The following is a 1,153,433-nucleotide window of genomic DNA, read 5'->3' on the forward strand; positions in this document are numbered from 1 at the left end:
TTGCAGTCAAAGATCCACGTATAACTTTTGACTTCCCCAAAACTTAATTACTAACAGCTACTGTTGACTGGAAGACTTTCCAATAACGTAGTCCATTAACACATATTTTGTATGTTACATGTATTATATATTATATTCTTACAATAAACTAAAGAAAATTTTTATTTCAAATTGTTGCAAATTTTCTAAAAATATTCCAGTATATCTGTTGAAAAACATCTGCATATGTGAACCCACTCAGTTCAAACCTGTGTTGTCAAGGTTCAACTGTACATTCTAATGCCCATAAATCAATGTCATCATTTTTGCGTTAAACAGTTATGTGTCTTCTAAAGCAATTAAGAAGGAAAATAAAGTATTCCTTGTATTTAAAGATATCTGCCATTTCTGATACTCTTTATTCTTTTCTAATGGTCTGGTATTATTTCCCCTCAACCTGAAGTGCTTCCTTTACCATTTCTTGTAATGCACATATACTAGTGATGGAATTAACTTTCTTTTACCTGAAAATATCTTTATTGCCCCTTCTATTTTGAAGAATATTTTTTGCTGATATAAAGTGAGTTAACAGTTTTCTTCATTTCAACTTAAAAAAAATTTTCCCACTATTTTCTGGCCTCCTTGCTTTCTGATGAAGTCAGGTGTTAATTGAACCCTTGTAGCTCTTCCCTCCCCAACCCCCTATTGTCTTAATCTTGCTGCTTTCAAGATTGGCTCTCTACCTTTGGCTTTCAATAGTTTCACTGTGATATTCCTTGGCACAAGCTTCTTTTTGTTTATTCTCCATGGCATTCACTAAGTGTCATAAATCTTCAAATGTCTGTTTTTCACCAAATTTTGGAAATTCTGAGCCACTGTTTCTTCAAATTATTTTCTTCTCCCATCTGTCTGAAAGTTCACTTACTTGCTCCTCTGTCATTCCTATTTGGCTCTTAAGGCTATTCTGAATTTTTAATTTCAGAAAGTATCTTTTTCAATTCTAAGATTTCCGCTTAGTTCTGTCTTACTGTTTCTCTTTCTCTGCCGAAATTTTTACTTATTGAGAGCATGTTTTGTTTACTTCATTGAGGATGGTTATTTTAGCTACTTTAAAAATGTTGTATATTAATTCCAAAACCTAGTTCATCTTGGGGACAGACCCAAGTGATTTTTTTTCTTTTCAGGATGTGCTCCATATTCTTGGTTCTTTATATGCCTCTTCATTTTCTACTCTACCCCAGATATTTTGAATGTCAAATTGTGGAGATTTTAGATTCTGTTAGTCTTCCCTGATGAGTATTGTCTCCTTTGTTTTAGCAGGTGATTTTTGGAGAAGAGGGACACTGGCTTGAACATCAAACTTCAAATTCAGTTCAGATTGGATTTAAATGTTCTATCTGCAAAAATTACCCATGAGTGGTCAGTTCACAATCTCTGGTCTAGAGTTAGATGTTCTTTAACTGAGATGCTTTTAGTCTGTTTCATACATGCGTAATTCAAAGATCAGTTACAAATTTGGGTGGATAGAGTTTGGGGATCTGCTCGCTGGTTCTTTCCCTTTCAGGATTCCTCCATTCTCTTCAGCATTCACAGTTTCTTGCATTCAATATTCTTGTTTCACAGGCCAGAGATAGGTTGTTCTTTTTTTCCCTTGCTTGAATCCCAGCCAGGTGTGGACTACAAGTAGCCTCAGGCTAAAAACCTCAGAGATAGGAATTTACTTGTCTGCTCTCCTCTGAGTGAACTTGCACTGCCAACCTAATAGACACTTTTCAGTACATTCAGGTATTTGCTTGTCATTTTATGCCCAGGTTTTATAGGTATTTTATGCAGTGGCTGGAGGTGAAGAGTTGTCAGGTAGGGTCATAATCTATCATATCTGAAAATAGAACTCTATGTAATTTTAGTTTTTTAACTGAAAAATTTCAAAGACAAAAACAGAAAATAGTACAATAGAACCTCATATAACCATGACCAGGCTCTATCGTTATCAAGATTTGCCTCAATGATGTCATCTGTCTTCTTTGCTCTTTCTCATGTTTTGAAAGTATTTAAGGCAAATCCCAGGCACCACATTATTTTGTCTCTACATACTTCTGTATGCATCTCCAAAAATCACAGATACACTCTTACATGACCACAATGCCATTATCATGCCCAAAAAACACAATATTTTTTATTATCTAGTATCACTCCATAAACAAATGTTCCTATTTGAAAACGAACTGGGATCCAAACATGATCCACAGTTGTATTTGATTGATATGCGTGTTTGTTCTCTTTGAATCTAGAGCAGTATATTCTCTCCACCTTTGTTTTCCCTGCCATTGACTTAGGGAAACCACATCAGTTCTTTATATGGAATATCCCACATTCTAGATTTCTGTCTCCTTCCTTGAGGTGTCAATTTACTTGTTTGTCTATGTTTTATATTTCTGTAAATGAAAGTTAACTCTAGAGATTCAATTAGATTCCAGGTCAACATCTTGTCAAGAGCACTTCACAGTTGGTACTGTGTGCCTGATATCACAAGTGTCTGGATAGCCTAACAATTTTTATATTTCACTCCAAACCAGAAGGTACAAATTGATAATTCATGGCCAAATCTTGCACACTGACACATTTGAATCCAATTGTTATTAGTTGGCTATTTCTTTTGTTTGCTTGCTGTTTTTCCTAAAGTAATTCAAGGAAAACGAAAAAAGGTGTAGCTGTATCTCAATCAAAAGTAGGAAAATGGAAGACCATGATTGCTTCCTGCTTCAGGATATTTATTCTTGCACCAGATAGCTCCGCTCATTTTTCTTACCTCCCAGGCCCCTGTAAACATATGAATTTGTGACTGCTGCTATATATATTCTCCAACCCATCATAGTAGGTACACCAAAACTTTGATCACAAGTTTTGAACCCATCCTCTGTAGTCAGCTCACATTTACCCAAACCACATACAATGAATTTTGGTTTACTGAAAGCTCTGTGTCACTGCATAGCTGAGCTCCAATTTGAAGCTTACATGGTCTGTGCTTTTTAAGAAATGAGAAAGTTAAGGAAATTAAATATCTATAAGTAACCCTCCTGCCACCCTGAAAAACAAAATTGTACACGAACAAAAATGTTCTTCATAATCGCCAAAGTTTTGAAAGTTTAGGAATTTTGCTCCTTTAACTCTTTTAGAGATTTTACCAAACATTTCATCACAAAGTTAAGAGTTTAAGGTGGTTCATAAAGCTAAAGCTCTGATGTCTCCCATATGTAATATCTTAACTTGGACATTTTAAAGAGAAACCATAAACACAAGGCCATAAAGACATCGCATGAAATGAGTTCTTACAAACTCCGATTTGCTAAAGAGACACTTATTTTAACCTCACCAGGGATATAAACAACATGAAACTTTAGTACCCAGGACATGCAAACCAGAATGTTGAAAAATGTTAAGTTGCCGATTAAACATCATGTTTCTAGTTCTTTCAGGAACAACATATATATCTAGTGTCTAAATTGAGACAAAGGAAATCCAAGAGGGGAATCACCAAAAGCGTGTGTTACAAGCCTTCTCCTTGAGATTGTTTTTGAGAGCCTTTAAAAACTGGGTGTGTAAGTACAGCTGCTTTTAGCACTTCCTCGACAGTTCACCTTAGATTTTGCTAAACTTGGCACCATTATAGCGGTCATATTTTCACATGGATGCACTCTTCCTGAACAGAATGTGTTTTACAGAAACAAGTTTTTCTTTCAAGCCAGGCATTTGTGTCTGCTTTTCATAACAAACGGTAAGACAAAGCTCACCATTCCGGACTCTCTCTCACAATATTTCCAATTTAGCTATAAAAACAAGATTTTTATTACATGGTTTGGAGGAATGTCCTTTGAAAATTAACTCTTTAAGAAAACACAACATCTTCCCTTAATAATCATTTTATCTTCAATGATTTGAAATTCGTTTGCATTTTTTTGGATATCCTAAAGTCTATCCTCTCATCACCTGAGTGGGGAAAGGAGATGTAAGTTGCTGCCTTTTTTCTCTCTCACACATAATTTAGCATTTTACTGTAGTTCTTAGTTGCATTATTTTATGTTTCAGATAGTAAGTCTGATTTCCATAATCAGATTAGGACCAGTATTTGTCTTATTTCTAGATTTTTGACAGAGTCTAGAAGAGTTGAAAGAGTTTTGTCAGAAAACAGACTGTTTTTCAATATTTTATCTGTTTTCGCACTCTATCCTTTCATAATGAATAGTGTCTGTCCTAAAAAGGGACAATTTATTATGGTAGCTTAAGACCTTAGTAGAGAAAGGGAAAAAAATCTTTCCAGGCTCTATCTAAAATATATATTCAACCACACCATAAACCTAACTTCAGTGTTTCCCATGAGAGGATGCCCTACAGCTAGGATTCTCAGTCTTCCATGGAAGTCAAAGCAGACAGTGAAAACTTGGACACTGAAAGAATGAGTATTCAGTTTTTTATTCTGAAGCAGGTTATTAGAAGGAGACCTATTTTTAAATGGCCACATTCTTATCAGGAGGAGAAAGAAATATGATTTTTTATTTGTGAAAGAAAATGGATGAATTTAAATTGATATTTTAGCTGAATATAATTATGTCATCATAATCATCATCATTATCCTTGTGAGTATAACTGACTGATTTGGAATAGGATGTTAGTATATTTCATATGTCATCTTAATTCTTTACTGTCACAGTTTCCTTTTAAAACTTGCTTTCTTTAGCCTCTGAACTATTCAAAGATGCTATTATCATCCTTTTCAGTTCATAGGCCTACATTATTCATTGTTCAAATACAATATAAAAGTAGAATAGCTATTTTGTGCTGAGATACATTTTGCCATTTTTGCTGGGATAAGAACATCAACCTTCTTATAGACAGAAAACTGACATTCAGAGATATTAGTTGATTCCATAGTACATAGGAGTGCTACTTGTACCAAATGAGATATTAGAAAATGTTAGTGCATTTATTGCTTTGAGTGACTTCAGAGCTCATCAATTAGGCTATTTTGAATAGTGGCTGAACTAGATAGAAATCAGATGTTGAAATCAAGAGAAAGATAAATGAGTTCTTACTCAACGGTTGGCAAAAACACCATAAAAAACAATTTCACAAGGCTTACACTTCATCAGCTGGGCCTTCTTAGCATTCTCAAATATATGAATGCCTGGGTGTGGAGTTTTCACTGTCTAGTTTGAATACAGATCTGAACTTTGGTGTAAATGTGTAAAAACCTTGAATTTGCTAGGCCATTCAAGCCTCAGGATGAAAATCATATCATAAGAAGAGCAACAAAGCTAAATTTGTCTGCCACTTCCCCTGTAACTATTGCAGGACCTCAGTGTTTAGTTCAAGGAGTCCAGGAGCCCCTCTTCCTCTCCTCCTCTTTCCCACTCCCAAACACAGACACATGACTATGGGTTCCTCACTGGTAATGGCCATGCTTTGCTGAACTTTGAATTTTTAGCACTTAGAATAATGTTTGGCACACACTAATGACCAACCACTATTTATTAAATGAATGTATATTAATGAATGAATGAATGGTCAGGAACTAGTCACCATTTTCTTCTTTTCTTCCAGCTTGCTAGTGTGAAGTATCCTGTTGCTCCTAATGCCCACTGTATTAGTAATTATGCCCATAACATAATACTACAGACTGTGTGGCTTAAACAACAGGAATTTATTTTCTCATAGTTCTGGGGGCTGGAAGTCTGAGATCAAGGATGGTGTTGGCAGGGTTGGCTACTTTGGAGGTCTGTGAAGGAAGGATTTGTTCCAGCCTTCTCTCCCTGGATTGTAGATGGACATCCTCTCCCTGTGTTGTCTTCCCCTTATATAGGTTTGTGTCCAAATTTCCTCTTCTTATAAGGACATCATATTGAAACTGAGTCATGTTGAGTTAGGGCCTACCCTAATGACCTCTTTTTAACTTAATTACTTCTTTAAAGACTCTGTCTCCAAATGTAGTCATATTCTGAGGTGAATTTTGGAGGACACATAATTCACTGATAACACTAACTAAGGATGCTGCTACGTAATAGCCATGTTATTAAGCAATCATTTTCTGACCATATATATTGTGTCAGAAACTGTGCTGTTGTATATGTACACTTGTGACACTTGAGGTAACCCCAATGCCTGCTATAGGCACCCATACCCACCAAAGCTCACCAAAAACACCACCATTTTGTCCATCTTGTGGTTTAGTAGTTAACCTCACTGGAGAAAGTAACTTTTAGTTGCATTGGTGTGATATCCTAAGTGGGGTACAGAGAAGTGCTGTTTAGTACTCTTAAGGATTCACAGAAGCAGCTTTTTTCCTTCTTGTTTTTTTTGCACTCTCCATATATGAAACCTCAGCCAAGCCAGGGGACCATGCTCAATGACAACCTCAGTGCTATACTCAGAATTATCCCTCCCATCCATTCCCTTGTACTGCTTTGTGTGCTTTGATTTCCTCTTACTTTGGTTTGAATTTTTTTCCCACAACTTACATGTAATAGACCCATGGCCAACCCACCTCCGTCATACCTCCAGACATGCCTGATTTCCAGGAAATATGTAGCCTAAGCTCTCAGTGGAGACCCCAGCTAAATCATGCTGACAACTAATTCTTCAGTACAATTTTCTAAGAAATTTTACTTATTCAATTGTTTCTCCATTTTAAATATATTATAAGAGCTGTTGAAAGGGTAACTTTTTTATTAAGAGGATTGATAAAGTTTTGGACAGAGCTGGAAATCAAGGGAACTTGGTTGTTTTGGGGGAAAAAGAGACTGTAGTATAAAAAGAAATAACATAGTGAGTTCACGGACTCCATCACTTTTGAGCTAGATTATACAAATGCCTATATCATAGTTTATACAAATAGTGGGAAAATAAGAGTTGATGCATGAGTGAAAAAATCCTTCCCTTCTCTCTTTTAGAGGTGTTGGGAACAGCTACAACTGTAGATGCTCCTAGGCTAAGCAAGTACTGGAGGGGGAATATAGTCTAACCTCTCCATGGACTGATGACAGCATCCTGAGTTCAGGGCCATGGAAATGTTGATTTACTCAATCCCTCACCATGTGAATAGAGATAGAATTGTCCAGAGATTTTATCCATCTAGCTAAATACTTCTTTCTCAAGATGATTTTGGAAATGCACTTGAGAGTTTTAAAAAATGAATCCCAATATACCCTGCAGGCTTTCTTTATTTGAAAAGCTTGAAGTCAATACAGAAAAAAAGGGAGTTCAAATTTGTTTCCTCTTCTACAAGTGTTCTTCCACATGATTCAGTTAACTGCCTTTGAATTTATCAATTTTAAATTTAAGTGATAACATGTTTTATTTGTCCTTTAGTACTCAGATTACATTGCAGTACCTTAATAGTATCAAAACTCTTCAAGCCAGTTTACCAAAATCGTGGTGACAGCTGTGATTTGACACAGAGACTGTTTCCTCCAACCTTCTATCATTTCACCCTCTATGTAGTTTACCACAGCCTCTTATAATTGCTGTTCTTTGAGTGTCAGGAAGAATTTCACATCTCTTTGCAGAATTAGACTTACTGAGTTGGTGTTTCATATGCCAGACTTCTAAATTTTTTCTTATCCTTGGGGATTGCCTATTCACACTAGTGGGAGCCAAGTAACTGTATCAACTAAACAGAAGCCCTTCCTTCACCTGAGAACCAGGTAACAAGGGTATTGTTACCAGTGCTTATAATGTAGCATCTCCAGTAGAATTTAAAGGATCACTTTTAATTACAGGTGCAGAACTAAACTTGATAGAGTATAAATAGCTGAACTATTTATAAAATTACAAATCCCTTTGCAAACGTTTTGGAAAACTGACCTTTACATGTTAGTATCGTTACCAACATGCATTTCTTAAATGTATGCAATTAAAATTTTTGGAACAATGTGAAAAACATGAAATCACTGTGGAGAGCAAAAAAGCCTTCAGTGCATATTCCTTAGCAGAAGGCAAAACAGCATTTTTTCACCTAGAATGTTAATTTGCAGATCCAGTATCTCTCTCCAAACAAATACAATTTAGTATAACTTGCACCAGTATGTAACATGCCAGTTAGGGGCCCCAAATAAAGACAAGTAGGGTCTAAGGACTCACATGATTTCTTTATGGTTCTGGGCTTGACACTGTTGGTACTCTTTATAGACTAGAAATGCTTCATTAGATCTTAAATCTTCCTAGCAATATTATATGATATGTATAGTTAATCTTCATGTTTCCCAGACAACAAACAGAAAGGGGGAGGGGTATTATTAAAAAGAAAACATTATTAAATTTTATGTTTTAGAGTGCTTCCTTTGTGTGTGTGTGTGTGTGTATGTGTGTGTGTGTGTGTGTGTGTGTGTGTGTGTGTGTGTGTAGTCAGCAGCTACCTTTATTTGGACCAGACACACAACTTAAATGAAAAATCCCACAAACATATGGAGGCTTCACAACATGCTCCTAAATAAGCAAAGGATCAATGACTAAATAAAAACAGAGATCAAACAATATATGGACACAAATGACAACAATAGTTCAACAACACAAAATCTGTGGGATGCAGCAAAGGCTGTGCCAAGAGGAAAGCATATTGCAATAGAGGCCTACCTCAGGAAAGATGAACAATCCCATATAGAGCAGACTAAATACACAATTAATGAAACTAGAAAAAGAAGAACAAATGAGGCCCAAAGTCAGTAGAAGGAGGGACATAATAAAGATTAGAACAGAAATAAGCAAAATCAAGAAGAATAAAACAATAGAAAGAATCAATTAAAGCAAGAGCTGGTTCTTCAAGAAAATAAACAAAATAGATAAACCCCTATCCAGACTTATCAAGAAAAAAAGAGAGTCTGCACACATAAACAGAATCAGAAATGAGAAAGGAAAAATCACTATGGACACCACAGAAGTACAAAGAATTATTAGAGAATACTGTGAAAAATTATATGCTAAAAGAAATGGACAATTTTCTAGAAAAATACAACCTGCCAAGGCTGACCCAGAAAGAAACAGAAAATCTGAACAGACCAATTACCAGCAAAGAAATTGAATTGGTAATCAAAAATCTACCTAAGAACAAAATTACTGGACCAGATGGCTTCACCACTAAATTTTATCAAACATTTAGTGAAGAATTAATACCCCTCCTCCTTAAAGTTTTCCAAAGAGTAGAAGAGGGAATACTTCCAAACTCATTCTATGAGGCCAGCATCACTCTAATACCAAAACCAGGCAAAGACACCACAAAAAAAGAAAATTACAGACCAATATCTCTGATGAACATAGATGCAAAAATACTCAACAAAATATTAGTAAACCGAATTTGAAAATACATCAAAAAGATCATATATCATGATCAAGTAGGATTTATTCCAGGGATGCAAGGATGGTACAACATTCAAATATTCATCAACATCATCTACCACTTCAACAAAAAGGACAAAAACCACATGATCATCTCCATAGACGCTGAAAAAGCATTTGAGAAAATTCAACATCCATTCATGATAACAACTCTCAACAAAATGGGTATAGAGGGCAAGTACCTCAACATAATAAAGGCCATATATGACAAATCTACAGCCAACATTATACTTAACGGTGAGAAGCTGAAAGCTTTTCCTTTAAGATAGGGAACAAGACAAGAATGCCCACTCTCCCCACTTCTATTCAACATAGTTCTGGAGTTCCTAGCCATGGCAATCAGACAACACAGAGAAATAAAATGCATCCACATTGGCAAGGAAGAAGTTAAACTGTCCCTGTTTGCAGATGATGTAATACTGTACATAAAAATCCTAAAGAATCCACGCCAAAACTATTAGATCTAATATCTGAATTCAGCAAAGCTGCAGGATACAAAATTAATACACAGAAATCTGTTACATTCCTATACACTAACGATGAACTAGCAGAAAGAGAAATCAGGAAAACAATTCCATTCATAGTTGCATCAAAAAGAATAAAATACCTAGGAATAAACCTAACCAAGGAAGTGAAAGACTATACTCTGAAAACTACAAGACACTCATGAGAGAAATTAAAGAAGACACTAATAAACAGAAACACATCCCATGCTCATGGATAGGAAGAACTAATATTGTCAAAATGGCCATCCTGCCTAAAGCAATCTGCAGACTCAATGCAATTCTTATCAAAATACCACCAGCATTCTTCAATGAACTAGAGCAAATTGTTCTAAAATTCATATGGAACCACAAAAGACCCTGAATATCCAAAGCAGGCCTGAGAAGGAAGAATAAAGCTGGGGGGATTATTCTCCCCAACTTAAGCTCTACTACAAAGCCACTGTAATCAAGACAATTTGGTACTGGCACAAGAACAGACCTACAGACCAATGGAACAGACTAGAGAGCCCTGACATAAACCCAACCATATATGGTCAGTTAATATATGATAAAGGAGCCATGAATATACAATGGGGAAATGACAGCCTCTTCAGCAGCTGGTGTTGGCAAAACTGGACAGGTACATGCAAGAGAATGAAACTGGGTTATTGTCTAACCCCATACACAAAAGTAAACTCAAAATGGATCAAAGACCTGAATTTAAGTTATGAAACCATAAAACTCTTAGAAGACAACATAGGCAAAAATCTCCTGAATATAAGCATGAGCAACGTCTTCCTGAACGCATCTCCTTGAGCAAGGGAAACAAAAGCAAAAATGAACACATGGGACTACATCAAACTAAAAAGTTTCTGTACAGCAAAGGACACCATGAACAGAACAAAAAGGCATCTGACAATATTGGAGAATATATTTGTAAATGACATATTTGACAAGGGGTTAACATCCAAAATATATAAAGAACTCACATGTCTCAACACCCAAAAAGCAAATAACCTGATTAAAAATTGAGCAGAGGATATGAAGAGACAATTATCCAAAGAAGAAATTCAGATGGTCAACAGACACATGAAAAGATGCTCCACATCACTAATCATCAGGGAAATGCAAATTAAAACCACAATGAGATATCACCTCACACCAGTAAGGATGGCCACCATCCAAAAAACAAACAACAACAAATGCTGGCAAGGATGTGGAGAAAGGGGAACCCTCCTACACTGCTGGTGGGAATGTAAGCTAGTTCAACCATTGTGGAAAGCAGTATGGAGTTTCCTCAAAAAACTATAAATAGAAATACTATTTGACCCAGGAATTCCACTCCTAGGAATTTACCGTATGAATACAGGATCCCAGATTCAAAAAGACATATGCACCCCTATGTTCATCGCAGCAGTATTTACAATAGCCAAGATATGGAAGCCACCTAAGTGTCCATCAGTAGATGAATGGATAAAGAAGATGTGGTACATATACACAATGGAATACTCTTCAGCCATAAGAAAGAAACAAATCCTACCATCTGCAGCAACATGGATGGAGCTGGAAGGCATTATGCTCAGTGAAATAAGCCAGGCGGAGAAAGACAAGTGCCACATGATTTCCCTCATTTGTGGAGTATAACAATGAAGCAAAACTGAAGGAACAAAATAACAGCCGACTCACACACTCCAAGAAGGGACTAATGTTTACCAAAGGGGAGAGGTGTGGGAGGGCAGGTGGGGAAGGAGAGAGATCGGAATTGAGGGGTATTATGTTTAGTACACATGGTGTGGGAGATTACGGAGAGAACAGTGTATCACAGCAAAGGGAAATAGTAGATCTCTGGCAACTTGCTGCACTGATGGACAGTGACTGCCTTGGGGTATGGGTGGGGACTTGCTAATATGGGTAAATGTAGTAACCACATTGTTTTTTCATGTGAAACCTTCAAAATAGTGTATATCAATAATACCTTAACAAAAAATTTTTTTTTAATGCCCTGAAACATCGCACTATTCACTTTGTGATTAGTGATCTGTTGTAGAGAATATATATTGTGGGTCAGATGACACATGAACATGCCAAGCAGGCTACGTTTCCTGGAAGTTTATTCTGTTCTGTCTTGCTCTTAGTAATCCTGCAACAGCACATGGGCACACGATGTGGTATTTGGCACTTCCCTATAACCTGGCCCACACCCGTCTGTCCATCCTCAGGTGACTGGTCTGTGTGCAGGTGTCCTTGGAAGGTGAGGGTCTGATGGGGCTCCTGACAGTGTCTTGCTGTTATGTGTTGCTGCTGGTGTGTTCCAAATGCTACTGAACACATGTGTTCTGAGCAGTTTTCCTTGTACTAAGTCCAGTAGGAAACTTCGCTGTGGCCAGTGGCTGTTTCTTTCATGTTTTCTTTCTTTTCTGTTCACATTTATAGTAAGAGCTCTGCAACATGAGAAGCAGAAGCATAAGAGGGAATGAGAAGGTAGGGGGCATAGACAGATATGAGGGTTAGTCACTCCTGGCAAGTCTTAGATTCTTGTCCTTTGAAGCCACTGGCTTTGGAGAAATCTGCAAATAGAAATGTGAAGAGAATTGGAATTACAGTTGTCATGGTGTGAACCAAGTATACGATTGCAGCCTCCTTTGAAGAAGGCATACATTGCAGTGGGAGAGAAAGGCAGCTGAAACACAAACTTGCCAAACAGGAAGGACATAAACCACGTGGGGGGTGCCTCTAAGCGGGTCTTTGAACTCCTTAGCGTACCACTTGAGCAGGTTTATCAGCTCATCCAGGGAGAGGTCATGAGGTAGCTCCACCTTCAGGTCCATGAGCAGGGCAATGGGGATGTGGAAGACGAAGTAGAGGTCCAGCAGCCAGGCCACGACAGGCACCCAGAGCTCCCATCTTCCGTTGGTTTAGCAGAGCTGGAGCCAAGACTGCTCTTACCAGGACACCTGACATGGGAAGAGTAGATTGATTCCTTTTTTAATGTAACATCTACTTCACAGTCTTAATTTTTTCCCCCTGAACTATAAGCCAAACCAAATATATGGTTAGGATAGAGCATGATTTGGACTTTTCACCACTCAGTGCTTTTCTGCACCATTATTGGGAACATCTACTGGCTATACAACAAATAACTAAAACTCAAGAACAGTAACATTATGAGACTATGCTCAAAGGGTCTGATGGAGAGAAAAATGACATGTAAAACCCTATGTAAATAAAACAGTCCTATATTATTCTATGTAGATACTCCTTTGAGACAAACAAGTTATGTTTAAAAGCTTGGTGCAGAGATCTATTTTTCTAAGCGTTGTCTGCTTGAATGGCTTTGATGCTCCCATAGGGAAACAATGGATGGCCCTTTCTTGTAAGTGTGCTATTGATTCTGCTGTATTGACAGTCTGCATTGAGGAACAGTTATAACTGATAAGACTTAAATTGAAAAAAGGGCTGCCAAATAGGGAATATGGTCAAAAATGCATGTTGACTTATGGTTAGTACAGTTCTTGTGATGATCATTTAGTAATGTATATAATTGTCAAATCACTGTTGTACACCTGGAAACAATACAATACTGTATATCAACTGTATTACATTAAAAAAAACCGAAAATGGCTGTCAACTAGTGAGGGTTTACTTTGGCCATGTGATGAGTACATGCGAGGCAATTCAAAGAATCATCAGTCCAGATCTTTACTGTGCATATAAAGCATATACACATACGTGTAAATTTGTTTTCCTTTCTTTTTATACAAATAATAACATACTATGTCAATGGTAGCATACTACAAAACTGTTTTCCATGTTGCTTTTATCACATAATTTAACTTGGACATTATTCCAGCAAAGCCAGATGAGCCACATTTTGAAATGGCTACACTGTATTGTAATTGTATGTATCATACATACAATTATGGATGTACCATAATTTATTTGGTCAGTTCCTTACTGATAGACATTTAGTTTGTTTCCAGTCTTTTTATGGCAGGCAATCTTCATTAACTATCCTTGAGTTAAATCCTAAGAGTACAATTGTTGAGTGAAATGACTATTTTAAATTCTAATAGATTTTGTCAAAATGCTTTCCAACCAAAAATTTATGAAATTGTCTGATTCCTTGTACTTTAATTCTTCTGTTTCTGTGTGGTTCTATCTGTTAAATTTTTGTTCCTGTATTCAACTGCCATCTATTTTTCTATAATTTCTCCTATTAGTTTAGTACTGACCTCTGGATTCATAGATAACATATTCAGTATCTCTCTCATAAAACAACCCTTTAAGAAATTAAAAAGCATTATCATGTCCTGGCCCAAGCCTTTTCTCTCCAGATTTCATACTCTGTATTAGACATTTGCCTGTGGGATGTCATGTTCATCCCTTGCTCTTCCTTTTTTTTTTTCTGAATCACAAGGTTGGCTACCTTGTGAGGTTGTTTTACACAGGCTCATATATTGACTGACTTCTGACTGTGTTCATCAGTGTAAGACAATGGCAGGAGTTTGGAAGAAGGAAACACCTAGTAGTCTAGGTATCCATCTCAAGAAATTAGGAAAAGAACAGCAAATTATACTCAATGAAAGCAGATGGAAAGTAATAAAGATAAAAGCAGAATTTAATTGACTAGAAAGAAGATGTATAATACAGTAAATCCAAAAGGTCAAAGTAACTTCTTTGCAAAGACTAATAAAATCAATAAACTTCTTTCAAAACTGCTCAGACAAAAAGAAAAAAAAGACACAAATCACCAATATCAAGGGTGAATAAAAGAATATGACTAAGGATCCTAAAGATATTAAAAAGATAAGAGGGAATTTTAACCTTGTGACAATAAATTTCAATTTTAGATAAAATAGAAAACTTCCCTGAAAAACACAACTTACCAAAACTGACACAAGAAGTAGGGTATTTAATAGTATTTCTATTAAAGAAATTGAATTTGCAATTAAAAACTTCCCCACAAAGACAACTCCAGCCCCAGATGACAATAAATTTTCAAAACATTTAAGGAAGAAATAGCATCGATGACACACAAACCCTTCTAGGGAATAAAAAATGAGAAAATGTTTCCCAATTCATTCTATGTGACCAGAGTAACACATGACAAAATCTAAAAAAAGGACATTGCAAGGACATTATTATAAAATTACAGGCCGATCAGATACACAAAGTGAAAAATTCTTTAAAAATATTATAAAGCTGATATAATATAGAAAATAATATGATAATACAATAAATCTAAAATGTCAAAGTAACTTCTTTGCAAAGACCAATAAAATCAATAAACTTTAAAACTAATAAATCAATAAGACCATATTCCCTATATCTATGATATACAAAATGGATAGTGATCATGACCAGGTTGGGGTTATTCCAAGAATAAAGGTGAAATGGTATCAAAAATACTCAAGTAGTATATCAAAATTCCAATAGCTCTAATTTGGGAGGAATATCTTTTCCTATGGTACATTTAACATTTTCAAAATACTTTAGTATGAGCTTGTTGAATATTGAATCCACACTAGTAATAAACATTAACTTTCTATAAAGAAAAATCATTCACTTCATTATAAAATAATTTAATTGATAAAAATCAATTAAGGAGAAATGATTAAAGATGGAGAAATTAGAAAAAAATCTATGATGACCTCAATAGAAGGGCTAGAGTTAAAATTCGACACCAATTAAAAAAAACCGCACAAACTTTTAGTGAACCAACAATAGAAGAACACTTCCTTAACCTGACATGCAGTAATACAACAAAACCTTCATGAGCGAGGTTCAAGTGAAGATCTACATCAGCAAGCCACAAGCACCTGGCCAAGTGTCCCTTCTACTTGGGAATTAACACTGCTATATATCCCCTCCCTTTAAGAAAAAAAAAAAACCTTCACAGTGAAGATCATGTTTAGTGGTGAAATATTGAAAGCTTTCATCCTAAGAGTGGCAATAAGACAATAATGCTCACTATTGTCACTTACGTTTGACATTGTAGTAGAGGTCTTAATCAGTGCAATAAATCAAGAGAAGTAAATAAAGGTAAAAGAGTTAGAAATGAAGAAAAGAAGGGTATTATTATTTGTGCATGATACTTATTTATGGAGAAAATCTGAAAGCATATACAGACATATATTAGAAATAGTGTGTGAATTTAATCAGTTCTTTGGATACAAGGTCAATATACAAAAATCAATATTAGAATATGAGAAAAATGATATCTTTTATAATAGCATTAAATACCTAAGAACAAATCTAACAAAAGATGTGCATAAACCCTACATAGAAAGCTGTAAAAATATACTGAGAAAAATTAAGGAAGACTAAAATTAATGGAAGATATGCTATGTTCATCAATTGTAAGATTCAAAATTATAGAGATGCCAATTCTTTACAAATTGGTATATTTTGACCCTCACCCATGAAAACTTCAGCAGATTTTATGTAGAAACCCATAAAGTGATTCTCTAAATTATATTAGAAATGCAAAAAGCTCAAGAATAGCCAAGAAAGTAATCTCAGAAGATTAATAAAATGTAACTACGAGATGTCAAGACCTATCTTTAATACGTATTGATTAGGGTAGTATGGTATTGGTGCATGTGTAGACAAATAGAGTAATGGAATCGAATAGAGAACCCAGAAACAGACCCACACATATGGTGACATGATTTATGACAGCATTGAAGTGCAATGGAAGATTTTTTACCTAAATGGCTCATTTTGATATCCATAAAAAAAAACCTTTTTTTCACACCATAAAAATAAATCGATTCTGAAAAGATTAAAAATGTAAATATGTGTGAATGGTTTGACAATAAACTTGTAGAATGTAACATGGGAAATACATTTGTGACTACTTGGAGTAGGCAAATATTTCTTAAGCAGAACACAAAAAGCATTAATTACAAAGGAAAAAGATTAATAAATCAGACCATCAAAATTAAGATGTCTGTTCTTGAAGAACTCTAAATACTGGGAATCTGCTTGCCTTACAGCTCAATCAGGTGACATTGAAGTTTACAGGTCTACAAGCTCTACCCACATACACGAAGAATGGAGAAGATGTGGTAGAAAGCCAAGGAGACAGTTCCTTTTGAGATTTCAGGAATGTAGAGGAATCACAAGGTGCTTGGGTGCTTGGGATTGAAACAATGTAACAATGTATTCCCCCGCCCCCCACCAGGACTCGGTGGTATGAAACAGCTTGTTGATCATGGTCATGGAGGCCCATTAGTTTATAATAGGATATAATAGGGTAACTTTTACAGAGATAGATTAAAATATAACTAGCATCCTGAATACACCTATAGCGACCTAATAGTTCCCACTGCAACAGTTCCTGGGTGCTGACTCGCCTCTAACCTCGTAGTGAATGTATAAAAGGTATGGCCCTGCTGCACTTGGACCTCAGCCTTTGGATAGGAATCCACTGAGCCAGTGCCGGCACTAATAAACGCTGCTTCTGGCCAAACGTCTCGGTGTCCCGACTCCTTGTTTGTAGTTCCCACGGTTCCTGCAACAAACAGACATTAATATTATTAGGGGGAAGCTGAAATGACTGCACAGGAATAGTCTGGTAAGAGATGAGCCTGTGCGCATCATTCTCTGCCATAAGGTAAGTCAGTTACCACACCTCTATTCACTTTCCACCTTCCCTTACCTTTCTGAGGATAGTAATTTTTGTAAAGTTTCCCATTTCTAAAAAATTCCCTTGCTATTACTTTAATGGGGTTTGGGGAGGGAAGAGTAGATGTGTATTCCTTCATGGTCAGCCAACAGTCTCCAGGGGATTTTCAGGTACACTAAACCTTGAGAGCACCAGGCTATATCCAACAAGGTAATATTAACCAACCAGAGAGATTATTGGGCTGATTCTCCTTTTATGTCATGTTTTAAATTTCCAGGATCTCAGCCTTGTGCACTAATTACTATTTTTATAATATCTTGTTCTTGTTTCATAGCTGCAACATCTCTCACCTGTCTGAGCATATTATGTATGTATTTTAAAGTTTTATTCTGTTCCCAGTCTTGGCTTTCTCTCTCTCTCTCTCGTGCTCTTTATCTCTGTCTCTCTCATTCTCTCTAAGTTTTCTCTGTTTATTTTTTCCTCTGTTTTTTTACAGCAAGGGCCTTCCTTAAATATCTGGTGATATTTGACTCCCCAGTCATCTGAAAAATGAGACACTACAATGTTGATCGGCAGCAATATATTTTCAGACATGCCAAGACTCAAAAAACACCTTCTTTGCAGCACTCAGAAAGTGACTGAAGGATATGGTCTACCAAAAAAAAAGGAGTCAATTAAGACAGAGGAAGATTGAAAGGACAGGGGATGTATCACAGATGATGGCAAAGAAAATTCCTAGAACAACAGACATGCAACTGAATTGAAGAAAAAATAACCAAAAGCAGAGCAGGAACCTAAAGGGCTCCAAAAGGGAAGACTCCAGGGAAAATAGGAATTGAGGAATTACCTGATGGTTTTGCTTATGTAGAAAACAGTATTGAAACAATGATGGAGTGTTAGGGTAGAGTTTGCAATCAGTACATAAAAATCTAAGTTTATAGGAGGCTAAACAAGAAATTGTTAGAAAAGGGAAATGTAATCATAGTATACTAATTGGCTCAACTGTGAATACGACATATCATTCAGTGTAAACACTGAATACTGGTTTTCCCCAAATTGTGATATAACTATACTGGGAATGTGGGGGAGGAGAAAGTATGCGTAGAAGTGTAAGAGGCCTAAATCCTTATCTACTATAAGAGGAAGCCAAAAGATAATATTTAAAAGTGATTAATCAAGAAATAGCAATCTAAGCATATTATTTAGAAATGTGAAAATAAATGCCAGTTGGAATAACCAAAATGTTTGAAAGTTGTTACCTTTGAGGAGGAAGACTGAGGGTTTGGGAATGGATTGGACAAGGGAACTATTATTTACTGGATGTCTTTTGGCATTATTTGACTTTTTTTTTTTTTTTTTTTTTTTTTTAATAATTATTTTTTATTGAAGGGTAGTTGACACACAGATTTACATTACATGAGTTTCAAGTGTACAACACAGTGGTAGAACATTTATATACATAATTCTAGGTTCCAGCTATCACCCTACCAGGCTGTTACAATATCTTGACTATATTCCTTATGCTATACATTACATCCCGGTTACTAATTTATTTTACCATTGGAAGTCTGTCCTTTTTTTTTTTTTTTTTTTTTTTTGTGAGGGCATCTCTCATATTTATTGATCAAATGGTTGTTAACGACAATAAAATTCTGTATAGGGGAGTCAATGCTCAATGCACAATCATTATTCCACCCCAAGCCTAATTTTTGTCAGTCTCCAATCTTCTGAGGCATAACAAACAAGTTTTTACATGTAGAACAAATTCTTACATAATGAATAAGTTACATAGTGAACAGTACAAGGGCAGTCATCACAGAAACTTTCGGTTTTGCTCATACATTATGAACTATAAACAGTCAGTTCAAATATGAATACTGATTTGGTTTTTATACTTGATTTATATGTGGATACCACATTTCTCTCTTTATTATTATTATTTTTAATAAAATGCTGAAGTGGTAGGTAGATACAAGATAAAGGTAGAAAACATAGTTTAGTGTTGTAAGAGAGCACATGTAGATGATCAGGTGTGTGCCTGTAGACTATGTGTTAATCCAAGCTAGACCAGGGCAATAAAACATCCACGTATGCAGAAGATTTCTCTCAGAACGGGGGGGTGAGGTTCTAAGCCTCACCTCTGTTGATCCCCAATTTCTCACCTGATGGCCCCCCTGCGACTGTGCCTGTCTTAGGTTGTTCCTCCCTTGAGGAATCTTACCCGTCTCTGGCTAACCAGTCATCTTCCGGGGCCATACAGGGAAATGTGAAGTTGGTAAGTGAGAGAGAAGCCTTATTGTTTGAAAAAGTTAGCTTTTTACTTCTTTGCATATTTATGCCCTGTGGCTTCTATGCCCAGCATTTGTCTTGAGGTATCTTTACCACTTGGAAGAATTATGATACTCGGTAAATTTGATATGAGGCACGAATTCTATTTAAGGGTTGTAATTAGGAAGGAAGAAGAAAAGCTATAGAAGTAGCAGGCGGAAGAAAACATGGGAAGATTGATTATTTCTTTGATATATCTTCTTGTAGAGTAACTTCAGCATGTATAGGTTTTAAGCTACTACTTAAATTGCACACACACATTAACATAATAGGAGTATAGTTACATAACCAAAGCATATCTGTAATTACCAGCCATCTGCAGTGAAACCAAGAAAACCAGTTAGGCACCTTAGGCATTTGTGAAAACTTATCTATGATATGGTGGATATTGTCCAAATGAACTTGAACAGTCTGAGAGAAATCAGACAAATTAAAACAACCCATTCCTGGGGACTGTTCACATGCCATATGTTCTTTTAACAATAAATAGTTTGTAGTTGTAAGACTTTGGAGCGCTACAATTTGCACTTCTCCAAATTCTTGGTTGAGTTCCAACAGTATAGATCCAGTCCAATTTTGTTGTTTTACTGTATGCACAGGCCAGCTTAGATATCTCCTTCCTCATTCCCATGGCAGGTCCAGGAACTGGTGGGATGAGTGCATCTACACCTGTAGCAGTGCGTGGATCTTTGTTGGGGTTTTTTGATGATCATCTTCTGGCATGAGTCTTCCAGAGGGTGCAGATGTTGGAAGTTCTTTTTCATATCATATCTTAGTTCATTTTCGGGGTAGCCTAATTAGGCTTTGATCCTCTGTATAAACACAAACAGACCCTTTGCCTACACTTTTATATGCCCTTTATACCCTTGTGTAGAACTCGTTGGAGGTTACCACACAGGAACTGCCCTTTTTTTTTTTTTTTTTGCTATCACTAATCTACACTTACATGACGAATATTATGTTTACTAGGCTCTCCCCTATACCAGGTCTCCCCTATAAACCCCTTTACAGTCACTGTCCATCAGCGTAGCAACCTGTTGTAGAATCACTACTTGCCTTCTCTGTGTTGTACAGCCCTCCCTTTTCTCCTACACCCCCATGCATGTTAATCTTAATACCCCCCTACTTCTCCCCCCCTTATCCCTCCCTACCCACCCATCCTCCCCAGTCCCTTTCCCTTTGGTACCTGTTAGTCCATTCTTGAGTTCTGTGATTCTGCTGCTGTTTTGTTCCTTCAGTTTTTCCTTTGTTCTTATATTCCACAGATAAGTGAAATCATTTGGTATTTCTCTTTCTCCGCTTGGCTTGTTTCACTGAGCATAATACCCTCCAGCTCCATCCATGTTGCTGCAAATGATTGGATTTGCCCTTTTCTTATAGCTGAGTAGTATTCCATTGTGTATATGTACCACATCTTCTTTATCCATTCATCTATTGATGGACATTTAGGTTGCTTCCAATTCTTGGCTATTGTAAATAGTGCTGCAATTAACATAGGGGTGCATCTGTCTTTCTCAAACTTGATTGCTGCATTCTTAGGGTAAATTCCTAGGAGTGCAATTCCTGGGTCAAATGGTAAGTCTGTTTTGAGCATTTTGATGTACCTCCATACTGCTTTCCACAATGGTTGAACTAACTTACATTCCCACCAGCAGTGTAGGAGGGTTCCCCTTTCTCCACAGCCTCGCCAACATTTGTTGTTGTTTGTCTTTTGGATGGCAGCCATCCTTACTGGTGTGAGGTGATACCTCATTGTAGTTTTAATTTGCATTTCTCTGATAATTAGCGATGTGGAGCATCTTTTCATGTGTCTGTTGGCCATCTGTATTTCTTTTTTGGAGAACTGTCTGTTCAGTTCCTCTGCCCATTTTTTAATTGGGTTATTTGTTTTTTGTTTGTTGAGGCGTGAGAGCTCCTTATATATTCTGGACGTCAAGCCTTTATCGGATGTGTCATTTTCAAATATATTCTCCCATACTGTAGGGATCCTTCTTGTTCTATTGATGGTGTCTTTTGCTGTACAGAAGCTTTTCAGCTTAATATAGTCCCACTTACTCATTTTTGCTGTTGTTTTCCTTGCCCGGGGAGATATGTTCAAGAAGAGGTCACTCATGTTTATGTCTAAGAGGTTTTCGCCTATGTTTTCTTCCAGGAGTTTAATGGTTTCATGGCTTACATTCAGGTCTTTGATCCATTTTGAGTTTACTTTTGTATATGGGGTTAGACAATGGTCCAGTTTCATTCTCCTACATGTAGCTGTCCAGTTTTGCCAGCACCACCTGTTGAAGAGACTGTCATTTGGCCATTGTATGTCCATGGCTCCTTTATCAAATATTAATTGACCATATATGTCTGGGTTAATGTCTGGATTCTCTAGTCTGTTCCATTGGTCTGTGGCTCTGCTCTTGTGCCAGTACCAAATTGTCTTGATTACTATGGCTTTATAGTAGAGCTTGAAGTTGGGGAGTGAGATCCCCCCTACTTTATTCTTCTTTCTCAGGATTGCTTTGGCTATTCGGGGTCTTTGGTGTTTCCATATGAATTTTTGAATTATTTGTTCCAGTTCATTGAAGAATGTTGCTGGTAGTTTCATAGGGATTGCATCAAATCTGTATATTGCTTTGGGCAGGATGGCCATTTTAACGATATTAATTCTTCCTAGCCACGAGCATGGGATGAGTTTCCATCTGTTAGTGTCCCCTTTAATTTCTCTTAAGAGTGACTTGTAGTTTTCAGAGTATAAGTCTTTCACTTCTTTGGTTAGGTTTATTCCTAGGTATTTTATTTTTTTTGATGCAATTGTGAATGGAGTTGTTTTCCTGATTTCTCTCTCTGTTGGTTCATTGTTAGTATATAGGAAAGCCACAGATTTCTGTGTGTTGATTTTGTATCCTGCAACTTTGCTGTATTCCGATATCAGTTCTAGTAGTTTTGGGGTGGAGTCTTTAGGGTTTTTTATGTACAGTATCATGTCATCTGCAAATAGTGACAGTTTAACTTCTTCTTTACCAATCTGGATTCCTTGTATTTCTTTATTTTGTCTGATTGCCGTGGCTAGGACCTCCAGTACTATGTTAAATAACAGTGGAGAGAGTGGGCATCCCTGTCTAGTTCCCGATCTCAGAGGAAATGCTTTCAGCTTCTCGCTGTTCAATATAATGTTGGCTGTGGGTTTTTCATAGATGGCCTTTATTATGTTGAGGTACTTGCCCTCTATTCCCATTTTGCTGAGAGTTTTTAACATGAATGGATGTTGAACTTTGTCAAATGCTTTTTCAGCATCTATGGAGATGATCATGTGGTTTTTGTCTTTCTTTTTGTTGATGTGGTGGATGATGTTGATGGACTTTCGAATGTTGTACCATCCTTGCATCCCTGGAATGAATCCCACTTGGTCATGGTGTATGATCCTTTTGATGTATTTTTGAATTCGGTTTGCTAATATTTTGTTGAGTATTTTTGCATCTACGTTCATCAGGGATATTGGTCTGTAGTTTTCTTTTTTGGTGGGGTCTTTGCCTGGTTTTGGTATTAGGGTGATGTTAGCTTCATAGAATGAGTTTGGGAGTATCCCCTCCTCCTCTATTTTTTGGAAAACTTTAAGGAGAATGGGTATTATGTCTTCCCTGTATGTCTGATAAAATTCCGAGGTAAATCCATCTGGCCCGGGGGTTTTGTTCTTTGGTAGTTTTTTGATTACCTCTTCGATTTCGTTGCTGGTAATTGGTCTGTTTAGATTTTCTGTTTCTTCCTGGGTCAATCTTGGAAGGTTATATTTTTCTAGGAAGTTGTCCATTTCTCCTAGGTTTCCCAGCTTGTTAGCATATAGGTTTTCATAGTATTCTCCAATAATTCTTTGCATTTCCGTGGGGTCCGTCGTGATTTTTCCTTTCTCGTTTCTGATACTGTTGATTTGTGTTGACTCTCTTTTCTTCTTAATAAGTCTGGCTAGAGGCTTATCTATTTTGTTTATTTTCTCGAAGAACCAGCTCTTGGTTTCATTGATTTTTGCTATTGTTTTATTCTTCTCAATTTTATTTATTTCTTCTCTGATCTTTATTATGTCCCTCCTTCTGCTGACCTTAGGCCTCATCTGTTCTTCTTTTTCCAATTTCGATAATTGTGACATTAGACCATTCATTTGGGATTGCTCTTCCTTTTTTAAATATGCTTGGATTGCTATATACTTTCCTCTTAAGACTGCTTTTGCTGTGTCCCACAGAAGTTGGGGCTTAGTGTTGTTGTTGTCATTTGTTTCCATATATTGCTGGATCTCCATTTTGATTTGGTCATTGATCCATTGATTATTTAGGAGCGTGTTGTTAAGCCTCCATGTGTTCGTGAGCCTCTTTGCTTTCTTTGTACAGTTTATTTCTAGTTTTATGCCTTTGTGGTCTGAAAAGTTGGTTGGTAGGATTTCAATCTTTTGGAATTTTCTGAGGCTCTTTTTGTGGCCTAGTATGTGGTCTATTCTGGAGAATGTTCCATGTGCACTTGAGAAGAATGTATATCCCGCTGCTTTTGGATGTAGAGTTCTATAGATGTCTATTAGGTCCATCTGCTCTACTGTGTTGTTCAGTGCTTCCGTGTCCTTACTTATTTTCTGCCCAGTGGATCTATCCTTTGGGGTGAGTGGTGTGTTGAAGTCTCCTAGAATGAATGCATTGCAGTCTATATCCCCCTTTAGTTCTGTTAGTATTTGTTTCACATATGCTGGTGCTCCTGTGTTGGGTGCATATATATTTAGAATGGTTATATCCTCTTGTTTGACTGAGCCCTTTATCATTATGTAGTGTCCTTCTTTATCTCTTGTTACTTTCTTTGTTTTGAAGTCTATTTTGTCTGATATTAGTACTGCAACCCCTGCTTTCTTCTCACTGTTGTTTGCTTGAAATATGTTTTTCCATCACTTGACTTTTAGTCTGTACATGTCTTTGGGTTTGAGGTGAGTTTCTTGTAAGCAGCATATAGATGGGTCTTGCTTTTTTATCCATTCTGTTACTCTGTGTCTTTTGATTGGTGCATTCAACCCATTAACATTTAGGGTGACTATTGAAAGATATGTACTTATTGCCATTGCAGGCTTTAAATTCGTGGTTACCAAAGGTTCAAGGTTAGCCTCTTTAGTATCTTACTGCCTAACTTAGCTCGCTTATTGAGCTGTTATATACACTGTCTGGAGATTCTTTTCTTCTCTCCCTTCTTGTTCCTCCTCCTCGATTCTTCATATGTTGGGTGTTTTGTGCTGTGCTCTTTCTAGGAGTGCTCCCATCTAGAGCAGTCCCTGTAAGATGTTCTGTAGAGGTGGTTTGTGGAAAGCAAATTCCCTCAGCTTTTGTTTGTCTGGGAATTGTTTAATCCCACCGTCATATTTGAATGATAGTCGTGCTGGATACAGTATCCTTGGTTCAAGGCCCTTCTGTTTCATTGTATTAAATATATCATGCCATTCTCTTCTGGCCTGTAGGGTTTCTGTTGAGAAATCTGACGTTAGCCTGATGGGTTTCCCTTTATAGGTGACCTTTTTCTCTCTAGCTGCCTTTAACACTCTTTCCTTGTCCTTGATCTTTGCCATTTTAATTATTATGTGTCTTGGTGTTGCCCTTCTTGGATCCTTTCTGTTGGGGGTTCTGTGTATTTCCGTGGTCTGTTTGATTACTTCCTCCCCCAGTGTGGGGAAGTTTTCAGCAATTATTTCTTCTAAGATACTTTCCATCTCTTTGCCTCTCTCTTCTTCTTCTGGGACCCCTATAATACGGATATTGCTCCTTTTAGATTGGTCACACAGTTCTCTTAATATTGTTTCATTCCTGGAGATCCTTTTGTCTCTCTCTATGTCAGCTTCCATGCGTTCCTGTTCTCTGATTTCAATTCCATCAATGGCCTCTTGCATTCTATCCATTCTGCTTATAAACCCTTCCAGAGTTTGCTTCATTTCTGCGATCTCCTTTCTGGCATCTGTGATCTCTTTCCGGACTTCATCCCATTTCTCTTGCGTATTTCTCTGCATCTCTGTCAGCATGTTTATGATTCTTATTTTGAATTCTTTGTCAGGAAGACTGGTTAGGTGTGTCTCCTTCTCTGGTGTTTTCTCTGTGATCTTTGTCTGCCTGTAGCTTTGCCTTTTCATGGTGATAGGAATAGTCTGCAGAACTGGGACGAGTGACGGCTGGAAGGACTTCCTTTCTTGTTGGTTTGTGGCCCTCCTCTCCTGGGAGAACAGCGGCCTCTAGTGGCTTGTGCTGCGCAGCTGCGCGCAGACAGGGTTTCTGCTTCCTGCCCGGCTGCTATGGAGTTAATCTCCGCTGTTGCTGTGGGCGTGGCCTGGCTCGGGCAGCTACTCCAAAATGGTGGAGTCGCGTTGGAGCAGGAGCTGCTGGGAGGCTATTTGTCTCCGTGAGGGGCCTCCCTGCTCCCTGCAGCCCAGGGGTTAGGGTGCCCAGAGATCCCGGATTCCCTACCTCTGTATTAAGTGGCCCGCCCTGCCCCTTTAAGACTTCCAAAAAGCACCCGCCAAAACAAAACAACGACCACAAAAAAAAACAAGAAAAAAATTTTTTTTAATTAAAAAAAAAAAAAAATTTTTTAATTAAAAAAAAAAAAAAAAAGGTAGTTGTTCGTTTTTCTTTATTCTCCGGTGCCAGCCTCAGGCCTCTGCTCACGGGTCTTTCTGCCCTGTTTCCCTAATATCGGGGTCCCTGTCCCTTTAAGACTTCCAAAAAGCGCTCGCCAAAACAAAGCAGCAAAAAAAAAAAAAATGGTCGCGCGCTTTTCTTATGTCCTCTGTCGCCCAGCCTCCAGTGCCTGCTCACTGTTCTTGCTGCCTTGTTTTCCCAGTATCGAGGGCCCTGCACTCTGGCCCGGATTGCTGGGGCTGGGTGTTCGGCAGCCCTGGGCTCCGTCTCCCTCCCGCTCTGCCTGCTCTTCTCCCGCCGGGAGCTGGGGGGAGGGGCGCTCGGCTCCCGCGGGGCCGGGGCTTGTATCTTACCCCCTTCGCGAGGCGCTGGGTTCTCTCAGGTGTGGATGTGGTCTGGATATTGTCCTGTGTCCTCTGGTCTTTATTCTAGGAAGGGTTGTCTTTGTTATATTTTCATAGATATATGTTGTTTTGGGAGGAGATTTCCGCTGCTCTACTCACGCCGCCATCTTCCGCCCCCTCCTATTTGACTTTTAATTATTGATTATTGAATTATTGTTGAAAAAATTAAACACATTCATTAGGGGAGCTAATTAAAATTCATATTCCTGGGCCCATTCCTGGAGATTTGGATTCATTTAGTACAGGGGGAATCTGCATTTTAAGCAAACACTCCAACTCAGATAAACACATTAGTGTAGCCCCTTCTTGTGTTTACTCCAAACATAACTTTTTTAAGAAGCACTTTTTGTGCGTTTAAATTTTTCTTCTAATTTTACAGTTCTCATTCCTTCCTTGGATTCAACCTTCCTGAACATGTATGAATAGGTATATATATATATGCCATTTAAAAATATTTGTCCTTGAGTGTGCTTATTTTTTCCATCTTTTGTGTGTCTCCTTCCATAATCTAAGCTCATCTGAAATCTCCGTGTAAGGTCACATCATCTTGTTTAGATTCACTCTTCTTTTCTTCTAACTGGGAATCATTTTCAGTTGTATAGTGAGATTTTCATTTTTGAGAGCTTCCCACCCTCTTAATATAGTTTCTCTATTAGAGTCCCAGTCAGTGGGTTCAGAAGATTTCTCTCTGAACTTAGTTGCCTTAACGTTACTTAGACAATCAGAGTTGTCTGATTATAAATGTGTTGTCTTTGTCTTAAATTTTAGAATTTCTAATTCTTGCCTTATGATGTTACGGGATACAATAATATAGTGTTTCACTGTTTTTCCAGAACACTACAATAGAATCTCCCACTCCAGAGTTTACATGTGGGAGGTTTCCTTCTGATGGATTATTGTAGCCTAACCCCTGATCTACATGCTAATTTTAAAAAAGAAATGCTGAATGAATTTGAAGCATGCATTTTAAATTGGAAGCAAAATATCTAACTCAGAACTGAAGAAACTAATATGAATATTTGGAGACATAAATCTTTTATTTAATGAATCCTTTAAACTTTTACTGTAACATTCTCAGTGATGGCTTCTGGACATCTGAGAAGAAATTTTTTGTGTCTGTCTAAAGCAGATTGTTGCTTGTAATGATTTTCTTGCTATATTTCTTAGGAAATCTTATGTTTTTTAAAATTTAGGATTCCCATAATACAGATGAAGCAATATCGATTTAAGAAGTCAATCTGATAGTACAACGTGGAGTATATAGCCAATGATTCTATAACATCTTCCTATGTTGACAGATAGTAACTGCAACAGTTGGGGTGCAGATTTAATAATCTGGGTAACTGGTGAACCACTGTGTTGTATACTCAAAACTAATATAAGATTCTATATCAACTATACTTCAATAATAAAAACTAACGTGAGAAAATGTATTTCTGATATTTGAGGTGACTGTGCTTAATTCAACTTATTCATTTTAATGCCCCATTTATTTTCACATTAAACATGAAAGAGTTTGGATTTTCTTAATGTTGAAGCAATTACCTCATTCCTATCACATTATTTATTTGCATAAAATGGTGGTGTATAATATCCAGGGTACACTAGGCACTCATTAGCTATTTCTCAACTTAGATTCCAGTTCTAGGGTAAAATCATGAATATGAGAGCAGAGAAAGAAGACCAGGAACAAAGACTATTTTATATTGCTTTGAATATTTCACATGGTGCAAATAGATTGCCTTTAAATAAGGAAAATAAAATTTTATAAATTTCAAATAATAACATCATTGACTTGGCATAGTATGTATCTGATTTGAAATAATTTAAAACGTATTCTAACCATAGACCAAATATTCTAATCAGCCGATTTTAATCCTTGCATTCCTAATATTATAACTCAGTAATATCACCACTTCTTCAGTTCATTCTGATATTAAATTATGGAAGAACTGAGCCTCAGAAATCTACTGTTACTTTTGCTTTCCTGTCTAGCCTAGATGGAGAAACTGCTATATCATGCACATTTTAATGTGACCTCTATAACTTTTTACAAGACATAGATTAATGAGACTTGGTTCCAGTGATTCTGGGAAAGTGAAAAGTTGTTGCTAACCTAGAGACACAGAAGTTACTCATTCATATTTAAGGGTTTTCCTTACTGGCAGAGATGAAAGAACTGGCCTAAGCCCCTCAGCAGTTCTTCAACTGGATGAAGGCATTAAATTGCCCTTTTGGAGTGGTCAGTATCCATGGTAGATATTTTTGTCCTGTTCCTCAGGAAAAAGTGAACTAACTAAAAATATTACATATAACCCTTTGTATTTTTAGAAGTCAGGACTGATGATTTTTAAGTAAGCATTATTTGGCACTAAGTCATAGTTCTCTATAAAATTTGGAAATCTACATGAAAGTTACCATTTGTAGTCAATTTTGCTGCATTTGATTCTTAAGAAGACAACTGAAATTCTGCAGTATCTGCTTCCTAGTTTAAACAAGAGGCTACTTTCCAGACTGAGGTTACCTATGTGCATGACCTTTAAAAATGATAGTAGGGCACTGATTTAAAAAACTACAACTTTCTCCTACACAGCTAGATTTTACAGATATGTTTAGCATAACTTATTTAATACCCTATTTATGAAAGAATTCTAAAATATTTTGACCAAATGCTAACACTTTTTTCTTTCAAGTCAATATTTATGTAGTCATGAATTCAAGGAAATCATTTGTGACAACATCTCAGGAACCTACACACACAGAAACTTCTCAAGATAAGAGCTCCAGATATAAGCACATTCTGTAAAAATAGTAAATTATTATTATTGAAAACAATTGGTAAGTCAATAAAAAAGAAATATTATTTCACCATTGAATTTCAGTAAGTTTAGGATGCAAAGGAATACATGATCTGTATAGCTTACATTTTCATCACCACGTAAAACATTAATGTGCTAGAAACCTGGAAGAAGTCCAATTTATTTAAAAACAAAAATAATTACCTTCATTTACAGTCCAACAATGTGGTGGTGGCTATAGTGTATTCTGAAGAGTTCTTTCAGAGTCTTTATATTTATTTTTTTTGTTGATTTCCATTTTCTGTTGCTTTTTAAAAATTTTAGTCAATTTAATTTTGAAAAATAAAAGGGCTAAATACCCCTACTTGTCACTAGATGGCGGTAATTCCAGTATGGATCTCAATAAAGCAGTAAAATGGAAATCTTGCTTGTACCAAGGTAAAGATACGTAGTAACGCCATGATGGAGATTTTAGTGGCAGTGGTAGGATCAGTGTGTGCCTTTGGGGAAGGGCGAATGGATGTGGATGTGTCTGTGTGTGTGTTTGTGTTGAAGACTTTATGCATGGCTCACAAGAATTGAAACTGTTTTAGATCTCTTTTTTCGCCCATGTATGAAAATTAAAAATAAATGACGAAAGTATAGAAAGATAAAAATTTCACATGATGAAACATAGAAAATTTTCATTTTCATATATTACCCTTTTATACAGATGTTTAATATTTGTATTCCAGAGTGATTTACAAGTCATTGTTAATGATGGTAGTGGCAGATGATTTTTATGTAATAGCAGGACACAGCTTCCACTTGACATTTTCTTTGCAGGCATTTTTGGGCTCAAAATGCATCCATTTGGCTTTACATTTTAAGTAGAGAGGTTAGATAAGTTATTTGAAAATGCATGGCTTATTGATTTGGAATGAAGTTTTGGAACTTTTGTGGTGAATAATATCAACAGGAATTTATACTTTGTTTGAAGAGTTCTCCCAGACAACAAGAGACAAGTGTGATTTGCCACAGTAAAGACCTCATATTGAGAGATTTTAGTGAGTAGCATTATGAACAGTAGTTCATGCTTAGAACACAACTCTTCAGAAGTCAGTATCCAAACAGGACACAAACATCAGTTTACCTTAAAGGGCATTTGGTTCTTTCATCAACCATCAGTTAGTGGTGAAACATTTCCTTTTGGGGCACTCAAGTTTCCTACTCTAGCCATAAAGTTACATTGAGACCTGTCATCCTGACAGGTGGAAACAGTTGCATGGAATGTGGAATGTGACATGTTCAAAGAAAAGAAAAGTGATCAGATTCCTTACGGAGAAAAATCAAAGGCCAATTAGCTCTCACAGAGCAAAGTGAAACCTCTTGAAGGTTCTAAAGAAGAGAAAGAATTTTGGACAGAGCAAAGCTTTGTAATTTTTTTAAAGCAACTGTTTTGCACAACTGCTGCTGTGTTTACACCTGTCAGACTTCACCGTGAACTTGGAGGAAAGGGTTGGAGATTCAAGTAAAGGAATGTCCCTTTTATCAGTTATCACTGTGAAGTTAGGAGTTAATGCTCTAGCTAAACTGGAGGGCTCACCCTTATTTTTCATCATTCCCTCACACTCCTATCCTTCAGCCGTACGTACTATTTATTATCTGTATACCTCTGTCTCAAACGCCTTGGCCTATCTTTCTACCCACTTTCACCTACCTGACATCAAGTGATATTTCATGATGGCTCCAGTATCACCTTACCTGATAAGCCTTCCCTGATTCCCCCATGGAAGGGTTGCCGGAGTTAGCAAATATATAGGAAACACGGTTAAATTTGAATTTCAGGTCAGTGATGAACAATTTTTTATATAATTATGTCCCAAAGGTTGCAAATACTGCATCCTATAGTTTTACTTGCTGAATTTGGCAACCTTACCCTACTTAAGAACTTTTTAGTTACTTCCAAAATGCAATGTTTCATTGACCTTACCAAATAATTCCATATGAGAATTCCTTCGTCATTCTTTGCTTTGTATATTAACAAAATCAATGAGTATGGCTTTCGTGAAAGGACTGATTACAAAATGTTACAAACTGGCCTTCAAACACAAAATTGTCCATTGTTCTTTTCTGGCCTGATTACACTATGTTTGTATCTTTACTCTGCGACTTCTAAGTGTGGCAGAGGCATAGCCTAGCATTGCTAAGTTTTCAATGTGACAGAGCAATGGAACAAAAGAGTCCATCAATTTATTTCCACAGAAAGAAAAGTTTTATGCTGGAGTATTGTTACTCTTAATTGATAGTAGATTAAAATGTAGTTATGGTAAGAGGTAGAAATGCCTTTATTAGATCTCCTTGAAGATACCACCATAAATGCCAACCACTGAAAACATCTCTAGTAACTCCTCCTTTTACTTAATAAGGGTTATCCCATTTTTAAAACATTAAAAACAGATGTCACTGCAGTACTTCACTGCTAATGTATGTAATAGAAATGACACACTAATTAATTTAATGCAATATAAATGCACTGATTATTTATCACAGCTGACAATAAAGTTATGAAAACATTCAATTACAATCAGTGGTAATTCATTATTTATTGATTTTACATTATGCACACATTAATACAATACACTTAACTACACAGAAGAGGGGATCATTTTTCTGTTGATATGCAGACATTTGAATTCATCAGTTTTATTTAAAAACAAAAAATTAAGTTTAAGTAATAAGAGTTGTTTCAAATTGAAATAAGAATGCACTTGGGATATTAATATCAAACCAACTTAAGTCTACCTTAAAAGAATACCTCAGAAAAATGAGCTTTTGAGCAAGACTGCATTAATTGTAATATGCTGCTCAATTATTTATCTCTGGGGTGACCAATGATTCTTCACTTTCCAGAACTGCACAGCTTTCAACACTTGAACACATACCCTGAAACAATGCCTAATAAAATGCCTTGTGCATAGCAGGAATACAACTTGTGCTCATCTTGAAGAAAATATAATAAATTTTTATCATGTAAATATATCCTATAGGTTTCCAGAGAAGGTAATGTCACCTCTGCCTGAGGCAGACAGGAAAGACTTTGAGACAGATTAAGTATTTTGGAAGATAGATGTTCATATGCTGAAAGACAGAATTTTAGGCAGAGGAATGGCATACACAAAGACTTGGAAGCATGGAAGAGAAATGCAGGCTTAGAGGACATCAACTACAACAGTTTGACTTGCAGAGGAGCAGTGAGAACAAAAGGTGATGGTTCACTGGGACCTGACTGGGAAGCAGTATGGAGTAAGGTGCCTAGAAAGGGGAGCTGATAGTGGAAACAAGTTCAATGACTTAGCATTGCTACATTAGATAATCATTCTTTCTACCTTCCCCCCTGTGCCCCAAGGAGTTCCTTGGCCTGGTATCTGACTCAACCTATCATCATATATATAAATGAATTTTTAAGAGCAAATCATTCTAGTTGGTGCAGGGCATTAGACATGGCGGGAGGCTTATTTTATTCCTTACAGTCTAAGGGAGTATTTCTCCTCCTCTTAGGTTTCCATTAAACTGAGTTTGATTTCAATAATATTAGTAATTAATAATATTAATAAAACTATAGTGAAACAGCCTCCAATACCATCACCTGAGTTCCATACCACAAGCCATAGTTGTCATTTTGGTTCTGAGAGGAAATAATTTTCATAGTCACTTTTAGAAACAGAAAATAGATGTTCCTAAATATGAGCAAAGAGGAAAAATCAGCATCTAGTTGGCAAAAGTGGGGAGAAGTTCAGCCTCCCTTTCCTATATTTTTCTCCACTTGATTTTGGGAGTGTAACTCTCAGTTGTAAAAGTATACTGTTAGTGTTTCCATTATTTGAACAACCTTCTTCTGAAGGTCTACTGCCTGTTAGTTTTTCCATATCTCTTATAACTTATAAAAATTACTGTCCCCGGAAACATACAACATGTAAGCATTCAGAGAAAATTCTAATGAAGAACATAATGCACACTCTTCAGGCTCTCCTTGGTTCTCCAGTCCACTGTCAATATTATCAGTTCTACTTCAGTGCCTGGGCAAGTTAAGACATAAAGCAATATTCCATGTGCTACATTTAACTTAGAAATTGAGTGAGAACTGCGTTCTTTTATGGACCAGGCATATGTGTGGTTTGTTTGCTTTTACAAATAGATTTACACACTGGATGGAGATTATTACAATGTTGGAACTGGGTTGAGGAGAAGCAGGATTATGGGTAAAAAGCTCTCTCTGACAGACCTGTCTTCTATCTCCTTTGCTTGCATCCTAAGAGTATGGGGGTTGTGTTAAGCATGTGTGTGACAAGAAATGGTGGAAATAGGAACTGGTGAAAACTACTGTGTGAGTGGAGCTTGGCAGACAAAATTTGTCTTTCTGTTATGACAATGGAATGAGCACTATTCTGGAATCCAGATAGCATGTGACCCATTAAAACTAAGTAGTTGGAGGACAAATGAACAAGACAAGGCCCAGTCAACAACCAGATGAAGGATGTAAGTAAGTCCCCTTTTAGATGTATTGTATTCCTGTAGAATATATTATTTAAGTTCCTAACCACACATTAAAATCAAGCAACATGTGTACTTTACCCTGAATGCCTGTGCAGTGCTACCATCAGCTCTTCTGATAGCACTGGAAATCACTGCTAAGCAGTTAAAGTAGGCAAGAAATGTAACAGGTGGATCCTTCTCCAATCATAAGGTCAAGGGTCCTTAAAATCTCTTTAGTAGAAGTCATGTTTGAGGACCTTACAAGTTTAGGCATCCAGATTTGGAAGGACTGACCATGTGAATGTACCTAAAAGCCCTTATTAATGGATTTCAAATGCACTAAACTGAGCTGATGACTCTGGCACATTATGTGACAGATTTACAAGGGCTCCTTGTCACATTATAAATGACAAATATGGAGGACTGGACAATTAGTGGTCATTTCTTATATTTGACTCATAAGAAACTGATCATGATTTCCTTCCTTCTCCACTCCCCTCTTATGGTTTCAAGGAGTTGCTTCACCTTAATGCTGCTTGTATGCACAGGAGTAGTTGGCCACAGTGCTCCTCTCTAGTCTACCATTCAAATTCTCAAGGCCTTTCAGGTGTTATGACTCAGTGTGATTTTCTTAAGCTGCAGATCCCAGAGAAGCACAGACCCCTGGAAATTCAAGATGAGAAAAGTCTTTATGGGATTTTTTTTAATGACCTCAAGCTGAGTTAGTATAGTCAGTTGTTCTTTCCACAAAACACGCTGTCAGATCCTCTTGCCTGTATCAGTTCCCTCCATCCTCTGATACCTGAATGCAGTTCTAAGGCTTGAGTTACTTTCCTTCTGCTTCTTGAATCTCCTCCAACCTGCATTGCAGAAATGTACACCTTGACTTTGTCTCATTTCTCTTTTCTGTTACCACTTGTCAGCATCCCCCTCTCTCCACTTTTTCTAATTACTCCCAGTTGAAGGAGTTACAGTTCATATACACTGAAACTGAAAGTTTGAAAAAGGTGTTCAAAGACAAATAATAGTAGTTAACAGGAATAGCACTTATTTGGTGACAGGCATTATTCCAAGCACTTTACATATGTTGTATACATTAACTCTTACAGTCTCACAAAAGCCTATGAAAGTAGCACTATTCTTATTGTTCTGATTTTACAGTTCAGGGAACCAAGGCACAGCAAGTTAAGCAATTTTCCCAGGATCACCCAGCTTGCTTAATTTTGGAGCCAAAGTTTGGACCCAGGCAGTCTGACTGTAGGTTCTGCTCCCTTTTGCACTCTGCTAGATGCTTTCTCAGAGAGGAATAACCAAGATTTAGCCTGAAGGGATCATATGGTTGTGGAGGGCTCACAGTACTGTAGAGTTCTGATTAGGTGGCAATCAATGACTAAAGCAGTGAACTGTAGACTAACAAGTCCAAGTACTCATATTGCAGTGGGAGGTCTTAAGCTTCATTTTCATTTTCATAACATATTTCTCTTCATTGGTTGAATATAAAGCAAGTTTAAGACATGTCCAAAGTTTCCCAGTAGTCTGGAATGTTCAGAAATATTTCTGTGCCATTTTCTGTCACCTCAGAATTTAGGGATTTCAAATGTATATTTTAAAAGTTGTTTTGTTAACATTTCAAAAAAGCTTTAACCTGCAATTTTTGGTTTGTGCCACCATATGGAGAATGGCTTGAAATCCAAGGCAGAAGCTCTGTCTAAGACTCAGATGGGCTATTTTTTCTAGTACTACAACCTACCCCTACTTCTTAAAATATTTTTTCTCTCTTATTTATTAAATATGCAACTTTATGTTTAAAGCATGGGGACTTAATTTTTTAAATTCAGTATACAGCATATTTATTTATTTATTTATTTACTTTTATTTTATTTTGTTATCATTAATCTACAATTACATGCAGAACATTATGTTTAGTAGGCTCCCCCCTTCACCAAGTCACCCCCACAATCTCCATTACAGTCACTGTCCATCAGCGTAATAAGATGCTGTAGAACCACTAGTTGTCTTCTTACAGCGTATTTTTTAAGAACTGAAAGTCTAAGAATAGTGCAGTGGTTAAGATTTGGGTTTGCAGAATCATATCTGAATTTTATTTCCAGCTCATCCATGTAATATTGGTGTGCCCTTTGACAAGTTAATCATTTCAAGCCTCTGTTTTGTCATCTGAGAAATGCGGATAATAATAAAATCTACTCTGCAGAACTATCATGAAGATTAAATAAGATGGGGCATAGAAAGTTTTTAGCACAATGCCTACACAAAGTAAGCATTTAATAAGTGTTAGTTATATAACTAGCAGTACAGTAACTTTATTACGACCATTTTACAATTTTATACAACTCACCCAACCCTCAGATGCTCTGTATAAATCATACTGGGAGTTTACTGTCAACTTTCAGACTGTTTCATGGCAAAATGCCTGGAGATGCTTATCTATATGAATTCAGCCAAAAATGGTTCAATTTTTTTTTTTTTTGGTCTGGACTGTTTCAGCAAAACCCAGGGAAGGCCTTAGCTATGTTTTCAGTAGCACAACTGTTAGAGTTCTTGCTTCTTTACACATCTTTTGCAGAAGAAAAATAACAACAAAAGGCAATAATTGCCTAGCATTCTGATGCTGCTGAGAATATGAACACCCTCATGTTTATATTTTCCTCATGTCAGAAAAATGTACCTATTTCTCCCTACCCAAGATGAAGACAGGTATAGACTCTCCTTTTGCTCAAGTCAGAGATGGTTATTTTGCATATAATAGTACATTTATATATTAGCTCTGTGTAGTTTTAATATCTCCCAGCAATGATTGTAAATAGTTATCTTAATGACAAACTTCCTCAGTTAAGGTACCCTTACATAAAACAAAACATGTAGAATACAAAAACTTAATAAGGTTTTGAACAACAATTTAAATATTTTATTACAATTTTGTAACATTTATTACAAATATATAACAAATTCCTTAGTGTTCACAGAAACAACATAAATGTGTCACACTTAAAAGAAGCTTTTGTGAGGAAATTAGTGCTTAGATAAGTAATAATGCTTAAGTAATCTGAGAAGTCAGACATCACTAAAAAGATCCAGAAACTACTAATGAGCAAAATCAGCATTCTTTTAACAAAAAATTCTTTAATGCACACCAGCCTCTCAGGTTCTGCTTCAGAATTGGTAATAATGAACATTTATATAGCTGAACAGCTTATAGATGACTATCACATATCCACTCATTTAATAAACATGTATGGGCACCTATGAGGAGCTAGGTACCATGGCTGACACTTCAAATAGCATATTGATTAAGACACGCACATGATCCCCAACCCAACTGAACCTCATTCTAGGAGCGGCCTTAGAAGACTGTTGAGATGCAAAAGAGTGTAATATGAGGCAGCATGTTTTAACAGCATTAAGAGATGCCCAAAGTGCTATGAGAGTTCAGAAGAGAGAAAGAGCCCATTTCTGGCTGGGAAAAGGAGAATTAGGGTGGTCTTTGTGGAGGTAAGTTGGAGTACCATTTTAAATGGTGGTTAAGATTTGGATGAGTGAAGATGAGGAGGTGAGCAGCAACATATTCTATGTGGAAAGAATAACATAGGCATTAGCATTGGAGTGGCAAGGTAAAAGAGGTTTAAGAGTAGTGGAAACTAAAACCCATTTACTAGTGCACAGGAACATGTCAGAGCATTAGAGGAAAGGAGGAAAGGTAAATCAGAGGAGTTAAATGTCACTCTAAAGAGTTTGGAATTTATCTGGTAGCCAGAAGAGTACTAATGAAGATTTTTAAATCATAGAGTGAAACTTAAGAAAAAACAAACTGGTATGGTAGTTAGATTGGAGGAAATATCTGAAAGAAGAGAGATTCAGAGGCAATTGTTGTAATGATAGAAGCAACAAATAATGGACAACATTAAGGGGGTAACATTGAAAATGGAAAGGAATGGAAGGGAAAGATTGGGAAGAGGAAATTCACAAAACATAGTGGTTAATGGGATGAGGAGTAACGGATACAGAGAAATCAAAGGTGTTACCTGAATTTCTGTGTTAGGTGACTAGCTGCATTGAAAAAGCATTAAGAAATAACAGAAATGAAAGACAAAGGACAGATTTGAAGACAGGAAGATTATCACTTTCGGGCATATTGAGTTTGAAGTGACATGGACCATTCAAGTGGAAATGCCCCATTCTCCAGGACAGTTTTAAGAAAGCTAAAAAATAAGATTTGGAGTAACCTGTAAAGTGGCAGTTACTGTAACTACAGAAAGTTGGTGAAATAGCCATGAGATAGGAAAGGGAATAGCAGGGTGAAGCAGATGAAAAGTCTGAGCTAGCTTCTTTAGCCAGACCTGGGAAAAATGGGCAGAATGACCTGAGACTGATAAACAAGTTGTAATAGAAAACGGCTTGAACTAGATCAAACCAGGATGGCGTCCAGTTTGACTGGGAATAGACCTCTAACTTCATTAAAATCTCATTTACATAGCCCATCAGCCATGACAATTTTCACTGACACAAGGACACTTTGGGAAGAGACCTAATAAGGAAAAGACCCTTCTTCTAACAATCTTCCCAGAGAAATCATGACTATTCCACCCCCTGCTTTACATACTCATTGTACTTCCAATAAAGGAGCTAACAAGCCACAAGGGAGTGGCAGCTCTGCCTATGGACTAGTTCAATTCACTTTACTGTATAATCTATACCTGCTACCTCTTAATAAATCTGCCACATACTGTACCTGGCTCACCTTTAATTTGTATCCTGTGCGTAGCCGAGAGCCTTACACTGCCTCTCTTGTAAGAGCCACAGGTAAAAGAGCATAGACATCAGGACTTATAACACTTCAGAGTCAAGAGAAAGGACATGAAAAGGAAAAGGAGTATAAAAAAGAGGAGAAACAGATAGTTGGAAAGCCATGAAAACCAAAGGAGAGGTAGGTGTTCAAGAATGATGCCGGCAATGTAAAAGCTGCCCAATGAGGATTTAGGAACCGACTTCGGGTTTGGAATTTAGGAGATCAATGATTATCTCTGGCAAAGCAGTTTTGGCCAAATGGCGAGCAGAAATCAAGGAACAAAACGTTAAGACAGAAAAGTTCAGGAAGGAAGGAGAGAAACAATGGTATAATTTTCAAAAAGTGTGTGAAAGGTTGGTATTTCCAGGGCAAGAGGATCTCTGACTTTTGCCCCAACAGAATCACCAGGGTTCATTAAAATGCAGATTGCTGTGCCTCCCTCCAAGAATTTCCCATATTCAGTAGGTCTTGGGTAGGGCCAAACAATTTGCATTTCTGTCACGAACTCAGGTAAATGCTACTGTGGGCAGACCAGGGACTACTGTCTTTCGAGACCCACTGGTTAAGGTTGAGAAAAGTTTTTGTCTTCAGGATTCTTAGCCTTGAATATTTTCTATAATAAATGGGGGAAAGAACAAGTAGAGAGAGACTGGAGATGCCAAGGAGTATGGTGGACTAAAATTGCTACATTAGTGACTTGGAGGAGGAAAGAGACATCAAGAGCCTCAATGTAGTGGAGGACACTATTTTCTGAATGAAGGAAGAAGATAAGAGAGAATATAGAAAAAGCTTTTTCAGAGGAGAGAAGGGAGGTTGAGGGAGCTCTTGCTGAGTATCTTTATGGTGAACTCAGAGAAGGGGAAGGCAGTAGCTGATGAGAGTGAGGGGGAGGGTAACTTGCAAAGAGTAGAAAAAGGTTGGAGTAGCTGTTGCAGGGAAAATTCAATAGGGAGCCAACAAAATGGATAAAAGGATACTAAGTAGCAGTTGGGAGTCCAGTTGAAGTTAGGATGGCTTGGATTTCAACAGTTAAAAGCATGAGATTGAAAAGGGAACAACAGATTTAGAGACTTAGATGGAATTTAGGCAACACATCTCCTTCTTCCCAAGAACAGGCCAGTTGGGGGTATGATATGTTAAAAAATGGCAAGTGCTTATACTTTATGAGGTGCTTTGAGAATTTCTTTTTTATATTTCAGTTAGCAAACGTTCATTTTTCCACTAAGCATCTGATTTGAACTGTTATTACTTAGGTTTTGGACTCATTTTTTTCTGGCTCCAGTGGTCCCCATTTTCCTCCTTTGGAACTCATCTTCATTTTAACATTGAACTGAATGAGAAAAAAAGTATTTATGTTATAGAAGGTCATTTTATAGCCAGTTTCCTAGAAAAACATATGTTCCATTGAGTGGGGATGTACCCGTAGGTTTTAGCCAGTTAAATTCTCGCTTATGTGAATGCTTTCATTTCACATTTATTGCCTTGCCCAATCAATTTCCTTTTACTGTTCTCCTGAAATGAACCTTGGAGGGCTCCTGAGAGGTTCTGATTACAGGCCATATGAGAGGTTGCAACCTCAGTTGGCTGAGGGTTTCAGATAATTCCATTTTTTACCTTGAGTTTTGCTTGAATGTCCATTGTGGAAACCAGCTCCTTCAAATGGTTCTGGACATTCGTAATCCTGCATAAGACTGTTGATGTATTTATTTATTTTTAATTAAAATAGTACCTGCATTTCACTGACAAAGTCAAAGTGGAATATTTGGCCTGAAGTCACAACTCAGTACCTCCCCCCACCATCCAAAGCATTAATTAGGAGAAAATGTCAGTTGCTAATTAAATTAAATCCCAGAAGATTATGGAATATCAATGTATGAGAAGCTACACTTAAGGCCCAAACTATTGCACTGGAATGGTGGTATCTAGAACTTCTCCTTCTGATGAGATGATATCTGTTTGTATAAATTTTGTTCTTACTTGCTGCAGTGCTTTGCTCTTATCTGGAAATAATTCACAAACCTTCAGCGTTTTCTTAGTTTTGGTACAGTGTTTGTCTCCATGGAGAGTCATCTCCCAAGGGTACTCTTTTTACTGCAGCCTTTATGATTTTATATTGCTTCATGAAATTCCAGTTTACAGGGTGTTGATGCTCAAGGCTTCCTCTGGCCTTGCAGAAACCCAGCTTTATTTAGAACTATGTTGGCTTATGGAAAGACAAGAAAGTCAGAAAGGGATAAAAACAAACTCTCCATGTGGAATTTGATTGTCTCAAACTCAAAGCATAGATAATAAGTGTAGAAATAGCATTAATAGAAAAAGTAATCAAATTACCAAGAGACCTCAAGGAGGCAACACCTGGCCTCTTAGATCTAAATGACTAACTCTTTAAATTACAAGTATCCCTTAAGAAAACTGCGAAGTTTATTTTCTGAAAGAGTGAAAATGGGAGGGAATTCCTATAATGAAGCCAAGGGTCTTTTGGGTATTGAAAGCATCCAAGGGACTCTAACCCTTCAGTGATCAACGGCCAATTTTAGTTTCTACTATTTCTACTAGAATTTGAAACTTAATTTCTGGTAATAGAAACATAACTAGATATCTAATAGATCACATTAAATATGTAAGGCATATCCAGTTTGAACTTTTTCTAAAGTTGTCAATGCATATTTGTTTCTCAATATTAGAAATAATGATTGCAGCCTGATTTTTCTACCTTCCTTTTTATACTGCAGAATTTCTTAAATTTGAGACATCAGAACACCTGTGTAATGTCTTTTTGGTGAAAACTCTAAGTCACTCTGTGAATAAAAAGGATTTGATAATGTAAGTGCAGCAATATGCAGGGAGCAGCTTGCCCTTAGGATTTTTAACGCAATTAGAGGAATTTTCAAAACAGCAACAACAAAAAAACCAACCAACCAAAACAAGAAACCCCGCCTTTCCTTTAAAGTCAAACTTATTCACCTGGAAATTTCAATCACACTGTTATCAGAGTTATTTCAACACAGAGCTTTAATAGCCACTTCTGTCAAAACACCTGTTGAACACAATTTGGGATTTATCTTTAAAAAACTGGTAAGTACAAACATTTCTGTCAGTGCTTTTCTGTTCTATTTCGAAGACCTCAACTTTTTGTTGCAACTTTTTCTGACGCTGCTATCTCTCCTCAATTGTTCTTTTTTTTGCTCCTTCTTATTTTCTTCCTACCACTATTTCATGCGTTTGAAAAGGTGGTTTGTGGCTGCATGCATTCCAGTCCGTTATGTTGGATTCGCTTATTTCAAAAGCAACTATCATCATAACTTCTTGCGTTTTAACTCCATACAATTAAGAACAGAAACAGTATGAAGTGACTTGAAGGGTAGTTCTTACTTCTTGATTGATGAAATGACAAAAGGAGAAAATATGTTGAAGGGAGAGGCAGAAAAATCTAATTTAGGACATTCACGTATTACTAAGGGAGTAGAGAACAGCCCACCCACTCCTCCTCTTTGGTAATACTTAGTTACAAAGAGAACTGAATAAAATTCAGTCAGTTTTCTAAAATTATTTACATCCTGGAAGGATATTGAAGTTGCCTTAGCTTTATCGTTAGTAACGTTTTGCTAGGAAACGAAGCATGAATTTCACTTTCTGAATAACAGCCTGTTCAAGAGCGGAGGACAGCAAAGGAAGTACCTTGATTTTAGAGAATCAAAAGATCGACTTAAAAACAACTTTGCTACCTTGATCTAACCACCTTACGCTTTGTGGAAAAGACCATGCCTTTTCGTGGAATGTACCTTGCGTAGATATTTTGCTTATTATGAGCTCTTGCAGTGCGTTTAGGGGCACTTGACAAGTGGGGGAAAAGGAATACTGAGCTACAGTTCAGAACGTGGAACTCTAATCCCCGAGCCTTAGAAGCCTATAGAGGAGGGAAGAAAATGCAACATTAAAGAGCGCAAACCGTCGCCTGCTTTGAGTCATTAAAAGAACTTTTCCTGTCACGCTAACCGGGATGGGGCAGGGCCATCGGGAAACTACAGAATAGGTAGGGACAGAGAAAGCTAAGTCTGTTCCAGACAGTGGCGGCAATGCTGTTAAGATAAGGTGACTCCAAACCAAATTACTCTGCCTGTTTTTCAAAGTGTTCACAGGCTCACGGCGCCTGCTGAGAGTGTTTGCGTGGGAGTGGTTTAGCACCCTGAAACTCCGATTTGAGTGCGATCTTGGACGCTGGTTCCCCCGTGCGCTGGGTGTGGGAGAACTTACACCAAACGCGCTACGGGGCTGGAGAAAGGCTGAACTGTTTACTTCTGAATTCACAGGAGTTTTTCTCCTAGAAGGTGGGCGAAGCCACCTCTGAGCTCCCGCGGAGTTGGGGAGCAATGCGCAAATGGAATCGGAGCTGCTGTCTCTGTTTCCTGGATTGAACCCGGGAGCAGGTTGGCGTGGGGCTGGGGGTAGGCACGTTCCGGAGTGTCGCTTTGTGTTCCCACCTCGACACTCATGGGGCGCGGAGGGCTCGGGGATTCATGGACTAGGCCACTTTGAGAGCCTTGCGCGAAAACTGGACGTTGTCTAGTCAGACTGGTAGGCAAGATGCGGGGGCGCCACATCGCTCCCTTCTCGGGCTCCATCCCTACTCACCGTCTAGCCCTTCTCGGCCTCAGGTAGTCGGGAGGCCGGCCAGCGAGTCTCCACCTCCTCGGTAGCGCCAGCCATTCGGCGCGCTCGGGAGTCGAGGGGGTGGGGCCCATTGGCTGGGGGGCGCTGCCAGTCTCGGGAGGGGGTGTGGTGGGGGGTGGGGTCTCGGGCGGCCGCGCGTCTCGGCTGTTCACTGTTTGCTGGGTGGTGGATGAGCGCGAGTGTGAGCCTGAGCCCAGCTACGGTAGACTTGCACAGAGTTCGGAGCGAGCGAGAGCGCGCCCAAGAGAAAGCCAGAGGGAGGGAGCGAGTGCGAGGGGGCCTTGGAAAGACGCGGCGAGAAAGCGAGGGCCTGAGGACCTACGATTTGAGGCTGAATGACCATGGCTGTCTCCGCACCTCCGGTGATCTCTGCAACTTCCAGCAGCGCCGGCGTCCCGGGGGGCTTGTTTCGGGCCGAACCTCTGTACTCGACTCCTGGAGCGCCTCCTCGTCTCACCCCCAGTATGATCAACAGTTTCATGGCCAACAACCGTAGCGGCAGCGCCGGGGGTGGCGGGGTCGGTAGTAGCAGCGGAAACAGCGGCAACACCAACACAAACGAGTGCAGGATGGTCGACATGCATGGGGTGAAAGTGGCTTCGTTCCTGATGGAAGGCCAGGAACTGATATGCCTTCCGCAAGTATTCGATCTCTTTCTCAAGCACCTGGTGGGAGGGTTGCACACGGTGTATACCAAGCTGAAGAGACTGGACATATCCCCTGTGGTGTGTACTGTCGAACAGGTCCGCATCCTCCGCGGGCTTGGGGCCATCCAGCCCGGGGTGAACCGCTGCAAACTCATCACCCGGAAAGACTTCGAAACTTTGTTCACCGACTGCACCAATGCCAGGTGAGATCTTCGTTCTTGGCTCGCTTTTCCCACTTTGCCTTCTTCTGCATGTCTCGTCACCCTCATCCAACTTTGTAGAGAGGGAGGCCAGCTAACTTGCCTCCGCTCTTCAGGCTGCAACTCGGTAGGGAACGAGGACTAGAGGGGCTCATTAATTGCCCGTCCCTTCTAGTCCGCGCTCAGTGGAAGGGCTTGGGTCTAAGCAAGTCCCGCACTAACTTCACTTTACAGTCCTCCACTGGAACTTCCCAGCCTTTCGCCTATATCTTGCATGGCTTTTTGGCTGCTTGTGGTTATTTGTTAATTTCTCTATGTGGTTTTCTTTCCTGCTCTTTTGTGGCCATACGGGTCGGATAGATTTTTCTCCTGAACACGGACACCAGGGGTTTTCTTGGGGAGAAGGCTGGCTGAGCTGTAAACAGGGTTCCTAAACTGGCAATCCAGAACACAGCATTTGAGGGATGCAGAGGGTCGGAATTCTAGACTCCATCCCAGAGGGTGATTCGTTCCCCACCCTGTGTGTTTGTTGAGAGTGCGTGGGGTATGTAATGGTCGTGGTGTTGATGGTGATGGTGATGGTGTGTATTTGTGTGTGTGTGTGTGTGTGTGTGTGTGTGAGAGAGAGAGAGAGAGAGAGAGAGCGCTCCTGTGAGGACGAGTGCTCATGCTTGCTGCGCAAAGCTCCCCAGTACGTGATACAAGAAAATCAATGGATCCTATTAAAAAAAAAACGACAACAGATGTCACTTTTCTGGGATCATCCCTTTTGGGTCATCTGCAGAGGGCAAAATGGGGCATGAAACACTGGGGCTAGGACGGGTTTGGAGATGGAGTAGAAGTTAGCAGGTTTTCTGGAGAGGATGCTTTCAAAGAGTTGGAAGGATCCCATTACCACAAAGAGAGGATTCCTTAATTGATGATGGCCAGCTTCTCTGGTTGTGAGTGTGCTCCTTCATATCACAGCTTAGAAGAATATTATAGAGCAAGAGTCTACTTGCATGTGTCCCTAAGCCAATTGTATTCAATATTTTTGAGTTTGAAAAGAAAGTAAGCTATATTCAAGATTGACTTTTTAAAGACCTGTGATTTAGTCTTCTTAGTGTTTATTCCACTTCCAGTCTAGTAATATTTGTTAGGAAGGTACACATTTGGCAGATTTGACTAGCATACACCCAAGAAATCACTATCACCAGATTAAAGGAGTGAAGGGTTTTATTTGAAAACAACGCTACTGTTGGATCATTTGCAGAAAACTTCTGCAGAGGTAGACCTTCTCACGGTGCAACTGTAAATCATAAGCTCTCTGGGCTTATGAACTAAAACTAACTCATTTGTCACATTTGTTGTAAAATCCAAATTACTATGTATAGTTGAAGTATACTGATAACTTGTAGACAAACTTGCTGACTGCTGCAATAAGATAATGCTGTAACACAAAGGAACCTTTTCTTCCTTTGAGTAGTGTTCTCCTGTGTTCTAGCAACTAAACAGAAACCTTTTCATATGAGAACTCCTGCCTGATTCATATCTGAGGCTGGCAAACCTGGTTTATTAGATCAGATTTTCTTAAGGAAGATAGATGGCCTTAAAACACAAAGGATAACTGCTCTCTCAATAAAATAAGCAGTTATAGGTTGTAAGAGTAGAAAGAAAATTTTATTTTGACCACAAAGCTCTTTACGAATACACAAACCCAGAGGGTTACCAGGGACTTTACATGCGGGCCATATAGCTCATTTGTTGCCATTCAAAAAGTCTCACATTTAAACTATTGCAGACATGAAAACCTAACTTCTCTCTTTCTCTCCCTTTCCCTCCCAACCTCTCCCTTCCCTCTTCTCTCTCTCTTCCAAACACCTATTCTTAAAGTGGAACAATTATTACACATAGGAAATTCTTCCTTCCTTAATAATTAATTTACACATCCTTGAGAAAAATCTATGACTTTCATTTAAAAATAGATTAGTATTTTAACGTGACTTTGATACTTTCCTCTGTAAATATAAACCTTTCTTTAATTATTTTTTATTATAGCTACTTACCGAAGGGAAACATGGTAAATTATTCTGTATCCAGGGGCAGGTGTTCTCATACTGGTTTTGGACCCTGTTATATGAGGTGTTTTTAGGTTATTATTTTAATTCAGTTAAGTTGTATCCTTATCACAACATTTACAATGCTAACTTTTTTTTGGCTTAAATTGCTTTTATGTATGTGCATGTATAAAGGTGAAAGGGAAATATTAAAATGTAAGAAGAAGTATATCTGAGTTATGATGCATGTGCTTCCCCTGCATTTTTTCTTTATGAGTAATTTATTTATTAAATGCATTTTCTATAATCATGTTACAAATGTTGCAATATATAATTGCAACAATTTATGAAATATATTCTATGAATGCAACCCATGAATGAAGATGAGGATAAATACTGAAACACACCTGTATTGCAATTTCTAGATAATAAACAAAACCCCACAATTTCTGAGAAAATCTCATTAATGGTAAAATAACATTACCAATTTGTATTGATGCAAAATGTCCTCATAATCATGTTATAAACTACAAGATATGATAATGCTTATAATGGGTGCTTTATAGCTGTCAGTAACATTATTTACAGAAATGTGTACCTTAAATTGTTCCCATTGTCTGAATGGTTTTATAAAATTGTGAAGTTAGTATTTAGGTCAACATTATTTTTATGACTTTTCTATTCAGTGAAAAGAAAGATGAGGGATGTAAATAAGAATGAGGCCCAAGAGAGACAAAATAAGGTAGATAAGACATGAAGCCAGTAAGAGAAAAGAGACGCAGAATATGAGCAGAATGATGCCAGGAAAGGGAGTGAAAGATGGATCAGAAGAGCTTGTAGAGATGCCCAAAGAAGAAGAAGGATGTACCAAATGGAGCCTTGGCTAAAGAGGATTGTCATTCAGGACTCATGACTTCTTAGGACTTCTAGCTAAAGGGGAGAAGAGTGCTAGGAGAAAGTATATGTCCCGTGAGTGGAAACTCTTATATAGTACTCTTATTTGAAAAAAAGAGATTAATCTTCATCTCCTGGTGAATACATTTCCATAATGTATTGTTGAATGGAAGGCCTACTTGTAATGGTGTCATTGGCAATTTTCTTTTCCTATGTAATAAACATTTCTTCCCCTCTCTGCCAGACAACTGGGGAAGAGTACAAGACCTGACTTAAGGTTTTTTAGTTAGGAATGCTTCCTACACTATTCCAGGACAAACAAAGTGGACCGTTCTCAAATTGGTAATTTTCAAGGACCTTAACATACTGCCACTAAGGGGCATTTTCATTTGGCTCAGGGCACATTTTTATTAATGTGTACTGAAGAACAATGTGTAATATACATACACGATTGTTTCTTTGACAGTACTCACAAGAACTCTTATCAGTCAGTGCCTGTATTAACTAGTTTGTTATATAATTATCAAAATATTCAAAGTTGTCTTCCCAGAAAATAAGTTGGAAAATAATATCTGCCTCAGCTACTGGAGGACAGTCAGAGTAAAACTCTTGACTATTCATTGTTCTATTAAATAAGTCAAGCTTTATATCGCTGCAATTCCAAAGGGCAACGTAGTATTTTTTCTTGATGCCCTTTAACTTCAGAAATTAATTATAGGGAGATTATTTTGAGGATTATTAAGAAAATGATGATAAAAAGACCCAAGCCAAACGGGAAGGTTATCTTGTTTTTAGATCTTTGCTTTTGCAGATAAAGCTGTGATTTTTTTCCCATTTCTTTTGCAAGAGAAGTTACAGTTTTTAATATCAGAGACAGTAGAAAGACTCAGAGAGCAAATGTCTAAAAATTCACTCTTATGCAATGGATTTTACTTACTAAATCCTTCAAAATTTAATGTAGCAGGAAAATATTAAATTGAAAATTGGTATTCAGCAAGTGGGAAAAATCAGCCAACACATTTTAGTATTATTTCTTTTTATCTACATACTTAAAAAAACTAACATTGAAAGATTTCATAATTTGCATTTAATTTAATTTGAGGAACTGATAGAATGTTATTTAGTCTTTTATATACATTTAAATGGGTGCTTGAAGAAACAAGAATATGATTAAGAAAACATTTTGGAGCATTTGAAGACATGATTCAACATATACTCAAATGAATAAAATTCAGTTTTTTAAATTAAAAATGTAAATGCTCCAAATGTAGTTTATTGTTACTTTGTGTGAACAGATCAGTATTGGGCTTCTGTGTTAGGATAACTTTATGTGAATTATAAAGCTTTTACAACAATTTAAAACTTTCAGATATGAGAAGTACGATTATTGTAAGCACTTAACAAGTTTGGTTTTGTATTCACACTTGATATGAATATAGTTCATAATCCACACAGAATAGCATCATTTATGTTGGAAGTTGATGTTTCCATTCACAGTAAAGTTAAGCAAAATCAAATTTTTGAAGTACTTGCATCAGTTCCTACACTAATATTTTGTATGGCTTACATTGTCTGAAACAATAAAAAGTTTTAGAAATTAACCTGGGCAGTAAATGCAGACATTTTATCTCATAGATAATGAGAAGATAGATTGTCTATTAAAAGCAGCCACATAGTCAACAATGCTCTTTTATTAGAAGAATGATGTCAAGATTCTAATTAAAGTAATCTAGTCATGTGCCGATGCAGAGAACTTCCGCATGTACATTCATTTTACGTGTACACTTCTACATAATCAGCAATTTCTGTATTTATCTATAAGTACTTTAGCTGTACTTTGTATTTGTCCCAAACACTTATTTGTTAGATGATGGATGTTACATTAAGGAAATGATGCATGATGTGATGGAGAATATCTTTCGGTATTTATGTATGATACTAACCTCAATGTATAGTACATGAATGTCAATAAATAGGAAGTGGTGGTCTTCAGACATTAATGTTTTATGTGGTTTCACACAAGAAATTCCTAATATCTGTAGGAAATATCAAGTCTGAATTATTTGATGCTTTCTTAAGTAACATTATTTTGTCTTAATGAAATCCCTAGATGTTTTAAAAGTGCTTCTAGCAGGCAAATATAATTGTGAGAGCTTCTAATCACAATATATTACATTTCAGTTAGCAATCTAGCTCTCCAGTGGCACTTTATCTGATACATTGAAATATACAAATGATTTAGGTACACTCTGTGCATTTTAAATATGTATTAAAATTGCCCTATTGACCAAAACTGAAAATATTATGTTTTTGGAGAAAAGACATCAAACCTTTCCCCTAAAGCAAAACAATTAGGCATTAATGATATTGTTTTTGCATATTCAAAAGGTCTTTGGTAGCATTTTTTCCCTCTTCTTCTCTTTCACCATCTCAACCTGCAAAACTTATCACTGTCACTTCAGATCACACAATTCTAAAAAGATAAAACAACATTTAAACACATTTGCTTTGGAAGGGAAATTGAGCATTTGCACGCAATAAGCCTGATTGTGAAACTGCATGCAAATTGTGTTTTGATTTATCTCTTTTACACTTTTTTCCATTTGAATTGATCTTGCATTAATTTCACCAAGCTGCTCTGTGAGGCTGCAGATGTTGCCCTGTGTTTAATAAATCAATGAGACAGATCTGAATGAATCACTTCAGATGGATTCTCTGCTCGGTTTGATGTCTAGATGTTATTCTTAGCTTGTTATCATGACAGATGCATTAATGTTCCCATACACTGCCAGCAATGTCAAGGAGATTGAAGCTTTTAAAGTGGTGGCATCTCTTTTTCCATTTTCTACTAGAGCAACAAAATTTATTTTACTTTATTTAAGAATCAAAAATATCAAACCAATTATAAATGTCTTCATGGGAAAGATTCTTAATTTTTATGCATGTTAAGTATTGCAGAATGGTGGAAATCAATATGTTGAAACCTAAATATAGTGTAGCTGCTTAATAGTGCCTCCACATTAATATTTAATCATGGACGGAAAAATGAGAATAAGTAATATATGATTGGGACACATTGAAAATATCATTATAAATAGAATAATGCTGTATCCAAATTGATTACAAAGGGTTTTAGTTTTTAAATCCTTACTAATAAGCTTCTTGTTGGCTTAATGCAGCTGCAGTATACTCTTATCAAAGGATTTAGAACTCCTGAAGGATTTAATATTTCTTTTTAGTCAGAAGGAGACAGCCTGTTCATTGTGTATTCATCATTTCCTCACTTTGTAGTGCTGAAAATCTTAGAAAAGTTTATTTCACTTTAGTATATTCCAGTTACTTATATTCTGGGTCATTATTTGCAAATCATAAATCATTCAGTAACGTAAATGCTACTTCTATAATTTCATTTCTTGGACTAGAGAAAAGCATATTCACACCAAAAGGAACTTTGTTATAACTCTAGTGAAATTTATCTACCTGCATTAAATATCCTAACTACCATACTTCATTTCATTTATCCATGGCTTCATTACCTTGGTTTTAAGACAGAAACAGTTCTGTTGATTGTTGTGAAGTATTTTGAATTCAGTGTTGTAGGTATTTGATTTTCAGTTAATCTCTGGTATTTGATTCAGTTTTTCTCTTGCTCAACTTTCTGAAGCATATATATTTAAAAAAATCAGCTTTTGGTGGTCATGCCTCTTTGCAGGCCTTCACAGTATTCTTTCATCATAATTTTGTTACCTTTATTAGAATAGGAAACAGGAAGCACTGTTAACTGATACTGTTGAAGTCTCAAATTCTTCAGGAAAATTTTAATCTCCAGTGTTAGGCTAATCGTGGAAGCTTGAATACATGCTATGATCTGTAGTACAGTGTAAAGGCAAGTTTATAATGACATCCAAGAAAGTTATAGACAGGAGTTAACTTTTTTTTCCCAATCTTGTTTACAACATGGGAATGTATCCATGGTGAGATCTTGCCACATTCTTTTTTAAAGCTGAGTTTGTGTATTAGAATTTGTGCAATTATTATGTTGAGAATGTAAATATAAGAAGTAATGCACATTGTTCTACGCAAAATTGAATACAATATAACTAAAGAGAAAATTGATATATTTATTAGTACTTATAACGATACCCTTAAAAGAGTACTGAATTTGTTAATAAAAAACAAAACCTTGGATTTGTAATAATGATTTCTGAGGAGTACTTTTTAACTTCAGTAATGTTCATTATACAACTTCATTAAGTCTGACATTGTGTGCATATCAGGCAACTAATTCACATTGGTCAAATGAATATGATCATGCACATACACACACATTTATTCTTTCTATAAGAGTTCTTTGCACAAATTACTGTTCCTTAAAAAAAGCTAAGAAATAGTTACATAAAGTTTGTGGTTATTAAAAAGACAGCAAATTTTAATTCCATTATAAAACCATTTGTAATTATGCCTTAAACTTTTCACATATATACATATAAAGCTATCAAAATCTGATACATTAAATTATGTTTGAACTGAAATACATCTTTAAAGAAACTATGGCTTCTTGACATTTCCTTTTAGTGAAATCCCAGAGGAGATATTCTAATGTTATGAATAGGCAAGGATTAATAAATATAATAAGCATACTATCATAAAATGATTGTCAGCTATTTAGATTTATACTACATGATACCAGTACTAAACCTGGTGGGAGTTGACTGTTGATATTCTTTCAAACAGTAAATGCATGTTTATCCAAAGTGAGCTGGTAAGAAGAGCGTTTTCTTCCCTTCTATCTATACTCTGTGAATAGAAACACAAATACTTAAGTAAAATGATTTACCTTTTTTCTGGAAATTCTCATAACCCAATCCATGCAGCATGAATTTGCATCAAGTATCCCCCCACCCATTAAAGAAGTAACTTCGTTCTGTCAGGTGTAATTAATTTTGAAGAGTAAAATATCCTTTCATCTAGGACCTCTGAGGTTGAAACTAGTCATATGTATGTACTATTTTGAACCATTACAATTATTTAGTTTATTAGAACAAATTGTGGTGAAAACTTTGTAATTACACTGCTGAAAAAAATATATAGTGTAGGAAAGTTTAAAAAATAATGAACCACAGTGTTTTTATTGCTTTATAACCTTTTTATTTTTAAACAAGTTGACTGCTTAATAGTGTATAATGTAGTGTGTATGTTAAAGTATAAAACATTCAATTGCAATTGTGTCCAATGATCTTATCAGGTTGCTGGCAACTGCTGGCTGGTAACAGTATTTAGGCTTCATTTAGTCTATCTGCTATTTATGTGATGGGTTAAAAAGAAAAAAGTAATATTGATCTGTCTCTGGATTAAAGTTTGAAATGGACAACAGCCTGGTTGCAACATAAGGCTTTTTTTTTTTTATTTCTCAGCTTGCCATTGATCTCCTTGTTTTATTGCATTCATTATTTATTAAAAGAATTTGCAAGCTAAACATAACGCTAAGCTAGTTTGCACACAGGGACTGCACTTAGGAAATTGAATGGAAATTGCATTAGAGATGAACATCTGTGCTATTTTTCCACTCATGTGTTTATGGGTTTTTATAAAAGGTGTATTGGATTAACAGTTAGAACCATTATAGCTTACAGCAATGTTAGATTCTGTGCTTTTAGTTATTTTGAAAGAAGTTTGTCTCTCGTTTGTCTAAAAAGTGAAGTAATTAAAGTAATAGCATCACAAAGCATATTTAGATAAATTTATTTTAATTATTATATTTGTTAATCCATTATCTACATTATGAATCAATTATGAGATAGTCTGCTGTACTGAAGTAAAAACGTTTTAAAAAACACATACTTCACATACTTAATTATATAAGACTATACTATCTCTTAATGGCTTTTGGTAGTGGTGTACATAGGTGCAATTTACACAGTACCAATTTTAAGAATGTTGAATTTAATCCCATGTTAAAGCACACCAAATTCACAGAAACAATATAAAAGCTTTAATGTGATCATTCATTAAATGTAATTGTATATGTATGTTAGGCCTTGATCCTTCTGAAAGGATAATAAACACACAGACATTGAAGACTTGCTTTATATAACATTATGGACAATAAGATGGGATGCTTTATGTATGGGTCCCCTCTTGAATTCAATCCAAGGAAGTTTAATTGCAAAAGCTCATGAGGACCTCAACTGAAATAGTTCTCCAGAGGACATAAGTTAGGCCCTAGTGAGTATCCCTCTTTGCCAGTACTATCTTTAATCTGTTGGACTTCAAGTAGATACAATAAAAACGTCACAATCATTTCATCTCTCATGATTAGATTTGTCATGATGGTGTGTGTGTGTGTGTGTGTGTGTGTGTGTGTGTGTGTGTATAGAGTATACTCTGTGGTGCCAGGCAATGTACTAGATGTTGTGAATAGCGTAAATTCGACAGTCTCCTTTTTCATGGAGCTTACATTCTAGAATCATGCTGTCTTTGGCCTGGGGTATATAAATCTCATATTCCTTCATTATATTTGTTAAGTTGTGAAGTCCCCAGGATTACACATTTTTGCCATTTCCATTGTTGAACAGTCCTTAAATTTCCTTTTTTCATGTCTGCCTCATGTGTTATATCAGTAAACACTAATTTTTTTCAGTCTTTAGAATTATAGTAGGTCCAACTAAAAATAGTCAAGAGATTTTGAGATATGACAAAATATTTTAGTCTTATGAATGTAGTCTAATTAGGTCTTAGGAATTTTAGTCTCATTATAAATAAAATACACATCAAGAGGAATTTGGAATAAAACATATTTACACTTAAGAATAGCTGTAGTTAATTGTATCTTTTCTTTGACATATATTTGTTGCAAGGGTTATGTGTCCTTAAAAATTCATAAAATTACTCATTCTGTGAGACATGTTTTTGTAGTAAAATGTGCAACTGTGGATAAAAAAACATGTTTATTTCCATGTAAAGTTTGACTTCATTTGTGTTAGAGTTTTAAATAGATCCTCAAGCTTAGAGTTTGCTTTGCATGTGGTCCTATACAATATTATGTGCCAAAAAGTAAAACAGTGATGAGAAACAGTTATTTGTTTTTATTTGTTCAGAATACATTGGCCCTTAGATGTATTATATTTAAATATAAATAACTTTAGAAAACAAGATTATTTGCAAATATGTGTAATTAAATGTTTGATTGTTACTGTTAAGCTTGCTACTTTGGAAGTTGCCTGTGAAATGCTAAACTTCTAAATTTTTTTGGTAAAAAAAATTTATGAGTACCCTCTAGGTTTTAATTTGAGAAAGACAAAAGGGGAGTTCATTTATAGAAAAAAATGTACTGCATAGTACATTTTATGCATAGTGTACAACTTTTAGATCTCATTTTATAAGCCAATTAGAATATTTGGTTCAAACACACATTATATATGTGTATATATGTGTGTACATATGCTTATTTTTTAAATCAATTCAGTCCATTTTCCACTTCATTTCAGCAAGTATTTAATAAGTATTGTTCTATTAGTCTGTGTAAGGCTACCTATCAAGGGGAAAGTAGTGATCTCAGGAACTATGAGAATTCTTATTTGTTGCATCTCCAGATTACCTAGGTAGAGTTTTATTGTTACATAGTTAAAACTCATCTAACCCACATTAATGCAAGGAGCAGTAAATGATGTACACACTCAAAATCATGGAAAATTAAAATAACATTAATTAGGCCTTGCAGTGCATTATTAAGTATTTATGGCATATTTACCTGTCTAAATATATTTTGCTTATTCTACTATTAAATCATACTTATATTTTATGAGTATTCACTGGTGAGAAGGAGAGATAGCCCTGAAATATGCTAAGGGTGAATTAAATCTGAAATTAAATGCTTCACATAGAAAATACCTGAGTAACCAAAGCCAAAGCAGACATAGAGCTGATTTGTCATAGCTAACAGCAGTGTACTGGGTCATGTTAATTAGTGATTAGCTAAATTAGTATATTTTGCTTGAATTTGTTATGTTATCTTTGGAAAGATTATGTGCTTAATGGATATAGTATTTATTACAGCTGTTAGCAGATCAGAACCTGGCAAACTGCATGAAGCCAGTTGCTGACTTTAACACAATTCTGTGCTTCAGTCCCCTCAGTAACGGTCTTCCATAAGTTAAACAAACGTTTGTTGACACTGGAGGAGTCATGGCTTTTGGGTTAAAACACATCAATGAGTATAGCACTAAATTAGATTTTTGTGAAGTGTTTCTACTCTATGGTGGGACTAATTAATCACTTTCCAACTTACAATTAAAAAATGGAACATTATAATCTTGATGCTGATCATGTCCTGCAAGTATGGTCATTTTGATGATGGGCATATGCTGAACATTTGTGACCTCTGAGGAGGGCAATAAACTGCTTCAGAGCTTAATTGATAGAAGTGTCTTTGGTACGGCCACTTTCTTAAGTTTGCGGTTGTTCTGGATTGGTCCTTGTCATACTAGAAGAGTGACAGGCTTTTGTTATTTTAGGGACATATTCTTTTTCATGAGGTCGTATGATGTTTACATAATCTCCATTCTGCCAGTCTAAAGCTTTTCTTACCCTTCTCAGTTTAGTCCTGTTGAATTGAATGACTGCTCTTCTATGTATTCTTTTTTTTTTCAAGAGGATTCTCAGTTTTTAAATGTAAATACAACTCAAGAAATTCCTCTCTTAAAATCTCTTTCTGTATTAGTGGCAAAAATGTAAAGGCATTTGTCCCATATGGATTTATATTTCATCAAAGAAGGGGCAATGGTGCTCAATAATTTAAGGTTCTCTGTCCAATTAGGAAGGCTCTTGATTTTAAAATAGGAGAGCTATAATTTGGGTCATGTTAGCATTGATGTAGTGCCATTGGGCATGGACAAAGGAGTGAAGCTAAATAAGGGTGGAGAAAACTTGATGAGAGAATATTTGTCATGGAAATATTGAATGGACTAGGAACTAGCTGGTGAGAGGTAAGCAGAATAGTGTGAACTGGTGAAGGCAGGCCTTTTCACAGAGCTCTTGAATGAATCACTCTTTTAATTGCACTTTATTTTAGTGGTTAGTTTTAGCAGATTGATGAATAGGAGCACAAAGTGTAAAAAATATTAGCTGTAAATAAAAATAAAAACTAAAGGCAAAATGTGGAAATGTTAGTCCATTTGAAGTGAGCCGGTAGCATTTGAAACCATAACAGAATATTTGAATATGTGTTGTCACTGAAATAATATTCCTTTACTATAGTAGTAAATGTTACTTTAGTTTCTAAAATACTTTCTACAGTGTCCATTTACGTTCTTTTGGTAAGTTTCCTTACTATTACTGGTCTGTGAGCCTGATTCTAGCTTGCCATAGCACATTTTTGAAACACATGTTGAGTATGAATTTTTTTAAAAGGGTTACATTTTGCCTTTGGATATGTGTGTGAAGTTTTTATTGTATTCAATAGTAACTAAGTTTGCATTTTAGGGAGTAATTTGAACCACTGTATTCAAGATTATTTAATGACCATTAAAATTTGAATTAAAGAACATCAAAGTGGCATTTTTGTCATTTTTGTATTTAATAAGTACAGTAAAGTTTAAATATTTCCTTCATGCCTTCTGCCTGAAAATATATCTGGAAGTTTAAAATGGCTAGCTAGGTGCAACAGTAAAAACTTTACATGTCTATACTGGGACATAGTTTATATAGTGCTTTCACATACATTAGCTCAATTAATCTGATCCTAAGAATAGTCTGGTTTTATAATTTTGTTGTGAAAGTTTTGTTTCTAAATTTTTATAAACAAATGGCTGATCACTTTACAATGCAGTACTTCTGGGGATCACTTAATCTCATTTACACTTTTTTCACTCAGTGCTAAATCAGCATCATCCATAGTTTTATTGAAACTGATAATGCTTCCAGGGAATAATTGTACCTTATGTTTGTGCAGAAGTTCACAGGCTGCAAAGCTTGTTCATACACTATCTGCATTTATCCTCACAGCAACTCAGTGAGGCAGGTCATGTGATCGTGAATTTAGGTGAGAAAATTGAAATATAAGTAAGTTAAATGAATGGCTTAAGGCCATAACTTCTAGTACAAGCAGAGCCTGCCCTTGAACCTAAGCCTTCTCTTGTATCTCTGCTACACTGTGCTCTCTATGCTGTCTCTGAAGTGGTAAGTCTTAAAAGAGGGACTTGAGCAAATACGTTTAGTAAGATGGAGAATTGTCCCAGATATTCAGAGAATTATTTGAAAATCTAGTGGTGGGAAACAGGGATAAACAAACCAGCAGGAGAGGTAAGTAGTACACAGGAGCTTCCCTAGAATGTCTTCAGGGTTACATGCCCTGATAGGAAATACTGCCTTTTAATGATCACATTTTCAGATATATAGTAACTAAACTCCCCTGGTGGAGATTTAATTCCATATACATGTACAGAAAAGTTTTTGGGAACTAACAACTTAACTTTTTGAATGGAAATGTGAAAGGAATAATAATTCATGAAAGTGTGTAGAGATGGCAGTAGTTCTTCAACGTATAATAGATTGAAAGAATTTATGAAATTGGGACCTAGTTACTAAAAAATACAAATTGTCTCTTGTGTCCAAAATACTATGCGAGGCTCTATGGACATTTTCAGAGGGCCTTAATTTATCATAGAGACAAGGAATTCACGCATAAAAAAGACCACTCGCTCATTCATTCATCAAATAGCTATTTGGGTGTCTGCTCTGTGTCAGGCACTCTTCTAGGTGCTTGGGATATATCTGTTAAAACTAAACAAAGATCCTGCCTCTTAAAAAGGGGCTTATATTCTATGATGCTATGGTGTGAGTGGAGGAAGACAATAAAGAATGTGCGTAAGAAAGAAGCCAATTATATTGTGTTAGAAGGTGTTAAGTGCTGTAGAAACAATAGAGCAAGTTGAGGAAGGTAAGGGTATGGGGGGGATTGGAGGTGGCTGCAGTTTTAAATAGAATGTGTAGTTAGTATAGGTGTCAGTGGGAATGTGAGCTTTGTTCACAGACTTGAAAGGAGGGGAGGTAGCCAAGCCAAATCTGGGGAAAGAGTGTCTAGGCTGAGAAAACGGTTTGACCAGAAGCTCTAAAGCAGGAGCATGCCTAGCAGGTTTGAGGAACAGTAAGGATGCTAGTGTGGCTGGTGTGGAGTGAACAAGGGGAAGAGTAGTAGGAAGGAGATCATAGTGTAGTGTTGGAGGAGAGTCATATAAACCTTTTAGGCCATTGTGAGGACTTTGATTTTTATGCTGAATGAACTGGGGAGTTGGTGCTGAGTTTTGAGCAAGGCTTTAACAGGATTTGACTCAGGTTTCTAAAGGATGACTGGCTGGTAGTATAGAATAGGCTTCAAAAAAAAGTGGGGCAAGGGTAGACACAGGGTGCTAGAGCAGGAAGCTGAGAGAGAGAGAGATGGTGGTAGATTAGACCACAGTTGTAGAATAGCGGTGTAAGAATTGGTCTGATTCTGGGTAGGTTTTGAAAGTAAAATCAATAGGACTTCCTGATGGAATAGACAGTGAGTATGAGAGAAAGAAAAGAGTCACGGACAACTCCAAGAGTCTGTTAAGAGCAACTGGGAGGATGAAGTTTCCATCACTTGACAAAGGGAAGTAGGTGGGGCAGGTTTGGGGAAAAAGGTCAGGAGTTGTTTTATACTTGTTAGTTTTTAGATATGGTTTAGCTTTTTCAGAAGAGATGTAGAATAGTCATTGGATATACAAGTCTGGTGCTTGGGGGAGAAGTTCATCCAGATAGGAGATAGAAAGGAGTGACTGTAAGTAGAAAAAGGATTAGGGAGAAGAGAAGGAATCAGCAAAACCCTGAGAAGGAATATCCGATGAAGTAAGAGGTAAATGAAGAGAGAATGGTGTCCTGAAAGCTAAGCCAAGAAAATGTATCAAAAAGGAGGGAGTGATGAAGCAGCTAAAATGCTGCCTTACTAAGCCAAAAAACGTGAGGCCTGGGAATTGGTCATTGGATGTGGCAATGGAAGGCACTAGTAATGTTGACGAGAGCAGTTTGCTGGAAGAATAGGATTGAGGAGTCTTGAGTGATATGTTTTCAGAGGCAATAGGAGCAGAGCAATTGGAGACAGAGTATATACAACTCTGTCTGTGGATTTTCTGCAAAGATAGCAAACAAAACTCTAGGTGGGAAGGAGTAGCTTGAGAGCAGGGTGGGATGGGGGTATGATCAAGAGGTTATTATATTGTATTAAGATGGAAGAAATAACAGCATGTACTGTTAGGAATAATCCAGTAGAAATTTTTTAGAATGGATGTTGTAGGAAAGGGAGAGGAGTATTGCTGAAGGGATATTCTTGGATAGGAGAGCTGGATAGGATCCAGTGAGCAAGCAGAGGCATTAGCTCTAGGTAGAAGCAAGGTTAGTGCATCGACATTAACAGATGGGAAGCCCGAGTATGTGGGTGGGGGTTTTGACTGATCTGGTGTTGAGACCCCCACAAAAATCCTGCTCCGATTGTTTCAGTTTTTTCAGTAAAGTGGGAAATAATATCATTAGTTGGGAGTGAGGATTGGAAAGGAGATAGAGGTTTGAGGATAAAGTCTAAAGTAGCCATCTAGGTGAGCAGGAGATTAAACTAGGTAAAGAAGTTAAGTAGGATTTCCAGGCAACATTTTAAAATGCCCATTGAGGTTTATGATCATAAATTCAAAATGGTCAGTGTGGTTGCATGTTTTAATTCCACCATGTGGAGTGCATTGGTACTGGCGCAAAGTAGGCCAAGAATTGGATTTTATGAGATTGTGATTTTGTTAAGTGATATGAGAATAACAAAGCCAGAAGGGGCAAGAGAGTTGAGAGTTTATGCAAAAGGTGATTATAATGAATGACAATGCATTTTAAGCTAGTCAGATAAAAGAGGATATCAAAGAGGTGAGAGGTGGTGGAAGGATGGTAGTATCAGTGAATTGGACATTCCATGAAGAGGTCAAAAGATTGTAGGAGCTGGAGTACTAGAAGGAGTGAACCAGAAAGAAGTAGTGGTGGTCAGAGAGTATGATGCATGAAATCAAGAATATTGCAGTTACTGATAATTACAAGGTTTAGGGTATGACCATGGGTGTGAGTGGCTGAAATGAAACAGGGCAAGGTCTTTGGAGGAGAGGCAATGAAGAAATTGAAAGGCCAGAGTGTTAGTCATATCATCTACATGTACATTGTTCAGAAAAGTTGCTAAGGATTAAGAAAGGAGTCTTAATGTATCATATTTCAAATTTGTAGTACATATAATAATGCTATCAGAGTTTTCTTTGTTAAAATAACCTATTTTAATTTGATTACTAAAATTTTAAAATTAAAGATACTGGAATTAAGAACTCAGGGAACTCAACTTGACCAAAGGAATTGTTTACAAAGTAATCCACATTCACTGTATTATGAAGGGTGGAATATTTACTCTAACTACTCTGTTTTGCCATAGGTATGCTATGCTTCAGTTAAGCTGTCTGGAAGAATATGTTGAAAAATAACATTTTCTAAATAATTAAAACAGTGTTTGCTTTATTTCATCTATTATTATTTTACAATAGATAATGTACTTCATTTTATTATGGACTGATTTTATACCAGCAACATGTGTCAGTCCCACAATGTGTGTTTCTTTATCTTATTAGTACATCATATATTCATGAACAGTAAATTAAGTTTCTACTTTCATTTCAGCACACTGGTATTTTATAAACAGAGTACTGCAGATCTGCTAGGCACAGTGCAGAACCAAGAAATAGTCATGGGTCTTTATGTATAGATGGTTCATAATACATTCAAAGTGGCAGAAACCCAGTCAATACATTTTTTAACACCTGCTGTTTTCTGATTCCTGCATTATTAACCTCACATGGCAGCTACTTTAAACAGCTCCTGCTCTAGTCATTACTTCTCTAGGTACTCTTTGGCTGCTCTTGGGATTTCAGTGACCTTGGAGGTTTGGTGATAAAGAAATAGTTATGCTTTAAATCAGGTTCTCATGTGAAATCATTGCAAAGCAAAGCTGAGAAGTTGGTGATCTCAATCTTGATTCCTTAATTCATTGCTAATTGCCTGGGAAATGAATTTTCTCTGGTGGGGCTTGTCCAGCCATTCACCTGGCATCTTAATAGAGTGGTTGGAAAGAAGAGTTTGGTCAGCATTAGCAAACTCCCATTAGAGTCTGTCACTGATTCTGAGTGAGTTTAATTTCTGTAGCTGGAAAATAGCAAGGGAAGCCAGATGTAGTAACATCTGCTATTAAGACTCTTGTTTAGGGAAAAAAGGGGAAGTTCCATTGTTAAAACTTGATTTTAATGCTGCTGGTTTATTAAACAAATCTTGTTTTCCATCTTTATATAGCACTGAAAAGAGGCATGTGCATACACTAGATGCTGGGTTATCGCAATCAGGATAGGCTGTCCAAAGTGTTGTAGAAAGACTATTTTAGGCACTATGACCACTATGACCCTAATATCTATTACACAAAAGCAGAGTAAAGGAGAAAGTGATTAATCATCCTGCCCAATATTTCAAATTTGATGAGATTAGAACTACAAATAAATGTTTTATTCGAGCATGAATCATTGGCAGGTTTGTTAAAACTGAATGGAAGTGCACTGATAGAATGTAAACTGCCTAAGAAAACTGGTACCAGAAAATGTTCAGGTTGAGATTCCTTTCCAGAAAGAATTGCTTCACCTCAAGGTCTTGTTGAATACAACCATCTTTAAAAATCTAGCCGGAGTCCTACCTCCTCTGAGGACTTCCCTCATCACCTGCAGGATCTCTCTTCTCCCTGAACTTTTATCTGCAGATAGCCCTCTTTCCCCTCCTCCTTCTCCTCCTGCCCCTCTTCCCCCTCCATCTTCCTTTCCTCCTCGTCCACCTTTTTATAAGTTGTTTTAAGCTGTATATGTTTTCTCTTTCCCCAAATGAGCTTGTTATAAATTCCTCAACTTCAGGAACAGTCTGATGTATCATTTTGTCACTCACTGTGCCTAATATAGTGTGTGGATGTAAGTATTCAAAATGATTCCAGTTTGTGGGTTGGACAGTGCACCATGACTTATTATATTATGTGTATTTACTTTTGGAAATGTTCATATTTTGAGGACATTTACTGCTCTACCTAAGGGTTCTATTGTTAAGATTCTGGTTGACAGCTCTTCTTGAACCATAGAGGCCGAGGGAATTGCTATCCTGACTCAGATAGCCACGTTTGTTTTGATTCCAGCAATTTCTAGATATATGACTATGCAAGTGTCATTTTTTTTCATCTAAAAATGGGAATATTAGTTACATAAGTCATGGTGTGAAGAAGCTTGAGATCATGCACATAAAGTGCTTAGCACATAAGAGCTCAATAAATGTTAGCTTTTATTATTACTAAAAGTCATATCACACTAATATGTGCAAACACGCATACACATACATTCAAATACAGGAAGAAGAGCAAATCTCAGAATAGAATGAGCCAGTTTTCAGAAATTTTTGCTAAATTCAGTACTAAATTAACTGGTTGACCATGAGTGACACTGTATACACTTCATTTGCTAGGAAATTCTTGTCTGTTGACTTTCTAGGCTGATATGGCAGCTGCTAGGCCATTTATTACTAGTTCTATTTTGGTGGGAAATTCAGCCTTGTGTGTCACTTAGAGTTTGTGACACATGTACCCTCCCAAGGCTTAATGAGTTGTCTGCAGATGGGCTGTTATTTATTACAGTCATGTAGAATAAAATTGATTGTCTTCTAAAATTAATTTTTCATTTGCCTCCGGCCTTGCTTTAATAGAGGACACACAGTTGCCTGTTTGCAGAAATACTGTTTAATCACATTAATATCTCAGTCCCCCAGGCTGGAGAAGATAACTGTACAAACGAACAGCAAAATCTGTATCTTTAACTTCTTTTTATGATTAAATTATGCAAATGACTTATCTCCTGCCCTTCCAAGCACTAATCATCTAATTAGGAATGACGTGTTAAAGGGATGGTTTTGAATCAGGAGCAGGGTGAATGCAGGAAGCAGAAATTGGGAGCTGACAATAAGACCACTGAAGGTACAGTATGTGTACTAGACGTATCTGTGTATTTGGTACAAAAAGAGATGGAAAGGCTCATATATCCTGTCCATAGACATGACGTGTGGCTTCTTTTGGCAGGAAATACAACCCCTTGTCTTCGGTAACATCTCTTTTGTGATTAACTTCACATTCTTAGTAAGGCAAGTGTTAGGTTTCCTGTACTCTTGAACACTCAAGGGATCTTGGGTTTTATTATCTCACCCAACAAAGGAGTTGGCTTGCCCTTTTAATCCGTGGAGGATAGTCTGCAGCAAAGGAATGAGACTTGCGCTTTGGTTGTGAGCATGCACTAGGGTTTTCAAACTACTCCTTTGGCAAAAGCAGTTCCTTTTCCCTGAAAAGTTAAACAAAGTCAGGACATACAAATCTAGAATGAATACAGTCCTCCTACTCAGGAATACATATTTAATTTCCCAACAGCATTCCAGTTATGTATTTGCAAGATTTTACTTTGGTTTTGTGCTCCTGCTTCCAGACATTGATTGTGAAGACGTTTTTGCACAAAAGTGCTATTGAGTTGTGGCCATAATTATTCTATACAATGTAGATATTTTTCTCTTGATGGATAATAAATACATATTATTGATTAACTATAATAATTAATATATTTTATTACATTGTAATAAAATCAATATTTCTATGATTCACCATTTTATTATTTGCATAAATATTTGACAAGAGATCTGCTTTCGTTGGCTGAGAGAGTCCCCACATTTCTACTGACCCAGTCACGACACCAAGTGCTGCTCTCTCTTCCTGGGCTCTTAAAGCACCTCTACAGAATCCTAGGGTTTTAAGAAACAGATTTTAAAACATAATATGAAGCAATTGAGCACTTTTTAAGTATTATCAAGAAAATTGGAAAACAATTTGAATTTGAAACTCCACTTTTTTCCTTTAGTCAAGGGCTAGAATAAGGGATGTTTAAAACAGATGATTAAGCACCAGATGGAAGATTAGGTACCCTCTATGCCAGGGGCTTATATGCTTTGAGAATTAAAAAAAAACTCTGAGAAGTTTATCATTTATGATTGCATTATAGCCAGAATTATGGCATCACTTTCTTAAAATTCCATGCCGCACAGCTGGGTTTATAATAAGCCTCAGGAGTACTCAGAGGAACAGGAAGTATGGAAGATTAATCTGTTACTGTTTCATTTCTCCTCCTCTCAATAATTGGGAATGGTGAGTGCTCGTTTGAAAAACCTAAGATCGCCATACTTATATGGCAACTTGGTATATGTTAAACCTTAGTAAATGATCTGGTGGCAAAGAATATACGCCTTTGATGAACTCTCCCTGCTTCCTCAGAGGCAACCTACTCAGTTTCCTAATATAGGGAAACACAGTCAATAGTTTTTCTCAGTGCTCCTCTCATTCATGTGACTTTTTCTTTTTTCTAATCCTTTATTCTGTGTAGTGGTAGGGACTCTTAATGAGATAGGACAGGGTCTAACCTCAGGCTGTAATTTCTAGATAATTAGTTTAAGAAGCTGAGGCAAGGGAGGAACAAGTCTTTTAGTTTGTTAAAGGGCCTGATTCCTTACCTAACACAGGCCTAACTGTCTGGAATACTTAGTTCTCTAGAATCTTGCCCTAGTTGATACCAGTTTGGTGATAGTGATTAATTTTTGTCTTTTTTATAAGGGCTTTTGAAGTTCACTCATTTTCATAGTTCTAGTGAACTATGCAGTGACAGTTATTCAATACAGAGCATTATATAACCTTCTTTCATACATATGCTATATATAGTAGTTCCTAAATACATTTTGAATAACTTTGTAAGTGCCCACAATATTCGTATAAAACTGTATTTATTAAATGGCATCCATTACCATGTATCTATACCCAAACATAGACATGGCTGCTATACTACCATTAAATGAAAATTTGTAGATTAGAGTTCCTAGCAAAAAAGAAGCCTGCCATCTTTTTATAGAGTTTGGAGTTGTAATAATAATTTCCATTTATTGAGCATTATCTATGAGCCAGACACTGTACTTAGGACTTTTCATTCATTACCCAATTTAATCCTCACAGCCACCTTATGAGTTTGCTATTGCTAGTCTCATTTTCAGTTGAGAAAACTGAAGCTAAGGGAAATTAGATTATAGAGCTGGTCAATGCAGGGTCAGGAATTTTCTGACACCAAAAACCATGCTCTTTTGACTATACAATCCTGTACTAACTAAAATAATACATGAATTAACCATCTGTAAATTAAAGCACCAGTTGGATCAGGCTTGAGGAAAGGATATTTGAGATAAGGACACAAGATTGAAATGATCTATTTTTGATTGCCTAGGATATAAAACACATCTTGATCATTGGTATATACTAGGGCATTTTAGAGGGGTGGTAGTATTGGCAAATGTTAGATTTTTTTGGATATATTCCAATTAAGCTCTGATTATAAATGGCATAGAAATTGTTATCTGTATAATGAATACCTGTTTATTTTGACAAGACACTTATTCATTGAACTTATCAGTAAAAATTCAATATAATAAAGAATATATTTCAGGGGGACATAGAGTCCTACCATTGTTCTGTTTCTCTTGTATACTGCCTTTAAATGATAAAATGCTGTTTTGAAGACAGGTAGTAACAATCCTCTAAAAAATAATTTAGGCTGTTGAATGTTAAGTAGGATGTTTATAGGGAGCTATAAACTGGAAAAAGTCTTACATCTCTTGCACAGAATTTAATTATGCAATTTGCTGTGACTTCAAGGAGAATGAAAGAACACATTTTGTACAATATTGCAAATGAAGCATATTGGGGAAAGGAGTTATGAGAATCCTTACATATTGGGGTCCAGACACCAGGAAGTGGTATAAAATATGGAAGTCAACTAACATTTTCCTAGTAATAGTGGTGATCTGAATTGTAGGGTATATATGGACTTTATTTTTCATACATGACACCTTTGTCAAGTTGGTACTATCTCATTTTGTGAGTGGGGAACCTAAGTCTCAGAAGGATTAAGTGTATTCATGAAAGCCAAACTGACAATGATGGAAAACAAATGACAGTATACTTACTTTAAGTCCTCTACTCACTGGACACTGTTTCCTATAATACCATTTGCATTTCCATATAACTCAACTTACTTGGGGTTCTTAGAACAGCTTATTAATAGTAGTTAATGATGCATTATGGTTATATAGGATGGCAACAAAATTTAATGGGAGACATTTCATGAGCAGAGTGAGATGTTTGGCTGGATATTGGGAAAACATGATCAGAGGTATCAACTACCTCCAGATTAAAATTGATGCTATCAGAGGAAAATTTCCCTTAAATATTTGGCATGGCATATATAGAGTATGTAGAAAAAGGTTTAGATATGATCCCTACTTTCAGATCTTACCATATAAGGGGGAAACTGCAAGCTATTTTAGTTGATATATAATTCTTATTCAATAGTAACTGATAAGGCAACTTGCTTTCTGACTTAGTTGATTTCTTGGAACATTTTTACAAAACATTTCCAATTTAACACTAGGAGGGTAGCAGAATATACCTAATAAGTCTGAGATTCCACTAAGAGAAAGAAGGAAACTGTAGAACATAGAATGCCAAAAGGGCATTATTTGTTGCCCATCTTTGATTTATTGTCATACATTTCTACAGTGACTTGCAGATAACTACTGGCCTATCTCCAGCAACTGTTAATAAGGAAATTCTATGCCAGTAGTGAAGGAGGTTTTTTATTTGTTAGATAGCCTGTTTAACCCCAAAGAAAGGAGCTTATAAAATTGTATATGGTCTGGTATGTTTTAGATATTTTTATCTGTACAATTGATAAAATGAAAGGGGTATTCAATGGTAATTCCAGACCAGCCAATTTCTTCTGAGAGTGTAACTGGCAAGAGTTGTTAATTCCATTCCCTTTTCTCTGATCCACTGTATAATTGCTGTAATTAAGAACTAAAAGAATAGGCGGAGCCAACATGGCGGCGTGAGTAGGACAGTGGGAATCTCCTCCCAAAAACATATATACTTTTGAAAACACAACAAACACAACTAGCCCTAAAAGAGAGACCAGAAGACGCAGGACAGTGGCCAGACTGCAGCTACACCAGCGAGAACCCAGCGACTGGTGAAAGGGGTAAGATACAAGCCCCGGCCCGGCGGGACCCGAGCGCCCCTCCCCCCAGCTCCCGGCGGGAGAACAATAGGCAGAGCGGGAGGGAGATGGAGCCCAGGACTGCCGAACACCCAGCCCCAGCCATCCGGGCCAGAGCGCAGACGCAGTACATGCCCAGGGGGCCCTGGATACTGGGGGAACAGGGAGTAAGACCTCTGAGCGGGTGCTGAAGCTGATGCCCCTGTGAGAAAGAAAAGCGGGGGCTTTTTGAAAGTCTTAAAGGGACAGGGACTTAACAGCTTGACGGAAACAACCCAGGTCACAGTACAGCAGCTGGAAATTACAGGGAAAACCGGGTGCACTAACCCCCTGGGCAACAGCTCTGAGACCCCTCACGGAGGCAAACAGTCAAGCAGCCCCCCCATCCATTACCCCACTGGGGGCTGCGAAAGCAGAGAAGCAGCCTGAGACAAATTCCGCCCACAGAAAGGGAAATTTCTCCCTTCCGGCCAGGCAAGACACAAAGACCCACTCTACACGCAATTACCCAACACAAGCCACTAGGGGTCGCAGTTGTCCCAGTAAAGAAAGGCCAGTAGCAAGTGAAAATTTTGGCCCTCCCAGCTGACAGTCAATAGCACTTGTCAACATGAAAAGGCAAAAAAATATGATCCAGACAAGACTAACCCAGACAGCTTCAGCATCTGCTACATCTTCCCCTGAGAAGGAATCTGGGGAGATAGATTTAGCCAGTCTACCTGAAAAAGAATTCAAAACAAAAGTCATAACCATGCTGATGGACTTGCAGAGAAATATGCAAGAACTAAGGAAGGAGAATTCAGAAATAAAACAAGCTCTGGAAGGACTTCAAAACAGAATGGACGAGATGCAAGAGACCATTAATGGACTAGAAAACAGAGAACAGGAACGCAGAGAAGCTGATGCAGAGAGAGACAAAAGGATCTCCAGGAATGAAAGAATTTTAAGAGAGCTGAGTGATCAATATAAAAGGAATAATATAAGAATCGTAGGCATTCCAGAAGAAGTAGAGAGAGAAAAGGGGATAGAAAATGTCTTTGAAGAAATAATTGCTGAAAATTTCCCCAAACTAGGGGAAGAAATGGCCTCTCAGACCACAGAGGTACACAGAACTCCCATGACAAGGGATCCAAGGAGGGCAAAACCAAGACACATAATAATTAAAATGGCAAAGATCAAAGACAAGGACAAAGTATTACAAGCAGCCAGAGAGAAAAAAAAGGTTACCTACAAAGGAAAACCCATCAGGCTATCATCAGACTTCTCAACAGAAACCCTAAAGGCCAGAAGAGAATGGCATGATATACTTAATGCAATGAAACAGAAGGGCCTCGAACCAAGACTACTGTATCCAGCACGAATATCATTTAAATATGAAGGAGGGATTAAACAATTCCCAGACAAGCAAAAGTTGAGGGAATTTGCCTCCCACAAACCACCTCTACAGGGCATCCTACAGGGAATGCTCTAGATGGGAGAACTCCTAAAAAGAGCACAGAACAAAACACCCAACATAGGAAGAAGGGAGGAGGAGGAATAAGAAGGGAGAGAAATAAAGAATCATCAGACTGTGTTTATAATAGCTCAACAAGCGAGTTAAGTTAGACAGTAAGACAGTAAAGAAGCTAACCCTAAACCTTTGGTAACCACAAACTTAAAGCCTGCAATGGCAATAAATTCATACCTTTCAATAATCACCCAAAATGTAAATGGACTGAATGCACCAATCAAAAGACACAGAGTAATAGAATGGATAAAAAAGCAAGATCCATCCATATGCTGCTTACAAGAGACTCACCTCAAACCCAAAGACGCGCACAGACTTAAAGTCAAGGGATGGAAAAAGATATTTCAAGCAAACAACAGAGAGAAGAAAGCAGGTGTTGCAATTCTGGTATCAGACAAAACAGACTTCAAAATAAAGAAAGTAACAAAAGACAAAGAAGGACATTACATAATGATAAAGGGCTCAGTCCATCAAGAGGATAAAACCATTATAAATATATATGCACCCAAAACAGGAGCAACAAAAAATCTGAAACAAATACTAACAGAACTAAAGGAGGAAATAGAATGCAATGCATTCATTCTAGGAGACTTCAACACACCACTCACTCCAAAGGACAGATCCACCAAACAGAAAATAAGTAAGGACACAGAGGCACTGAACAACACACTAGAACAGATGGACCTAATAGACATCTACAGAACTCTACATCCAAAAGCAACAGGATACACGTTCTTCTCAAGTGCACATGGAACATTCTCCAGAATAGACCACATACTAGGACACAAAAAGAGCCTCAGTAAATTCCAAAAGATTGAAATCCTACCAACCAACTTTTCAGACCACAAAGTCATTAAACTAGAAATAAACTGTTCAAAGAAAGCAAAAAGGCTCACAAACACATGGAGGCTAAACAACACGCTCCTAAATAATCAATGGATCAATGACCAAATCAAAATGGAGATCCAGCAATATATGGAAACAAATGACAACAACAACACTAAGCCCCAACTTCTGTGGGACACAGCAAAAGCAGTCTTAAGAGAAAAGTATATAGCACTCCAAGCATATTTAAAAAAGGAAGAGCAATCCCAAATGAACGGTCTAATGTCACAACTATCAAAATTGGAAAAAGAAGAACAAATGAGGCCTAAGGTCAGCAGAAGGAGGGACATAATAAAGATCAGAGAAGAAATAAATAAAATTGAGAAGAATAAAACAATAGCAAAAATCAATGAAACCAAGAGCTGGTTCTTCGAGAAAATAAACAAAATAGATAAGCCTCTAGCCAGACTTATTAAGAGGAAAAGAGAGTCAACACAAATCAACAGTATCAGAAATGAGAAAGGAAAAATCACAACAGATCCCGCAGAAATACAAAGAATTATTAGAGACTACTATGAAAACCTATATGCTAACAAGCTGGGAAACCTAGGAGAAATGGACAACTTCCTAGAAAAATACAACCTTCCAAGACTGACCCAAAAAGAAACAGAAAATCTAAACAGACCAATTACCAGCAACGAAATTGAAGTGGTAATCAAAAAACTACCAAAGAACAAAACCCCCGAGCCAGATGGATTTACCTCGGAATTTTATCAGACATACAGGGAAGACATAATACCCATTCTCCTTAAAGTTTTCCAAGAAATAGAAGAGGAGGGGATACTCCCAAACTCATTCTATGAAGCTAACATCACCCTAATACCAAAACCAGGCAAAGACACCACCAAAAAAGAAAACTACAGACCAATATCCCTGATGAACGTAGACGCAAAAATACTCAACAAAATATTAGCAAACCGAATTCAAAAATACATCAAAACCATCATACACCATGACCAAGTGGGATTCATCCCAGGGATGCAAGGATGGCACAACATTCGATAGTCCATCAATATCATCCACTACATCAACAAAAAGAAAGACAAAAACCACATGATCATCTCCATAGATGCTGAAAAAGCATTTGACAAAGTTCAACATCCATTCATGATAAAAACTCTCAGCAAAATGGGAATAGAGGGTAAGTACCTCAACATAATAAAGGCCATCTATGAAAAACCCATAGCCAACATTATATTGAATAGCGAGAAGCTGAAAGCATTTCCTCTGAGATCGGGAACTAGTCAGGGATGCCCACTCTCCCCACTGTTATTTAACATAGTACTAGAGGTCCTAGCCACGGCAATCAGACAAAACAAAAAAATACAAGGAATCCAGATTGGCAAAGAAGAAGTCAAACTGTCACTATTTGCAGATGACATGATACTGTACATAAAAAACCCTAACGACTCCACCCCAGAACTACTAGAACTGATATCGGAATACAGCAAAGTTGCAGGATACAAAATCAACACACAGAAATCTGTGGCTTTCCTATATACTAACAATGAACCACCAGAAAGAGAAATCAGGAAAACAACTCCATTCACAATTGCATCAAAAAAAATAAAATACCTAGGAATAAACCTAACCAAAGAAGTGAAAGACTTATATTCTGAAAACTACAAGTCACTCTTAAAAGAAATTAAAGGGGACACTAACAGATGGAAACGCATCCCATGCTCATGGCTAGGAAGAATTAATATCGTCAAAATGGCCATCCTGCCCAAAGCAATATACAGATTTGATGCAATCCCTATGAAACTACCAGCAACATTCTTCAATGAACTGGAACAAATAATTCAAAAATTCATATGGAACCACCAAAGACCCCGAATAGCCAAAGCAATCCTGAGAAAGAAGAATAAAGTAGGGGGGATCTCACTCCCCAACTTCAAGCTCTATTATAAAGCCATAGTAATCAAGACAATTTGGTACTGGCACAAGAACAGAGCCACAGACCAATGGAACAGACTAGACAATCTAGACATTAACTCAGACATATATGGTCAATTAATATTTGATAAAGGAGCCATGGACATACAATGGCGAAATGACAGTCTCTTCAACAGATGGTGCTGGCAAAACTGGACAGCTACATGTAGGAGAATGAAACTGGACCATCGTCTAACCCCATATACAAAAGTAAACTCACAATGGATCAAAGACCTGAATGTAAGTCACGAAACCATTAAACTCTTGGAAGAAAACATAGGCACAAACCTCTTAGACATAAACATGAGTGACCTCTTCTTGAACATATCTCCCCGGGCAAGGAAAACAACAGCAAAAATGAACAAGTGGGACTATATTAAGCTGAAAAGCTTCTGTACAGCAAAAGACACCATCAATAGAACAAAAAGGAACCCTACAGTATGGGAGAATATCTTTGAAAATGACACATCCGATAAAGGCTTGACGTCCAGAATATATAAAGAGCTCACACGCCTCAACAAACAAAAAACAAATTACCCAATTAAAAAATGGTCAAAGGAACTGAACAGACGGTTCTCCAAAAAAGAAATACAGATGGCCAACAGACACATGAAAAGATGCTCCACATCGCTAATTATCAGAGAAATGCAAATTAAAACTACAATGAGGTATCACCTCACACCAGTAAGGATGGCTGCCATCCAAAAGACAAACAACAACAAATGTTGGCGAGGCTATGGAGAAAGGGGAACCCTCCTACACTGCTGGTGGGAATGTAAACTTGTTCAACCATTGTGGAAAGCAGTATGGAGGTACATCAAAATGCTCAAAACAGACATACCATTTGACCCAGGAATTGCACTCCTAGGAATTTACCCTAAGAATGCAGCAATCAAGTATGAGAAAGACCAATGTACCCCTATGTTTATCGCAGCACTATTTATAATAGCCAAGAATTGGAAGCAACCTAAATGTCCATCGATAGATGAATGGATAAAGAAGATGTGGTACATATACACAATGGAATACTACTCAGCCATAAGAAAAGGGCAAATCCAACCATTTGCAGCAACATGGATGGAGCTGGAGGGTATTTTGCTCAGTGAAACAAGCCAAGCGGAGAAAGAGAAATACCAAATGATTTCACTCATCTGTGGAATATAAGAACAAAGGAAAAACTGAAGGAACAAAACAGCAGCAGAATCATAGAACTCAAGAATGGACTAACAGGGACCAAAGGGAAAGGGACTGGGGAGGATGGGTGGGTAGGGAGGGATAATGGGGGGCAGAAAAAGAGGGGTATTAAGATTAGCATCCATAGCGGGGTGGGAGAAAGGGGAGGGCTGTACAACACAGAGAAGACAAGTAGTGATTCTACAACAGGTTGCTACGCTGATGGACAGTGACTGTAAAGGAGTATATAGGGGGGACCTGGTATAGGGGAGAGCCTAGTAAACAAAGTATTCGTCATGTAAGTGTAGATTAATGATTAAAAAAAAAAGGCAGTTCCTATGTGGTGACCTCTAATGAGTTCTACACAATGATATAAAGGACATATAAAAGTGTAGGCAAAGGGTCTGTTTGTGTTTATACAGAGGATCAAAGCCTAATTTGGCTACCCCGAAAATGAACTAAGATACGATATGAAAAAGAACTTCCAACATCAGCACTCTCGGGAAGACTCATGACAGAAGATGATCAGAAAAAAAAAAAAAAAAAAAAAAAACTTCAACAAAGATCCACGCACTGTCACAGGTGTAGATGCACTCATCCCACCAGTTCCTGGACTTGCCATGGGAAAGATGAAGGAGATATCTAAGCTGGCCTGCGCATGCAGTAAAACAAAAATTGGACTGGATCTATACTGTTGGAACTCAACCAAGAATTAGGAGAAGTGCAAATTGTAGCACTCCAAAATCTTACAACCACAGACTATTTATCGTTAAAAGAACATATGGGATATGAACAGTCCCCAGGAATGGGGTGTTCTAGTTTATCTGAATTCTCTCAGACTGTTTAAGTTCAGTCGGACAATATCCACCATATCATAGATAAGTTTTCACAAATGCCTAAGGTGCCTAACTGGTTTTCTTGGTTTCACTGGAGATGGCTGGTAATTACAGGTATGCTTTGGTTAGGTAACTATATTCCTATTATGTTAATGTGTGTGCACAATTTAATTAGTCGTTTAAAACCTATCCATGCTGAAGTTACTCTACAAGAAGATATGTCAAAGAAATAATCAATCTTCCCAGGTTTTCTTCTGCCTGCTACTTCTATAGCTTTTCTTCTTCCTACCTAATCACAACCTTTAAATAGAACTCGTGCCACATGTCGAATTTACCGAGTATCATAATTCTTCCAAGTGGTAAAGACACCTCAAGACAAATGCTGGGCATAGAAGCCACAGGGCATAAATATGCAAAGAAGTAAAAAGCTAACCTTTTCAAACGATAAGGCTTCTTTCTCACTTACCAACTTAACATTTCCCTGTATGGCCCCGGAAGATGACTGGTTAGCCGGAGACGGGTAAGATTCCTCAAGGGAGGAACGACCTAAGACAGGCACAGTCGCAGGGGGCCATCTAGTGAGAAAATGGGGAGCAGCAGATGTGAGGCTTAGAACCTCCCCCCTCATGTTCTGAGAGAAATGTTCTGCATACATGGATGTTTATTGCCCTCGTCTAGCGCGGATTAACACATAGTCTACAGGCACACACCTGATCATCTACATTTGCTCTCTTACAACACTAAACTCTGTTTTCTACCTTTATCTCGTATCTACCTACCACTTCAGCATTTTATTAAAAAAAATAATAATAGAGAAATGTGGTATCCACATATAAATCAAGTTTAAAAATCAAATGAATATTCACATTTGAACTGACTGTTTATAGTTCATAATGCATGAACAAAACCGAAAGCTTCTGTGATGACTGCCCTTGCACTGTTCACCATGTAACTTATTCACTATGTAAGAATTTGTACTCCATGTAAGAATTTGTTCGTTATGCATCAGAAGATTGGAGACTGACGAAAATTAGGCTTGGGGTGGATTAATGATTGTGCATTGAGTATTGACCCCCCTATACAGAAATTTATTGTGGTTAACAACTATTTGATCAATAAATATGAGAGATGCCCTCACAATATATATATATATATATATATATATATATATATATATATATATATATATATAAACACACTTCCAATTGTAAAATAAATAAGTAACCGGGATGTAATGTATAGCATAAGGAATATAGTCAAAATATTGTAACAACTTGGTATGGTGATACCTGGTACCTAGAATTATCATGTATATAAATGTTGAGTCGCTGTGTTGTACACCTGAAACTAATGTAATGCAATGCTGTTGTCAACTACCCTTCAATTAAAAAAAATAAAAAAATAAAAAAAAAAAAAGAACTAAAAGAAGATAGAGGAGGTAGTCATTGAAATGTAGGGTGAATCAGTAGTTGAGAAGAGTCGTGTTGCTCTCTGCACCCAACCTTTGGTCTAGGAACAGGTAAGGAGCTGTTCTTTGATGTTGCCTATGTTTGCATATTGATCTGTGGTTACACCACCGATCACCACCTACACCACAGAGAAGGTATTTGACATCAGTTTCTATCGTTTAAATATGATGTGCCCTGTGCTTGGCTGACTAATGGCTCCCCAAAGACTTCCCCATTCTAATCCATGAAACCTGTGAATGTTACCTTACATGGCAAAAGGGATTTTACTGATGAGATTAAGGTTAAGGACATTAATGTCAGGAGATTATCCTGGAGTATCTGAGTGGACCAAAGAGATTATATTGGATTATTTGAGTAAACCCTGTATAATCACAAGGGTCCTTATAAAACCAAGGTAGGAGGGTCAGTCAGTAGGAGATGTGATGATGGAAGCAAGAGGTTGTTACTCCAACCTCTTGTGAGGAAGGAATGTGAGGCAAGAAATGCAGGTAGCTTCTAGAAACTACAAAAGGTAAGGAAATGGGTTCTCCATTGAAGGAATCAGGCCTGCTGATAACTTGAGTTTAGACTCCTGCCCTAGAGAACTGTAAAAGAATGCACATGTGCTGTTTTAAGCCACTAAGTTTGTGGTCATTTATTATAGCAGCAATAAGTGACTAATATGTGCCTTAAATTCTGTTGTCTTTCCTGCAACATCTATCATATCACTGAGTATATGGTAGACAATAAACACTTTTTGCTTGGCTATTTTACCAGAAAAGTCAAGTAAAGATTAGAAGTGATTCTGAGAATCTTTATATAATCAGTGGACAGTTGAAAACAGGATTTGGAAAATCTTCAACATTTCTATAAAATCCTGGCATTTCTCCTGAGTAGATTAAGGCTTAATATAACTAAATTCTATGCAAAATACTACAGGTCTCCATATTCATACACACATATTTAGAATGTATAGAAAGTTAGTAGCCATTAGAAATTTTGACTTTGTTCCTTTAGCTCTAACAGAAATGTCTAAGTGCAGTAGATCATCCACATTGCTATTTTTACAACTGGAATTAAAATCCAATTATATTAAGTAGGAAGAAAGATAACTTGGGGTATTTGGGGGACTTTGGTTGCATTCACCTTCATAAACCATGTCAATGCACAATGCCATTTATTTAATTGCTTATTAAGATTCCATCATATAGATAGTTACAAATAACAGACAAGAGCACAACACAGCTAGGCATGTTTAAAATAATAATACCCTGTATGGCTGTATAACAGCCTCAGAATGAATTATATAAAATACTTTGTTAGTTTAGTCTGAAGGCCCTTAAGAAGGGTGCATTTAGTCATTAAGTAAGTAACTGAGCCAAGAGAATATAGATTAGACTTTTCTTATGCTATGGTACCAAAATTCTCAGTAAAAATGTTATATAGGTTATGGCTGCATTAAGAATATACAAAATATTAAAATTAAAAATATTCACTTTTTCATATTCATATTTTGATGAGTTCTGGCACTGAAACACCATAAAAATGAAATTTATAATTTTCCCATTACCAGATGGTCACTCTTTCTACTTTTTCATCTTGCTAATAGTGTCACCTTAAAGCCCCTTAGACTTTCAATCTTATAATAATTATAAAAAAACCTTTACATTCAAAGCACATCCAAACTACCAAATCCTGCTGATTCTTTCTTCTCAGTATCTCTGAGATCATCTCCTTTCTGGACTCTTATGCAGATCTCTACATTTCATTCTTTCCATGGTACCATAAACCCCTATAGTAACTCCTCCTTTTTTCAACCTCTGCTTATTTGACTGGTTTCTTACTCATTGCTTTCCATTACGGAGGCTCTTATGCAGGCATTTTAATGTGGTTCAATTTTCCTGACTCAAAACCCATTCATTTCTGGAAAGCCCTTTCCAATCCTTTCCACAACACATCTTTTTATCTTTTAAAAATTACTTCAAAATTCATGTTTGAAACCAATTGCTCAATTGGTCTTACTCAACTTTGATTCCTCTTTATTTTTTATTGTGGCTTCTAACACTGACTCCCTGACTTGTGTTTTGTAAGTAAGGCAATGTTGGCCCATTCTTACTATGGCACTCTTGTTGCTAGGTGCTAGCCATGCCTCATCTCGCCTCTATCAATGTCTCATATGCATGTATTATCTGTTCAGTGTTCTTCAGTGCAGTTTCAGGTTTATACACAAGCAAGTTTCATGGAACAGTGGTCAAAAAGATTACTTCATAGCCTCACTATTATGAATAGTGTTGAAATAAATAATTGTGTTTGAAAAAAAATCCAAAAAAACTGTTGCTAAAGGAAAAAGCACTTTCTGCATCTGATTATTGCTTTCTAGGTTATCTCCTTGACATCACTAATAAGCCTTGTGTGTTTTGATTTTTCCACAAAACAGTGCCTTGCATATAGGAGGTACTCAATAAGTATTGAGTTTAATTGAAACATTATAATGAATATTTTATTAAAGTTTAAGTGATGCAGATAGCTGATTTTGGTTTTTACTTTTCTTTCTGCAACCAGCCTGACTTTATCAGTGAGAAATATTGCCCAAACCACATGATATAATGAAAAATTCTGCATTTTGTATGAAGTGTATGTGGCCATGTGTATGTTGTGTAGTATAGCACAGGGCCTGTCACATAATAACTACTCAGTTAATGGTACTCAACAAGAGTAATATTTGAAAAAGATCTAGTCTTCCTTTATGGGATGTAAAATAGAGATTTGTTTGATCATTGCTATAAGTTGTTGTCTTGGTTAACTCCACATAACCTTCTAAAATAAATTTAACAAGTAGGTTCACTAATATATTTAGCACTAGGACAGAGATAGTGGATTCCAAAGAAGTAAATGATGTGTTCTTGTTCCTACATTGAAGGAATCCTATTGGGCAAACAATATGTGCACACATGAACCAACCAAAGAATATAGTTAATTATTAAAGCATAATATAGACTCTAGATCCTATAGAAGTTTAGAAAGTAGGCAATCTCAATGTTTTCAGTTCTTTAAAAAAAAGTCTGCTTTTCTTTATATTGGGCTGGTATGGAGAATCATAGCCTCCTTATCCTTACACATTTTAAACTATACACTGTGAGAATTTGGCTTATCTTTTTTTATGCAGAATAGTGCCCTCTGGTGAATGTTCATTCCAGCATAAGAATTCTAGTCCACAGACTTTGTAAAAAATCAATTTTTCTATGAAAGGTTTATAGAAAATAAATTCTATTTCCTCATCAGTTTACAGAAAATAGTAACATGTTGAATAAGAGAAAGACAACATTGATTTATAATTAAAAACTTCAAGTGATCATAACCTGTATATGAAGATTTCTTTTACTCAGTACATGAAAAATTTGCTTGCCCTCTTTTTTCCACTAGTCTCCTATGTGAGAAGTAGATTAAAAATTTCCTCCATGTATTGCTAATGTTGCCAATTTGTACTTTTGCATTTCTTAAAGACAAAGAAGTTGTACTAATACTGATACTTCAATAAAATACGACAACGTCAAGGATGGTATTATTTTACAGGGGGAAAGCATTTGATCTATAGGCTCAAATATCACAGGTCTATAGTGGGTTGCATTATTTTTCCCCTTATTTAAGCCATGAATTTTCTTAACCCTTTCTTTACAACATGCTTGCTTAAGGAGGTAGCATATACTTTTTTCTGGACTTAACTGGAGGCTGTCTTGCATTTAAAGTGGTTCATAACAATATAGCAAGTTAGGGTAAATAGCTGTTTCAGACATATATTTTAGGAATTTTCAATATAGATTATTTATGAGCTTGTCCCAATTCTTGACTTTTCTCAAGACTTGGAGTAAGTCAAACTTCACCAAAGCTAAAAAGTGAATATGTTAAAAAATGATAATTGTCCTTATCAATTACTTTTTCTAAGTATTAAGAACTCCTTTAGACAGTTAATATGTTAAGAGGTATGTGAAGTTAGTCACAAGACAACTAAATGCAGGTTCCAGCTACCATTTGTGAATGATTCTATTGTTTTCTTTAGAGACCTGCATATGATATTTGTACTGTAAAGATACTCAGATTTTTGTTTCGTAAGTGGACATACAGCAAAGGGAATATACTGTGAATCCTGCTAATTATTCATAAGTCAACTTTGCTGTTCACATCATTGCGATGTGATCTTCTTGCCCTACTAGTAACCTCTATGTATATCACTTGAAACTGACAGATTGATGGAATTGTTTAAAATTCTGTGTGACAGAAAGAAACCAGACTACCCCAACTCAGCTAATTTGACTGAGGGAGACTAATTAGCATTAAGTTGTTTTATTGTATAAATATCAAAGCCTTGGAGAACTTGGTTAATGTGAATATCCATATAATGTTGGGGCATTTAGTGAGCTTGGGAATAGCCCCGCATATTCTTCATGAAAAACTTACAAACTCCCTAAAATATAAGTGTCACCTCAAGATATAATCAAGTAGAAAAATTAGACAAATATCATTTTATGCATTTAGTAAAGCTATTTATTTTAGTTGGTTTTTCCTCCTAAAATGCTTACTCTGTTATTGTGGTTTCTTTGACTACTCTTCAAGGGAGCAGTTATTAAATATATAACATGAAATGTTTTATAGAATGAAAATGAAAAATTACTGACTAGTAAGTAAGATACATAACTTCTTCAGTAGAAGTTAGTTTTACTAGATAGAAGTACATTTTATTTGGGTAGGCTGAGAGAGTAATTCTTCCATGATCTCTATTAAATTCAGTCTAAAATCCTAAAACTTCAGTAAGTGCTTGCTATGATTTTACTTTTTTTAGACTACAAGTGAACTTACTCTAAGTGTCAAGTGACTGAGGTTCTAATTTGTCCCTGTCCATTTTTTTTCAGTTTTATTGAGGAACAATTGTCAAATAAAATTGTATATACTTAAAAGTATAAAATATAATGATGTGACACATGTGCACATTGTGAAATGATTACCACAATCAAGTTATTAGCATTCTATCAACTCACATACCTTTTCTCAAATTTGACATAAAAGTGGTACCCTTCAGCATTTGTTTTTCTCTGTCTGGTTTGTTTCACTTATCATAATGCCCTTCAGGCTCATCCCCTTGTCACCAATAGCAGTATTTCCTTATTTTTTAAGACTGAATAATATTCCATTGTGTGTGTGTCTGGGTGTCAGTGTATAATCACACTTTCTTTATCTATTCATCTGTCTGTGTACCCTCAGATTGATTTCATATCTTGCCAATTGTGAATAATGCTGCAATGAAAATGAAATTGCACATATCTCTGTGAGATACTGATTTCATTTCTTTTAGATATATACTGAGAAGTTGGATTGATGGATTGTATGGTGATTCTAGTTTTAATTTTTTGAGGAACTTCTATACTTTTTTCCATAATGGCTGTACCAATTTACATTCCCATTAACAGTATACAAGGACCTGAATAAACATTTTTCCAAAGAAGACATACTAAAGGCCAACAGATACGTCAACAAAAAGGTCTTCGACATCACTAATCATCAGGGAAATGCAAATCAAATCCACAATGAGATATCACCTCACACCTGTTAGGATGGCTAGTATCAAAAGGGAAAGAAATACCAATGTTTGTGAGGATGTGGAGGAAAGGGAACAATTGTCCCTCTAACTTGCTAAGTGATGTAGGGGAAGTCACTTGTCCTTTCTCAGCCCTGTTTATTTTTTATTTATTTATTTATTTAAATTTTTTTTGTAGATAATTATTTTTTATTGAAGGGTACTTGACACACAGTATTACATTAGTTTCAGGTGTACAACACAGTGATTCACCATTTATATACATGATAATTCTAGGTACCAGCTATCACCATACCAAGTTGTTACAATATTTTGACTATATTCCTTATGCTATACATTACATCCCGGTTACTTATTTATTTTACAATTGGAAGTGTGTAGTTTTTTTTTTTTGAGGGCATCTCTCATATTTATTGATCAAATGGTTGTTAACAAAAATAAAATTCTGTATAAGGGAGTCAATGCTCAATGCACAATCATTAATCCACCCCAAGCCTAATTTTCGTCAGTCTCCATACTTCTGAAGCATAACGAACAAGTTCTTACATGGAGAACAAATTCTTACATAGTGAATAAGATACATGGTGAACAGTACAAGGGCAGTCATCACAGAAACTTTTGGTTTTGCTCATGCATTATGAACTATAAACAGTCAGTTCAAATATGAATACTCATTTGATTTTTATACTTGATTTATATGTGGATACCACATTTCTCTCTTTATCATTATTATTTTTAATAAAATGCTGAAGTGGTAGGTAGATACAAGATAAAGATAGAAAACATAGTTTAGTGTTGTAAGAGAGCAAATGTAGATGATCAAGTGTGTGTGCCTGTAGACTATGTGTTAATCCAAGCTAGACAAGGGCAATAAAACATCCACGTGTGCAGAATATTTCTCTCAGAACAGGGGGGGTGAGGTTCTAAGCCTCACCTCTGTTGATCCCCAGTTTCTCACCTGATGGCCCCCCTGCGACTGTGCCTGTCTTAGGTTATTCCTCCCTTGAGGAATCTTACCCGTCTCTGGCTAACCAGTCATCTTCCGGAGCCATACAGGGAAATGTAAAGTTGGTAAGTGAGAGAGAAGCAAAATTCTTTGAAAAGGTTAGCTTTTTACTTCTTTGCATATTTATGCCCTGTGGCTTCTATGCCCAGCATTTGTCTTGAGGTATCTTTACCACTTGGAAGAATTATGATACTCAGTAAATTTGATATGAGGCACGAATTCTATTTAAGGGTTGTAATTAGGAAGGAAGAAGAAAAGCTATAAAAGTAGCAGGCGGAAGAAAACGTGGGAAGATTGATTATTTCTTTGACGTATCTTCTGGTAGAGTAACTTCAGCATGTATAGGTTTTAAACTACTACTTAAATTGCGCACACACATTAACATAATAGGAGTATAGTTACATAACCAAAGCATACCTGTAATTACCAGCCATCTCCAGTGAAACCAAGAAAACCAGTTAGGCACCTTAGGCATTTGTGAAAACTTGTCTATGATATGGTGGATATTGTCCAACTGAACTTGAACAGTCTGAGAGAAATCAGACAAATTAAAACAACCCATTCTTGGGGACTGTTCACATCCCATATGTTCTTTTAACAGTAAATAGTCTGTAGTTGTAAGATTTTGCAGCGCTACAATTTGCACTTCTCCTAATTCTTGGTTGAGTTCCAACAGTATAGATCCAGTCAAATTTGTTGTTTTACTGTATGCACAGGCCAGCTTAGATATCTCCTTCTTCATTCCCATGGCAAGTCCAGGAACTGGTGGGATGAGTGCATCTACACCTGTAGCAGTGCGTGGATATTTGTTGGGGTTTTCCGATGATCATCTTCTGGCATGAGTTTTCCAGAGAGTGCTGATGTTGGAAGTTCTTTTTCATATCGTATCTTAGTTCATTTTCTGGGTAGCCAAATTAGGCTTTGATCCTCTGTAAAAACACAAACAGTCCCTTTGCCTACACTTTTATATGCCCTTTATACCCTTGTGTAGGACTCATTGGAGGTCACCACACAGGAACTGCCTTTTTTTTTTTGGTATCATTAATCTACACTTACATGATGAATATTATGTTTACTAGGCTCTCCCCTATACCATGTCCCCCCTATAAACCCCTTTACAGTAACTGTCCATCAGCATAGCAAAATGTTGTAGAATCACTACTTGTCTTCTCTGTGTTGTACAGCCCTCCCCTTTCTCCCATCCCCCCATGCATGCTAATCTTAATACCCCCCTTCTTCTCCCCCTCCTTATCCCTCCCTACCCACCCATCCTCCACAGTCCCTTTCCCTTTGGTACCTGTTAGTCCATTATTGAGTTCTGTGATTCTGCTGCTGTTTTTTTCGTTCAGTTTTTCCTTTGTTCTTATATTCCACAGATGAGTGAAATCATTTGGTATTTCTCTTTCTCCGCTTGGCTTGTTTCACTGAGCATAATACCCTCCAGCTCCATCCATGTTGCTGCAAATGGTAGGATTTGCCCTCTTCTTATGGCTGAGTAGTATTCCATTGTGTATATGTACCACCTCTTCTTTATCCATTCATCTATCGATGGACATTTAGGTTGCTTCCAATTCTTGGCTATTGTAAATAGTGCTGCAATAAACATAGGGGTGCATTGGTCTTTCTCAAACTTGATTGCTGCATTCTTAGGGTAAATTCCTAGGAGTGGAATTCCTGGGTCAAATGGTAAGTCTGTTTTGAGCATTTTGATGTACCTCCATACTGCTTTCCACAATGGTTGAACTAATTTACATTCCCACCAGCAGTGTAGGAGGTTCCCCTTTTTCCACAGCCTCGCCAACATTTGTTGTTGTTTGTCTTTTGGATGGCAGCCATCCTTACTGGTGCGAGGTGATACATCATTGTAGTTATAATTTGCATTTCTCTGATAATTAGCGATGTGGAGCATCTTTTCATGTGTCTGTTGGCCATCTGTATTTCTTTTTTGGAGAACTGTCTGTTCAGTTCCTCTGCCCATTTTTTAATTGGGTTATTTGTTTTTTGTTTGTTGAGGCGTGTGAGCTCTTTATATATTCTGGATGTCAAGCCTTTATCGGATCTGTCATTTTCAAATATATTCTCCCATACTGTAGGGTTCCTTTTTGTTCTATTGATGGTGTCTTTGGCTGTACAGAAGCTTTTCAGCTTAATATAGTCCCACTTGTTCATTTTTGCTGTTGTTTTCCTTGCCCGGGGAGATATGTTCAAGAAGAGGTCACCCATGTTTATGTCTAAGAGGTTTTTGCCTATGTTTTCTTCCAAGAGTTTAATGGTTTCATGACTTACATTCAGGTCTTGATCCATTTTGAGTTTACTTTTGTATATGGGTTAGACAATGGTCTAGTTTCATTCTCCTACATGTAGCTGTCCAATTTTGCCAGCACCATCTGTTGAAGAGACTGTCATTTCACCATTGTATGTCCATGGCTCCTTTATCAAATATTAATTGACAATATATATCTGGGTTAATGTCTGGATACTCTTGTCTGTTCCATTGGTGTGTGGCTCTGTTCTTGTGCCAGTACCAAATTGTCTTGGTTACTATGGCTTTATAATAGAGCTTGACGTTGGGGAGTGAGATCCCCCCTACTTTATTCTTCTTTGTCAGGATTGCTTTGGCTATTCGGGGTCTTTGGTGTTTCCATATGAATTTTTGAATTATTTGTTCCAGTTCATTGAAGAATGTTGTTGGTAGTTTCATTGGGATTGCATCAAATCTGTATATTGCTTTGGGCAGGATGGCCATTTTGACGATATTAATTCTTCCTAGCCACGAGCATGGGATGAGTTTCCATCTGTTAGTGTCCCCTTTAATTTCTCTTAAGAGTGACTTGTAGTTTTCAGAGTATAAGTCTTTCACTTCTTTGGTTAGGTTTATTCCTAGGTATTTTATTTTTTTGATGCAATTGTGAATGGAGTTGTTTTTCTGATTTCTCTTTCTGTAGGTTCATTGTTAGTGTATAGGAAAGCCACAGATTTCTGTGTGTTGATTTTGTATCCTGCAACTTTGCTGTATTCTCATACCAGTTCTAGTAGTTTTGGAGTGGAGTCTTTAGGGTTTTTTATGTACAATATCATGTCATCTGCAAATAGTGACAGTTTAACTTCTTTACCTGTCTGGATTCCTTGTATTTCTTTGTTTTGTCTGATTGCCATCGCTAGGACCTCCAGTACTAAGTTAAATAACAGTGGGGAGAGTGGGCATCCCTGACTAGTTCCCGATCTCAGAGGAAATGCTTTCAGCTTCTCGCTGTTCAATATAATGTTGGCTGTGGGTTTATCATAGATGGCCTTTATTATGTTGAGGTACTTGCCCTCTATTCCCATTTAGCTGAGAGTTTTTATCATGAATGGATGTTGAACTTTATCAAATACTTTTTCAGCATCTATGGAGATGATCATGTGGTTTTTGTCTTTCTTTTTGTTGATGTGGTGGATGATGTTGATGGACTTTCGAATGTTGTACCATCCTTGCATCCCTGGGATGAATCCCACTTGGTCGTGCTGTACGATCCTTTCGATGTATTTTTGAATTCGGTTTGCTAATATTTTGTTGAGTATTTTGGCATCTACGTTCATCAGGGATATTGGTCTGTAGTTTTCTTTTTTGGTGGGGTCTTTGCCTGGTTTTGGTATTAGGGTGATGTTAGCTTCATACAATGAGTTTGGGAGTATCCCCATCTCCTCTATTTTTTGGAAAACTTTAAGGAGAATGGGTATAATGTCTTCCCTGTATGCCTGATAAAATTCCGTGGTGAATCCATCTGGCCCGGGGGGTTTTGTTCTTTGATAGGTTTTTGATTACCGCTTCAATTTTGTTGGTGGTAATTGGTCTGTTTAGATTTTCTGTTTCTTTCTGGGTCACTCTTGTAAGGTTGTATTTTTCTAGGAAGTTGTCCATTTCTTCTAGGTTTCCCAGCTTGTTAGCATATAGGTTTTCATAGTATTCTCTAATAATTCTTTGTATTTCTGTGGGGTCCATCGTGATTTTTCGTTTCTCGTTTCTGATACTGTTGATTTGTGTTGACTCTCTTTTCCTCTTAATAAGTCTGGCTAGAGGCTTATTTATTTTTTTAATTTTCTCGAAGAAACAGCTCTTGGTTTCATTGATTTTTTCTATTGTTTTATTCTTCTCAATTTTATTTATTTCTTCTCTGATCTTTATTATGTCCCTCCTTCTGCTGACCTTAGGCCTCATTTGTTGTTCTTTTTCCAATTTTGATAATTGTGACATTAGAACATTCATTTGGGATTTTTCTTCCTTTTTTAAATATGCTTTGATTGCTATATACTTTCCTCTTAAGACTGCTTTTGCTGTGTCCCACAGAAGTTGAGGCTTAGTGTTGTTGTTGTCATTTGTTTCCATATATTGCTGGATCTCCATTTTGATTTGGTCATTGATCCATTGATTATTTAGGAGCGTGTTGTTAAGCCTCCATGTGTTTGTGAGACTTTTTGCTTTCTTTGTACAGTTTATTTCTAGTTTTATGCCTTTGTGGTCTGAAAAGTTGGTTGGTAGGATTTCAATCTTTTGGAATTTACTGAGGCTCTTTTTGTGGCCTAGTATGTGGTCTATTCTGGAGAATGTTCCATGTGCACTTGAGAAGAAAGTGTATCCTGTTGCTTTTGGATATAGAGTTCTGTAGATGTCTATTAGGTCCATCTGCTCTACTGTGGTTTTCAGTGCTTCCGTGTCCTTACTTATTTTCTGCCCAGTGGTTCTATCCTTTGGGGTGAGTGGTGTGTTGAAGTCTCCTAGAATGAATGCATTGCATTCTATTTCCCCCTTTAGTTCTGTTAGTATTTGTTTCACATATGCTGGTGCTCCTGTGTTGGGTGCATATATATTTAGAATGGTTATATCCTCTTGTTGGACTGAGCCCTTTATCATTATGTAGTGTCCTTCTTTATCTCTTGTTACTTTCTTTGTTTTGAACTCTATTTTGTCTGATATTAGTACTGCAACCCCTGCTTTCTTCTCGCTGTTGTTTGCCTGAAATATGTTTTTCCATCCCTTGACTTTTAGTCTGTACATGTCTTTGGGTTTGAGTTGAGTTTCTTGTAAGCAGCATATAGATGGGTCTTGCTTTTTTATCCATTCTATTACTCTGTGTCTTTTTATTGGTGCATTCAGCCCATTAACATTTAGGGTGACTATTGAAAGATATGTACTTATTGCCATTGCAGGCTTTAAATTCGTGGTTACCAAAGGTTCAAGGTTAGCCTCTTTAGTATCTTACTGCCTAACTTAGCTCGCTTATTGAGCTGTTATATTCACTGTCTGGAGATTCTTTTCTTCTCTCCCTTCTTATTCCTCCTCCTCCATTCTTCATATGTTGGGTGTTTTGTGCTGTCCTCTTTCTAGGAGTGCTCCCATCTAGAGCAGTCCCTGTAAGATGTCCTGTAGAGGTGGTTTGTGGGAAGCAAATTCCCTCAGCTTTTGTTTGTCTGGAAATTGTTTAATCCCACCATCATATTTGAATGATAGTCATGCTGGATACAGTATCCTTGGTTCAAGGCCCTTCTGTTTCATTGCATTAAATATATCATGCCATTCTCTTCTGGCCTGTAGGGTTTCTGTTGAGAAGTCTGATGTTAGCCTGATGGGTTTTCCATTATAGGTAACCTTTTTCTCTCTAGCTGCCTTTAAAACTCTTTCCTTGTCCTTGATCTTTGCCATTTTAATTATTATGTGTCTTGGTGTTTTCCTTCTTGGATCCTTTCTGTTGGGGGTTCTGTGTATTTCCGTGGTCTGTTTGATTATTTCCTCACCCAGTTTGGGGAAGTTTTCAGCAATTATTTCTTCCAAGATACTTTCCATCGCTTTTCCTCTCTCTTCTTCTTCTGGCACCCCTTTAATACGGATATTTTTCCTTTTGGATTGGTCACACAGTTCTCTTAATATTGTTTCATTCCTGTAGATCCTTTTATCTCTCTGTATGCCAGCTTCTATGCATTCCTGTTCTCTGGTTTCAATTCCATCAATGGCCTCTTCCATCCTATCCATTCTGCTTATAAACCCTTCTAGAGTTTGTTTCATTTCTGTATCTTCTTTCTGGCATCTGTGATCTCCCTCCGGACTTCATCCCATATCTCTTGCGTATTTCTCTGCATCTCTGTCAGCAGGTTTATGATTTTTATTTTGAATTCTTTGTCAGGAAGACTGGTTAGGTCTGTCTCCTTCTGTGGTGTTGTCTCTGTGATCTCTGTCTGCCTGTAGTTTTGCCTTTTCATAGTGATAGGAGTAGTTTGCAGAGCTGGAACAAGTGACGGCTGGAAGAACTTCCCTTCTTGTTGGTTTGTGGCCTTCCTCTCCTGGGAGAACAGCGACCTCTAGTGGCTTGTGCTGGGCAGCTGCACGCAGACAGGGCTCCTGCTTCCTGCCCGGATGCTATGGAGTTTATCTCCGCTGTTGCTGTGGGCGTGGCCTGGTTTGGGCGTCTGCTCCAAAGTGGTGGAGTCGCGTTGGAGGGGGAGCAGCGGGAGGCTATTTATTTCCATAAGGGGCCTCCCTGCTCCCTGCAGCCCAGGGGTTAGGGTGCCCAGAGATCCCCGGATTCCCTACCTCTGGATTAAGTGTCCCGCCCTGCCCCTTTAAGACTTCCAAAAAGCACCCGCCAAAACAAACAAACAAAAAAAAATTTTTTTAATTAAAAATAATGCATAAATAAATAAAAAATGGCCACTCGTTTTTCTTTATTCTCCGGTGCCAGCCTCAGGCATCTGCTCACCAGTCTTGCTGCCCTGTTTCCCTTGTACTAGGGTCCCTGTCCCTTTAAGACTCCCAAAAAGCGCTCGCCAAAACAAAACAGCAAAAAAAAAAAAAAAAAAATGGCCACTTGCTTTTTTTATGTCCTCCGGCGCCAGGCCTTCGGTACCCTCTCACTGTTCTTGCTGACCTTTATCCCTAGTATCCATGGCCCCGCGCACGCACTGTGTCTGCACCCTGGTCCGGATGGCTGGGGCTGGGTGTTCAGCAGTCCTGGGTCCTTCTCCCTCCCGCTCTTCCTGTTCTTCTCCCGCCGGGAGCTTGGGGGAGGGGCGCTCTGGTCCCGCCGGTCTGGGGCTTGTATCTTACCCCCTTCGCAAGGCACTGGGTTCTCGCAGGTGTGGATGTGGTCTGGATGTTGTCCTGTGTCCTCTGGTCTTTATTCTAGGAAGAGTTGTCTTTGTTATATTTTCATAGATATATGTGGTTTTGAGAGGAGATTTCTGCTTCTCTACTCATGCCACCATCTTGGCTCCACCTCTAGCCCTGTTTATTTTTAAGAGGGATAGTAACTGCCTTACTTCTCCAAGTGATTGGAAAAATTGAATTTAAAAATGTGAATGTAAGTTTTCAAATCACCAATATGTATTTTTAATATTTATTTTATCCCTCTCTTCACTAACGTATAAGCTACTTCAAGAGAGAAACTGCATGTTACTGTTTTGTCCTCATTTCCATTTAGTATGTACCAACTATGTGCTGGGTTCTGTTCTCGCTACTTAGAACAGAAAGATTAATAAAATATAGTTCCTATGCTGGAGGAGCATATAGTTTATTTTATGGAAAGAGAGAGAGGCAGATTAAGTGGGAGAGGTAGACAAGTATTCAAATAAATATAATTCTATAGAGTTTGTAATAGAGGCATATGAAAAACACCAAAGTGCCATGGCAACAGAAATGGGGAATCTAGTGATTCTGACTTGGGAGATTGAGATAGTTTACAAAAGATGGCTTTAGAACTGGTTTCCAAAGCATGGGCAGGATCCTTTTAAGGCAGAATTGGAAAGAGGGCATTTTAAGGAGAGAGAACAGGCTGGACAGAGTACAGATGTGTGGAAATACTTTCCAAGTTCTGGAGAGACTAACTTGATACTGAGGTGTCGCAATGCATGGGAAACTGGCTAGAGAGCCTAGAGCAGTTGTCTACGATTAAGTTTTTAAAAGCTTGGAAAAATATTTTAAGAAGAAAGATTGGAGTGAAGCAGAAATCTGTTAGAAATATGACTATTACTTCAGGCACATTAAATAGGCCTTTCTGGGCTAGCCTACAGACATATATGTTGAATGAGTTGTTTCACTTATCTTTCCATTTATGAAGGTGTTATATGGGAAATTATTTAGGAGGTGGTGCAGTGCTCCGAGAAAGAGATTTTGAGGACTTGGCAGTGGCAGTGGAAACACAGAAAGGATTTGTTTGAGAACCATCCCAGAAGTAATGTTGACAGGATTTAGTGAGTGAATGATAAAGTGCTTTTTTAGGTAGAAAATGAGTTTTTTCAGGCCTTGTGACTAAGGACTATGCATGGTGCCTTCTACATAGTAGGGGGATCATTAACTTATTGTCTAGTTGAATTGATTAAAGCTCTTCACTGGAAGGTATTGATATTATCATCATAAAGATAAGACTTTATTCTCTTGTTTCCACAGCTGCCATCCCAGTAACTTTTAAGAGTATTAGATTAACTATTAAATTAATTTTAAGGTCTCCAAGTGCAAGAAAACAATTCTGTTTTTAGGTAAAAGCATAAAGAATTTATAGATTGGCTTCCTTGTTATTGAGGACAGGGATGGATAGGTGGAGATAGTCAGAAACTTGCTATTTGTTGTCGTGTAAACAGAAGTGGATTGATGTTTATCTTTTCACTATACCTGGTAAAAGGATTTGGTAGATAAATTTATAATATTCTTAATTAAAATACTACATCTGCAAAAAATTTTAATTATCCTCTGTAATTCAAAAAACCTCTCTGAAGTTGACAGAAAATATGTGATTAGACTGATATTGTAGCTGAGGACACTGCTATTTGAAAAAGAAAAACAACTTCTCTAAGGATGATGACTGGTAAATCTGAATGTCAGAAATTCTCCTCATTTCTGATTTCAATTTCCCAGTGACACTCAGGAATACATCTTTTTGTGAAGCTCCTTAGGTTATTCTTTAGCAGATAGTACTTGAGATTGCACATTTGTAAAGCAAACTGGAGTTGGGAAGTGAGAGTGGAGTTGAGGAGAGAGGTTAGCTAAGGTGTCTAAGGGATTGTAGTGGGATTATGGAAGAGATGGGGTAGATTTCAGGGAATAAAGGTAAACAGTCCCATTTCTAAGCCCTTAATCTAATTCCTGGATGTTCAGAGTGGTTCTTGGGGGTAACTGTTGTTGCTGCTGCTGTTTTTGTTGCTGTTTGTTGTTGTTGTTATTATTATTATTATTACCTTATTTAAGCAGATGTCAAACAAATTCCAGTTACTGTTTGGAAGTATCTGCTTTGCTCTGCCTGGAGCCAGAAGATCATGGCTTCCTGCTTGAAAGGCAGAATACACTTCTTGCAGGAAATTTAAGCTCCAAGAAGGTAGGACCTTTGCTTTGTTCACTGTTCTGTCCTCAGAACCTAGAACTGTGTCTGCTACAGACCATATATTCCAAAAACCTTTGTTGAATCAATTTGCCTGTGGAAAGACATCTTCTGAATTTAAACCTTTGTTGTTAAACAATGGTACTCTTTCTGTATTTGAAGAGTCAAGCAATTAAGATATGTAACATAAAAGTAATAGTTGTTTGCTTCCATTGCTCTTTGTATGACTGCCACAAGCACTCCCCAGGACTGTGGGCAGGCAGTTTCCAAAGGCCTAATCTCACTAGCAGTTGAATCTGTTAGAAATATAACTATTCCTTCAGGCACATTAAATAAGCCTTTCTGGGTTAGCCTACAGACATCAAATGTTGAATGAGTTGTTTCACTTATCTTTCAATTTATGAAGGTGTTATATGGAAGTCCAGGGTATTATTGTTACACAAGCTGAAGAAAAAAGTGCAACAAAAAAATAAATTCAGAAATACTTTTCAGATTGGAGTTAAAGCAATATATGGTAAGAGTAGTTAGAGTGACTACCTTGCTGCCTAGCACAACTCCAACAATGTAATGGAAGGTAACAAGAATTAAAAGTAACTAAAAATTAAGAATAATTTATTATTTCCAAAGCACTGTCACATGCCTTATTTCACTGGACTCTTGAAATAAGACCTACTTTATAAGTCAGGAAACTGAAGCTAACAGAAAGTGACATATCCAAGAACACCCAGCTGGTAAGAAGCTGTTCCAATTCTATAATGAGTATTTCTCCAAGTGTGTCCCCATGGAAACAACTTTTGAGAGTTTTAAAGAACTCTTATCCTCCCAATATGAGAATAAGTTCTGTTTTTCAAAGGTGTAGGAAATACTGAGTTAAATAGTTTTCTTAATAATAGTACTTACAATCTTTAGTGTGTAAAATGCTAATGTGCATCATGTTTTCATATATCTAAATGGAAAATACACTAGTCAAGAGTTTTCTCTTTTTTTCTCATTATAGAACATTTCTTTTCACAGAGCCTTCCCTGAGATTCGTGTTTCTCAGAACTCACTTTGGGAAATGCTCTTTCAGGGCCTTGCTCTCAGAGAGCTGTTAAAGTGAAAAAGCATTGTGGTAGTTCAACCTGTAATTTCTCCTAGAGTTATTTGACTTTTAGTATAAGAATCCTGAAGATTGAAGTCTTCAAGGTCCAAAATGAAAAAAGATCCTTAATACAGAGATTGTTTTTAGCAAAACTAAGAAGGTGGGGGAGGTGTGTAGGGGCAGAAACTACATCATAAGTGCCTCTCAAATTGTATTATATAAACAACTGCCTATTGCATATACTTGAAAGGAAGCCCTATGCAGCTGACCTTGATAAAGAAACAAAGCTTCTACATAAGGATATAATGACACACATTATAGCACAAGTTTTCTTTTCCCCCTCATTAGTAAGGAAGGTAATCCATAAATGATTTATGTTTTTACTTGTAAAAACAGAACTATATATTCAACCTTTGGATACTTAAAAAAAATCATTTGAAAGGTACTGGAATGATAGCCCTGGGCAATACAGAATAAGTTTCTTTTTGTAGAATATTTTATTTCATTCAATCAAACAACTTAATTCAATAAATAGGTTTGTTGAGTGAATGAAAAAAAATGCATGAATGACTAAATGCCAGCTGTGTATAATGTTCCATCTCAACAAAGCATTGTGGAACTTTCAAAGGGAACTAAGATGAGGTTCTTCATCTTCAAAAGTTTGTAATGGAGTTACAAGCTCTTGCCTGCTGCCTACTCCACATCAATAGCTTTTATGCCTTACAAAGTGTTTTTACATTTATTCTCACTGAATCTTCATAAAACTCTCTGAGTTAGGTAGAACAGACTTTTCCCTCATTTTATAGGAGGGAAAATAGCTTGCCTGGGATTCTACTGCTAATAAATGACAGAAGGACTAGAGTAATCTTTCCTGTATTTATCAAAACCCAAACCCCAATCAGTCCCTTGCTAGGAAGCTGTCCCTGATGCACACCCACTTTGTCATTCTGTTCAGTCACCATTACATAGGAATTTGCACTGTTTGGTTTGCACATTCAGCTTGCTCTTAAATTATTTACACTGGGGCATTTCCAAAAGGAAGAAAGTAGGCTTACCTGTTTTTCGAATCTTTTCCTACTTTGTGTTTGTTGCACATGCTGAAGAACACACTTCACTGAGCATCTGGCATCAGAAGATGGTCGTGTCTGGGTCTCTTCAGTACTTTGCCTCCTTAGCAGTGCCTGTCTATGCTAATGTTGTTGGTCAAGTACATACTGCATTTGGAAAATGTAAAATGATTTGTCCACTTGTCTTCTGAAAGAGTAAAATACAAATATTTGCACTCATTTATGAGCTAGGCCTCATGATATAATAGAAAGACACCAAAAGCTAGATGACTCAGAGTATCTGAGTTCAAGTCATGATTCCAGAACTTACAAACATTTAGCCCTGACAAACTCATTTGGCCTTGCTAAAATCTCTTTCCTCATTTGTAAAATGGGGATAATAATAACCATCCTGTTTGTCTCATGGGATATAAACTGGCTTCTTTTCCTCACAGTTTACCATCAGAGAGTCCATCTTTAAGCCCACTACCACTGAGGTTTTCTGACCTACAGCCCTGCCCACACACTAAATGGACTTCAGTGGTCTGAAAGGTTAATGCTCTTTCATAATGTGGGATGTTTATTCCCATATTTGGGGATATGTGTGTGTGCAGAAATCTAGGTGCAATATTGGGGAAGCCCCTTATAAACTTTATTGTAATTAATTTTTAAACTGATAATGTCACTTGATAACATTATAATCCAGTGATTTTCAAACTTTGGAGAGCATCTTGGTTTTCAGGGGAGCTTGTTAAACATATATTTTTCAGTCCCAAAGATTCAGTAGTTTGGGGTGGGAAAAGCACTGTTGTAAGCCCTGTTTTAATCTTGAAGAAATTAAGGAACAAGGAAGTCAAGTAAAATGATGTCACCAGAAGTAAAGATTAGTTAGTCACAGATGCACATTCCCAGTTCTGGGTCCATTATTTTATATTCTGGGCCACAGTTCTGTCTTTATTGCCAAGAAGAAGAGAAGTAGATTGGGTGGCATTCTCATATGTCCTAGAACACAGATCCCTTGTATTCTGGGTCTACAGACTCTACAGTCTAATCAGTCTATGTGATTCTGTGCATCATATTGCTTTGGCACTAATGCCAGGATCTTTTAGTGGATGTATTCCACTCACAAGCTGTCCATTTTTTTTGTTCATAAATTTGATGTAGCTACAGATTTGAGTAGGTGTATGACAGAATATATTACCATTAAAAATAAAATTTTAGGATTTTCTTACCCATTATGATTCTGATAGAAGTCAGTAACGAATCTGGAAACCTTAGGCCAAGAGCAAACTTCTATATTTTAAAATAAAACCCTATTTTTGTGGATGTGTAAAAAGATTGAGAAAGAATATGACTTGGTTTTGTTAATGTAGCTAGGAAATGGATATTGGGGCTGAAGCTTTGTCTTAAAACATTTGTAATGAATCATGCCCATAATGATCTGCTTACACCCTAAAAAGGAAGGGAAATACCTATTTACATTATAAATAGCTTTGAGGTAAAAATTTGGACTAAACCATTTCCTGTGCCATATACTTACTTCAGCTTCCTTTTATTCGTTTTCACTTTAGTTTTTATTAATTTTCATTTTCAGGACTTAATAGAAGCCCTGTACCTTGGTATGTTTCATTTAAGTAAATGAAAGAAAAACAGGAAAACAAAACTCATCCTAGCACGTTAAGCATTCCAGCTTGCCATCCACAGTACTCTTCAAATGTAGTAATATTTTGTTATTCAAAATTAATATCATTTATAATTATAAAAGACTACAGTTTCTAATATAAGGTCCAACTATATTATCAGAGTTTCCTGATCACAAATAAACATAACTTTTTTGAAATTTAGAGCACCTCTGTGGTATTTTGGGTCTAGGGTTACTTTTCTTTGTCCATCTGCAGATCAGTATTTACAAAACTGCTGGGCAGACAGTGTGTTTGTAGAGGACTTTGAACTCCTACCAGGAAAAGCATTATAAAAATGTAGCTTTTCTTATCATCACACAGCCATTATAACTGGTACAGTTGGTTGGGTTAAGTTAAGCATTGAAGATCAGGGTTCATGGATTACATTGTCAATTTTGTCATAAACTTTCTATTTGATTGTGAACATCCAACTTCACACCTTTTGTTCTTGAATTTACCTTCTGTGAAATGTAGGTAATGATACTTAACTACATCATACAGGGTGTTGTGAAGCTTGACTTCCTTTTTCGAGATTCTCAAATATAAAGGACCATAATAATTATCAGCGCTCATGTATTCCGACTGGCATCTTTGTGGGCTGTCTCGGCACAGCATGCATAAAGAGAGAGGTAAAGTCTTGTCTCTAGTATATACTTAGACAAGTTTGCATATATCTTTTTTCTGTAGTTCCTCCTCCCGCTCATGGACTTGAAAGAGGCCTGTTGTATTCTTCTTACTTAAATTGGAAAATTATTCACTTCAGTCATTAAACAAATATTGATTGGAAACTACTATGTGCCAGCAGTTGGGTTTAGTGGGGGGGGGGGGGGTTAAAAAATGGCACTTCCCAGTCCCTGCTTTTAGAAGGCTTAGAAGTACAGATCACCAGTTTCTTCAGCTGAATCTTGCTGTTACTTCAAGTACAGTTCAAGAAAGTAGGATGCTGACAGCCCAACAAAGCATGCCAGTTGAGGCTGTTAATAATCATGTCTACTATTTCACAAGAGTGAAACTCGAGGTGCTGGCTCTTCCTTTCGATCATTCATCCATTGTCTAGCTGTGTGACCTTGGGCACATCAGCACAGCTGCTTTGCTTCTCAGTGTTTTCTGTATCTTTCAAACCTCTAATTCTGACTTTCTGTGGTTTCTGTCTTCCAGCTATAGGTAAGACAACAGTTTATAAAGACAAGGGAGTTTGTTTCTTTTGATTAGCCTCATTAGCCAATCAAGATTCAAAAAGAATATCTGGGATGAAAATCCCCCATCAACCCTTGAATAAACAATACCTTATATGGTGTGTGTAAAGGGAAATAGTGAGTTTGGTGATCCTGTCTAGCCCACCATAAATACACAGACTCTCAGGCCAAATTTGTTATCTTTTTGGATTATATTTCCTTAATTTAGAGGATCAACCAAAAGTCAGCTTTATTTGGGGTTAATGCTATGTGTAGTGTTAGGTGAAGGCAGAAATGAAATGTTTTATTTTTCAAACAGAGGTCTTTACGTGATTAGCTTTGTAATAGGCAGATTTATCTTGCTCAGAATATTCTTATTGTTTGTACTCTGTGGAGTCCTAAGAAAACTCATGCATAATTTCCATTTCAGTGCTGATAATACAGGCTTCCTAAAAGTTTCAACTTGGAATCTGCGTTTTCCTTTCCCTGCTTGTCATGAGTGGCAGGAGGTTCAGAGGGGAGGGGCAGACCTCCTACCACTTTTGTATCATGGTCCAGCAACTTGATGTTTGGGCAATTATTTCAAAATCCAATATATTCAAACTTTGGCCCTTGAGAACAGTAAAATAAGTACATAAGGACAATAGAGTGATAAATATAGAATTTTCATTAAGGAAAAGACTATACCTGTCATTTTAAATCAATGTTCAGAAGGTGATCTTAGCATTCACAACCTACTATGTTCTTTGTGCTTTGTGAGTGTGTTGATGAGAAAAGAATAGAGAAGTTGACAGTGCTTCTTTCAAATGTTATTGTGGCATAAAGACATAAGTTTAATATATGCCAAGAGTGAGCTCCTCTATCAGTGTGATATTAATTTAATGCAAGTCTCTTTAAGCCCTGCTTAATTGCTGCCAAGAAAGGTCGAGCAGCTCAGAGCAGAATAGTTTGTGCAGTCACCCAAAATGTGTCTGGCTAAGTAGAGTAACACAACTGTTAAAATTTCTAGTTTTATTTTTCTTCACAGTATTGGTTCATTTGTGATGATAAAAACAAAAAGAGCTCTCTAAAAATGCCCATTTTGTTTGAAAGCATGATTACTATCTGTATTTTCCTTGAATTGCTCATTATATCATGTTCACTAAAGCTATTTTGTGTTAGACTTCATGAACTTTTGCATTTCAGATGTGTATCATTTTTCTCAGTGCAGTTATATCCTTTTAAGAATAATTTAAAAACCTTTTAATCTTGTTATAGTTTAAGTTTTTAAACATCTCAAAACAGCAAAGAAATAAATTAGTAGTAGCTTTATTGTTGTTACTCTATGGACTTTGGTTCTGCAAACTTCTGTTCAAGATTCCTTTGATAGAGAATTAAATTAAAAGAAAATAAAAGACAAGAAACACTGACATCAGCTCAAAAGTTTTTTGCTGACTTTTAGTTAACAAAGCTCTAAATGGCTACTAGTGTTCCACCTGCAATCAAGTGTAATAAACCTTCACAGCAGAAGTCAAATTCTAGGGGAAAAAAAGTTGGAAGCTCACACTTACACCATAAAACCTTGTTTATTGCAACCATCAGTCTTCTAAGATATGCCCCACAATGGGATTTGGTAAAGCCATTACAAGGTGCCGTATGAGTTCCATTTGCCTACAGTAAATAGAATGTCAGAAGTGTCAGGGGGAAATAAATATCGGGCTGGTTAAAAGGGAGCAGAGATAGCTCAAAGCATCATTGAGAGGATTGATTTATCTGGCGTGCTGTAATGACTGCAGATGTGGATCTGTTATTCTAGATGAGCAATGAATTTGATGAGCTGATAACACAGGGCCAGAGAGGCCTGGTTTTAATTACTGATGAGGAATTTATTTGTGAAGCACTGTGATTTACTGAGGGTTTGTTCTATTATTGACAGGTGACCTTGGGGCTTTCTCTTCTGATGAATCCCCAAAAAGGAGCATTTAAAAGAAATAATCAGACAAAAAGTATTTTATCTGTACTTAGAACACGATGAAGTCATTTGAGATACATTATTGGGTGAAAGCTACATTCATGCTACACATAAAAAGTTGACTGTTCTGGTTATTTGCTGCTTAAAAATTACAGCTGATTTTTACTCAAATATCTTTTTATATTTTTCCTTTTAAGCCTTAGTTCTGTGACTAGGTGTGGGCATTTATTCGGGTGCTTCTTTCATTAGTATAAACTACTGAGGCAGATTTGGATGGAGGCCTGGGATGCCTAGCCTAGCTGCTTCATTAAATGACAGCTAATATGTGTAATAGGAAAATTGGGAGTCAGAGGGGAGTTAGTGGCTCTGACATAGTCCTGATTGTGACTAAAACTTTCTTGTTTTCATAAATGATACAGAAAAGAAAATTAAAGAAAGGAAGGTCAAAAGAACAGTGATCATTTGAATTCATTGTATTACTCCCCTCCTCAAAGTTATAGACTTCGCCTCAAGTTTAAGGACAAATCTTGGATGTTTGTAGTGCTGTTTGTATGCCTCTGACCTTGGCAAAGTAGGGCTGAGTATTGCAATTCTATTTATTTGTCAAAAGATTAAAATGTAGGCCTTTTAGGCCTTCATTTAAGGTATATATTCAAAGCAATGAGCTCCAAAGCATCACTTACCTATTTTCTTTTATTTCAACCAGCGGTTTATACAAGTGATTCTGTAGTGATTGTATGGCAAACACAGTAATTTCTGTTGTTAGAGTTGTTTGCAAAAAGTCACTGATCCTATCTAGGTTATAGATACAGCTAAGTGTTTACAAGCTATTTAAAAAGTCACTTAGCAGGAAAACATCTAGGACCTCAAAAGTTCTTAGAAGAGACTGGTTGTGGCATTGAATGGGATTTAGATGTATAGACCTGTCACTAGTTTGGCAGTAAGTCAAGGATCAAGTCAGTTTGGGAGGCAGTCAACTGATTTTCTTTTGCAAACTTTGTATCTTATTGTATTTCTTTCTTATTTTGCTTTTGCTTCTGAAGAGCTAACAGGCAATATCACTGCAGTTTCTTCATGGCATTGTAATGTTTTCTGTAAAAATTATTACACAATCCACAATATTGAAAATCTTTTTCAACAGACTTTTCACTCAGGAGGCGTCTACTTCAAAGTGTGTGACTTACTTCCATAGAGCAAAATTTATTTATATGCCTTTACATACACTCTTTAAACTATTCAGTGTAATATCCTGACAGCATTGTGTTAAGTCTCCCCGGCCAATTTCCAAAGAAAACAAAAAAATGGCATAAATTCTATTTACTGTGTTGAGACTGAGGAACCAAAATTAAAAACTAAAAAGTTGAACCAGAAAAGGAGTGAGCATATTTAAGCAGCTCCTGTTGGACAAAGGATAGGTGGAGAGGCAGTTGCCTATGAATTGTGTCTACAATGTGATAATTTACTAAGTGCATCATAATTTATGTATCCAACCTAGTTACTTAGATGTAAACATTTCCCAATAATACTGTGTCTGCTGATAACATTTTCTAATCACCCATTTTAGAATAACATTCTAATCATATATTTCATTTTTCTAAATATAGTCAGTGATGGCTTATCCTTTAGGATGAGTTATTTTTCATTATAACATCATAAAATCTACCTATTAGTGAAAAACTGGAAAACTCAAGTAAGCTTTTTCTAAATTTCTTTTTCCTTGACCTTTCAGCAGCCTTTGAAAAGATTGAAATTCTTTCTTCCTTGCCTTCTGTGACAATATAATTTTCTGGTTTTCTTTTGCCTCTTTGATCTCTCTTCATCATTTGCTGGTCCCACTGTACCCCCATACCTAATGACTAACAAAATTCTTGGCTTTCTGTTCTACCTCTACATTTACTTGAAGAGTTCATGATTTAAACTATCAGTGCTTCAAAAATGACCCTTAAACTCGAGAAGCAATAGCTTCTCTTCTTTGCTGTCTTAAAATTTGAGCTGCCTTCAGTCGTGTCCTACTTCGTAAATCCCAAACTGGACTTAGAATTTTCATCTCTATTATCAGCCCTCATAATTATGTATATTAATATTGTATATATAACAATTGTATATATTCTTCATAACTGTGCCTAGCATCTCTATGATTCCATTTAACAAGCTTAAGTTCTCATTCCACTTTCCTGATTTTTAACCCCCTTTCCCCGTCTTTTTCTTCCCTGTCCCTATTTTCCATTTCCAGCCAACCCTAACACACAATAACCATGATGTTGAAATAGCCTCCTGGCTTTTCCAGACCCTTCTTTCTGGTTTATCCTTTATATTGCTTCTTCTAGGATAACCATTTCTAAAAGTTGTATGGCATGTTGTTATTTTCCTTAAGAATTTTTAGTGAATGTTTTCGTGACTTCGTAACTGTCTTTAGTATTAAATTTGAATTCCTGAGCTAAGCATTCAGTTTTTTCCATTAATTGGTTACCTCCTACCTATACAACCTTATCTGGCCTACTAAGTTTTCATTGTAACAGCTTCAGTGATCCCTCATGGATGTGTGGCTCACAAATTGATATCTTAAGTTTGATGTAGTCTAGGATGGAACTGGTAAATCAAGTCACTTGGCTTTGCCTCTAGCCAAGTAAGTATGGGTAACTCAAAGCTCTTTATAGTGCATGCAGAAGACACTTAATGAATGCTGATGGAATTAAAATACTGTCTTAAAGTGTTTTTGCTATGTGTGACTATTTAAAAGTAGTCTTTATTTCCACAGAACATGTATATCACAAATATAATGAAATCGAGAGTTTTCTGCATAACTTCTAGACCCGCCTTTGTTTCTATTCAGTTTATTATATAATTATCTTCTTTATTTCTTTATGCAAGATACACACAGTATACTATACTTTTCCTCATCCTTATATACAAAGGTTTTTTTTCAACAAATAGAAAACATTAACTTTTAAAATATTCCTTATTTTCCTTAACCTCTAAGCAGATTTGGGCATTTGATGGCTTCTAGGCATTCTTATTTTGGCTTCTTTGAAATAATATTCTTGAATTTCTCCCTACCTGCTTGATCTCTTTTTAGAAACCCTTTAAAGAAAACTTGATGTGTGCATGGCATATATTTGGAAGCAGATCTTCATTCTAATTTTCCTTTGGTGGCACAATTCCTCTTATAGTGATATCACAAGATTTATTGAATTCAGAAATTTATATGGGATTTTACTTTTAGTCTGTGTAAGATTCAAAATTAATGACAAGTAGCAGGTTTCATAGTTTTTGTAGAAGTATTTGGGTTCACAGTGAAGGACCTCGTGGTTTAACTGAATGTTCTTGCATCTATTTAGCTGTTTAGAGTGGAGGGAAATACACAGTCATTTAGAATTTATAGCATGTAAAATATAAAGGGAGAGGAAACTCAGTGTATTGTGTTGAACACAAAATTTATTTTATTCATGTCATTAACATTCTAAAATACATTAAATTATGGGGAAAGCATTTGTCTTGTCAGTATATGGTAAAAGGGGTAGAGTGAGATAGTTTTCCTTTCTCTTTCTCCTCTCTCTTGTCTCATTCTTGGTTACAGCCCTTCTCAGTATGCCTGTAATTACAGTAACCATTTTCTTCTTATTGGAGATATTTATTTTCCTAACTTTTTTTCTCTCCACACTTTTTGGGACATAAGTTACCCTTTGGAAGGCACATAGTTGAAAAATTGGATGCACACCTCTAGAATACCTGGATCTATGGAAAAAAATTTTGGGCTTATGGAATGGAATTTTATCATTTAAGTATTCTTAATAAAGTATTACCCAGAATGGACTGTAGTTCATTGGGTACCCTCCATGGGAAGAGTTTGTTAAACAAAACAATAGTGGTAAGATTGAATATGTATTATTTAAAAACCTATGCAAGGTAAGTTAAGTTTAAAGTGTTTTAGTCATATCTAGTCATATAAGGCAATGGAGGTATTATCCTATGTTGCAGAATATGCATAAACTTTTATAAAATTGAGGTTCTTTTTGAATAGGTAATGCATACATGTGTTATGAGAAATGACATCTGAAACCAATGTAATATTGTCTATTAACTATATTCCAATAAAGTAATTTAAAAGAAGAAAGTTACAAAAGGATATGGCATGAAAAGGAAGCCTTCCCTTCATTGACCCCTCTCTTCCAGTCACCCAGTTCTCTTTGATTGGGTTTACATTTATTTAGGTTGTACCACTTCAGTTCAGAGCACCTGCCCCTTGCTAATTAACTGAGCAGCCTGAGAAGAGGTTGGCAAGGATGCAGGCACAAGTGTGAGGTTCTTGCCTCCTTGACAGCAGGTGATGGAAGTTCTGCCATTTGCAGTAACTAGACAAGAGTAAGGATAGATCATGACCCAGATTTCTACAAAAAAGAACTCAGGTTGACATATGTTAGATAGACTCAAAAGTTCTTATTTTGACAATTTTAATGACCCATATATGAATATTAAAGGAGTACTTCCTCTTGGCAACTTTGTTAGCAGTTCTCAGATATGACTGTATGGATTTGCATTCTATAAATAAAAAGTCTTCAGTATATCCAATGAGTATTTACTCCATTCCTGAATGAACAAATCTGTATCTACTTATCAAGCTCTAAATTAAACATATTAATAATTAGTCTAGCAATTTGGTGATTTTGTGTGCATTGTAACAACCACCTTTAAATATATATCACTGATCTCCCATTTGATGCAATATTTGATTGGCAGATATGGACAGGTTGTGACTACCAAATGTTGCCATGGAGATACCATAGTTTTAGGAAATATAAACATAAACCAAAAAATCCTAACTTTTGGAGATAAATGTTTTTCTAGGTACCTGTTTGGTAGTTTTATTTGTGATAAGAAGACTGGTTTGAGTGCTGAATTCAACGAATACTGCTCCAGGGACTTTTCAAGAGGGATTTGGAAAGATTAGTAGAATTGAAAAGAGAGGGAGATAGCACAACTGAGTAGCAATACTAGTTATAAACAATGAAAAGTAACAGGACTATAATAACTATACTTAATAACTCTTTATTAAGTATGGCACTGAAATACAAAATTTTACCTTTGAATAATATAATAATAAAAGAAGCATATAATGGAATAGAAAGAATTGGAAAGGTGAGAATGAAATTAGAACACCATATTGTCTATAATGCACATCCTATTTAAAAAGAAATAGGTTGATTTGCAAACCACTCTGCCACATTCTGCTCTTCTACTCTTAATTTAGTAACAAACCAATTATGCATCAGAACTTCTACTCATGATATTAAAAAACACACTTTTAGGAAATTGATGCATAAGCTGTAAATTCATTATTAATAATAAAACTACAGAAAATATGTTGCTTATCACATCTAATTATTTGCAAAGGTAACTTGAGACAGTGATAAGTATTTAGAGAATGAAAGATCAGCCTATTTGAATAGTTTAGTAGTACTTCAAGGAACATGTCAACACATATGCAAAATGCATAATATATTAGTTAAGTCAATAATCAAATCTGGCAGTGAAATAATGGCCTGGATTTGAGAGTGACAGATAATATCAAAACTACAAAAATAGAAATATTGAGATCCTTAGTACATATAAAACAGACAAAAAAGAAATACTAGCAAGTTTAGAAAAATAAATAAATAATTTAATTCCGATAACACAATAGAATAAATCAGGTAGAGGAAGAAGGAAAGATCGTGTAGAAAGCAAAAGAAATAAAATGGTTAGAAATTGTAAACAGAGTGCATGCAAATAACAAATACGATGTCATTAAAACTGTACATGAAAATAATACATTAAATTGGATAAAAATATAAGGAGAGGAGAGGAGTCTCTCAGTCTTCTCAAATATTAACAGCATGGGTTGGGTCTCTAGAAATTGTTGCTTCATATTATGACAGACTGGAGTAATGAGTCAGTTTTAGAAGATGAACTGTGATGCATAAAAATAAGGATCTGTGCATATATTCAGAATACCATTCTTGGAAGTATAGGATGGGCAACATCTAGCTTAACAGCAGCACATGAACACATGACTTAAGAGCCAACAGCGCAAGAAGGGAATCAAGGTAGGTACCAGTTAGTAATGAGTAGATTCCTTTGGAAATTGGATGCAAAACCCTATTGAGACTAGATGTTGAAGACAGTTCTGGAGCATAGGGTCAGTTGTTGGGTGAGAGGGTTTAGGTGTTCAGGTATAACAGAAAGACACTGGAACTGGTACTGTTAGGGAGTAGCTGGCAGCAAAATGGTAGTTAAAGCGTCTCCAAAGGCAGACTTAAATTCATGATTTTACCCAAGGGTGCTAAAAGGAAGTCTAATGAAGAAAATGTAGCACTAGTGAATGGGGCATAAGGCAGGCTGTGTAAGCAAAATAGCTGGATCAAGGAAAATGACCACCAACCAGGAAGGCACTGGAAGAGCGAAGAAAGTCTGAGAGTATGACATGAAAGAAGGGAAATTACATTGGTTCTTTAGAAAGGGAGTCCAATTCATAAGAGCCAAAGTTGAAAAATGACAAATAGGAGAACAAAATGTCTTAAAATGTACCATAAAAAAGTTGATACATGTGGGGGCTGGGGGAAAAGTTTCATGCCTAGGAAAGAAGGTACAAACTTGGTGCTATGGTGCAATGTGAATTTGCCTCAAAACCATACCACCAAATACCTACAGTCCCTGCTTACAAGGTGGGAGGTATTCCAAAACACTGCATGCTATTAAATGTTGTAATGTAACTCATGGATTAATTAGCAATTCATTGCTTTGTGAACAGTAAGAACTCAATAATACCCAACTGATATTCAATCACAGGCCTTTGGCACCACAGGCTGTTTCTCCTGTAGATAATAAGGGAGTGATGTTTAATCACATTGTTGAACTGAATATTTTTCATGTGTAATGTAGTGTTCTTATTACAGAACTTTGCTTCCTCTTACATCAAACCTCAAAAAGATAAGTTTTCTTTTTTACCTCTAGATTTTGGTTTCTGTTGTGCTTCTTAAATTTTAGGCTGATACCCTTTTTGTTAAGTCTCCCCCTTTAGCATCATGTTCCAGCAGTGAAGAATTCCCATCCCTGAGCTCAAACATACTCTTCATTTTGATGCCTGTAACTGACCTTACATAATTATGTATATTTATATAAATCAATGTATATTATTTTTCTATGTAGGTATAGTAAAGGGCATCCCTTTTTTTCTTTCCATCATTTATTTGGGGCTAGATAAAACAAAAATCTTTTTCTTACACCAGAAAATAGAATTGGGAGATGTCTTTATAATGATGAACTTACTATCAGCTCATAGATCATCCTGACAACTTCTGTTTTCAAGGGAAGGCCCAAACAGAATGGGACATCACAGTTTGTCTCCCTGCCAAAGGGAAAGATAGACCTAAGCTTTAAGGAGAAAGAGACTTTTGCTGTTCATTTGACTGTAGGGGTTGTAGTTGTTTGTCTTCCGTTGTGCACACATTCTAAAGCATTGAATGCTGGACTGGTGTTCCCATTTCCGGATGCTGACCATCTCTTGAGAAGTAGGGCCTTGGTATCTTGCTGCATAGCTTATACATCTTAATGACATGGAAAGGTGTTTCTTCATTTATCAAACAGGTTCTCTTTGAAATTCTAGTTTCATAGCTTTCTCCATCAGTCTCTTGTCCATGTTTGGAATCTCGTTTCTGTTTTGTTTTGGGGCTATTGTTCTGGTTTTTGCCCTTTCCCGTAAGAAGGAAAGCTGTCATTTAGAAATAATGTGAGTTTCTAAGTTTATTGTGTGTTCTTTTTTCACCTAGGAACTGAAAATAGGCTGAGGTATACACATTTATCTAGAGATGAGTGCAACTATGAGATGATATTTAAGAACATGTGAGTTTTTTGTGACATTGTGGTCATATGTTTTAAAAAACAAAAATCATGGAAATATCATGGGAATTTATTTGATTCTTGTGCCTGTTTGCTAGTGCGCTCACTGTCTTTCACCTGAGAAGCATATTTCACACTTATCTGGTGGTTAGCTGATGCATATGTATTCTGTATCTTATTTTTCACAAACCAGCACCTTCCGCACTGAATTATGCAATACCAGTAGATGACCTATATTACCTGGAAGTTTCAGAATAAGGCTAATAACCATCTCTATTTTTCTATTTGAAATGGTTCTTAATAACCAAAAAAGACAAGTTTCTTTATTAATTAGGATTTTTCTTCTTACCACTGAGGGCCAAAATTTGCAAATATAATTAATAACACATTTATAAGAAGAAACAATTTTCTCAAATATAGAGAGAACAACTGGATTTTCTTTTCAACTGGTTCTGCATTCTGTTAATCATATCCCTGAGAAGATAATTTGATATGAGACCATTTTATGCAGTTTAAGAGTAGGAAAATGCATGGTCTTTGAGAAAGCCTAGAGTTCCTGTTATTGGCATTGCAAATACTGCGCTTTACTCGACAAAGCTGCTTTGTTGTTTCTAATGCATCCGTCCGCCACCCCACCCCCTCATTTTTCCCCTCTATTCTTGGAGAGTCAGTTGGTGCATGTGCTGGTAGCCTTCAGTGAGATTCTAAATAATTGGTTAGAGTTGACAGTACTGACAGGGAATGGAAATGTTCTTTGTTAACAAAGTCAGAGATAACTTGCTCTTCACTTCCTCATAAGCTCTGGCCTTAATATTTCTCCAATACAATTATGAATTTTGCGTGTACTCTCTTAAAAAGTGAGGAACACTAAAAAATGAGGGCTAATTTGTATTTCCACGTATGCTGATCACCTGCATCCGGAACTATAGTGAACTTAGATATATTATTCTGGACGTACGTTCCAATAAATAATTTTATTGCGACTTTGTTTCAATTCAGTATCACAGAATATCCACACACACTCCCACCATTGCCACCTTAGGAGGCTAGTGTTCTTTTAAAAAAATTTATTGAACCAACTTATTTTCATGAGTCTGGTAATGCATGGCTTGGGATGTTTATATTTCAGATTCAGACTGGAGTTGAAGTTTTTGAAAAGGGTTCTGAATTTGTCTATCCTTTGCTTCACAGATTTTCTCCTTTGAAAAAACAAGTCTGAAGCTATAAAGTAGCCTATTTGTGCCAAAACTTCTGAAAAGGAGGGGGAGGGAGTGTTGGGACACATCTTGATAACAACAATCAGCCTTTGTAAGGTTTCATTCCAGGCTAATGGCTGGTGAAATTGTTCTGGATAGTTAAAATGAAATGAAATGAATTAAAGAACATGAAGGAGAGCAGGCAGAATGGTTTATTGCTTTTCTTTGAAGGCACAATAGCTATACTCTGTCTCTTTTTGTTACTCATATCTATGTGGCGGATATTTAAAGCCAGGGTTTTGAATACCACGATGGCTAAATGAGGGCTATAAATCCAGAGCTATGGAGCAAAATTCCACAGCTAGCAGGTACTAAAACAGGATGCCAAAGACTCAGGCCCTCAAATTGTTTTAACTGATGAATATTCATAGTTGAAGAAAGGAGCAAGCACAATCGGTCCCCTTCTGTGAAAAATGTCATCTTAGAAGGGAAAGAACTAATGCCTCATATACAAAGATACGCATTGAATGTGGACATGCAAAGGCACAACACTGTCAAAGGCAGAGTTGATATTTCTTTTGGAACTGTTCAGGTGTTTTCCTGGTAACTCAATAAAGATAAAGGCAGTTTTGAATGTATGAAATGGTCAAGTGATAGCTTATTTATAATTCAATTAAAAACTAATCCCTTAGGTTTGTTGGATCTTGTAGTGAACAAAAATTGGACTTTTAAATATCTGGAAGCTTGCAGTTATCCATGCAAAAGTTTCATGAACTAGCATAATGCAGCTTAAAAAGCTCTTGGTTTTATGGTATTGTTACACAGCTGAAAAAATAAAGTGTCGTATCAGGTTGGGGTCACATTTGTCTAAGAAAAACTAACAGGAGGATTTCTTTTGTCAACACAGGAGATGAGCTATATGATAAGGGAAAATTGTACTCTCTGATCTGGCCTCTCATGGAAGTGAGTTAGAGATGAAAGTTTCAGTCTGGAGTTGCATTGCTTTTATACATTTTCCATGTAAGGCGATTTTTGCAAGAGAAGAATGCTGGCAAAAATTAAAAGAGGTCCAAATTTCTTGACAAAATCACAAGTCCGTTTGGGATTTTCATTTTCCTTTCTTTAGTGTTCTAGCAAATGGGCTTAGAAGAAAAGTCAAGTGTTCCAAGTCAGGAAGTTGTGTGTATGCATATTATGTGTTTCTAATATGTCTTTATTTATCATAAGTCATGTGAAAAACTATTTTATGTCAAATAATGGATTACATATATATATATCTCACAGTGTCAATATAATTTGTCATTGGCAAATTACACTGATTTCTCACTAAAATATGCTCTTAATGTTAACTAAATGCAAATCTTGTTATGAATATATAAGAAAAATCTCATATTTTTGAGACTTTGGCCCTTGTAATTTGGTTATAGAGACAAATTTAGTCATTTAGCCTGGTAGAAAAAATATTCTACCCACTCTTTCAAATGTGCAGATTAGTATTCTTTCAATTATATGTCACTATTAAAATAGTTTAATAGGTAAAATTATTTGACATCTGAAATAATCATTTACATTTATTGAGCATGTACTATGTGCACAACACCAATATTTTAAGTCCAAGCTCAATCATATGAAACAAATCTCATGATGAATGCAGTGAGATATCTTTGATATGTTTTTGACATTATGATATCTATGTTTGCCTTTCTTTAATGTACCATAGATTGGTTGGGTACAGGAAAAGTGCCATGCTGATTTATAAGGACTTAGCTTCCTACCTCTACAGAGCTTTTCCCCTGCATCCTTTGGTGTGTTTACTCAACTTCTTTGCTTGGTTTTCTTTATATCACCAGCCATCATATATCCAATTACTTATCCCTGTTCATATTAAGCCTTCTTTCAGCCATACCCTATGTGGTAGGCTTCAAAGAATACCAAAAGGTCTTTATTCAGCCAAAAATATTTTCCCCCCTGTGAACTAGCTTGGTTCCCAAAATTCTCAATATTGGTCCCCATTTACCTCCTTCCCTAAGATTTTAGGATTAATGTCTCTTAAAATGCTGATGATTTCTTCAGGGTAGGACTGGATGGGGTATGCAACTCTGGGCATGTTGGCCTTGGATGACCTGTAGGGGGCAGGCCAACTGAGAAAGGTGAGGTTGATGATCTTGAAAGATGCTAAAGACTAATCTGCCTCAATTTTGAACTTTTTTGTTTGGAGTTACCAAGAATGCAATTTCTTTGAACCATCCGATTAGACCAGTTCCCAGGTTGAGATTTAAAAGCTCAAGTTCTGGCAAGAGTAAATTTCATTTGCTCTAGGGTGGGAGATAATAGTTAGGATAAACCTGGGGAAATAAAGGACAAAGAGTTGGGCCTTTGGGAGAATTTAAAGTAAGCTAGAGGTGGACTTTGTAGAGGAAATGCTTTATAGGAAAATAGATAATGAGCCGTTCTTCAGTGAAGGTGTTTGAGATTCAGAATACCAGCTAAGTATCTCTCTGCATTTGACTTAATTAGGAATTTATTTTTCAGGGAGATAAACTTAGGGAACATAAATTTTGAATGAGTAAGATTTAAAAAGATACTACAAATTTTATCATTTTAAGCCTGTGGACAGTGATGTGTGTATATAGAATGAGTGGTGACCTGGTCAAGAAGACAGTATAAGGTAATGTATTTTGAGAAATTTCAAGCTGGTTCACCATGTGGCTTTCTTCTATGATTCCAGCTACTGTGATTTTGCAGCATGAACTCTGCCTACCAATTAATTTGAAGTGATCAACATTTCCTGAACACATACAGCTTGCTACCAAAATTTTAGTTTGATTACCTCTCCTTTTTTAATAGACTTTGTTTGGTAGAACAGTTTTTTATTTACAGAAAATCTGAGAAGATAGAGCAGAGAGTTGTCTTGTACCCTGTTTACCCTATTGTTAAACTCTTATATTAGTATGGTTCACTTGTTACAATTAATGAACTGATATTTATAGTTAATATTGACTAAAGTCCATACTTTATTCAGAATTCCTTAGTTTTTAACCTAATGTCTTTTTTTCTGTTCCAAGAGCCTGCCCAGGATGCCCCATTACATTTAATTTTCATGTCTCTTTAGGTTCCTCTTGTCTATGACAGTTTCTCAGACTTGCCTTGTTTTTGATGATCTTCACAGTTTTTAGGAATACTGTTAAGGTGCTTTTTCGGAAAAGCTTGATGAGATTTGTTTCATATTTTTCTCATGATAAGCCTGGGTTATGAGTTATTGGGAGGAAGAGACAGAGGTAAAGTGCTTTTTTCATCATATTATATCAATGGTACATACTATCAACATGATTTATAACTGCTAACATTGACTTTTAAGGGTAAAATTTTAACTATTTGGTTTAACTTCATGTCTTACCTTGTTTTCCACCATTTCCTGTCACCAGCCTTCATTGAAGTCATATTGAACTACAAGTACTTCATGCTATTTCGCCTCTTTAGACATGCTGTTCCCTTTGTTTGCCTTCCTTTCTTCACCTAGGTCATGCATTCATTTTGTTCAGAAATATCATCTTCTGTTCAGTCAGATTTAGATAAGTCTATTGTCTGCTCATAAACATTGTGCGTATTCTTATGTAGCATTTATTCAGCTGTTTGATAGCTGTTTTTACTTGTTTGACTTTCCCATTGAATGTAAGTAAGCTCCAGGAAAAGAACCAAATCTTATCTGAGTTTGTACCCTCAGCCATCCAGCAGTATCTCATACTTTATGGACATATAGTAAGTGCTTATTGAATGAATAAAGGAATGAAGGAGTGAGTGAAATATTATGAAGTTGATAACACTGTTGTTAACACAAGCCCATACTTTATATGTCTCACATAATTGTTTTCCCCTGTAATTCATGATTAAAAGGAAGTCTATTGAAAAACGGGAAACAGTATATATCAGATACTTGGTGAAAATCTAGAAAAATAACTTTGATGGAGTATCCTTTGACAGCACATATTTTGTCCTCTCTTTTTTCTACATTTGGTGTGCAGAATTATGATCTTGTGGTCTTTTGAGCTCTTTAATCATTTAGATTAATTTTGTTCAAGTTTTGAAATGAAAGCAGTTTTCAGCCTGAGGTAGTCAGATTTTTCCAAATTAGAATAATCCATTCTCAGATCATTCTGGTTAAGTGAGGTTTTATTTTGTTTTTACTTGACAGATTTTAGCAAGGTCATATTCACAATAATAACTATTTCTCAATTCTAATGTTTTGGCTCATTCCCTCTTCTTAGATCATTGGCCTCATTTTTGTATAAGTATTTTTAGGTATCATTTGAAGGATTCCATTTCTTAAATATCATCAAGTTTCTCCTAATGATATGGGAAGCACTCAGTATTTCTGGCAATCCAGGTTGGGGAAAAAAAAGAGGCATTAGCCTGGATTTAATGTTTTGTTATGCTAACTACCTTTTATATATAGCTTTATTTCCTCCTTCAAAAATCTTCAAATATCTTCATGGCTCTCTGGTAGCACTAGACACATGCAGTACATTCTTCCAAGGAAGTAATTAAGTTCTTTATAGCAAAGAAGCAAATGCGAAACTAGCAGCTTTTTATGGTTATGAAACTTACTCTAAAACTTTGAAAATGATGTATATGTTGGTAAAAATATAATATAAAAATGTAATTTCCAGCAAATGTCATTGCCTATTTATTAAACTTCTACAACATTACTGTATTTACATAATGAAAACTCAACATTTGGATAATGTTTGCTTTAATAAAATTGTCCACTGCATCTCTCTGATTGTATCTGTACTTGGCTAAAAGAGCAATTCAGATATAATAATAGTTTGCATGGAATAATGAATGTGTGTCCCTACCAGTACATAATAAAGAACATGAGATTAATCAAAATAGAACACTTTTTTTCAGTTTCCAATACTGGGTGTATGCCTTCATCTTGAGTTCAGTTGATTAGTGGGATAACTGAATCTTATATTAAAATTCAATAAAAGGGCTTTTCACTTAGAAATACTAACATTTTTCTTTAAACAAAACAGGCAAATGTAAATCATGATAACATTATTCAGCCACGTCAGGATGGCTTTAGCCTGTGTTTATTTATGAGGAGTAATGTGGTGAATGCTAGAAAGAAATACTAAAAATCAAAGGAAAACAAAGAGGAATCTTTAGGATTTGCATTTTTCTTATCAGTGAGCCACTTCTCTGCTAACAGAAAAAGCAGGAATGCCACAGTGCCAAATCTTATCCATCATAGTTTATGTCATACATAATGAAGTATTATTATAGGTAGGAGTGATGGGATAAAGCAGTCATGATTACTGGTGTGAACTTTGAAGTAACTAATTTAGATTGTTAATTTTCATCTTTTTTTTCATTTTAATAAAATATATATACAGAGGAGTGAATGAATCTTAGGTATACAACTTGATTAATTTTCAAAAGGGGAACACATCTGTGCTTGTGAAGCCAGCACTCAGATCAAGAATAAGAGTATCTTCAGCATCCCAGAAGTCTCTTTTTTGCCCTGTTTTAGGTACTACCACCCTATATGGGTAACATTTATCATGATATGTTTGTTTGCCTATTACTGAGCTTCATCTAAATAGAATCAAGGTGTGTGTAGTCTTTTGTATCTGCTTTTTTTATTCACTCATATCTATGGGATTCATCCATGTTTTTATATATATAGCAGTAGTTTGTTTTTTTTTATTGCTGCATAATATTGTGTGAATATATCAAAATTTATTCATTCAACTGTTGATGGACTTTTGGGTTGTTTCTATTTCTGAGTTATTATGAGTAGTGTTTCTATGAACATTCATGTGTACATCTTTGTGTCTTCTGGTGGACATATGCATTCATTCCTGACATATATATATATATATATATATATATATACACATGTGTATGTCAAACATCCTTTTCTGATCAATACTTCATATATATATATATATTACTACCTCGCACACATTACTACATCATTGGATACTCTTATTTTAAGCTCTTTAGATGCTGCCAAATAGCTTTATATTCCCACCAGCAAACAGAGTATGAGCATTTCAGTTTCTCCACTTTATTATTAACTCTTGGTATTATCCATTACTTTTAGACATTCTTGTGGGTGTGTAATGAAGACTGCCAAATTTATTAGAAGAGAAAATATGTGTCTCCATAGGGATTTTTCAATATAAAAATTTCTATTTAGTGTACATCTGTTAGTGATAGTCTGATATTAACTGTAGAGTCCCTAGGCTGGTAAGAACTAGTGTCCTGCTCAGTGTCATCATTTTTCCATGGAGCATCTCAGTGTCATTCACTTCATTTCAATCTTTTCATCTCACCAATTACAACCAAAGCAAGAACTTTTAAAACTGATTCTACTTAAATTGTAATCTGAAACCAGCCCTGTAAGCTAGTGTGAGTCCTGGAAATTAAATCTTTAGTCATCTTGAAAGATTAACCCAATTAAACCCAATCCTGAAGTTTAAACAACATGCACCAGAGAACTTTCTTGTTTGGTGATCAGCAAGTAGACTATGAATTTTGAAAGTCTATGAAGGTTTTAGGAAATATTCAGTTTGGATATTCTCAAATTTAAGTTATTTGGGCTACAGGTATTTTGCAATTGAATGTAATGAGAGAATACATTCATCACGTACCTGCTATATCAGAGTATTATTATTTCATTTCTTATTCTTCATCCTTTCCCAAATGGTTTTTAAAACCAGATGGCAGTGAAGAGGTATAACTATCTCTGTCAAACATCCTTTTCTGATCATTGCCTCTCTCAGAGAGATTATTTTTCATATGCTTTAAATAGATTATCTCGATGTGATAGGTTGCCCACTATTCAGAGGAACTGGATTTATATAGAGGCAGGAACCATTCAGGATTCCTTCCAAGAAAGGTGTGCTCTCAGCTGCCTCTGGTTATCTTTTTCAGTTCATCAGAATAAGTCTATAATTATAACATAGAAAGAGGAGATGTTTGAAAGATATCTGATCATTGTTTAGGAAGACCAATTTATAATAGAATGTTCAATCATAAATTAACTCGAAGGTGGCACTGTTTTCAGAGTCATGGAATCCATTAGATTTTTCTGCCTGAAACCCCCAGATTATTTACATTTCTATCCTATCAGCCTAACATTAGGCAATTTGCAGTATTATTGTAGCATTATATTTAATATTTTAATATTTATTAAAATATTTGTGTTGATAGTTTAGAATAATTCATTTTTATTTTACCATATGTCATATCTGGCTAACTGGGAATTTCAGTGAGGGCTCTCTATATTAACAGAGCAGTATTTGTAGGTCAGGCCAACAGTGTAATACATTTTAAGAATTGATTATCCTGTATTAAGGGGTAGGAGTTATCCCTAAAAGGGTTTAATCTGTTATTAGGTCCAAAGGGAGACCACATTGCAAAGCCACTCAAGAGCTGTGGTTAAATCAGTCTGGGTTTACTGCGAGTCCACCTGCACTGAATTTAAAAAGAGGAAGAAGCCTTTCTGCTGCATCATCAACCTGAGTCAATTGATTGTCCTAATACCACTAATACTACTTATAATGCTAAATAAATATCTTGGAAAGATAGTTATAGTTAATTTAAGGATGGAGCAAGGAGAGCTATTTGATTAGATTAAGGTTGAGGCCATGTGTTGTAGCAGAAGGAAGAATGGACTAGGCAGCAGAAAATTTCTAGTCCATGGTCAGTGGGGCCAGATGCTTATCTGTGTAACATGCGAGTCACTAAACTCTTGATCTTAGCTTCTTCATCTGTAAAATGAGGAGAAATATTCACTGTTATCGCTTTGTGTATTCATCGTAATCATTAAAATAACTTGTAAGTTTAAAGCACTTTGTAAACATAGTACATTATTATGAAGATTTTTCAAATCTAGGATAGAGATTGCCACTAAAAATTATTACAGGAAGAGAGGAAAATATAGTTTCCATTGAGTACATATTATATATGATAACTGGTGAAATAGTTGAATATAAAACAAGAATACATTCACACCTTGTGTTATGTATATCATACAATGTAATATTTAATAAAGTTTTGTACTATCAGTAATATATAGTCCAATAACGCATTTAAAGCAAGACTGTAAGAACAAAATTAATATTATTATAGAAAATAATATAGGATATGATGTAATAAAACAATAAAGCATAGATATTGATGTCACTGTCTTAATTTGAGGAAACATTAAAAGAAACTCACTATTAAATCTCTACCACTCATTCTTCCCATACATGGCCAAGGAGTTAATGTAAATGTTAAAATTCAAGATTATCAAAGAAAAGCTAATTAAAATGTCACCAGTGAGATCATGTGTAAATATATTGGCTGGATATATTTGAGAACCAAAAGTCTATTATTTTGAAATATTTGAAAGTACTGTAGTAGTTAAGGAGGAATATCAAATACTTGCCTATGACTTATCTATTTCTGTCTCAGTCAGAGTACTGCTTTGTTCTTGGGCAATAGGTCCATATTTTTATATGCATATACATACAATTGATTGGAGTTGTAAAAACAGCTATTAATAATATTACATATTTTATACTACCTTGTACTTTTTCAAAATGCTTTTTTACATCTTTTCTTATTTTCTTCAGTTTAAGTCATTATACATTCTGCAAATGTTATCTAAGGTCTATACATTCTTATTCTAAACTGCCTTTAAAGGTAAGACACAAAGTTCCAACAGTAGGGAAATTAGGAGATGCCATTCCGAATAACATTTATTTGGTTTTTAAGTTAATGTCACTGAAAAACCTCTGCAATATAATAATTCAATGAATTCACAGTAATTTAACACCAAATAAAGAGCTTATAATATTGATCTTTCTGGGTTATTACATCTGCTTTTAGAGGTAAATGAAGCATTAACACCTAAGACTACAGCATTAATCCTAACAGTGTCATTATAAGAGGTTCAGTGCTGTCGGTTTACATCTAAGATAAAATAAAAGACAGCCTATGTTTAAATCAGGTGATTAATTTACTGGAGCAGCACCTTGAGGCTTCTAGTTATGACTCCTCACTTTCCTAGATGCTGCTGGTGTCTGATGTTTCCCTGCATTTTCTTTCCAGTAAATACAATGTGTCCACATCTGCTTTGTGTATTAACAAATATATTATTAAAATAATTTGTGTAAAGCATAGCTGTCCATTAAAAAAGACATACATATTGAATGAGTCTTGGAGATGGTCTGTTTTCACAGTCTCATGGCAATATCAAAGATGTAAGAGTAGCAAATTTCATCTGTTTCATTAAATAAAGAAATGCTTTAGCCTGTTTGAAATTTCTCCGTCATTCATTGGCAATCTTATGTCCTCTTAAATGACTACTTCCTAAGTTCCCTTCTATTATCTTGTTAGTGCCCAAATGATCAATATGTATTGCCTTTTTGCATGCTGATGTGCAAATCCAAGAATATGTAAAAAAACAAAAAACTTCAAACAATACTAAGGAAATTCAAACTTAAGATTTAAATAACCCTGGAAAATAGAGTTCTAAACCAATTTTGACACAAGAGGTAAATAATAGATTTTTATGGCTGCAGTTTCAGAATTCTGAGGGAACGTAGCATAAACATGTGACTCAGAGAAATGTGGTGCTTGTCTACAAAGAACTTTTGCTTTACTCTCCATTCGCATTCATCTTTAGTTTAAGAACCAGATGGATTTTGAAAACTAGGAAGCTCTGAGATGGACAGAAAGATAAAGAAAGGCTAAATCCGTAAGTGCCATATAAGCCGTCCAGAGATCTGGTTGGATTTTCATGTTTACTGTATTAGGGAGATGATACTAGAAAGGAGATGATAACAGATATTTGCAGTTATGTTATCTGTATCTTGAAACTCTGATCGGTGTGCTTCCTGTATTTACAGAGAAATCGATTAAATCCTAACAAATATTTTTTACGATTTATTGGAGTTTTAAATGCTCCCCATGAATATTATAAATAAGGAAATAACTAAGTTCAAAAGAATCGGCTCCATGAACAGTCCTTGGATACAAGGGGGATATGAAACTTATTGTTAGGCGATCAGCTTAAATAAAAATTTATTCTATCTTGAATATAGTCTACATTTCAGAAGGTGGGGAAACTGGAGTTTCTGACAATTGGCTTGCACTTTCTAACATGTTTAAATGAGTTTGAGCGTGTATTACAGATGATCATCATGCAAATAATATGTGTAACAGTGTCACTTTTTGTATTTTTCCATTTATTTCATAGTAAGGCAAATATAATCTTGAAAATTGTTCCCGCTGCCTCAACTGTTTGTTTACTATTTACCTTTTTTTTCCCTTATCATTACCTTTATAGAAACTTAAGGTTTTCGTATGATGCTCTCTCCCTCTCTCTTGTGTTTTTGCTTAAATATTTTTTGCAAATCAATTAAAAAAGCTTACTTCAGTAACTACATCATGTGCCAAATTCAAAGATGACAGCTAATAATAAAATTCCACTCTATCAAGGAGGTTTTTAACAAAGGATCCTTGCATCTATTCCAGTGATTTCCCAATAGTAATCAAATCGTTTCTTGATTCACTAGTTCTGCAGGACTCTGCAAATGAAGCTTCTCCACTACTTTTTGTTATATTTCACAAGCACTAGAGAAGCACTCGTAAAAAAGAGAAGGGTAAGCAAGTACAACTTAAGATATACTGCCTAGTATGTGGCATGTCATTCAAATATATATGCAAGGGAGGAGGTTTGTAAAACAAATATTGCGGAAAGTATATTTTCAGTTTGTTTAAAGAAGAACCCCCAAAAGAAGTTTTTCTGAGATCAAGATGAAAAATGCACACAGGGGCAGGGAGTGCCCTTAGCCGTGCGTTGGGACTGACAGATTAGGGCAGGAGGCATCAGCTTCAGTAATGGAGAGATGTCTGGGGGAAAGATTGCTCTATCACAGTGATGGCTTCCTAGCAAGTTATAAATCGAAGAGATGAGCAGCTCTTTCTCCTTTCCAGAATGAAATGTCGCACAGAGACAAGGAACAGATGAAAACAAAACAGTGGGAGAAACTTTTATCTCTTTAACGTAAATCTCTGGGACGGACAGGAGGACTGTAGTGCCAAGCTCCAGCTTAAACACGAGGCTCGAAGAAAGTGCCTTCTTTTAGCAATTCCTTCCTGTACTAGCATGCAGAATAGGTAGTTATGATAGCAGTTCTGTACTTGGCTTGATGTAACTTGGTTCTTGAATTTGAATTAGAAAAATCAGAAACAGATCTTTTTAATGGATTCACAATTTTAGTTTAGCCTGAAAGACGTTTTGAGCTGGGATGATGTCCAAGTAGTCGAAGCTGTCATATGTAGTAAAATAGCGAGAGCTCAGCTCTTGATTTCTTGCTAAGCACAATTTGATGTAAGTAACCCTATGAGTAAGCGACCTACCCTCTTTGAGTGTAGGTCTCATCAGTAAATTGGAAGTTATAATACTGACCTCATAAATTACTGGGAATATACATGAGATGATGTGTAAAAACCTAGCACAGTGTCTTGTGAATAATAAATGATTGATAATGTTAGTTTCTTTTGCTTTCCTTGAGTCTGTTAACTTACGTAGCCAGCATTTGCCTTTCTCTAGAAAGTCTTTCTTTCTGTCCAGCACTATAGCTTTTGCTTCATGTAATTTGTCACTGGGAAAGCTAGATTCACATAGGGATTTTCTTTTTTAAAAAAAGGTAATAAAAGAGAAAATGAAACTAGTTGGAAAAAGGCATGTAATGCAGACTGAGGTACCTCTTTTAGGGAAACAGGAAGAGCAGCAGTGACGATACTAATTGAGCTACATAATAACTAATCATACTTGTCAGCAGTAAATTGCCAAATTCTATCTCCTTGACGAGCAGCATGTTGTTCCTTGACGTAACTCTATTTTGACCAAAAATAATAGATCCCAACTTCCTCCAAGATGAGAATTATAGTAAAAATATAGGAAAAAAAATCTAACAAAATAACATGTTGAATTAAGGCAGCAGTTCTCAAAGTATGATCTAAGCTATCCCTAGGGGCCCCTAAGATTCCAAGAGGTCCATAAGTTTCCCTCCTTTTCCAGTTACACATGTGTGTGTAAGGCTGGATTTTCTCCCTGCACTTCAACCAAAACAGCATAGTACAGCAGATTGAGTGCAGAAGTAGACAGAGAATCCAGCTGTCTTCCAAATTTACAAAAATGTGAAACAATGCCATTCCTCTCACTAAATGCTTTTATTTTTTGAAAATAGTTATTTTTTCTTAAAAATTGTTAATTTTGTTAACATGTACTGGTTTATTATTGTTATTTTTAATGAACTAATAAAGCAGAAAGGGATCCTGAGACCAAAACCTTTGAGAACTGTTGAATTAAGATATGAGGATTTTTGTTTAGAGGTTAGATCTTCATCTATAATTTAGAAACACACACACACACACAGAGTCTGATTAAAAAGGTAAAATATGTGTTAGAGAACATTTGGGAATCTATAGAAATGCAGATGTAAGCCCCTTATATTCCCACTGTCCAGAGGTATTGCATGATCTTCTCTCCTTCTGTGCATACAGCTATGTATTTATTTAAGCAAAATTGGGATTATAAGGTATACATGTTTCTCCATGCTTTTTCCTTCATTGAACTTTATATCATGAATATTTTTGTAATAATAATTTTCAGAAACATTCTCTTTAATGATGGTGTAATGATTCCTTATATATAATCTTTAGTGTTCCACTAATGGACATAGAAATTATATTCTATTTTTAGATATTATTATAGTCTTAATCATCATCATCACTCTTGTCATTATATCAAACACTTATGTTCTAGGCACTGTGCTAAAGTCAGCATGCTTAAGTGCATTCATTTGTGGGGTGTCTAGCTATTTGTGCTAAGAAATGATCCTCCTCTTTATTTCATCCCTTCAATTCTTCCTATCATGTGATCTTGTTGACAGATCATCCTTAAAACGGAGTGAGATATGTTGGGCCATCTGTTGCTTTTAATATGTAAGAAACAAAGGGGAAAAATGTCCAATTATTGCAATCTAACTCATTCTAAAGAATGCTATCTATATAAATATATGGATATGTTTTATTTTCTTCCATTTGATGTGATTAGCTTAGATCTTCTCTCTCTCTTTTTATTTCTATTCAGGATTCCTGTGAAGGGGGGAATTTGTTATAGTTAGTTTGGTTGGAAATGCTACAGTTATGGGTCCAGATATGATAGGGGCTTGGTGGCCTTAAACCCAGAGAAATTCTGTCTCACAGATAAGTAGTGCACTGCTAATTCCAGTCTGCTTTGTTAAGAATGCATACCATCAGTTATGAGGATGATCAAGCAGGAGAAAGTGTATAGCTCAGTACAAGCTGTCCATGAGGATGGTGGAGTACTAATGACATTTCTTGCATATTGAACAAAAAGTATTTTCCAAGGTAAGGTGCCAACTTAGAAATTATGAGTATTGATTGCCTCATTTTCATACAGTTCTAAATTATGTTATCAAAAAGTTGCTCATATTTTTTAAGCTTGGCTTTGCATGTTAGATTTTGGAAAGTATTCAGACATTCTAAATGGGAAACAGTTTTCTTTAACTGAATTTAAAATTTGTTTTATTTTGCCTTTTGTAAATGTAACCAGTGAGTCTGATTTAATTAGATAAGAAAATCAGAGGCTAATCGGATTTTGCATCCCATCTGCATGAGGTGACAATTGAATAAGAGAATCCCACTTGAATAAGTGATTAATTTTTCATTACAATCAAGATTATCTTTTATAAATATTTTAGCTACCATAGGTTATAGTTTATATACATACATTTTCAATTTTATTATTTTTTATTGAGGTGCATACAATTTTTTATTGAGGTACGTGCCCAAATATTAGCGTAGAGTGTGATGAATTTTGACATGTGTATATATTCATGTAACCATCATCATATCAAGATATCAAACATTTTCATTAATTTTTTCCTCCTTCACTTATTTCACATCCCCTTCCCCCTCCCCCATAGCAACCACTAGTCTGTTCTCTGTGTCTGAGTCTATATATGCTTTTTGAATACAGCATCTTAATGGAAGCTCAGAGTAGAAGTATAGCAGTTAGCAGTGAGAATGTGTTCTTACAGTCAATAAAAAAATGCACGAAGGGACAAGAATACTTAGTCTAATACATTTTCCTGTGTACATGTTTAAGTGCCACATGTAACTTTAAAGTTATATTTTTTGAATAACTTATTATTTAAAGAACAAATTAATTTTTTCAAAATGTACCCATGTTGGTGGTTAAACATTTCAGTGGTGTTATTCAGTACATCATTCAAATACATGTAGAAATTGTTTATTTTAGGTTGTTTATCTCTACTTCAAATATAAAATTTTATTAATGTGCTGATTTGAGGAGATTTGGCTAATCGTGAATGGGTTTATTGTCATCTAATCTTTTGGGAATCTTCCCTTTCTTCTCTTTAAGGAGACAAATTAAAGGGAACTTTTATTTCTATGGATGATCGTGACATGCACATTTAAAAATGAAATGTTTAATGGAATCATGAATAAATGGAAACAGATTTGCCTGTCAAAAATTAAATAGTATTCTTTGACTAATATCAAAATCTAATCTAAAATAGTTTTAGTCATTTCGTACAGGTGACATCTGTGCTTAAATATAATTTTCTCTCCTGTTCTGGCATTACTGTTAATTACTAACTCAATGTAGTTCAACATTTAGTTAATAAATATGTCAAGCTTTTATCATGGTGTTCCTTTTGCAGAGTTGTGAATTTGCAATTAGTTTTAGATTTACAACATGGTGACAGACAGTGCTGTATAAATAGAGGTTAAACACACAATTTACATATTAATTTCATGATTCATTTATTCAATGATTTATGTGGATATAGATTGTATTTAATCTCTGTGCTGTGTAGTTGTTTCAGGCATGACGAACAGAACCACTATACTAGCAGAGAAGTAATGATGTCCGTATTGAACAACAGGAAGTTGAGAGGAAAATAAGAAATGTTTGGAAACACAATGATACATTATCTTTAATTCTCTCAGAGAGGCAAGTGAAAAGCAATAATGGATTTTTAAAAGGACCACAGCTGACAATACGAAGAGTTGGGGAGGAGGGAAGTTAACCAGCTAGCCCAGTGCCTTGCTCAGCGTTAAGCCCTACAACATTTGTTAAAATGAAATGACTTGAAGTTGAGGATCACAATATATTGTAAAGTCTGGATAAACATTAAGTTAAAGTTTGAGAAGTTTTAAGCAATTCCTTTTTGACTGGCTTCTATCAGTTAACCTTGCTTCCTCATGAGAAGCACACCCATATTTCAAATATCCTCTTCTCAGCCATTCATGTAACTTTCCTTGATAATGTTATATTGATGTAAAATTTATGATGTTAATGTAGATTATAATGTTAATACAGATTACAATAAACAAGAGCGTTTCTTTTGCTTTTTTTATTTGAAATATTGGTATGTCTGAAGGACTGAAGTAGATTATGTCATGTAATGAAAAGAAACTTCTCAAGTTTGTAGTGGACATAAATCAGCTTTAAATTGATCTATTTAAAGTTTTCAACATATTTCAAAAAAGGTCTATTTAAGATAGGTAAATTCTGCATGTATCTCTCCTTTTGCAATATCAAACCTTATGATTAAGCAATTTAAACCAGACTAAACTTAATAGCTTTGGTAGTATTCCTGGAGTAGCTTTTGGTCTTCACACTGACCTCATTCATTTTGCTCCTTTTTAATGGGAACCACATTATTGTGGAGACTCCTTAACTTAGTGCTGGAAGATTGACCTTGTTTTGTTCTCCAGAAGGAGATCATGCCCTATAAACCTGATATTCTCAAGCCCCTCTCCTCTGTGCAGGTACAGATATAACACCCATTAACGCTCAGCAGGAACTGTGGAATGCTTTCACAGGTCACTGAGCCAAGGCTCCCCCAATAGATAAACTACTTTGGGCATCTTTGCATCAAAGCAGGTACTTTTTCAAGCCCTTAGGGTTAACATTTAGTGCAAGATTTGAAATTTTTGAAATGAAATTCTAATGGCTTGAAATAATAACAGAAACCAGCTGCCATTTATCTATTTTAATAAAATAAATTTATTCAATATGCATTTATTTAATCCCTATTTTATGTCAGGTCCTTTTACATACTCAGAAGATCTCATTTAACCCTCACATACCTTTTATAATGTATTAATAATTCAGTTTTGTGATGAAAATCTCTGACCCTCTGAGAGATTAGGTGACTTGCCTCATGGGCAGTTTATGAGGATTCGAACCCAAATGTGGGCTCCAAGGACTTACTTTTTGTTTCACATCACTCTATCTCCTGTTAAGGGAAGGAGTTAATGTGTTTGCAAAGGTAGATAACATATTTCAAGAAGTAAAAATGGAGGATCTTCACTATTGGCAACATTGATCTCAGTCTTAACGTCGCGCAGTCCAGCGGTGTCTAGGACAACTCCAGTAATTTTAGCCCATTTCCTTAGGAGACAAAGTCGATTACTTTTTTGGTTCGGTTTCAGCTATTCCCATGTTTGGAGTTCCCATATACTTCCTAAAAGTTCTAAGAACCAAAGAGTTAAATGACTAGCAAGTAAATGTTCACACTTTTTCACTCAGTAGTGTCTCAGTGTTTCTCTTGCATGTAGGAGCTTCTTGTGATTTCATGCAAAAGAGATGAAAACCTACTTCTAGTAGAGGTAATCTGCAAATCCGTGACTTGTTCAGGCCCTGGCTTAATCAAATGACTCAATACAGGAGAATTCAGTGGAAAATAAAGCCACAGCATCAAAACAATTGGTTGTAAAACAAACAGGAAATTTCACAAGCTAATTCTTTGGTTCCTCTTCCTCTAATGGTTCCTATGCCCTTTCTTCTTCACTCAATTTTCTACAGCCATGGGGCTTTCCAAAGAGAGATTAAGGCTTCATTTCATCCTAAAACATCTGACAACTAAAAATTCACAGCAAAAAATGCAGTATTTAAAATTGTCAAAAGTGGCTGGCTAAGAGAGAAGGGTGGAGAGGAATTCCTTGAAGGAAAATCTTAATGGAGTATACTGCATTCTGGGCCCCATACTTGAAATGATAACTATTCCCATTTGCTAAGCACTTAATAGGAACTTTTCAATTTGAGCAAATGGAGGTGAATAAAATAAGCCCCTTCCCATTAAGAAAAGTTAGTTTATGATAGCCTTCTGAGCTGTGAGCTGTCTTCTCAGCCAATGAGCAATGCCACCTAGGGCATGCATATGGAGGAAAATTGAAGGAGGAGGGTGAGTGAAGTGGTCATTTTCAACAGTAGATTGCCTAGAAAAAGGCAGTTTAGTTAATGAACACAGAGGTATTCTTGGCAAGATCAAATATGATCTTAAAAATAAACACTTGAAAGCTAAGGGCCAGAAAGGTTGGCTGAGGCTTAAATACTTTTTTCCCACGTAAACCCTCAAAACTGAATCGATTCATTTGCATTTATTTAAATAATTTGCATACTATCAACAGTGCAGTCTCATCTTGGTATATAGATGAGTTTCTTTTTTCTAGACATAGAGTTAAATCTCACTTTTTAAATACCTTGAAATTGTAATGTGATGAGTAGCTGACTATAGGGAGCAGGTGTCAAACAGTATTTAAATGACATTCTCAACAAAATAAATATTGAACCACCCTGTCACGTTGGTGAGGGAATAATCTGCTCAAAAAAAAATTCCATTCGTTGTATACTGCCTCTGACATTTGTTCTTCAGGAATTATTTGCAGTTTATCTTCTAAGCTGGAGCCTTTTATCAGCACAGCAGTTGAACTACAGTGTAAAAAAATGGTAATTGAGTATTTTATCAAATGCTTCTAACAAAACGGACTTTGCAAGTCGTAAATGAAGATTAAAACCATTGCTTGCAGGGATGAACAAATTGGAATGATTTATTATCTGAAACATCAATATGTCACTGTTCAGAAATAAAATAAGAAACAAACAGCCCCAGCTCTCCTCCACATTAACACTCCCTCCACCCCTCCCCCACCATCCTGCTCTTGGCGATAGGCACCCAAAGCACCCTTAGTTGCAGCTAAAGCAGTGGAAGGTAAGTACGTTTTAATTATCTATGCCAGGGAAACCGCTAAAGAAAAAGACAGGAGCAAAAGCGTCATAATAATAGACCACCTGCTGTGGGACATTATGTAAGGAAAAGAGTTGGTAATAAAAGAACCATGTCAAAGGGAAGCAACTTTGAATGTGTACTTCAGCGCTCCTGATTACAGAAAGAGGATTAAATATAATAGATGGGGCAATTTAGAAAGTGAATTTACTGCTTATGTTTAATACCTAAGTAGCCCATGCCTTTAAAATGGGCTTTATCTCACTTACCTAAAATAACTATAAAGAATGATGTTGGAAGAATATGCATTGCATTAGTATTCTGTCTTAATTATTCTGATTTTTGGATGATTTGAATTAATTGCAGCATGTCTGTATGTTCAGATTGTAGCCACTAAGCAGATGAACATCATGAAAATCATTTATAGGAGCTTGATATGTTTTCTCACACTTTATTAAATGAAATGTTAAGGTTTTACTTTTTTAAGAAAAAAAAAGGTAAAAATTAAGTTGAATAAAAGAGAAACTCCCTTTTTCGGGATACGTCAAGCTACTGAAAATGGTGTCGTGACTTTGGGGATGTCTTTGAATAAAAATGTTTACCTTCCTTCCAGGCTGCCAGCAGGATGCCATTGTCTTTGCTGTTCATTCTCTTTGTGAATCCAAGTGCTTACTACCCCTGACTCCTCACTAAGTACAAATCCAATGTGCTTACATCAGGTAGAAAACAAGGCTGGGACCTCTTTAAGGCATGTGAAAGACAATTAGGTACAGCTCTTTTGGTTTGGATAAAGGGAGCTTTAGTCTCTTCCCTCATTGCCCTCAAACTTCCATCTCTTTCAGATCTTTTGGATACAAAATTCAAGAGGCAACTGATTGTTACACATCAAGCATAGCATAATTTTATAAAGAAGTCATAAATGGTTGAGTAATCTTTTGAAAAGCTAAGGGATCTTCTCTCTTGAGTTTCAGTCTTATGGAAACAAAATGATGTTCTGAATATAATTTATATATAGTGTATACTTAAGGTATTTCTCTAATTCAAATGTTGCAAGCAACTTGGCAAACTGGATTCATCTAGATTGATGCACACAAATTTGAGTAAAGTTAGAAAATTTGTAGAGAAGGTCTTTCTCCTGGGAGGCTACATTCTGAATTAATGAAAAGCATGAGTTACAAGATATTTCTAAAAATTGCAGTTATTAAAAGCAACAACAAAGGGACACATGGAAACTCTTAGAGGGGATGGGTATGTTTTTTGCCTTGATTGTGGTGATGGCCATATGCCTGTATACAGAAGTCTTAACTTGCCAAATTGTATATGTTAATCACATGCAGTTTTTTTATATGAATTATACCTCAGTAAAGCGGGGGAAAATTGTGCTCTTCAAACAGAAATGAGCACTCATATGTAGATCTTTTGCAACATGAGAATATAGATAGAGATATTACTCAATTCACCATATTCGTTTGTGATGTTGGTGAAAATTTTGATCTTTCCAAACAAATTTTGGATGGGTATGATACCAGGAAATTCGTTCTATTTCTGTTGAGGGAAAAAAATGACTTGAACATTTTAATGGTGTCTGGTCAAAATCAGTAAGCCAGACTTTGAACTGCACTCTGAAAGTATTGGCAATTATGTCAAAAGTGTTTTTAAAAATTAAATCTGAAATGACAATATTTGTAGACACTGAATATAAGTTCACTTATTGCAGTATTTTTTTCAATGCTAACATACCACAAATAAAACCTATCATAGAACAGTAAGACAAAAAACTGCATTTTTCATGTACATTCAGTAACTTGAACTGCTCTTTTCTGGCAGCTCTCACAGACTATTCTAATGAATAATATTTAAATATTTAAGTATCTGACAGAAATTTAAATTTGTTGTGGGAATGCTCTTAAGTTGGTTGTTTTCTCAGGTGGTTTAAATCATCTACCACGTTATTTGCATCTCTAATAAGTTTTGTAAATTGTGTTTTTGTCAGATAGTACAAGGAATTCAGGATTTTGTCCGCAGAACTGCAAGATTAAAACTTCTGTATTAAAGACCATGTATCTCCACTAGTTCTTTCCAATCCAGGTTAAATAGATAGTTCAAACTCATGAGCTTTAAAAAACCTTGAGATGTCACAAAACTGTTCTCTTAAAACTGAACCAACAATGAATTACTCTGTGTGTCCATTTGTATAACAATGCAAAATCCTTCCCAAAATTTCTATTTTTATAAGCACTGGGAATATTATAGATAGTATTATTGAAAGAGAGGCATTGTGGTGTTAAAAAATAATTCGTAGACTGGACATCAGGAGATCTGAGTTCTGCTGCTAATTGGTTATGTGGCTTAGTAAACTAAGCTCTTTAGGCCTCAGTTGTCTTATTTGTAATATGAGAGAGGCTCATAGATTATTTCCTTTAACTCTTAATGATCTGTGGCTTGCTTGAAATAGACTAGAACTTCAGTGTCCTGTTTTATAGCTCATGGTACTGTGCTATACAGACTTGTCCTTCACTGTGAAGGCCAGTTAATTGGATTCTTTTGGACTGGAGAAGAAGAATCCCCAAGTTGGCTCTCTGTAGGGAATATCCTTTATCATGATTCTGAAGTGCAGATGTGGGGATAGGATAACATTTCTAGTCATAAAGGTGTATAGGGAGTTGAGAAAGGGTGGGTAATCTTCATGGCCATTAGGTTCAAAGCTATCTGAAAAGTTTTATTTGATAAACTCAGCATTGAATGCACAGAAAAATCAGTGTATATTACAGAGAGTGAGTGTAGCAGTTCCTTGTAGGCAACACTACTTTGGGATGGGTGGGTGGTAGAACAGATTCTTCCAGTCTTCTTGAGTGTAGAGATCTCCTTCTTTTAAAGGAACATTTGTATTTGCCTCCAATAGTGAATATTGTATTAACTTGATTAAAGACCAGTGTCACTCTTTGCATTTTAAATAAAAGACTTGTTACCACTCCCACCTCCCTTTGAGCTGCTGATCAATTTTCATAGAACAAAGGCAAAAAGTGAAGGTTATCAAAAACATTATCTAATTTTTGTCTTTGGTAATTAGAGATTTTAAAAATTGACCCTTGAAACAATTCCAACAAAATTACTGTTTTATCTTTTTGAGAAGTACTGTCTGTATAAAGGTCATCTAATGGGCATGCCCTGTCTTTGAAACAACATTTTGAATGTTGAGTCAGTACATTTGTACACACAATAAACTCAGAGAATAAAGAATTAAAGCATTAATTGTGCATCTGTATTTCTTTAATTAGCACATTTTTTTTACAGTCATTGGTATTGAGCAACTTTACATCTTATGAAAGAGGTGGTGCCTGTTGTACTGTAGTCCACAGATGCTGAGATCAGAAAAAAGAGGAGGCATTTCACTATCTTAAAGAGAAACTTTGGTAGAGGGGAGATTTTTCTCTTTAAAGGTGGGCAAGCATGGAGATTGGAATGGAAACATGTTTGGGGTATGGCAGAACTATCAACCTAATACACGTATAACATGATCATACCTATTTATGTGCATTATGTAGATAGCATTAATTGTTAATTATTTTATTTGTAAGTATGATCATGTTATCTATGTGTGTAATGTAATAGTATTATGTACATCCATACACGCAAAAATAAAATATGTGTGTGTGTGGGAATAGATGAAAGGGATGCTTTCTCATTCTGTCTGTAAAACTGAAGGGATTTCAAGTAACAAAATGAAGTTGTCTGAAGGTGTAACTTGAATTTAGAGGAAAAGACAATTTTTAGACCGCTGTTTTTCAAACCTTATGCATCAGAAACCCCTGGAGGTCTTGTTAAAACATAGATTGCTTTACTCCATGCCTAAGGTTCTGATTTGGTAGGTTTCCCATGGAACTGAGAATTTCCATTTCTAACAATTTCCCTGGTAATGTTGATGACCCTGATCTGGGGACCACACTGAGAAGCACTTTTCTGGTATCAGTTTGCAGTACTAGATTCACTTTCATGTTCAGTCTATCTTAATTTTGTAGGAAACAAGGATAGATGCTAGTGTCAGTTCAACTACAGTTAATGAAATGATCTTAATTAAGTTCCAGAATTTCCTTGAGCCTGTTGCCTCATCCATAGAGTGAAGCGACCAGACTTGGGTAATTTCAAAGGGCCCTACAACACTGAAGATTCTAAAAATAGATAATGACAACTGATAATATCAAAGTAAATAATTTTACTGTATTATATGACTTCATGTATTGCATGTAATTTGTAGCATGATTTGGAGGCAGTATAGCTCAGTACTTGACAGTAAAGGTTCTGGAACAGACTGCCTGGGTTTGAGCACTGGCTTTGCCACTAGCTTGGGGTGTGAGCTTGGACATGTTACTTAATTTCTCTGTGCCTCGGTTTTTTTGATACATTGTGTGCTCCCTACCTCATGGGGTTATGAAAAGTACATTATATTATCCATGTAAAAGTGCATAAAATATGTTCCTAACCCACAATAGGTGTGATGTAACTCAGTTACTAATATTATTTGCCAAATATATAAATTTATCTTGATAAATGTTTTACAGAATATTGAATTAACTTTCCTCTTTCTGTCTTCAATATCTTTTATGGATGAAAAAATAATTTAGGTTGCAGTCTGAAATAACCATAATGACACATCTCAGACTATGTTGTAAATTATATTTCTAAATGTTTGAAGCTAAATTTAAATTAATTAAATTATATATGTCTTTTTATTGATAAATGATCATGAATTTAATCATTAGCCTCACTGTTGATTTGTAGTTTCTGAAAGGCATGTATCACTCATTACTGTCATACATACATTGAATATTCACCATCTAATATTCTACTAAGTCCTAGAAAATAAACGAGGTGAGTATAACCTTATTCATTACAACTTCCTGTATTGTTTAGATGTGTGTCCATATAAACATTTGTGAGGATAACAATATTTATTTAGATATCAATAAGCATCTGAAGATTGAAATTTTGAAATCTGAAAATTTCAAAAGCTATTGATTTTATAAAAAATACTATCTTTACTGTCTTGAAAATAAGTACCTGAAATGGAGACTAATCATTGAATACCTTCTCAAAGATGAATTAGTATGTTTTTTCATGTCCCCATTACCTGTGTGTCATTGGTCTGTTCATTTAAACGTTTTAGGCCTCATTTACCTCATTTGTAAAATGTGGTCAGAATCAGTGGTTTGAAGATCCCTTTTAGTCATAATGTTTTACAATTCTTATACTGTTACTATTACAAGAAAATCATCTCAACAGTGTGCCAAATATAGATTAGTCATGCCCATTGTCTAAATATATTAAAACCATTCCTGATTTAGTATGTTAAGTACCTCCTTCATTTTCTGGCACTAAATGTTCTTGTTCAATTCATTACAGACCTAAATCTCATGGCTAATAAAGGTAAAACAATTGCTTATTACATGAATGTCATGGACCACAGTATGCCAGGTTAAATTCTGACACCAATATATTTGAGGTCAGTCACTACTTGCTAATTTTTCACATATATGTGTTTGCAGTTGAGGAAAGAGTGGTGAATGAGAACAACTGGCAGGGGAAAAAAGATCACTAGAAAAAATAAGGGAAATTTTTCCTTCAAGGAAATTAATGATTTCAGCTTTGTGAATGAAAAGAGCTGGGTTAAGTTCATTTTATTATGTGCCAGAGGACCATAGCATAAGAGATTTACTTCATTGCTTTATTCATTTAATGGAAATATAACAACTTCAAATTTGTGAAGTTCCTTGAGAAAAGCTACTGTGCAAATTAGAAGTAATCATAGTAAATAGTAGCTAACATTTAGTGAATGCTCACTATGCGCCAGGAATTCTTCCAAGTACTTTACATATATTGACTCACTTCATCCTCACAACCACTTTTGACCTAGGTATTGTTATTATCCCTGTTCCTCAGCAGAAGCACAAGGAAGTTAAGCAACTTGACCAATGTCACATGGCAAGTAAAAGGTAAAGCTTAATTGAGGACCTAATACTATACCAGTGGTAAGAAGTACTCCTTACTGATTTTCATTGGGAGGCACAAAGTTTCTTTGCTACTCAAAGCCACCTGAGCCAAGTAATAGCAGAGATCCTTTTCTTAAGGACTAAGATTAAGCTTATAAAACAAAACAGTGATGAATCCTTAAAATTAATACCTAGGCTTCATCTGAAAGGGAAAGTGACGGTGACTTAGGTTGTTCTGTAGCTTTGTGCTGTGCGTGCCACTGCTGCTGTCCTTGCACAAGTGTTTACCTGTTGCTTAGTCTCTTTGACTTATCACTGTATTTGTTTGGCTTGAACCTTTAGCAGTTAAACCCTACATATCACATACAGGGACAATTCTCTGCCACCTATTTTAGTGACCCAGATGGTAGTCTGCCAATTTAAAAAAGCGCAAGCTCTGATAATATAATCACATTTCAACATTCAGAGAATACACTGGTCTCCTGCAAGGGTTGGGAGAAAATTTTCTGCCCCATATAAAGAACTTAACAAGTGACTGGTTGCATTATGTTTTTTTTTAACCCCTATGCATATGATCTGGTATTTTCTTTTACCAAAGGCAGGCCTAAAACTTCCAGGTATATTACAGTGGGATACGATTTATAAAGAAATAACATGTTAGGCATTAGCCTTAACTATATACTTCAATGGGCTGAAACTAGAGTTTACTGTGGCTCTCTAATGGGATTTGTTGAGATTGGTCATTTTGTGTTAAAAATTACTCTGAGACCTTTGGGACTTCGCTGTTTGGTTTTATATACTCACTATTATTGTCTGTTAATTTGGAATTTTTAAGTTAATGGGTCACTATTTCTAAATGTAAGACTTTCCCAAAAGTGAATGTAAATCAATTCTCCACCCACTCCTCAAAGTGGGAAATAAAGATGAATTGCACCTTTTTAGTTATTTTTTTTCCTAAAGAGTTAACCCACTTTTGAATCTGTTTTCTAATTTATATTCAGAAGATTCTTCAATTTGGTTAAGGTTGGGTTGAGTGTGGGGATGCATGCAGACTGTAGAAATTAATGTTTCCAATGGGTGCATTTTGGTAAGAACAAAGTGACTTGTTGAACTTTGAAAGTTGATTTTGCACTCTCATTTTCCTGATTCCTAATCTCATACTTTGTTCCTTAGACTTCCATACAAAATGTGACTTTGTGTAGTAAAGCAGTTGTTTCTACGTTGATATTAAATATAGAAAAGAACACATAGATTTCTTTTTAAACACTATAGCAAGGGACCTTTGATAACAGAGCAAGTTGGAAGGGAAAATGAGACAGTGATCATGAATTTTCTCCATATACACCCTTGTGAATAGCTCACTCTCTATATAAAAGAGCTATGAGTCAAACATAATTTTCCAGCACCTCTAGAAGTCCTTTGGATTACTAAACATGGCTAGTTAGAGGTGGTATTAGTTTTATGTCAGACTTTTCTATAAATTTATAAGGTTAATTCCTAAGTAGTAATTGATTTTGATGCTTCAAAACCACAAACAGGTAATCAAATCCTTTCACTCTTTACACTTGCACATATTTTAGCAATTTTTCTTCTAACTCAGTGATTGTTGCTCTTGCCAAATATATTATTATAGTTGGATAATAGCAAAGCAGCGTGTAGACTCAATACTATTTGAAATAGATTTTTATTTGATTTGATAGTGCGTAGATTTTATCTGCTTCACATTTTTTTGCTTTTTTTATTGAGTATTGTTGATATACAATCTTATATTGATTTCCACTATATAACACAGTGGTTCAACAGTTTTCCATTTCATAAATCGTCATCTACACTAGTGCGGTTACTATCTGCCAACATACAAAGATGTTACACAATCATTACCTATATTCTCCATGCTGTACGACTATCCCCATGACTAACATATTATGATTGAGAATTTTAATGTTCCTTTATCCCTCTCACCCTCCCCACCCATCCACCCCAGCCCCTACCCCATGGTAACCACCAGTCTTTTCTCAGTGTCTATGAGTCTACTGATGTTTTGTTCATTCTCTTCTGCTGTATTTTTAAATTCCACAAATTAGTGAAATCATATGGTATTTCTCTTTCCCCACAGGGCTTATTAGACTGAGTATAATACCCTCTAGATCTATTCATGTTGTTGCAAATGGCAGGATTTCTTTTTTTATGGCCGAATAATTTTCCAATTTGTATGTGTACCACCTCTTCTTTATCCATTCATCTATTGATGGACACTTTGGTTGCTTCCATATCTTGGCTATTGCAAATAATGTGGCAATAAACATAAAGGTGCATATATCTTTTCAAATCAGAAATTTTGTTTTCTTCATGTAAATTCCAAGAAGTGCAGTTACTGGGTTGAATGGTATTTCTATTTTTAGTTTTTTGAGGAACCTCCCTATTGCTTTCCACAATGGCTGCACCAATTTACATTCCCACCAACAGTATAGGAGGGATCCCTTTTCTCCACATCCTGCCAGCATTTGTTATTTGTTGTCTTTTGGATAGTGGCCATTCTGACTAGTGTGAGGTGATACCTCATTGCGGTTTTGATTTGCATTTCCCTAATGATTAACAATGTGGAGCATCTTTTCATGTGCCTGTTGGCCGTCTGAATTTCTTCTTTGTTGAAGTGACTGTTCAGGTCCTCCACTCATTTTTTAATTGGGTTATTTGTCTTTTGGTGTTGAGGTGTATGAGTTTGCTATATATTTTGGGTGTTAGCCTCTTATAAGATAAATCATTTATGAATATATTCTTCCATGCTGTAGAATGCCTTTTTGTTCTGCTGATGGTGTCCTTTGCTGTACAGAAGCTTTTTAGTTTGATGTAGTCCTACTTGTTCATTTTTTATTCTGTTTTCCTTGCCCGAGGAGATGTGTCCTGGAAAAGTTGGTCATGTGTATATTCAAGATATTTTTGCCTATGTTTTTCTCTAAGAGTTTTATGGTTTCATGACTTACATTCAGGTCTTTTATCCATTTTGAGTTTACTTTTGTGTATGGAGTTAGACCGTATTCCAGTTTCATGCTCTTGCATGTTACCTGCCTCACTTTTAACATGTAAATGAATATAGATATACTTTTTGGGTGTTTCTAGGTCTTCCAAAGAGGGAGATATCTCCTCTTTTTTAAAAAAGAGCACTAAAATAAATAAAATTAGTATTTAGACACACATCTATAAAACATTCAACTTGAATCAAACAATAAATCAATTAACTACTTCTTGGTTGTCTTCTATATACCCATTCTATAATAGACATTTTACGGGAAATGTATAAGATATATAAGATGTTTAGGCACTTGGAAGAGTGAAGACATACAAAAAAGAGGACATGACAGCCCTATAGCAAGTGCAAAATTGTGTACTATGGAAGTCAGAGGAGAGATTGACATGAGATAGTTCCATCAAGGCCCTTGAAAAATGACCTTATTTGATTCTCTATTAATGCTGTTCTTTCAGCATTATAGTTCAGTTCCTTAATGTTCCCTTCCCCACATCCAGCTCAGATTCTACTTGAAATATTTTAAGGCTGATTCAAATCCTACCCTTTCCATGAGTCCCCACAGTTCAATTTGATTTTTCCCTTTTCTGTGTGCAGAATATTGTAATACAATATTTCTATTATTTTATTGCCTCTAATGCCTAACACAGTGATTTGCTTATAATAGAGCCTCAATATATGTTTATTCAATTTATTAAACAATGGAATTGTTATTAAAGATGTGAATTGTATAGAAGTGGAGCCATGAGAAGTGAATAGGAGTTGGTTAGGCAGAGAAAAGTAAGAAACACAGCTATGGGGGTGCAAATAAATTTGGCAATGTTAGAAGCAGTACGAAAAGTGCATTCTAGAATATACACTTCAATTTGAGTATAATAAAAGCATTTTAAACTTTCCATTCTATTCCTCAGAACCAATAGATTTTAATGCAAGAGCTAAAATATGCTACCTTAAATTGTATTGTGCCCTTGTTAAAACAGTTTTATAAAACCACTCAGTGTGTTTCCAGTTACCCTTCTTAAAATAATGCCTCATGTGTTATATTGTTTTAAAAGAAGAGGAAACTTTTGGGAAAATGGAAAAAATGTCTGACAAATTCAACTTGGATTCAGAGAGAACTGAAGAGTACATAATAAGAAGTTTATTTAGTTTATTGTAGAGGTTGCTCTGTGAAAGTAGCTAGAATTTAAAGATAAAACAGCAACAAACAAAACATGAGGAAAACAGCTTTGTGTAACACTACTAAAATAATTTGGATTGGGGTTGATTGGACACCTAATGAAAGGGTTGTAGAGATCCCTATTTCTTTCTGATGCAGAGTAAACCAATAACGTTGAAGAGCAAGTAGGTTTAGAGCACTGGTGAGTTGAATTGTATGGATCAATTCAGAAGTCAGCTCAAGTGAGATGGTATACATCAGAGAAAATAAGGTTTGTAGAAAATATTTTTTGAATAAAAAAACTTTCCCTAACATAAATACTGCAAGACTTTCAATGGGATAATATGGCTTTTATGAATGTATCAGCAAGTCTTGTGAATCTCTTGGTTTCAGGTCTGTTGACTGCATTATAATCATTTTTTGTGGGGGGAGAAGTCTAAAGAGTTTTAATGCTGACAGGATCACAAAAGTGCGTTTTCCTCCCTTCCAAGTGGGCATCTCCCTCTGTAACAAAGATGACATCCAAATGGGGGACATGCAAATGACTCCATGCCACTCAACAGACAAACCAATTATTTGATAACAGAGTTTTTTTTTTTAAACCTATGCATTCATGTCTTTGTTACCATTCATAGATCTTTTCATAGTGCTCTAGTTATCTGTATGTGTATTTTAGGAAAACAAAATTATAGAAATAAAAAGTTCTGTATTTTTACCAATAGTTTATAGATATGTCTATCTTTGAAAAGATCTTACTTCACTTTTGCTTTCAATTATCCCTATACATTAATTTCCTATTTGTTTATAAAATAATGAGTATTTCCTTTTTTTCCTGAAATCCCCTACTTTGTTGGAGTAGGATGCCCAGCCAATTCTCCTAGGATTTCCATTACTTACTGATTGTTAGTTACATTTTAATTTACTCTTTTTGGACTCTGTTTGACACACTTAAATTGTTACATACGAAGTGATAACACTAGTGTCCTGAAAGAATATACATGTTTCCATTGGTCCCTAATGAGAATGGAGAATGGTTAACAGGGGGGAAAAAGTCTCCTTTGAAACAAGTATTTCATCAGGTAAAATGGAAAATGGCAAAGAAGAGTTTCAGCACATCAATATTTAGATTTTCTCCAGATTAAAAACAAAAGCATGTTTTTGATATACATTTAGTCAATAAGGTATGTGATGATATTTGAGATCTATAGTCTTATGGTATTGTGGAAAATAAAATAAGATGACTTCACCTGAAAACAAGCGAGGCTTTTGATATCAGTAGCCTTTGGGAAAATTAGAAATATTTAGCATTTCCAAATTTTATGACTCTATTCTAATGGAGTTATGCTCAGATTTCTACTTAAGAGAAAGCCAGTGGGTCATAGCAATAATCCGCTTATTGCTCTCAGAATTGATTTTTAGAATACTTTTGATCTTAATGGAATGTGCATTTTAGATCTAGGTATCCTATTTTGGTATTTTTATATTTTTCCTTTAGGGAACATTGTTTGTGTGCATCCTGCACTAGAAGTTTCATGGTCAGCATTACTTGCACAGCTGTAATAGTCCCAACAGAAAGATAAATAAATACTGACTGAGGCTCAAGTTCCAGTTCTTTCAGTTGCCGAAGGTCAGCAGCCCCTTAGAGGTACTCCACAACCTTCAAATGTCTATAGGTTAAATTACTGATGAATCACTGCGCTTTTCTAAATGGAGGAAACCTGCATTGTACTGGGAAACAGCCTGATGCATTGTGTCTTTTGACTGATGTAATTTTGAACAAGATGGGAAGCAATTTCAATCCAGGCCCAGTTCCAAAACTTTATGGAAATGATTGTAAAATTGACAACTCAGGCTGAACGAACTGGCCACAAAAGATTTAGGGGCAGCATTTCTTTTGCAAACCTGAGTTGTAACATTGTCTTAGGATAGATTTAGAATGAGCTGATACTTTAAATTCTCAATCATGTTAACATTTTAAACTATGAGATGCTGAAGGCGTCTGGTATTGAAAAGGCTGGAAGTGTTGGGGAAAGGATTAATAAAAACAATAAAGGGCATCACAAAATAAGGTAAGTATAAAATCATCTTCAGTGTATCCAAAATGAGTTGAGGCTTGAGGTAATCATTTAGCACCGAGTATTGAAAGTGGCACAGCAGGACATAGCAAAGCTAAATGAGACAGTTGACTTTGCACATTTCTACTGGCATATTTTAGAGAATGGAATCCTTGCTGGTCAGGGTTGAGAGAACTAAACAGGCCGACTAAGGAAGAATGCATTGTGGCTGCTGATTTGTTTTCCTTCTGGTTTACATGTAATGAAGTAATATACCGCAGAGGGGTTATATCACAAAATTCATTGTGCAATTTAAAACTTCTTTGTAGTTCAGTAAATCTCCTGTGACAGACAGTTAATACCATGTCAATGTTTTGAGACTGTCCTTTGAAAAATGATTTCATGTTTAATGACTTAAATTTTAATTACAGTTAAACACTAATTTAGAATCCTTTAATGAAAATCATAGAGGGAATAGTTATTCAATGTAACTTTTTTGAACAAGTTATTTGTGAGAGCTGTATATGAAATATCTTAATATATTAGTCATTTGGTACAATTGAAGACAAATGTACTGCCTCAATCATATAAGTTAAGTTTAATCTTTACTATTAATAAATCATATATTCAAGTTTGTCCATAAAATATAAGAATCAATGGCAGTGTCTTGTATAAATTCTTATTAGAAGAAGAATCTCACTTTTTTATTAGTAAATTTTTTAGTATTAGACCCTTCTTGTTACTGTGCTTTCTTTTGGTTTGCTCATTTGCTGAATAAAAATGGAATACTTTTGATTCCAAATAGAGGTTTTGAGATTTATAAATATATATCACATTGATTAAAAATAGTTCTTCAAGGGAAGCTGGTGAAATTGATTACCTATATACTGGAGTTATTTCATCATCTTACTGAGTTTAGTAATTTTATTATACTGGATTATTTTTGGGAATTCAGTTTGTGGGGCATATGTAGAAACTGCACACAGAGGATAAAATAATAGATGTTACTGGATGTATCTTGTTGGAAGATAGTAAACCAGGGAACAGGGATGGAGAGCGTAAGCACACATACACATTTTGTAATACACGCACCCATTCACGAACATCTTCTGACTTCAGAGTCATATACAGAAACCTATATAGTCATCCAGTGACTTAATATATATAATCTGAGTAGTTAAGTCAATGAAAACCCTACAGTTCTACCCAAGGAAATGTGTTAATCTGGAACCTCATAATAGGGTGATAAGTAGCTCACTTCAGAACATTATAGGGTTAAAGAAGAAGAGGTTTAACCTTTCTAGGTGAATTTCTTCCAAAGGCCAAGGGGCATACAAGACCAAGTTCACAGTCCATGAGTCACATCTGGCTCCCAGTATGATTTGATACAGTGTATATCAGTATCGAGTGATAGCAAGTGCCTTTCTGCTTTCTGGTGTAAAAAATTAATTTGTCAGTTGTATTAGTCTGTGAGCAACTGCCTAAACACTAAAGCATATAGCAGCCCCATCAAAGGTGGTTAGTTGTACTAGGAATAGGTGGTCTGTGATTATATGATTTCATTTTACGTAGAACATTTCAGAAGCCTCCTAAATGAAATCTCTTTCTTACAAGAATAATGACAAAAGGAGAATTTATTGGAATTCAGTCAGTTCGTATGAGGCTGTTAAACTGCTCCACTGCAAGTGAATCGGGGCCAAGTGTGTGAAATTGGTAGCTGAATTGTGAGTGATAATTACTCAGTGGTCACACCATATTGTGTTGCTTAGAAAATGTTTCATGCTCTGCTTATACTGCTGTCAGAAGAGCAATCTCTGGATAAAGAAGAAAGTGAAGTTTTTTTTCTGTCGTAGATAACACTAGATATTTATTTTTGATCAATGGGATATTAATAGAAAAACCATATAATTTATCTTCCAAACTGGAGCACTTCTAAGGGTGAAAGGGGGCACTATTAATTACATCAAGAGAACTGGCATAAACCAAGAAGGACTGTTTTAGACAAACTAGGATGTATAGGTTCCTTAAGAATGAGATAATAAGACTTTACAAGGTAGTTCCACAGGTAACCCAAGACTGGCCAGTAATGAAACTCATTGTCGTCTGCCTAGTACTGAAGTGACATTTGTGTAAGAGAATTGATTTCCAGATAGTAGGTATCCATTCTATAACATGGGAATATAACATGATTCTTGAATATGTTGTGTGTATGGATTTTCCTTCTGAGCCCTAAAAATGTTTGAATGTGATAGGTTGTTACAACATCATTAGGTGGAAATGCCTGATACAATGGTTGTCATAAAAAATAATATAATTCCAATAATTTCCATTAGTGTTTTGGCCTTTTTGCACTACTTCCAGTTTCTGTTTCCTTCTCCTTAGTATTTTCACTTGAGGCTAATTTACAATCTAACAAAATGTGTTAGATTTTATTTGCTTCCCCTTTGAACCCTGTTTTCTCTGCACACCTAATATAGATATTGTAGTTAAAAGATGGGCTTGAGAAAAACACTCTTGATTCTCTTGTTTGCTCTGATGCTGTCTCACTACGGCCTCTTAGACAAATGGTTTTGTTGATGGCTTTAGGAAGTTTTATAATAAATGAACTGGTGAGTACATTTTATGCAGTCTACTTAGGTTTTTAGCTGAAAGACAATGTAGCTACATGGAGTAGTATTTTCTCAATAGAAGCACAAACTAAGTCCTTTGCAGATGAAACATTCATCCACAAGTCATCCCTGTTCAAAATATTGTTGTGGAGAAGATTTTTCCAATTTTGAAAAGGCCCAGTTAGATCAGTTATTCCAGTGTCTCTGAATTATTTTCATAGTAAAAAGTTTCAAAGTCCAGGTGCAACTTGTAAGATGATGGCAAAAATTATTTTAACTTTGAGCTGCTTGGCTAATTCATATTTGTTTCTGTCTCTCTGCACCTTTGCTGTATAGCTAGATTTACTTAATTTTCATAATATTTTGAGGAAAAACACAGTTCAGTTTAAATTTTTTTTTGTGACTGTGTAACTGTGCTGTTGAAAGTTAAGGACACTCCACCCTTTTCACTGGCTAAGAGGAAATGTGGTCATCAATGTATTCTCTTAGTTCAGTATATTGTCCAGTTGCATTATTTCTTAATATGTATCTTTAGATCCTGAGATACATTAAATTTGGAAAGTTCCTCTTTACTGTCAACATCTTTCTTTCTTTTTAAATAGTTGTCTACTTGTTACCCACACATTTTAGTAGCCTCAAGCTTTACTTTTGTAAGCTACACAACTGTTTTTGAGTGAGTATACAGTATCTTTTTTTTTGAAGGAGAATAGGTAATGCTGGTTGTATTTTATAATTAATTTACTCTAGATCAACCTTTTGGTGATGAATAAGAAGCAGTTTTATTATGATTCTTATATTACATTGCAATGGAATTCACCTTTCTCTACCTCACCAGCCCCCCACCCAACATGGGGACTTTCCTTCTACTTCTGCTTTTTTACATCCAGTGGCATGTGCATATGATGATGTTCAGTGATGCAGTGACTGAAAGAGCTCAGTACAAAGTACATGCTTAGTACTTCTTTGTGGAATATATTTTTGCCATAAAATTAATTTTTATAACGCACGAAGATTTGTGTGTTAAGATATAATTACCTAAGGAATGTTTGGGACAACCGGACGTTGTGATGGTTGTTTTAGGCTAGGTTTTACCTATAGTGGGGGAAAAGTGTGACTACCTCCCCAAAATTTGTTTCACATCCTGAGAAGTCAGGTTATCCCATAATTTGAAAAAGACATCATTGCTTGTTTAAATGAAAAAGCGAATGTTTCCAAGTAATGTGCATCCACATAGAGCTCAGGCTAAAATCAGGGCCATTTGTAACATTTCCCCCCGTTTGGCCTCTTCCATCTGTCAGGCGTTTTGAGAATGGTGTATGTCTTTGCACACCAGTAGCCTTTCCATAAAATTTGCAGTTTGCCTGCAGTAGCAACATAAAACCTATTTTAGAGATTCCCATTCCATATTTTAAAAAATATACAGGCATCTCGGATAGAACACTTAATGAAGAACCTTGAAGGAACTAAATTTTCCTTCTTTGTGAATGAAAATTGCATCATGGTGTTTGAGAAAAAGGTATCTCTAATTCAGTACTGGTAATGTTGCATTTTAATGGTATTTCAATTTACTTGTAGAATTTCTCATGTTATGTTACTTTTATTTTCAGCTATGAGATATCCTTATTTTTAAAAAGTTTCCTTTATGAATACACCAGTTTTTAAACTAAAAAATTTTTGCTAGTATAATAAAAATAAAGTAAAATCTAGGTGGCACATCTTAATTTAACTCCCCAGTGACTTTATACTTCAATAATTGACTATAGAATTTATAGTAGCCTTAGGGTGTGGTATGTGAAAATTCTACTTTTCTAGCTTTTCTGCTCATTCAGTTTCTAATGATTTAAAATTAATTGAAATGGAACTATTTAGTCTCATCTAAGAAGAGTTTTCTTTCAATGTGAAACAATGCAAATGTTAATATCAGTATTTTGAGTAATGTAATATGAAATGGACTCATTTATTGGTCTATATAGCAAGGAAGGAAACAGGAAAAAGAGAAGGAATACAATGTATGTGTTACATGCATTCTGTCTTGCCCTTAGAATACTGAGCTAACACATTGGACTCAAGAATGGTGAGAGGAATAATGATCATGAAGCATACACAAGCATACATTACTTGACGCTTTCAATTCTTTCAGTCATTGAAAAATTAGACATGGGAGAGAAGACTAATAAAATTATTCTGTATGTTCTGTAATGTTAATGAAGAAGATCACGGAAATTTCTGAATCAAAGTTTTCACTGCAGTACAATGGATTGAGCAACAGATAAACATAACAACATAATTTTCTTTTACCAGTGCCAAATATAGATTAATAAATATATTATTAAAGGCATTTTAAGTTTTAAAACCTTGTCTTCCTGCTTCAGTGCTAAGAAATTATTCTTGAAGTATAAAGAAAATTGTTCTAGAAAGATAAAGAACCTGCCCTGTGGTCAATGATAGTCTTAACTACCTGTCAATCAACAGCAAAAGTTTGTTGAGACATTTAATGACAAGATAATGTAGTCATCAAAATGTCGTCGTGGTAACTGACAGCTCATTTTGGACTGAAAGCATGCAACTACCTCCCCTGGGGTCAGAGATGTTCAGAGGTTAACTTAGTAATGACAAGTCCTTTATTATCACATTATGACATTGAAAAAAATTGCAATTATACTAATAAATTAATAACAGTAATAAAATGACAGTCATAATTGCATAATATACAAATTGTCAACTGCAATTTTGTTACATGGATGGAATTTTTATCTTATCAGTATATCTGTACTGTTAATTGTTCCCAATACAGCATAGACAAAGAAATATTTCTGAAAAATTTCAAAAGCCATGTATATACTTATGGGAGGCCAGTGTATCCGTATGTTTTGACTCCACTTACCTTCTTCCCTCCCCTTTCTCCTTTGCTATTTTACAAAGCCTTAAAATAAATAAAGAGAATTAGCAATTACCAATTGACCCAGTGTTAATATGTAGTTAAAAACTTCATTATTTCACCAAGATTTGTCTTTTGTCTTCTTAATCATTTTTGGCTTAAATGTCTTCTACTTAATATACTCAGATAAAAGAAGGAAAAAGGACCTGGTTTTACTTCTTTTCTCTCTTTTATTCTGTAACCCTCCTCACACTCTGGGAGAGCACCCTGTATTTAGCCAAACATTTTGCACAAATGTTTCATGGAGTTGAAACTACTTTTTATGTTGAAATGAGTGATAATGTAATTACTTCTGAATAGCTATAGATACAATTTTAGTTATAATTAGATAAATTTAGATGCAATTAGATAAATCTCAATAGCTGTAGACACAATCTTTGATTTCCTAACTTTGCATAAATCTATAAAGTAGGTGTCTTTAGTATCTGACATCTTTCTTCTGTGAAATGTTCCAGTTAACCTAACTTATGGAAGGACATACTTCTATACAAATAGATTAATAATGGATTTATGTGTGGTATGATCTAGCCATGAGTTTGTACTTGAGGTTGACATTTATTTACATAGAAAACCGGTGGAAAAATGTTTAGATGGTTTCATCTAAACATTCAACGGCCTGAGTCACAGAGAATTAATTGTATGGTTTTGCACAAGTTCTCTTTTATGATGGTGATTTGTTCTTTCTATATTTTCTTGCGACTCTTTCTTTATGTCCTCTCATGGGTCTGTTTAAAAACTCCTGGACGTGCTGGGGAAAAACTTTTTCTCTTTGGTACCAAAGTCAGAAAGTTTACCAGTCACTGCCTGGGCCGTAGGACCATGGATTAATAAATTGTTATAGATCTTATTTCTTTAAGAGAAGTTTGCAAGTAGTACACAATAGCTATATGTATATATATATGTGTGTGTGTGTATGTTCACAAAGAAGCACAAAGAAGCTTATATTGTTTTTTTAACTCAGTGGAGAAAAGGAATACTCCAGGGTCAAATATATTTTAGGGTAGATCAAAGGGTTGTAGGAACTCATTGGTAATATGGTTGTAGATTGGCACTGTTTTGCAAGTTTGAAAATAATACTAAGGATAATAATAATAACCAATATTTACTGAATAAAGTTTACTATGTTCCTGTTTAGGAACATCACATATACAAACATATATAATCCATCAAAAATAATATTAGGGAGGTACTACTATTATCTCCATTTTGCAGATGAAGAAACAGATGTGGAGAGGATAAGCAACTTGCTTCAGGTTACACAATTAGCACATTGTATAAGGTGGGATTCAATCCCAGACACTCTGGCTCCAGAGTCATTGTTCTTAAATCACTAAGGATATCATAGGACAATACACTTAGACGAGCATGGGAGTGGGAATCAAAATACCTGGATTTGAATCTTATTTTATTGATACTGAGTAGTCCTGTGATCTTGCACTGGTCTCAAGTTTCCTCATCTGCAAAATGGACGAGTTTAAGGGTCTCTGATATGGGGTTATGAGAACTTCAAAAGTAGACTCCTTCTGGTATGCTAAAGTAGAATTTGTATGTCCAAGATGTCCAAAGATGGAATCGAATGACTTATGCATACAGTGCATTTACTGTCAGTGTAGATGTATCAAGCAGAGGTTGGATGATTGCTGTGTGGGATGCTTACGAGAAAACTCAGGTTTCAGTTGGGTAATGCAATAGACTGACTTTTTCCCCACAGCTTTATTGCGGTATGATTGATAAATAAAAACTGTATATATTTAGATTGTTCAACGCCATGATATTTTTAAAGGTGTAGAATATGATGATTTAATATACATATACATTGATTTCTAATGTTCTTTTCTACCTGAGATTTCATGATTCTACAAATCCCACCAATATCACATTCATTCATTTAGTAAAGTCAGTCAACTATATCTAAGCACATCTATATGATCATGTGAATATACCATTATATTTTTCTTTAAGAACCGAGCTTACAGTATAAATCCTGCATGAATTTCATCTATTTAAAAAGCTTGTAGATATTTTAATTCTAAATAAGCTAAAATGTAAGAGGCAATTTTGCTTATTAAAAAAAAGACACCATTACAATTTTAAGAACATTGATTTATAGCTTAATATTGATTTATAGCATTACACAGGAGGCTTCAAATACCTACTAAATAGATATTTTGGTATGGAGTATTCTAAGTAGATGAAACTACATAAAGAATGGTACTGGGGACAAGTCGTGCTCACATGACAATGCCTTCATCATGCCTTAGTTACAAAAAACTGAGTGCCTGTAAGTATGGGCTCTGGAGAAAATGTCTAGATTTGAATGAAGGCTCTCCAATTTTTACCTGTGAAATTTGGGAAGTAATTTAACCTTTTCAAATCTCACTTTCCTCATTTGTAAATGGGGTTAAAAGGAGACCTGTCCCCTAGGGTTATTGTTAGAATTAAATGATTTAATATATGGGCCTTTTAGCTATTGTTTTATATCTGTGTTATTTCTGTTTTATTTTTTAAGATTTATTGAGGTATAATTTTAAAAGAATTGCATATATTTGAGGTGTACAGCTTGACGTTTTGTGTTATATTTTAGTATGATCCAAAGTTGGCTTAAAAATTGTAGTAGAAGATTAATGGTATATACAATACTCATATAATGTCAGTATTGCTATGTGAATATCTTGTATCTAAAGCATATGATTGCATGTCGGTATATGCTACCTATCTGCACTCTAGTCTCTTGCCAGAAAGCTCATGCTTGATCTACTAATTCACACCTTCCACCAAGTCCAAGAGAAATGAATGAAATGAAATGAGTGAGAGAAAGATACATTAACTAGGTTCTTTCAGTGCCATTTTTATATCAAATTGGATGACTCAAAATGTATTTGTAATATATTATCTGAATGTTCTTAGAAGTGCTTTACTAAATTATGACTTAATATTAGCAGCTCAGCTTTTTTTGAAGACTGAATTTTTAGTCACATGAACAATAATTTTGAGTCTACTTTTAATGAAATCATCTTTTCATTACTATTGATTTTGTATTATTTCAATTAAACTTTCCTGTTGCCATTTGGTATTGTAAGGATGTTGTACAATCAACTTGCTGCCAGTTTAATCAGGTCAATTACTACTCCTCAATATTTCGTTATTTGCAAGTGGGAACTGGAAGTGAAATCTTTCACACAACATTTTCTATTTTAGAAGAAATGTCATCATTTTGAACTGATTGGGGAGGTCTTAGGTTTTAAATAAACAGAATGTTGCTGTGTTTAGGTAAGTTCTTTAATTAAAACAAGGTGAACAGTTTTTTGCCTTACGGAGAGATTATTCCAGTATAGTGGAAAAGTGGAAACTTTGGATAGATATGGGTCGAAACCTTGGACACTTAAAAGCTGTTCTTTTGGGTAAATTAATTAATTTTACTGAACCTCAGGTTTTTCATTTTTAATTTGTGTTAATAATATTTACCTGATAGTGTTGGAGAACTTCATTAAATAATGCATTTAAAACATCTACTGAATGTTTGCATGTGGATGACTGTTTCTGAAGAGTTAAAATTCCCCACCTGTCAGACTGTTCCCTTGACCTTCTCCAGGGATCACCACTTACAGAAAATATAATAGGAATGGCAGGCAGTCCTTGGAGTTGTGCAATCTTCAGCCCTTGTTTACATTTAAAAAATAGGTTTTTTAAGGGACCTTTATTTTCTGCATAATAAAGAGGTAAATTTCAGGTTGGATGTGTTTAGAACAATTCCAACAGCACAACCTTTTGTGAATAGTGAAGAAGTCAAGTGGAAGACAGTAACAATCTGTCCATCTACCTACCCATCCATCCATCCCCCACCAATCCACTCACTTAACAGATACTTTTCAAGAGTTGGCTGCGTGCCAGGCACCATCATAGTTACTCAAATCTGTGTAAGTGGATGGAAATGAAATATGTGTTTGCACTTGAGTGAGTAAACACCCTGAGGGACAAAATTACACAATTGCCTTTTAAAAATAAGGACTCTCTGCTATTAGATACAAACTAGGTAAGAGACCTGGAAATCTTTTTATTTCCCCTTGAGTCAGGACATATGCTCAGTATTACTTCAGTTGTCTTTATAAAATATTGGGTATTTTTAAACGGATGGTGAAACTTGAAAGAAAGGAAATGTTAAATGTAAATACCCTCTTTCTAATCACTTGCAGATTCTTGTGACTTCTCCACCTCTGATTTTCCTTTTCACCAAGACACACGTATCATTCTCAAAGCCAGTCTTTCACCCTAAGCTTTGAGAGAAAAAGAAATGTTAGGTTGATCTTCCTGTTAATTTTCCACTGATTGGTAACTCCTGGTGAATCAATGTTCTTTATGAAATGACAACATCAGATAGTAGTGAAGTTGTCAAGAATGGGTTAACTCTTTTTCCTCTGCTCCTGTTACAGAATGAAGTGATCATGAGTGTAAGAAAAAGATAGGAAAATAAATCAGTATTGAAAACATTAAAGCTTTTCAGTGGTTTCAGTTATCTCAGAATTCTCACTGTTTAAGACACAGAAGGGACATCAGAGATCGTTTCACTTGACCTCTCATCTTACAGATGAGGAAACAAAATCTAGAAAAAGGAAATGACTTGCCTTTGGTAGCTCAGATGTTTAGTGTTGGCTATTGGAACCAGTTTTTGAGACTCAGCCTGTTGTTCTTCCCAGTACATCAGACTTACTCTCCTCAGTTTCCTTTATTATTTCATCTACTTTCATGACTATAAGGGATAACTGGAACAAATTTTTCTTTTCAAATCACATAAATGATCATATTAGCATTTTTTACTTTCCTTTCTGCATTTGTCTGTTTCCCCATCTTTCTTATAATTCACTGCCTTTTCCATTCTTACAATGCTTTATTTTCTTTTTCTTCCTTCTCCGCCTTTATTTCTAAGCTGGATCTCACCTTTATTTTTACCTTCATTATTGGAAATATTTGCATATGACAACACAATAATAATTCCATTCACACCCAGTTATGTTAACTTTGTGGTTTTAATCTGTCTCTCTGTGTAAAGTAGGGCACTCTTTTCCCTTAGGTAATGAATGCTGTATAAGGACCCATAAGGCAGAATCCTGGTCCAGTTATATCCTGTGTATTAAGCTTCTTGGAAGAGAAGCATTCATGGTACTTGTGAGATTATTATATCATTTAATATGATATGAGGAACATCTCATTGGGAGGGTCATTCACTTGAAGAATTTCACTTTTGTAGGTAATCATTAACCAGAAAGTGAAAATTGGAAGTAGAAAAATATGGAAAAATGCTCACTTAAAATTGAATTTTCATGTAAGAATTCTAAAAAATTTATTTAATTAATTTCTTTGCAGTTTTGTTTTATAATGAGAAAACCCTTTGAACTTTTTTTCTTTACTTCCCAAGATGAACAAAATGATGTGAATATGTTTACTTCAGCAGATGTTGAGAAAATAAAGGAAACTGAAAAAGAAAAACAGCCTTTGATTTTGAGGCCTGAGATTCCTGCTTGTCAGCTTTCTCTTCAGGCTGTAAACATAACGTGTTTTGTAGTTCGTTTCCACTTGGGTTTGTGAGGATTCTACTTATAATTACCTTTCAAGTCATTTTCCTTTAATTCTTGAACTGTAATTAGATGGAAACTTTGTTTTCTTGCCCGTATTTCCCTTTTTGCTTTTAGGACAGCAATTAGAAAGGGTTGGGTGAATAGGTTGCTATTTTATCCATCATTACTCTGACTGATAGAGCTATTAAGTAAAGGCAAACTGTAATTCTTTGTTATCTGCCTGCATCATTCGGCTCTTTGCCCTGAAGAAGAGCTGCATTAAAGATCAGAGTGAAAACTCCTGAAAAATAATAGCTTGTTTGGCCACTCAAACAATGGCACAATTCCTTGGAAAAACAGGTTTATTGTGTATGTGTGGATGGGGAGGGGAATTCATCTTGAAGTATTGAGGTGGTGTGATGGGGGTGGAGAAATTACACAGAAATTACTGCTCTAGCATAGCTGAGAAAAGGTGGTAATCATAAAGTGAAACTGAGAACATCTACATGATAAATACACTTATAATTAGTGAGATCATTAGCATGGACAAAGTATACTTTAGTATCCACAAAGAAGTCTTTAAGCTAAGCAGTTAGCTTCTCCATGAAGGAAAAAAAAAACATAATGAACTATGTACAGTTGAATAGGCTTTTCAGAGTTTCCAAGGAGGTGACTTGTCTGTTGATGGCCAGTGGGGGTGGACAAGTGAAATAATTACTTAACAGCGTGTAAACAATGTGAGATGTGAAGTACGCCTTTCCCCCTATGCTCCCCTTTTTTCATTGAGTTTCTTGTTGTGATGGCTCCACCGGGACAGGCAGCAGAGAAATTTGATTAAATGGATGCCTGGGGTCATGACCCTGTCTAAACATGGTGCAGCTTTCAGCATTAATCAAAGAATTTTTTTTCTTAACTTAAAAAAATTCTGACCTTGCTGTATATGAGTATCAGTGAGCTTTGGATTTGGTTGTGGTTAAGTCGGGGGCTGTGTAAGTCTGTGTGAGCATTCTGTTTACAGAAAAGCAACCGAAGAGGAGGCTGTCTTCAAGGACAGTAGAAAACTACATTTTGTTTTAGATTATGTTAAGGGACTTTCATTTGATGATAGCCTGTCAACAGTCAGTGGGATCTGGAGCTCCATTAGAATTCAATAGGACTCATTTACTGTAAACCACTGTTAACACTGATCTGAGTGTTTTGAAGATATTTATAGCACTGTATTCGGAGTGGGCCTCCTGTGTTCAGGAACTTACCTGGGTTGGTTTTATTTTGGGCTGGTGTTTGAAAGCTGATTGAAAGTGACTTTCGTGGAAAACTGAGAAAACCACGTTTGGTGGGAGAACAGCTAGAATAGTGGTCATTGGTGACTCAGGTAAGAGCAAGAAAAATGGAACTTTCCTGAGCATGCACGGGCCATTTTATTAAGCAGAATATTTGCTTCAGGTGAGAGACTTATTATTAATCCCCAAGGAAGTGAACAAATTTGATACAATTAGATAGCTCTTTCCCTCACAGGAATTAATTTAGCTGAATATACAACTTCTTTTAGATCATCAAATCTGTTTGTTGCAAGTAAGAATTTTCTTTGTGGAATGTAAATTTGCTTACATCAAAAATTTTGAACTAGAAAGATCAGGTAAGGAGTTTCCAACTAATTGAAGTTATTCAGATATTTGTGTTGTCCTGTTGAGAATCTTCTTAGTAATATGAGCCCATTTTATCTCCTGCCTTAGCTAGCATGGTACAGTGAACATAAATATAACTTTATTTGGGTGATTGAACTATTACGGGTTCAAAATCATCATCCTACTCACCAGTTTTGATTGTACAGCAATAAGGATACAACTGTACAAGGCATAGACCTATCCATGTAGAAGTTCTATCCATATAGAAGCTTAGTTTTCCTGTGTCTTAGAATATGCTTGGAAATTAGTGATGCTTAAAAAAACAGTAATAATTTTAAAATGATGCTTCTTAATAATTCAAAAATATTTCTCTCCTACTGACATTGCATAATTAAATAAATTAGGTTAACTGTTCTAGCTAATTGAATTATCAGGTACTTAATTTCGGTCTTCTTTGGATACCAGTTGATATGGGATATGTTACATATTTTTGTGAAATAAGCAGACTTGTTACAGCACTTTTAGACAGTAAATATATGGGAGCTTAAGAAGTACCCAAGTGGAAAGCACCCCTCCCTTCAGGCGAAAGTGTTAATTTAGTGACTGAAGGTGAATCATTTAGATTGGTTAAACCATGACCATGTGGATTCGGTCCCTAGTTCATGATTTGAACAAGTATGGGTAACATGATTTCAAATATACAGAGATCATTTGAACTTAGTATACTATTTACACATGAGCTTTTACTTACAAAACTATAACTTCACTATTACTCAGAGAATGAGAAAGGGAGAGTGTATTTTTCATTATGGAATTGTGGTTCAGTCTGTTGTACTGTAACAAACAAACAAAACACCAGCCTTGAACTTGGAAAGCTACTTTCAAAGCCTGTCCATTCACCATGGAGTTTGCACATGTCAAAGCCAACAGTTTTTGCTATCATGCATAATTGGATGAAAGGTTTAGCAAGTTACTACTGTTGGGATAGTTACAGGATGTAAGGCTGTGGGTGTTGGCAAGTGTAGGCTCCATCAACAAAAATTAACCAAATGCGAACAGTTATACTGCTTGATGACAACTGGGTTTAAAATTAACAGCGAGGTTACTTGGATAACATTCCAGACAAGAGCCCTTTTCTAGAGCCTTGATAGTACCTCTGGCTTTAGAATATTAAATAACACTAAATTACAATGTAAATCCCTGAAGAAAAAAAGAAGCAAGTCTTTTTGCAGTCTAATTGTCACTGACTGGTGCCTGTCCTCCAGGTTGACATTGCTATAATGTAAGGAATTTTATCTGCACTCTACCTTTACATAGGGATAAATGACACGAAAATGTACATATCTGGGGATTATTATGGAAGCTTCAATTGATTGTATTTGATATTTTTACTATCAAATGTCCACTTTCCCTCAAAAAATCATGGATGTTGATATAGATTAAGTATTTAGTATATTTAATATATATTAAAGAAATACTATTATGGTTGTCAAATCTTTCAACTTGCAGTGCATGTGATAGGAGTGGTTTGGAGGACAAAGAGTAGGGACTTGACACAGTTCAGGGATCTTACCTTTCTCAAACCAGCAGGTGCTTATGTAAGTAATGATACATGTGCAGAGTGAGCACTGTGAGGCCCTGGGAGGTCCTGAGCCATCACGGGGAAAAAAAAACGATTGAAATACATTCCCATTCTGAGCTTCTAAGACTCTGAAACGATTTTCATCAACTTGGAGTTTTCTGTGTAACGCTCAGTTAACCTGAAAATTAAGCTAAAGTGAAAGTTCACATTTCCCTGAAGAGTGTGGAAACTAAGGTTTTACTGTAGAATGTTGATAAAGTGTTCTAAATTTATGGCTCTATAATCAGTGAGTTTGATACCTAGAAAACGATGCAAGTGGTGGGCATGGTTTTTATGGTATGTGGTATATGGCCCTTAGTGCTCTGGACTATTTATTCCTCACCATTGTTTTTGTAAATAAATAAAATGATTTTATTTTGAAAACTCCTTGATTCTTCATGATCTGTAGTGCCCAGTTAATAAATACTGCTTTCCAGGATACTAAATTGTATCTAAGAATCATAATTGTTGGTATGGCCTCAGACTACCAGCTGTTGGTTTTATTTGTGTATGATCAGATCCAGTATATTTAGCAGTATATTTCAGTAAGTTCTTTAGTCCCTAAAGAGTAAGATGAGGCAGATTTTGATTGCAGTTCCACCTTTACCACTGAACTCAACTTCTTACTGAAAGTTAGTCAATCTGCAAATGAATGATTATAGTATCTGTCTTTGGCTACTATTTTGTATATATGCATTAAGATAATTTATTAAGATAATTTTTTGTTCTTTAAACAATGTTGTCATAAATACAACACTGACATCTCTAAAATATAGGGACCTGAGAAAATGCTGTACTCTTATCATCAGGGGATTAACTATGATTGTTAACAATTATGCTGAGATGAATGGGTTTTTTAAAAAAGGTAGATTTAAATTCTGAATATTCCTTTGTCTTTTGTGTTTGGTTAGCAATGGAAGACTAAAATTCCAGTCTAATAATGGCCAGTTAGAGAATTCTAACAATGCAACATACCAAAACCTATTTGTTTCATTCCATCAAATTTATAAGGCTATATTACAGGAAAAAAAATACATTGAGACTAAAAAAAAGCATGTGTGTGTTTGTGCATGTGTTATATTTAGCTTAATGCTACCATTTTAAACAAGCTTTAAGTAATTTATGCTTACTAGTTTTTCATTGACTAGTACTTTATAAATTGACATATTAACTCTTAAGCAACAAAAAGAAAATGTCATAAAGACAGTGCATTGTGTTTTAGGATATTCAAAACCCAGAGATAAACTATTTTGTGATTTAATGTCTCCAGATGTAGACTATTAATATTTTCAATTTTTCTTCTTTTCTTCTGTTGGTTTCCAATTTTTGAAGTTTTCGTATTTAGCAATGACCATTTAATCTCATTTTGTTAATCTTCAAATGAAATAAAACTTAAAGATGAAGCAATTACATGTTTTTAAATCATGCACACTTAAAAAAAATGGTGAAGTTACTGGGTAATTACAAAAGGGTCTGTCATCGAAAGCCTGCATTTTATTGAGGGGAAAATGCAATAAAGGCTAACTCTGCATCTTTGTGTGAATTCTCTAGTGAGTCTATGGGAAGGGATGACCTTGTTGACCTTCTCACACTCTTAACAGTAGCAAGTATGGTCATTTACTCTGAACTGGAAGCAAGGGGGTCGTGAAGAGAGCCTGAAAGCTAACAATGAGAATTCGTAACGAGCACACAAGTATAAGCATAGGCAAAAAGTGCCCTTGATGAATTAAATCAAAGGAGCCTGACAGTCCTTTATGTACCACCCTTTTCTTGATACTGATCAAAGAGCAATAGATACTTGGGAAAAAATAATGAGATACAAGATTCTGTCTTGATCAAAATGTTAGCGCTTTGATAATTATTTTCAAATTAAATTGAAATGAATATAAATATGAATTTCATTTGCTAGCACAATATGAAACAGAAATTATCTTTAAATCTGGCACTATCCCTCAAACAAAAATTACAATACCTGGTAGAACAAGAACTTCTTCCTTATAACATTGTTTCACAAAAGAACTTCTTCCTTATAACATTGTTTCATAAGAAGTCAGAGCAAGGGAACTCACTGGTCTAGATTTTTTAAAAAAAATTTTTTATTAAGGTATGATTGATATACACTCTAATGAAGGCCTCACATGAAAAAACAATGTGGTTACTACATTTACCCATATTATCAAGTCCCCACCCATACCCCAATGCAGTCACTGTCCATCAGTGCAGCAAGTTGCCAGAGATCCACTATGTCCCTTCTCTGTGATACACTGTTTTCCCCATGATCCCCCACACCATGTGTACTAAACATAATACCCCCTCAGACCCTTTCTCCCTCCCTCCCCACCCGGCCTCCCACACCCCTACCCTTTGGTAACCTCTAGTTCCTTCTTGGAGTCTCTGAGTCTGCTGCCATTTTGTTCCTTCAGTTTTGCTTCATTGTTATACTCCACAAATGAGGGAAATCATTTGGCATTTGTCTTTCTCCACCTGGCTTATTTCACTACACATAATGTCCTCCAGCTTCATCCATGTTGTTGCAAATGGTAGGATTTGTTTCTTTCTTATGGCTGAAGAGTATTCCATTGTATATATGTACCACATCTTCTTTATCTGTTCATCTGCAGATGGACACTTAGGTTGCTTCCATACCTTGGCTATTGTAAAAAGTGCTGCAATAAACATAGGGGTGCATATGTCTTTTTGAATCTGAGAAGTTGTATTCTTTGGGTATATTCCAAGGAGTGGGATTCCAGGGTCAAATGGTATTTCTATTTTTAGTTTTTTGAGGAACCTCCATATTGCTTTCCGCAATGGATGAACTAGCTTACATTCCCACCAGCGGTGTAGGAGGGTTCCCCTTTCTCCACATCCTCGCCAGCATTTGTTGTTCTTAGTCTTTTCAATGCTGGCCATCCTTACTGGTGTGAGGTGATGTCTCATTGTGGTTTTAATTTGCATTTCCCTGATGATTAGTGATGTGGAGCATCTTTTCATGTGTCTGTTGGCCATCTGAATTTCTTCTTTGGAGAACTGTCTCTTCATATCCTCTGTCCATTTGTTAATCAGGTTATTTGCTTTTTGGCTGTTGAGGTATGTAAGTTCTTTATATATTTTGAATGTTAATCCCTTGTCGGATATGTCATTTACAAATATATTCTCCCATACTGTAGGGTGACTTTTTGTTTTGTTGATGATGTCCTTTGCCATACAAAATCTTTCTAGTTTGATGTAGTCCCATGAGTTCATTTTTGCTTTTATTTCCCTTTCTCAAGGAGATGGGTTCAGGAAGAAGTTGCTCATGCTTATATTCAGGAGATGTTTGCCTATGTTGTCTTCTAAGAGTTTTATGGTTTCATGACTTACATTCAAGTCTTTAATCCATTTCAAGTTTACTTTTGTGTGTGGGGTTAGACAATGATTGGTCTAGATTTTTAAATTTTGATATTTCATACAGCAAGTAGAGTAGATTTCATGGGTTTTCTTTCCCCATGTGGTAAGTTAAAAAAATTCCCATCATCTTATTATAATGATACTTGGCTTACCAGAATAATAATTAAGGCAGATACACATGTCCCTTATTTTCCAGGCATTAACCTGAGCACATTAATATATTTTGAAATTGAATTTAGGTAACAACCCTAGAAAATAAATGATATTATTGTTCCTGTTTTACAGATGAGGAAACTGAGGCATAAGAAGGTTGAATTACTTGCTCAAATCCACAGAGCTAATAAATGGTGGAACTTCGTGAATGAAATTCCCAATTCTGGCTTCGAATGCCATGCTCTTTATCCCTGTACCATAGTGCCTCTTAGATTTGGTGCAAGTTTGTCAGGAAATCAGAAAAAGGAAAAGAGTCTGAAAATATGCAATAGTTCAAAAAACTTGTTCCTGAAAGATTCTATAAAAAATGCTAATATAATGCCGATCTGCTATGTGTACCTGCTTTCCTTTCCTTCATGAGGTTAAATGAAATTATAGATAATAGGAAATGAAATACCCTGATACCACAACTTTCAATTTTTTCACAGGAATTTCTGTATGTTGTTGAGAAATTGTTGGCTACATACGACACTTTAAAAGTGTTTGTGAATTATCTTTAAATAATTTCCAACTTTTTGAAATCTTTTTGAAAAGGATTTGAAATATTTTCATTACCTTATTACTTGCACAGTTAATAAAAATCAGTGAAAACACTGTTTCTCTGCCTTTTACCCAGCAAATATTTTTAGCTTGGGTGATTTTCCTAGAATGCCTTGGAATACGATTGAATTTGGATACTGGCTTATTCTTTATCCAGGAAAATCAAGTATCTATTACTGAATGGAAAAGACTGCTTCTGTTGGAGAGCTATTTAATTTATAAGTAATTGAAAGTAATTGTGGGAGGGGGGAACTATTTGACATGTTCAGATAGTAAGCTTCTAACAACAGTTCTTGACCAGGAAATTGGAGACTTAGTCTTATTAGCTGCCAGTCTGAGTATGTTTATAACCCCAATTCCAGTTTGCATCACCTATGACCAGAACTGTAGGGTGACTTAGAAGTTAGTAAATTATAACCACAGAGGCTTCTAATGATATCCAACTGAAGAAGTGTCCATTTTTAAGAAGGCAGCATTCTGCTGCAGTCACCTATTGTCTAGAAGAAAAGGAAGAATGTAGCCAAAATATTTGAAAAGGTCAAGAATAACAACTAATGTGATAGTAATACTCTTGGCATTTTAGGCATTAGAGTTTGGACTAAAGAGACTTCAAGAATAAAGGCAAGGTCTTTAAGATTTAGCCGTAGACTGAGAGTACATCACAAGGATTAGCAAACAGAAATTATCTGTGAAATAGTGTTCATTATATTGGTGTCCTCAGAATAAATAATTTAATAAATTCTACAGTCTGTTAGATAAAGGGTCAATAGTGGAAACACAGATCACTATTTTTAAAAATTCTAGAATTAGAAGAACATATTAGAAAGAAGCAGGAAACAGCATGATCTTAATGATATGGACCCAATCAAAAGATAATTGTAAGTGTGTATGTATATACAAGTCTGCATCATGTTCAAAATTGAGATCCTCTTTGGCCTCCTTGCCTATTCCCTCTACATTATTAATTATCTAGTTGTCTGGGCTTCAAATTATATCTTTACTTTCTTCTCTTTGCTCTAAGGCAGTATATCAATAAGACCTATCAACTTCGTTTCTGCAATGAATTTAGAGAAATATTACTATTATTATTATTTTTTGGTATCATTAATCTACAATTACATGAAGAACATTATGATTACTAGGCTCCCCCCTTCACCAAGTCCCCCCCACATACCCCTTCACAGTCACTGTCCATCAGTGTAGTAAGATGCTGTAAAATCACGACTTGTCTTCTCTGTGTTGCACAGCCCTCCCCATGCCCACCCGACACTATACATGCTAATCGTAATGCCCCCTTTCTTTTTCCCCGCTGCTGTTTTGTTCCTTCAGTTTTCCTTTGTTCTTATACTCCACATATGAGTGAAATCATTTGGTTCTTGTTTTTTTCTGCCTGGCTTATTTCACTGAGCATAATACCCTCTAGCTCCATCCATGTTGTTGCAAATGGTAGGATCTGTTTTTTTTCTTATGGCTGAGTAATATTACATTGTTTATATGTACCACATCTTCTTTATCCATTCATCTATTGAAGGACATTTAAGTTGCTTCCATATCTTGGCTATTGTGAATAGTGCAGCGATAAACAGAGGGGAGCATTTGTCTTTTTCAAACTGGGCTGCTGCATTCTTAGGGTAAATTCCTAGAAGTGGAATTCCTGGGTCAAATGATATTTCTATTTTGAGCATTTTGAGGAACCTCCATACTGCTTTCCACAATGGTTGAACTAATTTACATTCCCACCAGCAGTGCAGGAGGGTTCCCCTTTGTCTACACCCTCGCCAGCATTTGTTGTTGTCTGTCTTTTCGATGATGGCGATCCTTACTGGTGTGAGGTGATACGGCATTGTGGTTTTAATTTGCATTTCTCTGATGACAAGCGATGTGGAGCATCTTTTCATGTGTCTGGTGGCCATCTGAATTTCTTCTTTAGAGAACTGTCTATTCAGCTCCTCTGCCCATTTTTTAATTGGATTATTTGCTTTTTGTTTGTTGAGGTGTGTGAGCTCTTTATATATTTTGGATGTCAACCCTTTATCGGATCTGTCATTTATGAATATATTCTCCCATACTGTAAGATACCTTTTTGTTCTATTGTTGGTGTCCTTTGCTGTGCAGAAGCTTTGTAGCTTAACATAGTCCCACTTGTTCATTTTTGAACTATTTGTTCCAGTTCATTGAAGAATGCTGTTGGTAATTTGATAGGGATTGCATCGAATCTGTATATTGCTTTGGGCAGTATGGCCATTTTGACAATATTAATTCTTCCTAGCCAGGAGCATGGGATGAGTTTCCATTTGTTAGTGTCCTCTTTAATTTCTCTTAAGAGTGTCTTATAGTTTTCAGGGTATAGGTCTTTCACTTCCTTGGTTAGGTTTATTCCTAGGTATTTTATTCTTTTTGATGCTATTGTGAATGGAATTATTTTCCTGATATCTCTTTCTATTAGTTCATTGTTAGTGTATAGGAAAGCCATAGATTTCTGTGTGTTAATTTTGTATCGTGCAACTTTGCTGAATTCTGATATTAGTTCTAGTAGTTTTGGAGTGGAGTGTTTAGGGTTTTTTATGTACAATATCATGTCATCTGCAAATAGTGACATTTTGACGTCCTCTTTACCAATCTGGATGCCTTGTATTTCTTTGTTTTGTCTGATTGCTGTGGCTAGGACCTACTGTACTATATTGAATAACAGTGGGGAGAGTGGGCATCCCTGTCTTGTTCTCGATGTTAGAGGAAACACTTTCAGCTTCTCGCTGTTAAGTATGATGTTGGCTGTGGGTTTGTCTTGTATGACCTTTTATTATGTTGAGGTACTTGCCCTGTATACCCATTTTGTTGAGAGTTTTTATCATGAATGGACGTTGAATTTTTTTGAATGCTTTCTCAGCATCTATGGAAATGATCATGTGGATTTTGTCCTTCTTTTTGGTGATGTGGTGTATGATGCTGATGGATTTTCGAATGTTGTACCATCCTTGCATCCCTGAGATGAATCCCACTTGATCATGGTGTATGATCCTCTTGATGTTTTTTTGTATTTGGTTTGCTAATATTTTGTTGAGTATTTTTGCATCTACGTTCATCAGGGATATTGGTCTGTAATTTTCTTTTTCGGTGGGGTCTTTGCTTGGTTTTGGTAATACAGTGATGCTTGCTTCATAGAATGAGTTCAGAAGTATTCCCTCCTCTTCTATTTTTTGGAAAACTTCAAGGAGAATGGGTATTATGTCTTCTCTGTATGTCTGATAAAATTCTGAGGTAAATCCATCTGGCCCAGGGGTTTTGTTCTTGGGTAGTTTTTTGATTACCACTTCAATTTTGTTGCTGGTAATTGGTCTGTTTAGATTTTCTGTTTCTTTCTGGGTCAGTCTTGGAAGGTTGTATTTTTCTAGGAAGTTGTCCATTTCTGCTAGGTTTCCCAGTTTGTTAGCATATAGGTTTTCATAGTATCCTCTAATAATTCTTTGTATTTCTGTAGGGTCCGTCGTGATTTTCCCTTTCTCATTTCTGATTCTGTTGATGTGTGTTGACTCTCTTTTTCTCTTAATAAGTCTGGCTAGAGGCTTATCTATTTTGTTTATTTTCTCAAAGAACCAGCTCTTGGTTTCATTGATTTTTTCTATTGTTTTATTCTTCTCAATTTTATTTATTTCTTCTCTGATCTTTATTATGTCCCTCCATCTGCTGACCTTAGGCCTCATTTGTTATTCTTTTTCCAGTTTTGATAATGGTGACATTAGACTATTCATTTGGGAATCTTCTTCCTTCTTTAAATATGCCTGGATTGCTTTATACTTTCCTCTTAAGACTGCTTTTGCTGCATCCCACAGAAGTTGGGGCTTTGTGTTGTTGTTGTCATTTGTTTCCATATATTGCTGGATCTCCATTCTAATTTGGTTGTTGATCCATTGATTATTTAGGAGCATGTTGTTAAGCCTTCATGTGTTTGTGAGTCTTTTTGCTTTCTTTGTACAATTTATTTCTAGTTTCATACCTTTGTGGTCTGAAAAGTTGGTTGGTAGAATTTCAATGTTTTGGAATTTACTGAGGTTCTTTTTGTGGCCTTTTATGTGGTCTATTCTGGAGAATGTTCCATGTGCACTTGAGAAGAATGTGTATCCTGTTGCTTTTGGATGTAGAGTTCTATATATGTCTATTAGGTCCATCTGCTCTAGTGTGTTGTTCAGTGCCTCTGTGTCCTTACTTATTTTCTGTCTGTTGGATCTGTCCTTTGGGGTGAGTGGTGCGTTAAAGTTTCGCATAATGAATGCATTGCATTCTATTTCCTCCTTTAATTCTGTTAGTATTTGTTTCACATATATTGGTGCTCCTGTATTGGGTGCATATATGTTTATAATGGTTATATCCTTTTGTTGGACTGAGCCCTGTATCATTATCTAATGTCCTACTTTATCTCTTGTTACTTTCTTTGTTTTGAAGTCTATTTTGTCTGATAGTAGTATTGCAACACCTGCTTTTTTCTCTCTGTTGTTTGCATGAAATATCTTTTTCCATCCCTTGACTTTTAATCTGTACATGTCTTGGGTTTGAGGTGAGTCTCTTGTAGGCAGCATATAGATGGGTCTTGCTTTTTTATCCATTCTTTTACTCTTTGTCTTTTAATTGGTGCATTCAGTCCATTTACATTTAGGGTGATTATTGAAAGATATGTACTTACTGCCATTGCAGGCTTTAGATTCATGGTTACGAAAGGTTCAAGGTTAGCTTCTATACTACCTTACTGTCTAATTTAACTCGCTTATTGAGCTGTTATAAACACAGTCTGATGATTATTTCTCTCCCTTCTTATTCCTCCTCCTCCATTCTTCATATGTTGGGTGTTTTGTTCTGTGCTCTTTCTAGGAGTGCTTCCATCTAGAGCAGTCCCTGTAAGATGCCCTGTAGAGGTGGTTTGTGGGAAGCAAATTCCCTCAGCTTTTGCTTGTCTGGGAATTGTTTAATCCTGCCTTCATTTTTAAATGATAATCTTGCTGGATACAGTATCCTTGGTTCAAGCCCCTTCTGTTTCATTGCATTAAATATATCATGCCATTCTCTTCTGGCGTATACGTTTTCTGTCGAGAAGTCTGATGATAGCCTGATGGGTTTTCCTTTGTAGGTGACCTTTTTTCTCCATATGGCTGCCTTGAAAACTCTTTCCTTGTCCTTGATCTTTGCCATTTTAATTATTATGTGTCTTGGTGTTGTTCTCCTTGGGTCCCTTCTTTTGAGAGTTCTGTGTGCTTCCATGGTCTCGGTGATTATTTCCTCCCCAAGTTTGGGGAAGTTTTCAGCAATTATTTCTTCAAAGACACTTTCTATCCCTTTTTCTCTCTCTTCTTCTTCTGGTACCCCTATAATGCAGATATTGTTCCTTTTGGATTGGTCACACATTTCTCTTAATATTGTTTCATTCCCAGAGATCCTTTTATCTCTCTCTGTGTCAGCTTCTATGTGCTCCTGTTCTCTGGTTTCTATTCCATTAATGGCCTCTTGCATCTTATCCATTCTGCTTATAAATCCTTCCAGAGATTGTTTCACTTCTGTTATCTCCCTCCGGACTTCATCCCTTAGCTCTTGTATGTTTCTCTGCAGCTCTGTCAGCATGTTTATGATTTTTATTTTGAATTCTTTTTCAGGAAGAGTGGTTAGGTCTATCTCCTTCTCAGGGGTTGTGATTTGGTCTGTATCAAATTTTTCTTCCTTTTCATGTTGGTAGAGATAGTTTGCAGAGCTCGCGCAAGTGATAGCTGGGAGAACTTCCCTTCTTGTTGGTTTGTGGACTTCCTCTCCTTGGAAAACAGCGACCTCTATCAGCTTGTGCTGGGCAGCTGTGTGCAGATGGGGCTTCTGTTTCTTGCCTGGCCGGTATGGAGTTTAGCTTCCTGTTTGCCGTGGTCATGGCCTGCCTCAGGCTGCTACTCCGATATGGCGGAGCTGCGTTGGAGGGGAAACTGCTAGGAGGCTGTTTATCTCTGTGAGGGGACTCCAAGCTGCCCTGCTGCCCAGGGGGTTAGGGTGCCCAGAGTTCCCTGGGATTCCCAGCTACTGGGTTAAATGTCCCAGGGTGCTTCTGTCCAGCTGTGGAGTCCCTGTCCCTTTAAGACTTTCAAAAAGCACTCACTTTTCTTTGTCCCTGGGGTGGCGGCTGCAGGGACCCGCTCACAGGTCTTACTGTCCTGTTTCCCTAGTTTCCATCACCCCACGCACTCACTGTGTGTCTGTGCTCTGGTGCGGATGGCTAGGGCTGGGTGTTTAGCAGTCCTGGGCTCCCTCTCCCTCCCAGCTCCAACTCCTCTCCTCCCACTGGGAGCTGGGGTGAGGGGCTCTCTGGTCCCACCAGGCCACGGCTTGTATCTTACCCCCTTTGCGAGGCGCTGGCTTCTCACAGGTGTGGATGTAGTCTGGCTATTGTCCTGTGTCTTCTTGTGTCTCTTTTAGGAAGAGTTGTATTTGTTGTATTTTCAAAAATATATGTGGTTTGGGAGGAGATTTCCACTGATCTACTCACGCCACCATCTTGGCTCTGCCTCTGAGAAATATTATTTTTTAGTTTTATTTCTTTTCATTCTCCTTTTTCACTTCGTATCTGGAACTTCTTTTGCCAACTTCTAGTCATACTTGCTTCTGTCCACAGTCATTTTTCCTTTCTAATCTTACTGAAAGATACTTTTGCCTAGATGTTATTTTCATGATAATGTTTCTATGCTCAAGTACCTGTGGTGTGACAAGTTCAAGGGCTCCTGTCTGACCTTCAAGGCTTTCTGACTGCTATCTTGCCCCTTATATCAATGCTCAAGGGAGCATGTATACGTTTTACCAGCTTTCTCTCACGGTTAGCTCTCTTTCATTTCTGGGTCCAAAAATCCTCATTAAACTCAACCACCTTCTATGAGTACTGCATTTTAAAAATCTTCTTGTGTTCCAGATTTTTTGTTATTGTTATTGATGATGTCCTTTGGAGACTCTAGCTTATGTACGATCAGGAATTCCAAAGGTTTATTTGAGTGAACAGTATTAGAATGATACTACTTTCCTTTTATGTTAACCCATTAAGCTTTTCAAGCTATTTCCTGTTTTCCTATAATGTTTCTTTCTCTTTTCTGTGAAAAGAAAGTAATTCAGAGGTTAAATTTAACTTTACTTAACCAATTAGGTTTGCTGGGGATCAATGTCCTTATCCTGATAAAGTTGGTATGCCAGCTGTGGGTTATCCTCATGGGTTCAGGAAATGGTTAGTGTGGTTGTGTCACACCTTCTTTTCCATAGCCAACAAACCTCATTTTAATATCCTCAGAAGTTTACTCTTTCACCAATGAAATGATGACAGGTAAGAATGCAACTGCTTTTCATTTAGGTAGATTTCCTCATAAGGATTCAACTGTGTTTTTAAGATCATTACAGACAAATAGAGAAGGAAGGAAGAGGAAAGGAAGGAATGAAGGGAAGGAAAAGATAGACAAAAAGAGGGAGCAGAGAGTAAAGGAGAGAAGGAAGAAGAAGAAAAAACAGCCATTAAGTAACAAAGAAGGAATAAAATCATTGTGAATCAAGGTTGTTACTTCTAGAGGTTAAAGCAATTCTTCAGTATTATTCAAGTTTTAATCAGTATTATTCAATAAATTAATCAAGTTTCTTAGAAAACGTAATGGCCCACGTGGCCTCAAGTCCCATGGAGTATCTGATAAGGCAAAGCTAAATTTATGTAAGTCCCCTGTTTACCCAAGAATGCAGACATTTCCCTTACAAAATGAGACAGTCTTATCTTTATTATTCTAGTGTGCTTTAGTTTATGGTTTAGCTGTAAACAAAGTTTCAGAAACTTATTTCAAGATTCCTAAAAAAATGAACAGGAAAAAATAATGCTGAGCATTGGCAATATACATTTCATATACGGTATAATTGAAAGAAAGTATTGCTGGAAAACAGAAACATGATTTTTAAATGGCGGTTATGTCTTAGTTATGAAGAATCTATGTGAATAACAGAGGGTAAATTGGGCTGCTGAGAAAAGCTTTGTTTTTAAAAAATGTAAGGTAGACTGTGATGACTTTGAAACTCAAGTACCAGTAACATCAAAGAAGACATTCCTCTTTCTTTTAATCTGCATCAAAATTGCTGTGATGGTAAAACATATTTACTTGTTCACAGTAATCTGCCCAACCCCTCATTAAGGCATAAATTCATCTTGTTCCCATCTCTCTCTGTGTACAGGCTGAAGGCCAGAGTTTTATTTGCTAGGACAAACATTCTTTGGCAAAAACCGAATAATCTAATGTTAATTGCATTGCCCTACCTCTGAGATCCACAGTAAGCATCACTTCCATATCTCAGGAGAAACTAAGAGTCTCTGTGTTCACAGAATACTATCCATTACATGTCATAAAAAATGATTTAAGTTAGAGCTGAGAGTACCATTGGCTTCTGAAGATAAAATCCTCTACAATAGAACAGTCAGTGTGGGTTGGAGCGGTATGTACTACTTTCATCTTAAGATAAAACCCAGTAATAAAACAGCTGACTTGAGCTGTAACAGGGTGTGCTATATCTCTATACTAGAAACCTGTTTCTTATTTTCTGTCTATGTATCTGAAATGTCAGTTTGTAAAGTGTTTACAGTATTTCTCCCCTTTTTGCATTCAAATAACATATTTCCTTGATAAAGATGAATTGAAATTTACATTCCCTACTGAGGTTTTGTACATGTGTGTGGGGTGTGTGTGTGGTGGTGGTTTTATGCCCGGAGACCTTATGGGAGAAATTCGACCACTTACAATCACTGGGAACGTAGACTATTTCATTTTAGAGTTCAGGAAACTCTCTGTGCCTTCACAAATAATTATCACTGAAGGTTTTCATATAATATAGGGTTAAAAAATAAGCATGCTCTTATTATTTTATTTCATATTTTCATGTCCTAAGTTTAGTGCTCTAGATACGTTTTCAGGGAGAACTTGTTTGTAATTTCAAACACACAGCTGCATTTGCAATTTCTCTTAACTAATAACAAATTACCAGTGTTAAAAGAATTACAGAAAATTTTGGATAGTGATTCTTCTGGTAGAAATAGTTACTAGTCAGTCTCAGAAGGCATCTGTGATGCTCAGTGTGAATTTTTTTAATTTAGGAAATTCTGTTGAAATTGCTGAAAAGAATAACAAGGGAGGGAAAACCATCAATATTCAAATTATCATTATTCCATAAGTATTGCTGATTCTGTCTCTTGAAGTATTTTCCTTTAAGTGCAGTTTGGGTTTTCCAAGGCTGTAAAATAATCAATGAATCACCCACAATGGTGTAGCTGAAGTAAAGATAATTTCATCTCCATATTCCTCTCCACTCAGCACATGGGTAACACTTGCACACACTTACATATGCACCATTTCTTCAGTTTTACAGGCTCACTCCAGGAGGTTTGTCTCTTTAATAAGATACACATAATCAGTTTAGCCTGTTCGTGAAGTTTACAAGTTGATTCCCTCTTGCTCTTTCTCTTGTCTTCACTGTCTTCAACTAGACAATGAAAACAAAGATACAGTAGAACTCATTTTCTCATTGATTTCATGCACCAGCTGCCAGCTGTTTTAGCTTGTTGGTTTATATAACCCTCTGGGCAACTTTTTAAAAGTACTTTTCTTTGACCATCTGCTAAATACGATTGGTTTAATAATTAAAGACTCAGCATCATCTTTTAAGGAAACATAAATGTTGCTCTTGCAGCTGAGGTAGCAATATTTTAGATTCAAATACACAAGACAGGTTTCATTCCATGAATGAAACACTTTGGGGCACTAGTACTACAGAGCCACGCCCACCCCAACTCCGCAAACGGTTTATGCTAAGGGGAAAAGTTCCTTAATGTTTACACTTAAGCTTTCTGTTTAAGGTCTTCTTATTTCCCCTTCACCTTTTGCTTCCAGGTGTTAGGGGTTGATACTTAAGCCTGTTGAAATCTCATTTTTATGAATACACAGGTAGTTTTTGAACCTATATTCAAGAAGGCATTTCAGGCGGATGTACTCATAAGACCACCCATTATAATGAATGCAGATGTATTTCCAGAAAGAATCAAACTCATGGCATCTCATGTGGAAGCTCTGTTTACAAGTCATCGTCCCACCATCTGTCTTTTTCTCAGTTGAAGGGCATCTCGTGTGCAGACATAATCTGGGAACAAACTTACTCAGACCCTCATCAGCTTGTAATGTTGCTCAGACCCTCATCAGCTTGTAATGTTGCTAAAATTGACATGCTTTGCCATTAGGCTTATGAGTGATACTATTTATTATTTTTCTTTACTTAGCATGATGGATCTACACTGTGTGATATTGACTCAGGATGTGTGGGTTTTTAACCTTGAGTATTAGAAGTGCATTTATTGGGTGATTAAGCAAAGGACATCAAACTGTTACTGTGAATGGCATTACCGGAGTTTAATTCAGATGTGAAGATGGATGCGACCTCAGTTTGAACTCGTCTTTAAGGTTGTGGTTAGACCTAAGCATTCCAACGATTTTTGCATTGCTTAAACTGTTCTTTTGAAAACCCTTGTTTCCGAAACCATTTACCCTAAAGTTAGTCTTACAGGGTGAAAAGGGTATTTAATTTCTTATGCCACTTATGTACCACTATCAGTGCCTTTCATTCCGTGGGATCATTTCTTCAGCCCTGGACAACATTGCTGCCAAATTTGTGTTTGCTAAGTGTGTTATGAGGGAAATAGTAGTATATTTTCTATTTTTGAGGTAGGGGTAACATTTTTCTTTCTGTGAAATCTAGTAAGACAGTTTTCTTTAAAATGGAATGAAGGAAACATTTTCTTAATATGGCGAGCATAACTTATATTGGCTTCTGTGAACCTGAGACATTGGACTTTGTTTAAAAAAGCATTCCCATCTTTAATATTTTTGTCATTATAAACATTTTTACCCTCTGTTCTAGACAGTTTTGAATTCTGGTCCCTGTTAATTCTTATAATGAAAAAGAGCCAGTAGACTTTTCCAAGATACTTGATTAAATATCCTTACACATCAAATTGATTTCATTAAGATTAAGGTGTTAAGTTTGGTTGGGAAGCTGCATTTTTTACAGTAATCTTTGTTCTTCTCATCATGGTGTCTTCTCATCATGGTAGTCTTGTATGTTGTACATACCCCTCAGTCATTTTTAGATACATAATCAAGATCTAATTAACTATGCTAAGCTGAAGAGTTACTCTCTGAGTTGATTTTCTCTGTGCCTTTTTTTTTCGGTTAAATTAACTTGCCTTTATTATGTTTAATAAATAGATCGATATATTTTAACCTCTCCTTCAATTATTATTTTTATTACTTACAAGCAGTATTACAAACTGTTTGGCAGTTGGTTCTATGGTTTAGTTTTAGGGAATAGGCAAAAAAATGTCCTCCCTGCCTTTTAGAGCTTCAAACTATCTGGGGAAACAATGTTTTACACATATGAAGCAACCTGAGCTCCCTATTAGGATACATACAGGTTAAGCGTTCCCTTTATAGAAAGAAGCCAGTATAAATTATATAAATTATAGGGTTAGGTAAAAAAATAATGTTCTTATCCTTTGAGTGAAATTCCATTATGTGACGCTCACCATATATATAAGATAATTAGAGTAGAGTAAAGCCATTTTTGCTACATTTTTTCATGGCTTTTTCAAACACATAGCCTTAATAAGGTAATGTTTTAGTATTAGGTCCATGGAATTTTTTTTTTGTATCATTAATCTACAATTAGATGAAGAACATTATGATTACTAGGCTCCCCCCTTCACCAAGTCCCCCCACCTACCCCTTCACAGTCACTGTCCATCAGCCTAGTACGATGCTGTAAAATCACTACTTGTCTTCTCTGTGTTGCACAGCCCTCCCTGTGCCAACCCCACACTAAACATGCTAATTGTAATGCCCCCTTTCTTTTTCCCCGCCCTTGTCCCTCCCTTCCCACCCATCCCCCACAGTCCCTTTCCCTTTGGTAACTGTTAGTCCATTCTTGGGTTCTGTGATTCTGCTGCTGTTTTGTTCCTTCAGTTTTCCTTTGTTCTTATACTCCACATATGAGTGAAATCATTTGGTTCTTGTTTTTTTCTGCCTGGCTTATTTCACTGAGCATAATACCCTCTAGCTCCATCCATGTTGTTGCAAATGGTAGGATCTGTTTTTTTCTTATGGCTGAGTAATATTCCATTGTGTATATGTACCATATCTTCTTTATCCATTCATCTATAGATGGACATTTAGTTTGCTTCCATATCTTGGCTATTGTAAATAGTGCAGTGATAAACATAGGGGTGCATCTGTCTTTTTCAAACTGGGCTGCTGCATTCTTAAGGTAAATTCTTAGAAGTGGAATTCCTGGGTCAAATGGTATTTCTATTTTGAGCATTTTGAGAAACCTCCATACTGCTTTCCACAATGGTTGAACTAATTTACATTCCCACCAGCAGTGTAGGAGGGTTCCCCTTTGTTCACACTCTCTCCAACATTTGTTGTTGTCTGTCTTTTCGATGATAGCAATCCTTACTGGTGTGAGGTGATATCGCATTGTGGTTTTAATTTGCATTAGTCTGATGACAAGCGATGTGGAGCATCTTTTCATGTGTTTGTTGGCCATCTGAATTTCTTCTTTAGAGAACTGTCTTTTCAGCTCCTCTGCCCTTTTTTAATTGGATTATTTGCTTTTTGTTTCTTGAGGTGTGTGACCTCTTGATATATTTTGGATGTCAACCCTTAATTGGATCTGTCATTTATGAATATATTCTCCCATACTGTAGGATACCTTTTTGTTCTATTGATGGTGTCCTTTGCTGTGCAGAAGCTTTGTAGCTTGATATAGTCCCACTTGTTCATTTTTGCTTTTGTATCCCTTGCCCGGGGAGATATGTTCATGAAGAAGTCGCTCACATTTATGTCCAAGAGATTTTTGCCTATGTTTTTTTCTAAGAGTTTTATGGTTTCATGACTTACATTCGGGTCTTTGATCCATTTCGAATTTACTTTTGTGTATGGGGTTAGACAGTGATTCAGTTTCATTCTCTTACATGTAGCTGTCCAGTTTTGCCAGCACCATCTGTTGAAGAGACTGTCGTTTCCCCATTGTATGTCCATGGCTCCTTTATCGTATATTAATTGTCCATATATGTTTGGGTTAATGTTTGGAGTCTCTATTCTGTTCTACTGGTCTGTGGCTCTGTTCTTGTGCCAGTACCAAATTGTCTTGATTACTATGGCTTTGTAGTAGAGCTTGAAGTTGGGGAGCGAGATCCCCCCCCCACTTTCGTCTTCCTTCTCAGGATTGCTTTGGCTATTCGGGGTCTTTGGTGGTTCCATATGAGTTTTTGAACTATTTGTTCCAGTTCATTGAAGAATGCTGTTGGTAATTTGATAGGGATTGCATCGAATCTGTATGTTGCTTTGGACCGAATGGCCATTTTGACAATATTAATTCTTCCTAGCCCGGAGCATGGGATGAGTTTACATTTGTTAGTGACCTCTTTAATTTCTCTTAATAGTGTCTTATAGTTTTCAGGGTATAGGTCTTTCACTTCCTTGGTTAGGTTTATTCCTAGGTATTTTATTCTATTTGATGCTATTGTGAATGGAATTGTTTTCCTGATTTCTCTTTCTATTAGTTCATTGTTAGTGTATAGGAAAGCCACAGATTTCTGTGTGTTAATTTTGTATCGTGCAACTTTGCTGAATTCCGATATTAGTTCTACTAGTTTTGGAGTGGAGTCTTTAGGGTTTTTTATGTACAATATCATGTCATCTGCAAATAGTGACTGTTTGACTTCTTCTTTACCAATCTGGATTCCTTGTATTTCTTTGTTTGGTCTAATTGCCATGGCTAGGACCTCCAGTTACTATGTTGAATAACAGTGGGAAGAATGTGCATCCCTATCTTGTTCGCGATCTCAGAGGAAAAGCTTTCAGCCTCTTGCTGTTCAGTATGATGTTAGCTGTGGGTTTATCATATTATGGCCTTTATTATGTTGAGGTACTTGCCCTCTATGCTCATTTTGTTGAGAGTTTTTATCATGATTGGATGTTGAATTTTGTCGAATGCTTTTTTAGCATCTATGGAGATGATCATGTGGTTTTTGTTCTTCTTTTTGTTGATGTGGTGGATGATGTTGATGGATTTTTGAATGTTGTACCATCCTTGCATCCCTGCGATGCATCCCATTTGGTCATGGTGTATGATCCTTTTGATGTATTTTTGAATTCGATTTGCTAATATTTTGTTGAGTATTTTTGCATCTACGTTCATTGGGGATATTGGTCTGTAATTTTCTTTTTTGTTGTGGTCTTTGCCTGGTTTTGTTATTAGGGTGATATTGGCTCCGTAGAATGAGTTTGGGAGTATTCCCTCCTCTTCTATTTTTTGGAAAACTTTAAGGAGAATGGGTGGTATGTCTTCTCTGAATGTCTGATAAAATTCGGAGGTAAATCCATCTGGCCCAGGGGTTTTGTTCTTGGGTAGTTTTTTGATTACCGCTTCAATTTCGTTGCTGGTCTGTGTAGATTTTGTGTTCCTGGGTCAGTCTTGGAAGGTTGTATTTTTCTAGGAAGTTGTCCATTTCTCCTAGATTTACCAGCTTGTTAGCATATAGGTTTTCATAGTGTTCTCTAATAATTCTTTGTTTTTCTGTGGGGTCTGTCTTGATTTTTCCTTTCTCATTTCTGATTCTGTTGATGCGTGTTGATTCTCTTTTTCTCTTAATAAGTCTGGATAGGGGCTTGATTTCATTGATTTTTTTTCTATTGTTTTATTCTTCTCAGTTTTATTTATTTCTTCTCTGATCTTTATTATGTCCCTCTGTCTACTGACCTTAGGCCTCATTTGTTCTTCTTTTTCCAATTTCAATAATTGTGACTTTAGACTATTCATTTGGGATTGTTCTTCCTTCTTTAAATATACCTGGATTGCTATATACTTTCCTCTTAAGACTGCTTTTGCTGCGTCCCACAGAAGTTGGGGCTTTGTGTTTTTGTTGTCATTTGTTTCCATATATTGCTGGATCTCCATTTTAATTTGGTCATTGATCCATTGATTATTTAAGAGCATGTTTTTAAGCCTCCATGTGTTTGTGAGCCTTTTTGCTTTCTTTGTACGATTTATTTCTAGTTTTATACCTTTGTGGTCTGAAAAGTTCATTGGTAGGATTTCAACCTTGGGTCCATGTTTTTTTTAACTCATTCTTGCTTTCTTCTGTGAATCAAAGGATGAAATGGAATTGGTACGTATATGTGCCCTTGATTACATACTGTTATACCAGTATTGATCCTATTTATGTTATTCCATGTTTTTTTCTGCATACCCATCAGGCAAAAGTATTGATAACAATTTTCTCTCCTTCAGTCTAAAACAAAGGGCTTATTTAGGTCAGTCCTGTAGGGAAAGAGAAGGTGACACATGAGCTGAGTTTTTAAGTGTGATTAGGAGTTTGCTGGGCAGACAAGATATGTTTGTGTGGGTGTGTGGGGGATAGATTACAGGTGGTTGAGGACATTAGATTTATGAATTGTTCTCCTCCTCATACACCCTACTTTATCTTTTTTCATCTTCCCTGACACCCCCATCCTACTCCACTCACCCCCGCCATTACTCCCCTGCAAGATTTTGTTACAGATCATAATTTGAGTAAACTCAAGTGTAGTCTATTATTTAACATTTACTTAACACCAGTATTTGTATGTATAAAACATATCATTAGCAATAATTCTATCTTTCAGCCAAGGTGTAAGAGATTTTAAAGATTCACTTAGAAGATCTGTATAACTAGCTAGGATTCTCTGAGTATGTGTGTTTCTTCCATTTTCTTCACTGGTTAAATGGGCTTGTTTCCATACTAGACAGAGTAAATTTAGTTGAGAGAGAAATATATTATCTAAATTATCCCCTTCAAGCCTCCCTAAATACACACATCAACACACTAACTGATAAGCCTCTTCTTTCTACCCTTATATCATTTGGTTACCTGAAAATGCTACCCAACTGAGTCATCATGAGAATCTCAACGAGAAGGGATGCCTAGCAGCATGGTAGCAAAAAAATCCCCTCTTAGGAGGGAAAAAGCCCTTCTTTCCTCCTCTCAGCTCATCTTCGATTATTCCTGATTGCAAAAAGGGAAAAAGAATTAAGAGTTTCAGTTTTGCAAATGACTGTTTAAGGCATGTGATGAACATGCTGTTAAGGCTGAAATTTAATGCACTTTCTATATAGAAGGCCAGTTTTCACCAGCCTATGTCTGACATATGCTAGTCACGATCTGATTAATGGAAGTTGGATGGAAACTTGAGCTCCTTGGATAAGAAGCTAGGCCTGCAGAATATCAGTGAAATTTTCATTTTTAAACTTTCAGATCTGATTTGAAAATGATGACCTAGTGTCGCAGAGCCAGGTTGCATAGCCAGTGGGAAGTGAGACATGTTAATGGATTTTATCTTTCGATCAAGATACTGTGTCTTCAGAGAAGACACGTCTTTGTCTGTGTGTGTGTTTAACAAAAAAGGATACTTTTAGTTTCCTACAGGTAATTTTGTTACAATTAAGGTTAATTTGTGTTGATTCTGATTCTGAAAATAAATGCTTTTATCAAATAAAAAATAAAATGCAAGGCCAGACGAAAAGAGGACATACCTTGTAATACTGCTTTGATATGGAAGTGTCACTTGTGAGCTGAGCTACCTTTTGATACTATACATCAAAAATATCTGTCCTCTATAAACTATGTGACATTTTGTATTATTCCGGAATGCAAGATTTTTTAATATCATTAGATCAGGGAAAGAAAGCATGAATTTGTATGGTCACATAGAAGACTAAGAGGGAGGTAAGAAAGCGTTAAATTCTGATTTTAGCTTACTGGAATGATTCCTTTTGCCTGTCTGGTGAGCACATTTGATTCATCTGTTCATTTTTTAATTTGTGGTTTCTCTAAGAGTGTTTCCTCTAATTAAATATTCATTGTTTATATGGTATCCATATAATGGCATCCAGTGTGTTATGAATCTATGTGTCTTCTATTCCTTTAGGCACTATAAGCATTTATAGGATAATAATGTCGGATCAGATGTTTCAATATCTTGGTCATTGCCACCCTGCAGAATGATCTCTTTCCCAAGGATGTTCCCTTTCTGCTGTACACTTCCATTCTGTTGGTATGTTTCTATAAAATACCGGAGGAGTGATAGATGCAGCATAAGGATAAAATAGACACACACGCACACATCCAAGCACATAGATTAAAACAGACATTTCTTACTAACACCTTTTCCTGTTTTTCCCCCAGAAAATAAATTTTTTTCCGTTTTGTCTTCACATTTTTAATATAGAAAAAATGATAATACTACAATCACAACAAAGTCAAAATTTTCAGTTATTGAGGAAACCATAAATATTTAAGGAAAAAGCACCTTTACATTTTATACTGTCAACAAAATGCGTACTTTTATCCTATTGTTAAATAGTTCAGTAGTGTTATTTATGTGATTGTCCAAAGGCCTGCAGCTAATGGACATTTTTTTTTACTTGTGCACATCTCCCAACATTTCCTGAGAAGAGGTTGAACTTCTTTTTATTTCTTTGCTAATGACAAATTTTCAGAAGCCCATCCTAAATGATTTCCCAAACCAAATTTTGAACTCAGGTATATGACCAACAAATGACTTAATCAAAATGCACTTTTACCACAGTGTCATTAAAAGAAGCCAAACTTAGAAGTTTAAAAATATTTTAGTGGTTACTTAATATTTATCTTTAAGTGATCATGCAGAGTGCATTTCTTTGTTGATGAGCATGTTCTGAGGTATGGTATGCACTTTATTATTCTGAGGGACTCTTGAAAAACACATCATTAATACCAGCGGTATCAAGTCAAGACAACATATAAAGCCTGAAATAATCTGTCGACAAGGAAAGAACAGCGTGTCCTTTCTTCTGCCCCATCTGGCAATTTGTTAAAATGTGAAAAACCTTTTAAAGTGTACTTGCTTTTTAAGCATTTTCAGCAACAATATATAATTTGTAAAATTCTATACAATTTTATTATTTTGTGTGTAGATCTACTCCTTACTTCTTTGTTGTTGTTTCAATTGGAATGTTAAAGTTGCCACAGGTAAATTGTGAGTATTACTTAGTATTATAGTTTTTAAAAATGTGACTGATATCTGAGGATGGTGGTTATTACAATAATGAATTTAAGCTTACATATGATTGATTCCTCTTGAATAGTTTTTATTTCATTACTCAATTCCAGTGTTTCAAAAAGACAACTCCAGTGGTTTTCTTGGTATTTTATGACAGGATCTCCCCTTTAAGAGATTTAATGGTGTTTCAGGGTGTATAATCAGAGTAACATTGTTCTTCATTTTGTTAACAATTTCCCTCTCTAAAAGAAGATACTCCTTAATTAAGGACAATGTTTAAGGGCTTTATTTGCAAGGTGTTGAGATACAGTTGTAATAAGACTTTGGAATTTTTTTTGCTCAATAGATACAAGCATATTTGCACTATAAGGAAATGATATAAACTTGATGAACTGCTCCTTTTTTTGTAAAACATTCCAAACACAGTGTTTAACTAATATCATTTGACAGATTGATAATGATTTTGAAATGAAAATTCAGTTGAACAGAAGAATAAAGAATAAATTGTATCAATTATTCTCCTTTAGGTATGAGTTAAATATGGCACATTCAAATGGACTAATTTTGCAGCATTTAAAAAAATAAGAGAGACCCCATTCATTTTAAATTAAAAAATAAGAAAATTAACTAGTCAGATGTTATCTTGATGGTTGCAATTACAATGATTATGAAAGAGTAAACAAACATCTGATCCATATTAGTAAATCTCTTTAATACCTGCAAATAATTATACCTACAGGAAAACATACTGAAATTATGTCAAAAAATCCTTGGATTACTCTTGCTTTTCACTCAGCAAACATTCATTGTGGGTTTAACAAGTTCTAGTCTTAAGAACAATGTTAGATACTGTTTAAACATAAATATTCGAATAAGAAGCCTGTTGGGAGTCTTACATAGAAGTCATTATGGCCCAGGGCAAAGATGAATGTAGAATTTCTAGTCTAGGATTTCAGTTATACTGTGTGGTATAAATTCAGAGAGAAAAGAGAGCATCTCTGTGCCATTAATTTTAATAATAGGAATCATTAAGCTATATATATGTGTGTGTGTATACATATATACATATACAGGATTGAAGATAAATGCAGATAGCCAAAAATAAACCAAAAAATTGGCTAAGGTATAAAGTGTAAAGGTGATGAATTTTAACAAGAACCTTTAAAACAAATTAAAATAAATTTAAGATGATATGCTAAATTAACATAAAGATGTTTAAAAAGGAGGGTTACTACATTTTAGAAAAACTATTCATGAGAGATGCACTGTTAAAGTGTGGATAACTTGGGGGAATTCATTTGCAGAATATAGAAAAGTTCTAACTCCTTGGCATTCACCCAGTTCATTCTAATAATTGTCTTAAATTAAAAGAAAACACACATGTTTTCTAAGACATTTAATCTCTTCCTTTTCTAGAGCCAGTGTAAACAGAACTGCTTATCGCTCTAACATGTCACCAAGTTACTGAACTTTGAAAAGACAGTGACTCTAAAATATTGTAGATTTGCTAGTTACTGAATAGATTATTTTTTCAGTACTATATTCTAGTTTCAACAGTTGTGCTTGCTTTTAATTGTGATAATACTTGTATTCTAGAAATCATAAAAACAGCTTAGTTAGGAGCAGTTCATCGGTATTTAGCAAAAATGTTTTGGTGAACTGGCATAGGTTTGATACCAGTGCTTCAATTCTATGTTTATTTGTGCACTAACTACTTTAAATATAGGAAAATAAAGCCAGAATCTTGTATATGATGCTGATTAGTTTTCAATCCAAAGGAAAACTGCTTCTAGAAAAAAATTATTTGTCAAGAAGTTTGAATTATTCAGAATTTATTCCTATTTAATAGCATGATATTTCTATAATAAAATTTTCCAAGTAGACATATACTGTGACCTAAAGTCAACTTTAGGTACTTTATTCAGAACCAGATTTTTTTAATGTACTTTCTGAAAAGGTAGAAATTAGAGACAAATTGACTTTGGACCTCATTTTTTCTTTTTTAAGGTGTTCTTGGTGCTTCCGATAGATTCCAAAGAAAGTTTTCTTTCTCATGATTGCCCTTCTTATGACTCCATATGCTTTAAAAGTTTTCACTAAAATATAATATGGTTAGCATTAAAATATTTTGATCATCCAAAGGATCTTGTAGGTATTGTCATGTGATAAGGTGTTGCGGTAAATTTCCTGTTATGAACATCTTATTTCTCTGGGTGGAACACATATGTATTTATATGTAGGTTTGCATTCTACACACATACTATGTTCAGCAGATGAAATGTTTGAATCACAATAATATTTGACGCATACAAAAAGCTATTGGATTAGCAGGCTTTTATAATTTATAAATGATTTAGTCCCCTACAATTAGAAAATATTTCCTACAATTAGAAAACATTTATCCTGGTGTTGCACACAGCTTTTATTTTATTTTTTGATTTTAGCACTCAAAGATTATTAAAACAGGACACTAGTTTCTTTCCTATTAAAGGCCTTTAAAGAAAATAATGCTTTTAAAAGAAAGTCATGGCTTTGAACACCTTTGAGTTTATTCCCCATCTCTGAAAGTTCTATACTTTGTGAAGAATTTAAGGCCTGTCTGCCTATTTTGTGTGACATTGCTATTGATTTTTTTCTCAGTTTTGTTTGCTGCAGATCATAATGCGTAAATGGTCGCTGTGAGGTAATAAGGACATGCTATTTGTGAGCCTGGCAAAAATGTATTGTTTCCTACCACAAATGCATCTTCAGAAATAACTGGGTGGTCTTTCATTGTGACTTGATGTGAGTTTTAGGGGGAAGTATTCACAGACACAAAGACATTCTTCAAGATGTGATCACTAGAAGACCAAGAGCCTTGCAAATAAGCAGAGTAAGTTTGAAGATCTCATATGGAATTGCCACAATGGGTAGAAGGAAAAAAAGAGACCTAGTTGCCCTGGAGAGATGAGGAGGCAGTCTGAAATCCCTTGATTTTCAGTGTGAAGACTGCTACATTTTCTATTGCTCAAAGAGAAAGAATGTCATGCTAAGGAGTTCTAAACAAGGGGTGAGACAGATATTTGGAAAAGCTTGATGTGATGGGTAGGAAGGACCCACAATACATGCTGGGGACTATTAAATCATTTCCATTAGCAATGATTCATCTTTGCATAGCTAAGAGGAGAGTGAAGTTCTTTTCTTTCTTTCATTCTTTCATTTTTTTCATTCTTTTACAATGTTGTTTGAATCAAGAGACAAAGTGATAGGAAGAATTTTCTCCAAAACCCTGTGGCAAGATTGCTGATAAACTTTTGGGAAAAAAATGCATGCCTGGTGAAGTTTTAGACTTAAGGGGGGTGTGTCTTCTAAAAAAGGAGGATGCATATAGTTATGTCTGAGTAAAGAAGATTCTTAAGAATTTTTTGAGAAGATAGTTATAGGAGTAACTTCTAGTGATTGACAGTGACAAAGGTAAATATATGAAAGGAATAACACAGACAGCATCGGAGGAGAAAAAAATTCCACTTATCACTTAAGCTAACAGAAAAGCCAAAAGAAAATATTAAATAGTAAAGTAGCTAGCAGACCCTATAGTAACTCATTTACAGCTAATCATAACCCTTGATGTGAACTTAGCTAAAAAATTTATTTTTAAATAGGCCATGTGAATACCCATATAATGGAAATTTTGTTTGGAGACTTGTTGGTGGGCTTATTTAATTTTGCTAAGATGTTAAAATTGACACCTAAAATAGGCAGTGACAGTACACTGATTTTTACCAAGGGGAAAATTATTCTTTTATTTGATTGGGATCAAGAGATAAAAGCAAAAATTTGCATAAAAAACTGAGTGAGATGATATTGAACAGTTTTATTATGTCCTTCCTTCTGCTGACTCTGGGCCTCATTTGTTCTTCTTTTTCCAATTTCAATAATTGTGACTTTAGACTATTCATTTGGGATTGTTCTTCCTTCTTTAAATAGGCCTGGATTGCTATATACTTTCCTCTTAGAACTGCCTGCACTGTATCCCACAAAAGTTGGGGCTTTATACTGTTGTTGTCATTTGTCTCCATATATTGCTTGATCTCTATTTTAATTTGGTCATTGACCCATTGATTATTTAGGAGCATGTTGTTAAACCTCCATGTGTTTGTGAGCCTTTTTGTTTTCTTTGTACAGTTTATTTCTAGTTTTATACGTTTGTGATCTGAGAAGTCGGTTGGTAGAATTTCAGTCTTTTTGAATTTACTGAGGCTCTTTTTGTGGCCTACTATGTGGTCTGTTCTGCAAAATGTTCCCTGTGCACTTGAGAAGAATGTGTATCCTGCTGCTTTTGAGTGTAGAGTTCTGTAGATGTCTATTAGGTCCATCTGTTCTAGTGTGTTGTGCAGTGCCTCTGTGTCCTTACTTATTTTCTGTCTGGTGGATCTGTCCTTTGGAGTGAGTGGTGTGTTAAAGTCTCCTAAAATGAATGCATTGCATTCTATTTCCTCCTTTAATTCTGTTAGTATTTGTTTCACATATGTTGATGCTCCTGTATTGGGTGCATATATGTTTATAATGGTTATATCCTCTTGTTGGACTGACCCCTTTATCATTATGTAATGTCCTTCCTTATCTCTTGTTACTTTCTTTGTTTTGAAGTCTGTTTTGTCTGATACTAGTACTGCAACACCTGCTTTTTGTCCCTATTGTTTGCATGAAATATCTTTTTCCATCCCTTGACTTTTAGTCTGTGTATGTCTTTGGGTTTGAGGTGAGTCTCTTGCAAGCATCATATAGATGGGTCTTGCTTTATTATCCATTCTATTACTCTGTGTCTTTTGATTGGTGCGTTCAGTCCATTTACATTTAAGGTGATTATTGAAACAAATGTACTTATTGCTATTGCAGACTTTGGATTCGTGATTACCAAAGGTACAAGGGTAGCTTCTTTACTATCTAACACTAAAACTTAACTCACTTATTAAGCTATTATAAACACAGTCTGATGATTCTTTAATTCTCTCCCTTCTTATTCCTCCTTCTCCATTCTTTATATGTTAGGTGTTTTATTCTGTACTCTTTTGTGTTTCCTTTGACTGCTTTTGTGAGTAGTTGATTTTATTTTTTGCCTTTAGTTAGTATTTGGTTGGTCTGCTTTCTTTGGTGTGATTTTATTTTCTCTGCTGACATCTGTTTAGTCTTAGGAGTGCTCCTGTCTAGAACAGTCCCTCTAAAATACCCTGTAGAGGTGGTTTGTGGGAAGCAAATTCCCTCAACTTTTGCTTGTCTGGGAATTGTTAAATCCCTCCTTCATATTTAAATGGTAATCGTGCTGAATACAGTATACTTGGTTCAAGGCCCTTCTGTTTCATTGGATTAAATATATCATGCCATTGTCTTCTGACTTGTAAGGCTTCTTTTGAGAAGTCTGATGATAGCCTGATGGGTTTTCCTTTATAGGTGACCTTTTTCTCTCCAGCTGCCTTGAAAACTATTTCCTTGTCCTTTATCTTTGCCATTTTAATTTTTATGTGTTTTGGTGTTGTCCTCCTTGGGTCCTTTCTGTTGGGAGTTCTGTGTATTTCTGTGGTCTGTTCAATTATTTCCTCCCCCAGTTTGGGGAAGTTTTCAGCAATTATTTCTTCAAAGACACTTTCTATCCCTTTTTCTCTCTCTTCTTCTTCTGGTGTCCCTATATTGTTCCGTTGGATTGGTCACACAGTTCTCTTAATATTGTTCCATTCCTAGTGATCCTTTTATCTGTCTGTGCATCAGCTTCTCTGCTTTCCTGTTCTCTTATTTCTATTCCGTTAATGGCCTCCTGCACCTCATCTAGTCTACTCTTAAGTCCTTTCAGTGATTGTTTTATTTCTGTATTCTCCCTCCCAACTTGATCCTTTAGCTCTTGCATATTTTTCTGCAGGTCCATCAGCATGGTTATGACCTTTATTTTGACTTCTTTTTCAGAAAGATTGGTTAAATCTATCTCCCCAGGCTCCCTCTCAGGGGTTGTCTGGGTAATTCTGAACTGTCAAATTGTTCTGACTTTTCATAGGTGATAGAGGTAGTTGTTGGCAGTTGATGCATGTGTCAGCTGGGAGAACAATCTCCTGTACACAGGGAGCAGCTTCCGGTTTTATTTCATGACCTGCCACAGGCAGGGCAGCTATTGATGCAGCCCAAAGCCCTGTAGGGAGAGGCAAGTATGCTGCCTGTGCTCTCCTGCGAGAACGGCGACCTTCTATGCACTCTTCCAGCTTCCTCTGTCTGTGCTGGGCTGCCGCGCGCTGGAGGGGCCTCTGAAGTCTTGCCTGGGTGGCTGTGGAGGAGGTTCTGGGTGGTTGCTGTGGGCATGGCTGCTCCTCTCTCCTGCTATGGTGGGGCCGTGCTGGAGGGGGAATAGTTGGGAGGCTGTTTATCACCATGAGGGGCTTCAGAGCTGCACTGTTGCCCAGGGGGTTAGGGCACCTGGAGTTCCCTGGGATTCCCAGCTGGTGGGATGAGTGTGCTGGGATGCTGCCATCCACCTGTGAGGCCCCTGTCCCTTTAAGACTTTCAGAAATTACTCGCTTTTCTTTTGTCCCAGGGGCGCTGGCTTTGGAGACCCACTTGCAGGTTTTACTGTTCCGTTTCTCTAATATCCAGCACACCACACAATGTGTGTCTGTGCTCCCAGTGCAGATGACTGGGGCTGGGTATTTAGCAGTCCTGGGTTCGCACTACCTCTCCACTCTGACTCCTCTCCTCCTGCCGGTGGGCTGGGGTTGGGGGTGGGCTCAGGTCCTGCCGGACCATGGCTTGTATCTTACCCCCTTCGTAAGGTGCTGAGTTCTCACAGATGTAGATGTAGCCTGGCTGTTGTGCTGTATCTTCTGGTTTCTCTTTTAGGATTAGTTGTATTTGTTTTATTTTCCACAATATATATGGTTTTGGGAGATTTCCACTACCCTACTCATGCCGCCATCTTGGTTCCTCCTCCGTATTGAACAGATTTGAGGCACCAGAAAACTAACTGTAGAAGGTATGGAAGGAATACAAGAATAATCCTTAGGGAAGGAGCTTTCAGTTGGAAGAAATTTTGTGGAATTCAAAATTTATGGCATTGCAACAGGACAGAGACTGTCAAAAATTTCACACTCTGTTCATAAAGATTTTAATAGTATTCATCAAAATCTGAGTAATAATAAACATAATAAAGAAATAAAGATTAATTTAAAATTTCCATTAGAAAGCAATATTTCATGGCATTGAAGATTTGATATAAGACATGGAAAAATGAGCTTTATCTTGAAATTTACATTTGAAATAAATACCATCACCTCATATACCTTTTATCAAACATACCTTCTAAAGACGTTAATAATATTTCCAAGTGTTGGAACTGATCAGGGGGTGTAGGTTTTGTTCGGGTTTGTTACTCTCAAGGAATCACAGCCTGGTGAGAGAGACCAGCATATGACTGAGTCCTATAACAAAGGCATATACAAAGTGCTATGTGAGCCAAAAGGAAGGAGCCATAGTTTAGATTGTGTTTACAAAATGAAAAATAATGAGGCAACCAGGGTTAATGTTAAGATTAGCATATTATTTGACCAGATTTTACTACTACAAAGGAATGCAGTAACTTATTTACAGCAGAGGTAACAGCCAGAAAATTTCCACAGCCCTTTTATTTTTTATTTTTTGATTTTTTTTAACTGAAGTAGAGATGATATACAATATCATATTGGCTTCAAGTGTAGAACATGGTGATTCAGCAGTTATATATAGTACGAGATCCTTACCCCAACTAGTATAGCTGCTATCTGTCAACATAGAAAGATGTTACAGAACTATTGACTGTGTTATCTATGCTGTACTTTCATCCCTGTGACTAATTTATATTATGATTGAGATTTTGTGCCTCTTTATCCCCTTCACCTATTTCATCTCCCCATCCCAACTCCTTCCCCAGGGTAACCACCATCTATGAGTCTATGGTTATTTTGTTCATTTTGTTTTGTTTTGTTTTGTTTATAAGATTCCACATATAAGTGAAATAGTATAGTATTTGTTTTTTTCCACCTGGCTTATTTCATTTAGCTTAATACCCTTTAGGTCCATCCATGTTGTTACAAATAGCAAATTTCTTTTCTATGGCTGAATAATACTCCATTGTGTATATGTACCACATCTTCTTTATTCCTCTACTGGGGGATACTTTGGTTGCTTCCATATCTTGTTCACAGCCTTTTTAAATTTTCACTGTAGCCTAATAACTAAGTTCACTTAGTAATTAAGTGCTTTTGTATACATGGTCTTTTGCTAGATGCTCTGAAGAGATATCCATTAGTTATGGTTCTTGCTTTTAGTTGTTTGCATTTTAAATGATAAAATCAGCAGACACTCATAGGTAATGTTGACCAAATTAATACATAGATAAAAGTATAAATATTGTTATGTCCTTTCACTTTTATCTAAGGAGGATGAAGTGGGATGGTAGACAGCAGTCAGTAGGAGTGGCATGTTTTTCTCTGTGTAACTGTTAGGCAAACTGTGTAACTCATTCTCTTGATTTATAGGAATTTTCCAGTCAAGAAGTCTAATATAAAACTGTATGGAGAATAAATGAAAATGACAGTGGCTTTCTTGATGAATGACAGCTTATTTTTACCTGCAAGCATGGTTATCAGAAAGATCTAAAAATCCACAGGATATATAATGATATTACAACATTCCTATAACCCCACTTAGAATATTATGTTTAGTTCTGGTTACCATATTTTAGAAAATGATGTAGTATTTGCAAAGGGGAATTAGATTGACCTTAGGAGTGCAAGGTCTGAGCTTTGAAGACAGGATAGAGTCCTGAGTTTCTGTTACCTTTAAAGAGCAAAAGTTTAAGAAGATTTAATTGAAAATAAACTCACTTCAATATACATATGGATAGATAATGTCAACTCTGTTCTTATTGTAATACAGATTATTGTAAAAGAGATGTAGACATTTTAATAGAAGTGAAACTTGGTGAAACAAACATCTGTACTCCTTAGCTTTCCGTCTTTCTGTAGCATACACACAGAATAATGCTGTACTGATTTTTCCTCTGTGAAGTACAATGTCTGAAGAATTTTCAGTCAGTTCTTTTCTGAAACACAGAAAGGATATACCATTTAGCTGAATACCACTGACAGGCATTGCAAGAAGTATTCATGAACCAAAGGAGAAAGAGTATGTTTCAGGAGAGGCAACTAAACTGCAATAGCCACTAAAAATACAGGTAATTTAATCTACCTGTATTTTAGGCTGTTGGCCAGCAATTTAGGAATCAGAGAACCATAGGGTATTTAATCTGTGATGGGCCAGAGAGGTCAGTATACCCAACCCTGGTTTTACAAAAGAGGATTCTGGGATCTAGAGAGGGGCAGTCACTTGCTCATGGTCACACAGCTAGTTAAGTTGCATAGTTGGGACTGTGTAGTACCCAATTCTCCTTATGCCTTATTCAGTGTTCTTTCTGTTAACGCTGTTGCTTCCAGAATAGGTCGTTGTTTGTAAATTCATTTTTAATTTGGTTTCTTGGAATTTGGAAAATAATTTTTCATGGAAAAAGAGTCATAAACTCAGAGTTCTCCTTTGCTCCATTCTATACATTTTTTTCCATGTTAATTTAAGCTTTAGGCCATATAAATGCTAGTTTGGGACTTTGTTGCACATGTCCTTTCCTTTTGATTCTCATCTCTATGTGGGAAAAATTCAAGTTCTTATGGCCAGGATCCTCCTCTGAACCTAAACTACTTGATGATGGAACTGGCCTGCTGCTAGGCTACTGCTTCCATACCTGTAGGCAATAAGCTATTATTGACCTCGTCACTGTATAAAGAGCTCTGCCCAGTGCTCTGGGCAGAGGCAGAGACTAGGAGGATTACAGATCTGCAGACTGTTGGATGCAGATGTAATTCTAATTCTCAATCTATCCCTGGGAGAACAAGCAAGGTAATAAACCCTTTCACCCCAAGAATGTTCCATTGTCATTCCTCGGTCTCACTGAATCCACAGTGAACTTGCCCGGGGCTGAAACCCATTGGCAAGACACTCTATTAACCTGGTCATCTTATGCTGAGGACATTGCAGTAATCTGCTACCTGGTCTCACCTCTGAACTCTCCTATAACAATTCTATCTGCCATCTGGTCAGTTTCATCTTCCTAAAATATTGTTCTCCTTTTTCTGTCTTTGTTCTTTAAAATCTCTATCCTTCAAGATCCAAATCAAAATTCATCTCTTCCATACTGACCTCACTGACCAGCTCCAGGTAAAAGTGATACCTTCATCTAAAGTCTTACAGCATTTAGTTTATATCACCTATAGACACAACATTCATTCATCAGATGTTTTTGAGTGCCTACTCTATGCCAGGAAATCATCATGTGGAGTTTATCACTCACAGACTTTCAGTGTAACAATTTGTGACCATGATTTATCTATCATCTTGTTAGATTGTTATATTCTTGATATCAGGGACCATGTTTGAAGACCTTGTATTCTCCATTGCCCATTGCAAAGAGCCTTTGCACATAGTTGATGATCAGTAAGTATTTGTAGAATAAGTATTGAACTAAGAATCAGCTATCATAGGGTGAGGAGATAATGTAGCATCCATGGGATCAGTACACAAACTGTTAAATATCAATTATAAGCATGCTTGAAGAGCTTCCTTTAACTGTAAAAGAGTTAAACTTCTAAAAGAGGTTGGTTCTTTATACACCATAAAAGTGACAAGATGATCAAGAGGAAAAAAAGCATCAAGAAAAAGGGTACTTCAGTCATGTTCAGATAGAGCAATATTGCCAATGCCTAGAAGTGGAAGAGCACTGAATCAGATTAAAAACCCTTCACTGTCAGTTTCTATATATAAAAATGTGCGACAGTGTTTGAAACCCACTTTCCACACAGAATAGTTGTACTCAATTAGTTAATGAAGAAAAAATGCTCTGTTAAATCTATGTAACAGAACGTGTTATTATTTAACATAAGATTTTGAACACCTAAATGGGCTGTATCTAGTGCTTCAAAAGGTAATCATTTGTCATTTTAAATATCTGCCTCTGGTGTCTTAATTGGCAAGGAAAGTTCTTTTTGTTTTATCTTATTTTAACATTGTAGAGTGGTCCTTGTCAGGGATTAAGTCAGGGGATGAATGTAAGGAATTTAACAGACTTTAAAATAAGTAATCTTCATTCCCACTGCTGCCCCTTAGTACACTGAGAGTATGCCCAGGCCAAGATTCTTTTGCTCTGACCCTGCTTGATTGTCTTCATCTGCAGCTAGACTAAACCAGACAGGATTACTAGAATGATCAATTGGCAAACGAACTCATTTTCTTAGAAACAGTTTAGCTGAGTTCTACTTACAGAACTGCCAGCATTTCCCATCTAATCTAGTTTCACTAAACAAATAAGCTAAATGTTAGAAAAAGTTAAGGTATAATTAAAATAAATTTTAGAATATTTTTTCTCTCCATGAATAACTTTATAAAGAATCTATATTTTTTACCCAACAATAATAATTCAGTGTATTTGATGCTATCAACTAAATTTGGGCTCATGATTCTGATCAACCTTACCTAGTCAGTGAAAGTTTATTCAGATTCTAAAACACCATGTGTGGATAAAATGATGGTTCCTGTGGTCAGGATTCTCACCTGGCCCTGCTTGGCTAGCTCATTACACACGTGTGGGCAATGCGTCATTTTTGACTCTATATAAAGAGCCCCACCCAACGCTCTGGGTAACACGGTGTCATAGCTGCAAGGCTGCAGGAGAGTAGAGCAGAGACTGGGGTGGTGGCAGCACTGAGGACAGAGGCCCAAAGGATGGCTGTGCAGGTGGAGAGGCCAAGGGGCAGGGACCAGCTTGCTGCATGCAGACTTGCTCTGAGTGAATGGGATTCCAGTGATTGACCTGCCATGGTGAGAATAAAGCTGGGTATAACCCTTCCACCCCAAGAATGTTCTACCATCATTTCTTTGGTCACATTGAATCCATATGAACTTGCCCAGGGATGAAACCCATTGGCAAGACACCACAGCTGTCCTTATATAAATGAAGCACCATCATCAACGATGTAAATCAGTGCTGCGTAGCAGAAATAGGGTCTTAAAATATATTTTATGGAAATAAACCTGAGACTCTACAGTGATGAATTTGAATATGAGAGGGTCCCTTCACACTGCCAATGTTCAGTTCATTTGAGAAATATTTGCTGAGTGCCTGGTCTGTGCCAGCATCTCTGTTAGGTTTGGGAGTGCAGCAGTGGAGAAGAAACCGCAACTCCTCTTCCTTGGGGATTGCATTTTCCTAGGGAAGATCTAAAGCAAGTAAATAGATAAAATATTTACACCTACTTGTAAGTGCTATGAAGAAAACATCACTTTAGTCAGACATTCAGAATTGGAAGCTGCCACCAAGTTCTCTACACAGGCAGCATACTCTTTAGGAAGTAGGCCTTCTCAATGTGATATCAAACCTTCAAACCTGAAGCTAACTAAAAGCTGATAAAACAGTGATTGTGTCCAGTGGCTCAAGGACTTTGAAATGTATCTACCATTAAATGTTTTGATTGGCTTCTGGAGCATTTCCTTGGTGTTTTCTGTGAGTCATTCTGAACACACAAGAACAGCAAGACATGATCATCACCTGGAAGATATAAAATATACCTAGTGTAACAGTGTTTAAAAAATTCCTTAGAAAAGGCTAGCTAGAATCCCCATACAGATTAAAGGACAGGATTCAAAAGGTCACTCCTGGTAGAGAAGAAACCTGCAAATGTGGATAGCAAGACTGTAAGGAGAAAATTTTCCAATGGAAATATTGTGGAGAAAGATGCCAGAGCATTAAGTGATTTAACATTTCTGAAGTTTTTGAAGGATTTTAATGTTTAAAGCTTAAACCATATTAGTGATTTTAGGTAGGTTATCTAATAATCAGAGTTCATTTATGTGACTGATATTTATGGAGTTTGAGTATCTGGAAGTATATTATTGAAAGAAGTATCTGATATGCATTGACAGTACCACTAAAGGTATTTAATTAGCCTCCTTCTTGATGGGACATATACTTTTATTGTACATGCTGAAATAATTATTGTTGTATTGTGAAAAGAGCAAGTTATTCTAATTTTTTATGATTGCTCTGAACCATAATCCTATCTCTGAAATTTTTGTTACAGTAGAACATTTGAGAAATATCTTTGAACCTACTGAGGCTCCCCAGACTGGACTGACAAAGTACTGTTTGTTTATAGGATCATCTGTCAGAGACAACTGGCATGGTCTTGCATTCTTTGAGTTATATTGGCAGTCTGTGTTAATACAATATATATATTATGTATATATATCCTGAAACCCCTCTTTCCCAGAAACAGATTTTAAAAATGTTGTAGGCTCCTTTATCTTTACTATCACGTTATCTTGTATTCAGTTTTCCTTTCCTTTTTTCTCTAGACTCTGAGTTTAAATCTCATTGATTTTTAAAAGAGTCAAGCTTATATATCAAAGTCTTTCTCAGGATGCAGATATTTAATATGACCAAAGTTTTTATTGTTCCCAAATAGCTCTAGAAAAAATAAATTTCTTAAAGGAGGGAAATGGTCAGTTTTAATTGTTTGGACTTTGAATCAGAAGGTTGTGCCTTTAGAGACTTAAGTGATCAAGACTTTGTTTGGATAGCCTCTGGAAACTTAAATAGGCCTACAATATCCAGGCCTTTGTTTTCGTATTTTTAAAATGAAAGATATTTTCAGTTCCCTTTTCTTTTGACTTACATGCTTGTTGAAGAATTTCCAAGATTCCTAAAGAGCATAAATAGCTTTATAACAACAGCTATGGAGCAAGAGTTGACATATAAAATGAATAAAATTATTAACTAAGAGTGAGGAAAGCCCCCTGAAAGCTCCAGGAGTGGAAATGCAATAGTTAGCATGATTTAATCATGTCTCTGAAGTGAACAAAAGAAGTTTCACCAACCACGTATTTACTGGGCATGTATCCCCTTACAGATTAAATTGGGTGAGGGGCAGGGCATTGCTTAATTTATGTCCCGTTTATTACATTTGTTCCCAAATCAATATTTTTGTTGTATTGGTCCAGAAAAACAAATTAAATCACTAAGAGATCTTATCTGTGAAGGAAGCAGCTAAAGCCTACTTTAGTAGTCCCCCAAATAGGCAATGTATGCCAGATTAACAGGTGACCCCCATTTCAAAGCATACTAAACATTTTTTTCCACCTTTATTGAGATAAAATTGAAAAATAAAAACTCTGTGTATTTAAGGGATACAATCATTTCACAATGTACACATGTATCAAAACATAGGAAGCATTTTCTTGATCTTTTGGAATTTTAAATATATGGCTACTACTCTGAATGATATTATTTGTCTGAGTGTAATCAGAGTTTATTTCTTATTGAATCTGTTTTTATCTAACACAATTTGCTTTAGGTGCTTTTCTGTACATGAAAAAATAGTAAAATGGTGTCTACTTCAGGTGTCAAAGGTTTGTCTTCCTTCAATAAAGTGCATATAACATTTTAGTTAGATAAACAGTCTAGCACTTTTTAGTGCATCCTCTGTTAATAGTGTACACACATATGGACATTTCCAGATTTCTCACATTTTCTCTGAGGAAATTGATTAGTGTGTGAGTAAATTATACCCACAAACTTTAAAATAGTGGCCACAAAACTCTAATTCCTACTGGAACTAAGAAGATTGCATATTGCATAATTTCATTTAGAGGGCTAGTTGTAAGATCACAGGAAATTGGGGAATCTGTGCGAGACAGATGAACACATGCTCTGTTTATGGGTAACCATTGCTTCTCCTTCTGGTTATGCTGAATTATCCAGAATTGCCACATCTTCCTTTTTTTTAAGACAGCCTATTAGAAATCAAGATTTATGTAAAATTTCCGTATTTTCAAAGCTCTGGGTGGACCAAACAAAATATGTTTGACTGGCCTTGACTGCCAGCTTGCAACTTCTGCTTTAAAAGTAGTGTGGTGTAGAAAGACTACTGACTTAGAGTACTGGCCATGGATCTTGTCCAGTGTCTTCTACTATCTAAATGTGTAGCGTGTTTATTGACCTTATTATATTTCCATGAGGATAAAGCAGATTTGATGGTCTTTGGGGGACTGTCCAAAGAGTGGTTTCCTAATATATGGTAGAGGAAGCAGGGTGATAAATTCAGGGGCAGTAGTGTGAATTAGGAGTCAGAGCTTTCTGACACTAACTTCCTGTGTAACCTTGGCCAAATAATGGAACATCTCAGGGGTTGATAATATCTGTAGCATTGTCTGCTTCTTCAGTAACATTTTCCAAGATGTTGATTATTTGGCAAGACATAAGGAAATCTAAAATAAATCAGTTACTGTCATAGAAAGAACACATTAAGAAGTATAGAAGTCATATTTTATTTTATATCCAATTAAGTATATGAATTTGCCTTGCAGCCCCTAAAGTCCTCGAGTGTTAGGTAATATTGTAAAATACATCCTCACATGTCACATGAGAATAAGAAATTTTCAAAAGTCAAGGTAAACTATTTTTCTAAGAAAGTTTTAAATCCTTAATAAAACAACATTTAACTCATGAACATTTATATATTTATTGGATAATTCCAACAAGGATTTTGCAGTAATAATATTACAGTCCAAATTAAATAATCTATAAAGTCAGGCCATAGTAAACTTAAATTATTTTTATTTTTTTTGAACTTAGTTTAATTGTATACATATGGTAACAGCTAAAAGAATTCTGTTGAGTTCAGAGAGTTTTATAAGTTAAAAAAAAAAGGAGGGGGGAGAATCTCTGAGAAAAGGGAAAAGAAGTCCTCCAATCCAGTGACATATAGCCCATTGGATCAAGGAAGTATGCATTATCATTGACTTGGTATGCATGAGTACATTCTACTTTAAGAAAGTGTCATTTCAAAACAGGTTGGGTGAGTGAACTATAAAGCAAAATCAAATAGTTCTGACAGTGACAGAACATAACAGCAGGTGACAAAAGCTCAACTTCCTTCACTCCCACCTCCTTTTCCCAACAACTCCAGATACATGTTTGCACTTGTGGTTTATTTAGAAATCTACAAGTTTCCACAGACCTTTAAGCAGCAAAAACAGTTGCCTTTCAAAAACTAACCAAAAAATTTGAAAGGAGACTTTAAGCAAAAAGCGATTAGAAGAAGAGATTATGAAGGAGTGAAGAACCAACCATATATATTTGTAGTGGGCATTACAGGGACGTTCCTGTGTATTAAGGTTAGATAGAGCGAAATTACTGTCCTTACATGTTTTAGCATGTCATTTCTTTTCTTTTCTTTGCCGGTTCTTTTTTTTTTGTATCATTAATCTACAATTACATGAAGAACATTATGTTTACTAGGCTCCCCCCTTCACCAAGTCCCCCCCACATACCCCTTCATAGTCATTGTCCATCTGCGTAGTAAGATGCTGTAAAATCACTACTTGTCTTCTCTGTGTTGCACAGCCCTCCCTGTACTCCCCATGCACTATACATGCTAATCGTAATGCCCTCTTTCTTTTTCCTTACCCTTATCCCTCCCTTCCCTCCCATCCTCCCCAGTCCCTTTACCTTTGGTAACTATTAGTCCATTCTTGAGTTCTGTGATTCTGCTGCTGTTTTGTTCCTTCAGTTTTCCTTTGTTCTTATACTCCACAGATGAGTGAAATCATTTGGTACTTGTTTTTCTCTGCCTGGCTTATTTCATTGAGCATAATACCCTCTAGCTCCATTCATGTTGTTGCAAATGGTAGGATCTGTTTTTTTCTTATGGCTGAGTAATATTCCATTGTGTATATGTACCACATCTTCTTTATCCATTCATCTACTGATGGACATTTAGGTTGCTTCCATATCTTGGCTATTGTAAATAGTGCAGCGATAAACATAGGGGTGCATCTGTCTTTTTCAAACTGGAGTGCTACATCCTTAGGGTAAATTCCTAGAAGTGGAATTCCTGGGTTAAATGGTATTTCCATTTTGAGCATTCTGAGGAACCTCCATACTGCTTTCCACAGTGGTTGAACTAATTTACATTCCCACCAGCAGTGTAGGAGGGTTCCCCTTTCTCTGCAACCTCACCAATATTTGTTGTTGTTTGTCTTTTGGATGGTGGCCATCCTTACTGGTGTGAGGTGATATCACATTGTGGTTTTAATTTGCATTTCTCTGATGATTAGCGATATGGAACATCTTTTCATGTGCCTGTTGGACATCTGGATTTCTTCTTTAGAGAGCTGTCTATTCAGCTCCTCTGCCCATGTTTTTTTGAGACAAACAAAAACTTGGTGTTTATTGAGCAGACAATTTTATCAAATTCAATTTCCTAGATGGTTGTCTAATGATGACAGATCCGCATGTAACAGAGGCTGTCATTGCCTATATGCAGCTTAACGCACTTCAGTGTATTTTTTTTTTGAGAGAGCATCTCTCATATTTATTGATCAAATGGTTGTTAACAACAATAAAATTCTGTATAGGGGACTCAATGCACAATCATTAATCAACCCCAAGCCTAATTCTCGTCAGTCTCCAATCTTCTGAAGCATAACGAACAAGTTCTTACATGGTGAACAAGTTCTTACATAGTGAATAAGTACTTACATGGTGAACAGTGCAAGGGCAGACATATCACAGAACTTTCGGTTTTGATCATGCATCATGAACTATAAACAATCAAGTCAGATATGATTATTCGTTTGATTTTTATACTTGATTTATATGTGAATCCCACATTTCTCCCTTATTATTATTATTATTATTTTTTAATAAAATGCTGAAGTGGTAGGTAGATGCAAGATAAAGGTAGAAAACATAATTTAGTGTTGTGAGGACAAATGTAGATGATCAGGTCTGTGCCTATAGAGTAAGTATTAATCCAAGCTAGACAAGGGCAACAAAACATCCACAGATGCAGAAGATTTCTCTCAAAACAGGGGGGGTGAGGTTATAAGCCTCACCTCTGTTGATCCCCAATTTCTCTCCTGATGGCCCCCCTGCAACTGTGCCTGTCTTAGGTTGTTGCTCCCTTGAGGAATCTTCCCCGTTTCTGGCTAACCAGTCATCTTCTGGGGCCATACAGGGAGGGAAATGTAAAGTTGGTAAGTGAGAGAGAAGCAATATTGTTTGAAAAGGTTAGCTTTTTACTTCTTTGCATATTTATGCCCTGTGGCTTCTATGCCCAGCATTTGTCTTGAGGTATCTTTACCACTTGGAAGAATTATGATACTCGGTAATTTTTGATATGAGGTATGAATTCTACTAAAGGGTTGTAATTAGGAAGAAAGAAGAAAAGCTATAGAAGTAGCAGTTGGAAGAAAACATGGGAAGATTGATTATTGCTTTGACATATCTTCTTGTAGAGTAACATAAGGATGTATAGGTTTTAAACTACTCATTAAATTGTGTACACATATTAACATAATAGGAATACAGTTACATAACCAAAGCAGACCTATAATTACCATCCATCTCCTGTGAAACCAAGAAAACCAGTTAGGCACACTAGGCATTTGTGAAAACTTATCAATGATATGATGGACATTGTCTAACTGAATTTGAATATTTTGAGAAAAATCAGACAAATTAAAACAACACATTCCTGGGAACTGTTCACATCCCATATGTTCTTTTAACAGTAGATAGTCTATAGTCGCATGATTTTGGAGCACTGCAACTTGCACTTCTCCTAATTCTTGGTTGAGTTCTGACAATATAGATCCAGTCAGATTTGTTGTTTTACTGTATGCACAGGCCAGCTTAGATATCTCCTTCTTCATTCCAATGGCAAGTCCAGGAACTGGTGGGATGAATGCAGCTACAACTGCAACAGAGCCAGGATCTTTGTTGAAGTTTCTTGATGATCATCTTCTGCAATGACTCTTCCAGACAATGTTGATGTTCAGTGTATCTTTTTTATTTTTATTTTTATTTTTTGAAGAACATTATGTGTACTAGGCTCTCCCCTACCCCAAGTCCCCCCCACAAACCCCATTAAGTCACTGTCTATCAGCATAGTATGATGTTGTAGAATAATTACTTGTCTTCTCTGTGCTGCAAAGCCCTCCCCATTTCCCATCCCCCACATTATACATGCTAAGCATAATACCCCCTCTCTTCTTCCCCGCACTTATCCCTCCCTACCCTCCCATTCTCCCCAGTCCCTTTCCCTTTGGTAACTGTTAGTCCATTCTTGGGTTCTGTGATTCTGCTGCTGTTTTGTTCCTTCCATTTTTCTTTTGTTCTTATACTCCACAGATGAGTGAAATCATTTGGTATTTGTCTTTCTCTGCTTGGCTTATTTCACTGAGCATAATACCCTCTAGCTCCATCCATGTTGTTGTAAATGGTAGGCTTTGTTTTCTTCTTATGGCTGAATAATATTCCATTGTGTATATGTACCACATCTTTATCAGTTCATCTACTGACGGACACTTAGGTTGCTTCCATTTCTTGGCTATTGTAAATAGTGCTGCGATAAACATAGGGGTGCATCTGTCTTTTTCAAACTGGAGTGCTGCATCCTTAGGTTAAATTCCTAGAAGTGGAATTCCTGGGTCAAATGGTAAGTCTATTTTGAGCATTTTGAGGAACCTCCATATTGCTTTCCACCATGTTTGAACTAATTTACATTCCCACCAACAGTGTAGGAGTGTTCCCTTTTCTCCGCAATCTCGCCAATATTTGTTGTTGTTTGTATTTTGGATGGTGGCCATCCTTACTGATGTGAGGTGATATCTCATTGTGGTTTTAATTTGCATTTATCTGATAACTAGCGATGTGGAGCATCTTTTCATGTGTCTGTTGGCCATCTGAATTTCTTCTTTGGAGAACTATCTGTTCAGCTCCTCTGCCCATTTTTTAATTGGATTATTTGCTTTTTGTTTGTTGAAGAGCATGAGCTCTTTATATATTTTGGATGTCAAGCCTTTATCGGATCTGTCATTTATGAAAATATTCTCCCATACTGTAGGGTACCTTTTTGTTCTATTGATGGTGTCCTTTGCTTTACAGAAGTTTTTCAGCTTGATATAGTCCAACTTGTTCATTTTTGCTTTTGTTTTTCCTGCCCGGGGAGATATATTCATGAAGAAGTCGCTAATGTTCACATCGAAGAGATTCTTGCCTATGTTTTTTGCTCAGAGTTTTATGGTTTCATGACTTACATTCAGGTCTTTGATCCATTTTGAATTTACATTTGTGTATGGAGTTAGACAGTGATCCAGTTTCATTCTCTTACATGTAGCTGTCCAGTTCTGCCAGCACCATGTGTTTAAGAGACTGTCATTTCCCCATTGTATGTCCATGGCTTCTTTATCGAATATTAATTGACCATATATGATTGGGTTAATGTCTGGAATCTCTAATCTGTTCCACTGGTCTGTGGCTCTTTTCTTGTGCCAGTACCAAATTGTCTTGATTACTATGGCTTTGTAGTAGAACTTGAAGTTGGGGAGTGAGATCCCCACCACTTTATTCTTCTTTCTCAGGATTGCTTTGGCTATTCGGGGTCTTTGGTGTTTCCATATGAATTTTTGAACTATTTGTTCCAGTTCGTTGAAGAATGTTGGTAATTTCATAGGGATTGCATCAAATCTGTGTATTGCTTTGGGCAGAATGACCATTTTGACAATATTAATTCTTCGTAGCCAAGAGCATGGGATGAGTTTCCATTTGTTAGTGTCCTCTTTAACTTCTCTTAAGAGTGTCTTACAGTTTTCAGGGTATAGGTCTTTCACTTCTTTGGTTAGGTTTATTCCTAGGTATTTTTTTCTTTTTGATGCAATTGTGAATGGAATTGTTTTCCAGATTTCTCTTTCTATTGGTTCATTGTTAGTGTATAGGAAAGCCACAGATTTCTGTGTGTTAATTTTGTATCTTGCAACTTTTCTGTATTCTGATATCAGTTATAGTAGTTTTGGAGTGGAGTCTTTAGGGTTTTTTATGAACAATATCATGTTATCTGCAAATAGTGACAGTTTAACTTCATCTTCACCAATCTGGATTCCTTGTATTTCTTTGTTTTGTCTGATTGCTGTGGCTAGGACCTCCAGTACTATGTTAAATAACAGTGGGGAGAGTGGGCAACCCTGTCCTGTTCCCGATCTCAGAGGTAAAGCTTTCAGCTTCTTGCTGTTAAGTATGATGTTGGCTGTGAGTTTATCATATATGACCTTTATTATGTTGAGGTACTTTCCCTCTATACCCATTTTGCTAAGAGTTCTTACCATGAATGGATGTTGAATTTTGTCGAATGCTTTTTCAGCATCTATGGAGATGATCATGTGGTCTTTGTCTTTCTTTTTATTGATGTGGTGGATGATGTTGATGGATTTTCGAATGTTGTACCATCCTTGCATCCCTGGGATGAATTCCACTTGGTCGTGGTGTATGATCCTTTTGATATATTTTTGAATTTGGTTTGCTAATATTTGATTGAGTATTTTTGCATCTACGTTCATTGGGGATATTGGTCTGTAATTTTCTTTTTTGGTGGGGTCTTTGCCTGGTTTTGGTATTAGGGTGATGTTGGCTTCATAGAATGAGTTTGGGAGTATTCCCTCTTGTTCTATTTTTTGGAAAACTCTAAGGAAAGTGGGTATTATATCTTCCCTGTTTGTCTGATAAAATTCTGAGGTAAATCCATCTGGCCTGGGGGTTTTGTTCTTGGGTAGTTTTTTGATTACCGCTTCAATTTCTTTGCTGGTTATTGGTTTGTTTAGATTTTGTGTGTCTTCCTGCGCCAGTCTTGGAAGGTTCTATTTTTGTAGGAAGTTGTCCATTTCTTCTAGGTTTTCCAGCTTTTTAGCATATAGGTTTTCATAGTAGTCTCTAATAATTCTTTGTATTTCTCTTGCATCCGTCGTGATGTTTCCTTTCTCATTTCTGATTCTGTTGATGTGTGTTGATTCTCTTCTTCTCTTAATAAGTCTGGCTAGAGGCTTATCTATGTTATTTATTTTCTCAAAGAACCAGCTCTTGGTTTTGTTGATTTTTTCTATTGTTTTATTATTTTTAATTTTGTTAATTTCTTCTCTGATCTTTATTATATCCCTCCTTCTGCTCACTTTAGGCCTCATTTGTTCTTCTTTTTCCAATTTTGCTAACTGTGACGTTAAGTATTCATTTGGTTTTGTTCTTCCTTCTTTAAATATGCCTGGATTGCTATATACTTTCCTCTTAAGACTGCGTTTGCTGCATTCCCCAGAAGTTGGGGCTTTTTGTTGTTGTCATTTATTTCCATATATTGCTGGATCTCCATTTTAATTTGGTCATGGATCCATTGACTATTTAGAAGCATGTTGTTATGCCTCAATGTGTTTGCGAGCCTTTTTGCTATCTTGGTACAATTTATTTCTAGTTTTATACCTTTGTGGTCTGAAAAGTTTGTTGGTACGATTTCAAACTTTTTGAATTTACTGAGGCTCTTTTTGTGGCTTAGTATGTGGTCTATTCTGGGGAATGTTCCGTGTGCACTTGAGAAGAATGTGTATCCTGTTGCTTTTGGTTGTAGAGTTCTATAGATGTCTATTAGGTCCATCTTTTCTAGTGTGTTGTTCAGTGGCTCTGTGTCCTTACTTATTTTCTGTCTGGTGGATCTGTCCTTTCTAGTGATTGGTGTCTTAATGTCTCCCAAAATGAATGCATTGCATTCTATTTCCTCCTTTAATTCTGTTAGTATTTGTTTCACATATATTGGGACTCCTATATTGGGTGCATATATGTTTATAACGGTTATATCCTCTTGTTGGACTGAGCCCTTTATCATTATGTAATGTCCTTTATCTCTTATTACTTTCTTTCTTTTGATGTCTATTTTGTCTGATACTAGTATTGCAACACCTTCTTTTTTCTCTCTGTTGTTTGCATGAAATATCTTTCTCCAACCCTTGACTTTTAATCTGTGCATGTCTTTGTGTTTGAGGTGAGTCTCTTGAAAGCAGTATATGGATGGATCTTGCTTTTTTATCCATTCTCTTACTCTGTGTCTTTTGATTGGTACATTCAGTCCATTTACATTTAGGGTGATTATTGAACTATATGTACTTATTGCCATTGTAGGCTTTAGATTTGTGGTTACCAAAGATTCTTGGTTAGCTTGTTTGCTACATTACTGTCAGACCTCACTAGCTTATTGAGCTGTTATAAACACAGTCTGATGATTATTTCTTTCCCTTATTTTTACTCCTCCTCCGTTCTTCATATGTTATGTTTTTTGTTCTGTGCTCTTCTTAGGAGTGCTCTCATGTGGAGCAGTCCCTCTAAGATACCCTGTAGAGGTGGTTTTTGGAAGGCAAATTCCCTCAACTTTTGCTTTTCTGGGAATTGTTTAATCCCTCCTTCATATTGAAATGATAATCGTGCTGGATACAGTATCCTTGGTTCAAGGCCCTTCTGTTTCATTGTATTAAATATATCATGCCATTCTCTTCTGGCCTGTAAGGTTTCTGTTGAGAAGTCTGATGATAGCCTGATGAGTTTTCCTTTGTAGGTGATCTTTCTTCTCTCTTTGGCTGCCTTTAATACTCTGTCCTTGTCCTTGGTCTTTGCAATTTTGATTATTATGTATCTTGTTATTATTCTCTTTGGATCCTGTCTCTCGGGAGTTCTGTGTGCCTCCATAGTCTGCGCAACTGTTTCCTCCCCCAGTTTATGGAAGTTCTCAGCAATTATTTCTTCATAGACACTTTCTATCCCTTTTTATCTCTCTCTTATTCTTCTGGTATATTCTCCTATAATGCAGATATTGTTCCTTTTGGATTGGTCACACAGTTCTCTTAATATTGTTTCATTCCTGGAGATCCTTTTGTCTCTCTCTGCATGAGCTTCTATGCGTTCCTGTTCTCTTGTTTCTGTTCCATCAATGGCCTCTTGCATCTTATCCATTCTACTTATAAATCCTTCCAGAGTTTGTTTCACTTCTGTAATCTCCCTCCAGACGTCTGTAATATCCCTCCGGACGTCTGTAATCTCCCTCTGGACTTCATCACTTAGCTCTTGCACATTTCTCTGCAGGTCTGTCAGCATGCTTATGATTTTTATTTTGAATTCTTTTTCAGGGAGACTGATTAGGTCTGCCTCTGCAGATCCTTTCTCAGGTGTTGTTTGAAGTATCTTGTACTGGATCAGATTTTTTTGCCTTTTCATGGTGATAGCAGTGCCTGTAGGCAGGTTTCGGGTGTGTCAGCTGGGAGAAGAAAGTCCTTTCCTGCTTGCTGGATGCCTTGCCCTTTTCTGCTGCCTGTGACGTTTACCCGCACTCCTGGAACAGCCACTGGTTTAGTACCCTAAGCTGCTCTGCGCAGGTTGTCTGGCAGAGTAGCCCGGAGCCCTGCGGGGAGTGCAGGCATGCCAGGTGCACTCTTCCATGGTAGACACGACCCTTCCGGGCAGCTCTGTGCCAACAGTGGCCTTTGGGTCTGGCTCCGGCGGCTGTGCCTTGGGCTGGGATTCCGGTCGGTTGCTGGGTGCGCGCCTGCTCCCTCTCGCTCTGCTGCAGGTGCGCACGGGCCTCTACAGGGCTCCTCTGGCTCCTCTGCTGCCGGTGCGCATGAGCCGCGCATGATCTGTTCGGTCACACCGCTGCAGGCTTGCACAAGCCTATCCTGGTCTCATCTTGTGCCATTGGCTCATGGATCTGCTCTTGGTCCCTTCCGGCACCGCCGTCCCCGGCATGCGCTGCCACTCTCCCGCTACTGAGCCGGTGTGTCGGGGTCCGCGCCAGTTGGAGGAATGACTGGCATGCTGCTTAGTGCTGTGAGGGGCTTCAGAGCTGCACTGCCTCTCTGGGGTTTAGGGCGCCTATGTTTCCCCGAGATTCCCAGCTACTGGCTATGTGTGTCGCAACAACTTCGTCCAGCTATGGGGTCCATGTCTCTTTAAGAGTTGCAGAAAGCACTCGCTTTTCTTTTGTCTCAGGGGCGCCGGTTGTGGGGACCTGCCCACAGGTTTTGCTTTTCCGTTTCTCTAATATCCAGCACCCCGTGCACCTTGTGTCTGCGTTCCAGGTGTGGATTTCTAGTGCTGGTTGTTTAGCAGTCCTGGGCTTTCACTCCCTCCCCATTCTGACTCCTTTCTTCCCGCCGGGTTTTGGGTTGGGGGAGTGTTCGGGTCCCGCCTGGCTGCGGTTTGTATCTTACCCCCTTCGTGTGATGCTGAGTTCTCGCAGATGTAGATGTATCCTGGCTGTTGTACTGCATCCACTGGTGTCTCTTTTAGGAATAGTTGTATTTATTGTATTTTCATAAATATATATGTTTTGCAGAGGAGATTTCCTCTGAACTACTCACGCCGCCATCTTCCCTTGATCCTTAGCATGTCATTTTAGATTTCATTGTCCTTCATTAAAGGGATTGGGAACAATGGGAAATACTATATTACTGTAACGAATGGTTGTTTTCTTAACTAAGCTCGCTATGTGGGTTTTTTATTGAGCTCTTTTGTTTGTGTTTAACTTAATTTTGTGTGTATGTGTGTGACTGTGTATGTGTGAATGTGTGCCTGTGTATATGTGGGTGTGTGCTTGTGTAACCCTTTTGGGAAAGATGTAAGAAAGTTCAGTAGTGCTGCAGAAATAAGTATATAGTGAGCTGTGTGATTAATGGCTTCATGTTTAGGAAATGAAGGCATAACATTGATATTGGCTTAGTTTTATTATCCTGTTAGCCAAGTAAAAAATGAGACCAAAAATTCGAAGGGGATTTTTTTTCCCCTAAAAAGTATTGGAATACCCAATGGGATGGTAAGTAAGGCTCTTGAGAGAAAGGGAGAAGACACAATATTGCTGAATCTATTTTTGGAATTGTTACGACCCAAGGCCATTTTCTTCAAGAAATCTGTAACCTTATTTCCTTGCCTTCATATATAGAAAAGCCCTCAACCATATGACATTTCACATTATTCTTTACTCAATGTGGATTAGACCAGAAATATTTTAAATTCTATCTAATAGCAATTCAGGCTTTCCTACCTTCTTTGTGCTCTTCCCTGCTGGTGTTTCATTGTGTGTTACCTATCTAAAATTTCTGCAGAATTTAAGAAGGTTTTTTTTGTGAAATATAATAAAGCCTTGATTAATTGGAAGCTAACTAACCAGAACTCTCAATTAACCAGTTTTATTTATTTATTTTTTGCTACACTCTCCTTTTAGAAGGAAGAGGCAAATGACAAGAAAACAAGCTGTTAACAGGTATTTATGTATTTATTTTTTAAAAATCAACTTCCTGGGAATGTCCTGGAACCTTTACAGATTCAGACCAAATTCAGTAATTTTGTTCTTTGTACTATACTTACTAAAGTAGGAAAGTAGAACCATTTAAAATTTTCAGCAGCAAATATTGAATCATGTTTAATCCTTATTTAATAACAAGAAAAATGAAATCCAAATAGCTAATTAAAACCTGTCTGTGTATTTGAGGGTTTTAGTTAATTGGGGTCTCCACAGTTTCCCTCTTGCCAGTTAGTGATCATTTATATCTGTTAACTGGGACTAGATCTCAGGACCATGCAGTGGGGAGATGACTTCCAGCCACAGGGAGCAACTCCCTGTGGAGTTTAAACCCCTGGGAATTAAAGCAGAAACTAGAGAAAGGCTGCCGAGTTGATGGGGGTTGAGTGAGGGTCACTGACATCAAACCATGACACCTATGTAAAATAATGGGAAAGTAATACCCGCCCCATGGCTCTGAAAATGCTTAGGAAGGTACATTCACTTTTGAAGGGCAGCACAGGCTATTAAGTGTGCTATACAATAATGGAAAAAAAATCCCAGGCCCTCTAATCCTACAGAGTTATTCTAAGCATTAGACACAGATAGATTTTGTAGGCATGCTAGTAGTTCTAAAATATGTGAAATTATTTTCCTCTTAAAAATACATTTTTAAATTATTTGGAAGTCTAAGAATATTTATGCTTGAAACTTCCTAACGTACCTATGATGATTTCAGTTAAATTACAGTCAGAGATATCATTCTGCTCCAGGCCTCATACCTTTTAGGCTGCAATGGGGAAAAGAATGGGCAGTAACTCAGAGAGGCAAGGGGAAAGGAGGGCAACTCATGATAATAAAGTATGGTTTTGATATTGCCCAGCAACTATGCCCCCTCTTCTCTTCCACACACTCTTCTCAGGTTAAATCACCCTTTGGTGACTTTTCCTTCTTCCTTTAGGGCTGCCCTTGGATGCATGTTTTATCCACATTTTTTCTATAAGAAATGCCACAGGGGTGTGGGAGAGATGGGGACCATACCATGTGATTTATCCTGCATTTTCAACATAGAAAATGAGAATCACTATGGTGTTTCTAATATCTGGGACAGTTTCTATACTAAATTATACTCTTAAGCATCACACACACTATATAATACCCAACTGACCTGAAGCAGTGGATGTGCCTCCTTAAGTGCCAAACTGTCTATTAGATGGTAACTTCAATGCTGGGGGAGACTAGAATCCACTAGACTGCATTAATGAATGTCTTTAACAGAAAAACTTTAAATGGGTTGAGTTTTGAGTTTAGGTTTGGAATATTAAAAGTAAGTATCTTTGATTTTATAAGAGTGCAATTGAATTCACTCATTGAAATTGACCTTCATTTTATTTATGTTTTCCTTTAAAATGACATACAAGTTAATGTCAGCCTCTCTCTTTTAATGAAGCGTAACAGTAGTTTATAACTGCATATTTATTTCTAGATTAATAAGAACACACACTACATGTATACATACACACACACACACACACACACACACACACACACACATATATATATAATGAGCTTTTACTTTTACTGTAATCTGAGGAAAACCACAAAGTGTTTCTAAAGGGTATGTACTGATTCACTCATAGAAACCACAGAGACACAGGAGGGTTGCAAACTCTAACGCCTACTGAGGCAAGGCTGGTAATGTATATGAAAGACCATAAGCAATTGGGAGTGATGGGAACTATGGTGACCTTAGAGAATATATATTTTTTCCAAAGGTGGCAGCCATTACTCAGCTCAGCTGATTGCTACCATGTGGAAATACAGTCCCAGTGTTGTTAAGATATGACTTTTTAAGAGAAGCCAGCAATCCAGAGTTTTATATGAAATTCTCTAATCCTTAAATGTTGGTAACTTAGTAAAAAGCACAAACACAACACTATGCAGGCAAAACAAAACCCATCTGTGACCTGGATCTAGCCCATGGGCTGTCAGTTTGTGACCTCTGCTTCAAATTGTAAATACTTGGTACTGCAATTAAAAAAAATCATAGTATGTTATAAATGCACCCAAAGATCTTGATGCTGGAAAATTCAACTAAAGTAAAAAAATAATGAGTGGAGTGTTTATAAGTAATTCTCCTGGCACTCAAAATGGTGGTAATGCACTTTGGTATTTTTTCTTACTACATGGAGATAGGATAGTTTTCCCTTAATGTGTTTTGAAAAATTAAGATAAAATTATGATTTTTTTTTTTGCTTTCATGTTTTTTGGTGAAATGCAGTATGAAATATCATTACTACCATGTCCAAAAGAGAATATTTAAGTGTAGATTCTTTCATATAACATAATTAAAGCTTCTATTTAAAGCCCAATTTATAGTATTTCAACAGGAAGAAAGCCATGTATATAGCATGTTGTTTTATTTTAAATTGGCTTGAAATTCCCAATTACATCTGGTAAAATTATTTTTAAAAATGTTTAAAATAAGAAATAAAAATTGTAAGTAGTCAACACAACAAATTTCATTTGATCTTTTGGTAGGCATTGGCAAAGATAAAACAAAAGTTGTTCATCTGAGATTTTATTAAGAGGTAACTGATGTGAGACTATGCTTGTTTGTCCTGCCCTGGACTTTAGCACATAATCCCACTGTGCTACAATGAGTTTCACATCCATATGCCCTTTTTTGTCACAGACAATCCAAAAGCATATTTATCTAAAAAGTAAACAATCAAATTCCAACCTTTCCAGGAGAAAAAAAGAACAGTATTCCACAGCTAACCCTGCTTTAACAACCCCTGTGATCTTCACCATAAGTCTTTAGGGCATGATAAGTTAACATTGCCATTTCTAATGAGAAATTTAACAGAGGACTTTAAAAAGAAAAGAAAGATAAGAAAATGGAAAAGAATACACAATCTCAAATCCTAAATCAACAACCAAAAAAACCCCTTCATTTACAGACAAATTATTCTACTTGCAAATTTAACACAGACACGTGAGAGATGAGAAATTGTTGGACAACTGGTCAACACATGTGACAATGTGCAAAACAGCTGATGTTTACTTAAATAAAATTTGGGTAGACAGCACTGCCCTTGTTAGATCATCAGGTCGCTTTGACTACAAGTAATCTGTTGTGTAATAGGGATGAACTATCTTTGAATGTACAAATTAATTAGCACTCTTCTCTAAAAACTCTTAACAACTGGAAATCCTTAGTTAATTGGTTAGTCCTCAAAGGTAGAGAATTTAAGAAATGAGTGAGTATTTGATGCATTTGGCCAGTGTAGACATATAATAAGGTAATTCAAGATAAGTTTTGTCAGAACATAATAATATTTAACCTTTTTCAAACATGATATCCTAGGCAGTTTTCCATGTATTAGTTCATTTAATCATTGTAACAACCCTACAAGGCAGTTGTTGTTACTCTGATCTTTGTTTTACAGATGATGTTACTGAGGTCCAGAGAAGTTTAAGTGACTTATCTAAGGCCATACAACCTATAAATACTATAGGCATTTGAGTCAAGGCAGTCTGATTTCAAAGTTCATATACTTTGGAGCAATATACTTTAAAACTTGACAATTAATTACAGTAAGTACTGCACTAATTACCATATATATAGTTCATCATATATATATATATGTATATATATATACGTATATATATGTATATATATACACACACATGTGTGTATATATTATATATACACACACAGAATATATATATGTATGTATTCTGACTTATGGAAAAGTGGCATTCCTATTCTAAAATCAATTTTGTTAACATCAGTAATAAACTAACAAGATTAATTATAAAATAGTTCAAATAGAAAGAGCAGGATATAATGAAAGGCACCTGTGAACAAATAACTAGGTCTACATTTTGCTACTTTTTATTCAGAGCTCAATTAAAAAAGAGATGTATCTGTAAATCAGTGATATGTCTAACACTAATCCCCTTTCTACTCCACTCTTCATTAGCAGTAAACACTATCCTAAAATTGGTGTGTATCATTGTGTGTTTCTTATTATAGGTGTATTTATACACAAACAATATGCAGTATTGATTTTTGTCTTTTTAAAATGTACCTAAATGATACTATTCTATTCTTTTGTAATGTTTTTCACATGTTTTTGAGATTTATCCATGTTGATAAATGTATATCTAGTTAATTAGTTCTTTAATTGTTCATTATACTGTTAATTGTATGGGATATATGACAGTTTGGTTGTTCTGTACTGTAGTGATGAACATTTGGGTTGTTTCCAATTTTTTATTTCAAGCAATGCTATAAATGGACATTATGTTTCTTGTGCCCATGTTTCTAATACCCCAGAGAAATGAAATTGCTGAGTAATGGGCTCTGAATATCTTCTATTTTAATCGCTATTGCCAAATTGCTCTCCAAAGCTGTTCTGGTTCACACTCCCATTAGTACTATACAAGAGCCCCTATTTCCCCATATTTTTGTCAGTGTAATAGATATTTTTAACAAACATTTCGTTTGAAGAAAAAAATACATTTTTTATTGATACTCTTTCATGATTAAACATGTAAAGATGAAACATTGGCTCTGGCTCTGATTACTTAGTGCACATAACAATGTTTACTGATACTATTTGACTCATTATTCTTCATTTAAAGACATGTAGGTTAGATAAGCATAATAATACTATTTAAAATTTGTATTTTCGGAGTTACAAGACACTTTCCCATAAAGCCTTATTTGCTCACAGCAGGAAGAGGTCTGTGAAAAAGTCAGAAGTCCATGGACTTAACACAATCATCAAATAACTGGCTTGGGACCTCAGTCGTTGCATCTGAAAAGTTAAGATGTTGGGCTAAACAAAGTCTTAGAGATATATTATAACCTTTGATCTATTATGCATATCTTCCCTTTTCCTTGAAGCTATAATTTAGTTATTGTGCATAAAACATAAAGACAAAATTGAATTTTATCAACCCGTGAAAACTGTTGTAATACCTCTGGCTTAGTTAAGATCATATGTTTATCCTATTTATTTTTGTGTCTCTCTTAATTCAAGGAGAATTGAGGGTAGTGGGTGGGATAGAAGATGGGAGCAGGATCTCAGCATTATAAGGACTAGAATTAATCTTCAGTGTTTTCCACTCTGAAGCATCACATTACAAATGCTGAAATACAATGAAAGCTCAACCACTATTTGTTACATCTTTGTGTTTCTTTTCAAGCTCTCTTTATGCATGTTTCAGATGCAGAGAGGAGAATGTTCAATATTTTCAGCTCACTTAATATTTGATTCCAACAGTGTTTTTATGGTGCTGCCCATAGCTACTGAAAATAGAGGGAGGACTCAGGTTGACTATTCTGTCTATTCTGTATTTCTCTTCAAATAAGAGGGTTAAGTAATTGGATTTTGTGTTTGAAGAGATTTTTGATTAGAAAGAGCTGGGTCTTTACCCTGAAGTTTAGCAAAGAGCTTTTAGGGTTTCTTAGACTGTAGGTGTACTGGAAAGAACATCCAGTTGGAAGTGTAATCTTGTAAGAGATTAAATCTGTCTAATATTATGAGATTAAAATCTAAATGGGAGTCAGTTGAAACTGATTTTATGTAAATTCCCAGAAATGCAAATATGTCATACAGACACACTGACATACACTTAAACATTCAGACACACAAGCATATCTTGTCTCTAGCACAGAATAACTGTATTTTTCAATTACTTTTGAAAATAAAACTCTGTCTATGAGGACATGAACATAGTTATGTTTTTAGTGAAGCCTCTACTTATGGAAGGAGGCAATTCTGGCAAACAAAGTCTAAAACAGTTAACCTCTTGTGATGAAGACATTTTTTGGGGCCTGTCTTTCTATAAGTAGTCTTGGGAAAATTTTTGGATGATGAAATTCCTAAGAAGTGAATTGGCCCCCTACAGAGTTACAGCATCAGATATTACAAGAAAATTGTGTTCCACACACTTTGCTCAGATGATCTCCAGATTAATACAATTCACATGTGTATGCCTCATTGTCCAAATGTGACAATAAGCCTAGAGAATCCCACATAAGTTGCTTTTGAGGGTTTTTCCCTACTTTGGTCTATTTGTGAACTGAATATGGGGCTCATATTTAAGAACTTCCATTGCTACTTTTGCTAATTGGACTCTGTTTTACAGTTTAAACATACTCTGAAAACCACTATTTTGCTTACTGTTTTACTTCCATTAGTCCAGTGAAGAGGAACTTGTGCCAAGTTGATCTGGATTATTTTTGCCTAGATTCTACCGATCCTAGGTAAAGATTTAACCAGGTCATCTAAGTTTTCAAAAGCACTAAATAAATCACTTAAATTGCAAGATATGTCAAAGCCGTTAAGCTAGTTTCTGTGGGTCAGAGCATTTTCCAGACAGCACTTCTTGAACATAATACACTAAGTGGCTGATAAGACTATTGGGAAATCAGAACTCCACTCTTTAAAAAAACAAATGTCATTGTTGTTTAGTATTTATAAAATAAAAAACAGGAAAGGAGGAAATATAAGAATTGTTGCATTGCCTTTATCATCTGTGTTTCTCAAAGGTATTATTTGTATTTTAGATGTTAATGGCTATTTATTTACAAAACCATTTGCACTTCTGTGTTACTACTCTTTATTGAGTACAGATGCTTTTGTTAGCCCGAATGAAGCTTTGGTAAACATTTGTCTTTTATCCACAAAACATCAAAATTGTGGACACTTTAGTCTTTATCACTATCTCCAAGAATACCCATGTGTTTTGCCATTGATGGCATCTAGACTCTAATACTACAATATTAGTATAGAAAATGTTCCTTTTGCTATTACTGAAAATCCAGTTTGAACATTGAGCAAGCCATTTACATGATGTTTCCTTGGGATTACCTACATTCTTGTCCACTCTGACCTTGTAATTTTGCTCACAGTTGGAAATGTAATGCAGAGTGACTAAGATAATGTTGTTTACACAGACTTTAAGTGGATTGACATTATAGTCAAGCAAGTGTCACATCACCCAAAGTGAAGGAAGACTTAATTACCATAATCTCGTGAATACTAAAATTTCTTGGCCCTGTGTAGCATAATAATGTAATGTTCTGCGTGTTACTTTTAATAATGTGAAGGTGCAATACATTAGGTGTCAGGCTTTGTGTTTCTTTAATAAAAATGAAAGGTAAGTGGAATTATAGAAGGAAAAATGGACTTTTGTAGCAGGATACTTGTCTAAATGTTCAGGTGAAATCTGTCCTATCTTTTAAACTTAGAAGAGTTGCCTAGTGATGTGAAAATGAATGGACAGTTAAAATATCCATAAATCTAGACACCAGTGAGTAGGGTGACAGACCATGAATTTCTCTGGAGGGCGCAGGGTAGATTTAACTAAATGACTGAGACAGGATAAAGAGGAAAGGGTGATAACCACCTATTATTGTGCAATGGAGAACATATCATTAATTTACAAAGAGAGTGGTGACACTTTCTAAAATTGTATAACCCTATTCTGAAAAGTTTGTCAGTGTAACTAATTAGTTGCTAAAACGGAGTTGATTCTAAGACCCAGTAGGAATGCATTTGAAAAGGCAGTACATTGTCCCTAAATTGGTAGGGTTTGTAAGGCATCTTGATGAATGCTACAAAATAATGTTAAGAAATGAGACTATTATGCCAAAATGGCCGTTCTTTGGTCTGTAGTCCTTGAAGGAATTATGTTCCATGGCAACGGGCTCTACAGGTTCTGCAGATACATGTAAAGTGCCCTAAAGATGTGTCCTGCTTTCTGTTTTTGATAACACTGAGTTTCCAATACAAAAGAATACACTTGCTCAAAGGGCTCTCCTCCTTCCAGCATATTAGGACTCCGCTGTTATTTTAGATTATCATTTACAATTTTTTGTTTTTTAACTACTCTAAGGTTCAAAAGGGCACATGCATAAAATTATTCAGTTGTAAAACATAAAAAATTATTTCTAAGGAAATCCAATAGAAAACTGAAATGTTAAAACAAAAATGTAGCTCAATGAACAGATGCATGTGATACGTATTCATAATTCACTGTAGAAAGTGCTAGATCATCTGATAAATATACAGTGTTCCAGATTTTTAAAAAATGTGTAAAAGCTGTTAAGACATATGAAGTATGAAGTATTGAAGCCTGTTAAGAGTAGCAGCCATACTTCGATTTATTGCAATTAGGGGAGTTTAATGGATTGTGAACTGATTTATCATCACAAACTATTCTTCCTATAGACAGTATTTTATGTAAATATTTAAATAAAATTATTCTTCAATTTTTATGTGATGAAAATCAAATGATTTGGGCATTGTATTTTAAATGGGTAGTTCTAGCCAAGTCGTTTATTATCTTAACCTAGCTTTGGTCAACGGATTTGTATGCTTGTGCTTCCTTAAAATGAAATTAGCCTAAGTAAAAAAAATAGTGATTTTATATTCTTTATGCTGTCAGAATTAAATTAAATCACATACTGATGTATCGAACATATAAAGTATAAAGAAGATAGTGGTTTTTATTTTTTAATAATGATTTACATTTGGCAGTAAAGCACCCATTGAATTCAGAGCCTTAGATGAATGGATTTGGGACATTTGTTTGAGGCAGCCCATTTAAAAATGGTATATATGTGTTTTCCTTTTTGGGTTCATTAAAAACAAATAGTGCTTTCCTTGATTCATGTTTGTCCAGCTCTCCCTCTTCAAAAATCACTGCTTGTGAGTTTTGGAACTAAGATAGACTTCAATTCATGTAGAGATAAAGCAGTTTCAATAAAGTTGGCTTTGTCACAAAGGTGGTTAGCGGCAGTAGGGTTTTTTTTCCCCTTAATAAAGTGTTTATTTTAGAACAGCTTCAGGTTTACAGAAAAACTGAAAAGGTAGTACAGAGACTTTCCATACACCCTGTACCCAGTTTCCCTATTGTTAACATCTTACAATTGATGAATCAGTTTGTCACAATTAATGAACCTGTATTGATCCTGTATTATAAAGTTTATTCAAACTTCCTCAGTATTTCCCTAATGTCCTTTTTCTGTCCCAAGATACAAGATACCATCTTACATTTACTCATCATGTCTCATCATATCAAGAGTATATACTATCATTATGTCTTATCATTGTTGATACTGACCTTGATTACCTGGCTCAAGTAATGTTTGTCAAGTTTTTCACTGTAAGGTTACATTCCCCCCTCTCTCTGTATATACTGTACTCTGAAGTTTTTGGAAGGAAGTCACTATGTGCAGCCCACAGTTAAGGGATAGGAAGTTATGTTTCTTAAGGGCAGAGCATCTTTCAGAAACAATTTGGAATTCTTCTCCATGGAAGATGTATCTCCTTTCCCCTATGTATTTATTTATTTGATCATTTATTTCAGTGTGAACTCATACATACTTATTTTATATTTTAGGTTACAATCCAATACTGTGATATTTATTTTCTTGCCTAAATTTTTCCAGCTTTGACCATTAGGAGCTCTTTCAGTTGACCCCTGTGTACCTTTTACATGCCCCCATCATTGTGGATATTTTGAGCACTTCCTTACTTTCTAGCACTACAAGATGCTCCAGGCTTATCTTTCCTGCCCTAGTCATAGAATCAGCCAGTAGGGGAAGCTTTAATCAGGGGAAAGTTTGATCTTTGCAACCCTGAGCAAGTGTTGAAGGTGGTTAACAAAGGTCAGGGGAACTCAGCTCCTTTTCCTTCTTGGTACTTCATCATCCTGGTAATGCACACAGACCTCTCTCACTGTACGTGTCTGCCCATTTCTTTCATAATACCTCGTGAGAAGAGAATAACAAGCCTCAGAATCTTTAAAGTCCTACGCATTCATGGCCATGCATAGATTTAGAAATGTGCTGTGCACCTCTCCAACATATACGTCCTCTCTGCAACCTACCTCCTACCCTGCAACGATACATTCACTGGCTTATTGTCAGGTCCTGAGTCGCTGTGGATTCTTTTTTTCTTCCCCATCACAGAGGGTTGGGGGTCAAATAAATTTGGGGAACATGGGGTTAACTAAAAATAAGCAAGTTTGTTTGTCACAGGTCTTCTCAGAGCCTGTAATTTGTTAATTTGCTGTATGAATCCATGAGAAAAGATACAATACACAAGGTTTCTTGGTCTTTTTTGGTTAAAGGAAACTCTGTTCAGAGAACTAATATTACATGAAACACATTTTTGGAAATGCCGCTGTAGCAGTGAGAGCCCTGAATTTGAAGTCAGCAGTCCTGTGTTTGATCCCTTACTTTACCAACAACTAGCTTGGTGATTACAAGCTAATCACTTAACATCTAGGTCTTTTTTTTGAATCCATAAAGTGGACCTGTGAATGTCTGTCACAAGGTTGCTGTGAGTAGCAAAAATGATCACAAGTATGTAAGAATTTTTTGGAAATGCTAAAATGCTGTGGAAATTTAATAAGCAGAGTGAAGGTGGGACCCAGGCCTCTGGAAGACCATGATTATCTTCAGTATCTAGCATATTTTCATGACATTTAGTCTTCAGTATTCAATAAATATTTATTGAGCAATTGAGTTATATTACTATTGTTTACATTATTTTCTATTTATCTCCAAGTGCTGTATAGCAGGTCATGAACATTTTATAAATTGCTTTTTGAAATTAGGAGTCTATGTAACAAAATGCAGGCAGAAACGCACAGTTGAAGTGGCTATGTATATGCAAAAAAACAGTTTTGATTCCAGCCTTTGTTTTGCTGAGCATGTGCTCCCAGCCAATGACTGGCTGCATTCAAATTAGTTTTCATTGCTTCAAACTGACCAGATTTCATTTTGAAATAAGAGCACGGGAACTTTCACCTGGGCCCTGTGGTGATGTGAAATTCTTGGTGCAGAGTCCCTGAGCTGGCTCTGGAAGAAGAGGAGCACCTGTGAGCACAGGCTGTCAGAAGGCCCTAGAAACCCTTGACTGCCCAGGCTACAGCTGCTGGGTTGAGCAGCAGTGGGAAGCGCTTTGTCACTCCTTCTTGTGCTTTCACAGGAGACCCACTAAAGGATTTTTGCTTTCTTTGAATGTGTAATTTGTGGTGATTAACAGTAGTTATGAGGTGGAACTATGATGGGGGTGGCAGGGCAGGTGCTGTTAAGCAGTATATTTTGATGGGAATAGTAGTGTCCAGACACTGACAGGAACGGAGACCTCACATCATCTCTTTTGCCGAATCCCCCACAAAACTGTATTCTGTAGGTGTGTTCCCAGATGTAATTTTTTTTTTGGTTCCAGCTTGTATAAAATATATGTGTGGGTGCAGAAGGGAGGGCTTAATATTAGGTTATAGAGTACTATGACGGTATTGTGTGATGGATATTTTTGTTTTCTCCTTGAACCTAATGCTTCTTTTCAAAGGCTAGATTTCCTATTCAGAGTATCAATTGTCACTGTCACTAAATTATTCACTGCAGGTTTTAAGCAAATATATTCTTTATTTAATTGAAATGAGTGGAGTGTGGGATGAGATACTCTTCCACGTGCTCTTGAAAACTTTGCAACCTTTCTATGTAAAATATAACCATCTTCTTTAAAATAAGCACTTACTGAACAGACTGTGAAGGAAACATTTCAACCTTAATCCAGAAATAACATTTAGGAATCTTTCCTTGCACCTTGAAAATCCATTGACGTTACTGAACTTGTAGCAGCACAACAAAATTCCAGCAACAGCAAGAATAATTAGTGAAATTAGGTTGAAAATTTTGTAAGCAAGTGAAGTTATTATTCATTCCGTACCATACTACAACGGTGGGAGGACATGTTAGATGATAAATTAGGCATGAACTGCTTTAATCTGTGAACTGAACATGTTAGCAAGCGGCTTGCTTTTGTGATGAGTATTTATGGCACAGGAGAGCCCCTCTTTGAAAACACTGACAGGAAATTGATCAGTTTAGGTTGTCATGACAACCACCAGAGTTGCATTGCTTCTGTTGGGTTTAGCCTATTATGCTATATATACCCATGTTTAGAAGCATATTTATGAACCATAAAGATAAACTACTCTATAATGCAAAAGAAGTTAGGATGCCAAATGCCAAACTGATAAAGTCCAAATGAACGCTTGAACACTCCGTAACAAGCTTAAGTGCTCCACGGTTGTCATGACATTTCTTTTACAAAGCAAGTGATGTCTGGGAAAAAAAATCTTAAAACTAGACGAAAATGCAAATCCTTTTATGACAGTATGTGGCTGTCACATTCGTAATAACAGACAATAATTGATGATTTATGAGATGACACCATGGCAACAGAGTCTTTCATCATTGGCACCCCTTGGTTACACTTTTCTAACAGGGACTTGCGGGCGCCTGTGAAAAGTTTCCAACATGACATACAAGAGTCTACTCCTATCTTAATCCAATGGATCTCATTTAACACAGGGTGGAAGTGTTGTAGAAATTTTCAAATCATCTGACAAAGTGAAAGCTGGCAATATCTCTGGTAAAAAAAAAAATCTCTTAAATTCGTAAGCACGTTCAGTAGCTGAAAATGGACAGATTTCTTTCTGTCACTTAACCTTTCAGAGAAAATCTGTAATGCCTGCCTTAAGTTTGAGTGCAGTTACCTCAGTTAACTTAAGAAAATTATTTAATTTTGATTAGGAATATTCTTCTAGATGGCAGAGAAATCACACAGAGAAATCACACAATTAATGATTCTTAATTTAATTAAAATGACACCTGATCTTGGCTCAAGATTATACTTGGTGATTTGGACTAAATATAAGATATAGAACACATTGTATTCATTTTCTAGGAGGTTAGAATTTAGTTGACTGAGATACTAACTATAAGCATAAATCAACCAGAAAATAAACCCAAAGTACTTAGTTAAGAAAATATGATATTATATTATTTATAGACCACAGGCATAAGAATTAAAGCTATTTATGAAAAGGGAAAAGGTCTTAAGTGGTTTCATAGAGGATAAGTCAGGAGGTAAGAATATTTCAGCTCAGACCTCAAGTAAATGTGAGAAATTTGAATTGTCAGAGAAGTAGTACTTCAAGGTTTTGAGGGCTCACCTGAACAAAGGTATGGAGATATAAATAATGATGGCATATAATGGGGCATTGCAGAACTCTGTCCGACTTACACTGAAGTGATAGCACTGTGGAATAGTAAGAACAATTCTTAGATATTGGATAGTCACCTTATTTGCCTGTCAATCTCCATTCTTGACTGTTCTTGAGGATTAGTCCCTCCTCTACCCTGCTGCCCTTGATGTCAGAATAAAGTCAAAATATCTTAACATGACTTTCAAGGCCTTATATCAGTGATTGTCATCTGGATGTGATTTTTGTTCCCACAGGAATTTGGCAATGTTTGGAGACCTTTACCCTTTTTACACTGGGTAGGGGGTTCTATTGGCATGTAGTGGGGAGAAGCCAGGAATGCTGCTAAAATCCTATATGAGCAGGGAAAGTCCCCAAACACAAAGAATCACTCACCTTAAGATGTCAGTAGTGCTCAGGTTGAGAAATGAGAAATGCTACCCTATATGATCTAACCCCTGCCCACCTTTTTAATCTCATCGAAAGCTACTTCCTTTCAATTCAATCACTTTGGTGCCCTTGAACATTCCATTTTCTTCTCACTTTCAAATTTTCATAAATGCTGTTCTCTCTACCTGGAACATACTTCTGTTCCCCTTCTCCCCATACCTCTGCCTTTCATCCTGCGAAGCCTACTTATTCCTCTATATATGCCTATCAACTAGACTCTGAATGTGGAAAGAATGTTTTATTATCTTTGTATCCCCATTGCCCAGCATGTCATCTGAGACACAATAAATGCTTGTTAAAGAAATGCCTAAATTTGTGGAGGGTTTGGATAGTGAGCTAAACAAAGATAGCTGTAGGAATGAAGAAGGAAGAGAGAAATTTGAGAGAGACTGCAAAGAGAGAATTCCCACAGATTCATAAATAAGTTGATGTGGATTGTGATATAAGAGCCAAAGATGATGTATATAGACCAGAGGGAAAGGGGACGGAGATGGAGGAAGTTAAGAAGGAATCTTAATCTTGAGGCGTCAGAAAATGAGATCTATTTCATTGACTCAATGATGCCTATTAGCAGCTGGAAATAGACTTCATTCTGGGTGAATAGTCTAGCTCTGTGATCATTTAACCTCAATTTTTTTATCTATAAAATGCAGAAGGTGTGAGTACCTACATGATTGGGTGGTTGTAAGTATTAAGTGAGTTAATACATGTAAAGCACTGACACCAGTGTTAGACATATGGTTGATAAATGTTAACTATTACTGCTATTTCCGTTACTATGAGCATCCTTTCCTTCTTTGTTTTCTGCCTTTTGAAATTAAACCTGTGATATGTCTACCATCTTTTCCATGAAGCCTTTTATGATGATGCAAGGGAAACAGGATCGCCTTCCTCTTCTAAACTCCTAAAGCATTTTAGTTTAGCCACTTTTGTTTTTGTGCCTCTCACATACTGCCCAGTCCTACAACTGCATATGTATTTGTATTGTAAGTTCCTTGAGAATAGGACTGTGACTTATTCCTCTTTTCTTGACATATAGAAAATACTAAATAAACATTAGGTTATGATAGTTGTCATTATTATTACTATATTTGGAGAATCATCAACAGAGGTGTGATAGTTGACTCTTAGAATTAATGTGTTCTCCCATTTACATTCAGTATTAATCCTTCTAGTATTTTCAAAGAGCATTAATTACATTTTATGAAATATAACAGAACATCATTTTAAGGTAAGTGCTAAATAATTCAAGTAATTTAAAATGCATTTAGTTGATACTAGCTAATTTCATTATTACAGTAAAACATACTGGATTGAAGGGTATTATTTTTTGAAAAATTACGTATTTTCAAGCTATTAACTAGTAGTGAAAGACCTTTTGTTTGTAAGCTGTGAAGTAATTTTTTTGCTTTTAATGCCAAACCTTTGAAGGAATAGATGTATTAAAAGATCCCATAAAAGACAATGGAGTTTTAAAAAAAGAAATAATCAACTCCCATGAATTTCTGAGAATGCGCATCCCTCATGGCCTCTCTTGAGATATAAGATAATAAATATGTAGGTAAGTATTCAGAACTAAGTTCAGAAAGTACAGCCCAGGGATGTCTGGAAAGTTTCATAGTTACATTATATAACTTAGTAACTTCAGTATGTAATGTTCTTTCCTTCTTTTGCACAGAGTTTACTTTGATTCAGTGATTCAACAAACTGCATTATGCTTAGGGAAGTGTTTTATATTTGTAGTTTATTTATTATACGTGGGCATGATCTCTAGTTGGACCAACTTTTTTTACTTGTAGGTGTGAGTGCAACTGTTGTTGAATTCATTTGGGACTTCAAATGCACATTTTAGGGACATACTTTGCCTTTGTTCTACATGTGTCAACAAGGAAGTGTAATAAATGAATCTTAACTGAAAGGTTACATGAGCATACCCCAATTTTTAATGACCAGCTCTAACATATAAACAAGGTAAAGCCCACTTGGAAGACATAATTTCTAATATATTATGGTATTTCCTTCTAAGTGATTTCACTCTAATTTTATAAGAGCAGAACGCTTCCAAGTGTTTAATTTAGTAGCTTTAGTTAAGGTGTATATCACTAATCAAGTTATTTTTGGCATTTGGAATGATTTTCTTGATGTGATTAGCTATTAGGCATATGTACATTTCTCACATGAAGTTGACAGTTGCTTCAAAGAAGAGAAAGGGTGGAGTTACCTGGCTTTTGCATAAATAAAGAAAAATATCATAAGAAAATATCAGTATTTATTGCACCAGTCATGAACATACATCAACAAGCAGTGACATTTAGGTGGCCAAAAGAAACTGGAAGGGATAAACTAGTGAGACAGTATTATTCCATAAATATCTATCAATGTTTGGTTGACTTCCTCAGAATGGGTAAGACACAAAGGCTAGAATTAGATATAACTTCATAAATATATGTAGAAATATTATAGATTAGAAAAAACACTGTTACTAATCCTTTTTAAAAGCTACTCGAATGATATTTAAACACAGTTAAATTCAACTTATTGAATTATAAAGAGAAAAATGCCCCCTTTTGTAATTACTTTCATTCTCTGCCTCCTCCATCTTTTACGGCCTAGATTATAAATCGCTTCCTCCATGTACTCTTCCTTGAAGAGAAGGGAGCACCAGAAAGCAATCCTCTTCTTTGAACTCTTCTTATACTCTTTGCTGTGCATTAGTCATATTATTCTTTCTTTCAGTTTATTAAAATATTTATTGAGTACCTGTATGTGCCAGGTACTATTCTAAATACTCAACACACAGCAATGAACAAAACAGAAAAAAAATTCTCTGTACAAAAGAAATTTATGTTCTAGGGGGTGGAGACAGACAAATGACAAGATAAACTAGTAAAATATGTAGTATATAGTACTAGGTGCTAAAGAGAAAAATGAATGTGAAAATGGGTATTTGAAGCTTGGGGAAGGGTACTAGGGAAGCCCTTACTGAGGTGATTTTTAAGGAAAGAGTTGAAGGACGTGAGCATACCAACCATGTGGATATCTAGGGGAAGAGCCCTCCACACATAGGGAACAGAAGCACAAAGGTCCTCAGGCAGGAGCTTTGCTTTCCTCAAAGAATATCAAGAAAGGCAGTGTGGCTGGAGCAGAGTGAAAGAGAGAACCAGTGGTAAGAGATTAGATGGAAATGGTGACAAGGGACTATAACATGTAGAATCTTGCTGTTACTTAAAAGGAAATGAGAAGCCATTAGAAGATTTTGAAAAGAGTGACATGAAATAACAGAATTATGCTGTAGATAATGTATCTTTGGTAACAGGGGATTCACAGCTGAGTGTTTATTGGAAAGAATGAAAATGATCTGGAAGGAATAATGAGGAGTGAGGGCGATACCTACTTCACCTCTAACCCAGTACTATGAAGGCTGTGGGAGAGTAAACAGCCAGCACCTAACTAGGGTCTTATATTTTATCTGTGCAATAATGCCTTTAACTATGCTTTGTGTAGGCCTTACTCAACTAGATGCGAGTCCTATAAGTAGGATTCAGTGAGAATGTGGGAATGCACAGCTCTCCAGGTTTCGTATGCATTTGCCTCACTGTATTTATTTGTAAATTCCTGGGGACAAGGGCAAGGTCAACGTACAGGAAGTTCTTTGTATAGGAAGCAAAACTTCACACGTTGTCACCTTTTAAAAAAATGAATCATAACATCCCTGGGTTATTCTTAAGAGAAGCAAGATTGCTCTAAAAAAAAGGCTTAGTAAATTAGATTGCAAAAAATAAGAAAATATAATTCAGTTGGGACAGAATGAAGTCATATAAGCATACGGGAAACCTGGAGAAAGCAATTCTTTCACCCAATGTGCTAAATGACATAATGAAAATACTCAAAATATTATACTTACAGGTTTAACAACCTATGAGGATAGGACAAGTCACAATGGTTAAAAACGAGGAGTAGTTTTGCCATGAGTTATTCAAGCAATTAAATTGAATGTAAAAATATTTTTTGTTATGGAGGACAATATGAGTCTGAAACAAATTTAAGTAATAAGACATATCTTGTATGTAGGATTTATTATTACTTCTTAACTAAGAAAATTCTTTGTCCAAAGAACACATTAAGTTTTTATAGCCAGAGGAAATAATAGGATTATAGGAAGAAAAGATGTTCATAGGACTTGCATTACAAAAGTAACACAAAAATATGGTATTGATGGTACCATAAATTTAATTGAGAACTCTTAATGGTGTTGCTAATGAAACTGGCACAATTTTGGTTTATGTTGACATGAATTAAGACATAATTGTTAGTTCAGAAATACTAAGATAGCTCCAGAATACATAAGAGAGTGACTAACCCCTAAAACAACTTCGAGTCAAGGGCTGGGAAAAACATATTCCAGACTTTTACTCATGTTCTAATATCAGAAACAGATCTACATCCCCATTTTCAAAATTTCCGCAGAGAATAGCATGTATATCTGGTCCATGGTTTAAATAATAGTTTTAGATCCAAATAGAAGAAAGAAACTTATTAATATTACTTACCCTAGATTTTTTTAAAAATGAAAGCATCCTGTTGGAAGAACTTTAGAGACCTAAAAAGGAAAATGTAGAGATGAAAAATACATGTGAATCAACTCATAAGACACAAACTTTAGAATTAGTGTCAGACTGGTTTAAATTTCTTTTCTTCTTTTCTAACCACCTAGAGTAAAACTACCTGAACACGGAGACTTGAACTAACATGATTTACTCTGAAAATTTTTAGTTGATATAATATAATCATGTGATAATAAAGTAAAAATGCATTAGTCCATTCATTCATCAACAGTATTGAGAACTGATAATGCTGTGCTAGTTATGGGGAATAAAGCTTGGAAGTTTGGAAATGTAGTTGGGAGAACAGCATAGCAAAATTGAACTGCACTTATGGTGAGCATTTTATAATGTATATAAATGTCAAATCACTATGTACACTTGAACCTGATATAATATTACACACCAACTACATTCCAGTTAAAAAGTTACTCAAACAATTGAATGAGCATGATATAGCTGGATTTATATCTCCAGCTCTTCCACTTGCTTTGTAACCTTTGCCTGTTATATATTCTTGTTGAGCCTCAATTTTCTTATTTATAGAAAAGGATAATAATCTCTAGGTTATTGTTTTGTTGTAAGATAATATAATACATGTAAAGTACCTATCCCTTTATACTCAGTCAGCAAATGGTGGCTTTTCTTATTGTTATAACACAAAGTCTTTAAATTTCAATCCACTGTTTGTGATTACAAACCTGACATGATTAAGGACAAAGTTTTGAGGAGGGAGAGATCACTGTGGCCTTGAATACCATGTGATTCCATGGATGAGGAAATGGCATTGAGCTTTTGTTGAATGTTGCCTTGTATTCAATCATTAAGTTTGCAGACAGCTTCTAAATTGGGGTCCACCATATCCAAAGATGCAGAGAAAGAAAGGGACACAAGTTTTGATAAGCCAGTTGTGGCCATTTTTTTCTAGTACTTTGAGGCCCAGAGGTTTAAGAGCATGGGTATTACATACGAGAAGCACATGCAGAATATTCGGTCTCAAGGATGGATGAAGATTTTGCAGCAGGGTTAAAGAGTTCTTCAGAAGAACTGGCTGAGCAATGGAAAATGATGTTTCTTCTTTGACTTGCATTTTCTATGTTACAGAACTTTCTGATACTGCTAACCCATTTGTTTCTCAGGCCACCCATGTGAAGAGGGCAATTATTGATGTTATTTTTTTCCTTTCTTCAGGTGAGGAAATAAACACTGTGGGTTCTATAATTAGTGGCTGATTTGGGACTTAAACATGTGCCATTTGACAGAAGGCACAGTAGCCTTTGCACTGTACTGCACTGTACAGTTGGAGTGGTATTCAAGGTCACCATGCCTCACATTCAAAACAAAATGATACCATTGGGATGATGCACAGTTAAATTGTAATGGATTCTCAATTGCAACCATAAGAAACTGTAAAGTCTAGCCTGTGACAGCATTTGATAAACTATAACCAGATTTGGTAATGTGTGACAAATATTTAATAACATCTACTGTATGCCAGAGCTTGTGTTGGACTTAAGGGATACAAAGATGAGTGTAACTTGCTCTCTACTTTCAATTAGCTCAGCTTTTTGTGAAAGTTAGGTTAAGGTAGCTGTAAGAGAGTGGTAAGTTGTGGGAAACATTTCTCCTAAGCATGTTAAATGTTATGCTAATGGTATGATGCAAGTGGTATGAGAACATATGAAAGGGTTCATTTGCCTAGCTTAAACTTAGGAAAAAACACACATAGATAAAGTAAATAGCACTGCTGGTTCTGTAAAAGTATTACGCTTATATAAATGTCTTTTACACCAAAGAGGGCATATTAAATCATTTCAATAGGATCGGGGTAGGTGTTTCAGTTAGAAATTAGTTATACTAACCTCACAAGTAAACTGGCTGCATTTGTGTGAGGATCTTGGGATTTGAGAAGTAGTAGTCAAATTGAAGTGGAGTGAAAAAAAAATATCTGGGAGGAGCTCTCCTTGGATCTGCACTTTCTACCTAATCCTGTTAGGACTTAGGCCCAAGACAACCCTTGAACTACTAGTCACATACACCATATATGTTTTGTTCTAACTATACTGTAAACTTCTGGAGGACAGTTGTCAAGAAACTTGTTTTGATATCCTAGATCCAATATTGTGCCCATCAGTAGATGCTCAGTAAATAACTAAAAGAAAGAAATGAGTCATCAAGTAAATAAGAATTGAGTGAAAGAAATGGTTGAACTAGGACATAAAGTGATACTAAATAGATGTACATTAAGTCTTTAACCCAAGTCCTTCAAGAGCCTACCTTCTTTTCTCCTTCTGGGACATTTCAGGGGAGTAATTTAGTTGTTGAGATTCGTAAAGGGAGAGGAATATTTGGCTAATTATCTATTGAATATAGAGAACTACCCATCACTCTTCCTTACTGATGATTTGTCAAGTTACTCATAAAGGCTGAATAATTTTTAATTATTTTTACAGACCATCGCACATCCTACCATCTGTCTCAGGGTATGTAGATGTAGTATAAGAGGCAACTGTTTAGAAGACTATTCATAATTAAGTGACAATTGATGACTGAAGCACTTGGACTACTAACTGAGTAGAGTGGTGCTTCATATTCATATACAAAGAGTCACAGAAAAAATATAGGAAGGGGAGTAAAACTGACATGTTTCATATAGTTGACCTAAAGCTGTTTCAAATTGATAAATGACATCTATCCAAACACAAAACTAAACAAAAGCAACTGAAAACTTTTGCTCTGAAGTAAACAGGTGAACTGTATGTAAGACAAAGCAGTTCTCCAAAGGCATTCCTAGTACATGCATGGTCATTATTTAACCCCTGACTGAAAATAAACAGTGCTGACAGAGTGTGTTGCGGAGCTATGATATATGAACAGTGTCAGTGCTGTAGGCTGATAACCTATAGCTTGACAATCTTATCTGTAAGCTTTGACAGATATATCACTTTGTTATTGTCACTTTATTAACTTGCTTCTTTGATAGCAAAAGATAATCTTTCCAGGGTCTAAAACAGCAATACTTTACTAAGGGAAATATTTGGGAGGCCGTCATTGAAGTTCAGTTTTTACTAAGGAACAATTCTTTACACTTGGACTCATATTAAGTAGCTATATCTCAGTATGGGATGAAGGTGTTTGCATATCAACAGGAGACGATGAACTGTTTTGTCACATTAAATTGTTTATGCCAAATAATCATAACAGCTTCCTTTTAAAAGGAATGCTTTGCTAGGAAATGTTGCGTTGGTTACCTAAATTAAACATTGTTGCATAATAAATTAATATTTTGGTCTTGTGAATTTTTTTTTGTTTTTTTTGTTTTTTTTTGAGAGGGCATCTCTCATATTTATTGATCAAATGGTTGTTAACAACAATAAAATTCTGTATAGGGAACTCAATGCACAGTCATTAATCAACCCCAAGCCTGTATCTCAACAGTCTCCAATCTTCTGAAGCATAACAAACAAGTTCTTACATGGTGAACAAGGTCTTACATAGTGAATAAGTTCTTACATGGTGAATAGTGCAAGGGCAGTCATATCACGGAAACTTTCGGTTTTGATCACGCAACATGAACTATAAGCAATCAAGTCAGATATGATTATTCGTTTGATTTTTATACTTGATTTATATGTGAGTCCCACATTTCTCCCTTATTACTATTATTATTTTTTAAATAAAATGCTGAAGTGGTAGGTAGATGCAAGATAAAGGAAGGAAACATAATTTAGTGCTGTAAGAGGGCAAATGTAGATGATCAGGTCTGTGCCTACAGACTAAGTATTAATCCAAGCTAGACAAGGGCAACAAAACATCCACGGATGCAGAAGATTTCTCTCAAAACAGGGGGGTTGAGGTTCTAAGCCTCACCTCTGTTGATCCACAATTTCTCTCCTGATGGCCCCCCTGCGACTGTGCCTGTCTTAGGTTGTTCCTCCCTTGAGGAATCTTACCCGTCTCTGGCTAACCAGTCATCTTCTGGGGCCATACAGGGAAATGTAAAGTTGTTAAGTGAGAGAGAGGCAATATTGTTTGAAAAGGTTAGCTTTTTACTTCTTTGCATATTTATACCCTGTGGCTTTTATGCCCAGTATTTGTCTTGAGGTATCTTTACCACTTGGAAGAATTATGATACTCGGGAAATTCGATTTGAGGCACGAATTCTATTTAAGCGTTGTAATTAGGAAGGAAGAAGAAAAGATATAGGAGTAGCAGGCAGAAGAAAACATGGGAAGATTGATTATTTCTTTGACATATCTTCTTGTAGAGTAACTTCAGCATGTATAGGTTTTAAACTACTCATTAAATTGTGTACACATATTAACATAATAGGAATACAGTTACATAACCAAAGCAGACCTATAATTACCATCCATCTCCTGTGAAACCAAGAAAACCAATTAGGCACCCTAGGCATTTGTGAAAACTTATCAATGATATGATGGATATTGTCTAACTGAATTTGAATATTTTGAGAAAAATCAGACAAATTAAAACAACACATTCCTGGGAACTGTTCACATCCCATATGTTCTTTTAACAGTAGATAGTCTATAGTCGCATGATTTTGGAGCACTGCAACTTGCACTTCTCCTAATTCTTGGTTGAGTTCCGACAGTATAGATCCAGTCAAATTTGTTATTTTACTGTATGCACAGGCCAGCTTAGATATCTCCTTCTTCATTCCAATGGCAAGTCCAGGAACCGGTGGGATGACTGCAGCTACAACTGCAGCAGTGCCAGGATCTTTGTTGACGTTTTTTGATGTTCATCTTCTGGAATGACTCTTCCAGACAATGTTGATGTTGGAAGTTCTTCTTCATATCATATGTTAATTCGTTTTCTGTGTAGCCAAATTAGGCTTTGATCCTCTGTATAAACACAAACAAACCCTTTGCCCACACTCTGATATGACCTTTATACCATTGTGAAGAAACTACTGGAGATCACCACACAGGAACTGCTTTTTTTTCTTTAAGAGAAAGGAATATTATCAGAAAAATGTACTTCCATAGCTGATCATCTGACCCCCTTTGAAAGATAAAAATTAAGGATATGTAAAGCATGCATTAATCGTTGATTTGCAGTTAGTTTTATCCTATCAGGGAGTAATCCCCCTCTTCTTTCTCTTTTTTTTTTGTTATCATTAATCTACAATTACATGAAGAATATTATGTTTACTAGGCTCTCCCCTATACCAAGTCTCCTCCACAAACCCCATTACAGTCACTGTCCATCAGCATAGGAAAATGTTGTAGAATCACTACTTGTCTTCTCTGTGTTGCACAGCCCTCCCCTTTCTCCCACCCCCCACATTATGCATGCTAATCATAATACCCCCTTCTTCCCACCCCTTATCCCTCCCTACCCACCCATCCTCCCCAGTCCCTTTCTCTTTGGTACTTGGTAGTCCATTCTTGGGTTCTGTGATTCTGCTGCTGTTTTGTTCCTTCAGTTTTTCCTTTATTCTTATACTCCACAGATGAGTGAAATCATTTGGTATTTCTCTTTCTCTGCTTGGCTTATTTCACTGAGCATAATACCCTCTAGCTCCATTCATGTTGTTGCAAATGGTAGGATTTGTTTTCTTCTTATGGCTGAATAATATTCCATTGTGTATATGTACCACATCTTCTTTATCCATTCATCTACTGATGGACACTAAGGTTGCTTCCATTTCTTGACTATTGTAAATAGTGCTGCGATAAACATAGGGGAGCACTGGTCTTTCTCAAACTTGATTGCTGCATTCTTAGGGTAAATTTCTAGGAGTGCAATTCCTGGGTCAAATGGTAAGTCTGTTTTGAGCATTTTGATGTACCTCCATACTGCTTTCCACAATGGTTGAACTAATTTACATTCCCACCATCAGTGTAGGAGGGTTCCCCTTTCTCCACAACCTTGCCAACATTTGTTGTTGTTTGTCTTTTTGATGGTAGCCATCCTTACTGTTGTGAGGTGATATCTCATTGTGGTTTTAATTTGCATTTCTCTGATAATTAGCAATGTGGAGCATCTTTTCATGTGTCTGTTGGCCATCTGAATTTCTTTTTTGGAGAACTGTCTGTTCAGTTCCTCTGCCCATTTTTTAATTGGATTATTTGTTTTTTGTTTGTTTAGGTGGGTGAGCTCTTTATATATTTTGGATGTCAAGCCTTTATCGGATCTGTCATTTACAAATATATTCTCCCATACTGTAGGGTACCTTTTTGTTCTATTGATGGTGTCTTTTGCTGTACAGAAGCTTTTCAGCTTAATATAGTCCCACTTGTTCATTCTTGGTTTTGTTTTCCTTGCCTGGGGAGATATGTTCAAGAAGAGGTCCCTCATGTTTCTGTCTAAGAGATTTTTGCCTATGTTTTTTTCTAAGAGTTTTATGGTTTCATGACTTACATTCAGGTCTTTGATCCATTTCGAATTTACTTTTTTTGCATGGGGTTAGACAGTGGTCCAGTTTCATTCTCTTACATGTAACTGTCCAGTTTTGCCAGCACCATCTATTGAATAGACTGTCATTTCCCCATTGTATGTCCATGGCTCCTTTATCAAATATTAATTGACCATATATGTTTGGGTTAATGTCTGGAGTCTCTAATCTGTTCCACTGGTCTGTGGCTCTGTTCTTGTGCCAGTACCAAATTGTCTTGATTACTATGGCTTTGTAGTAGAGCTTGAAGTTGTGGAGCAAGGTCTCCCCCACTTTATTTTTCTTTCTCAGGATTGCTTTGGCTATTCGGGGTCTTTGGTGGTTCCATAGTGATTTTTGAACTATTTGTTCCAGTTCTTTGAAGAATGCTTTTGGTAATTTGATAGGGGTTGCTTTGAATCTGTAGATTGCTTTGGGCAGGATGGCCATTTTGACAATATTAATTCTTCCTAGCCAAGAGCATGGGATGAGTTTCCATTTGTTAGTGTCCTCTTTAATTTCTTTTAAGAGTGTCTTGTAGTTTTCAGGGTATAGGTCTTTCACTTCATTGGTTAGGTTTATTCCTAGGTATTTTATTCTTTTTGATGCAATTGTGAATGGAATTGTTTTCCTTATTTCTCTTTCTATTGGTTCATTGTTAGTGTATAGGAAAGCCACAGGTTTCTGTGTATTGATTTTATATTCTGCAACTTTCCTGAATTCCAATATTAGTTCTAGAAATTTTGGAGTGGAGTGTTTAGGGTTTTCTATGACTACTTACTTTTTTAATAATGTTCTACACTGTGGATACAGCAGGCATTGCACAAGCCTCCACCAAAACATGGGAAACAAAATCAGTTTCATCCTATTGTGTATGGGAATTAGAAAAATAATCTTGTCACCCTTTTTCAACTGTTTGGCTATTGTTTTCTTTGATGGATTTCCTGCCGTTAACCTGATATCAGACACCTGATATTAGATTAATTCCTGATGTCAGTTTGAAATTTGTTGCCTCAAATCCCAAACCAAACGTATTTAGAATTGGAATGCAGATTCTGATTGTACAATTTTTTCTCACCTTTTCCCTTGCCAAAGAATGTCCTAATTTACCCTATTTTCTTGGTAGAATATTTTCCCTCTTCTGAGCTCCACAATATCCTTGTTGGTTCTGTTTCTGAGAACCTTGAATTACCTGTCTAGCCCATCTTTTTGCTGTACTTGCTGGGTCTGTCCTTCCATATTAATCCTAGAGTTTATTGTGAAATTTGCACTTAGGACATGGGAATGGTTTCATGAGCTATATAGCTTTGGCAAGTGTATCAATGTTAGTTTACAAGAAAATTATGTTCTTCTTGCTTAGATTTATAGCCGATATGTGCTGAGCACACGTGTCTTACTAAATAGACTAGCACTGATGAAAAAAATGAGACTTGATGCAGATTGAGATAATCGGATATGGGATCTTTTCTTTCCTCTGCTCATTTTCTGCTTCATTTGCTATCTTTTTTTTTCTTCAGCTAGGGCCCATTTATGGAGAACCTGGTTAGAAACGCTTAGTCAAGGCCAGGCAGTTTCCCTGTTGCTCTCTGGGCTGTGCATTGGTCACTGGAGAACAGAGCCATAGTAACAGCAAACCATTCACATTTGTTTTCATTTTGCTTAATTTTAAATCATCTTTTCCTATCATTTTCTCTGTAATGAGGAAAAGGGAATTGTGATCTCCCTCTATATTTTTAGTCTGTTTCTATAACATCTTAATTTTAGACAACAGACTATCACAAAATTTTTTTTATTTTAATTCAAGAGATCGTCTTGGTTTTGAGTTGACTTGTAGCCTTTCTTTTTTTCTTTTTTTTATTAAAGTATCATTGATATACAATTTTATGAAGGTTTCACATGAACAACATTGTGGTTTCAACATTCACCCACATTATGGAGTCTCCCCCATACCCCACTGAAGTCACTGTCTATCAGTGTAGTAAGATGCCGCAGTCACTGTTTGCCTTCCCTGTGGTACACTGTCTTCCCTGTGCCCCGCCCCCCACACCATGTGTACTAATCTTAATACCTCTCAATCTTCTTCTCCCTCCCTCCCCACACACCCATTCTACCCCTCCCCTTTGGTAACTGCTAGTCCCTTCTTGGAGTCTGTGAGTCTGCTGCTGTTTTGTTCCTTGAGCTTTGCTTCATTGTTATACTCCACAAATGAGGGAAATCATTTGGTATTTGTTTTTTCCCAGCCTGACTTATTTCACTGAGCATAATACCCTCTAGCTCCATCCATGTTGTTGCAAATGGTATGATTTGTTTTCTTCTTATGGCTGAATAGTATCCCATTGTGTATATGTACCACATCTTCTTTATCCATTCATCTACTGATAGACACTTAGGTTGCTTCCATATCTTGGCTATTGTAAATGGTGCTGTGATAAACATAGGGGTACATATGTCTTTTTGAATCTGAGAAGTTGTTTTCTTTGGGTAAATTCCTAGAAGTGGAATTCCTGTGTCAAATGGCATTCCTATTTTTAGTTTTTTGGGGAACTTCCATATTGCTTTCCATAACAGTTGAACCATTTACATTCCCAGGCTTTGTAACTGTTTCTTAAAATCTTCTTCATTTGCTATCTCCCCTCCCCTTCATTCTTGATACTGGTATTCAATTTTCTTCATCATATGAAAGTCCTTTTAAGCAGATTTCCTGCAAATTTATGACAAATAAAGTCACCAGGGTGATTTGTATTCATCAGAAAACTTCATCTGGAGAAAATGTGTGGCTCTCACTTACATTGGCTCTAGTCCAGAATTTCCAACAAGAGGAAAATTACAAAATTTTCTTTAACTAGTAAGAGGAAATAGTCAGAGGATGTCTAGGAGAGTTATCATCTGATGCTCTGAGAAACTCTCTCAAAATGTTTTGCATTTATATATGAAGATATTTCTTTCTCTATAAGCCACCAGGTTTCTGAGGGGAAAGGAAAAAAATACACTCATTAGTTTTTTTCCCCTTACTTTACTTCTGCTTTTATATTCCTTGGTTATAGCTATCAACAAGTTTTCTGGATCTTATTGAGAAGTAGGTGGACTAAAATGAGAATCATAACTGGGAAATAGAGGAAAAGCAAGCAAAATATGGATGATTGAAGGACATGGGTTTAGGAAGTTAACAAGACTGTATATATAGAAAACTCTATTTTTGGACCTGAAATGAAATTCTGCATCCCTACAGAAGGATGAAGATAAATGTGACTTTGTACTTGAAAAAATGGGTGGTCAGTTTAAGTTCTGGAGAGACTGACTGGATAGAATGGGGGATTACAGCTCTGACAAATTGATTTTAACAGTGAATGGATTCCAGTCACTGATCCTCTGGCTGGTTTTAGGATCATCAGTGATTTAATTGGATGATAGATAGATCTCTATCTATCTATCTATCTATCTATCTATCTATCTATCTATCTATCTATCTATCTATTATCTATCTATCTATCTATCTATCTATCTATCTATCTATCTATCTATCTATCTATATCTATCTATATCTACCTATCTACCTATATCTATCATCTAGATATATATAGTGTTTCTTGTTGCAGTTGCTGTTTACATGATATTTTTAAAAATAACAGAAGATTGTCCCAGGTGTGTGTGTATACCCATTTATTATAATTGAGATTTCTGTTACTTAACAGAGACTTGAGTTCTTCGAATTGCATTTCTGCATATTTGCAAATTATGTATCTGACAAGGGGCTAGTACCTAAAATATATAAAGAACTCATACTGCTTAGCACTGAAAAAACCAAATAATCCAATAAAAATGTACAGAGAACTGGAATAGACATTTTTTCCAAAGAAAACATGCAGATGGCCAACAGACACATGAAAAACACTTCTAATCATCAGAGAAATGCAAATGAAAACCACCATGACATATCTCCTCATACCAGTCAGAATGGCTACTATCCAAAAGACAAGAAATAACAAGTGTTGGCAAGAATGTGGAGAAGAGGGAACCCTCATGCACTGCTGGTGGGAGTGTGTATTGGTGCAGCCACTGTGGAAAGCAGTACGGAGTTTCCTCAAAAAACTAAAAATAGAAATACCATGCAACCCAGTAGTTCCACTTCTGAGATTTCACCTGAAGGAAACAAAATCACTAATTTGAAAAAAATGTATGCACTACTTTATTTACTGCAGCATTACTTGAAATAGCCATGATATGAAAGCATGCTTTGATAAATGAACAGATAAAGAAGATATAGTACATACACACATACACACACACACAATTTAATATTACTCAGCCATAAAAAAAATGAAACCTTGCCATTTGTACAGCATGGATGGATCTAGAGGGTTATTACACTAGGCAATGTTAACTAGAGAAAGACAAATACTATATGATGTCTTCTGTATGTGGTTTCTAAAAGAAACAAACAAACAAACAAAATAGAAATAGACTCATAAACACAGACTAGACCAGTGATTGCCATAGGGGAGTGGGATTGGAGGGTGTGAGCTAAACTCTGTGAGCTCAGTGTCCTCAGCTGCAAAATGGGTAAAATAGGTGAAGGGGATAAAGAGGTACAAACTTTCAATTATAATATAAATTAGTAATGGGGATAAAAGTACAGCACAGGGAATAATACTGTAATATCTTTGTATGATGACAGATGATAACTATAGTTATCAGGGTGAGCATTTAGTAATATATATAATTGTTGAATCACTATGTTGTACACCTGAAACCAATATAATATTGTATGTCAACTGTATTTCAATAAAAAATGCATTTCTGGTTTTCAATAGTAGCAAAAGTAAGCAGAAACATCTGTTAATCAGGAAGGTGGGAATGAAGAGCTCTAGATTTACTTGTTAGAAAGGCAACTTTCTCATGTTTAGCTTGTACAATGTAGGATTGGAATTTCACGAAAGTATAGCTGTTGGAGGGTCTCAGAATCACATAGAATGGTAACATCACTAAATAATTGCTTTTGTAGGTGATCTCCTGATTCTTGGATTGAGGTGAAGCCGCCATAATATCATACAGGTGATATCCGGCTTTGGGAGAAAGCATGGTCTAAGAAAGGGCATAAACTTTGGAATCAGAGAAACTTGGTTCAAATTCATGTATTATTTCTTCTAGCTATTGTGACCTAGTGTAAGTTTATCAAACTCTCTGAGCTCAGTGTCCTCAGCTGCAAATAAAAATAATATGTGTCTTGAAGGATCATTGTGTGGAGATTGAGACCTGACACATATCAATGCTCAGTCAGTGGCATTTCCACCTGCAGTGGGCATCCCTAGTTACATAGTTTTCCTATTGGCTTCAGGTCCTGTTAGAGAACAAAAACAGTTAAGGAATAAAGTGAAGTGTCTAGTCAATAATATTTACCTCAACTACTGGAAGGCGTGCCAGTAAACGCACAGTGCCAGTGTCATATGCCATTTAAATAAGCAACTGCACTTTCTACGTGTCTATATTCTATTATTCTCTAGGTCTCTGAAGAAGATATTTTTATTTTGACCAGAAATAAACATCACTGATGACTTATTGTCTTGTGATGCATAAATGAGGAGGCAGACTGTTAATACATTTTTGTGACAGATGCAGACATGCACACTTTCTTTTCCTTACAGAATAATAAATTAGAGTCTTTAGAGAGGGCATCCTTAAAATATTCCACGAAGGTCATGCCTTGTCTAATAAAATCACAAGTAATACATGTATTTGTGCCCAAGCATTTTTCTTTTTGTAATAGAACATATTTACATAAACAAAAAACAGAACCTGTCACATTTTCCCAGCAGCTTATTTTTATGCTATAATTGTGTTACAGAAATTTTACCCTCTGTCTAACCCTTAATCATAGTCACATGCACCTAAAGTGTATTGCTTAATGTCAGAAGTTAATAATAATAATATTCCTCATTTACATTTATGTAAAATTGAAAGAACTTAAGAGATTGTAAATGTTTAAAGTTATTTGCTTCATTAAGACATAAGTTAATAAAGGTTTTGAGTCTATGAATTCAGTCTCTTAGATTTTAATAATTTGGATCATATTTTATTTTTTTAACCATTGAACATTTTAACAGTTTTAAAGAAGTTTAGAATATTGTATGCTTCCCCCAAAAGTTTTGAATAACATAGGATTTTTTAGCCAGTGATAATCAAAGCATTTTCAAACACACAAGCATAAAATGTATGTTTTTCTTCTAGACCTTTTCTCTCCATTTATCATGCACCAGAGCACGCGATACTTTATAATGTCACTCACACCCAGATTTTCAGTATAAGTAAATTGTGAATTATGAATGTAAACTTTATGGCACCTCCTTGTAGAGCTTGAAGATTAAGGAAATATTTCATGGTTATGAGCAGATGCTTTCATTCATATATCCAGCCAGTATTTTTAGTTACAACAATAGTTCACAATTGTATAGTGGTTCATAATTTAGTAAGTGGTTTAACACATGTTATCTCATGGATCTTTAAAGCAGTCCTGGGAGTTAGGTGGTGCTAAATAAGGAGTCCCTTTTGGGTGACATATCAAGGATGTCAGGATTATTAATGACTGAGGGAATATTTAAGATATAGAATTTGAGAGGTACCTTGATGAGTGATTGATTAGAATGTTGTAGATTAGGATTAAGGTTATTGCAGGTGGAGGGAATTGCACAAGCAAGAGTGAAGTGATGAGAAAGCACAAGGTGTGTCAGAAATGCAGAAAAATTCTGTTTGTCTAGAAACAGAAACAGGTTAATGGTTTTTAAGTAAGGACTTGGTAAAATAATTTTCTTTGCCTTGCTAACCTCATTAAAGGTAAATCCAAATTCCCAACAGAAATTTATTTTGAAATGAGACTTAGCTAGTGGCAGTTTTTTTTTATAGAGTATTGATTCATGTAACTACTTTCTAAATTAATTTTAAAATTAAAATTCTGTAGTATGACTGTATTGGTATCATCTTCCTTTGTCAAATAAACTTCTATTAAATAAATGATTCTATTTTTGGAATGCTACATACCTTTAAGCTGGAGGAGGAAACAATTCCTAGGCATATGGAAGAATTACATGTATTTTATTTATTCCAGCTGGCTGCACTGGAAACAAGACCTGCTTAGCATATAGGATAACATTTATAATACTTAAATTCTTACACCATTGGCATTACAGCTATGTAAATAGCTTCACAGCTTAATGGAAAACACAAGATGAGGGAAACCCTCTGAGGAGGGCTGAGGCAATGGGCCAGAATAAAGCTGAAAAATTTAAGCTTATGCCAATAATGTGCTTGTAGGAACGACAATGAAAACTGGAGGAAAAAACCTGCCCCTGTGTAAATATAGTTCATTGTTTGTAGTATTTAAGGATATGACATCCGTACAATTAAGAGACTTGTTCTTAAATTTGTGCAGAACAGAAAGGAACTGACATATATAGTATGCCTGGTGGAATGAGTCAAGTAAATATTGTATGGGGAAAAAAGCTGCAGATCCAAGTTTCTATTTGATCTTTTTTCTTTGTCTTTTCCCTGAATCAACCGACAGGATAGTTTTAAAAAAGTAGTTTGTCGTTGGTTTGTTTTATATTCTGAATTCATTATTTACCTTCGTTGGCTATAGTTTTCCTTCCTCTTCTAGAGGAAGTTGACAGTGAGAATAGCTTTGCTTTATTTGGAAACATTAGCGAAATTTATGGGGGAAGGTTACCCTGTAATTGATTGTCCCTCAAGCATGAAAATCACCCCTTTGAGTTGTGCTTTTGATGTTTTTTACAATTTTTATTTTGTTTTGTTTTAGCTCAGTCTATGTTATGTCATCTAGGCCCCCTTTTTTCCCAATGGAACAAAGTCTTCACAGAAAGCTGACTGGACTTAGGAGGCAGTCTGTAATTGTTGGCCCACACAGGAATCAAAACCTTTGCTTTGGTCTAACCCCGTGCTCTAGTTACCAATCTGTATTCATGGTGAGTCAAATTCTAAGTTGCAAGTAATTTTTTTATTGAAGTATAGTTGTTATAAAGCATTATATTGATTTCAAGTATACAACATAGTGATTTGACCGTTATCTACATTATTAAATGCTCACCCCAACTAGTGTGCTTACTTTTTGTCAACAAAAAAAGATGTTACAGAACCACTGACTATATTCTCTAAGCTGTACTTTCATCCCTGTGACTAATTTATATTATGATTGAGATTTTGTGCCTCTTTATCCATTTCACCTGTTTCACCCACCCACCACAACCTCTCCCCCATGGTAACCACCAGTCATTTCTCAGTGTCTATGAGTCTATTACTGTTTTGTTTGTTTTCTTTCATTTTGTTTTCATATTCCACATATAAGTGAAATCATATGGTACTTGTCTTTCTCCGCCTTCACTTAGCATAATATGCTGTAGCTCCATCCACATTGTTGCAAATGGCAGAATTTCTTTCTTTCTTATGGCTGAATAATATTCCATTGTATAAGTAGCTTTTAAAAGGTCATCAGCCAATCATTATTACACTTGAGTAATTGTTTATATGGCTTACTGGCCTCAAATAGTTTTTGCAATCTTCAGAATAGCATCGTACTCTTAAGAATAGTGTCTAATAGGAAATAATCATAATCATCAAGTTAATCATCTTTATCATATTAACTACTATCCATTAAGTCTGTATTGCCATTGTTCCATATTCAGTAGGAGTTGTATGGATGATCTGAATACATTTGATATCTTCCTGAAAGATTTTTAAACTGAAGACAATTTTGATGTACATCAACATCTAAAGGATATGTGTCAGGATGGAAACACTGAAGAAGTATGCAAATAAACAAAATGTTTGTATTATATATATATGGAAGGGTTAAACGTATTTTAGGTGTGAGGACAGTAGATAGATTCTTTTTTGGGAATATGAAAAGGTACAACCAACTTTGAGGGTTCTATATGTTGATTACATCTGGATATAGGAAAAAGGTTTCTCTTTGTTGGATCTTTCTAGAAAGTTTCAAGAAGGGAAAAGATACTTAGAACTTATTAGTAGGTATAGCAATGGAATGGTTTGGCAGTCTTTGGAATCCTAGGAAGAGCTTTTCTTGTGCAATTTGGGTGAAGCCCTTGAAGGAGAGGAAAGGAATTTGCCATACTTCATTTAAGTTATGTTTAGGGGTATAGGGTTAAAAGATCAGCTTTGCTTAGTCTAAAGTTTTCTGGGGAAGAGCCATGAAGCACAATTTATTAAGTGAAGTGACAAAGTAGGGTTAGGTAAGGTTTAAGGTATGGTGTGACCCAGATAATGGGTGAGGATGGCAATTTTCTTTACAGTGGCAAATAGCTATGCTTGGTGCTGAAGGGTGAAAGAACAAGTTGAAAATTAAGATCTGGGATGAGCAGGTGGTGGACTGGTTTAAGACAAAAAAGTAAGTTGGTACAAAGCAATGCTTGTACTACTGAAACTGCATGCTTAGGTGACTTATATATTTGAACAATTATGTAGTAATGCTGTGATTTTAAAATAGCAAATATTTAGCCATGGAATTGAGTGATGAACATGGAGCTATTCTTTCCTCTTCCCTATATGGGCTTGGTGTGTGCATCAAGTTAGCTAAGCAGAATCATATTTATCACAGTATTAGAGTTGATGGTACTGCTGCAGTTTCCATCTGTTGATGGGAATGACATTACTTATGTGTATGTGTGTGGGGCGTGTGTGTTTGTGTGTGTGTGTGTATGCATATGCATGTGCACCTAGCAGTTTTCTTCCTCCACTCCATATGTGCCCTTTTCCTTTGTTTTGTAACTATAGTTGTTTCCTTAAACTCTAACTTGCTTTCTCTCTCTACCTAAGAACAAGTTGCACCAGTTCTGACGGTTGATTTGGCTATGCCACTAAGGGTGTTTCTCTACAAACATTTTTTTTTATCAACAGAAGCTATAATTACTAAAGAAAAGCTTTTTGTAAAAGATTCATTAGATAACTTTGTAATGTAATGTATTCCTAATCCTGAACAACTTTGCTAAATTTATACAGTTACATAATGCCTCTCCATTTCTAGATGCTCAATTGCAGAATTAAAAGAAATTATGCCTTTATTTCCCTGTCTGCCTCCAGCTTTCTCTTTCAAACAGAGAGAGCATAATTTCTTGTCATCATGGTTAAAATATTTCAACTCGTTATGCTTACCAGAATACTGGTTTGTAGACTCAGCATTCTTAGTCTAACCCTCATTCCTACAGGATCTCCCCAAGCTATTCATGCATTTTGAGTATTTCCATTTGCCTTTATTTACAAAATAAGACAAAACAAATGAAAAATAAGCAAATAAACCAGAAAAATGTTAAATAAGAATAAATTGAATCCAATTTAGACCCTCTAGGAGAGCTGATGTGTTTGTTTTTTTTAATAGATTTCACTTAGAGAGTGCCTATCAGCCATGATGCAGAAGCAGCATTAAAATATTTAGAGTACGTCCCATTTTGTCAGTTTTCTTTTGTTCTTTCTTTTGCCTGATGATTCCACTTATATCATTCAGAAGAATTCAATCCAGATGATGGGAGCTTTTTGTTACATTTACAAGAGCAATTTACTTTTACCTTAATGAGCCTGCCCTTTATCTTTACAGACTGACTGTGCTGTAGATGAAGTCTAGGGTTAGTTGTATATTGGACATAGATCATACCTCTTAATTGGTTCAGAAAGTATTGAGGGAGAGATGTAGGTTTTAGATTTTTTCCCAGAAATAATGCTAGAAATTGGGCAAAATCTTCTATAAATTCAGGATTTGAAGTTCTGATCAATAGAAAATTCTGGAGGATTAGTTTTCCCACTCTAGGGAAATATTTTTGCTCTTTTTCTTATCAGCGATTTATTTCTCTGAAATAAATTTGGTTTCAGTATGTGATGAATTGCTGTGGAAAAAAGAAGTCCATTCTGGGACAACAAATGTTAGGAACGGAAGTTGTTCTACAGTCTCTTAGAAGTATTTCTACAGTTCGAGACTATGGCTGGCTTGTTACTTGGAAATGCTCAAAGATTTAGTTTTTTCCTTGCTGAAACCAAAGCTGATTCTAGACTCCTGAGAACAATTCATTTATAAAAATAAGTGTTCTTCTAACCATGGTTATCATGAAGCAGTGGTAAATCTTTCAAATATAAATGAGAAGTCTTCAATATATGATCTGTAAAAAGTAAAAGACATTCAATATTTACTAACTTGTTTTAGGAAATGGAAATAAAAACAACTAATGCTAGAAAAATGTAAATCAAATGACCTAGTTGATAATATAAGGGAAATTTTTTTGTATATGTTCAAACCTAACTGTCCTTGTTCTACTTGCAAAAGATAATAGTTGGAGGTTTATTTTAGAAAGTGAAAGATTGAGGTAGTATAAGTATTTCTTTAATTTAAAACTGAACTTGAAACTTTTTAGGTTGACTGATGAAAAGATTTGGAGGGTTCTTCAAATCTTAATTCACCTAAACAGAAGGTTGTATATTATTAAGAAGTTAGAAGACTGCTTGTTTATTTCAAAACTTGTAGTATTTACACTAACTACAGTGCTACTGTTAAATTCAGAAGATGCAAACAATTTACCAAGAGAAATGAATTACAATTGTTAGATTCTGCAATATACAATTTACAAATTAATAAGACAGTAGCTTAAATATAATGTAAACATACTGTATAAAATTCCAATTAAATGTAGAAAGTTTAAATAACTACTGAAGGTAATATCATTGAATATTATCCTCAAGAAATGTCAGAACAAAAATTCAAATAAAAGAATGAACATAAATGCAGGTGATTGAATTTATGTTAACTTATAGCTGCATATTATGATAATGTTACAGAATGCAGGTGTTAAAGTGCTGTTTTGTTTGGTTTTTATTTTTACAAAAACCACAACTGCTAATGTGTATATAATTGTTGGCCTGCTTGAGGTGGATGACTATTATTGATGATGTTGTGAGTTTGATGGGCTGTCCTAATTCTGCAAATACAATTCCTGCAGCCAACTGAAAATGTCTGTTATTAGAATTGGGAAACAGTCAAGTGAATGGCTTAGAGTGAAAGACTATCTTAGCACTGTCCTCTCTAGTTATATAAACAACTATTTTTTAATATCTAACTTAGTTGATATAGAATTTTCACACCTGATAAGAATATACAATTTATTCTTTTAATTTCTAGGCTTAACTTCCTTATTCACTTTTTTTTTGAGAAAATTATCAAAATCTTTAATAAGCTGGACGAGTCTTATCAACATCTACAAATTCATGTATCAACATCTTGAGAGCTTGTGCCTCAATTTATTTTTGTTAGTGTACTTTATAATTTAAAGATGATACTGAGTGGTAACACTCCCCTTTTATATAAATGAAGGGTAGGTTGGAGACTTAGAAGCCAAGTTTGTAACTATATGCTCCATTAATTCAGGGCCAGATCTACCTTGCTTTTCATTTTATGGTTAGCACCTGGCATGGTCAATTACATATACAGGTTGTTGAGCATGTAAACGCAGGGCAGCTAAGACATTCTCTGAATTTGTCCTTTACTGAAGTCTAGATTTTGTGGTCTTGGGAAAATGCAAAGAAGATAGCTATTTTCTGATGAACACAAAAATTTGTATATTAACTAAGCCGTATAAGTAGAGTGGAGAAACTCTCTCTGTGAAGTCACTTTCATTTGGCCCTATTATTTTTTCTTTTACCCATTGCATTTTCCCCCACACCTTTCTAATTGTGTCCATTAAGATTCAAGTAAGCAAAATCTTACTTTGATTTGGGAAAAGAAACACACTTGGGGTACTGAAGTAAACACATTTCAGGTAGAACCTACAGGTGACTTGGAGGATGAAATTCTACTCTTTAATACTGCAATTCAAAGAAAAAATGAAGAGTCCTAAGGGCCTTCACATTGTGGTTAATAACATTACTCTTCTGAATTGGATTTCTAAACTGATGCTGTTTCACATAGATCTTTTAGAATTTCATAAAGATAAATCAGACAAAAACCAAAACAACCTTTGTATGAAAATGAGAATTTTCTTTGTGTCAGTACTACAACAGAATACAGAATATTTTCAGACTTCTTTAGTATCCATTTGTTGTCAATGAACCATAGTGAGAAATTCCTTTCAATTTCTGCAATATTGTGGCAAGGTTTGAGGAAGTGTAGGTTAACTTATCTGGTATTCCTAAACATTTAAAATAGTTTCCATTATATTTCATGTAGTTTCTAATACGTTTTATAGTTTGTATGACAGTTTTGTATTGTGAGGCTCTAAACCTGCCCTATCCCATATGGTAGGTAGTCACCAGCCCTATGTGGTTCTTGAGCACTTGAAGTCTGGCTAATCAACTTGAGATGTACTATAAGTGTGAATGAAATACACACCAGGTTTTGAAGACTTAGTATGACAATAGGAATGTAAAATATCTCATTAATAATTTTATATTGATTATATGTTAGAATGATAACATTTTGGATATACTGGATTAATTAAAATATCAAAATTAATTTCACTGATTTTTTTGTCCTTTTATAAATGTAGCTATAAGAAAGTACAAAATTCCACAGGTAACTCACATTGAATTTGTTTCTATTTGACGGTGCTTTTCCAAACTGTTTTAATTCAGTTACCTCTAAATCTGGCAATTACCCTGTGGGTGGTAGCTAGGGATGGAGTTTTCTAGAGGATAACTGAGCATGAACATCCAATCCAGAAGTGCATTTCCTAGAGCCAACTGAAAATGCCTCTTCTTGTACTGGTCACATTTGATTGAGAAATTCTCTTTTCCCGTTACACCTTCTCTAACAGTGAAGCATGGAAGGCCAAGGCTTACAAAGAGCATTCTCCTCTTGTTACTCTTGATCTTTCAATCCCGTTCCCACACACAATATATAGTGTACCCATATAACTCATAAGCTTTCCCTCTGTTCCAACCAATAGTGATAAAAGACGCTTTAAGAGTCACTTTATATAACACTGAAATCTTAGAAAATTGGTGAATATATGGCCTCCTTTTGTTACCTAGAAGCCTTAGCTTGTGGTCCTATTCATAGTTGCAGCCACTGTGCATGTCCTTTTCTGAATGAGTTTAACTCTGTTGTGACTGAACTCTATTGTTTGCTGCCTTGACTTTGTCTAAATTCTATCTGCTGATTTCACTGAGTAAATTTCCTCTTCTCATAAACAACTCATAAAGATGAACTTGTAAAGATACAATTGGTTATTCTATTTGTGAAAAATTTTCAGATGGGACAAAAGGGTTTGGATTAACAAAGAATTTTTCACATTTTGAGTTTTTATGGTCTTGGTGAAAAAAACTTTATTTGTTCTTTCTGGATTGTTAAGTTTGCAATAAAAGGGAAGTTTGAAGGTCCAGAGGAAACTCATTTTACCAAAAAAGAAAATAATATATAGTAATGTTTTTATGGGCTCATAGTTGCTCCAAGGAGAGACCAGAAGCTGCAGAAAAGCAAAATTATATTCCTCTCAGGAAGGTTTTTTGTGAGTTAAATGTGTGTAGGCAGTCTTTCGTCAATTTTGTGTTCCAGGGAAAGTTTGGGTCATTATTATTTAGCCAAATTGGTTTTATTGAATTATTTAAGGATGACGTAATGGGTTATGTAATGCTCAGAATAATTTTTTGAAGCTAATTGAAGGAAAGAGGTGAAAAAGAAAAATTAAACAAATGGTGTCTCATTTAGAAGTTTGTTTCTCAAATGGATTTAATCACTACAAAAATTTTCATAACACAGTCAGCAATTATAGGGAAGAATAATGTGAGCTTTTGAAGACTTGTATCCAACTGAGAACATGAAAGATCAGACATAGAATGTGAATGTGATGATTTCCTTAGGTAGTAAAGTGATAGAAATGATAGAATTATTAAAATGCATGAGTCTGAATGTCATACACAGAGTGATTCGGCTCCTCTGTTGTAATACAATTACATCACCACAGAATCATAACAACAATAATAAAACCAACATAATCGTATAAAGAGAATAATGCCAGCAGTCATTTGTACAGTTTCTTGAAATTTAAGGCTCTTAATATTAGATTATGTGTTCAAGACTAATGGTATAATTTGTTCCACAAATAGACAGTAGGCTGTTTGAATTTTGCACTAGTCATCCATTGGACTTTATACTCTTCCTTGAAGAACTCATAAAGCTGAACTTGTAAAGATACAATTGGTTATTCTATTTGTGAAAAATTTTCTGAGATGGGACAAAAGGGTTTGGATTAACAATGAATTTTTCATATTTTGAGTTTTTATGGTCTTGGTGACAAAAACTTTATTTGTTCTTTCTGGACTGTCAAGTCTGTAATAAAAGGGAAGTTTGAAGGTCCATAGGAAACTCATTTTACCAAAAAAGAAATCTATTTGGTAGTTCTATTTCGATTGACAAGCATGCCCAGGATACACTGTTGATGGCCACTGAAACATGCTTCATCAGAGAAGTCCACAAAGTCCCCAGACTCAATGGAAATGTTAAATAACTCAGAATATGGAATCTTGTATCAGTTTGAGTGACAGGAAATGAACAGGGTTTTTGTTTCCCATTTGATTTTTTTGTAGGTACAGAAAAGAATTCAGTATTTACATCATCCCATGACATTTTGTACAGCTACAGTTTTAAACAGATTAGAATATTTAGTAAATACCACCAAATGAGCTCAACCTTCTGTTCCCCCTGGTACTGACAGTAATCCCCTCTGACAAAAGAGGGTTTCTGCCATTATTAAAACGTCTACAGCCTATCGTGCACATTGAGAAATACAGGAAGGATCAGAAATATCAGACCGAGAAGAAATGCCATTCACCTGAACCTTAAGATGGTCAGGTGTTTCAAATGCCCCAGGGAAAAGTACTTTTTTCCAGCTTTATGAGCTATAATTGACATGTAACCCTATGTAAGTTTAAGGTGTACCGTGTGATAATTTGATACACGTAGGTACTGGAAATGTTTACCACAATTAGGTTGCACTAATTAGTTAATTAGTTAACACATCCTTCACTTTACATAATTACCATATTGTTATGGTGAAACATTAAAACTTTACTCTCAGAGCATTTTTTAAAAATATGCAATACAGTATTGTTAACTATAGTCACCATGCTGTATGTTACATCACTCGAACGTACTCATCTTAAGAACTGAAAGTTTGCATGCTTTGACCAACCCCGCACCCGTTAGCCCTGGCAACCACCATTCTACTCTCTATTGCTATGAGTCCGATGGTTTTAGATTCCCCATGTAAGTGAGATCGAACAGTATTTGTCTTTCTCTGTCTGACTTTACTCAGCATAATCAGGTAAGCATCTTAATTAGCAGACATTTCATTTGTTGTGCCTAACTTACACATAACAGTATACACTGGAGACTCAAAATGATACATCTCATTTGTAGAATGGCATTTGGTATCTGCAAATCTGTTATTTTTTTCCAGCCTGTGTGTTTATTATTGTAACTATCTGAAGAAGCTAATCTATGACATTACTTCCATCTGGAGTTTCATTTTTGATTTACTGAAGTTTACACTTGCATATCCATTATGCTCATGGATTTTGAATCACATTATGGAAATGAAACTGTTAAGGCTATAGGATAAGGTTCTGTCATCACAATATTGAAGATCATCAGCAAAATCATACTTAGAAGAAGCATAGTATGGTGGTTGAGCACATGGACCTGGAGCCAGACTGTTTAACTTCACTTTTTATGTCTGTTTTGGAATTATATAGCTAGATAGTTAAACTGTTCTGTAATATAAGGCGAGGAAGTTAACCCTTCATTTCATTTCTCAGTGGTGGCAGATGATCAGGCATTTACTGTACTAAGAAAGTAGAACAATTATCTAAGAAATTAAGAAGAAACATTATCAGGAGTTCACTTTATTTAACAAAGAAGATTTGAGTAATGCAGAAAAATATTGCATACATCTTGGGTCAAATCTTTGTGAGAATCAGTACTTGAGAGATGCAGTCCTCATAGACGGTAATCTGCAGCTTCAAGTCACACAACACACGGAAGGCATTTTTTAATTGTGACTGTGCTATGGAGGATGTATTCTTTATAACATTTGGTATTTTGTTCATATCTTCCCAGTATGAGAGAAAAAAATCAATCTTTTAACATATGGAATTTGATTAACTTTTTTCTTGATATCATTAATATACAATTACATGAGCAACATTATTGTTACTAGACTGCCATTATCAAGTCCCCACCACATACCCCATTACAGTCACTGTCCATCAGCGTAGTATGATGCTATAGAATCACTACTTGTCTTCTCTGTGCTGTACTGCCTTCCCTGTGCCCCACCCCCAGTGCTACATTATGTGTGCTAATCATAATGCCCCTTTTTCCCCTTATCCCATCCTTCCCGCCCATCCTCCCAAGTCCCTTTCCCTTTGGTAACAATTAGTCCATTCTTGGGTTCTGTGAGTCTGCTGCTGTTTTGTTCCTTCAGTTTTTGCTTTGTTCTTATACTCCACAGATGAGTGAAATCATTTGATACTTGTCTTTCTCCACCTGGCTTATTTCACTGAGCATATACCCTCTAGGTCTATCCATGTTGTTGCAAATGGTAGGATTTGTTTTTTTCTTATGGCTGAATAATATTCCATTGTGTATATGTACCATGTCTTCTTTATCCATTCATCTACTGATGGACACTTAGGTTGCTTCCATTTCTTGGCTATTGTAAATAGTGCTGCAATAAAGGTAGGGGTGCATATGTCTTTTTCAAACTGGGCTCCTGATTTGTAGGGTAAATTTCTAGGAGTGGAATTCCTGGGTCAAATGGTGTATCTATTTTTAGTTTTATGAGTAACCTCCACACTGCTTTCCACAATGGTTGAACTAGTTTACATTCCCACCAGCAGTGTAGGAGGGTTCCCCTTTTTGCACATACAAGTCAACATTTGTTGCTGTTTGTCTTTTGGATGGTGGCCATCCTAACTGGTCTGAGGTGATATCTCATTGTGGTTTTAATTTGCATTTCTCTGATGATTAGTGATGTGGAGCATCTTTTCATGTGCCTGTTGGCCATTTGAATTTCTTCATTGGAGAAGTGTCTGTTCAGATCCTCTGCCCATTTTTTGATTGGATTATTTGCTTTTCGTTTGTTGAGGTGTGTGAGCTCTTCATGTATTTTGGATGTCGGCCCTTTATAGGATCTGTCATTTATGAATATATTCTCTCATACTGTAGGATGCCTTTTTGTTCTACTGATGGTGTCCTTTGCTGTACAGAAGGTTTTCAACTTGATATAGTCCCACTTGTTCATTTTTGCTTTTTTTTCCCTTTCCCATGGAAATATGTTCTTGAAGAAGTCTCTCATGTTTATGTCCAAGAGATTTTTGCCTATGTTTTTTTCTAAGAGTTTTATGGTTTCATGACTTACATTCAGGTCTTTGATCCATTTCGAATTTATTTTGTGTATGGGGTTAGACAATGATCCAGTTTCATTGTCTTACATGTAGCTGTCCAGTTTTGCCAACACCAGCTGTTGAAGAGGCTGTCATTTCCCCATTGTATATTCATGGCTCCTTTATCAAATATTAATTGACCGATATATGTTTGCGTTAATATCTGGACTCTCTATTCTGTTCCACTGGTCTGTGGGTCTGTTCTTGTGCCAGTACCAAATTGTCTTGATTACTGTGGCTTTGTAGTAGAGCTTGAAGTTGGGAAGTGAGATCCCCCCTGCTTTAGTCTTCCTTCTCATGATTGCTTTGGCTATTCTGGGTCTTTTGAGGTCCCATATGAATTTTAGAACTATTTGTTCTATTTCATTGAAGAATGCTGTTGGTATTTGGTATTTGATAGGGATTGCATTGAATCTGTAGATTGCTTTAGGTAGGATGGCCATTTTGACAATACTAGTTCTTCCTACTCACAAGCATGGGATGAATTTCCATTTGTTAGTGTCCTCTTTAATTTCTCTTAAGAGTGTCTTGTAGTTTTCAGGGTTTTGGTCTTTCACTTCCTTGGTTAGGTTTATTCCTAGGTATTTTACTCTTTTTGATGCAATTGTGAAAGGAATTATTTTCCTGATTTCTCTTTCTGCTAGTTCATCATTAGTGCATAGGAATGCAACGGATTTCTGCATATTAATTTTGTATCCTGCTAGTTTGCTGAATTCAGATATTAGCCTAGTAGTTTTGGAGTGGATTCTTAAGGGATTTTTATGTACAATATGATATCATCTGCAAATAGAGACACTTTGACTTCTTCCTTACCAATCTTGATGCCCGTTATTTTTTTGTTTTGTCTGATTGCCATGGGACCTCTAGTACTGTGTTGAATAAAAGTGGAGAAAGTGGGCATCCCTGTCTTGTTCCTGATATTAAGAGAAAAGCTTTCAGCTTCTCGCTGTTAAATGCGATGTTGGCTGTGGGTTTGTCACATATGGCCTTTATTATGTTGAGGTACTTGCCCTCTATACCCATTTTGCTGAGAGTTTTTATCATGAATGGATGTTGAATTTTGTCGAATGCTTTCTCAGTATCTATGAAGATGACCATGTGGTTTTTGTCCTTTTTTTCATTGATGTGGTGGATGATGTTGATGGATGTTCCGATAATGTACCATCCTTGCATCCCTGAGATGAATCCCACTTGATCATGATGTATGATCCTCGATGTATTTTTGAATTCAGATTGCTAATATATTGTTGAGTATTTTTGCATTTATGTTCATCAGGGATATTGGTCTGTAATTTTCTTTTATTGTGGTGTCTTTGCCTGGTTTTGGTATTAGAGTGATGCTGGCTTCATAGAATGAGTTTGGAAGTATTCCCTCCTCTTCTATTTTTTGGAAAACTTTAAGGAGAATGGGTCTTATGTCTTCTCTAAATGTCTGATAAAATTCAGCAGTGAATCCATCTGGTCCAGGGTTTGATTCTTGGGTAGTTTTTTGTTTACCAATTCAATTTCATTGCTGGTAATTGGTTTGTTTAGATTTTCTTTTTCTTCCTTGGTCAGTCTTGGAAAGTTGTATTTTTCTAGGAATTTGTCCATTTCTTCTAGGTTATCCAGCTTGTTTGCATATAGATTTTCATAGTATTCGCTAATAACTCTTTGTATTTCTGTGATGCCCATCGTGATTTTTCCTTTCACATTTCTGTTTCTATTTGTGTGTCTAGATTCTCTTTTTCTCTTAATAAGTCTGGCTATGGATTTATCTATTTTGTTTATTTTCTCAAAGAACCAGGTCTTGTTTTCATTAATTTTTTCTATTGTTTTATTCTTCTCATTTTTACTTATTTCTTCTCTGATCTTTATTATGTCCCTCCTTCTGCTGTTTTTGGGCCTCATTTGTTCTTCTTTTTCCATTTTCAGTAATTGTGTCTTCAGACTTTACATTTGGGTTTGTTTTGCCTTCTTTAAATAGGCCTGGATTACTATATTCTTTCATGTCTTTGCTGCGTCCCACAGAATTTGGGGCTTTGTGCTGTTGATTCCATTTGTCTCTGTATATTGCTTAATCTCTATTTTAATTTGGTCATTGTTGTTGTTAAGCCTCCATGTGTTTGTGAGCCTTTTTGCTTTCTTTGTACTATTTATTTCTAATTTTATACGTTTGTGGTCTGAGAAGTTGGTTGGTAGGATTTCAATCTTTTTGAATTTACTGAGGCTCTTTTTGTGGCCTAGTATGTGGTCTATTCTGGAGAATGTTCCATGTGCACTTGAGAAGAATGTGTATCCTGCTGCTTTTGGGTGTAGAGTTCTGTAGATGTTTGTTAGGTCCATCTGTTCTACTGTGTTGTTCCATGCCTCTGTGTCCTTAGTTATTTTCTGTCTTGTTGTTCTGTCCTTTCGAGTGAATGGTGTGTTGAAGTCTCCTAAGATGAATGCATTGCATTTTATTTCCTCCTTTAATTCTGTTAGTATTTGTTTCACATATGCCAGTGCCCCTGTGTTGGGTGCATAGATATTTATAATGTTTTTATCCTCTTGTTGGACTGACCCATTTATTATTATGTAATGTCCTTCTTTATCTCTTGTTACTTTATTTGTTTTGAAGTCTATTTTGTCTGATACAGTACTGCAACACCTGCTTTTTTCTCTCTATTTTTTGCTTGAAATATCTTTTTCCATCCCTTGACTTTTAGTCTGTGTATGTCTTTGGGTTTGAGGTGAGTCTCTTGTAAGCAGTATATAGATGGGTCTTGTTTTTTTATCCATGCTATTACTCTGTGTCTTGTGATTGGTTCTTTCAGTCCATTTACCTTGTGTGTGATTATCAAAAGATATGTACTTATTGCAATTGCAGGCTTTGGATTCGTGTTTACGATAGGTTCAAGGTTAGGTTCTTTAGTATCTAAGTATCTAACTTTAACTCATTTATTATGCTATTCCAAACACAGTCCGATAATTCTTTATTCTCTCCCTCCTTTTTCTTCCTCCTCTACTCTTTATATGTTAGGTATTTTGTTCTGTACTCTTTTATGTTTCCCATGACTGATTTTTTGGATAGCTGATTTTATTTTTTTGCCCTTTGTTGATATTTGGTTGGTGTTCTTTTTTTGCTGTGATTATATTTTCTTTGGTGACATCTATTTAGCCTTAGGATACTTCCATCTTGAGCAGTCCCTTTAAAATACCCCGTAGCGGTGGTTTGTGGGAGGCAAATTCTCTCAACGTTTGCTTATCTGGAAATTGTTTAATCTGTCCTTCAAATTTTAATGATAATCTTGCTGGATACAGTATTCTTGGTTCAAGGCCCTTCTGTTTCATTGCATTAAATATATAATGCCATTCTCTTCTGGCCTGTAAGGTTTCTCTTGGGAAGTCTGATGACAGCCTAATGGATTTTCCTTTGTAGGTGACCTTTTTTCTCTCTCTGGCTGCCTTTAATACTCTGTCCTTGTCTTTGATCTTTGCCATTTTAATTATTGTATGTCTTGGTGTTGTCTTCCTTGGGTCACGTGTGTTGGGAGATCTGTGGGCTTCCATGGTCTGAGAGACTATTTCCTTCCCTGGCTTGCAGAAGTTTTCAGCAATTATTTCTTCAAAGACACTTTCTTTCCCTTTTTCTCTCTCTTCTTCTGGCACCCCTATAATGCGAATATTGTTCTGTTTGGATTGGTCACATGGTTCTCTTAATATTCTTTCATTCCTGTGGATCCTTTTATCTCTCTCTGCCTCAGCTTCTCTGTATTCCTTTTCTCTTATTTCTGTTCCATTAACAGTCTCTTGCCCCTCATCCATTCTCCTCCTCAGTTCTTGTTTTGATTGTTTCATATCTGTTATCTACCTCTGGACTTCATCCCTTAGCTCTTGCGTATTTCTGTGCAGGTCCATCGGCATGGTTATGACTTTTATTTTGAATTTTTTTCAGGGAGATTGGTTATAGCTATCTTGCCAGGCCCTCTCTCTGGCATTGTTTGTGTGATTTTGGCCTGGACCAAGTTCTTCTGCTTTTTCATGATGATAGAAGTGAACACCAGCAAGTGGTGCATGTGTAAGCTGGGTGAATAAAATCCCTTCCTGCTTGCTGGTTGCCTTGCCCTTCTCCGCTGTCTTTGATGGTTACCCGCACACTCTCTGGATTAATCCCCTGAGCTGCCATTTATGGGGCAGCCCTCGGGATAGACTAGGGCACTGCAGGGAGTCACAGACGTGCCAGGTGCGTTCTCCTGCAAGAACGATGCCCCTCTATGCTTTCCGGATCTTCTGCCATCTTCCTCTCCCTGTGCCATGTAGGTGCACATAGGCCGTAGCCTCTGGGTCTGGCCTGGTTAGCTCTGGGTGGCGAGAGGACTCTGTGTGGTTGCTGTGGTCATGCTGCTCTCTGGCTGTTCCACAGCAGTGGCAGGTCACCTGGTTTGCTTGCCATGCTGGTGGGGTGAATGAACGGCAGGCTGCTTATCAGTGTGAGGGGCTTCAGAGCTGTGTTGCCACCGAGGGGTTGGGGCACCTGAAGTTCCTTAAGATTCCAGCCTTCTGGGCTGAGTGTGCCAGGACGATTTTGTCCACTTATTAAACCCTTGTCCCTTTAAGACTTTTAAAGTGTGTGCTTTTCTTTTTTTCCCAGGGTAGCTGGCTGTGGGGACCTGCTCGCAGTCTCTGTCTCAGATTTCACTTTTCCATTTCTCTAATATCCAGTACACCATGCAATGTGTGTCTGCACTCCCGGTGCATATTACTCATGCTGGTTATTTAGTAGTCCTGTGCTTCCACTCCCTCTCCACTCTGACTCCTTTCTTCCCTCTGGTGAGCTGGGGTGGGGGGAGTGCTCAGGTCCTGCTGGGTAATGGCTTTGTATCTTACCCTTTTTATGAGGTGCTGGGTTCTCGCAGGTGTAGATGTAGCCTGGCTGTTGTACTATATCTTCTGGTCTCTCTTTTGGGAATAGTTGTATTTGCTGTATTTTCAAAGTATATATGGTTTTGGGAGGAGATTTCTGCCGCCCTACTAACACTGCCATCTTGAGCACCCCCCACTGATTCATTAACTTTTAACACTTTCATGTACATGAAAGCTACTTATATTTTTTTGCCTTCTTAGGCATATGCATACAATTCTATGCCTTCTTTTAATACTGTGCCTTTTCAAAACAAGCTACTTTCTTCACTGATGACATACTGGCTGGTTACTGTATAATTTTTTCTCAGTCTCTCCCAGAATTAAAAAATTTTATTTATCTTGATGGTTCATTTATGCATCTTCATATACTTCTTTAAATATGTCATTTAAGTAAAAGTATAGAAACATATTTTATGTGAATTAATCATGTAAATGGACAAGATTAAACTACAGTTGCAGAAATTCCTAAACTATCTACCTTTGTATGAACAGATTCCATTTTGTCCTTGTCACATGTATCTGTAGAAGTCCCTTTCTCTTACCACTGCTTTTATTTTTCTTGAATTGTTTTCCAATGGAATTTGGTGAAAAAAATAATTTTTCAATGAGGGGTAAATTAAAGGAGTGTCTTGTGTGTAAGTTGAGTTGTGACTCACAATCTGATGATTAGTATACATCTTTGAGAAACACCTAACTTCTGGATTCTAGATTTTCTTGTGGCAATTACATATCTGTCAAGGGCTTTCAACATCAAGGTTTTCAAATTTTAATTACATATAAGGTTCTTTCACAAATGGTCAGCAGCTTATGCTGCAAACTTGTGTATTCCCAAGCTAATATTAATTTGAACTTTAAATTCTGTTTGTTCATTAGCAGAAATTTAATAACAAAACATTAAAAGTTAAATTTGATTTGAATCAGAGCAAATATAGCTAACAAATATTATTTCCTATTAAATATTAAGTTCTCAAAAACATATGAAGTGTGACTTCAAAAGAATTTCCCAACTGATTTTTTTGGATTGTGCTACCCAAATAGGGACTATTTTGGATTAATTCTAAATGGAAAAAACAGTTGCAAATTCAGATGGAAGGTTGAATTGTATTATTTCTAAAAGCAGGACCCTGTAGCAGTGTACATAAATGAGTTTGAATTTAGTACAATGTCAGTTTGTATACTCTACTTACTGAAAAACTATCCAGAAATGGCAGCACAATTTTGTGCACTCATTCTTAAGGCAATTCAGTTAACCTTTCTATAAATGAATGACATTCTGAATGTATAAAAATAGCATTAAGAGGATTATGGCTATGCTTAACTAGAGATAGGTGGTCCAAAGAAGTAAAATTTGTTTCCACTCAGTTTGTGGCATTTTGCATTTATGAATATCTTTATTCCAGAATAATTTATAAGAGAACTGATTAATTTTTAATTGAATTTTGTATACTAGTAAATATATTTTGGAATATATTAATAACTATTATCTGTAATTTCCCAAAGGAGACCTATATAGTTCATTAATCAATATTTAATTAGTTTATAATTATGAAATATGAGCAGTCTTCTGGATTATAGACTTCCCACTGGGCTATACCATAATTCTGAAATCTCTCTTGGTGTACCATTAAATATTCAGAAGTTATGCTCCTGAGAAAAAACTTCTCTCAACTACTTATTTTAATTCAAGGATATAACTGGACCCCTTCAGTAATTTCCTATATTTTGTCAAAATCAGTAAACTCTTGTTTTCATCTTGTTCAACACTACATTCCTGTGGCAAAATGGCACTGAGACCAGGTGTATTTTTCTCTGCCTGAGGGATTTTTTAAAAAACAGATAAAATGTAGGCATGAATAGAACACATATGGTTTTCTTTTTTAGCCTGTTGATATAATGAGGTACATTAATTGATTTTTGAAGGTTGAATCAGCCTTGCATACTGGAATAAATCCTACTTGGTCTTGGAGTAAAATTATTTTTAAACATTTCTGGATTTGATATATTTTGTTGCTAATATTTGCATTTATGATTATGAGAAATTTAATCTGTAGTTTTCTTGTAATGTTTTTGTCTGGTTGTGGTGTTAGGATAATGCTGACCTCCTAGATTGAGTTAGGAAGGATTTCCTCTGCTTCTGTTGTCTGGAAGAGGTATTGGAGAATTGATATAATTTCTTCCTCACGTGTTTGGTAGAAACCACCAGTGAACCCATCTCAGCCTGGTGCTCTCTGTTTTGAAAGTTAATTAATTATTGATAAATATCTTTAATAGATACAGGTCTATTCAGATTGTTCTTCATGTAAGCTTTTTGTAGATTGTGTTTTCTTCAAAAAATGGTTAATTTCAACAGGTTACCAAATTTGTGGTTATAGAGTTGTTCATAGTATTCCTTTATTATATTTTTAATGTCCATGAGATCTGTTGTGATATCTCCTCTTTTAGTTCTGATATTAGTAATTTACATCTTTGTTCTTTTTCTTAACTCACCTGGTTAGAGGCTTATCAATTTCATTGAATTTTTTAAAGAATCAACTTTTGGTTTTGTTAATTTTCTCTATTGCTTTCCCATTTTCAATTTCATTGATTTTTGACTTTTTCTTTTGTTCTGCTTCTGATTTAATTTGTTTTTTCCCTAGTTTCATAAAATGGAAGCTTAGATTATTGCTTTTAGAGATTTACTTTTTAAAAATGCATGCATTCAGTGCTCTAAATTTCTCTCTGAACAATGTGTTCACTGCAACCCACAAATTTTGGTAAGTGGTATTTTCATTTTCATTTAGTTCAAAGCAATTTTTAATTTCTCTGGAGAGTTCTTACTTGCAACATGTTAATTAGAACTGTGCTGTTTAATGTCCAAGTGTTTTAGAATTTCCAAGGTTTCTTTCTGTTATTGATTTCTAATTTAAGTCCATTATGGTCTAAGAGCTGGCATAGTATGATTTATCTCCTTTTAAATTAGTTAAGGTGTATTTTATGACCCTGAATGTGGTCTGTCTTGTGAATGTTCCATAAGAGCTTGAGAAGAGTGTGTATTCTGATGTTGTTGGATGAAGTAGTCTATAGATGTCAATTATATTCACTTGATTGATGGTGTTGTTGACTTCAACTATGTACTTAATGATTTTCTGTCTGCTGGATCTATCCATTTCTCATAGAGGGGTGATGAAGTCTATGACTATAACAGATTCACTTATTTCTCCTTGCAGTTCTATCAGTTTTTGCCTCACATATTTTGATGCTCTGTTGTAGGCACACACACATTAAGGATTGTTATGTCTACTTGAATAATTAGCCCTTTTATCATTATGTGATAGCCCTCTTTATCCCTAATAATTTTCCTTGCTTTCAAGTCTGCTCTGTCTGAAGTTAATATAGCCACTCCAGATTTCTTTTGATTAGTGTTAGCATGATATATCTTTCTCCATCTATTTACTTTTAATCTGCATGTGTCATTTTATTGAAAGTTAATTTATTTTAGACAATATATAGTTGGGTCTTGTTGTTGAACCACTTTGACGATCTCTCTTTTAATTGGTATATTTTAACACCATTGACATTTAAAGTGATTATTGATAGAGTTGGATTAATAGCTACCTTATTTGTTAATGTTTTCTGCTTGTTATTTTTCTCTGGCTTTGTCTTCCACCCATCTTCTGCCTTCTCTGGTTTTGAGCTTTTTATATCATTCTGTTTTCTCTTTCTTTCTTAGCATATCAATTATGCATTTTTTATTACTTTTTTTAGTGGTTGCCCTAGTGTATGCAATATATACTTAAAACTAACCCAAATCTACTTTCAAATAATATTACACTACTTCCCAGGTAAGACAACTTCCATGCAAATAATAAAACATTTCTAATTCTTCCCTCTTGTCCTTTCTATCATTGCTGTCATTCATTTCACTTATACAAAAGTCTATTCATTGAATAGACTTATTTTTTCAAACAAACTTATTTGTTAGATAAATTAAGAATAAGAGAAAGGTTTTTTGAACCTTCAGTTTTCCCTTCTCTAATGCTCATTCTGTCTTTATGTAGTTGGAGTTTCTAACTTATTATTTTAACTTTTTTTTACAAGGCATGTGTATTGGCAATAAATTCCCTCAATTTTTGTTTGTCTGAGTAAGTCTATTTTTCCTTTGTTTGTGAAGGACAATTTCACAGAATACAGAGTTCTAGGTTGGTGGGTTTTTTTTTCTCTTATCACATCAAATATTCACTCCATTCTCTTCTTGCTTTCATGTTTTCTGAAGAGAAGTTGGATGTAACTCTTATCTTTGCTTTTCCATTGGCAAGGTGTTTTTTTTTTAAAATCTGATTTCTATCAAGATATTTTGTCTTTGATTTTTTTACAGTTTGAGAATGATATGCCTAGGTGTAGTCAAATATAGTTATAATATCACTGTCTTCTGCTTCCCTGCATCTACGGAATAAAATATGAGAATTTATTGTCTCAATAATTTAGTCAGAATGCAGCCTTAAGCTGATGGCAAAAGGAAGAGGAAATAGGATGAATGAATCATCGCAGTAGCCTTTGTTACTCAAGTAGTTCTCAATCAGGAGGACAGATAGCAGTTCTGTGAGTACAACAATGGTAGGGACAGGAATACTACATGATCTATTATCTCAGCCAGACCAAGAGAAAGGATCATGAGGTATGGCTTTTTACAGGATTAACTCTGCTTGGTTTATGACTGGTAGAGAGAAACTAGTTATTCAGTGGCAAGGTCACCCACATGCAAGAATCCCACCCATCAATTTAATTTATACTGTTAAGTAGATTCAAATGTAGTGTGCACCTAAATACAACCTACTATATTCAAATTATTTATTGATTTATTAAAAATATTTGTTGATCACATGTGCTAGGGTTTGTTCAATGCACGGAATGGAAGAATGAACAAAATGGCTTACGTTACAGTTGAGGGAGATAGATGATAAACAAGTAAACAAATAAATTATAAGTTATATGAGATAAATGCTAAGAAGAAAAGTAAGGCAGGGAAATCAAATGAAAATGACTTTAGGATGTTCTTTCCATTAGCATGGTCAGGGAAACCTTTTCTGATAAGTTGGAATTTGAACTGAATAAAATGAGTAGGCATGCACCCTAATTATTGGGTAAGGATGTTTTAGGCAGAAAGCAGAAAGTACGAAGGTCCTGAAGCCAATGTTGTTCTAGTCTGGAGAGAGAAGGGTGAAAATTTAGTACCCATTGGTAACAGAGGATAGCAGATTGTAACCATATTTAAATCAATTCTAGATTGTAACAGGAAATTTGATTAGTAAATTGCATGAAAGACAATTTTGCTTTTAGGAGCTCTTTCTTAAGCATTGCCTTTTTATATATATATATATATATATATATATTTTACCATTTTGAAATCTACACTTCTAAAATTGAACTACCAAAACTCTAGTTACTTTTCCTTCTTTTTCTTTGGGGGGGGGGATGATTTCTTTTTTTTTGTATAATTAATCTACAATTACATGAGGAGCATTATGTTTACTAGACTCCACCCATGACCAAGTCTGCCCCACAAATCCCACTACAATCACTCTCCATCAGAGTAGTAAGATGCTGTAGAAACACTACTTGTCATCTCTGTGTTCCACAGCCCTTCCCTTGCCTCCCCCTACATTATAAATACTATTCATAATGCCGCCTTTCATCCCCCACCATCCCTACCTATTCACCGATCCTCCCCAGTCCCTTTCCCTTTGGTAACTGTTAGTCCATTCTTGGGTTCTGTGAGTCTGCTGCTGTTTTGTTCTTCAGTTTTTTCTTTGTTCTTATACTCCACATATGAGTGAAATCATTTGGTATTTGTCTTTCTCTGCCTGGCTTATTTCACTGAGCATAATACACTCTAGCTCCATCCATGTTGTTTGAAATGGTAAGATTTGTTTTCTTCTTATGGCTGAATAATATTCCATTGTGTATATGTACCATGTCTTCTTTATCCATTCATCTACTGATGGACACTTAGGTTGCTACAATTTCTTGGCTATTGTAAGTAGTGCTGCAGTAAACATAGGGGTACATCTGTCTTTTACAAACTGGGCTGCTGCATTCTTAGGGTAAATTCCTAGAAGTGGAATTCTTGGGTCAAATGGTATTTCTATTTTGAGCTTTTTGAGGAACCTCCATACTGCTACCACAATGGTTGAACTAATTTGCATTCCCACCTGCAGTGTAGGAGGCTTCCCCTTTCTCTGCCACCTCACCAAAATTTGTTGTTGTTTGTCTTTCGGATGGTGGTGATCCTTACTGGTATGAGGTGATATCTCATTGTGGTTGTAATTTGCATTTCTCTGATGACAAGCGATGTGGAGCATCTTTTCATGTGTCTGTTGGTCATCTGAATTTCTTCTTTGGAGAACTATCTGTTCAGCTCCTCTGCCCATTTTTTAATTGGATTATTTACTTTTTGTTTGTTGAGGTGCACGAGCTCTTTATAGATTTTGGATGTCAACCCTTTATCGGATCTGTCATTTATGAATATATTCTCCCATACTGTAGGGTACCTTTTTGTTCTATTGATGGTGTCATTTGCTGTACAGAAGCTTTTCAGCTTGATATAGTCCCAATTGTTCATTTTTGCTTTTGTTTCCCTTGCTCAGGGAGATATGTTCATAAAGAAGTCACTCATGTTTATGTCCAAGAGATTTTTGCCTATGTTATTTTCTAAGAGTTTTATGGTTTCTTGACTTACATTCAGGTCTTTGATCCATTTCAAACTTACTTTTGTGCATGGGGTTAGACAGTAATCCAGTTTCATTCTCTTACATGTAGCTGTCCAGTTTTGCCAGCACCGTCTGTTCAAGGGCTGTCATTTCCCCATTGTATGTCCATGGCTCCTTTATCATATATTAATTGACCATATATGTTTGGGTTAATATCTGGGGTCTCTATTCTGTTCCACTGGTCTGTGGCTGGGTTGTTGTGCCAGTACCAAACTGTCTTGATTACTGTGGCTTTGTAGTAGAGCTTGAAGTTGGGGATCGAGATCCCTCCCCCACTTTATTCTTCCTTCTCAGGATTGCTTTGGCTATTCAGGGTCTTTGGTGTTTCCATATAAATTTTTGAACTATTTGTTCTAGTTCATTGAAGAATGTTGTTGGTAGTTTGATAGGGATTGCATCGAATCTGTAGATTGCTTTGGGCAGGAAGGCCATTTTGATGATATTAATTCTTCCTAGCCAAGAGCATGGAATGAGTTTCGATTTATTAGTGTCCTCTTTAATTTCTCTTAAGAGTGTCTTACAGTTTTCAGGGTATAGGTCTTTCACTTCCTTGGTTAGGTTTATTCCTAAGTATTTTATTCTTTTTGTTGCAATTGTGAATGGAATTGTTTTCCTGATTTCTCTTTCTATTAGTTCATTGTTAGTGTATAGGAAAGCCACAGATTTCTGTGTGTTAATTTTGTATCCTGCAACTTTGCTGTATTCTGATATTAGTTCTAGTAGTTTTGGAGTGTAGTCCTTAGGGTTTTTTATGTACAATATCATGTCACCTGGAAATAGTGACAGTTTGACTTCTTCTTTACCGAACTGGATTCCTTGTATTTCTTTGTTTTGTCTGATTGCAGTGGCTAGGATGTCCAGTACTATGTTGAATAACAGTGGGGAGAATGGGCATCCCTGTCTTGTTCCTGATCTCAGAGGAAAAGCTTTCAGTTTTTCACTGTTCAGTATGATGTTCGCTGCGGGTTTATCATATATGGCCTTCATTATGTTGAGGTACCTGCCCTCTATACCCATTTTGTTGAGAGTTTTTATCATGAATGGATGTTGAATTTTGTTGAATGCTTTTTCAGCATCTATGAAGATGATCATGTGGTTTTTGTCCTTTTTGCTGTTGTGGTGGATTATGTTGATTGATTTTCACATATTGTACCATCCTTGCATCCCTGGGATGAATCCCACTTGGTCATGGTGTATGATGGTTTTGATGTATTTTTGAATTCGGTTTGCTAATATTTTGTTGAGTGTTTTTGTATCTACATTCATCAGGGATATTGGTCTGTAATTTTCTTTTTTGGTGAGGTCTTTGCCTGGTTTTGGTATTAGGGTGATGTTGGCTTCATAGAATGAGTTTGGGAGTATTCCCTCCTCTTCTATTTTTTGGAAAACTTTAAGGAGAATGGGTATTACGTCTTCTCTATATGTCTGATAAAATTCAGAGGTAAATCCATCTGGCCCGGGGGTTTTGTTTTTGGGTAGTTTTTTGATTACAGCTTCAATTTCTTTGCTGGTAATTGGTTTGTTTAGATTTTGTGTTTCTTCCTTGGTCAGTCTTGGAAGGTTGTATTTTTCTAGGAAGTTGTCCATTTCTTCTAGGTTTTCCAGCTTCTTAGCATATAGGTTTTCATCGTAGACTCTAATAATTCTTTGCATTTCTTTTGGGTCCATCATGATGCTTCCTTTCTCATTTCTGATTCTGTTGATGTGTATTGATTCTCTTTTTCTCTTAATAAGTCTGGCTAGAGTCTTATCTATTTTTTTAATTTTCTCAAAGGACCAGCTTTTGGTTTCATTGATTTTTTCTACTGTTTTATTCTTCTCAATTTTGTTTATTTCTTCTCTATTCTTTATTATGTCCCTCCTTCTGCTGACTTTAAGCCTCATTTGTTCTTCTTTTTCCAATTTTGATAATTGTGACGTTAGACATTCATTTGGTTTTGTTCTTCCTTCTTTAAATATGCCTGGATTGGTATATACCTTCCTCTTAAAACTGCTTTTGCTGCCTCACACAGAACTTGGGGTTTTGTGTTGTTGTTGTCATTTATTTCCATATATTGCTGGATCTCCATTTTAATTTGGTCGTTTATCCATTGACCATTTAGGAGCGTGTTGTTAAGCCTCCATGTGTTTGTGAGCCTTTTCGCTTTCTTTGTACAATTTATTTCTAGTTTTATACCTTTGTGACCTGAGAGGTTGGTTGGTAGAATTTCAGTCTTTTGGAATTTACTGAGGCTCTTTTTGTGGCCTAGTATGTGGTCTATTCTGGAGAATGTTCCATGTGCACTTGAGAGGAATGTGTATCCTGTTGCTTTTGGGTGTAGAGTTCTATAGATGTCTATTAGATCCATCTGTTCTAGTGTGTTGTTCAGTGCCTCTGTGTCCTTACTTATTTTCTGTCTGGTGGATCTGTCCTTTGGAGTGAATGGTGTGTTGAAGTCTCTTAAAATGAATGCATTGCATTCTATTTCCTCCTTTAGTTCTGTTAGTATTTGTTTCAGATATGTTGGTGCTCCTGTATTGGGTGCATATATATTTATAATGGTTATGTCCTCTTGTTGGACTGAGCCCTTTATCATTATGTGATGTCCTTCTTTATCTCTTATTACTTTCTTTATTTTGATGTCTATTTTGTCTGATACTAGTATTGCAACACCTGCTTTTTTCTGTCTGTTGTTTGCATGAAATATCTTTCTCCAACCCTTGACTTTTAATCTGTGCATGTCTTTGTGTTTGAGGTGAGTCTCTTGTAAGCAGCATATGGATGGATCTTGCTTTTTATCCATTCTCTTACTCTGTGTCTTTTGATTGGTGCATTCAGTCCATTTACATTTAGGGTGATTATTGAACCATATGTACCTACTGATATTGCAGGCTTTACAGTCATGTTTACCAAAGGTTACAGGTTACTTTCCTTACTATTTAAGAGTCTAACTTAACTCTCTTATTAATGTGTTACAAACACAATCTAAAGGTTCTTTTCTATTTCTCCTCCTTTTTCTTCCTCCTTTATTCTTTATATATTTGGTATCAAACTCAGTACTTTTTGTCTATCCCTTATTGTCTTTGGGGATAGTTAATTTAATTTTGCGTTTGCTTCATAATTAGCTGTTCTTCTTTCTTTACTGTGGTTTTATTACCTCTGGTTACAGCTATTCAACCTTAGGAACACTTTCATCTATATCAGTCCCTCCATAATAGACTTTCGAGATGTTTTGTGGGAGGTAAATTCTCTCAGCTTTTGCTTATCTGGAAGTTGTTTAAGCCCTCCTTCAAATTTAAATGATAATCTTGCCGGATAAAGTAATATTGGTTCCAGGCCTTTCTGCTTCATGGCATTAAATACATCATGCCACTCCCTTCTGGCCCATAAGGTTTCTGCTGAGAAGTCTGATGTTAACCTGATGGGCTTTCCTTTGTATGTGATCTTATTTCTGTCTCTGGCTGCTTTTAACAGTCTGTCCTTATCCTTTTTCTTTCCCATTTTAATTACTATGTGTCTTGGTGTTGCCTTCCTTGGGTCCCTTGTGTTGGGAGATTTGTGCATCTCCATGGCCTGAGAGACTATCTCCTTACCCAGATTGGGGAAGTTTTCAGCAGCTACCTCCTCAAAGATTCTTTCTATCCCTTTCTCTCTCTCTTCGTCTTCTGGTATCCTTATAATGTGAATATTGTTTCGCTTGGATTGGTCACACTGTTCTCTCAATATTCTTTCATTCTTAGAGATCCTTTTTACTCTCTGTGCCTCAGCTTCGTTGTATTCCTCTTCTCTAGTTTCGATTTCATTTATTGTCTCCTTCACCATATCCAACCTGCTTTTAATACCCTCCATCGTGCTCTTCAACGACTGGATCTCTGACCTGAATTTATTCCTGAAATCTTGGATGTCTTTCCATACCTCCACTAGAATGTTGATGATTTTTATTTTGAACTCCATTTCAGGAAGAGTCACAAGGTCCATATCATTTAAATCTTGCTCAGGAGTTCTATTAATAATTTTACTCTGGACAAGGTTCCTTTGGCCTTTCATGTTGGTATATGGCGCCCTCTAGTGTCCAGAAGCTCTATTCTGGAGCTGCTCAGCCCCTGAAGTAATGTCCGTGGTTTCAGGGGAGCGGGACTCGTGCCTGGGGGGTGGAAAGAGCTGTTCCCCGCCTCTCGGCTTCTGTGCCTGTTTCCACTGCCTGAGCCAGTGGGCCAGTCACACAGGTATAAGTTTTTGTCCCAGAGAAGCCAGATATGGATTCTGCTTTCCACAAGCAGCCGGAGTCGTAGTCTCCCCAGGAACTCTGCCTGTATTAACTTTCCAACCCGGTAATCACACGAGTCTCATGAAAGCACCATGAAATGTACGTTTGTGCTCCCAGAGTAGATCTCCTGAACCTGGTATTCAGCAGTCCGAAGCCTCCCACTCCCTCCCTGCTCTGTTTCTGTTCCTCCCACCAGTGAGCTGTGGTGGGGGAAGGGCTCAGGTACCCTGGAGCCACAGATCTGGTACGTTACCCTGTTCGGTGAGGTCTGCTCTTTTCACCAGGTGTGTGCAGTCTGACGCCGTCCTCTTTCCTATTGCTCTCTCAGGATTAGTTGCACCAACTATATTTTCTAATTTTATCCAGTTTTAGGAGGAAACCTCTTTCTCTCCTCTCACGCCTCCATCTTTAATCTCCTTCCAGTACCATATTGAATAACAGTGGGGAGAGTGGGCATCCCTGTGTTGTTCCCAATCTTAGAGGAAAAGTTTTCAGCTTCTCACTGTTAACTATGATATTGGCTGTGGGTTTGTCGTATATGGCCTTTATTATGTTGATGTACTTGCCCTGTATACCCATTTTGTTGAGAGTTTTTATCATGAATGGATGCTGAATTTTGTCGAATGCTTTTTCAGCATTTATGGAAATGATCATGAGGTTTCTGTTCTTATTTTTGTTGATGTGGTGGCTGATGCAGATGTATTTTTGAATGTTGTACCATCTTTACATCCCTGAGATGATTCCCACTTGATCATGGTATATGATCCACTTGATGTATTTTTGAATTCGGTTGGCTAACATTTTTTGAGTATTTTTGCATCTATGTTCATCAGGGATATTGGTCTGTAATTTTCTCTTTTCATGGGGTCTTTACCTGGTTTTATTATTAGAGTGATGCTGGCATCATAAATTGAGTTTGAAAGTATTCCCTCCCCTTCTATTTTTTGGAAAACTTTAAGGGGCATGGGTGTTATGTCCTCTCTGTATGTCTTATAAAATTCAGTGGTGAATCCATATGGTCCAGGGGTTTTGTTCTGGGGTAGTTTTTTAGTTATTGATTCAATTTTGTTGCTGGTAATTGGTCTGTGTAGATTTTGTGTATCTTCCTTGGTCAGTCTAGGAAGGTTGTATTTTTCTAGGAAGTTGTCCATTTCTTCTATGTTTTCCAGCTTGTTAGCATATAGATTTTTGTAGTATACTCTAATAATTTTTTGTATTTCTGTGGGATCTGTCATGATTTTTCCTTTCTCGTTTCTGATTCTGTTGATGTGTGTAGATCTCTTTACTCTTATTAAGTCTGGCTGGGGGCTTTTCTGTTTTGTTTGTGTTTTCAAAGGATCTCCTCTTGGTTTCATTGATTTTTTCTTTTAGTTTATAGTTCTTAATTTTATTTATTTCTTCTCTCATCTTTATTATGTCCCTCCTTCTTCTGACTTTGGGCCTCATTTGTTCTTCTTTTTCCAGTTTCAATAATTGTGTCTTTAGACTATTCATTTGGGAATGTTCTTCCTTTTTTAGATAGGCCTGGATTGCTATATACTTTCCTCTTAGAACTGCCTTTGCTGCGTCCCACAGAAGTTGGGGCTTTATGCTGTTGGTGTCATTTGTCTCCGTATATTGCTTGATCTCTGTTTTAATTCGGTCATTGATCCATTGATTATTTAGAAGCATGTTGTTAAGCCTCCCTGTGTTTGTGAACCTTTTTGTTTTCTTTGTGCAATTTATTTCTAGTTTTTTGCCTTTGTGGTCTGAGAGGTTGGTTGGTAGAATTTCAATCTTTTTAAATTTACTGAGGCTCTTTTTGTGGCCTAGTATGTGGTCTATTCTGGAGAGTGTTCCATGTGCACTTCAGAGGAATGTGTATCCCTCTGCTTTTGGGTGTAGTGTTCTGTAGATGTCTGTTAAGTCCATTTGTTCTAGTGTGTTGTTTAATGCCTCTGTGTCCTTACTTATTTTCTGTCTGGGGTATCTTTCCTTTGGAGTGAGTGGTGTGTTGAAGTCTCCTAGAACGAATGCATTGCATTCTATTTCCTCCTTTAATTTTGCTAGTATTAATTTCACATATGTTGGTGCTCCTGTGTTGCGTGAATTTATATTTATAATGGATATATCCTCTTCTTGGGATGACCCCTTTATCATTATGTAATCTCCTTCTTTATCTCTTGTTACTTTCTTTATTTTGAAGTCTATTTTTCTGATACCAGTACTGCTATACCTGCTTTTTTCTACCTATTGTTTGCATGAAATATCTTTTTCCATACCTTGACTTTTCATCTGTGTATGTCTTTGGGTTTGAGATGAGTCTCTCGTAAGCAGTATATAGATGTTTCTTGTTTTTTTATCCATTCTGTTACTCTGTGTCTTTTGATTGGTGCATTCAGTCATTTCACATTTAGGGTGATTATTGAAAGATATGTACTTATTGCCATTGCAGGCTTTAGATTTGTGGTTACCAAAGATTCTATGTTAGCTTTTTTACTATCTAACTGTCTAACTTAACTTGCTTATTAAGCTATTATAAGCACAGTCTGAGGATTCTTTATTTCTCTCCCTTCTTATCCTCCTCCTCCATTCTTTATATGTTAGGTGTTTTATTCTGTGTTCTTTTGTGTTTCCTTTGACAGCTTTTGTGAGTACTTGATTTTACTTTTTTCCTTCAATTAGTATTTGGTTGGTCTCCTTTCTTTGGTGTGATTTTATTTTCTCTGTTGTCATCTATTTAGCCTTAGGAATGCCTCTATCTAGAGCACTCCCTTTAAAATATCCTGTAGAGGTGGTTTGTGGGAGGCAAATTCCCTCAACTTTTGCTTATCTTTGAATTGTTTAATCCCTCCATCATATTTAAATGATAATCGTGCCAGATACAGTATTCTTGGTTCAAGGCTCTTCTGTTTCAATGCATTAGATATATATAATGGCATTCTCTTCTGGCCTGCAAGGTTTCTGTTGAGAAGTCTTATGGTAGCCTAATGGATTTTCCATTGTAGGTGACATTTTTTCTCTCTCCAGCTGCCTTTAATACTTTGTCCTTGCCTTTGATCTTTCCCATTTTAATTATTATATGTCTTGGTGTTGTCCTCCTTGGGTCCCTTGTGTTGGGAGTTCTGTGGACCTCTATGGTCTGAGAGACTATATCCTCCCCAAATTTGGGGACGTTTTCAGCAATTATTTCTTTAAAGACACTTTCTATTCCTTTTTCTCTCTCTTCTTCTTCTGGTACCTCTATAATGCCAATATTTTTCTGTTTGGATTGGTCACACATTTCTTTTAATATTCTTTCATTCCTGGAGATCTTTTCATCTCTCTCTGCCTCAGCTTCTCTGTTTTCCTGTTCTCTGATTTCTATTCCATTAACTGCCTCTTGCACCTCAACCAGTCTGCTCTTAAGTTCTTCCAGCGTTTGTTTTATTTCTGTATTCTCCCTCCCAACTTTATCCTTTAACTCTTGCATATTCATCTGCAGATCTATCAGCATGGTTATGACCTTTATTTTGAATTCTTTTTTGGGGTGATTGGTGTAGTCTACCTCACCAGGCCCTCTCTAGGGTGTTGTCTGGTTAATTCTGCCCTGCACCAAATTCTTCTGCATTTTTATGGTGATAGACATAACTGTAGTCAGGTATTGCATGTGTCAGCTGGGAGAACAAAGTCCTTTCCTGCTTGCTGGTCACCTTGCCATTCTCCACTGCCTGTATCAGTTACCTGCTCTCCTGAAGCAGTCTCTGCGTTAATCCTCTAAGCTACTGTGTGCGGGGTCTCTATCAGGGTTGTGCAGTGTCCTGCAGGGATTGGAAGGTGCTCCGGGTTTGTTCTCCTGAGAGAGTGGCAACCCTGCTGGGCAGGTGCGTGTTGTCATTGGCCTTTGGTTCTGGCCCAGGCGGATGTGTGCCGGGAGGAGATTCTGTGAATCTTCTGGGTGCATGGCTGCTCTTGGGCCCCTCTGGCGCTGCTGCCTCTGACACACACAGGCTGCTCCAGGGCTGCTTGGTCGCCACTTCCCCTGGCTCGCTTGGGCCTCTCCCAGGCCCGTCTGACACCGCCACTGCTGGTGCATGCAGGCCGCTACTGAGCTGCTTGACCACCGCTGCCACTGGCTTGCATGGGCCTCTCCCTGACCCTTCTGTTAGTGCCACTGCTGGCATGTTTGCCTTTCCCAGGCCCCTCTGGTGCTGCTGCCACCAGCACATGTGACCGCTGTCCCACTCCTGGGCCAGTGTGTCAGGGTGCGTGCCAGCCGGGTGAACAACTGTCAGGCTGCTTATCACCATGAGGGGCTTTAGAGCTGCACTCCCATCCTGTGAGTTAGGTTGCCTAGTCTTACGTGGGATTCCCAGCTGCTGGTCTGTGTGTGCTGGGATGGTTTCATCCAGCTGTGAGGTCCAGTCCCTTTAAGAGTTACAGAATGCACTCACTTTTCTTTTGTCTCAAGGTAGGCAGTTGTGGGGACCCACTCACGGGTTTTGCTTTTCCGTTTGTCTAATATGCAGCACACCATGCACCATGTGTCTGTGCTCCTGGTGCATATTACTAGAGTTGGTTGTTTAGCAGTCCTGGGCTTTCACTCCCTCCCTGCTCTGATTCCTTTCTTCCCTCCAGGGAGCTGGGGTGCAGGGTGCGCTCAGGTCCCACCGGGCCATGGCTTGTATCTTACCCCTTTCATGTGATGCTGAGTTCTTGCAGATGTAGATGTAGCCTGGCTGTTGTCCTGTATCTACTGGTCTCTCTTTTAAGAATAGTTGTATTTGTTGTATTTTCAAAAATGTATATGTTTTTTGGGAGGAGATTTCTGCTGAACTACTCACAACACCATCTTGGCTCCTCCTCAATCTCTAGTTAGTTTTAAGTGCATTTTATAGTTTGTGCTCTTTTTGTATCATATTTTACATAACAAAATTTTCATTAAAATGTTAAATATTGTTAAAATCTCCAAGTTGAAAAAGATTCCTCAATTTGATATTCATGCTACGAATTGTAGGTTTTAAATAGGACTACATTAAGACCGTGTTAGTAATGTGAAAACTTAACACACAATGTGGAAATAAACCTGCTCACCTCGTGTCAGGAGCTGGTAGAATGTGATTAATGAAGGAGATAATGGACTGAAGAAATATAGCAACAGAGAACACTTGTCTTGGTTATGGCATGTTTTTTGATGCAAGCTAAAGAATATGGTTATTCCTAAGAGGAACCAATAGTAGGTCATCTCAGGACTTCTGATAGTGAAGATGTAGTCATGAAATAATACAAACATTTTTACTTTGGTGTATATTCAGTTTGTATAAGAAGAAAGAGATATGTATAATGGGTTGTAGAAATTGGTTTCATGTTCCAGTCTGTACCAAAGAATTCATAACAGAAAGGGCCAGCTATAGTATAATTAGAAAAAAGTTATAAAGATTTCTTTGAAGATAAAGAGTTAAGCATGTGAAGCAAACTTTATCATACAAGAATACTACTTATGGTGTAATGGCTTCTTTTATTTTAAAATAAAATAAATAAGGGTGTTTTAAATAGTAAGTAATTGGTTTCCAATCATGTAAACATTCCAAAAGTAAACTTTTTTTCCATCTCAAACATGAAAATAATGTTCTATTTTGTTCTTCAATTATTTTACAACACGTGTTTTATCAATGTAAAATTGGCTTCTACTTGAAGCTTAAATGGTAGATTGGAAGAGATATTCATAGAAGCTGTATGTACTCTTTTTTTTTATAGAAGTGTAGTTGATATGCAGTACTACGTCTTGTATATCTGAAATACAACAGACTGATTCAACAGTTATCTACATTATTAAATGCTCACCCAAACTAGTGAGGTTTCTGTCTGTCAACTTAGAAAGATGTTACAGAACCATTGACTGTATTCTATATGAACTTTTAAAGATCATTAAGTCATATGCATGCTACTCACACACATTTATAAAAGGGTTAATTACACTTTTGCAACAACTTCAACTGCTTCTTTTAAATGCTTTCTGAGGGAATTCTTCCAGTTATTTAAGAACATCCTTTGAGCCCCCAATGTGTATCCTGGCTCCATGCTATAGGTTTTCTGTTTGTGCATTCAGATTCATGAGGATTCAAACATATTTTACTTACCTCTAAGTTTTAGTGACAAACTAACGTAGGATGCAAATATATTTTACTGACCTTTAACTTAGCAAACTTAACTTGTAAATATTAAAGGTAATTAAGATGCCCTGAATCATTCTTTGTCACTTCTGCTTTCTTAGATAATGTTTAGTTTTGTTGAGCAAGTGAGAGACCCCTAAATCTTGATTTAACAAATCTAATGATTAGAATGGCATTAGTTTTGTAATGAAAACAGTTCTGGCATCATAATAAGCATGTAGGTATGGTTCTATTAAGTAGAGTGTTTAGCATTTTTACTCTCAAAGTTATATTCCTTTACTCAAATTCTCTTTTATAAATGAAAATCCCATTAACAAAATCTTGAATTTCTTTTTAGAGGACTATAAGAAAAAGCTTTCCTTGTATATTATTATTAATTTCCTCATTACTTACTATTTGACTACTATGAAATTGTCCAGTGATTCTCAAAATGTGTTTCAAGAAATGAATTTTCAGTCAAGCCTTAATTTGAAAATTAAGTTTGCTCCCACTACAATCTTAACAACTCAGAAACTTCTCCCCTGATTTCATAGCAAATGAAGAAGAGTTGGTTATTTAAAAATAAAAGAGAATGAAAAGATGAAAAGCTTGCCATCACTTGAATAAAAGATAATAGAGATCACCGTGGTTTCTTAAAGAAGCCTAAGAAAAAGACATTTTGATATTAAAGGGTGTAACAGTAACTTAGTAAATGTTATCAAAAGAAAAATATGGTCTTTGAAATAGAAAAATATTTCTACATGTTATCTCTATATAGAACACCATTTTAGCACTATGAGGTTACTAAATTTCAAATTGTTATGTGTAAATGAATTATGAATGCTATGTTTAGAATGTAAGTTTTCTCTGGGCTTTTCTCATAAAGAATGCATCACATAGAGTTGAATTCTATTATAATAGAGCTCATTCTAAAAACATGTATTTCATTACACTACAGGTGAAATCTCATTTTTAGAAACATAACCAATACAAACCTTAACCTTGAATATATAGAATGTACTTAACATACACAAGATTATGTACAAAGCCCTTACATTCTTGTGCTCTAGCATATATAGTTTGTCATTTTAAATATAATGGTCTAAAAATGTAAAATTATGTATTTTTTATTACAAGAATGTATCCTTGTTTTACATGCAACAAAGCACACTGATATAGAAGATTTTAAATTTTTCCTGAGAACTGATAGCAAGGGAAATAGCCCAAATCTGTCAGCAAGTAGAGCAATAAGCAAGGAAACTTACATGGGAGACTAGAACAGTGCCACGATTTGGAAAATAATATTCTCAATCAGTACTTTTCAATAAATTCATATAAATTTCAGTTAATGAAAAAAATGAGAACCATGATAGTAACAAGAACCTTGTTGCCTACTCTTCCACCATAATGAGATATATAATTGTATTGTATACAACTAAAATATGTATGCAAACATAATTGTAATGTGACCTCATTATTGATTGCCTTGTACAAATTGCTAGAGACTGAGTGACTCTTTACAAGCCTAGGTCAAAGTAACACGCATTTTTAATTTAATGAGAAAAAAAAAAGCAGAAAACTAGCCAGGTGCTTAAGGCAAGTGATAGCTTAGCATTGAATTAAATGCTCTCATGTTGTAACTATTCCTGTTAAAAAATCTGTGAGTTGCAGTGTAGCTGTCTACTAACCTTCCTTCACTTGAATGTTCATTTCCTTCGCTTTACTCAATAATATGTGAGGAATAACTTGTATCACCTTTGTCATCATATACTGCCCAGTTCAGAATACAAAGATTCAGGTGTATGAGGGAAGCACTTGTTTGCATGAATGCTTTAAGGTCTCATTTATTTAATTATTCTTTAGTGAATAAATTCTGAATGCTGTTAACATGTAATGTTTCTTAAAATGGGACCAATACACAACTGTTAAATCCAAGGAGTACTGAATTGGAGGGGGGTTCTCCTTCCCCCTCCCACCTCCAATGTTTGAAAGCAGAGTGTTATGCAAATAAAAGCGTGGGATAGTGGTATTTTTTTTCTTTCTTTACTTATTGCCAGAAAAGCTTAATGGTGTTTTAGAAGTGATATCGCACCTCAGGAAAGGGTAATGCATCTTTAAAAGCTAAACTACATCTTCTTTACTTTTATCAAATTCTCTATAAATCTTTCATGACAGTTTATTTAACAAAGTGTCATTGAAACTGTATAGATGATTGATGTGACCCATGTAAGATCAACATGAAATGTTTGTAAATGTCAGCGAAATGTGACCATCTAAAAGCATATAATGATGGAGTTTCTGTGAAAGTGAAAAACAAACAGAGAAAATGTTTATCTTATTCTTTGCTTTCTGGTATGCCATTACAAATTCATAGAAGATATATTGTATTTGATTTTCCTTGGAGTTCATGTCATCAGAGGTCTAATTTGCTTTTGACATTTACCCTTTCAAAGCTTTGGTTTCTTTTTCACTGGGTAAGTTTTTTTTATCCCCCATAGAAAAATAATAAAGACTCGACACTGCTTAGAAGAAAATTAATTATTTTGGAAAATATTAGCAGAACCTTGACCAAATACTTTAGAATTCACAGGAGGCTGTCAACATGGAAATATCACTGAAGAGTTCCCATCTATGCATACAGCCAAAAAAGCATTGTTGATTTTCCATTTAATTGAAAACACTGATGATATAACAAATGCTTTAAGATAGAGCATAAAAAAGAAGGAAATAACAGATTTCAACTGTAAACATATAAGAAGAGTACCTCATTTGCGCATTTTGACTTGAATAGTGTGTCTCTTCAGTGTATTTTTGTATGAAATGAATATTATCCTTAGAATAGAGCACATTCCTTTCTTGGGAGTGATGTTTGGTTGTCATATTTTTGCATCACATTGACGCAAAAACACAATGAATAGAGCGAAATCAATGCAGGTACTGAAGGGGAAAATAATACTAGAGAATACAAATCTGAAATTTGAAAATCAGTTGGCATTATAAGACTTTCCCATTGAAATGAGAACACTTTTGCAGAAGGGAGATTGCACATGTGTCATTCACCTAGCTAATACATTCTTCACTCCTTTTTGCAAATAAGTGCACAAGTTCACAGTTACCATGAAGAATCACAGAATGCCCATTCATCATTATAAGCTGCTTCCTATTACAATGGTTTTTAAAAATGCACATATATATTTAATATATAAACATTATATATAATATATAGTTACATATTATATATAAAATCATAAATTATGTACAGATATATATATATTTGCATAATACTTTTAAATGGTATTTGGATGTCTTGCTCATCTTCTGGACCTGGTAAGAAATTCTTGGTAATGGAACAGCAAAAGCATGTTTAATTGAAAAACACTAATTTCTCTAGGGAATTGTACTTAGCTTTGAGGAGAACATGGCAAGATAAGACAACTCAAGAAATATCTCAGGCTTAGTACATATTTCATTTCATTTGCTCTCTGCATCTTTGGTGTGGCACAATGGTTAGTTATGTTCATAAATTATAGCAAGATATAGATCTATGGTTATCTGAGAAATATCCCATTTTATTTGTAAACTTGTATCTATGAAAGTATGAAATTGTTCTAGCATATTTTGGAAAGATATTCAACTACAGGACTTTAAGCATAATTTAAATTGTCATTTTTAAGCAGATTCTGATGGCAAAGATCTATATCCCACTCCCTGAACATCCCTGTTAATTATTGTGCCTTGAGAAACATGTTTACTATCTTCCAGCCTATATCTATAGTTATGTTTTCATGTATACAATAATATTAAAATAATAGTACTGAGCATTATTGGAGTATATGTGGGTACAGAATTAATTCCTACCTGCCCCTTGATGAATCTTGTAGGAGAAATAATTCATGTATTTATACACTGATGACTTAAATAAAAGGTAAGGGGTATAAATGCCTTAAGACAGCTATAGATAAAGGTCAGGGATGGCAGGTAGAGAGGTGATAGAAAGACATATCTTTTGGCTGCTGAAAATAGGAAGACTTATGATGAATAAAGGTGACTGAAAGGTGAAGTCTTGTAATAAAAAATGAAATATGAATTATTAAGAAAGGAACAGAGCTGAACTCAGTATTACCCTTTTTCTTGACTCCTAAATTTCTACAAATCCTAATCTAAAACTAAATAATTTTATGAACTTGTACTGCCTTTTTTCCCTGTAAGAAAGAATATGGATAGTTTTTCTCAGGGGTTTTCCATGATAATATTCGATTTTTGACCATAGTGAAAATAGAAAACTTGAAATATAGTGTAGGTTTTGAATTCAGAAAGAGATAAATAGCAAAATATTTGATATGTCATAAAATTTCACTAAATCTGAAACCACAAATGGGGACTTAAGGTATACTTGAAATTCTTTTATCCTTTTAAGAAAAGAAGTAGGGACAGAGAATTCCATGGTTGCCCATGTCCAAACAAGAAGTGAGTTACATTTGTCTCCTTCGCAGACTCACTGTCTTGATATCATTAGAGATACTGGCATGATCCCAGCCATTCAGTTTTGAAAGGAGCCAGGGGTGTCCATCAGGTCATGTTTAGGTGTTCGGAGCACCCAAGGCTATGGCTTTGAACTTGTGACATTCCTAAGTAATCAGATACTGTAATTTATAGTAAACACTTAGAGGCTCTTCAAAATAAGGGGCACTAGATCCGATTAAATTTACCATAATTTTGGCAATCTGGAAGAGATATGTACATAGTGATGTGGGATATCAAGCTGATGCCTTTAGACTTCTGTGCCCTGACTTGATTCCAACTGGCTTTTTTTTTTGGTACCATTAATATAAAATCACATGGGCAATATTGTGGTTATTACTAGATTCCCCCCATTATCAAGTCCCCACCACATATCCCATTACACTCACTGTCCATCAGTGTAGTAAGATGCTATAGAGTCACTACTTGTCTTCTCTGTGCTATACTGCCTTCCCCGGGCGCCCCCCCCTACATTATGTGTGCTTATCGTAATGCCCCATATTCCCGTTCTCCTCCCTTCCCACCCATCCTCTGCAGCCCCTTTCCCTTTGGTAACTGTTAGTCCATTCTTGGATTCTGTGAGTCTGCTGCTGTTTTGTTCCTTCAGTTTGTGCTTTGTTCTTATACTCCACAGATGAGTGAAATCATTTGATACTTGTCTTTCTCCTCCTGGCTTATTTCACTGAACACAATAACCTCTAGCTCCATCCATGTTGCAAATGGTAAGATTTGTTTTCTTGTTATGGCTGAATAATACTCCATTATGTATATGTACCACATCTTCTTTATCCATTCATCTACTGATGAACACTTAGGTTGCTTCCATTTCTTGACTATTGTAAATAGTGCAGCGATAAACATATGGGTGCATATGTCTTTTTGAAACTGGGATCCTGCATTTTTAGGGTAAATTTCTAGGAGGGGACTTCCTGGGTCAAATGGTGTTTCCATTTTGAGTTTTTTGAGGAACTTCCATACTGCTTTCCACAATGGTCAAACTAGTTTACATTTCCACTGACAGTGTAGGAGGGTTTCCCTTTCTCCACATCCTTGCCAGTATTTGTTGTTCCTAGTCTTTTCTATGTTGGCCATCCTAACTGATGTGAGGTGATATTTCATTGTGGTTTTAATTTGCATTTCTCTGATAATTAGCAATGGGGAGCAGCATCTTTTCATGTGCCTGTGGGCCATCTGAATTTCTTCTTTGGAGAACTGTCTCTTCATATTCTTCACCCATTTTTTTAATAGGGTTATTTGCTTTTTGGGTGTTGAGGCATGTGAGTTCTTTATATATTTTGGATGTTAACCCCTTTTTGGATATGTCATTTACAAATATATTCTCCCAGACTGTAGGATGCCTTTTTGTTCTACTGATGGTGTCCTTTGCTGTACAGAAGCTTTTTAGCATGATGTAGTCCCATTTCTTCATTTTTTATTTTGTTTCCCTTGCTCAAGGAGATGCATTCAGGAAAAAGTTGCTCATGTTTATATTCAAGAGATTTGTGCCTATGTTTTCTTCTAAGAGTTTTATGGTTTTATGACTTGCATTCAGGTCTTTGATCCATTTTGAGTTTACTTTTGTATAGGGGGTTAGACAATAACCCAGTTTCATTCTCTTGTATGTAGCTGCCCAACACCAGCTGTTGAAGAGGCTGTCATTTCCCCATTGTATATTCATGGCTCCTTTATCATATATTAATTGACCATGTATGCTTGGGTTTATATCTGGGCTCTCTAGTCTGTTCCACTGGTCAGTGGGTCTGTTCTTGTGCCAGTACCAAATTGTTTTTATTACTGTGTCTTTGTAGTAGAGCTTGAAGTCGGGGAGTGTAATTACCCCTACTTTATTCTTCCTTCTCCGGATTGATTTGGTTATTCAGGGTCTTTTGTGGTTATATATGAATTTTAGAACTGTTTGCTCTAGTTCATTGAAAAATGCTGTTGGTATTTTGATAGGGATTGCATTGAATCTGTAGATTGCTTTAGGCAGGATGATCATTTTGACAATATTAATTCTTCCTATCCATTAGCACAGGATGTGTTTACATTTATTGGTATCTTCTTTAATTACTCTCATGAGTGTTTTGTAGTTTTGAGGGTATAGGTCTTTCACTTCCTTGGTTAGGTTTATTCCTAGGTATTTTTTTCTTTTTGATGCAATTGTGAATGGAATTGTTTTCCTGATTTCTCTTTCTGCTAGTTCATCATTAGTGTATAGAAATGCAACAGATTTCTGTGTATTAATTTTGTATACTGCAACTTTGCTGAATTCAGATATTAGATCTAGTAGTTTTGAGTTGATTCTTTTGTTTTTTTTCTTTATGTACAATATCATGTCATCTGCAAACAGGGACAATTTAACTTCTTCCTTGCCAATCTGAATGCCTTTTATTTCTTTGTGTTGTCTGACTGCCCTGGCTAGGACCTCCAGAACTATACTGAATAAAAGTGGGTAGAGTGGGCATCTTGTCTTGTTCCCAATCTTAAAGGAAAAGCTTTCAGCTTCTTGCTGTTAAGTACAATGTTGGCTGTGGGTTTGTCATATATGGCCTTTATTATGTTGAGGTACTTGTTACTTGTCCTCTATACCCATTTTGTTGAGAGTTTTTATCATGAATGGATGTTAAATTTTGTTGAATGTTTTTTCAGCATCTATGGAGATGATCATCTCGTTTTTGTCCATCTTTTTGTTGATGTGGTGGATGATGTTGGTGGATTTGTGAATGTTGTACCATCTTTGTATCCCTAGAATAAATCCTGTTTGGTCATGATGGATGATCTTTTTATGTATTTTTGAATTTGGTTTGCTAATATTTTGTTGAGTATTTTTGCATCTATATTCATCAGGGATGTTGGTCTGTAGTTTTCTTTTTTTGTGGTGTCTTTGCCTGGTTTTGGTATTAGAGTGATGCTGGCCTCGTAGGATGAGTTTCAGCGTATTCCTTCCTATTCTACTTTTTGGAAAACTTTAAGGAGGATGGTATTAGGTCTTCACTGTATGTTGATAAAATTCAGCAGTGAAACCATCTGGTCCAGGCGTTTTGTTCTCAGGTAGTTTTTTTATTACCCATTCAATTTCCTTGCTGGCTATTCGTCTATTCAGATTTTCTGTTACTTTCTTCGTCAGCCTTGGCAGGTTGTATTTTTCTAGAAAGTTTTCCATGTCTTCTACATTATCCAGTTTGTGAGCATATAATTTTTCATTGTATTTTCTCATAATTCTTTGTATTTCTGTGGTGTCCGTCATGATTTTTCCTTTCTTATTTCTGATTCTGTTTGTGTGTAGACTCTCTTTTTTTCTTGATAAGTCTGGCTAGGGGTTTATCTATTTTTTTTCTCAGAGAACCAGCTCATCCTTTCGTTGATTCTTTCTATTGTTTTATTCTTCTCAATTTTATTCCAACTGGCTTTTTTTTTTGTTAGAGACTTTACATAGTTCATCTTTATTGAGCCTTGTAACAACTGAAGGATGTCAGTATTCTTCTTCTTCTCATTTTCCAGAAAAGGAAACAGAGAAACCCCAGAGATGGGGTTATGCATCTTGCTTAAGGTTGCCCAGGTAGTAAGTAGTATGTTCTGACATCACCTTCCACAATACATTACAGGGCTCAGTGTACACAGTCAACCAATAAAAACCACCCCAATACCCTTTGGTATCATTTACATAAGCATTGAACTTGGTCCAACATTTTCAAAGTTTTAGCATTTTTATTTATTTTCTTTGAAGTGTTGAGTGTCCCCTGAACAGGCCCATAGAAAGATCTTATAACACCAGCTTTCATTCCCCAAGTCTCCAACTGGCTTTTAAAAGATGGTTTAGAGTATTTATTCCCTTGGGGTTCCCTGGGAATTTATTACCTTAGAGTTCTCTACTTTTAATCTCGATAGATTTACTTAAATATATTCCTTTTCAATGTTTTTTAGAATGGATAACCTGAAAACCTTTGCACTCAGGTTCTCTGTATAGTAGAATATAGATATGGAATCAGGTACTTGTTTTGTCTTTCTGTCATTCGTTTCCTTTATCATGACCTTTGAAGGTAATCATGAACACCTTTAGAGAGTTACTTTATTTTGTCCATTTTGTGCAAGAAGTTTGGAGGATTTCAAGACTGTTCTATATGGGTCCCCATAGCTGTACAATCTAAATGTAAATCTAATACTGTAGATGTAGGCTACATGGATGGGTTTTTGGATGGTAAAATTTGGGTACCTACTTTATAAGTATAGAATATTGTTGGTGAGCCTTTCTCAAGCTCTTACAGCTGTTGTCATAGTACTTTCCACATGTGGGAGGAACTGGATTCAAAAACACAATCTTGTAATTTAGAAAATGTTCTAAAGATAAAATCATGTTCCCAGTGGAAATGATGCTGCACTTCCCCTTTTTTTTCCCCCTGATTATCTTACTGTTTCTTGTTATCATCAACTAGAAATAATTAGAAAATTCCTATTCTGGTTAAGAAGAAAAGGTGTGAAAGTATTACAAAATCAACTTTTGTTTATGGAATTCTTATTTGGACACTATCTTCAATCTCAAAATGTGTACTAAGGAATGATTATGGGTCCAGTTCATCAGTGGTTCGATAATGAATGTAGAGTATATTAAGCAAAATGCCATGATTTAAATTTTGTTGTTAGATTTATTGCTGACTACAGTAATGTTCTAAATATTGGATATCATTTAGGGAAATTCCTTTTTCTGGCTATATTTGCGACTTGGTAAGCTATTCCCCATTTTATTCATCTTAATCTTTTCTTAGTATTTCTTGGTATACCATCTACTATTTGCCCTTATATTTTTAACTGAGCAAGTCTCTACTTACTTAACTCCAGTTCTTTCTTTTAAGGTGCTAGAGACTCTGTTCATTTTGATGTCAGTTGAAAGCTAGTGGGCATATTTCCAATTATTTTTGAGCTTTTTGCTAAAGGTATGAACTCATGTCATTTCTAGGAAAGATGTCTGCAGAATACTATTCTATATGCTGACTCCAAGCTTGTTACTCTCAGCAATTAATGCACTCACAAAACCAGGTTAGGGAGTGTATCGTCTCAGCATTGTAAAGACTTGTATTCAAAATGCAACGAACCCCCAAAGACAGTTATGATGTGATACTGTCTCATGTGTTGGAAATTAAAGACTAGCCTCTTTATTTAGACTATATGGTTTAGGAAGGGCAGGTGGGGACAAAATGATAAAGACTAGCAGTTAGAAGTTAATATTGTTGGCAGAGGAGAAATGACAATAAATTTTTAAGGAGTTGCCTGTGGAACATTAAAGTGGTTTAGATAATCAAGTCATTCAATAAACATCAAGAGTTTACTACATGTCATGGATTCTAAGCTCTGCTGGTGTGGAATGTGTGCATATACATACTATTTGTATGTGTTTGTGTGTAAAGTTTCCAAATTCTACTGGATCTGTAGTGAGTGCTGATCAACAGCAAATAGTAATAATTTAATAAAGATTTGCTGTATCAACTTGAATGAACCATGATTTTTATTGCCTTATCTTCCATCTTTGAGAACAAGAATTTAACAATATCTGTTTCCTACCTAAACTGTGTTTCTTTATGTCCTGACAGATGCTCTCAGTAAGTTAGAGATTTCACTGATCTTCTGTGGCACTGTTAGTCTTATTTTGATTGAAACAGGGTTCTTGACAGAAAAATTGATGGGCGCTTATAGTGAGATGTTGCAAAAAAGTGGTAAAAAAGCTTCCTATTTGGTGTGCTTAGGGCAAGAATTATGACATTCCTTAAAGTTTTAATTTAGAAAATACACTATTTGTTGTGCTTCTTTTAGTACAGTATGGATTATCAATGTATGTATTTAAGCACTTTTAATGTCTATATTTTGATTGACATTTCTCTTGTCATTTTCAATGATTTTCCTCCCTAAACAACAGAAAGAGTTTCACAGTGGACAGAGCATTTATCTTTCTTGTTAGGTGAGGCCTTTTGCAACACAGAAGCTATGCAGCCAGTCATATGTCATGCAATAATGTCATCAGATTCTTGAAGACAATTATCATTTAGCATATTTATTCCATAAGCTTATTTCAAGGCAGTTTTGTTAGATAAAAAAATATAAAGAGGAAATAAAATGAAAATTAGCATAGTGTGGAAGGATGTTATGCTTAATATAAAATACACATTATGTGTCGAAAGACAAAAGATGTTTTTGCACAGTGCTGTAATTAAGTCATTAACCTAACCTATTGCTGTTATCTAAACCAAGAATTTGAACTAAACCAAATCATTATATAAGAACTCAGTAGGCCTTACTAATTTGTAGGATCCAACCCTCCAAATTATTATCATTATTATTTTTACTAAACCGCAAGCTGAGCTAAAGTTTCTTTTTTAATCCAATGATGCAGTTAGAACTGGAGTTGAATTTATAGATTTTCTGTAACTATTGAACTAGAACAAAACCAATATATCAAAATACTCTCTAAATTGAGCAGATATCTTGTACAGTTCACACATTACTAGCATAAAATATTTTTATATTATCCCTATCCTTAAGACATATTTAAAAATAAACTTAGAATACTGACAATGTTGTGAGTTTTGTCACCTTAATGTTTTATTTATGGTGAATGTTTGAGAGGCTTTTTTTCCCCTTTTCTGGCTCCCAACAGCTCTTAATTCACCAGTTAGCTTTAATTAATGTTTAGAATAGTAACTTATAATTGATTGATCTATATCTGGTAAAATATCTTATTATTTGGATTTGTGGCAGTTTTATTTATTAGCAGAATTGAATACTTGAATTCCCTTTGAATTCTGCTATACTTTTTCACCTAGGAAATATTTTCCTCCCTATAAGAAATTACGAATTTACCACAATAAGCATAAGAAATGAAGAACTGTTTTCTAGTAATTCAGTAAGACATTATTCATTATTAGGGCTCTGTGACTCAAAAAATATAATTTTTAAACAACGAAAAATGTGTGAATTGGGTATGTAGTGTTTAACGTTTTTTCCCTAAAAGTGCGGAGATACATGTTTTTCTTAAAGATAGACAATTGGCAGGCAGGATACATTACCTTCATGTAGGGAGAAATATTGTAATAAGACAACTTCCAGCGGTCAATAAGAGTTAGTGATTTAAGACCTGTGTTTTTGTAAGGCAAAAATATTATACTGGTAAATGATCACTAACTGTCCAGATATACTAACCCCATGTTGTACATATCCCCACTATACTGCATTATTTAAAATAAAATATTGCAGACATTATTTAATTAGTTGAATTGTTATAATGAATAATCATTCTAAAAATCTGTCCATATAGAGTTTTTTTCTGACTATAATACAACTACAGTTAGCTTCTTAATCATAATTGAAGTCCAGGTAGGTTTAATAGGGTTTAGTGGTGGAGGATCTGAAGAAGGCTTGAAAAACCAATACTGAATGCTGGAGCTTTGGACACACTGAAAATCTGTTGTTTTGCTTATATTGTTAACCTGATAACCCATGAGAGATTCTTTTGTTCAGGCCCACACTCAAGTACTTTTTTTCAGGGTCAAATTATAGCCAAGGAGAGTGACATTACACACGCACACTTAATATTTTGTTCTGCACTATTATTTATTTCCATTCCAGATTGTAAAAATATTACCTCTTATGAGAATGTTTTACATTAAATTTATGTGACAAAAAGTAATACATACCTATTTCTATTACCTGTTAGAGGAAATCAGGATATTGCAAATTTAAGAGGATGATAGGAATAAAAAGTGGAGACTGTTTTTTGATAGAATAAATCCACTACTGCTGTCTTTATAATCCAGCTAATGTCCAGCATCAAGCTAATACTCAATGACAATGGACTTTAAGATTGGCTAATGGTCAATATTTTATATTATGTAAAAGCACAATTTATAATAAACCATCTGTATATACCATGGAAAATAGGTAACAAGAAATTATAATGTTTATCTCACATATTATTATTGGTCTTTTTACTGCTTTGAACATTAGCCAAATTCTCAAGCTAGTTCTGATGATGTGTTTTTGCCAGAAACACATATACTAAAATTGGAATGATACGGAGAAAGATAAGCATGGCCCCTCTACAAGGCATGCGCATTTATGAAACAGTCTTTGTATTTATCCTACTCATCTTTAAAGACCACATCAAATACCATCTCCTTTGATCTGTTCAGGTTGGCTATTTCTGCCTCTCTTTTGTGCTCAAATGTATTATTTATGTCAAGATTTTAGTCATTAGTATACATGTATATACTTCTTATTAGACTGTGAGCTCTAACCATGTATAATGCATCTTTATATTCCCCACAACATTTAACACAGTGTTTTGTACCCAGTGAACACTCAAACATATTTATGGAATTGAATTTCTGTGTCATTTGCTGTGGTGTGTACTCACACAAATACACAGGCTTAAATATATAAAATAAATGAGAGAAGATGATATAAATTTTCCAGTTGCTACAAGTTTGGGAGTTTTCTGATTTCTAATGATAAAGGAACTGATGACAAATTTTAGAAAAAGAGGGGAAGGTATTGTGTATGAAAGAAGAGATCCTGGTTCAAGCACCACTTTTTATAGCCTGTGGTTGTTTGGAAACAAATATATTGAGTCTTAAGATACAGACCCATGCAAAATATTGTGGCAACTGTTAATCTATGCTGGAAAAAGCTTACCTCTTAGGTCATTTAGATTGCTTCTTTCTTTTTGTTACATGTGGTGCCTAGTAAGCATATCATTTTCCCCGTTAGGACAACTGGAGTGACCTCTCTTTTCAGTATGTACAGAAGGTTGAAGGTCTCCTGTAACAGTTTATAGCTCATGAGGAAAATGTGTCTCTGTATCTGTTTGCTTGTAGAGATCACACTATTAATGACTTGCCATTTTTTTAAATCCAAAAATAGTCTTTAGGAAAAACTGTAGTTGAGAAAAGTATTGGGCATCTTATTTTTTGCCACATCTTAAAGCTTTCTGAGTATTCTGAGTGAGCAGCTGTGTACTTTGAAATTGTCACCTCTCTGTCTCTGTCTTTCTGTGTGTATGTGTATATATGTATTACATATATGTATACACACAGATATATATTTTTTACTTTTATATACCTTACCCAAATATGCCATACTAAACAAATGGTTGCCTTCTATTAACTATTCTATCAAGAGAATATTTTCAGCTGAACCACTTTGTCTGCATATGCCAAAGCTCAGAGGTGACTGTGTGTCTTCACTGAAATTTTAAAACTTACCAGTTGGAAGAAGGGCTGACTTGCCACCACTATAAAATTGTACCAAGATTAAGTAAAATGTTCATCTCTTTTAAACAAATGCAGCTGAATAGAATCCATCAAACAAGAGTCATAGTTTCCTAAGCATGCTTGGAACGCTGTGGATGTGCAAACGAAGGACCATATGGAAATGGCTTTCTCTGAGGTACCAGTACCGGGAGTATGGGTCTGTGGGTTGCATGTGCCTGTTGGCACTGTTGGCAGTTCAGCACCCTGGGAAAGGCATTGCTTTCAAACATGAGTAATTGATGAATTGTATGTAATATGCAAATGTGAATTCATAAATCTCCTGAATGACAGCTTAATTTATCTGAGCTTTTAAGAATGTGGGATTAGATTTTAATTAAATATCTTCAAAGGCACCCTGACTTATTCAATTTTTTGGCTGCTTTCTTTAGAAAGAAGTGGAGGAAAGTTTAAATCATAATTTTGCACACATTATTCACCTTTTTCTACTAAGTGGTCACTGTTTTATAGAAAAATCAAGGAATTTAAAGAATAAAGACATTTATCTTTAATCATTAAAATACTGCCATTATATTACAATGGTTGCATTTTGTCCTATGATAGATAGATATAGGAGAATATGTGTGGTTTGAAAATTAATGTCATAAACCCCAAACATAATTCTTAAACATATTTTGGATATGGCCATATATTTTAGTATGCCAAATTGAACAATGGTAATTGTGGATGACATTTCTTAGTACAGATTCTTGGGATATTAATACTGTATATGACTGTTCTACATGTTATTACCTTTAAAATAGCTGAAATGAAGAGTTGATGGAGATAGAGCTGTCTACCCACCTTTGCTCTTAAATATGTCACGTGTATGGATATAGCTGTGTGTGTATAATTTTAACCTCTGTTTGATAACAGTATTTCAAAAGTTATGTAATATGCAGATTAGGATAAAAAGAGGCTAATTAAAGTCTTTTAAATTTATGAGCCCTTCTCCCACTTGATGTGATCAGATTATGAATTAAAAGGATATAAATCTAATAGATCCATTTAAAGTGTGCTGTAAATGCTCTTAATTCTTTTAAGAATACATTTAAACTTATTTATAGTTTGTAGTAAATCACATTGCCCATAAGTAATAAATACTAAAAAGTCTTGAGAGAACATGCCTAGTTTTTTACCTGTTTTTCCTGCGTTTTCTTTCTCTTAATAACATTGAAAAGCTTAATTTTTGACTCCAGAAAAAAAATAGCTACCTATTTCTGTTCACTTGAATAAGCTTTTCCTCTAATGTATCATTGCAGTGGCTAATTGCACAAACTCTGGAATCATGCTTCATAGATTCTAAATTCTTGCTCTGCCACTACCTGTTGTGTGACCTTGAGCAGATCATTAAACTAGGCCTAAGTTTCAGGATTTTTGTCAGAATGAAGTGACATAATATAAAACACTCAGAAGTGTGCCTGGCACCTACACAACAAATTCTTACTTCCACTGTTCCCATTGTACCTTCACTTTTACCTGACAGGCCTGTCTCCTATCTGGGCCCAAGACACTTCATTCCTTCTCAGTAATTTAGTCTGGAATGTGTCTACCATGCATCCTCTTCCTGCCCAGTTCCCATCCAATCTTGAAACCTGGCACAGGGCTCCTTTCCTCTATCAAGGCTTCACTGACTCCTTCCTCTGAACCAGCTCCACTTCTCCCTAGTTTTCTTCCAACTCAGCCTTAGTTGTTAAATCATTTCTTTATTTCTTTGTTTGCACCATGTTTACAGGTGTGACACTGATAGTCCACTTTTTGGCTTCTGTCATGTAACTTAAAAACGACTCCTAGTGTGAAGTCCTAGCTCCCTTTATCTGATTTGCCTTTATCCAAGTTATCTGTAACTGGTTAGATTTTTAAATGTTTATGGCTTATGGTAATTTACTATAAATTTACTATAACCTGTAAGTTGAAATTATTTTTAAAAGGATTAGCAACATTTATGGCACACTTTTAAGAACATCTGTTAAATTTATGTCCTTTTAATTCATAACCTGATCACATAGATCAAATGGGAGACGTGCTCATAAACTTAAATGATTTTAATTAGCCTCTTTTTATCCTAATCTGCATATTATATAGGGTTCAAAATACTATTATCAAACAGGTTAAAATTATACACACACAGGTACATCTATACACATGACATATTGAAGAGCAAAGGGGGGTAGGAAACTTTATCTCCATCACTTATTTTAGCTATTTTAAAGGCAATAATGTGTAGAACAGTCATATATGGTATTAATAGCCCAACAACCTATACTTGGGATATACAGATACAGTGATTTTGTATTGAAATACAGGATGTTTCATGCCTCAGGTGAGATGCCCATGCACAATTTCCCCCTTCAACCCTGTGTTTATTCTGTTCTGTTATTGTTGAGTTTTTTTCTTCCACTCTGAGGAGGTGTTATTCTGTTCATTAGAAATTAAGGAAGGAAAAGTCATGTCTCACACTAGACTGAGAAAGAAATGCACACGATATGATGGATTTAGAGTCAAACAGATGAGGGTTACAATCTGGATCTGTTGGCTGGGTTTCAGCAAGTTAGCCTCCCTGAGGCTTAGTTTCTTATCTTAAAATAGGGAGGATAATAGTCATGGGATTATTTAGAGAATGAAATGAAGTTGATGTTAACCTTATCATAATGCTTGACACATATTAGGTGTTATTTTGTCAGATGTTAATTTTCCTCCTTTTAATAACCCAACAAGAGTAACAAAACTCATAATAATGAGCTATACAATGAAATCAAAGACTTTCCTTAGCTGAGATCTAAAACGGAAGGAACAGTGAAGAGTTTGTTCAGGAGCAGTGTGGGACAGAATTTTCTAATTTCTGCAGGGACTAGAATGTGTAGATAACCTTATTTTAACACATACTATTCTTTTTTAAAGGAAATGAAAAGTACTGAAATCAGGATGCATCTGTTTTGGGCTTTTCCAATTAGAATATGGAAATTAGCTAAACATAAACACTTAGGTTTTTCCACTTTTCACAGAAGAAGACAAACTACTTCATTGGAATTGGGCTCATTGGAATGGGACTCACTTTAAATGTAATTTGTCTGGCTATAGTCATTTCAACTCTAACAATAGCCTGTTACACACTATTTTCTGTTGGATTTTTTGAACTGGGCATAACTTATTCTATAATTCACTCAATCTACATTTGTGGATAAGATGTTATGCCAGGAACTGTGCTGGGCTCAAGAATGAAATTGGTAAGCCCCACACAGAACTGGCCATGTGGGCCTAATGTGGTGAGGAGCTCTTGCAGAGCACTTTGCACCAGCTAGGTTCTCACTAAATATCTATTTAATTGGATAATTCAGAATGCAGCTCTTTCATAGAGCATGTGTATAAGATTGTTTACTTGTATTCATTTTTCAAGCTGACATTTGTGTAAACAACAGTCCCATACTGTAAACTATCCAATGAGAATTTAGGTTTAACAATTTCTCTTCTGCCTGATAGCATACATTTTAGTGAAAAAATACTTTGAAAATAGTAAAATGTCCAATAATAAAATGATCTCTTATAACCACATGTAAATTTAAAAAGTAAACTATGACCTTTATTATAAAAGAAAAGCACAAAAAATCATTCTCCATGGAGTAAAATTTGTAAAATGTTTTCAAATTGTAACCACTACTCAGTACAAGTAACATGGGAATTTAGAATCAAGCAGAACAGATTTTGGATTTTATTACTAGCTGTGTGACATTAGGCAAGTTGTCTAATCTTTATGAGCCTCAGATCCCTAATCTGTAAATTGAGGATAATAATATCTACTTTCAGACTTTTGGTAGGTATTGTACATGTTATATTTTTATATCTATCAACTTATATCTCTATCTCTCCATCTGTCATCTATCACACTTTATATATCACATATTGTACCTCAACATTTCCATTAACTTTTGCTTGTACATGGTCAAATTCAATTCACTAATTATAGACATGCATCATTTCCAATAGTCCAGATTGGAAAAATGAAGCAAAAGAGAAATATTTAAAGGAATTATAATGATTGCTATGGAAAGAGCTATGGGATGGTAATCAGTAAACATGGTTTGCAACCATGGTTTCTCTCCAAATAGGTTGTGCGATCGTAGATAGGCAAAAGCCATTTCACCAGTTTGGGCTTCAGTTTCCCTGTGTGTAGAAGGAATAATTTGCACTAACTGTTCTGTAAGGCTCCTTATAGCTTTATCTTTCTAGGATTTTTTAGGTGCTAACTCGAGATAGTATAGCATAGTGAGTCAGTGTGCTGGACCTGGATTCCAATTGCCTGGACTCTGATCTCAGTTCCCCAACCTAACAGCTTTTTGATTTAGGAAAGCCATTTATATCCCTGGAGCCACAGTTTCCTGACCTTTAAAATGCAAATGACAATAATGGTACATACTTCATAATGTTATTCAGAGTATTGAATGAGTCAACATACATAAAGAACTTAGAAGAATTCCTAGTGCATAGGAAGTATTTACTAAAAATTACATATTATTACCCACAGCTGGAGAGGAGGCATATTAATGAAATTTTCCCCACTTACATCACATCCTGATGATGTAAGCACATATCCACGAGGCAATTGGTCAGTTTGTATAGCCCCCATACTTTACTTATCTATTCCCATATTGAGATCTTCTTACCTTGAATCTGCATAGAACTGAATACCCTGTCTTTAAGTCTAATGTTACATTTTCCTGGGTTGTTAGATGTCTTTTCATGAATTCGTGTCCTACATTTCCAAAGTACTTAAGGACAGAATTCATGTTTTATATTTCCTATTGTCCCTCATTCAAATCACCTGACATTGGACCTTGCCTCTACTAGATGCTCATGACTAGTTGAGTGATGATATAGATTTTAATTCTTCCCAGAGCAGCAGCATTAAAAAAAATACCTAAACTTCTCATTTTTAAGTTTAATAAGACTCTAGATGCATGTTTATGGAAGAGTGCAGCCTGAATCATGATGAGCAAATAACAATATTGGACAATATGGATGGTCAAGATTATAGATGAGTTCACTTCATAAATTACATTTTAGGCTAAACTCCCTTCACTGTCATTCATATCTCTGACTGGAAAATACATATTATCCAAACAATGTGTTCTTATATATTATCTTCCTAGAAGTCAAATGCTCCATTGTGCAATAAAGTTGGAAAAATATTTTCTTTTTTTCTTAGAACTGGGCCTTGCTCCTCTTTCCCAACCAGCAGCACATGAGTCTGGGCAGAACTTTTGGGGACCTCTCTCCCAGACCTGGGCTGCAGTACTCCAAGCTGGCTTGGGCTACGCCTGCCTGCATTCTGCAACACAGGCTTGGATTGCCAGCCAATGGTGGGAGCATGAAAGAGAAGGCAGAGGGCAGGCAGGAGGGCTGGGGTCACCCTCAAGGAGGGCCCTGATCATCCCTGCTGTGGTTACAGGCCACAAATTCTTCTGTTGATGGTATTTCAAAGTCTTTCTAAATCTACTCTTTCTAATTATGTAGAATGTCTACTTAGTATGGTTTGCATTAGGCCTTAAAACAAACAGACTAGAAAATTACTAGAAAACAATTCTTTGGACAACAAGGATATTTGCTCTGTCATTAATGTTTACTTAAGAGAAAGCTATGTTATCAAAGCCAGGCAGTCACAGTATACTTTAGAAAGAATCTTAAACTCTTCTTGCCTGACACCATTTGGACATCACTGCAGAGTGCATCCTTGTGCTCTCTGACTCATTTTGCAATTTATTTCCCCTCCATTTGTTTTAATTTCAGGACATCTATATTACATACATTGTAAATGGAAACAAGTTGTTTTTTATCCTTTTTTCATAAATAGAAAAAATAACAAGAACAGACATCTCCTTTCTGCCTTGTTAGGTCAACCTCCAATTTATTGGTAGGAAAGCACTGAATTTCCCATTCTAAAGGCAAACCAAGCCCAGGCCAATTTTATAGAATGTCACAGCAAAGGAAAAAGGGTAAATGTCCATTACTGATCCCTGTGCTGGGGGCTGTTGTGGATCTTAGAGCTCTGTGGCATCACTAGTCTCACAATCTGGAAGCGATAATACAAGAGATGGCTCTCAGAAATAGAAATAGTCAGATAATCTGACTGTATCTGAATAATAATGCCAAGAAATGCAATGCTGGTAACAAGCAGTTGATTTAGGTCAGCTTTGTTTGTTTCTAATAGAAACAGACCAAACCCAGATACTTCAGCTTCTTAGAGTTATCTGGGTTTCAGTGGCTATGTGCTGGTTAGATCTTATAATAATTTACTGTGGCTTAAAACTCAGCTTTTTTTATTCAGTAGGTCTGGAATAGCGCTAGGCAGTTGTTTTTGAAAAGCCTCACAGGTATTTCTGATGTGTTGCTAGGACTGGGAATCACCAGGTTACTCTTTTCTATGATAAAAATTGTCTTCCTGTTCTATTTTCCTTCCCAGTTAGACTATAAATGTAGTGAGCAATGGTGTGTTGTAAACCTGACAGTCTTAACACTGGTGGAATTTTTAGGTGGAGAGTGGAACCCCATCACTTGTAGATGTAGGTAGGCCTCTGCAGTCAATACATGTGTGGATTCATGGGTATAGTTCTAGGTAACTGGATTTGGACAACTGGAGTTGAGGACCATTAGCCAAAATAAACTGATGTCAGGCTAAATATCAGAAGTAAACTCCAAGCAGTAGCAAATTGAGTTTCTTAATATTTATTATGCACTAACTAGATAGAATTCTTAAGAATAATTCCACAGGAAAATAAAACTATAGCCTAAAATATGAGAAGTACAGTCAGCCTATCTGTCTTCTGGCTATTTGATGTACACAATGCCTTTTAATCCAGATGTTTCACTTGCATGGATGTAACCATTATACAGGGCACATTTCTTAACAAGGTGACTTAGTTTCTCATTACTTGTGTAGGTATTTTGTCACAATACAGTTGCTACCTCAGAATGTTAAATCTGTGTAAGGCGGGGAGTTTTATAATACAAGGATCCCTAATTTCTTTACAAAATAACCTCTGTGCACAATGATGTCACTAAGAGTGGCCATAATCAGTATTCAAATAATAGTTTATACAAAAATATATAATGTTTTATTCACTAAAATATTTGCTCCTATATGAAAAAAGAAACAAACCTTTATTTTGGCAGCAAGCATTTCCAAAGGAAACAAATGTTTTAGTCACTGTGGCCAAAATAAATATTTTCTTTAAGGCCGTTAAGGCAGCCAAATGTTTTCATAGCATTTTCAAAATGTTTCCACCCTGTATTTTTACAGAGAAAGGCTCTCTCCTTCCCACCCATCACCCTATGGAAATATTTTGAGAATATATTTTGACCATGAAAACAGCCAAAACATTTTGAAAATGTTGACTTTACAAGTGTTAAGAGGATGCTCTCAAAGTTTAAAAAAGGTTAAACAAAAATGACAGTGTGGTACAGTTGAAAGAATAGTACATTGTAACAGTACTAGGTTCTGGCTTTGACTCTGTAGCTTACTGGTTCCGTCACCTTGAACTGATCACCACACTGCTCTTGGATTTCAGTTTATTACCAGCAAGATGAGGGAGCTGTAGTGAATGCCATGTAATCTACATCTTGCATTTCAATAAACATATATTGAATACATGTGTCTTCAAACATTAAAGTATCCTCTGTATTTTTAAATAAAAAATGACCAGGGAGGAGCCAAGATGGCAGCATGACTAGGGCAGTGGAAATCTCTTCCCAAAACCATATATATTTTTGAAAATACAACAAATACAACTATTCCTAAAAGAGAGACCAGAAGAAACAGTACAACAGCCAGGCTACATCTACACCTGCGAGAACCCAACGCCTCACAAAGAAGGTAAGATATAAGCCACGGCCTGGTGGGACCCTAGTGTGCCCCCCACCCCAGCTCCCCAGTGGGAGGAGAGGAGTCAGAGCAGGGAGGGAGTGGGAGCCCAGGACTGCTAAATACCAAGCCCTAGTCATCCACACCAGGAGCGCAGACACACAGTGCCTTGTGTGCTGGATACTAGGGAAATGGAACAGTAAAACCTGTGAGTGGGTTCCCACAGCTGGCGCCCCTGGGAAAAAAGAAAAGCGAGTGCTTTTTGAAAATCTTAAAGGGACAGGAAACAGTTGGATGAAAGTGTCCCGGCACACTCATCCTGGCAGCTGGGAATCCTGGGGAACTCTGGGAGCCGTAACCCCCTGGGTGGCAGCACAGCTCTGAGGCCCCTCACAGTGATAAACAACCTCCCACCCATTCCCCCTCTGGCATGGCCCCACCATAGCAGAGCAGCAGCCTGAGACCGGGCACGCCCACAGCAGCCACACGGAGCCTCCTCCACAGCCATGTGGGCCAGACTCAGAGGCCCTGTCTGCACGCAGCTGCCCAGCACAAGCTGCTAGGGTTTGCAGTTCTCATAGGAAGGGAAGGAGACAGGCAAGCAGGAAGGGACTTTGTTCTCCCAGCTGACACCCGCGCCAACTGCCTACAAACCTCTATTGCCATGAGAAGGCAGAAGAATTTGGTACAGACAAGAATAACCCAGACATCCCCTGAGAGGGAACCTGGGGAGATAGATTTAACCAAACTTCCTGAAAAAGAATTAAAAATAAAGGTCATAACCATGCTGATGGACCTGCAGAGAAAAATGCAAGAGCTAATGGATAAAGTTGAGAGGGAGAATACAGAAACAAAACAATCTCTGGAAGGTCTTAAAAGCAGAATGGAAGAGGTGCAAGAGGCTGTTAATGGAATAGAAATCAGAAAATAGGAACGCAGAGAAGCTGATGCAGAGAGAGATAAAAGGATCTCCATGAATGAAAGAATATTAAGAGAACTGTGTGACCAATCCAAATGGAACAATATCCACATTATAGGGGTTCCAGAAGAAGAAGAGAGAGAAAAAGGGATAGAAAGTGTATTTGAAGAAATGATTGCTGAAAACTTCCCCAAACTTGGGGAGGAAATAGTTGCCGAGACCATGGAGGCACACAGAACTCCCAACAGAAGGGACCCAAGGAGAACAACACCAAGACACATAATAATTAAAATGGCAAAGATCAAGGACAAGGACAGAGTACCAGAGGGAGAAAAAAGGTCACCTACAAAGGAAAACCCATCAGGCTATCATCAGACTTCTCAACAGAAACCTTACAGGCCAGAAGAGAATGGCATTATATATTTAATGCAATGAAACAGAAGGGCCTTGAACCAAGAATACTGTATTCAGCACGATTATCACTTAAATATGAAGGAGGGATTAAACAATTCCCAGATAAGCAAAAGTTGAGGGAATTTGCCTCCCACAAACCACCTCTACAGGGTATTCTAGAGGGACTGCTCTAGATGGAAGCACTCCTAACGCTAAATAGATGTCACCAGAGAAAATAAATAAATAATGACCCATATCATATTTTTATTTTTCTAATGGCAAATCCTCTTTCCCTTATGTTTTATTCAAAGAAATAAAAACAAAGAAACAGAGCATAGTATTCTGAAGCCTGAATTAAATATTGCCAATTATACATACTGTGTGCCGTAGCACTTATGGATGGATTCAGATTTTTCCACTACAAGTCAATTGTCTCTAAAACCAGTTTAAATGGTTTCTCTCTTTGCCTCAGTTTCTGGACTGGGAAAGTAAAAATACCTGTATTTAGCTTGTGTTAAGTTTGATCCAGAGAAAAAGAAATGAATATAAAAACTAAGTGAACCACAGATAGTAATTTTTTTCCCCTATACTATCATTTGTGTTTTAAAACTTTAGGCAGCTTATGGAGTTCTAAGACTTTTATTCAAACAACATGGATAAGAAGTTTTGAAAAAAAGCAAAATTTGATATTCATTACATACTATACCATGGTGAAAGCAAAATGTTACATTAATTAAATAAAGTATACTGATTTATCAGTTCTAAGGTTCTTAAGTACATCACTACTACCAATAACAGCTGTCAAATTATTAAGCACTATTATTAAAGACTACCAGGCACCACTCTGCCAGCATATTTTCTCTGTCTTTTGTGTGTGCTTGTGTGTGTATGTACATGTATCTTCAACATACTCTGAGAGGTAGGTGTTAATATTTCCAATTTGCAGATTAAGAATCTGAGATGCATAGAAGTTAAATAACTTGCCTAGCATCAAATGCCTCACCAAGGTACAGCTGGCAAGAGGCTCAAACCTGGTCTACCTGATATTAAAAGTTTAAAACTTCTGTGTTTCTTTGTCACACAACTGGAAGAAATAACAGCTTTTCTAATAGTAATGCAGTAGATTGGTGAAGAGTATGAACTGGACAGTTTCATCATTTCCTAGAGACCTTTTCACTTTTCACTTGGATTTTAGAAAGAGACTATGATAGAAGCAGTCTTGATTGCCTTGACAAATGATCTGTCCAGAGCATGGCCCCAAAGTCAAACTCTGGTCATAATTCTTGGAGGTCTATTTCATACCTTTGACTTAGAAGGCCACAGGTGCTCTCAGCCCATTAGTGTGGCCTAAATGGAGAGAGGGCTGGCCCTGCTCTAGCCTTACCGTGGTTGTTGATCTCTGCCTAGTTTTGAATGGCAGGGAAACCCATATGGGTGCAAGTGAGCAAATAGTATAATGAAGTTACAGGGAGATGTAGCTGTGGCATTCTGCATACATGGAACAAGATTTTAGCAAATGAAGAATGGTATCAGAGAGTGTGTTTTTATTTATTTGTTTTTAAGGATTGCTCTTGATTTGTGATTGCTTCTAAATTAAAAGTTTTCTTTTTGGGTCAACTTTTAAAACTCACAAATAGTTACTGAATGTCTACCAAAAGCCCAACACTTTTTTTAAGCCTCAATGATGTATGTATGCAAATATAATGATGTAGGCATCATCAAGGTAATACAGTTAGGAAAATAACATTAATTAAATTTTAAATTGGAAAGCTACATGAGAATATCAGCCTAGGAGGTAAGAAATGTCAGAATGGAGATGAATGGAATGAACAAGTAGTGTTGTAACTTCACAGCTGTAATTGGCACATAACTCCTAACCTCAACAACATCTTCCAATCAATATATTTAATCTTGAATTTTTTCTGGTATAAACCAGTATGTCTGTCTCTTTTCTATCTCTGAAAGTTGTACCTTTATCTCCCTTCACTATATCTTGTCTTTTTTGGAGATTCCTCTGTTTTTTTTTTTTGATTTCGTTAATATACAGTTACTTGAACAACATTATGGTTACTAGATTCCCCCTACTTTCAAGTTCCTTCCACATACCCCATTACAGTCACTGTCCATCAGTGTAGTAAGATGCAATAGAATCATTACTTGTCTTCTCTGTATATACTGCCTGCCCCATGTCCCCACCCCCCTACATTATGTGTGCTGATTGTAATGCCCCATTTTCCCCCTTATCCCTCCCTTCCCACTCATCCACCCAAGTCCCTTCCCTTTGGTAACTGTTAGTCCATTCTTGGGTTCTGTGAGTCTGCTGCTGTTTTGTTCCTTCAGTTTTTTCTTTGTTCTTAGACTCCACAGATGAGTGAAATCATTCGATACTTGTCTTTCTCTGCCTGGCTTATTTCACCGAGCATAATACCCTCTAGCTCCATGTCCTCTTTTGTTTTATGTCAATGAAATGAGATTTAAAAAACAAGAGCATCGTTTGATGCACCAATATTTACAGATAGAAGAATATATATTCTAGACTAGTGTTGTCTGATAGAAATATGATGGGGGCCACACATGTAATGCCCATGCGAAATTTTAAGTGTCCTAGTAGCCACATTTAAAAGTAAAAACAAATAGGTGAAATTAATTGTAATGATCTCATATATCATTGCAATATGTAATAATATAAAAATATTAACAATATATTTTGCATTATTATTTTTGGTATCAAGACTTCAAAATTCAGTGTGTATTTTAGTTACACAACATCTGAATTTGGACTCACCATATTTCAAGGGCTCGACAGTCATGTGGGACTGACAATTACCTTATTGGACACACAGCTCTAGACTTGTACAGACAATTAGGAATTCAAGCTGTGTGACTTTGTGCAAGTTATTTAACTCATCTTTACTCCACGTTTCTCTTTTGGAAAATGGGGCAAAAATAGCAGCTATTTCATAAAGTTAGGAATAAATAAAGTCAATATGTATAAAGACTCAAGCAGTGCTTGATACATAAGTTTTCAGTGTTAGGAATAATCATTATCATTATTTTACATAGTATAAAATAAGACAGATTTTGTATAGATAAACTTTTACATTTCAACTATAACTATATTATTATATAAAAGTACAGTTTAAATGCAAGAAGCAGAATGCTTTTCAAAGTTAGAACTATGATAAGCTATTTCTTTAATAGCTAAATTCATCCTTGTTAAATAGGCAAATGAAAGTGAGTTCCCATAGTTTAGTATGTGGCTGAACAATGCCATTGCAGATACATTTGCATAACAGGTAGATGATTTACAATAATATCAATTGCTAAGCTCCTGGCATAAACACGGTGTTAGCATGTTCATGTTTTGGAAACACTTCTATTTCTGTGCTTCATATTATCTGTACTTTCCAATGTCCGAACATACATAGTGTGACTCATTCCTCAGAACTGTCCCTGTTTAGGAATCTGGCAGTTACTTGGCAATCACCTTTGACTTCCTGTTTTTACTTTGTATATTTTATTTCAATAGGAATCATATCTGTTTTACAGTTATGAATTGCCATACATTTTAATGAATTATAACAAATTACAGAAGTAGCCTCAACCCTTTTATTCATATGTCAATATTTTCTCTTTAGCACTTGAGTATTTAATTTTTGCCTGTTGAATATCATTTCTCTCAGACCTGTATGATCTCAGATTCTGAAATATTTAAATCAGTTAAATTTTCTCTTTGTCACTGGCAATCTAGTCAGTTTTGATTTATATATTACTCACAAATATTTGTTCCTGGTTATAGAGCCTGATAACTTACTTACTTTGTATTTCTTTGATGATACATACTTACCTTTAAAAAATCATCAGCATTTTAGATGTTTGCATGGTATCAAAAACCTTATGTTGTAACACTGTGCATTAAGCACCAGGGTGTGCATAGGCAGTTTCTTTTAAAATATCCCACCTAGATTATATAAAACAATTCTGGATCTGAAATAGCTAATCTTAACTGGAGGTAAGGACATTGTTGCTCAGAATGCAGTTAGGTTTAGTATGCCACCCATTTACTTTGTGGATAGTTAACATACAGAGAAGGAGAACTCTTGATAGTGTAGGAATATCAAATGAAAAACAGTCTTCAAAGGGGTGGGAGTTGCTATTGAAGTCTCCATAAGCCATTCTGACTGCTATTTCCTCCTGTAAAAAGACAGGAAAAATTGCCCCCGGGTGGAGGCAAGTGAAGGCTCTGTGGGATTATCATGAAGATCTTAAACATAAGGAACAGAAGACATCATTTATATTGACATCTTCAGTTTACAAGTCAGACTCCAAAGGAATGGAGTCCAGGGTTTAGGTGACTTGCCCAAGATTGTAGGGATAATAAGGGCAGTTCCAAATCTTTTGTAACACTTTCATGCCTCTAACTATGCTCATTTTTAGGACTACTAAACATTTAGGAAACCAGCTTTCTGTATGTTTTGATGCATAAACATGTTTCCCATAGTTAAGTTTTGCTGAACTTAGATACTGTGTTTCTTAATGATTTTTTATTGCAGATATAATGGTTTTATCTTCAATTATGTAAAAAACAAAAAATGGCAAAAGGCCGAATGAAAAATTACTTGAGTCAGAAAACATGGCCACAATGCTTTCCTTTCAGTTGTGGGCTGGTAAGTGCTGAACAACTGGCTGGGGGTTAGGGTGAGAGTGGAGCCCTGATTTGTAGTTCTTGCTGGTGTAAATATTCCTACCATGGCCTGTTTCAAGCTACCTATATGAGATCCTCAATGCGAAGTTAGGAGTTGTCCCATGCATTTGGTGCTTGCAAGCTTGTACAGTTGGTTCAAGCACGTCCCTGCTTTCAGAGCACAAAGGACAGAGTGGGATACAATTTGGGTCTTTTTTTTATCTGGCTTGGGTCTTGGTTTCCAGTTTAGGTCCATATACACACACATACACACATTCGATTCCCTGAATTTAATGTTTTTGTCTGCATCCTAAACCCAGTATCTATTGCTTTGATAATAGATTGCTATTACTTCATATATTAAAAATATTACTTTGAGTTACAGATGCTTGCTGTAGGAGGATGTAAGCCTTACCATTAATCAGTACATTTCAGGAGAATAACAAAACAAAATAAAACAAAAGTAATTTCCCAACAATACAAGTAGTGATATTTGGACAAAATCCTCATGTCTTTGAATTTAACTTGAGGTCCAAAATAATATGACATACTTCCTTGAGGAACATCCTTTATGCATATCCCACACTCCCACTCACTCCTTCAAGGAATGAAGTTGTGGAAAAACAATGCCATTTGAAGTAGTAATCTTGAAAAATAAAGTATAAACTTGCAGTGTAATGTTTCCAAGGACGGAAACATCTTGTATTCATTACAATTTGTCTGGAACACAACTTAGACTTTCTGTAGTACTCTTAGTCAGAGGTGATTAAACACCAATTTTAGAGCACCAACAATTGCACAATGTTAATGTTTAATTAGCAAAAGGGAAGCACCTGTAGTGTGGAGGAAGAGACTTCAAGATTAGACTATAGGCATTCAGGTTGTAACAAAAGACAAATTAAATGATCACACTATTTATCTTCAGGGAAAATATAGCTGCTAAGTTGTTAGATAGCCCCAACTCATGGGCAGTACAAGCAGTAAGTAACCTTTTACATGTACATTTCATTGATGGCTCTTTACCAATAAATTCAAATGAGGACTGTTTATGACTTTTCCTGTCCTTCCAGCACAAAGGCAGGCTGGTTGCACTTGGGATGATCAGACAAATCTATCACCCCTTCAGTTTAGTATGTCATGCTTTGCACTTGCCATGTTACCTCTCACCCAAAAAATTGATTTGACCTCTCCTCTCCCACCTAATTCCCTTCGTCATCAGCCTTCTTGTATTCAAAAGGAGGAGATTATTTTAAATGCTTTCTTAACACCTTTCCTTTGCTGCCACTTTCACATTTATAATTATCCTTTTATGAAAGGATAAAAAGATTTAAAATGATTATTCTTGGTAACAGGCCTAAGGTGAAACTCTGTTGTATTTAATGTGTAAATTATAATACGTGCAGTGGTTAAGACAGGTTTGTGAAATTCTCATGTAACCACAGAATTTCAAGGAAGCTGTCAGAGGGTTTGTACTCTTTAGTGGCTAATATTCATTGAGAAGTATCTCATAATATGTTACATTTGAAGGGTAAATGAATAGTTTAAGTTAAACACAACCACTCACTTTCTAGAAGACAGGAAGATAATGGATACAATAGCCTCTCAGCAAGGGGTTAGGAAAATGCAAAACCCCTTCCTTCCTCACTGTTACTTTGAAGCTTATTTGAAATGATTAATTTTCCTGTGGTTTAATGTAAATTAAGAATTAAATAGAAATTGTTACCTTGATGACCTTGCTTCCCTAGTTTCCAAGCTAAACTTGTGGATCGCTTTTCAAACCAAATGCATTTGAAGCAGAATCACTCCTTTCATCTAAATAGGAAACTAAAGGAAAACATTTTTCAGTTTTTTTCTCCTGCCAGTTTTCAGAAAAGCTCCTTTCTAAATTTAGATTGCAAAAATATTCAGTGTGCTTCTTGCCTGTTGCACTAATTGTAACCCTGCCACCTGTTAATTTTGGTATTTTAAACCGGTTCTGGGAGAGTTCAGGAGAAAATCAATACAATTAACTCTTATTTGTACCTTCAGAGAGAGCTCCAAACAAAGCTCACACAAGGGCTTCCATAGTAGAGCATGGAGCATCCTGACAAAACATTCAAAATAATTCTCTTACTTCTTCTTCCCACTCTCCTTGCTTCCTTCCTTCTTTCTTTCCTTCCTTCCTTCCCCCGCCTCATAGCTGATGTTTACCTTGTACCAGGAACTATGCTAAGCGCAATTTACCAATCTGGATGCAAGAAGGTACAGTCCCTATTGATAAGAAACTTAGAGTCTAGACAAGTAGCTCTATTCTATTTACAGTTAATTTTTTTTACAATAGGCAGAGTAAGACAAACTGCCCACTTCACCATGGTGCTGAGATGAATTTAATTTACATTCATACAATGCCCCAGACGATGGAAGTGCTGTACACATGCAGGAAATGCCTTGCAGTTCTGAAGATGGAAGGAGGGTTAGAGTGAGGGTCATCACTGCATCTTTCATGAGGTGGCTGCTACATTGCTCTTAGGACACCCCATTGATGGGGTTAAATTGCCAAAAGTGTTTAAGATCTTTAAATCTTCCATGGTTTTGACCTTGAAAAATACTATTTTGTTTCAGAAAGGAGAAATAATCAACAGGTTCTTCTTGCTTCAGGCAGGCTTTAAATTGTATTTAGCAATTATGTAAGAGGAGCCTCCGTTAGTTGAATTTATCTTAGAAAAAAGTTATCAGTGATGAAGCACGTTTAATTTTAGGATATAAAGGTTTATTTCTATCTCTCTCCTCCTGCCTTGAGGGGGTGTTATTGAACAGCGTATTTGTTACTCTCTAGCCTGCTGGGCCAGAAAATAGCATCTCCGCAAAACAGAAAATAAATAACCCCCAGAAAGAGAAAGTCCAAAGACAAAGAATACATAGACTGTGAGGCTCTGTCACAGAAAGCATATTCTAGTTCAATAATTATAATAATATTAATATAAGAATAATGGACTAGATAAAGCATGATATCCAAAAACAAAAGCAATGACACATGGAATAAATACATGCTCTCATTTCCCATTAACACTTTGAAAAGGTTTTTAATGTTTTTTTACTCTCTTTCTTTCTCTATATTTGGAGATAAATTTTGTACTTTCCAGTGTTAAGCAATGAACATAAGAACATGTACCTATTCGTTTACTCACATGTAGCTCTAAAAGCTGTGTCAGGGCATTTCTCTAACCTTGAGCAGTGCTGTGAGTTTAGCCATCAGGAACATGCCCACCACAGCATATCCTATTCTTATAGACCTGTACAGGATTTGAATCTAAGGCAACTTGTGGATAAACTGGTGAAGTTTGGCTTCAAATTTATCCTGAGTTAATTCGAAGTCAATTTTAAGGACTTGGATCACATTGCCCTTTTTGTGACCTTGTCTTGTTGCTAGTGGGAACAGTAGGATCATATCGTCTCAGTGCTGTCAAGAGATTCTCACCTGGAATGGATAACCACGTTAGCTGTGGGTGCTCTTCAATTTATTTCACTTCAGAGAGTGGTAAAACATCCTAGTGAGAGTCAAATGTGCTCATGAGGGAACATTCAAAATGGTTTTCAATATGTTAATTATCTTGATTTTATTTTTTGTATGGTTAAAGAAAAGACATAAGTTATAGGTACGGGGAAAACACTACGTTTAGGAAAAGTTTATCTTTTATAGGAAGAGTTCATTTATATTGGGTGAGGGGAAGGTAGAGGGAAATAGGAAAATAATCTTTGTTAGCTGTGAGATTCGGTAAGTTCTTTTACTTTAAGACAGTGAAGTAAAACAATATTTTGAGAAATTGAATAATGAAAGTGATAGTGTTTTTGAGTTAGAAAAGCTAAAAAATAAAAAAAAAAACAGCTTTAGGGACACCCCTGTAAAAACATAAAGTGATTGTGTGGTGCAACACAGCACTACTATATAAAATGAGAATCTATTTAAATTGGAAAATTCTGCTCAAAGGTACTCACACATTGGGAGTTTCTTTTCTTGCACATTATTTTTCTATGGAGGATTTTCGAGAGAAGAAGTTCTGACTCCTCAAAATTTCTTAAATCAAATCTTTTTGGTACCCATTTAGCAGACAGTGAAACTGAAGTGTAGGGGGGTTGAGTTTTTTCAGGGTCATAGACAGAATCAATGTCACAAATTCAGTCAGAGTTTCTGGGTTCACAGTCCATTGCTGGCCTATTAAATGGTGCTGCCTTGTGGAAACCATGATTTAGGAAGAAAAATGATTTATTTGAAAAGTGTGTTTACCTGTATTCAGGCTGCACTGTCTCAAGATTTACTCGTTAAATTTGAATCTATCCCTACTTCCCTTGACTTCAGTATGAGGGTGAGGGAGGATGGGAAACTGTGAGACCATCCAGTTGTTCATATGCATGCTCACTGCCAGGGAAACCTCAAAAATCTTCATGCCCATTTACTGAAGTTTAGCAACTTATCCATTATTATGCCACAATTAGCAACAAAGAAAATTAGAACTTAATTCACTATTTACCAGTCAACTGCCACGATCTATTCCGTTTATTTTTTGTACTCACAAAGGGTTTTAATTTTACAATTATAAGAGAGCATATATTGATATTATTGGACGTAAGAATTGGATTAAATAGATGAAATGTTGCCATTCAACCCATGGTTATTAAAGGAACTGTCTTTATCATTTCAAAGTGGGAAAGAGATGTGGAGAAAAGTGTTTTTGGGAGAACAAGTGCCTGAAACATGTTTTCCTGTCAAAGTGAGGAATGGGGAAGGTAAAATAATGAAAAAGAAATCTGTGTGTAAACATGTGTGTTACATGTAGTACAGTTACCTTAAAAAATTAGAATTGTGAAATTAAAGTGTAGAGTTTGAACTCTTGAATTCTGCCTTAGAAGCAAGGACTTCTTGGATATAAATTAAGTAGGTGGTAGGATATGCTTGGGAGAGTTAGTAATTTTTTGGTACTAGCATTCAGATGAAAAAACTACTTTTCTAATATGTAAACTGCAGGATGTAGCTCTCTAGCTAGTTTTTTTGGCATTCAGAATGATTTCAGTGGAAATTGTAACTATTGGTACCTGCAAGCATAGTAACAATGCTCTTACATTTGTATAGCATTTAAAAAACTTAGTGGTAAAATACGTATAACAAAAAAGTACCATCTTAACCATTTTGTTTATTTTTCTTTAATTGTGGGAAAACACATTTCACACAAAATATACCATCTTAACCATTTTTAAGTGTACAGTTCAGTAGTGTTAACTGTATTCACATTGTCATGCAACAGATCTCCAGAACTTTCTCATCTTGGCAAAACTGAAACTCTATTGAACGACTCCTCATTTTCCCCTCTACCCTTGGCAAACACATTTCTCTTTTCTGTTTCTATACGTTTACTACTCTAGATATCTCATATAAATGGAATAATTTAGTATTTGTCTTTTTGTGACTGCCTTATTTCACTTACTATGATGTGTTCAAGGTTCATTCAGGTTGTAGCATGTGTCAGAATTTCCTTTCTTTTAAGTTGTATAGCACTTTTAACTACTCAAACCAGTGTTCATATATATTGACTAGTTATCTACACACAACTATCAGGTGAGGATAATGACATGGTGTTATGTACACATTTTGCCCTTTTTGGGGTAATTTTCCATATAACCAACCCAACAACCTAATATAATTTAAAAGTGAAAATAGATGAGAAAGTGGAAAGCTACATATAGTTTCAAGTTAATGAATTATCTGTATTTGACCAGAAATGTGACATGGTTCTAATGATCAGATTCTTAGATTATTTAGTTTACATTGCTAATCTTAAAGTGAGGAAACACACCTATAATAGCCATGTAATTTGCCTGCAGTCACACAGGTCAATAATGGCAAAACTGGTATATTATTCTGTTATTGTACAACCAGTTGCCTGAAATTTAGCGACTTAAGACCACAGCCATTTATTACCTCACAGTTCTATATGTCAGAAGTCTGGAGGGGCTTGACTAGGTTCTCTTCTTAGAGTCTTACAAGGCTGAAATCAAGGTGTTGGTCAGGCTGGCTTCTTGAAAGTTCTGGGGATGAATCTGCTCACTAGCTCATTTAAGTTGATAGAATCAATTGTAAAAATTGTGTACCTGTTTCTCAGCTGGTTGTCTGTTCAGGGTGGCTCTTGACTTCTAGAAGCCCCCTGTGTTCCTTGACACACGGCCCCCTCCGTCTTCAAATTAGCAATGGTACATTCTTGATTTCCTCTCTGTTTTTAAAGGGTTCGTATAATTAGGTTGTATCCACCTAGGTAGTTTCCTATTTGATTAACTCAGAGCCAGCTGATTACTTTAATCATATCCGCATAATCCCTTTTGCCATGTAATGTAACATAATCTCAGACATAGTATCTTTATCATAATCACACTTCTAGTGATTAGGGCTGGAAATCAGGTGGAGGAGAATTTTGGAATTCTGCCTACCAAAACTGGGATTAGAATTCAGATTTAATGCCTACTGCTTTACTCTGCACCACACTGACTATCTAATATTATTTAAAGTAGTTTTACTTTAGTATGAGTTGCTAATATTTATCCACGTAGAGCAAAATTTTAAAGCGATTTTAAATCAGCAAGGAAAATGGCTTCTGTATTTATCAGTTGAATGTGTGCCTCTAGGTTATATCCTTAACCACAGACACTAATGCAGTCAGGTTAATTGTGTATCAACTATCCTTCAATAAAAAATTATTTGAATAATTAAAAAAGAAACTACTTTGATTTATAGAAATGCAGTTGGCTTCATAAACATCTTGCTCAACTTCCTAAGGTCTCCTGAGTTGTGATATTAACACCATGCTCTTGCATTTTCTGATTGACATTCAAACTTGAAAGGTTAACTATTGAGATCATCATGGGATTAAATAGAGACTGATAATTACCAGTGCGACTTCGTTTGCCAGACATGAAAAACAGTATTTTGGCTAGTTGTAACAGGTTCCCTAATGGTGGTACTAAAGTGTCCTTTGTCATAATCATTAAAGGAAGCCTGTATGACGGTATGAAGTAAAAGGTAGTAGCCTTTCAGGAAAACACAGCGGTTACAGCAGGTGTACCAAATGCTTCGTAAGGCAATGGAGCATAACAAAACATGTCTTCAGGAACCCTAATATCTTGAAGATATTTCATAGAGAAAATGTCCTAGGGTCAAATACTATGCTTAGGAGATAGTGAATTAACTTGTCCAGCTAGAACAGAAGACTCATGTAAGAAGTTACTGGAGAAAAGGGAAGAAAGACATGTTGGGTTAGATTGCCAGACTAAGGCATTTGACTTTATTTTTATGCAGTTAGGAAGTATTGAAGGATCTAGAGAAAAAGATGATGAAAGAGATGTTGCACCCAAATTTATAGCACAGTTTACATAGAATGGATTAGAACCTGTTAAATGAAGCAACCTGTTAAAAAGATCCTGGGCATGAAGTGATGAGGACCTGAATTAGGGTGTTACAGATAGGAATGCATAGAGGTGGGAATTTGCAACATATATTACAATGAACAAAAATACTGGGGACTGAAAATAAAGGGAGAAGATGAGGGAAAATCAAAATTACCCTCATGTTTATAGTTTTGATAACCGAAAGCATACCAATATTGCTGAGAAAACAAGAGAAGGGAGGAGTGGAGAGTGGGATTTGGGGAGGTATATTTTGAATTTGAGATGCCAGTAAAATATATCCAAATATGAATATTAATTTCTTATTCATTCCATTAATATGAGATACTTCACACAGTGATATACTCATTGAATTCAATAATGCCTTGTTAGTTTAAAAACATTGTGTGGCAATTATATGATACATCTTAGAAAGGGAAATCTTTATTTATTTTGATTTACTCTAAAGATTTAGTAAGGTACATTGATTCTACTGATGTTAATAGGAATTACACAAGCAGAACGAAAAAAAGAGGCTGCTAAGAATTCAAGTCATGCACCCCATTTGTTATACAATCTTTGTTAGTTATACTAAGAGCTTTGTTAGAATTCAGTCAATTTATGACAAAAAGTAAACTTGTTTAAAGGTGCTAACACCAGGCCTACAGCACATTCAATTTAAATAGGGATCAGAATCAGCTAAATGAAGTATAAAATAGCTTCACAGTTACACTTTCTATCAAGTGAATAGTCAACCCTTTAATTGTCTATTACATCAGTTTTCTTTTTTTTATTGAAGGAAAAACAGAAATTCAGTGTTAGCAAGGGAATTAGACATCACAATTGAAAATACTAGCTATAAATTATTCAACTTATTACAAGTATAATATTAATGCATAAACTTGGCTTGGTCTACCTGATCCTTGATATTGTAATCCATGACCCATTAACAAGTGGAGGCTCATCCTTCATCCCCTGAACATCCTTATGTTAAAGATAATTTCCTTCTCTAACTCTAGTGGAATGCTGGTGTTAATGCTTTTAATATATCCAAATTTAAGGTTTGGTTATGCCTATAAGAACTGAAAAAGGGAATAAATGGTAATGCAACATAAATTATCTTGCATCTGGTGTGTTTCTTATTCCTTTTATTGATAGCTCCTAGAGACATCTTGAGCCACAATTTAAGTTCCCATGAACCAGGGGCTTATTGACGCCCAGTTTAACATAAGCACCATTTTATGAGAGTTACCATAGTGACCAGGTTCCAGTTATCAGCTTAAACAATTTCACATATGATTAATGTTAATTGCCCATTTTGCATGGATGACTTTTTCCTGGTTGCTGAATTGGTTGCTGCTCCCTTTGATCTGGTTGGGAATACAATCCAGTGCAATAGTTAGACAAGTGATCAGTTTGCTAACACAGAGAGAAGATGGATTCAGGTTGATGTGAGGTCAGAGTTTGTTTCTCTTCATAAACACTGAAAGGTCAGGTAGAGTTTAACTACCATTGGCATCTCTGAAATGTTATAATAAATGTCAGAGCTAAGAGATTATTATTAATCCACCGTGCAATTAAGAGTCTTATTGTTCTGGCAAAAGAAGATTCTTATTTAATTTAGCAAACACATTGAAAGTCGTAGTGGTACTCTTCCAGTCAGGTAAACAACACCTTCAGAGTTAATGGCATTATTGGCTTCTAATGTAAGCGAGAAAGAGACACAGTCAGGGATTAGCCCAGGAGATTTCAGCCATCAGTGATAGCTCTGAAAAGTGAATCCCAGGGCAGTACTAACAGCTCCCACTTCAGGAATCCAAGTGCAATTTACAAGTGGCTGCTAATACCACCCTGAACTGCCACTTTATCATCAGCAGTTTGCTCACTTTGTCCCAGAATGTTCCAAGTGATTCTTTAAAAAGTAGTAAGCCAAGTTTTCATTGAAGAGGGTAACATGACTAGTGATTCCTTACCAAATTGTGTGCTGACCATATGATTTATATTAAATATCTCAAAAGCTCATGACATCCCCACTTTATTAATGAGACTTTTTTCTTTGAAACAACAAAATCATTCAACTTTCTCAATTGCTTACTCCTTGGTTTATATACAAATGGCCAACGACACGAAATAAAAATAACTCCAACAGTGAAATTGAAATTTTTTAATCTTAATGAGAAAAGTATCATTTACTTCATCTATTACAACTGGGAATAGATATATCACAGAATATGTTGTATTTTATTGACACCAGAAGACCTACTGAATCTCCCTCTTAGGGAACTGCCAGCTCTACAAAGTTCATAAACTGCAAGGTAATGCTGAATATAATACCACTTCAACTGCAGGAATATGAAATACTGTTGACATATATTTCAAATATGCTTATTCTTTAATCTCAAGAAGCTGAATTACTATTTGACTTCTAAAGTTTACAGAGCAGAGGGAAAAATACATATCAAGATAAATTATGTAAAAGGTGACTTGTACCCAGAGAAAATCAGGATTCTTTGGTATTATTTCCCTCCAAACCACCTATAATACGTTACACCTATTGTCGATTCTATGAAGCTGAAGCTCTCAAAGGTTTACTTTAGCTATTTAATAAAAGTTTTGCTGTTTTACAGGGTTGTTTGCTTTGTACCTTAACACTTTTGTTTGTGGTGTTCATTTGTGGTGCATCTACTGGACCATTTGGGTTGGAAATGAAAAAAAAGCCTGTTTTATTTTACTGAGTACAAATAACCTTGCAATTAAACAGAAAACAAATAATTGCCAACAAGCATTTATCATTCAATTAAACAGTAATTACATGGTTATTTGTGCCCTGTAAAATAAAGCATTACTGAAATCAGTAATGCAATCAATGTTTTAGCAGAAACAGAATGCTGCAACGATGGACCTTTCAACCTATGCTGATTAAATTGTCATCCAAATAATAGTTTCCTAGTTGAATCACCACATGTTTCTTTGTCTTGATTAATACGTAAATATCTGCCTGATGCTAATAAAGCTCTTAAAGATAAGAAGCATGGCAAGATCATCTATCAAGAATGATCTTTCCCAACTTTCTAGAGTCCTCCATAGTCTTTCATCATGTTGTCAGGCTGTGTTCTTTGAAAGGAAATGCAGGAACTTTAGTGTTACTATATGTCTTACTACAGAGGATCATTAGGTCTAAAAGTATGAATAAAGCTAGCTTACATTTCTATATGGAACTCAATCACTTATAAAGCACTTTCACAAACTTGATTATAATTAATTTACTCTAGGGGCCCAAGTACTCTTTTCAAAAGTAAAAACAAAGGCATCTGAATGTGACTTTTGCTAACTGGTAAATTTAAACAGGTTTGAAAGTAGATATACACAATAATACTCACTGAAGAGTTAATCACAAATTTCAAGTAACAGGTCAAACCTACAACTCTATCACTAGACAATAAGGCCTCAAAGGAAGAAACTGTTCTAAGTTCTGACAATATGTCAATGAACAAATGGACCCAAACCCTCACCCTTGTCAAACTTACATTTTAACTCTGATACCTAGTACCATGCCAGACACACACTGAATTGGCACCTACTACAGCTATGTTTACTGGGTGATGGAGTAAGTAATATTGCCACTGCACAGGTAGAATTCCAAGGGACCTTTACTCGCTGAGTGCATCTGGAAGCTTATGAGGCCTCTCAGAGATAAGACTGTGTGTGGCATCTGCCCTTCTCTAAACTTGTACACAGTCAGGTTTGAATGGATCATACTTTGAAGCTCCTATGATTGTTGTGGAGTCAAAGAATAGAGCAATCTAAGGGATACTTGGAAACTTCAGCAACAGTGAAATATTTCCTATTATTATTAATTAACTGAATTAATTACCATTTACTGGACCCTACTGTGTGCTAGATACCATGAGAATTGCTCAGGATACAGTGACAAAACCAGAGATACATGCTGCCTTCATGGTACATACATTCTAGTCCAGGAAGACTAGCAGTGATTCATACAAACACCGTAAAATTATAAACTGAAAAGAATGTTAGGATGGAGAATGTGATCTCAGTTTATAGCATATGAAATACTACTACCAAGCCATTTGTGACATAATCCATGAATTCTCCAATATAGATCTGATGGTGGGAAATTTTAGCAATTTTTTCGAATCTTGGAATTCAAGGTAGAACCACCAGACAAAGAGGCCTCTAAAGCCTCCCAGGCCTAAATTCAGCTTATGGAAAAGAGCTACTTCATGTCATGAAACTGACTAAGAAATTTACAACAGAGCTAGTTAAACCTTAGAGCTTTCAAAGTGTGTCAACAGCTGGTTTATCATATAGACAGGCAAGGAACATGAGGCTGCTTACCTCTGGAGGCAGCCTTTCTGAAAGTGATCATGAGCATGAAGACAGTGACACTGGAAAACTACATGGTAATCAGGTGGACTTGAATAAAGTTAGTAGGCTTGAATTTTGACAAATAGAAAGATACAAAGAAGCCCTTAGAAGGTACAGATTTGGTGAAGATTATTTAACAAAATTACCAGCTGCTCTCTAATGACTGGATATGTCCTGATGAACACTGTTCAGTAATCTTGGGATCCTTTAGGGCATTTGCAGTAAACAGCATATTTCTCTTTCCACTATTCCTTAAAAGAGTTAGGACTCCATAAGACAGGTAAGGGCAAACAAGAAAACAACTCTGAATAAAATAAAATAAATTATGGCCAAAAATTGTGTAGAAAGATGGAGAGGAGAGAGTTTATAAAATTGAAACATTAAATGAGAAAAACAGAATCTTTTATGCTAGGTTGATATGCAATATTGATGCACAATGAAAGCAAATAATACCAGCACAGTGTATGAAAAATGAGCTAGGTAAAATGGTACCTCTGTGTAAAGTTGCTAGAAGTTCTCTTCATTTAAAACCAGAGTTTGCCTTACACTGATGGAGCACTTTGCTACTGCAAATTTGATAGAGTGAAGTTTAACTTAAATTTTTTTGTGAACTAAGAGTCATTTTTGGAAATGTTCTGTATCTGAACCTCATGTATGTTTGCAGTGTGGGTTATTTAACATAGTATTTTGCAGTCTTTTGTCAAAAGCCCTTTTATTCAGCTTTGTAAACTGCATTTCTACTACAAAGCAATGGCAATATCTTAGGCAACATTAGAAAGTAATATTTGAGACATATTGGGTGATTTGAGTACAACTTGATCCTAATGTTCGTTGACTTACAAGTCTCTTCATTGTGGGGACAGCTTCCAATGATGTTTTCAGTACACTGACTGTTAGGGTCCAAGATGGAGGTGTATACTGACTTTTTATTTCATGATTTTATGGATTAACATTTGCAACCACAATTCCTGAACTACTTACACTAAGCTGAAGAGTGTGCACATAGACTAGGTTAGGTTAATGTTACAAGTTTGGCCTCAACTCCTCAGTTAAAAACACCAATCAATCTGTGAGAAAAACCATCCTAGACTGGAAAAGTGGCAGGTTTTGTTACTGCAGCCACCCAAAGAGTGCGTCCTGCTGTTACATGGCCTGGGTGAAAAAGTAGGTGGGGTAAGCCTACTGAGGGTGGGGGCTGGGGGGGACCTTTGTTCTTCATTGGCTACAGGCAGTTGTAGAAATGCTACTAAACAATAAAAATTAGGCCTTATTCTACATTTTTCAGCTTGTTACTTCTCACCTTTTACATGCTGGTCAGAGACTGAACCGCTTTATATTCTATACAATCTTAACTCTCTGAGTCATTATCTCAGTCTATCTCAGTATCATGTATTAATACTAAGGATCAAGTGTAGTTTTAAGAACAGGGGGTAACTTTGTGGGTTTGCCATACTAACAGGTAAGCTGTATTGCTAAGTGCTGGCTTGTAAATGGGATCTAAACTAGAAATTGATCTTTTATGGTGGCAATGCTTTCCATAACTATGTTGAGAAATTTAGTTGTAAGTATTAGTCTTTTAGTATAAATCAATGAAAATAGTCATTAATATAAAACTCTATCACTTGGCAATTGAACAAGACTTAGAAGGTGAATGTAGCAAGTGATGGTATTTCCAAAAAGAGTACATTTTTAACCTGATTTTTCTTTGTTTTTCAACAGTTCAAGGCCCGGCAGGCCTCCTAAGCGTTCTTTGGGAGTGTTGCAGGACAATGCTCGCCTTCTGTCCCATTCAGTCCCAGGCCTTTTATCACCAGGATTTATCAGTCCGACAGGTAATAAATTCCATCCGATGATCAGCCTTGTCTCTTCATCCTGCCCAGCATTTGAAATTAACTAATATTGATCTAACTGCCTCGTCCTTCAGAGTTTTTTAAGCTCTCCTAGAGGTTACGTTATTGAAATTTTTGAGTATTCATGAAAACAGTTTTGTTACTCCAGTGACTCAAATCAAATGGGCATGACTTAAAAAAAAATTAATTGTCATTTCCTTGCAAGAAATCCCTTTCAAGGCCTTATTGTGTGTGTGTGTGCATGTTTTTAGTTGTTGAAGGCAGGGTTGGTGGGGGTCGCTGGCCAAACTAGCATTTTCTAGAAGCCTTTTATAGGATACAGGACACCTCTTATATGTCTCAGTGATATTCTTTTTATTTCCAAGGGTTCTGAGCATCTCTGTATCTTCTCTAAGTTATTAACCTTAGTTAAAAAGTAGAAAGAACTATATGACAAGTGGTTATTGTCTTAAATAATGATTCGGTGCTCTTCATTGAACACTTTGATAAGCAGCGCTCCCCTAAGAATACCAGTCTCATAAACTGGCATTGAACCTTTTTGATTCTCTAACAAAGAACCGAAAAGTGCATAAAATGAAAAGAAGTTTAATATTTCTCTAATTGTAACTTTCAAATCATTAAAGTTTTTGGGGTAGACAATGAATTTAATGACAGTGGGATCTTTGTGCCTTCAATGATATAGTCATTTACAAAACACTACTGTGTTTTGGGTATTAGATCTTAGGCAGTGCAGAATTATATGAGTAGTAGTCCTTGTCAGCAGTAGAATTAGGGACTGAAGTGTGATGGAGATTATAATGCAAGCACATACAAGGTGCTATAAGATCACACAGATGGGAGCAACTATAAATCAGTTTGGTAAGTTGAGTATTGCTCAGAGAGATGGAAACTTCGGAGCAAAACTAACTAAGTCTTATAAGTTGAGTTTTGGAAAGATGTAAAATCAGTGAAAAACATTCCAGGCAGAGAGAAGAAAATAGACAGATACATATACACTGATGAGAATAAGCCTAATGTGCTAGGGGGAAGAGTGATAAAAGTTGAAGAGACTGGAGCAGATATTTGAGGTGGAAGACACATAGGCAATATGGCTAGAATAGAAAGGGTGGGAAAAGCCAGCGTTTTATTTATTATATTTAGCTGTTTAGGATTTTCCCTATAGACCCATGTTTTTTTTCTCCAAAATGCCATTCAAGGACCTTCCTTACTGGCTGACATGCAATTGGAAAAGATCTTGCAGGTTCCCTACTTCTGCCTCAGTTAAAGTGTTATGTGTTCTAGTTCACAGAGGATTTTGTTTAAATAAGAAAAGCTGCTGTAGGTAAAAGGAACTACAGCTAAGTAACAGTAAATGTTCCAAAAATGACTGCTATGGAGAGTAAATAGCAATGAAGGCAGGGAAAAGCAGAAGGACAGTAAGTTGCTACAGTTACAGGGAGAAGTACTGAGGACCTGAACTAAAGAAAGTTCAGTAGAATGGAAAAGAGGTTCAGAGTTGTTTAGTAATTCGAATTAATCACAGTTATTAATTGATCAAAATAGAGGTGAGAGGATAAAGACTAGGATGCTTCATGTCTAGCCTGGATGACAAGCTGGATGATGGTACATTAACTAAGATAGAGAATTTAGGAAGACACTCAGGCTTTGGGGAATGAAATTTTAGAATTTAAGTATTTATAAACAAATTCTGATACAAGAATAAAGTAGCCTTACACATGCAAATGAATATAGAGGGAATAACAGTGCTTGAAGTATACCTTCTTGCTCAATAAAAGATAATCTATTTCATGACTTCTAAAACACTCTGACAGATCCTAGAGATAGTACCATGTAAATAATCAGATCTGTGTCCTGATTTTGAGGGAATGGGTAGATGTAAAAAAAAAGCATTTTAAAATTGCCTGAAGCGAATGTACTTGAGTAAACTTTAGTACCTTATCTGTTGAGGAAAACCCATAATATATATTAAGTTCCTACTGTGTTCCAGGCATAGGTGCTAAGTGTTTTATATACATGTCATTTACTCTTCATAACAGCCTTATAAACACTGTCTTCATTTTTCAAGTAAACTATCTTTGGCTCAGTGAGTTTAATTGCTTAAGGTCACAAAGCAATTGAGTGATAGAATTGGGTTTCAAACTCAGGTGTTTTAAACTCCACAGTCCCATACTCTTCCCTTTCCCTCATGATGTCTTATAGTACATGTGAAAAACCAGTTTGGGACTCATCTCCACCTAGTTTACTTGACCGTATTTGCTTCACTTTCTACAAGGTATTGGAGCGTTCTTCCTTGGAGTAGAGCCTTGGACTTCCCTCCTCCAACTTGGACTTACCACAATGAAAGCCACTGAAACAAAGCTCCACAGTTCTTAACCTTTGCTTGCACCTAGAATGAGATAGAGATATGTAAGGGATTGAGTGGGGAAAGTCATGAGCCCAATCTGTCTAAAAGGCAGACAGTAGAAAAAACAAATGGAAAGAAGGAGGAATCTGCACTGCACAGCTCTACAGTAATTCTTCTGCTTAGTTTACATGAAATTATTTTACATGCCCAAGAACATATTACTCACCAATAGTCAAATATAAGAAGAAAAATGGTCTGTAAAGCCAAGGAGAAATAATTCTGCGATTATATACTATTTTGGATTAGACACACCACTTTACTCCTCCATTAGCAAAAGTAATTGAGATAGAATCAATTCTCAATTTAGTTATCAGTAAGTTTCATATTTCTCATTGTACTTGTTATTTATCACAAACTCAACCTTCATTAATTTTATTTAAAAATGCTTTTGAAGAATTCGGTTGATAATTGTAATATGATTTATTATGGGTTGAGAATTGACAATTATCCTTTTTTTTCCCCAAATGATTACTGAAATGTTTTACGATACTTTCTGGTTTGAGGTCCTTGTGTCTCAAAAAATATATGTATATTTTTTGAGTGGGCATCTCTCATATTTATTGATCAAATGGTTGTTAACAGTTAACAACAATAAAATTCTGTACAGGGGACTCAATGCACAATCATTAATCCACCCCAAGCCTAATTCTCATCAGTCTCCGATCTTCTGAAGCACAACGAACAAGTTCTTACATGGTGAACAAATTCTTACATAGTGAATAAGTTCCTACATGGTGAACAGTACAAGGGCAGTCATCACAGATACTTTCAGTTTTGATCACGCATTATGAACTACAAACAATCAGGTCAGATATGAATATTCATTTGATTTTTATACTTGATTTATATGTGAATCCCACAAGTCTCCCTTATTATTATTATTATTATTATTATTATTTTTTTAATAAAATGCTGAAGTGGTAGGTAGATGCAAGATAAAGGTAGAAAACATAGTTTAGTGCTGTAAGAAAGCAAATGTAGATGATCAGGTGTGTTCCTATAGGCTAAGTATTAATCCAAGCTAGACAAGGGTGACAAAACATCCATGGATACAGAAGATTTCTCTCAAAACAGGGGGGGTGAGGTTCTAAGCCTCCCCTCTGTTGATCTCCAATTTCTCACCTGATGGCCCCCCTGCAACTGTGCCTGTCTTAGGTTGTTCCTCCCTTGAGGAATCTTATCCGTCTCTGGCTAACCAGTCATCTTCCGGGGCCATACAGGGAAATGTAAAGTTGGTAAGTGAGAGAGAAGCCATATTGTTTGAAAAGGTTAGCTTTTTACTTCTTTGCAGATTTATGCCCTGTGGGTTTTCTGCCCAGCATTTGTCTTGAGGTATCTTTACCACTTGAAAGAATTATGATACTCGGTAAATTTGATATGAGGCACGAATTCTATTTAAGGTTTGTAATTAGGAAGGAAGAAGAAAAGCTATAGAAGTAGCAGATGGAAGAGAACATGGGAAGATTGGTTATTTCTTTGACATATCTTCTTGTAGAGTAACTTAAGCATGAATAGGTTTTAAACTACTAATTAAATTGCACACACACATTAACATAATAGGAATACAGTTACATAACCAAAGCAGACCTACAATTACCAGCCATCTCAGGTGAAACCAAGAAAACCAGTTAGGCACCCTAAGCATTTGTGAAAACTTATCAATGATATGATGGATATTGTCTAACTGAATTTGAATAGTTTGAGAAAAATCAGAAAATTTAAAACAACACATTCCTGGGAACTGTTCACATTCCATATGTTCTTTTAACAGTAGATAGTCTGTAGTCTCAAGATTTTGGAGCGCTGCAACTTGCACTTCTCCAAATTCTTGGTTGAGTTCTGACAGTATAGATCCAGTCAAATTTGTTATTTTACTGTATGCACAGGCCAGCTTAGATATCTCCCCCTTCATTCCAATGGCAATTCCAGGAACCAGTGGGAAGAATGCAGCTACAACTGCAACAGCGCCAGGATCTTTGTTGACATTTTTTGATGATCATCCTCTGGAATGACTCTTCCAGAGTATGTTGATGTTGGAACTTCTTCTTCATATCGTATCTTAGTTCATTTTCTGTGTAGCCAAATTAGGCTTTGATTCTCTGTATAAACACAAAAGACCCTTTTCCCCACTTTGATATGCCCTTAATACCATTGTGAAGAACTTATTGGAACTTTTTTTTTTCTGTTATCATTAATCTGCAATTACATGAAGAATATTATGTTTACTAGGCTCTCCCCTATACCAAGTCTCCACCACAAACCCCATTACAGTCACTGTCCATCAGCATAGCAAAATGTTGTAGAATCACTACTTGTCTTCTCTGTGTTGCACAGCGCTCGCCTTTCTCCCACCCCCCACATTATGCATGCTAATCATAATACCACCTTTCTTCTTCCCCACCCTTATCCCTCCCTACCCACCCATCCTCCCCAGTCCCTTTCACTTTGGTACCTGGTAGTCCATTCTTGCGTTCTGTGATTCTGCTGCTGTTTTGTTCCTTCAGTTTTTCCTTTGTTCTTATACTCCACAGATGAGTGAAATCATTTGGTATTTCTCTTTCTCTGCTTGGCTTATTTCACTTAGCATAATACCCTCTAGCTCCATCCATGTTGCTGCAAATGGTAGGATTTATTTTCTTCTTATGGCTGAGTAATATTCCATTTTGTATATGTACCACCTCTTCTTTATCCAATCATCTACTGATGGACACTTAGGTTGCTTCCAATACTTTGCTATTTTGAATAGTGCTGTGATAAACATAGGGGTGCATCTGGCTTTTTCAAACTTGAGTGCTGCGTTCTTAGGGTAAATTCCTAGGAGTGGAATTCCTGGGTCAAATGGTAAGTTTATTTTGAGCATTTTGAGGAACCTCCATACTGCTTACCACAGTGGTTGAACTAACTTACATTCCCACCAGCAGTGTAGGAGGGTTCCCCTTTCTCCACAGCCTTACCAACATTTGTTGTTGTTTGTCTTTTGGATGGTAGTCATCCTTACTGGTGTGAGGTGATATCTCATTGTAGTTTTAATTTGCATTTCTCTGATAATTAGCGATGTGGAACATCTTTTCATGTGTCTGTTGGCCATCTGTATTTCTTTTTTGGAGAACTGTCTGTTCAGTTCCTCTGCCCATTTTTTAAGTGGATTGTTTGTTTTTTGTTTGTTGAGGTGGGTGAGCTCTTTATATATTTTGGATGTCAAGCCTTTATCGGATGTGTCATTTTCAAATATATTCTCCCATACTGTAGGGTTCCTTTTTGTTCTATTGATGGTGTCTTTTGCTGTACAGAAGCTTTTCAGCTTAATATAGTCCCACTTGTTCATTTTTGCTGTTGTTTTCCTTGCCCGGGGAGATACGTTCAAGAAGAGGTCACTCATGTTTATTTCTAAGAGGTTTTTGCCTATGTTTTCTTCTAAGAGTTTAATGGTTTCATGACTTACATTCAGGTCTTTGATCCATTTTGAATTTTCTTTTGTGTATGAGGATAGACAATGGTCCAGTTTCATTCTCCTACATGTAGCTGTCCAGTTATGCCAGCACCATCTGTTGAAGAGACTGTCATTTTGCCATTGTATGTCAATGGCTACTTTATCAAATATTAATTGACCATATATGTTTGGGTTAATGTCTGGAGTCTCTAGTGTGTTCCACTGGTCTGTGGCTCTGTTCTTGTGCCAGTACCAAATTGTCTTGATTACTATGGCTTTGTAGTAGAGCTTGAAGTTGGGGAGTGAAATCCCCCCTACTTTATTCTTCTTTCTCAGGATTGCTTTGGCTATTCAGGAACTTTGGTGTTTCCATATGAATTTTTGAATTATTTGTTCCAGTTCATTGAATAATGTTGCTGGTAATTTGATAGGGATTGCATCAAATCTCTATATTGCTTTGGGCAGGATGGCCATTTTGACGATATTAATTCTTCCTAGCCATGAGCATGGGATGAGTTTCCATTTGTTAGTGTCCCCTTTAATTTCTCTTAAGAGTGACTTGTAGTTTTCAGGGTATAAGTATTTCACTTCTTTGGTTAGGTTTGTCCCTAGATATTTTATTCTATTTGATGCAATTGTGAATGGAATTGTTTTCCTGATTTATCTTTCTATTGGCTCATTGTTAGTGTATAGGAAAGCTTCAGATTTCTGTGTGTTAATTTTGTATCCTGCAACTTTGCTGTATTCTGATATCAGTTCTAGTAGTTTTGGAGTGGAGTCTTTAGGGTTTTTTATGTACAATATCATATCATCTGCAAATATTGACAGTTTAACTTCTTCTTTACCAATCTGGATTCCTTGTATTTCTTTGTTTTGTCTGATTGCCGTGGCTAGGGCCTCCAGCACTATGTTAAATAACACTGGTGAGAGTGGGCATACCTGTTTAGTTCCCGATCTCAGAGGAAAAGCTTTCAGCTTCTCGCTGTTCAGTGTAATGTTGGTTGTGGATTTATCATATATGGCCTTTATTATGTTGAGGTACTTGCCCTCTATTCCCATTTTGCTGTGAGTTTTTATCATGAATAGATGTTGAATTTTGTCAAATGCTTTTTCAGCATCTATGGAGATGATCATGTGGTTTTTGTCTTTCTTTTTGTTGATGTGGTGGATGATGTTGATGGATTTTCGAATGTTGTACCAGCCTTGCATCACTGGAATTAATCCCACTTGGTCATGGTGTATGATCCTGTTGATATACTGTTGAATTCAGTTTGCTAATATTTTATTGAGTATTTTTGCATCTATATTCATCAGGGATATTGGTCTGTAATTTTCTTTTTTGGTGGGGTCTTTGCCTGGTTTTGGTATTAGGGTGATGTTGGTTTCATAGAATGAGTTTGGGAGTATTCCATCCTCTTCTATTTTTTGGAAAACTTTAAGGAGAATTGTTATTATGTCTTCTCTGTGTGTCTGATAAAATTCCGAGGTAAATCCATCTGGCCCGGTGGTTTTGTTCTTGGGTAGTTTTTTGATTACCGTTTCAATTTCTTTGCTCATAATTGGTTTGTTTAACTTTTGTGTTTCTTCCTTCATCAGTGTTGGAAGGTTGTATTTTTCTAGGAAGTTGTCCATTTCTTCTAGGTTTTCCAGCTTATTGGCATATAGGTTTTCATAGTAGTCTTTAATAATTCTTTGTATTTCTGTGGAGTCTGTTGTGATTTTTTCATTCTCATTTCTGATTCTGTTGATTTGTGTTGATTCTCTTTTTCTCTTAAAAAGTTTGGCTAGAGGCTTGTCTATTTTGTTTATTTTCTCAAAGTACCAGCTCTTGGTTTCATTGATTTTTTCTATTGTTTTATTCTTCTCAATTTTGTTTATTTCTTCTCTGATCTTTATTAAGTCCCTCCTTCTGCTGACTTTAGGCCTCATTTGTTCTTCTTTTTCCAGTTTTGATCATTGTGATGTTAGACTATTCATTTGGGATTGTTCTTCCTTCTTCAAGTGTGCCTGGATTGGTATATACTTTCCTCTTAAGACTGCTTTTGCTGCGTCCCACAGAAGTTGGGGCTTTGTGTTGTTGTTGTCATTTGTTTCTATATATTCCTTGATCTCTATTTTGACTTGTTCATTGATCCATTGATTATTTAGAAGCATGTTTGTTAAGCCTCCATGTGTTTATGAGCCTGTTTTCTTTGTAGGATTTATTTCTAGTTTTATACCTTTGTGGTCTGAAAAATTGGTTGGTAGAATTTCAATATTTTGGAATTTACTGAGGCTCTTTTTGTGGGCTAGTATGTGGTCTATTCTGGAGAATGTTCCATGTGCACTTGAGAAGAATGTATATCCTGTTGCTTTTGGATGTAGAGTTCTATAGATATCTATTAGGTCCATCTGTTCTACTGTGTTGCTCAGTGCCTCCGTGTGCTTACATATTTTCTGCCCAGTGGATCTATCCTTTGGGGTGAGTGGTGTGCTGATGTCTCCTGAAATGAATGCATTGCAGTCTATTTCCCCCTTTAGTTCTGTTAGTTTTTGTTTCACATATACTGGTGCTCCTGTGTTGGGTGCATATATATTTAGAATGGTTATATCCTCTTGTTGGACTGAGCCCTTTATCATTATGTAGTGTCCTTCTTTATCTCTTGTTACTTTCTTTGTTTTGAAGTCTATTTTGTCTATATTAGTACTGCAACCCCTGCTTTCTTCTCGCTGTTGTTTGCCTGAAATATGTTTTTCCATCCCTTGACAGGGTTTCTGCTTCCTGCCCGGCTGCTATGGAGTTTATCTCTGCTGTTGCTGTGGGCGTGGCCTGGCTCGGGCCGCTGCTCCAAAATGGTGGAGCCCCGTTTAAATGGTAGCGGCTGGGAGGCTATTTATCTCTGTAAGGGGCCTCCGTGCTCCCTGCTGCCCAGGGGGTTAGAGTGCCCATACATCCCCATATTCCCTGCCTCTGGACTAAGTGTCCCTCCCTGCCCCTCTAAGACTTCCAAAAAGCACTTGCCAAACCAAAACAACAACAACAACAAAAATTAAATAATTAAAAAAAAAAAAAAACCGCACGATTTTCTTTGTCCTCAGGCGCGCCGGCCTCAGGCACCCACTCACCGGTCCTGCTGCCCTGTTTCCCTAGTATTGCAGTCCCTGTCCCTTTAGGACTTGCAAAACGCACTCACCAAAAAAAAAAAGGAGAGAGAAAAAAGATGGCCGCTCCTGTTTCTTTGTTCTCTGGTGTCGGCCTCAGGCACCCGCTCACCGGTCCTGCTGCCCTGTTTCCCTAGTATCCAGGGCCCCTCACATGCACTGTGTCTGCGCTCTGGTCCGGATGGCTGGGGCTGGGTGTTCAGCAGTCCGGGTCTCCCTCTCCCTCCCGGCTCGGACTCCTCTCCTCCCGCCAGGAGCTGGTGGGAGGGGCGCTCGGGTCCCACGTGGCCGGGGCTTGTATCTTACCACCTTTGCGAGGTGCTGGGTTCTCGCAGGTGTGGATGTGGTCTGGATGTTGTCCTGTGTCCTCTGGTCTGTATTTTAGGAAGAGTTGTCTTTGTTATATTTTCACAGATATATGTAGTTTTGGGAGGAGATTTCCACTGCTCTACTCACGCCGTCATCTTGGCTCCCTCCCCTTCACTACTGGACAAAATATTTTTTTTTGTAGAGAAGTAGATTTTGTTATACAGCTGTGTATAATGTTGCATACGACTGACCAATTAATCATTGAAGAGTCTGCTGCTTCCTTCTGTTTCAGTGTTACATGTGTGGAGAAACTCCTTTGAACCCTGCTAATTTTGCCTAAGTAATGTAATTTATTCTGCATTTGTTATATTATTTCTTTCCACTTTTAACTTGAAAATGGGGTCTAACGGTAACAAAATAGAATGATCATGGTATCCCTTTTCATATATTGTGATGGTTTTTAATGTTATTTTTGCCTTTAAATTGTTTTTCATCCAGCAGTTGTAAGCAAAAAGTACAAATGAAAAAGTTTAGAAATGTTTAAGGCATCATGATTAGATTTATTTAAGAAGAGTTCCCCATTCATGTGTCTTGACATGTAAATCTTTAAAAATGCAGGATAATATCAGGGATGACATACTGTTTTGTCTGCTTAGCATAAAGGTAATTTCTATTTTTACATGACTTCCTTTTTTTATTTGTATTTTTTTTCATTTTAAAGATGTTTATTTTCCTCTTGGTTATATTTCCCCTACTTAATGGACCCTGATTCATTCAAAGTCCACTAATAAAAAATTTGAGGTGATTCAGAAAGTGGATATGCTAACGTCTCTAGTATTAATAAAAATATCTTATTTAGCAAATTAAATTATAAAGAAGAAATTTTATGTGTGTCTGTGTGAATATGTGAATGGGTGTAAGGTCATTAAAATATTTGGGAGGTTTAAATGTACTTAGGTTCCTAAAAATTACTTTAGCAAGATCTGTTTCTTTACAAATAATCACTATACTAATTGTATATTAACAACGATATGTAAAAGATGATAGGTCTTTATTCACTCAGAATCCACAAGGTCTATTCTTGACAATATTGTCTGATATTTATTTAGATATCATGTCTATGTAACTACAGTCAGAGAGAGATATGGTATCTATCTATTTATCTATGTCTGTCTGCTTATCTATCTATATAAGTATCTATATATCTATATTTCCATCCATATCTCTATATCTATATCTAATAGATTTCTATAGTTAATGATCTATATGCATTAATTATTTTCATTTAACATATATTTGTTGCACATCTATTCTATATCAAACAATATGAGGAAACTTTACAACACCTTACAATAAAATTCATTTTGAGAGTTAGTTTTCCCAAATTTCATCCAGCCTTTACCCTAGCTATTAAAAAATGATGAAGTTTGACTGTGTTTTGCCTTTGTATATTGAACTGCTGACATTTCTATCTCATGTTTTTGTCTCTGTTCCTGCTGTACAATCCATACCTTACTTCACTGATAGCACATTAATATATAATGATCCTATCTTCTAGTTTTTTCTTTAAAATATTTTGGTCTATGTGGTAAAAAGAAGAGGGAACTCTATCACCATCTTTCTCTGCAGCTCTGCAGAAGTGCTAATATCCCTGGATCACACTGAAGGCTGGATTAGTTGTGCATGCTTTTGAATTTCCCAAAAGATGACTGCTCCCTTTTCCTCAGCTTATGAAGCATTTCAAATAAACAGATGTGGAATTTGGCCTGAGAGAGATTTAAACCGACAGCTTACAAGGAAGTAATAAAGTGCCTCAGATGAAATTCTTATAGTGTTCATTACTTAAAAGGTAGCAGATTCTTACACTGTTTTTTTCTTTGGCTCTGCTATGGCAAAATATTTTTAGGAATTTCAGCTGTCATCGAAGTCCCTGGGTAACTGAGTCTGTGGAGATCTACTCTAGTAACAGTAGCTACAACATGCAACTCAAAATTGTCAGAGTCATAAGTAGAGTTGTGCCAAGTCTTGGCAGTGTGATGTCAACTTCATGATATGCTAATAATGCCAATTAGCCTGATCACAGCTTTGGAGTAAGTGACCCTCCCTTTACATGACACATTTCATATTCTTTCTCAGTTTGTTTGGATGCTAAGAAGTGACCATAAGGAGGACAGAGAGGACCAAGCCATTCTTTTTTTTTATTTATTATATAATTTATTTTTTATTTTGGTATAACTAATCTACAGTTACATGAGGAACATTATGTTTACTAGACTCCCCCCATGACCAAGTCCCCTCCACAAACCCCATTACAGTCACTGTCCATCAGTGTAGTAAGATGATGTAGGATCACTACGTGTCTTCTCTGTGTTGTACAGCCCTCCCTGTGTGCCTCCCCGCCCACATTATACATGCTATTCATAATGCTTCCTTTCTTTTCTCACCCCCTTATCCCTGCATTCCCACTTATCCTCCCCAGTCCCTTTGCCTTTGGTAACTGTTAGTCCATTCTTGGGTTCTGTGTTTCTGCTGTTGTTCTGTTCCTTCAGTTTTTCTTTGTTCTTATACTCCACATATGAGTGAAATCATTAGATATTTGCCTTTCTCTGCCTGGCATATTTCACAGAGCATAATACCCTCTTGCTCCATCCATGTTGTTGCAAATGGAAGGATTTGTTTTCTTCTTTTTTTTTTGTAGATAATTATTTTTTATTGAAGGGTAGTTGACACACAGTATTACATTACATTAGTTTCAGGTGTACAACATAGTGATTCAACATTTATATACATGACAATTCTAGGTACCAGCTATCACCATACCAACCTGTTACAATATCTTGACTATATTCCTTATGCTATACATTACATCCCGGTTACTTATTTATTTTACCATTGGAAGTGTGTACTTTTTTTTTTTTTTGTGAGGGCATCTCTCATATTTATTGATCAAATGGTTGTTAACAACAATAAAATTCTGTATAGGGGAGTCAATACTCAATGCACAATCATTAATCCACCCCAAGCCTAATTTTCATCAGTCTCCAATCTTCTGAGGTGTTTTCTTCTTATGGCTGAATAATACTCGATTGTGTATATGTACCACATCTTCTTTATCCATTCATCTATTGATGGACCCTTAGGTTGCTTCCATTTCGTGGCTATTGTAAATAGTGCTGCGATAAACATAGAGGTGCATCTATCTTTTTCAAACTGGGCTGCTGCATTCTTAGGATAAATTCCTAGAAGTGGAATTACTGGGTCAAATGCTATTTCTATTTTGAGCTTTTTGAGGAACCTCCATACTGCTTTCTACAATGGTTGAACTAATTTACATTCCCACCAGCAGTGTAGGAAGGTTCCAGTTTCTCCACAACCTCGCCAACATTTGTTGTTGTTTGTCTTTTGGATGGTGGTGATCCTTACTGGTGTGAGGTGATATACCATTGTGGTTTTAATTTCATTTCTCTGATGATTAGCGATGTGGAGCATCTTCTCATGTGCCTGTTGGCCATCTGAATCTCTTCTTTGGAGAAGTGTCTGTTCATCTCCTTTGCCCATTTTTTAATTGGATTTTTTGCTTTTTGTTTGTTGAGATGCATGAGCTCTTTATATATTTTGGATGTCAAACCTTTATCGGATCTTTCACTTATGAATATATTCTCCCATACTGTAGGATGCCTTTTTGTTCTCTTGGTGGTGTCCTTTGCTGTACAGACGCTTTTCAGCTTGATATAGTCCCACTTGTTCATTTTTGTTTTTGTTTCCCTTGCCTGGGGAGATACGTTCATGAAGAAGTCATATCTGACTTGATTGTTTATAGTTCATGATGCGTGATCAAAACCGAAAGTTTCTGTGATATGACTGCTCTTGTAAGAACTTATTCACTATGTAAGACCTTGTTCACCATGTAAGAACTTGTTTGTTATGCTTCAGAAGATTGGAGACTGTTGAGATATAGGCTTGGGGTTGATTAATGACTGTGCACTGAGTCCCCTATATAGAATTTTATTGTTGTTAACAACTATTTGATCAATAAATATGAGAGATGCCATCTCAAGAAGAAGAAGTCACTCATGTTTATGTCCAAGAGACTTTTGCCTATGTTTTCCTTCAAGACTTTTATGGTTTCATGACTTACATTCAGGTCTTTGATCCATTTTGAATTCACTTTTGTGTATGGGGTTAGACAATGATCCAGTTTCATTGACTTACGTGTAGCTGTCCAGTTTTGCCAACACAAGCTGTTGAAGAGGCTGTCATTTCCCCATTGTATGTCCATGGCTCCTTTATCATATATTAATTGATTGTATATGCTTGGGTTAATGTCTGGACTCTCTATTCTGTTCCAGTGGTCTGTGGCTCTGTTCTTGTGCCAGTACCAAATTGTTTTGATTACTGTGGCTTTGTAGTACAGCTTGAAGTTGGGAAACGAGATGCCCCCTGCTTTATTCTTCGTTCTCAGTATTGCTTTAGCTATTCGGGGCCTTTTGTGTTTCCATATGAATTTTAAAACTATTTGTTCCAGTTCATTGAAGAATGTTGTTGGTATTTTGATAGGCATTGCATTGAATCTGTAGATTGCTTTAGGCAGGCTGACCATTTTGACAATATTAATTCTTCCTAGCCAAGAGCATGGGGTGAATTTCCATTTGTTAGTGTCCTCTTTAATTTCTCTTAAGAGTGTCTTGTAGTTTTCAGGATATAGGTCTTTCCATTCCTTGGTTAGGTTTATTCCAAGGTATTTTATTCTTTTTGATGCAATTGTGAATGGAATTGTTTTCCTGATTTCTCTTTCTGTTAATTCACTGTTAGTGTATAGGAAACATATTTCTGTGTATTAATTTTGTACCTGCAACTTTGCTGAATTCCAGTGTTAGTTCTAGTGGTTTTGGAGTGGAATCTTTAGGGTTTTATATGTACAATATCATCTGCAAATAGTGACAGTTTGAGTTCCTCTTTACCAATCTGGATGCATTGTATTTCTTTGTTTTTTCTGATTGCCGTGGCTAAGACCTCCAGTACTATATTGAATAACAGTGGGAAGAGTGGGCATCCCTTTTTTGTTCTCAATGTTAGAGGAAAAGCTTTCAGCTTCTCTCTGTTAAGTATGATGTTGGCTGTGGGTTTGTCATGCATGGCCTTTTATTATGTTGAGGTACTTGCCCTGTAAACCCATTTTGTTGAGAGTTTTTTATCATGAATGGATGTTGAATTCTGTTGAATGCTTTTTCAGCATCTATGGAAATGATCATGTGGATTTTGTACTTCTTTTTGTTGATGTGGTGGATGATGTTGATGGATTTTCGAATGTTGTACCAGCCTTGCATCCCTGAGATGAATCCCACTTGATCATGGTGTATGATAGTCTTGATGTATTTTGTATTTGGTTTGCTAATATTTTGTTGAGTGTTTTTGCATCTACGTTCATCAGGGATATTGGTATGTAATTTTGTTCTTCGGTGGGTTCTTTGCCTGGTTTTGGTAATACACTGATGCTTGCTTCATAGAATGAGTTCAGAAGTATTCCCTCCTTTTCTATATTTTGGAAAACTTTTAGGAGAATGGGTATTATGTCTTCTCTGTATGTCTGATAAAATTCCGAGATAAATCCATCTGGCCCGGGGATTTTGTTCTTGGGTAGTTTTTTGATTACTGCTTCAATTTCGTTGCTCATAATTGGTCTGTTTAGATTTTCTGTTTCTTCCTCAGTCAGTCTTAGAAGGTTGTATTTTTCTAGAATGTTGTCCATTTCTCCTAGGTTTCAAGCTTGTTAGCATACAGGTTTTCATAATATTCTCTAATAATTCTTTGTATTTCTGTGGGGTCTGTCATGATGCTTCCTTTCTCATTTCTGATTCTGTTGATGTGTGTTGACTCTCTTTTTCTCTGAATAAGTCTGCTAGAGGCTTATCTATTTTGTTCATTTTCTCGAAGAAACAGCTCTTGGTTTCATTGATTTTTTTCTATTGTTTTATTCTTCTCAATTTTATTTATTTCTTCTCTGGCCTTTATTATGTCCCTCCATCTTCTGACCTTAGGCCTCATTTGTTCTTCTTTTTCCAATTTTGATAATTGTGACATTAGACTATTCATTTGCGATTGTTCTTCCTTTTTTAAATATTCCTGGATTGCTATATAGTTTCCTCTTAAGACTGCTTTTGCTGCATCCCACAGAAGTTGGGGCTTTGTGTTGTTGGTGTCATTTGCTTCATGTATTGCTGGATCTCCATTTTAATTTGGTCATTGATCCATTGACCATTTAGGAGCGTGTTGTTAAGCCTCCATGTGTTTGTGAGCCTTTTTGCTTTCTTTGTACAATTTATTTCTAGTTTTATACCTTTGTGGTCTGAAAAGTTGGTTGGTAGGATTTCAATCTTTTTGAATTTACTGAGGCTCTTCTTGTGGCCTTGTATGTGGTCTATTCTGGAGAGAATGTTCCATGTGCACTTGAGGAGGATGTGTATCCTGTTGCTTTTGGATGTAGATTTCTATAGATGTCTATTAGGTCCATCTGTTCTACTGTGTTGTTCAGTGCCTCTGTGTCCTTACTTATTTTCTTTCTGGTGGATCTGTCCTATGGTGTGAGTGTTGTGTTAATGTCTCCCAAAATGAATGCATTGCATTCTATTCCTCCTTTAATTTTGTTTGTTGTTTCACATATATTGGTGCTCCTGTATTGGGTGCTTATATGTTTATAATGGTTATATCCTGTTGTTGGACTGAGCCTTTTATCATTATGTAGTGTCCTTTGTCTCTTCTTACATTCTTTGTTTTGAAGTCTATTTTGTCTGAGAGTAGTATTGCAACACCTGCTTTTTTCTTCCTGTTGTTTGCATGAAATATCTTTTTCCATCCCTTGACTTTTAATCTGTGCATGTCTTTGGGTTTGAGGTGAGTCTCTTGTAGGCAGCATATAGATGGGTCTTGCTTTTTTATCCATTCTATTAGTCTGTGTCTTTTTATCGGTGCATTCAGTTCATTTACATTTAGGGTGATAATTGAAATGTATGTACTTATTGCCATTGCAGGCTTTAAGTTTGTGGTTACCAAAGGTTCAAGGTTAGCTTCATTACTATCTTACTGTCTAAGTTAACTCACTTATTGAGCTATTATAAACACAGTCTGATGATTCTTTATTTCTCTCCCTTCTTATTCCTCCTCCTCCCTTCTTCATATATTGGGTGTTTTGTTCTGTGCTCTTTTTAGGAATGCTCCCATCTAAAGCAGTCCCTGTAAGTTGTCCTGTAGGGGTGGTTTGTGGGAGGCAAATTCCCTCAACTTTTGCTTGTCTGGGAATTGTTTAATCCCTCCTTCATATTTAAATGATAATCGTGTTGGATTCAGTATCCTTGTTTCAAGGCCCTTATGTTTCATTGTATTACATATATCATACCATTCTCTTCTGGCCTGTAAGGTTTCTGTTGAGAAGTCTGATGATAGCCTGATGGGTTTTCCTTTGCAGGTGGCCTTTTTCTCTCTCTGGCTGCCTGTGTTACTCTGTCCTTGTCCTTGATCTTGCCATTTTAATTATTATGTGTCCTGGTGTTTTCATCTTTGGGTCACTTCTGTTGGGAGTTCTGTGTGCGTCTGTAATCTGAGCAACTATTTCCTTCTGCAGTTTGGGGATGTTCTCAGCAATTATTTCTTCAAAGACCCTTTTATCCCTTTTTCTCTCTCTTCTTCTACTGGTATCCCTATAATGCAGATATTGTTCCTTTTTGATTGGTCACACAGTTCTCTTAATATTCTTTCATTCCTGGAGATCCTTTTATCTCTCTCTGTGTCAGCTTCTATGCGTTCCTGTTCTCTGGTTTCTGTTCCATCAATGGCCTCTTTCATCTTTTCCATTCTACTTATAAATCCTTCCAGAGATTGTTTCATTTCTGTAATCTCCCTTCGGACATCATCCCTCAGCTTTTGTGTATTTCTCTGCAGCTCTGTCAACATGGTTATGACCTTTAGTTTGAATTCCTTTTTAGGAAGACTGGTTAGGTCTATCTATCTCCTCTCAGTGGTTGTGATTTTTTCTGTATCAAATTCTTCCGCCTTTTCTCGGCGACAGAGGTAGTTTGCAGAGCTGGCGCAAGTGACAGTTGGGAGAACGTCCCTTCTTGTTGGTTTGTGGCCTTCGTCTCCTGGGAGAACAGTGACCTCTAGCGGCTTGTGCTGGGCAGCTGTGCGCAGATGGCGTTTCTGATTCTTGCCCGGCTTCTGTGGAGTTCAGCTCCGCAGTTGCTGTGGGTGTGGCCTGCCTCAGGCTGCTGCTCCGATATGGCGGAGCCACGTTGGATGGGTAATGGGTGGGATGCTGTTTATCTCTGTTAGGGGCCTCTGAGGTGCGCTGCTGCCCAGGTGGTTAGGGTGCCCGGAGTTCCCCAGGATTCCCAGCTTCTGGGCTACATGTCCCAGGATGCTTCTGTCCAGCTGTGGGGTCCCTGTCCCTTTAAGACTTTCAAAAAGCACTTGTTTTTCTTTGTCCCAGAGGTTCCGGCTGTGGGGACCTGCTCACAGGTCTTACTGTCCTGTTTCTCTAGTTTCCAGCACCCCATGCATGCACTGTGTCTGCACTCTGGTGCGGATGGCTAGGGCTGGCTTTTTAGCAGTCCTGAGCTCCCTCTCCTTCCATACCCCAAATCCTCTTCTCCTGCCGGGAGCTGGGGTGAGGGTGCTTGGGTCCCGCCAGGCCACGGCTTATATCTTACCACCTTCGTGAGGTGCTGGATTCTCACAGGTGTGGATGTAGTCTGGCTGTTGTCCTGTGTCTTCTGGTCTCTTTTTTAGTTAGTGTTGTATTTTAAAAAATATATGTGGTTTTGGGAGGTGATTTCCACTGCTCTACTCATGCCGCCATCTTCAGGAGGATCTGTTATGTGTTTTATTTTGTGTTCTTTTGTGTTTCCTTTGACAGCTTTTGTGAGTAGTTGATTTCATTTTTTTGCCTTTCGTTAGTATTTGGTTGGTCTGCTTTCTTTGCTGTGATTTTATTTTCTCTGGTGCTATCTTTTTAGCCTTACGAGTGCTTCAGTCCAGAGTAGTCCCACTAAAATACCCTGTAGACATGGTTTTTGGGAGGCAAATTCCCTCAACTTTTGCTTGTCTGGGAATTGTTTAATCCCTCCTTCATATTTAAATGTTAATCATGCTAGATACAGTATTCTTGGTTCAAGGTCCTTCTGTTTCATTGCATTAAATATATCATGCTATTCTTCTCTGGCCTGTAAGGTTTCTTTTGAGAAGTCTGATGATAGCCTAATGTGTTTTCCTTCGTAGGTGACCTTTTTTCTCTCTCTGGCTGCCTTTAATACTCTGTCCTTGTCTTTGATCTTTGTCATTTTAATTATTATGTGTCTTGGTGTTTCCCTCCTTGGGTCCCTTGTGTTGGGAGTTCTGTGTTCCTCCATGGTCTGTGTGACTATTTCCTCCCCCAATTTGGGGGAGTTTTCAGCAATTATTTCTTCAAAGACACTTTCTATCCCTTTTTCTCTCTCTTCTTCTTCTGGTACCCCTATAATGCGAATATTGTTCTTTTTGGACTCGTCACACAATTCTCTTAATATTCTTTAATTCCTTGTGGTCCTTTTATCTCTCTGTGTCAGCTTCTCTGCATTCCTGTTCTCTGATTTCTAGTCCATTAATGGCCTCTTGCACCTCATCCAGTCTGCTCTTAAGTCTATCCAGATATTGTTTTATTTCTGTATTCTCCATCTGTACTTAGTCCTTTAGCTCTTGCATATTTCTCTGCAGGTCCATCAGCATGGTTGTGACCTTTATTTAGAATTCTTTTTCGGGGAGATTGGTTAAGTCTAGCTCCCCATTCCCTCTCTCGAGGGTTGTCTGGGCATTTTTTGAGTGGACCAAATTCTTCTGCCTTTTCATGGTGATAGTGGTAGCTGTAGGTAGGTAGTGCATGTGTCAGCTGGGAGAGCAAAGTCCTTTCCTGCTTGCTGTTCACCTTGCACTTTTCTGCTGCTTGTGTCAGTTACCCACACTTCTGGAGCAGTCTCCAGGTTAATCTCCTACACTGTTGTGGGTGGGGTCTCCGTCAGAGTAGCCCAGAGCCATGCATGGAGTGGCAGTTGTGCCGGTTGTGTTCTCCTGTGAAAGCATAATTCCCGGCGGCAGTTATGTCCTGGCGTCAGCCTTTGTGTCTGGCCCAGGCTGTGCTCGGCTGAGATTCTGTGCGGCTGCTGGAGGCACAGCTGCTCCTGAGCCCCACCTCTGCCACCGCCACCAGCTCTTACAGACTGCTCCCAGGCCCCTCTGTTACCACCACTGCTGACTCACACAGGCCTCGCCTGGGCCCCTCTGGTGCTGCTGCCTCTGGCATGCACAGCCACCCTCCTGCTACTTGGCTGGTGTTTTGGGGTCTGCACCAGCCGGGGGAATGCCTGGCAGGCTGCTTATTATTGTGAGGTGCTTCAGAGCTGTGCTGCTGCCCATGGGGTTAGGTTGCTTAGTGTTCCCCGGAATTCCCAGATGCTGGGCTGAGTGTGCCAAGATGACTTCGTCCAGCTGTGTGGTCCCTGTCCCTTTAAGACATGCAAAAAGCCCCTGCTTTTCTATTGTCCCAGGGGTTCCTGCCTGGGACCCGCTCGCAGGTTTTGCTTTTTCGTTTCTCTAATATCCAGTACACCATGCACTGTGTGTCTGTGCTCTTGGTGTGGATTACTAGAGCTGGTTGTTGAGCGGTCCTGGGCTTTCACTCCCTCCCCACTCCGACTCCTTTCTTCCTGCTGGGGAGCTGGGGTGGGGGGGCGTTTGGGTCCCGCCGGGCTGTGGCTTGTATCTCTCCGCCTTCGTGTGATGCTGAGTTCTTATAGATGTAGATGTAGCCTGGCTGTTGTAATGTATCCACTGGTGTCTCTTTCAGGAATAGTTGTATTTGTTCTATTTTCAAAAATATATATGTTCTTGGGAGGAGATTTCTGCTGAACTACTCACGCCACCATCTTGGCTCCCCACCCCCGCAGGCCAATCTTTTGTGAGTGTGAAAAGGAGAGATCAATCTAGAAAAAAAACCAACCTTTCTGATGACAGAGAAAACATTTTTGTTTCTATGACTGTTTTTGGGCTTTTCATTGAGTAGTATTTGGCATGCTTCATGTCACATAAGTGGTAATTGTTTTCATGTCATTCGTTTTTCTTTGTTTCTTGTATGCTCAGGAGAAACCATGGGCATAATGGGAGGCCGAAGTTGAACTACTAATATTTTCTAAAAGTGGAGTAAAGACTAACATTCAATTATAGTTTCTCTACTAAATAAAAAGCTTAACTAGATCCGTTTAACAAGAACCCCATTCATTATATTAGTTCAATCTGGGTTTCCCAAACCCCAGTTTCTATGTTAATGTCTGTCAGTGCTTTTTATCTCTGTTTTATAATTATTTTATGTATTTTTATATTTTATTTATTACATATTTTATATTTCAGTATTTTGAGGCTCCTGTTAGTTGTTTTTCCTGCATGCGTGGCTCAAGGAGTGGAAGCCATTGCTTATTTCCAGTGTAGATGGAGGGGAAAACTTCAAATTTAAGCAAACCTTAGAGGATGATAGAGATGGTGATGATGATGATGCTATTAATGATGTTGACTATGAATGGTATCTATACAGAGCTTTTATAAAGCACTCTCACATCCTTAATGTGTGTCTATGTGTATGCATGTAGCTAAAGTTTAAGTTTTGACAGAATGATATTAAAATATTTTCTCATCTGGTCCTCACTGCAATCCTGTAAGTTTAGCATTATTATTTCACCTTTTTTAATTGTAGTTAACATATAATATTATGTGACAATCAGGTGTACAACATAGTGAATCAACATTTATATACATTATGATATGTTAACTATGATAAGAATCATCTGTCAACATAGAAAGTTATTTAAATAGTATTGACTATATTCTCTATGCTGTCCTTTATATCCCTGTGGCTTATTTATTTTATAATTGGAAGTTTGTACCTCTTAATCCCCTTCACCTAATTTTCCCCTCTCCCCTGGCAACCACCAGCTTGTTCTCTGTATTTATGAGTATGTTTCTGTTTTGATTTGTTCATTTGTTCTGTTTTTCAGATTCCACAGTACATGATATTATACAATATTTATCCTCTTCTTTCTGACTTACTTTACTTAGCAGAATGTCTTCTAGCTCCATCCATGTTGTCGCAAATGGCAATAATTCATTCTTTTCTTGGTTAACATTCCATTGTATGTCCATATATACACACATCTTCTTAATCCATTAATTAATCAGTGGATGTGTAGGTTGCTTCCTTATCTTGGCTATTGAAAATAATGCAGCAGAAATAAAGAAGTAAAGAGGTGCATAAATCTTTTTGAGTTAGTGATTTGGTTTGCTTTGGATAAATTCCCAGAAGCAGAATTGCTAGATCATATGGCGTTTCTCTTTTAATTTTTTGAGGAGCCTCCGTACTATTTTCCATGATGGCTGCACCAGTTTACATTCCCACTAACAGTGCATGAGAATGCTAACATTTGCTATTTCTTGTCTTTTTGATACTAGTCATTCTAACAGGTATAAGATGATATTACACTGTGGTTTTGATTTGTATTTCACTGATGATTCTTAATGTTGAGCATCTTTTCATGTGTCTGTTGGCCAGGTACATGTCTTTGAGAAAGACTAGTCAGCTCCTCTGCCCTTTTAAAAATTGTATTGTATTTTTTTTTTGGTGAGGTGAGTGTTGGGTTTTATGAGTTCTTTATATATTTTGGATATTAACCCCTTATCAGATATATAAATTTCAAATATCTTAGTCCATTCAGTAGGTTGCCTTTTCATTTTGTTAATTGTTTCCTTCTCTGTGCAAAAGCTTGTTGGTCTGATGTAGTCCCAATTGTTTATTTTTGCTTTTGTTACCCTTCTTTGAGGAGACAGATCCAAAAAATATTGCAAAGACCAATGTCCAAGAGTTTACTGCCTATATTTCATTTTAGGAATTTTATGGTTTCAAGTTTTAAATTTAAGTTAAGCATATCTTTGAATATGGTGAAAGTGGCCTAGTTTCACTCTTTTGCAGGTAGCTCTCTAATTTTCCCAGCACTATGTATTGAAGAGACTGTCTTTTCTACATTGTACATTCCTACCTCCTTTGCTGTATGTAGATCAATTGACCACCTAAGTGAGGGTTTATTTCTGGGCTCTCTATTCTGTTCCATTGACCTCTGTGTCTATTTTTGTGCCCGTATATACTGTTTTGATTATTCTAGCTTTGTAATATATTTTGAATTCTGGGTGTATGATACCTCTAGTTTTGTTCTTCTTTCTCAAGATTGCTTTGGCTATTTGTGGTCTTTGTGGTTCCATACAAGTGTTGGGATTATTTATTCTTGTCTTGTGAAAAATACCACTGGTATTTTGACAGAGATTGCATTGCATCTGTGGATTGCTTTGGGTAGTCTGAGCATTTTAACAATATTAATTATTCTAATCCATGAGCATGGTGTCTTTCCATTTATTTGTGTAATCTTCAATTTCTTTCATCAATATCTTATAGTTTTCAGTATACATGTCTTTCACCCCATTGAAAAAATTTATTTCTAGGTATTTTATTCCTTAGATACCATTGGATTGATTTCTTGATTTCTTCTTCTGTTCATCTGATATTAGTGTATAGAAATGCAGCAGACTTCTGCATATTAGGTTCATATCTTGTAACTTTACTGAATTCATTTGTTTATTCTGACAGTTTTTTGGTGGTGCCTTTAGGGCTTTCTATATATAGTATCACATCATCTGTATATAGTGACTGTTTTAGTTCTTCTTTACCAATTTGGATGCCTTTTATTTTTTTTAAATTCTGATTGCCATGACTAAGCCTTTATGTACTATGCTGAATAAAAATGGCAAGAGGGCATCCATGTCTTGTTCTTGATCTTAGAGGGAAGGCATATAGTTTTCGATTATAAGTATATTGTTAGCTGTGGATTTGTCATATATGGCCTTTGTTATGTTGAGATATGTTCATTTGTACCCAGTTTGTTGGGAGTTTTCATCATGAATGGATGTTGAATATTGTAAAATGCTTTTTATGCATCTACTGAGATGATCATAAGATTTTTATCCTTCCTTTTGTAAAGGTGGTATATCACTTTGCTTGCTCTGCAGATATTAGCCCATCCTTGCATCTATGGATTAAATCCCACTTGACCATGCTGAATGATCCTTTTAATATATTGTTGAATTTGGTTTGCTAATATTTTGTTGAGAATTTTTGCATCTATGTTCTTCAGGGATATTGGACTATAATTTCCTTTTTTAAAGTTTAATTGTCTGGTTTTGGTATCAGTGTAATTTTGGACTGTAGAATGAGTTTGGAAGCTTTCCTTCCTCCTCATTTTGTTGGAATAGTTTGAACAGGATATGTATTAACTCTTCTTAAATGTTTGGTATAACTCATCTGTGGAGATCTTTTTTTGTTGGGAGTTTTTTAAATTACTTATTCAATTTCATTACTAGTCATCAGTCTGTTCAGATTTTATATTTCTTTCTGATTCACTATTGAAATGTGTATGTTTTTAGGAATTTAACCATTTCTTCTAGGTTGTCCCATTTGTTTGGCTCATAACTTTTTGTGTTAGTCTCACGATCCTCTGTATATCTATGATGTCTGATGTAACTTCTCTTTCATTTCTGGTTTTATTTTTTGAGATCTTTTGTTTTCTTGATGAATCTGCTAAGAATAATATATTTTATTTATCTTTTCAAAGAACCAGCTCTTAATTTCATTGATCCTTTCTATTTGTTTTAGTTTCCATTTAATTTGTTTCCACTTTGATTTTTATTATTTCCTTCACTAACTTGGGCTTTGTTTGTTCTTCTGTTTCTTGAGGTAGGCCATTATTGCTATAGACTCCCTCTTGGAACTGTTCTTACTTTATCCTACAGAATTTGGAAAGTTGTGATCCCATTTCCATTTCTCTCAAGGCATTTAAAAAAATATCCTCTTTGATTTTTTATATTGGTTCATTATTAGTTTAGTAATGTATTGCTTAGCCTCCATGTGTTTGAATTTTTACAGTCTTTTTTTTTGTAATTGGTTTCTAGCTTCATACTGTTGTGCTCAGAAAAAATCCTTGATATGATTTAAATTTTTTAAAATTCTCGAGTATTATTTTGTTGTCTAAAATGGGATCTATCATAGAGAATGTTTGATGTTCAGTTGAAAAGAATGAGTGTTCTGCTGTTTTGGGTGGAATGTTTTGTATATATAAATCTAAGTCTATCTGGTCTAGTATGTCATTCACAGCCAGTCTTTCCTTACTGATTTTCTGTCTGGATGATCTGTGCATTGAGGTAGGTGCAGTGTTAAAGTCCCCTTCTATTATTGTACTATTGTCAATTTTGCCCTTAATGTGTGTTAATATTTGCTTTATATATTTAGGTGCTCCTATGTTGGGTGCATATATGCTTACAATTGTTATATCCTCTTGCTGGACTGACCCCTTTATCATTATGTAATGTCCTTCTTTGTCTCTTGTTACAGTCTTTGTTTTGAAGTCTGTTTTCCCTGTTTAAGTGTGCTGCCACAGCTTTTTTTGTTATTTCTATTTCCTCAGATTACCTTTTTCTATCTCTTCACTTTCAGTCTGTATGTGTCTTTAATTCTAAAGTGAGTCTCTTCTAGGAGCATACATATGGATCTTATACTTTTATCTATTCAGTCACTCTGTAACTTGATTGGACCATTTAGTCTATTTACATTAAAGTAATTATTGATAGGTATGTACTTATTGCCATTTTCTTCATTGTTTTCTGGTTGTTTTTGGAGTTATTTTATCTTTCTTCTTCTTCTTTTGTTCTCTTCTTGGTTTGATAACTTTTTAGTGTTGTGCTTGAGTTCTTTTCTTTTTATTTTTTGTGTATGTAATAAAGGTTTTGGTTTGTGGTTTGGTTTGAGGTTCATCTATAACACCCTGTGTATATAGCAATCTGTTTTAAGTTGATGTCACTTACATTAGAGTACATTTTAAGTACACCACATTTTTACTTCCCTAACAATGTTTTATGTGTTTTACATATTTTACATCTTTTTATTTTGTGTATCCTTTAATTATTGTAGATATTGTTGATTTTACTACTTTTGACTTTTAACCTTCATACCAGCTTCATGATACTTTTACTATGCTGCTTTTACCAGTAAAATGTTTTATTTCAGAACTTTTTTTTCTTTCAGTTATGGCCTTTTCTTTTCCACTTATGGAAGCACCTCTAAAACTTCTTGTAAGCCAGTTTGGTGGTGATGAACTCCTTTAACTTATTTTGTCTGTTAAACTGTTTATCTCTCTTTCCATTCTGAATGATAACCTTGCAGGGTAGAATATTCTTGGTTGTAGGCTTTCTCCTTTCAGCACTTGAGTATATCATGCCACTCCCCTCTGGCCTGAAAAGCTTCTGTTGCAAAATCAGCTGATGGTCTTATGTGCATTCCCTTGTATGTAACTAGATTTTCTTTCTCTTTCTGATTTTAAGATTCTCTATTTTCCCTTCATTTCTGACCTTTTAATTACTATGTGTCTTGGTGTAGACCTTTCTGGGTACTTTTTGTTTGTGGCTCTTTGAGCTTCCTGCACCTGGATGTCTGTTTCCTTCCCCAGTTTAGGGTAATTTTCAGCTATTATTCTTCATAAACATTTTCTGCCTCTTTCTGTCTCTCTTCTCTTTCTGGGACCCCTATAACACAAATGTTAGTACACTTGATGTTGTCATCGAGTTCCCTTAACCCATCCTTACTGTTTTTTATTCTTTTTGCTTTTAAGCTTACATGAGTGCCACTATCCTGTCTTCTATATCATTTGATTCAGTCTTCTGCATCCTCTAATCTACTGTTGATTCCTTCGAGTGAATTTTTCATTTCAGTTATTGTATTCTTTAGCTATGATTGTTTTTGTTGTATGTTTTCTGTCTCTGTGTTGAAATTCTCACTGTGTTCATCCATTCTTCTCCCAAGTTCAGTAAGCATCTTTATGATCATTACTTTTAACTTTTTTTCAGGTATATTGCTTGTCTCTGTTTTGTTGTTTTTTTCCTGAGCTTTTGTCTTCTTCAGTTTGGTACAGATTTCTTTGTCTCCTCATTGTGCCTGACTCTTTGTGTTTGTTTCTATGTATTGGGTAAATCAACTCCTGGTCTTGAAGGTAGTTGTCTTATGTAGAAGGCATCCTGTGGGTCCCAGAAGCACTATCCCTTCTGGTCTCCAAAAGCAGACACTCTGGGGGTGTCCCTTTTTGGGGTGTATGTGCTTTCCTTCTGCAACAAGGTCTTCATTGCTGTGGGCATTCTGGAGGGTAGGGATGGCTTCCAGTGCAGTTCACTTAGAGGCCCATCCATAGCTGCTTTGGGCATGGCAGTTGGTGGGGTTAGACACTGGTGTGGTTGGCTCTGAGGCCTGTCTGTGACTTTTGTTGATTGCTGGTCCGTGGGACTGCCCTCTTTGGGCAGGAATCACTCTGGAAGGGTGCTGGTCTGGTCAAGGCTACTCACCAGGTGTGGCTGTGTTTGAGCCATTTTGGAGATGAAACCTGCCAGGGCAAGCGGGTTGGGTCGGGTAGGCCAACAAGGGAAATCTAGGGCAAGGCAAGCAGTGCTGTCAGGTTAGATGGACAGTGTCAGTATTAGTGCCTGCCAGCTTTAGGTCAAGTAGACTGAATGAGGGCAAGAAAAGTTGCACCTACTGATACTTCTGTTTCCAGAGAAAGTTCCTACAGACCTCTGCTTCCCCAACAGATGCCCTAAAATTAGTCAATAAATCTTTACACATGGCCACAGAGCTTTTCAAACTGAATGCCTGTGTGTGCTGGATCTTTGAATGAGTGAGATTGTGCATGGGACCTTTAAGAGCAGTGTCTTAGTTTCTTATAGTCAAGCTATAATTAAGTGCCACTGATTTTCTAAACCATAGGGGCTTGCTTCCTAGTGCAGATCCCCACGGTGGGGGTGCCCAGTGTGGGGCTTGAACTCCTTGCTCTTCAGGAAGGACTTCTACATCTGTGATACCCCTTCCACTTGTGGGTCACTGCCCTGGGGGTTTGGGTCCCAACCATTCCATGACTCTGCCACTCTTACCCTTCTTAATATGGCTTTTTCTTTATATCTTTAGCTATGGAAGAGCTGTTCTGCTTGTCCTCAGCTCATTGTTAGAGAAAGTTGCTCTATATATAGTCCTTGGTGTGTCTGTGTAAGGAGGTGAGCTCAAGACCTTCCTACATCTTCTCCTGGAATCTCTTAACATTAATATTTCTGATTAACAAATAAAGAAAATGATTTTTGAGAAGTTAAATGATTTTCCCCAAATCTCAGAAACATTAAGGGGTGGAGATGATACCATAAAACCATCACTGCAATCACCATACTTTTACAAAACACTGAACTGTATCTCTTATGCAAAAACTTGGTATTGAAAATATAGGCTATGCATCTTCATGGGCTTATCAGAACTGCTCAAATTAAATCTGAGACACAAAATGTCTGGTGTTTCAGATAGGAAATTCTTGGAATAATCCATGTAATTAATTGCCAGTGTTTGCATAACTTCAATAAAATAAAACTTTGATGTTTTCATTCCTCTTTTTTATCATTCTTATATTTACAGTGTGGGGCAGCTAGTATAATTAGAAGTGGCTATAATTTATTCCCAAGAAGTATAGTAACAGTCTTCTGAATGATTGTAACCTACTTTTCCTGTAGAGAAAAGTAACAGTTTTAAATTGTTCCTTATGACAGTTCTTGAGTGAGTTATTGTGATATATATGGCTAATGAATTAATATAATTAAGTTCATAAGAAATAGAAATGTTGCCAAACTCCACTAGCCCGGCTGCACTGCTCCTCAACATTTACAGTTCTAGCTTCCCCCTGTGTTGAGAGGATCACTGATGACTACACATTGTCATTGTGATAAATGATATATCCCACAGTGCTCTGCTTTCCATCTGGTCAGTCCTCAAACCATCCCTAAATGAGAGATCTCATAAAAATCATAGTCACAAGCCTAGTCTAGTGGATTATAGAAAGACAGATTTGCATCTCCAGACCCCATCACCCAACCTTGTCATATGCAACTTACATGAAATGAAATATACAACTCTTTGCCTACTACATGTGTCACTCCTTCAGTGTCTGCCCTTTATGCTGGCTTTCTTTTTCCCAGGGGACAAATAGTACATTTAAATAGCACAGTAAAACTTTCCATTGTACAATATGCCTGACAGATGATAAGCTACGGTGTCATTGCTTTATTTTATTGGAGGCAGTGGGTTTCTGTATTGAAATAACCCATTATACCACAACATGTAGCTAGGCTGATCAAAATATATTCTTTATAGTTACTAAAAAGATATACTGAGTATCAGTTGTTCAGGGAACCTTATATAGCAAAATACATTTCCTATCGTAATCTGTTAAAGAGATAAAGGGTAATAAGACTTAGTGTCTATAGGCATCACCTTCATTTTGTGACCAGAAATTAGTAACAAAAAGTAGCTTTGATACCTAGTTCACACCTTTTAAAAAAATATATGGACCATAAGATAATCTGCCTTTATTATTAACCAAAAGATGGGGTTAAGTATAGGTTACTGTTGTTGCTGGTGTTGAAAATGTTTCGTTTGACTTTTTTGCTCCCATTCTTGCAATGTACAAACTCTGGATCATTTTGTTTATATTAAATATAGGCAAAATCCTGAGAGTTCTCAAAATGGCAAAAATTTTTACTGTACATGCCTGAGTCAATGTAGACAGTGCTCAAATATAGAGCTTAAAAATGTAATTAGTGTATGCTTTCCTCCCTGAGTGCTCTCATTTAATCCTTGTATTGCATACCTGAAATAGCCAGTTGAAAATCTTTGTAATCTTTCTGTAAAATAAATCTCGTTTAGCAAATTAAATGATGTACTTCTTACATGACCACTAGAAATAAAAATTAGAACTCTGATTTCAAAAGACAACATAAAAAGGGCTGTTTAAACTCTGACTCAGTGTTCTCTTTTCTCTGGATCCTCAAAATTAATGGTGCTTTCTTTTTCAGTAGTGTTATATGTATAACCCAAGGGCCAACAAGAAGAACTATCTTTTTAATCATATAAAAGACTCCCCCTTGAGCCAGGTGTAAAGTAAATGAAGTTACTTTAATCCTGTAATAAAAATAAATAAAATGGGCCATACAGGATAGCAATGAATATTAAATTAAAGTTAGTTTAAGAAAGGAGGGGGATTTGCTCATATAGGACTAACATTGGGTAAAAAAAGGCAATTGGTAATAATCAGCTGATGGATTAAGGCTCATTATATACAACTGTAGATTGCTGCCTATGCATCATTATTTGGAAAAAGATTAAGAAAGGCCCTTGCTAAAAATACATTCTTTTAAAAAAAATTTTGTGGCACAAGTGGCATAGAATAAACTGTGCATATTTAAGTGTACAATTTGATGTTTTGACATATGTGCTACCCAAGAAACCATCACTGCAATCAAGATAGTGATTATGTCTATTTCCCTGAACTTTCCTAACTCCACATCACTCCTGTCATGTCTGCTTTACAGGCAGCTACCAATCTCCTTTCTGTCACTTCAGTTTATATTTAATGAAGTTTTATATGAAGAGAATCATAGAATATGCATTATTTTTGTCAGAGATTTTTCATTTAGTATAATTATTTTGAGATTCCAAATTGTGGCATGAATAGTTCTTTCATTTTTTTTTTGAGAGGGCATCTCTCATATTTATTGATCAGATGGTTGTTAACAACAATAAAATTCTTTATAGGGGACTCGATGCTCAATACACAATCATTAATACACCCCAAGCCTAATTCTCGTCAGTCTCCAATCTTCTGAAGCATAACGAACAAGTTCTTACATGGTGAACAAATTCTTACATAGTGAATAAGTTCTTACATGGTGAACTGTACAAGGGCAGTCATCACAGAAACTTTCGGTTTTGATCACGCATTATGAGCTATAAACAATCCGGTCAAATATGAATATTCGTTTGATTTTTATACTTGATTTATATGTGAATCCCACATTTCTCCCTTATTATTATTATTATTTTTAATAAAATGCTGAAGTGGTAGGTAGATGCAAGATAAAGGTAGAAAACATAGTTTAGTGCTATAAGAGAGCAAAAGTAGATGATCAGGTGTGTGCCTGTAGGCAAAGTGTTAATCCAAGCTAGACAAGGGCAATAAAACATCCACGGATGCAGAAGATTTCTCTCAAAACAGGGGGGGTGAGGTTCTAAGCCTCCCCTCTGTTGATCTCCAATTTCTCACCTGATGGCCCCCCTGCGACTGTGCCTGTCTTAGGTTGTTCCTCCCTTGAGGGATCTTACCCGTCTCTGGCTAACCAGTCATCTTCAGGGGTCATACAGGGAAATGTAAAGTTGGTAAGTGAGAGAGGGGCAATATTGTTTGAAAAGGTTGGCTTTTTACTTCTTTGCAGATTTATGCCCTGTGGGTTTTATGCCCAACATTTGTCTTGAGGTATCTTTATCACTTGGAAGAATTATGATACTTGGTAAATTCGATTTGAGGCATGAATTCTATTTAAGGGTTGTAATTAGGAAGGAAGAAGAAAAGCTATAGGAGTAGAAGACAGAAGAAAACATGGGAAGATTGATTATTTCTTTGACATATTTTCTTGTAGAGTAACTTCAGCATGGATAGGTTTTAAACTACTAATTAAATTGCGTACACACACTAACATAATAGGAATACAGTTACATAACCAAAGCAGACCTACAATTACCAGCCATCTCCAGTGAAAGCAAGGAAACAAGTTAGGCACCATAGGCATTTGTGAAAACTTATCTATGATATGGTGGATATTGTCGAACTGAACTTGAACAGTTTGAGAGAAATCAGACAAATTAAAATAACCCATTCCTGGGGACTGTTCACATCCCATATGTTCTTTTAGCAGTAGATATTCTGTAGTCGTAAGATTTTGGAGCGCTACAACTTGCACTTCTCCTAATTCTTGGTTGAGTTCCAACAGTATAGATCCAGTCAAATTTGTTGTTTTAGTGTATGCACAGGCCAGCTTAGATATCTCCTTCTTCATTCCAATGGCAAATCCAGGAACCGGTGGGATGAATGCAGCTACAACTGCAGCATCGCCTGGATCTTTGTTGAGGTTTTTTGATGCACATCTTCTGGTATGATTCTTCCAGAGAGTGCTGATGTTGGAAGTTCTTCTTCATATCGTATCTTAGTTCATTTTCTGGGTAGCCAAATTCTGGGTAGTTCAATTTCTGGGTAGCCAATTTGATACTCTGTATTAACACAGACCCTTTGCCCACACTTTGATATGCTCTTTAAACCATTGTGTAGAACTCATTGGAGGTCACCACACAGGAACTGCTTTTTTTTTTAAGAGAAAGGAATATTATCAGAAAAGTGAACCTCCATAGCCGATCATCTGACATCCTTTAAGTGATCAAAATTAAGGATATTTAAAACATGCATTAATCGTTGATTTACAGTTAGTTTTATCCTATCAGGGAGTAATTCCCCTTTTATTTTTTTTTGTTATCTTTAATCTACACTTACATGAAGAATATTATGTTTACTAGGCTCTCCCTGATACCAGGTCCCCCCTATAAACCCCTTTACAGTCACTGTCCATCAGCATAGCAAAATGTTGTAGAATCACTACTTGTCTTCTCTGTGTTGTACAGCCCTTCCCTTTCTCCCACCTCCCCCATGCATGCTAATCTTAATACCTTCCTTCTTCTCCCCCCCTTAATCCCTCCCTACCCAACCATCCTCCCCAGTCCCTTTCCCTTTGGTACCTGTTAGTCCATTCTTGGGTTCTGTGATTCCGCTGCTGTTTTGTTCCTTCAGTTTTTCCTTTGTTCTTATACTCCACAGATGAGTGAAATCATTTGGTATTTCTCTTTCTCTGCTTGGCTTATTTCACTTAGCATAATGCCCTCCAGCTCCATCCATGTTGCTGCAAATGGTAGGATTTGCCCTCTTCTTATGGCTGAGTAGTATTCCATTGTGTATATGTACCACATCTTCTTTATCCATGCATCTACCGAGGGACATTTAGGTTGCTTCCAATTCTTGGCTATTGTAAATATTGCTGCGAAAAACATAGCGGTGCATCTGTCTTTCTCAAACTTGATTGCTGCATTCTTAGGGTAAATTCTTAGGAGTGGAATTCCTGGGTCAAATGGTAAGTCTGTTTTGAGCATTTTGATGAATCTCCATAATGCTTTCCACAATGGTTGAACTAATTTACTTTCCCACCAGCAGTGTAGAAGGGTTCCCCTTTCTCCACAGCCTCGCCAATATTTGATGTTGCTTGTCTTTTGGATGGCAGCCATCCTTACTGGTGTGAGGTGATACCTCATTGTAGTTTTAATTTGCATTTCTCTGATAATTAGTGATGTGGAGCATCTTTTCATGTGTCTCTTGGCCATCTGTATTTATTTTTTGGAGAACTGTCTGTTCAGTTCCTCTGCCCATTTTTTAATTGGATTATTTGTTTTTTGTTTGTTGAGGTGTGTGAGCTCTTTTTATATTTTGGACGTCAAGCCTTTATCGGATATGTCATTTACAAATATATTCTCCCATACTGTAAGGTTCCTTTTTGTTCTATTGATGGTGTCTTTTGCTGTACAGAAGCTTTTCAGCTTAATATAGTCCCACTTGTTCATTTTTGCTGTTGTTTTCCTTGTCCGGAGAGATATGTTCAAGAAGAGGTCACTCATGTTTATGTCTAAGAGGTTTTTGCCTATGTTTTTTTCCATGAGTTTAATGGTTTCATGACTTACATTCAGGTCTTTGATCCATTTTGAGTTTACTTTTGTATATGGGGTTAGACAATGGTCCAGTTTCATTCTCCTAAATGTAGCTGTCCAGTTTTGCCAGCACCATCTATTGAAGAGACTGTCATTTTGCCATTGTATGTCCATGGCTCCTTTATCAAATATTAATTGACCATATATGTTTGGGTTCATGTCTGGAGTCTCTAGTCTGTTCCACTGGTCTGTGGCTCTGTTTTTGTGTCAGTACCAAATTGTCTTGATTACTATGGCTTTGTAGTAGAGTTTGAAGTTGGGGAGTGAGATCCCCCCTACTTTATTCTTCTTTCTCAGGATTGCTTTGGCTATTTGGGGACTTTGGTTTTTCCATATGAATTTTTGAATTATTTGCTCTAGTTCATTGAAGAATGTTGCTGGTACTTTCATAGGGATTGCATCAAATCTGTATATTGCTTTGGTCAGGATGGCCATTTTGACGATATTAATTCTTCCTAGCCATGACCATGGGACGAGTTTCCATCTGTTAGTGTCCCCTTTAATTTCTCTTAAGAGTGACTTGTAGTTTTCAGAGTATAGGTCATTCACTTCTTTAGTTAGATTTATTCCTAGGTATTTTATTCTTTTTGATGCAATTGTGAATGGAATTGTTTTCCTGATTTCCTTTTGTATTGGTTCATTGTTAGTGTATAGGAAAGCTACAGATTTCTGTGTGTTAATTTTGTATCCTGCAACTTTGCTGTATTCCGATATCAGTTCTAGTAGTTTTGGGGTGGAGTCTTTAGGGTTTTTTATGTACAATATCATGTCGTCTTCAAATAGTGACAGTTTAACTTCTTTACCATTCTGGATTCCTTGTATTTCTTTGTTTTGTCTGATTGCTGTGGCTAGGACCTCCAGTACTATGTTAAATAGCAGTGGGAAGCGTGGGCATCCCTGTCTAGTTCCCGATCTCAGAGGAAAAACTTTCAGCTTCTCACTGTTCAGTATAATGTTGGCTGTGGGTTTATGATATATGGCCTTTATTATGTTGAGTTACTTGCCCTCTATTCCCATTTTTCTGAGAGTTTTTATCATTAATGGATGTTGAATTTTGTCAAATGCTTTTTCAGCATCTATGGAGATAATAATGTGGTTTTTGTCTTTCTTTTTGTTGATGTGGTGGATGATGTTGATGGACTTTCGAATGTTGTACCATCCTTGCATCCCTGGGATGAATCCCACTTGGTCATGGTGTATGATCCTTTTGATATACTTTTGAATTCGGTTTGCTAATATTTTATTAAGTATTTTTGCATGTATATTCATCAGGGATATTGGTCTGTAATTTTCTTTTTTGGTGGGGTCTTTGCCTGGTTTTGGTATTAGGGTGATGTTGGCTTTATAGAATGAATTTGGGACTAACCCCTCCTCTTCTATTTTTTGGAAAACTTTCAGGAGAATGGGTATTATGTCTTCTCTGTGTGTCTGATAAAATTCCGAGGTAAATCCGTCTGGCCCGGGGGTTTTGTTCTTGGGTAGTATTTTGATTACCTTTTCAATTTCTTTACTGGTAATTGGTTTGTTTAATTTTTGTGTTTCTTCCTTGGTCAGTCTTGGAATGTTGTATTTTTTCTAGGAAGTTGTCGATTTCTTCTGGGTTTTCCAGCTTTTTGGCATATAGGTTTTCATAGTAGTCTTTAATAATTCTTTGTATTTCTGTGGAATCTGTTTTGATTTTTCTGTTCTCATTTCTGATTTTGTTGATTTGTGTTGAGTCTCTTTTTCTCTTAATAAGTTTGGGTAGAGGCTTATCTATTTTGTTTTGATTTTCTCAAAGAACCATCTCTTGGTTTCGTTGATTTTTGCTATTGTTTTATTCTTCTCAATTTTGTTTATTTCTTCTCTGATCTTTATTATGTCCCTCCTTCTGCTGACTTTAGGCCTCATTTGTTCTTCTTTTTCCAGTTTTGATCATTGTGATGTTAGACTATTCATTTGGGATTGTTCTTCCTTCTTCAAGTGTGCCTGGATCGGTATATACTTTCCTCTTGAGACTGCTTTCACTGCGTCCCACAGAAGTTCAGGCTTTGTGTTGCTGTTGTCGTTTGTTTCTATATATTCCTTGATCTCTATTTAATTTGTTCATTGATCCATTGATTATTTAGGAGCATGTTGTTAAGCCTCCATGTGTTTGTGAGCCTTTTTTTTTCTTTGTAGAATTTATTTCTAGTTTTATACCTTTGTGGTCTGAAAAATTGGTTGGTAGAATTTCAATATTTTGGATTTTGCTGAGGCGTTTTTGTGGGCTCATATATGATCTATTCTGGAGAATGTTCCCTGTGCACTTGAGAAGAATGTATATACTGTTGCTTTTGGATGTAGAGTTCTACAGATGTCTGTTAGGTCCATCTGCTCTACTGTGTTGTTCAGTGCTTCCATGTCCTTACTTATTTTCTACCCAGTGGATCTATCCTTTGGGGTGAGTGGTGTGTTGAAGTCTCCTAGAATGAATGCATTACATTCTATTTCCCCCTTTAGTTCTGTTAGTATTTGTTTCACATATGCTGGTGCTCCTGTGTTGGGTGCATATATATTTAGAATGGTTATATCCTCTTGTTGGACTGAGCCCTTTATCATTATGTAGTGTCCTTCTTTATCTCTTGTTACTTTCTTTGTTTTGAAGTCTATTTTGTCTGATATTAGTACTGCAACCCCTGCTTTCTTCTCACTGTTGTTTGCCTGAAATATGTTTTTCCATCCCTTGACTTTTAGTCTGTACATGTCTTTGGGTTTGAGGTGAGTTTCTTGTAAGCAGCATATAGGTGGGTCTTGCTTTTTTATCCATTCTATTACTCTGTGTCTTTTGATTGGTTCATTCAATCCACTTACATTTAGGGTGACTATTGAAAGATATGTACTTATTGCCATTTCAGGCTTTAAATTCGTGGTTACCAAATGTTCAAGGTTAGCCTCTTTAGTATCTTACTGCCTAACTTAGCTCAGTTATTGAGCTGTTATATACACTGTCTGGAGATTCTTTTCTTCTCTCCCTTCTTATTCCTCCTCCTCCATTCTTCATATGTTCGGTGTTTATTTTTCTGTGCTCTTTTTTGAAATGCTCCCATCTAGAGCAGTCCCTGTAAGATGTCCTGTAGAGGTGGTTTGTGGGAAGCAAATTTCCTCAGTTTTTGCTTGTCTGGGAATTGTTTAATCCCGCCATCATATTTAAATGATAGTTGTGCTGGATGCCGTATCCTTGGTTCAAGGCCCTTCTGTTTCATTCCATTAAATATATCATGCCATTCTCTTCTGGCCTGTAGTTTTTCTGTCGAGAAGTCTGATGTTAGCCTGATGGGTTTTCATTTATAGGTGACCTTTTTCTCTCTAGCTGCCTTTAAAACTCTTTCCTTGTCCTTGATCTTTGCCATTTTAATTATTATGTGTCTTGGTGTTGTCTTCCTTGGATCCTTTCTGTTGGGGGTTCTGTGTATTTCCGTGGTCTGTTCGATTATTTCCTCCCCCAGTTTGGGGAAGTTTTCAGCAATTATTTCTTCCAAGATACTTTCCATCCCTTTTCCTCTCTCTTCTTCTTCTGGTACCCCTACCATACGGATATTGTTCCTTTTGGATTGGTCACACAGTTCTCTTAATATTGTTTCATTCCTGGAGATCCTTTTATCTCTCTCTATGTCAGCTTCTATGCGTTCCTGTTCTCTGGTTTCTATTCCATCAATGGCCTCTTGCATCTTATCCATTCTGCTTATAAATCCTTCCAGAGTTTTTTTCATTTCTGTAATCTCCTTTCTGGCATCTGTGATCTCCCTCCGGACTTCATCCCATTTCTCTTGCATATTTCTCTGCAGCTCTGTCAGCATGTTTATGATTTTTATTTTGAATTCTTTGTCAGACTGGTTAGGTCGGTTTCTTCTCTGGTGTCTCTTTGATCTTGGTTTGCCTGTAATTTTGTCTTTTCATTGTGATAGAGATAGTTTGCAGAGCTGGGACGAGTGATGGCTGGAAGGACTTCCCTTCTTGTTGGTTTGTGGCCTTCCTCTCCTGGGAGAACAGTGACCTCTAGCAGCTTGTGCTTTGTATCTGCCCGCAGACAGGACTTCTGCTTCCTGCCCAGCTGCTATGGAGTTAATCTCCGCTGTTGCTGTGGGTGTGTCCTGGCTGGGGCTGCTCCTCCAAAATGGTGGAGTCGCGTTGGAGTGGGAGCCGCCGGGAGGCTTTTTATCTCCGTGAGTGTCCTCTTTGCTCCTTGCAACCCATTGGATTAGAGTGCCCAGAGATCCCCAGATTCCCTACCTCTGGACTAAATGTACCGCCCTGCCCCTTTAAGATTTCTAAAAAGCACCCACCAAAATGAAACAACTACCACAAAAAAAATAAATTAAAATAAATGGCTGCTTGCTTTTCTTTTGTTCTCTGGCGCCGGCCTCTGATACCCACTTGCTGGTCTTGCTGCCCTGTTTCCCTAGTATTGGGGTCTCTGTCCCTTTAAGACTTCCAAAAAGCACTTGCCACAACAAAACAACTACATCAACAAAAAAAAAGAAAAAAAATGGCTGCTCCCCATTCTTTGTCCCCTGGTGCCTGCCTCCAGTATCCGCTCAGAGGTCTTGCTGCCCTGTTTCCCTAGTATCCAGGACCTCACACATGCACTGTGTGTGTGCTCTGGTCCGGAAGACTGGGGCTGGCTGTTCAGCAGTACTGGGTTCCCTCTCCCTCCCACTCTGACTTCTCTCCTCCCGCTGTGAGCTGGGGGGAGGGGCGCTCAGGTCCCGCCGGCCGGGGCTTGTATCTTACCCCCTTCACAAGTTGCTGGGTTCTCGAAGGTGTGGTTGTCTGGATGTTGTCCTGTGTCCTCTGGTCTTTATTCTAGGAATAGTTGTCTTTGTTATATTTTCATAGATATATTTGGTTTTGGGAGGAGATTTCCGCTGCTCTACTCACGCCGCCATCTTGGCTCCGCCGTCCAGTTCTTTCATTTTTATTGCTGAGTAGCATTCTATGTTATGGCTATACCACCATTTTCTTACACATTTCCCTCCTGTAGACATTGCATTGTTTCTACGTTTTGGGATATTATGAATGACTCTGCTTTAAGACTTCATTGAAACATTTTTTGGTGGTTTCATGCTTTCATTTCTCTAGAATAAATATGGGAGTGGGATTACTTGGTTGCATGGTGCGGGAGGAAGAGAAAAAGGGGTAGGGGAGAGCAGTCAATGAAGAGAAAGTGGAAAGGTGACCCAAACAAACTCTTCCTAGTTCACAGTTTTTTTCTAGAGTAAGCCTAGGTAGAAGTAGACAAATGTTTGCAAGCTTTAAGATGGAATCATACATTTTATGACTTTGTTATTTTACATTGTTGGCTTCTTTCTGAATATTACACTTGAAAGCTGAAGTATATATTTCTGGGGAAAAAAGCAACTTCCTACAAGACTAAAAAAGGAAAAGTAATTTTCTTTGAAGTCACTAATAGAAAGGACTTAAGAAAAAAGCATACCCTTTGGGCTTAGAGATTTTTGTCACAAAGGATAAAAGACCTAAGTGTAGCTTTCAAGGAAAAACTCTCAAGATATACCTCACCATGAAAAGTTAAATTGAATTAAAAGCTTAAAGTAATTAGATAAGTGGATTAACATTGTCCTTAAACTGTAAGAAATGTGTGATATTCCCTCACATTATCAAAGTTAAACAAAAGTCTTAAGTAAAATCTTTTTTGGTGTGTATTTTAGTGAACAATATATAATTTATGGAAGTGGACCTTTTCATTTTCAGAGCCTAAATTCTATGCTTGTGTCCCAGGCTAATGTTTGATATCTGTACATATGATTTATTTTAAGACCAGAATATTTGATGAATGTTTTATGAAAGATAACTAAAATGACCAAGAGTTTGTAGAGGCTTGCATATGAAGCAGGCTAAAATGAATACTATCATTTAGGCAAGATAGATAAAATTTAAAATTGAATATGGTCTAAATACAATAGTCTATTAAAGACATGCACTGACAGATTGAAGACTTGTTCACTGGTTTACAGAGTGTGAAATAAATGTCTCTAAGTAATGAATAAATATAAAATGATCAAATAAATAAGTACAATATGAAATAAATATTAAGACTGGAGGAGGAAATAGGAGTAATACTTGAAAACTAAAGGCTGAAACAGAGAGAGAGGCAGGTATGTTTTTCTGGTTTAAAAGTTTATTAATTCTAATTATGTACTAGTTCAGGTTCTGTTAGAGCTTAATTAGATAACAAATTCATTAAGAATAATTAATAAACCTTAGGGATGTTCATGATAAACCCATGCTTTTTCTGAAGGTGACATCTGTTGAAGTTAATGATCACAATTTCCCACAAATCATCCTTAGGTGTCCTTTTATAGATAGAACAAAAGAAAGGTCTATTTTCACATGGTATTTGCTTACATGTTCATTTCTAAAGAGATAGCATTGTTTAAAATGCTATGAAAAATAAAGTTCTTTTTTTCCTTTTGTATGTTTTCTGAGAAATTCCAACTAAAACCATATATTTGCTTATATATTGGTTTTATTTGTTTGACCAGCAATGAACCATCTTTTAATAACATATATTATTCAAATTTATTTTATATTAGTAATTTGCCACCAGATTTTCACATCACTCCTACTGATAGATTATGGTTCTCTAGAAATTAAACAAAAGTTAGCTGAAGATCGAACACACAGAAAAGATGGCAGCATGAGAGGAGAAACAAAGGCTTTCTCCTAAAACTGCATACAATTCAAAAACATAGTTGCTGCAACTAATCCAGAGAGAGCAACAGGAAGGAGGACTGCTCCAGACTGTATACAGCTGGAGAAAAGAGCAGATCTCATGGAACAGGGTAACGTACCAAAGCTGTGGCGGCGGGAACCAAGCCCTTCCCCCACCCCAGCTCACCAGTGGGTAGTAGATAAATGGAACAGGGAGGGAGTGGAAGGCCTAGGACTGCTGAATACCTAGCTCCGGAGATCTGCTCTGGGAGCACAAACCTACACTTCATGGTGCTTTCATGATACTCGCATGATTATGGGGTTGGAAAGCTAAGACAGGCAGAATTCCTGGAGAGACTGAGATTCTAGCCACTTGTGGAAAGCAAGTGTCAATATCTGGCTGCTCTGGGACAAAAGCTTATAACTGTGTGCTGGGCCCACTGATCCAGGCAGTGGAGACAGGCATAGCAGCCGGGAAGCAGAAAGCAGCTCTTTCCTCCCCCCAGGCACCAATACTACTCCCCTACAACCCCTGACATTGCTTCATGGACCAAGCAGCTCCAGAGAGTAGAGCTTCTAGACACTAGAAGGTGCCATATACAAATATGAAATGCCAAAGGAATCTGGTCCAGAGTAAAATTAATATAACTCCGGAGAAAGATGTAAATGACATGGACCTCATGACTCTTCCTGAAAGGGAGTTCAAAATTAAAATAATCAACATGCTAATGGAGGTATGGGAAGATAAACAAGAACTCAGGAATGAATTCCTGTCGGAGTACCAATCGTTGAAGAGCACAATGGAGGGTATTAAAGGCAGTTTGGATACGGAGGAGGAGATGATAAATGAAATAGAAAATAGAGAAGAAGAATACAACGAAGCCAAGGCACAGAGAGAAAAAAAGATCTCTAAGAATGAAAGAATATTGAGAGAACTGTGTGACCAATCCAAACAGAACAATATTCACATTATAGGGATACCAGAAGAAGAAGAGAGAGAGAAAGGGATAGAAAGTGTCTTTGAGGAGGTAATTGCTGAAAACTTCCCCAACCTTGTGAAGGAGATAATCTCTCAGGCCATGGAGATCCACAGATCTCCCAACACAAGGAACCCAAGGAAGACAACACCAAGACATATAGTAATAAAATTGGCAAAGATCAAGGATAAGGACAGACTATTAAAAGCAGCCCGAGAGAGAAATAAGATGACATACAAAGGAAAGCCCATCAGGCTAACATCAGACTTCTCATCAGAAGCCTTACAGGCCAGAAGGGAGTGGCATGATGTATTTAATGCAATGAAGCAGAAGGACCTGGAACCAAGATTACCTTATCCAGCAAGATTACCATTTAAATTTGAAGGAGCGTTTCCAGATAAGCAAAATCTGAGAGAATTTACCGCCCACAAACCACCTATACAGTCTATTTTGGAGGGACTGCTATAGATGGAAGTGTTTCTAAGGTTTAAGAGCTGCCACCAGAGGTGGTAAAACCACAATAAAGAAAGTAGAACAGCTAATTACTAAGAAAATGCAAAAGTAAATTAACTATCCCCAAAGTCAATCAAGGGATAGACGAAGAATACAGAATATGATACCTAATATATAAAGAATGGAGGAGGAAGAAAAAGGAGGAGAAAAAGAAAACCTTTAGATTGTGTTTGTAACAGCGTATTAAGTGAGTTAAGTTAGACTCATATATAGTAAAGAAATTAACCTTAAATCTTTGGTAACCACGAATCTAAAGCCTGCAATGGCAATAAGTACATACCTATCGATAATCACCCTAAATGTAAATGGACTGAATGCACCAATCAAAAGACATAGAGTCACTGAATGGATAAATTAACAAGACCCATCTATATGCTGCCTACAAGAGACTCACTTTAAACCCAAAGACATACACAGACTAAAAGTGAAGGGATGGAAAAAGATATTTCTTGCAACTAACAGAGAGAAAAAAGCAGGAGTTGCAGTACTTGTATCAGACAAAATAGACTTCAAAACAAAGAAAGTAACAAGAGACAAAGAAGGACCTTACATAATGATAAAGGGGTCAGTCCAACAGGAGGATATAAACATTATAAATAGATATGATCCCAACACAGGAGCACCCACATATGTGAAACAAATACTAACAGAATTAAAAGGGGAAATAGAATGCAATGCATTCATTCTAGGGACTTCAACACTCCACTCACTCTGAAGGACAGATCAACCAGACAGAAGATAAGTAAGAACACAGAGGCACTGAAGAACACAAAAGAACAGACTGTCCTAACAGACATCTATGGAACTCTACACCCAAAAGCAACAGAATACACATTCTTCTCAAGTGCACATGGACTATTTTCAAGAATAGATCATATACTAGGCCACAAAAAGAACCTTGGTAAATTCAAAAAGATTGAAATTGTACAAACCAGTTTTTCAGAACACAAAGGTATAAAACTAGAAATAAATTATGCAAAGAAAATGAAAAATCCCACAAACACAAAGAGGCTTTACAACACGCTCCTAAATAACCAATGGATCAATGACCAAATAAAAATAGAGATCAAGCAATATATGGAGACAAATGACAACAAGAATTCAACACCACAAAATCTGTGAGATACAGGCAAGGCTGTGCTAAGAGGAAAGTATATTGCAGTATAGGACTACATCAAGAAAGAAGAACAATCCCATACAAGCAGTTTAATATCACAATTAATGAAACTAGGTAAAGTACAACAAATGAGGGACAAAGTCAGTAGAAGGAGGGACAAAATAAAGATTAGAGCAGAAATGAATAAAATTGAGAAGAATAAAACAATAGAAAAAAATCAATGAAAGCAAGATCTGGTTCTTCGAGAAAATTAACAAAGTAGATAAACCCGTAGCCAGAATTATCAAGAAAAAAAGAGAGTCTACACACATAAACAGAATCAGAAATGAGAAAGGAAAAATCACTATGGACACCACAGAAAAAGAAAGAATTATTAGAGAATACTATGAAAAATTATATACTAACAAACTGGATAACCAAGAAGAAATGGACAACTTTCTAGAAAAATACAACATTCCAAGGCTGACCAAGGAAGAAGCAGAAAATATGAACAGACCAATTACCAACAACGAAATTGAACTGGTAATCAAAGATCTACCTAAGAACTAAAGCCCTGGACCAGATGGCTTCACCACTGAATTTTATCACAAATTTAGTGAAGACCTAATACCCATTTTCCTTAAAGTTTTACAAAAAATAGAAGAGGAGGGAATACTTCCAAAGTTATTCTATGAGGTTAGCATTACTCTAATACCAAAACAAGGCAAAGACACCACAAAAAAAGAAAGTTGCAGACTAATGTCCCTGATGAACATAGATGTAAAAATACTCAACAAAATATTAGCAAATTGAATTAAAAAATACATCAACAAGATCATCCACCATGATCAAGTAAGATTTATGCCAGGGATACAAGGATGATACAACATTTGAAAATCCATCAGCATCATCCACCACATCAACAAAAAGATGGACAAAAACCACATAATCATCTCCATAGATCCTGAAAAAACATTTGACAAAATTCAACATCCATTCATGATAAAAACTCACAACAAAATGGGTATAGAGGGCAAGTATCTCAACGTTATAAAGGCCATATATCACAAACTCACAGCCAACATTATATTTAACAGTGAGAAGCTGAAAACTTTTCCTTTAATATCGGGAACAAGACAAGGATGCTCACTCTCCCCACTTCTATTCAACATAGTACTGGTGGTCCTAGCCACTGCAATCAGACAACACAAAGAAATAAAACGCATCCATATTGGCAAGGCATAAGTTAAACTGTCCTTGTTTGCAGATTTCATGATATTGTACATAAAAATCCCTAAGGAATCCACTCCAAAACTACTAGATCTAATGTCTGAATTCAGCAAAGTTTTGAGATACAAAATTACACAGAAATCTGTGGCATTCCTATACACTAACAATGAACTAGTAGAGAGAGAAATCAGGAAAACAATTCCATTCACAATTGGATCAAAAAGAATAAAATAACTAGGAATAAGCTTAACCAAGGAATTGAAAGACCTATATCCTGAAAACTATGAGACACTCATGATAGAAATTAAAGAAGATACCAATAAATGGAAACACATCCCATGCTCATGGATAGGAAGAATTAATATCATCAAAATGGCCATCCTGCCTTAAGCAATCTACAGATTCAATGCTATTCCCATCAAAATACCAGCAGCATTCTTCAACGAACTATTGAAAATCATCCTAAAATTCATATGGAACCACAAAAGACCCTGAATAGCCAAAGTAATCCTGAGAAGGAAGAATAAAGCAGGGGGAATTACGCTCCCCAACTTCAAGCTCTACTACAAAGCCACAGTAATCAAGACAATTTGTTACTGGCACAGGAACAGACCCATAGACCAATGGAACAGACTAGAGAGCCTGATATAAACCCAAGTATATATGGTCAATTAATATATGATAAAGGAGCCATGTCATACAATGTGGAAATGACAGCCTCTTCAACAGCTGTTGTTGGCAAAACTGGACAGCTACCTGCAAGAGAATGAAACTGAATTGTTGTTTATCCCCATACACAAAAGTAAACTCAAAATGGATTAAAGACTTGAATGTAAGTCATGAAACTATAAAACTCTTAGAACACAACATAGGCAAACTTCTGAATATAAGCATCTTCTATGCCTTTTCATTGACAGAAAAATAAGATCAAATTCCTTAACATGGAAAAAGTCTTTCTGATCCTGCCTCAGCTTTCTATCATCATCTTCCAAAGCTTCTTCTTTAAATACTATGTACTGCATAACCTCATTAAACTTCTCTCTAGTCTTCAGATTACCCTGTGCTTTTACACATATCCATGACTTTGTGTACGCTCTTCCCTCTGATCCGCTGTATTTATAAAAGTGAGCAAAATCTTATTATCAATACAGAATATGTTTTGACATGGGAACTTCTCAGTTAGTATAGCAGGATATTAATTATACACAGTTCCTTTATTCTCTTTAAAATAAAATAAACTGCTTGAGTAGTGACCATCTCTGTCAATTTACTGTGAGTATCAAGATCCTTCAACAAAATGATTTAACTAATAATTAGTGACCACCAATTACATTTTCAACTATTACGAGCTCTTTGGTGTCACTGATTGTATGCCATTTTGAGGTTTTGATTCCATAATGGCAGACCAATGATGCCAGATAAAGCAAATGATATCTCTGGCATTTCACATGTATGCTAAAGCAAGAACTTCTGTGATGACAGCTCTATTGATTCGATTACTTGAACAAGTCACTGCCAACCTTTGTGGATGCCTAGGAATTGCTACACATGCTCTGCTACCCAGAATAGTGGACTGACAATCTGAGACTGTTAAAAGTACTCTGGAACATTTATTCATCTGATAGTAGATTCTTTACAGCCTTTTTGAACAAAAGGGCCTTTTATTTTTAAACTATTAATTTGAGGCCTCAGTCACCATTCTGCAATATCTCAATGAAGGAGTTGGGGAGACCAGCTAGAAGGCAAGTAGAATTCAAAGATAGCAGGAGGAATGTACCCCTAGATGAAACTTCACCACAGTATGGCTCTAGTTGTAGGAAGGGAGGGAAGAATTTGGCCATTTGTTTTGTCTAGTTAGAAAAAAACCCGGGTTGTTTCTGTTTACAGGATTGAAAACTGAAAACTTATTTCTGAATTTATCACCTATATTGGGTATAACAGGATGACAAATAGGAAAGGAATTAACAAAATTGTTTGAAAGGGACAGTGTGTCTTCTGTTTCAGTAACATTATTCCTTATCAAACCTAAACAACAAAAAAAACCCTATATGCATTGAAGACTATATTGCCCAACAGTTTGCAATCTAGCCCTACTGGTGAGACCATATTCGACTTGAGCTAAATCATCCACATCTCCTTCTTTCCAGACTCAGAAGTATTCCCCTTCCTTCCTATGGCTGATCCATCCAAGAATGACCTAAAACTCTATTTCACATAACCCCATAACTTTACTAAAATGCTTTCTCTTTTTGAAGTGTTTATTTTCTTTTACGGATCTTCATTATTTGTGTTTCTTTCTTCTTGAAAACCTTGTATGCTTTTGGCTTTATGATTGTACACCTTTCCTAATTTTTCTCCTCTTCTGTCCCATGTTTTGTTTACTTAATTTTTTTACCATTCAAATGTTATTTCAAGCAACTTAGTAACTACTTATTAGTTTAAATTGAATTTACTTTGTTCAAAATAATTAGTCTTAAATTTTAAATTTGTCATGTCATATTTACATTGATCCTCAACTAAATATAAAACAAAGTAGTCCAGTATTTGATTACACTGAGCTTGTTTATAATTTCCTATCACATACAAACTTCTGTAGTATAAGCAAGGAGTTGGAAAGGACAACTGATATGTAGATATTTCTCAATTAATTGTGATATCCCAAAAAACGAATGATTAAAAGGTATCCAAAACTCTCTTTGGAAAGCATTGTTTTAATTTTTATGTTTTTTGAGGTGGAAGTCGTAAATTCATCTCAGCAATGTCTTGCTTATTCAGCTCATTCATTTAGCATCTAGTCAGTGTCTGTTACCTACCAAGAAACAAGGATTCAAAGTTTAGTATGACATGACCCTTGACTTCAAAGAACTCACCCTCCAGATTGGGAGAGTGTTCCAATAAGTAAACAGTTATGAATTAATTTTATTTGTGTCTCCTTGAATATGAAAGAGAGGACCCCATGAAAGAGAGACTGAGAATGTTTTCAGACCAAAGAAATAACTGTGTGGTAGAAATCTTCTAATGTGTTTAGGGAGACAAAGGAGTTTACCATAACAAGAAGGTGGGGCCCATCTCTGTGAGTATATGTGCAATGAGTGCCAAGTAGAGAGAGTGATGACATACCACCCAAAAGAAAGATATCAGTGTTCCTCATAGGTATGGGTCCTTTTGAGAACAGCTTCAGGGAAAACATCTTGAGGGGGAATGACCTTCCCATTTTTATTTTACAATAACTTGAAACTATGTGTTGTTGATGATGATTAGTCTCTTAAGCGTACATAGTACTTGAGAGATTTTAAAGAACTTTGGTGACTATTACTACCTTACATCCTCCAAGGTAGAGAGAGTGGAGTGTTTATCTTAACACTTTTGCAGATGAAGAAACTGAGGCCTAGAGAAGTTAAATGATTTGTTCAAGAATACCCAGTTAATAGCAGTAGATCAAAATAGATATGTAACTTTGCTGACTCCATGTTTAGTGCACTTACAATAGCAAAAAGATGAAAACTGCTATATTGAGAACTAAGTGCATTTAAATGTGAGGCACATAAGGATGTTCTATAACTAGCTTTATAACTCTGAACACAGTACTCTTTCTTTTCTGTGTCTGAGTTTCCTCATTTGTAAAGTAAAGCCAATAATAGTGTTGGCCTTATAAGTGTGTTGTAAGAGTTCAATGACATTATGTATGTAAGTAACTTAGAATGGTGTCTGGCATAATAAGCCTTCACTAATGGCCTGCTATTACTATTAGTAGTATTATTTGGGAAATATGACTTAGAATCATGTATCCATGGCATATAGATACTGTATGACAGTTGACCCATCTGAAACGGGGTCTTCACATCTATAACTTGACTTGGGAGATTTAAAAACCGGCAAAAATAATTTTTTTAAAAAGTGAATGATTACAAAATTATAGTCTAAGACAGTCTCGTTTTTCTCAACCTAAAAAATCTTATAAAAGGTGTTAGGTTTAGCTGTAGTAAACTCAATACATATTTAAAAGTCTATGTTTGAACATAACATTATTTTATTTTTTGTCTGGGCATTTCATATAATACATTTGATTAATCATTTTTTGCTACTGGGTAGATGCTCCCTGCCAATTTTCAGATAGTCCTAAGTACATCTCAGTTGACCTATTTCCACATTTGAGGAAATTCAGGAGCAGGCAGCACATGTGAGTATTCAGCATTTTACCATGGGCCTAGTATCTGAAATAAAATGTGAGGAAGTTCACAAACCAAGAAATAGAAATAAGAGGTTAAACATGAAAGCCCCTGAGGACAGAGACTACAACTATGATACAAAGAAAATATGCATCACTTAACCCATGTGAGAGGCATTAGCAGCTTCGGATCCATTTTTGTAAACATGTTTGTATGCATAGCCCAATCAGCAGAGCCCAGTCAGCAGAGCCATTGTCAAATGGGAAGAACGACAGTGTGCAACTTGATCTCTTCTGCTGGCACAGTCAGTAGAGCCACATCTTTTGGTGAGTATATGCACTGTGGCTGCTGATCTGGAAATTAATTTGCTGGACTGATAGCTGTTCCTCAGTTGGAATATGACAAGAGCTTATTTATTTATTTATTTATTTATTTACTGTAGCATAGAGCCATTCACTTAGTCTCAAAATTACTAATCCAAATTAGATAAATATTTGCTTTATGTTGTAATTTTTAGTGTTACGATTGCTAAAATTTGTTGCTATTCTGACAGGCTGTGAAAAAGATGTGGATCTTCATTACATAAAAATACAATGAATTTACAGAAACTACTGTGCTAAGAAAAAAAGAGTCCATATGCTTATGAATGTTGATGGGATGCTTGGTTGGCATCCAGGAATGTTAGGACTAAACAAAGTTTCCATCCAATAACGAATATGATCTATTACTCTTTAGTCTATGAGCCAAGGGACTGAAATATTTATGACCAAATGCTTACCTGTGAAAAAGTTGTGTATTGCGAAGTGTGGGTGCTAATATAGTGATAACAGTGTTTGGTTAAACCTATAAATCAGAAATACATTGGTGTGCAAAGCAGATTTCCTTTCTTGTTTTAAAATAAATTTTTGACTAAAGAGATATCAAGTTCTCATTCCTATTGTACTGAATTTTCAAAAATCCAAGATTATTTGATGGTATTAGAATATGTGAGACATACCACACAGTTTTGGCCTCTGTGATAGTGCTTCCTAACATCTATACTGAATAAGAGTTACTTTCCTCCCACCCCAGATTATAGACCCATTGTGGTCCGAGTCTGTTTTATTCCCTGGCAATGTATGACACTATATACTGCCTTTAATAGAAGCTGAATATGTGGTTGTTAAATGGAAATGTGCATGTAAACATATGTGATTAAATGGGCCACATTCAAAAAAAGAGCTAAAACTTGGTCACCTATTAAGTCTTTGTCATTGATAGGAAGAGAACCCAGGTCTCCTTGGGTTAATATTTGTACACCTTAGTTTGAAAAATGGAAAAAGGAAAATGTCTGATTTTAGTCTAAAAATTGTTATTAAAAAGTAGGGCAAATAAATCAATAATACTAAACTCATTTGAGATCTATTTAGGAGAAAAAAGAAATAGATAACATTTACTGTGTATGCCTGTTACTGTGCTATCATTTACTCTTCACAACAACAGTATGAAATAGGTACTTATTCTCTTACAGATAAAGAAATTGTGCCATGGGACTGGGTGAGTGGTGATGTGACTTTTCCAAGAACCAATCTGCCATAAATGTTGGCCATAAGATTTCAGCCTAGGAGTCCTGACTCCAGGCTTGTACTCTTAACCCTTGAGTGGTTAAAAGAAGAGCTCTTTTTTTTGAGGGCTAGAGATGATTATTCAAAATCTGAAGAATTTGGAAGTATTTTCACTTTAGAATGAAATCCCCATCTCCAGCCAACATTTGCCCCATTTTTTCACTTTGAGCAATTTGTCTGGAGAGACAGTGATATAAAGATGTAGGACACTCTGTCACTGACCTCTATTTGTCTGCCCTTTGTCTGTTTCTCTGCTTGTTTGCTTCTCCACCAGACAGGTAAGGATAGAAAAAGAAAAAATCCCCTGGAGCAAGAATAAGGTGTCAGATTTATCTTGGCATTTCAATCACCCTTACATTCAATAATACAGATAATCTAGAATTTAATATAATCCCTCCAGTCTTAAAAACATAACTAAAGGCAAAGATCTTAAAGTGATTTAGAATCCATGGCCTTTTTTGTAAATACCAAAACTTTCTTGCAAACTCTCAGTCCTATTCTGGGCAATTAGATGCATAATGTTACTGTGATCTACATACCTATAACTTAAATTGGAAATGAGACATTTATTAAGAAAAACAAACTTTATTAACAACAAATCATATTACATAATTTTTTTGGAACTGAGAAATATGGGCAGATTAAAAAGTAAACCCCAAAAGGAAACAATAACTTCAAGAAATGAAAGGTAAAATCTTTCATAAATCTTAGCATACAGAAAGAGTATTTCTACACTCTCTTAATAAATTAGGTAAAACCACCATTTGATTTTACTAATATAGATGTTTTGAAAGGTTGTATACTTTATCCTAGGGGAAAAAAATGAATGAGTCACAGAGTATAAAAATATAACATGTGCTGAAATAGTAGCAATTCAGATAGAATTTAATAGTATTTGTTATTTTTTAGTTGTTATTGTAGCAGGTTTTTTTCCTTGAGTTGCTCAATTAATGTGGGAATAATTCATGTGCAGATTGATTGGTTATGCCTTTCAAATGTCTTATTTACAAAATTCCACTAGTAGGTGGATTCAACCTAAAGAAGTCAATGTTCAATGTTTGGCTTGGTAAGATAATCCTCCTGCACCTGAAATCTCCCTAATGCCTCCCTTTCACACTGTGGATGATGGAGGTACAAGCCTCTGGGCTGTTTGCCAAAATCTATCTAGCTACTTTTTTTGCAAGCTGTAAACCAATTGAACAGTGTCCACTTTTACTCTTCTTAAGACTAGCACTGTAGGACTTGACGGTCTCCTCCCTTGCCCTGGTTGAGCCAACCTTACCTTCAAAGCCCTGTTACCTGGGCATTGGACTTACAGTGTATAGAAAAATTCAGGCTATGTGCATGTGAATTAGATTCACCTGTTTTTAATCAAGAAGTAAAAGCAATGTAAAATTCTCTAGTGCCCCAAATCCAGTTGCTTTGCCTCATGCTTCTTTGACATGCCAGAGAGAATCTCCATTATGTAAAAGAAAGGGATCAAGCTTTGGAAGCAAATGTATGCATTGAATGAAATTTTATTTAACATCTATTAAGTGCATGACAATTAAAATGAACCCTGATTGTTTCCTTAGGTAGTGTTTATAATTTTATTTGTCAGTGGGGATGTCTATTCTGCAATGGTAATAAACAGATAAATTTTGCAAAGATTACCATGTCTGAGTCAAAGTTTGTATTTGTAAGTCGTTGTTTTCTTGTTTCTAAGATCCTTTCAACCTTGTCATTTGATGTATTTGTTTGTTTTATGTTGGGGGTGGTGCCACTTCAGTCACCTTTTGGAAGAAATGAAATCTGAAGTAGTACAGCACACACACACACACACACACACTCATACCACACAGCTATCTATAGTAAAATGTATTATTGATATGATTCAATTTTGAAGGATAGATGGTGTCACAATGTTTTCCTTTGTACTTTTTCTGGTTTATTTTAAATATGTATTTTAAAATCTATTAGTAAAGGAAGTGAACCTATTGTTGGCCCTGGTTGGAATGGGTGGTTACTTGGAGAAGTAAGGTGGCTAACTCCTTTTCACTTTACACATTATATGAAAAGAAGGCACAATAATGCGTTAGGAAGAATTAATTCCCACCATCATTAATGCTCAGTAAGTAGTACTGTTCTTCTTTTTCCTCCCGGCACACACTCGGTGCTCAGTGGAGTGCAGTTGACATGGCCCTAGCAATCGCTGAGCAGGTGACTTGATTACGCTGAAATCAGGCAGAAAATGTCCTCTTCTGGCCACTCGAGTGAATCAGCCAAATTATCGAGTGGCAAAACTAATTCTATGCCTTCGGCCATCAGAGCTGCCACTTCCTATAAGTCAAGCCTTCACTTAGTGTGAAATTGTTTTTTATTTTATTCTCTTTCATGTATTATGCTTATTTCAGCTAATCCATTTAATGAACATGAATCAATGAGTGTGCTTGTGTGGGTTTAGATATCCACCCTCCTGATTCTAGTTGTGCTGAAATATTTTATGGTTGCAATCCATTTAGGAAACATCCAAAATTTATTATGACCCATATAGTTAGTTAGCAGTTACAAAGCAATGCTTATGATTTGAAATTGAGACACAATGGGGAAGGAAAGATTAAATACGATGAGCTTTAATGAAATTTTATTTCTACTAATTTTTTCTTAATAGAAGTACAGACACTTAACGCTTCAGAAAATGTGGTATTTGGTTAAATACAGATTCTTAAGTGAGAGATAATTTACTCTTGGCTAACAGTGCATCCATCCTGTCCATCTCTGAAGCAAACCTCTATGCAATTCCTTACAGAGATTTGAAATTCTGGATCAGATTTAACTGTTATTAAGAGAATAATTGTTATCATTGTGTATATGGATGGAAAATGAAGGTGCACAGAATATAAGCACATCAACTTCATCTATTTATCATTTGAATAGAACAAAGTATTTGTACTATCTTAAAATATTTAACAAAGAATTTGCATAACATGCAGTTTTCTTTACACTTCTGCTTATTGCTTATACATCATAGTAAAATGTATTATTTTTTTGTAGCAAGCAAAACCTGAATTTAAGAGCAACATTTTAAAGAATGGCCAATTTTGCATATATTTCTGTGATTGGGAGTATGAATTTTAGTGACCTGATAGACTGTTTAATTAATTGTTCTACTACAGAATGTCCCTTAAAATTTTGGGTGGAATTGGCAGCTCAGTTGTTGAGAATTTTCTACCTATTCATATTCATCTAATGAGATTATATTGTACTTGCACAAGTGGATGAGCTGTAGTATAGGATGTTAGATGTCACATGTCAGATGTCACACACATGCACTTCTTTAGGTTGACAGCTGTGAACCAAAATCCCATGTTCTACATATTTTGTTTGACATCTCAAGAGGCATTTGTATATTTTGAGACATACAGGTATGAGCCTTTTTATCTTGGAACAGTGTATCCAAATTATACATGACATTTTTGTAGTAACAATGATGTTATTTTTTTCCCTTGAGATAACACAGTTTAAATCCATAATGGGTGCTTTGTTTCTCATAAAAACGTTTTCAGTTTCTGTAATGCAGTTACTAGGAAATAGTCTTTGGAATGTTTTTTTAATATTTTCCACAAATTTGAAGTGTACTTTCAGAGAATTCTAGTAATGTAAGAGAAATATTTGAAATCTTATTTAAAATGAATCATGCTTATATTACGCCCTGATTGAACAATCATTTTTTATTAAAGTAGAGTTGAGATACAATATTATATGAGTTTTAGGTGTATAACTTAGTGATTCAACATTTATATACATTACAAAATGATCACCATAATCTAGTTACCCTCTGTCACTATACAAAGTTATTAAAATATTATTGACTATATTCTCTATGCTGTACTTTACATCCTCCTGACTTATTTTATAACTGGAAATTTGTTCAGCTTAATTTCCTTAATGTACTTTGCCTGTCCCACCAACCCTCTCACCTCTGGCAACCACCAGTTTGTTCTCTGTATTTATAGTTCTGTTTCTGATTTGTTTTGTTTGTTTGTTTTGTTTTTTAGCTGCCACATACAAGTGAAATCACATGGTATTCATCTTTCTCTGTCAGATTTATTTCACTTATCATAATACCTTCTAGGTCCATCTGTGTCACAAATGGCATGATTTCATTCTTTTTTATGGCTGAGTAATATTCCATTATATATAATATCTTATGTTATATAATCTTATGTCTTATATAATATAATACTGCATCTTTATCCATTCATCTACTGATGGACACTCAGGTTGCTTCCTCACCTTGCAGGTAAAATATCTTGTAAATAATGCTTCAGTGAACATAAGGGTGCATATATCTTTACCAATCAGTATTTTCATTTTCTTTGGGGAAACACTCAGAAATGACATTGCTGAATTGTATTGTATTGCTATTTTTAAGTTTTTGAGGAACCTCCATATTGTTTTCCATAATGGCTACACCAATTTGCATTCCTACCAACAGGACCTGAAGCTTCCCTCTTCTCCACATTCTTACCAATACTTGCTATTTCTCGTCTTTTTGATACTAGCCATTTTGACTGGTGTGAGATGATATTTCATTGTAGTTTTGTTTGCATTTCCCTGATGATCAGTAATGTTCAGCATCTTTTCCTATATGCGTTGGCCATCTGTATGTCTTCTTGGGAAAAAATGTCTATTCAGGTCCTCTGCTGATGTTTTAATTGGATTTTTTGTTTTTTTGGTATTGAGTCATATGACTTCTTTATGTATTTTGGATATGAACCATTATTGGATATATACCTTCTGCAGTTCAGTAGGTTGTCTTTTCATTTTGTTGATGGTTTCCTGTGCAGTGTAAAAAGCTGGTTAGTTTGATGTAGACCCAGTTTTTTATTTTTGCTTTTGTTGCCCTTGCCTTAGAAGACAGATCCAAAATATTGCAAAGACCAATATCCAAGAGTTTATGGCCTGTTTCCTTTTAAGAATTTTATGGTTTATGTCATACATTTAAGTTTTTAATCTATTTTGAGTTTATTTTTGTATATGGTGTAAGGCAGTCCAGTTTCATTTTTTTTGCATCTAGCTGCTTCAGTTTTCTTAACACCACTTATTGAAGAGACTGTCTCTTTTAAATTGTGTATTATTGCCTCCTTGTCATAGATTAATTGGCGATATAACCATGGGTTTATTTCTGGGTTTTCTCATCTGTTCCATTGATCTATATGTCTTATTTTGTGCCAGTACCATACTGTTTTGATTACTATAGCTTTGTAATCTGTACTTTTTTGGTGTCAGTGCCATACTGTATTGATTACTATACTTTGAAATCTGGAAGCAGAATATGTCCAACTTTGTTCTTTCTCAAGATTGCTTTGGCTATTTGGTGTCTTTTGTGGTTCCATACATATTTTATGATTATTTGTTCTAATTCTGTGAAAAATACTATTGGTATTTTGAAAGGAATTGTATCAAATGTGTAGATTGCTTTGGTTAATATGGACATTTTAACAATATTAATTCTTCCAATCCATTATCATGGTATAGCTTTCCATTTATTTGTGTCATCTTCAATTTCACATCAGTGTCTTACAGTGTTTTTGACTACAGGTTTGTCACTTCTTGGTTAAATTTATAACTGGGTGTTTTATTCTTTTTGATGTAATTTTTAATGTAATTGTTCTCTCAATCTCTTTCTGATAGTTCAGTATTAGTTTATAGAAATGCAATAGATTTCTGTATATTAATTTTACATTCTGCCACTTTACTGAATTCATTTATTCTAATGGTTTTCTTGTAGTGTCTTTAGGTTTTCTATATATAGTGATATGTCATCTAAAAAGAGTGACACTTTTATTTCTTCTTTACCAACTTAGATGCCTTTTATTTATTTTTCTTCTCTGATTATCATTGCTGGGTCTTCCAATACTGTGTTGAATACAAGTGGCAAGACTGGGAATCCTTGTCTTATTCCTAATCTTTTTCAAATAAGTTTTCTGTGCCTTTCCCTCTCTCTTCTCCTTCTGGAACCCCTATAATGCAAATATTAGTATATTTAATGTAAATTTGATGTTATACCAGTGGTCCCTTAAACTATCCTCATTTTTAAAAGTTTCATCTTTTTCTGTTCAAATTGGTGATTTCCACTATCCTGTCTTCTGGGTTTCTGATCCATTCTTCTGCATCATCTAATGTGTTGTTGATTCTGCCCAGTGTATTTTTCATTTCAGTTATTCTATTCTTCATGTCTGATTAGTTATTTTTTTATATTTTCATATTTTCAATCTCATTTTGAAGTTCTCACTGGGTTCACCCATTCTTTTCCCAAGTTCAATGAGAATCTTTATAACTTACCAGGTTGATTGATTATCTCCAATTCATTTAGTTCTTTCTTGAAGTTTAGTCTTGTGTTTTCATTTGAAACATAGTCCTTTACCTCCTCATTTTGCTTGATTGTCTGTGTTTGTTTCTATGTGTTAGGTAGATCAGCTATGCCTCCCAGTCTTGAAGATTTGGCTTTATATAGAAGGTATCCTGTGGGTCCAGAAGCTCAGTCCCTCCTTGTGTACAAGAACCAGATGCTCCAGGGGTGTCTCCTGTGTTTAGGCTATATGTGCCCTCCTGTTGTGGCTGGGTGAAAACTGCTGTAGGTGCACTGGTGATGGGGTCGGTCTCTAGTGTGACTGGCTACAAGCCTTAGCTCAATTGTCAGGTGCACTGTTGCGTGGGATTAGACTTCCCCACTCCCCTGGGTGGGAGACTTTTTGGATGGGTGCCAGTCCATGCTGAGGCCACTCACAATGTGCAGGCAGGGTATGATTAAACAGTCATTTAATATCATCATTGAACTCTGTTATGTATACAGTAAAGTAAAAAGTATTTGTAAAAAAGATTAACAATCATGGGAAAGGTTTTATTTTATTAAAGTATCATTGATATACACTCTTATGAAGGTTTCATGTGGCAAACATTGTAGTTACTACATTCACCTATATTATCATGTCCCCCATATACCCCATTGAAGACACTGTCCATCAGTGTAGTAAGATGCCACAGAGTCACTTCTTGTCTTTTCCTGTGCTACACTGTCTTCCCTGTGATCCCCACACACATCATGTGTGCTAGTCATAATACCTCTGAATCCCCTTCTCCCTCTCTCCCCACCCACCCTCCCCCGACCCTCCCCTTTGGTAACTGTGAGTCTGCTGCTGGTTTGTTCCTTTAGTTTTTCTTCGTTGTTAAACTCCACAAATGAGGAAAATCATTTGGTACTTGTCTTTCTCTGCCTGGCTTATTTCATTGAGCATAATACCCTGTAACTCCATCCATATTGTTACAAATGGTAGGATTTTTTCTTTTCATGGATGAATAGTATTCCATTGTGTGTATGTACCACATCTTCTTTATCCATTCATCTACTGATGGACACTTAGGTTGCTTCCATTTCTTGGCTATTATAAATAGTGTTGCGATAAACATAGGGGTGCATCTGTCTTTTTCAAACGGGGCTGCTGCATTCTTAGGGTAAATTCCTAGAAGTGGAACTCCTGGGTCAAATGGTATTTCTATTTTGAGCTTTTTGAGGAACCTCCATACTGCTTTCCACAGTGGTTGAACTAGTTTACATTCCCACCAGCAGTGTAGGAGGATTCCCCTTTCTCCACATCCTCATCAGCATTTTTTGTTCCATGAGTTTTCGATGTAGGCATTCCTAACTGGTGTGAGGTGATATCTCATTGGGGTTTTAATTTGCATTTCCCTCGTAATTAGCGACGTGGAGCATCTTTTCATGTGCCTGTTGGCCATCTGAATTTCTTCTTTGGAGAATTCTCTGTTCATATACTCTGCCCATTTTTTAATACAGTTATTTGCTTTTCGGGTGTTGAGGCATGAGAGTTCTTTATACATTTTGGATGTTAACCCCTTGTTGGATATGTCATTTATGAATATATTCTCCCATACTGTAGGATGCCTTTTTGTTCTACTGATGGTGTCCTTTGCTGTACAGAAGCTTTTTAGTTTGATGTAGTCCCATTTATTCATTTTTACTTTATTTCCCTTGCCCAAGGACATGCATTCAGGAAAAGTTGCTCATGTTTATATTCAAGATATTTTTGCCTATGTTTTTTTCTAAGAGTTTTATGGTTTTATGACTTGCATTCAGGTCTTTGATCCATTTTGAGTTTACTTTTGTGTATGGAGTTAGACAATAATCCAGTTTCATTCTCTTACATGTAGCTGTCCAGTTTTTCCAGCACCAACTGTTGAAGAGGCTGTCATTACCCATTGTACATCCATGGCTCCTTTATCATATATTAGTTGTCCATATATGCTTGGGTTTATATCTGGGCTCTCTAGTCGGTTCCATTGATTTATGGGTCTGTTCTTGTACCAGTGCCAAATTGTCTTGATTACTGTGGCTTTGTAGTAGAGCTTGAAGTCATGGAGCATAATTCCCCCAGCTATATTCTTCCTTCCCAGGATTACTTTGGCTATTCAGGGTTTTTTGTGGTTCTGTATGAATTTTAGAACAGTTTGTTCTAGTTCGTTGAAGAATGCTATTGGTATTTTGGTAGGGATTGCATTGAATCTGTAGATTGCTTTAGGCAGGATGACCATTTTTACAATATTAATACTTCCTATCCATGAGCATGGAATGTATTTCCATTTATTGGTATATTCTTTAATTTCTGTCATGAGTGTCCTGTAGTTTTAAGAGTATAGGTCTTTCACTTCCGTGGTTAGCTTTATTCCTAGGTATTTTACTCTTTTTGATGCACTTGTGAATGGAATTGTCTTCCTGATTTCTCTTTCTGCTAGTTCATCATTAGTATGTAGGTATGCAATGATTTATTTGTATTGATTTTGAATCCTGCAAAGTTGCTTAATTCAGTTATAAGTTCTAGTAGTTTTGGAGTGGATTTTTCAGGGTTTTTTTACGTACAATATCATGTCATCTGCAAACAGGGACAGTTTAAATTCTTCTTTACTAATCTGGATGCGTTTTATTTCTTTGTGCTGTCTGATTGCTGTGGTGAGAACCTCCAGAGCTGTGTTGAATAGAAGTGTGGAGAGTGGGCATCCTTGTCTTGTTCCCGAACTTAAAGGAAAGGCTTTCAGCTTCTCGCTGTTAAGTATGATGTTGGCTGTAGGTTTGTCATTAATTACTTTTATTGTGGTGATGTACTTGCCCTCTATACCCGTTTGGTGGAGAGTTTTTATCATGAACGGATGTTGAATTTTTTCAAATGCTTTTTCAGCATCTATGGAGATGATCATGTGCTTTTTGTCCTTCTCTTTGTTGATGTGGTGGATGATATTGATGGATTTTCAAATGTTGTACCATCTTTGCATCCCTGAGATGAATCCCACTTGGTCATGGTGTATGATCCTCTTGATGTATTTTTGAATTCAGTTTGCTAATATTTTGTTTTGTATTTTTGCTTGTACATTCATCAAGGATATTGGTCTGTTATTTTCTTTTTTGGTGGGGTCTTTGCCTCATTTTGGTGTTAGGGTGATGCTGACTTCATATAATGAGTTTGGGAGTATTGCCTCCTCTTCTGTTTTTTGGAAAACTCTAAGAGAATGGGTATTATATCTTCTCTGTATGTCTGATAATTTTACAAGGTAAATACATCTGGGCCGGGGGTTTTGCTCTTGGGTAGTTTTTTGATTACTGCTTCGATTTCAATGCTGGTAATTGGTCTGTTTAGATTTTCTGTTTCTTCCTTGGTCAGTCTTAGAAGGTTGTATTTTTCTAGACAGTTGTCCTGTTCTCGGTTTTCTGGCTTGTTATCATATAGATTCACATAGTATTCTCTAATGATTCTTTGTATTTCTGTGGGGACTGTCATGATTTTTCCTTTCCCATTTCTGATTCTGTTGATATGTGTTGACTCTCTTTTTCTGTTAATGAGTCTGGCTAGGGATTTATCTATTTTGTTTATTTTCTCAAAGAACCAGCTCTTGGTTTCATTGATTTTTTTCTATTGCTTTGTTCTTCTCAATTTTATTTATTTCTTCTCTTATCTTTATTATGTACCTCCTTCTACTGACTTTGGGCCTCATTTGTTTTTCTTTTTCCAATTTCAGTAATTGTGACTTTAGACTATTCATTTGGGATTGGTCTTCCTTCTTTAAATATGCCTGTTTTGCTAAAACTGCTTTTGCTGCATCCCACAGAAGTTGGGGTTTTGTGTTGCTGTGGTCATTTTTTTCCCATATATTGCTGAATCTCCGTTTTAATTTGGTTGTTGATCCATTGATTATTTAGGAGCATGTTGTTAAGGCTCCATGTGTTTGTGAGCCTTTTTGCTTTCTTTGTACAATTTATCTCTAGTTTTATACCTTTGTGGTCTGAGAAGTTGGTTGGTAAAATTTCTATCTTTTCGAATTTACTGAGGCTCTTTTTGTAGCCTAGTATGTGGTGTGTTCTGGAAAATATTCCATGTGCACTTGAGAAGAATATGTATCCTGCAGCTTTTGGGTGTAGAGTTCTGCAGATGTCAATTAGGTCCACCTGTTCTAGTGTGTTTTTCAGTGCCTCTGTGTCCTTATTTATTTTCTGTCTGGTGGATCTGTCCTTTGGAGTGAGTGGTGTATTGAAGTCTCGTAAAATGAATGCATTACATTCTATTTCCTCCATTAATTATTTTAGTATTTGTTTCACATATTTTGGTGCACCTCTATTGGGTACATATAAATTCATAATGGTTATATCCTCTTGTTGGGCTTACTCCTTTATCATTATGTAATGTCCTTTTTATCTCTTTTTACTTTCTTTGTTTTGAAGTCTTTTTGGTCTGATACAGTACTGAAACTCCTGATTTTTTCTCCCTATTGTTTGCATGGAATATCTTTTTCCATCCCTTGAGTTTTAGTCTGTGTATGTCTTAGGATTTGAGCTGAGTATCTTGTAAAGAGCATATAGATGGGTCTTTCTCTTTTGTCCATTCTATTACTCTGTGTCTTTTGATTGGTGCATTCAGTCCATTTACATTTAGGGTGATTATTGAATGATATGTAGTTATTGCCATTGCAGGCTTTAGATTTGTGGTTACCAAAGATTCAATGGTAGCTTCTTTACTATCTAACCTTGCTACTTAACTCTCTTATTAAACTATTATAAACACAGTCTAGTGATTCTTTATTTCTCTCCCTTATTATTCTTCCTCCTACATTCTTTATATTTTAGGTGTTTTACTCTATGCTCTTTTGTGTTTCCTTTTACTGCTTTTGTTCACAGTTTATTTTATTTTTGGCCTTTAGGTAGTATTTGGTTGGTCTATTTTCTTTGTTGTGATTTTATTTTCTCTGGTGACATGTATTTAGCCTTAGGAGTGCTTCCATCTAGAGCAGTCCCTTTAAAGTATCCTGTAGTGGTGGTTTGTGGGAGGCAAATTCCCTCAACTTTTGCTTGTCTGGGAATTGTTTAATCCCTCCTTCATATTTAAATGATAATCGTGCTGGGTACAGGTTTCTTGATTCAAGGCCCTTCTGTTTCATTGTATTAAATATATCATGCCATTCTCATCTGCCCTGTAAGGTTTCTGTTGAGAAGTCTGATGATAGCCTGATGGGTTTTCCTTTGTAGGTGACCTTTTTTCTCTCTCTGGCTGCCTTTAGTACTCTGTCCTTGTCCTTGATCTTTGCCATTTTAATTATTATGTGTCTTGCTGGTGTCACCCATGTTTCCCTTGTGTTGGGAGTTCTGTGGGCTTCTGTGGTCTGAGATACTATGTCCTCCCCCAGTTTGGGGAATTTTTCAGCAATTATTTCTTCAAAGACACTTTCTATCCCTTTTTCTCTCTCTTCTTCTGGTATCCCTATAATGCGAATACTATTCCATTTGGGCTGGTCACACTGTTTTCTTAATATTCTTTCATTCCTGGAGATCCTTTCATCTTTCTGTGCCTCTGCTTCTCTGTATTCCTGTTCTCTGATTTCTGTTCTGTTAACAGCCTCTTGCACCTCATCCAGTCTGCTCTTAAGTCCTTCCAGAGATTGTTTTATTTCTGTATTCTCCCTCCTTACTTGATCCTTTAGCTCTTACATATCTCTCTTCAGGTCCATCAGCATGGTTATGACCTTTGTTCTGAATTCTTTTTCAGGAAGATTGGTTAAGTCTATCTCCCCAGACTCCCTCTCCCTCTCAGGGGTTGTGTGTGGGATTCTGGACTGGATCAAATTCTTCTGCCTTTTCATGGTGATAGGGGTAGTTGTGTGCAGTTGTCGTGTGTGTCAACTGGGAGAACTAAGTCCCTTCCTGCTTGGTGTTGCCTTTCCCTCTTTGGAGGAGCTTCCAGTTTTATTTCCTCATCCACCATGGACAGGGCAGCCATCTGGGCAGCCCAGAGCCCTGCAGGAATGGGTAGGCGTGCTGGGTGTGCTCTCCTGCAAGAACGGCAACCCTTGGATCCCTTTCCCAGCTTCCTCTGTCTGTGTGCACTGGCGGAGCCTCTAAGTCTGGCCCAGGCAGCTGTGGTGGAGGCTCTGGGAAGTTGCTGTGACATGGCTGCTCCCAGCCTGCTCTCCTGCTATGGCTGGGTCATGCAGGAGTGGAATGGATGGGAGGCTGTTTATCGCTGTGGGGGTCTTCAGAGGTGCACTGTCTCGCAGGGGCCTGGAGCACCTGAATTTCTCCAGGATTCCCACCTGATGGGCTGAGTGTGCTGGGATGCTTCTGTCTGGATGTGAGGCCCCTGTCCCTTTAAGACTTTCAAAAAGAGCTTGCTTTTCTTTTGTCTGAGGGGCACTGGCTGCAGGGACATGCTTGCTGGTTTTACTGTTCTGTTTCTCTAATATCCAGCATACCACACAATGTGTGTCTCCGCTCCCAGTGCAGATGACTAGGGCTGGATGTTTAGCAGTCATGGATTTCCACTCCCTCCCCACTCTGACTCCGCTCCTCCAGCCTGGGAGCTGGGGTTGGGGGGATGCTTGGGTCCCACCAGGCCATGGCTTGTATCTTACCCCCATGGTGAGATGCTGAGTTCTTGCATATGTAAATGTAGCCTTGCTGTTGTACTATATCTTTTGGTCTCTCTTTTAGGAATAGTTGCATTTGTTGTATTTTCAAAAATATGTATAGTTTTGGGAGGAGAGTTCCACTGCTCTTCTCACACCACCATCTTCTGTTTGTGGGATTTTGGTTTGAACTCTTTTCCTTTGACATTTCGTATTTGTGGGAGGTGCCCTCTAGTGCCCATAATCTCTACTCTCTGGAGCTGCTCAGCCCCAGGAGTGATGGTGGGGGTTGTAGGGGAGTTGTGCTGGTGCCCATCAGGAGGATAAAGCTCTTTCCTGCTTCTGGACTGTAGTGCCTGCCTCCACTGCTATTGCCAGTGGGCCGAGTGTGTAGGGAGAAGCCTCTATGATTTGCACTTTTAGCTTCCATAGGTGGGGCCCCCCTGTAGCTGGCCTGGCACAATGGCATTGGCAGCTGGTTTGCAATCCCGTACCAACTGGGAGGCAGTCACAGCAGGCTGTGTATTGCGGTGGGGGGCCTTGTAGCTGTGTCTTTGGACCATTGGAATGGAGCGCTTGAAGCTCCTGAAAGCTCCCAACCTGATGTGCAGAGTGTGCCCATAAATTTTTTTCTACTTGTTTTTTCTCCTGATCAGCAAGCTCTGTGCAATCCTTGCCCCTTTAGCAGCCCTCTCATTGTTAGGACGTCTCTCAGACTGCCCAACCACCAGCGGCTGGTTGTGAATACATGTGTTCCACAAGCAGATGGCATCTCAGTCTCTCCACATATACCACCTCTCTTAGCTTTACAACCCCACTAATCTCCTTAGCACCATGTAATGTAAGTTTGTGCTCCCAGAGCAGATCTCCAGGGCTGGGTGTTCAACAGACCTAGGCCTCCACTCCCTCCTTGCTCTGTTTTTCTTTTTCCCTCCAGTGAGCTGGGGTGGGGAAGGGCTTGTGTCCTTCTGGATCACAACTTTGGTACTTTACCCTTTTCCTTGAGGTTTGCTGTTTTCCCTAAGTTGTAGGCAGGCTGCCCAGCTTTCTTTTCTTTTGCTCTTTCAGGATTAGATGCATTTTATATATGGTTTTGGGAGGAGGTTTCTGTGTTAACTCTCATGCCGCCATCTTTAAGCCTCTCAGCAGAAAGGTTTTTTTCTCCTTTATAATTCAGGTGTAAGTTAAGAGCACTATTTTTCTTCATAATAATTTTAGAGTTATGAAGACTTTGTTAATCTTAAAAATTAGTAAATATGTAATCAGAACTAATACTCATATTTTATTACATCTGCATATGGCATAACTAGTATATTCTTAAGAGCAGTTAATTGGAGTTAAATGTATTTGCATATTAATATGTTTAATTGAATTCTACAAATCAATTCCATGAATAATTTTTGGAGTCAGGAAATATATTAATTAAAAAATTATTCAGTCAGCACTTACCATTAATTGGTTACTAGAATATAGTAATTATGTAAATAGTCCTCAATCATCAGTTTCTTTTAAAACTATTGTTTATCAACAAGAGATAAGATTTGTTTTCCTGGCTCATAAATGTTCATGTCTATACAAATAATTGCAATAACCTTTGTATTGAAATGGGAGTCTTTGAAGACTAATGCAGGTCATCGTTCAATGCAAAATCACATACCTTAGTGAGATTAGAACTTGAGAGTTGCAAATTTCTTAGTGATACTGAGAAAATCATATTGAAATATTTGCATCTTTTTAAACTTAAATGAAGCATATGAAGATTAATGAGAAATATTCAATGAATTACAGAAAGGATATTTTGGTTTGAATTTATTTTAATTTTTTGGAGTTTTGTAATACCTTATGAAAGAAAATTAAAATTTAACCTGTGGAAAAGTTTTATTTCCAGTTAGTATGTTTAGTTTTCCTCCTCAATGACAAAGTGGTAGAAATATACTTGTATAACTTAAATTCAGAACAAAAGCTTCTAAGTGTTAAATGTTAGATGAAATGAAGTATTCTGTAGCATAATTGGTATTTTTCACAGTACAAGAGAGCAGTGAAAATCTTGATTGAGTACAAAGGCAAAAAGTAAGTCCTTAAATGTTTGTTCTTCAAACTGGGACCATAGTGTGATGTCCCTGTGCTGTTCTCAGGTTTCAACAGCCTGATAATTTTGGCCTTTCAGAAGGGGAAAAAAAGCCCTGGATCCAGAACTATTTGTGGGTAATACTGTCCGCTTTCACTCTTTCTGTGATGCATGAAGAAAATGCCCACAATGAGGTCAGTCATGAATACCCTCATCAAGCATTTGGGTTCTGCCACTAAGAGACTGACTAAAACTTGGACTACTTTCATGAAAACTATTCAGTACTATGTGGAAAAAGGTCTAGTTACTGTGTATCTGCTAAAATGAATTCCAAGAAGCTTGTTTTATGTGGAAAATATGTCTTTTGCAACAAATTTTTTAAAAATGAAGGGGTGAAGTGGGAGGTGGAAGTATGTTTTCAGCATCCTCTTAGTGGCAACAAATGAAAGACTTGTTCCTCATTAAACCATTTCTTGATGTTTCCCAATAGATTTTGGGCTGAACACTTGCTAATCCCAAAGCTCTGACAAGAGAGGCCTGCAGAATTAGGCTAACCACTGCTACAAATAGCTAGTGTACATGAAACGGTAATCATTGCTTTCCAGTCTATTATTAGATTAACTTCATAGCGACTGCTTTTTTCTCCTGTGAGTTGATGCATAAATGACATGCTCTACCCTCCAATAAATCTAACAGCAGAGTGGCTATGACATGATATTCATAGCCTTTGGTCCCATGACAGATTATTTTTTATTGCTACAGGAGTTTGGAGCAGCTTGAAACCATTAGAATTTAAAGGCATTGTTGAAATGTTACAGTATATCTGACTCATACAGAATATTGCTGATTATGAGTTACATTCACAGTTTTGTCCCATGATCTTGAATATCACAATGTAACTAATTTAGGAAACTGATTGCAAATCATCAGTTGCATTGATAAACAATTTTATAACAAGGCATTGGAGTGATGGCTATATTCCTTGAGGATTTCCAGCATTGTAAATGTCACCAGGGAGAGTTTCTTTCAATACTTTATACCTTTCTACATTAAAACTTCCTTTCCCTCTTATGAGTTCCATTAGAAAGGCATGATATATTAGATGCCAAGCCTCTTACACAGGCAATTCTAAATACATTCTGTAGCAGAACAATTTTATTGTTTGAGCAAATCCGTAACTTTTATTTTGTGCTGATATTTCCTCTGTGCCTCAGTATGTGAATTTTCCTGTTGACTTAAATCCAATCTGTATTATGTCTTATCTTGTGAAAATGGCTTTGATAAGTGCTTAGTAGAAAATGTGATATGAGCATTGTTTTTCCAGGTTGCAGAACCTTAAAGCTTTCAACTTTTGCAGGCCTGTTTCCCAAGTGCTTCCCAATTCCCTTTCTTCTGAACTTAAGGAAGATCTCTATATGTTAAAACTAGGGTGATTCATTTTCTTGGGATATTCTTGGTCTATGCCAGTTCTGATGTCCTGCCTTATATAGTGTTTTATCACTTTCTAAGTGTCTTTATTTGAAAGAAATTGTACAGTTATCTTAATTAAACCATCTAATGTTTATTTGAGTAAATTTATCTTTTGGAGTTTAGCATGTATAGAAATGAATTCTAACATTTATTGGACTTCTACTTTCTATAACCAATACCTCTCAATCCTTTTTGATTTAAAGAAAATAAAGAGATGTATTATATGCATAGCAGGCCACTTTCAGATACTCTTATATGGAAACACTTGAAATGCTAAATTGGATCTAAAAGTTTAAAATTGTTGTATCCACATTGATCCCTGCCCTTTCTGTGGCTAAACTAGCTGTAAACTAGCACTTAAAGTACCCTAGTTTTTCTGTATATCATCATAATGTGAAGCACCAAGACATCGTTAATGATATATTTCTATTCGCTGTATTAGGCACTGGATGATTGCAAAACACTCCAGGCAGCACAACTAATGAGGGAGCTAAGGATGGGTCTCTTCTTAGGAAATATTAAAATGCAAAGAAACTTTGAATTGCTTTAATCAGAAATTTTGAACATTTAAAATTTACAAGTTAACAATGCAGTTCATGCTATGAAAATGCATGGCTTGACTATATGCTTGACTATAGCTACATATGAGGTAAAATGTACTATTATTTGATTGAGAAATGAGTTCATTAAATTTACAGCAAGATTTGTTACACATAGGATCTAAAGCTGATGTGAATCTAATCTAATCTAATGGTTGTTACTTATTATTTTTTCAGTAGTAGACTTTCCTGGCTTTAGGTTCAGCACATAGTAGCAGCTTGACAGCACTGAAGTTCCCATAGGAGCACAAAAATGTTCCTAACATAATGATGTTTATTGTTATTTATGTAGTACGTTTTAATAACTAAATATTCATCAGCTGATAACCTGTATAAAATCAGGAACCAAGCAACAGACACATTTAGGGAACAGAGTTTATTTCAAAAATATAAAACATAAATGTACATAGCAATGATAGATAAGTAGATGAGTTTAGGTGTTCAGTAGGTTGGTAAGACAGTTTAGTAGGTAGGTAGATAAGTTTAGATGTCAGAATTGAATATGATTTCATTTCACACAGTCAACTATGAAGGCCAAATGATGAACCACTAATTCCTATTTTCAGGTTGCTTGGATCTCCCTGGCAGGAAATAGCTTTTCTTGACTATCAGTTAAAAAATATTGTAACCATATTTGCCAAATATAAATAATTCATGGATAACAGTTGGGAAAAAACAGCACATGTGTGAATACTGAGGGCAGAGTGCCTCATTCAGTGACTACTCAGGACAAATTTTTTTGATGGTGATTTGTAATGGGTTTCTTGTGTGTGTGTGATGATTGATATATTTTGTATTACATATAGGTTTTATAAATCTTAGTGAGAAATTAATGCAATTGTTTTGAAGCTTAAATTGGGTTTGCATTGTTTTCATAAGTATCAAGTGTTATGGCATAATAACATCACACAAAGGCAGTCTGTATGTACCACTACTACTATATTATACAAAGTGTAGCCACCTTCTCATTGGAAGTATATTTTCTGCTTTACTCTCATGATTTTAAATGATCAATTCATTTTATTACTAAAATTTTTACCATATATACTTATTCAAGATGAAAACACCATGTCAAATGGCAAGTTCTGAACAGATTTTTAAACATAGGGACATTATTAGCCTATAGTAATATGTCTTTTGTGACAGAAATGATGGCATACATTATTTTACTTATAAAGTATATATTCGGATGGAGCTGGACAAGAAGTAGCAATTATACTAAGCTTCTATTATAATTTAGAGAGTATCATGATATTGCTTTTCTTCTGACTCTGTTATGGCAACATGATGCTATAGAGTAAGATTAGATTGGGTCCTAGCTAATGACCAATTAAGTGCTATTTATGGTAAGTCATATTTATCTTCTCCAAGGAGTATTTTTCTCATCTGTAAGATGTAGATGGTTATGTTTTTCCTGTTCATTTCTTAGTTTTTGACACATAAAAGAATGTATGAATTGTATATAAAAGTTCTTTCAATGGGGCAAAGAACTGTATTTGGCAGTATTCTTATTGTACTTTGGTTTTCTTTATTTTCTGCTAATGTTTTAATATTAATGTAGGCTACATTATGGAATTTAGACACAGATTTGTTATAACATGAGGGAAATATTTTGATTTTGTGGATACCATGACTAACTCATGAGGTGAATGATTTTTTTCCTGAACTATGAAATATATTTCATTACCACCAAAAATGTCTTATTCATTCACAGTTTATAACCCACATGGCTAATAACATGGGATAAATCTTCTACACACCTGCTGTGTAACAGGTTCCTCATGCTATAGCATAATACCTTAAGTAATACCAAAGCATACTTCTAATGACTTCAAAGCTGTTCAAAAACACATTCATGCTGAAAACACTTAATTATTTGTAGTATTTGGGTTTGTCTATAATAAATGTTAAATAAATGAGTTTTGTAGAAAGACATGTATTTCCATATGTGATAAATATGTTCTGAAGCTCACATATGCTCTCAGAAGTTAATGTTTTCAAGATTAACATAAGCAGATCACTTTGGAAAATGTAAGTGCTATGTATGCTAACAGTTGGGCAGCCAGCCACCATTTTGAAAAAGTCTTATTTCTGTCACCCTATAACTTACTCCAATAAAAATTAAAGCATAATTTGTATCTTTGAGAGGAAAAAATGGTAATTGAAACCATGTAATAAAAGTGCAATTTAGCAAAACTATTAGTTTTGGGTTTTTTACTATTTTAAGTCGATTATTTAAAAAATTACTTCAGTATTAAAAAGGCTGTAAAATTGTGTTGGTGTCAGCACATCATGTCTTCAAACACATTTTAATTTTCATTTTCCTTTGCTTAAATAGTAAAAACTTTATAAATTAGAACCTAAATTTAATTGAATAAACTCCAGCTTAATGTTTTTATCTTTTTGTATGCATTTAAAAAAGTGCATTGTAAACTTTTCAGAGCTGGTGATGATGGCGAACATGTCCATCCCTCCAAAATTTAATGCAGTGCAAGGGAAAATAACGCTGATGTCGTGTGAAGTACCATTTATTTTCAGGTTTTAAACTCAACATATTTACTAAGTTAATATACACTTTAATTTCAGTGTCTATGATATCTAAATTAGATTTGACTAGCATGATTTCCCAGCCAATACAGAAACTATGGTTTGTGCAGTAGCTCTTTCATCTCATAGACTCCTAAAATACCTTAAGTGATAATGAGTAAGAGTGAGGCTTTTGCCAACTTAAAGGCATCATTTCTATATGCTAAAAATGACTTTATTCATTCTGACAATAGAACTCTTACAGAATCCTAAAAATCAAGAATTTGCAGTCACTCATGTGGTACACAATGTCAAACTCCAGCAGTGGGGAGTGGGGTGATGGAAGCCCACAATAGGGGAAGTTCATTTTTTCACACAAGTAAGCCACTCAGTAGAGTCAGATAATGGTGGTGGAGAAGGCGCTCATTAATGGCCTCAAAGAAGATTTTTGCTGTTCAGTAGTCAGAACAGGCAATTCCTTTTAATTTTAAAAATATATTAACAAAGTCATTTTCTTAGTCACTCTGGGCTGCTATAACAGGACTGAACAGCTTAAACAACCGAAATGCATTTCTCATAGTTCTGGAGTCTGGGAAGTCCAAGATCAAGGTGCTGACAGATCTGATTCTTGGCGAGGGCTCTCTTACTGTGTTGTAGACAACTGTCTACTGTCTTAGTGTATCCTTGCATGGTTGACAGAAATGGAGAGGTGGTGAATGAGAGAGGGTGAGAGAGCCAGGTTTTCCTCTTCTTATAAGGACATTTATCCAATCATGTGGATCCACCCTCATGGCCTAATTAACTCCCCAAGGTCCCACTTCAAAATAAGCATCACAGGAGGGCTTCAACATACAAATGTGGGGGTCAGAAACATTCCATCCATGCCAGTCATGTAACAATAATAGAAACAGCTTCACGAATGCTTATTATATGCCAGGAAATGTGCTGGGTGCTTTACATCTGTTATCTTAACATACACAAGAATTTTATGAGGTAAGCATTCATTATCTTTGTTTTGTAGATGAAGAAACACATTCAGAGAAGTTGCAGTGCCAGTGAATCAATGCCAAGTCTGTTTGGCTTTTCCAAGGTCATGCTTCCTAACTACTGGGTCATGTTAGGTTTCTCAAGTTCTAAGTCCCAGGTGCATGCTAGTCAGTGGGGAATGTTGGAATAGTAGAAAAAGCATGGATTGTTTCTAGTCCCTGCTGTGCTTATAGCTGATTTTGAACTGGGACAAGTTGTTCAACTTCATTGTATCTCTTTACTTATCTATCAAAAGGGGAAAGGGAATGATTGTCTCTGTCTATAGGTCATTGGGAGAATAAAGTTAGATGAGAGATGTGAATGGGCTTTGAAGAAAATGCTCTGAAGACACTATATAAATGAATTTATATTCAGAAGGCAAACTTTCCCAGTAACATACACTTCCTTTTTTTACTCAGTTTTCAATATTTAAGAGTGATGTGGTAGTCTTTATTTTTCTGTTCATGGGATGTTCAGGCAGTAGTAGTAACTATCATATTGCTGCTTATCTGGAAGGTTGTGTTTTCAAGAAGGCACACTTTTTTTCTGTAAGATATATTTTGGTTATTTCCTTCTTTTTTCTCTTTCAATTTATCTCTGACAATGAGACTGTCTATTTCACTGTGAAGAGATGACACAATTTCACTTTGAAAGAATTTCTGGTTCTTTCTTAGTTACGTGGTTCTTGTGAATGGTTCATGGCTTTAAAAGAAGAGTTAGGAAGGATGGAGCAGTGAAGAGCACTTCCTTGTCTCATTACATTCAGATGGCATATCTAATCACATCAATGTTTCTGAAACCTATGAACATAAATGGTGTATAATTCATATTTGAGCTGCTCACTTAGTGTTACTTTAAAATTGCATATACAAAAAAAATTGCATATACATACAATAATTAAGTACACATCCACACCAAATTAATAAAATAGACTTTGTGTGTGTGCATGCATGTGTGTGCATGCATATAATGTACATATATACATAGGCGCATGGAAGCCTATTTTATTAATTTGGTAAGGAGAGATATATATGTTTCAACAGTCTTTGGTTTTCTGCTCTTTAATATTAAAGACTTTAAGTTTGAATGGTAAACTAAGGAGATTTCTGTTTGAACAGAGGTCATTAATATGCAGTTAAAAAAAGGGCTTATAATCATCCAGAACATTTCTTTTGTGAAATAGTATTCCTAATGACTACAGGATTTGTTGGTGATATCATAATTGTATTGCATCATTAATGCATTTTTCTCATTTTCTATTTCCTCATTGAAAATCCAACATGTATTGGAAAGTAGATGAAAATGTTTCAGTAACAAAAATGAGATTGTATTCCTATTTCTTTTAATATTCAGAGATAGAAATTATAAATGGCTAAATAGTAACCTGAAAAACATATGCAGAGGTTTTGGACTTTTTGACTGTATTTTGTTGTATAAGGTTTTAGATTGATCTGGTTTAGATAACATTTAGGTGATCTGGGACTCAAAGAAGGAAAATCTAAATTTGTTTCATGTTAGCCTTATGTAGGAGGATTATCCATCTTCTGAAATAGAATTTATTTATTTATTAATTAAAAATTTTTTTTTTAAATTTTGGTGTCATTAATCTACAATTACATGAAGAACATTATGTTTACTAGGCTTCCCCCCTTCACCAAGTACCCCCCACATACACCTTCACAGTCACTGTCCATCAATGTAGTAAGATGCAGTAAAATCACTACTTGTCTTCTCTGTGTGATATGAGTACTCGGGACAGACTGCCCATTAGATTTCTATGAAATAGTAGATGGTTTTTATGGAGCCAAAGCCATTGAGCTAATAAAAAAAATTTTTTAATGTTCCATTTTATTTTCTCTTGGTTTTTTTACTATATTTTTTGTATTAGTTATTGTGTTCCTTGTTTCTTTAGGGATTACAATATGCCTCCTTACATATTGCAGTGTATTTAGAATGCCTATTGTATTACTTCACATGAAATGTTAGAACATTTCAACTGCATAATTCCGTTTACTCCCCTCCTTCACACTGCTTATGTCATATTTTTTTGTATCATTAATCTACAATTACATGAGGAACATTATGTTTACTAGATTCCCCCCATCACCAAGTCCCACCCACAAACCCCATTACAGTCACTGTCCATCTGCGTAGTAAGATGCTGTATATTCACTACTTGTCTTCTCTGTGTTGCACAGCCCTCCTTGTGTCCCCCTCCACATTATACATGCTAATCGTAATACGCCCTTTCTTTTTCCCCACCCCTTATCCCTACATTCCCACCCATCCTCCCCAGTCCCTTTCCCTTTGGTAACTGTTAGTCCATTCTTGGGTTCTGTGATTCTGCTGCTGTTTTGTTCCTTCAGTTTTTTCTTTGTTCTTATACTCCACATATGAGTGAAATTATTTGGTACTTGTCTTTCTCCACCTGGCTTATTTCACTGAGTATAGTACCCTCTAGCTCCATCCATGTTGTTGCAAATGGTAGGATTTTTTTTCTTCTTATGGCTGAATAATATTCCATTGTGTGTATGTACCACATCTTCTTTATCCATTCATCTACTGATGGACACTTAGGTTGCTTCCATTTCTTGGCTATTATAAATAGTGTTGCGATAAACATAGGGGTGCATCTGTCGTTTTCAAACGGGGCTGCTGCATTCTTAGGGTAAATTCCTAGAAGTGGAATTCCTGGGTCAAATGGTATTTCTATTTTGAGCTTTTTGAGGAACCTCCATACTGCTTTCCACAGTGGTTGAACTAGTTTACATTCCCACCAGCAGTGTAGGAGGATACCCCTTTCTCCACAACCTCTCCAACATTTGTTGTTTTTTGTCTTTTGGATGGTGGTGATCCTTACTGGTGTGAGGTGATATCTCACTGTGGTTTTAATTTGCATTTCTCTGATGACTAGTGATGTGGAGCATCTTTTCATGTGTCTGCTGGACACCTGAATTTCTTCTTTGGAGAACTGTCTGTTCATCTCCTTTGCCCAGTTTTTAATTGGATTATTTGCTTTTTGTTTGTTGAGGTGTGTGAGCTCTTTATATATTTTGGATGTCAACCTTTTATCAGATGTGTCATTTATGAATATATTCTCCCATACTGTAGGAAGCCATTTTGTTCTATTGGTGATGCTCTTTGCTGTACAGAAGCTTTTCAGCTTGATATAGTCCCAATTGCTCATTTTTACTTTTGTTTCCCTTGCCCAGGGAGATATGTTCATAAAGAAGTTGCTCATGTTTATGTCCAAGAGATTTTTGCCTATGTTTTCTTCTAAGACTTTTATGGTTTCATGACTTACATTCAGGTCTTTGATCCATTTTGAATTTACTTTTGTGTATGGGGTTAGACAATGATCCAGTTTCATTGTCTTAGATGTAGCTGTCCAGTTTTGTCAAGACCAGCTGTTGAAGAGGCTGTCATTTCCCCTTTGTATGTCCCTTGCCCTTTTATCGTATATAATTGACCATATATGTTTGGGTTAATGTCTGGATTCTCTATTCTATTCCACTGGTCTGTAGCTCTGTTCTTGTGCCAGTACCAAATTATCTTGATTACTATAGCTTTGTAGTAGAGTTTGAAGTTGGGAAGTGAGATGCCCCCCACTTTACTCTTCATTCTCAGGATTGCTTTGGCTATACCAGTTCTTTTGTGGTTCCACATGAATTTTAAAACTACTTGTTCTAGTTCATTGAAGAATGTTGTTGGTATTTTGATAGGCATTGCATTGAATCTGTAGATTGCTTTAGGCAGGCTGGCCATTTTGACGGTATTAATTCTTCCTAGCCAAGAGCATGGGGTGAATTTCCATTTGTTAGTGTCCTCTTTAATTTCTCTTAAGAGTGTCTTGTAGTTTTCAGGGTATTGGTCTTTCACTTCCTTGGTTAGGTTTATTCCTAGGTATTTTATTCTTTTTGATGCAATTGTGGATGGAATTGTTTTCCTGATTACTCTTTCTGTTAGTTCATTGTTAGTGTTTAGGAAAGCAACAGATTTCTGTATATTAATTTTGTATCCTGCAACTTTGCTGAATCTGATATTAGTTCTAGTAGTTTTGGAGTGGAGTCTTTAGGGTTTTTTATGTACAATATCATGTCATCTGCAAATAGTGACAGTTTGACTTCTTCTTTACCTATCCGGATGCCCTGTATTTGTTTTGCCTGATTGCCGTGGCTAGGACCTCCAGTACCATGTTGAATAACAGTGGGTAAAGTGGGCATCCCTGTCTTGTTCCCGATTTTAGAGGAAAAACTTTCAGCTTCTTGCTGTTAAGTATGATGTTGGCTGTGGGTTTGTCGTATATGGCCTTTATTATGTTGATGTACTTGCCTTGTGTACCAATTTTGTTGAGAGTTTTTATCATGAACGGATGTTGAATTTTGCCAAATGGTTTTTCAGCATCTGTGGAAATGATCATGTGGTTTCTGTCCTTCTTTTTGTTCATGTGGTGGAGGATGTTGATGTATTTTTGAATGTTGTACCATCCTTGCATCCTTGAGATTTTCCCCACTTGATATTTGTGTATGATCCTCTTGATGTATTTTGAATTTGGTTTGCTAATATTTTGTTGAGTATTTTTGCATCTGTGTTCATCATGGATATTGGCTTGTAATTTATTTTTTGGTGTGGTCTTTGCCTGGCTTTGGTATTAGAGTTATGCTGGCTTCATAGAATGAGTTTGGACATATTCCCTCCTCTCAATTTTTGGACAACTTTAAAGAGAATGGGTAATATGTCTTCTCTATATGTCTGATCAAATTCACCCGTGAATCCATCTGGCCCTGGGGTTTTGCTCTTAGGTAGTTTTTGATTACTGATTCAATTTCTTTGCTGGTAATTGGTCTGTTTAGGTTTTCTGTTTCTTCCTTGGTCAGTCTTGGAAGGTTGTATTTTTCAAGGAAGTTGTACATTTCTTCCAGGTTTTCCTGCATGTTAACGTATAGAGATTCATAGTATTCTGTCATAATTTTTTGTGTTTCTGTGGGGTCATTCTGATTTTTCCTTTCCCATTTCTGATTCTTTTGATGTGTGTAGATTCTCTTTTTCTCTTAATAAGTCTGGCTAGGGTCTTTTTTATTTTGTTTACTTTTTAAAAGCACCAGCTCTTGGTTTCATCGATTTTTTCTATTGTTTTATTCTTCTCAATTTTATTTATTTCTTCTCTGATCTTTATTATGTCCCTCCTTCTGCTGACATTGGGCTTCATTTGTTCTTCTTTTCCCAGTTTCAATAATTGTGACTTTAAACTATTCACTTGGGATTGTTCTTCCTTCTTTAAATATGCCTGGATTGCTATATACTCGCCTCTCAGAACTGCCTTTGTTGCATCCCACAGAAGTTGGGGTTTCACGCTCTTACTCTCATTGTCATTTGTCTCCATATGTTTCTTTTTTTTTTTTTTAGGGGGTTCACTGACCGCTGGTGAACAAGTGACACAGTTTTATTTTTGAGCACAGCCTATATAGACAAGCTCATAATGATGTTACTTTCGGGACTATCTCATTTCTGGTATTGCCACTTTCGGTTCTGGTGGTATCGCTTCTGCTGATATTAATTGCACAAGTGATCTCACATCCGTTACTCCACACAAACTGCCCCAAAAAGGCAGAGGTTGGAGCTACAGAGGTTTATTGTATATATTTTTTTATTTTTTATTTTGGTATCATTAATCTACAATTACAGAAAGAACATTATGTTTACTAGGTTCCCCCCTTCACCAAGTGCCCCCCACATACCCCTTCACAGTCACTGTCCATCTGTGTGGTAAGATGCTGTAAACTCACTACTTGTCTTCTCTGTGTTGCACAGCCCTCCCCGTGCCCCCCAAGCATTATACATGCTAACTGTAATGCCCTCTTTCTTTTTCCTCGCTCTTATCCCTACATTCCCACCCATCGCCCCCATTCCCTTTCCCTTTGGTAACTATTAGTCCATTCTTGGGTTCTGTCATTCTGCTGCTGTTTTGTTCCTTCAGTTTTCCTTTGTTCTTATACTCCACATATGAGTGAAATCATTTGGTACTTGTCTTTCTCCGCCTGGCTTATTTCACTGAGCACAATACCCTCTAGCTCGATTTATGTTGTTGCGAATGGTAGGATCTGTTTTTTTCTTATGGCTGAGTAATATTCCATTGTGTATATGTACTACATCTTCTTTATCCATTCATGTACTGATGGAGATTTAGGTTGCTTCCATATCTTGGCTATTGTAAATAGTGCAGCGATAAACATAGGGGTGAATCTGTCTTTCAAACTGGAGTGCTGCATTCTTAGGGTAAATTCCTAGAAGTGGAATTCCTGGGTCAAATGGTATTTCTATTTTGAGGATTCTGAGGAACCTCCATACTGCTTTCCACAATGGTTGAACTAATTTTCCTTCCACCAGCAGTGTAGGAGGGTCCCCTTTTTCCACACCCTCACCAACATTTGTAGTTGTTTGTCTTTTCGATGATGGCAATCCTTACTGGCATGAGGTGGTAACTCATTGTGGTTTTAATTTGCATTTCTCTGATGATTAGTGATGTGGAGCATCTTTTCATGTGCCTGTTGGCCATCTGGATTTCTTCTTTAGAGAACTGTCTATTCAGCTCCTCTGCCCATTTTTAATTGGATTATTTGCTTTTTGTTTGTTGAGGTGTGTGAGCTCTTTATATATTTTGGATGTCAATTCTTTATTGGATCTGTCATTTATGAATATATTCTCCCATACTGTAGGATACCTTTTTGTTCTATTGATGACATCCTTTGCTGTACAGAAGCTTTTTAGCTTGATATAGGCCTACTTGTTCATTTTTGCCTTTGATTCCCTTGCCCGGTGAGATATGTTCATGAAGAAGTCACTCATGTTTATGTCCATGACATTTTTGCCTATGTTTTTTTCTAAGAGTTTTATGGTTTCATGACTTACATTCAGATCTTTGATTCATTTGCAGTTTACTTTTGTGTATGAGGTTAGACAGTGATCCATTTTCATTCTCTTACATGTAGCTGTACAGTTTTGCCAGTACCATCTGTTGAAGTGACTGTCCTTTCCCCATTGTATGTCCATGGCTCATTTATAGTACATTAATTGGCCATATATGTTTGCGTTAATGTCTGGAGTCTCTATTCTGTTCCACTGGTCTGTGGCTCTGTTCTTGTGACAGTACCAAATTGTCATGATTACTGTGGCTTTGTAGTAGAGCTTGAAGTTGGGGAGTGAGATCCCCCTAATTTATTCTTCCTTCTCAGGATTGCTTTGGCTATTCGGGGTCATTGGCAGTTCCATATGAATTTTTGAACTATTTGTTCCAGTTTATTGAAGAATGCCCTTGGTAATTTGATAGGGATTGCATCAAATCTGTATATTGCTTTGGGCAAGATGGCCATTTTGACGGTATTAATTCTTCCTAGCCAGGAGCATGGGATGAGTTTCCATTTGATACTGACCACTTTAAGTTCTCATAAGAGTGTCTTGTAGTTTTCAGGGTATAGGTCTTTCACTTCCTTGGTTAGGTTTATTCCTAGGTATTTTTTTCTTTTTGATGCTATTGTGAATGGAATTGTTTTCCTGATTACTCTTTCTATTAGTTCATTGTTAGTGTATAAGAATGATATAGATTTCTGTGTGTTAATTTTGTATCCTGCAACTTTGCTGAATTCCGATATTAGTTCTAGTAGTTTTGGAGTGGAGTCTTTAGGGTTTTTTATGTACAATATCATGTCATCTGCAGATAGTGACAGTTTGACTTCTTCTTTACCAATATTGATTCCTTGTATTTCTTTGTTTTGTCTGGTTGCCATAGCTAGGACCTCCAGTACTTCGTCGCATAACAGTGGGGAGAGTGGGCATCCCTGTCTTCTTCCCGATTTTAGAGGAAAATCTATCAGCCTCTTGATGGTCAGTGTGATGTTAGCTGTGGCTTTATCATATATGGCCTTTATTATGTTGAGGTACTTCCCCTCTATGCCCATTTTGCTGAGAGTTTTTATTATGAACGGATGTTGAATTTTGCCAAATGCTTTTTCTACATCTATGGAGATGATCATGTGGTTTTTATCCTTCTTTTTGTTGATGTGGTGGATGATGTTGATGGATTTTCGAATGTTGTACCATCCTTGTATCCCTGGAATGAATCCCACTTGGTCATGGTGTATGATCCTCTTGATGTATTTTTGAATTCATTTTGCTAATATTTTGTTGAGTATTTTTGCATCTATGTTCATCAGGGATATTGGTCTGTAGTTTTCATTTTTCTTGGGGTCTTTGCCTGCTTTTTGTATTAGGGTGATGTTGGATTCAGAGAATGAGTTTGGGCGTATTCCCTCCTCTTCTATTTTTTGGAAAACTTTAAGGAGAATGGGTGTTATGTCTTCTCTGTATGTCTGATAAATTCTGAGGTAAATTCATCCAGCCCGGGGATTTTGTTCTTGGGTAGTTTTTTGATTACCGATTCAATTTCATTGCTGGTAATTGGTCTGTTTAGATTTTGTGTTTCTTTCTGGGTTAGTCTTGGAAGGTTGTACTTTTCTAGGAAGTTGTCCATTTCTCCTAGGTTTCCTAGCTTGTTAGCATATATGTTTTCATAGTATTCTCTTGTAATTCTTTTTATTTCTGTGGGGTCCGTTGTGATTTTTCCTTTCTCGTTTCTGATTCTGTTGATGTGTTTTGACTCTCTTTTTCTCGGAGGCTTATTTATTTTGTTTATTTTCTCATAGAACCATCTCTTAGTTTCATTGATTTTTTCTATTGTTTCATTCTTCTCAATTTTACTTATTTCTTCTCTGATCTTTATTATGTCCCTACTTCTGCTGACCTTACGCGTCATTTGTTCTTATTTTTCCAATTTTGATAATTGTGACATTTGACTATTCATTTGGGATTGTTCTTCCTTCTTTAAATATGCCTGGATTGCAATATACTTTCCTCTTAAGACTGCTTTTCCTGCCTCACACAGAAGTTGGGGCTTTGTGTTGTTGTTTTCATTTGGTTCCATATATTGCTGGATCTCCATTTCAATTTTGTCGTTGATGCATTGATTATTTAGGAGCATGTTGTTAAGCCCCCATGTGCTTGTGAGCCTTTTTCTTTCTTTGTACAATTTATTTCTAGTTTTATACCTTTGTATCGGTCTGAAAAGTTGGTTGGTAGGATTTCAATCTTTTTGAATTTACTGAGGCTCTTTTTGTGGCCTAGTATGTTGTCTATTCTGGAGAATCTTCCATGTGCACTTGAGAAGAATGTGTATCCTGCTGCTTTTGGGTGTAGAGTTCTGCATGTGTCAATTAGGTCCATCTGTTCTAGTGTGTTGTTCAGTGCTTATGTGTACTTACTTATTTTCTGTCTGGTGGATCTGTACTTTGGAGTGATTGGTGTGTTAAAGGCTCCCAACATGAATGCATTGCACTTTATTTCCTCCTTTAATTAAGTTTGTATTTGTTTCACATATATTGGTGCTCCTCTATTGGGTGCATATATGTTTATAATGGTTATATCCTCTTATTGGACTAAGCCCTTTATCATTATATAATGTCCTTCTTTATCTCTTGTTACTTTCTTTGTTTTGAAGTCTATTTTGTCTGATACTAGTATTGCAAAACCTTCTTTTTTCTCTCTGTTGTTTGCATGGAATATCTTTTTCCATCCCCTGACTTTTATTCTGTGCATCTCTTTGGGTTTGAGGTGAGTCCCTTGTAAGCAGCATATAGATGGGTCTTGCTTTTTTATCCATTCTATTACTCTGTGTCTTTTAATTGGTGCATTCAGTCCATTTACATTTAGGGTTATTATTGAAATATATGTATTATTGTCATTGCAGGCTTTAGATTTGTGGTTACCAAACGTTCAAGATCAGCTTGTTTACTACCTTACTGTCTGACTTACCTCGCTTATTGAGCTGTTATAAACACAGTCTGATGATTATTTATTTCTCTTCTTTTTCCTCCTCCTCCATTCTTCATATGTTGGGTGTTTTGTTCTGTGTTCTTTTTAGGAGTGCTCCCATCTAGATCAGTCCCTCAAAGATACCCTGTAGAGGTGGTTTGTGGGAGGCAAATTCCCTCAACTTTTGCTTGTCTGGGAATTGTTTAATCCCTCTTTCATATTGAAATGATATTAGGGCTGGATACAGTATCCTTGCTTCAAGGCCCTTCTGTTTCATTGCATTAAATATATCATGCCATTCTCTTCTGGCCTGTAAGATTTCTATTGAGAAGTCTGATGATAGCCTGATGGGTTTTCCTTTGTAGGTGACCTTTTTTCTCTCTCTGGCTGCCTTTAATACTCTGTCCTTGTCCTTGATCTTTGCCATTTTAATTATTATGTGTCTTGGTTTTGTCCTCTTTGGGTTCCATCTCTAGGAGTTCTTTATGCTTCTGTTGTCTGAGCAACTATTTCCTCCCCCAGTTTAGGGAAGTTCTCAGCAATTATTTCTTCAAAGACACTTTCTATCCCTTTTTCTCTCTCTTTTTCCTCTGGTATCCCTATAATGTGGATATTGTTCCTTTTGGATTGGTCACACAGTTCTCTTAATATTCTTTCATTCCTAGAGATCCTTTTATCTCTGTGTCAGCTTCTATGTGTTCCTGTTCTCTGGTTTCTATTCCATCAATGGCCTCTTTCATCTCATCCATTCTGCTTATAAATCCTTCCAGAGTTTGTTTCACTTCTGTAATCTCCCTCCGGACATCTATAGTCTCCCTCCGGACATCCGTACTCTCCCTCCAGACTTCATCCCTTAGCTCTTGCATATTTCTCTGCAGCTCTGTCAGCATGTTTATGAGTTTTATTTTGAATTCTTTTTCAGGGAGACTGGTTAGATCTGCTTCTGAAGATCCTTTCTCAGGTGTTGTTTGAACTATCTTGGACTGAACTAAATTTTTTTGCCTTTTTGTGGTGATAGCGGTGGCTATAGGTAGGTTGCGGGTGTGTCAGCTGGGAGAAGAATGTCCTTTCCTGCTTGATGGATGCCTTGCCCTTCTCCACTGCCTGTGATGGTTATCTGCACTCCCTGAGCACACACCGTGTTAATCACCTAAGCTGCTGTGGTTGGGGTGTCCTTTAGAGCAGCACGGAGCCGTGCAGGCAGTGGCAGCCATGCCAGGTGCTCTCCTCCATGCTAGGAGCACCCCTGCCAGGCAGCTGTGTGGCAGCAGCCACCTTTGGGTCTGACCTGGGCAGCTGTGCATTGGGCTGGGTTTCTGGTTGGCTGCTAGGAGCGTGCCTGCTCCCTCTGGCTCTGCTGCAGGTGCGTGGGGGGCTATCCTGCGCCAGCCTCTACTGCACTCCTCTGGCTCCACTGCTGCCGGTGTGCGCAAGCCGAGCCCAGGCAATTCAGTCACACCACTGTGGGCTCGCACAAGCCTCTCTATTCCCGTCTGGTGATGCTGGTGCATGGATCTGCTCCCGGTCCCTTTCCGTGCTGCCGTCCCTGTCACACGCTGCCACTCTCCCGCTACTGGGGCAGTGTGTTGGGTTCCGCGCCTGTTGTAGGAATGACTGGCAGGCTGCTTAGTGCCATTAGGGGCTTCAGAGCTGCACTGCCTCCCCAGGGTTTAGGGCGCCTAAGTTTCCCTGGGATTCCCAGCTGATGGCTATGTATTCCGTGACAACTTTGTCCAGCTATGGGGTCCCTGTCTCTTTAAGACTTGCAGAACGCACTTGCTTTTCTTTTGTTTCAGAGGCGCCGGTTGCAGGTACCTGCCCACAGATTTTGCTTTTCCATTTCTCTAATATCCAGCACCCCATTCACCTTGTGTCTGCATTCCTAGTGTGGATTTCTAGAGCTGGTGGTTTAGCAGTCCTGGGCTTTCACTCCCTCCCTGTTCCGACTCCTTTCTTCCTGCTGGGTTTTGGTGTGGGGGAGCGTTTGGGTCCCGCCTGGCCATGGCTTGTATGTTACCCCCTTCGTGTGATTTTGAGTTCTCACAGATAGAGACGTATCCTGGCTGTTGTACTGCATCCACTTGTGTCTCTTTTAGGAATAGTTGTATTTATTGTATTTTCATAAATATATATGTTTTGGGGAGGAGATTTCCTCTGAACTACTCATGCCGCCATCTTCCCATGATCTCTCTCCACATGTTTCTTGATCTCTGTTTTAATTTGGTCATTGATCCATTGACTATTTAGAAGCATATTGTTAAGCCTCCATGTGTTTGTGAGCCTTTTTGTTTTTTTGTTTTCTTTGTGCAATTTATTTCTAGTTTTATGCCTTTGTGGACTGAGAAATTAGTTCATAGAGTTTCAATCTTTTTGAATTTACTGAAGCTCTTTTTGTGACCTAGTATGTTGTCTTTTCTGGAAAATGTTCCATGTGCAATTGAGAAGTATATATCCTGCTGCTTTTTGGTGTAGAGTTTTGTAGACGTCTGTCAAGTCCATCTGTTCTAGTGTGTTGTTCAGTGCCTCTGTGTCCTTCCTTATTTTCTGTCTAGTGGATCTGTCCTTTGGAGTAAGTGGTGTGCTGAAGTCTCCTAAAATGAATGCATTGCATTCTTTTTCCTCCTCTAATTCTGTTAGTATTTGTTTCACATATTTTTGTGCTCCTGTATTGGGTACATGTATACTTATAATGGTTATATCCTCTTGTTGGATTGATCCATTTATCATTATGTAATGTCCTTCTTTATCTCTTGTTACTTTCTTTGTCTTGAAGTCTATTTTGTCTGATACAAGTACTGCAACACGTGCTTTATTCTACCCATTGTTTGCCTGAAATGTCTTTTTCCATCCCTTGACTTTTAGTGTGTGCATATCTTTGGGTTTGAGGTGAGTCTCTTTTAAGCAGCATATAGATGGTTCTTGCTTTTTTATCCATTCTGTTTGTCTGTGTCTTTTGATTGGTGAATTAAGTCCATTTACATTTAGGGTGATTAATGAAAGACATGTACTTATTGCCATTGGGGGCTTTAGTTTCTTGATTATCAATGGTTCAAAGGTAGCACCTTTACTATCTAGCCATCTAACTTAACTCTCTTATTAAGCTATTATAAACACTGTTGGTGATTCTTTATTTCTCTCCCTTCTTATTCCTCCTCCTCCATATTTTATATGTTAGTTGTTCTATTCTCTGCTCTTTTGTGTTTCCTTTGACTGCTTTCGTGTGTCGTTGATTGTTTTTTGCCTTCAGTTTGTATTTGGTTGGTTTGATTTCTTTGCTGTGATTTTCTTTTCTCTGTTGACATGTATTTAGCCTTAGGATTGCTTCCATCTGGAGCAGTCCCTTTTAAATATCCTATAGAGTTTATTTGTGGGAGGCAAATTCCCTCAACTTTTGTTTGTCTTGGAATTGTTTAATTCCTCTTTCATGTTTAAATGATGTTCGTGCTGGACACAGTAGTCTTGGTTCAAGGCCCTTCTGTTTCATTGCATTAAATATGTCATGCCATTCTCTTCTGGCCTGTAAGGTTTCTGTTGAGAAGTCTGATGATAGTCTGATTGGTTTTCCTTTGTAGGTGACCTTTTCCCTCTCTCTGGCTGCCTTTAATACTCTGTCCTTGTCTTTGATCTTTGCCATTTTAATTATTATATGTCTTTGTGTTGTCCTCCTTGGGTCCCTTGTTTTGAGAGTTCTGTGGGACTCCATGATCTGAGAGATTATTTCCTCCCCTAGTTTGGGGAAGTTTTCAGCAATTATTTTTTCTAAGACACTTTCTATCCCTTTTTCTCTCTCTTTCTCTTCTGGTACCTCTGTAATGTGAATATTTTTCCATTTGGATTGGTCACACAGTTCTCTTAATATTCTTTCATTCTTGGAGATCCTTTTATCTCTCTCTGAGTCAGCTTTTCTGTGTTCCTGTTCTCTGATTTCTATTCCATTAACAGACTCTTGCACCTCATCCTGTCTGCTCTTAAGTCCTTCCAGAGATTGTTTTATTTCTGTATTCTCCCTCCCTACTTGCTCCTTTAGCTCCTGCATGTTTTTCTGCAGATCCATCAGCATGGTTATGACCTTTTTTTGAATTCTTTTTCTGGAATATTGGTTAAATCTATCTCCCCAGGCCCTCTCTCAGGGATGTCTGGGTAATTCTGGAGTGGACCAAATTCTTCTGCCTTTTTATGGTGAAAGAGGTAACTGTAGGCAGGTAGCACATGTGTCAGTTTGGATGAAAAGTCCTTTCCTGTTTGTTGGTCGTGTTGCTCTTTTCCGCTGCCTGTGTCAGTTTCCCGCACTCCTGGTGCAGCCTCTGGATTCCTTCCCTAAGCTGCCATGGGCAGGATCCCTGTCAGTGTAGCCCAGAGCCCTGTGGGGAGTGGCAGGTGTGCCCGGTGGGCTCTCCTTCCAGAGCGGTGCCCCTTCGCACCTATTCCCAGTTTCTTCTCCCTGTGCCAGGCAGCTGTGCACTGGCAGTGGACTTTGGTTCTTTCCCGGGTGTCTGCACACTGGGTAGAGATTCTGGGCGGCTGCTGGAGTCGTGGCTGCTCCAGGGCCACTCTGCTGCTGCTATGGGTACATGTGGCCACTCCCTGGCTGCTTTGCCATTGCCGTGGATGTGCACGACCACTCCCGGGCCAATCCTCTGCTGCTGCAGGCTAGTATGGCTGCTCCCAGGTCGCTCAGCTGCCACGGGCACGCACGGCTGCTTTCAGGCTACTGGGCCGCTGTGTCAAGGGCCTTTTCAGCTGGGGGAATGACTGGTCAGCTGCTTATTGTCATGAGAGGCTTCAGAGCTGCACCACTGTCCAGGGGGTTAGGGCATCTGCAGTTCCCAGGGATTCCCAGCTGCTGGGCTGAGTGTGCTGGGATGATTCCATCCAGTTGTGAGGTCCCTGTCCCTTTAAGACTTTCAAAACGCACTTGTTTTTGTTATGTGCTAGGGGAGCCAGTTGTGGGGATCTGCTCACAGATTTTTCTTTTCTGTTTCTCTAATATCCAGCAGACCATGCACTGTGTTTCTGCACTGCCAGTGCAGATTACTAGAGCTGGTTGTTTAGCAGTCCTGGTCTTTCACACCTTCCCCACTCTGACTCCTTTTCTCCCACCTGGGAGACAGGGTTGAGGAACTGCTAGGGTCCCACCAGGCAGCACCTTGTATCTTACCCCCTTTGTGAGATGCTCAGTTCTCACAGATGTAGATGTAGCCTGGCTGTTGTACTGTATTCACTGGTCTCTCTTTTGGGAATAATTGTGTTTGTTGTATTTTCAAAAATATATATGGTTTTGGGAGGAGATTTCTGCTACCCTACTCACGCTGCCATTTTGGCTCCTCCTTATGCCACTGACCTAATTTTAAGGAAATTTTATTATTTCATGAATGCTTACTGCACCAATTTAAAATTATTATCACAGTTATTTTGGGATTGAAAATAAATGTTAGAGTACTACAAATGAATTTTCTAATATTGACCATTTAAATATATACTGTCATCTTGACAGTTCCACTAATTTTATAAAGGATTGCTACAAAATTACAGGCATGATTGAGGCAATTGTATCATTGAAAACAAGATTAATATTCATTTGCAAGTGTAATATTAAAAGTACAATAGGGAAAATTTTCAGACTTATTTGGCATATAAAATCCCACATATAATAAAATACTTATTATTTACACAAGGAGATCCAATGTTATTTAATTTGGGAAAGATATATTGTATCAATGTTGGGCCAAGAAACCACCCGTAGTTGTATGAACAGCCCCATGTTTTTTTTCTGTCACTAGCTCTATATCTTTGGACAAGTATTTTATTCTCTTTAGACCTCAGTTTGCAGTATGCCCTTGTTATCACTCAAGTACCTTCTAAATTCATTATCCATTGGTCCACTTCTGTAAAACACCATACAGACATAATACATGATTATTGTTGGTGTTATAAAACAAGTAGTATTACCAGTATTATCACCAATATCAAATCACAAAAAACTATATTGACCATGTACATAAATTTCCTTATTTCCACATGTTTCTTTTACCTTAAAGGAATCTTCACCTCTTGAACTTTAAATTTTCTCAGTTAACTTTTCCCATGTATTACATCATATATACCTATCACAGTGGATGGTGAGCAGCCAATAAGCCTTAAGATAACTGAAGTAAGAACACTTAATTTCCGATTTTCCTTCCTGAAATAAGGGATAAAATCCAAGTCAATGCCATATTGACATAGCTTTCTATTTGCCATCAGTTATAAATGCTGGGATTACCTGAGTGATTGTTTTCTCTGAAAGCCATAATGTAATCTCAAACCTAATACTGCAACAACCATGCACTAATTAAAACTGCAATTATATTTTTGCTCAAACAAAATGACTTAATAAACATTATCACAAACTGTTTACCCTTCCCAAAAAACAATTTATGCTCACTAATACAATTTCCCATTAAAACTGCTGCCAGGTAAATTAAAAACTCTTGAAATAGTAAGTAAGTGGGAAATTAATTCAACAGTTTAATCTAGACCTAATAACAGTTGCAAGCTCAGAAAAAGATTGCTACAGCAGGGAGTTAATTAACAGCTTATTCCCCATTTGATAAAAGTAAACCACTCTAATTCCAGTGTAATTTACCTCAATGTAATATAAAACCACAAGCTGCTTCTGGTGCTGGTAATTATTAGCTTTGTCCTGTGGCCACATTGACAATAAAAGTCAGCAGTATCTTAATAATAAGAGGCTGTCTGCTAAATGCCCACAATTAAAGATGTACTATGAAATCTTCCAACAGCAGCAACCATGTATATTGCCACACAAGCAGGGGTGGCACTTTAGATTTAAACTCCATTTAATTGCTCCAGCTTGTTCTAGGAAACAGGTGCTCCATATGAAAAGTAAGCATTTTATTGGCTTCATATAGGGAGGCATGGGCAAGAAAGGTGATGAATCCATTCTATTCTTTCCATCCCTACTGCCACTGATTTAGCACAGCTGTGCTTTTGACTTGGACTGTTGCACAAATCTTTGTAGTTTCTCTATGCCACCCCCACACCAGCCCATCCTCTGTGTGGCTACCTGCACAAATTTCATTTTGTAATCTCTTTGGCTTAAGCCTTCATTTACTACCTATTTTCCATTGGATAAAGTTGAAACTCTCTAACATAGCATAAAATTCCTTTCATGCTCTGGCCCTAACCTACCATTCAAACCTTATTTATCAATAGGGAAGGTAAATGAAGAAGACAAATTCTGCTATCAGAAATATCCTTTCCTGATTAATCAACAATTTGTTGCTTATCTTCTACCTCCTCTATGAAGTTCTCTTTGACACTTCCCATGAAAATTCAATCACTTCTTTTTTCTATTCTATTACACTTTAGATTCCTTTATTGTTCCACTTTTTGCATTGCCTTTTATTTATGTTACCAAGGTTGTTTCCACCTACTTGTCTAGCAGTTTTCAGGTGTGGTCCCTGGACCAGCAGTATCAGCATCACCTCAGAACTTGTTAGAAATACAAATACTCAGGCTTTATCCCAGATCTACTAAATCATAAGCTCCAGGGGTGGGGCCCAACAATCTCTGTTTTAAGAAGCCCTGCAGATGGTTCTGATGGACGGTAATTGTTGAGAACCATTTGTATTGTGAGCATCTCAGGGACAGAGAAAAAGCTTATTCATTCTTTAAATCTTCACATGACCAATTATAGCATATGGGAAGTACTAAGAAATATATTTTGAATGAAGGAATTATGGGAAAATGGGATAAACATTAGACAAAAATGGCAAATCTTAAAGAAGCTATGCAAATGCAAGTAACTTCCAAGTTTCCCCTTTATCCAATGAAAAGTGAGATCTGTGTTTCCCAAAAGGAGTAGGTTCCTTAGTCAGTCAATGATCATAAATTATCAATATATTAACTTCTCCTGTACAAAATATAAATTGATGAAAGTATGTTTGCATGATTACTGATGTTCTCAAAAGTACAATATATTTTTTCTTTTGTATTTGGAAATCATGTTTTGTGTGAAAAAATCTATCTTATTAAGCAGCTAAAATAGTCTATTTTTCAGTGTTTTTTTATTGCAGTATAGTTGATATACAATCTTATATTGATTTCAAGGATACAACACAGTGGTTCAACAGTTACCCCTATTATTAAATGCTTACCCCAACTAGTGCAGTTACTTTCTGTCAACGTAGATGTCAATAAGATGTTACAGAATCATTGGCTATATTCTCCATGCTGCACTGCCATCCCTGTGACCAACTTATATTATGATTGAGAATTTTGAGCTCCTTTATCCCTGTCACCTTCCCCAGACTTCCACCCTAAACCCACACACATAGTAACTGCTTGTTTTATTTTGTTTTTAGATTCCACAAATAAGTGAAATGATGTGGTATTTGTCTTTCTCTGCCTGGGTTATTTCACTTAGCCTGATACTCTCTGGGTCCATCCATGCTGTGGCAATGGCAGAATTTCTTCCTTTTTGTGGTTGAATAATATTCTGTTGAGTATATGTACCACTTATTTATCCATTCATCTATTGATGGACACTTTGGTTGCTTCCATATATTGGCTATTGTAAATAATGTGGTTGTGGATAAAATGAGAGTTCCTGTGGCCAGGATTTTCACCTGGCTGTGGTTGACTAGCTCACTGCATACCTGTGGGCAATACATGGCTGTTGACTCTATAAAAAGAGCTCTGCCAAGTGCTCTGGGCATGACACAGTGGCAGGGCTACAGGTGAGCCGAGCAGAGGCTGGAGTGGTGGCAGCACTGAGGACAGAGGCCCAGAGGATGGCTGTGTGGGACGACTGTGCAGAGAGACCCGGAGGACGGCTATGCAGGACAACTGTGCAGAGAGGCCTGGAGGATGGCTGTTCGGGATGACTGTGAAGACAGAGGGGCCCAGAGGATAACTGTGAGGACAGAGTGGCCCAGAGGCAGAGACCAGCTTGCTGCATGCAGACTTGCTCTGAATGAATGGGATTTTAGTTACTGACCAGCCACCTGGAAATAAAGTTGGGTATAACCCTTTCACCCCAAGAAAGTTTTGCTGTCATTTTCTTTGATCACACTGAATCCATAGCGAACTTGCCTGGGGCTGAAACCCATTGGCAAGACAGTGGTAATAAACATAGGGGTGCATATATCTTTTCAAATCAGGGATTTTGTTTTCTTTAGGTAAATTCCTAGAAGTGGAATTACTGGGTCATATGATATCTCTATTTTCAGTTTTTTGAGGAACCTCCATACTGCTTTTCATAGTGGCTGCACCAATTTACATTCCCACCAACAGGGTAGGAGGTTTCCCTTTCTCCACTTCCTCACCAGCACTTGTAATTCTTGTCTTTTGGATAGTGGCCATTCTGACTTGTGTGAGATGATACCTCATTGTGGTTTTGATTTGCATTTCCCTGATGATTAGCAATGTGGAGCATCTTTTCATGTGCTTCTTGGCCATCTGCATTTCTGCTTTGGGGAATTGTCTGTTCAGTTCCTCTACCCCCAATATTGTCTAATTTTTTAAATGTTAAAATTAATACTCTTCAGTTAAACTCATAACTTTCAGCTAACACCTGAGCATTACATGCAATAATAACATTTGATGTATACTCCTGGTATCTTGGACGTGGGTACTAAGATTCTGTAAAATTGATATGTTATCGACTACATTAATATAGGTAAGTAACACTTAGATATATGGAACCAGTAAAAGTAATAGACTTTATTAAACTACAATGAAGTCGTTGAAAAGTATTTTATCTCTTTAATGTACATGCATTTCAGCTATAAAAATAAGTAATGTATATATTATCACACTACATTAGATGTTAAGAAGGGTTAAGTGTTTCTTATTCCCATCTATTACCTATAACATTTGTTTATAACATGAATCTACTTGAGCAGGCTCCCTCTGGACTTTTAATACATTTCTTAGAAATACAGCTCTATCAGAAATGCAGAGCTCTATCAGATACAAAAACTATAGAAACTCAAATGATGTTATATTGTAATCTTTTTATTATTATTAAAAATACATTATAAAATGTTTTATTGTAAACTTTTTATTATTAAAATACATTATAAAATGTTACATTGTAACTTTTTAAATATTAAAGTACATTATAAAATATTATTTTTATTATACATCTAGAAAATATATATGCTTTTCAGCAGCAGAAAATTAGACTTGGAAGATTAAAAAGTGTTAGTAATTGGGTGGGACTATTACACTTCATATTGATCTTGTAAATGCAGCTGAAAACTTTTATGGTATATGAATTTATGTGTATGTGCACACCACGTGGTTACATTTAATAGACAACTCTGTATATGCACATAACATCATCTTCATAATGTCATAATAAAACCTTTATGCATTTCCAAATAGTTTCATATTCAACTTATCATTTCATCACTACAATATCCTGTAAGGAAGTCAAACATTTCATTAACAAATTTTTCAGTATGTATCTCTAAAAGGATTCTTAAAAAGAAATCCAATCATAATATCACACTTCCCTAAGCTATAAACTATACAGTCAGTATTCAGATTTTCCTGATTGTCTCAAATGTGATTTTTAAAAATAGATTCTTCAAATCACAATTCATGTAAGGTTCCATTCATTGTAGTTGACTAATATGTCTCTTGAGTCTCTAAAACTATAGGTTCTTTCTCCATTTATTTAAAAAATTAATTTTCAACTGTAGTATACTTGACATATAATATTATATTCCTTTCGAGTGTATACCATAGTGACTCAGTATTTATACACATTATGAAATGCTCACCATGATAAAAGTACCATACAGAGTTATTAAAATACTACTGACTATAATCCGTATGCTGTACCTTTCATGCCCAGGACTTATTTTATAACTGGAAGCTTGTACCTCTTAATACTTCACCTATTTTGTCCATTCCCCCATTCTCCTCCTCTCTGTCAATCAACAGTTCTCTGCATTTATGATGTGTCTCTACTTTGTTATTGAAGTATAGTTAATAAACAATCTTATATGTGTTTCAAGCATTACAACACAGTGGTTCAACAGTTACCTGTATTATTAAATCTTCATCCCAACTAGCACAGTTACTATTAGTCAACTTAAGATGTTACAGAATCATTGGCTATATTCTCCATGCTGCACTACCATCCCCGGGACCAACTTGTATTATAAATGAGAATTTTTGTGCTTTTTATCCCCCTAATCCTGTCCACCCACCCACGCCAAATGCCCCCATGGTAACCACTAGTCACTTCTCATTGTCTCTGAATCTCCTACTATTTTGTTCATTTTCTTTTGTTTGTATATTCCTCATATGAGCAAAATGATATGGTATTGGTCTTTCTCTACCTGGCTTATTTCACTTAGCATAATACACTCTGGGACTATCTTATCCATGTTGACACAGATGGCAAGATTTCATTCTTTTTTGTGGATAAGTAATATTCTACATATGTGGAATATTCCAAACCACATTTGTCCATTCATTTATCAATGGACACTTAGTTTAATTTCATACATATCTTGGATATTGAAAATAATGTAATATAATAGGAGTAGATATATCTTTTCAAATTTTTGTTTTTATTTTCCTTGAGGAAATAACCAGAGTAGAATTATTGAATTTTTTGAGGAACCTCCATACAGTTCTCCATAGAGGCTGCACCAATTTACTTTCCTGCCAATAGTGCATGAGGTTTCCCTTTTCTCCACATCCTTGCCAACTTTTATTTCTTGTCTTCTTCATAGTAGCTATTTTGACTGCTGTGAGACACTAACTTGTGGTTTTGATTTGCATTATCCTGATCATACTGATGATGAGCATCTTTTCATGTGTCTGTTGGCCCTCTGTATGTCTTTGGGAAAATATCTATGCAGATACTTTGCCCATTTATTAAACAGATTGTTCAGTTTTTTGGGGTTGAGTTTTTTTAAAGTATCATTGATAGATAATCTTATGATGGTTTCAAATACACAACACAGTGTTTGAACATTCACTCATATTATCAAGTCCTCACCCCCTCCAGTGCGGTTACTGTCCATCAATGTAGTAAAATGTTACAGAGTCATTAAGTGTATTCTCCGTGCTCTACTACTGTCCCTGTGACCAATCTATATTGTGATTGCAAATTATTGTTCTCCTTAATCCCCTTCTTCCTTCCCACCACCCTCTCAAACCCTCCCCTTTGGTAACCACTAGTCCTGTCTCGGTGTTTATGAGTCTACTACTGTTTTGTTCCTTCTGTTTTGCTTTGTTTTTATGTTCCACAAATAAGTGAAATAATTTGGCATTTATCTTTCTATGCCTGGCTTATATCACTGAACATAATACCATACCCTTAAGAGGTTTTTGCCCATATTTTCTTCTAGGAGTTTCATGATTTCATGACTTACATTCAGGTCTTTGATCCATTTATAATTTAATTTTGTGTATGGAGTTAGACAACAATCCAGGTTCATTCTCTTACATGTAGCTGTCCAGTTTGCTAACATCAGTTGTTGAAGAGGCTGTCATTTCCCCATTGTATATCCATGGCTCCTTTATCATATATTAATTGACCATGTATGGATGGGTTTATATCTGGGCTCTCTATTCTGTTCCATTGATCTATGGGTCTGTTTTTGTTCCAGTACCAAATTGTTTTGATTACTGTGGCTTTGTAGTAGAGCTTGAAGTCAGGGAGCATGATCCCCACAGCCTTGTTCTTTCTCAGGAGTGCTTTGGCTATTCCAGTTCTGTTGCGGTTCCATATGAATTTTAGATGTATTTGTTCTACTTCATTGAAGAACACTGTTGGTATTTTGATACTGATTGCATTGAATCTGTAAATTGCTTTGGTCAGGATGACCATATTGACAATATTTATTCTTCCTATTCATGAGCATGAAATAAATTTCCATTTATTGGTATCTTCTTTAATTTCCCTTATGAGTGTCTTACAGTTTTCAGAGTGCAGGACTTTCACTTCCTTGGTCAGCTTTATTCCTAGGTATTTTTTTTCTTTCTGATGCTATTTTAAATGTGGTTGCTTTCCTGATTTCTTTTTCTGCTAATTAATTACTGGTATATAGGAATGCAACAGATTTCTGTGCATTTGTATGGAGGTTTCTCAAATTGATACAAAACTACTAATTTTGTGTCCTGCAACTTTGCTGAACTCAGTTATTAGTTCTAGTAGTTTTTTGGTAGAGTCTTTAGGGTTTTCTATGTATAATATGTCACCTACAAATAGTGACAATTTAACTTCTTCCTGACCAGTTTGGAAGCCATTTATCTCTCTGTGCTGTCTGATTACCATGACTAGGACGTCCAGTACTATGTAGAATGAAAACACTGAGAGTGAGCATACTTGTCTTGTTCAAGGTCTCAGAGGAAAAGCTTTCAGCTTTTCACTATTAAGGATGATATTGGATGTGGGTTTGTCATATACGTCCTTTATTATGTTGAAGTATGTACCCTCTATACCCATTTTCATAAGAGTTTTTATCATGAGAGGATGTTGAATTTTGTAAAATGCCTTTTCAGCATCTATTGAGCTGATCATGTGGTTCTTGTCCTTCTTTTCCTTGATATGACATATGATATTGATTGATTTACTAATACTACACCATCCTTGCATAGTACTTGGTCATGATGGATGATCTTTCTGATGTATTTTTGAAATTGGTTTGCTAATACTTTGTTGAAGATTTTTGCATCTATGTGCATCAGGGATATTGGTCTATGATTTTCTTTTTTTCTGTGTTTCTCTTTTCTGTGTTGTCTTTGTCTGGTTTTGGTATTACAGTGATGCTGGCCTCATAGAATGAGTTTGGAAGTATTCCCTGTTCTCCTAATTTTTCAAATACTCTAAGAAGGATAGATACTATCTCTTCTTTAAATGTTTAATAAAATTCAGCCTTAAAGCCATCTGGTCATGGAAGGTTTTTTTAGGTAGTTTTTTTTATTACCAACTCAGTTTAATTGCGGGTAATTGATCTGTTCAGATTTTCTGTTTCTTCCTGGGTCAGTTTAGGAGGGTTGTATTTTTCTAGAAAGTTGTCCATGTCTTCTAGATTGTCCAATTTTCTGGCATATAATTTTTCACAGTATTCTCTAATAATTCTTTGTATTTCTGTAATGTCCATTGTGACTATTCTTTTTTTTTATGTGTGTAAACTCTCTTTTTTTCTTGATAAGTCTGGCTAGGAGTTTATCTACTTGTTTATTTTCTCAAAGAATCAGATCCTGGTTTCATTGTTTCTTTCTATTGTTTTATTATTTTCAATTTTATTGTGCCCTGATCTAATGTCCCTCCTTCTAGTGACTTCGGGCTTCATTTGTTTTTCTTTTTCTGGTTTCTTTAATTGTGAGTTTAGAATATTTATTTGGATTGTCCTTGTTTCTTGAGGTAAGCCTGTATTACTGTGTACTTTCCTCTTAGAACTGGCTTCACTGTCTCCCACAGATTTGGGGCTGTTGAGTTATTGTTTTCATTTGTCTCCATCTATTGCTTGATCTCTGTTTTAATTTGGTCATTGATCCAATGATTATTTAGAAACATGCTGTTTAGCTTCCATGTGTTTTTGTTTTCTTTGTGCAGTTTATTTCTAGATTCATACCTTTGTGATCTGAGAAGTTTCTTGATACAATTTCAATCTTTTTAAATCTTTTTAAATGTATTGAGGCTCTTTTTGTGGTCTAGTATGTGAGGTATTCTGGAAAACATTCCATATGTACTTTAGAACAATGTGTATCCTGCTGCTTTTGGGTTGAATGTTCTGTAGATGTTTGAAAGTTCATCTGATCTAATATATTATTCAGTGCCTCTGTTTCCTTATTTATTTTATGTCTGGTTGATTTGTCTATTGATGTGAGTGATGTGATGAAATGAATGCATTGCAATCTATTTCCTCCTTTAATTCTGTTAGTATTTGTTTCACATATTTAGGTGATTCTATATTGGGTGCATAGATATTTATAATGGTTATATCCTCTTGTTGGACTGACCCCATTATCATTGCAAAATTTTCTTCTTTATCTCTTGTTATATTCTTTGTTTTGAAATCTATTTTGTCTGATATACTGATGTACTGCAATCCTGCTTTTTTTCTCAGTATTTGCAAGAACTATCTTTTTGCATCCATTCGTGTTTTTTTGTGTGTATGTCTTTGGGTCTGAAATGAATCTCTTGTAGGTGGCATTTAGATCGGTCTTATTTTTTTTAACCATTCTGCTGCTCGGTGTCTTTTGAATGGTTCATTCAATACATTACATTTAAGGTGATTATTGACATCTACCTACTGCTATTTTATTAATTGTTTTCTGGTTGTTTATATATCCTCTCTCTTCCTTTTTACCTCTCCCATGCACTTCTCTGATTATTTGATGGATTTCTTTAGTGTTATGATTAGATTTTCTTCCTTCCTTCCTTCCTTCCTTCCTTCCTTCCTTCCTTCCTTCCTTCCTTCCTTCCTTCCTTTTCTTTCTCTTTCCCTTTTATTTCCTTTTTATGTGTTTAATTATTATAGGCTTTCGATTTGTGTTTACCAAAGGTTCAAGGATAGCTTCCTTACAATATAACAGTCTGTCTTTAATTTCTGATTACTCTCTATCAAATACAATCTAGAGGTACTTTTTTACCCCTTCTTTTTCTTCTTGCTCCTTCACACATTATGTATTAGGTGTCATATTCTGCACTTTTTATGTATTTCTTGACTCATTTTGTGAGTAGTTGACTTAATTTCATACTTGCATGATAATTAATTGGTCTACTACCTTAACTGTGGGTTTCTTTTCACTGGTGACAGCTATTTAGCCTTAGGAACATTTCCATCTACAACCAGCTCTTTAATGTGTCCTATAGGGCTGGCTTAGTGATGGTGAATTCCTTCAACTTTTGTTTATGTAAGAATTGTTTAATACCTGCTTCAAATTTAAATGATAATCTTGCCGGGAAAGGATTCTTGTTTGGAGGTCCTTCTGTTTCATTACATTTAATATATCATGCCCCTCCCTCTGGCCTCTAAAGTTTCTGCTGAGAAGGCTGCTGATAGCATGATGGGGTTTCCTTTATAAGTAGTCTTTTTTCTCTCTCTTGCAGCTTTCAATACTCTCTCCTTGTCCTTGATCTTTTCCATTTTAATTATTATATGTCTTGGTATTGTCTTCCTAGCAATCCTTTGGCTAGGGGCTCTCTGTGCTTCCATGACCTGAGTGTCTTCTTTCCTTCCACAGATTGGGGATGTTTTCAATAATTATTTCTTCAAAGAGACTTTCTATCCCTTTGTCTCCCTCTTCTACTTCTGGTATCCATATTATGCTGATATTGTTCCATTTGGATTGGTCATATAGCTCTCTTATTATTCTTTCATTCCCAGAGATCCTTTTTTCTGGTTTCTTTGGCTTCATTGTATCCTTGCTCCATATTTCCAAAATCATTTCCAACTTCTTCAACCTGTGAAAGTCTGCTAGTAAATCCTTCCATTGTATGTTTCATTTTAAATACTGTATTCTTCAACTTCAAATGACTTTTGCAGGTTGTCTATCTTTTTGCTGAGATCCTTTCTGAGATCTTGAATATTTTTCTGTAGATCTGTGAGCATGTTTATGACTTTTACTTTGAAGTCTTTATCAAGAAGATTGGTGATTTCCATTTCACTCATCCCTCTTTCAGGTGTTTTGTCTTGTAGTTTTGTTAAGACCAAAGTCCTCTACCTCTTGATTTTTTCAATGTTTTGTATTGAGTAGTAGGCATGTAGTCAGTGAGGCATCTTTCTGTCTAGCTTGTAGTGGTATGATGTCAGGAGGCCTGTGTAGGCCGTCAGCTGGTTGCATGCACAGGGAGAAGCCTCAGGGCTGCACTGCTGTAGTTGCTGTGGGTGGAGCTATCCTCTGGGCAGCCTGCAGCAATCATGGGGGCTGCAGGTGGGCAGGACTGGCACCTGCCAGGAGGAAGGAGTTCCCAGGGCTGGCTTCTGCATCACTTCCCTGTCTAGGCCATAACAATGCTGTAAAATTTGAGAGGGTCTCCCTCTGCCTATCTGGCAGCAAACCTGACACGATGCTGGACCAAATTGGCTGTCTGCAGGCTGCGCACAGGTTGGAGCCTTGGGGTTGCACTTCTGGAGTTGCTGTGGGCAGATCCACCCTTTGCCTGGCCTCTAGCAATGGCAGGGGTCAGAGGTGGGCAGGACCAGCACCTGCTCAGATGAAGGAAATCCCAGGCCTGGCTCCCACAGGCAGTTCCCCTGTTGGCCCAAAACAGGGCAGAGAAATCTGGGAAGTTCTCTCCCTGCTTATCTGACAGGAAAGTCTGATACCACTGCCAGGACAACTGGGCCATCTGCAGGTTGCATGCCCCAGGGATGAGCCTTGGGGCTGCATTGCCAGTGAAGGGGATGGAGTTTCTGGGGCTCCTGAGAGTTCCAAAGATGTTGGGCTGAGGGCAGATTGTGGAGTTATGTCAACTTGTCCTTCTTAGCAGAGAACTCTGTGTAACCCTTGCCCATCTGGTGCCCCTCCCACTGCTGTAATGTGTTTCAGACTGCCCACTGTGCCTTTGTTTCACAAAGGCTGGTAGAGTATGCCTGATCTCCACAAGAAGCCAGAATCAAAGCCTCCCTGAGTGTTAAACCTGTCTTTGTTGCCCAGCCCCAGTAATCACCAGAGCACCATATAATGTGTATTTGTGTTGCTGGAGCCAGTCTCCAGGGCCAGGTGGCCAGCAATCCTGGGCTCCTACTCCCTCCTCACTCCATTCCTCTTCCTCCCACCTGTGTGCTGGCATGGGAGGAAGGTTTGGGTCTCACTGGTTCTAGGCTTTGCCACTTTACCCTTTTTTGTGAGGTCTTCTCTTCTTCCTCTTGTGTAGGTAGTCAGTTCTGCAGTCTTCAGATCATTTTCAGGTTTAGTTGTATTTGCTGTGTTTATGTGTTTTGGGGAGGATGTTTCTGCCTTGCCTTCTTAGTCCACCATCTTTTTTCCCAGAATCCCCTGATGTTGAGTTTTGTGAGTTCCTTATATATTTTGGATATTAACCCCTTACTACATTTAACATTAGAAAACATCTTCTCCCATTCAATAGGTTACATTTTCATTTTGTTGTTACTTCACTGTATAAAAGCTTTTCAGTATAAAGTAGTCTCAATGATTTTGTTGCCCTCTCCTGAGAGACAGATCCAAAGGAATATTGCTAAGACTGATGTATAAGATTACTACCCATATATTGCTTTAGGAATTTTTTGGTTTCAGGTTTGACATTTAAGTGTTTAATGCATTTTGGTCTTACTTTTGTATATGGTGTACAAAAATTGACTAGTTTCATCCTTTTACATGTATTTGTCCAGTTTTACCTACACCATTTATTAAAGACATTGTATTTTGTTATTTTGTACATTGTATATTCTTGTCTGCTTTGTTGTAGATTATTTGACCATATGGGTATGGGTTTATTTCTGGACTCTATTCTCTTCTGTTGATCTATGTGTCTACTGTTGTGTGAGTACTATACTGTTTTGGTTACTCTAGCTATGCAGTATATTTTGAAACCTAGGATTATGATACCTCTAGGTCTGTTCTTTCTCAAGACTACTTCAGCTTTTGGAGTTGTTTGTGGTTCCATACAAATTTTAGGATTATTTTTTTCTAGCTCTCCGAAAAATACTATTGATATCTTGATATGGATTGCTTTGAATCTAGATTCCTTTGGGCGGTATGGGCATATTAACAATATTAATTCTTCCAAGCCGTGCGTATAGTATATCTTTCCATTTACTTTCATTGTCTTCAATTTTTTTCATGAATGCCCGATAGTTTTCTAGATGCCATTGTAAATGATATTTTCTCAATTTATCTTGCTGCTAGTTCAGTATTAGAATATAAAAACAATCAATTTCTGTACAGTAGTTTTGTATCCTACAACTTTTCTGAATTCATTTATTAATTCTAATAATTTTCTAGTGGAGTCCTTAGGGGTTTCTATATATAGCATCATACTATCTGTAAATAGTGACACTTTGACTCTTTACCAATTTGGATGCCATTTATTTATTTTTCTTTTCTGACTGTTATGCCTGGAACTTCCAGTACTATGCTGAATAAAAGAGGAGAAAGTGGGCAACTTTGTCTTGTTCTTGATCTTAGAGGGTAAACTTTCAGCTTTTCACCATGGAATATGATGATAGCTTTTGGTTTGTCATAAAGAGCCTTTATTATGTTGAGATATGTTCTTTCTCTACCCACTTTGTTGAGAATTTTAATCACGAATGATGTTGAATTTTGTCAAGTGCTTTTTCTTCATCTATTGATACAATCACAAGGTTTTTATCTTTCATTTTGTTAATGTGCTGTATCATCTTGATTGATTTGCTATTGAACTACCCTTGGATCCCTGGAATAAATGCAACTTGATCATAGCAAAGGATCCTTTTGATCTATATGTTGAAAATGGATTGGTAATATTTTGTTGAAGACTTTTGCATCTGTGTTTATCAGGGATATTGGACTGTAGTTTTCTTTTTATTGTTGTGTCTTTGTCTGGTTTTTGTGTCAAGGTAATGGTGGCCTCACAGAATAAACCTAGAAGTTTTCCTTCCGCTTCTGTTTTTTAGAATGGTTTAAGAAAGATAGATATTAGTTCTTTAACTGTCTTGTAGAATTCACCTGTGAAGTCATCTATTCCTGTACTTCTCTTTATGGGGAGTTTTTTGATTACTGGTTTAATTTCATTTCTAGTCAGTATGTTTAGATTGTCTATTTCTCCCTGATTCAGTCTTGGAAGATTGCATGTTTGTAGGAATTTGTCCATTTTTTCAAAGTTGTCTAATTTATTGCCACGTAATTTTTCATTAGTCTCCTGTAATCCTTGTATTTCTGTGGTGGTGGTGTAACTTCTCTTTTATTACTGATTTTACTTATTCCCCCTCTCTGTCTTTTTTTTTCTTGATGAATCCAACTAAATGATTATTATTTTTGTTCATATTTCAAATAACCAGCCCTTAATATCATTGATCTCTATTGTGTTCTTATCCTATATTTCATTTATTTCCTCTTTGGGCTTTATTATTTCCTTCCTTCTATTAACTTTGGACTTTGTTTGTTCTTCTTTTTTTAGTGTCTTTAGTTGTAAGGTTAGATTTTTTTGAGTCTTATTTTGTTTCTTGATGTAGGCCTATAACAATATAAAACTTCCTTTTTAGAACCACTTTTGCAGCATTCTAAAGATTTTGAACTGTGGTGTTTCCATTTTTATTTGTCTCAAGGTATTTTTGATTTCATCTGACTTCTTCATTGACCTATTAGTTGTTTAGTAGAATTTGTTTAGCCTCCACATGTATGTTTTTTCCACTTTTATTTTTGTAATTTATTTCTAGTGTCATACTGCTGTGGTCAGTGTGCTGCTTCCTTACTTATTTTCTGTTTTAATGATCTATCCTATGATGCAAGAAGGGTATTGAAGTTCCCTACAATTACTGTAATGCTGTCAAATTCTCCCTTAATGTATGTTAAATTTGCTCTATGTATTTAGGTGCTCCTATATTGGATCCATGCATACTTGTAAATATTGTATAGTCTTTTTTTTGGTATCATTAATATAAAACCACATGAGCAGCATTGTGGTTACAAGATTCCCCCCCTTTTCAAGTTCCCACCATATACCCCATTACAGTCATTGTCCATCAGCATACTAAGATGCTGTAGAGTCACTACTTGTCTTCTGTGTGCTATACTGCCTTCCCTCTGCCCCTCCTACATTATGTGTGCTAATTGTAATGCCCCTTTTTCCCTTCCCTCTCCCTTCCCACCCACCCTCCCCATTCCCTTTCCCTTTGGAAACCGATAATTCATTCTTGGGTTCTCTGAGTCTGCTGCTGTTTTGTTCCCCCAGCTTTTGCTTTGTTCTTATGCTCTTCAGATGAGTGAAATCATTTGGTACTTGTCTTTCTCCACCTGGCTTATTTCAGTGAGCATAATACCCTCAAGCTCCATCCATACTGTTGCAAATGGTAGGATATGTTTTCTTCTTGTGGTTGAATAATATTCCATTGAGTGTATGTACCACCTCTTCTTTATCCATTCATCTACTCAGGGACACTTGGGTTGCTTCCATTTTTGGCTATTGTAAATAGTGCTGCGATAAACATAGGGGTGCATATGTCTTTTTCAAACTGGGCTCCTGTGTTCTTTTTTTTTTTGTTATCATTAGTCCATAATTACATGAAGAACATTATGTTTACTAGACTCCACCCTTCACCAAGTCCCCCCACATACCCCTTCACAGTCACTGTCCATCTGCATAGTAAGATGCTGTAAAATCACTACTTGTTTTCTCTGTGTTGCACAGCCCTCCCTATGACCCCGATGCACTATACATGCTAACTGTAATGCCCTCTTTCTTTTTCCCCACCTTATCCCTCCCTTCCCACCCATCCCCCACAGTCCCTTTCCCTTTGGTAACTGTTAGTCCATTCTTGGATTCTGTGATGCTGCTGCTGTTTTGTTCCTTCAGTTTTCTTTTGTTATTATACTCCACATATGAGTGAAATCTTTTGGTACTTGTCTTTCTCCGCCTGGCTTATTTCACTGAGCATAATACCCTCTAGCTCCATCCATGTTGTTGCGAATGGTAGGATCTGTTTTTTTCTTATGGCTGAGTAATATTCCATTGTGTATATGTACCACACCTTCTTTATCCATTCATCTACTGATGGACATTTAGGTTGCTTCCATATCTTGGCTATTATAAATAGTGTTGCGATAAACATAGGGGTGCATCTGTCGTTTTCAAACGGGGCTGCTGCATTCTTAGGGTAAATTCCTAGAAGTGGAATTCCTGGGTCAAATGGTATTTTTATTTTGAGCATTCTGAGGAACTTCCAATATGCTTTCCACAATGGTTGAACTACTTTACATTCCCACCAACAGTGTAGGAGGGTTCCCCTTTCTCCACAACATCGCGAACATTTGTTGCTATTTGTCTTTTCGATGATGGTGATCCTTACTGGTATGAGGTAATATCTCATTGTGGTTTTATTTTGCATTTCTCTGATGATTAGCGATGTGGAGCATCTTTTCATGTCCCGCTTGGCCATCTGAATTTCTTCTTTAGAGAACTGTCTATTCAGTTCCTCTGCCCAGTTTTTAATTGGATTATTTGCTTTCTGTTTGTTGGGGTTTGTGAGGTCTTTATATATTTTGGATGTCAATCCCTTATAGGATCTGTCATTTATGAATATATTCTCCCATACTGTAGGATACCTTTTTGTTCTATTGATGGTGTCCTTTGCTGTACAGAAGCTTTTTAGCTTGATATAGTCTCACTTGTTCATTTTTGCCTTTAGTTCCCTTGCCCCGGGAGATATGTTCATGAAGAGGTCACTCATGTTTATGTCCATGAGATGTTTGCCTATATTTTTTTCTAAGAGTTTTATGGTTTCATGACTTACATTCAGGTCTTTGATGCATTTTGAATTTACTTTTGTGTATGGGTATAGACAGTGATCCAGTTTCATTCTCTTACATGTAGCTGTGCAGTTTTGCCAGCACCATATGTTAAAGAGACTGTCCTTTCCCCATTGTATGTCCATGGCTCCTTTATCATATATTAATTGGCCATATATGTTTGGGTTAATGTCTGGAGTCTCTATTCTGTTCCACTGGTCTGTGGGTCTGTTCTTGTGCCAGTACCAAATTGTCTTGATTACTGTGGCTTTGTAGTAGAGCTTGAAGTTGGGGAGCGAAATCCCCCCCCACTTTATTCTTCCTTCTCAAGATTGCTTTGGCTATTCGGGGTCTTTGGCAGTTCCATAAGAATGTTTGAACTATTTGTTCCAGTTTATTGAAGAATGCTGTTGGTAACTTGATAGGGATTGCATCAAATCTGTATATTGCTTTGGGCAGGATGGCCATTTTGATGGTATTAATTCTTCCTAGCCACGAGCATGGGATGAGTTTCCATTTGTTAGTGACCTCTTTAATTTCTCTTAAGAGTGTCTTGTAATTTTCAGGGTATAGGTCTTTCACGTCCTTGGTTAGGTTTACTCCTAGGTATTTTATTCTTTTTGATGCTATTGTGAATGGAATTGTTTTCCTGATTATTCTTTCTGTTAGTTCATTGTTAGTGTATGGAAAGCTACGGATTTCTGTGTGTTAATTTTGTATCCTGCAACTTTGCTGAATTCTGATATTAGTTCTAGTAGTTTTGCAGTGGAGTCTTTAGGGTTTTTTATGTACAATATCATGTCATCTGCAAATAGTGACAGTTTGACATATTCTTTACCAATCTTGATTCCTTGTATTTCTTTATTTTGTCTGATTGCAGTGGGTAAGACCTCCAGTACTATGTTGAATAACAGTGGGGAGAGTGGGCATCCCTGTCTTTTTCCTGATCTCATTGGAGAAGCTTTCAGCCTCTCTCTGTTCAGCATGATGTTAGCTGTGGGTTTATCATATATGGCCTTTATTATGTTGAAGTACTTGCCCCCAATGCCCATTTTGTTGAGAGTTTTTATCATGAATGGATGTTGAATTTTGTCGAGTGCTTTTACAGCATTTATGGAGATGATCATGTCATTTTTGTCCTTCTTTTTGGTGATGTGGTGGATGATGTTGATGGATTTTCAAATGTACATTCTTGCATCCCTAGGATGAATCCCACTTGGTCATGGTGTATGATCCTCTTGATGTATTTTTGAATTCGGATTGCTAATATTTTATTGAGTATTTTTGCATGTATGTTCATCAGGAATATTTGTCTGAAATTTTCTTTTTTGGTGGGGTCTTTGCCTACTTTTGCTATTAGGGTGATATTGGCTTCATAGAATGAGTTTTGGAGTATTCCCTCCTCTTCTATTTTTTGGAAAACTTTAAGGAGAATGGGTATTATGCCTTCTATTTTGGATAAAATTTCGAGGTAAATCCATCTGATCTGGGGGTTTTGTTCTTAGGTAGTTTTTTGATTTCTGCTCCAATTTCGTTGCTGGTAATTGGTCTGTTCAGAATTTCTGTTTCTTTCTGGGTCAGTCTTGGAAGGTTGTATTTTTCTAGGAAGTTGTCCATTTCTCCTAGGTTTTCCTGCTTGTTAGCATAAAGGTTTTCATAGTACTCTCTAACAATTCTTTGTATTTCTGTGGGATCCGTCGTGATTTTTCCTTTCTCGTTTCTGATTCTGTTGATGTGTGTTGACTCTCTTTTCCTCTTAATACATCTGGCTAGAGGCTTATCTATTTTGTTTATTTTCTAAATGAACCAGCTCTTGGTTTCATTGATTTTTTTCTATTGTTTCATTCTTCTCAATTTTATTTATTTATTCTCTGATCTTTATTATGACCCCCCGTCTGCTGACCTTAGGTCTCATTTGTTCTTCTTTTTCCAATTTCTGTAATTGTTACATTAGACAATTCATTTGGGATTGTTCTTCCTTCTTTAAATATGCCTGGATTGGTGTATACTTTCCCCTTAGGACTGCTTTTGCTGTGTCCCACAGAAGTTGGGGCTTTGTGTTGTTGTTGTCATTTGTTTCCATATATTGCTGGATCTCCATTTTGATTTGGTCATTGATCCATTGATTATCTAGGAGCTTGTTGTTAAGCCTCCATGTTTTTGTGGGCCTTTTTACTTTCCTTGTACAATTTATTTCTAGTTTTATACCTTTGTGGTCTGAAAAGTTGGCTTTTAGGATTTCAATCTTTTTGAATTTACTGAGGCTCTTTTTGTGGCCTAGTATGTTGTCTATTCTGGAGAATGTTCCATGTGCACTTGAGAAGAATGTGTATCCTGTTGCTTTTGGGTGTACAGTTCTATAGATTTCTATTAGGTCCTTCTGTTCTAGTGTGTTGTTCAGTACCTCTGTGTCCTTACTTATATTCTGTCTGGTGGATCTGTCCTTTGGAGTGAGTGGTGTGTTAAAGTCTCCCAGAATGAATGCATTGCAGTCTTTTTCCTCCTTTAGTTCTGTTAGTATTTGTTTCACGTATGCCCGTGCTCCTGTGTTGGGTGCATATATATTTATAATGGTTATATCTTCTTGTAGGACTGAGCCCTTTATCATTATGTAATGTCCTTCTTTATCTCTTGTTACTTTCTTTGTTTTGAAGTCTATTTTGTCTGATCCTAGTACTGCAACACCTGCTTTTTTCTCTCTATTGTTTGCATGAAATATCTTTTTCCATCCCTTGACTTTAATTCTGTGTATGTCTTTGGGTTTGAGGTGAGTCTCTTGTAAGCAGCATATAGATGGGTCTTGCTTTTTTATCAATTCAGTGACTCTATGTCTTTTGATTGGTGCATTCAGTCCATTTACATTTATGGTGATTATCGATAGGTATGTACTTATTGCCATTTCAGGCTTTAGATTCGTGGTTACCAAAGGTTCCAGGTTACTTTCCTTACTATCTCAGAGTCTAAAAACTCACTTAATATGCTGTTACAAACACAATCTAAAGGTTCTTTTCTATTTCTCCTCCTTTTTCTTCCTCCTTCATTCTTTATATATTAGGTATCAGATTCTATACTTTTTCTGTATCCCTTGATTGGCTTTGTGGATAGTCAATTTAATTTTGCATTTGCCTCGCAATCAGCTGCTCCCCCCTCCCTTCCCTGATTTGACTTCCTATAGTGACAGCTATCCAACCCTAGAAACACTTCTATCTATAGCAGTCCCTCCAAAATAGACTGCAGAGATGGTTTGTCGGAGGTAAACTCTCTCAGCTTTTGCTTATCTGGAAATTGTTTAATCCCTACTTCAAATTTAAATTATAATCTCACCGGATAAAGTCATCTTGGTTCCAGGCCCTTCTGCTTCATGGTATTAAATACATCATGCCACTCCCTTCTGGCCTGTAATGTTTCTGCTGAGAAGTCTGTTGTTAGTCTGATGGGTTTTCCTTTGCATGTGGTTTTATTTCTGCCTCTGGCTGCTTTTAACAGTCTGTCCTTATCCTTGATCTTTCCCATTTTAATTACTATGTGTCTTGGTGTTGTCTTCCTTGGGTCCCTTGTGTAGGGGGATCTGTGGATCTCCATGGCCTGAGACACCATCTCCTTCCCCAGATTGGGGAAGTTTTCAGCATTTACCTCCTCAAAGACACATTCTATCCCTTTCTCTCTTCTTCTTCTGGTATCCCTATAATGCGAATATTGTTCTGCTTGGATTGGTCACACAGTTCTCTCAATATTCTTTCATTTTTAGAGATCCTTTTTTCTCTCTGTGCGTCAGCTTCTTTGTATTCCTCTTCTCTAGTTTCTATTTCATTTATTGTCTCCTCCACCATATCCAACCTGCTTTTAATACCCTCCATCATGTTCTTTAATGATTGGATCTCTGACCTGAATTCATTCCTGAGTTCTTTGATGTCTTTCCGTACCTGCATTAGGATGTGGATGATTTTTATTTTGAACTCCCTTTCAGGAAGTGTCACGAGGTCCATATCATTTAAATCTTTCTCGGGAGTTGTATGAACAATTTTACTCTGTACAAGGTTCCTTTGGCGTTTCATGTTTGTATATGGCGCCCTTTAGTGTCCGGAAGCTCTATTCTGGAGCTGCTGAGCCCGTGAAGCAATATCGGGGGTCGCAGGGGAGCGGTACTGGTGCCTGGGGGTAGGAAAGAGCTGTTCCCCGCCTCCTGGCTGCTGTGCCTGTCTCCACTGCCTGAGCCAGTGGGCCGGGCACACAGGTATAAATTTTTGTCCCAGAGCCGCCAGGTATGGATCCCTGCTTTCCACAAGCAGCCGGAATCTCAGTCTCCCCAGGAACTCTGCCTGTATTAACTTTCCAACCCAGTAGTCATGCGAGTCTCATGGAAGCACCATGAAATATATGTTTGTGCTCACCGCGCAGATCTCCGGAGCTAGATATTCAGCAGTGCAAAGCTTTCCACTCCCTCCCTGCTCTGTTTGTCTTCCTCCTTCCTCCACAGGTTTAGGGGCTCCTGTGTCACAGATCCACAGCTCTGGTACATTACCCCATTCACTGAGGTCTCCTCTTTTCTCTAGGTGTGTGCATTCTGATGCGTCCTCTTGTTGCTCTCTCAGGATTAGTTGCACCAATTAAATTTTCTGATTGTATCCAGTTTTAGGAGGAAGCCTCTGTCTCTCCTCTCACGCCGCCATCTTTAATCTCCTCCTGTGTATCCTTTTCAAAGTGTATTTGATTTTATGTACACTGTGACAGAGAAGATGTAGCCCTGTCTTTGGTTTGATTACTATGAAATGGTATTATGATCTTCTCCTTTAGAACTTCGATCATACAAACTTTTCTATTCTTGCTTTATAGTCTTTCCACCAAGCACTTTTTTTTCCACAGTAGACTTGGTTAGGTTTATGAAGACAGAATGCTGAGGTGGTAAATCTCGTCCTTGATGAGCTAGGCAGTGGTCCTAGAGAATACTTTTTAAAAACAGAAGTATAGTTGATACACAATCCTATACTGGTTTCAAGTATACAATGCGGGGGTTCAACAGTTGCCCCTGTTTTTATTTTTTATTATTTATTTATTTATTTATTTTTTAAATTTTGGTATCATTAATCTACAATTACAGAATGAACATTATGTTTACTAGGTTCCTCCCTTCACCAAGTCGCCCCCACATACCCCTTCACAGTCACTGTCCATCTGCGTAGTAAGATGCTGTAAAATCACTACTTGTCTTCTCTGTGTTGTACAGCCCTCCCTGTCCCCCCCATGTACTATATATGCTAATCGTAATGCCCTCTTTCTTTTTCCCCACCCTTATCCCTCCCTTCCCACCCATCATCCCCAGTCCCTTTCCCTTTGGTAACTATTAGTCCATTCCTGGGTTCTGTGATTCTGCTGCTGTTTTGTTCCTTCAGTTTTCCTTTGTTCTCATACTCCACATATGAGTGAAATTATTTGGTACTTGTCCTTCTCTGCTTAGCTTATTTCACTGAGCATAATACCCTCTAGCTCCATCCATGTTGTTGCGAATGGTAGGATCTGTTTTTTTCTTATGGCTGTGTAATATTCCATTTTGTATATGTACCACATCTTCTTTATCCATTCATCTACTGATGGACACTTAGGTTGCTTCCATTTGCTGGCTATTGTAAATACGGCTGTGATAAACATAGGGGTGTATATATCTCTTTCAAATTGTGCTGCTGCATTCTTAGGGTAATTCCTAGAAGTGGAATTCCTAGGTCAAATGGTATTTCTATTTTGAATTTTTGAGGAACCTCCATACTGTTTTCCACAATGGTTGGACTAATTTACATACCCACCAGCAGTGTAGAAGGGTTCCCCTTTCTCCACATCTTCGCAAACATTTGTTGTCTTTTGGATGGTGGCCATCCTAACTGGTGTTAGGTGATTTCTGAAATTTGCATCTCTCTGATGATCACCGATGTGGAGCATCTTTTCAAGTGCCTGTTCATCTGTATTTCTTCTTTGGAGAAGTGTCTGTTCAGATCCTCTGCCCATTTTTAATTGGATTATTTGCTTTTTGTTTGTTGAGGAGCGTGAGCTCTTTATATATTTTGGATGTCATGCCTTTATCGGTTCTGTCATTTACAAAAATATTCTCCCATACTGTAGGGTACCTTTTAATTCTACTGATGGTGTCCTTTGCTGTACGGAAGCTTTTCAGCTTGATATAGTCCCACTTGTTCATTTTTGCTTTTGTTTTCCTTGCCTGGGGAGATATATTCATGAAGAAGTCACTAATGTTCACATCCTAGAGATTTTTGCCTATGTTTTTTTCTAAGAGTTTTATGTTTTCATGGCTTACATTCATGTCTTTGATCCATTTTGAATTTACTTTTGTGTATGGGGTTAGACAGTGATCCAGTTTCATTCTCTTTACATGTAGCTGTCCAGGTTTGCAAACACCATCTGTTGAAGAGGCTGTCTTTCCGGATTGTATATCCATGGTTTCATTATCACATCTTAATTTGCTATGTAAGTTTAGGTTAATATCTGGACTCTGTTCTCTTCCACTGGTCTATGTTTCTGTTCTTGTACCAGTACCAAATTGTCTTGATTACTGTGGCTTTGTAGTGGAGCATGAAGTTTGGAAGCATGATCCTTCTCAGTATTGCTTTGGCTATTCGGGGTCTTTGGTGGTTCCATATGAATTTTAGAACTATTTGTTCCAGTTCATTGAAGAATGCTGTTGGTATTTTAATAGGGATTGCTTTGAACCTGTAGATTGCTTTAGGCTGGATGGCCATTTTGACAATATTAAGTCTTCCTACCCAAGAAGATGGGATGAGTTTCCATTTGTTAGTGTCCTCTTTAATTCCTCTTAAGACTATCTTGTAGTTTTCAGGGTATAGATCTTTCACTTTCTTTGTTAGGTTTATTCCTCAGTATTTTATTCTTTTTGGTGCACTTTTAAATGTAATTGTTTTCCTGATTTCTCTTTCTGCTAGTTCATTGTTAGTGTAAGGGAATGCAACAGATTTCTGTGTGTTAATTTTGCATTCTGCAACTTTGATGAATTTAAATATTAGATCTAGTAGTTTTGCACTGGATTCTTTAGGGTATTTTATGTACAAAATCAGGTCACCTGTAAATAGTGACAGTTTGACTTCTTCTTTACCAATCTGGATGCCTTTTATTTATTTGTTTTGTCTGATTGCAATGACTAGGACGTCCATTACTGTGTTGAATAAAAGTAGGGAGAGTGGGCACCCCTGTCTTGTTCCCGTTCTCAGAGGAAAAGCTTCCAGCTTCTCACTGTTCAGTATGATGTTTTCTGTGGATTTGTCATATATGGCCTTTATTATCTTGAGTTACTTTTCCTCTATACCCATTTTTTTGAGAGTTTTAGTCATGAATGGATGTTGAATTCTGTTGAATGCTTTTTCTGTATCTATGGAGATGATCATGTGGTTTTTGTCCTTCTTTTTGTTGATGTGGTGGATGATGCTGATGGATTTTCGAATATTGTACCATCTGTGCATTCCTGTGATGAACCCCACTTGATCACGTTGTATGTTCCTCTTGATGTATTTTTGAATTCAGTTTGCTTATATTTTGTTGAATAGTTTTGCATGTATGTTCATGAGGGATATTGGTCTGTAATTTTCTTTTTTTGTGTGGTGTTTGCCTGGTTTTGGTATTAGAGTGATGCTGGCTTCATATAGTGAGTTTCGAAGTGATCCCTCCTCTTCTATGTTTTGGAAATCTTTAAGGAGAATGGGTATTATGTCGTCTCTATATGTCTGGCAAAATTCAGTGGTGAATCCATCTGGTCTGTGGGTTTTGCTTTTTGGTAGTTTTTGATTACTGCTTCAATTTCATTGCTAGTAATTGGTCTGTTTAGATTTTCTGTTTCTCCCTTGGTCAGTCTTGGAAGGTTGTATTTTTCTAGGAAGTTGCCCATTTCTTCTAGGCTCTCCAGCTTGTTAGCATATAGATTTTCATAGTATTCTCTAATAATTGGTATTTCTGTGGTGTCAGTTGTGATTTTTCCTTTCTCATTTCTGATTCTGTTTAGTTGCGTATATTCTATTTTTCTCTTAATAAGTCTGGCTAGGCGTTTCTCTATTTTGTTTTATTTCTCAAGGAATCAGCTCTTGGTTTCATTGATTATTTTCTGTTGTTTTTTTCTTCTCAATTTTATTTATTTATTCTCTGATCTTTATTATGTCCCTTCTTCTGTTGACTTTGGGCCTCATTTCTTCTTCTTTTTCCAGTTTCAATAATTGTGACTTTAGACTATTCATTTGGGATTGTTCTTCCTCCTTTAAATCATGTTGGATACAGTATTCTTGGTTCAAGGCCCTTCTGTGTCATTGCATTAAGTATATCATGCCATTCTCTTCTGGCCTATAAGGTTTCTGTTGATATGCATGATGATAGCCTGATGGATTTTCCTTTGTAGGTGATCTTTTTTCTTTCTCTGGCTGCTTTTAATACTCTTTGATCTTTGCTATTTTAATTATTATATATCTTGTTGTTGTCCTCCTTGGGTCCCTTGTTTTGGAAATCTGTATGCTTCCATGGTCTGAGAGACTATTTCCTTCCCCAGCTTGGGACGTTTTCAGCAATTATTTCTTCCAGGACACTTTCTATTCCTTTTATTCTCTCCTCTTCTTCTGGGACCTGTATAATGTGAATATTTTTCCATTTGGATTGGTCATACAGTTTTCTTAATATTCTTCATTCCTAGAGATCCTTTTATCTCTTTCTGCATCAGCTTCTCTGTATTTCTCTTCTCTGATTCCTATTCCATTCACAGTCTCTTGCACCTCATCCAATCTGCTCTTACATCCCTCTATTGATTGTTTCATTTCTGTTATCTCCCTCTGGACTTCATCCCTTAGCTCTTGCATATTTCTCTGCAGGTCCATCAGCATGGTTATGACTTTTATTTTGAATTATTTTTCAGGGAGATTGGTTATATCTATCTTGCCAGGCCCTCTCTCTAGTGTAGTTTGAGAGATTTTTGACTTGACCAGATTCTTCTGCCCTTTCATGTTGATAGAAGTGATCATTGGCAGGTGGCGCATGTTTCAGCTGGGAGAACAAAGTCCCTTCCTGCTTGCTGATCACCTTGCCCTTCTCCGCTGCCTGTGCCCATTACCTGCACACCTGGAGCAGTCTCTGGGTTAATCTCCTGAGCTCCTGTTGGTGGGGCCATCCTCGGGATAGTCTAGGACACTGAGGGGTGTCACAGATGTGCCAAGTGTTTTCTGCAAGAACCATGCCCATTCATGCCTTCTGGACCTTGTGCTGGCTTCCTCTGCCTGTGCCAGGCAGCCTCTATGTCTGTCCTGGTTAGCTGTGTGCTGGGAGAAGACTCTGTATAGTTGTTGTGGGTGGGTCTGCTCCCGGCTGCTCCACAGCAGTTTGCTTGTCAGCCAGTTTGCTTGTAGCGCTGGCAGGGGTAATGAATGGCAGGGTGCTTATCACCATGAGGGCCTTCAGGGCTGTGTTACTCCCCAGGTGATTGAGGCACCTGAAGTTCTTTAGGATTCTTAGCCTGCTGGGTTGAGTGTGCTGGGACGATATTGTCCACCTGTTGAACCCTTGTCCGTTTAAGACATTTTAAAGCACCAACTTCTCTTTTGTCACCGGGGAGCTGGCTGTGGGGATCCACTCACAGATTTTACTTTTCCATTTCTCTAATATCCAGTACACCATGCGATGTGTGTCTGTGTTCCCAGTGCAGATTACTGGTGCTGGTTATTTAGCAGTCCTGTGCTTCCATTCCCTCCCTACTCTGATTCTTCTCCTCCCACTTTTGAATTGAGGTTGGGGGAAGTTCTCAGGTTCCACTGGGTCATGGCTTTGTATCTTACTCTTTTTGTGAGATGCTGAGTTCTCACAGATGTAGATGTAGCCTAGCTGTTGTACTGTATCTTCTGGTCTCTCTTTTAGGAATAGTTGTATTTGCTGTATTTTCAAAAATATTTATGGTTTTGCGAGACTTCCACCACCCTACTCATGCTGCCGTCTTGATGCTCTCTCCCCAGTCATATGGTTTTGATCCTATTTTTTGTTAATGTGTTATACCACATTGATTGATTTATGAATGTTTGAACATCTTTGCATCCCTGGAACAAATCCCACTTTGTGATAGGTGGTTCTTTTGATGTTTGAATTTAGTTTGCTAATATGTCTTTGAAGATATTTACATTTTTGTCCATCAGGAATATTGGTCTATAATTTTATTTCATAGTGTCCTTTTCTGGTATTGTTATTAGACTGAAGCTGGCCTTGTAGAATGTGTTTGGAAGTATTCACTCCTTTTCTACTTTTTGCAATATTTTTAGAAAGATGCGTATCAGTTCTTTTTATATTTGATAGAACTCAGCTGGGAAGCTATCTGGTGTGGCTTTTGTTTGTTGGGAGTTTTTTGATTAACAACTAAATTTTGTTATTGGTAACTGTTTGGTTCTGATTTACTGTTTCTTCCTGGATAAGTCTTGGAAATTTTAATTTTCTAAAATTTTTCCATTTCTTCTAGGTTGTCCAATTTAGTGGCATATAATTTTTCATAGTATTATCTAGTAATTCTTTGAATTTCTCCGCTGTCAGTTGTAACTATTCCTTTTTCCTTTCTGATTTTGTTTGTGTCCTATTTTTTTCTTGAGAGGTCTGTCTAAGCGTTTGTCTATTTTGTTTATCTTCTCAAAGAAGCAGCTTTTGGTTTCATTGATTTTTTTCTATTGTTTCATTTTTCTCTACTTTATTTATATCTGCTCTGGTCTTTATTATGTCCCTCTTTCTACTACCTTTGGGTTTCATTTGGTCTTCTACTTTCTTCAGTTGTGAGTTTACACTGTTTATTTGGAATTGCTGTTGTATCTTGAGGTAGACTTTTATAGCTATGTACTCATAGATCCCTTTTTGGCATCCAACAAATTTTGTAGTGTTGTATTTTTGCTTTCTTTTGTCTCCATGTATTTCTTGACTTCTATTTTAATTTGTTCATTGATCCATTAATTTTTTAGAAGCATGTTGTTAACCTCTATATGTTTGTGGGTTTTTTGATTTCTTCATGCAATTTATTTCTAGTTTCATATCAATATGGTCAGAGAAGTTGCTCTATACAATTTCAATCTTTTTGAATTTATTGGAGCTCCTTTTTTGACTTAATATGTAACCTATTCTGAAGAATATTCCATGTGTTTGTGTAAAACCTATATCCTGCTGCTTTTGGGTGGAATATTCTGTATTTATCTGTAAGTCCGTCTGATCTAATATGTTGTTCAGTGCCTCATTTTCGTTATTTATTTTCTGTCTGGTTCATGTGTCCATTGGTGTAAGTGGTGTGTTAAAATCCCCTAATATGAATGAGTTGTAGTCTATTTCCTCCCTTAATTCTGCTAGTATTTGTTTCACCTATTTATGTGCTCTTATATTATGTGTATAGATGTTTATAATTGTTATATCTTCTTGTTAGACTAATCCCTTTATCATTATGTGATGGCCTTCTTTGTCTCTTATTACTTTTTTATTTTAAAGTCTATTTTCTCTGGTATAAGTACTACTACTTTTCCTTTTCCTATTACTTGCATGAAGTATCTTTCCATCCCTTCACTTTCAGTCTATGTATGTCTTTAGATCTGTAATAAGACTTTTGTAGGCAGCATATAGATCAGTCTTGTTTATCCATTCTGCCACCCAATATCTTTTGTTTGGTGCATTCAGTCAATTTACATTTAAGATAATTATTGTTGGGTATGTACTTACTGCCATCTTATTAATTGTTGTGTTGTAGTTATTCTTTGCTCCTTTCTTCCTCTCTTATACTCTTCTCTTGTTATTTTAATGATTTGCTTTGGTGTTGTGATTGGATTTCTTTAAAAAAATTTTGTGTGTATCTGTTTCAGGCTTTAAGTTTGTTACCATAAGGTTCAAGGATAGTTTCTTCTGCCTGCCAGGCTGAAAAAGTCTGACTGATGCTGGGACAAGCGGGTCAGGCAGGCAGGTGTGCAGAGAATTACCTCAGTTCTTATCTTCAAGTGAGGGGTATGGAGCATTTGGGGTTCTCATGAACACCTGACCAATTAGTCTGAGAGAGACATGGGGAAGTATCCACCTCCCCTTTCTCCTCTGGCGATAGCTCTCTCCAACCCTCACCCATCTCTCACCCTTTTGTTAAAAAATCTTTCAACCTTCTGCCTCTGTGCTGGGTCTAAGTGGGACCAACTAAGTGTGCCTGTATTCCACAAGCATTTGGAGACTCCGCCACTCAGAGTGCTCCCAGTCTTCCTTGTGACCAGCCCCGTTAATCACCAAATCTCAGTGCAATGTGGACTTGTATTCCTAGAGCAGATCCCAGGGCTGGTGTGTAGTTCCTGGGTGGTCATCTCCTCCTCATTGTGTTCCTCTCCCTTCTGTTTGTGGGCTGGGATGGGGGAAGGGCTTGGGTTCCAATTTATCATGGCTCTGACACTTTATCTTTCTCTGTGTTTTCTTCTTTACCAAGTATAGATGGTCTGTTCTACAGTCTTCAAGTCATTTTCAGGGTTAGTTGTGTTTGTTGTAAATTGCTTCCTTGGTTGTGTGTGGGAAGATCTTTCTTCTCTGCCTTTCTACTCCACCCTCTTTATTGTCCCTCCCCTAGAGAACACATTAGCAGCTCATTTTAGTGTTGTAAAGATTTAATAGGTTTTTAAATTAGAGAATCATCCATGGTTTGTGACAAAATTGCAATCATAAATACTTTAACCATGCTTACCCTTTAAGTTCTCAACTGCACTACCAAAAACAAAGTATCCAAAACAAAATAAAATGAAAATTCATCATTCCTGAAACAAATAGGACTAAGTGAGTGAATACCAACTTATACTTCTTATCTGAGCTCAAGACTACATGTTCATCTACTTACTGGGTACCTAGATGTCTCAAATGCCACTTAAAACTCAGTACATACAAACTCAAGTTTTTTGACTTCACTTTCAATATTTTATACTTCTTCCTGTGTTCTCTTCCTCAGAGAACAACTCTGGCCAAATCAGAAATCTGTAAGTCATAATTAACTTTTTACTTAAGTAAACAGTCAACATGTCCTATAGATTTTATCTTTACCTCTACATGTCTATTCCCTCCCCTCTGCAAATACCCTATTAATGCCCTTTATTATTATTATTATTTTTTTTTTATTATGGTATCATTAATCTATAATTACATAAGGAACATTATGTTTACTAGACTCCCCCCATCACCAAGTCCCACCCACAAACTGCATTACAGTCACTGTCCATCAGTGTAGTAAGATGCTATAGATTCACTACTTGTCTTCTCTGTGTTGCACAGCCCTCCCCATGTCCCCCCCACACATTATACAGGCTAATCGCAATGCCCCCTTTCTTTTTCCCCACCCCTTATCCCTACCTTCCCACCCAACCTCCCCAGTCCCTTTTCCTTTGGTAACTGTTAGCCCATTCTTGGGTTTTGTGCATGGTGTATAGGTACCACATCTTCTTTATCCATTCATCTACTGATGGACACTTAGGTTGCTTCCATTTCTTGGCTATTGTAAATAGTGCTGCGATAAACATAGAGGTGCATCTGTGTTTTTCAAACTGGGCTGCTACATTCTTAGGGTAAATTTTTAGAAGTGGAATTCCTGGCTCAAATGGTATTTCTATTTTGAGCTTTTTGAGGAACCTCCATACTGCTTTCCACAGTGGTTGAACTAGTATACATTTCCACCAGCAGTGTAGGAGGGTTCCCCTTTCTCCACAACCTCGCCAACATTTGTTGATTTTTGTCTTTTGGATGGTGGCCATCCTTACTGGTATGAGGTGATATCTCATTGTGGTTTGAATTTGCATTTCTCCGGTGACTAGTGATGTGGAGCATCTTTTCATATGTCTGCTGGCCATCTGAATTTTTTCATTGGAGAACTGTCTGTTCAGCTCCTCTGCCCATTTTATAATTGGATTATTTGATTTTTGTTTGCTGAGATGCATGAGCTCTTTATATAATTTGTATGTCAACCCCTTATCAGATCTGTCATTTATGAATATATTCTCCCATACTGTAGGATGCCTTTTCGTTCTATTTTTTTTTTTTTTTTAGTGGTAGAACTCTGGGTGATTTTTTTTTTATTTTGGTATCATTAATCTACAATTACATGAAGGACATTATGTTTACTAGGCTCCCCCTTTCACCAAGTCCCCCCCACATCCCCATTCACAGTCACTGTCCATCAAAATAGTAAGATGCTGTAAAATCACTACTTCTCGCTAAGTTCACAGTCACTGTCCTTCAACATAGTAAGATGCTGTAAAATCACTACTTGTCTTCTCTGTGTTGCACAGCCCTTCCCGTGCCCCCCAACACTATACATGCTAATCGTAATGCCCCCCTTCTTTTCTTCCCTCCCTTATCCCTCCCTTCCCACCCGTCCTCCCAAGTCCCTTTCCCATTGGTAACTATTAGTCCATACCTGGGTTCTGTGATTCTGCTGCTGTTTTGTTTCTTCAGTTTTCTTTTGTTTTTATACTTCACATATGAGTGAAATCATTTGGTACTTGTCTTTCTCCGCCTGGCTTATTTCACTTTGCATAATAGCCTCTGGCGCCATCCATGTTTTTGAGAATGGTAGGATTTGTTTTTGACTTATGGCTGAGTAATATTCCATTGTGTATATGTACCACATATTCTTTAGCCATTCATCTACTGATGGACATTTAAGTTGCTTCCATATCTTGGCTATTGTAAATAGTGCAGCAATAAACATAGGGGTGCATCTGTCTTTTTCAAACTGTAGTGCTGCATTCTTAGGTTAAATTCCTAGGAGTGGAATTCCTGGGTCAAATGGTATTTCTATTTTGAAAATGTTGAGGTACCTCCATACTGCTTTACACAATGGTCGAACTAATTTACATTCCCACCAGCAGTGTAGGAGGGTTCCCCTTTCTCCACAACCTCGCCAACATTTGTTGTTGTTTGTCTTTTGGATGATAGCCATCCTTACTTGTGCGAGCTGATATCTCATTGTGGTTTTAATTTGCATTTCTCTGATGAGAAGCGATGTGGAGCATCTTTTCATGTGTCTGTTGGCCATCTGAATTTCTTCTTTAGAAAACTGTCTATTCAGCTCCTCTGCCCATTTTATAATTGGATTATTTGCTTTTTGTTTGTTGAGGTGTGTGAGCTCTTTATATATTTTGGATGTCAACCCTTTATCGGATCTGTCATTTTTGAATTAATTCTCCCATACTATAGGATACCTTTTTGTTCTGTTGATGGTATCCTTTGCTGTACAGAAGGTTTTCAGCTTGATATAGTTCCATTTGTTCATTTTTGCGTTTGTTTCCCTTGCCCGGGGAGATATGTTCAAGAAGAGGTCACTCACGTTTATGTCTAAGAGATTTTTGCCTATGTTTTTTTCTAAGAGTTTTATGGTTTCATGACTTACATTCAAGTCTTTGATCCATTTCAAATTTACTTTTGTGTATGGGGTAAGACAGTGATCCAGTTTCATTCTCTTACATGTAGCTGTCCAGTTTTGCCAGCACCATCTGTTGAAGAAACTGTCATTTCCCCATTGTATGTCCATGGCCCCTTTATCGAATATTAGTTGACCATATATGTTTGGGTAATGTTTGGAGTCTCTATTCTGTTCCATTGGTCTGTGGCTCTGTTCTTGTGCCAATACCAAATTGTCTTGATTACTGTGGCTTTGTAGTAGAGTTTGAAGTTGGGGAGTGAGATCTCCACCACTTTATTCTTCCTTCTCAGGATTGCTTTAGCTATTCAGGGTCTTTGTTGTTTCCATATGAATTTTTAAACTATATATTCCAGTTCATTGAAGAAAGCTGTTGTTAATTTGATAGTGATTGCATCGAATCTCTATATTGCTTTGGGAAGGATGGCCATTTTGATGATATTAATTCTTCCTAGCCAAGAGCATGGGATGAGATTCCATTTGTTAGTGACCTCTTTAATTTCTCTTAAGAGTGTTTTATAGTTTTCAGGGTATAGGTCTTTCACTTCCTCAGTTAGGATTATTCCTAGGTATTTTGTTCTTTTTGATGCTAATGTGAATGGAATTCTCTTCCTGATTTCCCTTTCTATTAGTTTATTCTTAGTGTATAGGAAAGCCACAGATTTCTGTGTGTTAATTTTGGATCCTGCAACTTTGCTGAATTCCGATATTAGCTCTAGTAGTTTCAGAGTGGAGTCTTTAGGGTTTCTTATGTACAATATCATGTCATCTGCAAATAGTGACAGTTTGACTACTTCTTTACTGATCTGGATTCCTTGTATTTCTTTGTTTTGTCTAATTGCCATGGCTTGGAACTCCAGTACTATGTTGAATAACACTGGGGATAGTGGGCATCCCTGTCTTGTCCCCGATCGCAGAGGAAAAGCGTTCAGCTTCTCGCTGTTCAGTATGATGTTGGCTCTGGGTTTATCATATATGGCCTTTATTATGTTGAGGTACTTGCACTCTATACCCATTTTGTTGAGAGTTTTTATCATGAATGGATGTTGAATTTTATCGAATGTTTTTTCAGCATCTATGGAGATGATCATGTGGTTTTTGTCTTTCTTTTTGTTGATGCGGTGGATGCTGTTGATAGATTTTTGAATGTTGTACCATCCTTGCATTGCTGGAATGAATCCCACTTGGTGATGATGTATGATCCTTTTGATGTATTTTTTTTTTTTTATTGAAGGGTAGTTGACAATAGTATTACATTACATTAGTTTCAGGTGTACAACACAGTGATTCAACATTTATATACATGATAATTCTACGCACCAGCTATCACCATACCAAGTTGTTACAATATTTTGACTATATTCCTTATGCTATACATTACATCCCAGTTACTTATTTATTTTACAATTGGAAGTGTGTTTATATATATATATATATATATATATATATATATATATATATATATTTTTTGTGAGGTCATCTCTCATATTTATTGATCAAATAGTTGTTAACAACAATAAATTTCTGTATAGGGGGGTCAATACTCAATGCACAATCATTAATCCACCCCAAGCCTAATTTTCGTCAGTCTCCAAACTTCTGATGCATAATGAACAAATTCTTACATGGAGTACAAATTCTTACATAGTGAATAAGTTACATGGTGAACAGTGCAAGGGCAGTCATCACAGAAACTTTCGGTTTTGTTCATGCATTATGAACTATACACAGTCAGTTCAAATATGAATATTCATTTGATTTTTAAACTTGATTTATATGTGGATACCACATTTCTCTATTATTATTATTTTTAATAAAATGCTGAAGTGGTAGGTAGATACGAGATAAAGGTAGAAAACAGAGTTTAGTGTTGTAAGAGAGCAAATATAGATGATCAGGTGTGTGCCTGTAGACTATGTGTTAATCCGAGCTAGACGAGGGCACTAAACATCCATGTATGCAGAAGATTTCTCTCAGAACATGAGGGGGGAGGTTCTAAGCCTCACCTCTGCTGCTCCCCATTTTCTCACCAGATGGCCCCCTGCGACTGTGCCTGTCTTAGGTTGTTCCTCCCTTGAGGAATCTTACCCGTCTCTGGCTAACCAGTCATCTTCCGGGGCCATACAGGGAAATGTTAAGTTGGTAAGTGAGAGAGAAGCCTTATTGTTTGAAAAGGTTAGCTTTTTACTTCTTTGCATATTTATGCCCTGTGGCTTCTATGCCCAGCATTTGTTTTGAGGTGTCTTTACCACTTGGAAGAATTATGTTACTCAGTAAATTCGACATGTGGCATGAGTTCTATTTAAAGGTTGTGATTAGGTAGGAAGAAGAAAAGCTATAGAAGTAGCAGGCAGAAGAAAACCTGGGAAGATTGATTATTTCTTTGACATATCTTCTTGTAGAGTAACTTCAGCATGGATAGGTTTTAAATTACTAATTAAATTGTGCACACACATTAACATAATAGGAATATAGTTACCTAACCAAAGCATACCTGTAATTACCAGCCATCTCCAGTGAAACCAAGAAAACCAGTTAGGCACCTTAGGCATTTGTGAAAACTTATCTATGATATTGTGGATATTGTCCGACTGAACTTAAACAGTCTGAGAGAATTTAGATAAACTAGAACACCCCATTCCTGGGTACTGTTCATATCCCATATGTTCTTTTAACAATAAATAGTCTGTGGTTGTAAGATTTTGGAGTGCTACAATTTGCACTTCTCCTAATTCTTAGTTTAGTTCCAACAGTATAGATCCAGTCCAATTTTTTGTTTTACTGTATGCACAGGCCAGCTTAGATATCTCCTTCATCATTCCCATGGCAAGTCCAGGAACTGATAGGATGAGTGCATCTACATCTGTGGCAGTGCGTGGATCTTTGTTGGGGTTTTTTGATGTTCATCTTCTGGCATGAGTCTTCCCGACAGTGCTGATGTTGGAAGTTCTTTTTCATATCGTATCTTAGTTCATTTTCGGGGTAGCCAAATTAGGCTTTGATCCTCTGTATAAACACAAACAGACCCTTTGCCTACACTTTTATATGCCCTTTATATCATTGTGTAGAACTCATTAGAGGTCACCACATAGGAACTGCATTTTTTTTTTGGTATCATTAATCTACACTTACATGACAAATACTTTGTTTACTAGGCTCTCCCCTATACCAGGTCCCCCCTATATACTCCATTACAGTCACTGTCCATCAGCGTAGCGAACTGTTGTAGAATAACTACTTGTCTTCTCTGTGTTGTACAGCCCTCCCCTTTCTCCCACCCCGCTACGGATGCTAATCTTAATACCCCTCTTTTTCTGCCCCCCCTTATCCCTCCCTAACCACCCATCCTCCCCAGTCCCTTTCCCTTTGGTACCTGTTAGTCCATTCTTGAGTTCTGTGATTCTGTTGCTGTTTTGTTCCTTCAGTTTTACCTTTGTTCTTATATTCCACAGATGAGTGAAATCATTTGGTATTTCTCTTTCTCTGCTTGGCTTGTCTCACTGAGCATAATACCCTCCAGCTCCATCCATGTTGCTACAAATGGTTGGATTTGCCCTTTTCTTATGGCTGAGTAGTATTCCATTATGTATATGTACCACATCTTCTTTATCCATTCATCTATCGATGGACATTTAGGTTGCTTCCAATTCTTGGCTATTGTGAATAGTGCTGCGATAAACATAGGGGTACATTGGTCTTTCTCATACTTGATTGCTGCATTCTTAGAGTAAATTCCTAGGAGTGCAATTCCTGGGTCAAATGGTATGTTTGTTTGGAGAATTTTGATGTACCTCCATACTGCTTTCCACAATGGTTGAACAAGTTTACATTCCCACCAGCAGTGTAGGAGGGTTCCCCTTTCTCCACAGCCTCGCCAACATTTGTTGTTGTTTGTCTTTTGGATGGCAGCCATCCTTACTGGTGTGAGGTGATACCTCATTGTAGTTTTAATTTGCATTTCTCTGATAATTAGCGATGTGGAGCATCTTCTCATGTGTCTGTTGGCCATCTGTATTTCTTTTTTGGAGAACCGTCTGTTCAGTTCCTTTGCCCATTTTTTAATTGGGTTATTTGTTTTTTGTTTGTTGAGGCGTGTGAGCTCTTTATATATTCTGGACATCAAGCCTTTATCGAATGTGTCATTTTCAAATATATTCTCCCATACTGTAGGGTTCCTTTTTGTTCTATTGATGGTGTCTTTTGCTGTTCAGAAGCTTTTCAGCTTAATATAGTCCCACTTGTTCATTTTTGCTGTTGTTTTCCTTGCCCGGGGAGATATGTTCAAGAAGAGGTCACTCATGTTTATGTCTAAGAGGTTTTTGCCTATGTTTTCTTCCAAGAGTTTAATGGTTTCTTGACTTACATTCAGGTCTTTGATCCATTTTGAGTTTACTTTTGTAAATGGGGTTAGACAATGGTCCAGTTTCATTCTCCTACATGTCCAGTTTTGCCAGCATCAGCTGCTGAAGAGACTGTCATTTTGCCATTGTATGTCCATGGCTCCTTTATCAAATATTAATTGACCATATATGTCTGGGTTAATGTCTGGATTCTCTAGTCTGTTCCATTGGTCTGTGGCTCTGTTCTTGTGCCAGTACCAAATTGTCTTGATTACTATGGCGTTATAGTAGAGCTTAAAGTTGGGGAGTGAGATCCCCCCTACTTTATTCCTCTTTCTCAGGATTGCTTTGGCTATTTGGGGTCTTTGTTGGTTCCATATGAATTTTTGAATTATTTGTTCCAGTTCATTGAAGAATGTTGCTGGTAGTTTCATAGGGATTGCATTAAATCTGTATATTGCTTTGGGCAGGATATCTATTTTGACGATATTAATTCTTCCTAGCCATGAGCATGGGATGCGTTTCCATCTGTTATTGTCCCCTTTAATTTCTTTTAAGATTGACGTGTAGTTCTCAGAATATAAGTCTTTCACTTCTTTGGTTAGGTTTATTCCTAGGTATTTTATTTTTTTTGGTGCAATTGTGAATGGAGTTGTTTTCCTGATTTCTCTTTCTGTTGGTTCATTGTTAGTGTATAGGAAAGCCACATATTTCTGTGTGTTGATTTTGTATCCTGCAACTTTGCTGTATTCCGATATCAGTTCTAGTAGTTCTGGGGTGGAGTCTTTAGGGATTTTTATGTACAGTATCATGTCATCTGCAAATAGTGACAGTTTAACTTCTTCTTTGCCAATCTGGATTCCATGTATTTTTTTGTTTTGTCTGATTGCTGTGGCTAGGACCTCCAGTACTATGTTAAATAACAGTGGGGAGAGTGGGCATCGGTGTCTAGTTCCCGATCTCAGCGGAAATGCTTTCAGCTTCTCGCTGTTCAATATAATGTTGGCTGTGGGTTTTTCATAGATGGCCTTTATTATGTTGAGGTACTTGCCCTCTATTCCCATTTTGCTGAGAGTTTTTATCATGAATGGATGTTGAACTTTGTCAAATGCTTTTTCAGCATCTATGGAGATGATCATGTGGTTTTTATCTTTCTTTTTGTTGATGTGGTGGATGATATTGATGGACTTTCGAATGTTGTGCCGTCCTTGCATCCCTGGGATGAATCCCACTTTGTCATGGTGTACGATGGTTTTGATGTATTTTTGAATTCGGTTTGCTAAAATTTTGTTGAGTATTTTTGCGTCTACATTCATCAGGGATATTGGTCTGTAGTTTTCTTTTTTGGTGGTGTCTTTGCCTGGTTTTGGTATTAGGGTGATGTTAGCTTCATAGAATGAGTTTGGGAGTATCCCCTCCTCTTCTATTTCTTGGAAAACTCTAAGGAGAATGGGTATTATGTCTTCCCTGTATGTCTGATAAAATTCCGAGGTAAATCCATCTGGCCCGTGGGTTTTGTTCTTTGGTAGTTTTTTTTATTCCCGCTTCAGTTTCGTTGCTGGTAATTGGTCTGTTTAGATTTTCTGTTTCTTTTTGGGTCAGTCTTGGAAGGTTGTATTTTTCTAGGAATTTGTCCATTTCTCCTAGGTTTCCCAGCTTGTTAGCATATAGGTTTTCATAGTAGTCTCTAATAATTCTTTGTATTTCTGCTGGGTCCGTCGTGATTTTTCCTTTCTCGTTTCTGATACTGTTGATTTGTGTTGACTCTCTTTTCCTCTTAATAAGTCTGGCTAGAGGCTTATCTATTTTGTTTATTTTCTTGAAGAACCAGCTCTTGGTTTCATTGATTTTTGCTATTGTTTTGTTCTTCTCAATTTTATTTATTTCTTCTCTGATCTTTATTATGTCCCTCCTTCTGCTGACCTTAGGCCTCATTTGTTCCTCTTTTTCCAATTTCGATAGTTGTGACATTAGACCGTTCATTTGGGACTGCTCTTCCTTTTTTAAATATGCTTGGAGTGCTATATACTTTCCTCTTAAGACTGCTTTTGCTGTATCCCACAGAAGTTGGGGCTTAGTGTTGTTGTTGTCATTTGTTTCCATATATTGCTGGATCTCCATTTTGATTTGGTCATTGATCCATTGATTATTTTGGAGCATGATGTTTAGCCTCCATGTGTTTGTGATCCTTTTTGCTTTCTTTGAACAGTTTATTTCTAGTTTAATGCCTTTGTAGTCTGAAAAGTTCGTTGGTAGGGTTTCAATCTTTTGGAATTTACTGAGGCTCATTTTGTGTCCTAGTATGTGGTCTATTCTGGAGAATGTTCCATGTGCACTTGAGAAGAATGTGTATCCTGATGCTTTTGGATGTAGAGTTCTGTAGATATCTATTAGGTCCATCTGATCTAGTGTGTTGTTCAGTGCCTCTGTGTCCTTACTTATTTTCTGTCTGGTGGATCTGTCCTTTGGAGTGAGTGGTGTGTTGAAGTCTCCTAGAATGAATGCATTGCATTCTATTTCCTCCTTTAGTTCTATTAATATTTATTTCAGGTATGTTGGTGCTCCTGTATTGGTTGCATATATATTTATAATGGTTATATCCTCTTGATGGACTGAGCCCTTTATCATTATGTAATGTCCTTCTTTGTCTTTTGTTACTTTCTTTAATTTGAAGTCTGTTTTGTCTGATACCAGAATTGCAACAGCTGCTTTCTTCTCTCTGTTGTTTGCTTGAAATATCTTTTTCCATCCCATGACTTTAAGTCTGTGCGCGTCTTTGGGTTTGAGGTGAGTCTCTTGTAAGCAGCATATGGATGGATCTTGCTTTTTTATCCATTCTATTAATCTGTGTCTTTTGATTGGTGCATTCAGTCCATTTACATTTTGGGTGATTATTGAAAGGTATGAATTTATTGCCATTGCAGGCTTTAAGTTTGTGGTTACCAAAGGTTTAGGGTTAGCTTCTTTACTGTCTTACTGTCTAACTTAACTCGCTTGTTGAGCTATTATAAACACAGTCTGATGATTCTTTATTTCTCTCCCTTCTTATTCCTCCTCCTCCCTTGTTCATATGTTGTGTGTTTTGTTGTGTGCTCTTTTTAGGAGTGCTCCCATCTAGAGCAGTCCCTATAGGATGCCCTGTAGAGGTGGTTTGTGGGAGGCAAATTCCCTCAACTTTTGCTTGTCTGGGAATTGTTTAATCCCTCCTTCATATTTAAATGATATTCGTGCTGGATACAGTAGTCTTGGTTCGAGGCCCTTCTGTTTCATTGCATTAAGTATATCATGCCATTCTCTTCTGGCCTGTAGGGTTTCTGTTGAGAAGTCTGATGATAGCCTAATTGGTTTTCCTTTGTAGGTAACCTTTTTTTTCTCTCTGGCTGCCTGTAATACTTTGTCCTTGTCTTTGATCTTTGCCATTTTAATTATTATGTGTCTTGGTGTTGCCCTCCTTGGATCCCTTGTCATGGGAGTTCTGTGTACCTCTGTGGTCTGAGAGGCCATTTCTTCCCCTAGTTTGGGGAAATTTTCGGCAATTATTTCTTCAAAGACATTTTCTATCCCCTTATCTCTCCCTACTTCTTCTGGGATACCTAAGATTCTTATATTGTTCCTTTTCGATTGGTCACTCAGCTCTCTTAAAATTCTTTCATTCCTGGAGATCCTTTTATCTCTCTCTGCATCAGCTTCTCTGCATTCCTGTTCTCTGTTTTCTAGTCCATTAATGGTCTCTTGCATCTCGTCCATTCTGTTTTGAAGTCCTTCCAGTGCTTGTTTTATTTCTGAATTCTCCTTCCTTAGTTCTTGCATATTTCTCTGCAAGTCCATCAGCATGGTTATGACTTTTGTTTTGAATTCTTTTTCAGGAAGACTGGCTAAATCTATCTCCCCAGGTTCCTTCTTAGGGGAAGATGTAGCAGATGCCGAAGCTGTCTGGGTTAGTCTTGTATGGATCATATTTTTTTGCCTTTTCATGTTGACAGGTGCTATTGACTGTCAGCTGGGAGGGCCAAAATTTTCACTTGTTACTGGCCTTTCTTTACTGGGACAACTGCGACCCCTAGTGGCTTGTGTTGGGTAATTGCGTGTAGACTGGGTCTTTGTTTCTTGCCTGGCCGGAAGGGAGAAATTTCCCTTTCTGTGGGCGGAATTTGTCTCAGGCTGCTTCTCTGCTTTCGCAGCGCCCGGTGGGGTAATGGGTGGGGGGGCTGCTTGACTGTTTGCCTCCGTGAGGGGTCTCAGAGCTGTTGCCCAGGGGGTTAGTGCACCCGGATTTCCCTGTAATTTCCAGCTGCTGTACTGTGACCTGGGTTGTTTCCGTCAAGCTGTTAAGTCCCTGTCCCTTTAAGACTTTCAAAAAGCCCCCGCTTTTCTTTCTCACAGGGGCATCAGCTTCGGCACCCGCTCAGAGGTCTTACTCCCTGTTCCCCCAGTATCCAGGGCCCCCTGGGCACGTACTGTGTCTGCGCTCTGGCCCGGATGGCTGGGGCTGTCTGTTCAGCAGTCCTGGGCTCCGTCTCCCTCCCGCTCTGCCTATTCTTCTCCCGCCGGGAGCTGGGGGGAGGGGCGTTCGGGTCCCGCCGGGCCGGGGCTTGTATCTTACCCCTTTCACCAGGCGCTGGGTTCTCGCTGGTGTAGCTGCAGTCTGGCCACTGTCCTGCGTCTTCTGGTCTCTCTTTTAGGGCTAGTTGTGTTTGTGGTATTTTCAAAAGTATATATGTTTTTGGGAGGAGATTCCCACTGTCCTACTCACGCCGCCATGTTGGCTCCGCCTCCCCTTTTGATGTATTTTTGAATTCTGCTTGCTATATGCTGTTGAGTATTTTTGCATCTACGTTCATCAGGGATATTGGTCTGTAGTTTTCTTTTTTGCCTGGTTTTGGTATTAGGGTGATGTTGGCTTCATAGAATGAGTTTGGGAGCATTCCCTCCTCTTCTATTTTTTGGAAAACTTTAAGGAGAATGGGTGTTATGTCTTCTCTGTATGTCTGATAAAATTTGGAGGTAAATCCGTCTGGCCCAGGGGTTTTGTTCTTTGGTATTTTTTTGATTACCGCTTCAATTTCATTGCTGGTAATTGTTCTGTTTAGATTTTCTGTTTCTTTCTGGATCATTCTTGGAAGGTTGTATTTTTCTAGGAAGTTGTCCATTTCTCCTAGGTTTCCCAGCTTGTTAGCATATAGATTTTCATAGTACTCTCTAATAATTCTTTGTATTTCTGTGGGGTCCGTCGTGATTTTTCCTTTCTCATTTCTGATACTGTTGATTTGTGTTGACTCTCTTTTCCTCTTAATAATTCTGGCTAGAGGCTTATCTATTTTGTTAATTTTCTTGAAGAACCAGCTCTTGGTTTCATTGATTTTTGCAATTTTTTTATTCTTCTCAGTTTTATTTATTTCTACTCTGATGTTTATTATGTCCCTCCTTCTGCTGACCTTAGGCCTCATTTGTTCTTCTTTTTCCAATTTCCATAATTGTTACAGACTATTTATTTGGGATTGTTATTCCTTCTTTAAATATGCGTGGATTGCTATATACTTTCCTCTTAAGACTGCTTTTGCTGTATCCCACAGTTGTTGGGGCTTTGTGTTGTTGTCGTTTGTTATCATATATATCTGAATATCCATTTTGATTTGGTCATTGATCCATTGATTATTTAGGGGCGTATTGTTAAGCCTCCATGTGTTTGTGAGCCTTTTTGCTTTATTTGTACAGTTTATTTCTAGTTTTATGCCTTTGTGGTCTTAAAAGATGGTTGGTAGTATTTCAATCTTTTGGAATTTACAGAGGCTCTTTTTGTGGCCTAGTATGTGGTCTATTCTGGAGAATGTTCCATGTGCACTTGAGAAGAATGTGTATTCTGTTGCTTTTTGATGTAGAGTTCTGCAGATATCTATTAGTTCCATCTGTTCTAGTGTGTTCTTCAGTGTCTTTGTGTCCTTACTTATTTTCTGTCTGGTGAATCTGTCCTTTGGAGTTAGTGGTGTGTTGAAGTCTCCCAGAATGTATGCATTGCAGTCTATTTCCTTCTTTAATTCTATTAGTAATTGTTTCACATATGTTTCTGCTCCTGTGTTTTGTGCATATATATTTATAATGGTTATATCCTCTTGTTGGACTGAGCCCTTTTTTCATTATGTAATGTCCTTCTTTATCCTTTGTTACTTTCTTTTTTTGAAGTCTATTTTGTCTGATACTACTATTGCAACCACTGCTTTTCTCTCTCTGTTGTTTGCATGAAATATCTTTTTTTCATCCCTTGACTTTAATTCCGTGCATGTCTTTGAGTTTGAAGTGAGTCTCTTGTAAGCAGCATATGGATGGGTCTTGCTTTTTTATTCATTCTATTACTCTGTGTCTTTTGATTGGTGCCTTCAGTCCATTTACAGTTAGGGTGATTTTTGAAAGGTATTTACTTATTGCCTTTGCAGGCTTTAAGTTTGTTGTTACCAAAGGTTCAAGGTTAGCTTCTTTACTATCTTACTGTCTATCTTAACTCACTTATTGTGCTGTTATAAACACGGTCTGATGATTCTTTATTTCTCTCCCCTCTTATTCCTCCTCCTCCCTTCTTCATATGTTGGGTGTTTTGTTCTGTGCTCTTTTTAGGAGTGCTTCCATGTAGAGCATTCCATGTAAGATGTCCTGTAGAGGTGGTTTGTGGGAGGCAAATTCCCTCAACTTTTGCTTGTCTGGGAATTGTTTAATCCCTCCTTCATATTTAAGTGATAGTCGTGCTGGATCCAGTAATCTTGGTTCGAGGCCCTCCGGTTTCATTGCATTAAGTTTATCATGCCATTCTCTTCTGGCCTGTAGGGTTTCTGTTGAGAAGTCTGATGATAGCCTGATGGGTTTTCCTTTGTAGGTAACCTTTTTTTTCTCTCTGGCTGCCTGTAATACTTTGTCTGTTTCTTTGATCTTGGCCATTTTAATTATTATGTGTCTTGTTGTTGCCCTCCTTGGATCCCTTGTCATGGGAGTTCTGTGTACCTCTGTGGTCTGAGAGGCCATTTCATCCCAGAGTTTGGGGAAATTTTCAGCATTTATTTCTTCAAAGACACTTTCTATCCCTTTCTCTCTCTTCTTCTTCTGGTACCCCTATAATCCGGATATTGTTCCATTTCGATGGGTCACTAAGTTCTCTTCAAATTCTTTCCTTCCTGGAGATCCTTTGATCTCTCTGTTCATCAGCTTCTCTGCATTCCTCTTCTCTGTTTTCTAGTCCATTAATGGTCACTTGCATCTCCTCCATTGTGTTTTGAAGTCCTTCATGAGATTGTTTTATTTCTGTATTCTCCCTCCTTAGTTCTTGCATATTTCTCTGCAAGTCCATCAGCATTTTTATGACTTTTGTTTTGAATTATTTTTCAGGAAGACTGGTTAAATCTGTCTCCCCAGGTCACTTCTCAGGGGAAGATGTAGAAGATGTCGAAGCTGTCTGGGTTAGTCTTTTCTGGATCAATTTTTTTTGCTTTTTCATGATGATAGGTGCAATGGTGCGCTATTTACTTTCTGTCAGCTGGGAGGGCCAAAGCTTTCCACTAGCTCCTGGCCTTTTTTTAGTGGGACAACTGCGAGCCCTTGTGGCTTGTGTTGGGCAATTGCGTGTAGACTGGATCTCTGTGTCTTGGCCGGCTGGTATGGAGGAAGCTCCCTTGCTGTGGGCATGGCCAGCCTCAGGCGACTGTTCTACTATGGTGGGGCCCCGGAAGGGTAATGGACTTGGGGCTGTTTGGCTGTTTACCTCTGTGAGGGTTCTCAGAGCTGTTGCCCAAGGGGTTAGCGTGCCCGGGGTTCCCTGGAATTTCCAGCTGCTGGACTTTGACCCAGGAAGCTTCCGTCCAGCTGTGGCATCCCTGTCCCTTTAAGACTTTCAAAAATCACTCGCTTTTCTTTGTCACAGGGTCATCAGCTTTGGGACCCACTCAAAGGTCTTGCTGTCCTGTTTCCCTAGTTTCCAGCACTCCATGCATGCACTGTGTCTGCGCTCTGGTGCGGGTGGCTGGGGCTGGGTATATAGCAGTCCTGGGCTCCCTCTCCCTCCCCGCTCCGACTCCTCTCCTCCCTCTGGGAGCTGGGGTGAGGGGCTCTCGGGTCCCGCCGGGCTGGGGCTTGTATCTTACCCCTGTCTCCACGCGCTGGGTTCTCACAGGTGTGGATTTAGTGTCACTGTTGTCCTGTGTCTTCTGGTCTCTCTTTTAGGATTAGTTGTATTTGTTGTATTTTCAAATATATATATGTTTTTGGGAGGAGATTCCCACTGTCCTACTCACGCTGCCATCTTCTGCGTTATGCCTTTTTGTTCTATTGATGGTGTCTTTTGCTGCACAGAAGATTTTCAGCTTGGTATAGTCCCACTTGTTCATTTTTGCTTTTGTTTCCCTTGCCCAGGGAAATATGTTCATGAAGAAGTCGCTCATGTTTATGTCCAAGAGATTTTTGCCTATGTTTTTTTCTAAGACTTTTATGGTTTCATGGCTTCCATTCAGGTCTTTGATCCATTTAGAATTTACTTTTGTGTGTGGGGTTAGACAATGATCCAGTTTCATTCTCTTGCATGTAGCTGTCCAGTTTGCCAACACCAGCTGTTGAAGATGTTGTCATTTCCCCATTGTATGTCCACATCACCTTTATTGTATATTAATTGACCATATATGTTTAGGTTAATGTCTGGAGACTCTATTCTGTTCCACTGGTCTGTGGCTCTGTTCTTGTGCCAGTACCAAATTGTCTTGATTACTGTGGCTTTGTAGTAGAGCTTGAAATTGAGTAGTGAAATCATCCCCCACTTTATTCTTCATTCTCAGGATTGCTTTGGCTATTTGGGGTCTTTGGTGGTTTCATATCAATTTTTGAACTATTTGTTCCAGTTCATTGAAGAATGCTGTTGGTAATTTGATAGGGATTGCATTGAATATGTAGACCGTTTTGAGCAGCATGGTCATTTTGATAATATTAATTCTTCCTAGCCAAGAGCATGGGACAAGTTTCCATTTGTTAGTGACCTCTTTAATTTATCTTTAGAGTGTCTTTATTTTTCGGGTTATAGGTATTTCCCTTCCTTATTTAGGTTTTTTCCTAGGTATTTTATTCTTCTTGATACGATTGTGAATGGAATTGTTTTCCTGTTTTCTCTTTCTATTAGTTCATTGTTAGTGTATAGAAAAGCATCATATTTCTGTGTATTATTTTTGTATCCTGCAACTTTGCTATATTCCGATATTAGTTCTAGTAGTTTTGGAGTGGAGCCTTTAGTGTTTTTTATGTACAATTTCATGTCATCTGCAAATAGTGACAGTTTTACTACTTCTTTACTGATTTGGATTCCTTGTATTTCTTTGTTTTGTCTAATTGCCATGGCTTGGACCTCCAGTACTATGTTGAATAACAGTGGGGAGTGTGGGCATTCCTGTCTTGTTCCCGATCTTAGAGGAAAAGGTTTCAGCCTCTTGCTGTTCAGTATGATGTTGGCTGTGGTTTTTTCGTATATGGCCTTTATTATGTTGAGGTACTTGCCCTCTATGCCCATTTATTTAAGAGTTTTTTCATGAATGTATGTTGAATTTTGTTCAATGATTTTTCAGTGTCTATGGAGATGATCATGTGATTTTTGTCCTTCTTTTTGTTTATATCGTCTATGATGTTGATGGATTTTCGAATGTTGTACCATTCTTGCATCCTTGAGATGAATCCCACTTGGTAGTGGTGTAGGATCCTCTTGATGTATTTTTGAATTCAGTTTTCGAATACTTTGTTGAGTATTTTTGCATATATGTTCATCAGGGATTTTGGTCTGTAGTTTTCTTTTTTGATGGGGTCTTTTCCTGATTTTGATATTAGGGTGATGTTGACTCCATAGAATGAGTCCGGAAGTATTCCTGTCTCTTCTATTTTTTGGAAAACTTTAAGGAGAATAGGTATTATGGCTTCTCTGAAGGTATGATAAAATTCCACAGTAAATCCATCTGGCCCAGGAGTTTTGCTCTTTGGTAGTTTTTTGATTACCACTTTAATTTTGTTGCTGGTAATTGGTCTGTTTAGATTTTCTGTTACCTTTTTTATTTTCATAGGCAAAAATTTCTCTTTAATGAATTTCAATTGTTCTCTATGTAAGATCTTCCCAGCACTCCTCTAGATTTGTATTTGCAAATACAAAATCTCACTAATTTTATATTTTATGTGTACCTCATGATGATTGTTGGTACTTCCATGTGGTAATCATCATCACAATCAAGATATGGAACATTTAGTTCCCCCTTTCCTGTTAGTCTGTTCCTTTGATCTCAGGTCCAGTGAACCACTTTTGTCTTGGAATCAAACAATATGTAGTCTTTTGCATCTAGTTTCTTTCATACAGCATAATCTTTCTGAGATTTACCCATGACATTGCCTGCACTAATCATTCATTAAATTTTGTTGAATGGATGTACCAAAATTTGTTAATCCATTCACTAGTTGATGGTGATTGACTTGATACCATTTTTTTTATTATGAATAATGGTGCTGAGTTTATGATGCTATTCCTACAAGTGTTTTGGACATATGTTTCCGTTGTTCTTGAGTGAAAACCAGCAGTAAGATTGCTGGGTCATGTGGTAAGTGTATGTAGCTTTAGAAGAAAACTGTCAGTTGCTTTAGTGGCTCAATTAATTTTCATTCCTATCACTAGCAATGGATTCCATTTGCTCCACTGAATTGTTACTATCTCTTTTTAAATGTTTAATTAAGTTTACCAGTGAAGTTGTCTGAGTCTGGTGTTATGATTTTGATAAGGTGTTATATAGAGAGCTATTCATGTTTTCTTTCCTTTCTTAGGTGAGTTTTAGTAATTGTAAGGCATTTCTTGATCTGACTTCTGCATGACTCTTCATTCTCCTCTTTAACACCATTCCTTTCTCAGAACTCTATGCTTTAGTTGTCATATGTATCAGACCATAGTTCTCCTTATCATGGCATACTGCTTTTCACCTCTTTTACATTACACAAATTTATTCATGTGTTTGTTTGAAATTTGTGTCCTGAACTTCATATAGCTAACTATAAATTATTTTGTGCTCATCCCAGGAAACTACTTTTTCATGGAAATCTTTAGTAATTTTACTTGATGTTTCCTTTTCCCATTCACCTCTCCATTCACCACTGCCAGCTGTATGAAGCATTCTTCATTTGTCCTCCCTGAGTACCATGCACATATGACTGCAAGTGTAGCTCATTTTATGTATGGCAATTGTCTTTTCCTTTTCTTATTAGACTTAAGTTCATGAAATCAGGAATCTTAAGTTTTACCTGTTTATTTTTTTGTGTCAAGCACATTGAAAATATTCATCAGTCTTTTAGAATGAAAGAAGGAAAGGAGGACATTAAGAAGGAAGGAAAGAAGGAAATACGGAAGTAGAGAACAGAAGGAGGAGGGATGGAGATAAAGATGTTTTCAGTAGAGTTCACCACTGGTAGTTTTAAGTGGGGACATTAAAGCAGGAAAGTATTTGCTCCTAGAAGAGGCCTAGATCTGATTCACTTCCACCACTCATATCAGAAACTGTAAATCTAAATCTTTGAAAACACCTGCCATGATCAGTAATCTTCCAGGGCCCTCTCGTGCATTAGGAATATTTATAAATATAATTGGTGTGAAGTAATTCAAAGAGATAGCATGTTGGATAGGAGTGTTATAACTCCTAGAAGCCATAGAGTTAATTGCTTGGCCTAGACCCATGTTATGACACTCCATCTTGGTTTTTATTGCCAACTCCTAAAATGACATAATCTAAAAAATGACCATTCTCCACCTGTGTGGTTGTAGTAAGAGCCCTGAAGTCTTTCCATCACAGGCCTCATTGCTTTAAAGAATAACTATGATGCCAGAAGAAAAATGTAAACATTATGTAAAAATATCCAGGAAATATTATATGCTTACTATGTGCCAAGCTCCACATTACTATTCAAAGTGCTCCCATCTGGCTTGTCTTTATGGCCTCACTCTACTCTTCTTTATACCTTATTACCTTTCCTCAGGTTGTAAATATTTACATAATTTCTCAGTACAGTCACACAATTGGTATATACTTTATACATTTTGCTCTTTTTAAAGGAGATTTTAGTAATTTCTCTTCTTTCTCTCATCATTCAAGAACAAAATTCAACACATGCTAAGCAAGGCGGAAGCAGAGTATCACTGAAAATATTATTTTCTGTTTGTTTATATGCCGAATATATCCAATGAGCCATGTTTCTAGGAAGTGTGACCTGGTGCCTATTCCAGTGCCACTTCCTAAATTAGGGAGTACCCCTCTATTTTGCCATGATAGCATTGAGTTCATTCCAAAGAATATAGTAGAATGGTCCCATAAATTGGGTCATAACCAACAGTTAGATTACTCCCACAAGCCTTTAATAATCTAAACTTATTGATGCAGCATTCAGGCAGCTGTGTCCAAAACAGGTCTTCTTGAGTAGTTACACAATCTCTCTGAGTTGACCTAATTTTTACCAGCTAATTAAAAAATATTCTTCACTACTGCTTAGTTTGTAATGATATTTAGTTGGTGAGGCTTGCCTGACTCATTACCATTGTTACCCTGACCTATAGATCTTTATCATTTCAAACTGAAAGATATATCTACAAATATCCCTCATATTAACAAAGGCCTGTGCCCAAGCATGTAGATATACATGTTGGCACTTTTGGGATTTTCTGTGTATGCCTTCTGTCTTTTTCCTTGCCCATCTATATATGCATCGGCAGGCATTAAGAGCTATACACATAAATGTTACACATTTTAAACTTGAAATAGGTATTTTAAATATTAAAATAAAAGAATGTAATGTTACATATGAAGCTTTTGCATTATTTATTATATTATGTGCAATTAGGTTGGGAATTCTATTTTAGTATGTTCATATGTTGTAGCAATGTTGCAATACAGAAAGTCAGAAAATTTTAGGTTCAATCCTCCAAACCTAAACTCTCTTATCAGGGATACATCAAATATTGATGAGGAGATGTGAATATTAAAGTTTCACAGGACAGCACACAATTAAGGAAATGTAGGATCATCTAGTGCTAACTGTTAGTTATCTACAAAAGTAGGGTGAAATCATAGCTTACTTTTCCTATTCCATAGTTACTTTATGAAAATAAATATTTGTGGGGGATACAGGCAAGGAAAATGTTATTTAATTTTTAAAATTTTGCTCATTTTACCATGGAAAGTCCTGAAGGCATAAAAGTTTGAGGGGCAAGGTTATGATGAGATATTCAAACACATCACTTTTTTCCTGTCATCTTATTACATTTCCTCAGGACCTGATAAGTATTTCATTTCTTAATGAAACCATCAAAAGGAAGTTTAGAAGTATTTTCTATTCAAAATTAAATGTCACAATTGCCAAAGAGGTCTTGTACTTTGAAATGTCAAAGAATGTAAAGTGGTGATTAAGGTAGATAATCAAGAAAGCAGGGGAGGCAGACTAGAAGTTTTCTGATAAACTCAGTTTTAATTATTCTATCTTTAGAATGTCTCTGTGAGTGGCTGATGGAACGATGAGTCTTAAGTTTAAGAAAACTCTCAAAACAAAAACCACACATAAACATTCATTACCTAATAATTACTTTGTAATTAATGTTTTGTAGTTACTCTTCTGTCCATATAAGAAATCGTTGAGAAGTTTAGTATTTGTTTAACAGAGGGAAGGGATTTCTTTTTTTATCTGAATGTGGGTCATTGGTTTGCTGATCTGCCATGTTGGGTACTTGTTAGTATGGAACTATATTTTCATTGTAAACATCATTTTAGTGAGTTAAAAAATAATCTACAAAGATTGATGCCAGCTTTAAAATCTTCCTATAATAGACTTGGCACTTGATAGTAGATTTTTCTTTATAAATTTTAATGACCAATAAATTGATCTGGCTTGCTTTTGCATTACAGTGAATTAGAACAAATTGTTAATTATGTTCAGCTGCAATTTGTGGGGGCTGCTTAAAAGCCACAAACAATGACTATGATTTCAATAAAAGTTGGCAAGTGAGTAGTCCAGAGTTTTAGTTAGATTATGTGTGCCATTTAACAGAAGGGGCCTAAGAAGGAGATTTAATGTTGAAGAGTACTTTACCTAATTTGCAGATAAATTTTATGTGGTGCTTTTAGCCTTTTCTTAAATTCTCTGGAACTCCACTATAATATTATTTTTCATCAGAGCAGGATTCACTAAATCTTGAATTTCTCTTATGCCTAGAAGGGAGTGGGTATTAATGAAGTAATAAAAGAAAAATGCATTAGAATCCTTTGGAAGCACAAGGCTGCTCATAAAAGTAAGTACACAATAAGTCTTTGTTGACTGAATTGCAGTATTAAAGAAAAGCACCTGTGTACTTTAACATTAGGGTGTATGGCTGGTCATTTCAGCCAGGTTCCATGTCATACTAATAAGGCACAGGTTATAAGACCTTTAGGGCAGTAATTCCATGGTCATAGATTGTAGCTCTCTTCAACTAGTTGTTTTGCAAATATGCGTTACTGGTCACAGAAAAATGGGTTATGTAAACTGTAGGTGGAAAAATTTAAATATTTCTCTATTAGTGTTAAAAGCTACCTATTGTTTGTACATGTGCAGACATACAGTGAACCTGCACAATGTCATCACTTTTTGACTTCTAATGTTCTGAATAAATATGATACCATTAATTTGTAATTATGGACCAAACACTGTGCTAAACATAGAGCATTAGTAGATAAGGAAGATAGCAGTTGTCCTTCAGGAGCTTAAAAATTTTAGAGGTCTAAAGTCATTTACAAATAGTATTGAATATAAATACTATAAGAAAGAGGAATATAAAAGAATAAAGTATTTTTGTGAGGGGATCAGGACATTTATTATGAAGGAGATATGATAAAGCAACATATAAGAAAATGGTGTCTGATTTTGCCTAATATGCATTAATATATTTTACTCTAACTTTACAAAGGGGTTATTTTTTCAAACATATAATTTTATTGGCATTTGTTAAAATAGTTTTACCCTAAGTTTATGTACAATATCGAATACAACATAAAATATGTAGAATGGTTTTTGGATTGGGAAGTTTTTACTGCAATTGATTATTTTTAATCTAGTCATTCTGTTCACTTGTCTGCATAATAGGTCTTGTTATCTGAAAATATTATTTTAAAATTGTTTCTCAAAAATAAATTTGAAACTCCTATCAAATGCTAGACAGCATTTACTTATTACTATACTAGCTATATTCAAGAAATTTTACTTTTTAGTATATATTAGGTATTATAAGGAATGAAACATCTAATTTAGGTTCAATAATGCACCATGTGAGTGGCAGTTGGAATTATCTTTATTTTCTAAAGATTTCTGAGGTTTACATGTGTTTGTTTCTGAGTGAGTGTGTGTGTGTTTTTTATCAGGAAAGAAGGTGAAGAAAGTATGAATAGGGTAAATATTTGTTATTTTTTTAATAGGCTACAGTAATTAATTTTCTAGCTTTTTGATTAAAAAATTACCTACAATCTCGATCTGCTGTGTTCCTCAATCAGTTTTTAAATTTTACAAATCTCAATTTTAAATAATATGGTAGAATTGGCTTTTTGGTATAGTGTTTCATAGCTATTTTAAAGGGTTTTAAAAAATATTTTTAGATTTATAGAAATATTGCAAAAATGGTAAGAATAATTGCCTTATACTTGCACTCTGTTTTATTATTATTAGCATCTTACATTTCTCTAGTATATTTGTCACAAATTTTGAACCAATATTGATATATTAGTATAACTAAATGCATCCTTTATTCAGATTACTTAGTTCTTAATTGAGATTTAATTGAGATTTATTTTGTTTTACCAAGTCAAGAACTTCATATAATTGGAATCATTGCATATCTAGCCTTTTCAGATCAGCTTCTTTCAGTTAAGAATATGGTTTTAACAATCATTCATGTTGTGTGGATTGGCAACTCATTCCTTTTTATTTCCAAATAGTATTCCATTGTGTGGATGTACCACAGTTTATCCAGTCACCTATTGAAGGACTTCTTGGTTGCTTCCAGTTTTGGTGATCATCAACAAAGCAGCTATAAACATTGATGGGCATATCTTCTATACAGAATTTTAAAAATTCTTTTGTGTAAAAAGCAAGAAGCACTATTGTTGGGTTGTATGGTGTATTTATCTTTATAAGATATTGCCATACTGTCATTCAAAAAGGATGTACCATTTTGCATTCCTACCAGCAATGTTAGAGAGTTCTAGCTGTTCTTCAGTCTTGCTGGCATTTGTTATTGTCAATATGATTTTCCTTTTAAATTAGCAGTCTAATAGGAAATTTATTTTTAGTTAGCCATACTGTATTACATTTTCATTTCCCTAAGTGCTAATGATGCTGATTATCTTTTCATGTGTTATTTGTTAAGAGTTTTTTTTTTATCATGAACAGATTTTGAATTGTGTCAAATGTTTTTTCTGTGTCTATTGGGATGATCATAGATTTTTATCATTCATTCTATTAATGTGATGTGTCATATTTATTGATTTGCAAATGTTGAGCTATCCCAGGGATAAATCCCACTTGATTATTATAAATGGCCCTTCTAATGCACTGTTGAATTTGGTTTGTTAGTATTGCATTGACAATTTTTGCATCTATATTCAGCAGGGATATTGGCCTATAGTTTTTTTTTTTTCTTGTAGTATCCTTTTCTGGCTTTGGTATCAGGGTAATGATAGCCTTTATTACTTTTCTTGATTTATTTAACTGGATAGCTTTGCCAGTATTATGTTGAAGAGGAGTGCTGAGAGTGGGCATCTTTGCCTTGCTCCTGTTAGGGAAGGTATTCATTTTTCACTGTCAGATGTGATAGTAATTGTAAGATTTTGGTTGTATCCCTTCTCAGACAGTGAATGTTACTTACTATTCATATTTTGCTGAGAATTTTTACCATGTTTGAATATTAGATTTGTCAAATTATTTCTTGCATCAATTAATATGATCATTGGTTTCTCTTGTTTAGAATGTTGACGTGATGGAGTTCATTGATTTGATTTTCAAATACTGAACCAGCCCAGTATTCCTGGAATAAACACTACTTTGTCATGGTATATAGTTTTTTTATATAGCTGAATTCTGTTTGCCAATATTTTGTTAAGTATTTATGTGACTGTATTGATAAAGCATATTTATTTGGTGTTTGTTTTGTTTCACTTTATAAAACATTAATTTTGATATCAGGGTAATGTACACCTTGCAAAATGAAATAGAAGTGTTACCTTCTCTTCAAGAATTGTGTAGAATTGGTGATATTCTTTAAATTTGATAAAATTCTCCAGTGAAAACTTATGAGCCTTGAAGTTTCTCTTTGGAAGGTTTTCAACTACAAATTCAATATTTAGAGGAAATTGCTATCTACAAGCTATCTATATCAGTTTGGGTGAATATTGGGAGTTTGCGGTTTTTAAGATATTGGTCAATTTCTTATGAATTGTTGAGTTTATTCACATAGCATTATTCATATTACTCCATTATTTTTTTTGAAGTCTCCAAGTGTGTAAGATATTTCCTTTTTCATTTCTGATATTTGTGTCTTCTCTCCCATTTTCTTTTTCATTGCTTGATATTTTTTTGATACTTTAACAATATCTTTTCTTTTCAATGATTTTCTATATTTTTCTGTTTTCTGTTTCTACTCTTATGTTTACATGATCCTTCTACGTTATTTTTCTCTTTGCAGATTCTTAAAGTGGAAAATAAGATAATTTTGAGTTCTTCTTTCTTTTCTAATATAAGCATTTAATGCAATAATTTTCTTTTTAACATTGCTTTAGTAGAATCTCATAAATTTTTGATGTGTTGTATTTTAATTTTTGTTTAGTCCAAAATATTTTCTAATTTATCTTTATAGTTTATCTTTGATTCATGGATTATTTAGAAGTGTGTTGTTTAATTTCCATGTGAGTGGATATTTTTCTATCCCTCTATTATTTATTACTAGTTTGATTCCATTATGATGAGACCATACTTGTATGATTTTAATTCTTTTAAATTTTTGATGTTTCTTTTATGACTCAGAATATGTTCTGTTTTGGTGAATGTTCCATTAGCACCTTAAAGTAAGTGATTTCTTCTATTGAAGAGTGGGAGTTCTGTGAATGTCAATCAGATCCAGTAGGTTGATGGCCTTGTTTAGTTTTTCTATATCTTTGCTGATTTCTTTCTTCCTGTTTCATTAATTATTAAGAGAAGATTGTTGGAGTCTCCAAATATAGAAACTTTTCCACCATATCGTTTCCTTTATCCTCCACCTATTATGTATGTATGTATGCATGTATGTGTGTGCCCATGATATAGTGCTATGGTTTTTGCTTTCATATGTCAAACATACGTAAAAGTCTCAAGACAGAAATAATCGTCTATTTTATTTACCCAGATATTTTGCGGTTATTTTATTCTTTCAATTTTTATTTTGCAGTTCTTTCTAGGAAAATTTCCCCAAAGAATTTCCTTTAGCAAGTCTTTTGGAGCAGATTTACTGGCAATATTTTGTCTTAATTTTTCTTCATCTGAAAATATTTTTATTTCACCTTTAGTGAAGGATATTTTCAATGTGTATAGAATTATGAGCTGATAGTTTTTTTTCAGTGGTTATAAATGTTGTTCCACTTCATTAGGCTCTGTACACTTTCTGATAAGATATCCTTGGTCCTTCAAATAGTTGTTCTCACTTAGAAAATACATAGTTTTCCCTTAACTGCTTTTAAGATGATTTTTCATGTTCTCTCCTTTTCAGTAGTTTATGTGTCTGGCATAGTTTTCTTTGGAGTTTATCCTTTTTCAGATTCACTAAACTTCTTTAATTAAGAGGTTTATATATTTGATAAACCCAGGAGGTTTTCAGTCATTATTTCCTCACATATTTTTCAGCAGTGCTCACATTCTTTTATCTGGTACTTGGATTACATAAATATTTTGTTATTGTTACACAGGTATCTCAGTTTCTGTTCAACTTTTCTTTGCAATTTCTTTCTAAGTTGTTCAGCTTTGATAATTTATATTGATCTACCTTAAAGTTCACTGAGTCCTTTGTAATCTCCGTTCTCCTATCGAGGCTACCCAATATAAGTTTAAAATTTTGGTCGTTATATTTTTAGTTTCTAAAATTTCCATTTGGCTTTTCTTTCTTTCTTTTTTTTTGTGAGGGCATCTCTCATATTTATTGATCAAATGGTTGTTAACAACAATAAAATTCTGTATAGGGGACTCAATGTTCAATGCACAATCATTAATCCACCCCAAGCCTAATTTTCGTCAATCTCCAATCTTCTGAAGCATAATGAACGAGTTCTTACATGGAGAACTAATTCTTACATAGTGAATAAGTTACATGGTGAACAGTACAAAGGCAGTCATCACAGAAACTTTCGGTTTTGCTCATGCATTATGAACTATAAACAGTCAGTTCAAATATGAGTACTCATTTGATTTTTATACTTGATTTATATGTGGATACCACATTTCTCTCTTTATTATTATTATTTTTAATAAAATGCTGAAATGGTAGGTAGATACAAGATAAAGGTAGAAAACATCGTTTAGTGTTGTAAGAGAGCAAATGTAGATGATCAGGTGTGTGCCTGTAGACTATGTGTTAATCCGAGTTAGACAAGGGCAATAAAACATCCACGTATGCAGAAGATCTCTCTCAGAACAGGGGGGGTGAGGTTCTAAGCCGCACCTCTGTTGATCCCCAATTTCTCACCTGATGGCCCCCCTGCGACGTTGCCTATCTTAGGTTGTTCCTCCTTTGAGGAATCTTACCCGTCTCTGGATAACCAGTCATCTTCTGGGGCCATACAGGGAAATGTAAAGTTGGTAAGTGAGAGAGAAGCCATATTGTTTGAAAAGGTTAGCTTTTTACTTCTTTGCAGATTTATGCCCTGTGGGTTTTCTGCCCAGCATTTGTCTTGAGGTATCTTTACCACTTGGAAGAATTATGTTACTCAGTAAATTCGATATGAGGCACGAATTCTATTTAAGGGTTGTAATTAGGAAGGAAGAAGAATAGCAATAGAAGTAGCAGACGGAAGAGAACATGGGAAGATTGGTTATTTCTTTGACATATCTTCTTGTAGAGTAACTTCAGCATGTATAGGTTTTAAACTACTAATTAAATTGCACACACACATTAACATAATAGGAGTACAGTTACATAACCAAAGCATAGCTGTAATTACCAGCCATCTCCAGTGAAACCAAGAAAAGCAGTTAGGCACCTTAGGCATTTGTGAAAACTTATCTATGATATAGTGGATATTGTCCAACTGAACTTGAACAGTCTGGGAGAAATCAGACAAATTAAAACAACCCATTCCTGGGGAATGTTCACATCCCATATGTTCTTTTAACAGTAAATAGTCTGTAGTTGTAAGATTTTGGAGTGCTACAATTTGAACTTCTCCTAATTCTTGGTTGAGTTCCAACAGTATAGATCCAGTCAAATTTGTTGTTTTACTGTATACACAGGCCAGCTTAGTTATCTCCTTCTTCATTCCCATGGCAAGTCCAGGAACTGGTGGGATGAGTGCATCTACAGCTGTAGCAGTGCGTGGATCTTTGTTGGGGTTTTTTGATGATCATCTTCTGGCATGAGTCTTCCAGAGAGTGCTGATGTTGGAAGTTCTCTTTCATATCGTATCTTAGTTCATTTTTGGGGTAGCCCAATTACGCTGTGATCCTCTGTATAAACACAAACAGACCCTTTGCCTACACTTTTATATGCCCTGTATACCCTTGTGTAGGACTCATTGGAGGTCTCCACACAGTAACTGCCCTTTTTTTTTTTTTGGTATCATTAATCTATACTTACATGACGAATATTATGTTTACTAGGCTCTCCCTTTTACCAGGTCCCCCCTATAAACCCCTTTTACGGTCACTGTCCATCAGCATAGCAAACTGTTGTAGAATAAATACTTGTCTTCTCTGTGTTGTACAGCCCTCCCCTTTCTCACACACCCCCATGCATGCTAATCTTAATACCCACCTTCTTATTACCCCCCTTATCCCTCCCTACCCACACATCCTCCCCAGTCCCTTTCCCTTTGCTATCTATTAGTCCATTCTTGAGTTCTGTGGTGCTGCTGCTGTTTTGTTCCTTCAGTTTTTCCTTTGTTCTTATACTCCACAGATGAGTGAAATCATTTGGTATTTCTCTTTCTCCGCTTGGCTTGTTTCACTGAGCATAATACCCTCCAGCTCCATCCATGTTGCTGCAAATGGTAAGATTTGCCCTTTTCTTATGACTGAGTCGTATTCCATTGTGTATATGTACCACATCTTCTTTATAAATTCATCTATCGATGCACATTTAGGTTGCTTCCAATTCTTGGCTATTGTAAATAGTGCTGCGACAAACATAGGGGCGCACTGGTCTTTCTGAAACTTGATTGATTGATTTATTCTTAGGGTAAATTCCTAGGAGAGCAATTCCTGGGTCAAATGGTAAGTCTGTTTTGAGCATTTTGATGTACCTCCATACTGCTTTCCACAACGGTTAAACTAATTTACATTCCCACCAGCAGTGTAGGAGGGTTCCCCTTTCTCCACAGTCTCGCCAACATTTGTTGTTGTTTGTCTTTCGGATGGCAGCCATCCTTACTGGTGTGAGGTGATACTTCTTTGTAGTTTTAATTTGCATTTCTCTGATAATTAGCGATGTGGAACATCTTTTCATGTGTCTGTTGGCCATCTGTATTTCTTTTTTGGAGAACTGTCTGTTCAGTTCCTCTGCCCATTTTTTCATTGGCTTATTAGTTTTTTGCTTGTTGAGGCGTGTGAGCTCTTTATATATTCTGGACGTCAAGCCTTTATCGGATCTGTCATTTTCAAACATATTCTCCCATACTGTAGGGTTCCTTTTTGTTCTATTGATGGTGTCTTTTGCTGTATGGAGGCTTTTCAGCTTAATATAGTCCCACTTGTTCATTTTTGCTGCTGTTTTCCTTGCCCGGGGAGATATGTTCAAGAAGAGGTCACTCATGTTTATGTCTGAGAGATTTATGCCTATGTTTTTTTCCAAGAGTTTAATGATTTCATGACTTACATTAAGGTCTTTGATCCATTTTGAGTTTACTTTTGTATATGGGGTTAGACAATGGTCCAGTTTCATTCTCCTACATGTCCAGTTTTGCCAGCACCATCTGCTGAAGAGACTGTCATTTTGCCATTGTATGTCCATGGCTCCTTTATCAAATATTAATTGACCATATATGTCTGGGTTAATGTCTGGATTCTCTACTCTGTTCCGTTGCTCTGTGGCTCTGTTCTTGTGCCAGTACCACATTGTCTTGATTACTATGGCTTTATACTAGAGCTTGAAATTGGGGAGTGAGATCCCCCCTACTTTATTCCTCTTTCTCAGGATTGCTTTGGCTATTCGGGGTCTTTGGTGTTTCCATATGAATTTTTGAATTATTTGTTCCAGTTCATTGAAGAATGTTGCTGGTAGATTGATAGGGATTGCATCAAATCTGTATATTGCTTAGGGCAGGATTGCCATTTTGATGACATTAATTCTTCCTAGCCACGAGCATGGGATGAGTTTCCATTTGTTAGTGTCCCCTTTAATTATTCTTAAGAGTGACTTGTAGTTTTCAGAGTATAAGTCTTTCACTTCTTTGGTTAGGTTTATTCCTAGGTATTTTATTTTTTTTGATGCAATTGTGAATGGAGTTGTTTTCCTGATTACTCTTTCTGTTGGTTCATTGTTAGTGTATAGGAAAGACACAGAATTCTGTGTGTTAATTTTGTATCCTGCAACTTTGCTGTATTCTGATATCTGTTATAGTAGTTTTGGCATGGAGTCTTTAGGGTTTTTGATGTACAGTATCATGTCATCTGCAAATAGTGACAGTTTAACTTCTTCTTTACCAATCTGGATTCCTTGTACTTTTTAGTTTTGTCTGATTGCTGTTGGTAGGTCCTCCATTACTATGTTAAATAACAGTGGGGAGAGTGGGCATCCCTGTCTAGTTCCTGATCTCAGAGGAAAAGCTATCAGCTTCTCGCTCTTCAATATAATGTTGGCTGTGGGTTTTTCATAGATGGCCTTTATTATGTTGAGGTACTTGCCCTCTATTCCCATTTTGCTGAGAGTTTTTATCATGAATGGATGTTGAACTTTGTCAAATGCTTTTTCAGCATCTATGGAGATGATCATGTGGTTTTTGTCTTTCTTTTTGTTATGTGGTGGATGATGTTGATGGACTTTCGAATGTTGTACCATCCTTGCATACCTGGGATGAATCCCGCTTGTTCATGGTGTAGGATCATTTTGATGTATTTTTAAATTCGCTTTGCTAATATTTTGTTGAGTATTTTTGCATGTACGTTCATCAGGGATATTGGTCTGTAGTTTTCTTTTTTGGTGGGGTCTTTGCTTGGTTTTGCTATTAGGGTGATATTAGCTTCATAGAATGAGTTTGGGGGTATCCCCTCCACTTCTATTTTTTGGAAAACTTTAAGGAGAATGGGTATTATGTCTTCTTTGTATGTCTGATAAAATTCGGAGGTAAATCCATTTGGCTCGGGGTTTTGTTCTTTGGTAGTTTTTTGATAACTGCTTCAATTTTGTTGGTGGTAATTGGTCTGTTCAGATTTTGTGTTTCTTTTTGTGTCAGTCTTGGAAGGTTGTATTTTTCTAGGAAGTTGTCCATTTCTCCTAGGTTTCCCAGCTCGTTAGCATATAGGTTTTCATACTTTTCTCTAATAATTCTTTGTATTTCCGTGGGGTCCGTTGTGATTTTTCCTTTCTCGTTTCTGGTACTGTTTATTTGTGTTGACTCTCTTTTCCTCTTAAAACATCTGGCTAGAGGCTTATCTATTTTGCTTATATGATTTTTGCTATTGTTTTATTCTTCTCAATTTTATTTATTTCTTCTCTGAACTTAATTTTGTCCCTCCTTCTGCTGACCTTAGGTCTCATCTGTTCTTCTTTTTCCAATTTCGATAATTGTGACATTAGACCATTCATTTGGGATTGTGCTTCCTTTTTGAAATATGCTTGGATTGCTATATACTTTCCTCTTAAGACTGCTTTTGCTGTGTCCCACAGAAGTTGGGGCTTAGGGTTGTTGTTGTTTGTTTCCATATATTGCTGGATCTCCATTTTGATTTGGTCATTGATCCATTGTTTATTTAGGAGCGTGTTGGTAAGCCTCCATGTGTTTGTGAGCCTTTTTGCTTTCTTTATACAATTTATTTCTAGTTTTATACCTTTGCGGTCTGAAAAGTTGGTTGTTAGGATTTCAATCTTTTGGAATTTACTGAGGTTCTTTCTGTGGCCTAGTATGTGGTCCACTCTGGAGAAAGATCCATGTGCACTTGAGAAGAATGTGTATCCTGTTGCTTTTGGATGTAGAGTTCTTTAGATGTCTATTAGGTCCATCTGTTCTAGTGTGTTGTTCAGTGCCTCTGGGTCTTTACTTATTATCTGTCTGGTGGATCTGTCATTTGGGGTGAGTGGTGTGTTAAAGCTTCCCAAAATGAATGCATTGCATTCGATTTCCTCCTTTAATTCTGTTAGTATTTGTTTCACATATGTTGGTGCTTCTGTATTGGGTGCATATATGTTTATAATGGTTATATCCTCTTGTTGAACTGAGCCATTTATCATTATGTAATGTCCTTCTTTATCTCTTATTACTTTCTTTATTTTGATGTCTATTTTGTTTGATACTTGTAGTGCAACACCTGCTTTTTTATCTCTGTTGTTTGCATAAAATATCTTTCTCCAACCCTTGACTTTTTTATGTGCATGTCTTTGGGTTTGAGATGAGTCTCTTGTAAGCAGCATATAGATGGGTCTTTCTTTTTTATCCATTCTATTACTCTGTGTCTTTTGATTGGTTTATTCAGTCCATTTACATTTAGGGTGATTATTGAAAGATATGTACTTATTGCCATTGCAGGCTTTAGATTTGTGGTTACCAAAGGTTCAAGGTTAGCTTGTTTACTACCTTACTGTCTGACTTACTAGCTTATTGAGCTGCTATAAACACATTCTGATGATTATTCCTTTCCCTTCTTTTACCACCTCTTCCATTCTTCTTATGTTAGGTATTTTGTTCTGTGCACTTTTTAAGAGTGCTCCCATCTAGAGCAGTCCCTCTAAGATACCCTTTAGAGATGGTTTGTGGTAGGCAAATTCCCTCAACTTTTGCTTGTGTGGGAATTGTTTAATCCCTCCTTCATATTTAAATGATAATCATGCTGGATACAGTATCCTTGGTTCAAGGCCCTTCTGTTTCATTACATTAAATATATCATGCCATTCTCTTCTGGCCTATAAGGTTTCTCCTGAGAAGTCTGATGATAGCCTGATTGGTTTTCCTTTGTAGATGACCTTTTTACTCTCTCTGGCTGCCTTTAATACTCTGTCCCTGTCCTTGATCTTTGCCAGTTTAATTATTATGTGTCTTCGTGTTGACCTCTTTGGATCCCATCTCTTGGGAGTTCTGTGAGCCTCTGGAGTCTGAGCAACTATTTCCTACCCCACTTTGGGGAACTTGTCAAGTTGTCAGCAATTATTTCTTCAAAGACACTTTCTATCCCTTTTTCTCTCTCTTCTTCCTCTGTTACCCGTTTAATGTGGATATTGTTCCTTTTGGATTGGTCACACAGTTCTCTTAATATTGTTTCATTCCTGGAGATCGTTGTATCTCTCTCTGCATCAGCTTCTATGCGTTCCTTTTCTCTGGTTTCTATTCCATCAATGGCCTCTTGCATCTTATCCATTTTGCTTATAAATCCTTCCTTTCAGAGTTTGTTTCTCTTTCCTTATCTGTCTCCGGACATCTGTGATCTTCCTCCGAACGTCTGTAATCTCCCTCTGGACTTCATCCCTTAGGTCTTGCTTATTTCTCTGGAGCTCTGTCAGCATGTTTATGATTTTTATTTTGAATTCTTTTTCAGGGAGACTGGTTATGTCTGCCTCTGTAGATCCTTTCTCTGGTGTAACTATCTTGGTCTGGACCTTATTTTTGTGCCTTTTCATGGTGATTGCAGTGGCTGTGGGCAGGTTGCGGGTGTGTCAGCTGGGGGAAGAATGTCCTTTCCTGCTTGCTGGTTGCCTTGCCCTTCTCCGTTGCCTGTGACTGCTACCTGCACCCCTGGAGCAGCCACCAGGTTAATCCCCGAAGCTGCTGTGGACGGTGTGTCCGTCAGAGCAGTGCGGAGCCCTGTGGGGAGTGGCAGGCATGCCAGGTGTGCTCCTCTGTGGTAGGGGCGACCCTGCTGGGCAGCTGTGTGGCAGCAGTGGCCTTTGGGCCTGGCCTGGGTGGCTGTGCATTTTGCTTGGATTCCGTTCGGCTCCTGGGAGCACGCTTGCTCCTCTGGCTCTGCTGCCTGTGCGTCCAGGGCTTTTCCACACAGGCTTCTACTGGGATCCGGCTTCACTGCCGCCGTTGCATGCGAGCTGTTCCCGGGCTGTTCTGTCGCCCTGCTGCGGGCTAGCCCTGCGGCACACGGATCTGCTCTCGGTTCCTTCTAGCGCTTCCCCCCCCCCCCGGCGCGTGCTCTCACTCTCCTGCTACTGGTCCCATGTATCAGGTTCCGTGCCAGTTGGAGGAACAACTGGCAGGCTGCCTTGTCCTGTGAGGGTCTTTAGAACTGCACTGCCTCCGTTTAGGGCACCTAAATTTCCCTGGTTTTCCCAGCTGCCAGTACAACTTTGTCCAGCTATAGGTTCCCTGTCTCTTTATGACTTGCAGAAAGCACTCGCTTTTCTTTTGTCTCAAGGGCACCAGTTGTGGGGACCTGCCAACAGGTTTTGCTTTTCCATTTCCCTAATATCCAGCACCCCGTGCACCTTGTTTCTGTGTTCCAGGTGAGGATTTCTAGAGCTGATTGTTTAGCAGTCCTGGGCTTTCACTCCCTCCTCGTTCAGATTCCTTTCTTCCTGCCGGATTTTGTGGTGGGAGAGCATTCGGGTCCCGCCTGGCCTCAGCTTGTATCTTATCCCCTTCGTGTGATGCTGAGTTCTTGCAGATGTAGATGTATCCTGGCTGTTGTACTGCATCCACTGGTGTCTCTTTTAAGAATAGTTGTATTTATTGTATTTTAATAAATATATATGTTTAGGGGAGGAGATTTCCTCTGAACTACTCACGCCGCCATCTTCCCGTGATACCCTGCTATTACTATTTTGAACATGCTGTTAGCTGTTAAATCAAGTAAGAATGCAGTCAATAAAATATTTTATTTAACCTTCATTTATTCCTTGTCTAGTGCTCTTTCTTCCTTTATGTAGATTCAAATTTCAGACCTATTTCATCCTCTTATAACATGTTTTGCTTCAAAATTCTCTCAATTTTTGTTTGTCCAAATCTTTATTTTTCCTTTATTTTTGAAGGATAATGTCACTGAGTAAGGAACTATAAATTGGTATTATTTTTTCTTTCAACACTGTAAATCTTGCACACCAGTCTTTGCTTTTTGAGTGGTTTTTGAAAACTGGTGTAAATCTTGTCCTTGTTTCTCTAGGTATGGTTTCTTCCCTCCTGCTTTCTTCTTTTGTGATTTCCTGTTTGTTTTTGATTTTCGGTAGTTTGACTTGATATGCCTTCTTGCATATAATACAGATATATGTATACACCCACACACACATACACAAACTTCCATATCTTGCTTTGATATTTCTGAGCTTCCTGCATCTTTAGTTTGTTGTCAGCAATAATCATTTCATAATTACTCTAAATATTTCCTCTCTTCCTGTCTTTCTTCTCCTAATATTCCCATTAAACATATGTTTCACATTTTGCCAATTTCCCACAGTTCTTGGATATTCTGCTCCATCTTTTTCAGTTTTTTTTCTCTTTGATTTTAAGTATGTAAGGTTTATATTGACATTTTTCATACTCACTGATTCTTTTTTCATGTTCAGTCTATAGACGTGCATTTCAAAGGCAATTATTTTTGCTATTTTAAAAAATTGCTAACATTGACAGAGGATTAAATATGGTGGCATGAGAAGAGAGACAGAGGCTTCTTCCTAAAACTGGATACAATTAGAAAATTTAATTGGCGTAACTAACCCAGAGAGCAACAGGAAAGAGGACGTGTCAGACTGCACACACCTGGAGAAAGAGCAGACCTCAGTGAACGGGGTAACGTACAAGAGCTGTGGCTCTGCAGGACCCATGCGCCTCCCCCACCCCAGCTCACTGGTGGGAGAAAGACAAACGGAGCAGAGAGGGAGTGGAAGGATTGGGACTGCTGAATACCTAGCACCGGAGATCTGCTCTGGGAGCACAAACCTATATTTCATGGTGCTTTCATGAGACTTGCATGACTACTGGGTTGGAAAGTTAATAAAGGCAGAGTTCCTGGGGAGACTGGGATTCTGGCTGCTTGTGGAAAGCAGGGATCCATATCTGGCTTCTCTGGGACAAAAACTTATACCCGTGTGCCTTGCCCACTGGCTCAGGCATTGGAGACAGGCACAGGAGCCAGGAGGCAAGGAATAGCTCTTTCCTACCCCAAGTACCGCTCCCCTGCGAGCCCTGACATTGCTTCAGGGGCACAGCACCTCCAAAATAGAGCTTCTGGACACTAGAGGGCGCCATATACAATCATGAAATGCCAAAGGAACCTTGTCCAGAGTAAAGTTGTTAATACAACTCCCGAGAAAGATTTAAATGATATGGACCTCGTGACACTTCCTGAAATGGAGTTCCAAATAAAAATAATCAACATCCTAATGGAGGTATGGAAAGACATCCAAGAACTCAGGAATGAATTCAGGTCAGAGATCTAATTGTTAAAGAGCATGATGGAGGGTATTAAAAGCAGGTTGGATATGGTGGAGAAAAAAAATAAATGAAATATAAAGTAGAGCAGAGGAATACAAAGAAGGTGAGGCACAGAGAGAAAAAAGGATCTCTAAAAATGAAAGAATATTGAGAGAACTGTGTGACCAATCCATGTGGAACAATATTCACATTATAGGGATACCAGAAGAAGAGAGAGAAAAAGGGATAGAAAGTGTCTTTGAGGAGATAGTTGCTGAAAACTTCCCCAAACTGGGGAAGGAGGTAGTCTCTCAGGCCATGGAGATCCACAGATCCCCCAACACAAGGGACCCAAGGAAGACTATTCCAAGACACATAGTAATTAAAATGGGAAAGATCAAGGATAAGGACAGACTGTTAAAAGCAGCCTGAGGCAGAAATAAGACCACATACAAAGGAAAGCCCATCAGACTAACAACAGACTTCTCAGCAGAAACCTTTCAGGTCAGAAGGGAGTGGCATGATGTATTTAATGCCATGAAGCAGAAGGGCCTGGATCCAAGATGACTTTATCTGGCAAGATTACCATTTAAGTTTGAAGGAGGATTTAAACAATTTACAGATAAGCAAAAGCTGAGAGAGTTTACCTCCCACAAACCATCTCTGCAGTTTATTTTGGAAGGACTGCTATAGATGGAAGTGTTCCGAGGGTTGGAAAGCTGTCACCAGAGGTAGTAAAATGGTAGGGAGGGTGGAGCAGCTGATTGCGAGGCAAATGCAAAATTAAACAAATTAAAAAACAAAAATAAATTTAAACAAAATTTAAAAAATGCAAAGCCAAACAAGGGATAGAGAAAAAGTATAGAATCTGATAACTTATATATAAAGAATGAAGGAGGAAGAAAAAGGACGAGCAATAGAAAAGAACCTTTAGATTGTGTTTGTAAAAGCATACTAAGTGAGTTAAGTTAGACTCTTAGTAAGGAAAGTAACCACGAATCTAAAGCCTGAAATGGAAATAAGTATATACGTATCGATAATCACCGTATATGTAAATGGACTGAATGCACCAATCAAAAGACATAGATTCACTGAATGGATAAAAAAACAAGACCCATCTATATGCTGCTTACAAGAGACTCACCTCAAACCCAAAGACATGTACCAACTAAAAGTCAAGCGATGGAAAAAGATATTTCATGCAAACAATAGGGAGAAAAAAGCATGAGTTACAGTATTAGTATCAGACAAAATAGACTTCAAAACAAAGAAAGTAACAAGAGATAAAGAAGGACATTCCATAATGATAAAGGGCTCAGTCCAACAAGAGGATATAATGATTATCAATATATATGCACCCTACACAGGAGCACCAGCATATGTGAAACAAATACTAACAGAACTAAAGGAGGAAATAGAATGCAATGCATTAATTTTACGAGACTTCAACACACCATTCACTCCAAAGGACAGACCCTCCAGACAGAAAATAAGTAAGGACACAGAGGCCCTGAACAGCACACTAGAACCGATGGACCTAATAGAAATCTATAGAACTGTACACCCAAAAGCAACAGGATACACATTCTTCTCAAGTGCACATGGAACATTCTCCAGAATAGACCACATACTAGGCCACAAAAAGAGCCTCAGTAAATTTCAAAATATTGAAATCCTACCAACCAACTTTTCAGACCACAAAGGTATAAAACTAGAAATAAATTGTACCAAGAAAGCAAAAAGGCTCACAAACACATGGAGGCTTAACCACAGACTTCTATATAGTAAATGGATCAATGACCAAATTAATATGGCCATCCAGCAATACATGGAAATAAATGACAACAACAACACAAAGCCCCAACTTCTGTGGGATGTAGCAAAAGCAGTCTTAAGAGGAAAGTATATAGCAATCCAGGCATATTTACAGAAAGAAGAACAAACACAAATGAATAGTCTAATGTCACAGTTATCAAATTGGAAAAAGAAGAAATGAGGCCTAAGGTAAGCATAAGAAGGGACAAAATAAGGATCAGAGAAGAAATAAACAAAATTGAGAAGAATAAAACAATAGCAAAAATCAATGAAAACAAGAGCTGGTTCTTTGAGAAAATAAAATAGATAGGCCTCTAGCCAGCCTTATTAAGGGAAAAAGAGAATCAACACACATCAACAGAATCAGAAATGAGAAAGGAAACATCACGGTGGACCCAAAGAAATACAAAGAATTTTTAGAGACTACTATGAAAACCTATATGCTAAGAAGCTGGAAAACCTAGAAGAAATTGAGAACTTCCTAGAAAAATATAACCTTCCAAGAGTAACCAAGGAAGAAACACAAAAACTAAACAAACCAATTACCAGCAAAGTAATTGAAGCAGTAATAAAAAAACTACACAAGAAAAAATCCCCCGGGCCAGATGGGTTTATCTCGGAATTTTATCAGACATACAGAGAAAATATAATTCCCATTCTCCTTAATGTGTTCCAAAAAATAGAAGAGGAGGGAATACTCCCAAACTCATTCTATGAAGCCAACATCACCCTAATACCAAAACCAGGCAAAGACCCCTCCAAAAAAGAAAACTACAGACCAACATCCCTGATGAACGTAAATGCAAAAATACTCAATAAAATATTAGCAAACCGAATTCAAAAATATATCAAAAGGATCGTACCCAATGACCAAGTGGAATTCATCCCAGGGATGCAAGGATTGGTACAACATTAGAAAATCCATCAATATCATCCACCACATCAACAAAAAGAAAGACAAAAACCACATGATCATTTTCATAGATGCTGAAAAAGCATTTCACAAAATTCAACATCCATTCATGATAAAAACTCTCAGCCAAATGGGTATAGAGGGCAACAACCTCAACATAATAAAGGCCATATATGATAAACCCATAGCCAAAATCATACTGAACAGCAAGAAGCTGAAAGCTTTTCCTCTGCGATTGGGATCAAGACAAGGATGCCCACTCTCCCCACTGTTATTTACCATATTACTGGAGGTCCTAGCCATGGCAATTAGACAAAACAAAGAAATACAAGGAATCCAGATTGGTAAAGAAGAAGTTAAACTGTCACTATTTGCAGATGACATGATATTGTACATAAAAATCCCTGAATACTCTACTCCAAAACTACTAGAACTTATATCGGAAATCAGCAACATTGCAGGATCCAAAATTAACATACAGAAATCTGTGGCTTTCCTATACACTAACAATGAGCCAATAGAAAGAGAAAGTAGGAAAACAATTCCATTCACAGTTGCATCAAAAAGAATAAAATACCTCAGAATAAACCTAAACAAAGAAGTGAAAGACCTGTACCCTGAAAACTATAAGACACTCTTAAGAGAAGTCAAAGAGAAGACTAACAAATGGAAACTTTTGCTCTTGGCTAGGAAGAATTAATATCGTGAAAATTGCCAACCTGCCCAAAGCAATATACAGATTTTATGCATTCCCTATCAAATTATCAACAACATTCTTCAATGAACTGGAACAAATTGTTCAAAAATTCATATGGAAACACCAAAGACCCCGAATAGCCAAAGCAATCCTGAGAAAGAAGAATAAAGTGGGCTGGATCCCGCTCCCCAACATCAAGCTCTACTACAAAGCCATAGTAATCAAGACAACTTGGTACTGGCACAAGAACAGAGCCACAGACCAGTGGAAAAGATTAGAGACTCCAGACATTAACCCAAACATATATGGTCAATTATTATTCGATAAAGGAGCCATGGACATACAATGGGGAAATGACAGTCTCTTCAACAGATCGTGCTGGCAGAACTGGATAGCTACATGTAAGAGAATGAAACTGGATCACTGTCTAACCCCATACACAATAGTAAATTTAAGTCATGAAACCATAAAACTCTTAGAAAAAATCATAGGCAACAGTCTCTTGGATGTGAACATTAGTGACTTCTTCATGAATATATCTCCCTTGGCAAGGAAAACAAAAGCAAAAATGAACAAGTGGGTCTATATCAAACTGAAAAGCTTCTGTACAGCAAAGGACACCATCAATAGAACAAAAGGTACCCTACAATATGGGAGGATATTTTCATAAATTACAGACCTGATAAAGGCTTGACATCCAATATATTTAAAGAGCTCACTCTCCTCAACAAAGAGCAAATAATCCAATTAAAAAATGGGCAGAGGAGCTGAACAGACATTTCTCCAATGAAGAAAGTCAGATGGCCAACAGACACATGAAAAGGTGCTCCACATCGCTAGTTATCAGAGAAATGCAGATTAAACCACAATGAGATATCACCTCACACCAGTAAGGATGGCCACCATCCAAAAGACAAACAACAACAAATGTTGGCGAGGTTGCAGAGAAAGGGGAACCCTCCTACACTGCTGGTGGGAATGTAAATTATTTCAACCATTGTGGAAAACAATATGGAGGTTCCTCAAAGTGCTCAAAATAGACTTACCATTTGACCCAGGAATTCCACTTCTCGGAATTTATCCTTATGATGCAGCACTCCAGTTTGAAAAAGACAGATGCAACCCTAAGTTTATCACAGCACTATTTACAATAGCCAAGAAATGGAAGCAACCTGTGTCCATCAGTAGATGAATGGATAAAGAAGAAGTGGTACATATACACAATGGAATATTATTCAGCCATAAGAAGAAAACAAATCCTACCATTTGCAACAACATGAATGAATCTAGAGGGTATTATGCTCAATGAAATAAGCCAAGCGGAGAGAAACAAATACCAAATGATTTCACTCATCTGTGGAGTAGAAGAACAAAAGAAAAACTGAAGGAACAAAACAGCAGCAGAATCACAGAATCCAAGAATGGACTAACAGTTACCAAAGCGAAAGAGACTGGGGAGAATGGGAGGGTAGGGAGGGATAAGGGTGGGGAAGAAGAAAGGAGGTATTATGATTAGCATGTATAATGTGGGGGTTGGGGGAAAGCGGAGGGCTTTGCAACACAGAGAAGACAAGTAGTGATTCTACAACATCTTACTATGCTGATGGACAGTGACTGTAATGGGGTTTGTGGGGTTGACTTGGGTGGGGTAGAGGAGAGCCTAGTAAACATTATGTTCTTCAAAAAAATAACAATAAATGAATAAATTTAAAAAATTGCTAATATTTCATTTTGTCCATTAAAGTTTCCATTTCTCTGCTTACATTATTCACCTTTTTTTGCATGTTGTCTGCGTTTTCTATTAGTGCCCTTAGCAATTAATCCTATTTATCTTTAATTCTCAGTCTGATAATTGCAAATCCCTGCTTTATCTGAGTCTGGTTCTGATACTTGCTCTGTCTCTGAAACTCTGTTTTATTGTCTTTTAGTGTGCCTTTTAAATTTTTGTTGCAAGCTATACAAGATGTAGAGGATAAAGGAACTTAAGGTGTCCTTTTAGTATCAAGTTTTATTTTTATCAACTAGGTGTTAGACTCCATTTAATGGTTGCTATTGCTGTAGTTTCCAGAAGCTAAAATTATCTATTTTCTTTCTTTTTGTCTCCCCTGTGGATCTTGGGTTGCCCTAGAGACTACTTCTTAAATATTTTCTTGACATGGAGTTTTTTCAGGGATAACCAGAATTGGATATTTCTCTTCCTCAGCTCAGTTAGTAAAACTGCACTAATATAGTTTTCTGGTGGACATTTTTTATTAGGAGAACAGAATTCTCTGGGTACAGTTTAACATGCCTACATTTTCCCTCCACCTACCAAAAGCATGAGGAGATTTTTCTCTGATGTTCAATATGAGAACCTGGTAGGTCTCCTGGAGGTAAAATCCCTGAAAGTGTGGATACCTCTACGACTGGAACTCCCTGAAGATTTTAACTTTCAAGCTTCTCTACACTGAACATTTGGCAAGTTTTCAATTACAGTTTAAATTTTCTACCTTGGTATTGGCTCTAGTGGTGGAATTATTTACCTAGGCTTCTTCTAGTAAGTTGTGATTCTGTGTATTTACCTGTTCACAGTTTTGAGGGTAGAAATTCATCCTGTGGTCTCAGTTCTCTGATGGATCTAAGAAGAAATCTTGGTTTTCATTTTGTTGATTTTTCTTTTCTGTTCCTATTGTTAGGATGGGAGTGACAACTTCCAGAAAACTCTTACTGTCGTTTTGATTTGCATTTCCCTGGTGGGTAATGATGATAAACATTTTCACATGTTTATTGGCATTTTTATCTAAGTTGTTGGAGAAAGTGGTATGCAGATCCTTTGCCCATGTTTTAATTGGCCTATTTGCCTTTTAATTATTGAGTTGTAAGAGTTGTAGTTTTCAGTGTATATATTTTTCACTTCTTTGGTTAAATTTGTTCCTAAGTATTATATTCCTTTTGATACTATTATAAGTAAATTGTTCTTCCAATTTTATTGTTTTGTTCTGTGTCAATAAGAATGCAATTATTTTGTATATTTATTTTGTACTCTACAGCTTTGTCAATCTACTTCATTAATTCAATCATTTTTCAAATTGAATTCCTTAGGATTTTCTGTATATGAGATCATGTCATCCACATATGGAGATAGCTTTATCTCTTCCTTCCCTATCTCATTGCTTTTTATTTCATTTACTTAACTAAATCCTATAGCTAGAACCTCCAGTACATTTTGAACAGAGGTGGCAATAGCAGACATCCTTTTCTTTTTCCTGATCTCTGGGGGAAAGCATTTAGTTTTTCACCATTACATATCATATTTTGTGAGATTTTACATGTGCCCTTTATCAGGTTAGATTTCCTTTATTCCTAGTTGTGGAGTATTTTGTACTAAGAAGGGGTCTTATATTTTGCCAAATGCTTTCTGTTTCTCTTGATAAGATAATGTTGTTTTTGTCCTTTATCCTATTGATATGATATAATGTATTAACTGATTTCCTATGTTAAGCCATTCTTGCATTTCTGAGATAAATCTCAATTGGTCATATGTATACAAATTTTTATATATTGCTGGTTTTGTTTTGCTAGTATTTTGCTGAAAAGTTTTGCATCTAGATTCATGAGATACACTGTTTTGTAGTTTTCTTTTCTTATGATAGCTTTACTTGATTTTGCTAGAAAGATTATACTTTTCTCTGAATGTGATGGGAAGTTTTCCTTCCTCTTCTATTTCTAGAAAATGTTTGTGAATGATTGGTATTCTTTAAAAGTTTCGTAGAATTGTCTTGGGAAGCTATCTGGTTCTGGCTTTCTCTTTGTGGGAAGTTTATTTCATCTCATTTCTTGTTATAGATATATTCCTATTTTCTATTTATTCTTGAGTCTAGTTTGGTACTTTGTGTCTAGAAATTTGTCCACTCCATCTCAGCTTATAATACATTATATTTCTGTGAGGTCCTTAGTAATATATTTTTTATTCCTGATTCAAGTAAATTGAATCTTCTCTCTATTTTTGTCAGTCTATCTAAAAGCTTGTCAATTTTGGTAATTTTTCAAGTAACTTTTGGATTCCTTCATTTCACATATTATTTTTCTATTTCATTAATTTCCACTATAAGCTCTATCATTTTCTTTCTTCCACTTATCCTGGTTTAGTTCACTCTTCTTTTTTCTAGTTTCATAAGGTGAAAGGTTAGGATATTGTTTTTAGTATTTTTGTGTGGCAAAATACAGAAAAGTTTACCGTTTTCACCATTTTCAAGTATACAATTCAGGAACATTAAGTACAGTCACAGTGTTGCACAACTTTGTTTTTTCATCACCCCAAAGTAAAACCCAATGTAAGTGATAATTCCTCATACTCCCTCTCTTAGTCCCTGGCTACCACTAATCTTCTTTTTGTCTGTATGAATTTGCTTGTATGGGATATTTTAGATAAATGGAATCATACAGTATATGGCCTTTTGCATCCAACTTCTTTTACTAGTATGTTTTCAAAGTTCATCCATGGTGTAGTATGTATTAGGATTCATTGTTTTCTGTTTGACTAATAATCCATTGTATAGATGTACTATATTTTGTTTACCCATTTGTCAGTTGATGGACGTTTGGGTTGTTCCCATCTTTTGACTATTGTGAATAGTGCTACTGTGAATATTAGTATACAAGTTTTTGCTTTAGTGCCTGTTTTCAATTAGGGTATATACCTAGGAGTGGAATTACGGGGTCATATGGTGATTCTATGTTTACCTTTTCCAGGACCCACCAAACTGTTTCCCACAGTGACGGCACCATTTTTTAGTCCTACCAACAATGTGTATGGATTCTAATTTCTCCACGTCCTCACCAATAGTTATTTACTGCTTTTCTTATATGGCCTTCCTTATGGGTGTGAAATGGTGTATAATTATGGTTTTAATTTATTTTTCACTAATGACTAATGACATTGGACATCTTTTCATGTACTTACTGGATGTTTGTGGAAAAAAGTCTTTTCAACTCCTTCACCCAATATTTAATTGTTTGTTTTTTGGTTGTAAAAGTTCTTATTGTATTCTGTATACTAGATGTGTATCAAGTATATTATTTGTAAACATTTTCTCTTGTTTTGTGTTGTCTTTTCACTATTGATATTGTTTGATGCTCAAAATGTTTAATGTATTCCAATTTATCTATTGTTTCCTTTCTTTTGTTTTTTTGTGCTTTCTGTGCATATCTATGATGACATTGGCAAATCCAAGATCAAGGTTTACTCTTAAAATTTCTTCTAAAATTTTTATAGTTAGCTTTTGTTGTACCAGCATAATTTCTTAAGCAGACTCTTCTTTCCCCATTGAGCAATCTTGTCACCCTAGTCAAAAATCAGTTATCACAGATGAACAGGTTATTTCTGGATTCTCAGTTCTATTCCACTGACTTAGGTATCTATCCTTATGTGATCTTATGGGAGTACAAAACTTTCATGCTTACTGTAGTGTTGTAGAAGTTTCAGAATGGTGAGTTTGAGTACTTCAACTTTGTTATTCTTTTTCAAGATTGTTTTGCCTATTTGGAGACCCTTGAAATTCCACATGAATTTTAGGATTGTATTTTCCATTTGTCCAAAAGTGGCTTTGGGCATCTTATAGGGGTTGCACTGAATCTGTAGATTTCCTTGGGGAATATTGCCATTTTAACAATATTAAGTCATCTAATCAATGAACACAGGATATATTTCTATTGTGATATTAATATACTCATATACAGCTATACATTTCTCTTAAAGCATTTCTTTAGTGGCATTCAGTAAGTTTTGGTATATTGTTTCTCCATTTTCATTGATCTTGAACTACTTTTTCATTTCCCTTGTGTTATCATTTTTCACCCATTGGTAATTTAGGAGTGTGTTTTTTATTTTCCTCATATTTATGAATTCCCCAAATTTCTTCATTTTGGGAATTTCTAATTTAATTCTTGCAAAGAATATACTTTGCAAGTTTTCAATTATTTTCAATTTATTCATGTTTATTTATTGTCTAGAATATAGTCTATCCTGGAAAATATTCCATGTATTTGAGAAGAATGTTTCTGCAGATTTTGGGTGGAGTATTCTACATATATCTTTTAGGGCTAGTTGCTGTATGTTATTATTCAAAACTTTTCCTTGTTGCTTTTATGCCTAGTTTTTATGTTATTGTAAGTGGGTTACTGACATCTCCAACTATTATTTGAATTGTCTGTTTATCCTTTATTTCTTTCAGGCTTTGCATCATGCATTTTGGAGTCTATGTGTAGATGCATGTATATTTTTAATCATGATATCTTCCTGATGTATTCATTATTAGTAGTATTATGAAATGTCCCTCTTCTTCACTAGTAATATTTTTTAAATGTCTATTTTCCCCTTTTTCAGTGGGCATAGCCTTATGCATAAGTACAATCACCATGGGATGAGAAGGTTCTAACATGGTTTTCTTTGTCACTGACTCTAATATCTCTATCAATCTGTTTTTCTCTGTTGATTCCACATCCAGCCCTTAGCCCCAAGTCATGTTCAGCTAATTGTTCTATTATTTTTGTTAATTCACTTGGGCATAAATGCTACATAGTCTCACCCAATTATATTCTGGCCCCTTTGTAGGGGCTGTTTTTATAGGCTAGTCTTTCAGGTTTGTTTTAACCTTAGGAGGGATCGTCTTAATTGTCTCTTTCCATGTTTTTTCCTAGTTAACTACCTGCCCTGTGGTTTAGCTGGTTGTTTTCATGGACTTACTAGCCTCCTCTTTATTGCTTATACCTAAAATATCCATTATATTCACCAGAACCCTTAAGGTTGAACTTTCCAAAACTCTTCCAGATAAAATCAGTACCCTTAGGGAAGGCTTTTTAGTTTTCTGTTATTATGGCCCACGTTTGTTCTCTCTGGGAAGAACTGTACTGCTGCCTGGGAGTTGGGGACAGGGAGGTGGCTCACTTCTCTCAGAATGATATGTATGCTTCATAGGGCAGTAGTCTCTGCTTTTCGTGGCTTACCTTTTCCAGGATGGAACCTCCGTCTTTTGAATGAGCAGGGATAAGAGTGTTCTGGGCCCCACTGCTCTTGTCCTGCTGCAACCTGTATTAGAGTTTTTGTGTTTATTTGTTGTGGCTGTGTGGTAGAAGAGAGCCCCAGAACACTCAATCACTCTTGTCTGGAATAGAGCTTTTGCAAAATGGAACTGGAGAGGGTTATATATGGCTTATCTCTCCTCAGAGATATTATAGCCCTTAGTTGGGATCTGGGGGAAGAGAGAGCCCTGTAATTTTGGTCATATCTACCAGAGTAGAGCTCCCATCTTTCTGAATTGAATGAGGGGTGAGACAGAGAGTGTTTACTGGCTAAAGTGTCACTGATTTTTGATATTCTTATCAGAATTTAGTATATTTATTGGGGGATAAATATTTCGTCTATTGCTGTATTTCATTCAGACTGTTTCTAGACACAACATTTTTGGCTTTAAATAATAATTGTCACTAATTATATTTGCTCCTTTGGGGAGCAGTCTTGCAGGGCTCCAAATATTACTATTCTGGATGTCATCACTCTTTTTTGGGTTTTTCTGTGCAAGTCCAGTCTTTCCTGGTTCTTTGTGTGTCTAATAACTTTGAATTGTATTCTGTAAACATCTGGCCCTTAAAAAATGTGGGGGTTAGGTATGCCTACATCCCACACAGTCTAAAATCCACGTATAATTTTGACTCCCCCAAAACTTAACTGCTAATAAATAGCCTACTGTTGACTGGAAGTCTTACTGATGACATAAGCAGTTGATTAACACATTATTTTTTATGTTATGTATATATTCTTACAATAATTTAAGCTAAAGAAAAGAAAATGTCTTTCCAAATTGTCTCAAGTATCCAAAAATTTTTCCAATATGTTTATTGAAAAAAATCTTTGTATAAATGGATCTGTACAGTTTAAACCTGTGTTGTTCAAGGGTCAACTGTATTTTTAATATTATGTTAAGGGGACTCTAGGTCTTATTTAAAGCCTATGCACCAATGTTGTATGTGTAGGATGTAGATATTTTTGTTTTATCAAGGAATTATCTTTTTATGAGGCCAATTTCTCATCTGCATTGTGCATGAATGTGATTGCTATTATCAAAGTTTTTGTAATTATTTTCAGATCTATCCTTTGAGTGCATTATCTCAGACATTCTGGTGCTTGGCAGTGGTTTAGTTTAGTTCTCAAAATCTTTGGTGTGCAGATTAGGAACAGATCCCCATGCATGCACAGTTCTGGATTGATACCAGAATTTCATAAACAACTTTATAAGCTCATGATATTGAGAGACTATCTTTTCCTGATCTCTGCTGTGATTTCCAGTTCTCTGGGTATCTTCTTTTCAGACCTTTGGATCAATACTTGGGGCTTACCCCATTGTATTGTGAACTTCCATTCCTGTGCCTGTGTTCAGTGGTGGGAGGTTAGAGAGAAAAAATATCAACAATGTTGTCCCCTCCTTTTTCATTCCTGACCTCATCTGATCAGAGAGCTGGGACATGAGTGATTTTAGAAAGGAAAACAAAATAACAGCAGCAAAAAAATCAAGGATTTCCACAATCGATGGGCAATGAGTTCCTGTTCCTCCTCCTTGAGCTAGAAGTAGAGGACGTTTTATGCTTCCTTCTTTGGTGCAACAGTGCCAATTTATATGTTCCAGGTTATGTCGAGTTCAAAGTAGGAGATACTGGAGGAAAAATTATTCATACTCACTAATGTGTCAGAATACTTCAAATTCTCATGTTCTCCCTTTGTCGTCCTGCTGACATACTTTTCAGAACTCTCAAATACCTGTATCATGAATTTTATTTATTTTCTATTTTTTTCATCTTTATTGGAATATTGGTTTCAGATGCACAAAGTACTGACTTGATAATTATATAAACTACTAAATTCTCACCATGATAGATGTAGTTACCTCTGTTACCATACCAAGGTATTACAATATTTTGTTTCTGTTCTCTATGTTGTACTGACATTTCTATGACTAATTTATATTATAATTTCAAGTTTTTACCTCTTTGTCCCCTTCACTTATTTCACCCTCTCCCTGTGGTAACAAACAGTCTCCATCAATATTTATGGGTCTATTTCTTTTTTTTTTTGGATTCCACATTTAAGTGAGTATTTGTTTATATTTGATTTATTTTGTTTAGCATGACACTCTCTAGTCTATCCACATTGTTACAAATGGCAAGATTTCCTTCTTTTTATGGCTGAATAATATTCCATTGTGTATATGCACCACTTATCCTTTATCCATTCATCTACTGATGGACACTCAGGTTGTTTCCATATCTTGGCTGCAGTGCACATAGGTGTGCATCTATCCTTTTGATTTGGTGATTTTGTGTTTTTTTGGGTAAATTCTTAGAAGTGGAATTGCTGTGTTATATGGTATTTCAATTTTTGTTTTTTGAAGAACCTTCATAATGTTTTCCAGAGTTGCTGGACCAATTTATATTCCCACCAACTAATCTATGTATCTATTCTTGTGCCAGTATAGATTATGCATTTTGTCCAGGTATCATTGCATTGTGTCAAAAGAAAGGGTGGTGTGAGTTTACCTCATTTTACCTGGAACCACCATCAATTTTGTAACAGCAAGTATTATGGTATTTCTCTGTATGCTGAAGTACACGATTTCTGTTTTTATTATTAAGGTATCATTGATATAAAATCTTATGAAAGCTTCACATAAGCAGCATTGTGGTTACTACATTCCCCCCATTATCAAGTCTCCACCACATACCACCATTACATTCACTGTCTGTCAGTGTAGTAAGGTGCCATAGAGTCACTACTTGTATTCTCTGTGCTATACTGCCTTCTCCATGGCCCCCTGTATTATCTGTGCTAATCATAATGCCCCTCAATCCTCTTCTCCATCCATCTCCACACATCCTTCTCTACCCCCTTTCCCTTTGGTAACTGCTAGTCCATTCTTGGGTTCTGTGAGTCTGCTGCTGTTTTGTTCCTTTAGTTTTTGCTTTGTTGTTATACTCCACAAATGAGTGAAATCATTTGGTACTTGTCTTTCTCCACCTGGCTTATTTCCCTGAGCATAATGCCCTCAAGCTCCATCCACATTGCTGCAAATGGTAGGATTTGTTTTCTTCTTATGGCTGAATAATATTCCATTGTGTATATGTACCACCTCTACTTTATCCATTCATCTACTGATGGACACTTAGGTTGCTTCCATATCTTGGCTATTGTAAGTAGTGCTGCAAAAAACATAGGGGTGTACATGTCTTTTTGAATCTGAGAAGTGTTTTTTTGGGTAAATTCCTAGGAGTCGAATTCCCAAATCAAGTGGTATTTCTATTTTTAGTTTTTGAAGAACCTCGATATTGCTTTCCACAATGGTTGAACTAATTTACATTTACACCAACAGTGTAGGATGATTCCCCTTTTTTCCATATCCTCAACAGCATTTGATGTTGCTTGTCTTTTAGATGTTGGCCATCCTTACTGGGGTAGACTTTCCTCCTTTGTCATATATTAATTGACCATATATACTCAGTCATTATGGTTTTGATTTGCACTTCCCTGATGATTAGTGATATGGATCATCTTTTCATGTGTCTGTTGGACATCTGAATTCTTCTTTGGAGAAGTGTCTTTTCGGATTCTCTGCACATTTTTTATTAGGTTATTTGCTAGTTAAGCAATCTACATATATTGCTTGATCTCTGTTTTAATTAGGACATTGATCCATTGATTGATTTTTAAATTTAATTTTGGTATCATTAATCTACAATTACATGAAGGACATTATGTTTACTAGGCTCCCCCATTCACCAAGTCCCTCCCACATACCTGTTCACAGTTATTGTCCATCAACATAGTAAGATGCTGTAAAATCACTACTTGTCTTCTCTGTGTTCCACAGCCCTCCCCGTGCCCCCCCACACTGCTGCATTCTTGGGTAAATTCCTAGAAATGGAATTCCTGGGTGAAATGGTAAGTCTGTTTTGAGAATTTTGAGGAACCTCCATACTGCTTTCCACAAAGGTTGAACTAATTTACATTCCCACCAGCAGTGTAGGAGGGTTCCCCTTTCTCCACAACTTTGCCAACATTTGTTGTTGTTTGTCTTTTGGATGGTAGCCATCCTTACTGGTGTGAGATGATATCTCATTGTGGTTTTAATTTGCATTAGTCTGATGACAAGCGATGTAGAGCATCTTTTCATGTGTCTGTTGGCCATCTGAATTTCTTTTTAGAGAACTGTCTATTCAGCTCCTCTGCCCATGTTTTAATTGGATTATTTGATTTTGTTTGTTGAGGTGTGTGAGCTCTTTATATATTTTGGATGTCAACCCTTTATCGGATCTGTCATTTATGAATATATTCTCCCATACTGTAGGATACCTTTTTGTTCTATTGATGATGTCCTTTGCTGCACGGAAGCTATTCAGCTTGTTATAGTACCATTTGTTCATTTTTGCTGTTGTTTTCCTTGCCCGGGGAGATATGTTCAAGAAGAGGTCACAGATGTTTATGTCTAAGAGGTTTTTGCCTATGTTTTTTTCCTAGCATTTAATGGTTTCATGACTTACATTCAAGTCTTTGATCCATTTGGAATTTACTTTTGTGTACGGGGTTAGGCAGTGATCCAGTTTCATTCTCTTACATGTAGCTGTCCAGTTTTGCCAGCACCATCTGTTGAAGAGACTGTCATTTCCCCATTGTATGTCCATGGCCCCTTTATCGAGTATTAGTTGACCATATATGTTTGGGATAATGTTTGGAGTCTCTATTCTGTTCCTTTTGTCTGTGGCTGTGTTCTTGCGCCAGTATCAAATTGTTTTGATTACTGTGGCTTTGTAGTGGAGCCTGAAGCTGGGGAGTGAGATCCCCCCCACTTTATTCTTCCTTCTCAGGACTGCATTATCTATTCGGGATCTTTGATGGTTCCATATGAATTTTTGAACTATTTTTTCCAGTTCATTGAAGAATGTTGCTGGTAGTTTCATAGGGATTGCATCAAATCTTTATATTGCTTTGGGCAGGATGGCCATTTTGACGATATTAATTCTTCCTAGCCAAGAGCATGGGATGAGATTCCATTTGTTAGTGTCCCCTTTAATTTCTCTTAAGGGTGACTTGTAGTTTTCAGAGTATAGGTCTTTCACTTCTTCGGTTAGGTTTATTCCTAGGTATTTTATTCTTTTTGATGCAGTTGTGAATGGAGTTGTTTTCCTGATTTCTCTTTCTGTTGGTTCATTGTTAGTGTATAGGAAAGCCACAGATTTCTGTGTGTTAATTTTGTATCCTGCAAATTTGCTGTATTCCAATATCAGTTCTATTAGTTTTGGGGTGGAGTCTTTAGGGTTTTTTATGTACAATATCATGTCATCTGCAAATAGTGACAGCTTAAGTTCTTCCTTACCAATCTGGATTCCATGTATTTTTTGTTTTGTCTGATTGCCGTGGCTAGGACCTCCAGTACTATGTTAAATAACATTGGGGAGAGTGGGCATCGCTGTCTAGTTCCCGATCTCAGAGGAAAAGCTTTCAGCTCCTCGCTGTTCAGTATAATGTTGGCTGTGGGTTTATCATAAATGGCCCTTATTATTTTGAGGTACTTGCCCACTATTCCCATTTTGCTGACAGTTTTTATCATGAATGGATGTAGAACTTTGTCAAATGCTTTTTCAGCATCTATGGAGATGATCATGTGGTTTTTGTCTTTCTTTTTGTTGATGTGGTGGATGATGTTGATGGATTTTCGAATGTTGTACCATCCTTGCATCCCTGGGATGAATCCCACTTGGTCGTGGTGTACGATCGTTTTGATGTATTTTTGAATTCGGTTTGCTAACATTTTGTTGAGTATTTTTGCATCCACTTTCATTGGGGATATTGGTCTGTAGTTTTCTTTTTTGGGGGGGTGTTTGCCTGGTTTTGGTATTAGAGTGATGTTGGCTTCATAGAATGAGTTTGGGAGTATTCCCTCCTCTTCTATTTTCTGGAAAAGTTTAAGGAGAATGGGAATTATGCCTTCCCTTTCTGTCTGAAAAAATTCCGAGGTAAATCCATCTGGCCCAGGGGTTTTGTTATTTGGTAGTTTTTTGATAACTGCTTCAATTTCGTTGCTGGTAATTGGTCTGTTTAGATTTTCTGTTTCTTTCTGGGTTTGTCTTCGAAGGTTGTATTTTTCTAGGAAGTTGTCCATTTCTCCTAGTTTTCTCAGCTTGTTAGCATATAGGTTTTCATAGTACGCTCTAATAATTCTTTGTATTTCTCTGTGGTCCGTCGTGATTTTTCCTTTGTCGTTTCTTTTTCTGTTGATTTGTGTTGACTCTCTTTTCCTCTTAATACGTCTGTCTAGAGGCTTATCTATTCTCTTTACTTTCTTGAAGAACCAGCTCTTGGTTTCATTTATTTTTGCAATTGTTTTATTCTTCTCAGTGTTAGTTATTTCTTCTCTGATCTTTGTTATGTCCCTCTGTCTGCCGACCTTAGGCCTCATTTCTTTTTCTTTTTCCAATTTTGATAATTGTGACATTAGACCATTCATTTGGGATTGTTCTTCCTTCTTTAAATATGCCTGGATTGCTATATACTTTCCTCTTAAGACTGCTTTTGCTGTATCCCACAGTAGTTGGGGCATTGTGTTGTTCTTGTCATTTGTTTCCATATATTGCTGGATCTCCATTTTGATTTGGTCATTGATCCATTGATTATTAAGGAGCGTGTTGGTAAGCCTCCATGTGTTTGTGAGCCTTTTTCATTCTTTGTACAGTTTATTTCTAGTTTTATGCCTTTGTGGTCTGAAAAGTTGGTTGGTAGGATTTCATTCTTTTGGACTTTACTGAGGCTCTTTTTGTGGCCTAGTATGTTGTCTATTCTGGAAAATGTTCCATGTGCACTTGAGAAGAATGTGTATCCTGTTGCTTTTGCATGTGGAGTTCTGTAGATGTCTATTAGGTCCATCTGTTCTAGTGTGTTGTTCTGTGCCTTTGTGTCCTTACTTATTTTCTGTCTGGTGGCTCTGTCCTTTGGAGTGAGTGGTGTGTTGAAGTCTCCTAGAATGAATGCATTGAATTCTATTTCCTCCTTTAATTCTGTTAGTATTTATTTCACATATGTTGGTGCTCCTGTATTGGGTGCATATATATTATAATGGTTATATCCTCTTGTTGGACTGAGCCATTTATCATTATGTAATGTCCTTCTTTGTCTTTTGTTACTTTCTTTATTTTGAAGTCTATTTTGTCTGATACTAGTGTTGCAACACCTGCTTTTTTCTCTCTGTTGTTTGCATGAAATATCTTTTTCCATCCCTTGACTTTAATTCTGTGTATGTCTTTGGGTTTGAAGTGAGTCTCTTGTAAGCAGCATATGGATGGATCTTTCTTTCTTATCCATTCTATTGGTCTGTGTCTTTTGTTGGGTGTATTCAGTCCATTTACATTTAGGGTGATTATTGAGAGGTATGCACTTACTGCAATTGCAGGCTTTTAGATTGTGATTGCCTAAGGTTCAGGGTTAGCTTCTTTACTATCTTACTGTCTATCATAACTCGCTTATTGAGCTATTATAAACACGTTCTGATGATTCTTTATTTCTCTCCCTTCTTATTCCTCCTCCTCCCTTCTTCATATGTTGGATGTTTTGTTCTGCGCTCTTTTTAGGAGTGCTCCCATCTAGAGCAGTCCCCATAAGATTTCCTGTATAGGTGGTTTGTGGGAGGCAAATTCCCTCAACTTTTGCTTGTCTGGGAATTGTTCAATCCCTCCTTCATTTTCTTTTTTTGTAGATTATTATTTTTTATTGAAGGGTAGTTGACACACAGTATTACATTAGTTTCAGGTGTACAACACAGTGATTCAACATTTATATACATGTTAATTCTAGGTACCAGCTGTTACCACACAAAGTTGTTACAATATTTTGACTGTATTCCTTATGCTATACATTACATCCTGGTTACTTATTTATTTTACAGTTGGAATTGTGTACTTTTTCTTTTTTTTGAGAGGGCATCTCTCATATTTCTTGATCAAATGGTTGTTAACAACAACAAAATTCTGTATAGGGGTGTCAATGCTCAATGCACAATCATTAATCCACCCCAAGCCTAATTTTCATCAGTCTCCAATCTTCTGAAGCATAGCGAACAAGTTCTTACATGGAGAAGAAATTCTTACATAGGGAATAAATTACATGGTGAACAGTACAAGGGCAGTCATCACAGAAACTTTCGGTTTTGCTCATGCATTATGAACTATAAACAATCAGTTCAAATATGAATATTTGTTTGATATTTATACTTGATTTATATGTGGATACCACATTTCTCTCTTTAGTATTATTATTATTTATAATAAAAACGAAGTGGTAGGTACATGCAAGATAAAGTTAGAAAACATAGTTTAGTCTTGTAAGAGAGCAAATGTAGATGATCAGGTGTGTGCCTGTAGACTATGTGTTAGTCCCAGCTAGACAAGGGCAACAAAAGATCCACGGATGCCGATTTCTCTCAGAATAGGGGGTGTGAGGTTCTAAGCCTCACCTCTGTTGATCCCCAATTTCTCACCTGATGGCCCCCCTGCGACTGTGCCTGTCTTAGGTTGTTCCTCCCTTGAGGAATCTTACCCGTCTCTGGCTAACCAGTCATCTTCCGGGGCCATACAGGGAAATGTGAAGTTGGTAAGTGAGAGGGGAGCCTTATTGTTTGAAAAGGTTAGCTTTTTACTTCTTTGCAAATTTATGCCCTGTGGCTTCTATGCCCAGCATTTGTATTGAGGTATCTTTACCACTTGGAATTATTATGATACTTGGTAGATTCAATATGAGGCATGAATTCTATTTAAGGGTTGTAATTAGGAAGGAAGAAGAAAATCTATAGATGTAGCAGGTGGAAGAAAACATGGGAAGATTGATTATTTCTTTGACATACCTTCTTTTAATATAACTTCAGCATGTATAGGTTTTAAACTTCTAATTAAATTGCGCACACACATTAACATAATAGGAGTATAGTTACATAACCAAAGCAGACCTATAATTACCAGCCATCTCCAGTGACACCAAGAAAACCAATTAGGCACCTTAGGCATTTGTGAAAACTTATCTATGATATGGTGGATATTATCCAACTGAACTTGAACAGTCTGAGAGAAATCAGGCAAATTAAAACAACCCATTCCTGGAGACTGTTCACATCCCATATGTTCTTTTAACAGTAAATAGTCTGTAGTTGTAAGATTTTGGAGTGTTACAATTTGCACTTCTCCTAATTCTTGGTTGAGTTCCAACAGAATAGATCCAGTCAAATTCGTTGTTTTACTATATGCACAGTCCAGCTTAGATATCTCCTTCTTCATTCCCATGGCAAGTCCAGGAACTGGTGGGATGAGTGCATCTACAGCTGTAGCAGTGCGTGGATCTTTGTTGGGGTTTTTTGATGATCATCTTCTGGCATGAGTCTTCCCGAGAGTGCTGATGTTGGAAGTTCTTTTTCATATCGAATCTTAGTTCATTTTCGGGGTAGCCCAATTAGGCTTTGATCCTCTGTATAAACACAAACAGACCCTTTGCCTACACTTTTATATGCCCTTTATACCATTGTGTAGAACTCATTGGAGGTGACCACAGAGGAACTCCTTTTTTTTTTTTTAATAGAAAGGAATATTATCAGAAAAGTGTACCTGCATAGCCGATCATCTGACACCCTTTAAGTGATCAAAATTACAGATATTTAAAGTATACATTAATCGTTGATTTACAGTTAGTTTTATCCTATCAGGGAGTAATCCCCCTTTTCTTTCTTTCTTTCTTTACTTTATTCTTTGTTATCTTTAATCTGCACTTACAGGAAGAATATTATTATGTTTAATAGGCTCTCCCCTACACCAGGTCCCCCCTATAAACCGCTTTACAGTCACTGTCCATCAGCATAGCAAAATGTTGTAGAATCACTACTTGTCTTCTCTGTGTTGTACAGCCCTCCCCTTTCTCCCACACACCATGCATGCTAATCTTAATATCCCCCTTCTTCTTCCCCCCCCTTATCCCTCCCTACCCACTTATCCTCTTCAGTCCCTTTCCCTTTGGTACCTGTTAGTCAATTCTTGGGTTCTGTGAGTCGGCTGCTGTTTTGTTCCTTCAGTTTTTCCTTTGTTCTTATACTCCACAGATGAGTGAAATCATTTGGTATTTCTCTTTCTCTGCTTGGCTTATTTCACTTAGCATAAAACCCTCCAGCTCCATCCATGTTGCTGCAAATGGTAGGGCTTGCCCTCTTCTTATGGCTGAGTAGTATTCCATTGTGTATATGTACCACAACTTCTTTATCCATTCATCTACAGATGGACATTAAGGTTATTCCATTTCTTGGCTATTGTAAATTGTTTTGCGATAAACATAGGGGTGCATGTGTCTTTCTCAAACTTGATTGCTAAGTACTTAGGGTAAATTCCTCAGAGTGGAATTCCTGGGTCAAATGGTAAGTCTGTTTTGAGCATTTTGATGTACCTCCATACTGCTTTCCACAACGGTTAAACTAATTTACATTCCCACCAGCAGTGTAGGAGGGTTCCCCTTTCTCCACAGTCTCGCCAACATTTGTTATTGTTTGTCTTTTGGATGGCAGCCATCCTTACTGGTGTGAGGTGATACCTCACTGTAGTTTTAATTTGAATTTCTCTGATAATAAGTGATGTGGAGCATCTTTTCATGTGTCTGTTGGCCATCTGTATTTCTTTTTTGGAGAATTGTCTGTTCAGTTCCTCTGCCCATTTTTTAATTGGTTATTTGTTTTTTGTTTGTTGAGGCGTGTGAGCTCTTTATATATTCTGGACGTCAAGCCTCTATCGGATGTGTCATTTTCAAATATATTCTCCCATATTGTAGGGTTCCTTTTTGTTCTATTGATGGTGTCTTTTGCTGTACAGAAGCTTTTCAGCTTAATATAGTCCCACTTGTTCATTTTTGCTGTTGTTTTCCTTGCCCGGGGAGATATGTTCAAGAAGAGGTCACTCATGTTTATGTCTAAGAGGATTTCGCCTATGTTTTCTCCCAAGAGTTTAATGGTTTCATGGCTTACATTCAGGTCTTTGATCCATTTTGAGTTGACTTTTGTATATGGGGTTAGACAATGGTCCAGTTTCATTCTCCTACATGTGTAGCTGTCCAGTTTTGCCATCACCATCTGTTGAAGAGACTGTCATTTCGCCATTGTATGTCCATGGCTCCTTTATCAAATATTAATTGACCATATATGTTTGGGTTAATGTCTGGATTCTGTAGTCTGTTCCACTGGTCTGTGGCTCTGTTCTTGTGCCAGTACCAAATTGTCTTGATTACTATGGCTTTGTAGTAGAGCTTGAAGTTGGGGAGTGAGATCCCCTCTACTTTATTCTTCTTTCTCAGGATTGCCTTGGCTATTTGGGGTCTTTGGTATATCCATATGAATTTTTGAATTATTTGCTCCAGTTCATTGAAGAATGTTGCTGGTAGTTTCATAGGGATTGCATCAAATGTGTATATTTCTTTGGGCAGGATGGCCATTTTGACGATATTAATTCTTCCTAGCCATGACCATGGGACGAGTTTCCATCTGTTAGTGTCCCCTTTAATTTCTCTTAAGAGTGACTTGTAGTTTTCAGAGTATATGTCTTTCACTTCTTTGGTTAGGTATATTCCTAGGTATTTTATTCTTTTTGATGCAATTGTGAATGGAGTTGTTTCCTTGATTTCTCTTTTTGTTGGTTCATTGTTAGTGTATAGGAAAGCCACAGTTTTCTGTGTGTTTATTTTTTATCCTGCAAGTTTGCTGTATTCCGATATCAGTTCTATTAGTTTTGGGGTGGAGTCTTTAGGGTTTTTTATGTACAGTATCATGTCATCTGCAAATAGTGACAGTTTAACTTCTTCTTTACCAATCTGGATTCCTTATATTTCTTTGTTTTGTCTGATTGCCGCGGCTAGGACCTCCAGTACTATGTTAAATAACAGTGGTGCGAGTGGGCATCCCTGTCAAGTTCCCAATCTCGGAGGAAAAGCTTTCAGCTTCTCGCTGTCAATATAATGTTGGCTGTGGTTTTATCATAGATGGCCTTTATTATGTTGAGGTACTTGCCCTCTATTCCCATTTTACTGAGAGTTTTTATTATGTATGGTTGTTGCACTATGTCAAATGCTTTTTCAGCCTCTATGGACATGATCTTGTGGTTTTTGTCTTTCTTTTTGTTGATGTGATGGATGATGTTGATGGACTTTCGAATGTTGTACCATCCTTGCATCCCTGTAATGAATCCCACTTGGTCATGGTGTACTATCCTTTTGATGTATTTTTGAATTCGGTTTGCTAATACTTTGTTGAGTATTTTTGCATCTACTTTCATTCTGGTATATTCGTCTGTAGTTTTCTTTTTTGTTGGGGTCTTTGCCTGGTTTTGGTAGTAGGGTGATGTTAGCTTCATAGAATTAGTTTGGGAGTATCCCCTCCTCTTCTATTTTTTGAAAAAATTTAAGTGAATGAGTATTATGTCTTCCCTGTATCTCTGATAAAATTCCGAGGTGTATCCATCTGGCCCGGGGGTTTGTTCTTTGGTAGTTTTTTTATTACTGCTTCAATTTCATTGCTGGTAATTGGTTTGTTTAGATTTTCTTTTTCTTTCTGGGTCAGTCTTGGAAGGTTGTATTTTCTAGGAAGTTGTCCATTTCTCCTAGGTTTCCCAGCTTGTTAGCATATAAGTTTTCATAGTACTCTTTAATAATTCTTTGTATTTCTTTGGGTTCCGTCATAATTTTTCCTTTCTTGTTTCTCATACTGTTGATTTGAGTTGACTCTCTTTTCCTCTTATTATGTCTGGCTAGAGGCTTATCTATTTTGTTTATTATCTTGAAGAACCAGCTCTTGGTTTCATTGATTTTTGCTATTGTTTTTTTCTTCTCAATATTATTTATTTCTTCTCTGATCTTTATTATGTCCCTCCTTCTGCTGTCCTTAGGCCTCATTTGTTCTTTTTTCGAATTTTGATAATTGTGACAATAGACCATTCATTTGGGATTGTTCTTCCTATTTCAAATATGCCTGGATTGCTATATACTTTCCTCTTAAGACTGCTTTTGCAGTGTCCCACAGTAGTTGGAGCTTTGTGTTGTTGTCGTTTTTTCCATATGTTGCTGGATTTCCATTTTCATTTGGTCATTGTTCCATTGTTTATTTTAGAGCATGTTATTAAGCCTCCATGTGTTTGTGAGCCTTTTTTGTTTCTTTGTACAGTTATATCTGGTTTTACACCTTTGTGGTCAAAAAAGTTGTTTTGTAGAATTTCAATCTTTTGGAATTTTTGAGGCTCTTTTTGTGGCCTAGTATGTGGTCTGTTCTGGAGAATGTTCCATGTGCACATGAGAAGAACATGTATCCTGTTGCTTTTGGATGTAGAGTTCTACAGATGTACCATCTGTTCTTGTTTGTTGTTTAGTTCCTCTGTGTCTTTGCTTATTTTCTGTCTGGTGGATCTATCCTTTGGAGTGAGTGGTGTGTTGAAGTCTCCTAAAATGAATGCATTGCATTTTATTTCCTCCTTTTATTCTGTTAGTAGTTGTTTCAGATATGCTGGTGCTCCCGTGTTGGGTGCATATATATTTATAATGGTTATATCCTCTTGTTGGACTGACTCCTTTATCATTATGTATTGTCCTTCTTTATCTCTTGTTACTTTCTTTATTTTGAAGTCTATTTTGTCTGATACTAGTACTGCAACACGTGCTTTATTTCCCCTGTTTTGTTTGCATGAAATATCTTTTTCCATCCCTTGACTTTTAGTCTGTGCATGTCTTTGGGTTTGAGGTGAGTCTCTTGTAAGCAGCATATGGATGGATCTTGCATTTTTATCCATTCTATTACTGTGTGTCTTTTGATTGGTGCATTCAGTCCATTTACATTTAGGGTGATTGTTGAAAGTTTTGTACTTATTGCCATTGCAGGCTTTAAGTTTGTGGTTACCAAATGTTCATGGATAGCTTCTTTACTATCTTACTATCTAACTTAACTCGCTTGTTGTAAATGCTGTCTGATGATTCTTTATTTCTCTCCCTTCTTATTCCTCCTCCTCCCTTCTTCATATGTTGGGTGTTTTGTTCATGTGCTCTTTTTAGGAGTGTTCCCATCTGGAGCATTCCCTGTAGGATGCCCTGTAGAGGTGGTTTGTGGGAGGCAAATTCCCTCTACTTTTGCTTGTCTGGGAATTGTTTAATTCCTCGTTCATATTTAAATGATATTCGTGCTGGGTACAGTAGTCTTGGTTCCACGCCCTTCTGTTTCATTGCATTAAGTATATCATGCCATTCTTTTCTTGCCTGTACTGTTTCTGTTGAGAAGTCTGATGATAGCCTAATGGGTTTTCCTTTGTAGGTAACCTTTTTTTTTCTCTCTGGCTGCCTTTTATACTCTGTCCTTGTCTTTGTTCTTTGCCATTTTAATTATTATGTGTCTTGTTGTTGCCCTCCTTGGATCCCTTGTCATGGGAGTTCTTTTTACCTCTGTGGTCTGAGAGGCCATTTCCTCCCCTAGTTGGGGGAAGTTTTCAGCAATTATTTCTTCAAACACTTTTTCTCTCTCTTCTTCTTCTGGTACCCCTATCTATCCCTTTTTCTCTCTCTTCTTCTTCTGGTACCCCTATAATGCGGATATTGTTCTGTTTTGATTGGTCACTCAGCTCTCTTAAAATTCTTTCATTCCTGGAGATCCTTTGATCTCTCTTTGCATCAGCTTCTCTGCATTCCTGTTCTCTGTTTTCTATTCTATTAATGGTCTCTTGCAACTCGTCCATTCTGTTTTGAAGTCCTTCCTGAGCTTGTTTTATTTCTGTATTCTCCTTCCTTAGTTCTTGTATATTTCTCTGCAAGTCCATCAGCATGGTTATGACTTTTGTTTTGAATTCTTTTTCAGGAAGACTGGTTAAATCTATCTCCCCATTTTCCTTATCAGGGGAAGATGTAGAAGATGTCAAAGATGTCTGGGTTAATCTTGTCGGGATCAATTTTTTTTGCCTTTTCATGTTGATAGTTGCAGTGATATGCTATTGACTCATCTGTCAGCTGGGAGAGCCGAGACCTTTTCCACTTGCTCCTGGTATTTCTTTACTGTGACAACAGAGCCCCCTAGTGGCTTTTATTGGGCAATTGTATTTAGACTGGGTCTCTGTATCTTGCCCGGCCAGTATGGAGGAATCTCCCTTTCTGTGGGCATGACCATCCTCAGGCTTCTGCTCTGCTATGGTGGGGCCCCGGAGGGGCAATGGACGGAGGGCTGTTTGGCTGTTTACCTCTGTGAGGGGTCTCAGAGCTGTTCCCCAGGCGGTTAGTTCTCCCGGTGTTCCCTGGAATTTCCAGCTGCTCGACTGTGACCCGGGATGCTTCCATCCAGCTGTGGGTTCCCTGTCCCTTTAAGACTTTCAAAAATCACTCGGTTTTCTTTGTCCCAGGGGTGCCACCTGCCGGACCCGCTCACAGGTCTTACTGTCCTGTTTCCCTAGTTTTGTTATCCCACGCATGCACTGTGTGTCTGCGCTCTGGTGTGGATGGCTAGAGCTGGGTGTTTTGGAGTTCTGGGCTCCCCTCCCTCTTCGCTCTGACTCCTCTCCTCTCGCCAGGGGCTGGGGTGAGGGGCCTCGGGTCCCACCAGGCTGTGGCTTGTATCTTACCCCTTTCACTAGGCGCTGGGTTCTTACAGGTGTGGATGTAGTCTGGCTGTTGTCCTGTGTCTTCTGGTCTCTTTTAGGGATAGTTGTATTTGTTGTATTTTCAAAAATATATATGATTTTGGGAGATTCCCACTGTCTTATTCATGCTGCCATCTTGGCTCCTCCTCATTCCATTGATTTTTTAAGAGCATGGTAAGCCTCCATGTGCATGTGGGCCTTTTTATTTTCTTTGCACATTTTATTTCTGCTTTTATGCTTTTGTGATCCGAGATGTTGGTTGGTACAATTTCAATCTTTTTTAATTTCCTGAGGCTATTTTTATGGCCTAGTATGTTATCTATTCTGTAAAATGTTCCACGTGCACTTGAGAATAATGTGTATCTGCTGCTTTTGGGTGTTGTGTTCTGTAGTTGTCAGTTAAGTCCATCTGTTCTAGTGTGTTGTTCAGTGCCTCTGTCTGTTTACTTGTTTTCTGACTGGTTGACTTGTCTTTTGGAGTGAGTGGTGTGTTGAAGTCTCCTAAAATGAGTGTGTTGCATTCTATTTCCCCCTTTAATTCTGTTAGTATTTGTTTCATATATGTAGGTGCTCCTTTGTTGGGTGCATAGATATTTATCATGGTAATATCTTCTTGTTGAACTGACCCTTTTACCATTATGTAATGTCCTTCTTTGTCTCTTGTGACTTTCTTTGTTTTGAAGTCTATTTTGTCTGATACAAATACTGCAACTCCTGCTTTTTTCTCCCTGTTGTTGGCATGAAATATCTTTTTCCACCCCTTCACTTTTAGTCTGTGCATGTCTTTGGGTTTGAGGTGAGTATCTTGTAAGCAGCATATAGATGGGTCTTGCTTTTTTATCCATTCTGTAACCACATGCCTTTCAATTGATCAATTCCATCCATTTACTTTTAGGGTGATTGCTGATAGATATGTACTTATTGCCATTGTAGGCTTTGGATTCATGGTTACTACAGATTCAAGGGCATTTTCTTTTCTATCTAAAAGTCTAACTTAACTCATTTACTATGCCTTTATAAGCATAATCTACAGATCCTTTTTTTCCTCTTTCTCCCTTCTTTTTCTTCCTCCTCCACTCTTTGCATGTTAGGTGTCATATTCTGTACTGTTTATGTATCGCTTGTGGGTAGGTGATTTAATTTTGCATTTGGTCAGTAATTAATTTGTCTACTTCCTTTTCTGTGGTTTTATTTTCTCTGGTGACAGCTATTTAGTCTTAGGATCACTTCAGTCCAGAACAGTCCCTTTAAAATACACTGTAGAGATGGTTTTTGGCAGGTAAATTCCCTCCATGTTTCCTTATCTGGAAATTGCTTAATCCCTCCTTCAAATTTAAATGATAACCTGGCTGTGTTGAGTATTCTTGATTTGGGGCCCTTCTGCTTCATTGCACTGAATATTTCATGTCACTCCCTTCTGGCCTATAAGGTTTCTTCTGAGAATTCTGATCATAGCCTGATGGATTTTCCTTTGTAGTTGATCTTTTTTCTCTCTTTGGCTGCTTTTAATACTCTGTCCTTGTCTTTGATCTTTGCCATTTTAATTATTATATGTCTTGGTGTTTTCTTCCTTGGGTCCCTTATGTTGGAAGATCTGTACACTTCCATGGCCTGAGACACTATTTCCTTCCCGGAATTGGGGATGTTTTCAGTAATTATTTCTTCAAAGACACTTTATATCCCTTTTCTCTCTCTTCTTCTTCTGGTACCCCTATAATGCTAATATTGTTCTGTTTCAAGTGGTTACACAGTTCTCTCAATATTCTTTCATTCCTAGAGATCCTTTTTTCTCTGTCTGCTCAGCTTCTTTGTATTCCTGTTCTGTAATATGTATTACATTTACTATCTCCTCTACTTCATCTAGTCTGCTTTTAAATACCTCTACTGTATGTTTCATATCATCTACTGTATTTTTCAAAGTGTTTATCTCTCTCTTAAATTCATCCCTTAGATCTTGAATATTTTTCTATAGCTCCATTAGCATGTTTATGACTTTTATTTTGAATTCTTTTGTTGGAAGATTGGTGACTTCAGTTTCAGTGAGCTCTCTTTCTGGTGTTTGAGGGATTTTGGATTAAACAAGGTGTTTCTGCTTTTTCATGATCCTGGAGAGATGGTGGGGATCACAGGTGAGTGGTGCCAGTCCCTACCAGAAAGAGAGAGCTTTTTCCTGCTTCCTGGCTGCAGTGACTGTGTCTGCTGTCAGGGTCAGTGTGCTGTGTGTGCAGTGAGCAGCCTCTCCATTAAGCCCCTGTAGCTGCTGTAAACTGTGCTGCCCTCCTGCTGTTCCGGCGTGATGGTGGGAGTCAAAGGAATGTGTTGCTGGCCTTCTGAGAGGATAGAGCTCTACCCTGCTTCCTGCTGCAGTGCGTGCGTCTGCTGTCAGGGTCACTTAGGCACATGTACAGGGAGCAGCCTCTGTATTAAACTCCTATAGCTGTCATAGGTGGGGCTTCCCTCTGGCTGGCCTGGAGTGATGGCAGGGGCAATAGATTTGTGTGTGGGTGCCAGCTGGGAAGAATAATCAGCAGTCTGCTTATTGCTGTGGGGGTCCTGGGGCTGCGTTGTCAGCCAGGGGGATAGAGTGCCTGAAGCTCCTGAAAGTTACCAACCTGCTGGGCTTGGTGTGCTGGGATGATTTTGTGTACCTGTTTCTTCTCCTGAGCAACAAGCTCTGTGTAATCCTTCTTGTCCCTTTAGCAGCCCTCTCACTGTTCTGAAGTCTTTCAAAGTGCCTGCCTTTCTTTTGTCCCAGAGCAGCCAGTTGTGTGAACCTGTTCTCCACTAGTGTCTGGAATCTCAGTCTCTCCAAGTACTCTGCCTGTCTTTGCTTTCCCATCCCTCTAATCTCCAGAGCACCATGCAATATGAGTCTGTCCTCCATGAGTAGATCTCTAGGGCTGGGTATTTAGCAGCCCTGGGCTTCCACTCCCTCCCCATTCTGATTCTCTTCCTCCTGCTGGTGTGTTTGGGTAGGGGAAGTGCTCGGATCTTGCCAAGTCATGGTTTTTTACCTTACCCTTTTCTGTGAGATGTTGAGTCCTCCCAGATGTAGACCGGCTGCTGCAATCTTATTTCTCCTTGCTGTTTTAGGATTAGTTGTATTTGCAGTATTTTCATATTATATGTGGTTTTGGGAGGAGATTTCTGCCTCACTTCTCATGCTGCTATCTTTTTTCTTCTCTGAGGTACACCGTTTTTATACCTCTATACAGGTAGATCATTATATAAGACTTCAATAGTCCTTGCTGTAGTTGTAGCAAAGGCCTTGAATTTGATGGATTCTGGTTAGGATTATCCATCAACCTACTGATTTCTGATAGTATATTCCTAAGGGAGAGAAGAAATGCCTACTACTACAGGGTAGAATTAAACTCACAGCCTTATCCTTTACAATCTAATATTTCTTGAAATTTTTTTGATTTGCTTCTAATAATGTTTGTAAATTCTTAGGCGTTTGTGGTTTAAATGTTTATTTTAATGCATATTTTATTTTAACCAGACATCATTATTACATTATCAAAGTAAAATATGCATTATTGCTAAATTACTTCCATTAGTCATTATTTCCTATAATATGACTTTAATATTGTTATTAGATCTTAATGTCATAGAATAACACTCTGAAGATGAAATAGTTCTTATTTACTGCTCAATTTAATGAATAGTGTCAGCAGAAATCTTTTTCATCTGTTCAGATTGATCAATTAGAAAAATACAGAAATTGAGGACAATATGTAGTTACCTGTGAATGAATGCAACTGGGAGTGATGACTGAGGCCAGTAGAAACCAAGGCATACAGACTATGCTTCTCATTAAAACAAAAAATACTGATTAAATAAAATAATAGCTGAGAGTAAATTCCAGTTTCCATGATTTCTGGTTGGAGATCTTCACAGTAGATTTGTTATTTTGACTGCAACATCGAGTGTGGTTGCCTTTCATTATTGAGGATCATCATACTAAGTTCTTTCAAATGGCAAAGACAGCTTATTGTCTTAAGAGAGAGTGTGCTGTTTTGATTTTCAATCTTAAAGATGGAAATTTTTTTGTCTTTTGCACAAATACTTTATATAGAGGTCATGTTGGAACATGAGTAATGTTAACACCTAGAGACCCAGTGCTTATTTCAAAGTAAAGGGGTAGAGTAAAATGAAACTTTGTTCTTTTGTGTGCATAAAATTATAGAATTTGACTCTCTTATTGTTGTGAAAATCCCTTGCCCCCACTTGTCTTGCTTTTAATGTTTTCTCATCTTCTTCATTTATTCCAAAACTACTTATTCCATGTAACCACTTATCTCTTTTGTGCAGTCACATTTTTTGGTAAAGATATTTATGGGAACTTAGTGGGAAGACATATTCATATTATATATATATATATGTATATATATATATGTATATATATATATATATATATGAGAAGACACATACCTTATATACATATATATATATAACAATCAAGAATAAAGTATATTTATATATAAAATACAAACCTAAACAGGTATTTGTTATTCATGAGCCTGTTTTGGAGCCTGCAGTATATATTTTTTAAGTGATATTTGCTGAAGTACAGTTTACATACAGTAAAATTCACCATTTAAAGTATACAGTTCTGTAGTTTTTGACAAATTCACCCAGTTGTATAGCCATTATCACCAAAACAGAAATGTAAAAAATTCCCATCATTCAAAAATGTTATTTTTGTCCCTTTGTAATCAATCCCTCCAGTCACTCCCAGGAACTACTTATGGTTTTCTGTCCCTATGTTTTGTTTATTCAAGAATGTCACAGAATCAGAAATATATGCAATATGGAACTTACTTGGCCATGGCTTCATTACATTCATCAATATTGTTACCTTTATCAGTAGTTGGTTCTTTTTAAGTGTATTATTTTTGTTGAAGTATAGTTGATATACAATATTACACTGGTTTCAAGTATACAGCACAATGATTCAGCAGTTACATTATTAAAGCCTCACTCCAACTACAGACTTATACAGTCACTATCCATCAACATAGAAAGATGTTGCAGAACCAGTGACTGTATTCTCCATGCTGCACTTCCATCACTTCTGACTTACATTATGATTGAGAATTTTGTGCCTCTTTATCCCTCTCACCCATCCCACGCACATACCCTAACTCTTCCTCTATGATACCATCAATCACTTTTCAATGCCTATGAGTCTACTGATGTTTTATTCATTTTATTTGTTTTGTTTTTAGATTCCACATATAAGTGAAATGATTTAATATTTGTCTTTCTCTGCTTGGCTTATTTCACTTACATGATACCCTCTAGGTCTGTCCCTGTTGTTGCAAATGGCAGGGTTTCTTTCATTGTGTATATGTACCACATCTTCTTTAGCATTCATCTACTGATGGGCACTTAGGTTGTTTCCATATCTTGGCTATTGTAAATAGTGCAGCAATAAACAGGGGTGCATATATCATTTCAAATCAAAAATTCTGTATTCTTCTGGTAAATTCCTAGAAGTAGCACTACTGGGTTTTATGGTATTTATATTTTTGGTTTTATGAGGAACCTCCATACTGCTTTCCGCACTGGGTGCACCAGTTTACATTCTCATCAACATTGTAGGACTCCCTTTTCTCCACATCCTCAACAATACTTGTTATTTCTTGTCTTTTTGTTAGTGGCCATTCTGACAATTGTGAGGTGCTATCTCATTATGGTTTTGATTTGCATTTCCCTGATGATTAGTGATGTGGAGCATGTGCCTGTTGGCCATCTGTTTGTCATTTTTCGGGAGTGTGAGGGGATGAAGAAGCACAGTCATTTACAATCACAATATAAGTTGGTCATGGGGACAGTAGTATAGCATGGAGAATATAGTTGATGATTCTGTAACATCTCCCTATGTTGATAGATAGTAATTGCACTAGAGGGGGTGAGGATTTAATAATATGGGTAACTGCTGAACCACTGTGTTGTACATTTCAAACCAATATAAGATTGTATATCAACAATACTTCAGTAAAAAAAGTCTCTTCAGGTCCTCTACTTTTTAATTGGGTTGTTTATTTTCTTGGTGTTGTCATATGAGTTCTTTATGTATTTTGGATGTTAACCCCTTATCAGATATGTCTTTTATTAATAGATTCGCCCATACTGTACATTATCTTTTTGTTTTGTTTATGGTGTCTTTTGCTGTACAGAAGCTTTTTAGTTTGATGTACTCTCACTTGTTTATTTTTGCTTTTGTTTCCCTTCCCTGGGGAGATTTGTCCAGAAAAATATTACTAATGCTTTGTTCATGAGTTTTCTGCCCTATGTTTTCTTACAAAAGTTCTATAGCTCCATATCTTATATTTGGGTCTTTAATCCATTTAGTGTTTATTTCTGTATATGATTAGATAGTAATCAAGTTGCATTCTCTTGCATGTATGTGTCCAGTTTCCCATCAGCATTTATTGAAGAGACTGTCTTTTCCCCATTGACTATTCTTGCCTGCTTTGTCATATATTAATTGACCATGTATGCATGTGTTCATTTCTGGGCTCTCTAATCTGTGCAATTGATATGTGTGTCCGTTACTGTGCATATACAATGCTGTTTTGATCACTTGTACTTTGTAGTGCAGCTTCAAGTTGGGGAGCATATCCCAGCTTTGTTCTTCTTTCTTAGGATTGCTTTGCTATTTGGAATGTTTTGTGATTCCATATAATTTCTAGGTTTATTTTCTCTAGTTAATTGAAAAATGCCAGTAGTACTTTGATAGGGATTGCATTGAATCTGTAAATTCCTTTGGGTAGAATGGACATTTTGACAATATTAATTCTTCCTGTCCAAGAGCCTAGGAAATATTTTAATTAGATTGTGTCTTCAGATAATGTCTCCAAGCATATTACCATTTAAACATGCAATCAATATTACATTATTACTAATGAGATACTTTACATTTTTTATACCAAGCTTTCAAAATCCAATAATCTAAATCTAAAATCATATTATTCTCTAATCATAGAATGAAATCTTGGAAAAATAAATTCAGCTTGCTATTACTCTAAAGGCCAAAGATATACTTGGATTGCGTCTTCTTTAAATTCCCTCATCATTGCCTTATCATTTTCAGACTGCAAGTCTCACAGCAGCTTGGTTAGGTTTATTCCTAGGTATTTCATTCTTTTGGATATAATTTTAAATAGAATTTTCTTTTTGATAGTTTGTTGTTAGTATATAGGAATGCAACAAATTTCTGTATATTGATTTTGTATCTTGTGACATTGCTGAGTCCATGTAGTACTTCTAATAGCTTTTTCTGGAGTCTTTAGGTTTTTCTATATATGTCATCTGCAAATAGTGACAGTTTTACACCTTCCTTACCAATTTGGATGCCTTTTACCTTTTCATCTTGTTTGATTGCCATGGCTAGGATTTACAGTACTATGTTGAATGGAAGCGGTGAGAGTGAGCATCCTTGTCTTGTTCCTGATGTTAGAGGAAAAGCTTTCAGCTTTTCACCATTCAGAGTGATATTAGCTGTGAGTTTGTCATATATGGCCTTTGTTATGTTGAGGTATGTTCACTCTATTCCCATTTTATGGAGAGCTTTTATCATGAACAGATGTTGAATTTTGTCAATTCTTTTTCAGCATCTGCTGAGATGATCATGTGGGTTTTATCCTTCTTTTTGTTAATATGGTGTAATATGCTGATTGACTTACAAATATTGTGTCATCCTTGTATTGCTGGAATAAATAAAAACCAATTGATTGTGATAGATGATCCTCTTGATGTATTTTTTAATTCAGGTTGGTTTTGATATTAGAGTGGTTCTGGCCCCATAGAATGAGTTTGGAAATATTCCCCCCTCTTCTACATTTTTGAATATTTTGAGAAGGAAGGGTATTAGCTCTTCTTCTAATGTTTGGTAGAATTCACCTGTGAAGCCATCTGGTAGTGGAATTTTGTTTGTTGGGAGATTTTTGATTACCATTGAAATTCTTTAACTGGTAATTGATCTGTTCTGATTTTCTGTTTCTTTCTGGTTCACTCTTGGGAGATTGTCCATTTCTTCTAGGTTGTCCAATTTATTGGCATGTATTTTTTTTATAGAATTCTCTTCTAATTATTTGAATTTATGTTGTACCAGTTGTAATATCTTCCTTTTCATTTATGATTTTGTTTGTGTCCTTTCCCTTTTTATCTTGATAAGTCTGCTTAAGGTTTGTCTATTTTGCTTATTTTCTCTAAGAACCAACTCTTGATTTCACTGATTTTTTTCTATTTTCTTATTATCTATTTTTTAAATTTCTACTCTTATCTTTATTATGTATATCCTTCTACTAAATTTGGGATTTGTTTGCCCTTTGTTTTCTAGTTCTTTTAGTTGTGAGTTTAAAGATTTTATTTGTTAGTTTTCTTTCTTTTGAGGTAGGCCTGTATTGCTATGTACTTCCCTCTTAGAGCTGATTTTGCTGCTTCCCATGCCGTCTGAACAATTGTGTTTCTGATTTTGTTTTCATTTATTGTTTGATTTCCTTTCTGATGTGTTCATTGATCCATTGATTATTTAGAAGCATGTTGTTTAGCCTCCATGTGTTTGTGTTTTCTGCTGTTTTCTTCATGTAATTAATTTCATGTTTCATACTGTTGTCGTCTGAAAATATGTTTGATAAAATTTAAAACTTTTTGAATTGATTGAGTCTCTCTTTGTGTCTTAATATGTGATCTTTTTTGGAGAACGTTCCATGAACTGTTGAGAAAAATATGTATATTGTCACTTTGGGTGCAATGTTCTGTATATACCTGCTAAGTCCATCTGGTCTAATGTATTATTCAATGACTCTGTTTTCTTATTTATTTTATGTCTAGATGGTCTGTCCACTGATGTATGTGGGGTTGTCAAAATCCCCTAGTATGATTCTGTTGCTGTCTATTCTCCCTTTAGATCTTTTAGTACTTTTTTTTACATATTTAGGTGATCCTATGTAGGGTACATAGATATTTATAATTGCCATATCCTCTGGCTAGACTGTTCTTTTTTGTCTTGTTTCTTTCTTTGTTTTGAAGTCATTTTGTCCGGTATAAGTACTTCTACTCCTGCTTTTTCTTCCTTATATTAGCATGAATTATCTTTTTCCTTCCCTTCACTTTCAGTCTATGTATGTCTTTAGGTCTGAAATGAGTTTCTTTTAGGCAGCATATGTATTGCCTTGTTTCTTCATCCATTTTGCCACCTTCTGTCTTTTGATTGGTGCGATTATTCCATCACATTTAAAGTAATTATTGATAGCAATGTACTTAGTGCCATTTTTATTGTTTTCTGGTCGTTTTCATAGTTTCTTTCTGTTGTTTCTTCCTCTCATATACTTCTCTTGTTATTTGATGCTTATCTTTAATGTTATGCTTGAATTTTTTTAAGAAAATAGTTTTTGTATCTATTAAAGGCTTTAGGTTTGTGATTACTGTAAGGTTCATAGATAGTTTCCTAAATATATAACAGTCTATATTAAATTGATGTTAACTCTTTTTCAAACACAGTCTAAAAGTACTTCTTCTTTATTCTCCTTCCTCCTCCATACTTTATATGTAGGATGTCATAATCAACTACTTTTGTGTATCTGTTGACTGATTTTGTGTATAGTTAATTTTACTACTTTTGTTTTTTGAACTTCATACTTGCTTTGTAATTAATTTGTCTACTATCTTCAGGTTTATTTTCAGTGATGGAAAATATTTAGGCTAAAAACATTTCCATCTATAGAAGTCCCCTTAACATATCCTGTAAGGCTGATTGAGTGGTGGTGAGATCTTTAGACCTTCATTTATCTGTGAAACTTTTGATCTGTCCTTCAGTTCTGAATGATAACTTTATTGGGTAGAGAATTCTTGGCTGTAGGTTCTCCCCTTTCAATACTTTGAATAGTTCATATCACTCCCTTCTGAAACATGTAAAATTTCTGCTGAGAAATCTGCTGACAGCCTTATGGAGTTTCCCTTACAGGTAACTGTCTGCCTCACTCTTGCTACTGTCAGGATTTTCTCTTTATCTTTAATCTTTGCCATTTTAATTGTTATATTTCTTGGTGCTGTCTTCCTCAGGTTCCTGTGTTAAGTGCTCTCTGCACTTCGAAGACATTGGTGTCTGTTTCCTTCCTCAGATTGGGGAAGTTTTCAGCTATTATTTCTTCAAGGAGACTTTCTACTTTTACTCTCTTTTATCTTTCTGGGACCCCTATTATTATTTTGTTAGGAATTATCACACAGCTCTCTTAGCATCTTTTCATTTTTTTTGGTATCATTAATCTACAATTACATGAAGAACATTATGTTTACTAGGCTTCCCCCTTCACCAAGACCCCCCACAAACCCCATTACAGTCACTGTCCATCAGTGTAGTAAGATGCTGTAGAAACACTATTTGTCTTCTCTGTGTTGCACAGCCCTCCGTGTGCCCCCACCCACATTATACATGCTAATTGCAATACCCCCTTTCTTTCTCCATGCCCTTATACCTCCATTCCCACCCATCCTCCCCAGTCCTTTTCCCTTTGGTAACTGTTAGTTCATTCTTGGGTTCTGCGATTCTGCTGCTGCTTTATTCCTTCAGTTTTTCTTTGTTCTTATACTCCACATATGAGTGAAATCATTTGGTACTTGTCTTTCTCTATCTGGCTTATTTCAGTGAGCATAATACCCTCTAGCTCCATCCATGTTGTTGCAAATGGTAGGATTTGTTTTCTTCTTATGGCTGAATAATATTCCATTGTGTATATGTACCACATCTTCTTTTCATCCATTCATCTAATGATGGACCACTTAGGCTGCTTCCATTTCTTGGCTATTGTAAATAGTGCTGCTATAAACATAGGGTGGCATCTGTGTTTTTCAAACTGGGCTGCTATATTCTTAGGGTAAATTCCTAGTAGTGGAGTTCCTGGATAAAATGGTATTTCTACTTTGAGCTTTTTGAGGAACCTCCATATTGCTTTCCACAGTGGTTGAACAACTTTACATTCCCACCAGCAGTGTAGGAGGAACTTTCTCCACAACATCACCAACATTTGTTGTTGTTTGTCTTTTGGATGGTGGCGATCCTTACTGGTGTGAGATGATATCTCATTGTGGTTATGATTTGCATTTCTCTGATGACTAGCGATGTGGAACATCTTTTCATGTGTCTGTTGGCCATCAAAATCTCTTCTTTAGAGAACTGTTCAGCTCCTCTGCCCAATTTTTTAATTGGATTATATGCTTTTTGTTTGTTGAGGTGCGTGAGCTCTTTATGTATTTTGGATATCAACCCTTTATCAGATCTGTCATTTATGAATATATTCTCCCATATAGTAGGATGCCTTTTTGTTCTTTTGATGGTGTCCTTTGCTGTACAGAAGCTTTTCAGCTTGATGTAGTCCCATTTGTTCATTTTTGGTTTTGTTTCCCGTGACCAGGGAGATATATTAATGAAGAAGTTGCTCATGTTTATATCCAATATATTTTGCCTATGTTTTTTTCTAAGAGTTTTACGGTTTCATGGCTTCTATTCAGGTCTTTGATCCATTTTGAATTTAATTTTGTGTATGGGGATAGACAATGATCCAGTTTCATTTTCTTATATGTAGCTCTCCAGTTTTGCCAGAACCAACTGTTGAAGAGACTGTAATTTCCCCATTGTATGTCCATGACTCCTTTATCTTATATTAATTGACCGTATATGTCTGGGTTAATGTCTGGAGTCTCTATTCTGTTCCTCTGGTCTGTGGCTCTGTTCTTGTGCCAGTACCAAATTGTCTTGATTACTGTGGCTTTGTAGTAGAGCTTGAAGTTGGGGAGTGAGATTCCCACCCCCCAACTTTATTCTTCCTTCTCAGGATTGCTCTGGCTATTCAGGGTCTTTGGTGTTTCCATACGAATTTTTGAACTATTTTTTCCAGTTCGTTGAAGAATGCTGTTGGTAATTTGATAGGGATTGCATTGAATCTGTATATTGCTTTCAGCAGGATGGCCATTATGATAATATTAATTCTATCTAGCTAAGGGCATGGGATGAGGTCCCATTTTTTAGTATTCTCTTTAATTTCTCTTAAGAGTGTCTTATAATTTTCAGGGTATAGGTTTTTTACTTCATTGGTTAGGTTGATTCCTATGTATTTTATTCTTTTAGATGTAGTTGTGAATGGAATTGTTTTCCTGATTTCTCTTTCTATTAGTTCATTGTTAGTGTATAGGAAAGCCACAGAATTCTGTGTGTTAATTTTGGATCCTGCAACTTTGCTGAATTCCAATATTAGCTCTAGTAGTTTCGGAGTGGAGTCTTTAGGGTTTTTACGTACAATATCATGTCATGTGCAAATAGTGACAGCTTAACTTCTTCTTTACCAATCTGGATTCCTTGTATTTCTTTGTTTTGTCTAAATGCCGTGGCTAGGACCTCCAGTACTGTGTTGAATAACAGTGGGGAGAGTGGGCATCCCTTTCTTGTTCCCGATCTCAGAGGAAAAGCCTTCAGCTTTTCACTGTTCAGTATGATGTTGGCTGTGGGTTTATCATATATGGCCTTTATTATGTTGAGGTACCTGCCCTCTATACCCATTTTGTTGAGAGTTTTTATCATGAATGGATGTTGAATTTTTTCGAATGCTTTTTCAGCATCTATGGAGATGATCATGTAGTTTTTGTCCTTCTTTTTGTTGATGTGGTGGATGATGTTGATGGATTTTTGAATGTTGTAGCATCCTTGCATCCCTGGGATGAATCCCAGTTGGTCATGGTGTATGATCCTTTTGATGTATTTTTGAATTCGGTTTGCTAATATTTTGTTGAGTATTTTTGCATCTATGTTCATCAGGTATATTGGTCTGTAATGTTCTTTTTTGGTGGGGTCTTTGCCTGGTTTTGGTATTAGGGTGATGTTGTCTTCATTGAGTAAGTTTGGGAGTATTTCCTCCTCTTTTATTTTTTGGAAAACTTTAAGAAGAATGGGTATTACGTCTTCTTTGTATGTCTGATAAAATTCCGAGGTAAATCCATCTGGCCCGGGGGTTTTGTTCTTGGGTAGTTTTTTGATTACCTCGCCAATTTTGTTGCTGGTAACTGGTTTGTTTATATTTCCTTTTTCTTCCTTGGTCAGTCTTGATAGGTTGTATTTTTGTAGGAAGTTGTCCATTTCTTCTAGGTTTTCCAGCTTGTTAGCATATAGGTTTTCATAGTATTATCTAATAATTTTTTGTATTTCTGTTGGGCCCTTCGTGATTTTTCCTTCTCGTTTCTGATTCTGTTGATGTGTGTTGATTCTCTTTTTCTTTTAATAAGTCTGGCTAGAGGCTTATCTATTTTGTTTATTTTCTCGAAGAACCAGCTCTTGGTTTCATTGATTTTTCTATTGCTTTTTTCTTCTCAGTTTTATTTATTTCCTCTCTGATCTTTATTATGTCCCACATTCTGCTGACTTTCAGCCTCACTTGTTCTTCTTTTTCAATTTTGATAATTGTGACTTTAGACTATTTATCTGGGGTTTTTCTTCATTCTTTAAATATGCCTGAATTGTTATATACTTTCCTCTTAAGACTGCTTTTGCTATGTCCCACAGAAGTTGGTGCTTTGGGTTGTTGTTGTCGTTTGTTTCCATATATTGCTTGATCTCTATTTTAATTTGGTCATTGATCCATTGATTATTTAGGAACATGTTGTTAAGCCTCCATGTGTTTGTGAGCCTTTTTGGTTTCTTTGTACAATTTATATCTCGTTTTATACCTTTGTGGTCTAAAAAGTTGGTTGGTAGAATTTCAATCTTTTTGAATTTACTGAGGCTCTTTTTGTGGCCTAGTATGTGGTCTGTTCTGGAGAATGTTCCATGTGCACATGAGAAGAACATGTATCCTGTTGCTTTTGGATGTAGAGTTCTACAGATGTACCATCTGTTCTTGTTTGTTGTTTAGTTCCTCTGTGTCTTTGCTTATTTTCTGTCTGGTGGATCTATCCTTTGGAGTGAGTGGTGTGTTGAAGTCTCCTAAAATGAATGCATTGCATTTTATTTCCTCCTTTTATTCTGTTAGTAGTTGTTTCAGATATGCTGGTGCTCCTGTGTTGGGTGCATATATATTTATAATGGTTATATCCTCTTGTTGGACTGACTCCTTTATCATTATGTATTGTCCTTCTTTATCTCTTGTTACTTTCTTTATTTTGAAGTCTATTTTGTCTGATACTAGTACTGCAACACGTGCTTTATTTCCCCTGTTTTGTTTGCATGAAATATCTTTTTCCATCCCTTGACTTTTAGTCTGTGCATGTCTTTGGGTTTGAGGTGAGTCTCTTGTAAGCAGCATATAGATGGGTGTTGCTTTTTTATCCATTCTATTTCTGGGTGTCTTTTGATTGATGCATTCATTCCATTTACATTTAGGGGGATTATTGAAAGATATGTTATCACTGCCATTGCACGTTTTTGATTCCTGGTTACCAAAGGTTCAAGTTTAACTTCTTTTCTGTCTTACTGTCTAAATTAACTCGCTTATTGAGTTACTATTAACACTGTCTGATGATTATTTATCTCCCTTCTTATTCTTCCTCCTCCATTTTTTATAAGTTGAGTTTTTTATTGTGTGCTCTTTTGTGTTTCCTTTGACTGCTTTTGTTCACAGTTGATTTTTATTTTTTGCCTTTAGTTAGTATTTGGGTGGTCTGCTTTCTTTGCTGTGATTTTATTTTCTCTTGTGACATCTAATTAGCATTAGGAGTGTTCACATCTAGAGCAGTCCCTCTAAAATACCCTGTAGAGGTGGTTTGTGTGAGGCAAAATCCCTCAACTTTTGCTTGTCCAGGAATTGTTTAATCCCTCCTTCATATTTAAATGATAATCATGCTGGATACAGCTTTCTTGTTCAAGGCCCTTCTGTTTCGTTGTATTAAATATATCATGCCTTTCTCTTCTGGCCTGTAAGATTTCTGTTGCGAAGTCTGATGATAGCCTCTTGGGTGTTCCTTTGAAAGTGACCTTTTTCCTTTCTCTAGCTGCCTTTAATACTCTGTCCTTGTCCTTGATCTTTGCCATTTTAATTGTTATGTGTTTTGGTGTTGTCTTCTTTGGGTCCCTTCTGTTAGAAGTTCTTTGTGCTTCCGTCATCTGAGCGACTATTTCCTCCCCCAGTTTGGGGAAGTTTTGAGCATTTATTTCTTCAAATACACTTTCTATCTCTTTTTCTCTCTTTTCTTCTGATACCCCCATAATGCAGGGAAGCTCTGTTTTTAATTTGAGTGGCTAGCAAGGAAGAGGGAGAGTTTTGCGGCTGGCCTCAGGAAGTGTCCAAACAGTTGTACTGAGTGAGGGTTGAGGAAGTATCATCCATCTGCTCTTTCTCCTCTCAAGATAGCTCCCTCATATCTCTGCACCCCTGGCACACATCCTAATGTGGGTAAATCTTTTAAATGTGCTTCTATGTTGGGTCTTAGTGGGATTGACCAAGTGTGCCCTTCCTCCACAAGTGACAGGACCCTTGGCCCCTCAGAGTGCTCCTACTCTCTCTGATGTCTAGCTCCATTAATCTCCACAGACCAATGCAATGTGTACTCATATTCCTGGAGCAGATCTCCAGGACCAAGTGTGCTAGATTCCTGAGTGTTTATTGCCTCCCCACTCCATTTTTCTCCCTCCTACTTGTGGGTTGGGATCAGGAAGGGCTTGGTCCTTATTAATCATGGCTCTGCCACTTTACCTATCTCTGCATTGTCTTGTCTTCTTTACCAGGTGTAGGTTATCTGTTCTGCACTCTTCAAGTTGTTCTCAGGGTTAATTATATTTGCTGTAGTTGCTTCCTTGGTGTGTATATGGTGGTGATTTTCACCTTGTTTTCCTACTCCATCATATTTTTGCCACAAATCCTTCTGACCTTTTTATTCTAGCCCAGTAAGTCTTGTGGCAGACTCTTAACCTATAGAAACTGTGAGATAATAAGTTTTTGTTATTTTAAGCTGCTAAGTGTTCAAATTTGTTACAGCAGCCATATAAAATGAATGTAATTTTGTTGTATTCATTTCCGTTTTCTTCAAATAGTTATTGTGCATTGAAGTACACCAAATAATTATAGGAATACTGCTATATATTTCTTAAAAATTATGAATAAGTTGAAGCAATAACACACGTTATTAATAAAGTATAACTTACATATTGCTTAAGCAAAGCCTGGTCTAAACTCCTTTTCTGAGAGATGATGTAACTAAGGCCTAAATAAATACAAAGACTCAGTCCAAGACAAATAACCAGATAGTGGAAAAGCAGGATTTACAGTATAAGGTCTTTCTTCCTTCATTTTATTTAAGGACAAAAAATGGTGCTGTTTTAGGCAATATGTTTTCAAGTATTTATAAAAGTATGTAGGATGAAGTTTTTGGGAATAACTTCATGGAGACTAAAGCAGTTACTAAATGATGGGTAAGTTCTATGTACTTCAACAAAATAAATATTATTTTAGACATAGGAATGAGGCTGGTGCATTAGAAGAAATACAAGAACTGAGTTTTGGTGGTCTGCTATGAGTTGAAGTGACAAGATGGAAAGAAATGGTGAAGAACAAAGAAAATTAGAGAACTTCATACTTTATATTCAAGGTCTAAGGGTTTCTGATAATAAATCCATAAGTTATATGTATTTAATACCTTGACAATTAGGTAATAATATGACAACTGACAAAAATAATATTTGTGGAGACATCATTTTGTGCAACTTGTGTTCAAAATTGACTTAAATTTAAGTGCTTTAAATAGAATTTTCATGGACACCTGAATTCTGATGTGTGTTAGAAATGGTCTCAATGATTTTGTTATCCTATAGATGGCAGCTAGTTCATTTCCTTACTTCTCATTAAAATGTTGAGAACTTTTGTCGACACTGTTTCCCTCAGGAGATGGTGAAGTGTTTATTGTCTTCTCAAATCAGTTCTGTTCATCAGTCATTTATTTGGTGGTCTTAACGGGGGTTTACTGATTGTGGAAACCAATTTTTTATGTCCTTTAAAATCATGAATTTGTACAGAGAACTGGCTTGTGCCAGTCTTCCGATTTATTTATTTATTTATTTATTTATTTATTTATTTATTTATTGTAGATAATTATTTTTTTATTGAAGGGTAGTTGACACACGGTATTACATTACATTAGTTTCAGGTGTACAACATAGTGATTCAACATTTATATACATGACAATTCTAGGTACCAGCTATCACCATACCAACCTGTTAAAATATCTTGACTATATTCCTTATGCTATACATTACATCCCGGTTACTTATTTATTTTACCATTGGAAGTGTGTACTTTTTTTTTTTTTGTGAGGGCATCTCTCATATTTATTGATCAAATGGTTGTTAACAACAATAAAATTCTGTATAGGGGAATCAATGCTCAATGCACAATCATTAATCCACCCCAAGCCTAATTTTCGTCAGTCTCCAATCTTCTGAGGCATAACAAACAAGTTCTTACATGGAGAACAAATTCTTACATAGTGAATAAGTTCTTACATGGTGAACAGTACAAGGGCAGCCATCACAGTTTTGATCATGCATTATGAACTATAAACAGTCAGTTCAAATATGAATATTCATTTGATTTTTATACTTGATTTATATGTGGATACCACATTTCTGTCTTTATTATTATTATTTTTAATAAAATGCTGAAGTGGTAGGTAGATACAAGATAAAGGTAGAAAACATAGTTTAGTGTTGTAAGAGAGCAAATGTAGATGATCAAGTGTGTGCCTGTAGACTATGTGTTAATCCAAGCTAGACAAGGGCAATAAAACATCCACGTATGCAGAAGATTTCTCTCAGAACAGGGGGGTGAGGTTCTAAGCATCACCTCTGTTGATCCCCAATTTTTCACCTGATGACCCCCCTGCGACTGTGCCTGTCTTAGGTTGTTCCTCCCTTGAGGAATCTTACCTGTCTCTGACTAACCAGTCATCTTCCGGGGACATACAGGGAAATGTAAAGTTGGTATGTGAGAGAGAAGCCTTATTGTTTGAAATGGTTAGCTTTTTATTACTTTGCATATTTATGCCCTGTAGCTTCTATGCCCAGCATTTGTCTAGAGGTATCTTTACCACTTGGAAGAATTATGATACTCGGTAAATTTGATATGAGGCACGAATTCTATTTAAGGGTTGTAATTAGGAAGGAAGAAGAAAAGCTATAGAAGTAGCAGGCGGAAGAAAACATGGGAAGATTGATTATTTCTTTGACATATCTTCTTGTAGAGTAACTTCAGCATGTATAGGTTTTAAGCTACTACTTAAATTGTGCACACACATTAACATAATGGGAGTATAGTTACATAACCAAAGCATACCTGTAATTACCGGCCATCTCCAGTGAAACCAAGAAAACCAGTTAGGCACCTTAGGCATTTGTGAAAACTTATCTCTGATATGGTGGATATTGTCCAACTGAACTTGAACAGTCTGAGAGAAATCAGATAAATTAAAACAACCCATTCCTGGGGAATGTTCACATCCCTTATGTTCTTTTAACAGTAAATAGTCTGTAGTTGTAAGATTTTGGAGTGCTACAATCGATTTATTTTTAACATGTTATTTTTTTCTGAGACCTTTCAGCTTGAGTGCTCCAATGAATTAAGGAAGACAACTGTAATCCATCAAAGGAAGTTAGAGTAGGTAGTTTTGAGTTGTCTTGTAAAATAGCTAGGGAGATGTTGGGTATGTGTATTTATACATCATAAATTGGTGACAGTGATTCTATTTAATAACATCTTTAGTTGCTTTCCCCTATGTCTACTTGATTCCAAGGAAGTTAGATCCAACAGAATAAATATTTATTTATTTGAGAGATTCTTTCTTTTCTGCAACTTTGTGACTGGGATAAATAAGAATGTTAGATTGCATTGTGATTGTTTTTTCTGGAGATGAGGAACCAAACTGACATAAAAATTCACACTAATTTTTGATTTGCGTTTTAAAAAGCGCAATAAATCCCACTTCCCACCATAGTAATTTAAAAAATCTCATATTTTTAAGTCTATCCGTATCAGCTTCAGAATTACAGATATAATCCCTTGTGGTTCATTCTTACCTCTGACTTTTCCTATTGACCTAGAATGCATCTGAAACATTGTCTTTTTATGTGGAAAGATTAGAAGTTGAGGGAATTTGCTTGTCAACTCTTTGTGATAATAGAGCTTGGTTTCAGTGGTAAGAATAAAATATTACCTGTGATGTGTTGGAGCTGGAGGGTAAACTTGGAAATCATTTAATTCAACCTTCTCATATTTCAGATCAGGCCAATAAGGCACATAGAAGGAATTGGTGACTAGTCATGTTTACAGAGAGAATCAAGGGCGATGCTGGGACTAACATTCGTGTGTTCTGACTGTCAGGCAAATGCATTTTCTTCTATAGCATTCCATTTGCTTTTGCTGAGAAGAATTTATTAGTTTAGAAAAACCTAGTTCTTAGATTAGTGATCACATGACAGATTTCTTCCTCAGAGGAAAAGGCCACATTATTGCAGTGCAAATGATTTCTTGTACATTTCTCAAAAGTTCTTTGACTCTTCATGGTCTTTTTGAAACAATTTATTGTTAAATGATCCATAGGCACCTAGAATAGTTAACATATTCTTTCAATAGTCCAAAAATACCTGATAAGTCTCTTTTCCCAACAAAGGAAGAATAGACAACACCAATGAAACTATTTATTGAGTGTCTGCTATATTACCACACTCTGTACTAGAAGTGTCACAGCTTATGTTTCCTCAGCTAGTTTTAAAAGATAGGTATTATTTTACTATGGTTCTGGTATTTGAACTAGTTTTCCAAAGTTTCACAATATTTACCACGAGGTAATTCATCTTTATAACTGGTCTGAATTTGTCAATGTTGTTTTCCTAGCTAAGCACCTAGGTTTCTGTTTCAGGACTTGAATACATATTAACATGAGTAAGCAGTGAAATATGCGTTGTTATATAGTCTTTTCTATCTGCAAACTAATTATTAACAAAGATATTTGGTGCTCATTTATCAGCTAAATTAAAGCTTTTTACTTTCAGTAAGTTTTCTGGTTTATTATTTATTTGTGGTAAAAAAAAGTCTGTGTCCCATAGATGGAAGGCTTTCAGGTCTTTACCACTTCTCACCTCTTGTGAGTGCTTATGTTTCTCCCACTCTCAACTTTCTCTTTCCTGTTCAACAGCATATCTTTTATCTGTACACTGACTACTGCTTCTGCCACTTTTCTCTTTCAGTTTATAAACATTCATATTTATACTGTTGCTCTTTGAATTATCCTGTTACTATCCACTGTAAATCCTTTTTACTTTTTTCACTTAAGAATAAAATATCATCTTGTTTGGTATAATCCATGGGCAATGACTTCCCAGTAGAATATACTATAAGCCGCTCAGTTGGTAACTTCTTAAATTTCAGATGAAATGAATTATTTCCAGTTTTTACTTTTGCCTACCTTGGCAGAACCTCCTAATTTCAAAAAAATTGCTTTATTGAGTTATCTGGATTATAGTGTTTACTGAGAATAAGATACAATCACTGATGCCTTCTTACCAGATGGTATGATCCCTTGATGCCTCTTATAAAATATAATATATGAGCATGTGTATCAATAATTCAGGACTCGTGGCATAAATCAGTCACATGGTCTTTTCTAGCAGATGGGGCAGGTCCTTCTATTTTCATACTGAAGACCTAATTGATAAAACACTATTCAGCCTATTTTTACATTATTCTTATATACTTCATAAAGGAATAGGCCAAAATATACTTTTTAGTATAAATTAAGTTTCAGTTTTCTGTCAGACTTATTACTGTTCACATATTATAAATATTAAAAATGAGCTAACTGTATTCCACAGTTAAGCATTTACTCAAAGACAATTTGCAGTATGGTGATAAAATTTTCTAGAAGAAATCCATTTATTTTTTTCAAGTGAGAAACTTGATCTGTTGAAGAAAAAAATTGATAATTGTTTTTTCCAGGCTCCTTGACCAAATAACATATGATTATGCTAAGGTTCATTAACTTAGCTGGAACTTGATAGTGTTTGGGGAATCTTGAACTCTACTTTTAATAAGCAAGCTTGTTAATGGGAAACAACTTATTTATAATACTGTACTTTTCAAACTTTTGAATGATTCTTAAAATTGTATTTGAAAATAAGAGAGAAAAATATGAAAGATATAATATTGGACCACTAAAAATGTCTTGAGAAAAATGCCTACCTTGAACGTAATAAATAATTACAAAAATATTTGCCGTGTCTCTTATCTTAATGAATCCTCACAACTGAGGAGAAGATACTATCCCCATTCTATAGGTGAGGAAATTGAAGCTCAGAGTTTTACATTGTTTTCCTGATTCTTTTTGGTATCCTTTTCATAACTTTCATATCAGACTTTTTAGTTGGATGGCATTTTAAATCTTTTGAATTTTACAGTGTTTAACACTGCTATTTATGTCACAGCAGAAGGCTTAACAAAGTGTTATGCAAACATAGTGTGGTTAAAACAAAATTCTAGAAATCCTGCTGCCCAGAAGAATTTGAGGGGAACACAGCTCAGCATTGTTCATTAACAAAATGAGTTAATTCATACTTTCATTTAAGAAGAACTTCACCTAGGAGGGTAATTTCAGAAATCAGTTAAGGATGCTCAAATCGAAAAAAAGGAAAAAAATTACAAGGTTACTTTTATGTTGTTGATACACGTTCTCACCCAGTATTTGGAAAGGGATAACAAGGTTTACTGAATGTGTCTATTCTTTAGAATTCTTTTTTCCCCCATGTAAAGTTCTCTTTGTCAGAGCAGCAGAATGAAAAGGTCTGTAAAATTTAAGATCACCGAGCAAGCTTCTAAAGCATTGTATCATGCCTGATGTCACTCTGTCCTATTAGTCCTTTCTGGAAAAAAAAAAAGGCAAACCAGAATAGAAGGGTCTCTTTTCATCTGGAAAGAAACAAGCTCTATTGCACTGAGTTTGGATTTGAGTTTCTTGAAGCAATTCAAGTGCATTTTTGCTTTCTTTCCTTCTTTGAAATGATATTTCATCTTTTACTGGGACAAAATTAGCAAATGCACAACTTTTTTGAGACAGACTATCTTCTCTTCAGTTTGATTTTCACAACAACACTGTGACTGGGTATTGTTGCCCTTGTTTACATACAAGAAAAATTGCAGTTCTGAAAGGTAAAGTGACTTGGCCAAAATAAGGTGCTAGAGCTGAAATTTGAAACCTGATTTATATATATCCAGATCACCATGGTCTGGTGGTGCTGGAGTTTATATTTCAAAGACCAGTGGTAATTATCATTTGTTGTGCATATTGACTGCCCAGTGAATGCCGATTCTTTTTTTCGTAATCCACTTTAATTCTCGCAGCAACCTCCCAAATTATAAAGTATCATTTTCTTTATCTGGTTGAGTACACTGAGAATTTGCACAAGATCATATGTCCAGGAAGTAACTTAAAGTAATATTTAAATGAAAATCTCTGCCTCTAAAACCTATAATCTTTCCTCTGTACCATGTTGACTTTATGGATGATTAATTGATATTGTATGTGTGAATATGTTTTATGTAATCTTTGAGTCTATATATGGATATAACTATTATTGACATTGATATTTTGAATAGCCAAATAGATAAGTAGATGATAATATGCAAAGTAAAAAGGCAATATTTTGAGTCTCAGATTTTTCATAAGTAATTATATATTTTTGTACTTTACATTAGATTTCTTACAACTAACTACCTTATTTTTTATCTAATTCTCAATTACCCTTCAGTTATTTGGACATATATTCATTTTAAAACTGAAAGTTCTGGCTGTTTGGGGAAGGGGGAAGAATTTATACTTGCTTATTTTATATAAACTACATGGAATTTCACCCTAGGGTTGGCTTACCTGCCATGTTTTTACTTTACTTATAATATTTATTTGTTCATTTTTTCATGTATACAGAATCATCTTTCATAATGGCTTAGGTGTAGTTCTCACTTTTTAAGTATCATACTTTTTCTCATGTATTTTCTCCCATGTAGTCCAGCTATTCATCTCGATTTGTAGTTTTCTATGAAAATACGCTTGATAGTCTAAAATTAATTTCCTTCAACTGGAATTTATTTTGTTAATGCTGGGAAAGATACTTGATCATCAGATAGCAGGATCTTAAAAATATTTTTTGAAAAAAATAAGAGATAATGGAATACTCAAATACCTGTTTGAACAGGTGTTTTAGGAACCCTACCACATAAACGCATAAAATAACTCTATGGTAAAAATTTCCTCTGAAAAAATCATGTCTGTTGTAGTTGAATATCTATGCTTTAGACTTGGGTAAGTGACCTAAAAAATATTTTGTCTTCTGTACATTTAACCAAGTATTCTTGAAAGCCAGAAAAGCAACCCCAGGCAAATATTCTGTGTGGATTTCTTTTTTTCTGAAGTCATCAGGGACAAGGGAGGATATGGGAGAAATGGTTTTAACATAGTGTCCTAAATACCTGTAAAGTATATCAACCTATTTACCTCAAGATAATCTACCTATAAAGAAGAAACTATTTAGAAACTCATGCTATGTTCTATATGGAAATAACAATAAACTCAAGATTTCAAGCGATAGTTCCTGATTGACATTGCTATTAAATAGACCATAGTCTTTAAGATTTGAGATGCTGTGACATACCCATCCACCTGTCATCTTTTCCTCACACAAGCTGTGCAAGTGAATTCCTGAAAGAACAGGAGGATACAGTATCAGTTGTGCTTGGGCTGATAGCACAATACTTTGCCTCAGTCATTGTACCATGAAATGTTGCATTACAATCACTCTGATAGTTTATTCACACTTTAAAAATGAAAATGCTTAGAGTTCTGCTAATGTAGGCATGTATTAAATACTTACAATACTAACTCATTATAAATAAGAAATTATAATGCAGTTGGAAGGTAGATGTGAGTAGAAATAATGTTCTATTTGTTAAAACTCCAGCAGCTGAAATATGAAATATTCCAATTAAATGTCAGTCAAAAAGGTTAAAAACATGCTTTTATTAGTCACAGATTTTTCTTCACAATTTTAATATTAAGAAATATTTAAAACTAAAATGAACTTATTTCATTCTTTCATAGAGCTACTGAGCATATTAATGACTAGCTTTTGTTGCAAAAATTTGTAAACAAACTAAAATATGTTTATTTTTATTCACTGATAATTTTATATAGGTTGCAAATTTTAACTCTAATTGATAGGGAAACAGCCAGGTTTCTTTGAGGGATGATTTTGAAACTTATTTTATTGCAAATATCCATAGAATTAATCAAAGTGGTTGATTTTTACTTTATTTAGGCCTTTAGAGATGGAAATGTTCCATTCCCTTTCTTCCACCTCCACTTTTTGGCAATAAAGGTAAAATGACTCCAGTCAACTGTTAGCTAGTCCTTTATGGTCATGACTTTTAAAGTGGAAAAGCTAGTTACTTTTAAATTTGTACTTGTACAAAGGACATGAAATAGGTTGCCATCTTCTCTTTAATCGGATAACTGCTGACACTGTCACTTTCAGGATTGGAGTTGGCTAATTGTATGAAACATGGAAAATTCTTTCTTCTCTATAGCAACATGCACAACAGCCTTCCATAGCTTCCTCACCATCATTCTCATGAAAAAGGCATCAGAAACGATAAACACCAAATGTTAGTGTTATGTTTTTTGTATTTTACATACCTCCCGTTTCTAGAGCTTTTTACCTTGAAGGATGGAAAAAAAAAACCTCAATGTTTCCCTGACATATTGGTCTATTTTCCCTTTGAAAGTGAAATGTCAAACATGTTGTCAATTCTGTTAGTCTCAAAAGAATTTTAATCTGAGCCTTCCATCCTCAGGACATTTAAATTTTGATTTGTTCCAGACAACAGTTACAATGTTCTTTTGCTGTTTTCTCCACTGTGCCTTCTGTTTGTGATTGAGACAGACTGTGAAAGGCCTAAGGAAGAGGACGGGATGGGAGCAGTGCAGGAGCAGACGAAATGGCACTGAATAATCTTTTGATAAGCAAAGAAAATAAAAGAAGGGAGAGAAAGAGGATATTCTAATCTACCCCATGTTTTTCAAAGACAAGTAAATTTGAGGGGATCTCCAATTCTAGGTAGCTGTCAGTTTTCAGTACAGAGAGTCCTTAATCTTTTTGATTGGCATCCACCTTTTTAGAGGCCAGTGTGACATAAGAACTGTGGGTCTGTCTTTTAATAAATTGGAAATGTTTAAGATCTGTTAAGAACAGGCTGTTATATATGATGTTTCCTTTGACCATTTCTTGCCCTTCTAAAATAGTTTGGTAATCTATTAATTTGGAAAGTCAGGCTTCTCATTAGAACCACTGATCTTTGTGGGGATCATTTTCTTTTAAAAAATCTACTGGGGAAAGTCTTGATAGACGATGGGAGCTGTCACCTAGAAAGCTCTTGTTCAATTTTTTTCAAAACATTACAAGATGTAGATACTTAGAGACAGCTTACACCTGCTAAGAGAAGTGGCATATTGAGACAATTATAAGGCTAATTCAAGAAATAAAACACCTTACCCTAAACGTTCACAGTGATAATCTCTAAGCATTTGACAAAAGGTAATTTAGGGTGGCATGAATTACCCAGACAAGTGTTTGATAAATAGTATAACTGCTCTCCCACATTTCAAATAGTTACCCATATTGTATACACAAGCCTATTTAAATTATTGCTATAGTTTTGAGGATTACTTAATTCATGAAACTAAAAAAAATACTTTTTCCCCATTGTTCTATCATTTTAGTAATTAAAAGCGGCATAGAAAGAGTAGAACTTTGGAGTTAGATAAAGCTTGGTTCAAAGCTCTGCCTTAGTATTTATTCACCATGTAATTTTGCCCAAGCTAATCTCTTCCACTCTTTCCTTATCTGTATAATTGTCATAATAGTCCTTACACTTTCATAGAGCTGTTTCAAAGATTAAATGAGATAATGTATATAATATTCCTAAATGCTTGACATGTAGCAGTACCAGTGTTCAGTAATAGTTCTTTTTCTCTTACATTGGCTCTGTTCAATGCTGAGCTACAAAGTAGCAATCAGACTGTTTAGTTCAAATGTACGTTCAGGAAAATGTAGCTTAAAATTAATAAGGCCCTTTGCTATTTACAGATTTGTGGTGACTTTAATGATGATTTTATTGAAGAGCATCTCATAGGAAAATTTTTTTTTTGAGCCCCCGTTTACATTTAAAAATATATCGCGGATATCATGTGATTGTTGTACTTAGAGATGAAGAAAACTTGTTTACAACTACTAGTGCAATACAAGGAAACAAAGTAGTAATCTGTTTCACTAAACTTCGCTAAATGCCAAAGTAATACAGAGCTATTAAAGCCTCAAGAAAAAACCCATTCATTTCAGTCATGATATCTCCTGAAACTGAAGTATTATATAAAAGCTAAACAATGCCAAATGGATTTGGCTGAGATCAAAAGCCAAAACTATTTCTTTTCTTTCATCTTCAGTGTTCCATTTCCTAGGAGTATGACCTTAGTCAAACATCTATGAAAGTTAGCTTTTGATCTCAACCCCCTTTTGGGGTAAAAAAATTGTCAATCTTTAAATTTTTCTTCTACAGACAATCACTGTATTGTGTGTTAATGTTCCAGTAGTGTGTGAGTAAATAGGATTCTCTGATATATGTGATAGAAAACTGTTAATGGGACAATCATTTTTGTGTCAGAGACAAGAATCAAAAGGAAGCATTCTTCAGAAGCTATTAACTGGAAAAAAATCCCCCCAGGTCAGTGGAAACATGTTAACTGGTCAGTCTGCTGCCTTTTTAGGTCCTTTGATGAAAATGCCTTGTAATTTGATAACAGGTAGCTGCTCATCTGTAATGTATGTTCCCTCATCAGTCATAGCTACTCTATGATTAATAAGGGGCACTTTTTCCTACATAGATATTAAAAAAATGTTTTAAAAATATCTCAAAACCACCAGGAAGGATTATATATTTTTCATTCTTCCTTTTTCATCTAATAAGTAATCTATAGGGAAATTTTCATGGTATATTATATACATGAGTCATGACAACACATGATAATTAGTTGAATTAAAAAGAAAAATGTGGTGTTGATGCCAGTAAATTTAAGTGAGTATTGTTTACCCATATGTATGACTACATTCTAAGTACTGAAGACGTATATATCACCTTGTTTAAACCTCTGTTCTATAGAACAATAAATTCATGAGACATACATTTTCAAGTACTGCCTATCTGCAAGACAATATTCTAGATTTTGCTGTGAGTACAAAACTGAGTAAGACAAAGTCAGCACCCTGCAGCAGCCTACACAGCTTTCATTTTAGGTGGGAAAGTGAGGCCTGCTTATAGACATAATCATGATAAAAGGCAGAAAGTGATAAATATGTTCATATAAATATGCCAATGTAAAGTTGCTATGGGAAAGTTCAAAGAATAAATTATTTCCAGTTGTGGGAATTAAAGAAACCTTTTTGGAGTTGATGGCATTTTTGCTGTGCTTTAAAGATTGATTAGGCTGCAGTTAGCAAGACAGAGTTAAAAGCGTTCCAGGCAAAAGAGAAAATCTGCAAAGATGTGAAGATGAGCTAGTACTGAGTTTGTACGGCTAACAGAGTATCAGTCTGGTTAGAGTAGTGGGTATATGATGGAAAAGAGTAGGAGCTCTGTCTGTAAAGATGGGTGGGAGGCAGATTGTGAGAGGTTGTAAATATCAGATAAGAGTACTGGACTTTATTCAATAGGCAGTGGTGAGCCACGAAACATTTTGTGCATGTTAGGAATGTGAAAAAACTGCTGTTTATGTACATATCACTGAAAAGAGAGTATGGGATAGACTGGCAGGTAGAATTAGAGGATAGAATTAGAGGGAGGGAGATCACTTAGGAAGTTCCCCAAGTAGTCTCACTGAGAAGTAATGTAGATCTTAAAAAGGTGATTCTGAAGTTCTTAGTTCATTTTATAGAGTCATGATATCCCTTTTAGATGCTTAATGTATGAGTTTGAAATAATACTATTTAAAATCAACTTTTGAAAATTAACATTGTGTTAAAAATTAGTGCTAGCATGGATTCAAACTAAAGAGTAGGGCACACTTTATCTATACAATTTGATTATTTCATGTGGAACTTTCAAAATTTCTTATGCTCCCAATTCAACTGCAACCAGCCAGAGCAAATACATATTTTTTAAATGCTCCTAAGATACATGGTAATTGTTAGAAAGTAGCACATATAACTTAAGGAAGATCCCATGTTCTTTAAAAAAGTAGAGACTAATAACAGGTTAAGAGAGAGTTTAATTTGAGAGTTGGGGTTTCATTACTAGGCTCACCAACAGAAGGAATGGTGGTATAGATCACCTTAAAATTATGAAAGTATACCTTGAAAGGTTTACTTTGACTCAGGAAAGCCCATGATTTATGCCAATCTGTTTGTACAAATAACTACAGTCTTTATGGAAACTCATCCTTCCAACAATATGAAAAACCTAAGAGAATGACAAAGGAAAAGAAACAAATCAATTGAAGAGAAAGGGAATAAATGGAACATAGTTTGGTGAACTGGAATTGGAGATGATGTTTCTGTTCTCATTTTGTTGGTTCTGGACATACTATCTTATTCATAGAAACAGTAGCCATGGAAATTCACAAAGCCACAAAAGATGGAGTCCCTTGTCTCATCATCAAGATGGTATAGTGTTCTTATCATTGTGCTGGGCCATTCCATCCTCATCTATCTCCCAGCTGTTTATGTTTATCTCTAGCTATAGCAGTTTTGAGGTCAGACATATTATTACCAACATGTTTGGAATTCTGACTGAAAAAAGCATTAGGAAAGAGATAAATTTCTTTATGGCTTCTGTTTCATTTGATCCATTTGAGTTAATGTTCCCCTTTAGCAACCTCAAGCTATTGATTGCAAGTAGAGAAAATGGTTTTGTATCTCTTTCTGAATTTATTGTTAATAGGACTGTGACATAATTCAGAAAACCAGAAAGCATGTGCCACCTTATAAATCATCCAGTAGGCCCCAGCTCCATGCAGAATCCTTTTTATTGGGTGTGAATGTTTGTGTGAGTTTATCTCATCTATGAATGATCTGACCTAGTTATTTAATTTAGAATTAATTCTATTATCTAAGCACTAACTCATATGTATCAGATAATAAAACTTTGAGCAGGATGGTTAGGAGTCAGAATTCTCCTGTGCACTTACCTATTCTGCTGTGAAATGAAATACTGGATGCCTGTAGTTCAAACATGTCATCTTAGTGTCTTAAGTGAGGATAATATTCTCCACATCAATTTTAGCAGTAAATCATGCCCATTTGATATTTTTAAATGTTGGATGACAGTACGTCATAATTCCTAAACCTTGGCTATCCTAGGAATGATACTGCTCTTGAAGAAAGTCAGGTCTATGTAAAGTAAAACTGCATATGATGTAGAAGAATTCTTGGCCGTGCTGTTCTGGCAGCCAGGTCTTTCTGGTCCTAGAAATTTAGAGAGTATAGTTTTAATATGAAAATAACAACACTAAAAGTTTGATTATATTTGATCATTAAAAATGCAATAGGCTAGTGAATTTCAAAGTAACAATAGACTTGAATTAATCACACTGTATTTTATCAGGTAAAGAAACATAAGCTTTGAAAAATAATCTTGCCAGTTACCTTGTGTCCACTGAAGACCCGAGAATAAGAGCCAGGTTCTCGTATCTATTTACTTGCCCTTGTAATTCATATAACAAAGGTTCCTGTTGTTGGTTGTTTTAGGTAACTTTGAGCTAATTATACATTCTAATGGCCAATGGAGACATGATTATCAATATTTATATCTCAAAGCTTACAGCAACATGTACATGTAATTAAGTTGGATTATTATTATTTTAGTGGGCATAGTTGAGACTGTCTTCCTTATCTCTTGTGTTCTATAGTTTTGGAATTAGTCTCTTAACATTTTAGATTTAAAAGAACTAGCATTCACATTTCCTTGAATATTATACAAAGGGAAGCCTCTGATATGTGACTGTAAGTTTATTCATACATTTACATCAATACACCTATGGTTAACTTCATGTGCTTCCTAAATTGAGAATAAGACAAGTGGTGATGCAAAATTTTCACATAATTATGTTCAATATAAAATATTGCTTTGATTTCTAAAACAGATGCTTGACATATACTGCTTCAGTAAGTATATGCATAAGCTGATTATGAAGAATTGCCCCATCAGAAAGTGAAAGAGAAAAACAAAGGCAGAAATATCAGCATTTTTGGTGTTTGAGTCTCTGTCTCTGCCCACTTCTCCTGCTTGTTATAATATCTTGGCAGGAAGGTCAGGCAGAATGTGTGATCATGGCGATAATGCAAAATAGAACTACTGCTAGAGAATCATGCATAATTACTAGTGTTGGGAAAATAACCCTTTTTCTTCTTCCTGGTGGCCCCCCTTCCCAACATTTGGATATTCGGCAGTCATCCACTGGGTCCCATCATACACCCATTATAATGTCAGGCACCAAGGAATGCAAAGGCTAATAACAAAACAGTTTCTTCCAGTAAGTAGCTTTTAGCCTAGGCAAAGAAGACATGATTAATGTCTAAAATTAATAAACAACAATTCAATAAGTTATCTTCAAAGTAATGTATTCCATAACATTGGATTGAATCTCAGTTTTTTTACAGTGTTTTTAGAGCAGTTTCAGGTTTACAATAAAGTTGAGAAGAAGATAACAGATATTTACCATATATCCCCTGCCTCCACATATGCATAGCCTCCCCCATTATCAATATCATTTAGCAGAATGGTACATTTGTTACTAAGGATGAACCTACATTAATACATCATTGTAACCCAAAGTTTATAGTTTCCCTTAGGGTTCACTCACAGTGTTGTACATTCTATGGGCTTGGACAAATACATAATAACATATCTTCATCATTATAATATCATGCAGAGTATTTTCACTGTTCTAAAAATGCTGTGCTCTGCCTATTAATTTCCTCCTCCCACTCATCCCTGACAATCACTGATATATTTATTGTTTCCATAGTTTTGCCTTTTCTAGAATATCAGATAGTTGGAATCATACAGTATGTAGCCACTTCAGATTAGCTTCTTTCATTTAGCAATATGCATTTCAGGTTCCGCCATGTCTTTTCAGAACTTCCTAGCTCATTTCTTTTTAGCACTGAATAATATTCCATTGTCTGGATGTACTTTAGTGTATTTTATTTAACCTACTGAAAGACATCTTGGTTGCTTTCTTGAACTTCATTTTAAAGACAAGAAAATTTATGCTAAGAGTGCCACAGATAGTGATATAACGAAATATAGATGAATTCAGTTTTAATGTCCAGCTATTCTGCTTCCTCATACAGTATTCTTTATATCATAATTTGGTCCAGTATATAACTGTCCTTGCAGTTTCCTCAGATCCTTCCTGATGTTATGATTTATATCTCTGTTAATCATAAATATGCAGATTATCCTTACAATGAAGAATTCTTTTGACCAATCAACATTTCTAGATGTTTTGCTGGATTTTTTGGTATTCATTTAAGTAGTATATAAATATTTAGACAGCAACATGCATTTATGTTAAATAAAAATAACAAAGAATCTTTGTAGTAGCTCTCTGGGCAACAGAGCATAGAAGTATTTGAGAACTATACCTGAAAGAGTGGAGGATTGATTGCACAGTTGATTCTTTGGCTCTTATATGGCATACCCAAAGGAAGACAAGCTACTTAAAAGCCATGAGTGGCAGTGATCTTCAGGAAGCCAATTACCTTTCTGAAAGGTGGTTTGTATTGATGTTTAATATTCTCCTAGTGGCAGTTTGATACATTTTAACGAACACAAAATGCATTTGAATTTCCATTAGCTGCTACACAGAAGTTAGCACTACAGCTTAATTTTAGGCCAGAGTAGATTGAGGCTAATTTCCTATTGTATTTCTAAAGGGAAATGGATAGCAAAATTTCCTCCTGAATTTACTTTCTAAACAAAATATATTTTATTTTATCTAATTTTGAAATGTAGTGCTGTTTTTCCAGACAGGCAGAACTGGCTTTCCAAAATATGAGTCTTAGAGCTGCAGTGAGCAGACCAAAACCATTTGGAGACAATGAAACTTCACAGAAATTACCAATCACTTTTTTATATTAATACCCTCAGTGAAAAGTCTTAAGTATATCTTCCTAATCATCTTCTGATTCCTTGAAATGCATATTTGAAAAGTACATTTAGGGAATTGAATTTCCTTTCCAATCTGGAAGCTATCTTAAGGCAAACTTGACTTTTTTATGTTTTAGAACTTGGCTAGATTTTTCTCTTTCTCTCTTATCAATGTTGTTAGTGCTAATTTGCTCTCTTTCTCTCATTTCTATGTATCGGTGATATCTGCTACTGAGCAATACTAAATCACTTTGGGATTCACTTTGATGAATTGCTGTTATTATTGATTTACAAATCAAAAGTGAATTGAGTTAATGTGTCAGTATCTATTTTTCAGCTTTCTTCTAAGAATGTGACTCTTCCATGGCTGGCTGTTTCTATAAAGTTATATATAATTCAGATGCTGTTTATTTTATTGTACACATTCTTGCTGGCACCATTGTTACAGTCAAGGACATTTCAAAATATAAATTAAATTTGCTTAATATATTTGAACTGAAACTTGAACACTGCAAGTATGGAAGAAAAATAACCACAAATTAGGCAGTAAATCAGAACCTAATAATCTTTTCCTTCTTTTGTATGCTTGTTATCAGTGTTTGAATACAGGAGATCACTGACTTGACCAAATATGTTTTCTTCTGTTGTGATAAAATGTACATAGCATAAAATGTACTGTTTTAACCATTTCTAGTATACAATTTAGTGGCATTAAGTACATTTGCAATGTTTTCCAAACATCACCAAAAACATGGAATGCTTCGCAAGTTTGCATTTTATCATTATGCAGGGACAATTGTAATTTTCTCCTTAATGTTTTAATTTTAGCATATGTGCTACTGAAATGAACACCCAAATATATTTTAAAGTATCCAGAATGTCTTTGAGAATAAGAATAGGGAAAGATAAAATAAGCTGACTAGCAGAATAGTATTCAAACTCATTTTTGTGTGTGAACTGTTAGCTTTAAAATTTTTATCTGGCTTATCCGATTTGATAGGTGTCTAGAAAGCTGTATTTCAGAAATTTGAGGAGTTAGACTTACAATGAGATTTGATGGGCATGCCACTGATGGCTTCAAAATCATAGACCAATAGGAGGTCAGGGCTGAAGGCCTAAGAAATCATCTTGACATATCTAGTAACATTCTACAGACATGCTCAAATAAGGTACCAAGGGAGGTGTTATAACCTACTAGAAGGTATATGTACTATTAGAAGTGTTCATATAACTCACATTTTCATAAACAAATGGTCTATTGAGAGGTGCTAGCATGATAATCATATTAGTGACTATGTTTAAAAACCTGGAACATTTCCAATTTAAAATGATATCACCAAAGACAAATCTAACTTATTATTACTTAGTGAGAATAGTTGACTTTATGTAAACTATGAGGATTCCTGATACTTATAAATATAGATTAAATTCAAACACCGAAGAAAATAGTGTTTAAGTAGTTGAATTTAAGCTTGCAATCCCAGTTTAAAAAATGATTTACAGCAACATTTCTCAAACTATGTTCAATGAAGTATTAGTGTCTTTAGAGCCATAAACAGGTATTCCTATAAAAGTGTTCCATTATCCAATACATTTAGAAACTGTAGTGTGCTCTATTTTAAAAGAATATCATAATAAATATTAGCATATTATAAGCAATGAAAAAATCTACAGTAAAGAAACCTGGAGCTAAAGTACCTGGATTTAAACCCCAACTTCAAAGTTTATTAGCTATGTGACCTTATTCACTTTCTGTGACTCAGTTTCCTTATTGGAAAAATGGAAATAGTAATGGTACTTCCCTCTTACGTTTTTGTCAATGTTAAGTAAGCAAATATGTGAAGAACTTACAACAATGTGTGACATAAGTGCTTTATAACATTTTTTATCTTCAACCCACTGTTGCCTAAATTGGCTGTGGAACTCTTCTTACCTTTTCCCACTCTTTTTTTTTTTGTGAGTGCATCTCTCATTTATTGATCAAATGGTTGTTAACAACAATAAAATTCTGTATAGGGGAATCAATGCTCAATGCAAAATGATTAATCCACCCCAAGCCTAATTTTCGTCAGTCTCCAATCTTCTGAAGCATAACAAACAAGTTCTTACATGGAGAACAAATTCTTACATAGTGTATAAGTTCTTAAATGGTGAACAGTACAAGGGCAGTCATCACAGAAACTTTCGGTTTTGCTCATGCATTATGAAATATAAACAATCAGTTCAAATATGAATAATCATTTGATTTTTATACTTGATTTATATGTAGATACACATTTCTCTCTTTATTATTATTATTTTTAATAAAATGCTGAAGTGGTAGGTAGATGCAAGATAAAGGTAGAAAACATAGTTTAGTGTTGTAAGAGAGCAAATGTAGATGATCAGGTGTGTGCCTGTAGACTATGTGTTAATCCAAGCTAGACAAGGGCAATAAAACATCCACGGATGCAGAAGATTTCTCTCAAAACAGGGGGGGTGAGGTTCTAAGCATCACCTCTGTTGATCCCCAATTTCTCACCTGATGGCCCCCCTGCGACTGTGCCTGTCTTAGGTGCCTTGTTCCTCCCTTGAGGAATCTTACCCATCTCTGGCTAACCAGTCAACTTCTGGGGCCATACAGGGAAATGTAAAGTTGGTAAGTGAGAGAGAAGCCATATTGATTGAAAAGGTTAGCTTTTTACTTCTTTCCACATTTATGCCCTGTAGCTTCTATGCCCTGCATTTGTCTTGAGGTATCTTTACCACTTGGAGGAATTATGATACTAAGTAAATTCGATATGAGGCACGAATTCTATTTAAGGGTTGTAATAAGGAAGGAAGAAGAAAAGCTATAGAGGAAGCAGACAGAAGAAAACTTGGGAAGATTGATTATTTCCTTGACATATCTTCTTGTAGAGTAACTTCAGCATGTATAGGTTTTAAACTACTAGTTAAATTTCACACACACATTAACATAGTAGGAGTACAGTTACATAACCAAAGCAGACCTATAATTACCAGCCATCTCTAGTGAAACCAAGAAAACCAGTTAGGCACCTTAGGCATTTGTGAAAACTTATCTATGATATGGTGGATATTGTCCAACTAAATTTGAACAGTCTGAGAGAAATCAGACAAGTTAAAACAACCCATTCCTGGGGACTGTTCACATCCCATATGTTCTTTTAACAGTAGATAGTCTGTAGTTGTAAGATTTTGGAGTCCTACAATTTGCACTTCTCCTAATTCTTGGTTGAGTTCCAACAGTATAGATCCAGTCAAATTCGTTGTTTTACTGTACGCACAGGCCAGCTTAGATATCCCCTTCCTCATTCCTATTGCATGTCATGGAACCGGTGGGATGAGTGCCTCTACAGCTGTAGCAACGCGTGGATCTTTGTTGGGGTTTTTTGATGAACATCTTCTGGTATGAGTCTTCCAGAGAGTGCTGATGTTGGAAGATCTTCATATCATACCTAGTTCATTTTCTGGGTAGCCAAATTAGACTTTGATCCGGTATCATTAATCTACACTTACATGACAAATATTATGTTTACTAGGCTCTCCCCTATACCAGGTACCCTCTATAAACCCCTTTACAGTCACTGTCCATCAGCATAGCAAAATGTTGTAGAATCACTACTTGTCTTCTCTGTGTTGTACAGCCCTCCCCTTTCTCCCACACCCCATGCATGCTAATCTTAATACGCACCTTCTTCTTCCCCCCCTTATCCCTCCCTACCCACCCATCCTCCCCAGTCCCTTTCCCTTTGGTACCTGTTAGTCCATTCTTGAGTTCTGTGATTCTGTTTCTGTTTTGTTCTTTCAGTTTTCCTTTGTTCTTATATTCCACAGATGAGTGAAATCATTTGGTATTTCTCTTTCTCTGCTTGGCTTGTTTCACTGAGCATAATACCATTCAGCTCCATCCATGTTGCTGCAAATGGTTGGATTTGCCCTTTTCTTATGGCTGAGTAGTATTCCATTGTGTATATGTACCACATCTTCTTTATCCATTCATCTATCGATGGACATTTAGGTTGCTTCCAATTCTTGGCTATTGTAAATAGTGCTGCGATAAACATAGGGGTGCATTGGTCTTTCTCAAACTTGATTGCTGCATTCTTAGGGTAAATTCCTAGGAGTGGAATTCCTGGGTCAAATGGTATGTCTGTTTTGAGCATTTTGATGTACCTCCATACTGCTTTCCACAATGGTTGAACAAGTTTACATTCCCACCAGCAGTGTAGGAGGGTTCCCCTTTCTCCACAGCCTCGCCGACATTTGTTGTTGTTTGTCTTTTGGATGGCAGCCATCCTTACTGGTGTGAGGTGATACCTCATTGTAGTTTTACTTTGCATTTCTCTGATAATTAGCGATGTGGAGCATCTTTTCATGTGTCTGTTGGCCATCTGTATTTCTTTTTTGGAGAACTGTCTGTTCAGTTCCTCTGCCCATTTTTTATTTCGGTTTTTTGTTTTTTGTTTGTTGAGGCATGTGAGCTCTTTATATATGCTGGACGTCAAGCCTTTATCGGATCTGCCATTTACAAATGTATTGTTCCATACTGTAGGGTTCCTTTTTGTTCTATTGATGGTGTCTTTTGCTGTACAGAAGCTTTTCAGCTCAATATAGTCCCACTTGTTCATTTTTGCTGTTGTTTTGCTTGCCTGGGGAGATATGTTCAAGAAGAGGTCACTCATGTTTATGTCTAAGAGGATGTTGCCTATGTTTTTTTCCAAGAGATTAATGGTTTCATGACTTACATTCAGGTCTTTGATCCATTTTGAGTTTACTTTTGTATATGGGGTTAGACAATGGTCCAGTTTCATTCTCCTACATGTAGCTGTCCAGTTTTGCCAGCACCATTTGCTGAAGAGACTGTCATTTTGCCATTGTATGTCCATGGCTCCTTTATCAAATATTAATTGACCTTATATGTCTGGATTAATGTCTGGATTCTCTACTCTGTTCCATTGCTCTGTGGCTCTGTTCTTGTGCCAGTACCAAATTGTCTTGATTACTATGGCTTTATACTAGAGCTTGAAGTTGGGGAGTGAGATCCCCCCTACTTTATTCCTCTTTCTCAGGATTGCTTTGGCTATTCGGGATCTTTGGTGTTTCCATATGAATTTTTGAATTATTTGTTCCAGTTCATTAAAGAATGTTGCTGGTAGTTTCATAGGGATTGCATCAAATCTGTATATTGCCTTGGGCAGGATGGCCATTTTGACGATATTAATTCTTCCTTTCTATGAGCATGGGATGAGTTTCCATCTGTCAGTGTCCCCTTTAATTTTTCTTAAGAGTGACTTGTAGTTTTCAGAGTATAAGTCTTTCACTTCTTTGGTTAGGTTTATTCCTAAGTATTTTATTCTTTTTGATGCAATTGTTAATGGAGTTGTTTTCCTGATTTCTCTTTTTGTTGGTTCATTGTTAGTGTATAGGAAAGCCACATATTTCTGTTTGTTAATTTTGTATCCTGCAACTTTGCTTTATTACGATATCAGTTCTAGTAGTTTTGGGATGGAGTCTTTAGGATTTTTTATGTACAGTATCATGTCATCTGCAAATAGTGACAGTTTAACTTCTTCTTTACTAATCTGGATTCCTTGTATTTCTTTGTTTTGTCTGATTGCCGTGGCTAGGACCTCCAGTTCTATGTTAAATAACAGTGGGGAGAGTGGGCATACCAGTCTAGTTTCCGATCTCAGATGAAAAGCTTTCAGCTTCTCTCTGTTCAATATAATGTTGGCTGTGGATTTATCATAAATGTCCTTTATTATGTTGAGGTACTTGCCCTCTATTCCTATTCTGCTGAGAGTTTTTATCATGAATGGATGTTGAACTTTGTCAAATGCATTTTCAGCATCTATGGAGATGATCATGTGGTTTTTGTCTTTCTTTTTGTTGATGTGGTGGATGATGTTGATGGACTTTCAAATTTTGTGCCATCCTTGCATCCCTGGAATGAATCCCACCATGGCATGGTGTACGATCCTTTTGATGCATTTTTGAATTCGGTTTGCTAATATTTTGTTGAGTATTTTTGCATCTACGTTCATCAGGGATATTGGTCTGTAGTTTTCTTTTTTATTGGTGTCTTTGTGTTGTTTTGGCATGAGAGTGATGTTGGCTTCATAGAATGAGTTTGGAAGTATCCCCTCCTCTTCTATTTTTTGGAAAACTTTAAGGAGAATGGGTATTATGTCTTCCCTGTTTGTTTGATAAAATTCCGAGGTGAATCCATCTGGCCCTGCGGTTTCGTTCTTTGATAGTTTTTTGATTACTGCTTCAATTTCGTTGCTGGTAATTGGTCTGTTTCGATTTTCTGTTTCTTTCTGTGTCATTCTTAGAAGGTTGTATTTTTCTAGGAAGTTGTCCATTTCTCCTAGGTTTCCCAGCTTGTTGGCATATAGGTTTTCATAGTAGTCTCTAATAATTCTTTGTATTTCTGTGGGGTCTGTCGTGATTTTTCGTTTCCCGTTTCTGATACTGTTGATTTGTGTTGACTCTCTTTTCCTCTTAATAAGTCTGGCTAGAGGCATGTCTATTTTCTTTATTTTCTCAAAGAACCAGCTCTTGGTTTCATTGATTTTTGCTATTGTTTTATTCTTCTCAATTTTATTTATTTCTTCTCTGATCTTTATTATGTCCCTCCTTCTGCTGACCTTAGGCCTCGTTTGTTCTTCTTTTTCCAATTTCGATAATTGTGACATTAGACCATTCATTTGAGATTGTTCTATCTTTTTAAAATATGCGTGGATTGCTATATACTTTTCTCTTAAGACTGCTTTTGCTCTGTCCCACAGTAGTTGGGGCTTTGTGTTGTTGTTGTCGTTTGTTGTCATATATTGCTAAATCTCGATTTTGATTTGGTCATTGATCCATTGATTATTTAGGAGCGTATTGTTAAGCCTCCATGTGTTTGTGAGCCTTTTTGCTTTCTTTGTACAGTTTATTTCTAGTTTTATGCCTTTGTGGTCTTAAAAGTTGGTTGGTAGGGTTTCAATCTTTTGGAATTTACTGAGGCTCATTTTGTGTCCTAGTATGTGGTCTATTCTGGAGAATATTCCATGTGCACTTGAGAAGAATGTGTATCCTGTTGTTTTGGATGTAGAGTTCTGTAGATGTCTATTCGATCCATCTGTTCCAGTGTGTTGTTCAGTGTCTCTGTGTCCTTACTTATTTTCTATCTGGTGGATCTATCCTTTGGAGTGAGTGGTGTGTTGAATTCTCCTAGAATGAGTGCATTGCATTCTATTTCCTCCTTTAGTTCTGTTAGTATTTGTTTCAGATTTTTTGGTGCTCCTGTTTTGGGTGCATATATATTTATAATGGTTTTATCCTCTTGTTGGACTCAGCCCTTTATCATTATGTAATGTCCTTCTTTGTCTTTTGTTTCTTTCTTTATTTTGATGTCTGTTTTGTCTGATACCAGAATTGCAACACGTGCTTTCTTCTCTCTGTTGTTTGCATGAAATATATTTTTCCATCCCTTGACTTTTAGTCTGTTGATGTGTTTGAGTTTGAGGTGAGTCTCTTGTAAGCAGCATATGGATGGATCTTGCTTTTTTATGCATTCTATTACTCTGTGTCTTTTGATTGGTGCATTCAATCCATTTACATTTAGGGTGATTATTGAAAAATATGTACTTATTGCCATTGCAGGCTTTAAGTTTGTTGTTACCAAATGTTCAGGTTTAGCTTCTTTACTATCTTACTGTCTAACTTAACTCGCTTGTTGAGCTATTATAAACATGGTCTGATGATTCTTTATTTCTCTCCCTTCTTATTCCTCCTCCTCCCTTCTTCATATTTTGGGTGTTTTGTTCTGTGCTCTTTTTATTAGTGCTCTCATCTAGAGCAGTCCCTGTACGATGCCGTGTAGAGGTGGTTTGTGGGAGCAAATTCCCTCAACTTTTGCTTGTCTGGGAATTGTTTAATCCCTCCTTCATATTTAAATGATATTCGTGCTGGGTACAGTAGTCTTTGTTCGAGGCCCTTCTGTTTCATTGCATTAATTATATCATGCCATTCTCTTCTGACCTGTAGGGTTTCTGTTAAGAAGTCTGATGATAACCTGATGGGTTTTCCTTTGTAGGTAACCTTTTTTTTCTCTCTGGCTACCTTTAATACTTTTTCCTTGTCTTTAATCTTTGCCATTTTAATTATTATATGTCTTGGTGTTGCCCTCCTTGGATCCCTTGTCATGGGAGTTCTGTGTACCTCTGTGGTCTGAGAGGCCATTTCTTCCCCTAGTTTAGGGAAGTTTTCAGCAATTATTTCTTCAAAGACACTTTCTATCCCTTTTTCTCTCTCTTCTTCTTCTGGTACCCCTATAATGCGGATATTGTTCCGTTTTGATTGGTCCCTCAGCTCTCTTAAAATTCTGTCCTTCCTGGAGATCCTTTTATCTCTCTCTGCATCAGCTTCTCTGCATTCCTGTTCTCTGTTTTCTAGTCCATTAATGGTCTCTTGCCTCTCGTCCATTCTGTTTTGACATCCCTCCAGAGCTTGTTTTATTTCTGTATTTTCCTTTCTTAGTTCTTGCATATTTCTCTGCAAGTCCATCAGCATGGTTATGACTTTTGTTTTGAATTCTTTTTCAGGAAGACTGGTTAAATCTATCTCCCCAGGTTCCTTCTCAGGGGAAGATGTAGCAGATGCCGAAGCTGTCTGGGTTAGTCTTGTCTAGATCATATTTTTTTGCCTTTTCATGTTGACAGGTGCTATTGACTGTCAGCTGGGAGCACCACACTTTTCACTTGCTACTGGCCTTTCTTTACTGGGACAACTGCGACCCTAGTGGCTTGTGTTTGGTAATTGCGTGTAGACTGGGTCTTTGTGTCTTGCCCAGCCCATGTGGAGGAATCTCCCTTCCTGAGGGTGTGTTCTGCCTTAGGCTGCTTCTCTGCTTTGCAGTGCCTGGAGGGGTAATGGACGGTGGGCTGTTTGGCTGTTTACGTCCGTGAGGGTTCTCAGAGCTGTTGCCCAAGGGATTAGTGCACCTGGTTTTCCCTGTAATTTCCAGCCACTGGGCTGTGACCTGTGTTGTTTCCATCCAGCTCGTACATCCCTGTCCCTTTAAGACTTTGAAAAAGCACTCACTTTTCTTTGTCACATTGGCATCAGCTTCGGAACCCTCTCAGAGGTCTTGCTGCCCTTTTTCCCTGGTTTTCAGCCCTCCACGCATGTGCTCTGGTCCGGGTGGCTGGGGCTGGGTGTTTAGCAGTCCTGGGCTCCCTCTCCCTCCCGCCGGGAGCTGGGGGGATGCGTGCTCGGGTCCCGCCGGGCTGGGAGTTGTATCTTACCCCTTTCACCAGGCGCTAGGCTCTCGCACGTGTGGATGTAGTCTGGCTGTTGTCCTGTGTCTTCTGGTCTCTCTTTTAGGATTAGTTGTATTTGTTGTATTTTCAAAAATATTTATGTTTTTGAGAGGAGATTCCCACTGTCCTACTCACGCCACCATGTTTGCTCCTCCCTTTCCCACTCTTTTTAACAAATTCTCTTAACATTTGTGTAACAAGTAGTGAAATGGAACATAATTTAGGAAATGTTGATGTAAGACAAGCTCAGCGTGCTTCTTTCTGGCTTTTAATCATTTAACAGTAAATGTAATAGGAACATTTGAAGAGATTATTAGACTTTCAAACTCTTAAATGCCTATTATGCAATTATGCATTTTCAGAAGAGTCTACAGGAAAATAAACCGTTGCTTGGCAACCTGGTATTTTGTTAGGCAGTTCAGCCTATAGGACAGCAGTTTGCTCAAAGCAGCAGCTAGTTTTCTCCTGGGTTCCTGGTTTGGTTGCATTCTCTACTCTGCTCTGCTGATTGTCCTGTCAACCCTTACTAATTGTTTGTTTTCCTGTCTCTGACTCCCTTCTGAGTGGCAAATACACTGCCTAATTGTATATCCTCCAATCTGTTGTTAGGACACAATGAACTTCAGCAAAGACTAAGTATATCTTCTTTCCGTGTCTATCTGTAATTCAACAAAATGTGCCAATATCTCATGCCAGTATAGTGAATTTCTAGTGCCTGCATTGTATGATGGCTTTGCTGATATCTAGCCAAATGCAGCTGCTTTCAACTGTTGGGAACTTCCCATAACTGTGTTTTGTCTACCTTGCCCTCACAACTATACAGCTGAGTAATTTTTAATGTTGTATCTATCCCTGAATGGTGATTCCTAAGAATCAGTGCATTTTTACTCTTCACTTGGGTGGCCTGCAACTACTTGCACATGGCTACCCTTTGATTCTACCTGTCTTTCTATTCTTATGGCTTTCTCTTTAGTTGCATTCTGAATCTTTTAGAGTTCATTTGCTTATCTGAATAAGAGTTTAGAGTGCAAGCATCTCCTGAATATGAACCTGAATACTACCTCTGTTTGGAAATAACTTACATCTTCTCAGTTGATTTGTAGGGAATTTCAGAACTGTTTCCCTAGATCCAATGTGGTATAGTGCATTAACATTTTATTCTACCAGATGTTTCATTATTCATGTTTTAGCACATTACAGTTGACACAAAGTAGCTTTAAATGCAGATAATGAACAAGCCAACACACAGTACTTGACTGGTAGAGTGAAATAATGTGGCCGATCTAAACTGCTTTTCATTTTTGAAAGGGTATTATTAATGTAATGCTTTGACTGTTAATTAAATTAAATGTCATTTTTGAAATATAAAACCATAATGCAGTGAACTGACTCACCATTTCATTTAATTAATTGTAAACCTCAGGATTTGATTTTTCATAGTTCTCCTTTAGTTAATTTACTTGTTCACAGTTTTGACAGAAAAGCTTCAAACTAATATGAAGAGATGGGCACAGTATAACCAATTAAGAAACTAAAAAGTTGCCTTAATTTTTCTTCAGATAATTGATACGAATCCAAATTCACTATTTTTCCCCTTTTAAATTTTACTACAAGCCATGCATTTTATCTCCCTTGCATCTCTAGTTTTGAGGATTATAGATCACATAAAGTGGTAAGTCTAATGCTTGTTTACCTGCGAGAAAAGCATGCAAGATAATACAAAACCACAAGGGCTTCAGAAAACGATATAGTACAAAGTAAATCTAGTCAGAATTATTGCTTCACAAAGGACTGTAAAGACCATTTATTCCAACTCCTTAATTTTACATATGAATAGACTGAAGACCTGAGAAGTTATATGACACAATTTCTCCCATGTTATGTTCAGTGAGCCGTAGTACATCACTGCAGACCCATTTTAGGAGTTTTAAAGAAATAAAAATTAAGATTAAGCAGGTAGAAATTAATCGACAGAGCAATTGGGATAAAAGTCAGGAGACATGAGTTCTTATCCTCCCCTTGCCATTGACTGGCTGTGTTATATTAAGCCCCTCACTTTTCCACTCAGGAACTCAGTTTTTCATTTATAAAATGGAGGGGTTGGATCAAATATTCGTTAAAGTTCTTGTAACTCTTAAGAACTTTTTGCACCACCCTAAGTCTGAAGTTGGAGCTTGTATACTTACTAACAATAATAATAGTCAATTACACACACACACACACATGTGCATGTGCATACACATAAAATTATGATATGTTGGGCATGTTCATATTGTTATGTTGAATTTTAAATCAGGAAGTGAGTGTAAATTACCATAAAGGTTGTACATTGTGATTTAGTCAATAATTATAAATTTTAGTGACTATACATTGAGACAATCATGAAGTTAGGTGAACAAGAATGGAAGGTACTGAGGGTACAGAAGTAGACTCTCCAATATCAGAAAGTGCAAAAGGTGAATGATTTCCCTGTAACACTGAGTCACTGCCTTTCCAAATCTGTTTCAGTCAGTTAAATATATGTAATATGAACATAATGTAAAAATTACCATTATCAGATTCAGTGATGGAAAAAGACAACCTATATGTTACTGGCTGCTTTGAAAAAGAATTTATATATTACTGGGTGTTTATGTAGATACTTATGTATAGTTGTAGCACTTTCAGTTTCAAAGGTATATTTTCATACACATTAAACTTACAGTTTTCTATTTATCTGTTGCAAGTTGAAATTCTGGTTTCCAAGTAAAATTTAATTCAGCATCTCCTAAGTCGGCTTGTTCCTTTTGTGTGATATTCCAGGGCTGCATTCTAAGAGCTTGGTGCCAGGAGATGATTTGCTTTTTAAGTCCATCAGTGTTACACTACACAGAATCTTGAGTTTAAGAATTTAACTAAATAGTTGAATTAAAGGATAAATTGATATGGTTTATTTGAAAGGTCAAATAAACATAGCATCTACTGCATTGCATTCCATTTGCTAGCTTATGGTTTTACTTGAAGACATAGCCATCCAATTGCTGTACTGAAAACTGAACAAACAGGATTTAAGTATTTATAAGTTAAAGTCACTGCTATATGGACCATGTGGCAATACAAAATATGTGAGTTAGAGGCTAAGCTTCTAAATTTCTAATCAAATGTAAGGAGATACAAGAAAGGCAGCTAACAATACAAGACTGTATGTTGTATAGGGGTCATATATCTTTACAGATTTTTATTAATTCACAGTTGAACTACTTCAGCACTTCAACAAATATATTGAGGTCCCATCAGGAAACTTTGTTTTTTGCTCCATGTCCTCTCCTATATAACTGACCTATGGCAGGTCAATGTGAGACTGTTTCCTCATCTTCAAAATGAACAGATTGAACTAGAATTAGTATTTAGAACTCCTAAATATCCTTGCAGCACCTTAATATTTCTTTCTGAATTTGCTCACCCTTCATTCGAAGGTAACTCTCAGAAGCAAGACAGCTTTTCCTTTAGCAGAAATGCCAATGAGGATTTTCACCAGAAAGTGATTCCTTTCAGCGTTTCAGAGTGCTTTCTCTGACAATGTTGTTTTAGATGTAATTTAATATATGGTGAATTATTTCTAAAACAACTGTCCAGAGTGTTAAACAGACACCAGAACACATTAGTAAAAGCTGGAATTTCTCAATTTTCATATCACTCTCATTTCCTTTGTGTTTTGAATTAGAGATCAGACCCAGATTTATGCTTTTATTAGATTTTTATACTGCCTAGTGTAAAATGAAGTAACTACGTGAGTTGAAAATTACTTTGTTAAAGAGTATTATAAATCAGAAGGGTTTATTTTTGGCTTATGCTGTGCAGCATAGGCCTGTTAAAGACATGTATCCAGTTTTTAATTACATTAAGAAAATGGTCCTCATTTTAAAAGGGTTGGTTCTGGTTTTAGGTATAACAGCTGCAGCAATGGCTGAAGCAATGAAGCTGCAGAAGATGAAGCTTATGGCTATGAACACACTTCAGGGAAATGGAAGCCAAAATGGGACTGAATCAGAACCTGATGATCTTAATTCAAATACAGGTGAGGGTCTTCAAAAATCCAAGGCTGGTGACTCATTGACTTATTCTGGGATTGGAGAGAGGAAGAATGAGTGGACCGGGAAGAGTGATATGTGTACTCTTATTATAAGCAGTTATTACAGAAGGATGTTTAACCCTGCCTCTAACTTGCATGTTGAAAATAGAAAACCATTACAGGTCAGAATTCCATTTTAGGAAAGGCTGAGTTATCTCTGTTGTTTTGTAGTAGTGAGATTAAATTCTAATTTCTGATTGTACCTACTGCTTGCTAAAGGCTGCCCCATCAGTTTCACCCCAGGCTTCATCTTTCTGTAAATAATTTACCACTGAAGAACAGTTCTGAGAATATACCCTGGCTGGGCTAGTCTCTTCAGCTGGAGTATCACTTCCTTAGCTAAGTGAAGGTGCTGTCAGAAACTCGAGGCATTATCAACATGGGATAAAACAAGGGGGTAAAACAAAGAACAAGCAAACAAAAAAAGAAGAAAAGGAGAGAAGAGAAAAATACCTCTGGGGTGGAATATCCCCTCCCTTCTTACTATTTGTTTTTTCTTCTTTACCCTGTAAGAGTTGTACTTTGCCTTGCATCATGGAACCGCTTCTCAGATCTCTTTCGGAAGTAGGCGGGATTATAACTATCAACACACATGAATGAATACATATATAATTTTATAATTATTTTATAACTATTTATAATAATTTTAATGGGGAATAATAAGGGGTGACCAAAAATGGTCATAGGAGCCATAGGTTTTCAATCTAACTCTTCAGTTCAGTTCAGTATAGTGTGATAAGCAGACTGGTAGCAGCCTTATCTCTCTTCTTTTAGGCTCCTAGAAGCTCAAGCATGGTGGGGACTTATTTTGGAAGGAAAAGGAAAGGGGAATGAAATACAGAAATTTTTGAATCAAATCAGTATGATAAACCACTCTGACTTTAATACCATGTGGCTCTCTTCATCTGAAATTGAAATGTTCATGATGATTTACAGAGTGAGAATTGGTCTTTAGCCAGTGCTCACAGTGGGGACTCAATGGAAAAATGTATGCTTTTACTGGATTCATAGCAACTGGAATTAGCACACAGATAAGGCTAATATTAACACTAAGCAAAGAACAGCAACAACAGTAAGAAGTTACCAATTACTATGTACTACTCCCATTTTTCCCTTTAGTTCCAAACATTTTTATATTTAGATATGATGGACATATAACATTGCATAAATTTAAGGTGTACATGTTAATTTGATACACTTGTATATTGCAATATGATTACTACTATAGTGTTAGCTAACACCTCTATCATGTTATCATTTCTTTTTTGTGATGAAAACATTTAAGATCTAGTCTCTTAGCAACTTTCAAGTATAGAATAAGTATTGTTAACTATAATCACAATGCTGTGCATTAGGTCACCAGAGTTACTCATCTTTTTTCTCTCATGTTAACTCATTTAATTTTAACCAAGTTCACAAAGAAAAGGTATTTTAAATACTCCTATTTTGCAGTTCAGGTTATGGAGTCAGAGAGTGATTCAGACTTGCCCATAGTCACAAAACTAATAAGTGGCAGAGCTAATTTTCAATCCCATATCTGCTGAAGCCCAAAGTATTTGCTCTTTCCACATTCTTCCTCCTCTGCAGTGCTGTTTTTTAACAGCAACTTTATTTTATCAAAATAAAATTGGAATAGAGCTTGTTTTTATGATGAGGATACAGTGATAAACTGATGATCAGTTTCCTAGTCCTAACACCTTGTAACTCATACTGGCTTTCAAATCTTACAGTGTCTTAAAAGTGTTCAGCATTTGACAAGAGGCTTCTTATAAATAAAAATATTTTTTGTATCAATAAAAGTTAGTGGGAGCTCAAGCAGAATTTCTGTCATGTTTTTCTCAGGTACACCAGTTTCAGAAAGACTTTCTACAAAATTTCTATGTTTTTCCATTATAACATGAAAACATAAAACATTTTGAGAGATATACTGGTGAACTAATTCCTAACTTGGTAAATAGTTAATTTCCCTAGCTTCATATAATCTGGCCTAACTCCAGACATTCATCCTTCTGATGAAAGAAAGTATTAAGTTTCCTTTCATGCATAAGTTATACTTTATGCTAAAGAAATCAAATTAGAGTAGTCACTGTGCTTGATCATGAAGAGATTGCAATCTATCCTTATCTTGATATAATGAAGATTAGCAGATATAAAATACTACTACTTCTAGTACTACTAAAGATTTAAATTAAGAAATCCCTGATGTTTTTCAAAGCCTATAAAGGACCACTGCTACCATATATGTAAATGCAAACCAGATCCTGTTACCAACAGGGATCTCTTTGGTCATAACACTTTCCTCTGTGGGGGAAAAGGAGAGCAAGTTGCCTGAAAATAATTCAAATAATTGTTTTAAGGAAAGTTGGTGAACTATAACTTAAATAACTCAAGGAAATCAGGAAAACAATATATGAACAAAATGAGTTCAAAAAGAAATAGGAATCATAAAAAAGAACCAAACAAATTTTGGAGCTGAAGAATATACTGGAAAGAATGGAAACTATATAAAGAGCTTCAATAATAGACTTGATCAATTAGAAGAATCTGTGAACTTGAAGATAGGGCATTTGAAATATTCTATTCAGAGAAAAAACAGAAATCTGGATGGTATCCCATCCAGAAAAACCAGATGGGATACCAGGATTTATTGGTTCTCTAGAAACAATACATACATTATGGGAGCCCCAGCAGGAGAAAAGAGAAAAAGAAAGAAAGCTTATTTAAATAAATAATGACTGAATAATCCCCAAATCTGTGGAGGGAAATTGACATCTAGATTAATGAAGCTCAAAATCCTCCAATAGGATCAATCCAAAGGAGACCACACTAAGGCACATTATAATCAAATTGTCAGAAGTCAAGGACCAAGAGAGAGAATTTTGAAAACAACAAGGGAAAAGTGATTTGTTCCATATGAAGAAACAACCATAAGACTATTCATAAATTTCCCAGTAGAAACGTTGCAGGCCAGGAGAGAGTGGGATAATATATTAAAAATACTGAAAGAAATAACTGCTAACAAAGAATATTATAACTTGCAAAGTTATTTTCTAAAAATTAAGTAGAGATAAAATCTTTCCCAGACATACAAAAACTGAGGGATCTCATCACCATTAGAGCTTCCTTACAAGAAGTGCTTATGGATTTCTTTATATTGAAATGAAAACCTTTAGACAGAAATGTAAAATCATATGAATGAATAAATCTCACTGGTAAAGGTAAATATATAGACAAATACAGATTAATGTAACACTGTAATGATGATACATAAATTATTTCTAACTAATAAAGTTAAATAAGAATTTAACACATAGAAAAAAAGAAGCAAACTGACTAAAGAACACAAAGTGGGGGAAAGTAAAAGTGTAGAGTTTTTGTATGCAGTAGAAGTTAAGTTATTATCAACTTAAAGGGTTTAAGTACATATTTTATACAAGCCACAAATTAAATAAAGTAAAAACCTGTATGAGATGCACAAAAGATAAAGGGAAGAGAATCAAAGCAAATCACTATCCAAATAAATAAATAGCAAAGAAAGATAGCAAGAAAAAGGGACAAAGCAACTTTAAAACAGAAAAAAATTAAAAAGATGGCAATATTAAGTCCTCACTTATCAATAATTACTTTAAATGTAAATGGATTAAACTCACCAATTAAAAGGCTCTATGTGGCTAAATGGCTAAAAACCAAGATCCAGTAATATGCTGTATACAAGTAATTCAATTTGGATTAAAAGACACACAGGTTGAAAGGAAAAGGATGGAGAAAGATATACTGTGAAAATAGTAACTAGAAGAAAACGAGAGTGGCAATAATTGCATTAGACAAAAAAGACTTTAAGTCTTAAATTGTTTCTAGAAACAAAGGTCATTATATAATGGTAAAAATGTCAACAGGAAGATCTACCATTTATTAATATATGTACCCCCAACATCAGAGCACCTAAATATATAAAGCAAATACTGGCAGATCTGAAGGCAGAAATTTAAAACAATGCAATAATTATAGGGAACTTCAATATTCCACTTACAGTAATGGATAAAATTTCCAGATAGAGTCTATAAAGAAAAAGCTGACTTGAATACTATAATTCAAATGGGCAACAGACATATACAGAAATTTCTACATAATAACAGATGAATATACATTATTTTCAAGCATACATGGATCATTCTCCTGAATAGATCCTATTGTTGGTCACAAAACAAGTCCTAACAAACTTACAAATATTGAAATCATACCAAGTATCTTTTCTAACTATAGTGAAATGAAACTAAAAATCAATAACAGAAGGAAAATAGCAAATTTTATACACACATGGAAAATAAACAGTATTTTTTAAGCAACCATTGAGTCACAGAGGTAATCAAGAGGGAGTTTTTAAAGTATCTCAAGACAAATGAAAATGAAAACAAAATGTATCAAAATTATGGAATGCTGCAAAAGTAGTACTAAAAGAGAAGTTATGGTACAAAATGTTTATATTAAAAAATAAAATAACTCAAATAAACAATCTCATCTTACACATTAAGGACCTAGAAAAAGAAGAAACAGCTAAGTCCAAAGTTAGCAGAAGGAAGGAAGTAATAAATATTAAGTAGAAATAAAGCAAGTGAAGCATTAAAAAACTAGAGGAAATCAACAAAAGTGTGATTTGATTTTTCTGAAAAGATAAACAAAAATCAACAAACCCTTAGCTAAACTAAGGGAAAAACAAGACCCAATACATGAAATCAGAAAGAATGGGCATTACAATGATGCTTCAGAAATATAATGGATTATGAGGCCTTATTATATACTGACAAATTGGGAAAACTTGAAGAAATGGACAAATTCCTAGAAATATACAACCTACCAAAACTGAATCAAGAGGAAATAGAAAGCATGAGTAGATCAATGTGCTACAAAGAATTAATTATTAATAAGGAAATTGAAATGGTAATCAAAAATCTCCCCCCAAAATAAAACCCAGATCCAAAATGTTTCTCTGGTAAATTCTAACAAACACTTAAAGAAAAATTAACTCTAGGACTCAGACTTTCCCAACAATTGAAGAGGAGGCAATGTTTCCAAATTCATTTTATGTACCCAGCATTAGACTGATAGGAAAGCTAGATAAGGATACCATAAGAAAAAATACAAGGACAATACTCTTGATAAATGTAGATGCATAAATTCTCAATAAAATACTAGCAAGCTAAATTTCACAGCACATTAAAAGGATAATACATCACGACCAAGTGGGATTTATGCCTGGAATGCAAGACTGGTTTAACATGCAAATCAATCAATGTGCTACAAAGAATTAATAAAATGGAAATAAAAAACACAGTTATCTTAATAGACACATAAAAAGTATTTGACAATGTTTAACATCCACTTATGATGAAAAATGTCAACAGAATAGGTAACTGACAACATAAAGGGTATATATGAAAACCTATAGCTAATGTCATAATCAGTGGGGAAAAACATAAAGCTTTCCTTCTATGTTCTGTTACAAGGCAAGGATGCCCCCTCTCAACACTTCTGTTCAACATAGTACTGGAATTCCTAGCCATAGCAATTTGGTAAGAGAAAGAAATAAAAGACATCCAAATCCAAAAGAAAGGAAGTAAAATTATCTTTATATTGCAGTTACATGATCAAATATGTAGAAAACTCAACAACAAAAATTTTAGAATTAATAAATGAAGTCAGCAAAGTTGCAGTACACTAAATCAATATTCAAAGATCATTTGTGTTTATATCAACACAAAATGAACTATTCAAAAAAGATTTAAGTAAACAATGCCATTTATATAGCAACAAAAATAATTAAATACCTAGGAGTAAACTTAATGAAAGAACTGAAAGACTTGTACACTGAAACTTACTAAATATTAATTATGAAAATTAGATAAGACACAAATAAGTGGAAAAAAATCTTATGTCCATGAATTGGAAGAATTAATATTTAAAATGTCCATACTTCCCAATGTGATCTACAGTTTCAATTCCTATCAAAACACCAATGGAATTATTCACAGAAATAGAACAAACATGTTTCTCTGGTAAATTCTAACAATTTTTTTATGAACCACAAAATATCTAGAATATCCAATGCATTCTTGAGAAAGAAGAAAACTGGAGGCACAACACTGCATGATTTCAAAATATACTACAAAGTTACAGTAATAAGGACAATTTGGCAGTGGCAAAAAACAAAAACAAAAACCAGACACATTGACCAATGCAGGAGAATTGAGAGCCCAGAAATAAATACATGCATTTACAGTCAACTGATCTTTGACAGAGGTGCCAAGAATACACAGTGGGGAACATAGTCTCTAATAAATTGTGTTAGGAATACAGGCTATCCACATAAAAAATAATGAGATTGAATCCTCTTTTCACACCATATACGAAAATCAAATCCAAATGGATAAAGACTGAAATGTAAGACCTGAAAATGTAAAACTAGAAGAAGAAAATGTAGGAAAAAATATTGACATTGATCTGGTCAATTATTTGGATTTACCACTAAAAAAATAAAAGTGAGAAAAGAAAAAATAGACAAATTTGATTTCATAAACCTAAAAGTCTCTTGCAACAGCAAACAAGCAATCAACAGAGTGAAAAGGCAACTGGTGGGGTAGGAGAAAATGCTTACAAACTATATATCCGATGAGGGGCTAAAATCCAAAATATAAAAGGAATTCAAACAATCCAATAGCCTTAAGAAAAAAACAAATAATCTAATTAAAAAACGGGCAATGTGGATAGAAGACGACAGCACCAGTTGTGAGACAGAGAACTCCTACCAAAACCACAAATAGTATGAAAATATAGTTAATACAACTAACCCTAAAACAGCAACAGGAAAGAAGGCTGAACCAAACTGCACACAGACCTCACAAACAGACCAGACCTCATGAAACAGGGTAACCTATGAAAGCCTTGATCCAGTGGGACCCAAGCCCTTCCTCCACTCCAGCTCACTGGTGGGAGGAGAGAAACGGACTGGGGAGGGGTGGAAGCCTGGGACTGCTGAACACCCAGCCCTGAAGATCTGCTTTGTGAGCAGAAGCCTACATTGTGTGGTGCTCTGGAGGATGGGGAGCTGGGATAGATGCAGTGCTTGAGAGACTGATAGTCAGGCTATTTGTGGAGGATGGGATCCACATCTGGCTGCTCTGGGACAAAACAAAGGTGGGTGGACTGAGAGGCTTCCTAGCAGTGAGAGGGATGCTGAAGGAGCGGGATTTGCATGGAGCTTGCTGCGTGGGAGAGGGGAGATGGGGACAAAGTTGCCTGGGTGAACTCTTCCCAGCAGGTTGGGAACTTTGAGGAAATTCAGGCACTCTATCCCCTGACTGGCTACTCAGCTCTGAGGCCCCCCCACTGTGACACACAGCCTGCTGAGCCTTCCTCCTGGCCTGACGACACTGGGCAGCAAACCACCAGTCAAAGTGCTGGCATCAGGCCAGCCCAGAGGGAGTACCCACCTACAACAGCTAGAGACACAAAGCACAGATGCTTACACCTGTGTGCTCAGCTCACTGGCTCTGATAATGGAGACAGGCACCGCAGACGGGAATCAGAAAACAGAACTTTCCTCCCCACAGACAACAGCTTTGCTCCCCTATGATCCCCAAACTCACTCGAGGGGCTAAGGAGCTCCAGAGACTAGAGCTTCTGGGCACCAGAGGGCACCACACAGAAATACGAAATGTCAAAAGTACCTGGATCAGACCAAAATCTCACAAACTCCTGAAAAAGGGCCAAATGAAACTGAAGTCACCAATCTTCCTTAAAGAGTTCAAAATAAAAGTCATAAACATGCTTACGGAGGTATAGAGAAATATTCACGAATTCAGGAACAAATTTAACATGAAGATTCAATCATTAAGAAATTCCATATCTGAAATGAAACATACAATGGAGGGATTTAAAATCAGATTAGATGAAGTAGAAGAGATGGTAAATGGAATAGAAATTAGAGAAGAGGAATACAAAGAAGCTGAGGCACAAAGAGAAAAAAGAATCTCTAAGAATGAAAGAATATTGAGAGAATTGTGTGACCAATCCAAACGGAACAATATGCACATTATAGGGATACCAGAAGAAGAAGAGAGAAAAAGGGACAGAAAGTGTCATTGAGGAGGTAATTGCTGAAAACTTCCCCAATCTGGGGAAGGAGATAGTCTCTCATGCCATGGAGGTGCACAGATGTCCCAACACAAGGAACCCAAGGAACACAACATCAAGAAATCTAATAATTAAAATGCCAAAGATCAAGGGTAAAGACAAACTTTTGAAAGCAGCTAGAGAGAGAAAAAAGATCACATAGAAAGGAAAACCCATCAGGCTATCATCAGATTTCTCAACAGAAAACTTACAGGCCACAAGGGAGTGGCATGATACATTTAATGCAATGAAGCAGAAGAGCCTCAAACCAAGAATACTCTACCTGGCAAGGGTATCATTAAAATTTGAAGGAGGGATTAAACAATTTTCAAAAAGGGAAACCTGAGAGAATTCACCTCCCACAAAGCACCTCTACAGTGCATTTTGAAGGGACTCCTATAGATGGACGTATACCTAAGACTAAATAGATGTCACTCAAAGGACAAAGAGTACAGAATGTGATTCACAACATACAAAGAATGGAGGAGGAAGGAAAACGAGGGAAAAAAAAGAACCTTTCAGTTTTGTTTGTAATAGCATACAAAGTGAGTTAATAAGAGTGTTAGATAGTAAGGGAATTACCCTTGAACCTTTGGTAACCACAAATCTCAAACCTGCAATGGCAATAAGTATATGCCTATCGATAATCACCCTAAATGTAAATGGTCTGAATGTACAAATCAGATGACATAGAGTCATGAATGGATAAAAAAACAAGACCCATCTATATGCTACCTACAAGAGACTCACTTCAAACCCAAAGATATACACAGACTGGAAGTAAAGGGATGGAAAAAGATATTTCATGCAAGTAATAGGGAGAAAAAGGCAGGAGTTGCAGTACTTGTATCAGAAACAATAGACTTCAAGAAAAAGAAAGTAACAAGAGACAAAGAAGGACATTACGTAATGATAGAAGGGTCAGTCCAATAAGAGGATATAACCATTATAAATATATATGCACCCAACACAGGAGCACCAGTATATGTGGAACAAATACTAACAGAAATAAAGGGGGAAACAGAATGCAATGCATTCATTTTAGGAGACTTCAACAAACCACTCACTCCAAAGGTAAAATGAACCAAACAGAAAATAAAAAACAGAGGCACTGAACAACCTTTTAGAACAGATGAAACTAACAGACATCTACAGAATACTCCATCCAATATCAACAGGATACACATTCTTCTCAAGTGCACATGGAACATTTTCAAGAATAGATTATATACTAGGCCACGAAAAGAACCTCAGTAAATTCAAGACTGAAATTGTACCAACCAGCTTCTCAGATCACAAAGGTATGAAACTACAAATAAATTACACAAAGAAAACGAAAAAGCCCACAAACTCAAGGAGGCTGAATAACATGCTCCTAAATAATCAGTGGATGAATGACCAAAAACAGAGATGAAGCAATATATGGATACATATGACAACAATAACTGAAGACCACAAAAATCTGTGGGATGCAGCAAAGGCCATGCTAAGAAGGAAATATATTGCAATACTGGCCTACATCAGGAAAGAAGAACAACCCAAGTGAACAGTCTAAACTCACAATTAATGAAACTAGAAAAGGAAGAAGAAATGAGACCCAAAGTCAGTAGAAGGAGGGCCATAACAAGGATTAAAGCAGAAATAAATAAAATTGAGAAGAATAGGTTCTGGGGGCCAAGATGGCGGCGTGAGTAGAGCAGTGGAAATCTCCTCCCAAAACCACATATATCTATGGAAATATAACAAAGACAACTCTTCCTAGAATAAAGACCAGAGGACACAGGACAACATCCAGACCACATCCACACCTGTGAGAAACCAGCACCTTGCGAAGGGGGTAAAATACAAGCTCCGGCCTGGCGGGTCCCAAGCGCCCCTCCCCCCAGCTCCTGGCGGGAGGAGAGGAGTCAGAACGGGAGGGAGAGGGAGCCCAGGACTGCTGAAAACCCAGCCCCAGCCATCCAGACCACAACACAGACATAGTGCATGTGCGGGGCCCTGGATACTAGGAAAACAGGGCAGCAAGAACAGTGAGTGGGTATCGGAGGCCGGCGCCAGAGGACAAAAGAAAAGCGAGTGGCCATCTTTTTCTTTGTTTTTTATGTTGTTGTTGTTTTGTTGTGGTGAGTACATTTTGGAAGTCTTAAAGGGACAGGAACCCAAATACTAGGGAAAAAGGGCAGCAAGACTGGCGAGTGGGTATTGGAGGCCGGCGCCAGAGAACAAAAGAAAAGCAAGCAGCCATTTGTTGTTGTTGTTGTTTTTTGTTTTGGCGGGGGCTTTTTGGAAGTCTTAAAGGGATAGGGACGGGACCCCAATACTAGGGAAACAGGGCAGCAAGACCAGTGACCGGGTGCCTGAGGCTGACGCCAGTGAATAAAGAAAAACGAGCAGCCTTTTTTTTTTCTTTTTTTGTGGTCGTTGTTTTGTTTTCGCTGGTGCTTTTTGGAAGTCTTAAAGGGGCAGGGCGGGACACTTAGTCCAGAGGTAGGGAATCCAGGGATCTCTGGGCACTCTAATCCCCTGGGCTGCAGGGAGCACGGAGGCCCCTTACTGAGATAAATAGCTTCCCGGCCGCAACCCCTCCAATGCAACTCCACCACATTGGAGCTGCTGCCCGAGCTAGGCCACGCCCACAGCAACAGCGGAGATAAACTCCACAGCAGCTGGGCAGGAAGCAGAAGCCCTGTCTGCGCCCAGCTACCCAGCACAAGCCACTAGAGGTCGCTGTTCTCCCAGGAGAAGAGGGCCACAAACCAACAAGAAGGGAAGTTCTTCCAGACCTCACTAGTCCCAGCTCTGCAAAGTATTCCTATCAACATGAAAAGACAAAATTACAGGCAAACCAAGATCACAGAGACACCAGAGAAGGAGACAGACCTAACCAGTCTTCCTGACAAAGAATTCAAAATAAAAATCATAAACATGCTGACAGAGATGCAGAGAAATATGCAAGAGAAATGGGATGAAGTACGGAGGGAGATCACAGATGCCAGAAAGGAGATCACAGAAATGAAACAAACTCTGGAAGGATTTATAAGCAGAATGGATAAGATGCAAGAGGCCATTGATGGAATTGAAATCAGAGAACAGGAAGGCATAGAAGCTGACATAGAGATAAAAGGATCTCCAGGAATGAAACAATATTAAGAGAACTGTGTGACCAATCGAAAAGGAACAATATCCGTATTATAGGGGTCCCAGAAGAAGAAGAGAGAAGAAAAGAGATGGAAAGTATCTTGGAAGAAATAATTGCTGAAAACTTCCCCAAACTGGGGGAGGAAATAATCGAACAGACCACGGAAATACACAGAAGCCCCAACAGAAAGGATTCAAGGAGGACAACACCAAGACACATAATAATTAAAGTGGCAAAGATCAAGGACAAGGAAAGAGTTTTAAAGGCAGCTAGAGAGAAAAAGGTTACCTATAAAGGAAAACCCATCAGGCTATCATCAGACCTCTCAACAGAAACCCTACAGGCCAGAAGAGAATGGCATGATATATTTAATGCAATGAAACAGAAGGGCCTTGAACCAAGGATACTGTATCCAGCACGACTATCATTTAAATATGATGGCGGGATTAAATAATTCCCAGACAAGCAAAAGCTGAGGGAATTTGCTTCCCACAAACCACCTCTACAGGGCATCTTACAGGAACTGCTCAAGATAGGAACACTCCTAGAAAGAGCACAGAACAAAACACCCAACATATGAAGAATCAAGGAGGAGGAATAAGAAGGGAGAGAAGAAAATAATCTCCAGAAAGTGTCTATAACAGCTCAATAAGTGAGCAAAGTCAGGCAGGAAGATACTAAAGAGGCTAACCTTGAAGCTTTGGTAACCACAAATTTAAAGCCTGCAATGGCAATAAGTACATATCTTTCAATAGTCAACCTAAATGTAAATGGACTGAATGCACCAATCAAAAGACACAGAGTAATAGAATAGATAAAAAAGCAAGACCCATCTATATGCTGCTTACAAGAAACTCACCTCAAACCCAAAGACATGCACAGACTAAAAGTCAAGGGATGGAAAAACATATTTCAGGCAAACAACACCGGGAAGTAAGCAGGGGTTTCAGTACTAATATCAGACAAAATAGACTTTAAAACAAAGAAAGTAACAAGAGATAAAGAAGGACACTACATAATGATAAAGGGCTCAGTCCAAGAGGATGTAACCATTCTAAATGCATATGCACCCAACACAGGAGCACCAGCATATGTGAAACAAATACTAACAGAACTAAAGGGGGAAATAGAATGTAATGCATTCATTCTAGGAGACTTCAACACACCACTCACCCCAAAGAATAGATCCACCGGGCAGAAAATAAGTAAGGACATGGACGCACTGAACAACACAGTAGAGCAGATGGACCTAATAGACATCTGTAGAACTCTATATCCAAAAACAACAGGATATACATTCTTCTCAAGTGCACATGGAACAGTCTCCAGAATAGACCACATACTAGCCCACAAAAAGAGTCTCAGCAAAATCCAAAATATTGAAATTCTACCAACCAATTTTTCAGATCACAAAGGTATAAAACTAGAAATAAATTCTACAGGAAAAGAAAAATGCTCACAAACACATGGAGGCTTAACAACGTGCTCTTAAATAATCAATGGATCAATGAACAAATTAAAATAGAGATCAAGGAATATATAGAAACAAGTGACAACAATAACACAAAGCCCCAACTTCTGTGGGACGCAGCAAAAGCAGTCTTAAGAGGAAAGTATATAGCGATCCAGGCACACTTGAAGAAGGAAGAACAATCCCAAATGAATAGTCTAACATCACAGTTATCAACATTGGAAAAAGAAGAACAAATGAGGCCTAAAGTCAGCAGAAGGAGGGACATAATAAAGATCAGAGAAGAAAAAAAGAAAATTGAGAAGAATAAAGCAATAGCAAAAATCAATGAAACCAAGAGCTGGTTCTTTGAGAAAATAAACAAAATAGATAAACCTCTAGCCAAACATATAAAGCGAAAAAGAGAATCAACACAAATCAACAGAATCAGAAATGAGAACGGAAAAATCACGACAGACTCCACAGAAATACAAAGAATTATTAAAGACTACTATGAAAACCTATATGCCAACAAGCTGGAAAACCTAGAAAAAATGGACAACTTCCTAGAAAAATACAACCTTCAAAGACTGACCAAGGAAGAAACACAAAAGTTAAACAAACCAATTACGAGCAAAGAAATTGAAATGATAATCAAAAAACTACCCAAGAACAAAATATCTGGGCTGGATGGATTTACCTCGGAATTTTATCAGACACACAGAGAAGACATAATACCCATTCTCCTCAAAGTTTTCCAAAAAAATAGAAGAGGAGGGAATGCTCCCAAACACATGCTATGAAGGCAAGGTCACCCTAATACCAAAACCAGGCAAAGACCCCACCAAAAAAGAAAATTACAGACCAATATCCCTGATGAATGCACACGCAAAAATACTTAACAAAATATTAGCAAACCGAATTGAAACATATATAAAAAGGATCATACACCATCACCAAGTGGGATTCATCCCATGGATGCAAGGATGGTACAACATTCGAAAATCCATCAACATCATCCACCACATCAACAAAAAAAAAAAGACAAAAACGACATGATCATCTCCATAGATGTTGAAAAAGCATTTGACAAAACTCAACATCCATTCATGCTAAAAACTCTCAGCAAAATGGGAATAGAGGGCAAGTACCTCAACATAATAAAGGCCATATATCATAAACCCACAGCAAACATTATACTGAACAGTGAGAACTGAAAGCTTTTCCTCTGAGATCGGGAACTAGACAGGGATGCCCACTCTCCCCACTTCTATTTAAGATAGTACTGGAGGTCCTAGCCATGGCAATCAGACAAAACAAAGAAATGCAAGGAATCCAGATTAGTAAAGAAGAAGTCAAACTGTCACTATTTGCAGATGACATGATATTGTACATAAAAAACCCTAAATACTCCACCCCAAAACTACTAGAACTGATATCGGAATACAGCAAAGTTGCAGGATACAAAATTAACACACAGAAATCTGTAGCTTTCCTATGCACTAACAATGAACCAATAGAAAAGGAAATCAGGATAACAATTCCATTCACAATTGCATCAAAAAGAATAAAATACCTAGGAATAAATCTAACCAAAGAAGTGAATGACCTATACACTGAAAACTACAAGTCACTATAAGAGAAATTAAAGGGGACAGTAACACATGGAAACTCATCCCATGCTTGTGGCAAGGAAGAATTAATATCGTCAAAATGGCCATCCTGCCTAAAGCAATATAGAGATTTGATGCAATCCCTATCAAACTACCAGCAACATTCTTCAATGAACTGGAGCAAATAATTCAAAAATTCATATGGAAACACCAAAGACCCCGAATAGCCAAAGCAATCCTGAGAAACAAGAATAAAGTAGGGGGATCTCACTCCCCAACTTCAAGCTCTACTATGAAGCCATAGTAATCAAGACAATTTGGTACTGGCACAAGAACAGAGCCACAGAGCAGTGGAACAGACTAGAGACTCCAGACATTAACCCAAACATATATGGTCAATTAATATTTGATAAAGGAGCCATGGACATACAATGGTGAAATGACAGTCTCTTCAACAGATGGTGCTGGCAAACCTGGACAGCTACATGTAGGAGAATGAAACTGGACCCTTGTCTAAAGCCAAATACAAAAGTAAACTCAAAATGGATCAAAGACCTGAATGTAAGTCATGAAACCATTAAACTCTTGGAAAAAAACATAGGCAATAACCTCATAGACATAAAGATGAGTGACCTCTTCTTGAACATATCTTCCTGGGCTAGGAAAACAACAGCAAAAATGAACAAGTGGGACTATATTAATCTGAAAAGCTTATGTACAGCAAAAGACACCATCAACAGAACAAAAAGGAACCCTACAGTATGGGAGAATATATTTGTAAATGACAGAACCAATAAAGGCTTGACGTCCAGAATACATAAAGAGCTCACATGCCTCAACAAACAAAAAACAAATAACCCAATTAAAAAATGGGCAGGGGAACTGAACAGACAGTTCTCCAAAAAAGAAATACAGATGGCCAACAGACACATGAAAAGATGCTCCACATCGCTAATTATCAGAGAAATGCAAATTAAAACTACAATGAGGTATCACCTCATACCAGTAAGGATGGCTGCCATCCAAAGGACAAACAACAACAAATGTCGGCGAGGCTGTGGAGAAAGGGGAACCCTCCTACACTGCTGGTGGGAATGTAAATTACTTCAACCATTGTGGAAAGCAGTATGGAGGTACATCAAAATGCTCAAAACAGACCTGCCCTATGACCCAGGAATTCCACTCCTATGAATTTACCCTAAGAACGCAGCAATCAAGTTTGAGAAAGACAGATGCACCCCTATGTTTATCACAGCCCTATTTAAAATAGCCAAGAATTGTAAGCAACCTTAATGTCCATCAGTAGATGAATGGCTAAAGAAGATGTTGTACATATACACAATGGAATACTACTCAGCCATAAGAAGAGGGCAAATCCTACCATTTGCAGCAACTTGGATGGAGCTGGAGGGTTTTATGCTAAGTGAAATAAGCCAAGCAGAGGAAGAGAAATAGCAAATGATTTCACTCATCTGTGGAGTATAAGAATAAAGGAAAAACTGAAGGAACGAAACAGCAGCAGACTCACAGAACCCAAGAATGGACTAACAGGTACCAAAGGGAAAGGGACTGAAGAGGATAAGTGGGTAGGGTGGGATAACCGTGGGGAAGAAGAAGGTGGGTATTAAGATTAGCATGCATGGGGTGTGGGAGAAAGGGGAGGGCTTTACAACACAGAGAAGACAGGTAGTGATTCTACAACATTTTGCTATGCTCATGGACAGTGACTGTAGAGGGGTTTATGGGGGGACCTGGTATAGGGGAGAGCCTAGTAAACATAATATTCTTCATGTAAGTGTAGATTAAAGATAACAAAGAAAAAAATAAAGAAGGAAACAAAGAAAAGGGGGATTACTCCCTGATAGGATAAAACTAACTGTAAATCAGCGGTTAATGTATGCTTTAAATATCCTTAATTTTGATCACTTAAAGGGTGTCTGATGATCGGCTATGGAGGTACACTTTTCTGATAATATTCCTTTCTCTTAAAAAACAAAACAAAACAAAGGAGTTCCTGTGTGTTGACCTCCAATGAGTTCTACACAATGGTATAAAGGGCATGTCAAAGTGTGGGCAAAGGGTCTGTTTGTGAGTATACAGAGGATCAAAGCCTGATTTGGCTACCCAGGAAATGAACTAAGATACGATATGAAGAAGAACTTCCAATATCAGCACTCTCTGGAAGAGTCATACCAGAAGATGTGCATCAAAAATCCTCAACAAAGATCCAGGCGATGCTGATGTTGTAGCTGCATTCATCCCACCGGTTCCTGGACCTGCCATTGCAATGAAGAAAGAGATATCTAAGCTGGCCTGTGCATACAGTAATACAACAAATTTGACTGGATCTATACTGTTGGAACTCAACTAAGAATTAGGAGAAGTGCAAGTTGAGGTGCTCCAAAATCTTACAACTACAGACTATCTACTGTTAAAAGGACATATGGGATGTGAATAGTTCCCAGGAATGTGTTGTTTTAATTTGTCTGATTTCTCTCAGACTGTTCAAGTACAGTTGGACAATATCCATCATAGCATAGATAAATTTTCACAAATGCCTAGGGTGCCTGTTTTTCTTGGTTTCACTGGAGATGACTAGTAATTATAGATCTGCTTTGGTTATGTAACTGTATTCCTATTCTGTTAATGTGTATATGCAATTTAATTAGTAGTTTAAAACCTATAATGCTTAAGTTACTCTACAAGAAGATATGTCAAAGAAATAATCAATCTTCCCATGTTTTCTTCCGTCTGCTACCTCTATAGCTTTTCTTCTTCCTTTCTTATTACAACCCTTAAATAGAATTTGTGCCTCATATCGAATTTACCGAGTATCATAATTCCTCCAAGTGGTATGGATACCTCAAGACAAATGCTAGGCATAGAAGCCACAGGGCATAAATGGAAAGAAGTAAAAAGCTAACCTTTTCAGTCAATATGGCTTCTCTCTAACTTACCAACTTTACATTTCTCTGTATGGCCCCAGAAGATGACTGGTTAGCCAGAGACGGGTAAGATTCCTCAAGGGAGGAACAACCTAAGACAGGCACAGTTGCAGGACGGCCATTCGGTGAGAAATTGGGGATCAACAGAGGTGAGTCTTAGAATCTCACCCCTCCTCTTCTGAAAGAAATCTTCTGCATACATGGATGTTTATTGCCCTCGTCTAGCTCGGATTAACACATAGTCTACAGGCACACCCCTGATCATCTACATTTGCTCTCTTACAACACTAAACTATGTTTTCTACCTTTATCTTGCATCTACCTACCACTTCAGCATTCTATTAAAAAAAAATAATAATAATAATAAAGGGAAAAATGTGGGATCCACATATAAATCAAGTATAAAAATCAAGCGAATATTCGTATTTGAACTGATTGTTTACAGTTCATAAGACATGATCAAAACCAAAATTTTCTGTGATGACTGCCCTTGCACTGTTCACCATGTAAGAACTTATTCACTATGTAAGAATTTGTTCTCCATGTAAGAACTTGTTCGTTATGCTTCAGAAGATTGGAGACTGATGAGAATTAGGTTTGGGGTGGATTAATGATTGTTCATTGAGCATTGACTCCCCTATACAGAATTTTATTGTTGTTAACAACCATTTGATCAATAAATATGAGAGATGCCCTCTCAAAAAAGAAATTTTAGAAGAATAAAACCATAGAAAGAATCAATGAAAGTAGGAGTTGATTCTTCGAGAAAATAAACAAAATAGATAAACCCCTATTCAGACATATCAAAAAAGAGAGTCTACACACATAAACAAAATCAGAAATGAGAAACCAAAAATCACAATGGACACCACAGAAATACAAATTATGAGAGAATATTATGAAAAATTATATGGCAATAAACTGGATTATCAAGAAGAAATGGACTACTTGCTAGAAACATACAACCTTCCAAGGCTGATCCAGGAAGAAACAGAAAACCTGAATAGATGAATACCCGCAAAGTAATTGAATTGGTAATCAAAATCTACCTAAGTAAAAAACCCCTGGACCAGATGGCTTCCCTGCAGAGTTTTATCAAACATTTAGTGAAGACCTAATACCCATCCCCCTTAAAGTTTTCCAAAAAGCAGAAGAGGAGTGAATACTCAGAAACTCATTCTGTGGGGTCACTCTTATACCCAAACTAGGCAAGGACACCACAAAAGAAAAAAATTACAGACCAAGACCCCTTATGCACATAGATGCAAAAGTACTCAAAAATATATTAGCAAACATAATTAAAAATACATCAAAAAGATCATCCATCATGGTCAAGTGGGATTCATCCCAGTGATGCAAGGATGGACAGCATTTGAAAATCTATCAACATCATCCACCACATCAACAAAAAGAAGGACAAAAACCACATGATCATCTCCACAGATGCTGAAAAAGCATTCGACCAAATTCAACATCCATTCATGATAAAAACGCTCAACGAAATGGGTACAGAAGGTAAGTACCTCAACCTAATAAAGGCCATATATGACAAACCAACAGCCAACATTATACTTAATAGCGAAAAGCTGAAAGCTTTTCCTTTAAGATTGGGAACAAGACAAGGATTCCCACTCTCCCCAATTCTATTCAACATAGTCCTGGATGTCCTAGCCACAGCAATCAGACAACACAAAGAAAAAAAAGGCATCCAGATTGGCCAGGAAGGAGTCAAATTGCCCTTGTTTGTTGATGACATGATATTGTACATAAAAAACCCAAAAAATTCACTCAAAAAGTACTAGATCTAATATCTGAATTCAACAAAGTTGCAGGATACAAAATTAATATGCAGAAATCTTTTACATTCCTATACAGTAACTATATACTGTCAGAAAGAGAAATCAGGAAAACAATTCCATTCACAATTGCAGCGAAAAGAATAAAATACCTAGGAATAAACCTAAGCAAGGCAGTGAAATACTTAAACTCTGAAAACTACATGACTTCTCATGAGAGAAATTAAAGAAGAAGCCAACAAATGGAACACATCCCATGCTCATGGATAGGAAGAATTAATATAATCAAAATGGCCATCCTGCCTAAAGCAATCTACAGATTTAATGCAAACCCTAACAAAGTACCAACAGCATTCTTCAATGAACTGGAAAAAATAGTTCTAAAATTCATATGGAACCACAAAGACCCCGAACCACCAAAGCTATCATGAGAAGGAAGAATAAAGTGGGGGAAATTATGCTCCCTGACTTCAAGCTCTTGTATAAAGGCACAGTAATCAAGACAATTTGGTACTGGCACAAGAACAGATCCATAGACCAATGGAACAGACTAGAGAGCCCAGATATAAACCCAAGCATATATGGCCAGTTAAGATATGATAAAGTAGCCATGGATATACAATGGGGAAATGACAGCTTCTTCAACAGCTGGTGTTCTCAAAAGTGGACAGCTACATGTAAGACAATGAAACTGGATCATTGTCTAACCCCATACACAAAGTAAACTCAAAATGGATCAAAGACCTGAATGTAGGTCATGAAACCATAAATCTTTTAGAAAAAATATAGGCAAAAATCTCTTGGACATAAACATGAGCAACTTCTTCATGACCATATCTCCCCAGGCAAAGGAAACAAAAGCAGAAGTGAACAAGTGGGAATATATCAAACTAAGAACCTTCTGTGCCACAAAGGACACCATTAGTAGAACAAAAAGACATCCTACAATATGGGAGAATATATTCATAAATGACCTATCCGATAAGTGGCTGACATACAAATTATATAAAGAGCTCACACACCTCAACAAACAAAAAGCAAATAAGCCAATTAAAAGATGGGCAGAAAAGCTGAACAGACACTTTTTCAAAGAAGAAATTCAGATGGCCAACAAGCTCATGAAAAAATGTTCCACATTGCTAATCATCTGAGAAATGCAAATTAAAACCACAATGATATGTCAGCTCTCACCAGTTAGGATGGCCATCCTAACTGGTCAACATGCAAAAGACAAACAACATCAAATGCTGGCGAGAATGTGGAGAAAGGGGAACCCTCATACACTGCTGGTGGGAATGTAAATTAGTTCAACCATTGTGGAAAGCTGTATGGGGCTTTGTCAAAAAACTCAAAATAGAAATACCATTTGACCCAGGAATTCCACTCCTAGGAATTTACCTTAGGAATGCAGCAACCCAGTTTGAAAAAGACATATGCCCCCCTATGTTCATCGCAGCACTATTTACAATAGCAAAGAAATGGAAGCAACCTACATGCCCCTCAGTAGATGAATGAATAAGGAAGATGTGGTACATATACACAATGGAATATTATTCAGCCATAAAAAGAAAACAAATTCTACCATTTGCAACAACATGGATGGAGCTAGAGGGTATTATGCTCAGCGAAATAAGCCAGGCAGAGAAAGATAAGTATCAAATGATTTCACTCATCTGTTTAGCATAAAGACAAAGAAAAAACTGAAGGTACCAAAAAGCAGCAGACTGACAGAACCCAAGAATGGGCTAACAGTTACCAAAGGGAAAGGGACTGGGGAGGGATGGGTGGGAAGGGAGGGATAAGGGGGAAAAAGGGGCATTACGATCAGCACACATAATGTAGCTGGGGGGGGGCACTGTAAGGCAGTATAACAGAGAGAAGACAAGTAGTGACTCTATAGCATCTTATTATGCTGATGGACAGTGACTGTAATGGGGTATGTGTTGGGGACTTGATAATAGGGGTAGTCTAGTAACCATAATGTTGTTCAAGTAATTGTACATTAGTGATACCAAAATAAAGAAAAAAATGGGCAATGGACCTGAATAGCCACTTGTCAAATTAAGACATACAAATATGACTAGCAAGTGTTTGAAATTGTGCTGTACTTCACTATTACAGAAATGCAAGTCAAAACCATGAGAGATCACTTCACCCCTGCCAGAATTGCTATCATCAGAAAGACAATAAATAACAAGTTTGGCAAGGATGTGGAAAGCAGGGAACCACTGTACACTGTTGATAGTTACATAGTTTGGTACAAGAATTATGGAAAACAATATGAGATTCTTCGATATATTAAAAATGGAACTACTTTATGATCTGTTAATCCCACTTCTGGGTATATATTCAAAGGAAATGAAGTCAGGATCTCAAATGATATCTGTACTCCAATGTGCATGGCAACACTATTCACAGTAACCAAAATATGGAAAAAATGTAAATCTCTTCCCAAAGTTGAGTGGATAAAGAAAATGTGTTGTATATTCTATAAAATATCATTCCATCTGAAAAAAAAGTGTAAATCCTTCAATTTGCAATAGCATGAATGAACGTGTAGGACATTATGCTAAATTAAAGAGCCAGATACAGAAAGACAAATAATTTCAGTTATGCAAGGTGAATAAGTTTTGGAGATCTAATGTACAATGTGTTATGGTTAAGGATACTGTATTTTATACGTGAAATTTGCCAAGATCTTGAGTATTCTCATCACAAAAATAAAGAATAAAGGAAAATGCTAACTATGTGAGGGTTTGATATGTTAAATCACTTAATTATAGTGATTATTTCATATATGTGAATATCATGAAGTGTGTAACTTAAACATATAGAATTTTTGTCAATTATATGTCAATAAATGTACAAAAATATGGATAAATGAAATCTCTGCTCATTGGAAAATAAGCTGCAGTTTCACAAGTGATCATTTTCAAATGGAAATTCATATAAAAATTTTTTGATTTGAATATATTTGATAATCCAGGGACTAAAATGCCTTTGATGCCCATTGGGTATCTCAGGATTTAATCTTGTTATATTTTTTAACTTGTTTGAGATCAAAGACTGGGCTTGATTTCTGTTTTTTAATTTCAAGGTTATAAGCTTTTATTTACTTTAGTGCCTTCAAAGAAGGGAGAGAAGCAGGTGGATACTGACAAGGAAGATATTCGTTAACAGCATTTAGGGTCTTATTACTGTTTATGGTCATGGTCTTCCTTAATGTATGTGGTTCAAGTAAAAATGGGAACTCAGACATTCAAACCAAAGGTAAGCTAGATATTGGAGAATCACTAAGGCTTTTTTATTTACAAGAGAGGTACTAGATCCAATCAGGGAAAGGAAAGTAACTCAAGCAGTAACAATATTCAGTCAAGTGGGTTGTGAGCTATCATATGAGGAAAACATATAAAACATGTTTTATATAATTTGTGTGTTGACCTAAAGGCTAAGCATTAGATTGTGATCTGATGTGATTTTTTTTCAGTTTTGGTTACATAGAATTCCAGTGGTATAGTTGAAGTGACTAGCAAATAATAGACATTCCACAAAGGTCTAGTCTGTGAATGAAATAAGCAGTATGGCTAGTAGCTATTAATAAACCACTGTATAAGGGATAAGGGTAATTTGTAAATATGATTCTTAACTAAATTCAACTTTCATTCACAATGTACAATACTCTAATAATGAAAAAGGCAATACATTGATACTTATGGACAGAAATCACTGGCTTGCAAATGCATATTTTAATATGGAACACTTCACAATGTTGCCTGTTATCTTTGCACAGGGGCCATGCTAATCTCTGTATCCTTCCGATTTTAGTATATGTACTGCTGAGGTGAGCACTGAATGACTATACTGAAATGGAATGTGATAAAAGCAACAAGACAAAATACTGTGAGAATATAAAGAAAGAGGAAATTTCTTCTGAATAAGGGATCAGAAAGTAATTCAAGTGCAGGGTATGACATTTGAATTGGTCTTTTAAGGATGTGAAGGTGAGAATGAGCAAATGGGTGGCCTTGAATGATGTGTTAGGGAGACTGTACAATTGATTCCCTAGGGCTGTCCTTTTCAAACAGTGGTTCTCACAGCCAGCAGCCTGTCTCTAGGAGTTGGGTAAAATTTGAGGATTTGGCTTGACTAAGTATTATGTTTGATAATTAGAAAGTTTACATTAATTTCATTCTTAGGTTAACTATAAAGCCCCTGTTGTTTTCAATCTTATTGACAACTATTTCACAGGTTAAATTTTAGAGCTCTAAGTGACTTGGAATAGTTAAGTACAACCCCTTTATACTAGAGATGATAGTTGAAGGATGAGAAACAGCTTATTTGTGGTCATATAGCTAGGTAATGCAAGAGCTGGCACTGATCTATATACTATAACATTCTACCTGCAATGTTTGAATTGTTTTTCTAGTATAGTCTAAGGTACATAATGGAACTTCCTTCATTAATATTGAGTCTCAATCAATAAGTCTAGAGATGGAGATGCAGTTGATAAAGGAGACTGTCCTTACTTTGGCTTGAACAAAGTTCTGTTGACAAGGTAAATGTAAGACCTCAGGTCAGACTTGACCTGACCTACTGTGGTCATTACTGTTATAACTATATCTGCTGGGTTTTCTTTCTTGATATTATCTTACTTCTTGTAAATTAAGTATGGTATAGAAAAGAAGTGTTTGGAGTTCTGAAACTGGGTGCAGTTAATCAAGCCTTAAAAATATGCTAAACCCAAAAGTTTTCCAAATAATGAAAACTGATTTAGAACTTTCTGTCATGTTTTAAGTACAAACTCAGTGACTTAGATCTCAAATCCCTGAATTCTTATTATTATTCCCTAATGGGCAGCATTTGTTTTTATAAGGCAAAATTGTAAACAGAAATAAATAATCTCTCTTCTTCCGAATTATCTGTGGATATGTGAACATTTTTACCTTAAAGAAAGATCTTTGGCTTTTACAAGCCATTTTCACAGTTATTTATATAACCAGAAAACTAAAAAAAGGGAGACCTGTGTTTTTCTTTAATTTCAGAAAGAGCACACTCTATTTTAAATGCCATATTATGGCAGAATTGCTGTTCAATTTCATTGTTCTTTTGAGTTGCTAAATCCCCAAAAGGAAAAGTATGGCAGCTGTGAAAATATACCAAGTATTCAATAAAATTTTGTGTTGGTGTTAATATGTTTTACCTGTCTTGTCATGTTAAAAAGAACCACGTTTTGTTTTCTGTGCGCATTTCTTTTAACTTCGTATTCCAACCCCCGATTACCTGACTCTTGCCGCTTACTTGTGGAATTCCTGGTTTTTATTTGTTTGTTACAGGTTTTATCAAAATGTGGAGTGAAAAATCATGTTCTCTGCACTTAAACTCAACAGGAAAATGTGGAAAAATATAACATTTTCCTAGAAGGTACGAGATCAGCCATTGAACATTTTGCTCTTCAAAAAGCCAACCAGGGTAGTTACAGAGTGCATATTCTAAAGCCCAACGTAATTTCCAAAACTAGTGACGTACCCTGAAATAAGCAGGACAGGAAGCCTTATCTTAGTTGAGAAGTTTGAATATGAGTGATAGGAATTTTTCTTCAATGAATTCATACATCTCCTCCTGTTTGGTTAAAATTGATATTTTTGGATGATTCTGTAAGAGTATCGGCAGGAAGGGATGAAAATAGAATTAATAACATTAGACTTTTAAAGGAAAAGCAAACATAGCAGCTAGAAGATTCTTAGGCAAGAAGAGCATTTTCTCTTTTGAAGACCGACCTATGGTTTCTTTGAATAGAGATTTTGTTTAATAGCTTCTATAATGGCTGCACCATGACTCTGCATCAAGATTTCAGCATGAATAACAACCTATTCGTGTTGCATTTAGCTCCAAATGAGAAATTCTGTCTTTTATTGTTTTAGGAAATTAGTCTGTGTACTATTGCTCCTGGAGCTTTATAATTAATCACTAAAGGTTATAGCTGTGGAGAGTTTGTGGGAAATAGGTGCCTGAACGATTATAATTGTAGTTGTCAAATCAGAAATATAGTTATACAGCAGCAGGTCTTTTTTTTCACTATAACAAAGACTTCAAGGGGTGCCCATTTACTTGTACAAATAAATGGAGTATTTTTTAACTGTATTATTGCTTATTTCAAGAAGAACTTGAAATACACAAGTGCACAGTGACTTCCTCTGGAGAATCAAAGATGATAACCATGTAAATCTTTATCCTCTGCATCCCTGCTTGTTATGACTTTTGTGTTGCTTTAGATTCTGAGCAGATGTTGAGTATTTTACCTTTTAGAAAATAGAGCTTTTCTAAATGGTGGAAAGAACCAAAGCATATAGGGTTGATTTACTTGCAGAGTTGAATTAGAAAATCCCAAGATTACCTTCTTTTTTTATGTTATCCAAACACCTCATTAGATATAGAGCAAGATGTTTCTAGAAAAGCAAGTGAGGCATGCTTGTTTTTATTAGACCCTGATACCAAGAACTGTTTTTAACAGCTTTTCTCATAGAATTGTAAACTTTTAGCACTATCCATCTTTCTTCCATGCCTATGGCTCCTTTAAAAGGAATGTAAGCCAGGAGAGCACATTGTATTTTTAAAGACCCTTTAAAAACCTTATTACAGGATAAGCAGCTCTCACTAATGAGCAATTATTTATTATGTCCACTCTTAATAACTCATGTAGTGGATTAAGAGATTATTGTTTTGTCAATGTTTTTAAGGTAGTTTGTATAAAAGCATCTCCAAGTTAAATCTAAGCATCTCTTCCTCACAATGAATAATTTGAAAATGATGTACTCTTTCCTTATGTATCTTATTTGCTAGCTTGTAGTAATTCTGTCTTTCTTATTAATCCTCCATCTTTCTCGGGCTCCCTACTAGACTATCATTAGACCAAAGTGCAGAGCTCCACTTCTGAGGAGGTGTCCAACTAGTGTTGGATCTACTGTCTTGGCTCATACATGTTATCTTCCTTAAGCATTTCTGTGTTTTTTGTACATTAATGCTGAATACCAAACTCTGTTACAGTTTTGTTCTATGATTTTGAACAAGCTCCCTCCTCCCTTTGTGCCTTAGTTACACTAAAGAAGTTTGAGATAATCATTATTGCTTTTGAATTCTAATCTTAATTTCTGTGATTCTTGAACATTATCTGTCTGTCCCTCCCCATCATCTATTTGTATTGTTTTCACCTTAACAGGCACTCTCCTGATTCCAGGGCTCTGACATTCCATACCATTTATTTCTTATGGAATCCTCCATTTAGAGATACCACTTCAGATTCTGAGCCCATCATTGTAAATTTTAGACTAGTGTTACTGATTAAAATATCCTGTGTCTATGTTCAGGACACTGGTACAGATGTTTGCTTGCCCTTGGGCTCTAAGGAGATGCTTTGCATCACCACCTTGAACTGACATTGATCCATGGGTGACCACTCTTGGAGTGTCCCTTTCCTGCCTCCTGGGAACTCTCTCTAGGTGTGTGACCTGCCTGGGTTTTCACCATTTATTGATGAGCCAGTTGTTTAGACTGGTCTCAAAACCTTGAAAAAGTCAAAATAAATTCCATCTATTGCTTCCCCTCTGTCTCTCAGGCTGTCATTCTGTCACAAAAGAGATTAGATTCATCTGACCAGACCTGATCTTTAGGAAGCCATGCCAGGTGTTACCTAGCATACTGTTCTCTTCAAGGTATTGCAAATTGATTTGGAGTATCTTCTAAGAAACACATGCATTCCTTACAGACTAAATACAAACTGGAGAAAATAGCAGAAAAGGAAAATATAAGTAATAGTTCTTCAACTAAACCCATAAAATTAAAATTTTTATTCCTTTCTCTAAAACCTCTGGAAAAATTATTATAAATGAGTTGTCATATACTTGTTACTTGTGAGATTGTGTTCATAAATGGAGTTTACAAAAGCTGGCTATTGGTATATTTCATCATTTTGTAAAAAGATCATTTGTGAATTAGTTGGAACTTGACAAAAAATTCGATAATAATTTTCTTAGCTTATTACAGTGCCAGGTCTCAAAAGCTGATTTACAGTGTGTATCTACTTCTTAAGAGCATATGTGTATCTAAAGAACTAAAATAATAGTCATTATGTCTTGTCATGATTGTTCCTATTTCCTTTATAAAGGGCAGTTTAATATGCATAAAATTTACATAGAATTGGACATATTAAATAGTCTCTCACATTTAATGAATGTTCACATTTAGGGGACATATTAGTGCAAGGGACTTAGAGATGATCACTATTTTTTTCTAAACTCTAATTCACTATGATTCTATGATACTGGGATATCACCAGTACTGAAGTAAGAATGTGACTAGTGTATTAAGTGAACTTACTGTGTGCATAGAATGAAGTGCAATACATACTTGTCTTTATTGGAAAATTCAAAGTTTTCTAGCATCCAAAATGAATTTTTTGTTCTGTAAAAGCACCTTTTATTATATAGAAACAACTTGGAAAGCAATTGTTAGAAAGTTTCTGTCATTTTGTGGTTCAAATTAATGTTACTATCAACTACAAATACTGTTTTCTGCACTTCGGAACTAGAACACAGAATTATCTAACCTTTTTTTAAAATTTAGATATGATTGACATATAACACTGTATTAATTTCAGGTATAGAACATAATGATTTTATATGTGCATATATTGCAAAATGCTCACTACAATAAATCAAGTTAACATCTATTCACCATACATAGTTACAAAATGTTTTTCTTATGATCAGAACTTTTAAGATTTACTCCTACTGACTTTCAAATATGCACTACGATGTTATTAACTATAGTCACCATGCTATACACTACACCCCTATGACTTATTTTATAACTGGAAGTTTGTACTTTTTGACTCCCTTCACCCATTTGGGCAAACACTCAACCCCCACCTCTGGCAATCACCAATCTGTTCTCTGTATTTGTGAGCTCATTTTTTCCCCACATATAAGTGAAAGCATACAATATTCATCTTTCTCTGTCTGAACCTTTTCACTTATCATAATGTCATTGAGGTCCATCCATGTTGCCACATAGTGAATTTTTATGAGTTTTATTAAAATTTAATTCAAACACCATAAAATAAACCTTTTACATAACTGTACAATTCAGTCATTTTAGTAAATTCATAAATTTGTGCAACTATCACCATTATCTAATTCCAGAAATTTGTCATCAACCCCAGAAGAAACCCCATACCCATTAGGGGTCACTCCCCATTTATCCCCAACTGGCAACTACTAATCTACTAATCTACTATACTGTCTATACAGATTTTCCCATTTTAGACATTTCATATAAATGGAGTCATGTGACCTCTTACATCTAGCTTCTTTAACTTGACATAATGTTTTCAAGGTTCATTCATATCGTAGCATTTATCAGTACTCCATTCCTTTTAATGACTTAATAATATTCCATCATATGAATATCTTACATTTTATTTCACCATTCATCCATGGGTTACATTTTTATGAGTTTTATTAAAGTATAATTCAGTATATCATTTATAAAGTAAAAGTTTAGTTCGGTTGTTTCTATTTTTCCCTGTTACAAATAATGCTACTATCAAAGTTCATGTGCATATTTTTATGTGGACATATGTCTTTATTTCTCTTGGGTATATACCTAGAATGGAATTGCTGTATCAAATAGTAATTCCATGGTTAATATTTAGAAGAAGTGCCAAACTATTTACCAATGTGGCTCTAAAATTTTACATTCCCAAAGCAAAATTGTGGATTATATATCCACAGGTTGTTTTCAGAAATTAGATTTTAATTTGTCATGCATTTCCTGAATACTCTGCACTCTATGATCTTTGCTGTGCAAATTTCATGACATCCCAGTGTTATAATTTCCCTTTTTTAGAGGCAAGCTGATCCTGCTGAGTAGCAGAAACTTCAGTACCCCCAGGAATGTTAAGAAGAGTAAAGGTTATGACTTTAAAGAGAGTTTAAGAAGTGAAATATGATAGCTTGGTTGATGTAGGGAGAGAGGAATTGACCTCTGGTTTTTCTACAGTTTATAGTGTATCAATAAAGAAGAGGGAAATAAATTATACCACTAAGGGATCATCATAGCAGCATTGTCATCAAAACAATGCTTTCATAGATATAGTCCTCCTAGAATTAAACTGGCATTCTAGCCCTTGGCTACAGGTCATAGTTGGAAGTAAGATTTTTCAGAGGGAAAAGGTTAGTCAAAGAAGAGTTAGAAGAGTATTACTAGCAAAGACAAATGCATGCCTATTTGACTCCAGGGGTGAGGCGAGGGCTGTTCAAGCTTTCCTGCTGAAAGAGCATAAACATAAGCACAAGGCAAAAAGAAATCATATATTGGGGGGTTTGTCACTGGCCAAAATGTTTTAAGATACATTGTTCATAGATTCAGGTATACCCTCAAAGGAATTTTATTTTCTTAGGACTTATGCTTTCTCTCCTGGCTTATCATTGAGAGTTAGGCTTCAATTTTAAACCTTAAAACAGTTAAGTAAGATTTCAAGGGAATTATCACACCAAAAATTGCTTATACATATTTATTTTTATGTGTTACTCATACATGTATATATTCTTTATCTGTTTATTAACATATATCATGTTAATGACCAAAGGATAATGCTTATACATAAGTAATTATCCAGATACTCTCAATATATTTCTGCTTAAGTTTTATAAATAAATAATTAAGCAGAAAAATATAAAGTGAAGGGAAAAACCCACAAAACCTGAGTATACACAGTGAAAATCTGTAGCTCTCCAGGAATAAAAGAAGAATATGGTTGGAGAAACTTTCTAGAAATCTTTATTAAGACCACTGGCTCTCAGGGTAGAAACTCAATATAGAAACTTAATGTAGGTACTCACTGTAGGAAATACTCATTTCACTTGTGTGAGAGTTTTGGTTTCTGTCTTGCTGGGAGTTACTGATTGGGCATGGATTCTCAAAGAGCATGTTTCTTTAGCAAAATTGGATTCAATTATTCAAATAGTATAAGATATGTCATCAGAACTGGCCTCATCTGTAAGTGAGATGATCTCATGGACTCTGGGAAATCACAGTGTTTCTGCTATTGCCATCTCTCCCAGTACCTGTCTAATGCAAAGTATAATGTTCATTTTAAAGGTCCCCAGGGCATTATTATTTTCACGTTTATCAGTTGTTTATATTTAGTGTGAATGAAAGTTTGACAGTTGATGCTGATGAGTGGAGGGTGTTTCCTGGACAAAGCCTAATGGATAGAGATTGTGTCCAAGCAAGAGAAAAGAGAACTGAATGTTGGGGGCCCACTTAGTCTGCCTGTTTCATATTTTACCTCTTTTATGAGCCCACAGTGTTTCCTAAGGAAAGGTATTTATAAATTTTATTAAAGATGCCTAACTTTTCTTTCTTGCCAAAAGAATGAAAGTTATTTCCCCATATTATTCTCTGCATGCAAACTGAGTTCGTGTCTACTTTACCCAGTGCATTCCTAGTCCAGGTTTCTTTTTCTGTGTGAATCAAAGTGTCAAGCCTCTCTAGCTGGGTCATGAATGGTTACAAGTGCCTCCTCTCAGAGATAATTAGGCAACCCTAATATTTATCGTAAATGGCTTGCAGAAATTTGCAAAGAAACCTCTAGAACCCCCCAGGACTTTTTGCATTTAAATCTTTTTCTTTTCTTTTCTTCAGTTTTTTTTATTAAGGTATTATTGATATACACTCTTATGAAGGTTTCACATGAAAAACAATGTGGTTACTACATTCACCCATATTATTGAGTCCCCCTCCCATACCCCATTGCAGTCACTGTCCTTCACGCATCTAAATCATTTTAACCAGGAAGCAGAAGTTCTTTTCTCCAGATGCCCAAGGTTTGCATTTTTATGGAGCAGCAGCTTCTATGAAAAATATATACCTCATTATAAAAATGGAGCACAAATGCTCTTCCCTTCAAACTTTCTGACTTTTAGACCACTTTATCCTGCTGGGACATAATCAATGAAGCATCAGTAAATAGTCCTGGAGACTGTATCTCCTCCCATAAAGGACTGGATAAGGAGCAAAGCATTTGTTTTCCTTGTGTAGGTTCTGAATTTAACATGCATGATTTCATAAATGTGTTCTTGCTCTCCCAAGAGAGATATCAAACAGTACTAAATATTTCAGTGGCATACCCTTAGAAAATTCAAATGTTTTCAATATAGACCTTTTAAAATTCTGTTGTTGTTGTTGTTGGTGGTGGTGGTGGAAGGGGTGACATTTGAAAAATCAAGAGAATGGGGTAATGTGTCCTGTTATAGAGTTTTGTTGTTGTTTTACCCTTTTTCCAACTGTACCTGACATGGAGTTTTCTCATAAATGCAAAGATCCTTCACAATCTGTTAAAAAAAACCCACAAATACATCACTCAGAGGAATAGTTAAGGAACCTTCAGGAGAGGAAAGACTCATTGGTTTAATGGAATGCTGTCGAGTCAAATCAGCATCATGAACAACACTGGGGCAGAATTGATACTTTTGCACTGACATGTTAAAAGAAAAACCCAAGCATTATTTAGAAAACCCAGAGATCTGTCAGCTGTATGATTGCTGAGTTAGCAGAAGCAAGAGGATGCTGTTCAAGTAGAAAAGAAAGGCGTAGGCACAGATTCATACTGTAACCTTTCATGTTCTACACCCACCATCAATAGTCAGCTATTACACAGTCAGCATTTTTGAGTTTTTCTCTTTTAAATTTTCAAGTGCTTCAAAAGGCGAAAGAGGTAGGTCTTTTATTCTAACAATGCAACATGTCTTGGCTGTTATTTTAGTGTTAGACTAAAGATGACAAGACCAAAGAAAGACTGTTTTTCATCTTTGTGAGTGCTGTGCAGTTTTCCCAGGAGTATTTGGGGTTCATAAGGTAGGGATTATTTTTACACATTTATCCCATGAACAAAGTATTTCCTTAACCATTTTCCTTTTAACAAACAGGAAGAAACACTTTGTTTTAGTGCTTGAGCCACACTGGCAAAGCATTTATAAACATGGAAAGTTTCATTATCTACTAATATAAAAAGGAGTAAACAGGTACTATACATATCAGCTTTTTAAATAATTCTATTAAATGCATAACGGTGGTACCTCTCTAGTACAATATTGCCAAAATATAGTTCTTGACCTCCTCATGCCTTTGTATTATTCCTTGGAGGCAAGAAGCCAGTACTTCTATTACTGTGGAAAAGAAAGACACAAAAAAATCCAGTGCCTTCCTTAGGGTTGTACAGCTTAACAACAGGAGAAAATTAGTGGTACTACACACAAGATTTTATGTTTTTAGTTTAGTAAGCCTAGTGTGCTTTCTATGCTAGTGTTACACTCCGACTTTTCTTTGTAAATTGCTGTACATTTATAAGTGTTTAATAGCCTGTAAATCAGAAAACACCTAGTAAAAATCATCTATTCCATATTAGCTGCTAATTTATAGTCAATGAAGAAAAAAAAATCACATAACTAGCTAATCATTAGTAGTGATATAGAACTGGAAGGTAAAATTTTTGACATTATCTTTATTTTGGAAAAGTCTGTCCAGATAGGTTGTAGAAGTTGAATTCTTTATAAGGTGGTCCAATTTGAAATTGCACCTTATTTTGGTAGAAAGTTACAACCTTTCTGATATTACCACTGGAAATAATGAATAGCAGTAATTTATAGAACACATGTTATTCCCTGTTTTCTGGGTCCCTAACCTTTCTGTCCAGTGATGTGCATACTTTGACATATAGATGGTTAAATTCTCTTTTCATGAGTTCATGTGGGTTTTGCATTACAGAAAGGACTCCTTTGGGAGGAGCATCAGTTTACACTACTTATACTTTCAGAAAACTCATAATCATTCTCCATTATCTGCTATTTCTACAAAAGCACAAGCAAAACATTTAGGGAGCTAAATTAATATTTTCAGTCTACCTGTGTAATGGTCAAGTCTAAATTACCACTTTTGCCTGGCTCTTTTTTCTCTATATGATGTTTTCCAACTCTATTCTATCCTTTTCCTTTTCACCAACCTCTTTTTGCTCCCCTTCTGAGCTGTGTCTATCTTTGGAATAACTGCCAGATATATTAATAAGAGCATTTCATATACTGCAGTAATGTTTCTGGGGGTGTGTGTAAGAGAGAAAAAGAAAAGAGAAGAGGGAGAGAAATATACATATCCTAGGCAAAGTCTTCCTGATTATCATTTCCCACTTTGGATGGTATCATTATCTGTTACAGTTGTTTATGAAAATGTGTTTAGTACATACAGCAGTTTGTGAAGTAGTGTTGATTGCAGATAACTGGATTACATCTGATTAGGCTAAAGCTCTACCCTCAAGCAAGAAATTAGAACTACCAGGATGGTTAGGGAATGAGGGAAAGTAAGATGGTACATCTGAGATTAAGTTGGAAAGTTGCAGAGAAACCAGCCGATTATTAGATGTTAGGCCATCTGGGTTCTAGAACCATCTCTGCCAAGAAGTAGCTGTGAGACCTTCAGCAATTCTCTTCTTGTACCTGACCTTCTGTTTTTCAATGTATAAAAATAGGAAATGGAACTAGATGACATTTAAGGACAATTCCAGCTGTGTTAATTTTACCTTTGTACATAGGCTAAGTGGTTATTACTGGCACTCTAGTTCAGAACGGGGTAAGAGAAGTGTCCTAAATATAGATAAGGGTGGCCATGTCGTTAAGAGATGCCTGCAAGCAAATTTTAGGAAATGAATAATCCAGATATGGTTTTATTGTCAACTCTCTGTTTCTTTTCTAGAATACTAGTGCAACTAGAATACATCTTCTTCTTACATATTAAGTAACACCAAATGGCTATATAATGCATCTCCACAGAACATGGTAAAGAATGTAGCCCTGGTCCAAAACCCCTTTCTGCATCATTAAAAGGATAAATGTATTAATATAACATATGCTGGAAGAAGAATTGGGCTTGTCATTGTTCTAGAAAGAATTAAAACTCAAATGAGAAACTTCTTTCCCTTGCCTATAAAGATCAGGTCAGTCATATTTATGTTCCTTCAGTTTAGAATAGCTCTGATCTCCATGATCTATATGGCTTAACATACCATGCACAGTAAAACTTTAAAGCTCTCTTTGGATGATCTGAACAGACTTTCCATAAGAAAAGTTGTAACTAAGTGCAATAGTTGTGTACTTCAGTCATTCAGTGGTGCTTCAGGGGATAATCTTTCCTGGGTGCATCAATGTTAATGGGATCTGCATGCACTTGTTGAAGGAAAATACATATGTCTTAGTTTGTATTTCAGTTATTTAGGCCTATTGCATGATCTACTTTACTTGATTTATCTAGTCTGTAACCCTCCTTGCATTCTAAGAACTGGCACTGGGTTTTAATTGCAGAAAAAAATAACTTTTTCTCATTGAATCAAAATTACCTACTCACAAGAAATCCCTTTTCATAAGCTTTGTTATACCAAATTTACTTTGAAGTACAAGGAACATGTCTTTATAGAGCACAAAGAAATACCTCCAGGCATCTGCCAAGTAATAGGGAAGGAATCTTTCAGTTTCTTGCTATATTTACTATAAGAACTAAATGTAATGCAACAAAAACTAATGACAAAATGAAAGTACCATAGTTAAACTGTTTAGAATGAAGCATTTTCACACATCTATCACTTTACTGATATGCTACAAATTTATGGTCTCTGAGAACAGAGGTCTGAATCTTCAAAGCTTGAAAAACAGAGGTACAGCATGAACTAATCTTCATTTTTCCCATATCCTCTTACAGCAGCACTAATGGAAATGTATTTTGTTTAATGACTCTGAAATCCTGTTTGTAATTAGATGTGGGAATTGGTCTTCCTTTGTAACAGATGATACTGGAATAATAATATGAGAGATGCTACACTGAGACCACTATCCTTCTAAATCTATATCATTTTTCATTTTATTGACAGGAGATGTGTGCAAGGAACAAAGAAATTGATTTTAAAAAGGAGGAAAATAAGATCTAATAAAAACTTCCAATCCAAATATTTTAGTGTTACTTTCAATGTATTGCAGTGGGGGAAGGAAAGGGCATATACCTTGTTTTTAATTTTAGGAAACAAGGGTTTTAGATTTGTTGCTTTGTTCGTGATAATGATCTTTGAATGTTATTGCAAAGACTAAGTAGAAAAGTTTAATTAAGTGACAGAGATCATATCACTGAAGCATTTCATTAGATTCTCTTTTCCTGCTTTAAAAATCAATTTATTTGTTATTTGTACACATAATCTGTTAGCTATAAGGGCTAATAAAATGACCTGTTTGAGCTCAAATATACAAATTAACTGTAGGATTTCTAGCTGCTTCATTATGAAACACTAGAAAGCTTCTTATACTTATGCAGCAACATAAATATCGAGTTTCCCTGTTTAGATTCATTAGTGTCTTATGTAAAGTTGGTATGACAAATATATAAAGGATAGAACAATTATACCAACTTTAACAGATGTTTCTGGTACATATGTAGGTCTGGTACATGTCTAGGTTAGGATGATTTTACAAAATAATATCATCTGTTAAAAAGAACAATTTTATATTCAAACAAAGAATTTAAAAAGAGTGGACAGATTGAATGCAACAGCTGTTCTGTTCATCATGTTCTGCATTGTCAGTAAATGCTACTGTCACAAATCATTCTGGTCACTAAAGATTTAGTAATGTTTGTAGGTCTTAGATGTTTTTACATTTGATGCTAATGGACTCCAGGAGCCACAAAAAGACAAAGAAATTAGAGGCATTATGGATAGGTTTCACCTTCCCTACCAAACACATGTGTTATTGCCATTTATCGTAGTAAGCATGATTGGACACTTTCTTGGAGATTTTGATTAGAACATTCTTAATAGTATATGATGATCGATTTAGGTGCTATTACATTTCTTTGCTGTCTTATTCATGTATTGGATTCTTCTTAGTAGATCTAAGACTTGGCAAAAGAGAAAAAATATGTTGTGGGTCATTTCCTTAGAAACTCAAACTTGTTTAGCAATTTAGTTAACAAATCAGTTCCACACCTATTTATTTACTTTGGTTTTCACAAAAATCCTATGAAGCAGAGCAGGTATTATCATCATACCTTTTTGGTAGTTTTAGACACCAAAGCCCAAAGAGGCTCAGAGATTTGATTAAGTTCAAACAGATAGTATATGGTCAATTACATTACTTTTAACTCCAAAGCCAACATTCTTTCAAGGCAAAATAACTCATTTTAAAGAAATTAAATTGAGAACACATATGGTTACATCAATCTATAGGTTAATAGATTTTGGTGACTTCATAATGGGCAAAAACAATATAATTAGAATGGAAATTTCCCCAAACCGTGGGTTCATGACTCTGCCCATATTGCAAGACAGTGGAGTAGATTTCAATTCAGTGATGGCAAAGAGAATCTTATATTTGCGATCATAACTAGCATTTTTTAAATATAAAATAAAGGACCTTCACTGGGTTCCTTACTCTTTCCTTGCAAAAGAAATCAAAGATTGTCTCAGTGACAAAGCAACAATTATAAAATCCTTGTTTCTTAAGATTAAAAGCAAGGCATGTGCACTTTACCTCCCCTGTTGCAATATATTGCAAACACCAATATACTTGTATTGGAGGTTTTCACTAGATTCTCTTTTCCTGCTTTAAAAATCAATTTATTTGTTATTTGTACACATAATCTGTTAGCTATAAGGGCTAATAAAATGACCTGTTTGAGCTCAAATATACAAATTAACTGTAGGATTTCTAGCTGCTTCATTATGAAACACTAGAAAGCTTCTTATACTTATGCAGCAACATAAATATCGAGTTTCCCTGTTTAGATTCATTAGTGTCTTATATAAAGTTGGTATGACAAATATATAAAGGATATAACAATTATATCAACTTTAACAGATGTTTCTGGTACATATGTAGGTATCCAATAAATATTTACTGAATGCTGATTATGTAATGTGCCACTGTATTCTATACATTATACTGAAAGTCCTATGCTTTATTAAACTATACGATATACTGTAAATCTAGCCCTGTCTTCATTATTGACAAAGATTCTTTTGTCAGTAAAACAAACAATTGTGCTTCCCTGCAAAGTCCAAAGTAAATACATAAACGGAAATTTTATAACTAGCATTGTTTTGTCTGCTAAACAGCCTACAAGAAAGTATGCTTAAAGGTAAAATAGTTATAATGAACAGTTTTGTAATAAGTTTCAACTTAGAAACCTCAAAGGAAAACATTAAATTTATTGCTATGATTTGCTATAGCAAACAAAGTCAGTCTCAACAGTCCTTATTGATGGATTACTTTGGATCACTTTCAGTTTGAAAGATAAGCTTTGTCTTAGTGATGGGAGCATTAGTACAGGAACACTATTAAGATAGTAGGTATGCCAAGTAACATAAAAAGGTGATCAAAGAAAATTCAGAGAAAATTCAGACAACTGAGAGCACTAGAGTGTAAGATATTTTTATGTGCTACAGACAGTGGTGGGTGTTGTTCAGGAGATACAAAGCTAGAAGAAATTGGAACAACATAAACCAAATCAATGGGGCCTAGATGCCCCAAAAGCAAGTCAAGTAATGATTGAAATAGAGTCATTGGAATTCTCGGGAAATCATGGCACTGAATATAAAAGAGGCTCAAATAAAATAAAACACTGAAATAGAATGGCCAGTAAATAAAAAATATACAAGAACAAGTGTAAGACATATCTATAGTCTTCACCCATTTTTCGAAGCACTCAGAGAATCTCATCATGTCTGAGTTGAATTTAATTATACAAATTATTCTGAATAAATTATTTCTACAGATATGCAGTGGATGTAAGTCAGAAAGGAAACAGTCCTAAAACTATAATACTAAAGAAGACTAAGGACAAGATTGTACACTTAGCCATCTAAAACCACATTAAAATATAGAATTGGAGAGACAGATTATAAAGATATTGACAAAAATTACCCTAAAATTATTAATAGACTTGTTTTTTACATTCATTTAAACAGCCCAATCCATCTATTCTTCTTCCCTTTAATTCATATATTTATTCAATAAACATTTATTGATTGCCTACTCTGTGGCATTGATGTTAAGGAGAATAAGACACAGACCTTTACTTGGAGATAATCATAGAACTGTTGTGAAGATAAAATGAAATAATGGATTCAAATGTTTTCAGAAGTTAAAAGTACCTTAAAAATGCTAAAAATTTTTTGCGCACTCCCAGTATGTGTGATGATTATTGCATAAACTTGGATAGTGTGTACAGTTTGAATGAATTAGGTCTCATGACCATCTTTTTCTTAATTTTTAAGGCAATTCTGTGAAATAAATGTGGGAGAAGTGGTTAGTAAGATATCCTATGTAATTACAATAGTAATATAGAAATTTTTGTTTCAAAGCAATTTTATGACCATTATCTCATGATTTCCTGTTTTAAAAATCAGGTGAGGTTGTAGGTGTGAAATATACTTTGCAAATTCCAATTGTCAAACATATGTGATGGGTGATTATTTACTTATTCTAAGGTTGCAGATTTTTTCTCCAGAGAATAGGTGCCTCCTTCACAACCCCTGTGAAACCTACCCCAGTTCCCATCCTAAGATTGATCCGTATCCTGGCCCTGAGCTTTAGTGCAGATACACGTCTCTGCCTATCTTTTTGGTTGATGAACAGAAACAGGTTTTAGCAGTGATTTCATAGTGCAGCCACTGAGTGACAATATGATCTTGATCTTCATCTGTGTGATTCTCAGTTTCCCCCATCTAAAAGTGATATTTTTTAAAAGTTCCTTCCAGTTGGTATATACTGAAATATACTGTTACTGTTACTATAACTAACTAGAATTTGCTGTTTCTCTTCTTATCTATAATGTGAAGGAATAGGGTATGGACAAAGTATAGCAACCAAACTAACCAGCATTTTTAACTTATCCCTTGTTGTGGCTCTGTTGTCAGTGCTACCCAACCATTTGGTGCTACCCAACCATTTGGTGCAGACAGAATTGCTGGGGACAGAAATAAATGGGAATAGGGTGTTTTCAATTAGGTATATGAAAGATGTCAGTAGTAATGGCCTCACAATCCAAGTTGTTAATGTATATTTACTTGCACTGACTAAATTGTTTTCTTTGTTTTAGTGACATGATTGAATTTCATTTGTTAGTGATAAAAACTCTATGTCATATTTACTATATGAGTATAAAATGAACTGGATAAAGCTAGAAATACAACTTTTTAACAATAAATTTCTCAGTGATCCTAACTGTATATATGTGATACCTTATAATCCAATTAGGATCAGCTATATTCCACATTAGCTTTTTTGTTAATATGATTGTATTTTACTAGGAAAAAAGGCATTAATTGAATAATATCAATTTAACTAGTTTTAGCTTGTTGACATTGACACTGAAAGTCATATAGAGGAAGAATCTTTGAATAATTTTGTTCCCTGCCTAGTTCCCTATTACTGTAAGGACATATTGTAACCCTCTGCTCTTTTCTTTGCTCTCTCAGCTAAAGCCAAAATCCACCATTGGTTAATTTTTACATGTGCATTCAGAGGACATCATTTATTACTCATGTTTGGAAGTCACCTTCACAGACTCTCAAAAGAGGAACCATTTGCCCCTACCCAGCCATAATCTCTCATTTGACTACTGTGGAAGTCAAATTTCACTGGATTTCACTAGCTATTGGGCTCAGGAAATACGTGGTTACTGGAAATTTAGAAACTGTAAATGTCCAAGTGTTCTACTAGCAAAGAGGGCTGCAATGGCTCCATTGTTGAGCCTGTTCTGTCTTGAATTGGTTTTTATTGGTGTATACATAGAGTTGGTTTATTGTTTAGAGCTGAATAGTCAAAACAGCAGTCTGGAGTTATGTTTGATACAAATCAGGACTACTCATTAAAATGTTGAACTTATTAATGATAATTAACATCATTGTGAATAGAAATCTTTTAGGATAAAGAGTTTATCTTCTCTGGCTTAGGAATTACTTATTGCACAAATCACAAATCAATTACTTTTCTTCATTTTGATTTGTGTTATTTGAAAACTGATGAAAATACAACATTTGTACTCATAAGGAAATGACAGGTATTTTATTTTGTACACTCTGGGCAGTCTAGACACATCATTTACTCCCGTCCCATTAGAATTTGGTTAAAAGAAGTCTTGCCCTACCATGCACATAGCACATCCTAACATAAAATAATTTGAAACTTAGAGCCAGTGGAGTAGCCAGAGGCCATTGTGTATATTTTTTCCCTTTATAATCTTTTTAAAATATTTGAAATATAGAAAACAAATATGTAACATATATGCAAATTATAAAGCACAATAATATAAATGTCAGAGAACTCACCATGTAACTCAAGAGCTAAAACATTATCAAAAACTTGCATTTATTTGTGGGCCCATATCTTTTCCCTAGTTTTTGCCTCCCCATCAAAAGTAAGCACTCTCCAAAATTTTGTGTTTAGCTTCTTATAGCTTTCACTCTCCTTATTTTCAAGGAAATATCTATTCATAGAAACAATTTATGAAATCGTGGATTGCCAGTGCAGGAATGCATCTGTGAGATTATCTAGATCAATTCCTTCATTTACAGAAAGGGAAACTGAAACCCAGAGAATGCAGAATGATGATGTCTAGCCTTTTTGTGGAAATTTAATAATCAGTTAGGAGGTTGAAGAAATGCTAATATCCTATGAGTCTACTATCCATTCAGTGAGAACTGCAATCATAGTAATTGATATTAAAATATTTCACAATCAATCTAGGTGCGGTAGTTCTCAAATCAGGGATCTTTGTGACTTCAAAATATAAAAATTATATGGGAACATGTTTACGGAAAAAGTGCTTACAAATAAAAATTGTATGTATTTTATATTAGTCTCTGAATTATATTCTAAGCCCAGATCATCAGCCCCATCAAAAATTTTAAAGTATGCAATAAAATCTTTTAAAATAACATCTCAATGAAAAATAGTTTTTGATGAAAATGTTACTCTGCTGATTTTCTTTAGAATTATATTGCTACACACATTAAAATAGTATGATGAACTAGTGAACTAATGTGGTAAGTTCAAGTGAGTGTATTGGTAGTGTGTGTGTGTGTGTGTGTGTGTGTGTGTGTGTGTGTGTAATTTTTCCAGACCAGCTAAGCAAAGTATTCATCTCCAAAACAGTCCCTAGATATTGTAGTATATTATTCCTTTGAAATAACACTCATTTCCTTATAGAACTGATAATATAAGACAGCTTTCTGATGGCTTGTCATTTTCACACTCCATTTGTTGGCTACTGGATTCATTCAGGGGGAATTGTGGGTAAAATAGCACTGATTTAGTTAAAGGATGACCTTTGTTAAAGTTTCCAAAGTCTTAAAAGACATTGGTGCTTTGTAAACACACTGTAATCTTTTCTTAATTGTTTATCAACTGAAGCTATTTAAACTGGAGCTTCTTGCCCTTCTACTGAGGAAATCAAAGAAGTTCTGAATCCTATTGTAAATTAAATTCAGTATTTGATTTATCTTTTCTCAAATTCATATTTGTGCCCACGGTTCAATCCTGCTAATTTATATTAATGGGGAGGTATTGAGTCTGAAATATAGACTGGCATTGACCATTAAAACTTTCTGTGATGATGGAAAAGTTTTTCATGCTGTCCAGTATGATAGCCACTAGCCAAATGTGACTATACAGCACTTGAGGTGTGGCTAGTGTGACTGAGAATTGAATCTTTAATTTTATTTACTTAAATAATTTAAATAGCAACATGCAGCTAATGGCTACTGTATGTTATAGTATAGATAAAAACTGTTCAAAGGTTAATTTGATGATATCAAGAAATAAGGATGTGTAGCCATAGAGTCATCCTACTGGAAACATTTGCCTCAGTTGATAACCATTTGTATATAGTACTATTGTTTGCTCAGAAATGATTTTAGGCTAGATTTTTATGTGAGTGAAACAAATCAACATTTGAAAAAGTGTTCACCTTTTTGATACATCCATTTTCATAGAGTGAGGAAAGATATCTGTCACCCCACACTGTATTAGTACATTATATATTCTAAAAATATTAGTGTAGATTTATTATTTTTCTCATAAGGAGTAACAACAGAAAGGCACAGAGTGATATGGTTTTCATTAAACAAGGAATAATAAGAATAATTTCCATGTCAAAACAGAGGAAAGGCTACCAAAAGAAATACTGGACCTGAAGCCATGATGTTTTATGATAATACCTAGTTCCTATGAAAGAATTCTTAACTAAATACCCAGCATATCCATGTGTGTGGTGAGAAAAATAAATGGATCTTAGATTTAAGTTAACCAGTGTCTAAACACTTTAACAGTTAACTTTTAACTGAGTTGCCATTTTCATGTAGGAAGCTTAATAATAATGACCTTAATATAAATATATAAATTTTATCCTTAAAAATAGTGGCTTTGCCAATCTCTAAAGATACCTTAGAGCTAGTTTGTAAACCTGGTCCTGCCTTTTCATTGAAAACCTTCAAAAAGAATGCTATTTGCAGACTATTTTCCTAATATTAATGTAAGCTTCTTTTCATTTACTCTGAAAAGTTTTCTTGGCTTCTAATCATGTAAAAATGGAAGCATTGCCAATCTGTCCTAAACACTGGACCACAGTTATGGTAAAATAAGCTTTAGATCCTCAGTATACTCAGGTTGTAAATAGTAGCATGACACCAACTGAAAGCAAGGAAATGGGGTGTCAGTGATGAGGGGCATTAGTTCTGAAATACAGCAAGTGCAGTAGTCCTGTGTGATAGAGACATTAGAAGACCATGCTAAAACAACTTAGCCAAACAACTAACTCAATTATCAGAAGTGAAAAGTGAATTCTTAAGTTTTACAAAGTACAAGAGTTTTGGGAAGTGTGTATTTTGTCATTATAGTTAATTTGCACATACCTCACTGAAGAAAAGGCCAGGGGAGCTAGGCTGAGAACACAGCTGTACAGGCGGCTCAACTAATTGCCTCTCCATCCTCAACCTCATTTATCTTCATTTCTTCCCAATTATACCAAATTATCAATAGTCTCTGTTGCATCAGAGTCTTAATCCCCTTTATTCAGGCAGCATTAGATAGTGGCAGATGAATTCTTGGAGGGAGTCAGGGTAAACAGCCATGAAATGCCACCTCTGGCAGATGGCATTGCTCACAAGCAATGTGACAAAACATTTGGAATTTGTAACTGGGCATTGGTATGACGATGCAAGCTGTTAATATTTTTTTAAAAAGATAATCAAGGTGGTACATGATAAAAGTGTAGCCCATATTTTAAAGAAAAAATATGCAGGTACAGGTGTTCATGTCTCAAAACATTAATACATTTTTAGATGGTATATTCCCACTGAGCACTGTAGCCATGAAATCCTTTCAAGCCATGATGTTTTATGATAATAAATGGTCTGTTTTCATTTGAAGCAAGGTACACATATTCTGTATTCAAAGACAAAATATCATTTATTTTTTAATTCTAATGAAATAACAGACTGTGCAATATTTATTGTGTCTATTGCCAAATTGAAAATATGCTTCAAAACTGGAAAACAAACTGAACATCAAAAGGAAAACATATTAGTGAGAAAACAATGTTTGGAAATGGTTAAATGTTTTACTTGGTAAAAATAAGTCAGAATAACAATTCATTTTTGTATCATTTGTGAAATATCAGTAATATAAATCTAAATAATTTCTTTTCATCTAATGAACAAATCTGTTGATTTGCAGAAATAATTGCATAGCAAGTATGTTTTATGAATTTAACTTTTAGAAGCATATGATCTATAGACACAGATCATAGTATTACATAGATGCAGTGGGAGAAACCAATTTAAGTAAATAAATAAGATAAAATTTTAAAATGAAATGTAAAATAATAAAATAGTCCACCTTAGAGTATTTTATTGTCAAGTCAAATATATTTTTGTAAGAGCTGGTGGATTTATCTTTGACCATTTCTGTCATACAGCCCTGCTTAAAGAGGGGTATCACTTTCATCTTTGTCATCTACATATTAGGTACTGGATTCACTTGCATGACCACAAATTAGAGCCCTTTGTTCAGTGACAGAGGAGAGGAAAAATGGGCAAAACTATGGAGCTTCTTGAACCTCGGCATCCCAGGTTCCAGATCTACATGTCTTTTTCTCTTCCTCTTCTTAGGCTACCCGTGGGCAACTGTATCTTATGCCATCTCCATCTCCCACACAGTCCTATTCAAGTTACATCCCAGAAAAGTTCCTTCTCATCTCCGTTTCTACAATAGTTTAAATTTTGTGTACTTACATTATAAAATGTATCTAACCTATCTAGACTGAATGAAATATACCTGTATGAACTGAATTGTTAATCAAGGTTGGAAAATAATAATTTCTAGCCTTTTTCCTAAACTTGCTCTTGAGGCTCCTTAACTTGAAACCCAATTTCTAAGGCTACTTTGTATTGTGCGGTGTTAGCTTGGGAGATTTTAAGAAATGTGTGTCATCCCCACAGATCTATTAAGAGATCATCCCATTCTTTATTCAGAACTCAGGTCTGTGCAGTTCTCTGTTCTATGACCTGAGAAAAACATGTTACTACTATAGATAACTTAATGACAAAACTACTGTAGACATATTCAAACTTTTAAGATGCCTATCATTTCATAATGTCAATAGCTTTGAAGCTACTGTTATTTTGAACTTCAAAAAGTTAGTTTTAAAACTTAACATACAGACTCTGCTTTCAGTGCCAGGTATAGGTGATGTATTGTTTTTTCTCAAATGTATTCATCATGCCAGATTGTCAGCCTTGGAAATGAAAGTCCGTAGATTGGCCAAAAGCATCAGACATTCTTTGGCTAGAAGTCCTTGCTACCTTTGCTGTGCTGGCAGCCCTAATAAGCTGAGCCTGTGTGATGTGGCCAGTGCATATTTAACCTCTCATCCTTATAGGTATGAATCTGAGCTTAATGGTGTTTATGTGTTGGGATTAAGTTATCTGTGGACAATAGAGAATTCCATACTAAATTATATTATGCAACTAAATCAGGGCTTGTTTGTGAAAGAATATGTAGTCTATTAGTAATTTACAGGATTAAAAATACATATTTAGCTAGAGGGGCGGAAGATGGCGGCATGAGTAGAGCAGCGGAAATCTCCTCCCAAAACAACATATATCTATGAAAATATAACAAAGACAACCCTTCCTAGAATAAAGACCAGAGGACACAGGACAATATCCAGACCACATCCGCACCTGAGAGAACCCAGCGCCTTGCGAAGGGGGTAAGATACAAGCCCCGGCCCGGCGGGAGCCGAGCACCCCTCCCCCCAGCTCCCGGCGGAGAAGAATAGGCAGAGCGGGAGGGAGACGGAGCACAGGGCTGCCGAACACCCAGCCCCAGCCATCCGGGCCAGAGTGCAGGGCCCTCGATACTAGGAAAACAGGGAAGCAAGAACAGTGAGCGGGCACTGGAGGCCGGGTGCCGGAGGACATAAGAAAAGCGCACGACCATTTTTTTTTTTTTTTTTTTTTTGCTTTTTTGCTGTTTTGTTTTGGCGAGCGCTTTTTGGAAGCCTTAAAGGGATAGGGACCCCAATACTAGGGAAACAGGGCAGCAAGAACAGTGAGTGGGCACCGGTGGCCAGGCGCAGGAGGACACCAGAAAAGCGAGTGCCCATTTTTTTTTTTTTGGCAAGCGCTTTTTGGTAGTCTTAAAGGGATAGGGACACCAATACTAGGGAAACAGGGCAGCAAGACCGGTGAGCAGAGGCCTGAGGCTGGCACCGGAGAATAAAGAAAAACGAGCGACCACCTTTTTTTTCTACTTAAAAGATATATATTTTTTTTAATTTAAATTTTTTTTTTTTTTTTTTTTTGGTGGTTGTTGTTTTGTTTTGGCGGGTGCTTTTTGGAACTCTTAAAGGGGCAGGGCGGGACACTTAATCCAGAGGTAGGGAATCCGGGGATCTCTGGGCACCCTAACCCCTGGGCTGCAGGGAGCAGGGAGGCCCCTTACAGAGATAAATAGCCTCCCAGCCGCTCCTACTCCAATGTGACTCCACCACTTTGGAGTAGCTGCCCGAGCCAGGCCACGCCCACAGCAAAAGCGGAGATTAACTCCAAAGCAGCCGGGCAGGAAGCAGAAACCCTGTCTGCGCGCAGCTGCGCAGCACAAGCCACTAGAGGCCGCTGTTCTCCCAGGAGAGGAGGGCCACAAACCAACAAGAAAGGAAGTCCTTCCAGCCATCACTAGTCCCAGCTCTGCAAACTATTCCTATCACCATGAAAAGGCAAAGCTACAGGCAGACAAAGATCACACAGACAACACCAGAGAAGGAGACAGACCTAACCAGTCTTCCTGAAAAAGAATTCAAAATAAGAATCATAAACATGCTGATAGAGATGCAGAGAAACATGCAAGAGAAATGGGATGAAGTCCGGAGGGAGATCACAGATGCCAGAAAGGAGATTGCAGAAATGAAACAAACTCTGAAAGGGTTTATAAGCAGAATGGATAGAATGCAAGAGGCCATTGATGGAATTGAAATCAGAGAACAGGAACGCATAGAAGCTGACATAGAGACAAAAGGATCTCCAGGAATGAAACAATATTAAGAGAACTGTGTGACCAATCCAAAAGGAACAATATCCGTATTATAGGGGTCCCAGAAGAAGAAGAGAGAGGAAAAGAGATGGAAAGTATCTTAGAAGAAATAATTGCTGAAAACTTCCCCAAACTGGGGGAGGAAATAATCGAACAGACCACGGAAATACACAGAACCCCCAACAGAAAGGATTCAAGAAGGACAACACGAAGACACATAATAATTAAAATGGCAAAGATCAAGGACAAGGAAAGAGCGTTAAAGGCAGCTAGAGAGAAAAAGGGCACATATAAAGGGAAACCCATCAGGCTAACATCAGATTTCTCAACAGAAACCCTACAGGCCAGAAGAGAATGGCATGATATATTTAATACAATGAAACAGAAGGGCCTTGAACCAAGGATACTGTATCCAGCATGACTATCATTCAAATATGATGGTGGGATTAAACTATTCCCAGACAAACAAAAGCTGAGGGAATTTGCGTTCCACAAACCACCTCTACAGGGCATCTTACAGGGACTGCTCTAGATGGGAGCACTCCTAGAAAGAGCACAGCACAAAACACCCAACATATGAAGAATCGAGGAGGAGGAACAAGAAGGGAGAGAAGAAAATAATCTCCAGACAGTGTATATAACAGCTCAATAAGCGAGCTAAGTTAGGCAGTAAGATACTAAAGAGGCTAACCTTGAACCTTTGGTAACCACGAATTTAAAGCCTGCAATGGCTATAAGTACATATCTTTCAATAGTCACCCTAAATGTTAATGGGTTGAATGCACCAATCAAAAGACACAGAGTAACAGAATGGATAAAAAAGCAAGACCCATCTATATGCTGCTTACAAGAAACTCACCTCAAACCCAAAGACATGTACAGACTAAAAGTCAAGGGATGGAAAAACATATTTCAAGCAAACAACAGTGAGAAGAAAGCAGGGGTTGCAGTACTAATATCAGACAAAATAGACTTCAAAACAAAGAAAGTAACAAGAGATAAAGAAGGACACTACATAATGATAAAGGGCTCAGTCCAACAAGAGGATATAACCATTCTAAATATATATGCACCCAACACAGGAGCACCAGCATATGTGAAACAAATACTAACAGAACTAAAAGGGGATATAGACTGCAATGTATTCATTCTAGGAGACTTCAACACACCACTCACCCCAAAGGATAGATCCACTGGGCAGAAAATAAGTAAGGACACGGAAGCACTGAACAAGACAGTAGAGCAGATGGACCTAATAGATATCTAAAGAACTCTACATCCAAAAGCAGCGGAATATACATTCTTCTCAAGTGCACATGGAACATTCTCCAGAATAGAACACATACTAGGCCACAAAAAGAGCCTCAGAAAATTCCAAAAGATTGAAATCCTACCAACCAACTTTTCAGACCACAAAGGCATAAAACTAGAAATAAACTGCACAAAGAAAGCAAAGAGGCTCACAAACACATGGAGGCTTAACAACACGCTCCTAAATAATCAATGGATCAATGACCAAATCAAAATGGAGATCCAGCAATATATGGAAACAAATGACAACAACAACACTAAGCCCCAACTTCTGTGGGACTCAGCAAAAGCAGTCTTAAGAGGAAAGCATATAGCAATCAAAGCATATTTAAAAAAGGAAGAGCAATCCCAAATGAATAGTCTAATGTCACAATTATCGAAATTGGAAAAAGAAGAACAAACGAGGCCTAAGTTCAGCAGAAGGAGGGACATAATAAAGATCAGAGAAGAAATAAATAAAATTGAGAAGAATAAAACAATAGCAAAAATCAATGAAACCAAGAGCTGATTCTTCGAGAAAATAAACAAAATAGATAAGCCTCTAGCCAGACTTGTTAAGAAGAAAAGAGAGTCAACACAAATCAACAGTATCAGAAACGAGAAAGGAAAAATCACGACAGACCCCACAGAAATACAAAGAATTATTAGAGAATACTATGAAAACCTATATGCTAACAAGCTGGGAAACCTAGGAGAAATGGACAACTTCCTAGAAAAATACAACCTTCCAAGATTGACCCAGAAAGAAACAGAAAGTCTAAACAGACCAATTACCTGCAATGAAATTGAAGCAGTAATCAAAAAATTACCAAAGATCAAAACCCCCTGGCCAGATGGATTTACCTTGGAATTTTATCAGACATACAGGGAAGACATAATACCCATTCTCCTTAAATTTTCCAAAAAATAGAGGAGGAGGGGATACTCCCAAACTCATTCTATGAAGCTAACATCACTGTAATACCAAAACCAGGCAAAGACCCCACCAAAAAAGAAAACTACAGACCAATATCCCTGATGAACGTAGATGCAAAAATACTCAACAAAATATTAGAAAACCGAATTCAAAAATACATCAAAAGGATCATACACCATGACCAAGTGGGATTCATCCCAGGGATGCAAGGATGGTACAACATTCGAAAGTCCATCAACATCATCCACCACATCAACAAAAAGAAAGACAAAAATCACATGATCATCTCCATAGATGCTGAAAAAGCATTTGACAAAGTTCAACATCCATTCATGATAAAAACTCTCAGCAAAATGGGAATAGAGGGCAAGTACCTCAACATAATAAAGGCCATCTATGATAAACCCACAGCCAACATTATATTGAACAGAGAGAAGCTGAAAGCATTTCCTCTGAGATCGGGAACTTGACAGGGATGCCCACTCTCTCCACTGTTATTTAACATAGTACTGGAGGTCCTAGCCACGGCAATCAGACAAAACAAAGAAATACAAGGAATCCAGATTGGTAAAGAAGAAGTTAAACTGTCACTATTTGCAGAAGAAATGATACTGTACATAAAAAACCCAAAAGACTCCACCCCAAAACTACTAGAATTGATATCGGAATACAGCAAATTTGCAGGATACAAAATCAACACAGAAATCTGTGGCTTTCCTATATACTAACAATGAACCAACAGAAAGAGAAATCAGGAAAACAACTCCATTCACAATTGCATCAAAAAAAATAAAATACCTAGGAATAAACCTAACCAAAGAAGTGAAAGACTTATACTCTGAAAACTACAAGTCACTCTTAAGAGAAATTAAAGGGGACACTAACAGATGGAAACTCGTCCCATGGTCATGGCTAGGAAGAATTAATATCGTCAAAATGGCCATCCTGCCCAAAGCAATATACAGATTTGATGCAATCCCTATGAAACTACCAGCAACATTCTTCAATGAACTGGAACAAATAATTCAAAAATTCATATGGAAACACCAAAGACCCTGAATAGCCAAAGCAATCCTGAGAAAGAAGAATAAAGTAGGGGGGATCTCACTCCCCAATTTCAAGCTCTACTCTAAAGCCATATTAATCAAGACAATTTGGTACTGGCACAAGAGCAGAGCCACAGACCAATGGAACAGACTAGAGAATCCAGACATTAACCGAGACATATATGGTCAATTAAAATTTGATAAAGGAGCCATGGACATACAATGGCGAAATGACAGTCTCTTCAACAGGTGGTGCTGGCAAAACTGGACAGCTGCATGTAGGAGAATGAAACTGGACCATTGTCTAACCCCATATACAAAAGTAAACTCAAAATGGATCAAAGACCTAAATGTTGGTCATGAAACCATTAAAGTCTTGGAAAAAAACATAGGCAATAACCTCATAGACATAAACATGAGTGACCTCTTCTTGAACATATCTCCCCGGGCAAGGAAAACAACAGCAAAAATGAATAAGTGGGACTATATTAAGCTGAAAAGCTTCTGTACAGCAAAAGACACCATCAATAGAACAAAAAGGATCCCTACTGTATGGGAGAATATATTTGAAAATGACACATCTGATAAAGGCTTGACGTCCAGAATATATAAAGAGCTCACATGCTTCAACAATCAAAAAACAAATAACCCAATTAAAAAATGGGCAGAGGAACTGAACAGACTGTTCTCCAAAAAAGAAATACAGATGGCCAACAGACACATGAAAAGATGCTCCACATCGCTAATTATCAGAGAAATGCAAATTAAAACTACAATGAGGTATCACCTCACACCAGTAAGGATGGCTGCCATCCAAAAGACAAACAACAACAAATGTTGGGGAGGCTGTGGAGAAAGGGGAACCCTCCTACACTGCTGGTGGGAATGTAAGTTAGTTCAACCATTGTGGAAAGCAGTATGGAGGCACTTCAAAATCCTCAAAACAGAGTTACCATTTTACCCAGGAATTGCACTCCTAGGAATTTACCCTAAGAATGCAGCAATCAAGTATGAGAAAGATCAGTGCACCCCTATGTTTATCGCAGCACTATTTACAATAGCCAAGAATTGGAAGCAACCTAAATGTCCATCAATAGATGAATGGATAAAGAAGATGTGGTACATATACACAATGGAATACTACTCAGCCATTAGAAAAGGGCAAATCCAATCATTTGCAGCAACATGGATGGAGCTGGAGGGTATTATGATCAGTGAAACAAGCCAAGCGGAGAAAGAGAAATACCGAATGATTTCACTTATCTGTGGAATATAAGAACAAAGGAAAAACTGAAGGAACAAAACAGCACCAGAATCACATAACTCAAGAATGGAGTAACAGGTACCAAAGGGAAAGGGACTGGGGAGGATGGGTGGGTAGGGAGGGAGAAGTGGGGGGGAGAAGTAGGGGGGTATTAAGATTAGCATGCATTGGGGGGTAGGAGAAGCGGGAGGGCTGTACAACACAGGGAAGGCAAGTAGTGATTCTACAACATTTTGCTGTGCTGATGGACAGTGACTGTAAAGGGGTTTATAGGGGAGACCTGGTATAGGGGAGAGCCTAGTAAACATAATATTCATCATATAAGTGTAGATTAGTGATACCAAAAACAAATCAAAACAAAACAAAACAAAAAGGGCAGTTCCTGTGTGGTAACCTCCAATGAGTTCTACACAAGGGTATAAAGGGCATATAAAAGTGTTGGTAAAGGGTCTGTTTGCGTTTATACAGAAGATCAAAGCCTAATTGGGCTACCCTGAAAATGAACTAAGATACGATATGAAAGAGAACTTCCAACATCAGCACTCTCTGGAAGACTCATGCCAGAAGATGATCATCAAAAAACCCCAACAAAGATCCACGCACTGCTACAGCTGTAGATGCACTCATCCCACCAGCTCCTGGACTTGCCATGGGGATGAAGAAAGAGATATCTAAGTTGGCCTGTGCATACAGTAAAACAACAAATTTGACTGGATCTATACTGTTGGAACTCAACCAAGAATTAGGAGAAGTGCAAATTGTAGCGCTCCAAAATCTTACAACTGCAGACTATTTACTGTTAAAAGAACATAAGGGATATTAACATTCCCCAGGAATGGGTTGTTTTAATTTGTCTGATTCCTCTCAGACTGTTCAAGTTCAGTTGGACAATATCCACCATATCATAGATAAGTTTTCACAAATGCCTAAGGTGCCTAACTGGTTTTCTTGGTTTCACTGGAGATGGCTGGTAATTACAGATATGCTTTGGTTATGTAACTATACTCCTATTATGTTAATGTGTGTGCGCAATTTAAGTAGTAGCTTAAAACCTATACATGCTGAAGTTACTCTACAAGAACATATGTCAAAGAAATAATCAATCTTCCCATGTTTTCTTCCGCCTGCTACTTCTATAGCTTTTCTTCTTCCTTCCTAATTACAACCCTTAAATAGAATTCGTGCCTCATATCAAATTTACCGAGTATCATAATTCTTCCAAGTGGTAAAGATACCTCAAGACAAATGCTGGGCATAGAAGCTACAGGGCATAAATATGCAAAGTAATATAAAGCTAACCATTTCAAACAATAAGGCTTCTCTCTCACTTACCAACTTTACATTTCCCTATATGACCCCAGAAGATGCCTGGTTAGCCAGAGACGTGTAAGATTCCTCAAGGGAGGAACAACCTAAGACAGGCACAGTCGCAGGGGGGTCATCAGGTGAGAAATTGGGGATCAACAGAGGTGAGGCTTAGAACCTCACCCCCCCCCGTTCTGAGAGAAATCTTCTGCATCCGTGGATGTTTTTTTGCCCTTGTCTAGCTTGGATTAATACTTAGTCTACAGGCACACACCTGATCATCTACATTTGCTCTCTTAGAACACTAAACTATGTTTTCTACCTTTATCTTGTATCTACCTACCACTTCAGCATTTTATTAAAAATAATAATAATAAAGAGAGAAATGTGGTATCCACATATAAATCAAGTATAAAAACAAAATGAGTATTCATATTTGAACTGTTTATAGTTCATAATGCATGAGCAAAACTGAAAGTTTCTGTGATGACTGCCCTTGTACTGTTCACTATGTAACTTATTCATTATGTAAGAATTTTTTCTCCATGTAAGAACTTGTTTTTTATGCCTCAGAAGATTGGAGACTGACGAAAATTAGGCTTGGGGTGGATTAATAATTGTGCATTGAGCATTGACTCCCCTATACAGAATTTTATTGTCGTTAACATCCATTTGATCAATAAATATGAGAGATGCCCTCACAAAAAAAAAAAAAAAAAAAAGGACAGACTTCCAATGGTAAAATAAATAAGTAACCGGGATGTAATGTATAGCATAAGGAATATAGTCAAGATATTGTAACAGCTTGGTAGGGTGATAGCTGGATCCTAGAATTATGTATATAAATGTTTTATCACTGTGTTGTACACTTGAAACTAATGTAATGTAATACTGTGCGTCAACCACCCTTCAATAAAAAATAATTATCTAAAAAAAAAAATTCATATTTACGCAAGATAGACTCATTTGTTTAAATTCCACTCCCTCTTTTCCTAGTGTACTATGCATTGCATGAAGATACCAAAAAACTTAATAATGGTAAAATATTCAAGTTTTACTTAAAATATTTTCAACATGTAAAATTGTATTATTTTTATTTTAAGATCAACTTTGCACCTTCAATCTTGCTGAATTTTGAAAATGAATATTGAAACATAACTGAAAGATTCTAAAACTTTTCTAACTATTGCGCTGCTCCTGAAAAACTAAAACTTGTTAAGGATAACTAAGGATCATCTAGCAATTAATACAGAGTGTATAATCCTATTTTTGAAACATCTACCTCCCATATATGTGTATATGTATTATGTGTAGTAAAAAATTGCAGCTAAACTATTAATGTATGAAGTGTTTTTATGCAGTTTTCTTTCTATCTTTGAAAAATACTCTTAGAAGAATATTCTGGAATCAGAAAAACTCACTTTTTTTTTTAACTTTCTTGCCTTAGTGCATTGAATAGCCATTTGGAGAACAAATCATTAGTGCTTCTCTTTGATCACTTGAAAATTTAGCGTATATATTAACTACACTCACCACTATTTTCTTTAAAAAATTAGTGACTTTTAAAACCAGTAAATTTGTTTTAATTATTTAATTATTTAATGCATGATGACTTATTTCCTTTGGTTTGAAAACAGGACATTTCTTTATGTAGCACTTCATTCACAGGGCGATGACACCATGTGGTTCACACTCAATAAGTCGGTGTGTATGTCTGACTCCACTTTGTCATGTTTGATATGATTTTCTTGAATTTGTGTCTTTATGATACGGTAAGCATATAATTAATACCAAAAGAATGGAGCTATGGAATGGATGGTTTCCTTTTTTTTTCCATAAAGAAAGCAGTCTTATTTCTAATGTCTGTTTAGTTCACTACTTGAAAAATAATTCCAGCTGGTTAAATAAAGTTTGGGAATTGAGATTAAAAAGAAAACTATGTAGAAAGATTTCTCAACTTAAGGCATTTTTACTGTATTTTGAATTAGATATATTTTCATTACTTTAAGCCCATGGCTTTTAGCATCTTTCTCTGAAGATTAAACAAGTGTTTTGACAATTATATTTGATGCAGTAATGCTGCCTTTTCCATCTGAATTATTTTTTTCAGTTGTGCTGTTAGGCCTTATATGTTTTGTCCTCTTTTCAGTGATTGGCTTCCAAGAAATACCATTATTTTTTCACTCTTTTTTCTCTTCAGGCATCAACTTGGCCTTTTTCTTCTTGATGCCTTGCAGTCTCACCCTCATTTTCAAAATTCATAGAAAACACTATCCAGAGTTCATGTATATGATTTATATCTTTAAAAACTTGCTTTAAAAAGAGGGACCTGAATAGAAAAGTGGCTTTCTTGTCTACTTGCAATTGATAGGTTTTCTTTGAAGGCCTTCCCACTTCATGACTCACACAGATCTGCTCACAACAGACCTCTGCCTAGTCTAGTCAGCCTGTCTTTGAAACTGCCACTTTCTCAGTTCTCTTCTGGAAGTGTCTCATTTTGTTCCTCAGAGTTGAAACAGTGTGCATATTCACAGAGTTTCAGTTAAAACCATTTATATCAATATGCCTTGTATAAACAGCAGTTAATGACAGTGGTTTAGTGTGTGCGTTCTGGAGCTTGTTTGGTTCAATTCCTTACTGTGTGAGCTTGGGCAAATCACTTAATCATTTTGAGCCCGTTTTCTCTACAAAATGTGACTCATTATAGTACCTTCCATATAGGGTTTTTGCAATGAAACTAGGTGAATAGTTTCTGGCACTTAATAAGTGTTCAGTGTGCCTTGATCATTTTTTCTGTCACATAGTAAGTGTTCAAGAAATGTCATTTCCACATATATTAAACATATATTGTATTTTTTTCTAAGTAGTAGCCCATACAGCTAATTGTAGTTTTAATTACTCAACATAGTCAAATAGTCCATTTATGAACCTCTTTAATACCATCAGAAGTACCTCACAAAAGTCCCTTATAACAGAAGTGAAAGATTGATTCCATACATACATAGGTACTAAGAACACAGACCTAATAAGTTTCTTGTCAAGTCTATAATTGTTATGAATTGTTATTGGTACTTTGTTTCTGTAATTATTCATTCTCTTCTACTTCTTTTCCTTCTTTCTTTTTCTTTTCATTATTTTAAAGGCCATATTCCTCTGCCCTCTCTTTTTTTCCACCTACAATAGATTTTGGAGTATTCACTCTAATGACTCAGTTTAACAAAATATACGTTTCTTCCCCTTTGTGTTGTTATCCTAGGCTCTGCCTTGCGTTTCCATTTATTATATTTTGTCATGTTTTATCGCTTTCTGTAAATTTGGGTCTTTAGCTAGAGCCTAAGAAGTGTAGATTTTGTCTTTATTTGAATAAAATGATGATTTTTCCTGCAGAAATTCTTTCCTCTGTAACTTCCATTTTCACATTATCTGCCTGCTTCTTTCCTCCCTTTTTATTATATTTTGCATTCATTTTAGACTGATACAAACATGTTTGAAAAAAGTTATAATACATTCTTTCTACAAATATTCTTCTCATTTTAGTGCTTATTCCACCTTATTAAATATGTTGCTTTTCCTTATGGTTCTTTTTTCAAGAAATCCTAGTATTAATAGCTACTGTCTGCCAGCCAAACTCAGTCCCCACTGATACAGAAAAAATAAAACAAAACCAAACAAAAATTTGCCCTGCTTTCTTATAAGGTGATCAGGCTATATATAGTTGTTTAGGTCTCACTCACCCTCCTTAATCCATTCAGTTGTTTTGTGAATATATATGTATGTGTATGTTCTATACATTATGCATATATGTGTACATATACACACATACATAATATATTTGTGAATATATATAATAATAAACTTTCTTAAATGCCCACAGTTTTCAGTACCTTCTTGCATCTGCTTCTGAGACAAAGTTTGGTTTTATTAATATAATGACTTTTAAGAAAAGACTTGAGGTAGATATTTAAATTTTCAAAGGGATTTTATTGTATAATTATCAATCGAATCCTTTACCTACATGGTGACAGCATATTTTTTAAGTATGACTGACTGGTGGACAGGTTGTGAATTGCTGAATTAATGGGCACATTTCAAATCCTTGGCAAGGCTTGGCAGTAATTACATCTGCTAAACCACTTGATATAATATTGGAAGTAGCCCAGTAAAGTCATTTCAGGAGTTCTCAATTTTCCATGTACATACCTGGAATTCCATGTACATACCTCCAATTTAACATACCTGATTATATAGTTCATTTTAAAGACAAAATGTTTAAAACTATATGGTCACACAAGTAAATGTGTTACCTACAGAAATAATGTTACCTTTGTAGATTAATAATTCTTGGGGTCACTGGTGGTCTTCACCATGCTGTCAGTATTGTTAAAAAGATATTTACCCTATAGACAAGTTAATGATGTTAATGACTAAAAGCAGTTTACTTTTCTTTTATATTCTAAAATAATTTAAATGATAATAGCTTTCATCTATTTACTACTTAATATGTCCAGAAACTGTGTTAAGTATTTTACATATTGTCTCATTTAATCTTTGCAACAACCATAAATAGGTAGATATTATTATCTCCATATTAGATTATCAGGAAACTGAGATTCAAAGAACTTTAGTGTCCTTTCCAAAACCCATAGCTATTAATGAAAGGAGCCAAGATTCAACCCCAGATCTGTCTGATGCTCTTTCTATTACACAATTCTAATTTGGAGAGAATACAGTCCTTTCCTCTCTATTTTGCATCTGTCTCTCTGCCACTATTTTTCATAGACCTTTGCCAGTGGTCAACTGCCAGTCAAGTAAGATCATTTTAGCCTCATCACTCCAAGGCATACAAATAGCAGACTGAAATCCCAACAAGAAAAGTTATATGAGTAATAATTAATTCTCCACATTTGCTAAAAAAGATCATAACAGCTTCATTTCAATTTTCTGGGCAAAATTAATTATATTGTCTAGATACCACCTTATTGTTCCTCCAGACAGTTTTTTGATACTTGTAAGGACTACTCTGACAGGAAAGTATTAATGTTTGTAGGGATGATATTAATATATGTGTATTATACATAATAATCATGTGCATACATTAAATGATTAAGTATGTCACCATTTAGGGGGGGCTAAAAAACAGAAATCATGAATTACTCTGTCTCATTCCATGTGGCCAGTCTTGTTCCTTGCTTTTAAGTCTAACTCAGTAGTTCCAAAAGCATGGTTTATTTACTTAAATTAACTGTAATAGCAGTAATATTTATGTAAATAGCAGGTTTATAGACTATAGATCTAGTGTATAAGGAAATTAAAAGTGAGGGTTGTAAAAATTTCACATTGTGAATGCATATTTTGAGGGGATTTCTGGTTGATTGTGAAAATACATTTAACTTTGTGCTCAGTTAATATTTTTTTCATAAGGCAGGTATCTAAAATATTTTGTACATTTAATCAGGTAAATAATCAGCATGTTATCTTACTATGTATAAATTGAATTTTGAGCTATGTACATGCACTAACATATATATACAAGATAGAAATTAAATGATGAGATGAAAATCAAGATTTTAACTAATGCATTTTGTTTATTAATGATATAAAAACTTCAAAGTATATTAACGGCAATAACAGCAATGCAATTGATATGTCCAATCTGATGACCTTGACAATATTTTTACCTCTTGATGAACGTGGTAAAGTGTTCCTACAAGGAATAAAAGTGTGAGTTCTGCCATGTTATTGTTCTTCTTGTACTCACATTATCTTCACTCTGTTGTTGAGTTGTACTGCCCATTAAATAAAGTTAGTTTTGTTAAAAATAAATAATGCAGCCCACAAATCTATTCAATTGGTCATATATAGATCACATCACAATGTGGTAAGAGTAAGTGAAAGACTGGAGTTGCCAATGGTCAGCCACTTGCTCTGGTGTGAGCTCCCACTTTTCCTTTGAGATACATCTGGTACTTGACTAGTGAGGGCATCAGTGATAATCAATATCTTAAATATTAGTGAACCATAATGTTGTACTTATTTTTTAGCTTAAATAAAAATTGAAACTTAAATATCTTGATCTTTCTTTATAGATCATATTTTGTATTTTCTGGGGTATATGCATATCTCATTTTAGGGACTTAAAATTTAAGGTATATTTCACAAGATCATATATCACAGGTTATGAATTCTAGGACCCACCTGTTTAAAATAAATCCATAACATTTATTCCAAAGTTGATGTTCAGTATTTCCCAAATATGACAGAAAAAAGGAAAAGATAGATGTTGGTGTTTTATGATTATTATATTGCAAAGTGATTTGAAAATATGGCTGTCTTTTAAACAGACCACATGCTATTAAGGGTGACAGAAGGAACTTAAATTCAGATAAGAAACTATTGTCAATGTCTTGAACTTATATTAGTTTTGAGAATCTTTCCTCTTGTACTAACACTAGCAAGAAATGAATCCAAACTTCAGACTGTCTTTTCACACACATAAAAAGTTCTGTCATAGCCATGGCACACAGTTTATTTGAAATTGAAGGTCTTTTTTTTTTAATTTGTCTTCAGGAAACACATATTTATACCAGGATAAATACAAGGACAATTTTCAAATGTGTGTGGTTCACAGGAGAGTGAACTAAGTTTATCATTTGGAATTGCAGAATAATAGCAGACAAAACCCCATTCTTCTTCCTGTGTCTACATCAAAATTCTTTTAACCAGAGTCTTATTCAAGTTATGCAAATGGCCAGTTTGCAAAAGTTTCTCCAACCCTGTCAACACACTCAGCAGGTCATATAGGAGAAAACTGTACCTTTATTACACATGATTTAATTCTCTTATATCTGATCTAATCTTTGAAACTCAGTAATGCAATGTTCAGGTTTGAACCACTGTGCCTTAAGGTAGCATACAGGGAATATGTGCATCTTGCAACATTTTAATTTAGAAACAAATGTACTGGTACTTTGTTGGAGTTTTACACTTACTTAATGAAACATGTCAGCCTAATTCTTAGAATGATGTATGAGTCAGGTGTAGTTTATTTGGGTAAGCCGCTGGTTAATACTTAGTTTTTAATTACTAAGTGTACTTTTATGCAACAGTTTCCCATTAAATACAGATATAAGATTATTTACTGATTATTAATTTTTGAAACTTTTAGACTCCATATCCTTTAGGATGATGATGATGGAAGTGTACAGGTGGGTTTTGTTTGTTTGTTTGTTTGTTTTGCTTAATTAAAGTGATTCTGATACATTGATGGTTGGAATAGCATGCAATAATTGGAAAGCATGCTGGTCCACACTCTCTACTAGTGATTATGATATGTAAACTGTGGTCATGGAAATAAGGTATTCCTTTCTTGTTTTCTGGATATTGCTCTGCTCATTTCCTCCCTACTTTTCAAATTGTCCCTTCTGATACTCCACCTTCTTTATTTTTATTTTCAAAAGCTTATTTTGGCAGCAGTGATAAGAATCACTTGGAGGAGAAGAGCCTAGAGCTATGAAAGTCTTTTAAGAGGCTCTTGAGACAGTATAAGTACTATTAAGAGGGAGTAACAAGGGTCCAAATGAAGGTAGTGGCAGTGGAAATGGAAAGGAAACCAATGCAAAGTTGGTTCCAGGACTTGGCCACTTTAGCAGGGAATGAAGAGGTAGAGAGATGGCAATGATACTTATTAGACAGAGACCTTTGAAGGTAAGGACTCTGTTATCTCTGTAATCCAGTACCTGAGAATAGCACCTGACACATACTAGGAACTTAAATCTTTCCAGCTGAAACTATTCAATTATGCAACTACCATATATAGAGAACAAAGAACCAAGATCTCTTCCATTTAATGGTGGTCAATTTAGTATTGGATATGTTGAACAGAAGATGCTGAAGATAACTGTGTACTAAGCTGTTTTACATAAACTAACCTTTGACTCCTTATACTCTAGAATAGCACTATCTAATATAACTTGCTGTAGTGAAGGAAGTGATCAATATGTGTGCTTCCCAGTATAGTAGTCACTGGTCATATATGGCTTTTGAGCACCTAAAATGGGACTAGTACAATTGAAGAGCTGAATTAATTTTATTACATTTTAATTTTAATTACTAAAACTTAAGTTTAAGTAACTACATGTAAAAAGTAGCTACTGTAATAGCGCAGTCCTAGAGACCCATCAGTGAGCCTCTATTGTACCTCTAAGGAAAGTTGAAACTCCTAGCCCATAGTCCTAGTGTGTGGCTTCTCCTGTAACCAACATTTCAAAGCAAAAAAGAAGATGAACTGGTAAAAAGATATCTTCAACATTTTTTTATATCATTAATATACAGTCACATGAGCAACATTGTGGTTACTAGATCCACCCCCATTATCAAGTCCCTACCACATACCCCATTACAGTCACTGTCCATCAGCATAGTAAGATGCTATAGAGCCACTACTTGTCTTCTCTGTGCTATACTGCCTTCCCCATGCCCCACCCCTACATTATGTGTGCTAATCGTATGGCCCTTATTCCCCTTATCCCTCCCTTCCCACCCATCCTCCCCAGTCCATTTCCCTTTGGTAACCATTAGTGCATTCTTGGGTTCTGTGAGTCTGCTGCTGTTTTGTTCCTTCAGTTTTTCTTTGTTCTTATACTTCACATATGAGTGAAATCATTTGGCACTTGTCTTTCTTTGCCTGGCTTATTTCACTGAGCATAATACCCTCTAGCACCGTCCATGTTGTTGCAAATGGTAGGATTTGTTTTCTTCTTATGGCTGAATAATATTCCATTGTGTATATGTACCACATATTCTTTATCCATTCATCTACGGATGGACACTTAGGTTGCTTCCATTTCTTGGCTATTGTAAATAGTGCTGTGATAAACATAGGGGTGTATATGTCTTTTTGAAACTGGGATCCTGCATTCTTAGGGTAAATTCCTAGGAGTGGAATTCCTGGGTCAAATGGTATTTCTGTTTTTAGTTTTTTGAGGAATCTCCATACTGTTTTCCATAATGGTTGAACTAATTTACATTTCCACCAGCAGTGTAGGAGGGTTCCCCTTTCTCTACATCCTCGCCAGCATCTATTGTTCCTAGTCTTTTCTATGTTGGCCACCCTAGTTGGTGTGAAGTGATAACTTATTGTGGTTTTAATTTGCATTTCCCTGATAATTAGCAATGTGGAGCATCTTTTCATGTGCCTGTATCTTGAACATTTTTAATGAATACTTGTTATTTGTTTTTTATAAATATCCTTTGAAATTCCAGATATAGTACATGTATTGCATTACCAGTCTACAGCAATCTTAAAGGTGCTAAATGTTCAATTTTATGAATGCATACAAGAATACCAAATAAAAGCACAATGTGACAAGGTTTGTAGATTATAACACCACTGCATACATACTCCTAGTTTTCCATTCATATATTAATACTTGGGAGTGTTCTAAATTCTAAACTAACACCTATTTCTTTCTCTGTTGTGGTGTCTCTGTCTCTGGGTCTCCGTTTATCTCTGTCCCTGTCTATCTCTTTATATATATGTGTGTATATACACACACACATATATATATTCATATACATACATATGTATGCAGATACTTGTATATATACATACACATGTGTGTATACATCTACACACAACACACACAGGCACACATACATGTTCTATATTATTATTTAGAGAAAACAGGAAGACTTTACTGGTTATTTGTCCTTAATTTTTATTTTTTATTATGACAGACCACATGCTGCTTTGGTTCATCAAGCAATGTGCATTCAGCTAGGACTCTAGCTAACCAAAACATTGTATGAATGAGGAAAAAATTGATTTAGGCCATATTCTACATAGACTTTGCTTCTCATTTGGCTGCTTGCTTTGTGCCTTATGTGTATAAGATTACTGGAAACATGATGAATTCACGTCCGTATTTCAAATAATCTGACTTTATGTTTTGTTATAGCTACAAAAGGCTGAAGGTAAGGTCAGCTTGTTGTAAGCATTTACATTTTTTATAACCAAGCTCACTTTTGGATTTAATATTTAGCTTACATTTCCTTTTAATAGGTGGCTTTTACATTTTGTGCTTTCCAATTTGTAATAGCAAGTCCTACTATGCATCGTTCCTCTTAAATGTCAAAAGACAGACCCAACTTGAGTCAGAAGACAGACAGCTCTTTTTTTTCATATATGAAGCTGTTGTATACAACTCACTTAAACTTGTAGTCTTAGAAACTCAAAGCCACAGAAATAGTAGCCTATCCATTTCTAGTGGATTACTAATCCCTAAGTGGGGGATGATGAATACTGATTACTAAATTATCCTGATAGCCTCATTTTGATTTCAGCCAATGTTTCATTAGCTCCCTTCATTGCTTGTAAGGAGCAAAGCATGTTTAGAAAATGAGGACCAGTAGTCTGATAAAACAAGAGAGCTAAGTTTACAAATGATGTTTGGTATTTGTACTTAGAGGCTTACTGTTTTTATATCTATTTTAAATACTTTGGGGTTTTGGCTTGTAGGTCTATGATAATTTGTCTGAAACATATTATATTTTCTATTACTTTTCATGAACCTGACCAGAGTAAGCATTCTGTTATTAAGTGTGTCAGAAGAATGGGTTGGAGAGTACTAGTTAGGCAAAATTTCAGTGAGTTAAAATACTGCCTTGGGTCCTACTCTTATGCTCCTGCTTCTTTTAAAATCATTATTTTTAAGTAAATGGACATAAAGCTCTTTTACATTTCTTAAATTCTGTGTATCTATTACAAAGTCCCCTTGATTCAGAGGTCTCTGCCCTCTGGCCAATTCCCCAACAAAGAAAAAGCAGCAAAAATAAACAATACGCTGGGAATCCTAACATTTTACAATGAATTTTAAAGAAAAAATTTTTTAATTGTATACTTAGGAGTTTTTAACCAAGGCAACAAAAATTTGTCTAATGCTTTTTCAAATAATATTTCCACATAGTTTATCATTTCATTATTCTTACATTGATTCTGATTAATATTCCTCCCATGTAGAGCTTATAAAAAATGTAGTTCTCTCTAGCTTTCTCATTAGAAAGGCTAGAATTAAGTTAATTAATTAGCTATTGTATTAATGTAGTAAGAATCCCTATACTGTTTATTTCATAGCTTTAGTTTTACTAAACATTGAGCTATAATAGGAATAAGTAGTTGATATGGAAAATCTGAAATCTTTATTCCATTCTTGAGGATTTGCTGCACTTTCTACATTACTTTCACTACTTAGGACTGTGTTGGGTTAGTTTATACTTAACATGAAGTTTCTTGAAGTAAAGATGAAGACTTTGATGAGGTTTCTCTATTTCCCTAACCCAGTGCCTACCTTGTTTCTTAGACATACTTTGTTGAAATGCTATCCAGTTTTTCTCCTTTTTACTGGAGGGATTCCCTCACAAAGCTAGGATGACTTGGCTTAGTAAAGGATGCATATTTTCATGTTATGTGCTGAATTGTATCCCTCTAAAATTCATATTTTGAAGCCCTCATCCGTAGTACCCCAGAATGTGACTGTATTTGGAGATTATATCTTTGAAGATGTGATTAAGTTCAAAATGAGCCCACTAGAGTGGGCCCTAATCCAATCTGACTGTGTCCTTAGATAGTGACAGAGAAATACCAGGGTTGCACACACTCAGAGGAAAGACCAGGTAGGGACACAAAGAAATGGCAATCTATAAGCCAAAAAGAAAGGCTTCAGGAGATACAAACCTGCTGACACTTTGATATTGGACTTCTAGCCTCCAGAACCATGTGAAAATAATTTTTTCTTGTTTAAGCTACCTGTTCTATGGTGTCTTGGCCCATTTGGGCTGCTATAACAAAAATAACAGACTGGGAGGCTTATAAACAACTAATTTACTTCTCACAGTTCTGGAGGCTAGAATCCTATGATAAAGGTACAGGCATATTCAGTATCTGGTGAGGACCCACTTCCAGGTTCATAGACAGTCATATTATCACTGTATCTTCACATGGCAGAAGGGGGCTCAGGAACTCTTTGTGGGCTCTTTTATAAAATTATTTATGCCATTCATAACCTAGTTATCTCCCAAAAGCCCCACCTTCAAGTAACATCACATTAAGGGTTAGGGTATAACATGAATTTGCAGGGGGGCACAAATATTCAATCTATAGTATATGGTATTTTGTTATGGCAGCCCTAGGAACCAAATACACCTAGAGATAGATAGGTACATGGAATATATTTGATGATAGATAGATAGATCAATTATAGATAGATAGATAGGTAATAGGGAGATAGATTGAAAAAGTAAGGTGGATACCCAAGCCCTCTATATCATAGTTAAAAAAAAAGGTTGAACATGGATTAGATTGACAAAAATATTTTGATGACTTTAAGTGCAGTGGTTGTTAATACAGATTGGCAAGGGGGTATAGGGCAAAGCAGTTTGGGGCTACCAAAACCTTCAGACTGAGTTATAACTCAATTTTTATACAATTAAAAATGTAACCATTTTAGATCAAAAGATAAAAATGTGTCCAGAATTTTAATGCCTCCTAATGCAAATATCAAGGATATCCCACACTTCTTGGTAAATTCACTTCATATAGAGTTGCCTTCAGAATGCAGGATAATTTATTATATCCATACTGGGTGAAGATGGGAACAGCTGGCAAGCACCCTCTTTCTATGACTTTTAACACAGTAATTAAAAAAGATGAGAGTTGTTGGAAAAAGTTTAACTAAACCTCACATCAAAGCACACAAAGAAACACTTTGGAATTCTTTAATACGGCTTTAAGAAACATTTCTATTCAAGTTTATTTAAAATACGTGATGTATAAAACAGGCTAATACCTAATATACCATTTAATGTTCAATGTGGACTAAAAGATTTTCAATTTATAAAATAAATATTGGCATATGCTTAGCCCTAGTATTGCTGTATGCTGTTGGCATAGTTTAGTGTCTTCTAAATGTATCTTTCTTTGTCAGTGTTTTGCTCATCATTTTGTAAATTACAGTTTTGTAATAGAGAGGTAATTCATATCTTGGACATAGTGCTAAAATGATGGAGTGGTTCCATTTTTACTCAGCAATTGATCTTTCACACTTGCATTTTCTGGTATTAATCATATTTATTGCCCCAATATTACTATAAAGAATTCTCAGTAGTTATTTTCATCATTTATTAAGATAATCCCCTTACCCCACCATTCCTGTTCATTACAGCATAACAATGTCTCATTGATTTTAATTGGAATTTCAAATTTGTGAATGTTAAATCATGTCAGTGCACCAACCATAAATTACCTCCCTGCTTTTAGGCAGTGACTATACAACAGCAAATGTCTGGATAAAAAGAACAATTGGTGTAATCATAGGAGTGTTGTATGCTTTCAATAAATACACCAAACATCAATATGATCAAGAAAATGATTTCTGGTTCATTAAGCCATTAAGAAGATAGGAAATTCAACCAAATTTCCTATCTTCTAAGCTTCTATGCATATTAAGTGAGTGGCTTATAGCAGAAACTGAGCAATTAGCTACTCGTTTTTTCCCCATTTGACTGGAAGAACTTTGTCTATATAGGCAAAGCCACGTACCCCTCAGCTTTTACATATGCTGCTGGAAAATCTGGTGTTTCCCTATTTGGAACTCTTCTAATCTTGCTGAAGACCTGCCAAGACTCCCACCTTTGGAGTAGATACTGATTTTGGCCAAGAGGGACCTTGAATGAGTCCTGATGAGAAGGTAGATTCCAAGAGCTGGGGTAAGATTAGATTAATGGGTAGAAAAGTAAAAAACAAAACAAACAAACAAACACATCAGAGATTCTGTTTGCTTTAATATATTTTAAATCTTCAGAGAGAATACCAAGTGGTCCTGAAAACGTTTCCCTAAAGTTTACAACTCTAAAAACTGCTTTTGCAAATGTACCTAAAAGCAAAAGTATAAAAATGTTCAAACTGTATGAACCACAAACACAACTCCAGAGAATTAATTGATTCAAAGGAAATAATTCAAATGAATACGGTTACTGAAATTTAGATTTGTGACAGATTTGAAACAAACTCAGAGTCCAGTGTTTAATAAATCATAGTACATTAGCCTAGTAGATTACTGTGTAGCTGTTATACTTTGTAAATACGATACCTGAAGCAACATGGCAGGGTGTCTACAATGTAAAAGTGGGTATCCATATGAACAAAGCTTCAGAGGGAACTCAAAGACAAAAAAATTATTATAATGTTGACTGTTAGGAATATGAGCATGTTGATTTCTAGCTTCTTTTTTTCACCAGTAGTTGCACATATTTTGCTGAGTGCCCAAGATTGCCATGCCTTATACCATTCCACAAAACAGGGTCATTGTTTTAGGCAGCAGATGGGATAGAGTCAGGCAGGTGGAGATGTTAATATCACAATGACAGCATGGGAATGGGAATAGAACTACTCACCTCTGAATGAATAAACCACACCAAGCAAATAGATGAAGCTGCCCATACAACCATTTTGTTTCCTAAAGTCAGACTGGTTGCTACTGCAGTGACTGGAATTCAACCCCTTACCTCTCTGTTTAAAGCATTCTCCTAAGAAGAGTGCCCTGGAAATAATTCTGTGGTTGTTTCCTATATAGTTTCCTATATAGTCCCCTCAGCATGCTAAAGTATCAGATGAAATGGCTATGCTACTGTAGAACATTATGGTAATATAATAGTATGCATTTATGCACATTTCAATTCACTCTTTAGCATGGATAATCAAAGTAAAGTAGAATTTCAAGTTTGGGGCCATTGTTCTGTGTTTTAGCTAGCTATTCTATACAAAATCTGCTGTTATGAACAGATTAGGTGTTTGAGGGCTGGAAATGGGAACAAAGTAACTGATCATTTTGTTTCTTACCACATATTTTTGTATGTTATCATGATCTTATAAATGAGTGTGCTGTTTCTGAGTGAACAGCCACTTGTCTTCATTAAAATATAGCACATGCATGTCAGAGCATTTGAATGAGGGGCAGTACTGGTCAGTAAATGGTCTTCAACATGTAAGTGCTTTCAAAAGCTATTCATTCTGATTTGAGATTTGTTTAGACTACCTGTAAGGCAAGTGGGCCTATATTACTAGTGAGAGTTGTTTAGTCTTCTCAGAGGAAACTTATATCCAAGGAGTTGAAATTTTTTGAAACCATCATGAAAATGAATTAGCTATGTTTAATAATAATTCTGTAAGTAGTAATATTACTAATTACAACTCTAAATAGGGAATTTTAAAAAACCCTTCTCATAGAAAGTTGCCAAATTGCAGTCTATTTATATGAATGTTTTTCAGGTGGAAGTGAATCTTCCTGGGATAAAGATAAGATGCAGTCTCCTCTTGCTGCTCCTGGACCCCAACATGGAATTGCTCATGCAGCCCTGGCGGGCCAGCCAAGCCTTGGGAGTGCTCCTACCCTCAATCCACTGCAGCAGAACCACCTGCTGACCAACAGTACGTATACTGTCCTCCAAAAACTTGGTGTGTTGAGAAATAGAGCATGAAAGACCCACTGGACACCTTAGGATAGCAGGACTAATATATTTTTCTTCAATAATACTTAACAGTTTAAAGTCAGAAGGTTAGGTAAAGAGAGATTCATTTGAAAGAGTGGGGTTTATAGAGATGGATTGAGAGGCCATGTAGCAGAGTAGTTAAGAATATTTTTTAATAGTTTATGGCTATTAAACTTGTGTTTGAATTCCAAAGCTTTTCAGCCCCATATCAGGGTTTGACTTTGGAGAAGTCACCTAACTTTTCCAAGTCTGATTTTCCAAAACTATAAAAGGGGGATAAAAATATACCCACTCAGGGATTCAAGATGGCGGCGTGAGAGGTGAGATGGAGAATTCCCCCCAAAACCACAAATAATTTGAAAATGTAGTTAAATGATACAACTAACCCTAAAACAGCAACAAGAAAGAAGGCTGAACCAGACTGCATACAGACCTCATGAACAGAGCAGACCTCACGAGACAGGGTAATGTATGAAAGCCTTAATCAGGTGGGACCCAAGCCCTTCCTCCACCCCAGCTCACCAGCGGGAGGAAGAGAAAAGGAGCGGGGTAGTGGGTGGAAGCCTAGAACTGCTGAATACCCGGCCCTGGAGGTCTGCTTTGGGAGCAGAAACCTACACTGTGTGGTGCTCTGGACGTTGGGGTGCTCAGATAAGTCGAGTGCTTGAGAGACAGATTCCAGCCATTTGTGGAGGAGAGGATCCACACCCAGCTGCTCTGGGACAAGGGAAAGGCAGGCGGTCTGAGAGGCTTCCAAGCAGCAAGAGGGCTGCTGAAGGAGCAGGGCTTGCATGGAGCTTGCTGCATGGGGGAGGGGAGAGCTGGACAAAGGTGTCTGGGTGCGCTCTGCCCAGCTGGTTGGGACTTTGATGAGCTTTGGGTGCCCCATCCCCCTGGCTGCCTGCTCAGCCCTGAGGCCCCCTACTGTGATACGCAGCCTGCTGTGCCTTCCTCCTAGCATGCCAACACTGGTTCACAAACCTGCAGTCACTGTGCTGGAATCAGGCCAGCCAGAGGGAGACCCGCCTACAACAGCTAGAGACACAAAGCACAGAGGCTTACACATGTGCGCTTGGCCCACTGGCTCTGACACTGGAGACAGGCACCACAGATGGGAATCAGGAAACAGATCTTTCCTCCCCACAGACACGAGCTCCACTCTCCTACCACCCCAACCTCACTCTAGAGGCTGAGCAGCTCCAGAGACTGGAGCTTCTGGGCACCACACAGAAATATGAAACATCAGAAGAACATGGTTCAGACCAAAATCTCACAAACCCCAGAAAAAGGGCGAAATGAAATTGAAGTCACCAATCTTCCTTAATCTTTAAACATCAACAACTTAAAAGTCATAAACATGCTTACAGAGGTAAAGAAAAATATTCAAGAACTCAGGAACGAATTTGAGTCGGAGATTCAATCATTAAGAAATTCCATATCTGAAATGATACATAAAATGGAGGGATTTAAAAGCAGTTTAGATGTAGTAGAAGAGATGGTAAATGGAATAGACATTAGAGAAGAAGCATACAAAGAAACTGAGGCACAGAGAGAAAAAAGAATCTCTAAGAATGAAAGAATATTGAGTGATTTGTGTGATGAATCCAAACGGAACAATATTCATTTTGTAGGGGCACCAGTAGAAGAAGAGAGAGAAAAAGGGATAGAAAGTGTCATTGAGGAGGTAATTGCTGAAAACTTCCCCAATCTGGGAAAGGAGATAGTATTTCAAGCCATGGAGGTACACAGATCTCACAACACAAGGGACCCAAGGAGACAATATCAAGACATATAATAAGTAAAATGGCAAAGTTCAAGGATAAAGACAGACTTTTAAAAGCAGCTAGAGAGAGAAAAAATATCACATACAAAAGAAAACCCATCAGGCTATCATCAGACTTCTCAACTGAACCCTTACAGGCCAGAAGGGAGTGGCATGATATATTTAATGCAATGAAGCAGAAGGGCCTGGAACCAAGAATACTATACCTGGCAAGGCTATCATTTAAATTTGAAGGAGAGATTAAGCAATTTTCAGATAAGAAAAAGTTGAGAGAATTTACCACACACAAAGCACCTCTACAGTGCATTTTTGAGGGACTCCTATTGATGGAAGTATTCCTAAGGCTAAATAGATGTCACCCAAGGGATAGACAAAGAGTACATTATATGATTCACAACATACAAAGAATGGAGGAGGAAGAAAAAAGAGGAAAACAAAAAGAACGTTTAAGATGTGTTTGTAATAGCACAAGAAGGGAGTTGAATAAGACTGTTAGATGGCAAGGGAACTACCCTTGAACCTTTGGTAACCACGAATCTAAAGCCTGCAAGGGCAATAAGTCCATACCTATCGATAATCACCCTAAATGTAAATGGTCTGAATGCACCAAACAAAATACATAGAGTCACTGAATGGATTAAAAAAACAAGACCCATCTATATGTTACCTACAAGAGACTCACCTCAAACCTAAAGACATACACAGACTGAAAGTAAAGGGATGGAAAAAGATATTTCATGCAACTAATAGGGAGAAAAAAGCAGCAGCTGCACTACTTGTATCAGACAAAATAGACTTCAAAACAAAGAAAGTAACAGGAGACAAAGAAGAACATTATGTAATGATAAAGGGCTCAGTCCAACAAGAGGATATAACTATTATAAATATCTATGCACCCAACACAGGATCACCTACATATGTGAAACAAATACTAACAGAATTAAAGGGGGAAATAGAATGCAATGAGTTCATTTTAGGGGACTTCAACACACCACTCACTCCAAAGGACAGATCAACAATACAGAAAATAAGTAGAGACAGAGGCACTGAACAATATATTAGAACAGATGGACTTAACGGACATCTACAGAACACCGCATCTGAAAGCAACAGGATACACATTCTTCTCAAGTGCACATGGAACATTTTCAAAAATAGATCATATACTAGGCCACAAAAAGAACCTCAGTAAATTCTAGAAGACTGAAATTGTGCCAACTAGCTTCTCAGATCACAAAGGTATGAAACTAGAAATAAATTACAGAAAGAGAATGAAAAAGCCCACAAACAAATGGAGGCTTAATAACATGCTCCTAAATAATCGATGGATCAATCACCAAATAAAAACAGAGATCAAGCAACACATGGAGACAAATGACAATGATAATTCAACAACACAAAACCTGTGGGATGCAGTGAAGGGCATGCCAAGAGGGAAATAAATGGAAATACAGGCCTACCTCAAGAAAGAAGAAGAGTCCCAACTGAACAGTCTAAACTCACAATGAAGGAAACTAGAAAGGAAGAACAAATGAGGCCCAAAGTCAGTAGAAGGAGGGACATAATAAAGATTAAAGCACAAATAAATAAAACTGAGGAGAATAAAATAATACAAAGAATCAATGAAAGCAGGATCTGGTTCTTTGACAAAATTTAAACAAAATAGATTTACCCCTAGCCAGATTTATCAATAAAGAAGGAGAGTCTACACACATAAAGAGAATCAGAGATGAGAAAGGGAAAATCACTATGGACAACACAGAAATACAAAGAATTATGAGAGAATACTATGAAAAATTATATGGTAGCAAACTGTATAACCTAGAAGAAATGGACAACTTTCTAGAAAAATAAAACCTTCAAAAACTGACCCAGGAAGAAACAGAATATCTGAATAGACCAATTAACAACCCAGAAATTGAATTGGTAATCAACAAACTAACTAAGAACAAAACTCCTGGACCAGATGGTTTCTCTGCTGAATTTTATCAAACATTTAATGAAGACCTAATACCCATCCTCCTTAAAGTTTTCCAAAAAACAGAAGAAGAGGGAATACTCCCAAACTCATTCTATAAGGCCAATATCACTGTAAAACCAAAACCAGGCAAAGACACCACAAAAAAAGAAAATTATGGAGCAATATCCTTGATGAATATAGATTCAAAAATACTCAAAAAAATATTAGTAAACCAAATTCAAAAATACATCAAAAAGGTCATCCATCATGACCAAGAGGGATTCATCCCAAGGATGTAAGGATGGTACAACATTCAAAAACCCATCAACATCATCCACTACATCAACTAAAAGAAGGACAAAAACCATATTATCACTCCACAGATGCTAAAAAAGCATTTGATAAAATTCGACATCCATTCATGATAAAAACACTCAACAAAATACGAATAGAGGGCAAGTACCTCAACACAATAAAGGCCATATATGACAAACACATAGCCAACATTATACTTAACAGCAAGAAGCTGAAAGCTTTACCTAAAGGATCGGGAACAAGACAAGTATGCACATTCTCCCCACTTTTATTCAACATAGTTATGGAGGTCCTAGCCATGGCAATCAGATAACAAAAAGAAATAAAAGGCATCCAGATTGAGAAGGAAGAAGTCAAACTGTCCCTTTTTGCAGATGACATGATATTGTACATAAAAAACCCTAAAGAATCCACTCTAAAACCACTAGATCTAACATCTGAATTCAGCAAAGTTGCAGGAAACAAAATTAATACACAGAAATCATGTTGCATTCCTATACACTAATGATGAACTAACAGAAAGAGAAACCAGGAAAGCAACTGCATACACAATTGCATCAAAAAGAATAAAATACCTAGGAATAAACCTAACCAAGAAAGTGAAAGACCTATACCCTGAAAACTACAAGACACTCTTAAGAGAAATTAAAGAGGACACTAATAAATGGAAATTCGTCCCATGCTCTTGGCTAGGAATAATTAATATTTTCAAAATGGCCATCCAGCCTAAAGCAATCTACAGATTCAATGCAATCCCTATCAAAATACCTACAGCATTCTTCAATGAAGTAGAGCAAATAGTTCTAAAATTCATATGGAACCACAAAATACCTCGAATAGCCAAAGCAATCCTGAGAAGGAAGAATAAAACAGGGGGAAGTATGCTCCCTGACTTCAAGCTCTACTGCAAAGCCACAGTAATTAAGACAGTTTGGTACTGTCACAAGACCTATTGACCTATGGAACAGAATAGAGAGTCCAGATATAAACCCAAGCATATATGATCAATTAATATATGATAAAGGAACTATGGATATACAATGGGGAAATGACAGCCTCTTCAACAGCTGGTGTTGGCAAAACTGGACAGCTACATGTGAGAGAATGAAACTGGATTATTGTCTAACCCTGTACGCAAAAGTAAACTCAAAAGAGATCAAAGACCTGAATGTAAGTCATGAAACCATAAATCTCTTGGAAGAAAAAATTGGCAAAAATCTCTTGGACATAAACATGAGCAACTTCATGAACACATCTCCCTGCGCAAGGGAAACAAAAGCAAAGATGAGCAATTGGGACTATATCAAGCTAAAAACCTTCTGTACAGCAAAGGATACCATCAGTAGAACAAAAAGACATTCCATAGTATGGGAGAATATATTCATTAATGACATATCCAATAAGGGGTTGACATACAAATTATATAAAGAGCTCACACACCTCAACAAACAAAAAGCAAATAATCCAATTAAAAAATGGGCAGAGGAGCTGAACAGACACTTCTCCAAAGAAGAAATTCAGATGGCCAATATGCACATGAAAAGATTCTCCACATTGCTAATCATCAGAGAAATGCAAGTTAAAACCACAATGAGATATCACCTCACACCAGTTAGGATGGCCAACAGCCAAACGACAAACAACAACAAATGCTTGCGAGGATGTGGACAAAGGGGAACCCTCATACACTGCTTTTGGGAATGTAAAGTAGTTCAACCATTGTGGAAAGCAATATCGAGGTTCCTCAAAAAACTAAAAATAGGAATTCCATGTGACCCAGAAGTTCCACTCCTAGGAATTTACCCTAAGAATGCAGCAACCCAGTTTGAGAAAGACATATGCCCCCCTATGTTTATCGCAGCACTATTTACAATACCCAAGAAATGGAAGCAACCTAAGTGTCCATCAGTAGATGAATGGATAAAGAAGATGTGGTACATATACACAATGGAATATTATTCAGCCATAAGAAGAAAACAAATCCTACCATTTGCAACAACATGGATGGAGTTAGAGGGTATTATGCTGAGTGAAATAAGCCAGGCAGAGAAAGACAAGTATCAAATGATTTCACTCATCTGTGGAGTATAACAACAAAGAAAAAACTGAAGGAACAAAACAGTAGCAGACTCACAGAACCCAAGAATAGACTAACAGTTACCAAAGGGAAAGGGACTAGGGAGGATGGGTGGGAAGGAAGGGATAAGGGAGAAAATGGGGCATTACGATTAGCACACATAATGTGGGAGGGGGGCATGGGAAAGGCAGTATATACAGAGAAGACAAGTAATGATTCTATAGCATCTTTCTACACTGATGGACAGTGACTGTAATGGGGTATGTGAGGGGGACTTGATAATAGGGGGAGCCTATTAACCATAATGTTGTTCAAGTAACTGTACATTAATGATATCAAAAAAAATAAAAAATATATATATATATATACCCACTCATTAAGTTCATTGTGCATGCTAAAATAGTATAGGAAGAGCTGTTAACAGCAACTTGCATATAGTGAATACTGTATAAATTATTAGTATCATTACTCTGTAATCAAACTACAGCTAATGAATACGAATTCAGGTTTAGATGATATTTTTAGGAACTTCAAAGACTCAGAAGCCTTTGTGGAGGAAAGCAGGTCTTATATACTTTAGTGACCTAAAATCCTACTTTTCCTACAAACAGGAAATCTGGGAGAACAGTTCCAGTATTCCTTTCCCTGAGACTTTCATTTTTCTGCTAAACTCTATGATTAGGACAACAGAAGGATTCTAAGCTATTTTAATATGATATCCCAAATCTTAATGAAGCAGTAGTTGTTAAGCATATAAAATAAGTTATGGTGTCTTATTTTAAAGAGGTTACAGTCTCAGGGTGAAAGTTCTCAAAAAATGGATTGTTAAGAAAGACAAATAAAATGAATGGCAGAAAAGTTATAAATATGTTATGAGAAGTAATAAAAGACTTATTAAAAGAGAGTTATGTTATAAAGGAAGGGAACTTCGAGGACTTCTGGGTTATGGTCTCTTATAAAAGCATAGAAATGATTACTCCTGTCCTCACAAGAAAAAAAGTGGAACAATATGAAAACCAGCAACTCTTCTAAATCAATCAGAGACTGAATTCACAGACAACAACTATCCCCAAAACTGGAGGGATAGGTGGATACAGAGAATCACAGTTTACAGGGAGCACAAACCACATCTGGAGCCTGGTAGAAACATTTAAAGGGTTATTGAACAATTTCTGGAGACTCAGTGTAGACCTGGCTTAACAGATAAAAACTCCTGGAGGCGAGGCTCATCCCTGCACTTTCATGAATTTTACTTACAGGATCCCTTCCAGGTTCTCAGGGAGAAAATTACCCTCATGGTCAGACAGGGGAAGAGGGAAAGTAACCATTTAAAAATATGCCCAGAATGTTCTGTTCTTCTTAACAAAGTCCTGCCTCAAAGGAAACTATTTTACAGGAGCTTAAATTACTTGGTTTGACTGCAGCCTAACTGACCTGGAAGAACGGGTATACTAAACTCCAGCACCCTGTAGCCATTGATGTGGGGGGAGGAAGATACATAACTCCAGCCTTCCACTTGGGGAATGGGAAATACTCAATTCTAGCCCCTTCTAGCCTTCCTGTCTCACCTAACAGGGGAAAAAAGGCTAAAAAGCACATGTGAAATTCACAGCCCAAAGAGGAAGACTCATTAAGAAACTGAGACCTAATCATAGGATTATAGAATGCTTTTTTTCCCTCCACATTTTACCACAACCACAATAAGGCTCTGTATAATAATAGGGGATTACAAATGAAAGAACTGAAAGCCCCAGGACCTATTTAATATAGATTTTCTAGGGAAAACCGAAGACAAAGGGGGGACACAAACTTATAGCAACTAATAGGACAGGTACAGCAAAAAGGACACATGGCCTAACTCAGCAAGACAAACATAAACCCTTTCACTAAAGGCCTATTTACCTCAGTTCCCTTTACCCAGTACACCATTTCTTGCTGTTAACAAAAACTTACAAGGCATGAAAAAGGCAAAAAACACAGTCTGAAGATATAAAGCAAGCATCAGAACCAGAATTAGATATAGCAAATACTTTGGAATTATCAGGTTGCAAATTTAAAATAAATGTGGCAATACAATAAGAGAATAGAAAAAGTGGAAACCATAAAAGAATATATGATAAGTTTAAGCAGAGAAGTGGAAATTCTAAGAACAAAAAGGAAATATTGGAAATCAAAAGTGTTCCTACAAAATGAAGATTGCATTTGATAGACTCATCAGTAGACTGGACACGGTCAGGGAAAGAATTAGTAAGCTTGAAGACATGTCAGTAGAAACTTCCCAAACTGAAAACAAAGTTAAAAAAGAATGAAAAACACCAGGACAGAATATCCAAGATCTGTGCAGCAATTACAAAAGGTGTAACATGCATGTAATAAGGATCCCAGAAGGACAAGAATGAAAGGAAGAGAAGAAATATTTGAAGTAACAAAGTTTAAAATTTTCCAAAATTAATGAAAGACACCAAACAGCAGATCCAAAAAAGTTCAGAGAAGAATAAGAAGTATAAATATTTAAAAAATGCCTATGAGTATTAACCTGTAAAATCAAAAACAAAGAGAAAATCTTGAAAGAAAACAGAGGAAAGAAACCCCTCCTTACTCATATATGAACAAGATAAAAATTTCACTGGCGTTACCCTCAGAAACCAGGCAAGCAAGAATAGAGTAGTTTGAAATATTTAGAGTGTGTAAAGAATAAAACCTCAGCAACCTGGAATTTTAAACCCTATAAAATTCCATTTAAAAATTAAGAGGAAATCAAGACTTTCTAAAACAAGAGTTGAGGAAATTTGTTACCATACCAGCAGATCTGCCCTGTAAAAAATGTTAGAAGAAATGATATAGGTCAGAAACTTGGATCTACAAAAGGAAAAGAAAGTGTTGGAGAAGGAATAAATGAAGTCAAATTATATACACATACATACATACATACATACATATATATATATATATACATATATATTTATTTATTCTTAACTAATGCAACAAATAAGACTGTTCAAAATAATAATAACAAGAATATATTATGTGATTATACTTTGAAGATAAGTGATATAAATGACAGCAATGTTATAAGGGACAAGAGATAGGAATTGAAAATTCTCTGCTGTAAGATACTTGCACTAAGCATGAGGTGGTATATGTTATTTGGAAGTGAACTCACAATTTGTAAATACATATTGCTAACTTCAGGGAAAACACTTAAAATTAGAAAAAATAAGTATAATTAATGTGCTAAGTGAGGAGAGAAAAGTGAATCACATAAAGTGCTCAGTAAACACCAGAGAAAGCAACAAATGAGTGGAAGCAAGATTTTTTTAAAAAAGAAAAAACAAGGACAACAAATAGGAAACAGTAGCACATATGATAGCTACTTACCCAACTATCAGTAATCACTTTAGAAATGATTGCACTAAATATACCAATTGAAGACATAGACTGTCCCATGTTTGCTAGTGACTTGGGATGTCAATGTCTTTACCATTACTTAAATGCAGTATACCTCTTATATCACCATTTATCAATAAAAAAAAGAAAAACAAAAAACAAAACAGTAACAATGAAGATTAAAAAATGGAGACTGTCAGAGTAAATAACAAAACAAGACCAAACTATGTGGTCTATAAAAAACTTACCTTAAATGTAAAGACACATATTGAGTAAAAGTAAAGCACTGGAGAAATATATACTATGCTAACACTAATAAAATGAAAACAGGAGTAGCTGTATTAATTTCAGACAAAGCAGATTTGAAAGCAAGGAAAATTCTCAGGGGTAAGAGGGTACTACATAATGATAAAGAGGTCAATTTTTCAAGAAGATGTTAATAAGCCTTAATGTGTTTGCTCCTAACCCAGGGTGTCCAAATATATGAGGCAAAACTGATAGAACTCTTAGGAGAAAAAGTGAGTCCACTATTGTAGTTGAAGACTTCAATACTTTTCTATCAAAAATGGACATATCCAGTAAACAGGAAGTCAGGGAGAGTATAGTTGAACTGAATACCATAATTAATCAACTGGCTGTAATGGACTTTTGTAGGATATTTTATCCAACAACAAAAGAATACACATTATTCTTAAATTCACATGGAACATTTACCAAGATAGAGCACATTCTGGGCCACAAAATACACCTTAACGAACTTTAAGGAACAGAAATCATACAAAATATGTGCTCAATCATAATGGAATTAAAGTAAAAATGAATAACAGACAGAAAGCTGAAGTATTAAAAAATACTTGGAAGTTAAACAACATGCTTCTAAGTAACGTGTAAATAAATTTCAAGAGAATATTTTAAGTAAATGAAAATAAAAATACATCTTATCAAAATTTGTGGGATACAGCAGAAGCAGCTCTTAGAAATTTATAGCATTAAATAAATATGCTAAAAGGAAAGAGATAAAATCAGCAACCTAAGCTTCCATTTTAGGGAACTGCAAAAAGACAAATGAATTAAATCTAAAGCAGAAGAAAAAAAACTAATAAAAATTAGTGCATAAATCTATGTATTTGAAAATAGGAAATCAATAGAGAAAAATCAATGAAACCAACAGCTGATTCTTTGAAATGACCAATAAAATTGATAAAGCACTATCCAGGCTAAGAAAAAGGGAGAAGATATACATTACTAATATCAGAAATGAAAGAAAATATATCATAGATATTAAAAGAATAATAAAGGAATATTTTAAACAACTTTTTGACCACAGATTTGATAACCTGGATGAAATGGACTAATTCCTTGAAAAAATGTAATCTATCAATACTCATAAGAAACAGATAATCTGAATAGGCCTCTATCTATTAAAGAAATTGAATCAATAAAATAGGAATTACCAGATCCATATGCTTCCCAGGTAAATTCTACCACACATTTAAGGAAGAAACTATACCAGCTTGCTACAGTCATTTCCAGAAAATAAAAGCATTTGGAAAACTTCCTAATACTTATTCTGTGATGACAGCACTTAACAATTATCAAAACCAAAGACATTACAAGGGAATCGATAGACCACTAGCTCTCATGAACATGCATGCAAAAGTCCTCAACAAAATATTAACAAATTGTATCCAACAACATATAAAAATTATACACCTAATATATACCTATACAAAGTAAGATTTATTCTAGGTATGTGAATTTGGTTCAACATCTGAAAATCATTTAATGTAATCTGTCACATCAGTAAGCTAAAAAGAAATATCATATGATCCTAACAATAGATACAGAAAAATAATGTAACAGAATATAATAACCACTCATAATAAAAACTCTCAGAAAAATAAGAATAGAGGGGAAATTCCTTAACTAGATAAAAAAAATCTACAGAAAACCACACATCTAACATATACTTAATGGTGAGAAACTATGTGCTTTTTCCTTAAGGTGAGGAATAGGAAATATGCCTTTTCTTACCATTCCTATTCAACATTGCACTGGAAGTTCTAGCTAAAATAATATGACAAGAAAAGGAAATAACAGGTATATAGATTGTGACAGAATAAATTGTCTTAATTCAAAGATGACAAAATTGTCTATGTTAAAAGATCCAAAAAATTTGACAAAAAAAACCTCCTGGTAATAATAAGGGATTATAGCATGTTTGCATATAAAAGTTGATTGTTTTCCTGTATATGAGCAATGAACAATTGCAATTTGAGATTAAAAACACAATGCTTCTTACATTAGCAACAAAAAAATGAAATACTTAAGTATAAACCTTGATAAAATATGTATAAGATCTTTAGAAGGAATACTATAAAACCTGATAAAAGAAATCAAATACTAGTTAAGTAAATGGAGAAATAGTCTGTGTTCATGTATAGAAATATTCAATATCATTAAGATGTCAGTTATTCCTACCCTGACCTATGTATTCAGTACACTCTTAGTAAAAATCCAAAGGAGTTATTTTGTGATTATCAACAAACTAATTCTAAAGTTTATATGGAAAGCAAAAGGCCCAGAATGTTCAATATGACATTGGAGATAACAAAAAATCAGTAGACCGATCCTATCCTATTTCAAGATTTATTAAAGGCTATAGTCACCAATAGTACAACGTTGGCAAAGAATGGACAAAAATATCATTACAATCAAGTAGAGAAATATATCCATACAAATATAGTCAACTGGTCCTTGATGAAATCACAAAGGCAATTAAATGGAGGAATTTCAATCTTTCAACAAGTCATGCTCAAACAAGTAGGTATCCACATGCAAAAAAAAAAAAAGAATCTAGACACAGACTACATTCTTCACAAAAATCAGTGCAATCTGGATCATGGACCTTGATGTAAATTTCAAAGTGCTAAATGTATTAGAAGATAACATCAGAGAATGTCTAGGTGATCTTAGGTTTAGCAATGAATTTTTAGATATAACACTAAACACATGATCTTTAAAAGAAGAAAAATGGAAAAATTGGACTTAAACATTAAAATTAAAAATCTAAACTTTTGTGAAACATACTGTTAAGAAAATGACAAGACAAGCTACAAAGTGGAAGAAAATTTTGCAAAACACATACCTGATAAAGGACTGATAGAAAATTTACAAAGAACTCTTCAAAGTAAACAATAAGAAGTAAACAACCCAATTAAAAATGGGCCAAAGACCTGAACAGACACCTCACCAAATAAGATGCACAGATGGCAAAAAAGCATATGAAAACATACTCAACATCATAGGTCATGTCATTAGAGAATTTCAGATTAAGACATCAATGAAATACCCCTACATACCTATTGGAGTGTCTAAAATCCAAACCCATCAACATCAATTGTTGGTAAGGATGTGGAGCAAGAAGAATTCCAATTCATTGCTGGTGGGAATGCAAAATGGTACAGCCACACTGGGAAATATTTTAGCATTTTCTCATAAAGCTAAAGAATCTTTCCTATTTATCCATATGAGCTGAAACTTATGTCCATATATAAATATACATACAATTGTTTTTATGAACTTTATTCATAATTGATAAAAGTTGGAAGAGACCAAGATGACCTTCAGTAGGTGAATGATTACACAAACCATGGTACATCCATACCAGGGAAGAGTAGTTAGCAATAAAAAACAAAAACAACAAGCTATGAAAACTGTATAAGACATGGATGAATTTTAAGTGCATATTGCTAAGTGAAATAAAGCCAGTCTGAAGAGACTAGTGTATGATTCCACCCATATGTCATTCAGGAAAAGAAAAATCTGTATACAGTAAAAACCAAAGGAAAAAGAGAAGGGATGAATAAGTGGAGCACAGGGGACTTTGAGGGCATTGAAACTCTTCTGTATGATCCTGTAATGGTAGGTAGATGCATGATGCTGTGTATCTGTGAAAAGCCACAGAATGTGTAAAACAAAGAATGAACCCTAATGCAGACTATGGACTTTAGTTAATAATAATTTATCAATATGGATTCATTACTTGTAGCCAATATACCACACTAATACAGATGTTAATAAGGGGAAACTGCTGGTGGAGAGGAGATATATAGAAATTATTTGTGTAAAGAAAAAGTAAATTTGCTCATTTTTTTCTGTAAACCTAAAACTTTTCTAAAAATAAAGTCTATTAATTCAAACTAAGTAGAATTAGGTAGATTCCAGAGACGGGCATGAATAAAAATAAAGGCTAATTTGCATTAAAGCTAGAGAGCAGCAAATAGTACAGTGGGGCTAGAGCAGGGCATACATTGAGGAATATAATGAGATGTTATATTCTGTAGTGCCTGACTGCAGAAATGACAATATATTGCAGTGGCCAACATGGCTTGGAAATTGAATGAATGTGGGATTTCAGAAAGGAGGATTAGAGTATTACTCAAGTTTGTACCTTTAATGCCTATGAAGAGGTGTTGCCATGCACTTGAATAAAAGTTACAGGAGTTGCCAGAATTCCAACCAAGATGTGTTAGAAATAATGCTTTTAGTAGCTTGCATGATGCCTTTGAGGTTGACAAGAAAGAGATCACCCATTCTGGTGACTTTTTAAAAAAGAATTGTCTTCACTACCATACTATTAAAAGCCTCTGTACATTTCTGGCATGTGACTAAATGAGCCAGATTGCTCGTCTGTTGTGTACTATTGATGGCTCTTAATTTAATGTTTTCAGCTTTGGGAAAAGGTTGACTTACATAATTCAGTATTTGCATAGGCTTTGCATGTGCAGCTCACGTGGGGTCACTGTTAAACTGGCCTGTAATGTAAATATTAGCTTATAGTCTAGGGAACTATAGTCAGTTGATGGTTAGCTATTGCAGGTCATGATCTGAAAGTGTAATTTTTTAAGTCCTTCATGATTATTTGAAGTGTTTGATAAATTATATTTTAAAAATGTCAATGGGCTGTTAAATTCTGTTCGTAGTTTGCATTTAGTTTGCATGTCAATTGGACAGTAAGTACTCATATGACTTGATATGGCCAGATGGTGTCTGGATGATGCTGAAAATCTTTGGAGAATGAAGAAGGATTATTGCACTGCTAAGGGAAGTGTAAATTGAACAAAGGTTCATTTAAGCATTTGAGCGGTAAAGGGAGGCACTGATGGCAACTTTTCATCTGCAGTTTGATCAGTTTGCTACTGAAGCACTGTGTACACAAAGAAGAATTGAACTCTATAATTATCTTGGGTTTGCAGTAAATGAGAACCTTATAAAGAAACCTGCTTAAGTCACTGATGGTTGCTGTTATGTTAAGCATAAAGTGAAGGTTCTAAGGGAAAGATAAACAGTGATTAGTTCAAAATATGTTATGGAATACCCCATCATTGTAGCCAAGTTGTATAATGGGTAAAGCATAAAAATGCATGCATATACATCTAAGTAATTCTAGAAGGCTAACTGAAAATAAATTTAGAGTTTAAAAGGAAGGGCAGAAAGCCATTTTGAATTCAGTGATTACACTGTGTTGAGGCTTCTCAAATAATTTAAAAATCACAGGAAAAATGTTTCATAACTGAAAAGTTTGGTCTGACAGATTACTCCTAAATAGGATTAGAGATAATGAGCTTACAGAGGAAAAATTCAAAATATTTTATTGATATTCTCTGGGGACTTGGAGTCAGAGGAAGTACAGAGGATGGTCCCTTTCTTGGTTTCCACACAGAATCTAAGTTTCTAGCTTTTTAAAAAACCCTTGTATAATACTGATAACAGTACATTTTGAGCCTCTCTTTTTCAGAACTATTGATGACTGTTGTGTTCTTTTTTTAGTAGTTTCTTTAGCTGAGATGACCACCTTAGTGTTGTATAAGACATGTCATATCTGGAAGTGCATTCTAATACATTGTGAGCCTTTGAATTTTTTGTTAATGGATTTTTAATCCAGCCATCACTGTTGAACACAGGAGAAAGACCCCAAATTAGTTAATAGCATTTCTTCCCTGCTAGCCTCCTTTTTGTCCTAAAATTATGTGTTTGCATAACTGTTACTGCTGTTTTGAAGAGTGAAATTTAGGGAGCCTCTGAATATAATTCCTATACATTCATCATTCTGTTGCTATTGTGATATGAGAAGCAAGAAAAAATGAGGAAAGCAAAGAGGAAAAAGGGATGTTTTTAGTAGTTGATAATTGTATGTAGGACCAGCATAACCATTGCCCATCATAAAATTTCTATAATCTGTAATGATTTAGGAAAATTATAGGCAAGGATGTTTTAGAACATCTGTTAAAGATTGCTGGTTTCTGGGCATCTGGCCAAAAGAAGGCAAAATGACTGTTGAGGCAATAGTTTAAAATGCATTGTAAAGTGCTATAGTTTACTTATCATAGTAATGTTAGCATCCATAATGTTGGGTAACTTTCCCTAGCCTCTTCTCAAAGGTGTTTCCTCACAAATCCCAACTAATAAGGGGTAACTAGACAACTATTTTAATTTGTTACCTTTTTCATGAAGACATATCTGTGGCTACCACAGTGTAATGTGGATGATACTTGTGAGAAATTCTTTAGGAAATTTAAAATGTGTGAAAATTATTTCAACTTGCATAAGAAGACAGGATGCTAGATGCTATTCTATGATATTTATATTTGCTATTAAAGTGGAAAACAGGTTGATATTTTGATAGGGGAGTTATTCCCTATGGACAAAAGCTTCAAATTAGACCCATAAGCATTCATTTTAGGAATCTTTAATTAAAAGGGTGGAACATATTCCAGCTCTTATTTTCTTCAATAATTCTGAAGCCTAGAGAATCTACATCCTGTCTTACCAGCAGCACTATTATGTCTCCTAAAGAAAGTGTTAAGCTAGAAATTATGAACACATCAATATACTATAATGATTAAAAAGCAAGTTACTTCTTTTTGTTAAACAAAATGGTGTTTGGCTTAAAGACTTGTTTTCTGAGTGAAAAAAAGATTGCATCTTATAAATATTTTGGGAGAGAGAGCAAAATAAGGAATATTGATAAATAAAAGTCAGTGGAGGAACATTAGAAAAATATATTAAATCCTAGGTACTATTAATTGCCCAAGGAGATACGAGAATATAATAAAACCTGATTTTTTAAAAAGGCAACAAAATAAATTTAAATACTTTTTTTGTAATTTCATAGCATCAATTTTGGTATGATTTCCTTTTGCCCAAATAATGTAACAAATGTAATAATTAAAGATGCACTGTCACTTTTAGGACTGGATCTGCCATTTATGATGATGCCTCATCCCCTACTTCCAGTCAGCTTACCTCCTGCATCAGTTGCCATGGCAATGAATCAGATGAACCATCTCAATACTATTGCCAACATGGCTGCTGCAGCCCAGATTCACAGTCCACTCTCCAGAGCAGGAGCCTCTGTTATAAAGGTAAGAATCATAATTTAGAAGAGGACAAGGGTTTTAAATACATGTAAATTTTAGTAAAATATTAGCAATACCACTGGATCTTCAGAAAAAAACATGGTTCATTGACTCAGTTACTTAGCATACAGTATTGATGAGTTTGATTTCTGACTAGGCCTGCTAAGGTGTGGTTTTCTTCACTGTTGTTTGTTTCCATACCATGAGCACAGATATCACCTTTCATTCTAGCTTCATGTCTTGCAGTCATGAGTACAGTGTGTGGGAAGTGTGGCCAGATTAATGACAGAGTAGAAGAGTATGCAAAAACCATTCCCACTGCTGGGGTGAAACAGTAAATGCTGTGCATCTTTTGGTGTTTGAGAGGTAGTTTGTGGTAGTGTACACCATACAGAACTTGTAGTCATAAAGACCTGAGTTTCAATTCTGATTCTGCCACTTTAAATGAATGACCTTGGATATGAAATTTAACTTACATGAACTTGTTACCCCAACTATAAAACAAAAGTCATAGTAATAATCCATCTCCTTATTTCATTGGCTGTCTGAAGATAGTGTAAGTAAAATATAGGGTAAAAACTGAACATTAAATATTTATGATAATTTATGACATCATCATCATCGATAGCATACTATTTTCAAAATTTAATGACCATCAGGTAATGAAACACAAATAATATTTTATAATCTCTCCCATGTCTCCTATTAGTTTGGCACATAGCTCTCTGCCTTCTCTTCAAGTATCATGTGATCCAAGCTTTTTAATATGTTTTTTCTTTTTGTGAGGAAGTCATATGAGGGTATATAGGATCAAAAGAGTATAGTTAATTAGAGCAACCCACTAATTTGTTCTTCTGTTCCTTCATTTATTCAACAAATATTATACCCTTTATGTATACATGCCATATTGGGCAATATACGAAATATATAAATAAGATACTGTCCCTGACTTCTAGGATTAACAAACTAAAAGTGAGAAAAACAGCAAGTACCCATTTAACTTGCATTAATAAGACAGACTGTGATGAATAGCGTAGATAATCATCAACTATTATAGGAATTTAGAGGTGGGAGGAATCAAACCTAGTTTGGAGAAGAGAGGGTGCAGGGATCATAAAAAGCATTATAGTTGATGGATTTGAACAGAGCTTTGCAATATTGATATGATTGTAATAGATACACATGGGGGATGAGAGAAAGAGGCATTGGAAACATGAGATTCAGGACATTTTTGATGGATTTAAATTAGCTTCCAGTTTTGAGGACTTCTAAAATAATGAAGAAAATTTATAACATAACCTTTGTAGGAAAAGAAACTGATGAAATTTTACTAAGCTCCATATATATTTTTATGGCCAAGTAGAAGGATGCTTCCTATATAAAGATTATGGCCCTCAGTGAATTAGTCTATCCTATTTATTCAGACCTCCATTATTTGAATATTTTATTAGAGCATAAATCAGGAATCAGAGATGTCTTTGAGAAAAAAACCACCCATGAACATTATTTAAAAGATGGAATGTTTCCTATGATTTTGATGCTGGGTGGCTACTAAGTGTATGTGACCCCATGCAAAATTAGGAAACTCTATTAAGAAGCAAAACTTGGTGTGAAGTAATGGAATTGTCACAGTTTCTTTGAAACGATGAAAAAATACTTTCAGGAGAAGCATGTTTATAGCTTTTCAATATTTGTTTAGTTCTCTTAATGAACATTACTCAGACTCAATCAGCTACATTTCAGTTGAATGCTTGGGACTTCTGGTTACTTTTTTAAGAATTTGAAGTAGAAAGGCACTTGGGGGTGGGGCTCAAGACTAGCATTTGGTTATTGGTGGTGATGGTGATATAAATGAAAAGGATAATGATCACCTTAGCCCAAATATTGTTAACTTATTAAAGCAATGTAACTGTATTTTTGCTTATTGCTGATTTGTCTATTTCAAAAAAAAGTCAGAACCTTCGCAAACATAAAATTGGACGCTGCTTTATAAAAGTTGGCATTAGATTACATACTTATTTATGTCCAGCCAAATACGCAGAAACCATTTTTTGCTGAAGAGAATTGGAACTACTTTCATATAGTTATTTTGGCTAAAGTTAGTTGAAAACAACATATTTATTTTGAATTTCCTTTAAAATTTCTCTAGAAATCTATAGAAGTAGATTTCCATCAGAGCATTATAGAGAAATGAAGAAAACATTTTTTTTATTCGTTTGATTTTTATAATTGATTTATATGTGAATCCCACATTTCTTCCTTATTATTATTATCATCATCATTATTATTATTTTTTTTTTAACAAAATCCTGGAGTGGTAGGTAGATGCAAGATAAAGGTAGAAAACATAATTTAGTGCTGTAAGAGGGCAAATATAGATGATCAGGTCTGTGCCTATAGACTAAGTACTAATCCAAGCTAGACAAGGGCAACAAAACATCCACAGATGCAGAAGATTTCTCTCAAAACAGGGGGATGAGGTTCTAAGCCTCACCTCTGTTGATCCCCAATTTCTCACCTGATGGCCCCCCTGAGACTGTGCCTGTCTTAGGTTGTTCCTCCCTTGAGGAATCTTACCCGTCTCTGGCTAACCAGTCATCTTCCAGGGCCATACAGGGAAATGTAAAGTTGGTAAGTGAGAGAGAAGCAAAATTCTTTGAAAAGGTTAGCTTTTTACTTCTTTGCAGATTTATGCCCTGAGGCTTCTATGCCCAGCATTTGTCTTGAGGTATCTTTACCACTTGGAAGAATAATGATACTCGGTAATTTTTGATATGAGGCACTAATTCTACTACAGGGTTGCAATTAGGAAGGAAGAAGAAAAGCTATAGAAGTAGCAGTCGGACAAAAACATGGGAAGATTGATTATTTCTTTGACATATCTTCTTGTAGAGTAACATAAGCATGTATAGGTTTTAAACTACTAATTAAATTGTGCACAAACATTAACATAATAGGAATACAGCTACATAACAGAAGCAGACCTACAATTACCAGCCATATCCAGTGAAACCAAGAAAACCAGTTAGGCACCCTAGGTATTTGTGAAAACTTATCAATGATATGATGGATATTGTCTAACTGAATTTTAATAGTTTGAGAAAAATCAGTCAAATTAAAACAACACATTCCTGGGAACTGTTCACATCCCATATATTCTTTTAACAGTAGGTAGTCTATAGTCGCAAGATTTTGGAGCACTGCAACTTGCACTTCTCCTAATTCTTGGTTGAGTTACAACAGTATAGATCCAGTCAAATTTGTTGTTTTATTGTATGTACAGGCCAGCTTAGATATCTCCTTCTTCATTCCAATGGCAAGTCCAGGAACCGGTGGGATGAATGCCGCTACAACTGCAACAGCGCCAGGATCTTTGTTGAAGTTTCTTGATGATCATCTTCTGGAATGAGTCTTCCAGAGGATGTTCATGTTGGAAATTCCTCTTCATATCGTATCTTAATTAGTTTTCTGGGAAGCTAAATTAGGCTTTGATCCTCTGTATAAACACAAACAAACCCTTTGCCCACACTTTGATATGATCTTTATACCATTGTGAAGAACCTATTGGAGATCACCACACAGGAACTGCTTTTTTTTTTTAAGAGAAAGGACCATTATCAGAAAAATGTACCTCCATAGCTGATCATCTGACACCCTTTAAAAGATCAAAATTAAGGATATATAAAGCATGCATTGTTCTATTGATGGTGTCCTTTGCTGTACAGAAGCTTTTCAGCTTGATGTAGTCACAATAATTCATTTTTGCTTTTCTTTCTCTTGCCCAGGGAGATATGTTCAAGAAGATGTCACTCAAGTTTATGTCCAAGAGATTTTTGCCTATTTTTTTTTCTAAGAGTTTTATGGTTTCATGACTTACATTCAGGTCTTCGATCCATTTTGAATTTTCTTTTGTGTATGGGGTTAGACAGTGATCCAGTTTCAATCTCTTACATGTAGCTGACCAGTTTTGCAGCACCATCTGTTGAAGAGACTGTCATTTCCCCATTTTATGTCCATGGCTCCTTTATCATATATGAATTGACCATATATGTTTGGGTTAATGTCTGGAGTCTCTAAACTGTTCCACTGGTCTGTGGCTCTGTTCTTGTGCCAGTACCAAATTGTCTTGATTAATGTGGCTTTGTAGTAGAGCTTGAAGTTGGGGAGTGAGATACCCCCTACTTTATTCTTCTTTCTCATGATTGCTTTGGCTATTCGGGGTCTTTGGTGTTTCCATATGAATTTTTGAATTATTTGTTCCAGTTCGTTGAAGAATGTTCTGGTAATTTGATAGGGATTGCATCAAATCTGTATATTTCTTTGGGCAGGAAGGCATTTTGACGATATTAATTCTTCCTAGCCACGAGCATGGGATGGGTTTCCATTTGTTAGTGTCCCCTTTAATTTCTCTTAAGAGTGTCTTGTAGTTTTCAGGGTATAAGTCTTTCACTTCTTTGGTTAGGTTTATTCCTAGGTATTTTATTCTTTTTGATGCAATTGTGAATGGAGTTGTTGTCCTGACTTCTTTTTCCATTTGGATCATTGTTAGTGTATAGGAAAGTCACAGATTTCTGTGTGTTAATTTTGTATCCTGCAACTTTGCTGTATTCCGATATCAGTTCTAGTAGTTTTGGAGTGGAGACTTAAGGGTTTTTTATGTACAATATCATGTCGTCTGCAAATAGTGACAGTTTAACTTCTTCTTTACCAATCTGGATTCCTTGTATTTCTTTGTTTTGACTAATTGCTATGGCTAGGAGCTCCAGTACTATGTTAAATAACAGTGGGGAGAGTGGGCATCCCTGTCTTTTTCCCGATCTCAGAGGAAAAGCTGTCAGCTTCTCGCTGTTCTGTATGATGTTGGCTGTGGGTTTATCATATATGGCCTTTATTATGTTGAGGTACTTGCCCTCTATATCCATTTCGCTGAGAGTTTTTATCATCAATGGATGTTGAATTTTGTCAAATGCTTTTTCACCATCTATGGAGATGATCATGTGGTTTTTTTCCTTCTTTTTGTTGATGTGGTGGATGATGTTGATGGATTTTCAAATGTTGTACCATCCTTGCATCCCTGGGATGAATCCCACTTGGTCATGGTGTATGATCCTTTTGATATATTTTTGAATTCGGTTTCCTAATATTTTATTGAGTATTTTTGCATCTATGTTCATCAGGGATATTGGTCTGTAATTTCCTTTTTTGGTGGGGTCTTTGCCTGGTTTTGGTATTAGGGTGATGTTGGCTTCATAGAATGAGTTTGGGAGTATTTCCTCCTCTTCTATTTTTTGGAAAACTTTAAGGAGAATGGGTATTATGTCTTCTCTGTGTGTGTGATAAAATTCCGAGGTAAATCCTTGTTGCCCAAGGGTTTTGTTCTTGGGTAGTTTTTTGATTACTGTTTCAATTTCTTTTCTCGTAATTGGTTTGTTTAACTTTTGTGTTTCTTCCTTGGTCAGTCTTGGAAGTTGTATTTTTCTAGGAAGTTGTCCATTTCTTCTAGGTTTTCCACCTTGTTGGCATATAGTTTTTCATAGTAGTCTTTAATAATTCTTTGTATTTCTGTGGAGTCTGTCGTGATTTTTCCTTTCTCATTTCTGATTCTGTCAATGTGTGTTGATTCTCTTTTTCTCTTAATAAGTTTGGCTAGAGGCTTATCTATTTTGTTTATTTTCTCAAAGAACCAGCTCTTGGTTTCATTGATTTTTTCTATTGTTTTATACTTCTCAAATGTGTTTATTTCTTCTCTGATCTTTATTGTGTCCCTCCTTCTGCTGACTTTACGCCTCATTTGTTCTTCTTTTTCCGGTTTCGATAATTATGATGTTAGACTATTCATTTGGGATTGTTCTTCCTTCTTTAAGTGTGCCTGGATCGCTTTATACTTTCCTCTTAAGACTGCTTTCGCTGCGTCCCACAGACGTTGGGGCTTTGTGTTGTTGTTGTTGTCATTTGTTTCCATATAGTCCTTGATCTCTATTTTAATTTGTTTGTTGATCTACTGATTATTGAGGAGCATGTAGTTAAGCCTCCATGTGTTTGTGAGCCTTTTTGTTTTCTTTGTAGAATTTATTTCTAGTTTTATACCTTTGTGGTCTGAAAAGTTGGTTGGTAGAATTTCAATCTTTTGGTACTTACTGAGGCTCTTTTTGTGAGCTAGTATGTGGTCTATTCTGGAGAACGTTCCATGTGCACTTGATAGGAATGAATATCCTTTTGCTTTTTGATGTAGAATTCTATAGATGTCTATTAAGTCCATCTGTTCTAGTGTGTTGTTCAGTGCCTCTGTGTCATTACTTATTTTTTGCCCAGTGTATCTATCCTTTGGTGTGAGTGGCATGTTAAAGTCTCCTAAAATGAATGCATTGCAGTCTATTTCCCCCTTTAGTTATGTTAGTATTTGTTTCACTTATGCTAGTGCTCCTGTGTTGGGTGCATATATATTTAGATGGTTATATCCTCTTTTTGGGCTGAGCCCTTTATCATTATGTAATGTCCTTCTTTATCTCTTGTTACTTTCTTTGTTTTGAAGTCTATTTTGTCTGATACTAGTACTGCAACCTCTGCTTTCTTCTCTCTGTTTTTTGCCTGAAATATATTTTTCCATCCCTTGACTTTTAGTCTGTGCATGTCTTTAGGTTTGAGGTGAGTTTCTTGTAAGCATAATATAGATAGGTCTTGCTTTCTCATCCATTCTATTACTCTGTGTCTTTTGATTGGTGCATTCAGTCCATTTACATTTTGGGTGAGTATTGAAAGATATATACTTATTGCCATTGCAGGCTTTAGATTCGTGGTTACCAAACGTTCAAGGTTAGCTTCTTTAGTATCTTACTGATTAACTTATCTCGCTTATTGAGCTATTATATACACTGTCTGGAGATTCTTTTCTTCTCTCTCTTCTTATTCCTCCTCGTCCATTCTTTATATGTTGGTTGTTTTATTCTGTGCTTTTTCGTGTTTCCTTTAACTGCTTTTAGTAGGTAGTTGATTTTATTTTTTGCCTTTAGTTAGTATTTGGTTGGTCTGCTTTCTTTGCTGTGATTTTATTTTCTCTGGTGACATCTGTGTAGTCTTAAGAGTGCTCCCGTCTAGAACAGTCCCTCTAAAATACCCTGTAGAGGTGGTTTGTGGGAGGCAAATTCCTTCAACTTTTGCTTGTCTGGAAGTTGTTTAATCCCTCCTTCATATTTAAATGATAATTGTGCTCTTTACCGTATCCTTGGTTCAAGGCCCTTCTGTTTCATTGCATTAAATATATCATGCCTTTCTCTTCTGGCCTGTAAGGTTTCTGTTGAGAAGTCTGATGATAGCCTGATGGGTTTTCCTTTATAGGTGAGCTTTTTCTCTCTAGCTGCCTTTAAATCTCTTTCCTTGTCCTTGATCTTTGCCATTTTAATTATTATGTGTCTTGGTGTTGTCCTCCTTGGGTCCTTTCTGTTGGGAGTTCTGTGTATTTCCGTGGTCTGTTAGATTATTTTCTCCCCCAGTTTTGGGAAGTTTTCAGCAAATATTTCTTCAAAGACACTTTCTATCCCTTTTTCTCTCTCTTATTCTTCTGATACCCCTATAATACAGATATTGTTCTATTTGGATTGGTCACACAGTTCTCTTAATATTGTTTCATTCCTGGAGATCCTTTTATCTCTCTCTGTGTCAGCTTCTATGTGTTCCTGTTCTCTGGTTTCTGTTCCATCAATGACCTCTTGCATCTTATACTTTCTGCTTATAAATCCTTCCAGAGTTTGTTTCACTTCTGTTATCTCCTTCTGGACGTCTGTAATCTCCCTCCGGGTGTCTGTAATCTCCCTCCGGACTTCATCCCTTAGCTCTTAGCTCTTGTATATTTCTCTTCATCTCCTTCAGCATGTTTATGGTTTTTATTTTGTATTCTTTTTCAGGAAGACTGGTTAGGTCTGTCTCCTTCTCAGGTGTTGTCTCTGTTATCTTGGTCTGCTTGACATTTTGCCTTTTTGTAGTGATAGAGATAGTTTGCAGAGCTGGCACAAGTGATGGCTGGAAGAACTTCCCTTCTTGTTGGTTTGTGGCCTTCTTCTCCTGGGAGAATAGCGACCTCTAGTGGCTTGTGCTGGGCAGCTGCGTGCAGACGGGGCTTCTGATTCTTGCCCGGCCACTATGGAGTTTATCTCTGCTGTTGCTGTGGGCGTGGCCTGCCTTGGGCAGCTGCTCCTATATGGTGGAGCTGCGTTGGAGGGGGAATGCCCGGGAGGCTATTTAACTCCATGAGGGGCCTCCGTGCTCCCTGATGCCAAGGGTTTCGAGTGCCCAGAGTTCCCCAGATTCCCTGCTCCTCTTGACTGAGTGTCCCAGGATGCTTCTGACCGGCTGTGGGGTCCCTGTCCCTTTAAGACTTCCAAAAAGCACTCACTTTTCTTTGTCCCCAGGGCGCTGGCCGCACGGACCCACTCACAGGTCTTACTGTCCTGTTTCCCTAGTTTCCAACACCCCACGCATGCACTGTGTGTCTGTGCTCCAGTGCAGATGGCTAGGGGTGGATGTTTAGCAGTCCTCAGCTCCCTCTCCCTCCCCCCTCTGACTCCTCTCCTCCCGCCACAAGCTGGGGTGAGTGGCGCTCGGGTCCTGCCAGGCTGGGGCTTGTATCTTACCCCCTTCGCGAGGCGCTGGGTTTCCCACATGTGGATGTGGTCTGGATGTTGTCCTGTGTCTTCTGGTTTCTCTTTTAGGAAGAGTTGTCTTTGTTGTATTTTAAAAATATATGTGGTTTAGGGAGGAGATTTCTGCTGCTCTACTCACGCTGCCATCTTGGCTCCGATCCGAGAAAACATCTTTTTAAGAAATAGACTTGATTTCAATGAGCAGTGAGAGTCTTTCAATGTAGTTGCCAAGTTTGGTTTGTTTTTGCAAAGGTGCTATTGTATAATTAGTTTTATAATAATAATTCACAAGAAATACCATAATAAAAATCTTCTGACAAATGGATATTCATGTATTAAAAACTTCACCCCTCCTTTCAAGAACAGTTAAAAATATGATAGTAGCTATATGATACCCAATTAAAAGTACAGAAATTTCATACCTGTATATTTTAACAGAAATTAGTTTTCAATGGGATTCTTGTGAGCAGAGTTTAAAAGTTCACATTAGTAGAATCCCACAGACAGTGCACAAATGTATGTATGTATCATCATGTAATGCTACTTGAGTGATGTAAGAAAATTTCAAACGAAACCACATTTCCAGATTTTTTTTATCCCAGCAGTTTGGCATAGAAAAAGTGGATATTTAAATTAGCATTACGCATTGTTTAACAAAATATTTGAAGTCAGGGGATCTTTTATATTGTATGGTAAATTGTCCTTCCAAACTATGAGTGATCAGAGAATTTAACATTTATAAAAAAATCTCATGACTATTTATTTCTGACAAATCCACTATGAATTAGGGAGTCACGATGGCCTGATTCACAAAACCCTCTTTTGTGTGTATTATATTGTCTTAGCTGAGGCAGGCTGCTATTACACATTACCATAGTCTGAATGGCTTAAACAAGATAAATTTATTTCTCACAGTTACAGAGGCTGGGAAGTACAAGATCACGGTGTCTACTGATTCCACCCTGGTGAGAGTAAAACTTCCTGGCTTACATAGACAGCTACCTACTTGATGTGTCCTCATATGGTAAAGAGAAAGAGGAAGCAAACTCACTCCAATGCCTCTTCTTATTAGGGCACTAATCCCATTCTGAGGGCTTCCCCCTCAGGACTCAATTACTTCCTAAAAGGCCAATTTCCAAATACTATTAGGATTAGAATTTGAACATAAGAATTTTGGGGAGACATTGAGTCCATAACAAATATAATCTAATGTGATTACAGTGTCACCTATGCTAGCATATCTATATTTAACGTCAGCTGCTATTTCCATTATATCTTTACTTTCAGCAATTTAAAACACAACTTCAGAAAACTAAATCTATATCAGAAACTCAATATACATAATAAGAGATTAGGATACTTATAGAATAAGTTAAAATACTGTTTAGTTGTATTAAAATTTATGAAGTTCACAAAAAGAGCTACCAAACTTATTGATATGTTTAAAGTATTCTTATTGTTTACATATTTCTTTTTTTACTTTCAGGTAAACCTTGTCCATTTTTCCAATTCATTTTTAAAAAGTCCCTGGAATTAAAAAAACAACACATTTTGATACTGAAACAAGGTTTCGGGATCCTTCTAAACACCTTCTGCTCTTTAGCACAGTTTGTGTTAAGCCGAAGCCTGTGCCTTGTCACTGATAATTATGAGACTGTGATCACAATTTCCTTTGGAAGCTGGTCTTGCATTACGAGCTTTGAATATTAAGACTACAAGATAGAGTATATCAAATTTATTAATTACTAGCTATGCAAACCATATTTAATTCCTAGCACTTAGCATTTCTGTCAAAGATCCTGGGAGCAAATATTTTAATATTTATGTGCTTTAATTTCTTTTCTGTGAAATATACCTCACTTTTTGTACACTTTGTTTCTACACTTACATTTCTTTAGATTGAGCCTACATCAGAAAACTAGTTGGGCTAATTATAAGCCATGTTTGCTCCTCATTTTATTTCACATAAGCCAATTTGGCATTTGCTAGCAAACACATTTTTTAACAACTAATCAAGTCAGAAGAAGTTACCAATATCTGGTTTAAAAACTTTGTGGGTTCATCCATGTTTTTTGTTTTCCATTGATTGAGTCCCTATTATGTATCTATTTATGGGAATGGGGTTTGTCTCTCCCCATTAGTTTATGATCTAATGGGGAGAGACAAACCATAAACAGAATAAATGATTATATAGTTATTGATTAAAAATGTAAATAGACAAAATAAACTCATATGTACTATTTTTAAAACATTTTTTGCAGATTTTGTTTCACAGTTTATGAGACCAGAGTTCCTAAATCATAACAAGAATGGAAAGTACATATAGTGATTTAAATTTTCCTACATTCTCTCTGCTTAAACTTTACTGGTAGATTTTTTTTAGTGTGTTATGTTTGTCTCTAAATTTTCAGAAGAACAGTATGGGATGCAGACAACTGTTATCAAGTGCATATTCACATAATATGTATTTTTGTAATGTGACACTTGTGTTTATTTGAATATTCTTAGTCTCAACCCAACACTTGCTGTGCTTATTCATAAACTTAATATTTGCCTAGTCAGGTGATGTTGAACATTAGAGTGAAATAAAAATGTCAGATTCCTTGAGCCTGTAGATTAGATGGTAATGTTTTATCAGTGTCAATTCCCTGATTTTAAAGGTTTGACTGTGATTGTGTAGGAAAGTATCCTCATTTTTAGGACATAAACATTGGAGTTTTAAAGAGTAATGGGGTAACATGTCTGAACCCTAAGATCAAATGCTTCAGAAGAATACATTGTAATATGCACAAAAGTCCTCAGATTCCCATAAATAGACTTATACATTCAGATTTTATTTGGGCTGGCATCCAATGGTGTGTCTGTTAATCAACTCTTCAAAAAACAAAACAAAAAGAGAACCCTGATTTGTATTTGCCAAATTCTGTGTTGTAAATGTTCCCACCATGACTGATTTCAAATTACCAACAGTTTTATACCTGGGTCATATAATTACTGGGTATTTAACAAGTAGCTCTAGTTTAGCCAGCTCTAAGACAATACTCTTCTTTAAAGTGTTACATGAAATATAAAAAATCTTATCAAATCAAACTCCATGCCAATCTCCCCCAATGTGCATAAACAAAACAAAACTTTTTCAAACCAGTTTAACTACAAATTTCTGTTTCTTCAGGAAAGCATAACATGTTAACTGAAAGCTAGAGAAATCTCTATAAAAGTTAATGATAAGCAGTTGTTTTCCTATTGAAATTATACCACCTCAAGATAGAATGATGCCAAATTGGAAGGAGTATAATTGTATTTGGGCCTTTTTCTTCTACCACTATGTAAATATTTCTACTCCGGTGTGAAAAAAGTTTGGTGATTACAGGTGTTGATTCCTGCAAATGCCCTTAAATAGTGAAAGCTATCAGAAGGAAGAATAGACTTGGCTGTCCATTCACTAGTGTTGTCTTCATTTTCTTTTCACAGGTAGGAGACAAAGCCATAGCTTTTTAGGGCTCTGAGAAGTGATGAGGCTTTTAGAAGCTTAGACTTCTAAAGAAAAATATAGAAAAAATAAAGAAAATTTTACAACCTCCATGGGTGTAAACAATTAACAATGAATGTTAGATATATAGAACATACCTATTACAGCAACACTGTTGTACATGGTAACCACTAACTACATGTGGCTCTTTCAATTTAAACTAATGAAATAAAATAAAAACTTCAGTTCTTCACTTGCAACTAGTCATAGTTCAACTGCTCAATAATCACATAGTACTTGTGGGTAATATATTAGCACAAGTATAGGACATTTATGTTATTGCAGAATATTTTATAGGTCAATGCTGTTCTAGACTGGAAGTAGGGTAGATGAAAAGTCTAGTCATGGATAATCTCTGAGAAAAAAAGATAAAACATTAAAAAATCAGCAAGTGAGTGTAATTGGTCTTGCTGTCAGCCAGAAAGGATAATTACTCCTAAATATTGGCTTGCTCTAGTATTTTTTATTTTTTATTCATTTTATTATCATTAATCTACAATGACATGAAGAACATTATGGTTACTAGATTCTCCCCTTCACCAAGTTCCCCCCCACAAACCCCATTAGAGTCTCTGTTCATCAGTGTAGTAAGATGCTGTAGACCCACTACTTGTCTTCTCTGTGTTGCACAGCCATCCCTATGCCGTCCCCCACATTATACATGCTAATCGTAAGGCTCCCTTTCTTTTTCCCTGCCCTTAACCCTCCCTTTCCACCCTTCCTGCCCAGTCCGTATCCCTTTGGTAAGCATTAGTCCATTCTTCGGTTCTGTGATTCTGCTGCTGTTTTATTCCTTCAGTTTTTCTTTGTTCTTCTACTCCACATAGGAGTGAAATCATTTGCTACTTGTCTTTCTCTGCCTGGCTTATTTCACTGAGCATAATACACTCTAGCTCCATCCATGTTGTTGCAAATGGTAGGATCTATTTTTTTCTTATGGCTGAGTAATATTCCATTGTGTATATGTACCACATCTTCTTTATCCATTCATCTACTGATGGACATTTAGGTTGCTTCCATATCTTGGCTATTGTAAACAGTGCAGCGATAAGCATAGGGGTGCATCTGTCTTTTTCAAACTGGAGTGCTGCATTCTTAGGGTAGATTCCTAGAAGTGGAATTCCTGGATCAAATGGTATTTCTATTTTGAGCTTTTTGAGGAACCTCCATACTGCTTTCCACAATGGTTGAACTAATTTACATTCCCAACAGCAGCATAGGAGGGTTCCCTGTTCTCCACAACCTCGCCAACATTTCTTGTTGTTTGTCTTTTGGATGGTGGCGATCCTTACTGGTGTGAGGTGATATCTCATTGTGGTTTTAATTTGCATTTCTCTGATGACATGCGAGGTGGAGTATCTTTTCATGTGTCTGTTGGCCATCTGAATTTCTTCCTTGGAGAAATGTCTGTTCAGCTCCTCTGCCCATTTTTAATTGGATTATTTGCTTTTTGTTTGTTGAGGTGCATGAGCTCTTTATATATTTTGGATGTCAACCCTTTAACGGATCTGCCATTTATGAATATACTCTCCCATACTGTAGGGTACCTTTTTGTTCTATTGATGGTGTCCTTTGCTGTACAGAAGCTTTTCAGCTTGAGAAAGTCCCACTTGTTCATTTTTGCTTTTGTTTCCGTTGCCCAGGGAGATATGTGCATGAAGAAGTTGCTCGTGTTTATGTCCTAGAGATTTTTGCTTATGTATTTTTCTAAGAGTTTAATGGTTTCATGACTTACATTCAGGTCTTTGATCCATTTTCAATTTACTGTTGTGTATGGGGTTAGGCAGTGATCCAGTTTCATTCCCTTACATGTAGCTGTCCAGTTTTGCCAGCACCATCTGTTGAAGAGACTGCCATTTCCCCATTGAATGTCCTTGGCTCCTTTATCATATATTAATTGACCATAAATGTTTGGGTTAATATCTGGGGTCTCTATTCTGTTCCACTCATCTGTGACTATGTTCTTGTGCCAGTACCAAATTGTCTTGAATACTGTGGTTTTGTAGTAGAGCTTGAAGTTGGGGAGCAAGATCCCCCCCATTTTATTCTTCCTTCTCAGGATTGCTTCCACTATTCAGGATCTTTGGTGGTTTCATATGAGTTTTTTAACTATTTGTTCCAGTTCATTGAAGAATGCTGTTAGTAATTTGATAGGGATTGCATCAAATCTGTATGTTGCTTTGGGCAGGATGACCATTTTGATGCTGTTAATTTTTCCTAGCCAAGAGCATGGGATGAGATTCCATTTGTTAGTGTCCTCTTTAATTTCTCTTAAGAGTGTCTTGTAGTTTTCAGGGTATAGGTCTTTCACTTCCTTGGTTAGGTTTAAGCCTAAGTATTTTATTCTTTTTGATTCAATTGTGAATGGAATTATTTTCCTGATTTCTCTTTCTATTAGTTCATTGTTAGTTTATAGGAAAGCCACAGATTTCTGTGTGTTAATTTTGTATCCTGCAACTTTGATGTATTCCGATATCAGTTCTAGTAGTTTTGGGGTGGAGTATTTAGGGTTTTTTATGTACAATATCATGGCATCTGCAAATAGTGACAATTTGACTTCTTCTTTACCAATCTGGATTCCTTGTATTTCTTTGTTTTGTCTGATTGCCATGGCTAGGACCTCCAGTACTATCTTAAATAGAAGTGGGGAGAGTGGGCATCCCTTTCTTGTTCCCAATCTTAGAGGAGAAGCTTTCAGCTTTTCACTGTTCAGTATGATGTTGGCTGTGGGTTTATCATATATGTTACCTGCGATCTATATCCATTTTGTTGAGAGTTTTTATCATGAATTGATGTTGAATTTTGTCGAATGCTTTTTCAGCATCTATGGAGATGATCATGTGGTTTTTGTCCGTCTTTTTGTTTATGTGGTGAATAATGTTGATGGATTTTCTAATGTTGTACCATCTTTGCATCCCTGGGATGAATCCCACTTGGTCATGGTGTACGATCCTTTTGAATGTATTTTTGAATTCGGTTTGCTAATATTTTGTTGAGTATTTTTGCATCTATGTACATCAGGGATATTGGTCTGTAATTTTATTTTTTGGTGGGGTCTTTGCCTGGTTCTGGTATTAGGGTGATGTTGGCTTCATGGAATGAGTTTGGGAGTATTCCCTCCTCTTCTATTTTTTGGAAAACTTTAAGGAGAATGGGTGTTATATCTTCTCTGTATGCCTGATAAAATTCCAAGGTTAATCCATCTGGCCTGGGGCTTTTTTTCTTGGGTAGTTTTTTGATTACTGCTTCAATTTCTTTGCTGGTAATTGGTTTGTTTAGGTTTTGTGTTTCTTCCTTGGTCAGTCTTGGAAGGTTGTATTTTTCTAGGAAGTTGTCTATTTCTTCTAGGTTTTCCAGCTTCTTAGCATACAGATTTTCATAATAGTGTCTAATAATTCTTGTATTTCTGTTGGGTCCGTCGTAATGTTTCCTATCTCATTTCTGATTCTGTTGATATGTGTTGATTCTCTTCTTCTCTTAATAAGTCTGGCTAGAGGCTTATCTATTTTGTTTATTTTCTCGAAGAACCAGCTCTTGATTTCATTGATTTTTTTCTATTGTTTTATTCTTCTCAATTTTATTTATTTCTTCTCTGCTCTTTATTATGTCCCTCCTTCTGCTGACTTTAGGCCTATTGCTTCTTCTTTTTCCAATTTTCATAATTGTGATGTTAGACTATTCATTTGGGTTTGTTCCTCCTTCTTTGAATATGCCTGGATTGCTCTATACTTTCCTATTAAGACTGCTTTTGCTGCATCACAGAGAACTTGGGGCTTTGTGTTGTTGTCATTTAATTCCATATATTGCTGGATCTCCATTTTAATTTGGTCGTTGATCCATTGACTATTTAGGAGCGTATTGTTAAGCCTCCATGTGTTTGGGAGCCTTTTTCCTTTCTTTGTACAATTTAGTTCTAGTTTTATACCTTTGTGGTCTGAAAAGTTGGTTGGTAGGATTTCAATCTTTTTGAATTTACTGAGGCTTTTTTTGTAGCCTAGTACGTGGTCTATTCTGGAGAATGTTCCATGTGCACTTGAGACAAATGTGTATCCTGTTGCTTTTGGGTGTAGAGTTCTATAGATGTCTATTAGGTCCATCTGTTCTAGTGTGTTGTTCAGTGCCTCTGTGTCCTTACTTATTTTCTGTCTGGTGGGTCTGTCCTTTGGAGTAAATGGTGTGTTGAAGTCTCCTAAAAATGAATGCATTTCATTCTATTTCCTCCTTTATTTCTGTTATTATTTGTTCCACATATGCTGGTGCTCCTGTGTTGGGTGCATATATATTTATAATGGTTATATCCTCTTGTTGGACTGAGCCCTTTATCATTATGTAATGTCGTTCTTTATCTCTTGTTACTTTCTTTGTTTTGAAGTCTATTTTGTCTGTTACACGTACTGCAATGCCTGCTTTTTTCTCCCTATTGTTTGCATGAAATATCTTTTTCCATCCCTTAACTTTTAGTCTGTGCATGTCTTTGGGTTTACAGTGAGTCTCTTGTAAGCAGCATATATATGGATCTTGTTTTTTCATCTATTCAGTTACTCTATGTCTTTTCATTGATACATTCAGTCCATTTACATTTAGGGTGATTATCGATAGGTATGTACTTATTGCCATTTCAGGCTTTAGATTCGTGGTTACCAAAGATTTCAGGTTACTTTCCTTACTATCTAAGAGTTTAACTTAACTCACTTATTCTGCCTTTACAAACACAATCTAAAGGTTCTTTTCTATTTCTCCTTCTTTTTCTTCCTCCTTCACCCTTCATATATTAGGTATCAAATTCTGTACTTGTTGTCTATCCCTTGATTAACTTTGAGGATAGTTAATTTAATCTTGCATTTGCTTCACTATTAGCTGTTCTACTTTCTTTCCTGTGGTTTTTTTTTACCTCTGGTGACAGCTCTTCAACCTTTGGAACACTTCCATCTATAGCAGTCCCTCCAAAATAGACTGCAGAGATAGTTTGTGGGAGGTAAATTCTCTCAGCTTTTGCTTAATTGGAAATTGTTTAATCCCTCCTTCAAATTTAAATGACAGTCTTGCCAGATAAAGTAATCTTAGTTCCAGACACTTCTGCTTCATGGCATTAAATACATCATGCCACTCCCTTCTGGCCTGTAAGGTTTCTGCTGAGAAGTGTGATTTTAGCCTAATGGGCTTTCCTTTGTATGTGATCTTATTTCTCCCTCTGGTTGCTTTCATCAGTCTGTCCTTATCCTTGATCTTTCCCATTGTAACTACTATGTGTCTTGGTGTTGTCCTCCTTGTTTCCCTTGTGTTGGGAGATCTATGGATCTCCATAGCCTGAGAGTGTATGGATTTGTCACACTGTTCTCTCAATATTCTTTCATTCTTAGAGATCCTTTTTTCTCTCTGTGCCTCAGCTTCATTGTATTCTTCTTCTCTAGTTTCTATTTCATTTATTGTCTCCTCTACCATATCCAACCTGCTTTTAATACCCTCCATTGTGCTCTTCAATGATTGGATCTCTGACCTGAATTCATTCCTGAATTCTTGGATGTGTTTCTGTACCTCCATTAGAATGTTGATGATTTTTATTTTGAATTCCCTTTCAGGAAGAGTCACGAAGTCCATATCATTTAAATCTTTCTTGGGAGTTGTATTAATTATTTTACTCTGGACAAGGTTCGTTTGGCATTTCATGTTTGTATATGGCACCCTCTAGTGTCCAGAAGATATATTCTGGAGCTGCTCAGCCCCTGAAGCAATGTCAGGGGTTGCAGGTGAGTGGTACTGGTGCCTGGGGGGGAGGAAAGAGCTGTTCCCCACCTCCCGGCTGCTGTGCCTGTCTCTGCTGCCTGAGCCAGTGGGCTGGTCACACAGGTATAAGTTTTTGTCCCAATGCAGCCGGATATGGATCCCTGCTTTCCACAAGCCGCTGGAATCCCAGTCTCCCCAGGAACTCAGCCTGTATTAACTTTCCAACCTGATAGTTATGCAAGTCTCATGAAAGCACCATGAAATGTAGGTTTGTGCTGCCAGAGCAGCTCTCCCGAGCTTGGTATTCAGCAGTCTCAAACCTTCCACTTCCCCCCTGCTCTGTTTCTCTTCCTCCCACCGGTGAGGTGGGGTGGGGGAAGGGCTTGGGTCCCGTGGAGCCACAGCTCTGGTACGTTACCCCGTTTGGTGAGGTCTGCTTTTCTCCAGTTGTATGCAGTCTGGCACTGTCCTCTTTCCTGTTGCTCTTTCAGGATTAGTTACGCCAATTATATTTTCTAATTGTATCCAGTTTTAGGAGGAAGCCTCTGTCTCTCCTCTCACGCTGACATCTTTAATCTCTTCTTGCTGTATTATTTTATCATCATTTTCTGTTAGAAAACAGAGAATGAGAACATGGAATTCACTGATTTAGCAAAGTTTTAACATGTGCAAAGGACTGTTACATTGTCTTATCAAAAACCCAAAAACTAAACAGATATAAGCCCCACCCCCAAAAGAATTTATAGAAGTATATATACTGTTAGTCGCTAGAGCAATCATATTTTGTTAACTAAATAAGATACTTCAAGAAGCAGATTTCATTGCAGGCAATATGGCATAATGATTAAGACCATGTGCTCTGAAGTCAGACTGTCTTCCTGTATGTGAATCCTCATTTCACCGTTGCTTGTTACGTGACTTCAGGTAGTTTACCTACTTGTAGCTCAATTTGCCTCAGGTCTCGGTGAAATGGGGATAATAATTGTATCTCCTTCATAGTGTTAATGAGGGACTAAATGTAATAAATCGTGTTAATGCACTTAGAGCACTATTTGGCATGTAGTAAATAGTGTATATTGCCTGATATTATTCTATTTGAATATGTTTATATTCAAGGATCTATATACAAATGTTAGTAAGTGGAAAACAATATGGTGGCTGAGAGCTAGGCTGATAAAAATGTGACTTCGACTATATGCATTCTTCATATAACTTCTCATTAGTAGCAGGACCAAGCATTCCTCTACCATTAGATGCATATGAGCGTTGGACCCTCCCTCTAGAGACCATTTATTTGTTCACCTGTAATGGTTGCTTTGATCTTCATTGCCACTAAAGGCTAGAGATTAAGTATGAACTGGAGAGGAGTGTCCATTCTAATATCAAAATTGATCTGATTTCTTTATGATTTTAAATTATGTTTCAATGTTTACATGTGGATTATTTAGTCTTTAGTTTGACCTACAACCATATATAAACCATATGAAAACAGCCATAGACCTTCCTTCTATCCCCAGTGGATACAGTAGGCAGTCAATAAATGTTGCTTGAATGAATGCAAACTAATGATTCATTGGATATTAAACTTTGGGGAGTGTTTCCAACATAAATGGTCATTAGTGATACAGACCTTAATTCTGAAACTGGAAAAGACATTAAAAGTTACAAACAAATGTTTTGTTGTTTTTTTTTCTGTTTTTGTTTTTAGTTTTTTGCCAGAAACTAATCTGAGAATATTATTATGCCAGCAACATGGTCTTTAGTTCTGACTGAGATCCCTTTACTGTTGGCTCAGCTCTTAGCATTTGTGGCTAATAACTAATATAGCAATACCATGAACTGGAAATTACATTACGCTCAGAATAGGCTTGCACTCTATTCATCTTTCAGTCATATCGTTAAATGTGGTAAAAACTGAAGAGCAAAATAGGTAAAATACTTGACTTGTATGAAAACCTACTTCCTATTTGACATTTAAGTACCTTATAATATTTTTTTTCTGTACTTTTGGTAAACTGTAATACCCTTGTGCTATAGTTTTCTCTGATAATGAATTTTAGAAATTTGAGTATGAAGCTGTTATTTGGCTGTTTACCAATACCATCTGATTAGCTGTGGTTTTTTTTTTGGCTGAGCAGTTGGCAATTAATGAATTGATAGGAAATGGTCACAAGGCAGTGGCATTAGCATGTGAACATCTGGTATTAAAATTAGTCAACACGGAGAGGTTTTTTTTGTGTGATAATCCAAATTTACTGAAAAATTACCAGTTCAGTCTTAAATTAAGCTTTATGGAAAGACAAAACTATTATTACTTTTTAGAACATGAGATGAAGATGCAGTGAGTGAGAATTGAGGGTAACATGGGGGCAGGGGTGTTTGCATGGGTGGCAGAGGTCCAAGCCTACAACATAATTTAGAAGCCATGCATTTTCCAACTGAACTATCCATTCTCCTATTTGAGGGCATTTACATGCTATGAGTAGCTATTATGGCTGATTCCCTTAAGCTGCAGCCTCTTCCAGAACAAGCTGATCACATAGAAGAGGTGAGAGGGTCCACACAGGTCACAGAAAGGGTGTGCCTATAATTTTGGACTCCTCCATGGTTACATGTTCCAGCTGCATCCCCAGTTTGCCTGTTTCTTCTAAGTCCATGCAAATCCTGCCATATACATCTATGTTAATGTAAATACAACTGGCAATTGGTGATTGTAGAAAGCGATTAACTCTTAAACTGATTCATAAAGATTAATAAAGTGTCATGTTTCTGATACTATTCAGAGATACCAAATTTGGCATCAAATTCTTCCTCAGGATTGGTGGCAAGCCAAGTTAGCAGCAACAATGAACAAACTTTATTTTCCTGTCCCTGATTTCATTATTAAAGTCTGTTAGGTTACAATCTGTTCTGCTTCTTTAGAACTCTAGTGACAGTACAGAAGGAGCTCATCAATTAAATATGAAATATCAAGACAAATGCATGAATAAAATATCTAGCATTCAGATAAATTTCCAAAAACCACTCCTCAGTAGTAAAATGCCATTAAATCCTTTAGGAACTCATTAATAGATTAACATTTGGAAGAGTAATTACAGTTAGAGTTGAATTCCAATTAAATAAAAATAAAAAGACAAAGTATATATTACATAATCCCACTGAATGCTTTTAAGAATCAATATTATAAAATATCAGCGCTCCAAAGTCTTACAACTACAAACTATTTATTGTTAAAAGAACATATGGAATGTGAACAGTCCCCAGGAATGGGTTGTTTTAATTTGTCTGATTTCTCTCAGACTGTTCAAGTTCATTTGGACAATATCCACCATATCATAGATAAGTTTTCACAAATGCCTAAGGTGCCTAACTGGTTTTCTTGGTTTCACTGCAGATGGCTGGTAATTACAGATATGCTTTGGTTATGTAACTATACTCCTATTATGTTAATGTGTGTGTGCAATTTAAGTAGTAGCTTAAAACCTATACATGCTGAAGTTACTCTACAAGAAGATATATCAAAGAAATAATCAATCTTCCCATGTTTTCTTCCGCCTGCTACTTCTATAGCTTTTCTTCTTCCCTCCTAATTACAACCCTTAAATAGAATTCGTGCCTCATATCAAATTTACCGAGTATCATAATTCTTCCAAGTGGTAAAGATACCTCAAGACAACTGCTGGGCATAGAAGCCACAGGGCATAAATATGCAAAGAAGTAAAAAGCTAACTTTTTCAAACAATAAGGCTTCTCTCTCACTTACCAACTTCACATTTCCCTGTATGGCCCCGGAAGATGACTGGTTAGCCAGAGACGGGTAAGATTCCTCAAGGGAGGAACAACCTAAGACAGGCACAGTCGCAGGGGGGCCATCAGGTGAGAAATTGGGGATCAACAGAGGTGAGGCTTAGAACCTCACCCCCCCGTTCTGAGAGAAATCTTCTGCATACGTGGATGTTTTATTGCCCTGGTCTAGCTTGGATTAACACATAGTCTACAGGCACACACCTGATCATCTACATGTGCTCTCTTACAACACTAAACTATGTTTTCTACCTTTATCTTGTATCTACCTACCACTTCAGCATTTTATTAAAAATAATAATAATAAAGAGAGAAATGTGGTATCCACATATAAATCAAGTATAAAAACCAAATGAGTATTCATATTTGAACTGACTGTTTATAGTTCATAATGCATGAGCAAAACCGAAAGTTTCTGTGATGACTGCCCTTGTACTGTTCACTATGTAACTTATTCATTATGTAAGAATTTGTTCTACATGTAAAAACTTGTTTGTTATGCCTCAGAAGATTGGAGACTGACAAAAATTAGGCTTGGGGTGGAATAATGATTGTGCATTGAGCATTGACTCCCCTATACAGAATTTTATTGTCGTTAACAACCATTTGATCAATAAATATGAGAGATGCCCTCACAAAAAAAAAAAAAAAAAAAAAAAGGACAGACTTCCAATGGTAAAATAAATTAGTAACCGGGATGTAATGTATAGCATAAGGAATATAGTCAAGATATTGTAACAGCCTGGTAGGGTGATAGCTGGAACCTAGAATTATGTATATAAATGTTCTACCACTGTGTTGTACACTTGAAACTCATGTAATGTAATACTGTGTGTCAACTACCCTTCAATAAAAAATAATTATTAAAAAAAAAAAAAAAATATCAGAGGCAACAATTTAACATTGAAATCATTGTTATTAAAAGACAACTGTGCACATATGCACATACATATAAACACATGTTTAATATGCACATATTAGTACTTCATAAGTTCTGAGAATACTACCATATTTCCAAGGATGTTAAAGTACTATATTGAGATGATTTAAGGAGGTCTCTATGAAAACGGGCAGGATTGATGCTTTATTCCCAATAAACTAAATCTAAACCAAATTAACTGTGTTAAACCTTGTATAAAACTAAATTTTCTAAACATTGATTTTTGATCCTGCTCCTTAACGTTCAAATGTACTTTCAAATGATTAACTATGATAAATATCTCCTTTGACCATTTGTGACATATCCCCAACATAAAAGTAAAATAGTGTGATTGAAGAAGGGATAGTATATACTAATAAATAACAATAACTGTTATTAACTAGTAACCAACTGATCAATAATATTCTATAACATCTCTTTCTTTTTAGATATAAGCCTTCAACTATATGTGAGCATATTAAGCATCTGAATTATTATTGCAGATAATTTTATTAATTGCAGGGGGTAAATGGGGATTTGATTAGGTAAGGATGTATCAGTTTTGGAAATCTCCCTCCTCTGCTACTTTGACTAAATCTGGAGACTTCTGCAGTGTTTCAGAAGAACTACAGTTGTTTTTGATGGGGCATGAATGAAATACATGATGAATAACAGGGTTGTAAAAGTCATAAATGGCAAATAAAATGAAGTCATCAATGAGTAAAAATGATTGGAGTTTTAGATCTACAATTTTCCTTTTTAAATGTCCTTATTGATTTGTTGCAAATACTGTTAACCCTGTATTTGGCAAATGGTGAGGACATTATCACTAGTGTTCTCATTTGTAATAAAACAAATTAACTTGCTGTGAAATTTTAACTAGGCTGAGACACAACAGTAGCCACCTAATGAACTGAAGCACATTGCAGTTAAGTAGCTAAATCAATGAATACTGATTACAGGGCTGAAAAATGGATCTGCTTACTTGCAAAGAAGAAATTGTTCATAGAACTATTCATTATTTTAGAAGAAATTAAACATTCTCAGTTTCACACAGATATATACCTTTAAACCCATCTAATTCTTAATCAATATAAGGCACTGTACTCATCTAATATCATTTAGTTTGCAAAAAAAGTCTGACCTCTGTGTGCCTTAGGAAAACAATGACAATAACTGAACCTTGATTGAATTTGAAAAGTGTAGGTTACAAAATCTTACACGCAAAATGTTGCTTTCACTCTATGCCATATTCAAAGTTGGTTTATTGTTTCACTTATTATGCTGCTGAAAATGTCAAAGAATGAATTTGAGTAAATTGAGTTCATATTCTTTGTTCATATGCTAATATTAAACATTTTGGGAGACCCCTCTTTATAGCATTGTTTTTTCTCATTATTCATCAAACTTTCTATTTGTGTAGACAGTCTTCCATTTTCTTTAAAATTCACGTGAGCTTTTATTTTTTATTAGGCAGAGTGGGCAAGAGCAAGTGTCACTGTCAGTTGGATTCTCTTACTTTTCCAAAGCATCAACTTTATGAATCACTCAAAATTTTTCCCTTTTTATTATGGTAATATATATTGCTATGTGTATGACTCTTGTTGCCACTACACAGTGATTTTGTTTGTTCAGTTCTATTTTTGCTCAGCAACTGCTGTACTTTGTCCCTGTCCATTCATTCAGATATCCATTAGAGATAAACATAGTTCATTAAAAAATTACGTATTTTTTCAGCAAATTTCCAGTGTTAGAATTCAAAGACAAATATTGAATGTTCTATACATTATGCACATAGTTTGGCATAGAACCATCCAGGCTGCACAATTGCGAAAGGCAAAAAAATGTTTTGATCTCATATGTGAAATTCTTTACATTGGTATGCGTGTATGTGTACACATGGTATTTAGAGAATACACTTTTAATCATGACAGTTTAATTTCACAGCTAGACCTTTCAAAAAGTAAAAGGTAATGTGATATAAGGGCTATGTTTATCTTGCTGCCCAACCCCATACCATCACTACAGAATACAAATGTAATTATTTGAAAAAGAAAACTTGATTCTTTTCTTCTGCGTTGCTTGTTTCATTTGATTTCACCATGTATACACAGTGTTACAACTATTTATTGGTATACAAAATACAAATGGCATGTATATTTCTCTGCTATAAAACATTGTTTTTGAAGTATGACAACAGTTATAAACCCTTTAAAATGCAATATACATTTACAGTTATCAGTATTTAATTATAATACTGTTGGTAATACACTCTACTATTCTTTTCATTAAAATTATCAAATGTTAATTAAATGCTAAACATAATATGAAACACCATTTAAAAATGAACATACACTGATGACTTTATTAGGTTTTTATTGATGCTGTAACAAATTATGACAAATTTAGTGGCTTGAAACTGTATTGTTATTTATTATGTCACAGTTCTGTAAAGTTGGATGTCTGACATGGGTCTCAGTGAGCTGAAATCAAGGTATTGGCAGGGCTGCATTTCTTTCTGTAGCTTTCAGGGAAGAATCTGTTTGCTTGCCTTTTCCACCTTCTAGCAACCAGCCACATTTCTTGGCTCATGGTTCCCTTTCTCCACCTTCAAATCCAGCAATGCTGCATCTCTGATCATTTTTCCATAACTGTATCTCCTTCTGACTCTCCCTTTCTGCCTTTAAGATAATCCAGTGTAATATCTCTATCTCAAGATTCTCTATCACACCTGAAAAGTCCATTTTGCTGTGTAAGGTAACATATTCACAAGTTGCAGCTGTTAGGATGTGGCTTGGACATCTTTGGGGTCCATTATTCTGCCTGTCACATTGACAAAATTTGAAAAATGTTAATTTTTACTAATGAAATAATAACCTTTAACTTTCACGCTATTATTTATGCATTAAGCAAACACAGTTTTTCTTTAGGGGATTTATAAATTTTAGGCTTCTCAGGCAAAATCAATGTGAAAATGTACAAGCACATATTTAATGAACAAATGCTTAATGTTATGATGATTAGAATACTGATGTTGTAATTATGGATAATTAGACATAACACTTAATTTATGAAATTTATTATGGATGAATTAAATATTTTATAGAACAAGCATTCACTGTCCCAGCATGTCTATCACCCAGTCATGTTTATTGCATATATGCATAAGCACCACAATTTGGTTATTTTACTGATCAAATTAACTGAATGATTGTCAGATTTATTCATGAATTTGTGATGCATAAACATAGTGAATAACTTAATGGTTTTATAGCAATATTCATAATCACAAAAGTTTTGAAAGCAGTAACAGTTGTTGTAGATGAATGTAAAAGAAATATTTTAGTTTTATTTAAATTCCTCATTTAAAACTATAAAAGTCTAAGCTACTAAGGAATTGATATTTGTAGGTCTGGGTCGTTAGTGTTAGTTTGGAAAACCCATGATTGTGTCCTGTAGCTGCCTAACTGTTTTGCTGGCAGAATGCAACATTGATTCCTACGGTCTGATAGGTTACAGATATATTATTTCCATAATTTCTGTGCAGAAAGACTCAACATGTACCAGGTGCCACTGTTTGTGAATTTTTTTCCCAAGGTTCTCAAGTATTTACCTTTGGAAGGTCTTCTTACTCATAGAGTAGGATAACCCTCCAGGCCTTGGCATGAACTTTATATCAGTGTAGAACCTTACAAAAACAATAACCTTCACTACACACCTGTGTTCATAATGTCTTATGAATTTGATAGGAAAACAAATGAAAGCTAACTTTTTTTGAATGTCTACCATGTTCCTCTTTAACCCTAATGATATCCTGTTAATTTCACAAGAACAAAAATTATGCTTTTGCCTAAAGATCTGTGTTAAGACCAGGTTACTATGGATGTGCACACTGTTAGGATAAATGAGAAGTCAACATTTCAAATGTTAGGGACTCAACCAGCATGAAAAAGTCAGTGCACAGATGGCATTTCCTTTTGCATTTCCTTTTGTGTCAGGAACGGATTCCAGAGAGTCCTTCTCCTGCTCCCTCCCTGGAAGAGAGTCACCGCCCTGGAAGCCAGACCTCCTCCCACCCTAGCAGCAGTGTATCCAGCTCTCCCTCTCAGATGGATCACCAATCAGAGAGAATGGGTGAGTGTCTGAAACAAGGAATTGAAAGATGCTCTTTCAAGGAAGTTCTTCATCAGGCAATAGAGGAAAAAGAAGCTGGAGGAACTGATGTCATCTTAATATAAATGGCTTTCTGAAATGGTCATCCTTTTTTTTTTTTGCTGAAGCAATATGTATAACAAAATGAAATGAAGTGTTTAAAGTTTGTTCTCTGAAAGTCCCTTCATTAACTGTGTCAGTGGATCTCATACAAGGTATTTTTTGTAGAGTATATGCTAATTTAATATGTTGGTATTTAACAGCTAATGTGATACAATATACTTGTTACATTCACAGCATCCTTAGAATAATAGAAGGTAAGATATACTTTAGGCAGTCAATCACTTGAGTGATTAAAAAATGAATCAGAACATGATTTTCTACAATCTTGACATTTTAGAGAACAGATATTTAACATACTTTTCCCTATATTTTTTTTTATTGTTTTACACCATAGAGACTATTCCAGAAATATTACCATGTTATTGTTGGTGATGTGGCATACTGAAGACTTGAGTCTAGCCATTGTTCTTGCACTAACCAGCTATGAGATTTTGGGTATTCTACTTAATCACAAGTTTGTTTACCTAATATACAGAAATAATTACTGCCCTGTCTAATCCACTTGGTTTTGGTGAGGTCAAATTAAATAATATGTGGAAAAACACTTCAAAAGTTTAAAGCGCTCAGGAAATGTGAGGGATAAGCACTTATTTTTCTCTGTGTGGGTTTACCTTGATAGCTTACCATCTCCTGCTGTCTGATCCTACTCAGGTACACAGATGTTATACTAAGTGCCCTCAGCTATAACAAATTCTCATTTCATATATAATAATTATGAACCAAGTGAGCTAGGTAAAACCTTTGTTTATCTTCTGTACCTATACAATCCAGTTTCCTAAGTAGCCATTTCCTTTAGGGAAAATGATTTCTGCTCTTCTTTTAGTCTTATTATAGGGATGTTCTTTATGTGAACTCTACATTTTTACATGTCATAATAGTAATTGCTTCAAGCCTCTCCAAAATAATTGTGTGCGGCGGGAGTGGTGGAAGGAGAGGAATTTAAGGTTTCAGGGAGGGTATTAGATTATGGATTTGTGCCAGAGAAAGATGAAGATGATTTCTCCCTTGTGGAAATTGATCCAAGTCTCACTTAGCCTGTCAATATTATATATTGTTTGTGGCTTTTTAGCATCATTGTGATCTCAGTGGGTCTCAAGTCTGGCTCCCCTTTATAATCATCTTTGGAGTGCTTACAACTCTAGATGCACAGACCACATGCTTGGAGTTTGATTTACCTGGTCTGGAATAGATCCTGGCAGCAGCGCTTTGTCTTCCTTTACAGTATCTCCTCCGGATATTTTAATGTGCAGCCAGTGTTAAGAGCCACTGAGATAGAACTTAAGGCTAATGGCCCTAAAGGAGTAAGTTTAATTCCTGGAAGATATGTAAGAGGTATTCTAGCTCTCTGTTCTTTGGACACAGACTACCTGGTTGTTACAACATTGTAACTGATTCAAAGGTCTCTGAGCAAGACAAGCCAATATAGTAGAATGACCATTAATGAATCAAGAAATGAAAACACACATGCTTCTGCTGGGATAATCTTTGTGTTGATGAAGGTGAAGGAGAGAGGAAAGGGAGAAAGAGAATTGTTTATTGAGTGCTGGCTAAAAGCAGAGGACATAGGGATATATACTCTGTGGTAGAGATATCATAAGAGAATGGCATCTTACATTTAGAAGTAAAATCAAATATTTCAAAAGCAATGTAATATTCCAAAAAAGTCTTGGCAACATAAAACTTTTCTAATTCCACTGATACTAATTAGGTTTTCTATGCACATTCCACAATTTTCCAAGCATGGTAGTAAGATTGTCTATAAATGAAGTAGAAGGTTTGATGATTTTTATTTTAAAGTGACTATTTTACTTATAGAGCTAAAAAGTTTTAATAAAATATAACTAAAGGGAATTAAGAGATAAAATTTGGCATGTTTTTTGGCCAACTATGAAAATTGGCATGCTTTTCCTGTTTAAGTATACATGTTTTGTGAAGAAGCACTTACAGTAATTCTCAGAAATATTTTAGCTATTAATTTTACTATATATATATTTGCCAAAACTCTGTAAAGTGGAGTAATGCATAATTATTTTAAATGCATGAAATTAAGTGGTAAATTCCTTTCAGAAGCATTTTGGGAAATATACTCTTAATAATAGAGGTAAACAGCTAATTTTCATTGTATTTTAAAAGAAATATTTTATATGATTTAATAGAAATATATTGGCAAATATATGTACTATATATTAATTATACTTTAAAAATTCACATGATTATGTAGTTTACTGATTTTTAAATTATATGAACACCAAACCAACTAAAATCTTGTCAATCTTGCACAAGTAGAAGTGTATAAAATTTGTGTTGGTTGTTATTGGAGTAAAGTAGCTGTGTATATTATTTTTTGCCTTTCTTTTGGGTATTTTGCAAGAAAATTACTCTGTTATATCTCTTATTTGTAGTTATGATTCCCAACAATAGAGAGGAACTCATTGTTGATCAGGATAATGGACCAACCATCAAAAAATTCCAAAGGGACAATAAAGGTAAAATGATTTTTGCTTATTTGATGTACATGTAAAGATCAGATGCTAAGTCAGTTAACATCCCAGTGCTGTATATTGCATCCACATTTTTCTAAGTCAGAATAGATCCATACTGGCATTGGATAAATTCTTTTAGTAGTAAAAACAAATAATGTTTACCTGAAGCTTGTTTATTTGATGTTACAAATTACATGTCATCTGGAAGTAAGTTTGTGCCTATGGTTGGAAACTTTAACTTAAGTCTTTTTATTATGCCTGATCAGAGATACCTGACCCTTTTTTTTATGCATGCACTTTGTTAACTATGTTTAAATGACTCACCATTTGATGGCTATGTTTGAAAAACTGAGTTGCTGTTGTGGAAGAGAGATGCTCCCCTCAACCCTCAAAAGCAATTTAAAAATATATGCTAATTTGGACATTGCAAATGAAAGCTTTGCAAGCTACTCTAATGAAGTATTTACCTGAAATATTGATAGATATGCTTTTGACCCACTGAGGTACACATATCACCTCTGCATAGAATCCAGTTTTTTTCTTAGGGTATCTGTTTAAAGAATGCAGGGAGAGTAAGAATTTAAAAGTTATGTTATATTGATATGAAAGCTGAGTACAACTTGTTAAAAAGTCTGAAAAGGTAAGAGAAAAGGAAAATGTATCAGCATATGTTAGAGGTTATGTATTACGGCTGTCACCATGAGTTAGATGGTAACTCTAAACAATGTAGGCTAACATGTAATTTACCAGATCAGGTGGCCTGTTTGTTTTTCACTGTAGGGTGCGTTTTTCTTCTATCTATACTAATGATGCTCACAATATATAGAGATAGAAAGACTCCATGAGCTAAAGAGTTAATGGATAAATTTTTCTTTCTTCTCTATACTGAACTTTCTTCCTTAATTACCTAGATAAGCATTTTAGTTAGAATTTGGAATAATGTATGATTTTAATTTCATTAATCCATGGTTGATTTCCTTGTCACATGTTTGCTCTTTTCTTATTGAGACTCTAAAAGGTTATACCCTCTGGGGCTCCAAGATGTAAATGATTGATTTCAGGATAGTTGTCAGAAGGGAAGAAGTCAGGCTCAGTATATTAAACTAGCCAAACTCTTACACCAGTAATGAAATTCTAGTTAAAGGTGAAAGTCCATTCATAATCCTGCAACAATTTGTTACTGGGACCTCTTTCCCACCATGTCATGACTATTTGAAGGACAGTTTGGTAGTAAAGTAGCTTTTCTAGGAAAATCTCAAGCTTTACATGATGTATATGATTCCATCGGAACTGCAAACCTTGTAAGTCAAAAGGGCATTTAGGACTGGCCTATGTGTTGCAGTGCTGAAGTACACACTGCTTGTGTTTTATGAAAAATCAGCTGGAGTGCTCGTACAGATGTACAGTAACTGATTTTCATAAAATACACAGTGGTATGTACCGGCAGTTCTGAATCTCTTGCTGTGGAATGGCACAGTTTCATTCATTTCAGTCAACTTAAGTTGGTCACACCTCCTGCTAAACACCTTAATAGATGGGAGTGGCATATTAAACTGCACCCCAGTTATAATGGAAGATTTTCTTTTAAATGAGATTTTCTGTGTCAATTTCTACCAATTATATTTGCAATATTAATATAAAGTATATTTTCCTCAAATTTAGTTATTATATGGGAACACAGTTGAAGTAAAAGTCTCTACATTTATTAGGTGTGACAAGTAAGCGGTTTATACAACTGTGGCAAACATATGTTTTCACATCTGTTTAAAGTAATATCATCATGATTTTAAAAATGATTTATAGCTCTGGAAATTATAAAATGCCAGCCCTGCTATTATGTGGACATTTTCAGAAAATGAAGAAAGACCGTAAGAATATGCTTCATGTAGCTCACCTCTTACTGTGCCTTGTAAATTGGGTGACAGTTCAAAACATGTCTTAAATGAGAATTTGCATTTTGCCCTGAATTTTCATATGCAGACATTTCAAAGTCCATATCAGCTGGGCTTTTCTGGCAGTGATGTCCATTTAGACTATGTCCCAAATGACTTAACCAAAATTTCTATTTTAGTTTCAACTTGAGTACTTTTGACTAAACTGCCTGGCCAATTAAGTGAAGCCTTTGATTTTATTTTAACATATGTCAAACAAATTGACCAAGTAAGTTGCATGTTATGACATTGTGTTACATGGCCTTTAAAAGTCAGTTCTCAGTTCTTTAGAGTAGAGCAGTTGGGATTATCCACCCCAGTTTGCCCATGTGAAGCAAATGCACAAAGCAAGACTCTCTTCCCTTAGTAGTCAGTAGTCTCCCAAAACGCTAGCAGAAAAAAACAATGGACTTTTTGACCTTTTGCATTTTGTATTGGATGTATTTATTGAAAGCTTTACATTGCAAAAAGTTCTGATGATCAAATCTGGAATGCTATAGGAATAGTGTGACAATAAATTTATCTAGTCCAGGACTTGAGTCCATTGAACCTTTTACATCAGTCCACAAGTTACAGATGAAAAGCTAACAGTTTTGACATCTTATGATCATAAGAATCTAAAGTATATCTCATCTAGAATAAAAGTATTATATCTATTTTATGTAAATGAACTAATTTCAAATTAGAGGAGGATTTAGGCTAAATATTGGCACTATAACATTGTAAATACTCTCTATTCAATCAGATGTTTCTCTCTCTATTCCTGGGACAGTCTTAGATACTACACTACATCTTCCAGACCTAGTGGCACTATTCAGGTGTTTGAAAATGATTATTGATCCTGGTTAAAATGTGAAATATATCTTCTGAATATTATATTTTTTGAATAAGAGAGACTAATGTATTGGACCAACTAAAATACAAACATCAGTACAAATAAACTTTATGATGAAGTTAAAATACCTAAAAGAGAGTAAAAGACACATTTTTGTGCATTTTATTCTATTCAGTGATTCTAAATAGAAATGAGAGAAACAAGGGGAATATCTTGCTGGAAAATTTATTTGAATTACCTTCAGTTTTAAAACTTTGTTGCAAAAAGAATAGAGAGATCTTGTGTACTCTTCAACCCATTTCTCCCAATGAAAATATCACATATAAGTACAATACAATATGAAAATGAGAAAATTTACATGGTATATGTTCATAGACATTATTCACATTTCACCAGTTTTACATGCATTCATTGATGGTATGTCTGTATGTATATCCTTCTATGGAATTTTATCACATGTTGATTTCTACACCCTCCACTATAATCAAGATACAGAACTGTTCCTTCACCACAGAGGTATACCTCCTGCTGTTCTTTTATTGTTCCTCCTGCTCTTCTCCCATGACCCTTAACCCCTGGGAATCACTAATTTGTTCTCCATCTCTATAATTCCATCATCATAAAAAATGTTCTAAAAATGGAGTCATACAGTATGTGACTTTTTGAAAATTTTTTTCAGTCAGCATAATACTCTTAATATTTGTCCCAATTATTGTATGTATCACTAGTTTTTCCTTTTTATTGGTAAATAATATTCCATGGTATGTATGCACCACAGTTTGTATAACCATCTCTGTAGGACAGCTCATTGTTTCATTTTTATCTATTATTAATAAAGCTTCTATGAACATTGATGTACAGGTTTTATGTTGATACACCTTTTCATTTCTTAGGGACAAATGCCTAGGAATGCCATTGCTGGGTCATATAACAAGCATATATGTAATTTTACAGCAGTAGAGCTTGAAGTTTGGAAGCGAAATGCCCCCTGCTTTATAATTCCTTCTCAGGATTGCTTTGGCTATTTGGGGTCTTTTGTGATTCCATATGCATTTTAAAACTCTTTGTTACAGTTCTTTGAATAATGTTGTTGGTATTTTAATAGGCATTGCATTGAATCTGTAGATTGCTTTAGGTCATTTTGGCAATATTAATTCTTCCTAGCCAAGAGCATAGAATGAGTTTCCATTTGTTAGTGTCCTCTTTAATTTCTATTAAGAGTGTCTTGTAGTTTTCAGTGTATAAGTCTTTGACTTCCTTGGTTAGGTTTCTTTGTAGGTATTTTATTCTTTTCAATGCAATTGTGAATGGAATTATTTTCCTAATTTTTCTTTCTGTTAGTTCATCATTACTGTATAGGAATGCAACAGATTTCTGTGCATTAATTTTGTATTCTGCAAATTTGCTGAACTCAGATATTAGTTCTAGTAGTTTGGGAATGGAGTCTTTAGGGTTTTTTATGTACAATGTCATGTCATCTGCAAGTAGTGACAGTTTGACTTCTTTACCAATCTGGATGCCTTGTATTTCTTTGTTTTGCCTGATTGCCATGGCTAGGAACTCCAGTAACATGTTGAATAACAGTGGGTAGAGTGGGCATCCCTGTCTTGTTCCCAATCTTAGAGTAAATGCTTTCAGCTTCTCGCTGTTAAGTATGATGTTGGCTGTGGGTTTGTCGTATATGGCCTTTATTATGTTGAGGTACTTGCCCTGTATACCCATTTTGTTGAAAGTTTTTATCATGAATGGATGTTGAATTTTGTCAAATGCTGTTTTGGCATCTATGGAAATGATCATGTGGTTTCTGTTGTTGTGGTGGTAGATGATGTTGATGGATTTTCGAATGTTGTACCATCCTTGCTTCCCTAAGATGAATCCCACTTACTCATGATGGATGATATTTTTTATGTGTTTTTGAATTTGGTTTTCTAATATTTTGTTGAGTATTTTTGTGTCTATGTTCATCAGGAATATTGGTCTGTACTTTTCTTTTTTCATGCAGTCTTTGCCTGGTTTTGGTATTAGAGTGATTCTGGCTTCATAGAATGAGTTTGGAAGTATTCCCTCCTTTTCTGTTTTTTAGAAAACTTTAAGGAGAATGGGTATTATGTCTTCTCTGTATGTCTGATAAAATTCCACAGTAAATCCATCTGGCCAGGGGTTTTGTTCTTGGGTAGTTTTTTGATTACCGATTCAATTTCTTTGCTGGTAATTGGTGAGTTTAGATTTTCTGTTTCTTCCTTGGTCAGTCTTGGAAGGTTGTATTTTTCTAGGAAGTTGTCCATTCTTGTAAAACAATCTAGGTTTTACAGATTGTTAGAATATAGATTTTCACTTTTTAAGGTGTTTAAATTTTACTGACCTGTTGAAAGAATCAGCTTTTGTTTGCTTGATTTTTTTTTATTGTTCCTGCATTTACAGTGTCATTAATTTCTGACATTACCTTTATTATTTCCTTTTTTCTATTTGGTTTAGTTTATTTTGTTCCTCCTTCTTTCTAATTTCTTTAAGGTGGGAGCTTAGATAATTCAATTTAATGCCTTTCTCATTTATAATATAAGCTGTTAATGCTATAAAATTTCCTCTGAGTGCTACATTAGCTGAGTTCCACTAGTTTTGATATATTTTAACTTTCATTCAGTTCAGTGTTTTGTAATTATTTACTTATATTTTTGCTCTTTCTATTTTTCTTTCCTTTTTCTTGATGTTCAAATTTTATTTCTCTGATTTCCTTTCACTTTAGATAATTTTCTTTAGATATTCTTTTCAAGTAAGTTGAGTGCCAACAAATTCTCTTAGCTATCCTTCATCTGAGAATATCTTCATTCTGAGAATATCCCCTTCATTCTTGAAAGATATTTTGACTAGAAGCAAAATTCTGGGTTGATGATTATTTTTTTCAAAACTTGAAAATTGCTGTAGCATTTCCTTTTGGCCTGCATGGTTTCTGATGGGAAATCCAGTTGTTTGAATTGCTTTCCCTTTGACAGGTAATGCGTATATCCTTACTCTATGGCTTCTTCAAACATTTTTTCTTTGTCTTTAGTTTCAAATGTTTGACTATGATGTGTCTTTTGAAGATTTCTTTGGATATACTCTATTTGGGATTTGCTCAGCTTCTTAATTTTGTAGGGTTATGTCTTCTGACAAATTTGGTTAATTTTCAGTTCTTACTTATTTGAGTAGTTTTTCATCCTTGCCCACTTTCTTCTCTCCTCTTGGACTTTGATGACAGAATTTTTGGATCCTGTGTCATAGTCCCACATACCTCTGTAGCTGTCTTACTTTCTCTCTCTCTTTTTTATTTCCTTACATTTGTTTTCTCCCTCTTGTTCAGATTAAGTAATTTCTATTTTTCTGTCTTTAAGTTCACTGATTCTTTCCTCTGACATCTTCACTCTATCCATTTAAACTATCCACTGAGTTTTTAAATTTTGGTTATTCTAGCTTTAGTTCTAAAATGTCCATTTGTTCTTGAACATTTTTTTCACTATAACTTTCCATTTCCTTGCTGTTACTTTATATTCTTTCATTTGTTTCATGTATCTTTGTAATTGTTCATTGAAGCATTTTATACTGACTGTTTTAAAATCCCCTTAAGACAATTACAGTATCTGTGAAATCTTAGAATTGGTAGGTGTTCATTGCCTTTCGACATTCAAGTTGAGATATTCTGTGTTCTTGGTTTAACGTGAGTTTTAAATTAAATCTGGATATTTTAGGTATTACAACACCCTAGATCTTATTTAAATCTTGTGTTTTCTCAGGTGTCTTGCCACAGCTCTGATGGGGTAGGGGAGGCAACACTATCTCATTTCTACCAGGTATGGATGGGAGTCCAGATTCTCCATTCTGCCTCCATTGATATCCTTGAGTGAGGAAACACTACATTAGTGCTTGGTGGGGGTAGGAGTTTGGGCTCCTCATTCTGTTGATAATACTCTTTCTGGAAGAGGTTACTTCTGTCCCATATGAGTAACCTAACCTTAAACTGCAGAAGCATGTAGCCACATTCCCACTGAGCAGTGGTGAACAGCTTGACCTTCTAGGATCACCACTTTGATGCCCTCCCTAGTGGGAGGATAAAGGGTGCTGGATAAAAGGTGAAAGTCTAAGGTCTTCATTTAATCTCCACTGATACTGTGTGTGAAGGGGTGCTCTCATTGCTACTAGGCACAAATTAAAGTCTGTATAACCATTAAGCCTTCTTATCTGACACCACCCTTGCAAGGAGAGGGTGGGAGTTTGGGTTTGAAAGGCACTGACGTAATTCATTACACCTTGACAAGAGTAAAGATTAGGTCACCCACTTGGCCTTTGCTGGTGGGGAGGTGGTAGGGCTGCAGATTTTCTGGGATGTTTGTCATAAGTAGTGCAGTTACTATTGTCTAAAAGTTTTCAAACAGCTAAACTACCCATCCAAATAGAAAGCATATTTTTCTTGGGCAGTTTTTGTTTTGTTTTTTGTTTATTTTCTTTCTGTGCTTATTTGTATTTCTGGATTTCCGGTTTTTCTAATATTCAGGGGGTATTTATGAGGCAAAAAGAAAGCCTGGGGAATTCTTTGCTATTTTGTGTTATTTCTCAAGCATCAAGGTCCCTAATTGGTCTACCTTTCTCTGTACACTTTCAGAGCATTATTATGTTTGTTTACATATAATTCCCAGGGTATTTAGGTGTATTTAGAAAGAGGATTATGGAAAAGTATATTTACTCCAATTTTTGGAGGCAGAAGTCTCTTTATCTGTTCTTTGATTTTTTTAATTGAGATATACCTAATATAATACAAAGCTCACCCCTTTAAAGTGTACAATTCAGTGTTTTATTAAACTGTATTATCTAGGTTCTGCAACCATAATTACTATTTAACCCCAGAATATTTTCATAAACCAAAAAAGAAACCCTTTACCCTATAAGTGCCTGCTCATTCCCCTTCCCCCAAACTCTGGAAACCATTAATTTGATTTCTATGAGTATTCAGTTGATTTCATATAAATGGAATTATACAATACATGGCCTTTTGTTTCTGGATTCCTTCACTAAGTATAATAATGTCAAGGCTCATCAATGATATAGAATATTCTATATCTGAATATTGATCAATTGTATGGATATGCCACATTTGGTTTATCCATTCCTCAGTTGAGGAACATTTGGAATGGTTCCAACTTTGGGCTATTATAAACACTGCTGTGCTAGATTGGCTTAAAGATGGTGGCATGAGAAGTGAGAGAGAAACTTCTCCCAAAACCACGCATAATATGAAAATGTAGCAAATACCACGTATCCTGAAAAAGCAACATGAAAGAAGGCTGCAACAGAATGCCTATATCTGGAGAAAATAGCAGAACTCACAAAAAAGAGTAAAGTACCGAAGCCATGATCTGGAAGGACCCAAGCCCTTCCCCCATCCCAGCTCAACAGCCAGAAGAAAAATGGAGTTGGGAGGGTTTGGACGCCTAGGACTGCTGAACACCCAGCCCTGATGATCTGCTGTCAGAGCACAAACCTACATTACATGCTATTCTGGAGATTAGTGGGGTTGGAAAGTTAAGGCACACAAATACTCACAGAGACTGAGATTCCAGCTGCTTGTGCAGAACAGGTACACATAACTGGCCACACTGGGACAAAAGAAAGGTGGGAACTCTGAGAGACTTTCCAAAAGGGAGAAGACTGCTAAAGGGGCAAGGATTGCACACAGATTACTGCTCAGGAGAAGGGACAGGTGCACAAAATTGTCCAAGTGCACTCAGTCGAGCAGGTTCTGAGCTTTCAGGACTGTAGGGAGCTCTAATCTCCAGGCTGACAATGCAGCCGCAAGGCTGCCAACCATGATATGTAGCCTTCTGCTCCTGTTTCCCAGAGAGTATCAGCTCACAAACTGGCTACCCCTGCTATTGTGTCAGGTCAGTCAGAGGGTGGCCCTGCCAATGACAGCTACAAGAGCATCGCATTGTTGATTAGCATAGAGGCTCCTCCCTGTGCACTCAGCCCACTGGCTCTGGCAGTCCACTGCAGCCCAGAAATAGGAAAGAGCTCTTTCCTCCTGGCAGACACAAGCACCACTCACCTGTGATACCCACCATCTCCCCAGGTGCTAAGCAGCTCAGGAGACTAGGGCTTCTAGGCACTAGAAGGCACAACCTACAGCAAGTTATTATTACAAATATGAAATGTCAAAAGAACCTGGTACAAGACAAAATCCCACAAACACCAGAAAGAGAGCCAGGTGAAACTGAACTCATCAATCTTCCTGAAAAAGATCTTAAAATAAAAATCATAAAAATGAGGCAGAGCCAAAATGGCAGCATGAGTAGGACAGTGGGAATCTCCTCCCAAAAACATATATATTTTTGAAAATACAACAAATACAACTAATCCTAAAAGAGAGACCAGAAGACACAGGACAACAGCCAGACTACATCCACATGTGTGAGAGCCCAGTGCCTGGTGAAAGGGGTAAGATACAATCCCTGGCCCGGCGGGACCCAAGCATGCCTCCCCCCAGCTCCCAGGGGAGGAGAGGAGTTGGAGCAGGGAGGGAGATGGAGCCCAGGACTGCTAAACACCCAGCCGCAGCCATCCGCACCAGAGCGCAGACACAGTGCATGCGTGGAGAGCTGGAAACTAGGGAAACAGGGCAACAAGACTTCTGAGCTGGTTCCGAAGTGGATGCCCCTGTGACAAAGAAAACCGAGTGCTTTTTGAAAGTCTTAAAGGGACAGGGACGCAACAGATGGGTGGAAACAACACAGGTCACAGCCAAGCAGCTGGAAATTACAGGGAAAAACAGGCGCACTAACCCCTGGGCAACAGCTCTGAGACCCCTCATGGAGGTAAACAGCCAAACAGCCCCCCGTCCATTACCCCTCCGGGCGTGGCGAAATCAGAGAAGCAGCCTAAGGCTGGCCACGCCCTCAGAAAGGGAGCTTCCTCCATACCGGCTGGGCAAGACACAAAGAGCCAGTCTACACGCAATTACCCAACACAAGCCACTAGGGGTCGCAGTTCTCCCAGTAAAGAAAGGCCAGTAGCAAGTGAAAAGTTTGGCCCTCCCAGCTGACAGTCAATAGCACCTATCAACATGAAAAGGCAAAAAAATATGATCCAGACAAGACTAACTTAGACAACTTCTGCATCTGCTACATCTTCCCCTGAGAAGGAACCTGGGGAGATACATTTAACCATTCTTACTGAAAAAGACTTCAAAACAAAAGTCATAACCATGCTGATGGACTTGCAGAGAAATATGCAAGAACTAAGGAAGGAGAATACAGAAATAAAACAAGCTATGGAAGGACTTCAAAACAGAATGGACTAGATGCAAGAGACCATTAATGGACTAGAAAACAGAGAAAAGGAATGCAGAGAAGCTGATACAGAGAGAGATAAAAGGATATCCAGGAATGAAACAATTCTAAGAGAGCTGAGTGACCAGTCAAAACAGAACCATATCCACATTATAGAGATACCTGAAGAAGAAGAGAGAGAAAAAGGGATAGAAAGGGTCATTAAAGAAATAATTGCTGAAAACGTCCCCAAACTAGGGGAGGAAATGGCCTCTCAGACCACAGACGTACACAGAACTCCCATGACAAGGGATACAAGGAGGGAAACACCAAGACACATGCGAATTAAAATGGCAAAGATAAAAGTCAAGGACAAAGTATTAAAGGAAGCCAGAGAGAAAAAAAAAAGGTCACCTACAAAGGAAAACCCATCAGGCTATCATCAGACTTCTCAACAGAAACCCTACAGGCCAGAAGAGAATGGCATGATATACTTAATTCAATGAAAGAGAAGGGCCTCGAACCAAGACTACTGTATCCAGCACGATTATCATTTAAATATGAAGGAGGGATTAAACAATTCCCAGACAAGCAAAAGTTGAGGGAATTTGCCTCCCACAAAACAACTCTACAGGGCATCTCACAGGGACTGCTCTGGATGGGAACACTCCTAAAAAGAGCACAGAACAAAACACCCAAAATATGAAGAAGGGAGGAGGAAGAATAAGAAGGGAGAGAAATAAAGAATCATCAGACCGTGTTTATAATAGTTCAACAAGCGAGTAATATTAGACAGTAAGATAATAAAGAAGCTAACCCTGAACCTTTGGTAACCACAAAGTGAAAGCCTTCAATGGCAATAAGTACATACTTTCAATAATCACCCTAAATGTAAATGGACTGAATGCATCAATAAAAAGACACAGAGTAAGAGAATGGATAAAAAAGCAAGACCCATCTATATGCTACTTACAGGAGACTCACCTCAAACCCAAAGACATGCAGAGATTAAAAGTCAAGGGATGGAAAAAGATATTTCATGCAAACAACAGAGAGAAAAATGCAGGAGTTGCAATTCTAGTATCAGGCAAAACAGACTACAAAATAAAGAAAGTAACAAAAGATAAAGACGGACATTACATAATGATAAAGGGCTCAGTCCAACAAGAGGATATAATCATTATAAATATATATGCACTCAATACAGGAGCACCAACTTATCTGAAACAAATACTAACAGAACTAAAGCAGGAAATAGAATGCAATGCATTCATTATGGGAGACTTCAACACACCACTCACTTCAAAAGACAGATTCACCAGAGAGAAAAAAAGTAAGGACACAGAGGCACTGAACAACACACTAGAACAGATGGACATAATAGACATCTACCGAACTCTACGTCCAAAAGCAACAGGATACACATTCTTCTCAAGTGCACATGGAACATTCTCCAGAATAGACCACAACCTAGGCCACAAAAAGAGCCTCAGTAAATTCCAAAATACTGAAATCCTACCAACCAACTTTTAAGACCACAAAGGTATAAAACTAGAAAGAAACTGTACAAAGAAAGCAAAAAGGCTCACAAACATATGGGGGCTTAACAACACGCTCCTAAATAATCAATGGATCAATGACCAAATCAAAATGGAGATCCAGCAATATATGGAAACAAATGACAACAACAACACAAAGCCCCAACTACTGTGGGATACAGCAAAAGCAGTCTTAAGAGGAAAGTATATAACAATCCAGGCATATTTAAAGAAGGAAGAACAATCCCAAATGAATGGTCTAATGTCACAATTATCAAAATTGGAAAAAGAAGAACAAATGAGGCCTAAGGTCAACAGAAGGAGGGACATAATAAAGATCAGAGAAGAAATAAATAAAATTGAGATGAATAAAACAATAGCAAAAATCAATGAAACCAAGAGCAGGTTATTCAAAAAATAAACAAAATAGATAAGCCTCTAGCTGACTTATTAAGAGGAAAAGAGAGTCAACACAAATCAACAGAATCAGAAATGAGAAAGGAAAAAGGAAAAATCACGATGGACCCCACAGAAATACAAAGAGTTATTAGAGACTACTATGAAAACCTATATGCTAACAAGCTGGGAAACCTAGGAGAAATGGACAACTTCCTAGAAAAATACAACCTTCCAAGACTCACCCAGAAAGAAACAGAAAATCAAAACAGACCAATTACCAGCAAGGAAATTGAAGTGGTAATCAAAAACCTACCAAAGCACAAAACTTCCGGGCCAGATGGATTCACCTCAGAATTTTATCAGGCATACAGGGAAGACATTATACCCATTCTCCTTAAAGTTTTCCAAAAAATAGAGGAGGAGGGGATACTCCCAAACTCATTCTATGAAGCCAACATCACCCTTATAACAAAATCAGGCAAAGACCCCAACAACAAAGAATACTACAGACCAATATCCCTGATGAATGTAGATGCAAAAATACTCAACAAAATATTAGCAAACCGAATTCAAAAATACATCAAAAGGATCATGCAACATGACCAAGTAGGATTCATCCCAGGGATGCAAGGATGGTACAACATTCGAAGGTCCATCAACATCATCCACCACATCAACAAAAAGAAGAACAAAAACAACATGATCATCTCCATAGATGCTGAAAAAGCATTTGACAAAATTCAACATCCATTCATGATAAAAACTCTCAGCAAAATGGGAATAGAGGTCAAGTAACTCAACATAATAAAGGCCATTTATGATAAACCGACAGCCAACATTATACTGAACAGCGAGAAGCTGAAAGCTTTTCCTCTGAGATCGGGAACTAGACAGGGATGCCAACTTCCCCACTGTTATTTAACGTAGTACTGGAGGTCCTAGCCACGGAAATAAGACAAAACAAAGAAATACAAGGAATCTAGACTGGTAAAGAAGAAGTTAAACTGTCACTATTTGCAGATGACATGATACTGCACATAAAAAAACCCTAAAGACTCCACCCCAAAACTACTAGAACTGATATCGGAATATAGAAAAGTTGCAGGATACAAAATTAACACACATAAATCTGTGGCTTTCCTATACACTAACAATGAACCAACAGAAAGAGAAATCAGGAAAACAACTCCATTCACAATTGCATCCAAAAGAATAAAATACCTAGGAATAAACCTAACCAAAGAAGTGAAAGACTTATACTCTGAAAACTACAAGTCACTCTTAAAATAAATTAAAGGGGACACTAACAAATGGAAACTCAACCCATGCTCGTGGCTAGGAAGAATAAATATCGTCAAAATGGCCATCCTGACCAAAGCAATATACAGATTTGATGCAATCCCTATCAAACTACAAGCAACATTCTTCAATGAACTGGAACTAATAATTCAAAAATTCATATGAAAACACCAAAGACCCCGAATAGCCAAAGCAAACCTGAAAAAGAAGAATAAAGTGGGGGAACCTCACTCCCCAACTTCAAGCTCTACTATAAAGCCATAGTAATCAATACAATTTGGTACTGGCACAAGAAGAGAGCCACAGACCAGTGGAACAGACTAGAGAATCCAGACATTAACCCAGACATATACGATCAATTAAAATTTGATAAAGGAGCCATGGACATACAATGGTGAAATGACAGTCTCTTCAACAGATGGTGCTGGCAAAACTGGACAGCTACATGTAGGAGAATGAACCTGGACCATTGTCTAACCCCATATACAAAAGCAAACTCAAAATGGATCAGAGACCTGAATGTTAGTCATGAAACCATTAAACTCTTGGAAAAAAACATAGGCAAAAACCCCTTAGACATAAACATGAGTGACCTCTTCTTGAACACATCTCCCCAGGCAAGGAAAACAACAGCAAAAATGAACAAGTGTGACTATATAAAGCTGAAAAGCTTCTGTACAGCCAAAGACACCATCAATAGAACAAAAAGGAACACTACAGTATGGGAGAATATATTTGTAAATGACAGATCCGTTAAAGGTTTGATGTCCAGAGTATATAAAGAGCTCACATGCCTCAACAAACAAAAAACAAATAACCCAATTAAAAAATGGGAAGAGGAACCGAACAGACAGTTCTCCAAAATAGAAATACAGATGGCCAACAGACACATGAAAAGATGCTCCATAATGCTAATTATCAGAGAAATGCAAATTAAAACTACATTGAAGTATCAACTCACACCAGTAAGGATGGCTGCCATCCAAAAGACAAACAACAACAAATGTTGGCGAGGCTGTGGAGAAAGGGGAACCCTCCTACACTGCTGGTGGGAATGTTAATTAGTTCAACCATTGTGGTAAGCAGTATGGAGGTACATCAAAATGCTCAAAACAGACATACCATTTGACCCAGGAATTCCACTCCTAGGAATTTACCCTAAGAATGCAGCAATCAAGTTTGAGAAATACAGATGCACCCCTATGATTATTGCAGCACTATGTACAATAGCCAAGAATTGGAAGCAACCTAAATGTCCATTGATAGATGAATGGATAAAGAAGATGTGGTACATATACACAATGGAACACTACTCAGCCATAAGAAGAGGGCAAATCCTACCATTTGCAGCAACATGGATGGATCTGGAGGGTATTCTGATCAGTGAAATAAGCCAAGCGGGGAAAGAGAAATACCAAATGATTTCACTCGTCTGTGGAGTATAAGAACAAAGGAGAAACTGAAGGAACAAAACAGCAGCGGAATCACAGAACCCAAGAATGTACTAACAGGTACCAAAGGGAAAGGGACTGGGGAGGATGGGTGGGTTGGGAGTCATAAGGGTGGGAAGAAGAAGGGGGTTATTAAGATTAGCATGCATGGGGTGTGGGAGAAAGGGGAGGGCTGTACAACACAGAGAAGGCGAGTAGTGATTCTACAACATTTTGCTATGCTGATGGACAGTGACAATAAAGGGGTTTATAGGGGGGACCTGGTATAGGGGAGAGCCTAGTAACATAATATTCTTCAGGTAAGTGTAGATTAATGATAACAAAAAAAAATCTGAAAAAATAAAAGGGGGATTACTCCCTGATAGGATAAAACTAACTGTAAATCAACAATTAATGCATGCTTTAAATATCCTTAATTTTGATCACTTAAAGGGTGTCAGATGATCGGCTATGGAGGTACATTTTTCTGATAATATTCGTTTCTCTTAAAAAAAAGCATTTCCTGTGTGGTGACATCCAAGGAGTTCTACACAATGGTATAAGGGGCATATCAAAGTATAGGCAAAGGGTCTGTTTGTGTTTATACAGAGGATCAAAGCCTAATTTGGCTACCCAGGAAATGAACTAAGATACGATATGAAGAGGAACTTCCAACATCAGCACTCTCTGGAAGACTCATACCAGAAGGTGATCATCAAAAAAACCTCAACAAAGATCCAGGCAGTGCTACAGCTGTAGCTGCATTCATCCCACTGGTTCCTGGACTTACCATGGGAATGAGGAAGGAGATATCTAAGCTGGCCTGTGCATACAGTAAAACAACAAATTTGACTGGATCTACACTGTTGGAACTCAACCAAGAATTAGGAGAAGTGCAAGTTGTAGCGCTCCAAAATCTTACAACTGCAGACTATCTACTGTTAAAAGAACATATGAGGTGTGAACAGTTCACAGGAATGGGCTGTTTTAATTTGTCTGATTTCTCTCAGACTGTTCAAGTACAGTTGGACAATATCCATCATATCATAGATAAATCTTCACAAATGCCTTGGATGCCTAACTGGTTTTCTTTGTTTCACTGGAGATGGCTGGTAATTATAGGTCTGCTTTGGTTATGTAACTGTATTCCTTTTATGTTAATGTGTGTACACAATTTAATTAGTAGTTTAAAACCTATACCTGCTTAAGTTACTCTACAAGAAGATAGTCAAAGAAATAATCAATCTTCCCATGTTTTCTTCCATCTACTACTTCTATAGCTTTTCTTCTTCTTTTCTAATTACAACCCTTAAATACAATTCATGTCTCATATCGAATTTACTGAGTATCATAATTCCTCCAAGTGGTAAAGATACATCAAGACAAATGCTGTCAGAGAAGCCACAGGGCATAAATCTGCAAAGAAGTAAAAAGCTAACCTTTTCAAACAATAAGGCTTCTCTCTCACTTACCAACTTTACATTTCCCTGTATGGCCCTGGAAGATGACTGGTTAGCCAGAGACGGGTAAGATTCCTCAAGGGAGGAACAACCTAAGACAGGCGCAGTCGCAGGGGGGCCATCAGGTGAGAAGTTTGAGATCAACAGAGGTAAGGCTTAGATCCTCACCCCCCCTGTTTTGAGAGAAATCTTCTGCATCTGTGGATGTTGTATTGCCCTTGTCTAGCTTGGATTAACACATAGTCTACAGGCACACACCTGATCATCTACATTTGCTCTCTTACAACACTAACCTATGTTTTCTAACTTTATCTTACATCTACCTACCACTTCATCATTTTATTAAAAATAATAATAATAATAAAGGGAGAAATGTAGTATCCACATATAAATCAAGTATAAAAATCAAATGAATATTCATATTTGAACTGATTGTTTGTAGTTCATAATGCATTATCAAAACCGCAAGTTTCTGTGATGACTGCCCTTGTACTCTTCACCATGTAAGAACTTATTCACTATGTAAGAATTTTTTCACCATGTAAGCACTTGTTTGTTACGCTTCAGAAGATTGTAGTCTGATGAAAATTAGGCTTTGAGTGAATTAATGATTGTGCATTGAGCATTGACTCCCCTATACAGAATTTTATTGTCGTTAACAACCATTTGATCAATAAATATGAGATATGCCCTCTCAAAAAAAAATCATAAAATAATTTTATGCTCACAGAGCTACAGAAAAATATTCAAGACCTCTGGGAGGAATTCAAGAAAGAGATAGAAATTTTGAAAAATACAGTATCTGAAATGAAGCATATAATGGAGGGATCTAAAACCAGATTAGATGAAGTAGAGGAGATGGAAAATGGAACAGAAATTAGAGAACAGGAATACAAAGAAGCTGACACAGAGAGAGAAAAAAGCATCTCTAGGAATGAAAGAATGTTAAGAGAACTGTGTGACCAATCCAAACAGAAAAATATTAACATTACAGGGGTATTAGAAGGAAGAGACAGAGAAAAAGGATAGATAGTGCCTTTGAGGAAGTAATTGCTGAAAACTTCTGCATTCAGGAGAAGGAGATACTCTCTCAGGCCATGGAGGTTCACAGATCTCTGCACACAGGGACCCACGGAAGACAACTGCAAGACACATAATTAAAATAGCAAAGATCAAGGACAAGGACAGAGTATTAAGAGCATCAAGAGAAAGAAAAAAAAGTCACATACAAATGAAAGCTCATCAAGCTATCAGAAAACTTATAGGCCAGAAGGGAATTGCATGATATATTTAAGACAATGAAACATCAGGGCCTTGAACCAAGAATACTCTCCTAGCAAGATTATCATATAAATTTGAAGGAGGAATTAAATAATTTCTAGTTCAGCAAAAGTTGAGAGAATTTACCTGCCCCAAACAGTCTGAAAGGTCTTTTTTGGAGGGACTGCTATAGATGGAAGTGTTCCTAAGGCTAAATAGCTGTCACCAGAGAAAGTAAAACCACAGTAAATGAAGTAAATGAATTAATTACTAAGAAAATGCAAAATTAAATCAAATACCCCCAAAGTCAGTCAAGGGATACACAAAGCATACAGGATATGATACGTAATGTATAAAGCATTGAGGAGGAAGATAAGGGACAAAAAAAAGAACATTTAGATTGTGTTTGTAAAAGTGTAGTAAGTGAGTTAAGTTAGACAGTTGGATAGTAAAGAAGCTACACTTGAACCTTTGGTAAACACAAATCTCAAACCTGCAATGGCAATAAGTAATATCTATCAACAATCACCCTAAATGTAAATGGACTGAATGCACCAATGAAAACACAGAGTCACTGAATGGATAGAAAATAAGAATCATCTATATGCTGCCTAGAAGAGACACACTTCAAACACAAAGGCATAGGCAGACTAAAAGGGAAGGGATGGAAAAAGATATTTCATGCAACTAATAGGGAGAAAAAAGCAGGAGTTGCAGTGCTTGTATCAAACAACATGGATTTCAAAACAAAGAAAGTAACAAAAGATAAAAAAGGGCATTACATAATGATGGGTCAGTACAAGAGAATATAACCATTATAAATATCTATGTACCCAACACAGGAGCACCTACATATGTGAAACAAATACTAACAGATTTAAGGGGGAAATAGAGTGCAATACATTCATTTTAGGAGACTTCAACACACCACTCATTCCAAAAGACAGATCAACCAGACAGAAAATAAGTAAAGAGACAGAAGCACTGAACAACATCTTAGAACAGACAGACCTAAGAGACATCTACACAACTCTACACCCAAAAGCAGAGGGTTCACATTATTCTCAAGTGCACATGGAACATTTTCAAGAATAGATCATATACTTGGCCAAAAAAAGTGTCTCAGCAATTCAGGAGGATTGACATTGTGCCAACAAGCTTCTCAGACCACAAAGGTATGAAACTGTGAATGAATTATGCAAAGAAAAAAAAAGCCCACAAGCACATGGGGGCTTAACAACATGCTCCTAAATAATCAATGGATCAATGACCAAATATAAACAAGGATCAAGCAATATATGGAGACAAATTACAACAATAATTCAAAACCACAAAATCTCTGGGATGCAGCAAACACTGTGCTAAGAGGGAAATATGTTGCATTATAAGCTTACCTCAGGAAAGAAGAACAATCCCATATGAACAGTAAAAACTCACAATTAATGAAACTAGAAAGAAAGAACAAAAGAGGCCCAAAGTCATGAAAGGAGGGACATCATAAAGATCAGAGTAGAACTAAATAATATTGAGAAGAATAAAACAATAGAAAGAATCAATGAAAGCAAGAGCTGGTTCTTTGAGAAAACTAACAAAATATAGAAAACACTAGCAGGTGTCTCAAGAAAAAAAAGAGAGTCTACACAAATAAAAAGAATCAGAAATGAGAAAGGAAAAATCACTATGGACTTTACAGAAACACAAGGAATTATTAGAAAATACTATGAAAAATTATATACTAACAAATTGAATAAACTAGAAGTGGACAGCTTTCTAGAAAAATACAACCTTACAAGTCCTACCCAAGAAGAAGCATAAAATCTGAACAGACCATTTATCAGCAATGAAATATAATTGTTAATCAAAAAACTACCTAAAAACAAAATGCCTGGACCAGTTGGCTTCACTGCTGAATTTTACCAAACATTTAGTGAAGACCTAATACCCACCCTACTTAAAGTACTTGAAAAAGTAGGAGTGGTGGGAATACTTCCAAACTCATTCTTTGAGGCCAGCATCACTCTAATGTTAAAACCAGGCAAAGACACCACAAAAAAGGAAAACTACAGACCAATATCACTGATGAACTTGGATGCAAAAATACTCAATAAAATATTACCAAAACGAATTCAAAAATACATCAAGAGGATCATACATCATTATCAAGGGGGATTCATTCCAGGGATGCAAGGATGGTAAAACATTTGAAAATCCATTAACATCATAGACCACATGAAAAAAAAGGATGAAAATCACATGATCATCTCCATAGATGTTGAAAAGCATTCAACACAATTCAAACTGCATTCATGATAAAATCTCTCAATGAAATGTGTATAAAGTGCAAGTACCGCAACATAATAAAGGCCATATATGACAAACTCACAGCCAACATCATATTTAACAGTGAAAAACTGACAGGTTTTTCTTTAAGATCAGAAACAAGGCAAAGACGCTCACTCTCCCCACTTTTATTCAACATAGCACTGGAGGTCCTAGCCACGGCAATCAGACAACACAAAGAAATAAAAGGCATCCAGATTGGTAAGGATGATGTTAAACTGACATTGTTTGAAGATGACATGATACTGTACATAAAAAAACTAAAGAAACCACCCAAAAGCTAGTAGAACTAATAACTGAATTCAGCAAAGTTTTAGGATACAAAATCAATACACAGAAAGAAACCTGTTACATTCCTATACACTAACGATGAATTAGGAGGAAGAGAAATCAGGAAAACTGTTCCATTCACAATTGCATCAAAAAGAATAAAATACCTAGGAATAAACCAAACCAAGGAGGTGAAAGACCTATACCCTGAAAATTAAAAGACATTCATGAAAGAAATTAAAGAAGACACCAATAAATGAAATACATCCCCTGCTCATGGATATGAAGAATTAATATTGTCAAAATGGCCATCCTTCCTAAAGCAATCTGCAGATTCAGTGCAATCCCTATGAAAAGACCAATGTCATTCTTCAACATTTGTAGAGCAAATAGGTCTAAATTTCATATGGAACCACAAAGGACACCAAATAGCCAAAGCAATCCTGAGAAGGAAGAATAAAGCAGGGGGGATCTTTCTTCCCAACTTCAAGCTCTACTACAAAGCCACAGTAATCAAGACAGTTTGGTGGTGGCACAAGAACAGACACATAGATCAATGGACCAATATAGGAAGTCCAGATATAAACCCAAGCATATATGGTCAATTAATGTATGATAAAGGAACCATGGATATACAATGGGGAAATGACAGCCTCTTCAACAACTGGTGTTGGCAAAACTGGACAGCTACATGTAAGAGTGTGAAACTGTATTATTGTCTAACTCCATATGCAGAAGTAAACTTGAATTGGATCAAAGACCTGAACATAAGTCATGCAACCATAAAACTCTTAGAAGAAAACATAGGCAAAAATCTCTTGAATATAAACATGAGCAACTTTATCTTTAACTCATCTCCTCGGGCAATGGAAACAAAAGCAAAAATGAACAAATGGGACTACATCATACAAAAAACTTCTGTAAATCAAAGGACACCATCAGTAGAACAAAAATATGTGCTACAGTATGGGAAAATATATTTGTAAATGACCTAAGTGGTTAACATCCAAAATGCATAAAGAATTCACATGCATAAACAACCAAAAAGCAAGTAACCTGATTAAAAAATGGGCAGAGTATATGTACAGACACTTCTACAAAGAAGAAATTCAGATGGCCAACAGACACATGAAAAGTTTCTCCACATCACTAATTATCAGGGAAATGCAGACTAAAACCACAATGAGATATCACCTCATACCAGTTAGGATGGCCACCATCGAAAAGCCAAGGAACAAAAAATGCTGGCAATGATGCAGAGAAAGGAGAACCCTCCTACCCTGCTGGTGGAAATGTAAATTAGTTCAACCATTGTGGAAAGCAGTATGGAGGTTCCTCAAAAAACTAAAAATAGAAATACCATTTGACCCAGGAATTCCATTCCTAGGAATTTACCGTAAGAATTCAGGATCCCAGATTCAAAAAGACATATGCATCTCTGTTTTTTGAAGCACTATTTACAGTAGCTGAGATATGGAAGCAACCTAAGTGTACCTCGGTAGATGAATGGATAAAGAAGAGGTGGTACATATACACAATGGAAAATTATTTAGCCATAGGAAAACAAATCCCACCACCTGCAACAGCTTGGATGGATCTAGAGGGTATTATGCATACTGAAATAAGCCAGGCAGAGAAAGATAAGAACCACATGATTTCCCTGATTTGTGGACTATAACAGTCAAGCAAAACTGAAGGAACAAAACAGCAGCAGACTCACAGACTCCAAGAAGGGACAAGGGTTTCCAAAGGGAGGGGCGGGAAGGGAGGGAGAAGGGGATTATGGGGCATGATGATTAGCACACATGCTGTGTGGGGGTTCATGGGGAAGACTGGGTAGCAGAGAGAAGACAAGTAATGTCTCTGTGGCATCTTACTATGCTGATCGACAGTGACTGCAATGGGGTATGTGGGGAACTTGATAATATGGTGACTGTAGTAACCACAAGGTTTTTCATGTGAAAACCTTCATAAGTGTGTATATCAATGGTATCTTAATAAAAGAAAATAATGCTTCAGTGAACATTTATATAAAGATTTTATTCACTAATGTTTTCCTTTATCCTGTGTGTATACCTAGGTGTGGAATTGCTGGGTCAAGTGGTAACTCTACGTTTAACATCTTGAGGGACTGACACACTATTTTCCAAAATGGCTACAGAATTTCACATTCCCCCCAGCAGTGCATGAGCTTTCCAGTTTCTACCCATTCTCTCTAACATATATTATCTGCCCTTTTGAGTATAACTATTCTAGTGTGTATGAAATGTTATCTTGTGATTTGATTTGCATTTCTTTAGTGATTTGGGGCATCTTTTCATGTGTTGATTGACCGTTTACATATCGCCTATGAAGAAGGATCTGTGTAAGACCTTCTCCTATTTTCAATTAAGATATTTATCTTTTTCTTTTTCAGCTTCAAGTGTTCTTTATGTATTCTGGTTATAATACACCCTCAGACATACAATTTGCAAATATTTTGTCCCATTCTGTGGATTGTCTTTTCCATCTCTTTTTTATTTGAAATTTTTATTAAGGTATGACTGCTATACACTCTAATGAAGGCCTCACATGAAAAAACAATGTGGTTACTACATTTATCCATATTATCAAGTCCCCACCCATACCCCAATGCAGTCACTGTCCAACAGTGCAGCAAGTTGCCAGAGATCCACTATGTTCCTTCTCTGTGATACACTGTTCACCCCATGATCCCCTGCACCATGTGTACTAAACATAGTACCCCTCAGTCCCCTTCTCCCTCCCTCCCCACCCGCCCTCCCACACCCCTCCCCTTTGATAACCACTAGTTCATTCTTGGAGTCTCTGTGTCTGCTGCCGTTTTGGTTCATTGTTATACTCCACAAATGAGGGAAGTCATTTGGCATTTGTCTTTCTCCACCTGGCTTATTTCACTGAGCATAATGTCCTCCAGCTCCATCCATGTTGTTGCAAATGGTAGGATTTGTTTCTTTCTTATGGCTGAATAGTATTCTATTGTATATATATACCACATCTTCTTTATCCATTCATCTATAGGTGGACACTTAGTTTGCTTCCATATCTTGGCTATTGTAAAAAGTGCTGTGATAAACATAGGGGTGCATATGTCTGTTTTCAATCTGAGAAGTTGTATTCTTTGGGTAAATTCCACAGAGTGGGATTCCCAGGTCAAATGGTATTTCTATTTTTAGTTTTTTGAGGAACCTCCATATTGCTTTCCACAATGGTTGAACTAGCTTACATTCCCACCAGCAGTGTAGGAGGATTCCCCTTTCTCTGCATCCTCACCAGCATTTGTTGTTCTTAGTCTTTTCGATGCTGACCATCCTTACTGGTGTGAGGTGATATCTCATTGTGGTTTCAATTTGCATTTCCCTGATGATTAGTGACGTGGAGCATCTTTTCCTGTGTCTGTTGGCCATCTGAATTTCTTCTTTGGAGAACTGTCTCTTCATATCCTCTGCCCATTTGTTAATCGGGTAATTTGCTTTTTGGGTGTTGAGGTGTGTAAGTTCTTTATATATTTTGTCTGTTAACCCCTTGTCGGATATGTCGTTTACAAATATATTCTCCCATACTGTAGGATGCCTTTTTGTTTTGTTGATGATATCCTTTGCCGTACAAAAACTTTTCAGTTTGATGTAGTCCCATGAGGTCATATTTGCTTTTGTTTCCCTTTATCGAGGAGATGGGTTCAGGAAGAAGATGCTCATGCTTATATTAAGGAGATGTTTGCCTATGTTGTATTCTAAGAGTTTTATGGTTTAATGACTTACATTCCACTCTTTAATCCATTTCAAGTTTACTTTTGTGTATGGGGTTAAACAATAATCCAGTTTAATTCTCTTACATGTAGCTGTCCAGTTTTGCCAACACCAGCTGTTGAAGAGGCTGTCATTTCCCCATTGTATGTCCATGGCTACTTTATCACATATTAATTGACCATATATGGTTGGGTTTATATCACGGCTCTCTAGTCTGTTCCATTGGTCTATGGGTCTGTTCTTGTGCCATTACCAAATTGTCTTGAATACTGTGGCTTTGTAGTAGGGCTTGAAGTTGGGGAGCATAATTCCCCCTGCTTTATTCTCCCTTCTCAGAATTGCATTGGGTATTCGAGGTCTTTTGTGGTTCCATATGAATTTTAGGATGATTTTCTCTAGTTCGTTGAAGAATGCTGTTGGTATTTTGATAGGAATTGCATTGAATGTATAGATTGCTTTAGGCTGGATGCCCATTTTGACAATATTAATTCTTCCTATCCATGAGCACAGGATGTGTTTCCATTTATTGGTATATTCTTTAATTTCTCTCATGACTGTCTTGTAGTTTTCAGAGTATAGGTCTTTCATTTCCTTGGTTAAGTCTGTTCCTAGATATTTTATTCTTTTTGATGCAATTGTGAATGGAATTGTATTCCTGATTTCTCTCTCTGCTAGTTCATTGTTAGTGTATAGGAATGCCACAGATTTCTGCATATTAATTTTGTATCCTGCAACTTTACTGAATTCAGATATTTGATCTAGTACTTTTGGAGTGGATTCTTTAGGGATTTTTAAGTACAAAATCATGTCATCTGCAAACAGGGACCGATTAATTTCTTCCTTGCCAATCTGGATGCTTTTATTTCCTTGTGTTGTCTGATTGCCATGGCTAGGACCTCCAGTACTATGTTAAATAGAAGAGGCGAGAGTGGGCATCCTGTCTTGTTCCCGATCTTAAAGGAAAAGCTTTCAGCTTCTCACTGTTAAGTATGATGTTGGCTGTGGTTTTGTCATATATGGCCTTTATTTTGTGAGGTACTTGCCCTCTGTACCCATTTTGTTGAGAGTTTTTATCATGAATGGATGTTGAATTTTGTCAAATGCTTTTTCAGCATCTACAGAGATGATTATGTGGTTTTTCTCCTTTTTGTTGGTGTGGTGGATGACGTTGATGGATTTTCGAATGTTGTTCCATCCTTGCATCCCTTGAATATATCCTACTTGATCATGATGGATAATCTTTTTAATGTATTTTTTAATTCGGTTTGCTAATATTTTGTTGATTATTTTTGCATCTATGTTCATCAGGGATATTGGTGTGTAACTTTCTTCTTTTTTGGTGTCTTTGCCTGGTTTTGGAATTAGAGTGATGCTTGCCTCATAGAATGAGTTGGGATATATTCCCTCCTCTTCTGCTTTTTGGAAAACTGTATAGATAATGGGTATTAGGTTTTCACTAAATGTTTGATAAAATCCAGTGGTGAAACCATCTGGTCCAGGTGTTTTGTTCTTAGGTACATTTTTGATTACCAGTTAAATTTCGTTGCTGGTAATTGGTCTGTTCAGATTTTCTGGTTCTTCCTTGGTTAGTCTTGGAAGGTTGTATTTTTCTAAGAAGTAGTACACTTCTTCTAAATTTTCCAGCTTGTTAGCACAGAGGTTTTCATAGTATCGTCTAATAATTCTTTGTATTTCTATGGTGTCTGTCGTGATTTTTCCTTTCTTGTTTCTGTTTCTGTTTATGCATGTAGATTATCTTTTTTTCTTGATAAGTCTGGCTAGGGGTTTATCTATTTTGTTAATTTTCTCAAAGAACCAGCTCTTGCTTTCATTATTTCTATTTGTTATATTCTTCTGAATTTTATTTATTTCTGCTCTAATCTTTTTTATGTCCCTCCTTCTACTGACTTTGGGCCTCATTTGTTGTTCTTTTTCTAGTTTGTTAATTGTGAGGTTAGACTGCTTATATGGGATTGTCCTTCTATCTTGAGGTATTCCTGTATTGCAATATACTTTCCTCTTAGCACAGACTTGCCTGTGTCCCACAAATTTTGTGGTCTTGAATTATTATTGTCATTTGTCTTCATATATTGGTTGATCTCTATGTTTGTTTGGTCATTGATCATTGCTTATTTAGGAGCACGTTGTGAAGCCTCCATGTGTTTGTGGGATTTTTCATTTTCTTTGTATTATTCATTTTTCTTTTCATACATATTTTATGATCTGAGAAACTGGTTGTTCCAATTTCAATGTTTTTGAATTTACAGAGCCTTTTTTACGGCATAGTATATGATCTGTTCTTGAAAATGTTCCATGAGCACTTGAGAAGAATGTGTATTCTGTTGGTTTTGGGTGTAGAGTTTTGTAGATGTCTGTTAGGTCCATCTGTTCTATTTTGTTGTCACTGCCTCTGTCTCCTTACTTATCTTCTGTCTGGTTGATCTGTCTTTCAGAGTGAGTGAAGTCTTGAAGTCCCCTGAATGAATGCATTGCATTCTATTTCCCCTTTTAATTCTGTTAGTATTTGTTTCACATATGTGGGCGCTCCTGTGTTGGGAGCATAGATATTTATAATGGTATATCTTCTTGTTGGATTGACTGCTTTATCATTATGTACTGTCCTTCTTTGTCTCTTGTGACTTTGTTTGTTTGAAGTCTATGTTGTCTGATTCAAGTACTGCAACTCCTGCTTTTTTCTCTCTATTAGTTGCATGAAATATCTTTTCCATCCCTTCACTTTAAGTCTGTGTGTGTCTTTGGCTTTAAAGTGAGTCTCTTGTAGACAGCATATATATGGGTCTTGTTTTTTATCCATTTAGTGACTCTATGTCTTTTGATTGGTGCATTCAGTCCATTTACATTTAGGGTGATTATCAATAGGTATGTACTTATTGCCATTGCAGGCTTTAGATTTGTGGTTACCAAAGGTTCAAGATTAATTTCCTTACTATCTATGAGTCTAACTTACCTCACTTAATATGATGTTACAAACATAATATAAAGGTTCTTTTCTTTTTCTCCTCCTTTTTCTTCCTCCTCCATTCTTCATATATTAGGTATCATATTCTGTATTCTTTGTCTATCCGTTGATTGACTTTGGGGATAGTTAATTTAATTTTGCACTTGCTTAGTAATTAGCTGTTCTACTTTCTGTACTGTGGTTTTATTACCTCTGGTGACAGCTATTAAACCTTAGGAACACTTCCATCTATAGCAGTTCCTCCAATATAGACTGTAGAGAGGGTTTGTGGGAAGTAAATTCTCTCAGCTTTTGCTTATCTGGAAATTGTTTAATCCCTCCTTCCAATTTAAATGATAATCTTGCCGGATAAAGTAATCTTGTTCCAGGCCCTTCTGCTTCATGGCATTAAATACATCATGCCACTTCCTTCTGGCCTGTAAGGTTTCTACTGAGAAGTCTGATGTTAGCCTGATGGGCTCTCCTTTGTATGTGATCTTATTTCTCTCTCTGGCTGCTTTTAATAGTCTGTTCTTAGCCTTGATCATTGCCAGTTTTATTACTATATATGTTGGTATTCCTTGGTTCCCGTGTGTTGGGAGATCTGTGGATCTCCATAGCCTGAGAGAGTCTCTCCTTCCCCAGATTGGGGAGGTTTTCAGCAATTACCTCCTCAAAGACACTTTCTATCTGTTTCTGTGTCTCTTCTTCTCCTGCTATCCCTATAATGCGAATATTGTTCCGTTTTGATTGGTCGCACAGTTCTCTAAATATTCTTTCATTCGTAGAGATCCTTTTTTCTCTCTGTGCCTCAGCTTCTTTGTATTCCTCTTCTCTAGTTTCTGTTTCATTTATCATTTCCTCCATGGTATCCAACCTGCTTTTAATACCCTCCATTGTGCTCTTCAACCATTGGATCTCTGACCGAAATTCATTCCTGAGTTCTTGGATATCTTTCCCTACCTCCATTAGCACGTTGATTATTTTTATTTTGAACTCCCTTTCAGGAAACGTCATAAGGCCCATGTCATTTAAATCTTTCTCCGTAGTTATATTAATTTTACGCTGGACCATTTTCCTTCGGCATTTCATTTTTGTATATGGCACCCTCTAGTTTCCAGAAGCTCTCCTCTGGAGCTGCTCAGTGCCTGAAGTAATGTCGGGGGTTGCAGGGGAGCTGTATTGGGGCCTGTGGGGAAGGAAAGAGCTGTTTCCTGCTTCCGGGCTGCTATGCTTGTCTCCACTGCTTGAACCAGTGGGCCAAGCACACAGGTATAAGCTTTTGTCCCAGAGCAACTGGATATGGATCCCTGCTTTCCACAAGCGGCTGGAATCTCAGTCTCTCCAGGAATTCTGCCTGTCTTAGCTTTCCAACCCTGTAATCACACGAGTATCATGAAAGCACCATGAAATGTAGGTTTGTGCTCCCAGAGAAGGTCTCCGGAGCTAGGTATTCAGCATTTCCAGGCCTTCCACTCCCTCCCTACTCCATTTCTCTTCCTTCCACTGGTGAGCTGGGGCAGGGGAAGGACTTGGGTCCTGCCAGGCCACACCTTTGGTATGTTACCCTGTTCCATGAGGTCTGCTCTTTTCTCCAGGTGTATGCAGTCTGGCCCCATCCTTTTTCCTGTTGCTCTCTCAGGATTAATTACACCAACTATATATTCTAATTGTATACAGTTTTAGAATGAAGCCTCTGTCTCTCCTCTCACGCCACCATCTTTAATCCTCCTGTCTTTTCCCTTTCTTAAGAGTACTTATTGATTAACAAAAGTTTTATTTGAATGAAGTTCAGTTTCTTTAGTTTTTCTTTTACCACATATGCTTTTTTGTCATAGCTAAGAAATTTTGCTAAAACAGAAGGGTACTCCTTGAAGATAGATTCCTATTCTTTGATCAAAAAGTGTTACAATTTTAGCTCTTATACTTTAATCTGTGATCTCTTTTGAGTTAATTTTTGTATTTGGTGTTTGGTAGGAAACGAATTTCATTATTTTGCTTGTGGATATCCAACACCATTTTTTAATTGAGTTGGCATCCTTGTCAAAAATTGCATGACCATAAAGTAAGGATTCATTTCTGGATTTGCAATTCTGTTACATGACCTATGTTTCTATCCTTAGACCAGTATCACAATATCGTGATTACTAGGAAACTTATAGTAAGTTTTGAAATTTAAGAAAAAGTCTCCAACTTTGTTCTTTTATTTTTTTCAAGAATTTTTTTGGAAATTCTCAGTCCTTTCCATTTATGTAAGAACTTCAGGATCAACTTCTGCTATAAAGTTAAGTGAAATTCCAATGAGGATTAAGTTGGATCAATTTATAGATCAATATTGTGAATATTGCCATCTTAAGAATATTACTAAGTATTTTAGTCCATGAACCTTGAATGTCTTTCATTTATGTAGGTTCTCTGTAATTTCTTCCAACAATGTTTTGTAGTTTTCAGAGTATACATTTCATACTTCTTTTGTGAAGTTTTTTCCGAAGTACTTTGTTTTTTAATTTTTTTAATTCAATTATAAACAGAGTTACTTTCTTAATTTCAATTTTGAATTGTTCACTTCTAGTGTATAGAAATTCAGTTGGTTTTTCTGTAATGATTTTATATATTCTTTAATCTTGTTGAGCATGAATATTAACTCTAGTGGTTTTCCTGTAGATTCTTTAAGATTTTCTATATATAAGATCATGATATCTGAAAATAGAAATGATTTTATTCTTTTCCAACATATATGCCTCTTTCTTTTTCTCACTTAATTCCCCTGATTAGAGCCTCCAGTATAATAGTGAATAGAAGTTGTCAGAGTGGAAATCCTTGTGTTATTCTTGATCTTAAGGGGAAAGCATTCAGTCTTTCACCATTAAATATGGTATTATCAGTGGGTTTTTCATAGATACATTTTAACAGTCAAGGAAATTTCCTTCTATGCCTAATTTATTGCATGCTTTTACCATGCAAATGTGTCAGACTTTTCTACTTTAATTGAAATGATCATGTGGTTTCTGTCCTTAATTATTCTATTAACACACTGTAGTACATTTTTTTACATTTTTAAAGAAAGTGTTCTTTATAGTAATAAAAATAATATTTGCTATTATTATTTTATTGTGGTAAGAACATACAACATGAGATATATCCTCTTAACAAAATTTTAAGTGCACATTATTTTTCACTAACGGCATATGTTGTACAGCATATCTTTAGAATTTTGTCATCTTGCATAACTAAAACTTTGTACCCATTGAACAGCACATCCCATTTCCCTCTCTTCAACCCTGGGCAACCTATCTTTATTTCTATATGTTTGACTATTTTAGATATCACATACATTGGGATCATACAATATTTGTCTTTCTGAGACTGCCTGTTTCACTCAGCATAATGTCCTCCAGTTTCATCCATGTTGTTGCATATGGCAGTATTTTCTTATTTTTAAGGCTAAATAATTGTGCATATATACCATTATTTTTTTATCCATCAATCTATTGATGGAGATTTATGTTGTTTCTTTATCATGGCAATTATGAATAATGCTGCAATGAATCTGGAGTCTTTTATGGTTCCGTATGAATTTTAGGATTGCTTTTTCTATTACTGTTAAAAAAATGCCATTGGATTTTGATAGGGATTGCACTAAATTTGTATATCACTTTGGCAAGTATGGAGGTTTTGATGATATCAAGTCTTCCAATTCATGGACATGAGATATCTTTCCATCTACTTGTGTCTAATTTATGTCATCAATATTTGTAGTTCTGGCATCCAAGTCTTTCACCTCCACTAGGTTTTTTCTACTGTTTCATATTGTTTAGATGCAATGACAGTTGGTACTGTTTTCTTAAGTTCTCTGTCTGGTAGTTCTTTATTAGTGTATAGAAATACAACTGATTATTTTATGTTGATTTTTTATTCTGCAACTTTAATAAATTTATTAGTTATAACATTTTTTGTGGAGGTTTTAGGATTTTCTACATAATATGTCATATGCAAAACGAGATAAGTTTACTAGTTTTTGTATGTTGAACTAACCTTTTTTTCTTTAGATAACTTTCTTAATTATGATGTACAATCATTTTTATGTGTTGCTGAATTTCAATTGCTCATATTTTGTTGGTCATTTTAACACTTACATCCTTAGTTGAAATTGTTCCATGTTTTTTTTTCTTTTACTGTGATGACTTTGTCTGGTTTTGGTATCAGGGATACCTACTGCCTCATAGGATGAGTTGGGAAACTGGCCTTTCAGAATTAATTGGGAGGTGTACTCTACCTGCATTTTAATCTTACAGATTTCATTAGTGGAAAAATATATTCTACAATATGAGGTACTCCTTGGACAAAAGAGAATTAATTTTTTTACAGTGATGACAGAAGGAAGAATGAAACAGGTGCACAACACCTGAAGCAGCAATAGGCAAATGTGGTAAGGAAATTAATTCTCTCAAATTTGTAACAGTTAAACTGAAAGCATCCAGATGGGCTGACCAAGACACAAGCAATGAGCTGAGAAATCAAAGTATACATTAGATTTAAAGGTTTTAAAGTGTAATTTTATTTTACAACACCTTCAAAGTGTTCAGCCTGTTTTTCTTTGGATCAGTCATGATCTGTGATCTAGACATTCTCATGCCACTTTTGAGGTCAGTAGTTACAAGACATGATTTTATATTTGTCCTCAAGGATGTTTTTGCTGGTAAATACATATTTTTATATCTCTTATAATCATATGCCCAAATTAAAGATCAGCCACTATTTTTTCCAATTTGGGATATCACAACAAAATAAAGCCTTTCATATTAATACTTTGACATTGCAGATTAAAATGACAAAGAGTTTTGAAATAACTTGAACTAACTTTATCTCAATTTCTATTACCCATATGTGAAACCACATTAGAACAGAGTCTGATGCTGTTTATAAGGATGTGGTTACCATGAAGATCATTTCTGGGAACAATTTGATAATTTCAATCCAGGCAGATCAAGCTAGTAGTTTATAACTTTTAGAAACCCCTTTTTGGGTCTTTCTTCATTCATATCAAAATCTGTCAGGATCATCAGCAACACTTTTGACACTGACTTTTTTATCAATATGACAGTATTTCACTTTTTAATAATTGTTTGCACCTAACGTACAGATTTTCTATAGTTCTCAAACTTCCTTATTTAGACTTTCAGATTCAAAATCAGTAATAACACTTAAAACAAACTGGATGTAACAAGAATGTATTTCTGTTCTTTTTAACCAGAAGCCTTCCTTAAATAATAAATAAATGATAGGGTGTGTGTGTGTGTGTATGTGTCCGTGGGAGTCATTTCTAAAAGCAGCATTGTGATTGCATTAACATGTGAAAACTCAAATAAGATTAACTTATTGGTTGTTACAAAGTCTATATTAGTAATCTCAGAGCTAGTATTCATAATATCTCATAGTCATATTCATAAAGTACTTGTCTAAGAAAATTTCTAGTATTATTATATTCTGTGGTCTACATTCAGGTTTAAGCTAATTGAAAATAGGTTGAATACAAATGTAAAAATGTAGATCATTTGTTTGATTCTTCTCTATTATAAAATACAGCATGTTTTAAGTACATTTGATTCTCTCTTCTTTTTCCAAGACTTCCATAGCTACCCATTAATCCAGCAATATTTTCTATGCAAGGATGAAATCTGCAGTTAGTATTTTAAAAACTGGTAAATTCTGATGCAAAGCAATTTATAATGCCATACCATAGACTATGACATATGTCATATACTATAGCAAATAAAATAGTCATAGTAATGTATTTCTGTCTACTCTAATTTAGTTATCCTGATATTTTGGGGTTGTTCAGATAATAGCATTACATGTTAATTACCTTAATCATAACATGATCATGTGTATTTTCAAAACTCAAACCTTCACTTTTTAGGTTTAATCTTCTAATAATATATGCATTTGTCAAGGTTTTTATTTATTCTGGATGTTTATGTCTAGATAACTGTATTGTACAAGTCCTCAGGTAAAACTAAAAAAAAGTATTTAAAAATAGTTTCTTGTAGATGAAAGTGTACTTAAATATTTATTTACTTTGTGGATTTCCATAAACAGGAAACTTGATGATTTCAACAGTGATAGTAGATCGGAATTGATCTTATTAAACTACTATAATAGTGAGTGTTATTAAAATCCAATTAGCATTTGATATGGCAGTGATAGAATAACTAGACAAGTTTAAACATGTACAGTTTTAATCAAGGTCATAATCTGGGTCCTTACTCTGATTTCAATTTCAGTTTCAGTTATTTCAGTTATTTTTGTAAATAATGTTTTCTTTAGCCCACATTGTTTCAGGTGCTTGGAACACAATCATGAAAGATACTATTCTTGTCCCCAAGTAGCTTACAGATAATACTATAATTCTATGGAGATAAATTGGTATATTTTTAAATAGATATTGCTTTCTGTAACTTTAGTACTTAGTATAAATATCTGTATATTAAAAAGGAATATTTCTAATATATTTACTATTTATGTTTAAAGTATTTAAAACAGGTTCCCTAGCATTTTGGTAGGTGTTTCCTAATAAATATTTTTTTTGTTAAGGTACTGATATACAATCACATGTACAACATTGTAGTTACTAGATTCTCCCCATTATCAAGTCCTCACCACTTACCCCATTACAGTCACTGTCCATCAGCATAGTAAGACGCTATAGAGTTACTACTTGTCTTCTCTGTGCTATGCTGCCTTCCCCATGCAACCCCTTATGTTATGTGTGCTAATCATAATGCCCCTTATTCCCCTTATCCCTCCCATCCCACCCATCCTCCCCAGTCCCTTTTCCTTTGGTAACTCTTAGTCCATTCTTGAGTTCTGTGAATCTACTGCTGTTTTGTTCTTTCAGTTTTGCTTTGTTGCTATGCTCCACAGATGAGTGAAATTATTTGATATATGTCTTCTGCCGCCTGGCTTATTTCAGTGAACATAATACCCTCTAGCTCCATCCATGCTGTTGCAAGTGGTAGGATTTGACTTCTTCTTATGGCTGAATAATGTTCCATTGTGTATATGCACCCACTCTTCTTTATCCATTCATCTACTGATGGACACTTAGTTGCTTCCACTTCTTAGCTATTGCAAATAGTGCTCCAATAAACATAGGGGTGCATATGGTTTTCTGAATCTGAGATCCTTCATTCTTAAGGTAAATTCCTAGGAGTAGAATTCCTGGAGCAAATGATATTTCTATTTTTAATTTTTTGAGGAACCTTCATACTGATTTCCACAAAGGTTGAACTAATTGATATTCCCACCAGCAGTGTAGGAGGGTTCCCCTTTCTCCACATCCTCACCAGGATTTGTTGTTCCTTGTCTTTTCAAAGTTGGCCATCCTAACTGGTGTGAGGTGATATCTCATTATAGTTTTAATTTGCATTTCTCTGATGATTAGCGATGTGGAGCATTTTTTCATGTGCCTGTTGGCCATCTGAATTTCTTCTTTGGAGAAGTATCTGTTCAGATCCTTCATCCATTGTAGAACTATTTGCTCTACAAATGTTGAAGAATGAAGGATTAAAGATGGCAGCATGAGAGGTGATACAGGGGCTTCCTCCTAAAACAGCATATAGTATGAAAATATAATTAATACAACTAATCCTGAAAGAGCAACAGGAGAGAGGGCTGCACCAGACTGCATACACCTGGAGAAAGGAGCAGACCTCACAGAAAAGGGTAACATACCAAAGCTGTGGCCTGACAGGACCCAAGTCCATCCCCCACCCCAGCTCACTGGTGGGAGGAAGAGAAACAGAGTGGGGAGGGAGTGGAGGCCTGGGACTGCTGAGTACCTAACTCTGGAGATCTGCTCTAGGAGCACAAACTTACGTTTCATGGTGCTTGCATGGTAGTATTGTGATTAGGGGATTGTAAAGCTAGGACAGGCAGAATTCTTGGAGAGATTGAGATTCCAGCTGCTTATGGAAAGCAGTGATCCATATCTGACTGCTCTGGGACAAAAGAAATGTGGGCAGTCTGAGAGACTTCCTAACAAGGAAGCCCTTAGCAAGAGGACTGATAAAATGGCAAGGATTTCACAGAGCTTATGCTCAGGAGAAAGGACAGATAGACAAAATTGTCTGGGTGCACTCTGCCCAGCAGTTTGGGAGCTTGTATGATCTTCAGGTGCTTCAGCTCCCTGTCTGGCTACACAGCTCCAAGAACCCCCTCCATGAAACGCAGCCTACTGCACCTTTCTCCCAGCCAGCTCCACCTAGCTACAAAATAACAAACCCTACCGTGCCATTAGGCCAGCCAGACAGAATATCTGTCTACAGCAACCACAAACAAAAAGCATAGAGGCTTATACGTGTGTGCTCAGCTCACTGGTTCAGGCAGTGCAGACACATATAGCAGCCAGGAAGCAGGAAACACCTCTTTCCTTCCCCCAGGCACCAATAACACTCTGCTGTGACCACCAACATTGTTTCAGGGACTGAACAGCTCAAGAAAATACAGCTTCTGGATACTAGAGGGCGCCATATACAGATATGAAATGCCAAAGGAACATGATTAAATGTAAAATTATTAATACAACACCTGAAAAAGATTTAAATGACATCAACCTCATGAAACTTCCTGAAAGGGAGTTCAAAATAAAAATCATTAACATGCCCATGGAGGTACAGAAAGTTATTTAAGAACTCAGGAATGAATTCTGGTTGGAGACCCAGTCATTGAAGAGCACAATCGAGGGTATTAAAAGCAGAGTAGATATGGTGGAAGAGATAATAAATGAAATAGAAACTAGAGAAGAGGAATACAAAGGAGCTGAGACACAGAGAGAAAAAAGATCTCTAGGAATGAATGAATATTGAGAGAAGTGTGTGACAAATCCAAATTGAACAATATTCACATTATAGGGGAACCAGAAGAAGAAGAGAGAGAAAAATGGATAGAAAGTGTCTTTGAGGAGGTAATTGCTAAAAACTTCCCCAATCCGGGGAAGGAAATAGTCTCTCAGGCCATGGAGGTGCACAGATCTCCTGACACAAGGGACCCAAGGAAGACAACACCAAGACATATAGTAATTAAAATGGCAAAGATCAAGGATAAGGACAGACTATTAAAAGCAGCCAGAGAGAGAAATAAGATCACATACAAAGGAAAGCCAATCAGGCTCACATCAGACTTCTCAGCAGAAACCTTACAGGCCAGAAGGGAGCGGCATGATGTATTTAATGCAATGAAGCAGAAGGGCCTGGAACCAAGATTACTTTATCCAGAAAGATTATCATTTAAATTGGAAGGAGGGATTAAATAATTTCCAGATAAGCAAAAGCTGAGAGAATTTACCTCCCACAAACCCTCTCTACATGCTGTATTGGAGGGACTGCTATAGATGGAAGTGTTCCTAAGCTTTAATAGCTGTCAGCAGAGGTAATCAAACCACAGTAAAGAAAGTAGAACAGCTAATTACTAAGCAAATGCAAAAGTAACTATCCCCAAAGTCAACCAAAGCACAGACAAAGAGTATAGAATGTGATGCCTAATATATATAGAGAATGGTGGAGGAAGGTAAATGAGGAGAAAAAAAGGAAGCTGTAGTTTGTGTTTGTAATAGCATATTAAGTGAGTTAAGTTAGACTCATAGATAGTAAAGAAGTTAACCTTGAACATTTGGTAACCATGAATCTAAAGTCTGTGATGGAAATAAGTACATACCTATTGATAATTACACTAAATGTAAATGGACTGAATGCACCAGTCAAAAGACATAGAGTCACTAAATGGATAAAAAAAAAGACCCATCTATATGCTGCCTACAAGAGACTCACGTTTTTCTTAAGTCCTTTGCCAATTTTATTTCATATATATACATTTTTATTTTGGTATCATTAATCTACAATTACATGAAGGACATTTTGTTTACTAGGCTCCCCCCTTCACCAAGTCTCCCCCACATACCCATTCACAGTCACTGTCCATCAACATTGTATGATGCTGTAAAATCACTACTTGTCTACTCTGTGTTGGACAGCCCTCCCCGTGCCCCCACACACACTATGCATGTTAATTGTAATGCCCCCTTTCTTTTTTCCCGCCTTTATCCCTCCCTTCCCACCCATCCTCCCCACTCCCTTTCCCTTTGGTAACTGTTAGTCCATTCTTGGGTTTTGTGCTTCTGCTCCTGTTTTGTTCCCTCAGTTTTCTTTTGTTATTATACTCCACATATGAGTGAAATCATTTGGTACTTGTCTTTCGCCACCTGGCTTACTTCACTGCGCATAATACCCTCTAGATCCATCCATGTTGTTGCAAATGGTAAGATCTGTTTTTTTCTTATAGCTGAGTAATATTCCATTGTGCATATGTACCACATCTTTATCCATTCATCTACTGATGAACATTTAGGTTGCTTCCATATCTTGGCTATTGTAAATAGTGCTGCAATAAACATAGGGGTGCATCTGTCTTTTTCAAACTGGAGTGCTGCATTCTTGGGGTAAATTCCTAGAAGTGGAATTCCTGGGTCAAATGGTATTTCTATTTTGAGCATTTTGAGAAACCACCATACTGCTTTCCACAATAGTTGAACTAATTTACATTCCCACCAGTAATGTAGGAGGGTTCCCCTTTCTCCACTACCTCGCCAACATTTGTTGTTGTTTATCTTTTGGATGGTAGCCATCCTTACTGGTGTGAGATGATATCTCATTGTGGTTTTAATTTGCATTTCTCTGATGACAAGTGATGTAGAGCATATTTTCATGTGGCTGTTGGCAATCAGAATTCTTCTTTAGAGAACTGTCTATTCAGCTCACAGCCCATTTTTTAATTGGCTTATTTGCTTTTTGTTTGTTGAGGTGTGTGAGCCCTTTGTATATTTTGAATGTCAACCCTTTATCGGATCTGTCATTTATGAATATATTCTCCCATACTGTAGGATACCTTTTTGTTCTATTGATGGTGTCCTTTGCTGTGCAGAAGCTTTTCAGCTTGATATAGTCCCATTTGTTCATTTTTGCTTTTGTTTCCCTTGCCTGGGGAAATATGTTCAAGAAGAGGTCACTCATGTTTATGTGTAAGATATTTTTGCCTATGTTTTTTTCTAAGAGTTTTATGGTTTCATGACTTACATTCAGGTCTTTGATCCATTTCAAATTTACTTTTGTGTATGGGGTTATACAGTGATACAGTTTCATTCTCTTACAGGTAGCTGTCCAGTTTTGCAAGCACCATTTGTTGAAGAGACTATCATTTCCCCATTGTATGTCCATGGCCCCTTTATCAACTATTAGTTGACCATATATGTTTAGGTTAATGTTTGGAGTCTCTTTTCTGTTCCATTGGTCTGTGGTTCTGTTATTGTGCCAGTACCAAATTGTCTTGATTACTGTTGCTTTGTAGTAGAGCTTGAAGTTGGGGAGTGAGATCTCCCCACTTTATTCTTCCTTCTCAGTATTGCTTTAGCTATTTGGGGTTTTTGGTGTTTCCATATGAATTTTTGAATTATTTGTTCCAGTTCATTGAAGAATGTTGCTGGTAGTTTCATAGGGATTGCATCAAATCTGTATATTGCTTTGGGCAGGATGGCCATTTTAACGATATTAATTCTTCCTAGCCACGAGCATGGGATGAGTTTCCATCTGTTAGTGTCCCCTTTAATTTCTCTTAAGAGTGACTTGTAGTTTTCAGAGTATAACTCTTTCACTTCTTTGGTTAGGTTTATTCCTAGGTATTTTATTTTTTTTGATGCAATTGTGAATGGAGTTGTTTTCCTGATTTCTCTCTCTGTTGGTTCATTGTTAGTATATAGGAAAGCCACAGATTTCTGTGTGTTGATTTTGTATCCTGCAACTTTGCTGTATTCCGATATCAGTTCTAGTAGTTTTGGGGTGGAGTCTTTAGGGTTTTTTATGTACAGTATCATGTCATCTGCAAATAGTGACAGTTTAACTTCTTCTTTACCAATCTGGATTCCTTGTATTTCTTTATTTTGTCTGATTGCCGTGGCTAGGACCTCCAGTACTATGTTAAATAACAGTGGAGAGAGTGGGCATCCCTGTCTAGTTCCCGATCTCAGAGGAAATGCTTTCAGCTTCTCGCTGTTCAATATAATGTTGGCTGTGGGTTTATCATAGATGGCCTTTATTATGTTGCAGTACTTGCCTCTATACCCATTTTGTTGAGAGTTTTTATCATGAATGGATGCTGCATTTTGTCGAATGCTTTTTCAGCATATATGGAGATGATCATGTGGTTTTTGTCTTTCTTTTTTTCTTGATGTGTTGGATGATGTTGATGGATTTTCGAATGTTGGACCATCCTTGCATCCCTGGGATGAATCCCACTTGGTCATGGTGTCTGATTCTTTTGATGTATTTTTGAATTCGGTTTGCTAATATTTTGTTGAGTATTTATGCATCTATGTTCATCAGGGATTTTGGTCTGTAGTTTTCTTTTTTGGTGTGGTCTTTGCCTGGTTTTGGTATTAGGGTGATGTTGGCTTCATAGTATGAGTTTGGGAGTATTCCCTCCTCTTGTATTTTTTGGAAATCTTTAAGGAGAATGGGTATTATGTCTTCTCTGTATGTCTGATAAAATTCCGAGGTAAATGCATGTGGCCAGGGGCTTTTGTTCTTGGGTACTTTTTTGATTAGTGATTCAATTTCTTTGCTGCTAATTGGTCTGTTTAGATTTTCTGTTACTTTCTGGGTCAGTCTTGGATGGTTGTGTTTTCTAGGAAGTTATCCATTTCTGCTAGGTTTCCCAGCTTGTTAGCATATAGGTTTTCATAGTACTCTCTAATAATTCTTTGTATTTCTGTGGTGTCCATCGTTATTTTTCCTTTCTCACTTCTGATTCTGTTGATGTGTGTTGACTCTCGTTTCCTCTTAATAAGACTGGGTAGAGGCTTATCTATTTTGTTTATTTTCTTGAAGAACCAGCTCTTGGTTTCATTGATTTTTGCTATTGTTTTATTCTTCTTAATTTTATTTGTTTCTTCTCTGATCTTTATTATGTCCAACCTTCTGCAGACCTTATGCCTCATTTGTTCTTCTTTTTCCAGTTTCTATAATTGTGACATTAGACTATTCATTTGGGATTGTTCTTCCTTCTTTAAATATGCCTGGATTGTTATATACTTTCCTATTAAGACTTCTTTTGCTGTGTCCCACAGTCGTTGGGGCTTTGTTTTGTTATTGTCGTTTGTTTCCATATATTGCTGGATCTCTATTTTGATTTGGTCATTGTCCCATTGATTATTTAGGAGAATGTTGTTAAGCCTCCATGTGTTTGTGAGCCTTTTTGCTTTCTTTGTATAATTTATTTCTAGTTTTATGCCTCTGTGGTCTGAGAAGTTGGTTGGTAGGATTTCAATCTTTTGGACTTTACTGAGGCTCTTTTTGTGGCCTAGTATGTGGTCTATTCTGGGGAATGGGCCCTGTGCACTTGAGAAGAATGTGTATCCTGTTGCTTTTGGATGTAGAGTTCTGTAGATGTCTATTAGGTCCTTCTGTTCTAGTGTGTTGCTCAGTGCCTCTGTGTCCTTACTTATATTCTGTCTGGTGGATCTGTCCTTTGGAGTAAGTGAACTGTTGAAGTCTCCCAAAATGTATGCATTGCATTCTATTTCCTCCTTTAATTCTGTTAGTATTTGTTTCACATATTTTGGTTCTCCTGTATTGGGTGCATATATATTTATAATGGATATATCCTCTTTGTGGACTGAGCCCTTTATCATTATGTAATGTCCGTCTTTATCTTTTGTTACTTTCTTTATTTTGACACCTATTTTGTCTGATACTAGCATTCCAACACCTGCTTTTTTCTCTCTGTTGTTTGCATGAAATATCTTTTTCCATCCCTTGACTTTAAGTCTGTGCATGTCTTTGTGTTTGAGGTGAGTCTCTTGTAAGCAGCATATAGATGGGTCTTGCTTTTTTATCCATTCTATTACTCTGTGTCTTTTGATTGGTGCATTCAGTCCATTTACATTTAGGGTGATTATTGAAAGTTATGTACTTATTGCCATTGCAGGCTTTAAGTTTGTGGTTACCAAATGTTCAAGGTTAGCTTCTTTACTATCTTACTGTCTAACTTAACTCACTTATTGAGCTATTATAAACATGGTCTGATGATTCTTTATTTCTCTCCCTTCTTATTCCTCCTCCTCCCTTCTTCATATGTTGGGTGTTTTGTTCTGTCCTCTTTTTAGGAGTGCTCCCATCTAGAGCAGCTCCTGTAAGATGCCCTGTAGAGTTGTTTTGTGGGAGGCAAATTCCCTCAACTTTTGCTTGTCTGGGAATTGTTTAATCCCTCCTTCATATTTAAATGATAATCGTGCTGGATACAATATTCTTGGTTCGAGGCCCTTCCATTTCATTGCACTAAGTATATCATGCCATTCTCTTCTGGCCTGTAGGGTTTCTGTTGAGAAGTCTGATGATAGCCTGGTGGGTTTTCCTTTGTAGGTGACCTTTTTTTTCTCTCTAGCTGCCTTTAATACTTTGTCCTTGTCTTTGATCTTTGCCATTTTAATTAGTATGTGTATTGATGTTGCCCTCCTTGGATCCCTTGTCATGGGAGTTCTGTGTACCTCTGTGGACTGAGAGGCCATTTCCTCCCCTAGTTTGGGGAGGTTTTCAGCAGTTATTTCTTCAAAGACCCTTTCTATCCCTTTTTCTCTCTCTTCTTCTTCTGCTATCCCTATAATGCGGATATTGTTCCATTTTGATTGGTCACAGAGTTCTCTTAAAATTCTTTGATTCCTGGAGATCCTTTCACCTCTCTCTGCATCAGCTTTTCTGCGTTCCTTTTCTCTGTTTTCTAGTCCAGTAACGGTCTCTTGCATCTCGTCCATTCTGTTTTGAAGTCCTTCCAGAGATTGTTTTATTTCTGTATTCTCCTTCCTTAGTTCTTGCATATTTCTCTGCAAGTCCATCATCATGTTTATGACTGTTGTTTTGAATTCTTTTCCAGGAAGATTGGTTAAATCCATCTCCCCAGGTTCCTTCTCAGGGGAAGATGTAGAAGATGTCAAAGACGTCTGGGTTAGTCTTGTCTGGATCAAATTTCTTTGCCTTTTCATGTTGATAGGTGCAATGGTGTGCTGTTGACTCCTTTGTCAGCTGGGAGAGTCAAGACTCTCCACTTGGCTCCTGGCCTTTCTTTACTGGGACAACTGTGACCCCTAGTGGCTTGTGTTGGGCAATTGCGTGTAGTCTGGGTCTCTGTATCTTGCCCGGCGGTATGGAGGAAGCTCCCTTGCTGTGGGCGTGGCCAGCCTCAGGCTGCTGCTCTGCTATGGTCGCGCCCCAGAAGGGTAATGGACGGTGTGCTCTTTGGCTGTTTACCTCTGTGAGGTGTCTCAGAACTGTTGCCCAGGGGGTTAGTGCACCCGGATTTCCCTGGAATTTCCAGCTGCTGGACTGAGACCCGGGATGCTTCCGTCCAACTGTGGGGTCCCTGTCCCTTTAAGACTTTCAAAAAGCACTCGCTTTTCTTTGTCACAGGGGTGCCAGCTTCGGGACCCGCTCACAGGTCTTACTGTCCTGCTTCCCTAATTTTCAGCACCCCACGCACACACTGTGTGTGTGCTCTGGTGTGGATGGCTAGGGCTGGGTATTTAGCAGTCCTGGGCTCCCTTTCCCTCCCGGTCTGACTCCTCTCCTCCCGCCGGGAGCTGCGGTGGGGGCAATGGGTCCTGCCGTGCTGCGGCTTGTATCTTACAACTTTCACCAGGCGCTGGGTTCTCGCAGGTGTGGATGTAGTCTGGCCTTTGTCCTGTGTCTTCTCATCTCTCTTCTATGGATAGTTGTATTTGTTGTTTTTTCAAAAATTTATATGTTTTTGGGAGGAGATTCCCACTGTCCTACTCATGCCACCATCTTGGCTCCACCCCCTTAATGGTTTTTTATGTACAATATCATGTCATCTGCAGAGAGTAACAGTTTGACTTCTTCTTTACCAATCTGTATTCCTTGTATTTCTTTGTTTTGTCTGATTGCAGTGACTAGGACCTCCAGTACTATGTTGAATAACAGTGTGGAGAGTAGGCATCCCTGTCTTCTTCCCGATATCGGGAAAAGCTTTCAGCCTCTCACTGTTCAGTATGATGTTAGCTTTGGGTTTATCATATATGGCCTTTATTATGTTGAGGTAATTGCCCTCTATGCCCATTTGTTGAGAGTTTTTATCATGAGTGTATGTTGAATTTTGTCAAATGCTTTTTCAGCATCTATGGAGATGATCATGTGGTTTTTGTCCTTTTTGTTGTTGATTTGGTGGATGGTGTGGATTTTTGAATGTTGTACCATCCTTGCATCCTTGGGGTGAATCCCACTTGGTCATGGTGTATGATCCTCTTGATATATTTTTGAATTTGATTTGGTACTATTTTGTTGAGTATTTTTGCATCTACGTTCATCAGGGATATTGGTCTGTAGTTTTCTTTTTTGGTGGGGTCTTTGCCTGGTTTTGGTATTAGGGTGATGTTGGCTTCATAGAATGAGTTTGGGACTATTCCCTCCTCTTCTATTTTTTGGAAAACTTTAAGGAGAATGGGTATTATGTCTTCTTTGTATGTCTGATAAAATTCCGAGGTAAATCCATGTGGCCAGGGACTTTTTTTCTTGGGTACTTTTTTGATTAGTGATTCAATTTCTTTGCTGCTAATTGGTTTGTTTAGATTTTCTGTTTCTTTCTGGGTCAGTCTCTGAAGGTTGTATTTTTCTAGGAAGTTTTCCATTTCTCCTAGGTTTTTCAGCTTGTTAGCATATAGGTTTTCATAGTATTCTCTAATAATTCTTTGTCTTTCTGTGGGGTCTGTTGTGATTTTTCCTTTCTCGTTTCTGATTCTGTTGATGTGTGTTGGCTCTCTTTTTCTCTTAATAAGTCTAGCTAGAGGCTTATCTATTTTGTTTATTTTCTCAAAGAACCAGCTTTTGATTCCATTGATTTTTTTCTATTGTTTATTTCTTCTCAATTTTATCTATTTCTTCTCTGATCTTTACTATGTCCATCTGTCTGCTGAACTTAGGCCTCATTTGTTCTTCTTTTTCCAAATTTGATAATTGTGACATTAGACTATTCATTTGGGATTGTTCTTCCTTCTTTAAATATGCCTAGATAAATATATACTTTCCGCTTAGGAGTGCTTTTCCTGTGTCCCCCAGAAGTTGGGGCTTTGTGTTTTTCTTGTCATTTTTTTCCATATATTGCTGGATCTCCATTTTAATTTGGTCGTTGATCCATTGATTATTCAGGAGCATGTTGATAAACCTCCATGTGTTTGTGAACCTTTTTGCTTTCTTTGTACAATTTATTTCTAGTTTTATACCTTTGTGGTCTGAAAAGTTGGTTGGCAGGATTTCAATCTTTTGGACTTTACTGAGGCTCTTTTTGTAGCCTTATATGTGATCTATTCTGGAGAATGTTCCATGTGCACTTGAGAAGAAAGTGTATCCTGTTGCTTTTGGATGTGGAGTTCTATAGATGTCTATGAGGTCCATCTGTTCTAGTGTGTTGTTCAGTGCCTCTGTGTCCTTACTTATTTTCTGTCTGGTGGATCTGTCGTTTGGATTCAGTGGTGTGTTAAAGTCTCCCAAAATGAAATGCATTGCATTCTATATCCTCTTTTAATTCTGTTAGTATTTGTTTCACATATATTGGTGCTCCTGTATTGGGTGCACATATGTTTATAATGGATACATCCTCTTTTTGGACTGAGCCATTTATCATTATGTAATGTCCTTCTTTATCTCTTGTTACTTTCTTTATTTTGAAGCCTGTTTTGTCTGATACTAGTATTGCAACACCTGCTTTTTTCAGTCTGTTGTTTGCATGAAATATCTTTTTCCATCCCTTGATTTTTAATCTGTGCATGTCTTTGGGTTTGAGGTGAGTCTCCTGTAAGTAGCATATAGATGGGTCTTGCTTTTTTATCCATTCTCTTACTCTGTGTCTTTTGATTGGTGCATTCAGTCCATTTATATTTAGGGTGATTATTGAAAGATATGTACTTATTGCCATTGCCATTGCAGGCTTTAAATTCGTGGTTACCAAAGGTTCAAGGTTAGCTTCTTTAGTATCTTACTGCCTAACTTAGCTCACTTATTGAGCTGTTATATACACTGTCTGGAGATTCTTTTCTTCTCTCCCTTCTTATTCCTCCTCCTCCCTTCTTCATATGTTGTATGTTTTGTTCTGCACTCTTTTTAAGATTGTTCCCATCTAGAGCAGTCCCTCTAAGATACCCTGTAGAGGTGGTTTGTGAGAGGCAAGTTCCCTCAACTTTTGCTTGTCTGGGAATTGTTTAATCCCTCCTTCATATTTAAATTATAATCGTGCTATATACAGTATCCTTAGTTCACGGCCCTTCTGTTTCATTGCATTACATATGTCATGCCATTCTCTTCTGGCCTCTAAGGTTTCTGTTGGGAAGTCTGATGATAGCGTGATGGGTTTTCCTTTGTAGGTGACCTTTTTTCTCTCTCTGGCTGCCTTTAATACTCTGTCTTTTTATTTGATCTTTGCCATTTTAATTATTATGTGTCTTAATGTTCCCCTGTTTGGTTCCCATCTCTAGGGATTTCTGTGTGCCTCCGTAGTCTGAGCAACTATTTCCTCCCCCAGTTTAGGGAAGTTCTCAGCAATTAATTCTTCAAAGACCCTTTCTGTTCCTTTATCTCTCTCTTCTTCTGGTACCCCTATAATGCAGGTATTGTTTCTTTTGGATTGGTCACACAGTTTTCTTAATATTGTTTCATTCCTGGAGATCCTTTTATCTCTCTCTGCGTCAAATTCTATGTGTTCCTGTTCTCTGGTTTCTATTCCATCAATGGCCTCTTGCGTCTTAATCATTCTACTTATACATCCTTCCAGAGTTTGTTTCACTTCTGTAATCTCCTTATGGACGTCTGTAATCTCCCTCTGGACTTCATCCCTTAGCTCTTGCATATTTCTCTGCAGCTCTGTCAGCATGTTTATGATTTTTATTTTGAATTCTTTTTCAGGAGACTGGTTAGGTCTGTCTCTTCAGCTCCTCTCTCAGGTGTTGTCTGAACTATCTTGGACTGTACTAAATATTTTTGCCTTGTCATGGTGATAGCGGTGACTGTAGGCAGGTTTTGGATTTGTCTTCTGGGAGAGGAAAGTGCTTTTCTGTTTGCTGGATGCCTTGCCCTTCTCCGCTGCCTGTTTTGGGTACCCGCACTCCTGGAGCAGCCACTGGGTTAGTCTCTGAAGCTGCTGTGGGCGGGGTCTCCGTTAGTGCAGCACGGAGCCCTGTGGGGAATGGCAGGCATGCCAGGTGTGCTCCTCCGTGATAGCGGCACCCCTGCCAGACAGCTTTGTGCCAGCATTGGCCTTTGGGTCTGGCCCAGGCGGCTGTGCGTTGGGCTGGGATTCCGGTCGGATGCTGGGAGCGACACTGCTCCCTCTGGCTCCACTGCAGGTGTGTGCAGGACTCTTCCACTCGGGCCTCCACCGGGCTCCTCTGGCTCCACTGCCACTGGTGGGCACGAGCCATACCCGGGCTGTTCGTTTGCCACCACTGCATGCTTGCACAAGCCTCTCCTGGTCTCCTCTGGCTCTGTTGGTGCATGTGATCTGCTCCTGGTCCCTTCTGGCGCAGCCACCCCCGGCACGTGCTACCACTCTCCTCCTACTGAGCCAGTGTGTCAGGGTCCATGCCAGTTGGAGGAACAACTTTCAGGCTGCTTAGTGCTGTGAGGGGCTTCAGAGCTGCACTGCCTCCTCAGGGTTTAGGGTGCCTAAGGTTCCCCGGGATTCCCTGCTGCTGGCTAAGTGTGCCAGGACGACTTTGTCCAGCTATGGGGTCCCTGTCTCTTTAAGACTTGCAGAAAGCACTTGTTTTTCTTTTGTCTCGGGGATGCACATTCTGGGGGCCTGCCCACAGGTTTTGCTTTTCCATTTCTCTAATATCCAGCACCCCATGCACCTTGTATCTGCACTCCGGGTGCAGATTTCTAGAGCTGGTTGTTTAGCAGTCCTGGGCTTTCACTCCCTCCCCATTCTGACTCCTTTCTTCCCGCCAGGCTTTGGGGTGGGGGAGCATTTGGGTCCCGCCTGTCTGTGGCTTGTATCTTACCCCCTTCATGTGATGTTGAGTTCTCACAGATGTAGATGTATCCTGGTGGTTTTACTGCATCCACTGGTGTATCTTTTAGGAATAGTTGTATTTATTGTATTTTCATAAATATATATGTTTTGGGGAGGAGATTTCCTCTGAAATACTCATGCCGCCATCTTCCCACGATCCCCAAGAGACTCACTTTAAATTCAAAGACATACACAGCCTAAAAGTGATGGGATGGTAAAAAGATATTTCATGCAAACAATAGGGAGAAAAAAGCAGGAGTTTCAGTATCTGTGTAAGACAAGATAGACTTGAAAACAAAGTAAGTCACAAGAGGCAAAAAAGGACATTACATAATGATGAAGGCGTCAATCCAACAAGAAGATATAACCATCACAAGTACCTAGGTGTCCAACACAGGAGCACCTACATATGTGAAACAAACACTAACAGAATTAAAATGGGAAATAGAATGCAGTGCATTCATTCTAGGAAGCTTCAACACTCCAGTCACTCTGAAGGATGGATCAACCAGACAGAAAATAAGTAAGGACACAGAGGCACTGAACAACACATTTAAACAGATGGACCTACCAGACAGCTACAGAACTCTATACCCAAAAGCCGCAGAATACACATTCTTCTCAGTAGACATGGACTATTTTCAAGAACAGATCACATGCTAGGCCATTGAAGAGCCTCGGTAAATTCGAAAAGATTGAAATTGTACCAACCAGTATCTCAGATCCCAAAGGTATGAAACTAGAAAGAAATTACTCAAAGAAAATGAAAAATCCCACAAACACATAGAGGATTCACAACATGCTCCTAAATAACCAATGGATCAATGACCAAATAAAAATAGAGATCAAGCAATATGTGGAGTCAAATGTCAACAATAATTCAACACCACAAAATCTGTGGCATGCAGTGAAGGCCATGCCAAGGGGAAAGTATATTGCAACACAGGCCTACCTCAGGAGAGAATAACATTCCCATATGAGCAGTCTAAACTCATAATTAATGAAACTAGAAGCAGAACAAATGACGCCCAAAAACATTAGGTGGAGGGACATAATAAACATTATAGCAGAAATAAATAAAATCAAGAAGAATAAAACAATAGAAAGAATCACTGAAAGCAAGAGCTGGTTCTTTAAGAAAATAAACAAAATAGATAAACCCCTAGCCAGACTTAACAATTAAAAAGGAACGCCTTCTCACACAGACAGAATCAGAAATGAGAAAGGAAAAAATCACTACAGACACCACAGAAATACAAAGAATTATTAGAGAATACTATGAAAAATTACATGTAACAAACTGGTGACGTGGAAGACATAGACAATGTTCTAGAAATATACAACCTTTCCAGGTTCACCCACAAAGAAACAGAAAATCTGAATAGACCAATTACCAACAAGGAAAGTGAATTGGTAATCAAAAAACTGCCTTAGAACAAAACCCTGCACCATATGGCTTCACCAATGAATTTTATCAAACATTTAGTGAAGACCTAATACCCATTCTCCTTAAAGTTTTCCAAAGAGTAGAAGAAGAGGGAATCTTTCCTAACTCATTCTATGAAACCAGCATCACTCTTATACCAAAACCAGGGAAAGGCACCACAAAAAAAGAAAATTACAGACCAATATCCCTGATGAACACAGATGCAAAAATAGTCAACAGAATATTAGCAAACCAAATTCAAAAATACATCAAAAGATCATTCATCATGATCAAATAGGATTTATTCAAGGAATGCAAGAATGGTACAACATTCGAAAATCAAACAACATCATCCACCACATCAACAAAAAGGACAAAAACCACATGATCATCTCCATACTTGCTGAAAAAGCATTAGACAAAATTCAACATCCATTCATGATAAAAACGCTCAACAAAATCTGTATAGAGGGCAAGTACCTCAACATAATATAGGCCATATATGACAAACCCACAGCCAACATCATACTTGACAGCAAGAAGCTGAAGGCTTTTCCTTTAACATAGGGAAGAAGACAAGGATGCGCACTCTACCCACTTCTATTCAACATAGTACTGGAGGTCCTAGCCACAGCAATAAGACAAAACAAGGAAATAAAAGGCATCCAGATTGGCAAGGAAGAAGTTAATCTGTCCCTGTTTGCAGATGACATGATATTGTACTTTAAAAACCCTAAATAATTCACTCCAAAAGTAATAGATCTAATATCTGAATTCAGTAAAGTTGCAGGACACAAAATTAATATGCAGAAATCTGTGGCATTCCTATACACTAACAATGAACTAGCAGAGAGAGAAATCAGGAAAACATATCCATTCACAGTTACATCAGAAAGAATAAAATACCTAGGAATAAACTAACCAAGGAAGTGAAAGACCTATACTCTAAAAACTACAAAACACTCTTGAGATAGGAAGAATTAATGTCAAAATGGCCATCCAGCCTAAAGTAACTTATAGATTCAATGCAATACCTATCAAAATAACAACAGCACTCCTCAACGAACTATAGAAAATCATTCAAAAATTCATACGGAACCACAAAAGACCCCGAATAGCCAAAGCAATCCTGAAAAGGAAGAATAAAGCTGTGGAATTATGCTCCCGAACTTCAAGATTTACTACAAAGACACAGTAATCAAGACAATTTGGTACTGGCACAAGAACAGTCCCATAGACAAATGGAACAGACTAGAGAGCCCTGATTTAAACCTAACCATATAAGGTCAATTAATATGTGATAAAGTAGCCATGGACATACAATGGGGAAATGAAAGCATCTTCAACAGCTGGTGTTGGCAAAACTGGAGAGCTACATGCAAGAGAATAAAACTGGATCATTGTTTAACCCCATACACAAAAGTAAACTCAAAATGGATCAAAGGCCTGAGTGTGAGTCATTAAACCATAAAACTCGTAGAAGACAACATAGGCAAAAATCTCCTGAATATAAGAATAAGGATCTTCCTGAAGACATCTGCTCGAGCAAGGGAAACAAAAGCAAAAATGAACCATGGGAGTACATCAAACTAAAAAGTTTCTATACACAAAATACACCATCAACAGAATAGAAAGGCATTCTACAGCATGGGGAAACATATTTTTAAATGACGTGTCTGACAAGGGGTTAACATCCAAAATATATAAAGAACTTACATGCATCAACACCCAAAAAGCAAATAACCCAATTAACAAATGGGCAGAAGATATGAAGAGACAGTTCTCCAAAGAAGAAATTCAGATGGCCAACAGACACATGAGAAGATGCTCCACATCACTAATCATCAGAGAAATGAAAATTAATACCACAATAAGATATCACCTCACACCAGTAAGGATGGCCAGCATCGAAAACACTAAGAACAACAAATGCTGGCAAGGATGCAGAGAAAGGCAAACCCTCCTACACTGCTGGTGGCAATGTAAGCTAGTTCAACCATTGTGGAAAGGAATATGGAGGTTCTTCAAAAAACTGAAAATAGAAATACCATTTGACCTGGGAATCCCACTCCTTGGAATTTACCCAAAGAATACAAATTCTCAGATTCAAAAAGACTTATGCACCCCTATGTTTATCGCAGCACTTTTTACAATAGCCAAGATATGGAAGCAACCTAAGTGTCCATCTGTAGATGAATGAATAAAGAAGATGTGGTATATATACATATACAACGGAATACTATTCAGCCATAAGAAAGAAACAAATCCTACCATTTCTACCAACATGGATGGAGCTGCAAGACATTATGCTCAGTGAAATAAGCCAGGCAGAGAAAGACAAATACTAAATGATTTCCCTCATTTGTGGAGTATAACAATGAAGCAAAACTGAAGGATCAAATTAGCAGCAGACTCAGCAACTCCATGACAGAACTACTGGTTGCCAAAGGGGAGGGGTGTGAGAGGGTGGAAGGGGAGAAAGGGAGAAGGGAATAAGCAGTATTATGTTTAGTACACATGGTCTGTGGGATCACCAGAAAAATGGTGTAGCACAGAGAAGGCAAATAATGAATCTGTGGCATCTTACTACACTGATGGACAGTGACTACATTGGGGTATGGGTTAGGACTTGATAATATGGGTAAATGTAGTAACCACATTTTTTTAATGTAAAGTCTTCATAAGAGTATATCAATAATACCTTAAAAATGTTGAAGAATGCTCTTGGTATTTTGATAGGGTTTGCATTGAATCTGCAGATTGCTTTAGCCTGGAAGGCCATTTTGACAATATTAATTCTTTCTACCCAAGAGCATGGGATATATTTCCATTTATTATTGTCCTCTTTCATTTATCTCAAGAGTGTCTTATAGTTTTCAGGGTATAGGACTTTCATTTTCTTGGTTAGGTTTATCCCTAGGTATTGTATTCTTTTGGATGCAATTGTGAATGGAATTGTTTTCCTGATTTTCTCTTTCTGCTAGTTCATTGTTAGTACATAGGAATGCAACAGATTTCTGTGTATTAATTTTGGGTCCTGCAACTCTGCTGAATTCAGTTATTCTAGTAGTTTTGGAGTGGATTCTTTAGGCCTTTTTATATACAATATCATGTCATCTGAGAACATTGACAGTTTAACTTCTTCCTTACTAATCTGGATGCCTTTTATTTTTCTGTGTTGTCTGATTGCTGTGGCTTTGAACTCCAGAACTATGTTGAATAGGAGTGGGGAGAGTGGGCATCCTTGTCTTGTTCCCAATCTTAAAAGAAAAGCTTTCAGCTTCTCGCTATTAAGTATGATGTTGGCTGTGGGTTTCTCATATATGGCCTTTATTATGTTGAAGTACTTGCCCTCTATACCCATTTTGTTGAGACTTTTTACCATGAATGGAGGTTGAATTTTGTCAAATGCTTTTTTGGCATCTATGGAAATGATCATGTGATTTTTGTCCTTTTTATTGATATAGTGGATGATGTTCATAGTTTTCCAACATTGTACTATCCTTGCATCCCTGGAATGAATCCCACGTGATTATGATGTATTATCCTTTTGATGTATATTTGAATTCAGTTTGCTAATACTCTGTTGAGTATTTTTGCATCTATGCTCATCAGAGATATTGGTCTGTAGTTTTTTTTTCTGGGTTCTTTGCCTGGTTTTGGTATTAGAGTGATGCTGGCCTCATAGAATGAGTTTGGAAGTATTACCTGTTGTGTTTTTGGAAAACTTTAAGGAGAATGCGCATTATGTCCTCTCTAAATGTCTTATAAAATTCAGTAGTGAATCCATCCAGTCTGGGAGTTTTGTTCTTGGGTAGTTTTTTGATTACCAGGTCAATTTCATTGCTGGTAATTGGTCTGTTCAGATTTTGTATTTCTTCCTGGGTCAGTCTTGTAAGGTTATGTTTTTCTAGATAGCTGTCCATTTCTTCCAGGTTACCCAGTTTGTTAGCATATAATTTTTCATAGTGTTCTCTAATAATTCTTTGTATTTCAATGGTGTCTGTAGTGATTTTTCCTTTCTGATTTCTGATCCTTTTTACATGTGTAGACTCTTTTTCTTGAGATGTCTGGCTAGGGGTTTATCTATTTTGTTTATTTCTCTAAGAACCATCTCCTGGTTATATTAATTCTTTGTATTGTTTTATTCTTATCAATTTTATTTATTTCTTCTCTGACCTTTTTTATGTCCCTCTTTCCACTGACTTTGGGTCTCATTTGTTCTTTTTTTTCCAGTTTCAATAGTTGTGAATTCAGACTGTTCATTTGGGATTGTTCTTCCTTCTTTAAATAGGCCTAGATCGCTATATACTTTCCACTTAGAACTGCCTTCACTGCATCCCACAGAACTTGGGGCATTGTGCTGTTGTTTCATGTGTCTGCATATATTGTTTGAACTCTGTTTTAATTTGGTCATTGATCCATTGATTATTTAGGGGCATGTTGTTAAGCCTCCATGTGTTTGTGAGCCTTTTTGTTATCTGTGTACAATTTATTTCTACTTTCATTCCTTTGTCATCTGAGAAATTGGTTGGTACAATTTCAATCTTTTTTAATTTACTGAGGTTCTTTTTGTGGTCTAGTATGTGGTCTATTCTGGAAAATGTTCCATGTGCACTTGAATATGTGTATTCTGCTGCTTTTCATTGGAGTGTTCTATAGAGGTCTCTTAGGTCCATCTGTTCTAATGTATTCTTCAGTGACTCTGTCTCCTTACTTATTTTCTGTCTGGTTGATCTGTCCTTTGGAGTGAGTGGTGTGTTGAAGTCTCCTATAATGAGTGCATTGCATTCTATTTCCCCCATTAATTCTGTTAGTATTTGTTTCACATATGTAGGTGCTCCTGTGTTGGGTACATAGATATTTATAATGGTTACATATTCTTTTTGGATTGACCCCTTAATCATTATGTAATGTCCTTCTTTGTCTCTTGTGACTTTCTTTGTTTTTAAGTCTATTTTGTCTTACACAGATACTGCAACTCCTGCTTTTTTCTCCCTATTGTTTGCATGAAATATCTTTTTCCATCCCTTCACTTTTAGTCTGTGTATGTCTTTGGGTTTGAAGTGAGTCTCTTGTAGGCAGTGTGTAGATGGGTCTTGCTTTTTTATCCATTCTGTAACTCTATCTTTTGATTGGCACATTCAGTCCATTTACATTTAGCGTGATTATTGATACATATGTACTTTTTGCCATTGCAGGCTTTAGATTTGTGGTTACCAAAGGTTCAGGAATAGCTTCTTTACTACTTAGCAGTCTACCTTAATTCACTTATTATGCTATTATAAAAACAGTCTGATGATTCTTTTTTCTCTCCGTTCTTTTTCTTCCTCCTCCACTCTTTATACATTAGGTGTCATATTCTGTACTCTTTGCATATCCCTTGACTGACATGGGGAGCTGATTTAATTTTGCATTTCGTTAGTATTTTGTTGGTCTACTTCCTTTTCTTTGGTTTTATTTTCTCTGCTGACAGCTATTTAGCCTTTGGCACAGTTCAATCTAGAGCAGTCCCTTTAAAAGACACCGCAGAGATGTTTTTCTGGGAGGTAAATTCCCTAAATTTTTGCTTATCTGGGAATTGTATAATCTCTCCTTCAAATTTAAATGATAATCTTGCTGGGTAGATTATTCTTGGTTCACATACCTTCTGTTTCATTACCCTGAATATATCATGCCACTCCTTTCTGGCCTGTAAGGTTACTGCTGAGAAGTCTGATGACAGGCTGATGGGTTTTCCTTTGTAGGTGACCTTTTTTCTCTCTCTGGCTGCTTTTAATACTCTGTCCCTGTCCTTCATCTTTGCCATTTTAAAAATGATATGTTTTGGTATTGTCCTCCTTGGTCCCTTTTTCTGGGATATCTGTGTACTTCTATGGCCTGAGAGATTATTTCCTTCCCCAGATTGGGGGAGTTTTTCAGCAATGATTTCTTCAAAGACAATTTCTATCCATTTTTCTCTCTTCTTCTTTTTCTGGTACCCCTATAATGCAAATATTGTTCCATTTGTATTGGTCACACAGTTCTCTTAATATTCTTTCATTCCTAGAGATCCTTTTTTCTCTCTCTGCCTCAGCTTCTGTGTATTCCTGTTCTCTGATTTCTATTTCATTCACTGCCTCCTATGTCTCCTAATCTTCTTTTAAATCCCTCCATTGTTTGTTTCATTTCAGTTATCTCCCTCCTGAATTCTTCCCTTAGCACTTGTATATTTGTCTGTAGCTCCATTAGCATGCTTATGTCTTTTATTTTGAATTCTTTTTCAGGAAGATTGGTGATTTCTTTCTCACCAAGCCCTCTTTCTGGTCTTTGAGGGATTTGCGGGTTGAACAAGTTTCTTCTGCCTTTTCACAGTCCTGGAGTGATGGGAGTGCTCACTGGATAGTGGCACATGTGTCAGCTGGGAGGACAAAGTACCTCCCTGCTTGCTGATCGCCATGCTGTCTGTGCAGGTAGCAGCCTCTGGGTTAATCCTCTGAACTGCCATGGTGGTGTGGCCCTTGGGATGGCCTGGGGCATTGGCAGGTTTGCAGGTAAGTGACGCAGATTCTGCCACTATAACAAAGCCCCTTCATGGCTCCCAGTTTCAGTGCCCATCTCCATTGTCTGTGCAGGTCATCCATGTGCAGTGAGTACCCTCTGGATCTGGTCCGGTTAGCAGTGGCAGGAACAGTCAGTTTTCACATAGGTGCTGGCAAGAAGGAAGGAGTGGCAGGCTGCTTATCAAGTGAGGGGCCTTGGGGCTGCATTGCCAACCAAGTGGATAGGGCGCCTGAAGCTCCTGAAAGTTCCCAGCCTGCTGTGCTGAGTGCTCCAGGACAATTTTGTCCACCTGCTTCTTCTCCCAAACCTTGCCCCCCAGCACCCCTCTGACCATTGAGAGGTCCCTTAAAGTGCCTGCTGTTCTTTTGTCCCAGGGCAGCCGGTTGTGGGAACTTGTTTGCAGTCTTAGTTTCAGACTCTGTCTTTCAGCCCCTCTAATATCCAGAGCACCATGCTATGTAGGACCAAGCTCCTGGGGTAGATTTCTAGGGCTGGGTATTTAGCAATTTGTGCTTCCACTCCCTCCCCACTCTGATTCTCTTCCTCCTGCAAGTGAGCTGGGGTGGGAGGAGTTCTTGGGTTCTGCCGAGTCATGGTTTTTTACCTTGCCCTCTTCCATGATATGTGACTTCTCCCAGATGTAGACTGGCTGGTGTACTGTTACTTCTGGTAACTCTTTTAGGAATAGTTGTATTAGCTTTATTTTCAAAATATATGTGGTTTTGGGAGGAGATTTCTGCCACACTACTCATGCCACCATCTTTTTCTCTCTCTCTAAAGTAATATTTTACAGGAATTTGTTATAATGTATAGTTAGCTTATTCCATAACACACATTAATTCATTTGTTGCAAACCTGTATTGAGAGTTCTGCTTTCACTAATATGTCAAATTATACAACTCAACACCAGAAAAACAATCTGTTTAAAAAATGGGCAGAGGACCTGAAGAGATATTTTTCCAAAGACATACAGGTGGCCAACAGACACATGAAAGGATACTCAGTATTACTAATCATCAGGGAAATACAAATCAAAACCACAGTGAGATATCACCTCACACCAGCTGGAACAGCTAATATCGACAAGAGAAGAAATAACAAGTGCTGGTGAGGATGTGGAGAAAAGGGAACATTCATACAGTGTTGGTAGGAATGTAAATTGGTGCATACACTATGGAAAGCAGTATTGTTTCCCAAAAAAGTAAAAATAGATACTATTGTGTAACCCAGGAATTCCACTTCTGGGAGTTTACATTAAGAAAACAAAATCACTACTTCAAAAAGACATATTCATACCTATTTTTATTGGAGCATTATTTACAATAGTCAAAATATAAAAGCACCCAAGTACCCACTGATAGATGAATGGATGGCTAAAACGTCATACATATACAGAATGAAATATTACTCAGCCATAAAAAGAAGAAAATCTTGACATTTGTGCAACATGGATGGACTTGGTGTCATTCTAAGTGAAATAAGTTAGACAGAGAACTACATATACCATATGATTTCACTTATATGTGGAATCTAAAAACCAAAACAAACTAAAAGGAAATAGACCCATAAATACTGACAGCAGGCTGTGAGTTACCATAGGGGAAGGGGTTAGAGGGATGGGTAAAATAAGTGAAAGGGATAAAGAGGTACAAGCTGCAAATTATAAAATAAATCAGTCATAGGAATGGAACTACAGCATAGAGAATATAACCAATAATATTGTAATATCTTGGTATGGTAATGGAGTAATTACACTTACCATGATGAACATTTAGTAATGAATATAATTGTTGAATCACTATGTTGTACATCAGAAACCAATATAATATTGTATATCAACTATATTCCAACAAAAACAAAAACAAAACCAGTTTGTCAAATTAGATGATATACTGAAGGGCTTTCCTGCTACAGTATAATTAAATCCTCATTAAAGGAACATACTTCTAAATACATTGCTAGTCTTATAAGAGGTAAATCCCAGTGAACTGGAAAAACAAGAGAAAGGCAGAAATAAAGTGCGTGGGTGGGGAAGGGAGGGAGAAAGAAAAGAAGAGAGGAAAGAATGAAGAAAGGAGAAAAGAAAAGAAAATATGCATGGAATTGAAAACCAAGTGTTCAAGAAAGTTGTTGTAAACAGTAATAGATTAATAGGAAAACTTTGATTTTCATAAAGATAAATATCCATATAGTAGTAAGATCAAGAGATAAAGCCTTAAGCCCACAGGAAGGTGAAGATGCTGAACTTGAGGCTCCTGTATTAAGACAGGATCCTCATATCAGTAGCCCCCTGTGGCTCCTAGAATAAACAACTTTCCTCTGAAGAAAAGCATCTGCTTTTTTAGGCCCTTGGGATTTTCACAATTAAATTTAACCAAATATGAGTTCACAAGAAAAAAAATTCTTCAAACATCCAAGGAATCAAACCACCATAAGAGTGGGTCTCAGAACAACAAATTATAGATTTAGATCCCTAAGAACTTCAGATATATTGTTATTTTATACTCTATATGAACTGCCTAATGAAATAAAAATGGGATTAAATTAATGAGCAAGAAAGTAGAGATTATTCAAAATTGCCCAACATCTATTGTACAGTACAAAACAGAATTGTTATAAATAAATTAATATATATTTTAAAAATAATATCTTGGTTAATGGGTTAAACAACAGGTTAGATTAGAGATAAATAGTGAAAATAAATCTGAAGAAATTATCTAAGATGCAGTATAAACAAGCAGATGGAAAATATGAGAATTTAAGAGTAATGAGGATAGAGTAAGAAGCTCCAACATCTATCTAGATGGTTTCCCAAAAGAAAGCAATAGAGAGCCTGGAAGAAGAAAAATATTCAGAGGAAATGGCTAAGAAATTTTCCAGAACTTGTCTCCATAGCCAGAATTAATCTAATTGAATAACTGTGTTGTCTTCAACTGGAAACAACATATATAATCTACCTTTCAAAAAATGAGCAGTCATGGGAAAGAGGGAATAATAGACTTCAGAGAATGTTTGTTTGTTCTAATGGAGAAAAACATTATTTATTGATTGAAGTTTAGAGGCCATTGGGAAGAAATTGTGTCAAATCATGTGGCCAATGTAATTGCGCCCAGTGAATGTTTGTAGAACTCCAATCCTGGGTAGAAAAGAAATCCCACAATATCTTAATAGCCTACCTGGATTAGGCTACATTAAGTTAGTCAATATTTTTATATCAGTGCATGAACTGTCCCCTAAATTTAGAAGTTTTATCTTGGCCAAATTCAGTAACTGTTACATTACTAATGGGTTACATCTGTGAATGCAGAATGCCTGTTAAACATCTATTCTCTTGACCTTTTTGAAGTTTTCACAAAGTAGCCAATACAAGCAGAGATCCAAAATGTGAAAATATATGAAACGTTCATCTTTACTGTTCTGAAAAAAGATGTGGAAATTGAAAGTCACTGAACAGAGAACCTCAAGTGCCAATTGCTAAACTATTTCAACTACTTAAATTTCTAATACACTCCTTTGACCAAATCTGTCCTCATCAGGCTCTTTTAATTTGCTTACTTCTCTTGCTATTTTAGTCCAAACAGGATTTTAGCATCAGTTTTGTGCTTGATAGAGTGCATTTCATCTCATGGAAAACAAGTTATAGTTTAATAAATAAAAAGTTAATAGAGACATGAACAGCTTTAAACATGGGCTCTATTGAACTAGTCTTGTTGAAGATATAGGATGTTAGGTGAAAAGAATGTTCATATAAATGCCTTTTGATATATATATAGATCTTAATATCATTCTGTCTATATCTATACCCATATAGCTAATGTCCTGCCTTCCAAGCAAAAGAAAGGGAATGCATATCAAAAAATAAATGTAAGTTGCTGTTCTTCTTTGAATATGCTTATCATAGTGCCTCAGGCATTACAAATTAAAAGGAATTTAGATAGAAGGGAAATAAAGAAAATTATTTTTTGAAAGCTTTCAAAAAATTCTTGTTAAAGGTAGAAACATGAACAGACAAATGAAAGATTCAAACTCTCATTGATTCAACCCATCATTTAACTGACATTGGTAAAAAAAGAGATGTGACTATGTCACCTGATGAACCTACTGCAACAACTATAACCTGAAAGCCATTACTAGATGAGAGGAAAAAAATAAATGATGTTATATCTCTAAATTAGTATCTACAAGCAGTTTTAAAAAAATAAAGATCCGGGGTAAAATCTTCATGAATGTTATGCTACTCAGTGGGTATGGAAATGAGAGAAAGGCAAGTTGATTCCCCAGCCCTTCATAGTCTTTCTTTGAGGACCTTCCATGGGTAAGGTGCTCTCCTAGTCTCTGGAATCAGGAAGCTAGATCCCAGGTAATTGGGAAAACTAAATATTGTGTATTTTCTAAAATGGGTAGAATAAAGAGAGAGCCATCTGTATGTCGCTAATTCAAAGTAAGAAAGGCACTATCTTTGTCAAAATGTCAAACTCCCACTTAAAATATATATATATATGTATAAAGCAAACCAGTAGAGTAGGAAACTTACATTTGCAATTGAAATCTCGAAGGCCTTGTAATAGCTTTCCTACGTACTAGCTATTATTTGACCTTTGATAATGTAGAATGAAATTTCTAAGCCTTAGTTTCCTTGTCTGTAAAATGGGAATAATATGTGATATCTCAGTATTGCTCTGAAAATCAGTTGTGTTAACAAATATGAGCATATTTTTTGCATTTTTTATATTGCCAATTTAGCATTATTTATATGCAGAGTAGTAATTTTGTTTTAAAAATGAAAGTGTTAGAGGATATCTCCATAATAATTATTGGTATGGTTCTTTCATAATTATTAGTAATAAACCATTAAAATCATATTTTGAACCCTGAAAACAAATAGAAACAGATTCATATCTAGTAAGGTCTCCTAGCCATCTCTCATATGCCTAATAATATCAGTATAATTAAATATCCTCAATGTCGTCTTGTCAGACTAGCTGTTTCTGTTTCAATGTATTTAGCTAAGATTTGCTTTCCAGATATGTTATCTGAATTTGAATTTCAGAAAAAAAGATTACCTTTATATTTAGTCCTATGGATCAGATTATTAGTTGGTTTGAAATATCTGTTGTTTCATGTATTTCAGTTGATCCAACTCAAATGACTACGTTTTATTTTCCTCACAAAATGAGAATGGCTGCATATTTATGGTGGTTGCATTTTTTTATAGTCACAGATAACAGAGATGATCCTTATGAGGCTCAAGTTTTATTTGTATTTATTCACATTTTTAAGGAAAATTAAAGCAAAATCTTTGGAAATCAATTTCTTGATAAAATAATTTATTATAAATAGTGTATTCCTTTTCTATTGCTACCATAACAATTTACCTCTGACTTAATGGCTTAAAACAATATAAATTTATTATCTTACACGTTTGTAGGTCAGAAGTTTGCTATGGGCCTCAGCAGACTAAAATCAAGGTATTGACTGTCTGTTTTCTTTTCTGGAGGCTCAAGGAGGGGAGTCTATATCCTGGTCTTTCAGACTGTTGGCAGAACTCAGCATGTGGTTGTAGGACTCAGGTCCCTGAGTTCTCACTGGCTGTCCCATGAGTGCTGGTCCCAATCTGTAGAGGCCCATCTATGTTCCTTCACTCACGTCCCCTGCTTCCATCTTAAAAGCCAGCAATGTTGGATTTAGACTTTCTTATTTCGCATCTCTCTGAGCCATTCTTCTGCCTTCCTATTTAATGACTCATATGATCATATTGTCCCCATCCTGATAATCCAGAATAGTCTGCTGATCACATGTCCTTTGGCTTAATTGCCTCTATAAAGCCATGGAAGGTAACATTTTCACAGGTTCAGGAATTAAGATTCGGGTATCTTTGAGAAAGGGACATTATTCAATCACAGAGAGAAAGCTTCCACATTCCAAATATATGGTAAGAATGAACAACCACTTCCTAACATTAGATTGGACATTGAAAATCGAAGATACAATGTAAGGGTAACTATGAAATAAAAGAATAGAAAATGAAAGGAAAACATCAAGTAACTATTGTTTTTTTCAATCCCTAAGTCCATTTTTTGTGTTATATGCACAGGTAAGAAGTAACAGTATCTGGTAGCAATTAATGTTTTCTTTTAGCTTATAACATCAGCTACAGGGAAATTATTAGGAATAGTGTATAACGGTTTCTGAAAGATATGATTAATGCTGCTTGGGCTGTGAGATAAGAACTTGACAAGTGTGTAAAATTGATGCAAAAGTGTTTTTGAAAAGGGGAAAGATTAACATTTTCTATATTGTGTGCCAAGATTTGTGCATTTCCACTGTTAGCAGTTGGCCTATTTTCAAAACTGATAAATAATGATGTTTTCTATGGAAACAGTATGACTAAAAACAATTTTAAAATACTATCCTTTTTTGTTTCTTATAATCGTTACATTCAATTTTTTGAAAATGTGTTCTATGCATAAAAAAAGAGTTCTTGCATCTGTAAAATAGATTTTAAATCATTCTGAAGTATTGATGTCCACAAAAAGCTCCTTCTGATTTCACTTGAAATTTTATTTCTTGAATTGTGGTTTCTAACTGTAATTTCAACTGTTATGACATCTATTATAGCTGTTTGAAAACTATGAAAACTACTTTTTAAATAATAGGCTTACGAGGAGGGGCTATTTACATTTAACCAAAGGCAAAATGTAGTATGATGAGCACAAATGGCTGACTTGTCCATAAAACTTACTGTTCCACCTTAAGTGGAACAGTTTTCGTAAATTTCAGCACTTACTTAACAGTGCCATCAGTCCATAAAGGTCTCAGCCCCATACTACAAACACAATTACTGTTGAGTATCAGCAAATAGCCTTTGCTTTCCACAATGCAATAATCAAAGTAGCTAGTACTGATTAAGAACTTACTATGTGCCAGGCATTGTTTGAAGTGCTTTGAGTGAAATATCTCATTAGATCCTCACACTAAATTTCTCATTTACATACAAAAAAAAACCCTGAGGCCCAGAGAGGTAAAATTTCTTGTCCAAAGTCACATACAAGAAGAACTAGATTTCATACCCAGGTTGTTGGACTCACTCTTACCTACTGTGTCTCAGTCACTCCTAATATATCAAGAAACTGTACCAAATCATTTAGTTCTTAATTAGATTAAGGAGTATGACTCCATAATTTAATAAGAACTAAGGCAAGGGGAATATGTGAAACAGCATATTGTAAGAAAAATAATTATGGACTAGGAATTAGACAGTCTGGGTTCTAGGCTCATACTCTTCACTTGTCAGAGGTGTGGTGTTTGACAAATTACTTAATATTTCTAAGCCATGGTCACCTCATTGGTAAAATGGGAGTAATATTTCACTGTGTTGTTAGGAAGTTTAAATGAAATGATGTATATGAAAGGACTTTGCACTATACGTATGTTAGATATCAGCTATAAGCCTTTAAAAAGGTTGGGTGAGGGCTCATTGTCAGTAGTAGAGCATGTGACAGTAGGAATTTTTCTAGGGTAAAACCAGAGGAATGCCATATTTAATGCATGGCACTGAATCATTAAGTTTTTACTCTCTTCTTCCCTTTCTTTTATATATGAATTGCTATTTAAGATGAGATTATTCTGCACCTTAATCACATTCTAGGAAAAAACATCCTATACTTGATCCACAGTGATCTTCTGTTTTACAACATGTAAAATGTTTGTACAACTATGTGTTGTATAGTAAATGTACAGAAACCTAGTAATCTATGTGACCCCTAGCGTGTCATTTTGCTTAATTCCCCAGGACCTTTTTTAAATCTTAGGAATGCTTGAAAGCTAATATCTTTCACTACTAGCACTTCATTCTTGAAACATTTCTTTCTTCTATGACTGGCTCTATCCAGATGTTCTTTCCTTTCTGGACATCCTTTATCTGTATTTTATTGATAAACTTCTTTTCTTCCTCCAAACTTATATGTTCCCCAACATTTTTTCCCCATTTCTTCTTTCATTACTTTCTTGGAAATCCTGGCCATGTCTGTGGCTGTAACTTCCAGCTCTAGAGAACTGACTCCCAAGTCATATCATTTATCTGCTAAAATTCTTCAGTGCCTCACACTTGTCCCCTAAGAGAAATATTTTCCTGACCCAGGCATTCAAATTCTTAAACACAGTCATGTCTTGAGAAGTGTTCATCAACAAGTGCTTAATCACCCAGTCACTCTGATTGCAGCATTTGCCAAATTCTACATAAGTTATCCTACTGTTGCCAGTTTCAAGCTATCAACATGATGTCACTTAATGCAGGCATGGAAAGAGATGCTAATAGTCACTTTCCACAAGCTGAGTTCCAGTATACCAATGCCCTGACGGCATGTCTTCAAATTTTATCTCCAGCCTTATCTTCTTTTTCTGCACCAAATTAGATTAAAAGTTGTTTGCTGAATCTGCACCACACCTTTCTACCTAAATCCTTCATACATTGCTATTTTGTTCATGCTATTGACTAAATTTGGAAAACTTTCACACTCCACCTTTACCTACTGAACTCCTCATCAGCTTTACAAGGCCCAATTCCTTGAAGATTTTCCTGGCATCCACATTAACTTATTCTATGTTATATTCTTCTGTGGATTGCTTTGACTAATTCCAAAGGTCTCTTTTTCCACCAACAAGATTCTAAATATCCGGAGTCCAGGGATTTGTTCTTTCTGCCAGCAGTGCTCAGCCTAGAGACTTGCTTATATCCTTAATACCTATAGTTCAAACAAACTGCTGATGGGTGGACCAGTCTCTAACTCACAACTGGCCAATATGGTTTGATGTATTCTAGTGTACATTTTTTCCTTTCCCATTTTGTAAAGTACCAGAAAAAATTTTTCATGAAAGATATCACCCATACCCCCAAAAAACAGTTGTTTAACCTTGTGTAGATTTGACCTATATCCAATGAACTGTTGCAGTGAACAATTGTCTTTAATAATTAATTTAACACTAAGGATTTGACTTGCCACAGAATTGTACTATTGTGGGCAATTAATACCACCAAACCCCTATGCTTTATCAACTTCTAGGCGGCATAAGATATGAATGGGGGTTAATTCACTGGCCAGAATCTCGGAAGCAATACTTTCTAGAATACTGCTAATTTGAATTTTACTTGCGGCGTTATTTAAGTATATATTTCTTTCTTTCTCCCCAGTTTAAACAAACAATCACAAAGAAAGAAATGTCCCTTAAGTATTCAAATAACATTTGTATTTTCCACCAAGGAAGGAGGGCAGCTGCCAGAAATGTGGGTGAGTGAATACTCTGAGAATCTGTTTGTGTAAATAATTATAGTGCAGGCTTTTAGAGATTTCTCCTCCAGGTGAAATTATAGAGTGACACACTGATGTCGACTCTTAATTTGACCTTCTCTGTTATTTGCCACTCTGTGAGTTTCTGTGAGATTTTCTTTTAAATCTCAGGCTAACTCAGCTGGTCTAGGCCATATTTATCTATATTGAAGAAATTAAGCAATCAAGAAATATACACAAAATCCTTAATAGATGGGTTCTGCTTAAAGAGCGAGGTGGGGAAATTGGGGAATAGAAGGATTAGGCAATTTGGCCACTTTGGCATGGCTAATAAATACACCACCAGAATTTGAACCCAGGTGTGCAATTGTTCTTTGCCCTATCACACATGGCCTGGCCATATTCATAAAATATCTTCTGGACAATCAACTTGCTATTTTTTTTCTGTAAAACTGGTTCATTCATTAGAGACTTGTAGATGAAATGGCAGGAAAAGCCAGTGGGATCCAGCTGTAGAGTGTTATCGGTTTTCAGGGTAAAGGGTTAATATTTTATTTAACAGATTTTAGAATAATGTAATCAAAACACTGTTTTTTGAAAGGTAAATCAGTTGGTAATTTGCAGGATGGATTAGAAGAGGGAAAAACTAAGCCTGTGTTTGTTCAGAAAATTGAGATGTGGGAGCATGCTGTAGTTTAAGCAAAGCAATTAGAAACATTTTTCTTAAAATCATACAATATCTTTCACAATCAAAAGAATGTGCTCCTTTGGAGTATTTCCTGTATTGGATTTTCTTCTCTTTGACATTTTCCCTTTATATGGATAATTAAGAATTGCCTCTATTATTGCTTCAATGTATCATAACATATTTTCCCTGTAGCATAGTATATGGAAGAGTATGTGTAAGTAACAGATCATTCACGGCTTCAAGCCAGACTTAAACATGAATTCTCTCATCACATTTGATATTTGTAAAGTGATTAATGGATTTTTTTGTAAGACCAATAAATTATCAATATAAACAGCGAAGAGAAAGATCATATGTTGAAGCAGTATTTCTTGATTAGTAATGTTGGCTTCCAAAAGTAATTATATCTACATTTCCTTTTAAAGCCTGCAATTTTTTTCAAATTCACTCTAGGCAAAACACTGAAAAACTATCAGGCTTGTTTAAATTATAGTCCATGTTTTTCTAATTGTCTCTTTCTGTGGGAGAAACTTCAGTAGAATCTAGAGTTTGTTTGCCATTATTTGAAAATAATTGATCTTGCAGAGGGTTCAGAAGCCTTATGAAAAAAATGGACTTAGATGATAAATCTGTATATCTTAAAATAAGATTATTCTGAATATTTTCCAACTAATTTTTAGAAAAATGCCAGGATATGTATATTGCTAACTTATTTGAGATACCTTGGAGTGTTATAATATTACTTTATGATTTTTTTAAATCTAGGAGCATATATCGATAATTATGTAGACATATAATCGTATAGGAATAAAAAACATAGACATTTTCGTATTCTTCCCACTGTCAAAGTAGGTTGGGGTAAAGTCACTTCACCTTAAGGGTCACATTTATTATTTTAATGACTAGATGCTCTTATTGATTTTGACACCCACAATGATACTAGAACCTCTGTGAGAGTCCTGATATTCCAGTAGAAGAAAACTGTAATTACAATGACCCTTTAGTCTGCCCTCATTTTATATGGGGTGTGCTCAGCCAAAATCACCAGGAATTTTGAAGCACATGTACACATACAGTCACATACTCATCAATTACTATATATGAGCCACTTAATTATTTTTTCTTTCAAACACTAATTTGCCCATATATTCATGTGGGTAGCTACATATTCACAGTGAAGTCATTAATTATTATTGGCTCTAAGACTGTGGAGCCCAAAGAAGAACCCTAAGTTCAAGGTGTCAAAGAATTCTCAAATGCCAACTCCTTAGCGTCAGAACTTCTTTTGAAAAATCATAAACTCTTGGCTGTTTTTGACTTGAAATAGTTTTAACCAATTCACTTTAATAGTTTCTGGATTTTCCACATCAGACTTTTGCATCATATTCCCCAGTCAGTTGTAAACATAAAACAAAATTCTACCCTTTCTTCCTGTCCAGCTCTCACCCTCCAAATAGTACATAAGGATAAATGGAACATTTATAAATCTATCAATTCCTTACTCAGAGATAACTAGAGAGTGTATCTTACTTGACATTTTCTATCACTAGTTGGTGAGATGACATGGTCAAACTCTCAAATGAGGCCAAATATCTTTTTTTTTTTCAGAAGAAAATAGCATATTTTAGGGCATACTTTAACTATACCCAAATAATGAATGCAGCATTTTTTTAAGTTTTGGGGCCCTAATAATAAGTGATACTAAAATACAAAACATTTCTTGAGGACCATGTCCTTATTTTCAGTTGACCTGTTAGTGCTTAAATCCCCTGATGGTACTCAACAAATGCTAGTAAAGTATACAGAACTTTGTAAAGTGCTTACTTAGTACATAATTCCCTGGAAAAGGCTAATGTCCTCAAGCTTTGATCTCTTAATATATAGCATTGGTGCTATCCCATATGCAGTAGTCTCCCCTTATTCATGGGGGATATGTTCCAAGACCCCAAGTGGATGCCTTAAGCCACAGATAGTACTGAATCATATATATACTGTATTTTTCCCTATACATATCCATTATAAAGCTTAATTGATAAATCAGGCACAGTAACAGATTAACAACAATACCAATAGTAAAATAGAACAATTATAATAATATACTGTAATAAAAGTCATGTGAATGTGGCCTTTCCCTCTCTCTCTCTTAATACTGTACTGTACTCACACTTGTGGTGATGTGAGATGATAAAATGTGTATGTGATGACATGAAGTGAGGTGAATGACATAAGCATTGTGACATAGTGTTAGTCTACTATTAACCTGACAATAGGTCAGAAGGAGGATCATTTGCTTTGGACCACAGTTGATCACAGGTAATTGAAACGGTGGATAACAGGGGACTGCTGTATAAGCTATTTCATTTTTTGTGGTGTACTTTTTGGGTTCATGATGACGTTTACCAGATACCACTTTTGAAAAACAGAACAAAATAGTCATGATAATTTCGTAGAAGTGTAATAGAAATGATGCATGACTCTTAAAACAGTTCTTGTAGTGATGCAGTATCTAGGAGTTGGGCTCAGTTTTGCTTATAAGTCAACTTGATGATGAGCCTTCTAATGTTGTATTTCCACTGATTTTGTTTGCTGAATTTGTTCACTTATTAAATTGATTTTTGATGTCTTTCATTTGTGACTGACCTAAAGTGAGAATGAAAATGACATGCCATGTTTAAATGCATTATCACTTATTGCTAAACAAAATATACAGATTATCTTAAGGTAAACACTGAAAAGCCTTTCTATATTACACTTCCTTAAAAATATAAATTCAAGCCACTGTTTCACAAATATCTGAAGTAGGTCTAGAAATTATGGTTTCCATGGTCAAAAGAGATATTAAAGTTTGTACCATTTTGTTTGCTTTGAAAGAATAGTTTGAAGTTAATATTGATGCTAAACTATGGAAGTGTTTAAGTAGGAAGATAACATTAACTCAGCATTATCATTGCTTTGATCTTTGTTTAAAGTCTTACAAAACTAGATTTTTGTTTGATTGACAACCTTGTCAAAGAGTGTATGAAGACTGACACCATGATGTTGAAAATGCAGCGTTTACAAAACTTGAAACCCAAGTTTTCTCAAGACACTGCTTCTTTCGTGAAAGACTACATTTTACATTGTTTTAAATAAATATGTACAGTGCTAGATACAGCTAAATCTGATGCTTTTTGTATCTTGGCTTCTTGAATCTGATTCACCTACTTAAACACGTAGTTTAAGTGTGTCCTTATTAACAAATATGACTGATAATCTTTGCTGTAGGGAACACTCAAAAACTAAATCTCATCATCCTAGCATCTGTTCCTTTTCAGAATGTGTCTTTATGGGTCTGTGAAATGTTGATATATGTAAGTGCAGTGTACCTCAAGCCAGGCTTTATACTGTGTAGTTAGACAATTGATAGGAGTTCAGAATCTAGAATCAGATAGAACTGAGTTCCTTTCTGAGCTTTGCTGTGTGATTTGGGCAAGTGTTTTTAACCTCTCAAAGCATGTTTCCTCAGCCAGAAAATGGGGGAATAATGGTACAAATCTTATGCTATTGTTTTGGGGATTAAATGAGATAATGAATGCAAATATGCTGAGCATAGTATTTGGCACTTGTATAATTTTTACAATTACTGTAGTGCTTAGTATGTTATTGTACTCACCAAAACAGCCAAGAATGCTTGATAGTTGTTTGAATTAGTAGAATAATCAACTACTGCCTTAGGCCATGTAATTGTCCTGCTAACAAGAAGCTAGAAGTCAGTCTCAATGACCTTTTCTGGGTTTATAAACTTAGGTTATTTTTTGGTATTCCTAATTTCAACCTTGTAGAAGTATTCATGTTCTATAAACAGTGTAAAGTAACCATTCATCTTCAATGTAAACTGGCAAAATTGTGAAAACATGGAGATTGTGAAGTCATTATAAAAATAAGTCCTGGAAATAGTGATAGAATACTGTATTTGGAAAAGGTGGGAGATAAAGAGGAAAGAGACACTGTCAGAGTTGTTATTTCCTTTTTAATTGCCAGAAATATAATAGGGAGTGACATCATCATCAGTAAAAAACATTTATAGAATTCCTAAGGACAGATTTTCTCCTTTACTATAGAAGACAGTTCTATTTGTGTTATTGCTTTAATATCATCGTATAAGCCCACATAAACTGACATTCGATCAAGTGTTTCTTTGGAAGTACAGGATTCACCCAGGTCTATGTCCTACTTTCCAGGAGCTTAAAATCTAACTGAGAAAACTAAAATTTCCTCCATAAATCCAACCTCAGAGTACTTCTAACTATAGTAATGATTCTTCCTAATCCAAAGGTCCAATGTGGGTAACCAGCTCACCTCATTTTAAGTCTGTTTAGTGCTCAAAAAAGAGGTCTTCTTTTTTTCTTAGTAGGAACTGAAGAGTTTCAAATCATAGTGTTTAGGAAGAAATCATAAATCTTGGCTAGAAATATGAATGCCTGGTATAGAACACCTAGGTAATTAGCTTAGTTTTCATTGCTTGCATTTCTGTGCAGAATTTTCTGAGTAAAATTTAGGTATTGGTATTAGTGCAACAAAATTACATTGTTCCTGAAGGAAAAAATTGATAGAATGAAGTGCTGAAAATTATTTTGTTTATATATAATGCATATGCTTTAGGCTTGGTTTACCACAAATCTGATTTCAGCCCAGTATATTTTATTAGCAAATAATTGTTCATTTTCTTTAAAAGTACTTTTTAATACCATGATTTGATTTTTCTGACACTTTCATGATTTAAATTTACACCTTAAACTATCCTCTTACAAATATCAACATAGCAATAATGAGAGAAATTCCCAAGACTTGTGATATTTTTTTCAATATTTATGATCTTTATCTAGCTGAAATGTCTTTTTCAACACATTGGTGGCATTGACAAGAGGCATTGAAGCCCGTTAGACTTATATCTCACTGTCTGCATCATTACTACCACAGCCCAACCACATAACAGATCCTTTCGACATTAGCTTTTGTAATTTTCTTTTCTCTTTTTGATCATTCTCCTTTATCTCTTGTGATTTATTCTTATTTCTCATCACTGTAGGAAATGTCTAAATGAGGAATTTAGAAACTAATTAGGTTCCACTTTGAAAATAAATATTCCTGTGGTGTTTCACTTAATAACTCAAGCTTAGAAAAGCTGTTAACTTTTTCCTTGTGAATTGTATTTGCAGGTGAAAATAATTCTTATGTAAACCACAGTTTAAATATCTCCACAGTGCTTTGAACTTAGGACATTACCTTAAAAAGAGATAAGTTACTGCCACCCTTTTCAAACAGGAGCCTTCACTTACTGTTTCTTTTTATTTATTGAAATAATTGCTTTTCTTTTCTGCCTTCAATAGTTTGTTCTGATCATTAACATTTCTGTAAAATTAAGTTTGAAAGGTGCTTTTAATGTTCAGATAGACTGCAGTGCAAATTTGACTGTTAAAATCAACCTACTTAAAGCTGAACTAATGTTTAACACTTGCAGTTATTTGAAGTAGTTGACTGCCCAGTTAATGGTGTTGCCAAGGGCAATGATCGTATTACTTGCTATGATATTTTGGGGGGTTGTCCCAGTAATAAAGACAATCAATGGCATTTTGAACACAGTGGCTCAAATCCTTTACATAGTACTTTCCCACTAATGAGCTGCAAACTACAATTTCAGTGGAAATGGTAAGTGGGAGGCATTAGTTGAGTTCTATTTCATGTAAGTTCATTAAGAAAAGAAACAATATGCATGACACTTTTATTTATAAGTGTATGTGTGCATACTTATATGAACATGAATGGTGACACCTTTATGTGTGTGTGATTTTATAAAGTCATGAGTTGGAGGTTTTTTGTATGTGAAATTTAGAGAAATCAATCTTATTACATTATTACCTTGTAAAGAATAGAATAAAGCATAATCAGCAAATAATCATTGTGAATCTACAGTGTTTGAAAATCAGTGTCCTTAGGTGCTATATGACTGTAGAGAGGTTTAATACATACTGTCCCTATAGAAACTTTAGAGTATATTTAGGAACAATAAAGACATCAGAAAAGGGAATGTCACAAGGCAGGGAAGGATTACTTTGTAAATGACTAGTATAGGCAACTGTTGCTGTGAGCTCAGGTAGAATAGATTGTGTAGTCACAAAAGGCTTTATAGAGGAGGTGAGACTTGAGTTAAATATGGAAATGAAGAGTATGCTTTGATTAAGTAGAGTGAAAATATGAAGTGTTCCAGATGACATAAATAAATGTACAGAGGATAATAATATGCTCAGTCCATATTGTTATTAAGCAGAAAAGAACAGTGGAAACATAGTGGCAATAGAAAACTAAAGTAAAGTGCTGGTTGCTACCAGGGAAATGCTAAATTCACATTTATACTTTGTTCTTCTTACACACTCTCCCATCCAAAATTTTTTTAAATAACATTAATAACAATCAAAACCTAGTAAGATATTACCTCAGGCCAGGCATGGCTCTCAGGACTTTATAAGTACTAACTCATTTAAATTTCAAAACGACCTTATAAAGATAGGTACTATTTTTATCCCCATTCTACAGGCGACACAACTGAGGCCTAGAAGGGAAGAAAGTTTCCCAAAGTCACTCAGTAAGTTGTGGAAACTTTACTTGAATCCAGGCAATCTAACTCCAGAGCCTGCATGCCTAATGGCTCTAAGAAGCTTCTTTCCAGACTGTCTGGCCTAGACATGAGATAGGAAGTAAAGGAGACCACAAACTAGTTTCATAAAAAGAGCAAAAGGCTTCCTTCACATCTGTCCCCTGCATATTAAAAATTCCTAGAAAAGAGGGTTCTAGCTGGTGCCCAGAAGGAAGCAATACCAAATTTGAAAAATTTGTTGAAATACCCTGTACCTGAGATTAAGGGACTCTCTAGTTTCTGTTTTCTGTTTCAGATTATCTCCTGTTTCCTTAAGTATCATTGTCTTTATGAAAATACAAAAAATATATGTATTTGCATACATATTCATAATATTTATGTTTTTGTCTTTTAAATAAATCCCCAGTGAGATCTATTTTCATCTCTTTCTAAGTAAAAATGACATATTTCAATGGGGTACTTAGAAAAAATTCAGTTTTCATTTCTGGAACAAATAGCTTGTCTAACCCAGTTTCTGCTGTCAGCCCTTGCCATATTCCTTTGAATGGCCAAACTATTCTGCAACTCTAATGGCAATCACACCAATTTTAGTATGAATAAAAATAGACAATATTTACAAGGATGCCTCTTGCAACATATATAAATTTGATCCAAAAGTAATGCTTTTATAAACAAACAAACAAAAACCAACCAATTAACAAATAAACAAACCAGAAACAGACTCACAAACAGAGAACAAACTCGTAGTTGCCATCAGGAAGGGGGGTGGAGGGACGGGCAAAATAGGTGAAGGGGATAAAGAGATACAAACTTCCAATTATAAAATACATAAATACATGTCATGGAGATGAAAAGTGCCACATAGGGAATAGTGTCAGTAGTATTGTAATAACTTTGTATGGTGATAGACGGTAACTGCACTTACTGTGGTGAGCATTTTATAATATATCTCCTTGTGGAATCCCTATATTGTACAACTGAATATAATACATTATTTCAACTATACTTCAATAAAAAATAGAAATAAAAGAGAAAGATCAGAGAAACATTTCAGTTTGAGTCACTTTTATGTTATATACATGGTCAAATGGTCATTAAGCATGCTATACAAAGACACCAAAAGTATAATGCAAAAATATGGAAGCAATAGTGTCTGCCACCAAGAAATTTACAGCTTAGGTAAGGAAATGAATCAAATGCATGCAACATGCAATAATAATGAAAGAACTACTGGTTTAGGACTACATAAAAGAAAATCACCAATATTTGAATTATTAAATGAAAAATATTCTGTATAAATGCTGCATTCATTTTTCCCAGATTGAGTAGAGAGATAATAACGTTTTCATTTTTCTTTCATTCATTTAACAAACATTTATTGAATTCCTACTATGTGCCAGGCAGTATTCTAGGATCTAAAAGAGAAAAAAATACCTACCCCTAAAGAGGCTATATTTACTTGGAGAGAGATAATAAGGCAAATTATGTATGTATATTTGTTTATATATATTCATGTTCAATGTACATATTCATCTTTAACCATCTATCATCTATCTATTGAGTGTTACATGGTAATATGGGCTATGGAAAAAAATCTAGGGAAGAGGGATGGGATGTGTTGGCAGACCTGAAGGGTATCTATTTTTAATATAGTGATATAGTGGCCATAAAAGGCCTCATAGAAGGTAACATTTGAATAAAGAGCTGAAACAGATGAGGGAACTAACCATACTGATATCTGAGGGAAGGTCATGCTAGCCAGAGATAATAGCAAATATAACTGTCCTGATGATGAAGTGTGGCTAAAGAAGAATGAGTAAGTGGGAGCATATTAGGAGATACAAGCAGAGAGGTAAAGAAGGGAGCCAGATAATGTAAGCCAGAAAGGATCTTATAGGTGACTTTCAGGATTTTGGCCTTTCTTCTGAGAGTCTAGTCTCCTGAACAAAGAAGATAAAGAACTTCACTTATGTTCTTAAGGATCACTCTGGATGCTGGTTTAAAAGGGAAACAAGGGCTGAAGCAGAAAGAGTGGTCAGAATGCAACTGCAGTGATGTGATCTGAGATTGTAGTGGCTTGGCAGGGTGGCAATGGAGGTGGTGAGACATGGTCTGATTCTGGATATATTTTGTTAGTACACACCAAGAATTTGCTGATGGATTTATTATATGATGTGAGATGAAGATAAGAGTCAGGGCTGACTCCAAAGTTTTTTATTCCAAGCATTTGGAAGGATGACATTGCTACTAGCTAACATGGAATGTCTCTAAGTAGGAGCATTTAAATAGAGGCAATTGTTTTTGGTTATGTGAATTTTCAATTACTTGTTAGACACCTAGCAGAAATATCTAGTAAGTGGTGGAATATGCAGTCTAGAATTTAGGAGAAAGATACAGACTGCAGTTACAAATTTGGGAATATAGCACGTGTGTGTATGTGTGTGTGTGTGTGTGTGTGCATGCACACACACACACACACACACACACACACACACAGCTATCCAGCTATCCAGCTATCCAACAGTAGAGTGTATCTATGAAACCTTTTGTAAGCTGAAATGGTGTAAAGTGAAGAAGCAGGTACCATTGCTCTACATGGAAAATTTTTTGATCATTCTTAGACCCAAAAATGTAACCTCTCATAGGCTTTTCTGATACCTTAGGACATATCTTGCTAATGAATGCACAAATAAATCAAGGTAAAGCACAGGTGATCACAGGCACAGTTCAAAACTATGGTAGCCTGATGCTGGGATGTTGAGTGTAGTTCCCAGGGAAGGAGCTTGGTGGGGCCTCTCTTGCTTCTTGAGGTCTGCACTGCCTCTACAACTCAGTGCAAAATAAGTGCTAAGCACTATTTTCACTTTTCCCCTAATTTTTTTTTAAAGTGAAAATCCTCTTCAGATTTCTTTTGGTTAGTAAACACAGGTACAAATGTAGGTAATTCATGAAACCATAGTGGCATAACCCAAACTTTAGAAAAGGGGAGGATACCTATAATCAGTTTATAAATGGCATTTAAAGCCATAAAACTGGATAAGATCAACGAAGGAGTGATTAAAGAGAAGAGAGAAGACGTGCAAGGACTGAACCCTCAGACATCCAAAATAGATCTTGGAGATGAAGAAGAATCTGTGAAGGAAAATAAGAAGGAACAGTAAGTGAAATAGGAAGAAAACTAAGAGAGAGGGAGTGTCCTAGAATTCAAATGAAGGACCTACTTTATGAAACATGGTGTGATCAACTGTATCAAAAGCTGCTGATAAATCAAGTAAGATTGGAGCTGATAGCTAACCTTTGGATATAGAAGTGTAAATAATTGTAACTGCCTTTATAAGAGCAGAAGTCCAATTGAAATAAATTCAACAGAGAATCTAAAATAGCAAACAGACTATTCTTTCAATGATTTTTGCTACAAAAGGTAAGAAGAAAGTGGTGTGGTAGCTGGGGTGTGTTGTCAAAAGTCCTTTTTAAGATGAGAATATTTTAGAAACACAGTTCATAAATTAGGGGCAAAGAGACAAGAGGTAACACTGTGGAGAGCTAGAGTTTAAAGAACTGACAATTCCAAAGGCATGTCTTCATATATACCACATATGCCATATGTGCTTCTCCAAATTAAACTTCAGAGAGTCTTCTCCGAAGTTTCAAAAGAAAAGACACGCTAAAATAACCAAGCTGCAATCATGGCCATGCACTAGATTCAATTATTTCTATCTCAGAATTTCACAGTGACATCATGAGAAGCAAATCTCTCTAGGAAGATACAGGAGTCTTTATAGGAAATAAGAGGAGACATGGAAGGAAGTTGGAATTTCCCTCCTTCTTCCCATAATCCCAAATACAGAACATTAACTACTCCTTATCACCACCCCACTACATATACCTTGATCATGGCCTTTTGGGAAGGGTAGGAGAGAGGAGGCAGAAAGGAAGAGAGGCAGATAAATAAATAATCACTCAGAATTGAAGTAAACAAAATAATTATCTTGGCTGTCTGTCCTCTCCCTTAAACTGGAGCACAGAGAGCAGCACCTAGAATAGTAAGTAGGAGAGTGGAGATGCACATACACGTGGGAGCCTAAAGAACAAGCTGGTGCCCATTAGGTTGTGAGTGCTCGGTAATGATTATGTCACAGCTGATACATCGGCAACCTGCAGGTACCAAGCCACAAGCAGTCAGGGCCCGTGTTACGGTTATCATCATGATAAGGAGGCAGCCAAGCTAATTAATCTAAGTGATGGATGAGGATGTGGATGGAAACAGCATGACCAAATTAGTCGGATGAAAATCTTTACTGATTTTGTGTTAAAAAGATAAAGATAGTGTCTCAGATGTTCACGGTAGTCTCAGTTAATTGTTTATAAACCATCTTATAAATATGTGTAAGTAACATTTTTCTGTTAGTATTTCATATGCTGATTGTAACATGACATTGTAGTTATTAGATTAGTAAACCATTTTTATTTAATGAACAGGAGTTGTGAACAATTTAAGATGAATGTAGTAAACAGCATTTTCCTCCAGAAATAATTTTCTTTCATCACCATTGCCTTTAATGAGTTGTTGAAAAAAATCCTTCTTCAAATAGTGCACCAAAATCTAGTGCCAACATAGAAACATGTCTCAAGAGATTTAAATGGAAAAAATAATTTAGTGCTCTGACACTTTTGAGTGAAAATTAAAAATTTCGTCTTACTCTGCCAGGACTAGAAAAGGAGTAGAGTTTATTTTACAAAGTAAAATTAATATGGATATACTTGCTACAGTGTGATTCATAACAAAAAGTACTTTTGTTTCCAAGCCCACACTTGTCCTGGATAATTTGAGAGTCCCACTCAATGGAACTGAGTTTGCTTTTACATGTCAGATGCCTTGTCACAGTTGTTGAACTATGGTGATATGCAAAATTTGTAATTGGCCCACTTTCCCATTTTCTTCTTGATGATTTATTTTAATTGATAATGCCCACACTTCAAGCTAATGGAGATTTTTCTTTCCCCTTACAGTTACTTAACAGAGATTTCTCTCTTACTAATGCCTGAATTACAGAAGTGAAGGGGAAAATAATAGCTCAGAAACAATGAGACAGTAAAAGGATTATTTATCTCTACATAGCACAGAAGGTACCTTTAAGTCACTGGAGACTCTCTTTAAGTCTCTCCTTTTTATTTTCCCCCACCTTGATAAAACACCTACTTAACTAAGTTTGAGTAAGTTTTCAAGAATATGTATGTGTTATTCATTTTTTAACAGGCTGGCTCTACTCCTAAGTTATATCTAGTTACACTTTCCCATCTCTGATTTGTTCATATGTGTGGGGCTAGTTTTCTAACTTGTGAGAATTTCGATGAATTTTTTTTAAAAAGTTCTGTATATCTACATTTGAGAATTTATATTTAAGGTTTTTTTCTCTAGGCCAGATCTTTATTCTCAATTTATATAATGATAGCTCATTATTACCATGCATGTAAACATATGTGTAATCACAAATTAATGATTCATGAAACAAGAACAAAGTTGTTATTGTTACTGCAAATGGTTAAATTTTAGAGGCTTCTCTGTGGTCTTCACAATAGAAAAGAACAGTGGCTCTGATGAGGTAATTTTATCCTACTTTTGAAAGGAGAGAATCATCCTTGTCTCTGATGGAAATTTTTGCACGGCTTTCGAGCTTCAGGTATTTAATAGTAGGTTAGGACTTAAAAGGGTGACTGACTATTTCGAGTATGTTTTGTTTGCATGGCTAACACACATACATTTCCCCTAACTCCTAAAAAACTGTTGAAGCCCAAAAGGTTACATCTGGTATCAATACTTCTTTTAGTTGTGAAAACAATGTATGGAACTGATTTCAAATACTATGAAAATTTGGAAAAACATAACCCTACCTTTTAATTATCTTCAATTACAATGTTAAAAAATACTGTTTATTCAAAAGGTGTAAAATACAGTCTGATATACATTAAGCCATAAATAACAGCATAGCTCTGTCTATCCTGGTTCTTCTAAATGAATTTGAACAAGGTTTAAGATATTGCTATATGCACACCACTGAAGGGAGGTAAGAGACAAAAAGGCTAAATTACAACATAAAATAAATACTATACGTTTATGTGTAAATGGCTTATTTATATATGAAAATACTACAGCATAGAATTAACACTTTCTTCTGTATATAAAATACATGCAAAAATGATTCATAAAGCTTTTTATTAAGGTACTAGACATGGATGTCACCCACTTTCCAAATGATGTGCAATTTGACAAAGGTGGAGGGATGGAAGCAATCTAAGGAAAACAATAATTGAATTTTTCAGTTATAATTCAATTTGAAATAATATTTCAGTGCTACAGAAGTTCTTTCATTTTGCACAGAGAAAATATGTCACGTATGTGCTATAATTCTTGCTAGAACAAAGAAGATGGCTTCACGTTTTGTATGAACTTGACTATGCCACCCATGCATATGCACACAGAGTTTGGTCATTACAATTGAATTGGACAATCAATTCAGTCAGAAAATGTCTTAGTTCAGTAAGATAATTAATTTGGTGTCTTCTTCTCTCAACTTAATGAATGTTTTATACCAAATTGCTTCAGCAAAAGGACCAAAATAGTTGTACCTTTATATACAGCTTAAGTTGTGTACCACTATGGTCAGTACCTTTTGTAAGTGTAGTATTCAAGATTACATTTTTTTTGTGTGTGTATAATAAAGAACAAATAAGCAAGAACTTAGAATCCACAAATTTAAAATTCAGTTTTTCCAAATGTTAAACACTGAACTGAAGAAAAACTCCAGTTTAAATTGTAAATACTATGCTGTTATTAAGGATGAAAAACACTTGTAATCAACTGTCAGAGAACAAGAACCTAATTCCCATCAAGCATAGAATGCTGCTTAAAGAAATGTTCTCAAGTAATGCTAGGAAAAATCATATACTTTCTTTCTCACCTATAAAGTATTCCTTTCTGGGTTTAGGAAATTGGGGTTTTTCAAGGATGAATCAATATCTCAAAATCTTATTCTCATTAACGATATTCTGACCAGGAGACACATCCACAATTTGTAGCCCTCCCACTCCAACCGCAAAATAGATATTATCCTGTTGAGTGCTCTTTCCTTAAGTTGGGGATTATGGAAGTTACCAAAGACTCAGAATCTAAATATCTATTTACCTTTACACTCCTGTGTTCTAAGCTTTGATGTGTGCTCTCTAGATAGCCTTAACCTCTTTAAATTCTTGTTTCCTGTCCTATATAATTTGGAAATCAAACTACAAATATGTTTTGAATGTCAATAGCGTGTATGGTAAAATGGTAGCCTCTGCCAAAGAAAAAGAGAACAGCAAGCGAGAAATAGGCCCCATTCTCAAATTATTTAATGTCTACTTAGGAACTTAAGGCATAGATAGTTAATTACTGATAAAAGCTATAAATAACATTATGAGGGACATATTTTACTAGACAGTACAATTTTCTATATTTGTGGTTCAGAAAATTAACTCTGCATAGGATTTCAGAGAAATGTAAGGTTATTACGGCCTGAGATAGGAAAAGCTTAAATGCGGAACACTAAGATCTTAAAAGATCGATAATATTTAGAAATGTGGACGGGATAGAGTAATATTGTAGATTTGTGTATTGAGGAGAAATGATAAAAATGAGAACCTGGTATGCCCTTGTCTAGCTTGGATTAATACTTAGTCTATAGGCACACACCTGATCATCTACATTTGCCCTCTTACAGCACTAAACTATGTTTTCTACCTTTATCTTGCATCTACCTACCACTTCAGTATTTTATTAAAATAATAATAATAATAATAATAATAAGGGAGAAATGTGGGTTTCACATATAAATCAAGTATAAAAATCAAATGAATAATCATAATTGACCTGATTGTTTATAGTTCATGATGCGTGATCAAAACCGAAAGTTTCTGTGATGACTGCCCTTGCACTGTTCACCATGTAAGAACTTATTCACTATGTAAGAACTTGTTCACCATGTAAAAACTTGTTCGTTATGCTTCAGAAGATTGGAGACTGTTGAGAATTAGGCTTGGGGTTGATTAATGATTGTGCATTGAGTCCCCTATACAGAATTTTATTGTTGTTAACAACCATTTGATCAATAAATATGAGAGATGCCCTCTCAAAAAAAAAAATGAGAACCTGGCAATGGAGTCAAACATGTCAATTAAAGCTGAAATTTTGCAAGAGGATTATTTGTGAATGAAGTATAGAGGGTTGGGTAAAACTATGGAGGTCCTCGAGGGCCTATTTATTTGTTCATAGGGGATGAAATTGATTTAGATTAATTTAATCTAGTGTTAGTTTCCAAAACGGGAAAGCTTAGGGAAAGACCCAAGCTATGGACTCCAGTGAAAGGAGCTATTTTAACTCTCCAAGTGTAGGTTGGTTGGAGCAGGAGATACATTAAACGTGGCATCAAGAGGACCTGTTTGCAAATTAGGTATGAGAGAAGCAAAAGAGATAGAGGAGTCAATGCGATTAGGAGGATTCAATTCTTGGCAAGAGATGGTGACAATGACAAAAATAAGAATCATGACATGAAGTCATGTTTGGCTGAGGCCTGTGGTTGGATGATAGGTGGCCTTAACAAAGTGATAGGTTTGCTTTCTCAGTAGTCTGCTGTCGTGATGGATATCCCAGTGAATGTGACCAGTAGGAAATGGAAAGTGCAAGACTGGAGATAAGAGTAAAAGTAATTGCTAAAAACACGGACTGGAGTAGACTGAGCTTATCAATTCTTTCTCTTTCAAAGAAAAAATGGTGCTATACATGCTATTTCTTCAATAGCGTGGACCTCTTTAAGAGGCAGGTAGGAACGACTAATTTAGGAGATGTTTGAGTTAACGCTGTTTTGGCAGACATCATATGACTGAACAAAAAGACAACTGGATAAGAAATACTTTGTGAAAATTTTACATTTTTGCAATTCATGATCATACTTGTATTCATTTGTAAAAACCACTGGGAACCACTAGTAAATTTTGAGGAAAAGTGCTAGATAATAAAATTGGCTGTTGAAATGTGTATGAGATAAACTCTTCGGGATAAAGCAAGGAAGTGTTAAGTGCCCTTTTATTTTATCTTGAATGGTAGGAGACAATACACACACACACCCTTCCCGTTCACAAATATGGGAGTGAAATATATGAGGACTGAGCAGAAGGCAAGATATAACAGTGAGGAACTTAATTTTTAATTAATTTCTAAAATTTTCTAAAAAATTGAAAAACCATAAGAACCAAATATTCCCATATTTCAACTCAAAAATCCTGAGTTAAGGATTCAACTGCTTTTACTTATAACTTAAACCCTAGTCCACTCTACCATGAGGAATGCCTAGGGCATTTTTCCCTACTCTGGCTCATTTGAAACCTACACAACATAAACAGCACGCTGAGTATGTAAAACGTCATTCTTCTTTGCTAAATTATTGTAATCAAACAATACTTTGTGCAGAAAGAATAAAACTTACATTGAAGGAAAATGCATTTTCTGGCTTCATTTTGGTAAATGTTGTAATATTTCAAATTGCCAGTCAGATTATTCATTCTCAATCTAGCATACCAGTTGCATTGCACTTAAAGTCTTTTTAAATTTCAAGGACAAGGCCTGTGAAAAATCAAGAAAATTAAAAGAATTTGAGCTTTGGCATATAAGAAGATCATTTCTAGCTTTAAAAATTATTTAAATAAGTGCTGTGAGAAGCCATTGCCTTTATAAGGTTCTTAGATGTTTACAATGAAACTTTTTTCCCTGTGATTGAATTTTTCTAAATACTAAACTATCATGGAGAAATGTGTTTTCCACCAGTTTTACTACTCCCTAAATGCATTCCCTACAAAGCTCGTATCTACTTGGGCAAAAACAGTATTGCAAAACCACACTACACCATTTGAACACATATACAGCTTTGAAAAGGAAGGTACTATGTACCAATACGAATGTCCATATCATAAGAGTAATACAGTTTTTTTTAATTTTTTATTAAGGTATGATTGATACACACTCTTATGAAGGCTTCACATGAAAAAACAATATGGTTATTACATTTACCATATTATCAAGTCCCCACCCATACCCCAATGCAGTCACTGTCCATCAGTGCAGCAAGATGGCACAGATCCACTATGTGCCTTCTCTTTGCTACACTGTTCTCCCCGTGATATCCCACACCATGTGTACTAAACATAATACCCCTCAATCTCCTTCTCTCTCCCTCCCCACCTGCCCTCCCACATCCCTCCCCTTTGGTAACCTTTAGTCCCTTCTTGGAGTCTCTGAGTCTGCTGCTATTTTGTTCCTTCAGTTTTGCTTCATTGTTATACTCCACAAATGGGGAAAATCATTTGGCATTTGTCTTTCTCCGCCTGACTAATTTCACTGAGCATAATGTCCTCCAGCTCAATCCATGTTGCTGCAAATGGGAGGATTTGTTTCTTTCTTATGGCTGAATAGTATTCCATTGTGTATATGTACCACATCTTCTTTATCCATTCATCTACTGATGAACACTTAGGTTGCTTCCATATCTTGGCTATTGTAAAAAGTGCTGTGATAAACATAGGGGTGCATATGTCTGTTTTCAATCTGAGAAATTGTATTCTTTGGGTAAATTCCACAGAGTGGGATTCCCAGGTCAAATGGTATTTCTATTTTTAGTTTTTTGAGGAACCTCCATATTGCTTTCCACAATGGTTGAACTAGCTTACATTCCCACCAGCAGTGTAGGAGGGTTCCCCTTTCTCCGCATCCTCACCAGCATTTGTTGTTCTTAGTCTTTTTGATGCTGGCCATCCTTACTGGTGTGAGTGATATCTCATTGTGGTATTAATTTTCATTTCCATGATGATTAGTGATGTGGAGGATCTTTTCATGTGTCTGTTGCCCATCTGAATTTCTTTGGAGAACTGTCTCTTCATATCTTCTGCTCATTTGTTAATTGGGTTATTTGCTTTTTGGAATTTGAGGTGTGAAAGTTCTTTATATATTTTGGATGTTAACCCCTTGTCGGATACATTATTTAAAAATATATTCCCCCATACTGTAGGATGCCTTTCTGTTCTGTTGATGGTGTATTTTGCTGTACAGAAACTTTTTAGTTTGATGTAGTCCCATTTGCTCATTTTTTCTTTTGTTTCCCTTCCTCGAGGAGATGCATGCAGGAAGAAGTTGCTCATGCTTATATTCAGGAGATGTTTGCCTATGTTGTCTTCTAAGAGTTTTATGTTTTCATGACTTACATTCAGGTCTTTGATCCATTTTGAGTTTACTTTTGTGTATGGAGTTAAACAATAATCCAGTTTAATTCTCTTGCATGTAGCTCTCCAGTTTTGCCAGCACCACCTGTTGAAGAGGCTGTCATTTCCCCATTGTATATTCATGGCTCCATTATTGTATATTAATTGACCAAATATAGTTGGGTTTATATCAGGGCTCTCTAGCCTGTTTCATTGGTCTATGAGTCTGTGCCTGTACCAGTACCAAATTGTCTTTATTTCTGTGGTTTTGTAGTAGAGCTTGCAGTTGGGGAGCATAATGCCCCCAGCTTTATTCTTCCTTCTCAGGATTGCTTTGGCTATTCAAGGTCTTTTTTGGTTCCATATAAGTTTTAGAATGATTTTCTCTAGTTCATTGAAGAATGCTGTTGGTATTTTGATAGGAATTGCATTGAATCTATAGATTGCTTTATGCTGTATGGCAATTTTGACAATATGAATTCTTCCTCTCCATGAGCATGGGATGTGTTTCCATTTATTGGTATCTTCTTTAATTTCTTTTAAGAGTGTCTTGTAGTTTTCAGGGTATAGGTCTTTCACTTCCTTGGTTAGATTTATTCCTAGGTATTTTATTCTTTTTGATGCAGTTGTGAATGGAATTGTTTTCCTGATTTCTCTCTCTACTAGTTCTTTGTTAGTGTATAGGAATGCCACAGATTTCTGCACATTAATTTTGTATCCTGCAACTTTGCTGAATTCAGGTATTAGATCTATTAGTTTTGGAGTGGATTCTTTAGGGATTTTTAAGTACAAAATCATGTCATCTGCAAACAGGGACAGTTTAACTTCTTCCTTGCCAATCTGGAGGTCTTTTATTTCTTTTTGTTGTCTGATTGCCATAGCTAGGACCTCCCGTACCATGTTGAATGGAAGTGGGGAGAGTGGGCATCCTTGTCTTGTTCCCAATCTTAAAGGAAAAGCTTTCAGCTTCTCGCTGTTAAGTATGATGTTGGGTGTGGGTTTGTTATATATGGTCTTTATTATGTTGAGGTACTTGCCCTCTACACCCATTTTGTTATGTGTTTTTTTCATGAATGGATGTTGCATTTTGTCAAATGCTTTTTCAGCATCTATGGAGATGATCATGTGGATTTTTTCCTTCTTTTTGTTGATGTGGTGGATGATGTTGATGGTTTTTCGAATGTTGTACCATCATTGCATCCTTGGGATGAATCCCACTTGATCATGATGGATGAGCTCTTTTATGTATTTTTGAATTCGGTTTGCTAGTATTTTGTTGAGTATTTGTGCATCTGTGTTCATTGGGGATATTGGTCTCTAATTTTCTTTTTTTGGTGTCTTTGCCTGGTTTTGGTATTAGAGTGAAGCTGGCTTCACAGAATGAGTTTGGAATTATTCCCTCATCTTCTGCTTTTGGAAAACTTTAAGGAGAATAGGTATTATGTCTTCTCTAAATGTCTGACAAAACTCAGCAGTGAATCCATCAGGTCTGGGAGTTTTGTTCTTGGGTAGTTTTATGGTTACTGATTCAATTTTGTTGCTGGTAATTTTTCTTTAGATTTTCTGTTTCTTCCTTGGTCAGCCTTGGAAGGTTGTATTTTTCTAGAAAGTTGTCCATTTCTTCTAGGTTATTCAGTTTGTTAGCATATAAATTTTCACAGTATTCTTTAGTAATTCTTTGTATTTCTGTGGTGTCCATAATGAGTTTTCCTTTCTCATTTCTGATTCTGTTTATGTGTGTAGACTCTCTTTTTTCTTCATAAGTCTGTCTAGGGGTTTATCTATTTTGTTTATTTTCTCCAAGAACCAGTTCTTGCTTTCAATTATTCCTTCTATTGTTTTATTCTTCTTGATTTTATTTATTTCTGCTCTAATCTTTATTATGTCCCTCCTTCTACTGACTTTGGGCCTCATTTGTTCTTCTTTTTCTGGTTTCATCAATTGTAAATTTAGACTGCTTATATGGGACTGTTATTCTTTCCTGAGTTAGGCCAGTGTTGCAATATACTTTCCTGTTAGCACGGCCTTGGCTGCATCCCACAGATTTTGCAGTGTTGAATTATTATTGTCATTTGTCTCCATATATTGCTTGGTCTTTGTTTTTATTTTGTCATTGATCCATTGGTTATTTAGGAGCATTTTGTAAAGCCTCCATTTGCTTATGTGATTTTTCATTTTCTTGGCATAATTTATTCCTAGTATCATACCTTTGTGGTCTGAGAAACTAGTTGGTACAATATCAATCTTTTTGAATTTACCGAGGCTCTTTTTGTGGCCTAGTTTATGATCTATTCTTGAAAATAGTCCAGGTGCACTTGAGAAGAATGTGTATTCTGCTGCTTTTGGCTGTAGGGTTCTGTAGATGTCTGTTAGGTCCATCAATTCTAATGTGTTGTTCTGTGCCTCTGTGTCCTTACTTATTTTCTGCCTGTTTGATCTGTCCTTCAGAGTGAGTGGAGTGTTGAAGTTTCCTAGAATGAATACATTGCATTCTATTTCCCCTTTTAATTTGGTTAGCATTTGTTCCACATCTGTAGGTGCTCCTGTGTTGGGTGCATAGATATTTATAATGGTTATGTCTTCTCATTGGATTGACCTCTTCATCATTATGTAATGTCCTACTTTGTCTCTTGTGACTTTGTTTGTTTGAAGTCTATTTTGTCTGATTCAAGTACTGCAACTCCTGCTTTTTTCTCTCTATTAGTTGCATGAAATATCTTTTCCATCCCTTCACTTTTAGTCTTTGTGTGTCTTTGTGTTTAAAGTGAGTCTCTTATAGGCAGCATATAGATGGCACTTGTTTTTTTATCCATTCAGTGACTTTATGTCTGCTGATTGGTACATTCAGTCCATTTACATTTAGGGTGATTATCTATAGGTATGTACTTATTGCCATCGCAGACTTCAGATTTGTGGTTACCAAAGGTTCAAGGTTAACTTCCTTACTATCTAATACTCTAACTTAACTTACTTAATATGCTATTACAAACACAACCTAAAGGTTCTTCTTTTTTTCTCCTCCTTTTTCTTCCTCCTCCATTCTTTATATATTAGGCATCATATTCTGTACTCTTAGTGTATCCCTTGATTGACTTTGGAGGTAGTTAATTTACTTCTGCATTTGCTTAGTAATTAGCTGTTCTACTTTTTTACTGTGGTTTGATTACCTCTGCTGACAGCTCTTAAACCTTAGGAACACTTCCATCTATAACGGTCCCTCCAATATAGACTGTAGAGAGGGTTTGTTGGAGGTAGATTCTCTCAGCTTTTGTTTATCTGGAAATTGTTTAATCCCTCCTTCCAATTTAAATGATAATCTTGCCGGATAAAGTAATCTTGGTTCCAGGCCCTTCTGCTTCATTGCATTAAATACATCATTCCACTCCCTTATCGCCTGTAAGGATTCTGCTGAGAAGTGTGACGTTAGCCTGATGGGCTTTCTTTTGTATGTGGTCTTATTTCTCTCTCTGGCTGCTTTTAATAGTCTGTCCTTATCTTTAATCTTTGCCAATTTTATTACTATATGTTTTGGTATTGTCTTCCTTGGTTCCTTTGTGTTGGGAGATCTGTGGATCTCCATGGCCTGAGAGACTATCTCTTTCCCCAAATTTGGGTAGTGTTCAGCAATTACCTCCTCAAAGACACTTTCTATCCCTTTCTCTCTCTCTTCCTCTTCTGGTATCCCTATAATGCGAATATTGTTCCATCTGGGTTGGTCATACAGTTCTCTCAATATTCTTTCATTCTTAGAGATCCTTTTTTCTCTCTGTGCCTCAGCTTCTTTGCATTCCTCTAGTATCTATTTCATTTATTATCTCCTTCACCGTATCTAATCTGCTTTTAATTCCCTCCATTGTGCTCTTCAATGATTGGATCCCCAACTGGAATTTATTCCTGAGTTCTTGAATATCTTTCTGTACCTCCATGAGCATGTTAATGATTTTTATTTTGACCTCCCTTTCAGGAAGAGTCATGAGGTCCATGTCATTTAAATCTTTCTCAGGAGTTGTATTAATTTTTCTCTGAACCAGTTTCTTTTGGTGTTTCATATTTGTATATGGTGCCCTCTAGTGTCCAGAAGCTCTACTCTCCAGAGCTGCTCAGTGTCCAGAAGCTCTATTCTCCAGAGCTGCTCAGCCCTTGAAGCCATGTTGAGGGTCACAGGGGAGTGGTATTGGTTCCTGGGGGCAGAAAAGAGCTGTTTCCTGCTTCCCGGCTGCTATGGCTGTCTCCACTGCCTGAACCAGTTGACTGAGCACACAGGTATAAGCTTTTGTCTGAGAGCAGCTGGATATGAATCCCTGCTTTCTACAAGTGGCCGGAATCTCAGTCCCTCTGCGAATTCTGCCTGTCTTAGCTTTCCAACTCTGTAATCATCAGAGTATGATGAAAGTACCATGAATTGTAGGTTTGTGCTCCCAGAGCAGATCTCCGGAGTTAGGTTTTCACAGTCCCAGGCCTCCACTCCCTCCCCGCTCCATTTCTTTTCCTCCCTGCTGGTGAGCTGGGGTGGGGGAAGGGCTTGGGTCCTGCCAGGCCACAGCTTTGGTACATTAACCTGTTCTGTGAGGTTTGCTCTTTTCTCCAGTTTTATGCAGTCTGGCGCAGTTCTCTTTCCTGTTGCTCTCTCAACATTTATTGTATTAATTATATTTTCCTATTATATGCAGTTTTAGGAGGAAGCCTCTGTCTCACCTCTCACGCCACCATCTTTAATCCTCTCCCCAAGAGTAATACAGTTTTAAGGCCTCTCTTTTATTAGAGTGGAGCTGAGTAATTTGTTCCTGTTTTATATCTCAATTCTATTAGGAGTATTTTACATCTGTGTAAATACTACCACTGTTGTGTCTATACTTCTTGGCTTCAGTAGGTGGCAAGAGATATAATATTCATGAAGTTTAACCAGAGGTAAATGTAGCTGAATTTTCTTCATAATGTTTTATTCCATTGAAAAGTAAATAAGCGGATCATGGGAAGATGGCGGCATGAGTAGTTCAGAGGAAATCTCCTTCCCAAAACATATGTATTTATGAAAATACAATAAATACAACTATTCCTAAAAGAGACACCAGTGGATGCAGTACAACAGCCAGGATACATCTACATCTGTGAGAACCCAACATCACATGAAGGGGGTAAGATACAAGCCGAGGCCAGGCGGGACGCGAACGCTCCCCCACCCCAAAACCAAGTGGTAAGAAAGGAGTTGGAACAGGGAGGGAGTGAAAGCCCAGGACTGCTAAACAACCAGCTCTAGAAATCCGCACCCAGAACGCAGACACAAGGTGCACGGGGTGCTGGATATTAGAGAAACGGAACAGCAAAACCTGTAGGCAGGTCCCCACAACTGGTGCCCCTGAGACAAAAGAAAAGCGAGTGCTTTCTGCAAGTCTTAAAGAGACAAGGACCCCATAGCTGGACGAAGTTGCCCTGGCACACTCAGCCAGCAGCTGGGAATTCCGGGGAAACTTGGGCGACCTAAACCCTGGGGTGGCAGTGCAGCTCTGAAACCCCTCACGGCACGAAGCAGCCTGACAGTTGTTCCTCCAACTGGAGCGGACCCCGACACACCAGCCCAGTAGTGGAAGAGTGGCAGTGCGCGCCAGTGGCGGAGGCACCAGAAGGAACCGGGAGCAGATCTGTGCATTAACGTCACCAGAGGGGACCAGGACAGGCTTGTGCAAGACAGCACCAGCACGACCGATCAGCTCGGGTGCGGCTTGCATGCACTGGTGTCAGTGGAGCCAGAGGAGCCCGGTAGAGGCCTGCACGCACCTGCAGCAGAGCCACAGGGAGCAGGTGCGCTCCCAGCAGCCGACCGGAATCCCAGCCAAATGCACAGCCAGCCGGGCCAAACCCAAAGCCTGCTGCTACTACACAGCTGCCTGGTAGGGGTGCTGCTAGCACGGAGGAGTGCAGCTGGCATGCCTGCCACTCCCTGTAGGGCTCCGTGCTACTCTGACAGAGACCCCGCCCACAGCACCTTAGGGGACTAACCCGGTGGCTGCTCCAGGAGTGTGGGTAACCATCACAGGTGGTGGAGAAGGGCAAGGCACCCAGCGAGCAGGAAACGACTTTCTTCTCCCAGCTGACACACCCGCAACCTACCTACAGCCACCGCTATCACCATGAAAAGGCAAAAAAAAATTGGTCCAGTCCAAGATACTTCAAACAACACCTGAGAAAGGATATGCAGAGGCAGACCTAACCAGTTTCCCTGAAAAAGAATTTAAAATAAAAATCATAAACATGCTGACAGAGCTGCAGAGAAATATGCAAGAGATAAGGGATGAAGTCCGGAGGGGGATTACAGACGTCTGGAGAGAGATTATAGAAGTGAAACAAACTCTGGAAGGATTTATAAGCAGAATGGATAAGATGCAAAAGGTCATTAATGGAATAGAAACCAGAGAACAGAAACACACAGAAGCTAATGCAGAGAGAGATAATAGCATCTCCAGGAATGAAGCAATATTAAGAGAACTGTGTGACCAATCCAAAAGGAACAATATCCTCATTATAGGGGTACCAGAGGAAGAAGAGAGAGAAAAAGGGATAAAAAGTGTCTTTGAAGAAATGATTGCTGAGAACTTCCCTAAACTAGGGGAGGAAATAGTTGCTTAGACTACAGAGGCACACAGAACTCCCAAGAGATGGAACCCAAAGAGGACAACACCAGGACACATAATAATTAAAATGGCAAAGATCAAGGACAAGGACAGAGTATTAAAGGCAGCCAGAGATAGATAAAAGTCACCTACAAAGGAAACCCATCAGGCTATCATCCGACTTCTCAACAGAAACCTTACAGGCCAGAAGAGAATGGCATGGTACAATTAATGCAATGAAACAGAAGGGCCTTGAAACAAGGATACTGTATCCAGCACGATTATAATTTAAACATGAAGGAAGGATTAAACAATTCCCAGACAAGCAAAAGTTGAGGAAATTTGCCTCCCAGAAACCACCTCTGCAGGGTACTTAGAGGGACTACTCTAGATGGGAGCACTCCTAAAAAGAGCACAGAACAAAACACCCAACATATGAAGAATGGAGGAGGATGAAAAAGAAGGGAAATAAATAATCATCAGACTGTGTTTATAACAGCTCAATAAGCGAGTTAAGTCAGACAGTAAGGTAGTAAACAACCTAACCTTGAACCTTTGGTAACCACGAATCTAAAGACTGCAATGGCAATAAGTACATATCTTTCAATAATCACCCTAAATGTAAATGGACTGAATGCACCAATCAAAAGACACAGAGTACTAGAATGGATAAAAAAGCAAGACCCATCTATATGCTGCTTACAAGAGACTCACCTCAAACCCAAATACAAGCACAGATTAAAAGTCAAGGGATGGTATGGCCCCGGAAGATGGCTGGTTAGCCAGAGACGGGTAAGATTCCTCAAGGGAGGAACAACCTAAGACAGGCACAGTCGCAGGGGGGCCATCAGGTGAGAAATTGGGGATCAACAGAGGTGAGGCTTAGAACCTCACCCTCCCGTTCTGAGAGAAATCTTCTGCATACATGGATGTTTTATTGCCCTTGTCTAGCTTGGATTAACACATAGTCTACAGGCACACACTTGATCATCTACATTTGCTCTCTTACAACACTAAACTGTTTTCTACCTTTATCTTGTATCTATCTACCACTTCAGCATTTTATTAAAAATAATAATAATAAAGAGAGAAATGTGGTATCCACATATAAATCAAGTATAAAAATCAAATGAGTATTCATATTTGAACTGACTGTTTATAGTTCATAATGCATGAGCAAAACCAAAGGTTTCTGTGATGACTGCCCTTGTACTGTTCACCATGTAACTTATTCACTATGTAAGAATTAGTTCTCCATGTAAGAACTCGTTCATTATGCTTCAGAAGATTGGAGATTGACGAAAATTAGGCTTGGGGTGGATTAATGATTGTGCATTGAACATTGAGTCCCCTATACAGAATTTTATTGTTGTTAACAACAATTTGATCAATAAATATGAGAGATGCCCTCACAAAAAAAAAAAAAGTATACACTTCCAATGGTAAAATAATAAGTAACCGGGATGTAATGAATATAGTCAAGATATTGTAACAGCTTGGTATGGTGATAGCTGGTACCTAGAATTGTCATGTATATAAATGTTGAATCACTATGTTGTACACCTGAAACTAATGTAATGTAATACCGTGTGTCAACTACCCTTCAATAAAAAAAAAAAAAAAGTCAAGGGATGGAGAAAGATACTTCATGCAAACAACAGAGAGAAAAAAGCAGGTGTTGCAATGCTAATATCAGACAAAATAGACTTCAAAATAAAGAAAATAACAAGGGATAAAGAAGGACATTACATAATGATAAAGGGCTCAGTCCAACAAGAGGATATAACCATTATAAATGTATATGCACCCAATACAGGAGAACCAATATATGTGAAACAAATACTAACAGAATTAAAGGAGGAAATAGAATGCAATGCATTTCATTTTGGGAGACTTTAACACACCACTCACTCCAAAGGAGAGATCCACCAGACAGAAAATAAGTAAGGACACAGAGGCACTGAACAACACACTAGAACAGATGGACCTAATAGACATTTATAGAACTCTACATCCAAAAGCAACAGTATACACATTCTTCTCAAGTGCACATGGAACATTCTCCAGAATAGACCACATACTACGCCACAAAAAGAGCCTCAGTAAATTCCAAAAGATTGAAGTCCTACCAACCAACTTTTCAGACCACAAGGGTATAAAACTAGAAATAAATTGTACCAAGAAAGCAAAAAGGCTCACGAACACATGGAGGCTTAACAACATGCTCTTAAATAATCAATGGATCAACGACCAAATTAAAATGGAGATCCCGCAATGTATGGAAACAAATGACAACAACACAAATCCCCAACTTCTGTGGGACACAGCGAAAACAGCCTTAAGAGGAAAGTATATAGGAATCCAGGCATATTTAACGAAGGAAGAACAATCCCAAATGAATAGTCTAATGTCACAATTATTGAAATTGGAAAAAGAAGAACAAATGAGGCCTAAGGTCTGCAGACAGATTGACATAATAAAGACCTGAGAAGAAATAAATAAAATTGAGAAGAATAAAACAATAGCAAAAATCAATGAAACCAAGAGATGGTTCTTCGAGAAAATAAACAAAATAGATAAGCCTCTAGCCAAACTTATTAAGAGAAAAAGAGAGTCAACACACATTAACAGAAACAGAAACGAGAAAGGAAAAATCATGATGGACCCCACAGAAATACAAAGAATTATTAGAGAATACTATGAAAACCTATATGCTAACAAGCTGGAAAGCCTAGGAGAAATAGACAACTTCCTAGAAAAGTACAACCTTCCAAGACTGACCCAGAAAGAAACAAAAAATCTAAACAGACAAATTACCAGCAATGAAATTGAATCGGTAATCAAAAAACTACCAAAGAACAAAACCCCCGGGCCAGACGGATTCACCTCAGAATTTTATCAGACATACAGAGAAGACATAAAACCCATTCTCCTTAAAGTTTTCCAAAAAATACAAGAGGAGGGAATACTCACAAAATCATTCTATGAAGCCAATATCACCTAACACCAAAACCAGGCAAAGACCCCACCAAAAAAGAAAACTACAGACCAATATCCCTGATCAACATAGATGCAAAAATACTCAACAAAATATTAGCAAACCGAATTCAAAAATACATCAAGAGGACCATACACCATGACCAAGTGGGATTCATCCCAGGGATGCAAGGATGGTACAACATGCGAAAATCCATCAACATCATCCACCACATCAACAAAAAGAAAGACAAAAACCACATGATCATCTCCATAGATGCTGAAAAAGCAATCGACAAAATTCAACGTACATTCATGATAAAAACTCTCAACAAAATGGGTATAGAGGGCACGTACCTCAACATAATAATGGCCTTATATGATAAACACACAGCTAACATCATCCTGAACAGTGAGAAGCTGAAAGCTTTTCCTCTGAGATTGGGAACAAGACAGGGATGCCCACTCTCCCCACTGTTATTCAACATAGTACTGGAGGTCCTAGCCACGTCAATCAGACAAAACAAAAAAATACAATGAATCCACATTGGTAAAGAAGTCAAACTGTCACTATTTGCAGATGACATGATATTGTACATAAAAAACCCTAAAGACTCCACTGCAAAACTACAAGAACTAATATCGGAATACAGCAAAGTTTCATGATACAAAATAACACACAGAAATCTGTAGCTTTCCTATACACTAACAAATAACTAATAGAAAGAGAAATCAGGAAAACAGTTCCATTCACAATAGCATCAAAAATAATAAAATACCTAGGAATAAACCTAACTGAGTAATTGAAAGACCTATACCCTAAAAACTACAAGACACTCTTAAGAGAAATTAAAGTGATCACTAACAAATGGAAAGTCATCCCATACTCCTGGCTGGGAAGAATTAATATCATCAAAATGGCCATCCTGCCCAAAGCAATATACAGATTTGATGCAATCCCTATCAAATTACCAACAGCATTCTTCAATGAACTGGAACAAATAGTTCAAAAATTCATATGGAACCGCCAAAGACCCCGAATAGCCAAAGCAATCCTGAGAAGGAAGAATAAAGTGGGGGGGATCTCTCTCCCCATCTTCAAGCTCTACTACAAAACCACAGTAATCAAGACAGTTTGGTACTGGCACAAGAACAGAGCCACAGACCAGTGGAACAGAATAGAGACTCCAGACATTAACCCAAACATATATGGCCAATTAATGTACTATAAAGGAGTCATGGACATACAATGGGGAAAGGACCGTCTCTTCAACAGATGGTGCTGGGAAAACTGGACAGCTACATGTAAGAGAATGAAACTGGATCACTGTCTAACCCCATACACAAAAGTAAATTCAAAATGGATCAGAGACCTGAATGTAAGTCATGAAACCATAAAACTCTTAGAAAAAAACATAGGCAAAAATCTCTTGGGCATAAACATGAGCAGCTTCTTCATGAACATATCTCCCTGGGCAAGGGAAGCAAAGGCAAAAATGAACAAGTGGGACTATATCAAGCTAAAAAGCTTCTGTGCAGCAAAGAACACCATCAATAGAACAAAAAGGTATCCTACAGTATGGGAGAATATATTGATAAATGACAGATCCGATAAAGGCTTGACATCCAAAATATATAAAGAGCTCACACACCTCAACAGAGAAAAAGCAAATAATCCAATTAAAAAATGGGCAGAGGAGCTGAATAGACAGGTCTCTAAAGAAGAAATCCAGATGGCCAACAGGCACATGAAAAGATGCTCCACATTGCTAATCATCAGAGAAATACAAATTAGAACCATAATGAGATATCACCTCACACCAGTAAGGATCGCCATCATCCAAAAGACAAACAACAACAAATGTTGGTGAGGTTGTGGAGAAAGGGGAACCCTCCTACACTGCTGGTGGGAATGTAAATTAGTTCAACCATTGTGGAAAGCAGTATGGAGGTTCCTCAGAATGCTCCAAATAGAAATACTATTTGACCCAGGAATTCCACTCCTAGGAATTTACCCTAAGAATGCAGCACTCCAGTTTGAAAAAGACAGATGCACCCCCATGTTTATCGCTGTACTATTTACAATGGCCAAGATATGGAAGCAACCTAAATGTCCATCAGTAGAGGAATGGATAAAGAAGATATGGTACATATACACAATGGAATATTACTCAGTCTTAAGAAAAAAACAGATCCTACTGTTCGCAACAACATGGATGGAGCTAGAGGCTACTATGCTCAGTGAAATAAGCCAGGCGGAGAAAGACAAGTACCAAATGATTTCACTCATACATGTAGTATAAGAACAAAGGAAAACTGAAGGAACAAAACAATAGCAGAATCACAGAACCCAAGAATTGTCTAATAGTTACCAATGGGAAAGGGACTGGGGAAGATGGGTGGGAAGGGAGGGATACGGGTGGGGAAAAAAAAGAGGGCATTACGATTAGCATGTATAGTGTGTGGGTGGCACGGGGAGGGCTGTGCAACACAGAAAAGACAAGTAGTGATTTTACAGCGTCTTACTATGCAGATGATAGTGACTGTGAAGGGGTATGTGGGGGGGACTTGGTGAAAGGGGGAGCCTAGTAAACATAATGTTCTTCATGTTATTGTAGATTAATAACAAAAGAAAAAAGAAAAAAAGAAAAGTAAATAAGAAAGAATTACTGGGGCCAGAAAATACTGCCTCCATATACTTTTATTGGCCTAGTTTTTATTTCATTCTTTTATTGAAGTATAGTTGACACACAATGTTATATTGGTTTCATGTGTTCAACACAGTGGTTTGGCAATTACATCCATTACAAAATGCTCACAATGATAAGTGTAGTTACCATCTATCATCATACAAAGATATTTCAATACTATTGACTGTATTTCCTTTGTTGTACTTTTCATCCACTTGACTTACATACAATTGAAAGTTTGTGCCTCTTTATTCCCTTCACCTATCTTACTCATACCCCCACCCCTCTCCTCTATGGCAACCACCAGTTTGTCCTCTGTATTTATGAGTCTGTTTCTTCTTTTTTGTTTGCTCATTTGTTTTGTTATTTAGATTCCACATATTAGTGAAATCATATGGTATTTGTCTTTGTCTGACTTGTTTCACTTAGCATAATACCATCTAGGTCCATCCATGTTGTCACTCTGTATACTTTAAATGTTTGGGAGGGCTGACAAAGCTTAAAAAGCTATGTGATGTCATTAATAGAATTTTGCTAACCACAGGGCACACTTTCAAGGCAAATGGGGTAAGATAACACGTATTTGAAGTAACCAGATAGGAAAACATCTTCTTGGAATCTATAGCTGAGGCAATAAAGCAATACACATCAGTGTCTAAACTTGAATAAAATATTGTTTTGCCTTTAGCCTCTGATAGTTTTTCTTAAAACATCAGACTGTCTCAGAGACAGTGTTAGATAAAATTAGATATTTTCTTGGGTTATTAGTAAATTCTCCCAAGAAGCTGTGATTCAGATTATGCTTCAAAATCATAGGCTAAATATGACACATCTCACTGTCTGTTAATACAGTTATTTTAACTGAAGGTATAATGGAATCCATTGTCAGTAATCAAGAACAGGAGGTAATTAAAATGTTGTGTAAAAAGTATGGGTTTTTCACACTGGAAAAATGCCAAATGGGAGCTGAATAGTCGCTGAGAGGTGAAAACGGACTCAGAGGCAGTGAGCAGGGTGATTTTCCCTAGTGATCAATTCAGATTAGGAAAATGACAATCTCTGAGGTAGCTAGGTAGATACAGCTGTTCAGAGGATGGCACATTTAAAAAAAATTCATCCGCAGCAAACATGAAGACAAGTACATGTCAAGAGCAGAAATGGGCAAGCTGAATATAACTTCATTGGAATCAAATGTTATGATATTGACCCTCAAAGAAATTTATCCAAATAAGTGAACTGTAAGCAAAGAACAATTTCAGAGGATCGAAATCTAGGACTGAAAGTTTGGGTGACTTGTTCAAGTCCGATTACAAGATATTAGTATTGCAAAATATATTAGATATTAGTTCTTAATTTCCTCTTTATTTCCATTTCTTCACATTAAAGGTTGCTCTGGCTGAGTTAAAAATACATTTTTAAATGTTTTTATTGAAGTATAGTTGACATATATTATATTCGTTTTAGGTATGCAACAATGATTTGACATTACAAAATGTTCACCACAGTAAGCATAGTTATCATCTGTCACTATACAAAGTTATTACAATATTATTGACTATATTCCCTATGCTGTACTTTTCATCCCCATGATTTGCTTATTTTATGACTGGAAATTTGTACCTCTTAATCTCCTTCACCTCTTTTGCCTATCCCCAAGTTCATAATATTTAAACATTCATAGACATAGAAAATGTTACACAATTGCATTTAACATTAATTGTTGATTTTTGATGGGCATTGTGCAAAGTAAATTTGAAAAACAGCTTACTTTTCCCCTAAAGAAATATTATTGACTAGTGTATGTGTAAGGATAGGATCAGATAGGGAAAGAAAAGAGGAGAAACTTAGTCACTTTAACAGTCACTAGAAGTTGAAAGCTAACAAATTACCTGTGCAGTTCTGATTGGCTTGTGCAATGTTAGAGTAATTTGTAGATCACTCAAGCAGTAATTTTCCGTTTATGTTTCAATCTTTGAAATGTGCGTATTTGTGTATATATATTTATATTAAAAATCATTTAATATTTACTATATATATAATGTTTGCAGGCTATAAAAACATGAAACTCTATTTTGTCTGCATAGACCTAAACTCAGCACAGACATAATCATTTAATAATTTTAAATTTTATATTCATTCAGTGTTTTAGATTCTTTGTTCACACTAAAGCCCTTATGACAGAAGAAGAAAATATATCCTCAAGTACTAGGGTTATTAGCAAAAGTGAAAAATATCTGCAGTGTCTTTGCTTCGACATCTGCCATTCCATATGGATCCATAAATATTTGTAATAAATAATGGGTGAAGGGATTTCAACATTAATAAAATAAGGCTGAATTTTCCAGGAAAATTTTCCTGTTTTTTTTTTCAGCAGAAGGCATACTTACCTTAAATGTACAGTTATCCATGGGAATGTAGCTTAAATTAAATATAAGGGAAAAACTGTAACTCAATGTGAGTCTAAATTCTTCCAACTACCTTGGAACTAATCTGAGAGATTTTAGTTACAAAACTGCAAGTTTTTTCTGGTTTTAGGAAAATGAAACAAAATACTATAAAACCTAATTAATGGTTGCTGCATTAACTAAATCCATTAATCAGTTTACAAGAAGAAATCTTTTTAAAAGAAGTTACATGGGCAAATCTGGGAATCAGTAAGCATTCAGTGCAATCCTTTTTCTTTAACATTCTGTATCTGGAAGACTAGCATAGCTTCACAATTGGCCAGTTTTTACTAATGGTCTACTATATAGTAAGTACAGCACTAGGTGCTTCCACCTCAGTTTTTTCATTTAAATCTCCCACCAATGCTCTCAGGTAGTTCTTCCTATTCTACAAATAGGGACATTTAAATTTAGAGATGTGACCTGTTAAGACACAGAGATATTCAGTCATGTTCACTGTGTCATAAGTAGTATAGCAGACTCATACATTTTAGGGGAAAAATGGAGTTAAGAGAGTGGGGACATCTGGTGATTAACTCATGAATAACCATTAAAGTTAAACTGAATGATACACTTGTGAACTTTATAACTGAGATTTTTAAAAATTATTCCTCTTTGCCATATAGGTAAACCATATTTGTCTAATATAGTTATTAGTTATTAGAGGAAATCAGTACATGTTTTGATTTTGTAAGTCTGTGAAATCAGTTTATACCATGATATACACAACTGAGTTCTCAGTTATATACTCAGAAACTTTCTAAGTCAAGTTAGAGGTTAAAACTGAAATAGAAGAGAGTAAAATTGACACATAACCTACAAACTAACTAGAAATGAAGATGAGGAAGAGGCAATGTTAAAACGTTAAACAAAATGGCACATTAATGTGTCCTAGTGATGATGTTTATCCCTTGCTGTCCCATTAGCTATAACTTATGAATTAATTTTTTACTATTATTATCATTTTATCAAAAAAGAGCTTCTTTAGTGGGTGGTATAGGACTCATGGCAACAGGCAACATCTAAAAATAGAACTGTGACAATAAACTATCACCTCACACAGTCAGAGTGGCTAATGTTAACAAGACAGGAAATTACAAGTGTTGGTGAGGATGCAGAGAAAGGGGAGCCCTCCTACACTGTTGGTCAGACTGTAAATTGGTGCAGCCACTGTAGAAAGCAGTATGGAGGTTCCTCAAAAAAACTAAAAATAGAAACACCATACAACTCAGTAATTCTACATCTGTAAATTTACCCAGAGAAAACAAAATCACTGAGTGGAAAAGATGTGTACACTCCTATTTTTATCACAGCATTCTTTACAATGGCCAAAATATGGAAGCAACCTAAGTGCCCTTCCATAGATGAATGGATAAAGAAGTTGTGGTACATGCATACTATGGAATATTACTCAGGCACAAAAAAGAATAAAATTTTAAATTTGCAACAATATGGATGGACCTAGACGGCATTACACTAAGTGAAATAAATCAGAGAAAGACAAACACCATATGATTTCACTAATATCTGGAGTGTAAAAAACAAACAAAACAGAAATACACTCATAAATACAGAAAACAGACTGATAGTTGCCATAGACGAGAAGGGTGAGGGGGATGGGTAAAACAGGTGAAGGGGGAAAAAATTAGGGAGAATGTTCGTTGTCTTAATCTGGGTGAGGGTTGCATGATCATATATACATGTCAGAATTCAATGAGCTGCACCTAAGATTTATGCTTTTTATTGTATGTATCTCAATTACAAAAATAAATAAAATAGGATTGTGCATTTGGCGAAGGTTGTTGAATTGAGCATTACTAGTAGATGCCTGCTTATTTGATAAAACTTCATAGATTATCAAAGGAGAAGCAGAAATTTTGATGATCTTAATGCCTACCTTACACAGGGAAAAATGTGAAAATTGCCATGGTTTGCCCTAGTAATTAAAATTTATTTTAAATAAAATTCAGCTTTTAAAATAATTAAATGATTGGTTTCATTCTGAAGTGGCAAAGTTTATAACAGTGTTGTGATTATGTTTTCAAGACTCATCTATTAGGAAAATGCTTATTTTTTTCATATCATAAAAATATCCCTCAGTTCCTCAATGTCTTATTTCTTAGCTAAAACAGAAAAATCAGTATATATTCTCACTTAAGTATGTGCGTGTGTGCATGTGTTTGTGAGAGAGAAGAGATATAACTAATGATTAGAGATTATTGTCAATTTTATAGCATTAATACTGTGGTAACATCAAAAATGTGAATATGCACAGATTATAACTAGCTTTAATTGCATAGTTATTAGTGAGCATATTGATATAAATGTAAAACGTGGATTATTAGCTACACATTCCTCATTAAAAAGTTATAGGAAGTGACAAATTATAAGCTCTTATACAGATTGTTTTTGCCAAGTTTTCCTTAACGGTGTCATTCTGATTTTGAATTGTCTTTAATTTTTTATCTTAATCCTGCCAAAATATCCACTTTCCTCCTTTTCTGGATATAAGGAAATAGTACCAAAGGATTAATCCATAGAACAACCGTTTTCCTTATGTTTCCAATTGCTTCTGTTAAATTCATTCTTGGAAAAGTATTTTGCTTTTACCTGCATAGGCTCACATGTTTTACTATTTTGTTTCACAATTCTGTGTTACAAATAATTTCCATTATACATTTTTTTCAGTATAATGTAAATTGATTTTGAGAATCTCTACGTCTGTAGAAAAGCCTAGTTGATTTTTCTCTTTAATTTCATGCAATTTTTTGAAGCTATGAACATGCATACTTAAAATTAGGTAGCATTTTGAAATGATTTCTTGAAATTGTAGTTAAACAAAAACACCTAGTTAAACAAAAAAATGGTTGTAGTAGAATGCAATATTTATCATCTTTAAGTGCAGCAAAATTTGACTTTCATATAGTTCAGTGGTTTCTCATACTGTGGTCTGCACAGCAGCATTATCAACCATCAACTGGACACTTAGACATTCAAGCTGTCAGGCCATACCCTAGACCTGCTGAATCAGAAACTTTTGGGAATTGGGAACATTTTAAAAAGACTTTTGGACATTCTGATGCATGATGAAGTTTAAGAACCACTACTGTTAAGGTGCTGGATTAATAACTTGTTCTCTTGTACCTTCTACTGATCCTATCTATTCAGATTTGTTAGCTAAGCAAAAAAAAAAAAAGTAGCAGTTTTAAAGTTCGCACCAGAATTGCTAGGTTAGAGAAGTAAAATTCTCTTCCTGATTTGTGCCAGATTAAGAAGAGAGGTTTCTCCCTTGGTTGATGGAAAGGATTGCACATTTCCCGGGAGGGAAGCAAAATCTGCTTTACAGTTTCTGCAGTCAGCCAGATAACTGAACCCCTGGTAAGGGTAAAAGCAGGGTTATATTGGAACCCTGAGGCCATTTTGAAGATAAACCAGGGTAACAAAACATTATCATCTGGAAGGGGAGCTAATTAATGGAAATGTGTGTCCCCCCCAATTTTTCCTAAATACACTTCTTTGAAGGATCAACTTCCTTCCCACTTTGCATCTATGCCCACTCCTGCCTCTTGTTTGTCAACTTCTGATGCACACTATTAGGCTATTACTCACCACTCATTTAATATTCTCTCTGCAGTCTTTTCCAGAGGTAGCCAGCCTGGTTTTCTGGAGATGGGGCTTGTACATTCCTCTGGTTCTGTTTAGTCATTTATATTAGAAATTCTTGTCTGTCGTGCAGTTTTTAGGTTAAATTCTAATCTCTGTATGAAATTTCTTTCTATTCTGGATAGTCAGCCTTTTTTATTTCTAGGCTCTAGAAAATATAGACATACTTTAAAAAATTAGTCAAATTTGCTTTATCTTGCTTCAATAATACATCATCTCTAAGGTGATGGGAAATTGTGTCTGTGGGCCAGAAAGATTTATACTTTACTATTTTATGCTCAAAGGACTATAATATGCAGACAAGTTCAATAAATACATGGTAGGCATGCTATGACAGCTGTATCAACTAGTTTTCAAAATTGTAAAATGTCAGTTTGTTACAATATCTGTAGACTACAGGAGTCATTGATTTTTATTGGAAAGGCTGAGGGTTGGCCAGAAACTCTTTGCCTCCATCCCCTTTCTTCCTTAGTCCCACCAAATACTTGTAAGAAACTTAAAATTATATATTCACATACAATCTTGTCTTTTTTAATAGAAAGATATGATGGAATCAATGTGATGATTAGAAATTTTACCTCAAGCCTTAAAATTACCAGGCTCTGTATGCAGAGCCATTGCAATGTTGTAGACCCAGATTAGCTACTTTTTTCTAGATACTGAGCAGTGGGAAAATAAAAAAGACAAAGGTCTTGTCTCTCAAGAACAGAATACTGTAGTGAGATGAAGTATGTAAAACAACTAGTAAAAACTGATTGTATATAAAATGTTGATAAATTCCATAGGACAAAAGAAATTAAGTTAAGGTGGTAAGAATTGAGGTACAGGTTGCAGTGTTAAATAGGATGCTCAGAATAGGTTTCCCTAATAAGGTTGACATTTGAGCAAATCACTGAAATTGGGGACCTGAAATCAAATGCATAAGAACTCTAAAACATACCTTGTGAGTATTCCCTTAGTTCTAAATCATTGATTTAACCTTATTGTTTTATTAAGCATATTAAACTGTCCAGTAGACATGCAAAGCAAAAAGGGAGATCTAGACAATCAATTCTCTGAGATTTTCTTATGGCCTATCTCAGAAATATTAAGGGTTCAGTTCCAGACCACCACAATAAAGGGAATACCACAATGAAGCAAGTCTAATGAATTTTTTGGTTTCTCAGTGCCTATAACAGTTATGTGTACATTATAGTGTAGTCTGTTAAGTGTACTATAGCATTCTGTCTGAAAAGACAAATGCACACCTTAATTAAAAATACTTTATTACTAAAAATGCTAACCATAGTCTGAGCTTACAGTGAGCCATAGTCAATGTTTTCAGATTACAATAACATATATGTTATATGTACATTTTAGCCCTTAAAATATAATAGTAATTTAAATATTAATAACTATTAATTCAATAAAACATTATGATGTTAAAATAGTGTGATAATTACCAAAATGTGACACAGAGACATTATGTGAGCACATGCTGTTGAAAAAATGGTGCCAATAGAGTTGATTGAATCAGGGCTGCCAAAAACCTTCAATTAAAAAAAATAAAAAATGAATACACAATTAATAAAGTGAAGCACAATTAAACAAAGTGGACCTATATAATTCTGGAACTATCGTTGTCAACCAGTATTGACACTTGGATCACACAATTCTTTGTTGGGGATGGAGGCATTGTATGGGCTGGGGATAGGGGCATCCTTGGCCTCTACCATTAGATACCAGTAAAACACTTCCCTACCCCTTCATTTTTGACAGTCAGAAAGTCTCCAGCCATTGCCATATATCTTCTGGGCTGCAAAATTATCCCCAGCTGAGAAACACTGAACCTTGACTTAAGAAGTATCCTTTGACCTTTGATTACTGAAAAAGTAAGATTGGCCTAATTTAGGATGAGCCCAGGCTCATCCAATTATTACCCAGAAAAGGCTCTTTCCACACATTGTTTCAAGAGGTGTTAATGGATGTTTAGGTGGCCAGATATTTTACTATATTCTTCTGTACTATTTTGGGGAATCGTCAATTATCATTAAATTTATTTAAGAAATATTTATAACTTGGTTTCTGTGAGTCTGATGCTGTTTTGCTCCTTCAGTTTTTTCTTGTTCTTATATTCCACAGAGGAGTGAAATCGTTTGATATTTGTCTTTCTCTGCCTGGCTTATTTCACTGGGCATAATACCCTCTAGCTCCATCCATGTTGTTGCAAATGGTAGGATTTGTTTCCTTCTTATGGCTGAATAATATTCCATTGTGTATATGTACCACTTCTTTATCCATTCATCTAATGATGGACACTTAGGTTACTTCCATTTCTTGGCTGTTGTAAATAATGCTGATAAACATAGGGGTGCATCTGTCTTTTTCAAACCGGGCTGCTGCATTCTTAGGGTAAATTCCTAGAAGTGGAATTCTTGGGTCAAATGGTATTTCTATTTTGAACTTTTTGAGGAACCTCCATACTGCTCTCCACAATGGTTGAAGTAATTTGCATTCACACCAGCAGTGTAGGAGGGTTTCCCTTTCTCCAGAACTTCGCCAACATTTGTTGTTGTTTGCCTTTTGGATGGTGGCAATCCTTACTGGTGTGGGGTGATATCTCATGGTGCTTTTAATTTGCATTTCTCTGATGACAAGTGATGTGGAGTATCTTTTCATGTGTCTGTTGGCCATCTGAATTTCTTCTTTGGAGAACTGTCTGTTCAGCCCCACTGCCCATTTTTTAATTGGATTATTTGCTTTTTGTTTGTTGAGGTGCGTGAGCTCTTTATATTTTTTGGATATCAACCCTTTATAGGATCTGTTATTTATGAATATATTCTCCCATACTGTAGGATGCCTTTTTGTTCTATTGGTGGTGTCCTTTGCTGTACAGAAGCTTTTCAGCTTGATATAGTCCCACTTGTTCATGTTTGCTTTTGTTTCCCTTGCCCGGGGAGATATGTTCAAGAAGAAGTCACTCATGTTTATGTCTAAGAGGTTTTTGTTTTTCTGAGAGGGCATCTCTCACAATTATTGATCATATGGTTGTTAACAACAGTAAAATTCTGTATTGGGGACTCAATGTACAATCATTAATCAACCCCAAGCCTAATTCTCAACAGTCTCCAATCTTCTGAAGCATAACAAACAGGTTTTTACGTGGTGAACAAGTTCTTACATAGTGAATTAGTTCTTACATGGTGAACAGTGCAAGGGCAGTCATCACAGAAACTTTCGATTTTGATCACGCATCATGAACTATAAACAATCAGGTCAAATATGGATATTCGTTTGATTTTTATACTTGATTTATATGTGAATCCCACATTTCTCCCTTATTATTATTATTACTTAAATAAAATGCTGAAGTGGTATGTATATGCAAGATAAAGGTAGAAGACATAGTTTAGTTCTGTAAGAGGGCAAATGTAGATGATCAGGTGCGTGCCTATAGACTAAGTATTAATCCAAGCTAGACAAGGGCAACAAAGCATCCACGGATGCAGAAGATTTCTCTCAGAACAGGGGGGGTGAGGTTCTAAGCCTCACCTCTGTTGATCCCCAATTTCTCACCTGATGGCCCCCCTGCGACTGTGCCTGTCTTAGGTTGTTCCTCCCTTGAGGAATCTTACCCGTCTCTGGCTAACCAGTCATCTTCCGGGGCCATACAGGGAAATGTAAAGTTGGTAAGTGAGAGAGAAGCAATATTGTTTGAAAAGGTTAGCTTTTTACTTCTTTGCAGATTTATGCCCTGTGGCTTCTATGCCCAGCATTTGTCTTGAGGTATCTTTGCCACTTGGAAGAATTATGATACTCGGTAAATTCGATATGAGGCACGAATTCTATTTAAGGGTTGTAATTAGGAAGGAAGAAGAAAAGCTATAGAAGTAGCAGATGGAAGAAAGCATGGGAAGATTGATTATTTCTTTGACATATCTTCTTGTAGTGTAACATAAGCATGTATAGATTTTAAAATACTAATTAAATTACGTGCACACATTAACATAATAAGAATACAGCTATATAACCAAAGCCGACCTACAATTACCAGCCATATCCAGTAAAAACAAGAAAACTATTTAGGCACCCTAGGCATTTGTGAAACTTATCAATGATATGATGGATATTGTCTAACTGAATTTGAATATTTTGAGAAAAATCAGACAAATTAAAACAACACATTCCTGGGAACTGTTCACATCCCATATGTTCTCTTAACAGTAGATAGTCTATAGTCGCATGATTTTGGAGCACTGCAACTTGCACTTCTCCTAATTCTTGGTTGAGTTCTGACAGTATAGATCCAGTCAAATTTGTTATTTTACTGTATGCACAGGCCAGCTTAGATGTATCCTTCTTCATTCCAATGGCAAGTCCAGAAACCGGTGGGATGACTGCAGCTACAACTGCAGCATCGCCTGGATCTTTGTTGAAGTTTTTTGATGATCATCTTCTGGAATGACTCTTCCAGTTCATATCGTATCTTAATTCGTTTTTTGGGTAGCCAAATTAGGCTGTGATCCTCTGTATAAACACAAACACTTTGCCCACACTTTGATATGCCCTTTATACCATTGTGAAGAACTCATTGGAGATCACCACACAGGAACTGCTTTTTTTTTTTAAGAAAAAGGAATATTATCAGAAAAATGTACTCACATAGCTGATCATCTGACACCCTTTAAATGATCAAAATTAAGGATATTTAAAGCATGCATTAATCGGTGATTTGCAGTTAGTTTTATCCTATCAGGGAGTAATCCCCATTTTCTTTCTTTTTTTTGTTATCATTAATCTACAATTACATGAAGAATATTATGTTTACTAGGCTCTCCCCTATAACAGGTACCCCCCACAAACCCCTTTGCAGTCACTGTCCATCAGCATAGCAAAATGTTGTAGAATCACTACTTGTCTTCTCTGTGTTGTACAGCCCTCTCCTTTCTCCCACCCCTCCCATTATGCATGCTAATCATAATACCCCCTTTCTTATTCCCCCCCTTATCCCTCCCTGCCCACTCATCCTCCCCAGTCCCTTTCCCTTTGGTACCTGTTAGTCCATTCTTGGGTTCTGTGATTCTGCTGCTGTTTTGTTCCTTCAGTTTTCCTTTGTTTTTATACTCCACAGATGAGTGAAATCATTTGGTATTTCTCTTTCTCCGCTTGGCTTATTTCGCTGAACATAATACCCTCTAGCTCCATCCATATTGTAGCAAATGGTAGGATTTGTTTTCTTCTTATGGCTGAATAATATTCCATTGTATATACTTACCACATCTTCTTTATCCATTCATCTACTGATGGACACTTAGGTTGCTTCCATTTCTTGGCTATTGTAAATAGTGTTGTGATAAACATAGGTGGGCATCTGTCTTTTTCAAACTGGGCTGCTGCATTCTTAGGGTAAATTCCTAGAAATGGAATTCCTGGGTCAAATGGTATTTCTATTTTGAGCATTTTGAGGAACCTCCATACTGCTTTCCACAATGGTTGAACTAATTTACATTCCCACCAGCAGTGTAGGAGGGTTCCCCTTTCTCCACAACTTCACCAACATTTGTTGTTATTTGTCTTTTGGATGGTGGTGATCCTTACTGGTGTGAGGTGATATCTCATTGTGGTTTTAATTTGCATTTTTCTGATGACTAGCGATGAGGAGCATCTTTCAATATGTCTGCAGGCCATCTGAATTTCTTCTTTGGAGAACTGTCTGTTCAGCTCCTCTGCCCATTTTTTAATTGTATTATTTGCTTTCTGTTTGTTGACGTGCATGAGGTCTTTATATTTTTTGAATGTCAACCCTTTATAGGATCTGTTATTTATGAATATATTCTCCCATACTGTAGGATGCCTTTTTGTTCTATTGGTGGTGTCCTTTGCTGTACAGAAGCTTTTCAGCTTGATATAGTCTCATTTGTTCATGTTTGCTTTTGTTTCCCTTGCCAGGGAGATATGTTTGTGAAGAAGTCGCTCATGTTTATGTCCAAGAGATTTTTGCCTATGTTTTTTCTAAGAGATTTATGGTTCATGACTTACATTCAGGTCTTTGATCCATTTTGAATTTACTTTTGTGTATGGGCTTAGACAATGATCCAGTTTCATTCTCTTATATGTAGCTGTCCAGTTTTGCGAACACCAGCTGTTGAAGAGGCTGTCATTTCCCCATTGTATGTCCATGGCTCCTTTATCGTATATTAATTGACCATATATGTTTGAGTTAATGTCTGGAGTCTCTACCCTGTTCCACTGGTCTGTGGGCCTTTTCTTGTGCCAGTACCAAATTGTCTTGATTACTGTGGCTTTGTAGTAGAGTTTGTAGTTGGAAAACGAGATCCTCCCTGCTTTATTCTTCCTTCTCAGGATTGCATTGACTATTTGGAGTAGTTTTTCATTCCATATGAATTTTAAAACTATTTGTTCCAGTTCATTGAAAAATGCTGTTTGTATTTTGATAGGGATTGCATCGAATCTGTAGATTGCTTTAGGCAGGATGGCTATTTTGACAATATTTATTCTTCCTAACTGATTGCATGGGATAAGTTTCCATTTGTTGGTGTCCTTTTTACTTCTCTTAAAAGTGTCTTGTAGTTTTCCAGGTATAGGTCTTTCACTTCCTTGGTTAGGTTTATTTCTATGTGTTTTATTCTTTTTGATGCAATTGTGAATGGAATTGTTTTCCTAATTTCTCTGTCTGGTAGTTCATTGTTAGTTTATAGGAAAGTCACAGATTTCTGTGTATTAATTTCATATACTGCAACTTTGCTGATTTCAGATACTAGGTCTAGTAGTTTTGGAGTAGAGTCTTTAGGGTTTTTTATGTACAATATCATGTTGCCTGCAAATAGTGAGTATTTGACTTCTTCTTTACCAATCTTGATGCTTTTTATTTCTTTGTTTTGTCTGATTTCTGTGCCTAGGACCTCCAGTACTATATTGAATAACAGTGGGGAGAGTGGGCATCCCTTTCTTGTTCCTGATCTTAGAGGAAATGCTTTCAGTTTCTCGCCGTTCAGTGTGATGTTGGCTGTGGGTTTATCATATATGGCCTTTATTATGTTGAGGTACTTGCCCTCTCTACCCATTTTGTTGAGAGTTTTTATCTTGAATGGATGTTGAATTTTGTCGAATGCTTTTTCAGCGTCTATGGAGATGATCATATGGTTTCTGTCTTTCTTTTTGTTGATGTGATGTATGGTGTCAAAGGATTTTCAAAAGTTGTACCATCCTTGCATCCCTGAGATGAATCCCACTTGATCATGGTGTATGATCTTCTTGATGTATTTTTGAATTTGGTTTGCTAATATTTTGTTGAGAATTTTTGCATCTATGTTCATCAGGGATATTAGTGTGTAATTTTCTTTTTTGGTGGGGTCTTTGCCTGGTTTTGGTATTAGAGTGATGCTGGCTTCATAGAATGAGTTTGGAAGTATTCCCTCCTATTCTATTTTTTGGAAAACTTTAAGGAGAATGGGTATTATGCCTTCTCTGTATGTCTGATAAAATTCCAAGGTAAATCTTTCTGGCCTGGTGGTTTTGCTGTTGGGTAGTTTTTTTATTACTGATTCAATTTCATTGCTGGTAATTGATCTGTTTAGATTATCTGTTTCTTCCTTGGTCTGTCTTGGGAGGTTGTATTTTTCTATTAATTTGTCTATTTCTTCTAGGTTTTCCACTTTGTTAGCATACAGATTCTCATAGTATTCTCTAATAATTCTTTGTATTTCTGTGGTGTCTGTTGTGATTTTTCCTTTCTCGTTTCTGATTCTGTTGATGTGTGTTGATTCTCTTTTTCTCTTAATTATTCTTGCTAGGGGTTTATTTATTTTGTTTATTTTCTCAAAAAATCCAGCTCTTGGTTTCATTGATTTTTTCTATTGTTTTATTCTTCTCAATTTTATTTATTTCTTCTCTGATTTTTATTATGTCCCTCCTTCTGCTGACTTTGGGCCTCATTTGTCCTTCTTTTTCCAATTTCAATAATTGTGACTTTAGGCCATTCATTTGGGATTGTTCTTCCTTCTTTAAATAGGCCTGGATTGCTATATACTTTCCTCTTCAAACTGACTTCACTGCATCTCACAGAAGTTGGGGCTTTGTGCTGTTGTTGCCATTTGTTTCCATATATTTCTTGATCTCTATTTTAATTTGCTCACTGATCCATTGATTATTTAGGACCATGTTGTTAAGCCTCCATGTGTTTGTGAGCCTTTTTGTTTTATTTGTACACAAGTTATTTCTAGTTTTATACCTTCGTTGTCTGAGAAGTTGGTTGGTGGAATTTCAATGTTTTTGAATTTACTGAGACTTTTTTTGCAGCCTAGTATGTGGTCTATTCTGGAAATCTTTGCATGTGTACTTGAAAATAATGTGTATCCTGCTGCTTTTCGGTGTAGAGTTCTGGAGACGTCTATTAAGTCCATCTGTTCTAGTGTGTTGTTCAGTGCCTCTGTGTTCTTACTTATTTTCTGTCTGGTGGATCTTTCCTTTGGAGTGAGTGTTGTGTTGAAGTCTCTTAGAATGAATGCGTTGCATTCTATTTCCTCCTTTAATTCTGTTAGTCTTTCTTTCACATATGTTGGTGCTCCTGTATTGGGTGCATATATATTTATAATGGTTATATCCTCTTGTTGGACTGAACCCTTTATCATTATGTAATATCCTTTTTTTTAATCTCTTATTACTTTCTTTGTTTTGAAGTCTATTTTGTCTGATAGAAGTACTGCTACAACTGCTTTTTCTCCCTATTGTTTGCATGAAATATCTTTTTCCATCCCTTGACTTTTAGTCTGTGTGTGTCTTTGGGTTTGAGGTGAGTCTCTTGTAAGCAGCATATAGATGGGTCTTGCTTTTTTATCCATTCTCTTACTCTGTGTATTTTGATTGGTGCATTCAGTCCATTTACATTTAGGGTGACTATTGAAAGATATGTACTTATTGCCATTGCAGGCTTTAGATTCATGGTTACCAAAGGTTCAAGGGTAGCTTCTTTACTATCTAATCATCTAACTTAACTCACTTATTAAGCTATTAAAAACACAGTCTGATGATTTTTTATTTCTCTCCCTTTTTTCCTTCTCCTCCATTCATTATATGTTAGGTGTTTTAATCTGTACTCTTTTGTGTTTCCTTTGACTGCTTTTTTGCATGGTTGTTTATATTTTTTGCCTTTAATTAGTATTTGGTTGGTCTGCTTTCTTTGGTGTGATTTTTATTTCCTCTGGTGACATCTATTTAGCCTGTGGTGTGCTTCCATCTAGAGAAGTCCATTTAAAATATACTGTAATGGTTGTTTATGGGAGGCAAATTCCCTCAACTTTTGCTTGTCTGGGAATTGTTTAATCCCTCCTTCATATTTTATTGATAATTGTGCTGTATACAGTATTCTTGGTTCCAGGGCCTTCTGTTTCATTACATTAAATGTATCATGCTGTTCTCTTCTGGCCTGTAAGGTTTCTGTTGAGAAGTCTGATGATAGCCTGATGGGTTTTCCTTTGTAGGTGACCTTTTTTCTCTCTCTAACTGCCTTTAATACTCTGACTTTGTCTTTGATCTTTGCCATTTTAATTATTATATGTCTTGGTGTTGTCCTCCTTGGGTCCCTTTTGTTGGGAGATCTGTGGGCTTCATGGTCTGAGAGACTATTTACTCCCCCAGATTGGAGAAGGTTTCAGCAATTATTTCTTCAGAGACACTTTCTATCCCTTTTTCTCTCTTCTTCTCCCGGTACCCCTATAATGTGAATATTTTTGCGTTTGGATTGGTCATACAGTTCTCTTTATATTCTTTCATTCCTGGAGATCCGTTTATCTCTCTCTGCCTCATCTTCTCTGTATTCGTGTTCTCTGATTTCTATTCCATTAACGGCCTCTTGCACCTTGTCCAGTCTGCTCTTATGTCCTTCCAGAGATTGTTTTATTTCTGTATTCTCCCTCCCAACTTGATCCTTTAGCTCTTGCATATTTCTCTGCAGGTACATCAGCATGGTTATGACCTTTATTTTGAATTCTTTTTCAGAAGGATTGGTTAAATCTATCTCCCCTGGTCCTCTATCTGGGGTTGTCTGGATGATTCTAGACTGGACCAAACTCTTCTGCCTTTTCATGGTGATAGAGGTAGTCGTAGGCAGGTTGTGCATGTGTCAGCTGGGAGAACAAAGTCCCTTCCTGCTTGCTGGTTGCCCTGCCCCTCTCTGCTGCCTGTGTCGGTTTCTTGCACACCAGGAGCAGCCCTCAGAGTAGCCCAGAGCCCTGTGGGGAGAGGCCGGCATGCTGGGTGTGCTCTCATGCAAGAATGGCTCCCCATTGTGCCTTGCCCTGGCTTCCTCTGCCTGCGCTGGGCAGCTGCTCACTGGTGGCGGCCCCGCGTCTGGCCCAGGCTGCTATGCACCGTAAGGAGGCTCTGGGTTGCTGCTCTGGGTGTGGCGGCTCCCAGGCTGCTCTTCCAGGGCTGCACCTGAGGGGGAATCAATGGCTGATTTTGCTGTGAGAGGCTTCAGAGCTGCGATGCCACCCAGTGGGTTAGGGTGTCTGAAGTTCCTCAGGATTCCCAGCCAGCTGGGCCAAGTGTGCTGGGTCAGTTCCATCCAGCTGTGAGGCACCCTGTCCCTTTAAGACTTTAAAAAAGCACTCGTTTTTCTTTTGTCCCAGGGGAGCCGGCTATGGGGACCCACTTGCAGATTTTACTTTTCAGTTTCCCTAATATCCAGCACACCATGCACTGTGTGTCTGCACTCCCAGTGCGGATTACTAGGTCTGGTTATTTAGCAGTCCTGCACTTCCACTCCCTCCCCACTCTGACTCCTCTCCTCCCACCAGGGAGCTGGGGTAGGGGGAGTGCTTGGTTCCTGCCAGGCCAAGGCTTGTATCTTACCGTCTTCATGAGGTGCTGAGTTCTCACAGGTGTAGATGTAGCCTGGCTATTGTACTGTGTCCTCTGGTCTCTCAATTAGGCATAGTTTTATTTGTTGTATTTTCAAAACTATGTATGGTTTTGGGAGGAGATTTCTGCTGCCCTACTCATGCCATCTTCCCCTCTCTCCCGTGCCTGTGCCCTGACTTCTATGGCTGCTACCAGGTGACACCTCCACAGTGCTTGACCCTAGTGGCCAGTGGGCGTCCGTTTGTGGGTCCCACAGGCTGAATCATTTTTTAATATAAGAATGTCCTATGAAATTTTTTGAACATGATGATATTGAAAAAGCATTTGCTTTTTATCTGAACTTCAAATTTCCCTGGGATCTCTATAATTTACCTGGCAACCCTTGCCTTAAGAAAGCTGTTTAACATTGATTAACTCAGTTGTTTCAACATTAGTTTGAGCAAGAAACTTTATGTTGTTGACACACCCTAATATCTTGAGGAAGTTCCATGGAACTTTATTCTAAGAACAGTGAGAACACTTTTCAGCAAGAAAGTGAATACATTAGTTTGGATCATACTCCGGGCCACAGTGATCTCTCCTCCTTTGAACTCCTCAGGGCACTTAACAATCTATGCCACATGATTTCAGTTAATTGTCCACTTATGTAAGTTGACTTGTTTTCCAAATAATGGAAAAGCTCTTTAATGACAGGGATTGAGTATCAAACTGTTCAAATCCTCCACTGGGTATAATATTTGTTATCACCATAATATCCTTCCTGAAAGATGATTTATTTCTGATTCATAATTTATAAAGGAGCCTGCTATGCCAATTTGCTAATCTAAGATTCAAAGCAAAATGGAGTATAATTGTTTTTAAAAGTATGCTACCTTACTTTCTCAGGCTGGTGACCCTTCATTCCTTTGCTACCAGCTTTCCATTTTCATTTATCAGCATTATTTATTTTTTTCTCCCTATAAAGAAATATAACAATCTGGGGATCAAGTTTTTTCTTCTCCACATCTGATGATGGAAACACTTGAGTCATTGTTCAGTTCAGGCCATGAACACTTCCTTATATTCATGCGTGTCAGATCATTACACAGCGCTTGGTCATTTTGATGTTATTGTTCCTCAGTTTGGAAGAGGGAAGCAGGTGTCTTGTTTGTGCTGAATGTAATACTAATGACACCAATAAAGGAGTGTCCCTTGAGCCAGCTATATTTAAGGGAAACCTCTCACATAAAATAATGAAATATAATTTATTTATTAAAGAATAAAAACTGATGACCTGGTACGTGGCTGCATTTTTCCCACTGCTGAGTAACTCAGCTCTGTTCAGTTTCTATTCTCGTATCACCATCCTTAAAACCTAGAGGAAAGATAAAACACTACCCAGTGAAAAAGTGGGAAAATAAGTGTTATAGGAAGTATCTAGCAGCCTTAACTTTAATATCTAGGGGGACTTTTTCCATTCTGAGCATTTACTATATGTTTATCTTTTTTATTGCAAATAAAGTTCTTATCAGGTTTTACATTTATTCATCTGGGCCCTAAGCAAGAAATTAAACTTAAGATCTTCTTCTCTAAATGGGTTTCCAAGTGCTGTTATAAAGTATGACAGATTTGACGAACAGGCTCAATAAAAGGGGTCACCACTTTGCTCCCCTAAAATGAAGAGGTTGCTCATGTCCTCAGTGAGAGAGCAATTGTCCTATTTTTATCTTTTAGTTTACACTATTGCATCGTAAGTGTTGAAAAATATTTTACTATATGTATTTTAACACCAACCATTTAAATTACAATGCTCAGTCAAAACACTTTCTCCCTGGATTACAAAGAGGTGCTCATGTTTAACTGACAATCTGTATTTTTAATACTTGCCCTATTTAATTTCATTCCCAATTAGTATTTCTCTTACCTACTTAATAAATTCTTAACAGAGCATCTCTTCAGACTGAGCAAAATGTAGATATCATTCAGATGTGAAGACCTATTACAAGATTGAAAAAGATTTCTAATGCAATTATCATTCATTTTTGTAGCATGTGATTTAAATCAGAAAAGAAATGACAAATGGTTTGACAGATTCCACTCATATACACCAAAACATAACACACTTCAACTAGTTTTTGGCTATTATGGGCCTTAACATGCAATGTGACCTTGGTCTGAAAAAAAATGTTCGGTTATCACAGAAACTTAATCATAAGAATTCATAAGTAGAATCCTTCTTCTTTACTGCCCTTTTCTAGGACTGGAAAATTTATTGCTTGTGGGGCAGGTAGGATATGTACAATGGGACAAATAGAGTCCAGGGTTATCTCATCAGTGTGAAAACTGCTGCTGAAAATCGATGTGACCTCTGCTACACTGTCATCCCAATTCCCACCCTCTGTGTCCTATTTGTCTTTTGGTAGAAGCTTAGATCTGTGTGCTGTCTCTATGTGTCTCTCTAGGGCCAGATTATCAAAATGAATCATTGCCTGCATACCTCTTATATTTCTATTTATTTTCCTGGTCTTGACTAGGTCTGATGAAATATGATTCTTTTTGCATTTGATCCACACTGCAGCAAGCAGCACCTAATTCAGTTGTGTCTCTCTCTTTAAAGAAGAGTAATACTATTTTGAAACTTCAATTTACTATACAGCAACATTACAAACCATGGACCATGCAACCAGTCTTTATAGTCAATAGTAATTTTCCTTTCAGCCAATTTGATGACATATCTTTCATATTTCCAAATAGAAGAGTTCTGGTGATTTTAATGTAGTTGTAATTTTGTTTTATGCATACTGAATGTATTAATTTCCTTTTCAGGCATCTTATTAGTAGGATGTCCGTCAGATTCTTATCGCTGAGATTATGTGTATGTAGAGTGAAACATAACAAGGAACTCATTAATTTTAAGAACTCTGCCTTGATTCAAAATATTTATTTAGAGAAAACATTATGTTACCTCTGAATCAGCTGAAAGTTAGTTTTATTACTTTGTAACACTTCATTATGTAGAAACAGATCTTCCAGGTTACAAAATTCTTAATTTAATATTTATAAACATCAATATAAATGTGTAGAACCTCCCCAGTTATTATTAATATTGATAGATCATTATGAAGTCATTCTATATAATAAATGTACTCTTGTGCAGAAGACAAAGTAGTATACAGATTTTTAAGAATACAAATAAAGCATAATATTGCTTGGTTAGTTATTGAGAAATGTACTTTAGAAACATTAGAGCTGCTGCCCAGGACACATTTTAGGGTTCATTTTTTTTTTTTGTAGATAATTATTTTTTATTGAAGGGTAGTTGACACACAGTATTACATTAGTTTCAGGTGTACAACACAGTGACTCAACATTTATATACATGATAATTCTAGCTACCAGCTATCATCATACAAAGTTGTTACAATATTTTGACTATATTCCTTATGCTATATATTACATCCCGGTTACTTAATTATTTTACAAATGGAAGTGTGTACTATTTATTTTTTTGAGAGGGCATCTCTCATATTTATTGATCAAGTGGTTGTTAACAATAAAATTCTGTATAGGGGAGTCAATGCTCAATGCACAATCATTAATCCACCCCAAGCCTAATTTTCGTCAGTCTCCAATCTTCTGAAGCATAATGAACAAGTTCTTACATGGAGAACAAATTCTTAAATAGCGAATAAGTTACACGGTGAACAGTACAAGGGCAGTCATCACAGAAACTTTCGGTTTTGCTCATGCATTATAAACTATAAGCAATCAGTTCAAATATGAATATTCGTCTGATTTTTATACTTGATTTATATGTGGATACTACATTTCTCTCTTTATTATTATTATTTTTAATAAAATGCTGAAGTGGTAGGTAGATACAAGATAAAGGTAGAAAACATAGTTTAGTGTTGTAAGAGAGCAAATGTAGATGATCAGGTGTGTGTCTGTAGACTATGTGTTAATCCAAGCTAGACAAGGGCAATAAAACATCCACGGATGCAGAAGATTTCTCTCAGAACAGGGGGGGTGAGGTTCTAAGCCTCACCTCTGTTGATCCCCAATTTCTCACCTGATGGCCCCCCTGCGACTGTGCCTGTCTAAGGTTGTTCCTCCCTTGAGGAATCTTACCCGTCTCTGGCTAACCAGTCATCTTCCGGGGCCATACAGGGAAATGTAAAGTTGGTAAGTGAGAGAGAAGCCTTATTGTCTGAAAAGGTTAGCTTTTTACTTCTTTGCATATTTATACCCTGTGGCTTCTATGCCCAGTATTTGTCTTGAGGTATCTTTTCCACTTGGAAGAATTATGATACTCAGTAAATTCGATATGAGGCACGAATTCTATTTAAGGGTTGTAATTAGGAAGGAAGAAGAAAAGCTATAGAAGTAGCAGGCGGAAGAAAACATGGGAAGATTGATTATTTCTTCGACATATCTTCTTGTAGAGTAACTTCAGCATGTATAGGTTTTAAACTACTAATTAAATTGTGCACACACATTAACATAATAGGAGTACAGTTACATAACCAAAGCAGACCTATAATTACCAGCCATCTCCAGTGAAACCAAGAAAACCAGTTAGGCACCTTAGGCATTTGTGAAAACTTATCTATGATATGATGGATATTGTCCAACTGAACCTGAACAGTCTGAGAGAAATCAGACAAACTTAAACAACCCATTTCTGGGGACTGTTCACATCCCGTATGTTATTTTAACAGTAGATAGTCTGTAGTTGTAAGATTTTACAGCGCTACAATTTGCACTTCTCCTAATTCTTGGTTGAGATCCAAAAGTATAGATACAGTCAAATTTGTTGTTTTACTGTATGCACAGGTCAGCTTAGATATCTCCTTCTTCATTCCCATGACGAGTCCAGGAACCAGTGGGATGAGTACATCTACAGCTGTAGCAGCACGTGGATTTTTGTTGGGGTTTTTTCATGAACATCTTCTGGTATGAGTCTTCCAGAGAGTGCTGATGTTGGAAGCTCTTTTTCATATCATATCTTAGTTCATTTCCGGGGTAGCCAAATTAGGCTTTGATCACCTGTATAAACACAAACAGACCCTTTGCCTACACTTTTATATGCCCTTTATACCATTGTGTAGAACTCATTGGAGGTCACCACACAGGAACTGCTTTTTTTTTAATCATTAATCTACACTTACATGATGAATATTATGTTTACTAGGCTCTCTCCTATACCAGGTACCCCCTATGAACACCTTTACAGTCACAGTCCATCAGCATAGCAAAATGTTGTAGAATCACTACTTGTTTTCTCTGTGTTGTACAGCCCTCCCCTTTCTCCCACCCCCCCATGCATGCTATTCTTAATACCCCCCTTCTTTTTCCCCCCACCATCCCTCCCTACCCACCCATCCTCCCCAGTCCCTTTCCCTTTGGTACCTGGTTGTCCACACTTGAGTTCTGTGATTCTGCTGCTGTTTTGTTCCTTCAGTTTTTCCTTTGTTCTTATACTCCACAGATGAGTGAAATCATTTGGTATTTCTCTTTCTCCGCTTGGCTTATTTCCCTGAGCATAATACACTCCAGCTCCATCCATGTTGCTGCAAATGGTAGAATTTGCCCTTTTCTTATGGCTGAGTAGTATTCCATTGTGTTTATGTACCACTTCTTCTTTAGCCATTCATCTATCGATGGACATTTAGGTTGCTTCCAATTCTTGGCTATTGTAAATAGTGCTGCGATAAACATAGGGGTGCATCTATGTTTCTCAAACTTGATTGCTGCGTCCTTAGGGTAAATTCCTAGGAGTGGAATTCCTGGGTCAAATGGTAAGTCTGTTTTGAGAATTTTGAAGTACCTCCATACTGCTTTCCACAGTGGTTGAACTAATTTACATTCCCACCAGCAGTGTAGGAGGGTTCCCCTTTCTGCACAGCCTCTCCAACATTTGTTGTTGTTTGTCTTTTGGATGGCAGCCATCCTTACTGGTGTGAGGTGATACCTCATTGTAGGTTTAATTTGCATTTCTCTGATAATTAGCGATGTGAAGCATCTTTTCATGTGTCTGTTGGCCATCTGTATTTCTTTTTTGGAGAACTGTCTGTTCAGTTCCTCTGCCCATTTTTTATTGGGTTATTTGTTTTTTGTTTGTTGAGGTATGTGAGCTCTTTATATATTCTGGACATCAACCTTTATCGGATCTGTCATTTTCAAATATATTCTCCCATACTGTAGGCTTCCTTTTTGTTCTATTGATGGTGTCTTTTGCTGTACAAAAGCTTTTCAGCTTAATATAGTCCCACTTGTTCATTTTTGCTGTTGTTTTCCTTGCCTGTGGAGATATGTTCAAGAAGAGGTCACTCATGTTATGTCTAAGAGGATTTTGCCTATATTTTTTCCCAGGAGTTTAATGTTTTCATGACTTACATTCAGGTCTTTGATCCATTTTGAGTTTACTTTGTATATAGGGTTAGACAATGGTCCAGTTTCATTCTCCTACATGTAGCTGTCCAGTTTTGCCAGCACCATCTGTTGAAGAGACTGTCATTTCGCCATTGTATATCCATGGCTCCTTTATCAAATACTAATTGACCATATATGTCTGGGTTAATGTCTGGATTCTCTAGTCTGTTCCATTGGTCTGTGGCTCTGTTCTTGTACCAGTACCAAATTGTCTTGATTACTATGGCTTTATAGTAGAGCTTGAAGTTGGGGAGTGAGATCCCCCCTACTTTATTCTTCTTTCTCAGGATTGCTTTGGCTATTCGGGGTCTTTGATGTTTCCATATGAATTTTTGAATTATTTGTTCCAGTTCATTGAAGAATGTTGCTGGTAGTTTCATAGGGATTGCATCAAATCTGTATATCGCTTTGGGTAGGATGGACATTTTGACGATATTAATTCTTCCTCGCCACGAGCATGGGATGAGTTTCCATCTGTTAGTGTCCCCTTTAATTTCTCTTAAGAGTGACTTGTAGTTTTCAGAGTATAAGGCTTTCACTTCTTTGGTTAGGTTTATTCCTAGGTAATTTATTTTTTTTGATGCAATTGTGAATGGAGTTGTTTTCCTGATTTCTCTTTCTGTTGCTTCATTGTGAGTGTATAGGAAAGCCACAGATTTCTGTGTGTTGGTTTTGTATCCTGCAACTTTGCTGTATTCCGATATCAGTTCTAGTAGTTTTGGGGTGGAGTCTTTAGGGTTTTTTATGTACAGTATCATGTCATCTGCAAATAGTGACAGTTTAACTACTTCTTTACCAATCTGGATTCCTTGTATTTTTTTGTATTGTCTGATTGCTGTGGCTAGGACCTCCAGTACTATGTTAAATAACAGTGGGGAGAGTGGGCATCCCTATCTAGTTCCTGATCTCAGAGGAAAAGCTATCAGCCTCTCGCTGTTCAATATAATGTTGGCTGTGGGTTTATCATAGATGGCCTTTATTATGTTCAGGTACTTGCCCTCTATTCCCATTTTGCTGAGAGTTTTTATCATGAATGGATGTTGAACTTTGTCAAATGCTTTTTCAGCATCTATGGAGATGATCATGTGGTTTTTGTCTTTCTTTTTATTGATGTGGTGGATGATGTTGATGGACTTTCTAATGTTGTACCTTCCTTGCATCCCTGGGATGAATCCCACTTTGTCATGGTGTACGATCCTTTCGATGTATTTTTGAATTCGGTTTGCTAATATTTTGTTGAGTATTTTTGCATCTATGTTGATCAGGGATATTGGTCTGTAGTTTTCATTTTTGGTGGGGTCTTTGCCTGGTTTTGGTAGTAGGGTGATGTTAGCTTCACAGAATGAGTTTGGGAGTAACCCCTCCTCTTCTATTTTCTGGAAAACTTTAAGGAGAATGGGTATTATGTCTTCCCTGTATGTCTGATAAAATTCCAACGTGAATCCATCTGGCCCGGGGGTTTTGTTCTTTGGTAGTTTTTTGATTACCTCTTCAATTTTGTTACTGCTAATTGGTCTGTTTAGATTTTCTGTTTCTTTCTGGGTCAGTCTTGGAAGGTTGTACTTTTTTAGAAGTTGTCCATTTCTCCTAGGTTTCCCAGCTTGTTAGCATATAGGTTTTCATAGTATTCTCTAATAATTCTTTGTATTTCTGTGGGGTCTGTCGTGATTTTTCCTTTCTCGTTTCTGATACTATTGATTTGTGTTGACTCTCTTTTCCTCTTAATAAGTCTGGCTAGAGGCTTGTCTGTTTTGTTTATTTTCTTGAAGAACCAGCTCTTGGTTTCATTGATTTTTGCTATTGTTTTATTCTTCTCAATTTTATTTATTTCTTCTCTGATCTTTATTATGTCCCTCCTTCTGCTGACCTTAGGCCTCATCTGTTCCTCTTTTTCCAATTTCGATAATTGTGACATTAGACCGTTCATTTGGGATTGCTCTTCCTTTTTTAAATATGCCTGTATTGCTATATGCTTTCCTCTTAAGACTGCTTTCGCTGTATCCCACAGTAGTTGGGGCTTAGTGTTGTTGTTGTCATTTGTTTCCATGTATTGCTGGATCTCCATTTTGATTCGGTCATTGATCCGTTGATTATTTAGTAGCATGTTGTTAAGCCTCCATGTGTTTGTGAGGCTTTTCGCTTTCTTTGTACAGTTTATTACTTGTTTTATGCCTTTGTGGTCTGAAAAGCTGGTTGGTAGGTTTTCAATTTTTTGGAATTTACTGAGGCTCTTTTTTGTGGCCTAGTATGTGGTCTGTTCTGGATAATGTTCCATGTGCATTTGAGAAGAATGTGTATCCTGTTCTTTTGGGTGTAGAGTTCTGTAGATGTCTATTAGGTCCATCTGTTCTAGTGTGTTGTTCAGTGCCTCTGTGTCCTTACTTTTTTTCTGTCTGGTGGATCTGTCCTTTGGTGTGAGTGTTGTGTTGAAGTCACCCTGAATGAATACATTGCATTCTATTTCCTCCTTTAGTTCTGTTAGTGTTTGATTCAGATATGTTGGTGCTCCTGTATTGGGTGCATATATTTTTATGATGGTTATATCCTCTTGTTGGACTGAGCCCTTTATCATTATGTAATGTTCTTTTTTGTCTTTTGTTACTTTCTTTATTTTGAAGTCTGTTTTGTCTCATACCAGAATTGCAAACCCTGCTTTCTTCTCCCTGTTGTTTGCATGAAATATCTTTTTACATTCCTTGACTTTAACTCTGTGCATGTCTTTGGGTTTGAGGTGAGTTTCTTGTAAGCAGCATATGGATGGATCTTGCTTTTTTATCCATTCTATTACTCTGTGTCTTTTGATTGGTGCATTCAGTCCATTTACATTTAGGGTGATTATTGAAAGGTATGTACTTATTGCCATTGTAGGCTTTAAGTTTGTGGTTACAAAGATTCAGGGTTAGCTTCTTTACTATCTTACTGTCTAACTTAACTCGCTTGTTGAGCTATTATAAACGCGGTCTGATGATTCTTTATTTCTCTCCATTCTCATTCCTCCTCCTCCTTTCTTCATATGCTGGGTGTTTTGTTCTGTGCTCTTTTTAGGAGTCCTCCCATCTTGAGCAGTCCCTGTAGGATGCCCGGTAGAGGTGGTCTGTGGGAGGCAAATTCCCTCATCTTTTGCTTGTCTGGGAATTGTTTAATCCCTCCTTCATATTTAAATGATATTCGTGCTGGATACAGTAGTCTTGGTTCGAGGCCCTTCTGTTTCATTGCATTAAGTATATCACGCCGTTCTCTTCTGGCCGGTAGGGTTTCTGTTGAGAAGTCTGATGATAGCCTGATGGGTTTTCCTTTGTCGGTAACCTTTTTTCCCCTCTGGCTGCCTTTAATTCTTTGTCCTTGTCTTTGATCTTTGCCATTTTAATTATTATGTGTCTTGGTGTTGCGCTCCTTGGATCCCCTGTGATGGGAGTTCTGTCTACCTCTGTGGTCTGAGAGGCCATTTCTTCCCCTAGTTTGGGGAAGTTTTCGGCAATTATTTCTTCAAATACACTTTCTATCCCTTTTCCTCTCTCTTCTTCTTCTGGTACTCCTATAATGTGGATATTGTTCTGTTTCGATTGGTCACTCAGCTCTCTTAGAATTCTTTCTTTCCTGGAGATCCTTTTATCTCTCTCTGCATCTGCTTCTCTGCGTTCCTGTTCTCTGTTTTCTAGTCCATTGATGGTCTCTTGCATCTCATCCATTCTGTTTTGAAGTCCTTCCAGAGCTTGTTTTATTACTGTATTCTCCTTCCTTAGTTCTTGCATATTTCTCTGCAAGTCCATCAGCATGGTTATGACTTTTGTTTTGAATTCTTTTTCAGGAAGACTGGTTAAATCTATCTCCCCAGGTTCCTTCTCAGGGGAAGATGTAGCAGATGCTGAAGCTGTCTGGGTTAGTCTTGTCTGGATCATATTTCTTTGCCTTTTCATGTTGACAAGTGCTATTGACTGTCAGCTTAGAGGGCCAAACTTTTCACTTGCTACTGGCCTTTCTTTACTGGGACAACTGCCACCCTTAGTTTCTTGTGTAGGGTGATTGAGTGTAGACTAGGTCTTTGTGTCTTTCCTGGATGGAATGGTGGAATTTCCCTTTCTGTGAGCGTGGTCTGCCTTAGGCTGCTTCTCTGCTTTCACAGCACCAGGAGGGGTAATGGATAGGGGGGCTGTTTGGCTGTTTACCTCTGTGAGGGGTCTCAGAGCTGTTGCCCAGGGGGTTAGTGCACCCGGTTTTCCCTGTAATTTCCAGCCACTGGGCTGTGACCTGTGTTGTTTCCATCTAGCTGTTAAGTCCCTGTCCCTTTAAGACTTTCAAAAAGTACTCACTTTTCTTTATCACAGGGGCATCAGCTTCGGAACCCGCTCAGAGGTCTTGCTGCCCTGTTTCCCTAGTTTCCAGCCCTCCACGCATGCACTGTGTCTGCGCTCTGGTGCGGGTGGATGGGGCTGGGTGTTTAGCAGTCCTGGGCTCCCTCTCCCTCCTGCCAGCAGCTGGTGGGAGGTGTGCTTGGGTCCCGCCGGCCCGGGGGTTGTATCTTACCCCTTTCACTAGGCGCTGGGCTCTCACACGTGTGGATGTAGTCTGGCTGTTGTCCTGTGTCTTCTGGTCTCTCTTTTAGGATTAGTTGTATTTGTTGTATTTTCAAAAATATATATGTTTTTGGGAGCAGATTCCCACTGTCCTACTCATGCCGCCATGTTGGCTCCATATCCTAGGATTCATTTTTTTTAATGAGGTGTTTCTTATGATCAAACCTCACAGCTTAAATAGATCACAGATTTGTGATAATGTGCTTATTCCCTCTGGAATACTTCACCTCTTCCAAAACTACCACTGACAAGTAGAGAAAGAAGGAAGGAATGTTCAAAAAAAGGTTAAGGTTGATTTTACAAGGGAGTTGCAGAAAATACATGCATCACACACTCATGATGAAAATATTATTTCTAAATTTTACTTAAAAGCAACTCCTGACAATATGTTCATTTAATTATACCTTCCTTTGGTAAAAGAAAATTAGCAAGTGAGTTCATGCATTTTATTGAATTCTTTAAAACTGATAAAGAAATATCCTTTATGACATTTTGAATTCAAATATTATGAAATGATTTACTAAAATGACCATTTAGCAATTTTTATCTCCTATAGGTTTTGGAAAATTAATAACTGTAAAAATGATCTATATTAAGAGCATTATATTCAAAGATAATGTTATCCCGTTAAGTAATCTCACAGAAGGTTCCTGCAATTTATGACACAGTTTCCCCACACAAGAAATCCACAGCAAACCATGATGACTGTAAATCAATGGGGTTCAAGTCTCTGTACACTATATATAAAGGCTTCTTGGCACTGAAAAGTGAGGTCTAATTGTGTATCAAATCCATATTCTTATCCCTACAGGAACCAGAACCAATAGCTAGATTTTTTGTTCCCAAACCATGTGAAAACTGGTTAGGTCTAGAATCCAGCCTAGCTTTTTTTCTTTTTTCACTGAGCGAGTCTTAAGGAATATATGGGGTCACTGAAAAATTTTCTGACCAGAGAAATGCATGTCTTCAAACTCTGCTTGTACCCAGTTGCTGAAGTAAAGAGACTGTGGTGAGTAATTTTGTTTGAGGTGCTATGATTCACCCCATCATGCACTGCTGTTGAAACCATTTAAGAATACCAGGGTGTGTATAGTACACTCCAAGATTACCTATTTGCAGCAGTTTATTTTTACATATGTCAAACAAATCAATTCCTAATTGCAGAGGAAACTTCGCTACCTAATTCATTCATCTCACATAGAAGACTTTCAACCACAATGCAGGTAGATAGCAAAGTAGTTAGCTTCTCAAAGAGGAGATTCCTTTTGTAATTATGTGTATATGTTCAAATCAAATCTGAAACATCTTATTAGACAAAAATTCTCTTGTGTGTTTATCTAAAACTAAGAGAGAATCTCATTAATGCAATGCAAATGTGTAATATGTTTCCAAAAATTAACTTGTGTTTCCACACCATAAATATTTTTTTTTCATAAGGAATATTCTTCAAAATAAAAGGTGACATTAGAAACAATCCAGTACCCATCAACTAGTGAATGATTAAACAAAAAGTGATGCATACATGCACTGGAATTCTTTTCAGCACTTAAAAGGAAGAAGCCACTGATACATGCCACAACATGGACAAACCTCAAAAACGTTATGCTGAGTGAAAGAAGCCAGACATAAAAGACTACATATTGTATGATTCTGCTTATGTAAAATATCCAGAAAAGACAATCCTGTAGAGACAAAAAGTAGATTAATGGTTTCCAGGGGTTGAGAGTGGGAAAAGAGATTAACTGTAAAAGGGCATGAGGGAAATTTGGGGGTGATTGAAGTGTTCTAAAATAGATTTGCAGTGCTGATTGCACAACTCCATGAATTTAATAACAATCATTAAAGCACACACTTCAAATGGTTAGCACACATAGCATAGCGGGGGCACGGGGAAGGCAGTATAGCACAGACAAGACAAGTAGTGACTCTATAGCATCTTACTATGCTGATGGACAGTGACGGTACTAGGGTATGTGGTGGGGACTTGATAATGGGGGGAATCTAGTGACCACAATGTTGCCCATGTGATTTTATATTAATGATATCAAAATAATAAAAGAATGGAGATTATAGATAATAGATATAGATAGAAGACAGATTTGAAGAGAAAAAATAAAAAGAAATTTAAACTTTACCAGGAGGTGATATTATTTAATTGAAAGGTATTCATAAGCATATCTAAATTTCATGCCTCTTTAGCAGTAAATGTTTCATTTTCACTGATTCTTTACTGAGACATTTGTGTTAAGAAACTAGAGGCAGCTGGGGAATAGGTATGACTTCCAATTATGAGTGTTCCATCATTTAGTTTTAGAAACAAAATCTTTATAGATGCCACTAGAGGTGAAGGAAACAGTGAATATTTTGAGCTGATAATTTGTAAGCCTTCTGATATTAATTTTGTTTCTTGCAGAGGAGGTACCAGTTCAAATTCCCATAATGAAGTCACCCTTGGAAAAGATCCAATTGGCTCCTGGGCAGGCACTGCCTCCTGGATTCCCTGGACCATTCATTTTTGCTGATAGTCTGTCCTCCGTGGAGACTCTGTTGACCAACATTCAGGTCAACAATATTTCTATAAACAAAATAAATGTAATACAAGACATTAGCACCTACATAAATTATATCATATTTGAGAAATTAAAACAGATAAGATGAACTGTATGTCATCTGCTGTACTTTGACAGGGTCTGCTGAAAGTGGCTTTGGATAATGCTCATATTCAGGAGAAGCAGATTCAACAAGAAAAAAAGGAACTGCGAATGGAGCTCTATAGAGAGAGAGAAGTTAGAGAAAACCTTGAAAGACAACTTGCAGTTGAACTTCAAAGCAGAAGTAAGTTTAACAAGTTCAAGTACAGAGTGAATATTGCATTGGAGATGTTTTCAGTAACAATTGAATTAGTGTCAGGTATAGCTTGGAAATTCTGAAAACAAATGACAATCTAAGAATCAAATACTATGTGTAATCCTCAAGGTAAGATATTTATACTATTTCTCTTTGAAATAAAAGGTAATGAATGAGATCTACATTTTAGGTCCACTGCAGATTTGGAAACATGAATATTCTTATTCTCTCACAATTTCATAAAGTATACCTAGATATAAATAATCCAACAATTCCTTATATGTGAAATTCTTACTCTTTGTCAAGAACAGTGCTAGATTCTCAGGTTATAAGATAAATAAAACTCAGTCCCTGTCCTTGAAAGATTTATATTTTAGATGGCTAGCATAACCAACCAATTAATTTCTAGACAAAGCGGCAAGAACAAGGAGGCACATTACATATGGTTATGTAGAGACAGATTTAGTTCAGTTTGTTCAGGTGGAGGGTAGATGGTTGAGGAAGCCTTCCTGATTCTGACACCTGAACCTAAGTCTTGAAAAATCAGTAGGCCAAGAAAGGGCATGAGAGTACCTGAGTGATTTGAACATTCTAGACAGAGGTATCAGCGAGCACAGACATGGAGGTAAGAAGCCTCATACATGGACAACTATTGACAGTTTGTTATTACCATGACTTTGAATTTTATGAAGTGAATAGTAGGAGATGATGCGGAAGCTAAATTATGAAGAACATTTTTAACCATGTGAAAGATTAGCTTGGACTTTGTCTTGTAGGCAATGGAAAGTATGAAAAGATATGCAGAGGAATGATTTTGTCTGTTTTCAATAGACAGACCATTCCATCATTGGAAATAAATTAGAGGAGCTTTAGAGTGAAAACAGAAACAAGGAAACCTTGTAAAAGGAGATTGCTGTCACCCAAAGCAGTGGTGATACAAAAGTGAGTTAAGGTAGCACAAGTATGGATGGAGACAAAAGGGAGAGAATGGAGAAATATTGTTCACAAATAGAATTAACTTTCCAACCATGGGTAGACATTTGATTATCTACAGATATGTATAATGAGTCTACACTAGCTCATATCAAAACCCAAGAAAAATAAAAAATTTAACCAATAATTTCCATCTCTTCCTTAGATTTACCATAAAATACTAACAGCAGAAAAAATGACTATTGTGAATTTCAGCTTCTTTCTCTTTGCTTAACTTTTCTATGGAGGAATCACAAAGCAAAAATTAAGTAAAGCTGTTCAAAATTGAGAAGGAAAGGTAAAGAAATGGAGAGAAAATCTAAAACTTGGGTGATGCCACCCTGAACAAGGAAGAATGACTCCAACTGACTCCACTGGAACTTCCAATAACTTTATACTACTCCGTAGTAGCATATTATATTCTGAAATTTGTGTGAAGAAACTGAAAACGTACTGGATATTTTCGTTAGAGCCTAAGAATTATTGATCCAGCTCAAAATGGAAATTCAGCCATTGCATTTAAAAATAACTAAAACTCTTCTCATCTTGCAAAGTCATTAAATACTACTAAGCAAAGGCTAAATTGTCTTTTGAAAGTTTGGAGAAATTGTTTTGAAATAAATTTTGAAAGTTTACTTCTGGTATTTGGTATGCAAAATAAATTATTATGATTAGTAGTCATAAAAAGAACATTTATTTAGTAGGGAGAAATTTTATACTAAAGAACCAAATAATTATGTTAAATATAATAACTTTCAAATTGACTTATGAAACTCTACTACATATAGTAAAATTGGCTTCTAATTTTTAGGGACCTACTCATTGATTTCTGTTTACTAACTTTTCACACACTCTTCAGGTCTGTCTTTATAATTGCTACCACATCTATTATTTCTAAAAAGTCCCACACATGGTAAATGTAATATTGTTTCTGTTATCAAGTTTACTCCAAGGTATTGTATTTAATTACATTTATTATGATATAATAATAATAATAGTAAAAATACCACTACTACATTACTACCACTATTACTACTGCTGTCATTACTGACATTACTATTACTTCTACTACTAACTAATGCTTATCAGCTGTCTGCTATGTGCTCAGAACTGTTTTTAACATTTTACATCTAGTGACTAATTATAGGAAATGGTTCTGTTATTTTCACTGATTTAGAGAAACTATCTACTTCATATCTATGAATCTCAGTATCCTCATCTGTTATAATAGTTGAACTGGATAATCTCCTAAATTCCTTCCTAATTCCCTAAATATCTCATACCCATTGTACTAAACTTTTTATGACAAAGTGTGAACTCTTTGTATAAAGTCATATTATTGAAAAGAAAGAGGAGGAAAATTGATATTATGGTTGTAAAGTAACATCTGTCCAAGTATATAAAAAGAATAGTAACATTTATACATACAAAAAGGACATATATATGGAATCCCTGTGGATATCATTTTCTTTCCAATTAAAGAAAGCAATGTTTCACACTCAAATTAAATATTCCACCTAACTACCTTTATATTGTTAGCCAGAATGTTAATTGAATTAAATACACATATACATACATGATAATATTCCTTGCAGATAAAACATTCAGAATTGTGGAATGAAAGAGCTACAAGAGAGCTTGGAGGCCACCTGTCTTGGCCCTTGATCAACTATATGGTTCCCAGGCTTTGAAACAACTCCCTATGTGGTCTTTGGCCCTCAGGATATGAAAAGTCCTAGCTGTGTGATCTTGTGTAAATTTCTTGACTTTTCAAGGATTCAGTTTCCTCATCTATGAAATTGAGATAATAATATTTTCTCAAGTTTTTGTAAGGCTTAAATGAGATATAGTCCCAGTATAGTAGCTTCTAATGAAATCATAGTTTTTTTATTTATATGATTTTAAATCTAATACATTGCTTACAATATATGGAATCATAAATCTCAAGGGAATCAACATGTACAATTTTTTTGAGCCAATAATTTTACTGTAAGCAAAATTTTATCTTATCAAGGAGGTTACATTATACATTATTTGAAAAAATCTAGGTTTCTGATTTTAATAATTTGTGAAATGCTCATTTTGAATGATAAGTACAATTACAATAGTAATATATTTTTATGTTCAACCTTATTTAATGGTCTTTCACCAAAAATAATAAAAACCATACATTCTCAGTCTTTGTTCCAAGATTTCCATTTTGTTATAACCTTAGATCTCTGAATTTTTGTCACAGGAAAATATATATTTACCTGGGTAACTGACTCTCTTCAAGTTGCTAGAGGTCATTTATATGAAAAGGCATTGAACTGTGAGATAAGTAAAATTGAAACTCAAATTAGCATTATATTCAGTTCAATCAAAGTATTTTAATTATATTGACTAATTTTAACAATTGTAAGTGTCATGTAATTTATAATTTTTCTTAATGTTCCTTGAATGTTTTTGTATTGCCATAATGTCAGTGTCTTAATTATTTTAAACTGATTTAGGAAGAATGTGAGCGCTAGTCTGCTTAGAACTAATGTATTCTATTTGAGAAATTATCACAGGTTTCAAGGTTTCAGAGTTCAGAAACAATCATACATTGGGGTACTTAAAGTTCTGGTTAAGATACAAAGTCTTGAGGGGGTGGAGCCAACATGGCGGCATGAGTAGGACAGTGGGAATCTCCTCCCAAAAACATATATATTTTTGAAAATACAACAAATACAACTAATCCTAAAAGAGAGACCAGAAGACACAGGACAACAGCCAGACTACATCCACACGTGTGAGAGCCCAGCGCCTGGTGAAAGGGGTAAGATACAACCCCCGGCACGGTGGGACCCGAGCACACCTCCCACCAGGTCCCGGCGGGAGGGAGAGGGAGCCCAGGACTGCTAAACACCCAGCCCCATCCACCCGCACCAGAGCGCAGACACAGTGCATGCGTGGAGGGCTGGAAACTAGGGAAACAGGGCAGCAAGACCTCTGAGTGGGTTCCGAAACTGATGGCCCTGTGACAAAGAAAAGCGAGTGCTTTTTGAAAGTCTTAAAGGGACAGCGACTTAACAGCTAGAAAGAAACAACACAGGTCACAGCCCAGTGGCTGGAAATTACAGGGAAAACTGGGTACACTAACCCCCAGGGCAACAGCTCTGAGACACTTCACAGAGGTAAACAGCCAAACAGCACCCCCCACACCATCCATTACCCGTCTGGGCGCTACGAAAACAGAGAAAGAGCCTGAGGCAAACCACGCCCACAGAAAGGGAGATCCAGCCGGGCAAGACACAAAGACCAAGCCTACACGCAATTACCCAACACAAGCAACTAGGGGTCGCAGTTGTCCCAGTAAAGAAAGACCAGTAGCAAGTGAAAAGTTTGGCCCTCTAAGCTGACGGTCAATAGCACTTGTCAACATGAAAAGGCAAAGAAATATGATCCAGACAAGACTAACCCAGACAGCTTCAGCATCTGCTACATCTTCCCCTGAGAAGGAACCTGGGGAGATAGATTTAACCAGTCTTCCTGAAAAAGAATTCAAAACAAAAGTCATAACCATGCTGATGGACTTGCAGAGAAATATGCAAGAACTAAGAAAGGAGAATACAGTAATAAAACAAGCTCTGGAAGGACTTCAAAACAGAATGGATGAGATGCAAGAGACCATCAATGGACTAGAAAACAGAGAACAGGAATGCAGAGAAGCAGATGCAGAGAGAGATAAAAGGATCTCCAGGAAAGAAAGAATTCTAAGAGAGCTGAGTGACCAATCGAAACAGAACAATATCCACATTATAGGAGTACCAGAAGAAGAAGAGAGAGGAAAAGGGACACAAAGTGTCTTTGAAGAAATAATTGCCAAAAACTTCCCCAAACTAGGGGAAGAAATGGCCTCTCAGACCACAGAGGTACACAGAACTCCCATCACAGGGGATCCAAGGAGCGCAACACCAAGACACATAATAATTAAAATGGCAAAGATCAAAGACAAGGGCAAAGTATTAAAGGCAGCCAGAGAGAAAAATAGGTTACCTACAAAGGAAAAACCAATCAAGCTATCATCAGACTTCTCAACAGAAACCCTACAGGCCAGAAGAGAATGGCATGATATACTTAATGCAATGAAACAGAAGGGCCTCGAACCAAGACTACTGTATCCAGCACGAATATCATTTAAATATGAAGGAGGGATTAAACAATTCCCAGACAAGCAAAAGATGAGGGAATTTGCCTCCCACAGACCACCTCTACCGGGCATCCTACAGGGACTGCTCAAGATGGGAGGACTCCTAAAAAGAGCACAGAACAAAACACCCAACATATGAAGATGGGAGGAAGAGGAATGAGAAGGGAGAGAAATGAAGAATCATCAGACCGCATTTATAATAGCTCAACAAGCGAGTTAAGTTAGACAGTAACATAGTAAAGAAGCTAACCCTGAACCTTTGTAACCACAAACTTAAAGCCTACAATGGCAATAAGTACATACCTTTCAATAATCAACCTAAATATAAATGGACTGAATGCACCAATCAAAAGACACAGAGTAATAGAATGGATAAAAAAAGCAAGATCCAACCATATACTGCTTACAAGAGACTCACCTCAAACCCAAAGACATGCACAGACTTAAACTCAAGGGATAGAAAAAGATATATCATGCAAACAACACAGAGAAGAAAGCAGGGGTTGCAATTCTGGTATCAGACAAAACAGACTTCAAAATAAAGAGAGTAACAAAAGACAAATAAGGATATTACATAATGATAAAGGGCTCAGTCCAACAAGAGGATATAACCAGTATAAATATATATGCACCCAACACAGGAGCACCAACACATGTGAAACAAATACTAACGGAACTAAAGGAGGAAATAGAAAGCAATGCATTCATTCTCGGAGACTTCGACACACCACTTACTCCAAAGGACAGATCCACCAGACAGAAAAAAAGTAAGGACACAGAGGCACTGAACAACACACTAGAACAGATGGACCTAATAGACATCTATAGAACTCTGCATCCAAAAGCAACAGGATACACATTCTTCTCAAGTGCACATGGAACATTCTCCAGAATAGACCACATACTAGGCCACAAAAAGAGCCTCAGTAAATTCCAAAAGATTGAAATCCTACCAACCAACTATTCAGACCACAAAGGCATAAAACTAGAAATAAACTGTACAAAGAAAGCAAAAAGGCTCACAAACACATGGAGGATTAACAAAACGCTCCTAAATAATCAATGGATCAATGACCAAATCAAAACGGAGATCCAGCAATATATGGAAACAAATAAAAACAACAACACTACTCCCCAACTTCTGTGGGACACAGCAAAAGCAGTCTTAAGAGGAAAGTATATAGCAATCCAAGCATATTTAAAAAAGGAAGAACAATCCCAAATGAAGAGTCTAATGTCACAATTATCGAAATTGGAAAAAGAAGAACAAATGAGGCCTAAGGTCAGCAGAAGGGGGGACATAATAAAGATCTGAGAAGAAATAAATAAAATTGAGAAGAATAAAACAATAGCAAAAATCAATGAAACCAAGAGCTGGTTCTTCGAGAAAATAAACAAAATAGATAAGCCTCTAGCCAGACTTATTAAGAGGAAAAGAGAGTCAACACAAATCAACAGTATCAGAAACGAGAAAGGAAAAATCACGACAGACCCCACAGAAATACAAAGAATTATTAGACAATACTATGAAAACCTATATGCTAACAAGGTGGGAAACCTAGGAGAAATGGACAACTTCCTAAAAATATACAACTTTCCAAGACTGAGCCAGAAAGAAACAGAAAACCTAAACAGACCAATTACCAGCAATGAAATTGAAGCGGTAATCAAGAAACTACCAAAGAACAAAAATCCCGGGCAGATGGATTCACCACGGAATTTTATCACACATACAGGGAAGACATAATACCCATTCTCCTTAAAGTTTTCCAGAAAATAGAAGAGGAGGGGTTACTCCCAAACTCATTCTGTGAAGCTAACATCACCCTACTACCAAAACCAGGCAAAGACACCACCAAAAAAGAAAACTACAGACCAATATCCCTGATCAACGTAGATGCAAAAATACTCAACAAAATATTAGCAAACCGAACTCAAAAATACATCAAAAGGTTTGTACACCATGACCAAGTGGGATTCATCCCAGGGATGCAAGGATGGTACAACGTTGGAAAGTCCATCAACATCATCCACCACATCAACAAAAAGAAAGACAAAAACCACATGATCATCTCCATAGATGCTGAAAAAGCATTTGACAAAGTTCAACATCCATTCATGATAAAAACTCTCAGCAAAATGGGAATAGAGGGCAAGTACCTCAACATATTAAAGGCTATATATGATAAACCCAGAGCCAACATGATATTGAACAACAAGAAGCTGAAAGCATTTCCTCTGAGATCGGGAACTAGACAGGGATGCCCATTCTCCCCACTGCTATTTAACATAGTACTGGAGGTCCTAGTCACGTCAATGGGACAAAACAAAAAATACAAGGAATCCAGATTGGCAAAGAAGAAGTTAAACTGTCACTATTTGCAGATGACATGATACTGTACATAAAAAACCCTAAAGACTCCACCCCAAAACTACTAGAACTGATATCGGAATACAGCAAAGTTGCAGGATACAAAACCAACACACAGAAATCTGTGGCTTTCCTATACACTCACAATGAATCAACAGAAAAGGAAATCAGGAAAACAACTCTATTCACAACTGCATCAAAAAAAATAACATACCTAGGAATAAACCTAACCAAAGAGTGAAAGCCTTATACTCTGAAAACTACAAGTCACTCGTAAGAGAAATTAAAGGGGACACTAACAGATGGAAACTCATCCCATGCTCGTGGCTAGGAAGAATTAATATCGTTAAAATGGCCATCCTGCCCAAAGCAATATAAAGATTTGATGCAATTCCTATGAAACTACCAGCAACATTCTTCAATGAACCGGAACAAATAATTCAAAAATTCATATGGAAACACCAAAGACCCCGAATAGCCAAAGCAATCCTGAGAAAGAAGAATAAAGTAGGGGGGATCTCACTCCCCAACTTCAAGCTCTACTATAAAGCCATAGTAATCAAGACAATTTGGTACTGGCACAAGAACAGAGCCACAGACCAATGGAACAGACTAGAGAATCCAGACATTAACCCAGACATATATGGTCAATTAATATTTGATAAAGGAGCCATGGACATACAATGGCGAAATGACAGTCTCTTCAACAGATGGTGCTGGCAAAACTGGACAGCTACATGTAGGAGAATGAAACTGGACCATTGGCTAACCCCATATACAAAAGTAAACTCAAAATGAATCAAAGACCTGAATGTAAGTCATGAAATCATTAAACTCTTGGAAGAAAACATAGGCAAAAACCTGTTAGACATAAACATGAGTGACCTCTTCTTGAACATATCTCCCCGGGCAAGGAAAACAACAGCAAAAATGAACAAGTGGGACTATATTAAGCTGAAAAGCTTCTGTACAGCAAAAGACACCATCAATAGAACAAAAAGGAACCCTACAGTGTGGGAGAATATATTTGAAAATGACAGATCCGATAAACCTTGACGTCCAGAATATATAAAGAGCTCACATGCCTGAAAAAACAAAAAACAAATAACCCAATTAAAAAATGGGCAGAGGAACTGAACAGACAGTTCTCCAAAAAAGAAATACAGATGGCCAACAGACACATGAAAAGATGCTCCACATCGCTAATTATCAGAGAAATGCAAATTAAAACTACAATGAGGTATCACCTCACACCAGTAAGGATGGCTGCCATCCAAAAGACAAACAACAAGAAATGTTGGCGAGGCTATGGAGAAAAGGGCACCCTCCTAAACCGCTGGTGGGAATGTAAATTAGTTCAACCATTGTGGAAAGCAGTATGGAGGTACTTCAAAATTCTCAAAACAGACTTACCATTTGACCCAGGAATTCCACTCCTAGGAATTTACCCTAAGAATGCAGCAATCAAGTTTGAGAAAGACCAATGCACCCCTATGTTTATCGCAGCACTATTTACAGTAGCCAAGAATTGGAAGCAACCTAAATGTCCATCAATAGATGAATGGCTAAAGAAGAAGTGGTACATATACACAATGGAATAGTACTCAGCCATTAGAAAAGGTCAAATTCTACCATTTGCAGCAACATGGATGGAGCTGGAGGGTATTATGCTCAGTGAAACAAGCCAAGCGGAGAAAGAGAAATACCAAATGATTTCACTCATCTGTGGAGTATAAGAACAAAGGAAAAACTGAAGGAACAAAACAGCAGCAGAATCACAGAACTCAAGAATGGTCTACCAGGTACCAAATGGAAAGGGAGTGGGGAGGATGTGTGGGTAGGGAGGGATAAGGGGGGGGAGAAAAAGGGTGTATTAAGATTAGCATGCATGGGGGTGTGGGAGAAAGGGGAGGGCTGTACAACACAGAGAAGACAAGTAATGATTCTACAACATTTTGCTATGCTGATGGACAGTGACTGTAAAGGGCTTCATAGGGGGTCCTGGTATAGGGAAGATCCTAGTAAACATAATATTTGCCATGTAAGTGTAGATTAATGATAACAAAAAAAAAAGGCAGTTCCTGTGTGGTGACCTCCAATGAGTTCTACACAATGGTATAAAGGGCATATGAAAGTGTAGGCAAAGGGTCTGTTTGTGTTTATACAGAGGATCAAAGCCTAATTTGGCTACCCCGGAAATGAACTAAGATACGATATGAAAAAGAAGTTCCAACATCAGCACTCTCTGGAAGACTCATGCCAGAAGATGATCATCAAAAAACCCCAACAAATATCCATGCACAGCTACAGGTGTAGATGCACTCATCCCACCAGTTCCTGGACTTGCCATGGGGAATGAAGAAGGAGATATCTAAGCTGGCCTGTGCATACAGTAAAACAACAAATTTGACTGGATCTATACTGTTGTAACTCAACCAAGAATTAGGAGAACTGCAAATTGTAGTGCTCCAAAATCTTACAACTACAGACTATTTACTGTTAAAAGAACATATGAGATGTGAACAGTCCCCAGGAATGGGTTGTTTTAATTTGTCTGATTTCTTCCAGACTGTTCAAGTTCAGTTGGACAATATCCACCATATCATAGATAAGTTTTCACAAATGCCTAAGGTGCCTAATTGGTTTCCTTGGTTTCACTGGAGGTGGCTGGTTATTACAGGTATGCTTTGGTTATGTAACTATACTCCTATTATGTTAATGTGTGTGCGCAATTTAATTTGTAGTTTAAAAGCTATACATGCTGAAGTTACTCTACAAGAAGATATGTCAAAGAAATAATCAATCTTCCCAGGTTTTCTTCCGTCTGCTACTTCTATAGTTTTTCTTCTTCCTACCTAATTACAACCCTTAAATAGAATTCGTGCCTCATATCAAATTTACCGAGTATCATAATTCTTCCAAGTGGTAAAGATACCTCAAGACAAATGCTGGGCATAGAAGCCACAGGGCATAAATATGCAAAGAAGTAAAAAGCTAACCTTTTCAAACAGTAAGGCTTCTCTCTCACTTACCAACTTTACATTTCCCTGTATGGCTCCGGAAGATGACTGGTTAGCCAGAGACGGGTAAGATTCCTCAAGGGAGGAACAACCTAAGACAGGCACAGTCGCAGGGGGGCCATCAGGTGAGAAATTGGGGATCAACAGAGGTGAGGCTTAGAACCTCACCCCCCCTGTTCTGAGAGAAATCTTCTGCATCCGTGGATGTTTTATTGCCCTTGTCTAGCTTGGATTAACACATAGTCTACAGACACACACCTGATCATCTACATTTGCTCTCTTACAACACTAAACTGTTTTCTACCTTTGTCTTGTATCTACCTACCACTTCAGCATTTTATTAAAAATAATTATAATAAAGAGAGAAATGTGGTATCCACATGTAAATCAAGTATAAAAATCAGATGAATATTCATATTTGAACTGATTGCTTATAGTTTATAATGCATGAGCAAAACCGAAAGTTTCTGTGATGACTGCCCTTGTACTGTTCACCATGTAACTTATTCACTATGTAAGAATTTGTTCTCCATGTAAGAACTTGTTCGTTATGCTTCAGAAGATTGGAGACTGATGAAAATTAGGCTTTGAGTGAATTAATGATTGTGCATTGAGCATTGACTCCCCTATACAGAATTTTATTGTTAACAACCATTTGATCAATAAATGTGAGAGATGCCCTCACAAAACAAACAAACAAACAAACAAACAAAAACGTACACACTTCCAATTGTAAAATAAATAAGTAACCGGGATGTAATGTAGAGCATGAGGAATATAGTCAAAATATTGTAACAACTTGGTATGGTGATAGCTGGTACCTAGAATTATCATGTATATAAATGTTGAATCACTGTGTTGTACACCTGAAACTAATGTAATACTGTGTGTCAACTACCCTTCAATAAAAAATAATTATCTACAAAAAAAAGAAAAAGTTACAAAGCCTTGAGAGTTCAGGGATAGTTGTCCTTTAGCTCTTCATTACCTTTTCTGCTTATGAAGGAAATGCTATTGTGCTTTTACAGGATGCTTAATATAACCATTGCTTAAAGTTATTTTCTTTAAAATGATAGATAGATAGATAGATAGACAGACAGATGGATAGATAGATAGATAGATAGATAGATAGATAGATAGATAGATAGATAGATAGATAGATAGATAGATAGATAGATGATAGATAGAAAGATAGATAGATAGATATGGAGAGAGATTGTATGTGCATGTATTGAAAGAGATAGATATTTGCCCGTACAACTGGTAATATTTCAGAAATACAGTCTGAGTTCAGAGAGGCCTCAGTAGCACAAAAGGCTTTGTACACTTGATACTGTAAATTTTAAAAGACCATGTTTTGCAACCCAATAAGTATTTTTGGATTTTTTATTTTGCATTTTGAAATATGAATAAGCAATAACCTGATGAGTAATAAGAATATCTTTCTTAAGAGATTTATAAAATATTTGATGCTATTATTACATCCATGTTGTTCTTCAAAGTAGAAAATAATTTTCTACTACTACTACTACCATTATATAAGTACATGTGTATTATAGAGCATACACACTGGTAAGGTGAAAGCACAAAGAATTCAGTTGTATGACTGAGCCTCTATTGTTGAGTGTAATGATTATTGGAACCAAAAGAAGCTTATCCTATCTCTCTCTCTTTGTATCTATATCTATGGTTTATAATCCATCAAAACTGGCAACTATTTCATTGACCAAACATTTACCATTTCACATTCTAGCTACCATGCAAAAGCGCCTGAAGAAGGAGAAAAAAGCCAAGAGAAAACTGCAGGAAGCCTTGGAATTTGAATCAAAGCACCGTGAGCAAGTGGAGCAAGCACTTAAACAAGCCACTAATAGTGACAGTGGCCTGAGAATGTTGAAAGGTAATGTCTGATTAAGCAGAACCTGATTTGTAAAGAGAAATGAAGGAAGTAGGAAAGGAAGGGAGAGAGGGTGGGAGGGAGGGAGAGATGAAGGAAGGAAGGAAGGAAAAGATTTTATCCAGGAATAATTAAAAAATCAATTTGAGGCCAAGTACTTTAGGTCATTAATTAAATCTACCAAAATAATCTCTATTCTGGGAGATATAAATAGCCTAGTAATAACAGGAAATCCTGCTGACTTGCAGTAGAAGCAGTAATACTGATAATCTCCCTGCACCTAAAGTGTGTTTTAAATCCATTCATGTTAAAATATGCTGATGTTTAGTGTACCCTCTTTTAATGAGCTATATAAGATGCTGGTTCCTTTAATACAGAGTGCATCAGTGTTAAGGCTTAAGAAGCGCCTGGTTGAAAAAGAATCTTCTAAGTAAATCACGGAGATCTTGTGAGAAGACGTGGTTCCGTCATGACATCTCTGATTTCCAAACTTTTGATTCCATTTTTAATTATGAAATCCCACAACATAATTTCATCTCATAGAATATTCAGTTTCTTCTTTCATAGCACACTGACAGCACTTATATTTAAATTTTTAAGTGTGTATAACAAGGATGAGCCTAAGATTCATATACATGCATGTACCCTTACATCCCCCATACACACACATGACACACACATGAACTAAAAGGGGGTCGCTTCAGTGTTCTATACTAAGAATGAATAAAGAATTTTGCACAAATGTTCAATAGTATTGTTTCCTTTCCAAAAGTTCAGTTCCCATTTTACTGTGACTGCCTTGAATCAGTGCTCACAACCAATAAGAAATGCAGCGCTAAATTATTAGCTCCTGACAACCATGCATCACTGAGACACAGAAGAGAGAGGGTAAAAAATATTCTCTCATACAATGGGACATCTTTTGCTTATCGAACATCTTCAAAATAACATTTCTGACAAGCAATGGGAAAAATATTCTGTGCACTCTTACTATTGAGGCCTCCCTGAACTTGTCATTCTGAGGCAATTTGCCATTTTTAATAAATATTTGAAATCCACCTACAAATGAGCTCCACTTGAGCTCTAGTGTTCTCTATTACAAAGGAAAACCAGCAGTTTCTACAGAGTTTCTTCTCACATTAATCCTTGATGACATTGAGTGATACACTGGCATCTGTTAACATTACCCAAGGTTGTCCGAGCAAATGTGTACATACATAAATGCTCATATTAAGCTGTGCTTCATGTTATGAATAGCTTTGAGATAATCACATTTCATATTTAAAATTGAAAATAAAAACCCAACTCCTTGTTTTGCTCAAATTTTTTTAAAACAATTCATGTAGCCCTTTGCGCCTAGAGCCAGTACTCCATAAAAACCACAAGCCCTAACTTGTGGTTTGGTGTTCACAAGCACTTAACAAAGAGATAATCTCATCATCTATCACATTTTACAAACAAAAATATACACCGTAAGGATGAGGTACTTCCACGTATGCTATTGTATCCATCTTTTCTTTATTCCACAGTCAGAGTGTGCTACCTGATAGTCTAAGGAGATTTTTATGGACAGATTATTTTCCTGAGATGTATCTCTAGAGAATAAAATGAATAAAGAATATCATATGCCATATACCTAGAAATACCTTTCCAATTGTAGAATTCAGCTGCAATTTATAATCCTCCCAAATTAGATGTACAAAAACAAATAAACAAACAAAACTTCACCCAAGGTTTTGTGTTATCTATAGGACCAAAGTACTGACTTACTGAGAGTTTTCACTTTCAATGGAAACAGGAAAAACAGGATTGTACCTTCATTTTGAATGTCACTTCTTTCAGATACTGGAATTCCAGATATTGAAATAGAAAACAGTGTGACTCCTCATGACAGCACTGCTATGCAAGGTACAGTGGACAGTGTACTTCTCTCTATAACTTAATATGTGTTTAATATATGACCACTGGGGTTGAAGTGGGGACGAGCTCCTATTTTGATAATTTTCATATGTGTAAGACAAATAAGTCTAACTCTTCTTACTTTATGACAGAGGAAGTGTGCAGTGTTTTTTGAGATTATATACATAGGGACTAATAATTTTACATATATGTGAGCAAATTTCTTATATGTTTAGCTGTTAAAAGGATGTGTTAGGCATTCTAAAAATGCAACTGTGAATAATATTTACCTTTCAGCAGTGTACAATAGTATGCTTTTTAAAATCTCGTTACTTTAACAGATACAGTAATCACAACCTATCAATATTTTGAAAGTGTTCCGGACATTTGTTATCAATCCTTAAATTCGAATGCTAATTTTAGGTAATTTTAAAACCACCTAAACATGGAAATAAGAGCAGGACTTGGAATTCATGATTTGCAGGATTCCCATAAATGCTTATATCCTTTAAAATATTTTAAAAATATTTAGAGTAAGAAAATAGATGAAACAAATCAGCATAGAGTCTCATTGGAGTGCAAAAGCACCTAAAAATAAAAACTGAATTTGACCATTGCAGTTTTTCTAGTGTGATTTTAACGCAGTTTTCTAGCCTTTCGTATGTAGATGATACTTGTTTTCACATTTATTGTGAGAAAAAGGGACTCATTCTCATAAAAGGAAAAGGTTTCTCCATGAGAAAACGATTTCCTAACTTTCAAAAAGAAAGACAGCTGTGGGAATGTTGCTTGCTGGAGGTTTAACTAATTAGTGCCTTACCACAGTGTGATGACTGGATCGACAGGAAAGCAGCAGAACTGGATGTGACCAAAAGATCCATTCGGGTTCATCTGAGGGTCACCATTTTATGTGGTAGCTTCAGAAAATTTAAGAAACATTTATGTCGTTTTGCATGTCATCTTCACAAAATGAGGGGTGTCAGAGCTCATGGATCTTCTGGTAATGCCTAATTCTGCTGCAGTTAGGTAGACCCAACTAATGCATTAGATTTGCTGGGTGTGAAAGCATGCATGTTTAGTGCAAAGAAGCTTTTGCTGTTTCTTATTCCTCTTTTGCTTGCCTGCTTTCTTCCCTCAACTTAAAGACTGTGTCTCTGTGAGCAAAGCCAATTTGGATGGGACTCAGTGTTTGTCCAAGCAATTCACCACAGTGAAATTCATGGAGACCCACTAGCTGTGAGCTACGACTATTTAAGGTTGTCACCACGTATCAGGGCCAAGGTAGGGTTGAGTAAGCCTGAAACATCTGATCCCTTCTGACTCTGCTACACACAAATATAGACCCAGTCTTTAAGGAGCACTGAGCTTGATTGTGCCCCTCCCTTGAGTGGAATGCAAAGTCAGCTTTGGAACTGGACAGGGTAAGCCAAACATACTGTTAGTGGGTTCTATATCATCCTTTATCTTATACTCAGTTCATTGCTGTTTGTTTAGTTTATGCTGCCTTTATTTCACAGTAGTATTAATCTTTCCCACTTCTGAGATAAATATAAGCTTTTGAACTGTCCTAAAGTTATTTCAGCAAACAACAGATCTCTTATCCATGGGAGGTCAATTAGGTGATATGAACAAAAGGTAGATTAGCTCTCCACTGGCCTCATTTTTTTTTATTTTAATAAAGTCTGTAAAGAACAGGTTTTGCATATTAACTTGTGATTAGGGGAGGACACATTTAATATTTGTTTTCACTAAACATACTTTTCATAAGTTTTTGCTGACTAAACATGAGAGTGTTAGATACACCTTTAACAGGATTGAGATGGAACTTATTTTAAAGCAAGCGAATTAGCCCATTTTGTGAAATTACAAATCAAACTGTCTACTATTTGTGCTTAATATTGTCAATATATGGTCAAATATGGTGGGTAAATAATTCCATATTGAATGTCTGCCTTTTAGGCTATGTTAAATAATATTCTTGATAAATGTGATAAAAATGGAAAAGTGCACATTCTTGCCTCTCTTACCACAGCATTTAAGCACTGTAAATAATAAAATGCTCATCATCATTTTATGAAAACTAGAGTGAATGTCTTATGTTAATGTGACAGTAGAATATCAATTTAATATCTAAAATAAATTATTTTTGAGCAAAAAAAATGATTTTTTCTATAGCCAGGGGAATAGGTGCCTCAAAATGTTATCAGAACTAATCTTAAATATAGCCCACCCAAATCAGTCAATTCAGTAATTACCTGAAAAATTCCAATAATTTAAAAATTTTAAATTTAAATTAAAATATTGCTAAGATTCTCAGAATTGAAAGGTAACTTTTATATATATCTATGAACTTCAGAAAATCTAAACTGCTTGGAAAACATAAAATGCAAGCTTAACCATTATTTTTCCATTCTTCCTAATAATTTTGCTCTTGTGTGTTATAATTCTTTTCTTTTGTGCCTTATTTTGATACTGTTTTCATTTTTTCCACTTCCCTCAATTATCCATTTTTTAACTTGGAAGATTATATCCTAACATTGTTTATGAGGGCTAACTCATGCATGTCAATCTAATGCCATTTCCAAACCTCATCTCCGTCACAGCAAAGGATTCCAGCACCGAAGTTTTCTCTCTTCCTGTTGTCAATAGCTCTGCTGGATAGAAACCTATCATTCACCTAGTGCTATCCCTTTTTAGTTCAATTGGTTCCTCTGCTGTGACATCTCTTTAAGAGAGTTTAAAGAGGACTTGAAAGAATGTTGCGTGGCTATCCTTAGAAATAATGAAGTCATGTACAGTTTTATGATAACTTCCACATACATTTTAGTACAGTCAAACTGCCCATGTACTAGGATTCTTACATGTATTCTGAATCTCTCCACCTTAGATATTTTGCGTCTCTCATATGTTGAATGTTGTTTGACAGACAAGATAGCATGCATAAACACCTTCTGATAAAAGGATTTCTAGATCCCTTTTATTTCAGCAGTTGGTGATAGTAACTCCTCCTGAATATTTTAATGTGATCAAACAGTGAATACGCACTCACTCTGATAACTGTGTCCACTATTGCTGGAGGTGAAGAATTCGGTGGATCATATACACTAATATCCTCCCATTCAGATTCCCATAACTCAGTTGGGGGCTGCAAGACAGCACATCAACCATCTTATCAACCAATCTCCGTTTCACATAAAATAAACATACCGGGTGTCATTAAGTGCACCTTCAGATCAATGAATTTTGTAAATGACATTCAAGTACCATTTGCATAGTGCATTTTTGCTGATAAAAGCAAATTAAATTAGCACAACTACGAGTGTGCTGATAAAAACTAAAACCGAACAGCAGTACCATTAGCTAACAAAGTAATATTTTCTCTTTACTGTGTTCTGCCATTTAGTTATTATCCTATTGGAAATCTAATTATAATCCTTTTACTCCCTAGTCAAACTTCACAATTTTTGCAAGCTTAGCACTGACAAGTGATTTCATTACATTTGATTGCCCGTGCCCAGATTGACTTAACTTCACTTGGAGACCTAAAAGCCCTCTCAGTTTCTCAGATTCCCTGTTTGCACATTACAGCAACAGCTCCTTTAATTAATTAGCATGAACAGCAGTAACATGAACTGCTGAACAGAAAATAACATCATTTTATGATCGCAGGGAGACTTCTCCTTTTGCATGTTTATACCTTGGTTAACTTTTGTATGACTATATTTCATTGTTAGGGGCTACTGGTACAGTTGACAGTGCGTGTTACTTAAATTTTTGAAAACTGACATTATCATCTTAATAATAGCAGATAAAACAAGCCCAGAATATGAAGCCCCTAAATTTTAGAAAACAGGCAACAGCCTTCATGAACAGACATTTTAGTAATAAAATAAAATAAAAAAATTCAGGGGAGATAACATCATAAAGTACAAGGGCACCATGACACATTGCTCCTGTTTCTGCCACTGCATTTGGTTTTGAAAATAAACAAAAAAAAACCCAAAATAAGTAAGTAAATAAATAAATAAACCTGGGAACTGCTTTTTACCAAAGGAATGCCAATCTCTGTGAATAATTTTTACTTTGGCTTTTTTTGCATCCATGTTTGACAATGACACTAAATGATTAACACTAGAATATATTTTCCTCTGCCTTTTTGCCATAAATATGATAGGACCTTAAATAATTTCCCTTCTTTTTGCTGCTAACACACCAGAAGTAGATATTAAATCCAATCTACATGTCTTAAGTAAAACAAATTTTCATGTAAAACATAAACCTACTGAAACTTTTTCCGCCTCTGAACCATTTTTGTTCAGAAAAAATTGTGGAGATCATTCAGGGAGTATAGACTGACCGTTCTGAAATATAAAATGCATGATCTCACCTATGCAGCACTTGGTGAAGATGGCACTGAAGAATCAAAAGCAAAGTGACTAAAGTGTCATTTGACTCTAAAACACCTCTGTTAAAAAAGACACATTATATTTTACAGGGTAGTTGAATACACATATACTTACAGAATTTTAGTATATATTTGTACTATATATATACCTTCTCCTCCATTCTCTCAAAATCACTTTGAGTAGTGTCTACCCTTTCTTGACTTTTCAAAACTGCATTCTATCCTCTCTTTGCTGCTTGCTTAGTAACCTAGAACAACATTCCTCCAAAGAGCTTTAGATGCCATGCAAATATTCATTGAAAACAGTTACCCTAGAGCTAAGATGGTCACTGCAGAATTTGGTAGAAGATCAATGGAAGTAATGGCAGGAGCAAGTAAAGGAACTGGATAAATCACAAATGATTTCTTGCATGTATTGATATGACAATAAAAACTATAAGGGGAGCAGATAGAATTTCTTTTATTTATTTATTTATCTTTTATTAACGTATCATTGACATACAGTCTTATGAAGGTTTCACATAAAAAACACTGTGGTAACTACAGTCACCCATATTATCAAATCCCCCCCAAACCCCATTGCAGTCACTATCCATCAGCGTAGTAAGATGCTATAGTCACTACTTGTCTTCTCTGTGCTACACTGTCTTCCCCATGACACCCCCAACACCATGTTTGCCAATCATAATGCCCCTTAATCCCCTTCACTGTCCCTCCTTACCCTCCCTTTCCCAACCCCCTCTCTTTGTAAACCCTAGTCCCTTCTTGGAGTCTGTGAGTTGGCTGCTATATTTTTCCTTCAGTTTTGCTTCATTGTAATAGTCCACAAATGAGAGAAATCATTTGGTGCTTGTCTTTCTTTGCCTAACTTATTTCACTAAGCATAATACCCTCTATTTCCATCCATATTATTGCAAATGATAGGATGTGTTTTCTTTTCATGGATAAATAGTATTCCATTGTGTATATGTACCACTTCTTCTTTATCCATTCATCTACTGATGGGCCCTTGGGTTGATTCTATATCTTGGCTAGTGTAAATAGTGTTGCAATAAACATAGGGGTGCATATGTCTTTTTGAATTTGGCTCTTGTTATCTTTGGGTACATTCCTAGGAGTGGAATTCCTGGGTCAAACAATGTTTCTTTTTTCAGTTTTTTGAGGAACCTCCATATTGCTTTCCACAATGGTTGGACTAATTCACATTCCCACCAGATTTGTAAGAGGGTTCCCCTTTCTCCACATCTTTACCAGCATTTGTTGTTCCTTGCCTTTCGATGTTGGCCATCCTAACTGGTGTGAGGTGATATCTCATTGTGGTTTTAATTTGTATTTCCCTGATGATTAGTGATGTAGAGCACCTTTTCATGTGCCTGTTTGCCATCTGAATTTCTTCTTTGGAGAAGTTTCTGTTCATATATTCCACCCATTTTTTAATTGGGTTATTTGCTTTTTGGGTGTTGAGGCGTGCGTGTTCTTTACATATTTTGGATATCAACCCCTTATCGGATATGTCATTTATGAATATATTCTCCCATCCTGTAGAATGCCTTTTTGTTCTACTGATGGTGTCCTTTGCTGTACAGAAGCTTGTTAGTTTGATGTAGACCCATTTGTTCACTTTTGCTTTTGTTTCCCTTGCCCGAGAAGATATGTTCAGGAAAAAGTTGCTCATGTTTAGATTCAAGAGATTTTTGCCTATGTTTTCTTCTAAGAGTTTTATGGTTTCATGACTTACATTAGGGTATTTTATCCATTTTGAGTTTACTTCTGTGTATCGAGTTAGAAAGTAATCCAGTTTCATACTCTTGGATGTAGCTGTCCAGTTTTGCCAAAGCCATTTGTTGATGAGGCTGTCATTTCCTCATTGAATATCCATGGCTCCTTTTTGTTTATTAATTGACCATGTATCCTTGGATTTATATCTGGACTCTCTAGTCTGTTCCGTTGGTCTATGGGTCTGTTCTTGTGCTAGTATCACATTGTCATGATTGCTGTGGCTTTGTAGTAGAGCTTGAAGTCATGGAGCATAATCCCCTAGCTTTATTCTTCCTTCTCAGGATTGCTTTAGCTATTTGGAGTCTTTTCTTGTTCCATATGAATTTTACAAACATTTGTTCTAGTTTGTCAAAGAATGCCATTGGTATTTTGATAGGGATTGTATTGAATTTGCAGATTGCTTTTGGTAGGATTGCCATTTTGAGAATATTAATTCTTCTTTTCCAAAAGCACAGGATGTATTTTGATTTATTGGTGTCTTCTTTAGTTTCTCTCATGAGTGTCTTGTAGGTCTTGCACCTCCTTGATTAGATCTATTCCCAGGTGTTTTATTCTTTTTGATGCAATTGTGAATGGAATTGTTTTCCTGACTTCTCTTTCTGCTAGTTCATCAGTAGTATATAGAAATAAAGCAGGTTTTTGTCTATTGATTTTGTATCCTGCAACTTTGCTGAATCTAGTTATTCGTTTCTGGGTGAAATTTTTAGGATTTTTTATGTACAATATCATGTCATCTGCAAACAGTGACACATTAACTTCTTCCTTACCAATCTGGATGCCTTTTATTTCTTTGTGTTGTCTGATTTCCATAGCTAGGGCTTCTAGTACTATGTTGAATAAAAGTGGGAAGAGTGGGCATCCTTGTCTTGTTCCCGATCTTAAAGGAAAAGCTTTCGGTTTCTCACTGTTAAGTATGATGTTGTCTGTGGGTTTGTCATATATGGTCTTTATTATATTGAGGTGCTTGCCCTCTGTACCCATTTTGTTGACAGTTTTTATCATGAATGGAAGTTGAATTGTGTTGAATGTTTTTTCAGTATCCATGGAGGTTATCATATGGTTTTGGTCCTTTTTTGTTGATGTGGTTTATGATGTTGATGGATTTTTGAATATTGTACCATCCTTGCATCCCTGGAATAAATCCTACTTGATTATGATGAATGATCTTTTGCTGTATTTTTGAATTTGATTTGCTAATATTTTGTTCAGTGTTTTTGCATTTGTGTTCATCAGGGATATTGGTCTGTAATTTTCTTTTTTGTGTTGTCTTTGTCTGGTTTTGGTGTTAGAGTGATGCTGGCCTCATATAATGAGTTCAGGAGTATTCCCTCCTCTTCTACATTTTGGAAAACTTTAAGGAGTGTGGCTATTATGCCTTCACTGAATGTTTGGTAAAATTTAGTCATGAAGCCATCTGGTCCATGGGTTTTGCTCTTAGTTAGTTTTTTGGTTACTAATTCAATTTCATTGTTGATAATTGGTCTGTTCAGATTTTCTGCTTCTCCCTGGGTCAGCCTTGGAAGGTTGTATTTTTCTAGAAAGTTGTCCATTTCTTCTAGGTTCCCCAATTTTTTATCATATAATTTTTTGTAGTAGTCTCTAATAATTATTTTTATATCTTTGGTGTCCATAGTGATTTTTCCTTTCTCATTTCTGATTCATTTTATGTGTGTAGATTCCCTTTTTTTCTTGATAAGTCTGTCTAGGGATTTACCTATTTTGTTAATATTCTCAAAGAAACAGCTCCTACTTTTATTGATTCTTTTGATTGTTTTGCTTTTCTCGATTTTATTTACTTATGCTCTGATCTTTATTATGTCCCTCCTTCTATTGACTTTGGGCCTCATTTGTTCTACTTTTTCTAGTTTCATGAATTGTGAGTTTAGACTGTTCATATGGGATTGTTGTTTCCTGAGGTAGGCCTGTATTGCAGTATACTTCCCTCTTGACAGGGCCTTCACTGCTTCCCAAAGATTTTGCAGTGTTGAGTTATTGTTTTCATTTGTCTCCATATATTGCTTGATCTCTGTTTTTATTTGGTCATTGATCCACTGATTATTTAGGAGCATGTTGTTAAGCCTCCATGTGTTTGTGGGTTCTTTTATTTTCTTGGCATAATTTATTTCTAGTTTCATACCTTTGTGGTCTGAGAAGTTAGTTGGTATAATTTCAATCCTGAATTTACTGAGGCTCTTTTTTTTGGCCTAGTATATGATCTTTTCCTAAAAATGTTCCATGTGCACTTGAGAAGAATGTGTATCCTGCTGCTTTTGGGTAGAGTGTTCCATAGATGTCTGTTAGGTATTTATGTTCCAATATGTTGTTAAGTGCCTCTGTGTCCTTACTTATTTTCTGTCTGGTTGATCTGTTCTTTGGAGAGTGTGATGTGTTAGAGTCTTCTAAAATGAATTCATTGCATTCTATTTTCCCCTTTAATTCTTTTAGTATTTGTTTCACTTATGTAGATTCTCCTATGTTGGGTACGTAGATATTTATAATGGTTATATCCTCTTGTTGGACTGTTCCCTTTATCATTGTATAATGTTCTTTGTCTCTTGTGACTTTCTTTGTTTTGAAGTCTATTTTGTCTGATACAAGTACTGCAGCTCCTGCTTTTTTCTCCCTATTAGTTACATGAAATATTTTTTCCCATCCCTTCACTTTTAGTCTGTGTTTGTCTTTGGGTTTGAGGTGAGTCTCTTGTTGGCAGCATATAGATGGTTGTATTTTTTATCCATTCAGTGACTCTATGTCTTTTGATTGGTGCATTCAGACCATTTACATTTAGGGTGATTATCAATAGGTATGTACTTATTGCAATTGCAGGCTTTAGATTCACGGTTACCAAAGGTTCAAGATTAACTTCCTTACTAATAGTCTAACTTAACTTGCTTAGTAGGCTATTTCTAACATAATCTAAAGGTTCTTTTTCTTTTTCCTCCCTTCTTTTCCTTCTATACTCTTTGTGTGTCCCTTGACTGACTTCTGGGGTAGTTGATATAATTTTGTATTTGATTAGTAATTAATTGGTCTACTTCCTTTACTGTGGTTTTATTTTCTCTGGTGACAGCTTTTTAGCCTTAGGAGCTCTTCCATCTCTAGCAGTCCCTCAAAAATAGACCATAGAGATGGTTTGTGGGAGGAAAATTCTCTCAACTTTTGCTTATCTGGAAATTGTTTAATCCCTCCTTCAAATTTAAATGATAATCTTGCTGGGTAAAGTATTCATGGTTTGAGGCCCTTATGTTTCATTACATTAAATGTATCATGCCCCTCCATTCTGGTTTCTGCTGAGAAGTCTGATGATAGCCTGATGGGTTTTCCTTTGTATGTGATCTTTTTTTCTCTTTCTGGCTGCTTTTAATACTCTGTCCTTGTCCTTGATCTTTGCCATTTTAATTATTATATGTCTTCACATTGTCTCCCTTGGGTCCCTTGTGTTGTGAGATCTGTGCACCTCCATGGCCTGAGGGACTATATCCTTCCCTAGATTGGGGATGTTTTCACCAATTACCTCCTAAAAGACACTTTCAATCCCTTCTTCCCTCTCTTCTTCTTCTGGTACCCCTATAATGTGAATATTGTTCCATTTGGATTGGTCACACAGTTCTCTTAACATTCTTTTATTCCTAGAGATCCTTTTTCCTCTCTGTGCCTCATCTTCTTTGTATTCCTGTTCTCTAATTTCTATCTCATTTACTGTCTTCTCCACTTCATCTAATCTGTTTTTCAGTCCCTCCATTGTATGCTTCATTTCAGATGCTGTGTTTTTCAAAGTTTCTATCTCTTTCTTAAATTCCTCCCTGAGTTCTTGAATATTTTTCCATAGCTCCATTAGCATGTTTATAATTTTTATGTTAAAATCTTCTTCAGGAATATTGGTGAGTTCAGTTTCATTTGGCCTTCTTTCTGATGTTTGTGGGATTTTGGTTTGCACAAGGTTCTTCTGACGTTTTATATTTGTAGTAATAACTTGGTGTATGCAGCACCCAGTAGTGCCTAGAAGCTTTACTCTCTAGAGCTGCTCAGCCCCTGGAGCAATGGCAGGGTCACAGGTGAGTGGTGCTGGTACCTTCTGGATGGAGAGAGCTCTTTTTCGCTTCCCATCTTACTGCCTGCCTCCACTGTCTGGGCCAGTGAGCCATGTGCATAGGGAACAGCCTCTTGGATAGGTCTCTGAAGCTGCCATAGGAAGGGATGCCCTCCAGCTGGCCTAGAGTGATGGCAGGGGTTGCTGTCGAGCTGCACTCATGCCTGCCTGGACAAAAGAGCTCTTTCCTGCTTCCCAGATGCACTGGCTGTCTCCATTTCCAGGGTCAGTGGGCTTAGCATTCAGGGAGGAGACTTTATGCTATGCCATTTTAGCTGCCATAGGTGGGGCCACTTTCTGGCTGGCCTGGCATAATGGCAGGGGCAGCAGGTTTGTGAGGTGGTGCTGGCCGGGAGGAAGGAGAAGCAGGCTGCAAATTTCACTGGGGGGCCTCAGACCTGTGTTGCCAGAAGGGGTATGCAGCACCTTAAGCTCCTGAAAGTTCCCAACCTGATGGGCTGAGAGCACCTGGACAATTTTGTCCACCTGTCCTTTCTCCTGAGCAGGAAGCTCTGTGTAATCCTTGCCCCTTTAGCAGCCCTCTCACTGTTGGAAAGTCTCTCAGAATGCCCACCTTTCTTTTGTTCAGAGTGGCCAATTGTGGGTACCTGTTCTCCACAAGCAACTGGGATCTCAGTCTGAGTATTCCACCTGTCTTAGCTTTCCAACCCCACTAACCTCTAGAGTACCATGTAGGTTCGTGCTCCCAGAGCAGATCTTCAAGGCTGGGTGTTCAGCAATCCTAGGCCTCCACTCCCTCCCTGCTCCATTTCTCTTCCTCCTGCTGGTGAACTGGGATGGGGGAAGGGCTTGGGTCCCACCAGATGGCGGCTTTGGTACTTTACCCTTTTCCATGAGGTCTGCTATATTCCCCAGTAGGCAGTCTGTTGCAGCCTTCATTCCGTTGCTCTTTCAGGATTAGTTGTCTTTGCTATATTTTCATATTATGTGTGGTTTGGGAGGAGGTTTCTGTCTCACCTCTTACATGACCATCTTTATGCCTCTCCCCAATCTGGAATTTCTTTAAAGGCATTTCTACTAGTTTGCACGACAGTGTGCAGTACATATTTCTCTAGGGGTTCCACAGACTACTTCCTGTCCTCCCCTCATCAATCATTAATTTCCTTCCTTTTGATGTCTTGTACTGTATTGGAAGATACAGGAATGCTGATATTCCAGTTTTAAAGTGAAAAGCTCTTTTGTAAAGTGTATAGCATGTCAGACATTAGAGGGATTATGGGAAATTGGTTCTCTTTCCTCTTAAATGCTTGTTTTGAGAGTTGGAGTCTTTTACTTCCCCAGGAAACTTCACTGCAACTCCATCATAGAGTGAGAAAAGGCTCTAGCATACACCTCACAAAGAGCATAGTATCTTTCTCTTAGTAGCAGCATATATTTTTCCTTACAAGGTTCATTCGATAGTCTGAGTCTTTTTACCTTCATCCCCAGGAGATATTTGTCTCTCATATTCTTCATCCTCCACAGGATTTTTATCTTGATTGATGGCATCTCCAAGACCATATCATACCTCTTGCTATGAAATAACCTGTCAGATTATAGCACACATTATGCTTCTAGTTCTTTCTAAAGAGGAAGTGAAGAGCTTACATCACTTAATAATTTAGGGCCAGGTTGTTGTAGAGTGCCTGTGCTACTGAACAAAATATTTGCAATGACTGAAAGGCTGTCACCCTAATTATGATAACACAATATCTCATCTGCAGGTCTAAGACTTATAATTCCAGCTATATATCACTCACATAACAGAAGAAATTGTAGGTGTAGTGACAGCAAGAGTGTGAGACTTGGAAGCCCAAAATAGGTTGTTCTGCTACTCAGCATTTCAGAGTCTGCAGAAATAACTCGTTAATTTAACAGGTCTTTCTCAGAAGGGTTGAACTTAACTCCTATAACCACTTAGCTAATTACTTTATGTCCCGTCTTCTTTATTTGCAATACAATTTTTTAAACTTAGGATTCACCCTGTCTCACTCCCAACCCAGATATATCTGAGGTATGCAAAAAAAGCCTTTCTCTGATTAAAAGTTGTTTTATTTTTCACATTCACATTTGTGTTTTAACTAAGAAAACACAAAGAAGGCTGTACTCATGTGCCATTATTGTCAACATCATTTTAAAAAATAAAATTATTACATCACTGGCACATAAATTTGTGGTGGTTCTATGCCAGGATGCTTATTATTCTTGGAATATGGAATTAATAGCCTAGAATTGGCATAGTAAAAATAAAGAAAGGCAATACCTAGTACTTGTATAACCTGGTGAACTTTGTGCCACTCTCTTCTTTTACTGTTTTTGAGGGAAGGAGAGACATAGTTAAAAGAGGTAATTTATTGGGTGAATTAACTGAAGCTTTCAGGGATAGATTCAGGCATGGTTGGATCCAGGAACTCAAATACTAGTCAAGATGTCTCCCTTCCCAGTTCCCTTCAGTCTTCCCTTCCCTTTGAAGACTGATTTTTTAACATTTGCCTTTGTTTTCCTGCTCTGCTGCACAAAACGTGGCAACTCCTGGCTTATTGCTAGCTCTTTAACTGGTAATAACAATTCCATCAGAAAGAGGGTTTTGTCTGTGTGTCATTCTTAAAAAAAAAAACATCCTCCAGCTGGATTATACCTGCATGATAGTTAAGAAAGGTAAGATTAACCACCATTTTGTTAAGTAGGGAAATAGTCCAAGAGAAGTTCATTGGCTTGCTGTTGATAGTGGGTTCTAAAACAGGAATCTTAACTTCCTTGCCTGTTTTTCTATTAATCCATACCTATAAAAATCTCTCATAGTTAGCTAGCTAGTAATTTTAACTACACTAATATTCTCCCACACAAAACAATGCAGCAAGGCCTGGATGGTGGGAGACTTCTCCAGTTCGGAGTTAATTAACCAAAATAGACTAAAACAAACTGTAATTTAATAATCACTTCAGCTTTAAAGCTTTGCAGAGATTGGGGTAATACTTATAAACCTTACACAAATACAATCTAAACCTTTTTTCTATTTCAAACTGTGCAGCAAAGCTGAAGTAGTAATGGAAACTTTTCTCCTGGTGGCTGAGCTCATATCACCCTAATAGAACTAGATCTTAACAGATCCTCAGTTATCTAATTTTAGGCCAGAATTCTTTACTGTGAGCCATTGGCGTAAAATTTTATTTGTTTGCTCCAGGGAATTTCTTTCTCATAAAAGCCATGTAACAATCGACTTTGGAAATCAAAGTTTTTTAAAGAAAAATATTCTAGAATTTGCAGAGACCTCCTTGAAGGCCCCTAATCTGTTGACCCCCAAAGTTTATGATTTACTTTTTTAATGTTTGAAAATTAACATTGGTAAGAATCCACATAGTTGAGCTGAAATCTGCTTTACCTCAATAATGCAAATGGTTATTTGAACAATAAAGTATTTCTTCTCTCTCTCCCATAAATGTTTAAGTGCTTGTATTTTCTTTAAAACAATACAAAAGAATGTCATTTTGATCTCAGTATTGGTGAGTAACCATTTAATATGAGTGAGGCAAAACCTGCAACTCAAATCTTACAATCTTCTGGTAAATGAATTTCGATCTCCCATAGGAAATGTTGGATGTAGTCATTTTTAATGTTGTTTGTGTAAACATTTAGTGTTTTACCATTACTTCCATTTTCATTTTCCTCCACACTTTAGTTCCTTTGAAATGGCAGATTGTCGTGTTTTTTCATCAGCTTAGCATGCAAGAGTAGTTAAAAGTAATAAAAAAGAACTTAATTGTGCTTTTAAATATCACATTAAAATATTTCCAATTTGCATTCTGTGCAAAATTCAAATAAATTTAGCCTCTTTGAAGTATTTTGTAACTTGTTTATGGAAGTTAGGTGCCACAACCTGAGATTTTTTTATAGGACTGGCATAGAAATATAAGCAACTTATCATATTTCACCATGGCATTATCAAGAGCAAGAAGTAGTGGAAAGAACATGGCATTCCACATATTACATAAGTGCATAGAATGCCTTAGTACGGCTCCTACCACAGTCAGTTTTCCATAAATACTAGTTTTTATTCATTCTCCTTTCCCTTCCTTTCTCTTCCTTGCTGGAAAGTAAAATTTAAGTGCTCCTAGAGCTATTAGTGGGGCTCAAAGTTGTGGGCCTGTGATTGGGCACATGCACTTCCATTGCCATTTTGTAACTTCTATGGCAAGTTCAATGAAGTGGTAGAACACTGGTCTTGTAGTCAGGGTTTCTCTGTCACCAACTGGCTAACTCAGATACTAACCTTGAGAAGTCATTCACTCTCTCTCTGCCTTAAGTTTAGTAAAATAGTAATATTTGCCTGTTCTTCCTCATCAGTAAGTTAGATCCATACCCTCTGACAAGTATGACATGTACAAGATATTATTACTATGCCCTACAAAATACATACTTTGTATGGCATAGTAATATTTGTGCTTGCATTTGTGTTTGCATATGTAGATTTTAGTAGGGGCATTTTATATTTGGCATATAATTGATGTATAAAATTTCTCTAAGAATATGCTCTTTCGTATATTGGTATGACAAATATATCTCCATATTTTTTCTCCGTATGAGAATAGAAGGGTATCCATACTTCTGTTAGGGTGGGTCTTATAAGAACCAGAGATTAGATAAGGGGGAATAGGGTATGTGAAAGAAGTCACAAAAACAAACTGAGTTAAAAGCAAGCAAGAGAAGTTGATATGCCATCATGATTGCATTTGCAAAGAAAAGACAACCTGTACTGGTCTGTGACTTGATTAAAATATAAATCAGAAAGCTTTTAGGGCTAATAAGTTCAATTGGTTATTATTCCATTTTTTTAAAAAGTGCCATATTGTAAAAAATAAGCACCAGACACTTCTGAAAAATGACTCTAAACCAGTACTTTTATCTAGACAGAGAGGAATGAAATGCTTAGTATTTTATTATCTACCCCTGTCTTGCAGTGGTATACTTTCCCACTTTTAAATTATAGCTCCATATTCATCCTACTGTACTAATAACTAATGACCCCAAACCAACCACACTACTGTTGCTTATTTGATTCAAGAACATCACATTCTGAACATGTTTCCACATTTGAGGTAGAGTTCATACAGTCAATTGTACATTTAATTTGGGTTGAATCTAAGACTGAAGTGAAACATTAACCTGTATTTCTCTTATTCAGATTAGGAAAACATCATGTTTCAGATATGATTTTCTTTAGTGCCAAATAACATAGTGCCTATTTGAAAATTAGAAACACATCACTAATTAAGCAACTTAAAGGAAACATAAAACTTAATATTTAGCTGGAGAAATCGTTTATAAATTATTGTCATTAGTTCATGAATAAGTGAGCTACTTCCAAAGAAAGGTTTGATAGCTCCAGGTATGCTTGTGATGAAGCCTATTAGTACTTAAGGAAATCCCATTGTTTATATAAGTGAATAAGTGGTGAGGAAACACTTGAAGAAAACATGAGCCCTGGGTGGGGAAAATCATGTTTTCTAAACACAAATTTAAACCTTCAAAAGCATTATAAACTCATTTTTTGGTAGTTTTAAAAAAGAAATAGTGTGAAGTTACTTTAAACAACCATCACATCAGGGAAGGAAATCTCATCCCAAGGGGAAATTGCAATTAACAAAGATTTTGACTCAAAGAAAATGGTGTGGCTCTTTACTAATGTTTTAGACTGTGAATGGGGAGGAAAAAACCTTTCTAAATGCCTTGCTCATTAAGCTAGTCATGCATTTCACTGCAGGATGTAAAGCAGTAGAACATGTAGAAGGGGCTCATAAGCATATTTTAGAGTTAGGTAATATCATTTATACCACTTTGTATATTGTCAATATCACCCCCAGATAATAAGATTAAGCTTTAAACTACTGTAAATCTACAGCTTTGCTCACTTTTGTATAATTTCTGTTTTAATAGAATGAGACATCAGTGAATGTATGATTAAGGAATAAGTCTAATAAAATAATACATTTATTGCATACAGATTTATTCAAATCTTGAACATATATAGCACAACAAAATACTATAAAGCCAATTTGTGGTTTTCAGTGAAGTTCATTGAGTAGATTTTGGATTTTCTTTGTTGGGATGAAATTTTGACCAGGTCTTGTTGTTTTTTCTGTGCAGCCTGAACACTGATGCCGGAACTCCAACTGATCATAGGCATGAATAGGGTGCTGTAGCAGTTACCTGCTTATCTAATGTTGTAATTCTTTAGAATTCATACTCAAATACTTAAAATACAGAACCTTCGATTACTATTTGTTCATTACTGATAAGTAGAACCCTGCACTTATAGAAAAAATGTGCTAGAGAATGGGCTTCACAGATTTTTAGAGGATAATTATGATGATTGAACATGATACTTTACATTTCTAAAATCCCTTTCTTTCATAGAGTTCTTAGTGCTTCGCAAACATTATCACATTAATCCACACAACATCTTAGTGGGGTAAGTAGGTGGAAGACTTTTTAAGACAGAGAAAATGCTATTTCTAAACGGTGTGACAGAAATTTAAATGCAGACACACCCACTTTAAGCCGTGATTACTATGAAATAGCTTTAGATTTGGCTGGCCTGGTATTTAACAGGAATTACATAAGAAGGTAATTCATTTGGGTAAATGATCAATATTTGTTACCACTGCTTTGGCTCTTACCCTTCTAAAAGAAACATGTTGCCCGTAGTGTTTTCTAAGGGAATATAGAGAGTTCTAGTTTGTAGGTTTTACCGCACCTGGTTCTTTGATCTGTTGGTGATGGAGCAAATCATTTAATCCCTTTCTACAAGCACATTCCTTATCTGTAAAGAGGCAATGACAAAAACACATAACGAAGCTACTGAAAATACCCTTTTTATTCTTTTCTGTTCTCCTCCCACCTCCAGTCCTTCTTCCTCCTTATTAGACTATCAATAAGCAAACAGACTGAAAAGCATGTAGACATAAGAAAGGAGACAGGCAGATATGATGGGTCAGTCACGTGGATATTTCCCACTGCTCATTCTCTGGTCTAGACATGGCCAGATGCCTAAGACATTCCATTGATTAGAACCAAATGGGTCATTTGCCTTGAATTGCCCAGAAAATGACCTCAAATATTTTTAACCGTTTACTTAATGGATACCTGGCCAAAGGCTGGTGGCAAATACCTGTCCTCATTATTTTCATGCCTTCTAAAATCTAACAGAGCAGTATTCCAGTGTATTAAATGGTACTCTAGTAATCGAAATAATTTAATGCCCCTCCTAAAGAGCTCTCCTTACACCAAGTGAAATCTAATTCATCATGCTATTTTTACATCTGCCCTAGAATTAAGTTCCGATGTGACAGAAGCACCACGTGTCTTATGCAAAAGGCCAACTGAATGTTTATCCATTCTCCTATAATCAGGTCCCTGTGGCAGTACAAGCAATTTCTGTTGGAATGGCCACCTACCCTACACATTTTAAAGTATTACATTGGATCCTATCAATGTGACATTCCAGCTATCCCATGCTCTGAAGGAATTTGTTCTAAGGCACAGGGATTTGGCTTCTGGTGCTCTCTACAGACTGTAGAAAGGTGTCTTGTGTAGAGCAAATGTGCTGCTTTGACCTAATTCAGTGAAATAATACCAAATTAGAAATAAGTCACACAGAAGGACTGAGGCAAATAAAAATTTATAAAACTTAAAAAAATGTTTTTATTATCAAAACCTGAATTCAATAACAAAGAGGTGTAACTAAAAATATTGCATGCAGAAATGTCTCATTATTTGATTGTTAAGTAGCAGATATTAGAGGGAAAATGGAGCAGCATTTTCAAATTAAATCACTTAAAAACAAACTAGTCTCTTTTTACAAATAGATATATTTAACTGACATTGGTTGAACTGTAAGAAATCCTCATGTGTTTTCTTCTGAGTCTTTTCCCACATATCTGCCTTGGTTATGGCACTTGGTTTTAGTTTTTTCTTTTCATAAGCTTCAGAGATATACCACAGAAGGCAGGACACACTTACTGGAGTTTGGAACAGCCAGGTGTGGCCCTTTAAAGATAATTCAACTGATCAGCAGAGGCTTGTCTGCTTTATGGTGAGAGCAACACTAGGCTCCTGAGCCATGGGGTATGCCCATGTCAGGCAGTGCTGTGCTAAGGGAAGGACTACATGGGCCTTCGTTGTAATTTTTTAAATGGTCACATTTGTGTATATTGAATTCCCCCATTTACTTACCTGACAAATCGTAAAGCAATAAATTCTGTTAGCTCTCCCCAAATGTCAGTGTGTGTCACTCTTTTTAAGTTCCCGAGCTCCCAAACATTCCTCTGGCGACAGTTTGTTGGATGTTCTTCCTGATCTTTAATCTTGTTTATATCCAGAATGCATATTAGTTCATCTCTGTTTGGAGCTCAAGTACAAACCCTCTTAAAAACATGAAACATTCAGTTGCTAATTAGCTGTTTCCTGTTCCTAATGAAGTGAGCACGCCAGGTTTGGATTAAAATTCAGCTACTTCCCTCCTCTGTTTATGGTTCCAGATGTTTTTGTTTTATCTAGGAGTTTACTTTGACAGCTACTACTAAATGATAAATCATTCATATTATAGCTGAAATGCATTTTGAAATTGAAATGTGGCAAACTTTGAGACTGCTCCACAGTGTCAGTTAGCAGGTCGATATTGGCTCCTTCCTTATGATCACTCAGTACTGGCAGATGTAAAACAGTAACAGAAGCTGTTGTCAACATTATACAGCATGCCACACAGACACTATTTTGCTACTATGCTCTAAATTAGGAAAAAATGCCTTACTCCTATGAAATCTCAATTTATTGTATTCTGGATTTAAAAAATTGATTCATTTTAATACTGTCTTCTTGCTGGCTTAGTTTTTCTTTGGCTTTTTGAGCTGCCGCAGAAACAGTTCCTGATAGGCCTTGTAAACCAGCAGATTTAATGAAGGGTTTGGGCAGATATGTTTGTCTCTTTTTGTAAAGAAAATAATTAAACATAATAAAGGAAGGAGATTTTTCAGAAACTGCATTTTGCTAAAGGATAAATGATGATTGCTTTTTGCCCTTTGTTACTGTGTTTATATACTTTTTTTACAGTATATTATTTTGTTTTGTCATTGCTTTCAAGTTTATAATGTTCACAATTTGTACTGTGTGATTTAAGCTTTAGCTATATTGTATAAATTTCAATCCTAGTAAAATGACTGTTTGCCCTTTGATGCTGAAGAGATTTCTTTTGACATTTAGGCTGTATATACAGAGGATGAGGTAGACTGGAAAACTGAGCAACTATCCGGTGAATTTTACCAGAATAAATATTATCAGATGCCATGAAAGAGTCTGAACAATTTGCTGGGGTGGCAGACTAATTTGCTGGGGTGGCAGGCTACTAGACAATTACCAAAAAGTCAACTTTTGTTTTCTTCACTCCCTGGAATAAATTCAGGTGAATCCACAGGCTCTTCAGTAAAATATCTGGTAGCCCTCTAGTGAAGTCTGACTCTCCAGGTTGTCTGACTAACAAACCCAAATTCCCTTATTTTTCTATTACTTTACCGCATCTTTATTTTCAGTTTTGAGGTATTATCCAGTAAATTCCACTGGCTTGTCACAATACTTTCTACACAGAAAAAAATCAATATTTTAAACATTTTATACACTAGGCTTAGAAAGGGTATATTTTCCTCCTGACAATGCTAAGCTTTGACTAGACTGAACTGATATTTGAGATTAGGCTTATCAACCCAACAATGATACCATACTCTCCTTTATATGTGAAGATGATACATTGGACGAACATAGACTTTAAGTATTTCTTTAGCATGGGTGATGGATTTGTAGTGACCATCCATGCTTTCTTTCCTGGTTCTTCTTTTGTGACCAAAGGCGAGTTTTTATGAAGTAGCTGGATAGAGACTCAGGCTGTAAGCCATGACTAAGGCAAAGAGCAAAGTTAGACAAAAAGAGGCAGAGTCGTTTTTGAAAATTGTTTCCAACTATCATTTGTACTCACACCATCAAATATGGGTGATACAGATTCTTTTAATTGCCAGCATTTAAATAGATATTGGTTTGAACAAACACTATGGTTAAAATACATTCAGAACTAGTCTCCCTTCATGCAGTATACACAGTTTCAGAGTTAACCTGGGGAGAGGAAATTTTAAAAGTACAAAGCTGTCCTCACCTTAGATCATAACCAGATACTCTTTTATCCCTGTTTTGGTAAACTGTAGGGATCTCAAACATACCATTATGTACAAAAGGAAAAGTTAATGTAGATAACCATAGACACCATAGTTTATGAAAAGTCTTACCAGTCTTCGATGTCTTCAGTGCTGTAGAAAGAACAAAAGCTGTAGCATAAAACTTGAAGGATCTTTGAAAACTGACACTTTAACATTTAGAAATGTTAAGAAATTTAAAATTTTACTTATACTAAGTCAAGCCTATTACAACAGATAATTTAGGTTCCTGAAGATAGAAGTTTAGTATTTTTAAGCACGTATCAGAATTATTCCTCAGAACTAACTTGTTTTCTTTTTTTTAAAGGAGGTAACTATTACTGTTTAGCAATGGCACAACAGTTTTATTCAGCCTGAAAAGTCCTCGCTGGCTTTACATAAATGAAGATGCTTGTGATTCCAGTTTATCTCTGAAACTGTTCAACATGGAGTTGTTTCAATTGTGTTTATCAACAAAGCTTTATTTACTGAAGCAGCTATTCAATCTATATTATGTTTAAAAGAAAAAGCAACATGTGTACATTTTTAAATGATGTAAACTTTGTCCTTGCGTTAGATTGACCAGTTTAAGAATATGAGCTAAATCCTAATGGCTAAAATAACTTGATCATGTTTGATGCTTTTCTATGCTCACTTCAGCTTGGCTTTTTTGTCTTTTAAGTGAAAACAAAATGCAGTAGTGTGTTAGAGACTAGAAACTTATATGTATGGTTTCTCTGTTCTACCACATATTATGTTAAAGTACACCTTCTTTGTTAAAAATGTACTTGTTAAACTTCAGTATAATAAAAGCATTTTGACTTCATCAGTTGTTGCTGAGTTTTTATTTTCAAATTTCCAACTGCATTCATTGAAGTAGAGCTGGAGTGCAAATCAAAATGTAGGAACTAAGGTGTTTGAAAATCTTCCTCTGGTTTGGTTATTTCCAAACAAATATGAACATACATCTTTGTTCAGTTCACCTACTTAAATAGGCCAATATTCATGTCCTCAGTTGTTCTGCTGAAGCATGCTCAATTGTCTTTTCCTGGCTCTGTGTGCTTACTGGCCATGCTTCCAGGAGGAAGCATTGTACTGGAAAGCAGGAAAAATGTGGTGAATCAAGAACTGGAAAGTCTTTCCTGAATATCTATTCTTTCTTCTAGAACTGCCTTCATTGGAGAACAAAAAGAAAATGGAAGGGGCATATATCTACTCTGACCCAAAGAAATTCCAAACTCCATGTACTTCCAAATATCCATTACAGCCTAATTAAACACCAGAGTCAGATTGAAAAAAACAAGCCTAATGAAAAACAAAACAAAACAAAACCATAGCCTGGCCCTGCAGTTTATCTGATCTGTCTTCACCTTCTCCTTGGTTCATTTCCACTAAAATCCTGGAGCCCCACCCAAATTCTGGTTCACCAAGGAACCTCTAAGTTTTTCCCAGATAGTGCCACTTCCACTCAGCACCCTGTCTTGTAAAAAGGTGTGTTGTATTCCACAGATGTTTCCTCTCATCATCACCTCCTCACTATTTTCCTTTATGGAAGGTTTAAGAGTCCTGAGAAGACTGCAAGCTCTTTTCCTTCAGTAGAGAAGAAAAATCCTTAAGGGCCTGTTTTGGCTCTGCAGGCCTGCTCTCATAAGTATGCCCTCCTCCCACCATAACACTATAACCTGGGTACCAAATAGCCAATCATATGATATGCAGGGTTGCATTATTTAAAGCTTAATGTAATGGCCAGAGGAAGCCTGTGTTAACAGCATCCCAATTTTCAGGGTCCCAGGTGCCCAATTCTGTACTGTTTGTGGTTTAGCCTCATCTGGTAGCAGTTATCTGTACTGGCTTAACATTGATGGAGGAGATTTGATTCTGTGTCAGGTAGATGGCTGGGACTTCTTGAGAAGTGGAAGCAACTGTAGGAATCTCTTATTTGTTGCTCACTTCACTGGCCCATCTGGAGAGAATGAGCCAGGAAAATACTAGGAGTGAAGCTCACTCTGCAACTCCAGGTTTCCTGGGGTAGGATTGCTTGCCATTTCAATGCAAACCCTTGGCCATCCTTCCCAATCCTCCTCTTTACCATTACTCCTTCCTCCAAGAACATAAAAACCTTAGCCCTAAGAAAAAGAGCCAGGAATTCCTTCATTGCAGATTTCACTGTATGCTAATTCTTTCTCAGATATAACCCTCTTCTCAGGTTGGGAGGATTAGTGTTCTATCATTCCTCTTGTACTCTTTGGAGAACATCCAGTTTACCTTCATCCTGAGATTGTGGCTAGAGTTGCTGGATCAATCTCCTGCAAATTTCAGGGACTCTGACCTCATGTTCACTGCTTGTGGAATATTAGTGGGATAATACACTCTTCCCACCTCCAGACATACTCATAGTACCTTCATCTATAATTACAATCCTAGGATAACGGTGTCTTCCCATACCTTTCAAAGCACCTAACCTTTCTTGGGATCCAATTCTCACTCTTCTCAATTAACTTATACATGAAGATATAAACCGCAAGGTATTTGGACATGAAGGACCCCTCCACCAACAAACACCAACTTTGTGCCTTCCTGCTCAGGGAAATGTGTCTCTGTGGATGGTGCTCCAAAAATAACTTATAATAGAGTCTTAGATTAGAGAATGAGAGGGAAGGGTCTTTGAAGGCCATCAATAGTCTGATATCTCAAAAATAGGCACACAAATATTATTTGAACAGTTATAATGCCAAAGAGCTACTTCCTTTGTTAGATATCTCTATCAGAAAGATCAAAGCTGATACTGAACAAAAATTTCACCACTCCAACTTGAACATGATGGAGGAACACTACCTCCAATCACACACATACCTAAGTTACTTCTTATTTAAAATGATAGAAATCAATCAGATCTTACAGGTAGTGTGAAATGAATCAGTATAGTTTCATTCCTGTTTGCACTCTTGCGCATGTATGTACACATAAAGCATATCTGCTTTTCTTTGCCAATGAATTAGTGAAATCATGTCTGGACATTTTTTAAATTTCACCTGATTCAACTCTTTTGAGGTACATGACTGTCTTTGTGAGTTGACTGTCATTGGGAAGGGAGCTAGTCACTTCAAATATGAAATGCCTAGATGTTGATGATAACTCTGAAGCTCAGCTCTTTTAAGGTTTAAACAAAAATTCCCCTCTCAACCCACACTGGCCAACTAAGAGTTCCCCCATTTACACCTTATCTCATTTACATTTCAATCCTCTTAAACTTTCTAGTTTTAAACTAAACAATAGTAAAACTGAGAACACACACCTGGGACCCTATTTTAATCTTGATGCATTAGAAATATGGGAGGCAGGAATTCCAGGAAGGCAAATGTACTGATTTATCAATGGCAAGGCTGCCTAGGATATCAGGCATATTTATTAAAATCTTTGGAATTGATCTTTGCCCCATTGACAGCTTCCCTCACTTATTTGAATTAGAGAGCTGTGGTGACCAGTATGCACTACAATAAGCACAAACATTGTTGAACACAGCTAACAAACTTTTCAGGCGATGACACAATAATTCATTATGATATGATGGGGGAATATTTTTTCAACTTCGGATGACTTTTTAGAGCAAGTTAAACCTATAATTCTTTGGGTAAAATTTATGCTAAAAATATGGTAGAGTTTCATCTTTGATTGCCATGCCATTTAAGATTAGCAGGATATGAAGATCTTTGAAATTCCAGAGCAACATAAACACACCCCAAAATCTACCTTAATTAGTCAAAGGGATAATTAAAATTAAAAGCAAGTATTTAGGTGTAATTCAATATTGAGCATTGAAATTAATTCTCTGTATAACAAGAAATTTCCAATAAAGTTGAACACGTTTTATAGTACAAACAATTAGAGGTCACTCTAAATGCTAAATAATTAAATGTCAATATGTATAGAAAAAGACTAAATGTTATATGCAAAAATAATTGGCAGGCATTATGAAACTTGCCTAGAATTCTAATAAACGACTGGGACTGAGAGGTAAGGATGAAGAAAAGAGATCGGCACCAGCTAAGCCTGAAAGTAAGAGATTAGAGTGGTGTGTACTATTAATGGAACAGTAAAGAATCCATGGTAAAGAACAGAATTCTCGCACAACTTTAGTGGGTTAAAAGGTTTGATAATTAAGGTGGGACTGAATTATACACCACCTTGAATAAGTAGCAAAGAACATAAAACAGGACCCCATTTGAGAGATTAATCTGAAAACAGTATGGGATAGACTGAATGGAGAGTACAAGTAGAGAGACAGTTATATGTCATAAAATACCACTTTTGTATTTTGTATGTATATATTCTAAATTTAAAAGCAGTTGTTATTCATTGTAATTAAGGATGACACCCTATCAATTTTCACAGATGTTTAAAATCCTAGTTAGCAATGAAAATGTTAGTTATTCTGTGGGTCAACCAATATGAAGAAAATGTTTTTGGCAAGATTTAATATTTGTATTTACATATTGAAAGCATGAATAAAATCACAAGCCATAAACTGAGTTGTATTTGAAATAAAATATTTCAGCTGGAATTTCAGTTATCCTTCACTAAAGCAGGCAGTCCTTGAATTCTATATTGCGTAATAAAGGAACATATTTTATGAGCCACAGCTCTAGCATTACCTCACCTCCCTTCCTATCATCCAAGGTTTCACTCCTTTTTCTACCTTTAGATGCAGGCTGCTCTGCCACTTGAGAAGACAAGTTCCCAATGAACCCTCACCCACCCCCCTACCACCTGCACTTCCCTGTCCAGCCTAACCCCAATGCCACAGCCTCTACAAACATCATGGTCCCATGAAACGCCCTGCTGCCATTGCTCAGTGGGCTGAAATGGGAAATAAATAATTCCACATCCTGCTACTAAGGATACATTGTTTCCTATATCCTATAGGTGTAATTTGGAACTCATAATAAGACTGAATTTTTCCTATGGACAAGATTGTTAGATTAATAGGTAGCTGGGAATTTTAAAACACTGACAGTTCCATTTATAGATCAGCTATCCTATTAGTTTAATTGATTTTTTGTTGGCTTAAGAAGGTTAACATTACAAATGACAAGATTCATATGGAAAAATGTAGTTTTTCATTCTGAATAACCAAATCACCAATGAAACTCTTGGACACATTCTAGTTGGAAATTAGGGGTCGCCTAACAGGAATACCACAAAATCAGACTTTGAGAGGGAACAAAGTGGGGCACGCAAGTAATTTTCCCAATGACTGAAATTATTATTTTTTAAAAGTTACTTTGTTGTACATTATACCCCCAGAACTTAATTTATCTTATAACCATCTTTACCCATTTCATCCACCCCCAACCCCTGCCTCTGGTAACTATCAATCCGTTCTCTCTATCTATTAGTTTGGAATTTTTTTTTAGATTCCACATTTAAGTGAGTTCATATAGTATTTGTTTTTCCCTATCTTACTTATACCACTTAAAATAACGCTCTCAAGGGCCATCCAAGTTGTTGCAAATGACAGGATTTCCTTCTTTTTTATGGCTGAATAGTATCCACAGATTTATCTACCTAGATAGATGGATGATATAAAAATAGATAGATAGATAGATAGATAGATAGATAGATAGATAGATAGATAGATAGATGATAGATAGATAGGTAGATAAATAGATATAGTGTAACATTTTCTTTCCTGTTCATCCATTGATGTACATTAAGTTTATTTTCCCATGTCTTGGCTATTGTAAATAATGTGGTAAAAATCATGGAGGCACAAATATCTTTTCAAGGAAGTGATTTCATTTCCCTTGGATAAATACACAGAAGTGAAATTACTGGGTTATATGGTAGAACTATTTTTAATTTTTAAATTAGAACTTCCAGACTGATTTCCATAGATGCTGCACCAGTTTACATTCCCACCAACATTGCACAAGGATTCCCTTTTCTCAACCTCACCATATTTGTTATTTCTTATCTTTTTGATAATAGCTATCCTATTATCACCTAGGGTGATATCTCACTGTGGTTTTGATTTGCACTTCCTTGGTGATTAGTGATGTTGAGTGCCTATTCATTTACCTGCTGGCCATTAGGATATCTTCTTTGGGCAATTCTGGCTAAAACCATGACTGAATAGGTAGGCAAGGTGGAAATCTCCTCCAAAATACACACCAAGAAAGCCTGTACAGCAAAAACAACTAACCCAGAAAACAACCAGAAGATTGTGGAAAAGACCATCTACACCAGTGAAAAAGACAAGGATAAAGTGGCCAAGGATAAAGTGGCAGAGCAGCAACTAGTGGGACCCAAAAGCCTTTCTCCTATCCCAGTCCACAAATAGGAGGGAGAGGAACAAAGTGGGAAGAGGATAAGTGCTCAGGACATCTGCAAACCTGATGCTGGAGATCTGCTCTGGGAACACAAATCCACATTGCATTGGGCTTTGGTAATTAACTGGGATGGTCATCAGGGATTGCTGGAGCACTGTACGTGGGTGAGACTACTGTTGCTTGAGGAGGAGAAGTGCACTCCATTGGTCCCACTGAAACTCAGCACAGAAGCAGCAGTTTGAATGATTTACAACAGGGTCAGAGGGGCAGGGGTTGGACAGAGTCCTCCACAGGAGAAAGGGTGAGTGGTTGATGCTTCCCCAGTCCTCTCAGTGTAGGTGGTCAGGCACTCATGGAAGATAGTCCCAGTATCTCCATCCACTTCACTGATGGCTCAGTCCCAAGGCACTTCTGTGCACACCTGCTCAGCCCAGCAGCAGTCAGACTTTGAAGCCTGGCAGGCAGAGGGAGACTATGATGTTTGGTAGGCAAAGTGAGGCTTTCTCAACTTTCCCTGGCCTCTATCAGCCCAAATGGTGAAGTGCCTGTGGGAGCCTGTTCAAAATGCTCCTTCCTCCTCACTGGTAGCCCAGTCCCATGCCACACTCCCCCCCCACAGGCTCCACACACTCAGTTGGCCCAGCAGCACCACTATTGCTGCCTGGCAGGCAGCTGGTAGAACTGTCCACAATGATCCCAGCAGAAGCACTGCTACACAGCCCACAAAGGGACTCTGCTGACAGAGATCAGCCACTGCCAGAAGACAGGAGGAAAGGTGGCCTCACCCACAGCCCACTAATCGTAACTGTGGCTGCACCATAAAGGATAACCAGGCACTGAAGAGCAAAGAGTCTTGAGCCTGGCACCATAGGATGCCTTCTTCATAAATCCATTGCTTTCTATACCAGAAGGCATAGTGGATGTATGTTATATAAAGGAAGAAATACAGGAAGCCAGAAAAAATGAGGAAACAGAGGAATATGTCCCAAACAAAATAACAAGATAAGACACCAGAAAGAAGGCTAAATAAATAAAATGGAGATCACCAATATTCTTGATAAAAATTTCAAAATAACAGTCATAAATATGCTCACTGATCTGTGAAAAAGTATTGACAATATCATGGAGGAGTCCAACAAAGATATAGATTTGTAAAAAGCCACTCAGAGCTGAAGAATACACTAACTGAAATGAAAAATACAATGGGGGGAATGAATAATAGATTGCTGCAACTAGAGGAGATAACAAGAAGATAGAAAGTAGGTAACAGGAACACAAGGAAGTTGAGGAATAGAGAAAAAAGAATCTCTAGAAATGAGAGGATGCTAAGAGAGCTGTGTGACAACTCCAAATGAAATAATATTTCCATCTTAGGGGTACTAGGAAAAGAGAGAGATGAGTACAAAGTCTCTTTGAAGAAATAATTGCTGAAAACTTCCCCAGTCTGGGGAAGGAAATAAACAAGACCCATCTATATGCTGCCCATAAGAGACTCATTTCAGACCTAAAGACAAACATAGACTGAAAGTGAAGAGATGGAAAAAAGTTCTTTCGTGTAAATAATAGGGGGAGAAAAGCATGAGTAGCAGTACTTGTATCAGACAAAATATATTTCAAAACAAAGAGTAACAATAGACAAAGAAAGACATTCCATAATAATAAAGGGATAAGCCCAACAAGAGGACATTAGATTTATAAATATCTATGCACCTAACATGAGAGCACCTAAATATGTAAAACAAATACCAGCCAAACTAAAGGGAGAAATAGACTGCAATTCAACCATATTAGGGGACTTTAACACACCTTTTATATCAATGGACAAATCAACAAGACAGAAAATATAAGGAAACAGAGGCACTGAATAACAAACTACATAAGATGGACATAACAGATATAAACAGAATATTCCACCCAAAAGTAATAGACTAGACATTTTTCTCAAGTGCACGTCAAATGTTCTACAGAATATATCCCATAGTAGGACACCAAAAGAGCCTCAATTCACAAAGATTGACATTGTATCAAGCATCTTTTCAAATAACAATCATATGAAACTAGAAATTACACAAAAAATACAAAAAAAGCACAAACACATGGAGGCTAAACAAAATGCTTCTAATTCATCAATGGATCAATGAATAAATGAAAACAGAAATCAAGCAATACAAGGAGAGAAATAAAAACAAAAATACAGTGGTTAAAAATATGTGGGATGCTGCAAAAGTGGTTCTAGGAAGGATATACATAGCAATACAGGTCTACCTCAAGAAACAAGAACAATCTCAAATACACAGTCTAAACATACAACAAAAGGAACTAGAAAGAGGTGAACAAATGAAACCCAAAGTTGATAGAAGGAGGGATATAATACAGATCAGATCAGGGCAGAAATAAGTAGATAATAAGAAAACAAAAACTCAATGAAATCAAGAACTGGTTCTTTGAGAAGAAAGCAAAAAAAAAAAAAAAAAAAAAAAAACACCAAGCCAGACTCATGAAGAAAAAAAGAAAGAAGATACAAATAAACAAAAACAGAAATTAAAAAGTAATAGTTACAACTGACACCACATAAATACAAAGAATTATTAGTGAATTCTATGAAAAATTATATGCCAATAAATTGGACAACCTGGAAGAAATGGAAAAATTCCTAGAAAAGTAAAACCTTCCAAGACTGAATCAGGAAGAAGCAAAAAAATGTGAACAGACCAATTACCAGGAACAAAATTGAATTGTTAGTCAAAAACTCCTCCAAAAACAAATATCTATGTCCAGATGCCTTCACAGATGAATTCTACCACACATTTAAAGATCTTATACCCATCCTTAAGATATTCCAAAAAGCAGAAGAGGATGGAATACTTCCAAACTCCTTCTGTGAGGCCAGCATCTCTCTAATACCAAAACCAGAAGAGACAAAAACACATTAAACAATTATAGATCAATATCCCTGATGAACACAGATGCAAATCCCAAACAAAATATTAGCAAAATGAATAAAAAATATATAAAAATGATCACCCATCACATCCAAGTGTGATTTATTCTGCAATGGAAGGATGGTCCAATATTTATAAATCAATGTGACATACCACTTTAACAAAAAGGATAAAAACCACATGATCATTTAAATAGATGCTGAAAAAGCACTTGACAAAATTCATTCTTGATAAAAGCTCTGCACAAAATGGGTCTAGACAGAACCTACCTCAATATAATAAAGGCCATATATGACCAACCCACAGCTAACATCATGCTCCATGGCAAAAAGCTAAAAGTTTTTCCTCTAAGTTCAGAAACAATACAAGGATGCCCACTCTCACCAATTTTATTCAATGGCAACAAGACAACATAAAGAGATAATAAGCATCCAAATTGGTAAAGAAGTTAAACTGACATGATGACATGATATCATATACAGAAAATGCTAACTCCACCAAAAATTAATTGGAATAACAGAATTCAGCAAAGTTTCAGGATACAAAATTAATACACAGAAATCTGTTGCATTCCTATATACTAACAACAAACCAACATGAAGAGAAATCAGGAGAACAATTTCATGTACAATTTCATCAAAATGAATAAAACACCTAGGAATAAACCTAATCAAGAAGGTGAAAGACCCTGAAAACTATAAGACATTCATGAAAGAAATTAAAGAAGACACAAATAAATGGAAATCTACACTGTTCTCATGGATAGGAAGAATTACTATTGTCAAAATGGTCATCCTGCCCAAAGCAGTTTATAGATTCAATGCAATCCCTATCAAAATACCAATGCCATTTCTCACTTAACTACAACAAATAATCCTAAAATTTATATGAACCAAAAAGTCCCCAAATAGCCAAATAAATCCTGAGAAAGAAGAACAAAGCTGGTGGTATTACACTCCATGTCTTCAAGCTATATTACAAAGTCACAGTAGTCAAAACAATATGGTACTGGTACAAGAACAGAACCATAGATCAATGGAACAGAATAGAAAGCCCAGATATAAACCCACACATATATGGTCAATTACTATATGATAAAGAAGCCACGAATATACAGTGCGGAAAAGACTTTTCAATAGCTGATGTTTAGAAAACTGGACAGCTACATGCAAGAGAATCAAATGGAATTGCTGTCTAACTCATGTGCAAAAGTAAACTGGAAACGGAATGTAAGACATGAAACAATAAAACTGTTAGAAGAAAACATAGGCAACAATCTCTTTAACATAAGCATGAGCAGTTTTTTTCTGGACATTTCTCCTTATGCAGGGAAACAAAAAAAAAGCTTATATAAAGGCTTTACCATTCTTCCATGATCTCTCTCTAATCCTGATATGGGGTTTTTTAATTTTCTATTTAATATCATTCTATGAAAAATATAAAATTGTTAGCATGAATTTTGCCTTTCATTTTTATTATGTGTTTATTGTTTTTTATTACCAGTTTTAAATGCAGAAGTCAGGCTTGCCAGCACTTTTTCTCCATCTAGTGAACTACTACCTCATCCTTTGAAACTCAGCACAATTATTTTCCTCTCTATGTATTCTCCCCAAAGCCTATTTTTCATCTGTTTCATAGCCCTTCTCACTTCTGCCTGTCAATGTAAGCAGTCTTCGGAACCAGACAAGCAAGTTTAAGTCACAACTATCTCTGTGACATCATACAATATATTCAGTCATGCTGAGCCTCAGTTTCCTTATCTTAAATGTAGGTAATAGTTCCCAATTCACAAGATTGGTATGAAGCTTAAAAGTATTTAAATAATTTGAACAGTGCTTAGCACATAGGAGGCACCCAATTAATGGTAGTTTGTCATTATTAGCAGGTGACAGTATAGTAGAATTATTTTTGTAATTTTCATCTCCCTGCTAGAGATCATCTATAATCTGTAATTCCCCAAATATCTACCATATCTCAGTATATTCTGAATGAATGAACTAATGCTTTTATTGAGCACTAGGCACAATGCCTGTCACACAGTACTCATTCTTTTAATGTTTTTTGTATTCCACAAGAAGGTGTAATTGAATGTTTTAAACACCTTTATGTGCATTCCAATTGACCTGATATTGACTGCTATAAATACACAGTAAACACCAATTACATCTTCTTCTGTTCAAAACAATTTTTTAGAACTCATACAAATAGTTATTCACTGACCTCCTAGATTTAATTAAAATCAGAGTGCCCAATCGCACCCTAAATTAGGAAGCGAAGGGATAGAGGTGGAGGGATTGAGAGGAAGACATTTTCCTTCAAACCCCAATTTTTTTTTCAAACCTCAATTTTTAAAAGGAAAATGTTGGAGAGAGGAAATTCTCTATCAAATGCTTCATCATTCCTATATTAGACATTGAGGATACTGGAGGTTTTAAAGGGTTTCTGGCTTGGGCCAAGATTATTTTTAAATACCATAGTACAGGATGCCCTATGGAAGGCTTTGTTTTTCTTTTCTTGTTGAGGCTAGCTCCTAGAGTACAACAGTAAAATAAAGAGAATAACCCATCCTTCTGAATTCCAAGTTGTTAATGTTCCTGTAGTAAAAAAAATGTTGATGGAATGACATCTGATGTTCTGTCACAGTTCAGTCAACTTTTCAACACAACTAGAATGTCAGTTCATACCTATCTGTATTGTTAATCTTCTATGAACAGTTAGCATGAAGCCTCTGGGCTTAAGTCTATCAATTCCCACAGTGCTGATTGTTAGAAGGAATAGCACTATTTCCTCTTATGATTGAACTCCCAGTGAATTTACACTGGTGTAATCTAAGGATGAAAAGTAAAAGTTAATGGTAGACATTTCATAGAGAACTTTGAGATCCAACTGTCTGCATCTTCTTTAACATCATATAACCATAATCTTAGTACTCTCCCTCAAATTTTTGCTATTTTAAAGTCTCCATAAAAAGTAGTTTCATAAAGTATGAGTCGCAACTTCCCTCTATCAAAATACAGTCAACAAATTAGTTTTACAGGGAAAAATACATTCTTGCCTATTATTGTACCTTTCCAACTCCCAATTAATTTTAGCATAAATTTTCATATGTATTTACAAAAACTTTTATTATTTCATTGGATTAGTGGTAAATTTTTGTAACAATTGGCCGAGAATTTCTTCCTTTAGAATTATTTTCTTATGTTGTTCTTTCTCTAAACAGCACTGACATGAGTTTGGTGAGTATGTCACTGATTTACCCTTCCAAGAAGAGTTTTGAACATTTAACTACTGGCAAATAACATTTAGGGAATGAATAAGCTTTACAAAAGAAATCTGTTGTTAAGTTCTTATTAGCCTGCTACTGATAAATATTCATAGCCCAGGATATGAAGCACAAATATCTCAGCCTTACCCAATCAAATTTCTTAGTCCTTTTTCAGGCTTTCAACATGAGCAAAATACAATTATCAGTGAGCAACCACTGGGTCCTAAGTATGACATTCAGATTAATAAGAACCCAATTGTTGCCTTTATGTAACTCCCTTGTGAATCAGGCTGCCAGAAAACTTCCCTACATAATAAATAATATGTCCATTTCAAGGATGCCAAAGAGTTCCATGATACTAATGTTTCTCAGTAGGATTTTATTTCAGAGTGAATGTTCCCTTATATATGAGGAAGACCCCAGCAATGGATATAAAAAGGAGTAAAGTGTGTACCTGCAACTGTTGTCCTGAGAGAACATTTGTAGAGGCCCTAAGGCACTACAGTAACTTTCATGCCATAAAAGCATAACTCCAATGGCATCTGCATAGAATTACTTATTATGAAAATTAGTGTTTAAAATACTCATTTGTAACATGGCCTATCTCACAATGCCTAATGACAAATTACAACAGTTGATTGCTATCGAATACATTTAAACCTATTAATTGTGCTTAGTGTTAATGAAGATGTGTGGGAAAAGTCACTCACACCTTGCAATAGATAGTGTATATACTTAAACATTTTGGAGGACTGTTCATCAATATGTTTCAAATGCTTTGTAAATGCACATATCCTTTGGCTTAGAATATTTTTTATAAATTTAGTCTATAAAATCCTTTCCATAGCTGTATGAAAATGAATATACAAGATTCTTCACAATAGCATTTTTTTGTATCAAGAGAAAATGAAATATACCTTAAATGTCCAAGAATAGGTATTAAATAAATCACAGCCCCTCCATTTAGGGGATTTCTATGCAGCCATGGACGGTATGTATATATAAATGAGTTTAAAAAGATGTTCACAATGTATAAACCAATTACAGAACTGTGGGTTCCATAATCACACAGAGCCACACACACACACACACACACACACACACACACACACACACACACACACACAGTGTAAGTACTACACTGTAACGATGTAAGTGGTACTGTATATAGAGTTGACTTTTTTCTTTTTCTGGATTTTCTAACTGTGCTACAATAAAAACAATCATATTTTAGGTGTTTATTGTTTTAAATAAAAATATATATTAATAAACATTGTGCTAAGAAAATCCAGAACTAGGGCCAGTCATATTTTATTATTCAGCTTGGGTCCTGACTAATTCATAGAGAACTTTATTTATAAAAGTTAGACACCAATTTTCAAAATGCACAAATATTCCCAAATGCATTGTTATTTTAATATTTTTGTCCTTTTCTCATTAGACAAACAATATAATCTCATTGTAGATAATTTTTAAAACATGTAAAAATACAAATCAGATAAATTCTGCCTAAAATTTTACCACCAATATATAATCACTAATAGCTTTTGAATTATACTTTCATCTCATTTCAATTTGTTATAAAAATAAAGGTATGAATAGGGATTTAAAGCTTTTAAAAATTGGAATCATATTGTACATACTGTTTTGAATATAACACATAGCTGGGTCTTGTTATCCACTGTAACTCTGGGGGGAAAATCCTGGGCAAACACCTTTGAAATCAAAATCAGTCAAAGGGAGAAATAAAGTTTATTTCTTACAAGTAGTCATCCACTTCTTCTCTCCCATGTCTCTCGCGACCATGCTGTAGAAGAGCCCCTCACCCAATCTCTCCTATCCAGATAAGCCCTCACTGGCCCTTGAAATTACCTATCCCTATGGAGATGGACTACTCCTCTCCACCACCTGGAAACACCTATTGTATGGAGATGCACTAAAGTCAGGCGAGAGATTCTGGAAATACTGCAGTTTTACCCACATCCACTGACAATTTCTGCCTTTTAATTGGGGTATTTAGACTAATCACTTTTAAAGTCCTTATTAATATAGTTGGTTTTATCTACCACATTTTTAACTATGTTCAATCTATTTCCCTTGTTATTTGCCATTATTTTGTCTTTTACTATTTTTCTTGCTTTTTTGCTTTAATTGAACATTTCATATAATTCCATTTTTGTCTCCTTACTTTCTATAAGCTTATTTTTTTAAAATTCTGAGTGGATGCCCTATACAATATACATTTGTAACTTTTCCATAAGATATAATCACTAAATATATTGTTGTTATTTTTATTTTGAATAAATTACTATCTTATATCTGTTACATCATTCTTTTTCACATTGCATTTCAGTTTTGGAAGTATCTAAGGACATATCTTCAAGTTCACTGATTCTTTCCTTGGCCATGTCTACCGTATTAATGAACCCATTAACATTCTTTGCTTCCTTTTTATAGTGTTGCTAAAGTCTAGCATACCCCTTTAATTCTTTACTCTCTGTTTACGTACACATGTGCTTTCTCATGCTGTACACTTTTTCTATTAGAGCCTTTAGCACATTATTATAACTTTTAAATGCAGCTGATAATTTCGAAGTTTTTGCCATATCACAGTCTAGTTTTGATACTTACTTTGCCTTTTAAGACTATGTTTTGCCATTTAGCATGCCTTACAATTTCTTGTTAAAATTCAGATAAAGGAATTTTGGGTAATTCCTTTACCAATGCATTGGGTGAAAGGAACAGAGGTACACACTCTTTAATACAAGGTTTTATGTTTATATGGTTGGGAGATAGTTTGATTTTACTCTTTGCTGTAGCTTCAGGTAGAAGATACTAAACTTTTCTCTAGTGTCCTTGTTTTTGTTTACCCTGTTGTCTTTGGGTTTCCCTAGAGACTCATTTTTAAATAGGGTCTGAACCTTGAAGTTCTTTAAGTTTTAATCCACTATCATTATATAGGATCCTGAGTGATATGGTGGCAAGGTGTGAGAGAGAGGAAGCATTTTATACTCCTCCTTTGACTAGGTCTCAGTCATTTAGGAGCATGTGTCCCTGGGCTGTAACTTTCACAAGTGCTTCTCAGATCCACCCCCACCCCCATTTAGGTGGGCCAGGACAACTAGAGGGGAATGGGTTTAAATAGTTCCCTTCCCCCAGTTCTGGTAGGCTCTGGTAAAAAACTAAGTTAGTCTCTGGTGGATAGTTTCTTTTCAGGATGTGCCATGGTTAGGAAGAAACCAGTCCTACAAATACCTTTCAGCTAGTGAGACTCATTTTGGACTTCTAATCTCATATAAGACAATAAATTTGTGTTGTTTTAGAAGAAGAAGGGGAAGGGGAAGGAGAAGAAGAAAAAGAAAGAGAATGTTCTCAGTGTATATCAAAAGGTTAAAAACTATCCTTCCCCATGCCAGAAGTATGAGAGTATTTCTCTCCAACCTTCACCCTGAGGATTTGTGTGAAAAATCAAGTAGCCACAGATGTATGTGTGTATTTCTGGAATATCACTTACGTGTCATTGACCTGTATGTCTACCCTTTTGCCAGTTCTACACTGTTATGATTAATATGGCTTTATGGTATGTTTTAAAATTGGGGAAAGAGGGTCTTTTAACTTTGTTCATTTTCAAGATTATTTTGGCTGTTTGGGGCTTCTTGTATTCCATATGAATTTGAGGATCAGCTTTTCCATATCTTCAAAAAAAGGCTGTGTGAATTTTGATAGGGATTGTATGAATCTGTAGGTTTTTTTGGTAGTATGGAAATCTGATCAAAATTAAATATTTCCAGCTATAATAGGAATGTGGCAGATATCTGTGTATTAATTTTGTACCCTCAATTTCCTTCCATATATTTCAGTCTCCTTTAATTTTGTCAAGCAATGTGTTCTACTTTTCAGTATATAAGCTCTCATCTCCCTAGTTAAATGTATTCTTAGATATTTTGATCTTTTAGGTGCTATTGTAAATGGGATTGTTTTCTTTCATTTTTTTAAGTATCATTGGTATACAATCTTATGTTGGTTTCAAATACACAACACAGTGTTTAAACAGTTACCTATATGATAAAATCCTCACTCCCTCTAGTGTGATTACTCTCTACTAATGTACAAACATATTACAGAATCATTGACTGTATTCTTCATGCTGTACTACTGTCCTTCTGACCAACTTGTATTGTGATTGTGAATGATTGTGCCCCTTTATTGCCCACACCCTCCCCTCTCACCCACTTCAGCCTCTCCCCCTTGATAACCACTAGTCACTTCCTAGGATCTATTAGTCTGCTGTTTTGTTCCTTCTGTTTTGCTTTGTTTGTATATTCCACAAATAAGTGAAATCAAATAGTACTTGTCTTTCTCTGTCTGGCTTATTTCAATGAGCACAATACCCTCTAGCTCCATCCATTTTGTTCCAAATGGCAGGATTTCTTTTCTTTCTATGGCTGAGTAATATTCCACTGTGTATATGTACCACCTCTTCTTTATCCATTCATCCATTAATGGACACTTATGTTGCTTCCATATCTTGGCTATTGAAAATAGTGTGGGGATAAGCATAGAGTGCATATATCTTCTCAAATCAGGGATTTTGTTTTGTTCAGGTAGATTCTTATAAGTGGAATTACTGAATCAAATGGTATTTCTATTTATAGATTATGAGTAACCTCCATGCTCCTTTTCATAGCAGTTGCACCAATTTACATACCCAGCAACAGTGCAGGAGGGTTCCCATTTCTTCCCATCCTCACCAATATTTGTTATTTCTTGTCATTATGATAGTGGCCATCCTAATTTATATGAGGTGATATCTCATTGTGGTTTTAATTTGCATTTCCCTGATGATGAGCAATGTGGAGCATCTTTTCATGTGCCTGTTGGTCATTTATATTTTTCCTTGGGGAAATGTCTGCTCATGTCCTCCACCCATTTTTTAATTGGGTTATTTGTTTTCCGGTATTGAGGTGTATGAGTGCTTTATATATTTTGGATGTTGAACTCTTAGCAGTTGAGTCATTTACATATATGTTCTCCCATATTGTAGGATGTCTTTTTGTTCTGCTGATGGTGTCCTTTGCTGTACAGGAGCTTTTTGTTTGGTGTAGTCACACCTGTTCATTTTTTATTTTGTTTCCCTTGCCTGAGGAGATGTGTCCAGGAAAAAATTGCTCTTGCTCATACATACGTTCAAGAGATTTGGGCCTGTGTATTCTAAGAATTTTATGGTTTCACGACTTACATTCAGGTCTTTGATCCACTTCAAGATTACTTTTGTGTATGGAGTTAGGCAGTAATCCAGTTTCATTCTCTTACATGTAGCTCTCCAGTCTTTCTAACAACAGTTGTTGAAGAGGCTGTATTTTTTCTATTGTATATTCATAGCTTCTTTATCATATAATTAATTGACCATGTATGCATAGGTTTATATCTGGGCTCTCTATTCTGTTCCATTGATCTATGGGTCTGTTCTTGCACCAGTTCCAAACTGTTTTGAAGTAGATCTACTGCTTTGTAGTAGATCTTGAAGTCATGTAGTGTTCATACCCCAGCTTTGTTCTTTCTCAGGATTGCTTTGGCTGTTCAGCATCTTTTGTGGTTCCATATAAATTTTAGAACTCTTTGTTATAATTCACTGAAGAATTCTGCTGGTATTTTGATAGGGATTGCATTGAATCTGTAAATTGCTTTGGGGTGTATTTTCATTTACACAATATTAATTTCTCCTATCCATGAACATGGGATAGATTTCCATTTATTGGTCTCTTTAATTTCTCTCATGAATGTTTTGTAGTTTTCAGAGTAAAGGTCTTCATCTCCTTTGTTAGATTTATTCCTGGGTATTTTATTCTTTCTAATGCAGTTGTAAATGGAGTTGTTTTCCTGATTTCTCTTTTTTCTAGTTCACTTTATGATATAGGAATATGACAGATATCTGTGTATTAATTTTGTACCCTGCAACAATGCTAAATCCAGTTATTAGTTCTAATAGTTTTTTTGGTGGAGTCTTTAGTCTTTTCTATGTATAATGTCATGTCATCTGCAAATAATGACAGTTTAACTTCTTCCTTACCAATTTGGATGCCTTGCATTTCTTTGTGTTGTCTGATTTTCATGGCTAGGAACTCCAGTACTATGTTCAATAAAAGTGATAACAGTGGACATCTTTGTCTTCTTACCAATCTTAAAGGATAAGTTTTCAGCTTCTTGCTGTTAAGTATAATGTTGGCTGTGGTTTTCTCATATATGGCCTTTATTATGTTGAGGTAGGTTCCTTCTATACCCATTTTGTTGAGAGCTTTTATCTTGAATGGATGTTGTATTTTGTCAGATGCTTTTTCAGAATCTATGTAGATGATCACGTGTTTTTCTCCTTCTTTTTATTAATATGGTGTATGATATTGATTGATGAATATTTGCACAATATTTGTCTACTTAGGTGCTCTATGTTGCGTGCATGAATTTTTTTTTAGCTTGCATTCATGTGATATTTTTTTAAATTTTTTTAAAATTTTGTTATCATTAATCTACAATTACATGAAGAACATTATGTTTACTAGGCTCTCCCCTACCCCAAGTCCCCACCACAAACCCCATTACAGTCACTGTCCATCAGCATAGTAAGATGTTGTAGAATCACTACTTGTCTTCTCTGTGTTGCAAAGCCCTCCCCTTTACCCCACCCCCACATTATACATGCTAATCAAAATACCCCCTTTCTTCTTCCCCAACCTTATCCCTCCCTACCCTCCCATTCTCCCCAGTCTCTTTCCCTTTGGTAACTGTTAGTCCATTCTTGGGTTCTGTGATTCTGCTGCTGTTTTGTTCCTTCAGTTTTTCTTTTGTTCTTATACTCCACAGATGAGTGAAATCATTTGGTATTTGTCTATCTCCACTTGGCTTATTTCACTGAGCATAATACCCTCTAGCTCCATCCATGTTGTTGCAAATGGTAGGATTTTTTTCCTTCTTATGGCTGAATAATATGCCATTGTGTATATGTACCACATCTTCTTTATCCATTCATCTACTGATGGACAATTAGGTTGCTTCCATTTCTTGGCTATTGCAAATAGTGCTACGATAAACATAGGGGTGTACCTGTCTTTTTCAAACTGGAGTGCTGCATCCTTAGGCTAAATTCCTAGAAGTGGAATTCCTGGGTCAAATGGTAAGTCTATTTTGAGCATTTTGAGGAACCTCCATATTGCTTTCCACAATGGTTGAACTAATTTACATTCGCGTCAGCAGTGTAGGAGGGTTCCCCTTTCTCCACAACCTCGCCAACATTTGTTGTTGTTTGTCTTTTGGATGGTGGTGATCCTTACTGGTCTGAGGTGATATCTCACTGTGGTTTTAATTTGCATTTCTCTGATAACTAGCTATGTGGAGCATCTTTTCATGTGTCTGTTGGCCATCTGAATTTCTTCTTTGGAGAACTGTCTGTTTAGCTATTCTGCCCATTTTTTTAATTGTATTATTTGCTTTTTGTTTGTTGAGGTGCATAAGCTCTTTATATATTTTGGATGTCAAGCCTTTATCGGATCTCTCACTTATGAATATATTCTCCCATACTGTAGGGTGCCTTTTTGTTCTATTGATGGTGTCCTTTGCTGTACAGAAGATTTTCAGCTTGATAAAGTCCCACTTGTTCATTTTTGCTTTTGTTTTCCTTGCACAGGTAGATATATTCATGAAGAAGTCACACATGTTTATGTCCAAGAGATTTTTGCCTATTTTTTTTCTAAGAGTTTTATGTTTTCATGACTTACATTCAGGTCTTTGATCCATTTTGAATTTACTTTTGTATATGGGGTTAGACAGTGATCCAGTTTCATTCCCTCACATGTACCTGTCCAGTTTTGCCAGCACCATCTGTTGAAGAGACTGCCATTTCCCTATTGTATGTCCATGGCTCTATCAAATATTAATTGACCATATATGTTTGGGTTAATGTCTGGAGCCACTAATCTGTTACACTGGTCTGTGGCTCTGTTCTTGTGCCAGTACCAAATTGTCTTGATTACTATGGCTTTGTAGTAGAGCTTGAAGTTGGTGAATGAGATCCCCGCCACTTTATTCTTCTTTCTCAGGATGGCTTTGGCTATTCGGGGACTTAGGTGTTTCCATATGAATTTTTGAATTATTTGTTCCAGTTCATTGAAGAATGTTGTTGGTAATTTGATAAGGATTGTATCAAATCTGTATATTGCTTTGGGCAGGATGGACATTTTGACAATATTAATTCTTCCTAGCCAAGAGCATGGGATGAGTTTCCATTTGTTAGTGTCCTCTTTAACTTCTCTTAAGAGTGTCTTATAGTTTTCAGGGTATAGGTCTTTCACTTCTTTGGCTAGGTTTATTCCTAGGTATTTTATTCTTTTTGATGCAATTGTGAATGGAATTGTTTTCCAGATTTCTCTTTCTATTGGTTCACTGTTAGTGTATAGGAAAGCCACAGATTTCTGTGTGTTAATTTTGTATCCTGCAACTTTACTGTATTCCGATATCACTTCTAGTAGTTTTGGAGTGGAGTCTTTAGGGTTTTTTCTGTACAATAACATGTCATCTGCAAATAGTGAAAATTTAACTTCTTCTTTACCAATCTGGATTCCTTGTATTTCTTTGTTTTGTCTAATTGCCATGACTAGGACCTCCAGTACTATGTTAAATAATAGTGGGGAGAGTGGGCATCCCTGTCTTGTTTCCGACCTCAGAGGTACAGCTTTCAGCTTCTCGCTGTTAGTATGATCTTGGCTGTGGATTTATTTCCATATATTGCTGGATCTCCATTTTAATTTGGTCGTTGATCCATTGACTATTTAGTAGCGAGTTGTTAAGCCTCCATGTGTTTGTGAGCCTTTTTGCTTTCTTGGTACAATTTATTTCTAGTTTTATACCTTTGTGGTCTGAAAAGTTGGTTGGTAGGATTTCAATCTTTTGGAATTTACTGAGGCTCTTTTTGTGGCCTAGTGTGTGGTCTATTCTGGAGAATGTTCCATGTGCACTTGAGAAGAATGTGTATCCTGTTGCTTTTGGGTGTAGAGTTCTATAGATGTCTATTAGGTCCATCTGTTCTAGTGTGTTGTTCAGTGCCTCTGTGTCCTTACTTATTTTCTGTCTGGTGGATTTGTCCTTTGGAGTGAATGGTGTGTTGAAGTCTCCTAAAATGAATGCATTGCTGTCTATTTTATCTTTAGTTCTTTTAGTATTTGTTTCACATATGCTGGTGCTCCTGTGTTGGGTGCATATATATTAATAATGGATATATCCTCTTGTTGGACTGAGCCCTTTATCATTATGTAATGTCCTTCTTTATCTCTTGTTACTTTCTTTGTTTTGAAGTCTATTTTGTCTGATACTAGTTCTGCAACACCTGCCTTTTTCTCCCTGTTCTTTGCATAGAAGATCTTTTTCCATCCCTTGACTTTTAGTCTGTGCATGTCTTTGGGTTTGAGGTGAGTCTCTTGTAAGCAGCATATAGATGGGTCTTGTTTTTTTATCCATTCAGTGACTCTATGTCTTTTGATAGGTGCATTCAGTCCATTTACATTTAGGGTGACTATTGATAGGTTTGTACTTATTGCCATTTCAGGCTTTAGATTTGTGGTTACCAAAGGTTCCATGTTATTTTCCTTACTATCTAAGAGTCTAACTTAACTCACTTAGTATGGTGTTACAAAGACAATCTAAAGGTTCTTTTCTATTTCTCCTTCTTTTTCTTCCTCCTTCATTCTTTATATATTAGGTATCAGATTCTATACTTTTTCTCTATCCCTTGATTGGCTTTGGGGATAGTCAATTTAATTTTGTATTTGCCTCGTAATCAGCTGCTCCACCCTCCCTACCATGATTTTACTACCTCTGGTGACAGCTATCCACCCCTAGGAACACTTCCATCTATAGCATTCCCTCCAAAATAGACTGCAGAGATGGTTTGTGGGAGGTAAATTCTCTCAGCTTTTGCTTATCTGGAAATTCTTTCATCCCTCCTTCAAATTTAAATGATAATCTCACTCGATAAAGTAATCTTGTTTCCAGGCCCTTCTGCTTCATGGCATTTAATACATCATGCCACTCCCTTCTGGCCTGTAAGGTTTCTGGTGAGAAGTCTGTTGTTAGTCTGATGGGCTTTCCTTTGTATGTGATCTTATTTCTGCCTCTGGCTGCTTTTAACAGTCTGTCCTTATCCTTGATCTTTCCCATTTTAATTACTATGTGTCTTGCTGTTGTCTTCCTTGGGTCCCTTGTGTTGGGGGATCTGTGGATCTCCATGGCCTGACAGACTATATCCTTCCCCAGATTGGGGAAGTTTCCAGCAACTACCTCCTCAAAGGCACTTTCTATCCCTTTCTCTCTCTTCTTCTTCTAGTATCCCTATAATGCGAATATTGTTCCGCTTGGATTGGTCACACAGTTCTCTCAATATTCTTTCATTTTTAGAGATCCTTTTTTCTCTGTGCCTCAGCTTCTTTGTATTCCTCTTCTCTAGTTTCTATTTCATTTATTGTCTCCTCCACCGTATCCAACCTGCTTTTAATATCCTCCATCATGTTCTTTAACGACTGGATCTCTGACCTGAATTCATTCCTGAGTTTTTAGATGTCTCTCCATACCTCCATTAGGATGTTGATGATTTTTATTTTGACCTCCCTTTCAGGAAGAGTCACGAAGTCCATATCATTTAAATCTTTCTCGGGAGTTGTATTAACAATTTTACTCTGTACAAGGTTCCTTTGGTGTTTCATGTTTGTATATGGCACCCTCTAGTGTCCAGAAGCTCTATTCTGGAGCTGCTCAGCTCTTGAGGCAATGTTGAGCGTTGCACATTAGCGGTCCTGTGCCTGGGGATAGGAAAGAGCTGTTCCCCGTCTCCCGGCTGCTGTGCCTGTCTCCACTGCCTGAGTCAGTGGGCCGGTCACACAGGTGTAAGTTTTTGTCCCAGAGCAGCCAGATATGGATCCTTGCTTTCCACAAGCAGCCGGAATCCCATTCTCCCCAGGAACTCTGCCTGTATTAACTTTCCAACCCAGTAGTCATGCGAGTCTCATGAAAGCACCATGAAATGTAGATTTGTGCTCCCAGAGCAGATCTCCAGAGCTAGGTATTCAGCAGTCCCAAGCCTTCCACTCCCTCCCTGCTCTGTTTCTCTTCCTCCCTCCGGGAGCTGGGGTGGGGGAAGGGCTCGGGTTCTGCCAAGCCACAGCTCTGGTACGTTACCCCGTTCGCTGAGGTCTGATCTTTTCTCCAGGTGTGTGCAGTCAGATGCCATCCTCTTTCCTGTTGCTCTCTCAGGATTATTTGCACCAATTAAATTTTCTAATTGTATCCAGTTTTAGAAGGAAGCCTCTGTCTCTCCTCTCATGCCACCATCTTAAATGGGTGCATGAATTTTTACAATGATTATAACAATCCTTGCATCCCTTCAATAATTCTCACTTGTTCATGATGGATGATCTTTCTGATGTATTTGTGAGTTTTGTTTGCTAATATTTTGTTAATGATTTTTCCATCTATGTTCATTAGGGATATTCATGTATAATTTTCTTTTTTTGTTGTGTCCTTGTCTGTCATTGGTATTAGAGTGATACTGGTCTCATCGAGCATGTTTGGAGATTCCCACCTCTTCTCCTCTTTGGATACTTTCAGAAGGATGGGTATTAGTTCTTCTTTAAATGTTTGGTTGAATTCAGCTGTGAGCCATTTGGTACTGGATTTTTGTTGGGAGTTTTTAGTTACCAGTTCGATTTCATTGCTGGTAATTGGTATTTTCAGATTTTCTTTTTCTTCCTTGATGAATCTTAGAAGGTTATATTTTCCTATGAAGTTTTCCATTTCTTCTAGGTTGTTCAGTTTATTGGCATATAATTTTTCATACTCTTCTCTAATAATTCTTTTTATTTCTGTGTTATCTGTTCTGACTGTTATTTCTTCATCTATGTTTTTGTTTCTGTACTTTATTTTTCTTGACAAGTCTGGCTATGGGTGTATCTATTTTGTTTGTTTTCCCAAAGAATCAGCTCTTGGTTCAGTGACGTTTTTTCTATTGACTTATTCTTCTCTATTTTATTTTTTCTCCACTGATCTTTATTATGTCCCTCTTTCTACTAACTTTGGGCTGTATTTGTTCCTCTTTTTCTAGTTTCTTTAATTGTGAGTTTAGACTGTTTGATTGGGATTGTTCTTGTTTCTTGAGGTATGCCTGTATTGCTATGTACTTCACTCTTATAACTGCTTTTGTGGCATCCCACAAATTTTGAACTGTTGAATTTTTGTTTTCATTTGTGTCCACATATTGCTTGATTTCTGCTTTCATTTGTTAATTGATCTATTGATTATTTGGAAGCATGCTGTTTAGCTTCCATGTGTCTGTGAGCTTTTTAATTTTTCTTGTAACACATTTCTGGTTTCATTCCATTGCGGTCTGAGAAATTACTTGATACAATTTCAATCTTTTTAATTTATTGAGGCCCTTTTTGTGGCCTAGTATGTGATCTATTCTGGAGAACATTCCATATGTAATTGAGAAAAATGTGTATACTTCTGGTGTATAAATATATGTTAAATCCATCTGATCTAATGTATTGTTCAGTGCCTCTGTTTCCTTACTTATTTTCTGACTGGTTGATCTGTCTATTGACATGACTGCAGTCTCCTAAAATTAATGTGTTGTAATCTATTTCCTCCTTTAATTCTGTAGTATTTGTTTTATCTATTTAGGTGCTCCTATGCTGGGTGCATGGATTTTTACAATGGTTATATCCTCTTGTTGGACTGATCCCTTTATCATTAAGTAATATCCTTCTTTGTCTTTTGTTACTTTCTTTGTTTTGAGATTTAGTTTGTCTAATATAACTATTGCTGCTTATGCTTTTCTCTCCCTATTATTTGCATGAAAGACCTTTTTCCATCCCTTCATTTTTAGTGTGTATATCTCTTTGGTTCTGAAATGAGTCCCTGTAGACAGCATATAGATGGGTCTTGTTTCTTTATCCATTTTGTCACCCTATGTTTTTGATTGGTGCATTTGGTCCATTTACATTTAAGGTATTTATTGATAGGTATGTACTTATTGCCATGTTATTGTTTTCTTGTTGTTTTTCTAGCTCCTTTCTGTTCCTTTCTTCCTCATTTATACTCTTCTCCTGTTGTTTGATGATTTTCTTCAGCACTGTGATTGTATTCCTCTTTTAAATTTTTGTTTATCTATTATAGGCTTTATTTTTGTGGTTACCAAAGGTTCTATGATAGCTTCCTGACTGTATAACAGTCTATATTAAGCTGATAATTGCTCCATTTCAAAAATAATTTAAAGTACTTTTTTCTTCTTCCTCCTCCACACTTTACATATTAGATGCCATAATCTGCACTTTTATGTATTCTTTGATTCTGTGTATAGTTGGTTTTACTTCATTTTTTTGTTTTAATTTCATCCTTGATTGCTAATTGATTGGTTTACTACCTTTACTGTGGTTTTATTTTTACTGGTGAAAATTTTAGCCTTAGGAATGTTTCTCTATAGCAGTCCCTTTGTCATATCCTATAATATTGGTCTAGTGGTTATAAATTCCTTGAGCCATATTTTATCTGGGAATTATTTAATATCTGTTTCAAATTTGAATGATAGTCTTGCTGGGTAGAGGATTCTTGGTTGGAGGTTCTTCTTTTCCAATACATGAAATATTTCATGCCACTCCTTTCTGGCTTGTAAAGTTTCTGCTAAGAAGTCTGCTGATAGCCTGATGGGGATTTTCCTCATAAGTAATATTTGTTCTTTCTCTGGCTGCATTCAATATTCTCTCCCCATCCTTAATCCTTGTCATTTTAAACATTATATGTGTTGGTGTTGCCTTTCTGGGGTTTCTTTTGTTCTGCACTCTCTGCACTTCCATAATCCGAGTTTCTATTTCCTTCCCTTAATTGAGGAACTTTTCAACAATTTTTCTTCAAAGAGACTTTCTATCCCTTCATCTCTTTTTTCTTTCTTATACCCATATTATGTAAATATTGTTTCATTTAGATTGGTTACACAGCTTTCTTTTCCTTTTTTCATACCTAGACATTTTTTTTCTTTCTGTTCCTTAGCTTTATGGTGCTTTGTTCTCTAATTTCCATCTCCTTGGCTGTCTCCTCTACTTGCCACAATCTATTCATTCCCTCCATTGTATATTTCACTTCATTTACTGTGTTCTTCAGCTCTGAGTGTCTCTTTTTCAGGTCTTGTATCTCTTTGCTGACATCCTCCCTTGAGATCATCAATACTTTCCCACAGATCAGTGAGCATATTTATGACTTTTACTTTTGATAACTTTATCAAGAAAATTGGTGATCTCCATTTCATTTAGTCATATTTCTGGAGTCTTACCCTGTAGTTTTGTTTGAAACATATTTCTCTGCCTCTTAATTTTGTCAGGGTTTCTGTATATCTTCCTTTGTATTAGATGGATCTGTTATGCTTTCTGGGTGAAAGAGTAATGACATTATAAAGAAGACATCCTGTGGTTCCCAGAAGCTCAAGACTCTACACTCCATTTTCTGGTTCTTCTCTGTAGTGGAGCCCCATTTGCTGTTGTAGGTAATGGGTGGGGCTGGCTTTCTGTGTGTATGCAGGCAGTAGCCTCAGTCAGCTGAGGTTGGCAGTTTGCCTCAGACAGCCCTTTGTGATCAGAGAAGTTGCTTTTGCTGTGATCGTTGTGGGCGAGGTCACCCGCTGCCTGTCCTTCAGAGATGGTGGGGCTGTGGTGTTAATGGTGTGTTGGGTGCTTGCATGGATCTTGGAACAGGGTCAGGCACATCGAGTCTCATGGTGGCAGGGCATACTGCTGCAGTGAGTTTCATAGTGTCCCCTGGCAGCAGCAAGGTGCATAGCACCAGGCTTGGCCACCTACAGGAACCAAGGATGTTTGGACCTGGTTGCTGCAGGCATATTCCCCATTGGCCTGAGATATGACTGAGAAGGCTGGGAGAGCCTCCCTGTGCCCACCAGGTAGCAAAGTCTGATACTTCTGGACTGAGTGTGCTGGCATGTTAGAGATGAACTGGGAAGTGCTTCAGGGATGAGCCACTGGCTAGAGCGATGAGCACCTAGGACTCCTGAGAGTGCCTGACCTTTTGGGCCAGGGAAGGGCTATGAAGGGATTCTCCTCCTGCCCTTTCTCCTTCAGAGAGAGCTCCATCCAACCCTCACCCCTCTGGAACCCTTCCCACTGCTGGCAGGTCTTTCAAGTTGCCACCTCTACTTTGAGTCTCAGCAGGACTGTCTTCCACAAGTAGCTGGAGTCTTAGCCTTCCAGAATGTTCCAAACTTTCCTGGTGTCCAGCTCTGCTAATCACCAGAACCCAATGCAATGTGGACTTGTGCTCCCAGAGAAGATCTCCAGGACCTGGTGTGCAGAGTTTTGAGTGCCTATACCCTCCCTGCTCCAGTCCTCTTCCTCCTACCTGTGGGCTGAGATGTGGGAAGGGCTTGGGTGCTCACCTAAGGCTCTGCCAATTTACCCCTTTCTGTGTGGTCTTGTCTTCTCCATCAGGTGTAGGTGGTCCATTCTGAAGCCTTCAGGTCATTTTCAGATATAGTTATATTTTCTGTAGTTGCTTCCATGATGTGTTTGTGGGAGGTGGTTTCCACCTTGCTTCCCTTCTCTGCCATCTTTTTTTCAGAAATTCCTATTTCTTTTTTTAATTGAAGTATAATTGACATACAATATATTAGGTTCAGGTGTACATTATAAAGATTAGACAATCATACACATTGCAGACTGTTCACCACAATAACTGTAGTTACAATCTGTCACTATGCAAATTTATTATAATAATATCAACCATATTCCCTATGTTGTACTTTTCATGCCCGTGACTTATCTGTTTTATAAGGGAATTTGTACCTCCTTATGTCATTCACCTATTTTGTGAATCCCCCTACCTGTCTTTGGCATCACCAGTTTGTTCTCTGTATTTATGAGTCTATTTCTGGTTCTCTTTTATTTGTTCATTTGTTTTGTTTTCTAGATTCCATGTCATATGGGTATTTATTTTCTCTGTCTCACTTATTTCATTTAACATAATCTTGCCATTATATCTAATGTCATTATGTCAGTTTCTCTCTAAGTAGTAGCCATTACATATACACACCACATTTTCTGTATTCATTTGTCTATTGATGGGTACATATTGAGATGATATAAAATCATCTAGAACAAATAATTCTAAAATTTGTATGGAACTACAAAAGACCCAAATAGCCAAAGCAATCTTGAAAAAAAGTAAAAAACTAGAAGTACCATACTCTCTGATTTCAAACTATACTACAGAGCTATAATGATCAATACAATATGGCACTGGCACAAATTAGACACATGGATCAATGGAACAGAATAGAAAGCCCCATAATAAACCCTTTTATATGGTCCACTATACTGCAACAAAGGAGGAAAGAATATACAACAGGGAAAAGGCAATCTCTTAAATGGTAGTAGAAAAACTAGACAGCTACATGCAAAAGGATGAAACTAGACCACTTCCTTGTAGGTGCCATACACAAAAATAAAATTCAAAATAGATTAAAAACCTAAATGTAAGACCTGAAACAATAAATCTCCTAAAGGGAAGTACAAGCAGTAAACTCATGGACGTTGGTTCTAGCAATTTTTTTCTGAATATGTCTCCCCAGGTAAGGGAAATTAAGACAATACTAAACAAGTGGTAAGATGATGTAAAATGCTGAGATGATATAAATACAGTCATGAGATGATATGAAAATCATAGCAAAAGGTGGAATATGAGTCAGAGGATGAAATAAGTTCATTATTTTGGAGGATAAGAACTTGAGGATTGTTAGAGATGACCAAAAGTGGAATTTTAGGGTATGTGTGATGTGTAATAGTTGATATGATTGGTGTTAGCACCCAAGGGCACTAATTAAGCAAGATGATGGCCTGGGGCAAGAGCTCGATTCATTTGGGAAACATTTACCTAAAAGTAATTTAAGGAGTACATCTTCAAGGAGGCCATTATGATGGTCAGCTGGACTGGTAGCCTAGATGGAAGTTCAAAAGAATATTGTGTTGGAGAGCCCATTATTAAGTCTCCTGGGAGGTAAAGTGGGTATCCTGGTCACAGCCAATATCTAGTGACCCTATGGGTATATAAGATTAGGTAATATGCAAATGAATGTAGTTATACTTCTCTCTGTGATTTAGAATCATTTTATTTCTTCATCTTGCCTGATTGCACTAGGTAGGACATCCAGGAGTATGTTTAATAAAAATCTTGAGAGTGCACCTTTGTCTTGTTCCAAATCTTAGTAGAAAAGCTTTTAACCACTCACCATTGAGTATGATGTTAGCTGTGGGCTTGTCATATATGGTCTTTATTATCTTGAGCTATATTCCTTCTATACCTAATTTATTGAGGGTTTTTATCATGGAAGGATGTATTTTGTTAAATGCTTTTCTGGCTCCGTTGCAATGATCATAATTTTTATCTCTCATTTTATTAATGTGGTGTATCACATCGATTGATTGGCATTATGTTAAACCACCCTTCCATCCTGGGGTAAATCCTACTTGGTCATGGTATATGATCCTTTAAATGTATGGTTGAATTCAGAGTGGTAATATTTTGTTGAGAAATTTTATGTCTGTATTCTTCAGGGATATTGATTTACAGTTTTTCTACAGTGTCATTATTGGCTTTGGTATCAAGATAATGCTGGCCTCATAAAATGAGTTTGGGAGGATTCCCTCCTCTTTCATTTTTTTTGGAAGTTTGAGAAGGATTTCATTGTTTCTTCTTTAAATGTTTGGTGGAACTTATCAGTAAAACCAATTGTTCCTGGAATTTTCTTTCTTGGGAGGTTTTGATTACTTATTCAATCTTCTTTCCCTTAATTTGTTCTGTGCAGGTTTTCCATTCATGATTAGGTCTTTATAGGTTGTATGTTTCTAGGAGTTTATCCCTTTTTTCCTACATTATCCATTTTGTTGGCATATAATTGCTCATGGTACTATCTAATGATCTTAAATATTTTTGTGGTATCAGCTGCAATATTGCCTCTTTCATTTATGAATTTTCTTATTTGGGTCTGTATTAGTTTGTCTAGCTAAGTTTGTCAACTTTGTTTATATTTTCAAAAACAAGCTCTTAGGTTCATTGATTTTTTAATTGTTTTTCTGGTCTCTATTTCATTTATTTCTGCTTTGATCTTGTGATTTTCTTACCTCTGCTATGTTGTGATTAGTGGTTTCTTATATTTCTAGTTCCTTGAGATGTGAATTTATGTTGTTTATTTGAGATCTTTCTATTTTGTTATTATATGCATTTGTTACAATAAACATCCCTCCAATAACTATTTTTGTAGCATCCCATAGGTTTTTGTATGTAGTGTTTTCATTTTCATTTGTTTCAGGATTTTTAAAATTTCCTTCATGATTTCTTCTTGACCAATTTGTTGTTCAAGAGATTATTTCCTAGTTTCCATATATTTATAAGTTTCCCATATTTCCTCTTATTAAAGTTTTCCTTTAGCATACTTCTTTTACTTTTTGTTTGTTCTTCTACCATTCTTCATTCCTCTTCCCTCATCTCCATGTCAGTGTTTTGATGTTCATGATTCCTCTTCCATTTTTCTGTAAATAGCCTTCTTCCATTGCTTTCACATGGACCTAATGAAATAATCTTTGTGAATAATAAATGATATTTAATTTCCATGGTATATTTTCTTTGTTTATTTTCACCATGTATATAAATTCATTTTCCAATTAAAAATGTAAATAATTTAAAATACCGACAACAATGATAAAGCTTGAAATGTTCTGGAAATAGGAGGAAGTTTTTTCTGGCAACTATCCTATCATTGAATTTATGGAACTTCTTACACTGCCAACATATGAAACATTGGAAACAAACTTCACCTCCATCATATTTTCACCCCAGGCTAAGTCTGCTGTGAATAATAACAAATCAGATGCCAAATTCTCTAATTCTGAGTCACACTTTTGGTATACATATCATAAAAGGAAAATGTTATATAGGAGGTTTAGGAAAACTTAACTGTGAAAAGAAAGTAAATTTCCTTTCCCAAGTAAAGTTAATTTCACTGTGTGGTCTTAGTTGATATGTAGTTATATATATTTTTAGAAATCTCAGTACATTTGTTGAAAAGCAAATAACTTTGCTATGTATTTATTACATCTTGATCATTAGATACAATTCCTCAAATAAGGAGTGCTTTCAAGATTCAGAGGATTATTTATAGTCAAACGTTTGTGATTCATTATCAGATATTCATTTAATTTAAGTAGTTAAAGTCAACAAATTGATTCTGCACTTTTATCAGTAATTGTGTTCAGATGTCTATAACACTTTTGTGCCTATGCCATAAATTATGTTTGTTCAAATTTTTGAAAACTGAAAGTTCCCTTGCTCCATTTCATGTTTCACAAGTGGCTGAAGCCAAAGAAGATGACATTTTTAGTTATCGGAATATCAATTCTTCTCTAATATATTACTGTGGTATATGAAGTACTTTTAAGTAGACTTTTATATGATTTTATTCCCCAGGAATCATGAAGGAGGTACTGTCTCATGATGCTATCTTATTCAGTAATAGCTATGTTATATCTTACTGAATAAGATACATCTTAAAATATATTTCTTATAAAAGCAAACATTTGGACATCCCATTAAAACCATGAGAAACATCAAAAATGATCTAATACATCATTAAAGGAAAAGTCTATCTATATTAGACCCCATATAATTAAAATTTTGGAAGTGTGTTGTTTGATATGACCCAACAGAAGTATTATTTCAGTCAGGAAAGTGTGAACTACAAAGGAAGACATGACTCTAGAGAATTCCATTTAATTTAAGTAGAAACTTCACTCAAAATGTTAATATAATGTACTGATAATATAAATGCATATACAATCATTGTTTTTTGAAACAAAAGGAATGGTGAAGTTGATCTTTCTGAAAACTTAAGACATTGAATTAGCACCACTTAACTTATTAGGGTTAGCTTAGTATTATTTAGATGGATGTGTATAGTTAAATGCCTTGAAATAAAATTGAACTATTTACTTAAAGTCGTGTACACTACTCAAAAAACATAGCTCTTCTTGAAATTTTCACTGACTATGCAAACACGTGCTTTTCTAATCACAGACATTTTCCCCTTTATTTGTAAGCAAATTGGTATTTACTATTGAACAGAAAGAGCATGAAAAATTCTCATAAGAAGAAAAAGTCATCAGTTTTTTGTATCCTACAACTTTGCGGAATCCAGTTATTAGTTCTAACAGTTTTCTGGTGGAGTCTTTAGGGCTTTATATATATATAGTATCATGTCATCTGCAAATAGTGACAGTTTTCCTTCTTCCTTACCAATCTGGATGCCTTTTATCTCTTTTCCTTATCTGATTGTTGTGGCTAGGACTACCATTACTACCAAAAGTGGTGTGAGTTGGCATCCTTATCTTGTCCCTGATCTTGAAAGAATAGCTTTCAATAAATAAAATTATGATATGTGAAGAGCATGTTTTATTATAATGCCATATAACCTTAGTTCTTAGTTTTATTCTTCTTAATCAGGAGCCTGTGGGGGAAAATTTCCATACCCATTAAATGAATATGAAGTGACTTTTCCTTAGAGATTAAACAGGTACAGAGAGAGGGTTCTGTACCGACAGATACATCTGATTCCAAGTAGTAAATAACAATAGTAAAAAGGCCAGAAGTAACTTTTAAGAGACACAAAATTTTGCTTCATCATACTTGAGAAAACCTGGAGAAAGCCAGTCAGTAATAAAGCTGCCTAAGACAGAGAAAGACAAATATAGCACGATATCACTTATTTGTGGAATCTAAAAAAGCCTAACTCATAGAAACAGAGAGTAGAATGGTAGTTACCAGGGATTGGGGGGTAGGAAAACTGGGGAGATATTGGTAGAGGGTAGAAATTTGTAACTAGAAAATGAATACATTCAGAGATCTAATGTATAACATAGTGATTTTAGTTAATAATACTGTTATATACTTTAAATTTTCTAAGAGGCTAGATGTTAAGTGTTCTTGTGGCGAAAAATAAATGATAATTTAATTATGTGACATGATAGAGGTGTTAACTAATTCAACAGTGGTAATCATATTGTAAAATATGAACGTGTCAGATCAACTCATTTTACACCTTAAACTTACACACCATTATATGTCAATTATATCTCAATTAAGAAAAACACATATGTAATAAAAATGGTTATAAGTGTGAAAAAAATGGGTCTACCTATTAAAATAAAATTTGTTAGAATAAAAATATATAAACTTCAAGTCAACTAAAATATCAAATTCAAGATTAATTCATATGAACTGCTGATATTTCTACTCCCAAATGAACAAGAGTACCCCTATTTCCTCACAACAAATGAATTAGCCGTGGAATAAAATAGCTTCACTTTGAAGTCTAATGATGTAAATTACAGTGGCATACAAAAGTGGTTACAACTCGAATAATTGAGAAATGGCACATCTGAAAGTGACACTATCTAATAGGTAGAAATGAAGTCATTGAGAAATATCTATTGAACATCTACTTTATAGTAGAAGGTGAATTAATCCACAGCTATCTCCTGAGAATCTACAGTGAGTATAATATATACTGTGAAGTACACAAAATGGTGATTGACCTATTCTCTGAAGAAATTTTGATCCCATTGGTGACATAAGAATTAATTAGGGAGCAAGACCTGGTTAAACTGATGAAAACAAAAGTGATAGGAATTTTAAGGACCTCTCTTCCACAAGGACTGCACATTTAATTGTTTGATCTTCACATTTCTAGAGCTTATTTCTGTCTTTAGAAGAGTCCTATTTAATAGACCTAAGAAAACTAAGATAATAAGCAAATATAAAATCTGCCTATTGCAAAATTCTGCTTCCTTGATTTTTTCTTAGTATTTTATCACTCTAGAATGATATTAGGTGGTTGATCTGCTATCTTCCCACCTCAAGTAGCTCTTTTTTCCTCTTGGCAGCAAAGTATAGAATGCTGAGCTCTGATGACAGGATTGTTGCCACTGCTGTGTGTGGAAGTATTAGAAGAGGAGTGAGAAAATGAAGGGAGAGAAAAACAAGTGAAGAACACAGAGGTATAAGGAAATTTAGAAAAATAGCTTGTGAGAAAGAATTTGTTCTTTGAAATCCAGTGCTATATGGGATAATGCAGAAGCACATAACTTAAATACATGAAAATGTCATCAAATCTCATTTTAAATGGGAGGGCATTGGTCAAACATGTCGGAGGGAGAATCAGTTGAGGCTTTTAAAGTAGATAATTGTGTTTCTGTTTGATTTTTCTAACAAATTTACCTCTCCATTTATTTGGTTTTAATTATTTTAATGTATTTAATATATATTAATATATCTTTTAAATGTATTTGTGACAAAACATTTGTTTTTCAGTGTTTTTCACTTCAAATATCTTTAAACGTAACTTTAAATCCTAAGATCCTTCAATATAGAGTAACCTATTTTATCTAATACACCCACAAAGCACCAGTTAGCTTACAGCCTCTTATTACTCATAATGGAAGGCCAAATGGGTCAATTTATAAAAAGTCTAGTTTCCACAATTCTAGTAAGATTTTCCTTTACAAGGGACCCAAATTTTATGTCTTATAAATGGGACACAAAGAGATTTAATCAAGCAGACTTCACAGATTTTAATGAGTTACAAAAGTCACAACGCAGAAAAATATCAAGACAAAGTCCTGCAGATTTGAAAAAGTGCATTGCTAATAAATATGCCACACATTAATTGATCTAGAACTAGTTACCAGTGTAAGATGACACAAAACAAATGCACATTTTTGGGAGAAAAGGATTAATAGTTCACCACAGTTGTGAAGAAACTTCGTGTCTTGGGGACAGATATACCTACATGAAAAAATAATGAAGACAACATTTGATGTAACATAAACCACACCAGAGGTTTTGCATTGCAAAATAATCTCTTTAGTTCTATTTTATGCAAAAATAGACTTATTAAAGTTCTAACAGGTGAACTTTTATAACATGGTAGACTGGCCTGACAAAGACCCTTCTAACAGTCAAATTCCATAGAAATAATGGACAATTCAAAACAGCAAAACAAAATTTAATACAGAGCTGAGTTTGGAAAAAAGAAAGGAAAATCCCCAGTGGATGAAAAGAAAGAGGAGATTCAAATCCAGGAAATCTAGTATAAGAATAGATGCTACAGCATGCAGCAGCTCCAAAAGTAGCTACAGAAGCAAAGGCAATAATGGCAAAGGGATGGTTTAACAACCATAAGGGACCAGTATATATGGCCTTGGGCATAAAAGAGAAGGAGAGCTAAAACTGAGCACTTTGTGTGAAGATTGGAATCTGGAAGACCTGAAACTTCTGTGAAAAGAGTCAGAAAAACTCCACTCACTGGATGAGGGAAACTGAGAAATTTGCCTTTCTTGAGTCTAAATAGAGAAATATACTTTCTTACAAAAATGTAAATCCAAACCTGGACTACATACAGTTATAGCCTAGAAATTGAACTACTATGTGGCCTGGGCATCCTAAGCCATGAATTAACATAAAATCTGGTCACAGAACACAGCAACCTTTAGAACTCCTGGCAAAGGCAAATGAAAAAGCCACACTGTAGGCATACTATAACTGAGAGCATGGAAAATGCCCAGGTGTCAGGGAGTCCCTACTTCAGAAGAACTTATAATAAAATGTTACTGTGGTCATCATTAGGGCTATTCAAAATATGTTTTTGTTTTTCATTCCTGGCTAATGGCAGTATTATAGTTCCTTTGTCCCTTTTAATTGACATGTGCCCATATAACCTGCTTTAACCAAGTGAATATGACCACAAGTATTGCATTTAGATGTAAGATTTAAGAACTGGTGTTCAATTTGCCATGTTTTGTTTTTATTATTGTTCTTTTTTTATTGAATTATTGTTGATACACATTCTTATATTAGTTTCAAACATACAACACAGTTGATCAACAGTTACCTACATTATTAAATCCTCACTCCCTTTAGTTTGGTTGCTGTCAACATAGGAAAATGTTACAGAATCATTGACAACATTCTCCATGCTGAAACTACTATCCCTGTGACCAACTTATATTACAACTGAGAATTTTTGTGCCCCTTCCTCCCCCTCATGCTCCCTACCCACACAGCCACCCCAACTCCTCTGGCATGGTAACCAGTGGTCACTTCTTGATGTCAATGACTCACTGCTATTTTTTCATATTCCACAAATAAGTGAAATCATATGATATTCATCTTTGCCTAGCTTTTTTCACTGAGCATAATACCCTTTAGATCTCTCCATGTTGTTGCAAATGGCAGGATTTGTTTTTTTATGGCTAAATAACATTCCATTGTGTATTGTGCCACCTCTTCTTTATCCATTAATCTAGTTATGGACACTGGTTGCTTCCATATCTTGGCTATTACAAATAGTGTGGCAATAAACATAGGGGTGCATATATTTTTTCAAATCAGAAATTTTTTTCTTTGGGTAAATTCCTAGGAATGGAATTACCTGATCTAATGATATTTCTACTTTTAGTTTTGGGGAGAACCTCCATACTGCTTTCCACAGCAGTTGTACTTTCATTTTGTTCTTTTAGGGTTATCTATAAGTCTCTAAATAGTAGACACTCTGTCTATTAGGGCCAGAATGGAGCCCCAATTCAATCACAAAGGAAATGTAAAGTGATCAAGAAAGAAACCTTTGTTATTTTAGGCCAATGAGACTGTGGAGCTGTTTATTACTTCAACATAATAGACTGAAATAGAAATTATGGGAAGTTTCTTAAGAAAAGCTCGAAATATTTGGCATTGACTTAATGGTTGCTCAGTAAGCAGCAAAGAAGTTATTATCAAAGGCTGGAAAGGTGATTAGCTCTACTATGCAGTAGCGAAATGTAAATAGCTTTCCTGCAATAACATGAAAGATGAATCATGTACCTGGTCAAATTGTGATTTTAGAGGAAGATGGAAAACAGACTGTTAGGAATACGTGCGGCTATACTTGGAAAAGTGTTACATGAAAGAGATGAGTTCAAAAAAGAACTGGTCCAATCAAAAACTGAAATCAGAGGGATTAGAAAGAATATTAAATTCATAGAATTGGAAAAGACTACATCTCAGACCCAAAGAGTAAAAACTGAGAAATGCTCTAAGCTGATTAAAAATTATCTTGGCAATGAGAATCAATCAAATGCATGGCCTTGACTCTCATTGTTAAAAATCCTCTAAAGGGATTAGGATGGCACTGAATGACTTATTTTAATTGGGGAAATAATTTTCAGGTAAAAGAGATTGAAGGTGTGGTTCTCTCAGCCAAAGCCTGAAATCGACCTTTCATCTTCTGAAATTATGTCAAGAAAATTATGAGAATTATGGAAACTAGAATGCAAATTATATCTTATCTACAACTATACCTCTATTTATATCTTTATCATATCTATAGAATATCTATATCTATCACCTATTTTCCTATTTACCTATTGAGAGAGATATGTAGACACATAGAAGCCAGGAAACAAAAAGATATGCATCAGTGAGATGGGAATTGTGCCTAGAGGATATGTTGGTAATCAAGAAACAATGCTGAGGTAAAAAGAGTTGTACATATGAGAATGATTTATATAAGCAATGACTATAAAAATAGTTCAGTGTATAAAGAATAGTATGGGGAATGAAAAATACTTGATGAAACTAAATCCTAGACAATATAAACATGGAAACTGATGAAAGATGATCAGAGAGAGTTTTAAAAATTAAAGTAGTTAACATACTATTATGAAAGTAACAGGTATACAACATAGTGATTTGATATTTATAAACATTAAAAAATGTTGACCATGGTTAGTTATCATCTGTCATAGAGCCCAGTTATTACAATATTGACAGTATTTCCAATGATTTTTATCTCCATGGTTTATTTATTTTGTAATTTGAAGTTTTTATCTCTTTATCCCCTTCACCTACTTCCCTACCCCACTTCCTTCTGGTAAACACCAATTTGTTCTCTGAGTTTACGAGTCTGTTTCTGGGTTGTTCATTTATTTATATTCTATATATGTGAAATTATATGGTATTTTTCCTTCTCTGACTTATTTCACTAAGCATAATACCATGTAGGGCCACCCATGTTATTGCAAATGGCAAGATTTCATTCTTTTTTATGACTGAATAATATTCCATTGTGTATGTATACCACTTTCTTTATCCAGTCATCTGTTGATGGATACTTAAGTTGTTTCAATGCCTTGGCTATTGTAAAAAATGCTGCAATAAACATATGGCTGCATATATCTTTTTGAATTAGTGATTTTGTTTTCTTTAGGTTTATATGTTTGATTAGACATCAGAGTCAAGACAGCAATTAGAATAGTCTGACTAACAGACATACATGAAATTTCCTAGTTTGTTGTGATATTCCTAAAAGTGAAATAGATGGAAAGCTGACTAAATTATTACTTGATGTATATAATGGGAGTGTCAGGGTCAAGTGAGAAAAATTTTAATGAATCATAAAAACAGAAGAGTATGTGTCTTCAATTGATTTCTACACTTGAACCAGTTAAAACCCCCAGAACCTCCTGAATAAAAGGGAGACCATGTCACCTTGAGTAATGACCCCAGTATACCTCCCAAAACATATACTGTTAATCTTTCTCCTAGCCTTCATCAAAGGGACATACTTTTCACCAGCATAACTGTGCACTGGCGAAAAAATAATAATTAGACTTTTGGAGGATTACTGGAAACCGCCTCTGAACTGACACTATTCCAGGAGACCCAAAATATCACTGTGGTCCACCACTCAGAGCATAGGCTTATGAAGGCCAAGTTATTAATGGGGTTTTAGTTCAGGTCTATTTCATAGTGGGCCAAGTGAGTCCATTAACTCATTCTGTGGTTATTCTCCCTTTCCAGAGTGTGTGATTGAAATAAACATACTTAGCTGGTACAATCCATTATTTGTTTCCTGACATATAGAGTTAGGTTATTACAGTGGGAAAGGTGGAAGCCTGGAAATGTCTCTATCTATGAAAATGTAAATCAAGAGCAATACTGCATTCCTGAAGGGATTGCAGAGATTAGTGCCACCATCAAGGATTTGAAGGATGCAGAGGTGGTGATTCCTGCCATATCTCCATTTGACACACCTATGTGGCCTATGCAGAAGACAGATGGATCTTGGAGAATGACAGTGGATTATCATAAGCTTAACCAGGTGCTGACTCCAATTGCAGGTGCCATAACAGATGTAGTCTCATTGCTTGAGCAAATTAATATATTCCCTGGTACCCATTATGTAGTTATTGATATGAAAAATGAATTTTTCTCCATTCCTTTAAGTAAAGACCACCAAAAACAGTTTTCTATCAGTTAAAAAGACCAGAAATATACATTTACTGCCCTACCTCAGGGATATTTCAACTCTCTTGATATGTGTCATTATGTAGTTTGCAGGGATCTTGATCATCATTCCCTTCCACAAGATATCACACTGGTCCATTACACTAATGACATGCTTATTGGACCTGGTGATCAAGTAGCAACTACTCTAAACTTACTGAAAAGACATTTGTGTATCAGAGGATTGGAATTAAATCTGAGAAAATACCAGGAGCCTTCTACTTCAGTGAAATTTCCAGAGGTTCAGTGGTATGGGGCATGTCGAGATATACCTTCTATGGTGAAAGATAACTTTTTTTTTCTGGGTCCTCCTACAACCATAAAAAGAGGAACAATTCCTAGTGGGTGTCTGGATTTTGGAGGCAAACGTATTCCTCATTTGGGTGTGCTACTCCAGTCCATTAACTAATCTGAAAAACTCAGGTGGTGTTTGAGGGTGGTCCAGAATAAGAGAAAGCATTCTCAAACAGGTTCAGGTTGCCTATCAAGCTTCTCTGCCTCCTGGGCCATATAGTGCTTTAGAATCAGTGGTAGATAGAGGTGCTATTTGGGACTTCTGGCAGGTGCCTATAAATGAATCATAGCACAGATCTCTTAGGGTATTCTAACAAAATCATACCACTACCCTGCATTAAAAGACTGTTCTTGACCTGCTACTGGGCCTTAATAGAGACTGAATATTTAACTCTGGGTCACCAATTTACCAAGTGATGTGAGCTACTCATTTGGGTATTATCTGTGTGGGAATTCATATATAAAGTATAAAAATCAAATGAATAATCATATCTGACTCAATTGTTTATAGTTCATGATTTGTGATCAAAACAGAAACAGTTTCTGCGATATTGACTGCCCTTACATTGTTCACCATGTAAGAACTTGTTCCCTATGTAAGAACTTGTTCACCATGTAAGAACTTGTTCGTTATGCTTCAGAAGATTGGAGACTGTTGAGAGTTGGAGTTGATTGATTGTGCTTTGATCCCCTATACAGAATTTTATTGTTGTTAACAACCATTTGATCAATAAATATGAGAGGTGCCCTCTCAGCACCACTCTTGCACTGTTGCGCCCTGAGTCCCCTGGCTGGCCCTTTCAGATCTTCTATATCTCATTGCATCTCCTCCTTTATCTGCAGGTCAGAAGCAGGGAGGGACCGACAATCTGACCTAACAAGCCATAGAGTTATCCATGAACAGCAGCACTTCATCATCAAATGGAAATTGTACACACACGACTGGGCCCCAACAGGCCCTTAAGACACAAATAAGTTATATGAAGAAGTGGCCCAGATGCTCACTGTCCCCACTCCTGCTATCCTACCTCATCTCTTACCTCATGGGGAATTGCCTCTGATCAGTTGACAGAGGAAGAGAAGACCCAGGCCTGGTTTATAGGCTGTTCTGCATGATATACCATCCCCACCAAAAAAGTGGACAGCTGTAGCCCCCAGCCCCTCTCTGGGACATACACTAATGATAATGGTGTAAAATAACCTCCCAATGAGGAAAATTCCAATGCAGTGCACCTGATTGCTCGCTTTTCTTGGAAGGAATAATGTCTTGGCATGCAATTTTGTACTAACACCAATGGTTTGACTGATTGGTGAGGGGCTTGCAGGGAATGTCCCTCAAGCAGTGACAAGGGAAGTGGAAAAGGAAGTATGTGAATAGATATCTCTGAATGGGAAAAAAACATTAAGATATCTGGATCCCATGTGACTATTACCAAAGGATGACCTTAGCAGAGAAGAATTTTAATAAACAATAGATAGAATTACCCATTCTGTGGATACTGGTCAGGTTCTTTCTCCAGCCACCCCTACCATCACCCAATGGATTCCTGAACAGAGTTGCCATAGTGGCAGGGATGGAGTTTATGTATTGACTCAGCAATATGGACTTTCACTTACCAAAGCTGACTGCAGTGTGTCCAATCTGCCAGCAGCAGAGATCAACAGTGAATCATGATATGGCACCATTGCGTCATTTCTTGGGGGTGATCAGCCAGCTCCCTGGTGGCAGGTTGATTACACTGGACCACTTCCATCATGGAAGGCACAGCACCATGTTTTACTTGGAATGGACAGCAACCTTGGATTGCTGACCTAACAAGCCATAGAGTTAACCATGAAGTTTTATGCCAAACTTCTGCCAAAACTACTATCTGTGGACTTGCACCATGTCTTATCCACGTTCATGATATTTTGCACGGCATTCTTTTAATTTAAGGAACTCATTTCATAGAAAATGAAAAGTAGTAATTGGCTCATTCTTATAGAACTCACTGGCCTAACCATATTCCCCATAATCCTGAAGCAGCTGGCTTGAAAGAATCATATAATTACCTTTTGAAGACTCAGTTAGAGGGCAGCTAGGTGGCATTATCTTGCAGGATTGGGAGCAGTATCCAATATATGGTGTTGTACTTCCCATAGTCAGAATTTATGAGTCCATGAATCATGGGATGAAAATGGGAGTTACACCACCATTACTCTGAATGACCGACTAACACAATTTTTGCCACCTGTTCTTGTGATCTTATGCTCTACTGGCCTGAGGTCCTAGTTCCAATAGGGGTAATGGTTCTATCAGGAGACACAGAAATAATCTTATTTAACTGGAAGCTGAGACTCTTTGGGCTCCTTATCTTTCTGAATCAGCAGGCAAGTAAAGGAGTGACTGTGCTGACTGGGTTATTTGGCCATGAGCACCAATGGGAAATTGGCCTATATCCTACAGTGGAGGTAAAGAAAAGTGTTATCTGGAACACAGGAGATCCCATAGGGAATCTCTTAGTATTACCATGCCCTGTGATTAAGGTCAATGGAAAACTATAATAATCCAATCCAGTCAGGACTACTATTGGCCCATACACTTTGGGAATGTTTTGGGTCACCCCAGTCATCCCACTAGGTAAAGAACCATAACCAGCTGAGGTGATTGCTAAAGGCAAGGGGAATACAGAATGGGTAGTGGTAGAAGGTAGTTGTAAATATCAGGTATGAACATATGACCAGTTATAGAAATTAAGACTATAAATTGTTATGAGTATTCCTTGCTTATTTTTTCAGTATGTTTATCTACATGTGTATACAAGTATTTTTATTTTCTTCCCTCTCTTATCACCTTATCATGTAATGTAAGTTGTATTGACTTTATATCATAGTATTTGAAACTTTACAAAATTGTATTTTAGTTATCAGATATTAAGAAGAGTAAACATCAGTCAAGGACGTTTCCTTCCCTTCTGAGGAAGGGGTAGGTTTTCAGTTGTATGCAGGATAGCTGTGTCATAGTAGGCAAAATTATCACCTGGTTATTTGATATATTTGGAAATTAAGTATGGGTTAAGGAGATGCATATGGGTACCAAACTGACAAGGGGTAGACTCGTGTCAATTAATTTTATCCATCAACTTGACTGGGTAATGGGATGGTCCAGATATTTGGTTGCACCTTATTTTGGATTTTCTGTGAGGGTGTTTTTGGATTAGATTAATATTTAATAATCAGTAGACTGAGTAAAGCAGAATGCCCTCCTTAATGTGAGTGGGACTTTACACTTTCAGTCATTTAGACTTCAGAAAAATATGTTCTATTGGTTCTGTTTCTCTGGAGTAACCTGAAAAATACATCATACAATTGGAATCATACAATGTGTGTAAGTGTTCAAGAATGGCTACCTTAATTGAGCAAAATGCTTTTGAGATTCAACCAAGTAGCTGCATTATATCAGTAGTTCATTCCTTTCTATTTCTAAGTGGTATTCCATTGAATGGAATGACGCTTGGGTTGTTTCTGGTTTTTGGCGGCAAAGCTGCTACAGTCATTAATGTACAGCTTTTTATGCGAATTTATGTTTCTTCTAGGGTAAATATTCAAGACAGGGGCTAATTACTCTGAATATTTAAATTTATAAGAAACTACCTATTTTACAGAGGATTTTACCATTTTGCAGGCCCACCAATAATGAATGAGGGTTTCAGTTGCTCTGCATTCTTAAGGGCACATAATAATGTTAACTTTTTTCTTCCATTTTAATGAGTGTTTAGAGATATCCTATTATGGTTTTAAAAAATGGAAAATTATATTGAACTTCATTTCATGTGTTTATTGGTTTCTTTATTTCCTCGTTGGTTTATTGTCTGTTCAAGTTCTTTACCCATTTTTTATTGGAATTTTTTTATTGTTTAGTTTTAAGAGTTTTTTATATATTCTGGTAGATAACATTTGTTGGATACGCAATTTGCAAAATTTTTTCCTGTGTCTGCACCTTGTCTTTTCCTCTTTACAGTACTGTTTGCACAGCAAAAATTTTGTTTTTTGAAGTCCACTTTATCAATTTTTTCTGTCATAAATTGTGACTTTTATATCACAAAGATTTTCTTCTGAAAGTTTTAAAATTTTATGTATTACATTTAGATCTACAATCCATTTTGAATGAATTTTATATAATGTTTAGATTAAAGTTCTTTGTTTTCAGCATTTGTTGAAATGAATGTACTTTCTCCATTTAATTTTTTTTCAATGTGAAAAATCATGTAATTTTTAGATTTGCTGTTAGGTGCATATGCATGTAGGGTTTTTACATCTTGTACATTTTGTACATTTTGTACATCTTTTACATTTTGTAATGTCCCTCATTATCCCTGGTAATGTTCTATGCTTTGAAATTTACTTTTCTGATATTAATATATCCACCTCAGCTTTCTTTTGATGAATGTTTTTGTAGGAGATATTTTACCACCTTTTTAATTTTAATCTTCTTATACTGTTTTATTTCAAGTGAGTTTATTGTGGAGAGAATACAGTTGTGTCATACTTATACATTCTGGTAATCTCTGTAATTCCATTGCTGTATTCAGACCATTTTAATTTAATGTAACTTTTGATGTTTACATTTACTTTTACCATTTTATAATTTGTTTTCTTTGCTCCATTTTTTATTTCCCCTTTTCATCCTTCTCTTCATTTATTTGAATACTTTAAACATTTTAATTTGTATTTATTTGTTGTAGTATGTCTATTCTCTTTATGTAAACAGTGGTTGTTTAGGGATTAATATATAAATATACATACTTAATGTCATAGTCTAATTTGAATACATATTTTACAATTTCAGTGGAATTATAGAAGTCATAACATCATAGAGTTCCCTTTATACTCTCGCTTTATGTTGTGGTTATGTTATGTATTATCTACATACCTTGAAAAATCCTATTATAAAATATAATTTTTGCATGTGACTGAAAAAATATTTTAAAGCAGTCAAAATGAGAAGAATAGTCTATTATAGTTATTTGTTCAAATATTTAACATTTCTTCCTTTATTCTTGATGTTCTACGTTTCCTTCTGGTATTTTCTTTTTCTTTCTGAAGATACTCCTTTTGTAATTCTTTAAGAGCAGTTTTGCTGGCAACAAATCCTGTTAGTTTTCCTTCATTTGAAATTCTTTTTCTCACTTTTATTACTGAATGTTGTTTCCTTGGATGAAGAATGTTGAGTTGACAGTTCTTTTCTTTCATCAGTTTAAAACGTTTTCCCTCTTTTTATGGCCTCTGGTTTCAGGTGAAAAATTTTCTGTCATTCATATTATCATTCCCATATAGGTAATGCAATTTTTCCCCCTGACTTTGTTCAAGAATTTTTCTCTGACTTCTGTTTTCAGTATTTCTTAATGTTATGTGTGTGCATGGATTTTTTTGCAGGGTGATTATCCTCTTTGGTATTTACTTAATCTTTTTTTTTTAATGTGTAGTTTTATGTCTTTTATCAAATTTAGTATATTTTCAGCCATTTTTTTCCTCAAATATCTTCAGTATACTTTTTCTCCACCCTTTCTGGGACTCCAAACACAATCATTGGACCTTTTGTTGGTGTTGCATAGATCTCTGAACCTGTTTCTATTTTAGCATTTTTTTTACTCTGTTGTTCAGGTTGGGTATGTTCTATTGATTCATTTATCTTTAAGTTTACTTACTGTTTTCTCTCATATATATTTTGCCATTAAGTACATCCAGCATCTTTCTTAGTTACTGTATTTTTCAATTCTAAATTTTCTAATTAGTTCTTCATATTTCTTATTGTTTCCTGAAACTTTGTATTTTACCATTTGTTTCTAGAATGTTCATGATTACTTAAAAGCATTTTATAGTAGCTGATTTAAAGTCTTGTCAGACAATTTCAACAACTGTTTATCTCATTGTTTGTGTCTCTTTCTTTCCCCATGGAAACTGATATTATTGTGGTTCTTCATATGCCAAGCAATTTTGGATTGTATCTTGGACATTTAAAATATTACATTGGGTTGTTCTGGGTCTTGTTTAAATCCTGTGAAGCAAGTTGATAGTACTGTATAAATAGGCAATTGACCTGCTTCATTAAGGCTACAAGTTCCAAACTGTGTTTTGTGGCTTGGGGTTTCAATGTAAAAGCTGTTTTCAAAGCTTTTACAATGCTATTTGGATCTGTCCTGCATGTCTGTCACCCAGTGTTCAGTCTAAGACCTGGGTGTAGTTCTCTATGCTAGATCAGTTTTCAAAACCTTTTGTTATGCTAATTTATATTTGACCCACGCATGTGCAGGCCATAGGTAAACTCAGGAATTCACAAACCAATTTATGTGTTTGCTTTCCTGAACATTTCCTTTTACACTATGTCCCAAATACTTTCAGTTCCCTGGGGCTTTACTTTTTAGTCCATTGGCCAGAAACCACTTACTTCTGAAATTGTGCTACAGCAGTGGGAAAACGAAGAGAGAGAGAGAGAGAGAGAGAGAGAGAGAGAGAGAGAGAGAGAGAGAGAGAGAGAGAAAGGAACATGGTTTGGCTTTGACCTCTTGCCTCAGCTCCACTGTAGAATATTTACTCTAGAGAGTTTTGACTCTGCAAGTTCCCATTGCTCACTGCTATTATTGCTGCTTGGTATTGCCTGGGGATGGGGTACAAGAGAAAGGAGTAAAAGAAAAGAAAAGATCAGAGGATCTCATCTACTTTCCCTGGGCCCTCAAAAGTTCCATTTCTCACTCTTTGAGCCGAGTTTACCCTGAATTTCTTTACCTCAGTGTTCACTTATAGATTTTGTGCTGTATGAATTTAGACCAGGAGATGCTATAAGAAAAAGAAATGGTTAACTCACTGCTAGTTCAGTGATTCTTCATATTCTGGTATATTTCCCCCATTTGCCTGTTGTTATTTACTCTTCAGAGTTTTCAAATAGTGAGACTATGAATTTTGCTGTAGTTGTATTGATGGGATAGTAAAGTAATGTGTGTTCATCCCATCTTACTCAAAACTGGAACTATGTTATAGTTATTTTTATGCTAAATATCCTAATATAGTTGCATGAACAAAGTGCCTGGACTGGTGAAAAGATGGGAACAATTTAATTCATTCAACCATTCATTTTGGTTTTTTATTTATAAATGAGTCCCTGCTATGTGCCAAATACCATTGTAATGACTAGGGATATAGCAATAAACAAAACAATGACTCTACTATAGATGTTTTACATTTTAGCAACCACAAGTAAATATAAAATATATAATGCAGCAACAATGTTTGAAGTAAAATAAAGTGGGGTATGGTTTTGTTAGGATCAGAGTATTTTCTATAGATATTTAGGAAAGATATCTTCAATGAGGTGAAGATTGAACATGTATCTGAAGGGAATGAAATAGTGAGTCATGCAGATATATGGGGTTAGAGAACTCCAGGAAGGGGTAGGAGAAGGCATTAGGAGAAGCAAGACAAAGTATTCAGTTTGCTGGGAACAGCCACGGTCATCTGTTTTCCGGATATATTACTTAATAGTACTCACTTTTACTTCCTTTCACTCCCATTAGTGTCTTGGTTTAGACAATATATTATATGATCAATGTACAAGGCAGAAAAAGGCATAAGGCCTGTTTAAGGAGCAGTAAGGAAGCCAGTATGACTGTATTATAATTAGTGAGCAAAATAATGTATTTTATTCACTGTAAGTTCATTTGAAAGTTGGAAACCAGTCAAATGTCCAGGAATATAGCATGGTTTAAATACATTATGGTGTATCTATACAAAGAAGTAGTATGAGCTCATTAGAGGTTGCAAGAATGTCCATTGATTTCAAAAGATGTTTATAATATGTGGTTAGTTTGAAATATTAAAAGCTAACACTTACATTGTACTGTTCTATGTACTTTATTTATATTAACTCCTTATAATAAACTAACAATAAAGTAGGCTACACTATTATATTAATTTTGCAGATGAGGAAACTTAAGGCCCATAAAGGTTAATTGACTTTCCTAGTGTCATAAGGGTCAGATATAGGATTTGAGCTCTATTTGCATGCTTAGCAAATAGACATTTTATTTAAATACATGTATATTCAGCCAGAGTAATCTTTAATAACATAAGTCAGAGCATGTCATTTTTCCATTTCAAACCATCCAGAAGCTCCCAATCTCATTCAGAATAAAACTCAAGTCCTTTCAAGGCCTACAGCATTCTAATATGGACTGGACCCTCACTGTGATTATGATATTACTTGCTATCATTCTTCAGTTGACTCTAGCACATGAGCCTTCTTGCAGTTCTTCCTTTCAATATCTTCACACTTATTTTTCCTTTTGTCAAGAAATCTCTGACTCCTGATATATACATGGCTCACTCCTCACTTTTACAGGTCTCTACTCAGACATTATTTAATCATAAAGGTTTCTTCTACCTTTAATAACAGCACACTGTACCTTTCAAGCCCTTTATCTTGCTTTATTTGGGTGATAGAAATTATAACTAGCTGACATTGTATGTCTGTTTATTTTCTATACACTCTGCAAGCATGTAAGCTTCATGAGGGCAGGAATTTTATGAGTTATTGTGAACTGCTAAATCCCCGCCATCTGGAACAGTGCCTGGCACCTATTTTTGTGGCATAAATGAATGAATCACTTTCAGATAGATGGCAAACTCCAATCTAAAAGGTTGATGTTTATTCATTAGTTTGATAAAAAATTTATGGATTAACTATTATGTGTTAGGAGCTCCTAGATGTGCAATGTCCTTCAGTTAACATAATTTAGTTTTCATCCATCCATTAACTTTAAGAGTCAGTTCTTTGCACTTTTAATTCCATATAAGAAAGCAAAAATAATTTTGTATTTTAAATAAATCTTGATATTATTAGAATTTTTCTTTACCTTGTATACTCCACAAAGTAGAGCCTGAGGCAAAAACATTTGTGCTATTACTTTATTAAGGAATGCAGTCCCAATAAGCAGGAATGGATTAAGGATGAATGAGGAAAGGAAGGAGGGCTTAATACATCAGTGTCTGTTAAAATGAAATTACCGTGAAGAAGTGTAATAATTTTAGTTGTTGCTCTTAGTAAAAGGAAACATAAGAGGAGAAAGTTTACGAGGAAACAAGCATGCAGATAATGAGGGCAGGGTCACTACAGAGTCCAAGTGAAGGGTATAGAATGGGAAAATTGGGAGAAATAAATGACAAAGAAAATTTATTTCTCATTTTTTTCTAAAGCAGCCCTGCTTTAAGTGATATTTTTGTATTTTTCCATTTTGCTATTGTTTCAAATGTTTACTCTTTTGTTAACTGAATTGCAAATTGTACCAAGGAAAAGAAACAGACAAACCCAACTGTCTGGACATTCATATTGGTGGTTGAATACTTATTTTTATAAGGAAAAGCAATTCACTTCTCTGCCTGCTTTATCTTAGGAAATCTTTTGCATCTGCGAAGGCCTCCAGTTAACCTCTAAAAAAGTTTGGCTGTTTCTCCTGAATTTCCAGGATGAGATGTTAATAATCATTAACATCAAATGAAGAGGCAGCCCAACTAATCTGATTCCCTATGAGGATGCTCTGAAATGCAGGAAGTGCTCATGTGGGAATCACTGTATTGCTGGCCAAATGACACACTAGTTTACTTTTCTCTTTAACATGTAATAGCCTTTTTAAAAAATTGAAGTATCGTGGATATACAATGTTATATTGGTTTCAAATGTACACCACAGTGGTTCAACTGTAACCCATATAATTAAATCCTCAGCCCCTCTACTGCGGTTACTACCTGTCAATTGTAAAATAGTTTACTTATAACTGGATGGAAATTTGGGAACCAGATTTCATTCACAATGATAGTCATTAAGAACAAACTTTAAAAGGAAACCTCCCCCTTTTTTTAGAATTTATGTTAAAACTGCCATAAGTATTTTGATTATTTGGATAACTTCTTTATTAGCGATAATTAAGTGCCATTCTCTCTTACTCTTATTGATGTTTCTATTATTACTGGTTGTAAAACAAAGGAAAAGCAATCCTTTTGGCATCAATAGACTGCTTACTATCAGTGGTCTGTGGGTTGGATGATTTGTAGAGAAATGATAATAAAAGTATGCCAAATAAATAATACCATAATATAACAGTCAGAGCAATATAAAGAGAATTGATAAATGTCAAGGCTTTTATATATGAAATGTAATTATTTTATAAACATCTCTCCTTACCACATAGTATTATGACTCATTTATACTTACATCAGGTATATTAAAAAACTTATTTGATTTTTACTTTCAATGTTGAGTTCTTTTTATAAATTAAACAATTAAATAGATAGTCCTTTAAAAACATGTGTCAGTAAACATAATTCCAAAAGTATGTTTCCCTGGGGTCATTCTCCTTAACCCATTTTTGTGTCTATGTGTTTTCTTTACATTTCTGGACTCCCCCAATTGTCCATGCCCTTTAGATGGAAGGGAGGCAAACAGGAAGGGTAAGAATAGAGAGTAGGATGAGGTTTAAGCTAGTAAAAAATATTACCTCAGGCCCCATGTTGGTCACTGACAGACTCTGTTACACAGAAAAAAATTTTTTTGATGAATAGACAACATCTAATTTCTGTGTGAATAAAAGAATCCTTAATTACTTGCAATCATTATTCTAAAAGGAAAAATTAATTGTAAATAACTAGAAGTCAATTAAAGAAGGCTTCTGTTGGGTAATGCAAATCTTTTATAGTTTAGTTTCAGTTAACTGCCTCATTAATGATTTATAGATATGTATACAGCTGTGGGAACCACAGCATTATCTAATGCACTCAGAGAATAATTACATATGAAAAGAACTATGTTAGCTCAAGGGAAAATCTCTGAAATTATTTACTGCCTTAACTTCAACGATATGAAAATGCAAAGTATTTAAAAATAGACTGTGATGGTTTTTCATGTTTTTGACTCATAATTTGCCAATTTTTAAAATAAAAATTGGGATTTTCCATCATATGAAAATGTTTGCATACTTCTTCAGCACACAACATATAGAAACATCAAGGCTTATCAAAGAAAGTACAGTATTTATTATTTAGAAGACAATTCATAAAGCATACTTCCTCTTTGTGCATCTGTTATATATAAAGGATGAAAAATTACACAATAAAACAATTTGCAAGTCAAAAGCATAATCATCATTATATTATTATTATTAATATTATTATTATTATTACTACTACTACTCCTATACCAGAACACAGGCAATTTTAAGATAAAAGTAACAGAACACCACTTTCCCACTAGATTATGTATACTTGTTTAAGGCAATACTTTTTATTACATCCACTATTTCTTTACCTCTGGATTTTCCCAGATCTATTTAATATCATTTGTGCCAATCCTTATCCATTTTTTCTTTGGTATTTTTTCTATATTTTAACTGTCTAAATTCTGTTATACATCACCAATGATTTCTTCACTCTGTTTTCTTCTGTATTTGATGGACATACATATAACTTTGAACATATAGGTTCTTAATTCTGACTTTATACTTGTATACAATATGTATTCACAATTTCAAAGACTTCTATTTACCCCAGTGAAAGTTCAATGTAAATTGATTTCTAGGTTTTTTGGGATGTGCAAACAGAATAGAAATTGTTGGAAAACAATGAAAGAAAAGTTAAAAAGCTATACATTTCTGGCTGTTAACATATTGTGTAGGAATATGTATCCTATAGATTATGGAGAAGTCCCATTTGTTATTAAGTATGAGATACACCAAATGCAATTAAATCTTTCTTTTCCTGTCAGAAGTTCTATAAGCTTTAGGTGTCAAGCTTTAGGTGACACTGAAATAACTTGTAACTCATATACAGCACTTCCTCACTGAAGAAAATGATAGAATGTACATATCATTGCTAGGAAAACAAAATGTAATAATGCATTAAAAACAGATGAAGATGATAAACTTAAAAAGGGTTTTGGTATTGTCCCAATATGGCTGAATACTTAATTAAACCTTCAGCATAAAACCAAATCAATGTGTTTTCTGTTTCATAGCAAAACCATGACTCTTATTAAAACATGTTTAGGAGAAATGGAGGCTGGAAAAGATGACCAATATATTATTTTCATCTTTAATTTATATGGTTAAGTGACCCATCTTTTCCATTTATTCACATTAATGCTGTATTAGGTTATATCCAAGGATCAAAAATGATATCATATAAAGAAATTTTAATACATTAATATTAGTAATATAGTAGATAAGACCAAAATGAAATAATAATGAAAAAATAAATGTAATGATTCCAAGGAAACATTATAGATCTTTTGGTCTATAGTTTTTAAATAACATTGTTCTCAGCATAAGACATGTTCACTGGGAAAATTTAATCCTTTTCATATAACTTTGTGTGATCTAGATTTCCACTATTTCTATAGAAGCCAAATTTCATGATTTCATAACTAATGTACCTTTATTTTGCAAGAATTCAAAAGGTATTATTTATAACAAAACTTTCCTAAAATCACTCAGCCATGGCACATAAAGTCATTTTCTCATTTCCTAATAATTCAAGACTTGGACTATATAAAAATTAATCTTCACATTTTCAGTTTTAAATTGAAGGAAAAAAATGCTTAAGAGAATAATCCTCTATCAATTCTTCCCAGATTCTTAATCAAAAGAACAAATTTAAAAAAACAGCAAATATTTATAAGTAAAAAGAGCAAAAACTTTAAGAAAAAGGATTTTAAAAATTAATGACAAAAACTACAAAACCTAAACAATAAGCACAGCCTAATGTAATATAACATACCATCATAACATAACATAACATAACATAACATAACAACATAACATAACATAATTGACTTCAAAAAGTGGCAGCCAAAGAAAGACAGAGATTAAATTGAAACAGAGCAGGTATTAGAGATGAATGTAACAAGACCCATCCTACTTCTACAATTTAGAAACCATAATGGTGATTTCAGCAAAAGCCTGATTAATTTCATTAATTTTACCTAATGTGGAAAAGCAGACTAACTGGGTATCCTTCTTTTGACTCTCTTAGGGGAAACAGAAGCTGGAGAGATATATAGAAAAAATAGAAGTAATTATGGGACTGAATTTCTCTAACAGAAGGGAAGGTTCTAAGATAAAATGAAGAATTAGTGCAGTAAACTTTAGGGTAAAGGATTCACCAAGGGAATGACTGGATGAAGTGAAAGAGACTGTTAATGGAATAGAAATCAGAGAACAGGAATACAGAGAAGCTGAGGTAGAGAGAGATAAAAGGATCTCAAGGAATGAAAGAATTTTAAGAGAACTGTGTGACCAATCAAATGGAACAATAATTGCATAATGGGGTACCAGAAGAAGAAGAAGAGAGAAAAAGGAATAGAAAATGTCTTTGAAGAAATAATTGCTGAAAACTTAACCAAGCTGGGAAAGGAAATAATCTCCCAGACCATGGAAGCCTACAGATCTCCCAACACAGGAGACCCAAGGAAGAAAACACCAAGGCATAAAATAATTAAGATAGCAAAGATCAAGGACAAGGACAGAGTATTAAAAGCAGTCAGAGGGAGAAAAAAGATGACCTACAAATGAAAATCCATCAGGCTATCATCAGAATTCTCAGAAGAAATCTTACAGGCCAAAAGGGAGTGACATGATATATTCAGTGCAATGAAGCATAAGGGACTCAAACCAATAATACTCTACACAGCAAGATTACCATTTAAACTTGAAGGAGGGACTAAATAATTTCCAGATGAGGAAACATTGAAGGAGTTTACCTCCCACAAACCATCTCTACAGGGTATTTTAAAGGGACTTCTCTAGATGGAAGTACACCTAAAGCTAAATAGATGTCACCAGAGAAAATGAAATCAGAGCAAAGAAAGCAGAGCAAACAAATACTAACTAAAGGTGAAAAATAAAATCAGCTATCCACAAAAGCAGTCAAGGGAAACACAAAAGTGTACAGAATAAAACAACTAACATATAAAGAATGGAGAATGAAGAATAAGAAGGGAAAGAAACAAAGAATCATCAGACGGTGTTTATAATAACACAATAAGTGAGTTAAATTTAGATGGTTAGATAGTAAAGAAGCTACTCTTGAACCTTTGGTAACCATGAATCCAAAGTGTGCAATGGCAATAAGTACATATCTATCGATAATCACCCTAAATGTAAATGGACAGAATGCACCAATCAAAAGACACAGAGTAATAGAATGGATAAAAGAGCAAGACCCATCTATATGCTGCTTACAAGAGACTTACCTCAAACCCAAAGACATACACAGACCAAAAGTGAAGGGATGGAAAAAGATATTTCATGCAAACAATGGGGAAAAAAAGCAGGTGTTGCAGTACTTGTATCAGACAAAATAGATTTCAAAACAAAGAAAGTAACAAGAGATACAGAAGGACATTACATAATGATAAAGGGATCAGTCCAACAAGAAGATATAACCATTATAAATATGTAAATATTTCTGCACTCAACACAGGAGCACCGACATATGTGAAAGAAATACTAACAGAATTAAAGGAGGAAATAGAATGCAATGCATTCATTTTAGGAGACTTCAACACACCACTCACTCCAAAGGACAGATCCAACAGACAGAAAATAAATAAGGACACAAAGGCACTGAAAAACACATTAGAACAGATGGACCTAAAAGACATCTACAGAATTCTATACCCAAAAGTAGCAGGATACACATTCTTCTCAAGTGCACATGGAACATTCTCCAGAATAGACCACATACTAGACCAAAAAAGAGCCACCTCAGAGAATTCAAAAAGATCAAAATCATAACAACCAACTTCTCAGATCACAAAAGTATAAAACTAGAAATTAATTGGACAAAGAAAACAAAAAGGGTCACAAACGCATGGAGGCTTAACAACATGCTCCTAAATAATGAATGGATCAATGACCAAATTAAAACAGAGATCAAGTAATGTATGGAGACAAATGACCACAACAGCACAATAACCCAACTTCTGTGGGATGCAGCAAAGGTATTTCTAAGAGGAAAGTATATAGCAATCCAGGTCTATTTAAAGAAGGAAGAACAATCCCAAATGAATAGTCTAAAGTCACAATTACTGAAACTAGGAAAAGAAGAACAAATGAGGCCCAAAGTCAGCAGAAGGAGGGACATAATAAAGATCAGAGAAGAAATAAATAAAATTGAGAATAATAAAACACTACAAAAAAATCAATGAAACCAAGAGCTGGTTCTTTGAGAAAATAAACAAAATAGATAAGCCCCTAGCCAGAAATTTTTCTTTATTATTTATTTGTTTGTTCGTTTATTTATTTATCTATTTATTATCATTAATCTACAATTACATGAAGAACATTATGGTTACTAGACTCGCCCCATTATCAAGTCCCCACCACATACCCCATTACAGTCATTGTCTATCAGCGTAGTAAGATGCTATAGAATCACTACTTGTCTTCTCTGTGTTGTACAGCCCTCCCCCTACACCCCCATACATTATGTCTGATAATTATCCCTTTTTCCCCCTTAACCCTCCCTTCCCAGCAATACTCCCCAGTCCCTTTTCCTTTGGTAAGTGTTAGTCCATTTTGGGTTCTGTGAGTCTGCTGCTGATTGTTCCTTCAGTTTTTTCTTTGTTCTTATACTCCACATATGAGTGAAATCATTTGATATTTCTTTTTTTCTGCCTGGCTTATTTCACTGAGCATAATACCCTCTAACTCCATCCATGATGTTGCAAATGGTAGGATTTGTTTTCTTCTTATGGCTGAATAATATTACATTGTGTATATGTACCACCTCTTCTTTATCCATTCATCTACTGCAAGGGAAAGAAAAGTAAAAAATGAACAAGTGGGACTCTATCAAGCTGAAAAGCTTCTGTACAGCAAAGCAAACCATCAGTAGAACAAAAAGACATCCTGTAGTATGGGAGAATATATTCATAAATGACATATCTGTTAAAGGGTTGACAGCTAAAATATATAAAGAGCCACGCACCTCAACAAACAAAAAGCAAATAATCCAATTAAAAAATAGGCAGAGGATTTGAACAGACACTTCTCCAAAGAAGAAATTCAGATGGCAAACAGACACATGAATAGATGCTCCACATCACTAATCATCAGAGAAATGCAAATTAAAACCATAATGAGATATCACGTCACACCAGTTATGAGGGGCACCATCCAAAAGACAAAGAACAACAAATGTTGTTGAGGATATGGAGAAAAGGGAACCTTCTTACACTGCTGGTGGGAATGTAAATTAGTTCAATCATTGTGGAAAGCAGTATGGAGGTTCATCAAAAAACTAAAAATAGAAATACCATTTGATCCAGGAATTTCACTCCTAGGAATTTACCCAAAGAATGCAGTAACCCAGTTTGAAAAAGACATATCCACCCTTATGTTTATCGCAGCACTATTTACGATAGCCAAGAAATGGAAGCAACTGAGTCGGACTTATTAAGAGAAAAAGGCAATCTACACACAAAAACAGAATTAGAAATGAGGAAGGAAATATCACGATGGACACCACAGAAATACAAAGAGTTATTAGAGAATACAATGAAAATCTATGTGCTAACAAGCTGGAAAACCTAGCAGAAATGGACAACTTTCTAGAAGAATAAAACCTTCCAAGACTGACCAAAGAAGAAACAGAAAATCTAAACAGACCAATTACCAGCAATGGGATTGAATCAGTAATAAAAAAAATACCCAAAAACAAAACTCCCAGGCCTGATGGATTCACCGCTGAGTTTTGTCAGACATTTAGAGAAGACATGATACCTATTCTCCTTAAAGTTTTCCAAAAGTAGAAGAGGAGGGAATAATTTCAAACTCATTTTGTGAAGCCAGCTTCACTCTAATACCAAAACCAGGCAAATAAACCACAGACACACAAAATTACAGACCAATATCCCAGATGAACATAGATGCAAAAATACTTCACAAAATATTAGCAAACTGAATTCAAAAATACATCAAAGAGATCATCCATCATGATCAAGTGGGATTCATCCCAGGGATGCAAGGATGGTACAACATTAGAAAATCCATTTAACATCATCCATCACATCAACAAAAAGAAGGACAAAAACCACATGATCATCTCCATAGATGCTAAAAAAGCATTCAACAAAATTCAACATTCAATCACGATAAAAACTCTCAACAAAATGGGCATAGAGGGCAAGTACCTCAACATAATAAAGGCCATATATGATAAACCCACAGCTAACATCATACTGAACAGTGAGAGGCTGAAAGCTTTTCCTCTGAGATCGGGAACAAGACAGGGATGCCCACTCTCCCCACTCTTATTCATCATAGTACTGGAGGTCCTAGCCACAGCAATCAGACAAAACAAAGAAATAAAAGGGATCCAGATTGGTAAGGAAAAAGTTAATGTGTCATGGTTTGCAGATGACATGATATTGTACATAAAAAACCCCAAAGGATCCACTCCAAAACTACTAGAACTAATATCTGAATTCAGCAATGTTGCAGGATACAAAATTAATACATGGAAATCTGTTGCATTCCTATGCATTAATGATGAACTAGCAGAAAGAGAAATCAGGAAAACAATTCCATTCACAGTAGCATCAAAAAGAATAAAATACCTAGGAATAAACCTAACCAAGGAAGTGAAAGACCTATACCCTGAAAACTACAGGACATGCTTAAGAGAAATGAAAGAGGACACTACTAAATGGAAATTCATCCCATGCTCTTGACTAAGAACAATTAATATTGTTAAAATGGCCATCCTGCCTAAACAATCTGCAGGTTCAATGCAATCCCTATCAAAGTACCAACAGCATTTTTCAATGAACTGGAACAAATAGTTCTAAAATTCATATGGAACCGCAAAAGATCCCGAATAGCCAAAGCAATCCAAAGAAGGAAGAATAAAGCTGGGGGGATCTCACTTCCCAACTTCAAGCTCTACTACAAAGCCACAGTAATCAAGAAAATTTCATACTAGCCCAAGAACAGACCTACAGACCAGTGGAACAGAATAGAGAGTCTAGATATTAGCCCAAGCTATATGGTCAATTAATATATGGTAAAGGAGGCATGGATATACAATGGGGAAATGACAACCTCTTCAACAGCTCATGTTGGCAAAACTGGACAGATACATGTAAGAGAATGAAACTGGACAATTGTCTAACCCCATATGCAAGAGTAGATTTGAAATGGATCAAAGACCTGAATGTAAGTCATTAAACCATAAAATTCTTCGACATAAACATGAGCAACTTCTTCATGAACATATATCCCCGGGCTAGGGAAACAAAAGCAAAAATGAACAAGTGGGACTACATCAAGCTGGAAAGCTTCTGTAAAGCGAAGGACACCACCAATAGAATAAAAAGGCATCCTACCGTATGGAAGAATATATTCATAAATGGCATATCTGATAAAGGGCTGATATCCAAAATATATAAAGAGCTCATGCACCTCAACAAACAAAAAGCAAATAATCCAATTAAAAAATGGACAGAGTATCTGAACAGACACTTCTCCAAAGAAGAAATTCAGATGGCAAGCGGACATGAAAAGATGCTCCACATATTAGAGAAATGCAAATTAAAACCACAATGAGATATCACCTCGCACCAATTAGGATGGCCATCACCCAAAAGACAAAGAACAACAAATGTTGACAAGGATGTGGAGAAAGGGGTACCCTCCTACACTGCTGGTACAAATGCAAATTAGTTCAACCATTGTGGAAAGCATTATGGAGGTTCCTCATAAAACTCAAAACAGAAATCCCATTCAACCCAGGAATTCCACTCCTCAGAATGCATGGGCTAAGTTTGAAAAAGACAGATGCACCCCTTTGTTTACTGCAGCACTATTTACAATAGCCAAGAATTGGAAGCAACCTAAGTGTCCATCAGTAGATGAATGGATAAAGAAAAAGTGGTACATATACACAATGGAATATTATTCAGCCATAAAAAGAAAACAAATCCTACCACTTGCAACAACATGGATGGAGCTAGAGGGTATTATGCTCAGTGATATAAGCCAGGTGGAGAAAGACAAGTACCAAATGATTTCACTCATCTGTGGAGTATAAGAACAAAGAAAAAACTTAAGAAAGAAAAGAGCAGCAGACTCACAGAACCCAAAAATGGACTAACAGTTATCACAGGGAGAGGCACTGTGGAGGATGTGTGGGAAGGGAGAGATAAAGGGAATAAAGGGGCATTAAGATTAGTGCACATGGTGTGTGTGGGGGGGCACCGCGAGGGCAGTGCAGCACAAAGAAGACAAGTAGTGATTTTATAGCGTCTTACTATGCTGATGGACAGTGACTGTAATGGGGTATTTGGGGGATACTTTATGATGGGGGAGTCTAGTAAACATAATGTTGCTCATGTAATTGTAGATTAATGATACCAAAATAAAAAATAAGTAAAATAAACTTTTCCACAAATAGACCTGGTACAACTAGATATTCCCATGCAAGAGAATGAATTCCCTTTCTACATTAAACACAAAATTAACTGAAATGAAGCATAGAACTAAATGTAAGGGCTTAAAACTATAGCACTCTCAGAAGAAAATGGAGGAGTAAATATTCCTGAAGTTGGGTTGGCAAAGCCTAAGTCCTATGACACCAGATGCACAAGTGATGAATTTAAAATGCAGAAAACAACTTCATTTACAAAACAATCAATAACAGGAATAAACTTAACAGTGTACAAGACTTGTACACTGAAAACTCCAAAATATTGTTGAAAAAATTTTAATGCTCTAAATAAATGAAAAGACATGTTATGTTCATGGTTAAAAGATAATATTGTTTAGATGGCAATATTAACCAAAGCAATCTACAGATTCAAAGCAGCACCTATAGTTATCCCATTTGCCTTTTTAAAAAATACAAGTGGGAAAGTTGATCCTAAAATTCATATGGAATTGCAAGGGACCCTGAATAGTGAAAACTATATTGAAAAGGAAAAACAAAAAGATTCATGATTACCTGTTTAAATCTTACTACAAAGAGGGTAATCAAAACATCATGGTATTGGCATAAGCATAGACATATAGACCAATAAATGGAATTGAGAATCCAGAAATAAACCCATACTTCTATGGTCAATCGATTTTTGACAAGGATGCCAAAACTATTCAGAGGAGAAAGAATAACCACTTTAATAAGAGATGCTGGGACAAATAGTATCCATGTAAAATGAACTAGGTTGAATTGCTACCTTTCATAGTACACAAAAGTTAACTCAAAATGTACCCACAATCTAAATATAACAGCTAAAACAATAAAACTACTCAAAGAAAGTTTATGCATAAATCTCAATGACCTTAAATTTAGTGATGGATTCTTAGATATGACACCAAAAGCACCAGCAAGGAAAACAATAGATTGGACATAATCAAAATTATAAACTTGTGCATCAAAGAAAATTATCAAGAAATTGAGAGAACAACTTACATGATGGGAGAAAATAATTGCAAAAAAATAAAAACTGGATAAGGACATCATATCCAGAATACACAAAGAACTCTTAAAACTCAAAAACAAAACAAAAAAAAAACCCAATTTAAAAATGGATAAAGGACTCAGACATTTATCCCCAGAGGATATAAAAATGGCAAATAAGCACATAACAAAGATGCTTAATACCATAGTCATTAGGAAGATGCAAATTAAAACCTCAATAAGTTGTCACTTCACATTCACTAGGATGGTTATGATTTAAAAAAAGAAAAACATAACAAACTGCAGAAAAATCAGAAAATTTACACATTGCTGGTGAAAATATAAAATGGTGTATCTGCTGTGGAAAGCAGTTTGCCAGGTCCTCAAAATGTTAAACATAGCATTACCATATTAACCAGCCATTCCACTCCTGGGTATGTATTCAGCAGTATTAAAAACAGGTGTTCAAACAAATGCTTTTACATGGATGTTCATAGTAATGCTACTCACAATAGCCAAAGTGGGCAAAAAAAGACAAATGTCCATAAACTGATGAATATATAAAAAATGTGACACAGCCATGCAATGGAATATCATTTAATGATAAAAACAAGTGAAGTACTGATATATGCTGTGACATGAATGAATCTTGAAAACATTGAAAGGGAAAAAAAGCCAGCCATAAAAGGTCACTTATTGTACGATTCTATTTTTATAAAATATGCATAATAAGTAAATCTATAGAGAAAGAAAGCAGGTTAGTGTTTCCCAGAACTGGGGGGATGAGGAAGGAGGAAAGACTGCTTAATGGATATGCTTAATGTGTATCTATATAATGGCATGTTATTCAGCAATAAAAAGAGATGTTATATTTTTGGGTGATGAAAATGTTTTGAAACTAGACAAAGGTGATGGTGGCACACTTTCTGAATGTACTAAATAACACTGGATTAAACTCTTTAAAATAGTTTCACTTTAAAGGAATTTTTTCTCATTTATAAAGAAGGACAACTGAAAAAAGAAAAATATAGATAAATAGGACTTCATTAAATTTAAAACTTTCGTGCCTCAAATGAAATAACCAAAAAGTGTAGGGATAACCAACAGAATGGTAGAACATTTTTTTCAAATAAAAAACCTAATGTGTTAATTATCCAGAATCAATTCTTCCAATTCAATAATAGATATATAAGTAAACCAAATATAATAAAGTAAAAATGCGAATTTCTCTAAAAAGATATGCAAATGCCCAATAGGCACATAAAATGATGCTTGATATCATTAACCATCATCAAAATGCAAATGAAAATGACAATGTGATACTACCTCATGAACTGAAGTATGGGCAAAATAAAAAAGACATGTAATAACAAGTGTTGGTGAGGATGTGTAAAACTTGAATCCCTCATATGGTACTGATGGTATTATCTAAAATGAAGCAGCTGCTTTAGAAAACTTTTTGGATACCCACAAAAAGTTTAAGCCAACAGTTGTCATATGATCCCACAATCTATTTCTACCTACATACCCAAGAGAAATGAAAACATATGTTCACAGATAAAGTTGTACATGTGTATTCATTATAACATTGTTTATAATAACCAAAAAGTGGGAACAAGCCAAATGTCCATAAATTAGTGGAAGAATAAAACTAGTATGTCCACACAATGGCATGCTATTCAGCAATAAAAAGAGATGATATACAGATGGTACAGCATGGATGAACTTTGAAAACATTGTGCTGAGTGGTAGAAGTCAATAACATCAGGTCACATGTGAAGATTCCATTTATATAACATGTAAAAATATGCAATCTATGCCAATATAAAGTACATTAGTGGTTGCCTGGAGCCGGTGTCCTACAAGTTGCAAAAGCCATAGAGAATGACTTCTAATAAGTCTGAGTTTTCTTTTTATTTGATAAAAATATTCAAAAATTAAATTGTGATAGTTGGACAATTCTGTGAACATACTAAAACCACTGAATTGTACAATTCGGTGAATTTTATGCTATGTGAGTTATATCTAAAAATCTGTTAAAATGAGCATGGAAGCATGAGTCCATGTAACCTCCTTTTGTTCATTGATCTGCATTTATGACATTATTAAACTTTCTTGATTATTATTGTACATTTTGAGGTCCAGTAATGCAAATTGTGCAGTTTTCTGCTTTTCAAGACAGTATTGGCTTTTGTAGATCCTTTTTATTTGTGTATAAAATTTAGAAAAATTGTCAATTTGTACAAAAAATTTTACTGGGATTTTGGTTTATATTGAGTTGAACACAGAAAACCTAGAGTAAAATCAACAATATTAAATCTTGTAATCCATGAAAATAGGCAATATCTCCACTAATATAGGTATTTAATTCCTTTTAGAAATAGTTTGCATATTAATGGTTTCTGATGCTGTTGTATATAGTCATTTATATAATTTAAAAATGCTATCCTTCAAAAATTTTATTACCATGATATAAAAATGCAATTGAAATTTTTGTATTGACATTGTCTCCAGTAACTTTGATAAATTAGCTGGTAGTTCTATTAGTTTTTCAAAAGGTTCTTAGACTTTTGTATGTATCAGTCATGTCATTTGCAAATAGAGAGATCTCTTCATTTACAGTCTTTAAGACTTGTATACATTTCTTTGCTCATATCATTGGTTAGGATTTCCAATAAAATGTTAAATAAAAGTGGTGAGAGCAAACATCCCTGCCTTGTTCTAGAATTTAGGAGAACATTCAATTTTCACCATTAAGTATGATGCTAGGAAGAGGATTTTCACAGTTGTTCGCTATCTAACTGAGAGTTTCCTTCTAAATTTGCTGAGAGGTTTTATCATTAGTTGGTACGGAATTTTCTTTCATGCTTTTTTCCATCTTTTGAGATAATCATTTGATCATTCTATTTTATTTTCTAGTGTGGTTAATTATATTATTGTGGTCATGCCACAGAATAATCTGGACCTCTACCGAACATTCAATGTGGATGTTCAGAGTGAAGATGTCACACATATCAACAGGGCTTGAAAAGTGTTGTTATTCACAAAATGGGGGCTGTCTGGGAAGAGCAAGCTGTCTCATAGTCAGGTATTAAAATGGCTTAAGAGAGCAGAAAAAGAGTCTGGCATAAAATTTTTATGGTCTTTAAAGGCTGGGACAGGTAAGAAGGTTCCTCTGTGTGATACATACTTCTTATCAGTCCCAAAAGAGTGAGCATCCAGACATTATTTGTTTTCCCAGGTGTGGAGCAAAAAGGAAGAGAAAGAGTAAGAATTAAAAGCTATGAGCACTTGAACATTTAAAAAAATGGAGGCAGACTATATTATACTTTACTTCTGCTGTTTGGTGACCGATATGAATCACGTTACATCCCACCGAATTAGAAATTGTTTAGTAGGTCATTATGGTAATCTATGAGGCCTGAAGCCTGAGGCTGTTAGGGAGGTGAAAGTTCTGTTGTTCAACAGCTTAGCATTTTGTATTCTCAGAAGTGAAATGAGTGCTTTAGTCACTATCAGTGATGTCCAGAATTATAAAGGGGTTAATGAGTACACAGGAGAGATATTGTTTTGTGGTTACAGTAGGTGTAGACATATGTATGGCCTTGATTTATATTTTGGGTGTCTGTGAGGGAGGAGATCCCTTATGCCCCACATGGAGTCAGACTTCTTACTAAATAAAATTTTTGATTTTCAAATGTTAAACCTACCTTATTTTTCCAGGAATAAATCCAAGTTGCTCAGGATGTGTTATCTTTTATTATATATTGTTGGATTTACTTGGCTAATATTTTTGTTACTGTTTTGTGTCTATGTTCAAGTGGGATTATTTATACTTTTCAGTATTTTCCATTTTTAAAAATAATATTCTCTTCAGGATTTTGGTATTATTGTGACATCACAAAATGAGTTGGGATAGTACCTCTCCTTTTCTGAAAGAATGCATAAAGTTGGTAGTGATCTTCCATAATTGTTTGATAAAACTCATCAGTAAAGCCATCTGGACCTCAAGATTACTAAGGAAATTATACTACAAACTCAAATTCTATAACAAGTGTATTGCTGTGGTCAAGACTATTCACATTTTCTATTTCTGCTTGTGTCCATGTTGACAAATAATGTTTTCAAGGTGTTTCAATTATGTTTCAAGATGTATGTATATTACATCTACTTTGTTGAATATATTGGCTTGAACTATGCTGTATTATATTTTCAATATCTGCAAAATCTGTAGAGATGTCCTTCATTATTTCCTAATATTAATAGTTTCTTTTCTCTTTTTTTATCACTCTCACTAGGTGTATATTAATTTTATTAACCTTTTTAAGAATGAACATCTTAGTTGTTTTTACTTTTTTCATTCTTTTTTTCTAAATTTTCTTTTTACCTCTGCTCTTTATTGTTTATTTTATTCTATTTACTTTGGAAACTAAGATCATTGTCTTTAAAATTTTCTTCTTACCTACTATGAACATTCAAGCTATAATTCTCCTCAATTAAATCCAGAAAATGTTGATATTTAAAAAAATACTTTGTGATTTCTTGACTCACGAGATACTTAGAAGTGTTTTTCAATTCTGAATATTTAGAATTTTTTGAATATCATACTTTTGTTGACTTTTGAATTAATTCTGTGTGTTCCAAGTACATATGTTGTTTTGTGTCTATGTCCTTGTGAGATATTGTACACTTTTGTTAAAATATCATTAATATACAATCTTATATTGGTTTCAAATATACAACACAGTGGCTCAAAAGTTACCCATATTATTAAATCCTCACACTCACTAGTGCAGTTGCTGTCTGTCAACACAGGAAGATGTTACAGAAGCATTGGTTATATTCTCCATGTTATACTACTATCCCTGTGGGGTATCTGTATTTTTAAGCAGTTTCCATTTTTAAAAATAATATTCTTGTCAGATTTTGGTATCAGATTTACAGTGACATCACAAAATTAATTGGGCTGATATCTCTCCTTTCCTGAAAGAATGCATAAAATTGGTATTGTACCGGTTGTATTGTATGATTTTATTCTTTTCAGACTTACTGTGACTTGCTTTATGGCCCAGCATATTGTCGATCTAACAAGTATACTTGAAAGAATTGTCTGTTTACACTTGAATGTTTCATGTGACCTTGAAAAGCATATGCTTTCTGCATTTGTTCTGTGGTGTGTTCTCTCAATGTCAAGTTAGTAAACAATGTTGATTAAATCTTTTAAATTCTCATTCATATTTTCTCAAGTTAATGAGTGACAGGGTACTCATATGGCCAACTGCTATGTGGAAATGTTCATTTTACCCTTTAGTACTATTAGTATTTGCATCATATGTTTGATGCTAGATTTTTCAGTGCATACGTGTTTTCCTGATAAATTGGGCTTTTTATCATAATAAATTTTCCCTTTTGTATCTAGTAATACAACTTGCCTTGACCTCTATGCTATCTGATATTAATATGTTCACTTTACCTTTCTAATGACTCCTGTTTTAAAGGAATGTCAGAGTTCTCCAAGACCATCCCCAGGTTCAGTGATTTGCCAGCAGGACTTACAGAATGCAGCATATAGTTGTACTTGCTGTTATGACTTGTTACAGTAATAGGTTATAAAGAAAGAACAGCAAAGAAAGAAAGTACTGTGGCAAAATCTAGAGGAAACCAGGTTCAAGCTTCCAAGAGTCCTTTCCCAATACAGTCATGCAGAATGTGCTTAGTTCTTCTAGCATCAAATTTTGACAACATATATGGAAGCTGTGTGTCAGGGAAGCCTTTTATAGACTAGGTGCCCAGATTTTTTATTGGGGGCTTATCACATAAGCAACCTTTGTTTAGCCTGTACCAAAATTAAAGTTTCCCAGAAGTAAATCAGGCATTCAACAAAAACCACATTGTACAAACAGTTTCGGCACAGTAAACCACCCTGTTGGGTAATAGGAATACTGCAGAAATCCAAGTTCTCAAACACCAGTAAGGGCCAATCTTGCAACTGAGGCTTTCAAAGGATAGCAGTCTTAGTCCTGCTATGTAACTTTATTTCTGCACAAAAGGTATGCACTTTAAATTTATTGTGCCTTTGTATTTAGAGTGAACCTCTTGAAAACAACACAGTTAGGTCTTGTTTTTATCTAATAAGTCAATCCTGCCTTTTTATTGCACTGTTTCATCCATGTATATCAATTATGGATATGGTTCTTCTTCAGTTTACTCTTTGTTACTTTTTTCTCATCTTTATTTATTGTATTTATTAAATATCATATTCTCATATTTATTTATCAACTTTATTATTTTGTTCTTCTTATGGGTTAGTCAAGTCTCTCTCTTTCCCTTCTCTGACCCCCTGCCCCAGTATTCCATTTTATTTCCTCCACCAGCTGATTAGCTATCTACTTTTATATTATTTTTTAGTGGTTACTCTAAGGATTACAATGTGCAACTTCATTACAGAATGCTTTGAATTAATATTATACCAATTAACATCTGTAAGAACCAAAAATTGGTTAATTATTTTATCCCTCCAATCTTTTGACTTGTTGTTATATAATTTACTTCTACATATACTAAAATTTCATAGTATATAGATGTTTGTCTCAAATATTAAGTTCTCTTTTCTGTGTGTGTTTTCAATTTTTCAATTTTTATTAAAGTATCATTGATATACAATCTTATATTGGTTTCAAAAACACAACACACAGTGTTCAACAGTTGACCATATTATTAAATCCTCATCCTTTCCAGTGCGGTTGCTATCCGTCAACATAAGAAGATGTTACAGAATCATTGACTATATTCTCCATGCTGTAGTACTATCCCCATGACCAACTTTTATTATGATTGAGAATTTTTGTGCCCCTTTATCCACCCTGCCCTCCCCACCCACCCACACCAAGTTCTTTTTTTAAAAACTAAGAAATAAAAACAATACACTTTTAAATTTACTTAAATATTTGACATTCTAGTGCTCTTACTACAATTTTCTTGTAGATTCAAATTTCTGTCTAATATCATTTCTTTTTAAGAGGAGGAAATCTCCTTTAGTAAACTTTACAGTGACATTTTGCTGGCAACACAGTCTCTCAACTATTGTTCACCTGAAACTTATTTTGCTTTAATTTTTGAAGGATGTTATTGCTGGATATTGAATTTTAGGTTGGTTTTACTTTCAGCACTTTTAAGATGTCCTTCTATTGTCTACTGGTTTCCACTGCTTATTTTGAAAAATTAATACTCATACTGAACATTGTTCCCCTGAGCTGATTGTGTCTTTCTTTTTTTGGTATCATTAATCTACAATAACAGAAAGAACATTATGTTTACTACGTTCCCCCCTTCACAAGTCCCCCCCACATACCTCTTCACAGTCACTGTCCATCTGCATAGTAAGATGCTGTAAAATCACTACTTGTCTTCTCTGTGTTGCACGGCCCTCCCTGTGTATCCCACGCACTATACATGCTAATCATGATGCCCTCTTTCTTTTTCCCTACCCTTATTCCTCCCTTCCCACCCATCATCCCCAGTCCCTTTCCCTTTGGTAACTATTAGTCCATTATTGGGTTCTGTGATGCTGCTGCTGTTTTGGTCCTTCAGTTCTCCTTTGTTCTTATACTCCACATATGAGTGAAATCACTTGGTACTTGTCTTTCTCCGCCTGGCTTATTTCACTGAGCATAATACCTCTAGCTCCATCCATGTTGTTGCGAATGGTACAATCTGTTTTTTTCTTATGGCTGCATAATATTCCATTGTGTACATGTACCACCTCTTCTTTATCCATTCATCTACTGATGGACATTTAGGTTGCTTCCATATCTTGGCTATTGTAAACAGTGTAGCGATAAACATAGGGGTGCATCTGTCTTTTTCAAACTGGAGTGCTGCATTCTTAGGGTAAATTCCTAGAAGTGGAATTCGGGGGTCAAATGGTATTTCTATTTTGAGCATTCTGAGGAACCTCCATACTGCTTTCCACAATGGCTGAACTAGTTTACATTCCCAGCAGCAGTGCAGGAGGGTTCCCCTTTCTCCACAACCTCGCCAACATTTCTTGTTGTTTGTCTTTTCGATGATGGCAGCCATCCTTACTGGTGTGAGGTGATATCTCATTGTGGTTTTAATTTGCATTTCTCTGATGATTAGTGATGTGGAGCATCTTTTCATGTGCCTGTTGGCCATCTGGAATTCTTCTTTAGAGAACTGTCTATTCAGCTGTTCTGCCCATTTCTTAATTGGATTATTTGTTTTTTGTTTGTTGCGGCATGTGATCTCTTTATATATTTTGGATGTTAATCCTTTATCAGATCTGTCATTTATGAATATGTTCTCCCATACTGTAGGATACCTTTTTGTTCTATTGATGATGTCCTTTGCTGTACAGAAGCTTTTTAGCTTAATATAGTCCCACTTGTTCATTTTTACCTTTGTTTCCCTTGCCCGGGGAGATATGTTCATGAAGAAGTCACTCATGTTTGTGTCCATGAGATTATTGCTTATGTTTTTTTCTAAGAGTTTTATGGTTTCATGACTTACATTCAGGTCTTTGATTCATTTTGAGTTTACATTTGTGTATGGGGTTAGACAGTGATCCAGTTTCATTCTCTTACATATAGCTGTCCAGTTTTGCCAGCACCATCTGTTGAAGAGACTGTCATTTCCCCATTGTATGTCCATGGCTCCTTTATCAAATATTAATTGGCCATATATGTTTGGGATAATGTCTGGAGTCTCTATTCTGTTCCACTGGTCTGTGGCTCTGTTCTTGTGCCAGTACCAAATTGTCTTGATTACTGTGGCTTTGTAGTAGAGCTTGAAGTTGGGGAGCGAGATCCCACCCACTTTATTCTTCCTTCTCAGGATTGAGTTGGCTGTTCGGGGTCTTTCACGGTTCCATATGAATTTTTGAAGTATTTGTTCCAGTTCATTGAAGAAAGCTGTTGGTAATTTGATAGGGATTGCATCGAATCTGTATATTGCTTTGGGCAGGATGGCCATTTTGACGATATTAATTCATCCTAGCCACTAGCATGGGATGAGTTTCCATTTGTTAGTGACCACTTTAATTTCTCTTAAGAGTGTCTTGTAGTTTTCAGGGTATAGGTCTTTCACTTCCTTGGTTAGGTTTATTCCTATGTATTTTATTCTTTTTGATGCTATTGTGAAAGGAATTGTTTTCCTGATTTCTCTTTCCATTAGTTCATTGTTAATGTGTAGGAAAGCCACAGATTTCTGTGTGTTAATTTTGTATCCGGCAACTTTGCTGAATTCCGGTATTAGTTCTAGTAGTTTTAGAGTGGAGTCTTTAGGGTTTTTTATGTAAAATATCATGTCATCTGCAAATAGTGACAGTTTGACTTCTTCTTTACCAATCTGGATTCCTTGTATTTCTTTGTTTTGTCTGATTGCCGTGGCTAGGACCTCCAGTACTATGTTGAATAACAGTGGGGAGAGTGGGCATCCCTTTTTTGTTCCCGATCTCAGAGGAAAAGCCTTCAGCTTTTCACTGTTCAGTATGATGTTGGCTGTGGGTTTATCATATATGGCCTTTATTATATTGAGGTACCTGCCATCTATACCCATTTTGTTGAGAGTTTTTATCATGAATGGATGTTGAACTTTGTCAAATGCTTTTTCAGCATCTATGGAGATGATCATGTAGTTTTTGTCCTTCTTTTTGTTGATGTGGTGGATGATGTTGATGGATTTTTGAATGTTGTAGCATCCTTGCATCCCTGGGATGAATCCCAGTTGGTCATGGTGTATGATCCTTTTGATGTATTTTTGAATTCAGTTTGCTAATATTTTGTTGAGTATTTTTGCATCTACATTCATCAGGGATATTGGTCTGTAGTTTTTTTTTTGGTGGGGTCTTTGCCTGGTTTTGGTATTAGGGTGATGTTGACTTCATAGAATGATTTTGTGAGTATTCCCTCCTCTTCTATTTTTTGGCAAAATTCAAGGAGAATGGGTGTTATGTCTTCTCTGTATGTTTGATAAAACTCCGAGGTAAATCCATCTGGCCTGGGGGTTTTGTTCTTGGGTAAGTTTTTGATTACCGATTCAATTTCATTGCTAGTAATTGGTCTGTTTCTAGAATGCTGCATTGCATTCCAGATTTTCTGTTTCTTTCTGGGTCAGTTTTGGAAGATTTTATTTTCCTAAGAAGTTGTCCATTTCTCCTAGGTTTTCCAGCTTTTTAGCATATATGTTTTCATAGTATTCTCTAATAATTCTTTGTGTTTCTGTGGCGTCTGTCGTGATTTTTCCTTTCTCATTTCTAATTCTGTTGATGTGTGTTGACTCTCTTTTTCTCTTAATAAGTCTGGCTAGAGGCTTATCGATTTTGTTTATTTTCTCAAAGAACCAGCTGTTGGTTTCATTGATTTTTTCTATTGTTTTATTCTTCTCAATTTTATTTATTTCCTCTTTGATCTTTATTATGTCCCTCCATCTGCTGACCTTAGACCTCATTTGTTCTTCTTTTTCCAATTTTGATAATTGTGACATAAGGCCATTCATTTGGGATTGTTTTTCCTTATTTAAATATGCCTGGATTGCTATATACTTTCTTCTTAAGACTGCTTTCGCTGCATCCCCCAGAAGTTGGGGCTTTGTGTTATTTTTGTCATTTGTTTCCATATATTGCTGGATCTCCATTTTAATTTGGTCATTGATCCATTGATTATATAGGAGCATGTTGTTAAACCTCCATGTGTTTGTGGGCCTTTATGCTTTCTTGGCACAATTTATTTCTTGTTTTATATCTTTGTGGTTTGAAAAGTTGGCTGGTAGGATTTCAATCTTTCTGAATTTACTGAGGTTCTTTTTGTGGCCTACTATGTGGTCTATTCTGGAGAATGTTCCATGTGGACTTGAGAAGAGTGTGTATCCTGTTGCTTTTGTGTGTAGAGTTCTGCATATGTCAATTAGGTCCATCTCTTCTAGTGTATTGTTCAGTGCCTGTGTGTCCTTACTTATTTTCTGTCTGGTGGATCTATCCTTTGGGGTGAGTGGTGTGTTAAAGTCTCCCAAAATGAATGCATTGCATTCTATTTCCTCCTTTAATTCTGTTAGTATTTGTTTCACATATATTGGTGCTCCTGTATTGGGTGCATGTATGTTTATAATAGTTATAACCTCTTGTTGGACTGAGCCCTTTATCATTATGTAATGTGCTTCTTTATCTCTTGTTACTTTCTTTATTTTGAGGTCTATTTTGTCTGATACTAGTATTGCAACACCTGCTTTTTCTCTCTGTTGTTTGCATGAAATATCTTTCTCCAACCCTTGACTTTTAATCTGTGCATGTCTTTGGGTTTTAGGTGAGTCTCTTGTAAACAGCATATAGATGGGTCTTGCTTTTTTATCCATTCTATTCCTCTGTGTCTTTTGATTGGTGCATTCTGTCCATTTACATTTAGGGTGATTATTGAAAGATATGTACTTATTGCCACTGGAGGCTTTAGATTTGTCATTACCAAAGGTTCAAGGTTAGCTTGTTTACTACCTTACTGTCTTACCTCACTCACTTATTGAGCTGTTATAAACACAGTCTGATGATTTTTTTTTCCCTTCTTTTTCCTCCTCCTCCATTCTTCATATGTTTTGTGTTTTGTTCTGTGCTCTTTTTAGGAGTGTTCCCATCTAGAGCAGTCCCTCTAAGATACCCTGTACCCTGTAGAGGTGGTTTGTGGGAGGCAAATTACCTCAACTTTTGCTTGTCTGGGAATTTTTTAATCCCTCCTTCATATTTAAATGATAATCTTGCTGGATACAGTATCCTTGGTTCAAGGCCCTTCTGTTTCATTGCATTAAATATATCATTCAATTCTCTTCTGGCCTGTAAGTTTTCTGCCGAGAAGTCTGATGATAGCCTGATGGGTTTTCCTTTGTCGGTGACCTTTTTACTCTCTCTGGCTGCCTTTAATACTCTGTCCCTGTCCTTGATCTTTGCCATTTTAATTATTATGTGTCTTGGTGTTGACCTCTTTGGAAGGAGTTCTGTGTGCCTCTGTAGTCTGAGCAACTATTTCGTCTCCCAGTTTGGGGAAGTTCTCAGCAATTATTTCTTCAAAGACACTTTCTATCCCTTTTTCTCTCTCTTCTTCCTGTGGTACCCCTATAATGCGGATATTGTTCCTTTTGGATTGGTCACACAGTTCCCTTAATATTGTTTCATTCCTGGAGATCCTTTTATCTCTCTCTGCATCAGCTTCTATACGTTCCTGTTCTCTGGTTTCTATTCCATCAATGGCCTCTTGCTCTTATCCATTCTGCTCATAAATCCTTCCAGAGTTTGTTTCACTTCTGTAATCTCCCTCCGGATATCTGTGATCTCCCTCTGGATATCTGTAATCTCCCTCCGGACTTCATCCCTTATCTCTTGCATATTTCTCTGCAGCTCTGTCAGCATGTTTATGATTTTTATTTTGAATTCTTTTTCAGGGAGACTGGTCAGGTCTGCCTCTGCAGATCCTTTCTCAGGTGTAACTATCTTGGTCTGGACCAGATTTTTTTGCCTTTTCATGGTGATTGCAGTGGCTGTAGGCAGGTTGTGGGTGTGTCAGCTGGGAGAAGAAAGTCCTTTCCTGCTTGCTGGATGCCGTGACCTTCTCCACTGCCTGTGATGGCTACCTGCACTCCTGGAGCAGCCACCGGGTTAATGTCCTAAGCTGCTCTGGGTGGGCTGTCCGTCAGAGCAGCGTGGAGCCCTGCGGGGAGTAACAGGCACGTCAGGTGCGCTCCTCTGTGCTAGTGGTGACCCTGCCGGACAGCTGTGTGGCAGCAACAGCCTTTGGGTCTGGCCCGGGCGGCTGGGCATTGGGCTAGGATTCCGGTCGGTTCCTGGGAGCACACCTGCTCCCTCTGGCTCTGCTGCCAGTGCATGCGGGGCTTTTCCGCGCAGGCTTCTACTGGGCTCTGGCTTCACTGCCGCCAGTGCGTGCGAGCCATGCCCGGGCTGTTCGGTCACGCTGCTGCGGGCTAGCCCTGCGGTGCATGGATCTGCTCTCGGTTCCTTCTAGCGTTTCCCCCCCACCGTTGCGTGCTCCCACTCTCCTGCTACTGGTCCTGTGTGTCGGGGTCCGTGCCAGTTGGAGGAATGACTGGCAGGCTGCCTAGTCCTGTGAGTGGCTTCAGAGCTGCACTGCCTCCATTTAGGGTGCCTAAATTTCCCTGGTTTTCCCAGCTACCGGGACAACTTTGTCCAGCTATGGGGTCCCTATCTCTTTAAGACTTGCAGAAAGCACTCACTTTTCTTTTGTCTCAGGGGTGCCAGTTGCGGGGACCTGCCCACAGGTTTTGCTTTTCCATTTCTCTAATATCCAGCACCCCGTGCACCTTGTGTCTGCGTTCTGGGTGCGGATTTCTAGAGCTGGTTGTTTAGCAGTCCTGGGTTTTCACTCCCCTCCCTGTTATGACTCCTTTCTTCCCGCTGGGTTTTGGGGTGGGGTAGCATTCGGGTCCCGTCTGGCCGCGGCTTGTGTCTTACCCCCTTCATGTGATGCTGAGTTCTCACAGATGTAGATGTATCCTGGCTGTTGTACTGCATCCACTGGTGTCTCTTTTAGGAATAGTTGTATTTATTGTATTTTCATAAATATATATGTTTTTGAGAGATTTCCTCTGAACTACTCATGCCGCCATCTTCCCATGATCCTGTCTTTTTTTTTTTAACTTAAACAATTTTCTCTTTATCTTTGGCTGTCATCAGTTTGACTGTAATGAACCTAAGTTTGGTTTATTTTTGAAATTTTTTCTACCTTTGTTGAGATATAATTAACATATCATAGTGTGTAAGTTTAAGGTGTACAGTTGATATGTTATACCTATATATTGTAATATGATTACCACTGTAGTGTTAGCTAAGAGCTATATCACGTCACATAATTACCATTGCTTTTTGGTTATGATAACATTTAAGATTTACTCTTTTAGCAACTTCAAAGTATATAATGAAGTATTATTATACATATGGTAGCAACTTTAAAGCATACAATAGACTAGTCTTGGAGATTATCTTTTTAAGTTGATTTTGTTTAGTGGCTTATGTTCTTCATGAACTTGGACATCTAAATCTGTCCCTAGATTTGGGAAGTTCTCCAGCCATTATTTCTTTATATAAGCTTTCTTTTTCCGGAACTCCAGTGATTTGCAAATTTATCATTATGATAATCTCCAATAGGGCACATGAACTTCTTCACTCTTTTTCATTCTATTTCTTTTGTTCTTCTCTGACTGCATAATTTCAAAGTTTCTGTCTTCAATCTCTTTTATTCTTTTTTCTGCTTGATTAAATCTGCTAGGTAGTCTGTATTGAATTTTTCATTTCATTCATTGTATTTTTCAGCTCCAAAAGTTGTTTGGTTCTTTTTCATGATTTCTATCTCTTTGTTAAACTTGTCATTTTTTGTGTATTGTTTTCCAGATTTTGTTAGATTGTCATTCTGTGTTTTCTTGTAACTCATTGAGTTCCCTTAACTCATCTATTTTGAATTTTTTTATGAATTGGAGATCTCCATGTCTTTGGGTTCAGCTACTGGAAGATTGCTGTGATCTTTTGGTGGTGTGATATTTCATTCACTTTATATGTTCCTTAGGATTTTGCATTGCTGTCTGTTCATTTGAAGGAATAGTCACTTCCTCCAGTTTTAATGCCCTCAAGGGAGAAATACCTTCCCTCAGTCCTGCTAGAAATTCTGAGGGGCTTTCTCAGTCCTTCTTTGTATATATCTGCTTCATGCTTCTCGCTCCCTCTTGTGGCAGAATTCTTGAGCTTGTATGCCTTCTCTGGATCCTACAACACACCAGGCCAAGTGCTGACAGCATCTCTTTTATTTTCACAAAGGTAGTGCTGCAGCTCAACTTTGTAGCCTTTCCCTGTCCCATACATTTCACTGACTTTCTGCAAGTCCCCACTAGATGTCTGCCAAAGCCCACTTGGGCCATTGTAGGGAGTGAGCACAGAGATCTGGCCACAGGGTAGGGTTGTATGTGGGTGAGACATATGGAGCACTAGGGGTTTCCCTTGGGCCAGGTGGGAGAATCCATAGATGAAGCATTCCCAGAGGCTCATTGGTGGGCTTCTTGATGGAATCCTTGATGCATTTAGGTGTTCTATCTCTTTAATGCCCTCCAAGAGTACTAACTGCCACTCTCTGAGATTTGTTCTGCCCCCAAGTCATGGTGCTTCCCATTTAGTACTCTGGATATGGTAGAGAAATGAAGTGCTTTGGCAGTATTCCACACAGTGGGGGAAACCAGGTGCTCACTCACACTCTGCCTTTCCCACATGGGATAAATCAGAGGTCAAGGGAGATTTAACTTGACTCTAACCTCTGCTTCCTTGAAAGTTGGGTGACATGGGTAATCAAATTTTTCTTCTTACCTACTCCAGTGCATCTAAACTTGTGTTTTTTTTGTTCCAGCAGATTGCTGGAACTTCTCTGGCAATCTGAATTTCCACAAAGATTTTCTTGTCTGTGAATGATTACCTATTTCAGTGTTCTCCAGGGGCTCTCTGATTATGGCTGAGAGGGGCTGGAGCTGGTTCATGGTTCTCTGTAGGGCCCATTCAGTATTGAGGTCTGTTTGCCTATTACCCAATACATAGATGGGTGACACTCCTCCTGGGTTCCTTGGTGAATGGTGCTGGAACCTACAACTCCATCAAAGGTACTTTTGTCCATGGATAGATGCTGAATTGTTGCTGTTGAGTGGGGGAGAGGACAAAACAAGGGATGTCTTATATCTGTATGTTGCTGACATCACTCTTCACCTAGGTGTGGCTCAATTTTGAATAGTTTTGCTTATGTTCCAGAAAAAAACATTGAAAGTTTGGGTTAATATTTTCCACCAAACAACTTGGCCCAACTTTTTGCCCAACTCTGCCTTATTTCCCTTTCTGGGACTCAGGTTGCAGTATATTAAATCATTTTTACAGTTTATTTTCTTAGTGTTTAATCTTATTCTTGTTTTTTCACCAGTTGTTTCTCAATATTTTTTTTTCTTCACATAAACACACACTAGGTTTTCGAAGAGAAGTCCTAGATATTTTCCAAGCCCTTCTAATTAGAAAGACTTGAACTCCAAATTCTGTATCTCCAGGACCAGCAATTAATGTTTCTCAACTGTTACTTTGTGTTGAGCTCCTTGAAATCTTACAATGGGACATTTAGTACTCAGCCACAGATTTGAGCAGAATTTTTATACAGATTTTGGATTGTTTCTCTCTGTGCTACCTCCTTTCCAGAACTTTCCAGTTTCCAGACATTCTGGCATCCACAGACATTGAATTCTGTTTCTTCTGTCCAGTAAAACTGTTACTTTCACTTCTGGCTCTCTTCTATGTACCTCCTGACTTGAGAAGTGTCTTCAATGGGAAAAGGTGATAAATATGATGCTTAGTAGTGTTGCTTTCCTTTCTGTATACTATTGCCCCAGAGTTACTAATTGTTTTTGGCTGGAGGAAATCTGATACAAGCTACTCAGCCATGTATAGAATTGCACTGAGTATTTCCTTATTTTATTGCATTATAATCTAGCAATTTTCTCACTGTATTATATTGCCTAAAAATTCTGTGCAATATTGTTTAATGTTAATTACAATATCATTTTCCTGGCTGTTGACTATATTACTAACCCCATAAATCTTTACTGAACCGTTTCCATATGGATAGTTACATATTTTAAATTAATAAAAGCTAATATTTATTGAAAACATACTACATGCCAACATTGTGCTGAATACTTTACAAACATTATGTCAGTTGATCTTCAGAATGTTCCTAGAGGAAATATTTTCCTCGAGCTTACAGTTGGGAGCATAGAGGATTAGACTTATTAAGTCCTTGCACGAGGTCACACAACTACCATTTGCATTAACAGCCTGACTCAGGAGCCCAACTCCTAATCTCTACACTATACTACTGACAAAATTTGTGGCTGTAACAGTCTCTCTGCTCCATTTTCATATCATCTTTATTCACTCTTCCAGCCACAAAGTAAAGTTTAGGTAGCCTTGCCAAATCAGTCCATATTTAGCCATTCTGGGCATTGTGCAGCTATGAGGGTGTACGATAAATTGGGGGCTTATTCTTCCTATAATTTCTGCTTAATTTCCACCTCACCTTTGTGTTTTCAGCTTTTCTACAGGTTGTTAATTCAACAGTATTACTATGGAATAGGGCTTTCAGCAGGTTTCTCAGTGAGACACTTTTGCAGTCTTTCATTATTGATGCCAAAACCTTGATTGTAAGCAAATTTCAATGAATTTGTCAGAACCCCAGACCACTGAAAAGTTCACTGCTCTGTTTTCCCTTTACCTCTCAGTTTTGTGAGCTATACAACATAGGAAAGTACAGTTTTGTGCTGGTTTTAAGTAAGTCATTAAAAGAAATGTGCATATGTGAAAATAGCTGAATATATAATACACCAAGTCTATGTTAAATTACACTACTAAGTGAAAACCACTTTACTTGGAGAATACAGCCATGCATATGCAGTTCTTGCATTTAAAACATTTTAAATTTCATATAATGATAGTCAATTCTTTTGTTCACTTGAGTTCTTTTGGGAATATTCCCAAAGGACATTTTATTTATTTATTTATTTCCCAAACACAAAATTCGAGGTATGGAAGCTTTAGGCCCCAAATGAGTGTAGTTGAACCCTTGTGTCCCTGATTGCATTTACCAATACCCATAAAACTCAAGTAGTTCTTTTGTGTAATCTTCAGATATCACTCAAATATTACTCTTCAGGAGTCTATTCCTTGATCAAAAACATTATCATCACTGGATTATGGCCAAGCTGCCTCCCTTTAAAGCAATTGTGATAATTAGAGATTAGCCTTTATCAGTATGTAAGGCTTCAACAATGATGAATATCATTTAAATATGCAGCACATATGAATCTCACCCTATACAATAAGATATGCAATGTATATAACTTTCTTTAGCTTCTTAAAATAAAAATAATATGACTCTGAACTTTAATTCCACCAGGAGGGCAGAATTTTTCTTCTAATTTGTTACTGAAGTCACTCTACCTTCTTCCCATGAAGGCAGTAAACTACTGAAGCTTACATTATGCCCAGAAAAGAAGGGGAAGGACATTATTTAATTCCCAGCCTATGATAGTAGCTGATAATAGTCTTATTGAACACAGTGTCTCTTGAAGTCTGACGTCTCTCTACATTTCTGTTTCTCTTTTTTGTAATAGAGCAAACAACTTTTTTCTTTTTTAGTATTTCTCCATTTTGAATTTAATTGAACTAGAATAAGACCAATTGTTCCATTTAGTGGTGCTATGAGAAAAGTATTTCTGTTATAAAATCTGTTTTTATTTGAAACTAACTTAAAGGATGTATATTAGTTGAAAAAATCAGTAAAATCTTAAATATTTAGTATTAGCAACATAGAGGATCCTTCATGACCCACCACCCTGCCTATTTTTCCAGGCTTAACACTTGTCTCTCTGCAGATGAGATTTAGGCTTATGCTTCCCGGTCTCAAGCTACAGCTGTTTCAAATGCTAGTCCTGCCTGAGAAGTCCACCTCCTACTTTTCTCCTTAATATCTCTGACTCTTTTTTTTTTGAAGTGTTTAATAGATTCCTCCATCACCAAGTCCCCCCCAACAAACACGATTACAGTCACTGTCCATCAGTGTAGTAAGATGCTGTAAAATCACTACTTGTCTTCTCTGTGTTGCACAGCCCTCCCCATGCCCCCTCCCCCATATAATACATGCTAATCATAATGCTCCCTTTCTTTTTTCCTCCCCTTATCCCTCCCTTCCCACCCATCCTCCCCAGTACATTTCCCTTTGGTAACTGTTAGTCCATTCTTGGGTTCTGTGATTCTGCTGTTGTTTTGTTCCTTCAGTTTTTCTTTGTTGTTATACTCCGCATATGAGTGAAATCATTTGGTGCTTGTCTTTCTCTGCCTGGCTTATTTCACTGCCATAATACCCTCTAGCTCAATCCATGTTGTTGAAAATGGTAGGATTTGTTTTCTTCTTATGACTGAATAATATTCCATTGTGTATATGTACCACATCTTCTTTATCCATTCATCTACTGATGGACATTTAGGTTGCGTCCATTTCTTGGCTATTGTAAATAGTGTAGCGATAAACATAGGGGTGCATATGTCTTTTTCAAACTGGGCTGCTGTTTTCTTAGGGTAAATTCCTAGAAGTGGAATTCCTGGGTCAAATGGTATTTCCATTTTGAGCTCTTTGAGGAAACTCCGTATTACTTTCCAAAATGGTTGAACTAATTTACATTCGCAACAGCAGAGTAGGAGGGTTCCGCTTTCTCCACAACGTCACCAACATTTGTTGTTGTTTGTCTTTTGGATGGTGGCGATCCTTACTGGTGTGAGGTGATATCTCATTGTGGTTTTAATTTGCATTTCTCTGATAACTACCTATGTGGAGCATCTTTTCATGTGCCTATTGGCCATCTGAATTTCCTCCTTGGGGAATTGTCTGTTCAGCTCCTCTGCCCATATTTTAATTGGATTGTTTGCTTTTTGTTTGTTCTTTATATATTTTGGATGTCAACCCTTTATCGGCTCTCTCATTTATGAATATATTCTCCCATACTCTAGGATGCCTTTTTGTGCTATTTATGGTGTCTTTTCCTCTACAGAAGATTTTCATCTTGATATAGTCCCACTTGTTCATTTTTGCTTTTGTCTCCCTTGCTCAGGGAGTTATGTTCATGAAGATGTCGCTCATGTTTATGTCCAAGAGATTTTTGCCTATGTTTTTTCTAAGTGTTTTATGGTTTCATGACTTACATTCAGGTCTTTGATCCATTTCATATTTACTTTTGTGTATGGGGTTAAACAGTGATCCAGTTTCATTCTCTTACATGTAGCTGTCCAATTTTGCCAGTACCAACTGTTGAAGAGCGGATCATTTCCCCATTGTATGTCCATAGCTCCTTTATCATATATTAATTGACCATATATGTTTGGGTTAATGTCTGGACTCTCTATTCTGTTCCACTGGTCTGTTGCTCTGTTCTTGTGCCAGTACCAAATTGTCTTGATTACTGTGGCTTTGTAGTAGAGCTTGAAGTTGGGGAGCGAGAACCCCCCTACTTTATTCTTCTTTCTCAGGATTGCTTTGGCTATTCGGGGTCTTTGGTGTTTCCATATGAATTTTTGAACTATTTGATCCAGGTTGTTGAAGAATGCTGTTGGTAATTTGATAATGATTGCATCAAATCTGTATATTGCTTTGGGCAGGATGGCCATTTTGATTATATTAATTCTTCCTAGCCAAGAGCATGGGATGAGTTTCCATTAGTTAGTGTCCTCTTTAATTTCCTTAAGAGTGTCTTATAGCTTTCAGGATATAGGTCTTTCACTTCCTTGGTTAGGTTTTTCCTAGTTATTTTATTCTTTTTGATGCAATTGTGACTGGAATTGTTTTCCTGATTTCTCTTTCTGTTAGTTCATTGTTAGTGTGTAGGAAAGCCACAGATTTCTGTGTGTTAATTTTGTATTCTGCAACTTTGCTGAATTCCGATATTAGCTCTAGTACTTTTGGAGTGGAGCCTTTTGTGTTTTTTATGTACAATATCATGTCATCTGAAAATAGTGACCGTTTGTCTAATTAACGTGGCTAGGACCTCCAGTACTATGTTGAATAACAGTGGGGAGAGTGGGCATCCTTGCCTTGTTCCTGATCTTAAAGGAAAAGCTTTCAGCTTCTTGCTATTTAGTATGATGTTAGCTGTGGGTTTACCATATATGGCCTTTATTATGTTGATGTACTTGCCCTCTATTCCCATTTTGCTCAGAGTTTTTATCATGAATGGATGTTGAATTTTGTCAAATGCTTTTTCAGCATCTATGGAGATGATCATGTGGTTTTTGTCTTTCTTTTTGTTGATGTGGTGGATGGTGTTAAAGGATTTTTGGATGTTGTACCATCCTTGCATCCCTGGGATGAATCCCCCTAGGCATGGTGTATTGTCCTTTTGATGTATTTTTGAATTTGGTTTGATAATATTTTGTTGAGATTTTTTTCATCTATTTTCATCAGGGATATTGGTCTGTAATTTTCTCTTTTGGTGTGGACTTTACCTGCTTTTGCTTTTAGGGTAATGTTGGCTTCATAGAATGAGTTTGGGAGTATTCCCTCATCTTCTATTTTTTGGAAAACTTTAAGGAGAATGGGTATTATGTCTTCTCTTTATGTCTGATAAAATTTCAAGGTTAATCCATCTGGCCCAGAGGTTTTGTTCTTGGGTAGTTTTTTGATTACTGATTCAATTTAGTTGCTGGTAATTGGTCTGTTTAGATTTTCTGTTTCTTCCTTGGTCAGTCTTGGAAGGTTTTATTTTTCTAGGAAGTTGTCCATTTCTTCTAAGTTTACCATCTTGTTAGCATATAGGTTTACATAGTATTCTCTAATAATTCTTTGCATTTATGTGGGGTCCATAGTGGTTTTTCCTTTCTCATTTCAGATTCTGTTTATGTGTGTTGATTCTCTTTTTCTCTTAATAAGTCTGGCTAGAGGCTTATCTATTTTGTATATTTTCTCAAAGAACCAGCTCTTGGTTTCATTGATATTTTCTATTGTTTTATTCTTCTCAATTTTATTTATTTCTTCTCTGATCTGTATTATGTCCCTCCTTCTGTTGACTTTAGGCCTCATTTGTTCTTCTTTATCCAATTTCAATAATTGTGACATTAGACTATTCATCTGGGATGTTCCTCCTTCTTTAAATATGCCTGGATTGCTCTATACTTTCCTCTTAAGACTGCTTTTGCTGTGTTCCACAGAATTTGGGGCTTTGTGTTGTTGTTGTCATTTGTTTCCATATATTGCTGGATCTCTATTTTAATTTGGTCATTGATCCATTGATTATTTAGGAGCATGTTGTTAAGCCTCCATGTTTTTGTGAGCCTTTTTGCTTTCTTTGTATAATTTATTTCTAGTTTTATACCTTTGTGGTTTGAAAAGTTGGTTGGTAGAATTTCAATCTTTTGGAATTTACTAAGGCTCTTTTTGTGGCCTACTATGTGGTCTATTCTGGAGAATGTTCCATGTGGACTTGAGAAGAATGTGTATCTTGATGTGTTTTGATGTAGAGTTCTATAGATGTCTATTTGGTCCATCTGCTCTAGTGAGTTTTTCAGTGCCTCTGTGTCCTTACTCATTTTCTGTCTGATTTATCTGTGCTTTGGAGTGAGTGGTGTGTTGAAGTCTCCTTAAATGAATGCATTGCATTCTATTTCCTCCTTTAATTCTGTGAGTATCTGTTTCACATATGCTGGTGCTTCTGTATTGAGTGCATATATATTTATAATGGTTATATCCTCTTGTTGGACTGAGCCCTTTATCATTATATAATGTCCTTCTTTATCTCTTGTTACTTTCTTTGTTTTGAATTCTATTTTGTCTTATTCTAGTACTGCTGCACCTGCTTTTTTCTTCCTGCAGTTTTCATGGAATATCTTTTTCCATCCCTTGACTTTTAGTCTGTGCATGTCTTTGGGTTTGAGGTGGGTCTCTTATAAGCAGCATATTGATGGGTCTTGCTTTTTTGTCCATTCTATTACTCTGTGTCTTTTGATTGGTGCATTCGGTCAATTTACATTTAGGGTGATTATTGAAAGATATGTACTTATTGCCATTGCAAGCTTTAGATTTGTGGTTACCAAAGGTTCAAGGTTTATTTCCTTACTATCTAAGAGTCTAACTTAACTCACTTAATATGCTGTTACAAACACCATCTAAAGGTTCTTTTTTTTTCTCCTTTTTCTTCCTCCTCCATTTATATATTAGGTATATTCTGTATTCTTTGTCTATCCCTTGATTGACTTTGGGGATAGTTATTTTAATTTTGCATTTGGTTAGTAATTAGCTGTTCTACTTTCTTTACTATGGTTTTATTTCCTCTGGTGACAGCTATTAAACCTTAGGAACACTTCCATCTATAGCAGTCCCTCCAAAATAGACTGTAGAGATTGTTTGTGGGTGGTAAATTCTCTCATCCTTTGCTTATCTGGAAATAGTTTAATCCCTCCTTCAAAATTAAATGATAATTTTGCCAGATAAAGTAATTTTGGTTCCAGGCCCTTCTGCTTCATTGCATTAAATACATCATGCCACTCCCTTCTGGCCTGTAAGGTTTCTGCTGAGAAGTCTGTTAGCCTGATGGGCTTTCCTTTGTATGTGATCTTATTTCTGTCTCTGACTGCTTTTAATAGTCTGTCCTTATCCTTGATCTTTGCCAATTTTATTATTATATGTCTTGGTGTTGTCTTCCTTGGGTCCCTAGTGTTGGGAGATCTGTGCACCTCCATGGCCTGAGAGACTATCTCCTTCCATAGATTGGGGACGTTTTCAGCAACTACTTCCTCAAAGACCCTTTCTATCCCTTTCTCTCTCTCTTCTTCTTCTTCTGATATCCCTATAATATAAATATTGTTCCGTTTGGATTGGTCACACAGTTCTCCCAATATTCTTTCATTCTTAGAGATCCTTTTTTCTCTCTGTGCCTCAGCTTCTTTGTATTCCTCTTCTCTAGTTTCTATTCCATTTATTGTCTCCTCCACTGTATCCAACCTGCTTTTGATAACTTCCATTGTGCTCTTTAACAATTAGATCTCTGACCTGAATTTATTCCTGAGTTCTTGGATGTCTTTCTGTTCCTCCATTAGCATGTTGATTATTTTTATTCTGAACTCCCTTTCAGGAAGGGTCACGAGGTCCATGTCATTTAAATCTTTCTCGGGAGTTGTATTAATAATTTTACTCTGGACCAGGTTCCTTTGGTGTTTCTTTTTTTTTTTTTTTCAGTTGCTTAAGACAATAAACATTTATTATCTCATAGTGTCTGTAGTCAGTAATCTAGAAATTGGTTAGGAGGATCTTCTGCTTTAGGATCTCTCAGAGCTACAATCAAGGTACTGGCTAGGGCCATGTTCTCATCAGAAGGCTCAAATGGGCAAGGGTCTACTTCCAACCTTTCTTTTTTTTTTATTTTTATAATTATTTTTTATTGAAGGGTAGTTGACGCACAGTATTACATTACATTAGTTTCAAGTGTACAACACAGTGATAAAACATTTATATACATAATTCTAGGTTCCAGCTATCACCCTAAGAAGCTGTTACAATATCTTGACAATATTTCTTATGCTATACATTACATCCCGGTTACTTATTTATTTTACCATTGGAAGTCTGTCTTTATTTATTTATTTATTTATTTATTTATTTATTTATTTATTTATTTATTTTTGTGAGGGCATCTCTCATATTTATTGATCAAATGGTTGTTAACGACAATAAAATTCTGTATAGGGGAGTCAATGCTCAATGCACAATCATTAATCCACCCCAAGCCTAATTTTCGTCAGTCTCCAATCTTCTGAGGCATAACAAACAAGTTCTTCCATGGAGAAAAAATTCTTAAATAATGAATAAGTTACATAGTGAACAGTACAAGGGCCGTCATCACAGAAACTTTCGGTTTTGATCATGCATTATGAACTATAAACAGTCAGTTCAAATATGAATACTCATTTGGTTTTTATACTTGATTTATATGTGGATACCACATTTCTCTCTTTTTTATTATTATTTTTAATAAAATGCTGAAGTGGTAGGTAGATACAAGATAAAGGTAGAAAACATAGTTTAGTGTTGTAAGAGAGCAAATGTAGATGATCAGGTGTGTGCCTGTAGACTATGTGTTAATCCAAGCTAGACAAGGGCAATAAAACATCCACGGATGCAGAAGATTTCTCTCAAAACAGGGGGGGTGAGGTTCTAAGCCTCACCTCTGTTGATCCCCAATTTCTCACCTGATGGCCCCCCTGCGACTGTGCCTGTCTTAGGTTGTTCCTCCCTTGAGGAATCTTACCTGTCTCTGGCTAACCAGTCATCTTCCGGAGCCATACAGGGAAATGTAAAGTTGGTAAGTGAGAGAGAAGCCTTACTGTTTGAAAAGGTTAGCTTTTTACTTCTTTGTATATTTATGCCCTGTGGCTTCTATGCCCAGCATTTGTCTTGAGGTATCTTTACCACTTAGAAGAATTATGATACTCGGTAAATTTGATATGAGGCACGAATTCTATTTAAGTGTTGTAATTAGGTAGGAAGAAGAAAAACTATAGAAGTAGCAGACGGAAGAAAACCTGGGAAGATTGATTATTTCTTTGACATATCTTCTTGTAGAGTAACTTTAGCATGTATAGCTTTTAAACTACAAATTAAATTGCGCACACACATTAACATAATAGGAGTATAGTTACATAACCAAAGCATACCTGTAATAACCAGCCACCTCCAGTGAAACCAAGAAAACCAGTTAGGCACCTTAGGCATTTGTGAAAACTTATCTATGATATGGTGGATATTGTCCAACTGAACTTGAACAGTCTGAGAGAAATCAGACAAATTAAAACAACCCATTCCTGGGGAATGTTCACATCCCTTATGTTCTTTTAGCAGTAAATAGTCTGTAGTTGTAAGATTTTGGAGTGCTACAATTTGCACTTCTCCTAATTCTTGGTTGAGTTCCAACAGTATAGATCCAGTCAAATTTGTTGCTTTACTGTACGCACAGGCCAGCTTAGATATATCCTTCCTCATTCCCATGGCAAGTCCAGGAGCTGGTGGGATGAGTGCATTTACAGCTGTAGCAGTGCGTGGATCGTTGTTGGGGATTTTTGATGATCATCTTCTGGCATGAGTCTTCCAGAGAGTGCTGATATTGGAAGTTCTCTTTCATATCGTATCTCAGTTCATTTTCGGGGTAACCCAATTAGGCTTTGATCTTCTGTATAGACGCAAACAGACCCTTTGCCTACACTTTTATATGCCCTTTATACCCTTGTGTAGAAATCATTGGAGGTTACCACACAGGAACTGCCCTTTTTTTTTTTTTTGGTATCACTAATCTACACTTACATGACGAATATTATGTTTACTAGGCTCTCCCCTATACCAGGTCTCCCCTATAAACCCCTTTACAGTCACTGTCCATCAGCATAGCAAAATGTTGTAGACTCACTACTTGCCTTCTCTGTGTTGTACAGCCCTCCCTTTTCTCCTAACCACCATGCATGTTAATCTTAATACCCCCCTACTTCTCCCCCACCTTATCCCTCCCTACCCACCCATCCTCCCCAGTCCCTTTCCCTTTGGTACCTGTTAGTCCATTCTTGAGTTCTGTGATTCTGGTGCTGTTTTGTTCCTTCAGTTTTTCCTTTGTTCTTATATTCCACAGATAAGTGAATTCATTTGGTATTTCTCTTTCTCCGCTTGGCTTGTTTCACTGAGCATAATACCCTCCAGCTCAATCCAACTTGCTGCAAATGATTGGATTTGCCCTTTTCTTATGGCTGAGTAGTATTCCATTGTGTATATGTACCACCTCTTCTTTATCCATTCATCTATCGATGGACATTTAGGTTGCTTCCAATTCTTGGCTATTGTAAATAGTGCTGCGATAAACATAGGGGTGCATCTGTCTTTCTCAAACTTGATTGCTGTGTTCTTAGGGTAAATTCCCAGGAGTGGAATTCCTGGGTCAAATGGTAAGTCTGTTTTGAGCATTTTGATGTACCTCCATACTGCTTTCCACAATGGTTGAACTAACTTACATTCCCACCAGCAGTGTAGGAGAGTTCCCCTTTCTCCACAGCCTCGCCAACATTTGTTGTTGTTTGTCTTTTGGATGGCAGCCATCCTTACTGGTGTGAGGTGATACCTCATTTTAGTTTTAATTTGCATTTCTCTGATAATTAGCGATGTGGAGCATCTTTTCATGTGTCTGTTGGCCATCTGTATTTCTTTTTTGGAGAACTGTCTGTTCAGTTCCTCTTCCCATTTTTTAATTGGGTTATTTGTTTTTTGTTTGTTGAGGCATGTGAGCTCTTTATATATTCTGGTTGTCAAGCCTTTATCGGATGTGTCATTTTCAAATATATTCTCCCATACTGTAGGGTTCCTTTTTGTTCTATTGATGGTGTCTTTTGCTGTACAGAAACTTTTCAGCTTAATATAGTCCCACTTGTTCATTTTTGCTGTTGTTTTCCTTGCCCGGGGAGATACGTTCAAGAAGAGGTCACTCATGTTTACGTCTAAGAGGTTTTTGCCTATGTTTTCTTCCAAGAGTTTAATGGTTTCGTGACTTACATTCAGGTCTTTGATCCATTTTGAGTTGACTTTTGTATATGGGGTTAGACAATGGTCCAGTTTCATTCTCCTACATGTAGCTGTCCAGTTTTGCCAGCACCACCTGTTGAAGAGACTGTCATTTCGCCATTGTATGTCCATGGCTCCTTTATCAAATATTAATTGACCATATATGTCTGGGTTAATGTCTGGATTCTCTAGTCTGTTCCTTTGGTCTGTGGCTCTGCTCTTGTGCCAGTTCCAAATTGTCTTGATTACTATGGCTTTATAATAGAGCTTGGAGTTGGGGAGTGAGATCCCCCCTACTTTATTCTTCTTTCTCAGGATTGCTTTGGCTATTCCGGGTCTTTGGTGTTTCCACATGAATTTTTGAATTATTTGTTCCAGTTCATTGAAGAATGTTGCTGGTAGTTTCATAGGGATTGCATCACATCTTTATATTGCTTTGGGCAGGATGGCCATTTTGAAGATATTAATTCTTCCTAGCCACGAACATGGGATGAGTTTCCATCTGTTAGTGTCCCCTTTAATTTCTCTTAAGAGTGATTTGTAGTTTTCAGAGTATAAGTCTTTCACTTCTTTGGTTAGGTTTATTCCTAGGTATTTTATTTTTTTTGATGCAATTGTGAATGGAGTTGTTTTCTTGATTTCTCTTTCTGTTGGTTCATTGTTAGTATATAGGAAAGCCTCAGATTTCTGTCTGTTGATTTTGTATCCTGCAACTTTGCTGTATTCCGATATCAGTTCTAGTAGTTTTGGGGTGGAGTCTTTAGGGTTTTTTAAGTACAGTATCATGTCATCTGCAAATAGTGACAGTTTAACTTCTTCTTTACCAACCTGGATTCCTTGTATTTCTTTATTTTTTCTGATTGCCTTGGCTAGGACCTCCAGTACTATGTTAAATAACAGAGGAGAGAGTGGGCATCCCTGTCTAGTTCCCGATCTCAGAGGAAATGCTTTCAGCTTCTCGCTGTTCAATATAATGTTGGCTGTGTGTTTATCATAGATGGCCTTTATTATGTTGAGGTACTTGCCCTCTATTCCCATTTTGCTGAGAGTTTTTAACATGAATGGATGTTGAACTTTGTCAAATGCTTTTTCAGCATCTATGGAGATGATCATGTGGTTTTTGTCTTTCTTTTTGTTGATGTGGAGGATGATGTTGATGGACTTTCGAATGTTGTACCATCCTTGCATCCCTGGGATGTATCTCACTTGGTCATGGTGTATGATCCTTTTGATGTATTTTTGAATTCGGTTTGCTAATATTTTGTTGGGTATTTTTGCATCTACGTTCATCAGGGATATTGGTCTGTAGTGTTCTTTTTTGGTGGGGTCTTTGCCTGGTTTTGGTATTAGGGTGATGTTAGCTTCATAGAATGAGTTTGGGAGTATCCCCTCCTCCTCTATTTTTTGGAAAACTTTAAGGAGAATGGGTATTATGTCTTCCCTGTATGTCTGATAAAATTCCGAGGTAAATCCATCTGACCCTGGGGTTTTGTTCTTTGGTAGTTTTTTGATTACCGCTTCAATTTCGTTGCTGGTAATTGGTCTGTTTAGATTTTCTGTTTCTTCCTTGGTCAGTCTTGGAAGGTTGTATTTTTCATTGATTTTTGCTATTGTTTTATTCTTCTCAATTTTATTTATTTCTTCTCTGATCTTTATTATGTCCCTCCTTCTGCTGACCTTAGGCCTCATCTGTTCTTCTTTTTCCAATTTCGATAATTGTGACATAGGCCATGCATTTGGGATTGCTCTTCCTTTTTTAAATATGCTTGGATTGCTATATACTTTCCTCTTAAGACTGCTTTTGCTGTGTCCCACAGAAGTTGGGGCTTAGTGTTGTTGTTGTCATTTGTTTCCATATATTGCTAGATCTCCATTTTGATTTGGTCATTGATCCATTGATTATTTAGGAGCGTGTTGTTAAGCCTCCATGTGTTTGTGAGCCTCTTTGCTTTCTTTGTACAGTTTATTTCTAGTTTTATGCCTTTGTGGTCTGAAAAGTTGGTTGGTAGGATTTCACTCTTTTGGAATTTTAAGAGGCTCTTTTTGTGGCCTAGTATATGGTCTATTCTGGAGAATGTTCCATGTGCACTTGAGAAGAATGTATATCCCGCTGCTTTTAGATGTAGAGTTCTATAGATGTCTATTAGGTCCATCTGCTCTACTCTGTTGTTCAGTGCTTCCGTGTCCTTACTTATTTTCTGCCCAGTGAATCTATCCTTTGGGGTGAGTGGTGTGTTGAAGTCTCCTAGAATGAATGCATTGCAGTCTATATCCCCCTTTATTTCTGTTAGTATTTGTTTCACGTATGCTGGTGCTCCTTTGTTGGGTGCATATATATTTAGAATGGTTATATCCTCTTGTTTGACTGAGCCCTTTATCATTTTGTAGTGTCCTTCTTTATCTCTTGTTACTTTCTTTGTTTTGAAGTCTATTTTGTCTGATATTAGTACTGCAACCCCTGCTTTCTTCTCACTGTTGTTTGCTTGAAATATGTTTTTCCATCCCTTGACTTTTAGTCTGTACATGTCTTTGGGTTTGAGGTGAGTTTCTTGTAAGCAGCATATAGATGGGTCTTGCTTTTTTATCCATTCTGTTACTCTGTGTCTTTTGATTGGTGCATTCAACCCATTAACATTTAGAGTGACTATTGAAAGATATGTACTTATTGCCATTACAGGCTTTAAATTCATGGTTACCAAAGGTTCAAGGTTAGCCTCTTTAGTATCTTACTGCCTAACTTAGCTCGCTTATTGAGCTGTTATATACAGTGTCTGGAGATTCTTTTCTTCTCTCCCTTCTTGTTCCTCCTCCTCTATTCTTCATATGTTGGGTGTTTTGTGCTGTGCTCTTTCTAGGAGTGCTCCCATCTAGAGCAGTCCCTGTAAGATGTTCTGTAGAGGTGGTTTGTGGAAAGCAAATTCCCTTAGCTTTTGTTTGTCTGGGAATTGTTTAATCCCACCATCATATTTGAATGATAGTCGTGCTGGATACAGTATCCTTGGTTCAAGGCCCTTCTGTTTCATTGTATTAAATATATCATGCCATTCTTTTCTGGCCTGTAGGGTTTCTGTTGAGAAATCTGATGTTAGCCTGATGGGTTTCCCTTTATAGGTGACCTTTTTCTCTCTAGCTGCCTTTAACACTCTTTGCTTGTCCTTGATCTTTGCCATTTTAATTATTATGTGTCTTGGTGTTGTCCTTCTTGGATCCTTTCTGTTGGGGGTTCTGTGTATTTCTGTGGTCTGTTCGATTACTTCCTCCCCCAGTGTGGGGATGTTTTCAGCAATTATTTCTTCTAAGATACTTTCCATCTCTTTTCCTCTCTCTTCTTCTTCTGGGACCCCTATAATACGGATATTGTTCCTTTTGGATTGGTCACACAGTTCTCTTAATATTGTTTCATTCCTGGAGATCCTTTTGTCTCTCTCTATGTCAGCTTCTATGCGTTCCTGTTCTCTGATTTCAATTCCATCAATGGCCTCTTGCATTCTATCCATTCTGCTTATAAACCCTTCCAGAGTTTGTTTCATTTCTGCGATCTTCTTTCTGGCATCTGTGATCTCCTTCCGGACTTCATCCCATTTCTCTTGCGTATTTCTCTGAATCTCTGTCAGCATGTTTATGATTCTTATTTTGAATTCTTTTTCAGGAAGACTGGTTAGGTCTGTCTCCTTCTCTGGTGTTGTCTCTGTGATCTTTGTCTGCCTGTAGCTTTGCCTTTTCATGGTGACAGGAATAGTTTGCAGAGCTGGGACGAGTGACGGCTGGAAGGACTTCCTTTCTTGTTGGTTTGTGGCCCTCCTCTCCTGGGAGAACAGCGACCTCTAGTGGCTTGTGCTGCGCAACTGCGCGCAGACAGGTTTTCTGCTTCCTGCCCGGTTGCTATGGAGTTAATCTCTGCTGTTGCTATGGGCGTGGCCTGGCTCGGGCAGCTACTTCAAAATGGTGGAGTCGCGTTGGAGCAGGAGCTGCTGGGAGGCTATTTATCTCCGTAAGGGGCCTCCCTGCTCCCTGCAGCCCAGGGGTTAGGGTGCCCAGAGATCCCCGGATTCCCTACCTCTGGATTAAGTGTTCCACCCTGCCCCTTTAAGACTTCCAAATAGCACCCGCCAAAACAAAACAACGACCACCAAAAAAAAAAAAAAAAAAAAATTTTTTAAATTAAAAAAAAAAAGTTGGTCGTTCGTTTTTCTTTATTCTCCGGTGCCAGCCTCTGGCCTCTGCTCACCGGTCTTTCTGCCCTGTTTCCCTAGTATTGGGGTCCCTATCCCTTTAAGACTTCCAAAAAGCGCTCGCCAAAACAAAACAGCAAAAAAGCAAAAAAAAAAATGGTCGCGCACTTTTCTTATGTCCTCCGACACCTGGCCTCCATTGCCCACTCACTGTTCTTGCTGCCCTGTTTTCCCAGTATCGAGGGCCCTGCACTGTGGCCCGGATGGCTGGGGCTGGGTGTTCGGCAGTCCTGGGCTCCGTCTCCCTCCCGCTCTGCCTATTCTTCTCCCGCCGGGAGCTGGGGGGAGGGGCGCTCGGCTCCCGCGGTGCCGGGGCTTGTATCTTACCCCCTTCGCGATGCGCTGGGTTCTCTCAGGTGCGGATGTGGTCTGGATATTGTCCTGTGTCCTCTGGTCTTTATTCTAGAAAGGGTTGTCTTTGTTATATTTTCATAGATATATGTTGTTTTGGGAGGAGATTTATGCTGCTCTACTCACGCCGCCATCTTCTGCCCCTCTCCCCTTTGGTGTTTCTTATTTGTATATGGTGCCCTCTAATATCCAGAAGCTCTATTCTGGAGCTGCTCAGCCTCTGAAGCAATGTCGGAGGTTGCAGAGGAGCAGTGTTGGTGCCTGGGGGAAGGAAAGAGCTGTTTCCTGCTTCCCGGCTGCTATGCCTGTCTCCACTGCCTGAACCAGTGGGCTGAGCACACAGGTATAAGCTTTTGTCCCACAGCAGCTTGATATGGATCCCTGCTTTACACAAGCACCCAGAATCCCAGTCTCCCCAGGAACTCTGCCTGTATTAACTTTCCAACTCAGCAGTCATGCAAGTCTCATGAAAGCACCATGAAATGTAGGTTTGTGCTCCCAGAGCAGATCTCCGGAGCTAGGTATTTAGCAGTCCCAGGCCTTCCACTCCCTCCCTGTTCCATTTCTCTTCCTCCTGCAGGTGAGCTGGGGTGGGGAAGGGCTTGGTTCCTGCTGGGTCATGGTTCTGGTACGTTTCCCTGTTCTGTGAAGTCTGCTCCTTTCTCCAGGTGTGTGTAGTCTGGCACAGTCCTCTTTCCTGTTGCTCTCTCAGGATTAGTTCCACCAACTGTATTTTCTAATTGTATACGGTTTCAGGAGGAAGCCTCTGTCTCGCCTCCCAAGCTGCCATCTTTCAGAACAAATAACTTTTAACAGCATACAAAAATAAACACACAAGCAAACAAACAAAAAAATCTTCTTGGTTTCTCAAGCTCTTCTGCTTTTGTCCTACTTGACTACCCTGGATAGCAGCTTAGCATAATGATTAAGAATCTAGGCTCAAAACATGTATGTAAATTTACAACACTATGAGTGTGGCTTTTGGTAACTGATCTTGAGTGATATCATGTGCATGACTTTGGGTGAGTGAATTTGGGTAAAACAATGTGTATTATAAAATAATAATAAGTTATGAAGTTTAGGTAAATTTTAATGCAAGATACTTAGGACAGTGTCTAGTGCAAGTACTCAATTGAAGTTAGCAATTATTATTGTGACTATCTGCTTAAAATTAGAAGGGAATGAAAGGAAAACTATGTAGAATAAAAGATATTAATATCTGAAAAACCTTTGAATCATAGTTCTGTGAAGTAAATACAACATCATTAGCTTGATAGTTTTATACATTTTTCCCTGATAGTAGAACAACTCTCAGGCAGAAAGGAGTACATATAAAGTGACTCAAGAAGAAGGTAACACTCATCCTAGCTAATCAGATCATCTCACTAGCCATTGTAACCAATAAGTGAGGTGACTACTCCATAAGAGATCTCCCTCACATCTGATATCTTTTTTGACCCAAAACTATTGCTTGATCTTTATGAAAGGATATCCTCCTTTTCATGAGTAGGTGAGAACATCTACAGACACCCATGTGAAACAAAATTACAATTTAGTAAATCCTGTGAGAAAGGAGCCCTGCCTTACCTTATTTATTCCATTCTAGGCTCTGTTAGAGTTGTAATTTTATTTCACCTATAACAGTGAAGCAAAGGCTGGGTTCCCCTGTCCACTGGCATTCAATGGAGTTGAAGAATAGCAGGCTGGGATCTCTGAATAACTATTCACTTATTAATACTTTGATATAATTTTTATGAGACTAATTTATAAAACTCTGGAATACTGCTGAAATTTCTCAAAATCTCCATGGAAAGTTTCTCTACAAAGCACTTTGAATAGACTTCTTTGGAAAAAACACATATTCAAATTGAAGAATAGCAAGAAATAGTTTTTATCTCAGAAAGTGTTTTTTGTTTTCATGATTTTTTTATAAAAACAATGTATAGTTAGTACTCCTTAGTTTATAGTATGTTTTGGAGTATAAAAGAGAATATAAAAGAGAAAGGAAATATGTCCAATAGAAAGAATAAACACGCAAAATCTCTACATTCAGTGGCTTGCTGAACATCAAGCATATAGCTTGAATAAAAAGAGGATGCTCCAAGCTAATTTCTTAAAATGAATTAACAAGCTTTCTCTGAAATTGTTATTAACCCCTTGACAGCTATTTAATTAGTCCAGTACCAAGTGGGGCTAATAACAGATCCAGCTGAATTTCTTGAAGGGAAGTTTACTTTCACAGAAACAAAAATATAGTAATTATTTCCTTGTTATCTATTTTTATAAAGTAACCTCAAGTTGCAGTATGAAAGAGGCTGGATCCTCAACAAAGCTTTTATCTCCCATCAGAGTTTATTGACAGCAATCAGGAGGAGTCTGCCTAGGAAAAGAGCTTGGCCCAAGAGCCTCCAAAGCAATTTTCCCATTTACATAGCAAGTTTAAATAAAAAAGAGAACCTTTTGAGTAATAAATTTAGTTGTTGAAGTCAAAACATAAAAATATGTGTCTATACTTGCTGTAAAATTTTTCCAATACAGGACATTTTAATTAAGTTTACAGGATAATTTTTTCAAATACTGGTTTCTTCTTAATTTGGAACAATGTTGCATAGAAGTGGCAAGAGTGGGCATGCTTTTATTGTTCCTGGTCTTAGGATGAAAACATTCTATCTTTCACCATGTGTTAGCTTTGGATTTGTTGATTTTTGTGAGATTCCCTATATCAGGTTAAGGAAGCTAGTTCACTTCTTTTCCTAGTCTGTGTGAGTATTTTTATCATAATATGGTATCGGATTTTGTCCCGTACATTTTCTGTGATGATCATGTGTTTTTTTACCTTAATTCTACCAAAATAATGCATTATATTGATTGATTTTCATGTTTCAACCAACTTGCATTCCTGTCATAACTCCTACTTGGCCATGCTGTATAATTCTTTCTATATATTCTAGGTTTGTTTTGTTAGTATTTTATTGAAGATATTTACATTTATATTTATAAAGGTATTGATCGGTAGTTTTATTTCCTTGTGGTATCTTTGTTTTTTGTACTACAGAAATGCTGGCCTCATAGAATGAAATAGGAAGTGTTCCTTTCTATTATTTTGGAATTGTTTGTGGAGAATTTTTTTTTATTGAGAGCTAACTGACATAAAATGTTTGAGGTGTACAACATAATGATTTGCTATTTGTACATATTGCAAAATGGTCACCACTATAAATCTATTTAACAACCAACACCACAAGTAATTACAGTTTTTTTCCATGTGATGGGAACTTTTAGGATCTACTCTTAGCTACTTTCAATTGTACAGTATCATTAACTAGCCACTACAATATACATTACGTCCTCACTACTTATTTATTTTAGAACTGGAAGTATGTACCTTTGACCACCTTCACCCATTTTGCTCACACTGCACCTCCTACCTCTAACAACCACCAGTCTGTTGTCTGTATCTATGGGAGTGGTGTTCTACTTTGTTTTGTTTTGTTTTAGATTCCACATATAAGTGGGATCATACTGTATCTGTCTTTCTCTGACTTATTTGACTTAGCCTAATGTCATCAAATTCCATGCATGTTGTCACAAATGGCAAGACTTTATTCCTTTTTATGGCTGAAAATTATATCATATATTCTTTATTCATTCATCTAACAATGGACACATATGTGGTTTCCATATTTTGGCTATTGTTAATAATCCTGCAATGAACATGGGAGTACAAATTATCTTTTCAAGTTAGTGTTTTCATTTTCTTCAGATAAGTACCCAGAAGTGGAATTTCTGGGTCAAGTGATATTTCTATTTTTAAGTAGTCGAGGAACCTCCTTCCTGTTTTCCATAGTGGCTGTACCAATTTATATTCCAACCAACAGTGTACAGGTTTCCCTTTTCTCTACATCCTTGCCAATACATTATTACTTGTCTTTTTGATACTAACAATTCTAACAGGTATGAGATGATGTCTTACTGTGGTAATGATTTGCACTTCACTGATTACTTATTTATTATTATTACTTATTTATGCATTACTTATTTAAACCTCATAATAACTATATTTAAAAACTACTATTAATTCCCCTATTATATATTTTAGGCAAGTGAGGCAGAGAAAGGTTAAGCAATTTTCTAAGTTTGCAGAATTAATAAATGACAGATTTTATATGAAGGAAAAGATTCATTTGGATGTAAAGTTTTACATTTGATGCAAAAATGATACTACTTGATGCCTTCTATTTTCTCAATAAAGTTTTTAGCAAGGCTTTCAGCTGAGAATGAGGGAGCAAGTGAAAATATTAGGCTTTGGAAGTAACAAGTTTTTAAATAGTTATCGTAGAGTGAGAAAACATTTTAATAGGGACATTAGATGAATTTCTTGGCCTCATCAAGTGGCCATTTGAAGGTTACAATCATGAATTTAAAGTGAATCTAATCTGTTTGTATGATTCTCAATCCTGAGTAAACTATAGAAGGAGCTGGGTCATCAGGTGACCGTTAGGTTTTACAAAACTCAACTAGAATATAGGAAACAGATGAAAATCCACCATTCTGAGCTTCTACAGACACTGAGCATTGGCAACAATTAAAAACATCTATACTAGGAACTTCCAATAACAATCAGAATACTAAGTGCATTGTAGAAAAACTTCAAGTCCCTCTTTGCCTCAAAAATGTCAGGGTTTTTCTCTCTCATATCCAGTGACTTCTCTGGAAAAGAGGTTAGGCAAAAAAGGGCATGTCCTTTGGGGCCATGATTTCATCACTTGGTGATTAAACTATGAAGAGAGAGTGTTTCCTTAATGCTATTAAAGATTTAAATATTAAACAGATCTTCAATGTAAGATATGAAAAGAACACACACACTGAATGGATGAAAACTATGTAAAACATAATCCATCCATTCACACTATATTGCAAGTAAAAATTTGGCTTTGATAAAACTTTGATTATTCAAGGACATACACACAAGTGGACTAAAAGCTTAAAACACAGTTTCTAAGAAAATATAAGGTTCGCTTCAGGAAATAAAGGTGAATTTTAGGCATAGTCTCTATTGTCTTCTCAGTAAAACTGAAGAAATCTTATAAACGATGGATGAAAAGATAAAATGACACAATATGAAAGTAAGTTGAAAATAAAACATTGAGACAAACAAGAATAGAGGAAAGTAAAGTAACCTAGAAAAAGGTGCATTAAAGTGAAATCTGTGATGATAGAATTGCATAGGAAGCAATATAAAACAGGATACATTGTGCAGAAGATTGAATCAGTGAAATTGAAAGGAAACTTAAGAACCTATCCCAGAATGTGGAAAAAGAGAAAGAAAATGAAGATGAGGGAAAAGATGGTTGAACTGGAGGATAGAGAATAGAAGCTAAATAATAAGATAAAATAATAATTGCCCTTTAAAAAGGACAAGAATCTGGGTGCTTTCAGAAGTATTTTACACAGTATTAAACTCCAAAAGATAATAGAGAAACAGCTAAGATTTTAATGAAAAAAGGTTGTCATTCACAAACTCTTCTCTGCCATATTGCAATTCATATCACATAATTTCAACAAAAAGTCATTCTAACTTATACCAAGTCTTAGAAAGCAAACTGTCCTTGTGCCTTTTCTGGAAACCAACAAAATAAAAAATACCTGGAAAGGTATTCTGACTGATACAATAAATGAGTCCAAATAGTTTACTCAAAAATGGGTAAATAATGGTATAAAAATTGATTATAAGCATTAAAGGAAGAAAAAAATGAAAAAACTTTTTTAATATTTAAATACAGATACAAACATCATTCATAATAACTTCAAGTATGTAGAAATATGACTATGCACAACCTTAAAATAATAAATGATGTATAAATATGATACTGCAAAAGAAAAAAACACTTGTAATTTGATAAATATTCTTTTGACTAGATGATTGGGAAATATGTATTTTAAATAAAATATTACCGATAATAAGATAAAGAGAAGATATGCTTTCCAAATATGAATAATGGGCAAAAAATATATAAAATATATAGGAAATGTAATAACAGGAAATATTCCTATTAAATATTATGGATTGCCTATATGCATCTGTCATCTTGCCTTTTTGAGATCTGTTAAAACTGAATCAAAAGGCATTACACTCCAAAAGATGAATACATGGTGAAAGAATATTAGCAGAGATATTTTAACAATTTATGGAAAAGAGGAAGTAAATAGAAAAGCAGTAACTAATAAAATGAGGTAGAAGTAATTTCCATGTAGATTCTTGGGGGAGTGGTGAGTAAATTTTAGAATAAAAAGTTGGTTTACAAGGTAAAACTCCAGAATGCCAAAATTTAAAGAAGAGAATTCACACATACATACATACACACACACAACCACAAGTAGACCAGTCTCACTTAAAGTTATAGATGTAAATTCCTTATTAACATATTAAAATAAGAAATATGATAACATAATTTACCATATCAATACTTAATAAGAAACAATGTGATAGAATAAATAAGGTAAAAGCATTTGATAAAGTTTATTTTTAATTTTTAATGAAAATATTAATAAAGCAGGAGTAGGAGATAATTCTTTTATGATATATCCAGCTCATTTCATGAACAACTGTCATATTTAAAAATAGAACAGCAAAAGATGGCAGAGTTGGAACATGCCAGGGTGCTGAGACTCCTGTCACTCACTAGTGGAGGATAGGTGTGCTCTATTTCTCCTGCTAGGACCCAACACAGAGATGGACATTTAAAAGATTTTAACAGTGATAGGAAGTGTGCCATAGGGGCAGGGTCAAGAAACAAAAACAATCCCAAATAAACAATTTAAACTCACAACTAAAGGAACTAGAAAAGGAATAAGTGAAACTGAAAGTTAGTAGTCAGAGGGGCATAATAAAGATCAGAGCAGAAATAAATAAAATAAAGACAAAGAAAACAGTAGGAAAAATCAATGAAACCAAGAGCTGGTTCTTCAAGAAAATAAGAAAATGGACAAACCCTTAGCAAGACTTATAAAGAAAAAAAGAGAGAGGACACAAATAAACCAAATCAGAAACAAACAAAAATGAATAGTTACAACTGACACTAAATAAATACAAACAATTATTAGGTAAGTCTATGAAAAATTATATGCCAATAAATTGGACAACCTAGAAGAAATGGACAAATTCCTAGAAACATACAGTCTTCTAAGACTGACTCCAGAAGAAACAGAAAATCTGAACAGACTAATTACCAGTAACTAAATTGAAGTAGTAATAAAAAAAACTCCCAACAAACAAAAGTCCATTACTAGATGGCTTCACAGCTGAATCTTTCTAAACATTTAAAGAAGAGTTAATAGCCATCTTTCTTAAAGTATTCCAAAAAAGAAAAGAGCAGGGAGTATTTCCAAACTCATTCTATGAGTTCCACATCGCTAGAATACCCAAACTAAGGACACTACAAAAAAAGAAAATTATACATCAAAATCTCTGATGAAAATTCACACAAAAATCTTCAACAAAATATTAGCAAAGTAAATTTAAAAATTCATCAAAAGGATCATCCACCACATCCATCATCCATCACAGCATCCAAGTGAGATTTATTCCAGGGATTCAAGGATGGTATAATACTTGTGAATCAATCAATGTGATACATCATATTAACAAAAGGAATTTGACCTGATTGTTTATAGTTCATAATGCATGATCAAAACCGAAAGTTTCTGTGATGACTGCCCTTGCACTGTTCACCATGTAAGAACTTATTCACTATGTAAGAATTTGTTCACCATGTAAGAACTTGTTCGTTATGCTTCAGAAGATTGGAGACTGTTGAGAACTAGGCTTGGGGTTAATTAATGATTGTGCATTGAGTCCCCTATACAGAATTTTATTGTTGTTAACAACCATTTAATCAATAAATATGAGAGATGCCTTCTCAAAAAATAAAAAATAAAAAAAATAAAATAAAGGAATGATAAAAACCATATGATCATTTTAATAGATGTTGAAAAAACATTTGAGAAAATTCAACATACACTCATAATAAAAACTCTGAACAAAATGAGTATAGAAGGAACATAATAAAGGCCGCATACAACAAACCCACAGCTAACATACACACTAGTGAAAAGCTGAAAGATTTTCCTCTAAAATTAGGAACAAGACAAGGATGACCACTTTCATTCAACATAGTACTGTAAATACTAGCCCTGGAAATCAAACAATAAAAATATATAAAAGACATCCAAATTGGTAAGGAAGAAGTAAAACTGTCCTATTTGCAGATCACATGATGCTGTGTAGAAAAGACCTTAAAAACTCTAAAAACAATTAAAATAGCTGAATTCATCAAACTTGCAGGATACAAAATCAATATACAGAAACTGGTTGCATTCTTATATACTAACAAAGAACTAGCAGAAAGAGAAAACAGGACAACTATTCCATTTACAATTACATCAAAAAGAAAAGAATACCCAGGAATAACCCTAACAAAGGAGGTGAAAGACCTGTACTGTGGAAACTATAAGACACTGATGAAAAAAATTGAAGAAGACACAAATAAATAGAAATTTATCCCATGCTCATGGATAGGAAGCATTAATATTGTTAAAATGGCCATCCTTCCCAAAGCAATTTACAGATTCAATGCAGTCCCTATTAAAATATCAATGAAATTTTCCAATGAACTATAGTACAGTATCCTAAAATTCAAATGGAACCACAAAAGACCCCAAATAGGCAAAGCAATCTTGAGAAAGAACAAAGCTGGGGAGGGTATTACACCCACTGACTTCAAGCTATACTACAAAGCTAACAACACCAAAACCATATGGTACTGGCATAAGAACAGACCCATAGATCAATGAACCAGATAGCCCAGAAAAAAACCCATACAAGGAGCCATGAATATACAATGGGGAAAAGACAGTCTCTTCAATAGCTTGTGTTGGCAAAACTGGACAGCTATATGTAAGAGAACGAAACTGGATTACTGTCTAAGTCCCTACACAAAAGTAAACTTGAAATAAAGACATAAATAGACATGAAACCATAAAATTCTTAGAAGAAAACATAGGTAAAAAATCTCTTGATCATAAGCATGAGCAATTTTTTCTGGACATGTCTCCCTGGGCAAGGGAAACAAAAGAAAAATAAACAAATGGGACTGCATTAAACTAAAGCTTTTCTGTACAATTAAGGATACTATCAAAAGAACAAAAGGCAACCTACATTATTGGATAATATATTCATAAATTACTTTTCTGATAAGAAGTTAACATCCAAAATATGTAAAGAACTGATAAGGCTCAACACCAAAAAACTAAATATCCCTATTAAAAAATGGGCAAAGGACTTAAATAGACATTTTCCAAAGAAGAAATACAAATGGCCAACAGGCACATGAAAAAAATGGTCCACATCACTAATCATCAAGGAAATGCAAATCAAAACCACAATGATGTTTCACTTCATACCAGTCAGTATGGCCACTATCCAAAAGACAAGAAATAACAAGTGTTGGCAAGGATGTGGAGAAAGGGGGCTCTCTTACACTGTTGGTGGGCATGTGAATTTGTGCAACCACTATGGAAAGCAGTAGAGAGACCTCAAAAATAGAAAAATAGAAATACCATAAGACTCAGTAACTGCACTTTTAGGAATTTACCCAAAGAAGAAAAAATTTCTGATTTAAAGAGGCATATGCACCCCCATGTTTACTGCCACATTATTTACAATAGCCAAGATATGTGGAAGCAGCCAATGTATCCATCAATAGATGAACAGGTAAAAATGATCTGGTACATATACACATTGGAAATTTATTCAGCCGTAACAAAAGAAAGAAATCCTGCCATTTGCTACAATATGGATGGACCTAGAGGGTATTATGCTAAGTGAAATAAGCCAGGAAATGCAACTAAATACCTCGTGATTTCACTTATATGTGGAATCCAAAAACTAAGCAAAACAAAATGAACAAAACAGCAGTAGACTCATAGACAGTGAGAAGTGACTGGTGGTTACCATGGGGAGGGTTTTGGGGTGGGTGGGTGAAATAGTTGAAGGGGATAAAGATGAAGAAAATTTCAATCATGAATTAGTCATGGGGATAAAAGTACAATATAGAGAACACAGTCAATAGTTCTGTAACATCTTTCTATGTTGACAGTAACTGCACTAGTTGGGATGAGCATTTAATGATGTATATAACTGTTGAGTCATGTTGTATACTTGAAAGCAATATAATATATATTATATAATTGTCAATAAAAAATAGATAAAATAACACAATCATCATTACATTCATGAATAAAATAATTCCTCCTTTTATCACATATATTTAGCCTTATTCTGGCAGTTCTTGCTAAAGGTAAAAAAAAGATTTAACAGATTCCTTGCAATATGTCAGCCTGCTCCCCAATGAAACTGGTGAAAGTTACAAAAATAAAAAAACATTTAAAGACTCAGAGAATGGCCCTAAGATCAAACTGCAAATGAAGAAATAATTATTCAAAAAATGTATGAAAATTTGGTAATAAAGGTGAGAATCTCTGATATTTGAATCAAAAGCACTCTGTCCTTTTTGCTTCCTAACTTAGTGAAGTGGAAACTCCACTCTAGGCTGCTACTGCCCAGAACACTCCAGCTCCTAGTCCAAGGGTTATCTTCTTATAAGAAGGACTTCAGCATTTTCCATCCTGCCTTCAGCTACCTATTGCTGAGGCTAAATCCTGGCCAAGTATGGTCAAGAAATGGAGCATCCTTTCTTCAACAGAGTTCCCACTTGTGAAATGGTGAGTCCACCTTGTGTACAGCATACTAAGAATATTCCCCCAATTGCCCTTATCCTGCCTCATGAGGCAGTGGCAAGCCAAGAGGATTTTAGGTTTTTGCCTTCTCCACTAGGCATTCTGTTCCTAGAGTGGAGTTGTCACTCTGGGTTAAGTTTGCTATTGTTCTTCCCCTTCCTCCAGTTCAAAAATTTTGCTTGGAAGGAAACGCATGCCATAAAACAGGTAGCTCCTAATCTCTTCCGAAAAGAATCAACTTCATTTTCAACAGAGGGTGGGAATTTCAAATCTAAAAGCTCTCAAGAACAGTGGAAGCTATAGTGAAATGCAACTGGAGTGAGATTCATTGATTGAATGAAGCCCAGCTAGTTTGTAAGAGAGAAATGGAAATAAAAAAACCTGGGAGATGTCCTGTTATCAGAACAAATATCAAACTTAGACCTCATAAAATGTCATTCCTTCAAAGGAATAGCAATTTGGTTGGGCTATATCTTGTAGAGGAATTTTTGTCTCAAGGCATCGTTTAAAACATTAAAGCAATCAGCAAGCAATTAGTGAAATGTAAAACCTGGTTGGGGAAGAAAGAAATATAATTCTACCTATACTAAAATCACCACAGGGTGACTGTGAGCATATCAGCTGAGGATCCTTGAGGAGCAAGACTAGACTCTTAACACCATAGGATGGATAGAATTGAGTAAAGTAATAGAGCTAGTCACTAGAAATAAAACAAGTAAATGACAATGACAAGTCCCAGAGGGAGTGGACCGGTACTTAAAGTTACTACAACATGTTATATATCTAATTTCCAACAAAATATTATGAATTATGCAAAGAAACTAGAAAATATAAATGATACACTGGACAAAAATCCGGTAACAAAATTCCTGTGACAGTGAACAGATATCAAATTTAACCAAAAAATACTTCAACATAGCTATTCTTCATATTCACAGAACTAAAGGAAAGCATAATTATAGAAGTAAAAGAAAGTATGACAACAATGTTGTATCAAATACAGACTATCGATAAAAAGATCAAAATTTTCAAAAAAGAATCAATGGAAATCCTGGAGTTGAAAAATACATAAACTGAAATCTAAAAATTACTGGAAGACCTCAGCAGTAGATTTAAATTGGCAAAAGAAAGATTTAGCATACTTGAGAGCATATCAATAGAGATTTTGCAAGCTGAAGAACAGAGAGCAAAAAGAATGAAAAATGAACAGAGCCTTGGAGAATGTGGGACATTATTGAGTGTAATAATGTATGTGTAATAGGATTACCAGAGGAGAGAGGAGGAAGAGAACTGAGCAAGAAAATTTATTCAAAGGAATAATGACAGAAAACTATCCAAATTTATTGAAAAACAATAACCTACACATATGGGAAGGACACTCCAAGTGGAATAAATGCAAAAAAATCCACAAAAAGACACATCATAGAAAATATACGGAAACTCAAAAGGCAAGGAGAAAAATTTGAAAGCAGCTACAGAAGAACATGTGCTTACAAAGGAATTCCAATAACGTTAACAGCTGAGTTTTCAGGATAAACAACAGAGGCCAGAAGGCAATGTGATAAAGTGCTCAAAGTAAACAGTCACCCAAGAATCATATATACAGAAAGTTTTTCTTTCAAAAATGAAGGTGAAGACTCTTAGATTTTTTTAAAAAATGAGAAAACTTGTTGCTAGCTTACCCACCTGATGGGAAATACTAAAGGAAGTTATTCAAGTTGTAAGCAAGTGATTTAAGACAGTTATTTGCCTCAACATGCTAAAACAAAAAGCAATCATAAATTATGTAATTATATATTTAAAATGTGCATATTTTCTCCTTTCTTCTCATAACTTATTTTAAAAACAATTAAATAGTATGTTATAGTGTAATGTTGTGTCTACAACAAAGATATGACATATGTACAATATATTTGCCAATAACAGCACAAAAAAGGTAGGTGAAGCAAAGGTGTATTGGCAAAGGGAATGACTGCTGATGGTAAAGTAATAATTTTAATAATGTATTGTTGGGTTTGTAACATTCATAAATATACTGTGTATAAAAAAAACATCATGAAAGGAGGAAAAAGGAGCAGAATTATCCAGGAGTAACATTTCTGTATTTCACTAGAATTAAGATAATATATATCTAAAACTGATTCTGGTGAATTAAAATGGATATGGTAAACCCTAGGCCAACCATTAAAAAACAATTGAAAAGCTATAGTTAAAAACTTGTTAAATAATTTAAAATGGTACTCTAGAAAATACTCAATTCAAAAGGAAGCAGTAACAGTAGAATAGAAAAGGAAAAGAGACATCATACATATGAAAAACAAAAAGTACAAATCAAACAAATCCCAATTGTATCAATAACAATAATATATGTGAATGAAATAAACAGTCTTATTTGAAGGCAGAAATTGTCAAACTGCATAAAAACATGATTTAACAATATGGTGTCTACAGGAGACACACTTTAGATTAAAAAATTTAAACTGAAAGTAAATGCATGTATGGGAGAGCCCTGGACTGTGTCGCTGTGTCCCTGGCTGCCCTGCCAGTGCAACCCCAGCCAATGTCCTCTGACGTGTCCCCCAGACCATGCACCGGAAGTCCTGGTGCCAGGATACCTCTAGCCCATGCCCATTCAGCTTCCAGACAGCCAAACTGCCAGGTGCATACATTCTATCCAGGAGATGTTCCTAAACAAGGCAACTCCCTCAAGACTAAGAGAGTAGAACTTTCACCTAATTCATATAAACAAACACAGAAAAACAAATGAGGACACAGAGGAATATGCTCCAAATGAAAGAATAAGACAAAATTTGTAAAAAAGAACTAAATGAAACAGAATTAAGAATACTACCTGATATAGTTCAAAGTAATGGTTATAAAGACACTCACTGGACTCAAGAGAACAATGGATGAACTCAGGAAGGACTTCAACAAAGAGATAGACAATATAAAAAGGAACTAGTGAGAGCAGGTGAATAAATGAAATGAAAAATACACTAGATGAAATAAACAGATTAGAGGATGCCAAAATGGATCAGTAATGTGGAAGACAGTGTAATGGAAAACACTCAAACTGAGTAGCAAAAAGAAAAAAAGAATAAAAATAAATGAGGATAGATTAAGGGACCTCTGGGAGAGCATCAAATGTCCTAACATTCATATTATAGGAGTGTCATAAGGAGAAGAGAGAGAGAAAAAGGTGGAAAACTTATTTGAAGAAATAATAGCTGAAAACTTCCCTAGCCTGGGAAAGGAAACAGACATCCAGGTCCAGGAAGCACAGAGAACCTCAAGTATGATGAACCCAAGAAGGCTGATAACAAGACACATAATAATTAAAATGTCAAAGATTAAAGCGTCAACAACAATCCATGGACAAATTCCCAGTGTGAGTAACCCAGATACTAATTAAAAAGCTCCTGAACCCCAGGTGCATGTGAAACCAGATGCATTGAAACTACTAGGGAGATCTGGGACACCCTCTCACTAGAGATCCTGCCCCCAGTACAGGACCTTATGATCAGGAAGAGACCCTCTAGCTCCCAACTTCTCCCACAGGAGTGAAGCAGTTGATTCAGGTGTTTAGCATCTCAGTCCCTCAGAAGGGCATCCCAGACATCTGGCTTCTGTCTCACCCTTTTTGGTGTTCAGATGGGTCCAGCAGAATCTTTCTGTCTGAGGAAGAATGGAAATGGAAACTTAGGTTTGTAGATGCCATAGATCATCTCTCCTGCTCAGCATAGAGTGAGTGGACAAAAAAATCCCAGCTCTTGGATACTACTTGTGAAAGGTAAGTTGAACCATGAGTCCAGCACCACTATTTCTCTGGAGCTTCTAAGAAAACTGACATCTGCCTAGCTAGTCTGTTAGAGGAAGAAGACTGGGTAGAGAATCAAGGGACACAGAATATATAATTGAAAGAATAATGAGCAATGTGCAGAGATGAGGAGAGGACAGGGTAATCAGCTTATTATCTAAAATAAGATCTTACCACCTATAAATTTTATAGATTATAATCACCTGGAATTAAATGAAAAGTGGACATAAAATTTAGAAGATATAAACATGGGTAGTAGGAGAGGGATGCATAGGATAGTAAAGGAGTCCTATGATTTTTTTACCATTTGGGAGAAGGAGTTTATACTGAAAAATATATTTATAAACATATAAATTTAAACATTTCTATGAAAATATTAAAGGTAATCACTAAAATAAGAAATAGACTGTATAATTTTAATCTAGTAAGGATAAAGAAAACCCACTTACACCAACATAGGCATAAAGTGAAAAAATGAAATAAGGAGGAAACACTTAATAACTGGCTGGAAGGTACAAAAATATTTAATCATAATAAGAATGAGTCAACAAAATCCAACTGTTAAAGACAAAGACAACCAGATTGGGTTTTCTTTTCTTTATTGACTATATTCTCCATGTTGTACTTTCATCACCATAACTAATCTATATTTTGATTGAGATTCTGTGGCTCTTTATCACCTTCATCTATTTCACCCACCCACCCGAACCACTCTCCCATGGTAACCACCAACCACCTCTCAGTGTCTATGAGTCTATTGCTGTTTTGTTCATTTTGCTTTGTTTTGCTTTTAGATTCCAATCACAAGTGAAATTATATGGTATTTGTCTTTCTCTGCCTGGCTTATTTTACTGAGCATAATACCCTCTAGGTCCACCCATATTGTTGAAAATGGCAAGATTTCTTTCCTTTGTATGGGTGAATAATACTCCAGTGTATATATATATATATATATTCTCACTCCATTCATTAACTGATAGACACTTAGTTTGTTTCCATGTCTTTTCTATTGAAAATAATGCTGCAATGAACATGACGGTACAGATATCTTTTCAAGATCGTGATTTTATTTACTTCAGATAAATACCTAGAAGTAGATCATTTGGTAGTTCTATTTTTAATTTTTGTGATGAACCACCATACTGTTTTCCATAGTGGCTACAGCAATTTACATTCCCACCAACAGTGTACAAGTGTTCCCCTCTCTTCACATCCTTGCCAACACTTCTTACCTCTTGTCTTTTCAATTACAGTCATTCTAATAGGTGTGGGGTGATATATCTCATTGCAGTTATAATTTGTATTTCCCTGATGATTAATGATGTTGTGTATCTTTTCATGGACCTGTTAGCCAACTGTATGTCTTCTTTGAAAAAATGTCTATTTGATTCTTCTGCCTATTTTAAAATCAGATTGTTTGTTTTTATGGTATTGAGTTGTACGAGTTCTTTATATATTCTGGATATTAATCCCTTGTTATATATATGATTTTCAAATATTTTCTCCCATTCCATAAGTGCCTTTGCATTTTGTTGGTGTTTTACTTTTGCTGTACATAGGCTTTTTAGTTTGATGTTGTCCCATTTGTTTAGTTTGGGGGGTATTTTGCCTTTGCTTTTAGTACCAAATCCAAACAATCATTGCCAAGCCCAATGCTTAGGAGCTTACCCTCTATGTTTTCTCATGGAGTTTTATGATTTCAGATTTTAAATTCAAGTCTTTAATCTATCTTGAGTTGATTTTTGTGTATGATATAAGATAGTGGCCCAGTTCCATTCTTTTGCATGTGGTTGTTCAGTTTTCCTAACACCATTTATTGAAGAGACTATCATTTCCCTATTGCATATTCTTGGCTCCTTTGTCATAAATTAATTGACCATATCTCCATTGTGTTATTCTGGGATCCCTGTTCAGACTGGGCTGTTAACAGACTAGTTCCATGCTGTTTAGAGCAGACACACCTATAACAAAAACAGCACTGCTAGATTAAGCATAAAGGGATTCCATTCTCTTGGTTAAATCATCACCACAATCTTCATCTGCTCCTTGTTTATGTGATGTATGCAAATTTACATTCCGCTTCCCACCTTAAGTTGCTTTTATTTCTCTGTCAGTATGCAAAGCATAGAGTTGCCTTCATGCATTTCTCAAGAATAGATTCCATAAAACAATAAAAGTTAAACTTATCAAAAACTAAAATCAATAAAGAATGCATGTGCATATATGTTAGTATGTATATAAAATAATAGTTTATAAGCTGACAACAAAATTCATCTGGGCAATAGCAGCCTTTGTATAATATCACTAACATGAATTGATCATATAATATATGTGAGGCATTATTCTAAATTCTTTAGATTTGTTATATCATTTAATCATCACAAGAAAAATGCTGAGAGATAGTTATTACGGTCATCCTCTTCTTATAGAGAAGGAAAATGAGGCAAAGAAAGGTGAGTTAACTAAGGCTAACACAGAATCAAGATTTGTACCCAGGCTGTGAAGCTCTAGAGCTTGCAATCTTAATCTTTTGACTTTCTTTTCTCTCAAAGTGTTCTACATTGTTTGAATAATAAATCAAGAATACTTTTGACTTTCTGTGGGAAGCCTGAGATTAAGGATTGAAAAGGCCCAGAAAATAAGCACAAGATAAGGTTAAACAAGAAGGAAAGCTCAGAAGCTAGAATCTGTGAAAAAGATGTATATACAGAGAATTTCAGTTGCTGAGTACAGCTAAGTGACTTTAAAAACTGAATTGTTTGATACACAACTTTAAGTTTTTATGTGTTACACTACAATATAATCTTCCATAGTGAACCCTGCAATCATCAATAAAATTCTGTTGCATACGTAGAAATTAAAGGTAAAAAAAGATAACAGTCTTATTATAATAAAAGTAAGCAGATACAGAAATATTATCAGACAAAACTAATTCAAGATTAAAATATTAAAATAGAAAAGTACTTAATATTGATAAAGAAGCTATGGTGTAAATGGAATATACTAAATAAAAGGATATGGCAATTAACCTTTGTGAATATAACAACATAGTTTTGAAATACATAAAACAAAATTAATAAAATTACTAGTTTTGTTAGTATTTCAGTTTCAACATTTTCTTTCTAAAATAATGAAAATGTGTCAGGTTGCTAGTGTGACAATGTTTCAATGTATTTTGTATTACAAAATGATCATAAATGATTATCACAAGAGACTGTATGATGTAGTTTTAAATTAGCTCAGGAAATAAAATAAGGGTCTCCAATTAATTAAGAAATTATATGAGAACTCTCATTAGGAAACAAAAGCATGATAGTTGTTTTTTAGACTTGCACATACTGGGTTATGGTTCTCTTCCAGTGCAGGAAGAACAAAAGTTTTCCAAGCAGCTGTTTGATTTGCCAAAAGTGAAGAAAAGGCTTCATGTTTTCACTGACATATTTTCAGATCAGTATTTGGGTTTTATAGAAAGACTTAGTTTTAAAAATTGGTTCAACTTTCATTCAAGTGGTACTGGCTGACGATAAACAAAACAAAGCTGACCAATTTAAATTTCTTAAAGTGTCATCAGAAATGCTATCTGTGAGAGAGATTTTTGTTCTTAAATTAAGAACAAACATAGGTTTTCCACAGTTCTTTTTTCTCAGTGCCTCCTGAAAAGAACACTTTCTACAACAGCTACTTATGCATACCTGTGTATAGAAAAGAAGGATCTTATGTTCACATTCAGGAAGTACTTTATGGAAACGTTGCTTATTTAAAATCTAGCTTAACTTTTTCCTCATTTATTCTGTTTCCATGGCTGTTGCTACCCTGAAGCCTCTTCTACAAACTTTCATTACAAGTTGTGTACTCAACCATTTGATTCTTCTTGTGTTAGAAGTGTCCAATTAAGGGGTAGCACAGGGAGAGATGCTCTCTAGAAATCAAAGAACAGCTCCCCTCACTCACACAAAAAAGAAAGTCAACATTCTGATAAGTTGCCCCTGTGGATCTTAGTTAACAACTATTCTAACTAAAAACTCTATACACCGTATGAATTATGCTTCATCAGAACTCAATAGACATCCAAGAACTAACACCAGACTCTCGAAAGTAATCATCCATATTGTTTCTATATTTTCTCTAAATGTTTTTAAAAAATTACACTTTTTTATTGAAGCACAGTTGATATACAATATGATATTGGTTTCAGGTGTACAACATAGTGATTCAACAATTACATACACTATGAAATGCTCACCATGACAAATGTAGTTATCACTGTCAGCATATGGAGATATTACAATATTATTGACTATATTCCCTATGATGGACTTGTCATCCCTGTGACGTAATTATAAAATACATATGGATGTTTGTGGTATTCCCCTGAAACCCTGAGCAGTCAGTAAATATCTGTAAATTGACTGGTCACTCCATAACCTTTTAGAAGTGTAGAAATTCAAAAGAAAAAACAACTCTCTATGAGTTAGCTATTCACATGGCTATACTTGTGAGACAGAGTATTCCTAGAAATTTTTATGATTCTCATAATTGTGGTTTGGAGCTTCAACTGTGTAGCATATTTCACAAGATGTTATGTCTGTAGGATATTATTTGTCCATGGGAAAATTAAATAGGAAAATGTACGTATTTGGATGTAACACAGGATAAAAATTTTTGTTTGTATAGTAATGTGCACTTTCTTTTGGTATATTATTAATCAGAGTTCTTCCCTATATTTTGCTTAGGTAGTTATCCTTAGTTTCAAAGTTGTAAGTAGTCAGTATTACTCTACTTGACTTTTCTTCTCTGAATTCTTCACCTGGCTAACTCTTCTTCATTGTTTAAAATCATACTAATTTCTCATTGAAAACTTTTGTTTCCCTCTGGAATAATAAAGTCCACCTGTGACATGCTTTCATGGAACCCTGTATTGTTTACTCATAACATGTATCAGAATAGTAATAAATTATTGCTGTGCTGTAGGTAAGGAAATGTTTCTCTAAGTTGTAAATTCCAGGAGAGCAAGAAAGACATATTTTTCACAAGTGTATTGGTATCGTTCACCACAGCACTGAAACCAGAGTGCTGTTCAATAAGTCTTTGTTCTATGAATGAATGCAAACATGCATGCATGGAAGAATGAAATTACTGAAAGCCAATCAATAGGATGGTCATTAGATAAGCCTATCATATTGTTTATTTACTTAACCATGCTAAATGTATTTAATTTCCTTCACAGATGAACATTCAGATCCTGCTTTAAAATAATTCACTGAACCTTGAGTTTAAAAGTAAAACTAAGGTATATATTTTTATTTTAATATATGTCTTGAATTCTTAGTAGAGCTAATAGTTGCAGGTTAAAAACAATTTTATAAATTACAACAGATATTCCAGTTCAAGGAAGTCCTGTGTCTGTGGGTAAATTTATTGAAAACACTCTTTTAACTCTGCAGATTTAAGAGCGTTTGGTATGTGTCTTTGTACAATATGTACTATTGCTTTGTTAACACACACACACACAATACAAATATACACACATACATACATACACACATACATTCAGATTACCAGCTCTCTTAAATCCCATCACAGCTCATTGAAGATAAGACTAAAAATATTTATTGTTAAAACATAATTTAAATTATATTGAGAAACATTAAATGAATGTTATGAACATAGAAAGCACTTAATAATCTTTTAATTAGATTGAATTTTAGACTATCAGGGGAAAAGTTTATCCTGAAAAGGAAATCATAGATAAAAAAGAACATAGCATACTGATAGGTTAAGTATACTAATCTTGTATCATTCCAAATATTTTTCATGTTATGGATCAGCTGACTAGTACAGCATATTTAAAAGCAAAATTATTTTCCACTAAAGGAACAAAATATTCATTTGAGTTTGCTTTTATTATACATTTGGAAAATATTAAGGAGTCCTTACTCTCCTTTTCTCAGTCTTCTAGGCCTTATAGACCAGACAGGAATAAAATGATCATGAAGATACTTTAAAAGGTTTGAATTCTTTGAAGATTCACCCCCAGTCCTCAGTATTTAATATGGAAAATCACCTTCTGTGAATTCAATAAAATTTGAGTCCATCACAAAGATTTATACCATATTACACATTGAAATCTAGTGTATAAAGTTTCCCATGTGTACTCAGTTATCAGAATAATATTATTTGTCTGATCAACTTACATATTTTGCCAACAACAGAAAATTCAATATTGCTTGGTGCAGAGGCACTGAAATTATTTATGTATCCACTTGCCTAATGCCTTAAACATTATGCTGAGTAGAAAAATAGTTTTGGATGTTTGTATTTTTTTCTAGTACATAATGTAAGTTTCTAATCCACTGAAAAGACTTCATCATCTGTAGCCATTTTAATGTAGATTTTCAAAGGAAACAGTCTCTATGTTGCTACAAACATTGAGCCAAATAATTAAGTTAGCTATGACTGTCAACTTATTTTTCTATCAGCAGCCTTCATAAACACATTGCTTTCTGTTATTTATAACAAGAAAGTTCTTTAAAAATTGGAGTAGTGACAGCTTTCATGGACCATCCCATGCACATTCTTAAACACTTTCCTTATTTAAATTAGGAAACCACACCTATAAATGTGCAGAGATGCAATTTGCCTGCAAGGAAAAATGCACCATTTAATTGCATACATAAATAAGTCTTACATTATATTCACAAAGTGCTTGATCTGAGATACTATAATGCCTGACATCTGTAGAATTTTGCTTGTGCAACACATATTTTGGTTTATTAGCCAGCCTGCTCTTTGTTCACAGTGGCTGCATTTGTTGCATAAGCAACTATAAATTTTGCTATTGAACAACTGTGCTCCAGTGGATTCCAGAGATCATTCTCTGATAATAAGTGTGTGTGTGCATGCATACACACATACACACACATGTTGCAAGAACAAAAATCGTAACTACATGAGTCTATGGAATTTAATTTTGGTAAGTAGAATGTTTCTGTATACTTCTGAAATAACCTATTAGGTATGAGAGAAAAAAATTAATATAAACTATATTAATATTAGTGTTAATATACTTTTGGCATGGTTCATGTGAATTATTAACATCACAGGAGTTATATTTTTAGTAGTTTTGCATTGAGAATATTGATGGTTTGGGAAAAATTACATAGTGATCTTAAAATTGTGAGTAGAATGTTCAGAAATGCCATACACACTTGCTACCACTAAATTACTTTTTCTTTCCTTAATGCCATTTTAAGAGTTCAATCAATATATTTATTTAAAAAACTATGAATTGTCATGTTATTAACATCAATAAGTAACCCACATGACAGGCAGATATAGTAACAGTCAATCTAATTAAAGATTTTTTTAGACATGCAATAAGAATGAATTTAAGATTATGTGTCCTGAGTAGTACTCTCTCAATATTGGAGGAGGAAAATTAGAGAAGGATGAAATCACCTTCAACTAAAAATAAAATAAGAGACTTCATATACTCAGCCTGAGCTGCATTTGGGAAATTAAATTGCTAACTGATATTTGGAAGTATTTTAATAAACTGGTGACTATTGATATCTATTTGACAAGCAAACCAGAAAAGTAGGAAATACTTTTACAGGGTAATATCTTAACAGTAACCATTATAACACCTCTTTTGTTATAATGAAGCTATTTCCATGTTGTAGCAGGTGGACCATAATCATAGTTTTTGTTGATTTGGTGACAGTGACATCTATTAAACCCCAAATCCTGTATAACAGAGGGTTTCATCCAATTCTTGCCCATGGATATAACAAAGTCTGTATTAAAGGACATTGCCGTTTTTGCATTTATTTTTCATGTTAAAACCATATTTCCCAGAACTGTAAAGATTTTTAAAGTTTTAAGGAATTTGTAAAACAATTTGTTGGTAACTGAGATCTAAAACCCAAGAGATGCTGGATGGAGAGAACAAAGAATAGGAGGAGATGTGAAAAAGTGTTAAAACTATTGAATAATGGTTTCATTAACATTCACAGTTTTTTTCCTGAAATGAGAAACAATATTCCCCTTTGGACATTAATGATAGCTCACCATTTTAAAAAGTTTGTAATGTAACAGTTATTTTTATGTACCACCGAGTTTGCTAAAATGGAATTCTTTTAGTTTAATTATTAATCAGTCAATATTGCTTGTGTATATGTGTCACTTCATTGTAGAAAAAAATACTTAAATGTTTCTCATTATTTTACATGATCAGAACAGTATCACTATTCATCTATTAAATGATTCCCGAGAACTGTCTAAAACAAATTCCATCTTTACTTCAATTATTAGGACATTTATGGATAAGGTATGTAGCTCTTTTGAAAGTTAATGAAGCAAATGCATCAGAACTTTTCCTTGTCACCACAGTCTTGAGACCATTGAATTAGGCAGAGTTGATAAAAGAGTCTTTAAACTGGCAAACACTCAAGTGATATTTTTTATATTTAGGGTTGTTGTTTGTCTCACTGTACCACCTCTTTTCCTTCTAGAACTTGAGTTCTATAAGTACATGGGTTTTGTTGTTATATACTGTTAATCCCCAGTGCCTAGAATAATGCCTGTAACAATATAGGCACTCAATAAATATTTGTCAAATGAATAAATGGTTACAACCACATTCTGAGTTCTCAAAAGAACTTATGAATCATATCTAGAAATGAAGTAGATAATTAAAATATCCCCTCACTAAGATATCTTATGAAGAAAATATCTGGTTTAGAGAAAAATAAACCAATGCAATTATCTATCTGCTTCCACTAGCACAGAAAAGAGATACACAAAATGAAATTATAAGGGAATTCGACTAGATCATTCATTCCATTTTGCTAGGGGAGATATTAACATCAAAAATAAAATTTGTCCAAAGATCAACGTGCCCACTTACAATTCAGGTGACTTGCCCAAATTTGACAGTCACCGTATTTTAAGTAACTGGATTGCAATTAATTCCTAACAAAACACCTAATTAATAATTAATTGTTATATGTCTGGGTGATTGAAGTTTATTTCGAAGAACACGGGGACAAATTATATTAATAAGCCAATAAGCATTTTAAGCAATAAAAAAACATTTTTTCCATTGGCAAGATAATCTTTGAAGTTATCTGCAATGATTTAATTTTCTGCACAATAAAAATAGTGATGTTTGCTAAAGGATTTTAGCATTATTGTATTTATAAATTCCTCTTAAATGTTCTACATATTGAAATGAACAAACTTAATTCTATTAAAAATATTATTAATCTGTTGATTAGTTGTTTAATGACAGGCTGACAAAATGTTTCACCATATTATTCATGAAAGAAATAACAATATACTAGAAATATTACTCCAAAGGCTAAGGGTACTACAATTTTCTAAGATCATGCCAATAAAGGTGTAAACTTTCTCAGATACAATGTCCACTCAGTATGATATGACACATGATGCAAGTACTTGATTATATAAATCAATAGCCGGGAATTGGTATCAGAACCTCTACAACATCCTGTCAATATTATATTTCTCTCATATATTGGTCACTATAAGGGATACAAATAAATCCCAAAACCATAAAGTCTGGTTCTTGTGTGAATTATTTCTAACATTCCCATTGCTTTTCCTGTAAATTTTGAGTCCCAAATCACTTCAAGCTTTGATTTATACTTTTGAGAAGTACATAATAGATTTTGGTATTTTCCAGCTGAGGTGTGCTCTAGCTCCAACTCCAAGCTTCACTACATTGAACTCCCTTTGAGAGAATAAAAAGAGTAAAAAACCTAGGTTATTTAAAATGTAAAAACGTATAAATGAATTCTCACCAGATATTCTTTATAATTTCTATTTTCATCAAATTATAGTTGATGTCATTCTCAGTGCCACAAAGCATTTAAAAAGTTATTGCTCAGTTCCTTTGGCTGGACACTGTTAGTGCATCATCTTTGACACCCTTGTCCTAGCACTGAATAAAGAGTTGACTGAAACACATCCCCAGTCTTTTGAGGCTTTTTGAGAAAGAGGCCTATTTACTTAACCCAAATATTTGGTCTAAGGGACAGGCTTCTGGTTTGGCACAGATAAAGGGTCCTGCAGAGGTGCTCTCAGGAATGGTGGCTGGTGGATACAACCTTTGTACTCTCCACCTGCTTTGCTCCAGCTCACTGGTAACTTTTAGAAAGGAGCTTATACCCTTGTTTGGCTCTGTGATTTTTGTTTTGCTGCCATAGGACACCTCCACATCATCTGACTCTAATGTCCAGTGGGGCTAATGATCATGAGTTCCATAGGACTACAACCAATGGAGAAAGAGTTCTTAAACAGCTCCCACCCCCTTGACAGCAAAAGATAAAGGACCAAGGTGCTCAGCCTTTCTTTGAAAGAGGTCTACTAGCTTATCTTTATAGCTGCAGCCAAGGGGCAGGCTTTTAATTAAACATAAACCTATGAGCTGATTGTAATATTCCTAGAGACTTCAGAGGACAACTGCTATCTTCACACTGTCCTTCTGCCAAGCTCCAGAGTGTCATGATATCTCACAAGGAAGCTCTTATACATAGCTGGTGTCCCAAGTTTTATATCTGGTGCTCTTGTTTTGGAGGGAGCTGTTAAAAATAAAATAGGCTGCTTGGAAAATAACAAAGGTTTTGGAGACAACCAAGAACTAAGGCAGGGTTGAACCACAGGTTTATATGCTACACAAGTCTACTGTTTCAAGACAGGAGGAAATGACTGTATAACCTAATGCATAGAAACCAACACAGAGAGTCAAGACAAATAAAGAAAGAGAGGAATATATTCCATCTGAAGGAATAAGACAAAAGCCTCAGAAACAAACCTTAGTAAAAAGGAGATAAGCAATTTACCCTATAAATAGTGCAAAATAATAGTCATAAAGATGCCCAGTGAACTCAAGAGAAGAATGGTGGCAAACAGTGAGAACTTTGACGAGGAGACAGAAAATACAAGAAAGTGACACGTAGAGGTAACAAAGCTGAAGAATATAATAACTGAACTTAAAAAGACTCTAGAGGGGTTCAACAGCAGACTAGCTGAAGCAGAAGAATCAAGGAACCCAAAGACAGAGAAGTGAAACTCACCCAACAAGAGCAACAAAAAGAAAGAAAAAACTGAGTATAGCTTATGGGACTTAGAACAAACTGACTAACATTGGCATTCTATGGGTTCCAGAAGGAGAAAAGATAAAGAAATACACAGAAAAGTTATTTGAAGAAATAATGGCTGAAACTTCCAGGTGGGTTCATCTTTGTACTTTCCTTTTACCTTGCTCCAGCTTGCTGGTATCCTCCCAAAAGGAGGTTATGATCTTGTCTGGCACCCTGATTTTTGTGGCTTCTGGCAGGCAACACCTTGATATCACCTGGTTCTAGTGGCCAGTGGAGCCTATGCTTTCAGGTCCCACTGGACTATAACCAATGGGGAAATTGAAATAATTTTTTAAAACCTAAATCTTTCAGGACACAGGAAGAGGCCACAAACCCAGGCACTCAGTCTTTCTGTGAAAGAGGCAAATTAGCTTATCATCATAACTACAGCCTGAGGGTCAAACTTTTAATTAAACACACATCCAAGGACTGACTATAAATATTTCTAGAGACCTTGGAATGCATGCATTATCTTCATGCTTTCCTGCTGTGATCCAGATAACTATCATGGCTAATAGGGGAGTACATACATGTCTGGTGCCCCAGGTTTTACATCTAATGTCTCAGTTTTTGCAGTGGTTGCTTAGGCCTTGCCCTTGGTCACCTGGCTCTGGTGGCCAGTGGGGATTATGTTTCTGGATTCCATGAGACTGTAGCAATCACGCTGAATCTAGGTTCTGACTTAGATACTACCCTTTGGGACATTGACAGATCTTGGCACATCCTCAAGTACTAGAAGCTATTAGAAATTAAATAGACTGCTTAAATACTTAATAGGAGTTAATTTCTTTATATAATGTAGGAAATAAGTACCCGATTTCATTCTTTTGCATGTGGATATTCAGTTTCTCAACACTATTTGTTGAAGATACTGTTCTTTCCTCATTGAGTGGTTGGCAGTCTTGTGGAAGATCATTGACTACATATGTAAGGGTTTAATTATGGGGTCTCTATTCTCTTCCTTTGACTTTATATGTCTGTCTTTTTGCCAATATCAAATTGTTGTGATTACTGTAGCTTTGTTTTGAAATGAGCAACTGTGAGACCTGCAACTTTGTTTTTATCCAAAATTGTTTTGGCATTTGCCATTTCTTGAGATTCCGTATGAATTTCAGAATGGATATTTTTCTATCTCTGCAAAGATATCATTGGGCTTTTGATAGGGATTTTATTGAATCCATATATCACTTGGGTGTAAGAATATTTCACCAAAGATAATATACAAATGGCCAACAGGCATATGGAAAGATACTCAGCATCTCTAATGGCTAGGGCAATGAAAATAAGAAATGCAATGAGGTATCACCTCACACATATTAGGATAGCTACTATAAAAAAACAGAAAATAACTGTTGACAAGACTGTGGGCCAATTGGTATATTTGTGTATTATTGGTGGGAATGATAGTCAAGGGGTGGAAGCAACTTAAGTGTCCATCAGTGAATGAATGGATAAACTAAATGTGGTATGTACATATAATGGAATATTATTCAACCTTAAAATGAAGGAAATCTTGGCATATGCTAAAACATGGATGAATAGTAAGGACATCATACTAAGTGATATGTCAGTCACAAACTGACAAATACTGTATGATTCTGCTTATATGACCTATCTAGAGTAGTCAAATCTCTAGAACCATAAAGTAAAATGGTGGTTCTCAGGGATTAGGGGTAGGGGGAAATTAGGAGACATTGTTTAATGAGTGTAGGGTTCAGTTTTGGAAGATGAAACTGTTCTGGAGTTTGGTTGAACAATGTGAATATATCTAATGTTACTGAAGTGTACATTTGAAGTACTTAAGATGAGTAAATTTCATATTTTTGCCACAATTTCATAAATAATAGATATACAAAATACATTTTCATATAAAGTTAAATTACATTACACATTGATAGCAGAAAGATAGGTGAAAAACTCCCCAAATATTTGGAAATTAATCCACACAGCTAAGTAATCAAGGGATAGGAAGACTCAAGCAGATTTAAAATATTTTGAAGATCAATAAAAACAAAGTATAACTTATCAAAATTTGTAAGATGCAGCAAGAACAGTTTTAGAGGGAAATTTATAGCATTAAATTAATATATTAGAAAGGAAGTAGTCATAAAAGTCAGTAATATAAGCTTCTACCTTGTGAAATTGTAGGATGAAGGGCATTTAGGCTTAAAGCACACAGAAGAAAATAAGTGATTAAACTTAAGCAGGCCATATCCAACTCTCCTAGTGTAGCAACTGGACTGCAGTCAGGACAGGTGAGCACCCCAGGCTAATCTCATGCTGCATAACAGGCATATCAAAACAATGCTGGGTAAGCATAGCAAGCCACATTTGCATCGCAACCACACTGGGTGAGCACACCATGCCCTGCCCTCCCTATGTAATAACTATGCCACAGGCAGGCCGGGCAAGTGCCCTGCACCTGCCCAACCTAAACTGTAGCTGTAGCCCTGCCAAAGGGCTACACAATTCTTATGACAGGTGCCCTTTGAGTGCCTGGCTTTGGATGCCAAGGGACACTGTTCTTCTGGACCCCACAGATAATCTATATAAGACCACTCTTTAAAGACTAGAAGAGGTAGCTGTTTGACCTAATACATATACACAAACACAGAGAGTCAAGCAAATTGAGGAGACAGAGTAAGACATTAATTACCAGCCAAAGAACAAGACAAATCCCCAGAAAAAGAAGACAATGAAATGGATATGTGCAACCTAACCAACAAAGGGCTCAAAGATACTTCCAAACATGGGAGATAAAGATACTTCCAAATGGTTATAAAGATACTTCCAAACATGGGAGAAGAATGGATGAACACAGTAAGAATTCCAACAAAGACACAGAAAATATAAGAAAGAAATAGAAATATTTAGAAATACAGAAATATAAGAAAGCGTCAAAGATAAATTATAACTGAACTGAAAAGTACACTAGAAGGGCTCAACAGAAGAAAGGATGAAATAGAAGAACAAATCAGCAGCTGAAAGGCAAAACAATGGATTGCTCTCATACAGAGTAGCTAAATGAAAAAAAGGCCTTAAAAAAGTGAGCACATCTTAAGGGAGCTTTGGGAAAACATCAAGCAGAATAACATTCTGATTATAAGGAACCCACAAAGAGAAGATAGAGATAAAGTGCCAGAAAACTAATTCAAAGAATTAATGGCTGAAAACTGCCCTAAACTGGAAAGGGAAATAGACACTCAGGTACAGGAAGTCCAGAGAGTTCCAAATAAAGTGAATGGGTAGAGAAACACACCAAGGCACATTATAATTAAAATGATAAAATTTAAGGATAAAGAGATAATCTTAAAAGAAGCTAGACAAAAACAACTTACTACATACAAGGGAAACCACATAAAACTAAAGCAGATTTCTTCAGCAGAAACCTTATAGGACAAAAGGGAGTAGCATGACATATTCAAAACGCTGAAAAGAAAAATAATTTCCAACCATGAGTTCTCTAACTGTCAATGTTATAATTCAAAATTTAAGAAGAGATTAAGGAATTTCTTGATAAGAAAAAGCTAAGAGTTCATTACCACTAAATTGGCCTTATTACAAATATTAAAGTATTTCTTTAAACTAAAAAGAAAAGATACTAGTTAATAATAATGAAACATATGAAAGTAATCTTACTGAAAAAGGATAATATGTAGTAAAGTTAGTGGATCAGTCATTGATAGAACAAGTATGAAGGTCAAATACAAAGTAGTAAAGTCAGAAATTTAACAGGGAAATATCAGCTTTAAATAACACATTTGACCAGATAGACTTAATAGATAAATACAGAATATTCCTTCCTAAGAATCAGAATATACATTCTTTTCAAGTTTACATGGAACATTCTACAGGATACTTTTAGATTTGATAGAGCAACCATGAGCTTAATACAGATTGTTTAGTATTTACATATTTAGGAAACTATCTATGAACCTCATGATAATCTCAAACCTAAAGTCTAAAATAGAAACAAACAAAATTAAAAAGAGAAATCAAAGCATAACACTAAAGAAAATCATCAAGTAACAGAAGTATAGAGATGAAGAAAGGAAAAGAGCAGAAATACAAAAATAACCAGGAACAATAAAATAGCAAAAAGTACATACCTATCAATAATTACCTTAAATGTAAATAGACTAAATGTACCAATCAAAAAACATGGAATGGCAGAATGGATAACAGGACACATCTATATGCCCCCTACAAGAAACTAATTCCAGACCTGAAGACATACATAGACTAAAATGAAGGGATGGATAAATGTATTTCATGCAAGAAAAGGCAGAAAAAAGCAGGGGTAGAAATATTTATATGAGGAAAGAAAGACTTTGGAAAAATGAAAGTAACAAGAAACAAAGAAGGACATTACATAATGATACAAGGATCAGTCCAATAAGAGGATATAACACTTATAAATATATTTGCACCCAACATAGGAGAACCTAAATTTATAAAACAAATGCTAACAGTCCTAAATGGGGAAATAGACAGCAACATAATCTTATTAGGGTATTTTAACACCCATCTTACATCAATGGACAGATTACCTAGAAAAGTATAAAGGAATAGGTGTTACACTGCACATTAGACAAGATGTACTTAACAGATTATACAGAATATTCCACCTAAAACCAGCAGTATGCATATTTCCTTAAGTGTACATGGAATATTATCCAGAATAGATCATATATTAGGAAACAAAAAGAGTCTCAATCAATTCAAAAACTTTGAAATTGGATCAAGCATCATTTCAGATCATAATGTTATGAAACCAGAAATCAATTACATGAAGAAAACACAAAAAATAAACACATGGAGTCTAAACAATATGCTTCTAAATAACCAATAGCTTAATGAAAAATAAAAGAGGAAATCAAACAATACATGGAGAAAAATGAAAACAGAAACACAGCAGTTCAAAATATGTGGAATGTGGCAAAAGCTGTTCTAGGAGGGAAGTAAATAGCAATATAGGCATACCTCAAGAAATAAGAACAATCCCAAATAAACAATGTAAACTAGAGGAACAACAAAAAGATGAACAAATGAAACCCAATGTTAGTAGGACAGATATAATAAAGGTCATAGCAGAAATAAATAAAATAGAGTATAAGAAAACAGTAAGAAAAATCAATAAAATCAGGATATGGTTCTTCAAGAAGATAAACAAGATAGATAAACCCCTAGCAAGACTTATCCAGAAAATAAGAGAAAGGATACAAACAAAATCATTAAACAAACAAAAAAGTATAGTTAAAACAAAACTGACATCCCAAAAATGAAGAACCATTAGAAGTGACTGAAATCTCTGAAATCTATGAAAAATAATATGCCAATAAATTGGACAACCAAGAAGAAATAGAAAAATTCCTATAAAAGTACAACCCTCCAAGACTGAACCAGGAAGAAACAGAAAATATGAACAGGCTGATTACTGGAAACAGAACTGAAGTGGTAATCCAAAATTCCAAACAAACAGAATACCACAACCAATACAATAAAATCAGGAACAAGGCAAGGGTATCATTTCTCATCACTTCACATACAACTGACTTCACATCAGGAATGCGATCTTCCCTCTTCAAAAATGCTACTGTGTCAAGCAGAGGGTGGGGCAAAGGACAGTAAAACTGCCACAAATCTTTCCTACCATTTTAAGTTGCCTTTTCATTGATTGAGTGCTTACTTTGAAACCTTTGTCAGATTTCCAGAGTTCTGAGAGTTTCTGTTATTGGTTTTTTTTTTTAATGTTTCTTAGAGAACAAAAGTTTGGAGCTGCCTATCCTGTCATTTTCCTGATGTCATGCTTACTAGTTCTATTTAAATGTTTCATTTTATCAGAAAGTTGCATTTTTGGATTAGCACATGGATCTTGGTCTACATTTCTGAAATGGGTTTTCAGTTTCAGAGATTTTTTGGTGTTATTTTGGTCTTCTTGATTTATCTGGTACTTCAGGGGCTCCAACTGATCTATGCTAGTGCTGTGCTGTGTAGTGGCTTCCCAAGGTGGGACAACTTGATGTCCATTGGTAAAAGTAGTCTTAGTTACAGGGAAACAAATAGACATCCCATGTCAGACTGTTCGTGGCTGGTTCTCCCTTGCCAGTGCAACTGAGGTAACTTAGTATCTGTCAGTCAAAAAGGAGAATCTAAGGCCTAGCTGAGAAGGACAACACCAACTATGGATATCTATTGTTAGTGAGGCTCCCTATTGATCCCTTTTTCTGGTTTTGCCACTCTTGCCTAATATTGTGACAGACTTATCATATGAAAGAGGAATGAGCCTACCAGAGCCAGCTTCTACTGCTATTTTGAGGGTCAGTAAATGTCAGGTCTGTGGGTAGGGAACATAGGACTCTCTGCCATTGTCTTAGCTCTCCAATTCTGGGGTCTGAAATGAGTCCACCTTCTTACTACCTTTCAGTGTTCTCCTTTGGTCACTTCTAACTACATTTTCAGTGTTTATATTTTTACTTATCAGACAGTTGTAGAGATAAATAATTCTACACCATCTTGTCTGAACCAGAAATCTGTCCTATGCATTTTTATCAGCTGAATTGGAGTAACTGAAGCTTTTATATACTCTTTTAACCAACTGAGAGAAAAACCTAGAAAAGAACACTGTGATGTATGACTAGGTTGAGAGTTATCTACTAATTGTATAGTAGAGTGGTTAAGCACATGAAATTTAGAGCTCACACATTAAGACTGAATCTAATTGCACTACTTACTGTGTGAACCTCAGCAAGTTATTTAACTTTTCAAGCAATTGTTTCATTATCTGTAGAATGTATATAATAATAGCAACTACTTGTGCAAGGATTAAATGAAATAATGGATATCAGATAAATGACAAATGACACATTGGAAAAATGCACTTTATTCATTTTTAAAAATACTTATTGAGCACTTCTAAATGCTAGGACTTTCTTAGATGCTAGAGACTCGACAATAAGCAAGACAGACCCTGGCACTTCTTTCTTGAAATCTGTATCATAATGGTCTGGCAATTCATAAACTACTGTATAGAATAATAAGTTAATTATTGAATGGATAAATTCCATTAAGGAAATGAAGCAGGATAATATGACAAAAAGAGGGTGACTTCTCTTTTAGGTTAATAGGGCTAGAGAATGCCTTTCCTAGAAAGTGACATTTGAGCTGATTCCTACATTTCAATGGAGAGACACAGAATGAGCATTTCAGGCAGAAAGAATAGTAAGTTCAAATATCACACAGCAATAATAAGTTGGGTCAAACTGAAGAATATAAAGAAGAAAACCAATGTTACAATATGATTGTGTGCATTTGTGGGGGATAAGGCTTACAGTGAGGCATGGTTCCAGGTGGCATCTCAAGAGGGCAGAGACTTAGTAGGTAAGACCTTGTAGGCCATGGTAAAAAAATGTGTTTTACTTTCTTTTAGGTTCAAATGGAAGGCCATGGGTTTTAAGAAGGCGGCTGTGATCTGATTTAAAATACGTATATATATATATATATGTATATGTATGTATGTATATACATACATATATATGTATATATATATATATATATATATCAAGTAGCTGTATAGAGGATAGACTGGACACAAGGGTGGGAAGAACAGAAGCAGAGAGCCCATTAGTAACTAATAATAGTATTCTGGATGAGAATGAGTGATAGCTTGGATCAGCCCACTATAAAAGCAGAGAAGGAAAGAGGTAGATGGATTTTAGCTATAATTTGAAAATAGACGTGAGAATTGTTGATGACATTGATATGAGATGAATCTTATGTTTGGGGCTGAACAACTGAACATTTAAATAATTAATGGCAATCTTTTTAAAACTCTTCCAAAATATTGATGAGGAAAAAATAATCCCAAATTCATTTTATGAGGGCAACATTACCCAAAACTAAAGCCAAATAAGGATGCTACAAGAAAAGAAAATTATAGGCCAATATTCCTGATGAATATGGAATAAAAAATGCTAAACAAAATACTAGCAAACTGAATTCAGCAGTGCATGAAAAGCTCATAAACCATAAATAAGTGTTATGCATCCTTGGGATGCAAGAATGGTTTACCATATGCAAATCAACAAATATAATATACCACATTAATAGTATAAGGAATACAAATCATATGATCATGTAAGTAGATTCAGAAAAAATATTTGACAAATATCAACATAATTTAATGATAAAAAAGCTCAACAAATTGGTTATAGAAAGAATGTGGTTCAACATAATAAAGACCATATATGATAAACCTACAGCTAACATCTTAATCAGCAGTAAAAGGTTGAAAGCTTTCCCTTAAGTTCAAACATGAGACAAGGGTGCCCATTGCCAACACTGCTATTCAAAGAGTACTGGGAGTTATTTAGAGAGCAAATTGTAAAGAAAAAGAAATAAAAGTCATACAAATCATAAAGGAAGAGTCAAAATGTCTCCATTTGCAGATGATATGATCTTTAATACAGAAAATACTAAATACTGCCAAAAAACTGTTAGAACTAATAATGAATTCAGGAAAGTGTCAGGATACAAAATCGACATATATAATTCATTAACAACTAACTTTTTAAAACTAACTTTTAATTCAAAACAACTAAAGGAAACTCTCCTATTCACAGAAGCATCCAAAACAATGGAAATAAGGAGGAAATTTAACCAAGTAGGTGAAAGATCTGTACCCTAAAATGTACAAGACATTGACCAAAGAAATTTAAAAGACACAAATGGAAAGCTATTTTGTGCTCATGCATTGGAAGAATTAATATTGCTAAAATGTTCATCTTACCCAAAGCAGTTTACAGATTCAATGCAATCTTGATCAAAATTCCAATGACATTTTACACAGAATAGCAAATACAACCCTAAAATTCATATGAAACCAAAAATTATCCTTAATAGCCAAAGCTATCTTGAGAAAGAGCAGAACCAAAGGCATCATACTTGCTGATTTCAAACTATATAAAAAAGCTGTAATAATCAAAAGAGTACAATCTTGGCATAAAAACAGACACATAGACCAATGGATCAGAATTGAGAGGTAGAGGCTCAAGATGGTAGCATGAGTAGGGCAGCGGAAATCTCCTCCCAAAACCATATAGATTTTTTGAAAATCCAACAAATACAACTATTACTGAAAGAGATACCAGAAGATAGAGTACAACAGTCAGGCTACATCTACATCTGTGAGAATTCAGCATCTCATGAAAAGGGTAAGATAGAAAGCCATGACCCGGCAGGACCCGAGCACTTCCCCCACCCCAGCTCACTGGCAGGAGGAAAAGAATCAGAGTAGAGAGGAAGTGGAAGCACAGGACTACTAAATAACCAGCCCTAGTAATCTGCACCAGGAGCACAGACACACTGCATGGAGTACTGGATATTAAAGAAACAGAAAAGTAAAATCCAAGACGGAGACTGTGAGCAGGTCTGGCTCCCCTGGGACAAAAGAAAAGTGGGCAATTTTTAAAAGATTTAAAGGAACAAAGGCTTAACAGCTGGACAAAATCATCCCAGCAGACTCAGCCCAGCAGGCTGGGAATCTTAAGGAACTTAAGGCACCCTAACCACCTGGGGGGGTAACACAGCCTCGAAGCCCCTCACAGTGATAAGCAGCCTGCCATTCATTCCCCCCGGCTGGGGCTGCAAACAAACCAGCTGACCCACCACAACTGCATAGCAGCTGGGGAACAGCCCCACCCACAGCAACCACACAGAGTCTTCTCCCAGTGTGCAGCTAACTGGGACAGACCCAAAGGCTGCCTGTGGCAAGCAACTGGCCAATACAGACAGAGGAAGCCAGAGCAAGGTTCAGAAGGCACAAAGGAGCACCATTCTCACAGAAGAACAAACCCAGGCTGCCACCCACCAGAGGGAGGGCCCTGGGCTATCCCAAGGACCATGCCACCATGGCAGCTCAGAAGATCATCCCAGAGACTGCTCCTGATGCGTGGGTAACTGGCACAGGCAGCAGAAGCCAGAGCAAAGTCCAGAAGGGATGAAGGGGTGCTGTTCTCACAGGAGAACACACTTGGCACATCTGCGACACCTGGCAGGGCCCTTGGCTATACTGAGGGCTGACCAACCCATGGCAGATCAGGAGATTATCTCAGAGACTGATCCCTGTGTGCAGGTAATAGACACAGGCAGCAGAGAAGGGCAAAGTGACCAGCAAACAGGAAGGGACTTTGTTCTCCCAGTTGACACATGTGCCAACTGCCTACAACCACCACTATCACCTTGAAAAGGCTGAAGAATCTGGTCCAGTCATAAATCAATCAGACAACCCCAGAGAGATGGCCTTATGAGATAGATATAGCCAATCTTCCTGAAAAATAATTCAAAATAAAATTCATAACCATGCTGATGGACCTGCAGAGAAATAAACAAGAGCTAAGGGGTGAAGTCCAGAGGGAGATAAAAGAAATGTAAATATTGATAGAAGGTCTTAAGAGCAGAATGGATGAGGTGCAAGAGACTGTTACTGGAATAGAAATCAGAGAACAGGAAGACAGAGAAGCTGAGGCAGAGAAAGATAAAAGGATCTCTAGGACTGAAAGAATATCAATAGAACTGTGTGACCAACCCAAGCAGAGCAATGTTCACATTATAGGGGTACCAGAAAAAGAAGAGAGAGAAAAAGGGACAGAAGGTGTCTTTGAAGAAATAATTGCTAAAAACTTCCCAAAGCTGGGGAAGGAAACAATCTCTTACACCATGGAAGCCCACAGATCTCCCAACAAAAGGACCTAAGGAGAACAACACCAAGACATATAATAATTAAAATGGCAAAGATCAAAGATGAGGACAGAGTTACTAAAGGCAGCCAGAGAGAGAAAAAAGATCACCTACAAAGGAAAACCCATCAGGCTATCATCAGATTTCTGAACATAAAACTTACAGGCCAAAAGATAATGGCAAGATATGTTTAATGCAATGAAACAGAAGGGCCTTGAACCAAGAATACTGTATCCAGCACAATTATCATTTAAATATGAAGGAGGGATTAAACAATTTCCAGACAAGCAAAAGTTGAGGGAATTTGTCTCCCACAGAACACGTCTACAGGATATTTAAAAAGGACTGACCTAGATGGAAGTACCCCTAAGGCTAAATAGATGTCACCAGAGAAAAAAAAATCACAGCAAAGAAAGTAGATCCATCAAATACCAACTAAAGGCAAAAAATAAAGTCAACTACCCACAAAAGAAGTCAAAGGAAACAAAAGAGTACAGAACAAAACACCTAACATATAAAGGATGGAGGAGGAAGAATAAGAAGGGAGAGAAATAAAGAATCATCAGAATGTGTTTATAATAGCTTAATAAGAGAGTTAAGTTAGATGATTAGATAGTAAGGAAGCTACCCTGGAAACTTTGGTTGCCACAAATCCAAAGCCTGCAATGGCAATAAGTACATATCTATCAATAATCACCCTAAATGTAAACGGACTGAATGCACCAATCAAAAGACACAAAGTAATAGAATGGATAAAAAAGCAAGACCCATCTATATGCAGCCTACAAGAGACTCACCTCAAACCCAAAGACATACACAGACTAAAAGTGAAGGAATGGAAAAAGATATTTCATGCAAACAATAGGGAGAAAAAAGCAGGTGTTGCAGTACTTGTATCAGACAAAATAGACTTCAAAACAAAGAAAGTAACAAGAGATAAAGAAGGACATTACATAATGATAAAGGGGTCAGTCCAACAAGAGGATATAACCATTATAAATGTCTATGCACACATTACAGGAGCACCGACATATGTGAAACAAATACTAACAAAATTAAAGGAGGAAAAAGAATGCAATGCATATATTTTAGGAGACTTCAACACACCACTCACTCCAAAGGACAGATCAATCAGACAGAAAATAAGTAAGGGCACAGAAACACTGAACAACGCACTAGAACAGATGGACCTAACAGATATCTACAGAATTCTACACCCAAAAGCAGCAAGATACACATTCTTCTCAAGTGCACATGGAACATTTTCCAGAATAGACCACATACTATGCCGCAAAAAGAGCCTCAGAAAATTCAAAAAAATCGAAATTGTACCAACCAACTTCTCAGATCACAAAGGTGTAAAACTAGAAATAAATAGTACAAAGAAAACAAAAAGGCTCACAAACATATGGAGGCTTACTAAAATGTTCCTAAATAAACAATGGATCGATGACCAAATTAAAAGTGATCAAGCAATATATGGAGACAAATGACAACAACAGCACAAAGCCCCAACTTCTGTGGGACACAGCGAAGGCATTTCTAAAAGGAAAGTATGTAGCAATCCAGGTGTATTTAAAGAAGGAAGAACAATCCCAAAAGAATAGAATAGTGTAAAGTCACAATTATTGAACCTGGAAAAAGAAGAACAAATGAGGCCCAAAGTCAGCAGAAGGAGGGACATAATAAAGATCAGAGAAGAAATAAATAAAATTGAGAAGAATAAAACGCTAGAAAATATCAATGAAAACAAGAGCTGATCTTTGAGAAAATAAACAAAATAGATAAACCACTAGCCACACTTATTAAGAAAAAAGAGAATCTACACACATAAACAGAATCAGAAGTAAGAAAGGAAAACTCATGATGGACCCCACAGAAATACAAAGAATTATTAGAGAATACTGTGAAAATCTATATGCCAACAAGCTGGATAACCTAGAAGAAATGTACAACTTCCTAGAAAAGTACAACCTTCCAAGATTGACCAAGGGAGAATCAGATACTCTAAACAGACCAGTAATAAAAAACTGCCCAAGAACAAAATGCCTGGGTCAGATGGTTTTGGCTGAATTTTGTCAGACATATAAAGAAGACATAATACTCATTCTCCTTAAAATTTTCCCAAAAAATGAAGGAGGAGGGAATTCTTCCAAACTCATTCTATGAAGCCAGCATCACTCTTGTACCAAAACCAGGCAAAGACCCCACCAAAAAAGAAAATTACAGACCAATATCCCTGATGAACATAGATGAAAAAATACTCAACAAAATATTAGTAAACCAGATTCAAAAGTACATAAAGAGTGTCACATACCATGATCAAGTGGGATTCATCACAAAGATGCAAGAATGGTACAACACTCAAAAATCCATCAACATCATCCACCACATCAACAAAAAGGACAAAAACCACATGATCATCTCCATAGATGCTGAAAAAGTATTTGACAAAACTCAAGATCATTCATGATAAAAACTCTCAACCAAAAGGGTATAGAGGGCAAGTACCTCAACATAATAAAGGCCATATAAGACAAACCCACAGCCAACATCATACTTAACAGCGAGAAGCTGAAAGCTTTACACCTAAGACCGGGAAGAAGACAGGGATGCCCACTCTCTCCACTGTTATTTAACATAGGACTGGAGGCTCTAGCCACAGCAATCAGACAAAACAAAGAAATACAAGGAATCCAGATTGGTAAAGAAGAAGTCAAACTGTCACTATTTGCAGATGACATGATATTGTTCATAAAATACCCTAAAGACTCCACTCCAAAACTACTAGAACTAATATCTGAATTCAGCAAAGTTGCAAGATACAAAATTAATACACAGAAATCTGCTGTTTTCCAATACACTAATGATGAATTAGCAGAAAGAGAAATCAGGAAAACTATTCCATTCACAATTGCATCAAAAAGAATAAAATACCTAGGAGTAAACCTAACCAAGGCAATGAAAGACCTATACCCTGAAAACTACAAGGCACTCTTAAGAGAAATTAAAGAGGACACTATCAAATGGAAATTAATCCCATGCTCTTGGCTAGGAAGAAATAATATTGTCAAGATGGGCATCCTGCCTAAGGCAACCTACAGATTCAAAGCAATCCCTATCTGAATACCAACAGCATTCGTCAGTGAACTGAAACACATTGTTTTAAAATTCATATGGAACCACAAAAGACCCCTAATAGCCAAAGCAATCCTGAGAAAGAAGAATAAAGTGGGGGGGATCTCACTTCCCAACTTCAACCTCTACTACAAAGCCACGATAATTAAAACAATTTGGTACTGGCACAAGAACAGAGCCACAGACCAGTGGAACAGAATACAGAGTCCAGATATTAACCCAAACATATATGGTCAATCAATATATTATAAAAGAGTCATGGATATGCAATGGGGAAATGACAGCCTCTTCAACAGCTGGTGTTGGCAAAACTGGAAAGCTACATGTAAGAGAATGAAACTGGATCACTGTCTAACCCCATACACAGAAGTAAATATGAAATGGATCAAAGACCTGAATGTAAGTCATTAAACCATTAAACTCTTAGAAAAACACATAGGCAAAAATCTCTTGGACATAAACATGAGTGACTTCTTCATGAACATATCTTCCCAGGCAAGGGAAATAAAAGCAAAAATGAACAAGTGGGACTATATCAAGCTGAAAAGCTTCTGCAGAGCAAAGAACACCATCAATAGAACAAAAAGACATCCTACAGTATGGGAGAATATATTCATAAATGACAGATCCGATAACGGATTGACATCCAAAATATATAAAGAGCTCATGCACCTCAACAAACAAAAAGCAAACAATCCAAATAAAAAATGGGCAGAGGATCTGAACCGACACTTCTCCAAAGAAGAAATTCATATGGCCAACATGCACATGAAAAGATGCTCCACATCACTAATCATCAGAAAAAGTTAGGATGGCCACCATCCAAAAGACAAAGAACAACAAACGTTGGCAAGGATGTGGAGAAAGGGGAACCCTCCTACACTGCTGGTGGGAATGTAAATTAGTTCAACCATTGTGGAAACCAGTATGGAGGTTTCTCAAAAAACTCAAAACAGAAATACCATTTGACCCAGGAATTCCACTTCGAGGAATTTACCCTAAGAACGCAGCAGCCCAATTTGAAAGACAGATGCACCCCTATGTTTATAGCAGCACTATTTACAATAGCTAAGAAATGGAAGCAACCCAAATGCCCATCAGTACATGAATGAACAAAGAAGATGTGGTACATATAAACAATGGAATATTATTCAGCCATAAGAAGAAAACAAACCCTCCCATTTGCAACAACATGGGTGAAGCTAGAGGGTATTATGCTCAGTGAAATAAGCCAGGTGGAGAAATACAAGTATCAAATGAGTTAACTCATCTGTGGAGTATAATAAGAAAGCAAAAACATGCATATTATATGATTTCCCTTATTAGTGTAATGTAAAAACAAAACAAAACAGAAGAAACAAAATAGCAGTAGACTCACTCAGACACTGAGAAGTGACTGCTGATTACTAAGTGGGAGTGGTTGGGAGGGTGGAGGGGGAGGGGGATAATGTGGCACAGTAATTCTCAATCACAATAAATGTTGGTCATGGGGATGGTAGTATCGCACGGATAATATAGCAAATGATTCTGTAACATCTTTCTATTTTGACAGATATTAACCACACCAGAAAGGGTAAGGATTTAATAATATGGGCAACTGCTAAAACACTGTGTGTTGTGTATTTGCAACCAATGTAAGATTGATTATTAACAATACTTTAATAAAAAAAGAAACAGATTAAGTTGGTGGTTGCTAGTGGATGAGTTGTGGGGAAAATGAAGAGATGTTGGTTATAGAGTACAAACTTCCTATTATAAAATGAATAAGTTCTGGGGATCTGATATAAAGCATGGTGACTGTAGTTAACAGTATTATATTTTATACTTGGCAGAGTAGATATTAAATGGTCTCATGACAACAAAAAATGGTAATTATGTGAGGTGATGGATGTTTTAACCTTATTGTGGTAATCATTTCACAATATATATGTGTATCAATCATGACACTGCACACCCCAAACTTACAGTGTTATATGTCAAATATATCTCAATAAAGCTGAAAAATAATGTACTTTAAACTCCCATATAGTTCTGAACAACACAAAAAAATCTATTTACTTACTATTGACCTTGTGATAGTCCTTGTATTTTGGTATATTATTCTTTCATTTAGAAAGTATTTATTGAATACCTACTGTTTGTCAGGGACTCTTTTAGGTGCTAAGGATTACATAATGATATACAAGACAGGAAAATATCCATGATCTTATGAAGCTTATATTCTGGTAGAGTAGCGCTGGGCCTGCAATAATGAAACATCCAGATATATATTCAAGAAAAGTAAGAGATATAAATACTATGCAGAGAATTTGAATCTGTGATAAGACAGATAATGATGGGGAAGCTACATTAGGTCAGGTTTGGCCTCTCTGAGGTTACATTTTTTACCTTGATGACTGCAGCACAGCACAAGCGTATTCCATGCAGAGGGAAAAGGTAGAACATAGACCTTTAAAAGGATGCAGGTTTGACAATTTGGAGGAACACAAAGAAAGTGGGTATTGTGGCCCAAGGTCAATAGGGAGTGTGGTATGATACAAAGAGAGAGAAGATATAAGACAAGAGTTTGGCATTTGCCTTATGTAAGGCTTTTATGAGCAAGCCATGGTAGAGCCTTCGGATTTTACTCTAACTGTGACACCATTTTAGAATGATATTTTCTAATTACATTTTGTATAAGATTTTTCTAGCTGCTGTTTCAAGAATACATTATAAAGAGTTAGAAGTAGGTATGGAGTGGTAAATTAGGAGGCTACTGCAGTAGTTAAATGAGAGATGATGGTAGCTTGTGCTACGTTGATGATAGCTGAGGCAGAGAGGAGGGAGACTGGAACAAAGATGGAGGTAGAGTTGACAGGACTTGCTAACAGACCATATAAATCTGAGGTGTGAATAGAAGACTTCTTAAAATCCTAACTCAAAGAATTCACTGTGTAAATCAATTTATGTGAAACTGTTCAGTGGTTTCACAATCTGTATATTGCTTTCACAACCAATTGGATGTTGCCTCTCCACATCCAGTTATGATCTAGACTGTTCAAAATGATAAGAACTTTAGCTATAATTATTACTGCTATATGAATAATTGTTGGTCTATGGTTTTTAATAGCAAGAAAGAATATTCTACCCATAGTTACATATATTCTGTAAGTATTTTTAAAAAAGATTTATTAAAATACAGAAAGTCAGGGAAATATCTTAGTAAATATTTCTAAAAAGGTACTTGGCTCATACAGGTTATTCATAAAATTCTAACCATAAAAATATGAACCATGTTTTTAGAATATAATTTCATGGAGCTGGTATGGAGTCGTGGAAGTGGGAACAGGCAGTATCTAAAGCCATGTAACTGGGCTGTTTCTTCCTGAGGGCAAAATGTATCAGAGTTTTAAGCTCATTACTCCCTCTCTCTTTTGTTAATAGCAATATATTTAAGAAGATCTGAAGTAAATGGATTTATTGTTTTTAATTGTTTTTAAATGTTCCCAAGGGAAGTTTTTAAATGAGTCCTTTGTGTATAGGAATATGCCACTGTGAATATGTGATTTCAGAATTACAGTTTTTTGTTTCTTTTGTGTTCATTCAAAACCTCACTGCTTCCTACTTTCCCCAGTGCTAAGTGCAATGCTATGCTTTGTAAACACTCAGTGGAACATGAAAACCTAACTCTACTATTTAATTTATTTAATGTTTTCCAACACAGGCAAAGCTAATATTTTGAAGAAAAATTTAGAGAACATAGGTTAGTGAGAAACAAAAAGTATCAGATGTTTGTAATGCATACTTCACTAAGGGCATAAACAGCCCTAGTATTTTTGGTGGTGGTGTTGTGTTCCCCCTGTTTCTTGCTATGTAGACTCAGTTAACATCTTAAGGAATTTGGGTATGCTGTAATGAAAAGCAAAAGTGTTTTAAAATGCCATTTTTTACTCTGTTGAAACATACAGATAGGACATAAACTTCAAACGTTGTTATCAATGGATTAAGAAATGTCACACAAGGTTTGAGCACATTAAAACAAACACAAAGAAAATGTGTCCCTGTCTACTCCTTCTCAAATAAAAGATCTCAATATACTAGTCATTCAATTGTGAGTGTGAACAAAATATCTGCAAAAGTACATTTATTGAGAGGTTTATGCTCATTGGGAGAATTTGTTTGGGGGAAGAAGGAAGCTTGCTATACATGGAATTATATTAATTTTAGCTTAAGCTTTGCTTCCTTTGTATAAATAAAAATATAAATTCTCTTTTCTCTGACTTGTAATTTTAAAACACATTAAAAATACAGTTTATAATTTTTTAAATAATTTAATGATTCCTACCTAATAATGTGGAGGAAAAAAGTTTAAATGTATAACTTTTCCATTGACTTTGTTTTCTATTTATAATCTACTTTAAAATAAATGGCTTTCTTTATCACTTCTCTATTAATATTATTATAGAGATAAGTATTGATTTATTTCATTGCCATGCCACATATTGTATCTGTCTAATTTTAGATGAGATGCTTGAAACATATATTGTGAATATTAATGACAATTTAAACAATTATTATCACAATAATGGAATGGTTTATTGCCCCAAGAACAGGAAAATCTTGCTAGCAGAGTAGATTTATTTCTGTTCATATAAACAAGGTAGAAGTTATATAGACCATGGATTTTATTCCATAGGACAAGGTGGCATCTGGTGAATTATTTTCTCATTACTTAGAGATAGACCAGGGTGACTGAATGAAGAGAAAAGGGATGTTAAAGGTAAATAACTTGTCACTCTCTAATTAGGACTTGGCATGACAGATTAATGGCTGAAAATATTCCATTGTCAAAAACTGTGTACCAAAGATTGTTTGGGTACGTCTTGGTAACAGTGATGTAATTCTCTTAAGCACTAGAGGCAGGCTGTGATCTATTTCATTTAATTTAAACAGAACCTCTAACAATCTCTGGTCACTTGAATAACTGTGCAAATTTTTGCCTACTCATCCACTTTCTGACCTCAACCCACTATCGTCTCTTACTTGTGAAACTCAAGCATTAAAGTAATAACCCTTTACTAGTATTTAATCTTACTCTGAGACTTTTCTTGTCTAATGCACAGAGTACTGGATCAAGGATCCAAAGGTCTGAGGATCTATTCCTTACTCTTCTGCTTATTATCCATGTAAATTTAAGCAGTTCAAAAGCTCTTTTTAAAGTATGATTTTTTCATTCATATCATGAGCATAATACTACCTGTCCTAACCAAAACGTATTTCTGTGAGAATCAAATAATATATGCCATGTGCTTGATGTAACATAAAAGACAATGAAAATATAATATGATGCAATAAAATACATAACTGTGGCAAAGCCAAGTGTATGCATCTCTGAGAATGTTTTTAACAATTTGTAAGATGTACAAATGTTCAAATATATACAAATGTTCATAATTAAATTCACTAACTGGTAAACAATCATCCATAAGTAATAAAGGTGTATGTGATTGATATTTCTGTTCTTAATCACACTGATATTTATATTCTTAATTTAAATCATATTTAACAAATGAAGACTCTTCTTAATAGGGATTAGTAGCATGTTAAAATAATATTTATTGAGTCACATGGACTGTTTTTGAGCTTGAGTTTTTGTTTTACTTACAAAGAATGAAGGGGAAGATACTTGCCTAACAAATAATTCTGGCACTTAGCACCATGCTTGGAGCACGATAAATGTTGTTATTGTGCTAACTTATTATTATTATTATTTTTGTATCATTTCAAGTAACTTTTACATACCCAAGCAAGGAGTTGTTATTATCCCCATTCTTACAGAGGATGGTAAAGCTTAATAAATCATTTGCCTGAGATTACATAGCTTAATATCCTTTTAATATGTGGAAAAAACATTAATGAGTAATTTGAATAAATGAACTCATTGAGAAGAAAACTAATTACAGCCATGATATACATATTAGCTCAAAAATGAAGGATATTTATTAGTTACTGAACATAAGCCAAGGCTTAGTTTCAGGTGAGTGGGAGTAAATGCATTGAGTCTACAGCTTTGATTATAGGGTACCTGAATAATTGATCAATTTGGTATGGATCAGAAATAGTTAAATATTTGGTGAATTAATGGATATCAAGTCTAGTGAAAAGTTGAATCTATTTTCCATGGTGACACAGCTTTAGTTAGAAAAATCAGAAAAACAGATCATTGTCTGCTGTTTTATATTGTCCTATAGAATTGTAGAACCATGGATTAAATTTTCTTCTTTAAAGTGGTTTCAGTGGCCTTGGAAAGGCAAAGTTGACTGGCAAACATATAATAGAAAAAGACATACTCAAGTGTTTCTCCTTAGCTAGTCTATAAACTTTTAATAGAAAAATTTTAAATACTTTTATGTGTTCTAGAGTTTGGTATTCATTAAAGTATTCATTCATCCATCCATCCATTCATTCAATACATTTGCTTTAACACTAAATTCTAAGTACTGGAGGTGCTCAACAAGTGGGGGGGAGAGATTAACTATATCATATATGTATTTTTATTTACTCACATACATAATTTGCTCACATATAACACATCTGCATATCATGATATGATTTCACAAAATTATGCCATTTAAAAATTCTTTATAATTTTAATATATAGTTCTGCTGATGTTGCAAAATATGCAAAATTTCAGTGCTAAATCATTTAGCAGCTGAGACCAGGAGCAAAATGGATATCTGGAATACCAGCTCATGGCACCCACTTAGGCCTGCCATAACCTCAAGGCAGCTTTCTGTAAAATTTCCTCACTCAAACACAAAATCCAAACAAAAAGCTCACATTAACCATATTCTACGTGCTACTATTCCAAAAATCTCTGAGGTTAGTTTCAGCCACTCCAATGATCTTTCAAATCAGAAATTTAAATGAATGAGAAATCCAATGATCAACCTTCCATTGCAACAGATATTTTAAATGAATTACTTCTAATGCCATTGCCAAACTTTTAACAAGGTTCCAGCCAAATATATTTTAAAGATTAATCACTAACATTCTTGTGACAAAAGTAAAATATTTTAATTAATATTATGTAAATAGTGCTGATGCACTTACCTGAATATTTTCTTTGATCATACATTATGTTTAACCAAAAAAGGTAATAATGTACAAAAAATGTCACCCCAAAGTTCATCCCCATTGATTGCATTGTGTTACAAATGAAAATGCATGGTTAAAAGCAAAATAAAAAAGAATAAAGAAAGAAAGGGAGAAAGAAGAAGGAAGGAAGAAAGGAATGAAGGGAACACCACTTAGAAATAGAATGACAGAGGTTTCAGTCAAGCTATTATAATGTGACATTTGATATCCTAGTGGGATTTCAACAAGTTTTGCATGGTCAAATTCTATTAATAAGTTGGCCTTCTTCCAAGGATATGTGTGTCCTTCTCATCTGCCATGTTGTCCTCAGTGTAAGAAAACCTCACTTCACGTGCTCAATCATAGCACAACATTTCTAATTGCTTTCTTTTTGCTCATTAGCACCAAATTGGTTCAGATAAAATCAAAACTTTAAATACAGTGCTATTGATCATGAATAGAAAGTTAAAGATAAAAGGCATAATAACTCTACATTATTTCAAGAAAATGATAAATTGGTATTTCAAGTTGGTGTTATTTATCTCATCTTTCCAACTAGAATGTGATTTCTTAATAAAGGATCCGTGTATTCGGTTAATTTGCATAACCCAGTGTACCTGGTCCACGGTAATATTTGTGATTTAAATGAATGAATTTTTATAATGCTATAAATTCTAAATTCATCCTGAACTAGTTACAAGTTACTGGCCAATGGTTTTCAATCTGTTTTTGTTCCTATACAATTAAGGTACACAATGTACTCCCATCAATAAGAACTGCTCACTAGACACTGATTTGTATGCATTAAGGGTGAAGGCAGGGTGGCACAGGGCCTTTGCGGGTACACCAGAATCTGGTGGAGTAGGAATTAAGTAGTTGTAAAAACCATTCCTTCAAATTAGTTCTGATATGCTTCCTCACATTCCAACTCTGTACCCATTTCTGAAACATCACTCAGTCGATTTGTCCATTTTACCAAACGTAAGCTAAAGTAATAGGGAACCAAAATTATTTTAAATTTTCATATATTAAATTGCAGGTTTAAAATAAATCAGAGTATGTATAGTGCATGGGGGACACGGGGAGGGCTGCGCAACACAGAGAAGACAATTAGTGATTTTACAGCATCTTACTATGCAGATGGACAGTGACTGTGAAGGGGTATGTGGGGGGGACTTGGTGAAGGGGGGAACCTAGTAAACATAATGTTCTTTCTATAATTGTAGATTAATGATACCAAAATTTTAAAAAAATAAAATTAAATAAATCAGAGTAGGTCAAATGAGGATTTAAATAAATACCCAAGCCAAGGAAGGAGTGAGTCAGTAGGAGGGGAGAAGCAGCAGACTTGGGCCTGGATCTGGGACTGTGGCTCTGGAAGTATGCTTGGCAATACTACTCAAGATTAAATGCAGGCAGTATAAGTTCAATTTAGGCTGTTAACTAAGTGTATTAGTTTGATGCAAATCCAGGGAGATAAGAAGAAAAAGTACAAACAAAGAATGAAAATGACATAAATCAAGAAAGAAACATGCACCCAATAGTTAGATTCCTCCTAGGCATGAGATACCTGAGGAGATAAAGACAGCCAAATACCAAAGAGAACTAAGGTTAAAACCTTAGTTAATATAGTAACCTAGGCAAATTTACCTCTTCATAAACAGAGAAGGAGAAAGCTAATTCCTGATAATATTATTTCCCAAATGTTCTAATTAGTCATGGTAGAATATATATCCTGCCTGAATGAGGTTTATTGGTTCAGAGAGGAGGGCTGCAGTACCTACAGGAGGCTAGGATTTTATTGTGGGTGATGTTAGGCTGAGGACAGACAGGCCTGAATACCACAGAGTGGAGTTCATTTCCCAAGACCCAAACAATGATAACACCTCCACTTCTAGCTTGTTTTTAGATATAGTCTTCAATGACATAATAATAGTATTATGTATAATATTTAACTTTTTCCCTTCATTCAATTAATTGACTACAAATTCCCTTCCTTTGCTATACAACATTCCCATATTTATGCCAACTCTATGGAACTTGTGAGTCCTACATATTTTTCACTAGTACAAGCAGTTCAATTTTCTCACTTGTCACATATTTTTATTTAAAAAGTCAAATCATAATAAAATACCCAAATAAATTGACAAGAATTCCTTACAAAGACAGCAAGGTTTTCCAAACTTGAGTAAGACTTTGGCTGACAGTTAATATATGAAAGTCTGAATCTGATATAAGAAAGGCAGCTTAAAGATATCATTTATTATACATGAACATGCAGGATATTTAAAATGTATAGACTCACGGGACGTGAAGTATGCTTATATAAAAAATACATAAAATATTTGCTGTATATGCTTAGAGCAACATTCTCAAAACTATTCCTCAGAATGCTAGTATTTTCTTTTGTTTCGTACTTTTTGTTTCTTTGTTGTTAACAAAATATTAATAGTAGGTCCAAGAGAAAAATATTTCCATAGTTAAGTAAGTTTGACCTGCTGTACAAGATATCTCTGCCTTGGAGAGTCATGATTCACATTAACATAATACAAACTTCTAGAAGTCTTGCTGTAAAGAAACATGTTTATCTTTGAACTATCACTTCCACAAATTCATTGATCATAGAACACTTTTTAACAGAAACAATTTGTGGCTGATGTGTATGGATACATACATTCCCTTTTCTTCTATGCGAATAGAAGCTAACACCCATTAGGAAATGGAAAATGCTAGTTACTACCTTTTCCAGCTCTCCTTGCAACTAAGGCATGGGCCAGTGGGTGTCACCCAATCTTGACCAATGGAATTTGAATGGAAGTGTTCTGCTGCTTCAGGAGAAAGTCTTTTTCTCTTTAACAGAGATAATAATAGGAAATCAACTTCTTTCTCTCTCTCATTCATCATGTTTATGTCTGTATGTGAAATCTGGACTTTCTTCAGTCATTTTGTGATTAGGAAGGGAAATAAAATTGACGTATGGAACATAGCAGAACAATTGACAAGAACTTGGGTCTGGGTCCTTCATGTCATTGAACTCTTTAATTAACCATTTCAGGAGTTGCCTACCTCAAGACTTCTTTGTGACACAGGTTATTTTTTTAAGTCATAGTTATTTGAGTTAGTTAATACTTATAGCCCAGTGCATCCTGATCACATTATTAAAGTCTTGAGGGGCATTTGTGTTTTCCAATCACCAAAGGACCCATCAATGAACCCCCAGAGTGACTTATCAAAGGACACCCAAATCCAGCTGAAGCATACCTCTGTCACTTCACATTTCACATCCCCCCAATAGATGGTATTCTACTCTATAAGCAGATCATGGCCTGCATGAGTTCCCACAGACAGCATATGGATCTTAACAGCAGTTATGGATCTTAGAAGCCACTGGACTTAATTGGGTCTATATATAGTTAAATAATCTTTGGCAAAGATGCCAAGAATATATGATGGGACAGGATAATCCCTTTAATAAATGGCATTTCAAAACTGGATATTCACATTCAAAGGAATGATGTTGAGTCCTTAACTTACACTATACATACAAATAAACTCAAACTGGATTAAACATTAAATGTAGGTATGACACCGTAAAACTCCTGGAAGAAAGCATAGGGAAAAGGCTCTTTGCAATTGGTCTTGGCAATGATTTTTGGGTATGATCACAAGAGCTCGGGCAAAAAAATGAAAATAAACAAGGGGGACTATATCAAACTAGAGATCTTCTGCACAACAAAGTAACTAATCAACAAAATGAAAAGGGGAGAAAACATGCAAACTGTATAGCTGATAAGGAGTAAATATCAAAAATACATGAGAAATTCATGCAGCTGAATAGAAAAAAAAGTCCCAAATAATGTGAATAAAAAATGGTCAATAGACAGTTCTGCAAAGATGTAAAAATGCCCAATAAGTATATGAAAATGGACTCAATATCACTTATCATCAGGGAAATGCAAATCAAAACCACAAGAAGACATCACCTCAAAACTGTTAGGTTGGTAATATTAAAAAAAAGGTAATAGGTATTGGTGAGGATGGGGAGAAAAGTGAACTCTTATGCATTCTTGTTGAGAATGTAAATTTGTACAGCCATTTTGGAATATACTATGGAGGTTCCTCAAAAAATTAAAAATAGAACTACCATAAGATCCAGCAATTTCATTTCTGAGCATATATCCCAAGGTATTGGAATCAATGTCTTGAAAAATATCTGAACTCCCATGTTCACTGTGGTATTATTTACAGTAGCCAAGATATGGAAACAAACTAAATGTTCATTGATAGATTAATGGAAAAATAAATTATGGTATTTGCATATAGTGTAAAAAGTGGATGACCCTGGACTGAATTATGTTAAGTGGAGCAATCCAGGCATAGAAAGACAAATATAAGTATGATCCTACTTAGAATGGAGCATAAAGTAATCAAACTTATATAATCAGAGAGTACAATAGTGCTTTCCATGGACTGAGATAAAGGGAGATTGGGAATGTTATGGTTAAAGGGTCCAAACTTTTAGTTGAGTATGATAAATAATTTCTGGAGATCTACTACATAGAATGGTGCCTGTAACTAATAATACCATATAGTATAACAAAAAATTCACTAAAAGGGTAAATGTTACATAAAGTATTATTACAAAAAATAAAATTAAACTAAACTAAGTAAGGTAATAATAGCAAAAAAGATGGGAGGAAACTTTAGAAGGTACAGTGTGTTTTTATATCCTTGATGGTGGTGATGGTTTCACAGATTTAAAAAAACACATTAAAAGTATATGTTAAATATGTACAGCTATTTTTATGTCAGTCACACCTCAATAAAGTGGTTTTGAAAAGAAATAATGAATAATTAAAATTAATATTAAAAGTCATATTCCTATACTTGACAAAAAAAAAGAATTGCACTCTTCATGATTGTTGCACAGCATTGTGAATGCCATGAATTGTACACTTAATGCTTAAGGTGGCAAATTTTGTTACATTTATTTACTACAGTTTTTAAAAGTCAGTAATGTAATACACCAGCAACCTTTGAATTTTGCACTTTAAATGCATGAATTGCATGACATGTGAATTATATCTCAATTTTAAATATATATATTAAAAATATAACAGTTGCTCATCCAAGCTTATGTTAAAAGAAAGCAAATAAAACTACACTGAGCTAGCAATTTTTCCTTATACGACACTAAAAAATTCTGAATGTTTGATAATACACGTTGTTGTCTAGATTGTGGGGAAACTAGCATTCATATATTGCTAGTAGGAATGTAAATTAGTACTAGACCTATGAAAGGCAACTTAGTAGTAATTATCAAATTACAAATTCAGTAATTATTTGGCAGAGCTTCTCTATATCAAGTTATTGCACATTTCACTAGCACACATGCAAAAGGGCATTTTTACAAAATTATTCATTGAAGTTTTGTTTCTAATAGCAAAATACTGGAAATGATCCAAATTTCCATCAACGGAGGACTTTTTAAGTTAGAGTACATGTGTACATGGAAATATTACTCACCTGTATTAAAAGAATGAAGATGTTGTTGATGTATGTCTTAGAAAATATTAAGAGAAAAACATGGTACAAATCAATGTATTGGTATGCTATGCTGCATAAAAATTGATAAAGATGATAATGTATTTTCATATTTGCTTGTATGTAGAAAGAAATTCTGGGAGGACACAGAATAAATTAATAAAAATGGTTTCCTGTATAGGATTGGGGGTAAAGTGGAATTGGGCAGATGTGGAACAGAGATGGTAGGAAAACTTCTCACCGTATATTTAAATTCTTTATTTGAACCAAGTGTATTTACCTGTTCAAATTTTTCAAAATAAGGAAACTTCTGATGAACTCTATGTAAAATTACAGCAATGATATTTTGACCTTGTTTAACTACAAAGATTATAATGCTGTGGATCAAGAGAGAAAATAAAACTGGACAGCAAAATTTGGCATATTTGGAGAAAAGCTGGCTGAGTTCTGCTTGGGATATGTTGACTTGAAGTATCTAGCATATATGCACATGGAGGTTACCAGCAGACAAAAGTAGGTATCTCAGGAGATTTTAATTTGAAGGGGGAAATATGAGTATAAAAGTACAAAGAGCACGATAAACCATGCTTGTCATCTCTGTCAGTGCTGCCTGAGTAAGAGTAGTTTATGAAGTCATTTGAAAAGATAAAGCTATTTGAATAAAGCCTTTTGAGAGGCAGTAATAGGTGAATCCCATGGGACCTTACTATAAAAACAAAGGTTGTCTCAAGGGCAATTTTGCAGCTTCTCACATTTGTGATTGATAAGGTTGACTGAGGATTCCAGGTAAAGTAGCATTTTGGGGATAAATGGTAGCATTGGGGTATATTGGTCATTTCTGTAAATGAGGAATGGTCCTCACAAAAATGGAACAAACAAAACAAAACAGTACAAATGTTAGCTTATAGGCTTTCCTCTCTGGTCCTGCCTTTCTTGGATTCAAAGTAAATTGTGTTGTCGAGGGGAAGCATTCTAGAGATAATGTAAAATTAAGGAAAAGTTACAATGTAACAATTCCCTTCAGACACCATTATTTAAGGACTAAAGCACCTATCAAGTAGTTACCTAGTAGCACATCAGGTATTAAGCATGGAAACCTCATCATAAAAGTGTATATGTGTGTGTATTAGTTTTCTATTGCCGCATAATAAGTAACTACAATCTTAGCAGCTTAATATGGCACAAATTTACTACCTTCTGTGGCTCAGGTGTCTGGGCATTGGTTATCGGGGCCCTCTGTCAGAATCTCTTTAGACTGCTTCCAAGTGTTGGCAGAGGCTGTGATCTTACCTGAAGCATGGAGTCATCTTCCAAATTCACTGGTTGTCAGCAGAATTCACTTCTTTGTGGTTGTAGGACGGAGGCCCTTAACTTCTAGGGGCTTCACATTGCCCTCTGCGAGATGGTCATAACAAAGTGGCAATCTTCCTCAAGACCTACTGGAGAGCATCTGCTGCTGCTTTTCTGTTTTATGAGCTCACCTGATTAGGTCAAACTCAAGGTACTTTCCCTTTGATTAATTCAAAGCCAACAGATTAGAAAAATTAATAACATGTTCAAAATCTCCTTTCACTACAATGTAACACAAGCACTGGCATGATACCTCATCACATTCAGTTCCCCCCACACACACAATCAAGGGGAGGGGACTGCATGGGCTGTGTACAACAGAAGAGCAGGAATCTTGGGGGTCATTTTAAATTCTGCTTAACATGGTATGTATGCACATGTATGTATGCATGTGTATTTGAGCATGCACAAGCATGCACATTTGGAATTGGGAAATGGCCAAACTGTAGGGTATATTTATACTACTTTTGCAGGTGTTACAGGTTTTTGTCAGACATTTTGAGCATTTTAAAGACCAATGTACTTCTTACTGCATTTGTCACTTTTCCTTCTGGAATACTTTTGAATCAGCACATATGCAACTTAATGTATCACACTCCAGGTGATACATTCTATGTGATAGCATGCCTAATTTTATTCTAGTGCCCATAAAGTGTTATAGAGCCTAAAGTATACTTAGAATATTTTGCACATAAGTTTTTTTTTTAACATGTTAATATGTTGCTTCCCTTTTTTTTTTTTTTATTGAAGGGTAATTGACAACAGTATTACATTACATTAGTTTCAGGTGTACAACACAGTGATTCAACATTTATATACATGATAATTCTAGGTACCAGCTATCACCATACCAAGTTGTTACAATATTTTGACTATATTCCTTATGCTATACATTACATCCCGGTTACTTATTTATTTTACAATTGGAAGTGTGTTTATATATATATATATATATATTTTGTGAGGGCATCTCTCATATTTATTGATCAAATAGTTGTTAACCACAATAAATTTCTGTATAGGGGGGTCAATACTCAATGCACAATCATTAATCCACCCCAAGCCTAATTTTGGTCAGTCTCCAATCTTCTGATGCATAACGAACAAATTCTTACATGGAGTACAAATTCTTACATAGTGAATAAGTTACATGGTGAGCAGTGCAAGGGCAGTCATCACAGAAGCTTTCGGTTTTGTTCATGCATTATGAACTATACACAGTCAGTTCAAATATGAATATTCATTTGATTTTTAAACTTGATTTATATGTGGATACCACATTTCTCTATTATTATTATTTTTAATAAAATGCTGAAGTGGTAGGTAGATACGAGATAAAGGTAGAAAACAGAGTTTGTGTTGTAAGAGAGCAAATGTAGATGATCAGGTGTGTGCCTGTAGACTATGTGTTAATCCGAGCTAGACGAGGGCAATAAACATCCATGTATGCAGAAGATTTCTCTCAGAACATGAGGGGGGAGGTTCTAAGCCTCACCTCTGCTACTAACCATTTTCTCACCAGTTGACCCCCTGCGACTGTGCCTGTCTTAGGTTGTTCCTCCCTTGAGGAATCTTACCCGTCTCTGGCTAACCAGTCATCTTCCGGGGCCATACAGGGAAATGTTAAGTTGGTAAGTGAGAGAGAAGCCTTATTGTTTGAAAAGGTTAGCTTTTTACTTCTTTGCATATTTATGCCCTGTGGCTTCTATGCCCAGCATTTGTCTTGAGGTGTCTTTACCACTTGGAAGAATTATGATACTCGGTAAATTCGACATGTGGCACGAGTTCTATTTAAAGGTTGTGATTAGGTAGGAAGAAGAAAAGCTATAGAAGTAGCAGGCAGAAGAAAACCTGGGAAGATTGATTATTTCTTTGACATATCTTCTTGCAGAGTAACTTCAGCATGGATAGGTTTTAAACTACTAATTAAATTGTGCACACACATTAACATAATAGGAATATAGTTACCTAACCAATGCATACCTGTAATTACCAGCCATCTCCAGTGAAACCAAGAAAACCAGTTAGGCACCTTAGGCATTTGTGAAAACTTATTTATGATATGGTGGATATTGTCCGACTGAACTTAAACAGTCTGAGAGAATTCAGATAAACTAGAACAACCCATTCCTGGGGACTGTTCATATCCCATATGTTCTTTTAACAATAAATAGTCTGTGGTTGTAAGATTTTGGAGTGCTACAATTTGCACTTCTCCTAATTCTTGGTTGAGTTCCAACAGTATAGATCCAGTCCAATTTTTGTTTTACTGTATGCACAGGCCAGCTTAGATATCTCCTTCATCATTCCCATGGCAAGTCCAGGAACTGGTGGGATGAGTGCATCTACACCTGTGACAGTGCGTGGATCTCTGTTGGAGTTTTTTTTTTTTTGCTGATCATCTTCTGTCATGAGTCTTCCCGAGAGTGCTGATGTTGGAAGTTCTTTTTCATATGGTATCTTAGTTCATTTTCGGGGTAGCCAAATTAGGCTTTGATCCTCTGTATAAACACAAACAGACCCTTTGCCTACACTTTTATATGCCCTTTATATCATTGTGTAGAACTCATTAGAGGTCACCACATAGGAACTGCTTTTTTTTTTTTTAATCATTAATCTACACTTACATGACGAATACTTTGTTTACTAGGCTCTCCCCTATACCAGGTCCCCCCTATATACTCCTTTACAGTCACTGCCCATCAGCGTAGCAAACTGTTGTAGAATCACTACTTGTCTTCTCTGTGTTGTACAGCCCTCCCCTTTCTCCCACCCCGCTATGGATGCTAATCTTAATACCCCTCTTTTTCTGCCCCCCCATATCCCTCCCTACCCACCCATCCTCCCCAGTCCCTTTCCCTTTGGTACCTGTTAGTCCATTCTTGAGTTCTGTGATTCTGTTTCTGTTTTGTTCCTTCAGTTTTTCCTTTGTTCTTATATTCCACAGATGAGTGAAATCATTTGGTATTTCTCTTTCTCTGCTTGGCTTGTTTCACTGAGCATAATACCCTCCAGCTCCATCCATGTTGCTGCAAATGGTTGGATTTGCCCTTTTCTTATGGCTGAGTAGTATTCCATTGTGTATATGTACCACTTCTTCTTTATCCATTCATCTATCGATGGACATTTAGGTTGCTTCCAATCCTTGGCTATTGTAAATAGTGCTGCGATAAACATAGGGGTACATTGGTCTTTCTCATACTTGATTGCTGCATTCTTAGGGTAAATTCCTAGGAGTGCAATTCCTGGGTCAAATGGTATGTCTGTTTTGAGCACTTTGATGTACCTCCATACTGCTTTCCACAATGGTTGAACAAGTTTACATTCCCACCAGCAGTGTAGGAGGGTTCCCCTTTCTCCACAGCCTCCCCAACATTTGTTGTTGTTTGTCTTTTGGATGGCAGCCATCCTTACTGGTGTGAGGTGATACCTCATTGTAGTTTTAATTTGCATTTCTCTGATAATTAGTGATGTGGAGCATCTTTTCATGTGTCTGTTGGCCATCTGTATTTCTTTTTTGGAGAACCGTCTTTTCAGTTCCTTTGCCCATTTTTTAATTGGGTTATTTGTTTTTTGTTTGTTGAGGTGAGTGAGCTCTTTATATATTCTGGACATCAAGCCTTTATCGGATGTGTCATTTTCAAATATATTCTCCCATACTGTAGGGTTCCTTTTTGTTCTATTGATGGTGTCTTTTGCTGTACAGAAGCTTTTCAGCTTAATATAGTCCCACTTGTTCATTTTTGCTGTTGTTTTCCTTGCCCGGGGAGATATGTTCAAGAAGAGGTCACTCATGTTTACGTCTAAGAGGTTTTTGCCTATGTTTTCTTCCAAGAGTTTAATGGTTTCGTGACTTACATTCAGGTCTTTGATCCATTTTGAGTTGACTTTTGTATATGGGGTTAGACAATGGTCCAGTTTCATTCTCCTACATGTAGCTGTCCAGTTTTGCCAGCACCATCTGTTGAAGAGACTGTCATTTCGCCATTGTATGTCCATGGCTCCTTTATCAAATATTAATTGACCATATATGTCTGGGTTAATGTCTGGATTCTCTAGTCTGTTCCATTGGTCTGTGGCTCTGTTCTTGTGCCAGTACCAAATTGTCTTGATTACTATGGCTTTATAATAGAGCTTGAAGTTGGGGAGTGAGATCCCCCCTACTTTATTCTTCTTTCTCAGGATCGCTTTGGCTATTCGGGGTCTTTGGTTGTTCCATATGAATTTTTGAATTATTTGTTCCAGTTCATTGAAGAATGTTGCTGGTAGTTTCATAGGGATTGCATCAAATCTGTATATTGCTTTGGGCAGGATGGCCATTTTGACGATATTAATTCTTCCTAGCCATGAGCATGGGATGCGTTTCCATCTGTTAGTGTCCCCTTTAATTTCTTTTAAGAGTGACTTGTAGTTTTCAGAATATAAGTCTTTCACTTCTTTGGTTAGGTTTATTCCTAGGTATTTTATTTTTTTTGATGCAATTGTGAATGGAGTTGTTTTCCTGATTTCTCTTTCTGTTGGTTCATTGTTGGTATATAGGAAAGCCACAGATTTCTGTGTGTTGATTTTGTATCCTGCAACTTTGCTGTATTCCGATATCAGTTCTAGTAGTTCTGGGGTGGAGTCTTTAGGGATTTTTATGTACAGTATCATGTCATCTGCAAATAGTGACAGTTTGACTTCTTCTTTGCCAATCTGGATTCCTTGTATTTTTTTGTTTTGTCTGATTGCCGTGGCTAGGACCTCCAGTACTATGTTAAATAACAGTGGGGAGAGTGGGCATCCCTGTCTAGTTCCCGATCTCAGCGGAAATGCTTTCAGCTTCTCGCTGTTCAGTATAATGTTGGCTGTGGGTTTTTCATTGATGGCCTTTATTATGTTGAGGTACTTGCCCTCTATTCCCATTTTGCTGAGAGTTTTTATCATGAATGGATGTTGAACTTTGTCAAATGCTTTTTCAGCATCTATGGAGATGATCATGTGGTTTTTGTCTTTCTTTTTGTTGATGTGGTGGATGATATTGATGGACTTTCGAATGTTGTGCTATCCTTGCATCCCTGGGATGAATCCCACTTGGTCATGGTGTACGATGGTTTTGATGTATTTTTGAATTCGGTTTGCTAAAATTTTGTTGAGTATTTTTGCGTCTACGTTCATCAGGGACATTGGTCTGTAGTTTTCTTTTTTGGTGGTGTCTTTGCCTGGTTTTGGTATTAGGTTGATGTTAGCTTCATAGAATGAGTTTGGGAGTATCCCCTCCTCTTCTATTTCTTGGAAAACTGTAAGGAGAATGGGTATTATGTCTTCCCTGTATGTCTGATAAAATTCCGAGGTAAATCCATCTGGCCCGGGGGTTTTGTTCTTTGGTAGTTTTTTTATTACCGCTTCAATTTCGTTGCTGGTAATTGGTCTGTTTAGATTTTCTGTTTCTTTTTGGGTCAGTCTTGGAAGGTTGTATTTTTCTAGGAAGTTGTCCATTTCTCCTAGGTTTCCCAGCTTGTTAGCACGTAGGTTTTCATAGTAGTCTCTAATAATTCTTTGTATTTCTGCAGGGTCCGTCGTGATTTTTCATTTCTCGTTTCTGATACTGTTGATTTGTGTTTACTCTCTTTTCCTCTTAATAAGTCTGGCTAGAGGCTTATCTATTTTGTTTATTTTCTCGAAGAACCAGCTCTTGTTCCAATCAGTTTCATTGATTTTTTCTATTGTTTAATTCTTCTCAATTTTTTTTATTTCTTCTCTGATCTTTATTATGTCCCTCCTTCTGCTGACCTTAGGCCTCATTTGTTCTTCTTTTTCCAATTTCGATAGTTGTGACATTAGACCATTCATTTGGGATTGCTCTTCCTTTTTTAAATATGCTTGGATTGCTATATACTTTACTCTTAAGACTGCTTTTGCTGTGTCCCACAGAATTTGGGGCTTAGTGTTGTTGTTGTCATTTGTTTCCATATATTGCTGGATCTCCATTTTGATTTGGTCATTGATCCATTGATTATTTAGGAGCGTGTTGTTTAGCCTCCATGTGTTTGTGAGCCTTTTTGCTTTCTTTGTACAGTTTATTTCTAGTTTAATGCCTTTGTGGTCTGAAAAGTTGGTTGGTAGGGTTTCAATCTTTTGGAATTTACTGAGGCTCTTTTTGTGTCCTAGTATGTGGTCTATTCTGGAGAATGTTCCATGTGCACTTGAGAAGAATGTATATCCTGTTGCTTTTGGATGTAGAGTTCTGTAGATATCTATTAGGTCCATCTGTTCTAGTGTGTTGTTCAGTGCCTCTGTGTCCTTACTTATTTTCTGTCTGGTGGATCTGTCCTTTGGAGTGAGTGGTGTGTTGAAGTCTCCTAGAATGAATGCATTGCATTCTATTTCCTCCTTTATTTCTATTAATATTTGTTTCAGGTATTTTGGTGCTCCTGTATTGGGTGCATATATATTTATAATGGTTATATCCTCTTGATCGACTGAGCCCTTTATCATTATGTAATGTCCTTCTTTGTCTTTTGTTACTTTCTTTATTTCGAAGTCTGTTTTGTCTGATACCAGAATTGCAACACCTGCTTTCTTCTCTCTGTTTTTTGCTTGAAATATCTTTTTCCATCCCTTGACTTTAAGTCTGTGCGTGTCTTTGCGTTTGAGGTGAGTCTCTTGTAAGCAGCATACGGATGGATCTTGCTTTTGTATCCATTCTATTACTCTGTGTCTTTTGATTGGTGCATTCAGTCCATTTACATTTAGGGTGATTATTGAAAGGTATGAATTTACTGCCATTGCAGGCTTTAAGTTTGTGGTTACCAAAGGTTTAGGGTTAGCTTCTTTACTATCTTACTGTCTAACTTAACTCGCTTGTTGAGCTATTATAAACACGGTCTGATGATTCTTTATTTCTCTCCCTTCTTATTCCTCTTCCTCCCTTCTTCATATGTTGGGTGTTTTGTTGTGTGCTCTTTTTAGGAGTGCTCCCTTCTAGAGCAGTCCCTGTAGGATGCCCTGTAGAGGTGGTTTGTGGGAGGCAAATTCCCTCAACTTTTGCTTGTCTGGGAATTGTTTAATCCCTCCTTCATATTTAAATGATATTCGTGCTGGATACAGTAGTCTTGGTTCGAGGCCCTTCTGTTTCATTGCATTAAGTATATCATGCCATTCTCTTCTGGCCTGTAGGGTTTCTGTTGAGAAGTCTGATGAGAGCCTGATGGGTTTTCCTTTGTAGGTAACCTTTTTTTTCTCTCTGGCTGCCTGTAATATTTTGTCCTTGTCTTTGAGCTTTGCCATTTTAATTATTATGTGTCTTGGTGTTGCCCTCCTTGGATCCCTTGTCATGGGAGTTCTGTGTACCTCTGTGGTCTGAGAGGCCATTTCTTCCCCTTGTTTGGGGAAATTTTCAGCAATTATTTCTTCAAAGACATTTTCTATCCCCTTTTCTCTCTCTACTTCTTCTGGAATACCTATGATTCTTATATTGTTCCTTTTTGATTGGTCACTCAGCTCTCTTAAAATTCTTTCATTCCTGGAGATCCTTTTATCTCTCTCTGCATTAGCTTCTCTGCGTTCCTGTTCTCTGTTTTCTTGTCCATTAATGGTCTCTTGCATCTCATCCATTCTGTTTTGAAGTCCTTCCAGAGCTTGTTTTATTTCTGAATTCTCCTTCCTTAGTTCTTGCATATTTCTCTGTAAGTCCATCAGCATGGTTCTGACTTTTGTTTTGAATTCTTTTTCAGGAAGACTGGCTAAATCTATCTCCCCAGATTCCTTCTCAGGGGAAGATGTAGCAGATGCCGAAGCTGTCTGGGTTAGTCTTGTCTGGATCATATTTTTTTGCCTTTTCATGTTGACAGGTGCTATTGACTGTCAGCTGGGAGGGCCAAAATTTTCACTTGCTACTGGCCTTTCTTTACTGGGACAACTGCGACCCCTAGTGGCTTGTGTTGGGTAATTGCGTGTAGACTGGGTCTTTGTGTCTTGCCTGGCCGGAAGGGAGAAATTTCCCTTTCTGTGGGTGGAATTTGTCTCAGGCTGCTTCTCTGCTTTCGCAGCGCCCGGTGGGGTGATGGATGGGGGTGCTGCTTGACTGTTTGCCTCCGTGAGGGGTCTCAGAGCTGTTGCCCAGGGGGTTAGTGCACCCGGTTTTCCCTGTAATTTCCACCTGCTGTACTGTGACCTGGGTTGTTTCCGTCAAGCTGTTAAGTCCCTGTCCCTTTAAGACTTTCAAAAAGCCCCCGCTTTTCTTTGTCACAGGGGCATCAGCTTCGGCACCCGCTCAGAGGTCTTATTCCCTGTTCCCCCAGTATCCAGGGCCCCCTGGGCACGTACTGTGTCTGCACTCTGGCCCGGATGGCTGGGGCTGGGTGTTCAGCAGTCCTGGGCTCCGTCTCCCTCCCGCTCTGCCTATTCTTCTCCGGCTGGGAGCTGGGGGGAGGGGCGCTCGGGTCCCTCCGGTCCCAGGGCTTGTATCTTACCCCTTTCACCAGTCGCTGGGTTCTCGCTGGTGTAGCTGCAGTCTGGCCACTGTCCTGCGTCTTCTGGTCTCTCTTTTAGGGCTAGTTGTGTTTGTTGTATTTTCAAAAGTATTTATGTTTTTGGGAGGAGATTCCCACTGTCCTACTCACGCCGCCATGTTGGCTCCACCACACATAAGTTTTTATACTTATACTTCTCATCTCTGGACTTGGTTGATAACATTAGCAATTGATTAATTCAATTAATCCTGGCCACAGAATGGTTTAATAGGACATTGAGGGTATAAAAGGAAATGAAGGCAGTTGTGAGGCAGCTGTAAAGCAGTTGTGAAGCAGTTGTGAAATCACTAACTGTATCTTGTAGATGCAATGTCTGTGAATCACCAGTGGAAGAATCATAGAATCTCTGTCCTTATTCCTAGTGGCCTCCAATAACCAATTATTAACAATAAGTTGACAGGTATCCTTGTTATGGCTTGAATTTGGGCTGCAGGCTATAGATTGTTGAACTTCATATGAAAAAGATGCTAAGTACCACTTGTTAATACATAAATATATTATCATAACTCTAGCTTTTATCCTCTTGAATTTGGTTTCCATCCTCTGAGTTAATGTCTTCTTATATGAAAATAACATGCAAAGCTAAATCTATACTAAAATACTTTTGGTATTGGTGTTCTAAAAGAAACTTTTGGAATTTCATGTTTATTTCACTTGACATGCTGTATGTATGATTTACTGCGATGATTTGCTATTAAAAACAAATATGTTGCCTCTTGATTTTTTTGTATGGACTTTTAATAATCACATTTCTGGCTATGAAAAAATAACAGGAAGCAGAAAGGCCAGAGTGTTCTGGTATTATTCATTGTGCAACGAGTGGATAGTGGTTAGAACATAATCTAAGCAATTCTCATGCACAACTTTATAGTAGATGACCTTTAATTAGTGTGAAGATATTCTATCTATATTATATTTGTTCACTGTCTTACTGGTCAGTATATGTCTGCTGTGAAGCCTAAAGGGTTTTTTTGTCCTAATCACTGTGATATGATATTACTAATGAGATAAAAACCCCATTTGTCAGTAGGCAGATGGGCAATAGTGGATGTCAAACAACAAGACAGAAGGAGATGCTTAAGCTCTTGCTACTTTGATTAAGAAAAAAATACTTAGAGAAATCCTATTTAAAAATACAGTCAACATTTTCTATACCTTCTATCTACATAGGATATCTTTCCTCTTGCTGAGTGTTGTGCCTCAAGCATAAATATTCTTATTCCAAATGAAGATTGTATTACTTATGTACTCATAGTTGCTAAAAAGAATAAGAAGGCAACCAAAAGATTTATAATGTTTCACTGTTTTGCTTAAAATCACATAGGTGTTAATATGTGGGTGAATAAATAGCACAATATATACAATTCTTTATTAGATTTTTACATATCAAAATTAATATTTGTAGGATGTAGCAGTTGATCTTCCATCAATAATATACTTGCAAATTAGGCATACTGATATATAGATTGTGACTTACATGAACATGTGTCAGAGGTATTCATCTTCTTCATATTTTTATCAAACCATAAAAAATTCCAAACTTTTTCAGCCTCTTTAGAATTAAATTATTGCATATTTTGCCAAATGCAAACTCATTTGCAAAGCTCTGTATCCCTTTTTATTTTACCCCTTTGGACATGTACCACGAAATATTTTTTTGTCTCAACATTATTTAATAAGTAACACATAAAAAAGACAGGAAAAAGAACTGTTCTCTGAATTCTGTCAGTAAAGACCAGCTGTAGAAAAAGCATTAAATATGATCTTAGGGCTTAGAAGAATCATAGGCAATTTCAAAATGTCCTTATAATAGCCTAGAGAGAGTAGCAAATTTTATTACACTTTTTAAAAAAGAATTATCCATGTACATTACGAACTTTCAAAAGTTTAAATTCAACAAATTCCTCTGTTTCACAGAGAAGAAATAAAAGGGGAGTAGATGAAATTAAAGACATTAAAATATTCTAAAAATTATTTTAATTTACATAGAATTTCTGCTCAGAAGTGTAGATACCACTGTAATTACTCTAAAATCAGACTGGTAGGTAGGGGAAGACAGAGTTCACTTGACAGAAAGATCTTAAGTCTAATGTGTCATCTTTGCACTTCTTTGCCATTAATATTTCCATATGTCCTATAAGAGGACTGTTTCACCTCTTTCAGTATAAAGACATCCAAGAAATATTTACTTTCATATCATGTGGAGACGGTCATTAGTCTCACATATATTATCTCTAGTCAGAAATGTGAAAATCATGTTTTTCTCTTCATATGATTGTCCCCATGACTCCTTTTATAATAAAATAGATATAAATTGGCTTATAGCACCTGTAAGTTAAAAAAATACAAATGTAATAATAAATACATTACAAATGGAAAAGATCTATTGGATTATCTCCTCCATTCCCCTGCTTTTGCATTATTGATCACTTCCATATATTTCTTGGCTCCTTTCTAGGTTCATCTACAGTGTGCCCACAGAGAATGTTCTTCTATCATAGTGCAACAGTTGGACTTTCAACATAGCAATAGAGATCTATGTATGGTAAAGCTGTCTGTTACTGATCACTACCTTCTACCTTTTTCAGATGGCCCATTCCATGCACACATATACAGTATTCTAAAAACTTCTTTACAATAAAAATAAAGACAAGTTTTATTTTCCTTTCCTCATTCCTATATATAGCCCCACATGAAATTAGAAAAAGGAGAACTGATTATCATGCAATTTTGAACTCCTATTATGTAAGATGTTTAAAAAAAATATATCCATGTTTTTGCTTGATAATTTAGCTTCAGGTAAGACATCCCATCAGTAAATCAGTTTTTTAGTACAACATTAAAGATTATAGAGTATAATTTACCTCTTTGGACTGAAATGACACAATCTACTATTTTTTTTATTAAAGTATAGTTGATATACAATATTAATACTAGTTTCAATTATACAGCAGAGTGGTTCAACAGTTACCCACATTATAAAACCCTCACCCCAAATAGGGTAGTTACTGTCTGTTAACATAGAAAGGTGTTACAGAATCATTGGTTATATTCTCCATGCAGTAATACCATCCTTGTGACCAACTTTTTTTGTGATTAAGAATTTTCGTCCCTATTTATCCCCCTCACTCGCCCCACACACCCAACCCAACTTATCCCCATTTGTGAGTCTACTGCTATTTTGTTTCGTAATGTTTTTAGATTCTACAAATAAGTGAAATCATATGGTATTTGTCTTTGTCCACCTGGATTATTTCACATAGCATAATACCCTCTAGATCAATCCATATTGTGGCAAATGGCAGGATTTCCTTTTTATGGTTGAATAATATTCCATTATATATATGTACCACCTCTTCTTTATCCTTTCATCTAGTGATGGACACTTTGGTTGCTTCTATATCTTGGCTACTGTAAATAATACAGTGATAAACATAGGGGTGCTATGTCTTTTTGAGTCAAGGCCTTGTTTTCTTCAGGTAAATTCCTAGAAGTGGAATTACTGGGTCATATGGTATTTCTATTTTTAGTTTTTTGAGGAAACTCCATACTGCTTTCCACAGTGGCTGCACTAATTTACATTCCCACCAGTGTAGGAGCATTCCCTTTTCTTTGCATTCTCACTAACATTGTCATTTCTTGTCTTTTGGATATGGCCATTCTAACTGAGGTGAGGTGATACCTCATGATGATTGGTGATGTGGAGCATCTTTTCATGTGCTTGTTAGCTACCTGTATTTCTACTTTGGAGAAATGTCTGTTCAGGTCTTCAGTCCATTTTTTAATCAGGTTATTTGTTTCTTTGGGGTTGAGGTATAAGAGTTCTTTGCATATTTTGAATGTTAACCCTAGTGAGATAATTTATGAATATATTTTCCCATACTGTAGGTTGTCTTTTTGTTGTGTTGATATTTTCCTTTGCTCTAATAAAGCCTCTTAGTTTGAGGTAGTTCCACTTTTTCATTTTTTATTTTGTTTCCTTTGCCCTGGAAGATGTGTCCAGAAAAAAATTGCTCATGGTTATGTTCAAGAGATTTTTGCCTATGTTTTCTTCTAAGAGTTCTATAGTTTCAAGTCTTACGTTTATATTTCATATATTTAGAGTTTACCTTTGTGTATGGAGTTAGACAGTAATCCAGTTTCATTATTTTGCATGTAGTGGTCCAGTATTCCCAAGCCAGCTATTGAAAAGACTGCCTTTTCCACATTGTATATTCATGGGTCCTTTATCATATATTAATTGACCATATTTTTGTGGGTTTATATTTGGGCTTTCTATTCTGTTCCACTGATCTTTGAGACTGTTCTTGTGCCAGAACTATACTGTTTTGATTACTGTAGCTTTATAGTACAGTTTGAAGTCAGGGAATATAATACACCCATCCAGCTTTGTTATTCGTACTCAGGATTGCTGTCTTTTCAGCATCTTTTGTGGTTCCGTATGAATTTTAGGATTATTTTCTCTAGTTCACTGAAAATTGCCATTGGTATTTTGATAAGGATTGTATTGAATCTGTGAATTACTTTGGGCAGGATGGCAATTTTGAGATTATTTATATATTCTTCTATGAGCATGGGATAGATTTTCATTTATTTGTATCTTCTTAATTTCTCTCATCGGCATCTTATAGTTTTCAGAGGACAGGTGTTTCACCTACTTGTTTAGGTTTATCCCCACGTATTTTTTTCTTTTTTGCTTGTAAATAGATTTTCCTGATTTCCCTTACTGCTAGTTTGTTGTTAGTGTATAGGAATGCAACAGATTTCTGTGTTTTAATTTTGTATGCTTCAACTAATAACTGAATCCAGTTATTAGTTCTAATAGTTTTTTGGTTGAGTCTTTCAGGTTTTCTATATATAGTTTCATGTCATGTGTAAAGAGAGACAGTTTTATTTCTTCCTTACCAATTTTTGTCTTGTATGATTGCCATGGCTAGGACTTCCAGTTCCAGGTTGAATAAAAATGGTGAGAGTGGACATCCTTGTCTTGCTCCTGATCTTAGAGGAAAAGCTTACAGCCTTTCACCATTTAGTATGATGTTTGCTATGGGTTTGTTGTATATGGCCATTATTATGTTGAGGTATGTTCACTGTATACCCATTTTGTTGACAAGTTTTTTCATGTAAAGCAATGGATATTGAATTTTGTCAAATGCTTTTTCAGCATCTATTGAGGTGATCATATGTTTTCTCTCCTTTTTGTTAATGTGGTATATCACATTGATGGATCTAAAAATATTTGTACCATCCTTACATCCCTGGAATAAATCCTGCTTGGTCATGATGAATGATCTTTATGATGTATTTTTGAATTTGTTTTTTTAATATTTTGTTGAGAATTTTTGCATCTCTGTTTATCATGTTTATTGGTCTGCAATTTCCTTTTTTTGTAGTGTCACTGACTTTGGTATTAGAGTGATGCTGGCCTTGTAGAATGAGTTTGCAAGTATTCTTTCCTCTTCTATTTTTTGGAATTCTTTCAGAAGCATGGTATTAACTGTGTGAATGTTCAGTAGAATTCAGCTGTGAAACCATCTGGTACTGGAATTTGTTTTCTGGGAGTTTTTTGATTACCAATTCAATTTTATTACTGGTAATTGGTCTGACCAAATTTTCTGGTACTTCCTGGGTCAGTATTGAAATGTTTTTTTGTAGGAATTTGCCTTTTTCACTAGGTAGTCCAATTTATTTGCATATATTTTTTCATAGAAATCTCTAATAATTCTTTGTATTTCTGTGGTGTCAGTTGTAACTATTTATTTTTTGTTTCTGACTTTATTTGTGTGCTCTCCCTTTTTACCTTGATTTGACTTGGTAGGGGTTTGTCTATTTTGTTTGTCTTATCAAAGAACCTGCTCTGTTTCATTGATTTTTTTCTATTGTTTTATTCTTCTTTTTAATTTATTTCTGCTCTATTCTTTATTATATCTCTCCTTTTAATAAGTGTGGGTTTCATTTGTTCTTTTTGTAATTTCTTTGAGTTTAGACTGTTATTTTGGATTCTTCTTGTTTTTTTGATGTAGGCCTGTTTTGCTATGTACTTCCCTTTTAGAACCACTTTTGTGACTTCCCACATATTTTGAACTGCTGTAACTTTGTTTTTATTTTCCTCCATATATTGCTTGATTTCTTCTTTGATTTGTTCATTGATCCATTGATTATTTAGAAGCATGTCATTTAGCCCCCATGTGTTTATGATTTTTTTTGTTTTCTTCATGTAATTTATTTGTACTTTCATACCATTGTGATTTAAAGAGATGCCTGATAAAATTTCAATCTTTTTGAATTGATGGAGGTTCTTTTGAGTCCTAATATGTGATCTGTGCTGGAGATGTTCTATGTGCACTTGAAAAAAATTTGCATCCTATTGCTTTAGGGTGGAATGTTCTGTAAATATATGTTATGTCCAGATTGCCTAATGTGTTGTTCAGTGCTTCAGTCTCCTTACTTATTTTCTGCCTGGTTGATCTGTCCTTTGGAGCAAGTGGTGTGTTAAAGTCTCCTAAAATGAATGCATTGCATTCTATTTCCTCCATTAATTCTGTTAGTATTTGTTTCACATAATTAGGTGCTCCTATGTTAGGTGTGTAGATATTTATGATTGTATCATCTTGTTGGACTGACCATTTATCATTATGTAATGTCATTCTTTGTCTCCTGTTACTTTCTTTGTTTGATACAAGTACTACTGCTGCTACTTTTTTTCCCTCTTATTTACATGAACTATGTTTTTCCATCCCTTCACTTTCAGTCTGTGTATGTCTTTAGGTCATAAATGTGTCTTTCGTAGACAGCATACAGGTTGGTTTTGTTTATCCATCCTATAGGTGGGTCTTATTTCTTTATCCATTCTACTACCCTATGTCTTTTGATTGGTGCATTCAGTACATTTACATATAAGGTAGTTATTGATAGGTATGTACTTATTGCCACTTTATTTTTTCTGGTTGTTTTTATAGTTCTCTGTTCCTTTCTTCCTCTATTATACTCTTCTTTTGTTATTTGATTGTTTTCTTTAGTGTTATGATTGGATTTCTTTTTTAAACAATTTTTCTGTGTATCTATTATAGGCTTTAGGCTTGTAGTTACCATAAGGCTCATAGATCATTTTCTATACATATAACATTCTGTCTCAAGTTGATGGTCACACTATTTCAAACACAGTCTAAAATGCTTCTTTTCATTCTTGTTCCTCCTCCATACTTTTGAATTGGATGTCATAATCTGCATTTTTGTGTGTATCCCTTGAATGATTTTGTGTATAGTTGATTTTACTACTTTTGGTTCTTTTTGTCTTTTTCTTTCTTTTTTTTAATCTCATACTTGCCTAGTTAGTAATTGGTCTACAGCATTTACTTTGAGTTTATTTTCACTGATGAAAGATGTTTAGGCTAAAGAAAATTCCATCTGCAGAATTCCCTTTAACATAGCCTGTAAGGCCAATTTAATGGTGGTGAATTCTTTTAACTTTCATTTATCTGGGAAACTTTTAATCTCTCCTTCAATTCTGAATGATAGTCTTGCTGAGTGGAGGATTCTTGGTTGTAGGTTCTTCGCTTTCAATACATTAAGTATTTCATGCCACTCCTTTCTTACCTGCAAAATTTCTGTTGAGAAATGCGCTGATAGCATTATGGAGTTTCACTTACATAAGGATAACTGACTGTTACTTGATGCTTTCAAAATTTACTCTTGATCTTCAACCAATGTCATGTTAATTTCTATACATCAGTGTGTTTTCTTTATTAGGGTTGCTTTTTGTAGAGGCTCTCTGAGCTTCTAGAAACTGGGTGTCTGTATCCTTCCCACAATTGGCGAGGTTTTTCAGCCACTATTTCTTTTAAGACACTTTATACACATTTGTCTCTCTCTTCTCCTCCTGGTACCCCTATTATGAGAATATTATTTTGGTGTGGTTGTCACAACGTTCTCTTTGCATCCTTTTTGCGGATAAAATGAAGGTTTCTGTGGCCAGGATTCTCACCTGGCCCTGGTTGGCTAGCTCACAACACACGTGTGGGCAATACATCATTATTGACTCTATATAAAGGGCCTGGTCCAGTGCTCTGGGCAACATAGTGGAGCAGAGGCTGCAGTGGTGGTAGCACTGAGGACAGAGGCCCAGAGGACAGCTGTGTGGGCAGAGATGCCCAGAGGCAGAGATAGGCTTGCTGCATGCAGACTCGCTCTGAGTGAACAAGATGTTAGTGATTGACTTGCCACTGTGGAAATAAAACTGGGTATAATCCTTTCACCCCAAGAACATTCTACTGTCATTTCTATGGTCACACTGAATCCATAGTGAACTTGCCCAGGGCTGAAACAAGACACTCGTATTTCTACAGATTCTTTTTTCTCTCTGTTTCTCATCTTAATTGTTTTCCTGTTCTTTAATTTCCATCTCATTGATTGTCTCCTCTACTTGCAACAGTCTATTATTAATTCCCTTTGCTGTATTTTTCATTTCATTTATTGTATTCTTGAGCTCTAAATGGCTCTTTTTCAGATCTCCTACCTTTTTGTTGAAATTCTCCCTGAGATTGTCAATACTTTTCTACAGGTCAGTTGGCATATTTATGACTGTTATTTTGAAATCTTCATTAAAAAGATTGTTGATCTCCATTTTATTTAGTCCTCTTTCTGGCATCTTATCCTATTCTTTTGTTTGGTACATTTTCTTCTGCCTCCTCATTTTGTCTCTGTTTCTGTGTTTCTTCCTTTGTATTGTTATATCTGCTATACCTCTGGATAAAGCCAGTAATGGCTTTATGATGAAGGCTTCCTTTCATGCCCAGAAACTCAAAACTCTTTACTCACCTGTTCCTGGTTCTCCTTTGAGGTGTAACTGCAGTTCTTGTTGATGAGCTGTGGGCAGGGCCGCTTTTCTGCCTGCTTGCAGTGTCTGATCTCTGTCAGTAGACACCCTTTGTGAGCTGTGCAATAGTACTTCTACTGGGATCATTGTGGACAGGGCTGCACTCTGCCTGCCGGACAGCAATAGTGGCACTGCTGGTTCAGTTGGGCAGGCTTGGCAGGTGCACAGGTGTGTGAAACACAAGGTTGAACAACCAGCAAGGAGGAAAGAGCATTTAGAGCTAGCTCCCACATTTACCTCCCCAGTTTAGATGAGAGTAGGCAGGGAAATCTTGGAAAGCCTCCCTTTGCCTTCCTGGTAGCAAATCTGACTGCTGCTGGGCTGGTGGGATTGGAACGTGGCCTGGTACACAGGGAAACACATCCAGGCTAAGCTGCCAATGAGGGGGTTGGGGAGTTTGGGGCTGGCTCCTATAAGTGCCCAAACAGTTAGGCTTAATGAAGGTTGGGGAAGCATTGTCCACCTGCACTCTCTCATGTAGAGAGAGTTCTATTCAACCCCTTCACCTCTGGCACCCTTCCTAGTACTGATAAGTCTTTCAAACTGCTACCTCCATGTTGGGTCTCAGCAAGACCAACAGAGCATGCTTGTCCTCCAAAAGCAGCAGGAGTCATTGCTTCCCAGAGTGCTCCAATTCTCCTTGGTATCCAGCCCCATTAATCATCAAAGGGCAATACAGTGTGGACTCATGTGGAGAGCAGATATCCAGGGCCAGGTGTTCAGAGTTTATGAGCACTTATCTCCTCCCTACTCAGTTCCTCTCCCTCTTGCTTGTGGGCTGCGGTGGGGGAAGGGCTTGTGTCCTGATCAATTGATCATGGCTCTCCACTTTATCCTTCTCTGTGTGGTCTTCTCTTTTACCAGGTGCAGTTGGCCTGTTCTGCAGTTGGCCTGTTCTGCAGTTTTCATATCATTTTCAGGATTAGCTGTATTTGATGTAGTTGATTCCTTGGTGTGTGTATGTCGGAGGAGGTTTCTGTCTTGCTTTCCTACTCTACCATCTTCTTCATGATCTCCTGCCGAATTTTGATACATATAATTTTCTCCCATGAAATTAAGCCATATATTTATTTACATATAAGATTTGTTTTATTCAACGCTGAAAAGTATATGTAACCCTGACATAAGTAATGGTATATTTATTATGAAATTTCTTAAGATAACATTTCAAAGTATTACTATTCAAACCAACACTATGTTTGTTTTTCTTATAATCATAAACTATAACAGTATATTCCCAAATTAGAAATATACTTACAACCAACTGAGCCATCCATTGTTTTTTCACAAACTATGTCCCATAGGCCAAATGCAGCCTGTTCCCTATACTTGCAAATAAAGTTTTATTGAAAAAGAAACACCTATTCACACATTGTCTATGGTGTTTTTGCACTACCATGGCAGAGTTCTGCTGCAACAGAGCTCACAAATATTAACTACCTGGCCAATTATATAAAACGTTTGCTGATCTCTATACTAACATTCCTGCTTCCAGAAAATCGAATCAATAAATAAGATTCTATAATGAGACAACTAACCAAAAAAACTCATTTAACAATAAATTTCATTAAAAATAACTTGTCCACTCATTTTATGTAACTAATTTATAGTTGGTGTACACTTCAGTTTACCATTTTTTACTTGATAAGAAAATGTACTTCCTAATGCCCAAATTATTTTGCATTTGACAGATGGCTAATGCATTCTCCAAAAAACATATTAACTCATTTATTTCTTAATGAGTTTTTTAAAAGTTGCTAGGTGCAAGATGCTTGTTGTTTCAATCTTTGCCAAAAAAATCATTTTATTCGAACAGAATCAGGGAAAATGCTTGCTAAAAGGTAGTTCTGCCCTGCTTCTTTTGTATATGAGACTATTCGATCACCCTTGCAAACAGGTTGTCTCTATTGTATGGTCTTTGCAGATAAATGTATACATACATACACACACCTTTCACAAGCTCACTTAATTAAACTTTGGGAATTTGGCAGCAAAATACTATAGCCATCTCTCAGGCATAATGAACTGTATACAAAAGAACAAATGAAGGCTTCTGGGAGTTCATGGAGCTCACAGTACCATTACAGATATTTGCCAAAGTGGGTTGTTTCTTAACCTAAGCAAAGAAGGGAGACACCAATAGTATGCAGCCACTCCAAGATTGTCAGAGGTAGTGTATCAGTTTCAGAAGTTTCTATAATACTGAAAAAGAAAATAAATAACTTAAAGAAAGAAAAAAGAAAACACAGAGAAACACATTTTTGGAAAAGGTCTTCTGTAAATAAAACATTTAATTGAAGGAAATATAAAAAGTATGCATGACACAGTAATCTAAACTATTTTTTGCATAAATGAAATCAGAGTATTTATTCCAAAAACTGGGGACTAGTTACAATAGTAGATAATAGTAAATGATTTAGCAAATTGCTAATATTATCCATACAGAGTAAATTGTATTGCTAGAATAACATTAAAAATTCAAAGTCAATATTTGAATAGTCTTGCTTAAAACTTTAACAGATTTATTACAATTTCATTCAGATGTATGACTAGACTAATATTTGTATTTTTGTGCTGAGTTTCAAATTTGGGTTAGACAGTTAGTTATTCAAGTGCCAAAATATAATAAATCAAGCCATGTACACATTGTCAGCCAGTTCAGTTTGTTAATAACTTATTAGATTTAAAAATTCTGGGGAAATTTAAATTTAAAAATGAGTGTAAACTGGAGAGGGAGCCAAGATGGCGACATAAGTAGAGCAGCAGAAATCTCCTCCCAAAACCACATATATTTTTGGAAATACAACAAATACAACTATTCTTAAAAGAGAGACCAGAAGACACAGGACAACAGCCAGACTACATCCACAACAGCGAGAAACCAGCGCCTGGCGAAGGGGTAAGATACAAGCCGTGCCCAGGCAGGACTCAAGCTCCCCTCACCCCAGCTCCCAGCGGGAGGAGAGGACTCGGAGCGGGGAGGGAGAGGGAGCCCAGGACTGCTGAACATCCAGCCCTAGACATCCGCACCAGAGTGCAGACACAGTGCGTGCATGGGGTGCTGGAACCTAGGGAAACAGGACAGTAAGACCTGTGAGTGGGTCCCCGTAGCCGGCTTCCCCAGGAAAAAGAAAAGCGAGTGCTTTTTGAAAGTCTTAAAGGCACAGGGACCCCACAGCTGGATGGAAGTGTCCAGAGACACTCAGCTCAGCAACTGGGAATCTCGGGGAACTCTGAGCACTCTAACCTCCTGGGCAGCAGGGAGCATGGAGGCCCTTCATGGAGATAAAAAGACTCCCAGCCATTTCACCTCCAATGCGGCTCTGCCATATTGGAGCAGCAGCCTGAGGCAGGCCATGCCCACAGCAAACGAGGAGCTAAACTCCATAGTGGCCGGCAAGAATCAGAAGTCCCGACTGCGCACAGCTGCCCAGAACAAGCCACTAGAGGCCGCTGTTCTCCCAGTAGAAGATGGCCATAAACCAACAAGAAGGGATGTTATCCCAGCCATCACTTGTGCCAGCTCTGCAAACTATCTCTATCACCATAGAAAGGCAGAAAAATTTGATACAGACCAAAATCAAAACCCCTAAGAAGGAGATAGACCTAACCAGTCTTCCTGAAAGAGAATTTAAAATAAAAATCATAAACATGCTGACAGAGATGCAGAGAAATAAACAAGAGCTAAGGGATGAAGTCCAGAGGAAGATTACAGATGTCTGGAGGGAGATTACAGAAGTGAAACAATCTCAGGAAGGATTTATAAGCAGAATGGATAAGATGCAAGAGGTCATTGATGGAATAGAAACCAGAGAACAGGAATGCATACAAGTGATGCAGAGAGAGATAAAAGGATCTCCAGGAATGAAACAATATTAACAGAACTGTGTGACCAATCCAAAAGGAACAATATCCACATTCTAGGGGTACCAAAAGAAGAAGAGAGAGAAAAAGGGATAGAAAGTGTCTTTGAAGAAATAATTGCTAAAAACTTCACCAAATTGGGGGAGGAAATAGATGCTTAGACTACAGAGGCACAAAGAACCCCCAACAGATGAGACCCAAAGAGGACAACACCAAGACACATAAAAATTAAAATGGCAAAGATCAAGGACAAGGACAGAGTATTAAAAGGCAGGCAGAGAGAAAAAAAGGTCACCTACAAAGGAAAACCCATCAGGCTATCATCAGATTTCTCAACAGAAACCTTACAGGCCAAAAGAGAATGGCATGATATATTCAATGCAATGAAACAGAAGGGCCTTGAACCAAGGATACTGTACCCAGCACGATTATCATTTAAATATGAAGGAGGGATTAAACAATTCCCAGAGAAGCAAAAGATGAGGGAATTTGCATCCCACAAACTACCTCTACAGGGTATTTTAGAGGGACTACTCTAGATGGGAGCACTCCTAAAAAGAGCACAGAACAAAATACTCAACATATGAAGAATGGAGGAGGAGGAATAAGAAGGGAGAGAGATAAACATCAGACTGTGTTTATAATAGCTCAACAAGTGAGTTAAGTTAGACAGTAAGGTAGTAAAGAAGCTAACCATGAACCTTTGGTAACCATGAATCTAAAGCCTGCAATGGCAATAACTACATACCTTTCAATAATCACCCTAAATGTAAATGGACAGAATGCACCAATAAAAAGACACAGAGTAAGAGAATGGATAAAAAAGAAAGACCCATCTATACGCTGCTTAAAAGAGACTCACCTCAAACCCAAAGATATGCACAGATTAAAAGTCAAGTGATGGAAAAAGATATCTCATGCAAACAACAGGGAAAAGAAAGCAAGAAAGCAGGTGTTGCAGTACTAGTATCAGACAAAATAGACTTCAAAATAAAGAAAGTAAAAAGAGATAAAGAAGGACATTACATAATGATAAAGAGAACAGTTCAACAAGAAGATATAACCATTATAAACATAAATGCACCCAATACAGGAGCACCAATATATGTGAAACAAATATTAACAGAAGTAAAGGAGGAAATAGAATGTAATGCATTCATTTTGGGAGACGTTAACACACCGCTCACTCCAAAGGACAGATCCACCAGACAGAAAATAAATAAGGACGCAAAGGCACTGAACAAGACACTAGAACACATGGACCTAATAGACATCTATAGAACTCTACATCCAAACGCAACAGGATACACATTCTTCTCAAGTCCACATACAACATTCTCCAGAATAGACCACATACTAGGCCACAAAAAGAACCTCAGTAAATGACAAAAGATTGAAATCCCACCAACCAACTTTTCAGACCACAAAGGTATAACACTAGAAATAAATTGTACAAAGGAAGCAAAAAGGCTCACAAACACATGGAGGCTTAAAAACATGCTCCTAAATAATCAATGTATCAATGACCAAACTAAAATGGAGATCCATCAATATATGGAAAAAAATGAGAACAACAGCACAAAGGCCCAACTTCTGTGGGACGCAGCAAAAGCAGTCTTAAGAGGAAAGTATTTAGCAATCCAGGCATATTTAAAGAAGGAAGAACAATCCCAAATGAATGGTCTAATGTCACAATTATGGAAATTGGAAAAAAAAGAACAAATATGGCCTAAGGTCAGCAGACAGAGGGACACAATAAAGATCAGAGAAGAAATAAATAAAACTGAGAAGAATAAAACAATAGAAAAAATCAATGAAACCAAGAAATGGTTCTTCAAGAAAATAAACAAAATAGATAAGCCTCTAGCCAGATTTATTAAGAGAAAAAGAGAGTCAACACACATCAACAGAATCAGAAACGAGAAAGGAAAAACCATGACGGACCCCGCAGAAATACAAAGAATTATTAGAGAAAACTATGAAAACCTATATGCTAACAAGCTGGAAAACCTAGGAGAAATGGACAACTTCCTAGAAAAATGCAACCTTCCAAGACTGACTAAGGAAGAAACAGAAAGTCTAAACAGACCAATTACCAGCAACTAAATTGAAGCAGTAATCAAAAAACTATCCAAGAACTAAACAACCGGCTAGATGGATTTACCTCAGAATTTTATCAGACATACAGAGAAGACATAATACCCATTCTCTTTAAAGTTTTCCAAAAAATAGAAGAGGAGGGAATACTCCCAAGCTCATTCTGTGCAGCCAACATCACCCTAATACCAAAGCCAGGCAAAGACCCCACCAAAAAAGAAAGCAACAGAACAATATCCCTGATGAATGTAGATGCAAAAATACTCAACAAAATATTAGCAAACCGAATTCAAAGTACATCAAAAGGATCATACATCATAACCAAGTGTGACTCATCTCAGGGATGCAAGGATGGTACAACATTCAAAAATCCATCAACATCATCCACCACAGCAACAGAAAAAAGGACAAAAACCACATGATCATCTCCATAGATGCTGAAAAAGCATTCGACAAAATTCAACATCCATTCATGATAAAAACTCTCAACAAAATGGGCATAGAGGGCAAGTACCTCAACGTAATAAAGGCCATATGTGATAAACCCACAGCTAACATCATACTGAACAGAGAGAGGCTGAAAGCTATTCCTCTGAGATCGGGAACAAGACAGGGATGCCCACTCTCCCCACTGTTATTTAACATACTACTGGAGGTCATAGCCACAGCATATTAGACCAAACAAAGAAACGCAAGGTATCCAGATTGGTAAAGAAGAAGTCAAACTGTTACTATTTGCAGATGACATAATATTGTACATAAAAATCCCTAAAGACTCCACTCCAAAACTACTAGAACTAATATCGGAATTCAGCAATGTTGCAGGATACAAAATTAACACACAGAAATCTGTGGTTTTCCTATACACTAACAATAAACTAATATAAAGAGAAATCATGAAAACAATTCCATTCACAATAGCATCAAAAAGAATAAAATACCTAGGAATAAACCTAACCAAGGAAGTGAAAGACCTATGCCCTGAAAACTATGAGACACTCTTAAGAGAAATTAAAGAGGACACTAACAAATGGAAACTCATCCCATGCTCGTGGCTAGGAAGAATTAATATCGTCAAAATCGCCATCCTGCCCAAAGCAATATATAGATTGGATGCAATCCCTATCAAATTACCAACAGCATTCTTCAATGAACTGGAACAAACAGTTCAAAAAATCATATGGAAACACCAAAGACCCCGAATAGCCGAAGCAATCCTGAGAAGGATGAATAAAATGGGGGAGATCTCGCTCCCCAACTTCAAGCTCTACTATAAAGCCACAGTAATCAAGAAAATTTGGTACTGGCACAAGAACAGAGCCACAGACCAGTGGAACAGAATAGAGACTCCAGACATGAACCCAAACATATATGGTCAATTAATATTTGTTAAAGGAGCCATGGACATACAATGGGGAAATGACATTCTCTTCAACAGATGGTGCTGGCAAAATTGGACAGCTACATGTAAGAGAATGAACTGGATCACTGTCTAACCCTATACACAAAAGTAAATTTGAAATGGATCAAAGACCTGAATGTAAGTCATAAAACCATACAACTCTTAGAGAAAAACATAGGCAAAAATCTCAGGGACATAAACATGTGTGACTTCTTCATGAACATATCTCCACAGACAAGGGAAACAAAAGCAAAAATGAACAAGTGGGACTATATCAAGCTAAAAAGCTTCTGTACAGCAAAGGACACCATCAATAGAACAAAAAGGTATCCTACAGTATGGGAGAATATATTCATAAATGAGAGATCTGATAAAGGGTTGACATCCAAAATATATAAAGAACTCACACACCTCAACAAACAAAAAGCAAATAATCCAATTAAAAAATGTGCAGAGGAGCTGAACAGACCGTTCTCTAAAGAAGAAATTCAGATGGCAAACAGACACATGAAAAGATACTCCACATCGCTTGTCATCAGAGAAATGCATATTAAAACCACAATGAGATATCACCTCACACCAGTAAGGATCGCCATCATCGAAAAGACAAACAACAACAAATGTTGGCATGGTTGTGGAGAAAGGGGAACCCCCCTACACTGCTGGTGGGATTGTAAATTAGTTTAACCATTGTGGAAAGCAGTATGGAGTTTCCTCATAATGCTCAAAATAGAATTACCATTTGACACAGGAATTCTGCTTCTAGGAATTTACCCTAAGAATGCAGCACTCCAGTTTGAAAAAGACAGGTGCACCCCTATCCTATGTTTATCACTGCACTATTTACAATAGCTAAGATATGGAAGCTACCTAAATATCCATCAGTAGATGAATGGATAAAGAAGATGTGGTACATATACACAATGGAATATTACTCAGCCATAAGAAAAAAACAGATCCTACCATTTTCAACAACATGAATGGAGCTAGAGGGTATTATGCTCAGTGAAATAAGCCAGGCGGAGAAATACAAGTACCAAATGATTTCACTCATATGTGGAGTATAAGAACAAAGGAAAACTGAAGGAACAAAACAGCAGCAGAATCACAGAACCCATGAATGGACTAATAGTTACCAAAGGGAAAGGGTCTGGGGAGGATAGGTGGAAAGGTAGGGATAAGGGTGGGGGAAAAGAAAGGGGGCTTTATGATTAGCATGTATAGTGTGGGGGGGGCACAGGTAGGGCTGTGCAACACAGAGCAGACAAGTAGTGATTTTACATCATCTTACTATGCTGATGGACAGTGACTGTGAAGGGGTATGTAGGGGGAACTTGCTGAAAGTGGGAGCCTATAAACATAATGTTCTTCATGTAATTCTACATTAGTGATACCAAAATAAAAAAATTAAAAATAAATAAATAATTAAAACAAAAAAACTGAGTGGAACTCTAAAATAAAACATGCAAGCAACAAATATGGTTGTCTAAATATTTAGTTGTATTAAGATAACAAAATTTTATAAGATTTTTCTTTTTAGCCCAGAAATCCTTTTTTATTTAATGGCAAATACGCAAGGAAGTTCAATTAGTGAAAGGAACATGTGGCATTGTTATCCATGATAAATTCAAAATTGTAACATTATTCAGTAGAAAGTAGAAACAACTTAAATTGTGTTACTTGTTCCATGAGAAGTGTATTGTAAAGCAAATGAAGTCCATATGAATTCTGTTCCCCCAAAGTGAATAATTAAGGAAAAAAAGACAGAAAAGTTTTGAGAATTTCCACAAAATCATTATTTTAATGGTTCTTTGACATTTACTTTTGAGCTATATTTTGCCAACTCTCAGTCATAAGACAAGATAATTTCAGTACCTTAGACTTTCAGTGCTGAAAATATGCTTTTTAATTTAGTAAGATAATGATGTGGATAAATTCAAACTCTTCATTCTCACTGAACTCACCATAATAATAATACCTCTTTGTTTTATTTGAATACCATTACCTTATGCTTAATACATTATTCACACAGTAGGCAATTAAGCAATTGTTCTATGAACTGGTCTATATTATGAATATTGCTAATTTAAGACATTTAATTAAAAACAGAAACAAATGATGTTTCTCCTGGAGACCTAAATAAAAAAATAAGATAATCTAATTTTTGAATAATAAATAAAATGTTATATAAATTAAAAATGATATTATGCAGGTGGCTTCATCTTCTGCTAGACAACTTAAGGCTCTGTTTAGAAAACAGAATTAAATGGATTGTTTTTGGTTAGTTTAAGGAATACATAATATTTCTGCATAAGTAATAACATTAATTTTGAGAAACTCATTAAAAGTAAAAGAAAAATATATTAATTCAGGTTAATATTATTTCTGTCATGTGGACAGGACAATAATGTAGTCTTATATATACAAAAGGGAGCATATGAGAGCATATTAAATTGTGACTTCTGGGTAAAATTAGTCAGTCTAAAGATAGAAATAGGTGGTGATTTAAAAAGCAGGCAACATATAAGAACAGATGGATAATATAAGCACAAAAATGGAAAATATAAGAAAGAATAAAGAAGAAATTCTAGAAATAAAAAAAATGCTCTAATAGAAATGAAGAGTGTCTTTGATGAACTTTTAATAGAATAGACACAGCTGAAGAAAGAATCAATGATCTTGAGGATACTTCAACAGAAACTATCCAAACTAGAAAGCAAATAGAAAAAAAATGGATCAGAATATCCAAGAAGTATGGGAAAATATAAAACGTGAAATACTTGTTTATTAGAAATATGAGAAGAAAGGAACAGAAGACATATTTGAAACAATATTGACTGATAATTTTCTCAAATTAGTATCAGATACCAAAGTACACATTTAAGAATCTCAGAGACCACTAATCAGAATTAATACTGAAAAACTTCACATAGGCATATCATATACAAATGGCTGAAAATCAGACAAAGAAAAAACTTTGAAGGAAGGCAGAGTGTGGGTAAAAACACCTTAATTCTAGGGGAACAATGACAAAAATAATCTCAGATTTCTCTTCAGAAAACATGTGAGCAAGAAGAGAGTGAAGTGAAATAAGTGTTGAGAGAAAAAATTCCACCAATACAAAATTCTGCATACAGTGAAATTATCCCTTAAAACTCAAAAGGAAATAAAGACTTTGACATAAAAAATTGAGGGAATTTTGCCATGGAGGTGCACAGATCTCCCAACACAAGTGACCCAAGGAAGAAAACATCAAGGCATATAATAATTAAAATGGCAAAGACCAAGGATAAAGACAGACTTTTAAAAGAAGCTAGAGATAGAAAAAAGATCACATACAAAGGAAAACCCATCCAGCTATCAATAGACTTCTCAACAGAAACCTTACAGGCCAGAAGGGAATGGCATGATATATTTAATGCAATGAAGCAGAAGGGCCTTGAACAAAGAATGCTCTACCTGGCAAGGTTATCATTTAAATTTGAAGGAGGGTCTAAACAATTTTCAGATAAGCAAAAGCTGAGAGAATTTACCTCCCTCAAACCACCTCCAGAGTAGATTTTGGAGGGACTCCTATAGATGGAACTCTTCCTAAGGCTAAATAGATGTAACCCAAGGGATAGAAAAAGAGTACAGAATATGATTCATAACATACAAAGAATGGATTAGGAGGAAAAAAAAGAACCTTTAGGTTATGTTTGTAATAGCATATGATGTGAGTTAAATTAGACTGTTAGATAGTAAGGGAATTACCCTTGAACCTTTGGTAACCATGAATCTAAAGACTGCAATGGCAATAAGTACATACCTATCTATAATCACCTTAAATGTAAATGGACTGAATGCACCTATCAAAGACATAGAGTCACTGAATTGATAAAAAAAATACAGGACCCATCTATATGCTGCCTACAAGAGAATCACTTCAAACCAAAAGACACACACAGACTTAAAGTGAAGGGATGAAGTTGCAGATTTTGAAACACAGAAAGTAATGATAAAAATATGGACATTATATAATGATAAAGGGGTCAGTCCAACAACTTTCTAGAAAAATACAACAATCCAATGCTGACCAAGGAAGAAATAAAAAATCTGAATAGACCAATTACCAGCAAAGAAATTGAATTGGTAATACAAAAACTACCTAAGAACAAAACACCTGAACCAGATGGTTTCATTGCTGAATTTTATTGAACATTTAGTGAAGACCTAATACCTATCCTCCCTAAAGTTTTCCAAAAAGTAGAAGAGGAGGGAATACTCCCAAGTTCATTCTATGAGGGCAACATCATGCTAATACCAAAACTAGGCAAAGACACCACAAAAAAAGAAAATTACAGACCAATATCCCTGATGAACATAGATGCAAAAATACTCCATAAAATATTAGCAAAGTGAATTCAAAAATACATCAAAAAGATCATCCATCATGATCAACTGGGATTCATTCCAGGTATGCAAGGATGGTACAATATTCAAAAATCCATCAACATCATCCACTACATCAACAAAAAGGACTAAAACCACATGATTATCTCCCTCAGAGAAATGCAAATTAAAACCATAATGAGATATCACTTCACACCAGTTAGCATGGCCACCATCCAAAAGGCAAAGAACAACAAATGTTGGTGAGAATGTGGAGACAGGGGAACCCTCTTACACTGGTGGTGCAAATGTAAATTAGTTCAACCATTGTCGAAAGCAATATGGAGGTTCCTCAAAGAGCTCAAAATAGAAATACCATTTGACTCAGGAATTCCACTTCTAGGAATTTACCCTAAGAATGCAGGAGCCCAGTTTTAAAAAGACATGTGCACCCCTATGTTTATCGCAGCATTATTTACAATATCCAAGAAATGTAAACAACCTAAATGTCCATCAGTAGATGAATGGATAAAGGATGTGTGGTACATATACACAATGGAACATTATTCAGCCATAAGAGGAAAACAAATCCTACCATCTGCAACAACATGGATGGAGCTAGAGGGTATTATGTTCAGTGAAATAAGCCAGGCAGAGAAAGACAAGAATCAAATGATTTACTCCTCTGTAGAGTATAAGAACAAAGGAACAACTGAAGGAACAAAACAGCAGCAGACTCATAGAACCCAAAAATGGACTAACAGTTACCAAAGGGAAAGGGACTGGGGAGGTTGGGTGGGAAGGGAGGGGTAAGGGGAAAAAGGGTCATTATGATTAGCACACATAATGTAGCGTGGAGGGACACGGGAAAGGCAGTATATACAGAGAAGACAAGTAATGATTCTGTAGCATCTTACTATGCTGATGGACAGTGACTGTAATGGGGTGTGTTGGGGGAACTTGATTTTAGGGGGAGTCTAGTAACCATAATGTTGTTTAAGTAATTGTACATTCATGATACTGAAATAAAAGGAAAAATATTGAGGGAATTTTTTGCTAGTAGACATGACTTGTGAGAAGCAATATTAAAAAATGTTTTTTAGAGAGGATGAAAAAGCTAAAGGTCATAATCTTTGTTCCACACAAAGGAAAAAGAACTTAGAGAGAATAAAGGAAAAATAAAAGTTTTTATTTTTCTTATTTTTTAATTGACCTAATGATAACAGTTTGTTCATAATAATAACAACAATGTATTTGATGTTATGCAGTACTATAACAATAAAATAAAATGATAAAAATTAATATAATTTAATATTATAAAAATAAAAATTAATAATAAATACAAAATTTTAGGAAGCAACATATACATATCTGTATATGTGACTGAGTATAGACTTAAAAATACATATGTAAACACAAACATTGAAGTTTTTTAAATGTTCAGGTGACAGATGATGAAAGGTTATACAATATTCATTGTGGATGGAGAAGAGACAGTTTTAAAAGGTATGGCACTGAAAAGACAAGACGTAGCAATACCCATACCTTATGGTCAGGAAATCCTTCCTATTTGCCCTCAGAGAATGAAATGGGTGAACCAACCTTCAGATTGGTTATTCCAGTAAATTTTGTGTATGACATGAGAAAAGAGAGAATAGATACTTATTATGCAGGGATCTGCTTATGTTAGAAACCTCCAGAGAGTGAGCAGTTACATTTGATGCTTTGTGTCACATATTCCATTGCCTTTTCAGCTTCAGAAAATCCCATTGCTTCCCTCAGAGGAAAGGACTTCTTGACAGTGGTAGAGTTGGCTAAAATATCATTTGAAATTTATTTTTTAAACATTTTTTCCCAGAATTAAATGCTTCTTTAAGATAACAATTTTGTTTCATAAAGTTTATACAGACACTTTGTGCAAGTACAGAGTAATTTTAGTACCTATTTTAGTAATACTATTTCCTTGACACCTGTAATAAATTTAAATATGAAAAATAAGTATAAAATACATGCTTACATAATATTAGGTTGGTTTTGGTGCCAGTGAAATATGTTGGTGCCATATCTATGGAGGACATTTTGTTTATGTCTATCAAAATTTTAAATGCAGACATGAGCTTGGGCAGTGAAAAGATGGCAGATTAGGAGAGCAAGGCAAAAACTCTTCCCACATGCACAAAGAAGGAATTACAGCAAATACAACTAACCCCAAAAATGAACTGAAGACTATAGAACAGACCATCTATACCTGATGAAGAAGAGAGGACCACATTGAGAAAGGTAAAGGGACATAGTCATGATCCATCAGGACACAAGCCCTTCTTCCATCCCAGGCCACAAGCAGGAGGGAGAGGAATAGAGTGGGGAGAGAATAAACACACAGTAATCCCACACCCCTGGCCCTGGAGATCTGCTCCAGGAATAAGAGTCCACATTGTAGTGGGCTTTGGTGATTAATGGGGCTGGACAGACACTAGAAAGAGTTGTAGCACTCTAGGAGACTGAGACAATATTGACTCTTCCTATCCAAGAAAAATGAATACTTCTCCATATATTTAGTTTTATTTTATATCCTTCATCAGAGTTTTATACTTTTCCACACATAGCTCTGGTGAAAATGTAAAATGTTGGTGCCACTTTGACAAATAGTTCAGCAACATATTAAAATATTAAACATAAATTGAGTATATGACCCAGCAATTCCATTATTAGGTATATACACCAAAGAAACAAGAACATATGCTAACACAGATACTTGTACAAAATGGCAATAGAAGCAATAATCAAAAGACAAAAAATAGACAGAATACAAATGCCCAATGATTGGTTAAACAAAATGTGGTACTGTGCAGTTGTGGGTAAAATTGCAGTATTTCCAGAATCTCTAAACTGGCCTTAGTGCATCTCCATATTAATAGGTGTTTCCAAGGGGTGGAGAGAAGTAATCCATCTCCATATTAATGGGTGATTACATGGTGGGTAGGGAGCAAGCACACACTGGGACTGTAGAGGTACAGTGGGGTCCTTTTGCAGTCAGGTCTCAAGAGACACAGGTGAGCAAATGAGACACTGCTTTAAGCAGTAAATGGATTTCTCCCACTTTATATCTCCCTTTGGTGGATTTTGGCTTCAAAGGTTATTTGCCCCAAACTGGGAATATATTTTTTCCCCTAAGTTACACAGGGAAGTAATTGGCAGGACCATTGAACTCAAAATCTGTCTTCATGGGCACGACACTTGGGTGGGCTGCTCCTAGAGATGTTAGGAGATACCCTGAAACCACCCTGTGGATGATGCAGTATGGGGTGATGACTCACCCTTCCGTCCAGCAAAGGTGGATGGTGTGGCTTCACCAAGTAACACCTCATCCATGGGACTTCCATTCAGGGAGCCCTTAGTGGGGAACTGGTCTAGGGCAAAGACCTCCCAGATCAGTGGGCCCCTCCCCAGCATTTGGGAGGGGTGGAGACACCAGAAGCTCTGGAATTAGCCCTCCATGAGATAGGAAACTGCTTAGAGACCCTGAGTGATTGTGTTGCAGCCAGGATACTGGGATGTGTGTTTCTCAAGATGGTGAAAAGGGGTATTGAGGAGAGAGAGAGGGTTATCAAGGAAAGGGAGAGACTTCGGCAGAAAAGAGACACACTTCAGCATCACTTGGAGGAGCTAGGTGATGACCTATGGGATGCCCTTAAGAAAGGGAGACAATGGAAAACTTCCTAGAAAAATACAACCTTCCAAGACAGACCCAGAAAGAAATAGAAAATCTAAACAGACCAATTAGCAGCAACGAAATTGAAGCGGTAATCAAAAAACTACCAAAGAACAAAATCCCCAGGCCAGATGGGTTTACCTCGGAATTTTATCAGACATACAGGGAAGACATAATACCCATTCTCCTTAGAGTTTTCCAAAAAATAGAGGAGGAGGGGATACTCCCAAACTCATTCTATGAAGCTAACATCACCCTAATACCAAAACCATGCAAAGACCCCACCAAAAAAGAAAACTACAGACCAATATCCCTGATGAACGTAGATGCAAAACTACTCAACAAAATATTAGCAAACCGAATTCAAAAATATATCAAAACGATGACACACCATGACCAAGTGGGATTCATCCCAGGGATGCAAGGATGGCACAACATTCGAAAGTCCATCAACATCATCCACCACATCAACAAAAAGAAAGACAAAAACCACACGATCATCTCCATAGATGCAGGAAAAGCATTTGACAAAGTTCAACATCCATTCATGATAAAAACTCTCAGCAAAATGGGAATAGAGGGCAAGTACCTCAACATAATAAAGGCCATCTATGATAAACCCACAGCCAACATTATACTGAACAGCGAGAAGCTGAAAGCATTTCCTCTGAGATCGGAAACTAGACAGGGATGCCCACTCTCCCCACTGTTATTTAACATACTACTGGAGGTCCTAGCCATGGCAATCAGACAAAACAAAGAAATACAAGGAATCCAGATTGGTAAAGAAGAAGTTAAACTGTCACTATTTGCAGATGACATGATACTGTACATAAAAAACCCTAAAGACTCCACCCCAGAACTACTAGAACTGATATCGGAATACAGCAAAGTTGCAGGATACAAAATGAACACACAGAAATCTGTGGCTTTCCTATACACGAACAATGAACCAACAGAAAGAGAAATCAGGAAAACAACTCCATTCACAATTGCATCAAAAAAAATCAAATACTTAGGAATAAACCTAACCAAAGAAGTGAAAGACTTATACTCTGAAAACTACAAGTCACTCTTAAGAGAAATTAAAGGGGACACTAAAAGATGGAAACTCATCCCATGCTCGTGGCTAGGAAGAATTAATATCGTCAAAATGGCCATCCTGCCCAAAGCAATATACAGATTTGATGCAATCCCTATGAAACTACCAGCAACATTCTTCAATGAACTGGAACAAATAATTCAAAAATTCATATGGAAACACCAAAGACCCCGAATAGCCAAAGCAATCCTGAGAAAGAAGAATAAAGTAGGGGGGATCTCACTCCCCAACTTTAAGCTCTACTATAAAGCCATAGTAATCAAGACAATTTGGTACTGGCACAAGAGCAGAGCCACAGACCAATGGAACAGACTAGACAATCCAGACATTAACCCAGACATATATGGTCAATTAATACTTGATAAAGGAGCCATGGACATACAATGGCGAAATGACAGTCTCTTCAACAGATGGTGCTGGCAAAACTGGACAGCTACATGTAGGAGAATGAAACTGGACCATTGTCTAACCCCATATACAAAAGTAAACTCAAAATGGATCAAAGACCTGAAGGTAAGTCACGAAACCATTAAACTCTTGGAAGAAAACATAGGCAAAAACCTGTTAGACATAAACATGAGTGACCTCTTCTTGAACATATCTCCCCGGGCAAAGAAAACAACAGCAAAAAGGAACAAGTGGGACTATATTAAGCTGAAAAGCTTCTGTACAGCAAAAGACACCATCAATAGAACAAAAAGGAACCCTACAGTAGGGGAGAATATATTTGAAAATGACACATCCGATAAAAGCTTGACGTCCAGACTATATAAAGAGCTCACATGCCTCAACAAACAAAAAACAAATAACCCAATTAAAAAATGGGAAGAGGAACTGAACAGACAGTTTTCCAAAACAGAAATACAGATGGCCAACAGACACATGAAAAGATGCTCCACATCTCTAATTATCAGAGAAATGCAAATTAAAACTACAATGAGGTATCACCTCACACCAGTAAGGAGGGCTGCCATCCAAAAGACAAACAACAACAAATGTTGGCGAGGCTGTGGAGAAAGGGGAACCCTCCAACACTGTTGGTGGGAATGTAAGTTAGTTCAACCATTGTGGAAAGCAGTATGGAGGTACATCAAAATGCTCAAAACAACCTTACCATTTGACCCAGGAATTCCACTCCTAGGAATTTACCCTAAGAATGAAGCAATCAAGTATGAGAAAGATCAGTGCACCCCTATGTTTATTGCAGCACTATTTACAATAGCCAAGAATTGGAAGCAACCTAAATGTCCATCCATAGATGAATGGATAAAGAAGAGGTGGTACATATACACAATGGAATACTACTCAGCCATAAGAAAAGGGCAAATCCAACCATTTGCAGCAACATGGATGGAGCTGGATGGTATTATGCTCAGTGAAACAAGACAAGCGGAGAAAGAGAAATACCAAATGATCTCACTTATCTGTGGAATATAAGAACAAAGGAAAAACTGAAGGAACAAAACAGCAGCAGAATCACAGAACTCAAGAATAGACTAACAGGTACCAAAGGGAAAGGGACTGGGGAGGATGGGTGGGTAGGGAGGGATAAGGGGGGGGAGAGATAGGGGGGTATTAAGATTAGCATGCATGGGGGGAAAGGAGAAAAGGGAGGGCTGTACAACACAGAGAAGGCAAGTAGTGAGTCTACAACATTTTGCTATGCTCATGAACAGTGACTGTAAAGGGGATTATAGGGGGACCTGGTATAGGGGAGAGCCTAGTAAACATAATATTCATAATATAAGTGTAGATTAATGATACCAAAAAAAAAAAAGGCAGTTCCTGTGTGGTATCCTCCAATGAGTTCTACACAAGGGTATAAAGGGCATATAAAAGTGTAGGCAAAGGGTCTGTTTGTGTTTATACAGAGGATCAAAGCCTAATTGGGCTACCCTGAAAAGGAACTAAGATGTGATATGAAAAAGAACTTCCAACATCAGCACTTTCTGGAAGACTCATGCCAGAAGATGATCATCAAAAAACCCCAACAAAGATCCACGGAGTGCTACAGCTGTAGATGCACTCATCCCACCAATTCCTGGACTTGCCATGGGAATGAAGAAGGAAATATCTAAGCTGGCCTGTGTATACAGTAAAACAACAAATTTGACTGGATCTAAACTGTTGGAACTCAACCAAAAATTAGGAGAAGTGCAAATTGTAGCGCTCCAAAATCTTACAACTACAGACTATTTACTGTTAAAAGAACATAAGGGATGTGAACATTCCCCAGGAATGGGTTGTTTTAATTTGTCTGATTTCTCTCAGACTGTTCAAGTTCAGTTGGACAATATCCACCATATCATAGATAAGTTTTCACAAATGCCTAAGGTGCCTAACTGGTTTTCTTGGTTTCACTGGAGATGGCTGGTAATTACAGGTATGCTTTGGTTATGTAACTATACTCCTATTATGTTAATGTGTGTGCACAATTTAAGTAGTAGCTTAAAACCTATACATGCTGAAGTTACTCTACAAGAAGATATGTCAAAGAAATAATCAATCTTCCCATGTTTTCTTCCGCCTGCTACTTCTATAGCTTTTCTTCTTCCTTCCTAATTACAACCCTTAAATAGAATTCGTGCCTCATATCAAATTTACTGAGTATCATAATTCTTCCAAGTGGTAAAGATACCTCAAGACAAATGCTGGGCATAGAAGCTACAGGGCATATATATGCAAAGAAATAAGAAGCTAACCATTTCAAACAATAAGGCTTCTCTCTCACTTACCAACTTTACATTTCCCTGTATGGCCCCGGAAGATGACTGGTTAGCCAGAGACGGGTAAGATTCCTCAAGGGAGGAACAACCTAAGACAGGCACAGTCGCAGGGGGGTCATCAGGTGAGAAATTGGGGATCAACAGAGGTGAGGTTTAGAACCTCACCCCCCGTTCTGAGAGAAATCTTTTGCATACGTGGATGTTTTATTGCCCTTGTCTAGCTTGGATTAACACGTAGTCTACATGCACACACCTGATCATCTACATTTGCTCTCACAACACTAAACTATGTTTTATACCTTTATCTTGTGTCTACCTACCACTTCAGCATTTTATTAAAAATAATAATAATAAAGAGAGAAATGTGGTATCCACATATAAATCAAGTATAAAAATCAAATGAGTATTCATATTTGAACTGACTGTTTATAGTTCATAATGCATGAGCAAAACCGAAAGTTTCTGTGATGACTGCCCTTGTACTGTTCACTATGTAACTTATTCACTATGTAAGAATTTGTTCTCCATCTAAGAACTTGTTTGTTATGCCTCAGAAGATTGGAGACTGATGAAAATTAGGCTTGGGGTGGATTAATGATTGTGCATTGAGCATTGACTCCACTATACAGAACTTTATTGGTGTTAACAACCATTTGATCAATAAATATGAGAGATGCCCTCACAAAAAAAAAAAAGTACACACTTCCAATGGTAAAATAAATAAGTAATCGGGATGTAATGTATAGTATAAAGAATATAGTCAAAATATTGTAACAACTTGGTATGGTGATAGCTGGTACCTAGAATTATCATGTATATAAATGTTGAATCACTATGTTGTACACCTGAAACTAATGTAATGTAATACTGTGTGTCAACTACCCATCAATAAAAAATAATTATCAAAAAAAAAAAATAAGAAAGGGAGACAGTTAGTGAGAAGACAGGTCACACTCCTGGAAGATACGTTAGCAATGAGGGAGGAGGTAGCAGGAAAATTCTCATTGTGGGAGGCCATGGGGGAGGGGGATGAAAGAGTAGTGCTTTCAGCCCCAGAGATGGGAGATAACATGTCAGGGGAGGATGAGAGGTTGGGGCCAAGGGCCATACTGTTGCTGAGGCCACTGCCCAAGGCACCATCCTCTCCTGCATTAAAAGCCTGCCTGGTTGTCATTAAGAAAATAAAAACACAAGAACCACACACAGGCTCCTCAGGGAAAGGAGCCGCCCCCTCCCCAGGGTGTGGAGGACTCCATGCTCCGTCCCTCTACCCAGAATGAGCTGGTGGACATGAGCATCTGGTTTCAGCAGAAACCATCAGAACCTCTGCCTACATGGCTTTTGTGTCTCTAGGACGTGGGTTTGGTAAACTGTTATATTGGGTTCTGAAATGCGTAGACTGGCTAACCTGATGATTCACCCTTACCTCCAGCAGTGGTTTGAAAGTGCCCATCATACCTCAGGGAATGAGGTGCTTCTGGATTAGCTGATAGCAACCATCAGGGCAGTTTGGCCTAATCAGGGTGATTTACCATACTTACCTACAAGCTACAAAACTTAAGTAGAGTTCCTGCAGGTGTTACAGGATTTGGGCAAGAAAAATATCATCTATAATATGGACCCATAGAGCTCTGATGAGAAGTTGCTCACCATAGGAATAAGAAACTGGGTGCTCCATACAGCTCCCCCATCTCTCTTTGGGACCCTAGTGACTATTCTTGCCCCCCACATACGGCAACCTATATGTGAGCCTACTTGTACTTTAGCAAATCTGTGGGAGGTTGAAACAATAAGAGCACAGAAGCAAGTACATCTATGACTGAAAGGAGAGGTTCAAAGGGCCTAGTGAAGGTCTTGAGGACCCAGATGTGGGTTGATTTGATAAAGGCCAGGGTAGTGAAAGAAAAACTTGATGGGCAGCCCAATAGGATCTTGTTAGAACTGTGGCACCAATTAAAGCCAGAGCAGAGGTCCAGCCACTGAGATCCAGGACACTGAAGCTGGAGGCAAAACCCCATGTCTGGACTGTGTCCCTGCAAGACTTCCCTGGAGACAGTACTCAGGATATCCACCTGGGCCCTTACCCCCACAGAAGGACGATTGGGCACTGTGGCTTGACTGAGAGGGTGGGGCAAACCCCCAACCATGGCAGACATGGTGGGGACCAGAGGCCACATGTAGAATTAACAATTCATTTGTCCCCCTTGAATGTACAATGTGTCCTGGCACTTGTGGATACAGGAACTGAATGTTCTCTGATTTATGGCAACCCTGAGAGCTTTCCTGGGACCCCTACTGTCATAGATGGCTATGGCAGTAAGGCAATTAGAGTGAAAAAATCCCAAGTCCCATTGGAGAGAGGGCATTTACCTCGAGGAGTATACTGTGTACATTTCTCTCATCCTTGAGTATATTTTGGGGATAGATACCCTGCAGGGACTGTGGTTACAGACCACTGCAGGTGAGTTCAGACTGGAGGTATGTGGTAAAGGCAGTTCTGAGGGGACAGATGACCACCCACCCAAAGCTCTGCCTATACCTCAGTGAGTGACAAATGCTAAGCAATATGAATTACCTCTGGAATACAAGGAAATTGGAGATACTCTGCAGGAGTTGGAGAAGTTTGGAATCATAAAGCCTACTCATACTTCTTTTAATGCCCTGGTGTGGCCATTGAAAAATCAGATGGCTCCAGGAGTATGACCATGGATTAAAGGGAATTGAATAAACTCACACTCCCTTTGCATGCTGCTGTCCCCTCTTTAGCAGCCCTTGTGAACACCCTCTGCCATGAACTAGGGACATATCATTAGGTTGTGGACCTAACTAATGCTTTCTTCTCTATTGACCTAGCACAGGACAGTCAGGAACAGTTTGCCTTCACATGGGAAGGCCAGGAGTGGACATTTACTGTCCTTGCACAAGGTTACCTCCTCAGTCCCACCATTTGTCACGGACTTGTAGCCCAGGTGTTGGCCACATGAAAGAAACTGCAAACGGTGCACTGTATCACTACATTGATGATATTATGTTCACATCTGATTCTCTTGCAGATTTAAAAGGGGAAGTTCCTAGACTGCTGCAACATCTACAGAGAAAGGATGGGCTGTGAACAGCACCAAGGTTCAGGGACCTGGTTTGTCTGTAAAGTCCTTGGGGGTTGTCTGGTCGGGTAAGACTAAAGTTGTCCCAGAAGCAGTCATAGACAATGTCCAGGTTTTCATTACCCCTACCAACCTACCCCTACCTAATACTGTGGCAGTATTACAAGAGTTTTTGGGTCTTTTGGTCTACTGGAGAGTGTTTATCCCGCACTTGGCACAAATTCTTAAGCCCCTATACTAGTTGGTATGAAAGGGTATCAGGTGGGACTGGGATGGACCATATGCAGCTACTTTTACTGCTGCTAAGCAAACAGTCAAGGCTGTACAGGCCTTGAATGTAATGCACTCATCAAGGCCCTGAGAGCTAGATGTTCATGTAACTGAAGATGGTTATGGATGGGGCCTTTGGCAGCAGCTTGAACAGACATGCCATTGAACAGACATATTGGACTCTGGTCACAAGTATAAAAGGAGCAGAGGTCTGGTACACCTTGATAGAGAAGCAACTGGCTACTGTGTACCATGCCTTAATGGCTACAGAGCCCATCACCAGAACTTCGACCAAGGTACTAACCACCTATCCCATCGTGGGGTAAGTGCTAGCCTGGATCCAAAGTCTACAGAGTGGCATGGCTTAGATGCCTACACTGGCCAAATGGGGTACATACTTACAGCAGCATAGTGTTCTTTCTACTAGCCTCTTGAGTGGAGACTCCAGTGCTTACTGGGGCCAGTGACATATACCAGTGGAAAGCAGGATGAACTTGCTTTTGAGCCATTGGAAGCCAAGAGTTCTTATCAGGAGGGAAAGCCCCTATACCTGACAATGCCTGGTGTACAGATGACTACAGTCATGGGAAGCCCCCAAAATGGAGGGCTTTGGCTTTCTATCCTAAGACTGAGACAATATGGATGGAGGATGGAGAAGGGAAGAGCAGCCAATGGGCTGGGTTGCGAGAAGTATGGCTCATGATCACTCAGGAGCCCTCTCCCATAGTTGTCTGCACTGACAGCTGGGCCGACTATCAGGGCTTGACCCTGTGGGTACTGGCATGGTACCATGTCAAGTAGATGTTTGGTCACCGGCTCTTTTGGGGGCAAGAGTTGTGGCAAGACCTATGGGCCTTTAGTCAGACTAAGACAGTTACCATATATCATGTGACTGGCCATTTGCCTTTGGCATGCCCAGCGAATGATGAAGCAGACACACTGCCACAGGTGTGCTTGCTAGAAGGAAAGCCTGTCTCTGATTAGCCCAATGGTTACATCAGCATTTGTTGCATGTAGGGCAAAAGACAATATGAGCTATATCCTGTCAGTGGGGCTTGCTGTTGACCTTTGAAGAAGTCAACAGAGCCCAGAAGGAGTGCCTTATATGCTCTAAGAGGGGCTTACACCAAGTACTGCAGCAACATGGGACAATAGTAAAGAGGCTGATACCCCTTGTCAGGTGGCAGATAGACTATATTGGGCCTCTGCCCATATCAAAAGGATATTGGTATGCCATGACTATTGTGGACACAGGTGCTGGCCTGTTGGTTGCTTTCCTGCATGTCATGCATATCAGCTAATGACCAAAAGGGGCCTAGAGTATGTGTTGCAGCCTATGGCCTACCTCAGGTGACTGAGAATGATCAAGGCACCCACCCTACTGGACATGCATTATAAGAATGGGTGCAGCAATGAGGAATGAGGTGGAAGTTTCATGTACCATATAACCCTACCAGAGCAGGCATGATAGAGAGGTACAACAGTTTGTTGAAATCTGGCCTCAAATCGGGCACCAGTAGTCTGTAGAGCTGGTCAGTTTCCTTATGGACAGTGCTATGGCATTTGTATGAGAAATGCCAAAAAGGAGTCTTGAGCCCTGTGCATATGCTAACACACATTGCTGCCTCTCCTATATAACTATATGTGCAAGCCAAAGAGGAGTTATTGAAACCAGGATATGGCCAGCAGAGCACCATCCTGCATCTGTCGAGTGGATTTGGCACAGGACATTCTAACATACTGACCAGCGATAGCTGGCCCTTCTGGCACCTTGTAAAAAAAGACCTGGAAGCTGGCCTCCTGTATGTTACTGGAGTAACAGCAGAGCTGCCCCCAGTGATCATGGTAGTGTATATCCAAAATATCTGGGAAGTAAGAAAATCTTATGGGGAAGTTTTGTTTTACCTTTATGGCCAGTGAAGGTACCTTCCATAGCCCTATATATTGACCCATCTGTAAGTCCCACAGGGAAGTGGGTGAAGCTCGGGTATACTAATACAGAACTGCTTCTAAGTAATAAATGGGTTTCTCCCACTGTATTTCTCCCTTTGACTGATTTTGGCTTCAGGGTTATTTGCCCCAGTTTGGAAACATATTTTCCCCCTGGAGTTACAAGAATGGTATACAATTCAGCAATAAAAAGAAACAAACTACTGATGAATGAACAATATTGGTGAACCTCGAAAACATTATGCCCAGTAAAAGAAGATAGACACAATATACTATTTCTTCCATGACCCTATTTCATGAAATTTCTAGAAAAGACATATCTAAATACATGGAAGCAGAAAAATAATTGTCTGGGACTAGAATGGTAGGGGGGATTGAGTGCGAATGAGCCTGACAGAATTTGGGGGGGGATAGAAATGTCCTAAAACTGTATTGTAGTGATGGATGCATACCTGCACAAATTGGCATGGAGTATAAAGGGTCTCTTTACCAGCTACTTGATAATATTTTGAACCTGAAACTGCTATAAAAAATTGAATATAAAAAAGTTTAATTCACCCATATGATGGACTACTATGCAGGAATTATGTATATATGCAAATTGTGGAATATCTGGAAGGATAAACAAAAATTTTAAGCAGTTGCTTTGGTGAGACTGGATGACTGGGGATCTGGAAGTTATAGGCGTGGAGGGATGATTTCTTTTGTAATACCAGGTATTTTATATTCTGTGCATGTGTTACTTTTTCAATTAAAACATGGAAAGTATATTTAAGAGCACATAACTAAAACTGCAAATAGTTTATTTATAAATTATAACATTAATTTATTAATTATAGAATTCTGAACTATGTGTGTTTAAAAAAAGTACCTTAAAGGCCATGTGGTGCTTGAAGCTGTGACATTCCTGGAAAGTGGTCACTAAGCCTTAATATGAACACCTTAAATGAACAGGGAATTTACTAATCCATAAATATTACATGGACACTTCAGGCTATTAGAGAATTTAGAAAAAAAATGTTGAACTAAATTCTGTCTCTCATCCTTTGCTCTTTTATTACTTGGGGCCACAGGGAACTAGGTGAATCATGTACCACAGTGGCCACCCGTAAGAAATAAAAATTCATACTCACTGCTGTTTTTTACTTATTTTTTTTTTTGCTTGAGCCAATCACTTAAGATGGTCCTAAGAGAAAATAGCAATAATGAAAATTCTTTCAGTGATAGTAGCCCCAATTTTTATATTATCAAGGTATCTTTAATTATTTTATACTGGTGTCATACTTTCAAAGGAAAATTAATATTACTTCCTTTCATTATCAAAACAAATATATCATTTACTCATATTATTTTCATCCATAGATAAGCAATTAAAATAGAGGATAAGGAGAAATAACATAGAAATAAATAGAGGATAGGGAAATATTACTCAAACAAAGTTAACACTTTGTAGCATTGCTATGGTAATTTTTAAAGTGATAGGATTCTGTGTCTTTCTAAAATATCAAATATTCCCTCAGGTAGATCCTCTGGAGCCTAATCAAAGCAGTTAGAAATGTATAAAACCGCAATGTTTTTGTTTATTTCCCACACTATACTTTCCCACTTGGCAAAATAAAATCATTTTGAAATAGAAGGGATTTCATGGTGATAACTCTGCAATTTTATGGATAGTTTTTTATAGACAATTCTAATGTTCAAAAAGTAAAAAGTCTAAATGTCAACATTTTTGTTCATATAATCACAATCCCTGAAAAATTGCATAAAGAAATAAACCATCAAATTTTATTTAAAATCAGCACTTTGATTTGTAAAATAACAGTTGTGTGCTTTCTAAAATCACTTAAGATCAAGGACGGAAACCTATTTCTATACAAAGTAAACCACTGGAGAGGTAAGTAGGATAGTAAAAGCCAGAGAAAAAAAGTGAGACCTTATTTTGGCGCCCACATCTAAAACATATACAAGAGACTTTGGAAAAACAATTTACCTTAAACAAATGTTTTCCAAACTGTACTCCATGGATCATTGACAAAGAAGATATTTAACAAGCAATGCTTTATAAGATATTGCCCTCTTGGAGATTTTCCATGTGCATTAGCATATTAAAGTCTCTGGGAAGTGATGCCCTCAGGAAACCTATTTAACTTTGATTATCCTATCATTTCCAAACCTGTTTGATCAAGGAAATATTTTCTTTGGGGAACACTGATAAGCAACCAAATAAACTGATGTTTCATGGAATTGACTAGAAAACTGTGCCTAAGATGAACACACTTACTTAATAGAAAAGTCTGCAAACTTTTCAGAATTCCTTAGAAAAGGAAAGTATTATCTTTTTTTTGGTATCATTTTGAAATAAAGACTGACATTTTATGTATCCAGTAAATGGGGCAATTAAACCAAAGTGCTATACTTGCTTGGCTTTTAATAAAACAATGGTTTTCTCCCTTAGGAAAATCATTCAAAGTAAAACAGTGATAGCATGAATAATAATAGGGAAGTAGAAAGATGAATGCATGTACACTGGACATAAGTGATCAACCTACTAGAAAAAATGTAACTAATTGTGTGGTAATTGGTAATATTGTTAAATATTAAGCCAATAACCCAAGATGTTCCCTAACTGTGTTAGAACAAAAATCATCACTTTAAGAGAATGGAATTTATGTTCAGTTCATATAATGCAAAGGGGGACCAACTTCTCTGATGTTCCTTCTCAGTTTCCATTGGTTTCTCTTCTTACCCCAAAATCCTAAATATGGACATTTTCCAAGATCTAGTCCTAGGCCCATTTTTCTTTCCATGCACTCTTATTCTCATATCTTTCCTATATTCTTGTGGTTTCAATGACTATTAGTAACAGACTATTTCCAAATCCATATTTCTACATCAAATTTGTTTTCTAAGCTTCAGGTCAGCATAAAAATGTACATGTGTGATATTTTATATTTTCCTCCATAGGTCCTACCATTAGGTACCTCAATTGAAGTGTTTCTAAAAGTAAGCATCTTCATTCCCCATCCAAACGCTTCCTCAGTCACCTCAATTTCTATTAATTTTGTTTTCCCTCTCTGTTTGTCAGTCTTCCTCTTGAGGCCACCTTTCTCATCACAATCACCTTATTTTAAGACTTTGTGACCTCATGACTGGACCTCTGCAATAGTCTCCTAACTGATCTCGCCATCTTTGTCTTACCCAATCCATTCATCTGATAGGATGTCTTGACTGATGATGAAATCTTGCTTTGATAATGTGCCTCCCATCTCAATTTACCAGTGACTTTCCACTGCTTACAGAAAAATTTAGAACTTTCTTTAGTTTAACAGATTTAATTTAATTTAATTTATTGGGAAATATAGTCCACTTACAATAAAATATCCTACTAATTTCAGGTGCTTAATTTAGTTTTTTTATACATTATGAAATGATCACATGATTACTCTAGTTACATCACAATAAAAGGTTATTGCAATATTATTGACTATTTGCTATGTTGTACATTATATCCCTGTGATTTATCTATATTACAACTGGAAGTTTGTACCTCTTAATCTTCTTCACCTATTATACCCATCCCTCAATACCTCCCCCATCTAGTAACTAAAATTTGTTTCCTGTAGATGAGTCGGTTTCTGCTTTGTTTTGTTTGTTCATTTGTTTTGTTTTTTAGACTGCCTATATAAGTGAAATCATATGGTATTTGTCTTTCTCTGTTTGACTTATTTCACTTAACATAATATCCTCTAGGTCTGTCCTAGATCTTGTCACAAATGGCAAGATTTCATTCTTTTTTATATGCACCACATTTTCTTTATCCATCCATCTATTGATTGGGCATTTAGGTTGCTTTCATATCTTGGCTATTGTGAATAATGGTGCAATGAATATAAGGGTACATGTATCTCCTCAAAGGGGTGTTTTTTGTTTATTTGAATAATTTCTTCAAAATTGCTGGATTTTATGTTAGCACTATTTTTAATTTTTTTGAGGAACCTCTGTACCGTTTTCTATAGTGGCTGCAACAATTTACATTCCCACCAAGAGGGTATGAGGGTCTACTTTTCTCTACATCCTCACCAACACCTTTTATTTTTTGTCTTTCTATAATAACTAATATGAAAGATGTGAGGTAATTTCACATTGTGGTTTTGATTGGCATTTCCCTGAAAATTAGTGATGTGGAGCATCTTTTCATGTACCTGTTGGTCACATATACGACTTTGGAAAAATGTCTATTCAAGTTGTCTGCACAAGTTTTAATCAGAATTTTTTGATATTAAGTTATATAAGTTTATACATATATTTATATTAACCCCTTACTAAATGTATGATTTTAAAATATCTTCTTCCATGCAGTAGGCTGCCTTTTTGTTTTATTTGTGGTTTCCCTTGCTATGCAAAAAATTTTTAGTTTGCTGTTATCTCATTTGTTTATGTTAGTTTTTGTTGCTTTTGCCTGAAGAGACTGATTTAAAAATATACTGCAAAAATAGATATCAAAGAGCTGCCTATGATTTCTTCCAGGAGTTTTATGATTTCAGGTTTTGTATTCAAGTATTTAATCCATTTTGAATTTATTTTTGTATATGGCATAAGATAATGTTCAAGTTTCATTCTTTTGCATATAGCTGTCCAGTTTTTCCAACACAAGTTATTAAAGAGACTGTCTTTTCCCTATTATGTATTCTTGCCTCCTTTGTCATAGATTAATTGACCATATATATCTGGGTTTATTTCTGTTTCTATTTCATTCTGATCCATTTATCTATGTGTCTGTTTTCATGCCCACACAACACTATTTTGATTATTATAGTGTTGTAGTGTATTTTGAAATTAGGGAGAGTGATACATCAAGCTTTATACTTATTTCCCAAAATTGTTTGACTCTTCAGGGTCTTTTGTGATTCCATACAAATTTTAGGATTCTCTGTTCTAGTTCTTTGAAAAATGCCATTTTGATGGGTATTGCATAGAATCTGAACATTGTTTTGAGTAGTATGGACATTTTAACAATATTAATTTTTCCAATGCATGAGCACAGAATATTTTCCATTTATATGTGTCCTTTTCACTTCGTTGTCTTATAATTTTCAGAGTAGAGATCTTTGACCTTCTTGGTTCAATTTATTCATGGGTGTTTTATTCTTGTTGATGCAATTGTAACTGGGATTGTTTTCTCAATTTCTCTTCCTGATAGCCTGTTATTAGTCTACAGAAATACCACTTATTTCTGTATGCTAATTTTGTATCCTATGATTTCACTGAATTCATTTCTTACTCAGTTTTTTTCTGGAGTCATTAGGGTTTTCTATTTATAGTATCATGACACCTATAAATAGTGACAGTTTTACTTCTTCCTTTCCAATTTGTAGGCCTTTTATTTTTTCTTGTTCAATTGCTGTGGTTAGGATTTCCAGTACTATGTGAATAAAAGTAATGAGAGTGAGCATCTTGTCTTGTTCTTAATCTTAGGAGAAAAACCTTTCTGCTTTTCACTGTTAAATATGATGTTAATTGTGGGTATGCCATGTATGACCTTTATTATGTTGATATGTGTTCCTTCTATACCCAATTTGTTCAGAGTTTTTATCATAAATGGATGTTGAATTTTATTGAATGCTTTTTCTGAATTGATTAAGATGATCATATCATTTTTATCCTTCATTTTGTTAATGTGGTGTATCACGTTGATTGATTTGCAGGGAGTGTACCATTCTTTCATCACTGGAATGAATCATATTTGATTGTGGTATGTGATCATTTAAATGTTTTGTTGAATTCAGTTTGCTATTATTTTGTTGAGGATTTTTGCAGCTTTCTTCATCAAGGTTATTGTCCTGTAATTTTCATTCTTTGTGGTATCTTTTTCTGCTTTTGGTATCAGGGTAATACTAGCCTCATAAAGTGAGTTTGGAAGCATTCCTTCTTTAACTTCTTGTAATAATTGAGCAGGAGAGGTATTCATTCTTGTTTGATTATTTGGTTCAATTCTCCAGTGAAGCTGTCTAGTCCTGGACTTTTTTTTTCAGTTTTTAATTACTGTTTCAATTTCATTACTTGTAATCAGTCTATTCAGATTTTCTATTTCTTGGAAGGTTATGTGTTTCTAGGAATTTATCCCTTTTTTCTAGGTTTTCCAATTTATTGGTATATAATTGTTCGTAGTAGAATTTATTATCTTCTGTATTTCTGTATTGTTGGTGATCACGTCTCCTCTTTCATTTCTGATTTTATTTATTTGTGCCCTTTTTTATGAGTCTGGCTAAAGATGTATTGATTTATTTATCCATTCAAAGTACCAGCTTTTTGTGTCATTGATCTTATCTATTGTTTTTTTTTTGTCTTTGTTTCATTTATTTCAACTCTGATCTTTATTATTTCCTTCGTTATACTAACTTTGGGCTTCTTTTTTTTCGTTTTCTAGTCTCTTTAGGTGTGAAGTTAGATTGTTTATTTGAGATGTTCTTGCTTCTTGAGGTAGGCTTGTATCACTATGAAATTTCCTTGCAGAACTGCTTTATTTTGCTCTGTCCCACATATTTTGGAAAGTTGTGCTCCATTTTCATTTGTCTGCAGGTGATTTTTTAATTTCCTTTTTGATTTCTTCATTGACCCACTGGTTGTTTGGTAGTATGATGTTTAGTCTCCACATGTTTGTGTTTTTTCCTGTTCTTGTAATTAGTTTCTAGTTTCATACATTGTCCTTGGAAAAGTTGCTTGATACAATTTTGGTCTTCTTGAATTTATTGCTGTTTTGTGGCCTAACATGATCTATATTGGAAAAAGGTCCATGTGCACTTGAAAAGAATGTGTATTCTAGTTTTTAGATGAAATATTCTATATGTATCAATTAAGTCTATCTTCTCTAATGTATCATTTAAAACCAATGTTTCCTTTTTGACTTTCTGTCTGGATGATCTATCCATTGATGTAAGTGGGATGTTAAAGTCTCCTATCATTGTATTACTGTCAATTTCTCACTTTTTCATCTCTTGATATTTGGTCAATATATTGAGGTGCCCCTATATTGGGTATATAATTGTTACATCCTCTTGTTGGATTGATCCCTTTATCATTATGTAATACCCTTTTTGTGTTTTGTTACAGTCTTTGCTTTAAAGTCTGTTTGTCTAATACAAGTATTGTTACTCCAGCTTTCTCTCCATTTAGATTTGCAAGGAATATCTCTTTCTATCACCTCACTTTCAGTCTGTGTGTGCCTTAAATCTGAAGTGAGTCTCTTGTAGGCAGCATGTAGATGTGTCTTTTTTTCATCCATTTAGTCACCCTATGTCCTATGTTTGGAGCATTTAGTCCATTTATATTTAACATAATTATTAATAGGTATGTATTTATTGCCATTTTGTTAAACATTTCTGGGTTTTATAGTTCTTTTTCATTCCTTTCTTCTTCTCTTGGTGTCTTCCTTTGTCATTTGATGATTTTCATTAATGTTATATATGAATTCCTTTTCTTTTTTTGTGTATCCATTGTAGGCTTCTAGTTTGTGGTTACCATGAGGCTCATATATATTGACCTGTATATATAGCAATCTCTTTGAAGCTGATAGTCACTTAAATTCAAATAAACTTTAAAGGCACTACAGTTCTACTCCCTCCCCTCACATTTTATATTTTATGTCATAATTTACCTCTTTATTATTTCATGTATCCTTTAACTATATATAGTAGTTATAGTGACTTTACTGCTTTTGTCTTTCAACCTTCATACTACCTTTTTAAGTGGTTGATCCTCTGCCTTTATTATATATTTCCTCATATTAAGGAGATTATTTTCTTTCATAAATTTTCTTATTTAAAATTATGGCCTATTCTTTTCCACTTAAAAACTACCCTTTAACATTTTTTATAAGGCCAGTCTAGTGGTGATGAACTCTTTTAGTTTTCTTGTTGCTTGGGAAACTCTTTCTCTCTCTTTTATTCTGAATGATAACCTTGCTGGGTAGGGTATTCTTGGTTGTAAGTTTTTCTCTTTCAGCACTTTAAATCTATCTTGCCATTCCCCTGTGGCCTGCAAATTTCCTGAAAAAAAACTAACAATAGTCTTATGGGATTTCCCTTGTATGTAACTATTATTCTCTTGCTGCCTTTAATATTCATTTTTTTAACTTTTACCATTTTAACTATGTCTTGATGTGGATCTTTCTGGGTTCACCTTATTTAGGACTCTGTGCTTCCTGAATCAAAATATCTGTCTCCTTTCACAAGTTAGGGAATTTTTCAGCTATTATTTCTCTAAATAAGTTTTCTATTACTCTCACTCTTCTCTTTTTGGGACCCCTATAATGCAAATGTGAGTATACTTGATATCACAGAGGACACAAACTATCCTCATTTTTTCATATTCTTTTGTCATTTTTCTATTCTCATTGGGTGATTGTTTCTGTCTTCTAGGTTGCTAAGCCATCTCTCTGTATCATCTAATATAATGTCAGTTTTCTCTAGTGTCTTTTTCATTGCAGTTATTGTATTCTTCAGCTCTGTTGGTTTTTCCTTATATTTTTGAATTCTTTGTTCAAATTCTCGGTATGTTTTACATTTTTCTCTCAAGTTCAGTAAGCATCTTTGTAACCATTACTTTTATCTCTTTATCAGGTATATTCCTTATCTCCATTTCATTAGCGGTCTTTTTCTGGGGTTTTATCTTGTCATTTTTTTTAATACATTCCTTTGTCTCCTCATTTAAAAAAAAATCTGTTTGTTTCTATGTATAAGGCAGAACAGCTACAGCTCCCAGCCTTGAAGGAGGGGCCTTGTGTAGTAATATACTGTGTAGACTACATATGCCTGGTGGCTTTGGCAGGCTGCCTGGAACTGGAACAGATGCAGGATGGGGGGACTCTGTGCACACTGTGATGTGGACACCTTGGCAGGCTGGCTGGAACTGGAACTGATGTGGGTGTTGTGTCCTGGGGTTATGCTTTCCTGGAGCACCATGGTGGAATGGTTGGAGCTAAAATGAGAATGTGCCAGAGGGTCCCATGGTTCTCTGCACTGGGGCTTCCCTGGTAGGGCAGCTGGATCTGGCGCAGTAAGTTTCAAGGAGTCCTGGGGCATGCCATGCTGTGACCATCCTGGCAGGATGGTTGGAACTGATGTAGTCACTGACCAGGGGATTCACTGTATTGGCTATGCCAGGGTCACCTTAGTGAGATGGCTGGAACTGGAGGAGGTGCAGGCTTAGAGATTCCTAGAGTGTGCTGAGCTAGGACTGCCTTTGTGGGGTGGCTGGATTTGGTGAAGGATTAAGGATAAGATTTTAAAGCATGCCATACCAAGGTTGCCTCATGGAGATAGCTGGAGATATGAGCCAGGGACCTGAGGCATACTGGGGCAGCCAAAGCAGCCCAGCTAGAACACCAGAACCCTGCTGTCATTTGCACTATCAAGGTTGAGAAGATGTGTAAATAATTGCACTTGCCAGTTCCTCTGACCCCAGAGATTGTTCTAGCAGCTCCCTGCCCATTTGGTAGATGCTCTAGGGTAAGTAAATTGATTTCCTTCTCTAACAGTCTAGGTACCCTTTAAACCATGGCTTTTTCATTGTGCCCCAGGGTGGGCAAGTCTGCCTGTCGGCCCCTCACAGATACTTCCCTTCTACTGTAGGTTGCTGCATTGGGAATGGATTTCCTGTCATTACATGTCTCTGTAGTTCCTACCCTTCTCTATGTGGTATTTCTATTGTTTGCTGTGCAGAAGTTGTTCATTCCACTTTCAATTCTTCTTCAGGAATTGCTCTGTATGTAGATGTAGATTCAGTGTGTCCATGGAAGGAGATGAGCTCAAGGTCTTCCTATGCTATCATCTTGGACTCTATGTCTAGAAATTTATTTTAAATTCAGAAAATCTTAATACTCCTCTTATACTTTATTTCTAAATAAATCTTATTCTCCAATCAAATTGGCCTAGTCACTTTCCCAACCCCCAAAATTGCCTTATACTTGCACACCCTGATGATTTCATTAATGCCATTTTTGTTCTTCTCTCTATCTAAACTCTACTCTTCTTTTCATGCATAATCCAATGCTCATTTTCTTGGTGAAAAGTTTGTTCATTTATTCAAGGATGGTTTGACTAGCCCTTACTCTGTGCCAGAATCTGTGCTAACACCCAGGAATGCAATGATAAGAAACTTCTTATGGTGAAGAAGTTTATGTTTTAATGATAGAAGTTATTACAAAGGCAAAACTTCCCATACAGTACAATGCAATTACTAATTTATGTATCCATCAGTGGATGCAAGAAGGATCAGGGAAATTTTCACTGAAGAAATGACACTTAAGCTGAACATTTAATATCAGATGACAATATAAATGAACTAAGTATTTTTAGCCCGAAATAATCCAAGGATAGAAATGACAACTGTCTTTAAATATTTAAATGGTTATTGTGCAAAAGACAGACTTATTCTGTACTATTTGGCTTTGATTCCATTAAGTTTGTTGTTTCTGTGTTAGATTCAAATGTAGATGTCCAGTAAGTAGTTAAATACACAGTTCTGGAGTTCAGGAGGGCATTATTATTAATCATGTTGAAGACATTTCTTATTTATTAAAAACAATTGAGGGTTTACTATGGGTTTGGTGTTTTTCAAAATAACATGTATTATTATATTTCATCCTCTCAGTAATCCTATGTGGTAGGTATTATTATCCCATTTAGTATATGGGGAAATCAAAGCATAGAAATAGTCATCAGTGTTACGTGAACCATGATACAGATGAGATTACTTTGTCTAAGTGGATAGACTCAAAGCTTTGTCTAACAGAATTTTATACAATGATGGAAATGCTCTATAATCTGCATTGTCCCACATGGAATTCACTAGCTACATGCAGTTATTGAGCACTTGGAATATGGGTGATATGCTGAGGAGTTGAATATTTAATTTTAAATAATTAAAATTTAAATTTAAATAATTGCTTGGGGCTAATGGCTACTGTATTTGACAACAACGGTAGAGGAGTAAGAAAGAGGGTCAAATTGTAATTCAAAGGGTGGCAAAACTTCTAAATGATGACAGAGATAGAATAGAGTTTGAAGAACATCTTTGACCATCTCATCCTAAAGTGATTTAATCTTTTGCATTCTTTTTCATCTAGCATCTACCTCATTCATTTGGGACAAAGTATAGACTGCTATGTTTATCTGTACAGGAAATCATAATTAATCACAACATAATTATTTTTGAACTAAGTAAGAATATTTAAAACATTTTGTATCATGTTTAGTGCATAATGCATTGTTAGTAATCTATAAATAATTGCTACTTAATGGATTTTTTTCATCAGAATATATTTGCAGTCACTTTTTAGATGGTATCTAGCTTTTGTATATTGATAAGTTGGATCCAACTAAGTGAAGAAGAATGTAATACAGAAACTGGACTTAAGGTAAATGAACAATGATGGAGTACAGATAGCAATATCAACTTTTGAAATATCCAAAAATTCAAGTCTTTGAGTAACATATATTGAACTGGTTCCTTTATTATATGTAATGATATAAAATATTTTAGCACATTGAATTAATTATAGCAAAAATTATTACTTAATAAACAAATATACTGTGAATTTTTTCAGAGTTAAAATGTTTTTTGCCCATTGGTACATTGTTATTGCTACTTTGCAGTCACTCATAAAAAAAATCACATCCCTCACTTCTTGCTGGAATTTTTAGATTGCAATTAATAAAGGGTAGAGTCCTTCTTAGAATTTCTTTCCCTGAGGGGCCCAGAAACTAAACTTATATCCTTAATACCAATGTATGCAGGCCAGGAAGAACAATCTAGGCTTCATCATGATTTGCTATTAGCTTAAAAATCTATTTCTCTTGCCATGAATTTAAAACTTTCAAACTGGAAACTCTGCCCATAGATAGTTTGCCAGGATTAAAATGTGACAAGCTGAGAGCTGCAGTAGTGTGACAGAATACACACATTCTTACCCTACCACATATGAGTGGGAGTAACCAACAGCTGTGTGTAATGAGGAAAAATTGTTTTAACTGTAATAGGAACACTTTTTTAGGTCAACTATACTCAAATTTACATTTCACTTGTAGTTTAATATATACTAATTGGAAGATTTTAAAACTTTGACAACACTGCCTCTGTGATATGTAATGATAACATTGAGCGTGCTAGCCGCTCAAGAATATACTATACTCAACCTAGATGGCAAATTAGATCTTTCTACCTATGCCTACCCAACACTGATTACTCCAATAGGGGAAAATTAATCAGAAGGTTTACTTTTTATGACAATATATGACTATTTGTACAAATTTAAAGAATTGACTATATTAATTAGTTTTAAGTTACTTGGGGTCATATAATCATAGCATGAGTTTCAAAGAGATTAAAATTATAAAAACATCTGGACTGAGAATGAAAACTCCTCAGTTCTAATCCTTGTTTTGCTACAAACCAGATAGGTGAACATGGCCAATCATCTGAATATCTTTGGAATAAAATCTCCTCATCTGTAAAATGACATCATTTCACTAATGGATGTGTAATATGTCTTCTAATACTCTGTGTCAGAGAACAGAACTGATAAACAGTATAGAAAACTCAATTTAATGATGGGTTCAGTAAGCTTTTCCAGATGAAGGAAATACTGAATCCAAAAATCATCTCACTACCCACATATGGATTCCACTAGCTAGAGCAATATCTCAGGCTATAACTGTATGACAGCAACAAAGCCAGTTTAAAAGTAATTATCTCATTATCATGCTTATGTTGGGGAGAAGAGTTGGCAAACAAGATAGACAGTTTCTTAATCTATGAAAAGGTGATTTATTAGCTTAATTGCATCATTACAGAAATTCCCATGCCTGTTTCCACAGATAAAATCAGAAATCAAAAATCAAAAACGCAAATCAAGAATAACATTATCATCATCCTACTCATTTAAGATATAGAATTAGTAAAGCACTTTGAAATTCTTAAAGGAAACAAAATATGAAGTGGTATCCATGTTATGCATAAAAACGTTGCTACACTGCCACTTAGTGGTAGTCACATAAAACAAAGTGGTTGATTCAAAAGGTGGAGTTCTGACAGAAGCTAAAACTGTAAAGGTGATTTTCTGAGCTGTTTAACACTATGCTTAAGAAAAAATAGAATCTTTCCTCTTAGGCCACAAAACTTCAAAAATATGAGCCTGGACCTGGAAGCAGCAATGTCTCTTATTCTGTGGGGGGAAATGTTTTTTTAAAAAAGCAGAGCAGTACCTAAGTAGAATTAGAGACAAAATATGAAGAAAGTGTCCTGAAAACCTTGTATTCCCTGGCTGGATTCAGGTGCACCTTTTGGACATATGATTTAGTAAGGTTTTGGACATGTGTGTTTAGTACTGTTTTAGTACTGTTTAATCTAATAGCCTTTAGATTATTTTGAAATTCCTATATTTAATTCCTATATTTAATTTGTCATCTATTTTACTTCTTTCTTTTCAATCTTTGTGCTTTTTTATTTTTCTTCCTCTATTGTACTGGCTAGGGAAATGTTAACTAGAATTATCATGCACATCTTTCTTCAAATTCTGCTTATTAGAGGAAAGCATTCACTGTTTAATTTGTAAGTATGATGCTATCTATAGGTTTTCTGTAGACAGCTTTTTTGACTGAGGAAGTTACCTTCATTGCTAGTTTGCTGAGAGTTTCAAGAATGAGTTTTAAATGATATCATATGCTTTTACTCATACTAATGAGATGACCATGTGAAGTTTCTCCTATAATTGATTAGTGTAAGGACTGTATTGATTGAGTTTTGAATGTTGAACTAACCTTACATTTCAGGAATAAATCCCACTTGAAACTGATATACATATGTGTGTGTGTGTGTGTGTATGTGTGTATCCTTTTTTATTTAAGTATAGTGATATACACTATTATACTGGTTTCAGGTATACAACACAGTGATTCAACAGTTATAACATATTACTGAATCCTCACCCCAAGTAGTGCAGCTACTATTTGTCAACATTGAAAGATATTACAGAACAAATGACTATATTCTCCATGCTGCACTTCCATCCTGTGACCAACTTATATTATGATTGAGATTTTTGTGCCCTTTATTCCCCACACCCACCTCATCACTCACCCCAATCTCTCCCACACGGTAACCACCAGTCACTTCTCAGTGTCTCTGAGTCAACTGCTGGTATATGTTCATATATATATATCCTTTTTAATATATTGCAGGACTCAATTTGTCAGTATTTATCAAGAGATTTTATGTCTATTTTTTGTAGGAGATTTACTTCTGTGAAGCACAGTGTCCCTGAAGGGAGGAGGAAAGACCTTGGTTATGTCCTTATAACTAAAGTGACTATTTTGTGAAATTTGTTGATGGATTTAGTACTTTCTTTTTGGACTCTGTGAATTAGGCCATTATCTATCTAATAACTCCCCTTCGTTTTCTTAATCTAGGACTAGATTGCAAAGAAGGTGCTCTGACATATTGAAATCATCTAGTGGATTCATATTATTTTTATAAATCTAACACCAATTCTAATTGTTCTTATAATAATCATTCCCACTCCCATAGCAATGGATGTGAAATTCAGAATAGGCTGATAATGTTTATTGACTGGAATTTTAAAACTATTTCCCTTTCTGGTTGCAAAGAACCTGAAGTTAGCCTAAATACTTCCTGGAACTATGCTCCTTTCCATATACACAAGAGAGGTTCCTAAAACCTAAGTCCTAATTCCAGTTATCTCCAAGACCAGCTTAGACTTCTGTTACAGCAATTAAATGAATTCTTAACAAACAGAGCATTCTGACTGTAACATAATTTGCCAAAAGATCTTTGAAGGAAAGGATTAGTATAGCATACCTATTTTGAAACAGATCATTTGAATTTTACAATGACCAGCCCCAATCTCTGGGAATAAATGTGGCATATTTTTTCTCTCAACCAACTAAAATATGACAGTGATAGTCAGTCTAGAACCTAACAGTACCTAGAAAATGTTAGTTGATCAGTATTTGTAAAGATTTCTTATGCCAACTATTATGTTTCCAAGATATTTTACACAAATAGCATTGGATCTATCAAGCCCATTTCATATGCGAAAGATTTGAACAATAAAGAAATAGATGGAATACAATATAATGGTCCATCACTTTCCAGTAACTCCTATTTTCCTTCACAGAAGTATCCAGTGTTAATAGTTAGGTGTATGTTATTCTAGCTTTTAATATAAGCATTGCATCTTGATAAATGGTCATAAAATAATATATATTTTAAACATAATTTCTATCATATTTATATGTATTTTTCTGTGAGGTAGGTCTCACTTTGTGTGGTTACGTGGTGACAATTAGTCAGGTATGAATGCATCAAATGTCAAAAAAGGAGATTTTGAGTGTTAAACATTTTTAGGTTATTTCCTTCCTGGATAAATTTGCTATTTACTTTCCACCTTTATTTCTGTTGTGGAGAGTGATAATTACTTCAGCCTTTCTTCTGTTTTTCTTTCATGTGTCATAATCAAAGTAAGAACACTAGGCATTCTCTTTCTTTAGAGGTCACACCTCAGCTTTATTCTGGAGGCCAATATCAATGCTGCCATTAACAGTGCTTTTGTATGTGGGTTAGCAGACGTGGGAATGAAAAGGGAAAATGGCCATACATAGTCCTATAAGCAATTGCTTGAGCAATGCTTGATACCTATTTGCTCTGTTTGGAATCTGTTTCTTGCTCGAAAAAAATGCACTTACTATTTCAGAAAATGATTGTACAGAAGGGGAACTTAGAAAGGGGGAAATGTAACACATGACAAAAATAGCCCCAATGTTAGAAAGGTATAAACTGGCATTAAGTTGTTAAGTTACTTGTATTGTTCAGGACATATACACAGATACATACACAAAAGTTCTTTTAAATAAATTTAAAGGAGAAATCACAATGCAATTTAAAAAATATTTTGAAATTAATAAAATTCAATATAGCAAAACTTCTGAGTTTTAAGTCATGTTTGGACGTAGCTTTGTAGCCTTAACTGCATATATGAGGAAAGAAGAAGGGTTGGAGTTTAATAATTTAATTATCCATCTTTAGAAAGTGGAAAAGAGAACAGTAATTTAAGCCAAAATCCAGTAAAATTGGACGATAATGAAAATTAATATCAGAAATTATTGAACAAGAAACATGCATTAGTGAGTCAAAAAATGCAAAAGTTGTCCCTTTGACAATAATTGCTAACCACCTGGCAAGACTAATGAAGAAACAAAGCACAAATTGACAATGTTAGGAATGTGACTAATCATGCAAATATTGAAAATATAATGAGAGGATAATATTAGTAATTTTGCCAGTAAATTAATTTCAACAAAAGTAAATAAATGCCTAGAAAAGTACAATATGCCTGAGTGGAACAAGTGAATTATTAAAAATATGTAAGAAAGAAATAACAATCTTACCTAAAACTTCCCAGTACTTAGAAAAGGAGGAAGGACTTCCTAATTAATTTATGATAAAATACTTGGCAAAAGCATTATAAGAAAGGAAAATTGGATGTGATTCTCTCTCATGAATGTAGATGCAAAAATACAAAATATATTACCAAACCAAATCTGCTAATATATAATCCAGTGATATATATGAAAGGAACAATACATTATAGTCAAATGAAGTTTATACTTTAAATGAAAGATTCATTTAACATTACAAAACAATATAATTCATATTAAAGGAAAAAATATATGAGCATCTCAATAAAGAAAATTCACATGATAAAATTCAAAACTCATTCATGAGCAAAACTTTTAGCACCTAGAATTTGAATGGCAATTCATTAATATGTAAAAGATTCCTCCAAATAATCCTAGATCTTTTAAATAATAAAATATTTAAAAATCCCTGAAATTTGTGGGAGGCAAAGAAACCCTCTATAACCTCTTATATTAGACAATGCACTGCAGATTATAACCTGTGCAATAAAGGGAAATAAAAAGTAAAGATTGAAAAGAGTTATTATTTAAAGTGCTAGTATAAATAGAATACAATAAAAGTAAAAATAAAATATAAAACTTATAATATTATTATTCACAGATACCATGGTTGTGTAAAAATTTTAAATAATCTACAGAAAGATTGTTAGAATTATTAGAAAATTTATTTGAATTAATAAATGATTAAACAAAGCTGCTAGCTAAAATGTCAATATATAAAAATCAATTGTATTTCATAACCGAGTAAAAAATATTTAGAAAAATTAAATAAAAGGAAGCATATTACACATTCATGGGTTGGAAGACTAATTATTGTAATGATCCTAAACGGATCAATCATTTTAATGCAATCCTGATAAAAATTGTATGAGGTTTTTGTGAAAATGACAGATGATTTTCAAGTCTATATGGATACATAAAGGACCAGAAATAACAAAGTTGAAAAATAAACTAACAAATCTGAAGACTGGTTATATACCTACAGTAAATGAGAGTGTGGGATTGATGTGAGGATAGACGATTCATTTGGACAGATTAGAGTCCAGCACTAGGAAACACATATAAGGGCCCTTCATTTATGTCAGAGATGGACATTTAGAGCAGTGAATAAGTACCATATTTTAAATAAATATGAATTTTGAGCTCTCACAAACAAAGCAATACATAAATGAAACGATACCAGATGTACTATACACACATAGCAAAGTTAAAGCATGTTGAAATGATATTAACTCTAAAAGGAACAATTGACTAGTTTAGACTAATTAATATTACAAATTCTGTTCAACAAAAGAACAAAATTGAACAATGAGAGAGTTGTAAAAAATGTCATAAACAAAAAAATTCAGAATATACAAAGATAACTATAAATTAATGCGAAAAAGACAGCCCAAATAAAAAATAGTCAAAAAGCATGAACAAGCACTCCACAAAAGTAAATAGCTAAATGGATAACAAACATTAAAAAATTACACATACATATAACAATTATTATTTAGGAAAATGCAAATTAAAGGATAATAAAATATCACTAAAAACCTATAAGAATGTTAAAATAAAAAATACAGTAATAATGTTACAATACACACAATTTTCGTTATGTCTTTTGATGCACTTATATAAGCATTTCTGTTAGGCATACACTTAGAGGTTCAATTCCTGAGTCACAACATCAGTATATATTCAGATTCAGCTTTAGTAGATATTAGTTTTCTGAACCAATTTACACTTCAACCAGCAGTGCATAAGAATTCCAGTTACAACACACACGTTTAAAAATTTTCTGTTTTCTGAATTTTTCATTTTAATAATTCCTAATGTTAATACACTCTATTTTAACATTTTCCCTTTATAAGAGATGTGTTTTGTGTCCTGATTTCAGTTTTTTGCATTTTTTGTTATATTTATTCCTGGATATTTGAAGATTTTTGATGCTATTGCAAATGATGTATTTTAAAAATTCTTATTTCATCTATGTTGATAGTATATAGAAACACGATTGATTTTTTTTTGCATATTGGTCCTTTATCTAGCAATGATCACTGTTTTTTTGGAAATAGATTTTTGAAATTTATCTTTCCTTTTACTTTATGATTATGAATCTATTCAGGTGTACTATCTCTTCTTGAATCACTATAAATTTTTGTATTTTCTATAGCTTCCTAAACTTTTCTTAGATTATGAAATTCATTGGCATAAAGTTGTACAAAGTATAATTTTTAATTTTTTCCATATCTCTTATGTGGTTTCCCTTTTCAGATGGCTTATTTGGTGTTTACTTAATTTTCATATAGAGGAAATTTGCCAATAGTTTGTCTATTTATTGGCCTTTTCAAAGAAGTGTGTTTTATATTCATTGATCAACTCTTTTTTTTGATAGTTTTCTATATTATTAATTTTTAATTCTCATTTTGAGTTTGTTTTGTTGTTTATTTTCTAACTTCTTTGTAGACTGGCTTAGTTATTTTCCTCTGAATATTTCTTAGCCTATATGTTCAAATATTTGCTATGTAGTTGATTTTTGTTGCTATTCAAATAGATTTTAATTGTTAAAATTCCTGGTAGAGATTTGGGGATGGTACAATGATGCAAATTAATTGTATGGTGTCCATCTAACTCATTTTCCTTCATTGTTAATATTTAAAATTTTTTCTCTCTCTCTGGAAGCTTTAAGATTCTCCTTTGTTGGTTTAAGAGTTCATTTCTTATAATATTTCTTTTTTCATTTATTCTGCTCAACACTTTTTTTCTAAATACTTCAGTGGTATTTTTGCCTAATATTTAGTATTGTTTCTCTGCTGCTCTCACTTTCTGAAGCCCCTTGCAAACTGTAGCTGGAACTTCTATATTTATCTTATATATCTGTAAAGTTTTCTCACATACTCCATTTTTTGTTCCTCTTGTTCAGTGTACTGTGAAAGCTTTTGGATCTTGTTTACCATTAATCCAATTCACTTCTTAGCTGTGTATATTCCATTAAGCTCATCTAATTCTAATAAGCTTTAATTTTGAATATGTGCTTAATTTTCAATATATTATTTTTTATGGATGCAGCATCCAAATTTCTCTGAGGATATTAAAGGTACTTATTTTTTAAAATAGCTCTTGTTACCTTTTCTTCAGATGTTTGATTTTTGGCTAGTTCAATATTGGAGTCTCCTTTATATGATGTTGGTTTTACTTAAAAATTTGGAGATTCTTAGTTATCTGAAAGCCTTTATATTTGGTAATTCTGTTTGGTCAATATGTCAATGAAGGTCATTATTGTTTTTTTTTTAAATTGTAGTCTACCTTCAGTAGTTACACATATCCAGACCTTGCTTTCAGGCAGAATATTCCAGTAGTTTATTTTCTGGGCATATGCATTCTGAACTGTTGGGTCAGTACTCATGTGGATTGCTGCCATGCATTGCTGTGTATTTCTGTTCCAAGTATCCACACTCCCAATTTTACTCATGAAAATACATACATACAAACACATTTACACAAACACTCACAGACTATGAACACACACAGCGTCTTAGCTCAGGCTGCCAAAACAAAAATACCATAGTTTGGGGATTTAAACAATAGAACTATATTTTCTCACACTTCTGCAGGCTAGAAGTCTGAAATCAGGCTGTCAGTATGGGTGGGTTCTGGTGAAGGCTGTCTTCCTGTTTTGCAGATTGCCACATTTTTACTGTGTCTGTACATGATCTTTCTTTAATGTCCATGTAGAGAGAGATGGATTTCTTTCATTTTCTTATAAGTGTAATCAGCTGAGATGCTGTTTTTCCCAGGATTATGTCTCAGAGGCAATGAAGAAGGAAGCCAGCAGACAAGAGAACAGAGCAACCAGCAAAGCTTTTAGTGAGGAGTGAAAATAAAAAGAATCCTGCTAATCAGGAGGTGCTCTAAGAGAAGGATGCCATCGGGGCTGCAGTGTACAGCATTTATAAGCATGGAGAAGTAGGGATGGAGGGCTTGTTGCTAGGGCTGAGCTGAGTTCAAAATAAAATACTCCCTTTTTGTTAGGTTGAATTTTCCAGATGTCTAGGTTGTGGCTTCTTGTTTACTGTGAAGCCTTGACTGTAGGTCCCTCCTGACTGCAACTTACCAGGGCCTTGAAATTTCCAGGGGCCTAGAACTCAATCTGCCTGTGTCCACTTAATATCTGCCTCATAAGGCCACAGATCTGATCAAATCAGGATCCCACAATTATGACTCCAGTTAATTTTGATTATATTTGAAAATCCATATTTTCAAAGGCAGCCACACTAGGAGTTAGGGCTTCAACATATGAATTTTTTTGGCAACACAATTCAGCTCATGGCACACACATACATTACTGTTTTCTTTCCAGAATAAACATGGAAAGAGGTAGGGAGTTAGTGACACAGATGTTTCAAATGCAGTTACTCATATAATTTTCCTGATAATTACCCCAATACTTCTTTCTATCCATTTAATACATTGATTCATGGAAAGGAATGTTCTTGAAATCTGTTCTTAATTATATTGTTTGAGATTTAGAATGTACTTGTTCATATAATTGTTCCTTTGTAGATCATATCTACTTTCAATTTGTTGAGTATTCTTCAAAATTCCAATTCTACTGTTATGCTTCTTTGTCGATGCTTTAAATTTTTATTTATGTGTATTAATTTTGCCATCATTATCCAGTTAGAATATCTAATTGATGGGAAAATCTAAAAATAGTCTAACAAAGAATCTGTCTTTCTTTAGCTAGTTATATTTCAGTTTCAGATGATCTGGGCATTCCTGTTGTGGGGGATGACATAAGCAAGATAAAAAGAATCATAATCTCTAAAAATTCAGGGGCTGATATTTGTTTAGTACACATTTTAAAAAAATTCATTTTGTTATCCTTAATCTACAATTACATGAAGAACATTATGTTTACTAGACTCCCCCATTCACCAAGTCCCTCCCCACAAACCCCATTACAGTCACTGTCCATCAGCATAGTAAGATGCTATAGACTCACTACTTGTCTTCTCTGTGTTGCACAGCCCTCCCTATGCAGCCCCCACATTATACATGCTAATTATAAGGACCCCTTTCTTTTCCCTGCCCTTATCCCTCCTTTCCCACCCCTCCTGCCCAGTCCCTTTCTCTTTGGTAACCGTTAGTCCATTCTTGGGTTCTGTGATTCTGCTACTATTTTGTTCCTTCCGTTTTTCTTCGTTTTTATACTCCACATATGAGTGAAATCATTTGGTACTTGTCTTTCTCCGCCTGGCTTATCTCACTGAGCATAATACCCTCTAGCTCCATCCATGTTGTTGCAAATGGTAGGATTTGTTTTCTTCTTATGGCTGAATAATATTCCATTGTGTATATGTACCACCTCTTCTTTATCCATTCATCTACTGATGGACACTTAGGTTGCTTCCATTTCTTGGCTACTGTAAATAGTGATGCGATAAACATAGGGCAGCATCTGTCTTTTTCAAACTGGGATGCTGCATTCTTAGGGTAAATTCCTAGGAGTGGAATTCCTGGGTCGAATGGTAAGCCTATTTTGAGCTTTTTGAGGAACCTCCATACTGCTTTCCACAATGATTGAACTAATTTACATTCCCACCAGCAGTGAAGGAGGGTTCCCCTTTCTCCACAACCTCCCCAACATTCGTTGTTGTTTGTCTTTTGGATGGTGGCAATCCTTACTGGTGTGAGGTGATATCTCATTGTGGTTTTAATTTTCATTTCTCTGATGACTAGCGATGTGGAGCATCTTTTCATGTGTCTGTTGGCCATCTGAATTTCTTCTTTGGAGAACTGTCTTTTCAGTTCCTCTGCCCATTTTTTAATTGGATTGTTCACTTTTTGTTTGTTGATGTGCATGAGCTTTTTATATATTTTGAATGTCAACCCTTTATCAGATCTCTCATTTATGAATATACTCTCCCATACTGTAGGATACCTTTTTGTTCTATTGATGGTGTCCTTTGCTGTACAGAAGCTTTTCATAATGATATAGTCCCACTTGTTCATTTTTGCTTTTGTTTCCATTGCCCGGGGAAATATGTTCATGAAGAAGTCACTCATGTTTATGTCCAAGAGATTTTTGCCTATGTTTCTTACTAAGAGTTTTACGGTTTCATGACTTACATTTAGGTCTCTGATCCATTTCAAATTTACTTTTGCATATGGGGTTAGACAGTGATCCAGTTTCATTCTCTTACATGTAACTGTCAGGTTTTCCAGCACCATCTTTTGAAGAGATTTTCATTTCCCCATTGTATGTCCACGGCTCCTTTATCATATATTAATTGACCATATATGTTTGGGTTAATATCTGGGGTCGCTATTCTGTTCCACTGTTGTGTGGCTCTATTCTTGTGCCAGTACCAAATTGTCTTGATTACTGTGACTTTGCAGTACAGCATGAAGTTGGGGAGAGAGATCCCCCCACTCTATTCATCCTTCTCAGGATTGCTTTAGCAATTGGGGGTCTTTGGTGTTTCCATATGAATTTTTGAACTATTTGTTATAGTTCATTGAAGAATGTTGTTGGTAATTTACTAGGGATTGCATCAAATCTGTATATTGCTTTGGGCAAATGGCCATTTTGACGATATTAATTCTTCCTAGCCAGGAGCATGGGATGAGTTTCCATTTGTTAGTGTCCTCTTTAATTTCTCTCTAGAGTGTCTCACAGTTTTCAGGGTGTAGGTCTTTCACTTCCCTGGTAAGGTTTATTCTTAAGTATTTTATTCTTTTTGATGCAATTGTGAATGAAATTGTTGTCCTGATTTCTCTTTCTATTAGTTCATTTTTAGTGTATAGGAAAGCCACAGATTTATGTGTGTTAATTTTGTATCCTGCAACTTTGCTGAATTCCAATATCAGTTCTAGTAGTTTTGTAGTGGAGTCTTTAGGATTTTTTATGTACAATATCTTGTCATCTGCAAATAGTGACAGTTTAACTACTTCTTAACCAGTTTGGATTCCTTGTATTTCTTTGTTTTGTCTAATTGCCATGGCTAGGATTTCCAGTACTATGTTGAATAACAGTGCAGAGAGTGGGCATCCCTGTCTTGTTCCTGATCTCAGAGGAAAAGCCTTCAGCTTTTCACTGTTCAGTATGATGTTGGCTCTGGGTATATCATATATGACCTTCATTATTCTGAGGTACCTGCCCTCTATACACATTTGGTTGAGAGTTTTTATCAAGAATGGATGTTGAATTTTGTCGAATGCTTTTTCAGCGTCTATGGAGATGATCATGTGGTTTTTGTCCTTCGTTTTGTTTATGTGGTGGATGGTGTTGATGGATTTTCAGATGTTGTTCCATACTTGCATCCCTGGGATGAATCCCACTTGGTCATGATGTATGATTCTTTTGATGTGTTTTTGAATTCGGTTTGCTAATATTTTGTTGAGCATTTTTCCATCTACATTCATCAGGGATATTGGTCTGTAATTTTCTTTTTGGGAGGGTCTTTGCCTGGTTTTGGTATTAGGGTGACGTTGGCTTCATAGAATGAGTTTGGGAGTATTCCCTTCTCTTCTATTTTTTGGAAAACTTTAAGGAGAATGGGTATTATGTCTTCTCTGTATGTCTGATAAAATTCTGAGTTAAATCCTTCTGGCCCGGGTGTTTTGTTCTTGGGTAGTTTTTTTTATTACCACTTCAATTTCTTTGCTGGTAATTGGTTTGTTTAGATTTTCTGTTTCTTCCTTGGTCAGTCTTAGAAGGTTGTATTTTTCTAGGAAGTTGTCCATTTCTTCTAGGTTTTCCAACTTCTTAGCATACAGGTTTTCATAGTAGTCTCTAATAATTCTTTGTATTTCTGTTGGGTCCGTCCTGATGTTTCCTTTCTCATTTCGGATTTTGTTGATGTGTGTTGATTCTCTTTTTCTCTTAATAAGTCTGGCTAAAGGCTTATCTATTTTGTTTATTTTCCCAAAGAACCAGCTCTTGGTTTCATTGATTTTTTCTATTGTTTTATTCTTCTCAATTTTGTTTATTTCTTCTCTGATCTTTATTATGTCCCTCCTTCTGCTGACTTTAGGCCTCATTTGTTCTTCTTTTTCCAGTTTCAATTATTGTGATGTTAGACTATTAATTTGGGATTGTTATTCCTTCTTTAAGTATGCCTGGATTGCTCTTTACTTTCCTCTTAAGACTGCTTTTGCTGCATTCCACAGAAGTTGGGGCGTTGTGTTGTTGTTGTCATTTGTTTCCATATATTGCTGGATCTTCATTTTAATTTGGTCATTGATCCATTGACTATTTAGGAGCATGTTGTTAAGCCTCCATGTGTTTGTGAGCCTTTTTGCTTTCTTTGTACAATTTATTTCTAGTTTTATACCTTTGTGGTCTGAAAAGTTTGTTGGTAGAATTTCAGTCTTTTTGAATTTACTGAGGCTCTTTTCGTGGCCTAGTCTGTGGTCTATTCTGGAGAATGTTCCATGTGCACTTGAGAAGAATGTGTATTCTGTTCCTTTTGGGTGTAGAGTTTTATAGATGTCTATTAGGTCCATCTGTTCTAGTGTGTTGTTCAGTGCCTCTGTGTCCTTACTTATTTTCTGTCTGTTAGATATGTCCTTTGGAGTGAATGGTGTGTTGAAGTCTCCTAACATGAATGCATTGCAATCTATTTCCTCCTTTAGTTCTGTTAGTATTTTTTCACAAATGCTAGTGCTCCTGTATTGGGTGCATACATATTCATAATGGTTAAATCCTCTTTTTGGACTGACCCCTTTATCATTATGTAATATCCTTCTTTATCACTTGTTATTTTATTTGTTATGAAGTCTATTTTGTCTGATACTAGTACTGCAACTCCTGTTTTTTTCTCCCTATTGTTTGTATGAAATATCTTTTTCCATCCCTTGACTTTTAGTCTGTGCATGTCTTTGGGTTTGAGGTGAGTCTCTTGTAAGCAGCATATAGATGGGTCTTGTTTTTATCCATTCAGTGACTCTATGTCTTTTGATTGGTGCATTCAGTCCATTTACATTTAGGGTGATTATCGAAAGGTATGTACTTATTGCCATTTCAGGGTTTAGATTCATGCTTACCAAAAGTTCCAGGTTACTTTGCTTACTATCTAAGAGTCTAACTGAACTCACTTAGTATGCTGTTACAAAAACAGTCCAAAGGTTCTTTTCTATTTCTCCTCCTGTTTCTTCCTCCTTCATTCTTTATGTATTAAGTATCAAATTCTGTACTTTTTCTCTATCCCTTGATTGACTTTGGGGATATTCAATTTAATTTTGCATTTGCCTCGCAATCAACCACTCCACCCTCCCTACTGTGGTTTTACTACCTCTGGTGAAAGCTATCCAACCCTAGGAACACTTCCATCTTTAGCAGTCCCTTCAAAATAGACTGCAGAGATGGTTTGTGGGAGGTAAACTCTCTCAGCTTTTGCTTATCTGGAAATTCTTTAATTCCTCCTTCAAATTCAAATGATAATCTCGCCCGATAAAGTAATCTTGTTGCCAGGCCCTTCTGCTTCATGGCATTAAATACATCATGCCACTCCCTTCTAGCCTGTAAGGCTTCTGCTGAGAAGTCTGTTGTTAGTCTGATGGGCTTTCCTTTGTATGTGATATTATTTCTGTCTCTGGCTGCTTTTAACAGTCTGGCCTTATCCTTGATCTTTCCCATTTTAATTACTATGTGTCTTGGTGTTGTCTTCCTTGGGTCCCTTGTGTTGGGAGATCTGTGGATCTCCATGGCCTGAGAGACTATCTCCTTCCCCAGATTGGAGAAGTTTTCAGCAACTACCTCCTTAAAGACACTTTCTATCCCTTTCTCTCTCTCTTCTTCTTCTGGTATACCTATAATGCAGATATTGTTCTGCTTGGATTGGTCACACAGTTCTCTCAATATTCTTTCATTTTTAGAAATCCTTTTTTCTCTCTGTGCCTCAGCTTCTTTGTATTCCTCTTCTCTAGTTTCTATTTCATTTATTGTCTCCTCCACCATATCCAACCTGCTTTTAATACCCTCTATCGTGCTCTTCAATGATTGGATCTCTGACCTGAATTCATTCCTGAGTTCTTGGATGTCTTTCTGTACCTCCACTAGAATTTTGATGATTTTTATTTTGAACTTCCTTTCAGGAGGTGTCATGAGGTCCATATCATTTTAATCTTCCTCGGGAGTTGTATTAATAATTTTACTCTGGATAAGGTTCTTTTGGCGTTTCATGTTTGTATATGGTGCCCTCTAGTGTCCAGAAGCTCTATTCTGGTGCTGCTCAGCCCCTGAAGCAATGTCACGGGTTGCAGGGGAGCAGTACTGTTGCCTGGGGGGAGGAAACACCTTTCCCTGCCTCTGGGCTGCTGTGCCTTTCTCCACTGCCTGAGCCAGTTGGCTGGTCACACAAGTTTAAGTTTTTGTCCCATAGCAGCTAGATATGGATCCCTGCTTTCCACAAGCGGTGGGCATCCAGTTCCCCCAGGAACTCTGCCTGTATTAACTTTCCAGTCCGGTAGTCATGTGAATCTCATGGAAGCACCATGAAATGTGGGTTTGTGCTCCCAGCGCAGGACTCCGGAGCTAGGTATTCAGCAGTACAAAGCCTTCCACTCCGTCCCTGCTCCATTTCTCTTCCTGCCGCCGGTGAGCTGGGGTGGGGGAAGGGCTTGGGTCCCACAGAGCCGCAGCTCTGGTACGTTACCCCATTTGGTGAGGTCTGCTCTTTTCTCCAGGTGTGTGCAGTCTGACACCGTCCTCTTTCCTGTTGCTCTCTCAGGATTAGTTGCGCCAATTAAATTTTCTAATTGTTTCCAGTTTTAGGAGGAAGCCTCTGTCTCTCCTCTCACGCTGCAATCTTTTCCCATTTTTTTTCTAGTGTTCATTTATATCTTTTCCTTCCCTCAAATCAGTATAATTCATCTTCTGTACTTTTCAAAAGGATACTCATGTTTAACTTATTTACTGTATTGTTTATACTCTCCTTAGTTACATTTATAGACAGAACACACTTGATCAATGTAGTTAGAGAATCATGTGTCTATTCATCAAATATTTATGAAATACTCTATTTTATATACCAGACATTTTGCTGTGTATTGGGAATATGGCCGTGACTATGAGGTCTTCAAGGACATTGGTCTCTTTATCCTCATAAGAGGAAGATATTCCCTATAATGTACTACACAGGCTACATTTTAGAAATATTAGAGAGTAAGAACAATTTTCTGTCTAGCTATTTTTACCCTTAGGATGCTTTAACTTATACATACAGTTTTCTTCTCACTTTATATTCCCCTGCTTGCTATTGAAGGAATAAATATTTTCTTTAAAAAACCGATCATGGAGGTAAATATCATACTTAATAAATTAATTATGTTCAGGCAAGGTTTACTATAATATAAAATTGAAGTATTCCTAAAGATTAAATAAATTTCATCATTTTGTAGATTAGAAAATTGAGTTCACATATGTTACATGTTTTTCCAAAATTTACATGAATGATAAATGTCAAGTCAGTGTTGTAACACATTTTATGAATACCAGTTGGGAGTTTCTTATCCTACTAACAGTATGATTTAGAAATTGGATAAAAGCCTTCTTATAAGTCTTGTAAGCATTTTATTTCAGCATTATATGCATATTTTACAAATATAGGGAAATCAGATGTAAGTGTTCTTGTAAAAGAAGAAGCTAAAAAACAAAGGAAGCAAATTTGTAAACAGATCTTTATTAATATCCCTTTGGTACATCATTAATCTATAGCATTCTGTAGTGGCAGTATTTTAGTGACTTTGTAAAATAACACTGCATTTATTTAGAAAATCAGAATATTTTAGATTGATGTCTTTTAGCTCATCTGTTATAACAAGTAATCTTTAAGTAAAATTTTATATACATGGTAACTATCATATGTGGAAGAGTACCAGTAAATATAGCATTAGATGACAGTAAAAGGATAAGCATTTATAGTGTATAGCCAGAATTCACCATGGGAAGAGCATGTTAATTTAATAAAATGTGGCAATATGTCATTAATATCTATAACAATGACACCAATAACAAATAGTAATGCATATGAGTGAGTGGACAAATTGATGTTACCAGTACTGAATTTTATGAAAACTAATGGATTATTGTGTAGAGAATCAGTGTAATACGGCAATTAAAAGCTTGGCATTAGAATCAGAAGAAAAGCAAGGCAAACCTAAACAAAACTGTTTGAATCTGAAAACCACCAATTTATAACTGTGTATTAGTGGACAAATTACTTAAGTTTCTAAATTCGTTTCCTAATCTATAAAATGGGGATAGTGATTGAATCAACTTCATCAGAACATTGTAGGGATTAAATTTTATAAAACCTCTAAAATATCTGAGCATTCTTCATCACAAAGTAAGCACTCAGTAACCACTAGCTGAAGCTAATTCATGGTAAATCCTCAGTCTTTGGCTGTCATAAATAAAGCTGTTATCAAAATCCACATAAACATCTTTGAATGGGCAAATGTTTTCTGTTTTTTTGACTAAGTGTCAAGGAGTGGAATGGCTAGATCATATAGTAGTTGCATGCTTAACTGAGAAATTGTCAAACTGTCTCAGGAAATGGTTGTACCAATTTCTATTCCCATCTTGAGGATACATGAATTCAATTCCTTCCACAAACTTTCCAATACATGGTGTAGTCAACGTTTCTAATTTTGGGTATTCTAATTAGTGTATAGTGGTATCTCATTGTACTTTAATTGGATTTCCCTGATAATTAATGATGCTGAGCATCCTTTTATATATTTAGTTGGCCCTCCATATATTTTTGTGGATGAAGTAGCTGTTCAAGCTTTTGCCCATTTTCAATTGATTGTTTGATTACTTAATATTGCATTTTTAAGGCTTTATTTTTTTAGGTTTATAATACAATGAAAGGTAGAGATACTTCCCATATACTTCGGCCTACACACATCCATAGTCTAGCCTATTATCGACATCACTAACCAGAATGGTACATTGTTTTAGCAAGGATGAATCTACATTGACACATCATAATCATCCAAAGTTCAAGATTAATTTATGGTTTACTCCTGGTTTACATTTTATGGGTATAGACAAATGTATAATGACATGTCCATCATTACAATATTTTACATATATGTTATATATAAGGATTTACCACAGTTTATTTACCCATCCACCTACTAAAGGAAGTCTTGGTTGCTTCCAAGTTTTGCCAATCATAAATACAGCTGCTATAAATATCCATGTGAAGGTTTATGTGTGGATATAAGTTTTCAACTCCTTTGCTAGATCATATGATGAGTATGTTTAGTTGTCTAGGAAACTGCCAAACTGTCTTTCAAATTGGCTTGACCATTTTGCATTTCCATCAGCAATGTATGATAGTTCTTGTTGCTCCACATCCTCACTAGCAATTGGCATTGTTAGTGTTCCAGATTTTTGTCATTTTAATAGATGTGTAGTAATATCTTATTGCTGTTTTAATTTGAATTTCCCTGATGACATTTAATGTGGAGTATTTTTTTATATTCTTATCTTCCATCTGTATATCTTCTTCCATGAGATTTCAGGTAAAGTCTTTTACCCATTTTAACTGGGTTGTTTGTTTCTTATTCTTGAGTTTTAAAAACTATTTGTTTATTTTGATAGAGTTTTTTATCATGCATGTCTTTGGAAATATTTTCTCCCAGTTTGAATGTCTCCACATTCACTTGATGTTATCTTTCACAGAGGAGAAGTCTTGAATATTAATAAGTCCCGTTTAACAACTATTTCTTTTATAGGTCCTATCTTTGGTGTTATTTCTAGAATATCATCACCGTACCCAAGATCATCTAAGTTTTCTCCTATGTTACCTTCTAGGATTTATATGGTTTTGCATTTTACATTTAGGGCTATGATCCATTTTGAATTAATTTTGCTGAAGAGTGTTATGGTCTGTCTAGACTCCTTTTTTGTGTGCGGATGCCTTGTTGGTCCACACCATTTTTTTGATGAGACAATCTTTGTCCCTTTGTAGTGACTTTGTTCCTTTGTCAAAGGTCAATTAACTATATTTATGAGAATCTGTTTATGAGATGTCTGTTCCACAGAGCAGTTTGCTCATTCTTTTATGAATTACGTATTGTCTGGGTTACTGCAGCCTTATAGTGAGACTTGAAGTTAGGTAGCATGAATTCTCCAACTTTCTTCTAAAATATTGTGTTGACTATTCTGGGTATTTTGCCTGTCCATATAAACTTTAGAATCAGTTTGTTGATAGTCATAAAATAACTTTCTGGGGTTTTGATTGGGTTTACATTGGATCTATAAATGAAGTTGGGAAGGAACCAATATTTTGACAATATTTAATCTTCTTATTCACAAACATGGAAAATCCCAACATTTATTTCATTGTTTGATTTCATTCATCAGAGTTTTGGAGATTTTCTCAAGTAGATCTTATGTATATTTTCTTAGATTTACACCTAAGTATTTAATTTGGGAGATGTTAATGTAAATGGCATTGTGTTTTCAATTTCAAATTCCACTTGTTCATGTTGGTAGGTAGGAAAATAATTTTACATATTAACTTTGTATCCTTCTATAACTAGATCTAGAAGTTTTTTGTCTATTCTTTCAGATTTCCCACCCCCATGAGCATGTCATCTGTGAACAAAAAAAATTTGTCTTACTTTCCAATCTGTCTACCTCTTATTTCCTTTTTACCTTGTTTCATTAGCAAGAATTTTCAATATTATGTTGAAAAAGAGTGGTGAGAGGGGACATCCTTGCCTTATACCTGACCTTAGTAGGAAAGCTTCAAATTTCTCACTAGTTTGATGTCAGCTGTAGGTTTTTTATAGTCTTTATCAAGTTGAGCAAGTTCCTTCTCCACTCCTGATTTGCTGAGAATTTTTGTCATGAATGGTATTGAAATCTGTCAAACACTTTCTCTGGTCTACTGATATGTTCACGTGACTTTTTTAGTTTGTTGATTACATTAAGTGCTTTTTTATCGAAGTAACATTAACATACAATTTATATTGGTGGTATATTTATACATACAACACAGAGGTTCAACAATTACCCATATTATTAAATCCTCACCACCACTAGTGCAGTTACTATGTCAATATAGGAAGATGTTACAGAATCATTGGCTGTATTCTCCATGCTGTACTGCCTGCCATCTCCATGACCAACTTATATTAACATGAGAATTTTTGTGCCCTTTTATCCCCTTCACCCTCACTTTTTATCCCACCTACCCACACCAGCTGTCCCCCATGGTAACTTCCAGTCACATCTCAGTGTCTATGAGTCTACTGTTATTTTGTTAATTTTGTTTTGTTTTTACGTTTCACAACTAAATGAAATCATGGTATTTGTCCTTCTCCACCTGGCTTATTTAACTTAGCATAACACCCTCTAAGTGCATCCATATTGTTGCAAATGGCAGGATTTCTTTTTTTTATGGCTGAATGATACTCCATTGTGTATATGTACCACCTTTTCTTTATCCATTCTTCTATTGATGGACACTTTGGCTGCTTCCTTTTCTTGGCTATCATAAATAATGTGTCAATAAACTTGGGGTGCATATGTCTTTTCAAGTCAGAGATTCGTTTTCTTAGAGTAAACTCCCAGAAGTAGAATTACTGGGTTTATGGTATTTTTAATTTTGTTTTTTGAGGAACCTCTATACTAGTTTCCACAGTGGCTGCACCAATTTAAATTCCCACTAACAGAGTAGGAGTATTCCCTTTTCTGCATATCCTTGCCAACACTTGTTATTTCTTGTCCTTTGGATAATGGTCATTCTAACTGACGTGAGTTGATGTCTCCTTATGGTTTTGATTTTCATTTCCCTTATGATCAGCAATGTGGAGAATCTTTTCATTTGCCTGTCCATCTGAATTTTCTCTTTGGAAAAATGTCTGTTCAGGTCATTTTTTAATCAGGTTACTTGGGTGTTTTTTTGATGTTGAGGCATAAGTGTTCTTTATGTATTTTGGATGTTACCCTTCATCAGATAAATCATTTAGGAATATAGTCTCCCATGCTGTAGGTTGCCTTTTTGTTCTGATGATGGTGTCCTTTGCTACACAGAAGCTTTTTAGTTTGATGTAGTCCCACTTGTTCATTTTTTATTTTGTTTCCCTTGACTGAGGAGATGTGTCCAGGAAAAAACTGCTAATGCTTATGCTCAAGAGATTTTTGATATTTTCTTCTAAGAATTTTATAGTTTTATGGCTTATATTTAAGTTTTTAATCCATTTTGAGTTTACTTTTTGATATGGAATTAGGCATAATCTAGTTTCAGTCTTTTGAATGTAGCCATCCAGTTTTCCCAACAGAAGTTATTGAAGAGGCTGTCTTTTCCCTATTTTATAGTCATAGCTTCTTTATCACATATTAATTGACTGTACATGCATGGGTTTATATCTAGCCTCTCTATTCTGTTCCATTGTTCTATGGTTCTATTCTTGTGCCAATACCATATTGTTTAATTAATTGAATCTTTAATGTTGAACCAGACTTTTATGCCTTGGATAAATCCCCATTGGTCTCAGTATATAATTCTTTTATTATTTCTTGAATTTAGTTTGCTTATACTTTGTTGAAGATTTTAACATCTTTGTTTTTAATAGACTTTGATCTGTGATCTTCTTTTCTTGTAATGTCTTTCCTTGGTTTTGATATTAAGGTAATGCTGGCCTAATAGAATGAGTTAGGGAGTATTTCCTCCGCTTCTATGCTCTGCAAAAGCTTGTTGAGAATCAGTATGATTTATTCCCTAAGTATCTGGTAGAATTCACCATTGAACCATCTGAGCCTGATATTTTGTTTTCTGTTAACTGATTCAATTTCACTAATAAATATAGGTCTATTCAGTTGAACTCTCCAACTATGATAATGTATTCATCTATTTCTCCATGTAGTTTTATCAGTTTTTGCTTCATGTAGTTTGATGCTCCGTTGTTAGGTGCATACATGTTAAGAACTGCTGCATTGGAGAATTGACTCCTTTATAATTTTGTGAAACACTCCTTTATCCCTGATAATTTTATTTACTTTAATATTTTCTCTGTCAGAAGTTAACTATTTCTGCTTTCTTTTGATTAATGCTAGATAAATATTTTTCTCAATCCACTTTAAATTTATATGTGTCTTTACATTTAAACTGTCTTTCTTACTGAGACTATATAATTTTGGTGTTTTTTTTTAATCCACTCTGATGATCTCCTTTTCATTGGTGCATTTAGACCATTGACATTTGAAGTGATTATTGATACAATTAGATTAATATCCTCCATATTCATTCCTGATTTCTATTTGTTGAACTTGTCCTTTATTTGCAATTTTGTCTTCTACTCTTTTTCTGCCTTTTGTGGTTTTAATTGAGCATTTTATATTATTGTAATTTCTATCCTTTCTCAGCATATCAGTTACAATTTTGTTGTTGCTTTTTTTTTAGGCATTCTGGTTTTGCAATATAAATTTACAACAAATTCAAGTCCACTTTCAAATATCAGTACACCACTTCATGGGTAATATGAATACTTATAATGACAATACAATCCTAATTCCTTCCTCTTTCCTTAATATCATTGCTATCATTCATTTCACTTATGTAGAAGCTTATATAAACATGTATATATGTATGTATATATGATAGATGCATGAGAAAATATAATCAAATGCATTATTGTTACTATTTTTAAGAAACTATTATCTGATAGGTCACTTAAAAACAACAAAAATAATTTCTTTAACCTTAATTTATTCCCTCTTCAATGTTCTTCCTTTCTGTTTGTAAATCCTAATTTCTGACCTATACTATTTTCCTTATTTCTAAAGAACTTCTAATAATTCTTGAAAGGCAGGTGTACTAACAACAAAGCCTCTAGGTTTTTGTTTGTCTAAGAAAGCCTTTATTTCTCCTTCACTTATGAAGGATAATTTGGCAGGGTATCGAAAATTTAGCAAGATATTGGTGGGGTTTTCTCTCTCAACATTTTAGATATTTCACTCCACTCTCTTCTTGCTTGAGTAATTTCTAAGAAGAAGTCAGATGTAATCCTTATCTTTGTTTGCCTACTGGTAAGGTATTTTTCCCTCTGGCTTTTTTATTTATGTTTATTTATATTTAAATATTTATATTGATTTCATTTAAATTGAAAATAAATGCCTAGGTATAGATTGTTTTTTTAGCACTTATCCTACTTGGATAATTTTTTTTTTTTTAGCATTTATCGTTCCTGGATCTGTGGTTTGATTCAAGTATGTTTTCTGCTCCTTTCTCTCTTTCTTCTCCCTGTTTCTTTCAGTCTTTGTTCTTTTTGCTTTTCAATTTTTAGGACTCTATTGATATTCTGTAGCTTAGAATCTCTTTCCTCAGCCATGCTCAGTCTACTAATAATCCCATCAAAGGCATTTTTTTCATTTCTGTTACAGTGCATTTTTTATTTAGCTTTTTTTTTAGGTTCATAGGATTTCCATCTTTATTTACATGCTCTTCTGTTCTTGAATGTTATTTACTTAATTCTTTAGAGCCTTTAGTATATTATTCATAGTTGTCTTACACTACCAAGCTGATAATTCCAAAATCTCTGCCATGTCTAGTTCTGAAGTTTGCTTTGTCCCTTCAAACTGTGTTATGGTTTTTGATGTGCCTTGTAATTTTATCTAGATGGCCAGACATGATATATTTTTTTAAAAAACTATAAATAAGCCTTTATTAATAGAGTGGTGTGGTGTGGTGGAAGGAGAAGCATTCTACAGTGCTATTATTAGATCCCATTATTTCAAGGCACCTGTGTCTCTGGACCATGAACTATGCATTTCACTCAGTCTTTTCCTTCTCCTTAGGTGGCATGTGGGACAGGCTGGCTACAGGGGCCAGGAATTGGATGTTTTCCTTCCCCAGATTGATTAGGTGTTGATAATACTCCATCAATTCAGACTTCGGTTAGCTAGTTTCCTCTGAGGGAAGGCTTATTAAGAATAGAGTGCTGTGATTTATTCCAGAATAGTTCTTTTTCTTCTCCCCTGCCAGAAGCCTAAAGGAATTTTTCCCTGATACTGACTGTGGGTATTTGGTTGAGTTCCTGGAGGTAAATTTCCCAATATCATGCCCCCCTTTTACTTAGGACCCCCGTGGAGTTTTTAATCCTTTGACTTGTCTGCACTGAGCCTTCAGCAATTCTATTATAATTCAGGTTTTCCTACCCTGACGCTGGCTCCCATGGTATTGTCTTCTCATAAGTACTTCCTTCCATAAGCTGTGACTCCCAGTCAGTCTCTCCAATCAGTGGGGAAGTAGTTTGCCCTGTGTCTTCAGATGCAAGAAGAGTTATTTATTTTCCATCCATTAAGCATTTTACTTGTTGTTAGGACAGAGAGACTACTTGCAAGCTTCCTAGAAGCAGAACTGGGAGCCAGAGACCAATATCGAGTTTGAAAATTTTTTTAAGTCCTTTATAAATTAAGTGATTTGAAAAAATGTTTTCCTAGTCTATGACTTGTATTTTCATTCCCTTAACAGTGTCTTTCAAAGAGCAGAAGCTATTAATTTTAGTGAAGCTCAATTTTTAAATTTATAAATATACAATTTATTTATATTAGATTTTACATTTAGGTTTATGATTCATTTTCAGTTATACTTGTATATGTTATAAAGTATGAATCAAATTTAATTTTATTTTGTATGTGGATACTCAACTGACCTAGCACTATTTGTTACAAACACTGTTCTTTCTCTACTGACTGGTCTTGGCATTCTGCCAAAATCAATTGATCATATTCATATAGGTCTATTTCTGGACTCTCTGTTATGTTTTATTCATCTGTTTACCTATATAACCATGCTTAACTATCTTAATTACTGTATATTTGTAATAAGCATTTTAGTCTTGTAGTGTTTTCCTACTTTGTTATTATTTTAAATGTTTTAGCTATTCTAAATACTTTGAGTTTTCACATGAACTTCAGAACAAATTTTTCAATGACTAAAAAAATCTGAAATTTTCATAAGAATTGCATTATGTAGGTAAAAATCTATAGTTAAATTTGGGGAGAACTAACAGCTTGGGTATACTAAGTCTTCAGTTCCATGAATGATTTAAGTTTATCCATTTATGTCTTTAATTTTCAGTAATATTTTGTAGATTTCAATGTTCAAAGTTTATTTATATTTTGTAAGATATATCACTAAGTATTTCATATTTTGATTCTGTTGACAATGATATTTTAAATTCATTTTCCACTAGTTCATTGATAGTATAAAGAAATAAAATTTATTTATTTATTTTTATTTATTTTGTTATCATTAATCTACAATTACATGAAGAACATTATGTTTACTAGGCTTTCCCCCCTCACCAAGTACCCTACACACACCCCACCACCATCACTGTCCATTAGCACAGAAAGATGCTGTAGAATCACTACTTGTCTTCACCGTGCTGCACAGCCCTCCCCCTGCCCCCTCTACATGCTAATTACACATGCTAATCGTAATACCCCCTTTCTTTTTCCCCATCCTTATTCCTCCCTTCCCAGCCATCCTCCCTAGTATATTTCCCTTTGGTTACTGTTAGTACATTCTTGGGTTCTGTGATTCTGCTGCTGTTTTGTTCCTTCAGTTTTCATTTTCTTCTTATACTCCAAATATGAATGAAATCATTTGATACTTCTCTTTCTCCACCAGGCTTATTTCACTGAGCATAATACCCTCTAGATCCATCCATGTCATTGAAAATGGTAGGATTTCTTTCTTCTTATGGCTGAATAATATTCCATTGTGTATATGTACCACTTCTTCTTTATCCATTCATCTACTGATGGACATTTAGGGTGCTTCCATTCCTTGGCTATTGTAAATAGTGCTGCGATAAACATAGGGGTGAATCTGTCTTTTTCTAACTGGGCTGCCGCATTCTTAGGGTAAATTGCTAGAAGTGGAATTCCTGGGTCAAATGGTATTTGTATTTTGAGCTTTTTGAGGAACCTCCATACTGCTTTCCACAATGGTTGAACTAATTTACATTCCCACCAGCAGTGAAGGAGGGTTCCCCTTTCTCCTCAACCTCGCCAACATTTGTTGTTGTTTGTCTTTTGGATGGTGGTGATCCTTACTGGTGTGAGGTGATACCTCATTGTGGTTATAATTTGCATTTCTCTGATGACTAGCAATGTGGAGCATCTTTTCATGTGTCTGTTGGCCATCTTAATTTCTTCTTTGGAGAACTGTCTGTTCAGCTCCTCTGCCCATTTTTTAATTGGATTATTTGCTTTTTGTTTGTTGAGGTGCACGAGCTCTTTATATATTTTGGATGGCAACCCTTTATCAGATATGTCACTTATGAATATATTCTTCCAAACTGTAGGGTACTTTTTGTTCTATTGATGGTGTCTTTTGCTGTACAGAAGCGCTTCACCTTGATATAGTCCCACTTGTTCAGTTTTGCTTTTGTTTCCATTGCCCGGGGAGATACATTCATGAAGAAGTCACTCATGCTTATGTACAAGAGATTTTTGCCTATGTTTTTTTGCAGGAGTTTTATGGTTTCATGACTTACATTCAGGTCTTTGATCCATTTCAAATTTACTTTCGTGTATGCGGTTAGACAGTTATCCAATTTCATTCTCTTACATGTAGCTATCCAATTTTACCAGCACCATCTTTAGAAGAGACTGTCATTTTCCCATTGCATGCCCATGGCTCCTTTAGCGTATATAAATTGACCACATATTTTTGGGTTAATGTCTGGAGTCTCTATTCTGTTCCACTGTTCTGTCTCTCTGTTCTTGTGCTAGTACCAAATTGTCTTGATTACTGTGGCTTCACAGTAGAGCTTGAAATTGGGTAGCGAGAACCCCCCACTTTATTCTTCCTTCTCAGGATTGCTTTGGCTATTTGGGGTCTTTGGTGTTTCCATATAAATTTTTGAACTATTTATTCTAGTTCGTTGAAGAATGTTGTTGGTAATTTGATGGGGATTGCATCAAATCTGTATGTTGCTTCGGGCAGGATGACAATTTTGACGATATTAATTCTTCCTAGCCTAGAGCATGGGATGAGTTTCCATTTGTTAGTGTCTTCTTTACTTTCACTTAAGAGTGTCTTACAGTTTTCAGGGTATAGGTCTTTCATTTCCTTGGTTAGGTTTATTCCTAGATATTTTATTTTTTTGATGTAATTGTGAATGGAATTGTTTTGTTTTCCTGATTTCTCTTTCTATTAGTTCATTGTTAGTGTATAGGAAAGCCACAGATTTCTGTGTGTTAATTTTGTCTCCTGCAACTTTGCTGTATTCCAATATCAGTTGGAGCAGTTTTGGAGTAGAGTCTTTAGGGTTTTTTATGTACAATATTATGTCATCTGTAAAGAATGACAGTTTAACATCTTCTTTACCTATTTGGATTGGTTGTATTTCTTTGTTTTGTCTAATTGCCATGGCTAGGATCTCCAGTGGGGAGAGTGGGCATCCCTGTCTTTCAGAGGAAAAGCTTTCAGCTTCTCACTGTTCAGAATGATGTTGGCTGTGGGCTCATTGTATATGGCCTTTATTATGTTGAGGTACTTGCCCTGTATTCCCATTTTGCTGAGAGCTTTTATCATGAATGGATGTAGAATTTTGTCGAATGATTTCTCAGCATCTACAGAGATGATCATGTGGTTCTTCTCTGTCTTTTTGTTCATGTGGTGGATGATGTTGATGGATTTTCTAATGTTGTACCATCCTTGCATCCCTGGGATGAATCCCACTTGGTCATGGTGTATGATACTTTTGATGTATTTTTGAATTCGGTTTGCTAATATTTTGTTGAGTATTTTTCATCTATGTTCATCAGGGATATTGGTCTGTAATTTTCTTTTTTGGTGGGGTCTTTGCCTCGTTTTGGTACTAGGGTAATGTTGGCTTCATAGAATGAGTTTGGGAGTATTCCCTCCTCTTCTATTTTTTGGAAAACTTTAAGGAGAATGGGTATTATGTCTTCTCTGTATTTCTCATAAATTTCCTACATAAATCCATCTGGCCTGGGGGTTTTGTTCCTGGGTAGTTTTTTGATTACCGCTTCGATTTCTTTGCTGTAATTGGTTTGTTAGATTTTGTGTTTCTTCCTTGGTCAGACTTGAAAGGTTGTATTTTTCTAAGAAGTTGTGCATTTCCTCTAGGTTTTCCTGCTTGTTAGCATATAGGTTACCATAATATAATGTAATAATTCTTTGTATTTCTATGAGATCCATCATGATTTTTCCTTTCCATTTCTGATTCTGTTGATGTGTGTAGATTCTGTTTTTCTCTTAATAAGTCTGGCTAGAGGCTTATCAATTTTGTTTATTTTCTCAAAGAACCAGCTCTTGGTCTCATTGATTTTTTCTACTGTTTTATTCTTCTCAATTTTATTTGTTTCTTTTCTGATCTTTATTCTGTCCCTCCTTCTGCTGACCTTAGGCCTCATTTGTTCTTCTTTTTCCAATTTCAATAATTTTGCCTTTGGACTATTCATTTGCGATTGTTCTTCCTTCTTTAAATATTCCTGGTTTGCTATATACTTTCCTCTTAAGACTGCTTTTGTTGCATCCCACAGAAGTTGGTGTTTTATTTTGTTGTTGTCATTTTTTCCATATATTGCTGGATCTCCATTTTAATTTGGTCATTGATGCATTGATTATTTAGGAGTGTGTTGTTTAGCCTCCATGTGTTTGTGAGCCTTTTTGCTTTCTTTGAACAGTTTATTTAGGAGTGTGTTGTTTAGCCTCCATGTGTTTGTGAGCCTTTTTGTTTTGTTTGTACAATTAATTTCTAGTTTTATGCTTTTTTGGTCTGAGAAGTTGGTTGGTAGAATTTCAATCTTTTTGAATTTACTGAGGCTCATTTTTTGGCCTAGTATGTGGTCTATTCTGGAGAATGTTCCATGTGCACTTGAGAAGAATATGTGTCCTGTTGCTTTTAGATGTAGTGTTCTATAGATGTCTATTAGGTTGATCTGTTCTAGTGCATTGTTCCGTGCCTCTGTGTCCTCACTTATTTTCTGTCTGGTGGATCTATCCTTTGGAGAGAGTGGTGTGTTGAAGTCTCCTAAAATGAATGCATTGCATTCTATTTCCTCCTTTAATTCTGTTTGTATTTGTTTCACATATGCTGGTGCTCCTATGTTGGGTGCATATATATGTATAATGGTTATATCGTCTTGTTGGACTGCACCCTTTATCATTATGTAATGTCCTTCTTTATCTCTTGTTACTTTCTTTGTTTTGAAGTCCATTTTGTCTGATACTAGTTCTGCAACACCTGCCTTTTTCTCCCTGTTGTTTGCATGGAAGATCTTTTTCCATCCCTTGACTTTTAGTCTGTGCATGTCTTTGGGTTTGAGGTGGGTCAATTGTAAGCAGTATATAGATGGGTCTTGCTTTTTTATCCATTCTATTACTCTGTGTCTTTTGATTGGTGCATTCAGTCCATTTACACGTGGGATGATTATTGAAAGATATTTACTTATTGCTATTGCAGGCTTTGTGTTCGTGGTTACCAAAGGTTCAAGGTTAGCTTCTTTAGTATCTTACTGCCTAAGTTAACTCACTTATTGAGCTATTATAGACACTCTCTGGTGATTCTTTATTTCTCTCCCTTTTTATTCCTCCTCCTCCATTCTTGATATATTGGGTGTTTTATTCTGTGCTCTTTTGTGTTTTCTTTAACTGCTTTTGTGGGTAGTTGATTTTACTGTTTGCATTTAGTTAATATTTTGTTGGTCTGCTTTCTTTGCTGTGATTTTATTTTCTCTGGTGACATCTGTTTAGCCTTAGGAGTGCTCCCATCTAGACCAGCTCCTCTAGAATACCCTGTAGTGGTGGTTTGTGGGAGGCAAATTCCCTCAACTTTTGCTTGTCTGGGAATTTTTTAATCCCTCCTTCATATTTAAATGATCATTGTGCTGTATACAGTATCCTTGGTTCAAGGCCCTTCTGTTGCATTGGCTTATATATATCATGCTATTCTCTTCTGGCCTGTAATGTTTCTGTTGAGAAATCTGATGATAACCTGATGGGTTTTCCTTTGTAGGTGACCTTTTTCCTCTCGCTAGCTGCCTTTAAAACTCTGTCCTCGTCCTTGATCTTTGCCATTTTAATTATTATGTATCTTGGTGTTGTCCTCCTTGGGTCCCTTCTATTGGGAGTTCTGTGTACTTCCGTGGTCAGAACCATTATTTACTCCCCCAGTTTGGGGAATTTTTCAGCAGTTATATCTTCAAATACCCTTTCTATCCCTTTTTCTCTCTCTTCTTCTTCTGGTACCCCTATAATGCAGATATTGTTCTGTTTGGATTTGTCACACAGTTTTCTTAATATTGTTTCATTCCTGGAGATCCTTTTATTTCTCTCTGTGTCAGCTTCAATTCATTACTGTTCTCTGCTTTCTATTTCATCAATGGCCTCTTGCATCTTATCCATTCTGCTTATAAATCCTTCCAGAGATTCTTTCATTTCTCTAGTCTTCCAGATGTCAGCCCTTTGCTCTTGCATATTCTCTGCAGCTTCATCACCATGGTTATGACCTTTATTTTGAATTCTTTTTCAGGGAGATTGGTTAGGTCTGTCTCCCCAGATTCCTTCTCAGTGGATGATGTCTGGGTTAATCTGGTCTGTATCAAATTTTTCTCCCTTTTCATGGCGATAGAGGTAGTTGTGCAGAGCTGGCCTGTGTGTAGGCTCAGGGAATGTCCCTTCCTGCTAGTTGTGGCCTTCCTATCCTTGGAGAACATTGACCACTAGCGGCTTGTGCTGGGCAGCTGTGCACAGACTGGGTTTCTAATTCTTGCATGGCCACTGTGAAAGAATCTCTGCCCTGCTGCCTCAGGCTGCTGCTCCACTATGGTGGAGCATTGTCAGAGGGGAAATGGCAGGAGGGTGTTTATCTCCATCAGAGCCCTCCAAGCTGCATTGCCACCCAGGGGGTTAGGGTGCCCGGAGTTCTCTGGGATTCCCAGCTGCTAGGCTAAGGGTCCCAGGACATTTCTGCCCAGCTATAGGATCCCTGTCCCTTTAAGTCTTTCAAAAAGCACTTGCTTTTCTTTGTCCCAGTGGTGCCAGCTTTGGGGACCCACTAGCAGGTTTTACTGTCCCATTCCCTAGTATCCAGCACCCCATGCACTGTGTGGCTGGGCTCCCAGTGCGGATGGCTAGGGCTGGGTATTTCTCAGTTCTGGGCTCCCTCTCCCTCCCCGCTCTGACTCCTCTCCTTATGCCAGGATCTGGGGTGGGGGGCACTCCCATCCCGCCTGGCCACGGCTTGTATCTTAGCCCCTTTGCAAGTCTCTGGGTTGTAACAGGTGTAGATGTAACCTGGCTGCTGTCCTGTATCTTCTGGTCTCTCTTTTAGGGATAGTTGTATTTGTTGAATTTTCAAAAATATATATAGTTTTGAGAGGAGATATCCACTGCTCTACTTACACCGCCATCTTGGTTCTGCCCCTCCCTACAATTTATTTTTATATATTGTTATTTATCACTGTTGTATTTTATTGAAGTATAATTGATATACATTATGTTCATTGTTAGTATACAGCAGTTATTTGACAGTTAGCTACATTATTAAATGCTTACTCCAACTGACTGATGTAGTCACTATCTGTCAACATAGACTGATGATAACATGTTATTGACTGTATTCCCTATGCTGTATTTTAATCCCCATGACTAACTTATATTCTGTTTGATATTTCATGTCTCTTTGCCCCCTTCACCTACTTCACCTGTCTACCCCAACTCTTCCCCCATGGTAACTATCAGTCCCTTCTCTGTATATTGATCTTGAATCCTGCAACTGTGTTGTTCTCACTAATAAGATATAACATGTTTTTTTGTAGATTCTATGAGTTTCTACATAGATGATCATGTCCTTTGTGAATAATGAGATGTGCATATGTTTTTTCCCAATCTGGAAGTGTTCCTCCTTCCTTTTCTCTTATATTATTGTACTGGCTAGAACTTATAGAACAAGGTTGAACATTAGTTAAAGCATTAGTTAACATTAGTTAAAAGCTTTGTCTTCACCATTAAGTCTTTGCTACTTGTATGTTTGTTGAGGATTTAAATCAGGGATGGATGATGGATAGTTATTCATCTATGTTGATGATTGTGTGAGTTTTTCTGCATTATTCTATTAATAAGTGTCATTTCATTTATTATTTTAGGGTTTCTTTTTTTGATGGTGAGTTTGTGGTCTGAGTCTGCACACTGCTATCTCAGTATTAGTCTTATCACTTATTGCTAATTGGAACTTTTTATGAAATGCCTATCTGTTCCCCTTTCTTCATCAGCTAGTTTAGATTGTATTTGAGTTAGAAGAATGTTTTGCCTAAAGTATCATAGCAGATACATTGGCATGAAGAGAAAGAAGTGAAGCAATTTTGAAAAAGGTTTTTCTAAGAAAGCTAAGAGGACAAGGGAGATTCTGAAAGGAGAGCACAATGCAGTGGACCCTCCTGGAAGGAGCAGTAGTTTATTCCTCTTTCTTCCCACCAAATACTCCACCCCAGACACCTTTTTCCAACCTCTGTTCTTGACTCACACATCACCACAGAATTCTTCTTCAGGGTTTAGGGATTTAAACTCCCTCTAGAGGCTGAAGTGTGCCACAAAAAGCAAGTCTTTACAGTATGTAGTACCATATGGGTTAAAAGGAAGGCAAGTGTGAAAAACTATGAGAATATTGAAGAGGTACTGCTTGGTCTAACCCAATAAATTAAAGAAGGCATTATGGAGAAGGTGACAGAGTGATTGAAATAATGAGCATATTAATATTGCATTGCTCTAATTTGTACTTATACTTTTTTTATTCTAAATGTTTGAAAATACATATAGAGTTCATATTTCTATTTAGGAGATAAGACATTTCTTGGTTCTCTTTCCAGAATTTCTCAAGGTTTCTCTTTGCCATTCTTGGCTCTTGAGGACTGCTTGGATTTTCCTGAGATATAGTGCATGATAAAGTTCCCTTGGATTCTCTGTTGGGCAGGCATTTGCATATATTCCAAAGGGTTTTGAAGCCCCAAAATGCTTTAAAACCAGCACCAGGTATTTTGAAATAAGATAATGGGATAGAAACAAGTAAACTGAACTCTACTTCCCATGCCCACATTTCTTCTGTATTAGCTTTAAACAGGATGATGGTGTTTAGGAGAGAAAAGTTACACAACAAGAAACAGAATGATTCTTTTATTCAACACCATGGGAAATAATGGTTTTGTTTTGAACATTGTGTGCTGAGGACAGGTGATAATCAAGGATTTAAAACACTCTCTAAGTTTTCTTTTACCTAAAGTCTTGCCCTAGGTTTTAAGATATTTCTCTTTCTAACTGATGTCTTTAGTCAATGGCTGTTTATAATCAAGAAGGCTGCACTTCAATAAAAATTGAAGACATTTAATGAACAAAAAATGTACAAAGGCAAGTCGTATTATTGATTTTAGAAGACAAGATTTATTATTATGAGTCTGCAACACTAGATTTCATACAGACAGGATGGCATACACTTTAATGCAAACTGTCTACATTCAAGTAAAACTTGTATTTGCTGTGCTGTGAAGTACCTTTGCCTTTTCATCTTTGGGGATTCTGTTATCTTATTCCATTTGTTTTATAATAAAATTGTTTATTATATTCATTCTTTAAGCACATATGGAGAATCTACTATTGCCAAGCATTTTGTAGAAAGCTTTATAAACAATGAGCTGAGGATACAGATCCAGGCAAACAGACTGTTGAATTTAAGGCAGTATGATCAGGAAGACTCAGAAGGACTACATCAAGGATCAGCAAAATTTTCTTGAAGAGTTAGACAGAAAATATTTTAGGCTTTGTAAGCCTACCTGATCTCTGCCACAGCTACTCTTCTTTGCTTTTATAATGTGAAATCAGCCATAGACAACACATAAATGGTGAGTATGGTTGTTTTCCATGAAAACTTTATTTATAGACATCAAGATTTGAATACATATAATTTTCATGTGTCACAGAAACATTCTTCTTTTGATTTCTTTCAAGCATTAATAAGTGTAAAAACCATTCTTAGCTCACAGGGTATTACAGAAACAAGCACTGGGATATATTAGGCCTATGGGCCATAGTTTGTTAACTTCTGACTTGGACTAATCTCTAAGACTCTCATTACCATTTGGGAAGTATTTGACAGAATGGAGGAGAGTGCATTTATTTGTCTCAAGTGTGATGATATGTGGCATTCTCCAAGACACATTAGAATTGGTAAAATGTCAACAGATATTTAGATATTTAGAGAAGGACATTCCCTGCACTCCACTCCTCCCCATGGTAGCTGTTCCAATGTATAAAAACCTTCATGTGAGATAATTCTTCCTAATGTCTAAACTCAATCCATTGAGGAAGAGGTATTTTGTACATAGAGGTAAGCTTTATCACCAAAATGAGACCAAACTCCAAACATTAATGAATCTGAATTATTTCTCCATAGAACTCAATGGCATGAGAAGAGTTTACCTGCAGCTATGGATCATAAATAGCGGGGCAATTTCTGCAGCATGGGTTTAGATGAGCACAGCCCACCTAAATGGACATTAACATATCAAACTTATTGTTTCACCTGGAAAGAACCTTTATATATTTCGAGTCTATCTTATGCTGAAGTCTGATGATGGAAAGGACTACTTCCAGTGACAGTGCATGCCCCATAATTTAAACAAAGTATGGGGAATTCATTTTTTCTATAGGTCATATACCTCAAAACGACTTATATGTCATGAAAATAATATATATTTTGGTCTAGAATAAAAGTTAATTTAAAATATTTATTTATGTGGAGTTTAAGCTAAGTTTTCCTGTAATGGTTTTAGTTTAGGATTCTAAGGATTACCAGAGAAGTTGAGTCTAAAGGTATTTTTTTCATAGAATTTGTTTACCAAAATAATTCTTAAAAATAATAAACAGGGTGAAAAATAGTAACTGATTCTGAGTTTCAAAATACTCAGGAAATATGTAAACACTATGCTTTTGTTTAAGGAGGTAATTTCATTAATATAATTCTGTCTGTTTATCTACCTACATGTATAGCTTGCTACCATGAAAAAGAAAATGACTGAGAATTATTTTTTAAAACTGGTAATTCATGTATAGTATAACCAAAAAATATGGCCACTATTCAGCATAGATTATAACAGGAGAAAAGAATTCTTTCTTTGGTGTTTAAGATCAATTTATTATGTGATCCTAGATGGACAATTCCAGGGTTTCACGTAAGTTCAAACATCAATAGGATTTTCACCCAATGATACATGTTTAAGTTGGATAGGAATTGGTTTGAGGTCCATAAATATCATTGGACATAATACATCTAAGCTTCCTGATAAATATTGACTGTATAACAAATACTATAGCCACTAATGATAACTATTATCTATTGAGCATTTATCATGTACCAGGGATGCTAGAAATAATAATGTTAAATCATCCTTGAAATGGTGGGATAAAAACGAACTTTGCCATATTCTATTATTATTTTAAAATAGGGTGTGATTAGCTTTTCTAAATGTTGTCAAGAAACTTTATGAGGGGTATCATGGTATTATATCTTTCAGTTTTCTTTGCATATAATACTTTTGTCTAGTTTTAGTATAACTGACCTTTAAGAATGCTGGCCTCTTAGAATGAGTTGGGATATGTCCCCCCTTATTTAACTATATAGAAGATTTTAAGTATACATTTGTATTATTTCTTCCTAAAATGTTTGATGGAATTTATGAGGGGAGCCATCTGTGCCTAAGTTTTCCTTTGTGAGAAGGTATATAACTAAAATGTCAATTTCTTTAATCGATAAGGATTTATTCACTTTACCTATATTTTCTTGAGTCAGCTTTATACTTTGCATTTTTTCAAATATTTTTCCTTTAATTTATGTTCTCAAATTAATTGGTGTAAACTTCTTCATATTTTTATTATTCTTTTTTAAATATTTAATATCTGGAGAATACGTAGCAATGTCATCTCTCCCCTTCTTGATATGGCAATTGACACCACTTCTTTGTGACACATCTTAAAGAGATTTATCTCAAAGAACCACATTTTTATTATATTATTTGCAATTTGTTTTCTATTTAATTGACTCTTGCTCTCATATTCATTTTCTTAATTTCTTTTATTTTCATGTTTTTATATTAAGGTATCATTGATATACAATCTTATGCTCAGGTTTCACATGAACAACATCGTCGTTACTACATTCCCCTATTATCAACTCCCCACCACATACCCATTACAGTCTCTGTCCATCATCATAGTAAGATGCTATAGAGTCACTACTTGCCTTCCCTGTGCTATACTGCCTTCCCTGTGTCATCCCTTATATTACATGTGTTAATCGTAATGCCCCTTATTCCCATTCCCCTCCATTCCCACCCACCCTCCACAGACCCTTATCCTTTGGTAACTGTTAGTCCATTCTTAGGTTCTATGAGTCTTCTGCTGCTTTGTTCCCTCAGTTTTTTCTTTGTTCTTATACTCCACAGATGACTAAAATCATTTGATACTTGTCTTTCTCCGCCTGGCTTATTTCACTGAGCATAATACCCTCTACCTCTATCCACGTTGTTGCAAATGGTAGGATTTGTTTTCTTCTTATGGCTTAATAATATTTTATTGTGTGTATGTACTACATCCTCTTTATCCATTCACCTACTGATGGACACTTAGGTTGCTTCCATTTATTGGATATTGTAAATAGTGCTGCGATAAACATAGGGGTGCGTATGTCTTTTTCAAACTGGGCTCCTGCATTCTTAGGGTAAATTCCTAGGAGTGGAATTCCTGGGTCAAATGGTATTTTTATTTTGAGTTTTTTGAGGAACATCCGTACTGCTTTCCACAATGGTTGAACTAGTTTACATTCCCACCAGCAGTGTAGGAGGGTTCCCCTTTCTCCACATCCTTGCCAACATTTGTTGTTGTTTGTCTTTTGGATGTTGGCCATCATTACTGGTGTGAGGTGATATCTCATTGTGGTTTTAATTTGCATTTCTCTGATGATTAGCGATGTGGAGCATCTTTTCATGTGCCTATTGGGCATCTGAAGTTCTTCTTTGGAAAAGTGTCTGTTCAGATCCTCTGCCCATTTTTTAATCAGGCTACTTGCTTTCTGGCTGTTGAGGTACATGAGCTCTTTATATATTTTAGATGTCAACCCTTATCAGATATTTCATTTATGAATATATTCTCCCATACTGTAGGGTGCCTCTTTGTCCTACTAATGGTGCCCTTTGATGTACAGAAGTTTTTTAGTTTGATATAGTCCCACTTGTTCATTTTTGCTTTTGTTTCCCTTGACTGAGGAGATACGTTCAGGAAAAAGGTGCTCATGTTTATATTCAAGAGAGTTTTGCCTATGTTTTCTTCTTAGAGTTTTATGGTTTCATAACTGACATTCAGGTCTTTGATCCATTTCAAGTTTACTTTTTTCTATGGGGATAGACAATAATCTAGTTTCATTCTCTTGTATGTATCTGTCCAGTTTTGCCAACAACAGCTGTTGAAGAGGTTGTCATTTTGCCATTGTACGTGCATGGCTCCGTTATCATATATTAATTGAACATATATAGTTGGGTTTATATCAGGGCTCTCTAGTCTGTTCCATTGGTCTATGAGTCTGTTCTTGTGCCAGTACCAAATTGTCTTGATTACTGTGGAATTGTAGTAGAACTTGAAGTTGGAGAGCATAATCCTCCAAGCTTTATTCTTCCTTCTCAGGATTGCTTTGACTACTGGAGGTCTTTTGTGGTTCCATATGAATTTTAGAACTATTTTCTCTAGTTTGTTGAAGGATGCTGTTTTTATTTTCATAGGGATTGCTTTAAATCTGTAGATTGCTTTATGCAGGTTGGCCATTTTGACAATATTAATTCTTCCTATCGAGGAGCATAGGATGTGTTCCCATTTATTGGTATCTTCTTTAATTTCAATCATGAGTGTCTTGTAGTTTTCATTGTATAGGTCTTTCACTTCCTCTGTTAGGTTTATTCCTAGGTATTTTATTCTTTTTGATGCAATTGTGAATGGAATTGTTTTCCTGATTTCTATTTCTGCTAGTTCATCATTAGTGTACAGGAATACAACAGATTTCTGTGTACTAATTTTTTATCCTGCAACTTTGCTGAAATCAGATACTAGTTTTAGTAGTTTTGGAGTGAATTCTTTTGGGTATTTTTATGTTCAATATCATGTAATCTGCAAACAGTGACAGTTTGACTTCTTCCTTACCAATCTGGATGCCTTTTATTTCTTTGTGTTGTCTGATTGCTGTGGCTAGGACCTTCAGAGCTGTGTTGAATAAAAATGAGGAGACTGGGCATCCTTGTCTTGTTCCCAATCCTAAAGGAAAAGCTTCCAGCTTCTCACTGTCAAGTATGATGTTTGCTGTGAGGTTGTCATATTTGGCCTTTATTTTGTTGAGGTACTTGCCCTCTATAACCATTTTGTTGAGAGTTTTTATCATGAACGGATGTTGAATTTTGTCAAATGCTTTTTCAGCATCTATGGAGATGATCATGTTTTTTTTTCCTTTTTTGTTTATGTGATGGATGATGCTGATGGATTTTCAAATGTTGTACCCTCCTTGCATCCCTGCAAAGAATCCCACTTGATCATGGTGGATGATCTTCTTGATGTATTTTTGAATTCTATTTGCTAATATTTTGTTGAGTATTTTTGCATATATGTTCTTTCAGGATATTTGTCTGCAGTTTTCTTTTTTTGTGGTGTCTTTGCCTGATTTTGGTATTAGAGTGATGCTGCCTTCATAGAATGCATCTGGAAATGTTCCCTCCCTGTCTATTCTTTGAAAAACTTTAAGGAGAATTAGTATGATGTCTTCTCTAAATGTCTGGTAAAATTCAGCAGTGCATCCATTTCATTCAGGGGTTTTGTTCTTGCAAAGTTATTTGATAACTGATTCAATATCATTGCTGATAATTGGTCTGTTCAGATTTTCTGTTTCTTCCTTGGTCTGTCTTGGAAGGTTGTATTTTTCTAGAAAGTTGTCAATTTCTACTAGGTTATCCAGTTTGATACCATATACATTTTCATGGTACTCTCTAACATATCTGTGGTGTCTGTAGGGATTTTTCCTTTCTAATTTCTCATTCTGTTTATGTGTATAGATTCTATTTTTTTCTTGATAAGTCTGGCTCAGGGTTTATCTAGTTTGTTTAGTTTCTCAAAGAACCTGCTCTTGGTTTCATTAAGTTTTTCTATGGTTTCATTCTTCTAAATTTTATTTATTTATTTTCTGATTTTTATTATGTCTCTCTTTCTACTAACTTTGGGCCTCACTTTTTCTTCTTTTTCCAGTTTCAGTAATTGTTAATTTACACTGGTCATTTGGGATTTTTCTTCCTTCTTTAAATAGTCCTAAATTGCTGTATACTTTACACGTAGAACTGCCTTTGCTGGATCCCACAGAATTTGGGGTGTTATGCTGTTGTTTTCATTTATCTAAACATATTGCTTGATTTCTGTTTTAATTTGATCATTGATCCATTGATTACTTAGGAGCATGTTCTTAAGCGTCCATGTGTTTGTGAGCCTTTTTCTTTTTTAGTATGATTTATTTTTAGTTTCATACCTTTGTGTTTTGAGTTGTTGGTCGGTACAATTTCAATCTTTTTGAATTTGCTGAGACTCTCTTTTTGGCCTAGTGTGTGGACTATTCTGTAAAATATTCCATGTGCACTTGTGAAGAAAGTGTATCATGCTGATTTTGGGTGGAGTGTTCTAAGACATCTCTTAGGTCCATCTGATCCAATGTGTTGTTCTATGCCTCTGTGTCCTTACTTATTTTCTGTCTGGTTGATCTTTCCTTTGGAGTAAGTTGTGTGTTGAAGTCTCCTAAAATGAGTGCTTTGCATTCTATTTCCACCTGTAATTCTTTTAGTGTTTGTTTCACACATGTAGGTGCTCCTGTTTTGGGTCCATATATATTTATAATGGTTATATCCTCTTGCTGGACTGACCCCTTTATCATTATGTAATTTCTTTCTTTGTGTCTTGTTACTTTCTTTGTTTTGAAGTATACTCTGTCTGATAAAAGTACTTCAACACTTGCTTTTTACTCCCAGTTGTTTGCATGAAATACCTTTTCCCGTCTCATCACTTTTGGTCTGTATATGTCTTTGGGTTTGAAATGAGACTCTTGTAAGCAGCATATTGATGGATCTTGATTTATTATCCATTCTGTAACTCTATGTATTTTGATTGGTTCATTCAGTGTATTTACATTTAGGGTGATTATCAATAGATGTGGACTTATTGCCATTGCAGGCTTTGGATTCATGGTTACCAAAGGCTCAAGGGCAGCTTCTTTACTATCTAGCAGTCCCTTTAAAATCACTGTAGAGATGATTTGTGTGAGGTAAATTCCCTCAACTTTTGCTTATCTGAGAATTATTTAATCCCTCCTTCAAATTTAAATGATAATTTTGCTGGGTTGTGTATTCTTGGATTGGGACCATTCTGTTTAATTGCATTGAATATATCATGCCATCCCCTACTGGCCTGTAAGGTTTTGGCTGAGAAGTCTGATGATAGCCTGATGGGTTTTGCTTTGTAGGTGATCTCTTTTCTCTCTCTGGCTGCTTTTAATACTCTGTCCTTGTCTTTGATCTTTGACATTTTAATTATTATATGTATTTGTGTTGTCTCCCTTTTGTCCCTTTTATTGGTAGATTTGTGGACTTCCATAGCCTGAGAAGCTATTTACTTTCCCAGATTGGGGAAGTTTTCAGCAATTATTTCCTCCAAGACACTTTCTACCCCTTTTTCTCTCTTCTTCTTCTTCTAGTAACCCTATAATGCAAATATTGTTCCTTTTTGATTGGTCACACTGTTATCTTAATATTCTTTCAGTCTTAGTGTTCCATTACTCCCTCTTCTTCAACTTTGTATTACTGTTCTCTAATTTCTGTTCCATTTGCCATCTCCTCTACCTCATCTAACCTGCTTTTAAATCCCTCCATTGTTTGTTTCATTTCAGTTACTGTATTTTTAGTGTCTGTCTCCCTACTGAATTCTTCCCTTTGCTCTTGAATATTTTTCTATAGCTCCATCTGCATGCTTATGACTTTTATTTTGAATTTGTTTTCAGGAAGATTGGTGATTTCAGTGTCACCAAGCTGTCTTTCTAGTGTTTGAGGGATTTTGTATTGAACAAGGTTCTTCTGCCCTTTCATAGTTCTGGATCAATGTGTGTGGTCATAGGCAAGTGGTGTGTGTGTCATGTGGGAAGACAAATTCCCATTCTGCTTTCTGATCACAGTGCCTGTCTCCACTGTCTGTGCTGGTTAACCTCAAGAAAGTCACAGACTCTGGCTTACTTTCCTAAGCTGCTGTGGCCAGGGTAGCCCTTGGGATGGTCTAGGGTGGTAGTGGGGGTCACAGGCTAGTGGTGTTGGTGTTTTTAGGGAGGGCCAAACTGTTTCATGCTTCCCAGTTGCCACTGTCTGGGCCAGTTAGCTGTATCCTGGGAGAAGCCTCTGTGTTAAGCTGTGTAGGTGCTGTAGGCAGGACTGCCCTCTGGCTGGTCTTCAGCAATGGCAGGGGCAGTGGGTTTGCACACAGGTGCAGGTGGGAAGGGAAGAGCAGCAGGTGGCTTATCATGGTGAGGGGTCTTGGTGCTGTATACCCAACCACGGAGATAGGGCACCTGAAGCTCCTGAAAGTTCCCAACATGCTGGGCTGAGTACGCCAGTATGATTTTGTCCACCTGTTCCTTCTCCTGAACCCTTGCCCTTTTAGCAGCCTTCTGACTGCTGAGAAGTCTTTTAAAGCACCTACTTTTCTTTTGTCCCAGGGCAGCCAGTTGTGGCTACCTGTTCACAGTCTTAGTCTCTGACTTTGGTTTTCAGCCCCTCTAATCTCCAGAGCACCATGCAATATGGGTCTGTGCTCCTGGGATAGATTTCTAGGGCTGGGCATTTAGCAGTTCTGGGCTTCTACTCCTTACCCGATCTGATTCTTTTCTTCCTGCTGGTGAGCTGGGGAAGGGGCAGTACTCAGGTCCCGCCAGGTCACGGCTTTTTTACTTTACCATTTTCTCTTAGATGCTGCTTTCTCCCAGATGTAGACTGGCTGGTATACTGTTACTCCTGGTCACTTTTTAAGAAATAGTTGTATTTGCTGTATTTTCAAAATATATGTGGTTTTAGGATCAGATTTCCACCACACTTCGAGCACCACCATCTTTTCCCCTCCCTATTTCCTAATTTCTTACTTTGGGTTTAGTTTTTTCTTCTTTTTTTACTTTGTTACAGTGGAGGTTGAGGGAACTGATTACAGCCATTTTTTTATTACCTATGGATCTAGTGCCCTACATTTCCCTTTAAATACTATTTTAGCAGAATCCCAGAAATTATAGCATGCTGTGTTATATTTGAGCTAAAATATTGTGAATTTTCTCTTTGATTTCTTTAGTGATTTTTGAGGTTTTAGAAGAGTATATTTAATTTATAAATATTTGGTAATTTTCAGGATTCTTTCTTTTATTGATTTCTAATTTTATTCTATAATGGTCATAAAATATCCTTTGAATACTTGAACATATTAAAATTTCTTGAGAGTGTTTCATGAGCCAGAATGTGGCCTATCTTGTTAATTATTTCTTGTGCACTTGAAGATAATGTGTATATTGCTGTTGTTGGGCATAATATTCTATAAATGGTCAATTAGGTCAAGATATTTAATACTGGTGTTCATGTCTTCCATATTCTTGTTGGTTTTCTGGGTAGTTGTTTTCTCAATTATGGAAAGAGGAAGATTGAAGTATCTGAATATATGTATGCATTTTTTCCATATTTGCTTGTGCTTTATCAGTTTCCATGTAATGTAAAGCCTTATTATTAAATGTATAAACACTTGGAATTTGCAAATATTCTTGTTGGATTGACTCCTTTATCACTATTAAATGACCTTCTTTGTTTGTAGTATTATTTGCATGAACTCTATTTTGTCTTTTTTATATAGCCACTTATGCTTTTATTTCAATAGTGTTAGCATGATATACATTTCTTTAATTATTTATTTAACCTAATTTTGTTTATATGTTTATATTTGAGGTGCATTTCTGGTAGGCAGTATTTAGTTGCTTTAAAAATCCAATCTTGTTTTTTGATCCAATCTGAAACTCTTAACCTTTTAATTAGGGTGCTGAGACCATTTATATTTAACATAAATGTTGTTATCATTGATTTTAAATCTTCCATCTTACTAGTTGTATTACATATGTTTCATTTGTTTTTATTCTGTGTGCTTTTAGATTAAGTACTTTTTATAATTTTATCTCCTTTGTAAGATTATGAATTACAACTTGTTATTGTACTTCAGTGCTTTAGTGTTAATATCAGTTTTAATAGTATGCACCTAAACTCATCACAATTTACTTTGAAGTCATAGTGTACTAATTTACTTATAATATAACAATCTTATGAAAGTGGACTTCCACTTCTGTCCTCCTAGTTTTTGCCTTTTTAATTCTACATATAATAAACCCAAGAATACCTTGCTATTAATTTTGATTTAAACACTCAATTAACTTTAAAAGGAATATAAATAAAAAACATCTTATATATTTAATCATATAGTTATAATTTCCAATGCTCTTTGTTACTTTGTGTAGAATCCATATTTCTCTTTTATATAATTTTCTTTCTGCCTGAAGGACTTTCTTTAACATTTATTGTAATTCTGTTGGTGACCAATTCTTTCCGATATATATGTGTAAAATGCTTTTATCTTATCTACACTTTTGAAATATATTTTTACTGTGTTAAGAATTCTAAGCTATTTCTTTTTCCTTTCAATACTTAAAAGATTTCACTTCATCTTATTTTAACTTGCACTACTTTTCATGAATAACCTGCTGTTTGCAACTCCATATGTAACAGGTCTTTTTCCTATGAATGCTTTTAAAATATTCACTTTGTTCCTCTGTATGTAACAGGTCTTTCTCCTATGGATGCTTTCAAAATATTCTCTTTCTAAAAAAAAAAAAGTATACACTTCCAATGGTAAAATAATAAGTAACCGGGATGTAATGAATATAGTCAAGATATTGTAACAGCTTGGTATGGTGATAGCTGGTACCTAGAATTGTCATGTATATAAATGTTGAATCATTATGTTGTACACCTGAAACTAATGTAATGTAATACTGTGTGTCAACTACCCTTCAATAAAAAATAATTATCTACAAAAAAAAAAAAAAAGAAATTGCTAAGGTTTGGCGAGGATGCAGAGCAAAGGGAACTCTCAAACACGGCAGTGTAAATTGGCACAATCACTTTGGAAAACAATTTGACATTATTGAATAAATGTGAAAACATGCATACTCAATAATAATAATAATAAAAACCCCAGAGAGTTAGGAGGTAATATTCCTTACATGCTTTAAGGTGATGAGTCAACAGCCAACCCTATCCTAAGGCAGGGTGAGCAGTACTAAATGATGCGTCCCCACTGCTAGAGGATCACCACTATCTTGGAGAACAACAGGGTCAATAAATTCCATGTGTTAAGTTTATCTTACAGAATACCAGAGGACTGACTATGGATAGTAACATAGTGTCTCTCACCAGAGACAGACATCATTAGACCACATGTCAAACCTACACACACCCCTGGCTCTATATCCCATTCTTGATATCCTTTGAAGACACAAATCCTAAGCCTTTAAGCATTAGACCCTGTTGTTTTGCATATTATGGGCTAGGAAATATAAATAATAATTCATGATAGCAGCTATAGTGAGAAACTTGCTGAATTCTTAATGTCATAGGAATATTTCAGTAAGTATTAACTTGGCTGTTGATTTGACAGACATTCTTTACATGATAAGGAAGTATTTTTTGAATTCTAGGTTCTGAGTCCTTTTTATACATATACAGGAGTGATTGTTCAATTTCATCATATGTTAGTAATGAAAATAATCATATGCTTTATTTCCTTTGGCCTATAGATGTGATAAATTTGAACATATTTAAAAATATTAAGCTACTGTGCATTCTTGGCTGGTCATGGTGTATTATTCTTTTAATATTTCATAGTAAATTTTACCCTCTGGATTGAAAAATATATATATATATATTCTCTTTCTCACTGGCTTTTAGCAACTTGATTATAAAGTGCCTTGCTATTGTTATTTTTTTTCAAGTCTAATCTGGGTTTATTTACCAGGCCCTTGGGTTATCTAAGTTTTTGCTACACAGGAGCAACCAAATCCACTCCAGGTGTTGGCTTCAGCTTTGAGCAGCCTTTACAGCTACATCTCCAGCCCCACACATCCCTTTACCAATTACTCTGCCTTCAGTCCAAAAGTAAATGCTTTCTTTTTTTCTTATTTTGGTATCATTAATCTACAATTACATGACGAACATTATGTTTACTAGGCTAACCCCCTCACCAAGTCCCCCAACTAACCCCATTACAGTCACTGTCCATCAGTGTAGTAAGATGCTGTAGAATCAGTACTTGTCTTCTCTGTGTTGCCCAGCCGTCCCTGTGACCACACCACATTATACATGCTAATCATAAGGAGTCCTTTCTTTTTCCCCGCCTCCCTCTTATCCTACCCTTCCCACCCATCCTCCCAGTCCCCTTCTCTTTGGTAACTGTTAGTCCATTCTTGGGTTCTGTGATTCTGCTGCTGTTTCTTCTTCAGTTTTTCTTTGTTCTTATACTCAACATATGAGTGAAGTCATTTGGTACTTGTCTTTCTCCGCCTGGCTTATTTCACTGAGCATAATAGCCTCTAGCTCCATCCATGTTGTTGCGAATGGTAGAATTTGTTTTCTTCTTATGGCTGAATAATATTCCATTGTGTATATGTACAACATCTTCTTTATCCATTCATCTACTGATGGACACTTAGGTTGCTTCCATATCTTGGCTATTGTAAATAGTGCTCTGATAAATATAGGGGTGCATCTGTCTTTTTCAAACTGGGCTGCTGAATTCTTAGGGTAAATTCCTAGAAGTGGAATTCCTGGGTCAAATGGTATTTTTATTTTGAGTTTTTTGAGGAACCTCCATACTGCTTTCCACAATGGTTGAACTAATTTGCATTCCACCAGCAGTATAGGAGGGTTCCCCTTTCTCCGCAAACTCGCCAACATTTGTTGTTGTTTGTCTTTTGGATGGTGGTGATCCTTACTGGTGTGAGGTGATACCTCATTGTGGTTATAATTTGCATTTCTCTAATGACTAGTGATGTGGAGTATCTTTTCATGTGTCTACTGGCCATCTGAATTTTTTCTTTGGTGCAGTGTCTGTTCAGGTCCTCTGCCCATTTTTTAATTGGATTATTTGTTTTTCTTTGTTGAGGTGCATGAGCTCTTTATATATTTTGGATGTCAACCCTTTATTGGATCTGTCATTTATGAATATATTCTCCCATACTCTAGGATGCCTTTTTGTTCTATTGATGGTGTCCTTTGCTGTACAGAAGTTTTTCAGCTTGATATAGTCCCACTTGTTCATTTTTGCTTTTGTTTCCCTTGTATGGGGGGATATGTTCATGTAGAAGTTGCTCATGTTTTTGTCCAAGATATTTTTGCCTTTGTTTTTTTCTAAGAGTTTTATGGTTTTATGACTTACATTCAGGTCTTTCATCCATTTCGAATTGACTTTCATGTATGGGGTTAGACCATGATCCAGTTTCATTCTCTTACATGTGGCTGTCCAGTTTTGACAGCACCAACTTTTGAAGAGACTGTCATTTCCCCATTGTATGTCCATGGCTCCTTTATCATATAATAATTGACCATATATGTTTGGGTTAATGTCTGGAGTCTCTATTCTTTCCACTCGTCTGTGGCTCTGTTCTTCTGCCAGTGGCAATTTGTCTTGATTACTGTGGCTTTGTAGAAGAGCTTGAAGTTGGAGAGCGAGATCCCCCCACACACTTTACTCTACCTTCTCATGATTGATTTGGCTATTTGGGTCTTTGGTGTTTCCATATGTATTTTTGAACTATTTGTTCCGGGTTGTTGAAGAATGCTATTGGTAATTTGATAGGGATTGCATCAAATCTGTATATTGCTGTGGGGAGGATGGCCATTTTGAGGATATGAATTATTCCTAGCCTAGAGCATGGGATGTGTTTCCATTTGTTAGTGTCCTCTTTAATTTCTCTTAAGAGTGTCTTATAGTTTTCAGGGTATAGGTCTTTCACTTCCTTGGTTAGGTTTTTCTTAGGTATTTTATTCTTTTTGATGCAATTGTGAATGGAATTGTTTTCCTGATTTTTCTTTCTATGAGTTCATTGTTAGTGTATAGGAAAGCCAGAGATTTCTGTGTATTAATTTTGTATATTGCAACTTTGCTGAATTCAGATATTAGTTCTAGTAGTTTTGGAGTGGAGTCTTTTTGGTTTATTATGCACAATATCTCATCATCTGCAAACAGTGACAGTTCGATTACATCTTTACCAATCTGGATTCCCTGTATTTCTTTGTTTTGTCTAATTGTCATGGCTAGGACCTCCAGTACTATGTTGAATAACAGTGGGGAGAGTGGGCATCCCTGTCTTGTTCCCGATCTCTGAGGAAAAGCCTTCAGCTTTTCACTGTTCAGTATCATGTTGGCTGTGGGGTTATCACATATGGCCTTTATTATGTTGAGGGTTTTTATCATGAAAGGATGTTGAATTTTGTCAAATGCTTTTTCAGCATCTATGGAGATGATCATTTGGTTTTTGTCCTTCTTTTCGTTGATGTGGTGGATGGCGTTGATGGATTTTCTAATGTTGTACCACCCTTGCATCCCTGGGATGAATCCTACTTGGTCACAGTGTATGATCCTTTTGATGTATTTTTGAATATGGTTTGATAATATTTTGTTGAGTATTTTTGCATCTACGTTAATCAGGGATATTGGTCTGTAATTTTCTTTTTTGGTGGGTTCTTTGCCTGGTTTTGGTATTAGGGTGAAGTTGAATTCATAGAATGAGTTTGGGAGTATTCCCTCCTCTTCCATTTTCTTTTTGGAAATCTTTAAGGAGTATGGGTATTATGTCTTCTCTGTATGACTGATAAAATTCCGAGGTGAATCCATCTGTCCTGGGTGTTTTACTCTTGGGTAATTTTTTGATTACCACTTCAATTTAGTTGCTGGTAATTGATTTGTTTAGATTTTCTGTTTCTTCCTTGGTCAGTCTTGGAAGGTTGTATTTTTCTAGTATATTATCCATTTATTCTAGGTTTTTCAGCTTGTTAGCATATAAGTTTTCATAGTGTTCTCTAATAAATCTTTGTATTTCTGTGGGGTCTGTTGTAATTTTTACTTTCTCTTTTCTGATATTGCTGATGTGTGTTGATTCTGTTTTTCTCTTAATAAGTCTGGCTAGAGGCTTATCTATTTTGTTTATTTTCTCAAAGTGCCAGCTATTGGTCTCATTGATTTTTTCTATTGTTTAATTTTTCTAAATTTTGTTTATTTCTTCTCTGATCTTTATTATGTCCCTCCTTCTGCTGACTTTAGGCCTCATTTGTTCTTCTTTTTCCAGTTTCAATTATTGTGATGTTAGACTATTAATTTGGGATTGTTATTCCTTCTTTAAATATGCCTGGATTGCTCTTTACTTTCCTCTTAAGACTGCTTTCTCTGAGTCCCAGTGAAGTTGGGCTTTGTGTTGTTGTCATTTGTTTCCATATATTGCTTGATCTCTATTTTAATTTGGTCGTTGATCCATTGATTATTTAGGAGCGTGTTGTTAATCCTCCATGTGTTTGTGTGCCTTTTTGCTTTCTTTGTACAATTTATTTCTAGTTTTATATCTTTGTGGTCTGAAAAGTCGGTTGGTAGGATTTCAATCTTTTGGAATTTACTGAGGCTCTTTTTGTGGCCTAGTATGTGTTCTATTCTGGAGAATATTCCATATGCAGTTGAGAAGAATGTGTATCCTGTTGCTTTTGGATGTAAAGTTCTATAGATGTCTATTAGGTCCATCTGTTCTAGTGTGTTGTTTAGGGCCTCTGTGTCCTTACTTAATTTCTGTCTGGTAGATCTCTTTTGGAGTGTGTGGTGTTTTGAATTCTCCTAAAATGAATACATTGCATTCTATTTCCTCCTTTAATTCTGTTAGCATTTGTTTCACATATTCTGGTGCTCCTGTGTTGGGTGCATATATATTTATAATGGTTATATCCTCTTGTTGGACTGAGCCCTTTATCATTATGTGATCTTTATCTCTTGTTACTTTCTTTGTTACTTTCTTTGTTTTGAAGTCTATTTTGTCTGATACTAGTACTGCAACCCCTGCTTTATTCTCTCCGTTGTTTGCCTGAAATATGTTTTTCCATCCCTTGACTTTTAGTCTGTGCATGACTTTGGGTTTTCGGTGGGTCACTTGTAAGCAGTATATACACAGGTCTTACATTTTTTCCCATTCTTTTCTCTGTGTCTTTTGATTGATGCATTCAGTGCATTTACATTTAGGGTGATTATTGAAAGATATGTACTTATTGCCATTGCAGGCTTTAGGTTCGTGGTTACGAAAGTTTCAAGTTTAGCTTCTTTACTATCTTATTGTCTAACTTATCTCACCTGTTGAGCTATTATAAACACTGTCTGATGATTCTTTATTTCTCTTCCTTCTTTGTCCTCCTCCTCCATTCTTTATATGTTGAGTGCTTTATTCTGTGCTCTTTTGTGTTTCCTTTAACTGCTTTTGTGGGTAGTTGATTTTATTTTTGCGTTTAGTTAGTATTTGTTTGGTCTGCTTTCTTTGCTGTGATTTTATTTTCTCTGGTGACATCTGTTTAGCCTTAAGAGTGCTCCCATCTAGAGAAGTCCCTCTAAAATACCCTGTAGAGGTGGTTTGTCAGAGGCAAATTCCCTCAGCTTTTGCTTGTCTCAGAATTGTTTAATCTCTCCTTCATATTTAAATGATAATCGTGCTGAATACAGTATTCTTGGTTCAAGGCCCTTCTGTTTTATTGCATTAAATATATCATGCCATTATCTTCAGGCCATATAAGGTTTCTGTTGAGAAGTCTGATGATAGCCTGATGGGTTTTCCTTTGTAGGTGAACTTTTTCCTATCTCTAGCTGCCTTTAAAACTCTGTTCTTGTCCTTGATCTTTGCCATTTTAATTATTGTGTGTCTTGGTGTTGTCCTCCTTGGATCCCTTCTGTTGGGAGTTTTGCGTGCTTCTGTGGTCTGAGTGACTATTTCCTCCATCAGTTTGGGGAGGTTTTCAGCAATAATTTCTTCAAATACACTTTCTATCCCATTTTCTCTCTCTTCATCTTCTGGTACCCCTATAGTGAGGATAGTATTCCATTTGGATTGGTCACACAGTTCTCTTAACATTGTTTCATGTCTGGAGATCCTTTTATCTCTCTCTGTGTCAGCTTCTATGCATTTCTGTTCTCTGCTTTCTATTCCATTAACTGCTTCTTGCATTCTGTCCATTCTGCTTTTAAGTCCTTCCAGAGATTGTTTTATTTCTCTCGTTTCCCTCCCTACTTTGTCTGTTAGCTCTTGCATTTTTCTCTGCTGCTCCATCAGCATGGTTATGACCTTTATTTTGAATCGTTTTTCTGGAAGATTGGTTAGGTCCATCTCCCCATTGTCCTTCTCAGGATTTGTCTCTGTTAATCTGGTAAGGATCAAATTCTTCTGCCTTTTCATGGGTATTGAGATAGTCATTGGTAGTTGGCACATGTTAGCTGTGAGAATATCCCTTCTTGCTACTTTGTGGCATTCCTCTCCTGTGAGAACGGCCACCCCTAGCAGTTTGTGCTGGGCCGCTGTGTGCAGACTGGGCCTCTAAGTCTGGCCTGGGCAGCTGCTGTGGGCATGCCAACTCTCAGGCAGCTGCTCTGCTTTGATGGGGCCACACCAGAAGGGGAATGGGTGGGGGGCTGTTTATCACCATGCGGGTCTCTGAGCTGAGCTGCCCAGGGGATTAGGGCTCCTGGAGTTCCCCTGGATTCCCAGGTGCTCGGTTGAGTGCACCTGGATACTTCCATCCAGCTGTGAGGTTTCTGTCCCTTTTAGACTTTCAAAGAGCACTCACTTTTCTTTGTCCCATGGACACTGGCTTCTGGGGCCCACTCACAGATTTTACTGTCCAGTTTCCCTAATATCCAGCACACCACCCAGTCTGTTTCTGCGCTACTCCTGGTGTGGATGTCTAGGGCTGGGTGTTTAGCAGTCCTGTGCTCCCTCTCCCTCCCCACTCTGACTCCTCTCCTCCCACTGAGGAGCAGGGTTGATGGGCATGCTTGGGTTGCGGCTTATATTGTACACCCTTTGTGAGGCACTGGGTTCTCACAGGTGTAGATGTAGCCTGGCTGTTGTCCTGTATCTTCTGGTCTCTCTTTTAGGAATAGTTGTATATTATATTTGTATTTTCAAAAATATATATGGTTTTGGGAGATTTCCACTGCTCTACTCATGTCGCCATCTTGGCTACTCACCCCACCTTGTTGTGGTTTTATTCATGATTCTTGTGATTCAGTTCACTGAGCACCTTGGATTTGTGGGTTTATACTTTTTGTCAAATTTGTATAGGAGGATGTCCAGCCTTTATAGATACAGGGTTCTTTTTCTTTCTGCCACCCTTCTCTCTTCTTTCTTTCTAAGGTTCCAATTACATATATGTTTGGTCACTTGAAATTGTTTCAGGGTTCAATAATGTTCTGTTCATAATTTTCAGACTTTTCTTCAGTCTGTGTTTCATTTTGTATAGTATTTTTATAGTGTTCGAATTTAATTAATATTTTATTTAAAAATGCATAATCTGTTATTAATGAATGTATATTTTCAGTATCACACATTGTACTTTTCATCTCTAAAATTTCAGTGTGGCATTTCACATGCATATACCCATGTACACACAAACAGTTTTTCATATGTCTCTGCTTAGCATGTTAAGTCTTTCCTCTTCCTTCTCAAACATATGGACTACAGTTATAATAATAGTTTTTGTATCTTGGCTACGTACATTATTTGTGTATCATTTCTGTATTAGTTTCCCCCTAATTGCTTGGGTTTCCCCTCCTCATTGTGAGTTGTATATTCTTGCTTTCTGAAGGCCTGATATTTTCTTGTATGTCAGACATGTAAATTTTACCTTGTTGGATGCTGCATATATTAAATCCTTATTTATAAATTTGAGAGTTTTTTGTGGCACATGATTAAATAATATGGGTGTACTTTTACCCCTTCAAATCTTTCTTTTAAGCTTTGTTAGGCAGATTCAATGTTACATTTAATCCAAGGTTACTTTTTCTCCACAACTGGTGAAAGACCCTTGCTATTAATTTACCTGACATTCCCTGAATTATGAGGTTTTCCACTCAGTTAGGAACAGGCACTATTTTAAGACCTGTGTGAGTTCCATGAAGACCTTTCTCTAATCTTTTTAAATGGTTCTTCCCCTGGACTTGGGTAGTTTACTCATACACATGCATTGGTCAGTATTCAACTGAATACTTAACAGGTAATATCTTAAGACCTCTGTTTTACTCTCTGTGCATGTCTCTCCTCTTAACACTCTGTTCTGTGGACTCTACTTTGACTTTCACAGACTACCAGATTCTTACCCTCATCTCAGAGAGACTACCAGTCTTGGTCTGGTTTTTCCTCCTTGTGCAGTAAAATGGAAGCTTCTTTCAGACAGTAGTCTGGCACATTCATGGTGTTATCTTGTCTGCTTTTGTAGTGCTTATAGGCAGAAGGTTTACCCTGTTACTTCATCTTGGCCAGAAGCAGAAGTCCTGTACATTCTAATAAACTGATTTCTGCTTTCTTAAGATAATGAATAACTAAAGTGATAGCTGGTACCCAAGATAAGGAGCATGGGAATTGGAAATAGTCCACATAAAGCTGGTGAAAGAACGAAGAAAATAAAGACCTAGGTTATTGAAGCAAAACTGATTAGAACTAAACATTCAGCTTTTCAAACTTTTCTCTATATTTTGTTAATGTGAAATATCTCACTGAGTTAACACTATCTCACTTGTAAAGCACTATTCTTTATCAAAAGTTACTACAAGAATAGAGAATTTCAAAAGATGATGTTTCTTAGCTGAGTGCTAATTACCTGATCATATGGCTTACAGAATGTCCTCAGTCAACATAGTTAAATAATTATTGCTGAGAAGGTATTAAAGACATTTTGTTCACATTTATTTATTAAAGAAAGGCTTGGATAATTCCATTTGCATTCTGAAAATACTTCCATTACAAAGCATGCTTTAGTACTCAAGCTGTCAATCATGTAAAATCATATATAAAAAAGGTGCTAAAATCATTGATCATCTCTGGTGCACCCTGTGCTATTCACAAATAACTGTTTGAATGCAGGGAAAACACAGGCTCCTTTTAACCAGAAGTAATGATGAAATCCACTCTTATTTAGACACACAGATAGTATAGAAAAATTGTCTTATGATTAGCTTTTGTCAAACTAAGTTTAAAGCTTATGCCAACAAATTTGATATTTCATACTTCTGTGAAGAAAGCATGTAAAATGAGTCCATGTTTTAAAACAGCAAGGTAGCTTCCAGTGTAACAATTAACTGGTAACATATGCCACTGCTGCCACAAGGATTTTTAATCCTGTTAAGCATTAATGTAGTATTTCTACTTCTGTCACAGTAAGATAGCCATCTGTGTTTGAACCTGCTGGGAAACTGGGAATATGTTTACAGATGGGGAAGAGAGAAAGCAAGACAAACAGGCTGGAAATTCAGGTTTATATAGCTGGCATATAAAGTCAAAATCTTTTTAAAACATTATTTAAGGAGTTTGATGGCTATATGAACAGTTTTGACTTGCAACTGCTGAAATGCAGCAACTGATATTATTTTTACATAAATAAGTACTCTGTACTAAAGATCTCTTCTTTTTCTGTCTACATCTGAAGAGTAAAAAGAGTATAATTTAGTTTGGAAACATTTGTTAATGCTTGCTTAACACTGACTTTAAGATATTCAGAAGGAAGTAGTGTGAGTGCTTCAAAAGCTGCTGAAATTCAAATTCAGTGCAAGCACATTTTAAAGACTACTTAGGAAAGTCAATGATCCAAAATACAGAGAAGTGTTTACCAGTCAAAGTGTTCACTTAAACCCTAGGATGCTGAAATGTAGTTTGGGGATTGTTACTGACCTTTGTATACTATACAACGCATGAGGAAGCTCCTTCATATATTTTGCCTGAATTTATTTTACTTGAATGGAAATGAGTGTGCTATACTGAAAGAATTATGCTACAGAGTTAGAAAAGTCACAAGACCTAGGTTCTAGGCCTTAGCTTTCCTATCATATGAAAACGTAAAATAATTTAATTGCCCTGAGCCTGTTTCTGCATTAACAAAGGAAAGAAACTAGAACAAACAAGTTGGTTTGCAAACTTCTTCCTTCATTATTTGAATCCTTTAATGATATCTCACATAGAAGCACAATATGCAAGATCAGTGAACTGTAAGCCTCTCTTATGAAATGGAATCAGTGGCCCAAAAGCTCCTTCACCTCAGCATGCAAGAGGAAATAGATAGAAAATATATAAAGTTGATTGAGAAAAATACATTGTAATGGAGGAAACGGTAATTAGTTCTTGGGGAAATATGCGTCTACTCATGAGTTCACAGAAAAGTACGATACCTATTAATGGGATGAAAAAACACAGCATAAATTGTAAGGGAAAGAGAAGAATGAAAAGGATATTTATTAAATCCTGAAAATAGTATAAGAATAAAGAATAAATGAGCAGTACAATATTAAAAACAAAACGTGGAAATGTTATAGGATGAATTTGTTCTCCTCAGTACTTGTCCCCACCACAACAAGGAATTGAAAGGCAAAGATACAATAGTGAAGCAGAGCAAAAGTTTAATTTGAATACACTCCAAGGGAGGAGTGGGCCAGAGTCAAGGCAGACAGTGGTCCCGAACTTTTAGTGGAGGGTCTATTTATAACCACCTATCTAGATTGCTCTTCTTTTGATTGACAGGGTGAGGTTATCTGATTGGCAGCTCTATTTATACATCCATTTCTTTTGGTGAGCATGTCTTTTCCCAACATTCACACAAAAAAAGCCCATGCATGGGGAGAACAAAACTGCTATTTTATTTTAATGAAATTATCAGGAGGTGTGGTTTTGTCATTCTTAGTTTTGTTCTGCACCCATGTTAGTACCTGGTTGGGACCAGTTTAGCCTGGCCCTTATGGGCAGGGAGCTATCTCCCTGCAAAACTTTTGTTTTCTTCATGTGGGATCCCCTACCTGGGCAGTTTGAGCAGTTTTTCCTTGAACCTTATCTTCCCATTTCCTAGTTGCTCATGTCAATCTTCCTACCATACAGAAGAAGGAAAACTCAACACTGTTCAGAGTAAAAAAATAGACATCAGAATCTCCACAACCATTCATCCATTATGCAATATAAATGATATATTATATATTGCCCATTATATAAATGTCCATTATATAATATAAATTATGAAACATGTTGATCTGCATCAAAATTTGACATAATCAAGAGAAATGAACAATAGAAACAAAGATAAACCAATGCTCAATTTGAAAATATTTTAAATTAGCTATAATAACTAGGTTTTAGGATTATAGTAGAAGGGGAATATAATGCATAAAAGATAGAGAATTTTGAAACATAAAAAGAAACAGTAAAATTAAAACCTCAGAAGTGTAAAATACAATATCTCAAATGAATTTAGAATGCTTCAGTGATGTAATGATGGTAGGTAAATCAACTCTAGTATAAAGTTTCAAAGACAAAAGTGTTAAAAATGACTATAGCTAGAGTAAATTATTAATGGATAAACAATGTAAAAGTATGCAATTTGTGACATGACGAACATTAAAATGTTGGTGGGGGTGTAAAAATATAGAGCTTTCATGTTTATAATAGTCTATTTTAAGCTTACAAACTGTTATTATCAGCTAAATATAGACTATTATAAATACAAGATGTAGTATGTATGCCTCACAGTAACTACAATGCAAAAATCTGTAGAAAATACACAAAAGATAAAGAGAAAGGAATAAAAGTATACCACTACAGAAAATCTTCACATCGCAAAGAGAACAAGGCAGAAGGAAAGAAACAAAGGAATTACAAAACAGCTAGAAAATAATTAGCAAATGGTGATAGTATGTGCATACCTAGCAATAATTACTACAAATGTAAATAAATTAATCCTCCAATAAAAAGATATAGAGTGGCAGAATGGATAAAGAATAATAACAATTAAATGCTCCCTGCAATAGACTCACTTCAGCTGTAAGGGCACACATAGGCTCAAGGTGAAGAGATGCAGAAAGATATTCTGTGCAAATGCTAAACAAAATAGAGCATGGACGGCTAAAATTATATCAGACAAAATTTACTTTCAGTAAAAATCTTTCATAAGACACAAAGAAAGTGACACTATAATGATAAATGATCATTTTATCAAGAGGATATAGCAATTGTAAATATTTATGCAACTAACATCAAAGAACCTAAATATAAAAAGCAAATATTAACAGAACTAAAGGGAAAACAAAACAGCAATAGGATCTTAGTCTTTATAGTTTGTTTTCTTTATTTTCATTTTGGTTATGTTAATATACAATTACATGAGGAACATTGTTGTTACTAGATTCCCCCCATTATCAACTCCCCACCACATACCCCATTTTAATCACTGTCCATCAGTGTAGTTAGATGTTATAGAGTCAGTACTTGTCTGTGCTATACTGCCTTCCCAGCCCCCACCCCACATTATGAGTGATAATTGTAATGCCCCTTATTCTCCTTATCCCTCCCTTCACACCCATCCTCCCCAGTCCCTTTCCCTTTGGTAACTGGTAGTCCATTCTTGGGGTCTGGGAGTCTGCTGCTGTTTTGTTCCTTCAATTTTGGCTTGGTTCTTATACTCCACAGATGAGTGAAATCGTTTGGTACTTGCCTTTCTCCTCCTGGCTTATTTCACTGAACATAATGTCCTGTACCTCCATCCATGTTGTTGCAAATGGTAGGGTTTGTTTTTTTCTTATGGATAAATAATATTCCATTGTGTATATGTACCACATCTTCATTATCCATTCATCTACTGATGGACACTTTGGTTGCTTACATTTCTTGGTACTGTAAATAATGCTGCAATACTGGGCTCCTTCATTCTTAGGTTAAATTACCAGGAGTGGAATTCATGGGTCAAATGGTATTTCTATTTCTAGTTTTTTGAGGAACCTCCATATTGCTTTCCACAATGGTTGAACTAATTTACATTCCTACCAACAGTGTAGGAGGGTTTCCCTTTCTTCATATTCTCATCAGCATTTGTGGTTTTGTTGTCTTTTGGATGTTGGTCACCCTAATAGGTGTGAGGTGATATCTCATTGTGGTTATAATTTGCATTTCCCTGATAATTAGTGATGTGGAGGAGAGGAAAAGATGCAGCATGAGTAAGCTGGTGGAAATCTCCTCCTAAAACCATATATATTTTGAAAATACAGCAAATACAACTATTTCTAAAACAGTGACCAGAAGACACAGTACACCAGCCAGGCTACATCTGCAAGAATCCAACATCTCACAGAAAAGGGTAAGATATAAAGCCATGACCCAGTGGGACCTGAGCACTACCCTCAACTCAGCTCACCAGTGGGAGGAAAAGAATCAGAGTGGGAAGGGAGTAGAAGCACAGGACTGCTAAATAACCAGCCCTAGTAATCTGCTCCAGGAGCACAAGCACACATTGCATGGTGTAATGGATATTAGAGGAACAGAAAATCAAAGTCCGAGACTAAGACTGTGAACAGGTTCCCACAGCCAGCTGCCCTAGGACAATAGAAAAGCAGGCGCTTTAAAAGTCTTAAAGGGACAAGTGTTTAACAGGTGGACAAAATCGTCCTGGCACACTCAGCCCTGCAGACTGGGAACTTTAAGGAACTTCAGTCGCCTTAACCCTCTGATTAGCAATGCAGCTCTGAGATCCCTCATGGTGATCCCTGCTGGCACTGCAAGCAAACCTGCTGACCCACCATTGCTGAAGAACAGCCAGGGATCAGCCCTGCCTACAGGAACCACACAGCTTAACACACAGGCTTCTCCCTGCATGCAGCTAAGAAGCCCAAACACAGAAGCTGCTCCCTGCACATGGTTGACTGGCACAGACAGAAGAGATGGGTGCAAAGCTCAGGAGGAAAGAAGGGGTTTTGTTCTCATGGTAGAACACACGCCACTCACCGGTGAAACCTGCAAGTTCCCTAGGCCATCCTGAAGGCCACCCTGCCCATGGCAGCTTAGGGGATTAATGCTAAGGCTGCTCCCAGAGTGCTGTTGACCAGCACAGACAGAGGACATGGTTGAAGAACCTGGGAGGTATGAAGAAGCTCTTTTCTCATGGCAGAACATATGCCACTCACTGGCAACATCTACCAGCCCCCTAGGCCAGCTTGAGGGCCACCCCACCCAGGGAAGCTTAGGGGATTAACCCAGAGGCTGCTCCCTGTGTGTGGTTTACTGGCACAGACAGTGGAGGCAGGCAAGGTGACCAGCAAGTAGGAAGGGACTTTGTTCTTCCAGCTGACACATGCACCGCTTGCCGATGACCACCTCCATCAGCATGAAAAGGCAGAAGAACCTTATTCAATCAAAAATCCCTCAAACACCAGAGAGAGGGCTTGGTGAGACTGAAATCACCAATCTCCCCAAAAAAGAATTCAAAATAAAAGTCATAAGCATGGTGATGGAGCTATAGAAAAATATTCAAGTGCTAATAGATGAATTCAGGAGGGAGATAACAGAAATGAAGCAAACAATGGAAGCATTTAAGAGCAGAATGGATGAGGTGGAAGAGACTGTTAATGTAATAGAAATCAGAGAATAGGAATACAGAGAAGCTAAGGCAGAGAGAGATAAAAGGGTCTCTAGAAATGAAAGAATATTAAGGGAACTGTGTGACCAATCCAAACAGAAAAATATTCACATTATAGGGGTACCAGAAGAAGTAGAGAGAAAAAAGGGATAGAAAGTGTCTTTGAAGAAATAATTGCTGAAAAATTCCCCAATCTGTGGAAGGAAATACTCTCTCAGGCTGTGGAAATCCACAAATCTCACAACACAAGGGACCCAAGAAGGACAAAACCAAGACATATAATAATTGAATGGGCAAAGATCAAAGACAAGGACAGAGTATTAAAAGCAACCAGAAAGAGAAAAAAGATCACCTACATAGGAGAACCCATTAGGCTATAATCAGACTTCTCAGCAGAAACCTTACAGGCCAGAAGGGGATGGAATGATAAATTCAGTGCAATGAAACAGAAGGGCCTCCAACCAGGAATACTTTATCCAGCAAAATTATCATTTAAATTTGAAGGAGGGATTAAACCATTCCCAGATAAGTAAAAATTGAGAGAATTTACCTCACACAAAAAATCTTTACAGTGTATTTTAAAGGGACTGATCCAAATGGAAGTATGCCCAAGCCTAAATAGCTGTCACCAGAGAAAATATGACCACAGCAAAAGAAGTAGACCAACTAAATACTAACTGAATGCAAAATAAAATCAGCTTTCCAAAAAATCAGTCAAAAGAAAAAAAAGGGTACAGAATAAAACACCTAATGTATAAAGAGTGGAAGAGGAAGAAAAAGAAGGGACAGAAATAATGAATCAGCAGACTATGTTTATAATAGCATAATCTGTGAGTTAACATAGGTGGCTAGATAGTGAAGAAGCTGCCCGTGAACCTTTAGTTACAAAGAATCCAAAGCCTGCAATAGTAGTAAGTACATATCTATCGATAATCACCCTAAATGTAAATGGACTGAATGCATCAATCAAAAGACACAGAGTAATAGAATGGATAAAAAAGGAATACCCATTTATATGCTGCCTACAAGAGTCTCACATCAAACCCAAAGACATACACAGACTAAAGAGAAGGGATGGGGAAAGATATTTCATGCAAACAAAAGAGAGATAAAAGCAGCTGTTGCAGTACTTGCATCAGACAAAATAGATTTCAAAACAAAGAAAGTAACAAGAGACAAAGAAGGACATTACATAATGATAAAGGGTCAGTCTAACAAGAGGATATAACTGTTATAAATATCTATGTACCCAACAAAGGAGCACCTACATATGTGCAACAAATACTAATAGAATTAAAGAGGGAAATAGAATGCAATGCACTTATTTTTGGAGACTTCAACACACCATTCACTCCAAAGGACAGATCAACAAGATAATAAATGAGTAAGGACACAGAAGCAGTGAACAACAAACAGATGGACAAAACAGGCATCTATAGAACATTCCACCCAAAAGCAGGAGGATACACATTCTTCTCAAGTGCATATGGAACATTTTCCAGAATAGACCACATACTGGGCCACAAAAAGACCTCAGTATATTAAAAATGACTGGAATTCTATGAACCAACTCCTCAGATCACAAAGGCATAAAACTACGAATAAACTGTTCAAAGAAAACAAAAAGGCTCATAAACACATGGAGGCTTAACAACATATTTCTAAATAATCAGTGGATCAATGAACAAATTAAAAAAGATTAAGCAATTTATGGAGACAAATGAAAACAACAGCAGAATGTCATAACTTCTCTGGGATGCAGCGAAGGCAGTTCTAAGTGGAAAGTATATAGAAATCCAGGCCTATTTAAAGAAGGTAGAACAATCCCAAATGAATAGTCTAATGTCACAATTATTGAATCTGGAAAAAGAAGAACAAATGAGGCCCAAAGTCAACAGAAGAAGGGACATAATATAGATCGGAGAAGAAATAAATAAAATTGAGATGAATAAAACAGTACAAAAATTTAATGAAAGCAAGAGATGTTTTTTTTTTCAGAAAATAAAAACATACATAACTCCCTAGCCAGACTTATTAAGAGAAAAAGATAATCTATACATATAAACAGAATCAGAAATGAGAAAGGAATAATCACTATGGAGACCACAGAAATGTAAAGAATTATTGGAGAATACTGTGAAAAACTATATGCCAACAAACTGGACAACCTAGAAGAAATGGACAACTTTCTAGAAAAATACAACCTTCCAAGACTGACCCAGGAAGAAACAGGAAATCCAAACAGACCAATCAGCCCAGCAATGAAGTTGAACCAGTAATCAAAAAACTACCCAGGAAAAAAAAATCCTGGAAAAGATGGATTCACCACTGAGCTTTATCAGACATTTAGAGAATGCATAGTACCTATTCTCCTTAAAGTTTCCAAAAATTAGAAGAGGAAGGAATACTTCCAAACTCATTCTATGAAGCCAGCATCACTGTAATAACAAAACCAGGCAAAGAGACCACAAAAAAAGAAAATTACAGAATGACCAATATCCCTGATGAACATAGATGCAAAAATACTCAACAAAATATTAGCAAACAAAATTCAAAAATACATCAAAAAGATCATTAATCATGATTAAGTGGGATTCATCCCAGGGATGCAAGGATGGTATAACATTAGGAAATCCATCAACATCATCCACCACATCAACAAAAAGGACAAAAATCACATGATTATCTCCATAGATTCTAAAAAAGCATTCGACAAAATTCAACATCCATTCATGATAAAAACTCTGAACAAATTGGGTATAGAGGGCAAGTATCACAACATAATAAAGGCTATATATGACAAACTCACAGCCCACATCATGCTTAACAGCAAGAAGATGAAAGCTTTTCCTCTAAGATCAGGAAAAGGAGAAGGATGCCCACTCTTCCTGCTTTTATTCAACATAGTACTTGGAGGGCCTAGCCATGGCAATCAGACAACACAAAGAAATAAAAGGCATTTGGTAATGAAGAATCCAAACTATCACTGTTTGCAGATGACATAATATTGTACATAAAAAAACTCTAAAGAATCTACTCCAACACCATTAGAACTTATATCTGAATTCAGCAATGTTACAGGATACAGAAATAATACTCAGAAATCTGTTGCATTCTTATACACTAATGATGAACTAGCAGAAAGATAAATGAGGAAAACAATTCAATTCACAATTGCATCTAAAATAATTAAATACCTAGGAATAAACTGAAAGGAGGAAGTGAAAGACCTATACCCTGAAAACTACAAGACACTTATGAGAAACTAAAAAGGACACTAACAAATGGAAATTCATCCCATGCTCTTTGGTAGGTAGACTTAATATTGTCAAGATGGCCATCCTGCCTAAAGTTATCTACAGATTCAATGCAATTCCTATCAGACAATTTGGTACTGGCACTAGAACAGACCCATAGACCAATGGAAGAGACTAGAGAATCCAGATATTAACCCAAGCATATATGGTCAATTAATATATGATAAAGGAGCCAATGACATACAACGGGGGAATGATCACTTCTTAAATAGCTGGTGTTGGCAAAACTGGACAGCTACATATAAGAGAATGAAACTGGATCATTGTCTAACCCCATACACAAAAGCAAACTTGAAATGGATCAAAGAACTGAATGTAAGTCATGAAACCATAAAACTCTTAGAAGAAAAAATAGGTATAAATCTCTTGAATATAAACATGAACAACTTCTTCATTAATATATCTCCCCCAAACAAAAGCAAAATGAACAAGTGGGACTGTTTCAAACTTAGAAGCTTTGGTATGGCAAAGGACACCACCAGCAGAACAAAAAGGCATCCTACAGTATGGGAGAATATATTCATAAGTGACATATCCAATAAGGGGTTGACATCCAAAATATACAAAGAGCTCACAAACCTCAACAAACAAAAAGCAAATAAACCAATTAAATATGGGCAGAGGATCTGAACAAACACTTCTCCAAAGAAGAACTTCAGATGGCCAACAGGTACATGAAAAGATGCTCCACATTGCTAATCATCAGAGAAATGCAAATTAAAACCACAATGGGATATCACCTCACACCAGTTAGGATGGCCACCATCCAAAAGACAAGCAACAACAAATGTTGGTGAGGATGTGGAGAAAGGGGAACCCTCCTACACTGCTGGTGGGAATGTAAATTAGTTCAACCACTGTGGAAAGCAGTATGGAGGTTCCTCAAAAAATTAAAAATAGAAACACCATTTGACTCGGGATTTCCACTCCTAGGAATTTACCCTGAGAATGCAGGGTGCCAGTTTAAAAAAGACATATACACCCCTATGTTTATCACAGCACTACTTACAATAGCCAAGAAATGTGAGCAACCTAAGTGTCCATCAATAGATGAATGGATAAAGACTATGTGGTACATATACACAATGGAATATTATTAAGCCATAAGAAGAAAACAAATCCTATCATTTGCAACAACATGGATGGAGCTAGAGTGTATTATACTCAGTGAAAGGAGCCTGGTGGAGAAAGGCAAGTACCAAATGATTTCACTCATCCGTGGAGTATAAGAACCAAGCCAAAACTGAAGGAACGATACAGCAACAGACTCGCAGAACCCAAGAATGGACTAACAGTTACCAAAGGGAAAGGGACTGGGGAGGATGTGTGGTAAGAGAGGGATAAGGGGAATAAGGGATATTATGATTAGTACATATAATGTAGGGAGTGCACAGGAGGGAGAATTGCATTGAGAAGACAAACAGTGACTCTATGGCATCTTAATATACTAATGGACAGTGACTTTGATGGGATATGTGGTGGGGACTTGATAATGGGGGAAATCTAGTAACCACAATATTGCTCGTGTAATTGTATATTGATGATACAAGAATAAAATATAAATAAATTAAGCTGAATGAAAGCCTTGACCAATAATCTTAATATCTGAAGATTAGGAAGTATACTACAATATAGTCTATGAACCAAAGAAGATAGTAGAAGGGAAATGATCAACTACCTGAAAAAATGAAAAACGTATTTCCTCAGAAATACGTTAATAATTTAATCAAATCTATAGTCAGAAAAGGTTTCCATTTCATGACCTTCAGTGTTTTCATTTTAAATTTTTAAGTCATGGAGTTTCCAAATACATATGAAAGTAGGGAAAATATATGATGAGCCCCATATACCCATCACTAAGCTTCAGCCATTACCAATATTTTACCAATACCTTTTCATCTATCCTATTCCTTTCATTAATAGAATCAATTCAAAGGGAGTCTAATAAATCACATTACTTCACCCAGAAATATTCTGATTATTCATTTCTCAGGGATAGGAATACTTAAACATTCAGAATATGATAGAATAATTCCTTGTGGCAGTTTATAAATATTTCTGTTTATCTAGTGTATCTTTACAACTGGTAGTCAGATGTGTAGAGGCACGCTTAGGAGATTTTATGTACATACACACAAACACAAGAGCTGGTGAGTGTGTGTGTGTGTGTGTGTATGCTCATAGCTTTGAGGCAAAACTATTTCATGGGCAGAACCTCATACTTTCTACTGTATTATATCAGGAGGCTCATAATACATGGCATTTTCACTTTTAGTAATTTGAAAATTGATCACTATATAGATATTACCAGCCTACTCCATCTGTTCTAAAAATCTCATCAAGCTTTTATGTAATGGGTTTAGTACACATCATACCTGATTTCATGAAGCACAGCAAAAATAGTGATTTTTATCCTTATATTTCATCTTTCTTGAGGAATAATCATGAATAAAAGTGTACGTATCTAAGGTATAAAACATAATTTGATAGATAGAGGATTAAAGATGGAGGCATGAGAGGAGAGACAGCGGCTTCCTCCTAAAACTGGATACAATGAGGAAATTTAATTTGTGCAACTAATCCTGAGAAAGCAACAGGAAAGAGGACACGTCAGACTGCACACACCTGGAGAAAAGAGCAGACCTCAGTGAATGGGGTAACATACCGGAGCTGTGGCTCTGAGGGACACGAGCCCATCCCCCCACCCCAGCACACCAACGGGAGAAAGAGAAACAGAGTAAGGAGGGAGTGGAAGGCTTGGGACTGCTGAATACCTAGCTCCGGAGATCTGCTCTGGGAGAACAAACATACATTTCATGGTGCTTTCATGAGACTCAGATGACTACTGGGTTGGGAAGTTAATACAGGCAGAGTTCTTAGGGAGACTGGGAACCCAGCTGCTTGTGAAAAGCAGGGATCCATATCTTCCTGCTCTGGGACAAAAAATTATACCTGTGTGCCCGGCCCACTGGTTCAGGCAGTGGAGAAAGGCACAGCAGCCGGAAGGTGGGGAACAGCTCTTTCCTACCCCCAGGCACCAGTACCGCTCCCCTGCAAACCATGACATTGCCTCACGGGCTCACCAGCTCCAGAATAGAGCTTCTGGACACCAGAGTGCACCATATACAAACATGAAATGCCAAAGGAACCTTGTCCAGAGTAAAATTGTTAATACAATACCCAAGAAAGATTTAAATGATATGGACCTCGTGACTCTTCCTGAAAGGGAGTTCAAAATAAAAATGATCAACATCCCAATGGAGGTACGGAAAGACATCCAAGAACTCAGGAATGAATCCAGGTCAGAGATCCAATCATTAAAGAACACGATGGAGGGTATTAAAAGCAGGTTGGATATGGTTGAGGAGACAATAAATGAAATAGAAATTAGAGAAGAGGAATACAAAGAAAATGAGGCACAGAGAGAAAAAAGAATCTCTAAAAATGAAAGAATATTGAGAGAACTGTGTGACTAATCCAAGTGGAACAATATTTGCATTATAGGGATACGAGAAAAAGAAGAGAGAGAAAAAGGAATAGAAAGTGTCTTTGAGGAGGTAGTTGCTGAAAACTTCCACAATCTGGGGAAGGAGATAGTTTATCAGGCCATGGAGATCCACAGATACCCCTATACAAGGGACCCAAGGAAGACAACAGCAAGACACATAGTAATTAAAATGGGAAAGATCAAGGATAAGGACAGACTGTTAAAAGCAGCCAGAGGCAGAAATAAGATCATATACAAAGGAAAGCCCATCAGACTAACAACAGACTTCTCAGCAGAAGCCTTACAGGCCAGAAGGGAGTGTCATGATGTATTTGATGCCATGAAGCAGAAGAGCCTGGAACCATGATTACTTTACCGAGTGAGATTATCATTTAAATTTGAAGGAGGGATGAAAGAATTTCCAGATAAGCAAAAGCTGAGAGAGTTTACCTCCCACAAACCATCTCTGCAGTCTATTTTGGAGGGAATGCTATAGATGGAAGTGTTCCTAGGGGTGGATAGCTGTCACCAGAGGTAGTAAAATCACGGTAGGGAGGGTGGAGCAGCTGATAATGAGGCAAATACAAAATTAAATTGACTATCCACAAAGCCAATCAAGGGATAGAGAAAAAGTATAGAATCTGATACCTAATATATAAAGAATGAAGGAGGAAGAAAAAGGAGAAATAGAAAAGAACCTTTAGATTGTCTTTGTAACACCATACTAAGTGAGTTAAGTTAGACTCTTAGATAGTAAGGAAAATAACCTGGAACCTTTGGTAACCACAAATGTAAAGCCTGAAATGGCAATAAGTATATACCTAATGATAATCACCCTAAATGTAAATGGACTGAATGCACCAATCAAAAGACATAGAGTCACTGAATGGATAGAAAAAACAATACCCATCTATATGCTACTTAGAAGAGACTCACCTCAAACCCAAACACATGCACAGACTAAATTCAAGGGATGGAAACAGATATTTCATGCAAACAACAGAAAGAAAAAAGCAGGAGATGCAGTACTAGCATCAGACAAAATATACTTCAAAACAAAGAAGTAGCAAGAGATATAAAAGCACATTACATAATGAGTAAGGGCTCAGTCCATCAAGAGGATATAACCATTATAAATATATATGCACCCAACACAGGAGCACCAGCATTTGTGAAACAAATACTAACAGAACTAAAGGAGGAAATAGACTGCAATGCATTGATTTTAGGAGACTTCAACACACCACTCACTCCAAAGGACAGATCCACCAGACAGAAAATAAGTAAGGACACGGAGGCACTGAACAACACACTAGAACAGATGGACCTAATAGACATCTATAAAACACTACACCCAAAAGGAACAGAATACACATTCTTCTCAAGTGCACATGGAACATTCTCCAGAATAGACCACATACTAGGCCACAAAAACAGCCTCAGTAAATTCAAAGAGATTGAAATCCTACCAACCAACTTTTCAGACCACAAAGGTATAAAACTGGAAAAAATTGTACCAAGAAAGCAGAAAGTCTCAGAAACACATGGAGGCTTAACAACACACTTCTAAACAGTCAATGGATCAATGACCAAATTAAAATGGAGATCCAACAATATATGGAATGAAATGACAACAACAACACAAAGGCCCAACTTCTGTGGGACGCAGCAAAAGCAGTCTTAAGAGGAATGTATATAGCAACCGAGGCATATTTAAAGAAAGAAGAACAACCCCAAATGAATAGTCTAACTCCACAGTTATCAAAATTGGAAAAAGAAGAACAAATGAGGCCGAAAGTCAGCAGAAGGAGGAACATAATAAAGATCAGAGGAGAAATAAACAAAATTGAGAAGAATAAAACAATAAAGAAAATCAATGAAACCAAGAGCTGGTTCTTTGAGAAAATAAACAAAATAGATAAGCCTCTAGCCAGACTTATTAAGAGAAAAAGAGAATCAACACACATCTACAGAATCAGAAATTAGAAAGGAAACATCATGACAAACCCAACAGAAATGCAAAGAATTACTAGAGACTATTATGAAAACCTATATGCTAAGAAGCTGGAAAACCTAGAAGAAATGGACAGCTTCCAAGAAAAATACAACCTTCCAAGACTGACCAAGGAAGAAACACAAAAATCTAAATAAACCATTTACCAGCAAAGAAATTGAAGTGGTAATCCAAAAAATACCCAATAAAAAAAACCCTGGGCCAGACGGATTTACCTCGGAATTTTGTCAGGCATACAGAGAAGATGTAATACCCATTCTCCTTAACGTTTTACAAAAAATAGAAGAGGAGCGAATACTCCCAAACTCATTCTATGAAGCCTTCATCACCCTAATACCAAAACCAGGCAAAGACCCCACCAAAAAAGAAAATTACACACCAATATCCCTGATGAACGTAGATGCAAAAATACTCAATAAAATATTAGCAAACTGAATTCAAAAATATATCAAAAGGATCATACACCAAGACCAAGTGGGATTCATCCCAGGGATGCAAGGATGGTACAACATTCGTAAATCCTTCAACATCATCCACCACATCAACAAAAAGAAAGACAAAAACCACATGATCATGTCCATAAATGCTGAAAAAGCATTAGACAACATCCATTCATGATAAAAACTCTCAGCAAAATGGGTACAGAGGGCAAGTACCTCAACATAATAAAATCCATATATGATAAACCTTCCAAGATCCATATATGATAAAACAGCTAACATCATACTGAACAGCGAGAAGCTGAAAACTTTTCCTCTGAGATCGGGAACAAGACAAGTATGCCCACTCTACCCACTGTTATTTAACATAGTACTGGCAGTCCTAGCCATGGCAATTAGACAAAACAAAGAAATACAAGGAATCCAGATTCGAAAAGAAGTCAAACTGTCACTATTTGCAGATGACATGATATTGTACATAAAAAACCCTAAAGACTCCACTCCAAAACTACTAGAACTGATATCAGAATACAGCAAAGCTGTATTCTGATACAAAATTAATACACAGAAATCTGTGGCTTTCCTATACACTAATAATCAGCCAATAGAAAGAGTAATCAGGAAAACAGTTCCATTCACAATTGCATCAAAAAGAATAAAACACCTAGGAATAAACCTAACCAAAGAAGTGAAAGACCTATACCCTGAAAACTATAAGACACTCTTAACAGAAGTTAAAGAGGACACTAACAAATGGAAACTCATCCCATGCTCTTGGCTAGGAAGAAATAATATCGTCAAAATGGCCATCCTGCCCAAAGCAATATACAGATTTGATGCAATCCCTATCAAATTACCAGCAACATTCTTCAACGAACTGGAGCAAATAATTCAAAAATTCATATGGAAACACCAAAGACCCCGAATAGCCAAAGCAATCCTGAGAAAGAAGAATAAAGTAGGGGGGATCTCACTCCCCAACTTCAAGCTCTACTATAAAGCCATAGTAATCAAGACAATTTGGTACTGGCACAAGAACAGAGCCACAGACCAGTGGAACAGACTAGAGACTGCAGACATTAACCCAAACATATATGGTCAATTAATATTTGATGGAGCCATGGACATACAACGGTGAAATGACAGTCTCTTCAACAGATGGTGCTGGCAGAACTGGACAGCTACATGTAAGAGAAGGAAACTGGGTCACTGTCTAACCCCATACACAAAAGTAAATTCAAAGTGGATCAAAGACCTGAATGTAAGTCATGAAACCATAAAAATCTTAGAAAAAACATAGGGAAAAATCTCTTGGTTGTGAACATTAGCCACTTCTTCATGAACATGTCTCCCCAGGCAAGGAAACAAAAGCAAAAATGAACAAGTGGGACTATACCAAGCTGAAAAGCTTCTGTTCAGCGAAGGACACCATCAATAGAACAAGAAAGTACCCTACAGTATGGGAGATTATTTTCATAAATGACAGATCCGATAAAGGCTTGACGTCCAAAATATATAAAGAGCTCACACAGCTCAACAAACAAAAAGCAAATAATCCAATTAAAAAATGGGCAGAGGAGCTGAACAGACAGTTCTCTAAAGAAGAAATTCAGATGGCCAATAGACACATGAAAAGATGTTCCACATCACTAGTTATCAGAGAATTGCAAATTAAAACCACAATGAGATATCACCTCACAGCAGTAAGGATGGCCACCATCCAAAAGACAAACAACAACAAATGTTGGTGAGGTTGTGGAGAAAGGGGAACCCTCCTACACTGCTGGTGGGAATGTAAATTAGTTCAGCCATTGTGGAAAGCAATATGGAGGTTCCTCAAAATGCTCAAAATAGATTTACCATTTGACCCAGGAATTCCACTTCTAGGAATTTACCCTAAGGATGCAGCACTCCAGTTTGACAAAGACAGATGCACCCCTATGTTTATCGCAGCACTATTTACGATAGCCAAGATATGGAAGCAACCTAAGTGTCCAACAGTAGATGAATGGATAAAGAAGAAGTGGTACATATACACAATGGAATATTATTCAACCGTAAGAAGAAAACTAATCCTACCATTTGCAGCAACACGATTGGAGCTAGAGGGTATTATGCTCAGTGAATTAAGTCAAGCGGAAAAAACAAATAACAAATGATTTCACTCATCTGTGGAGTATAAGAACAAAAGATAATCTGAAGGAAATAAACAGCAGCAGAATCACAGAACCGAAGAGTAGACTAACAGTTACCAAAGGGAAAGAGACTGGGGAGATGGGAGTGTAGGGAGGGTTAAGGGCAGGAAGAAGAATGGGAGTATTATGATTAGCACGTATAATGTGGGGGGTGGGTGAAAGGGGAGGGCTTTGTAACACAGAGAAGACAAGTAGTGATTCTAAACATCTTACTATGCTGATGGACAGTGACTGTAATGGGGTTTCTGGGTGGGACTTGGGGTAGGGGAGAGCCTAGTAAACATAATGCTCTTCAAAAATAAAAATTAATTAATTAATTGAAAAAATAAAATAAATTAAACCACAAAAAATCATAATTTGATATACATCACAATAAAGATAATAAACACATCCATCAACTCACAGTATAAGTGATTTGTTTGTGTGTGTGGTGAAAACACTTAAGATCTACTTTTTTAGCCAGTTTCAAGTATACAATACATTATTAACTATAGTGATCATATTGAACATTCCCCAGCACATATTCATCTTATAGGTGGCCCTTTGACCAATATCTTCCTATTTGTCCTACTACCCAATCCCTGGCAACCAACATATTACTCTCTATGTCTGTAAATATACCTTTTTTAGATTCTACATAAAGTAAGATCATGCAGTACACAAAAAAAATTACCAAGATTAATTTTAATGACATTTGTCATTTTGTGTCTCGCTTACTTCATTTAGCACTTCCTCCAGGTCTTCCATGTTGTCACAAATAGTAGGATTTCCTTTTTTTCCTTTCTTTTTTATAGTTGAATAATATTTCCTTGGAAAAATGTGTATATCCAAATTTTCCTTACTTATTTATCCACCAATGGAAAATTTGGCTGTTACCATATCTTGGCTATTTTGACTAATGCTACAATTAACAAGAGTACAGATATCTCTCAAGATACTAATTTCATCTTCTTTGTTAATATACCCAGAAGTAAGATTGCTAAATTATATGCCAAGTCTATTTTTAAATTTTTGTGGAGCCACCATACTGTTTTCCATAATGATTGCACTGAGTTACATTCCCACCAACAGCATACGTTGATACCCTTATCTCCACAGCCTCACCGAAACTCGTTATCTCATCATTTTGCTAATAGCTATCCTAACATTTGTGAAGTGGTATTCTTCTGTACTCTTGGTTTAAATTTTCTTGATGATTAGTGATTTTGAGTGTGATGCTTTGACATACGAATATACTGTGAAATGATTACCACAGTAAAGTTAGTTAACATATTCATTGCTTTATACATATTTTGGGTATTAATCCTTTATCAGGTATGTGGTTTTCAAATATTTTCTTTCATTATCTAAGTTGCCTTTTCATTTTGTTGATTGTTTCCTTTAAAATGAAGATTTTTAGCTTAATGTGGACTCACTTGTTCATTTTTGCTTTTGTTGCCTGTACTTTTGGTGTCATATACAAAAAAATATTGCCAAGATTAATTTTAATGACATTAAGGTTTGCCCTTTCCTGAATGTACCATTTCCATTTTACCAGGGAGGTATCAGTGGCTGTGCTGAGCTTCTGCTAGGAAGTATTTCTAACCCAGGACATTGCAGGAACTTTGTATGGAGTATACCAGGTGGGAGCTGATTAGGGCCTTGGTTTCTAAAAAAGTCCAATAGGATGTCAAAAGGTGGCACTCAAGGGGAGAATTTCCGGCTGGCACTGGGATTCAGTACTTGGTCCCAAAACCCATAGGAGTCCACGTAGACTCATGCTTGGTCCAGAGACTCCAGGTAGTAGAGTCAGATGTGGCCAAGTTCTCTATTTGGAATGGGGAGCCCAGGGAGACTTAAAGGTAAGGCTTGCTGATGTGCCTGCTGGGCAGCTTTCCAAGCCCACTTTTGTGGTTTGCCCCAGTGGAAGGTGGCTGAGTTGGTTGTGTATATAGAGTGAAGAATCAGTGAGAGATGAATAATGTGTTGCTTCCAGAACATGTAAAGACATAGTGTGTGTTGTTCCTGAGTGTAGTGAGTGGTTTAATGATGAGTAATTGAGGTTTGACTCCTGAGACAATTTCTTGACATTTAGAGTACTAGATCATGCCCAGAAAGTTGACAGATGAGACTAGGTCTTTGATCTTGTGATGGATGATTGTCCAACAATTATGGTATAGTCTGTAAGGGTTCACAAATTTTGGAACCCTTCAGCAAAATGTCATCTATATAATGATAAATTTGTCACATTTCCAATTGTAAGGTTTTTAAATCTTGGTGTCAGTGGTTATGTGCCATTTCAGGACTATTTAAATATCCCATTGGGAGCCACATAAATATATATTGAGCCCTTTCAAAGCTGAAAGCTATTGGGCCTGGGATTTCTCCAAAATGGGAACAAAATAGAAAATATTAGTTAGGACAATGACTTCTGGGACTCTCCTTAGGCCTACTGTATATCTCAATCTGTTCTATATTATTAGGTAATGGAGCCTTGATGGGGCAACCTGAGCAAGTTTCAATAGTCAATGGTGAGGCACCATCCATTAGTGACTGGTTTAAGTAACAGCCATACGGGGCTATTGAAAAAGGAGACTATGGGCTTAATGACACCTGTATCAAGCATACCTCTAATTATAGGATGTAGGCTTTCATTGCTAAAGCTCTTGGGGGAAGGGTGTTCTCAGCCCAGGGAAAGTTTTCTATGAATCTGCTGAAACTGAAAGAGGACAAGGGAAGGACAGGTTAGGTTAGAGGGATTTATTTCTTGCAGCTTGTTTTCGTCTGTCTCCTCCAGCTGCAGTGCATGGCCTTCTCCCTCTGCCAACCCCTTTTGGCAGGAACTCCATGGGCGAGTCCTTGGTGAATGGCGAGCACCAGACCATTTAGGTTCCAGGAATGGAGGGGAGGAGAGAATGGCTGTTTTCTCTCCACCCCTTGCCCCAGATTGACTGGAGGCTTTCCTGTGGTAAACATCCATCAGTATGTAAATGGACTAAGGCCAGGTGGGAAATTCTGGAAATTCTGGATGAAAACTTCCATTTACCCCACAATTGCCCTGCTTAAGATGGTATTGGGGAATGTTTATCATCTTGACTTGAGGACGAATAGTCAACAGCATCCATTTGGTGAGTCCACAAGAAGACCAAGAGCTTGGGCTTGTTCCATGTATCATGGTATCATGTCAATGCATCTATGCCTACAGTAGGGAAAGAAAAAGACAAGGGGACAACCACCAGAGGAAGCTACTTGAAATGAATGGTCCCAGTAGAGATTCCAAATGGATTTATCCACCTTTGATTGTTTTACCAGCAATACCTTGTATGTAGAGACTTCCCTTTTGGGAATTTAGAGCGTTTTCTTGGAATGACAATGACTTGGGCTCTGGGATCTATTAGGGCCCAAAAAGTCTGTTCATTTTTATGTTCCAATGAGTCACCACAGTGGTATAGAGGTGATTTTCCCTGGAAGGTGGGACAAGTCCCAGGGATTCTCCAACTTCCCATGGTAGGGACTCAGGTGGCTGCCAGTGCTGGAGGTCAGAGAAAAGGGCAGAGGGAGTGGCAGGGAATGACTCAAGGTCAGAGGGGTTAGAGGACTGTGTTGGGACAACACGGTAGATGGCAGAAGAAAGTTGTAGCTGAAAAAATGCTAGTTTCAGGGCCTGGAGTCTAGAGATTGCTGTTTAGAGACAAATGGTCAGGAGCCCCGAGTTTTTGTAATTCCCAGCAGAAGTTTGCCTGTGTATTTCCATAAAGGACAAAACTAGATCAAGCATTTATTGGGGAGGATGTGGAGATCCCTTTATGTTGAGGGAAATTTGAAGGAGACTTCTGGAGTAGTGGGAGCAGAGAGGCATGAACCTGAAGTATCTGCATGTATGAGTGGAAATCTTGTCAGCAACCATCTCAATGCTTTCTTGTATAGTTTGGATGGTTTCATTGGTCCCAATAAAATGGGGCAGTGCCACCCTGTAATTAGGAGAAGTGCCTTACAGAAAGAATTCTCTGAACTCAGGGTCATATGGGAACTCATCAGGGTTGGAAGTGGAGAGGAGTCAATCTGGTCACTATCTTCATGGAAATGGCAATCCTACTGGACCATGCCAATTTTGTGCAGCAGAAGACAGGCCTCAACTAATTTTTTCCACTCACTGTGAGCCTTAGCAATGATCACTGTGCTGGAAGGGAAGGCAGAGTGCCAGGCAATTAATATCCAAGTGAGGATATGGAGGGCTCTGGTATGAATTTCAGTGGCTCTAGAAGGCCTTTGATTTCCCTTCTCCTTCTTTCTTCTCACTACAGGCTTAATAAATATATCAGCCTTTCCCTTGGTGGCAGAAATGCCTTGTGAGGTGTGCCTCTATGTTTGGCCCCATTCAGTGGAAAGCTGAGGGAGCTCATGGTGTGGTATCTCAGGATAACTGAACATATGGCCCAGATGAATCTTTGAGAAGGTTATGGATTTTAGGGTCTATACAGATACCAACCAACTGACACACTTTGGTAGACAGGAGTAACAATTCAGAGCCTGTTCCAAAAACCCTCAATAGCCGATCAGCTCCCTCCTCTCCTTTCTGCTGCAATCTTTAACAAAGTTTGAATTTCAGTTAAGATACAGTTTTTTATCTCAGTTTCTACTTCCTGATTTTCTTCCATTACCTTAACCTTACATGTTGTTACTGTTAGGCTGGAGAAAGGAAAAACAAGGACATGCAAACAGAACAGAGAGATGCCATAGGGGGAGAACAGACCAGACCCCAAAGTCCGTGCCGTATATGGAAAGGGGACAGCTCTCCCTGAATTCCATCCTGATGTGCCAACTGGGACCCGGATGTCAGCCTCCTCCCTCTTGGAAGGAAAAAAGTTTCTAGTTGACTATTATGTCACCTTTAGCCAATCATACCTCTCAACACCCGCCTAAGATAGTTTGCCCACTCCTCCCCCTCCTAATTCCTTATAAGTGCCCCACCTCCCTAATCGGGTGTGACTTCTCTGGCTTGTAGTACCCAGGCCACGAGAACATCACCCGGGGGTGGTATTTAAATAAATTACCTGGCCCTTTGTTGCCTCTCTTTGCCTGCTTATTTCGGCTAGAATTTATCTTACAGTTACCAGAAAAATGTATGGGTTACATCCTTGTGAGTTCTTTTAATAGGCAACCATTCTCCTTTCCAGGGTGTCCCTGAGGCAGGAATTAGTGGGCCATAGGCAGCCTTAGAATTTGTGGTCCCAGTAAAGGGGAGCCAGGAGGGAAATAGGATCAAGGCCTAGCAGTAAACAAGGGGCCACATCCTGGGCATCTAGATAATTCATCATGAGAAACAAGGGGTTACATCCTGAGTGTCTGGAGAATTCAGCTTGAAAAACAAAGGGGTCTTCATAACAACAAGCTCCTACCAATCATGTAAACTTCCTTCTTCTTGGCTTAAAAACCCTGGGCACTGTGGGTCTAATAGCCTCCACTCTTGGAGCCCCTCCCATTTAGAGGGAGTCTTTTATTCAAAAACTATGCAGGTTGCTCCATACTCTTGTCTGCTGGCTTCATTCTTCATCACTTGTAAGAGAGGATCCTGGGTAAAACAGCATCTCAGTCAGTAACATCCCAATGAACTTTGCTGGGATTTGGTTGTGCCTCCATTAGTGTGATACACACAGGTTCTTTTGGAGAAGCACCTAGGACTCTGGAGGATAATAGCAGAGCCTTGACATGCTGGTATTCTTGGCACCAAACAATGGCCAGGAAGCTTTCATAGGGGTTTTTACATTTATCAGGGAGCTGATCTACCATCTCAGGGTTCTTAGGAGGTGCTGCTACCAGATGTTCAGGACACATATTTACCCATTAATATTTTACCAACATTGTGCCAGGGACTGGGCCCACAATATCCCATCTAGTCAGGGGACAAAGAGTATCAGCAGCAAGTGAAGCAGTGATAGCCACCATAGGCTTATACTGAATTTCCCTTTTTGTGTGTACTGGTTTCCTGTGATAAGGCTATTTCACTTGTCTGTGTTAAAACACTTAGTCCAAGCATGACTCACCAACTTGGTGGTCACAGGCATAGGTCTCCCATTCTCCTTACCTGTGAGAATATCCTTTCCTCATTCCTTTAGCCCAGAACCCTTCCTTGGATGGTGACAATAGCCTTATGATCCAGTCCATTCTCCTCGGCTGTCTCTGGCCTTTTGACAGTGGAAGATGCTCACATACATTAATAGTCAATGAAGGTATTTATAATTGATAGTCTAATTGTTTCAGTAAACCATATGGCCTTGACCAAGTTGTTCTGGGGAAATTGCTGAATTATTATGGCAGCAGTGACATTTGGGATAGATACTGCAGGTAACACACCACAGAGGCAATATGCAAAAGTACATAGCAGTGAGACAGGTTCCAGCAAGTGGTGTTCCTTTCCCAGATGGTATTACCCCATTTGGGTTAGTCAGTTAGTAAGCCAGTTGCAGCCAAAAGGCATTTCCCTTGGTTAATTGCAAGGGCAGTCATGCAATCCTGATAACTATGCCAATTGTTTTGTGCTAGTCTCAGCCTGTCAGTGGTGATGATGTAAGCTAGAAATGCCTGGGGATTCTCAACTGAGCCCACAGCAAGTCTTTTCCTCCCAAATATCTTTTTTCAGAACAAAAGTTATGGCTGAACTAGCTCTTGTGGTTGTTAATATGATTGTAAGATACCCTGAGCGATAAGCATCAGAGCACATTAGAAAAAAACAAGTTTTATTACTCATAGGTCCTGGAGGGTACTTGGTATGCCTGGGGCTACAGAGTGAGGCAGAGAGAGAAACTGAGAGAGAGGAGGCTTGGTGTTCTGCTTTTATTTGGGTCAAGAGTTGGGGGCCTATAGTTTTAAGAGTCACTTTTTATTGGTGAATTTAAAACATAAGAACAGGAATGAAAGTGCAGGAAAGGAAAAACAAGCAGCCAAATGGTCAGTTATCTAAGTCAACCAGGATCTCTAAAACAAAGGAAACTTCAGTGGGGTAGGTCAGGCTGGCTGTTTATCTAGTCACCTGACTGGCAGTATGTTTATTTGAGATAACCATCTTTGAAGTGGATGTCTCTTTGAAGTGGATGTCTTGGTAATCAAAGCTTAAGTAAGGCACTTGCATTACAAAAATGAAAACCTGTCACAACTGACACTACAGTTCAGTATCAGGGTATATGTCAGTCAACATAATCAATTATATCAAGAATTACAGTAGAAAAATCAGTCAAATGTTATGAAAGCATAAGAAGCATTTGATTGACTACAGCTCCCAATCCAAATGAAAATAAATTCAAATAGGAATAGAATATATATGCAATAAATTACTAATGCCCAATAGCAAATTTTATTAAAGGAAACAATGACCCAATCATTAAGTTCATAATTTTAAAATATCACACAAGGAGTTTATATTCATATTTCCTTGCCTGTATCACAGTGTCTTTTAAAATTTGGTTTGTCCTATTTAGGATCCATCAAGGCACACTCCTTGTATTTAGCTAATGTATATCTTTAGTGTCTTTAGATTTCTTTAATCTTAGAATAGTCACTTGTGGGTTAAATTGAAACATTTCCAGAATATCTCGCTTGGCTTTAGTACATCTGCATATCAACAGGCATTCAGAGGTGGAGAGAAGTATGGCTTTAGTGCATTTGCATCTTTCCTCAGGGGTGGATAAATTCATCTCCATATCAATGGGTGATTACCTGGGCAACAGAATGCTTATCTGTACTTGAGAGGTGAGGGGGAGGGTCCGTGTTGTGGCTGCTGGAGCCAGAGAAGAAAGACAGCCTGGGACTGCAGTTTGTGAGCAATAAACGGGTTTTAAACTTTATTTCTCCCTTTGACTGATTTCGTTTTTAGAGGTATTTTGCTCTGGGATTTCCTTTCCCCAGACTTACAACTGGCGTAGTTGGCAGGATTCCTGTGAACCTGAAACCTGCTATAATGGGTGCGACCTTTGGGAGGGCCGCCCATAGAAATGATGGAGAGAAACGGTGCTCATGCCGAGGGACATGTGTCTACACTCGTGTGGTCGTGGAGGCACCACCACCACTGCTGGCTACGCCGACCCTGGCCCATGGCCCAAGCCTAAGGCTACTGCTTCTTTGTGTCCTGGATGCGCCCCCTGGCTGCAGCTGCCGCGTGATGGCTGGAATGGACGAGCTTTGGACTTAATCTGCATGGGACTTTGAACCTAGCTGAATTCTCTGGCTTGGGAATTATGATTGTGTTGCTGTTGTCAAGAAAATAATGTTTAAAGAGAGGCTTGACTTTGTCTAATGTTTGGTAAAAGTTTTGTGAGTAATCAAGCATAATTGTTAGGAGGAAGTAAACAAGTGTAGAAATGTATTTTTGTGCTTAGTGAGAGATTGTGCTGTAAAGTACATTTACTTAATCTGTATAGGCTGAATCCTCTGGCTTGAGGATTATCAAGATTTTATTGATGTTGCTATTGCATATTACTAGATTGGTCGGAAGAGGGGGGTTGAGTAAATTGTATGGTGAGATTTCTGGAGGGGTGGATTGTGGGTAAAACTATAATATTTTCAGAATATCTCACCTGGCTTTGGTACATCTGCATATCAATAGGCGTTCAGAGGTGGAGAGAAGTATGGCTTTAGTGCATTTGCATCTTTCCTCAGGGGTGGAAAAGTTCATCTCCATATCAGTGGGTGATTACCTGGGCAACAGAGGGCTTATCTGTACCTGAGAGGTGAGGGGGAGGACCGGTGTTGTGGCTGCTGGAGCAAGAGAAGACGGCCTGGGACTGCAGTTTGTGAGCAGTAAACGGGTTTTAAACTTTATTTCTCCCTTTGACTGATTTTGGTTTTTAGAGATATTTTGCTCTGGGATTTCCTTTCCCTGGACTTGCATCATTCCTACCCACACCCTCCTATTCCCTGAATTTTTCACATATTAATTTGTTGAAAAATTTGGGCCAAAGATTGTGTAGAATGCCCCACACCAGTAGTATAGCTGATTGTTTCCTTTGGTGTCATTTAACAAATTACTCTATCCCAATGTAACTCCAGGGAGGGGAAACCCCGGGGCAAAAGTACCTCTAAAACTGAAATCAGACAAAAGGTGAAATAAAGTTTAAAACCTGTTCATAACTTACAAACTGCCGTTCTAGGGCCATCTCTTTCCTGCTCTGGTAGAAGCAAGGGAAGCCTCCCTCAACCTCTCAGGTTCAGATAAACCCTTGGTCACCCAGGTAATTATCCATTGATATGGAGATGAACTACTACTCTCCACACCTCAGGAACTCCTGTTGATATGGAGATGAACTAAAGCCTGGTGAGACATTCTGGAAATTCTGCAATTTTACTTGCATGCAATTATGTCCTGTAGATTGAAAGATTAGTGTTTTTCTTTAAAAAGTAATTCCTTACAATATATTTTGAGGAATTACTGTAAAATGAGAACAAGTGACATACAAATCACAGAAAATATACTCATGTACAGGAATTCAGAATTAAGTGGTACTCTTCCCAAGGGAACCCTGCAGAAGCTCTCTTCAGCATTCTCCTGTGTTATTCATCAGTATACTGAAATAACGAAACAGGGACCATGGGATTAGGCAGAGTAGAGTGAAGGCCTCTGGAGAAAAAGCAGAGCAAGATAATTACAGTCAGAACAATGTAACAATATGCAAAGAAGTCCCTATCAAAACTCTGTGTTAAGCATTATGCAAAGTTACACTAATTCTCTAGGGTAAAATTTGTATACATGACTAGGAGTATAGACATTCTTCAGTGAAATCGCTTAAAGCTCAAAAGGCCAGGAGCAACTTGGCCTGGAATGTTTGAGTGTTTTGCAGATAAAGAAAAGTATCTCAGCATAAACCATCACTTTATTGTATCAATTACATCATGACAATGTAAAATTTACCTTATCCTGCTACAAGACCTGAAAGGGTATCTCGCCGCGACCCTCCTTAATCAGAATGACTCAGGAGACACGGGCCCATGCAAGAGACTTTATTATCTGAAGGAGAGACTGGCTGTCCCAGAGAGGGGTGGGGAGAGAGAGAGAGAGAGAGGGAGCAGCAGAGAGAGCTCTGGGACAGAGAGAGGGAGAGGGAGAGAGAGCAGGGGGACAGAGATAGAGACAAAGAGAGAGAGGGCAGCAGAGAGACAGAGTGGGGGAGAGGGCAGGGGTCAGAAAGACAGAGACAAAGAGAGAGAGAGGGCAGCAGCGTGGTGCCTTTTATTGTGGCAGATCCGCTAGACCTGTTACCTTGGGGGAGGGTCGGGATGTTTAGAGATAAGGCGTGGTAAACCCAGTCAAGCCCCAGGCAAGCCCAGGCATAATTCTCACCGGCTTATGTGCTTGGGACCATGGGGCAAATGGAGGATAAATTACTATATTCTTACAAGGCCCAGTTTATTTTAATTGTAACTATGTGCTATTTTCCCTTCTCTAATCATAATCAAGTAATCTGCAACCTAGGCAAAAGACTACTTTGGTAAGCAATCTCAACTATAAACAACCCAAGCAAACAGACAACAACCCAGCCCACCTTGGGGGCAGGGCAGGCAGTCTTACAAGTCTGCACCCCTAACCTTCATTCCTGAAAATCCTCAACTGCGCATAAAACCCCTAGACAATGAGCCAACCACGGACTCTCTTGTCCTCTCCTGACGTGAGCTGGGAGCTCTGTCCTCTTGCTTTATCTCTAAATAAAAGCCTGTACCTTGCTCTCCTACCTTGAGTGTTTGTGAAGCTCATTCTTTGGCTTCGTGAACAAGAACCCTGGCATCAAAAACTATTCATTAATTAATTGATACATTGATTACTTAAGTGTTTAACAAATTTTGAATATCACTAGGTGCCAAACATTTTTCTATACACTGAGATATGCAATGGTGAGCAAAAACGTACTGCAATAATGGGACAAATGGCCTCCTTCGTATTCATCATGTATATATTGCTTCTAGTCACAGCAAATATTGCTTTCTGTAAAATGCCTGAAAATTTCTTTCTAAAGAAGTGTTTCTCAGTGTTGGTTAGACAGCTGCATCACTTAAAGAGCATTAAAAATGTAGTCATGCATCAGCTCCACCACAACTAAATAAGAATTCCTGGGGAAAAGTATTGGTCATTAATTTTTGGTAAAGACTTTACGAGTAATTCTTTCATGCATCCAGAATTGAGAACCAGCCAGACTTGTTCAAAAGAAAGAAGGCAATATGCTTGGCAAATGTTCTGATATGTTATGGCTTCATAGAGAGTATATCAGTTCTTCATCAATTCACTCAAAAATATTCATTCATCACATGTTACGAATTGTTCTAGATATTGAGGAGTAAAAAAAAGTAACAAACACCTGTTTTCAAGGAAGTTAGCTCTAGTGAAAGACAGAGATAATAAATAAGTAAATTAGTAAGATATGTATTATGTTTGTAATAATTGCAAAGGAGGAAAAATAAAGCAGGTAGTCTACAGAGTGTAATGGTTGGGGGTTGGACTTTTGAAACAAATACAGAGGAAGACAATAACAACAGAAACAACAAACTACCTAACATTTATTGAGGACTTGCTATATCCAAGTACTGTTCTTAGTGTTTGACTATAACAATGCACAAAATAACCTGTTAATATAAGCATTATCATTATCACCATTTTACAGGTTAGGAAATTGAAAGAGTGAAAGGTGAAGTAATTTTCCTGAGATTGTAAGATTATTAAATAATAGAACTGGGAGTCAAAGCAAAACTGTATTTTTAAGCACTATATTAAAGTTGTCTTAGGTTAGTAGCAATTAACATCTAGGTTGAGCATGTTTTGTGCCACATGCACATTTAAAAACAATGGGCTTTATTTTTTGGAGAAGTTATAAATTCACAGCTAAATGAAGCAAAAGTAGAGATTTTCCATATATTCCCTGCCCTCCCACATGCACAGCCCTCCCATCAACAACATCTCTCACCAGAGTAGTACATTTGTTACAGTGAATGGACCTACACTGATACATCATTATCACTCAAAGGCAACAGTTCACATTGTTTCACTCTTGGAGTAGTATATTCTATGTGCTTTACAAATGTATATTTATATATTATGAGGAAAATGGAAATTTTATGGCCAGGATTCTCACCTTGCCTGATTCTAATATCACCCATTGTATACATAAAAGAGCCTGCTTGCATACCTGTGGGGGAAAGGATGTTTACTAGCTGTTAGAGTCACCCAGAGAGACCTGTCAGTCATGGAAGTACCAGCCCAGGGTAGGGGTAGAAAGGAAGCACACAACACCTGGATGGAATTGTCCACCAGTCACCATAGACTCCCATCCACAGAGTTCCTCCCAGGGCTAGTGGTTGGAAATAGGGAAGCAGAGAGTTTAGGGAGCCAAGAGAGGAAGCAGGAGAGAGAAGCTGTGGAACCCTGGTGCTAGGAAGGGAGAATAGAGCCCCATGCTGGGGAGTAGGAGAAAGCAGCACTGGAGCCAGCAGAGACTGAGATGGAGACTGTCTTTGCCACTTATACATAGCCGGGTGACCATGAGAAAAAAACTTGGTATGAGCTCCTTTTAACCGCTAACACTCATTGTCATTATTCGGTCTCATTGAATTCATAGTGAACTTCCTCGGAACACAGAACCGCCTCTTCCTGGAGCAACTTACGTATATACCACTATAGTATCATAAAGAATAGTTTCATTGATGTAAAAATTCTCTATGCTCTACTTCTTCATCACTCCTTCACCCCTAACCACTGTCAATCACTAATCTCTCTACTATCTCCATAGCTTTTCCCTTTTCAGAATATCATATAGCTGGTATAATAAAGTATGTAGCAAATTCAGATCAGCTTCTTTCACTTAGTATTATGGATTTAACTCTCCTCCATGTCTTTTTAGTTTGATAGGTCATTCTAGCACTGAATAACATTCTGTTGTCTGGACTTATCACAGTTTTCCAATTCACCTGCTGAAGGATATCTTTCCAAGGTTTGGCAATTATGAACAAAGCTGCTATAAAAACCCATGGGCAGATATTTCTGTAAACATGATTTTTGAAATCCTTTGAGTAAATACCAAGGGTTACAATTGTATGTTTGATTATATGTTAAGAGTATATTTAGTTATATAAGAAAATGCCAAACTGTCTTCTGAAGTGGCTGTACCATTTTGCATTCTCACTAGCAATGAATGAGAGTTCCTGTTCCACATCCTCCCCAACATGTAGCATGTCATTGCTCCAGATTTTGGTCAATCTAATAGGTGTTCAGTGATATCTCATTGGTTTAATTTGCATTTCACAGATGACATGAGATGTGGAACATCTTTTTATGTGCTTATTTGCCACCTGCATATCTACTTTACTGAGGTGTCTGTTAAAGTATTTGGCTCATATTTTCATTGGGTTATTTGCTTTCTTATTGGTGATTTCTAAACATTTTTTGTATATTTTCCATGTATCTTCATTTAATTGCAATACATTCAGAAATGTATTTTGCAAATATTGTTTCCTAGTATTTTCATTTTCATAACATTGTCTTTCAGAGAGCATAAAATTTTAATTTTAATGCGGTCTAGCTTATCAACTTTTTTTAATGGATTATGCCTATGGTGTTACACTTAAAAAGTCACTGCCATACCCTAAATCATCTAGATTTTCTACTATATTATCTTCTAAGATTTCTACTTTTTCATTTTACCTTTAAGCCTAATATCCATTTTGAGTTAATTTGGTGAAGTGTTTAAGTTCTGTATCTCAATTAATATTTTTATTGTACATGGATGCCCAGCTATTCAGCACTATGTGTTAAAAAGACTATCTTTGCTCCATAATATTGCCTGTGCTTCTTTATAAAAGATCAGTTGACTATATTTGTGTGTGTCTACTTCTGGGCTATGTTGTTTTATTGATCTATTTGTCCATTATTCCACCAAAAACACACTGTTTTGATTACTGTAGCTTCATAATGAGTCGACATTGGGTAGTGTCAGCACTCCAACTTTGCATTTCTCCTTCAATATTAAATGGGCTACCCTGGATCTTTTTAATTTCATATAACTTTACAACTAGCTTATAGCTTTACACAAAATAACTTGCTGGGATTTTTATTGGGATTGTTTGGCACCCAGTAAATCAAGTTTGGAAGAATCTACATCTTGACAGTTTTGAGTCTTCCTATCCATGAACATGTAATATCTCTCCTTTGTTCTATGATTTCTTCTATCAGAGTTTTGTAGCTTTACTCATATAGACTTTTATGAATTTCATTATATTGATACCTAAGTATTTAATTTTCTTGGCTGCTTATATAAATGCTTGTTCTATTGTTACCAAAGTAAATATCACAAACTGGGTGGTTTAAACACCACAAATTTACTTTCTGACTACTCTGGAGGCTGTAAACCCAAGATTAGGGTGCCAGTGATGCTGGGGTTCTTGTTTGTGGAATCAATGACTGAACTTTGCAAACACTCAAGGGAGAAAAGCAAAGGAGAGGCTTTTATTTAGAGATAAAGTTAGAGGACAAAGCTCCTGGTGCACATCAGGAGGGGACAAGAGAGTCTGTGGCTGGGCTTTGCCTAGGGGTTTATATCTTATTTTTAAACCTAGTTTTTTACTGGTTCCTGCCCAGATGCTGTTTTTTTGTTTTACCTAATCTCACTGAAGAATGCCTGTATTCCTAGTTTGGTATCTTTACCCTAAAGAATTAGTGTGACCCTGACATTGCCTAATGTTTAACATGGAGTTTCAGTAGGGGTTTCTTCACTCATTGTTACATTGTTCTGACTGTAATTATCCTGCTTTACTTTTTCTGGAGGCCCTCATCCTCCTCTGTCTAAACCCAAAGTGCATGTCTCACCAGCAATGTTGGTTTCTTCTAAAGTCTGTCCCTAGGCTTGCAGATGGTCATTTTATTGCTGTGTCCCCATATGGTTATTTCTCTGTGTGCATGCATCTCTTATCTCTCTCTTCTTTTAATTCCATCAATCATAAGGGATTAGGGTCTTACCCTATGACCTCATTTAGTTTTACTTACTTATTTAAAGGCCCTTCCTCCAAATTCAGTCACATTGGGAATTAGAGCTTCAACATATGAATTTGGAAGGACAATTCATTCCATAACGACAGTCTTGTGTTTCTAATTTCAAATTCTATTTTTTCATTGTTGATATGTAATTTTGCTATAATTGTTTATTTGTTCCAGGTCTCTTATTTTTAATCAATACTTTCTGATTTCTACATAGGCAATCATGTAATTTGTGAAGAAAGACAGTTTTTTTTGTCCTTCCTAGTCTACGTCTACACCTTTTATTTCCTTTTCTTATTTCATTAGCTAGGAATTTCAGTATGATTTTTGAAAAAGAGTGATAAGAAGGGACATACTTGACATGATCCTGATTTTAGTGGGAAAGTCTCTAGTTTCTCACCATTAAATATGATGTTAGTTGAACATTTTCATAGATATTCATTGTCAAGTTGAAGAAGTTCCCCTATATTCCTAGCTTGCTTAGTGTTTTTATCATGAAGATGTGTTGGAATTGGTCAGGTGATTTTTCTGCCTCTCTTGATATGATCATTTGATTTTTCTTCTTTAGCCTGTTGATGTTTTGGTTTACATTAATTGATATTCTAATACTGAGCCGACCCTCCATAGTGGGGACAAATTCCACTTGATCATGGTGTGTAATTATTTTTATGCATTGTTGGATTTGATCAGGTACATTTAAAAATGTTTTAATGTACTGACATGCTTAATCAACAGAAAACCCTTATAGAGTAGGTACTACATTTTTTTGCTATTATACAAATGAAGAAACTACAGCACAAAGGGGATAATATTTATCTACTGCCAAACACCAAGTAAGTAGCAGAGAAGACATTTGACTCCAGGCATTATAAGCTCCTTTACTGGCATCCTTCACTTTTATAGGAAGTCCTTATGCAAATTTTTCTATAAGTATGAAAGAAAATTCACTTAATCTATTGTTTTGATATTAGTATAAGTTGATTCCAAAGTCTATTTAAAAAATAATAGGAAAGTTTTGTAGTGTTTTTACTTGCACTTGCCCCACCCCACCCCCAGTGAGGCAGTGGTCTTAAATCTTCAGCAGTGAAAATGAGGTTTTGGTTTCCCTCTTTGAACTGGAGGTAGCAGAACAGACTATTTGCAAATTATGATGTAAATCTAATCTGTCTGGGGGATAGCTGAAGGACTGATTTGTTCATCTGTGTCCAGCGTAAATTGAAATTCAGATGGGAAAAGTGGCAGTGGGTGCTCATTAAAGCTACAAGAGAATTACAAACTAAAAGACATAATGGTTAAGAGTCTGCAGGTAAAGACATACACTAGGCCATCCAAACCCTAGAGATGAACCTAGCTGAGACTCTTAGAAATGAAGATTTATCAAAAGCAGCCACAAGAATGAAGTTGGATCCTTACCTTATACCGTATATGAAAATTAACTCAAGTGCATAAAAGACAAACTTAAAAGTTAACAAACAATAGGAGAAATTGAAGCAATTACAGAAAAACATGAGATTACCGAGACAGTGTAGAGTAAGAGCAAGAAGAGGGGCTAGGATTCATCCTTAATATGTTCCAAGAGTGTTGTTTAAAGAGGACCTTGTAAAGAACCATAAGAAAGACTGGCACAGTAATTTAAAAGCAATCTGGAGTCTGAGATGTCACTCACTAAAAAAGCTAATATCATGAAATTCTTAGAAGAAAACTCACGGGAAAACTTCATGACATTGGATTTGTGATAATATCTTAGGTATGACATTAAAACTACAAGTACCAAAAAATAGATTAGTTATCATGAAAAAATTAAAAATATGTGGACATCAAAAGAGACTATCAAATGTGTAATCAATAATAAGGGAAAATATTTTCAAGTCATATATCTGGTAAAAGATTAACATCCAGAATGTATAGGGAACTCTTACAACTCAACAAGAAAACAAACAACTTAATAAAAAATGAGCCAAGGACTTGAATAAACCTTCCTCCAAAGAAGATATACTGATGGATAATATGCAAATTAAAACCACCATGAGATACTACTTCACACACATTAAATGACTATTATATTGTAAAAGGAAAATTAACAAGGGTTAGCAATGTGGAGAAACTTTAACTCTTGTGCACTGTTGGTGGAAATTTAAAATGGCACAACATGATGAAAATGTTCTGGATTTGATGCCACTGAGTTATACACTTAATAATAGATAAAATGGTAAACTCTATGTTACTACAGGGAAATAATGGATAAAACTGATGGGGAGAAATACACAATTCAGCAACAATATTTGGATACTTCAATATGCAATACTTAATAATGAATAGAAAATCTAGCTAGGCAAAAGAGCAACAAGGAAATAGAAGACTTTTACCATGTTATAAACCAACTAGATCCAAGAGAGATCTAAAGATCTTTCCACACAACAATAGCAGAATTATATGTTTCTCAAGCTCACATTGAAAACTCTCCAGGGTAGACTAAAAAATAATACTTAATAAATTTAAGTTTATTAAAATCATTGAAGTCTTTTCTGTGTTGTTCTCTTCATGAGTTTTCCAAATCATAATTGATGATTGAAGTAAAAGTTATGTTTTTGCTGTGATTTACAATATATATAGGAAATTATTTTAGAAACTTTATAATAAATGAGGGTAAGAAAAGTAATAAAAAGGGTGGCAGGGTTTTAACACTTCATTTGAAAGAGTAAAATATTGATAAAACTATGTTCTAGAAGTTATTTATATAAAATGTAACACCTAGAGCAACCATAAAAAATAGAATAAAACATACACTCAAAAGCAGTGTCTGTATATCATGATAAAATTATTCAAAATTTGAAAATAATTAATATAAAAATAGGGAAAATAAAGCATACTAAAACAGAGAGAACATACAGGAAAAAAAGTAAAAAGGTACACTCAATCTCCAAATGTTCTAATTATAGCAAATAAAAGAGTTTGCAGAATGGTTAAATAAACCAAAAGCAAGCAAGCAAACCAACAAAAAGCAGCATAACCTAACAATATGGAGTCTAAAATTAACTAAATTTAAATGTGATATTATAAATAGGGTAAAACTGAAATGTGGAAAATATATAATGTGCAAATATCAATCAAGGGAAGCAGATATATTAATTTCAGACAACTAAACTTTAGAGCAAAGAAAATTACCAGGGACAGGAAAAGGCATTGCATAATGAAAATGAGGTCAATCCATCAAGAAGATAATAGCAATCCTAAAGATCTATGCACCAAATAAGAGTTCTGCAAAATATGTAAAACAAAAACTGACAGAACTGAAAAGGGAAATAGACAAATCCATAATTATATTTGGAGATTTCATCATTCATCTAACAGTGATTGGTAGAATAACTAGATGGGAAGTGAGCAAAAATATAGAAGATTTAGGAGAACTCAGCCGCACTATTAACCAACAAGATCTAGCCAATATTCATATAATATTTGATCCTAAAAGAGCTGAATACATTTTTTTTTTACCTGGCCATGGGATATATACTGAGATAGACTGTATTTTGGGCTATAAAACAAACATAAACAATTAAAACATTGTGGCATTCTGGATTTAATGCCACTGATTTTTCTGTAAGTATAGACAAATTCATTCTAAAATTTGTGAAAAAAGGAAAGGGAATAAAATGCGTAATATATAATACATAATATGTTGAACAAGTAAAGTGGGGGGATCATTCTATGTGATTTCAGGACTCAGTATATAGCTACAGTAAACAAGACAGTATATCGGAGGAACAGAATGAAGAGCTCAGATATAGACACACCCAAATATTAATCAAATTTTTAGAAATGTGCAAAAGTAATTCAGTGAAGGAAGAATATCCCTTTAAGCAGGTTGGAGCAATTGCACATTTCTTAGGGACAAAAGAAAAAAGATGAACCTCATCTTAAACCCATATATTATAAAAAATTAAAATGGATCACAGACTTAAAGCTATAAAACTTTTGGAAAATAACATAGGAAAAAGACTTTCAGGACCTGGAATTATTATGATTATTATAAGAACCTTGGTGGTTTCTCTCCTCACCTTTTATTATTTCATCTAATGCAAGTAAAAAGTTTATTTTTATTGAATATTCTCAAATGTCTCTAAAACTCTTCCTTGATGCCTTAATATAGTGTTGCATGCATAGAATTTGGAATCTGATTATGAGACAGGGACCATGGGTGTAGTCAGAGTAGGGTGAGGGCCTCCAGGAAAAGCAGGGTGGAATATTTACAGTCAGAGCAATGTAACAATGGGCAAAGAAGTCCCTACTGAAACTCTGTGCTAAGCATTATGCAAAGTCAAGGTCACACTAATTCTCTAGGGTAAAGATATAGACATCTTCAGTGAGATCAGTTAAAGGTCGAAAGACCAGGAGCAACTTGGCCTGGAATGTTTGAGTGTTCTGCAAGGGTCTCAGCATAACCCGTGACTCTGCTGTCAGCCCTAGCAATCAGACTATGACCCAGCCCACCTTGAGGACAGGGCAGGTGATGCAAGTCCACACCCCTAAGTTTTTTTCATGTTCTCAAAAAATCCTCAACTGCCTATAAAACCCCCTAGGCAATGCACCACTACAAGCTCTCTTGTCCCCTCCTGGTGTGAGCCAGGAGCTCTATTCTCTCACTTTATTTCTAAATAAAAGCCTGTACCTTGCTCTCCTACCTTGAGTGTTTGTGAAGCTCATTCTTCGGCTTCGTTAACAAGAACATCGGCATCAACTAGACCTGGGTTTAAATCTAGATTCTACCACGTAACTCTTTAGGTAAGCTTGTACCTTATTTCTATTAGCTGCACAATGGAACAAAATGGAAGAATATTTCCTATTACACAGGGAGGTTTATAAACACTTATATATCAGGCACTGGGTAGGGTTTTTTAAATAGTTATTTCTATAGCCTATAATTATACAATCAATCTTCTACTTGGCATACAAGATCCTCCAAAAATCTGGCTCAGCCTATCCATCTGTTATGAATGTTAGGTAGAAGGAGAGACATGAGCAGCCAGGGAAGGGGAAGATAAGGTTCCAAGAAAAACTGCCCAGAGAAGGTTCAAAGAAAAATTGTCTAAACTTTGCCCAGGTATGCAGTCCCATGTAAAGACAACAAAGGCTTTGCAGAGAGATAACTTTATTCCCTACTGGGACCAGGCCAAACCAGGCCTAACCAGATCCCAATGTGGGCACAATCCAACAGAACTAAGAACTGCTGAAATCACATCTTATCATGGGAGAGGACATGCTCACTGAGAGAGATGGCTATATAGATGGACCTGTAAATTAAATAATCCCACCTTGTCAATCAAAGAGGTGCCTCCTAGTCAAAAGGCAATATAAAGGTCTCCTGCTTAATGTATCGGGGCCTTTGTCCACCTTGACTCTGGACTGCTCCTCCCTTGGAGTGTGTTCAAATAAAACTTTTGCTGTTTCACTATTGTGTCTCTGCCTTTTAATTCTTTGTTGCAGTGGGGACAACATTCAAGGAGAACAAACTCTACCTGTAACATATTTGGTGCCATGGCTCAGATTGCTACTCCTACCATTAAGATGTGCTAAGTAAAAGCTCCCTGCAGCTTTAACTCTATTGGGTCTCTCAACTGAATTCTTTCCTTTGAGAAGACAAAAGTTGGGGAATTCTACAATCCACCAACCCATAACATATCCCATATACTTTCTCTCTGTACAGTATTCAGCTATGCCTCTCTTTCCATATCCTACCTTGAGGTCCACATTAAACCCTAATTCCTTTATGAGGTTTTCAGTGATCACTTCAGTCTACATTAACTTAACCTTTTTTTGGATTTCTGCAGTACTTGTTTTTGATATCTCTTATATTTGCAGAAATATTCTATACTATTTTTCAAAGCTACTGAATATGTATCTTGGCCTTCAAATTAGACCAGTAGTCATGACACAGAATGCTTTGTACCCAGTTTTCTGTGAATAAACTATCTAATTCAGCTGTGGGATAACTATTAGCAGAAATTGTGTCATTTGAAAATGTTTGATCAAAGACATTCAGTTCTGATATCCCCAAATTCCAACAGGCATAGAAAGGTCATGCATAAGATGAAGATAAAAGAAACGTTCCATTTCCTTAGGAAAACTGACCTGTAAATTGCATTTAAACACTCTTCTTTGCTTTTAAGATCTTTAAATCCAGAGAAAATCAGTATATCAGTTTGAGAGTCAGAAAAGGCTCTGCTTCTTTTATTAACGGGTTCTTATGGAAAATTTGTTTGCTTTTTGGTGTCTGCCTTATCTTTGGTAAATGATATTTTATTGTGTAATATAAGCCTTCAACCTCCACAGACTGCATTTCTGCAACCAATTTCACTCTGTGCCACAGGCTAACAACTGGAGGCATGGCTTAATTTAGATTGAACTTCATTAAGAGCCCTGTTCCTAAACTCAACCTCTCCATCTCTGTCTCCCTTTCTCTTTCTCTCTCTTTCTGTTGCACTCTGAAACTACGGGGAGAGGAAATCCTGGGGCAAAATACCTCTAAAACTGAAATCAGACAAAGAGAGAAATTTTAAAACCCATTTATTGCTTATGAACTGCAGTCCAGGGGCATCTCCTTCCTGCTCTGGCAGAAGTAAATGAGCCCTCTCCACAACCTCTCAGGTTCAGATAAGCCCTCAGTTGCCCAGGTAATTACACATTGATATGGAGATGAACTACTTCTCTCCACCCCTTAGGAATGCCTGTTCATATGTAGATGCACTAAAGCCAGGAGAGAGATTCTGGAATATTACAATTTTACCCACTCTCAGTTTTTGACATTTAGATTTGTTTTTCATTGGATTTTCAATAATTAAAGGACAGTTTTAATCATTTCACAATAGAACACATTTAGATTTCCACTCTTTCACCTAGATATGGAAACAGAAGAGCCAGATAACACATCTTATAATTTGATCTGACCCTTCAATTATTGAAAATATTAGCCCTGGATATGTTACTGCAAAACACCTCAATCCCTTCATCATGAAAAGTCAACTACATTAAAAAAAAAATGTTGAAGCTGTAGGTGTTGGTAATATTGCAATATTTCCAGAATCTCCCATCTGGCCTTAGTACACCTCCATATAATAGGTGTTTCCAAAGGGTGGAAAGAAGCAGTCCATCTCCCTATAAACAGGCAATCACAAATGAGGAGTGATGGCATATCTGGACTGGAGATTTAGGGTGGGGTCCCTTTTTGTAGCCAGGTCATGAGAGATTCAGGTGAGCAGAAGTGGATGACTGCTTGTAGGAAAATGGGTTTCTCCCACTTTATTTTTCCCTTTGACTAATTTCAGTTTCAAAGGTATTTTTCCCCAAGCAGGGAAAATATAATCCCCATGGAGTTACATCTGGCAGTAATCAGCAGGACCTCTGAACATGAAATCTGTCTTTATGGGTGTGACCACTGAATGGGCTGCCCCTAGAGATGGTGGGGAGATGCCCAGAACCCCCTCTGTGGATGGTGGAGAGGCCCCAGTGGCTGCAGTGGTAGAGAGTGGAGCTTTACCTGGGATCCCCCTGTCTGTGGGGCATCCAATTGTGGAACCCCTAATGGGGAATTGGTCTAGGGTAAGCACCTACTAGATGGGTGGCGCCTTCCCCAGAATTGGGGAAGGGTGGAGACACCAGAAGCTGTGGAATTAGCCCTCTGTGAGATAGAAGACTGCTTAGAGGCCCTGAGTGGCAGTGTAGCATCTGGGAATGTGGGATGTATGTTTCTCCAGAGAGTGGAAAGGGTTATTGAGGAAAAAGAGAGACTTTGGCAAGATAGAGACACATTCCAGCATCACTTGGAGAAGCTGGGTGATGACCTGTGTGATGCCCTTAAGAATCAGACAGTTAATGAGAAGACAGCTTGCACTCCAGGAAGTTATGTTAGCAGTGAGGGAGGAGGCAGCCAGAGAATCTGCTGTTGCAGGAGGCCATGGGGGAGGAGGAGGAAAGAGGGTGCCTTCAGCCCATAGATGGCAGAGGAGATGCTGGGTGAGGATGAGGGGGTGTACACAAGGGTTGATCTGTTGCTGAGGCCACCACCTGAGGCACCAGCCTCTCCTGTATTAAAGACCCACATGGTTGTAATTAAGAAAGTAAAAACACAACAACCCTGGGCTCCTCAGGGGAAGGAGCCACCCCCACCCCAGGTTGTGGAGCACTCAATGCTGCACCCCAGTACCCAGGATGAGCTACTGGACATGAGCATCCAGTTTTGGCAGAAGCCATGAGAACTTCTGCCTACATGGCTTCTGCATCTCTGGGATATGGGGATGGAAAACATTGTTATATCAGGTTCTGAAATGGGTAGACTGACTTCCCTGACAACTCACTCTTCCCTCCAGCAGTGGTTGCAAAGTGCCTGTCACACCTCAGGGAATTAGGCACTTCTCGATTGGCTGACAGCAGCCATCAGGACAGGTCGGTTTAATCAGGGTGGTGATTTACCATACTTACCCACTATCTAGAAAATGTATGCAGAGCTCCAACAGGTGTTATGGGAGCTGGGCATGAAAAATATCATCTATAATATGGACCCTCAGGGCCCCAATGAGGACTTATTCCTCATAGGAATGACAAATCTGGTGATCCATATACCATCTCTCTTTGGGTCGCTAGTGACTATTCTTGCTCTCCACATAGGGCAACCCATAAGTGAGGATACTTGTACCTTAGCAAACCTCAGGGTGGGGGGAGGTTTAAAGCAATAAGAGCATGGAAGGAAGTACATGCTATGACTGAAAGGAAAGGTGCAAAGGACCCGGTGAAGGTTTTGAGGACCCAGATATAGGTTGATTTAATAAGGTCGGGGTAGTGAAAAAAAAACATTATGGGCAGTCCAATAGGATCCTGTTAGAATTGTGGCACCGATTAAAGCCAGAGCAGGAGTTCCAGCTGCTGGGGTCCAGGGTATGGAAGCCAGTGGCAAAGCCCCATGTCCATCCAGCCTGTGTCCCTACAAGTCTTCTTGGGAAACAGTACTCAGGATCCTCCTGGGACTTCACATCCACAGGATGACAATTGGGCAATCACAGTTTGACTGGGGTGGGAGCGTCTAATACCCCCCTTGGGGTACATGGTGGGAACTGGAGGTCACATGTAGAATTAGCAATTCATTTGTCCCCAATGAATGTACTGTCACTGGTGGACACAGGAGCTGAATGTTCTCTGATTTGTGGCAACTCTGAGCATTTTCCAGGGACCCTTGCTGTGATACATGGCTATGGGGATAAGGCAAATAGAGTGAAGAAAGTCCAAATCCCATTGGGATAGGGCATTTACCCCCAAAGGAGTATACTGTGTAATTTCTCCCATCCCTGAATATATTTTAGGGGTAGATATCCTGCAGGGCCTGGCCTGTGATTACAGATCACTGCAGGTGAGTTCAGACTGAGGGTATGTATGGTAAAGGCAGTTCTGAGGGGACATGCTCAGCACCTGCCTGTAGCTCTGCCTGTACCACAGTGGGTGACAAATACCGAGCAGTATGAATTGCCTGGGGGACACAAGGAAATTAGAGAAACTCTATAGGAGTTGTAGGAATGGACATTATAAAGTTCACTCATAGTCCTTTTAATTCCCCAGTGTGGCCAGTGAAAAAGCTGGATTGTTCCAGGTCTATGACTGTGGATTAAAGGGAACTGAATAAACTCACACCCCTTTGAATACTGCTGTACCCTCTATAGAAGCCCTTAGGGACACCCTTAGTCATGAAATAGGGATGTATCATTATATTGTGGACCTTGCTAGTGCTTTCTTCTCTATTGACATAGCACAGAAAAGTCAGAAACAGTTTGCCTTCATGTGGGAAGGCTAGCAGTGGACATTCACTGTACTTCCACAGGGATACCTCCACAGTCCCACCGTTTGTCACGGACTTGTAGCCCAGGACTTGGCCACATGGTAGAAACCGCAAATGGTGTGGTTGTATCACTACATTGTTGATATATGCTCACATCTGATTCTCTTGCAGATTTAGAAAGGCAGTTCCTAGACTGCTGCAACATCTACAGGGGAAAGGATGGGCTGTGAACAGCACCAAGGTTCAGGGACCTGGTTTGTTTGTAAAATTCTAGGGGATTGTCTGGTTGGGAAAACTAAAGTTATCCCAGAAACAGTCATAGACAAGGTCCAGGCTTTCCCTGTCCCTACCATTGGGGCAGTACTAAAAGATTTTTTGGGTCTTTTGGGCTACTTGAGAGTGTTTATCCCACACTTGGCACAAATTCTGAAGCCCTTATACCGATTGGTATGCAAGGGCATCAGGTGGAACTAAGATGAGATGTGCAGCTGCTTTCACAGCTGCTAAGCAAGTAGTCAAGAGCATACAGTGTAATGGATTCAACAAGGCTCTGTGAGCTATATGTTCATATAATGGAAGATGGTTATGGATGGGGTCTTTTGCAGTGGCTTGAAAGGACATGCCAACCTATTGGATTCTGGTCACAACTATGGAAAGGAGAAGAGGTCTGGTACACCTTGATAGAGAAGCACCTTGATAAAGAAGCAACTGGATGCTGTATATCATGCCTTGCTGACCACAGAGCCCATCACCAGAACAGCTCTGACCAAGGTAATAACCACCTATCCCATCATGGGGTGGGTGTGAGACAGGCCTCAAAGGCCACAGAGTGGCATGGAATAGATAACTACACTGGCCAAATAAGGTACATATTTACAGCAGCATAGTGTCCTCTCTACAAGCCCCTTAAGTGGAGAACTCCAATGCTTATTGGGGCCAGTGATGTATACCAGTGGAAAAAGGAAGAACTTGCTTTTGAGCCATTGGTAGCAGAGAATCCTTATTAGGAGGGAAAAGACCCTATACCTGCAGATGCAGTATACAACAGCTACAGTTGTGGGCATCCTTCAAAGTGGGGGGCTGTGGCTATCCATCCTAAGACTGAGACAGTATAGATGGAGGATGAAGAGGGGAAGAGCAGCCAATGAGATGAGTTCAAGGCAGTATGGCTTTTGATCACCCAAGAGCCCTCCCCTATAGTTGTCTGCATTGACAGCTGGGCCATCTATCAGGGCTTGACCCTGTAGCTACAGACATGGTGCCATACCAAGTGGATAGTTGGACACTGTTTCCTTTGGGGGCAAGAGTTGTGGCAAGACCTATGGGCCTATGGTCAGACTAAGACAGTTACTATATATAATAAGAATGGCCATTTGCCTTTGGAATCCCCAAGGAATGATGAAGCAGACACATTGGCCCATGTGCACTGGCTAGAAGGAAAACCTGCCTCTGATGTAGCCCAATGGTTATGTCAGTGTTTGTTGCATGTGGGGCGAAAGACAATGTGGGCTGTAACTCATCAGTGGGGCTTGCTGTTGGCCTTTGAAGAAGTCAGCAGAGCCCGGAAGGAGTGCTTTGTTTGCTCTAAGAGGGACTTAACACCGAGTCCCATAGCAACACGGGACAATAGTAAATGGGTCCAATAACCCTCGTCAGGTGGCAGATGGACTTTATTGGGCCTCTGCCTAAATCAGAATCATATCGGTATGCCATGACTTGTGTGGATACAGCTACTGTACTGTTGGTTGCTTTTCCTGGATGCTGTGCACATCAGCAAACTATGAAAACAGATCTAGAGCATCTCTTTGCAGCCTATGGCTGGCCACATGTGATCGAGTGTAATCAAGGCACCCACTTTACTGGACATGCATTACAAGGATGGGTGCAGAAATTAGGGATAAAGTGGAAGTTTCATGTACCATATAACCCTACCAGGGCAGGCATGGAAGAGAGGTACAATGGTTTGTAGAAATCTGGGCTGAAGTCGAACACCAATAGTCTACAGGGCTGGTCAGTTTGTTTTTGGACAGTGCTATGGTGTTTGAAGGAGATGTTCTGAAAAGGAGCCTTGAAACCTGTGGACATGCTAACACACATTACTATCTACCCTATACAGTTGTATGTGCAAATGAATGAGGAGTTATTGAAGCCAGGATATGGCCAGCAGAGCAACATCCTGCTGCCAGCCCCAACTGCATTAAACCCTGGAGACTCTGTTCAATGGATGTGTCCCTGGACATTTTGACACATGGACCAGCAATGGCTGGCCCTTCTGGCATCTTGGGGAAAAGACCTGGAAGCTAGCCTCCTGTGTATTTCTGGAGTAACAGCAGAGTGGCCCCCAAAGATTGTGGTAGTGTACCCGAAACATCCAGGAGGTAAGAGCATCTTACAAGGAAGATTTTTTATCTCTCTGTCCAGTTAATGTACCTCCTTTTGTCCTTTATATTGACCCATCTGTATCTCCCACAGGGAGGATGGTGAAAGTCTGGTATACTAGAGTGGGACAAGATCCCATTTTTTGCCACTGTCCTATCACAGCACTACTCTCTTGCATGCATCCTACCTGGTGGACAAGATATGCCTATACTGGTGTCATTAAAACATATATCTTATCACCCTTAAGGTTATTTTCTTCTACAGTCCCTGTGGCCTGGACCCACACCATGGCTGAGGATGCCTGATGATGATTGCTCTGAACTCCCTAACCATTCAGCCAATGGCCATCTGTGGAATGGGTGAGATGTAGAGTAAATCTGCATAGGATTTTGAACTTACCTGAATCCTATGGCTTGAAGGTTATAATGATTTTGTTGCTCTTATTATTATAGTGTTCTGGTTTTCTGACACAGTGTCCTTTGTAGAAGACGGGGAGCAAATAGACCATGAGGCAAGATATCTGGAGGTGTGGGCTGTAGGTTAAAATTGCAATATTTCCAGAATCTCTTACCTGGCCTTTGTACATCTCTATATCATTAGGTGTTTCCAAGGGGTGGAGAGAAGGAGTCCATCTCCATAGCAATATGTCATTACAATGGGCAGCCATGGCATATCTGGACTGGAGAAGTTGCATGAGGTCCCTTTTTTTTTTTGTCAAGTAATTTTTTTAATTTTACTAAATTTTTTATTTTGTTATCATTAATCTACAATTACAGAAAGAACATTATGTTTACTAGGTTCCCAAGTCCCCCCGACATACCCCTTCACAGTCACTGTCCATCTGCGTAGAAAGATGCTGTAAAATCAATACTTGTCTTCTCTGTGTTGCACAGTCCTCCCTGTGATCCCATGCACTATACATGCTAATCGTAATGCCCTCTTTCCTTTTCCCCGCCCTTATCCCTACCTTCCCACCCATCATCCCCAGTCCTCTTCCCTTTGGTAACTATTAGTCCATTCTTGGGTTCTGTGATTCTGCTGCTGTTTTGTTCCTTCAGTTTTCCTTTGTTCTTATACTCCACAGATGAGTGAGATCATTTGGTACTTGTCCTTCTCTGCCTGGCTTATTTCATTGAGCATAATACCCTCTAGCTCCATCCATGTTGTTGTGAATGGTAGGATCTGCTTTTTCCTTATGGCTGCGTAATATTCCATTGTGTATATGTACCACTTCTTCCTTATCCATTCTTCTACTGAGGGACATTTAGGTTGCTTCCATATCTTGGCTACTGTAAACAGTGCAGCAATAAACATAGGGGAGCACCTGTCTTTTCAAAACTGGAGTGCTGTATTCTTAGGGTAAATTCCTAGAAGTGGAATTCCTGGGTCAAATGGTATTTCTATTTTGAGCATTCTGAGGAAACTCCATACTGCTTTCCACAATGGTTGAACTAGTTTACATTCCCACCAACAGTGTAGGAGGGTTCCCTTTTCTCCACAACATCGCAAACATTTGTTGTTGTTTGTCATTTCGATGATGGTGATCCTTACTGGTGTGAGGTGATATCTCATTGTGGTTTTAATTTGCATTTCTCTGATGATTAGCGATGTGGAGCATCTTTTCATGTGCCTGTTGGCCATCTGGATTTCTTCTTTAGAGAACTGTCTGTTCAGCTCCTCTGCCCAATTTTTAATTGGATTATTTGCTTTTTGTTTGTTGAGGCATGTGAGCTCTTTATATATTTTGGATGTCAATCCTTTATTGGATCTGTCATTTATGAATATGTTCTCCCATACTGTAGGATACCTTTTTGTTCTATTGATGGTGTCCTTTGCTGTACAGAAGCTTTTTAGCTTGATATAGTCCCACTTGTTCATTTTTGCCTTTGTTTCCCTTGCCCGGGGAGATATGTTCATGAAGAAGTCACTCATGTTTATGTCCATGATATTTTTGCCTATGTTTTTTTCTAAGAGTTTTATGGTTTCATGACTTACATTCAGGTCTTTGATCCATTTGGAGTTTACTTTTGTGTATGGGGCTAGACAGTGATCCAGTTTCATTCTCTTACATGTAGTTTTCCAGTTTTGCCAGCACCATCTGTTGAAGAGAATGTCATTTCCCCATTGTATGTCCATGGCTCCTTTATCAAATATTAATTGGCCATATATGTTTGGGTTAATGTCTGGAGTCTCTATTCTGTTCCACTGGTTTGTGGCTCTGTTCTTGTGCCAGTACCAAATTGTCTTGATTACTGTGGCTTTGTAGTAGAGCTTGAAGTTGGGGAGCGAGATCCCCCTGACATTATACTTCCTTCTCAGGATTGCTTTGGCTATTCGGGGTCTTTGATGGTTCCATATGAATTTTTGAACTATTTGTTTCAGTTCATTGAAGAATGCCTTTGGTAATTTGATAGGGATTGCATCAAATCTGTATGTTGCTTTGGGCAGGATGGCCATTTTGATGATATGAATTCTTCCTAGGCAGGAGTATGGATGAGTTTCCATTTGTTAGCGACCTCTTTAATTTCTCTTAAGAGTGTCCTGTAGTTTTCAGGGTATAGGTCTTTCATTTCCTTTGTTAGGTTTATTCCTAGGTATTTTATTCTTTTTGATGCAATTGTTAATGGAATTGTTTTCCTGATTTCTCTTTCTATTAGTTCATTATTAGTGTATAGGAAAGCCACAGATTTCTGTGTGTTAATTTTGTATCCTGCAATGTTGCTGAGTTCTGATATTAGTTCTAATAGTTTTGCAGTGGAGTCATTAGGATTTTTTATGTACAATATCATGTCATCTACAAATAGTGACAGTTTGACTTCTTCTTTACCAATATGGATTCCTTGTATTTCTTTGTTTTGTCTGATTGCTGTGGCTAGACCTCCAGTAACACGATGAATAACAGTGGGGAGAGTGGGTATCCCTGTCTAGTTCCCGATCTCAGAGGAAGCTTTCAGCCCCTCACTGTTCAGTATGATGTTAGCTGTGGGTTGATCATATATGGCCTTTATTATGTTGAGGTACTTGCCCTCTATACCCATTTTGTTGATAGTTTTTATCATGAATGGATGTTGAACTTTGTCAAATGCTTTCTCAGCATCTATGGAGATGATCATGTTGTTTTTGTCCTTCTTTTTGTTGATGTGGTGGATGATGTTGATGGATTTTTGAATGTTGTACCATCCTTGCATCCCTGGAATGAATCCCACTTAGTCATGGTGTATGATCCTCTTGATGCATTTTTGAATTCGGTTTGCTAATATTTTGTTGAGTATTTTTGCATCTACATTCGTCAGGGATATTGGTCTGTAATTTTCTTTTTTGGTGGGGTATTTGCCTGGTTTTGGTAATAGGGTGATTTTGGCTTCATAGAATGAGTTTGGGAGTATTTCCTTCTCTTCTATTTTTTGTAAAACATTAAGGAGAATGGGTGTTATGTCTTCTCTGTATGTCTGATAAAATTCTGAGGTAAATCCATCTGGCCCGTGGGTTTTGTCTTGGGTAGGTTTTTGATTACCGATTCAATTTCATTTCTGGTAATTGGTCTGTTTAGATTTTCTGTTTCTTCCTTGGTCAGTCTTGGAAGTTTGTATTTTTCTAGGAAGTTGTCCATTTCTCCTAGGTTTTTCCAGCTTGTTAGCATATAGGTTTTCATTGTATTCTCTAATAATTCTTTGTGTTTCTGTTGGGTCCGTCGTGATTTTTCCTTTCTCATTTCTGATTCTGTTAATGTGTGTTGACTCTCTTTTTCTCTTAATAAGTCTGGCTAGAGGCTTATCTATTTTGTTTATTTTCTCGAAGAACCAGCTCTTTGTTTCATTGATTTTTGCAATTCTTTTATTCTTCTCAATTTTATTTATTTCTTCTCTGATCTTTATTATGTCCCTCCTTCTGCTGACCTTAGGCCTCATTTGTTCTTCTTTTTCCAATTTTGATAATTGTAACATTAGACTATTCATTTGGGATGGTTCTTCCTTCTTTAAATATGCCTGGATTGCTATATACTTTCCTCTTAAGACTGCTTTTGCTGTGTCCCACAGAAGTTGGGGCTTTGTGTTGTTGTCATTTGTTTCCATATATTGCTGGATCTCCATTTTAATTTGGTCATTGATCCATTGATTATTTAGGAGCATGTTGTTAAGCCTCCATGTGTTTGTGAGCCTTTTTGCTTTCTTTGTACAATTTATTTCTAGTTTTATATCTTTGTGGTTTGAAAAGTTGGCTGGTAGGATTTCAATCTTTTGGAATTTACTGAGGTTATTTTTGTGGCCTAGTATATGGTCTATTCTGGAGAATGTTCCATGTGGACTTGAGAAGGATGTGTATCCTGTTGCTTTTGGATGTAGAGTTCTATAGATGTCTATTAGGTCCATCTGTTCTAGTGTGTTGTTCAGTGCCTCTGTGTCCTTACTTATTTTCTACCTGTTGGATCTGTCCTTTGGAGTGAGTGGTGTTTTAAAGTCTCCCAAAATGAATGCATTGCATTCTATTTCCCCTTTAATTCTGTTAGTATTTGTTTCATATATATTGGTGCTCCTGTATTGGGTTCATATATGTTTATAATGGTCATATCCTCTTGTTGGACTGAGCCCTTTATCATTATGTAATGTCCTTCTTTATCTCTTGTTAATTTCTTTATTTTGAAGTCTATTTTGTCTGATACTAGTATTGGAACACCTGCTTTTTTCTCTGCTGTTTGCTTGAAATATCTTTCTCCATCCCTTGACTTTTAATCTGTGCACGTTTTGAGTTTGCGGTGAGTCTCTTGTAACCAGCATATAGTTGTGTCTTGCTTTTTTATACATTCTATTACTCTGTGTCTTTTGATTGGTGCATTCAGTCCATTTACATTTAGGGTGGTTATTGAAAAATATGTACTTATTGCCATTGCAGGCTTTAGATTTGTTGTTACTAAAGGTTCAAGGTTAGTTGTTTACTACCTTGCTGTCTGACCTCACTCGCTTATTGAGCTTTTATAAACACAGTCTGATGATTATTTCTTTCCCTCCTTTTTCCTCCTCCTCCATTCTTCATATGTTGGGTGTTTTGTTCTGTGCTCTTTTTAGGAGTGCTACCATCTAGAGCAATCCCTCTAAGATACCCTGTAGAGGTGGTTTGTGGGAGGCAAATTCCCTCAGAATTTGCTTGTCTGGGAACTGTTTAATCCCTCCTTCATATTTAAATGATATTCGGACTGAATACAGTATCCTTGGTTCAAGTCCCTTCTGTTTCATTGCATTAAATATATCATGCCATTCTCTTCTGGCCTGTAAGGTTTCTGTTGAGAAGTCTGATGGTAGCCTGATGGGTTTTCCTTTGTAGGTGACCTTTTCACTCTCTCTGGCTGCCTTTAATACTCTGTCCCTGTCCTTGATCTTTGCTATTTTAATTATTATGTGTCTTTGTGTTGTCCCCTTTGGATCCCGTCTCTCAGGAGTTCTGTGTGCCTCCGTAGTCTGAGCAACTATTTCCTCCCCCAGTTTGGGGAAGTTCTCAGCAATTATTTCTTCAAAGACACTTTCTATCCCTTTTTCTCTCTCTTCTTCCTCTGGTACCCCTATAATGCAGATATTGTTCCTTTTGGATTGGTCACACAGTTCTCTTAATATTGTTTCATTCCTGGAGATACTTTTATCTCTCTCTGCATCAGCTTCTGTGCAGTCCTGTTCTCTGGTTTCTATTCCATCAATGACCTCTTGCATCTTATCCATTCTGCTTGTAAATCCTTCCAGAGGTTGTTTCACCTCTGTAATCTCCCTCCGGGCATCTGTAATCTCCCTCTGGACTTCATCCCTTAGCTCTTGCATATTTCTCTGCAGCTCTGTCAGCATGTTTATGATTTTTATTTTGAATTCTTTTTCAGGAGACTGGTTAGGTCTGCCTCTGCAGATCCTTTCTCAGGTGTAACTATCTTGGACTGGACCAGATTTTTTTGTCTTTTCATGGCGATAGCAGAGGCCCTAGGTAGGTTGCGTGTGTGTCAGTGGGGAGAAGAAAGTCCTTTCTTGCTTGCTGGATGCCTTGCCCTTCTCTGCTGAATGTGACAGTTACCTGCCCTCCTGGAGCAGCCACTGGGTAGTCCCCTAAGCTGCTGTGGGCAGGGTGTCTATCAGAGCAGCGCGGAGCCCTGTGGGGAGTGGCAGCCACCCCAGTTGCACCCCTCCATGCTAGCGGCAACCCTCCCGGGCAGCTGTGTGACAGCAGTTGCCTTTGGGTCTTGCCCAGGCAGCTTTGTGTTGGGCTGGGATAGCTGTCGGCTGCTGGGAGCATGCCTGCTCCCTCTGGCTGCACTGCAGGTGCGTTTGGGGCTCTTCTTCTCAGGCTTCTACCGGGCTCTGGCTTCACTGCCTCCGGTGCACGTGAGCCATGCCCAGGCTGTTCGGTCGCGCCACTGTTGACTAGCACAAGCCTCTCCTGCGGCGCACAGATCTGCTCTTGATTCCTTCTGGCACTGCTATCCCCAGCGAACAATCCACTCTCCTGCTACTGGGCCTATGTGTCCAGGTCCGTGCCAGTTGGAGGAATGACTAGCAGGCTGCTTAGTGCTGTGAGGGGCTTCAGAGCTGCACTGCCTCCATTTAGAGTGCCTAAGTTTCCGTGGTTTTCCCAGCTGCTGGGACAACTTCATTCAGCTATGGGGTCCCTGTCTCTTTAAGACTTGCAGAAAGCACTTGCTTTTCTTTTGTCTCAGGGGCACCTGTTGCGGGGACCTTCCCACAGGTTTTGCTTTTCTGTTTCTCTAATATCCAGCACCCCGTGCACCTTGTGTCTGCATTCCAGGTGCGGATTTCTAGAGCTGGTTGTTTAGCAGTCCTGGGCTTTCACTTCCTCCTCGTTCTGACTCCTTTCTTCCTGCGGGTTTTTGAAATGGGGGAGAGTTTGAGTCCCGCCTGGCCGTGGCTTGTATCTTACCCCCTTTGTGTGATGCTGAATTCTCGCAGATGTAGGTGTATCCTGGCTGTTGTACTGCATCTACTGGTGTCTCTTTTAGGAATAGTTGCATTTGTTGTATTTTTATAAATATATATGTTTTGGGGAGGAGATTTCCTCTGAACTTCTCACACCGCCATCTTCCCGTGATCCCCGCGTGTGTTCCCTTTTTGTAGCCGGGTCATGAGAGACATGGGGAAGCAGAACATGGACAACAGCTTTTGAGCAATAAATGGTTTCTTCCAGTTTATTTCTCCTTTTGACGTTTTTCAGTTTTAAAGGGATTTTGCTCTGGGCCAGGAAAATATATTTACTGTGGAGTTATAGAAGGTAAATAGCTTTTTGTGGTGTTAATGAGCTTAAAGTTTAATATAGTACAATGGTTGTGTGGTCTGGCTCCGGAACCAGACCAAATTCTTATCAGATCTCATATCTAGTACATAATGGTTAAGTGACTCAGAGATTGGGCTCTTCATCTCTAGTGGTTTCCTCAAAATAATAAGAAACAATAAAAGTACTTTAGTCTATGCAGTTTTTAACAAGGAATTTATAATGTGGTGGTAAAGGGCTTAGCTTAGCATCTAGAGAAGAGTTACCATGTTTCGAATATTAAAATGAAAACATTCAGCTGATATAAGTGGTTGCATGAACCACTTGGATATATTCTCAGTATATGTGGCAAGACTATACTTAGCACCATGTTTACAAAGACAGAGTAGAACATTTAATTATTTGGATAATATAGCAAGAATCGCTATTCATTCAGTTCTTTAAAACAACTTTTCCTGAATATTTTTTCTTACAAATTAGCCCAGTTAGTAGTTCATTGGAGTAGTGATAAGCAAAGCTTTTCTTCAAAGGGCCAGGGAGTAAATATTTTAGGATTTCCTTGACCATAAGGTCTCTGTCACAATGGCTCAACTCTAATGTTGTAGGGTGAAAGCAGCCATAGAAAATATGTAAATGAATGGGTGTGGCTGTGTCCCAGTAAAATGTTACATACAAAAAGAGATGATGGGCCTTATTTTCACCCATAGTATTTAGTTTTCTAGCCCCTGAAATACAGCATGTATGCCTTAAAAATTAAAACCTAAATAAAAAGTCATATCAAAAATATTTCTCATAAATACCCCTTTACACAAGAAAGCTACAGAAGTGAAGAGGGTTTGGAGGGTTTTTAAGAAAAATGTTGTTTTCTTAATACTTTACTGAAACATTAAATAATATCAAAATAAAATTATCATTCTGTAACATAAAATTCCCTCCTATGTCTAAAAATATTGAAGTCATTCTAATAAATATGCTAAAAAATATTGCCTGATAGCTGTAAAAATGTATTGCATTCAAAATAACAAATAGGAAACACGACAACTAAAATGCACTGAATCAAAACAAATGTTGTTTCATATGTGAAACCACTTGAATCAATGCAATGGAAAGTAGAATTAAAGAACATGTGGTGTTCGGGTCCAGAGTCGATCACCTCGCAAATAGATAGAAGACACTCATGACAATGCAACTCACGTAGCGAGGTTTATTTCCAGCTAGCTGGGTTCCAAGTGTCTGCCCGACGCAGCGGGTTTCAACAAGGACTCAGAGCACTCAAAGCCAGGGGTTTATATGGCATTTTCAAAAAATACTTACTCACAGTAATTTTCCATAGTTTTTGGCTTGTGCCACATCCTGGGGGTTAAGGAAAAGCAAGATAAGACCATTCCTCAAATGTTAGGGTGGTTCAGCAAGATAAGCTGACCAGAGTTGCAACTGCTCACAATCCGGTATTCATAATTAGCTGACCAAGGGTCGCAGCCGCCCACAACCCGGTGTCCATGATTCACTTGTTCTTCAAAACCTGTTTATTAAGCCTTACCCAGTTCTTCCTTTCCTGAGTCATGCACTCAGAAAATGGCTTTCTGGCCCTTAAGATCTCCATTCTCATGCTAACTCATTCTTACAGTGGAAAATATCTTAATGGTCTGTATTTAGAAAAGGCAACTGCCTCTCTTCTTGGTCTTGTGAATCTTTATTAATCCATTACAAATATATATATATATATTTTTGTGAGGGCATCTCTCATATTTATTGATCAAATGGTTGTTAACAACAATAAAATTCTGTACAGGGGAGTCAATACTCAATGCACAATCATTAATCCAGCCCAAGCCTAATTTTCGTCAGTCTCCAATCTTCTGATGCATAACGAACAAGTTCTTACATGGAGTACAAATTCTTACATAGTGAATAAGTTACATGGTGAACATTACAAGGGCAGTCATCACAGAAGCTTTTGGTTTTGTTCATGCATTATGAACTATAAACAGTCAGTTCAAATATGAATATTCATTTGATTTTTATACTTGATTTATATGTGGATACCACATTTCTCTATTACTATTATTTTTAATAAAATGCTGAAGTGGTAGGTAGATACGAGATAAAGGTAGAAAACAGAGTTTAGTGTTGTAAGAGAGCAAATGTAGATGATCAGGTGTGTGCCTGTAGACTATGTGTTAATCTGAGCTAGACAAGGGCAATAAAACATCCATGTATGCAGAAGATTTCTCTCAGAACATGAGGGGGGAGGTTCTAAGCCTCACCTCTGCTGATCCCCATTTTCTCACCTGATGGCCCCCTGCGACTGTGCCTGTCTTAGGTCGTTCCTCCCTTGAGGAATCTTACCCGTCTCTGGCTAACCAGTCATCTTCCGGGGCCATACAGGGAAATGTTAAGTTGGTAAGTGAGAGAGAAGCCTTATTGTTTGAAAAGGTTAGTTTTTTACTTCTTTGCATATTTATGCCCTGTGGCTTCTATGCCCAGCATTTGTCTTGAGGTGTCTTTACCACTTGGAAGAATTATGATACTCGGAAAATTCGACATGTGGCACAAATTCTATTTAAGGGTTGTAATTAGGTAGGAAGAAGAAAAGCTATAGAAGTAGCAGGCGGAAGAAAACCTGGGAAGATTGATTATTTCTTTGACATATCTTCTTGTAGAGTAAATTCAGCATGGATAGGTTTTAAACTATTAATTAAATTGTGCACACACATTAACATAATAGGAGTACAGTTATGTAACCAAAGCATACCTGTAATTAATAGCCATCTCCAGTGAAACCAAGAAAACCAGTTAGGTACCTTAGGCATTTGTGAAAACTTATCTATGATATGGTGGATATTGTCCAACTGAACTTGAACAGTCTGAGAGAATTCAGATAAATTAAAACAACCCATTCCTGGGGACTGTTCATATCCCATATGTTCTTTTAACAGTAAATAGTCTGTGGTTGTAAGATTTTGGAGTGCTACAATTTGCACATCTCCTTATTCTTGGATGAGTTCCAACAGTATAGATCCAGTCAAATTTGTTGTTTTACTGTATGCCCAGGCCAGCTTAGATATCTCCTTCATCCTTCCCATGGCAAGTCCAGGAACTGGTGGGATGAGTGCATCTACACTTGTGGCAGAGCATGGATCTTTGTTGGGTTTTTTTTTGCTGATCATCTTCTGTCATGAGTCTTCCCAAGAGTGCTGATGTTGGAAGTTCTTTTTTATATCTTATCTTAGTTCATTTTCGGGGTAGCCAAATTAGGCTTTGATCCTTTGTATAAACACAAACAGACCCTTTGCCTACACTTTTATATGCCCTTTATATCATTGTGTAGAACTCATTGGAGGTCACCATACAGGAACTGCTTTTTTTTTTTTTATCAGTCACTGTCCATCAGTGAAGCAAAATGTTGTAGAATCACTACTTGTCTTCTCTGTGTTGTACAGCCCTCCCCTTTCTCCCAGCCCCCTATGGATGCTAATCTTAATATCCCCCTTTTTCTCCCCCCCTTATTCCTCACTACCCACCCATCCTCCACAGACACTTTCCTTTTGGTACCTGTTAGTCCATTCTTGAATTCTGTGATTCTGCTGCTGTTTTGTTCCTTCAGATTTTCCTTTGTTCTTATACTCCACAGATGAGTGAAATCATTTCACTGAGCATAAAACCCTCCAGCTCCATCCATGTTGCTGCAAATGGTAGGATTTGCCCTTTTCTTATGGCTGAGTAGTATTCCATTGTGTATATGTACCACCTCTTCTTTATTCATTCATCTATCGATGGACATTTAGGTTGCTTCCAATTCTTGGCTATTGTAAATAGTGCTGCGATAAACATAGGGGTACATTGGTCTTTCTCATATTTGATTGATGCATTCTTAGGGTAAATTCCTAGAAGTGCAATTCCTGGGTCAAATGGTATGTCTGTTTTGAGCATTTTGATGTACCTCCATACTGCTTTCCAAAATGGTTGAACTAATTTACATTCCCACCAGCAGTGTAGGAGGATTCCCCTTTGTCCACAGCCTTGCCAACATTTGTTGTTCTTTGTCTTTGGGATAGCAGCCATCCTTACTGGTATGAGGTGATATCTCATTGTAGTTTTAATTTGCATTTCTCTGATAATTAGTGATGTGGAGCATCTTTTCATGTGTCTGTTGGCCATCTGTATTTCTTTTTTGGAGAACCGTCTGTTCAGTTCCTCTGCCCATTTTTTAATTGGGTTATTTGTTTTTTGTTTGTTGAGGCGTGTGAGCTCTTTATATATTCCGGACTTCAAGCCTTTATCGGATGTGTCATTTTCAAATATATTCTCCCATACTGTAGGGTTCCTTTTTGTTCTATTGATGGTGTCTTTTGCTGTACAGAAGCTTTTCAGCTTAATATAGTCCCACTTGTTCATTTTTGCTGTTGTTTTCTTTGCCCGGGGAGATATGTTCAAGAAGAGGTCACTCATGTTTATGTCTAACAGGTTTTTGCCTATGTTTTCTTCCAAGAGTTTAATGGTTTCGTGACTTACATTCAGGTCTTTGATCCATTTTGAGTTTACTTTTGTATATGGGGTTAGACAATGGTCCAGTTTCATTCTCCTACATGTAGCTGTCCAGTTTTGCCAGCACCATCTGTTGAAGAGACTGTCATTTTGCCATTGTATGTCCATGGCTTCTTTATCAAATATTAATTGACCATATATGTCTGGGTTAATGTCTGGATTGTCTAGTCTGTTCCATTGTTCTGTGTCTCTGTTCTTGTGCCAGTACCAAATTGTCTTGATTACTATGGCATTATAATAGAACTTGAAGTTGGGGAGTGAGATCCCCCCTACTTTTTTCTTCTTTCTCAGGATTGCTTTGGCTATTCGGGGTCTTTGGTGTTTCCATATGAATTTTTGAATTACTTGTTCCAGTTCATTGAAGAATGTTGCTGGTAGTTTCATAGGGATTGCATCAAATCTGTATATTGCTTTGGGCAGGACGGCCATTTTGACGATATTAATTCTTCCTAGCCACGAGCATGGGATGCGTTTCCATCTGTTAGTGTCCCCTTTAATTTCTTTTAAGAGCGACTTTTAGTTTTCAGAGTATAAGTCTTTCATGTCTTTGGTTAGGTTTATTCCTAGGTTGTTTTTTTTTTTTTTGATGCAATTGTGACTGGAGTTGTTTTCCTGATTTCTCTTTCTGTTGGTTCATTGTTGGTGTATAGGAAAGCCACAGATTTCTGTGTGTTGATTTTGTATCCTGCAACTTTGCTGTATTCCAATATCAGTTCTAGTAGTTCTGAGGTGGAGTCTTTAGGGTTTTTTTATGTACAGTATCATGTCATCTGCAAATAGTGACAGTTTAACTACTTTACCAATTTGGATTCCTTGTATTTTTTTGTTTTGTCTGATTGCCGTGGCTAGGACCTCCAGTACTATGTTAAATAACAGTGGGGAGAGTGGGCATCCCTGTCTAGTTCCCAATCTCAGAGGAAATGCTTTCAGCTTCTTGCTGTTCAATATAATGTTGGCTGTGGGTTTTTCATTGATAGCCTTTATTATGTTGAGGTACTTGCCCTCTGTTCCCATTTTGCTGAGAGTTTTTATCATGAATGGATGTTGAACTTTGTCAAATGCTTTTTCAGCATATATGGAGATGATCATGTGGTTTTTGTCTTTCTTTTTGTTGATGTGGTGGATGATGTTGATGGACTTTCCAATGTTGTGCCATCCTTGCATCCCTGGGATGAATCCCACTTGGTCATGGTGTACGATCCTTTTGATGTATTTTTGAATTCGTTTTGCTAAAATTTTTTTGAGTATTTTTGCATCTACGTTCATCAGGGATATTGGTCTGTAGTTTTCTTTTTTGGTGGGGTATTTGCCTGGTTTTGGTAGTAGGGTGATTTTAGCTTCATAGAATGAGTTTGGGAGTATCCACTCCTCTTCTATTTTTTGGAAAACTTTAAGGAGAATGGGTATTATGTCTTCCTTCTATGTCTGATAAAATTCCGACGTAACTCCAACTGGCCCGAGGGTTTTGTTCTTTGGTAGTTTTTTGATTACCGCTTCAATTTCGTTGCTGGTAAATGGTCTGTTTAGATTTTCTGTTTCTTTTTGGGTCTGCCTTGGAAGGTTGTATTTTTCTAGGAAGTTGTCCATTTCTCCTAGGTTTCCCAGCTTGTTAGCATATAGGTTTTCATAGTAGTCTCTAATAATTCTATGTATTTCTGCGGGGTCCGTTGTGATTTTTCCTTTCTCGTTTCTGATACTGTTGAATTGTGTTGACTCTCTTTTCCTCTTAATAAGTCTGGCCAGAGGTTTAGCTATTTTGTTCATTTTCTCGAAGAACCAGCTCTTTGTTTCATTGATTTTTGCGATTCTTTTATTCTTCTCAATTTTATTTATTTCTTCTCTGATCTTTATTATGTCCCTCTTTCTGCTGACCTTAGGCCTCATTTGTTCTTCTTTTTCCAATTTCGATAATTGTGACATTAGACCGTTCATTTGTGATTGTTCTTCCTTTTTTAAATATGCTTGGATTGCTATATACTTTCCTCTTAAGACTGTTTTTGCTGTGTCCCACAGAAGTTGGGGCTTAGTGTTGTTGTTGTCATTTGTTTCCATATATTGCTGGATCTCCATTTTGATTTGGTCATTGATCCATTGATTATTTAGGAGCGTGTTGTTTAGCCTCCATGTGTTTGTGAGCCTTTTTGCTTTCTTTGTACAGTTTATTTCTAGTTTAATGCCTTTGTGGTCTGAAAAGTTGGTTGGTAGGGTTTCAATCTTTTGGAATTTACTGAGGCTCTTTTTGTGTCCTAGTATGTGGTCTATTCTGGAGAATGTTCCATGTGCACTTGAGAAGAATGTGTATCCTGTTGCTTTTGGATGTAGAGTTCTGTAGATGTCTATTAGGTCCATCTGTTCTAGTGTGTTGTTCAGTGCCTCTGTGTCCTTACTTATTTTCTGTCTGGTGGATCTGTCCTTTGGAGTGAGTGGTGTGTTGAATTCTCCTAGAATGAATGCATTGCATTCTATTTCCTCCTTTATTTCTGCTAGTATTTGTTTCAGATATGTTGGTGCTCCTGTATTGGGTGCATATATTTATAATGGTTATATCCTCTTGTTGGACTGAGCCCTTTATCATTATGTAATGTCCTTCTTTGTCTTTTGTTACTTTCTTTATTTTGAAGTCTGTTTTGTCTGATACCAGAATTGCAACACCTGCTTTCTTCTCTCTGTTGTTTGCGTCAAATATCTTTCTCCATCCCTTGACTTTAAGTTTGTGCGTGTCTTTGGGTTTGAGGTGAGTCTCTTGTAAGCAGTATATGGATGGATCTTGTTTTTTTATCCATTCTATTACTCTGTGTCTTTTGATTGGTGCATTCAGTCCATTTACATTTAGGGTGATTATTGAAAGGTATGAATTTATTGCCATTGCAGGCTTTATGTTTGTGGTTACCAAAGGTTTAGGGTTAGCTTCTTTACTATCTTACTGTCTAACTTATCTCGCTTTTTGAGCTATTATAAACGCAGTCTGATGATTCTTTATTTCTCTCCCTTCTTATTCCTCCTTCTCTCTTCTTCATATGTTGGGTGCTTTGTTCTGTGCTCTTTTTTGGAGTTCTCCCATCTAGAGCAGTCCCTGTAGGATGCCCTGAAGAGGTGGTTTGTGGGAGGCAAATTCCCTCAACTTTTGCTTGTCTGGGAATTGTTTAATCCCTCCTTCATATTTAAATGATATTCGTGCTGGATACAGTAGTCTTGGTTCGAGGCCCTTCTGTTTCATTCCATTAAGTATATCATGCCATTCTCTTCTGGCCTGTAGGGTTTCTGTTGAGAAGTCTGATGAGAGCCTGATGGGTTTTCCTTTGTAGGTAACCTTTTTTTTCTCTCTGGCTGCCTGTAATACTTTGTCCTTGTCTTTGATCTTTGCCATTTTAATTATTATGTGTCTTGGTGTTGCCCTCCTTGGATCCCTTGTCATGGGAGTTCTGTGTACCTCTGTGGTCTGAGAGGCCATTTCTTCCCCTAGTTTGGGGAAGTTTTTGCAATTATTTCTTCAAAGACATTTTCTATCCCTTTTTCTCTCTCTCCTTCTTCTGGTATACCTATAATTCTTATATTGTTCCTTTTCGATTGGTCACTCAGCTCTCTTAGAATTCTTTCATTCCTGGAGATCCTTTTATCTCTCTCTGCATCAGCTTCTCTGCATTCCTGTTCTCTGTTTTCTAGTCCATTAATGGTCTCTTGCATCTCCTGCATTCTGTTTTAAAGTCCTTCCAGAGCTTGTTTTATTTCTGAATTCTCCTTCCTTAGTTCTTGCATATTTCTCTGCAAGTCCATCAGCATGGTTATGACTTTTGTTTTAAATTATTTTTCAGGAAGACTGGTTAAATCTATCTCCCCAGGTTTCTTCTCAGGTGAAGATGTAGCAGATGCCGAAGCTGTCTGGTTTAGTCTTGTCTGGATCATATTTTTTACCTTTTCATGTTGACAGGTGCTATTGACTGTCAGCTGGGAGGGCCAAAATTTTCACTTGCTACTGGCCTTTCTTTACTGGGACAACTGCGTCCCCTAGTGGCTTGTGTTGGGTAATTGCATGTAGACTGGGTCTTTGTGTGTTGCCTGGCCGGAAGGGAGGAATTTCCCTTTCTGTGAGTGGAGTTTGTCTCAGGCTGCTTCTCTGCTTTCTCAGCGCCCGGAGGGTGATGGATGGGGGGGCTGTTTGGCTGTTTACCTCCGTGAGGGGTCTCAGAGCTGTTGCCCAGGGTGTTAGTCCCCCCAGCTTTCCCTGTAATTTCCAGCTGCTGGACTATGACCTGTGTTATTTCCGTCAAGCTGTTAAGTTCCTGTCCCTTTAAGACTTTCAAAAAGCCCCCGCTTTTCTTTGTCACAGGGGCATCAGCTTCAGCACCTGCTCAGAGGTCTTGTTGCCCTGTTCACCCCGTATCCACGGCCCCCCGCCCATGCACTGTGTCTGTGCTCTGGTGGGGGTGGCTGGGGCTGGGTGTTCAGCAGTCCTGGGCTCCATCTCCCTCCCACTCTGCCTATTCTTCTCCCACCGGGAGCTGGGGGGAGGGGCGCTCAGGTCTCGCCGGGCCGGGGCTTGTATCTTACCCCTTTCACCAGTCGCTGGGTTCTCGCTGGTTTAGCTGCAGTCTGGCCACTGTCCTGCATCTTCTGGTCTCTCTTTTCGGGCTAGTTGTATTTGTTGTATTTTCAAACGTATGTATGTTTTTGGGAGGAGATTCCCACTGTCCTACTCACGCTGCCATGTTGGCTCCGCCTCCCCAATACAAATATTTTTATAATTAAAAACAGTTTTTTAGGTGCCTCTTCTGTATCCACAAGCCATAGAACACCTCACTTAAGATGTGAAAAAAAGTGGTATATATGTAACTACAGAATGGAAAAATATGGAGAAAAGGGCTAGTCTCATTTAACAGTTTGGAAGGGCCCAGAAAAGGTCTGTTTGCCTAAAAATCCTCTTTTTTCCCCATTATGTTGAAAGTTTCACATCAGAATCATTACTTTTATGTGAATATTCTCCATTAACATGAAAATACCATAGAGGAACTTTTTTTTTTTTCAATCAGTTACACTTCCCAGTATCAGTACACAAGTGCCTTTGTAATTAACAACTGGCTAAGCACAGTACAAGTGCAATGAAGGATCGCCGAGAATGACCCACAACACTCTGTTTTTCTCCTTATTCCTAATAGTAGAGGTTCTTACAACTTCTTCCACCCCAGATCTATCATTTCTTTTATCAGAAATTTTCAATGGGTAAACAATAGCATTTCTTGGCAAGTTTGCTAAAAAATAATTGTTTGGGTCCCACCCCAAACTCATTGAAATTCTTGGAGTGGATTTCAGGAATCTGTGTTTTTAAAAGTGCCACTCATCATTCTGATTTACAAAAAGGGTTAAGAATTACTCTTCTATGAACTTCCATGGGAGTATCTTCCTACTTGGGAGTCATTTCTTATCTTAAAGAAATAGAAAATCACTAAAAGCAGAAACAAAGCATGAATTAACTTCTGATGTACATGAACACTTTGCATCAAGAGTAGCTTGCATTTTAGATGTTTCAGTTAGCAAGTGAAATCCATCTTCTTGAGCCTACTTTTCCATTCAGGAATAATTCCTCTGCGGTACTTTTTCATTAATATATTAAAGGTAATTGTGGGTAAAATTGAAACATTTCTAGAATATCTCGCCTGGCTTTAGTATATCTGCATATCAATAGGCATTCAGAGGTGGAAAGAAGTATGGCTTTAGTACATTTGCATCTTTCCTCAGGGGTGGAGAATTTCATCTCCATATTAATGGATGATTACCTGGGCAACAGAGGGCTTATCTGTACCTGAGAGGTGAGGGAGAGGGCCAGTGTGGTTGCTGCTGGAGCAGAGAAGAAAGATGGACTGGGACTACAGTTTGTGAGAAATAAACAGGTTTAAACTTTATTTCTCCCTTTGGCTGATTTTGGTTTTTAGAGGTATTTTGCCTCAGGATTTCCTTTCCTCGGACTTACAGTAATATAGACATATTAAGATTAAGATGCATATTGTTTACTTCACAATCATAACAAAAGTTACTTAATACTCAGATTTTGGCTAATTGATTTCTTTAAAATGTCCAAAATTGTAGGTATGTATATCCCTAATTTTTTGCACTGTACCATATTCTTCTGTGGTTGGAGCTAGACAGCTGAGCATTTTGCTGGTCACAAACACGGTGAAAATGTAGGATAAGTGAAGAAAGTGAGAATCAATAGTAATAGGAACCTTTTCATTTTTAAGTGATAGGTCTAGCTCTATCTTATCAGTTCAAGTACTGGCAATGTCCAGGAATATCTCACTTCTGGAATTGCTTTATCCAGTTCTCATACAATGTCATGATGAACTTCTCTCTCCATCTCAAAGCTGCCCTGTCCTCTGTGCTAGCTTCACTCTCAGGCTGACTGTTCCACAGTATTCATTGAGCAGGAAGAAAAACTCAAATAGTTCAATGTTATCCCATTTCCTCTAGTAATCTGAAGTATACCACAAGGATTTTGAAGTTAAGGACTGTTTTGTTTCTCTTTATATCCCTGGACATAACATAGACCCTGGAAAATAGTAGTTACCCAATGAATACTTGAATTAATCAAATAATTTTAAGAATGAAAAAAAGATTATCTACTCTAAATTGTTTCCAGATTCATACAATTAATATGTAATAATTAAGGAACTGATAGTATTATGGCAAGAACTCCAGTTACTCTTTGTTTTCAACTGACATAGATTTTTCATTGCAGTGGTCTGGATTTCCAACTCTCTGGTTTAAATAAGGTATTTTTATTGATTGCTATTTGTGGGTATAAATCCAAAAGTTGAAGAGGGACATTTACTATTTACCCTAACCATTTCAGAGAGGGGACATAACTTTTGTTTTGTTGCATAACAGGGATGCATATTAGAATGAAAACTCAGTTTCTTTCTTTCCCTCACTTAACTTCTCCCTATAGTAGGGGAAGAAACTTGTACAATCTGGTTCAAAAGCACATAATAGGCTATAATTCCCAGGAAACAGAATTTCTGTATCGAAAAGTCAATGTATTCTGTCTTTGACACTCTTGTCCTCTTTGTTCTCTGGGGACTGGATTTATCAGGTGGGTGATCTTTCATGCTACTGTTTTGCAGATTGGAGTCTCTTTATGAATAATTAGGAAACTCTGTAACTGGTCTCAGCCTAAAGTTATCCTCTAACACTCTTTTCCAGAATAATAAAAGTAATATGTTGACTCTTTTTTGGCTCCATCTGTCCTTTTTCAAATGACTAGAATTCAGAAAGGGGTTGAACAGGCAAGTGATTGGTAACCCCAATTTCCAACAGTACTAAGGGTTTTAAACTTTGAACCTTAGAAAAATACTATAGAGTCATGATAGGTAATTGTTTTTGTTCTGATTATTTAGGCATTTGGGATTTATAATTCTCTAACCAGAAATTACAAAAAAATATTCTAATGATAATATATTTTGTATTCTTTCAGAATTCAGAAGACACTTTGGAAAGTGATGTAATTCTCTTCCATAAAATCATTGAGTAAACTGGCAAAACAGTAAGATTAACTTTTTTAAAACACTAGGAATTAAACCAGAGTTTTGGACCATTCTTGAAAGTGTTTATTCAAGAAGAAAGAAAATTTAATCATGGTAAAATCAGCAGTCTATGTGGTCCTTAACTTGCCCTATTTTCATTGTCTTCTTTCCAGCTCCATGGTGGCCTTGAAAACCAAGAGCTCATCATCATGGTCAAAACTAGTAGCTTTAAAGTCCCTGAAGAGAGCCGAATTGTGTTGAAGCTGCATTAAAGCCTCATTCAAGAGATCTTCCTTATTTGACCTATCAGGTGGTCCCCTGTAAGACCCCATTTTCAAGGTTGTCGTTATTTTACATGAGTTGGAAAGCACCATTCAAAGCATGTTATGCCTCATCATTGTACGCAAAGAAACAAATTGTGATGACTCAGGAATAGATTAGAGACAAAAATGAACTGATAGAAATATGTAAAAGATGAATCCATTCTTTTTTTTAAGAGACTTTATTTTTTAAACAGCTTTAGTTTTACAGAAAAAAAATTGAAAATACAGAGAGTTTCAATCTACTCTTTTTGCTCCCTCTCCCTCTATTCTGCTTCTTATTAACATCTTGCATTAGTGTGGTACATTTGTTACAATTGATGAGCTAATACTGATACAGTATTATTAACTAAATTTCATGGTTTATATTAGAGTTCACTCTTGGTGTTATATATTATATGGGTTTTGACAAATATATAATGATGTGTATCCACCATTACAATATCATACAGAATGATAGTTTAACTGTCCTAAAAGTTCTCTGTTCTCTATCTATTCATTCTTCCTTCCCTCACCCAGAATCCCCGACAGTCATGAATCTTCTTACTGTTGCCATGGTTTTGCCTTTTCCAGATGGTCATGCAGTTGGAATCACACAAAATGTTACCTTTTCAGATGTGGCTTGATAGTCCATTTATTTTTATCACTGAATAAATTCATTTGTATAAACATACCATAGTATATTTACCCATCCACCTTAAAGGGCATCTTGGCTGCTTCCAAGTTTTGGAAGTTACAAATAAAGCATCAGTAAACATTTGTGTACATGTTTTTGGGTGGATCTAAGTTTTCATCTCATTTAGGTAAATTACAAGGGGCATGATTGCTGGATCATGTGGTGCGAGTATGTTTACTTTTGTAATAAAATGCCTATGATGGTTAATTTTATGTGCCAACCTGACTGGGCCATGAGGTGTCCAGATATTTGGTCAAACATTATTCTGGGTATGTCTGTGAGGGTGTTTCTGGATGAAATTAACATTTGCTGCAGTATACTGAGCAAAGCAGATTGTTCTCCCTAATGTGGATGGGCCTCATCTAATCAGTTAATGGCTTACATAGAATAAAAAGTCTGAAAAAGAGGAAACTCCTGACTTCAAGCTAGGTCTGTATTCAGATATGAACTGAAACATTAACTCTTCCTAGATCTTGAGCCTGGCAGTCTTCAAAATGGAACTACACCATAAGCTCTCCTGGTTGTCAGGCCTTTGGACTCAGACTGGAATTATATATTATTGGTTTTCCTGGGTCTCCAGTTTGCTGGTTACACATCTTAGGACTTGTTAGCCTCCATAATTAAATGAACCAATTCCTTATTATTAATGTCTTTCTATATATAGAAACATCCTATTGGATCTGTTTCTCGGGAGAACTCTAATTTACTGCCAAACTGCCTTTCAAAGTAGATGTTCCATTTTATATTCTTACCAGCAATAAATAAGAATTCCTGTTGCTCCACATATTCACCAGCATTTGATATCAGTGGTTGGCGTTTTTAAAATTTTTGTTGATTCCTAAGAGTTCTTTTTGCATCTTGGATATTGTTCCTTTATCAGATGTATTTTTGCAAATTTCTTTCCCATCTGTTTGTCATTTCAGTCTCTGAACAGAGTCTTTCACAGAATAGAAGTTATTAATGTTAATGAGGTCAAGCTTATCATGTTTTCTTTCAGAGATAATGCTTTTGGTGTTGTATCAAAGAAGCCATTACCAAACCCAAGGTCATGTACAATTTCTTTTATGTTAACTTTTAGGAGTTTTTTTTATTTTTATTTTTTATTTATTTATTTTTATTTTGGTATCATTAATCCACAATTACATGAAGGACATTATGTTTACTAGGCTCCCCTCTTCACCAAGTCCCCACCACATCCCTGTTCACAGTCACTGTCCATCAACATAGTAAGATGCTGTAGAATCACTACTTGTCTTCTCTGTGTTGCACAGCCCTCTCCATGCCCCCCAACACTATACAAGCCAATTGCAATGCCCCCTTTCTTTTCTTCCTGCCCTTATCCCTCCCTTCCCACCTGTCCTCCCCATTCCCTTTCCCTTTGGTAACTATTAGTCCATTCTTGGGTTCTGTGCTTCTGCTGCTGTTTTGTTCCTTCAGTTTTCTTTTGTTCTTATACTCCACATATGAGTAAGATCATTTGGTACTTGTCTTTCTATGCCTGGCTTATTTCACTGAGCATAATACCCTCTAGCTCCATCCATGTTGTTGTGAATGGTAGGATTTGTTTTTTTCTTAGGGCTGCGTAATATTCCATTGTGTATATGTACCACCTCTTCTTTATCCAGTCATTTACTGATGGACATTTAGGTTGCTTCCATATCTTGGCTATTGTAAATAGTGCAGCGATAAACATAGGAGTGCATCTGTCTTTTTCAAACTGGAGTGCTGCATTCTTAGGGTAAATTCCTAGAAGTGGAATTCCTGGGTCAAATGGTATTTCTATTTTGAGCATTTTGAGGAACCTCCATACTGCTTTCCACAATGGTTGAACTAATTTACATTCCCACCAGCAGTGTAGGAGGGTCCCCCTTTCTCCACAACCTCACCAACATTTGTTGTTGTTTGTCTTTTGGATGGTAGCCATCCTTACTGGTGTGAGGTGATATCTCACTGTGGTTTTAATTTGCATTTCTCTGATAACTAGCGATGTGGAGCATCTTTTCATGTGTCTGTTGGCCATCTGAATTTCTTCTTTAGAGATCTGTCTATTCAGCTCCTCTGCCCATTTTTTAATTGAATTATTTGCTTTTTCTTTGCTGAGGTGTGTGAGCTCTTTATATATTTTGGATGTCAACCCTTTATCAGATCTGTCATTTCTGAATATGTTCTCCCATACTGTAGTATACCTTTTTGTTCTATTGATGGTGTCCTTTGCTGTACAACTTTTAGGAGTTTTATAGTTTAGTGTTTTTTATTTAAGTCTATGATTCCTTTTGAGTTCGTTTTTGTGAGTGTAAGATCTGTGTCTAGATTTTCTTTTTAGCATATGAATGTCCCTTTGTTGCAGTACGATTTATTGAAAATGTTATATTTTCTCCATTGCATTTACTTTTCTTCTTTGTCAAAGATTGGTTGACTACATTTCTGTGGGTCTATTTTTGGGCTCTCCATTCTTTTCCATTGATCTATTTTTTTTTCCCATACCAAACTGTCTTTACTATTGTGGCTTTATAGTAAATCATTAAGTTGGGTAGTGTCTTCTCCTTCAGTACTATGTGTGTTTTTCTTGATCTTTTGCATGTCTATATAAACTTTATGATGTTTGTTAATATCTGCAAAATAACAGGCCGGAATTTTGATTGGAATTTTGTTTTAACTATGGATCAAGTTGGGAAGAACTGACATCTAGGTAAGATTGATTCTTTCTATCCAAGAACATGGAATATGTCTGCATTTACTTAGATCTTCTTTGGTAACTTTTATTAGAGGTTTCTAGTTTTCCTCATTTAGAGTTTATAGATATTTTGTTAGATTTTTGTCTAAGTGTTTCATTTTGTGCCAATGTAAATGGTATTGTGATTTCCAGAGTTGCCACACCATACTATATAAATAAATAAAGCATTATGAGACATATAAAGAAACAAGAACTCTGACCACTACACAGGAAAAACAAATCAATAAAGATGTTTCCAAAGAAGCACAGGCATTGAATTTAGTAGACAAAGACATTAAACATATCAGTTATTATACATATGTTATATATTTACATGTACATATAAATAACTAAATATAGCCATATATAAAATATTAAAAGAATGAAACTGCTGCCTCTACAAATAGAGAATATCAATAAATATATATTGTTTTAAAAAAGAACCATATAAAAACTCTGTATTTGAAAAGTATAATAACAGAAGTGAAAAATTCACTAAGTTGCTCAATAGCAGATTTTATGTCAGATGAAAATTATGAACTTGGAGACAGCTTAGTTGATATTATCCATTTGAGAACTGTGAAAATAGATAAAGGAAACTTGATTCAAAATACAGGTGGGAAGCCATGAAAGGGGAGTGCTCATGAACATACCACTTGTTGCAACCTATGTAACCAGCAGGAAAAAGGAAATCCCTCACTGCCCAGCAACAATGCACTAACCACCACTTGCAGTCAATAACAAACTACCACAACTTTGTACTCTTGCTAATTAATGAAATTTTTTCAAAACAACCCTCCCTAATTTCCACCTAAAACAACAAAAATTGAACTTCCCGTTGTCTCCTTAGATTTGTCTATGGTTCACCAGAGAAATTGCATTTCCTCTGTTATTCCTGAATAAATTCATTTTTTGCTTAAATTAAATTTCCCTTTGTTTAGGGAAAGAACAAAAATAAAAATAGTGAAGGGACCCAGAGAGAAATGGGGACACCATCAACCATCTGAACATACACACATAGAAGTCTTAGGAGATAAAAGAAAGTAAGCAACAAAAATACAATTTGAAGAAATATTGACAGCAAACTTCCCAAATTTGTTGCAAATATTAATCTAAATATTCAGGAAGCTCAACAAATCCAATCAGAATAAACCCAAAGAGAACAGCACCTACTCACAATGTAATCAAACTGTCAAAAGAAAATATAAAAAAATATTCCTGAAGTCAGAAAAAGAGAAACAACTCATCATGGACTAGTGACCCTCACTAATATTAAGAACTGATTTCTCATCAGAAACCAAGCAGGTCAGAAGCAGTGGGATGATGTATTCACAGCATGGAAAAAAAGAAGATCGTAATGCAAGAATTCTGTATCCATAAAAACTGTATCTTCAAAATGAAGGCAAAATTAAAATATCCCTAGAAAAATATATATAGAGAATGTGTAACTAGTGAGCCCTACAAGAAATACTAAAGAAAATCTTTCAGTAGGTAATAAAAGGACACTAGCTCAAATTTACATGACAAAATAAAGAGCTCTGGCAAAGGTAATTGCATAATCAGCAAAGACAGTATTCTTTTATAACTTCTTTTAACAATGGATAAAACAATACAGATTAACAAAAATAAAAGTGTTGCAGAACAGTGTAAACAAAACAGACTTTTTAAACATCTATAGACAACTCCACCCAAAAGCATAAGACCACACATTCTTCTCAAGTATATATGAAACGTCCTCCAGAGTGGATCATATGCTCAGACATTACAAATATCAATACATTTAAAAGTATTGAAATAATACAAATATTTTCTTCAACAAGATGGATGGAAATTACAAAAAAGCAAGAGAAGAAAATGTGTAAATTCACAAACTTGTATAAATTAAACAGCACCATCTTAAACAATGGATCAAAAAGGAAATCACAGGGAAATTAGAAAATAATCATATAAATGGCAAAGAAAACACAACATACCACTATTTGTGCAACATTGTTAAAGCAGTACTTAGAGAGAAATTTATAGCACTAAATGCCTATATTAAAGTAGAAGAAAAATGGAAAATAATAACATAACTTTTTACCTTAAGAACTAAGGGAAAGAAAAGAAAACTGAATTCAAAGCAAGCAGAAAGAAAAAAATTATGAAGAGCAGAAATAAAGAATTAATTAGAAAAACAGCAGAGAAAACCAAAAGTTAATTGAAAAGATCAACAATACTGACAACCATTACCTAGCCTTACCAAGAAAAAAGATGCAAATTACTAAAATCCAGAATGAAAAGAAGGGTTATTACTATCCATTGAATAGATATAGAAAGGATTATAAGGAAATACTCTGAACAATAAAATGCCAAAACATTAGATAATCTAGATGTAGTGCACAATTTCCTAGAAAGACACTAACTACTGGAAGTGATTTTAAAAGAAATAGAAAATCTGAAAAAATAAGGAAAGAGATTGAGTTAGGGGGGAAAATTTCCCACAAAGAAAAACTCAGAACCACAAAACATCACTAGTGAATTATTTCAAACTTTAAAAGAATGAACACAAATAGTTCACAAATTCCTTCAAAAATGAAGAGGAGAAACTTCCCATTCATTCTATGAGACCATTATCTTCTATACAAATATCTTTGATATAATACATAAAGGATTACACATCATGGCCAAGTAATGTTTATCCATTAGACAAAATGCAACACTGCTTCATGACAAAAACAGTCAACAAACTAGGGATAAAATGGAACCTCTTTACTGTGATAATGGGCATTTACAAAAGAATCCATAGCTCACTTCATACTTTATGGTGAAATATTGAAAGCTTTCCCCTTAAGGTCAGGAACAAGAAAAAGATGTCTACTGTTGTCATCTTTTTTATAACATTTAAATGAAGGACCTAGCCAGTGCAATTAGGCAGGAAAAGTACATTAAAGTCATCCAGGTTAGAAATAAAGATGTAAAAGTATCTTTATTTGCAAATGATATGATTCTGTGTATTAAGCAAGCAGTCAAGTCCATAAAGGCCTTGAGTGTAATGGACTCATCAAGGTCTTCTAAGCTAGATGTTCATGTAACTGAAGATGGTTATGGATGGTGCCTTTGGTAGTGGCTTGAATGGATATGCCAAGCTACTGGATTCTGGTCACACCTAGGGAAAAGAGCAGAGGTCTGATATACCTTGATAGAGAAGCAACTGGCTGCTGTGTGCCACACCTTGCTGGCTATGGAGCCCATCACCGGACAGCTCTGACCAAGGTAATAACCACCTATCCTATCACAGGGTGGGTGTGAGACTGGGCCCAAAGGCCATGGAGTGGTGTGGCACAGATGCCTACACAGGCCAAAAGGGTCACATACTTACAGCAGTGTAGCACTTTGTCTACTAGCTCCTTAAGTGAGGAACTCCAATGCTTACTAGGGCCAGTGACATATACTAGTGGAAAACAAGAACTTGCTTTTGAGCCATTGGTAGTTGAAAGTCCTTATTAGGAGGGAAAAGCTCCTTTACCTGAAGATACTTGGTATAGATATGGCTCCAGTCTTGGGCAGCCTCTGAAGTGAAGGGCTTTGGCTCTCCATCCTAAGACTGAGACAATATGGAAGGAGGACAGAGAGGGGAAGAGCAGCCAATGGGCTGAGCTGTGGGCAGTATGGCTGGTGATCACCCAGGAGCCCTCCCCTATTGTTGTCTGCACTGACAGCTGGGACATGTATCAGGGCTTGACCCTGTGGCTACCAACATGGTAACATGCCAACTGGATGGTTGGTCACCAGCCCCTTTGGGGGCAAGAGTGTGGCAAGACCTATGGGCCTCTGGTCAGACTAAGACAGTTACTGTATATCATGTGACTGGCCATTTGCCTTTAGCATCCCCAGAGAATGATGAACCTGACACATTGGCCCAGGTATGCTTTTAGAAGGAAAGTCTGCATCTGATGTAGCCCAATGGTTTCATCAGCGTTTGTTGCACGTGGGGTAAAGACAGTGTGGGCTGTAGCCCGTCAGTGGGGCTTGCTGTTGGCCTTTGAAGAAGTCAGCTAAGCCTGGAGGGAGTGCTTTGTGTACTCTAAGAGGGACTTGCACCAATTCCTGTAGTAACATGGGACAATAGTAAAGGGGCTGATATCCCTTGTCAGGTGGCAGATAGGCTATATTGGGCCTCTGCCAATACCAGAAAGATACTGGTATGCCATGACTTGTGTGGATACAGCTACTGGACTGTTGGTTGCTTTTACTTGAGGTTATGCAGATCAGCAAACCACAAAAAGTGGCCTATAACATCTCTTTGCAGCCTATGGCCAGCCACAGGTGATTGGGAGTGATTAAGGCACCCACTTTGCTGGACATGCATTACAAGGATGGGTTTAGCAATTAGGAATAAAGTGGAAGTTTCCTGTACCATAAGACCCTACTGGATCAGACATTATAAAGAGGTACAATGGTTTGTTAAAATATGACCTTAAGTCTGACACCAATAATCTATGGGGCTGGTCAGTTTGCTTATGGGCAGTGCTAGGGCGTTGGAATAAGAAGTCCTGAAAAGGAGTCTTGAGCCTTGTGGACATGCTAACACATATTGTCACCTCTCCTATACAACTGTAACAGCACAGTGGCCCCCAAAGATCATGATAGGCCATCTGGGAAGTAAGAGCATCTTATGGTGAAGTTTTGCTTTATCTTTATGGCCAGTGCATGTATGTCTTGTAGCCCTACATACTGACCCTTCTGTAACTCCCACAGGGAGGTGGGGTGAAAATCTTGTATAGTAGACCAGGATGAGATCCCATTCCTGCCACTGTCCTATCACAGGATCACTCCCTTGCATGCATCCTACCTGATGGACAAGATTTGCCTATGCTGGTGTCATTAAAGTATGTATCTTATCACTCTTAAGATTATTTTCTTCTACTGTCCCTGTGGCCTTAATCCACCCTATGGCTGCAGCTGCTGTGTGATGATGACTCTGAACTCCCTACCCATTCAGCTACTGACTGCCTGTGGAATGGGAAAGCTATGAACTTAATCTTCATAGGACTTTGAACCTAGATGAATCCTCCAGCTTGAGTAGTATTACAATTTTATTGCTGTTGTTACTGTATGCTATTAGTCTGGTTATAGAGCTCCATTGTTCTTGCACAAGGGCCATTGCAGAAGATAGGGAGCAAGTAGATTGTGAGGCAAAATTTCTGGAGTGGTGGGCTATGAGTAAAATTGCAATAATACCATAATCTCTCTCCTGGCCTGAGTGTATCTCCATATCAATAGGTATTTCCAAGGGGTGGAGAGTAGTCTACCTCCATATCAATAGGTGGTTACATGGGAGAATGAGGGCATATCTGGACCAGAGAAGTTGTATAGGGTCCCCTTTTTGAAGCTGGGTCATGAGAGACACTGATGAGTAGAAGTGGATGACTGCTTGTAAGCAATAAATTTTCTCCCACTTTATTTCTCCTTTTGATTGATTTTGGTTTCAATGGTTATTTTCCCTGGTCTTGGAAAATATTTTCCCCCTCGATTGACACTTTGTAACCTTGGATTTAGCATAATTTCTTAGATAAAATACCAAAAGGACAAGCAACAAATGAAAAACTATATGGAATAGACAGCATCAAATTAAAAGCTCTAGTGCTTCAAAAGATTCCACCAAGAAAGTAAAGGCAATTTGCAGAATGGGAGAAAAATTTTTCAAATCATAATTCTGATATGTGATATATCTAGAATATGCAAAGAACTACTAAAACTCAGAAAGACAAACAATGCAATTTAAAGTGGTGAAAAAGTTCTAAATAGGTAGTTCTCTAATGGAGATATATAAACAGCCAATAAGCTCAAGAAAAGATGCTCAGCATTGTTAACCAGCAGATAAATGTAAATCTAAACTGTAATTAGAAACCATTTCACACCAATGACTATGACTATAATCAAAAAGTCAGGTAATGACTAGTGTTGGTGTGGTTGTGGAGAAATTGGAAAATGAAGTACGGATGCAAGCTACAATGTGAATGAGACCATTATTCTAAGTGAAATAATGAGACCATTATTCTAAGTGAATATACTAAAAGCCATTCAGTTTACACTTAAACGGGTGAATTTCATGGTGTACGAATTATATTTCAACAAACACACACTCACACACACATACACACAGAGTTACAATAGGTCCTACTAGTGGGATTTTGCTGAAGGAACACACTTAGATACATTATTATCCTATCTTGGAAACATTTTCCCAGATATGACACATTTTCATAGGCCTTTGAAACATTATTGGCCTTAGAGATGAGACTGTGCTAAAAAAAGCAGACCTGGCTGTGTGCAAGTTGGGGTTTCAGAGCCAAGCCAACTTCAGCTCAAATACTAGCTCTGTCACTTTGCTAAATTGCCCTGTATCTCAGTATCCTCATCTCTAAGATGGGAAAAATATTCTAACAAGGCGTAAATGCTTAGTTTGACACTATTGCTGTAATCATAATTATTATTTAAAGACTATAAGGATTGATAGAACATTTTGGGTATGTTCCAGTCATATGAGATGGTTATTCTAGGCATAGAGAACCATGACCAAATGCAAGGAGGTAAACAGCATGTAGCATATTTGCAGAACTGGATATAGTGTATGGTTTGTGCAGAGGATTAGTGCAACAAAAAGCTCAACATATTGGTTAGTACCAGGTCATGGAAGGAAAAGAGTATCAGGCTAAGGACCTCAGAAGCATAAGCGTAGAGATCATTTCTTATTCATCCTCCAAGTCTCAGGACCTAGACCTAACAACATTTATAAGGAAGAACAGATTGGAGGACTGACATTACTTGATTACTATATATCAAAATGTATAAAGCTATATTAATTGTGATGGTATGTTAATTATAGGATAAATACATAGATCAGTGGAACGAATTAGAGCATTCAGAAATAAAGGCACACATACATGATTACTTGTTTCGACAGAGGTGTAAAGGCAAATGTTTTCAACAAATGGTGTTGGAATAATTGCATATTCGTATGGAAAAAGTTAACATTGAGTCATATTTCACACCATATACAAAAATTAACTCAAAGTGGATCATATACTTAAACATAAAACCAAAAGTTATAAAACTAGAAGAAAGCAAAGAAAACCTTGGTTACCTTCAGTTAGGGAAATATTTTTTAGATACATCCCCAAAAACATGATCCACAAAAATCAAAATTAAGAAGTTGTACTTCATGAATATTAGAAACACTTCTTTCCAAAAAATACTGTTAAGGGAAGGAAAAAGCAAGCAACATTCTGGGAAAAATATTTTCAAATCACATGTTTAATAAAAGACTAGTATCCAGAATATATAAAAATAAGGGAGAAGCAGAAGATTTGAACATACACTTCACCAAAAAAGATATACTGATAACAAATAATCACAGAAAAAGATGTGCAACACAAGCAGTCATTATTGAAATACTATTACACATCTATTACACTGGCTAAAATTAAAAACATGATCATCCTAAGAGTTGATAAAGATGTGGAGTAACTGGAACTCTCATATGATGCATAGGAATTTAAAATAGTTCCACCACTTTTGAAATTGGCAGTGTCTCAAAAAGTCATCCATATATCCACTATATGATCCACCCCTAGATATTCAGTCAAAATAAACAGAAGTAAATATAATTTAAAGACTGTCATATGAATGTTCATAGTAGCTTTATCATAGTAGCCCCAAACTGGGAACAACACAAATCTTATCAATCAATGAATGGAGAAACAAATTTTAGTACATACATACAATGGAGTACTACTCAGTTATAAGAGGGAAAAAAGGTTATGATACATGTAATAAAGATGATTCTCAAAGTAATTCTCATATGTAAAAGAAGTCAGACAAAAAAGAACATATGTTTTATGATTCCATTTTTAAAAACTCTAGAAGATTCAATCTAGTTTATAGTGACAAAATGAAAATCATTGATTGCCTGGCAGAGATGAAAAGGAGGGTGGGATCACAAAGGGGTACTAAGATACTTGTGTAGATAATGGATGTAATTATTTTGATTGTCATGATAGTTTTATGGGTATAAATTTATCCCAAATTATCAAAATTGTACATTCTGAATGTATACAGTTTATTGTATGTAATTCAAACCTCAATAAAGCTCTTTTTGAAAGGGTACTTTGATGTTTGGCATTCTGAATTTTGATTATAAAATGTAATTTGGGTTTTTTATAAGAAATGTTTCATATTCAGAACAAGAGTACCATAAAGATACACATTAAATTTCAGTTTCAGTGCTGGACCAAGAAGAAAGTCTTCAAGGATTAAGTGAAGCACAACTTCCAATAATAGTTCTATGCTATGAATAGTGGAGAAACTTTCAGATAGGCCAGCCTAGCACATAGAAATAATGATCCAGCAATGTTTTAGAAAAAATTTGTGTTAATTTTACTGAATCTAACAAGGAATGGAAAAAGTGATATTTACTCTGCTAATAGATTTGCTGCATTCAATAAAGAGATGGTTTTTCTTTACTCAGTACTGAAAGGAAAATTCCCCTTATTACCTATCTCATCCATTAGTTGAGATTCATTTTGAGTCCCATTGTCCTTTGTAAAGTACTCTGATAACTTAGTCGTAACTTTCTGAACTTTTGCTGAACTCAGAATCAGTGACACAAAGTTCAGCATTTGATTCAACCATACTAATTTCATTAATATCCTTCCTTTTGGTTCCTTAGATCATAAATATTAAAACTTTATTATCCAAGAGTGTAGCCACTAAACATAGGTGGTTATTTAGCTCTTGAAATGTGGCTGGTGAAGCATATTTCGGTAATAGCATATTAGATATTATTAGTTTAAATAAAATATGTTAATAAAATTAATTTCATCTATTATTTTTCGGTGTAGCTACTGGAAAAAAATTGAATTGTATATGTGGCTTGCATTAAATTTCTATTGAAAAATTGATCTGGAGTGCAGAGAACTATTCTTATATTTCCCATGGTTCTTGACACAGTGCTGACCAGGTATTAGGCACTCAGTAAAGTAGGTTGTTATCTTACTGATTGACTATTAGGAGTCAATAATAATTAATGTTATAATTTATGAAGCACTTTATAAGTACCAGTGTCTTAAATACTCAGTGTAAGCTTTGCTGTCCTATAAAGTAGCTATTTTGTCGTAATTTTACTGACAAGAAAAGTGAAACTCAGAGAAAGTAAATTACTTTCCCAAGACATAGCAGATCTAAGATTTGAACCAGGCCAACGTCTTTGACCTTAACACTAACCAGTACTACCTTCCAGTGGATTTGTTGGTCTTTTCAGCCATATCTATAGTGAAAATAATAACTCAATTTTTAAACATCATGTGGTACCACAGGAGGTCTCTTAAACTTCATAAAGTCTGGAATACAAACTATTTCCAAACGTTGTTTTATAATCCTTAATAATGCTATTACTAACATATTCTAATAACATTGTTTTAGTACCCCTGCCTTATTGGGAAGAGGAAGAAAATGCTATTAAATTGAAGTTGGAAAGCCAAATGCATGTTATGTGCAATTAGTCCTGTACAAAGTGATTGCACACTAAGGCCTAAAGCCAAAGTTGCCTTCTGCCTCTTTTTATTTTCAACATGAACTGCCTCTTATTTCCATTAAGCTAGCATTTACTTTTTTATTTTTCTGTTCACCTATTTTCACTAAACTTTTCCTCATTGTTTTAATTTGTTTAATGATGCTTTCCTTTTGTTTTCTCAATTTGGGTTCCTCTTGGCACTCGATATTTGGAGGAAAATGGCACTGTTTTCAAATGATTACTTAATTTCAGTCTTACAGCAAAATAAATTCTATACAAATTGATAAATCTTTGTAAACTACTGCTAGCTCTTAAATTCTAGTACAGTAATACACTAAAAGAGAACTAAAGAAAAATCTTGTGGCAGGATTGTAGATAGTACACAGAGGTGCTAGTCAAGTGTCCTTACTAGTAAAGGACATAATGTTGACCTTTGAATGTTAAACTAATTAACTCAACTTTTCAATGGAAATCCAAGGGAACAACCAATTATGAAAAGCTTAATCAGAGATATTAACACTATTACAAAGAATAGTCAGCAGAGAAAAAATACATTAGATAATGTGAATTCAGTACCATCCAGGGAAGAGAGATGCCCTAAAACTGTAGGAGAGGAACACTCTATTCACCAAAAAAGAATTATTGGTGTTAGGAAATATTTCCCCATTCCTGGCAAAACAGTGACATGAATTCTTGGTATTTGATACAGTGATTTTGACTTTTGGAAATGATCCAAAAGAAGTCAAACCACTAGTTATAAGGACATATGTACACATTTGCTCAAGGCAGTATTCTTTGCAGTGTCAAAATGCCTTTTCCTATAGAGATAGGTGGTAGATAAATAGTAGATGATAGATAAGGTTGGATAGATTGATAGACAAAAATACATTGATGTATAGATAGATATAGATATCAGGTAAGTTTTACTTGGAGTCTTTTATTATTTGGTATTCCTCTCTGATGATTCATCATTATCTGCTCATGTACAGTGTCCCCTGTTCATAATGTAAAGAAATGTAAAGGATGAGCCACTATTCCCCTTTTACAGTATCTCAGATAATGTATTTCTAAAGTAGTAAATCATATAAAAACAATCTTTAATGTCTCTTCTTAAAATTGACTTCTAGTTCAATGAATTTTCAAATTTAAAAAGTTTTTTTTTTTACATCTCCAAGATTTAGTAATGGGTAGATCATAAGTAAAGGTCTTATCAACTCATTACATGCTTCAAAACTTTATAAAAAGTCAAGATACAATTCTTCCTAACAAAAGAAATATTTTTAAAAAAACTAATAGTCCGTTCTAGGGCTTTACTTCTTATTGCTAAACTAATAGTGAAGAAAGAGAAAATATGTAGATTTGATTTTGCAATGTTTGTGGCAATAAAATTGCCACTTATGAATTCATTTAGCAATTATTTATTAAGCACTTACTGTGTGCCAGATATTTTACTAGGCCAAGGAGATAGGAATATAGCTACTACCTCCATACACCTTTCAATTGTTCTTTGAACTAACTAACCTGGATCAAATTTTATGGTTTTCTGTTTATTATAAGGAAGGGTCAAGTTCTACTTCATATTAATTTTAAGTAAAATTTGAGTCTAACTACCAGTTTCATTAAGCAATTTTGCCTTTAAGTAACTTGGGATCAAGTTACTTGCTAGCTTTCAGGCACGCTTCTCTTATCTCTCAGTTTATGCAACAGAATTTAGCCATCACATCCTTATTATGGTCATGCGCCTGTAAAATTCTAGTAAATTTCACTTTCCGAAGTAAAGACTAACTTTCCCAAGCAAAGCATTTTCTGATTGTTCTATACTTTAGGTTTTTCTGTGATAATATTTCGGATGTATTTTTAAAATCCAAATTAGGCTTTTAGATCTGATAGTTAATTCAGGAGCTATTTGCGATAATCAAAAATCTATTCATAGAAAGCAGTATCCTTTGGTTAAAACATTGATAGGATTTCCTCTCATGGACAATATTAAATAATTTTATGCACAACCATTCAAAATATTTTAAGCTTCTGCAAACACAAGATTGCCAAAATCTAACATATGTTATGTGTTATTCAATCCTCCAGAGGAACTAAAGGAAAAAAACCTGTCTGCTAAAGGAATTAATAAGCTGCAACAGAGACAGCTAGAACCTTTTCTATCAGGGTGAGTCATATCTCTCTACAGGTCACACCTAACACATATCATTAAAAATCCTTTGGTACACAGGAATCACAATTAACCCAGAGTTCTATTCAGTCATTACTTTTTAAAGCTGTACATTTCTGGAATCCATTAAAAAGGAAAATGATAATGTATTGTGTTGCAATTAATGTATCTATATATTTGTATTTGTATTTGAAATCAAATAACAGCTTTCTTTCTTTCTTTCTTTCTTTCTTTATACATTCATTCATTCCAGTTGCAAAAAGAGGAATTCCAGCAGAATGTGCAAAACCAGTCACATTTCTTATACCTGAATCAAGAGAATTTTATGGCAAAAAACTTTAAAATGTAATTATACTCTAAAAGATTAGTAAGAAAGACAACTTCATTAAAATGTCCTGAGCCAGAAATTTGCATGGCAGTTTGCAGTAACAGCCAAGAGGCCAGTTTGGCTGAGCCAAGTAAGCAAGGTGACTCATAGTAGGAGGCAGAATTAGCCAAAGCATGTGTAGTCCACTGTAAGACTTTGGTTTTTATTATGGGAAGATATTAGAGTATTTTCAGCAGAAAATTGACATGATTTGCCTTATGTTTTTTGAAAGATCATACTGCTTGTTATACAGAGGATAAACTGTATGGAGCAAGGGTAGAAGCAGGAAGACTCTTTAGGATAGGAGACACTTGGACAATCTAAATAACAGAGAAAGTGGTGAAAAGTAAGTGGGTTCTGGGTATTTTTGAAGGTATAGCCTACAAGATTTTCTGATGGAATAAATTCAGTGTATGAAAGCAAAGAAGGATGATTTCAAGATTTTTGGAGCAGGCAGCTAAAAAGATAGAGTTGCCATTTCCTGTAAAGGGAAAATCTCCAGGCGTATCAATTTAAGGGGAACATCAGACATTTGATTTAGTTAGAACAATTCAGAGATACTTATTAGGCATCCAAGTGAAGGCATTGAGTTGGCAGTTGAATAGGTGAGGTTGGGGCTAGAGATATAAATTTGAGATTTATAAATGTGTAATTAATTTCCAAGCCATAATATCAAATAAATTCCCAAGGAAGTGAAAGTATTCCAAAGACCAAGTGATAGGCACCCCAATAAGTAGAGGTTGGAAAGATGATCAGGAATCATATTCATTTAGATTCAGTTTTCTTATTAAATTTATAACAATTAAAAAAGGACTGATATTCCCTCAGGTATCAGAAAAGGAGTGCTTCTACACATTGATGGTAAAAATGTATATATTAGTTACCTATGGCTGTGTAAAAAATATCCTCAAAATTTAGGAGCTTAAAACCATACACATTAATTATCCCAGTTTTGTGTGTTAGGAATTAAGGAGTGACTTATATGGGTGTTCTGGCTGGAGGAATCTCATAAAGTTGCAGTGAAGACATTGTCTAGGACACCTGGTGGATTCACTTCCAGGTTGGGTCACTCACATGGCTGTTTAGCAGAAGGTCTCTGTTCCTCACTGTTTATTGGCAAGAGATCTCATTTTCTCACAACATGGATCCCAGCATAGGTTCCCTTAAGTGTCCTTATAACATGATAGCAAACTTCCCTCAGGAATAGTGATATGAGAGGAGGAGGAGAAGACCCTAATGCCTTTTATTGCATAGTCTCAGAAAATAACACATCATCAATATTGTCACATTGCTATTTATTTGAAGGAGGTGCTAAGTACAGAACACACACAAAGGTGTGAAATTAAGCCCCTTCTTTTCAAAAGGAGGTGTAGCAAAGAATTCGTAGATGTCTTTTAAAATCTCAACAACATGGACTGGTAAAAGCCTTTTCAGAAAGAAATATAAAAATATCTGTAAAAATTCAAAATTTCCATGTCATGCTATCCAATAATTCTACTTCTAGAAATTTCTTTTACTGCACTGATGCACAAGAACAGGCTTATTTGTGTGTGTGTGCATGTTTTCTGTGTGTGTGAATATGTATGTGTGTGTGCAAGAGAGAGAAAGAAGGAAAAACATATGTTTATAGCAGCATTTGTATGAAAGAATTGGATATAACTTTAATATCCACCATTAAAGAAAAGCACTTAAATGAGTCATAGTGCAGTTATATAATAAGTGATATGCAGCAACTAAAATATTGACTTAGAATTGTATTTACTAAAATGAGAAGAGAAATGAATGTCCATTACAGATTTTTAAGAGACAGCAAGTTGCAGAACATTTTCCATAGTACCTTTGTAAAAATAAACAACAGAATATATAACTGTAAGGTACATAGTGAACAAATGTGACTGATGGGATATTATCATAAAGTAATTTTATTTTTATAATACTGTCCCTTTGTTTTTTATTCAGTCGTATACAAAATTCAAGCCAGCAGCATGACTTTTTTTTTTTCCTTTTTTGCACAGTATTTATAATCTTTCTCCCCTATTGGCTCTTTTTACTTTCTTACTCCTCCAGATTAAGAGGAGACTGAAGAGGTAACATGAGCAGCAAAGTTCTTACCTGACTAACAATGTTGTATAATCTGTTTCCATGCATTCTCCGTGCCTCACAGACCCTTTAGTGCATGCTGGCATTCTTGGGGACTTTCAGGAGTTCTTCAGAACCGTGCACCCCACTCGCATTACTGATGATCTCTCATCTGCAATTCCCTTGACATGAGTAAATGCTCTCCTAATCTGGTCAGCTGCTTTTAACTCCTCCCACAGGCATATGGCAGTATAATTTCCAGCTTCCTTCAGAAAGAACCCTTTGCCCTTCCAGTTACTCTCAGGAATTATATCTAAGGCACTCTGTGGTCAACTCTCTCATGTTTGGCCCGCATGCAGTTTATGGGAAACACTCATACATCCTTCTTCCTGAGAGAGTCTGGCAGTTGTGGCTTTCCAATTTCCCTTGATAGTATTAATTCTCCAACCCTTCTGAGTTGCTCTGAGTGGACTTAGCATGGAAGCTCAATGGAGAAGTTGGAAGACACCGGCACTTGAAATAGTCCCTGTGCACAGGAACTATCTATATCAGTGGCAAGTAAACTCAGAGGTGGACGGAGGACATAAAGGACAGGAAATCAACAGACTGTTTTATATAGCCCAAACAGAACTCATTATCTTTCTTCAAAAGCTATTCCATTTATTTCTTCTTTGTGCTTAATTTTTTTTTTCAGAGCAAAGTTAATTTTTATTCAGATCCCACCAGCTGCACAACCTGCTCCTAACTCTAAGCTCCTTCTTCCTTTGCAATTCGGTCTTTCTTCAGTGGTCCCATGAACGCTTTCTTCTCCTCCATAGTCTGGAAGCGGCCATGGCCAAACTTGGAGGTGGTGTCAATGAACTTCAGGTCAATCTTCTCCAGGGCCCGCCGTTTGGTCTGCACCAGCAGGGACTTGCGGAGGGTGAGCACTCGCTTCTTGGTTCCCACCACGCAGCCTTTCAGCATGACAAAGTCATTGGTCACTTCACCATAGTGGACAAAGCCACCCATCCATGAGATTGGTTAAGCCTCAAATTTGAGTCATACATTATCCCTCTTTTTTGTTCTAATCCCATATGCAAGCAACACCAGGTACTACCAGTTCTACTTCATAGGCATCCTGAATCCATTAATATTTTTCCAATTAACTAGACTATCCTAGTCCAAGCCATCAATTTCACTGAAATTATTTCAATCTACTTGAAATATTTGATCTCTAGTTTTGCTCCCTTCTGATTTGTGCTCCACATTACAACTCAATAAATTTGATTATACAAGTCCTCTGCTTACAACTCTTCCCTGATATTCCATTAAATGGGCCTGTATTGTTTGTTTGGCCTCTATTTCTTTCTTCAGCTTCATCTCTGATCCTAGCTTGCTTCTACCAACTTCTGTTTTTTACCTGGTTAGCTCTAAGTTATCCTTCAGACATAAAATAAATAGGTTGACCATATGTTCCACTTCTCCTGTAATTATGTAATTTTGGGCTGATGCCTTGGTGTAGTTATTAATGATTCACCTTTCACATTCAGCTATATCTTAGTTATGGTGATAAATTTTATGGTTTCCTTTAAGATAGAGATCTCTTCATTAATGAAGACTTCCAGGACTCCCCCAAGACTATTTTGAAACTATTCTCTTGCACAACAGTGGAAATTTGTACTTTTTTCTATGTTTATTACTTGTCTGTCTCTATGTTTAGACTGTGTACTCCATAAGTGCAGAAACTACGTCTGTTTGTCTCACTTCAGTACCCATCATTATGCCTTATCTGCAGGTACTCAAGTATATTTGTTCAGTGAATACAAATGTAATACTCTCTTTGTTGATTGATGAGATTTCTAGGCATTAAATAATCTGAGCACCAGTAATCATTATACAGGCCTTTGAGTGCACATGAAGGTAAAAATGAACATACTATACTCTGAGAATCCAACCTGAAAGTTACTTCTTTACACAAATTCCTAATACCAATTTATTTTGTTGAAACACGAGCAGTACGTTGTCATGGTTAAAAGTGTGGACCTTATAGAATTCATAGAAGCAGAGAGTAGAACAATGGCTACCAGGGTCAGGGAGGTAGGGGAAATGGGGAGATACTGCCCAAAGAGTACAAATCACACACTGTGTGATTTCATTTATATGAGGTTCAAGAACATGTAAAGATAATAGATATATCATTATTAGTAGTCAGTGTAGTGGTTGTCTGTGAGGGAATATTGATTGTGAAGGAGCACAGGGAGAACATTCCAAGTTCTGGAAGTATTATATATATTGAACTGGGTTGTGGTTTCATAGATCTCTATATCTATAAAATCTAACCATGCTATGCATTTAAGATTATGATATTTTATTCAATCTAATCATGCTATATACTTGAGATTATGGTATTTATTACATGTACATTATACTTGAAAAAAGAACACAGCACATATACACAAACATATACAAAGACACAATGATGTGACTATTTGTATTAGAATCAGTTATCTCCTCTTTAGTAGTGTAACTGCATAATGCTAGACAACTTAATCACCTTTCTTGAGCCTAAGTTTCTTAATAATGCCTATCTCATAGACTTATTTGAGAGAATAAGCAATATCACATAAATAAATAAAGCACTTGCATACTGTCTGGCCTAGTAAGTGTACACAGCTCATTAATATTTTACTATTCTCAAATTTCAACCAATATACTTGCATCTTTAAAATTCAGTTTGAATTTATTCCATGAGTATGTCTTACTTGGAGCTGTTAGGGCAGCTGAAGAAATATTAACATTTTAGGTAATCTAATATCTTAAAAAGCTTCAATCTTCTAAACATTAAGGAAACATATATGGATTAATACAAACAGAAAATAATTTGCATTCCCCATTTTTCTTGAATAACACTCTTATATTTGTATTTTCAAGTGAGTATAAACATATTGTATTAGTTTCATGTTGTTGCTATAACAAATTACCATAAACTTAGTGGTAGAAAACAACACATATTTATAATCTTAGAGTTCTGGAGGGTAGAAATCCTTGGTTTTGTATAATGCTATAAGAACCAAGGTGTTCACAGGGCTGTGTTCCTTCTGAAGGTTCTAGAGGACAATCCATTTCTTTGCCTTTTCTAGATTCTACAGGTCACCTGCACACCTTGGCTTATGTATGGATTCCTTTTCCACCTTCAAAACCATCAATGTTGCATCTTCAAATCTCACTCCCTCTCTCTCTCTCTTTCTCTGTCTCTCCCCCCTCAGCTTCCATCATCAAATCAGCTTAATCTTCCTCTACTTATTTTGTATGGCATTATTTACTCTACCACACATAGCTAGCTGTAGTTAGTTATTGTCTTGCTATGATCTGAAGCTATATTCCCAGTCATAAAACAGTGACAAGAAGTAGAACCCATCATACACATTTTGAGCTAACAAAGAAAAATTCATTTTCAGAAAACTCAGTGAGATACTACAACCTTGCCAAATTCAAGTATTCTTTGATGACTTCTTACAAGCTTGGATGCTCTGAACCACACAGGCAGGATTATGTTAGTGTGGAGTATGTTCTTAGGAAGTCTATACCTAAGTTGTTTTTCCAAGGTGTGTGTCAAAATAATTGGGTTCATTATTAAGACACTTTTTACTGTATTGTTATAATCTGATATCATGACCGTAGAGATTGTCTACATGATATAAAGTTGTCTTTTTTTAATAGTCACCAGACTTTGTATTCCAAAATAAAGGCCCAATAAGAAAACTTTGAAGGTCTAATTATAAATTAGTGCCCATAGCTTGAAATTGTTCTCAAATGCAAATGTAGAAAATTAAGTTTTGGAAACAAGCTCATTTACTAGTTATAGCAAAAGTGCCAATTTCCAGAAGACAGAGTAAATTCTTTCCAGATCCCAAAGAGGCCCAGAAAATTGTGACAGGGCTGTGATTACCTATTTACAAGATGAGTTTCAAGTCCCAAGGTGAAAAAAAAATTGTATAAGAAGAATCAGTGTGGCATAATGGAAAGAAAAATGGCCTTGAATGCAGAAAACTAGTTTCTGATCTCCAATGTGACCCTAATCATGTGGCTATGGGAATCTGACTTAATTTCTGTGACCTTAGTTTCTATACAATAAAGGAGTTATACTAGGTATGTATCTTTCAAATGTTCATATCATAGTGCATAGAACAGTAAACCTGGAATGAGTTCTGAAATAACATTAAGTCCAATGAAAATCTCCCTCTGTGTTTGCAGTGGATCTCACAGTTTTTGCCTTTAGGAATGACACTCAGCTAGATGTTGTTCCAATAGCTGGGTATGGCAGTCCCTCCATGCTCCTAAACTGCAATCCACTAATTTGCTGGTCATCACAGCAACACTTTTCAACATCATTCCCAAATCTTTGCTTTTCTTTAAACATCCAAAAAGCCTAGAAAGGTAATGAAATCTACCTAAAGAAATGTGTATGAACCATGAATACCTGTATTTCATACACAAAATACAGCATGAGGGAAAGAATACCGAGGAAACATATAAAAATAATGTTTTAAATTACTAAAGGCCTAGGAAAGTTGACAGCAAGTAATATTGTGCTATACTTACTACTTTTCATATTCCTTGGTTATCATTGATTAATCCCATCAAAGACACACATACCTATTTTTAAAAAATCATTGGATTGGATGAATTTTAATGCTTTCGATTCCAAATTTTTGAGCCCCAAATTACATAAGTCTTAAATAATGATAACATTACAACTCTTAAAGAATAAAGTGTTGTTATAATTATTACTAATGTTACTTTTGTTATAATTGAATTCTCCACAGATTCACTGTTTAAAACCTACCATCTCATGTTGCATCCATAGATAATCACAGTACAACTTGATACATAGATCAATAGGCAAGGTCTCTTGGAACTAGAGAGAATTTGGATTAAATCAATTATCCAAGGAGTCAAGGAGCCTTGGTGGGGGCACCTTATGGTTATTAAAATTATTGTAATTCTAGAATTCTGCTAGATTTCTGTGCATTGGACAAAAACTCATTTTATATCCACCTAAAACATGTAAAATAAAGTATAAAGAGTAAAATTAAATGGAACAAATACATGGATTTAGTAAAAAAGATAATTTCAAACACAGACTGTACAACTTGAATATCGTTAAATAACAAGTCAAAGTCTCTCCATGACAATTAGCTGAAAGGAAGTGAAAGTAGAGGGTAAGGATAATTGAAGAGTTGGGAAGAACTGGCAACAAATCCCCCTTATTTTTCCTTTGTGCTTGTACTGTAGACAGGTTCTCACAAACATATATGAGGAAGCTTATATAGGTACTGTCCATGAGTGACAGTATGGACCAAATCCAAATGTCTCTTTAAGAACCAAAAAAGAGAAGCATTTAGAGAGGAAAATATAATAGACAATATTTTCCTGCTTTTTATAAAAAATAGTAAAATACTTACTTCATGACTCCAGAGCTTTACTTGGTATTGGAAGCCAGTATCAATTAAATGGAAAGATGTATAAGATGCCCAGAACATTTGTTTTCAAATTTAATATATTTTACAGAAATTAATATTTATTTTTATCCATTTATTTATTCTTCAGTGAGCCACAGAAGAATTCATCTAACAAATGTTCTTTGTCGAATAACCCTAATACAACTGAACATGTCTTTAAAACTTTTGGAAACCATTGAGAAGGTGACATTTGAGCAAGTACTTGAAGGAGATAAAGGAGTTAGTCATGTTTTACTATCTGAGGGAAATATTTTGCATAGAAAAGGTAGAGGATGTGCAGAATCATGAAACAGGAGGTCCTTGGCTTGTCTGAACAAATGCAACAAAGATAGTGAGAATACAACAGAGTGAGCTGAGGGTAGGGGAGCAGAAGATGGAGTCAGAGAAGTAACAACATTGTAGGGCTGTGTACACCATATTAAGGATTTTGGCTTTCATTTTGAATGAGATGAGAAAATTTTGGAAGTTCTCAATATATGTATGAAGTGCTCTGGTATGGTTTATAAGGATCATTCTGGATATTATGTTTTTTTTTAATTCAAGAATTTATTTTTAATGACCATAACAAACATATAGAAATCAGAAGGAAGACAATGGTTAGTAAAAATACATAAAGTTCATCAGAGAGGAATTTTAATGATGCTTGTTGACATGTGACAGAAATGGTAAGACTGTAAACTGTTTATCAGGTAGCCACCAAAGAGATATCTCTGCACACAGATTCCTAAATTGATGAATACATATTTCAAGTCCTAAGCATGGGAAGTTGAGAGTCTGGAATTTTTTATTTATTTATTTTTGTTTTTAATTTTGTTATCATTAATCTACAATTACATGAAGAACATTATGTTTACTAGGCTCTCCCATCACCAAGTCCCCCGCACAAACCCCATTACAGTCACTGACCATCAGCGTAGTAAGATGTTGTAGAATCACTACTTGTCTTTTTTGTGTTGCCCAGACCTCCCCTTTCCCCCATCCCCCACATTATACATGCTAATCATAATACCCCCGTTATTCTTCCCCTCACTTATCCCTCCCTACCCTTCCATTCTCCCCAGTCCCTTTCCCTTTGGTAACTGTTAGTCCCTTCTTGGGTTCTGTGATTCTGCTGCTGTTTTGTTCCTTCAGTTTTTCTTTGTTCTTATACTCCACATATGAGTGAAATCATTTGATATTTGTCTTTCTCCACTTGGCTTATTTCACTGAGCATAATACCTTTTAGCTCCATCCATGTTGTTGCAAATGGTAGGATTTGTTTTCTTCTTATGGCTGAATAATATTCCACTGTGTATATGTACCATGTCTTCTTTATCAATTCATCTACTGATGGACACTTAGATTGCTTCCATTTCTTGGCTATTGTAAATAGAGCTGCGAGAAACATAGGGGTACATCTGTCTTTTTCAAACTGGGCTGCTGCATTCTTAGGGTAATTCCTAGAAGTGGAATTCCTGAGTCAAATGGTATTTCTATTTTGAGCATTTTGAGGAACCTCCATACTGCTTACCACAGTGGTTGAACTAATTTACATCCCACCAGCAGTGTAGAAGGGTTCCCCTTTCTCCACATCCTTGCCAACATTTGTTGTTGTTTGTCTTTTGGATGGTAGCCATCCTAACTGTTGTGAGGTGATATCTCATTGTGGTTTTAATTTGCATTTGTCTGATAAATAGTAATGTGGAGCATCTTTTTACATGTCTGTTGGCCATCTGAATTCCTTCTTTGGAGAACTGTCTATTCAGCTCCTCTGCCCAATTTTTAATTGGATTATTTGCTTTTTGTTTGTTGAGGTGCGTAAGCTCTTTATATATTTTGGATCTCAATCCTTTATCGGATCTTTCATTTATGCATATATTCTCCCATACTGTAGGGTGCCTTTTGTTCTATTGATGGTGTCCTCTGCTGTACAGACGTTTTTCAGCTTGATGTAGTCCCACTTGTTCATTTTTGCTTTTGTTTTCCTTGCCTGGGGAGATATATTCGTGAAGAAGTCGCTAATGTTTATGTCCAAGAGATTTTTGCCTACGTTTCTTTCTAAGAGTTTTAAGGTTTCATGAATTACATTCAGGTCTTTGATACATTTCGAATTCATTTTTGTGTATGGGGTTAGACAGTGATCCAGTTTCATTCTCTTACATGCAGCTGTCCAGTTTTGCCAGCACCATCTGTTGAAGAGACTGTCATTTCCCCATTGTATGTCCACGGCTCCTTTATCGAATATTAATTGACCATATATGTTTGGGTTAATGTCTGGAGTCTCTATTCTGTTCCAGTGGTCTGTGGCTATGTTCTTGTGCCAGTACCAAATTGTCTTGATTACTGTGGCCTCACAGTAGAGCTTGAAGTTGGGGAGTGAGATCCCGGCCACTTTATTCTTCTTTCTCAGGATTGCTTTGGCTATTCGGTGTATTTGGTGTTTCCATATAAATTTTTGAACTATTTGTTCCAGTTCATTGAAGGATGTTGTTGGTAATTTGGTAGCGATTGCATCAAATCTGTATATTGCTTTGGGCAGGATGGCCATTTTGACGATATTAATTCTTTCTAGCCAATAGCATGGGATGGTTTCCATTTGTTAGTATCCTCTTTATTTTCTCTTAAGAGTGTCCTATAGTTTTCAGGGTATTGGTCTCTCAATTCTTTGATTAGGTTTATTCCTAGGTATTTTATCCTTTTTGATGCAATGTGAATGGAATTGTTTTCCTGATTTCTCTTTCTATTAGTTCATCGTTAGTGTATAGGAAAGCCAAAGATTTCTGTGTGTTAATTTTGTATCCTGCAACTTTGCTGTATTCCGATGTCAGTTCTAGTAGACTTGGAGTAGAGTCTTTAGGGTATTTTATGTACAATATCATGCCATCTGAAAATAATGACACTTTGACTTCTTCTTTACCAATCTGGATTCCTTGTATTTCTTTGTTTTGTCTTATTGCTGTGGGTAGAGTCTCCACTGCTATGTTGAATAACAGTGGGGAGAGTGGGCTTTCCTGTCTTGTTCCCGATCTCAGAGGAAAAGCTTTCAGCTTCTGGATCTTAAATATGATGTTAGCTGTGGGTTTATCATATGTGGCCTTTATTATGTTGAGGTACTTGCCCTCTATACACACTTTTCTGAGAGTTTTTAACATGAATGGTTGTTGAATTTTGTCCAAGGCTTTTTCAGCATCTATGAAGATGATCATGTGGTTTTTGTCTTTCTTTTTGTTGATGTGGTAGATGATGTTGATGGATTTTCGAATTTTGTACCATCCTTGCATCCCTGGGATGAATCCCACTTGCTCGTGGTGTATGATCCTTTTGATACATTTCTGAATTCAGTTTCCTAATATTTTATTGAGTATTTTTGCATCTACATTCATCAGGGATATTGGTCTGTAATTTTCTTTTTTGGTGGGGTCTTTGCCTGGTTTTGGTATTAGGGTGATGTTGGCTTCATAGAATGAGTTTGGGAGTATTCCCTCCTCTTCTATTTTTTGGAAAACTTTAAGGAGAATGGGTATTATGTCTTAACTGTATGTCTGATAAAATTCTGAGGTAAATCCATCTGGCCCGGGGGATTTGTTCTTGGGTAGTGCTTTATTTCGTTGCTCGTAGTTGGTTTTTTTAACTTTTGTGTTTCTTCCTTGGTCAGTCTTGCAAGGTTGTATTTTTCTCGGAAGTTGTCCATTTCTTCTAGGTTTTCCAGCTTCTTAGCATATAGGTTTTTATAGTAGTCTTTAATAATTCTTTGTATTTCTGTGGAGTCTGTCTTGATTTTTCCATTCTCATTTTTGATTCTGTTGATGTGTGTTGATTCTCTTTTTCTCTTAATAAGCTTGTCTAGAGGCTAATCTATTTTGTTTATTTTCTCAAAGAACCAGCTCTTGGTTTCATTGATTTTTTCTATTGTTTTATTCTTCTCAATTTTATTTATTTTTTCTCTGATTTATTATGTCCATCCTTCTGCTGACTTCAGGCCTCATTTGCTCTTCTTTTTCCAGTTTCAATAATTATGACGTGAGACTGTTCATTTGGGATTGTTCTTCCTTCTTTAAGTATGCCTGGTTTACTATATACTTTCCTCTTAAGACTGCTTTTGTTGTGTCTCATAGAAGTTGGGGCTTTGTGTTGTTGTTGTCATTTGTTTCCGTATATTGTTGGATCTCCATTTTAATTTGGTCATTGATCCATTGATTATTTAGGAGCATGTTGTTAAGCCTCCATGTGTTTGTGAGACTTTTTGTTTTCTTTGTACAATTTATTTCTAGTTTTATACCTTTGTGGTCTGAAAAGTTGGTTGGTAGAATTTCAATCTGTTTGAATTTTCTGAGGCTCTTTTTGTGGCCTAGTATGTGGTCTATTCTGGAGAATGTTCCATGTGCACTTGAGAAGGATGTGTATCCTGTTGCTTTTGGATGTAGAGTTATATAAATGTCTATTAGGTCCATCTGTTCTAATGTGTTCAGTGCCTCCGCATCCTTCCTTATTTTCTGTCTGGTTGATCTATCCTTTGAAGTGAGTGGTGAGTTGAATTCTCTTAAAATCAATGCATTGCATTCTATTTCCTCCTTTAGTTCTGTTAGTATTTGTTTCACATATCCTGGTGCTCCTGTGTTGGGTGCATATATATTTATAATGGTTATATCCTCTTGTTGGACTGAGCCCTTTATCATTATGTAATGTCCTTCTTTATCTCTTGTTTCTTTCTTTGTTTTGAAGTCTATTTTGTCTGATGCTAGTACTGCAACACCTGCTTTTTTCTCTCTTTTGTTTTGCATGAAACATCTTCTTCCATCCCTTGACTTTTAGTCTTTGCATGTGTTTGGGTTTGAGGTGAGTTTCTTGTAAGCAGCATATAGATGGGTCTTGCTTTTTTATCCATTCTCTTTCTCTGTGTCTTTTGATTGGTGCATTCAGTCCATTTACATTTTGGGTGACAATTCAAAGATATGTACTTATTGCCATTTCAGGCTTTAGATTCGTGGTTACCAAAGGTTCAAGGTTAGCTTCTTTAGTATCTTACTGTCTAACTTAACTCGCTTATTGAGCTATTATAAACACAGTCTGGTGATTCTTTGTTTCTCTTCCTGCTTATTCCTCCTTCTCCATTCTTTATCTGTTGGGTGTTGTATTCTGGGCTCTTTTGTGTTTCCTTTAACTTCTTTTGTGAGTAGTTGATTTTAATTTTTGCCTTTAGTTAGTATTTAGTTGGTTTCCATTCTTTGCTATGATTTTGTTTTCTCTGGTGACATCTATTTAGTCTTATTAGTGCTCCCATCTAGAACAGTCCCTCTAAAATACCCTGTAGAGGTGGTTTGTGGGAGGCCAATTCCCTCAGGTTTTGCTTGTCTGGGAATTGTTTAATCCCTCCTTCATATTTAAATGATAATCGTGCTGGATACAGTATTCTTGGTTCAAGGCCCTTCTGTTTCATTGCGTTAAATATATCATGCCATTGTCTTCTGGCCTGTAAAGTGTCTGTTGAGAAGTCTGATGAGAGCCTGATGGGTTTTCCTTTGTAGGTGACCTTTTTCCTCTCTCTATCTGCCTTTAAATCTCTGTCCTTGTCCTTGATCTTTGCCATTTTAATTATTATGTGTCTTGGTGTTGTCCTCCTTGGGTCCCTTCTGTTGGGAGTTCTGTGTACTTCCATGGTCTGATTGATTATTTCCTCCCCTAGTTTGGGGAAGTTTTCAGCAATTATATCTTCAATGACACCTTTCTTTCCCTTTTTCTCTCTCTTCTTCTTCTGCTACCCCTATAATGTGGATATTGTTCCTTTTGGATTGGTCACACAGTTTTCTTAATATTGTTTCATTTCTGTAAATCCTTTTATCTCTCTCTATTTCAGCTTCTATATGTTCCTGTTCTCTGGTTTGTATTCCACCAATGCCCTCTTGCATCTTATCCATTCTGCTTATAAATCCTTCCAGAGATTTTGTCATTAATGTAATCTCCTTCTGGACGTCATTCCTTAGATCTTGTATATTTCTCTGCAGATCCGTCAGCATGGTTATGACTTTTATTTTGAATTCTTTCCCACGAAGACTGGTTAGGTCTATCTCCTTCTCAGGGATTGGCTCTGTGATTCTGGTCTGTATCAAATTCTTTTGACTTTCATGGTGATTTAGATAGTTTGAGGAACTGGTGTGTGTGACTGCTGGAAGAACGCCCTTCTTTCTGGTTTGTGGCCTTCATCTCCTGGGAGAACAGTGACCTCCAGCAGCTTGTGCTGGGCAGCTGCGTGCAGATGGGGCTTCTGATTCTTTTGCAGAAGCTATGGAATTAAGCTTAGCAGTTGCTGTGAAGTTAAGCTGTGCGGTTCCTATGGGCGTGGACTGCCTCTGGCTGCTGCTCTGATATGGTGGGACCGTTTCGCAGGGGAAATGGCAGGTAGGCTGTTTATCTCTGTGAGGTGCTTCCATGCTGCACTGCTGCCCAGGGGGTTAGGGTGCCTGGAGTTCCTCAGGTTCCCAGGTGCAGGGCTGTGTCCCAGGATCTTTCCGTGCAGCTGTGGTTTCCCTGTACCTTTAAGACTTTCAAAAAGCACTCACTTTTCTTTGTCCCAGGGGCACTGGCTGCAGGGACCCACTCACAGGTCTTACTGTCCTGTTTCCCTAGTATCCAGCACCCCACGCATGAACTGTGTGTCTGCACTCTGGTGTGGATGGCTAGGGCTATGTGTTTTGATGTCCTGGGCTCCCTCTCCCTCCCTGCTTTGACTCCTCTCCTCCCGCTGGGAGCTGGGGTAAGGGGCGCTCGGGTCCCGCTGGGCTGCGGCTTGTATCTTACCCGCTTCACGAGGTGCTGGGTTCTCACAGGTGTGCATGTAGTTGGGCTGTTGTCCTGTGTCTTCTGGTCTGTCTTTTAGAAAGAGTTATATTTGTTGTATTTTCAAAAATGTATATGGTTTTGGGAGGAGATTTCCACTGCTGTACTCAATCTGCCATCCTGGCTCTGCCCTCTATTATGTTTAATATATATATATAATTTTCTAGAGGAAAGTATAAACTCTGGGTGGGAGTGGGGGTCAGTTAGGTGATCACAGTTGATATCCAGGTTCGAGATGATGATTGCTTGGACCAAGGTGATATCATAAAGGTGCTACGAAGTGGTCAGATTCTGGGTGTATTTTGAAGGTATATCCAAGAATTAATGAATGGCTTGGATATGAGTCTGAGGAATAAAGAGACTGGTTCTTTAAAAGTTACTGAGTCAAACCTACTTGACTGATAACATAAAGTTGAGAAACCTCTAGTTACTCTAATTAATATAAAAAGAGAGGAAATGCGTATTACCAGAAGCAGAAATAATAGAGAAGGTATCACAAGTAACACACATATAAAACATAAATGAAGTAATACTATAAACAATTTTATACAAATAAATAAATTAGGTGAAATAGACAAAGTCCTTGAAAGCTAACAATGCTAAACAGATGGAGGAAAAGATAGAAAAACTGATAAGCTCTACATCAATTAAATAAATTTAAAGCACAATTAAAAAACTTAGAAAGAAAACTCCACACCCAGATGCCTACATTGGTAAATTTTATTAAACATGAAAGGAAGAGAAGACCTATCTCTTGAAATTTTTTATAAAATAGAAAAATACAAAGATGTTTTTAATGACATGCCTCTTCTAGGAATACTTTTGTGGGGACTTTCCCCCTAAGACAATAGCTGCCAACTTTAAAAAAGATTGTCAGAGAAAGGATTAAAGATGGCAGCGTGAGAGGAGTGATAGAAGCTTCCTCCTAAAACTGGATACAGTAGAAAATATAGTTGGCGCAACTAATCCTGCGAGGGCAACAGGAAAGAGGATGGCGAAAGACTGCATATACCTGGAGAAAAGAGCAGACTTCACTGAATGGGGTAACATACCAAAGCTGTGGCTCAGTGGGACCCAAGCCCTTCCTCCACCTCAGCTCACTGGTGGGAGGAAGAGAAACTGAGCAGGGAGGGAGTGGAAGGCTTGGGACTGCTGAATACCTAGCTCCAGAGATCTGCAATGGGAGCACAAACCTATATTTCATGGTGTTTTCATCATAGTCTTCTGATTACGAGGTTGGAAAGCTGGGACAGGTGGAGTTCCTGGGGAGGCTGGGGTTCTGGCCTCTTGTGGAAAGCAGGGATCCATATCCGGCTGCTCTGGGACAAAAGCTTATACCTGTGTGCTCGGTTCACTGGTTCAGGTAGTGGAGACAGGCACAGCAACTGGGAGGCAGGGAACAGCTCTTTCCTCCCCCCAGGCACCAATACTGCTCCCCTGCAACCCATGACATTGCATCAGGGGCTGAGTAGCTCCAGAATAGAGCTTCTGGACACTAGAGAGCACCATATTCAAATATGAAATGCCAAAGGAACCTGGTTGAGAGTAACATTATTAATACAACTCACGAGAAAGATTTAAATGATATGGACCTTGTGACTCTTCCTGAAAGCGAGTTCAAAATAAAAATCATCAACATGCTAATAGAGGTACGGAAAGTCATCCAAGAACTCAGGAATGAATTCCGGTCAGAGATTCAATCATTGAAGAGCACGATGGAGGGTATTAAAAGCAGATTGGATATGGTGGAGGAGACAATAAATGAAATAGAAACTAGAGAAGAGGAATACAAAGAAGCTGAGGGACAGAGAGAAAAAAGGATCTCTAAGAATGAAAGAATGTTGAGAGAACTGTGTGACCAAGGCAAACGGAACAATATTTGCATTATTGGGATACCAGAAGAAGAAGAGAGAGAAAAATGGATAGAAAGTGTCCTTGAGGAGGTAGTTGCTGAAAACTGCCCCAATCTGGGGAAGGAGATAGTCTCTCAGACCATGGAGATCCACATATCTCCCAACACAAGGGATCCAAGGAAGATAACACCAAGACAT

The 1,153,433-nt window shown here is 36.4% G+C and overlaps 2 protein-coding genes, 3 non-coding genes and 2 pseudogenes across 7 annotated transcripts; 3 read left to right on the forward strand and 4 right to left on the reverse strand.

Annotated features, from left to right (window-relative positions):
• Positions 1-12,247: 12,247 nt before the first annotated feature.
• On the reverse strand, positions 12,248-12,752 carry LOC118934471 (sigma intracellular receptor 2-like; annotated as a pseudogene).
• Positions 12,753-43,772: 31,020 nt separating this feature from the next.
• DACH2 (dachshund family transcription factor 2) lies at positions 43,773-805,529 on the forward strand. 3 transcript variants are annotated; one of them, XR_008995031.1, is made up of 14 exons: positions 43,773-44,483; positions 200,560-200,598; positions 306,774-306,886; positions 529,357-529,488; positions 597,502-597,660; positions 614,499-614,671; positions 641,276-641,411; positions 643,955-644,038; positions 769,434-769,612; positions 769,708-769,855; positions 782,158-782,304; positions 784,144-784,209; positions 800,619-803,931; positions 805,038-805,529. XR_008995031.1 is itself a non-coding variant. In XM_057495299.1 (13 exons), exons 1-13 carry the CDS (start codon positions 43,969-43,971, stop codon positions 800,621-800,623), a joined length of 1,896 nt encoding a protein of 631 aa, XP_057351282.1. In that variant the 5' UTR covers positions 43,773-43,968; the 3' UTR covers positions 800,624-805,529. The 3 variants fall into 3 exon arrangements, 2 of the variants coding, with proteins under 2 accessions (XP_057351282.1, XP_057351281.1); XM_057495299.1 differs by having other exon boundaries at positions 800,619-805,529; XM_057495298.1 differs by lacking the exon at positions 800,619-803,931 and having other exon boundaries at positions 769,434-769,582.
• On the forward strand, positions 278,134-278,237 carry LOC118934498 (U6 spliceosomal RNA). The gene has a single exon (XR_005033498.2). It is a non-coding gene; the product is annotated as a U6 spliceosomal RNA (small nuclear RNA).
• Positions 516,866-516,972, reverse strand: LOC118934499 (U6 spliceosomal RNA). Its single transcript, XR_005033499.2, has one exon. It is a non-coding gene; the product is annotated as a U6 spliceosomal RNA (small nuclear RNA).
• LOC118934497 (U6 spliceosomal RNA) lies at positions 552,400-552,503 on the reverse strand. Its single transcript, XR_005033497.1, has one exon. It is a non-coding gene; the product is annotated as a U6 spliceosomal RNA (small nuclear RNA).
• Positions 805,530-808,729: 3,200 nt separating the features above from the next.
• Positions 808,730-847,716, forward strand: LOC130681791 (uncharacterized; annotated as a pseudogene).
• Positions 847,717-1,139,746: 292,030 nt separating this feature from the next.
• LOC130681746 (60S ribosomal protein L3-like) lies at positions 1,139,747-1,140,076 on the reverse strand. Its single transcript, XM_057495270.1, has one exon. It carries the CDS (start codon positions 1,140,074-1,140,076, stop codon positions 1,139,813-1,139,815), a length of 264 nt encoding a protein of 87 aa, XP_057351253.1. The 3' UTR covers positions 1,139,747-1,139,812.
• Between the last annotated feature and the right edge of the window lie 13,357 nt (positions 1,140,077-1,153,433).

Source organism: Manis pentadactyla, chromosome X (genome assembly GCF_030020395.1).
Source record: "Manis pentadactyla isolate mManPen7 chromosome X, mManPen7.hap1, whole genome shotgun sequence".
NCBI classification, from domain to species: Eukaryota; Metazoa; Chordata; class Mammalia; order Pholidota; family Manidae; genus Manis; species Manis pentadactyla.

Coding starts and splice junctions, on each gene's coding strand:
- DACH2 (XM_057495298.1), top strand. CDS start 43,969: ATGACCATGGCTGTCTCCGCACCTCCGGTGATCTCTGCAACTTCCAGC. Junction 641,412..643,954: donor TCACCAATCAGAGAGAATGG/GTGAGTGTCTGA, acceptor TCTTATTTGTAG/TTATGATTCCCAACAATAGA. Junction 782,305..784,143: donor TGGCCTGAGAATGTTGAAAG/GTAATGTCTGAT, acceptor CACTTCTTTCAG/ATACTGGAATTCCAGATATT.
- LOC130681746 (XM_057495270.1), bottom strand. CDS start 1,140,076: ATGGGTGGCTTTGTCCACTATGGTGAAGTGACCAATGACTTTGTCATG.